Below are 1,153,433 nucleotides of genomic sequence, written 5' to 3'. Positions count from 1 at the left end.
AATTAATATTATTATTATTATGGGGTGGGGTCTGAGGAGTAGTGGCTTGTGGCCAGTAGGGGGTGATGTTTATGGGACGGTAATGGAATGGATATCAGAACATGATAGTGCAGTATTCTGGTGGAGTTTTTTCTACAAAAGTGCCTGGTTTTTCGTATGATTCTGGGTAATTCTAGTTAGATACAAGCATATGTGTCAGTTAAGGCCATGCCCAAATAGAAGCGTACGAAAAATGGGTGAATAAAAATCTGAATATAAATGTAGCCAAGGCCAGAAAAACACACTACAGATTAATATAAGGGAAGGTATAATAATATTCTTTTTATGTACTTTGCTATTAGGCTAGATCATGAAGGAAATTAAGAGATACATGGACTCCATTTTGATTGCTGTCTTTTCTATATCTTCTCTGTCTTTGGAATCCATTTTGTGGTCAGTTGTGTCCAAGTCTTTGTTCTCAGCATCGTGGTGTTAATTGATACCAGATGTGCCTTAGGCTGGCTAGGAAGACGTGTCCTAAACTAAGATATAACATGCATTAAAAATGAATTAAATATGAATGAGTTATGAATGAATGAATGGGGGCCCCTGGAATGATTGTATGGCTGTGTATTGAACAAAAGAATGGGTTTTGAAAAAACATATTATATATATTTGCAACCTAAAGAAATTCAAAGGGCACAACATCTGGAAATTAGCAGTCTCTAGCATAGAGAGGGGGAAACCAGCCCCTCCTCCTCCTTTTTTAGGAAGGCTTCTGTGTAAAGACAATGAAATTTGAAACTGTCAGCTCATGGAGAGGGCTGAGAACATTTCAGCATTTTTGCAGATTTCTCTTAATATACTTTTTTGGAAAGGATAAAAGAATATTGATTGGAAATGTTATAAAATGTAAATGCATATTCAGAAATGAATATAAGCAAACAAATGTAATTTTCTGAAACTTTTTTCTTTGTCTAACTTTTAAGACCACCCATGTTGATTTTTATTGGTTGAGAAACTGATGATGTCACACTGAGCCAAAAGTATATAATAGAGTGACTTGAGATCTTAAACTGAGCACGTTATCAGAAGGCCAGCATTTTGGCAACTATAATGTTCTCCCGCTAATGCAATGGCTAACGCAATTATGCTTTATTCTTTTGGTGTCATGATTGAACAAATAAAAACAATAATTATATTTTGGTAACAAAACCTTTGCATTTAGCATCAATTAGCATGTTTTTTTATTATTTTTCACACCTTGAGCTTAAGAGTGCGCCGGCGTCAAATGTCCCTTGCTCAGGTCAGGGGCAGAGCTTGGGTGGGGCCTGGGCTGAGCTTTTGCCCCCCCCCAACAAAAAAGTGTTCCGCTGCCTAAGCTTTGATTATATTGGTGTAAACAATTTGGTGAATTATCCCTTGACCTTACCAGGAAGTTGGACTTTAAGGGAATTATTTCAATAATATTGTCAGCATGATCCTATTGGAAAGCATTCTTGTGGGTTTTACTTATTTCTCTGTGTGTTTCTGAAGCCAAGTCATGGAATAAAATGGAAAACTATAGGATTGATTTTGTTTAAGACAGATATATCAATAGAGATAGAGATAGGGCTAGCAGTATAGAGCTACAGATTGTCCTTCCCTAAATGCACTTTGCTTGCTGCATGGGATTCTGGGATGCTTGTACTGTATTTTAAAGGAGCCATTAGCTTCACTAGCAGTCAGCTGAGACTCATACAGTGAAAATATGGGGGATGGGGAGAGTTTTTGCAGTTTTACAAATTAAATACAGGAAGGCCATGTTTGAAACCCAATAATGCAGTAAATTGGCATTACAGAGATAAATTAACCTATTTGAAAATTGCCCTTGTCTATCTGGGTGGAAGGGTGCAAGGTCTTCCATGTCAAACGGAAATAATCTGGGTTGGGTCCCCTTCAAAAGTCTGCTGCAAACACATGGCTTAAAAGTACCATGTACTTTACAGTGCAAGCCACATTTGAAATTGTTCCATACACAAAGTTAAGCAGAGATGCGCTCACCCTTGCTCATAAAGCAAATCTTTGCAGTCAATTTGAAATAAGATTTTGAAAAAAAGTCCAGCAATTCTCTTTCTAGTGGAGTATGCAGGATCCCAGTCAATGTCCCTGAAGGAATCAGTAAATAGGAGGAAAATGTACCATCTCTGGAGATGCAACAGATTAATGTTTTAATTTAATTTAATTCTGAAATTTGAATATTGCCTTTCTAATGAATGCTCAAGATAGGAAGCAGTTAACAGCGAGCATAAACAATGCAAAATTAGAAATATAATAAGTGCAATATACAATCTCATAATCCTACAACAGAAGTTACACAAAAAATTAAAAATCATAAGACATATAAAAAACAGTCAACAAATGTTTGAAATACACATATCTATGTTAAAAGTAGAAATTAGGGGTTGATTAATCAAAAGATTTGTCTAGGAAACTTCAGGAGTTATCTAGGGAAATCTTGTCTTGCAAATGTCCCCCCTGCATGCTACTTACATTTTATCTGGCTTGAGAAAATTATCTTTAACTGATTCAGATAACTTTAATCAGATATTTCACTGCTGGATATTGACCCCTCGCTGTCCTAAAGTTAATCAGATAACTTTATCTGATTGACTTTAGATGAATGTATTCAACAGCCCAATTTAACTATTGGTCGGCTCAGACGCTTTAAACTTGTAATACTCATAATATTTTTAAATTATGTTTTCCTTCTGTAAGTCAGGTTAAATCTGTGAAGCAGCATTCTTTTCTTTGTTTTATCAAATGACAATGGTTTGGAATTCTTTTCCTCTCTCCATTAGAACATGTGACAATTATTTGCATTTTAGGAATAGTACTAGCTGATGCCCCGGCGTTGCACGGGTATTTAATTATAGCAATAACACTGTAAATGGATTCAAATAAAGATACTTTATAGTGGTGAATGAAATTATTTTTTTACAGCTTTATAAAAAGTACAATATTCAAATTATAATGTGAAATATTTGACAAAATGAATACAATACAACTAACACAAAACTTGATTATAAACAACATTTTTAGTTTCAACTCCAGGAGCAAGAACATATAAATTCTTGGGTGAATCCACCCTTGAGCAAGCAACATAGAGTTGACCATGGGAAAAACAGGGGGATCTTAAATCCACTCCACAGTATGTAATAGTCTGTCCCTGTGATTTGTTGATTGTGATAGAGAATGCAAGTCTCACTGGAATTTGCAAGCTCTTAAACTGAAAAGGAAGATGTGTTGCAAGTTTCGTTCAAATCGGGCAAGCCGTTTTTGCGTTGGCAGCTTTTTACAATTTTTCCATTGACATGAATGGGTGAAATCAGATTTTCTGTTTGTAACTCCGCCCACGTGTGCAGGTGGGCCGCGAGACCCCCAGAACATATCACCCCAGGTAGTGAGGGATCTGCATACCAAGTTTAGTTCAAATCGGGCAAGCCGTTTTTGCGTTGGCAGATTTTTACATTTTTGCCATTGACATGAATGGATGAAATCTGATTTTCTGTTTGTAGCTCCGCCCACGTGTGCAGGAGGTCTGCGAGACCCCCAGAACATATCACCCCAGGTAGTGAGGGATCTGTATACCAAGTTTCGTTCAAATCGGGCAAGCCGTTTTTTCGTTGGCAGCTTTTTACATTTTTGCCATTGACATGAATGGGTGAAATCTGATTTTCAGGTTGTAGCTCCGCACACGTGTGCAGGTGGGCCGCGAGACCCCCAGAACATATCACCCCAGGTAGTGAGGGATCTGCATACCAAGTTTCGTTCAAATCGGGCAAGCCGTTTTTTCGTTGGCAGCTTTTTACATTTTTTCCATTGACATGAATGGGTGAAATCTGATTTTCTGTTTGTAGCTCCGCTCACGTGTGCAGGTGGGCCGCGAGACCCCCAGAACATATCACCCCAGGTAGTGAGGGATCAGCATACCAAGTTTCGCTCAAATCGGTCAAGCCGTTTTTGCGTGATCGCGGCACACACACACATACATACATACATACACACATACATACCTCCGATTTTATATATATAGATGAAATCACATTTTTTTTCCATACTTATAGAACATAGAAATATGATGGCAGATAAAGGCCAAATGGCCCATCCAGTCTGCTCATCCACAGCATCCAGTACTCCTCTCCCTAAGAGATCTTATGTGCCCATCCCTTGCTTTCTTGAATTCAGACACAGTCTTTGTCTCCACCACATCTACTGGGAGCCTATTCCACACATTTACCACACTTTCTGTAAAAAAAAGTATTTTCTTAGATTATGCCTGAGCCTATCACCTTTTAACTTCATTCTATGCCCCCTTGGCTAATAATTGACTGCTATTGGTTGATGCCTTATAATCAAGAGCATTGTTCCTAATAGACATTATTGCAAGTTTTATTAAAATTTTGATTCAATTGCAATATCTTAATTCAAAATGATGTATAAATAAAAAACGGGAATCCAACATATTTAAGTATTCCTAAAAACAATGACATAGATGAACTTGCACAAGAGGATAGTGGGAGGAACTTCAGTATATAAACTTCTCCCTCCATATCCACGGTTTCCATATCTGCGGATTTGTGATTTTTCGGCTGCTGACTCTGCCCCCTAATTTTCATCACTGAGCCCAGAGTTTCACATTGGAAATCGTTGCTCCCGGTGGTTCATGGAGGAAATCACTGCTCCTGGCGTTGAACGGATCAAATCGCAGGTCGAGTAATTCATGGTTTATTATCTTTTTCAGGTCTATTTTACCAAAACCCCATGAATAACATGCAAAAAGTTATTTGCAGTTTTTTGGTATTCACGGCTCTGTTCTGCCTGCATCCCCCACAAATATGGAGGGAGAAGTGTATAGAAAAGAAATACAAATAGGTCACTACAAGAGAAGAGATTGATTGTTTATTGCCTTGTTAGTAGGAGCCTCGTAAGATCAGCATTTTAGTATTCCTGTAAACCAGTGATGTCAAACTCAAACCCTTTGCAGGGCCACATTTTGGATTTGTAGGTACTGGGAGGGCCACAGAAAAAAATAGTTAATGTCTTATTAAAGAAATGACAATTTTGCATGAGGTAAAACTCTATAGTTTATAAATATTTCCCCCCCCCCTCCCGAAGGCCTGCATGTTCCCCCCTTGTTTGCAGCGTCCTCCAGCTTCCCCCCAGGCCTCCCGGCTTAGTTTTAGCTAATTACCGCAGCCTGCAGAGAGGATTGCCGGTGCTGTAGCATTCCTCACAGGCTGTCATCGGCCTCCGCAGCACATTCCCTCTGCCACGGTCCTGCACCTCTTCTGACGTCGGCAAAGATCGCGGCAGAGGGAACGTGCTGATGGCAGCCTGCAAGGATCGCTACAGCACCGGTAATCCTCTATGCAGGCTGCGGTAATTATCTGAAGGTAAGAGCAGGAGGCCTGGGGGGACACCGAAGGGCAAAGAGCGGGCAACACTAGTACAGAAAGCACTAGTACAGACCGTGGGCCGCAAAATAGTGTCTGGCGGGCCGCATGTGGCCCCCAGGCTGTGAGTTTGAGACCACTGCTTTAAACCTATTGAGAATTTTTCTTCCTTTATGTAAATCGGCAACACGTTCCAAATTTGTGGTGCTGTAACCAAGAAGATTGTGTCTCTTTTTATATTGGATTTATTAATTTGATATAACGCTATTGACACCAGGTATTATAGTTTATTATTTTTAGTTAGCCTTAAACAAGGCGGATTACAATCTTACTTACATAAAAGATTTTAAATGTTTTACAATATAAACAAGTCACAAGAAAAAATATTGCATTAGTAAAGTAGGAGGGCTATTTTCAATAGAATATCTAAGTATGACTGGACCTTTCTCACAAAACATCCCAAGGTTGGGCTGGGAAGTATCCATTTTTGAAGTCACTAGCTATCTAAAAAAAAATTTTTTTATGACCTATTTGGACGTCTTGGCTGTCAGAATGTCCAACCTTAGGACATGTAACTTTTTTGTAGCCATTTTGTCCACAAAAACATCCAAGTTCAAAACATTCAAATCCAGACCATTTGGACATGGGAGGGGCCAACATTGTAATGGTCTAGCCACACAGATATGTCAACAGGGCAGTAGGATACCTTAGAGAGCACTACTGTGAAATTCACATAAAGGGTGCACATAAGCATTGCCTCTGCTGAGTCAGACCATAAGTCCATCACGCCCAGCAGTCCGCTCCCGCGGTGGCCCCCAGGTCAATGACCTGTAGTGATCTATTACTCTACTACTCTATTACTTTACAGCCTTCTGTACTGTATAGTAACCCTTTAATTGTACCCCTGGATCCCCTTTTCCTTCATGAACTCGTCCAATCCCCTTTTGAACCCCAAAGTCGTACTCTGCTCTACCACCTCCTCTGGAAGCGTATTCCAGGCGTTCTCCACCCTCTGCATGAAGAAGAACTTCCTAGCATTTGTTCTGAACCTATCTCCCTTCAATTTTTTTGAGTGCCCTCTAGTTTTTGTTGCCCCTGCTAGTCTGAAGAATCTGTCCCTCTCTACCTTCACTATACCCTTCATGATCTTATGAGTTTCAATCATATCCCCTCTAAGTCTCTGCTTTTCCAGGGAAAAGAGCCCCAGCTTCTCCAGCCTCTCAGCATATGAGAGGTTTTCCATGCCCTTTATCATTTTTGTCGCTCTTCTCTGGACCCTCTCGAGAATCGCCATATCCTTCTTAAGGTACGGCGACCAGTACTGGACGCAGTACTCCAGATGCGGTCGCACCATCGCCCTATACAGCGGGTGCCAGATGTGCATCCCACCTTAACCCTCCAAAACTCTCCCAAACCTACTTTACCCACCTGTCTACCACCCCAATAGTTCTTATGGCTGCAGGTGGCACCTATATGGCAGTAAAGTTTGGGGGGGTTTGGTGGGCGCACATGTTCCACCATAAATGTAGTGGTTAGAGTGGCTTATAGGCCTGGTCCTCCTCTCTATGATTCACTAGCCCATCCCCAGGTCATTTAAGGCAACTGTGTGCAGCTCTACTTGGCTTTCCTATACTAGGTGCTGATGTTCTGGAGACAGGTATGTACTTTTTTATTTTGATCTTTGTGGGGGGTGTGAAGGGGGTCAGCGAACACTGGGGAAGTGTGTGTGTCGGTCTTTACTTTGTCTCTGCAGTGGTTATCTGGTCACTTTGGATACCTTGGCACTTATACCTGTTTTACATCATCTAACCTCTAACTGACAACATTTAAGTTTCATCCAGGATATCTAGTAAAACATTCGATTATCTCTGCAGGACGACTAAGTCTAGCTCGGCCCCCATCCTGCCCACATATTTCCCTAACTACTCCTCCAGATATACCCCTTTCAGCTCTGGGCACAAAGCAGCATTCAGAGGCATAAAAAGTCCTGCAGCATGTCCACAAAGTTGATTTGATTATTGGCACTTGGACAACCTGTCTTTTGGGTCATCCAAGTGCCAATTTGGGCAGGTTTTTAGACATGTTTAAGTTTTGATTATGAGCCCCATACTTTTTAAGATGTTTGATGGATCTACTGCTGAATATTTATTACATCTACCCTCTTTCCCTTCTAATCAAAGAGAATCCAGGAGTAGAGATTCCTTTTTGGTGGTTTTTTTTTTAAATTCTTTCTTTTTTCTTTCATTTTCAGGGATATGCTTCAAGAAAACCCTGGGTGATTGTTTAAGTTACCAGGCTCTTCCTTCTGATCTGCAATCAATATCTGCCTATGTTACTTTTTGCATGAGTTTAAAAACTATTTAGGAAATACTTTGGGCTCCTTTTACTAAGGTGCACTAGCATTTTTAACACACGCAGGAAATTACCGTGTGCTATACCACACTCTACGCTTCTAGAACTAATGCCAGCTCAATGCTGGCATTAAGGTCTAGCGCGCGGCAATGTAGCGTGCGCTATTCCGCATGTTAAAGCCCTAACACGGCTTAGTAAAAGGAGCCCTTTATGTAATATATTTCTGTTCTTTTTTTTTCTTTGTGTTAACCACTTTAAACCTTCATTTGGGGGGATTTAGTGGTATACAAGAACAGTACTATTATTTTTTATTATTGGGATTTATTAGCCACCTATAAAGTGATTCAACCAAGGCGTTGTACAGCAAGTACAACTCAACATTAAGGGCTCCTTTTACGAAGGTGCACTAATGTTTTTAGCGGGCCACGTGCACTGCCACGCGCATTAACCCCGCGCTACATGGAAAATACTAACGCCAACTCTATGGAGGCATTAGTGTCTAGCATCTTCGTAACATAGTAACATAGTAGATGACGGCAGATAAAGACCCGAATGGTCCATCCAGTCTGCCCAACCTGATTCAATTTAAAATTTTTTTTTTTTTTTTTTTTCTTCTTAGCTATTTCTGGGCGAGAATCCAAAGCTTTACCCGGTACTGTGCTTGGGTTCCAACTGCCGAAATCTCTGTTAAGACTTACTCCAGCCCATCTACACCCTCCCAGCCATTGAAGCCCTCCCCTGCCCATCCTCCTCCAAACGGCCATACACAGACACAGACCGTACAAGTCTGCCCAGTAACTGGCCTAGTTCAATCTTTAATATTATTTTCTGATTCTAAATCTTCTGTGTTCATCCCACGCTTCTTTGAACTCAGTCACAGTTTTACTCTCCACCACCTCTCTCGGGAGCGCATTCCAGGCATCCACCACCCTCTCCGTAAAGTAGAATTTCCTAACATTGCCCCTGAATCTACCACCCCTCAACCTCAAATTATGTCCTCTGGTTTTACCATTTTCCTTTCTCTGGAAAAGATTTTGTTCTACGTTAATACCCTTTAAGTATTTGAACGTCTGAATCATATCTCCCCTGTCTCTCCTTTCCTCTAGGGTATACATATTCAGGGCTTCCAGTCTCTCCTCATATGTCTTCTGGTGCAAGCCTCCTATCATTTTCGTAAAATGAGTCCTACGTTTTCAATTTTGTTAGCAGCATAACAGTAGTAAAAAGACCAAATGTAAACATAAATACAATGAATGAGGAAAACTCAAATCAGTAAATTGAAATAATTTTCTTCTACATCCCTGGAGGTGTGGCCTAGTGGTTAGAGCTGCTGCCTCAGCACCCTGGCCAAGTCACTTAACACTCCATTGCCCCAGGTACCACAGTTAGATTGTGAGTCTGCCAGGATAGATTAGTGCTGCCTGATTCAGGGAAACATTTTTCGATTCAATTTGACTTATTGAATTGACCTTTCAATTCGATTCAATTCACTTTTCCCATCCAATCGGGTTTATTTTTGTGTACTCGTCACCCACCCCACCCTGGCACTGTGGTATAAACAAAATAAACAAAAAAGACTTTTCCTCTCCCTCTGTTAGATCCTAGCTCACACTTGCTGTCTAACACAGTTCAAGAAGCGATTAAAAACTGCACCATTTACATGCACCTTTTCCTGTTAAGTATGTGCATGCTGCTTTTAGTCAGTCCTCAAAAGATATGAATATAAAGGTCAGTGCAAAGCGCTAAGCAGCTTAGTTTTGGCTTTTGTTTTAATGAGTTTTAGATTTTATTTTATAATAGGTTTGTTGTTTTGTATTTTGTGATTAGTTTATGTATGTGATCTTGTTTTTATTATGTATGTTTGGCTATAATCTGCATAGAATTGTTGGATATGCAGACTATACATTTTTTTAATAAATAAATAACACCAGGGTCTCCTGCCCATTTGATGTTTTCTTCTTTTATCTTGCTCACCACTTATCTTCCATCTCTGTACCTACCCTTCCACTACCATATCCAACATTTCTGTTTCTTTCCCACTGTCTACCATCTCTCTCTGCCTTGTGCCCTGGGTCAAACCTCTCTATTCCCCTTCATGCAGCATCTCTTCCCTTCTCCCCTCCATTATGTGCAACATTTCTTTCTCTCTCTTCATGCACCATCTATCCCTGCCCTCTACCCTATGTCCAACATTTCTCCCTCCCCTCCACCATATGCAGGATATTTTTCAAGTTTCAAGTTTAATGATTATTTGATCTATCGCCTATCGTAATGCTAAGCGATTATGCAAAATATTTAAAATCAGGGGTACACAACAAAAATACATATTATCAAATACAAAAACAGAACGGACTAATATGGCACGGAAGGACTAAGGGTGAACTACAATACGATATAGTAAAGGAGAGAAAATAAAAAAGGATAAAACAATGGGGAGGGGGTAGGATTTGATTATCTCACCCCTTTCTATCTCTTTGTTGCATCTCTCCCTTCATCTCCTCCCCCCTATGTCCAACAATTATTTTTTTCTCCTCTCTCCCCCCACGTGCAGCACCTTTCCATCCTTCACTCCTATCCCCCTGTTCAGCAGCTTTCCATCCCTCCCTCCCATCCCCTTGTGCATCAGCTTTCCATCCCTTCCTACCATCCCTCGGTGCAGCAGCTTTCCATCCCTCCTATCCCCCTGTGCAGCGCCCCCTCCTCATCGTGAGACCTCAACTTCCAGGCCTCTTCAGGCAGCAACAGTGGTGGCGGAGGCCGGCGGACAAAGGCAGCTTGGTTAATAGGCTTCTCATGGTCTGCTCACCAGGTCTTTCCTCTGCCGTATCATCAGTGATGTCATCAGTGACAAGGCAGAGGGAAGACCACAGTGGGGCAAGCCAGGAGCAGCCTGTTCACCTCCTGTCTTAGTCCACTGGCCACTGCCACTGATGCTGCTGCTTTAGGAGACCCAAACATGTCAGGAGACTCAGGACTCACTAAATCGATGAGTCCAAATTTTTTTTTTTTAAGTGAATTGATTCGAATCAATTCACCACAGTGAATCAGCGAATCAATTTGAATCTGTGAATTGGGCAGCACTAGGACAGATAGGAAAAATACTTAAGAGTACCTGATTACTATTCAATGTATTGTAAACTGCTTTGGATGAATCTCTTCATGAAAAGGCAGTAAATACATTCTCGTCTTCAAACCCAGCAAGCACCCAAAAAGAGGGAGAAAAGCCTCAGACTAATGTAGCAGTATAGAACCAAAAGGTACAAATCAAAACTGCTTTAAATACTTTCACTGGCAAAAAAAACTCCTTCACAGAACAGTCAGGTTTAGAAAAAGGCAAAGTCACCTGGAGGCACGTTCAAGGACTTAGATGACAAAAGACGACTTGAGCTCTAACACTGTCATGTCTTCTCCAATCTTCCCAACAAGCGACCTTGTTTCACTAATGTTTGGCTCATCAGGGGAACAAACAATACAGCCTTGAAAAGTGCAGCCATGCTGAGACCAGCTGGACAAGTAGAGAGAGTAGAAGATGTGGTCCTGAAGAAGCTAAAGAGGTGAATATATGGGACAGAGGAAGAAGTAGAGGATGATCGAAGGGGGAGCTGGAAAGGGTTAAGGAGTGTCCAGGGATGCTGAAAAGAAGGATTGAGAGGGAAATAGAAAGGAGGGAGTAGCTGGGACTGGATATAGGAAGACAAGGGGGGAGAAGTAGCACAGTTAGGAAGATGGAGAGAGGAGGATAATTGACAGAGAGATGGAAAAAGGAGTAGGAGGAAGAGAGAAGATTGAAAAACAAACAACCCAGTGGAAAGTATCTCTTTACTGTAGGCATGTTTATGTCATCTATGAAGACTGTATGATTAGAGATACCTAGAAGATAGGCCTGTGTGTGGGCTAGCATAAACATGAATCAGGGTGATCTGGTATTTGAAAAATTACTTTCACTATGACTAGAAGCCCCATAATTTATAAACTGATGATCTCTGAAAGTGGGCAGATCAGAACAATGTTTGAATCTCTAAAGCATCAATAGAAAGTGTTAGGCAAAATATTTACTGAATGCATCCAAAGCAATTAGAGCAAGTCCAGAATTCATTATTCTCTTCAAATGGTAAAGTTTGAGGAAAGGTTGTATTTTATATACAGAAACAGAGACTATGATAGCAAATAAGGTCCATAAGGCCCAACCAGTCTGTCCAGTTGATCTCTGGGTTGTCCCTATTTCTTACATTTGGTAGGACTGATTTCATATTGGGAGTAATTATTTTTGTAAGTTGTGTTTTTTTAAAAAATAAGAAATATAAATGAAATTTTAAAAATTGGGACATCTGGCTCATAATATTAAAAAAAGTATATTTCACAGCCATTTTCCATTTCTGTAGGGTAACTGCTAGGAGATTAAGAAAGGTCATATTTTAATCCCTGTAGTGGTTAGCAACTCAGTCAGGGCACTTTTTTATACCCTGGATGTGATTGAGACAACTCTAATTTAGGATGCCCTTCTGTTTTTTTACTTGGACTTTTCTTCCCATTTGATCTTCACTGTTGAATGTGTGAGGAGGAGGGTACCTCTGTTCACTGAATCTTTCAGAGGTTTCAAGGTGCAGGGAGTGACTTTGCCTCGGATTAGGATTACCAGATGTCCAGGAAAACCAGGACTTGTCCTCTTTTTAGAGGATTGTCTGGGCTCTTGGATGGACTTTCCAAAACCCAGCATTTGTGTGGGCTTTGGAGAGCCCTGGTGAGATCTGGCCGCATCTGGAGGGCCTCTGAGCATGCATGGATGATTTCACACACATCCGCGCATGTTCCACACCCTCCAGACATGACTGGAGCTCATCTGAAAGAAGAGAGGAGTCTTTGCGGGGGCAGGGCTTGGGGTGGAGCTGGAGGCAGAATGGGTAGGGCTGGAGGTGAATGGGATGGGGCCTGGGGCAGAACAGGGTGGGGCTAGAAGCGGAACAAGGCGGGGTTATGTGTCCAAGGTTTCCAGGAGAAAAATATCATAACCCTACCTAGCATGTCATGACAATCGGGAGGCTGTCATGCATATTGCGTGGACTTCTCCCACTCCCAAGAGTAGAGAGCTACTATTGACTCTTTTGAAAGATTGAGAGTTTTTTCAACCTGAGAGCAGTGTAGAGGGAGAGAGAAAGCAGTTGGTGTGAAAAAGGGGAAGTGAACAGTTTGGAGTAGGGAGAAACAGCTTGTCTCTCTCTGCTTAATAGTTTGGTGGAAGCTGGCAGAGAATGTCTCTTAATAGCTGGCTACCTCTATACATATAGCTCTGGGGATCAGTGTTCCAGAATCCTGCATATACTGGTAAAGGGAGGGTTTCTATTTGTCCTATTTACCCTCTTTTTACCTGATAGTGTTCTTCTGGCCTGCGTCCTCTGCACATAACCAGTCACAGGGAACCATAGTTCTCTCCCTAGTCCTGCCCTAAACACAGCCACAACATGCTCCCTTGCTATTTGGACGAATTGCAGTGTAGGATATCCAAATTCTGTCTTTTGATAAGCGTGATTTGAACGCTTTGGGCAGATGGACCTTTTTGGGAGTATTTTGAGACTTCCATTTGAAAATACTAAGGCTAAACTAACCAAAAATGTGGCAGATTGAAGCCATAGACATTTATATGTACTTAACGTAGGCATAAATGTTAGCGTGTAAAGGATGTGCCTATTTTAAAAAGCAAACTGTCTACTATAGGCTAATAATTATATTTCTCTCTCAGGGTACTTCTCACCAATATATACCTAAATCAGAAACAATGAGTTCCCCTATTAATTACTTGATATATTATTCTAGAAGACCTCAGTGGTGACACTCAGGAGCTCAATTTTTCATAGCTAATGAGTTTTGTACTCCACCCTCATCACTGGTCTGTTTTGGGCCTGATTCTATAAACGCCGCCTAGCAGTGCCTTTCTCCTAAGCACCGCTTGGTGTGGTTGTCAGTCCACCACTAGGCACCATTTACAGAATGGCGCCTAACAGTGCCTAACTTAACTGAGGCATCACTAGACATCCTAAACTACTGGTAGCATTGTTTGTAAAAGGATTCCAAGCTATCCTAGATAGAATGTTGCATGCTGGGTAGGCACAATACCATGTGTGACATCACAGCCAGCGTGAAGTCATGTGCAATTCTCTTGTAAAAATGACTGCTCCCAAATGTTAGCTGGATATCTTGCTAAAGAATTTGGGTGAGCAGTTGAAATTGATTTAGGGCGATTAATGCTGTTGTTTTTGTACAGATTAGTACAGACTTAAAAACAACAACAAACACAAGATCTTGTATTCAGAATTTGAATGATCAACCATCACTTTTCCCTTTAGGGTCTGCAAACATGGCGGTTACATAAAGGCATTTTATAAAGTCTTGTCAATATAATGGACACAAGTAAGCTTCTTCTCATACACCAAATATAGTTGTAGTATGTGCTTCATTTTTGCATTGGAGGTTCTCTATGCCTCTGTAAAACCACTTCCTTTTTTGCACTTAAGTTAATACAGTATGAGACTTTCAGGCTGGTGAAAGACAAATCTATTCGCGGTTATAAGCTAAAATTTTAATCTTGTGATATCTAGATGATAAAGCTCGACTTCGTGTTCATTTCCTCATAGACTGCTCACAAAACTTGGTGTTAACCGGGGGTTAAGTCAGCTCATTGTAATGAGAAGGAGGAATAATTTAATGTGCAAGATAGAAAGTCACCACTGGAAATTTTTCAGGTCAGATCAAATGGTTAATGTAATTAATTTATTGTGTTTCTTTAACACAATTTTGCAGCTTGCATCTCCATTTAAGTGGGAAGCTGAACACATCATTTAAAAAAATCAATATAAGACATGAATAAAGCATAAATCAAAAAAGTCTTATTTATTTAGATTTATTTTCTGCTTTTTCATGAAGAGATTCACCCAAAGCAGTTTACAATACATTGAATAGTAACATAAATTGTGAACTAAAATAGTTAATAATATCTATAAATGAACCCCCCCTTTTTTTTTTACAAATCTGCATTAGGATTTTTTTATCACCGGCCGCGGCGGTATTAGCTCTGACACTCATAGAATTCCTAATCCTGCCGCGGCCGTGATAAAAAAGTCTAATGCAGCTTCATAAAAGGGGGGTAAATAAGGCTAGTTGAAGAGTACAGGCAGTTTCCCGGTTATGGGCAAGTTAAGTTTTTAAAGCTGTTCATAAGTTGGATTTATATGTAAGTTGGAACATATTAGTGAGCCATTGCTGCAGTCTCTCTTTAACTACAACCCCCTCCTCTCCATTCCCTTCCCCCCATATCTGTCCCACTTCTCCCTTCTCTTCCCCTCATCACTTCCCGCTCTTTTCTCAGGAGCTGGCTGTTGTCATCGTCACTAGAGAATGACACGGGGAAACAATCTTTCCCCCCTCACTGCCCTGTCACCACACCACCATCCCCTTCATCGCCCCGTCCCCGCCGTTCCCTTCACCACCCCATCCCCGTCCCCTTCCCTCTCGACCCCTCCCTCCTTCCTACCTACCCACCCGAATCTATCTCCCTCCTCCTTACCTTATCGGCGCGTTTTAAGGTTTCAGTCTTGTTAAAAGCTGCCGGAGTGTTCATGCAGTCGCGTGCATGTGTGGGTGGAAGTTTCTTCTCTGACGCAACCGGAAGTTGCATCAGAGGAGAAGCTTCTGCTCACACACACACGCGACTGCACGTATGCTCCGGTGGCTTTCAACAAGTCTGAAACCTTAAAACACACCGCAAAGGTAAGGGGGAGGGAGGGAGATAGAGGCAGAAAACAGAGGGTTGGAGTGAAGGGCAAATACTCAGACTGGCAACGGGTCACGAGCGGAGTTCTGCAGGGGTTGATGTTGGGACCGCTCCTGTTCAATATATTTATAAACGATCTGGAGACAGGGACAAAATGTGAGGTTATCAAATTTGCAGATGACACCAAACTCTGCAGCAGGGTTAGAACCACGGAAGACTGTGAAGACCTGCAAAGGGACCTAACAAAACTGGAAGAGTGGGCATAAAAGTGGCAGATGCGTTTTAATATAGAGAAATGCAAGGTCATGCATGTTGGGAAAAAGAACCCGATGTTCAGCTATACAATGGGGGGAACATTGCTAGGGGTAAGTACCCTTGAAAGAGACCTGGGTGTGCTGGTGGATACAACAATGAAAGCATCGGCACAATGCGCGACAGCCTCAAAGAAAGCAAACAGAACGCTGGGTTTCATCAAGAAGGGTATCACGACCAGGACAAAGGAAGTCATCATGCCACTGTATTGTACAATGGTGCGCACGCATCTGGAGTACTGTGTCCAGTATTGGTCGCCGTACCTCAAGAAGGACATGGCAATGCTTGAGGGGGTCCAGAGAAGAGCGACAAAAATGATAAGAGGTATGGAAAACCTTTCATATGCTGACAGGCTAGAACAGCTGGGGCTGTTCTCCCTGGAAAAGAGGAGACTTAGAGGAGACATGATACAAACTTTCAAGATCCTGAAAGGCATAGATAAGGTAGACAGGGACAGATTCTTCAGACTGTGGGGAACAACAAGTACAAGGGGGAACTCGGAGAAAATGAAAGGGGATAGGTTTAGAACCAATGCCAGGAAGTTCTTCTTCACCCAGAGAGTGGTGGACACATGGAACGCACTCCCGGAGGTTGTGATAGGGCAGAAGACACTACAGGGATTCAAAGAAGGTTTGGATAAATTCCTGAAGGATAAGGGGATTGAGGGATACGGATAGAAGTAATGTTAGTTTTTTTTAGGATGAGGCAGGGAACACTTGACAGGTCATGGACCTGATGGGCCGTCGCGGGTGCGGACCGCTGGGCGCGATGGACCTCTGGTCTGATCCCGGTGGAGGCAACTTCTTATGTTCTTAATGATAAATAGTGGTAGCAGTATTTCCAGAACTGCAGAGGAGATAAGAAACAAAAGCAGACAGCGTGCTGTGTATGAATTCATGCTAAAAGTTCTATGTACTAAGTTCTTACATAAGCGCCACTAGCTGTGATTCTGTATATGGTGCCTAAGTTTGGGAAGATACAAATTTTTTTTTCCAATTATTGAGCCTATTGAGTCTTATTTTGATCAAACCATCAGAAGTGAGAGATCACTGGAAAAGGACATCATGTTTGGGAAGATACTAGCTGTGATTCTGTAAATGGCACCTAAGTCACACTTACGCCATTTACAGAATCACAGTTAGTGGTGCTTATGTAAGAACTTAAGTGCCTGAAATGTAGGCGAGGGTTTTAAAAGCCTACATTTCAGGCACCTAAATTTTTGGAGAATTGTGCTTAGCAGCACCTAAGTCATACTCCACCCATAGAAACGCCCACTTAGGCGTTAGGCGCCACTCTTTTATAGAATCAGATAAGTGCCTATTGCACAACAAAATTTTTGTTTCCAATTATGTCACACTTAGGTGCCATTTATAGACTTCTTTGTAATTTTTAGGCACCCTTTATAGAATCAACTTGTTTGTGAATAGTGCGTATTCTTTATGGTATTGCTTCTATGATCTCTAGATTTTTTATAGGATATACTTCAATAAACATTATTTTATTTTAAATTTCTATGCACAACCTTATGTTTTTAACCATATGAAGTGTTTAGTACCATTCCAACTGCATGTGAGCCGCTGCTAGTTTTTACTGCGGACCATCATAACACTTCCAAGTCCCTTTACCCCCCACTTAAACAGTGAGCATAACATTTGACCAGGGCAATGCACTTATCTGCTTAGTTGCAGGTCCTACAGCACCCCAGCAGAACTTCTTAGAGCTTGTATAATTTTTCAGCGGCTCTGCAGGTGGGCAAATCTGTGTGAAGCACCCTGTGTTACTTGTGTGATAAACTTGCTGCTTTAAACCCCTCATTGCCCTGGTTACATGTTATGCTCACTGTTTATGTTTATTTATTTCGATTTATATCCCGCCCTCCTAGAAAGCTGTCCAAGTTAGACTGTAAGCTCTTCCGAGCAGGGACCGTCTAGTATATGTCAAAATGTACAGCACTGCGTATGCCTTTAGCGCTATAGAAGTGATAAATAGTACTAGTAGTAGTAGACTTTGCGGGGACAGAATGGGGATAGAGAGATCCCGCAGGGACGGGGAAAATCTGTCTATGTGTCATTCTCTAATCAAGTACTCAATAAACATAACCATATTGGCACACCTTACTTTTATGTGCCTACAGTTAAATTAGCCATAGATCTGGTGTACATGTAGAGACATGTACACCTCGCAATATTCTGTTTGTAAATGGGATTCCCACTCATTGCCCAGTAGAGAATGACACGGTGACAAAATTCATCACCGTTCCCGTCCCTGCGGATAACTGCGGGAAACCATCTTCATGTCATTCTTTAAGGAGAGAGGGAAGAATCAGAGTATAATTGGGCACAACCACTGACCCGCAAGCTTTGCTTTGAAGAATGCTGGTGTAGAAGGACTGAGGTTGAAACAGACACTACAGAATGACAGTCTCTGGTATCCAGAGCAGATATTGTGATGTCATAATGCCTCATTCCACCAGAGCCTAAGAACCAATCACATCAGTGATGTCACAATGGCTTTATTATCCTTGGCTCACATAAGAATGAGAGTATGAATGGCCACAACCACTGACCCGCAAGCTTTGCTTTGAAGAATGCTGGTGTAGAAGGACCGAGGTTGAAATAGACACTAGAAAATGACATGGGATTATTTCCCGCGGTTATCCGCGGGGACGGGAACGGTGATGAATTTTGTCACCGTGTCATTCTCTATTGCCCAGCCATGCATATAGCTCCTTGCATTTACATGTTATGCCTCTTATGCATGCTTTATGGACTAGCACTTAGGCATCCTGCTAGCTTCTTTCATGGATATGTGTAAGTGCTATTATTCTTATATTTATACCCGCATGGGCCATGCAAATACAGGAGCCCAGTTATAGAACTGTCCTTCACGAGTGTAGATTCAGTTAGATCTTTCCATTAGGCACTAGTTTTGTTAACTTCTCCTTTTTTTTTTTTTTCAATAAAGCAAAACTTGAAAAGAAAACTTCTTTCCAAGAAGTCTTTCCTTTAGCAGTATAATTTCTCAGAATAATATTGGCATGTAGACATCCACGTTGCATGCGCAGACCAGCTTTGTCTCTGGACCCATGACCCAAGTGTCCCTTAGCACTCCCTTTATCTACATCCTGCAGATATCTTTTGAGAGGAGTCAGGGCTGTAGTTCATGCCAACCCCCCTCCCCCAAATCATCTCACTGATAAGACTTCCCAAGCAAAGGTTTATGCAATGTCCTTGCCAGTTAACAGTTTAACTTTTACATAACCAAAGGAAAGTTCTTCCTCTGTTAAAAAGAGAAGATACGATAAGCTGTGGGCCAGAAGGTGATCGGATAGCCCATGTCATACAAACATAAGCACATAAGATGAGCCATGCTGAGTCAGCCCAAAGGTCCATTGAGCCCAACCTCCTGTCTTTGACAGTAACTGATCCAGATCATAAGTACCCCATAGGATCCAAAGAATAGATCCATTTCTTGTTGCTCACTCCCAGGGCCAGCTCAAGAGATTATGGTGCCCTTACCCATGCCCCACCCTTTAGTCCATGCTCCGCCTCACCCCAATCCACGCCCCACCCCTCAGCCAGTTCCCTCCTCCCTCCTCTGAATCTACAGCTTCATAGGTCAGCGTCGGTGCCAAGCAGGAGTGTCAGAGGAGGGAAGAGGAAAGTGCTGTACTTCCCTCCTCTGATGATGTGGCAGCTGGCTTATGAAGCCATAGCCTGCCAGGACAGGAAAGCAGTATTAGAAGAGGGAGGAAAGGAGGAGGGAAGCCGCAGGGTAGCTTAAGTTATGGGCTGGTGATGTCACAACCCTAGGTATTTGGCACCTTTTTTGAGCTGGTGCCATGGGCCAGAGCCTCACCTGGTCCATAGGTTAAGCCGGCCTTGCTCACTCCCAAGAATAAGCAATGCCTTTTCCAAGTCTAAACTAGCTAATAATGGTATATGGACCTTTTTTTTTTTTTCAGGAACCTGTCTAATCTTATATTAACCCTAAGTGTTCTAGATTTTTGTCCTGTTTCTATATCTCAACTGCACATGCTCCCTTGGATATTGTCACTGAGCATGGTAGTGAAAGGACGCGTAGAGCTAGGCAAGGGAGAATACTTTCCCAAAGAGATAAAACACTATCCACACCAATACCTCAGCCCAGAACTACAGTCAGACAAGGAAGGTTCAGTGAGGAGCAAGGAAGTACCTATTTGTTTTCGCCTGAGTTAAAGAAGGGAGAACAATGGGTAAGTGGAACTAAAAGTACTCAGGATATTGTTCCTAGGGGGAGGATGCACCACCCATCTCCTAACATTCATGGGAGACACAATTCCAGGCAACACCAGGAACATTCTAGTCCTCAATTTAGCCAGGACAAGCCACGCCTGTTGCTCATTATCCTGAGGTTTATAGGGACCAGCAGCAGCGCTCAGAAAGGAGGCAGCCACTGAAACAACCCACACTGGAGCAGAGGAGACAGAATGGAGACAAGAGGCCAGTTCCAAGAGCACGACGCAGTATACCTCAGCCTGACACCCAGGTCAGAGCTAACTTTATGGAAGCTGAAATGTTAGATGAATGCATGAGGGAAGCTTCATATAGGGAAGACATTTCAGACCAGGAAGAAGCCATGGACTTCAAAGAGGGAAATGTTGATTCTGACCCATGGGCTATGGAAACTGATGGGGTTTAAAGGAAGTTAGGCTGGGACTGGTTGTGCTAGTTAAGGGGCTGGTTGTCTCTGTAACCTCAAGGCAAAAGAAAGGTTACTGAAAGCTTTAGTGGCTTGTAAGGGGTTCTTGCATTCCTTTGGGCAAGAACCACAAATTTTCTAGGCTGGAGCAATTAACACTGCATAGCCTTGGCAGTAGTTGGAGACCTTTTTCCTTTTGGGGTTTGTTTTTATAGAATGGATTGTGGGTCCTAGTTGGGAGGGACCACAGCTAACGGTCATTGTGGGAGGAGGTCCCTTCTGCCCTGAGCTCTGCATCCAAAGAGTTCAGAGGTGGATCCAGTCTAAAGCTGCCAGAAGTGATTGCCAGCCAGAGACTGTATCGAACTGCATGAAAGCAATTTGAAAGTAGTTTGGGAATCTATGGACTATTGCACAGTTTTTCAACCGCCGGTCCGCGGACCGGTGTTGGTCCGCAGAAAATTTCTGCCGGTCGGCGCAGGGCCAGCGAGATCAAGTCGGCAGTTAAATTTCCTCCCGACTGCGGTTCCTGCTGATTAATGTTCCTCCCAGCCTCAGGCGATCGAGATAGGCTGCCAACGTCAGGGCCTTCCCTCTGTGAGTCTCGCCTATTCAGAAACAGGAAGTGGAAACAAAATAGGCGGGACTCAGAGAGTGAAGGTCCCGACGTCGGCAGCGTGTCTTGATCGCCGCCCCTGCCGAGTTGCTGAAGAGGGCCGCGGGGAAGTTGCGATTATACCGGAGAGAACTGCAGATTCAGGTGCAGGTGGAGGGAGATGGTCAGCGTGTGCAAACAAGATCCTGGGGAGCCTTCACAGTGGCTGTCTCCCCTCCCACCAGCTCTCCAATTTGCCAGGGCAGTGATTTACCGGCAACTTCCTGCAGGCAAGTACCGAGAGCTGCTGGAAGGGGAGGAAGCCACTGTAGGAGGCTGGGAAGGTCTGGAAAAGGGAGAGCTGTTACTGGACTTGAAGGGAGTTAGAAGGAGAGATGCTGCTGGGAGGGGAGGAGGGAAAGGGATGGGAAGAGAGTTACTGTTGGATAGAGCGAGGAGGAAAGGGAGAAGAAGGAGAGATGCTGCTGGGAGGGGAGAAGGGAAAGGGATGGGAAGAGAGTTAATGTTGGATAGAGGGAGGAAGGAAGGGAGGAGAAGGAGAGATGCTGCTGGGAGGGAGGAGGGAAAGGGATGGGAAGAGAGTTACTGTTGGATAGAGGGAGGAGGGAAGGGAGAAGAAAGAGAGATGCTGCTGGGAGGGAGGAGGGAAAGGGATGGGAAGAGAGTTAATGTTGGATAGAGGGAGGAGGGAAGGGAGAAGGAAAAGAAGGAAGGAGGGTAGGGAGAAAGAAAAAAGGAAGGAAACAGCTGGCAGGGAGATTACAGGAGGGGAAGGGGGTCAGGGTGGAATGGAGAGATCAGATGAGAGAAAGGGGAGAGAGAGGAATGAGAAAGTAGAAAGACATTGATGCTGGAAAGGGGGTCAGCAGAGAAATAAGAGAGGGATAAAGATGCTAGATCTGGTGTAAGAGAGATAAAAATGAAGAAGGCAGTGAAGCTGGAATGAATGATGTAAAAAGGAGAGAGGAGGATGGACAAGGAAGAGGGGCATAGAAAGAAGTCAGATACATATGGAAGGGGGAGAGGGCAGACATTGGATGGAACGGACAGATGCTGGAAGGAAAAGAGTGAAAAGAAGATGAAAGCAGAAACCAGAGACAACAAAAGGTAGAAAAAAATAATTTTATTTCTATTTTGTCATTAGAATATATCCTGCTAGAGACATTACTGGGGACTGCAGTATGCTGTTAGCATGATATTTCTATGTAGCATTCTATAATAACTTGGCTTGTTCAGTTTTCTTGATAGTAGAGGGGATATATGTGAAGGGGAGGGGAGACAGGGGTTTTGTTGGTCTGTGCTCTGTATATTTGTATTTATAAAATCACAATTGTTCAGAATATTGTTTCTTTTTATACTTTAATAAAATACGTTCAATATAAAATCATAATTGCGGCTTGTGCAGATGGGATCAGATAGTTTGCGGGGACCGAGCTCACAGAGATGGGGTGTAAAAGGGGTTTTTTAATTTTAGTCCTAGTAGTTTGCCAGTCCACAAAATAATTCTTTTATTTCTGCCGGTCCACGGGTGTAAAAAGGTTGAAGAACACTGGACTATTGTACTGAGAAGAAGAGTCATTTTGGACTATAATTGGGAAATACAAGTTTATTTTTCTTTTTGAACTGTGAATGCAATTGTGGGTTTTGAAAGCTGAAGTTCCTATTGGAATAAAGAATTTTGTTTTGGAAGCTGAACTGGGTGTTTTTTACTTGATCCACAAACTCCAATTAGTACTGATAAACCGCTCGGTTAGCACCGTGTGCTCTGGGCTCTTTCAGCCATTCCCGCTTGGGCGCGGCCTGGCCTGGTGATGCACGGTGACAATATCTATTAAGATGCTTCATTATATTGTAGATACAGCACCTGGACTAGCTTGTTGCACACCTTGTGACATTAAACTAGTTCCTCATATCTTATTCAATTGTATATATGTATAATTTAACCACCCATTTAATTAATCCTATATGGTATCTTTACTACTCTCCTTCCGCTATCTTGGAATGCTTATAGATTCTCTTTTGCAAGAGGTGACCAACAATTTAAATTATTTCTTCCTTCCAAAAAAGGGATCAAATCTTTTAGTCAATCTGATTTTTATACTATCCCAACTTTGGAATGAGCTTCCACTTCTTTTAAGGAGTTCTGGCTCACTTCAATTTTTTCGCAAATCTTTAAAAACCACTTTATTTGCTAAATACTTCAAAAATTAACTTTTTAAAATTCAGTCTTAGTTTTCTTTTATATGTTAACTTAATTATTGTAAACCGAATCGAGCTTTCCTTGAATGATGACTGGTATATAAAGCCAAGCTTTAGATTAGATCAGATTCCAATGACTTTGTACTACCAATCTTGTCCTGTCTATATATCTCTATGGCACTTGCCCTCTAGGCCACCTATTAAAATGTTTCATTGCACTATATGAACAGCATCTTATCTGTGTTATTTGAGTGTTTTAATATTAAGATATTTCATTTACAGTATATTGTGCTCCATAAATAGAGATGGAGACAAAAAAAAAACTGGTAATGCACCAGAAGCAGTATCGAATGTTCCAAAAAACACACTAGTATAAACACCTCTGGTGAGAAAATTACACCCCTAACCCACTAAGTTAAGTCATTTCACAAAAGTTATTTTTTATAAATGGTAAAGAGAAAAAAGTAAGCAAGTAAAATTGTGTACAATGATTACATTTTCAGCCTGAAATGGTAGAGGATAAATTCAAACTTCTGTCTCTGAGCTTCTGAGCACACATATCACCTATTATTATTTGTAAAAGATTTCAAAAGATTGAGTTAGAAGTGTAATTTTTTCACCAAAGGTGTTTACATTACAGCAGTGGCACAGTAAGGGGGGTGCAGGGCAGAGGTGCAGTCCGCCCCCAGGCATGGTTTTCTTAAGGGCGCAGCACCCCTCCTCTTTTCCTCCCCTGCTCCTTTCCTTGCTGCATGCACCCTTTGCCTTCCCCCTTCCCTTTTTTACTTCACCCACATGAGGTTGCTGTCAGTTCCGGGACCCGCACTTAGGAAGTGACGTCAAAGGGTGAGTCAACACTGACATGGGCATGCTGAGCAGGGAGATTGGGAAGGAGACCAGAACAGGGAGGGAGGGAGGCCAGAGCAGGGAGGGAAGTATGGATGGATGGAGGGAGAGAGGGATAGATGAATACCAGAGCAGGGAGGGAGGGGGGAGGGAAGGCCAGCCTGCAATCACAGCATGGAGGGTAAGAGGAGAGAGATGCTAGAGGGGAGGAAAGGAGACAGAGTTGCTGGGGGAAAAGAAGGGAAGGAAAGAAAAGAAGAGAATGTTGCCAGAGCACGGAGACAGAGAAAGGAGAAAGAAACATGGTGAGGGGTGATCCTGAAATGAATTATGTATAAAGGAGAGAAGGGGCATAGAAAGAGGGACTATGCCATGGAAGGGAGAGAGAGGGTGGACAATGGATGGAAGGGGCAGAGAGAGAGAGAGAGAGAGAAAGTGGACAGTGGATGGACAGGAAAGAAAGGGCAGATGCTAGATGGAAAGAAGAGAGTGAAGAGAAGATGAGAAAAGCAGAAACCAGAGATGACAAAAGGTAGAAAAAAGATTTTATTTTATTTTTTGCTTTAGAATAAAGTAGTATTGTAGCTGCATTGATAAATGTTTATAAATAGAAAATGGAAATAAGAATCTTTTTATTGAACTAATTTTAATACATTTTTTACTAACTTTTGGAAACCAAAACCCCCTTTCTCAGGTCAGGTCAGGTCAGGTTACCATAACAGCAATATACCGTAATGACCTGAGGAAGGAGGTTTTGGCCCCTGAAAGCATATTGAAAAATGTATTGGTACAATAAAATGGCATTATCTTATACTGCCTCTTTGTAATTTTAGGAGGCTTTACATTATTATTATTATTATTATGTTATATTGATTGATTTTCTTGTATTGATTCTGTTTGTATATGTACTTTACTGTGACCCACCTTGGGAAAGGCAGGGTATAAATAAAGAAATACAAATACAAACAACATAAATTTGTATTTATATACCACAAAAGCCTTTTGGTTCTATGCGGTTTACAAAAGAGACTGGCTCATTGTCAGTGAGCTACAATAGATAGAACATTGGCATCAACAAGTTAATAATAGTTTCACATCAATATGCTGCTTTGGAGGGATTACAAGAATTTTGAGAACAGATTCGTTTTTAATAGCTTTCTAAAATGCATATATGAGGTTGAAATGCTAACCATTTGACCCAGTTCAGGATCCCTGGAAGTGGCTTTATATGATAAGAGTCGGTTAATGAAACTTTTCTGCGTACAGCCTTTGACTAAAGGGAAGGTAAAAAATGATTGTGAATGTGTGGAGCGGCTTGGTGACAAGAACAAGAACTGAGCAGTTAGATAGTTAGAGAGTAGACCATGTAGGGCTTTGTAGAAGAGGCATCCATTTTATTTCTATTTGTTAATTTGTAAAGTGGTGATTGTTTTTTGTTAGGTTTTTCAAATTTACATCTACTTTCTTTATATTATGCACAGTATTAGGGGACATGTGTCATTGTTCTGTGGTGTTGCATTGTATTCAGAGTCTGACTTCTTGGCGGTTCAGTTTAACTTTTGTCCAGAGTCACAAGGAACTGCAGTGGGAATCAAACTCACAATCTCAGGGTGCTAAAACAGCTGCTCTAACCTAGTCCACTCCTCCACTCTGAAAGTACAAACTGAAAATTGAGCCAGAGTTGAGCCATTCTAGTGGAGCTGATGGTGGTAAATTTATAAGGTCAACCACTCAATGGAGGAATAAATGACTATATTCTGTGATGAAAATCTTCAATTGTTTAAATAATCACAGCTCTAATTTATGAATAAATCATATCAAATTAATATCCTTATTTTAATGTGAAGTGCTCAGACCTTATAACCAGTGTTTTTAGTGATATCACCAAAACGAGGTTAACAAGGGGACCATCATCACTTTCACCATCCCCAAACCACCATTATTATATAAACAAAACACTCCACGTGAATTGCTACTATATATAATATACTTATCTTCGCCAGGTGGTTGTTGGTAATGTTAAACCTCGTTGAAAAAAAATTTTTAGAACCGTGTTATGTGAGCATAAAATAATTCACTCTGTGTTTTTCTCGACTTATAGTCCCTGTCCCCCCGACCCAGGTTTCGTGTCTTCGTCAGGGAGGGGGTCGGGGGGACAGGGACTATAAGTCGAGAAAAACACAGAGTGAATTATTTTAAGCTCACATAACACGGTTCTAAAAATTTTTTTTCAACGAGGTTTAACATTACCAACAACCACCTGGCGAAGATAAGTATATTATATATAGTAGCAATTCACGTGGAGTGTTTTGTTTATATAATAATAGTGGTTTGGGGACGGTGAAGGCGATGATGGTCCCCTTGTTAACCTCGTTTTGGTGATATCACTAAAACACTGGTTATAAGGTCTGAGCACTTCACATTAAAATAAGGATATTAATTTGATATGATTTATTCATAAATTAGAGCTGTGATTATTTAAACAAATGGTAAATTTATAAGGCACACATGCAAGTAGAACAGTTTTCTATATACATATGTAGGCTCTTTCTTTTTTTTTTTTAGTTCAATCAGTTTTATTGATTTTACAGGAAAATAAAGTCCAACAATAGAGTGCTCCCGAAAAGAGAGCACAAAGAACAAGAAAAATTCGATATACCACTGCTGATGCAGAACAGGCATAGCACAGTGATTAACAACAAAATGCCAAGAAAAGTTACAGGGCGTTAAACCACCTGCCGTGCTAGTCGCTAACGCCTTCATTGACGAGGCGTTATTTTTTTGTCTTGCGGTGGGGGTTAGTGCATGATATGTCCAACGTGCTAACCCCTGTAGTGCACCTTGATAAAAGGAGCCCATAGATTAAACATTAACCAAATGCCAGTTCAAAAGCTAGATCTTAATCACTTTTTAAAACTTTGGGCCTGAGATTAAGAACAAATTTGGTAAGGGAGAATGTCCCAGAGAAAGGGCCCCAAATATGAGTATAGAATAGAGGCCAACCAAACTGCTTTTTTCAGTTTCAGCCTAAACTGAAACTGTCTGAAAGCTTTCGGCCGAAACCAAAACTGCACTGGTTTTCTCCAAAATTGAAACTGAAAGCTCAAGTTTGGTTGTGTGCATATAAACCAGTAAGGGCTGCTGGGGATTGTCAGAGCTTGCAATTTGCATCCCTCTGCTAAACCCTCAGGCCCTGATTCTACAAAGTGCATCCTGATTTTAGGCAGCTGTAGGCATCTTACAGCTGTCTAATCAGCCAATCGGGATGCACGTTTTAAAAAAAAAAAAATGCTCCCTGGGCAGGCCGCCTATAATGAAGGTGCCTCCGGGAGCCTAGGGAGGTCTGCAAGACCGCCTAAGCTCGCCTAAGGGCCTTAGGCGAACCTAGGCGACCCTACGCATCTCCCTAATAGAGGAAGAGACGCTTACAATGTAGGTCAGCAAAATGCTGGCCTACATTGTATGTAGACGCCGCTATACTTATCACGGCAAGGGATCTCCCTGCCATGATAAGTATAGCAGCTGCCTGTCCCCCCCCACCCTGATCGCCGGCAGGAGAGTGTCAAATCTCTCCTGCCGGAACACTGCCCACCTGACACCCCCGATCACTGGCAGGAGGGTGCCCAATCCCTCCTGCCAGAACACTGCCCACCCAACACCCCCAATCACCAGCAGGAGGGTGCCCATCCCTTCCCCCGTGACCCCCCCATCCTAACACCTCCCCCGGCCGCGCTAACACTCCCTGATGACCTCCCTAACCTCCCCCCAAAAACTAACCTCTTAATTGTTGGTCGGCTGGACGGGTCTTGGTGCCGTCCAGCCAGCAGGCCCGCCTGGTCGAAATGAGGCAGGCCCGCCTCTTCTCGACCCATCCCCGCTAAGCCTAAGGCCTGATTGGCCCAGGCTCTAGAGTGAAGTGGTGTATTAATACTAAAAATAAATGTAAATGGCACTATTCTATAACACGGACAAGAAATCTACCGCACAAATGAAGCACAGTATAGGAGATGACAGCCAATAGAGTTGGATGGGAACACTTGATTTAATCTCGCAATATGACTTGATATGAGTCGTGTTTCGGCCAGAGGCCTACATCAGAAGTCAAAGGCTTGCAAATGTTCCAAGATGTTCCAAGTGGTCTTTAATTTCAAGAACCAACTGGCATTTTAGTCTTTAATGGAGTGCAATCTGGAAGGCAAATGAGCGAAATTACTAGTGGCAAATGCCAATTGTAAAAAAAGTGAACCATTTAGGGCTCCTTTTATCAAGCCACGCTAGCGGTTTAACGTGCGTATTAGCGCACGGTAAACCGCCGGCCGCCTAGCCGCTACTGTCTCCTCTTGAGCAGGCGGTAGTTTTTGGCCAGCGCATGGGTTAACGCGTGATGAAAAGTCGCGCGCGGCTTGATAAAAGGATCCCTTAGTTATAAGTGGTATCTTAATACTGAAAATAAATAAATGTAAATGGCAAACTTTTTGGAATGTACTTTTTGGGTTGTCTGCTATGGAATTTAGGCAACCAGAGTTATACAAGGGGGTGCTGAAAAGTTCTCAGCCCAACCAACCAACTTCCTAAATTTTGAGCGTTATTTTGCCACTGTAGCTGAAAAGTGTTATTTCATTAAGTGACACTTTGCATTAAGTGACACTTTGCAGAAACTAAATTCTATATTTTGACGTTGTTTCAGCTCATTGATCCACATTTTCTTTTTGGCTGGGCTGAGAACTTTTCAGCACCCCTCTCGTAGAATAGCATGCATGCACAGATCCAAATGAGTGAAAATTAATGTCAATAATTGTTAGCATCCAGTTATTGACTGTAATTGGCTTGTGGACTAATTCAATTGTGCACACATGGTGACCTTTATAGAATTTGGAGGTAACTTTGTCATGTGGAGGGTACTTGTAAAACAGATGTTGCTTACAATTATCCCAGAGAAAGAAAGCACAGACTGCTCAAGGTAGCTGTAATTATGTGCATGTATAGAAAAGATATATAAAGTGCTGAATCCTCCCTTGCTCCATCTATCTTCACATCTGGGAATGTCTATCATGAAAAAAATAGGCACTATGGTCAGTGCTCATTTTCAAAGCAGATGGACGTTTTAAAATGCCTTTAAAAATGTCCATCTGCTATAAAAATCCAAATCCTGGTTTTGGAAAGTCAGAATTTGAACATTTCACGCTGCAGTTCATCCAAATAACAAGGGGGGGGGGGAGGTGTTGTGGCGTGTTTTAGGCAGGGAACAAGAGTGAAACTCTTGGTCAGATCAATCAGGAGAAGAACATGTTTAAAATATGCTTTTGTGTTGGATCTGAGAAATACGATGCAGTGTCATGCTTGGCTGACCTTGGTGAATGTTCAATCTGAAGAATTACTTACATTAAATTATTCATCGGCATGATACTTACATTTAATTATATGATCTTTATGGTATTCGTAGTTTTCAAAATCTTCCTTGCGCTACATGTGCAATATTTGAAGAGATAATGATAAGAATGTCATAATGGTTTGTTAGATTTGATATTAATAGTCACTAGCTGTCCAAGCCTGGAAAACGTCAAGTTACTGTCATATTGCATCTGCATGAAAAGACTAGTTCTTGTCTTCAACCACTCCAGGTTTCCTGTTTTAGTCATTCGCTCACAGGAGGAACACTGACAAACCACTAGTGTTTCAGTCCTCCTCAGTGTGACAGATTGCTGATAAGCAAGGAGTAGGCTTGCAGCAGAACTGTAGAATTATCAAACATCAGCTCAGTGCCTCTGCCTACTACTACTATTTCTATAGCGCTGAAAGGTGTACTCGGCACTCTATATTCAACATGTGATTGAGGGTCCCTGTTGAGAAGAGCTTACAGTCTAATTAGGATAGACAGACAGAACAAATGGAACAGATAGGGCTTGGGGAATTTCTTGTGGAGAGAACGATAAGATGTACATAGTGGGAGTAAGGAGTTGAGAGCAGCCTTGAAAAAGTGGGCTTTTAGATGACTCATATGAACGTTCATAAGTTGATCATTTTGCTACCCCCAGCTCTGTTTACCCCACCAACACCACCAGTCACGGTGACAGAGTTGAAACAAGCGTGGGATGAACACAGAGGATCTCTAATCAGACAATAAAGGAAGGAAGGAACTAAGGCCGGTACTGGGCAGGCTTGCCAGTTGGGGAGGGTTTTGATGGCTGGGATGGTTAAGATGGGCTGGCGTGAGCTTTGATGGAGACTCCAGTAGATGGAACCTAAGCACACAACTGGGCAGGGCTCTGGGTTTCTGGCCCAGAAATATCTAAGAAAAAGGACCATTTAAACTAAATAATTTTATGGAGCATGTGTGGTTGGGCAGACTGGATGGACCACTCGGGTCTTTATCTGCCGTCATTTACTATGTTACTAAGTCACTGTCTCCTTATACCTCATCTGCTCCCAGCGTCCCAAAATAGCCCCAAATAGCTCCTGCAAGAACTGTTATCTGAGTATGACCTACAAGCTTAGAAGAGTTTGTCTCCGGCCTGTATGCCCCATTACAATAAGCAAGCCATGCACAAAAGCCTCTAGTAGGTAACTTTGGCATTCATCGAAATTCTGTATACCCAAATAGGAAGTATCATTAAAGGGCCCAACATTTAAAGGATTTATGACCTTAACGTACAGATTTATGCTCATACTCATAAATTGGCCTCTTTGAAACTTTACCAGGGCTGAGTGCATAATTTTATACTTCAAGGGATCTATATTCAGGAAGATTTAACTGAAAAGAAGAGGCCTCTGTAGTATTCAGCAGCACTTGTGAGTATTTCTTGTGACTGCCCAGTTACTGTCCAGTTAGTGCTAAGAAGGTTCAGTGACAAAACTTGAGGAGAGCACTTAACAAGGTGGTTCCCAAACCTTGGCCTGGAGGTACTCCAGTCAGTCAGGTTTTCAAGCTATCCACAATGAATATGCATGAGATTTGCATACTATGGAGTCAGTGTATGGAAATTTCTCTCATGAATATTCATTGTGGATTGCCTGAAAAGCTGACTGGCTGGGGTACCTCTAGGACCAGGTTGGAAACCACTGACTTAACTAATTAATGGCAATATTCAGTCTGCTAACTGGTTAAGTAAGTGGATAAAGTTAGGACAGTGAAAAGCTTATGGTGTCAAAACTGGCCCAAAATTATTTTTCTGCCCAGTTTGGTTTTGGTTTTGACCAAAATGTCATTTTAATTTTTGGCTATTTTTGGTTTCAGCTAAAAAATGACAATGGGTCCAATATTCAGCCACTAGGAGGCAGCCCAAATGGTCAGCACTGACCGTTGATAACCAATGCTGGGCCATTTCTGGTGGTTAGCATTTGAATAGCCAGAGTTTTTGGGGGACTGCTAAAAAAGTTAACCGGCTAAGTCAATATTCATCGTGGACCGGTTAAGTTTATAGTAGCCAAAGATAGGAGTGATATTAATGTGTTCTAATTTGGCTTCTAACCTTTGCTTCTCAGTACTGAAAATTGCCCGTTATCGCATGATATAACAGTTAACATTTAGCCACTAGCCACAAATATTCAACAGAGATAACTGGAGTTATGGCATCAGCTGTCTATAATCTAATCTGGAATTTCTGAGTCACACTATGTCCAAACAGATTCAAGGCAACTTACAATTTGAAATTATGGGTAGACAAATTGGTACATTACATAGAAAACAGGAGAAGATACAGTTCTATTGGGAAATAGGAATTGTTCAGTTATTTAGTGCAGAGGTAGTTACCGTAATAGACTTGAGCTGTCACTTTAAGTGTGGCACAAAGTCAGTCACTGAAAAAGCAGAATAGTATTTAGTTTCACTTTTCATTAGCGGTGGTCCATGTGTGTGGAGGCTATTTTACTTGGAGGTAAAATACAGTCTTTCATCATGTAAATTATATATTGGCAAGGATACTGTTCTCCCCCTCCCCTCCCATATTCAGCAGTATTTAACCAGTTAAAAATGGCTCCTGTCTGGTTAAATAGCATTTAGCTGGCTGAAAGCTAATATTCAGCGGGAGATAGCAGTTATCTCTGACTATTCGTGACTATAGCTAGCTACTAAGGGGAAAATTCTATAAACAGCACCTAAATTTAGGCACCGGTGAGCGCCCTACCGGCACCTAAGTTAAGTAACCAATGCCGTTTAAAATGGCTAAAATGGCACCCTTAAAGCACCTACCAGTGCCTAAATAATACATGCCAGAATCGCGCTTACATAGATGTTTTAGGTTTCCGAAAGCCACTATGGTCATGGCTACATAGGCACGATTCACGACAAAGATAGGTGCTGGAAATGTAGGATCAGAAAACCCTGGCCTTACGTTTTTGGTGCATATCTTCCATGGAGGTATGATTCTCTATAGGCTGTTGTTGTGTAATTGAAATGCGATAGACAGCGGCAGCCAATATCAACATCGTATAGAGAATCTGTGCTTAACTGGCTATTTTGCATGACTTAGCCAGCTAGCCGTGAATATTCAGCAATGGTAGGCAAATTTAGCAGACAAACCAGTCTGCAAAATCTTTGTCCACTAGTAGCCTAACTGGCTAGTGCTGAATATTCACTTAGCCACTTTAGTTAGAGCTGGCCACAAAAAAAAAACCCTAGGGATTTTCAATGCCAATAGCCAGAAATGACTCAGCATTGAATATCGGGGTTGAGCACTGGCATCAGGTGGACAGCACTCTGCCCATGCCAGCTGAAAATCTTCCTATGTTGGTTTAGCAGAGGGATGCAGACCATAAGCTCTGACAATTTCCAGCAGCTCTCAGTGATTCACATTCACCCAACCAAACTTGAGTTTTCATTTTTGGTGATGAGTTTCACTGCAGCTTCAGCTTCCGTTGAAAGTTTTCTGACAGTTTCGGTGGCAGTTTCAGTTTTGGCTGAAACTGAAAAAAGCAATTTCAGTTGGTCCTTTGACCCAGATATTCAGTGCTGGTGCCTGGACATGGCCTGGCATTGAATATCCAGGTTGAATTCAGCCTATGTCTGTCAGTGGTCTAATAAATGTTGACCATCACAAGCTGAACACTGAGCTCTAAGGCCAAATTCTGTAACGGATGCCTAAAGTTAGGCATCCAGAATGTGGACATCCAACATAAGAATTGCTGCTGCTGGATCAGACCAGTGGTCCATCGTGCCCAGCAGTCCACTCACGCGGCGGCCCTCTGGTCAAAGACCAGCGCCCTAACTGAGACTAACCCTACCTGCGTACATTCTGGTTCAGCAGGAGCTTGTCTAACTTTGTCTTGAATCCTTGGAGGGTGTTTTCCCCTATGACAAACTCCAGTTTTCTACCACTCTCTGGGCGAAGAACTTCCTTATGTTCGTACGGAATCTATCCCCTTTCAATTTTAGAGTGTCCAAATAGATTGAATAATAAGCACAATTAATGACTTTAACAAGCAATCATTGGAAGTTAGACATGCAAAGACTATGCGTGATTCACAGAATAGGCATTCAGAATTTCACTGACGCCTATCGTAAAAATCTATCACCTCTTAACTTCATCCTATGACACTTCCTTACAGAGTTTTCCTTCATTTGAAAGATTCACCTCCTGTACAATAAAGCCACAGAGATATTTAAATGTCTCTATCATATCCCATCTCTCCCATCTTTCTTCCAAAGTATGCATATTGTGACAGGCAGGACCTTGTCTCATTCAGAGACTCTGCTGCTAACCCTATTACTGGCAAACCAGTGCCTATTCCCAGAACAAGAAAGCAAACGGTAAGGTCAGACAAGCAGACAGCTCACACATCAGAAAGACAGAGAATAGGACAAAGTGCAGTAGCAGCTCAGAATGCCTTCATTTTACCCTATTATTCCTTATTCAAAACTGCAGGAGTAAAAACTCCTTTTAAACCTGGAGCTTTACAAGTGGGTTAAAGAAATGGGAGGATTTAGTAGGGCTGATATGCATCAAGCAGGGCTAGAGCCTGGGAAGAATAAAGCTTCCACAGCTGAGAGCTGGAAGGAGGAGTGGCAGAGCCAGAGTGGAAGAGCCAGAGAAGCAGGAAAAATGGCAAGCCAGAGTTGCAAGGCTGAGATCTCTGCCAGGCACATTTTGAAAACACTGAGAAAGTTTCCATTCTAGTACCACTGCCTCATTGGAAGCTGCAGTCAGGATATCCCAGGCCAGGCAAGAATCCATTTCCCAGAGCAAGGTTAGCTTAGGAGGGCGAGGATTCTGAAGGGAAGTTTGTGCAGGCTGGCTGTGAGAAACAAAGGCTTTCACAGAGTGGGGGAGGGGAGCCACAGTGCAGAGAAGTAGCTCCTATGGAGGTGAATGAACAAAGTTTTGATGATGATAATTTAGACTATGACATGGATTACAGTTGTAAACCAGAGGAAGGAATGTGTGATGAAAGCATGTGTGAATAAACCAGATTTAAATTAAAAAACCTTCCTGCCTAAATGTGAAACAAAGATCCTGTTGCTAAAGGATTTGAAATGGAGATTTGTCTGAGTGTGGGGATAGGTCTGTGAATGAGCTTTGGTGCAGTGAGGGAGGAAAGCCCAGTATTACTGCAGAGAAAGCCAGGTTTAAAACCAAGGCTGTTTCAAGTGCCCCAAAGGTTGTCCCTGTCCTGAGACACTGATTGGGAACACAGGAGGTGTACAGGGTCCATTTTTCTGTAATTGGGTGGAACTTGTTCCCACACCTACTGGCCCCAGCTAGAGAGAGTCAGGGCAGTATGGTGAGAGAGCTTTTTGGAGAGATTGTCTTGTATTTGACTGGGGATAGTAGAAGCAGTCTGAAAATTGAGTGCAGATGGGAACACTGCCTGGAGTTACCTGTGGGCAAGAAGAAGTAAACTTTGGTCCTATTTGCAAAGGCTGCTTGGACTGTGTTAAAGCAGCAGCCCAGGGGACAAAAGCTGTAGAAAAATTGGCTGCTTTTGAATGAAGAATATTGAAATCCTGAACTGTGGGCACTATTTGAAAAGTTTGCTGTATTTTTTGAAGCATGGTCTGTGTTGAAAGCAGTAAAGGGGATTTTTCTGCCGGTTTCACTGTATGAAGAAATTTCAAGGAAAATAAACTTTTGGTTTTGAAAGTACAAAAAGAAAAAAAAAAGACTTATTTTGTGAAACCTGCACACTTCATTGGCACTCTGTGGGGACTAGATCTAAGTGTTCATGGCAGGGCTTGACCCTGCCACAATATTAAGTGCTCTAAGTCTGTCCTCATATGATTTATGACCAAGGTCATAACCAGTTTTGTAGCAGCCCTCTGGACTGACTCCATCCTATTTATATCTTTTTGAAGATGTGGTCTCAAAATTGCATACAGTATTCCAAATGGGAGCCTCACCAGAGACTTATACAATGGTATTATCCCTGGACAAGCAATTTAAATGACCAGAAATTGTTTCTGAACATTTAAATCACTTTGAATATCTACCCCTTAGATTGTAAGCTCTCCAGAAGCAGGAACATGTCTATTGTACCTAAATGTAACTTGCTTTGAACTAGTGAGAAATGCGAGAGTTAAATCCAAATCACTTTACCTTTTCTATTTGCCCTAAACTTTCTTGACGTCTCTAGGAATGTGCATGAAAAAAAGTGTCAGTTTGCACAAGCATTAAGTCACACACACACACATGTAAAAAGGCCCTTGGATCACACCTTCTGATACCTAGATGCTTGAGCCCCTTACAGTCGTGTTCTTCATCAGCACTGGATCCCCAACTCCTCAGCTGATCTCAGTGTTTTTAGCCAACCCTGATTTCATGGAACTATCAAGGGTGGCTGCTGCTGACAAAGCTTACCGTGCTGTAATGTTCTTAGCATAAATATAAAAGTGTAAACAAAGTCTTGAGCTCTTAAAGTCTCTGTTGGTGTTTCTTTTCTATAAAGTGATAAGAGCTGTTTTGGTGTTTCTTTTCTATAAACTGATAAGAGCTATGCAATTTTCCCCTTTTTTAGATAAAGATGTTGCATGTATAACTTGCATGCCACAGAAAGATATCTTATCTCATTATCAGCTCTGGGGTTTTTGGTTTTTTTTTTTTGCACTATGCTTAGCCTGGGAGGATGCCCCATTCATGGCTCGCCAGAACTCAGTTTTATTTAAGTATTAAATAAGATGTGAGTATGTCACCACATAAAAAGAGTGCCAGTGACATTCTGTTACGGTAACCAATGACATCAGAAAGTCATGCACTCTGAAGGCAGCTGATATCACAAAGGCATTTGGACAGGGACACACAGAAGAGGCCAAAGTGGTAGTGCTGAGGCATTTGTTTATTGTGAAGAGGCTATGAATGGCATAGACAGAAAATTAGTTCAGTTGTCCTTTTCATGAAAGGATTATTCTTACTCTGTACACATAGAGGTAAGAAGATCCCATAAGTATCTTGTAGTTTTGACCCTTAATTACAGAACATCTGGTCTTACCCACAATCAGCAGAAATAAATTACATCTACACCTAATGGACAGTTATTTAATGGCCTATATCTTCTGCCTTTATGAAATTCTGCCATAGTACATTTTAATTTAAATGGCTTGATCTAGCTTGTGAAGAACAAACAGTTCTATACAGCATCTGAAATGGGCCAAAGTTGCTTAGAAGAGACTGAAGTTCCATTCTTAATTTCAATCCAAACAAGTTCACTTTCATACTTATTTACTGACCTAAATCTACCTCTTTGGTTAATGGTCGGTTTCTTCTTCATCAGATGCCTTCACCACCTTACTGCCAGCTTTGTTGTCTGCCATATGGCCAGAAGTTTTAGTCTTAATCCTGAGTTTGTGAGGCAAGGCTGAAGAAGCTTTGACCACTGAAGCATCTTCATAGAAGTCTGGCAGGCCACACTGGAGCAGAGGAAAGACCCTTTGATGTACTGATTCATCATCCCCACTTGAACTGCTTGCAGTGCTTGGGAATTTGTGTCTGCTCATTTCTATCATGTTGGATGATGTGCCCGGATTATTCTTATCATATGAAGGGAAACAATAAGGGTATTTGTCCAAAAAATGGTAATCAAAGTAGTAAGGATGGATAATAGGTTTAAAAGCAGACTCGAAATTCTTTGACTGGTGAGTAATAGGGTTATATTTGGTTACTGGGTGAGTTTGTTTTTCATCAAGTTCTTTATCAGTGTAGAAGAACTTTCTGGACATGGGAAGATCCTTGACAATGAACTCAGTTGAGTCTGTGATGGCTATCTTTGGAGACAAGCTCTGTGGTCTAATATGGCAGCTATCCTGACAGAAAGATTCCAGACTGAGGAATGGAGAATCCACTTTACTTAATTTGTGGCCTGTGAGGTAAAGTCCAAGAGAATTCTGGATGGACTGAGCCTGCTGGTTATAGACAGCTGAGGTGATGAGCCCAAATCTTAGTTTCAAGGACAACAATTCAGCCTTCAGATAGTTATTCTCCTCACTGAGTGCAACCATCCTGCTTTCCAGGGCAAAGTCATTTAACCGCCGCTTCTCTCGTGACCGCTTGGCTGCCTCATTGTTTTTGCGCCGTTTTTCCCAGTACATGGCATCTTTCTTCTCCTCTGGCATAAATTCCCTTTTGCGTCGTGAGCCAGTGGCCATCTTGCCTTGGCTTACTTTTGCCAGCAGACTCTCGTGTTCGCTTTCCTCACCCAACATCCTGATTCTTCTATAGCCGTCTTTCAAAAATGGGAACCAGAGAGAATCTTTATCATAATACACATGTTTCTTGTACAAAAGGATTACGAAGGCTATTGAATTCAGTTTCAAGGTTCATTTTGTAGCAACATACTTCTGAACAAAAACATTCTCTGGATTACATCTTAAAATCTGCAGTGAATCCAAAAGAAAAGAATTATATAATTAATTCAGTCAAAAGAAAGGTTTATTTTATGCTGATTGCTTTCCTAACCAATGACTATTTTCTTGTAGAACTAATAGAAAGATATCTGAGGAAATAGATTGCCTACATACTGTATATACTTGAATATAAACCCATCCAAATATAAACCGAGGTAACCTTTTTCCCTTCAAAAAAAGGGGGGGGGGGGGAGTTTGATCTGTATATAAACTGAACTCACGGCAGTCTTCTGAGGTTACTGTGGAGTGGAAGGGTAGCCTAGTGATTAGAGCTGCTGCCTCAGCATCTGAGGTTGTGAATTCAATCCCAGCATGCTCCTTGTGACTCTGGGTAAGTCACTTAATGCTCCATTGCCCTAGGTACCACAGTTATATTGTGAGCCTGCCAGGACAGATAGGGAAAATACTTATTAGTACCTGATTTCTATTTAATGTATTGTCAACCACTTTGGGTGAATCTCTTCATTACAAGACAGTTAAATAAATACACTTGCATCAGCCATTTTGAGTAGTAAGACTTCACAGGGCAGGAGCATAGGAGGATCACTCTTGCCCTGGCTCACCACCGGATAAGCAGGGCTTAAGGTAGGCCCAAGGAAAGGCCTGCAATGGGTCCAAGAGGGGGAAGACTTGAATATAAACCAAGACCCCCATTTTTTGGTCATTTTTTGGCCCCCAAATCAAGGTTTATATTTGGTGAAAACCATCCATCTAGGATACACTATATTTACTCAGACCGATGTTCGTGAGCATTTCTTTGCATCAGAACTCACTGTCTTACTTCAAAACAAACAGAAAACATTCCTTTCTGTATTAAAAGAACCACCGAAAATCACAGATTAAAATTCAGCTGGCATAGTCAGCACTTTTTTAGTTATATGCCATAGCAGTTAAAAGAAAATCCAGATATTCAGCATTAGTCTTTGGGCAGTGACCAGCACTGAATATCCAGAAAGAGCAGTGTCTGGCAACATATCTGGATAGCAAAGATATTTAGGCCCATATTCTATAAATGGTGCCTTCTTTTAGGTGCTGGTAGATACCCTAGCGGCGTCTAACTTAAGAGCAAAACACTGTTTGAAAACAAGATATAAAAGTGTTTTTAAAAAAAGGTACCAGTAGATGCCTACCAGTGCCTAAAAAAATGGCGCCTGCATCATGGGTATGGAGGTGCTTTATGGTGCCTAACGCCTCTGTAGGTATGGCTAATGCTGGAAATAGTGTTAGGCATCATAAAGCCATAATTCACATGAAAGGTAGGTGTTGGAAATGTAGACTTTGAAAAGCCTGGCCTACATTTCCACTGCCTACCTTTCACAAAGTCAATGGTTGACATGCGATTGGCGACCATTTTTTTAAGTGGCTACTGATACCAGCACAGTTTATAGAATCCAGCAGTTAGCCTTTTTCTGTCCTGAGTCCTTTAGGTAATCATCTAGATTACAGTACTGAATATCAGCACTATCCCCCAGTTTCTATATATAGAAACATAGAAACATAGAACATGACGGCAGAAAAGGGCCACGGCCCATCTAGTCTGCCCACACTAATGGCCCACCCCCTAACTACCTCCATGAAAAGATCCCACATGCCAATCCCATTTTTTCTTAAAATCTGGCACGCTGCTGGCCTCAATTACCTGTTGTGGAAGATTATTCCAGCGATCAACCACCCTTTCGGTGAAGAAATATTTTCTGGTGTCGCCATGAAATTTCCCACCCCTGATTTTCAACGGATGCCCTCTTGTTGCCGTGGGTCCTTTAAGGAAAAAGAGATCCTCTTCCACCTCGAAATGGCCCGTGACATATTTGAACGTCTCGATCATGTCTCCCCTCTCTCTGCCCAATTTGCACACACAATGTAATCAAGTAATGAACCAATTAGCACTAATTGGGTGCTAATTTTCACTGGCTTTTACTAAACCGCAGTAGCGCTTCTTACCTAGGGTTACCCTGGATTTCCCTGGACATGTCCTCCTTTTCGCCGTACATGAAAGGACACGGAACTACTCGAAAGGGTCCAGAGAAGAATGACTAAAATGGTTAAGGGGTTGGAGGAGTTGCCATACAGTGAGAGATGAGAGAAACTGGGCCTCTTCTGCCTTGAAAACAGGAGACGGAGAGGGGACATGATAGAAACATTCAAGATAATGAAGGGAATAGACTTAGTAGATAAAGACAGGTTGTTTACCCTTTCTGAGGTAGAGAGAATGAGAGGGCACTCTCTAAAGTTAAAGTTAAAAGGGGATAGATTCCGTATAAACGTAAGGAAGTTCATCTTCACCCAGAGAGTGTAGAAAACCGGAATGCTCTTCCGGAGGCTGTTATAGGAGAAAACACCCTCCAGGGATACAAGACAAAGTTAGACAAGTTCCTGCTGAACCAGAACAAATGCAAGTAGGGCTGGTCTCGGTTAGGGCACTGGTCTTTGACCTGGGGACCGCCACATAAGCGGACAGCTAGGCGCGATGGACCACTTGTCTGACCCAGCAACGGCAATTCTTATGTTCTTATGTCCAGGAGTCCGGACGGCTTTTCAAAATCCGGCAAGGTAAATGCTCCAACACTTGTAGGAATTGAATGAGCATCAGAGCATTTACCTTGTCAGCCTGCTGTTAAAAGCTTTACTGCGGTTTAGTAAAAGGAGCCCTATTAGAGCTACTTGGCAATAATTATAATTTATGCATATCTCTTGCTGGGTGCTAATCTATAAAGATGTGTGTATAATTTCTTATGCGTGGATCTGAAAAGAGGTGTGGCCATGGGTGGGTCATGTGCGTTCTAAGAATTTATGCTCAGTGTTACAAAATAAGGCAGTTCTGCGCCTAATTTAGATGCAGGGATTTATACCAGGTTGGTGTAAATTCTTGCACCTAAAAGTTAGGCACAAGTCTTTCTGCTAGGCACTGTTCTATAAGTGGTGCCCAGCTCAGAGCACTGTTTATAGTGTACCATTAATGCTAATTTTTCTTGGCACCAATTTTTCAGCCCCATATCTAGAATTTGGGCCTATCTGGAATACAACTCAACCGTCCTCACCATGGTAGAAAACTGGACCACACGCTTCAAACTGAAACTAAATCCAGAAAAAAACAAGTTCTTCCTTGCAAGTCCCAACCACAAACTAACGACCACCACCCTGCATCTCAATGGTTTAACGTATCCAATCAATTCCACTATAAAAATTCTCGGAGTCATCTTGGACCGATGCCTCACTTTGGAAGATCACACCAATGCCCAGGTCAAAAAATGCTTTTCCACCCTTTGGAAACTCCGTTTTATCAAACATTACTTTGATTTCCCCACCTTCAGTTTGCTGGTCCAATCCCTAATCCTAAATACCCTGGATTACTGTAACATCATATACCTGTTCTCCTACAAGAAAACCATTATACGACTAAGATTCATCCAGAACACCGCCGTCCGCCTCATCTATGGGCTTAAAAAGTCAACCACATCAGCCCTTTCTACAGAAAACTTCATTGGCTACCATTTGAAGCAAGGGTCATCTTCAAATTCGCCTGCCTTTGCTTCAAAACCCTATCTGGCTCAGCCCCGATATACCTGTCACACCACTTCGTCTTCCCAGGCTCTAACCGAATACGCAATGTCCACCTGTTTGCCTATCCCTCCCCAAAAGGATGCATCTACAAAAGATTCTTGGACAAAACCCTCTCTTTCCAAGCTGGCAAATGGAATGACTGCTTGACCACCCTCATCTCTCTTGCCCCAACTTATCTATCTTTCAGGAAATCTCTCAAATCATACCTCTTTGATAAATTCCTCTAACTCCCGCCCTCCCAAACAAACTACTAATCTCAACCTCGCCTCCCTCCCTACCCTTCCTCCCCCTCTTCCACGGTTATTGTTCGAACCTCCCCCGTGCAACAGTTTTCGGATCATTTTGTAATGACCACTGGTTTATACCATACACTTGATAACTAATTCTCTGTACCTTCATTGCATAAATACAGTTCTTATCTCCTGTAAACTACTCTGAACTGTTTTCTGATACTCTGTAACTTCGCTGTATATGTACAGTCTCTTCTCCTGTAAACCGCTCTGAATTGTTTTGTGGTATTGCGGTATACAAAAATAAAGTTATTATTATTATTATTATTATTATTACTCACTGCTCTATCCATGGACTGTCCTAGTGCCACAATAAACTAAAAAAGCAAGGTGAAAAAGATGACTCACCAAAGAACTTTATAAAGTATGAAGAACTTAACATGGATCCATATTTTGGCTAATAAAAAGCCTTCCTCAGGGGTATAGCGCTGAATCTAAACTGAAAATAAAAATATACTATATATATATATTTATCTGTAAAATATAACTTAATATATTAACCACAATTAACATAAAATGACAAAAATACATGAACCTAAAAAATACTAAAATTATAAAAATATAAATGAATCTAAAAAGAAAATTATAACAAAACATAAACACAGAAACCACCAAAAGTGAAAACACTTAAAATGCAAATGTAAATAAATATTTTTTTAAAAAGACATACCATGAAACAGAGCCCACTGATAAAAAGCATTACCAATCACGAGGTTCAAATACATCTTAGAAACCACCTAAAAAAAGTATATGTGTATATAAATATAATATATAATAAAGCCCTAAGCACGCATGCGCACTCCCACCTGCGTGCACCCGTTTTCTGTGCGCTGTAGGGCACTGCAGGTAGGAGTGCGCATGCATGAGAATCCCCCCAAGGTGTTGTAGGCCGCAGCGGCAGATGTCGTTGGCTGCAGGCTGCAGCGGCGGCTATCAGTGGCTGCGGAGTATTCCAAACTTTCACCCCATTTGCAGCTACCCTTCTAGGACCAGCCTAAAGGTATCTGATCCCACACCCGGGGATAACGCCAGCCTCTTCCTTTCCTTGCTGCTGCTGCACAGGGAAGTGTGTGTGTGTGTGTGGGGGGGGGGGGGTGGAATGCTGATGCTGCACAGGGAGCAGGGAGAGAGACAGAAAGACAGACAGCAGGAGGGAGAGACAAAGAAATATAGACAGCGGGAGGGAGACAGACAGAAAGAAAGGAAGAAAGACACAGGGGCATGAAGAGAGACAGAAAGACAGACAGACAGACAAAGAGGGACAGGGAGAGAGACAGACAGACATATATTCTAGCACCCGTTAATGCAACAGGCTTAAAGACTAATATGGGGCTCATAATCGAAACAGAAATTCTGGCCTAAATCGGCACTTAGACGATCAGTAACAAATCGTCCAACTGAAGATAATCAAACCGGGTTTTAGACGTGTCTAAAAATGACTTAGGCCTTCAGTGCTGCTGTACGCCCAGAGCTAAAAGGGGCATTTCAGGAGGAGTGTCGAGGGTGGGATTTGGGCGGGCCGTGGGCCGTCCTAATCTTAGTCGTACTGCATATATAACCAAACGTTTTACAACACTGCCTAGATGGAACTTGGACGTTGTGATTTAGGCCATCTAAAACCAGATCTAAGTCCACAGAAGGTATCCAAAGTGATCAGATAACCACTGCAGACACAAAGTACAGACCCCCATACACTGCCTCAGTGATTACTGACCCCCCTAAAAATCATAACAACTTTACATATCTGCCTCCAGAACATCAGCACCTGGAAGCCTGGCATAGGAAAGCCTAGTAGAGCTGCACAGAGGTGGCTTAAGTGGTCTTGGGGGTAGGTTAGTGAACCATGGAGAGGAGGATCCAGGCCTATAAGCCACTCTAATCACTGCATTCATGGTGAAACATGTGCACCCCCCAAAACCCTTTTGTACTGCCATATAATTAATTTGTTTTAACAATGTAATTAACTTTTCCTCCCTCTTCATCCTCAAACTCATGTTCGTAATCGTAATTTGTCTATTTAATGTTCTCATTTTCTCCTCCTACTCCCCTTCTAAAATTTATTTTAAACATTTTTTAGCTTTGTAAACCAGTCAGTTGCACGTCGATGGTCGGTATATTAAAATTTAAATAAACTTGAAATATAAATGGCACCTGCAGCCATAAGGGCTATTGGGGTGGTAGATAGGTGGGTCTAGTAGGTTCTGGGGGTGTTTGGGGGGGCTCACCATGACCTATAAGGGAGTTGTGGTGAGATGTTTATGTGGCACCCTTTTTGTGAAGTTCAAAGCAGTGCCCTGTAAGGTACCCCTCTACTCTGGTGCAATGTTTGGGTGGCCAATCCTTCACTTTGCTGACCCCACCCACATCCATCCAAAAGGTCTTGTTCTGGGCGTTTTTGACTTGTACAAGTTTTTGGATGAGAATGGGATATAACGATAGATGACTTAGCGGTCTAGACGATCAAATGGCTGGTCATCCCAACTAGACAATTTTCGGGAAAAAATATTTTGGACGTATTTTTGGGGAATGGACATTTTACTTAGCCGACTTTGGGCAACTAGCAACTTAGACCAAAAACAGACTTAGACATTTCTTTTGATTATGCCCCTCCACATGTATCTGTATACTACAGGATCATATCTGTATATAAATGAAACCAATAAGTAAAAGAACAGTACCTCATCCAAGGTAAATGCAATAAATAGCAGATTGCCTTGGGAGATAGATAAAAATCACATTACTGACAATAAACTACTGAAACAAAATGGCAGGAGATGAAAGACACAACAATATGCAATCTGAAATGTTATAAATTCATGCAAGGTCTCAATGGCACATTTCTTAAGTGTTTTCTTACACACTGTGGTGCTTCTATCAATTGCTTCTTTTTTGAATAGCATCATTTCAGAATGCACATTGTTGTCTTTCATCTCCTGCCATTTTATTTAAATGGTCTTTTTGTCAGCAATGCAATTTTTTTTATATGGCTCCTGTGGCAATCTGCTGTTTATTATATTTACCCTTGATGAGGTACCTTTAGAGTCTATTTCAGAGCCTCTGATGTACTGTTTTTAAAACTTATTGGCTTCACTTATATACAGATATGATCCTCTAGTATACAGATACACACACACATATAATTTTCCCCTTTTACTTTGGATGGTTTCTATAATGTATTTGAACCTAATGATTTCATGGTATGTCTCTTTTTTTTGTCTGTTTATATTATTTATATTTACATTTTATTTGCATTTTTAAGTGTTCACTTTTGCTTTCTGCTTTTTATATTTTGTTATAATTTTCATTTTAGATTTATTTATATTTTTATAATTTTAGTATTTAGGTTCATCTCTGTCATTTTATGTTAATTGTGGTTGATATATTAAGTTATATATAGAGAGAGTATATATTTTTATTTTCAGTATAAGATTTAGCGCTGTACCCCTGAGGAAGACTTTTTATTTGCAAAAATGTAGCTCCATGATGGAGGGTAAGATGTTAGTCTCATGTTAAGATTGGGGCAAAAATGCTGTTGCAGATTCCAAGCTTTGGAATGCGCTGCCTGGTATTCTGCGATTCTGTGATGGGAGACTGAACTATAAGAAAATGTTGAAAACACAATAATTCGTCAATGCTTTCATGTGCTATTCAAAAAACACATAAAACCAATCTAACACAGTCAGAACTGTCCCAAGCATTACCTGCTACACTCTCTAATCCTTAGCAACTTAAAAATGTAGAAACTACTCCTTATGTACATCTAATGTCCTGATGTACTTCTAATGAACCTGGGGGGGAAACCGCATGCTGACTTCCGACTTCCACCCCCGGGGAGCTAGCGGCGCGGGGATTGGGAGGAGGAGGTCTCATGTCGGGGCTCAACAAGATCTCATGCGGCTGAAACGACGCCTCCATTCCATCTCCTGGAAGCGATTCAGGCAGTGGCAACGCCGACATTCCAGTGGCGCCCTGCATCCGCCTCAGCAGGTCTTCAATATTGCTGGAGGAGACCACTCCAGGGCGCCGCGAGGTTCCAGGGACACCCTTCCCTCTCCTCTTCGGCATGACTGCTATTCACCAAACAAAAACCACAGGGAAGAAAAGTTTCAGAAGGTGAGACTTATGGGCAGTTGCTCAGCAAACCGTGTCTGTGGCCATCTTGGATCCTGAATGGAAAAATCTTAATCAATATAGCTTAGAGTTCTTATGCTTTCAGGTGGATTTTCTGGGACACCAGGCCACTCAGTGGTACAAATTAATATCTGGATTTATGAATAATAAACCAAAGACTGGTCTTAGACATTTGGAGCAATGACATTAAGCATCAAATTACTGCATCTCAATGGCCACGAATTTGGTCTTGGAGGATGAGATGCACAATGTCTGCATCTATGAGACAAACATGGTTTTTTCTGTTGCATAGAGCATTCTGGACCCCTGTTCGTTTAAAAAAATTAGATTGCTCTAATTCTGATAGATGTTGGCATTGTCATCTTGAAGCAGGGACTTTAGATAATTTATTGTTCTATTGTCCATTTATTAAGGATTTTTGAAAATCAATTTGGGGCCAAATTAATAGTTTATTAGAAAATCTTGTGGCATTATCGTATGATACAGTATTATTTGGTATATCTATGAGGGTTAAGAGCCAAATATCTTCCAAAAATAAACTCTTACTTATTTTAACAGGAGTTGCCATACAACAAATAACATGTAATTGGAAAAATTGGAATAGATTAAACTACAGTTTTTGGTGGAATTCACTGTGTCATATTTATAAAATGGAAAGAACACTAGCTATTCAGAAAGGAAATTTTAAGATGTGTGGGGGCCATTAACAAATTATTGCAATGAATAGGTATTTTCCCTGATTTGTACAAATGAAAGAATGGGGAGGGGGGACTTTAATATATGGTGTATGCATTATGAGGTATTGAAGGGAAGGGAGGGAAAGGGATAATTTTATGTAATTTAAAGAATTGTAGAATTTCAAATGATGTATTTAAGTCAAAATGGTGTTACTTTTTGATGCACTTGATATAAGTTATAAAAATGAATAAAGAATTAAAAAAAATAAAATAAAAGGACCCCTAAGTATCTTAATTAAAAATTTGACCCGCGACTTAGCCTTTTTTTCAGATTTTGGCCCCTTATGTGATTGAGTTTGACACCCCTGATGTAGAGTGAGGCAGTTAGGCGATGTAAATTTGGTTATTAATATAGACTTATATTTCGGATATAATATATTTGAACGCTTTTATATACGTATTGAAAGGGTTCAGAGTTAATGTCCTGGGTAAGTAGGTGGGAAGGAAGGGGATTGTTCAGAGATGTTTGGGGGTTGCATAGAAGAAAAACTGTGCACTGGTATGCTAATCTCTGTTTATTTTGAATTTTAAAAGAAATATAAGTGGAAATAAAAAAGAAAATAAGAAAACAGATAATTGGGGGCGGGGTGTGGACAGGGCATGGGCATGGCAGGTCTAGGGGGGCCCAATGTAATTCTGTGCCTAGGGACCATCGAAGAATTAATCCTGCCCTGACCGAGGAAGTAAAGGTACGGACAAAGGCACGAAGCATACGCGCGTGGCAAGGAGTGGGGGGGGGGGGCAGAGAGGAGGAGGAGTGCCATGCACTTAGGAAGACTGCACCCCCCCACTTACTATGCCACTAAACATGACCATTCCCTGCCCATACCATGCCCTATCCCAAAAAATATTTTAGAAAATTCTTAGGGTGCGGTATAGCACATGACAGCAGAGAAAATAACTCCCAATGTTGTAAAGCATTTGTGCACGTAGCCTGTTCTTGCATGCTAACCATATATTAAGGGCTTAGTACCCTTTAGTAAAAGGACCCCTAAATAAATAATATGACAAGCATAGCAAATACTTCTATGCTGTTTGTTTTGTATGTGTGTATGCTCAAATTTTTTTTTTTTTAAACCCACTTTAGAACAAAACAAAGAATACACCAACACTGGAAGTCAGATACATAATGAATACAATATGCTTATGCAACAGAAGAATCAGCACCCAGCTTTTTCCTTTCGGTTACATGAGGTAAGAGGCACCTTTTCTGCCAGTTCACATCTCTTGCAGAAACAAACAGCATTCTACCATATAGGAGTCTCTAATACTGTGTTTTTCCAATTTGCTAGTTTAATTCTATTAACAAAAAAATCAGAGGTTTCCATATTTTACGATATGTGTGCAAACTACCTCTTTTTTTCATCAAAAGCCCTTTCGAATATAGATATGAGACATACAGAATCTATAAGTATTATATAATAAAATTTACTGAACAAAAAAAAAAAAGCAAATATGAAAGCATCAAAGCCCCTGAAAAGGCTACTGACTTCCAGATATAAATGAAAAAGGCTCTCAAAACATCTACTGTAATATTTCATTAATCTCAGCCTAAACCCCCCTCAAAAAAATATGAAGGTTGGGACAAGAGTAAAGCATACAGTATGCAGTAGAAAGAATTTTCTCTAAACAAGGCCAACATATATTAGAGCAATCTAAAGGAGTGGCATACCTAGCATATATGACACCCGGGACCCATCATTTTTTAATACCCTCCTCCTCTATATGAAAGTTTGATTTTTAGTAATAATCCACATGTTGCACAACAAGAGTGTACCTAAGGTTACCAGATGTCTGGATTTTCCCAGACATTTCCTCCTTTTTGAGGACATGTCCGGGGGTCTGGATGGCTTTTCAAAACTGGGTACTTTGTCCGGGTTTTGAAAAGCTTCCAGCTAGCAGCGACATTGGGACTGCATCTGCGCATGTGCAGATGCAATGTGGTGATGTCATGTGCATGTGTGCCAGAATAAAAATAGAACCCTATAAGGAGTGGAGGTACAACTATAGAACAAATCTGAAAATCCTCCCTCACCCCAAGGCGAAAAAATGATTAAAGGAAAGAGATGAAGCCTACCTATGGCACGTACTGCCCAATTACTCAATAAATTTTAATGATTAACGGGAGAACCCTCAGTCACACAGCAACCCCTGGAAAAACCAGGGACAAGCTGCCGCGGGTTTACACCCAATGAGGTGTTAACTGCGAAACATCCCCGGGCTCTCTCCGTGTGAATAATTAATGTGCACAACAAAAAGTGCTATGTGTGAAAAACAAATTAAGAAAAAACACACATCAGTTAAGGTTAAAGTTCATCTCTTTCCCCTAATCTGGGGGCCAAAAGGAAAAATTAGTGTCCAAATCAAACCAAGCAAAAAAACCCCAACAGGAAGAACTTAGCTTCTCCTGCATGTGTGCGACATTATCGCGGCACACCAACGCATGCACAGATGCCCTCCCGACAAGTGACCATGTTGAGGGGCAGAGCTGAGGCAGGGCTGGGGGCGGAATAGGATGGAACAGAGCTAGGCTGGGCCATGGGTGGAGGTGCCATGGGTCCGGATTTTCATTCCAGAAAATCTGGTAACCCTAAGTGTACATAGAAAAAGGAAACATCCTCTATACTGCAGTGAGCAGTATACACCCACTGTAAAACTAAACAAGCCAGACTAGTACAGATCAATCTTGCAGAGTCAATGCTAACAGAAAATCATGTCTTTCATACACACAGAACACAGAAACACCCTTGCCCAGTATGGAATAAGTCATCAGAAACTAAAAATAGAAATATGTAGACAAAAATTAAGCTGAACCACCAAGAAGCTGGACTCTGCATACAATGCAACCCCACAGAAACAGTAATGCATGTCCCCTAATACTGTGCAAAACATAAAGAAAGTGATGTAAATTTGAAAAAACTGAGAAATAGCAATCATCACTTTACAAATTAACAAATAATAATAAAAAAGATAATACTATTTTATTGGACTAATACATTTTTCAATTAGCTCTCGGAGGCTGAAAACTCCTTAGGTCAGTAAAGTGTACTGGAAGGGGAAGGGGGTTTTGGTCTCTGAATTAATCTAAAATGTATTAAAATTAATCCAATAAAAAGATCACCTTATTTCTGTTTTCTATTTATAAACATTTATCAACACAGCTGCAATGCTACTTTATTCTAACACAAAAAAATAAATTAAATGAATATAAATTTTTCATCTACCTTTGTCTCTGGTTTCTGCTTTCCTCATCTTCTCATCACTTTCCTTCCATCCACTGTCTGCCCTATCTCTATCCTTTCCATATGGCATCTTCTTGCTTTCTATGCCCCTTCTAGAAACTGTCTGCCTCCCCTTCCATCTCGCCCTCCATCCCCATTGGTCTGGCATCCATCTTCTTACCTTTCCTCCCCTCCTCCAATGGTCTGACATCTCTCTCCTCTCCTTCTCTCCCCCCAACCCCTCCCCCCCCATGGTCTAGCATTTCCCTTTCTCCTCTCCCTTCCCTGTTGGAAAAGAGGCACCAATTTCACCTGATCTGTGTGATACTGGCAGAGAAGAAATCAATGTCTTTATGCCCGATGCTCTTAAAGGATGCTGAAAGGACATGGGGAAGACAGGGGAGAGAAGGACACTGAAAGCAAATGTGGAAGACAGAGGGGGGAGAAGGATGCTGACAGGACATGGGGAAGATGGGGGGAGAAGGACGCTGAAAGGAAATGGGGAAGAGACAGTGGGGAGAAGACACTGGCAGGGAAGAAGACAGAGATGCCAGACTATGGGGGGAGTGGAGGGAAGAAGATGGGTGCCAGACCAATTTGGGAGGGGGGAGAAAGGGAGAGGCACAGTAACAGAGCAAATGGAAGATGCAGAAAGAAGAGAGACAGTAGATGGAAGGAATTAAATGAAAACATGAGGAAAGCAGAAACAAGGCAACAAAGATAGGAAAAAAATTCTGTGTAATGTAACATGCTGTATGTGACATGCAGAGGAGGTTGGGAAGGAAGAGGTGCACACTCATAACATCATTATATATTCATCCATAGCTGCATGTTAATGATGTGCTCATATGCACTTATTTATCATCATAACATATACATCATCATTAACATGCAGCTGTGGATGTGTAAGGACAGGCTGAGGAGGATGGATGGGAAGGAAGGAAGGTGCACATATCAACATATCGTACATTTTTAACATGCATGATGCAGCTATAGGCAAGCTGAGGAGGATGGGATCATACAGATGTGTATGTTCAGATATGCGCTCAGATGTGTATGTTTAGATATGCGCTCAGATGTGTAGTTTTTTCTGATATATTTATTAAGCTTACAGTATTTATAAAAACACATTTAATACTTGTTACAAAAAATATTGTGCAATTGTGATCTACTTCTGGCCTACAAAGGTCAAAAGAAATCCTTAACTGAGATTTTACATTCAAAAGTGAATTATAGCTACTAGCATTATTTATTAGTTATTTATTATGCAGATGTTTGTTAATTTGTTATTAGTTCAGTATTAGACATATGTTAGTTTAGAATAGATAGGTATAGATTAGTTTAGTTTAGGTTAGGTTAGGGCCCTGCTGAAAGAGTCTACCTTGACGTGGTTGCAGGCTTACAAATCTTTTGGTCAAAGAGTGTGGTGACAGAGAAAAGTATGTGTGTATTCGGCCCATGGAAGAAGGGGGGGGTCGGTGGGGGAAGGGGTGCGTGGGGGGCCCAATAGGATTGCTCAGTAAGGGGCCCAGAAATTTCTGATGGCGGCCCTGAATTGAGACCAGCAGCGTGCTGGAATTTAAGAGAAAATGGGATAGGCATGTGGGATCGTTTCAAGGAAGAAATTAGGGAGTGGGTTAGTGGAGTGGGCAGACTTGTTGGGCCGTGGCCCATTTCTGCCGTCATCTTCTGTGTTTCTATGTTAGTTTGTGCTGTTCGATGTCCATGTGGCGCTTTTATAGAAACATGCGCTAAGCATGAGAGACGTGAATTGCCTGGAGAATGGTTCTTGTGACTTGTGGCGCCAATTATAGAATCATGCCTAATGGCAACTAAATCAACATTCACCATTATTATGCTAGGTGTCAGTATATTAAGCCAGGGTTTTTTTGGTCTAATATACTCTGCCCATAACCATGCCTACTCTGTGTATGCGCCTCAATGTAGATGCCTACTGTCTAATTGTTATTAATTAATTGTTCCTTTTCTCCATAGCTGTTTTGTCAGCTTTTTATTTGTTGGTGACTTTGTTTTCTTGTTTGTTCTTTTATTATGTGTGGATGTTTTAGAAACCAGCAAGATGTAGACCAAGGGTGCCCAAAAGGTCGATCGCGATCTACCATTAGATTGCAAAGGTAACACGAATTGATCACAGAGCCCATCCCGGGCTCCACGATAGATTCACATTGCCTTTGCGTTCTCCCAGCTCCCTGACACAGACGCAGCAACGCTGATCAAAATGTGTCCGTTTTGAGAATTTATATCTTCTATCTATATTTTGCACAATGGCCCCCTCTTACTAAACCACTAAAAACTGCTATCGCGGTTTAGTAAAAGGGGAGGGGTATATTTGTCTATTTTTTGCATAATTGTTATTGAGGTGACATTGCATATTTTAAAGTCATCTGCCTTGACCTCTTTGAAAAAACCCCCCGAATATAAATGATAATTAACATTTTCTCTGCGTACAGTATGCTTTGTGTTGTTTTTTTTTTTTAATTTTATTGTTGGTAGATCGTTTTGACTTGGTCATTTGAAAAGTAGCTCGCAAGCCAAAAAAGTGTGGGTACCCCTGGTGTAGACAGTGTATAAATTTTAAAATAAAGGTCAGAATATGATTCAGATACAGAAAGTGAAAGTTGTTTTGGAAGAGCATATTTATAAAACTTTACTATTCAGATAGGGTAGTATACCCAAAATGCAGAACATTCCATAATTTAAAAAAAACACACACCAAACAATACCACATTTAAAATGATTGCATTCATTCTTCCCCTCCCAGCAGTCAGATCAATATCAGTGAAGGCAAAGGAAACCCACATCATGAAGGAAGAACCATTGAGAAGAGTGACTATACACGTACCAATAGGTCTATCCTAATCACATCTGTATCTTTCACACCTCTGCCCACTCAGGTGTATTAACAGTGCAGATGTTACATTAGTGGCTGTACTTTCCATTCACCATCTCCATGATGTCAGCAACTTCTACATCATAGCAATATCCTTTGGGGCTTTTTTTAAACAATGCTTTCATTATACATAAGAACATAAGAGTTGCCATACTGGGACAGACCAAAGGCCTGTTTCCAACAGTGGCCAACCCAAACCACAAGTACCTGGCAAGATCCAAAGGAGAAAAACAAATTTTATGCTGCTTATCCTAGGAATAAGCAGAGGAGCTCCCCAAGCCATCTTAATAATGGCTTATGAAATTCTATTTTTAGGAAATTATCCAAACCTTTTTTTTAAACCATGCTAAGCTAACCACTTTCCCTACATTCTCTGGCAATGAATTACAGAGTTTAATTACTGTGAAGAATTATTTAAGTGAAGAAATTACTGTGAAGAATTAATTAAGTGAAGAAATATTTTCTCTGGTTTGTTTTACATCTACTACATAGTAATTTCATTACATGCCCCCTAGTCCTAATATTTTTGGAAAGAGTAAACAAGTGATTCAGTCTACTCATTCCACTCCACTCAGAATGCCTCTGAATTCTCTTTATAAAGCAGTTATATGTTTGGCACACCACTGAAGGCATAACTACTTTTTGAGTTTTGACCTGATATACATATAGGAGTATGATCAAGATATAACGAGCTATTGACTATGGGGCTCATAATCAAAACTTAAACATATCTAAAAACCTGCCCAAGTCGGCACTTGGATGACCTAAAAGACAGGTTGTCCAAATACCAATAATCAAACTAACCTTCTGAATGTGCCACAGGACTTTTTATGCCTCTGAATGCCACTGTGCACTCAGAGCTAAAAGGGCGTATCTGGAGGACTGGTTAGGGCAGTATGTGAGCAGGATGGGGGCTGACCTAGACTTAGTCGTTCTACAGGGATAATCAAATGTTTTACTAGACATCCTGGATGAAATGTAAACACTGAGTTAGACGATGTAAAAACAGATATGTGCCAAAAAGGTATCCAAAGTGACCAGATAATTACTGCAGAGACAAAGTAAAGATCCCCACACACTCCCCCAGTGTTCACTGACCCCCCCTCACCCCCCCACAAAGATCAGACATACCTGTCTCCAGAACATCAGCATCTGGTATAGGAAAGCCTAGTAGAGCTGCACACAGATGTCTTAAATAGCCTGGGGTGGGCTAGTGAACCATAGAGAGGAGGACCCAGGCCCATAAACCACTCTAACCACTACGTTTATGGTAGAACATGTGCGCCCACCAAAACTCTCCAAAACTCAATTCTACTGCCTTATAGGTGCCACCTGCAGCCATAAGGGCTATTGGGGTTGTAGACAGGTAGGTATAGTGGTTTTGGGGGTCTTACCATAACCTATAAGGGAGTTCTGGTGAGATGCTTATCTGCACCCTTTTTGTGAAGTTCACAGCAGTTCCCTGTTAGGTGCCCCACTGCTCTGGGCGGCCAGTCCATTACAAGATTGGCCTCTCCCATGTCCAAATGGTCTGGTTCTGGATGAAATTTTGGTCGAAAATGTGGTATATAGAAAGACGTCCTGGCGGTCTGGACGAACAATAGTCTGGACGTTCAGATAGACGTTTTTTGAAAAAGAAAAAAAAAATTCTACATGTATTTTTCGAAAACGGGCATTTTCCCACTGCTGACTTTGGGCATCTAGCACCTTAAGCCCAACTCGGACTTAGTCGTATGTTTTGATTATGCCCCTCCACGTATTCATTCAATAGCAGACAATAGTCTACATGATAATGACTGTCTGAATTCAAGAAAACATGGGACAGATAAGATCTCATAGGGAGAGGAGGAGATAATGGATACTGTGGATTGGCAGACTGGATAGGCTGTTTGGCCTTTTCCTGCTAACATGTTTCTATGATGATAAAACCAAATTTATTTTACATGAATACTTTAGACCTCTGCCAAACAGCCAATACAGACTAACATATCCTTTTCATTGTGTGGAAATATAGATCTCTTCCCTGAATTTAAACACTATAATCTCCTTTGTTAACATCCTTCAAAGTAGAACATAAGAATAGCCTTACTAGGTCATACCAATGGTCCATCAACCTGTTCTCACAGTGGCCAATCTAGGTCACTAGTACCCGACCAAAACCCAAACAATAGCAACATTCCATGCTACTGATCTAGGGCAAGCAGAGGCTTCCCCCATGTCTTAATAACAGACTATGGACTTTTCCTCCAGGAATTTGTCTAAACCTCTCTTAAAACCAGCTACGCTATCCACTTTTACCACAACCTCTGGCAACGCTTTCCAGAGCTTGTGGTAAAAGTGGATAGCGTAGCTGGTGTTAAGAGAGGTTTGGACTTGTCTTGTGTCTTGTGGTCTTGTTGTCTTGTGTGTCATCCAGTTCATGAGAGACACACTGACTGCACAGTATTACAAGTCTTTTCTGCAGTACTACCTTTTTCATGCAATATGGGAGAAACATCCAGAACTGTTGCACAATGCCATAATCTTACATGAGAATGCTATAGCTCATACAGCAGACAGTTACCAAAAATGTCAGTCAAGTCCAAAGCACCTAGAACAAGGCCACTTGGATGTGGGAGGGGCCAGTCATGTAATGTACTGGCCACCCAGACATGGCAACAGAGCAGTGGGACACCTGAGAGGACACTGCTGTGAACTTCACATAAAGATTGCCACATGTACATTTCATCACAAGCCCCTTGTGTCATGTTAAGTCTCCGAAACCCCACTATACTCACCTCTCTACCATCCCAATAGCCCTTATAGCAGCAGGTGACATCTACATTGCAGTAGAGTAGGATTTTGGGGGGTTCTGGTGGCCTCAGACATTCCACCATGCATGTAATGGTTAGAGTGGTTTATGGGACTTGCTACTCCTCTCTGTGGTTCACTAGCCCACTCACCTGGCTACTTAAGACACCGGTGTGTAGGTCTACTAGGCTTTCCCATACCAGATCCTGCTGTTCTGGAGACAGGTATGTATTTTTTTATTCTGATCTTTTGGGGGTGTCTAACTTCAGCGTATTTAAAGATAATCTCATTCCGCTCTGCACATAAATGTAGATAAATGTAACAGCAAATAAAACTAAAATTTCACATTGAAATTCCAGGCAGTAGCTGAGAAACCTGCAAAAAACCCCAGGGGGTTACTTTTTATGCCTCACCCTGTAGATCAGGGGTGTCCAACCTGCGGCCCCGTGATCTATTTTGTGTGGCCCCAGTCAAGGGCGATGCAGTGTTTTCCTCTGCTGCCCCTGGGTGTTTAAGAACATAAGAACATAAGAAACGCCTTCACCGGATCAGACCCTTGGTCCATCTAGTCCGGCGACCATCTTGCCTGCTCCCTCCTCTGTCTTGCTGCAGCATTTGCGCGGCCCCAGAAACATTTTTTTTCAGCCAATGCGGCCCAGGGAAGCCAAAAGATTGGACACCCCTGCTGTAGATAGAGTAATTTGTGTTAAATAAAAAGTAAGGCTGACTAACTTAAGGAAAACTGCATGAGGAGACAGAAAAGGTCAATGAAAATTATCTAAATTAGATTAGGAGTAGATAATCAGATCTGCTACAGTATATGCAGTCAGTGTGTATGTTTGTGATTAGCTACTTAGGCCTAGATTCACTAACCTGCCCGATCCTGTCTGATCCGTGGCCGATTCAAGGCATGCCGACTGATTCACAAATGGGGGCGATGCAAATGAGGGTGATCGAAGGCACGTCCCCCCACCGATCGCATGGATCGCTGGAGAGTGATCCTTGAGCATGCACAGATCAACTTCTTTGCCTGTAGATGGTCTGTGCCTGCTTACCGCAAAGGAAGAGCTGGAAACTTTTTTTTTTTAGTGCTGGAAACTTTCGCGAGCCCATGGTTTTAACCCACGGGTTGAAAGTGGAGCTGCACCGCGGGTTAAAATCATGGAGTTGGGGCAGAGAGCAGGAGAAGCAGAATCGGGGCAGAGAGCAGGGTTTTTGCACAAGTGACTGGTCCTCAGCAGTCGCTTGTTTTTTGATCGGGCAGCCCAGTCGGTGTTCCTGAAATCGTTTTGTGAATCGCGTCCTTCCTACTTTGCATGCCTTTCCCCCTCATTTGCAAGCGTGGATTGGGTCGGAGGATGATCGGCACAGAGGTTAGTGAATCGGGTCGGAGGAAAATTGTTGGTAAATGATCGCAAACACGATCGGTGGACTTAATGAATCTAGCCCTAAGCTGCTTCTTTCATTAAGGACCTGAGAGAAAACACAGTTCATACAAGTTTCAAGTTTCAAGTTTATTTTTAACTTAATGAATCGCTTATTAAATTTTACTAAGCGATGTACAAATTAAAACAAGTAAAATATAAATTTACATACAAGTGATTTGATTTAACTAGACATGTCTAATTCTCAATGAAACATTTTGGTTTTAAATGATAGAAATGGCATGGCAGCCCTGTTAGTCCACTCTTAAATATAATATGTAGAAATAAAAAGAAATAAAATAATGTCGAATGGACTTCTACGGTCTGTGTCCTATATAAGGCAAGACAGATCAGGAGCAAGTATGCGTATTTAAGACCACATTCATATCATCTAAGTGCAGGTCTTGTTTATTGTGCGGGTGGGGGTGGGAGGGGAAGACTTCTTATAGAAGAACTTAGCAAGTAAAATGAATAACCACTGGATGATGTGTGTGAGACTGTTTGGCAGACTGGATGGACCACGTAGGTCTTTATCTGCTGTCATTTACAATGGGCTAGATTCACTAAGGTGACGGATCTGATCGGATCCGTGGCCGGGGGGGGGGGGGGCTGATTTACAAAGTGCTCTCATGCAAATGAGGGTGATCGGAATCACGCTCCCAACCGACTGCACGGATCACTCTCCAGCGATCCCGATGCATGTGCAGACCATCTGGGGTGGGGGGAAGAGGGGTGTCAAAAGGCTTGGAGACACTTTTGAACTAACAGGTCTAAACTCAATTTTGTGATCAGTTTTCTACAGGGGATGCTGAGGATCTCCCGAGCAATCTGTCACAGACTGGGAAACCAAAGTGAAACACCAGTTATCACCTGATTCCTCTGGCTCGTCCTATCCTTTCTCTAGTGGCTAACCTCTTTAGATCCATATTTCTAAACTCACTGCTTTAAAACACATCATCTCCCCCCTGTCTTCCCCAAACCACCTCACAGTTCAAATATTGAGAGAAGGGATGCTGAGGCTTACCTTGCAGGCGTCACCTCAGGTCTTTATCCACATAAGCAGATGTCAGAAATTTGCCAGACCACGCAGGGGCATCCCCTTTAAAACTGCAGAATCGAGGATGGCATCTTCCCCTGCCATGTGCTAGACTGCAGGTTAGAATAGCAGAGGAGAGACTTCTTACATCCTTGACCAGATGTGTTAAAGAGTCAGAGAGAAGAACTTTTGTATAACTTGAGCTCACATAGAAAGAAGACAGAGCACTGATTATATAATTACAGGAGTGACACACAGTGGCAGGTCAGGCAAAGACCAGCTCAATACCACAGATCTTGTTAGATTATTTTGGGGGGAGGTGGTGGTATTATTTTTAATCTGTTTTTTTTCCCCCCCCCCATGCATTAGCATATCTGAAAGAAAATGATGGCACAGAAGATAAAGTGGTTTCCTTCTTTTTCTTTAATCATTTACTTTTTCTGACCTTTTATGACAGGTGTTCATGGCAGTTACCAGTTCAGGAACTGGAATAGCTCAAGCTCTTTGAGTTATTAATTTTAAAAAAGACTTAAAGAGGAGCTGCAGTTTTTTTAATGTAAAACTGAGTATGTTAATACACAAAGACAGGTGTATGGCTTCTGTAGCTAATATTTAGACTGCAGGAGGCAGGCCAGCTAACTCCCCTAATTGGCGCTGACTACAAGTATTAAAGTGACCAGCATTGAATAGCCACTAAAAAGTTAACCGGCTAAATTAATATTCAGCGCTGGTGGTTAAGTTTTTATAGTGGCCAAAGATGGGACTGCTATTTACACGGCCCAATTTGGCCACTAAACTTAGCTGCACAGAGCTGAAAATGCCAGGGGAAGGAGGTTTCTCTGTCACAATACTTGTCTCAAGTAGAATTAAAGAAGCTGCAAGAATCAGACACTCAAGGACTGGATGAGGATATAACAGAGGAGGGGATATGAGGAGTAATACATCATATTAAAATAGGTAAATCACCAGGAATGGATGGATTCACGAGATTGTTTTATAGAAAGTTTATATCCTTTGTAACTCCTCTTTTGGCAAGATTGTTTAATAATCTAAAAGATAGGGAACAATTACCATATTTCATGAGACTACCAGGAATTACAATCCTACCTAAACCTGGGAAAGACAATACACTCTGTGTCAGTTATAGATCTATTTCCTTATTAGGAATAGATACAAAAATCATGGCTAGAGTTCTTGCTGATAGATTGTCACCATACATGCCAACACTTATCCACCTGGATCAAGTAGGTTTTATAAGTGTGAGGCAGGCGGCTGATGGGATTAGGAAGGTATTAGATCTGGTTTGGAGGGCCAAAAGAGAAGGAACAGAATGGATGTCAGTCTTGGTCGATGCTGAAAAAGCATTGACCGAGTTGAATGGAAATTTATGGAATCAGTGTTGGGATGTATGAGATTTGGGAAAAGGTTTATAGATTGGATATTGACATTATATAATAGTCCATTAGCATGTGTTAAAATAAATGGGTCTTATTCCCCTACATTTGAACTTCAGAGAGGGACATGGCAGGGGTGCCCACTGTCTCCCTTGATTTTTGCATTAGTTATTGATCTCAACCGATAAAAGGCTTGAGGGTGGCGGTTGAAGAACAAAAGTTGTCCTTGTTTGCTGATGATTGGTTATTGTTGAGACTTCGGAGTTGTCCTTGACGGCTTTTAAAGATATTATGGGTGAATATGGTCAACTGTCGGGATTTAAAGCTAACCTAAGACAGAAGTAATGAATATATCAGCTTCTATGGAGAAGATACAGGAATTACAGAGATCAGTGCCTTTGAGATGGGTAAAGGGACCTATTCGCTATTTAGGAATAATTTTGGGAGCAGATTGGACACTTTTGTTTCAGCAAAATTATATACCATTAGCAACTGAAATTTAGAAAGGTGAATAAGATGTTTATTTCATGGCTAGGACGTATGGAAGTGGTAAAAATGATAATTCTTCCTAGGTTTTTATATTTATTTTAAGTATTACCAATAGAAATTCCAAAATTGTACTTCCCAAAATGGAATAGTATGATAATGAGATTCATTTGGGGAGGAAAGAGTCCAAGGATTGGAAAATATGCAATGTTTAAGTCTAAGGCGGAAGGAGGATTAGGTTTAGTTTCTTTGGAAAATTATTATAGAACTGCTCAATTAAGAGCAATAGTTGAATGGCATTCGTGTCCACCTAAATTACGGGTAAGGGTAGAACAAGAAATGCTAGAAGGGATAGAGGGTATTAGGGAATTGAAATATTTACCATGGGTGGGGAGGGAAAAAGAATTAATGAATATAAGTAATCCCTTTAGTAGATTCTCTATGGGAATATGGAAAAATACGGGGGGAAAAACTTTTGGGAAAAGAAAAAAGTATTTATTTTTTCTCCTATATTATATGTACAAGATTTTATTTCAGGTAGAGAGGGGGGAATCTTTAAGAAGTGAGAGGCAAAAGGGTTGAGGTGCTTTTGCCAACTTATTGAGGAAGGGAAGGTCAAAGCATTTGCAGACTTGCAGGATCAATATCAATTGGAAGTGAGAGAGCTTTTCCCCTATTTACAGGTGAAAAATTATATCATAACATGTAAAGGGACGAGAAAAGAAGTTTTAAAGAAATCTGAATTTGAAAAGGGGTTGGGGAACCCAGTTGCTAAAGGATGTATATCTTGGCTATATAAAATTTTACATGATGATAAGAGTATTAAAACAGTGTATATGAAAGCGTGGGAAAAAGATTTGGGAAATGAATGGTCAATTGATGAGTGGGGGTGATCGTATCACACCTTTTCCATATAGCCATATAGTACGATGGTATATTACTCCGGTTCTAATTAGTAAATGTACTAAGGAGAAAAATTGTTTTTGTTAGAAAGGCTGTGGGGAAAGAGGTACATTTTATCATATGTGGTGAGATTGTCAAAAGGTCCAGAAATATTGAGAACAAGTATTTCAATATATAAGTAAGTTAATCCAGATCCCTCTAGATATGAGTGCTGAAAGGGCACTATTGGGAATTGGAATAGAGGGTTTATAATCTGCCCAACTTAAACTTATGGACTTGGCATTTATAGCTGCTCGATTAATATGGTGTACCCCAAATATACCTACTATAAGAGATATGAGAGATCATTTAAGAGTGGTGTGTGAAAAATATAGATTATCGGCCTTATTAACAAATCAATGGACAAAGTTTGAAGATATATGGGAGAAATATATTGAATTGGAAAAAGAAGGGTCTTGAAGGATCTAAATTGTATAGTATCCTATCCTTATGAAAAGAGAGTCCAGGCCTCCTGAGGGGGTGGGGGAGGAGGAGGTGGGGAGTGTGGTTGTTTTTATTGATTGTATGATAAGATGTATATTTATTAATTATTAAGGCTAGGAATTATGTCAAATGCAAAATCTAATTTATGTCTTGCATTGAGATTATTGTTATCTATACTTTTTTGTCTGTAAAATTATTAAAATAAAGATTTTTAAAAAAAAATTTTTTTTGGGCTTTGAGCTGATTATCACGTTTCATTTTGGTCTCCTTCTAAATTATAACTTGCTATTTTATACCCCCTTTACTAAACCATGATAGCGGTTATTAGCGCAGGGAGCTGCGCTGAATGCTCCGCACTGCTCTCGACGCTCATAGAGTTCCTATGAACATCGGGAGCAGCGCGGAGCATTCAGCGCAGCTCCCTGCGCTAATAACTGCTATCGCGGTTTAGTAAGGGGGGGTTAGTGATTCATTTTTCATTTGTGTTTAATAGCCATTGATGTTATAAGAGTACCATCAATTGGGTATGTTTTTCAATGCATATTTAAATACATCTTGTTTCTTCTTTTTTTATTTGATCAATTCATATATCCACACCATATGATAATCACAAATATTTGGAGTGATATATTCTTGTATACGTACTATATTTCATTTATCTTATTTATATGGATGACATAAGAATTGATCATACAATACAAAAGAAAAAATCACAACCCCATGTGGGAACAGAGAAAGGAGTAGGGAAGGGACATAGGTCAAACCGCTGTAAGGACAAATCAGTTTACTGAAATATCAACAAATTTCAAATTAAAAGTACACATAATGTATGCATAAAATGTGACAGGCATAAAAAAGTCCTTTGTAATGAAATGTATACTGGACCCCAGCCAAATGAGTCTTCCTCAGGGATATAAAGAGTAGCCCAGTAGATGGCGCTAAATTGCAAGAAAAATCAAGCCAAAATCATTACTTGCAGTACATATTAAACAATTCCTACTGCCTGGCACAGTGTCCAAACAAATGCAATCTTGAAATAAACGCTGCGAGAACTCGAAAGTCGCTGCTAAGTATGGGCACATCCAATTACTTTTGTTTATTACTTTTGGCGTCTGAGTCAATCAGGGCCTTAGGCCCCTCCCCATGCATCAAATAGGAATCCATAGGGATTTAAAGGGCTTTGGGGCTTTTGCCGCATGGCAGCCGCTACTACAGCTTTGTAAAAATGGGGGGGGGGGGGGGCAGTTTTGCAAAATCTCAGCTTTTGCTAAAATCATATACTGTACATATGCAAATTCATATATATTACTTTTGCTAAAATGATATACATAAACATATTCAATATATTACTGCATCTTTTCAGACTCCACATAAAAGTTTTCCTTGTTAATCATCCTTACTTTTCTCTAACTCAAATTACTCACGCTTGGAGGCCTTCCAGATGTGGCTGTAAGTTCTGGTATAGGGTTACCAGATGTCTGGATTTCCCCAGACATGTCTTCCTTTTGAGGACATGTCTGGGGGTCCGGGTGGCTTTTCAAAACCCGCCAGGTTTTGAAAAGCTTGGAACAAATCACTGTTGGGGGTAGGAGCGCATGCACAGTTGACACAAGATGACATCACGTGCACACGCATGTGTGTGTGATGCGCATCTGCCCAACGAGAGCAGACATCAGGGGCGGGGCTAGGGGATGGGACTGGGGTTTAATGGGGCGGGGATAGGTGGAACTGGGTGGGCCTGGAGGCAGGGCCATGGATCTGGATTATATAAACTTAAAATCTGGTAACCCTATATTGGACTAATTTAATGTATTTTTCGATTAGCTTTCAAAGGTGACCCTTCTTCTTCAGACCAGAATCACCCTTAAGTGCAAAGTAACTGCTTGTCTGGAACTAGAGCTCTGAGGAATAAGTTAGGGGCAGCTGTGGTAGTTTCTCTGGCCTTAAAAAATGCCTTGAAAAGTCAAAAATATGAGGTTTAGAATCAGATCTTTAATTGGCTTCTTCCTTACTTGGAGTTTGTTGAAATTCAACACTTCTACAAATACCGTAAGTTGTCAAACCGGCAATTACAGATATAAATATCACTGCTTGCACATAACATCCTGAGTGAAATTGCTCTCTCTATCTCTCTCTTTTTTTAACATAATAAAGTGGCTGTTTCTGCTGTATGTGCTACCAAACACATGGTAGCACATCCTTATACATATTTTACAAAACGCTAATCATACTGGAAGCCTTTTGTACGAAACCCAGGAATTTTTAACTATACGGAACATCTTTGAAATCTATGAAGACAGTCCAATAAAATGTATTAACTTATTTTTTGTTATTTTCTATTTGTATTTATTAACCTAGGAGGTCAGTATTCAGTGCTGACTGGAGATAGTGTCACTAAATATTAACACAGACCACCATAGGGCTAATCTTTTAGTGCCGAGGCAGTCCAGTGGCAGAGTCTGGGCAGGCCTGGAAGTTATTTAGGTATCACTGATTTCACTATGTAACATGATTTTTGTTTCTGGGCAGTAAGTGTAATTTCCTAATTGTTTATGCCTAAAAATGTCTGTTATTTCCATAAAACATTGTTTTTATGACCAGGATAGTCAAATTTTGCAATTTACCCATTTAAAATGTGAAAACTCAGAATTTTCATCTTTTCATTCTAATAAAATCATAAAAAGTAACATATGAATCACAATTAACATGTATTTATTTTGAAATTATACATAGATGACCATAGAAGATTTAGAAGTGAGTAGTTTTTCAAAATTTGTGATTATATTGTAAGTCAATTTCACGAATCAGCCCCCAGATATAGTCTCCTATCATGTTCTCATTATATTGTCCTTTGTAGCGGTATTTGAAGTCCACTATATCCTGGTGGAAGTGCTTACCTTGCTCCCATGTTCTCCTTGAATGTCTCAAGATAAACATCAAGGACATGGACTTTGAGAGACATCCTACAGTCCATTTTACTGTAATTCTTCACTAGATTCTTAACCAACTCCATGTGGTTTTCGGCCTTGTGATTACCCAGGAGAGCTTTTCCAAGCTGTTTTCTCCTTCCTAATTAGCTTCTTGTGAAGTTCCTTGCACTCCAGGATCTTCTTTATCTGTGGTCTGATGACGACACCAGCTTTGATCTTTGCCTCATTCAGATTAGGGAAGTTGTCTTGAAGGTACTTGAAGGATGCCGACTCCTTAGCTGGAGCTCTGACAAATTATTTCATTAGGCCCAATTTGATGTACAGTGGTGGCATCAGCACCTTTCAGGGATCCACCACTGGTTCCCATTTGATGTTTCTCCCGACAGAGAACTCAGTCTGCTGTGGCTAGTTCCACATTTGGTAGTGTCCCTGCTATCCCAAAGGCAGAGACAGCAGGGAAACTTGGTAAAACCACCTTAGAGACCCATTAGGAATACTACCATTTTGAAGTCTCTGATGACCTCCCATACTCATCAAACTTCAAGGTGCCTAGTAAGGTCTTGATGCTGTTGTAATCCTCTATGAGGTGCACTGAGTGAGCCAGTGGAAGAGGTGGGTACTTGTTACCATTATGGAGCAGCACGGTTTTGATGCTCATGGATGAGCTGTCAATGATGAGATGCCACTCTTTCAGGTTACAGGTGAATCCAATTGCCTCAAACAGACTGGTCACATTGTGGCAGAAGCAGAGCCCATTTTGATGAGTGAAGAAGGTGGAAAAAACTTGGAAAACTTGGAAACTTGGTGGTGATTCCTCTGATCTGTGGCTTACACACTTTCATCCATCAAGTTCCACTGCTTGAGCCTACATTTCCAGCATCTGCCTTTGACAGAAATCGACTGATTTTGGCGCCATTTGCATAATCCAGGCCTTAGAGCATGGGATGGGCAGACTTCATAAGCCATATAGGGCTCCTTTTACATAGGTATGCTAGCGGTTTTAGCGTACACTAAAATGCCGCGCATGTTGCCTTTACCGCCTCCTTTTAAGGAGGCGGTAATTTTTCAGCTTGCGTGCGCTAATAATGCTAGCGCACCTATGTAAAAGTCCATAGTCTGTTATTAAGACATGGGGAAGCCTCTGCTTGCCCTGGATTAGTAGCATGGAATGTTGCTACTCTTTGGGTTTTGGCCAGGTACTAGTGACCTAGTTGGCCACCGTGAGAACGGGCTACTTAGCTTGATGGACTATTGGTCTGACCCAGTAAGGCTATTCTTATGTTCTTAAGTTTACAGTAAAATGTGGAGGGTTACAACCCCTCAAACCCCCCACAACGCCGGCGCGATCTCTATTAAGTAAACTGGGGGGGGGGGGGGGCTCACCAACAAAACCCCCCGTCGGAGCCCCTAAAAACTGTAATTTTCTTCGGCGCGTGCCTCCGTCTTGCGCTCAGTTGTCGGCGCACGCCTTTGTCTTTCGCGGGGTTGTCTATGAACCGATTACTCCTATGTGTATCTCCTTTCACCTTCATCCTATGCCCTCTCATTTCAGAGCTTCCTTTCAATTGAAAGAAGCCCACTTCCTGAGCATTCATGCCACAAAGATATTTATGTTTCTTTTGTATCTTCCCTCTCCCACTTTTCTATCAAAATCTGCATAATGAGATCTTTAAATCTATCTCCATTGTCCCCGTATGCTTTAGGACAGTGTTTCTCAACTTCTTCAAGCCATGTACCCCCTAAGTCTAACAAATATCAACCGAATACTCCCAACTAAGCTCCGCCCCTGACCCCACCCCCATAATAATAGTACTAATTGTGATGCAATTTTTTCTATCCATTTTTTCATATATACACACAATATAATCTTATTAATACAAAATGGTAACCAGAAAATTTAAAAAAGCACACTGTACGCAGAAAAATTTTAATTATCATTTATATTCATTTTTTTTTCAAAGAGGTCAAGGCAGATGACTTTAAAATATGCAATGTCACCTCAGTAACAACTATAGAAAAATAGACAAATGTAGTGCAAAATATAGACAGCAGATATAAATTCTCAAAACTGACACATTTTGATCACTAAATTGAAAATAAAACCATTTTTCCTACCTTTGTTGACTGGTGATTTCATGAGTCTCTGGTTGCACTTCCTTTTGACTGTGTATCCAACATTTCTTTCTCTCTGCTTCCTGCACGCTTCCTCTCCTCCAGTCTTCATTCCCTCCGCCTCCATGAGTCCAGCTTTTTACTCTCTGGCCTCTCCCCCTAAGTGTGACATTTCCCCTTCCCTTCTTTCTGCCCTCCCTGTCCATCTCTCCCTCTCTCCATGAATCCAACACTTTCTGCCTCATGAACACTTTCTCTCTTTCTCCTTGCCCCTTCCTTCAAGTGTGACATCCCTCCTTCCCACCCCCAGTCCATCTCTCCCCAATCCCACTTACATGTTCTTTTCCCATGCCCCATTTCTCCCTTTCCTCCACACCATGTCCATTTCTACCTCTCTCATCACTCTCACTCATCCTGCAACAATTTCCCTTCCTTCCCTCCCCCTTCACACTCACAACTAATATGCTCTCTCCCCATGCACCACCCAGCGTGCAGCAGCTTTCCTTTCCCTCCCCTTCTCCTTCAAGTTCAGCAGCACCTTTCCCTTCCCTTCCTCTTCTGCCAGGTGCAGTAACATCTATTCTCCCTTTCTTTTCCTTCCCCCTTGTCCATCAGCACCTCTCCTTCTCCCCATGTCCAGCAGTCCCCTTTCTCCCTTCCCCATGTCCAGCAGTACCTCTCCTCTCCCTAGCGACAGCTCACTGCGTGCTTTTAACTTCCCCACGCAGCTACCGCTAGCGTTAGTTTAGCTGCAGTTCCATCAGGCAACCTTGCTAGGCCAGCCCACCTCCGATGATGCAACTTTCTCTTTCATTGGAAACAATCCGGCCTAGCAAAGGCCCCGAGGCTGCCTGATGGAACCGCGGCTAAACTAACTCTACTGGCAGCTGTGTGAGGAAGTTAAGAGCACGCAGTGAGCTGCCACTAGAGAGGGGAGGGGTACTGTTGAGCCAGCGATTCCATCAGGCAGGCTCACAGCCTTTGCTAGGGAAGAGAAAATGAGGAAGGTGGGAGATACGCTATGGCAGGAAGAAGGGAGACATATAGCGCCGGCACTGCATATATGTGACGGCAGAAGGAAGGGAGACAAACAGTGCTGCACAGACGCGACAGAAGAAGAAAGTTGTGAGACATACAGTGCCAGCGCCATGTACCCCTAGGGGTGTTGAGAGACACTGCTTTAGGAGATAGGCTACAGATCATTTTTGTAGCTGCCCTCTGGACCAACTCCATCTTGTTTGTATCTATTTAACTTCTTCAAGAATGGGACATCCTGCAAGGCTTCGTAAACCTTCTTAGGAATGATATATCCACATAATTCCTGCTTATTACCTCCTCTTGCAATGATTTCTAGAACATCTCTACCCATCCTCCACCACACCTCCTCAACCCCTGAGATTCCAAGTGTGTCGCGGCACACTGAGGAGGAAGAGAGGCGCGTGCCAGCTGACTTCCCTACGTGGTACAGCGCCAGCTCTGCCCGATTCGCCGAAGGCCTGCATGTTTCCCTCTTCTCTCTAGCATCATCCGGCTTCCCCCATGCCTCCCGGTCTCACCTTTAGAGCTAATTATAGCAGCCTACAGAGGATCGCCGGTAGGTAAAATGATTTTATTTGCAATATAGTTATTGAAATGTGTTAGTTTTGAGAATTTATATCTGTATATGAAAAATGAATGGTAAAAATTGCATTACAATTAGTAAAGGGGATGGGATCTGGGGCAGAGCTTGGGTGGGCCTAGGGAGGTCTGTGGTTGGGGTACTCAGTTGATATGTGTTAGACTTAGGGGGTAATAAGCTTCAAGTAGTTGAGAAACACTGCTATAGGCAATCAGTTGCCACCAGTGCCTCTCTTTCTCTCCAGCCCTCTTCCCCGCTGGCATCCCCTACTGGCATCTCAGGGCCCATCTGGAGGGACTCTGCAAATTTGCAGACATTGACGTGATGATGTCATCACAGTGACGTCCGCGCACTTCTGGGTGCCTCAAGCCATGGCCAGTACTTTTAGTGTGCCCCGGCTTGAGAAAGTTTGAGAGACACTGGTCTAGAATGACACACCTATTGCACTAGAAAAATCCTTTTCAGAAACTCAGTCCTGTTTTTGTTCCCCTACCCCTACCCGCACACCCTGCTTACTGCAGTGGGGCAAAGCTTGGACCGCTGCAGTCTTTCAGAGGTCAGCTGGGTCCGGTGAGCACAAAATAAAAAAAAAAAAAAAAAAGGATTTTCAAACACAGCAGTTAAGGTCCTCAAAATCTGTAATAATTTATTTTACATTTTTCAGCCAATGAGTTTCATTAGTTTTTCATTTTTCATTAGTTTACATTTTAATATTAGTTTACATTTTTCAGCTAATGAGTTTCATAACAGCTGGTAGCTGTATTATGTAGTCAGAATATTAGTAAGTGAGCTAGCTGTGCAGGGACCGAGATGTGCCTTGTGTTTGCATTGTGGTTGCAGGTTTTTCCAAGTAACAAGAGCATCACCACAATCTGATGGAAGCAAATGAAGTGGTATGCAGACAGCAGACAGCAGACTGCAGGTACCTGACACAGCATGGTGTGGTGGTACTTGTGGTCAGGGAGATGACACTGTATCTCTAAACCTCACAAAATCTTCTGATGGTGGCAGTGCAATTCCAACTCTCTGGTGTTATTAGAATCAGTTTTCTTGTCACTGTTTCTTCATTACAGATGTCTAAGTCTTCATAGTACTTCATTACCGTAACAAGTCAGAAAATACATGTCAGAAAATTGACCTTTCCCACCTTTCTACAACATACCAGTTTTTCCCAGTGTTCAATCTTTTTCTCTGAAAACAGCATACATGAATAGTGTGTTACTTTGCTGACTGAGAACTAGAGGGAAATCTGAAAGATTAAATACCTCTGTTGGGAATAGTTGCTTTCTTCCCTTTCCCAGAGGATAGTACATTTATTCCATGTTGTATACAAGCTCCATCGGCCTTACCTAAGCCTAGATTCACTAAAGCCAACAATCATTGCTAAACCTTTTTTAACAGCTTAAGCGACAATCGCATTTGCTGACCCGATGCAGAAAATGGTTTTCTGCACAATTGCTCATTCCCCGATCTGACCATGCAAATAAACTGATTAATATTAAAATGCCATGTAAACTAGTAGAGCGATTGATGATCTACCAAGGCTTCCCAATGCACTAAAAAAAGTGATCGCTTTAAGCGATCCAAAAAAAATGCCTACCTGTCTAACCCTTTTTTTTTTTAATGGGCACAGCTGCTGGGCATGTTACACATGCACAATATCTACTCCATTAGAAAAAAAAGCACCCCCCCCCTCCCCAATGAACTGGCACTGGGAACCAACCCTGTGCCAGCAAAAATGGCAGGAGGAATGCCCACTTCCTCCTGCCATGCTGAGCTCACCTCCTCCGTGCAAGAAAAAATGGCAGGAGGGATGCCCATTCCCTCCTGCCACCGAAGGCCCACTCCCACTTCCCCCTTGCATCTCCCCCCAAAAAGGCAGGAGGGTTGCCCACTCTCTCCTGCCACCAGAGGTCCCCCGACCCCCCCCCCCCCACCTCCTCTGTAACATTTTAGAGAAGTTGGAGCGGGAGGGAAGCTCAGTCCATCCTGCTCGTAAGCCCGCCAAATCAAAATGGCAGACCTTTCCCGCCTCGATACATCATGTGATGCACAGGAAGGGGCCTAAGGCCCTGATTTATTATTTATTTAAAAATGTATATACCACATAAAACTATGCAGTTTTCATGTCGCATACATAAAATCTTGTTTCTCTACGATTTTCACATATAACGTAGACATGTCTGGACAACTTCTTAGACATCCCCCAATATATAATATAAAAAATTAAGGCAAAACCACAAACACATCAAATCAAATGATCAATTCTAAGATAGAATTCACACCAATTCACATTAGCATGCAAAGCAAGTCTAATATCATCAATTCAGAAATGCAACATGCTTTAAAACATACATTGCTGACAGGGAATTCTAAAGAGGATATTATTAGAGGAATAAACATTAGCATAGGAAGGCATTGGCAAATAATTGCATTTTCTTAAAGTTCATCCGCCCAATAAAGAATTGCAAAATACCAGGCAGGGCATTCCATAATTCCACAACAGCCACAGATATCATTGATGCTCCGATCTTAACATGTATAATTGACATTCCTCCCTTCAAACTTAATTTCATCCCATTTTCAGATCTAAGCTCTCTTTTTGGTTTATAGATTTCAAAAAATTCTTTTTTTTTTTTTATTATTTATTTATCAAATTTTTACATTTTACAAATCAAGTATCCACTTGTACAGAAAGTTGAAGAAAAGCAAGTAAATAATACTCAGGAATTAAAATACATAATAATCAAATAAACATAAATTTTTAGCTTAAATTCAGCTCAAGTCCTCCATTTAGATCCAAGAAAAATTAGGCGAACATATTAACAAATATTAACAAAATATTGAATCAAATATATAAGAAAACAAGATCCCTTTAGCTGAGATAGGATACCATTAAATTCAATTTGCACTTCACTTTTATTTCCCTTCATCCAGTTGAGTTCCTGCCAGAAAGGCTGTCACCTGGAAGGGCTCAAAGAACACATATTTTTTCATACAATATTGTATTACACATTTACAAGGGTGCCGTAGAAAAAAAGTCCCTCCAAGAGATGTAACCCCTGGCTTCATCAAAAGAAATTCTCGCCTTCTTCTTTGAGTATCCTGTGCCTAATCTGGAAACATTAAGATTTTATATCCAAGAAATTCTTTCATTTTATTTTTAAAGAAAAGTCTAAGCAACCAGTTTTTATCTGGTGCAAGAGCCACAGTGAGAAGCAATGTTGCTGGAGATGCGGCCTCTCTATCCGAGAGTTCCAGCATTGCTGAAACGTTAAGTGGTTGATTATCCTCCTGTGGTTTAGAAGGTGATTTAATAGCTTTCACTGGCAAATAATAGACTTGAGTAAATGGTGGTAATGTATCCTCTGGAATACCTAAAATATAATGTTTCAGCATATCCCTAGATGTCACAGATGCTATCCTGGGAAAATTAATCAGTCAAAGATTATTATTACGAGAAAAGTTCTCCAGAGTTTCCACTTTTCTGCGTAAATTTGTATTATCTTTTACTAATGCATCACTAAGCTATTTTGATACATTTAGTTCTTGTTGTATATTCACAATAGAATTCTTGGATTCGTCAATTTCAAAAGAACATAAGAACATAAGCAGTGCTTCTGCCGGGTCAGACCAGAGGTCCATCCCGCCCAGCAGTCCGCCCCCGCGGCGGCCCAACAGGTCATGACCTGCCTTAATCACCAGAAGGGGCCCCCTTGCCCCCTAGGTTTCTCATTGAAGTCCTATCTTCCCATCAATGTCCTAACCCTCCGGCCTTGCACCTGCACGACCTGGTGAGCTGTCTATACTTATGCAACACCCCAGCACCTCAGTACCCCACGATCCCCTTTTCCCTCAGGAATCTGTCCAATCCCTGTTTGAATCCCTGTACTGTACTCTGCCGGATCACTTCCTCCGGGAGCGCATTCCATTTGTCCACGACCCTTTGGGTGAAGAAAAACTTCCTTGCATTTGATTTGAACCTATCTCCCTTCAGTTTCTCTGAGTGCCCCTTCGTACCTGTCGTCCCTTTTAGTCTGAAGAACCTGTCCCTGTCCACCCTCTCTATGCCCCTAAGTATTTTGAAGGTCTCTATCATATCCCCCCTGAGCCTCCTCTTTTCCAGAGAGAAGAGCCCCAGTTTATCCAGCCTCTCGGCATATGGGCAGTTTTCCAGCCCTCTTACCAGTTTCATTGCCCTCCTTTGGACTCTCTCAAGAACTGCCATGTCTTTCTTGAGGTGCGGCGACCAATATTGAACGCAGTATTCCAGATGTGGGTGCACCATCACTCGATACAGTTAGGGAAGTTCCAAGTACCTATTTTTATTTTATTGTAAAAGACTTCTCTGGAAACTACAAAGCCATGGAATAGAGGGAGATATACTAAGATGGGTAGACAAATGGCTGGAGAACAAAAAGCAGAGAGTGGGCATAAATGGGAAGTTCTCAGACTGGGAGAAAGTGACTAGCAGTGTACCCCAGGGCTCGGTGCTTGTGCCCATCTTATTTAATATTTTCATCAATGACTTAGAAGAAGGAACATTCAGTGAGATCATCAAGTTTGCAGGCAACACAAAGCTATGCCAGGCAATCAGATTGCAGAAGGATAGTGAGGAACTCCAGAGTGACTTGTGTCAGTTAGAAAAATGGGCAGAGAAATGGCAGATGAAGTTTAATGTGGAAAAGTGCAAAGTAATGCATTTAGGCAGAAAGAACAAGGAACACGAGTATAAAATGTTAGGTGCAACTCTGGGTAAGAGCGAACAAGAAAAGGACCTGGGTGTACTGATAGATAGGACCCTGAAACCGTCGGCACAATGCGCGGCATCAGCAAAGAAAGCAAATAGAATGTTAGGCATGATAAAGAAGGGAATCACGAGTAGATCGTAGAGGGTTATAATGCCGCTTTATAGAGCAATGGTCAGACCACACTTGGAATACTGTGTCCAACTTTGGTCTCCCAATCTAAAGAAGGATATAAAACTGCTGGAGAGGGTGCAGAGACGAGCAATGAAGCTGGTAAAAGGTATGGAGAACTTGGAATATGAGGAACGACTTAAGAGACTGGGATTGTTCTCCCTTGAGAAAAGGAGACTGCGAGGGGATATGATCGAGACTTTCAAAATACTGAAAGGCATCGACAAAATAGAGCAGGAAAATAAGTAATTTACAATGTCCAATGGACACGGACAAGAGGACATGGACTGAAGCTAAGGTGGGGACAAGTCCAGGACAAATATCAGGAAGTTCTGCTTCACTCAGCGAGTGGTGAACACCTGGAATGCTCTCCCAGAGGAGGTTATTGCGGAATCCACCGTCCTAGGATTTAAAAGCAAACTAGATGCACATAGAGGGATATGGGTGACTAAAATTATGCCAGGTGTACACCTGGCTGGGCCTCCGCATGTGCGGATCACCGGACTTGATAGACCGAAGGTCTGATCCAGAGATGGCGGTTCTTATGTAACTTATGTAACCCGTTCTGGGCTCCTGGGGAGGACGGGCTATAAAAATGAACAAATAAATAAATAAATACCTACTTCGCTCAGTATCATACAGCATTTTATATTCCATGAGTCTTATAATAAATCCATCCTTATCTATGTCCCTCATTCTTCTCCATTTTCTTTCAGCTTTCCTCACTTCCCTTCTTAAGTGAACAACCACATCTGATCTCCATGGACAAGTCGTCAAATTAGATCGATCAATGATTAATTCTTGTGGGGCAACAGCATCAAGTGCAGATGTTAATGAAGTATGCCACCAATCAACATCCTCGGTTACATAGCGGTTATCATCAATGATCAAATTTTGTTTCAAAACTACTGCTAAGTCATTTGACTCAAACTTAGGCCTAATCATTTTAAACTTCCTCTCATTTTACATAGATGGTATATTATAAAAACCAAACGTTAATATATAATGATCCGACCAGGTGACATCCTTAACCACTACTGATCCTTCTAACCTTTCCACCAAATAATTAGATAAGAATAGGAGATCTCATGAGGCTCAGGATCCTTTGGCGTCTGAACCAATCAGGGCCTTAGGCTCCTCCCTCTGTAGGATAAAAGGGGGAAGAATCTAAGGCCCTGATTAGCTTGACTGCAGGGGGAAGGAAGGAAGAGAGAGACTGGGACACGGGAATGCAGTGAGAATGATTACTGTTTCCATGACACTAAGATGGAATGGACCACCGTTCCTGCAGCATTCCCGAGGGATTTTTTGAGGGTGCTACCGCTACCATGATAATTACAGTATCTTACTGCAATAGTTTCAGGTTTCAGGTTTATTTAAAATTTGATTGTATTACTTATAATACTTTTAAGCGATGTACATTTTAAAACAGGGTATATTATTATAAGATAAGAATACATAACAAACTGTACAGGGACCAACATGCTAAAACAGGGAAAGGGGTTGAATTACAATAGTTATAGAAAAGAAAACAGACTAGGGAAGCACATAAAGGGCTGACAGGGGGAGTTTCAAATGTCTCATATTCCCATGTCACTTTCTAGTTGCAACCCTATGAGCTACCTCTGTCGCTGCTATGAAAGACTCTCAGGTTATACGTACTAAATTGGAAATGATGCTCGTAGGTCTGGTAATCTTAGATTGCTAAATTGTCCTTCAATATATTTGCTAGCCCCTGAGATTCTATTTAGAAAGTATCTTAGGGAGGTTTTGTTGCTACACAACTCTGAGACTATTTCTTTAAAAATGTGTTATTGTATACCATCAAAACAGAACCTTCCTGACAACCATCAAGGGGTGGAGTAACTGGTAACTTCTGATGTGGACTTAACAGCTTTTGTAGAAGGCAAGATAATATTACCAGTCGGTAAACTCTGTTAGTTACATTTACAAATTAAAGTCCCTTGTAATGAAATCTTACTTTAGAAAAAAAAAAAATGTTATATTTGTGGAGGTAAGATGAACATATTTCTAGAAGTGTCCAGAGCCACCCAACTACGCCGTAAAGCTATTATAAGGCTGAAGCCTAAGGTGGTGGCTGTAGGTGCAACTTTTTTTTCTTCTTAAGTACCCATTTAAATGTCTTATTACCTTCCAAGGAAAATAGTTTTTGTTTGGGATTCTATTCAGTTAGAAGATTTTCTTAAAGGCTATGAGAAAACACAGATTTAAAATTTAGGCGTATGTAAATTTATATGCTAATAAATTTGGAGATTATCCTTTATCTTGTTGATGATGCTGGCCTTAAATTAATGGTTTGTTGCTCTCTCGTGTTGTGGGCTTGTGGAATTGCCTGAATTATATTATTATATGTTTTGTTTGGATTATTTCTTGTAAACTCATCTTATTTCTAAGTCATGGAAATGCTTTGTGAAAATCAAAATTTAAAACCCCCCAACTGCTTATATCCAAGGATTAAAAAGTAACTAAAAGTAACATATTACTGTCACAGTAACTTATCATGCTTTTATTAAACAAGTAACTAGTAACTCTAATATATTACTTTTTCCTTGCTGTAGTAACTTTAATATATTATTTTTTTACAAAGTAACTGCACAACTCTGCCCCTAAATTATCAGACCTACTAGCATCAAACCTCCATTCCCAAGGCTCCTTTAAGCGTCTCATGCATAAAACCTTGTTTAAAAAATCTGCATTCTCTGAATACATGATTTAACGCTGGCTTTTACAAAGCCATAGTAGAGGTTTCTACCACAGGCTAGTGAGGTAAATGCTCCGACATTCATAGAATTCTTATGAGTGTCAAAACATTTACTTCATTGGCCTTTGGTAGAAACCTTTCCCGTGGCTTTGTAAATAATTTACGGTACCAGTGAACTGAACAAGTTCTACATAACCTCACTTTGCACCAGTTTATATTGCAAAGCCCTCTTCAGCAGGGATTTTCCTATTGTTCCTGGGGGAAAATATACATATAATTTTCTAGTCCTCATACTACATATATCTCCAAAACTGCCCCCTATCAATCTGATTAAAATTAAGAGGTGCTATGCTACCTCACATATACTTTTAGCTAGATTAAATAGACATGCCAATCAAGCAGTGGAGCACCTTAGAGGTCAGTTGTGAACACATAAAGGGTGTCAGATATACATATCACCATATCCCCCTTATAATTTATGCTGAACCCTCTAATACTCCCCCAAAACCTACTCTACCCATCTTATGGCTGCAGATGGCACCTATATGGCAGTATAGTAGGATTTTGATGGGCTCATACTTAACATCATAAATGTAGTAGTTAGTGCCTTATGGACCTGGGTCCATCTCTCTATGGTTCACTTCCCCATTCTGTGTTGTAAAGATACCCCCTTGCCTTTCTTTGTTATTCTGTTTATATCCCAAGGCGAGGGGCTCTTCTGTTGGCCTGCTCACTTCCCCATCCACCAGGTTATTTAAGACAAAATTCCCAGCATGCAACAATATAAAGTCTGGAAAACACAAGAGAGTCAAATCCACAAGATCAATACTCAGACACGATGGAGTGGATAAGCCCAAAAAAAGACTGGTGAACTCTAAATATTCCACAAAATCCTTTATTCCTTAATTCAACATACATCGACTCGACATGCGCATGTTTCGGCCCAAATGGCCTGCTTCAGGAGTCTCACAAGTCTGTGTATGAATCAAAAGACCATTCAAAAATCAATTGGGCATCACATGATCCACGTTACAAAACCGCCATCTCTTGCGAACTGCATGTGTCTTTTTTTTTCGCCATATGCAGTTCGCAAGAGATGGCGGTTTTGTAATGTGGATTATGTGATGCCCAATTGATTTTTGGATGTTCCCGTTGTCCCCGCGCACAGCTTCAGGATGCTGTCCCTGAAAATGGGACATTTTAGCGTCCCGAAGTGGTGGGTCGGGACAACGGGATGGCCAGTCCAATAATGGGACGGTCCCATTGAAAATGGGATGTGTGGTCACCTTAACTAACACAGCCACCACACCATTTTGCTCAAGTCTGTGATATAAGAAACCACATAGCGATTTGGGGACTTCCTGCTGAATGCCAGCATAAGGTGAGTGGGTGACAATCTTAAACACTTTCACTCTGCTCTACACATTTAGCTACTGAATTTATTTCCTTCTGTAGTAAATTTTCCACATCAGAAGTTTACCACATGCTGGCTAGCACAACTAGCAAATATGGCACAGGTAAACCTCTCCTCTTATGTATGCACTGCCCCACCACAGAGCAGGTACAATGCAAGCAACAGTGGTACAAGCTTCCCTTGCACACTCCCACACCCCCACCCATGCTACATATAAAACAGGTAGAGCACTGGAAGCAAGAGAGCAAACTTTCCCAATCATCAGGGGAGTAGTAAGGGTAAGCGGCGCCCATCCCCCACCCTCTTTTCCTGCAAGCCCCTGCCATGCACGTGTCCCCTTCCCCCATACCTTTTTAACTTCTGCAGCATGAGCAGCATGCCTATGTCGGTGTTGGCTCGCCCTTTGATGTCACTGCCTAGATGTGGGTCCCGGAAGTGACATCGGAGAGCGTGCCGAGGCCGACACGGGCAGCAAACTTGAGCCGGGCAAGTAAAAAAAGGTGCAGGGGAAGGCAAGGGGGTTGCGCGCACGCAGCAAGGAGAGGAGTGGGAGTGGGAGCGGAGAGGAGGGGTGCCACACCCTTAGGAAGACTGTGCCTGAGGCTGGACCCCCCCCCCCCCCGCGTACCCCCCTTACTACGCCACTGCTACTCATGTGCACATACTGCTTCATCACAGAATACATACAGCACATGCAGTGGCTACTGTATGCAAAAGTATATCTACATACACACTGCCCCTCCATATGAGAGGTATGGCACAGCTATATAAGCATGCACGCACACACACACACACACACTTTTGTATGTGTGTGTGTGCATGCTTATATAGCTTATATATATAAGAACATAAGAACATAAGCAATGCCTCCGCTGGGTCAGACCTGAGGTCCATCGTGCCCAACAGTCTGATCACGCGGCGGCCCAATCTTCTACCTATACCCCTCTATCCCCTTTTCCAGCAGGAAATTGTCCAATCCTTTCTTACACCCCAGTATCGTACTCTGCCCTATTACATCCTCTGGAAATGCATTCCAGGTGTCCACCACACGTTGGGTAAAGAAAAACTTCCTAGCATTTTTTTTTAATCTGTCCCCTATCAACTTTTCTGAATGCCCTCTTGTTCTCTTATTTTTCGAAAGTTTGTAGAGTCTGTCCCTCTCTACTCTCTCTATGCCCTTCATGATCTTCTAAGTCTCTATCATATCCCCTCTAAGTCTCCTCTTCTCTAGGGAAAAGAGACCCAGTTTCTCCAGTCTCTCAGCGTATGAAAGGTTTTCCATCCCTTTTATCAGACGTGTCGCTCTCCTCTGAACCCTCTCGAGTAACGCCATATCCTTCTTAAGGTACGGTGACCAGTACTAGACACAGTACTCCAGATGTGGGCGCACCATCGCCCCGATACAACGGCAGGATAACTTCTTTCATTCTGGTTGTAATACCCTTCTTGATTATACCTAGCATTTTATTCGCTCTCTTAGCGGCCGCTGCGCACTGTGCCGTCGGCTTCATTGTCATGTCCACCATTACTCCCAAGTCCCTATATATATATATATATCATACAGATATCTCGTAGTCATGAATGCGCGGGAGTGCTGGTGTTGATGGCTGAAGTATTCCACGAACTCCCTCACTTCTCAAGAAGCATGAGAGGGGGCTTGTACAATGGACCTCTCTGGCTGGTGGGGCTTGGGCATTCCCACCAAGAAAGGTAGGACTGCATGCTACGAATACATGCTAGGCAAGTTTGTTAATGAATTGCAAAAGGGGTAGTCTGTGAAAAAAAAATCTTTAACAAATATGATGGCAAGCTTCAAAATGAACCATTATTAGCCTTGGAAGCCCCACTCATATCACTGGCGTACTTTTAATAGTCAGGAAAAACAGAACAGTGGAAAAAACTCCACAGTATTCTGAGAGAAAAAAAAGACTGTTCTAAAGAAACCCGACTTACAATACAATACACAGTGTCTTATATACCTCAGTTTTCTACAAGGAATCTTCCTAATTCCAAATCAGAACCCCCTTATGCAAAACACCAGCAGTTCAATGAAATATCATTGTAATCTTCTCAGGCACTTATCTTAACATTCTGAATGTACGTGGAGTTCAAAATGTTGCCTTGGGAGGTGGGATGAGAGAAATGCTGAGAAGAAATGCATGGGCCTCCCTGTTGCACAGAGTGGCAAGTGTTACTCTGGCCCATGTTGAGTAAAGTGGATGGAGTGGCTTTTATTTGCCATAATTTATTATCCAGTCACTATTCAGTCAGTGGTGGTCAGCATTTTTTAAACATTGACTCCTGCAAGCAGAATTAAGCACTGATATTCAATGTGATGGCATGTGCTAGCCACTGGATCTTATGCGGTCTCAGCTAAATATCGGCTGAGACTTATATAAGGAGAAGCAGGTGCCCACCTTTTCTGAGCTTCTCTGTCCTCCTCTGAGATATATATATATATATATATACACTAGTATTTTAGCCCGTTACATTAACGGGTGCTAGAATATATGTCTGTCTGTCTTTCTTTCTGTGTCTCTCTCCCTCCCGCTGTTTTTCTATTTGTCTGTCTCTCTCCCTGACCCCCTTTGTCTGTCTGTCTTTCTGTGTCTCTCTCTGCCCCTGTGCCTTTCTTCTTTTCTTTCTGTCTGCCTTCCTCTCACTGTCTGGCTTTCTTTCTATCCATCTGTCTCTCTCCCCCCCCCCCAACACTTCCCTGTGCAGCAGCCACAGCAGCATTCCATCCCCCTCCATGTCTCTGTGCAGTAGCATTCCCTCCTCGCCACTACTTCCTTGTACAGCAGCATTTAGATCCCCACCTTCACTGTGCAGCAGCCACAGCAGCACCAGCATTCCCTCCCACCCCACCCAACTTCCCTGTACAGTAGCAGCGTTTCCCTTACCCCCCCCCCCCTTTCCCATCCCTCGGTCTTGACTGCTCCCTTAGTCCCTTGCCGCCCCCACCCTTCCCTTCCCGCGGTCCGACCATCTGCCGATTCCAGCAGCGTGTACAACACTCTACACACGCTGCTTCGGGGCCTTTTACTGCCTTGATTTACTCTGGCACATCCCTGATGACGCGGCAGAGCAAATCAGGGCAGTAAAAGGCCCCAAAGCAGTGTGTGTAGAGTGCTGCACACACTGCTGGAATCAGTTGGTTTTGAGTCGGGACCGCGGCATCCCTTCGCGGCTGGAGTGTTTTGGGCTTCCCTTCCCGCGAGGTGTCACCACGGCTCCTCTCGATCCCGCCAGCGTCGGAAGCCTTCTCAGACGCTGGTGCAGCTGGTGAGAGGAGCATAAATGGAGAGCAGGAAGTCCAGCGCTGGCGGCGAGTGGTAGGTGCTGGAAAGTAAGGCTGGGGACTCACGCATGCGCACTCCTGCAAGGCCATGGACCTACATCTCACAGATCGGGGAAAACGGAAGCACGCAGTTGAGTGCGCATGCGCGGCTAGCGTTTTATTATATAGGATATAATAATAATAATTTTATTCTTATATACCGCCATACCCGGTGAGTTCTAGGCGGTTTACATCAATTAAGGTAGTATCTGCATAGACACGCAGATTTACAAACAATTTTATCAGATGTGAACAAGTTTTAACAATTTTACAGATATAAACGATTTTACAGATATAAACAAGTTACCACAATTTTATCAGATATAAACAAGTTTTAACCAAACTTGACAGAGGATGACGGGAGGTAGTGGAAGCTAGGGAAGAGAGAAGCTATTATGTGGGAGGAGAAGAGTGGGGGGTGAAGTGGTAGGATATGCGGGGGGGGGGGGGTCGTTAAAGGTCTTGTTTGCTGAATAGGTAGGTTTTGAGTGATTTTCTGAAGCCGAGGTAAGTGGAGGCCTCGAGAATCATTTGTGCAAGCCACGGGTTGAGCTTAGCTGCTTGGAAGGCGAAGGTTTTGTCTAAGAATCTTTTAAGATGGCAGAGTTTTAGCGATGGGAAGGCGAACAGCTGAATTCTACGAGATTTCTTGTTTGTGTTGTAGAGGTTGAAGTGAGGATTAATGTAACTTGGAGCAGAACCATTTACCGATTTGTAGCAGAAGCATGCAAATTTAAAGAGGACTCTAGATTCAAATGGCAGCCAGTGAAGTTGGTGGTAGAAGGAGGTGACGTGTTCCCATTTCTTTAGGCCGAAGATGAGACGCACAGCAGTGTTTTGGATCATTTTTAGTCTCCTGGTGGTTTTCTTCGTGGCGTTAAGGTAAATGATGTTGCAGTAATCAAGGATGCTGAGGATGGAAGATTGTACAAGTAGGTGAAAAGAAGTGTCATCGAAGTATTTTTTTATGGTGCAAAGTTTCCACAGTACGGAGAAGCTTTTCCTGACCATGAGGTCAGTGTGATTTTCTAAGGATAAATTTTTGTCCAGGGTGACTCCCAGAATTTTTGGGTGGGTTCGAGGGGGAAAGTTAGTCCTTTTAGTTGAATTGTAGTGTCCTTAATTTTGTCCTTGGGGGTGGCTAGGAAGAATTTTGTTTTGTCGGGATTGAGTTTCAGTCTGAAAGAAAGCATCCAGAGTTCGATCTGGTTGAGAATGTTTGTGATGTAGTTGAGTAGTTCTTGTGAGAAATTGGTTAGTGGGATGGCTATTGTGATGTCGTCTGCATAGATGAAAGATTTGAGCTTGAGGTTGTGTAGGAGGTTACCTAGGGAGGCCAGGTAGATATTGAAAAGAGTGGGGGACAGGGGGGAGCCCTGAGGGACCCCGCAGGTGTTGTCCTAGCTATATGAGAACGAGTTGTTCTTGAGCACCTTGTAGGATCTATTTCTTAGGAACCCCTGGAACCAGCTGAGGACCTGATCGGAGATGCCGATGTGGGCCAGGCATTCAAGGAGAATGGAGTGGTCGACCAGGTCGAAAGCACTGCTCAGGTCTAGTTGTATAATCAGGGCACTTAAGCCCTGGCTAAAGAGTTTGTGGAGGTGGTCAAGAAGGGAGGCTATGATGGTTTCAGTGCTGTGATCAGCGCGGAAACCTGATTGAATGTCGCTAAGGAGGTTGAATTTTTCTAGGTATGCAACGAGTTCCGCCTTTACCAGCCCTTCTGCTATTTTGGTAAATAGGGGGATGCTTGCGATTGGTCTGTAGTTGGCAGGGGAATTTGGCGGTTCTTTCACGTTTTTTACAATTGGGGTGATCATGATATGACCTTGCTCTGACGGGAAGTTTCCTGTGGATAAAAGGGAATTGACCCATGTCATCATGTTTGCTTTGAAGTGGGGGGGGGGGGGGGAGCGGCTTTCATGATGTTTGGTGGGCATGTGTCCAGTTTGCAGAAGGAGTGTGTATATTTGTTGTAGTAGGTGTTAAAGGTATGCCAGTCAATTGTTGCGAATTGTTTCCAGCTTAGGTCTGTTCTAGTTCCTGGGTCTGGGTTCGATATGTTCGGGTCTGGGAGGATGGGGAACAGCTCGAGTGGGTTGGGCCTATTGGGTAATGTTGATCTTAGATTTTGAATCTTGGTGTTGAAGAAGTCTGCGAGGGTGTTGGCCGTTAAAGTGGATTCTTCTTGTGTGTTTGTGAAGGACTCGATGTTGTATAGGTCATTGACCAGTTTGAAGAGGTCACTACTGTTGGTTTTTATATTACCGATTTTGTGGGAGTAGAAATTTTTTCTTTTTTCATTAGTGAGGTTTTTGTAATTTTTTAGTTTAAGTCTCCAGGCCAATCTATGTTCTAGGGTTCCAGATTTTTGCCAAAGTCTTTATGCTTTTCTGAGTTCCTTTTTTAGTAGCAGCAGTTCTGAATCGAACCAGCCCTCATTGTTTGTGGTTCTTGTTCTGCGGGTTTTAATGGGGGCGATCTCATTTAGTATGTTGGTACTATCCTTGATCCAGGAGCTCATGAGTTGTTCCGTTTCTTCGGTTGGGTTGGTGTTGATTTTGAAGCGGGACCAGAATTCCGTTGGGTCGATCTTTCCTCTAGTAGTGTGGGTTTTGGTAGTTCTCGTTTTGCTGTTTTTGGGGGGTTTATGTTGGCATCCAATGGTGAAGGTACATAGACGGTGGTCAGACCATAGCGAATCTGACCAGTTGACTTGTTTCCAATAAAAAGTGGGGTTGGTCTGTTCCTTAGAGGAGAGAGTTACCAGGTCTAACTGATGACCTCTTTGGTGAGTTTTGATGGGGGGGTGTTTGTCATGGCCTAGTTGGGTGAGGAGTGACCAAAATTCCGAGGTTTCTGGTTGGTCGGGTTGCTCAAGGTGGATATTAATGTCCCCGCATAGTAGGTTGTAGGGACTTGTTAAAGAATTGGTTAGTAGGTTTTCCGCGAAGTCCTCTTTGGATTTGGTCCATTTTTTTGGAGGGATGTAGAATAGGGTGATGGTTAGTGAGGAGGGCAGTGATTTTGATGTTAGGGAGATGGTGAGAATTTCTGAGTTGGGCGAAGATGTTGTGTTGAGCGTGGTACAGTTTAGTTGGTCTCGGAAGATTATTGCAAGACCTCCTCCTCTTCCCCATGTTCTGGCTAGTGAGAGAATTTTGAATCCTGGGGGTAGACAATCTTTAATGATGATGTCTTTGTCCGATAGCAACCAGGTTTCCGCAAGAAGGACAAAGTCGGGGTTAGTGTCAATCAGCCAATCTTTGATCAGTGTCGCTTTATTCCTCATTGATCTAATATTTAGGTAAACTCCAAGTAGTGTCTGGTGGTTGGTGTGGTTGAATGGGGAGTAGTGGGAGTGGGTCAGTTTTTTTAGAGTTCGTGGTTTTTTTGAGTGAGGCTTGGTCGGTTTGTGGGGATGAGGGGGGATAGTGGGAGGATTGGTATGTGGGTGGTCTTGTGTGGTGTGGAGCGTGTAAGTAGGGGTTTTGGGTTTTACTGATCGGTATGTTGTGAAGTGGATGGGGATGGGGGATGCATTAGAGTTGTCTGCGTTGCAGAGCCTAGTGGTGAGCAGGTAGAGTAGGAATAATGCAGCGCATTGGTGTGTGCTTGGCCAGGCCATTGTGAAGGGCTCGTCCTACCGTAATGGATGGAATTTGGGCGCTTGCTGGGGGGCGTAGCGGGGCGAAGAATGGGAGGGGGTGGCGCAGAGTGTGTTTGGAGCGTTATTTCTCTTGACTTGTCTCTTGGCTTGTTAGGAGTAATGCAGAGAGGTGGGGAATGGTTAGGGGGTACAGGTTACGTAGGTCCAGAACAGTGCGGAAAATGCCAGTACAATACAGTACATTAGAATCTCGTGTTGTATCATACAGTGTAGTGTAATGACATACAAAATAATCCAGTGCAATTCAGAACAGTAACATAAAACAATGCAATGTAGTTTACGAGTTACAATCTGACACAGTATCTAGGCAGTGAAAGGGGAATACGAGTTATATTATTCCTATCCTGCGTATATTGTATTTGAGGGTATGTTGGCAGCTGTTTTTGAGTATATGTTGGCAGCTGTTATGTGGTGTTGGTGTACTGGGTGCTGTATAGTGTTATAGTATGCAAAGGTCTAGCAGGATATGCATCAATGTATTAGGCAGCAGTAATACTTATCCGGTTGGGCTATCAGGTCTGGCTCCGTGGGGCTTGGCGTCTGGAGGTTTGGCCCTGTTGGGGTTGTCCCGTGATTGACCAGGTTGTGTCTCTGTCCGGCTGCCAAGCATATGCCTATAGTGGAGATCTGTAGTCGGTGCTGACTTTTCAGTGGACTAGTCTGTGTTTTCAGTGGTCTTGGGCTAGGGATGAATGGTTCTGGATGATGGAATCCGAGGCCACCTATGCAGTTGCCTCGCGCAGGTGCTTCGCAAAGGCGCGTGCTAAGGCGCACGCGCCTTTGCCGTGCGCCTTCGACGGCACGCCGAACGGCTGCACGCCGTTGGTGCTGATTGTTTTAAAGAAGACGGCTCCTGCTGGTTCGGGAGGGGGGCGGAGCAGTGCTCCCACGCTCCTCTCCGGTCTCTGCAGGCACGAGGCTTGGTTTTCTGCCGCCCACCGAGCGGCGCCTGAATCATTCATATATATATGTGTATATATATATATATATATGAATGAGGTCTGACAATTATGTTTGCAAACTTGCTTCTGTGCTCTTTGTTGGCAGAACTGTACAAACAACTCTGATCCCAATATTGATCCCCCATTTCTCCCCACTGAAGACAAGAAGAGCCATGGACATATCTCCCATCCCCCACCCCAGGCCTACCTTTGAAAGTCTTTGTGATAAAGGTAAGAGTAATCAGGATTGGGCAGGGGGAGGGAAGGGGCACCAGAAATCCCAGTTATCCATCCACTGGTAATATTCAGCCCAGATAGCTAACCAGGCAAAGATAAAACTGCTTTTAGCTAGGCAGAAATCAGCACTGAATATCACCAGCACCTGCATAACTGCTGACCTCTCCCCCAACTCTCCCCCATAACACCTCTCTCCTGTCCAGTTTGATTGGTTAGTGCCCAGTTAAGTGCTACTGAATATTGGCAGCCAGCCTGCCGAACGCAATTTACAGTGAGCAGGCAAGAACTTCCACTGCCCGCCTAAATTGCTTTGCATATCGACCCCTATGTTACTAAATTGCTATGGAAGAGATGCATTCTTGGGCAAAGCTAGCAAGTAACTTAGTTCAGGGAGGCAGATTAAAGATCGGTGCTGAATTCTGGACAAGACACATCTGAAGCAATGCGATACCTCCAGTGCAGGTTTCAAATGGCAGAAGCAGGGGCTGCATTGAGATATATATTAAACAATGAATCCTCCCTCCTCGAAATGGGCCACTTAGCAATTCTTGCAGGATGGGCAGATGGCTCCTGCTTATTTGATTTTTGTTTGCTCCATGTAGTTTTGATTTCTATGTGAAAGGCAATAACCACAAGGCCAGAGTCTGGTTCAGCTTGCAGAAGTCTATCGGTTCTTTGCTTTATCTGATAGTACACTATAGTTCATTTCTTTACTTTTGGCAAGTATTCTATGAAAATAAATTAATAAAGACTGTAATGCATAACACAAATCAATACCACAGAAAAACCAATAAGCCAAACAGCCGGACAACAAAACATTTTTATTTACAAGTTATTTAAGAATATGAATGGCAGCCAGTAGCCCAATGTACACCAGAAAACAAAGACCCCCATGGTAGGCAAACATCAGTGGAAAAAGTGGGGGAGGAACTCTACACATCAACCAGAGATAATATACTAAAATTTATTAAAACAAATAAAAACACTCTGTATTTCGTGTTGGATCAATGTATTCAGACCAGTCTATCTTGAAGACCCAAAACAGATAAAAACAATCTGTATTACGTGTTGGATCAAAGTTTTGAAACCAGTCTATGTTGCAGACCTGACACGGTCCATGTTTCATCTTTAAAGCCTGCCTCAGGGGTACAATCAACATCCAGTAGAAGGCAATCTAGTAACATCGGTGACTAATAGACACGTATATCGTAGGAGAGCAAAACAACGTCTCTCTGGCAAAAGAACATGTGCAACGTTTCCGTTTAAAGATAAGTAGCAGTACAAACTCTGTCTGAAAATTGTGAGAAAAGCCAGTAGCCCTGTACCATAAAAGAAAAGCCCACAAATGCTGCCAGAGTCATTTGAATAATAATTTCAATATTGTAGTAATAAAATAAGGCCCTAAAGTTTGCTGCAAATGGCAAGCAATTTTGGGGAAAGGCTGGTGCAAGGGAAGGAAGGAGTCAGACTGGAAGTTTCTGCAATGCAGGATCTTAAGTCCTAAACCTAGCTGGTTGACTGGATTTTGCTTTATTAGGTGGATCCATGTAGCTGCCAGGTTAATAAGTTCAGCTTGAAAGACTGTATGGGCGTCCAAAGGTTGAAGTGAAGACAACTCCGGCCCTCGAGGGATGAATCCAGTCAGGTTTTCAGGATTTCCCCGGTGAATTTGCATGAAATCTATTTGCCTGCACTGCTTCCATTGCATGCATATTGATCTCATGCATATTCACGTGGGAAATCCTGAAAACCTGGCCTGGCAAAGGCCGAAGTTGTGTATCCCTGCAGTAGATGAATCCTGATAGTTTGTTCACGTAATGATATAAAAAGGGAACAAACTTAATACTTGAAGCAAGCTTGCACTAACTAATAAGTTTGTTAATGGTGAATCACAAAAGGGGTAGCCTGGGAAATAATCTTTACCAACTAGCCTCATCAAACAACAGGCTTCAAAATGAACCATTATTAGCCTCAGAAGACCCACTCATATCACTGGCTTACTTTTAATGGTGACCTGTCAATCCTGTGGTGACATTTGCACGCAGGACATATGTGCACCGCCACTTCCGCCACTTTTAAGCCTTTCTGTTAGCGCTGAAAGCCCCCACTACATTTACAAGTCTTCACGCTCTCATTGGGGGGGGGGGGAGTGAGGGGAGGAAACCCCACACACACTACACTGAAAACTCCTGAACAGTGAAAATGGAAAGGAGAACAGGAGTTTTCAGTGTACTTGGGGGGGTTCCCCCCCAACAGGAGCACGAGGACTTGTAAATATACTGGGGGGGGGGTTCCCCCCCCTCACAGCACTAATGGAAAGGCTTAAAAGCGGCAGAAGTGTTGGCACACATATGTCCTGCACACAAATGTCACCGCAGGATTGTCGGCGCACCAAAGTCTGGTGCGCTTTTGATGGTGTACTACTTTTAATAGTCAGGAAAAACAGAACAGTGAAAAAACTCCACAGTATTGTGAGAGAAAATAATGAATGGAGACTGAATGGTGAGTGCTCTTTTGACAAGTTCCCTTGAAGTGCAACTAAGAGAAGACACAAGAACTGTTACTTTAAACAGAGCCGAAGAAAAGAGCATGCTGAATTTGTATAAGCGGTGAAACGTTTCTTTTAAGTAGAGCTGTGTTGGAGAAGAAAGCCGAGACAATGGGAACAATATGAAAGCATAAATTACCATTCTGTATGGTTTGAAAATGATGAACATTTGGTATGGGTTTCTTCATAAGTCTTTTTGCAATTGCAATATGGGGACGTTGGTGTGAAATATTTTAAACAGTGTTGTGTGAGAGAGCCTGCTGATTGGATCAATCTGATTGGCATCTATTTAAAGCCGTTCACCATCTTGAAGCCTTCTAGCATTCGAGGTATATCTATTTCTCCTGAAGCAGCGGGAAGCCGTGAAGCAAGGGGCCCTTGTCATAAGTACATAAGCAGTGCCTCTGCTATGTCAGACCAGAGGTCCATCATGCTCAGCAGTCCGCTCACATGGCACCCCATCAGGTCCAGGACCTGTATAGTAATCCTTTACCTATCCCCTTCTAACCCCTTTTTCTTCAGGAAATCGTCTAATCCCTTCTTAAATCCCAATACCATACTCTGTCCTATCACACCCTCCGGAAGTGCATTCCAGGTGTCCACCACCCTTTGGGTGAAGAAGAACTTCCTAGCATTGGTTCTGAATCTCTCTCCTCTTAATTTTTCCAAATGCCCTCTCGTTCTTGTAGTTTTCAAAAGTTTGAAGAATCTGTCCCTCTCCACTTTCTCTATGCCCTTCATGATCTTGTAAGTCTCTATCATGTCCCCTCTAAGTCTCTGCTTTTCTAGAGAAAAGAGCCCCAGTTTCTCTAATCTTTCAGCCTATGAAAGGTTTTCCATACCTTTTGTCAATTGTGTCACTCTTTTCTGAACCCTCTCGAGTATCACCATATCCTTCTTAAGGTACAGCGACCAATATTGGACGCAGTACTCCAGATGCGGGCACACCATCGCCTGATACAACAGCAGGATAACTTCTTTCGTTCTGGTTGTAATACCTTTCTTGATAGTACCTAGCATTCTATTCGCCTTCTCAGAGGCCGCTGCGCACTGTGCCGACGATTTCATAGTCTTGTCCACTATTACCCCCAAGTCCTTTTCTTGGGTACTTTCACCCATTACCAGCCCTCCCATCGTATAGCTGTATCTCGGGTTTCTGTTTCCTACATGCAAGACTTTACATTTCTCTACATTAAACTTCATCTGTCATCTCGTCGCCCACTCTCCTAGTTTGTTCAGGTCCCTTTGTAAATCTTCGCAGTCCTCTTTATTCCTAACTCCACTAAATAGTTTGGTGTCGTCTGCGAATTTTATTATTTTGCACTTCGTCCCTGTTTCTAAATCATTTATAAATACATTGAACAGCAGCGGTCCGAGTACCGACCCCTGTGGAACACCACTCATGACCCTCCTCCAGTCTGAGTAGTGGCCCTTCACTCCCACCCTTTGCTGGGACCATTTATCCTCTCTGGCAGGATTGGGATTTACAAGACGTTATATGGATCCAATGTGAAGTATTTTGAACTCCACAGACATTCAGGATGTTAAGATAAGTGTCTGAGAGGATTACAACGATATTTCATTGAACCGCTGGTGTTTTGCATATGGAGGTTCTGATTTGGAATTAGGACGATTCCTTGCAGAAAATTGTGGTATTTAAGACACTGTATTGTAATGTAAGTTGTGTTTCTGTAGAACAGTCTTTTTTTTTTTTTTCTCTCACAATACTGTGGAGTTTTTTCACTGTTGTGTTTTTCCCCGACTATTAAAAGTAAGCCAGTGATATGAGTGGGGTTTCTGAGGCTAATAATGGTTTATTCTGAAGCCTATTGCTTAATTTTAAGGCTTGCTATCGTATTTGTTAAAGATTTTTCCCAGACTACCCCTTTTGCAATTCATCATTAACAAACTTGTTATTAGTTAGTGCAAGCTTCCTGATATTTTGGACCATTTACTGGTACATAAATTGGGACATCAAAGCAGCTGGGGACACCAGTGTAGAGATAGGATTGCCCCAAGAAAACTCTGAATTCCTCTTCAGTTCATGGCCTGCAGTGGGGAGCAGGCTGCTGAAGGCACTGCATTCAGATGGCATGCTGGGAATAAACTGCTTTGCTGGATCTTCTACAAAGACATATTCCGGGAATCTTCTTTTATAGGACATTTCTGAGAATTGCTGCTTTCCACGGACCTCTCTACTGCTCCCTGATTTGAACATCGGTGTGCATGGTGTGTCTTCTGAGGTCATCATAGTGATGGTGGGGGTGCATCGAGGAGACCCTGTAGAATCAGGATCTGCATCCTCACAATTGTCTCTTTCTTCTGGTTTTTTACTCTGGAAAGGATGTTTGCTTGTGCTTAGAGAATTCTCCATCTCTGAATCAGTCATATTAGGCACATTTGGAAATGTTTCATTCAAAGGGTAAAAAAACAATTCTTTCTTGGAAGGAGTGGGATCTGTTCCAACTTTCAGCAACAATGATGGTGTATACACAGGATTCGCAACTGGTGGGAGCCCACTAGGTGCCATTTTGAGATGCCAAATGTTGGGCATAAATGAAGGAAATAGATACTGTGAAGGGTCCTTTATTATACCATACTGGATCTTGAGATCCATGACCTCATTTTTTAAGCGAGAATTTTCTTCCATCATGGCCATAAGCCTTCTTTCCATCGCAAAGTCATAGATGCGCCTCTTTTCCCGGGACTTTTTGGCAGCCTCATTATTCTTTTTTCTCTTGTCCCAGTAGTTAGCATCTTTCCTCTCTTCAGGAATGAACTCTCTTTTTCGTCTGCTTTTTCTAGACAATTTTTTCTGGGCCTTCATGCCAAGGTCACTACCAGGAATGACATAAGAATAAGGAATACAGAGGAGCGTTCTCTGAGGCCAACTCTTCTCTTCAGTACCTTCACACACTGAAGATGAAGGGACACACATCAAATTCTTATCAATGTTCATTGTGCTCTTGTTCACCAGAAACTACAAGATAAAGAAAAAATATTAAAACACTCTAGAATAAAATATAAACTGCAAAAAAAAATTACAGTATATAACCAACAATACCTCCAAAGTAGAAAGGACAATAAAATAGACATGACAACCACAAGAGAAGGCAATGGTACCAGATGTGAAACCCAGTTTTGTATAGGTTGTCTAGAATGGAAAAGGTAATGCTGAGAGAGGGCTGGATTTGATGCTCCTGGACCAGAAGACACTAATTATGATCCCTTGATGCAGCAATATAGTGAAACATAATACCATGTACGTCGGGTGCTGTAATGATGGAAGGATTAAATTTGGTTGGTTAGTATGTATGAGACGATATATGCTGTAAAGATACTCAAGATATCAAGATAACAAAGATAAATCTATTTGAAAAATGATTTTGGTCAATATACACATTTTTTAAATAATATAGCATTATGGAAAATATAATCATTGTACTGTATCTATGAGAAAATTAGATTTATGAGGAGCTGATTGAGTACCTTTGAAAAAGTATTTGATAGTTACTCATGTTCTGATGATCCACAAAAATATTTAAATATACATGAGAGGGTTTTTTGAGGTGGGTTTGAATTTCCTTTCATGGTATGAGAATTATCAAGTACAACAGTTACTACTGTAGATTGGAAAAAAGATGTCCATAATCAGGACTTTGAACAATTTTATAAAAGGCTCGTGAATGTGGACTCTTATGTAAAATACATATAAGACTGCAGAAAAATGAGCATTTCATGGTATACAGAGTAGGAGCATCCATTTTATAAAAGAAAACATAAAAAAGAGCAGCATCGTGCTTTGTATATTTAAGTGCTGGACCTTAAATGTAAAGGATAAAGGATCACGGATTTGATATACCACCTTTCTCTGGTACAACAAAGCAGCTGAAAAGAAAAAAATAGGTTCCTTAGGTGACCTCCATTGGATATGGAGTTTTGCAAAATCTAATACTTATACATGTAAGACTTCTTGTGATTCTGGGCAAGCCACTTAACCCTTTATTGCCCCAGGTACAAAACTTAAGCTGGCTTTTACCAAACTACGGTAGAGCTTTTTACCATAGGCTCATTCAATTCCTATGAGCGTTGGAGCATTCACCTCGCCGGCCCACGGTAAGAAGCTCTACTGTAGTTTAGTAAAAGCCAGCTTAAGTTTTGTACCTGGGGCAATAAAGTGTTAAGTGACTTGCCCAGAATCAGAAGAAGTCTTACATGTATAAGTATTAATGGAGATCAACTAGGGAACCTTTTTTTTTTTTTTTTTACTGTTTAGTTGCCAACATACTGGGTGCAATATTATAACTGTGCACATGTACAGTAATTGTCTGGTTACAGGGGCAAAGAAATTTGATCGTTACCCCTTTGACTGGCTTACCATAGACTAACATATAAGATCTTGCTATTTGTCATAATTCGACAAAACCGATCCCCATCTTTCCTTGATAAGCTACTGATTGCCCTTATGTCTGTCCTGTACTCTCTGCTCCCTAAAACAGAACTTATTAGTCATTCTGACCTTGAAACAGATCACCTATGACATCACTCAACGTAGCATTTTCTCAGTGACTGGCCCCACCCTCTAAAATGCTCTGCCTTCCTCTCTTCGGTTAGAACACTCTCTGGATAGATTTTAAACAGTCCTTAAGATATTCCTATTTACAGATGCCTTTGACTAAATACTCCCCCTATTACCAGTCATAGATACTCCCCCTATTATGAATCATAGGTACTCCCCCACACCCTCCCTTCCCCCTGCTCTCTCTTTCATGGCATTTTGTGATGACACCCCCGGCATCAGCCTGAGGAGATGAGTACTTTTCTATTCTATCTCCCTTTCTTCCCCGTCTTATTAATTACTGTATTTTCCCTCCGTTCTTCTTCTCTTATTTTCTCTGTCCTTTCCTCCACTTTCTACTTTATTTGCTTTGATTGTAAACCACCGCTCAGATGCCCTGTAATGAGTGGCATATCAAGAATTAATTAAACTTGAAACTTGAAGTGCTAAGATATTTGGCATTTACTCATATTTGTGTGCCATGTGGTATTCTATCAAGTGGCGAATAAATGCATTAGCACAAAACTGCATGGGGAGTGTACATGTGAGCTTAGCATGGGCAGGACAGGTGCGTGTCTCCTATTTATGTGCATAGCTTACAAAATACAAGATTTTATATAGCACTTTAAGTTGCACACACAAATCAGTGCCCATGACCGATCTGCGCATGTAACTTTATTATTTAACAAGCCAATCAGTACTGATAATTGGCCAGTAACACCTAATTAGAAGTTATGGGGCTGATTCTATAAAGGATGCTTAAATCACCCAGCAACAAATATAACGGTGCCGGCTGCATGTCAATCACACTTAGGCACCGTTTACAGAGTCATAACTAGTGAAGCTTGTGTAAAAACTTAGGTGCCTGAAATATAGGCGAGGATTTTACAGGCCTACATCTCAGTCACCTAAGTTTTTGGAGAACCGTGCTTGGCGGTGCTTAACTCATGCTCCGTCCATAGAGACGCCCACTTAGGCATTAGGCGGCGTTAAGCACCATGCAATAGGTGCCTATCTTTTATAGAATCAGCTAGGTGCCTATGGCCCAATTATTATTATTTTTTTTTGCAATTACTGAGCCTATTACCGTATTTTCTCGCATATAACGCGCGCGTTATACGTGGTTTTTACGTACCGCGCATACCCTTGCACGTTATACGCTTGAGCGCGTTGTACAAATTTTTTTTTACATAGTTCCCCCCCGACATCCGATTCACCCCCCCCCCCGCAGGACCGCTCGCACACACCCGCACCCCCACCCCGAAGGACCGCTCGCACCCCCACAGCCTCCCGACCCCCCCCCATCATGTAGAAGCTCCTACCAGTGTCCTGCTGCTTCTCTTGGCGGTCCCGACACCCGACACGATCGGGGCAAGAGGGAGATCAAGCCCTCTTGCCCCAGCCAACCGCGGCACCCCTGACACGATCGGGGCAAGAGGGAGCTCGAGCCCTCTTGCCTCGCCGACTCCCCAACTCCCCGACAATATCGGGCCAGGAGGGAGCCCAAGTCCTCCTGGCCCTGGCGACCCCCCCCTAGTTGTTTGGGCCAGGAGGGAGCCTAAACTCTCCTGGCCATGGCGACCCCCTACCCCCACCCCGCACTACATTACGGGCAGGAAGGATCCCAGGCCCTCCTGCCCTCGACGCAAAACCCCTCCCCCCAACGACTGCCCCCCCCCAAGAACCTCCGACCACCCCCCCAGCCGATCCGCGACCTCCCTGGCCGACCCCCACGACACCCCCACCCCCCTTCCCCGTACCTTTGTGTAGTTGGCCGGACAGACGGGAGTCAAACTCGCCTGTCCGGCAGGCAGCCAACAACGGAATGAGGCCGGAGTGGCCCATCCGTCCCAAAGCTCCGCCTACTGGTGGGGCCTAAGGCGCCTGGGCCAATCAGAATAGGCCCGGGAGCCTTAGGTCCCACCTGGGGGCGGGGCCTGAGGCACATGGGCCCAACCCGACCATGTGCCCAAGGCCCCGCCCCCAGGAGGGACCTAAGGCTCCCGGGCCTATTCTGATTGGCCCAGGCGCCTTAGGCCCCACCAGTAGGCGGAGCTTTGGGACAGATGGGCCAATCCCGCCTCATTCCATCGTTGGCTGCCTGCCGGATAGGTGGGTTTGGCTCCCGTCTGTCCGGCCAACTACACAAAGGTATGGGGAAGGGGGGTGGGGGTCGGCCAGGGGGGTCGCGGGTCAGCTGGGGGGGCGGTCGGAGGTTCTTGGGGGGGGGCGGTCGTTGGGGGGAGGGGTTTTGCATCGAGGGCAGGAGGGCCTGGGATCCCTCCTGCCCGTAATGTAGTGCGGGGTGGGGGTAGGGGGTCGCCGTGGCCAGGAGGATTTGGGCTCCCTCCTGGCCCGAACAACTAGCGGGGGGGGGTCGCCAGGGCCAGGAGGACTTGGGCTCCCTCCTGGCCCGATATTGTCGGGGAGTTGGGGAGTCGGCGGGGCAAGAGGGCTTGGGCTCCCTTTTGCAACGATCGTGTCGGGGGTGCTGCGGTTGGCTGGGGCAAGAGGTCTTGAGCTCCCTCTTGCACCGATCGTGTCGGGGGTGCCGCGGTTGGCTGGGGCAAGAGGGCTTGAGCTCCCTCTTGCCCCGATTGTGTCGGGAAGTCAGGACCGCCAAGAGGAAGCAGCAGGACACCGGTAGGAGCTTCTACATGATGGGGGGGTCGGGAGGCTGTGGGGGTGTGAGCGGTCTTTCAGGGTGGGGGTGCGGGTGCGGGTGGGAGTGCATACGAGCGGTCCTTCGGGGTGGGGGTGCGGGTGCGTGTGAGCGGTCCTTCGGGGTGGGGGTGCGAGCGGTCCTGCGGGGGGGGGTGAATCGGACGTCGGGGGGCATCAGGCTTTCAGGGTGGGGACAGGACTTCAAGGGGGAGAGTAGAGTTGGGGTGGGCGAAAGGAGAGTCGGGGTGGCCAGAGGAGAGTCGGGGCGGGCGAAAGGAGAGATGGGCAGCATGCGCGGTATACGGGTGTGCGCAGTATATAAAAATTTCTGTACATAAATTTGTGTTTTTCGCGTGCTATACCCGTGTGCGCGTTTTACACGGGTGCGCGTTATCTACATGAAAATACAGTAATGACATTTTGCCAATTAAGTTAGGCACTTCTAGTGCGCAAATCTCAAAAGGGGGCATAACTAGGGGAGGAGCATAGGCAGATCTTGGGCATTCCTCAAGTTAGGTGTACTGTTATAGAATACGTCCGATCTGTGCACAACATAGGCACATAGAATTGGTTTTCTTTGACCTAAATGGGTGTGCATAAATGTTAGTCATAAGCAAGTGCCTTTATATGATCACACTACACGCCACTCTATTTGGCACCAAATTTTGGCACTACATATACGTAGAATATGGCTCTATGTGCATGACATATAGTTAGGTGTAGCAAGTTATGCCTGCCATTGACATGGGGTTAATTTGAACTTTGTATGCACAAATGCACATTTATGCATGTATTCTATAATGACATCTATGTGCATAGCTGACATTTTCGAACTGGTGCTCAGCAATCAACACCACTCTCTTCAAAAGACGCAGGGATACTACTGGACCTCCCTAGCCAATCCTCAACTGAATAGCCATATATGGAACACAGACCATGCAAGTCCACCCAATACTGGCCTTAGTTCCTTCAATATATACCCATTATTTTCCGATTAGAGATTCTCTGTGTTCTTCCCACGCTTGTTTGAACTCTGTCACCATTTTCCTCTCCACCACCTTCCTCAGCAGCGCATTCCAGGCATCAACCACCCTTTCCGTATAGAAGAATTTTCTAGCATTACTCTTGAGTCTACCACCCCTCAACCTCAAATTATGCCCTCTGGTTTTACTATTTTCCTTTCTCTAGAAAAGATTTTGTTCTGTGTTAATACCTTTCAGGTATTTGAACGTCTGAATCATATTTCTCCTGTGAGGAGTAGGACCCTCAGGAGAGACGTTGTGTTAATGAAACGTGACTTAAAATGAGACCTATGAACTGTGCAGCACAAATCATACTTCACCTGTCCCTCTTTTCCTCTTTAGGGTATACATATTCAGGGCTTCCAGTCTCTCCTCATACATCTTTTGATGCAAACCTCCTACCATTTTCATCGCCTTTCTCTGGACCATTTCAAGTCTTCTTATGTCTTTTTCCAGATAAGGTCTTCAACACTGAACACAATACTCCAAGTGGGGCCTCACCAATGACCTGTAAAGGGGCATCAACACCTTCTTTCTTCTGCTGATTATGCCTCTCTCTATACAGCCTAGCATCCTTCTGGCAATAGCCACCGCTTGTCACACTGTTTCTTTGCCTTTAGATCTTTGGACACTATCACCCCAAGGTCCCTTTCACCATCCATGCATCTTACCTCCCAGCACATGCGGCTCCTTCCAATTTCTAATCCCCAAATGCATTATTATGCACTTCTTTGCATTGAATTTTATTTGCCAGACATTAGACCATTCCTCTAACTTTTGCAGAACCTTTTTTCATGTAAAGCTACAATTCAACCCCCCCTGCCCATCCACAGTAGCTATTATTTCTTTCTCTCTCTGAGAGATCCCATGTGCCTATCCCAGGCCCTCTTAAATTCGGACACAGTCTGTTTCCACCACCTCTTCCGGGAGACTGTTCCGTACATCTACCACCCTTTCCGTAAAAAAAGTATTTCCTCAGATTACTCCGGAGCCTATCACCTCTTAACTTCATCCTGTGCCCTCTTATTGCAGAGTTTCCTTTCAAATGAAAGAGACTTGACTCATGCACATTTATATTATGTAGGTATTTAAATGACTCTATCATATCTACCCTCTCCCACCTTTCCTCCAAAGTATACAGTATAGTTTGAGATCCTTAAGTATGTCCCCCATACGCCATATCATGTCGTCAAACACCATTTTAGTAGCCTTCCTCTGGACCAGCGGTCTCAAACTTGTGGCCTATGGGCCGCATGCAGCCCCCCAGGTCCTATTTTGCAGCCCACAGTCTGTACTTGATCTCGCACACTGGGCAGGAAGAGAAGCTCCAGTGCCGGCATCAGCTGACTTGAAACTTCCTGCTGCAGTCCGTTGATTTTGATGGGCCTCTGAAAGGGTTCAAGTACCCCTAACAGAAATAGCGTTTCTCTAGTTGCACTTCTGAAATGTTGAATTTAGCTTATTCTATTTCAGTCAGGAATAATGCGTATGCCGGGACTCCTGCCTTTGCATATCTGCTGGGACTCATTACCTCCTTTCTCTAGCCTGCTGCTGCTGGTCCAGGGGTGCGGAGACAAGATGAAGGCAGGAGTCCCGGCAGATATGCGAAGGCAGGAGTCCTGGCATATGCGATGGCAGCAGGAAGTTTCAAGTTAGCTGACACTGGCATCAGAGCCTCTCTTCCTGCCCAGTGTGCAAGATCATGTACAGACCATGGGACATAAAATAGACGTATTGCTGGGGAGAGAAGGAAGGAAGGGAGAAGGGGTACTGCTGGACAAGGGGAGCAGGGAGAAAGGGTACTGCTGGACAAGGGGATCAGGGAAAGGAAAAGGGGTACTACTGGACAGGGGGGAAGGGAGAAGGGGTACTGCTGGATGGGGAGAGGTAAAGGAAGGGAGAAGAGGTGCTGCTGGACCTGGCAGAAAGGAAGGGAAAGAAAAGATGCTACACACTGGAGGGGAGGGTGAGATGGTGCATAGGGAGAGAGCATGTTGGGTTGGGGTGTGGGAAGGAGGGATGCCACTGAGGGAAGAGGCAAGGACAGAGAGAAAAAGCATGCAAGAGGCAGAAAGTTTTGGACTCATGGAGAGGGCAACATGGATGGAGAGGACAGAGAAAGGAGGGAAGGAGAAATGTTACACTGGGTAAGGGGGAGAGGGCAGAGAGTGAAAAGTTGGACTCAAGTAAGGAGAGAGAGAGAGAGTGATGTTGTTTGGTTGAGGGAAGGAGGACCAGAGGAGAAGCATGCAGGAGGAAGAGAGAAAAAAATGTTGGACTGGTAGAAAGGAGGGAGAAATGTTGGACTGGGAGGGGGGGGGGAGAGGAAGGATGCAAGGCAGAAAGTCAAGATGGCGAGTAAAACAGTCAATGGACAAGAAGGCCCTGGAAACATAGTTAAAAGCCACCAGACAACAAAGGTAGGGAAAATGATTTTATTTTCAATATAGTGATTGAAATGTGTCAGTTCTGAGAAAGGAAAGATGTTAAACTTTAACTCCAAGTACCTATAAATCCAAAATGTGGCCCTGCAAAAGGTTTGAGTTTGAGACCACTGCTTTGGACCGACTCCATCCTTTTTATATCTTTTTAAAGGTGCGGCCTCCAGAATTGTACACAATATTCTAAATGAGGTATCACCAGAGTCTTATACAGAGACATCAATACCTCCTTTTTCCTACTGGCCATACCTTTCCTTATGCAACCTAGCATCCTTCTAGCTTTCACCGTTACCTTTTCAACCTGTTTGGCCATCTTAAGATCATCATATACAATCACACCCAAGTCCCGCTCTTCAGTCGTGGTCTGGTGAGGTAAATGCTCCGACACTCATAGGAATTCAATGAGCATCGGAGCATTTATTTCGCTGGCTTGCGGTAAATGCTCTAATGTCGCTTAGTAAAAGAAGCTCAAAGGTTGTTTTGTATTGTATAATATATAACAACAATGATGCTTTACAAGTTACTGTGAAGCATTGAATGCAACAAAAATAAAAGCAAAACTATAAATGTACAATGAGCCAAGTAGATTCACTTATAAACATGTGAACTAGATCATATCATTGTATGAACCTGAGTAACAAAAGAAGTAATTATGGGCTTCTTTTACAGAGCTGCGGTAGAGGTTTCTACAGCAGGCAGTGAGGTAAATGCTCCAGTGTTCATAGGAATTATATGAGATTCACAGCGTTTACCTCATCGGCTTGAGGTAGAAACTTCTACTGTGGCTTTGTAAAAGCCAGTGTATATCTATAAGCTGTATGATAAAATATTTTTGATGTATTTGATAATGTTTACTAGATGTTATCAACATTATCATGCACAGACCAGATTTTCTTAGAGGACGAAATATTATGCATGTGGGCAGCATTAGCACCTTCATATTTTCTAGTTATACAAAGCTGTGACCACTAATTTTTGTAGTTAAGTGTCAAATTGTCTTTCCATTGTAGAATAATAAGATGAGTTACTATTACCATCATAATGTTGAACAGCTTTGCAAATATCTCTGGAATGTTGAGTTCAGGACTTGATGATCTAAGTATTACAATGATGAAGGGATATATGATTTCCCATTGGAATAGAGTTTATTTTCTCCCACATTCTTTTCCAGTATGAGAGTTTCACCATGTTTTTAGTGTATGTAAGATATTTTAAGATAGCTGGAGAAAGTGAAAGAGTGGAATCCAAAATTATACCAAGAACTCTTGATGATTTTTTTTTATGTTTAAACACGACCCTGAAGTTAATGAAAGGGCAGAAAACAATTTACTACAATGAAGTATGAAACAAAAGTATTTTAGTTTTAGATGTATTTAACTTGAGTTTGTTAAGTGTAGCCCAAGAATAAATTTTATCCAGACAATCTGAAATTCTAAGAAAAGCTTCCTTCATTTCAGAAGTGGGCCTAATACAAAAATGTCATGATCATAAAATAACAAATATTCCTCCTTCATAATTGAAATATGAACCAGAAAGCTCATGAAAAAAAAAGGATAGGAGATAACAGGGGTCCCTGAGGAACTCCACACAAGGATCTCCATCCTTGAGAAATCACACCATTCTTACAAACACAATATTGTCGATTCACTAGAAAATCGCTAAACCAGCTAAAAACAGAGCCACCAATTCCCAATTCAAATAGCTTAGTCAACTAGTCAACAATCAACTATGGTCTACTGAGTCAACTGAAGCAAAACTGCTTGCTAACCCATACTTAACATGTATTTCATTTTAGTTGTCAATGTTAATAATAATAATTCTGTACTGTGTTGAGCACAGAATCCAAAGGAGTGATGCAAACAAGAGAATTTATCAATAAATGCAGATAATTGTTTGCATACCAAGGTTTATAGTACTTTAGCCAATAAAGGAATACCTGCAATTGGCCTACATTTGGAAGTGAGAAATAGATCAGCTCCTTCAGATTTAGGCACATGAGTGAGAGTAATTTGACCCATTTGAGTTGGCAATTGACCTAATTGCAATAAACAGTTAAAGAAAAGGGCCAGCCAACAGATGTTTCTTAACTTGTTTTTAAGTGTTATGGTTGGCTATTTTGCAGCTCTGAGATTTGGATTTTGAGAGGTTCTTCTCATAGAATGAGCATAGATGTATACAGTTAATAGTAGATAAAGTTAAATAGTAGATCAGGAGATGCGTTTCGGCGTCCCGTTATAAGTTTGATCGGATTGTTTTACACCCTGAGGCAGCAGACTCGTGAAACGCTGGCCACTGTCGGTGTACCGATCAACTGAAGATAAGTTGAAAGTTTCTTTCTTCTATCAATTTGCATAGACAGCCCTGCTTAAGGTTTTTACACTTTGGGAGTGCAATGGAGGTTTTTGGCCAGTGAGGTTATTACCCAACCACCTTGGACCACCATTGTGGTGGTGGGAGGGCTTCAGTCTGAGGCTTTTCCTCCATTTTTTGAAACACACCCAATTTAAACCAAAGCAGCACTATCTATGTTGTATATGACAGTTTTTGTATCTTTCTTGTGAAAGTGGATTTTGGAACATCATTGAGTTTTCACATATCCGAGTTCATTTTGCTATATACAGTTAAATAGTAGGCCACTTTTTAGCATGGTTCTATAGTTGCTGCAATTTCCATTTTCCTATTAATGGCCATGTGCTAATTCCAAAATTACCCCTCTTTCACAAAGCTATGCTAGTGGCTGCCGAGTGGCAAAAGCCCCGAAGCCCTTTAAATCCCTAGGGGCTTTGGGGCAGTTACCGCAGTGTCAGCCGCTAGCACGGATTTGTAAAGGGGGAGGTAGTGTGGCCATTAGCACTGAGCCCTTACAGCCACTTGTTTTGTAGGCGGTAGCTCCCGTGCCAATCCTGCACTAATCAGTGTGCGGCAATGCCTATGTGCTAACCAATTAGTGCAGGGCACGTCTACACTCTGCCTCCAAGCACGCCCCCTGCGCAAAAAAATAAAATCCATTTTTAGCATGTGGGTAGTGTGCACTGATCCTGATACTACCATGAGTCACCTGAGCATGTCCATCTGAAGTGCCTTTCTAACCTGTGGTATACATGTTAGTGTTTAACACAGCTTAGTAAAAAGACCTCTTAGTATATTATGTTCAGCATTTGAAATTGTAACAAAAGCCCTGATGCAAACAAAGCTGCAGTAAATGTTTCTACCATTGCCTGCAGAGCTAAATGCTTCAACGCTCATAGAACTCCTATAAGCATTAGAGCAGCATCGGAGCATATAGGGGAAAATTCTACAAATGGTGTCCTGCTTGTAGGAGGCGGTTGGCGTCCTACTGCTGTCTAACCAGCCAATCGGGATGCACATTTAAAAAAAAAAAAAAAAAAAAAAACATCCCGAGGCAGGCTGCCTACATTGTAGGTGTTTTTGCGAGCCTAGGGAAGCGTGTAGGGCTGCCTAAGCCCGCCCAAGGCTAGGCGTGGGTGTGGTTTCACCCAGAAGTGGCCTTAAGCGAGCTTAGGCTGCCCTAGTCTAGGGCCTGAAATACATTTCAAATAGACATGGCTGCTGAACTGATGGCGGCAAGGGAATCTCCCTGCTGTGATCAGCTTAGCAGCCGCAGCAGGAACCCATCCCCCACCCCCGCCAAGACTACCGGCAGGAGGTGTGCCCAGTCTCTCTTGCTGGAACCATGAAGCTGCACCCCCCCCCCCAAATGTCCACAGCAGGAGGAGTGTTCAATGCCTCCTGCCGCCTGCCCCCAAGATATCCCCCGACACGAGGGATGCCCAGTTCCTCCTGCCAGAACCCCCAGACCCTCCCCCCCTGCAAATACATCGGTAGGAGGGATGCCCAGTGCCTTCTGCTGGAAACACCCCCCACCCCTTGCAAAGAACATTGACAGGAGGAATGCCCAGTTCTTCCTGTCGGAACTCCCAGAACCCCCTCTCCCAAAGAACATCGACAGGAGGGATGCCCTGTCCCCCCTGCCGGAACCCCTACCCCCAAGCACACCCGGACCCCAAAGTACCTTGTTTAAGTTGGACAGACGGACAGATGCTTCCTCTGTCTGTCCGGCAGGCCTGCCCCTTCCCTTGCCGTGATCAGTTCAGCAGCAACCCAATTCTCTAACCGGCGCTTGTGACATTGACACCGGTTAGAAAATTGTGGTGTTATGCGGGCTTAAGTGTCTGTCGGTGATGACAGACACGATTCTATATAGGACCCCCATCTGTGATTCTCATAAGCCACTTAGGCAGCTTCTGAGACTAGGTGTCCTATACAGAATCCAGCCCTTAGTGCCCTGAGCCACTTTAGAAACCTCTACCATAGTAAAAGAGGGCCAAACTTAGTCAATGAGGACTAAAGCATATTACCTGAGACAAACTTGTTTCCCAAATTAATAAGATTAGGTAATGTGTTTTTAATCAGATTAAAAATTTCCTTGACAGTCTAAAAACATTTGAAATGTTCTAAAGTTAATTCACATAAATTTCTTCTTAAAAGGGCTGGTGTGGGAGGTGTTAAGGGGGTGGTGGAAATAGAGAGATGTGGAAATTAATCTACAGAACAACTCAGAAATTCATGCATTAAAAGCATGCTTTTGACAGCTCTGCTTTGCTAATACGGTCATAAGAAAACATCACACTAGATCATCTATGCACAACCAACAATTTCCATGGTTGTGTTCTGAGTTGTATTTGCAAGCGATGGTGATGCATTTTTTAAAAACATGCTGTCTGATATTCATGTCAATAGCCCTTATACAGTACCTGAAGGTGGCTCCTGGTTGGTTAAATAGCACTTGGCCAGCGTGAGATGGCTGCTGAATATTAGGGCTTAGCAGCTAGCCCAGTCACTGTCGCATGACATAGCCGACTAGCGCCAATATTCATTGGCTGACTGGCTAGTTTGAGCGGCTAGAGAGACCAAAATAAATATCAGGTCTATCTTTGGCTAACTTAGCTGATCAGCTGATGAATATTGGCTTAACCGGCTATGTTTCTAGCGACACCCCCCCCCCCCCCCGAAATTCAGTTTCAGTTGCCAGATACCACAGGGGTTAATCGGGCATTCTCCCATGGTCTGAATATTGGGCCTACATGGTCTTTACAATTACTTGCAAACACTGTGCCTTGTTCACTGTGGAACCTCCTCACAGTGACTCCAATAGAGTCAAGTATGTGAGTTCGTAGCCTAAACTTACTTCAGAGTAAGCTTTCACCTGTTTCTGTTCTGAACTTGATATCATGGGCTCAACTCGACCATGTGCCCAAGGCCCCGCCCCCAGGAGGGACCTAAGGCTCCCGGGCCTATTCTGATTGGCCCAGGCGCCTTAGGCCCCACCAGTAGGCGGAGCTTTGGGATGGATGGGCCAATCCGGCCTCATTCCGTCGTTGGCTGCCTGCCGGACAGGCGGGTTTGGCTCCCGTTTGTCCGGCCAACTATACAAAGGTACGGGGAAGGGGGGTGGGGGTGTCGTGGGGGTCGGCCAGGGGGGTCGCGGGTCGGCTGGGAGGGCGGTCGGAGGTTCTTGGGGGGGGCAGTCGTTGGGGGGAGGGGGGTTTGCGTCGAGGGCAGGAGGGCCTGGGATCCCTCCTGCCCGTAATGTAGTGCGGGGTGGGGGTAGGGGGTCGCCGTGGCCAGGAGGGTTTGGGCTCCCTCCTGGCCCGAACAACTAGCGGGGGGGGGGTCGCAAGAGCCAGGAGGACTTGGGCTCCCTCCTGGCCCGATATTGTCGGGGAGTTGGGGAGTCGGCGGGGCAAGAGGGCTTGGGCTCCCTTTTGCCCTGATCATGTCGGGGAGTCGGGGGGGCAAGAGGGCTTGAGCTCCCTCTTGCCCCGATCGTGTTGGGGGTGCCGCGATTGGCTGGGGCAAGAGGGCTTGAGCTCCCTCTTGCCCCGATCGTGTCAGGGGTGCCGCGGTTGGCTGGGGCAAGAGGGCTTGAGCTCCCTCTTGCTCCGATCGTGTCGGGGAGTCGGGACCGCAAAGAGGAAGCAGCAAGACACTGGTAGGAGCTTCTACATGATGGGGGGGTCGGGAGGCTGTGGGGGGTGCGAGCGGTCCTTCAGGGTGGGGGTGCGGGTGGGAGTGCATGCGAGCGGTCCTTCGGGGTGGGGGTGCGGGTGCGTGTGAGCGGTCCTTCGGGGTGGGGGTGCAAGCGGTCCTGGGGGGGGTGAATCGGACGTCGGGGGGGGGCATCAGGCTTTCAGGGTGGGGACAGGACTTCAAGGGGGAGAGGAGAGTCGGGCGGGTGAAAGGAGAGTCGGGGTGGCCAGAGGAGAGTCGGGGCGGGCGAAAGGAGAGTCAGGCGGTGACAGGAGAGTCGGGCAGCATGCGCGGTATACGGGTGTGCGCGGTATATAAAAATTTCTGTACATAAATTTGTGTTTTTTGCGCGCTATACCCGTGTGCGTGTTTTACACGGGTGCGCGTTATCTATGTGAAAATACGGTACTTTTCTGTGTCGTAGCTTTAACTTATTATTTTAATATATTATAAGCATGTACTTAGCTTAATCATGTGGCCTCTGGCTAGGGATTATTCTTGCCAACATGTTTAGCTGTTGAAGCTTTATCAAGGCTTAACCCCTAACTGTTATACCGCCAGAAGCTGTGACCACTATAAGATTGAATTGAGCTCTAAGTGATGCCGCTGAGGATCCCATAAAAGTTGATGAAGAGGGGGGGGAGAGACAAGATGGCGTCTGGAGCAGGACGCTGAGAGGAGCACTCCCATCTCTAAGGTTTAATTTTTCATTAAAAATCTTTTTTGGAAACTTATCTCTATGCCGAAGAGAAGGGGGAAACAGAGGGGTGTCCCTCCACCTACCTCTGGATCCTCGACGCCGAGACAGACTGTAATCGCTGACTTTACAGTCCAACCTTCCATGTTGGGCGATTCTGCTGTTGCTGCGAGCCGGGAAGCTCACAGCCTTGACAGCGAGATGTTTCTCTCGCTGAGCCCGCGAGGACCGCACACCCCTCCCAAACCCGGGGAAACGTCGGCGGAGCAGAGCATGCAGGAGGGCTCCCCCGGTGTAAGGAGAGAGGCATGTTCGTTTGCCGCGATTAACCCGGAAGTGGTTACAACTACACTGACCCCAGTGTCGGAGGTGCAGCATTCAGGGAGTGAGGAGCCTCTGGCAGCGAACGGTAGTGAGGTTGTAGGAGCCCAGAGTCTCTCTCTTGGGGCAGAAACTACAGAAAATCTGGTTGCTATCTCCTCCCTCAAGCCGTTGGTGAGACCACAGGCAGTAACACTGGATTCCATCTGGACTGCAATAGAGAATCTACACCTGGTATGCACTAACTTTGTTTCTATTACCTTGAATTCTACAACTAGGATAAGTTCTTTAGAGACTTCTATTCAACAACATCAAGTGGATCTTAAAAATTTAGAAAAAGTAACAACCGAGACTAAGAATTTGCTTACTAAACAAATGTCAGACAAAATGATGATCTTGAGGAAGATTGAAAACTTAGAAAACCAACAAAAAAATTTGAATTTGAGAATCCTTAACTTTCCGGTTGCTAAGTTTATGCCGCCTCAAGAACTGTTTAAGAATTTCATGTTGACTGTATTAAATATCCCAGAAGCAAGTCTTCCTCCGACACAAAGAATTTATTATTTAAAACAAATGCAAAAGGAAAAAGTAGTGGAAACCGAAAAAACACAATTGGATGTTTCAGCCATTTTGCAATCATCTGATATTGAAATTCAGGGGCGGGCAACATTATTAGTCTCTTTGGTATTCCTACAAGATAAAGAAATATTGTTGAAATTGTATCTTAATTTGAAACAGGTCACCTATTTAGGTGAAAGGATATATATATTTCCGGATGTCTCTAAATGGACACAATCTAGGAGGAAAGAATTTTTGACTTATTGATCAAAGGTGATTGCTTTGGGGGCAGTGTTCCAGTTAAGATTTCCCTGTAAATGTTTTGTCTCCTATCAAGGGAGTAAATATATTTTCTTTGAACCTGCCCAATTAGGTTTTTTCCTGGAGGGTAAAGGAATCTCTAAACAGTCCGAATGAAACAGGTTATTAATGCGGTATTAATTAATGGATAGGATAACATCTTACCTGCTCTATTTCCTAATTTGTGATTTTCTTGGGTATATGTTCCCCTTTCCCGAGGGGCTTTATTTAATTTTGTCTCTTCTCCTTTAATTGTGGACTGTATTTGATGACTGTTTTCATTGTTCATTTTTTGTTTCTTAGTTTTTTAACTAAGTAAGATATATAATTTTTGTATTTCCTTTAACATCTTTGTAAAATGGGATGTAATAAAATGATAAATAAATAATAAAAAATAAAAAAGTTGATGAAGAGGGTTGCAAAAATAGTAGAGAAGGGTATTACTACTATTTTCTCACTAAACTATTTGAAAATTGCACATATCTTTGCACATTTCCTACAATGTTTGCATCTTAATTACACAAATTTAGAGATCAGTCTTATCCTACGAATAGTTAGAATTTATGGTATGCAATCCCACAAATAACTCAGATTTACCTAGTTTGATTTGTGATATATTCTAGTTGGATTCTAATTTGTTTCAAGTTTATTTTTTATTTTAATTTGATGAATTACTTATTTAATTGTTGCAGTCCGTTGATTTTGATGGGCCTCTGAAAGGGTTCAAGTACCCCTAACAGAAATAGCGTTTCTCTAGTTGCACTTCTGAAATGTTGAATTTAGCTTATTCTATTTCAGTCAGGAATAATAAACAGAAAACTAATACAAAGTCAACTGAGCATCTCACTCTTTTTCAGTGCCTTTCATCAGTAGACAAACACCTTTATCAAACAATACCTAATGACCAGTATCCCACTGCATTAAAAAAAAACATATATATATATTGAAGTTGCTATTCAATGTGTTTTAAGTGGGCAGAAGAGCTTCTGCCACTTAAACCATGCTCAGTACCCCAGCCACTACTATTTAGCAGCACTTAACCAGACAGTGTCACTGAAAATCGGCTCTGAGCTGCCTGTTAGTGTTGAGGCCGTTCCTGGGCGGAGATCAGGAGAAGCCAGCAAATACAAGGGTATCGACCATATTCAGTGCTGAGGCACATGTGGAGGGGCATTTTCGATAGGACACCAAAGTCCGTTTGAATGTTTTGGGAAACACGTTCAAAAATCCAGTAGAGAAAACAACCATTTTTAAAACAGCAAAATATATCTTTTAGTTTCAGAAATGGCCATTTCTAGACATGTTTGTGCTCGGTGCGTCTATCTTTTAAGACCATTTTTGAAAATAAAACATCCAAAAGAAAAACATACAAGCAGCCAGCATTCTTAGCAAACTAGCCATAGACAGTATTACTATTACTGCTACTCTAGGGGGTGCTGCAGTGAACGTCACTTTAAAAAGCCCTAGGTACAACTCATCATAACCTGCTTATATTGCATGATGAGTCCTCCAAAATCCATCCAAAACTTACTGTACCCACCTGTACATCACAATAGCCCTTATGCCTGCAGGTGTCATCTTTTTGTAGGTACAGTAGGGGGTGAGTTTGGAGGGCTCTCCATACAATATAAGCAGGTTGTGGTGAGATGTGTACCTGGGACTTTTTAATGTGACGTTCACCGCAGTACCCCCTAGAGTGTCCCTCTGCTCAGTTGTCTATGTGGCCAGCTGAAGCTGTCAAATAGGCTGGAATGTACTGGGAGGGGGGTCACATCTTTTGGTGGTGGGAGGGGGGCAGTGACCACTGTGAGAGTAAGGGGGAGATGTTATGTCTTAATCCCTTCAGTGGTCATCTGGTTAGTTTGGGCACCTTATTTGTTTTTAAAACAGGCATAGGCCTTATCTCCTTCTTGGTTTTTTTAAATTAGAATCAGCTGCACTCCGTTCCTTCTGTGCAAGCCACAAAACACACATAATGCTAGCTAGGCAATGCTTCCCTGGACAGCTTACAGACACTTATTAAAGACTGGTATCCACACCTTCTGGGCCAGCATGCATTTCCCCAAAAGGATTAGAGATATCCATTCATTCTTCTATGGAAATAGGTACAGGGTCTGAGCTCAAGCCTAGCAAGTCCTCAGTCATTTCTACATCATGACACTTGCCTGTGTAAGGGGAATGACTCCTCCTTTCCACCTTCAGCTTGGCTTCTGACCTTTCCTCAGGTCTGTTCTCCTGCTGTCTGTCTTGCCAGTTCTCCCTCGCCTTTGCTCTCAGAGCATTGAGCTTAATTGAAGCTAATCCCCGCCTTTCTCTCCTGGGAAAGAGGCTTGGCTCCAGCTCTTCCAGGTACTGAGCCTGATAACCCCTACTGGGTAAACAGGACTGAGCTTTCCTTAAAGGAACATGTCTCCATTTCCTGTTCTCATGAATCTTACCAGGTTTTCTACTTCTTTTAAACCTAGTAGGCACATACTGTTGAGGAAGCTTACACTTCTGCCTTCCATTTTCTGCTTCAAGATTTGAGGGATAGTCAGCCCATTCTAATTCCTTACTATTTACTTGGTCAACTCTTCTGACCAGGGACCGTGCTTTCCTTTCCCTAATCCCTGGGACAAAGTCAGAGCCCGCAGTGGGTTTGTCACAAAGGGAAGGAAAGGGGGAGGGAGGGTGGAAAAAGCAGGGCAGAGGAAAGAAGCAAAGAGCAGGGGGATGTGGAGAGGGGGAGATTGGAGGGAGAGGGGAAGGGAACTTCTTCAGCGAACAGGGAGCAGGAATATAGGCATAAGGGGTATAGGGGAGGGAGTGCTGTTCAGGACCACCAAAAGATTTCAAGCTTACACATACCACTAATTTTGTAAACCATCTGGACTTGCTTGTTCAGACTCGGCATTAAACATTTAAAAAATTAATACTGGTATTGATTCCACAACACTTCAAGGATATATTTTAAAAACTCACTTTATTCTGAATTGTCAACAGAAGCAAATGCCATAAATGAGAAACCTGAGTAATACACTTAAGGCATTGTTTGCAGTTACTAAATCAAGTGGGTAAGATTGAAATTAATGTTTTTACAGGATTTGAAGAGCATGTCAACCAGCTGTTTGAGAGCTGCAATGAAGGACTTAGAGGGTTGTGTGTTGGAGACCACTGACTTATAGTATTCTATACCAGTGAGTCTCTGATGGGTTACACTGTGTGTTGCTTCTTTGTTGGATAAGCTCTTAAGTGAATCAGAGCCGCTGTCGGGTCTGGCTGAAAGATTGCATTTCTGTGGGAGCGTTTGCAAAGTGGACTTCAGTAGCAGAACATTTATGTACGCCAGTGGTTAACCGTCTTAACAACTATGAAGATAAGTACCCTGTTGCATAAGTGGATTTATAAAGATTTATATAGTAATTGGTGGAGTTATTTCAGAGATCAATGACTGTGCTAGCTCCATTACAGGACTTCTAATATACAGAAAATAAGGAGCAACAATTTCTGAGGTCGTTTTTTCTCCACATTTTGGGGGACGGTGTAGATTCGTATGTGCAAGGTTTTTTCTGTTATAGATGTCTGATGCTACTATATTGATGTATGTTCATTGAGTTTAAAATAGCAGTAGTTCTGTTTGTGAACTGTTTAACATTCTATAAGTTGAACAGATAAGTTGGAAACATGCTTCTGCCCCTCCCATGCTCTCTATATGTATGTGCCACATGCATTCACTTTAGCACTTATAGAATAGGGTGTGGTTTACTTACATGCACAAGGTGCCCTTAATTGCAAGTCTCCAAGTTTATTTCAGTCTTGATATCCCACCTATAATATAAATGTCTAAGCAGCTTACAATAAAAAAGAAAAATAGAGAAATGACAAAACCAAACAGTGAGGGAAGAAAAAGAATGAACTACAATTTTAATACAAAAGGTATTGTTTTCCTGCACAACTGGTCATGCCATGAGTGCAACTTACTTACTCAACTTAGCTGTAAACGACAGAAAAAAAAGGAATATCTTAAGATCTTTCTTAAATTGAGTCAAAGATTTCTGATGTCTAAGATGATATGGTAAAAGATTCCAGAGTTCAGGTCCTTGTACAGAGAAAATACAACAAAGATAGTTATCAGATATAATTTGTCAAAATGAAGGAGCCACAAGTTGATTTTCACCAATAGATCTAAGAGATCGAGATGGATAATAGGGAGTCAAAAATCTACATAGATATAAAGGTGTTTCTGCAACACGTATTTTTTTTTTAATCGTATGAGAACTAGGTAGCCAATGTGTGGCTTTTAATAATGGAATGACATGGTCAAATTTGCAATGGCCAGTAATAAGTTTGATTGGAGTACAGTGGAACCTCGGTTTGCGAGTGTTTTGCAAGATGAGCAAAACACTCAGCAAACTTTCCTCTCGCAAAACGAGTGTTGACTCCCTACACGAGCTCTCACTAGGGGGGCCCAGGGGTGGGTGGGTACCTGTCTGTGGGTGCTGCAGCCCTTGCAGCGTGGTGGTTTCCTTTCCCCGGGGTCCCCGTGCGGCTCTCCTCCCTCTTCGGCAATGTCTTTGCCGTTAACCAGCGCCTTCCGGCTTCCGATTCAAGCCGGCCATCCTCCAGACGCATGCGCAGGACCTCTCAACTCCCCCGTCAAGCCGGCGTCGCTCCAACAACACGCGTACCACGTACAAGCACGCAGGTGCTTTGATATATGAGTACTTTGGATTATGAGCATTCTTCTGGAACGAATTATGCTCGTAAACCAAGGTACCACTGTATTTTGGATATTCTGAAGTCATTTATGATCTTTAATCCTGATACCTTTATAAAGAGAATTGCAGTAATCTAAATGACTCAGTTATAGAAATCCCTTTCAGGTATGCTCAATCAAAATCTCACCGAAATCACCCTAAAATTCTAGGTAGCCCCCACTTGTTAGTGTTCTCTGCAGCAGTGGTGTAGTAAAGGGGATATGGGGAGGGGAGGCAGTCGGCCCCAGGCGCCATCTTGGTGGGGGCGCTGGTATCCATCCTCCTCTCCGCCCCCTGTTGTTTCCTGCCCCCCCTGCACCTGTGTGTGCCCCTTCCCTTCCCTCATACCTCTTTAATTTTCCCAGCACGCGCTGTATGATTAACTTGCAACCTGCATCGGTGTCGGCTCTCTTTAACATCACTTCCAGATTCCCATGCCTAGGAAATGACATCAGAGGGAGAGCCGACACCGACGCAGGCAGTGAGTTTGTGATGCCGCTCGTGCTGGGAAAATTAAAGAGGTACGGGAGAAGGGAAGGGGCGCACATGTGGCAGGGGGGTTGGGAAGAAGTTGGGGGGGAGGGAGGCCTACCGACCCAATCACTACTCACCCTCGCTAAGCCTGAGATAGCACAGGTTTATGCCAGAGATAGCACAAGTATAGAAAATAAATTACCCTTTGACCCCTAAAGGAGAGCCGTTCATAGGAATACTTTGGGCACAGTGGCAAGGAAATTATGTGTAGAGGAAGGGGGAGAGTTTGCTTTATGTGGTAGGCAGTGGTGCATGGCTGCTAGCTGTTCTATATATGTTCAGGAATGGGGCTGGGGCTGCATGGATTCATGAAATGGTCTTAAAAGATTGAGTAAAACTGAGTCTGTGTTAATATATACACAGTTGATTTCTGTGCATTAAAAATTTCTAATATAGGTTTTCTATTAGCATGACTATGTGAAAAAATGAATATTGGAGAAAAAATGCAGCACTTAGCCCATAGACGAATGGAAAGCCTGTGGCTTCTTGCCAATCTGTCACATTTTGCAAATGTTAAATTAAAGTATGCAAATTAATATTAAAGCAATAAAGGGAAAATATTCCAATATTACCAAGGGTGCAAAACTATAATAACGCTACCTCAGAGACCAGTAAGGGTTTGTTAATAGCTTGCAATCTGACAGCCTCACTATCCAACAGATACACTGTGAGCAAGTATCCATAAGGACTCCAAGAACATATATTAAAATGTTAGCAGACTATAAACCACTCCAAACAGAGTAAGACAAACATGTGAAAGAAAAATATTACATTTGTTGCGTCTGTAAAAGGAATATCCAGGATAGTCTGGCATAACAAAACTGAAAGAAGCAGGAGTAGATTATGAAGGGCATTTTCAATACGTCCAAGTTTGGACATTAAGCGGAACACGCACAAAAACCCAGTAGTGAACATGACCATTTTCAAAACAGAAAAATGTCTATCTTTTTGTTTTGAAAATGGCCATTTGTTAGATGTGCTTGTCCTTAGCGCATCTATCTTTATGGGGATGCAAGAGGGGCAACATTTTTAGCAGACTGGTCACACAGACATCCCAGAGTAGTGGGGCACCCTAGGGGACATAGAAAAAGGCCCAGGTACACATACAGTTATACAGTTATTTTATTTGATGTGCAGCCATTTTTAACAAAAAAGTCAAAATCAAAGCAGCGTGCAATAAATAAAAGCAGTGGGCCATATTTAAAATAAAAACAAAACAAGGGGAATATACACAGACAAATTAACCAAACTAAACACAAGAGGACGAAAAGGGTAGGAAAGGTTTACAGTATCTTAAGGGAAAAACAAGAAAGATAGAAACAAGAGGGCACACATCCTACCATAACCCCCTTAAAGTGTATGGTAAGCACTCCAAAACCTACCCAAAAACTACTGGACCTAACTGTACACTACACCAATAGCTCTTATGTCTGCAGGTGTCACCTAAATGTAGGTACTGTGAGATTTGGGTAGGTTTTGGAAGGCTCACATAATCCACCATGAGTGTGGTAGTTAGAGTAGGATATGGGCCTGAATCCTTATCTCTATAATCCACTGTACCAGGATCCTGCTTGCTGCTCTACTAAGACTGGCCATAATATTTGAAGCTATCATACAGGCAGGTATGTACATTTCATTCACATCTTTGGGGGGTGAGAGAACATAAGAATAGCAATAATGGTGTCAGACCAATGGTCCATCTAGCCCAGTCTCCTGTTTCCAATAGTGGTCAATCCAGGTCACAGTACCTGGCAGAAACCCAAATAGTAGCAATATTTCATGCTACCGATCCAAGGCAAGCAATAGCTTCTCCATGTCTGTCTCAATAGCAGACTATGAACTTTTCTTCCAGGAACTTGTCCAAACCTTTCTTAAACCTAGCTAAGCTAACCACCTCCTCTGGCAATGAGTTCCAGAGTCATAAGAACATAAGAATAGCCTTACTGGGTCAGACCAATGGTCCATCAAGCCCAGTAGCCTATTCTCATGGTGGCCAATCCAGGTCACTAGTACCTGGCCAAAACCCAAGGAGTAGCAATATTCCATGCTACCGATCCACGGCAAGCAGTGGCTTCCCCCATGTCTTTCTCAATAACAGACTATGGACTTTTCCTCCTGGAAATTGTCCAAACCTTTTTTAAAACCAGCTACACTATCTGCTCTTACCACAACCTCTGGCAACGCGATCCAGAGCTTAACTATTCTCTGAGTGAAAAAGAATTCCTCTTATTGGTTTTAAAAGTCACTGATCACTGGGAGAGTAAGGGGGTGTCATGCTTTCATCCCTCCAGTGGTCATCGGGTCAATTTGGGCATCTTTTTGGCACTTTTCATTATTAAAACAGGTCTAGCCCCAAAAGTCCAAATTGTGCCCTGGATGTTTATTATAATGTTCAATTATTGCAGAAAAACGTCCAAATCATAAATCCACACTAGTCCCGCCCAAACTATGTCTCCACCACACCCCCTTGAGATTTAGACACACTGCAGAACCACCATAGAAATCCATCTAGAAAATGGGTTTTGAAAATGGTGAATTGGAAGGGTTTGGCATGAAAAACATCCATCTGCCACTTTTTGGATGGTTTTTTTTTTTTTGTTTTGTTTTTAATGAACCCTTATATGTATGAGGAGGCAAGAGTAGATTATAGGGTAGATTAACCAATTTATTGGGACATGAGATTTCAAGGATCAGAGTCCACTTCATCAGATACATGCCTCAATAAACTAGTTTGTCTATAAAATGCCACCCATCGTTGTCAGGTTGTTGCACTGAGAACCTGAAGCCTTGCATGTCAACAGGAACGGCCCTCAGGGAAAATGATGCAGTCCATAGTCCAATAACATGTGCCAATCATTGAATTATCCCCCAGATTTACTGACAAGTATGATTTCTTCAAACAGCAAACATATCGATAGAGTAGAATTTAGCCTTATTTGCTTGAAAGTTTAAGAACCTGAACAAAGAGATTATGACTATATTAGTATTTTTTACCTGACTCACCGGGGCTATCCTCCGTCTACCCTTGAAGAGTTATGAAAGGGTATATGCTCTCATGAAAACTTTTTTTTTTTTTTTTTAACACAATGAAGCTGAAAAAAAAAAACCCCAAACCTGTTACTCAGTGTGGAAAGAGTGAGAGCAGCCAATGAGAGGTGGCATGGGAGGGAAATTGCTTGTGATTCTGTGGTTTTACATTATAAAAATGTTTATTACTTCTGTGCCAGGCAAAACCACTTTGTGACAAATGTACCTAAAGGGTTTTTCCCAAGCTCTTTTGCGAACCATATGGCTGAGTTTGGAAGATACTGACCCTCTAGTACCATAAACATATCTGGATAGCCATCCAAGACAAACAAACCCATCTTAAGTATATTCACTGTAGAAATCCTGAAAGCCAAAACTTTTTGTGAACCTTGGATACTGGCATTTCCCATCCTTGGTACTCCCTTGACTTTTGTGTGCAAGCAAAATGTGTCAACCCTACCATTGAGAGCTGTGTCAATGATATCTGTTCCCTTGTGTCTAACGCACAGATAATATCTTCTTCACCATGATTAAGATATATACATAGCTACTCAATATTTCTTTTACTAGAGTGCATTTCTTAATTTACAAAAACATCAACTTACTCTGCAGTGAGAGATCTTAATCCAGCTCTCGGGACACACCCAGCCAGTCAGGTTTTCAAGATATCCGTAATGAATATGCATGAGATATATTTGCATGTGTCACTTCCATTGTACACGTATCTATCTGAACCCAGTCATCAGAACACTCTCAACCAATCATATTATCAGGATACCCACAATGAATATGCACGAGAGATTTGCATACCATGGAAGCAGTGGAAGCTGTGCATGCAAATTTAACTCATGCATATTTATTTGTGGATATCCTGAAAACCTGACTGGCTGAGTGTGTCCCAAGGACTGGATTGAGAATCCCTAATTTTGAGCAACTTTTTGATACTCTGCATCTTGTCCATCTAAGTATCCTATGTGCTATGAATAGAGTGACAATATCACCTGTCTGCTTTTACATTTGGTAAATAAGTCTATGATGTTCCTGTAAATTTACTGGGTGTTATCAATCAAAGTAGTGTCCAAAGTGGGGCCTAGCCAAAATTTATTTTATTTATTTTTAATATTTATATATCACTTATAGCCTAAGTGGGTTACATTCAGGTACTCAAGGACTTCTCCCTATCTGTCCTGATGGGCTCACAATCTGACTAATGTCCCTGGGGCAATGAAATGTTAAGTGACTTACCCAGAGTCACAAGGAGCAGTGCTAGACTTGAACCTGCAACCTCAGGGTGCTGAGACTGCTGCAGTAACTAATCTATCTAGTTGGCTTGGAGAGGTCTCTTTGGTTTAACAACTCAGGTCTCTGAATTACCAGCTCTCTCTTTTCCCTACTGTTAAATTATATCATCACCTCCACAGGTGCCAACTCTGTGGGTTCTTGTATGTCTCCAGTATTAAGAGGTACTGGGGACAAGGAGACTCACAAAGGCCATACCTGACTATGGGGTGGCCTGGGTGGGAGGCTGGAAAGAGAGGCTGTGCTGGGGGGGTGTACAGTTTAGGGGAGAGACTAGTGGGAGGCAGAGGTGGGGCAGGGCACTATGGGTGGAGTATGGGCAGGGTCAGGTGTCCTCTTTTTTGATTTAGCAAATATGGGAACCCTAAGTAAATTAATACAAATTTTATGTGGAGGGAGAATGCTGGACACATGCACGTGGAATGGCTAATGTCAGATTCTTTCAAGTTCTTTTTAAATCCCTTACCAGACTTATAAGCTGCTACAATCTTCTTTCTGAAGGCCTCAGCCAGCTCTTGATCTCACCAATGTGTTCACTCTCACCGCAGCAGTCATGAGCACACCAAACTAAATGTCTGAGGTTTAAGTAGGGCAAACTTCCTTCAAAATGCTGAGTAACGATGTTATAATCATGTGCACCTGATGTGATACACCAGTGTGTGATTTGAGCCACTTAAGTGGGAAGATATGTGGGGTGTCCTAATTTATTCCTGAGTTAGAATACACATTTTTGTGGATATCTTTTGTTTCATGAGTAAATCAAAGAAAATTTTTGTTGTTTACCTGCAATTACATCACTTTTTTTTTCCAGAGATAAATAAATAAAAGATATGACATCGATATGTGAATATTTCTTAAGAAAGAACTGAATATTTTATGGGGCGTAAAAATTTTCTCACATGACTGTCATAATAATCTCCGCCATTTTGCCCAGTACAGTTCTCAGGTTCACCAATCTGGAATAAGCTATGAAAAATAGATCCTTTTTTTGGAGACTTGCCGAATACTTATGACATGGTATGGCTATTGTCAGACACAGGATGCTGGGCTTAATGTCTGACTCAGCATGGCTTTTCGTATGTTCTTCAGTTAAGTGCTCAACACCACTCTTTTTTATTTTTTAATGAATCTTTTATTAAATGTCTGATCCTGCTATGTGTTCTGTCAAATGTATGTTTTCCCTGCAACATTACATACAGTATACTTACAATTATTTATTCCATTTTCTATACCATTCTCCCAGGGGAGCTTAGAACGGTTTACATGAATTTATTCAGGTACTCAAGCATTTTTCCCTGTCTGTCCTGGTGAGCTCACAATCCATCTAATGTAATGTAATATAATCTGTGTCTGAATTCAAGAAGGTGTGGGATAGGCCCATAGGATCTCTCAGAGAGAGAAAGAGATAATTGTTACTGTGGATAGGCAGACTAGATGAGCCATTTGGTCTTTATCTGCCATCATGTTTCTATGTACCTGGGGCAATTGGGGATTAAGTGACTTGCCCAGGGTCACAAGGAGCAGCGTGGGTTTGAACCCACAACCTCAAGGGCTGAGGCTGTAGCTTTAACTATTGTGCATCACTCTATGTTTAGTAAGCTTTTTTATAAAATATGCTGCAAGTGTGAGCAACCTGATTTGGACATCCCGTTTTGAACATGCTCTACCAAGCCACATCCTCAGCCTTTCTTGTCATGCTGACCATATCAGCAATGTTTCCTTGGCATAAACAGTGCTCCAATGCCTCTCCAAGCCCCAGCAAGTCCCAGAACTGCCATTGGCCACACCACCATGGTGGCATCCCCCAAACCACTGCAATTTACCTATGCCCCATCTGGCCAGCCTCTCTAGGCCAGAAATCTACCCAGAGGCTCCAGTTCAACAATGGGACCACTGAAGCCCCAGCCTGGGTGAGCAATTTTCTTTTTTTAAAAACCCTTTACACATGTTCCCTCAGATGTAAATATTGTCTCAACATTTCACAACACAAAAACAACTAAACAGTTACATCTCCATCACACGTTTCACATAGAAAATCATTTCCCCTCCATATTCCATGTCTTGTATTGATATGTATCTTTTACACTATTACTATTTATCATCTCTATTACAATTTCTATATTCTTCTCTACTTTGCCTTATACTATGTCTGTTTTCTGCATAAGCTTTTACAACTTCAGTTCCCTACTTAGTACCAGATTTTATACATCCTTAAAACTTCATAAGTGGAGGGGCATAATCAAAAGAAACATCTAAGTCCTAATTGGACGTAGGGCATTAGTTGCCCAAAGTCGGCAGCACCAAAAATATCCATTCTCGAAAAGTGCGTCTAAATTTTTTTTTTCTCAAGAATCGTCTATCTATATCAGTGATTCCCAACCCTGTCCTGGAGGAACACCAGGCCAATCGGGTTTTCAGGCTAGCCCTAATGAATATGCATGAGAGAGATTTGCATATGATGGAAGTGATAGGCATGCAAATTTGCTTCATGCATATTCATTAGGGCTAGCCTGAAAACCCAATTGGCCTGGTGTTCCTCCAGGACAGGGTTGGGAACCACTGATCTATATGTCCAGGCGTTTGATCATCCAGACCACCAGAATATCTATCTTTATACCATATTCTCGTCCAAATATTTGCCCAAGTCCCAAACACCCAGAACAAGACCTTTTGGACGTGGGAGGGGCTAGCAATTTGATGGACTGGCCACTCAGACATAGCAAGAGAGCAGTGGGGGCACCTTACAGGGCACTGCTGTGAACTTCACAAAAAGGGTGCCACATAAACATCTCACCACAACAACCTTATAGGTCATGGTGAGCCCCCCAAAACCTACTATACCCACCTATCTACAATCCCAGTAGCCCTTATGGCGGCATGTGGCACTTATATGGCAGTACAGTAGAGTTTTTTTTTTTTTTGGTGGACTCACATTTTTTACCATGAATGCAGTGATTATAGTGGTTTATGGGCCTGGGTCCTTCTCTCTATGGTTTAGACCACCCCCCAGACTACTTAAGCCACCTCTGTGTAGCTCTACTAGGTTTTTCTATGCCAAGTGCTGATGTTCCGGAGGCGGGTAGGTACATTTTTATTCCAATTTTCATGGTGGTGTGAGAGGGGGGGGTCAGTGATCACTGGGGGGAGTGTGTGGGGGTCTCTACTTTGTCCCTGCAGTGGTTATCTGGTCACTTTGGATACCTTCTGGGCACTTAGACCTGTTTTTAGATCGCCTAAATCGCAACGTGTAAGTTCCATCTAGGCAGTCTCATCAAACTTTCAAGTATCCCTGCAGTATGACTAAGTCTAGGTGAGCCCACATCCCACCCTAACCACTTCTTCAAAAATGCCCCTTTCAGCTCTGGGCACACAGCAGGATTCAGAGGCCTAAAACATCTCTGGATACATCGATTATCGGCACTTGGTCATCCAAATGCCGACTTGGGCAGGTTTTTAGACATATTTTTCTATCGGTTATGAGCCCCATAATGTTTTAGGGCTCCTTTTACAAAGGTGCGTTAGGGCTTTAACGTGCGGAATAGCGTGCTACCGGAATAGCGTGCTACTGCTTCCTCTTGAGTTTATCGGCTAGCACGCGCTAATCCGGTGTGTGTGCTAAAAACACTAGCGCACCTTTGTAAAAGGAGCCCTTAATATATAACTCACCACAGTCTGTTGAAACAAAATATGTGAGTGTGGGAAGTGGGGGTGGAGGAGATATAGCCTTAATCAGACTTTTCACACTCTTGTCTAGCTTAGAGATCGCATATGAGCTGCTAAACAGAGGCTCGGTGTTTACTTAGCATGTCCACTGATGGCTGCCAGTAATTCTGTGGCTGTAGATTTACCAGCTCAAGCGGGTTAAAACCACGGGCTCCCAAAAGTTCCTCAGTCGCCTATTTTAAAAAAATCTATGCCAGCCCTGAGGTCCAGCACTTTTCAGGTTCCCTGGCTGCGCTCAGTGTAAAAAAAATAGAAGAAGAAAAACAAAAAACCCCAACTTCTTCTATTTTTTTTACAGAATCACATTTACAGGGAAAGTCTGTATAGGAAGCCAGTCTCAGCCGCTGCCTAAGCATCCTATATAGAAGGTGGGACTTGGCACTTTGCAGGGGGAGGGGGGTCCAGAGGGCCAAGGGGGAAGAGGCTTTTTGTAAAAGTTATGTGGATGCTGGCACCCGCATAGCAAAGCTTTTCAGCTCTCCTAAATCTGATTGCTTCACTATGCAGGTGCAAGCACTGAATATGCCAACACCGGCATAACCTGGGGCTCCTTTCCAGTGCTGCCCCTGACCTACCCACTTTTTACTTGGACAGTCTGAGGAGATATTCAGTGGCACACTCCAGTTAAGTGCCGCTAAATATCCCCACTTAGGTGACAGCAAGTAATTCAATGAGGCATGAGAGCATCCTGCCCACTTAAATTGCTCTGAATATCATCCCTAATATGTTTATGTATTGTAAAATATGGGTTATGATGGGGAAGAGGGAGCTGAGGAAAAGTATGGTAAGCCTGAGGGAACTTACTTTTTTATTTTGTCTGTGGGATTTTTTTTTTTTGGGTTCAGGGTAGGAGGTCTGAGAATGGAAGCCTGCTATTAAAAATGAAATGAAATGAAAATGATTTAAATATCATTCATTTTACATTTTATTGACATTTCCTGCATCATTACAAAAGAAAGGACTTCCAAGTGCACACCCAAGAAGAGAAGAAATATGTATATATGTCAAAGATATACATAACACAATCATTTTCCATTGAAAAGAAAATTATAGAACACGGGGTTACGATAAGATGCTAAAAAGGGGTAACAGGAGTAAGATAATGAAATATTTTTCACAGAACTAGTGGCAAGGATGCAAAGAACAGCCTACCAACATAGGTGGCACAAGCAAGAAATATAAGAATTCAAAGAAGCAAGATCTTCAGTTGCATGGCTGTGTAACTGCTGCCCAAATAGCATTTTCAGCATTGTAGCAGGAAGGAAAATGGGTTTTGAAATCATTAGTCTTTCTTGTTGTGGAATACGCACTTGGTATAATGTCCCATATTACCATACACACACAGAATCTGACTGATATATACTGCAAAGTCATTTGTGAGATCACAGCCAACACAGACCAATCAGACCTACTATGTGTGAGTGTGTGATCATTTTTAACACCATGTTGAATGATTCGGAATTATTAGGGGAGCAGCTTAAAAGACTTGGCTATTGCCAGAAGAGGAATATTGCCCAAACTGTGGTAGCTACAAGGAATCCCAGTGCAGCAGTGTTGGTAAGAGACAAAGAAGACATGGTATCAGTAGACGTTCTTGTAGAGAAATCAACAGACCACAGAACCAAATGTCAGGTTTTGACTGCCCCATCAGCTAGGGCTTCTGCTCTATTCTCCTTTTTGACCGCAATGCTGTAATAGTAGGTGCGCATCCGATGTTCTACATCTTTAAATCCCGGACGATCCTCCCATCTAGAAAAGACACAGAGACAAATAAATAAGCTATGCAACAGAGCAAGATGAGGAATTTATGAACCACTCTACTCTTCCAAACTTTCTAAGTAGAGGTTGAGCTATATTAGTAAGGTCCCAGAGCCTCAAAGTAATGTACGACATCACCATATACCAGTGTCTCTCAAACTGTGTGCAAAGGCACAGTGGTGTGCCCTAAAGAGATTCTGGGTGTGCCCCAAGAGATTCCAGAATTTTACTTTATTTTATAAAATTCCCTTCATAAGTAGACACTAGAGTAGATGACATGTATGTCGCGTAAGCAACAGTCTGTCAATGTTATGAGCATCTGCGTGCATACAACCACCCAGACAAGCATCATTCTTTGATTGGTCCTTGAAAACTAACAGCAAGTAATTTTAGTTTTTTATTTTTTATGCAGTAATTATCCTAACTTGAGTAACAAAGCAATTAAGGCTTTGTTACAGTTTGGGATCTTCTTATCTATGCAAACTTGGATTTTCAGCTCTGAAAGGAATTAAATTGAAAAGAAAAAAGAGAATGACTGCAGATGGTAGATGATGAAATGCGTGTTTGCTTGTCAACTATCGAGCCGCGTTTTGAGTTAATTTGCAATCAAAAATAAGCTCATCCATCACATTGGTTCAGAGTCATAAGTGCGCGGGACAAAGCCGCGCCGACATTAGAGAGCAGACAATTAAGCGCAAGACTCCAGCGTGCCACTGTAAAAGTTTATTTTAAAGAGCTCCGATGGAGGGTGTGGTTTTACTTAATAGTGTTTGCGCTGCCATTGGAGGTGTTTGGGGGGGTTGTAACCCCACATTATAGAGGAAATAACTTTTTCCCTATTTTTTAAGAGAAAAGTTAAGTTTTCTGTATAATGTAGGGGGTTACACCCCCCCACACACCCCCAACGGCACTATTAAGTAAAGTGTGTGGGGGGGTTCCCCCCACACTCCCCATTGGAGCTCTTTAAAATAAACTTTTACTGCGGCACGCTGGAGTGTGGTGTGCAATTGTCTGTTCTCTATTGTCGGCGTGGCTTTGTCCATCGCGCTATTGTCAGGTCACCATCGCATTGATCAGCAACTCTATTTGTGTCATTGTTGTTACAATCACCCATACATAGCTTAAAGAACTTTGGGGTCCTTTTAGTAAGGTGCGCTAGCTAATTTAGTGCACTCTAACGCGTCCATTATAGTTTATGGATGCATTAGTGTTTAGCGCATGCTAATATTTAGCGCGCCTTAGCAAAAGGGCCCCTTTAAATAAATAACTCTTAAATTTAATTTTTTGTTGGTTTTGCAATTTTATAAGTTCAATATTAATGTGCCGCAAAAAAACATTTGCTCTGTTTAGTGTGTCGGAGCTAAAAAGGTTTGAGAGACATATACATATGGGGAGGTGGCAATTCTATAACTGGGTGCCTCCTTTTAGCCTCCCTGGTGTTGCATGGTGATAACCTATTCTACTGTATAATTGCATCTGGGAACCCAGATACCATTATAAAAATACTAGTGTAACCCAAAACATAACATAACAATTTATTTATATACTACATAAGCCTCAGAGTTCAATGCATTTTACAATCATAAGAGCATAAGAATTGCCACTGCTGGGTCAAACCAATGGTCCATCCTGCCCAGCAGTCTGCTCACGTGGCGGCCCCAGGGTCAAGACCAGTGCTTCAAATGAGTCCAGTCTCACCAGTTTAGCATGAACTTGTCCAACTTTGTCTTGAAACCCTGGAGGGTGTTTTCCCCTATGACAGACTCCGGAAAAGCGTTCCAGTTTTCTACCACTCTCTGGGTGAAGAAGAATTTCCTTACGTTTGTATGGAATCTATCCCCTTTCAACTTTAGAGAGTATCCTCTCATTCTCCTACCTTGGAGAGGGTGAACAGTCTGCTTTTCTCTACTAAGTCTATTCCCTTCAGTATTTTGAATGTTTCAATCATGTCCCCTCGCAGTCTCCTCTTTTCAAGAATGAAATTACAAACTATATGTTAGTTACTGTTAAATGTACAAAAACAACAACGAAGGAGGCCAGATGGTGCTCAATCCTATTTATTTAACAGACTCGACACGATCGTGTTTCAGCCCAAGAGGGCCTGCCTCAGGAGTCTTTATACTGAGTAATAAAACCAATGACGTGTCAATCCAAATGTCCAAATGTTGCAATAAAAACACTGAAAAAGACCAGAATGATGGCTGACGGCGATTACAGCGAGCACCATCTGGTCTCCTTCGTTTTTGTTTTTGTGCTCCTTTCTGGTGTGAAGGCAGTTTCTCCTGTTTGTCTTTTGAGTTACTATTAGGTGCCATCAACTCGTGTTTGAGTCCTAATGACTTGATGCTATATAGGCCACATTAAAATAAAAAATACATCAAAATGCAAGAAATTTATCAAAAAAATAAGTCTTCAAATGCATATAGGAAGAAAAACCCCTAATCACTGGGGGGGGGGAAAAAGTCTGGCCCATAGTGGGTAGCATGAAAAGCAAGAGAATGTTCCACAACAGCTAATCGGTTCCTGCCCTTGATAACTGGATGTGTGGAAGGATTAGCTGGTCTAGTGGAATAACATGACACCATAAAATCAAAATGGGCTAGAAAATAACCAAGAACCCGACCATTCAAAAAAAAAAAAAAAAAGCCCTGTTGGAAAAGTGCATGAGCCTCCTCAGTGAGCCAATAAAGCATCTGATAATAAGGAATAACATGATCTCCCTTCCATAAAGAAAAAATTAGACTTAAGTCTCTATTTTGAATGACACAAAGGCATTTAAAGTGCTTCTGGGCACAACCCAGTTAAACAATGTTGCAATATACTCAACACCAATGACTAAGTTAAAATTCAGAAAGAGTGGGAGCGTGTGATGCAGTCAGTGTGGTGCAGTGGTTAAAGCTACAGTTGCAGCACCCTGAGGTTGTGGGTTCAAACCCACACTGCTCCTTGTGTCCCTGGGCAAGTCACTTACTCACCCCATTGCCCCAGGTACACATACAGTGCACATACAACATATATACCAAAATTCTGCCTAGAGTGGAAGAGTAGCCCAATAATTAGTGCCATGGGCTAAGAGCCTGTGGAACTGATTTCAATTTCTGTTACACCTCCTTGGGATCCTGGGCAAGTCACTCAGCTCTCCATTGCCCCAGGTTTCAAAACTTAGGTACCTTTTTACCAAGCTGTGGTAAGTACCAAGACATGTTTAAAATGCTATACTGTTGCGTGCGCTGAGGCATCCCATGATGAATTGCAAATGTGTGTGTGCTACCCATGCGCTAAAAAATATTTTTTTTATTTTTTAGCTGTGGAAGTAATGGCTGGGGGCAGAGAATGGGCAGATCAACGCTAATCAGTTCCTGCAGCTATATTACCACAGGCTAACTGATTAGTGCGTTAGTTCCTACTGCCTACAAAATAGGTGGTGATAAGAGATCACATGCTAATTTTTGTTAATGGATACACTCTAATAGCTAAGTTAGCTGAATATTAAATTTTGAAATAGTAATTTTGAAGACAAAACATTTAAGAATATTTATTGAAGATAAGATGTAGTTTTATGCACGTTTAAACACTTTCACTAATATTTAATAGAAATTCAAAAAAACGGGACTACTGATAAGACACTGTGGTATAGCATTTCAGCTATTTTGGTCCAACAAGTGTTACTTCTGATGTCCTACAAACAAATACTGCAGTACTTCTGAACTGTCTACATAAACTAGTTTTATGGATTTTTCTAATCTAATCTAATCTTCCATTTGTGAGTCGCAACATATCTATACAGACTCAAGGCGACAGATCAAAGAGGAAGGGGAAAAGAAGGAGGGGAAGAGGACGTGGAGAGATAAGAGGAGGGACTTAGACATAGGGGATGCTATACAGAAATGAGTTAGTTAGTTGTCAAAAAGATGAATCTTCAGGTTTTTTCTGAATCTAGTATAGTTTGTCTCTTTCCTGATAGCTTCTGGTAGGTCATTCCAGTTTTTTACATCCAGATAGGTTAGCATAGAGTGGAAAATTCATTTGTAGTGGAGGTATTTTGTGGATGGTAGGTTTAGTTGAACTCTGTTAAGGATTCTTTTTGATGTTGACCAAACATTAGAGAATAATTGGATGAGAGGGGCTGCTGCGCTTCTGTATAGGATCTGGTGTAGGATACATGATGATTTGAAGATTATTTGGGATGATATTGGGGAGCCAATGTAGTTGCCTGATGAAGGTTGTAATTGAGTCAAATTTCTTTAATTTGTAGATTAGTCTAACAGCTGTGTTCTGGATGAGTTGTAGTTTGTGGATAAGAGCGATGTTGATGTCAAGGAAGGGCGGAGTTGCAATAGTCCAGTTGGGGTAGGACCATCATCTGAACGATCATAGCAAAGTGGTGTGGGTGGAAGTATGGTCTTGCGAGTGTAGATGGTCTTTCTCCGAAGGTTAGATATTTGTGGTTCCATTGTGAAAGTGTTGTCTAAGATGCAGCCTAGTACCTTGGTGGATTTCTCCATTATGAGAGTGATGCCTGATGAAAGAGTGAGGTTAGGTATAATATTCTGTTGTGCGGTGTGGAAACCAATGGCTTTTTTCTTAGTGGAGTTCAGTTTCAACTTGTTGTTCGTTGCCCAGGTTTGAATTTTATCTATATTGTTTGAGATTTTTTCGGCAATATTGGCATGGTTATTGGTTATGGGGATGAGGAGGAGGATGTCATCGGCATACGATAGTATAGTTTCATCTTCCATTTTGATATGGCCCAGTGAGTTCATGAATAAATTGAATAGGATTGGGGATAATGGGGAGCCTTGTGGGACACCACAGAATGCCTTCCAAGGGTTGGAGTATGATTCTTGCCTTTTGACCATGTATTCGCGATTTTGTAGGAAGTCTGCAAACCATTTCAGTACAGTTCCTTTTATTCCGATTTCCGAGAGTTTGGTTAGTAGTAATTGGTGGTCCACTAAGTCAAAGGCTGCGGAGATATCAAATTGGAATAAAATGGCCTGATGACCCAAGCTTAGCAATTGTTTGATTTTAGTGATTAAAGTGAGGAGGAGGAGCTCGGTGCTGTGCTGTTTTCAGAAGCCATATTGGGATGTATGAAGGCAGGAGTGTTGCTCTATGTATGAGGCTAGCTGCTTGCTGACGTGGGATTTGAGGATTTTAGTGAGGATTGGAATGCCAGCAATCAGTCTGTAGTTGGATGCTATGGAGAGCTCTGCCTGAGCTGTTTTTGGCATAGGGGTTAAGGCCATTTCTTTGGGTAGGTGCCCTTGGTTCAAGGAACTATTTAGCAGGTTAGTGAGCCAGTTAATGATATGATGCGGAGTAGAGAATGACACGGGGAGCGATCCCCGCAGGGAGCTGCGGCGTGGCTGCGGTTTGGCTGCGGGTTATGGAGACTCCAAAGCCAAATCGCCGCAGACACGGGGACAAAAGTTTTCACCGCCCGCAAAAACGGTGAAAAGATTTGTCCCCACAGGCCAATGTACCCCCTTCTAGGAACCGCTATTTACCTGTGTTTCACCGTGTTCGTGACCGGGTGTTTGACTCCGCCCCCCAATATACTGGCTCCTCATTTGTCAGATCAACCCTTCCTGCCAATAGAACCCGCCCCCCCCGACGATCGCCGGCAGGAAGGTGCTCAGCCCTTCATGCCGACAGAACCAGCCCTCCCCACGATCGCGGCAGGAGGGTACCCAACCCCTCCTGCCAGCTCCCCAACAGCCCCCCTATGATCACTGGTAGGAGGGTGCCCAACCCCTCCTGCCGGCCCCCCCAACGGCCCCCTATATCGCCAATAGGAGGGTGCCCAACCCCTCCTGCCGGACCCTCCCCCAACAAACCCCGCCATCCCGAAACACCACCCTTAGTCTTACTTTCCAAGTTGGACCGGACAGCTCCTTGCTCGTCTGGCCAGCAGGCCTGCCTCCGTCCAAATGAGGCGGGCCCGCCCCTCCCCTCCCCTGCCTAACCCACAGGATTCTAGGGCCTGATTGGCCCAAGCACCTAAGGCCCCTCCTATAGCGGGAGTGGCTTTAGGTGCCTAGACCAATCAGGCCCTAGGATCCTGTGGGTTAGGCAGGGTAGGGGCGGGCCCGCCTCATTTGGACGGAGGTAAGCCTGCTGGCCATACGTGTGAGGAGCCGTCCGGTCCTACTTGGAAAGTAAGACTAAGGGGGTTCCGGGGTGGGAGGGTTCGTTGGGGGGGGTCCAGCAGGAGGGGTTGGGTACCCTCCTGCCGGCGATCTTAGGGGAGGCCATTGGGAGGACCGGCAGGAGGGGTTGGGTACACTTCTGCTGCGATTGTCGGGAGGGCCGTTGGGGGGGTCTACAGGAGGGGTTGGGTGCCCTCCTGCTGTGATCGCTGGGGGGGAGGGGAGACTTGCAGCCGTAGCCGCGGTCACTATGCTAATCACGGCAGGGAGATCTTTGCCGCGATTAGGTACAGCGGCCGCGTCTACTTACCATGTAGGCTAACATTGTAAGCATTAAAAGTACATGTCGTGTTTGTTTTTGTATATTTATTAACTAATATTTAACTAAGTTTTAAAGTTTTAAAGAATGTTTCCTTTATACGTAAATAAAGAAAAGTATATAAAATCGTACCCGTTTGAGGCTTTTATGTATGCAGCGGTGACGGTGATGGGGCGGTGAATGGAGTGGCAGTGGTGGTGACGGGGCGGTGAAGGGAATGACGGTGACGGGGCGGTGCAGAGGATGGTGAGACGGGGACGGGGCGGTGACGGGGACCAATTTTTTCACCGTGTCATTCTCTAATGCGGAGCTGCTGAAAGAAGGTAAGGAGGACAGTGGTCAAGGGGACTGCTTCGTAAGGCTAGTTTTGATAATAGTCTACTGGTATCGGGGAAGGAAAGGTTAGTGAATGAAGACCAGATCTGGTCTGCATTTATGGATTCAATGTATTCCATTTAGTTGCATTGGGACGAGTTTGATGAGGCTGTCTTGGCAACTTCTGATTGGACCAATTTGACTTTGTTGAGGAAGAAATCTGCAAGTTCTTGGGCTAAGATTTTGTTGGAGAAGGTTGCAGATTCTTGGTTTGGGGGGGCTGTCAGTTTTTATACTAGGTGGAACAGCTTTTTGCTGTCGGTTGTGTTACCTCCTATTTTACTGGCGTAGTAATTTTTCTTTGTTTCGGATATGTTGTCCTTATATTTGTTTATGGCTGCTCTCCATTGTATTCTGTGTTCTAGTGTCATGTTTTTCTTCCATTTCCTCTCTAGATGTCTGCATAGTTGTTTGTCTAGTCTTAAGGACTCCGTAAACCAGGGTGAAGTTTGGTTTGGTTTTATTTTGCGCGGGTGGAGGGGGGATACAGTATCTAGGGTTTTGGCTATGATTTTGTTCCAGTTGGTTATCATTCAGGTGGTGTTGTTCAAGGGGGAAGGAAGTGATTTTGACACTATATTCCAGAAGAGATCAGGTCTTGTTTTCCTGCGAAATAGTCTAGCGTCTATGGTGGCTTTGGAGTTCAGGTCTATCTTATGCTTATTTAGAAAACTTTTTTCAATTTCGAGGTCCTTTGATACTATTTAGATACAACATTAGCGTATGGCCACGTTTCCAAGTTTTATTTAAAATTTGATAATCCGCTTATCATAAAATAATTAGGGATACATAAAAACAAAACAGACTCAGACGTACAGAAAAAGAGGATGGAAGGGCAGAACTACATCGTTGATAGGAAAGAGAGACAAAAAAAAGGATAAAAACATTGGGGATGGGGTCCATCTGATTTAAGAATTAGAAAGGAATCTTTGGCCATTATAGTGGAAATTGGAAAATCAATCATCTTCCAGCTGCAGCAAAAAATGATCTTAGCGTATGGAAAGACCCTCATAAGGATGTGTTAAGGCCACTTTTTACTGCAGCTTTATAAAAGGGCCATTTAAATTTTGAACCCACTAAGGACAAAGTACCTGCATATGTAAACTGCTTTGGATGTACCACAAAAATGGGGTATATCAAATCCATGATCCTTGCCCCTTTAGTCTATTCTGCAAATATACATAAGTATGTTTTTTCAGGTAGGCATACAAATGGATGGAGCCTGGATGGGAATCACACTGGCATGTGTATTGTAACTTACAGAATACTATAATTTGTATACATATCACACAAACTCAAGCTCTATAGCTGGTATTAAGGGCCAGATTCTATAAAAGGTGCCTAGAAAAGTAGCATCTACCACATGTCAATCAAAGCTAAGCACCATTTTAGAATCGCACCTGTTGGCACTTAAATCAACTTAGGTGCTAGTAGACGTGTACACTTTAAGCACTGTTTTATTGGCCTAAAATACTGGTGCCTAACTCAACCCACACCCAAACTTCGCCTTACTTGCTGATAGATACCTCAATGTGGTCACCTACATTGACATGGTAGGTGCTCACCGAGTTAGGCACCTATCAACAAATTAATTTTTTTAATTTGTTTTTTAATAGTGCTTTCAATTATCAGTGCCAATTTAAAAAAAATTAAGTTTGGTGCTTAAATTGGCTAGGTGCCCTGATCTAGGTGCCTAACTGTAGGCACCTTTTATAGAATCGGGGCCTAAATGATTGCACCTAACTTATAGCTGTATTTTTTATAGTATTCTATAAAGGACAGTAAGCGCCTACATTCCTTTATGCAATAGACTCCTACAAACCACAGATTTACATGTCTTCTTACTAGCTAAATCAGTGACAAATGAGTGTTAGGGGGCTATTTCCTTGTGGTAATTAGCTGCCTAGCTGAGGAGTTAGATGCCTACACATAAATCCCATAAGTACATTAGGTACCATCGATTCATGTTCGAGTCCTAGCGACTTGATGAATTACAGATCTAAAAAGAAATTGGTCTTGTGCTTGTCAGTAAGTTCCTCCAGCATCATTCTATGGTTGTTTTCAACATATCCAGCCATATGATTGCAGGTCTCCCTCTTCACCTGGTTCCTTCAGTCTTCCCAAACATAATGTCCTTCTTCAATGATCTTTCTCTTTTGAAGGTGTAACCAAAATAAGACAGTCATAACTTATACATTTGGACTTCAGTGACATATCTGGTTTGATCTCTTCTAGAATTGATTTGTTAGTTCTTCTGGTGGTCCATGGCATGCAAGGACCCACAATGAAAGAAAATCTCATTCCCCCATGGCATGCATAAAACCCTTCTCCTCAATGGCATAGTTTATTATATGCCGTTGTGGATTGATGGTGTATATTAAGTAGACAATGTCATAAACAACATTGGGCTATTTAATACATCAGTAAAATCTTTCTCCGGCATCAAAGCTCAAATGAGTCAATCTTCTTTCTGTCTTGCTTCTGTAGTGTCCAGGTTTCGCATCCATAATTGACCACTGAGAAAATGAGTACATGGATAAGTCTGTTATTTCCTTGCCTTTGAATACTTTGTCGAGAGTCTTCATTGAAGAGCTACCAAGTGCTATTCTGCGGAGAATTTATTCCCTGCTTCTTTGTTTAAGAAAGAGCCCAGGAGATTGAAATCCTTTACAACTTCTATTCTATCACCCTCAAGCTCAAAATCTTCATCATGATCTTCGTCTTGTTTATGTTCAGTTCTAATCCCATGCTATGGCTTTCGGCTTTGACTTTTCTCAGTAGATACAGCATATCTTCTTTGCTGTTGGTGATGAGCGTTGTATCATCTGCATAGCTCAGGTTGTTTATATTTCAGACACCAATTTTAAAACCAACATTCTCTTCTTCCAAATTTGCTTTTCTGAAGACCCTGGCCTACATTAACGGTGCCTAAGTTTTGTGCTAGACATCATAAGGTGTGATTCTGTAAATGGTGCCTAAGCATGACTGACACAAGGCCAGTGTTTTTTCTCTTTTTTTTTTTTTAATGTTTTATATATATTAAAATTTTAATATATTACAGCAAGGATTTATCACTTGTTTAAGAATACAGAAAAAAAAATTCAATGTAAAGAAACAGGCAATTTCAAGGTGCCTTTCCAATTTAGGCACCATTTATAGACTCTGACCCAGTCTGTTTAGTGCCAATCTGGTCCAAAGTCGAAGTCAAGGCACAGCCAGTATAATACAGTAGTTACCCAGGCACCACTGACATCCAGCAACGACAAATGAATAACACTGTATACCACTGCAGCAAAACTCATACACAACAAATCAAGATTTGACCATATCACACTACTGCTTATTTCTATACTGGTTACCGAAAGAAAATGGAATAGACTTCAAATTATGCTGCATAGGCATTTAAAACACCACACGATGATGTTCCTAATAACATCCCCAGATTTTCTGAACTATTAGGTAAATCTGTGGACCAACACAACTCTAACAACCTATCTTTCCCAACTCTAAAAGATACAAGAAATCTCGCAGCAAATCATTCATAGCAAAAGTGTGGAACTTACTTCCCACCGAAATTCACAAACCATAGTATACACATTGTTTCATAAAAATCTAAAAACATGGCTTTATAAGAAATCCCTACCATTGGTCCAAAGAGATTCAGACTAATAGTACAAGCCACCCGAAACAAAGACAATGTTAATAGCACTGCACAACAATTTTTTGGTTAAGTCTTGATTCCTGAAAAGTTTTTGGTGATTATGACAGGTACCAACTTGGTATGCTCAAATATGGTTTTGGTTTTACTGCATCACGTAAGAACTATGAGAAATAGACATTTTTATGTTTACTGACAATAAAATATATAGTCAAGTTTACGTTTCGCACAAGCGACTAAATGAAACAGAATTAAAAGTGTTTTGCTCCCGAGTTTCTTTTATATTCAGTGTCTGGTGCATCACGTTGTAGCATCCAACAATAGTCGGCAAGCATTGACGGATTCCAATTGCCCTGGTATCGTTTCTCCATCGTAGCTATGTCTTGATGAAACCTTTCACCGTGCTCGTCACTCACAGCACCGAGATTTGCGGGGAAGAAGTCCAAGTGTGAATGGAGGAAATGAATCTTGAGTGACATATTGCACTTCATTCTCTTGTATGCTTTGAGAAGTTTGTCTACCAGCTGAATGTAGTTTGGGGCTCTGTAATTGCCCAGAAAATTGTCAACAACGTCTTTCAAGGCTTTCCAGCCAATTTTTTCCGGCCCAACTAACAGATCTTCAAATCGCTTGTCACTCATAACATGTCTGATCTGGGGGCCAACAAAAATACCCTCTTTGATCTTGGCATCAGTTATTCTTGGGAACATCTGTCTTAAATAACAAAAACCTTCCCCTTCCTTGTTCATTGCTTTCACAAAATTCTTCATGAGTCCCAGTTTAATGTGAAGAGGAGGCAAAAATATCTTTGTCGGGTCAACAAGCGATTCATGTGCTACATTTTTCTGTCCTGGAACTAACTTTTTACGGAGTGGCCAGTTCTTTCTAGAATAGTGCGACTCTCTGTCTCGGCTGTCCCATTCGCAGATGAAACAGCAGTACTTTGTATAGCCAAGCTGCAGTCCTAGTAACAGAGCAACGACTTTGAGGTCTCCACAGATATTCCAGTTATACCTGGTATACTGGACATACTTTAGTAACATTTCCATATTCTCATATGTTTCTTTCATATGTGCTGCATAGCCAACAGGTACTGAAGGATAAACGTTGCCATTGTGCAACAGAACAGCTTTCAGGCTTAACATTGACGAATCAATGAAAAGACGCCACTCTTCCGGGTTGTGATCACAACCAAAGACCGAGAACAATCCTTCAATGTCACAACAGAAACAGAGACTGTCGACTTGTGCAAAAAATTTGGTTATATCATGATGCCGGTCTCGAAACACAGAAATTTTCGTACCTGGTGATAGCAAACACCATTCCTGCAGTCTCGAACCTAGCAGCTCAGCTTTTGCTTTTGACAGACCCAAATCTCTGACCAAATCGTTCAATTCGGACTGTGTTATCAGATGTGGATCGCCTGATGAGGATGGTTCAAAATCCGGGTCAATGTCACTGTTAGAACCCTGCACTGCAGTTTCTTCATCTGGTTCGTCTAAGGTCCAATCCTCTGGTGGTTTCGGAACTGGAAGACTGTCATCATGTGGCATGGGTCTCATTGCTGAAGGCAGATTAGGATATTCAATTGACTTCTTGTTTTTGGCAGAGAAACCAGACACATTAGTCAAACAGAAATAACAGTCCGTCACATGGTCTTTCTGTTCTCGCCATATCATCGGAACAGCAAATGGCATCGTCTTTCGAGTACCTCTGAGCCAGGCTCTCAGACTAACAGCACATGTCGCACAGCAAATGTGAGGCGCCCATTGCTTGTCTTGATCACCTATTTTGCAGCCAAAATACAGATGATAGGCTTTCTTTACAAGGGCAGTCATCGAACGTCTCTGAGGCGTAAGTGTATATTCCCCACAGATATAGCAGAATGTGTCGCGGCTGTTACGACACCGACGAGACATATTGCCCGACACCAAAACGTCTATAGCATCAAGCTTACTTACTGTTATATTGCTACAGCTACTATACTACTATACTTTACTATACTGATACTATATACACACACGGACTATCTATATTAACCAAATGAGCAGGATCGGTGTATGGAAGCCACCATTATAGCATGGTGAGACAGCGCAAGCTCGTTCAGACCTGCCCAGACATGCCCAGGATGTCATCTTCCATAAAACAGCTTCCAACCTGGCTAGATTTTATGCATGGACATACCCAGGCGGCACAAACCGTTGTTGATAAGACACTTATGGGAGAAAAAATTGTTTGCATCCAAATATAAGAAAAAATCACGACAAAATTGAAGATTTCTCTGAAATGGTACGTGATGGGTAATTTTTGATGTAATATTCATGATCAGCACCCAAAATTCTATAAGAAACACCCAGCAGTGTTCAGGAAGCAAAAACTTTGTTGTGCAGTGTAGTCAGCTGCTATTTATGATATATTACCTCAGACTGAATATATAATTTGACAACAATTTGATAACTTTAGGTAGCTTGTATAATCCTTTGTAACATATTTAACTATACAAAATTCTATGTAACAATATGTTGCCTGTAACTGCCTAGAACTCTAATTAACGAGGATTCGGTGGGATATAAGATTACAGATAACAAAACTATCTGGTTAAGTTAGGATCCCTAATGTGAAAGCCTTAGTAAAGATAGCCAGATAGTTTTAGGTAAACTTTCAATCACAAACTAGCTATTTGGCTGCTGAGCATCTCATTGTAAACCTTTCGCTGTCTCTACTTATGACACTACTTCACCTAAAATTTTTTAAAAGGCTGTATGAGCTGTCCAATCCACGTAAGCCTCATATGACTCATTTTCTTACCTCCTAGAGCACTGAGACTATATAAATGCACAATTTATGTTAACAACCTTGCATGCTAACTATCCAGAATGTGAGCTCCCTGCCCATTTCAAGCAAGTATAACTCAGCAGCTCCTTGGACATCAAAGACGTCTCGGTCTTCAGCATCTCAAAGGGACCACAGCTCTTGCACCTACTGCACAATATTCCTTTGAAGTGTTCTGGGAAGCCCCCAGGGGCTCTACTGGGTGTGAGTCATAGAGGGATATTTGCGTAAATGCAGGGTCCTTGCAGTAAGTGCCAAGCACCTGAAACCCAATCTAGTCTGTGCTGATATATACTTCACTAAGGGTAGGATTCACTAAAGTCCCGAAATCTATCTGCTTCGTGTCCTATCCGTTTCCGAGTCATTTTAGCCGATCGATTCAGTAAAGCTTGTCCATGCAAATGATCCAATCGTAAACACGCCGCTATTAGCATTGAAAAATCGATTGACGCGCGTGCGCACTGTATCCTTGTTGGTTTTGAAGCTGATAACGCATGCGCTAGCTCTTTCGGACTTCACTGTGTAAAATGGGGCGTGGTTTAATCACGGTTTAATCACGGGGAGGGATAGCTGGCCCTTAAAAGTTTATTTGATTTAGGATTTTTTTTTTTTATTATTGGCATTGTTATTTGAAATGTACAATGCGCAAGGAGAGCACGGGGTTAATCCATGATTTTCTTGCAATGCGCATTAAAAAGCCGAGATTCACTCCCGCGCTCGCTATGCGCATTCCCAAAAAATAAAAAATATATTTCTAACGCTTATGTACATAAAAATTTACATATATTTAAAAGTTTAGATATATTTTGGATTTTTGTAGGGGAAGATATATATTTTTAATGGCGTTCTTAACATGCACGCGCCAGTTGCTAGGCAGAAATAGCCGGCGAGGATGTAAATGACTGGTCCTCAGCAATTGTAACTTTTTGGACAGGAAAGGCCAGTCGGTTTGGATGAAATGGTTTCATGAATCGACACATTAAGAAATTTACATGCCTTTTTACTCATTTGCATGCACAGATCGGATGGGGTGCGGAGGAAGGTTAGTGAATCGAGCCGGAGTCGGAAAGTGAGCGCATACCGAGCGGTTTGCTTAGTGAATCTAGCCCTAACTGACAAATTGCAATGATCACACTACAAATCCTGCTATATGAGCTAAAGCCTGAATAAATAATTCAACAAGTGTCCCTAGATCAGGGGTAGGAAACTCCGGTCCTCGAGAGCCGTATTCCATTCGGGTTTTCAGGATTTCCCCAATGAATATGCATTGAAAGCAGTGCATGCAAATAGATCTCATGCATATTCATTGGGGAAATCCTGAAAACCCAACTGGAATACGGCTCTCGAGGACCGGAGTTCTCTACCCCTGCCCTAGATCAGTGGTTCCCAACCCTGTCCTGGAGGAACACCAGGCCAATTAGGTTTTCAGGCTAGCCCTAATGAATATGCATGAAGCAAATTTGCATGCCTATCACTTCCATCATATGCAAATCTCTCTCATGCATATTCATTAGGGCTAGCCTGAAAACCCGATTGGCCTGGTGTTCCTCCAGGACAGGGTTGGGAATCACTGCCCTAGATGATCATGGACTAATGAATTAATGAACTCATTAAGATCCAGTTTTGGATAAAAGTAATCACAATGACTGTGGTATGTGTAAGAAAGTTGGGAAGTGAGTGTGCGTGATGGGGATTAGGTTCACTGACTAAATTATTCAGATATTTATTAATAAATTAAGTATTGGTAAGTTGTAAAAGTACTGTAATGAAATGAGCTGTGGGAGATAATATTAAATATGAATTGATTAAGATAATACTTGTTTGTATTAAATATTTAATAGCTGGTTTTAAGAAATTGAGTTATAAAATATGGCAGGCACAAATGGGCTCAGTTAAATAAAGCACTTACAAGTATTCTCTATGGTCTTTGTGTAAATGTCAGTCCCTATGCCCCTCCCCTATGAATGCTCCCCCCCCCAGATAATTATTTACTAGCCCCTTCTTTTATAAAGCCGCATGGTAACAGCCCCAAAACCCATATAGATTTAAAGGGCTTCGGGGCTGTTGCCACGCGGCAGCCACTAGCACGGCTTTGTAAAAGAGGGGGGTAAGCCATTTTAGTGTTTTAATTAAAGAATACTGGTTAGGTGCATTACAACCATTTACTCATGTGAGAGTACACTTATCCATGAAAATGGCAATATTTTATAAAATTTAAAGGACAAGTAATACTTAAATTTAGGTGACCTGTTATTGAATGAGGAAAATTCACAAATAGGTCTGGATAGGGCACATTCTGTATCTGGACAGTGACTGCCATTATTCAGATAATTGCTTTTGAATACTGACTTGAATAAATAGTGACTTCAGTATGATACAGTGAGTGGCATGTGGTCAGAGCCTTCAGGGGATTTGCCCTACCCCCTAAAGGCCCTGAGGGCACTGCTCTGAATTTGATTGGCTGAGTAGGCAACAGGCAGAAGCTACTCAGCCTATCAAATTCAGATCAATACTGTTCAGAAAATCCCCAGCCCAAGGAACTGCTTTTTTTTTGTTTATTTGCTTATTTTTTCTTTGATGCAGTTTGATTGGCTGAGCAAGCTGCTTACTCAACAAATCAAATTGCATCAAGCAAAAAGTAAACAAAAAAATAAAACAGCAGAGCTGTAGACCTGGGGAAAACGAATCCCCTGAAAGCCCTCACTGCATACCACTGGGAGCATGCAACCAAAATGATCTCAATACTGTAAGCAGAGATATCCAGTCATTTACGTGAATCTGCATATTTTCAGGCCAGAAGCCATATTCTTTGCCACTCATTAATGGATTCTTACAGAATTTCGTTGCCTTTGTATTCTGACAGGATATCTTACATCTGTGCATCTAATTAACGTGTGCCTGCAACCACATTTCATGCTGGGCATGCATCACACAAATATGTAGCTTTGAAAAATTTCTACCATAAAACATTTATTGGCTTGGTTGGATAAATATATTCCCATCCAATTTTGAAAACCTCAGCTCAGACTCTCCTCCCTCCAACCAATGTATCTCGGAAGAACAGAGTAAAGCCCTCTTAAATGGTTTATCAATTGACCTCTCTGCTAACCTCAGTGATTACAATATGTGTGAGCTTAATTATGTTTTGAAACACACATTGGATCACTGTCCTGACCTCCCAACAGTTGGAATTGGTGGTGGAAGCAGGGCCGATGCAAGGGCATTGGACACCTTATGTGAACCTTTAGTCTTATGTCCCCTTCAACTAGCTTTTAGACCACTAAACTGCATCCTCAAATCAAGACATCATGCTTTTAAATATTAAACTTTGTTTTGTTTATGTGCATAACACAAACACAAAAAATAATGACAATTTCCAAAGGCTATTTACCTAGTTAATCCTCCCTTTTACTAAACCTTGATAGCGATTATTAGCTGAATGCTCCGCGCTGTTCCTATGAGCGTTGGGAGCATCATGGAGCATTCAGCACGGCTCCCTGCGCTAATAACCATGGTTTAGTAAATGGGCTATTTGGAAATTGTTCTCTCTTCCTGCAGATACGGTCGGAGATGGAACCCAAGGTGGTAAACTGGATCAGAAATTGATAGGCTGATAGGTGGCAGAAGTTAGTGGTAAGTGAAATTCACTCAAAAGAAATAAAGGTATGTAGTGTAGTTTTCTGGGCCAAAGAGTTAAAAGGAAATGTTTACCTTTTTTTTTTTTTAATATAAAGATTTGCAACAGAGTAGACATCCCAGAAGGAGCGGACAACATGAGAAGTGATCTCCAAAATTTAGAAGAATGGTTTAATGATTGTCAGTTAAAATTAGATGCAAAGAAGTGTACTTGGAGCGCAGAAATCCAAAGGAACTGTATGTGATAGAGGCAAGAAGCACAGAATGGGAAAGGAGCCTTAGGGTGATTGTGTCTGAGGATCTCACGGTGGCAAAATAATGTGAGAAGGCAGCGGCCAAGTCCAAAAGAAAGTTAAGTTACATAGAGAGAGACATAACCAAAAGAGTAAAAGAGATGTTAATGCCCCTTTACAGGTCATTGGTGAGACCCCACTTGTGCTCAGCTTTGGAGGACATATGTCAGTATGGACATAAAGGGCTGGATTCAGTAAATGGCGCCAAAAATTAGACACTGGGAAAAATTCACAGTCAGCATTATTTCATAACAGGCACTCCAGGATGAGTACCTTAGATATATATATAGAGAGAGAGAAAGAGAGAGAGAATAGCATCTAACACAGGTTCCCAAGTTCAAGCTTTGGTTGCAAAGACTTATGCGTACTAAACCTGGTGAGCAATTTTGGCATGGATCCCCAGGGTTCTATAACACTGCACCTAAATCTGATGAACCTGTATGCTCTGACTCACCCATTCCCCTCTATATGGCTATTCCTTCCTTTTAGTAGCGCAGAAGCTAATTTAGATGTGCAGTGTCCTAGAATAGAACTCAGCCAGATCTGCATGCAGATCATAAATAGTACCAATTAGATGCTTGCTACCAGTGGCGTACCTAGGGGGGGGGCGGGGGAGGGCGGGCCGCCCCGGGTACCAGCTCATTAGGGGTGCTCGAGCCTTGGAGTCATGGCCCGGGAACTTCCCTGCTATGGCCCGACTCCAAGGCTTCCGCGAGTCCCCGAAGTGATCCTGCCTGAGCCCTCTCTCTTAACTTCCATTCCCCCACGGCCACACCCCCCGTCACCGTCGGAGCTTGGTCAGCAACTTCCGGTTTCCGGCTGGGTGGAAGCAAGAAAGGGAGCCCGAGCCGCGTGGGACACTGCAGTTAAGGCAGGAACTGAGGGTGAGTATCGCTGGGCTGCTTGGCGGTGGTTTTATTGTTATTTTTTTTTTCTGCCCGAATCAATTTTTTAAAAACCCCAAATCCCGAATCATCAACTGACCCTCCCCCCTAAAGCAGGATTAGCAACTTCCTCTTGCTAGCCGGCTCCTACTTTAGAGGGCGAGGGGGGAGGGTCAGTTGGGAATTGCTGCAATGTCCTGCTTCCCCTCTGGCCTCCTGACCCGTACCTAATTGCATTAGACAGTACTAGATGGGGGGTGTAGGCCTTAAGGGGTGGGGTGTAGGCCTTAAGAGGGAGGTGTAGGCCTTAAGGGGGGGGACAGAACTTTGGGTGGGAGGTAAAGACCTTCGGGGGGGGGGTGTAGGCTTTCAGGGGGGGACAGATCTTCGGGTGGGGGGTGCAGGCCTTCAGGGGGGGTGCAGGCCTTCAGGAGGTACAGACCTTCGGGGGGGGGTGCAGGCCTTCAGGGGGGGTGCAGGCCTTCAGGGGGGTGCAGGCCTTCAGGGGTGGGGTGTAGCCCTTCGGAGGGGGGACAGACCTTCGGGGGAGGGGGGTCCTGGTGTAAAAGTACACAGAGGGAGAGAGGGAAGGGGGGGGGGTTCAAAGATACGTGCATATGCCAGACTTTGGGGGTTAGAAATAATGGGTCTAAAAACAGAGGAGTGGGAGAGAGATGGTGCTTAATGGGATTTAGGGAGGGAAGGAACAGAAAGGGAGAGAACTTGGAAACAGGGGATGGTGTGGAGGGGGGATAGAGTTACTGGATAGGAGGATAGTTGGGAACAGAAAGGGAGAGATGGTGGATCCTGGGGTGGTGGGGAGTTGAGAAAAGATGAATCTGTGGATGGAGACAAAAAAAAGGAAAGATGCCAGATCTCCGGGAGAGGGAAGGGAAACGGAAGGGGAGGACAGAGATGGCAGACGGATGGTTAGCACGGAGAAAGGAGACCCTGGCAAGCAAGACAACAAGAGCCTGGGACCAACAAGATTTGAATATTGACCAGAGAACAAAAGGTAGAAAAAATAATTTTATTTTCTGTTTTGTGATTACAATATGTTAGATTTGAAAAGTGTACATGAGACAGCTTGAAATGGGAACTGTTCTATTTTTGTGAATGGCAAGGCTGAGTTCAGTTAAAATATATGCTTTATAAGAAAATATAATAATGTGTTTTATAAAGTTTATAAGCATTGCTGGCATACTCGGTGAGGTGTTCCTAGTGTTGGTGGTGGTGGTAGCATGTCAGTGTGTTGAGAGGAAGAGGTAGTCTGGGAAATTCTGCTGAGCATACTCTGGGCCCATTTCCACCCCCAGTTAGTCCACTCCACTCAACTGGTTCACACACTGAGTGGGTCTTTGGGTGTTATTTCTGGGTAGTTGTTTTAGAATCTCTTCCAGTGGTTTGTGAGTATCTCCTTCTGGTCCAAGGAAGGAAACTTTGTCAACCTTAGCATTGACCTTCAGAATATGTTTGTAACAGCGCTGCTTGTGTGGCATTAGGCTTTGTAGTGATCGAAAGAAAAAAACAGACCTTTGCACATTTTTGCACTATATGGTGGGTGTATGAGGAGATTCATTTCCTGCACAGTTAAGTCCGTGTGAAGTTACCTTGTGCTGTATTTGACATCTAGCAAGGTCTCTGTTTGGAATGAAAGATCTAAGCTTAAAAATGAAGTGGCCAGAAGTTATGTTAAAAGTAGATAGCGTAGCTGGTTTTAAGAAAGGTTTGGACAAATTCCTGGAGGAAAAGTCCATTGTCTGTTATTAAGACATGGGGGAAGCGTCTGCTTGCCCTGGATTGGTAGCATGGAATGTTGCTACTCTTTGGGTTTTCACCAAGTACTAGTGACCTGGATTGGCTACTAGTGCTGCCCGATTCACGATTCGAATCGGTTCACCGATTCGAATCAGGTGAATCGACGAGTTCGGACTATTTCACGCCGCCGGACTCTTCCCATCTAATGTAACTTCCGGTTTTGCGAAACAGTAAATTACATCGGAAGAAACGAAAGGAGTGGGAGAGTCAAGCGGCGAGCGAGCGGACCTCGTGCAGCAGACCTCGGCACTCAGCAGCAACAAATACTAGTTTTGGCTGGCTCTTTCCCCGCATTTCTCCTCTCTTCCCCACGATTTAATATCCAGTTCAGGCAGTAAGTAAATGCATCGGCAGGGGGGGTCTGGTAAGTCTTGGGGGCTGGGGATGGAAGGTGAGAATCAGTTCTGTAGGCTATCAGAAATTTGCTTAATTATCTACTCACACAGAAAAGCAGTAAAGTCAATAGGTTCTCTGAGTGGGAACAACCTGTTTGATCTTGCACTCTTGTGATTGACCAATTGTTTATCACTGTTTAATTTATCACATTGATTAATTTGAGCACACCTGAGGTGTCCTATGATGGTGTGCACTGCAGGCAGAGGGTGATTAACCTGTGCCTTATTGTGTAAAGCGCTGGAGAATTCTCTCCTCTCGCTTACTTCTCACGCTGAGGACACCCTGCTTCAGTATAATCATTTATATGATTTATCTTATAAACATTATTACGTGGTCTTTTCCTCAAGTGCTGAGACATCAGGTTGTTCCCACTTGGAGAACCTATTGACTTTTACTGCTTTTCTGTGTGGCTTTAACATTTTTGCTATTTAGTATACCTAAACTATTATTCAGTAGAAAAAATTTGGTTTGTTCAATCAAATCCTGTGTGGACATTGGACTTCTATGAGTGAATGTTCTGCTTGATTGAACAAACTAAATTTTTTCTACTGAATAATAGTCTAGGTACAATGAAAGTAAATAGCAAAAATGTTTGAGTAGATAATTAAGGAATCTTTTTCATATTGCTTGCTTATGGACTGGGAAAAAAGACTGTTCAAGCAAATGTCTCCAGAACTGCTTTAATGGAAAAATGTGATTTTTTTTTAAAGTACTTTGTGAAATTTATTGTTGTTGTGAAATTTATTGTTGTACTTTGTTTAAACTTAAAAAGCGGTGTCATTAACAGTGAATCGAATCGAAAAATAGATTCAACAGGGTGAATCGAATCGAATGAAATATTTTTCTCTGAATCGGGCAGCACTATTGGCTACCATGAGAATGGGCTACTGGGCATGATGGACCATTGGTGTGACCCAGTTAGGCTATTCTTATGTTATGTTCTCATCTGAAGGGACCTTTGTTTTCACTTCTTATTTTAATGTATTTTTTTCTTGGGAACTTATCAGTGTTTTTTTTATAATGGGAACAAAAATGGAAGAGAATTAATGTGTGTGGAATGGGGGGGTAACTAATTTCTTCAGCTAAATAATTCAATCCACTTCAAACAGACATAGGAGAACTCGCGCACCATTCAAACACCCTCCAACCAAAAACGTCAAAAGAAAAAAACTGTTCGACAACCTCCTAGCCATTCGAGCTGCAACACACGACCCCCAACTCTACAACCAATTGATATCAACCACAGACTGCAAAACCTTCAAAAAGAAATAAAAACCCTTCTATTCAAAAAACACATAAAACCGAACTAACACAATCAGAACTGAACCAAGCATCACCTGCAACTACTCCATATGTACTTCTAATGTCATGACAATTTAGACATAATTTATGTTATGTTATGTTTGGAATAATGGTTACATATATGAGGTTCAATAAAAGAAAATTTTCACTGCCTGTTTCTATTCTGACCATTTATTCCATTTCATGGTTATTGCAAAAAAAAAAAAAAAAAAATTTTTACATAGAGGGGGTGTCAAAAAATGATGGGCCCTGGGTGCCACATACCCTAGGTATGCCACTGCTTGCTACAGTTCATTAACTAATTGTTTTGCATGTAGATCTGGAATTTGTGCTCAATATTTGGTGCCTAACCTTTGGCGACCTTATAGAATCGGGGGGGGGGGGGGGGGGGGGAGGGGGAGGGGGAAACACTTAAAATTGTTCTGAGAAAGGCAATAAAAATTGTATGGGGTTTATGCCCATACAAGAGTGTGGCACAGTGGTTAAAGCTACAGTCTCAGCACCCTAGGGTTTTGGGTTCAAACCCACACTTCTCCAGGTACATTACATAACATAACATCGCACTTATAAACCGCATAACCGTAAGTTCAATGCGGTGAACAAAAGATTAAAAATAACATAAGCTATGGATGATTTGAATTAATTTGCTAAATATTTTGAAAAAAAGACAGGGAAAAATGCTTGAGTATCTGAATAAACTCATGTAAACCAGTCTGACCTCTCCTGGGAGAACGGTATAGAAAATTGAATAAATAAATAAATAAAAAGATTTATGAGAAGAGATTTGAGAAACTGATTTTGTAAATTCTGGAGGACAAGAGGGATAGGGGGGATATGATGCAAACGTTTAAATGCTTGAAAGGTATTAATATACAAACAAATATTTTTCAGAGATGGAGGAGTAGCCTAATGGTTAGGCCTGCAGCCACAGCACCCCGAGGTTACAGGTTCAATGCCAGTGCTGCTCCTTGTGACTCCATTGCCTCAGATACATTAGTTAGATTGTGAGCCCACTGGGACAGATAAGGAGAAATACTTGAGTACTTGAATGTAAACCAATTAAGCTATAAGAAGTATATAAATACTAAAATAAATAAATAAAGGAAATTGAGGTTATAGATCCTAGACTTAGGAGTAACAGTAGGAAATACTTTTTAATGGAGAGGGTGGTGGGTGCCTAGAATACCCTCTCAGTGGAGATGGTAGAGACAAAAAAAAATGAATTCAAAACTGTGTGGGATGAACACAGAGATCCCTATTCAGAAAGAGGATGGAATCCAAGTAAAACTTAAACGACCTTCGTACTTTAAACAGGGCATAGAAGGGTATAACCTACATACAATGGCAGGCACAATTCTGGCCAACTTACTGGGCAGACTAGATGCACCATCTGGATATGGTCCCTCTTCATAAAGGTAGGGGCTTCCCTGGGAAATCACAGGCCGATAAGCCTCACTTTGTTGGTTGGAAAACTAATGGCGATGGCGCTGAAGGAAAGGATAATGAACTTCCTACATCCAACGGGTTGCAACATCCCAGGAAACATGGTTTTACCAAAGGAAAACCAAAAAAAACCTCTGTGGAGTGACGATGTTCCTAAATGGACTTTATTTGAAAGTGCCAAAGTTCCAAAGGTACACTGAAATCATCCACATAAAATAATTCCATCCACATAAAAATAAATCATCCACATAAGAGCCTTAAAGGACCTAGGGATACAGGACCCAACACGGTCCACGTTTCGACATAAAGTCTTCTTCAGGGGTCCCTGGGGGTCCTATAAAGGTGAGAAAGTGAGAAACAATTGTGTGGTGAGCTGGAAGTGAGACACTGCTTGCATTTGCAATGGAAAGGGTCCTGTATTCCTAGCGGACTAGGTCCTTTAAGGCTCTTATGTGGATGATTTACTTTTATGTGGATGGAATTATTTTATGTGGATGATTTCAGTGTACCTTTGGAACTTTGACACTTTCAAATAAAGTCCATTTAGGAAAATCGTCACTCCACAGAGGTTTTTTTTTGTTTTCTCTGGATTTTCTTCTTTGTGGATATTTTGGGGTCAATTCCTTTTGTTTTTTACCAAAGGAAAATCATGCCAAATGAATCTGATTGATTTCTATGACTGGGTGAATAGAGAACTGGATAAAGGACATGCGCTAGACATAATCTACTTAGCTTTCAGCACAGTCTTTGATATGGCTCCTTACGGGAGGCTCCTGAATAATGTGAGCAGGCTGAAATTAAGACCCATGGTAGTGAACTGGACTGGAAACTGGTTGTCTGACTGATGACAGAGGGTAGTAAATGGAGTTTAATCAGAGGAAAGGAAGGTGAGTGCCTCAGAAAGTGGTACTGGAATCATTATTTAATATACAGTACACTTCTCCCTCCATATCCACAGGGGTTAGGGGCAGAGCTGGCCCGTGAATATTTAAAAAATGTGAATAATATTTGGACCAGTCTGCCCCTAACCCCTGCTCCCCCGGATATTTTAAGCCCTGTAAGTCCCCCCCCCCCCCTTTAAGCCTTACCTGGTGGTCTAGCGGGTTTTTGGGGCAGGAGCGATCTTCCCACACTCCTGCCCCGTGCAGACCACTCATAGGAAATGGCTGCCTTGAGCTCCCATCGTAGTCTCCTCCTGCCTGCTGTGCTCACTGCTACTCCGTCCTCAGCTCGGGTCTAAAAAAAATTTGCTCAATTCCTTGTCTCCTGCCTCCTCGGGTCACTCTCTTCGTGTTCGAGTCTCGTCAGTATCAGGGCCTCCAGGGTGCTGGGCAGATCACTAAATACATCCTGTGTTTTCCCGCTATAGCCTTGCCGACCAATCAGTAAGCAAGGCTCTCTGCTGTGTACAGTACATGCTGAGCACTGAGCTCAGCACGTAAACAGCTGAGAGTCTTGCTTGCTGTTACCACCGCGCCGCGCCACAGGACCAATCAACAAGGCTTTCAGCTGTGTGAGTGGTGAGCTCACTGTTCAGCATGGCTGTTTTCACCATGGCGCTGGACTGGTCTCTCAGCTGCATCAGAATTTAGGTAGGCCTCAGTAAGTCGAACCCTGTTTCCAAAGCCTTTCATCCCTGTGGGAGTCCCGTGGGCTAGAGGGGGGTCCCCATGGGAGTCCCGTGGGTCATGGGGAATCCCCCTGGGATTTCCGGGATTCCTGTTCCCGTGCAGACCTCTAGTCTGGCAATTAAAATTTAATATGAAGAAGAGCAGAGAGAGGCATTAGGGTGTAGAAATACAAAGGACATGTACAATATAGGGGGTGAGAGACTAATAAGCACAGTTCAGGAGAGAAACCTCAGGGTGATAGTGTCAAAACAATGTGTCAAAGTGGTGACCATAGTCATAAACCATAGATGCTGTACATAGAGGGAAGTATAACTAGCAGAAGAAAAGAGGTGTTAATGCCCCTATACAAGTCAGGGGTGAGACCTCAATTGGAGAACTGTGTTCAGCTTTGGAGGCTGTATCTAGCTGAGGACATAAAAAAGCTTAAGTAGTCCAGAGAAAGGTGACAAAATGGTATGAAGCAGTTGATCTATTTGGTTTAAATTGGGAAGTGGCATAGCAGGCTTTTTTGCATTGAGAGACTTATAAGGATAACACAATGCTGGGAGGTTCCTACTATCAGCTAAATACCCCGGTGTAGGATTTGTGCAAAGTATATTATATTGGTTTATATCATCTAGTTTTTAAACAAGATCAGAAGTAGAGGTGATCCAATCAGCTGTTCAGTATGCCGCAGCTAAGTGACGTATATAAAGGGAGGTTCCTAAAGATTGGCGTCTTTTTTTGAAAATTTTGAAGAACACAAAGCAGGGATAGTCTCCACCCTAGTGCCGTGAATTTGGATATCAAATTGTGTGAGAAGTTATGTTCTAAACATAGTTGTTTACTAAAGTCATCTTCAACCTTCATCGCAGAGACTGCGTGAGCAAATCTGTATATGAGATTAACAGGGTTCTCTGACGCAGCAATCGGCAAAACGCATCAGGACCCGTGAGCCAACGATTCATCTTCAAATCCACAAGTTAAGTCCACTTGTTAGAGCGTGTTTACGAATATCTGCACTCATTCAGAAATAAGGTTTAAGAAAAAGTGAAAAGAACCATGAAAAACTGTGTGAGGATTGGGAAAAGAGCCGTTTAAAGTGGGCGATTAGCTCACTCAACAGTCCCACCGTTCAACATATCTCTGAGCACAGGATAAGCGGTGTGGCACTTGGGGCTCCTTTTACTACGGTGCACTAGCGTTTTTAGCGCATGCAGGATATTACCGTGCGCTGCGCGGCCAGAACTAACGCCAGCTCAATGCCGCCATTAAAGTCTAGCGCACACGGCAACTCAGCGCACGCTATTCTGCTAACACACCTTAGTAAAAGGAGCTCATGGTCTTTTACTCTTCTTTTCTGGTGGTGTCTTATGTTTGATCTTAAAAGAAATTTTGCAACAGATTTCTATTGAATTGTATCCCAATTCCTTTTATGGGTTTCCTGCAATAATATATAGGCAAGATACTCACCGAAGTTCAAAATTGCAGCTGTGAAATTCCCCAAAGAACACAGCATTTCTGAATCATCTAGGAACTTGGATGTTGAGAGAAGATGAATTCGGGAATGGATGGATCAGTTCAAGCAAGGAAGACTCAGAGACAACATGAATATGGTTTGACACAGACTGAATGGTGGTGGTAGAAAGGTAGGTTTTATTAAAACTTGTTATACCGCTTGTTCTTACGATAGGTCCAAGCTATTTGAATGGTTTTCAAAAACAAGAAAGCAAGGCATACGTATTACTGGAAAAAAACATAGAGAGACTACAACAAAGTTTCTGGAGGTAAGATTTAGAGACGTCAAGGCTAGCAATGGCGGGTTGGATAAGTGGATGAGATGTTATAGCATGACTATGTGTGCAAGAATAACTGTAAGTTAAAAACAGCCACAAAACGTGAAAGTCTTTCAAAGGTATGTAATAAAAATGCATAAAGTAAGAAATTACCCATGATCTCATATTGGGACTATGGATGAAACAGCTGTATATTTTGATATGTCTGAAAACCAAACATTGTATCATGTAGGTGACAAGACAATAGCAATACTTATCATAGGCCATGAAAAGGAAAAGGTATTGGTCCTTTGGGCAGCTATGGCTGATGGCCAGAAATTGCCACCAGTCATCATTTTAAAAGGGAAGTGGAAACCAAACACGTTACCCCCTAGGACACTGGTACGCATGTCTGCAAATGGATGATCAATGAAGATATTGCATTCTGGTGGGTGAAAAAAGGTATGGAAAGGTGACAATTCACAACACAAACTATTAGTATGGGATGCCTTTCGTAGCCACAAAACTCTAGAAGTAAAGAAGTTACTAAAGAAGCGTGGTTTCTTTGGAGGCAATAGTGATATGGCCATGATACCTGGAGCCTGCACATGCCTTCTGGAGCCTTTCAAACCCTTCATTCCAGAACAGTGGAACAATTGGATGGTAGAAAGCTGGAACGCCCTTCCAGAGGCTGTTATAGGGGAAAACACCCTCCAAGGATTCAAGACAAAGTTAGACAAGTTTCTGTTGAACAAGAACATGCGCTGGTAGGACTAGTCTCAGTTAGGGTACTGGCCTTAGACCAGAGGGCCGCCGCGTGAGCGGACTGTTGGGCATGATGGACCACTGGTCTGACTCAGCAGTGGCAATTCTTATTTTCTTATGTTCTTACTAGTCTTTAAGCCCGTTACATTAACGGGTGCTAGAACATATGTGTGTGTGTCTGTCTTTATTTCTTTCTCTCTCTCTCCTTAGCCGCTTTTTTTCTTTCTGCCTTTCTTTTTCCTTGGCTGTCCATCACCACCCCTTGCCTGCTCCCCCTGTCCATTTTCCCTTCCTTTTACCTCCCCTGTGTCCACCACCACCCCTTCACTGCTCTCCTTATGCAGCAGCAGCCCTTCTCCCTTTGTTTTACCTCCCCCCTGTCCAGCAGCACCTCTTTCCTTCTCCCCCTGTCCAACATTAGTCCTCCGTTCCTTTTCTTCAACCCCCTGTCCATCAGCATCTCTTTCGTTCTCCCCCTGTGCAACAGGTGCTAGAGTAGACGACTGTTTTTTTCTTCCTTTCTCTCTCTGTGCTTGGATGCTGTCTGTCTGTCTGTCATTCTTTCTGTCTGTGTCTCTGTCTTGCGCCATGCCTGCCTATCTCTCTGTGGCCCCCTTCTCTTCCCCGGCATGATTGGTGTGTGCCCCCAGAACACCCTTCCCCCCAAAGCAGCCCCGTTTCCCAATGCCCCTGCCCCCTTGCCTGCCTGCTCCGTGGCCCCTTTCTGTTTCCCCCCTATGATTGCTGTCTGGCCCAGGAAACCCCTCACCCCAAAGTAGCCCCCTTTCCCTCTCCCCTTGTTGAGCCATGCCTGCCTGTTCTGTGATCCCCTGCCCATGACTGCTATGTGCCCCCAGCACACCCCTACCCCCAAAGCAGCCCCTTTCCCTCTTCCCCTGCTTGCCTGCCATGCCTGCCTGCTCCCTGTGCATCAGCATCAGCATTTCCCTCCCCCTCACCTGTTCCTTCGTAGCAGCATGGAGATAAAACGGCTCCCTTAGTTCTTTGCTGGATTTTTTTTTAAGTTTAAAGATGCCTACGCGGCTCCTCTCACGATCCGGCCTGCGTCGGAAGCCTTCTCTGACACAGGCCGGGATCGTGAGAGGAGCCACGGCGGCAGTTTTAAACTTTAAAAAAAAAATGCAGCGAACTAAGGGAGCCGTTTTCAAAGCTGCCGCCGCGGCTCCTCTCATGAGCTGCACTTATATTATGTCGGAAGATGAGAGAGGAGCCGCGGCGACGGCGGCAGATTTCAAATTAAAATAATTTATGCGGCCAGCCGGCTCCCTCGAAACCTTCCCCCCCTTTCCCTTCCCGCGGTCCGTCTGGCTGCGTTGTTCTCTCCCTCATTCTCAAACCGTCCGTGCCAGCTGAAGTGGGAGTGGGGGGGACTCAGCACCGGCTGGGCGACTCGAGCCGCCGGCCCCCAGGAGCTCGAGGCCGACGGCGGACATGGCTTGCGTTGCCGAGTTTGGTGACGTACAACCCGCGCATGCGCACTAAAAAAACCCAGACAGATCAGGGAACACGTTTTTTTTAGTGCGCATGCGCGGCCTAGCATTTTATTATATTAGATGACTTACACAAAGGGTGATTATAGGCAAAATCCAGAAAACCACCTTCTAAAATGGGTGAAGGAAGAGTGGCTTCGTCTAGACCCAGGAATCTAGACCCAGGAAATGTTTCTTGAAAACAGGCATAGCCAATGCCTTAGATGGCAGTGAAGATCTAATCTAATATAATCTGAAATTTATGAGTCACACTGTGCCTAAATAGGTTCAAGGTGACTTACAGTACAAATTAAAGAGAGACAATTTAGTACAGTACAAGGATATTATAGGAGACAAATAACAAAACAGTGGTGCTATGAGACAGAAGGTGGCTGTAACTTATAGTCCAGTGTCATGTGGCTGACTGTGTACATAGTGTCATAGAGGTTGTAAGGCGTTTTGTAAGCTCAAGGGTCAGTTTTCTAGGTGGATATGGTATTGAAGAGATAAGTCTTTTGTTTCTTCTGGAACGTGAGGTTGTTCGGTTCAGATCTGACGGTTGATGGGAGTTTGTTCCATGTCTTTGTGCCGATATATGTAAACATAGTGTTGAAAGTACGTTTGTATCAAAGGCCTTTTGTTGAGGGATAGTTCAACAGAAGCTTACTGAAATTTCTGGTCAAGGTGGCCCACGAGAAAGAGATGATCTCTTCTGGTGCAGTAATAACTATGATGATGACAATAACTAGGTTTTTTGAAAGATTTACTGACATGCAGTGGCGTAACTAGGATATGTGACACCCGGGGTCGATCATTTTTTAACACCCTGCCATATAATAAAGGGATCGGAGGAGCACCTCCTAGGAGCTGCACCTGGGGTGGATCCAGTCACCCCACCCCCCTTGGCGAGTCACTGCCTGAGTGTGATCATGTGACTGAGCCGAGCAGTATTACCCATCACATATCCACCCCCAGGCAACTTGGTTCTCTGTAAAACACAATACAACAGAGTTACACATACAGTTCTTTAAACATGTGACCAGGTCTTCCCTTAGGTATCTGGGCCAAACAGGGCCTTAGGTCCCTCCTTGGTGGATGCACTGGGAAGGGGAATGCCCGTTATTCTGGAAGAGGCAGGCCTGTCAGCAGGAGGGACTTGGCATCCCTCTTTCCAGTCTTCTTTTAAAGGTACAGGAGGGTTCGGAGGGGGGTGTTGAGGTGGGGTGTCAGAGGGTTCAGGGGGTGTCAGAGTCGGGTGTTTGGGGCTGTTGGAGTGGGATATTGGGGGATCAAGAGGGCCCGGTGGCATCAAGAAATGAGCATCCCTCCTGCCGATTGGATGTAGGGGGTGTCAGGGGATCAAGGGATGGTAGGGAGGAGGGAGTGGGCATCCCTCCTGCAGATCACAGATGTTGAGGGGTGGGTATAGGGGGGTCCTCTGCCGCAGGTGGCTAAGCTGATCACGGCAGGAGTATTTTCCCCCAACCAGCTGAGTTGGCAGGACTCCATGAAGCCACAGTTTTGTGGAGTCCTGCAGGCTCGATTGATGGCAGGGGATCCCTTGGCAAAGATAGGTGTGATTCTCAACTGGCGTCGGTTGACATGAGTGCCGGTTAGAGAATTGAGGTGGTAAGACATCTGTCCTTTCAGATAGACATGATTCTGTATAGGACACTGGTACACGATTCTCAGTAGCTTCTTAGGCAGCCATCGAGATTGACGTCCTGCATAGAATCAGTCCCGAGGAAAGGGAAGAACTACAATCGTTGATAGGAAAAACCAAAAATAGGGAAGTACGAGAGGGTGGGGAAACAGTAAATTAAAATTAAAAACCGATACAGGATACTGGGTACTGAAGAGTTTAAAACATCCTTAAAAGGACGGTTACATTGCAAATGCATCTTTGAATAGCATAGTTTTTAAGCTAGACTTAAAGTTATCTAAGGTAGTAATCTCACGTAAGTAATTTGGGGCCAAATTCCACAGTATATCTCAGAGGGAGAGGGGAGACACCTTAAGGTTGATAGAAAGTAAAACGTTATCAGTTGGTTGCTGATTTAATCAAGTACAGTATTGACAATGAATGTGACTATGCTGCAACCAAAATTGTAAAACCACTCTTTCATGATTGTGTAACTGCTCTATTTGTGATGCCAGCATTTGATCATGAAGAAGTGTAACCTGCACAGAGTGACAGATGTGATTCTGATTGCCTTCATATACAGTTCCTATGTCATTTACTATAGTGTGGTGGTGTTATTTCACTTGAAAAGTAATAAATAGAAATAGAACAAAAAAAGAAAGGAAAATCAGGTGATATCTTTTAATTGAACTAACAATATATTTTTTACCAGCTTTTGAAGGCAAAACCCTCTTCTTCAAGTCGAATACGAGCAAGAAATAACAATATCAAACTATGGGGCTCTTGGACATCCTAATCGCCAGGGTGTCTATGTGCCAATCTTCAAAACCATCTTTCTGAATGTCTTGTGAGACGTCCCAGCTGAAATGCATCCAAACCTCAAGGGGGCATGTTGAAGACATGTTCAGGGTGGGCTTAGACTTAGACATCTTGTGGTGATAATCAAACATAACATAAGAACATAAGAAATGCCTCCGCTGGGTCAGACCTGAGGTCCATCGCGCCCAGCAGTCCTCTCACGCGGCGGCCCATCAGGTCCAGGACCTGTGCAGTAATCTTTTATCTATACCCCTCTATCCCCTTTTCCAGCAGGAAATTGTCCAATCCTTTCTTAAACCCCAGTACCGTTCGCTGCCCTATAACGTCCTCTGGAAGCGCATTCCAGGTGTCCACCACACGTTGGGTAAAGAAGAACTTCCTAGCATTCGTTTTGAATCTGTCCCCTTTCAACTTTTCCGAATGCCCTCTTGTTTTTTTATGTTCTGAAAGTTTGAAGAATCTGTCCCTCTCTACTCTCTCTATGCCCTTCATGATCTTGTAAGTCTCTATCATATCCCCTCTAAGTCTTCTCTTCTCCAGGGAAAAGAGACCCAGTTTCTCCAATCTCTCAGCGTATGAGAGGCTTTCCATCCCCTTAATCAGTCGTGTCGCTCTCCTCTGAACTCTCTCGAGTAACACCATATCCTTCTTAAGGTATGGTGACCAATACTGCACGCAGTACTCAAGATGCGGACGCACCATTGCCCGGTACAGCGGCAGGATAACTTCTTTCGTTCTTGTTGTAATACCCTTCTTGATTATCCCCAGCATTCTATTCGCTCTCTTAGCGGCCGCTGCGCACTGTGCCGTCGGCTTCATTGTCATGTCCACCATTACCTCCAAGTCCCTTTCTTGGGTACTCTCATTCAATAACATCCCTCCCATCGTATAGCTGTGCCTCGGGTTTCTGATTCCCACATGCAATACTTTACACTTCTCAACATTGAACTTCATCTGCCATCTCTCTGCCCATTCCCCCAATTTGTCCAAGTCCCTTTGCAATTTTTCACAGTCCTCCTTTGTCCGAGCTTCACTAAATAGTTTGGTGTCGTCCGCAAATTTTATTATCTCACTCTTTGTTCCTGTTTCTAGATCATTTATGAATATATTAAATAGCAGCGGCCCGAGCACTGAGACCTGCGGAACACCACTCGTGACCTTCCTCCAGTCTGAGTAGTGTCCCTTCACCCCTACCCTCTGTTTCCTACCCGCTAACCAGTTTCTGATCCATCTATGCACGTCTCCGTCCACCCCATGGTTCTTCAGTTTCCGGAGTAGACGTTCATGAGGCACCTTGTCAAAGGCTTTCTGGAAATCTAGGTATATGATGTCTATGGGGTCTCCTTTGTCCATCTGTTTGTTAATTCCCTCGAAGAAGTGCAATAAGTTGGTCAGACACGATCTCCCCCTGCAGAAACCATGTTGGCTGGTTATCAGAAGTTCGTGTTTTTCAAAATGTTCATCAATTTTTTCTTTTATTAGTGCTTCCGCCATTTTCCCCGGAACAGAGGTCAGACTCACCGGTCTGTAGTTTCCCGGGTCTCCTCTTGATCCCTTTTTAAGATGGGCGTAACGTTGGCTATCTTCCAATCCTCCGGAATCACACCTGTTTTCAGAGATAGGTTGCAAATTTGCTGTAGTAGTTCCGCTATTTCCTCCTTTAGTTCCTTCAGCACCCTTGGATGGATTCCATCCGGACCCGGGGATTTGTCAGTTTTTAGTTTTTCTATCTGTCTGCGCACATCATCAAGGCTCACTTCTATGGATGCTAACTTTTGTGCTTGATTTCCATTGAAGAATTGCTCAGGTTCCGGTATGTTGGTTGTGTCTTCGTTTGTGAATACAGATGAAAAGAACATGTTAAGTCTTTCTGTGACCTCTTTCTCTTCCTTAACCGCTCCCTTCCTATCTCTGTCATCCAGTGGTCCCACCTCCTCCCTAGCCGGCTGTTTCCCTTTAACATATATAAAGAACGGTTTGAAATTTTGTGCTTCCCTGGCTAGTCTCTCTTCATACTCTCTTTTGGCTTTTCGAACCACACGGTGACATTCTTTTTGATACTTCCTGTTCTCTCTCCAGTTTACCTCAGGACGTCCAGGATGGAACTTAGAATTCCGGAGCTAGACCTGTTTTTGAAGCATCTAAGTGCCACAAAGGTACCCAAACTGACCAGATGACCACTGGAGAGATTAAGTAATGACTCCCCCCACATTCCACCAGTGGTCACTGACCCCCTCCCATCCCTCAAAAATCTGAATGAAACAATATACTGAATATCTGCCTTTAGAACCGCAGCACCTAGTATGGGAAATCCTAGTAGAGCATCACTCAGGTGTCTTAAGTAGCCTGATGAGTGGATTAGTGAGCCATAGAGAAAAGGACCCAGACCCAAAAGCCACTCTAACCACTACTTTTATGGTAGAAAGGGTGAGCCCATCAAAATCATACTATAATGCTATATAGTATGCCACCTGCATCCATAAGGACTATTGGATGGTAGACAGGTGGGTATAGTAGGTTTGGGGGGAGTTTTGCAGGGCTCACCATAGATTATAAGGGGATTATGGAGAGTTGTATTTTTAGCACCCTTTATATGAAGTTCAAAGCAGTGCCCTGTAATGTGCCCACAGCTCTGTTGGCATATCTGTGTGATCAGTTTATTACAATGCAGGCCCTTCCCATGTCCAAATGATTTGGATTTGGACATTTTCAACATGGACATTTTTGTGGTCAAAAATGACTAAAAAAAGTTAGGCATCCTAAGGTTGGATGTCCTGGCTGAGATGTCCAAGTAAGTGATTTTCAGAAAATAATTTTGGACGTTTAATGGTTTCAATTATGGACATTTTTGGACCTTGGATTTTGGATATATTCTCAGGACATCCAAAGCCAGACTTAGATGTACTCCACACAGTGGTATAGTGAGGGTGAGAGGTACCTGGGATGGTGGGGCCCCTCCCCTGCTGTCATATCAGCCCCCCACTCCTTCCCCGACCCCCCTACCTCGCGCATGCCCCCTTTTCCTGTACCTCTAGTTCACCGCCGTGACCAACATCAACGTGCTCCTCGCTACTGCGTTCTCTCCCTCTGACGTCACTTCCTATGCTCGGCACCCGGAAACTGACGCAGTCGCGAGGAGCACGTTGATGTTGTTGCTTGCAGTGGTGAGCAACTAGAAGTACAGGGGAAGGGAGGGGGAGGAGTGGGAAGAGGTGGAGGGGAGAAGAAGAGGGGTGCTTCAACTTCATGTTCCTCGCGACCATGTTGGCTCTTCCTCTGATGTCATTTCCTATGCGCAGCACCAGGAAGTGATATCAGCGGGAGCCGACATGGTCGTGAGGAGCATGTTGAAGTTGTTACTTGTGACAGTGAACAACTAGACTATGGGGGAAGGGGGGCATGCGTGCAACTGGGAAGGAGTGGGAAGAGGTGGGGGCGTAGAGGAGGAGGGGTGCCAACCCCTCCCCTTACTACGCCACTGAGTCCACGTGTAATAAAACATGAAATTCATTTCAATGACAGTCTGAAAGGAAAGATAGTGGTTGTGAAGAGGGAAGGATAATTGATTATCTGCCAATCTTCCCCCTCCCACCCATCCCATCCCCCCACCCCCCCACCCCCCACCCCCACACACACACTTGACATTTTCATTTCTTGCTCATATTTAACCTTAAGAAGAGTGTTTTGCCTTTGAAAGCTGGTCAAAAAATATATTGTTAGTCCAACAAAAAGGTATCATGTTACTTTTTTTTGTTTTTGCTACACTTATAGTTCTTGGAGTATGTATGGCTATCAGACTTTTGTTGTGTTTTGACTGCAGCTACTCTTTGCTACCTCCCAGAAATTGCTGTACTAGGTGACAACCTAGTCTTGCCTCATGGTACTTAGGCCAAACCTTGATGAAACTTTGTACCTGCCATTACTGTTCCCTTTAAGCTGAGCAGGAGACCTCCACCTACAGTCCTGTCAGTGGGAGGTGTTATCATATTTTCAATACAGAGAGACAGGGGGACTTTAACATCCATTTTGACATATATTACATTACATTACATTACATTACAGATTTCTATTCCGCCATTACCTTTTGGTTCAAAGCAGATTACAAAAAGAGTTATGGATGAGGGTTACAACGTTAGATCAGAGAAGGTTTCCAAGAGAGGGAAAAGTAGGATCTGGGGTTAGGGAGGGGATGGTAAGAGGGGGGTTAAGCTTTATCATGGTATTAAGCTTTATCCTGGTATTCATGGTATTAAACTTTATTAAGGGATTTCTTGAAGAGTATAGTTTTTATTTCCTTTCTGAACATCTTGTAGTCTAGGGTTGTTGTCAATAAGTTGGAGACTTGGTTGTCTATCTTCGCTGCTTGAGTGGCCAGTAGGCCGTCGTATAGTTTTTTCCGTTTTACTTCTTTGATTGGGGAGTAAGTGAATGGGGTGTGTGTTTTTCTATGCCTGGTAGAGGTGGTTTGGATGAGGCGGTCGTTTAGGTAGATTGGGCTGTCTCCATTTATAGTTTTAAATAGTATACAGTAGAATTTAAATTGTATTCTTTCCTGGATTGGAAGCCAATGAGAATTGATGAATGCCTCAGTAATGTGATCATGTTTTTTCAATGAGTAGACGAGTCTCAGAGCTGTATTCTGAATTGTCTGTAGTTGTTTAATCATTATTGCAGGGCAGGGGAGGTAGAGGATGTTGCAATAGTCTAGGATACTTAGGATTAGAGATTGTACTAGGAGCTGAAATTGTGTTTTTTCGAAGAATTTTCGGACTTGTCTAAGGTTTCTCATAACTGCGAAAGATTTCTGTATTGTTTTGTTAATTTGTGGTTGCATGGTGCAGCCTCTGTCAATAGTCATACCTAGAAGTTTTAGGGTGGTTTGCAAAGGTTAGTTGATGGAGTTGATTTCTAAGTTGGTTATGGTTGGGATTTTGTTATTTTCTAGGAGGATGAATTTAGTTTTATCTGGGTTGAGTTTCGGTTTGTGGTCTTCCATCCAAGTCATAACTGTAGCTAAAGTTCTGTGTAGTGTGTCTGTCATTAAGAGCATTGGTTGGTCGAAAGGAATGAGGATGGGGATGTCATCAGCATACCATCTAATTCTCAAACATCAGATATCTTATCTTTAATATCAGATATCTCTCTAGTCCCACTAATCTCTGCTCCTACTCACATAGCGGGACATACTATCGATATGATTCTCGCCCCTAAAACCCCCTTGACAAATTGTATCAATCTTCAATCAAGCCCATTACCCTGTACAGATCATTTCATAATCTCCTATCTTATAGTCCCAGGTAAACTTTCCCGCCAACTCCCCATACTTACAATTCCCGGGACTACAGTAAACTCACTTCTTCAGCAATTGAATCTTAATTTAGAAGATTTTTCCAAACTTGAATTACAAGATCAATCCATACTCTGGATCTCATCCACTCAAACACTAATTGATACTGTAGCTCCTATCAAACAACACATTTTTTCTCAAACATCAATAAAGAAGCTTTGGTACTCTCAAGAATTATGTAGCTCTTCTTCGTCGTCAACTCGGATCCTCAGAATGCCAATAGAGACGATATTGCTCACCCTCTATGCTAAGCCATTTCAAGGAAAAAGCTACTTTCTATAAAATATTCATTCATTCAGAAAGAAAGAATATTACTCCAAACAAAATGAAAAAGCACGTAACTCATCTGCTCTCTACAGCATAGTCTGAACCCTCTCCTCACTGTCCAACAAAAAGACAACTTCCCCAAACATACCATCAGCACAGGACCTAGCAATCGCATTTGATGACAAAATCAAAACAGTCAGAAATACCCTTCAACCATCCCCAAACTCTCTACACCCTGACTCGCCCAACATTGAACCTCATCTCTCTCTCAGTTCTTTGACCGATTTCAATACACTATCCGCAGAAGACATCCTTCAAACAATTAAGACTATGAACACTTTGGAATCAATATCCACCCTCATTCTTAAAAAACACTTCCCCATATTTGGTCCATTTGTTCAAGCAATGATAAATAAAAATCTGCAATCAGGAACTATTCCCAAGCCTTGGAAAATAGCCACAAAAAATCTAAAGTCTTACAGCTGAAAATCTTAAGAACCCCTACTATACTTACGCTGTTTCCCAAACTCCTAGTAATAGGCCATGTTGCTTCACATCTCTATAAAATACTTCTGAACTCCCGAACTGACGTTCATATCCCCGTACAAAACTCTTGGGAATTAGATTTAAATTGCCATCTACAAGATAAACAATGGGAAGTTTTTTGGTCTAAAACTATCCGAACTATTCCATCTGCCAACTCTATGCAATCCATGTTCTTTCTACATCACAAAGCCACTTGGACACCTCAAAAACTACACGTCTCAGGTCTGCTGCCTGCTAACAAATGCTGGAATTGCATCCAGGTACTTTACTGCATATGCTTGTGGAATGCCCCTGCTTACAAAACTTTTGGATGGATGTCTGGTCAATTATTCAAAAAATTTTTAATTTTACTTTCAATTTTTCTCCTATAGTGGTCATATTGAAATCTGAGACTCCTTTGCTCGACTTAACTACACCACATTATGCCTTATTTAACACGCTTCTCATTGTCGCTCTGCGACTCATATTATCTAACTGGAAATCGTTTGATTCCTTAAACGTACACTTTTGGTACCAATCTGTCCTACTACAACACAAGCGTGAAATGCTGATCTCTGCTGCTATTCCCCTGAATGCTAAAGTCCATATTAAATGGGCTAAGTTCACCGAATACCTGAATTCTCTCTAATGCCTTACCGCTCATAAGTTAATGCCTAACGTCTTTTATATCTTATATCTCTCTTTCCAACTTCTTCCTCTCTCTCTTTCTGGCCTCTGGGGGACTCTCTCTTCTCTTTCTCACCCCTTGTTGCTTTCTTACTTACCTTTCGCCCTCCGTCATCACCCTTCTTTTTCTTTCTTTTCCCTCTTCTCTCCTGACTTTTTTTTCTTTCCTTGAATATCTTCCCGCTACTTATCACAACACCATAGAATATTTTTACCTCTGATTATATGTATCTAACAATTTTCTGTTGTGCTTGAATAATTGTTTTTACTCATTTATTGTTCCACGATTATGGTATTGATATTGATTGTTTGTTTCTCTCCTTTTTTTGTATTTTGATAAAATTTTCAATAAATTTTCAAGAGAAAAAAAAAAAAAGGAAAATAGCCACAATATTTCCCAAGCTCAGATTTGCAAACTCTCAGGTAAACCAGTGTTCCAGCTATTGGCCTATAGCAAATCTTCCCTTTCTGTCCAAAATCACAGAAAAGTTAGTATTTAACCAACTTTCTTCAATGCCCTCCACCCTAACCAAACTGGATTCTGGCCCCACTTTTCAACCGAACTCTCACTAATCGGTCTAATGATGGCTATCCTTTACTTTAGAGATCATTGAAAATCTGACTTATTAATATCTTTGGTCCTCACAGCAGCCTTCAACAAGATTGATCACACTCTGCTCCTCAGAAGATTGCAATACACGGGAATCTCTGGTACGGAACTAAACTGGTTCTCCTCATACTTCCAGGATCATAATTATAGAGTAAACTTTGACAACTCATTATCTTCTACCATCACCCAAAATCATGGAGTCCCTCAAGACTCCATACTATCACCATTGCTTTTCAATATCTTCTTAGCCCCATTACTAACACTTGTTCAATCAATAGGATTCATGGTATTCGCCTATGCTGATGACATCCAAATACTTCACCCTCTCAATCCACAAGTCACAGATGAAATTCAAGAAATAAAAACCAAGCTGATAAAAAATCAGTGCCTGGCTTCATGAGACCATGCTAGTATTGAACATCACTAAAAACAAAGGCATACTTTTCCCAACCTCAGAAAAGGAAGACTTTATCCTACCAATCAGCATAGATACCATACTGATCCAAATGGATTCAAAAATTAAACTTTTGGGAATAATCCTGGGGAAAAAAACTTAACCTTTCACAAACAGATCAGCTAAGCTGTTCAGAAATGCTTCTTCAGACTAAAACTCATACGCTCAATCATATCACTTTTGGACCCTCCCCCCCCTCATCTGTTAACATACTTATCCACTCTTTAGTAATATGACATATAGACTACTGTAACTCACTCTACCAAGGCAAACACAAAAAGAAATTTGACGACTTCAAAATACAGCAGTCAAACTTATCTACAAAGCTAAGAAATTTGATCATGTTATCCCCCTCCTTCATGATGCCCATTGGCTACCTATAATGCATCGCATCACCTTTAAAATACTTCTCCTCACTTACAAAACTGAACAAACTCACATTCTAGGATTTATTGATAAACATTTGATTCCTTATTCTGCCTCCAGAACACTAAGATCCAATAAGCAGACTTTACTAGCAATCCCTTCTGTCCACGAACTGTTCTATGATATCACCCAAAAGGCTATTTTCTCGGCTAATGCACCTTCACTTTGGAACGCTCTACCACTGGATATTAAACTAGAACCCTCATTGGAAAAATTCTGCTCCAAAGTTAAAACATTTCTCTTCAGAGATGTATACAGAATCTGAGATCTCACTTCCTCCTCAACCACAGACAAACACTTTAGCTGAGACCTACAAAGGCTTCCTAGGAAGTGACCCTCCCTTTTGTGATTTTCCACTCCCCTCTTATCACTTTTATTTGTATCTCAATGTAATTATATTCCCCAATGTTCTTTTCAATGACCCTGTCTGTTCATGTATATTTTTAACCAGTTTTATTATATCATGCCTGATATTGTTTTCCATTTCTTTTTTTTCTTTTTATTTTACCATATTTTTCTTATATTACACCTATTGTAAACTGTTTAGCTATTGTTTGAATAGATGGTATATCAAATGATAAATAAGCTTGGAAACATAGAGGGGCATAATAAAAAAAATGTCTAAGTCCCCTTTTGGCCTAAGTCCCTAAATGCTGAAAGTAGGCAGCAGGGAAATATCCATTCTCAAAAAAAATGTCCAAAATGAGGGTTTATTTTTAGAATGGCCTACCTCTACGTTCAGCAGTTTAATCGCCCAGAACAGCACTACGTCTAACCTTAAAACATATTATCAACCAAAAAATCGCCCAAGTCCCAAACGCCCAAAACAAGACCTTTTAGGCAAAGGAGGGGCCAGTCCTTTGCCTAAAAGCAGGATTCTGTAACCGGCGTCTGTCAAAAACAGCACCAGTTACAGAATCCTGGGGAATAATAATAATAATAACTTTATTTTTGTATACCGCATTACCATGGAAATTCTATGCGGTTAACAGATGAAGAGACTGTACATTACAGCGAAGTTACACATTTTTTTTTTTTTGGCATAGCTACATTTACATTTTCGGCGACGCTACATTTGCAGTGAAGTTATTTTTCAGGTCGGTTACTATTGCAGAGAAGTTACATTTGTTGTAATTTGCATATATATAGCGGAGTTCATACAGTAGTGTTACATACAGCGGTGATATATACTGCGACCCCCCTCTGCACTAGATTGGGTGCGTCTTCAGCAGGAGGACTTAGGATCCCTCCTGACGGACATCGGGGGGGGGGGTTTCGGGGTAGATCACGATCGCGGCAGGAGAGTTTAGGCATCTCTCCTGCCGCGATTGTTGTGGTGGGGGGTGGACAGGTTGCCTGGGCTGCTGAGCTGATCGTGGGGTTGACAGGTTGCCAGACGGTACTTATACATTTTGACTTAGACCAAGTCAAAACAGGTATAAGTTCTGTCTGGCAACCTGTCAACCCTTTTTGGTTATGGCTGCCAGATGACTAAGGCTAGGTCGGCCCACCTCTCGCCCATCTCCTGTCCTTTCCCTTCCTCCAAAAATGCCTCTTTTCGCTCTAGGCGTTCAGAGGCAGGGTAAAGGCCTAAGCTGGTTTTAGATGTATCTAAACTGCGGCTCTTTAGCCACTTGAGTGCCACTGCCGCCATCGGGAACAGGCTGGCGCCAAGTTCTCCCTGCTTTTCCCTGTGGGGCCGGCCAACTCTCGCCACTCGCGTCAATTCTGACGTCGGAGAGGACGTTCTGGGCCAGCCAATCACTGCCTGGCTGGCCTAGAACGTCCTCTCCGACATTAGAATTGACGACGGGTGGCGAGAGTTGGTCGGCCCCTTGGGGAAGAGAAGCAGGGCGAACTCGGCCACGGCCTGTTCCCGATGGCGGCAGTGGCAGCCTATTCTCCAGTGGCGGTGGCAGCATTTTCCCAATGGTGGTGGCATAGGGGAGGGCAGGGAGAAAGAAAGAAAGGGGGGACAGGAAGCCAGAAAGAAAGAAAGGGGGCAGGGTGAAACAAAGAAAAATGGGGCACGGAAAGAGAGAGAGAGAAAGACAGACATACAGAATGAAAGAGGGTGTGGAGAGAGAAAGAAGGGAGCAGGGTGAGAGAGAGAAAACCAGACATACAGAGAGAAAGGGGGTATGGAGAGAGAGAAAAAGAAAGAAGGGGCAGGGTGAAACAAAGAAAAAGTTTGGGGAGGGAATGAGGTCTGGAGGAGAGGAAGCATACAGGAGGCTGAAAGAAGGGAAGAAATATAAGAAATATTGGATGCACAGTCAGAAGAATAAAGTGCAACCAGAGACTGATGAAATTACCAAAGGTAGGAAAAATGGTTTTATTTTCAATTTAGTGATCAAAATGTGTCTGCTTTGAGAATTTATATATGCTGTCTATATTTTGCACTATGGCCCTTTACTAAACCGCAATAGCGTTTGTTAGCGCAGGGAGCCCATGAGTGTTGAGAGCAGCGTGGGGCATTCAGCGCAGCTCCCTACGCTAAAAACTGCTATCGCGTTTTAGTAAAGAGGGAGGGGAATATTTGTCTATTTTTGTATAGTTGTTACTGAGGTGACATTGCATAAAGTCATCTGCCTTGACCTCTTTGAAAACCCGCGGAATATAAATGATAATTAACATTTTCTCTGCGTACAGCGTGCTTTGTGTTTTTAAAATTTTATTGTTGGTAGATTTTTTGACTTGACCACAAAGGTAAGGGGGAGGGAGGGAGGGGAACTGCTGAAAGACATCTAGTAATCCTTGAAGGCTTGACTGTGCAGGGAATTATTTTTGTAAAATCATGTTTTGTTATGTGACTGGCATTATTTAGACTTTAATTTCTATGAATGAATAGAATGAAAATGATATAAATTACTTGCTTGTTTTTATGTGCGTGTGCTGAAGGAAAGTGGAGAGAGAGTGGGCTGAGGACGCTGAAGGGAAATGGGAAAGAGAGAATGGGGAGAAGACGCTGATTTATAAATTGACAATTGTACAGAATATTGTTTCTTTTTTATATTCATCCATAGCTGCATGTTAATGATGTGCTCATATGCACTTATTTATCATCATAACATATACATCATCATTAACATGCAGCTGTGGATGTGTAAGGACAGGCTGAGGAGGATGGATGGGAAGGAAGGAAGGTGCACATATCAACATATCGTACATTTTTAACATGCATGATGCAGCTATAGGCAAGCAGAGGAGGATGGGATCATACAGATGTGCATGTTCAGATATGCGCTCAGATGTGTAGTTTTTTCTGATATATTTATTAAGCTTACAGTATTTATAAAAACACATTTAATACTTGTTACAAAAATATTGTGCAATTGTGATCTACTTCTGGCCTACAAAGGTCAAAAGAAATCCTTAGCCCTTTCAGGACCAAGGGACATATTTGTCCCATAACTTTAAAATCCTATAAATTTTGATTGGGATAGTCTACAGTTCTAAATTTGATATGTACGGATTCCATATGATACTGCCTTTATGTAAACAAACTGGTTCCGACATTCATTCATTAGCGTCGTTGCTAGATTGACGAGAAGATTCACTTGCCACACTGTTCATAAGCCAGAAGTGTGATTTTTTTAAATAAAAATAATGATATTTCACAAAAAAAATCAATTTTTTGGCATCTGCAAGCCCTTTTTACCATAAAAATGTTGTCAAAACCACAAAAATTGGCCTACGATCCTTATGGTTCTGAAAGGGTTAACTGAGATTTTACATTCAAAAGTGAATTATAGCTACTAGCACTATTATTTATTATGCAGATGTTTGTTAGTTTGTTATTAGTTCAGTATTAGACATATGTTAGTTTAGAATAGATAGATATAGATTAGTTTAGGTTAGGTTAGGTTAGGGCCCTGCTGAAAGAGTCTACCTTGACGTGGTTGCAGGCTTACAAATCTTTTGGTCAAAGAGTGCGGCGACAGAGAAAAGTATGTGTGTATTCGGCCCATGGTAGAAGGGGGGGTCGGGGGGGGAAGGGGTGCGTGGGGGCCCCAATAGGATTGCTCAGTAAGGGGCCCAGAAATTTCTGATGGCGGCCCTGGTGAGGAGTAATTTATGTTGAGTTTACACCCTGTCTCCCTCAATCATTTTGAAAAGAATCAATGCCATCTGTCAGCTGTCAGGATGTACTTATCCTCTCCACTTGAACTGCCCACATCTAATCTAATCTGACCTAATCCAATGCTTTTATTCCGCAAATACCTTGCAAATTCTATGCAGATTACATATGAAGAAGCCAGGAATACCTGGAAAAATACACATTTGACCTTTGCATTATATACAGGCCCATAAAAACTGAAACAAATATCTTTCAAATCATCAAGTTTTTAAAACTCTGAAACAAAAGATAACTATTAAAACAGTGGTTCTTAAACCTGTCTTGGGGACTCCCAGCCTGTCGGGTTTTCAAGATATGCCAAATGAATATGCATGAACAAGGTTTGCCTATAAAGTAGGTAGTAGGCATGCAAATTTCTCTCATGCATATTCATTAGGGATATCTTAAAACCCCGACTGGCTGAGGGTCCCCAGGACAGGTTAAGAACCACTATTTTAAAATATCTAAATTCCACCAGTAAGTCATTCCACATTTTTGTTGCCGCAAAGTGAAAAAAAGACTAAAAACTATTTTTAAACCTGTCTCCTTTATATGATAGAAAATGAAAAGCCAGAAAATCTAGCAACCTTATAACATTATCACAGGTTGGAAAAATAATCAATGAAAGCATATGGTGAGGAGACATTCCATGTAATTTCATTCACGGTCAGAAGGAACTACACCTACTTTCCCCTCCATTACATTTTCAGTCACTCTAAATTAGGAATCTGTTTCTTCACTTCGAGAAAAAAAAAATTACTTGAGCAATTGATTTATCTTGAGATCTTGGAATATAATCACAACATGGATTAGGGGAAAAAAAAAAAAAAAAAGGGATCGTATTTGAGTAAACATAGTCTTTGCAACTCCTCTCACCACCCTTCCCCCTCCCCCCCCCCCCCCCATACACACACTTCTACATATGCCTTAGATTCCTTACTTGTACGTCCAGCAGTCTCTCATGAGCTTGTACATCTCCTCAGGACAGTCTGCTGGGCAATCCATTCTCTTGCTCTGCTCAATGAAAAGAATCACTTCTGGGCCTTTCATTTTCTGCAAAATCAAAACTCAAACCCATTAGAAACTGGAGTGTACATTTTCCTTCAAAGAACCTCCGCACGAGGACAAAGTGAAAAGAAGACTAAAAAATTAGACTTTAAGGGGTCCTTTTATTAAGGTGCATTTAAGATTAGCACGGGCTAAATGCTAAGACACCCATACAAATGAATACCTTAGCATTTAGTGCACGCTAAATCGGTTAGTGAGCCTTAATAAAAGGACCCCTAAATTATGATATCGGACTGATGAAGAATTTATGGTGCTTTCATCGAAGTATTTCACCTCTGATGGTCCATTGAATATCATCAGTAAGGGCTCCTTTTACTAAGCTGCGATAGCGGTTTTAGCATGCGCTAAATTGCCGCACGTGCTAGATGCTAACACCAGCATTGAGTATTGAGCATTGAGTACTTAGCTGGCGTTAGTTCTAGCCGCGGTAATTCTGCGCGTGCTAAAAACGCTATCACAGCTTAGTAAAAGAAGCCCTAAGTGTAATTGTGGTGCACATTTTTTTGTATGATTTATTGGGTAACGCGCACATCTTTTAGATATTTCTAAATTTAGCGCATTATTACCATCTTTATTCAAAGGCCTTTTGTGGACATACTCGTATATACCATATCCCTCCCGGGTATCTGATTGGCTGATATTTGTTCTGTCCCCTTCTTGCTTTCCCTTTAAGATACTACCTTCTTGATCTACATTCAATTTTATTTTTCGGTGGTATGGATTTTTATATTTTTTGGTTGAAAAAAAAGGAGGGAGTAGGGGTGGTCCAAAACTCTTTCAACAAAATACAACACCAGAAGGATGAAAAATAAAACTCAAATATTTATTGACAAATCACCAAAATGGTCCCCCAAAAGGCTATATTGCAAACAGTCTGTCTCTGGGAGTTTTATGATACAGCACTATGGAATGAAAATGTTGATACGGCACTGTGTTTCGGCAAACAATATCTGCTTCAGGAGTCACAAGATCCCAGCAATATCCTAGCTCGTAGTCATAGGGAAACCTCCAGGAGAATCTACATCAGTGGTTCCCAAACCTGTCCTGGGGGACCCCCAGTCAGTCAGGTTTTCAAGATATTCCTAATGAATATGCATGAGAGAAATTTGCATACCTGTCACTTCCATTATATGCAAATCTCTCTCGTGCATATTCATTAGGGATATCTTGAAAACCTGACTGGCTGGGGGTCCCCCAGGACAGGTTTGAGAACCACTGATCTACATATTCTAAAACAACAACGGAGAAACCACCGATTGTCATGAAAGTTTCTCCGTTGTTTTAGTATGTATAAATTCTCTATGGAGGTTTCCTTAAATGTATGAGCTAGTATATTGTTGGGATATTGCCAAAACACAGTGCTGTATTGAGCCTATTGTCATTCTATAGTGCTGTATCATAAAAATCTCTGGAGACAAACTGTTTTTAATATAGCCCTTTTGGGCATCATTTTGGTGATTTGCTTATAAATATTTGCATTTTATTCTTCAACCTTTTGGAATTGGTTTGGTATTTTTTAAGGGTTTTGGGGCATCTCTGCTCCCTCCTTTTTGTTTCTCACATTACAGAGCTTTTTCTTCTTCTTTTGGTGTTTTCCTTTTACAGAGATGCCAAGTCTCACTCCTTGGAGGCTCTGTCACTCTCACACTCTTTCAAACCCTTCTCTCACTCATTGGAGCCTCAATTCCAGTGTACTTGATCCTAAGATTCCCTGTTTACGCTATGCTATAAGAGGTTTATTAACTAACCATGTGGAGGGGCATAATTGAAAGGAACATCTAAGTCCGTTTTCGTCTAAGCCGCAAGTCGTCCAAAGTAAAAAAACAACATAGGACAAATTTTCGAAAACTACGTCCAAAATTTTTTTTGTTTTGAAAATCATCTAACTATACGTTCTGCTGATCTGATTGTCCAAGCCGCTAAATTGTCTATCTTTATACCACATTTTCATCCAACTTTTCATCCAAGTAAAAAATGCCTAGAACAAGCCCTGTTGGACGTGGGAGGGGTCGGCAAAGTGATGGACTGAACACCCAGACATGGCACCTAAATAGTGGGGGTACCTTACAGGGCACTGCTGTGAACTTCACAAAAAGGGTGCCATGTCTTCTCCTCACTACAGCTCCCTTATAGGTCATGGTGAGCCCCCCCCAAACCACCTCCAGAATCCCCTAGACCCACTTATCTACCACCCTAATAGCCCTTATGGCTGCAGGAGCCACTTATATGCCAGTAAAAAAAGGATTTTGTGGGTGTTTAGAGGAGTGCACATGTTTAAGTATCAATGCAGTGATTACAGGGGCTTATGGGCATTGGTCCTCCTCTCCATGAGTCCCTAACCCACCCCCAAGACGGCTTAAGCCGCCTCTGTGCTGGACGACTAGGCTTTCCTATGCCAGGCTGCCAGGTGATGATGGTCTGGAGGCTGAATTTTAAAGGTGTGATTATGATTTTTATGGGGTTGGGGGGTCGATGATCACTGGGGTAGTGTGTAGGGGTCTGTATTATGTGTTTGCAGTACTTATCTGGTGACTTTAGGTGGGTTTTTGTGACTTAGACCATGTTTTAAATGGTCTAAGTCACAACGTCCAAGTTCTGTTTAGGCTCTGTTGTAAAACTTTCAGTTATACATGCTGTACGACTAAGTCTAAGCCTGCCCACATCCCGCCCAAATGCTGCCCTCGACACTCCTCCTGACATGCCCCATTTAGCTATGATCATTCAGCGGCACTATGAAGGCCTAGATCGTTTAAAAATACGTCCAAAATCCGGTTTGATTATCGGCACTTGGACATCTTTTGTTTATTATCGTCCAAGTGCCGACTTAGGCCGGTTTTTGGACGTTTTTCTCTTTCGATTATGAGCCCCATAGTCTATATTTTTATCTCTTTTTCCCTTTCTTTTATTTGAATGATGTTCCTTTCTGAATTCATTTTGCTTGTAAACTACTTTACTACTTACACAAGAATAATGGTATATATAAAATAAACCATAAACCATTATGCCTAGTGCTAACCCCTCAGCCAGTCAAGCTGTTACACCTTCATTTAGGGTGTAACTAATAGGTGTAACTAATTTATAGTAGTGGTGTTAGATTTTGGATGATATCAGCTACAAAAAAATACTGTATATCCTACACTTTCTAGGCCATATACTGTCTGCAGTAGCCAAATGTATATCTGCAAAGAAAAACTGAGCTGAAAGCCACAGAGTGACCACACACAAGTACACCAGGAGGTCTCACTTCTAGGCAGTAACTTTTATCACCAAAGGTACCCGAACTGAGGGTGCTGTGGTTTGATTATGAGGAGGCCCAACAAGGAGTAGGTCACAGCTTCACTGTATCTCCAAAGCCCAGTGCCTCTTCTCCTGCTTGCAAAGTAAGCCTGCCTACAATGCATATTTTGGGAGATGTCATTTGCAGGGGCTGCCTCAGAGGAAATGCATCTTGCCCAGAAGTGCTGGGCACGTGGTTTACAGCTAATAGAAACTAAGGCCATATCTACTGTAAGTTTATTTTTGGCCCAGCCTGCTACATTCTTCGCTTTGGGTGCAGAAGCAGACACCCCCCTCTGTTTAAAGACACAGATGTTGTAAGTGACCCACAATCACTGAGCTTTTTGTTTTAAAGAATGCAAGTTGAGTCACTTCAGCCTAGCGGTCTAATATGGCATATGGCATATGGCAGTTAGTACAGAACTGTTTATTTATCTGCCTCTGCCTTTTAGAAGAAATTCTCCCAAGGTGGTATATAGCAAGAATAAGCCAGACATATGCAATAGACAATTAGAGCTGTAAACATATTCAAATAATAGTGCACATTATAATAATAATTATTTATTTTATTATATACCGCCCCACCAACAGTTCTGGGTGGTTCACAAGAAGTAGAACTGAAACAATTCAGCGAAAAAATACAATTTCATAAAAACAATATATCCTACAGCGGTCAAATACAACAATGAGTAAAATACAGTTTAAAATATACTAAGAAAATGAAAAAGAGAATAATAATAATAATAAAACAGTACATCCTGCAGCGGTCAGATATAACATTAATTAAAACACAATTATGGCACACTATGCTACTTACAATGTCAATACAATACACATTAAAGCATCTTAATAAACAGCATAAGGTGGAAGTAGAATAGAACACAGCACCACTCTATCTTAACAAACTTATAATTCCTTACCAGCCTAATTGCCTTCTCCGTTCTGCTTGCAATAACTTGCTGTCCTTACCTCCACTCTCAGAAATACATCTAACATCTTCTCAACTCTCTGCCTTCTAGTTAGTACATTGGGCCAAAATTCTAGAATGACCTCTTCATATCAGAAACGCTCCTACTTTGCCAGAGTTTAAGAAGGCACTTAAGACACATCTCTTTATAAAATCTTTCACTACCTGATATGACTCCTTTGTGTGATATGTTTTGTGTAGCTTATGTTTATAACAAGGTTGTACATGTAGTTTTTATTGTGAACTGCATAGATGCTTTTTGGATACTTTGCGGTAAATCAAGTACCAATAAATAAATCAATACAAAGAGTGGAAATGTAGACAAACCAGTCTGCACAAGCAGAAACATGGCAGATTTCTACCAATATTTATTTAGAGGGGCATAATCGAAAGGGACATCCAAGTCTGCTTTTGTCCATCTCGCAAGTCGTCCAAAGTAAAAAACAGCTTAAGACACATTTTTGAAAGATATGTCCAACTTTTTTTTCGTTTCGAAAATCGTCTAATTATACATCCTGCCGATCTGATCGTCCAAGCCACTAAATCGTCTATCTTTATACCACATTTCCGTTCAACTTTCCGTCCAAGTCCAAAACGCCTAGAACAAGCCCTGTTGGACGTGGGAGGGGTCTGCAAAGTGATGGACTGAACACCCAGACATGGTACCTAAATAGTGGGGTACCTTACAGGGCACTGCTGTGAACTTCACAAAAAGGGTGCCATGTCTTCTCCTCCCTACAGCTCCCTTATAGGTCATGGTGAGCCCCCCAAACTACCTCCAGAATCACCTAGACCCACTTATCTACCACCCCAATAGCCTTTATAGCTGTAGGAGCCACTTATATGCCAGTACAAAAGAGTTTTGGGAGGGTGTATAGGGAAGTGCACATGTTTAAGGATCAATGCAGTGATTACAGGGGCTTATGGGCATGGGTCCTCCTCTCTATGAGTCCCTAACCCACCCCCAAGATGACTTAAGCTGCCTCTGGGCTGAACGACTAGGCTTTCCTATGCCAAGCAGCCAGGTGATGATGGTCTGGAGGCTGAATTTTAAAGTTATGATTAAAATTTTTATGGGGATGGGGGGGGTTGGTGATCACTGGGGTATTGTGGGGGGGGGGGCTCCGTTTTATGTGTGACTTTAGGTGGTTTTTTGTGACTTAGACCATGTTTTACATGGTCTAAGTCACAACGTCCAAGTTCCATCTAGACTCTGTTGTAAAACTTTTGATTATAAATGCTGTACGGCTAAGTCTAAGCTGGCCCACGTCCCGCCCAACTCCCGCCCTCGACACGCCTCCCGAAACGCCCCGTTTAGCTTTGGTCATTCAGCGGCACTATGAAGGCCTAGGTCATTTAGAAATACGTCCACAACCCGTTTTTATTATCGGCACTTGGACGTTTTTGAGAAATGTTCGTCCATGTGCCAACTTAGGCTGGTTTTTGGACGTTTTTCTCTTTCGATTATGAACCCCTTATTTACTGGGATTTATTAACTAGCTTTTAATGAAGAGATTCATCTCAAAATTAGATTAGATGCGTATAGACTAAGAGGCTCATAATCGAAACGGAAATACATCTAAAAACCGGCCTATATTGGCACTTGGACGATCAATAAGACAAGTAGTCCAAGTGCTGATAATCGAACCGAGTTTTAGAGGTATCTAAAAATGACTTAGGCCTTTTCAGTGCTGCAGTACGCCCTGAACTCAAAGGGGAATTTTAGGAGGACTGGTGAGGGTGGTATTTGGGCGGGGCATGGGTCGACCTAGACATAGTCGTACTACAACTATAATCAAAAGTTTAATGAGGCTGCCCAGACAGAACTTATACGTAGCAACTTAAGCAATTGAAAACCAGGTCTAAGTGCCCAGAAGGTATCCAAAGTGACCAGATAACCACTGCAAACACAAAGTACAGTCCCCCCTACACACTCCTAGTGATCACTGCCCCCCCCCCCACCATAAAAATCATAATAAAAACTTTATATATCTGCCTCCAGAACATCAGCACCTGGAATAGGAAAGCCTAGTAGAGCAACACAGAGGTGGCTTAAGTAGTCTGGGGCTATTAGGGTTGTAGACAAGTGGGTCTAGTATGTTTTGGGTCACCATGACTTATAAGGGAGTTATGGTGAGATGTGTATATGGCACCCTTTTTGTGAAGTTCACAGCTGTACCCTGTAACGTTCCCCACTACTGTGTTGCCATGTCTGGGTGTCCAGTCCATCACTTTTCTGGCCCCTCCCACGTCCAAAAGATCTTGTTCTAGGTATTTTTGACTTGGACAAATTTTTGGACGAGAATGGGATATAAAGACAGACAACTTAGCGGTCTGGCTGACCAAACGGCTGGACGTATACTTAGACGATTTTTGAAAAATAAAAATATTTTGGATGTATTTTTCGGGAATGGACTTTAAACACTGCAGACTTTGGGTGACTAGCGACTTTGGCCCAAAACGGTCTTAGACGTTTCTTTTGATTATGCCCCTCTAAGTATAATGCAAAAATGGACAATTATATACAGTATACCACACTCAAATAAAAATGTTTGGTTCATTTTCTTTTTCATTGAACTTGTTTCCACATGTGGGCATTTTTTCTGGTTTGTTTCACACATTTGTTTTTAATGTGTATATTGTATGTATGGTAGATATTTTCACTATCACCATATGAATTATTAAATAGAAATAAAAGAAGATAAGAAAAATAACAAAAAAGTAAAAAAGATAATAGCTCTAGATACAAAAAGAAAGGCAATTGGGACTAATGATAGTTCACAAAGGGCTGTTCTGACAGGACTAGTTCCAAAGACAGACGCCGTGAATACTTGAGGTATCTTAGCCTTTACAAATAAAAAATCCCAAGATAGGAGGGTTTTGAAGAAAGAATTCTTTCTTATACATCACAACGTAAGGGTCATTGGCCAGTGACTTAACATTATGAGGATAAGTTTGGTAGATATTTTCTTACACATCCAAGTTGATTGTACATACCATTGATTTGTGTACACTAAAATGAACAAAATTCATGATTTATTTGGTTTGATTCACTTAATATTCCATTACATACAAAAAATTTGTTTCAGCGGTTTAGAATAACAAAATGCACCATCCTGCAGCTCAAAGCTCCAAATATAAACATAGGTCCAATACTTCAATAATCCAACACAGGTCCAAGCACTCATTCAACTGCTGTCTAATTAATGCCTATGAGTGTTGTATGACTGGATGGACTTTTCAGGTCTTTATCTGCCATCATTTACTATGGCATTATATTATTAGGTGTTATATTATTAGGTAAGCAATGAGAGGTTATGAGTTATGATAGTTTCTGAAGCGATTTTATGAGCTTAGGATGTGTGCTCTGATTATTTGGCTGTGTTTCTTGACAGGGACCCAGCCTTGATAAAGCATTTCATCACGAAACATGTTGGCACAAGAAGTTCCTATAACGACCATACAATTAAAGCTACGTCGTTTTGACTAAATATTTCTTTAAACGTTAGCACTTTGGAACACTTGAATAGTTAACTTATATGCAGTTTATATATAAAATATTTAAAGCTATTATGAATTATAATAATAATAATAATAATTTTATTCTTATATACCGCCAAAGCCATAGAAGTTCGAGGTGGTTTACAGCAAGAAGCGCTGGACAATCAGCGAAGAGGTTACAGTCAAAATCAGCAATACAATCTTACATAATGAAGGAATATGAGAGTTATACAATCTTACATAAAGAAGGAATATGAAAGCTGTTTAGATCATTAGGGATACTGGTTGATTAAGCAGAGTTGAGAAGATTATTAGTTAACAAATCGATTGAACAAGCTTGTTTTTACCTGTTTTCTAAAATTGAAGTAGGATGATGAGAGCGCGAAAATGTTACTAAGCCAATCGTTCCATTTGCCTGCCTGGAAGGCAAGAGTTCTGTCCAAGAATCTTTTGTAGTGGCAGGCCTTTATTGTCGGATAGGAGAACAGATGTATTCTTCGTGTGGGTCTAAGATAACTGGCCAGATTGAAGTGGGAAACGAGGTAAGTGGGGGCTAGGCCAAATATTGATTTGTAACATAGACAGGAGAACTTAAACATGATCCTCTCCTCTAGGGGCAGCCAATGGAGTTTCTGATAGTAGGGGCTTATGTGTTCCCATTTCTTCAGCCTAAAGATCAGCCGAACTGCCATGTTTTGAATGACTCTGAGTCTTAGGATGGTTTTTTTGTAGGATGCCAAGTAAATAATGTTGCAATAATCGAGCAGGCTCAGGATGGAAGATTGAACCAGTAAGCGGAAGGATGGAGCATCAAAGTATTTTCTGATGGTTCTGAGTTTCCATAGTACAGAAAAGCATTTTTAAACTAATAAATCTGTGTGAGCATTAAGAGTGAGGTGGCGGTCCAGGATGACTCCTAGGATTTTAATGGAGTGGTCAATAGGGAAGACCTGACTGTTCAAGGAGATCGATGGGTCGCTGATTTTGTCATTGGGGGTAGCGAGGAAAAATTTAGTTTTGTCGGTGTTGAGCTTCAATTTGAAGTTAGTCATCCATAGTTCGATTTCCTTTAGAATGGATGAAAGATGAGTCTTAGTCTTGGAGGTCAGAGTGGTAATGGGAATAACAATGGTGATATTGTCTGCATAGATGTAGAATTTAACCTTTAGGTTTTGAAGCAAGTTCCCCAATGAGGCAAGGTAGATGTTGAACAGAGTGGGGGAAAGGGGAGAGCCCTGCGAGACTCCGCATGAGTTGACCCAACTAACAGATTTTTTATTGTCACTGTAGACTTGATATGACCGTTTGCTCCAAAACCCTTGAAACCATTTTAACACATTACCTGAAAGACCAATTGACTCCAGACAGTCAATCAGAATAGCGTGGTCAACTAGTTCGAAGGCACTACTTAGGTCTAGTTGCAGAATAAGAGCACTGGTACCCTGGCTGAATAAGGTGTGGAGGAAATCCAGTAGTGATGCTATGACAGTTTCGGTGCTGAATCCAGAGCGGAAACCAGACTGATTGTCATGCAGTATGCTAAATTTCTCCAGATACATTACTAGTTCCTGGTTGACCAGACCTTCCATTAACTTGACGAAAAACGGGGTGCTCGCAATTGGTCTGTGATTAGATGTCTGTTTGGTAGATTCTCTAGGTTTTTTTACGATTGGGGTGATCAGAATCTGGCCTAGATCCTCAGGGAAAGTACCAGTTAGTAGGAGAGAGGAGAGCCAGTTGAATAGCTTGGCTTTGAAAGAGAGTGGCGCGACTTTCATAATGTTTGGAGGGCAGCAGTCTAATCTGCAGTAGGAGACGGGGAAGATTTTGCACATCAAGCTTAACGTTATGATACAGTTTGAACATGGAGTGGTGCATCTGAGGATCAATTAAGCATTTCTTGAAGCCTGGTTGTGAATCGAGTTTGGCTTGGTTGTTATTTTATTGAATGAATGCTTATTTAAAATTGAGTGTGAATATCGGTCATTAACTAAGTTACATATAACAGTCCACTTTTGCATCTTAGCAGCATTTAGCCATATAGGACTAATTTGTTGGTATGCCGAATATTTCTCTTTTCAGTGATTGGGTCAATATTGGGCCTAATGTTTAAAAAATTTGAAACAACCAGGAGAGGCTCCTGGCCATTTAAATTGCCTGTCCGGGGCTAACTGGGTATATTCAGCACCAGTTAACTGAATGGTACCACTGAAAATGTCTGATTAGTGCCCAACGTGAAACTGGCAGTTTGGGGGGGCATTCTGAGGGCGGGGTCAGTCCTTGGCCAGTTAAGTGCTGACATTCAGCACTTAAATGGTAAAGGAAATGGCATAAATAGGACAGTAAAAAAAGTCAATCCTGTCTTTATGTGGTTCACCATAGCCGGTGCTGAATACCACACTTAACCAGCTACATTATTGCCGGCCCCATTTACCCAAAAATATAATGCTGCAGCCCAGATGTGACCCAGCGTTGAATTTCTGGGGATAACACCAGCTGCAGTCAGCAAAACACTGAGGGCCCGATTCTGGAAACCACGTCCAAACTGTAGGCGGCAGTAGGTGTCCTACCGTCGTCTATTGGACCAATCGGGATGCACGTTAAAAAATATATATATATATCGAGGCAGCAAACGACGCCTACAGACATGTCTGGGCATGCCTATGGATGACTAAGGCTGGTGCAGGAGTGGTTTATGCCAGAAGTGGCCTTAGCCATCCATAGGAATGCCTAGGTGCTTCCGTAGGCGCAAGTCAGATGCCTTAAATAGAGACCTGTAAAATACTGGCCTACATTTAAGGCATCTGTACAAAAAACAGATGCGCTGCTGACTGACCTGTGGTAGGTGTCCATTTTGCAGGTGCCTACCACAGCAAGTGCCATTTCCAGAATCCGCCCCCGACTGCCACATGCTGAATATCGGGCCCATTCAGCCCGATATTCAGATCTATTTAATCAGCCAGGAACAGCTCCTAGCCAGTTAAATAGCACTACGCAGCCTAAGCACTAATATTCAGTGCGAGATGGCCACTGAATATTAGCGCTTAGCAGATAGAGGATAGCTGGCTAGATCGCGCAACTTAGCCAGCTATCTGCACAATTTAAAGCGCTAGCCAGTTATGTGAAGCAGCCAAATTGGACCGCTTAAATAGCTGGTCTATTTTTTGCAATTATAAACTTAGCTGGCCAGCGCTGAATATTGACTTCGCTGGCTAAGTTTATGGCAGCCAAAAATAAACTGGATATTTAATGCCGGTCCCTAGAAATGGCCTAGCATTGAATATCCGGACATAGCGCCAAATATGAGAATCTGCCCGGTTACCTCCCATGGTCTGAATATCAGCCCTATTGTGTTTAAACAGGGTAAGTAAGCAGGACCAGCAAACACACTCACCTTATATGGCTTCTGGCCATAGCTAAATGCCTCCCACATAGTGATACCATAGCTCCACACATCACTCTTGCTGGAAAATTTGTGGTAGTTGATGCATTCAGGTGCATACCACTTTAAGGGCCACTTTCCAGCCGTCCGTGCCTGGAGAGAAAGCATATTATGAGCTCCATTCTGTGTATCTTATTGCATAGATAAAAACTTTATGACCTAAGGCAGTGGTTCCCAACCCTGTCCTGGAGGACCATCAGGCCAATCGGGTTTTCAGGATCACCCTAATGAATATGCATGGAGCAGATTTGCATGCCTGTCACTTCCATTATATGCAAATCTCTCTCATGCATATTCATTAGGGCTAGCCTGAAAACCCGATTGGCCTGGTGGTCCTCCAGGACAGGGTTGGGAACCACTGACCTAAGGCACCAGTTTTATACTTCACACAGCATGTAAAAAGTGGGGGAGGGAATCCCAAGCATTTCACAATGGCTACACCCATTATCGATAATAACGATTCACACAAATCAGGTTCTATAAGGAACTGACGTCAGTGAGCACTGTCCAAGAACAGTCACTGGGATGTCTGGATTAAACAGGATGGGGAAGGGTAGTAGACCGAAAACAACTAGAACCCCTTGAGAGCTGCTTGTCACCTTACCAGTGGTCCAGTAAACAAGCTAAGCCAGTCCTGGTTTGTAACTCCTACTAATCATTTCTATAGTGCTACTAGATATACACAGCACTGTGTCCCTAGTGGGCTTACAGTCTACAGTAAGTTGTATACCTGGGGCAATAGAGGGTTATGTGACTCAACCAAGGTCACAAGGATCTATAGTGGGAATGGAACCTAGTTTACCAGGATCAAAGCTCAACGCATGATTGGATCTGGCAGTTCAGGTACCAATTATATGATAAGCTCTTTGTGGCATGGATATATTGAACTTGGATACTTATCACCAATGTAAAGAACTGCATACAACCAGCAGCACTATTAAAGTAATAAAGAGTCTAGATGGAACTTGAACGTTGTGACTTAGACCATGTAACACATGGTCTAAGTCACAAAAACCCACCTAAACTCACCAGATAAGCACTTCAAACACATAACACAGACCCCCACACACTACCCCAGTGATCACCAACCCTCCCCCCCAAACCCCAAAAAATTTTATTCACAACTTTAAATTTCAGCCTCCAGACCATCATCACTTGGCCCCTTGGCATAGGAAAGCCTAGTCGTCCAGCCCAGAGGCAGCTTAAGTCATCTTGGGGATGGGTTAGGGACCCATAGAGAAAAGGACCCATGCCCATAATCCCCTGTAATCACTGAATTGATACTTAAACATGTGCACTCACCTATACACCCCCAAAACCCTTTTTTAGTGGCATATAAGTGGTTCCTGAAACCATAAGGGCTATTGGGGTGGTAGATAAGTGGGTCTAGGGCAGGGATCTCAAAGTCCCTCCTTGAGGGCCGCAATCCAGTCGGGTTTTCAGGATTTCCTCAATGAATATGCATTGAATGATCTCATGCATATTCATTGGGGAAATCCTGAAAACCCGACTGGATTGCAGCCCTCAAGGAGGGACTTTGAGATCCCTGCCCTAGACCCACTTATCTACCACCCCAATAGCCCTTATGGTTTCAGGAACCACTTATATGCCACTAAAAAAGGGTTTTGGGGGAAGTCTACATCAACTCACACTGGCTCCCAATCCAAGAAAGAATCCAATTCAAATTCTACTGCATATTATTTAAAACACTACACGGAGACAGTCCATCATACCTGAACAATCGCCTCATCCAAGCAACCAGCACCAGACACAGAAAAACGCACTCCCCATTCATACCCCCCCCATCCAAAGAAGTGAAAAGAACAAAACTACATGACGGCCTCCTAGCCACACAAGCTGCAAGACTAGATAACCAAATCTCCAACCTTCTGATGACCACCCCAGACTATAAGACGTTCAGAAAAGAAATAAAAACCACACTTTTCAAGAAATTCCTAAGACAGAAATAACAACACGACCACTAAAAGCCCTCAAGATCTTCATATTACCTCTCTAGCTATTCTCTACAATTCATTTAATTCTGTTATTCTGTAACTCTGTAATTCTTTATTCATTGTAATTCTGTCCTTAAACTAACCTTTTGTAATCCGCCTTGAACCGCAAGGTAATGGCGGAATAGAAATCCCTAATGTAATGTAATGTAATGTAATGTATAGGTGAGTGCACATGTTTAAGTATCAATTCAGTGATTACAGGGGATTATGGGCATGGGTCCTTTTCTCTATGGGTCCCTAACGCATTCCCCAAGATGACTTAAGCTGCCTCTGGGCTGGACGACTAGGCTTTCCTATGCCAAGAGGCCAGGTGATGATGGTCTGGAGGCTGAAATTTAAAGTTGTGAATAAAATTTTGTGGGGTTTGGGGAGGAGGGACTTTGAGATCCCTGGTCTAGGGGATTCTGGAGGTGTTTTGGGGGGCTCTCTGTCACCTATAAGGGAGTTGTAGTGAGGAGAAGCCATGGCACCCTTTTTGTGAAGTTCAGAGCAATGCCCTGTAAGGTACCCCACTATTTAGGTGGCATGTCTGGGTGTCCATCACTTTGCAGACCCCTCCCACGTCCAACAGGGCTTGTCCTAGGCGTTGTGGACTTGGACGGAAAGATGGACGGAAATGTGGTATAAAGATGGACGATTTAGCGGCTTGGACGATCAGATCGGCAGGACGTATAATTAGACGATTTTCGAAAGTAAAAAAAAGTTGGACGTCTCTTTCGAAAATGTGTCTTAGGTTCTTTTTAACTTTGGACGACTTGCGAGATGGACGTAAATGGACTTAATACGTAATACGTCCCTTTCGATTATGCCCCTCTATTAGTTCGTTGATTCAGAAGGTAAATCATTAAGATATTATGAAAACAATAATGTTTTTAAAACTTTACGAAATTGTGGTAAATGACCTATTAATCTAGCAGAGTCAGGGAGTTTATTCCAAGTTTCTACCAGTTTAAACACAAGAGATTGGCTAAGCTTCCCAACAGATTTAATTCCTTTAAAAGAAGCGAACAATAGTTTATATTTCTGTATAATTCTTGAGTGGCAAGATCTAGAATTATTCCAATGTAAGGAGACAAAAGGGTCATAAATTCCATAAAGAAACTTTAAGACAATACATGCACATTTAAACTGAATCCTAAAACGAACCGGAAGCCAGTGAAGCTTTCTCATCAAGGGAGAGACATGATCGTATTTTCTCTTCCCAAAAATAAGTTTTGTCGACGTATTCTGTATCAACTGCAGTCGTTTTAGACTGCTCTGCTTAATGCCCGCACAAACAGAATTACAATAATCCAACTGGGCAAGCACAATAGACTGAACCAGCATTAAGTGGTGTTCTTGATGGAATAGTGATCTTACTTTTCTCAACATATGTAAACTAAAAAAGCACTTTTTTGCCAGCGAATTTATCTGATCATGGAATGTGAGAGATAAGTCCAGAATGATACCCAGAATTCTGGAGGAGAAATCCAATGTGATAACAGCAGGAAGTGTCTCCAGTCTAGGTCCAATCCAAAGCAATTTAGTTTGGGCAGCATTTAATTTCATTTGAATAAACAATGCCTACATCTGAAGTTTGGAAATACAACAATCTATATCGGAGACTAAGTTACTGAGGTCAGGATTAACTTCCAATAGAATAAAAATATCATCTGCATAAGTAAATATAGTTTCTGCAGATATAAGACAAAAATTTTTCAATGAAGCCATATAAATGTTAAATAAGATTGGTGACAAAGGGGAATCCTGCGGCACCCTGCAACTAGGTTTCTGTGAAGATGAAATCTCGCCTTCTAAATAAACCTTGTAAGATCGCAGCAATAGAAATTTACTGAACCAATTCAAAACTACTTGGTTTAAGCCTATATCTGATAACATCCGAATCAAAATACCATGATGAACAACATCAAATGCAGCTGACAAATCAGATACAGAGAATATGCAGGATGGCAGGGGTAGAGAGAGAGTGAGAGAGAGAAGGGCTGGAAGACTGGCGGGACATGGGGAAAGAGTTAGTGGTGGTAGTGGCTCACTTGCTATAGACCAGGCGCTAAAGGGCAAATGAGTGCATAACCATCAATACTAAAAATAGAAAATTTGGCCATTTTACCATTGCTGTAGAAATGGTCTTAGCATGTGGGAATGACAAAGTTTCAAAGTTTCAAAGTTTATTATTTTTCTTGATTAATCGCTTTATCTAATTCAAAGCGATGTACATAGTAAAATATAATTAAAAGAAAACATACAATACAAACTTTAAATACTTACAATGAATAATAAAAACTACATTACATTGGGTAAGAGGGGTTTATGAAATACATTTGTCAAATAAAAGAGATACATAGGAAAAACACAAAAGGGGAAACATTAAAACGAATGGTACAAAAATATTGGAATTATTGGTCTGAATATTATTAAATTAAGTATTAAAAGCATCATTAAATAAAAATGTTTTTAATTGTATTTTAAATTTTACCAAGTCTTGTTCATTACGTAAAAAAATTGGAAGAGCATTCCAGGTTTGTGGGGCTGTTACAGAAAATATAAATTGTCGTCTGGTGTTTATAAATTTTAATGAGGGAACCGTCAGTAAATTTTGATCAATAGATCTTAATGTTCTAATTGGTTGGTACGGTATTAGTAATTTATAAATGAAAGCAGGTGTCTTATATAGTAATGTCTTGAATGTAAGTAGACAAAGTTTATACGATATTCGATGGATGACAGGAAGCCAATGAGCGTTTTTTAGCAGAGGGGTAACGTGATCGAATTTTTTAGATTTAGTTATGAGTTTTATGGAGACATTCTGGATAATTTGCAAACATTTAAGTTCAGTTAGTGTTATACCTTTAAAGAGAGCATTACAGTAATCAAGTTTGGCTATCACTAAGGAATGGATGAGAATATTTAATGATTTTGAGCAGAGAAATTTTGAGATAGATCTAATCCCTTGTAAGGATGCACTAAGGCCAATTTTTCCTGTAGTTTGGTAAAAGGACTGCCTAGTCTCTTTTACACATGCAGAAAACACAGACTGTCACTAAGGGCTCCTTTTACAAAGGTGCGCTAGGGCCTTAACGCACGCAATAGCGTGCGTTAAATTCCCCAGCGTGCTAGCCACTACCGCGTGGTAATTTTGTGCGTGCGCTAAAAGCCCTAGCGCACCTTCGTAAAAGGAGCCCTACGTATATAAAAGTAACCACATATTAAAAAATTGAAATATATAACAAAAATTAAAATTAAATGCCCCAAAAGCCAGATTCTATATATTACATTACATTACATTAGTGATTTCTATTCCGCCATTACCTTGCGGTTCAAGGCGGATTACATCCAAACTAAAACAAGAATTGCATTTGAAGGAATAGAATAAGCGATGACATAGAATTTTTAAGGTAATAAACGTTGGGTAAAGAGTTACCAAAGGGAAGTGGAGGTTTTTAGGAGATAAGAATAGGGTGAAATTATATAAAGAGAATCAGTGACACATCCCCCAACCCACTCCCATGCAAAATATAAAGATCACAGAGGTAAATTTCATCAACTGGCATTTTCCAATCACTACATTACAAATTAACAAATAAAACAAAAATGGGAATTTTGACTAGGTTTTAAAGGGTCAAACCTAGAAAACTAGTCAACAAATGTACTTATTTTCCATTTTTTCTTTTTATTTATTAACCTTTAAAGCAGACTAACATGGCCACCTCTTTACCTGTATCCTAAATTAAAAATAAAATTCTTGTTTACCTTTGTTGTCTGGGTACCTAATTTTTCTAAATGTATTGACCTCCTGTCTCTAGCTTTCTGTCTTCTTTTAATTCTCTTTACAAAGTCTCCAGTTCTCTCCTGCCATCCAGCATGTCTTCTCTTGTCTCTCTTCCCTGCCCCCACAATCCAGTACTGTATTGTCCCTATCTGTCTCTCTGTCCCTGGCATACAGCATTTTCCCTATATCTCTCCCTTTCTTACAAACACACACTTTCTCTTTCTCCTCTCCTCCTGTATTATTCAGCATTGCCCATGTCTCGCTCTCTTCCCCATCCAGTATTGTCCCATCTTTCTCTTTTTCCCATGCAGTGTTCTCTCTCTCTCCCCCAATCCAGCATTTGTCTCTCCATCTCCTATCTAGCTCCTATCTCTCTCCCCTGCATGCAATGGAGTATACATAGGACTGGATTAATTTATTGGGCAAATCTGGAGCCAGTTTGCAATCTGTTATAAGTGATGGGGAGATATAAAGTGGATGCTTAAAGCCTGAGATCAAGACCTTTCAACCTGATGAATGTAATGTTGGCTGACTGGCACCACCTTGTGGTCATAGCTCAAAATTTGGAACCTGGGAAAATCACTATTGATGACCTGAAATTTACTAAACAAACTGAACATAGCAGAAGTAAAGGAAAGGGAACGGGATTTGTTATGCCATCTTTCTGTGAATACAATCAAAGCAGTTTACATATTATATACAGGTATTTATTTTGTATCTGGGGCAATGGAGAGTTAAGTGACCTATGAGTTGCAGTGGGAATCAAACCCAGTTCCCTTGGTTCTCAGTCCACTGCACTAAACATTAGACTACTATTTGAATATGAATTGTATTATTTAAAAAAACAAAACTTCAAAGATAGAATAATCCAGAGTGTTTACAGGTCAGTATAGTGCAAGAATCTCATAGCAACAATGTAACATAGCAGTTATACATAGGCTGCCCGGTTCATAGACAACAAAGCGGAAGACAAAGGCGCGCGCCGACAACTTAGCGAAAAACGGAGGCGCGCACCAAAGAAAATTACTATTTTTAGGGGCTCCGACGGGGGTTTTTGTTGGGGAGCACCCCCAGTTTACTTAATACAAATCGCGCCGGCGTTGTGGGGGATTTGGGGGGTTGTAACTCCCCATATTTTACTGGAAACTTAACTTTTTCCCTAAAAACAGGGAAAAAGTGAAGTTTTCAGTAAAATGTGGGGGGTTACAACCCCCCAAACTCCCCACAATGCCCCCACAACGCGGCGCGATCTGTATTAAGTAAAGTGGGGGAGAAAGGGGGCTATAACTTGGGACATAGGAGGGAATAGAAAGGGAGAATTGTTGGGTATGAGTGAGAGGGAAAGATGGTACATGGGAAAAGCAATAAAGAGGAAAATTGGTCATTGAGAGAGAAGAGAGAGAGAGATGTCTGGGGAAGAAAAGGATGAGAGGGAGAAATGTTGGATATGGTGGTGGAGAGGGAACAGAGGGACAGATTGAAGGGAATTGCAAGTGGGAGGCATGTTGGACATAGTGATGGAGGGAGAGATGTGGCATTGTTCTGGAGAGGGGTGATAGAAAGTGAAATAGACATAGGGCTGGTGGGCAGTGGTGAAAAATGCTGCACATGATGAGAGGGGGAGAAATGTTGAATATGACAATAGAGGGGGGTGGGAGAGATGACTGAATCTCTCAAGACAGATGGACAGTGAGAGAGGGAGACTTGTTGCCAATAGGGGTGGAGGAGACAGGAAGAAAAGTTGGATTCATGGAGGGACATAGAGAGATGTTGGTTGGAGAAGGGAACAAGGTCCGGAGGAGAGGAAACATGCAGGAGGCAGAAAGTGTTGGACTCAAGGAGAGAGTGAGAGATGGATGGGGAAGGCAGAAATCTCACACTCAGGGGAAGGGAGAAAGGGCAGAGAGTAAAAAGTTGATCTCATGGAGGGAGAGAGAAAGAGAAGTTGGTTGGGGGAGGGAATGAGGACTGGAGGAGAGAAAGCGTGAAGGAGGCAGAGAGAAAGAGATGTTGGACTGGTGGAAAGGAGGGAGAAATGTTGGATGTGGCAGTAGAGGGAGTGGGAGAGATGCACCGTGGATCTCTCTCTCTCTCTCTGTTTCCCTACTCCCTTTGCAGTAAGGGAGGGAATGAGAGAGGGAGGGAGACATGTTGCCAATGGGGATGGAGGAGAGAGGAAGAAAAGTTGGACTCATGGAGGAACAGAGAGAGATGTTGATTGGGGAATGGAATGAGGTCTGGGGAGGAAGCATGAAGGAGACAGAAAGAAAGAAATATTGGCTACACAATCAGAAGGAAGTGCAACCAGAGACTCATGAAATCACCAGACAGCAAAAGTAGGAAAAATGATTTTATTTTCAATTTAGTGATTGAAATGTGTCAGTTTTGAGAATTTATATCTGTTGTCTATATTTTGCACTATATTTGTCTATTTTTCTATAGTTGTTACTGAGGCGACATTGCATATTTTAAAGTCATCTGCTTTTACCTCTTTGAAAAAAAAAATGAATATAAATAATAATTAAAATTTTCTCTGGAACAAACAGGGTATCATATTTAGGATGTAATTAATCACTGGTACTGCCATCATTTTAATAGTGTTGAGATGCCCCCACCAAGTGAGTTTAAGGGGTGATCACTGTGATATGAGTTGTTTGACCTTTTCCAAAACAAATCCCTGAAAGCAACTCTGGAAAGGGAAACTAGGCTTCCAGACAACATAAGCGATCAGGTCTGAAGGGTAGCCTAATGGTGAACTGATTGAATGTTTTTCAGTATGTGTAGAATAGTTAAAACATGGACAGCTGGCTGTCCACCAATATCAGCAGCATGTACGGTAATTGGGCAATGCCATTGAATATCAGCTATGCCCATGTCAGCATGATCCAAGCAATGTCAGGGAAGTCCAGGGGTGGAGTCAGGATGGATCCAGAATTTATGCAAACATCAGCAAAAGTCAGTGCCATGCCTGTATAGCTAACTGGGCAAGTAGAACCACTTAAACAGCAGTCCTAATTTTGCCAGTTTTTACAGCATATGGGCATGGCACTGTACCCACATAACCTCTGTGCATTAGCAGTGACACAGATATTTATTTATTCAATTTCCCATACAGTTCTCCAGGGGAGCTCAGAATGGTTTAAATGAATTTATTCAGGTACACAAACATTTTTCCCTGTCTTCTCCAGTAGGTCAATAAGGGGATTAAGTGACTTGCCCAGGGTTACAAGTAACAGCTGAGACTCAGGGTGCTGAGACTGTAGCTTTAACCACTTCGCCAATGCCCGCACATGACTCAGCATTGAATATCTGGGTCTAATCTGGCCTGCATCAGTCAGCATTTAAAAACACTCACAGTCTCTAGCTGAATATTACCCCAAGTAATTATAAAAACAATTTGTATATTTTCTTCTTTTTCAATCAAGAGCAGCAGAGCACTGGAGACCTTTACCTTATAGTAGCTGTCATCAGCAGCCAGAGCCTTGGAGAGCCCAAAATCACTGATCTTGGCGTAATGTTGATTGACGAGCAACACGTTGCGGGCTGCCAGGTCTCTGTGGACAAAGTTCTTCTCTTCCAGGTACTTCATCCCCACGGCTACCTGGTGCATGAGTTCAGCTATATTACTCACTGTTACCTGGTCTCTGAGCCCCGAGAGCAAAGAAGAGGGAAAGAAACCAAAAGAGGAGACAGAAGAAACATCAACCACTTATGCCATCAGATAGACATTGGTTTCCTATTATTACAAAGAAAAAAGCAGTTTTGCCTACAAGGTATACCAGATATCCCCTGTTAGGATGGGCATCTTCAAAAATGGAGGATAAAAGATCTCAGACTCTCTTTAGTTCCAGTGGTCAGACCATTAAATGGACTATGTAGACTTTAATCATTGCTCAGAAAAATTCCTCAGCAATGTCCTTCCATGTTATGTCAATATCACGAATACAGTGCCCAAAACCATTTAATTTATATTTTTAACAATATCCAAATGCTGAGGAGCTCTTATGGCCAATGATTAGTTTCTGTAGTCCATTTAGTCATCTTACCATTTGAGCTACAAAGTCTGAGCCCTTTCCCCTTCTATTTTTGAAGATGGTATGCAGTGGATATCTGGTGCACCTTGTAAGCAAAAACATTCTTTTTTTTTCTCTTTTGTTACTTTTTGCCTTACTATTAAAATATTTTTGCTCCCATTTCAATAGCTACAGCTCTGCAATCACTACAGATATGCTTTCTATTTGTATGAGGGTGTGCAGATTTGTAGCTGCATTCAAGGTGAGCAGATTTTGACAAGCTGACGAAAATAGGTGAAACACTTTGAAAACTGTTCTTTAATGGTTAATATGAAATATCAGATAAGAGTCAGCTAGTCTCTCTCCATTCCATCCTGTCCATTAAGCCTAGCAGGGAGCCTTTTGTTCCCTTGTCTGGTTTTCTTATGAGTCCACTAGGGGGCTGAGGGACATTTCGATGGTGTCAGGTCAAAAGCGCGCCGGGACAAAGGCACGCGCAGACAATTGAGCGCAGCGCGGAGGTGCGCACCGTAGAAAATTATAGTTTTTACGGCTCCGACGGGGGGGGGGGGGGTGTAGAGATCACGCCGCGTTGTGGGGGGTGTGGGGGGTTGTAACCCTCCACATTTTTCTGAAAACTTCACTTTTTCCCTGTTTTTAGGGAAAAAGTTAAGTTTACAGTAAAATGTGGAGGGTTACAACCCCCCAAACCCCCCACAATGCCGGCGCAATCTCTATTAAGTAAACTGGGGGGGCTCCCCAACAAACCCCCACGTCGGAGCCCCTAAAAACTGTAATTTTCTTCGGCGCGCACCTCCGTCTTGCGCTCAGTTGTCGGCGCGCGCCTTTGTCTTTCGCGGGGTTGTCTATGAACCCATTTCGATGCATGGTTCTTTCTCTCCCTAACACTTCCAGAGAGAAACTGAGCACAACTTTCTGCATGGTGTTTCTGCAGCTCAGATAGAAAACCTAGACTGTGATCTGTCTACTAGCGCTCTCAGAACTCTGCTACAAATCCAACACAAGCATCCTAGCAGAAAACTGGCTTGTCAAACAGAAAAAAATAATACAGAGGCTAGACCTATATATGGCACTGCTAGAATTAAAACAAATGGGAAACCTAACTGTAGTTATTGAAGAATTGTGACTACTGAAATAGGACCAAAAACATTTTAATAGTAAGGCAGAAATGGTAATAGAGAAAATAGAAGTTTTTCCTATAAAGTACACCAGATATCCACTGCATATCATCTTCAAAAATAGAGGAGAAAAGATTTCAGCATCTCTATAGGTCTATTAGTCAGATGAGAAATGGACTATGGACATATCTGTTCCTGAAATATTTAGGTAACTGACCTCGACAATCTTACTCCACAATAACTGATCTCTTGAGCTGTTAATCACTACCTTTAAACTTTGTTAATTCTACTCAATTTGTAGCATCTTTTAATCTTTGTAAACTGCATAGAACTTAACGGTCCTGCGGTATATAAACTGTTGTTGTTGTTATTATTTTTATTATTATGGAAACTGTAATCCTGTAATTTTCCATCAGTGTTTCATGGCTGCTTCCAGGTGTGCCTCCTGATACCTTACTATTGTTTTTTTGATAGTCTCTTGGACAATAGTCCACTTTTATAGTGGTATAGACTTTTATGGATCCAATTCTATATATGTCACCTAAAAAACAGCAGCACCGACTAGTGCAGTGCTCAGCACAATTCTATAAAAGTTAGGTGCCAATTATAGAATCACACTTAGTGCCGCCTAAGTGTGCTTAGAAAGCGGGTGTCCCAATTGTAGGCAGCGGTAGGCATGTACTGCTGTCTATCAGCCAATCGGGACACACTTTTTTTTTTTAACCAAGGCAGGCCGCTTACACTGTAGGCATTTGTCGCGGTTGAGGGAGATGCATTAGGACACTTAAGCTCACCCAAGGCCGAACGTGGGTGTGGTTTCGTCTGGAAGTGGCCTTGGGTAAGATTAAGCGATCCTAGGGCCGCAACAAATGCCTGAAATTTAGGCCAGCAAAATGCTGGCCTAGATTTAAATAGGTGCAGCCACTGAGCTGATCACAGCAAGGGAATCCACCTGCCACAATTAGCTGAGTGGCTGCTGCAGGGAAACCCCTCCCCCCTAAAATCAGCTGGCAGGATGGATGCACACTCCCTCCTGCCGGACCCCCCCCCCCCCCCCACACACCAATATACCCTGGCAGGAGGGATGCCCACTCTTTCCTGCCCCCAAACCCACCCAATGCAGCTGGGCAGGAGGGAAACCCACTCCCTCCTGTCCTCAATCCCCCCGGAACTTCCCCCCTCCACTAACCAGCAACACCCCCTCCAGACCCCCCAAATCTGTAAATCCCCTGGTACCTCTAAGCTCCCACCATACACACCCTCGTACCTTTCTAAAAGAAACTCCAGCCGGGGAATGTTTACACCCTCTGGCCAGCAGACCCGCCACTCCAAAATGGCGGCCTTCCATTTCCCGGTGCATTCTAGGATGAACTGGGGAGGGGCATAAGGCCCTGATTGGCTCAGATGCCTAAGGCTCCTCCCACAGGAGGAGCCTTAGGCACCTGGCAAATCGGAGACTTAGGCCCTCTTCCCAGTACATCCGGTGGGGCCTAAGACTCCTATTGGCCAAATAACTTGAGGCCCCACCCATGGGAGTTTAGGCCACTTCCACTATATCCCAGAATGTACCGGGAAGGAGGTCTAAGACTCCGAGTGGCCATGATGCCTAAGGCCTCTGCTATGAATATCCACGTACTGTCATTGAATTTCAGTGGAAGGATAACTTTCAAGAGCCATTGAATATCTGGAGAATCAGTGTCGATAGTTGGATATGGCTGGCACTGAGTATAGAAACATAGAAACATCATGGCTGATAAATGGCACACCTGTCTGCCAATCTGCAGCATCCACTATCTTCTCCTCTCCCTAAGAGATCCCATGTGCCTATCCCATGCTTTCTTGATTCAGACACAATCTTTGTCTCCATCACCTCTACCGGGAGATTATTCCACGCATCTACCATCTTTTCTGTAAAAATGTATTCCCTTAGATTACTCCTGAGCCTATCACCTCTTAACTTCATTCTAAGCCCCTTCATTCTGGAGCTTCCTTTTAAATGAAAGAAACTTTTTCATGTGCATTTTATGCCACATAGGTATTTAAATGTCTCTATCATATCTCCCCTGAAGGTGCCTTTCCTCCAAAGTACACATATTGAGATCTTTAAGTCTGTTCCCATATGCCTTATGATGAAGACCACCGACCATTTTTAGTAGCTTTCTTCTGGATTGACTCCATCCTGTTTATATCTTTTTGAAGGTGGGCTGAATATTGACCCCGCTAATTATAGTTCTTTATTGACACTATTACGTATTTTCTCTGTTACAACAAGATAGTAACTATCATATATTACTTCTTGTTTTACATTATGCCTGTTGGTGTCTTTCATGCTGCTGTTGTGTGCTAACTAGATTGCAGTGCCTTTAGGATATGACACAGTACCTCTATTTTGTTTCTTGTAACAATGTATTCGCCTGACAAATTGTATTCTTTATTGCTGTGTATATTGTTGGTGCCTTATAGAACTCACTTTTTGGTGGTCAGGAACTTGTGGAGTGGCCCTCCAGATGCAATCTCCATGACCAACATCAGATTCTCAGCATCACAAACCCCGATCATGCGCACAATGTATGGATTGTCCAGTTGATACATAATCTTTGCTTCCTTCATCATTTCGTCCTTCACGGCTTTCTCATTTTCACTCTTCAGTACTTTGATGGCAACATCAATCTGCTTCCTTGCGAGTGGGGAGGAAAGGGAGGTAAAAGAGATGTGGAAACAAGTGATGCAACCATCCCAGTTGAAAGTTGGAAAGAAAGGCTCATTGTACTCAAATTACAGAGTTATTAGATGTAAACAACTTGAACATAATGCCAAAAAGAAAGGTATCAATGTACAAATCAATATGATGGATATAATTAGGAATAGAACATGCAGTTACAAAGTAAGATGAATCTTTTCACATATGTCAAGTTTCATTAAAAGGGCTCTTCTTCATGTACTGAAAATATCAATGAGTAAGGGATGACAAGAACACAGACATGACCAAACAAACAGTGGAGATGTCCAATAAAAACAAGTGAGCTTGTATGTTTTGCGATTTCCTTTATTTCAATCAATGATTCAACATGTACATGTTTTGGCCACATCAGCCTGCATTAGGAGTCTTCTGCATTGTAGATGCAACGCTAGCATAAATGAAATCAGGACTTGGACCCCAATATTCAACTAATATTGATGAGATGGTCCAAAAACAAAAAAACGCTTCTGCAGTCAAAAATGCATAGGATCAAAAAAAATGGCCACCTGTGGCACAGTGTACGTAAATATACGTAAATCTGACATCAATTTCTCCTCTGAGGTGGGAAAAGCTTCAGAACTAGAATTTGCACTCAATCAGGAGTCAAGCATGGCAAACCACAAAATGCTCCTGCTCAAGTCATTGGCAAAAACCTCCCCATTTTCATATATCATTTAAATTCTATATTTTTCCTATTATAAATTCTAATGTCTTTAGTTCTGTTTATATTCCCTTCAAAAATTGTATTCAAAAATAGTGAAACATATCTCATCAAAATATAGCTAATTGGACATAATTGAAAGTTAGGCGCCTAACTCGAAAAACACAATTCCATATAAAGTAGGCACCTAGTCCAAAGCACCTACCTAAAAGTGGGCAACGTTTGGTGGTGGATCGTGGGCATACTTTCACATTAGATCTCTGTTTTTGATTTAGGCTCTGTTGTACACTTAACTTAGGCGCAAGCATTTAGGCCAAGAAAATCCTGAATATGGTACAACTAATAATCAGGACGCCTAGCGATTCCTAACTCTGCTTAGGTAGTGCTAAGCATGATTCTGTACGGTGTGCCTAACTTTTATAGAATCGCGCTTAGCACCACACTAATCGGTATCAATTATTTAGACAACCTATATACCATATTTCCCCGAAAATAAGTTCTACCATGATTTTTGGGGTAGGACTTAATATAAGCCCTACCCCCGAAAATAAGCCCTAGTCATAGTCAGCTGCTCTTCCCCAGCCCCCGCCACACAGTCGAACCTCCACTGATCCTCCTTCCTTCCCTCCCAACCGATCCCTGCTGACCACGACCAAAAATACCTTACTGCAGAGGAGCGTCGGGCCAGCAGCACTCACAGGCTGCTTTGTGGTCTTCTCGCTGGTTACAAAATCGGGTTAGAGTAGACGCGGCTGCTATACTTATCGTGGCAAGGGATCTCTCTGCTGCTATAAGTATAGCGGCCACGGCCGCCTGTCCGATTGCCAGCAGGAGGGTGCCCAAACCTTCCTGCCGGAAGATGCCCCTCCCGACACTACCGATCACCAGCAGGAGGGTGCCCAATCCCTCCTGCCGGAAGATGCCCCCCCCCGTGCTAACAGCCCCCAAACCTCCCCCCCCCCCAAATTAACCTTTAATTGCTGGCCAGACGGGTCTTGCCCATCCAGCCGACAGGCCCGCCTCATCAAAATAAGGCGGGCCCGCCCTTTCCCGGCCCATCCCGCGAAGCCTAAGGCCTGATTGGCCCAGGCTCTAGAAGCCTGGACCAATCACACCTTAGGCATAGCGGGTCCGCCCATCCCCACCTTTCTCGGGAGCACAGTTCAAGCATCCACCACCCTCATTGCTCTTGAGTCTCCCACCCCTCAACCTCAAATTATATCCTCTGGTCTTACCATTTTCCTTTCTCTGGAAAAGATTTTGTTCTACGTTAATACCTTTCAAGTATTTGAACATCTGAATCATATCCCCCCCTATCCCTCCTTTCCTCTAAGGCACAGGCGTCAAAGTCGGTTCTCAAGGGCTGCAATCCAGTCAGGTTTTCAGGATTTCCCCAATGAATATGTATGAGATCTATTAGCATACAATGAAAGCAGTGCATGTAAATAGATCTCTTGCATATTCATTGGGGAAATCCTGAAAATCCGACTGTATTGCAGCCCTTGAGAACCGACTTTGACACCCCTGCTCTAAGGCATACATATTCAGGTCTTCCAGTCTCTCCTCATACGTCTTTTGTTGCAAACTTCCTATCATTTTTGTTGCCCTCCTATGGACCGCTTCAAGCCCTTTTTGTGTCCTTCACCAAATACGGTCTCCAAAAATGAACATAATACTCCAAGTGGGGCTTCTCCAATGACTTGTACAGGGGCATCAATACCTTCATTCTTCTACTGGTTATACCTCTCTTTATGCAGCCCAGCATCCTTCTAGCAGCAGCCACTGCCTTGTTGCACTGTTTTTTCACCTTTAGATATTCGTACACTATCACCCCAAGGTCCTTCTCCCCATCCGTGCATATCAGCCCCCTCCCAGAACACAGACGGCCCCAGCAAGAAGGCCGCAAAGCAGCCTGTGAGTGCTGCTGGCCCGACGCTCCTCTGCAGCAAGGTATTTATGGCCATGGTCGGCGGGAATAGGTTGGGAGGGAAGGATGGCGGGTCATCGGTAGTTTGGCTGCATGGCGGGTGCGGCGGCGGGTGCTCAATGGTTCTGTTGAATGAGGTATGGGAGGGAGGGAGGGAATGATGGAAGCTGGACAAGGGTTCTTCTGCACATGGGGATGAGAGGAAAGGAAGAATGGAAGCTAGGCAAGGGTTCTGCTGCACACGGGGATGGGAGGGAAGGAAGGATGGAAACTGGGCAAAGGGGTCTGCTGCACAGGGGGATGGGAGGGAGGAAAGGATGAAAGCTGGGCAAAGAATTCTGCTGCACGAGGGATGGGAGGGAGGGAAGGATGGAACCTGGGCAAGGGTTCTGCTGCACAGGGGGATGGGAGGGATGGAGAGATAGAAAGATGCTGCAGAGGAAAGGCACAAGGGGATGGATGACAGGGGAGGACAGATGTTGCACATGTGGGGGGAAACAAAGAGGAAGAACTGGGGTGAAGGAGAGTAAGGGAGAGATGATCATGTACATGAAAAAAATAAGCGGGGGAGGAGCTAAACCAAGATGGAGGCTTGAGGTCTGCAGGGGAACGCCAGCGCAGCCTTTTTTGAACAATTTCCCTGCTGCCTAAATGATGAAGGTCAAATCAAAGCATCGGGTTTTCCCAGAGGAGTCAGTGGTTACACAGACCGGTCCGATGGATCTCTTTGTGGAGCGGGGAGCCCAAATGACACAGCCGGTGGATTTTGCCTCGGCTGGAGTGAGCTTGCAGGCTGAAGCATGCAAATTCTCCTTTGAGGGAGCCACACTGTCCCCGGATGAACGGAGCCCACCTACTCATCCTGTAGCTGTCGGCTGAACCGACTCAGGACGCTCTCCTGTTAATCCAACAAGGTGGATTGATTGTCCCTGAACGGAGCCAGGAGGGGCTTCAGTTACCAACAGAGCGGGGAGATCAGAACAAGCTCAAGGAAACCTGATGCCTATTTCAGCGATTGATACTGCAGCAAGAGGTACTGTTGTTTCCATGATAGGGCCCAGAACTGAGCTTGCTCCTTTACGGAGACCTAAGGTCTTTAATATGGAGACTTTCTGGGAGGCAATTTCTGGCCTACAAATGTCTTTGGGAAATCAGATAGAACCGTTATCTTTAAAGTGTACTACAGTGCTTTTTGAAAACCTGGAATTGAAGTCTAAAATAATCAGCTTGGAAAATAAATCGGATGATATGGAAACCAGGATAAAAACTTTGGAGACACAAGCTTTGACTTGGGTCAGAGATAGTGCAAGTTTGCATTTTATACAAGAAATGATGGAGAATTCTATCAGGAGGTGTAATCTTCGGATTATTAACCTTCCAAAAATATTTCCGACAACTGCACTAGCTATGTTTAAAAGATATTTGAATGAAGTTTTGAAAGTACCAGAGACCTCGCATCCCCCTCTCTCCAAAGTATATTATTTACTTAGACGAATTAAGTCTCAAAGTCCTTATCAGCAGAACTTATCTGCTGATAGTTTGGATGTATTTAATTTCCTGGAGAAGCCGGATGCAGAGGTTCAGGTTGCGTCTACACTTTTGGTACAATTTGCTCTAAACTCTGAAAGGGAATGGATGCTCAAACTGTTTTTAAAACAGAAAGATGTTCCCTTTTTATCCACTGTGATAAGAACGTATCCAGATGTATCTCATCCTATCCAAAGGAGAAGAAAGTAGTTTTTGATTGTGAGACCTCAGGTTCTTCAATTGGGAGCAAACTTTGTTCTGAAGTATCCTTGTAAATGTGTTTTGGTGTTTAAGGAAAACAGGTATGTTTTTTATGAGCCGCAGCAACTATCCAGATTTTTTTTTCCACTAAAGGACAACTCACTGTTAGTTCTTGAGTTATGTTACCGATTATTAGCTTAGTAAAGCCAAGTTCGGGACCTGGATAGTCTCATCTTTAGTTTACCTTATTTTCTTTTATTGATGTTGTTAAATTTCAGCTTCTCTTCCATATATGGTGGACTAGCTACAATCTGCAATTTAAAGCATTGTTTCTTTTTGGGAATAATGAGTAGACAATGTATTGATATGTTTTTCTATTGCAGACTGCTTTTCCTTTTTTTGACTTGTAAAATTGTCAATAGGTGAAAAATCATAAATAAAGAATTTTAAAACTAAAGAAAAAAATAAGCCCTACCCGAAAATAAGACCTAGTGCCTTTTTTGGGCGCCAAATTAATATAAGACACTGTCTTATTTTCAGGGAAACACGGTAGAATTGAGGCCTAAGTGGATACCTGAGGCAAAAGAAGATAAAGTAACTTCTCTAAGACCACAAGGCTTTTTAGTAGTAGAAAGAAGAATGAAATCTTGTTTTTCAGCTTATTATTCTAACTACTAGTGCCTCAAAATTCACAATGTGTGTCTCAGAATTTGAGTACTCCTTTCAAGACTCTTCCACATTTTCAGTGAATCTCCTGAATCTACAGAAGTAGATCACTGATTTCCCCTAACCCCCCCCCACACACACACACACACATACACAAAGTCCCTCTCCATGAGTACATATCTCAATTATCATAATTCTAGATTTAGATTATATCTAAAAAAGGGACCTATGATTCATGTAGAGATGATGGTGTTATGTTTAACAATAACCCGCCCACCTCCAACTTACTTCTTTAACTTGCAAACACCTTTTTTGACACAGCCAAAGTTCCCTGAACCGAGTTCCACTTCATCCATGATCATGAGATCATCTCGTTTCAAGAACAGCTTCCGGTCCTTCAGCTCCTCAGGGTCACTGTAAGGGCTCTCATACACACTGGTGTCCATGGGTAGAATGTGCGACTTCTCCCCTGCCACTGGTAAAATGAAAGAGAAAAGACCACATCCCCAGTTACTGATACCATTATGAAGAAGTCTATTGCAAATCCCTGAACTAGAAACCTACTGGGTCTGTAACCTACCACATTTAGCTCTTTTGCTTTTGTGTAACTGCCTATTGTATAGCTCATTCTTTCTCCCTTTCTCTTGTTCCATGGACTGCTTTATAATAATGCTGCCACCAACAAAAGAGGAGTGTAGGGGACTAGGAATGACTTGAAAAACTCTTATGCTTAGGCCCTGAGTCTATTATTGAGGGATAGCAAGTTCTGGGGGGTGGTTTTAAATCTACAAAGTGGGCCAGGAGGGGGTGAGGGGACTTGGTCGGGCCTTCATAAAATGGAGAAGTAGGAAAGGCTTCCTGTTTGAGCTAAGATAATTGTGAAGACTAGTTCAGGTTTGAGACTTACCCCCAGATTCTATTTGATGTGCGTCCAGTTTGCACACACAACTTGATTAATGAACCTATTAGTGCTGACAATTGGCCACTAACAAGCAATTATCAGCATTAGTTAGAATTTACACAACTTTTTAGATCTATTCTATAAAGAGGTGCATATAAATTCTAGTGTGCAAAACTGAAAAGGGGGCATGGTCATGGGAGGGGCATGGGTGGGTTGTGGATATTCTGAAACTTTATGTGCACTGTTATAGAATACAACAGAAGGAAAGTGGGAAAGGGAGAGTACACATCAACCTTGAGGTTTCTCGAGAGTATCAAATGCCTTGAGATTTAGATGTTTAAGTGCATATGCTCCATCTACTGGATAACCATCCATACCCCTGAGGCAGGCTTCCATTTTGGAGCTTGAACACGGACTATGTCAGGTCTGGAAGGAACCATAAGATAGATATTTTGGTTACTCTATATGTTTTATATTACGATATTTGGCTGTATCAAATAAATTTCGTTATATCACAAGGTTGATGTGTACTGTCCTTTTCCCAACTTTCCTTCTGTTGTATATTGACCATGGGTTGTTTTGTGTATTGCACCTGTTATAGAATACACCTGATCTGTGCCAAAATTAGGTGCAGGGATTTACATCAGGTTATAGTTGGTGTAAATGATTGTGCCTAAATTTGGTCCTGGGTCCTGACACTAACTCCCTCTTCTATTAAACTGCGCTAGCAGTTTCTAGCACAGGGAGCCATGCTGAATGGCCCACGCTGCTCCCGATGCTCATAGGAACTCTATGAATGTTGGGAGCAGCGCGGGCCATTCAGCATGGCTCCCCACGCTAGAAACTGCTAGTGCAGTTTAATAGAAGAGGCCCTAAGAGCCCAGATTCTCTAAACAGCGCTATTTTTAAAGGTGTTGGTAGATCAGTAAAAAATGCCATTTAAACAATGTTTAACTGAGTTTTAAGATGCCTACTGTGCCTGAAAAATTGGCACTGGAATTGCACCTCTGTAGGCGCCTAAGATGCCTAATGCCCCTGTGAGCATAGCTAACGCTACTATGGGTATGGCAAATGCTAGATGTGGCATTAGGCATTATTCACATAAAAGATAGACAGCAGAAATGTAGGCATGGAGAACCTTGACCTACATTTCTGGTGCCTACCTTTGCCGGAGGCGCAATTATATAACCAGTGATTGACATGCGAACGGTGTCTGCTTTTAAGGTGGTCATCAACAATGGCACTGGTTAGAGAATCCAAGCCTAAGCGCCTAACTTTATCTATGGTTTAAAGAATATCACTAAGCATGGTTTTTGTCCATGCCAGTTTTTTTGGCACCTTATATAGAATCTGGAAAGATAATAATATTCCTCCAACTCTATCACTGCAAAAACAGTCAGCAGCTAGTAAGGCAGGGCTCACAAACCTGTCCTTGTGACATCTTCACAACCAGTCTTGTTTGCAGAATGCCAATGTGTGAATATACATGAGATTTATTTTGCATACACTGAAGCCTCAGTCTATGTAAATTTGTCTTATGCATCCTCATTCTGGATAACCTGAAGACCTGTCAGAACGTGTGTCACCAGGACAAGTTTGGGAAGCCCTAAAGTAAGATGTCTTAAGTAAAAAAAAAAACAGTAGACCTCTCTGTGCTACCTGAAGACCAAATTTGCCAACTTCTGCTTTAAATGGGAAACTTACATCGAACTGGCTCAGGAGTGTAGCCATCTGTATCTGTTGCCTGCCTCTGCAAAAAAGGGAGACAAAATTACACAAACAACTTAAGACAAACCTGTTCCAAAGTAGTATACCAAGGGGGGGAGAGAGAGGGCGGTCCACCCCGGGTGCAAGTACTATGGGACTGCAGCTAGCACACTGGCACCTCTCGCCCTTCTCTGATGCTGCTGCTTTCCAAAGCTAGAAGTTAGTAAACTTAAATGCAGTCATTGAAGAACATTCCCTCCCCCCAACCGACATCACCTCCTTCTTCCAGAGCAGAGCCGGCAGCCATGAGAGGGTGCATGAACGTCCCACAATGGCTGCATTTATGTTTACTTCCACTGCTGCTGCTGCTGCTGCTAGTTCAGGAGAGAATGGAGCAGAATACTGTTTGGAAGGGTGGTAGAGGGAGAGAGAGAAGGGGACAGGATACTGGGTAAAACTGGGATGAAGGGAGAAAGAGGGGCAGATGCTGGAGAGAAGTGGGGTAAAGGGAGAGAGAGAGGGAACATGCTGATGGAAGTGGGGTGGAGGGGGAGAGGGGGGCAGGATACTGGATGGAATTGGAGTAGAAGGAGAGAGAGGGGGCAGATGCTGGATGGAAGTGGGATGAAGGGTGAGAGAAGAGGCAGATGCTGATGCAAGTGGAGTGGAGGGAGAGAGAGAAGGGGACAAGATACTGGGTGAAATTCAGATGGAGGGAGAGGGGGCAGATGCTGATGGAAGTTGGGCAAAAGAAGAGAAGGGGAAGTATACTAGATGGAATTGGGAGTGGAGGGAGAAAGAGGGAGGAGATGCTGATGGAAATGTGGTGAAGAGGGAGAAAGGGGGAAGATGCTGATGGAAGTGGGGGTCAATGGAGAGAGAGTAGGAGGACAGACATTGGATGTTAGTGGGGAGGGGGGAGAGAGGAGAGTAGTTGCTGAACAGAAGTGGGGATGGAAGAGAAAAGGGGGGTAGATGCTGGATGGAAATAGAGAGAGAAGGGGGTAGATGCTGGATGGAAGGACTAGAGAAACAGAATAGAAGGAGGGGATAAAGATAAAAGGCACATGCTGGATGGAGGGAAGAGGATATAGTTAGTGAGATACTGGAGGGGGATGAAGGAAAGAGGTGGCAAACTGTAGGTAGACACAGTGAAAAGAGGGAAATTGAGGACTGGATAGTAAGAATTTAATCTAGACAGAGGAAGGAAATAAATTGAGAAGGAAGACCGGGGAAGACAAGAAAAGGAGAGGAGAGAGAGAAAGAGAAAGATATCAGATTATGGGGAAGGGAGGAAGGAAGGTGAATATAGAGATGCCAGAGCATTAGGGGGAGGGGGAGAAGACCGAGACACCAGATCTGGGAGAGAAAAGGAGGAAGGAAATAGAGATACTAGATCTGAGGGAGGGAGGGAGGGGAGAGGGAGAGATGGAAGGGAAGGATACAGAGATGCCAAACCATGGGGGGAGAGGACAGAAGGGAAGAAGATGGACGCCAGACCAATGGGGAGGGAGAGATGAAAGGGGGGCATACTTTTTCTGGAAGAGCATAGAAAGAGGGCAGATGCCATATGGAAAGGGTGACGAGAAGATGAGGAAAGCAGAAACCAGAGATGACAAAGGTAGAAAAAAATGTCTATTTCTTATATTTATTTGCTGTAGGATAAAGTAGTATTGTAGCTGTGTTGATAAACCTTTATAGATAGAAAATGGAAATAAGGTGATCCTCTTACTGGACTAATTATTAAAATATATTTAGTACATTTTTGACTAACTTTCAGAGTAACAGATACTATAACAGCAGTATGCGTGTGACATTATCACATCACATCTGCGCATGCTCGGAGGCCCTCCAGAGGTGAGTTTGTCCAAAACCTGGACAAACTGACAGATTTTGAAAATTCATCCGGGCACCCAGAAAGTCATCTAAAAAAAGGACATATTTGAGTTTTCCCAGATATCTAGTAACCCTATGTTTGGTCCATCTCTACTCTCCTTTGTTAATATGTACATTCAGATTCACTGTTAATACACTTAGATTTATGATTATTGACATTCCCCCAAATTCTATATATGGTGCCTAAGGTTATGTGTATACATCGGTGCATATAGCACAACTTGATTAATTGGCCTAATCCACACCAAAAATTGACAATTAACACTTCATAATTGACATTAATTGGCACCAATTAAAAGTTATATGCACAACTTGGAAAGTGTAATTCTATAAAAAGTATGCACCAGTTGCAGTGTGCAAATTTGAAAAGGGGTTATGGCCTGGGGTGGCTCGTGGACATTTCTAAAAGTTATGTGCATTTTTATAGAATATGCCTGAAATGTGCACAACTTAGGCACAGGCATTTAAGCCTGATTTTAGCTGGCCTAGTCGGGTGTGCCTAACTTATGCAATGCACAAAAGTGCTACACGTGATTCTATAAAAAGTACGCATACCTTGTAGAACAGGGCTGCCTAATTCCGGTCCTCGAGATCTATTGGTGGGCCAGGTTTTCAGGATATCCACAATGAACATGCATGATAGAGATTTGCATACCAAGAAGGCAGTGCAGGCAAATCTCTCTCATGCATATTCATTGTGGATATCCTGAAAGCCTGGCCTGCCAGTAGATCTCAAGGACCGGACTTGGGCAGCCCTGTTCTAGAACCATGCTAAGCACCATTCTAGTCACTATATATAGAATAGGGGGGATTGCGTTCATTTGTATGACACACTGTAATGTGATATGATATGCTCTGTTCTTATATTATTCTATTTAAAATTGTTAATAAAAAGTTTTAACTTAAAATTAGTATTTTTTTAAATATAGGATTACTTTAATCACATTTGTGAATATCATATACACGTCCTTTCATCCTATGGAACTGACTTACAATTTGTGTTCTCATGTCAGGCCACAAGGGGGAGCTGACACAGTAAACTAGCACAACTACATGAAAGTCTGCACTGCTCAATTTTTCATTAAACTGTATGTTATCAACAGTAAGGGTAATTTTCAAGGGCATACAGTATTGCTTTATGAATAAAAAATGGTCTTTTGTAAAACAACCTGCCTAATGTATGGCCAATTCTATAACTCAATGCTATCATCTAAATACTATTTGAATATGCACATAAAAGAAGGTGTGCTGAAATCTTAGGGTCTATTATTGAAATTGATTTAACTGGACATCAAAGGCTCCTACCATAGTAACACAATAAATGATGGTAGATAAAGACCTGAATAGTCCATCAAGTCTGCCAACAGTCACATGCATTATTAATTCATGATTAACTACTACTATTACTACTAATCATTTCTATAGTGCTGCTAGATGTATGAGGTGCTGTACATTAAAACATTCAAAAGACAGTCCATGCTCAATAGAGCTTACAATATAATCAAACAGACAAACAGGACAAGTAGAGGGTTAGGGAGTTTCTCAGGCATGGGTGCTTTACAAGTGAGTGGGGGTTAGGAGTTAAAAGCAGTGGCATACCAAGGGCAGGATGGGGAGGGTGCGAACCACCCTGGGTGCATGCCCCAAAGGGGTATACAGCTGGCACACCGGGTCTGGAACTTCCTGCCCTACTCTGTTTTGGTTGTCTTATATGACCACGCTTACATTTTTGTTGTGGGCCTGGCTACTACACATCTTCTATAAGCCACACTATAGATAGATTGTGAGCCAACTGAGAAAAATTGCTTCCGTACCTGAATAAATTCATGTAAACCTTTCTGAGCTCCTCTAGAAAATTAAATAAATAAATCCCCTCCCCCCCCCTCCCATTTTTACAAAATTGTAGTGCGGTTTTTAGCGCTGGTCTTGGCAGTATTAGATCCGATGCTCATAGCATTCCTATGATTATTGGAGCTGTTACCGCTGCAGCTGGCACTAAAAACCACGCTACGGTTTTGTAAAATGGGGTGGGGTAAATAAATAATTTTAGGTGCAGGTTATAGAATAGCACTAAGAACATTTTTATTTTGCACCAATTTTTCTGGCCCATATATAGAATTTAGCTCTATTTACATTCAGCCGAATAGTGAGTTAAATTTGGATACAGATAATCTGGAGCTCTACTTTGCTAAACCCTACTGAAATAAACACTTGATCTCTGATTTCATGTTGCTTCTTTTATCATATGTTACTCATATTCGGTATTCCATCAGCCAAATAATATTTTTTTCATTATTTGTATACGGCCAAATAGTAAAATATGCTATCTGGTTCAGCTGTAAAATTTTTAGTGCCCAAACAAACCAAATACAAGCTCATGAATGCAGACATCTAATGTACAAAATTTGTCTCTACAATGTGTCTCCTCTATACTTTCTTTGTTGAAATCTCCAGTGTTTATATATCAGGTCTGAAAAGGCATATAAGAGAGAGAATTACTTACAGCCCTTGGTAAGGATGGTGGAATAGGTGCTACAGGTCCTACAAGGAATAGAAAAGATTTGGTAACCTTGTTCATGATTTTCCACTTTGCATCTCAATATGACTTACAAAGGTTGTTTATTGCTGCAAATCAGTAAAGCTGAACATGAGACACTGGAGGATTGTCTTGAGAGCTGATGGTACCACCAGAAGGTGGTTATTGTTTAATGAGGGACAACTTGAGGGCTCCATATTCCCTGTAAGCATGAGTCCCAAATTAAATTCCCTATATTATTTCCTGTTTCCAAGGGTCTTGTGATTCATTTACTTTCAGCTTTAATGTCAATGACCCTGTCAATGAACTGAAGGGATTATAGGAATTTCTACTATTGCCTTTACCTGGTTGGTTATTTCCTGATTTCACTCCATGTTGGTGCTAAGAAATTCAGAAGGGTCAACTCACCAGTGGATATATTGGGATTGGGGCAGACCTCCTTCAGGTAATGAATCACTCCATCTGGTTTAATTTTCAAATATTCAATGAGCTTTATACAAAAAAAAATTAAAGAGAAGAATATATTAGAAAAATTGGTCATAGTAACATAGTAGATGACGGCAGATAAAGACCCGAATGGTCCATCCAGTTTGCCCAACCTGATTCACTTAAAAAAATTTTTTTTTTTTTCTTAGCTATTTCTGGGCAAGAATCCAAAGCTTTACCCGGTACTGTGCTTGGGTTCCAACTGCCGAAATCTCTGTTAAGACTTACTCCAGCCCATCTACACCCTCCCAACCATTGAAGCCCTCCCCAGCCCATCCTCCACCAAACGGCCATACACAGACACAGACCGTGCAAGTCTGCCCAGTATTGGCCTAGTTCAATATTTAATATTATTTTCTGATTCTAAATCTTCTGTGTTCATCCCACGCTTCTTTGAACTCAGTCACAGTTTTACTCTCCACCACCTCTCTCGGGAGCGCATTCCAGGCATCCACTACCCTCTCCGTAAAGTAGAATTTCCTAACATTGCCCCTGAATCTACCACCCCTCAACCTCAAATTATGTCCTCTGGTTTTACCATTTTCCTTTCTCTGGAAAAGATTTTGTTCCCTTCAAGTATTAGAACGTCTGAATCATATCTCCCCTGTCTCTCCTTTTCTCTAGGGTATACATATTCAGGGCTTTCAGTCTCTCCTTGGTCATGGCTTGGTTGCCTCTCTTGGGATATCTTGACTTCTCATACATTTTGATTTTCTCTTTGAAATCAGCTACAGTCCTAAGAGTCCCTGATTTCCTGCTACCTCCCCCCTTCTTGACCTTAGCAGTATCTCTTCTCACCAAGCAGAGTCTTGATCAATTAATCTTTTTATTACACATGGCCAAAAGAAATCTCATCAAAGATGTTGAGTAGAGCCCCATTGCCAAAGAGGGGTCCTGTATCTTGCAAGGGGCTCACCAATCCAGGTTCCAATCTCTCTGTACTACTGAAAATCTAGATATGGGTTTCCTGAATGGGCAGGGCTGAATTAAAGGGTAAACCAAGTAGGTGCTGCTTGCTCCAATGACATCAATATACCTGCCTCTAGGCTTGTCTCCAGACACCCAAGTACTGCCTCCTCCTGCCTTCTTCATTATTCAGTGCAGCCAAACTCGCAGTCTTTAAAAGGACATGGGCAGCGGTTCCTACATGCTGCACATAGCTGATCCGGAAGCCTTTCCTCCAATGCTGGGATTTTATGTTATATGGAAGGTTTCCAGGTCAGCCACAGGCTGCATGTAGGAACTGCTGCCTGTGGCCTTTTCAAGACTACAAGATTGGCTGCTCTGAATAATGAAGGAAGGAGCCGGGCATCTGTAGCCGGGCCTTAAGGTCACTCTCATGGGAAGGGGACAAGGGGAGGGGGCAGGAAGGGGGCAGGGCCATGGGGGTAACAGGTCCATGGAGGGGAGGGGCTAGGGGACTCAGTGTTCTTGGGTGCCTAGCATCCACCAAAAAATTAATCCTGCCCTGTAAATGGGATGAAGAGATTCTGCTTTTCAAGACCATGAGCATAGGAGTATCTCCATAATAAAACTCTTTTCAGAGCTTTAGGTGGTATTCCAAAAGAATAATTAAACATATTGTAGAATTCCTATAACCACATGTAACATTTTTCTCCCGCCATTGAGGTGCCTTAGACAGGAGATTTTCATGCCTGTTCAATTTTGATTTTGTTTATTTATCCAATCTGGCTTTCTGATACTCTGTGTACCAACAGTCGGGACCCCTGAGGAAGAAGTGTTTTCTGAAACATGGGCCATGTCGGGTCCAGTCCACATGAATATTAGGACCAGTTTTTGGATATAATTATTGTAGCTTATGTATTCATTTTATATATGTCATATATGTTTTTATGATTTTTGTTGATTTTATTGAATAAATTCCTACACCCTGAACATTCCCCTGCAGCATTATTATTATAAATATCCAAAATCATTAAATCAGTCCAAAACTAACTTTCACATCCTCCTCTCTCTCCCTAGTAAGAAGTTGCAAACTGTTCAGAGATTTCCCCAAGTTCTAGGGTGAGGGGTGTTCAAATCCTCCCAAGGGATCTCAGCAGGGCCGCCATCAGGGCAGTACTACCAGTCCTGCATTCAGGGGAATACAGGAGGCTGAAAAAAGGGAAGAAATATTGGATGCACAGTCAGAAGAATAAAGTGCAACCAGAGACTGATGAAATTACCAAAGGTAGGAAAATGATTTTATTTTCAATTTAGTGATCAAAATGTGTCCGTTTTGAGAATTTATATATGCTGTCTATATTTTGCACTATGGCCTCCTTTTACTAAACCGCAATAGCGTTTTTTAGCGCAGGGAGCCTATGAGCTTCAAGAGCAGCGTGGGGCATTCAGCGCAGGTCCCTGCGCTAAAAACCGCTAACGCGGTTTAGTAAAAAGGGAGGGGTAATATTTGTCTATTTTTGTATAGTTGTTACTGAGGTGACATTGCATAAAGTCATCTGCCTTGACCTCTTTGAAAACCCGCGGAATATAAATGATAATTAACATTTTCTCTGTGTACAGCGTGCTTTGTGTTTTTAAAATTTTATTGTTGGTAGATCATTTTGACTTGGCCACAAAGGTAAGGGGGAGGGAGGGGAGCTGCTGAAAGAGTCTACCTTGACGTGGTTGCAGGCTTACAAATCTTTTGGTCAAAGAGTGCGGCGACAGAGAAAAGTATGTGTGTATTCAGCCCATGGAAGAAGGGGGGGTCAGGGGGGGGAAGGGGTGCTTGGGGGGCCCAATAGGATTGCTCAGTAAGGGGCCCAGAAATTTCTGATGGCGGCCCTGGATCTCAGTGTCATACTTCAACATCCCAGCCTGTCGTCTTTTTTAAAATATTTCTCTAAAATCCCCTCCTCAAATGTTTCATGCAGGTTCAGCAACCAGTTCCCCACAAAGCCCTTTTCACAGGGCTTAAGACAAACAGGCTTTTCTCCTTAACATAACTGGTTGAGAACAGCAGTGGCAATATCAATTGAATTTGTTTGCTCGGATTATAAGGATAACCTTTATGAATTCACCATACTTTAAGTTATATGGCTAAAAGTTAGCTGTAGGCTCAAACTGGTTAGGGTGAGCCAGGAGCAGTCCAAAAAGCCATACAGTCTGTTCTCATTAATCACGCGTTCCCAATGCGTGATTTCATGTATCCGGGTTGCACCAATTGCTACCAATGTTCCCCATTCACGCCGCTATATTTGTGTATTTGCGGACTGGCTCTTGAAAAAACAGCTTTCTTTGCTTTCATCTTCACCTCGCAGTCAGGCGTTTGCTTCCAGATAAGAGTGAATTACAGACACTCCCAAGTGCTGTCCCATGCAGGAACCTAACCCTATTTTCCCAATAGGATTCAGTGTTCACTTTCCACAGTTTTGAGACAAAATATGTACTGCTGGAACCTAGCCTCCATTTTCCCATAAACTCAGCATTTCATTATTCGTGATTTCACAGTTTGCAAACATTTTCAGGATCCATACTACCACGAATAATGAGAACGAACTGTATTTCAAACAACGTTCACTTAAAACAGGGCCAGCGAAATAACAGAACTAAGGGCCTCTTCTGTCAAACCTGCGCTAGCAGTTTGTAGTGCGGTGAGCCGCACTGAATGGCCCGCACTGCTCCCGACGCTCATAGAGTTCCTATGAGCGTCGGGAGCTGCGCGGGCCATTCAGCACGGCTCTCTGTGCTAAAAACTGCTAGCGCAGTTTGATAGAAGAGGCCCTAAGTCAAAGGGTAAATGATGGCATCATAGATATATATTCAGTAGCAGTACATGAGTATATGACTAAAGAAAAGTGCTAGTATCACTGAGTGTTAGGCCCTTATTAAATACAGCTAAAATAAATAAGAATAATGGGGGAGTTCAATAAATGGTGCAAAAATTCAGAGATGAAAACTTGAATGCTAAGCGCTACTACTGTATATAAAGGAAGCATTCAGCGTGAATCCGGCACCTTTCTTTTGGTGCTATACTTACACCTGCTAAAAGCAGCAAATTTATATCCATCATGTCACCCTCTCATTGGAGACGAAGTGGGGGGCAGGAATCCTTTATTCATTTGTAGTGGTCTTGTCCCATCATTAAGAGCTTTTGGGACCAGATTGGCTTATCTCTTTATTCAATTCTTGGCTGTGATATACATTTGACGCCAGAACTGTTCTTAATCTGAGTTGGATTAACAAATTTCATCCCTGCACAGCAAAACAATTCTTGCAAATTGCCTGGTGGCAACGAGGGGCACAATTGCTGCTGACTGAAAGTCAACTGGAAAGATGGCATTGGAAACTTCGTTGTGTGATCACCAGTGAAAGTTGAAAGCGATAAGACAAACTGTCAAATGTTTAAGGAAAAACTGAAGTTCTCTACAGAATGTCTAGATTCTTTGCTCTGATTCTTTTTGAGGCTGAGGAGAAGTTTATAAAGTTTATAAGGTTATTAATTAATTATCCTTTAGAGCTGTACCCTGGGGGGGGGGAGGGGGAAGAGGGAGGATGGTTATACATTATGAATGTCTTGCTATGTTGTTTAATTTTGGACATTTTGCATTTTGTAATGGCTTTATGTAAAGCTTAAATGTTTAATAGAAATTTAAGTAAAAAAAAAGAATAGGATGCAGCGAGATGCCCATGCAGATTTTTAATTCTGCCAATTAACATCAGTAATTAGAAGTTAGCAGTTATTGGTGTTTCTGACCTCATTATACCTCATTTATTTGTGTGTGCAACTCTGACGCACGCACATAGTTGAGCACAAAAATTTGGGCACGATATATAGAATCTGGAGTTAAATATTCAAAATAAATCAATAATAAATACCCAAATGTCTAATTATATCCTTGGAGTAATATACGGTAATCTACCAGTATACACAGCAGTGACGTGTGCTTTACCAATGAACTGCAATTCACTGGTAACATAGTAGCATAATAGATGACATAGCAGAAGACCTGAGCTACCATCCAGTCTGCCCAATAAGATAAACCCATAGCATATGATTCAATTTATGCAATGGGCCCTGGCTACTAATAAAATCCCAGAACACCAGAACTCCACTATATTACATAGGAAAAGAGAAGGTCGAAACGGTCAAAAGGAGATAAGGATAAATGACATCCTTATCTCATTTTGACTTAGTTACTAATGATATGCTAGTACACATTAGTAATTCTAGCTGTAAAATATCTAACTCATTAAACTTAGAAATATAGAAGCATGAAGGCAGATAAAGGCCAAATGGCCTATCCAGTCTGCCCATCCGCAATAACCATTATTTCTTCCTCTCTATAAGAGATACCATGTGACTATCCCAGGCTTTTTAAAAATTGGACACATTCTCTGTCTTCACCAGAGACTGTTCCATGCATCTACCACCCTTTTTGTAAGGAAGTATTTCCTTAAATTACTCCTGATCCTATCACCTCTTAACTTCATCCTATGCCCTCTCATTCCAGAGTTTCCTTTCAGTTGAAAGAGACTCGACACGTGCGCATTTACGCCACATAGGTATTTAAACATCTCTATCATATCTCCCCTCTCCTGCCTTTCCTTCAAAGTATACTGACTGAGATCTTTAAATCTGTTCCCATAGACCTTATGATGAAGACCACACACCATTTTGGTAGTCTTCCTGTGGACCAACTCTATCCTTTTTATATCTTTTTGAAGGTGCGGCCTCCAGAATTGTACACAATATTCTAAATGAGGTCTCACCAGAGTCTTATACAGGGGCATCAATACATCCTTTTTTCTACTGGCCATTCCTCTCCCTATGCACCCTAGCATCCTTCTAGCTTTCTCTATCTACCACTCATTGGAGATAAGATATAGGTTCTTCAGGTCAGTAGGGAGCCCCTCTGACAATTTTCTCAAAATTTATAACTGTTCCCTCTCTACTGAGAGATGCCAGGTACAATTATTCTTCTCAAATTTGAGTGACTTCAATGTAAGGGAGAAGATTGATTGTCTCCTCATCCATATGCTATACTGAAAACACAAGCTTTATGGTCTCCCATAGATTTTAGGAAAATAGTGCATACTTTCTTTTTCTCTGGGCTAGATGTCTGATATTTCAGATTTCCCCCTGGCTGCTTTAGCACCTCCCTTTTGAAAAACAAATCCTTAGTATCCAAATCCAATTTTTTTATTATAGTTAACACCAACTGCAAAGAGATATGTTATCATCATATATGCAAATCATGCACACTTATGTTATCTGATTTTCCATATCTGCATCTCATCACTACAGATTGAAATGTTAAGAAAAGCAAAAACTAAGAACAAGCTTACCTGCCACAACGTGTCAAATCTGGTGCCCTCTGGGATGGCGTATTTACCAGATTTATCCTGCTCAATCCAGTAATGATAAACTGTCTTGCCATAAATGATAGAGAGTGCATACGTCCCATTCTCCTTTTCTCTCAGTCTAGGGGAGAAAATGGAGAGCCAATAATTGCAATCATAAACCCCAATCTGAATCTAGGTGAGAGCTCAGTATTACAAGCCAATAATGTTCTTTATAACAGCAGTGGGCAAGTGATCTGAGCTGGATTTTCTGGATATCCACAATGACTATGCATGACATAATTTTATATATTCTGCTTGAAAATCTGATTGGCTGTGGGGTCACCAGGACAGGTTGTGGAAGCCCTAATAGTAATGTCTGTGGCACTGCACAGGAAGGATGAATGGGTATGACCCTTGAGGTTTTTATGTAATACCATATGAGTATTCTAGGCTTTTGAATGTACAAAATAAGAAAAATTGTTGACCCCCCCTTCCCCGATTTTAAACTCTGCAGTCAGCATTGCTTTAAAATGCTGACCACAGTATCTAAATAGTGCTTAGAGGCACCCACTATTTTTTTTAAAAAAGAGATCTCAGAATAAGCAAAAAAATTATTATTAAATACATTTTTTTAATTGCTTATTCAAAACAATTGTAACAATTGTATCAAAGTCATATTATTGCCAGACAAAATTCACTTATTTCATATTTATAAGGGCTTCAGAGGTGACACTCATTGGACCATGCCAGTTAGAGTGACTTTCCACCGTGTCTCTTATATATATATATATATATATTTTTTTTTTTTCTTTTCAAGAACTTGTGCTTAGAGTGCATTAAAGTGCTTAAGTGCTTGTAATACTTGGAACTGATTTGTTACTTTGTAGCCACGTAATTAATACCATGTAGCAGAATAACTTATAAAACTTAATAGCAAAATAGATTGTATAACTTAGCTATAGTCACATCGGGGGGGGGAGGGGGCAATGTTACTGCCAACACAATCATTTTCGTCAGAAAATCTGTTTCAAGGCGAACTCCTCCCATTTCAATATACTGCGTGTTCAGAGGCTTTATAGACCACAGTATCTAAACATATACCCCGATATTCAGTGCTAGACCATACCTAGATACTGGTGAAGACTATCTGAATATAAAGCAGACAAAAGGACTTATCCCTGTCCTAACTTATCCAGATACCTCTCGGGGTACTGATACTGACTATCAGCAATACTTGGATAATATCCAGCCTTGGCTTTGCATGAGGACTGACCACTATTCGAACAGTGCCGAGGTAGGTCAGTAAAGATTTTCAATGGTTGGATCCAGTGAATGGTCCTTAGCCAGGTATGAGCCACTCTTACCTGGATAAGCGCCACTGTATACCACCTGAAAGAGCAACTGTGCCTTGCTCCTGGCTACCTCCTAGACCATCAGGGATGTGAAGGAAAGCCCAGGAGGCCTACTTGGACATGGGGGGGTTTTTTTTTCCAGGAATGGGGTATTTTCTTGAGGTTGTTATGGAAGTTATGGGGTTGTTATGTACTTTCCTTGATTGTTCTGCTTCTTTTAAATATTTTGTAGTTCACTTACCTTCTTTCCTTATGTTTATCTGTTTGTTAAATTAGTTAATAGTCCTTTTGGACTCAATTTTTGTTAAATATTGTATTGTTTCCTAAATACTGTAATTTTATTATGTTCATCGCTTTGAAATATGATTAAGTGATCAATCAAAAAGCTTATTAAACTTGAAACTTGAAGGAAGCCAGGCTTCTCTTGAAGAGGCTTCCCAGAAAGAACCTACCTTCACATCACTGGTAGTCTAAGGGGTAGCAAGGCAGGAACAAACACCAATCGGCACTGCCTCTGTCAGTTCAATTGAAAAAATGGTGGTAATGACCTTTAGTAGTAGTCTTGTGGTACTACTACTAGGGGGTCAGTCTTCCATTGCCCACTTTGAAGGTTCATGTTTGAAGGGTGTGGTCAAGAAGGGGGGGTCAGACTTTTGGGGGAGTCAGGAAGGGGATTGGATTTGTTGGGGAGGAGAAGTTGGACTCAAAATGGGAGCAATATCCCCTTTATAGGACATGGCCTGAATATTCCTTGGGACCTACCTAAGTTCCAGTGGCCAGCATTAGATCAATATTCAGCAGGCGGTGGGGTTTTGACTGCTAGATGCTGGCATTAAACCCAGATATTCAATGCTGGGCTGTTTCTAGTCACTGGCGTTGAATATCTGGGGGTTTTTCCATGCTAGCTAGTACATGGCCAGTTTAGCCAATATTCAGATTTAACTGGCCATGGTTTTGCGGACAAAGATAGGGCTGCATTTTATGCAGCCTTATTTGCTTGCTAAGCCTGGCGGTTTAAGTTCTGAATATTGGGACTTAAGTGATCTTACCCCTGAAATTCCACCAACGCTGTCGGCTTATTTTTCAGTGCTAACTGGCATTTTCAGCTTTGTTTCAACTGCTGAAAATGCTCGGTTAGCCACTGAGACACGAGTTAACCAGTCAGTGGCTGTTCCCAGCCACTTAACTCATGCTGAATATCAGCCAGCATATATCTGATCAGACATGGATAGCCAGTGCCAGTGCCCAGACCTGGGTCTAATTTTGCTGATGGCAGTCAGCTCTTACAAAATCAATGACTACCATCAGCTAAATATCAATCAGCAAGACACCTATGTTTAGCTGAAAATAGGGTACAAATTTAGGAACCTAACTTAGGAACATAAATTTAAGACCTCAGATTCTTCTCTCTCTTTTTTTTTTTTTTTAAACCATGCCCAGTGATTTTTAGGGTGTTGTGTTACTCAGTTCTTATGGAAGAATACTGTTTTGTAAAAGATATTCCATGATATTCTCTAGTTTCTGGTCAAGATAGTCAATTAGCCCTTCCATCCTAAAAGAAAATGCTTTTTTATTCCTGAGACTTTTGAGAAGGATCTATGGAGTTGTTTCAATTATTTGGAATAGCTCTATTTTGGAGTTATGTTTTTATGGTTTTTTTTAGGGGGGAGGAGGGTAATTTGTAAGCCACTTTAAATGGGGGCAACCCCTGGGGTAGAGAATGACACTGTGACAGAATTCAAAACAAGGAGAAATCCAACAAGTCTGCAGTGAAGGGAGAACACCAAAAACAAGAAGATACTGCAGAAAAGAATGCATAAGGTACAGGATCTTTTATTAAAAGTCACTAAAAAGTTATTTTCCAAAGGATAGCTCTTATATACATGGAGACCGGGCTCAACATGGTCCATGTTTTGGAGAAACACTCCTTCTTCAGGGGTCCAAGTTGTGCTGTGCTTCACTAATAGAGAACCATATGGGGTACAACGACGTTGTATAAAATCCTTAAAATTCATGGATAGCAGGCGATACTTCTGTTAGACTGACGTGCAGTGTGAACGAAAGTGAATGCGAACGTGTCTAATAGAATGCGTCAGTCCAACAGAAGTATCGCCTGCTATCCACAAATTTTAAGGATTTTATACATCGTTGTACCCCCATATGGTTCTCTATTAGTGAAGCACAGCACAACTTGGACCCCTACAGAAGGAGTGTTTCTCCGAAACACAGACTGTGTTGGGTCCGGTCTCCATGTATATGAGAGCCATCCTTTGGAAAATAACTTTTTAGTGACTTTTAATAAAAGTTCCTGTACCTTGTATATTCCTTTCTGCAGTTTCTTTTTGTTTTTACTGTGACAGAATTCATCACTGTTCCTGTCCCCACGGATAACCGCGGGAAACCATTCTGTGTCATTCTTTAGTGTCTATCTCAACCTCAGTCCTACACCAGCATTCTTCAATGCAAGGCTTGAGGATCAGTGGCTGTGCCCATTCGTACTCTAATTCTTATGTGAGCCAAGTATAGGATAATAAACCCATTGTGACATCACTGATGAGGTTGTCTCTTAGGCATTGGTAGAATGAGGCATTATGACATCACAATATCTGCTCTGGATACCAGAGACTGTCATTCTTTAGTGTCTATCGCAACCTCAATCCTTCTACACCAACATTCTTTAATGCAAGGCTTGAGGGTCAGTGGTTGTGCCCATTCATACTCTGATTCCTCCCTCTTTCCTTAAAGAATGACATGGGGATGGTTTCCCACGGTTATCCGCGGGGACGGGAACGGTGATGAATTCTGTCACTGTATTATTCTCTACCCTGGAGAAGCAGATTAAAAGTGTTATATTAAATTTAGATGCTCTTCAACTTTTGGATTCTGTCAATGGCTTTTATCACCCTTTTACATCATAGACATAAAAAAATGCTCACCCAGGCAATAAGCCAGATACTTGTGTTGCTAGAAACCAAGCACTGGTGTCAATTGCAAGAACTTTGAAGTTTATATTTGGTGTCTAACCAGCACCAAGTGTCAGAAGTGCCTGGATGACTTCTGGCTCTGCTTTAGCCCACCCCTGCACTCCCATAGCACTACCTGCATAATGCCTAGGCAGTCAAACACTGACTGGTTAAGCTCAACTAACTATATCAGTTATAGCCTTGTATGAGCAATTTAACCAGACAAATCACTTTGAATATGGACTCCTTTGACTGTAAGCTCTTCAGGGACAAGAAAATACCTACACAACCTCAATGTAATGTGTCTGGAGCAGCAATGGTACAAGCTAAATCCAACATTAATAATAACAATCTCCTGCTTCTATAAGAGAAAGTTCTCTGGAATTCCCTTTTCTGCAGAATCCCAGGCATTTCAAGAATTAGGGAGACTTGGTTCTAGCAATAAGAAAATTTTCAGAAGGGAGAACACGTTTCCCTCGATATTCAGTGCTATTTAACTGATCAGCAACTGCCGCTGACAGATTAAATAGTGTTTAACTGGCTAACTATGAATATTCAGCAGAAGATAGCCAGTTAGCGCAGATATTGCACATTGGGTTTAGCTGTTAAAATAGGCCACATAAATAGCAGGTCTGTCTTTAATCAGTAGAAACTTAATTAGTTAGCACTGAGTATCAGCTTAACCAGTTAGGATCAGGGGGTCAAAAATGAAGGCAGATAAAAGCCAAATGGTCCATCCACAGCATCCACTATCTCCTCCTCTCCCTAAGATCCCCCCGCAAAACAATGTCCATTTGACTGTCCCATACTTTCTTGAACTCAGACACAGTTTTTGTCTCCACCACTTCTACTGGGAGATTATTCCATGCATTTACCACCCTTTTGGTAAAAAAAAAGTATTTCCTTAGATTACTTATGAGTCTATCACCTCTTAACTTCATCCCATGCCTTCTCATTCCAGAGCTTCGTTTCAAATAAGAGATTTGCCTCATACGCTTTTATGCCATGGAAGTATTTAACTATTGTACATGCTAATGGCAAGTATTAATTAAAGTCCCAAAAAATCTTGCCATACACGGTAAAAATTGTGAAGAACTACTGAATAATATTAGCACACTGGGGATATCTCAGAACGCTACTCTGATAAATTTATGTCAGTGTAGCAGCACTCCTCACCTACTTCACCCTGTGCGTATTACAACTTTACCACTCTTATTTTATGACTATCTTTAATTTATATTCAAACTCATTATAATTTAATTTAAACTTTTTTATATATATATCTATATCCATTCTTCACATTTATTCCATCTTCATGTATCTTCATAGACTATTTTTTTTAAACGTTTCAATCTCTAAAAAGTCATAAATGCACTTAGCTTTTATGCAGCTTTATTCAACTGTGTATTGTACTACCCAAATTTTGCACCTGAGGGAGGCAGTACCATGTTTGTACCATAATGGGAGGCAGTACAATACACAGTTGAATAAAGCTGCATAAAAGCTAAGTGCATTTATGATTTTTTAGAGATTGAAAAGTTTAAAAGAAATAGTCTATGAAGATACATGAAGATGGAATAAATGTGAAGAATGGATATAGATATATATTAAAAAAAGTTTTTTTTAAAAAGTTTAAATTAAATTATAATGAGTTTGAATATAAATTAAAGATAGTCATAAAATAAGAGTGGTAAAGTTGTAATACGCACAGGGTGAAGTCGGTGAGGAGTGCTGCTACACTGACATAAATTTATCAGAGTAGTGTTCTGAGATATCCCCAGTGTGCTAATATTATTAAGTAGTTCTTCACAATTTTTACCGTGTATGGCAAGATTTTTTTGGACTTTAATGGAAGTATTTAAGCATCTCTATTGTATCTCCCCTCTCCCGTCTTGCCTGCAAAGTATACATATTGAGATTTTTAAGTCTGTCCCTATACACCTTATGACAAAGACCATTGACCATTTTAGTAGCCTTCCTCTGGACCAACTCCATTCTGTTTATATCTTTTTTAAAGTGTGGTCTCCAGAATTATACACAATATTCTAAATGAGGTCTCACCAGAGTCTTATACAGGGGCATCAATACCTCCTTTTTCCTACTGGCCAAACCTCTCCCTATACACCCCAGCATCCTTCTAGCTTTTGCCATTGCCTTTTCAACCTGTTTGGCCACATTTAGATCATCACATACTATCACACCCAGTGCTGATTGCCAGATACAGTGTTGCATTGATTTTCCAGGTTCAGCTTCAGCAGCAGGATTTAACTGCATTGCCCGCCACTGGCTGACTATTGACCCTAAAATCTTTTTTTGGCCACTCAAGAGGAAGATCTCAGGGTTCAAAGAACTGACAAGTCTTCTCTATTTTGCTCACAGGAATTTTCCATCAGGTTGTGCTCCAAAGTAGAGTTTGCGCTCAGCCTCTTCCCGTGATATTTTGCCATGGAACCATGGCATCCTTTCATGGGCCGTAGTAGCAATCAGTTTCTCAACCTGTGGCGCCTGGCTTATAATTGCCTGCTCTAGTGCATCTCCCTGCAGGGAAAGAGAAAAAATAAACCAAAATAAAATAAGTTCAAAACCAACAAATAAATATAATGATTTAGCATTCCTAGCAGCTAAAGATCACTTACACTTCCATTTTTTAAAAATAACATTTTGATCTGAATAAAAAGTTAAAAAAAAAACCCAGAAAGCAACAAGAAAACAGTGTCTGTGAGCATCTAGAAAGCCATGAATGTAGCAGGGCAATATAGAAGCAGAAAACATCTACAAAACCAGAATAAGCCAATAATAAAAGCATAAGTTCAGATGCATTTACTGCTCACAGGTTTCAAATGGGTGCTCATTTACCCATAGCTTGGTAGATCAAGCTCACTTGTAAGGGATGATGGTGGCCATGTTGAACAGATTCTCTGTGGAAGTGGTGGAGGACTGGGATAAGCACAAAAGATCTTTTTTCAAAGGTAAGAGGGGAACCTACCTCTGGACTTGGAAAGCTGGATGAATCCATTAGAGAATCAAAGTATGGCAGGGTAATGAGAATTTTGGCTCACTCACATGGAAAGAGCCCCGATACCTGAAACCTGATATTCAGTGAAACAACTGAGCAGCAAGCTTAGACTTCAGAAAAACAAATTCTAATGTTGCCTTTTTTTAAATTTTGCTCTATATTTTTATCTACAAAAATCTAGGAGACAGAATCCCATATGAAATCCACATCTGAGGATAAGAACTACCAGAAGGGAGAAGAGAACCCAGAACTGCTCCATGGATTGGTAAAAACTACATCCACATACCTCCAGTTTCCAGGTCTGCCGGACATAGTCCCGTACCATGTTATCCCGCATGCTGTCAAAGATTCCCAGTGTGGGCTCCAGTCCACTGGGCCTGTTGCAGGGCTTGCGCAGGTTACAACATAGACCATCAGGATCCTTGGAATAATACTCGCACAGCTCCTCTGGCCCACAGTGTGGCTTACCTCCAGCTATGGCATAGGTGCTATTCAGCTGGCGCTCGATGGGGTAGTGGTGAATGTGCAAGTTGAAGACAACAGAGAGGACATAGCCACCTAGGCTACGGAGGCACTGGCGTAGGAGGAAGAGACCATCTAGCATACCACCCAGTTTCAAGTGCTCTTCCGCCTCTGCCCTGGAGATGCTGCCATAGAAAAAGGGTAGGTGACTGGCTGCATCGGGCATTTCCCAGAAACCACAATACTTTTCACAGAGTCAAATAACCTAGGAGAGATAACCATATACAAGAACATCATTTGTAACTCCTCTTTTTAAGTTTTCATTTTGCAGTAAATTGTAATAGAACTTTAATATTTTAGGATGGTTTTAGCCATTTTGCCTTTTTAGGATAACAGCCACATGATAGGCAAAATCCCTTTGCCCCCCCCCCCCCCCTCCCTCTACCTATGCTAACAAATGTAGACACTGCAGTGTCTCTCTTCATACTTATATGTCTCTTTCACTTCCTGATGAAATAGCCAAACAGCTCCAAGATCTGATGGGAATGATGAGCTGGGAAGAGCAGAAGATCTTTCCAAGGTTGCCTTCTTCACCTCATGCCAGGGTCCCCCTCCCAGTACTGATCTTTCAAACTCCAATGTACTGAAGAGCTTGCAAGGTCTGACAGCATACCAGTTCTAGTTCACTGCAGAGCCCTAGCAAAAGAAAGGCATGAGTTTGAAGGATGGAAGAGAAAGGGAATAAACAGGAACTTAGAAATGTATTAAACCCCAAAAGGCTAAGAAAATAAGAAGAGAATCCCTACTCACAACAGCTGTGGTTCAGAACAAGTAGATATGTCTGATGCACAATTTTGACATCATTACGCCTAGATGGCAGATTGTCACTAAAAAATAGGAATGTATGCTGGTGTTTCTGACCATACCAGGGATTTGAACCCACCATCTTGGGAAGATGGCAGAAGTGCCTTTAACCACTGAGCCACAGGAGGTTTCTTTTAGGGAGGGGTTCCTGCCATGTGAGATGATACCTTAGGAGATCATAGCCATCTGAGGGAAAAAATAGGTTTCCCTCTTGATCCTAGAATTGAAAGAGTGCAAATGGCAAAGTCCACAACCCATACTCTCTTATGAGACCAAAAAGAAGCTCTTAAGGTACCTGGGGGGAGGGGGGGATTTGAACCCATGGCCTGTAGAAGATGGAGGAAGTGTTTTAACCACTGAGCCACAGGAGCTTTTGTTTAGATAGCGGTTCCTATTATTTTTAGTGACATTCTGCCATCTAGGTGCATATTGATGATGTCAAGATTGTGCATCAGACATGTCCACTTGCTCTGAACCACAGCCATTGTAAGTAGGGATTCCCTTCTTATTTTCTTAGCTTTTGGGGAATGAGGTTTAGTATGCTTTTTATATACAGTATATATATATATATATATATATATATTTCATGTGCTTTACTTGAGTAATGCATTATTAAACATCTTTTTCTATTATTATCAAAGAGGAGTCCTCTTTACCCCCAAAATAGAAAGTTTAGTATGCAATATATATATATTTTTATGTGTTTTGCTTAAGTAATGCATTATTAAATATCTTTTGACCTTAATATCAAACTAGAGTCCTGTTTATCCCAAAAAATAAAGCCCCATTCACCTATATGCAGATGCCTCTGGCATGCCTATGTGACACCTAAGTCTTGTCTACCTAACTCGCACTTACCTTGCGCCCAAGACCTGCTTTTGCAATACCTTCATTTTAGGCATTAGGTAAATATGTTAGGACGCTGAGCGGTTTATATCAAAGTCATGCCCACACCCATGCCTATCATGTTAGGCACCGCTTTTTCCAATAGGCATCCATGAAATTATGGACACCTATTATGTAAATTGTGCTCAGCCTTTGGATGTCTAAGTTTCAATTATTGCTTGTTAAACTCGTTAATTGGACTTATTATCCATTTTATTTGGATGCCTAAGTCAATGGATGTCCACATTGTGGACACCTAAAGTTAGACATCCTTTACAGAATCTAGCCCTAATAATAGTTTCCAAGTTTATTCTACATTTGAAATACCAACCATCAGCGAGTATCTGATTGGTTTACAGAGTAATAATATGTAAACCCCTTTGATTGTAACCACAGAAAGGTAGAATATCAAATCTCATCTCCTTTTCTTCCCTATATGATAAAAGGCCTTGAGGGCCAGATTCTGAAATTGGTGCCTAAAAATGTTAGGCACCTGTTGCATGTCAATCATTACAAAATTGCGCTTAGCAGCTCCTAACTTAAAACTTAGGCACCTGTAATGTAGGCCAGGGTTTTAAAGGAGTACATTATAGATGCCTATGGGGCTCATAATCGAAACAAAAATACGTCTAAAATCCCGCCCAAATTGGCACTTGGATTATCAAAAAGACAAGTCGTCCAAGTGCCAATAATCGATACGGGTTATAGACATATTTAAAAACAGCTTAGGCCTTTTCAGTGCTGCTGTAAGCCCAGAGCTGAAAGGGGCTTTTTAGGAGGAGTGAGGGTGGGATTTGGGTGGGATGTAGGCTGAGCTATACTTAGTCATACTGCAAGTATAACTGAAAGTTCAACGAGACTGCCTAGACAGAACTTGTACGTTGTGACTTAGGCGATGTAAAAACAGGTCTAAGTGCCCAGAAAGTATCCAAAGTGACCAGATTACCACTACAGATACAAATGACAGACCCCCACACACTGCCCCAGTGATCACTGACACCCCTCCTCCTCCACATCATAAAAATTGGAATAAAAACGTACATACCTGCCTCCAGAACATCAGCACCTGACATAGGAAAGCCTAGTAGAGCAGCACAGAGGTGGCTTAAGTAGTCTGGGGCTATTAGGGTTGTAGACATGTGGGTCTAGTAGGTTTTAGGGATGCTTTGGGGGAGCTCATCATGACCTATAAGGGAGTTGTGGCGAGATGTGTATATGGCACCCTTTTTGTGACGTTCACAGCAGTGCCCTATAAGGTGCTCCACTACTCTGTTGCCATGTCTGGGTGTCCAGTCCATCACTCTGCTGACCCCTCCCATGTCCAAAAGGTCTTGTTCTAGGCGTTTTTGACTTGGACAAAGTTTTGGACGAGAATTGGGTATAGACGACTTAGCGATCTGGACGTATAATTAGATGATTCTCAAAAATATATATTTTGGACATATTTTTTCAGAATGGACTTTAGACACTGCCGACTTTGGGCGACTAGCAACTTAGACCCCAAATGGACTTAGACGTATTTTTTGATTATGCCTAGTGGTGCCTAAGGGCTCCTTTTACAAAGCCACACTAGCTTTTTTAGCGTGCGCTAGCTGAAAATCTACCGCCTGCTCAAAAAGAGGCGGTAGCGGCTAGCATGCGGGGCAATTTAGTGCACGCTATTCCGTGCGTTAAGGCCCTAGTGCAGCTTTGTAAAAGGAGCCCTAAATCTTTCTCCACCCCTAAACATGCCTACTTTGGTGTTAGGTGCTGCTAGGCACCATGCAATAGGTGCTTATCTTTTGTAGAATCATGCCTATCTCCCAATTAAATTTTATTTTTTTCAATTATGAACCTGTTAAAGCTCATTATTGATGCCAATTTACTAATTAAGTTAGGCACCTAAATTTGGGCACCCCTTATAGAATTTCCCCCTGAATGTCATACACAGCACTTTAAACAGCATTCAAATCCCAATTGGTAGCCAATGTATAATAAAGGTGTTGCATCATCCCACAATTTCTTAAAAGTAATCATATGTGCTACAACATTTCAATTTTTAAGCAATTTCTTTAATACATATTTAGGTAAGCCCAGATATATAACATTATAGTAATCCAGGTGAATTAAAACAGTGTTCTTCAACCGCCGGTCCGCAGAAATTTCCTGCCGGTACGTGTGGGGCCGGCAAGATCAATGTGCAAAAATTTCTGCCGGTCCATGCAAGGCCGATAAGATCAGGGCTTCCTCCCCTCCACTCTCAGTACTTGCCTGTAGCGTCAGCGCAGCGTAGCGATTCACTTCGGCAGCCTTGGGGCTTTTGATCAGTCGTGGGCTGCCTCTGATGATGCAACTTCCTCTTTCCTCAGAGGCAAGCGTGACCCATCAAAAGCCCCATGGCTGCCAAAGTGAATCGCTGCACTGACGCTACTGCAGGCAAGTACTGAGAGCTGCTCTTCCCCTGTTCCTCTTTATAGTTTTGGTTGATTAATCATGGGTTTTTTCAGAAGTAGAATATTAGTTATACCTATTTTGTTAGGTTGCTGTACTCTTTTTCAAGGACCTTTGTACTTTTTACTTCTGTAATTTGGCTATTTTATTTTGTTCATAAAATCAATAAAATTTTAAGTGGAGAATAAATCAGATTTGAAATATGTATCCTGCTAGAGCTGGTGTTAAACATAACTGGGGACTGCAAAGCCCAATCAGTGCTTCTTTAGCTTCCAGCTGGCTTAGGGCTCTCTCTGACCAGAGGGCAATTGCCCTAGTTGCATTCCCCTAACACTATTCCTGTCATGTGTGACTGAGGTATTCTGTTAGCATGATATTTCTGTGTAGCATTCTGTAATAATTTGACTTATTCAGTTTTCTTGATAGTAGAGGGAATATAAGTGAAGGGGAGGGGAGACAGGGGTTTTGTTGATCTGTATTATTTGTATTCATAAAATGACAATTGTACAGAATACACTTCTCCCTCCGTATTCGCGGGGGATGTGGGCAGAACATAGCCATGAATACCGAAAAACCGCAAATAACTTTTTGCATGTTATTCGCGTTTTTTTTGGTAAAATAGACCTGAAAAAGATAATAAACTGTGAATAACCCGACCTGCAATTTGCTCCGTACAATGCCGGGAGCAGCGATTTCCTCCATGAACCACCAGGTTCAGTGATCAAAATTAGAGGGCAGAGTCAGCAGCCGAAAAATCGCAAATAAGTGAATCCACAGATATGGAAACCGCGGATATGGAGGGAGAAGTGTATTATTTCTTTTTATACTTTAATAAAATATGTTCAATATAAAATCATAACTATTTGAGGCTTGTGCAGATGGGATCAAATGGTTTGCGGGGACCGAGCGCACAGGGAAGGGGAAGATGTTTTTATTAAAATTTCAGTCTTAATAGTTTGCCGGTCCATGAAATAATTATTTTATTTCCGCCGGTCCATAAGTGTAAAAAGGTTGAAGAACACTGAATTAAAACAATTGATTGAACAACCACACAAAATTCACGAGGCTGAAGATAAGATCTCAGTTGACATACCATTTTTAGTTTTATCCAAGCTTTTCATACTGCTTGGTTTATCTGAATAAGAAGCAGTGGCGTAGGAAGGATGGGAGACACTCGGGGCGAAAGTGCCCCCTCCTGCCCTCTTGTTCGCTCTCCCCTACCACTCCTTCCCTCTCATGCATGCTCCTCTTCCCTTCCCCCATACCTGTTTAGCTGCATCTCTAACTTGCTGTTTGCGCAAGCGTCAGCTCTCCCTCTGACGTCACTTCCTAGTGGCGGGACCCAGAAGTAATGTCAGAGGCTGGCGCAAGCAGCAGGTTGAAGCTGCTGCTTGCGCCAGCAAGAGTTAGAGGTACCGTGGCGGGGAAATGAAGGTGCGCATGCGGCAGGGGAGGAATGGGAAGGAGTGGGTGGGCGGAAAGGAGGAGAGGTGCCGGCACCCTCACCAAGACGGTGCCTGGGCCGGTCCACCATCCCCTTACTACGCCACTGGTAACAAGGGTAAGAGAGGATGTCAGATAGTAATGGGAGAAAACAGTAACTGGCTCAGCTTGCCCAGATGACATGGAAACAATTACTTAAATAGTATAGATATGAATTATGCATCCTGCCAATGTGGTTCCTCACATCTCTTGCCTCCAGTATGTAAGAGTTTTAAGGTTCTGAGCTCTTCTTTTATCAAAAACAAATGTTTAAATATATATTGAGTATTTGATAATGATAGTTTGAACAATAATTTTGAATGTTTTTGCAGTCCTGGTTTTGCTATTATATGAAAGCAATTAGCAATACTCCTGACCTTCAGAGCCCACACTCTAAAGCAGGGCTCCTCAATTCTAGTCCTCAAAGTCTATAAGCAGGCCAGGTTTTCAGGATAGCTACAATGAATATGCATGAGAGAGATTTGCATGCACTGTCTCCTTGATATGCAAATCTCTCTCATGCATATTCATTGTGGATATCCTGAAAACCTGGACTGTTTGTGGACCTTGAGGACTGCAATTGAGAAGCTCTGCCCTAGCAATTGCTGGCTTAAGATAAGATAGTTCAGGGGTTCCCAACCCTGTCCTGGAGGACTACTAGGCCAATCGGGTTTTCAGGATAGCCCTAATGAATATGCATGAAGCAGATTTGCATGCCTATCACTTCCATTATATGCATCTCTGTCTCATGCATATTCATTAGGGCTAGCCTGAAAACCCGATTAGCCTGGTGGTCTTCCAGGACAGGGTTGGGAACCACTGAGATAGATGACAAGTGCCTCCAGGTCCTTAGGAGGAGAGATTCAGACAGTCCTGGTTTTCTACTCACTGAATGCATGGATTCATAGTTCTTGTTTCTTTAGAGACTTTGAGGCTCTAGTCCAGTGGTCTCAAACGCATTTTGGATTTGTAGGTACTTGGAGGGCTGCAGAAAAAAATAGTTAATGTCTTATTAAAAAAATGACAATTTTGCATGAGGTAAAACTCTTTATAGTTTATAAATCTCCCCCCTACCTCCGAAAGCCTGCATGTTCCCCCCTTCTTTGCAGCATCCTCCAGCTTCCCCCCTGGCCTCCTGGTCTTAGTTTCAGCTAATTACCGCAGCCTGCAGAGAGGATCACCAGTGCTGTAGTGTTCCTTGCAGCCTGCCGCGGTCCCGCCCCTTCTCTGACATCAGGGGTGGGATCGCGGCATAGGTAACGTGCTTCTGAGGACAACGACAGCTTGCAAGGATCGCTACAGTACCGGCGATCCTCTCTGCAGGCTGCATTAATTATCTAAAGGTAAGAGCGGGAGGCCAGGGGGGAAGCCGGAGGACACTGCAAAGAGCGGGCAGCACTAGTACAGACCGTGGGCTGCAAATTAGTACCTGGTAGGCCGCACGTGGCCCCCCAGGCCGTGAGTTTGAGACCACTGCTCTAGTCTAAACCTGTGTATGAATTGAGTATAAAACCAGGACTGACTCAGCCTCTCACCTACTGACATAGAACTATAGGGCAAGTTGTTACCATTTCCCGTTCTTCCATTTTTCTTGATTCTTGCCCAAATTCTAATTCTGCTCCTCTGGTTTTAGAGGTGCCACCAAGCACTCATTGTTTGTGGGAAAACTAGTGGGGTGCAGAAGGCAAGGGGGATGTTGCTGCAGCTTTGGACGTTCATTATCTACAGGAAACCACAGCAGGAAGTAAATATACAGCGAGGAAAGTAGGTGGAACCTTGCCTAAAAGTGCTGCTTTTTCTTTTTTCAAAAATGCAGGTGTAGCAGATATATGCAAGCACACACAAACACATGAACTGGCTTTATTGAACAGGATATTTGCAACAAAGTTCTTCTAATTCTTGCCTTTCTTAGGACCTTGTTCTCCTTAGGCTTCTTATATAAAGTATGTATGATGTCAAGCTTCATTGCCACAGATTAATTGGCATGATAAAAATGAAGGTTGCCAACTGGATCCAGATTCGCAGGACAGCATTGATCCAATTCTGAGTTTATACCCATTGCATGCAGGGACTTGTAGTTCTGATTTCACCATTGTATTCCCTAAAACAAACAAGATGATAATTCCCAACATGCACTGGAGTAAACCCAGGTTTAAATCAACACTGTCCTGTTAATCTGGATCCAGTTGGCAGCCTTAATAAAAATGCACTTATTACTGTACTCCAATACTCACTTGCAATGCTCTCTCTCTTACTTTTTCCTCATCTTTCAATCCCATACCGTCCTTCTCCATTCCCCCACCCAGCCCTCTTATTATCATCTATTTCCCGCACACATTCCCTGCAAATCCTCTCTGTTTCCTCCCTTCCCTTCACCCCATACAGCTCTCTCATTCTCTTCCCCATCTCCTGCAGCCTTTTTTCTCTCCCTTTCCCTACTCTTGTGCAGTCTTCTCTCTCTCTTCCCTGCAACAAAGCCCCTTTCCATTGTAGCCACTTCCATCCCCTCCAGATCCCTTAGAGCCAGATGTTACCTTCTACCAACCCTGTGTAAATTAGGCTGCAGCCATGAATTCACTTGCCCCATTTTGTAATCCTTCCAACTCAACTATCCCATTCATCGCAGAAGCAAAACAGACTGAGAGGTGTCATGCATCAGGATTCCTTCCAGAACCCTGCATTCCAATTATGAGCTCTGAATCTGACCAGAAAAGTCCTACATTTTGCCAAATTTTAGGTTTCTCATTTCAACTGAAAAGAGGTACCTAAAGGTATCTAAGGTACATAAATATTGGCACTCAGTCTGTGGGCCAAACAATTGATATAAATAAAAATCCACTATTTTCTTCAATAGGCAAACCTTCAAACAGCACTGGAGGGACAATAATATTACAACGATATCCATTTTCAGATCATAAGACCTGGCTACACCACACTTATTTGTCTGTATGTTCCATCTCCGCTTATCCCCTTTGCTATCTAGTAAGATGTTTGAATTTGTATTGTAAGTAGCATGCTAAGAGGGGCCGCTGAAAAGTTCTCAGCCCAATCAACAAAGTTGGGCAGTCTCCGTCAAGGGCTACACATTTTAGTCCACTTTTTTCGTTCCATTTTTTTTTTTCCCAACAGAACGAAAAACGTGGAAAATCACTGGTCTAAGTGAATAGCCCTCAATAGAGACTGCCCCAGCTTTGTTGGTTACGCTGAGAACTTTTCAGCAGCCCCTTGTATGTTGCAGTGGGTACTGTTATTTGAATATTTTACGTTTGTAATTGTTTATTGCCTATGTCTGGGTTTATTTATACTTGCTATACATGGCCTTGGGTGAATTTCTTCAAAAAGGCAGTAAATAGATCCTAATTATTAAAAGCCAAGTAACTTTAGCAATTTCTCTTGACCTCTTAGGGCACCTTAGTAAAATAAGAACATAAGCAATGCCTCCGCTGGGTCAGACCTGAGGTCCATCGTGCCCAGCAGTCTGCTCACGCACAGGTCCTGGACCTGTTGGGCCGCCGCATGAACGGACTGCCGGGCATGATGGACCTCAGGTCTGACCCAGCGGAGGCATTGCTTATGTTCTTATTTTACTAAGGTGCGCTAGCGTTTTTAGTGCATGCTAAACTAACTAACACAACTCTATGGAGGCATTAACGTTTAGCGAGGGCGGTACTGTAGTGCACGGTAAGCGCGTGCTAAAACCGCTAGCACACCTTAGTAAAAGGAGCCCTTAGTTGCCTTTGATTTGGTGGACCACATTCTGATTCTTTCTCAGTTGCAATCTATGGTTTTAACACACACTGTCGTGAATTGGTTCCAGTCTTTTCTATCTGACCATACTTTCTAGACTGATGTCTCTTAAGGTCTTTCCTATAGTAAATACCTACTCTGCAGGGTACCAGAAGGTTCCATTTTTTTCTCCTCTGTTGTTTAACATCTTCCTCAGTTCTCTTGCTACATTCACCACTGTTGAAGTGTGGTTAATACATTATTGGTTTTTGAACAAGCACGTTACCATCACAAACATTTCCATCCTTGATTAAGATTGCTCAAACATGGCCTTGATAAAGATTGCTCAAATATGGCAATCTCTGAGTCTCTCCTGTTAAGTGAGATTACTTTGCAATGGATGGAATTCCCTCTCCCGTAATAGAGGGGAAACTGTAAATGCCATCTTCACAGCACCCCCATCCCCTGCAGGTCTGTTAACCAGAAGCTGTGTATAGGTATTTTGGTACTGTGCCACTAAGCCATCAAGAAAATCCAATGACCATTCTTCTTGAAAGAGGAGAATTTGGATGGCTCTGCCTTATACTTTGCATCAAGAAAAGTTTAGGCAGCAGATTTGGTCACTGTCGAATTGAATGTTTAATTTCCTCCTGCAAAGCACTATGCAAAGAAGCATGAAATGTACAGATTCTGCTGACAGGAAAGGTAAGAAAAGATCTTGTGATAAAGCAATGGAAAAAACAAACAAACAAGCTTTTATATAAGGTCAGGTCTTGAAGTCATCTTTCTCTTGCACATCCTGTTTCAGATTCTTCTGTGGTTATTTGGAGGAGGTTAATGAGTGGAAGTAATTCTTTCTGTGACTGTGTGAAAGTAGAACCCTTTGGGAGGCTGCTTGCTCGGTGTAGCCTAGGCACCATCTTACTCGGTGTCAGGTCAAAAGCGTGCCGGGACAAAGGCGCGAGCAGACAACTGAGCGCAGTGCTGAGGCGCGCGCCAAAGAAAAAGACTGTTTTTAGGGGCTATGACAGGGGGTGGGGGGGAACCCCCCCCACTTTACTTAATACAGATCGCGCCGCGTTGTGGGGGTGTTGTGGGGGGCTTGGGGGTTGTAACCCCCCACATTTTATTGAAAACTTAACTTTTTCCCTGTTTTTAGGGAAAAAGTTACGTTTTCAATAAAATGTGGGGGGTTAAAACCCCCCAAACCCCCCACAACGCCGCCGTGATATGTATTAAGTAAAGTGGGGGGGCTCACCAATAAAAACCCCCATCGCAGCCCCTAAAAACAGTCTTTTTCTTCAGTGCGAACCTCCGTCTTGCGCTCAGTTGTCGGCGCGCGCCTTTGTCTTCCACATTAATGTCTATGAACCATCTTACTCTCAGATTAGAGTTTGCCCACTCTGTCCAGAGCAACAACACTAATGATGGATTCAGAATTTTGATACCACCTTGGCACTGTTGGTGTACCACTTCTGTGCCTCTGACTCCCCTTCTGTGCCTCTGACTCCCCTTCCCCTACCTCATATTATACCCTCTGTCCTTTAATGAAGGAGCAATACAGTGGTTAAAGCAGCAGGCAGAGCATCAGGGAAGCAAGGGTTCAAATCCCCTTTATGTTCCTTGAGAGTTTGGGTGAGTCAGCACAACTTCCATTGCCTTTATACAAACCTAGATTGTAAGCCTTCTGGAGAAGGGAACCACCAACTGGATTTGTGTCTTGTGCTGAGGTCCCATTTAGAAAGAGGAGTAATCAATTCCACTCCCATGGACTGTCAGTTTTTCAGGGAAAAACAACACGACCCAAATTCTATATATGCCGCCTAAAAAAATTGGTGCGAACTAGTATGGCGCTAAGCACAATTCTATAAAAGTTAGGCGCTCTGAATAGAATCACACTTAGTGCCACCTAAGCGGTGTTAAGATATTGCTGGGGCATCCTTACTTTTAGGCGCACCCTATTTATGCCATGGTTTTCTTGGCCTAAATGCGTGCACCTAAGTTGTGCGCACGACACCTAAGTAAAAAAACAGGTGCCTAAGCTGGAAACAAGCCCACAATCCACCCCCTAAATATGCCCATTTTTAGGTCAGTGCTTTGGGCTAGGTGCCTTTCATCAAGCTGTATACTAGAGAATGACATGGGGACAAATTTGTCCCCGTCCCCACAGGAACTCAATTTCCCTGTCCTGTCCCCATGAGTTTGGTCACTGTCGCAGTCCTTGCCACATTCTTGTAAGTTCTGCATTAACCGCACAAGCCTTATGATTTTAAAGTGTTTGGGGCTTGTGCAGATGAGGACGGAGCTTAGGCATTGGTGGAATGAGGCATTATGACATCACAATCTGAGCTCTAGAATGTTGCTACTTATGATTTTAAAGTGTTTGAGGCTCGTGCAGATGAGGATGGAGCTTGCAGGAATGGGGCAGGGGCAGGAAAAGAACTCGCAGGGACGGGAAAAGAAAATAAGTTCCTACGGGAATGGAGAAAAATTTGACCCCGTGTCATTCTCTATTGTATACCTAACATTCAATTAACATCAATTATAAGGTGCTAATTGCCATTTATTAATGCTGATTTGGTCTATTAATCAATTAAGTTATGTGTCCACATTGGCTTGGCACACCGATATAGGTACCTAACTTTAGGCAGATTTTATTGAATTTGGGGGCACTTGTACGAGGGTCTGTTCAAAAAGTTCCAGGACTGATTTTATAAAAATGCATTAAATAATCTTATACAACTTATTGGGTCCCCTTCAAAGTACTCCCCTTCCACATATAAACACTTTTCCCAATGTTGTTTCCACTTCTAGAAACAGTCCTTAAACGCATCTTCAAGAATCGCCAAAAGTTGCTGCGTCAAATTTTGCTTTAGGTCTTCAATGGTGTTGAATCACTTTCCTTTCAGCATGAATTTAAGTTTAGGAACAAGAAGTCAGCAGGGGCCAAGTCAGGAGAGTAAGGTGACTGGAGAAGAACTGTCATCATGTTTTTTCCACAAAATTCATGAATTGTGACGCATTCAAAACACCTTCCATGACTCATGATGTTCCCCAAAAGCTTCGGGATCGGAACCTGCTCCGGCCGCAACGGGGCGCCGACTCGGCTTCTCCCTTTCTTTTTCTCGCCCTGGGAGGAGGATCGGGGAGGGAAAGACGTCAGTCTGGAAACAGCTGGGCAAAACCTAGCCCCGCGGGGAGAGAGGCAAAACGTGGATCAGTCAGGACAGGGCGGCCCAGACTGGCATTGGGGGGGGGGTTTCAGTGGAAGGGGGATGGGAGGCAGGCAGGCTGGCATCGGAGAGGGGTGGGGGGGTTCAATGGGAGGTGAAAGGGCCTCATAAGTGGAATAGCCTGGGGCCTCTTTTCATCTAAATCCGGCCCTGCCCATCACAGCTGCAGAAGGAGCTTTCTCCCTTCCCCCTCTTCAGAGCAGGGAGGGGTGATTTGGATCCTGTTAAAACAAGGCAGTTGAGACCCAGGGAGGGGGAGGAGCAGAGAAGTTGGGAACGTGATCCTGAGAGGCAGCATGACTTCTCTCCCCAGCTGAATGCTAATGAGCTGGGGAAAGAGTGTGAGATGGTGGACCTTTCTGAGGAGTCTGATCCCACCATTGAGAAGCAGTTGGAGGGATGGGAACATATGTATATTAGTATGCCCAGTGTGCCTAGTGAGAGGTTGGAAGTCATGGACACAAGCCAAAAGGTGGGAAGTGTTTTGATACTTTTTCTTACCTGTTTGGTTTTTTTTTGTGAAGTCTTGGGACTGACTTTATTTTTGTATACAGCAGAATTGTCTAACTTTCAATGCTAACCTCTGAAGCCTGCTGTTACATTGTTATTGCCTTAAACTGCTTGAACATTTAACTACGGAACCTTTTCCTTACGCTCCTCTCTGCACAGCTGGAAACTCATTAGCTACTGATAAGCTACTGCAGGGAGCGTCAGCCACGGAAGAGCTCCATCTGTATAAGTTCCTTAGCTGCAGTCAGCCAGTGCCAGAGTTCCCTAGCTTTAGCAGTTTACCTTCTGAGCTTATGAAAAGTTTATTCTCCAAGCTACAAGAACTGTGTGTGTATTTTGCTTTACTGCTCTTTCCCAGGAAAGAGAGCATTGATGAACTTACCTTTACCCATTAAGACTGGTGAAGAGGACTGAGTTATAAAGACTGAAGTCCAGCCAAAATTTTGATTTTGTGTTTCTTTTTCTTTTGACTTTGAAATTAAGAGCCATTCTGACGTTTGTGAAACCAGTGAGGTCAGGTTGGCACAACTTTGCATGTTTTGGTTTTTGCACTACTGTATTGGGAAATATTACAGCCTTCGAAGAACCTCAGAGCAACCTGACCCAGAGTCAGGAATAAAAAGTCTATCTGCATTTTTGACTTTTCTGTGTGTGTGAATTCCTTGCCTGCTTTCACTGTGGTTATTTTGCTTGCTGTTTTCACCCTAGGCTGATGCCTAGGGTGCCTGAAGGATTCCCTAGTTGGAGGGAACGCGCTAGGAATAGTATCGGTCGCTGTGACCCAGGCTCGCTGCATGTTTCAGGAGCCCGCAGGTTGCGACAAGATAGAACCAACATTTCAGCCATCATGCTGTGGCTTTCTTCAGGGTATGTAGTGAGGTCTGCAGTTTATCTTTATATAGTAGGTCTTCAAACCCAATTGGTTGGGGCTTGAGGTGAATGAGGCAGGAAAGTCCATTGATCATCAATTTGAACTTTGGTGGGAAAATCAGTTGATCTATTTTTCCCTTAGAATGAAAAAATCTTTAGTGAGTTTAAAGATGTTCTCCCCATGAAGCTGGGTTGCATGTTCTCTCAGGGTTTCTGAGTCGACATCATGCCTGTTGCAGATTTCCGGGTCTCGCTGTGTCTTATCAGGTAGAACCGACATTTCAACCATCATTTCTTCAGGGTATGCTGTGAGGTCTGCGGTTTGTATTTACATAGTAGATCCTCAAACCTGACTGGTTGGGGCTTGAAGTGAATGAGGCAGGAAAGTCCATTGATCACCAATTTGAATTTTGGTGGGAAAGTCAGTTGGTCACTAATTTGAATTGGTGCCCAACGGACTTTCCTGCTTCATGTTTTTAGATTGTAATTCTGGACATTGTCTCCAATTCTTGTTATGTTAACCACAGTGAACTTCACTGAGGTATCTGTGATATATAAATAAAGACTATATTGTATTGTATTGTGGGAGAGGCATGGGGGCTGTGCTATGGTCAAGATGCATACAGGTAGTGTGGGGATGGCTTCTTGGCATCTTAGGACCAATGGACTGAAATGAAGGTCAACTATCAAATAGTTAATTCTCATATCATTCCTACCACATGCAGATAATACATTGGGGGGAGGGGGAGCATGTGCTATGCAGTTTATTAGATTAATAGTTCTAATAATACCTGAATGTAAACTGCATAGACAACCTTCATTGATAGGCGGTATATAAATAACTTAAATAAATAATCATAGTATTGACTTACTGCCTCTTTTACAAAGCCACGCTAGCGGCTGCCGTGCAGCAACAGCCCCAAATCCCTTTAAATCTCTATGGGCTTCGAGGCTTCGGGGCTGTTAGCGCAGGGCAGCCATTAGCATGGCTTTGTAAAAGAGGCCCTCACTGTAAAAGAGGCCAATGACATAATGCTTAAATTATGGGTCTTATGTAATGTGGTCACTTTCAAAGAGTAGTATCAGACCATATGAGCACAACCACACCTGAAATACATCCATTGGTGGTTAAGAGAAACCACAGGGCCACAGCTGGTCATACACATTTTCTTAGTCCAAACTAGTGGTTTAGCCTAGCACTGATTGCTGTAATGAAGCTACTGAAAAACATAGATGCAAAGGGTCAAACATCTATCAATGGTATGCTCATAATAGCTTCATAAAGTAGCATTTAAAAAATTTGAAATCTGACTTTTAGATCTGATTACTCAGCTTTCAAATTCTAAGCTGAAGGCAAGCTATTTACAGGTACAGTAGATATTTTCATGCTCAAGAGGGAGGGAGGAGTAGCCTATTAGTTAATGCGGTTCTGAGATCCCTGAAGCAGCGCAACAGCGAAACTCTGGCCACTGTTGGCAGGACTGGTCATTGATACACTTTGATATACTCTGCAATAAGGAATTCTCTTCCGGAGTGTATTATAAGGGAAAACACCCTCCAGGGATTCAAGACAAGGCTGGACAAGTTCCTGCTGTAACAGAACGAACGCAAGTAGGTCTGGTCTCAGTTAAGGCACTGGTCTTTGACCTGGAGGCCGCCGCGTGAGCGGACTGCTGGGCGTGATGGACCACTGATCTGACCCAGCAGCGGCTTTTCTTATGTTCTTAAGTTCTACACATATCAAGATTTCTTTGAATAAGAAATATGAATTGTTAAAAAGAAATATTTATATAAAATATAGGCCTTCTTTTACTAAGCCTCAGCCCAGAGCACTAAATGCTCCAATGCTGCTCTGATGCTCATTGGAATACGATGAGTGTTGGAGCAGCGTCAGAGCATTTAGCACTCCAATCCATGGTAGGAACCTCTACCGCAGCTTAGTAAAAGGGGGAGGGATAATTTGTTAAGGAGATTTTTTTGAGCCTATGAAGTGATTATCATTTCTAGTCAGAGAATGAGGTTTGCACCTGATAGGGTTCTGAGGCCTTTTCTTCTTTCTTCAAATATGAATTTGCATCTTCCTGTCTTTCCATTGTGTGAAGCTCTTGGATTATATATTGTGGATCAATTTTGAGCTCCACAGATTTTTTTATATAGTAATTTTGGAACTGGGCTCAATTCCCTGGTCACCTAACTCTCCATTGCCCTAGGAACAAAATAAGTACCTATATAGAGTGAATCAAAAATTAAAGACAATTGTTAAATTATGCGATAACTGGAACAGAGCTGACGAAATGCAACATTTGTACTCGTACATTGTTAGTTGGATAGTTCGTCCACGCTCAGTGCAGCATTCGGCCTTTAGTCATGTGGCAGCCATGAGGTCAGAAATGTGGACACTCCATTGCAAGACTGCGCCACTGAAGGATAACGTGCAGTAGCGCACCTTCTTTGGGCAGAGGGAGATCACCGTCAGATATTGACTCAGTATGGACATAGCACCGAATCAACAAAAGGTTTATGAGTGGGTAAAAAGGTTTTAAAGTGAGAAGAACAGATGTAACCGAGGAAAGTTGTTCTGGTTGCCTATCAACATCATGCACACAACAGCACATTGACATGGCGGTTGCCTTGATTAGAAAATACTGACAGATAACGGTGTCCCGATTGGCTGCAAATTTGGATATCAGCGATGGATCTGCATTTGTCATAATGACTTGGGATGCAGGAAAGTCTGCATACAAAAGGTTCCCATACAGCTTACTGATCTGCACAAGCAACAGCATGTGAAGGTTGCGACCCAGTTCCTGAGATGGCATGAAGAAGATCCAAGTATTCTGAAGAGAACTGTCACCAGTGACAAGACATGGGTGCGTCATTGCAACCCAGAGAGCAAAAGACAAAACACGATGAAGTAAAGGAAGTGGTGCTCACCTGGCTTTGGGAGCAGCCGAAAAACTTCTCTGCAGGAATGCAGAAACTAGTTGAACGATACAACAAATGTGTCGTCTTGCATGGGGAAAAGTGATATGTTCAATTGCTCACAGTTACTTCTATTAGAACTGTTAAATATATTTTGCCTGTAATTTTTGATTTATTCTCATGTAATATGTAAATCACTATGATTGTAACCACGGAAAGGCAGTACTGTATATCAAATCCCATCTCCTTTTCTTTTTGAAAGGAAAAGTTTACTGATCCTTCCTCTTTCTTTGGCTTTCCAGTTCTTTGGCAGCAGTCTCTCAAGACAGAACTATTTGAGATGCAAAGGGTGAATAGCAAACTAGTTATGTAATGTGCAAGCAAACATGATATTTCTTTTCATTTTCCATTTATTAAGTATTATTGTCAATTTGGGAGTAATTTTATAATAGGGCACAAATGTGAATTGTGCAAAAAAAGTGCCTTCTTTTTTGCTGTTCCATGCTTATGGAATGATCTTCCACCACTTATATGTTTAGAATCTTGTATTAAAAATTTCAAAGTTTTATTTAAGACACATTAGGCCTGATATTTAGCTCTATTTCACCAGCTAGGAATGGCTTCTGGCCAGCTAAATAGCACATAACTGGCTATTTGCTGAATTCAGTGGGTGATCATCAGCTATTATTTGACAGATAGCCGGTCACTGCCAATATTCAGTGGCCAGACAGATCCACCTACAAAGCAGATCTATCTTTTGCTGTTAGGACTTAGCTGGCCAGCAACTGAATATCAACTTAACTGGCTGTGTCTTGACTGGCCAGCTTTAAACCAATGCCAGTTTGGATTATTTTACCCTGGTTTTTGGCATTCAGGCTGAGCCTTTTGGCACATGATGGGGGTCAGAATGAGCAACTTAGTTGTTTAGGCTCGTTCTTGTGGCATGAATGGTCCTTTCCTATTAATACTGTAGTTCCTTTTTCATTGTTTAAGTACACTGCTGCAGTGGCGTACCTAGGGTATGTGGCACCAGGGGCCCATCATTTTTTTACACCCCCCCCCCCCCATGTGAAAAAATATTTTTTTGTAATAACCATGAAACGGAATAAATGGTCAGAATAGAAACAGGCAGTGAAAATTTTATTTTATTGAACCTCATATATGTAACCATTATTCCAAACATAACATAACAAACATAACATAAATTATATCTGAATTGTCATGACATCAGAAGTACATATGGAGTAGTTGCAGGTGATGCTTGGGACAGTTCTGATAGTGTTAGTTCAGTTTTATATGTTTTTTGAATAGAAGGGTTTTTGTTTCTTTTTTGATGGTTTTGTAGTCTGTGGTCGAGGTCAATAGGTTTTAAAGTTGGGGGTTGAGTGTTAGGAGGTTGTTGAACAGTTTTTTTTCTTTTGACATTTTTGGTTGGAGGGTGTGTGAATGGTGCGTGAGTTCTCCTATGTCTGATTGAGGTGGATTGAATTATTTAGCTGAAGAAATTAGTTACACCCCCCCCCCCATTCCACACACATTAATTCTCTTCCATTTTTGTTCCCATTATAAAAAACACTGATAAGTTCCCAGAAAAAAAATACATAAAAATAAGAAGTGATAACAAAGGCCTCTACAGATGAGAACATAACATAAGAATAGCCTATCTGGGTCAGACCAATGGTCCATCATGCCCAGTAGCCCATTCTCATGGTAACCAATCCAGGTCACTAGTACCTGGTCAAAACCCAAAGAGTAGCAACATGCCATGTTACCGATCCAGGGCAAGCAGACACTTCCCCCATGTCTTAATAACAGACTATGGACTTTTCCTCCAGGAATTTGTCCAAATCTTTCTTATAACCAGCAACGCTATCTGCTTTTACCATAACTTCTGGCCACTTCATTTTTAAGCTAAGATCTTTCCTTCCAAACAGAGACCTTGCTAGATGTCAAATTCAGAAAGAACAAGGTAACTTCACAAGGACTTAGCTGTGCAGGAAATGTGAATCTCCTCATACACCCACCATATAGTGCAAAAAGGTACAAAGGTCTGTTTTTTTCTTTCGATCACTACATAGCCTAATGCCACACAAGCAGCGCTGTTACAAACATATTCTGAAGGTCAATGCTAAGGTTAACAAAGTTTCCTTCCTTGGACCACAAGGAGATATTGACAAACCACTGGAAGAGATCCCAGGCACAACACCCAAAGACCCACTCAGTGTGTGAACCAGTTGAGTGGAGTGGACTAACTGGGGGGTGGAAATGGGCCCGGAGTTTGCTCAGCAGAATTTCCCAGACCACCTCTTCCTCTCAACACATTGACACGCTGCCGCCACCACCACCACCATTAGGAACACCTCACCAGGTAGGCCAGCAATGCTTATAAACTTTATAACATATACTCAAATATATATATTCACACCTCATTCAAATCTTCATTTTAGACATATTTTCCACCCGATCCTCAGCAAGGCCACCAGCCCACTCAATGTTCACTCATAGTGGGCGGCTTTATGCCTCAAATCGTCACAGGATCATTCTAATCTTTTTTAGTTTTATGTTTTTTTCATTTTTCTCCGTTTACAATTCAGCTTATCTGTTATATTTCAACTTATAAATATTAACTCAAAGTAATTTACTTAGCTTTAGTTAATCAGGCTTCTGGTCTCAGTTCACAAAAAGAAGAGGGGAGATAACCAACATGTTTCACCCATGCGTAACCAACGGTTTCTTCAGGGTTATCACTCCCTTATCTCATGCCTATCACTCCATTCTGTTCTGTTTGGCGTATAACCTTAATGTGAGCTATCATCGGTCCTTTTTATTCTTTTATTAATCTCTTTAAATTTTATTTTTACTGTAACTATTTGCTATAACTGTTTACTACAAGAATCTTCTTATATCATTATTGTAATAGTACTTAGCTTGTGAGTAGATTTACTACACAGCCATCTAGAAACGACGGAAGATCTCCATTTCGCTCTCTCAATTTACAACAGAGCTTCTTCAGGAGCACTATAGTTTATTTTATCAGCACTAAACAACAAAGAATAAAGAATAAGATCACTAACCATATAAACTATTTCAAACCAATTTTTCATTTACTTAAAACTCTAACCATTACTGTTTTGCAAGATGAGCAAAACATTCGCAGAATCTCGGAGAGAGCGTGAACTCACAGGCCTTGAGCATGCGCAGATGCTCAAGGCCCAGCAAAGAAGAGGAGGCCGATCTTCGGGCACCGGCACCAACGCACAGGACATGCCGGTGCCAGTGCCCAGGTCCAGATGACAATAAGAAGCGGCGGGGGGGGGGGGGAATCACGGCGGGGGGTGCCGGATTGCGGAGAGGAGGATGCTGGATCATGGGGGGCGCCGCTCGCAAATCAAGGCATGCTCAGTTTCCGAGGCGCTGATTTTGCAAATGTTTTGCTCGTCTTGGAACTTTGATACTTTCAAATAAAGTCCATTTAGGAACATCGTCACTCCACAGAGTTTTTTTGGTTTTCTCTGGATTTTCTTCTTTGTGGATATTTTGGGGTCAATTCCTTTTGTTTTTTGTTCGTCTTGCAAAACACTCGCAAACCGGTGCACTCGTAAACCGAGGTACCACTGTATTTATAAAAGTATTTAGGAAAGGTTAGAATATGCAGACTGTAATAGGATGAGATAACCTTAGGTTGATCCTTGAAGCCTTCAGTAATGGTTAGAGTTTTAAGTAAATGAAAAATTGGTTTGAAATAGTTTATATGGTTAGTGATCTTATTCTTTATTCTTTGTTGTTTAGCGCTGATAAAATCAACTATAGTGCTCCTGAAGAAGCTCTGTTGCTAATTGAGAGAGCGAAACAGAGATCTTTCGTCGTTTCTAGATGGCTATGTAGTAAATCTACTCACAAGCTAAGTACTATTACAATAATGATATAAGAAGATTCTTGTAGTAAACAGTTGTAGCAATAGTTACAGTAAAAATAAAATTTAAAGAGATTAATAAAAGAATAAAAAGGACCGATGATAGCTCAAATTAAGGTTATACGCCGAGATGTGTTCTAATGGCAGTACAACTGTGAGCGCTTGAGTTCCATAATAACATTCTTTTATTATAAAAGTTATCAGAAACTTTTTGAATGAGATATAAAGAACTGTGGCTCGAGCAGCAGCCTATATATATTGTGGTGTTTGGGCGCGGTGCTCAAGGTTATCTTTTTGTGCCATAGCTTCTAATTCACCCATCTTATTCTTTAGGCTCCTTACGTTCGTGTACATACAGTTGAGTTTGTGGCCTGTTACTCTCTTGCATTTCCTTCCCTCTTGTGTCCCTTTCGAACTATCAGGATTTATGTCTTGCTTATGATCTGGTCAGTCTTCCCCGCTATCTTTCTGCATGGTATCCTCTGGGTATACCAGTTCCCGAACCATTAACTCTCTGTCGATTGTCGACTTTCCCCTTCTTCTTAGTTTAAAAACTTCTCAATTTCTCTTTTGATGTTGCTTGCAAGTAGCCTCGTTCCGTCTCCACTGAAGAACTGAAACTGAAAGGGGATACCAGGCACTATGACAGTATCAGGTATTATAGGCATACCCAACAGAGAAGCAAGCAGCTTCCAGGAGTAGCCTAGTGGTCATTGCACTCCCCGGCCTAGTACATCTGTGGTGGAATTACATACTACACCTAAATATCTCCTCCTTTACAAAGCTGTGCTAGCATTTTTAGCACCAGTCGTGGCAGTAAGAACTCCGATGCTTATAGAATTCCTATGAGCATCAGAGTTTTTATTACCATGGCCAGCACTAAAAATGCTAGTGTGGCTTTTTAAAGGAGGGGTATAGGAGATACCTGCAGGGTGGAAGGCAATAGTAAAGGTGTATAATTATGTACAGTAGGTTTTATTCTGTCTTGGAGGACTTAGAATTCAAAATAAAGCAGTTAATGGTAGGAATTGTACGGGGGTGCCATTGCTTAAAGTCTACTGCACGCTGACCACTAGGCTGCCCCCTGATCTACAGGGATATCTGTGTAGCCATTTCTCTCAAAATCATGCCTGACGGACATTCTAGTGCATGATTTTTGAGCATTTATAATTTGAATGAGTCACTTTGGAAAATGGCTTTTCTGTGCAAAAACGTCCATCTTAGAGCTATTTTCAAATGGAACCCCAAACCATTTTCCTGCTTGAAAATGTCTTGATGATGGGCGTGTGTTTTGGATATAATGAGCTAAAAACATCCCAATTCTGACCTGGATTTTTTTCAAAAATGCCCCTCCATATATCTGTATACTATAAAATGGGTATTCAGTTCCAGTAGCTATGAAGAATGTGTAAATGTGTGCATATACTGCACATGTATTTTCTAAAATATGTACGAGGGTCATTTCATAAATAATGCACACTATTTTTTTAATTTATACATGTCTTATTTTTATTTTTCAAGTATTTCATTACAATCCTTCAATATAGTCTCCCTGTTTGCAATGACCGAGTCCCAATGTCCGTAAAGCTTCATTATTCCATCCAAAACACCGTTTTAGTTCAGTTGCTGAATGGCTCGGGTACTGGCGGAAGAAAGCTCTTCCAGAGATGCAATATGATGTCCACACATAGGTTGTTTCAACTTTGGAAAAAGGTCGAAGTCTGGTGAACTCATGTCTGGACTGTAGGGAGCATGAGGTAACACCTCTCAGCCATATTCGAGTAGTTTTTCAAAGACAAGTGGAGAGCTCCATCTTCCCCACGACCAAAAAAATTTTGACGAGCTCAATCAAAAGGTAAACAAATGATGATTTTTGCTTTTGATCTTGAAGTCATCATCACAGATAATGTTCCATGTGGAAGAAAGGTCACCGGAGTGTATTATCGTGATTTTTTTGCATAAAATGCGCAGAAAAATGCACAAAACCCGATTTCAGTTGCTCTTGGCTGAGCCAATCATTCTTCACGACAACACTCGCCCGCACATAGGGAATGTCATTGAAAACTACACGAATACAGCTGGGAGGTGTTACCTCATGCTCCCTACAGCCCAGACATGAGACCACCAGACTTCAACCTTTTTCCAAAGTTGAAACAACCTATGCGTGGACATCGTTTTGCAGCTCTGGAAGAGCTTTCTTCCTCCGGTATCCGAGCCAATCGGCAACTGAACTAAAATCGTGTCTTGGATGGAATAATGAAGCTTTACGGACGTTGGAACTCGGTCATTGCAAAGCAGGGAGACTATATTGAAGGATTGTAAAGAAATACTTGAAAAATAAAAATAAGACATGTAAATTAAAAAATAATGTGCATTATTTATGAAATGACCCTCGTAATTCAGTACTATATAATAGTATAACAACAGATGATAGATAAAGGCTAGCATAGTCCATCCAGTCTGCCCATCAAAATGGCTACAGTTGTATTTGCTGCTCTGTGAGAACATGCAGGCTACTCTGTGCCTTTGCTTAGGATATTATCTGCCACTCCATGCAAATTACACCCCTTTGTGTTATTTGTTTTGATCCCATACTCTTGCTAGAAAGGGATTCTCTCTGTTAATTCTATGGCTTTTTGAATTCTGTCACTGATTTTGTATCAACTTCTGAGAGGGCATTCCAGGCATCCATCATCCTTTCTATGTTTTCCTCGCAATTCCATTCCTGCTCCACACAAATCCTCAGGATGCCATCTTGTTGGTATGTGTACTTTTATGTGCATATTCAGCCATGTAATATTATAAGAGCTATTTTACATAGGTAAGACATGATTCGCATACTAGAAATGCTTTATAAATTTACCCCCCCCCCCAATAATGTTATAAATGAAAGCAAAATTAAATTAAAAGAAACATACCAGAATCCTCCCTCCACAAAATAAGACAAAAAGAATGATCAAAAATTAGTGTGCACCACCTAGTGGAGAGTGGAACTAGAAGATTTGCACTTACATAAATCCCTCCACTACCAGGCAACCCTTTAAAAAATAAAGATACTTCAAACATAAATACAAAACCTGCCATACTATATAACAGAATTAATTCCCTGAACTCAAACTGCAACAAGTTTACTTAGGATAAGGTACTACTTAATATAGGTACCTATTAGGGAAAAGAATGAAAAAACTAGACTGTTATAGATGCTGACACAGAAACTAAACACTGGTAAATAACTTGCTTCTGTCACACATATAAATCACAAATACAAAATAAAGGCCCACAAATTAAAAATAGGAATGTACAAACAATAATGGAAACTGAAACGCCCAAGAAGCAACATAGTAAAAACAGAAATAGATTTTCTCCTATCCTGAGTACAGTACAATACAAGGGTATAGGATTTACATTCCCTAAGCAGATGTTTATTCTAATTGCCTAAAATAAAAAATAAATTCTACCTTTGTTGTCTGGGTATGCTTTCTAATCAAGTTGATCCCAATCTCTTTTCTGTTTTCCTCAGACCTTTTCCAGACTCTCCTTTCCATTTTTTCATTTCTTTTTTTTCATCCAGTGTTCTTCATTTATTTCACTATATCATTCTCTGTCATTGACCTTTTCCTTTCATATCTTTTTTCCATTGATTTTCCCTCTGCTCTCTACCCCACTCATAGCTAGTTTTATATTCCTCCTGCTCTCCCTCATTCTCTCTGAAGTGTTTACCCTTCATCCTGTCCTATCACTTGCCTACCAACTCTCCATGTTTCACTCTCATCCCCTCCCCAATTCTCCTATTTCCCAGCCTCCTACTACCCATATATTTCATCATTTCCCTAAACCTGATTAGTATCATGCACTTACTCCCAGCCCTCATCTACTTTCTTTGTTCCCCATTGTCATACTACTTCTAGCTCTTTCATTGTTGGTCAACCCCTTTCTTGCTTTTGATCCCTTCCCTCTATCTCTTACTCCAGGAGTGTCAAACTCAATCACATTAAAGGGCCGAAATCCAAAACACAGGCTAAGTCGCGGGCCAGACCCCAGCCAATCTCCAACCCAGACCACGCCCCCATAATAGTACTAATTATAACACCATTTTTTACATTAATTTTTAATATATATAAACACACAGTATAATCTTATTAGTACATAATGGTTAACCACAAAATTAAACTACACAAAGCACACTATATGCTTCTCAACATTCATTCCTATAAGAACACAGATAACCCCTATGCAAATACGGGACCAAAAATTAAAAGTACTAATATATAAAAAAGAAACCCTAAGATTCAAGCCTCTGCATGCAGTACAACCCCCAGAGAAAAAGAAACAAATATACCGTATTTGCCGGCGTATAAGACGACTGGGCGTATAAGACGACCCCCCAACTTTTACAGTTAAAATATAGAGTTTGTTATATACTCGCCATATAAGACTACCCCTTCTTCCGCACACCTTCTGCACAACAAATAAAACTTAAAAGAACATCAGAATTTATTTCAACAATTTTAATTAATTCACTAAAGCTGAATAGAACAATAAACCCATGGGAGCTGCCATGCTATTTGTTTTCTAAACTGTTAACCAAACTGAAACTGTCAATGATAGAAGGAAGATAACACATAGAGGGAGAGAGCAAGTGCCGGGCAAGTCCCTAGCAAGTTTGCTGGCATGACAGTTTCCCTTTAAAAGCCTTCAAAAGCCTCCTGTTCGCCCCCGCAACTTCCTTAAGGGCTAGACTCCACACACGGCCGCATGTGCGAGAGACGTAGTAAAGAGAAAAGGGGTGGGGCCAGAGCGCCGCTGCTTCCCGCTGCGCAGGATGAAGGAGCTGGCACCCTTGTCACACTGATGTCCCGCCATGGCCCCGCTGATGTCCCGGCAGGTTTACTAGTACCGTAAGCACCGTAAGGAGGTAAGGAAGGAGATGTTAGGGCATGTAAAGTAAGGGCATGTAAACAGTACCCGGCGTATAAGACGACCCCCGACTTTGGGGAGGATTTTAAGGTACTGAAAAATCGTCTTATACGCCGGCAAATACGGTATTTCTTCCTGAGCAGTGCAAAAGATAGACAGCAGATTAAAATTGTCAAAATTCACACAATTCAAACATTAAATTGAAAATAAACCTAATTCCCCCTACCTTTGTTGTTTCCATCCCTCCATGATGTGCCTCCCTCCAGCGGGTGTCTTACCTTCTGGCCAGCTCCAACCTGGTCATTTTATGCGGTCTGCGGTCTAATGCCCCCCCCCCCCAGGTGTTATCTTGTGGCTGGCTCTCTCCTCCTCACAGCCGCAGTGTGCACGAAGCCGCGTGCAGTGGCTCCTCATGCATCCTGCGCCTGAACTGGATGCCTTCTCTCTGACGTCGTAACACTGCAGCTGTGAAGAGGAGGGAGCCGACCACAAGATAACACTGGGGGCATCAGACCACGGTCCGCATAAAACGACCAGGCGGGCCGGATTTGGACCTTAGGCCTTGAGTTTGACACCTGTGTCTTACTCCCTATTCAGCCCTTTCAATTCTTCCCCAATTTCCATCTACTGTCACCCACATCACAGACATCACATCACAGACATATCGCTTTGCACTGCCTTGCCCCTTTCCCCATCTCTCTAGGTCCTTCCTATTATCTATCCCTGCTGCTATCACAGTGACAGATTGTTCTCCAATAAATGATAATTATTCATTTAAATAAAAAATAGATTTGGAACCAGGTAGAGAATATTATTTTAAAACCTATTGCTTCAAAACCTGGAGATATGTGTGTGTGTGTGTGGGGGGGGGGGGGGTGTTCCGATGGCATATTTGACCCCTAAAACGTTTTGCTGCAAAAGGATCTAAATCATTCTATAAATGATGCGTAGTAGTTGATTGACATCTGTGCTGAACAATGCCTAGCCATGAGGTACCACTAGGCACCATTTATAGAATCATCACTAGTCACAATTGAAATAGTGTGTAGTGTGAGTGCTGTACATCACAGCAAGCCAAATTTGTCACACAAAAAAAAACAGAACATGATGGCAGAAAAAAATCATAGGGCCAATATTGAGACTGCGGGAGGGAGCTGGCTAATTCCCGCGGTCGGCGTGGCCTGATGATATTTGGTGCTGGGATGTTTTCAGTGACCTGCATTGAATATCCAATCTATCTTTGACCAATATATCCAATCAAACTTAGTCAGCTTGTCAATTTTAAGCACTGACCAGCTAAATTATAGCAGCCAAAGATAGACTTGCTTTTTGCACAGCCTGATTTGGCCACTAAACTTAGCTGGTCAGCCCTTAAAATTAGCGGCTATCATGCAATATAGCTGGCCAGGTTTAAGCTGCTAATCACAAATATTCAGCGGAGATACCTGGCTATCTTCCACTGAATATTAGTGGCTAGCCAGCCAAATGCTATTTAACTGGGCAGGAGCTATTTCTGGCTGGTTAAATAGAGTTGAATTTTGAGCTACATATGACATATCCAGTCTGCCTATCCAAATCAACAGCAAAGTCTCTACATAAGAACATAAGAGTTGCCATACTGGGACAAACCGAAGGTTCATCCAGCCCAGCATTCTGTTTCCAACAATGGCCAACTCAGGTCACAAGTACCTGGCAAGATCCCAAAGAGTAAGACAGAATTTACGCTGCTTATCCTAGGAATGAGCAGTGGATTTTTCCAAATCCATCTTAATAATGTCTTATGACTTTTTTCTTATAAGGAAATTATCCAAACCATTTTTAAACCCTGCTTAGCTAAATTCTTTCACCACATTTTCTGCCAAAGAATTCTAGAGTTTAATTGCATATTGAAAGTCAAATTTTATATATGTTGCCTAAAAAATCGGCACCAATTAGTGTGGTGCTAAGTGCAATTCTATAAAAGTTAGGCACACTGTATAGAATCGTGCTTAGCGCCTCCCAAGCAGCCTTAGGCATTGCTAGGCATCCTAACATTTAGGTGCACCATATTAATGTCAGATTTTCTTGGCCTAAATGCCTATGCCTAAGTTAGGTGCACAACCGCACTTAAGTCAAAAACATTCCCAGAATCTGTCCCTAACCATGCCTACTTTTAGGAAGGCACTTTGGCCCAAATTCTCGATACTGCACCTTACATTAGGTGGCGGTAGGCGCTCTACCACTGCCTAACGTAATTGGTTTTAATTGGCTTAATCAGCACACTACTTGCTTGCACTGATTAAAAACCAATTAAATTGCAATTTTAAAAAAATGAAGGGGCCTAAAGGCGTCTCCTAAAAATCCACTCATATCTCATCCACAGAGGTGCATTACGACACCTAATGCCATTGTAGGTGAGATTAACAATAGAAGAGGCAGTAGGCATCGTAAAGTGCCTCCGTGGATGTGATTCTCATGGATGATAGGCGCCAGAAATGTACGCTTTTAAAACCCTGGCCTACATTTCTGGCGCCTATCTTCCACATAGCCACGATTCTGTAAGTGGCGCCGTTGCATGATTGACACATAATCAGCAGCCATTTTTAAGGCAGCCACTGATAGAGGTGCCATTTACAGAATCCGGGCCGTTGGACTAGATTTCTACTTTTTATAGAATCGCGTTTTTTAAGTTCTGTACCTAACTTTCAATTAAGTCCAATTAACGGTGATTATGAGGTGTTAAGTGCCAATTATCATTTCAGATTAATCCTATTAATTAAATTAGGTGCCAACATTGGTGCACCTAGCCAATGTAGATGCATAACTTTAGACATATATTATAGAATTTGGAGGTGAGTGCAGAAATATTTTCTTCCTTCTTTTGCAGCGATATGATGTGAGGTGCTTGCCTTTGTTTTCTTGAATTCTGATACAAATAGAAGTGCAAGCTTCCCTCTTCCCTGTGCAGACACAACACATACATGCATGCAGCCCCCCAAACCTCCTACCCACAAAAAAAACATATTACCCTACATAGAACAAATGCAGAATTAAAGTTTCAAGTTTATTAAAAGTTTGTTGTTCACGCAATGTCAAATCCTTCAATGTGTATGACAGCAACAGTACAACCTTCCCACAAACACACTGATGCATGTGCTTCACCACAGAATAGATACAGCACTAGTTCCCTGAGCCCTTCAGCCCTACACATGACACCCTTATGCTGAACTCACAAGTTATCCAGGCCTAGTACAGCAGGGGTGTCCAACCTGGCCCCATGAAGTATTTTCTGCTGCCCCCCGGGTGTGTACCGTCTTGCCGGCTCCCTCCTCTATCTTGCTGCAGCGTTTGCGCGTTTGTGCGGCTCCAGAAAACATTTTTTTTCGGCCAATGCGGCCCAGGGACACCAAAAGGTTGAACACCCCTGTAGTACAGCATAAGGACATAAGGGCTATACACAGATAGACCCCAATTCAGACTAGTGTGGTGCTAAATACGATTCTATAACAGGTGCGTTGTATAGAATTTCACTTAGTGCTACCTAAGCAGCCGTAGGCATTGCTAGGCATCCTAACCTTTAGGCTCACCGTATTTATGTAGGGTTTTCTTGGCCTAAAGTTAGACACCTATGTTAGGCGCACAACAGCACCTAAGTCAAAAACAGGCACTTAAGTCAACAACACGCCGATAATCTGCCCCCCACCTAACCACACCTATTTTTAAATACATACTTTTGACTAGGTGCCTACTTTTTACAGAATTACGTTTTTAAAGTTAGGTGCCTAACTTTCAATTATGTTCAATTAATCGCAATTATAAGGTGTAGGTACCTATCTTTAAGCGGATTTTATAGAATTGGGGGGGGATAATGCACAGTCCCTACATCTTAGAGTGTACAATCTAGTCAAGAGAAATGAACAGGACACTCATTGAAAAACAAGTAGGATGTGTGGGTAAAATAGCATGACCACAATTGAAAAGATTCTGGCTCTGTAATGTGAGTGGACTCTGATAATTCCCTTAATAAAATGCATCAAGAGCCAGCTATTTAAAATTATGTCATAATGTAATTAAAAATTACAATATCGTATGGCCCAGAAAACAAAACCAGAGGTTTTCTCTTGCTTTAACGATGCCAGCAATAACAAAGAAAAACAGGCAAAAATATAAATACATTTTCAAATATTTTATTCTCTTTAATCAGTTTCATCTGTACCTGTTTGAGACACGCCTTTTCCAGAACAAGATTATGAAAGTAAATGTGCAAATATTTTTGTGGCCAAATAGTTAAGTATTTGAGCACGCATTGTAGCATCAAGATGAGTTAATACCAAACAAGGTAATGTGTAAAAAATCATCACCTGGGGGAAGGAGGGTTGCCAGACTGAACGGAACAATGTAGGGTAGCTCCTATGTGGAATCTGTGGATTCCTGGGATCCTACACAGGATACATCAGAAGGGCATACAGTGGACCTCCTCTGCGATATGATCCTTGTTGAAGGTCATGCAGGCCAAGCACACATTATATCAACTTTTTATCCTTTTTTTGCACAAAACTGGATACTTTTAGTCCTTCTTTGCTTGGAGTGTCTCTTTTGTGATGTTGGCCATGTTTTCAAATATTTACATGATAAATAACCAAAGGTTCATTGAGTCCAGCCTCCTGGTTGCCTATCAGCTCTCTGGTAAGTCCGGGGAAGGCATTTACAGTAATTATAAAGCTTTGATCCTCCCCCCCTAGAACTCTGGCTTCCTTTCAACCAATCAAGTAGCAGCATTGCCTGTCAGCTCAGTACAGATGTTGTCTATCCTCTATGCTCTTTCATTTTGCCCAGCTTTTCTTAGTTACCTAGATATCATTATTAATATTACTATATTTTCTTTTTCAGTCAACTCTTCAATCCAGGACTTCCAATTATCATCTCTTTCTACAGATGACAGATAATGAAATGATTTTTCTGTCTGACAATTTGCTGCTTCCTATGGTGAAACAGAAGTCTGCCAACAGCCATCTTTGATCATTTTTCCATCAGACATAACAATAGTTATATAGGCAACAACACACTTTGTGTAATATTAATCAGTAACAATAACCATTCTCATTGTGCATTACAGAAAAACAAGACAATCAATATAATTTACATTCAGTACAATAGTTAACTTTAATTAGGATATTTCTCCACCTCCCCTCTACCTACACAGCATTTCACCCTCCCCAAACTCTACATAACATAATCGCACCAATCTTCTTGTATCTAACTCAACTATATTTTAATTCAAACTGCTGAACCGTAATGACAGCTCAATGTTCCCCTCTATTGAATGATTACTACATCTCCTCATAGTATACTGCTTACTTTATAATCATTGTTGTAACTCCTAAATGTAATGTAAACTTCTTGATTTGTAAGTCACCTTGAACCTAGATAGGCAAACAGCGACCCAGAAATTGAAGATTAGATTTGATTAGATATACAAGAATATTCAACAATAAATATAATTTTTTTACTCTGACTTGAAAGTTGCCATTATTTTCTTACCCTGGTAGTATCACTTGTCCAGGTCTTTGCCAAGTCGTCGGAACAGCTTAAACAAACTGATGATTTCCAGGGAAGGAAACCGTTGAAAAATTTTCAGTTTTAAACTTTCCCCACAAAAAAGGGTTGTTGTTATATTTGGGGAGGAGGGTAAGCGTTGTGTGTTTTTCAAGGAAAGAGGCAGCAAGAGTTGTGTCAGCTTCAGCATCAGTGCACCAAACTGAAACTGTCTTAAAAGCCCATGAAAGGTTCTTAGAAAACTCTGTGACCAACTTCCTCTTAGAGAAGGCAAAAAAGAATGATGTATAGCAGCTGGGGTTGGGGGCGGGAACATAGGGAGTGGATCAAACATAAGAGATGTTGCAGTTCTAATTCTGATGAAAGATAAAAAGAAAGGACTCATTTAGTTAAAATAGGTACATTAAATAATAGACAAAATGAGGGGAAAAGTTTTTTTTTTATAAAGTATATTCTATTCATACCAACTCCTGTTATAGGAAGAATCATGGGGACTTTCCAGGTCTACCTTAATAATGGTTTATTGACTTAAGGGCAAATTCTATAAGAAGCGCCCAAAAGTTAGGTGCCTATATAGGCACTGTTCAACGTGATTCAAGTAAAATTGGGTGCTGTTTAGTGAATCACGCTGAGCGGCAGCTATTTGAGCACCTATTTTGGAGGCACCCATAAAATAGGCCAGCTCTAGGCACACTTAAAAGGTAGGCGACTAGCTGAGCGCTTAAGAGCAGTGATTCTGTAAGAAGGCGCCTAACACTTAGCCACGCCCACTCCTAACATGCATAGCACCTATTTTTTTAAAGTCTGCCTAAATCTTTAGAGGCGCCTTGTTACAGAATCGCGTTTTTCTTGATATGCGCCTATGTTTCAATCAGTGCTGATTAAAAAGCTTAATTGGGCTTGTTATTCAATTTCGATAGGCGCCTATCTAGATGGGTGCCTCCGAAATAGGTGCCTAACTTTAGGCGCTGGTTACAGAATTTGGCCCTTTATCTCCTGGAATTTGTCCTAACCTTTTTTAAGCCCAGCTCTTTTACCACTTACTCTGGCAAAGAGTTTCAGAGTTCAACTATACACTGAGTGAAATTTTTTTTTCCTATTTGTTTTACACTCCCCCCTCCATATTCGCAGTGGTTAGGGGCAGAGCTGGCCCACGAACATTGAAAATTTGTGAATAACTTTTGGGACGGCTCTGACCCACTTCCGCCTCCCTCCTGCCTCCCGTACCTTACCTGGTGGTCTAGCGGTGAAACGGGGCAGGAGCGATTTTCCTATACTCCTGCCCCGTGCAGAGCCATCTTCGTGAGTTCTTGTTATAGTCTCGTGAGACGATGGGAATTCACAGCAGCCATTTTCGATGATGGCTCTGCAGGAGTGTAGGAAGATCGATTCACTAGGGAGGGGGGGGGGTTCAAGCACAAAAAAATGCAAATAGGCGAAACTGCGGGTCCTGAAACCGAGAATAAGGTGGGAGGAGTGTACATGTACCAGTATGTAACTTAATGGAGTGTCCTCTAATCTCTACTTTATGATTCACGCTTATCCATCTCATTCCATTCAGGATTTTATGAACCTCAATTGTATCTCCCCTGAGCCATCTCTTCTCCCAGTTGAACAGCCCTAACCTTTTTAGCCTTTCCTCATATGAGAGAACTTTGGAAAGACTACAAAGGTTAGGGCTCTTCAGCTTGGAAAAGAGATGGTTGAGGGGAGATATGATTGAAGTCTACAAAATCCTGAGTGGAGTAGAACGGGTACAAGTGGATCGATTTTTCACTCCATCAAAAATTACAAAGACACTCAATGAAGTTACAGGGAAATACTTTTAAAACCAATAGGAGGAAATATTTTTTCACTCCGAGAATAGTTAAGCTCTGAAATGCATTGCCAGAGGTTGTGGTAAGAGCGGATAGCGTAGCTAGTTTTCAGAAAGGTTTGGACAATTTCCTGGAGGAAAAGTCCATAGTCTGTTATTGAGAAAGATATGGGGGAGGCCACTGCTTGCCCTGGATCGGTAGCATATAATGTTGTTATTCCTTGAGTTTTGGCCAGGTTCTAGCTTCAGTCCCAGTACAGATCCCTGTGGCACTCCACTGTTTTCTCTCCTCCATTGAGAAAAATTACCATTTAACCCTACCCTCTGTTTTATATCCAATAAGCAATTCCTAATCCACAACCGAAGGTTGCCACCTATCCCATGACTCTTTAATTTTCTCCGGAGCCTATCATGAGGAACTTTATCAAAAGCTTTCTGAAAATCTAGATACACTACATCAACCGGCTCACCTCTATCCACATGTTTATTCACACCTTCAAAGAAGTTAAGCAAATTGGTGAGGCATGACAGCTGAACCCATGCTGACTCTGTCTCATTAAATCATGTTTATCAATGTGTTCCACAATTTTATTTTTTATAATTGTTTCCACCATTTTGTATGGCATTGAAGTCAGGCTTACTGGTCTATAATTTTCCGGATCTCCCTTGAACCCTTTTTAAAAAATCGGCGTAACATTGGCCACCCTCCAATCTTTAGGTACTACAGACGATCTTAGTGACAGGTTATAGATCACTAACAGCAGGTCAGCAATTTCATGTTTGAGTTCTTTTAGTACCCTGGGATACCATCAGATCCAGGCGATTTATCACTTTTAAACTTGTTGATTTGGCTTAGTACATCTTCCAGATTCACCGAGATTTCTTTCATTTCCTCCACATCATCATCCTTGAAAACCTTTTCTGGTTCAGGTAGATCTCTTACATCTTCTTCCGTAATGACCAAAGCAAAGAATTTGTTCAGTCTCTCCGCTATGGCCTTATCCTCCCTGAGTGCCCCTTTTGCTCCTTGATAATTCCCTCACTGGTTTTCTGCTTCTGATGTACCTAAAAAAATTGTTATAAGTTTTTGCCTCTTTTGCAAGATTCTCTTCATACTCATTCTTTGCTTTCTTTATCAATGCTTTGTATCTAGCTTGCCAGTGCTTGTGTCTCCTTATTTTCTTAATTCGGATCCTTTTTCCATTCTTTAAAGGATGTTTTTTGGCTCTAATAGCATCTTTCACTTCACCTTTTAACCATGCCAGCTCTCATTTCCTCTTCTTTCCACCTTTGCCGATATGTGGAATACATCTGGTCTGGGCTTCCAAGATGTATTTTTAAATAATAAGTAAATATCAAAAACAATGACAAAAGATACATCAAATAGTGGGGATAGAACTTCAAACCCCCGTAACACACTGGTGTTTTTGCTGGAGTAATGAATATCATCACTGGTTCAAAAATCACCCACTAAAACTGTGCTGTAACATTTGACAATATGAACTGTAATTAAATGAAGCCAATACTTAGCTTTCACCCAACGAGAGCTCTTATTGTTTCGCCTTTTAAAGCTTTGTTTGAAGTTAAAGTTTTTAAGCCTTCATGTTACTGTTCACAGCACATTAGCATATGCACCACTGCATATACAACTGTGGCATAGTAGCCTGCTTCAATTGATGTTGGTTTTCCTGATGCTAATGCACAGTTTTAGTGGGTGATTTTTGAAGCAGTGATGATATTCATTTCCCCAGCAAAAACATGTGCATTGCGGGTGTTTGAGGTTCTATCCCCACTATTTGATGTATCTTTTGTCATTGTTTTTTATATTTACTTGATTCAGTCTTTTTGGTGAATATTACGTGGAGTTGTGATCCACAATTTTTGAATTTTTAAATAACATCCAGGCCTGGTTTACAGTCCTAACCTTTGCAACTGATCCTTTTAACCATTTTCCTCATTTTATCATAGTTGCCCTTTCGAAAATTAAACGCCTCTACAGTAGATTTCTTTTGCTTTAGAGATCACAAATTCTGCTGTTTCTATTTCAACAGGTGAATGCTTGCAGAAACATACATATGTATGAAATTACTTTTTGAACAAAGAATTATGGATTTACTAATCTATATTATAGGATATGTATATGATCTGTGTAATGTTCTTACTTTATGGTATGCTTTTTTATGTATAATACTTTTAAATTGCTTTGATGCTCTTTTTGATGGGCTGCTGCCCTGGAGGACTAAAGGAGAGATGAAAACTGCAGGATTCCAACTTCCTCAGTACACATGAGCTTCATAGGTGCCAGCCCTATGAGTATAATGAATGTTCAATCACCCACTAATTATACAAACTCTTTTGCTGCTTCCAGGAAGGAGTAATTTGTGTTGAGTATCAACTTTTTAAGAGGAATTAGAGTGAAGAACTCTAGGGGACCTGTAGTTCTAACGTCTTAAAATAAATCACAAAGTAACAAGCTTAGAAAGGTAGGGAGAAAAGCAAAACCAAGATGAGCTGGCCTGGTACTCCCGTCTGACAGTTTTCAATGGCCCTTTACATACTGCTTTGGTAAATATAAACTTTCCAGTCCCTCAGCCTTCTACGAGTTAAATAGCGGCATTGACTACGAGTCCACTGAATGAATGAGCTATCCTTCTTCCTCAGCAGGCAGCTGCTAATTTCTGACCAGAATAAGCAAAAAGCAGAGGGCTTTTATTCACAGGAAAGAGAGAAAAGGACCAGCCTTCTGCACTGCTGATGTCATGAAAGCAGGGTTGGGGTCTTATGTTGGGTTTTTTGGGGGGGGGATTTTTTTGCTTTTCATATTCGGGGGGGGGGGGGGAGGGGGGAATCCTGAAAGTGTAGCCAACGGCTTTCTCTTTCAAGTTGCTCTCTTCCTGCTTCTGGTTTCCCTAAAGGAGCAAGAAAGGAAAAGAAAATCATCTTGAGCCGAAAACTCCAGTGCTTTAAAAGGCTAAACGCCTTTCCTCTTTCCGCCCTACTCCCTAGCGCGTGCCTCTGGGGTCAGTGCACAAAAACCCGCCAAAAGGTAAAAGATTTGGGGTGTGGTTTGGCTGCCTTTCAGTGCATTTTTATCTTTTGGGAGGGAAGGAAGAAGGAGGAGGAGGAGGGGGGGGTGAACAAATCACAACTCAAGATACGAAAAAAATTCTGCCCATAAATTTGCCCTGTTTTCTCAAACATATGTAAGACACAAATAATGTACTAATTAATTTTGTTGGTTGATCTTCAAATTTCCATTCATATGGACTAACGGCTGCCAGGCTACTTTGTCTCTTGAAAACTGAGGTGAAATAGTTGAGCCGTGTCTACGGGCGTTTCTTCAGGCCAAGTATTTACATTCCAGGATCTTAATGTTTTGGAAGCTGGGTAAAGGAAAGTTCTGTGGCTATCTTGAGTTCAGAAAAAAAAAAAACCTAACATACTGTATATCTGTAGGGTATAATAAACCGTTTTCATTTATTTTAAATCGTTTCTGCAGCTGGTGCAACCTTCCAAAAGCTGTTAATCATTGGTTGGACTTTTGAGAAGTTTTTTGACGTGGTATCAGCTCTATACAACCTCACAGAAGAGGAAAGAGAGCTTTTAACATTAAATAAATATTGCCAGAGTGAATGAGAGCTTGTTTCAGGTCATTGAAAATTCTTGGCTGCTTTCCTAACTGCCATTGGACCCTTGCTGTACGCCTGACCCCTAAGCCAAGTTTCCCTCATTACTGGAGAGTGACACATTTAAAAATCTATCTCATTCTCACACTCTTTTGAGCCCATTCTCTCATTCTTTAGGGCATCAGACAGTGCCAGTGTTTTCACAAGAGGCAAACCTAAGAGGAGAAAAGCCACATACCCTGGTTTTGCCTCCTGCACCATGGATTTGTAGTCCTGCCTTTCTTGGAAAATGGAGCTAGAACTTTGTTGATGAAAGAAGGAGCAGCCAAGCTTGGACTTGCCTGTTAGGGCTGACCTGAGGCAAATAGCTATGTAGAAGACAGTCAAAATAAAGCCTCAAAATCCAAGAAATGCCAGGTCCCCCAAACCACATCTTTAAGTTATATTTTAGGTGATAGGTAAGGTATATAAATGATAGAGGAAGAGAGTGATAACAAGAAACATTTTTGCAAGGCCTTTCCTTTAATTAGAACTGTCTGAAAATATAATTACTGTGGAATTATAGGGTGAATGATGCAGAGAATGTAAATAACATGCCACCAGAGCTGTTTAGAAGGGTTTTTCCCCTAGCTCTAGCATGAAACATCCCTTAAAATAGAATGCATTCCACCCTCTCCCCATCCGGAAAAAAAAAAGCCTCATGAATGATTGAAAGAGAGAGAGAGAGAGAGAGAAGAATGAAAGCCCTAACCATGTAAAAGATTGTAAGCCATACCACCATCTGGGTGCTATGAGTCTCACTATCTCCTACCCCTCATGCTTCTGTAGTTTTAAGATTGGGATTTATCTCAAACCATTTAATTGATAGCTCAAGTTGAGCTGCATTTAATTAAAACATTTATAACCCGCATATCCAGCATCTATGTGGGTAACAACGATACATACATAATTAAAACAAAACTCAACAAAACACATAAAATTCAGCATACAACTTTCAACCTGAAACACGCATTTCCCTGTCTCCAGGGGACTCACAGTCTGAGGGAACAATGCAGAAAGATAGTGCAGGTAGAAGTATGCAGTTAGATATCTGTATGAATTTTTATGGCCACATAATCCAGAGAAGTGCTTCATACAGAAGATAATACTGCACGAATCCACGTGTAGGACTGTGATCATGTGACTAGGCCAAGCAGTTATACCCGTCACATATCTACCCCCAGGCACCTTGGTTCTCTGTAAAACACAATACAACAGGGTTACACACACAGTTCTTTAAATATGTGCTCAGGTCTTCCCAACCTCCTGGTCATCCCGAGGACCTCCCTGGACTCCTTGTTCTCCCAGGTCCTCCGAGGACTCTGTCCCTCCAGATCTCTACTGAGTCCTTCCTCCAACCCTGTATTGGCCCTCTAGGACTTCGGCAGCTTCGGGTGCCTTTCACCAGTCACTCCACTGGTTGCCATCCTACCAGCTGGTCCCTCCACTGGATTTTCCTTAGATTGTGGCCAATGCTCTCAGGCTGCTTCACTCTGACAGTTCTTAGTACCATCACTGTTTTTTCCACCAGTCACTACTCGCCATGCTGTCGATCAGCTGCCTGACCCCCCTCAGCCTTGAATTCTGCCAGCTCTTCCAGCTGCTTCTTGTGGGGCCACTGCTAGTTCCTCACTCCCTGGCCTGTTGGGTCTCAACCACCTGGATCCTTTTTCTCTGGTCCTACTGCTGGTTGTCATGCCTGAGCCTTTACTCACTCCAGGCTCTACTGGGTCCTCTGGCTACTTTTAGCTCTTCCCTTCCCAACAGATCCTCCCATCAACAGGCTTTCTACTGCTACACCTGTCTCCCCTGCCAGGACTGGTCAGCTTAGCTACCCTACTTTGTTACACCAGGCACCCTGTCAGCAATGGCCTTCAGAGCTTACCAGGAGTTAAACCAGAGACCAACTCTTCTTTTCCCAAAGGAGCTTTTCGCTTTCTAAGTGCACTGTGCTGGGAACTGTTCTTTTCAGCACCACAATCCACTCAGGGTGAGTGGACAGCTTCCAGCAGCATTTGCAGATTTTATGCAAATCAGCTCTCCTCTCAGGCTGAATGAGCTCCACTGCTCGGGCTCTCTCCACTGGCCAGTGACATGTACTCCACCCTTTCACAAGGATACTAGTGCACAGCATATTAAAATAAATGGTAATAAGAACATAAGAATTTGCCTCCGCTGGGTCAGACCAGAGGTCCATCACGCCCAGCAGTCTGCACCCGCGGCGGCCCATCAGGTCCATGACCTGTCATGTTTACTTGATTTAGCCCTATAGCTCCCTTGTTTTTATCTTTACTCTTTCTTCATGCCCCTCATGATCTTGAAAGTTTCTATCATGTCTCCCCTAAGCCTCCTCTTTTCCAGGGAGAAGAGTCCCAACTTGTCCAGCCTGTCAGCGTATGAACAGTCCTCCATGCCATTTATCATTTTCGTAGCTCTTCTCTGGACCCTCTCAAGTATCGCCATGTCTTTCTTGAGGTACGGCGACCAATATTGGACGCAGTACTCTAGATGCGGGCACACCATTGCACGATACAGTGGCATGATGACTTCCTTCGTCCTGGTTGTAATTCCCTTCTTAATGATGCCCAGCATTCTGTTAGCTTTCTTCGAGGCCACTACACATTGCACTGATGATTTCATGGTTGTATCCACCAGCACACCCAAGTCTTTTTCAAGATTACTCTCCCCCAGCAATGTTCCCCCCATTTTGTAGCTGTACCTTGGGTTCCTTTTCCCTATATGCATGACCTTACATTTTTCAATGTTAAAGCACATTTGCCATTTGTTTGCCCACTCTTCCAGTTTGCTTAGGTCCCTTTGCAGGTCTTCGCACTCCTTTGTGTTCCTAACTCTGCTGCAGAGTTTGGTGTCATCAGCAAATTTTATAACTTCACACCTCGTCCCCGTTTCCAAGTCGTTGATAAATATATTGAACAGCAGTGGTCCCAACACCGACCCCTGTGGAACACCGCTTGTGACCCTCTGCCAGTCGGAGTATTGACCCTTCACTCCAACCCTTTGTTTTCTGCCGGCTAACCAGTGCCTGATCCATCTGTGTACATCCCCTCCCACCCCGTGGTTCAACAATTTCTTAAGTAGCCGCTCATGGGGGACCTTATCAAAGGCTTTTTGGAAGTCGAGATAAATGATATCTATGGATTCCCCTTTGTCCATCTGGCTGTTTATCCCTTCAAAGAAGTGCAGTAGGTTTGTTTGGCACGATCTTCCCTTGCAGAAGCCATGTTGGCTCGGTTTCAGCTGTCCATTTCTTTCTATGTGTTCACAGATGCTATCCTTTATTAATGCTTCCATCATCTTGCCCGGAATCGAAGTCAAGCTCACCGGTCTGTAGTTCCCCGGGTCACCCCTCGATCCCTTTTTGAAGATAGGTGTGACATTCACTAGCTTCCAGTCCTCCGGTACCTTCCCAGTGCTTAAGGATAGATTACAGATTTGTCGGAGTGTGTCCGCTATTTCCGTCCTCAGTTCTTTTAGTACCCTTGGGTGGATTCCGTCCAAGCCTGGTGATTTGTCACTTTTCAATCTGTCTATTTGTCGGAGGACATCCTCATAGCTTACCTCTAAGGTCTCCAGTTTTTCATCCTGATCCCCACTTATGGTCTCCTCGGGTTCCGGTACATTGGAGGTGTCCTCACTTGTGAAGACCGACGAGAAGAACCGGTTTAGCCTATTGGCTACCTCTTTTTCCTCTTTAACCACTCCCTTTCTGTCTCCATCATCTAAAGGGCCCACCTCCTCCCTCGTTGGTTGCTTCCCTTTCACGTATCTGAAGAACGCTTTGAAGTTCCTTGCTTCCCCAGCAAGCCTCTCTTCGTATTGTCTCTTAGCTTTTCTAACCACTCGGTGACATTCCTTTTGGTGTTTTTTGTGGTCCTTCCGGTTTTCCTCAGTTTGGTCCTTTTTCCATTTTCGGAAAGACACTTTCTTGTCACCTATCGCCTTCTTTACTTCTTTTGTTGTCCATACCAGGTCTTTTGTTCGATTTTTTTTGCACCCCTTCCTAAACCTGGGGATGTACAGGTTTTGTGCTTCTTGCACCATGTCCCTGAGAAGGGACCATGCTTCCTCTATGGTCCCCATCTTTCTAGAACTGTTGCTGAGTTTCTTTCTCACCATTTTCCTCATAGCATCGTAGTTCCCTTTCCTGAAGTTGAGTGCTGTCGAAGTGGTTCTCTTCACCCTTGAGGTCCCTATTTCTAATTTATACCAGATCATGTTGTGATCACTGTTGCCTAGTGGCCCTACTACTTCCACCTCCTTTGCAGGTCCTCCTAGTCCGTTGAGGATTAGGTCGAGAGTGGTGTCCCCTCGCGTTGGTTCCTTGACTAGCTGTTCCATGAAGCAGTCCCTCACAGCCTCTAGGAATTCCTCTTCCCTTGCGCAGTTGGAGTGATCAATACTCCAGTCGATCCCCGGGTAGTTGAAGTCCCCCATCATCATCACAATTCTGCTTTTGCATTCCCGTCTCAATTCCACTTCCAGGTCATGGAGGTTTGCTTCTGGTTTTCCAGGTGGGCGATAGTACAGCCTCACTTTTGTGTCAGCTCCATTTTTCCCTGTTAATTTGACCCATAGTGATTCCAATCCTTCTGCCTTTGCTGCCGTATCCATTCTGGCCGAGTGGATAGAGTCCCTTACATATAGTGCTATTCCTCCACCCTTCTTGCAAGTCCTGTCTCTCCTATAGAGTTTGTACCCTGGCAGTACCACGTCCCATTTGTTGTCCTCTGTCCACCATGTTTCTGTGATTCCAATTATGTCTAGGTCCTCTCTTTTGGCCATGATCTCCAGTTCTCCCATTTTGGTCCTTAGGCTCCTTGCATTGGTGTATAGGCAATTTAAGTCCCGGTTCTTTTTTACCCCTGCTGCTTTTTCTCGCGATTTGTTTCTCTTGCTGTCCCCCTCAAGGGCTCCCATCCCCTGAAATTTGCTTTGATCCTCCTCTCCTTGTGGTGCGTCTTTTTTGTCCTGTAGTTGGCTTTTAGGTTCTTCCCAACATTTTTCATGCTCCTGCTGTTTCCTCTTCTTTTTGAACTCTAATTTCACTTGGTCCCTTGACCCCTGTAGTTCACCTTTGACCTCTTCCCCGCATTTTTCCCGTTCAGTATCTTTATTGGATACTCTTGTCCGAAGCGTAAACATCAGGTCAGCTGTCGGCTTTCCTCTTCTCCTCAGTTTAAAGCCTTCTCTATTTCTCTCTCGACGTTATTTGCCAGCAGTCTCATCCCTGCTGCGCTCAGGTGTAGTCCATCCCTCCTGTAGAGCTTGCTCTTTCCCCAGAAGGTTGTCCAGTTTCTTATGAAGTTGAAGTCTTCCTCTTCGCACCATCTCCTCAGCCATGCATTTATTGCTTGTAGCTCGGCCTGCCTCTTCGCATCCGCCCTTGGTACTGGCAGAATCTCTGAGAAAGCTATCTTCCGTGTCCTCTGCTTCAGTTTCCTTCCCAGGATCCTGAACTGGTCAGTTAGTGCAGTCCTGCTGTAGTGTCTTCTGTTGACATCATTGGTCCCAATGTGGATTATCACCGCTGTCTCTTCCGTCTCAGCTCCATCCAGGATCCTCTCGATTCTGTCAGTGATGTCCTTCGTTCTTGCCCCTGGGAGACATGTCACCAGCCTGTCCTCTCTTCCTCCTGCCACATGACTGTCCACTTCTCTCAGTATTGAGTCTCCCACTACAATAGCAGAATTTCCCTTCTTCAACTTCCTCTTCGGTCTCAGGTCTGTGTCCTTAGTGTGGTACGTCACTTCTCCCTCAGGATTCTGGTGAGTCTTTGCCTCCTCCGTATTCTCAGTTTCTTCGTAAGGTCCTACTCCCCCAGTGTCTGGTGATTTCTGTCTTCCATCTGTTGGTTCCTGTCTGTGTTGCTGATGATCCTGTATCTTCACCATCCTGCAGGCCTCCTCGATGAATCTCTCGAGCTCCCTAACTTGCTCATCGAAGTGGCTCTCTCTCGCGGGTTCCTCAGTCGCCCAGCACGGTTTTTCTGAGATGCGGAGTCCCTCCAGCTCCTGGACCCTGTCCTGCAGTCTACTGACCTCTTTCTTCAGGCTTTCCAGTTCCTGACACCGACTCAATATGTACGCCTGCCTACCCGAAGGGAGGTAGTCGTACATATAACACTCAGTGCAGTAAACTGGGAAGCTCCTCTGGGTTTCTGCCGCCTCCATTCGTTTTCCTCCTTCTTAGTCTCCCTGTGTGTGGTGTGCTAAGGTGGCTCTTGCTGTGCTTTAAACTTTGACCTGATATTGGTTAGCTCCTTGTTTATTCTCTTTATCTCTGCTTCTTTGCTTTTACCTCCCTGCTGTTCTCTGGTGTTCTGAAGTCCTTGGATATCTTTGCTCGGCCCTTCTCAAGGCCCCTCACAAAGGCGCTCCCGCTAAGACGAGCGCCTTTGCTGCGCGCCTTCGCCGCGCGCCGAATGGCTGGGTGCCATTGGCTCCCCCTCTTTTAAGGGGGAGTCCAGGCTCTCTGGTGACGCTCGCTGGGGACGCTGGGGGGTGGGCGGAGCTTCCTCTCGCCACTACCCCGCGTTGCCTGCCTTCTCCCTCACTGCCTTCTCTCCCGGCTTCCTCCTCTCCTCTTCGCCGGTGCCTGCTGCCTCCCGCACCGGCTGAATCGGCTGCCCTGGTGCCGCAGTTCTCCCTCTTTTAAGGGGGAGTCCGGGCTCGCTGGTGACACTGGGGGGTGGGCGGAGCTTCCTCTCGCCGCTACCTTGCGGTGCCTGCCTTCTCCCTCACTGCCTTCTCTCCCGGCTTCCTCCTCTCTTCTTCGCCGGTGCCTGCTGCCTCCCGCACCGGATGAATCAGCTGAAATTATTAGTTATTCAGCCCCAATGCAGAAAAGTATGCAAAAGACTTTAAGACATGCACAGTGTTAGAATTTGATCATCAAGTCTGAGGAAGTTTGAAAGGGTTAGTTGAGATCATTGAATGTCAGGTTTGGGGATTTATTTCTTTGTGCTGTGAGCATAATAGTACTGTGGGTATTTTTTAAGACAAGGGTCCAAACAAAAAAAAAATTCTTTTTTCACACATGAATTAGAATGTTGATTTTGCACATATTGACATGGCAAAAATGTTATGTGCAAGAAATTTTTGCAATGCTAGTAGCTGGTTATGTTCAAGAAATTTTTTGTAGTGCTGGTAGCTGGTTTTAAAAAAGGTTTGGACAAATTCTAGGAAAAGTCCTTAGTCTGCTTTTGAGACAGACATGGGATGGTAGCATGGAATTCTGCTACTATTTGGGTTTTTGCCAGGTACTTGTGACTTGGATTGGCCTCCGTGAAGACAGGATTTTGGACGAGAAGGACCATTGGTCTGATCCAATAAGGCTATTCTTAAGTTCTTATATTTATCTATAGAATAAATTCTCACATAAGTGTGGGCGTGTGCTGGCATTTTCATTTTGCTTGGACATGCACACAGTACTAGTTGTGTTGTTGCTCTAACCCAGTGTATCTCAAACTGTGTGCCAAGGCACACTAGTGTGCTTCCTGAGATTCCAAGGGTGCCGCAGCACACTGAGGAGGAAGAGAGGCACCTGCCAGCTGACTTCCCTACGCGGTACAGCGCCAGTGCTACCCGATTCGCCGAAGGCCTGAATGTTTCCCTCTTCTCTCTAGCGTCCTCCGGCTTCCCCCTGGCCTCCCGGTCTCACCTTTAAAGCTAATTACAGCAGCCTGCAGAGGATCACCGGTAAGTAAAATGATTTTATTTTCAATATAGTGATTGAAATGTGTCAGTTTTGAGAATTTATATCTGCAGTGTATATTGTGTGTATATGAGAAATGAATGGAAAAAAATGCAGTACAATTAGTAAAGGGGATGAGATCTGGGGCAGAGCTTGGGTGGGCCTAGGGAGATCTGTGATTGGTGTACTCAGTTGATATTTGTTAGACTTAGGGGGTACTTAACTTGAAGTAGTTGAGGAACATTGCTGTAGGCAATCATCTGATGCCAGTGCCTCTCCTTCTCTCCAGCCCTTTTCCCTGCTAGCACCCCCTACTGGCCTCTCAGGACCTATCTAGAGGGCCTCTGCACATGTGCAGATGTTGAAGTGATGATGTCACGCATATGCGTGATGTCATCACGGCGACGTTCGCAAACTTTTGGGTGCCTCAAACCGTGGCCACTACCTTTAGTGTACCCCTGCTTGAGAAAGTTTGAAAGACACTGCTCTAACCTCTAGGCTACTAATCGACTCTGCTTTTTTCCCCCCTTTACAGTTTAACAGTTACACAACTGGAAGCAGCGCTGCCCAGATTCTGCCAGGGCGATCAGAGCTGAAATTCAGTGGCACTGCCTGGTTAAGTGCCACTGAATATCAGCCCCCCCCCCTCCCCGCAAGATCCTGTTTTTGAAAAATGTATATTTTCTATGGAGTGATCTTATAGAACAAAGGAATGGGGGGAGGAGGGGGAAGGAGAAGAAAATATTTCCTTTATGACCTCTAACTGAGGCAATCAGCATAAATCAATTTACATCCAAGATATTTAACTGTGTTCTAAATTTAATCAAGTCTGTTCTCTGGTCCCCACTAATGACATCTATATTAAAACCATGTTTGTGTTACATGGTTGGCAGATTAAACTTGAAAAAAATAACAACCCACAAGGCCTACAGCCACTGGAACACAGAGTGTTTATTTTAATGTTAGCAAACACATCTGCACCAAATAGTGACAGAGTAAGCAGATTATCTCATTAGTTCTTATGTGCTTTTTAAATAGTCCTACAGTCCAGTATAATTCTGCAGATCTTTTCCAAGAATAACAGAAAATGGTTGATTTTAGCAGCTGTGTGTTGGTTCACGTACATACTGTACTTATGCAGAGATGAGCTAACTGATACCTAGGAGTAAGTGATTTATTTAGTTATTTGGATTTATATCCCATCCTCCCAGAAGAGTTCAGAATGGGTTACAAGTATACATACATAATAAAACATAAGAGGGTATAGTAATGTAGAGCATGACAGTACATTTTAGATCATGACATGATAGGACAATATATAGGGGATCATGATAGTATTCAAGAGCATAGGATATGACAGGATAAGACCTCATATAGCATGGGACATTGATGTTATGAGTTTAGTATGATATTGTGATAACTAATAGAGCTTGACAGTACATTATAGTGCCTGACAGTACAAAGCACGGTAAGGCAATACATAACAGAGCATGGCAGTGCATTATGATGCATGACAGTGCAAAGTATGGCAGACAATACATAAATAACATGGCAGGAACATGATGGTACATGGCCTGGTAGGATAATACATAACTGTGAATGATAATATATGCTAGGTATGGTATAGCATGGAATGTCTGTCAAAGTGTGGAAGTGTCAGCAATGACAGTAGATGACAGTACTTGGCATGGCAAGATAAAATATAACAGCACTTGATAATATGTGTTAGGTATGATATTGTATGGAATATATTGCATATATGGTAGAGCATGGCAGTATCAGTGATGGTTAATCTTGTTGCTTAGATAGAGGTATTTAGAATGGGGCTATCTCATAGAAGGTTAGAGAAAGAAGTGAGTTTTTATTGCTTTCCTGAAGTTCAGTAGCCCTTCTAGTGATCTGATTTTAGGTGCTAGTTGGTTCCAGAGGCATAGTAGGTAGTGCGAGTAGGATCTTTTCCAGGCATTCTCAAGGTGGAGAGAGCGTCTTGAAGAAGTGCATAGTCTTTTTTCTTCTTGTGAGTGAAGTTGTCAGTTTGGAGTGTAAGGCGGTAGTTTGGAGGCCATATAGGTTGGTACCATGTTGTGGAAGATTTTGTAGGCCATTGCCAGGCCATTGAATACACATCATTTGTTGATAGGTATCAAATGAGCTGTGCGCAGTGCTGAGGTGATTATGTTGCGTATGTGAAGGTTTTATAGGCGGTGGATGGTGGCATTTTGTACTCGTTGTAGTCAATGAAGATTTTTTGAAATGAGACCATTTAGTAGTGTGTCCATACGGGAAAGGAGAAAGGCATAAAGTAGCAGTGAAAAGTGCGGTTCTGAAAAATATCTTCTGAGATTTCAGAGTTATCAGAGGTAGTAGAATGAGGTGGCTACCACTTAAGAGATATGGTCAAAGAGTGATAGAAAAACCAGCACCTTCCAGGGTTTCATCTAATGTTTTTAAGAGAAGCACAAGATCCTGAAGCCAAATAGGAGATTATCATTGATGACAATAATATTGTAGGGCTGTACATCGATTAAAATTTATAATCATGCAATTAATCACAATTAAAATTTTTAATCACACAATTAATTGCATAAAGTGCCCCCTCACATTTCCTCCTCTGTAGTGCAATAAATAGATAGCACTAAAATTCTTAAAATTGACACATTTCCATTCAATTGTCCCACAGAAAGGTAGCATATCAAATCTCATTACTTCCCTTACTAAACTAAAGATGAATGAAATGGTGTGGTAGCCATCTTAGTCCACTGTTTGAAATAATATATAGAATTAAATAGAAATAAAACAAAACAAAAGGAATAAAAATACCTTTTTTGTTGGACTAACTTAGTGCTAATCAAACAATACACTAACGCTGGCTTTTATAAAGCTGCGTAGAGGTTTCTACTGTGGGCTGGCGAGGTAAATGCTCCAACACTCATAGAATTCTTATAAGCATCAGAGCATTTACCTCACCAGCCCAAGGTAGAAATCTCTACTGCGGTTTTGTAAAAGGAGCCCTATGTTAGTCCAATAAAAAGGTATTATCTTTATTCATTTTGTTTTATTTCTGTTTAATCCTATATATTAAACTAAAAATAGATCCTTTGTTGTCTGGTGATTTTATCTTTCTAATCATCTCATTCTACATCTCTGGTTCTGCTTCCCTGTGCTCTGAACTCTATTTCTAAGGCCTCCTGTCTATTCACTCTTTCATTCTCTTTTTTCTACTCTGTACTTTCTGCCCTATATCCATTTTTCATAATCAACTTTTTTCCATTTTCCTTCCTCTTCAAATCTGTTTAGTTTCCATCTGTTCTCTTCCCTGCCATTCATAAGCACCATCATCACCCTCCACTCCCTTTCCCTTCCCTCCCCTCTCCTTCCATAGGTACCCTCTCGTCCCTCCCCTATCTCTCCCTACCACTCTATGTTCACCATTTCTCTCCTTCCCTCCTCTGTCACCATCTTCCTTGTTTTTTCCATCCCTATTTCCAGAATCTGATTGTCTCAAACATTACCCTACCCCTCCCTCATCTGCACTTCTTTCTCCCAGCAAACTTCCTGTGCTCCTGAACCTTAACCCTCTCCTTCTTCTCCCACCCCCTCAAGGTCCATGATCTTTCTCACTCTCCTTGGCAGATCTTCCTGTGCTCATGAATCCACCTCCCCCTCCCTCCACCCCCTCCATGGTCCAGAATCTCTCTCCTCCTTCCCCTCAGTGTAATCTAGTATCTCTTTTTCCTCCTCCTCCCTCCCTCCCTCCCTCCATGGTCAAATATCTTTATCCTCCTTTCTGTCCCCTCTCCCCCCATGGTCCATGGTACAGAACCCATACCTAAGCGAGGAATCTGCCCTCAAAACCCAATTTCTGCAACTCCTGAAATAAAAAGGGCCAAAACACCCTATCAAATGCCTTGTCCGCATCTAGGGACTAAAACATTGTAGGTGATCCCTCCTGGTGGGCATACCATATCAAATTCAAGGCTACTTTTAAGTTATCAAACGTTTATCTATTACAAATAAACCCAGCCTGGTTATGATGTATCAATTTAGCTATGACCAACTGTAATCGAGTGGCTAAAATCTTAGTGAAGATTTTATAATCAGTGTTTAACAATGAAATTGGGCAAAAGGCCCCATATGTAGTGGGGTCCTTTCTTGGTTTTGGAAGCAAAGTAATGAGAGCCAGTCTCAGGTACGTGGCAGAGGCACCCCCCAGTCCAAGGTGTAAAAAAGACATGCCAGTAGGGGCGCCAACAAGGATCCAAACATTTTGTAAAATCTATTGGTGTATCCATCCATCCCTGGTGCTGTATTTAATGGCAAGGCTTGTATAGCATCTAAAATTTCTTGGGTCATGATGGGTTGAGACAGGCTGACCTTCTCCCCTTCTGAAAGCTGTTCCATGGGAATGTTATCTAAATAGGTTTTAATCTGCGAGGCCTCCAGTTGGGATGGCTCCCAGTATAGTTCCTGGTAAAAAGTTTTAAAGGCCGCCCCGATTGTTTCAGGAGTAACGCATTCCTGCCCGTCCCGAGTTACAATACATAATATCCAGTTTAGAGCCCTCTGTTTCTTAAGTTTATTAGCTAGTAAATTTCCCGCCTTATTGTTAAATTTGAATGCTCCTGCCTAGCCTTTTGCAAATCTTCGCTTATACGGAATAACTCCAATTCCCGCAGTTCATTGCATAATAACACAAGATCAGCGTGGTCAGTAGCTGAACCCCTTTATTCTGCAATTTACTCTCTAATTCCTGAAAACGCTTGTGTAACAGTAATTCTTTATGTGTTTTAGTTTTATGAAGATGAGCTTGAAGAGCAATAATTTTACCTTGAAGCACAACCTTAAGGCCTTCCCATAATAAGCAAGGGTCAATAGCATTGAGATCAGTGAACTCTAGATATTCCTCTATTTCATATGTCAGTTTTGCTATATTATCAGGATCTGACAGTATACAATTAGGGAAACACCAGAGAGGGCTAGCCACGGCAGCAGCTCTCCCTAAGTTAACTGTACCGAGGCATGATCTGAGAGGGAGCTAGTCTGTATAAGGCAAGAGTGCAAATGTTGTGTTATCCCTACATCTCCAAACCACAGATCAATCTGGGAATGGGAAAATGCGGAGTAATAAGTATACAGTAGTCCCTATTATGGGTGTGTTTACATCTCTATAAGTTTGTCAACCCTCAGTAGCATGCCCTCGAAAGCAATGGTCTCTCTCACTTTGTGCATGATGTACATGGGTCGTATTATCTAAAGCAGGATCCAAAGCAGGGATCCCCAAAGTCCCTCCTTGAGGGCCGAATCCAGTCGGGTTTTCAGGATTTCCCCAATGAATATGCATTGAAAGCAGTGCATGCACATAGATCTTATGCATATTCATTGGGGAAATCCTGAAACCCCCACCCAGTATACCCTCCACATGTCGTCTAAAGAGTGTTGTTAGGGAGTCAAAAAAGGCTCCCTGGCCTGAGTTCAGGGCCTATATATTCACCAATGTATACCTTTGGAAACCCAGCTGGAGTGTCAAAAGGATGAATCTCCCCTCCGGATCCCGCACCCCCCGCTGTACAGAAAAACATCCAAGTTAGCCCGCCCTAGTCCCACCCACACCAAGCCATTAACACGCCCTCTTGAGATTTATATGAACTACTGATAAACTGCATAGAAACCCAGCTGGAAGATAGGTTTGAAATACCATATTGGAAGGATTTGAAGAGAAAAACATCCATCTGCCCTTATATGCCCTTTTTGGATGTTTTTTTCTTTTGAAAATGAGCCCAGTGGACTGTGTAGAAATGAGTCTGACCTCCAAGCTTGAGTTGGCATAAGAAGCTAAAAAAATGTTGATTGCAGGGACTGGCAACCACAGACAGGCATCAGCAAAATGCAGAAAACAGGGATTTAAAACATCAAAAACTCTAACTGCAAAACTTGGGAGGAAAAAATGTCTGGCCGGTCGATATTCAGTGCTATTTGACTGGCCAGGAACAGCTCCTGGTTGGCCAAATAGCACATGGTCTGCTATCTGCTGATAATCAGTAGAAGACAGCTGGCTATCTTGCACTGAATATCCAAATCAGCGATAACCCAGTGAACAGCTATGTCACCTCCAATCTTCAGCAACTCACTGACTTAAGGTATGCAGCTAGATAGACCCACCTATAGAGGAGGTCTATTTTTGACCACTAAGCCTTAGTTGGCTAACAGCTGAATATCGGCTTGATCGGCAAAGTCCACAATGGTGAACTTTAACCCGGAAATTCAATGCCGTTGGCTGGATATAGACTTTGCATTGAAGTTCTGGGATCACCACCGACCATAGGAGGTTGCCAGACTGCCTCCTGTGGTCCAAATATCTGGGCCTGAGACTCTAGCACAGTGGTCTCAAACTCGTGGCCCACAGGCCGCATGCAGCCCACCAGCTACTATTTTGAGGCTCTTGGTATGTTACCATTGTTCTGGAACATTGCCCGCCTCACTACTGTAACCTCACAAAAGCACTTTCCTGTGTCTGTATGCAATTGTGAGATGGAGTGGAGAAGACAATCATGTACAGACACAGGAAAGCGCTTGCGTGAGGTTACAGCAGTGAGGCAGGCAACGTTCCATTAGAGGCAGTGCAGCTTGTGCGTGTGTACGTAATCTCATGAACTCTCGCAAAATGTGGCACCTCTCCTGGTGGTGACTGATGTAAGATGGCGGTTGTGTCCGGTACTAGAGAAGGTGAGAGCTGAAGGCAGTTGCGGACGCAACCACCCGAAACTTGAGGCACAAGTTTTCCAGGCACAAGTCGGGTATCGATTCTTCCCTCTACAAAAAAGCCTAGAGCAGTGGTTCCAAACCCTGTCCTGGAGGACCACCAGCCAGTCAGGTTTTCAGGATAGCCCTAATGAATATGCATAAGAGAGATTTGCATATCATGGAGGCGGCAGGAATGCAATCCTGTACCATGCATATTCATTAGGGCTATCCTGAAAACCTGACTGACTGGTGGTCCTCCAGGACAGGTTTGGGAACCGCTGGCCTAGAGGACTACACCAAAATCTTGTCTCTTGCAGTTGATACTTTAGATTAGAATCTAAATCACAATTTTACATGAGGTAAAACTCTTTATAGTTTATAAATCTTTCCTTAATTGCTTCTGATAATTTCAGCTATACATAGCTAAAAGCAGTGCAACATGATGAGATGAATTCGGGACTGCAGACTGCATTTATATTTATATACTTGTTTATATTTTTAATTTGTATTAATTAATAATTTTTAATATCAGTTGTTAATTTGGATGTTATAAGTTATTATGTATTAGAAATTCTGTTCTTTTTTTCTTTCTTTCTTTCCTATTTAAATGGAGTTCTTTCCATATTTGAATGTTATTTTGTAAACCACTTTGATCTTTTCTGGCTGTATATGCGGTATATAAAGATTTTAATAAGCATAAACAAGTGAAAAACTATCTAAACTTCACTTTCTGCATGTTGCACTGAATTCAGCTGTGTATAGGTGAAATTATCAGACGTAATTAAGGGAAGATTTATAAACTATAATGAGTTTTATCTCATGCAAAGTTGTCATTTCTTTAAGACATTAACTATTTTTTTCTGCGGCCCTCCAAGTACTTACAAATCCAAAATGTGGCCCTGCAAAGGGTTTGAGTTTGAGACTGCTGTTCTAGCAGTACTAAGCTTTTGAACATTCTGGCCACTCTATGGGTATTTCAGTTTACAAAAATCCAGGACTAAGGCCTGATTTCTTACTGAGTATGGAATACTAGTGGACATGCTTGTAGTCATGGCTGTAGCTTTCTTCAGTTTTTCAGTCTATTTGAGGCTCTAGGACAGTGTTTCTCAACTTGGTCCTGGAGTACTCCCTTGCCAGTCAGGTTTTCAGGATAAACACAATGAATATGCATAACTTGATTTGCATACACTGTCTCCATTATATGCAAATTTATTTCATGCATATTCATTGTGGATATCCTGAAAACATGACTGGCAAGGGGGTACTCCAGGACCGAGTTGAGAAATACTGCTCTAGGAAATTTCTGCCGGTATGGCATTCTGCCCATCCATGGCTCATGCTGCTAAACAACAAGGGAGTTGAGGAGAAAAACAAAGGAATAGGATATTACTTGGCTTCAGATATAAGCTGATTATGGTAATTTCAAGAGCTTTCTTTGTCAAGAGGTAGATTTGGACATCAACCGGCAGCTACGTACAGTAGGGGCATACATATAAACATTTCCAGTCAGCTGTGAATTGTTTGTTTAGCTCCACAGCCCCTTGAACAACCTGCGCATCAAGAAGTGTGCTGGGTAAGGGCCAGCAAGTCTGGGTCACATGGCATGTTTCCAAAAATCTGCACATCTTGTGTATAGAAAGGTTCAACTGCTGAATTAGGCCTTATTCCCATTAGGTAGAGGGATAGAGGTTGGGAGGAAGAGCAGATCTGAAGTTTATTCTAGCTTCAGCATTCCAAGAATGATCACTGCCTGCTCCAGTTCTCTATTGAATGGCTCCATTTTTTATTTTTTTACTGTTGGGCTGATCTAGGTCTCATTTTGCCCAGTGCATTCCTGGACATGTAGTTCTGATTTCAGAAGCAGCAACTGTTAGTCGATGTGTGCAGTGGTGCTCCAAAAGTGATCTTACAAGACTGGCCATATGAATGCCTTTACTAGCACCCTTTTGAAAATGATTCATGCCATTGACTTCCAGTGGAGGCAAGAGTTAAATGCAAGATTTTAGTATTTACTTTTCAAGCTTTATGAGACAACCCTTATATTTGGCAAATAAAGTAAAGGAATATTTCCATGAAGAATTTTGAGATCCATAGATGATTGGTTTATTAAGGAAGTTAAGGGCATGTTCTAGTTAACACGTGTGTTTTCACTCATGGTACCAGCTTGGTGAAATAAAATGCCATGTAGTACTAGATTAGAATCTGATTAAAGAAAATTGTCGTAAATTGATTAAGACATGACTTTTTCCAAACAGCTAAGAGAGGGCTTTAAGCCAGCACGGCTTCAGCAAAGGAAGATCTTGCTTGACAAACTTACTGCACTTCTTCGAAAGAGTAAATGGGCAGATAGACAAGGGTGATCTGGTCAACATCGTCTATCTAGATTTTCAGAAGGTGTTCAACAAGGTTCCGTATGAACATCTACTTTGAAAATTTGCGAGCCATGGAATCGAGGGTGATAAAAATTGGTTGGTGGATAGAAAATAGAGAGTAGTGGTGAATGGACAATACTCGGACTGGAAAAACGTCATGAGTGGAGTTCTCAGGGTTTGGTGCTCGGGCCTGTGCTCTTCAACATATTTATAAATGACCTAGAAATTGGCACGATGAGTGAGGTGATTAAATTTGTGAACGATACAAAGTTATTCAGAGTAGTGAGGACACAGAAGGATTGGAAAGACCTACAAAGAGATATAAATATGCTCGAAGAATGTGCTGCGAAATGGCAAATGAAGTTCAACGTGAATAAGTGTAATGGTGATGCATGTTGGTAACCAAAATCATATGCACAAATACAGGATGTCCGGTGCTATACTCAGAGAGAGCCCCCAGGAAAGAGACTTGGGAGTACTTATGGACAAGTCAATGAAACTGTCTGTGCAATGCATGGCGGCGGTGGCGAAAAAGGCGAACAGAATGCTAGGAATGATTAAGAAGGGGATCATGAACAGATCTGAAAAGGTTATCATGCCATTATACCAGGCCGAGATACACCCGCACCTGGAATACTGCGTTCTACACTGGTCGCCGTACATGAAAAAGGACATAGTACTACTTGAAAGGGTCCAGAGAACAACGACAAAAATGGTTAAGGGCCTGGGGGAGTTGCTGTACAATGAGAGGCTCGAGAAACTGGGCCTATTTTCCCTTGAAAAGAGAAGATTGAGAGGGGACTTGATCGAAACATTCAAGATATTGAAGGGAATTGACATAGTAGAGACAGAGAGATTGTTCACCCTCTCCAAAGTGAAGAGAACGAAAGGGCACTCGCATAAGTTAGAAGGGAAAAGATTCCGTACAAATGTAAGGAAGTTCTTCTTTGCCCAGAGAGTGTTAGAGGTCTGGAATGCTCTCCCGGAGGCTGTTATAGGGGAAAGCACCCTTCATGGATTCAAGACAAGGTTGGATAAGTTCCTACTGGAACAGAACATGCACAAGTGAGGCTAGACTCAAATAGGGCACTGGTCTTTGACCTAAGGGCTGCCGTGTGAGCAGACTGCTGGGCACGATAAACCACTGGTCTGACCCAGCAGCGGCAAATCTTATGTTCTTATGGGGTTTCCTTCTGTTCTTATAAGTGGTTAAACAACAGATTGGTCTTTTTGGGGGGATTGTATTCTTTTTAATTTGGTTTTATTTGTCTGATGGTTTTATTGTATATATTGGAGGGGAACCACATTAATCAGACTGGATCTATGTTTGTAGTATATAGAGTAACTATTTTAAATGAATAAATAAACACACCCAATTCTAAAGAAATCCACTTGTTATATGGTACTGTATGATTAAAAAAAAAAAAAACTTCTAGCTACACCATGTTCTTTCCCATGTGCTCACCTCCTACAGTGCACTATATTCATTTAACAAGTGAACTCTTGTTCTCGAGTAGTCCTCAAAAGCTTATGTTTCAGTATACTGGTTAGCCTACTCTATAGGGTGCCAGAGTTTGAGACAGATGGTGATTCTCTTGAACCATAGGTACAGAAGCATGCCAAGTTACATTCAGCATTCTGAGAGCAGTATTCAAAACACTTTATCTAGGTAAATTCACTGGCTAAAAAAATAAATCATTTTTTTTCTTATAATATATGCTTTTAGCTGGACGGTAAAGTAGTGTTCCTGGAGGAACTATGAAGCAGTATTTCTTAGAGGAGGAAAATCCTGTTTAATGGTCTCCAATGAGTAGATTTTGGGGTCTGGATTATGAGGAATATAAATTGAGGTTTTACTCGCACAAAAGCAAAGCACTTGTGAACAGTTTTTGAATGGAAAGCAAACGTGTTCGTTCCTGTTTGAAAATTAGCTACAAGTCCTCACTACACACTTTGAATTTATTCTGAATTTTATTTTTTCTGTAGAAAAAAACATTTACTGTTTCTTCTAGGGTTGATGATTCAGTTTATTACAGAATCTACCAATGGCACATGTGCCTGATGACCCTTAATAGTGAAGACTGAAATGTACAGTATGTCCCCCAAAGAGCATAATTGCATTTATGTTATAGAGCTAGTGTGTGGGTGCCGTTTGTTTTCTTGTTTGTTATATTCTAACACAGCAGATATATATTTCTCTTTGCTTTAGTGCAAAATAGTAGCATAATAACTATGGCTCCCTTTTATCCAGCTGCGGTTGAGCATTTTAGCACAGGTCGGCAAGGTAAATGCTCCGACACTCATAGGAATTGAATGAGTGTCGAAGCAGTTACTCCGCTGGCCCACACCAAAACACTCTCGCAGCTTGATAAAAGGGTGCCCATGTTAATTATAATAGCTATGCAACTACATTACAATACACTGTAGCAAAGACAAGAATATCTGGCTTTGTGTTCATTCCATGCCTCCTGGGTTTTTAAGAGCCTGGTTCTATTATTAAATAAATGAATCAGTCTCACCATAAAGAGTCCCACAGTGTAACCTCCATGTATAGAGACAAGATGCCAACTGTTCTGCCAAGGAAAATTATGTTGACCCTTGCTGGCTGGACTTCAGTATAAAGAAACAGAGGAGGGTTTTGTACTAAGGTAATTGTTGATATAGTGCTCAGGTTTTATTTAAAAAAAAAAAAGTTTATGGTTGGAAAAGATGTGTTTTGGGAGGAAATATGGGTGGGCAAAGACTTCCCTGATCCCACACCCATTTCTGCTTTCAAACAGAATTTGACTAGAGTTACGCGGGGACAGAAATTCCACCCATCCCCGCCCGTCCCCACCAGGATCCTCTCCGTCCCCACCCGTCCCCGTCAGGATCCTCTCCGTCCCCATCCATCCCCGCAAGGAATTACCTCCACCCTGCCCGTCCCCATAAAAAGCAGCAATTACTTCTAACAGGATCATCAATTCCACAGTTTCTTTTGTGTTTGCGCTGCTGTTTTCCTTGTGGAATCTCCTTGGTGGAACCCATTTTTTTGTTTTCTGTTCAGGTAATTAACTTATAAACCCCCTCTTTTACTAAGGCTGACGTGTCCTTTATATTATATGGACGAACCCTGCTTCCAAAGCCTTCCATCCAGTCCTGTTGGCTAGAGGGGGGTCCCCGTGGGAGTCCCGTGGGTTAGGGGGGGGATTCCCGTGGGACTCCCGCAAAACCCGCGAGATTACCGTGATCCCCATTCCCATGCAGACTCTAAATTCGACTCCACATTTTTAGTAGTCAAATAAATATGCACATATGTAGGGTTACCTTACCATATGACTCCAGAAAAAGGAGGGCAGATTGAGACATCCGGGTTTTACTTCCATTGCTTTCAATGGAAGTAAAACACAGAAGTCCAGATTTGCTCGGACATGTCTTCCTTTTGAGAACATGTCTGAGGGTCTGGATATCTTTTCAAAACCCAGCACTTTGTCCAGGTTTTGAAAAGAAATTGCGTTGGGAGGGGGCATCAGCGCATGCACGGGTGCAACGCAGTGATGTCACATGCAGGTGCACATGCGCAAGATGTCATCGCGTCGCCTGCGCAGATGCCTTCCTGCCCGATGAGCTGGGAGCGGAGCTGGGGAGTAAGGAGGCAGGGATGGGTGGAACTGGGCGGGCCTGGGAGCAAGTCTATGGGTCTGGATTTTACTCACGTAAAATCTGGTAACCCTCCTCAATCTGTCCTCCTTACTTCCATTGCTTTCAATGGAAATAAAACCAAGATGTCTCAATCCGTCCTCCTTTTTCTGGAGCCATATGGTAACCCTACATAAATGGGTAAAGAAAAATCTCATGCAAACAACTAAAATATGATTATTTGTACCTGGTGGGGTAAGGTCCCTATGCCTTAATTTATTTCATCCCTAAACGGGGATCCTTGGACAGCTAAAAGTTTTTCAATCCAGTAGGAGGTATACTGGGATAATGGAAAGTTTCCATAGATTTATCATGGAGGAGAGAGCTACCAGACTGGAGGGTATTCAGAGATACTGAAACTCCCAGCCCTTTGTGATTTAAGACAAGATCAAAAAGGAACTATAAGTGGGAAGCTTCTGAGCACTGGCATACCCAAGGTTAGGATTACCATATGTCTCCAGAAAAAGGAGGATGGATTGAGACATCTGGGTTTTACTTCCATTGTTTTCAAAGGAAGTAAAACCCGGATGTCTCAGTCTGTCCTCCTTTTTCTGTAGACATATGGTAACACTAAGAACATAAGAACATAAGAAATTGCCTCCACTGGGTCAGACCAGAGGTCCATCCCGCCCAGTGGTCCGCTCCCGCGGTGGCCCATCAGGTCCGCGACCTGTGAAGTGGTTTCTGACCACTTCTATAACCTACCTCAAGTTCTATTGTACCCCTCTATCCCCTTATCCTCCAGGAACCTATCCAAACCTTCCTTGAACCCCTGTACAGAGTTCTGGTTTATCACCTCCTCCGGAAGCTTGTTCCATGTGTCCACCACCCTCTGGGTAAAAAAGAATTTCCTAGCATTTGTTCTAAACCTGTCCCCTTTCAATTTCTCCGAGTGACCCCTAGTGCTTGTGGCTCCCCATAGTTTGAAGAATCTGTCCTTATTCACTTTCTCTATGCCCTTTAGGATTTTGAAGGTTTCTATCATGTCCCCTCTAAGTCTCCTCTTCTCCACTACCCAAGGTGCTGGTGTACACACTCTTGTAGGTCAGAGTTTTGGCTTAGTAGCTGGTCACAGCTGAAGATGTTTTACAATTATTTGTTTTGTATATACTCATATTTTCCTTAAACACTAGGAATTCCCTTAAGATCTTGAAGGTTTAATTCCGGGCTATTGGTAAGTCCATTTGTTATGGAACAATGTGGAAAAAAAGCAATGAAGTAGGCTATTTCACTTTGGGTCATTTCAAACATAATTTAAAATATTTCTGAATATCCCTTCCTTTACGAACGCATGGCGCGGGTTTTAGCGCCAGCAGTGGCAGTAAAGCCCATGCTATACGTTTGTAAAGGAGGGGATAAATATTTTTATTTTGTTTTTGTTTGTGCTATTTGCAAATATGACACACTAAAATAAAACAAACAGTAATTATTCACAAGCAGAATATCACAAATATTATATAGCCACCAAAAGATATTCATATAATAAATCCCTTACCAGAGACTTTAGTCTAGCAGGTATCAAAGAAATACGGAGAAAAGACCTCAGTGTTCCTAGAGAAAAACTCAGAGAACTACTATGACAACTACAAAATTGTCATAGAAAACACATCCTTGGGCTAAGAAAAACTCCATTCAATGAACCTAGTATCACAAAGACATACTTCCAAAATTCTTTGTAAAAAAAACCTGCACTTATCTTTAATGGTGTCTTTCTGTCCTCTGCTATGGGCAAGATCACTGCAGCGCAGTGAAAAAAAAATCACCCAGTGCTGTTTCAGTCAATTTAACATTGCACAGGAGATAATCATAAAATTCCCGACAGGCCCTGTTTCGCAATCGAGCTGCATCAGGAGAATTTGTTTGAAAAATGAGCTGCTGCTTCAATGATCTTCTTAGAGAATGAAAAGAGGTGAAACAAAGGGAAAAAAGAAATAAACAGTATGCACACCTCTAGTTTCTGGCACCCAAATTCTGATGGGTTGTGAGAGAGATGTCTATTCAGCAAAATTAGACAACTGCACATCGACTGCATTTTTCTTTCTGTTTGTAAATACGTGGAGGGGCATACGGTAATCGAAAGGGACGTCTAAATCCGTTTACGACCATCCCGTAAGACGTCCAAAATAAAAAAACAGCCTAAGACACATTTTCGAAAGATACGTCTAAATTTTTTTTCGTTTCGAAAATCGTCTAGTTATACGTCCTGCTGATCCGATCATCCAAGCCGCTAAATCATCTATCTTTATACCACATTTCCGTCCAACTTTCCGTCCAAGTCCAAAATGCCTAGAACAAGCCATGTTGGACATGGGAGGGGTCTGCAAAGTGATGGACAGCACACCCAGACATGCCACCTAAATAGTAGGGTACCTTACAGGGCACTGCTGTGAACTTCACAAAAAGGGTGCCATGTCTTCTCCTCCTTACAGCTCCCTTTTGGTCATGATAAGCCCCCCAAACCACCACCAGAATCCCCTAGACCCACTTTTCTACCACCCCAATAGCCCTTATGGCTGCTGGAACCACTTATATGCCAGTACAAAAGGGTTTTGGGGATGTATAGGGGAGTGCACATGTTTTAGTATCAATGCAGTGATTACAGGGGCTTATGGGCATGGGTCCTCCTCTCTATGGGTCCCTAACCCACCCCCAAGATGACTTAAGCTGCCTCTGGGCTGGACGACTAGGCTTTCCTATGCCAGGCGGCCAAGTGATGATGGTCTGGAGGCTGAATTTTAAAGTTATGATTAAAATTTTTATGGGGGGGGGTTGGTGATCACTGGGGTAGTGTGTGGGGGGTCTGTTTTATGTGTTTGCAGTGCTTATCTGGTGACTTTAGGTGGGTTTTTGTGACTTAGACCATGTTTTACATGGTCTAAGTCACAACGTCCAAGTTCCGTCTAGGCTCTGTTGTAAATCTTTTGGTTATAAATGCTGTACGACTAAGTCTAAGCCAGCCCACGTCCCGCCCAACTTCCATCCTTGACACGACTCCCGAAACGCCCCGTTTAGCTTTGGTTGTTCAGCGGCACTATGAAGGCCTAGGTCGTTTAGAAATACATCCAAACCCCATTTTTAGTATCGGCACTTGGACGTTTTTGAGAAATGTTCATCCAAGTGCCGACTTAGGCCAGTTTTTGGACATTTTTCTCTTTCGATTATGAGCCCCCTGTTGTTTTACTGCAACAATAAATTAAAGAACTGTTAAGAATAGTATGTGCAGTGCTTTTGTAGAGCAACTCCGTGTTTCCTGCTACTGAAGGTTAATTTCAACATCTATTCTACAAGATCCTTAAAGAGGACTTGTGCCTCCTCTGCCCCTGTAAATCAGGATGGAAGTGGTATCGATTCATTTTTGGTCTGTCCAATTATATTGTCTGAATTCTTCTGTTTCCTTTTCCTGCTATACATCCCTCCTCTTCTTCTTCTTTTCCATCTTTTTTTTTTCTGTGTGTTTGGTTCCTAATAATATGTCAGAATTATTCCAAGAATGGATGAGGGGCAGAGTAGGTAATATATATAGAGAACATTTTCTCTTACATGATCCAAATATGTTTGCATGGCACCTTCCAAATATTCAGAATATCAAGCATACACCTCCCAAATGCAGCATGATTGGACCCTAATGACTACTGGAGGTGTGAAAATCATAATTCAGTGGAACCTACCTTTTGAATATTGGAAAAGATTCACCATAAAAGTTCAGCAGTGCTCTGTACATTTACTAGTGAAAGATGTAACATAACCCTCATGGACTACACTGGCCTCTCTGTAAGCAGGCTCTCCTAGGAATGTAAACTAATTTGCAAATACTTGAAATCCTTTCCTTTCCATCATAAAGAACCTCAGACTCTCCCTGCGGGTCAAAACTGAATGTCAGATGTTTTGTGTTAGTTGTTAGCATACAGCTGATTTTTGGGCCTGAAAGTTTTTCAGGGAACAGTATGCTGCAAACCTGATGTTGAAATTGAAAACAGTTGTCATCTCTTTGTTTTATTTTCTTCTTCTTTTTTCTGGCTCGGTCTTTCTTTATCTTCCTTTGAAAAATGATGCTGGCTTTGGAATCCGTTAAGCTATTTATGTCCACAGTAAAGCCAAATCGTGCCACAGCCAAACATTTGGTATGAGGTGTGTGTTTTCCAATGTTATCTTTTATTTTCAGGGAGAATAGTGAATATTTTCAAGTGTTTGCCCTTGTGCTTTGCCAGTTCTTGGTGCCTGGGTGATTACAGAGCCACTCCAGCTTGGCACAGAGCAGCAGGCCAAGGTTTCTTTGATGTTTTTAGACATGCTGGAATGCAAAAAGTATCCTGTCACTCAAAAGCATGCTGGTGCCTGAAACCCTAAGACCAGATGCCTTTTCAGGAAAGCCCCATATTGCAGAACTCAGGTCCTGAGTCTGCCTGCAGCATAACACCTGGGCTCTGAAAATGCATCCTTCAGCTGGAAAGCACGAATGCTGGAAGTCAGACAGCAGTGGAGTGATAACAGATGGTGGGGACATGTGTAGCTGGGAAAGGATAGAAGAAAATTAAACTGTATAGGTAAGTGGTAAAGGCCAAGGCAGAGAAGCTCACATCCTGGAGATGAATGCGTGGCTACACAGATGGTGTCAGCGAGAGTATTTTGGCTTCCTGGACCATGGGATACTTCTCCAAGAGTTGCTGAGCAGAGAATGACACGGTGACAAAATTCATCACCGTTCCCGTCCCCACGGATAACCGCGGGAAACCATCTTCATGTCATTCTTTAAGGAGAGAGGGAAGAATCAGAGTATATGAATGGCCACAACCACTGACCCGCAAGCTTTGCTTTGAAGAATGCTGGTGTAGAACGACCGAGGTTGAAATAGACACTAGAAAATGACATGGGATTATTTCCCGCGGTTATCCGCGGGGACGGGAACGGTGATGAATTTTGTCACCATGTCATTCTCTTTGCTGAGCAGAGATGGTGTGCATCTATTAAAGAAGGGAAGAAGGCCCATATTCTATAAACTGCGCCTTAAGTTAGATGCCGGTAGGCACCCTACAGGTGCCTAACTTAAGTGGCAAAACCATTTAAAAATAGTTTAAAAACAAAAATGTGAAGGGGAGGAATATGTAGAAGCTGATAAAGATAAGGCTAAATTGCTTAACAAATATTTCTGTTCTGTGTTTAAAGCAAAAGGCCAAGACAGAAGACAAAAATCCTCCGTAAATCAAAGTACCACATAGGAACAGCGGTGGAGATAAGAGCAAAAGGGCCAGGAAAGGGACCACAGATGACAAACACAAATAGGAATGGAGGTTTGATACAGCCTGAATGATTTTCAGAGGCCTGTGATCGTGAGCAGCTAGCTAAACTAAAATTAGACAAAGCAATGGAGCCAGATGACGTATAGCTGAGGGTACTGAAAGAACTTAGGGAAGTTCTGGGGGCTCCGCTGAATGATCTTTTCAATGCTTCGATAGAGTCAGGAGTGATTCTGGAGGACTGGAAAAAAGTGGATATGGTCCCTCTACACAAAAATGGAAGTAAGGAAGAGGTAGGGAACTACAGGCCAGTAAGTCTGACTTCTGTGGTAAGTAAATTAATGGAAATGATCATCAGGGAAGTCTCTCTCATCTGTACCCTTCTCTACTGCCAACTCCAGATTCCGTCCCTTCTACTTTGCTGCCCCATATGCCTGGAACAAACTGCCTGACTCAGTACGTCTGGCTCTGGCTCTGGCTCTGGCAGTATTCAAATCCAGACTCAAAGCCCACTTCTTTGAAGATGCTTTCAAATCCAAACTCCAACACACCTGCTAAGCACCAATATTTGTCTTATTCCCTCTGTAATTTCCCCACCTGAGCACTGTGTATAGATGCATCTTCTTGTCCAGTTTGTCTGTCTTAACTAGATTATAAGCTCTTTTGAGCAGGAACTGTCTCTTCTATATTTTGATATACAGCACTACGTATGTCTAGTAGCACTATGGAATGATAAGTACTAAAAGTAGTAAAATAGAGCAGTGTTCTTCAACCTTTTTACACACGTGGACCGGGAGAAATAAAAAAATTATTTTGTGGACCGGCAAACTACTAAGACCAAAATAAAAAAGCACCTTTTTGCCCCATCTCCGCAAGCTCGGTCTCCACAAACCATCTGATCCCATCTGCACAAGCCTCAGTTATGATTTTATATTGAACGTATTTTATTAAAGTATAAAAAGAAACAATATTCTGTACAATTGTCATTTTATAAATATAAATATTCAGGGAAAGGACCAACAAAACCCCTGCCTCCCCTCCCCTTCACATATATCCCCTCTACTATCAAGAAAACTGAACAAGCCAAATTATTACAGAATGCTACACAGAAATATCATGCTAACAGAATACTGCAGTCACACATGATAGGAATAGTGTTAGGCTTTGCAGTCCCCAGTTATGTCTCTAGCAGGATATATATTTCAAATCTGATATATTGTAATGACTAAATAGAAATAAAATGATTTTTTTTCTACCTTTTGTGGTCTCTGCTTTCATCTTCTTTCCACTCTTCCTTCCAGCGTCTGCCCATTCCATCCACTGTTTGGCCTCTCCCCCTTCCATATGTATCTGACTTCTTTCTATGCCCCTCTCCCCTTTCCATCCAGCCTGTGCCTCCTCTCTCCTTTTTACATCATTCATTCCAGCTTCACTGCTTTCTTCATTTTTATCTCTCCTACACCAGATCTAGCATCTTTATCCCTCTCTCATTTCTCTGCTGACCCCCTTTCCAGCATCAATCTCTCTCTACTTTCTCATTCCTGTCTCTCCCCTTTCCCTCCTCTAATCTCCCTGCCAGCTGTTTCCTTCCGTTTTTCCTTCTCCCTTCCCTCCTACCCCCTATCTAACAGTAGCTCTCTTCCTATCCGTTTCCCTCTTCCCCTCCCAACAGCATCTCTCTTTCTACCTCCCTCCAGGTGCAGTAGCAGCTCTCCCTTTATCCAGCAGCTTCCCAGCCTCCAACAGTGGCTTCCTCTCCTTCCAGCAGCTCTCAGTACTTGCCTGCAGCAGTAATTTCCTTAGGCAGCCTTGGGTCCGTTGCCGCCTCTGAGGAAAGGGGAAGTTGCCAAAGTGAATCACTGCCCTGGTAAGTACAGAGCTGCTAGGAGAGGAGACAGCCACTGTTGAAGGCTCCCCATGATCTTACTCCTGCTGTGTCCTGCACATTCGCGACCCCCCCTCCCCCAAGCCGGCAAAAACAGCTTTGCACTGGAGGCCCTGCCACCCAAGACGAGCCAGAGGCCTCTACCCGCTGCATCCTGCACGTGGGCAGACTCTCAGCACAGACGCTGCTGATGGCCCCAATCCACAAGCTGACTCCCACCTCCCCTCGCGCACGCTGACCATCTCCCTGCACCTTCCCCGGGGCCCTCTTCGGTGACTCGGCAGGGGCAGCGATCAAGACAGGCTGCCGACGTCGGGCTTTCCCTCTCTGAGTCACGCCTATTTTGTTCCAACTTCCTGTTTCCGCATAGGCGAGACTCACAGAGGGAATGCCCGACGTCGGCAGACTGTCTTGATCGCCCGAGGCTGGGAGGAACAGAAGATTTCCGCGAACACCACCAGGGTAGGAAATTTAATGGCGCCCATCTCGCCGGCCCTGCGCAAACTGGCAGGGATTTTCTGCGGACCGGCACCGGTCCGCGGACCGGCGGTTGAAGAACTGTGAAATAGAGTATAGTGAAGTTTTTGGAATCCAATGGATTACGAGGCAACATGAACCCACTAGAGGCAGGTCTTATCAAACATAAGAATAGCCCTACTGGGTCACACCAATGTCCATCTAGCCCAGTATCCTGTTTCCACAGTGGCCAATTCAGGTCACAGGTACCTGGCAAAAATAGATCTGATCAATTTCTTTGACTGGGGGACCAGAGAGTTGGATAGAGGGAGAGCACTAGATGTGGTATACTTAGATTTTAGCAAAGCTTTTGATACTGTTCCACACCGGTGTCTAATAAATAAATTGAGTGCCCTCTGTATGGGCCCCAAAATGACAAACTGGGTCAGAAACTGGTTGAGTGGAAAGCGACAGAGGGTAGTGGTAAGTGAAGATTGCTCTAAGGAAAAGGATGCTACCAGTGGTGTGCCTCCAGGTTCGATTCTTAGGCCTGTTCTTTTTAATATTTTTTGTAAGCAATATTTTTAAAGGGCTGTCAGGTAAGATTTGCCTCTTTGCAGATGATACCAAAATCTGCAATAAAGTAGACACCCTTGATGGTATGAATAACATGAGGAAAGACCTAGTAAAGCTTATAGAATGGTCTGAAATTTGACAGCTAAGATTTAATGCTAAGAAATGCAAGGTCATGCATTTAGGCCTGGACTCTCGTTGAGACGCCGAAAGCTAGGCGGCAGTAGGTGTCCTTCTGCTGCCTAACTTAATTATTTTAATTGGTGCTAAATGACACAGTAATTGACTGTCATTTAAAACCAATTAAAAAGTAATCTAAAAAATAAAGATGTTGCTATGAGGCATCCGGGACCAGAGCCCAGGTCCCTGGCAGCTAGCGGCACATAGTGACACCGAACCCCAGAAGTGGGCAAGGTTAGGGCCGGCTCCGGATCACTATGTGTTGCTGGCTGCGATTCTATGTGCCACTATCACCTAAGAAGGCATAACCTTAAGAAGTTGCCTTCTTAGGTGACCTAAGAAGATGCAAAGTCCATGTGAGATTCTGAAGGGACCCTAGGCACCGGAAATGTAGACCCATGAAATCCTGGCTTACATTTCTGGTGTCTAGAGTCCCATCAAGCTGTGAGTCTAGAAACAATGCCTGTTGGTTATTGAACGCAGCAGGCACCCATTTTGTGAAGAGTGTGTGGCACAGTGGTTAGAGCTACAGCTTCAGCACCCTGAGGTTGTGGGTTCAAATCCCATGCTGCTCCTTGTGACCCTGGGCAAATCACTTAATTCCCCATTGCCCCAGGTACATTAGATAGATAAAGAAAAATGCTTGAGTTCCAGAATGTAAACCATTTAGGCCATAAATGGTATATAAATACTTAAATAAATTTTGTAGGTACCTGCCACGGCAGGCACCACTTACAGAATCAGCCCCTTAGACTGCAAAAACCTGAGGGAATGGTATTGTTCAGGGGGTGAAGAAATTTTGAAGGAAGGAATATTTATTTATTTATTTTTAAAATTTCTATACCGTTTTATATGAAAACATTTTACAAAATGATTACATACATAAAAAGTTAAAACAAATCTGGACAAGTAGAAACAGCAGCAAATAATTGTGTTTTTAACAGTTTTCTAAATGAGCTCCTATACTGCATTTCCAAATTTGGCTAACAAGAGCATGCCATAGTTTTACCCCAGCACATGAATAGTAGATGCCATGGCATGGCTAAGTAGGCTAGATAGGCCATGTGCTCTTTATATGCCTTCATTTTTCTATGTCCTATGAGTGATTCTCCTGTCCTGAAGCTATAAGTGGTGATTATGATGATGGCAAGCACAGAGGTGAAGGAACAGCTAACATACATAAGAAAGAGAATAGCAATGATGGTGAAGAGAACACCTAGTACCTGAAAGAAAAATAGCAAGAGCTCCCACTTGGTTCTGGAAACATTTCCATATTTACCCGAGGAACTCCCTATTAAGGTATTGTATATGTTTACAGTTTATAAAAATGATAGAACACTCAACCTTGATGGATTAGAGTGGTTTACAAAAACATATAAAATCAGTTAAGAAAAGAACTTCATCAAAAAAGGATAGACCTACCTCATCCATTATGAAAAAGAGAGAGAAAAAAAAAGGAAAAAACAAATAAAAAAAATATTCATAAAATAAAGATAACAAAATATATATTACTGCAGTGTGTTTCCCAAAAGTGCTAATAGATTTTCAATTCCTCAACAGCCTGGATTCCAAATACCAGAGTAAAAAACATGAGTTTTTTAAAAAAACATTTTAAACTTTTATAAAGACATTTCATCCCGGATAGATTTAGGCAAGTAATTTCACAATGAATGGCTAACTATGCAAATCCATTGGTATATAGGTAGCTTGAATGACAGGACTTGCAGTGGAGTTACACAACCAGCTCTAGAGTGCAATACTGAAATGAAGATCATCTTTTTGACGGTTGTTTTCAAATCCGATGGAAACTCCAACAAATAGCACAAAAATATAAATTCTGAAGTAGCTGCTCAGATGGCAGCCATAGAGATTGTTCATGTCAGTAAAGTCTTATGTGCTAGAAAGATTATGAAATACCACCAAACAGAAATAAAGGTCACATGTTTATTTCCCAAGGAAGATTTCACTCAGTCCAAAACCCTCTCTGCCTTAACTCAGAAAATTTGCATATCTGCCATTTAGGGAGTAATTCAATAAAGTAAGCACCATCATTTGCATACCAAATATGCACATAAATGATTAGAATAAAGGACCAAATGCCATGTACCATTTTTCACTGCTTCAGTCTTCTGCCAGAGTCAGAAAGCTCATTTATCCTTCTTTTCTTAGTTTTCAGAAAAATTCATGTAGGCATTTGGTCCTTCACACTGAAAGATAATTTAGTTTTAAAAGAGTAAGAATAGTGGCTAAAATTTGCAAAAAAGTTGTTGGCATATAAAAAAAAAAAATGACCGAAGAAAAGGAAGGCAAGTCATGAGCTAAAGTTACCCATGTGAAAAGTATTGCTGCTGAAGTCATAAAATACTGATTAACCATCCTGTTGTTTGAAAGTGAATATAAGCATTTGTTTTGTTTTTGCCTTTTCAATAGTATCTCTGCAGTTAGTTAATTGGGCCTATTAAAGTGATTTTGTAAATACATGTATACCTCACATACTGCATATATGGCAGATGGGTGGGGCTCATATTTATGTGTGTAACTTTTAGAATATAATATTACATATGTATCTCCAGCATTTAGGTGCAGGTACTTACACTAGCTCTTTGGCTGACATACATGCTTGCACCTAAATTATTGGCTAATATATCACCTTTTACACCGGAACACTGTTATCCTAGGACAAGCAGGCAGCATATTCTCACATGTGGGGCGATGTCATCCACAGAGCCCAGTAAGGACAGTTGTAGAAGTGTATTGCCACTTTAAGTTTTTAGAAACTTCACGACTGCCCGCACCGCGCATGCATGAGTGCCTTCCCGCCCAACACCAGCTCTCAGTACCTCAGTTCTTCTTTTTCTGCAGAGCACTTTTCTCTGGACTATGTCCAGTGTGATTGTTGCCTTCCCATCAATGAGCTAGATACACTAAAGAAACCAACTCGATCACTATTGGCAAATTCTCTGGCCGATTCTCCAGCAGCAATCAATGCACTATCAAGTTTGTATGCAAATGCAACCAATCAATCGCTCAATGAGCGATTGACATATGCACAGAGAGCTAACGGCAGTGACAAGTGAAGCAGTCTCCTGTCACTGCTGTTAGGGCACCACAACCACCCCCCCCCCACGGAAACGAAAAAGGCAGGAAGGATGCCTACTCCATCCTGCCAATGTAACTCCTCCCCTACGACAGTGATGGAGCAGGAGGTATGCCCACTCCCTCCTGCCACCGAAGGCCCACTCCTGCACCAGGTGCTGTCCACAAACATTCTCTACCCTCCCACTTTCCTCCCCCCCAATAAAAAGTCAGGAGGGATGTTCACTCACTCCTGCCACCGGAGGTCCCCCACCACCCCCTGAACCTCCATGTACCTTCTCAGAGATGTTGGAGCAGGACGGAAACTCAGTCCATCCAGCTGTTAGGTTTGCTCCAGAATGGCGGGGCTTTCCCTCCCTGGTGTGTCATGTGATGCACAGGGAGGGGCCTAAGGCCCTGATTGTCTCAGATGCCTAAGGCCCTGCACCTTGGGAGGAACTTTAGACACCTGAGCCAATCAGGGCCATAGGCTCCTCCCTCTGTATCCTGTGATACAAGGGGGAGGAGTCTAAGCCAATCTTATCAAGCTAAATGGAAACGTTTATCCATATGGGCACATGCTTGAAGTCAAGACCCTCTTCAATGCCCACTCATCTATATTTTCTCATATCTTCTACACTTTGTCAGACTCCAGTCTAAAACAAACTCCGTAAGATTTCATTTAACAGCAATATTAGTGTACCATTCCCTGGTGCATGGTAAACCAATTTCACAGCACCCTTTGATTTCTTGCTTCATAAGAGCTCTCATTAATCTTAGGCCTCCTCTGCAAGACCCTCCTCCTTCATGGGACCTCAATATAGTCTTAGATCAGTTGATAATGGACCCTTTTGAACCACTGGAATCTGCCTCTCTCATGTTCTTTTCATGGAAAACAGCTTTTCTCACAGCACTCACATCAACTAGAAGAGTTGGTGAGCTTCAAACTTTAGTCACATATTAACCTTATTTACAGGTTTTTTTCCAGAGTGCAGTTTCAAACTCACCCAAAGTTTCTCCCCAACATGGTCTTGGACTTCCATCTCAATCAAACTATCACTTTGCCGTCATTTTTTCCACCTCCACACTCACATACATTAGACTATAGATGAGCATCACTTTTTTGCCTTAAGGCAACTTCTCATATACGCCAATCCAACCAACTGTTCATTTCCTACAATCCAGGCAACCATGGGCAACCAGCAACTAAGAGAGCTATATCATCATGAATTACATGTTGTATTCATTTTTGTAACACAAGAGCTCATATACAACCCCCTGATCCAATTGGGGCATATAAACTATTAGCTACAGCTTCTTCAATAGCAAACTTAAAATCAATCCCTATTCAAGATATCTGCAAAGCTACAACCTGGTCTTCAGTGCATACTTTTATAAAGCACTATTGTTTGGACCAAAGCTTAGCACAAGATGTTCGTTCTGGACAATCAGTCTTACGTAACTTATAAGGAAATTAAGGATAATTCAGAATACAGAATACTGCACGATTGATTTGTGGTTTAAAAAAGAATGACCATATTAGTCCATATTATCGTTTACTTTAATGGCTGCCTTTGGAGGCAAGAGTATTATTCAAATTTTCCTGTATCTGCTTTAAGCTGATATCGGGATTGTCGCCAGCTTACCTTTTTCCTCATTTTGTGTTGCATAGACCATCAAGAGAAACTAGAAACTTCTACTTATTTGCTTATCCAAAAATTAATGGGTGTAGATATAAGACCTTCTTAGATAGGACCCTAGCATTTCAAGCTGGTAGGCAACAATCTTGGTTAGGTAAATGTATTCAGCGAGCTATGTTATCCTATTACAGTTTTCGGAAATTAATTAAGACCACTTTATTCGATAAGTTTATTACTTAGTGAGTTTTATTGTTGAAATTCTATTTTACAAATATTTGTATTTTTCACTGTGTATTTTACTGTATTTTTTTACTGTATTATTGTATTGTCCAGCTCTTTTTAGTGTAAACCGCCTAGAACTTTTGGTTATGGTGGTATAAAGAATAAAGTTATTATTATTTGCACTGTGATTCATGTCCACCTCCCATCTGCTTGTTTAAGCTTGAGACTCAGCAACAAGTGTGCCTGCATATCCCCTGCTTGTTTCCAGAGAAAGCAAAGTTACTTACCTGTAACAGGGGTTCTCCATAGACAGCAAGGGAACGCAGCCACACTTGCCCACCTACCTTCCCCTCATCTCGACTACTTTTCATTGCTAGAGTCAAAACTGACAAGGCGAGGGGAGGGGCTCTAGGTTCACATACCCAGTAAGCTCAAAGCTTACTATACTTAGGGGAAAGCACCAACACACAGGCTCAGTCAAAGGACTTCACCAACAAGTGTTGCTACCTTCCACTGCTGTCTATGGAGAACACCTGTTACAGGTAAGTAACTTTGCTTTCTGTTACTATAGCTCCAAGAAAAATTGATTCCCTCTATAGAATAGTATCCTGTCCAGGGTTTGACAAGCCACAACTCCAACATCAGTCCTTGCTTGTAGAATCAACCTTTAAAAATTCAACAGCTCTACGGTTTGTGCCTCAGCCAGGACGGGAGGAGAGGACTATGGATAAATTTGGTCATTGCCTTTATCAAAATTCTATGTTGGCCAACAGAGTTCTAAATTATAACTTCTACATGTCCTTTTACCTTAAACATCTGATACAGCACTTGTCTGATTTTGAGCAACATCTTCCCTCAGATTGTCTTGAGGATTTTCAGAACACAGTTCACAATATCCTACAAACCAGAAGGTATATGGGAAGAACTGTATTTGATGCATTTGAGCTAAAATCCAGAGCTTCGGCCTTGTTGTGGCTAAGAAGCGTCTTGCTTGGCTGCGAGTTTCCAACATGGACATTAATCTCCAAGATCACTTAGCCAACATCACATGTCTAGGTGAAGAACTCTTTGGTGACAAGATAAAGGCGGCTACTCAAAAACATACTCAGCATGAGCAAAACTGGAACTCAACAGATCTAAAGCTAAGAGTCAACAGTCTAAGCCTGCTGCAAAATCTACTTCTTATTCCTACAAAAGGAAGTATCCAGCATCCTCTTCTTCTAAGCCTCTACCACAGAAGAAGCAAAAACAACAAAGGCCTCAAAAGTCTCAGTCTTCGGCCCCGCAAAAACCAGCTCAGTCTTTTTGACATGCTTTTAGAGAGCATGGCCAAGATCCCTCCTATTCAACCTCTTTCCCAACCTACTAAAGGTCATCTGCAATTATTTTATCAGGGTTGGACTCTCATCACAACAGACTTTTGGGTCTTCAAAGTCATCAGGGAAGGTTGCTTGCTCAATTTCATTACCACTCCCCCAAGCAACCCTCCCAGAGAGTCTTCTTTCACATCTCAGCAGACATCCCTTCAGGAAATCGAAGCTCTGCTTCAACTAAATGTCATAGAAATGGTTCCCTCTTTTCAGAAAAATCAGGGGTTCTATTCCAATTATTTTCTAATTCCAAAGAAGACAGGAGGTCTTTGTCCAATTCTCAACCTCCGAGACTTAAACAAATATCTAGTCAAAGAGAAGTTTTTCATGTTGTCTTTAGGGACTTTATACCTTCTCCTAGAATGAAATGACTGGCTGTGCTCTCTAGACCTCAAAGAGACTTACACACACATATCCATATATCCGCTTCACAGAAAATTTCTGTGCTTTTGGATAGCTCATCAAAATTCTGCCGTTCAACCTGGCTTCATCTCCAAGAGTATTCATCAAGTGTCTGGTGGTTGTGGCAGCAACTCTTCGTGCTCACAGCTTGCAAGTGTTTCTATATTTAGATAACTGGCTGATAAAGGTTGCATTTCCTCTGACAGTTCAATCGGCAACACAATTCATGATAAAATTTCTTCAACTCTTAAGGTTCGAAGTCAACTTCCTAAAGTCGCAACTTCAACCTGCTCAACTACTTCTTTTCATAAGAGCCCTGTTAGACACCGTTCACCTCAGGGCATTTTTACCTCAACAAAGACAAGACACTTTGCTTCATCTTTGCACTCAAGTCTCTACTCTGCAATCCATCTCATAGATGATAAGCCTCATGGGTCACATGACCTCCACAGTTCATGTTACCCCCTTCGTCAGACTTCATCTCAGAATAGCTCAGTGGACTCTAGCATCTCAGTGGTTCCAAGCTCTTGATCCCTTATCTCAAAAAGATCACAGTCACCTCACCTCTTCATCAATCCCTTCAGTGGTGGATGGATGCGTCAAATCTTTCCAGGGGGTCTGCTGTTTCACATTCCTCCACATCAGAGAGTGCCATGGATGTATCCATGTATGCTTGGGAGACTCACCTAGACAATCTCAGGACACAATGTCTATGGTCTGCTCAGGAGAAGATATTCCATATCAGCCTGTTAGAGCGGGCAATTTGGAATGCTCTAAGAATCTTTCCAACCAGATACTCCTTTTTCACACAATCAAATAACAATGTACTACATCAACAAACAAGGAGGAACAGGCTCTCTCCTTTGTCAAGAGGCAGAATGCATACAGAGTTGGACAATTGCTCGAAACATATTTCTCAAAGTCATCTATGTATAAGGAAAGTTGAATACTCTAGCCGACAAACTAAGTAAATTTCTTCAGCCACATGAGTGGACACTCAAGTCCAAAGTCTTACATTGCATCTTACTATGAGGGACTCCTCAAATAGATCTTTTTGTGTCTCCCCCACAATCACAAATGGCCTCAATTCTGCTCACGACAGTACTCTCCTCATTGTCTCAAGGCAGATGTTTTTCTTCTGGATTAGACAAACAAATTCATCTATGCTTTTCCACCAATCCCTCTAATTCTCAAGAATGAGCCTGCTACCCATGATCCTGATAACATTGGACTGTAAGTGTGCCTTGGCTTACTACATACAATGGACTAAGCCACACAGGACTTCACCTCAACTGTTGAACTCTTTTGATCCTAACAGACTGGGCCAGCCTGTAACCAAGAGAACTATTTCCACATGGTTAGCGACTTGCATTTCCTTTTGCTTTGCTCAGGCTGGACTGCAACTCAAGCGACGCATTACAGCACATAAGGTTTGAGCTATAGCAGCATCAGTGGCTTTCTTATGGTTCATTCCCATTGATGAAATTTGCAAAGAACATAAGAACATAAGAAATGCCTTCACCGGATCAGACCGAGGTCCATCAAGTCCTGCGCTCCGCTCACGCGGCGGCCCATTTAGGTTCTCTATTATGAAAACCTGAAATTACCGTATCCCTCAATATGATTTGCAAGAAGGTGTATATCCAACTTGTGCTTGAAACCCCTAAGAGTTGTCTCTGCCACAACATCTTCTGGTAGAGAATTCCAGGCGCCCACCACTCGTTGTGAGAAACAGAACTTCCTGGCATTCGTCCTGAACCTGCTGCCACCCAGTTTCAGGCTGTGACCTCTTGTCCGTGTCACATCTGAAAATGTTAGTAATGCTGGTTCTTGGTCTATTTCATCCAATCCTTTTAATATTTTAAAAGTCTCTATCAAATCGCCTCTCAGTCTTCTCCTCTCGAGTGTGAACAGTCCCAGTTTCCTGAGGCGTTCCTCATAGCTCAAATTTTCCATTCCTTTGACTAGTTTCGTGGCTCGCATATGCACCCTCTCCAACATAGTTATATCCTTCTTGAGGTAAGGAGACCAGTGTTGGACACAGTATTCCAAGTGTGGTCTGACCATTGCTCTGTAAAGTGGCATTATGACTTCTTCCGATCTACTCGTGATCCCGTTCTTAATCATGCCCAACATCCTGTTTGCTCTCTTCGCCGCCGCCGCACATTGCGCCGATGGCTTCAGGTTTCTGTTAATCAGTACCCCCAAATCCCTTTCCTGTTCGCATTTTGCTAATGTTACTCCAAACATTCTATACTCTTGTTCTTTATTTTTTTTTCCTAGATGCATCAGCTACTTGGTTCTTAATTCACACACTCACATCTCACTACTGTCTGAATTCCTATTCTATGCGAGATGGTCATTTTGGCCAAGCAGTATTACAGAATTTATTTTCTTCTTAATGGCCAACTCTCCCTCTATCCCATTATATTCAGCTAGGGAGTCCAACATGTGAGAATATTCTGTTTACTTGTGCTAGGATAAAGCAAAGTTACTTATCTTAACAGGTGTTATCCAGGGGCAGCAGGCAGATATTCTAACATCCCTCCCATCTCCCCTGGTTGGCTTCTTAGTTTGCTTACGAAACTGAGGTACCATGAACTAGCGTTGGGTGGGAAGGCACTCATGTATGTGCAGTTACAAAGTTTCTATAAACATAAAGTGGCAATATACTTTTACCATTGTCCATACCGGGCTCCATGGATGATATTACCCCACATGTGAGAATATCTGCCTACTGTCCCCAAATAACACCTATTATGGTAAGTAACTGTGCTTTACAGAATTACCATCGTAGGAGTAAATCCTATATATGGTGCCTAAAAAATCAGCGGAAAAGAACGCCCGGTGCTATTCTATAATTGTAACTTAGAGTTTGGAATGGTTTATAGAATAGCGCTTATGCATGTATATATGGTGCAAATCCTCATTTCTAAATTAGGCACAGATCCCCCTTATTGTACAATTATGCATGTACATTCTGGGAATGCTCCCAATGTCAATGACCTTCCCATTTCTGTGTCCCCTTTTTGGACTTGCACCTACATTTGGGCATATAACTTTTAATTAAATCCAATTAGCATTCACTAATTGGCTTGTTATTTAATTACCGGTATTTGTACTTGTAAGTTGGGTGCATGCCCAAATTTACGTGTGAAATTCAAAGTACTATACTGTATATAAAATTTATCTCAATACATAAAATAGATCCTGAAACCCATCTCCTGTCCCAAGTAGCCACCTCTTGTCCCAGGTAGAGGGATGGAGAGTGTGTGTGTTCTGTTAAAGAAAATTTGTAGAAGTTACAATAGATCTGCAATGGCTGAGAGCACAGAGTTGCTGTAGAAAGGCACTCAACACATCCACAAGGCTGGAATGTTTCCTGAAGTTTAAAAAAAAAAAAAAAAAAAAAAGGCCTTCACATGTTCTACACAGAAAACTGTAGTTCAATTCCAAAGATATTCATTCTTTTGCAAGTTCAAAGCTTTCTTCTGGATGCAGTAGACTTGACTTTGTCTCCACAGGGCAAGGACAGACTCTGCAAGAGCTTGGAGCACTGTCAGTAATGGGAAAAATGTTTTCCTCATAGCTTTATGACACTCCTTGTCCTCTTCAATAAAAACAGATTATAGTCTAGGATAAGGATATAATCTTTAAGCAAAGCCAGTCCAACCAATAGGCAAAATTAGGCAGCAGCTTCTAAGAGCAACAACAAGCAGCTGCAGTCAACGCAAAACAATATATCTAAAGAATCATCAATGTGAAAGTTTACCTGCTGGAAGGGTGGTCCACTTTCAAACAACCTATTTACCTTGCTAAATGACTTTTGGAAACTGCCCTCATTATTTTTGTGTGTCTGGATATGATCAAAATTCTTCTGGCAGCTGATATTAATGCAGGTGCCAGTTGATATTCAGCCAGGACCTGCATAAGAAGATTTGTATAGCTTCTGGAACCTTCCCACATTATGATCCTAACCCCTACCCCAAATCATTGGTGCTATTCTAGATTCCCCTCCCCCCCCCTCCTTTAGACAGTTGTGTTCTTACCCATCCCTAGTTATGATTCTGTACATCAGCGTTAGTAATAGGAGCTGTACCTTTTCTATTTAGAAAATTTATATATATAAAAGGTACTTTTCCTATTACTAATTCTGATGTTCAGGATCATAACTAGAGATGGGTAAGCACACAACTGTCTAGGGCACAATGGCTTTTAGGGATTAAAAAAAAAAAAAGCCTGAGATGCAAATTTGGGTTGGCAGCGGATGAAAGGTCAGAATGCATGCGACTATGTTCCTACCCAGAAATGTGAAGAGCCAAAATGAACTAAAGATCACAGTGGAAGGGAGAAAGGGAAATAGGAATACAGATCAGGGTAGAGTTCAGAGCCACAAATATTGTATGATTTCCTGCACTAGGCCACTCAAACTTCATGAAACTAATATTTTTTAGTACACATTCAAACACATATATTATTAATTTTTTAGTTTTTTATTTTAACAATATTTTATATCATCCATCATATTAAAAACTCATTAATTAAATAACTTAACATTATTTAATAAGAAGCATAAATTCCCCACAGTAATTCGCCAGCAGAACATAGTACACAAAACATAGAACAATAAGTACAAAGTGCAACTGTTAATCCTAAATTATACACTTCCCGGAGCTAAAATTCAAATAAGTACTATTTAAATCTTCAGAGCATAAAAGAACGGCTCGGGGCAGCCAACTCAATGGCCGCAATTCTCTTAGTCAGTCTGTAACCCTCAAGTTCAAGATTTTTATTTGCAAACTAATTGTCAAACAATTAACAGCTCAAAATCTGTTTTCAAAAGTCTTGCTCAACACTCGACAGTGTTTTGCCACTTGCGTCTTCAGGAGACAAGACCCAGTGAGGGTAAACAGCAGGGAAAATGGACCTGAATGAATCAATACTTCAATATCTCAGCGATAACCAACGAAATGGAAAATCCCGTGGTATTGTGGCTACCAACATCTTAACTTGCAGTCGAATATCTTCCCTCTGCCACATCACTGACTTGGATCCTGTTGGGACTATTGGTTTAAATAAAGTCTTGATCATTGGTTGAAAAGACGCCTCCCTTGCCTTTTGTTAGACTGTCTGTATCTCAAGGCGAGGTGTACTTCTGTCTGCCTGCTCTAGAGTCGATCATTAGGCATGTAGATAGTTGGACATGAAGATTGCTTGGTGTGAAGGTAGCAGACCTCATGCGTCACTTAGATAAGATTTTAGACTGTGCTGTCTTGGTGCATTTATTTATTTATTTTATTTTATAGCCCGTCCTCCCCAGGAGCCCAGTACGGGCTACGAGGATACGTACACAGTAGTCAGGATCCACAACACATAAGATACAGAGAATTTAAGACTGGTATCAATAACACACTTGCTAGGGGAAACTAAGAGCACATATACTATAGTAATAATAAAAATAATAATAACTTTATTTTTGTATACCGCAATACCACAAACAGTTCAGAGCGGTTTACAATGTAAGAGACTGTACATATACAGCGAAGATACAATGTAAGGGAATGTACTATGCAGTTGAGAGCAAATTACAATGCAGGAACTGTACATATTTAGCATAGGTGTTAATACTGCGGAAAGCAAAGCAGAATTACAGTGCAGGAGTCTGTACATCTACAGCAGCGATATTTATACAGTGAAAGAAACGGTACGAGAGAGATAGGGGGAGGAGAGGTGGAAGGGTTTGGTTATTTGGAGGGGAGGGGTTTCAGAAATTTATCACACAAGCAATAGAGAATCTAAGAATGATTTCAGCATGGAGGAGAACATGTGGGTACCAATGACATAGGGAGGTTCTGAAAGCCATATTTAAGCTCTTAGGTAGAAAGTTAAAATCCAGAACCTCCAGGGTGGCATTTTCAGAAGTGCTCCCTATTCCACGTGCAGGACCCAAGAGACAGGCAGAGCTCCGGAGTCTCAATGCATGAATGAGGCAATGGTGCAAACAGGTGGGTTTTAGATTTGTTAGGAACTTGGCGACATTCTGCAAAGATGAGCACCACCTTAACCAGTGAGGAGTCAGGCTGCTGGTGTCAACATTTAAAAAGCAGATAAAGCAGTTTCAAAACTAGAGGGCAGGCCAGCAGTCACTCTGACTGAAAAAGCGTCACGAGTGGAGTGCCGCAGGGTTCGGTGCTTGGGCCCGTGCTCTTCAACATATTTATAAATGACCTGGAAATTGGTACAACAAGCGAGGTGATTAAATTTGCGGATGATACGAAGCTATTCAGAGTAGTGAAGACGCGGGATTGCGAAGACATGCAACGTGACATAAACACGTTTGAGAAATGGGCCGTGACATGGCAAATTAGGTTTAACGTGGCTAAGTGTAAGGTGATGCATGTCGGTAACATAAATCTTATGCACAAATACAGAATGTCTGGTGCGGTACTCGGAGAGACCCCCCAGGAAAGAGACTTGGGAGTACTGGTTGATGAAGCCGTCCATGCAATGCATGGCGGCTGTGAAAAGGGCAAACAGAATGCTAGGAATGATTAAGAAGGGGATCACGAACAGATCAGAGAAGGTTATCATGCCACTGTACCGGGCCATGATACGCCCCCACCTGGAATACTGTGTCCAGCACTGGTCATTGTACATGAAGAAGGACACGGTACTACTCGAAAGGGTCCAGAGAAGAGCGACTAAAATGGATAAGGGGCTGGAGGAGTTGCCGTACAGTGAGAGGTTAGAGAAACTAGGCTTCTTCTCCCTTGAAAAGAGGAGATTGAGAGGGGACATGATCGAAACATTCAAGATAATGAAGGGAATAGATTTAGTAGATAGAAACAGGTTGTTCACCCTCTCCAAGGTAGAGAGAATGAGAGGGCACTCTCTAAAGTTAAAAGGGAATAGATTCCGTACAAACGTAAGGAAGTTCTTCACCCAGAGAGTGGTGGAAAACTGGAATGCTCTTCTGGAGGCTGTTATAGGAGAAAACACCCTCCAGGGATTCAAGACAAAGTTAGACAAGTTCCTGCTGAACTGGAACATAAGCAGGTAAGGCTAGTCTCAGGGCAATGGTCTTTGACCTAAGGTCCGCCGCGGGAGCAGACTGCTGGGCACGATGGACCACTGGTCTGACCCAGCAGCGGCAATTCTTATGTTCTTATGTTTGGAACAAGGTATCTTTAAATGATATCATCATAAAAAAGAAAACAGAGCATCCCAATAGCAAGATTGCAATACAGGCCACTAGATCAGGTTTCCTTAAATACATTGCAGGCTGATTTTAAAGATTGCAAATTATCCATGCCAACTGCTGAGCAAATTGTAAATAGATATGACAAATTGTAAATAGATATGTTGAAATGTCTGTATGCAAATACCAGAAGCCTTAAAACAAGATGGGAGAGTTAGAATATAATCAATAGCCAAAATGCCTTTCCAATTAAGCAAATAACATGAAGAACCAAGGCAATTAGCCAATCAAAAAAATCTTAGACAAGGTTTTTGCAAGGGAGGAGGGAATGGGGACTTGTATGCTGCTTTTTGTGACTTTGGCATTCAAAGCTGACATTCAAGGTGGTGGGCACTGAAGGATTTGGTTACAAAGAGCAGTGCTAGGATTTGATCTCACAACTTCTGAATGTAGAGGTAGGAGCTCTACCAGTGAGCCACACCTTCCCCCTGTTGATAAGCCCACAGATTTCCAAATTAAATGTTTAAAATGTTTTGATTTGCTAAATTGAAAAATAGCACTAAGCTTTCCTCATATTCTCTACAAATAGACTCAAAATAAAGAACAGTAGTGTAGCATACAGTATGAATGTTCCTATTTTATATTGTCCTGACAATGTGGCAACTTTATGGGGCGTCCAAACCACTCTATGGACGGTTTCAAACCTAACTATGCTGTTAACTTTGACCACATCATTCCTTAACAAATTCCACAACTTTCTTACACTAGCCTGCTATAGTGGTTCACTAGAGCTAGAGTGGTTCACTTTCCTGGATGAGAAACATCCTGGGAATCCCTCATTAGAGAATCAATAGGTCAGAAAAGCAAGTTTCCCGGACACCTACAACCATGGAACTGCAAACCAGGATTCAACGATTTCATTTTCATTCAAGGAGGTGCTCTGCTCTCTCTTACTGGAACATTGAGTGGGAAACTTAATAGAGGGTGAGAGCAATGAATCATTGGGTAAAGCACTGGAAAGCTAGGTGGGGGTAAGAAGATACCAGCATCTAAATGCAAAATCAGATTTGCTCGATTAGTCTGGGGGGGGGGGGGGTGATTGTCCATCCTAGTCTGTGTTAAGATAGTGCAACCTACAACAGAAAACAAGTGAGAAAATGTTGACAGTTCTTGTTTTGTTTCATTTGGGAAACGGAAATGAAACCCGTTTCTTTGCATTAACTTTCTCTTTATTGGCATCATTTTCAGTGGGCACTTAACAGGTACAAAATGACAGTAAATTCCATTTTTTGTGTGTGTGTATCGGTACTCAAGAGTTACTTTTTTCCCTGCCTACTGATTTAAGGAGCAGTGCTGGGAAAACTTGGCCCCCTTTCAACCACAATGAGGGGACAGTTTTAATCCTAAATCTAACTGGACAGAAGGGAAACTCTGGAAGCGAGTCTCTTGGCGGAGCAATTCTCCCGTTCCACTTTTCGTTCTTCTTCTCAGGAGCCGTGTCATGAAGTCCGACTGTAGCCACATAGTGAGACCATTACCTCAGCAGCCTTAAATTACCACTAGGGCAACTCGCTTCCCTAAAGAGAGAGCGCGAGAGGAGAGCAAGTTTAAAGAGGGACGATCAGCTGATAATGCCTGCCAGACACCGGAGGGATCAGCTCTCGTTGTGAGCCGCTAGTTCTGAAGAGAGAGATGTGGGGGCAGAACAGGTCAGCCTGGAAACAGACGCCGCGCGCTGAGCCCAGCATTGGTCGTTATGGAAACCGTCTGCAGCCTTCTGGCCTGGGTGCTCGCCTTGACCACAGCCTCAGCTCGAGGCTCTGCTAGTTGCCACAAGCTAAAGGCGCAAGGTAAGAGCGGGATCTTTTCTTAAACGGGTCCTCGAGGATGACGGAGGGGAACTCGGGGTCTAAAGTCACGGGTTTTTTTCAAGATTTTAGCCTGCCTTGGGGCTTTTAAGGAGGCCCGTTTTGAATACTCCACGTTATTTTGTTATGTGCGCGCTGCACCGCTTCTTTCGATTTTTGTACGTGGCAATTCAATTTTTTTTTTTTCCAGAGGGAAATAAAGTTTTCGAAAATTAACAGATAGGGATCTCAAAGTCCCTCCTTGAGGGCCGCAATCCAGTCGGGTTTTCAGGATTTCCCCAATGAATATGCATTGAAAGCAGTGCATGCACATAGATCTCATGCATATTCATTGGGGAAATCCTGAAAACCCGACTGGATTTGGCCCTCAAGGAGGGACTTTGAGACCCCTGCAAAAGCACCCATCTACTTTCCATCTTTTTTTTTTTTTTTTTGCACAGATAGTTGGGGAGGGGTAAAATAGCCCATGGAAAAGCATATGAGGTGTGCTATTGCACTCTCTCCAACCTAAACATGTTGACATGAAAGCCTCTTTTTAATCCAGCCTAAATTACCTGCACTACTGAAGCCTCCACATAATTTTAGGTGGGGGGGGGGAGGGAGGTGCAATTTTCTGTCAAAAACCATTTTATTTGGATATGGCACTGTATGCAAGTCAATGGCACTGAGTATTCTTAATGCTGACATAACATGAGCCATTTGGTGTGATGATATCTTAAAACAGCACTTGTGTCTCAGTTCATTCTTACCTTCTTGACATAGCAGAGGTTTACTTCCGATTGTTTCTTGGCTTGATTTCCTTGTAAATATATCATAGACATGCACAAAAAGTAAACTGCTGATATTTTAATAGACCTATTCTGAACTGAAACCTGATATATGACATTGGAGACATCTGTAATTTAGAACAAAATGACTTCCTTATAGCTAGTTGTCAAGACATTTTTCCACCTATTTGTTGAAAAGTGATAATAACATTTAGAGATGGGAGTTATGTGGCAGCTCCACCTCCTAGCTGTCAAAAGCATCACTTGATCCTGGGCCACCAATAAAGCAGAAGCGACTGCTGATTACTCCTGCTCCCGACTAGACACCAGAAACATTGAATAAGAAAAAAAAAAAAGGGGGGAGGTTGTGGGGATTGAGAGGATTGGAAAATGGATGTTGGAAAGGTCAAAAGAGGTGGGAATATTTCTAAATGATACAGCAGCCATGGTAAATGCTTTGCAGATAGTGCAGATGAATTTATCACTTTTTCAGCAAGCGATAAGTACGTCCATGCTAGGGGTGATAGCACACAGTAACTTACCATGTGCTAATTGTTAAGATGTACATATCCATAAGTCATCCATTTTCTATCCGACACAAATTAGCACACAGGTTCCAGCCAGGCAGTAAGTGTTACTGTGCACTAATTCATGTGCTAACTGTTTACTGCACTTTAATAAACAGACCCCTTAATCTCAGGAGCTTTTACTGATCCTGAACAGAACAGGAACACCTGAAGGCAGGGCTGGCTTGTTGTCAAGGGGTGGGGTATGGGAGCAGCTGCAGTGAAAGCAAAGCAGTAGATCCTGACAACCAGACAAACTCAAAGAACCATCAGTCCATACTTGTAACTGCGGGGAAGGTGGACAGTTTTTAAATGGTTTTGTAAGTTGGCCCATTTATGTGTGTACAGTATGTATGAGTACGTATAGAAAGAGAGAGAGAAAGAAAGATTATAGAAATTGAAGTTTTATATTTATGATATTCAATTATGGTTTTTTACAGGATTTTTTTCCAGGAGGGGGATCATAACTGAGTTTGTTTATTAAAATCTGAAGCAGGCACCTAAGGACCTGATAGTTACTTGAGGAAGTGGGACATAAAGTTGAACATTCATCTGGGGTGCTTAATACCTTTGCACCAGTCCTGTATGCAAAATGGCCTTGGTGGGGGCAGAGGGAGAACAATATGAGAAAGTTATGTGCCTATTTTTCAAAAGTGCATCTTCCTTCCTGCCTTCAAAGAAAAATGCACAGTTCATAAATAATACTGTATAAGGCAGGGGGAAGGAACTCCGATCCTCGAGAGCCGTATTCCAGTCAGGTTTTCAGGATTTCCCCAATGAATATGCATGAGATCTATGTGCATGCACCGCTTTCAATGCATATTCATTGGGGAAATCCTGAAAACCCGACTGGAATACGGCTCTCGAGGACTGGCGTTCCCTACCCCTGGTATAAGGTAATCAAACATATTAAAGAAAAGCAAAGAGAAAAATGGCCAAGAAAGGATGAAATGGGTTAGAGTGCATAATCTCCCTCTTTTACTAAGGCGTGCTAGCCGATTTAGCATGTGCTAAACGCTAACGCGTCCATAGAATATAACGGATGTGTTAGCATTTAGAGCGCGCTAAATCGGCTAGCACGCCTTAGTAAAAGGACCCTAATCTGCGGAAGCTGAATTTATATTGGCAGATTAAGACCCCCCCAAGACCAATCTAGTCTGCTCCTTTTCCTTGTCTCCTGGATAAACAAACCCCACTACAGCTTAGTGCAGGGGTGTCCAATGTCGGTCCTCGAGGGCCGCAATCCAGTCGGGTTTTCAGGATTTCCCCAATGAATATGCATGAGATCTATTAGCATACAATGAAAGCAGTGCATGCAAATAGACCTCATGTATATTCATTGGGGAAATCCTGAAAATCCGACTGGACTGCGGCCCTCGAGGACCGACATTGGACACCCCTGGCTTAGTGTGAATATATTTTCAGGAGAAACTTTCAAGCTTGGCTCTAAGTATAGTTAGAAATGTTTTTGTGTTTCCTTTTGTTATAATACATTCTGAACAATGAAATTCAAAGAGCAACAGAATGGCCGGAAAGCACAAGGGTGGATCCAGACACAAATAGAACAGCAAAGAGGCAGCTTTTTTGTTTTATTTTATATTATTAAAGGGAAAGTGTTGAAATCTAAAAAAAAAACACAGAAAAAGGAGCTCTCTTTAGTTGCAAGCTCAGTTAAAGGGAGGAAGAAGGTGCAGTGTACAGTGCCAGCACTCTACAGGTTTTCAGTGCTTCTGACACCTTTCATACGGTTATCAGCAGGGCAGGATTAATTCGTTGAGGGCCCCTAGGCACACAAGTATATCGGGCCCCCTGCCCTGCCCCACCCCACCGTGCACCCAGGCGGAAACAGGAAGCTGTGTCAGAGGGAAGCTTTGGGCAAGCAGCACTGCTTGCATAATTACAGTTCCCGTTGCCTTTCTTACCCGCACTGCTTGCTTGTCTTGCTTTCCATCGATTGGGGAGGGGCCCGCGTTGCCGATTGGGGAGGGGCCCATCGCCATTTGGAAAAAACAATGTTGATGCCCTTCATCGGGCCCCCCTGACCATTTCGGGCCCTACGCACGTGCCTACTTGGCCTATTGGATAATCCTGCCCTGGTTATCAGAATGAACCAGTCTTGCTTTAACCCCCATTGCATATCCTTGGAATAAAACCAGAATTGGCTCAGCCTGTACCTGATAATCTGGGGCAAGTTCTCGGTTGTCAAAAATATTAGATGTCAGCAGAGCTAAAGACCACATGAAACAGCACCTCCAAGATGTGGAACAGCATGAGGGTATGTGGCAAATACAAAGCCAAACAATTCAAATAAGGTCTGGGAATGGTGAAAGAAGCAGGTTCTGAATTGGAAGCCTAGGACAGGTCTCAACGACGGGAGGAAGGCAAACAACAAAGGAGTCGTGAGGATGAGATGTCAATCAGTCTTGATATTGCCCCATTCCATGCATGGGTATATAGTTTCAGCTTTTGAAGAAACTTAGAATTATACCATTATGCATGTAATAGGGTGAGGGGCAAAACAAGGACTGGTTATCCAATGATCGGCTTAACCATTAGGTAAACTAGGCAGTTGCCTTGAGCAGCAGCTTGTGGCAAAGCAATAGGCCATGACAGCCACAAAATTCAGAAATATCAGCATGTATTTTTATCTGCAGTAAGAATGGGAAGTTGTCAAATAGCTGATTTACTTGGTTAAATGACGTGAAATTATCCCTCATAATTGCAACTTCCCTTAGAAAGCTCTTCAGTAAAATTGCCAACAAAGCCTAATAGTACACAAATTCTCTCAAACTAATTTACACCTGCTCTAAAGAAAGTGTAAATATATATATATGCACTAGGCGAGCAATTCTGTAACAGGTTGCCTCCATCTTGGTGCTCTGAGGCATGTGGTAGGAGTAGGGTTACCAGACGTCCAGGAAAACCCAGATATGTCCTCCCGATGCAGCTCCGAGCTTGAGATAAAGTTGAGGGGACGGGGTTGGGGAGGGCTGGGGCATGACTTGGACAGAATGGGGCGGACCTGGAGACAGGGCCTTAGGTCCAGATTTTACAATAGTAAAATCTGGTAACCCTAACCCTACTCCCCTTTACTATGCCACTGATGTTAATGCAGGCACTTTCATGGGGCAAAGAGAATTCTATATGTTATGTATATAAGCAGCAGGCATACCTATATCCTGTCCATGCTCCTTCCCTGTATATGCTCCCCTTGCAAATATATGCTATGCAAGTGGGTATGTGCAGAATAGTGCTTACGTGCAAAGCTGGCATGTATGTGCATAAATGCACACATCTGTGCATGCTAATATCCTAATTTACATGTGTAATTTGGATGTAAATGTGAATTTTCCCCTATGTGTTTATATATAAACTAAATAATATTCAGATGACAACAGTCAGCGTTTTTTAATATGCTGGCCTTCGTCAGCTAAATTAGTCCTGGATATTCAATCATAGGCACTGGAACGGGGGGGGGGGGGGGGCACAGGGGCTGTGGCCTCCCCCAAAATATGGTGGTCCAGGGGAGCAACGGGCAAGAATTCACGGGAGCCAGTCAAAGAAGCTGCTGAGCAGGCAGCACCACAGCGCCCTCCTGCTGGTTGCCGCTCAATGGCAGAAGAAATTAGCTGCCACCAACCAGGAGGAGGTAGGAGGATGGGGTCGGGTGCACCGCAGAGTCTGGGAAGGAGGGGGCTGGGTACAGAGTCTGACAGGGGTTGAGAGGAAAGGGAGCTGGGTGCAGAGTCTGACAGGGGAGGGAAGGAAAGAAGGAAAGGGGCTGGGTGAAGAGCCTAACAGGGGTTGAGATGAAAGGGGGCTGGGTGCAGAGTCTGTCAGGAGGGAAGGGGGAAGGAAGGGGGCTGGATGAAGAGCCTGACAGGGGATGGTGCATAGGGATGGAGGGGGAGGGGAGATAGAGGGAAGAGATGGTGCACACAGGGCAGGATTAACCAATAGGCCAAGTACGCACGTGCCTAGGGCCCAAAATTGTCAGGGGGGCCCAATGAAGGAGAGCATCAACATTGTTTTTTTCAAACGGCGATGGGCCCCTCCAGCATCGACGGCAATGCGAGCCCCCCTGATCGGCAATGTGGGCTCCACCCCAGTCAGCAACGCAGCTTCCTCCCCCCCCCCATCGATGGATAGTTAATACAAGCAAGCAACGCGGGTAAGAAATGCAATGGGAACTGTAATTGTGCAAGCGGTGCTGCTTGCCCAAAGCTTCCCTCTGACGCAGCTTCCTGTTTCCAGCTGGGTGCATGGTGGGGTGGGGTGGGGCGGGGCAGGGCAGGGGGCCCAGTGTACTTGTGTGCCTAGGGCCCTCAACAAATTAATCCTGCCCTGGGTACACAGTGATGGGTGCGACAGGGAAGAGATAAGAAATGCTTCTTATGGATAGATGGGAGTGAGAGAGAAGATGGTACACATGGATAGATGGGAAGGGAAGGCATGGAAAAGTAGATTTTGAGAAGAAAGCAGAAAAATGGAAGAAAGTTTAATGTTAAAAGTTAATGCTAAAGACGGATGTATGTCAAGAGAGCTTACAGGGACATATATATATATACTAGTCAGTAAAGTAAATATGATAATAAGTGAGAAACTGACTATAGTTATAAATACCAATGGTAGGAGAGCAAATGCCGTCTAACAATAGCTCAGAAAAAGTGAAACTCTGAAGGGAGGTGGATACCTTCCCTTGGTAAAAGAGTTTACCATCCAATCATTGCATTTGCTTTAAAAGACATCACTCTCTAACCAGGTAGAGCTTCAATTGTGTAACAAAAATGCTTAATCGACAAAAAATATGTTCAAAATTCTTATATATGAGAAAATCTCTTGTTGGCACTTATCTGTGCAGACTTGAAAAACTGTAACTGTAAGGGCTCTGGGGTCTCAACGTGGCCCCGTTTCGATAAACTGCTTCAGGAGACCCAATACACTACTGCACACTGGTATAAATGTGTATTCCCAAGAGATGATCGTTTATCAAAATTTGAAGATTCCAAACGACCAAAAGACGGATTCCAAAAGACGGATGTATGGCAGAAAGTGAAGGAAAGAAAAACAGCAAATGGATAAGGTGGCCCTGGATACACAGTTAACAGCAGCCAGAGACTGGGAAAGATGGTTTGAAAACCAAAATCACCAGGCAACAAAGGTAGGGGAAATGATTTTATTTTCAATTTAGTGTTTGAATTGTGTCAGTTTTGAGAAATTACATCTGCTATCTTTATTTTGAACTGTTCAGGAAGAAATGCTTTTGTTTCTATTTCTCTGGGGGTTGTACTGCATACAGAGTCTTGCATGTTAGAGTTTTGTTTGTATATATTAATATTTTAGTTTGTGGTCCTGTATTTGCATAGGGGTTATCTATGTTCTGCATGTGTGACCAAGGACAGGTGTTCTGGTATGAATGAATGTTGAGAAGATACAGTATGCTTTGTGTAGTTTAATTTTGTGGTTAACCATAATGTATTGTTAATAAGATTATATTGTGTGTGTATATGAAAAATGAATGGAAAAAATGGTATTACATTTACATAGAATATGACGGCAGAAAAGGGCCGATGGCCCAACAAGTCTGCCCACTTGAGAACCCTCCCTCCAACTAGTCTGCCGACTCAAGGACCCTTCCTCCCTGGAGTATCTATCGATTGAGCATAACTCTGTAGTACTCCCATTTGTTTGTCCCATCGACTCTTGAAGTCGAGCACGCTACTGGCCTCGACGACCTGCCGGGGAAGATCATTCCATCGATCAATCACCCGTTCGGTGAAGAAGTATTTCCTGGTGTCACCATGAAATCTTCCCCCTTTAAGTTTTAGTGGATGCCCTTTTGTCGCTGTGGGACCCTTTCGAAAAAAGATTTCCTCCTCCACTTTGATGTGGCCCATGATGTATTTAAATGTTTCTATCATGTCCCCCCTTTCTCTGCGCTCTTCAAGAGAATATAAGCGCAGTTTGATTAGGCGTTCTTCATATGGGATGTCTTTAAGACCTGAGACCATCCTAGTGGCCATTCTCTGTATCGACTCCATTCTCTTCACATCCTTTTGATAATGTGGCCTCCAAAACTGGACACAGCACTCCAGGTGAGGTCTCACCATGGATCTGTATAACGGTAGTATGACTTCCGGCTTTCGGCTGATAAAGCTCCTTCTGATGCAACCCAGCATTTGTCTGGCCTTCGCTGAAGCTTTCTCCACCTGATTAGCAGCTTTCATATCTTCCCGGATGAGAACTCCCAAGTCCCTTTCTGCAGTAGTTCTTGTTAAGTTTTCACCGTTCAAAGTGTATGTTTTGCATGGATTTCCGCTCCCAAGGTGCATTACTTTACATTTCTTGGCATTAAAGTTTAGTTGCCAAGTACTGGACCATTTTTCCAATACAAGCAGGTCTTGCTCCATAGTGTTGGGCCTGGTTGCACTGTCGGGTTTTGAGGCCCTGCCCACAACGCTGCATAGTTTAGTGTCATCGGTAAATAGTGTAATTTTGCCTCGAAGTCCCTGAGTCAGATCCCCAACAAAGATATTAAATAGCATTGGGCCCAAGACCGAGCCCTGCGGCACTCCACTGATCACTCTCGACGTTTTTGAGGGGATACCATTTACCATCACTCTTTGAAGCCTTCCACTAAGCCAGTCTTGTATCCATGCTGTCAGTGTTTCTCCTAGTCCTAGCGAGTTCATCTTGTTTAATAACCTTCGGTGTGGAACACTATCAAAAGCCTTACTAAAGTCCAAATATACTATGTCCAGGGACTCACCCTCATCCAGTTTTTTTGTTACCCAATCGAAGAAGCTTATCAGATTGGATTGACAAGACCTTCCCGTTGTAAAGCCATGCTGGTGGGGATCCCTTAATCTTTCATCATCCAGGAACGTGTCTAATCTGTTCTTAATCAATTTTTCCATGAGTTTACTCACTATTGATGTGAGACTCACCGGTCTATAATTTTCAGCCTCCGACCTACCTCCCTTTTTGTGGAGCGGGATAACGTTGGCAGGTTCCAGTCAAGGGGCACTTTTCCCTTGCTCAGGGAAAGATTGAAGAGCACGGCCAATGGCTCTGCCAGGACATCGCACAATTCTCGAAGTACTCTAGGGTGTAGATTGTCCAGGCCCATAACTTTGTTCACTTTTATTTTTGATAGTTCACGGTAGACTTCGCTTGCAGTAAATTCCATGTTCCGGAATGGATCTTCCGAACCCCCCCTTGTCTGTAGCTGAGGACCGGATCCTGGCGCTTCGCAGGTGAAGACTGAGCAGAAATAGTTATTAAGTATTTCTGCTTTGTCTGCATCTGAGTCTGTAAAGTTACCGTCAGGTTTCTTTAGGTGCCCTATACCGCTTGTGTTCCTCTTCCTGTCGCTAACGTATTTGAAGAAGGATTTCTCCCCTTTTTTTATCTGCCTGGCTATGTTTTCTTCCATCCGGCGTTTAGCCTCTCTGACTGTCATTTTAACTTTTCTGGATTTTGCCATATAGGATTCTTTAGCTTCAAATTGCTGTGATTGTTTGTAGGTAACGAATGCTTTTTTTTGTTTGTTTTACTAGCTCAGAGATCTCCGCGGAGAACCATTGTGGTTTGTTGTTCCTGCTTCGTTTGCTCACGGTTTTTATGTATATGTTGGTTGCTTCCAGCAGTGTAGATTTCAGAGTCGACCATAGTTCCTCTACATTGTCTGTTGTGCTTTGATTTTGCAGCACGTTGTAGACGTAGTCCCCCATACCCTGAAAATTAGTTCCTTTGAAATTTAGTATCTTAGTCGACGTATTGAAAATTAGTACTATTATGGGGGCGGAGTCTGGATTGGAGATTGGGCGGGGTCTTGGGTAGAGCTTGCGGGCTCCCCCAAACAAAAAAGCGTTCCGCTGCCTATTTATTCAATAATAGGCCTGTCCAGGTACTAGAATTGAATATCCAAGTAATACTGGACATATCATGATCACCAGAACTTGTGCAGATTCTTACCAATATTCATCTGGAACTTGCATAAGACACTTATATAGGTCCCAGCTCAATATTGACCAGGACTTGCATAAGGGAATCGATAAAGTCATTGAATCCCCTGTTCCAGCTCTCTCTCTGACATCATTTCCTGGTCACAGGACCAGGAAGTGACATCAGAGGGAAAGCCGAGGCCAACATGGGCAGCAAGTTGGAGATGCTACTCATGCTGGGGAAGTTAAAGAGGTTCAGAGGAAGGGAAGAGGAACGCAGGGGAAGAGAAGAGGGTGGAGACCGGAGAAGAGGGCAGGGGGAGGGGGTGCCACTGTCTCGGGTGCTTCCCACCCTCACTACCCCTCAGTACTTGTGCTCTGGAGGCAGATCAGGCTAACCAAAAGCCCCGCTTTTGTTCCACACTTCCCTTTTCTTCACTGCTTCCCCCTACCTCTCAGGTCAGGGTCATAAGAACATAAGAACATAAGCAATGCCTCCACTGGGTCAGACCTGAGGTCCATCGTGCCCAGCAGTCCGCTCACGCGGCGGCCCAACAGGTCCAGGACCTGCGCAGTAATCCTCTATCTATACCCCTCTATCTCCTTTTCCCTCAGTATCCCACGATCCCTTTATCCCTCAGGAATCCATCCAATCCCTGTTTGAATCCTTGTACCGTACTCTGCCTGATCACTTCCTCCGGTAGCGCATTCCAAGTGTCCACGACCCTTTGGGTGAAAAAAAACTTCCTTGCATTTGTTTTGAACCTGTCTCCCTTCAGTTTCTCGGAATGCCCCCTCGTATTTGCTGTCCCCTTTAGTCTGAAGAATCTGTCCCTATCCACCCTCTCTATGCCCCTCATGATCTTGAATGTCTCTATCATATCTCCCCTGAGCCTCCTCTTCTCCAGAGAGAAGAGCCCCAGCCTATCCAGCCTCTCAGCGTATGAGCAGTGTTCCAGCCCTCTTACCATTTTCGTTGCTCTCCTTTGGACTCTCTCAAGTACCGCCATGTCCTTCTTGAGGTGCGGCGACCAATACTGAACGCAGTATTCCAGATGTGGACGCACCATCGCTCGATACAATGGCATGATGACTTCCCGTGTTCTGGTTGCTATGCCCTTCTTTATGATGCCCAGCATCCTGTTGGCTTTTTTCGAGGCTGCCGCGCACTGTGCAGATGGCTTCAGTGATGCATCCACCATCACACCCAAGTCTCTCTCGAGTCTGCTGTCTCCCAACAATACCCCCCCTAATTTGTAACTGAACAACGGGTTCTTTTTCCCTATATGCATGACCTTGCATTTGTCCACGTTGAAGCGCATTTGCCATTTGTTTGCCCAGTCTTCCAGCTTGTCTAGGTCCCTTTGTAGGTCCTCACACTCCTCCCTGGTCCTAACTCTGCCGCACAGTTTGGTATCATCTGCGAATTTTATAACCTCACACTTTGCCTCCTTTTCCAGGTCATTTATGAATATGTTGAAGAGTAAAGGCCCCAGCACCGATCCCTGTGGCACACCGCTCGTGACTCCCCGCCAGTCAGAATACTGACCCTTTACTCCAACCCTCTGCTGTCTGCCCGACAGCCAGTGCTTGATCCATCTGTGCACATCCCCTCCCACCCCGTGGTTCCACAGCTTCTTAAGTAGCCTTTTATGTGGCACCTTGTCAAAAGCCTTTTGAAAGTCGAGGTAAATGATGTCTATGGGCTCCCCATTGTCCACCCGACTGCTTATCCCCTCAAAGAAGTACAGAAGGTTCGTTAGGCACGACCTTCCCTTACAGAATCCGTGCTGGCTTGTTCTTAGTAGGCCATTCCTCTCGATGTGCTCGCAAATGCCGTCCTTGATCATAGCTTCCACCATCTTCCCTATAATTGAAGTCAGGCTCACCGGCCTGTAGTTCCCGGGGTCACCCCTCGATCCCTTCTTGAAGATGGGTGTGACATTTGCCAATTTCCAGTCCTCTGGCACCTCACCAGTTTTCAAGGATAGGTTGCAAACATGTTGGATTGTGTCCGCTATTTCCTGTCTTAGTTCCTTCAGAACCCTTGGGTGGATCCCGTCCGGGCCCGGTGATTTGCCGCATTTTAACCTGTCTATCTGTTGGAGGACATCCTCCCTACTTACCTCTATGTGCTCTAATTTTTCAGCCTGTTCCCCACTCATGAGCTCCTCTGAGTCTGGTATATTAGATGTGTCTTCGCTCGTGAAAACCGACGAGAAGAACGTGTTCAACCTCTCAGCTACCTCTTTATCCTCCTTAATCACTCCCTTCCTATCCCCATCGTCCAACGGCCCCACCTCCTCTCTCGTGGTCGCTTCCCCTTAATGTAACTGAAGAATGCCTTGAAGTCTTTCGCCTCCTTGGCCAGCCCCTCTTCGTATTTCCCTTTTGCTTTTCTAACCTCCCGGTGGCATTCCTTTTGGCATTTCCTGTGCGCCTGGTGATTTTCCTCTGTTGGGTCCTTTTTCCATCTCCGGAAAGATACTTTTTTGTCCTTTATTGCCCTCTTTACTTCTATTGATATCCAAACCGGGTCCTTTGATCGTTTGTTCTTGCAGCCTTTCCTGAAATTGGGTACGTACATTCTCTGTGCTTCTTGCAGGGTGTTCCTGAATAGGGTCCAGGCGCTTCCCACAGTCTCCATCCTAAAGATGTTTCTGAGCTTCCTCCCCACCATTTCCCTCATAGCAACGTAGTTCCCTTTCTTGAAGTTCAGCGCAGTTGTTGCGGTCCTCCTAACTATGGGTGTCCCTCTTTCTAATGTGAATCTGATCGTGTTGTGATCACTGTTGCCTAGTGGTCCTCCCACTTCTACCCCTCTTGCAGGCCCCCCTAATCCGTTTAGGATGAGGTCAAGAGTAGTACCCCCTCGGGTCGGTTCTTTGACTAGTTGCTCCATGAAGCAGTCCTTCACAGCTTCTACAAATCCTGTCTCCCTAGTGCAGTTGGAGTGACCCGTACTCCAGTCTATCCCTGGGTAGTTGAAGTCCCCCATCACTGTTACACTTCCAGTCCTGCATTCCTGTCTCAATTCTGATTCCAAGTCGTGTCCGACTCCCTCTGGTGTACCAGGTGGTCGATAGTACAGCCCCAGTTTTATGCCCGCACCCTTGTTTCCCGGTAATTTGACCCACAGCGATTCCAGCCCCTCTGCCTTTGTTGCCATATCCATCCCGACCGAGTGGATAGAGTCCTTTATATATAGTGCTATGCCTCCCCCCTTTTTGTGGGTCCTGTCCTTCCTATATAGCTTGAACCCCGGCAGCGCTACATCCCATTGATTTTCCTCTGTCCACCAGGTTTCTACAATTCCAATTATATCTAGGTCCTCTCCTTTGGCGACGACTTCTAGTTCACCCATCTTGGCCGTGAGGCTTCTTGCATTTGCGTATAAGCACCGCAGGTCCCGTCGTTTTTCTTCCACCTCTGCATTTACCTGGCCCACTTGCCCTTGGGTTTCTGGCAGTTTTCCCGCTCTCTGTGTTTCTGCTTTACCCTCAGCCTTTACCCTCTTAGCTTTCAGCTTCCCCACATTCCTGCCACCCCCCTTACCCGCTTTTCCTCTGGGATTTCCAGCCCTACCTGCCCCCTCCTGGGCTGTCATCCCTTGAGCCTCTGTATGATCCCCCTTGCCTTGTGGTACCTCTATATTACCCTCGGCTTTCGCCCTTATGCCACTCAGTCCCCCTGTGTCCCCATGCCCCTTAGTCTTCTCCCAGCAAGCTCCCTTTACCTGATGTTTCCCTCGCTGTCTGATTTGTAGATCTTCCGGTCCCTCTGTTTCTTCCCTGCAGTCAGCCCGTTCAGCATCTGTCCTGGATGCTGTTGTCCGAAGCGTCAACATCAGATCAGCTGTCGGCTTTCCCCCTCTCTTCAGTTTAAAGCCCTCTCGATCTCTTTCCTCAAATTGGTTGCCAGTAGTCTGGTTCCCGCTGTGCTCAGGTGCAGGCCGTCCCGCCGGTAGAGCTTGCTCTTTCCCCAGAAGGACGTCCAGTTCCTCACAAAGTGGAAGCCCTCCTCCTGGCACCATCTCCTCAACCATGCATTCACAGTTTGGAGGTCTGCCTGCCTCTTTGCATCTGCTCTCGGTACAGGCAGGATCTCCGAGAATGCTATCCTCCGTGTACTCCGCTTCAGCTTTCGTCCCAGGACCCTGAACTGGTCAGTCAGTGCGTCCATGCTGAAGTTCCTCCGGCTCACATCGTTTGTTCCGACGTGGATTATTACCGCAGTCTCCTCTGTCTCTGCTCCGTCCAGGATCCTCTCGATCCTATCAGTGATGTCTCGTGTCTTGGCCCCTGGGAGACAAGTCACTAGCCGGTCCTCCCTTCCTCCAGCTACGTGACTGTCTACCTCTCTCAAGATCGAGTCTCCCACCACAATAGCAGACTTCCCTTTCCTCAGCGACCTCCTCTGCCTCAGGTCCGTGTCCTCGGTGTAGTGTGATGTCTCTCCCTCGGGGTCTTGGTGAGTCGCGGTCTCCTCCTCTTGCGTTGTCCCTCCGCTAGGTCCTTCCCCGGTATCGCCTTGTGGATCCTGGGTCTCGTCTACCAACATCCGTCTGTGCTGCTGCTGATCCCGTTCCTCCACCGTCCTATAGGCCTCCTCAATGAATCTCTCGAGGTCCCTCACCTGGTCCACAATGGGGCCTCCTCCGTCTGTGTTCTGGGTAGACCAGCTCGTCTCCTCTGTGGTACGCAGTTCCTCCAGTCCCTCTAGCTCCTGGACCCTGACCCTCAATCTGCCGACCTCCATCCTCAGGCTTTCCAGTTCCTGACACCGACTGCATATGTACTCCCGCCTTCCCAAAGGGAGGTAGTCGTACATATTGCACTCTGTGCAGAATACCGGAAAGTACCTCTGGGATCCTGGGTCCTCCATCGCTCTTGTGGAGTGCTGGTGTGCTCCTGCTGAGGGTAAGAGAGAGAGAAAGAGAGAAAAGAAAAAGAGAAAAAAAGAGAAAAGTGAATTATTTGGCGTTTCTGACTCCCTCTCAAGGCTCCTTCGCAAAGGCGCTCTCGCTAAGGCGAGCGCCTTTGCCGCTCGCCTTCGCTGGACGCCGAACGGCTGGGCGCCGTTGGCTCCCCTCCTCTTAAGGGGGAGCCGGCCGCTGACTCCTCTGGTGACGCGGCGCGGGTCCTTCAACTCCATCTACTTAATTCTCTATACAAATAGACAGCACTCAGTGACTCCCAGAAGAATCTCCCACTTCCTACTCTGCATCAGAGCATTCTTGGGGGTTGGGGAAGAGGGTCACACAGGTTTACCCTACTACTACTAACCATTTCTATAGTGCTACTAGATATATGCAGTGCTGTACACATTATATGTAGGCACTTTACTACTACTACTACTACTATTTATTATTTAGCACTACCAGATGCATGCAACGCTGAACATTAAACACACAAGACACGATCCCTGCTCAAAAGAGCTTATAGTCTAATTAAGCATGATTTTTATTCATTATACTTCTATTTCTATTTAATTGGAACTGCCTTTGAGATTAATTAATTAATTTTGATTCTGACTTTGAATTCATTGTAATTTGTATTTTTCCTGGGAAACCATTTGATGATTATTGTAATTCGCTCTATGTCCAGCTTTTTCTTATTGTAAACCGCCTCGAACTGAAGGTTTGGCAGTATATTAAAAAAATAGATTATTATTATTACTGTTCATGTGGAGAATACAAAGGGAGAAGAGGTAGAGAGAGAAGGGGGCTACAGAGGGAATGACAAGCAAATGTGGTGCTTTACAAATTGTTAGTTAAGACTTAAACACAGTTTCGAAAAAGTGGGCCTTTAGCCTGGCTTGAATACTGCCAGAGATGGAGCCTGTCATATCGAGCATGCTTGTGATATCATTGCATCGCATCCACGCATTCTCGGAGGCCCTCCAAACATGGCCTGGACTTGGGGAATAAGACACAAGATTTGTTTAGGGGCGGGGCTGGGGGGTAGAGCAGGATGGGGCTGGAGGCGGAACAGGGTAGGGCCACATGTCCTTTTTTTTTTTTTTTGCACGAACAAATCTGGTAATCCTAAATATTGCCATAACTGGTTAAGTTGCCAAGATAAAAAATAGAATCAGATATTCAATGCTGGTCACCAGAAATGGCCAGGCATTGAATATCTGGACTTAAAGCCGGCAGTGGACAATAAAAGCGCTACCTGCAAACCAACTGAATATCGGGCCCATGAGTTAATCATTTGTTTTTACAGGAGTGTTCTGGGTCCTCATTTTTGGGTTTTATAATCAAAATCTAGAGGAAATCTAAGGGCCTGAAAATTATTTGGAGGAGGGGAAGCAGAAGGATTGCCTAGAACAGGGGTGTCCAATGTCGGTCCTCGAGGGCCGCAATCCAGTCGGGTTTTCAGGATTTCCCCAATGAATATGCATGAGATCTATGTGCATGCACTGCTTTCAATGCATATTCATTGGGGAAATCCTGAAAACCCGACTGGATTGCGGCCCTCGAGGACCGACATTGGACACCCCTGGCCTAGAACAAATAATAGCCTTGCGCTGACCCTGGATATCTTTGGTGGCAGTGAGTCATCCATGAACATAATGAAAAGAGGGCTAAACTCACACATCCCCAATTAGGTGATGACAGAAAAGCCTTAGGCCTTGATTACATATTCCTGTACTTTAATCTTTTTTTTTTTTTTTTAACTGGGCAATATAGAATAGATGCAGTAGCTTTGAAGCTAGGCCCACAGTTACTCTGTCACACTAGAACAAGCTGCCTTCACAACACTGAAGGGATTGTAAGGGTCTGGTGCCTAAAATGTTAGTGGTGAAGAGAAAATTTATATTTAAAACAGACATGTAGTCAGAGGAATGGAACTATTTTTACATTACATAAACAATATATCTGCATGCCGGTTTCATGGTGTCTGTGTAAGTGGTGTTGAGGGCAGTTACCAATTCTTCTTTCCAGGATTTCATTTGGGTATATCTCTTTGCCTTGGTAGTAACAATTGAGATTTAGGAATCTTGGCAGTTCATACTCTGAGCTTACAGCAAACCTCTTGAACTGAGCTGTTAGATACTCAGGGATTGCCAAGGAATGCAGATATGAAGGTTGAGGCTTGGAGGAGGGAGTAGAAAGGAGGCTATGTTGTACAAATTCATTGTTTATTGCACTCTAGGGGAAAAAAAGAGACATACGGCATGGTCAGTCTACTGTACAACTCCCTGAGCTTGCTGGTGTAATGTTTTAGATCCATCCACTTACAGAGCAGATTAGCTATCAAATAATTATGGGATCAATATTTAGTGTGGTTTAATTAAGTAGGAGTGGTTCCCTACTAGTTAAACTATGTCAAACTGGCTGGCCATGGATAGCAGCACTTAACTGAGCAGTGTCACTGAATACTAGCTCTGACCACAAAGGCATTGTCCAGGGGCAATCCCAGAGGACCAGATCAGACTTATGTGGGTACTGGTGCTGACTATGCTGTTTTCCATGCTGGTATACTCTTCCCAGTGGATGATGCCTGGATCAACAATAATTTCAGTGTCATGGTGCCAATGTGCTTGCTCCTTGATAGCTCTGAAGGCTATATCATGCAGCGGGTCTGGTGTTAAGAGATGGGATATACCACTTCAGAAGCAATCCTGCAAACAGCCCCATGTTTGGAGAAGTCTGTTGGAGTGAGTGCCTGTCCACCTCAGATGTGAAGAGTCTTTGCCATGACTACTGCTTAGCTGTACTCCAAAAGCTCCTGTGAGCAGTGAAGTAGACAGGAAGATCTCATAGGGTTAGAGTCTTACTGCCTCACATGTGATCCAGCATTCAGTGGGATCATGGGCCTTGCAGGAGGACAACCTTTGGAGCTCCTTCACTGCAGGCTTAGCAGTGGAGAGATCCTGGAGGCATGAGTAACGTGACCATTTATTTTTTTCATCAAAACGGAACATCTATTAATTGTCAGTCTTGCCCCCAATCCCGCCCCCAATCTTAGCCCCGCCCCCAATTTCTTCCATTCATTTTTCATGTACACATAATATCTTATTAATTCATAATAGTAACCATAAAATTAAAAAAAAACCCACAAAGCACACTATACGCATAGAAAATGTTAATTATCATTTATATTTAGGGGGTTTTCAAAGATGTCAAGGCAGATGACTTTAAAATATGCAACGTCACCTCAGTAACTATAGAAAAATAGATAAATATAGTGCAAAATATAGACAGCAGATATTAATTCTCAAAACTGACACATTTTGATCACTAAATTGAAAATAAAATCATTTTTCCTACCTTTGTTGTCTGGTGATTTCATGAGTCTCTGGTTGCGTTTCCTTCTTAGGCCCAACAATTGTCCCTTTCTATTCCCTCCCTCCTTCCTTCCTATGTCCTTAGTGCCCCCAGTGCCTCCTTCTTATGTCCTTAGTGCCCTCTCCTGTGTCCTTAGTGCCCCTTCCTATATCCTTAGTGCCCTCAGTGCCTCCTGCCTATGTTCTTAGTGCCCTTTCCATGTCCTTAGTGCCCCAGTGCCTCCTTCCCATGTCCTTAGTGCCCTCAGTGCCTCTTTCTTATGCCCTGAGTGCCCCTTCCCATGTCCTAAGTGCCCTCAGTGCCTCCTTCCTATGTCCCCCTCACTGCCTTCCAGCCTTTGTCCCACCCCCTCCCCCTAAGCCTGCCTCCCTTCCTGCAGCACCAATTCAAACCCCCCCCCCCCCCCGGGACTTCCTCTCTGATGTCAGAATTGACGTCGGGAAGAAGGCTTATGGGCAGCAAGAAGAAGCAGCGGCTGCAGCGGACCCCGGGGGGATTTTGAATCGACGCTGGAGGGAGGGAGGTAGGCTTTAGCGCGGTAGAGAGGGGAAGTGATCGCCGGTCCGTTGTCCTCGCGCCCAGCTTCGGGACGCTGTCCCTGAAAACAGGACATTTCAGCGTAGTAGAAACTAGCCTAGTCATATGATCTGGTGGGCTGGTTTTAGAAAAAAAAAAAAAGGGATTACCTTTAGCAATATGGATTTTTCATTCACCTGTATCGTTTCTTCCAACGTATTCTGGATCAAAATACCTAAATATTTAATACCTCTTTCCTTCCATATGAAAGAGAATTTATCAAATAATCCTTTGGAACAGTAAGGGGTTCATAATAATTTAAAAAAAAACCCCGTCTAAAAAGTGTCCTAAATGGCTACTTGGACGATCAAAAAGCCTGATCGTCCAAGTACCCATAACCAAAGCTGGTTTTTAGACATATCTAAAACCAGCTTAGGCCTTTCCCCTGCCTCTAGATGCACAGAGAGAAAAGAGGCGTGTTTAGAGGAGGGGAAAGGGCGGGCAGTGGGCGGGAGGTGGGCCGACCTAGACCTAGGGGTGTCCAACCTTTTGGCTTCCCTGGGCCGCATTGGCCGAAAAAAATGTTTCTGGGGCCGCACAAACGTGCAAATGCTGTAGCAAGACAGAGGAGGAGCTGGCAAGGCGATAAACACCTGGGGCAGCAGAGGAAAACACTGCATCGCCCTCGACTGGGGCGGCACAAAATACTTCACGGGGACGCATGCAGCCCTTGGGCCGCAGGCTGGACACCCCTGGTCTAGGGGATATGCAATGAAGCTGCTAAATAGTAAATTTAAAACAAATCACAGAAAATATTTATTCACTCGACGTGTAATTAAACTCTAGAATTTCTGGCTTAGCAAAGTTTTTAAAAAGTTTGCACAGTTTCCCATAATAAAAATCCATAAGTCATTATTAAGATGAACTCAGGAAAATCCACTGTTTATTCTTAGGATAAGCAATATAAAATCAGTTTTACTCTTTTGGGATCTTGCCAGGCACTTTGACTTGGATTAGCCACTGTTGAAAAAAAAAATATTGGATTTGCTGGACTTTTAGTCTGTCCCAATATGGCATTGTTTGTTCTTTTTGTTTATGACATACTGCCATTGTCCATTGGACAAGCAGGATGATTCAAGCACATGGTTAGAATTACTCTTCCATAACTCAGAAAGACTTTTTGAAAAGGTCCCTGCCTGAGATCCAACCCACTTCCTCCTATCTTCCATACCAGATGGATGACTCTCCTTTCTCTTCATTATTTTCTATTCTCTAAAGTGTGTTCCCTCTTTTTCTAAAATCATTACTACCAAGCCCAATGAACACAAAAAAGTCTGCTGCTCTGGGGAATTTTGTCCCCAGAAAGGACATCAGAGATCCAGCAACCCTGCCAGATGAATTTGAGAGACTTCCAGTGGAGATGGCAGAGACAAAGACTGTGTCTGAATTCGAGAAAGATTGGGACAGGCACATAGGATCTCTTAGTGAGAGAAGGAAATAGTGGATGTTGTAGATAGGCAAACTGGATGAGCCATTTGGCCTTTATCTACCATCATGTTTCTCTTCTCTATGGCTCTGGTGTTCTAAACCTGCCATAACGATCAATGCTAAACCAGTTCTAACCGGTTTAACATCAAATTATTTTACCTACCGTTGCACATGATAACTCACCGTGGTCTTTTCCATGCTTTGTAGCAGCCTCTAACTCTGCTATGTAAATGTAGTACAATGAGGTCATTAATGTTAAAATGAGCACTCTGGACCATGCTCTGGCATCGCCTGGTAGTGCACAAACTGAAGAGCTGCCCCCAAACTCTCAGCTGATCCAGGGGTGCCGGTACTGTTAAAAGTGCATTTCAGGTGTGTGGGGCTGGGGCTGACAATTTCATTTCATGGAAATTAAAAAAAAAAAAAAGAACCCACTCCAAAACCTGGCAGATGTCACTGCCATATTTCTCAGTAAATTTATCCTATATTTTTTAGATATAAATTGTATTACGAATGGGGAAAAAAATCTCAAAATAGCAAATGAAAAAGCACGATTGTGTTAAAACCGTGTTTCGAGAGTGTGTTTTAAAGACACGTCTTACGCATGTTCATTGAAAGCTGCTGATTGCATAGTTTGCTGGTATTTCTCTGCCCCCTTCCCTTCCTTCTCCTCCATCCAATAGCATCAGTACACCTATAATTGACATATGCGTACCTACGATGTAGCATTTCTTGGCACATGCGCCCATTTATGCCTCTTTCCGTGGACTAGTCTGTGCATGTGTCAGTCGCTTTCTCCAATGACTTATCAGATGAGATTTCTGTTGACCTCCACAAATCTCATTTGCATGCGAGGTTCTTTAGGCATCGCTCGTCATTTTGAAATTGTTAAATTTACTAGCACTACAATGACCAAAGGGATTTTAACGGCAATTTAAAAGCATCAGGGCCTCTATGTTTTCACCCTCTGTTATCTCAGTATTGAGATCCACACCCATTTTTTTTTAATGCACCTTAGCACTGGCTTGCAAGGGATAAATAGGGTAACTGCCCTAAGCATCAAACCTAGGAAGAGAAGGGCACTATGCGGCCTTTTAACTCAGTCTGTGAATCTGCAAACAATCAAGCCTGAAAAGGAAAGAAATGCCAAAAGCAACCCTTGCCTGAAACATCATTTGGTCTAATTATTTCTCTGTGTGTAGCACCTAATCCCTGCTGCTCCAGTTCTTAGACATGTGCACAGAACATTTATTTATTTATTTATTCAATTTTCTATACCGTTCTCCCAGGGGAGCTCAGAACATTTTACATGAATTTATATGAGAGTCTTAAAGACCAGGGCTCTTGAATTCTAGTACTTGATGACTGCAAAGTGATATATGGCTTTCCTAATCTCTACTATGACTGTTCGTGAGTCCCTTTGCATATTCTTAGTCCTGCTGCTGGTTTAAAATTGCCCCATTATCCAGTTCAACCCAAAGTTGCCAATACAGTCCTGGTTTTGCCCCCACTGTGCCTACAGAGATATGTAATTCCTGTTTTTCATATGTAAATTAGAATTACAACTCACTACATGCAGTGGGGTTACTACAATCAAAACCAGGACTGGATCAGCTTGTTGTGGCTGACCTGGGTGAAGTAGCAGTCCTACAGAATAAACCATACATCTCCAGAAGAAGAGCAGCCAAAGCACACAGCATCTAATCTTTTCCATTGCTATGAAGAACAGTTGGGAGATTTTCAAGCAGCTGGGGTATTTTTTTCCAGTCTCTAGTCTATTTGAATTTTATGACTGGCCCCTGCCGCACATTTTTTTTATTTTTAGCTGTTGCCGACAATGGGGAGACATGGAAGCAGTAGATGTGTAATTATTTCATCTCTTAAGGTACTGTTCAGGTTCCAGGGAAAGCCTCATCTTTCCTAAAAACATGCCCAGATTTATGGCCATTTGCTGGAAACAAGTTCATATTTATAAATGAATGCCTTTTCCACCCAGCAATGACTCTGAGCTCTGTGTGTCCTAGATTTTGAGAACAGATCAGCTGTGTCTCGTGCACTATTATACAGCCACTGGAATGACCTGAAAGAAAGCTGTGTTCTTTAGCACACTGTGAATGATTTCTGAAAGTCGCTCGACACCTTCTCAATGCAAAATCTTATGCTATAGTTCTTTTAAAATAAACATTAAGCTTTTTCTCTGGAATTTACCTCTTCTATCCCACCCAAATTCCTGTCTATAGTTATGGTCCTATGAACAAAAGCTTTAAAGGCAGTTCTTCACATAAGAATTGCCTGACTGGGTCAGATCAAAGGTCCCCCAGCATCCTGTTTCCAACTGTGGTCAATCCAGGTCACAAGTACCTGGCAGGATTCCAAAAGTAGCTAGATTCCATGCTGCTTATCCCAGAGATATGTTAGTTTAGTTTATTAAAATGTTATATATTACCCTTCAGTCAGTGGCTTTTCCCCAAGTCTACCTTAATAATAGTTTATGGACTTTCCTCCAGGATCATGTGAGAAAATGTTTCAAAGGAACAGTGCTCTGGTTGGAATCCAGGGGTCAAATTAAAATTCCGAGCCTAGGAAGAACTGGAGGCTGATTGAAACAGCATTTCTTAGGGCTCCTTTTACTAAGCTGCGATAGCAGTTTTAGCACGCGCTTAGCGTGCGCAGAATTGCCACACGCGCTAGACGCTAACGCCAGCATTGAGCTGGCATTAGTTCTATCCGCATAGTGCGGGGTTTAGCGCATGCTAAAAACGCTTTCGCAGCTTAGTAAAAGGAGCCCTTAGTTTTGGCTGAAACCGAAACTGCCACCAAAATGGTCTAACTGTACTTTCAGCCAAAACTGAAACTGCAGCGGAACCTTATCACCTGGTTTCAGCTAAAACTAAAGATTGATTATGTGAATGTGAACCAATGATGCCCACTAGGGACTGACAGAATTTACAGTCAAAAGTCCTCTGCTAAACCTAAAGGTGATTATTACCCTCCAATCCCAGGAACTGCAAGCACAGGCTGACAATTGGGAGAAGCATTTTAACAAGGACTTTTCAACAAATCTGTTATATTTAGGTTCCCAAGTCAATGCAGATATAGTTAAATATCTTCTTTGACAGGGATTTTGGGAGAATGTCTAAAAAAAAAATCATGACTGCCAGATTTTTATGCCTATCCAAACTGTGCACAAGTAGCAAGAGAAAGTAGTACTAAGATGTTTCCCATTTTGTATTTTGTTATAAAATCGATTAAGGACAGCCATGATACAGATTCTTACTAAAATAGGGTAAAGGAATCCAGATGCTGGTCTATACTGTGGACATTATACCAGCCTGATATACAATCCTGAATAAAAATGCACATTGATGCCACTGAATGTGAGGACTGTATGCTTTAAAAATGACAATCAAGAGCAATACATTTCTCAAATTATAATCTAACATAAATTTCATTTCATTGTGATATCATTGCCCTACTAATCCTATAATACTTGTACTTGAAAATAATTACTGCAGGTTTCTCTTAGTATCAAGCTTCTGTATACCACAAGTTTGATTAAATGTATCGTCATCATATCCAATAGAGCTGAAACTCTTTAGAATCACCCAGAATCCAAGCCAGAGTATATATAATAATTTAATGACAGACCAAAATAGTCTCTTCACACATAGATTTCAGCTAATGAAAACAAACTTAAAGCCACAGTGCTATTACAGTGGCTGACTTTGCACCACATTTGCAGTGACAGCTGAAGTCATATCTCCACAGAGAGATTAATTTCTAAGCAGGGCAAGGAAGAGGCATTGTGGATCAATTTGGAAAGAAGGAATGGTAAATATATTTACATTGGTGTGATATATAGGCCTCCTTCACAGACGGAAGAAGTGGACAGAGATTTAATAGTAGACATATAGAATATATCTATAAAAGGGGAAGTTGTACTAATAGGTGATTATAACATGCTGGATGTTGATTGGGCTGACCCCATTGTGGGGTCTTCTAGAAGTAGGGAGCTCCAGGATTCTCTGCAAGGAGAACTGTTCCAGCAGTTGGTAATAGAACCCATGCGGGATAGTGTCATACTGGACTTAGTACTTACAAACGGGGAAAGTGTTTCTGATCTTATAGTGGGTGATTATCTGGCATCCAGTGATCACTGCATGGTATGGTTTAATATTAAGCCGGGTATAGAGAGAGCTTATTCAAAAGTAAAGGTTCTAGACTTTTTAAGAAAACTAACTATGTTTGGATGGGGATTGTGTCAAGGAATTGTCTGGATGGGAATATCTGGAAGGAGTAGAAATGAGGTGGACAAAACTGAAAGGAGTTATTATAAGGGCAACAGACCTTTGTGTGAGGCAAGTAAGTAAAAGTAAGAGGAAAATAAGGTTGCTTTTGTTCTCAAAAGTAGTACCAGAGAAGGTAAGGAGCAAGAGGTTAACTTTCATAAGCTACAAAAGATCACAGAAAGAGGAAGATGGACAGAAATATCTTGAAAAGTTATGAGAGGCTGGCCGAGTAGTCAGGAAAGCAAAGATGCAAATGGAAGAAAATATAGCTGACATGGTAAACCAGGGAGACAAGACATATTTTAGCTATGTTAGTGATAGTAAGAAGTGCAAAAGTGGCATTGTGAGACTTAAAGGTGAAGAGGAGAAATATGTAGAAGCTGATAAAGAAAAGGCTGAATTTCTTAATAAATATTTCTGTTCTGTGTTCACAGCTGCAGTGCCGGGAGAAGGACTGCAGAAGACAAACATGAATAGGTATGGAAGAGTGGTAGACCCTGATCGATTACAGAAGGTTGTGTTCATGAGGAGCTAGCTAAATTAAAGGTAGGCAAAGCGATGGGACCAGATGGTGTACATCTGAGGGTGCTGAAGGAATACAGGGAAGTTCTGGTGGCTCCGCTAACTGACCTTTTCAATGCTTCTCTGGCATGAGGACTCGGAAGATAGCATTTTCAGAAATCCTACCAGTACCGAGGGCAGATGTGAAGAGACAGACGGAACTACAAACAATAAATGCATGGATGAGGAGATGGTGTGAGGAAGAGGGGTTCCACTTCGTGAGGAACTGGACATTTTGGGGCAAGAACAAGCTCTTCAGGAGAGATGGACTACACCCGAGCGCGGCGGGAACCAGACTTCTAGCAAACAACGTCAGGAGAGGAATAGAGCAGGTTTTAAACTAGGAAGAAGGGGAAAGCCGACAGTCGACCAAGTGTTGATGATTTGGAAGAAGGTATCCCAATAAGATACTGAGTGGGAAAAATGCTGAGAAGACACAACGGGCAAAAAAACAAGAGTCGACAGATCACGAGGATGATAAAAAGAACGTAGCACAAGCGGAAGACACAACGGGCAAAAAACAAGACTTGACAGTCCAAGAAGAGGATGATAAGAAGAACGTAGCACAATAAAAGAAAATGAAGGCAAGAAAATACCAGGACTTAAATTGCATGTACACTAATGCAAGGAACCTAAGGAACAAAATGGGAGAATTAGAAGTCATGGCCAAAAAAGAGAACCTAGACATCATTGGGATCTCTGAAACATGGTGGAATGAAGAAAACAAATGGGACATAGTACTGCCGGGGTACAAACTCTATCGCGAAGACAGGTCAGGTCAGAAAGGAGGAGGTAATAGCCCTATACATAAAGGATAACATACACTCGACCAGAGTGGATACAGCGGCGACGACCGACAAATTGGAATCACTATGGGTTAAAATATCGGGAAGGAATGGGCCCGAGATAAAGATGGGCCTATACTATCATCCACCTGGGCAAACTGAAGCAAACGATGAAGAAATGAAAGCCAAGATGAGGCGAGAATACAAAAGCGGTAACACGATTGTTAGGTTAGACTTCAACTATCCCGGGATAGACTGGAGTCTTGGAAACTCAAAATGCGCTAGGGAGACCAGTTTCCTGGAGGTTATACAGGACTGCTTCATGGAGCAGCTTGTCAGAGAACTGACAAGAGGGACTGCCACCCTAGACCTAACCCGCAATGGGTAGTGGTCAATGGAGATCACTCTGAAGAAAGGGATGTTACCACTGGTGTGCCTCTTGGTTCTGTACTTGGGTCTGTTCTTTTTAACATTTCTATAAGTGATATTGCTGAAGGACTGTAAAGTTAGATTTGCCTCTTTGCGGATGATACTAAAATCTACAATACAGTAGACATCCTGGATGGTGTGAATAACATGAAGAAAGACCTAGCAAAGCTTGACAAATGGTTTGAAATTTGGCAGCTAAAATTTAATGTTAAAAAATGCAAGGCCATGCATTTGGGTTGCAAAAACTCGAGGGAACGGTACAGTTTAGGGGGTGAAGAACTTATGTGCACGACAGAAGAGCGGGACTTGGGTGTGATTGTATGTGGTGATCTTAAGCTGGCCAAAGAGGTTGAAGTTGAAAAGGTGATGGCAAAAGCTAGAAAGATGCTAGGGGTATGGTCAGTAGGGAAAAGGAGGTATTGATATCCCTGCATAAGACTCTGCTGAGACCTCATTTAGAATATTGTGTACAATTCTGGAGACCACATCTTCTTCAAAAAGCTATAAAAAGAATGGAGTCGGTCCAGAGGTCTTCATCATAAGGTGCATGGAAACAGACTTAAAGTTCTCAATATGTATACTTTGGAGGAAAGGCGGGAGAGGTGGAGATATGATAGAGACGTTTAAATACCTAAGTGGCGTAAATCATTTGTATTCGGCCAAATAGTTAAATATGCTATTCAGTAATTGCTATATATTGTCACTCAGCTTCACAGTCTCTGAAGACATTGAGAGGAGTAATTTTATAAGAGACTTATTTATTTATTGGGATTTGTTAAGTTTAATATGTGCTCAAGTGAGCTCCTATAAAATTGCTCATAGATATCAATACATAGAGAGTAGATGCAAAGATACAAGAAGGTCAGTTCTGTAACCTAGGCACCACTGCTCCATCTAAGCTAAGCAGGAGATTTCCAACTGCATTGCTGCCAGTGGAGGGTGCTGCTTCACTATTGTATTTACAAATACTAGGGACAGGCAGGTTCCCTGGAGTCTTGCAGAACTTGCCTATCCTTCACTATTGAAAATGTGATAGTAAAACAGTGACCTCCACCTCCCGAATGGCAGGACTGTAGGTAGAAGAATCCTGTTCAGCTTAGAAGGAACAGTGCTGGCACTCATTTACATGCACATTATACATGCAAATATTTAGAATACTAGGGTGCCTAAGCATTATTATGCAAATACCTGTTTAACTTGTATAGCATGCATTTGGCTTAGTAAGAGGGGGCAGACCGCCTCAGGCACCATTTTGGTTGGGGTGCTGGCACCTCTCCACCCCCACTACCATGCCACACTCACACCCTCCCTTCTTCATCCCCCTTACCTCTTTAAATCTTCACCAGCATGAGCAATTTCTCCAGCCTGCTGCTCATGCTGGCTGGCTCCCCTCTGAAATCACTCTGTGGTTGTGGGGCCAGGAAGTGACATCAGTGGGAAAGCCAATGCCGGTGTGAGCAGCAGGCCAAAAAGCTGGTTGCTCTGACAAACATTTAAAGAGGTACGGAGGAAGGTAGGGCACAAGGTAGGGCAAGGGGTGAGGGGGGCACAGAAGGATTAAGAGTTGTAGAGGGGGGTGCCACTGCACTGGGCACCTTCTACCCTTGCAATGCCTCTGAGCATGGGCAAGACCTAGGTGGAGCTCTCACTTATGTGCATAACCTGCAGCATACTATAAGTTACACTCATCCCTGCTGCATTTATGTACACATACTTATACCAAAAAAAGAACCCTAAAGTAAGGGAGGTGAAAAAATCACGGAAATACCAAAAACCTCCCAAACCCCAAGACTGAAAATGGGTAAGGGGGAGAGACAAAGACAAAGCACGGATCAACGAACAAAATTGTTTGTAAAGACGGGAGAGCCCTCAGTCACACAGCCACCTACTGGGAGGTCCCAGAGGAAAGGCTGTCACTGGCTTACACCCAGATGGGTGTTAACTGTGAAACATCCCCGGGCTCTCTCCGTATAAATGTGTAAATCAAGTGCACCCCAAAAGTGCAAAGTGTGAAAAAAATATACAAATCAATCAAAAAAACACACTCTCATAACGTAGTTTGAATTTGTCTCAGCCCCTTAACCAGGGGTCCAAAAGAAGAAACGAGTGTCCAAAATCAACCAAGCAAGTCACAGACTGCTTGGTTGATTTTGGACACTCGTTTCTTCTTTTGGCCCCCTGGTTAAGGGGCAGAGACAAATTCAAACTACGTTATGAGAGTGTGTTTTTTTGATTGATTTGTATATTTTTTTCACACTTTGCACTTTTGGGGTGCACTTGATTTACACATTTATACGGAGAGAGCCCGGGGATGTTTCACAGTTAACACCCATCTGGGTGTAAGCCAGTGACAGCCTTTCCTCTGGGACCTCCCAGTAGGTGGCTGTGTGACTGAGGGCTCTCCCGTCTTCACAAACAATTTTGTTCGTTGATCCGTGCTTTGTCTTTGTCTCTCCCCCTTACCCATTTTCAGTCTTGGGGTTTGGGAGGTTTTTGGTATTTCCACATACTTACACCAGCATAATGGCTGGCATGAGTGCCCAAATCTTAGGAGCTTCGTTAGCCATTTTCACTAGTGCCGTCATCAGTACGATTGTCTTTACTTCTTTCTTTCCCTTTCCTGCAGATGAGTTTCTATCCAGCCTCCAGCATTATGAAATAGCATTTCCCATTCAGGTGGACCAGCATGGAAATTTCCTGAGTTACAAAGTGAGAGGATCCCGGGTAAATGTTCGCTCTCGACGCAGTCTGGGTGCTTTTCCCTATGAGCCAGCAGAGCGCCACATCTTCTACAAGCTTTCTGCTCACAAGGCCCAGTTTCTCCTCAATCTAACACTTCATTCCAATCTGCTGGCAGACCACTTTACTGTAGAGTACTGGAAAAAGAATGGGCTGGACTGGAAACATGATCTGTATGAAGATTGTCACTATAAAGGGCACCTGCAAGATCAGTTCCTGAATTCCAAGGTTGCCATAAGCAATTGCAATGGACTGGTGAGCATAAATTTCAATCCTAAATTTTGTGATATGAGACAATGTTTTGAATATTATTTTTGATTGTGGTAACACCCCAGTGTCTGTAGTGAAGAGCAAAACAACAGAATTATCATCCAATTCCTTCTGTCTCACCATAAGTACCCTGAGTATGTTGCCAAGAGAATCTCTCACAACACACAATGCCCTCATTCCTATTTTTTTTTTTTTTTTTTTTCCTATTAAGGACTGCATTAAATACTCTACTGCCTGAACTCTTCAGCAATAAGAGGCAGACACTAGAGCACTATTGTCCACATACAATCTGCAGCACTTACATGGATGTCCTCTACTATGGCAGACAGCATCTATAAAATCCTGTCAATATAAGAAGTTTTTTGACAGAATTTTCTCATTCCAGGCCGCTAAATTGAATACGTGGCTTGGAAAAACAATATTAGAGGCTACTTCTTATTCTGATTTTAGAAAACCATTAGACATGCCTGTTTTGACATGTTTACATCTTAGTTGTGTTACTGTTTAACTCATCCTTGCTTTTCAACTGATGTATTCCAATTTTAATTGATTGTTTTAATGTGTATTTTATCTACACTATGTATTTTTTTACTCTGTTGTGAACCGCTTTGAACCTTTATGGTATAGCGGTATACAAAAATAAATTATTATTATTAGTCTAGAGAAACCAAAAAGAGCACTTGGGAATGGGCAGGAAAAGTGTTGGGTGGTACAAAAGGAAATACTGGATGATAGGATGGACGATATGAGCTGAAATAAACGTATAGAGAGGTTATGAGAGACAAAAAGGATACATTTTGAGGAAGTAGATGATAAAGAGGATGGGATAGGAGAGTTGTGGAAGACTGCAATGAGATAAGTGTTTGTGAGGAACAATTTAAATTGCTAGAGGTCCCCAAAAGGGAAAATACATTAGAATAAGAAAACAAAAGACAAGTAGAAATAGGATACAGAAAGTGGACACCAGTATGTGTGAAGGCATTACGTAGGGGAGAAAAATATAAAATAGAGAATGGAAGAGTATGAAAAAGTGAGGAAATCAAGAGGAAAGAAGGGTGAAGAGTGCTGCAGTTTTGGGGAGTCATCTGAGAAGGTAAATTCCACCTAGATAACAGGTTTATAAAAAGGCAGAGAAAGGTGAACAAACAAACAAACAAAAATAGATTAAAATGACTGTATAGAATCATAAATGAGACGAAATGAGGAGGAGAAGAAGAGTAAGAAAGAAGGAAATAAAAACAAGAAAATGTATTCTATTGGAAAAAAAAAAAAAAGAAGCAGCTATGCATCTGGCATGTGCCTGCTGGTAATTTTGATAGAATAACCTAGAAAATCCCATGAAATGGACTTGATGACGTGGAGGGGCATAATCAAAAAAAGCGTTTAAGTCCCCTTTTGGCCCAAGTCCTTAAACGTTCAACGCAGAAGCAGGGAAAGTGTCCATAACCAAAACAAACGCCCTTGTTTTGATTATGGCCTTCCTCTGCCTAAACGCCCAATCTCCACTACGTCTACAAGTACACCTACACGACGTCTACACTTTTTGGCCATAATGAAACAAAAAAACGCCTAAGCCCCAAATGTTCAACAGAAGGTCTTTTAGGCGAAGGAGGAGCCAGTCCTTTGCCTAAAATCTGGATTCTGTAACCGGTGTCTGTCAAAAACAACACCGGTTACAGAATCCCCCCCTCGCAACCATCCAGGCATGAGGGTGCCCAAGCCCTCCTGCCATGTCAAACCGCGACCCCCCCCTCCCGACAACATCGGGGCAAGAAGGAGCTCAAGCCCTCTTACCCCGGCCAACCGTGGCACCTCCGACGATATCGGGGCAAGAGGGAGCCCAAGCCCTCTTGCCCCGTCGATTAACATTGGGCCAGGAGAGAGCCCAAGCTCTCCTGGCCCCAGGACCCCCCCCCCCATGACTGGCTTGGCCCAGGAGGGAGCCCAAGCCCTCCTGGCCCAGGCGACCCCCTACCTCCACCCCGCACTACATTACGGGCAGGAGAGATCCCAGGCCCTTCTGCCCTCGACACAACCCCCTCTCCCCCCAACGACCCCCCACCCCCTTCCCCGAACCTTTTTTCCAGTTGGCCGGACAGATGGGTGCCAAACCCGCCTGTCCGGCAGGCAGCCAACGGCAGAATGGGGCCGGATTGGCCCAGCCGTCCCAAATCCCCCACCCACAGGCGGGGCCTAAGGCGCCTGGGCCAATCAGATTTTCCACTGTATTTTGTTCCATATTTTTCTGACAATGAAAAAAGTGGAAGATCACTGGACTAAGTGTATAGCGCTTGATGGAGTCTGCCCCAACTTTGTTGGTTGGACTGAGAACTTTTCAGCAGCCCCTCATAAATAGGTCTTGATATTTTCTAATGTGCCACCTTTTAATACACTACAACAGGTGCACAGCAATTTTTTCTTTTTTCTTTTCAGTATGGAATCATCATTGCCGATGAAGAAGAGTATTTTATTGAACCCCTGGGTTCTGACACAAACTTTACCAGATTGAATGGGGAAGAGGGCACTCCACATGTTGTCTACAAACGCTCATCGCTGCGGTACCAGCACCTAGAAGCAGCCTGCGGTGTGTTAGGTAAGACTTCCCATTACTGAATCATGAAAGAATGAACTTCTATGATTTTGCAGCCAAGAAAAGGTTGAAGCTCATATGACTGATGAATTGGTCTTTCACTGCTGGAGAATGAAACCTGGCTTCAAATCACAGTCTACCTGATATGGTATGGGATCCTGAAGGTTTCAACCCTTCAATTGCTGAAGTGGTTACAAATTATAACAATATAAGAGTTGCCATACTGGGATAGACCTAAGGTCCATCAAGCCCAGTATCCTGTTTCCAACAGTGGCCAACCCAGGACATAAGTGCCTGGCAAGATTCCAAAGAGTAAAACAGATTTTATGATGCTCATCTTAGAAATAAGCAGTGGATTTCCCCAAGTCCATCTTAATAATGGCTTATGGACTTTTTTTAAGGAAGTTATCCAAACCTTTTTTTAAAATTCTGCTAAGCTAACTGCTTTCACCACATTCTCTGGCAACAAATTCCAGAATTTAATTATGCATTGAGTGAAGAAATATTTTCTCTGATTTGTTTTAAATCTACTTCTTAGTAGTTTCATCGCATGCCCCCTAGACCTAGTATTTTTGGAAAGAGTAAACAAGCAATTCACTTCTACCCATTCCACTCCACTTAGTATTTTATAGACCTCTATCAAATCTTCCCTGAGCCATCTCATCTCCAGGCTGAAGTGCCCTAGTGCTTTTCGTTTTTCCTCATAGGAAAGTCATCCTATACAGTACCTCTTATCATTTTCATCACCCTTCTCTGTACCTTTCCTAATTCCGCTACTGTATATCTTTTTTTGAGATGGGGAGGCCAGAATTGTACACAGTGTTTGAGGTGCAACTGCATCATGGAGTGATACAAAGGAATTATAACCACAGGCGTCGGAACAGGGGAGACTACAGGGGCCATGGCCTCCCCAAAAATTGGCTGTCAGAGTCAGTTATGGCTTTACTCCCCCACCCACCTCCCAGATACTGTAATTTTAAATATTCCAGCAGCCACCATGCAGCATCGCTACAGAATGAAGACTTCTGGGGCAGGCCTGCTTGTTGACTCTGCACAGTGGCTGCCAGAAGATTTAAAATTACAGCGATCAGAGAAGGTAGGTGGGGGAGTTGGGAGCTGGAAAGAGATGTTGTGCTACAGGATCCTGCTGGGGCTAGGGCGGAGCCTTTGGGCCCCCTCAAATGGAAAAAAATGTTCCACTCCTTATGATTAAAAATATTCTCATCATTGCTTTCCATTTCTTTCCTGATGATTCCTAGCATTCCATTTGCTTTCTTTTTTTTTTTTTAGTCACGGTTTGTTTATTAAGATTTTAAGTTTACAATGCATGGAAAAGAGTAAACATACATAATGAACAGCTGGAAACATGCTGATCCGAGTACAATTAACACTCAAAGGTACACAACAAATAAGATTGCATAACTATAAATTCCATGGGACAACAAATGCATATCCCAAATTAACTCTAGAAAAACCTCCTAACAGCAAATATAAGCATGAAAAAGGCAATGATACAAAAGAGAGGAGAAGAAAGGGAAGAGAAATAGAAGGAGAGAAAGAGAGATAGATAAGAGTGGTCAGTTCAGGAGGAAGAGATGGAGTGCAAGTAAGATTTCAACAGTGACCATTTCACCTGAAAGGAAGAAAATCTATCAGAAGATTTAGCTAAATAAGCCTCAGTTCTGTAAGTGAGGCATACAAGATTCCACCATTGAGAGTAGGAGGCCTTGGATAGGTCCTTCCAGCAGGTAAGTAAGATTTTTAAAGCCAAGGAGAGTAAGAGATCAAACAGACAAAAATTCGAGTCAGAAATCAAAGTGGATACCTCAAAGGATTTCAGAAGGAGCATCTGGTAGGTTAAGGGTATATTGATATGAAAGATGGAACAAATGGTGTCCCAGGTAGAGGTCCAGTATGAAATAATTGCAGGACAGGAAAAGAGAAGGTGTTTGAGGGAACCTGTGTCAGATTGACAAGTCCAGCAGAGATCTGAATAAGAGGCATTAATTTTATGTGATTTGATTGGGGTCCACATTGCTCTATGTAGTAGGAAGACCATGTGTTGGAGATTTGAAGCTGAGCGGGAAGTGTGGAAGGTGGAGTGATAAACATGGGACCAGGCTTCCTCTGAGATGGAGATCCCAAGATCCGTCTCCCAGGGAGTCTGTGAAGCGGATAGTGATATAGGAAGTAGAGACTTGATAAGTTTGTAAAAGTGTGAAGCTGTGTGGCCTAGGGCTAGAAATTGTCGAGAGAAGGTATATAAGGAGGGAGCCGAGCGAAAAGATACAGGGAAAAGGCCAGATTTTTTAAGTGATGATCTTAGCTGAAGCCACTGATAGAAGTGGGAAGCGTGGATAGAAAAAGATTCCATTAAATCGTTAAATGTGAAAAAGGTTCCGTTAGGGTGACTTATCGAACCCAAGTCCCAAATATCATGATTAAACCAATGAGGCCAGGAGACAGGTTTTTTGTCAATGGTGATGTGCTTATTATACCACAGGGGACAATAGGAGGAGAGATGCCAAGGGATATCAAGGCGGGAGTCGAGTTCAGTGAGGACTTTATGCGTTATCGAGAGAATAGGATTTTTGAGGTGATCAAGGAAGTTCGCAGTGCCCATCAGGCGGAGAAGGGGAAGAGGTTTCACAAGGGACGTTTCTAAACGTAACCAATTGGGTATGTCCGACAAGGAAGGAGAGGAGAGCCACTCCGCTCCCTGTCTTAATAGAAAGGCTTTATGATAACAGTAGAGATCTGGAAAGTTGACACCGCCCTGGTGTGTGGGGGCTTTCAGCTTACAAAGCGCAATTCTATGAGGTTTGTCATGCCAGAGGAATCTCGCCATCTTGGATTCCAGTTGTTTGTATAGAGAAGGTGGAAAAAGGAGGGGAAACATATTGAAGATGTATGTGAGTTTTGGTACCACCATCATTTTTAAGGTGTCTAATCGGCCCCACCATGAGAGCTGTAAGGGAGACCAGGAAGAGAGAATGGAGGAGAGCTGAGTGAAGAGTTTGGAAGAGATTAGTTGTATAGTCGAGCGGATGTCTCTACCAAATGTGAGTCCTAAGTATTTAATCCCGTCTGAAACCCAGGAAAAAGGCTGAGAGGAGATAGTAAAAGGGAGACAGGAATCATTTAAGGGCATAATTTCAGTTTTGTCCCAGTTAATTTTGTATCCGTAAATCAAGGAAAAAGAAGAGATTAACTGTATCAAGGAGGACAAAGAGGGTTCAGGATCTGAAAGATATAGCAAGATGTCGTCTGCATAGGCAGAGATCTTGAATTCAATACCTGCTATTGAGATACCCTTTATGGTGGATGAGGTTCTAATGGCTACAAGGAGGGGTTCCAAGGCTAAATTAAATAAAAGGGGGGATATAGGACAGCCTTGACGGGTCCCTCTATGTAGAGTAAAGGAGGAGGAAGCTTCGTCGTTCACAATCAGTTTAGCAGTGGGACTATTGTAAAGAAGAGATAGCATATGAATGAAAGGTGGAGGAATACCAAATTTAGATAAAACAGTAAACAGATAGTTCCACTCCACTCTATCGAACGCTTTTTCAGCATCAAGTGAGACAATGGCTTTAGGGCTAGTGTCCGATAGAGTGGAGTGGAGTACATGGCATAATAATCTAGTATTATCCGCTCCATAGCGACCCTTCATAAAGCCCACCTGATCCCTGTGGATCAGATGAGGCATAACTTTTTCTAATCGGAATACCAAGAGTTTAGCAAAAATTTTGTAGTCCAGGTTTAGGAGTGAAATTGGTCGGTAGTTCTTCACAAGTTGAGGATCTCTGTTTGGTTTCGGTATAACAATGATGTTTGCTTCTAGGAACCGACGGAGTCCATAAGGATTAGACAATAAGTTCTGGAAGTAAGAGAGCAGATGTGGAGATAGGAGATCTGAGAATGTCTTGAAAAATTCTGAGGTTAAGCCGTCTGGACCTGGAGCTTTGGCTGAGGGCAAAGAGGAGATGGCACGAAGGACTTCCTCAGAAGAAAGTGGTTGTTGGAGAGACTGCTGTTGGGATTCAGACAGAGTGGGCAGATTCAGTGAGCGAAGAAAGTCTGGAATAGAGTTAGCAGACGAGGAGGTTTCAGATGAGTAGAGATCTTCATAGAAGGTTTGGAATTCTTTTAAAATGTCCTTGGTAGAGGTGTGGAGGAGGCCAGAAGAGGACTTAATATGAGTGACCCTGTGTTTGGAGTGCTTGCCTTTAAGGAATGTAGCCAGTAGACGACCAGATTTGTTGGCAGAGGAGTAGTATGTAGCAGATCGGCGAAAGATGGAAGCTGAGGCAAGCGAGCTGAAGATTTCATTATATTGAAATTTAAGAAGTTGTAATTTTTTATAAGTGGAAGGGTCATGGTGGTGGTAGAGCTGAGACTCATAAGAGTGGATCTCTGATTCCAGTTGAAGAATGGTAGATTTGCGTTTTTTGAGTTGAAAGGCAGAATAACTGATCACTTCTCCCCTGAGCCAAGCTTTGTAGGATTCCCAGACAAGGGAGAAGTCTGTAACTGAAGAAAGATTTATGTCGAAAAATGATTGAGATTCCTTCTTAATGTGGGAGAGAAAGTCCTCATCATGAAGGAGAAAGTTATTCATTCTCCATTGTCGAAAGGAGGAGGGAACAGACCATTGGATTGTACAAGAAACAGCTGCGTGATCTGAAACAGTGATGTCGTGGATTCGTGAGGAAGAGACAAGATTCAGAATGTCTTTGGATCCTAGAATGTAGTCAATTCTGGAGTGAGATTGATGGGGAGCAGAGTAGAAAGTATAATCTTTGGTGGTTGGGTGAAAAATTCTCCATATGTCAGACCATCCATATAAGTCCATTAACTTGTGAACTGCAGTGCGGACTCCCAGCTTAGCAGGGCGGCAAGTAGAAGACCTATCTATGAATGGGTCGATGGGAAAGTTGAAGTCCCCAGCGAAAATGGTGTGAGATGTTAAAGAGACGGAGCTCGCAGTCTGGAAAGAATGAAAGAAAGAAGGGTCATCAGCATTGGGGGCATAGATGTTGAAGATGTTTAAAGGTTGACCCTCTATTGAACCTTCAACAAGGGACCATCGGCCGCTGGGGTCGTATTTATGAGAGGAAAGTTGAAAATTAAGGGATTTCTTCATCAGGGTGATAACACCATGTTTTTTACCCTGAGCCGGTGCGGCGAAGCAGTGTTGGACCCAGCCCCCTGACAGTTTCTGTGCTTCCTCTAGGGAAAGATGAGTCTCTTGTAGTAGACAGATATCCGCTTCCAAGTGTTTGAAGTAGTGTAGGATCTTTTTCCTTTTAATGGGGCTGTTAATCCCATTGACGTTAAGAGAGACTAGGTGAATTTTAACCATTTATTTTAGCAGTGAAGGATGAAATTCAGGAACAACTGAAGACATTTAGGTGAGACCATGATAAGATGGAAAGAAGATGACCACTCCGTGCAGGCAGAACAAGGAGGGGGAAGGAAAAGAAGGTAGCAGAATCATGCTTACAGCAAACCAGAACAGAATAATAAACGAAGCTCCATAGATGGGGTCGCATGTTATCAAGAGGAGCTCAGCAGACCGCTCCTCAGCCTGCCTCATGGTGAACGCTGACGCAGAAGAAACAGGAACACAGCCCTCTAGAGCGGTAAAGAGAACAAATAGGGTTGATCAGTCAGGTCATTGCTCCCACATATTCATCAAGGTATTTTTGAAGGTCCACTGGCGAATCAAAGTTCTTAGTGGAGTTGTGGTAAGTCACCCGCATCCGGGCCGGGTAGAAGAGCCCATATTGTGCTCCAATACTTTTTAGTTGAGGCCGCATGGACAAGAAAGCCTTTCGCTTTTGAGCAGTAGTTTTTGAAACATCAGGAACAAATGTGATCCGTTTTCCATCCACAGATAAATTAGAGGTAGATTTTGCGGATTGCAATATTTGGAGAGCATGTGGGAAGCGTAGAAGCTTCATAACAATGGGTCTCGGAGGCTTGGATGCTGAGGGGGGGCCCGAGGGGACCCTGTGTGCTCGCTCGATCTCCAAAGGAGGAGAGAATTGAATCTTTAACATTTTTGGGATGAAAGAATGTAAGAATTCCAGAATGTCTTTCCCCTCTGTGGACTCCGGTAAGCCAAGAAGGCGCACATTGCTCCTACGCATGCGGTTAGAAATGTCTTCAAGATCCGATTGTAGAGATGAAATTTTGAGCAAGTCTCTTTGCACAGCTAGGTATTGGGCGTCATGTGCTGTTAAACGTTCCTCTACTAATTCAATGCGGGCGTTTTGCTGCTTTAATTGAGTCACTATATTGGTCATTTCTGTTTTGATGTCGGCAGTAGCAGCGAGATTCTCCTGCATCAATTCACGGAGAATCTGCAGGTCTTGCGAGATGGAGGCGCTGTGATCCGCGACCGCGTGGGCGGCTGGGGCCTTAGCTGGAGACGGCGGCTCATGTTTGGAGCGTTTAGAAGCGGAGTGCGGCGGAGCGGGGCTCGCAGGCAGGGCAGAGTCTGACTTACTGGGCTTAGAAGACATTCCGGTAAGTGCAGGCTGCGACGTGGGACCTGAAAACGCGCTCGGAGGAGCTGTGGAGGCACTTAATAGGCAGGGCTGGAGCGGAGCAGAATCGCTAGGCAGCCTTCTTGAATGCGGGCACGCGACGCCCCCTCCATTTGCTTTCTTAGCTACCGCTGCACACTGAGCCGAGAATTTCAATGTGTGACCTCCACCTTTCCCTCCCCCACCCCCCTGAAAAATGCCTCTGCAGTGTTGGAGGATTTTTCAGGTAGTCACTGAATCTTGACTCTGGCTAGAGAATTTTTGTGGGAGGAAATGGCGATCCCTTTTCCCAGGAGGGAGGAGGAAGGTTATAAAAGAGAAGGAAGGAGTGTGATCTGGGCTTTTTGGTTGTTCCATTCTCCCGCCTGAGACTGAGGGAGACTCTCAGAGCAATTTGAGAGGAAACTGACAAGACTTTGTAAATAGTGAAGACTAAAGTGAATTGGAAGTGACAGGGGGAAATCTACTGATAGAACCAAATTGTCATCTTACTGAACAATACGTAAATAATGGACTCTAAAGTGAAAAGGAGATGATAGGGAAAAATCTTTCGAATATCTGCCTTTCACAAAGTGAGTATAAATAATTCAAAGACTTGATTAAAGAACACTTTAAATAAGTTCCAGTTTGGTTCACTCATACCATGGACTGAGCTGTTGTCATTTATCCAAATGGATAGTGAAGAATTCGAGTGGGTGAATGAAACCCCGGAGTTGCCCATCCTCCAGCCTACCGGATTTGACCGGTCCCAGCCTATGCCCAAGCTTGAGTGTGAATTGTGAGTCTGTGAGAGACTATAACCACCATCATTACATTGCAAGACCATTCATTTTGTGAGCCCTGTTGTCGGCCGGCCAACCTCTCCCCCCCCCCTAACCCGAATAGCTGGCCAGAGCCTGCAGAGCAAGCCACACAGCAAGAAGCCAGGGCTACAAATGTATCCTTAATGATAGCACTTGGATCCTTTTTATGGGCAGTGACTCCTAATGTGGAATCCTCATCATGTAGCTATAGTTGTTCTTTTTTCCCACATGCATTACTTTGCACTTGCTCACATTAAATGCCTTCTGCTATTTTGATGCCAAATCTCTCAATCTCACAAAATCTTGCAATTTTTTACAGTCCTCATGCGATTTAACAACTTTGAACAATTTTGTGTCATCAGCAAATGTAATTATCTTACTCATTATACTTATCAATGACCTAGAGATGTATTGTGAATGTTAAAAAGCAGTGCTCCCAGCACAGACCCCTGAAGAACCCCACTATTTACCCTTCTCCATATTGACCATTTAACCCTGCTCTCTGTTTTCTATTTTTTAACAAGACTTTATCTCATATCCCATGATACGTCAAGGACAAGCAAACAATATTCTCACATGTAGGTGATGTTATCTATTGTACCTGGTGCAGACACTGCTAAGAGCACTATCACTTTAAATCTTTAGGCAGTGCCCATACCACATGCATTCTGGTGCTTTCCTGCCTAACATCAGCTCGTGGAACTATCAATTCTTACTTTTCTGAGAAGCTGTGTCTATGGTTTCTCCTCTGCATGTAAAATTTAGATATCTTTTTATGCCTTTTGGTTGTATTTTATTGAAGTTTTCTTTATAATTCTTTCTTTCTTTTTTTAGTCATTTCCTTAAATTTTTTTTATTTTTTTTTTAACTTTTTGGCCTTCAGGCCACTTCAAGACTTTTTTCACCCCAGGGATGTTTTTTGGTATACTTTTCACATGACCTCCCAAGGCCATTGAGCCTTTTGACTTCACATGAGCTGCTTTTCCCTCTACGTCAAAGAGAGTGCCAAGTGGCTTCAAGAAATGTACTTGATGTAATCAGACCATTTCAGGCTCTGACCCCCTAACTGATATGTTTATTGTCAAGGTCCTGACCATGGGGACATTCACCATGACCTCTGTATGCAAATGGAAAAGAGAACACTTAAAGCCCAACAACTTCAGTGTGAAAGACTTTTTGGTTTGGCATCGACATCAAATACGATGGGAGATTCAGGACTCAACACTAGCATTGGTATTGACACCACATGCACCAGCATTTCAAAGAGATCAACATTGGGCTCTCTTCAAAGGAAAAAAATTGATATTGTCTTCTTCCATGCATCACCCATAGTGGGAGGTATCATGTAAGAAAGCTAAGAAGCATAAACATACTTCCCCTTCTAGGCATGGCACAGCCTCCCAGGTGTCCACCTGTTTTACGCATAGTAAGTATTGATGCATCATACATCACTCTCCATTATTGCAGATCATGTCTTCTCCCAGACGTACCTTGACATTGAGGTCTGCCACACCCAGACAACCTGCTGGGCAGATTGTTTCCATGCTGATGTCTCTTCCAATGCAGATGTTGACTTTACATGAGGAGATTGGGATAATGCTCAAACAAGAACTTTTGTGGCTACTGCAGATGCAGTCTACACAGACTTTATAGGTATCCATGCCTGTCTTAGCCCAGCCCAAGGATACATCAATTCATTGATCGAGGATGAAGTCACACACCCCTGAAATGACCCATTTATCGCATGAGTCATCATTGGCAGAGAGTTATCTACTGGATCAGAGCATTGACCCTGCCTTGATGCTCCTCTTGATGTACACTCCCAGATTCGCCTAGAAGAAAGAGTATTTTGAGAAGTCTGACTCGGATATTTCAAAGATACCAAATCCCTTCCTCAGTTAGCATTGTGAATCAGCCCTAAAGCACAAGGGCACAAGCATATATGGGATTTTCAGATGTCCACCCGAGTAACATATCTCGTGGTGATAGAGATCCTCATTAATCCCATCTTGGCATTTTTAATCTTTTTTTTTTTTTTTTTTTCAAATAAATACTTTGTAAACTTTTTTATAAATATAACTTTTAATTTATAAGATTTTATAACTTAGCTTGTATGTAGTTTTTTTCCCTTGCCGATGCGTTTCGCATTACTTTTTCAAGGAGGGGGGAAACTTAAATCATTATTGCAACTTAACTCATGTTGCTGCTGGCATTCTAAAAAGATGATTCAAATATCTCAAAGCACTCTGATGAAGATCTGCCAAATTTGTCAGCCAAAGAATCCTATGGCATATCTTCTGAACCTTCTCCTCTACCGCATATCCTATACTGGATTTATAAGACAATTGAGTCAAGCTCTTCCCATTAAAATAGTGACAGAGGAAGAACCTCGTTCATAGCTTTTGAAGCTTCTTGATTGTGAATCACCACCAAACTTACTATATCAAGGTACCTTCATATAAGGTCATGAAAAATATCTATTTATTTGATTAGTTAGCCCGTCTTCCCAAATACAGTAGCTCAGATTGGGCTACAAAAATACTTTCACAATAAATGTAAAAACAAGACATAACCTAAAATAAACATTAAAAAATAATATAAATCTAACAACTGAATAAAGGAGTGTACTTTGCAATGTTATACCCCATCAAAGTCCACTCCAAACACTGTGATAACTCCTGGGAGCCAGACCTCTGCCTTCCAGGGATTTTCAGCTCTGGAGTCCTAATGTTAGCCTCCTAGGCTAGTTAAGGTGAGGGCCCCTGTCAAGCCAATTGCCATTTACCTTTTTAGTCTGAGGGGACCTCCAATTTCTAAGATGAGGTTTCCCCTTTTCCTTACCAATTCCCCCATTCTTTAAGGGCTGTTTTCCTTTCAAAATAGTCACTTTCACTGTAGGCAAATCAATATGCAAATAAGTCTCAGTTAGTCCCACCCTGGAACCCACAGTCAGACCTAAATCCAGGCTGTCTTTTTATTCTGATTCTCTCAAAGAGACTTCTCTCTGGTTCCTTTATTCCAGGTGCTGGAATATATACCCTGTCAAAGATTCATGACAAGACTTTTTTTTCTTTATGAACCCTACTGAACTGAGAGCCTTTATGTATAAATTGCAGTAAAACAAAAAAGGGATTATATCTGTTTCTAATCTTACATCTTGAGGATTTCTGGAGCAGTTTGTTGGGTCTTGCTGACTGAGATTGAAAATCTTGAGTTATGGCTTCCTCAGCTAAACCATATTGCATTGTCTGGGGTGAAATGTTGTAGCACTCAGCCCCCTATGATATCACTATGCTTTTGGCTCATGGTTGAACTGTTGACTCTGGACTAAGGCCATTTGGCAATTTTGGATGCGGTTATACATGGAGACTGTGTATGATGTCTTGGGTACCTCAGGCAAGAGCATCTTACTGTTTGGCTCAGCTCTGCTTCTTCTGGATTGCCGATGCCAGCCTCAAAGTTGGACACATTTCATTTATGTATTATGGGGAGTTGTGTTGTTTTAAAGCAGGGGTGCCCACACTTTTTGGGCTTGCAAGCTACTTTTAAAATGACCAAGTCAAAATGATCTACCAACAATAAAATTAAAAAAAAACACAACGCACACTGTACGCATAGAAAATGTTAATTATCATTCCTATTCCAGGGTTTTCCAAAGAGGTCAAAGCAGATGACTCTATGCACTATCACCTCAGTAACAACCCTACAAAAATAGACAAATATACCCCCCTCCCTTTTTACTAAACCACGATAGCAGTTTTTAGAGCGCAGGGAGCTGCGCTGAATGCTCAGCGCTGTTCTCGACGCTCATAGGCTCCCTGCGCCAAAAACCTCTATTGCGGTTTAGTAAAAGGGGACCTTAGTGTAAAATATAGACAGCAGATATAAATTCAGACACATTTTGATTACTAAATTTAAAATAAAATCATTTTTCCTACCTTGTCTGGTGATTTCATGAGTCTCTGGTTGCACTTTCTTCTTCTGACTGTGTATCCAATCTTTCTTCCCTTCTTTTAGCCTGTATGCTTCCTCTCCTCTAGACCTCATTCCCTCCCCCAACTTTTCCTTCCTCTCTCCCTGCCCTTTCTTTCTCTCTGCTCCCTTTCTTTTTTTTATGTTTCTCTTCTTTCCTTCTGTATCCCTGCCTGCCCTTTTTCTTTCTTTCTCCCTGCCCTCCCCCAAGCCACTGCCATCGGGGACAAGGACCCAAACCGCCACCAATAACAGGCCCAGGCTCTCCCTGCTTCGGCCGACCAGCATTCCTCTCCCTGACGTCAATTCTGCCGTTGGGGAGAGGAAGGCTGATTGGCCCAAGATCGCAATCGACCTATTGGGGGAAATGCTGCCGGGTCCTGCCTTCGCGGAAACAGAAAGTAGGCAGGACCCGGCAGCAAGAAGAGCAAAATGCTTCACTAACCTGTCTCCCGCCTTAGCCCGTAGTGAACGCTTGCTTCAGGGCTCTCAACATGTGCGTGCCGGCTTCCCTTCTTCCCCCCACCCCCCCGGACATAACTTCCGGTTTCGGAGGGAAGAGAAGAGAAGCCGGCATGCACACGTTAGAGCCACGGAGCATAAGTTCGCTACGGGCTGAAATCTCCAAGCCGTTTTTTTTTTTATGTTCAGCAGCGGCAGCAGCAGCAGATGACAGCTGGGCGGACCGCCCAGCTAAAAGGCCCTAGAGAGAACACTGGAGAGGAAGGCTGATCGGCCCGGTAGATCAGGACGGCAACACGAGTCTATCACGAAGCCCGGGATGGGCTCCGCGATCGACTCGCGTTGCCTTCCTGAGCTACTGGTCGATCGCGATCGACGTGTTGGGCACCTCTGTTTTAAAGGATATGGGGGAGCAGTTAGTGATTGGTATGGAGTGTTTTCATAACCTTATAAAATAACAATAATCAATCTAAAAAATTATAAAAGATTAAAAGATCAAACCTATAAACAAAATAACGAATCCAGTAACTAAAAACTAAATTTGAAACAAATAAGTTTTTACTATCTTATGAAATACAAGTATTCCATGTAATGATCTAACATTAGAAGGGAGCTGGTTCCATAACTTAGTTATAAAAATAGAATAGGCTTGTTTGCGAGGTTTTTCTGAAGAAGTCAATCTAGCTGAAGGAATATAAAATCGCCTCTCACTTGTGATCGTAAAGAACATATAGGAGTATAGATTGGCAATTTCTCAAAAATGTAGTCTGGAATTATTTCATGAAATTCTTTGAATGCCAGTACTAAAGCCTTAAACAAATGACCTATTTAAGAATGGGGAAACCCTTCTATCAGTCCAGGTAGCTCCTAAATAATTTGATACAATGTATAGAATACAAAAGTGTACAGGGTTTGAGAGAGCACAACTTCAACATCACTCTCTAGTTGTGGAATCTGCTCTAAAATGCTCATGCAGTTCAAGGTCTTAAGCTTCTGCTTCTCTAGGTAGGGAAACCAGAACACTAGACCCTTTTGGTAAATACATTTTAAAATCATCCATGCTCATAAATAAAATTATGGCCTACCAGTTCTATTCTTCCATTTATTTAAAATCCTTGCTTAAAACAACTTTCAAAGTTTGGAGAATTCCTCCCTCAGGACAAACATAAAGAATTCCAACAATTATCCAATAACTTGTTCACTATGATAAATCTCCTAACTAGAGACATATTAAATGCATTTAATGTTTCTTCTAGAGCATCTGCAGTGGCAATTGCTATGCACCATTTATCTCTGATCTGGAAACTTCATTCCAAGAGCAATTTTCAGATGTTCCTTGCAAGGATGATGATCTGTTTGGAGAGAAGATTGAAGAAGTGGCTGGTCAAATTTTAAAAACACAGTCACCATGTCAATTTTGTCTAAGCCTCAAACCACTCAATTTTCTTATTCTAGAAGATACTTTGCACTATTTAGATGTTCATACTACTATAACACAAAATGTTGTTATAGCCAGCCATCTTTATCATCTTCTAGGTCTGCTGATCAGTTTTCCTGTGTAAAACAACAAAAGATGCAAAAGTCTCTACCTCAATTCCAGTCCATACAGCAATTGTCCTTTTGACTCTTTTCTAGAGACCATTGCCAATGTTCCCCTAATTCTACCTCCCACTCTCTCTGTTGGAGGCAGATTGTTCTTTTTTCACTAATGTTGGGATCTTATCACAACAGATCAGTGGGTGCATAGAGTTGTTACTCAAGGTTATGCCCTACATCTGTTCAAAAACCCTCCAAACCAGCTACTACTTTTCAACTCCTTCCAGAAATCTCTCCTTCATCAGGAACTCTCGGTCCTTCTCCAGCTAAACACAATAGAACCTGTTCTTTTGTAGGAGAGGGGTTGGGGTTTCTATTCCAAGTATTTCCTAATACTATAAAAGACTGGAGGCCTTTGACCCATTCTAGACCTCATTCCATCCCTCTGGACATGCCAGATTTGGTTTCTACTCCTTCTAGAGCTTTTGATCAGGAAACCATAGAAACTGCAACCATTTCCAACATTGCTAACTCAGAATAAAGGGCTCCTACTTCATCCCAACCCCTGCTCATTAACACTGGGTTCTGTCATCGAACAGGTAACTGCTTTCTGCCTCTTGACTGCAGTATCTTCTGTCATTGAAGCATCTAGGAAACCTTCCACTCAGCACTGTTATCGCTTCAAGTGATACACTTTTCTTCCTGATGTGCATTGCATTCTCTGGAGCCTGTCACATGTCCACTTTCATCCATCCTCGACTACCTTCTCTACCTCTATAATTCTAGTCTAAAAACCAATTTGGTTAGAGTTCATTTCAGTGCTATCAGTGCATTTCACTCCTACCTCTTTCTGTATATCCTTTAGCAGCCCGTTTCATGAAAGGCCTCTTCCACACAAAACCACCTATCAAGCTGCCTCGTTGCTTGGGATCTTAACGTGGTTCTCCCTGCTCTTATGAAATCTCCCTTTGAACCACTGACATCTTTCTCTCTCAAACTACTCACTTGGAAAGTCATTTTAGCCAACCCTGTAGGATTTCACCAGTGTTAAATCTCTTACAGATCCTGGCAGCTTGGGAGTCTCATGTGTGAATTTGCAAATGTACATACCTGTAGCAGGTGTTTTCTGAGGACAGCAGGTATATATTCTCACAACCCATCCACCTCCCCTAGTTGGTTTCTTAGCTTTGTTATTAAACTGATGGTCCCATGAGCTGATGTTGGGTGGGAAGGCACTAGCACGCACATGGTATGTGCACTGCCTAAAGATTTAAAGTGACAATACACATTGCAGTGTCTACACTGGGTTCCATGAATGACATCACCCACATATGAGAATATATACCTGCTGCCTCGGATAACACCTGCTTCAGGTAAATATCTTTGTTCTTTCTAATTTCCTCAGTAGTCTTTTATGAGGTACTTTGTCAAATCCCTTTTGAAAATCCAGATACACAATATTAACCAGCTCACCTTTATCCACATGTTTATTCAACCCTTTTAATGTAGCAAATTGGTGAGGCAAGATTTCCTTTGACTAAATCCATGTTGGCTTTGTCTCATTAATCCATGTTTATGCCTATGTTCTGTAATGTTGTCCTTTATAATCGTCTCTACCATTTTTCTTAGCACTGATGTCAGACTCACTGGTCTATAATTTCCTGACTCACTTCTTGAACCCTTTTTAAAAATTGGCATTACATTAGCCAACCTCCAGTCTTGTTGTAAAGATAAATTACTAATTACTAACATTAGCTCTGCATGTTCATTTTTATTCTGTCAGTAGAAACATAGAAAGTTGACGGCAGATAAGGGCTACAGCCCATCAAGTCTGCCCATACCATTGACCCCCTTTTAAGTCTACTGGCCCCCTTAACTTTACTGACCTGCTCTATTATAATCTTTATAATCTTTATAATCGTCTCTACCATTTTTCTTAGCACTGATGTCAGACTCACTGGTCTATAATTTCCTGACTCACTTCTTGAACCCTTTTTAAAAATTGGCATTACATTAGCCAACCTCCAGTCTTGTTGTAAAGATAAATTACTAATTACTAACATTAGCTCTGCATGTTCATTTTTATTCTGTCAGTAGAAACATAGAAAGTTGACGGCAGATAAGGGCTACAGCCCATCAAGTCTGCCCATACCATTGACCCCCTTTTAAGTCTACTGGCCCCCTTAACTCTAATGACCTGCTCTATTAAGTCTATATCCTAGCGACCCTATTTATTGGTATGACTCCCGCAGTGATCCCACATAGGTATCCCATTTATTCTTGAAATCTGGGATACTGCGGGCCTCGATCACCTGTACTGGAAGCTTGTTCCAATGCTCTATCACTCGTTCCGTGAAGAAGTACTTCCTGACTCCACAAAACTTCCCTCCCCTGAGTTTGAGCGGATGTCCTCTTGTGTTCGAGAGTCCTTTGAGAAGAAAGATATCATCTTCCACCTCGACCCGTCCCGTGATGTACTTAAATGTCTCAATCATGTCTCCCCTCTCCCTACGCTCCTCGAGAGTATAGAGCTGCAATTTGTTCAGTCTCTCTTCGTACGAGAGACCCTTTAGCCCCGAGACCATCCTGGTGGCTATCCGCTGAACCGACTCAATTCTGAGCACATCTTTACGGTAATGTGGCCTCCAAAATTGCACACAGTATTCTAGATGAGGTCTCACCATGGCTCTGTATAATGGCATCATGACCTCAGGCTTCCTGTTGATGAAACTTCTCTTGATACAACCCATCATCTGCCGTGCTACCCTTTAATTTGTTAAGTTGCCCCATTACATCATCCATTGTTACAGAGATTTATTTAAGTTTCTCTGACACATCAGCATTGAATACCATTTCTAGCAATTGTATCTCCCCCACAACTTCCTCAGCAAATAATTCATTTAATCTCTCCACTATGGCCTTTTCTTTCTTGAGTGCCCCTTTTACACCTGGGTTAACTAGCAGTCCAACTGATTCTTTTTCCAGATCTTTGCTTCTAATATACCTAAAAAGTTTTTATTATGTGTTGTTGCCTCCAAAGCAATCTTCTTTTCAAGATCTCTCTTTGCCTTCCTTATCAGCACCTTACATTTAACTTGCCATTCCTTATGCTGTTTTCTATTATTTTCAGTCGAATCCTTCTTCCATTTTCTGAAAGATTTTCTTTTAGCTCCAATAGCTTCCTTCACCTCACTTGTTACCATGCTGGCTGCTGTTTGGTCTTCCTTCCTTCTTTTTTAATAGATCGAATATATCAGGTCTGAACTTCCAAGATGAGGTGAAGGAAGCAATCAGAGACAAGAAAACTTTGTTTAAGGAATGGAAAAGGTCAAGAACGGACGAAAACTGGAATAAGCACAACCAACATCAACGCAGGTGCCATAAGGCGGTAAAAGGGGCCAAAAGAGACTATGAGGAAAAAAATAGCCAAGGAGGCGAAAAACTTCAAGCCGTTCTTTCAATATAATAAGGGGAAACGACCCACGAAGGAAGCAGTGGGACTGTTGGGTGACCATGAAATCAAGGGAGTGCTAAAAGAGGACAAAGCAATCGCCGACAAACTGAACACATTTTTTTTGCATCTTTATTTACCAAAGAGGATATACACAGCATACTGGAACCCATCAGGCTATATGCTGGAAACGAAGACGGGAAACTGACAGGGTTGACGGTCAGTCTAGAAGAGGTATGTAGGCAGATCGATAGGCTTACGAGTGATAAATCCCCATGACCGGATGGCATCCATCCAAGGGTCATCAAGGAACTGAAAGGGACTATAGCTGAACTGCTTCAACTAATAGCCAATCTGTTGATCAAATCAGGATAGATTCCGTACAAACATAAGGAAGTTCTTCTTCACCCAGAGAGTGGTAGAAAACTGGAACGCTCTTCTGGAATCTGTTATAGGGGAAAACACCCTCCAGGGATTCAAGACAAAGTTGGACAAGTTCCTGCTAAACTGGAATGTACGCAGGTGAGGCTGGACTCATTTAGATCACTGGTCTTTGACCTGGGGGCCGCCACGTGAGCGGACTGCTGGGCACGATGGACCACTGGTCTGACCCAGCAGCGGCAATTCTTATGTTCTTATGTTAAATAACATCCATGCCTGATGTACATTTTTTTACCTTTGCAGCTGCTCCTTTTACCATTCTCCTCATGTTGTCATAGTCCCCTATTTTTAAGTTAAATGTTATTGTATTGTATTTCCTGTGTATACTTACTCCAGAGATTATATCATTTCTGATCATGTTATAATTACTGTTATCAAGCAGCCCCAGCACCATTACCTCCTGCACTAAATCATGTGCTCTACTAAGGACTAGGTTTAGAATTGTTCTGTCTCTTGTTGGTTCAGGAACCAGCTGTTCCATACAGCAGTCCTTGATTTAATCAAGGAATTTTTTTCCCCTAGCATGCCCTGATGTTACATTTACCCAGTCAATATAGGGATAATTGAGATCTACGTGCAGTCATTAATTTAATGCAATTAGCATCCATGTAGAAATATGTTCATTAACAGATAATTAACAGTAATACTGGCCATTGAATCCTGGTAAGACAATAAAGTTTGCAGGTTGTGTTATTTTTGATCGACCCAACCAAAAAAAATTATCCACAGCATTTATCGCACATTAGATTTGGTGATTCAGGTATCCCTCTAGATGTCTGTTAAAAAGTATTACAATTCTCTCTAACCTTTTCTAAGACCCAAGATTGCATTGAGTTGAGTTCTAGTAGCCATGTTGGTCCTGGATAAAGCTAGAATATTTTGTTCCCTTTTTATTTTAAATTTAGACCAACAAGTATGTTTTTCAAACACTGGCCATCATGAGCAAAAAATATCCAGATATGCAGAGGCAGTAATAACAGGATAGTGGCCACTGCTGAATATCCAAATACTGTTTTAAGTGCATGGCACTACCCATGTAGCAGTGATATTCAGCCACTGTCAACACAGTCTATCCAGATACACTTGGAATGACTTTTTCCTCCCATCCTAAGTTATCTGGATAGTTATTCGGGTAGTAAACAGAATATCACTGCTATCCAGATAGCTTCTTGTGCTACTCGTTCCTCTTCCCCCTCCCCCCCCCCCCCAATTTGCCCCAGCATTCTCCGGATAAATGCTTTTGAATATCAAACCCTTTATTTTTAGAAATTTATGGAAATAAAGATCAATGAACACAAACATAATGTAATATCATTTTATTGACTAACTCACTACATGTTTTGCCTAGCTTACAAGAATTCGTTAAGCCATTCATTACGTCAAATCCTGAAAGTGAGCCATAGAATATATCATCTTAGATTTGTTTATTAATATTTATTTCCATGCATTCAAGTAGACTAACATAATAACCAAACTATTTTATTTTTAAAGATGAAAAGCCATGGAAAGGAAGTCATTGGTGGCTGAGGAATTTCAAAACTGCTCTTCTGAAACCATCTGCCAATCAGACACAGAGAGGCCAGATGGCCTTGAAGAGATCTACTAGCACTGAACGCTATGTGGAAACTCTGGTGGTAGCCGATAAGCTGATGGTTGGTTACCATGGCCGCCGAGACATTGAGCAGTACATCCTGGCTATTATGAATATTGTAAGTTTTATAATCATACGATGGCTTTTTCTAGCATTTAAACTATTCAACAGAGATTGCTAATGCCCTGATCCTCGATCAGTGGTATAGTAAGTGGGTAAGGGAGCAGTCCACCCTGGGCGCCATCTTGCTAACGGCGCAGCATGTCTCCTCCTTCCCCCTCCCCCCCCCCCGCTCCTCTCCTTGCAATGTGCACACCCCTTATCTTCCCCCATACATTTTTTACTTCCCCAGTGTGTGAGGTTGATGCCCACATTGGCGCTCTGATGTCATTTCCGGAACCCATGCCTAGGAAGTGACATCAGAGGGCAAGCCAACACCAAGGTGGGCATGCTGTTCATGCTGGAGAAGTTAAAAAGGTATAGGGAAAGGGAAGGGGGTGCGTGCGCAGCAGGGTGGGGGGGGGGAGAGGGTGAGGGAGGGACACCTAACAAATCAGGTGGTCAGGATTCCCAAACTGTGCAAGTTAATTTTGATTTTGAACTAAATTTAGGCAACCCAAAAGGATTTACACTTTTGAGATTTATGCTCATAAACTGGCCTCTGATAATGATGAATGCATAACTTATACTCAAAACTCCACAAAACTCCTAAATTTAAGAGCATAAAAAGTGAGTAGGCAACAGGGGTGGATATAGGACACTGAAAAATGTTAGGAGCTAATCACAATTTTCAGCACTAGGCTCATAAATTAGACTCATAAATCTAGGCATATGAACGACAGGCCTAAATGTATAAGCATAGGTATAAGTATTCAGCCAACGGCATGCAGCCAGCTATCCCTTATGCAGTTAAGTGTGATCTTCAGAACTTAGTTCTGCGTAAGTAAAATTGGATGAAGTTAGGACTGAGTTTTATGCGGTCCAATCTATCTGGTTAATGTAGGTAATTAAGTTCTGAATATTGGTTCAAACTGTGCTGACTCTGCTGCCTGACTATCCACAAAATATCTGATTTTCACTTTAGTGATTTGGGCTGATAAGTGCCACTGGATATCAGCAGATAGCGGACAAAGAAAGGTACTGCAGACAGATGTACAAGATGCAGGCAAAGTTTATTTTAACCAAATAAACAGATTGTTGCGCACAAATAGACCACTTTACACAAAATATGGGACCCAGCACGGTCCGTGTTTCGAACAACACGTCTTCTTCAGGGGTCCCATAAAATGGTGGTGACTAAGGAAACACAACAAATATACCTGACCTGTCTGATGTTTACTTTAGCAATGGTGGGTCCCATTTTTTTTATAAAGTGGTCTATTTGTACGCAACAATCTTTGCCTGCTTCTTGTACATCTGTCTGTAGTACCTTTCTTTGTCATTTATTCACTGCAGATTTACTGCAGATTTGTTGGATTTTCTTTTTGTCCTTTATCAGCAGATAGCTCCACACAAGCAATTTATTTATTCAATTTTCTAGACCATTCCCCCAGGGGAGCTCAGAATGGTTTACATGAATTTATTCAGGTGCTCAATCATTTTTTATTTAACCAGCCAGGAGCCTGGGTCATGCAAGCCTCAGCTGAGTGGTTGAATGAGGCATGGAGGGTAGAGAGGTGTCTGCATCAAAATAAAAAAGATCCAGCAAAGGTGTTTAGTGTGAATTATTTTCTGGTTTATACTTTGGTGAAAGAAAACAAAACAAAACACAATCTTGCTCTGGTGGCTAAACAGCTTGTTAGCCTAAGCAGGCTCCACAGCTGTACAGTTCACAATCTGGCAATTTTCCACAAACATGTGCTTTCCACAGGCTATGCTCTGCCAGTCCTTATTACAAAAACAAAAGACTAAACTTTAAGTATCAGAGTCCTGGAACCAGCTGGAACTGCTCAGCCCAGTTCTTATACAGTACTTCTGTGTTTGTGCAAATTCAGGACACAATTATTCCAACTCTTCTATTAACTTCAATTTAATCAGAAGCAGATGTTCTACACCCTTCTGTTATTAGGGTTTGTGAGGCAATTCCACCTTCCCAGAAACAGCATATGATTTCCCCAAGCTTTTAATTGGTAAGCATGGCTTTAGGCAAACAGGAATTTACAGGTTCCATTTCATAATCACTTGTATACATTTCTTCTGGCATTTCTACATCCAAAACAGTGTTACCTTCAGAAAAATGCTGACAAGATTCAGACCTGAGATTTTCTCCCTGTTTCCTGTGGGAATGCTGGCTTCTGGCTTCTGGCCCCTGGATTGCACTGGTCTGCCTCTTTCCAAGAGTTCAGGCAGGCTGAAGGTTGGTGGCTGCCTCTCTGGCCTAGAGACCACACCCTTTTCCCTGGTGTTGATTGTCTCTAGAAACACCTGTGGTTCTCTGGTGCTTTGCTAATGAGCCTGGATAGCTTCCCTGCTGACTAGCCCTGCCCCCAGGAGAGCTGATTGCAGGAGCTAATCCCTTTGTGGGTTTTGCTATCACTGGCCTGGTGCATGCTGGTACTTGTAGTTCTTTGCCTTTAGCATTCCCTACCCTAGAACTAGACAAGTATAATTGGGTCACTTTTGGGCTGCCTTTCACTGGGGATAAATTCTGCAGGGCAGTTTCCCTAACCTGCCTGCTTCTAGGAACAGGTTTAGGGATAGTTTTAGAGAACTGCAGGGTTTCTTCCAGCATGACAGGACTTTCGCTGTCACAATATAAGAAAACATATAGAAGCCAATTCTATAAACTGGCATCTATACATATCAAAGGTGCCCATGTGCACCAGATGCTATTCTATACAGTAGGGTCTAAGTGCCATAGCAAATGGGGGAGGGGGGAGGGAGAGGGGGCATATACTTGGGCAAAGTATTGGCAGGCTATGGGCATATCTCCTAGTTATACATATAGGGACTCATTTTCAAAAAAGATAGACATCCAAAGGACAGTATAAGCCAGCACTTGGACATCTTACTGGTCAAAACGTCCAAGTGGGCATTTTCGATTTTTAGATGTCTTTCTGGTTGTCAGCGGTGCATCCTTTGTGCAAATTTTGCCACACAAGTTAGCACACTATACCATCTTCATTGGTCTCGTATTATTTTCACTAATTTCACTTATTTCAATATCTATTCTCTTGAATTTATTAAGTATATGTTTTACATATGCGTTTTATATACTGCATACATAGCTTAAATGTCAATGGGGACTTCTTCCGACATGTTTCATAGCTGAGTTGTATCAAAGACCTTACACCTCTTAAGACAGCATAACTGTCTTGAGTCTGTCTTAAGAGTCGTAGGGTTTACTAAAGGAAATGGATCCTTGATACAGCTCGGATGTGAAACATGCACGTCCATTTGGGATATTCTTACTTGACATCCCTATTCTATATTATGGGCATCCTTTCAAAAACACCCCTCTATATTTTCTTTCCCTAATAACAGACTCATCACATGTATTTTTGATCCTGTATCCTGTTTGAAAATGCATCCATTTGGGACATTGTGACTTGGACATTCTTATTCTGACTTGAACGTCCTTTCGAAAATGCCTCTCTATATTTTCTTTTTTTTAATAATAGAGTTTTATAGTGGCTTGTGTCTTCTTTTGTCTCAATAACGGGGATGTTTTTTAAAGATTGGCCTTTTTTTGTTTCTTGGAGGTCAGGTTGCCAAACTTTTCCAGGATTCAAGTCTGGGGAATATTGTAAATATCTTAGTGACCCGTTTGATTGTGCTGACTGAGGATCAGGTAAGAACTGAATAAATTCAAGAAATAAGTAATTGCTTTACTCACTTGATAACCTCAGAATAACAACTGACTGTCTTACTAAGTTATGGCAGGAAATCTCCTCCCTAATATTGAGCCTGACAAAAAAAATCTGGATATTCAGCAACAGTATCCGCATAGTAGCAGCTGCTGAATGTTGAGAGAGACCAAAATAAAAATCATATAAATCCACAATATCAAAATATGAATCAGGGAAATTGGTGCCATGATAAAAAAAAAAAGTCTAATATAATAAAAGTCTCTGTTTTCCTTGTGCTGTAAGTCCCTGCAGGTAGGAGTGCGCATGCGCGGCTCTTCTGCCATTTTTGGGGGTTCAGGGAGGGGGGAAGGGAGGGAGCACTTTGTCGGGGGAGGTTTTTTTTTGGAAGGGAGGCCTACTGCTGGATGGGGGAGCAGGAAAGAGGTGCTGATGGACAGGGGAAGAGACGGGGGGAGAAAAAGGAAGGGAGGCTTACTGCTGGACAGGGGGACAGGAAAGAGGTGCTGCTGGACAGGGGGAGATTAAAAAAGGGAGAAGGGCTGCTGCTGAATAAGGGGAGCAGTGAAGGGGTGGTGGTGGACACAGGGAAGGTAAAAGGAAGGGAGAAAGAAAGACAGAAATACAGAAAGGAGAGAGAGAAAGAAATACAGACACACACACATATATTCTAGCACCCTCAGAAAAATAACTCAACCATATTAGCCTTATTTTTTATTTACCCCCTCCCCTCTCCTACACACACAATTTTTACAAAATCATAGCATGGGTTTTAGCACCGACCACAGTGGTAACAGCTCCAACGCTCATAGGAATTCTATGATCATTGGAGGTTTTACTGCCATGGCCGACTCTAAAAAACGCGCTAAGGTTATGTAAAGGGGGGGGGGTTAGTTATTAGGATTTATTTACTGTCTTTTTGAAGGAGTTCACTAAGGTGATTTAGCCGTTAATGGGTAGATTTAAATATTCTCTTACATTGGGTTCTTCCTGTAACAGTGCATTCAAGTGAAAATACTGTATAAATCAATTTAAATGTGCATAATGTTCAATGCTCACAAAATCCACAATGTCAACACAATGTACTTATCTTGTCAAGAAACAGCAGCCAAATCCAAAACTCATCTTTCAAAATTAACTCATAAGGGAGTAAATATCACCAGTTGCATGAATATCATGTCTCCCAGACATGTCATGATAGCCTCATCATTTCCAATAATATATCTCCACAGCCCACCCTGGAGATTAATCATCATGCTGGCAAATCTCTGGACAGCTTCTGCAAGTGGCAGAAATCCATCATGAACAGGAATGGTCATGGAAACGCCATCCCAGAGAGTGGCATTGCTAATCATGACACCGCTGTACTCATCACCAGGTAAGGTGCCAAAGGTGGCCTACTAATCTACCATCTATTGTACATATGGACTCAAAAGTTGCCATATGCAACTTAGAGCTCCCAAGTAATATCTTTGTCTGCTTATGAAGCCCTGAGCCTTTCTCTTGAGCTGGGATACAGTGATATAACAACCTTCCTCAGATCAGTCAGTTGAACATCTGTTGCAGAGGTCATTGGTGCCTAGGTTAAGTGAAAAACACTATTTAAATGATGCAAACTAATTTTCAAGATGCCTACCAAAATGGCACCAAAATCACGTCTCCATAGGCGCTATATGGCGCCTAATGCAACTGTGAGTGTGGATAATGCATGAAGTGTCATTAGGCACCATAAAGCACTTACATAGGCGTGATTCACATGAAAGGTAGCCGCCGCAAATGTAGGCCTTGAAAATCCTGGCTGACATTTCTAGAGCTTACCTTTGCCGAAGGCCCAGTTCTCTAAATGACACCGTCACATGATTGACACACGAACAACAGCTGCTTTTATGGCAGCCACTGACAACAGCACTGTTTAGAAAATCTGGGCCTCGATGTTTATGTTTATGCTAATTAGCACCAATAATTGGTATTTTAACAAGTGAATATTGACATTAATTAGAATTAATTACAAGCCACATGCCTAAATTTAGATGTGGGATCCGTGCCTAAAGTTTACATGAGTCAAGAAAGGGAACTTGGAAATGGAAGAGCCACAAGTGGATCAGGGGTGTTCTTTTAGTTACACATGTAGTTATAGAATAAGGGCATCTGCGCTTAAATTTACACATGAGAATTTGCACTATATTTTCAATGGTACAAATGACCCAAGAGTAAGTGTGGTTTATAGAGCAGCGCTTTTATCAGCACCAATTTTTTAGCCATCAGATATACAGATTTACCCCTAAAGGCCTCTTTTACAAAGCCACGCTAATGGCCCCGAAGCCCATAGAGATTTAAAGGGCTTCGGGGCTGTTGCCGCACGGCAGCCGCTAGCGCGGCTTTGTAAAAGAGGCCGTAAGTGTTTAAATGTTTTCTCAAATTAGTAAGTTTTCCAAAAGATTTATGAATTTAAAGAAAGATTGTTCCAGTCATATGTTAGGTGACAGATTATTCCAAAATTGGGGAGCAAAGAAATAAAATGCAGGACCTGCAAAATATCAGGATGTGTTTCATTATTAAATTGTGCATAGAAAGAGGTATGACCAGTAGGAAAAAGGAGGTATTGATGCCCCTGTATGACTCAGGTGAGACCTCATTTAGAATATTTTGTACAATTCTGGAGACCACACCTTCAAAAAGATATAGGATGAAGTCTAACCAGAGGAAGGCTACTAAAATGGCATGTAGTCTTCATCATAAGGCATATGGGGTCAGATTTAAAGACCTCAATATGTATACTTTGGGGAAAAGGGGAGATATGATTGAGACGTTTAAATACCTACATGGTGTAAATGCGCATGAGTCGAGTCTTTTTAATTTGAAACGAAGCTCTGTCTGGAATGAGAGGGCATAGGATGAAGTTAAGAGGTGATAGGCTCAGGAGTAATCTAAGGAAATACTTTTTTACAGAAAGGGTGATAGATGCGTGGAACAGTCTCCTGGAAGAGGTGGTGGAGACAGAGACTGTGTCTGAATTCAAGAAAGTGTGGGATAGGCACATGAGATCTCTTAGAGAGAGGAAGAGATAATGGTTACTGTTGATGGGCATACTGGATGGGCCATTTGGCCTTTATCTGCAATCATGTTTTTATGTAATACTTCAAAATTTTATTCAAGGAGGGTGATCATCAAGTCTAATATACCATAGCATAACGTATCATAATAGATTATTAGACACATTTTACTACTAGTTCATATGTTACAGAAATACCTTCCTTCACCACGCACCAGGTTCTCTTTATTGCTATACAGTACATTGTACATTGCCTTTTCATTCCTAATGAAGGGTTAACCAGATATACATGCCCTCTTAACAAATCAATCACCTGACTCCCAGTGGATCTCTGAATTCCACATCTGGCAATATCTCCTATACATCTTTCAGCTTCTGATTACCAACATCTGGTGAAAGAGAAATAAAATTTTTCAAGGGGGAACCTCTAAGTGTCTTGGAGACTGAGCTGAAAACTCATGCCAAAACCTTTAGCTCTTTCTGGCTTGCTGTGGGCTGCAGGGCTCAAAATTTCAACACAATGTATTGCAGACCAAGCTGCCCATTCCACATTGAATTTTGTGTGTTCTAGCTATTTAAAAATATCTTTCAGGTTGCATGTTTTCAACCATTTTAGCACAGAAAAAGAATAACTTTTCATCTGTATAATAATATCAAAACATACTCCTCGGATTCTCTAACCGAAGCCCATGCTGGTGGCCGCCTTAAAAGCGGCTACTGATTGCATGTCAGTCATGCAACAGTGCCGGTTGGAGAATCACACTTCAAACGCATTTGTAGGTGCAATTCAAGCAAAGACAGGTGCCAGAAATGTAGGTCCGGAAAACCCTGGCCTACCTTTCTGGTGTCTATCTTTGCTGGAAGATCCTCGTGGCAGAGGAGTCTCCGATCAGCTGAGCAGACAGGACTCTCTGAAATTGCAGCTTCAGAGAGTCCTGCTGGCTCAGCTCATCGGGGATTCCCCTGCTGTGATTTGCTAAACCCAGCAGGGAGATCCCTGGTTCCCCTCTCTTTCCCTCTCTCCCTTTCTACCTCCCACCCATCCACTGACCGATCCTCTCCTAGTACCCCTCCAAAGAGAGATCCCTCCCTCGAGCCTGACATCCCCACACACACCCTTTGTACTTCTGATGGAACATCAGCAGGAAAGATGCCCACTCCCTCCTGCTGGCAGACCCAACTCATCAAAATTGTTGTCCTTCCCCTTCCTGGTGCATCCTGGGATGCATTAGGAAGGGACCTAAGGCCCTCATTGGCCTAGATGCCTAAGGCACCTCCCACACTCCCACAGGAGGGACCTTGAGTGCCTGGGCCAATCAGAGTGTTAGGCCCCTCTCAGTGTATCCAAGGGTGAACTGCGAAGGGGCCTAAGGCCCTAATTGGCCCTGGTGCCTAATGCCCCTTATAGGAGAAACCTTAGGTGCCTTGGCCAATTAGAGTCTTAGGCCCTTCCCATGCATCTCAGGGTGTACCAGGAAGGGGCCTAAGGCCCTGATTGGCCCATGTGCCTAAGGCCTCTCCTACTTTGGCATTCATCAGCCTAAAGTGCCTATGTAGGCGTGATTCCGACACCTTTTATGTAGGTGCCGGTAGGCACCTTAACTTTGTCATTTTTTTCTTTTCTAACAGTATTACATAGTAACATAGTAAATGACGGCAGATAAAGACCCAAGTGGTCCATCTAGTCTGGCCAACCCTACAAGCTCCATAAATTAATTTAGTTTAAATGGTCCTTTTTCTTAGATATTACTGGGCCGGAAACCTAGAGCCCTGCCCAGTAGTGTGCTTAGGTTCCATCTACTGGAGTCTCCATCAAAGCTCACATCTTAACCATCCCAGCCATCAAAACCCTCCCCAGCCTGTCCTCAACTGAATGTCCATATACGGGACACAGGCTGTGTAAGCCTTTCCAGAACTGACCTTAGTTCCTTCAATGTATACCCATTATTTTCTGATTAGAGATCCTCTGTGTTCATCCCATACTTGTTTGAACTCTGTCACTGTTTTCTTCTCCATCACCTCCCTCCATCACACCAGAAAGATGCATTCCATGCATCAACCACCCTCTCCGTAAAGAAGAATTTTCTAACATTACTCTTGAATCTGCCGCCCCTCAGTCTCATATTATGCCCTCTGGTTTTACCATTTTCCTTTCTCTGGAATAGATTATGTTCTACATTAATACCTTTGAAGTATTTGAACATCTGAATCATATCTCCCCTGTCTCTTCTTTCCTCTAGGATATACATATTCAGAGCTTCCAGTCTCTCCTCATACGTCTTCTGGCACAAACCTCCTACCATTTTCATCACCTTTCTCTGGACCACTTCAAATCTTTTTATGTCCTTCACCAGATACGGTCTCCAAAATTGAACACACTACTCCAAGTGGGGCCTCACCATCGACCTGTAAAGGGGCATCGACACCTTCTTTCTTCTACTGGTCACTCCTCTCTCTATACAGCCTAGCATCCTTCTGGCAAAGCCACCGTCTTGTCACACTGTTTTTTCACCTTTAGATATTCAGCACTATCACCCCAAGGTCCTTCTCCCCATCCGTGCATATCAGCCTCTCACCTCCCAGCACATAAGGCTCCTTCCAATTTCTAATCCCAAAATGCATTACTGTGCAGTTCTTTGCATTGAATTTTAGTTACCAGATATTAGACCATTCTTCTAACTTTTGCAGATCCTTTCTCATGTTTTCCACTACCTCCTCAGTGTCTACTCTTTTTCAAATCTTGGTATCATCCGCAAAATGCAAACTTTTCCTTCTAACCCTTCGGCAATGTCGCTCACAAACATATTGAACAGGATCGGCCCCATCACTGATCCCTGAGGGACTCCACTACTCACCTTTCCCTCCTCCGAGTGAATTCCATAAACCACCACCCTCTGGCGTCTATCCATCAACTAGTTTCTAATCCAGTTCACCACTGTGGGTCCTAACTTCAGCCCATCAAGTTTGTTCAAGAGCCTTCTATGAGGAACCGTGTCAAAGGCTTTGCTGAAATCTAAGTAAATTATGTCTAGCATATGCCTTTGATCCAATTCTCCAGTCACCCAATCAAAGAATTTAATCAGATTCGTCAAGCACGATTTACCTTATGTAAAGCCATGTTGCCTTAGATCCTGTAACCCATTTGATTCTAGGAATTTCACTATCCTTTCTTTCAGCAACGCTTCCATTATTTTTCCAATAACCGAAGTGAGGTTTATAGGCCTGTAGTTTCCCGTTTCTTCTCTGCGAACACTTTTGTGAATAGGGACCACATTCAATCTTCTCCAATCCCCAGGAACCACTCCCGTCTCCAAGGATTTGTTGAACAAATCTTTAATAGGACCCGCCAGAACCTCTGAGCTCCCTCAATATCCTGGGATGGATCCCATCCGGTCCCATCGCTTTGTCCACCTTCAATTTTTCAAGTTGTTCATAAACACTTTCTTCTGTGAATGACACAGTATCTACTCCATTCTTGTGTGTAACTTTGTCAGACAATCTCGGTCCTTCTCCAGGATCTTCCTCCGTGAACACAGAATAGAAGTATTTATTTAACATGTTTGTTTTTTCCTCGTCACTCTCTTAGGTGTTGGTAGGGAGCCCAAGTTTAGGCACCAGTATTAGAATTTCCCCCATAGTGCATTCAATATTCAGTGGGAGTTAACCAGTAACAGCGGGTCTTGCTCCGCCATTCTGTGGGGACAGTGAGTGAAATGGTGTGGAAGTCATGTTAGTCCACTTATTAGGTAATATATAGAAAAAAAATAAAATAAAAGGAATAAAGCTGATACCTTTTTTATGGGGCAATCATAGAAACATAGATAGAAAGATAGAAAGATAGAAACATGATGACAGATACAAGCCAAATGGCCCATCTAGTCTGCCCATCCACAGTAACCATTATATCTTTCTTTCTCTGAGAGATCCCTTGTGCCTATCCCACACCTTCTTGAATTCAGACACAGTCTCTGTCTCCACCACTTCTTCTGGGAGACTGTTCCACAAATCTACTATCCTTTCTTTAAAAATTATTTCCTTAGATTCTCCTGAGCCTATCACCTCTTAACATCATCCTATGCTTTCTCATTCCAGAGCTTCCTTTCAATTGAAAGAGACTTGACTCAGGCGCATTTATGCCACATAGGTATTTAAATGTCTCTATCATATCTCCCCTTTCCCACCTTTCCTCTAAAGTAGGCATATTGAGATTTTAAGCCTGTCCCTATATGCTTTAAGATGACCACGCACCGTTTTAGTAGCTTTCCTTTGGACCGACTAGACTTTTCCTCTCACTGTTAGGTCCTAGCTCATGCTCACTGTCTAACAGTAGCTCTGGCAGGATATACATTTCAAATCTGACATATTGTAATCACAAAATAGAAAATAAAATTATTTCTATGTTCCACTGCCATATCCAACATTTGTTCCTTTCCCACTGTCTACCATCTCTCTCTCTCTCCCCCTGCCTTGTGCCTTAGGTCAAACTTTTCTATTCCCCTCCATGCAGCATCTCTCCTTTCCTTCCCTCCATTATCATGTGCAATATTTCTTTCTCTCTCCCATGCACCATCTTTTCCTGCTCTCCACCCTATGTCCAACATTTCTCCCTCTGTCTTCTCCATGCATGCCTCCCTCCCCTCCACTATATGAAGGATTTCTCCACTCACCTCTGTTTCATCTCTCCTTTCTCTCCTCCACCCCAATTCTTCCTCTCTCCTTTCTCCCTCCATGTGCAATATCTTTTCTCCCCTCCCACCTATCTCCTTGTACTGCAGCTTTCTATCCCTCCCATCTATCCCCCCTGTGCAACAGCACCCCACCGACCCTCCCACAGTGAGACTGACATACCTCTGAGGCCTCCTAAAGCAGCGGCAGCACTTTGTGTAGCCTGCTTTGTGACCTTCCCCGCCAGGGCCTTCCCTCTGCTGCGTCATTGATGACATCATCAGTGACACGACAGAGGAAAGGCCCTGGCAGAGAAGGCCATAAAGCAGCCCATTCAGAGCACTGCCACTGTTGCTGCTTTAGGAGGCTTTGGAGGTATGTCAGGTCTCACTGAGGTGGGGGTCGCTGAATCAGTGAGTCCAATTTTCTCAGACAACTAATTGATTCAAATCAATTCACCGAAGTGAATCGGTGAATCGATTCGAATCGGCACATCGGGCAGCACTACTAAGCACCACAGCACTATCTACCGTAGTTAGTTCTAGGGTGGTCTGGATGGAAAGCATATGCAAAGCCATTAATTATCCAAGCACCCCACGTATGCAGTGCCAGTGCTTAAATAACTATCTGAGCAAGTAGAATTGCATAAATAGCACTTGGATAACTTCTGGCAGCCACCTAGAATCCAGATATTCAGAGCCTGTAGCCAGATATGACCAGGCATGGAATGTCTAAGTCTAAATCAGCTGCCAGCAGCTAGCATGTGAAAAAAATAGCTGACTATTGTGGGCTAAGTATTGACCAGATGATTTATAAAGTGATAGCAAATGGGCAGTTTACCTATTTTGTTATAAAGTATATTATCTCACAGCCAGTGTTGGAAAAGTAATATATTACTAACTAATGTCTTATGGTTTATTGTTTAATATAATTTAATATATTATCTTTCCTGAGGAGATTACAAAGCAGTGAACAATAGACAATAAATCTAAATCTGAGAGGAAAGAATGCCAATTGTCAAATGAAAGGAAATAAATTGAAGGAAAGGATAAGAAAAATAACAGTGCCAGTAGTCTAGAGGTTAGAGCTACAGCCTCGGCAACCTGAGGTTGTGGGTTCAAACCCCATGCTGCTCCTTGTGACCCTGGTCAAGTTATTCAATCCTCCATTGCCCCAGGTACATTAGATACCGTACATTAGTTTCCTCAAAAGTAAGACCTACCCTGAAAATAAGCCCTAGTCCCGGGATATGCCGGCAACCCTGCAGCACACATCCCCCCCACGCCACCCGCCCTCTTCCCCCCCCCCCCCCACCGTGCAGCCGAACCCCTCCTGACCTTCCATCCTTCCCTCCCCGCCGACCATGAGAGAGCCCTACCTTCATCTAAAACAGCATCAGGCCGGCAGCACTCTAAACAGGCTGCTTGGCCTCGTCCGTCAGGGATTTCACTCTGCCACATTACTGTGTTGCAGAGTTGCTGGCATATCCCGGTCAGCAGGGGTTCGACTGCACCGTGAGAGTGGGGGGGGGGGGGGCTCAAGGGTTCTGCTGCACAAGGGATGCTGCACAACGGATGGGAGGGAGAGAGGGAAGGAAAGGATAAAAGCTGGACAAGGGTTATGCTGCCCGAGGGATGGGAGGGTGGGAAGGATAGAAGCTGGGCAAACTTCTGCTGCACAGGGGAATGGTAGAGAGGGAGGTAGGAGAGGAAAAATTCTGCACATGTGGGAGAGAGAAAGGAAGAGAAAGAATTGGGGTGAAGGAGAGGAAGGGAGAGATGATCATGTGCATACCCCAAAAGTAAGACCTAGTGCCTTTTTTGGACCCCAAATGAATATGACACTGTCTTATTTTTGGGGAAACACAATAGATTGTGAGCCTACTGGGACAGATAGGGAAAATGCTTGAGTACCTGATTGTAAACTGCTTAGATAATCTTGATAGGCAATATATAAAATCCAATAAAATATCACTGGTAATATATTACTTTTAAAAGTAACGAGTATCCACTGTTGAGTAAGTTACTTTCCAAAAGTAATATAAAACAGTTTTATTAGGAAACAAAAATATGTTTCCTACCTAAAGTAGGTTATTTTGAAAAATAATGTACATATTATTTGTAAAAGTAATATATGAGGGTGAATCAAAAATTTAAGCAGTTGTTAAATTAAGCAATAACTGGAACAGAGCTAGTGAAATGCAACATATTTATTCATACATTGCCTGTTGGATAGTTCGTCCATGTACAGTACAGCACTCAGCCTTTAGTTGTGTGGCAGCCAAGGGTTCAGAAACATGGGCACTCCATTTCAAGATTGCACCATCAAAGAACAACGTGCAACAGTGCGCTTTCTTGGGGCAGAGGAAATTCACCATCAGATTGCACCATTAATCAATGAAAGGTTTATGAGTGGGAAAAAAAATTTTAATGCGTGAAGAACAGGTACAACCAAGGACGGTCGTTCTGGTTGCCCATCAACATCATACACACAAGAGCACAATAACAGGGCGGATGCCTTGATTAGATAAGACTGATGGATAATGGTGTCTCAATTGGCTGCAAATTTGGATATCAGCTATGGATCTGCATTTGCCATAATGCATGATGACTTGGGATACAGGAAAGTCTGCGCACAATGGGTTCCCAAACAGTTTACTTATCTGTACAAGAAACAGTGTGTGGAAGTTGCAACCCGGTTCCTGAGATGGTATGAAGAAGATCTGAGTATTCTGGAGAGAATTGTCACCGGCGACAAGACATAGGTCCGTTAGAGCTAAAGACAAAGCTTGATGAAGTAAAGGAAGTGGTGCTTATCTGGCTTTAGAATTAGCCAAAAACCTTCTTCTCTGCATGGGGACTATGTGGAAAAGTGATATGTTCAATTGCTCACAGTTACTTCTATTAAAGCCATTAAATGTATTTTGCCTTTACTTTTTGATTTAACTCGTATTTCCAGTAATGTAATGTAATGTAATTTATTTCTTATATACCGCTACATCCGTTAGGTTCTAAGCGGTTTGAAGAAAATATACATTAAGATTATAAATGAGAAGTAAGAAGGTACTTAAAAAATTCCCTTACTGTCCCGAAGGCTCACAATCTAACTAATAAATTACTTACTAATAAATTACGCTCAACTCTGCTCACATCCATATACAGGGTGTTTCAAGTCTGCAGTGAAGTGCATTGCCAGAGCTGCATATGTAGCATCTCACTGCCAATATAACATGGGGTGCTACAGAGCATGAATAAGGTGTATTGAGCTGGTGAAGGAAGTTGGCACAAAGCCTAGCTATACACCCCGGTCATCGCTTTCTCCAACCTCTCCCCCTCCCCCCCACCAACCTCTCCCCCCTCCCCAGTTGATGAATGGTAAACTTTGTCTAATTTGAGAATAAATGAATTTATTTATTTATTCATTCATTTATTCATCTCAACTTATCCAACGGCCGCTGGATATCAGATCTAACCATCACGGCACTATCCAATTCATCCAAGATGGTCTGCATACCAATCATAGGTAAAACCATATGCAGTGTCAGTGCCTGTTGTGGGCAGGTGGTATATCAAGCAGAAATAAACTGAACTGCAAACTGATTTATTTATTAGGATTTATTAATTACCTTTCGGAAACGATTCACCCAAAGCTGTGTACAGCAGGTACAGTTGAACATAAAGCATACAATTTTGTTAACAGCATAACAATAGTAAAATGACCAAATATAAACATAAATACAATAAAGTAGAAATAGAATGGGCAGCACAGCTTTGTAAAAGGACCTGTAAATTTTATTTATTTATTTAATTTGTTTTCTATCCCATCTTCCCCAAAGAGCTCAGGATGGGTTACAGGTTAACAAACATAATACAGTACTACCCCAAAATTCATGGGGCTTCCTTTCCAGGAACACCCGCATATTTTGAAAAACCGCAAATGCAGTTTTGCGCCTGTCAAGAGGCAGGAGAGGGCAGCTGGGGTGCTGGCGGGTGTAGAAAATAATTTGCGGCATGCTTCGACCGCCTCTTCCTGTTACTAAAGTCAGGCTACACCAATCAGGAGCTGCTTTGACATGCAGCTCCTGATTGGTGTAGCCTGTAGTACAGGAAGAGGCGGTCGGAGCTTACCGCAAATTAGTGAGTCCGCGATTTGCAAACCGCGAATTCACGGGGGAACACTGTATACAGTTAACAGGTTACAATATGCCATAGTTACAGTATAAGTTTTTTTGTGGTACAAGTTTTTATCCTAACTTGACACATACTAGGAATCTAATATCCGTAATATACAGTTTACAGGTTAAATTTGTTTTGATCTGGTTTTGGTCTATAGTCATGTTGTCTCTCTGTACCTTGAACGCTCTAGTAACTATGGCTGCGTGTTGTGTCGACATTCCTCTTCTATATATATATAGGCTTAGATCAGCTTGTTATATCACGTGGATATTATTGTATGAATTTCATTTATATGTTCAACGTGTCTGTATCTTGCCTCGTTAACATTTCTCTTTCTGTATTTATTGTACATTGTATATTAAAATCAATAAAATATTTGAACAAAAAAAAAAAATTTTTCACAGTTACAGTACAAGATTTTGCAATACAAGTTTTTATCCTAACGCGACACATACCGAGAATCTTGTATTATTTGTGAGAGTTAGGTGAACAGGTATGTTTTTATTGCCTTCCTAAAGTGAGGTAAATATGGACACAGCAAAGTGAAACCTAATAATAGGGCTGGCATGAAATAGTATCAAAAATATACGCAATTAATTTTTATAAAAGAAAACCACTATTAAAAATTCAAAGAGTTAAATTAAAAAAAAAAAAAAATTGTGTTCCTGTATTCCTAGGGGGAAGGCATATTTACCAAGTGGTTTCTGTTTCCTGCCTCCCTTATAATTTAACCAAGCCCTCTCGACTTCCTGCAGTTTGAACCTGCCTTTGAAAACCATTGCTGCCTTCCTACTTCCGTTTCCATTGTGGTCTCTAGTGGCTGGCATAGATGATGCCAGGCTGTTAGATATTTCCTTGACAAAAATGTACAGCTATATAAGTTCTTAGGAACTACCGTACTTTGTGCTGATGGGGAGGAGGGGAGGACGTTCCCTGTTTTTATTTGTTCTATGTGTTGAATTCCCCTGCTCCTTTGCTGATTTAGGGAAGAATGGATGCCTCTTCTGAAAAGAAGGAGCCATCCCTGACCTCTTGTCCTTCCACAGAACTTGATTTGTAAGCCCCATGGGTATCATTAGACAGGAAAGTGGAACCCAAGTCTTATATGCTGCTGTAATTCAGCCAGACCAGCTGGTCATAAGTCCTTGACTTTAATAGAGATATAATAGCAGAACTGCTCAAAGTACATTGGGGAATACTTAAGTAAATTGTACTGAAGAGATAATCTGCTGTAAAAAGACTAGAGAAGCCAATAATTTTTATAATGGAAGAAAATTAAGAAATTGTGTCACTTCTATTTGTTATTTTGTATGTATGTACAAAAATCAAAATAACTTCTTGTTTGGTTGGCTTGTTTTAAAATCTATTTGCAAATATTTTCAAGCCTTTTCCTCCCAATCACATTTTATTATGATCTTCTTCAATTTAAATGATCACAAATGGGGCCAACTGTAGTCCAGCTTGAACCTTGGTTCTGGGCATAAACCTGTCACGCATCCTCACCTCCAAGGAAAGCCTCTTTTATTTTTCAGCAGCTGCCTCCCTTTAACAAACCATTTCTTTTATAACAAAATACACAGTTAGGTACCATTTTCTAAGGTATGGGAGCGGGGGTCGTCGGACACACAAGGGTGTCGGGGGGGGGGGGGGGGTTGCGTGGCAATGGGAAGGAGTGGGCCTCTCTCCTGATGCCGGGGGGGGTCGGAGGGTGCATTGTTTGGGGACAGGAGGGAGTGGGATCTCTCCCACTGCCGGGGGGTGTCGGGGGGTAGCAGTTTCAGGTGATTATGCGATGCGGCAGGAGAGAGTGGGCATCTCTCCTGTTGATCTTCAATTTGGGTTGTTTTTTAAAATTATTATTTTAATTTACATGGGGAGGTGGGGGGATCCTGAGCTGTCAAACCTTACTTTCCTGTCAGTGCCTGAACACTGATCAGAAAATAAGGCAATGACAGTTCAGACCCGTCATCAAATTTTGGCTACAAATGTGGCACAATGAGATGCAATTATAGAGAATCGCTCAGAGTGATCATTTTAATATTAATGACCTCGTTATAGTACATTTGCACTAGAAAACTTGGAAAAGACCTCGGTAAGCCATTTTGATAATCTGCTGCTAAAATACATGCATGCTAAAACAGCTGGAACCGGCTGAGCAAATTAGAGGCCCCTGAGAGACTGTAAGTACTCCTGCATTAATTTGTTGCAGGTCTATCACCCTAATGGCAATATTAGCACATGACCGACATAGTAAAAATAAATAAAAGTCCCAAAAAAGTGTTGTATTATCTGGGCTTATCATGTCAGAAAGTATTGCCCAGATTTCAGTGCACTTTAGTGAAAGTGCTGCTAAGTGACTAGGTAAATACACCATGGCATTCAAAAAATCTACCCCTCATAGACTCTGTAGTCTAATTCTGAATTTTCTTCTACTAAGAGTTAAGTCAGTATTGTAACTATGTATTTTATATATATGTAGAAGGGTTAAGGGAAAGTTGGAGAATGTAATACAAGCATTCAAAAGTCTGGCAAAATCATTAATAAAGAACAGAAATGTTGCATATACACTGAAAAAAAACAAGGGGTCATGGGAAGAAAGCCCAGAGGAAATGTCAGAAAATGTCTTTATAGAGAAGGTGCCTAAAACAGTCTACAGGCAGAGTCCAAGCGTGTTTGAGACAGATACAGCAAACAGTGGGAAACAGGAGGAGCTGAAAAGAGTAGACCTAATCAACTGGGTAGGCAGTGGTCAAGAGGTCCTTGTCTCTTGAGAAATACTAGGTTGCAATGTTAAAGCCTAAGCAAAGATCAGATACCAACACTTTCTCTTTGTGGGCCTATTTTTCTACATGATGGTCTTCACTTCAGACTCGCTGTTTGGCACAGTCAAGAGTTCCCGGAGCTGTTCTCTGATGAGCTCAGCAGAAAGTGTGAGAGATCTTGGGAGCCTGGTTGCCAGAAGAGCCTCCCCTGAAGTAACAGCAAAAATCTTTTCTCCATGTACAGTGCTGTTATTGGGGTTGGGGTTTTAGGAGGGTAACACTTAAGTACAGTTGGTAGTCCCTACTTAATAGGGCTTACAATCCAGTTTATAACTGAGGCATAGAAGTGTGAATGACTTGCCTAAAGAACATCACTGGGAGAAGCAGGATCTGAATCCTGGTTTCTATCATTTTCAGTCTGCTGTTCTAACCACTAGGATACTCCTCCGCTCCTTATGAAACTCCCATTATGGAACAGATGTCAGACTTGTATATTTACAGAAACAAAAACAAGAGTGTGCTCTCCTGGGGAAACCCAGAGCTGTATGTTTTGATTTATATTGCTGTCCCTCCACTATGTGGAGTGCAAAAAATACAGATCTTAGAATAAACTGTGGCTCTTTTTGACTAGATGTGTGCACAGAGGTCAGCTGTAACTGAGAATAACCTGTTCTGAAAGAATGTACATAGTTAAAATGTTTGCGGAAATATTATATTTCTTTTTTCGTTGCCTTATTTTTTTGTCTATATTTAGTAGAGAGATTGAAAGTACTACTGTCCATTCAATCTATGCAAATAAATCAATCAAGTCCAGTCTTGGGGGTTGGGGCAGGGGATGGAGTGAAATAGAGAATGGGCCTGCTTCCTACCATACTGAAAATGACATTGGGTCTGATATTCAGAATGATTTAAGTGCCCAGGAGAGGCTCTTAGCCATTTAAATCATCTGTCCAGGGCTATTCGGGCATTTTCAGAGGCACTTAAACAGTTAATGCCATTTAAGATGCCTGTTTAGGACTCAAGCCAAAACTGGCTATTTTGGAGGCATTCCAGGGGAGGAGTTGGCACTTAGCCAGTTATGTTCCAATATCAACACTAAACTGATTGTTAACCACATAAAACGCAGTCCTATCTTTGTGATTTTTCATAGCCAGTTAAGTGACGAATATCACACTTAACTAGGTTTTAGTTTGCTCCCTATGCCTGGAAATTCAATGCCAGAGCCCAAAAATGGCCCAGCATTTAATTTCTGGGTTTTACACCAGCAGCGGTCAGCAAAACATTGATCTCTGTCAGCTGAATATCAGGCCCCGTATTTTTAAGGGTGAGATCATTTTGAATAAAGTCAAAGTTGAGAAATATTAATATAAAACCAGGCATGGGCATGTTTTTCACTGCTCTCATCTGTATTTTTACAGATACGATATTTGCATCTATAAGAACAAACCTTGTGGAACCTTAGGTAATCCTCTAAGTTACTTTTCTTTTGTTTGGGGAAGGGAAAGCTGAAAGATGTTATGGATAAGGAATGCATAGACAGCATTTCAACGTCATCATTCCCATTGATATTCTTTATGGACTCTGGTCATATTGAGGTCAGTATTTGTCCAGCACAGTCACTGGCTCAAGGTAAGCACTGACAATTTCATCCATATATTTGGCATTGAGTGTACGTGCAATGCAGTCACATTTAGTCAGGGCCTATCCAGCAGCAATATTTAACTGTTGTCAGGAACTTCTGGATAGGCCCTGACTAAATGCTGTCTATACATATACAGTATATAGATAGATAGTTAGATAAAGATAATGGTTACTGCGGATGGGCAAACTAGATGGGCCATTTGGCCTTTTATCTACCATCGTTTCTATCACTGCTGTCTATATAATTTCATAGCCCACCCTCACTCCCTCTATCCTTTATTAAACAGATAGGACCAGGCAGTTCAGAGAGATTTTTAGCCTGGTACTATCTATATAGGGGCTGTAAATCCATCGATGACTTCATTTGAATTTTATCCCAATACAAAATAATGGTAGGCTAGGAACCCTGATGCATGCACTTGCCAAAACATGGCCATGTCAGGTCATCAGTAAACTATTAACCAGAATGTGTCTCCAGTGACATCCTTATTCCCTTGGCTATATCTACTAGGGGTCTGATTCTGGAAGTGGTGCCTGCCGAGGCAGGTGCCTACAAAACGGGCTTCTGCCATGTGTCAGTCATGAGTCAGTTAAATTTACCTTTCCATATAGAGGGGTGATGAATAGATTAATAATCTAGTGTCTTTTGGGACACGAGAGAGAATCAACTAAAGATTTTTCCCCCGATAGTGCAGGGATGGTTCTGTCGAATATGACGTCACCATCAGCTGCAGCGGGAGATATAAATAGTAGGAGTGAGTACACCGTGGCCATTTTTGTTTACAATACTTTGTGGTCTAATAAGGCGGCAAAAGCTGGTTTAGGTAAGTTACATGTGTGTCAGTCATGGACAGACGCCGCTTCCAGAATCGCGGTGAGCAAGAACCCTAGACACAGGAAATGTAGGCCAGAGTTTAACAGCCTACAGTTCTAGCACCTAGGGTCCTGTCAGAATCGCGGCCAATAGCATAGTGACGCTGAATTCTCGCACCATCCCTAAATATGCCCACTTCCGGGCTTCAGCATCACTATACACTACTAACCATCAGGGATCTAGGCGCCGGTTCCAGAGGCCATATAGCAGCGGCTATTTTTTATTATTTTTTTATGCGAGTTTAATTGGGTTTTAATGGCATGACCAATTATCATGCCACTTAAACCCAACTAAACCACTTATGTTAGGCGCCAGTAGACATGATCTAGGCGCCTACTGGCGCTGAACATAAAATGGCTTGTTTGTGAATCCAGGCCTATTTGTTCTTTCTACTTTCTGTGGAACATTTGTTCACCCCTTTTTTTAAATGTGAAAATGGCCCATCTTTCCTGTGAGTAAAAGTACCAATTTTAAAAAGATTTGGGGGCCATTGATTACATATTCTAATGATCAGTCACCTTAAACACCTTTTTATTATATAAGAATATAAGTAGGGTGGGATTGGGATATATGATATTTGTTTTAATTGGTTTATTCCTAATGGATGGGATGGGTGGGGGAAGGGTTCTTTTTATGCTTTGGTGATTATAAATAAGAATGTCAAGTGATTTGTAAAATTCTTGTTTGAATATTATACACTTGTTGTAAGATATGAAAACGAATAAAGATTTAAAATAAAAAAAAAGTACCAATTGATGGTTCTTTGAGCTTTGTGGCAGTCAGAATCTATTGTTTTGCTTTGACTATTGCCTAATGGTTGAGCCAGCCCTGCTTAGAAGCACAAAGGTATATTTCACTGCTGTTTTGAACTAAAGAACTTTAATACTTAGATTCAATTGTATTACGCTTAGGAGATCCTTTGTTTTTATCCCATGCCTTTTTTATTATTATCACTTCCTCCAGGAGGACATTCCAAGCTTTCAACCTTTCTATGAAAACTCATTTCCTGATGTTGCTCCTGAATCAAATAATATTTCCCTGCATTTCTATTTCAAGTTCCCCAGTACTATACCTTCCTTCCTTTTGGGAGAGGTTTGTTGCTTGTCCATTAACATCTTTCAAGTGTTGAAACAGTTGTATCCTATCTCCCCTGTTCCTGTATGTCTCTTGGTGTAGACTTCACACCAATGTGGCCTCTAGCCTCCTTATCCTTGCTGAGATATGGCTTCCAAATAGAAAATAGCTTATAAAGGGAAGTCATCATCTCCTTTTTTTCTGCTGGTTTGTCTATACAGCCTAAATCCCTCAGGCTTTGACTGCCTTAATCAGTTGTTCTTTCATTATCTCAAGATTATCAGACAATATCACTCCAAAGTTTCTCTTCTTTAGCAACTCTCCAGACCGGCATAGGTTAATCTTACAAGCGGGTTATATCTCATCATGATCATCAGGTGAAGATAGAGACAAAACTTTGGAATAGTACACATCAGGTGTCTCCCCCCCCTAATTACCTCAGTCTTCTTTCAGTCTCCAGCAGGTGTTGGTAAGCTGTACACATCTCCCTTAGTAGGGCTGTTAGAATTTGTTTAGAGTTCTTTGTCCCCTTTTTGGTACCGGATTGAGCTTGGATGGACCCTGTTTGGCGATTCATCTGACCTCGGGGATGTCAAACCCGGCGGGTCATGTGCTGGGTCCCTCCCCCCCTTTCCTCCACATTTTTTTTTTTTTAAGTACCTCAACAGTAAGCCTTACCCCCCCCCCTGGTTGGAAAAGCATACTGTTTGGAGAGCCAAGTTGAGTTCTGTGAAAAAAGAAAAAAAATCCTGAGGTAGTGTCGGTCTGAAGGGTTGCTTTCCCTTTAAATTTAATGTAAATTACTATTATTTTTAACTAACTGGCACTTTTCTTTTAGCTAGGTCGCGTATGGAGCAATGAGCACTTCTCAGGGGAAGAAGTGCTCAGTTTGCTCCAGATGCGAGGCACTTGCGGCTGATCCGTATAGACGCTGTGCAGGACAGAGCAGTGGAGACCCTCGTCGGCAGTGGGTGCTGGTGGCCAGGGCTTCCCGCCAAAAATGCCTTGCGAGCCGGCAGCTGACTGTGGGGAGGCCCAGTCTTCCCCAGCTGCCCACAGAGGGATTTCCTCAGCCACCAAAGGTGAGGGAAAAAAGGATTCCCTTACCGCTGTAGCGGCTAGAGATTCCCTCACAGATGTTTCTTTAACAGCTGATGCTGGCTTGCCTGCTTTAGCGTCTGGGACAGTTCAGGCCATGGAGGGCTTATTTTTGGTGGGAACTTTGCCATTTTTGCCTAGCAAACCCTCCATTTGCTCTGCCACCTCAGGTGACCTTCCCCCTGTCTTGGAAAAACAGGGGCAGGTTTCTGCTGAGTTCCCTGCTCGGGCAGGGAGTCCCATGGGGCCAGGGGATTTTTCCCCTGATTTATTTTTTGCTTTTTGCAGAGCTTATTTTCAGGCAGCCGGGGGTTTGCAGTTGGCCTGGGGGACTCATCGGGGGTTGTTCCCTCCGCACCCTCTGTGGCTTTGCCCCCCTCTACTACTTTTACATCCCCTTCTCCTCCTCCCTCAGCCAAGTGGCCTGGGACGAACACTTATGGTCTGAGGAGAGTGTGGATCTGAATGAGGACCTGGACCCTTGGGGAGACCTCCAGGATCCCCTCGAGGGGATGGCCACTGATAGCGGGGCCTCAGCTTTTCTGGCTACCGGCATGAAGGTGTCCATGGTGTGCCTTTTTCAGAGAGATGAACTCCTAGATTTGATTCAACAAGTCTCCTCGGTATTATGCTTTGAGGAGACACCACCTGAGACCCCACGTGTGGGGGCCCTTTTCTTCAGGATTTGCTTTGTATCCTGCTCTTTTCCTATGCTTCAGGATATTTGGGATATTATCCTGGCGCAGTGGAATTCGCCGGAGGCGCCTTTTCATTTTTTGTGCTCCATGGCATGTTTGTTCCCATCCCAGAGATCAAGTCCGATCAGTGGGTCCTGGAGGTGATTCGAGAAGGTTATTCTCTGGAGTTTGCACGCTCCCTGCCAGATCATTTTCTAGCTTCTCCTTGTCAGGCAGAGTGGTAGAAGCAGGCTTTTCGCCAGACCCTTCAAAGATTGCTAGATCTCAGAGCTGTGGTTCCAGTGCCCCCTCAGGAGTGGTGCACCGGCAGGTACTCGATTTACTTTGTGGTGCCCAAGAAAGAGGGGACTTTTTGGCCCATCTTAGATTTGAAAGGGGTCAACAGGGCTGTCAGAGTTCTGTCTTTTCGCATGTGATCTCTGATTTTGGCAGTTCAGCCGAGGAAGTATCTAATCTCTCTCGACCTAACAGAGGCCTACTTGCATGTTCCAATCCGGGTCTCCCATCAGCGCTTCCTTCGTTTTGCGAACTTGGGTCAGCACTATCAGTTCTGTGTGCTTCCTTTCGGTCTGGCCACGGCTCCATGGAGAGCACCCGGGTCATGGCTCGGGTGGTGGAGTTCCTGAAGTCCCTGGAATGGGTTGTCAACCTTGCCAAGAGCCCGTTGGCCCCCTCGCATTGCCTGGAGTATCTTGGGGTTGTGTTCGACACCTCCTTGGGGAAGGTCTTCCTCCCAGAGGCCCGGATAAGCAAATTTCAATCTCAGATTCGCCTGCTTATGGCGTCATGGTGTCCTCGGGCACAGGATTTCTTCCAAGTTTTGGGGTCGATGGTGGCTTTCCTCGACATGGTGAGGTGGGCTCAGGCCACATGCGTCCTCTTCAGTATGGTCTGCTTCAGAGGTGGTCACCCCAGAGGTACAGTCTGGATCACCCTGTTCCTCTGCGGGGCTTGGCTCGCTGCAATCTTCATTGGTGGCCCCAGACCTCCCATCTTGTTCAAGGGTCTGGCTCAGCCACAGTGGACGGTGCTTCTCATGGATTCCAGTCTCCTCAGTTGGGGAGCTCGGTGTCTAGGTCACTCAGCTCAGGGCACCTGGTCCACGGAAGAGGCTGGTTTAGGTAACAATCAATGTTCTGGAGACCAGAGCCATCCATCTGGCGCTGTTAGCCTTCCATTCCTTCTTGATGTGCAGGTTGGTCAAGATTCTGTCGGACAATGCCATGGTGGTGGCCTATGTCAATCATCAGGGGGGCACCAAGAGCACTCAGGTGGCACAGAAGGCGGCTCTGCTCATGGTCTGGGCAGAGTCGCATCTTCAGGACATCTCAGCCTCCCACATAGCTGGAGTGGAGAATGTTCAAGCAGACTTCCTCAGTCGTCATATGCTAGATGCCGGAGAGTGGTGTCTAAGCCACATGGCCTTTCAGTTGATCGTGCAGAGTTGGGGGTCAGCCCCTCATGGACCTGATGGCCAAGGGGTCAATGCCAAAACACCCCATTTCCTCAGTCATCTCAGACGGTCATTCCGAGGGTCTGGATGCTCTGGTTCAACCATGGCCAACAGAGGAGCTGTTGTATGTATTCCCTCCGTGGCCATTAGTGGGCAGAGTTCTTCTCCGCATCTGTCTATTATTGTGTTGTTCGTGTGTGCAGATTTTGCTTTTTCGGCGGGTTCTATTATTTTTCTAGGGCCGGGGAGATCTAAGAACAGCGGCTGTGGCTCATCTGGCGTAGCTGGCGAGCTGTGGGGACCTTTGCTATTTGCATTTGTTCCTTTGCATTTTCCAAAAGCATTCCTGTTTTTTATTAGTTGATACTCCTGTTCGGAGTCCTGTTTTTTTCCATTTATAGTTCTTAGTTCTGCTTGGCTATTCAGCAGACTGAGGTAATTAGGAGGGAGACACCTGATATGTACTATTCCAAAGTTTCATCTCAGTCTCCACTTGCTGGTCATGATGAGATATAACCCGCTTATAAGATTAACCTATGCCAGTCTGGCGAGGCTAAAAGAAAGTAAATTAGCAGGTAAGAACCTAATTTATTCTTCTGGTCCATGCACATCCAGTTTTACTAGATTTTTCCTCATGTTTTATATCCCTTCAAGGGTGTTTTCCCTGTTACAGATAGTTGCTGGAATTTAAAAAATGATTTTTGACAGAGTTTCATGATACCCCATATTAGGGCACCCAGTGCCATCTTGCCAGTAAATTTAATTGAGCATGGTTGAACGTCCTACTTTTTCAGTTTTACAAAATAGTAGACCTAAACAATAATGTGCCCAAATAGCCTGTGGTTGATGGTCCCCTCTAGAGCTGACCCATGAGAGCTTTCAAGCACAGAGTAACTACAGCTGTTCTGACAGGCTTGGCTCCAGTGGGAGGAATGTGTGAGCGTGAGAGAAGCTGCAGCATCAATGAAGACATTGGCCTTGCCACAGCTTTCACTATAGCTCATGAAATTGGCCACACGTAAGTGTCATTTTGGCTTCATGTTTTCAATGTGGACTAAACCCTGTTATGATTTAACCTCCCTTTGTCCCTCTACCCTATTGCTTCTATGAATATATCCTGAATACTTTTAGAAATTGAAACAAGCCCAGAGGTGCAATGAGGAAAAGCTGAGCATGCAATAGGAAAAAAAAAGGGCATGGGTCAAATGTACAGGTAATACAGTTCCAGTTTGGAGGATTGCCATTTCACCCAAGTTAAACCAAATAAGTTGATCCAGTATTCATTGACTCATTACATGCAGAGTCTATAGGAAAATCAGAACTACAAATCCCTCCATGCAATGTGGCACCATCATGGCTGGATCAGCCTGTTGGTGGATCTAGGGCGAGATGGATTCGGATTTTACATTTAGTTGTTTGCCATTGTAAACTATGCTCAGGCAAGTTATTGTTCTGGTCATTAGGAGAAGTAGGTATATGAGTCCTATCTTTCCGCTGCTCTAATCACTGGGACCCTCCTCCACTCTTCTTTCATTTTACTACAACTTTCCACAAGATGGTTCTTGCAAACAGTGTCTGCTGGCAGAAGTATAGAAGTGCAAGAAAGGTTATATGCATCATAGGTTTCCCATAAATGGAAGCTGCTATTTGATTGGATAATGAAGCAATTTCTTAGTTCTGTGCTGATATTATCGTTGTTACAAATCCTGAAGTGGAATTACAAAGTCCTGAATCATCCAACTTTTGATATCAGGCCTCATGTTGCATCTGAGGTGACCATAAGAAGCCCCTCACCCCCCAGCTTCATGACTGAATGTTCCTGTAATACTCATGTTATTTCTATGTGCAAATTCTCCACCAGAAACCATTTATTTTTATGTCTAGTCCACATTTTCCTCTCCTGTACCTAGACAGAAACCAACAGTCATAATCAATATAAAGCCCTCTATTCAAACTTTAGAGTCCTTTTAACTAAAGCTTAGCATGCATTACTAGACATTAGCACATGCTAAATGCTGTTTGTCCTATTTTACGAGAGGATGCTGAAAGATCTCAGTCCAACCAACCAAGGGCTAGATTCACTAAAGTCAGCGTTCATCGCTAAATCTGTTTTCACAAGCACTGCTAACTGACCCGATTGACTAAACGGCCCACCACGTGTTTTTCCCCTCAATCGCCCATTTTCCGATCCAGCCATGCAAATTAGTAAAACCCCATGCAAAATAGCCAAGCGATTGATTCACTTACATTGCTTGACTATTTAGCATTGGGTTTTACTGATCTTAAAACCCGATTACTGTAGACCTGTTGGTAACACAAGCCTGCCTGGGGTGGGGGTTTTGTTTTTTTTTTCCATGGCACAGATATTTTGCCTAAGGCCCAGTGTCATCGATGCACCGGGGAGGGGCCTAAGACCCAGTGTCATCGCTGGTTCAGGAGGGGCAGGGGGGCCTCTGGTGGCAGGAGGGAGTGAGCATCCCTCCTGCCTTTTTCTTTAAGAGGTAGGGAGGAGGTCTTTCCTGGCAGGAGGGAGTAGGCATCCTTCCTGCCATCTTTTTGGGGTTCAGGGGTTAGGACAGTGGCTCAGGAGTGCTAGCATGGGGGGGGGGGGGATTTTTTAATGGGACAGATGGTTCGTGTTTAAGTCACGGTCTGATGAGGACCAGCCAGCATGGTTTCAGCAAAGGCAGATCTTGTTTGACAAACTTGCTGCACTTCTTCAAGCATCGATGAGCATTTTGAAAGAAATAAATTTTAATCACAAGCCAACATGGCTTCTGCAAGGGGAGATCATGCTTAACGAACTTACTGCACTTCTTCGAAGGAATCAACAAACGGATGGATAAAGGGGACCCCATAGACATCGTATATTTAGATTTCCAAAAAGCCTTTGACAAGGCTACTTCGGAATGAATGCCTACTTCGGAAACTGAAGAACCATGGGGTAGAAGGAGATGTACATAGATGGATCAAAAATTGGTTGGCAGGTAGGAAGCAGAGGGAAGGAGTAAAGGGTCACTACTCGGACTGAAGGAGGGTCACGAGTGGTGTTCCGCAGGGGTCGGTGCTTGGTCTGCTGCTATTCAATATATTTATAAATGATATAGAAATAGGGACGAGGTGCGAAATAATAAAATTTGCAGACAACACCAAACTATTTCGTGGTGCTCGGACTAAAGAGGACTGCGAGGAATTACAAAGGGACCTGAGCAAACTGGAAGAGTGGGCAACGAGATGGCAGATGAAGTTCAATGTAAAGTATTGCATATAGGAAGCAGAAACCTGAGGTACAGCTATACGATGGGAGGGATGTTATTGAGCGAGAGTACCCAGGAAAGGGACTTGGGGGTAATAGTGTTATTGAGCGATTTGAGTCGGTGGGTTTGCATGCAAATGATTTGCACCTCCATGCAAATTATTTGCATGCAAACTTGATAGTGAATCAATCGCTGTTGGAAAATCGGCCAGCAGCAATTGAGTTTCTATCTTTAGTGAATCTAGCCCCACTTTCCTAAATTCTGAGCATTATTTTGCCACTGTAGCTGAAAAGAGTTATCTTATTTCGTTAAGTGCCAATTTGCAGAAATGAAATTCTATGTTTTAACATTGTTTCAGATCATTGCTTGAACCATATCCACGTCATTCTCTTGATTGGACTGAGAACTTTTCAGCACCCTCTCGTATACCTATGGGTCACATGGTAGTTAATGCACACTAATGTCCATTAGCTCACCTTAAGCTTTAGTAAAAGAGCCCCTCTGTTAAACAAATGAAGAAGGGAATTAGGCATAGCAACACAGTGTCACAGGCTAAACATTTTTCAGCACTTTGCTATTCTGACCTTTTTTCAGATTTGGTATGAACCATGACGGAGTTGGAAATGGCTGTGGCAACCATGGGCAAGAAACAGCCAAGCTCATGGCTGCCCATATCACTATGAAAACCAACCCATTTGTGTGGTCAGCCTGCAGCAGAGACTATATCACCAGCTTCTTGGAGTAAGATATGTGATGTTCCTTGTTAATTTTGATATGTCATATCAGCGACTGCAATCTTAGGCCAAATATATTGCAAACTGATCTCATGAAAATTCTCAGCAGTTATTTCAAAATATCTGGACACTTACCTATAGGTCAGCCATGGTCATCTCACCATGTAGGAAGAGGACACTGGATTTTTACTGTAGTTAAGAAAAAAAAATCTATTTACTTTCATAAACCACAAGAACCAAATATAAAACTGGGTGTGATAGAAAGGCATTCAGAAGTGCAATCTTTAAACAATTCGATTCAAAGCACATGTAGCTCTGGAAAGGATCTTCCTGTTGCAAGCCAACATCTTGATGTGAAAGCCAATTGTATGCTGGGAAATTCCAGCACTGCCAGCATCACACACATACATACATACATACATATATATACTGTATATATGTGTATGCAAAAAACCTACAAGCACATGACCCAGCCTTTCCAGCACTGATATCGGCCCACTGGCTTCTCATAACCAAACACTGCATTTTCAAAGGCCTAGTGTTAGCATATAAATTCCTCTACAACAGGGATCTCAAAGTCCCTCCTTGAGGGCTGCAATCCAGTCAGGTTTTCCCCAATGAATATGCATTGAAAGCAGTGCATGCACATAGATCTCATGCATATTCATTGGGGAAATTTGAAAACCCGACTGGATTGCGGCCCTCAAGGAGGGACTTTGAGACCCCTGCTCTACAACATGACACCTAAATACTTCTCAGACAAACTTCCTCTACCCCAAAGAGAACGCTATGCTCCCACAATGAAATATGCCTCCATACACCATCAGGACACTCCATCCAACTCCAGACAGTCTGGAAATGATCCTATTCCCATTTCTTACCAAACCTCTGGAACAACCTACCTCCTCATATCAGAGCCCTTAAAGGACTTCTTAACTTTAGAAAAGCTGTAAAAACCTACTTTTTTACCTAGTCACTCCCTCAACCCTTCACCAGCATTAGTAAAGATATAATGCAACACACTGTATGTAAACCCTATATTGTAACACTGTGAATGTAAAATATAACTCATTCTGAGCTCTTTGGGGAGAACAGGATATAGAATATAAAAATATAATCCTAGAAACCTAAGGAAAATCAGTAGTGGGCCAAAAGCAAACCTGCCATTTCCATGGAATGCATGTCTCACTAGTGAGTTGATCGATCTTTTCCCCCCTTCCTCTTCTCTTAACTGGTAATGTGTTTCCATTGAAGGCTGCTACATAATTCCTGTTAGGAACTGTCACAGCTGTCTACAACTACACCAAGATGGAAAACTCAGGGAAACAACTTGGAGACAAGTCAAGAGGGATGGTATAAAGAAGATTAAATAATATATATTTTATGCAAAGCCTATCTGTCTCCAGCAGAAGTTAGCACGTTATGGGAAGAAAGCCGGAGCACATAGCATTTTCTACATTCACTACCTCCAAGTGTCATCAATCATCAGGCATGACTGCTGCGGTCATGCCCTTACTGATACTGTTTCTAAGAAAACATGCATTCAGTGTGAGTCAAATCTCACTGGGCCTGTTCTTCCTCAGGCTGAAGTCAGGGTGTATTGTTAGAAGAGACCTGCCCTTTCCTTATGCTGGATTCAGTGTATAGTGCCAGGGTAGACCATTCCTCCTCACATTGTAATCAGTCTGTTTTTGTTATAGGAGGCCTTTTCCTCAGAATGAGCCCTGCATATCAAGGGATACAATCAAACCTAATAAGTGTAATAGTACTTTACTTTTAAGGTATTAGCATTTTATTTAATTTTGGGAAGCAGAGAAACTACAAAGTCTTGGTTCTTCAATTGTCTTTGGCACTTACCATATTTTTCGCTCTATAAGACGCATTTTCCCCCCTAAAAAGTGGGTGGAAATAAGGGTGCATCTTATGGAGTGAATACTAACTAACCCTCCTCCCCTACCTTAATTCCTTTGGCGGTCCGCTGTGGAGAAAGCCGGAGGGAAGGGCAGGAGGCTGAAAGTTAAGGTAAGGGGGGTCCTGCCTGCCTCTGGGTGGGGGGCCCTGCCTGCTTGCCTCGGAGTGGGGGGCCCTGTCGGGGGTGGGGGGTCTGCCTGCCCTGCTTTGCCTGCCTGTCACTAGGCTGCTAGGCCTACCTGCCTACCACTCGGCCTGCCTAACTGCCACTAGGCCTGCCTGACTGCCACTAGGCCTGCCTGCCCTGTCCCAGCTTGCCCTGTCCTGGCCTAGCAGAGGGGGGACAGAGTACAGAGCCTGGCAGGGAAGGGGACAGGGTACAGAGCCTGGCAAGGAGTGTGGGGTTTGGTGCAGAGCCTGGCAGGGATAATTTGGTTCAGAATGTTTTTTTTTCTTGATTTCCTCTTCTAAATCTTGGGTGCATGTTATGGTCAGGTGCTTATGGAGCTAAAAATACAGTAGGTCCTGGCTCCTTCCCTGCACTTCACCCTGCTTTCTCCAGGCCTCCCTCTACCCAATGGCGCACACTCCCAGTTTACTCATCTTCTTTTGCCTTTTATATTCTCTACCAGCTATACTGTTGGTGTTTTAGTGATGTGGTCATCTCTTCACTGGGAATGGGACTCAGACCATTTCATGGAGACCACCAATGATTTTTTGGGAGGGTTGCTAATGATCTGTGTTAGATTGGCACATCTTTATCTTTTGGAGGGGTCTTATCTGTTTCTTTTGTGCTCTGTGTTTCTGCTGTCACAGTTCCGGGATGGGACAATGCCTGAACAATGCTCCTCCAAAGCAAGACTTCATCTACCCGACGATGGCCCCAGGCCAGGCCTATGATGCAGATGAACAGTGCCGCTTCCAGTACGGAATAAAATCTCGCCAGTGTAAATACGGGGTAGAGAGCCTTCCTGCTTTGTTTGAGCAATAAGGCCTGAGGGTAGGGAGGCTGGGATGAAATGAGGAGAGAAATCATTAGTATGGTGATGCAGCACCCACATGGAGGGGAACAGTACCATGCACTGTAGATCTTCCTGGCTGCCATGACACCATATAACTTCAACCCCCAGTGCATTATTGCTTCTGTGAAATGTTACTGTATTACAACTGTGCTTTGTTGCTTTTTACATTAAGTTCTGCTGACGCATTAGCTTTTTCCTTTCTCCTATCTGGGAGCACTTCACACATGCACTCAAGTATGGCTGAGTCTTCTCCCACTTTCTAGTCCTTCATCAAGCAAAGATCTGCCACTAATGGCAAGAACCCAGAGAGCAGGATGAAGCTCTTTTATGGAGGTAATTCTAATGCTATATATTAGGGGAGGTCATTCACTAGACCTTGCCCAAGGAACAGTAGTGGTTTGCCTCCTCACCCATGGGGGAATGTGATCTTCACTGCCATGGTACCACTTCTCACTGTTTCTAAATCTAGTCCACATTGAAAGATGTGAGAGGGATTTCAATTTGCCTATTTTATAGCTTATCTGTAATAAGTATGCACAAGAGACATTTGTACATGGTGTCTGGAAAAAAACCAGGGCTCCCAACATTTTTCTAAATAGCCCCAAAACATTCTACTGCAGGAGAAACTTCTGCCTGAAATTTGAGACATTTCTGAGCACTTTATTTTTCAACAGGATGGAGCTCCAGTGCATCGAGCTTGCAAAACAGATGAGCTCTTAATTAACGATACCCCAGAATTAATTGAGCCAACAACTCAGTGGCACTGAAGACTTTGTGAATGTGTCATGGTTGAAGGAAGACATTTGGAACGCAAATTATGAATTAACTAAGAAAAATACAACATTATATTAATGTATTTTCAAAGTCATACCACATGTATAAACATTTGTGAAATATTTTCAAACTATGTTAAAAGGTCCCATTTTTTTCTGGATACCATGTATACATCAATTTGTTTGGAAGTATATCTTATGCATATATATAATGCTGATATTCTGAAAACCAGCCAAGCTGGGGAGGAGAAAGGTCCAATATTCTGTATGCCTTTGGTCCTGTTATCCCAACAAAGTGTAGTTTGAGCTAAGAATGGAGCTTAGGCAGGCTTTATTGTACAGAAATATTTTTAGTGTGTGTTATATCATATGATAGGCTTTAATTAGAGAATATAAAATAATAGGGAAGGGAGTATCAGATTAATTGGGCTATAGGACTTGGGAGTCTGGGCATCTAGCTTTTCACCTCAACTTCTAATTTTAAACAAGCAGCTTTCAGGTCAATATTCGGCAACATTTCTGTAGTTAGCAGCATCGACTACCTATTTAAGTGGCCCTTTTACTAAACTGGTAAGAACCAGCGTGTGCTTACTGCACTTTAAAAAGGCTTATCGCGGGATGTTCACTGACATCCCACAGTAAATAGGCAATTTGTGCGGGCACATCACAAGCTCAAAAATATTTTTATTTTTCTTGGAAAGGGATGTGTTAGGGGTGGAGAGTGGGTGTGAAAGCGCTAATCAGGCCATGTACCTGTTGATTAGCATGGAGTTAGCGTACGGTCCCTTACCACTTACAAAATAGATGATGGTAGGGGCTCACATGGTAAGTTTTTAAATGTTCGCATGCTAATGGCAAAATCAGCGCACAGCCATTAATTTGAAAAATGAGAAAATTAGCCATTTGCTGTGGCTTTAGTAAAAAGGCCCCTAATTGTCGTTAACCTGATAGGTGCCTGCTATCCAGGATAATACTGCTAAATAATCTAACATTTATTTATTTTTAAAATTTATAACTCACACTATCTTAAATTGTAGGCAGGGTATCAAAAAACATGCCAGCTGATATTCAATGCGATTAAAACAGGCAGGAGAGACCCCTTCCCACTTAATCGTTTGTCTGTGGCTAACTGCCAATATTCAGTGGCACTTAGCTGGTTAGCGCCACTGAATATTCACAGATTACGCCTGCACAGCAACATAGGGTTACCAGATTTCCTCTTTTAAAAAAGAGGTCACCTACCCTCAGCCCAGCCCTAGCCACCTCAGCCCCACTTCACTCAACTCCCAACCTCGCCCCCCACACGAACCTCATATCTCTTTCCCCGAGCTTAGGGACGTGTCTGGAGGACCTCTGCTCAAGCACAAAGGCCCTCCAGATGTGGCCCTGAGTTCGGGGCTTTCCAAAACCCATACAAAGTGCCATGTGTTGGAAATCCATCCAGGCATCTGGAAAGTCCTCTAAAAAGAGGACATGTCTGGGTTTTCCTGGACATCTGATAACCCTACTGAAACAGGCTATCCTATGGGTGTTCGGGAGTGAAGTTGACACTTATGTGGGTAAGTGACGATATTCAGCTCTTGACCAAATAAATAGCAGTCCTAACTTTAAGTAGTTCAATTTATGTGGTCAAGGACTGAATATTGCACTTAACTGCAGTCAACCTAAAACTGAATATTCAGTGCCCATGCCCAGACATGTCCTGGCATTCAATATCTGGAAACACAGCCTACAGCAGACATAAAAACACTGATCGCCGTCAGCTGAATATCAGCCAGCTTCACAATAAAATAAAATCAAACAAACAATAAAAACAAGACATCATTAAACATCACTTAAAATTGCTGCCCAGAAAGGAAAATTAAATACCATCAAAGTTTGCTGAAATTGAAATGCTTTAAGAGGTTTCTTTAAAACCTGTACGTTTTTAATAAATTTAATATTAGCAAGTAAACTGTTCCATAATTTTGGGCAGACCTGTACATTGCCTGGTTAATGGCAATATTCATTCTGTGAATCTGGATAAAGTTAGGTCAGCATGAAAGACTGCTGACCGCTGCAGCTCAATACTGACCTGTGTTTTTAGGAACAGTACTATAATCCTCAGTCTTCAAGGATCACATGCAGGTCATGTTTTTAGGGTATCCAAAAATGTGCAAATTGGCCTTATTTATAAGCCAGATCTCTGAGTATTATTTTTAGGTATCCTGAAAATTTAACCTGTCAGCATCCTTGAGTAGTACAGATGATACCTTACTCTTCATGTAACTAGATAGTATATTTATGTAGCTAATGGGCTATGACCCTTCCTGGTGCTTTCTGTTATTGTCATAGTGGAAAGGGGTGTAAGTGAGGTCCACCCTATCTGTTCTACTAATAACACCACTCTCCTTTTGCTCTGCGCATGCTCGCAGGAAGTCTGCAGTGAGCTGTGGTGCCTGAGTAAAAGCAACCGCTGCATCACCAACAGCATCCCAGCTGCCGAGGGGACCATATGCCAAACCAACACTATTGACAAAGGGGTAAGCATCTAATGAATCATAAAAATGTCTTGTTATGCACATATAGACTACTCCTTGAAATAGAGTATTTTTATAAGACCCATTTGCCCTTTAAATCCATTACTTCACACAAATAATTGAACAATCCAGTTCATCCCTCTGGTTTTGTAACAAATATTCTTGTCCAGTAGGGGTTTTTGTCAAATACAGAGCAGTGGGAAAGTTGGATAAAACTGCACATAAGGAATAACTAAGTTTGCTGGTAAAAAAGTGTTTTTTCAGCCTCCATGTTCTGAGAAGAGTGAGAGCACTCTTTCATCGGCAACATTTCTCAGTATTGGTTCAATCAATCATTTTGTCAAGGTTGGATTATTGTTACTTAATGTATTTGGGCCTTTCAAAGGCTAGTCTGCAGAGACTTCAACTAATACAGAATACTGCAGCTAAGCTTATTTTCGGTAAGAGTAAGTGTGATCACGTGACCCCTCTGCTCAAGGAATTACATTGGCTCCCAGTGTATCTCAGAATTCAATTCAAGTACATTTATATTGAATTTAAGATCTTATTTGGCATTTTCATCACTTTGATTCCTTTAGCCTGGAATGTGCACAGGTCTCATCTTGCTAGAAGTTCTCAAAAATTAAAACGTACATTTCCCTCTCTCAGTGGTAAAAACAGAACCTTCAAAAGATTTAGTCATTCTTTTGCTTTTAAATTACCCGAATTCTGGAATGTTTTACCGTTTACATTAAGAAGTTTAGGTTCTTTTGCTTTATTCCAGAAAGCTCTGAAAACCTTTTTGTTTCCTAAACTAAGGGGCTCATAATCGAAAGAGAAATACGTCCAAAAACCGGCCTAAGTCGGCACTTGGATGAACATTTCTCAAAAACGTCCAAGTGCCGACCTAGGCCTTCATAGTGCCACTGAATGACCACAGCTAAACGGGGCATTTCAGGAGGAGTATTGAGGGCGGGAGTTGGGTGGGACATAGGCTGGCTTAGACTTAGTAGTACAGCATGTATAACCGAAAGTTATACAGCCCATGATCGACGAAACTTGGACGTTGTGACTTAGACCATGTAAAACTACCCCAGTGATCACTGACCCCCCCCCCCAACCCCCATAAAAATATTAATCACATCTTTAAAATTCAGCCTCCAGACCAGGGGTGTCAAAGTCCCTCCTCGAGGGCCGGAATCCAGTCGGGTTTTCTGGATTTCCCCAATGAATAGGCATTGAAAGCAGTGCATGCAAATAGATCTCATGCAGATTCATTGGGGAAATCCTGAAAACCCGACTGGATTCTGGCCCTCGAGGACCGACTTTGACACCTGTGCTCCAGACCATCATCACCTGGCCGCCTGGCATAGGAAAACCTAGTCGTCCAGCACAGAGGCAGCTTAAGTCTTCTTGGGGGTGGGTTAGAGACCCATAGAGAGGAGGACCCATGCCCATAAGCCCCTATAATCACTGCATTGATACTTAAACATGTGCACTCCCCTATACACCCAAAACCCTTTTTTACTGGCATATAAGTGGCTCCTGCAGCCATAAGGGCTATTAGGGTGGTAGATAAGTGGTCTAGGGGATTCTGGAGGTGGTTTGGGGAGCTCACCATAACCTATGAGGGAGCTGTAGTGAGGAGAAGACATGGCACCCTTTTTGTGAAGTTCACAGCAGTGCCCTGTAAGGTACCCCACTATTTAGGTGGCATGTCTGGGTGTTCAGTCCATCACTTTGCAGACCCCTCCCACGTCCAACAGGACTTGTTCTAGGCAAGGGGTAGGGAACTCCGGTCCTCGAGAGCCATATTCCAGTCAGGTTTTCAGGATTTCCCCAATGAATATGCATTGAAAGCAGTGCATGTAAATATATCTCAAGCATATTCATTGGGGAAATCCTGAAACCCCAACTGGAATATGGCTCTCGAGGACCGGAGTTCCCTACCCCTGTTCTAGGCATTTTGGACTTGGACAAAAAGTTAGACGAAAATGTGGTATAAAGATGGATGATTTAACGACTTGGACGATCAGATCTGCAGGACGTATAATTAGACGATTTTCTAAAGTAAAAAAATTTTGGACGTATTTTTTGAAAATGTGTCCTAGGCTGTTTTTTACTTTGGACGACTTGCAAGTTGGACGTAAACGGACTTAGACGTCCCTTTCAATTATACCCCTCCACCTATTCTAGTCTCATTTTCCTTGTCAAGTTTATATATTATGTATTACACTGTTAACCGAGTCAAGCTCCTTTTGGTTGATGACCCGGTCAATAAAACTAAGTTTTAGTTAGTTTGTTAGCTAGTTAGAATCATTCAGCCACACTGTTGGATGAAGTCACAGGTGAGGGTGCTGGGCCTGAGTGGATTTCTCAAACTCCGAAACTTCTTTGAAAATTTCTGTGGCTGCACAGGTATTTCCCACATATCTTACATGTATTTCCCACATATCTTACATGTATTTTCCCAGATGTCTTACATGTATTTCCCACATGTCTTACATGTTGCTGCCTGAGGAGAAGTTGTCAGTCTTATTTTTCCACAGTTATGGTTGGACAGTTTTAGTGATTCTTCTTGTCAGTCAGTGTTTGTCATCAAGCAAAATTATTTTCCCTTTGCACCTACTGAAGTCATTATTGACTTCAGTATAGCAGATACATGTCCTTCTGAACTCACACAACTGTTGTGTGTGAGGTGCATGGTACCTCCTAATAAGTATAAGAACTGAGCTGTTGCACTCTGCTTCCAAATCTGCTGCGGCCCATTCTCAAAATGAAGGATGCAGGGGCAATCAACTAAAAAGTCCTTTTTAACTCTGCCCAAGAAGGTTAATGTTAAGAAGCACTCTTTTCTAGCAAAGCATTGCCATCATGGTTAACGTGCCCATTTATTTTTTTCATCAAAACGGAACATCTATTAATTGTCAGTCCCGCCCCCAATCCCGCCCTAGCCCCGCCCATATTAATTCCATTCATTTTTCATGTACACATAATATCTTATTAATTCATAATGGTAACCATAAAATTTAAAAAAACCCACAAAGCACACAATACGCAGAGAAAATGTTAATTATCATTTATATTTGGGGTTTTTTCAAAGATGTCAAGGCAGATGACTTTAAAATATGCAATGTCACCTCAGTAATTATAGAAAAATAGACAAATATAGTGCAAAATATAGACAGCAGATATAAATTCTCCAAACTGACACCTTTTGATCACTAAATTGAAAATAAAATCATTTTTCCTACCTTTGCTGCTGGTGATTTCATGAGTCTCTGGTTGCGTTTCCTTCTCACTGTGCATCCTTTCTTTCTGCACTCAGGCCCAACAATTGTCCCTATTTATTCCCTCCCTCCTTCCTTCCTATGTCCTTAGTGCCCCCAGTGTCTCCTTCCTATGTCCTTAGTGCCCCTTACTATGTCCTTAGAGCCCCCATTGTCTCCTCCCCATGTCCTTAGTGCCCCCAGTGCCCCTTCCCATGTCCTTATTGCCCCAGTGCCTCCTTTCCATGTCCTTAGTGCCCCCAGTGCCTCCTTTCCATGTCCTTAGTGCCCCCAGTGTCCCTTCCCATATCCTTAGTGCCTCCAGTGCTCTTTCCTATCTCCCCCTCACTGCCTTCCAGCCTTTGTTCCATTCCCTCCCCCGAAGCTAGCCAGCCTACCTCCCTCCCTCCCTGCCGTGCTAAAGTCTGCCTGCCTGCCTCCCTCCCTCCAGCGCCGAAGCCTGCCCTCTGGCCCCTGCTGCTGCTGCCTACCGCCACTTCAAACACCCCCCCTCCCGATCCACTTCCGCTGCCACATGCCACAACTGAAGCAAAGGAAGGTCCAGGCGCCAATCCACAAACCTTCTTCCCGACATCAATTCTGACATCGGAAAGGAAGTTCCGGGCCAGCCAGGCAGCGATTGATTGACCCAGAACTTCCTCTCCGACGTCAGAATTGACATCTGGAAGAAGGTTTATGGGCAGGCGCCGGGACCTTCCTTCTCTTTAGTTGCAGCTGGCGGTCTGCGGCAGTGGCGGCAGACTTGGGGGGGGAGGCTTCGGCTTCAACGCTGGAGGGAGGGGAAGTGATTGCCTGTCCCATTGTCTCCACGCCAGCTTCAGCATGCTGTCCCTGAAAATGGGACATTTTGACGTCCCAAAGCACCCTATAGACAGAATACTGCCACCTGGCTCAGATTTCATTTTGATATATTAAGTTAGTCCAATTAAAAAGGTATTATATTTTCTTTCTTTATGTTTTAGTTTTATTTCTACATATTACCTTGAAGAATGGACTAACACGGCCACCACACCATTTTATTTCGGTGCAGAGAAGCAGAATTGGTGCTAATAATACTTACATTGCACTAGCCCATTCTCAGTTCTTGTGTTAACACCAACATTGAAATTCTCTAAACTTACATGAAGTCACTCCCCTTCCAAGAAGCGTAGAAAGCATAATATCAATAGGTGTTCTTCTAGTGCTAATTCACCTAAATCTAGAAAAAGGTCATGTGGTACATCATCTCCATACAGGTTTGATCAAAAAGAACTTCCAAGCGCACCTGGATAAGTTGCTTATACATGTTACATCTTATGAATTCCAGAAAGGAGCTCTTTTTGTCACAATGCAAGTACGACAGCGAGCATTAGCAGTAAATTTGAGAGACTGAGATCATATGCCACATGCCTTGGCTTAGAAGTGAGGTTCATTCCTGTTATAGTATGCACAAAACTAACCTACGTGGAGAAATTGCTCCTTAGTCACTCACAATCAAAATCTCCCTCTCAGTCTCCCTCTGTGTTCACTGAGCTTTGGAGAGAGTTTTAAAAGAGAAGTATGGACCTCAATGATCCAAAAGCATCTTCAAAGTGCCACACTTCTCTAGAAGTACATATCTGATGGTTTTCTCAGAAGTTGAATCAGGCTCTTGTCCTCTCCTAGATCTCATTACAGATCCCATTCTCCAACTTTTACATGGATCCCCGGGTCTGTCTTCAGACCCTTTACCTCTTGAACCAAAGAAGGTGTCTTAACTGGAGGATACTAAATTCTTACAACAAATTATAAAACTTTATCTCTCTCCTCAACTGATAAACCAGACCCAAGGAAATACTTAAATATCTTGATGCTCCCAAAGCCTTTGTAGTGTTTCCAGTTCACAAACTTTTCTTAGAACAACAGAAGAAAATATGAAGTGTTCCTTTCACATCACATCCAACATCAACAATTTGCAACTTTCTCATCTGGCAGCAGTAGTGGTATCTGCTGTAAAGAAAGTCATAGGTCTAGAACTTATTCTAAAAACCCACCTGGGAAAGATCCAAATTTTATGGATTTAATAGGCAGGAAAGTGTTTCAGAACGGTATGCTCAATGGCAGAATTGCAGCATACCAATTGCAGATGATTTGGGTATTATATAACATCTTAAAGAAACTTCAAGCAGAAGTTCTTTCTGCTTCAAAAGAGACTTTTAGGGAAACAATCAAAGCACAAAAATATTTTTTTAAACTCGCCTAAGTTGGCACTTGGATGTTTTGCTGGCCAAAATGTCCAAGTGCTGATTTTCCAAACTAAAATTTAGACACCTTACGGGTCATTCGACCTCCAGAATATCTAAGTCTAAAAGGGGGCGAGCTTTGGAATGGTTTGGACTTGGATGTTTTGCAGTGATAATCAAACCTTTTGCAAGGCGTCCTAAATGGGACAGACATTCTTACCTAGACCTGTTTTAGAAGTGTCTAAACGCCAAAAAGGGACCCAAACTGACCAGACAACTACTGGAGGGATTAAGTAATGACCCCTCCATGCTCCTCAAGAAAGTCATTGACCCCTTCCCACCACCCACATTTCATTGGCTCCCGGTAATTTCCAAAGTTCACTTCAAATGCATCTGCCTCACTTTCAAGATCTTCCACGGCATCCTTCCTCCATTAATTCCACTCTCTTGGAATTCCTCTAATCTTAATACCACCAGACCTACCCAAAAATTGAAATTATCCTTCCCTTCACTAAAAGGCATTTCCCACCCAGGAAAACTGGGCACTTCCCTCCCCTTCAGATTCATCGAGCTCTGGAACAACCTTACCTCCCCTCTTCGGAACCTGAGTGCTCTCCAACCCTTCCGTAAACATCTGAAAACCTGGCTCTTCTCAAAAACCTAACACTCCCTCCTCTTCTGACATCCTTGCCCTCTAATATTCTTCTTTCCCCGATCTTCACCTAACCCTTCCTTGGAGTTCCTTTCTCATTACAATTCCTGTAAACCGCGCCGAGCTCCACAAATATGGAGATGGTGCGGTATATAAACCCAAGATTTAGTTTAGTTTAGTTTAGTTTAGTAAATAAAACAGTACATACCTGTTTGTAGAACAGCAGCACCTGGTATGGGAAATCTTTATTTTTATTTTTTTTTTTTAATCTTTATTTATAACTAGCTGATTACCCGGCGTTGCCCGGATATTTATTTATCCCAAAATGTCCAACCCCCTACATGTCCCACCCCCCTATGTCCCACATGTCCCACCCCCCCACGTTACCCTCCCACATGTCCCATATGCCCCACCCCCATGTCCCAACCCCCTACCCTCCACATGTCCCAAAGGAATGTCCCTCTCTATGGGGCTGAACTTAGACTTAAACGGCATCGGGAGTGTCGGTATTCATCTCTGCGAGCCCGAAAACTATGAGTTGGACATTAATATCTGTCGCTTTTGATAATTTTAACATATCACCCCCTTCCCACCCCCACAGTATTTTACCCCCTCTCACCTGCACAATATTTTTCCCCAGATAGTAAGTCATATGTGTACCAAGTTTGGTTGAAATCTCTCCATGCGTTTCAGAGTTATGCTGAGTATTCATCTGTGAGCCCGAAAACACTATGGGGTAGATACTAAAATCTGTCATTTTCAATCATTTTTACATATCCCCCCCCTTCCCACCCCCACAGTGTTTGTTCTCAGATAGTAAGTAATGTGTATGTCAAGTTTGGTTGAAATCTGTACATGCATTGAAGAGTTATGCTGGAACATACATACATACACACACACACATATATTCAAATTATAATGTGAAATATTTGACAAAATGAATACAATACAACTAACGCAAAACTTGATTATAAACAACATTTTTAGTTTCACCTCCAGGAGCAAGAACATATAAAATCTTGGGTGAACCCACCCTTGAGCAAGCAACATAGAGTTGTGGGCCGCGAGACCCCCAGAACATATCACCCCAGGTAGTGAGGGATCTGCATACCAAGTTTCGTTCAAATCGGTCAAGCCGTTTTTGAATTACTGTGAGAATGGCAGCTTTTTACATTTTTTCCATTGACATGAATGGGTGAAATCTGATTTTCTGTTTGTAGCTCCGCCCATGTGTGCAGGTGGGCCGCGAGACCCCCAGAACATATCACCCCAGGTAGTTGGAATTACTGAGAGAATGGCAGCTGTTTACATTTTTTCCATTGACATGAATGGGTGAAATCTGATTTTATGTTTGTAGCTCCGCCCACGTGTGCAGGTGGGCCGCGAGACCCCCAGAACATATCACCCCAGGTAGTGAGGGATCTGCATACCAAGTTTCGTTCAAATCAGTCAAGCCATTTTTGCGTGATCGCGGCACATACACACACACACACATACATACATACATACATACCTCCGATTTTATATATATATAGATTTTCAAACATTTGACAACATTATCGGTCAAAAAGAAAAAATACAGTGAACTGAAACAATTTCATCGTAAAGGGTCAAAAACACATGATCCCTGCTTTTAGGATAATATCAATTACAGAGAATGGAGCTAAGAGAATTGACTGAGAAACATCATAAAGGTAACTAAAGAGAAGAGGAAAATAAGATTTGGCTTGATAGTCCCAAAACCATTTATCATTGAGCAGAATTATTGGATTCAATCCTCACGGTGATGATGTTATCTGACCTAATAGAGCATTACACAGGTATCTTAAGTAGCCTAGTGGATGTGCTAGTAGACAAGAGGAGCCAGGTCCATAAGCCACTCTAACCACTACATTTATGGAAGAAGGTATTAACCCACCAAAACCCTACTCTACTGCCATATAGGTGCCACCTGCAGCCATAAGGGCTATTAGGGTGGTAGACAGGTAGGTATAGTAGGTATGGGGGGAGTTTTGGAAGGCTTAGCATAAATTATAAGGGGGTTATGATGAAATGTACATCTGGCACCCTTTATGTGAAATTCACAGCAGTACTGTCTAAGGTGCCCCACTGTTCTGTTGACATGTCTGTGTGGCCAGTCCTTTACAATGCTGACCCCAACCACGTCCAAATGGTGCTGATTTGGACATTTCTAACTTGAACATTTTTGTGGTCGAAAATGGCAAATGAATTTAGACATCCTGGAGATCTAGACATTTTGGTGGCCAAGACGTCCAAGTAGGCAATTTTCAAAATAATATTTATTTGGATGTCATTTTTGAAAATGGCCATTTCTCCACTTGCAAATTTGGACATTTAGCGAGAAACATCCAAATTCGGACTTAGATATTCTATTGAAAATGCCCCTCCACATCATCACTCTCACCAGTACTTCAAAATTTGGAAATGTGCTAAGCATCTTATCAGAACAGCTTTTGTGTGGAGAGGACTTAGATTTAGGGGGGGGGGATCTCTGATAGCCCTTGTAAAAAAAAAAAAAAAAACAGCCAGGGGACATTGGGCCACAGCTTTGCGGTCCAAAGCTCCTAGCCACTGAAATAACATTACTTGCAAGGTGACTCACAAGCAGCATTATTCATTTACCATGGAAGCCACCAACCTGTGGGACAAACCGCAGTTATCTGCAGAACACCCCCCTCCCCATCAATTGCCCTCAGTATGTGAAAGAACACACATTATTCACAGAGTACTTACTTTCACTAACCAAAAAGGAGACAGACAAGGAGTGAAGTCAGGGAAAGAAGTGAGCATTGAGGTTTTCATTCTTTGCTTCAGCAAATGTTTTTGCCTCAAAGCAAGTGCAGCATTACACAATGAAATGGAGACCTGTTCCTGTGGCCATCCACTTTTTCACAAAGAAACACCATATGGGGGTTTAAAATTGGTCCCTATTAGGCATATTTTCTGCTCATTTCTTACATACTTTACTTGTGTCAGGTACTTTTAAAGCACCTCAAGTATGCAGCAGCTATACTATGTGCTGTCACACAGGCTTCATCCAGATTTCTAGGGAAATGAATTCCTAGAACCAGTTAGTAGAAAATAAAAAATGTTCCATTTACAAATTCAGGGTTGTGCTGTCATTCAATAACTCAAGTCAGTGGCTGTAGCCTGTGTACAGAAACAGATTTTATGTTAGTCTTTCCCCAGATGGATCTCCCTCTTACCTCATCCCAAAAGCATTTACCCCCTCCCCCCCTCTCCCCCCCCCCAGATTCTATAAATGGGGTCCAAATTTGTGAACGATTCTGAGATCCATGCAGAAATAAATTAGTTAACAAGCCATTAACAATCAATAATTGTCAGCAATCAATAATTGATGTTCCTTGGCTCTATTAAGGACATTTGCATGGATCTGGCTGTGCACATTTCTTTAAAGATCATCATCCAAATCCTTTTGTGTGCAACCCAAAGGGGGCGTGGCTATGGAAAGGCAGCAACTGGTGAAGGGGGTTCCAAAGAATTACATACAGTGTTATAGAATTTGGGGGCTGTGCACCCAAGTTCCGCATCAGGATTTTCACCAGGTTTCAATTGGTGTCGGTCCTTGCACCCAAAGTTGGGCGCCAGAATACATGCTATGCACTACTTTATAAAGTAGTACTTTGTTTCTGGCACCCCAGCATAATAGCCCAGACAAAATAGCCCCTGTAACACAATAACTCTTTTAACACAATAGCCCTTGACATTTCTTCACTCTCCATGTCTGCCATCCATCTTCTCTCTGCAACCCTATCTGTCCTGTCCAACATCTCTACTCTGTGCCCCTGTTCAACATCTGCCATTTTAGTGTCCCTGTCCACCCGTTTTCCAGCATTTCCTTGTGTCCTTGTTTCTAATAACAAAATAATCATGTCCCTCTTCCCTTCCTCCCACACTCTGGGTCCAGCATGTCTCCCTCTCTATCCCCTATCCCCTCCCAAGGTCTAGCATAACTCCCTCTCTCTATCTTTGGGGCCAGCATCTCTCTTCCTCTGTTCCACCCCTCAACCTCAGTCTCTCACTTTCTCCAGTCTGCCTAAGATTGGTCCTGAGCAATTACCTCAGCTCACAACAGCATCAGCAACAGCAGTGAAATACAGCAGCAGCATGGGTAAAAGCCAGGGGTGGGCCCTTTTGTCAGGGGTTCATTTCTCGGGGGCTTTTTTGTTTGGGTTGTTTTTTTGGGGGGTTTTGGGCTATTTTGTGTTCAAGGCTTTCTTTGTCCAGGGCTATTTTGACCTGGTACCTCTGTTTCTTTCTCAATATATTGTATTTCTATTTCCTGTTTCAGAATTTTATTGTAATATACACTGTTTTGATGGCCTTCCTGTAGGCACTTAGTCAAGTAAATGTAATCTTGAACCTTAAATCATGAACCTTAAAGAGCACTCAGCTTTATGGAATAGTGTAAATGTTTCCAGTGCCTACCCTTTGGTACCATTTACTGAATCCAGATCTTAAAGCTCTCATTATCTGAAGTTCCATTATTTTCTTAGTGGTGCTACAAGAGGGAGTGTGTCCCATTCGGCACACGGCCAGAAGGCATGGATGGTGCCTGGGGACCCTGGTCTCCCTGGGGGGAATGCAGTCGGACCTGTGGAGGTGGAGTGTCCTCATCTATCCGCCATTGCGACAGCCCACGGTAAATATGGACTCATTGGCTGGAAACTTGCTTGTTGGGAAATCATTGGTGAAAATAGAAAAACGCAATGAGACGAAAACAGACCTGGATAAATCTGTTCAGTTAATACCTGGGAAAAGGGGGAAACAGTAATCACTACACTACTGGTAAGAGAAACTGAAAGGACTGATATTCAGCTCACAGTGGTCAGTGATTTTTAAACCACTGACAGCAACAGGCTGAATTAAGCCTGGATATTCAATATATAGAATGACATGGGGACAAATTTGTCCTCGTCCCACAGGAACTCAATTTCCCTGTCCTGTCCCTGTGAGTTTTGTCCCTGTCCCTGCCCCATTCCTGTAAGCTCTGCCTTAACGTACAAGCCTCAAACACTTATGATTTTAAAGTGTTTGAGGTTTGTGCAGATGAGGACAGAGCTTGCAGGAATGGGGCAGGGACAGGAAAATAACTCACAGGGACGGGGAAAAATTTGTCCCCATGTCATTCTCTATTTCATTGCCAGACCATGTGTAAGTTCCAACACTGAATACCCACATCAGTGCAGCTATCCGGAAGTTATCCAAGTAGTTCAGTAAACAAAGTTTGGAAAGCATTTGGCTCTCCTAATTTATCCATTACTTATCTGGTTAGTAGATTGAATATTGCCACTAATTAGGCTAAGCTTGGCTTCACTCTAATGACCCCCAGATGGGTCGGGCACTACCCAAACAGTACCAAAGTGGTCAAAGGAGATATTCAGTGGCACTGTCTAGATAAGTACCGTTGAAAATTCCCTCCCAGCTTGCTCAGCATGGTTTAATACTGAGCCCTTAGATTTTTATTAACCTTTAATGAGGAATGACCGCTCTGACTTTTCTTCGGCCTATCTTGCTGACCAAGATCCCTTAATTATAATAAGGTTGTGGCTATGGCCATCTCAGTACTGCCACTTTCTGTGCTATTTCTTCAATGGCAGCACAACAAATTCTGTTGCACTGACCACCAAACTAGAAAAGGTGAACTATGGCCACAGATTGCTGGGGAAGTGCCTACCAAAGAGAAAAGTGAGACTATGAGCAAAGGGAAAAGCCCTTTTCTCTGTGGAGCTTTAACATTTATGATGTAAGTTGGCTTTCCCTCTGAAGTCACTTCCTGGAAAGGAGGTATTGATGCCCCTGTATAAGACTCTGGTGAGACCTCATTTAGAATAGTGTGTACAATTCTGGAGGCTACACCTTCAAAAAGATATAAAATGGATGGAGTCGGTCCAGAGGAAGGCTACTAAAATGGTGTGTGGACTTCGTGATAAAGCATATGGGGACAGACTTAAAAATCTCAATCTGTATACTGTGGAGGAAAGGCGGGAGCCCAACCCCTCCTGCCCACAGCACACTCTCTCCCGCGAACACCCCCCTAACCCCCGATTGGCCCCCAACCCCTGATCGCCCCCCAACCCACACCCACCCCTGACACCCTCCCTTGACTTACGGTAAGTTGGACAGACAGATGGACGAGTCCCAAGCCTGTCCGCTCGGCAGGCCCGCCATCCTCCAAATGGCGGGCCTTAGGTGCCTGGGCCATCCAGAATTGAGCCCCTGAGTGCAGATGCTGGACACAGAGGAATAAGAACACAGAGGAGTGATAATGAACTCAGAGGGGCGATGCTAGATAGGGACTGTGAAAGAAACTAATATGGGGAAATATAGGACACATGAGATAAATCCAGATCTCTTTACCAAATTCCTTTGATTCACTAAAGGTTCTCTTATTCTGTGTCTGTGTAAGGGGGGGAGGCTTATTGGTTTGGACTCAATGTATAATATAGAAGGAGCTAAATATAAGCCTAAATAAATTAACAAGTGTTTCAATGAATTATAAACCAAGAGCATAGTCTCAAGCTCTCTTACAGGAAATTGTATGACTGCCTTGTGGTGAAAATGACTCCACCTGTTAACATGTTGCTGTCTGCTTTTTTGCATATTTTGTTCTCTGCCCTAAGTCCCACCATTGGAGGGAAATATTGCCTCGGGGAGAGAAAGCATTACAAATCATGCAATACAGATGTAAGTACAAAAGCCCAAACTCTCCTCATTCCTGCTTTATTTCTTCTTTTCTTTTTTCTCTGTTATTCAATTTATGAAACATAGGAAAGAAGCTGCACCACAGTATTTTGTATAGTTTGCAAGCACCTACAGTAATATCAAGTTCACACTGTAGTGTATATATCAAATTAAACTGCATTACAATGGTCTATTTTACTTATGACCACGATTGGGGGTTATAATGAATGAATCGTACAAAGAGAGAAAAAACATTTATTTTGCTTATATTGCATATATGTACATTAAAAGTAAGATTAAGTTTATGATCGATTATCACACCTAGAATAATTGATTCTGCTTTTGGTATTTTACATCCAACTAGCAGTAGTGCAGATATTGGTGAAAGATCATCTGATCTTGAAAAATTAAGCTTTTAGATTTTTCAGGATTCAGCTTAAGTCTGTTGCAGCCAATCTGTATTTATATTAAATGTATTGTTCAGTAGTAATGTGTTTCTGTATGTGTTCTCTCTATCTCTCTCAATATTGTATCTCTATGTCTCTGAATGGGAATCTGTACTGCTTGATCTCTCTCTTCCTTATGCTCTCTTGTTCTTTCTGGATCCTCGTATTTCTACAGTTAAAGAGAGAAAAGACAGATGGTTGATATTGTTTGCATAAGAAAAAAAGTGAAATATCACAACAGTTCTGGTCCAATAAATACCAGCAGCTTATGTATTTTCCTACTAAACAATAGCTTCTGGTACCTTATTTAAGAAATATTACTAATGCATATTAAAGTACTTAACATCCCGCCTTTCATAACCAATAACAAAGCAGTTAACAATAAATGAAATCAGAGGTAATAGCAAAACTATATTATCAGAGAAAATATCTCAATACAACTCACCTATAAATTAGAAGAGAATAATGAGCTGCCACATACTGCACAGCCAGATCCTGCAGCAGCCCCAAATCAATTCACCCCAATGAAGGCCTGTTTGTGAAAATGAGTTTTTATGCCCGAAGAGGTCAAGTGACTTCCATATTGTAGGAGCTGAACATCTTGTAGAATCACCTGCTGTAGATGCCCACCTGATCTGAAAATCTGTAAATGATTCAAAAAGATACCCTTCCCTCTACCCTTCAGTTTAGGAAAACGGTCTACTGAGAGGGAAGTGGCAGGATGCCAGCTCTGAGTCTACCTGACCTGCTATCTATTTTCTCTAGGAATGTCCACCAGGCTCTCAGGACTTCCGGGAACTCCAGTGTTCTGAATTTGACAGCGTCCCCTTCCGAGGAAAATACTACACATGGAAACCTTATAGAGGCGGTACGTAGTGTATATAAATAGTCAATTATCAAAAACTTGAGGTGCTTAACTTTTGGAATTCAGAAATGTAAATTGGCCTGTAATTTAAGTTCCTAAAATGTGGATAGCTATAGGAACATAGTTATGTAAGAGAAAAAAAGTTAGAAATGCAAAAAACAGAAAGAAGGGTGACAGGTCAAAAGCGCACGACGACAAAGGTGCGCCAACAACCCAGCGCAGACAACTGAGCACAAGGCGGAAGCGCGCCAAAGAAAAACAGTATTTTAAAGGGCTCCAACGGATGGTGTGGGGGGAAACCCCCCCCCCCCCACTTTACTTAACAGAGATCGCGCCGGCATTGTGGGGGGTTTGGGGGTTTATAACCCCCCATATTATACTGAAAACTTCACTTTTTCCCTAAAAAAGAGGGAAAAAGTTAAGTGTCCAGTAAATGAGGGGGGTTATAACTCCCCAAACCCCCCACAACGCCGGCGCGATCTCTATTAAGTAAAGTGTGGGGGGGTTCCCCACCAACACCCCCCCGTCGGAGCCCCTTAAAATACTGTTTTTCTTCGGCGTGCTTCCACCTTGCGCTCAGTTGTCTGCGCTGGGTTGTCGGCGCGCCTTTGTCGTCGTGCGATTTTGTCTATGAACCGAAAGAAGGCAGATGGCATTCCAAGTAAAATGCTACAAAGAAAATATAACACCAGACAGTGCAGACTGAAGGAGAAGAAACGTCATAGCATACTTTTGTAAAAAAACAAAAAAAAACCAAACTTCCCCCCCCCCTTTTTTTTTATTTTTTATTAAGCTGTGCCAGCTAAATGCCAAGCCTTCCATTCTATTCCTGTGGGCGGCTTGGCATTTATCTCGCGCTGCTTGGCAGTTCAGTTTGATAAAAGGGGCACAGCTGATTGGGCGGAACATGTCGGAGGAAGTCAGTTCCCAGCCAACAGTTTCAAACTAACATTCATATAAGTCGATTAATTCTTTATATAGATTTTAAAATGTTAACATGAACAAAATGAAGTGATAAAAGAGGAACTTGACCTTTATAGCTGATCAATGACGAGTGCAGTGCATTGTTCCAAATGGTGCAAGAATAGTTGTATGGGAAGCACATCCGAAAATTCAGCTTTACTGCTAAAATTGATATGATTGTGTATTGAATTCATTGAGAGGTGCACTCTTTTCAAGATTTCTTGTAAGTTTATATTAAGTGACATGAAAGAACAGAGCCGACTTTGAGACTTTCTCTCTATCTTTGGCATAAACCCCTCTTTATCAATTTAAATAGTACAAAAATATGCAATGTGCAACATCAGTATATATAAACATATCCAAAAGAATTTGAAACAAAACATTTCTTTCAAAACAGTAGCAAACCAACAAGGCCTCCTTTTATCAAGCTGTTAGGGATTTTTAGCGCCAGCTACTGCAGCAAAAGCTCCGACACTCATAGGAATTTTATGATCATCAGAGCTTTTACTGCAGCAGCTGGCAATAAACAAAACCCTAACATGGTTTGATAAAAGGGGGCCTTAGTCCTTGTTGGTTTGCTGCTGGTTTGGAAAATAAAAACATAAGCATTGCCATGCTGGAACAGATTGATGGTCTATTAAGCCCAGTATCCTGCTTCCAGCAGTGGCCAATCCAGGTCACAGTTATCTAGCAAGATCCCAAAAGAGTAAAATAGATTTTATACTGCTTATCTCAGGAGCAAGCAGTGGATTTTCCCAAATCCATCTTAATAATGACTTGTGAACTTTTCTTTTAGGAACTTGTCCAACCTTTCTTATACCCTGCTAAGCTAACTACTTTTACCACATTCTCTGGCAACGAATTCCAAAGTTTAATTACATGCTGAGTGAAGAAATATTTTCTCTGATTTATTTTAAATTTATGACTTAGTAGTTTTATTACGTACCCCCCTAGTTCTTGTGTTTTTGGAAAAAGTAAACAAATGATTCACATCTATCTGTTGCACTCCACTCAGTATTTTATAGACCTTTACCTAATCCCCTCTCAGTTGTCTCTTCAAGTTGAAAAGCCCTGACCTCTTTATCCTTTCCTCACAAGGAAGGTTTTGTCTCCAATTATTTTGGATATGATTACATATATTGATTTTACACATTGCTTTTTTGAACTACTTAAGCCCAATAAAGAGGTTTTTACAGTTTAATAAAACGTATTATACTAACTATAACCAACATATGGACCTAAGTAGCGTACAATTAAAACTAATACAACTTTAAAAAGTAGAAAGAAAAAGAAAGCCAGTTTAAAATAAGAACATAAGAATTGCCATACTGGGACAGACTGAAGGTCCATCAAGTCCAGTATCTTGTTTCCAACAGTGACCAACTCAGTTCACAAATACCTGGCAAGATCCCAAGGGGTAAAACAGATTTTGTGCTGCTTATCCTAGAAATAAGCAGTGGATTTCCCTAAACCTTCTTAATAATGGCTTGTGGCCATTTGTTTTAGGAAATTAAACTTTTTTTAAACCCTGTTAAGCTAACTGTCGATGTTGGGGGCTGCCTTAAAAGCAGCTGCCAATCACGTGTCAATCTCACAACAACACCGTTAGAGAGGAATAGGGGATCTCCCTGCAGGTTCATCTTATTGCAGCAGGGGAATCCCCAATCAACTGAGCCAGCAGGACTCCCCGAAGATAGGTTCCCTGAATGGAAAACATTGAATAATCAATATAGTTTAAAGTTCTTATGTTTTCAAGCAGACTTCCTAGGACATCAAGCCGCATTGTGGTATAAATTAATATCTGGATATTTGAAAAAAAAACCAAAAAATGGTCTAAGAGATATTTGGAGCATTGAGATTAAGCATCAAATTAATGCATCTCAATGGCCACTAATTTGGTCTTGGAGAATGAGATGTACAGTGTCAGCATCTATGAGACAAACTTGGTTCTTTTTATTACATAGAGCTTTTTGGACCCCTACACGTTTACAAAAATTAGACAGTTCTAAGTCCAATAAATGCTGGCACTGTAATCTGGAACCAGGGACATTAGATCACTTACTGTATCATTGTCCCTACATTAAAAGTTTTTGGAATTCAATTTGGCCACAAATTAATAAATTGATGGAAAATCATATAGCAATATCATACGATACAATATTATTTGGAATGATAATGAGAAAAAAAAGTCAAATTTCACCAGAAAATAACAAGCTTTTATTGATTATGACAGGGGTGGCCATTCAGCATATAACCAATAATTGGAAGAATTATAATAACCTAAATTATACATTTTGGTGGAATACAATATGTCATGTATTTAAAATGGAAAGAACAATAGCAATTCAAAGAGGGACATATACTAAATTTATAAAAATATGGGGGCCATTGACAAAATACTGCAATGAATAAATAGCAGGATTTTTCTTCTTCTTTTCTTCTTTTAAATATCTTTTTTGTGACACACATAGAGGGGGGGTAATGAAAATAATTTCTACATAATATGTTATAATATGTTATACAATATGTAATGTATGAATGAAAAGTAATAGAAGGGTGGGGGGAGGGAGAGGGGGAAAAACATAGTTAGAATATGATGTATTAGATATAAAAGTGATATTTTGTAATTATCAATTATATTTTAATATTTTGTACACTTTATGTAAAACTTGAAAATAAAAAATAATAAGGAAAAAAAAAAAAAAAGGACTCCCCGAAGATGCAGTTTTGGGGAGTCTTGCTGGCTCAGCTAATCAGGGATTTCCCTGCCACGATCAGCTGATGGCAAGGTGTGAACTATTTAGATTTTTAATTTTGAAATTTCTGACAGGGTTGGACAATTGACAGATGTAGGACAATTGGTTAAGATGACAATTGGTAGGATGTAAATTTGTAGGAAGATCCTACCAATTGTCAAGATCCCCCGATAAAGATAGGCACCAGAAATGTAGGCCAGGGTTTCCAAGGCCTACATTTCTAGTGCCTATCTTTGATGTAAATCGGATCTCCGGAGGCACCTATAAGTGCCTATCGCCACTTCCAGTGTTAGCCATGCCTATAGTGGCGTTCGGCGTGATTCTGATACTTTTTTGTTTAGCCGCTGGTAGGGCGCCTATTGGGCACCTAAGTTAAGGTGCCAGTTGTAGAATTTCCCCCTTAGGATGCAATTTTATAAAGTGGCACCTAAATGTGTTTAATGCCAATTCTATTTCGGCATTAAGGCACATCTATGTTGTTATAGAATAGTAGTGCACTTTGGCATGCTGAAACTTAGGACCTGTTTTACAAAGCCGCACAGCAACAGCCCCAAAGCCCTGGGCTCAGGGCCATTACTGTGCTGCAGCCACTAGCGCGGCTTTGTAAAATAGGCCCTTAGATGCAACTGTTGATGTAAGCTGGCACACTTAAGTGCACCTCGTAATGAATGCATCTGATAGTGTGTGTATTGCTAGGTGGAATGCCCATAACACACCTATGCTCCACCCACTGGTACAGCCCATTTGTATATGGGGCCCAAATTTCTGCTTAGCAAAATTTGTTCATATAGTTATAAAATATTAGGTCAGCTTTTATACCAGGTTTCAGCAGGTGGTAAGTCCGATGCCCAAAGAATGCTTAAGCACTATTCTATAAAGGGTGTGTGTCCTTTACAGAATAGCGCTTGGCGCTCTTGGTTTTTTTTTTATGGTGCCCAATTTTAACTTATTTTATTAAAGCAACATGAGTGTCTAAGTGTTTTTTCAAAATATGCACCCAGAGCTATTCATAATAGAGCACAAATCTCCACACACAAATTTACAGCTACTCTGAGGGAGTTGTAAATATGTTATTCATTTTTTTATTTCGTTTTCTATCCCGTTTTCCCCATAGAACTCAGAACAGGTTAAACATACATAATATACAGTTAACAGGTTACGATTTGTCATAATTACAGTACAAGTTTACGATACAAGTTTTTATTCTAATTTGTCACATACTAGGGATCTAATACTAATATACATAATACAATGGGGAGGGCTCGTTTAGCGGGACAGTGCTTGGTTTGCGAGTAACCCGGTTTGCAAGTGTTTTGCAAGATGAGCAAAACACTCCCTCAAACCTTAACTCGCAAAACGAGCACTGTCCCGCTAAACGAGCCCCCCCCCCACACTCGAACCGGCATCGCACACCCGCCTGTGAATGCCCCCCCCTCCCCGTGAAAACCGCATCACACCCCCATGCTGGAAGCATCATCCGCCCGCTCACCCAAACAAGCTCCTTACCCCATCTGCTGCGTGGCGGTGCCATTTAAGGAAAGATCCCGCCTCAAGGCTCAAAGCCTTCTGGTTCTCGTTCTATCCTAGGTCTCTGTTGGCTAGTGCCATATAGTGACGTCAATGCCTAGAAGTGGGCATGGTGAAGGAGCACCGGACTTCGACGCACTATGTGTAAAGGGCCACGATTCAGGAAGGACCCTGGGTACCAGAAATGTGGGCAAATAAAACCCTGGCCTACATTTCTGGTGCCTAGGGTCCTTGGGAGCTGCAATTCTGGAAGTGGCACCTGTCAGTGATTGATTCACAGCAGGAGCCTTGTGCCGCTTACAGAATCAGGGTCTTAGTGTATGGGCATTACCATGTACTAACCAGTTAGTGCAGGTTTAGCACATAAGCTCCTACCACCTAGCGTATGGCCATTAATACAAAAAGAATAGGAAAATCGGCCATTTTACTCCAGTAGTAAAAATGGCCTCGGCACAGGGGAATGACCCGCATAAAGGTGCACTAAGGCTGTGTTTTATCACTGTTTTGCAAAAGGAACCCCTAAATAAGTGCCTGAGGCAATCGAGGTTTAAGTGACTTACCCAAGATCATAAGAAGAAAGAGGAAGAGTAGACATGAGGCATAAACCACATACGATGACAGTTATATTGGATGAACAATTTTGGATCTTCATCTGGGGGAAGAATTCTATAAATACTGCTCAAAAATGATTGGCCATAAAAGATTGGCACCAAGTGTTATTCTATAAAGGGTGGGTGCCCTGTGAAGAATATTGCTTAATGCCAGTTTCCATGCCAACTCTGTATGTCGGACTTATACCTGCTGAAACCTGGTGTAAATCATGGTTCTCGAGTTAGACACGGAAACCCAATATTCTATAAGACTGCACACAACATTTTGGATGCCAGTGCCCCTTATGGGTTGTGCAATATGGGTTTTAGGCACCTAGCGTTATAGAATAGTGTGCAAATCCTAATTGGTGCTAATTAACATCAACAATTGGTTGTTAGTATCCAGTGATTGATGGTTAACATCTTGTTAGCAATTAAGTTGTTAAGTTGCTCATGCATCTCAGAAGTATGCATAAATTTGGGTACCATATATAGAATCCAGGGACTGATGTCTACGTGTTTTTTCTGTCCCTGGAAGGCTCACAATCCAAGTTTATACCTGAGGCAATGGAAGGTTAAGTGACTTGGCCAAGATCACAATGAACTGTGTTCCCCCTGGTTCGAGCCATTAGGTTACTCATCCTCTTCCTCCTTATCTGACTGGTCTTTAGACATTCCATTTAAGCATTCAGTATGACAGTCAGATGGCGAAGATTAAATGTCTCATATTGATTTGAAGTTTGCTGTTTGGGCACATATTTAATTGCCTGCAGTCCATCCTTATGCTGATCTATCCTCTGACAACAGGCACACAGTGGTGTAGTTAAGGGAGAGGAGGGGGAGGTCCACCTTGAGCGCCATGTTGTGGGACACCGGCATACCTCCTCCTCTCCATCCCCACCTCTTCCTATTCCTCCCCTCCACGCACATGCCCCCCTTTCCCTTCCCTTCCCCCATACCTCTAGTTGAAGTTGTTGTTTGTGGCAGTCTAAATAAAGTGCTCTTCGTGACCCCATTGGTTCTCCCGCTGACGTCATTTCTAGGTGCCGTGCATAGGAAGTGATGTCGGAGGGAGAGCTGACAGGGTCACGAGTAGCACTTTGTTCAGGAAGTGGCTTAGGGCCAGACAGGAGCACGGAAAGCTTGCTCCTGCCTGGTACACTGCTAGACCACTAGGGATTCAAAAGGGTACGCAGGGGGAAGTGGGAGGGAGGTAAAAAAATGGTCAGAGTCGGCTGGGACAGGAGAAGGAAGGGATCCTCCTGTCCTGGCACACCACTGAACCCTAGGTCATATGGAAGGTCCAGCGGAGGCCTGTAACAAGTCAGGAGGGGGGTGGGGGAGGCCGCTGACCCGAATATAAGACAAGACCTCCATTTTGGGGCTATTTTTTTGGCCCAAAAATCTCATCTTATATTCGAATATATACAGTATTTCAAAATTCTGAAAGGTTTATTTGTAGTGTTTTGCATAGAATTCTCCTATCCCGAGGCCTGAAATTTCTTCCTGCCTTTTTCTTTCTCAGGTTACAGCCTCCTCAGTTTCCTCTCTCACCCCAGCTACAGTTCTGTCTTCTTCTAAATCCTACCACTCTTTCACTTGCTCCCTGAATCCCCTCCTTGGTCCCCATAGTCTGGCATCTCTGGCTAAGAATCTCTTCTTCCCTTTCCATCCCCTTTCTGGTCTTGGGCACTCTCTCTTCCTCTCTCTACCATCCCCCCACCCCACTTGCAGGTCCAGCATCCATTTCCCCTCACCCTATCCACCACTTCTTTCACTTCACCCTGAACTCCTTTCCTACTCCCCATGTTCTGGCATCTCTCTCTCCCTCTTTCTATGGTCAAGCATCTCTTCCTTTTGAACTCCCTTTCTAGCCTGGGTTTCCTTCTCACCCCCTTTACCCTCTACGTACGGATCCAGCATCCATGTCCCCTCCCCTCTCCTCCTCCCCCTGCCGGTCTAGCATCCATGCCCCCTCCTCTCCCCCCCCCCACACAATTTGCAGTCCAGGATCAATGTCCCTTCCTCTCCTCCCTGCTTGTGATTGGTCCTGCCAGGGCCTTCCCTCTGCCACGTCATCTATCTACAGGCAGAGGAAAGACTCTGGTGGGACCGCCTGCAAACAGCCCATTCACAGCGCTGCCTCTGCCAGCCAGCTGCTGCTGCCGCTGATTGCTTGAGAGGCCTGTAGATATGTCTGTTCTCATGGTGGTGAGTTCAGTCAGAGGGAGGGAGAGAGGCCAGACCGGCACGGGGGAAAAGGAGAGAGAGCGGACAGGGACAGGGGCTCAACAGAAGGTTTGCACAGAATTCTGTATAGATGGGGAATTCTACACATATTCTGTGCTGCGCAGTTGTGCAGAGTTCCACGAGAAGTAATCTTTGGGTCTCCCTCCCACCATGCATTTTAGAAGAACCATCACCAACTCTTCACTACAGTTAAAGACATTGTTACAATGATCTAACCAATTACAAGTATTCCTGTTAAGTGCGTAGAGGAGACTATTATGGAGTTATGAAGTCTGTATATTGCAGAGGTGGTCTTTGTTCTAGATTTACTGCCAACACCGTCATCTCCTTTCCCACACTAGACCAATTTCAAATTCCACAACTGCTCCTGGCCTCAACTTTCTTCTCCCTCCTTCTCTACCAAAAAAAAGGGGGAGAATTTTTATTTGCTTAGGCAATGAAAAAAACTTACTTTGGCCCTGATACTTTTCATTTCTGGGTAATCATTGAGAGCTACACTCTCTTCTGCTGCTCAGTGCAGGGATTCAATTTTACAGCCTATGAAAATGAGAAGTGTTCATAGCATTCCTGTACTCAGAAAGTGGAAACGGAGAACAAACTGTGATTATCTATTTGTGCTCATTTTCCCCCAAGCCATTTGAATTTCCATTTTCATTGTTTGCAGACTCAAATAATTTTAGAGTGTGCTTTTAATTTATAATTAAAAGACTGTAAAGAGGGCAGCTTTTAAAGCCACTAACAAATGTCAAACATGACTGAGCTGTGAAAACTGGCTGATTGAAAGCTGCCTTTCCACAGTACAGTTAATAGTTCAACACTTTCTTTTAGCAACATTTGGAGGAGCCATCTTTTCCAAATGATTTGGGCACTGTAGCGTGGCCGGTGCCTGTAAATCAGTGTGACTCCGGTCGACGCTCACGACAGCGCTACTCCGGCGTGCTTCCCATAAAGGAAGGAAGTCCTGCTGGTCACTGTTCAATATCAATATGGATAAAGATTCCAAAAGAGTCAATTTAAAGTTCATTAAGTCTCACTTTATTGTGGTGATACACTGGAGGGGAGACTTCAGGTCAGTCTTTTCTCCAAGCAACAAAATAAATAAGTCCAAAACAAAAATAGAGCTGACAAAAAAACTCCTGTCTAAGCTTTCACCTTCTTGCAGGTAATCCAGGTAGGTAAAACAAACAGTTCTGAATATCGCTGCCCTCAGCACCAGGCAGTCACTTCATAATGCTAATATCCCTTTCATGCAATGCTGTGTCCAAGCCCCAGAATAAAGCAGGCTTGGCCCCAACCAACTTAACAGGAGTTGGTGGGGGAGGGGAGTAGCTGAAACCACCATATATTTTCTGACACACAGAATGCCACAAATGGCCCCACAATCCCAACCAGGATGTCAAGTGGCTTCTCCCCAATTACTACTCCCTCACAGTCCCACACTTTGTAAGAACTCAAAAATGTGAACTTAACTAGAGCAGAACCATTAAGTTCAAGAGAAAAGAAAAAAAAACGTGTTTTTTTTTCTTCCTGCATTAACCCAGCAGTGCAGCACAATTCTCACTTCTCTCCCAGTGAAACACATTCACTGAGCAGCAAACAACAAAGGAATCACACTTAGGCATATAACAAACTACTCAGACCTGCCACTTAACTCTCCTCCATAGGAATATCTTCAGGCAAGCTGGTAGGCTCAAGGCAGTCCATTCGTTCTGGTAGTGCTGGCTGGCTGGCAACAGGGTCAGTAGCTGTCTCCACCATTTCTATGTCCTGAGACTCAGGAGAACAGTCTTGTGAGACCCCTTCCTGGGCTAACCCAGGGTAAACTGCTTGTCTCCTCCTCAGAGCAGCCTCTAATACGTTGAGGCGAACACGCCCTGTTCTCTGAGGGGGAGGGCCCACCTGCACCTTCTGCCTAGCTCTCTTAGGATTTTTAATTATCTCCTGCAGCTGGGAGTTAGCAGTGGGAGTAGAGTTCCTCAGAGGGTGTTCCAGGCTGTTATCTCCAAAGTCTTCTACTCCCTGGAGATCAGCTATCTCAGAATTAAAGAGAAATGTAGGTTTTTCCCTATTCCTGGTCACAACCCTATCCCCATGGTTGGCTCTTTGTATGGCTGGGCCAGGACTAGCTAAGGGCACGTCTGGCACAAGCCGAGCTTTAGGGCTAGGATTGTGACAGCACTCAACTTGGCACACATTACCATGTCTGTAAAATGGAAAACAAAGTACGGTGGGCTATGGAGCCAACTCCTTAGGCTGTATTTAAATATAGGATATAGCAAGTAATGTACCGTACATACTCACATATAAGTCGATCCGAGTATAAGATGAGGTATCCTTTTTCCCCAAAAAAAGGAGGAATAAAGGTTGACTCGAATATAAGATGGGGTGTTAATATTCATGTGCCCTGCCAGGATCTGTGCTCTGCCCCCTCCCTCACTCCCTCCCCTGCCAGGCTTTGCACTCAGGCCCCCTCATTCCCTTCCAGACTCTGCACCGAGCCCCGAGCCCTCCCTGCCCTGCAAAGCTCTCCACCCTTCTCCCTCCCTATCAGGCTCGCCCCCTCCCTCCCTGTCAGGCTCTGCATCCTACCCTGTATCCTATCCTCCCTCTTTCCCAATGTCCTGCAGGCCTCCACTGGGCTTTCTGTATGACATGGTGGGCTGGAACAAAAGGGATCCATCCTGTCCCGGCAGACTGACAATTTTTTTTACCTCCCTCCCTCCTTCTCCCCATGCATCTTTTTGAATTCCTGGTGATCAAGTGGTATACCGAGCAGGAGCAAGCTCTCTGCCCTCCTGCCCCATGCTGAGCCCCTTCCTGAATAGCTGCCTCGATTTCTCACAGCCCAGCGGTGTACCAGGCATGAGCGACCTTTCCTCGCTCCTGTCCGGTGCTGAGCTGCTCATTGAATGGTTGCCGCAAGTTCTTAAGAGTCCTGCAAGAACTCATGGCAGCTATTTAGGGAGGGGTTCAGCACAGAAAACTCACTCCTGCTCAGTACACCGCTGGACCACCAGGTATTCAGAAAGGTATAGGGGGAAGGCGGGAGGGAGGCAAAAAAAGTTGGCAGAGTTGGCCAGGACAGGAGATGGGAGGGATCCCTCCTGTCTCAGCCAACCTCACCAGCGGAGGCCTGCAACAAGTCCAGGAGGAGGGCGGGGAGGCGATGACTCAAATATAAGGAGAGACCCCGGGTTTATATTTGAGTATATAGTACATATTCTTGGCTAAAAGAAGAGCTAGGGAAGCACTGAATGTCCCATCAGTCTCTCTTCCTCCTCAGTCCCAACTTATCTCCACCAACTTACCTCACCTCACTTTTCTTCCCTCCTCCCCACTGCCAAACTATACCATAGCCATATTCCTTCCAATCCAATCTGGCCTATCCATACCACCCATTCTCAGGCAGGATAATTGTTTTATTTTTGTAAAAAAACAAAACAAAGGAAAATGATGTTCCTTTCTATTCCTGCCAAAGCTCCCTCTTTCAGTAAAATAACTTATTTATCCTGGGCTGGAGAAGAATGTCAAAATACAGTGTCTATAACTTGTCTTGTATCCTCTGTCTCTGATAATTCTTGGCCTTCTTTTATGCTTCCTCTCTGCCTTCATGTTTCTTGTCTTTTATTAATTCTTTTCCGGTTTTCTTCTCATTTCTTTAATTTCTTCTTTACTCCATATATTTGTCTTTCCATAGCCTGTCTCTCTATCTTTTCTCGACTCACTGCCTTCTAGTCTTACTCCCTCATGCCGCCTCTTGCATTTTTCTCATGTTCATGTCTCTTCTATGAGCATCAGAGCAGCTTTGGGGCATTTAGAAGAGGAAGTTCGTTTTTCACCCTCCTTGAGGATGGTCTTCATTTTTGGTAGGAGGGTGGGAAGGGTTTTTGCTGGTCTTGTTTGTAATATTTCTGTATTTGGAATGGCAGTAATTGAGAGGGGTGTATAGATGAAGGTTTGCCTAGGGTGCCTGCTAACCTTGCACTGGCTCTGACTTCACTATATCGGGGTGGGAAAAGTAATAGAAAATTCTGTTTTATAGCAGGAATCTTTGCCTGTAGAATCAGTGACACAGAATGATATTTCAGCTCTCTTTATGCATATGTAAAAAGATCATTGCCTAGATTTTCATTCTAGGACCCATTTTGGAGCCATTGTGCAACTGTGGAACATGTAGACAAACATGGTTTAATGGGAAAGAGACAGCATGGGTTCAGCCAGGGGAGGTCTTGCCTCACCAATTTGCTTGTCTTCTTTAAAGGTGTAAATTAACATGTGGATAAAGGTGAGCCAGTTGCTGTAGTGTATCTAGATTTTCAGAAAGCTTTTGATAAAGTTCTTCATGAGAGGCTCCTGAGAAAATTAAAGAATCATGACAGTGTTCAGTTGAGGAGTAAGAATTGTTTATCCAGAACACAGATGTTTGACTAATCTTTGGCTTGAAAAAAAATCCGACCACATCCAGTGGCGTACCTAGCATATGTGACACCCGGGGCCCATCATTTTTTGGCACCCCCACCCCCATCTGTATGAAAAACATGATTTTTAGTAACAAGCCACACGTCATACATGAGTACCTAGGAAAAGGCAGCATCTTACATACTGCAGTGAGCAGTACAACATCAATACACCCATTGTAAAACTAAACAAGCCAGACTAGTACAGATCAATCCTACACCGTCAATCCTAACAGAAAACCATGTCTTTCGAACACACAGAACACAGAAAACACCTTCGACTAGTATGGAATATGTCATCACAAACTAACCCCTCCCCCTTTTACAAAACTGTAGTGTGGATTTTAGCCACGGTGGTAACAGCTCTGACGCTCATAGAATTCTGAGCATCAGAGCTGCTACCATCACGGCTGGCGCTAAAAAACGCTCCACAGTTTTGTAAAAGGGGGGATAAAATAGAAATATACAGACAAAGGTTAAATTGAATCAGCAAGAAGCTGGACTCTGCATACAATGCAACACCACAGAAACAGTGACACATGTCTCCTACAGCAATAAATAAATAGAAAATTTTTGTTCTACCTTTTTCTTCTCTGGTTTCTGCTTTCCTCATCTTCTCATTCAATTCTTTCCATCCACTGTCTCTCTTCTCTCTGCATCTTCCATTTGCTCTGTTACTGTGCTTCTCCCTTTCTCCCCCCTTCCAAATTGGTCTGGCACCCATCTTCTTCCCTCCGCTCCCCCCATAGTCTGGCATCTCTGTCTTCTTCCCTGCCAATGTCTTCTCCCCACTCTCTCTTCCCCATGTGCTTTCATCGTCCTTCTCCCCCCCCCCTCGTCTTCTCCATGTGCTTTCAGCATCCTTCTCCTTCTCTGTCTTCCCCATGTACTTTCAGCGTCCTTCTCCCCCCCTTTGTCTTCCCCATGTGCTTTCAGCGTCCTTCTCCCCCCCTCTGTCTTCCCCATGTGCTTTCAGCGTCCTTATCCCCCCCTCTGTCTTCCCCATGTGCTTTCAGCGTCCTTCTCCCCACTCTGTCTTCCCCATGTGCTTTCAGCGTCCTTCTCCCCCTCTGTCTTCCCCATGTGCTTTCAGCGTCCTTCTCCCCCCTCTCTTTTATCCATTTCCCTTCAGCGTCTTTTCCTCTCCACCCCACCTTTCCTCCCTTTCTCCCTCCCTGCCCCTTACCTTCATGGCACTTTCACCCCCCCCCCCCCCCCAACAGGCCCGGTCCGACAAACCTCCCTGCCCTGTGGCCGGCGACGTCTAAACTGCCAGTCTAAGCAGCCGGAGCGTTGTAGTTGCATATGGCTGCCGTAAAGGTCGTCTCTGATGTAACTTCCAGTTGCGTTAGAGATGACCTTTACGGCAGCCACACGCAACTCCAGCTGCTGAAAGAAGGTAATTTAGACTCGCGGCCACAAAGGTAAGGGGCAGAGAGGGAGAAAGGGAGCTGAATTTTCTGGTCCTGGCCGGCTGTGCACCCCCCTAAGCCTGCACCCGGGGTGGACCTCCCCCCCCCCCCTTGGTACGCCACTGACCACATCACCCCATATTACAAGAAACTTCATTGGCTACCTATCGAGGCCAGAATCTTCAATTTCGGTTGCCTCTGCTTCAAGGCCCTCTTTGGCACTGCCCCCACCTACCTCCTGAAACACTTCACCCCACAGGACAAACTTCGCTCTTCACACAGAACAATACTGTTCACATTTCCTTCTCCCAAAGGATGCAAATACAAAAGATTCCTCAACAGGATATGCTCCTTTCAAGCTGAGCTCTGGAACAACGCCTTAAGTGACCTAATTCTGAACTCACTAAAATAATCACTAAAAACCCACCTATTTGACAAATTTATCTGACCCTTCAACTCTGCTCAGTACCTATCTTACCCTAAACATCTATCTCGCCCTACGTCACCCCGCCAAATAGCTGTCTATCTCCCAAATCTAATAAATGTTACCTCGCTGTTCTTCTTACAGAACATAAGAATTGCCGCTGCTGGGTCAGACCAGTGTTCTATCGTGCCCATCAGTCCACTCACACAGAAGCCCTTAGATCAAAGTCCAGGGCCCTATTTGAGTCTAGCCTTACCTACGTATGTTCTGGTTTAGCAGGAACTTGTCTAACCTTCTCTTGAATCCCTGGAGGGTGTTTTCCCCTATAATAGCCTCTGAAAGAGAGTACCAGATTTCTTACTACTTTCTGGGAGAAGAAGAACTTTCTTATATTTGTACAGAATCTATCCCCTTTTAACTTTAGTGAGTGCCCTCTCATTCTCTCTACTAAGTCTATTCCCTTTATTATCTTGAACTAAAAAGGTTTGACGGGATATAAATAAAGCTATTATTATTATTATCAGAGGGTATTATTACAAACAGAGGGTAGGGTTAAATGGACATTTTTCTCAATGGAGAAGAGTAAATAGTGGATTGCTACAGGGATCTGTACTGGGACCTGTGCTACTCAGCTTATTTGTTCTGGTCTCCTTATCTCAAGAAAGATATAGCTGCACTAGAAAAGGTTCAAAAAAGAGCGACCAAGATGATAAAGGGGATTGAACTCCTCTCATATGAGGAAAGATTACAAAGGTTAGGGCTCTTCAGCTTGGAAAAGAGATGGTTGAGAGGAGATATGATTGAAGTCTACAAAATCCTGAGTGGAGTAGAATGGGTATAAGTGGATCGATTTTTCACTCCATCAAAAATTACAAAGACTAGGGGGACACTTGATGAAGTTACAGAGTAACACTTTTAAAACCAATAGTTAAGCTTTAGAATGCATTGCCAAAGAATGTGATAACAGCAGTTAATGTAACTGGTTTAAAAAAAAGGTTTGGCAAATTTCTGGAAGAAAAGTCCATAGTCTGCTATTGAGACAGATATGGGGGAAGCCACTGCATGCTCTAGATCAATAGCATGGAATTCATTGCTACTATTTGGGTTTTTTGCCAGGTACTTGTGACCTGGATTGGCCACTGTGAAGATGGGATACTGGGCTAGATGGACCATTGGTCTGACCCAGTAAGGCTATGCTTAGAGTTATCAGGTTTTTGTCTGGACCTGCCCCATTCTGCCTCCTGTCCTGCCCCATTCTGCCTCCTGTCCTACCCCATTCTGCCTTTAGCCCCATTTCATTCCGCCTCTAGCCTCACCCCCCGCAAAGCCTTGTCTTTGTTTTCCAACCTCCGGGCCGTGTCTGGAGGGTCTCCGAGCATGCACAGATGCATGTGATGTCATCTGCTCAGAGGCCCTCCAGACGCTACCGGGAGGTTGGGGTTTTCCAAAACCCGGACAAGCTACTGGATTTTGGAAAGTTTATCCAGGCACTCAGACAGTCCTCTAAAAAGAGGACATGTCTGGGTTTTCTCTAGCTATTCTTATGTTCTTATGTGCAAGGACAGTCTAGTTTTTATGCTTTGCATGTGTTGTGCTCCTTTGTGACTTATAAAGTTTTAGAGCACACAACCTCTCAAGAATGCAAGATATTGTTAAAGTGCTATGCTCAGCATTCCCAGGCCCCTAGAATTCATCAGAGCTCTGCAGGAATTTGCCTGCTGGGTTTTTTTTTTCTTGGGGGGGGGTCAAACTCCTTCCAAGCATTATTAACTTTTTTGATTCCTGGTAGACGCCAAGGGATGGGCAGGAGAGGGGATCACACGGGGGTCACAAACTAAAAGGGAGCTGAGAAATCATGCAATTTGGAAAAGCAACGTAAAATTGTTCCAGAACAATTCTAATTAGCTCATGAGATGGAAATGAACACAAAGAGCAAGCATGACCTGCTTAATACCACAATATATGTATCTTGTGGGATGGGGGAGAGGGAGTCTGTTAATTTTGGCATCAATGAAATACAAACAAGGAGCGGTGGAGCCCGTTTCAATTGTAGAAAATGTGCAGAATTAAAAGGGAGGCTACTAAGTGTATCTCATCTGTTTCCCCCACTTCACAAACTCCCCCTCTTCCCTCATTCTTCGGATTTGCTCAAGGTCAGTTACATTCAGATACACTAGTATTTCCCTTTCCCTGGAGAGCTTACAATCTCAGTTTGTACCTTCAGCAATGAAGGGTTGAGTGACTTGCCTAAGATCACAAAGAGAAGCAGCAAGATTTGACCTATATTTCCTTGGTTGTCCTCCAGAGCTCTGATCTTTAAGGCAATATTCCACTTATGACTATAAACTGGCACTTTTAGTGGTAGCTCAAGGAGTCCTGGAAAAGCCACTGCTTGTCTCTTGGAGCAGTGGTGTAGCCACAGGGGAAGGAGGGCCTGATTTAGGCCTCGCTAATACTGATATGCTGTCTTCTGTACTAGTTTGTCTGGCGGGGGTCTCCAAGCCCCACCAGAAGAAGCCCTCCAGCAGCCGATGCTTGTTTTCCTGAATCATCTCACTGCGTACCCTGCCCCCTACCATCCCTTGTGTACATGCTTGGTTTTAGTGAAATCGAGCATGCCTGACAAAGGCTCGTCTCTTGAATATGCATGAAAACTGAACTTGTGCAGAGGATGCACCTCCCTCTCGTATGCTCAGCTTCACTAATACCAAACATTATGGGGAGGGGCACACTACGTGTGATAGGCAGCTTGTCCTTAGGCCACAACTGGGTGGCTGTGATGCTTGAGAGGAAGGAGAAAATCATGGAAAACTCTGGCATAAAGGAAAATACACTTATAAAAGTCCTTGTATGATACAGGTGAAGCACATTAAGTCCTTTGGATACTCTAAAGGTGAAGAAACCGGACCTCAAAGAAGGAAAATCCCCTTTTTCTCCCTCCTGCACTAATAAATCAGTATATTAACCATTTAAAAGACATTTCTTACTACATTTGCCAGCTGGCATATACTGATTGGGAAATACCCTACTTAGCTAACTGCTGGGCTAAGCGAAACTTATAAGAAGGAACAAACAAGCAAGTAAGACGTAACTCAGTTGCATGGCAATAGGGCCTCACGCCTGCCAGGATATTATGAAAGGATGACCACATCCTGGTCAAGAATGGAATTCTAAAGAAAATTATTTAGCAAGTGTATCTTGTGATAAAGGCAGGGCTTGGAATTGCTGACGTGGTAGGATTAAAAGGACATATGCGGGAAAAGGATAGGTTTTCTGGTAAACAGGACATGCATATGGTATGACACAGATATTATGAACCAATTAATGAATTAACAAATGTAATGACGTGTAAGAAATAACCAATAAAGATTTATCATGTGATTTAGACCAACATGGTGCTGGCCACCAAGAAATGTATAAAAACAGGCATGTAAGAGGAAGTAGGTAGAACAGACATCAGAGGATCCTCAAGCCTGAAGATCACATTCTGTTACTCTATATGCTGAATGATTTATTCTTGTAAGCTGTTACTAATTTGTTAATAAATATACTTATTGATTGATACCAGTATATAGAGTGTGAGGTCTCTATCTCGGGGTAGGCCTAGACAGCTGGCCGATCTCATGCTCCTCCTCCTCACCCTTTTCTTCACCCTCCAGGGCAAGTATGTTGCTCCAGGGGTCCTCATCCTGCTGGATGTCTGCTTTTGGTTCCTGGAGTGGCACTTCGCAGGTTCCGGGGTCTACATTCACCATCTCATCTGAGTAGGGTTGCCATATTTGTTAAGCCAAAAAAGAGGATACCTGATCCCACCCATGCCCCACCTCACCCCACCCACAATACCCTACCCTGCCTCTGTTTCCCACTAGTCTCTCCCTTAAACTGCCCCAGCCCCCCAACGCAGCCTTTCTCTCTTTCTCTTCAGACCCCACCTGAGCTCTTCAGCCTCCCACCTGAGTCTCTCCTGCCGCCAGTACCTTCTCTGGAACTGCAGTTTCAAAACTTTGGGCAGTCCCTCTATAGGTTGACCTTGTATACTGTCAATATTTTGTTTTCTATGTGCAGTATATCAAATAAAATTGAACATTGAATAGGTAACGTTTATTTGAAAGGTATTTGGCAGTTCAAAAAGGTTACTATAATAAATTTAAGGATGTGTGGGGGCCACTTTTAAATTATTATAATGAATAATTTACACTTTTCCCAATTTTAATTCTTACATGTGGATCGGGGGGGTTGATTTCTATTAATAATATATATGAATGATAAGATATTATATTCATGTGGTATATTTTTTTTGTTGTATATGGAAGTGGGAGGGGGTGGGGGTTATATCTTTTTGTTGTATGATATGGTAGATTTTCAAGTGATATTGTATTCTAATTGTTTGATATTTACTGTACACTTGTGAATTATAAAATGAATAAAGAATTTAAAAAAAAAAAAGAAAGGTATTTGCTTAACTGCTTTTAGTCACATGACAACAAGGTGATTTTCAATAAACAAAAAAAAACTGAAGAAAGAAAGCAAATACTAGAGAGAAAAAGACAGAGAGTGAGTCCTACTGCCTATAAAGAGCCATGACTTGACTGCAATTGTAAACTTCCTCATTGAAGTCTCAGCACAAAGGTCAGGCAGGAGCTTGTTCCACTCTGTTGGAGCTAACATTATACTTGTGACTCAGTATTTACAATCTAGGCAAGCTATAGAAAGAGGGGGAACATGCCAAAAAGAAGGAAAAACACTTGGATCATTACCTTGATAGAACTGTGGAGAATGAAGATGTTATAATCACTTGGGAAGGTCCCATTCCCACTGATAAAATCCTTGATGTAAGACAAAAATAAAACCTGTATCTTGCAATGTAGTCCTCACCAAGAATGGCAGCGTTGATACAAAGTAACTATTCTGTATAAGATCATCAAATATCAACAAATCCAATCAGACCAGGAAATGTCATGGAAATGTAGAGAAATTATCCTAATTATATTGGGTGCCACTGGCCTATTAAGATGAATTTGCAAGCGCATCTATGTTGCCTATGGTGGTTATTTTAGAAGCTCTATTGTTATTTTGGATTGTCTGACAACTGGCTTTTAGACATCCATATAGCGTGGACGTCCACATCTAAATTTTGAAAAAGAATGATATGGATGTCTAAAGCAGCACTTGCAATACATTTGAGAAAGTAATATCTTCTCCAACATACTCTAAATATAGCAGTCATGGGATGCACACAGAATCTTTTCTTTTCAGGCGGCCACACTGAATACATGGCTTGCCAAAATTGCGTTAGAAGCTTTCTCTTATCTTGATTTTAGAAAACAGATAAAAACTCAGTTATTCAATAGACTGGCAACCTAATGTATCTTATTACTTACTTATAATTTTTATCTCCTTTTAAATTGTTTGTATCTTCCCACTGTAAGCTTTAACTTTGCCAAAATTTTGGATGATTTCAATTTTACATTAAATTACATTACATTAGTGACTTCTATTCAGTTCAAGGCAGATTACAAAAGAAGGTAACTGGACATTTCCAGGAAAATTACAGTTTAGGGCACTGTTTACATAATTGGGTTTATGAAGGGAAAATTACAAGAGTGGAGGAGGCTTTGAGAAGGAATTTACGAGGGGGGGGAAGAATAAGGGGAAGTGTTTTGGTATCTAGATAAATTTTTTGAATAGCAGGGTTTTGATTTCTTTTCAAAATGATTTGAAGTCAATCGTAGTCAGCAAATTGGAGATGTGGTGGTCAAGTTTCGCTGCTTGCGTCGCTAGTAGGTTGTCATATATCTTCTTGCGCTGAGTACTTTTGAATGGTGGGTAGGTAAATGGGGTCTGTGTTCTCCTTTGTCTAGTTATATTGTTCCAGTTTAGGTGATTAGATATGTGGAGGCAGTGCCATTTATTACTTTGAATAATAGACAGTACAGTTTGAAATGAATTTGCGCTTGTATAGGTAGCCAGTAAGAGTCAAGATATGCAGTGGTGATGTGGTCATATTTGCTTAGTGAATAGATCAGTCTGAGGGCTGTGTTTTGTACAGTCTGTAGTTGTTTTATCATGTTTGCGGGACATGGTAGGTAGAGGATGTTGCAATAGTCCACTAGACCTAGGACTAGGGATTGGACTATGAGCCTATATTGCTCTTTGTCGAAGAATTTTCTTATTTTTCACAGATTGCGCATGATTAAAAAGGCTTTCTGGGTGGTCTTGTTGATTTGGACATGAATGGTGCAGCATCTATTTATCATCACTCCTAGGAGTTTAAGAGTAGACTGTATAGGGTATTTGGTGGCGTTTACTTCTAATTCTGTAATGGATGGGGTTTTGTCCTTTTCAAGCAGTAAAAATTTTGTTTTGTCCGAGTTCAGCTTCAATTTGTGGTCAGTCATCCATTTTTCCACTGCTTCTAGTATTTTTTTACAGTTTTTCTGTTGAAGTGGGGGTTGGTGAGTCGAAGGGGATGAGAATGGTGATGTCTGCGTAACTGAATGATGTTACATCTAGGTTATTTAGAGTGGATCCAAGGGAGGCTATAAAGAGGTTGAAGAGCATTGGCGACAGTGATGACCCTTGTGGTACTCTACAGGGGTTTGACCAGGGGTCTGATTTAATATCGTTTGTCTTTACTCTGTATGATCTTGATTTAAGGAATCCTTGGAACCAGGTGTATACTCTGCCTGAGATCCCTATGGCTTCTAGTATCTGTAGTAGTATGGAGTGGTCTAACAAGTCAAATGCAGCAGAGAGATAAAGTTGAATTATCAATATCCTTCTGCCTTTGCTAAGGAGCTGTTGGGTTGTGTCTAGGAGAGTTACTAGTAGTGTCTCCGTGCTATGGTTGGTTCTGAACCCTGATTGTGAAGGGTGAAGTAGGTTGTGGTCATCCAGGTAGTTTGTGAGGTATTATGCAACTAATCCTTCTATTAGTTTAATGTATATTGGTATTGAGGCGTTAGATCTGTAGTTGGAGGGGATATCTATTGGGCCTTTATGGTCTTTCAAAATAGGGGTGATTATGATCTCGCCTAGATCCAATGGGAATTGACGTTCCGTAAGCGTGGTTTGTACCCATTGCATGAGGGGAGCTCTAAATTTGGGGGAGGCATTTGCTATCAGATAAGTGGGACAGTTGTTCAGGTCGCATGATGCTTGGCTGTATTTTTTATAAAGTCGATTCATATCAGGCCATTGTACTGATGGGAAGTCGGTCCAAGTCCTGTCTGCTGCAATGGCTTCTCCTGTTGCAGGATATATTTTTATCTTGTCGAGGTGGCTTGGAGTGTTGTTGAAGGTGGTCCTGATTGAAGTGATCTTGTTTTTAAATTTTAAATATCTATTTGTACAGTATGTATAATGATTAATTGATGTGAACTGCCTAGAACTCCCGGGTATGGCGGTATATAAAAATAAACTATTATTATTATTATTAAATCCACAGAACAAGATAAATAAAATGTACTAGAAAACTAAATACTTTTATCCCCTACTGCAAATGAAGAATAATGCTCTAATGATAAATTGTGGAGGAGAAAAAGACCTCACCTATATTGAAATGCTTATCATAACAGCACAAAGCTGAACAAAGAGTAAGCCCTCAGTTCATCATCAGTCAAAAAAAAAACAACCAAAACCTCCCCCCAAATTAAGTCTGTAAATTAAGCAGTAATAAGATGTGCTGATAATTATTTTTACCTCCTGATGATGCAAATGTGAAACGGGGTAACAGTGAGTAGAGCTGTATTGTGGAGAAATTGACTTTTTTTTTGGTAAATATTTTATTAATTTTTCAAAAAGACTTAACAATGGAATATATATTTAACAATCAGAAAATAAAACACAAAACACAGTTTCATCTTATAAATATATACATACAGTATTTTTATCCCACTCACCCTTCCACTAAATAACCAATAAATCAATCAATAGTGAACACATATTTAAAATTTTCAACAACTAACTTATATAATACTAAAGTATTCCCTCCCTCCCCCCCACCCTGGATGTGAATAAAAGTATACCAAATTAAAGAAACAAGCCAATTATACTGCATTCATAAAAGATGTCAATGGCTCCCAAACCAATTTAAACATATGATCATGTCCTAATAAATTCGCATACATTTTCTCATACTTATATGTGGAACATAAATTTACCCACCAAAAAGAGAAATTAAGACAATCATGATTTTTCCAGTTAAATGTTATCATCTGTACAGCAATCCCAGTCATGACTAAAAAAAGACAACTTTTATAAATTAGAAGAGCTTCTGTTCCAGCTGAGGAGGGAAACGTCCGAGTAGATAAGTACTTTGTATTTTAAGCGTCATTTGGATTTACCATTGTGTTCTGTGAACTTTACAGATTCTTTTTTGTGTTTAAATCTTTATTGATTTTCAAACTTTGATAGTGCAATACAATTGGTAAATCATAAACACTGCATAAAACGCAGTAATAACTATACAATTATTACATTAAACAATCATTTACTCCCATCCTCATGTTAATTATTAATACAACTAGTATTTTAGCTCGTTACATTAACGGGTGCTAGAATATATGTCTGTCTGTCTTTCTTTATTTCTGTCTCTCTGTCCCTCCCGCTGTCTTTGTTTCTGTCTGTCTCTCTCCCTGGCCCCCTTTGTCTGTCTGTCTTTCTGTGTCTCTCCCTGCCCCTGTGTCTTTCTTCTTTTCTTTCTGTCTCCCTTTCTCCCGCTGTCTGTCTTTCTTCCCCCCCCCCCCCCAACTTCCCTGTGCAGCAGCCACAGCAGCATACCCTCCCCCTCCATGTCCCTGTGCAGCAGCATTTCCCCCCACCCTACTTCCCTGTACAGCAGCATTTCGATCCCCCCCCCCCCCACTTCCCTTCCCACCCCACAGCAACACCTGCAGGGCACGCAGAGCTAACACAACCTGGAGGTGCCCGTGTACTGGACAGCCCTAGCTCAATCAGGACTCATCTTACCATGGAAGTATGCCAACAGTCTAAATTTTTACAGATGCTCAAAAAAAACTGTGGTCATTGCTGAATGCATCCTGCTATATGATCGTTGCTCATAAAAATTCCAAGATATTACTGAATTTGCAAAGTGATTTCACTTTTTATCTAGGCAAAAAGAAAACAAAACTATTTTGCTCTCTCATAGGTCTAGTTCCCTCCCCCCACACCACTTCCCTGTGCAGCAGCAGCGTTTCCCCTACCCCCCGCCCCCCCTTCCCTTCCCGCGGTCCCAACAAACCTGCCTCCAGCAGCGTGTGCAGCACTCTATACATGCTGCTTCGGGGCCTTCTACTGCCCTTATTTACTCTGGCACGTCCCTGATGACATCATCAGAGACGCGGCAGAGCAAATCAGGGCAGTAGAAGGCCCCGAAGCAGCGTGTGTAGAGTGCTGCACACGCTGCTGGAATCACAGGTTTGGAGTTGGGACCACGGCATCCCTTTGCGGCTGGAGTGTTTTGGCACTACCCTTCCTGCCCCGCGAGGTGTCGCCGCGGCTCCTCTTGATCCCCGCCAGCGACGGAAGCCTTCTCTGACCCTGGTGCGGCTTATGAGAGGAACCGACATGGAGAGCAGGGAGTCCAGTGCTGGCGGCCAGTCCTGCCGGCGAGTGTAGGTTGGTACTGGGAAGAAGGCTGGGGACACGCGCATGCGCACTCCTGCAGCCACAGACCTACAGATCATGGAAGCACGCAGATAGGAGTGCGCATGCGCAGCTAGAGTTTTATTATATAGGATAATACATATGATGTGATTTCAATATTATAATTAAATAATTTAACTCCTCAACGTACATTTCCCTCCCCCCACCCACCCACCCTCCCTGGATGTGTAAAGAAATCTAATGAAAAGGGGAGAAATATGACCCTTACTGTAATGCAACAAAAATAGTCAATGGACTCCATACATCATTAAAGGACTTACTAGTCCCCAAATGTTCCGCCATCATTCTTTCATACTTATATGTGGTACACACATTTACCCACCAAAAAGTATAGAGATTTTTTTTTGATGCTATGGATATCTTTTTTCCCTGGACTTTCTGGACATATACTCTACTTGAGATCAGTGACTGTTTTCTCCTCAACGCTGCTCCTTGTGACCCTGGGCAAGTCACTTAATTCCCCCCCCCCCCATTGCCCCCAGGTACATTAGATAGATTGTGAGCATGCCAAGGCAGGTAGGGAAAAATGCTTGAGTACCTGAATAAATTCTGCGCTCCCCTGGGATAATGGGATAAAAAGTTGTATGAATAAATAAATAAACTCGCCATTAACTTTTTCTTACTGCTTTGCATCTCATTTTTTGCAAATGGATACTTACTTGGAGGATTTTCCTTTTTGTGCTTTCCTGTTGTTGAATGGGAAATAACTACTCTCTATTTGTGAGGGAGTTTTTTTTATGACTGATGATGAACCGAGGGCTTACTCTTTGTTCAGCTTTGTGCTGTTCTGATAAGCACCTCGTTATAGATAAGGTCGTTTTCTCCTCCATAATTTATCATTTATCATTATTCTCCATTCTCAGCAGTAGGGGATAAAAGTATTTAGTTTTCGAATGCACACAACTAACCCTTGTAGGGGCTACCTCAAAAGAGTAATCGGTAGATAAGAAGTCATAGGTAAATGACTGAAAGCACCTTCAGCCAAATCATGTCATCTAAGATTAACATCCCTAACTGATCTAATTTTTTCTTTAGTAAAACTCTTCCTCTGCCCTCATGAGGTCCATATTAGAGATAGAGAGACATTTTGCAACTTGGATGCTATGAGTAAGATAAAGCAGTTGCAGCTGGAAAGTAATTTGAAAGGTGATAATCCTACTCATGGTGTATTGAAACCAATGAGAAATTTCAAGACTTTCATCTGGCTCGAAAAAGATGGGCTGTGGTAATGACTATAAGATGTAGTATGTTGGGGTACCCTCTTGTGCCCATTGTGCACTTTTCTATCTCTTGCACAAACAGACTCACTGTTCCCACTGGTTTTCTACATCATATCTGCTCTCACTGAATCTATGTGCTTTGAGGTTCCCCAGATAGCCTCTTTGATGTCATAATCACTTACAGACTTTCATATCATGCCAGCTAAAGGCAAGTTTAGCTGCCAAGAACTGATTAAATAAGGCCAAGAGAGGTGAATCCCATCTGGTATTTCAGGACCCAACTTCCCAGTCAGAATTAAGAACATAAGATATGCCAAGCTGGATAATACCAAAGATCCATCAAGTTCAACTTCTCTTCTCCGACAGTGACTGATCCTAAAGAGTAGATTCATCCCTTGTTGTTCGCTCCCAGTAATAAGCAGTAGCTTTCCCAAGTCTATTTAGTTAATTATGGTCTTATATTCTAAGAACATATCTAAATCAATAGGTGCCAACATTTCAAAATGATTGGGATTATCATACACAATACAAATTATCCCTCCTTAGACACAGTAAAGGAGTTTGATCAATATTGGAGGTGCTGAGAACCTACTGGCACCTTCAGAACTGACTCCTATGACCCTTTGTAAACTCAGCAACTAATCCTCTATCAATAAATTCAATAGCATTTTATGAAAAAAAAAGATAATTTTACCATCATATGAGTAGGCACATAGCCAGAGAAAAGGTACATAGTCAGGGAAAAGTCTTGACATAAAGTATACAAATAATTTTCCCCAGAGGACAGAAGGTGACAAATCCTTTAGCACAGCTGACTCTAATTTTTTAATTCAGAGTGCATGAATTTTCTGTATATACTGAAAGAGAATGGTAGATACATGGAATAGTCTCCCGGTAGAGGTGGTGGAGACAAAGACTGTCCCCCTCTTCTACAAAGCCGCGCAGCAATAGCCCCAAAGCCCTTTAAATCTCTATGGGCTTCAGGGCTTTGTAGAAGAGGGGGGGTGTCTGAGCTCAAGAAGGTGTGAGATAAACACATGAGATATCTTTGGGAGAGGAGATAGTGAATGCTGTGGATGGGCAGACTGAGTGGGCCATTTGGCCTTTTTCTGCCTTCATGTTTCTAGGAGATCCAGGGTGAGGGAAAGAGATGGAAAGCTGCCGGTAGACCATAAAAAAAGAGTAAACTTGAAGAGTAGGTACAGTAGTAAGAATCAGTTAAATCTGGAGATAGAGGTAGGAAAATAAATTGAAGAAAGCCAAAAGGAAAAGGAGAGAAAAATCCTGGCAGGAGATTTAAGACGGAGAAAAGCAGAAACCAGAGAAATAAATGGCCAGAAAACAAAGGTAAACACCAGAATTTTATTTTTAATTCAGGATAAAGTAGTGTGGTACCCATGTTTATAAAGGTTAATAAATATAAATAGAATTAAGATGATATATTTTAATTGAACTAATTTTAATACATTTTTGACCAACTGTCAGAGACCAAGACAGCTTACTGTCTTGACATGGGGAAGGAGGTGTTGACCTCTGAGAGCTAACTGAAGAATGTTTTAAGTCCTTTCAATAAAATATCATCTTTCCATTTTTTTTTTATATTTCTAATTCTTAATTTGTAATGTATAGTGTGTATAAAACCATTGGGGTAATATACTGGAAAATATTTGCTCACATCAACTCAGTCCTTTGCTTGCAAAAAACAATTTTTGCTGACATGAACTTGGACCTTACAGGGAACATCGGGCTGCACTCTTCCACTCTTTGGGTGCGGGCAGTGTAAGTGAAGTAAATATGCTGCCTTTGGCAGCCCTGGAAGCTTTCCCTTTGCCACAGCGTCCTGTCCCTGCATAGGCAGTAAGCTGCAGCAGAGGGAAAGCCTCATGGGCCACCAAATGCCATGGAAACAGAGTTAAGAGCATAGACAGAAGGAAGTGCAACCTGAGACTGGGAAAAGATGATTATAAAAGTAAAAATCATCAGACAACAAAGGTAGAAAAAATGATTTTATGTTTAATATAGTGATTGAAATATGTCAGTTTTGAGAATTTACATCTGCAGTCTATATTTTGCATTTTTCAGGAAGACATGCATTTGTTTCTATTTCTCTGGTGTTGCACTGCATGCAAAATCTGGCATCTTAGGGTTTTGTTTGTGTATATTAGGACTTTTAGTTTGTGGTCCTGTATTTACGTGGAGGGGCATAATAAAAAAAAAGTCTAAGTCCCCTTTTGGCCTAAGGCCTTAAACGTTGAAAGTAGAAGCAGGGAAAATGTCCATTATCAAAAAGCACATCCAAAAGGAGGTGTTTTTTTTTATAATGGCCTGCCTCTACGTTCAGCTGTTTAAACGCCCAGACCACCACTACATCTACAATTACTTTACTACATATAATAAACCCCAAAAAAGCCTAAGTCCCAAATGCTCAAAACAAGGGTTTTTAGGCAAAGGAGGAGCCAGTTCTGTAACTGATGTCTGTCAAAAAGAACACCGGTTACAGAATTCCCCCCCCCCCCTTACAACGATGGGGCACCAATGTGGCCTGGTAGGAGTTGGCTAGTATTGGTATAAAAGAAAGCAATACAGTCTTATATCTAGGCAAATATGGTTCATTTAGATGATGGTAATCTGGGATTGTTTGTGTTGAAATGACAAAAAGTTAGGAACAACATATTGTATGAATGTTTGTGATGTCTCATAAATTATAAAGTAAGGAATACTAACAGCCAAGTATGTGCAAAGTTTCTTAAGCTGGATTGTTATGAAGTTCTGGAAAGAAAGAGGGAAGTAATATAAATTGATTAAGATGAAAATTGTGTAAGAATTTAGGGTGCCTAAGGCAAACCACTCTATTATGGAAGAACTGGATATATGGTGGATAGGTTAAAAGTGCTTGAAACTCACTTAGTCACCTGGCTGATATGATAGCAATGAGAAATACAGTTTTATTGGTAAGATGTTTGAATTAAGCTAGGACAAGTGGCCTGAAGGGTTCTTTCATGAGTGGATCAAGGACTATATTTAGATCCCATAATAGAGGAGGATAAATGTTTGATAGTCCTCTCATAAATTATGTAACTAGGGGTGACTGACTTTCTATCCAATTGTGGTAGGCTCCAAACAATGAAAAGTATAATCATACTATCTGAAACAGGTTCAGAAGGTAGATGAGCGATTGAGGTACTAAGCAACTGATAGAGTCCTGTCTGTTAGATAGGGCTCAGTGAGTAAAATAAGACCAGTTTATTTGATAGGACTTCTAGTCAAAGATCTTTGGACTGCCAAGAAGATGTTTTTATACCATGAGATAATAGGAGACAGTCTACAAGGCTCTGCTCAGACTCCAGGCTGTGGAGACACTGGGAAGACTGGGATGAAGTAGTTGGCCTTGCTGCTACAACAACAGAGTAGGATAGTGGCCCGGTGATATATGCTGGTCTAGCTGCATGGCAAGGAGCCAGGGGGACTATGTCTGCCTCGACCAGAATGGTGCTATTAAAATAATTTGAATTGAGTCTCAACATATTTTCTAGAGAAATCTGGTTATGAGTGTAAAAGGAGGGAGAGCGTAGAGAAGAATCCCCTGCCATGAGATAGTGAGTCATCCTTGGCTATGCTTGCACCATTGGGACAAAGAGAGCAGTACTTAGTACATTTGGATTTTCTGGAGCAGCAAAAAAGTCATTCTCGCTTCTGCCATCTTCCTCTTTGTTTTCCTTCTGTTCCCTCCTCTTTTTTTCTTTTCTTGCTCTCTTCCTCTGCTTTTTTTTTTTGCCTAACTCTTCTGTCTGCCTGTCTTTTTACCTCTATATGCCTCTTCTTATCTCAATTTTAGAAAACAGATTAAAACTCAACTTTTCAACAGACCAAATCCTTAACGTTCTCCATCATTATCCCTTCCCATTCTTTAAGATTGTTGCTCCCCCCTATTGGCTTGTATGTTTGTTTTTTTCCTTCACTTAAATTGTAGACTTAAATTGTTTGACTATTGATTGCTTTGTTATGTTCTTCAATTTCAACTGCATTGTTTGTATTACATTTAACTGCTGTGAACCACCTAGAACTCCCTGGGTATGGCGGTATACAAAAAATAAAATTATTATTTATTATTATTATTATTATTATATAGGAGGAGTAAAGTCCTGCTCCCTTAATTGTCTCGCAGAAGGTTTTAATTTTTACACGGAGCGAGCGGCTGCAGTAGTGGACGGGACCCTCTGCAGGAAGGATTCCCATGATATCTGTGTCAATGGAGAATGTAAGGTAGGTTGGCCTTTTTCTCTTTGTCGTACCCCCACCTAAGGGGGTATTTGTATTTAATTAATTTTATTTATTAATTTGGATATTATAGAATATTATGTATTAGAAATGTGGGGGGTGGTTTTTTTTTTCTTTCCTTTTCTATTTAAATGGAGTTCTTTTCATAATTTGAATTGAGTTATATTGGTGTATAAGCGGTATATATAGATTTTAATAAATATAAACATAACTCATATGCCCTTTTCTGTATATATAATTAGCAAAACACCACACAATTCTTCCCATACACATTGAACTAACATTGTAAATTGATTCTGAATGTTTCAGGTGGCTGGACCTTCATTGTGGAACTCAATTCTAGACTCTATTCATTTAATTTCTGATATGTTTTGGCCTTCCGGAAAAGTTAAAAAGCTTTTTTTTCCGATTGGCCTTTTCAAACCTAGGCAATGTGTAATTTTAGCAATTATTTGGCCTTATTTGTTTTAAGGAGCAGGTCTCAGGCTGTAAGTTACATATTATATTGGATTGTGGTCTGTTGAATTTTGTTTTAATTATGTATGTATTGCTGTCACCCACATAGATGCTGGATATGTGGGCTACGAGTGTTTTAAATTAAATAAATAAATAAATCAGAGGAAGCTCATACCTCCAGTTTCAGCCAAGGATTGCTCACAGCCAATAGGAAGGGTCCATGTAACTGATAAACAAAGCTTGATGTTAAAGAGGAACTCCAAATGACCAGCAATAGCATGGTACAGAATGAACTGAAACATAGAAATTACGGCAGATAAAGACCATATGGCCTATGTCTGTCCATCCATGCCTACTACTATCCCTTGCTCTCCATTAGAGATCCTATGTATTTGTCCCATGGTTTTTTAATTCAAATACAGTCTTCATCTCCACTACCTCCATGGGGAGGCTGATCCATGCATTCATCTATCTTTCCATAAAGAAGTATTTCTGTGCATTACTCCTGAGTCTATTCCCTTTCATATTCATCCTATGCCTTCTCATTCCAGAGCTTCCTTTCAGTTAAAAGAGACTTGCCTCCTGTGCATTTATGCTACAAATATATTTAAATGTCTGTATCATATCTCTCCTCTGCAACCTTTCTTCCAAAGTATACATATTTAGATCTTTAAGCCTGATACCATACAGTTTAGAATGATGACTGACCATTTTACTGGCCACCCTATGGACTACTCTATCTTAATTATATCTTTTTGAAGGTGCGATCTCCAGAATTGTACACAGTTCTCTAAATGGGGTCTCACCAGAGACTTATACAGAAGCAATATTTCTTCCTTTTTCCTGCTGGCCATTCCTCTCCCTATGTACCCAAGCATCCTTCTGGCTTTTGCAATTGTCTTTTCTATTTAGTTGATCACCTTAAAATCAGCAGAAATGATCATCCCTAAGTCCAGCTTTTCATTTCATGCACAGAAGTACTCAACTGCCCCCCCCCCCCCCTCAGTCTGTACTTTCCTCTATACTTCCTTGGATTTTTGCAAATCAAATACATGACCTACATTTTTTAGCATTAAATCTTAACTGCCAAATTCTAGACTATTCTTCTAGCTTTGCTAGATCCCTCATCATGTTATCCATAGCATCAGGAGAGTCTATCTAATTGCAGTTTTTTGTATCATCCTCAAAGAGGCAAACCTTACGAGACAACTCATCTGCATTATTGCTTACAAATATGATAAAAAGAACTGAACCAAGAACTGATCCTTGTGGCACACCACTGGTAGCGTCCCTTTCCTCAGAGTGAATTCCATTTATCGTCACCCTTTGTCGCATTCCTCCTAACCAGTTTCTAATTCAATCAGTCACTTTTGGGCGCATATCAAGGAAACTCAGGGCTTCTTTTACGAAGGTGCACTACAGGTTTTACCGCACGCACCGGATTAGCGTACGCTATAGTGCGTGCTAGCCATAAATCTACCGCCTGCTCACAAGGAGGCGGTAGTGGCTAATGCACTCTATTCCGTGTGTTAAGGCCCTAGCGCGCCTTTGTAAAAGGAGCCCTCAGTGTACAGTCAAACCTCGGTTTGCGAGTAACGCGGTTTGCGAGTGTTTTGCAAGACGAGCAAAACACTCAGCAAACTTTTGTCTCGCAGACCGAGCGCCGCCCCAATAAACGAGCACTTTCAGCTGCAGGCAGTGCCGCTTCAAGGGGATGCCTCTTCCGTCCGCCGGCCAGCCTTCCACACCGGGTGCCTTTCACACCATGTTGGAGAGCTTCTGAGCCCACGCAGCTGAACGCCGTCCCACCTGCACGTTGCGTATGATCACGCACAACCTCAATCATCGACGTTGTGCGTGATCATATGCAAAGTGCAGGTGGGACGGTGCTTGGCTGCTTGGGCTCAGAGGTTCTCCAACATGGTGCGGAAGGCACCCGGCGTGGAAGGCTGGCCGGCGGACGGAAGAGGCATCCCCCTGAAGCAGCGCTGTGTGGGCTCAGGGGTTCTCCAGCGGCTGGCGGACAGAAGAGGCATCCCCCTGAAGCGGCGCTGCGTGGGCTCAGGGGTTCTCCAGCGGCTGGCAGACAGAAGAGGCATCCCCCTGAAGTGGCGCTGCATGAGCTCAGAGGATCTCCAGCGGCCGGCGGATGGAGGAGGCATTTCCTTGAGGCGGTGCTGCCTGCAGCTGTACAAGGACCCCGATGTTTGCGTGCAGCTGGCCACCTACAAACTGCAGCACCCGGCACCCAACACCCAACAGGTACACACCCTTGGGCCACCCCTCGCCACTTCCTCCCAGTTCCTTGGCACTTTTTGGGTTGTGGAATGAATTGTCAGCGTTGCCATTATGGCCTATGGGGAAAGTTGCTTTGATATTCGAGTACTTTGGATTACGAGCATGCTTCTAGAACGAATTAGGCTCGTAAACTGAGGTACCACTGTATTTATAAGTCTCTGTACAGAACTGTGTAAAAGGCTTTGCTACAATGTAAGTAAACCACATATAGCTCTCTCCCATGATCCAATTCTTTGGTTGCCCTGTTAGTCTAACAAGCCCTATCTCCAATGAAGCCATGTTGCCTTAAGTCCTGCAATGAATTCCAGTAACTTCATTATCTTCTGTTTTAGAAGTGTTTCTGTTAATTTACTCACCACAGAGGTCAGACTAGTTCCCAGCCTTCTCATCACTTTTATAGAGAAGGTCCACATTTGTCCTTTTCCAGCCCTCTGGGACCACTCCTGATATTAAAGAAGCATTGAAGAGGTCTGACAGTGGAGTTGACAGAACTTCATTAAGGGCCAGATTCTAAAACAGCTGCCAAAAGTTAAGCGATGGTAACCGCCCTACCACCGCCTAACTTAATTGGTTTAATTGCCTTTATTTGATGCAATAATTGATTGCATCATTTAAAAAGCAATTAAACCAGCATTTAAAAAAAGACGGCACCTCCACAAATGGCTCCAGAACCATGACTGCAGAGGTGCCTACCGGTGTCTAAGGGTAAAATAGGCATGGTTATTGCTGGACGTACCCTTAGGCATCGGTAAGTACCTCCAGAGTCACAAATCTTCCTTAAAAACCCTGACCTACATTTCCAGTGCCTATCTGTGACATGGCCGCAATGCTATAAATGGTACCATTGTATGATCGACACGCGATCAGTGCCTTTTATGTGGGTGGCTGCCAATCTCGGTAATGTTTATAGAATCCGGGCCTAAGTTCTTTCATTACCATCAGATGTATCCTATTGCTTTGTCCAGTCTTCTGAAAATTGTTCAAGGTCTACCACACTTCCATTCCTATGTGTGTTTGTTTTCTGCAGTCCAACTCCCAACTCTTCATTTGTGAACACAAAACAGAAATATTATATAAGCAAATTTGCTTTATCCTTATCAGTGTCCTGATATTCCTCTCCTTCACCCTTGAACCTTACAATGTCACTTTTGTACTTCCTCCCATCACTAACATATCTAAAATATGTCTTGTCCTCCCATTTTACTATATTGGCTACTTTCAATTCTATTTGCATTTTTTTTTTTTTTAATTCCGTTTTCTATACCATTCTCCCAGGGGAGTTCAGAACAGTTTACATGAATTTATTTAGGTACTCAAGCATTTTTCTCTGTCTGTCCCAGCGGGCTCACAATCTACCTAATGTACCTGGGGCAATGGGGGGATTAAGTGACTTGCCCAGGGTCACAAGGAGCAGCGTGGGTTTGAACCCACAACCCCAGGGTGCTGAGGCTGTAGCTTTAACCACTGCGCCACACACATCTTTGCTTTCGTAACTATTTTACCAGAATCACTTTGCTTTTCCAGATATAATTGTTTGTCTTCCTCTTTCTGCAATTTCTTGTAATATATGAAGGCAAGCTTCTTTTATCCTTCCAGCTTCTACTTTTGAGAACTAAAGGGGACTTCTTTTCCTCTTTTATTTACTTTCCTAACAAAAAGGTTCATTGCCAAGTGCTTTTCTACTTCTTTCTTAAGTTCCTGTCCTGCTAATTCCTCCTTGAGGTAGTAATCCTTCTTGATAAGTTTAGTTTTTTTAAAGTCTAGAACAGTGGTTCTTAAACCTGTCCTGAGTGGATCCCCAGCCAGTCAGATTTTCAAGATATCACTAATGAATATGCATGAGGCAGACTTGCAAGCATGCTACCTCTGTCTCATGCATATTCATTAGTGATATCTTGAAAACCTGACTGTCTGGGTTTCCCCCAGAACAGGTTTAAGAACCACTGGTCTAGAACCTCCACTTTTAATTAAACCTTCTTCATGTGTGTCTTAATATTAACTGTACACAATCCACTATCACAGCTTTAAATAATTTAAATTGTTCAATAAATAAATAAATATTTGTGATTGTGTAAAGTGCTCAGACCCTACAACCATCTTTGTTCAGTATGTACACTCAACTATGGTTGCCGGAGGGACCATTATTGCAAACTTTACAGTCCCTGACCTCCCACAGTTACCAATCATAAACTGCATGTGACAATGTAGACTAGTAACTTATCTGCGATTGTTGGTGGTAGGCCCATTGTTGGAAATCAGCAGCCATAGACAAAAACCATGAAAGTGCTTGTGCTATAAAAGTGCTCGTGTCTTAAACCCAATCTGGTGCCATGCTGAGAAACCAAGCCCCTCGACTCGAGTTTCATGTCCTTCTTCAGGAGGGGACTCTTCTCTAGGCTAATACAGACTTGAAGGAAAACCAGCCCGGGCCATGAGTCAAGTTTTGGAAGCCCTCAACTGGGGGCCACGTCTAAAGAGCCTCCATGCATGCGCGTGCCAAAAAATGCAAGGTCATGCACCTTGGCGGCAAAAATCCTTGCAGGACTTACACCCTAAATGGTAAGATCCTAGCAAGGACTGTAGCAGAACGTGACTTGGGGGTGATCATTAGCGAAGACATGAAGACTGCCAATCAAGTGGAGAAAGCTTCATCCAGGGCTAGACAAATCATGGGCTGTATCCGTAGAAGTTTCGTCAGCTGTAAGCCCGAGGTCATAATGCCGTTGTACAGATCCATGGTGAGACCCCATCTGGAATACTGTTTACAATTCTGGAGGCCGCATTATCAAAAAGATGTGCGGAGAGTTGAATCGGTTCAGCGAATGGCCATCAGGATGGTCTCAGGACTCAAGGATCTCCCGTATGAGGAACGAATGGGTAAATTGCAGCTGTACTCACTCGAGGAATGCAGAGAGAGGGGAGACATGATCGAGACGTTCAAATATGTCACAGGCCGTATCGAGGTGGAAGAGGATCTCTTTTTCCTTAAAGGACCCACGGCAACAAGAGGGCATCCGTTGAAAATCAGGGGTGGGAAATTTCATGGCGACACCAGAAAATATTTCTTCATCGAAAGGGTGGTTGATCGCTGGAATAATCTTCCACAACAGGTAATTGAGGCAAGAAGCTTGCCAGATTTTAAGAAAAGATGGGATTGGCATGTGGGATCTCTTCATGGAGGTAGTTAGGGGGTGGGCCATTAGTGTGGGCAGACTAGATGGGCCGTGGCCCTTTTCTGCCGTCATGTTCTATGTTTCTATGTGATGTCATTGCATCACATCTGCACATTTTTGGAGGACCTGCAGATGCGGCCCAAACTCGGAGAAGAAGAGATGAGGTTTGTGTGGGGGCAGGGCTGGAGGTGGAATAGGGCAGAGACAAGTGTCCTTTTTTTTTTTTTATGCACAAACAAATTTATAACCCTAATCCATACCAATCTCTAAGTCTTGTGGAAATTCTCTTTCTGCAGAGAGAATCTACAACCTTGGAGATGAGTGTGCATGTGCTGAGTGAAGAAAGGGAGAGAAATGAAAGAAAGTAAATATTCGGAGGGCCCTTTGGGGTGCGAGTCACCAAATTCACTGTTCCGACACTAGGCTTCCCCTATACGTGAAATAATTTGCACATCCTAGAAGTTTAATCTCCTTCACCGCCACACTGTTAGGACACATTAAGGAATTATTTGTGCGGTCAGAGCACAACCTCCAGCTCCCTCATGGGGGAGAAGAGGGTCTTAGGCAAAATGTGAAAGATCCACTTAGGGCATGTTCTGTGAGCCTGCCTTAATCAAGCAGTTGAGACAGCTGCTGCAAATGAAAAGCATATTCTTTTCCACTTCTGACCCCATCCAACCTCCTCCCCCTCCTGTTCTCTTTGTTTCATATGTAGTCAGCATTTTTCCTTCTTCTGTCTCCTTTTAGCTGGAGTTGAGCTCTGCATTCTAGCACCAGCTAATATCAAATGCTGTATCAGCCACTTTGGTAATCATTTTAAGACTTAGATAAAAAGTGTCCTTTCCATTCCTTCCCCCTCCTCCTTCCTCTTCACCTGATCTTCTTTCTTGGCCAAATTCCACCAGGTGGTGATGAGCCACTCTTCAGGAGACAAGTATGGGTACCATCCTCTGCCAGTGCACAGTGAATCTCTCTTTCGTGCTTTTTAGATACTTTTTGTTGCATGGTGTTAGCAGCACCTACGGTGGCATTAGGAGCCATAAAACGTCTCCAGAGGTGCGATTCCAGTGCCACTAGTTTAGGCGCCAACATGCGCCTTGAATTTTCTTTTAAGTCTGCTTTTAAATGGTGTTTTGGACTAAGTTAAAGCGCCATTTATAGAATATAGGCCTTTGTTTAAATCAGAATGCTTTTGTTTGTATGGAAACTCTATAGGATGTAGCGAGACTACTAGTTCTGATCATTTTTAGTTTGGGTGACGAGGGCCACCAGGACCAGACACTTTGTGACATAATACAAAACCTTGCAAAAAGACACTCAAAACTTATACAGAAAACATGTATTTATTTTAAAACTTGCACCCCCAAACAATCGAAAAATCCATGGCAGCGCAAAATACATTAAGCAAACATACATAAGCTTAAGCGAATGACAGCATTTTTCCTTCACTTAATACTTATATCATAGTCAGATATGCAAAGCTTCTCAAAGAGTTGTCTATCCTGCATTGCTGTAAAAAGTACATCCAGGCTATCCCAGGATTCTTCTTCAATTGCTACTAATCACAGCCATTAAACTATTAAAAAAAAAAATGTCACACTATAACAGCTCTAACCCACCAATGAAAAGAGAGTGCTATAAATATTATACTGGGTCCTAAAGTGCCAAACTTACTACACAATAACGGTCCTAACCCACCTATGAAATAGACAGTGCTATAAATATTACAGTGGGCCCTACAGCATCAATATATCTTCTACTGTGAAACTGGAACAAGCTGGACTGTTACATATTCTTACACAGACACTACATGCTAGCAGAATCCTTTACCTAAGATACACATGCAGAACATGTACAGACCCTCAATTAATACAGAATATGGAAGCCAGGCATTTCTCTCTGCTAAAACTTCCTGTTCCTGTTTAAGTGGGATGATGCAGAGAGAAATCTTCTGTGACTGGTCAAAGGCAGCGTGCCTTCAATGCTTAAACTGATGCTGCCAAAGGCCTAGAAGATAGAACTGTGGCTCGTGTAGGGGTGGGTAGAGGGCCAGGAAGGGAGAGAGCAGACCATACGGGAAGATGCTGGACAGGTAATTTGTAAGCTGTTTTTCTGGGTGACGCTTGCCACATTGTAATGACATTAATGGCGCATAAGTGCCATTTTCTTTGAAAGTCCATTTAGGGAAATAACTGCTCTCCCTGTGCGCCACTTACTCCTCCAGTCAGAATCCAAGAGTTTCTTTCATTAGCCTCTGATTCTGTAAATAGGCACCTATATTTATGTGCCACTTGAGTACATAAGTGTAGAGAATGCTATTACTTTTGTGAGTAAGTGTACATTTAAGTACATAAGTGGCACCAGAGTGACTAAGCCCTATTCCAGGGATACTTAAAGGGGTGTCCAGGCCAGTCAAGTTTTCAAGATATCCCTAGTGAATATGCTTGAGAAAGATCTCCATATAATTGATGTGACAGGCATGAAAATCTTTCTCATGCATATTCATTTGGGGTATCCTGAAAACGTGGCTGGCCTGTGGACTCCTAGGACAGGTTTGAGTGCCCCTGCCATACTCTGAAAAGGCTTGCATTAAAATGGTAAAGCCCGTAAATGCAAGGGAGATATTCTCATGGGTGGAGCATGAGAGAGATTTGGGTGGAGCTGTGCTGCCTCATGCATCCTTGCTACTTTTGGGTGCCCAGAGTTACTCCATGGTGGTCTATGGCTGCTGTTACTGTGGGGCCTAAATGTTATAGAATAGGCCAAAGGTTCTCAAACCTGGTCCTGGAGGCGCCCCAGCCAGTTGAGTTTTCAGGATATCTATAACGAATATTCATGTGAGACATTTACATGCAGTGGAGATAGTACATGGGACCAGGTCTGGGAACTACTGGAATAGGCTGTCACTGAGTGGCATCAGAGTGCCTAAAAGGAGACACCCACTTAAAACTTCCTTAGGAATATATAATCCTACTTCCAAAGGATTGTGGTGCCGTTAGCTCCACACTTATTAAGTGTTCCATGTTCCTAACAGACACAGCAAACAAGACCAGGAGAGTCACCTCCACAAATAAGTAATGGGCTAACAAACAGTGGAGATGTCCAAGAACACAAGTGTGCTGTGTTTATTTCAAAACTCTGCTTTATTTGTGCAATGATTCGACACACACATGTTTCAGCCCAAACGGCCTGCCTCAGGATTCTATAAATTATTGGCACACAAAATGTTATGAACATCTTAGAAATACAGTACTCCCCCGATATTTGCGGGGGTTCCGTTCCAGGAACCCCCGTGAATGTTGAAAAACTGCGAATACGTTTTTTTGTGGGGGAGATAGGAGAAGGCAGCCGGAGAGGCAGGAGAGGGCAGCCGGAGAGGCAGGAGAGGGTAGCGGAGCACCGGCGAGTGAAGGAAATCACTCATGGTATGTGTATCAAAGCAGCTCCTGATTGGTGAGGTCCAACTTTAGTACAGGAAGAGGTGGTCGGAGCATTTCCTTCACTCGCCGGCTCTCCGGCTGCCATCTCCTGCCCTATCATTTGCGGTCGGAAAATACCGCAAATGACTGGGACCGCGAATCGCAGACCGCAAATTTGCAAGGGAGCACTGTATTAAAAATGATATACATATATATCATAACGACACATCATTAAAAACTTCTACGTGTTGATAAGGAAATTGACCACCAAAAGAATGTAAATTCAATAATTTTGTAAACCATGTCTGTACACATTAGACAAAGAACTAAATCATCTTCTATAATAAACCCTAAGCGCGCATGCGCACTTAGGACGGCGTGATCCCTGCTACCGTGATCTCTGGGTCCATGCCGAATTCCATTTTCGAACACGGAAGCAGGGAATATGCCAGCGACTCCCCCCTCCTGCCCTCACTCACCAACTGCTGCCGCCGCCGCCACTTCTCCTCTTCAAAGCAGCCTGCTGAGGTTCGCAGATGGCTGTAGCGAACCTCGCAGGCCACTCTGCACCTCGGTAGCACATTCCCTCTGATGCACGGGATCGCGTCGGAGGGAACGTGCTACTGACGTGCAAAGTGGCCTGTGAGGTTCGCTACAGCCGGCCGCGAACCTCAGCAGGCTGCTTTGAAGAGGAGGGCAGACGCGAACGACCAGGAAGCCAGATGCTGGACAGGGCGAGCAGGTAAGGGGTGCTGCTGGACAGGGGGGAGGCAACAAGAAGGGAGGCCTACTGCTGGACAGGGGGAGCAAGGACGAGGTGCTGCTGGACAGGGGGGAAGGTAAAAGGAAGGGAGAAGGCCTACTGCTGGACAGGGGGAGCAGGGAAAAGGTGCTGCTGGACAGGAGAGACGTAAAGCGAAGGGAGAAGGGCTGCTGCTTGACAGGTGGAGCAGTGAACGGGTGTTGCTAGACACGGGGGAGGTAAAGGAAGGGAGAAGGGCTACTGCTGGACAGGGGGAGCAGGCAAGGGGTGGTGGTGGACAGCCGAGGAAAGGGGGAGACAGAAAGAAAGACAGAGACAGAAAGCGGCCAAAGAAAGAGAGAGAGAAAGAAAGACAGATACACACATCTATTCTAGCACCCGTTAATGTAACGGGCTTAAAAACTAGTATAAATATAATGAAATAAACCGATAGGCAAGTAACCAATGGGATATGGATAAAACGTAAACTACAAAATGAAACAGGGGAAACAAAACCACAAACTCAAACACAGAACCAGAGTGGAAAAGAATGGTGTACACCAGAAAAAAGTGTCCTTCAACTCATCTGATAAATCCAAATGCTTTAATTCATCCAAATTCTCATAATTCATCCAATGACTCAATGACCCGACATGCACATGTTCGGCCTAACCGGCCTGCCTCAGGAGTCTACAAGTACATACATGGATATAAACAAGTTAAGTATGTATAATTAATAACAGCAAAGAATAATAATAAATACATTAAAATGCAACTACTATTTTCAATTTTGTTAATATGTACGTGGTCCAATGGGATCTATGATGTGTTTTTATGTTTATATTGTAGTGTGTTTTTATGTTTATATTGTAGTTGCATTTTAATGTATTTATTATTATTCTTTGCTGTTATTAATTATACATACTTAACTTGTTTATATCCATGTATGTACTTGTAGACTCCTGAGGCAGGCCGGTTAGGCCGAACATGTGCATGTCGGGTCATTGAGTCATTGGATGAATTATGAGAATTTGGATGAATTAAAGCATTTGGATTTATCAGATGAGTTGAAGGACACTTTTTTCTGGTGTACACCATTCTGATTGGGACAATTCCACTCTGGTTCTGTGCTAAAACGTAAACTATACATACATATTAATACAAATATTATTCACATAAGTGACATAATGAACAATAAAGAGCACACTAAAATCAACTGGCAATCATGTATATAAATAAAATATAAACTTAGGGCCTCTTCTATTAAACTGCGCTAACATTTTTCCAGCTCAGGGAGCTACGCTGAATGGCCCGCGCTGCTCCCGATGCTCATAGAATTCCATTCAGCGTGGCTTTCTGCGCTAAAAACTGCTAGCGCAGTTTAATAGATGAGGGGGCTAGTAAAATCAACTGATAGCTATATATATGGAGCAAATATACAGACTAAACCAGCCTATATCTTTACCCATTGATCATAATCACCTTCATCTACTGATAGGCAAGTAATCAATGTAATATAGACAAAATGTTAAATATAAATGCACGTTAATAAAAACATATAAAAAAGAGAAAAACAATCTACATCCATGGCATGATTAACCATGTAAAACATACTTAAATAAACCGATAATCGGATGTGTATATCAAGTATAAATATGCTAAAAACAACAAATAAATATATGAAGACAAACTGAAATGTAAGAAAAATGGACTAACGATAAAATAAATAACATGGAAAACTGATAAACACAATATATATAACATTGTTTAACTAAAAAAAAATCAGAAGCAGACCTTTGTACGATTTCCATCTGGCTGCATGTTTTTACTTACAGACTGATCCAGGCTGGAATTTGATTTACATTCTCTATGTCAAAGGCCTCCTTTCATTTTCATAGACCACTGCCCCTGAATTATAAAGACCTCCCATGTTTCAGAGGCCAAAGGCACCTGTTAATGTGTGTCATGTCTGGGTTTTAAAAAAAAAGGTCACAAAGGCTGCACTGGAAACCTTAGATGGAGAGTCTTAAAGTGCTACAGATGCACTCTTTGGAGACAACAGGAAATAAAAAGAAGATATATATCAGTGATTTTCAACCTTTTTCATCTCACGGTACACTGACAAGGTGCAAAAATTGTCAAGGCACACCATCAGTTTTTTAAGGATATATGTTTTATCATTTAATAAATGAGTATTAAAGATTGTAATTAAAGTTCAATAATTAAATTGTTAATCATTGTGTTATGATTATAGTTTAATATTTTTATTGGAGACAAGTTGGCAAAAGGTCAACAATATGCTTCAAAGATAACGAAATTCTCAGTCATCTATACACCAATTAAATTCTTGAGGCAATTGAGGCTGTATCCACCACATCATGCCCTCTGTTGTAAGCGTGCCCATATCCCAAGGACTCAGAAGAGAATTGTGGTAGAGGGGAGTGGGTCCTGCCAACAGAGCCAAGTGAGGCCCTTCTGAGAATAGGAACATAAGAACATAAGAATATCCTTACTGGGTCCATCAAGTCCAGTAGCCCGTTCTCAAGATGGCCAATCCAGGTCACTAGTACCTGGCCAAAACCCATGGAGTAGCAATATTCCATGCTACCGACACAGAGCAAGCAGTGGCTTCCTCCATGTCTTTCTCAATAATAAACAATGGACTTTTCCTCCAGGAACTTGTCCAAACCTTTCTTAAAACCAGCTATGCTATCTGCTTTTACCACATCCTCTGGCAACACTTTAAAGAGCTTAACTATTCTGTGAGTGAAAAAAATTTCCTCCTATTGGTTTTAAAAGTATTTCCCTGTAACTTCATTGAGTGTCCCCTAGTCTTTGTAATTTTTGACAGAGTTAAAAATCAGTTCACTTGTACCCATTCTATTCCATTCAGAATTTTGTAGACTTCAATCATATCTCCTCTCAACCATCTCTTTTCCAAGCTGAAGAGTCCTAACCTTTGTAGTCTTTCCTCATATGAGAGGCGTTCAATCCCCTTTATCATCTTGGTCGCTCTTTTTTGAACCTTTTCTAGTGCAGCTATATCTTTCTTGAGATAAGGAGACCAGAACTGAACGCAGTACTCCAGATGAGGTTGCACCATAGAGCAATACAGGGGCATTATAATATTCTTAGTCTTGTTAACCATCCCTTTTTTAATAATTCCTAGCATCCTGTTTGCTTTTTTGGCCCGCCACCACACATTGGGCAGAAGGTTTCATCATATTGTCTATGATGGCACCCAGATCCTTTTCTTGGGCGCTATTCCCCAAGGTGGACCCTAGCATACGGTAACTGTGATTCAGGTTATTCTTACCAATGTGCATCACTTTGCATTTGTCCACATTAAATTTCATCTGCCATTTGGACACCCAGTCTTCCAATTTCCTAAGGTCCGCCTTGCAATTGTTCACAATCCGTTTGCATTGTAACAACTTTGAACAGTTTAGTGTCATCTGCAAATTTAATCACCTCACTCGTCGTTCCAATTTCCAGATCATTTATAAATAAGTTAAATAGCACCTGTCCCAGTACGGACCCCTGCGGCACTCCACTGTTTACTCTTCTCCATTGAAAAAAATGACCATTTAACCCTACCCTGTTTTCTATCCGATAACTAATTCCTAATCCACAACTGAACTTTGCCACCTATCCCATTACACTTTAATTTTCTCAGAAGCCTCTCATGAAGAACTTTATCAAAAGCTTTCTGAAAATCTAGATAAACTATATCAACCGGCTCACCTTTATCCACATGTTTATTCACACCTTCAAAGAAGTCAAGCAAATTGGTGAGGCATGATCTCCCTCGCCTGAACCCATGCTGACTCCGTCTCATTAAATCTTGTTTGTCTATGTGTTCCACAATTTTATTTTTTAAAATTGTTTCTACCATTTTGCCCAGCATTGAAGTGAGGCTTACCGGTCTGTAATTTCCCGGATCTCCCCTGGAGCCCTTTTAAAAAATCGGCATAACATTAGTCACCCTCCAATCTTCAGACAATTTTAGCGACAGGTAACAGATCACTAACAGCAGGTCAGCAATTTCATGTATACCATCCGGTCGTGGCGATATATCACTTTTTAACTTGTTGATTTTGCTTAGTACATCTTCCAGATTCACTGAGATTTCTTTCAGTTCCTCCACATCATCACCCTTGAAAACCATTTCCGGTTCTAAGGAAACAGAACCAAGAGGAAATTCTATAATGGTGTGCCTATATTTAGGCACCTATTCTATAATGGAAAACAGAATAGGCACCTAAAATGTCAAACTACATTACATTAGAATTTATGGATCACTAATATGCCGCAGAAGGAGTTCTATGTGATTTACAATTTAGAAGAGCCTAGCCATATCCAGGGATTACATTGTTTCATTAGGGTTCATGACCCATAAGAACATAAGAATTGCCACTGCTGGGTCAGACCAGTGGTCCATCGTGCCCAGCAGTCCGCTCACGCGGCAGCCCTCTGGTCAAAGACCAGCATTCTAACCGAGACTAGCCCTAACAGCGTACGTTCTGGTTCAGCAGGAACTTGTCTAACTTTGTCTTGAATCCCTGGAGGGTGTTTTCTCCTATGACAGACTCCAGAAGAGTGTTCCAGTTTTCTACCACTCTCTGGGTGAAGAAGAACTTCCTTATGTTCGTACGGAATCTATCCCCTTTCAATTTTAGAGAGTGCCCAGTCAGCAACTAGACAAGTGACTTCCTCTACTGATTTATTGATCTTGTTTACTTTCTTGTAGAAGGAAATGCATATTGTAATATCTGCATAGGAGAAGTGAGGTGTTTCATGTCTAAGAAGTGTCCTAATGTTGACATCATTATGTTGAAAAGTATTGGGGAGAGTAGTGAGACTTGGGTAGTCCTCTTGATGCTGACCATTCTTCTGACTTTTTTCCAATCATTTTTACGTTGTATGTTTTGTTTGTTAGAAATCCTTCTTGCACTTTACCGCTTATCCCTAGAAAGTTTAGAATCAATAGTAGGAGTTGATAGCTAGTGCATTTGATTTGGTAGACTAAATTGAATTGTAGTACAAGGATTTGGTGTCGAGTGCTCATGTATATTCTAATCTCGAATGTCAGGACATTGAGTAGTGTTTCAGTGCTATACTGTTTTCTGTGTGTGGTATCTAATAGTTTATGGTGTTCCAGGTACTTTGTGATTTCTAATAGCTTGACGTGAAGTGGGATTGAAGCTACTGGTCTGTAATTCTTGACATCATTCATTCCTCCATTTTGATCTTTTGGAATGGGTGTTAGAATGATTTTTTTCCTAAGTGTTTAGGGAATATTTCTTTTTCTAGTGAATCATTCAGCCAGTCTAATAGATAGTTGTAGTATATTTTTGATTGATTTTTTTGTAGGAAAATTGAGCAGACATCTAATGAGCATTGAGATTTGGTGTATTTGAGTAGTAATTTTATTTACTCTGTTTCTGTGATTGGGGAATGAAATGGTGTGATGGCCATGTTAGTCCACATTCGAAGATAGTATAAAGAAATAAAACAAAAAGCAAAGGAAATAAGGTGATACTAACTCAATGCATTTTATGATGAGCTTTCGAAGGTAATCTTTCTTCTTCAGATCAGAAATAAACAAATGTTGACACATATCAGTATATTTAAGGAAAACATGAAAACATTTCAGGGATAGGAAGAGGGAGCGGTGAGTGGGTAGGCAGGAGACAGAAAGATGGCAGAGCAGTTTTAAATGGCTTTATACTGGGAAAGAAAGCCCAGATCTCTATTAAGTCCTGTCTGGTGTGTGTCAAAATACCTTATCATTTTGATTTCAAAGGTTTTACATTCTTGGATTGTCTTAAAGTTCCCTTTTAGTATTCTCACCATAAAATCATTGGTGCTGTGGTCAATTTTTCCAAAACTTTGTCCAACTGGTTGATATTGCAATTCTTAATATGGTATCCCAGCTCCACCTGTGCTGGCCTTCTGTCGGCCACCTAATCTGAAACAAAAATTGGTAAAAAGCAAGCTCCCCACACAGACCCGTGAAGAAGAGACTGGCACACATCCTTGTGTTGTGACAAACTGCAAACTGTGCAAGCACATCTCAAAGGATCCAACGGTCGCTCATATGGGAAAAACATTCAGCGTAAAGGGATCCTTCACATGTTCATCTTCTAATGTGATATGCATCATTTAGGGCTCCTTTTACAAAGGTGCGCTAGCATTTTTAGCACGCGCTAACCCCGCGCTACACAGAAAATACTAATGCCAGCTCTATGGAGGCGTTAGAGTCTAGTGCGCGTGGTATTGTAGCATGCGCTAAGCGTGCGCTAAAACCTCTAGCGCACCTTTGTAAAAGGAGCCCTTAGTGCAAAAAGTGCAAAGAGGCATGTTACATTGGTGAAACAAGCCAAATCCTAAAGACCAGAATCATATTAAAAATTGCAATACCAACCAGGATGTCAGCCGGGCTTTCTTTCCCAATATAAAGACATTTAAAGCTGCTCTGCCACCTTTATGTCTCCTGCCCATTCACCCACCCCTCCCTCTTCTTGTCCCTGAAATGCTTTCATGTTTTCCTGATACCTGTCAACATTTGCTTATTTCTGCTTTTCATAAAATGCATTGAGTTAGTCCAATAAAAAGATATCACCTTATTTCCTTTGGTTTTTGTTTTATTTCTTTATACTCCCTGTGATTGGGGAGAATTCCTCCCAGTGCCTATCTGGTGGGCATTTTGTTTGTGGAGCGTCTTCTCTCTCTCTTTTGATTTTGTGCTGTTTCCTAGTACTTCTATGCAGTTCGCTGCATTTCTTTTGTTAGTGTCAGTTTTGATGTGGTCTACGTATGCTTCGGAAAAGGTTGCAAGTTCAGTTTTGCTGTTGGGATATTTGTTCATTTGGTTGTTAATTTAGTTGGATTAGGTAGGAAGTGTGTGATGTGAAATAATTTTTTCAAATCTGATTTTCCTTTTCCGATTTGTTCAGAATAATACTTACGTTTGGCTAGGTTTGTTTGGGTTTTGTAGTGGTTGATCATTTTTCTCCAAGAGATTTTGTCTTCATTTTGGTGCTTATTCCATTTTCTTTCTAGGAACCCTGCATTCCTGTTTCAGTGATAGTAGTTCTGTGAACCAGGGGGAGTTTCTTCTATCTACAATTTTTTTCACTCGTATAGGGTATATTTCGTCTAGTACTTCTTTGACATTCTTGTAACGTGATCTGTTTATACCTTCTCAGTGCTATGCTTTACAGTTTGTGTACCGTGTATATGAGAGGTGCTTTATTTAGTTTAAATCAATAGTAACACAGATCAACAATCTTAATTATGGTCAGATTAAAGAAATATGTAGAAACTTACAATCTCTGTAAGATGTTATGTTTATTGTTTCCACACAAGTCAATACATATTTACTCTAGCCTACCCCTTGTTTAGCAAATAGAGTTGAATTTTGCTAGTTGTGGTCAGGCTAGTATTGCTCCAAAGAGTCCAACTTAAAACAGAATTTTGCTGTAGCAGCATTTTTTTTATGTTAGCTCAGTTTGAATAAAAATTTCTCACCTCTGCCCAGGAAGAGCTTGCCCCCCTCCCCTCCCCATTCCTAGCAAGGCATCCTTCTCCATGCCACATCTTTCCAGACCCTCTGCTTGGTTGGAAGCCACCAAATCTGTCTCACATTCTATCATGGTCTCACTCATACTCAGCTTTCTCACATTCGCATTGTGGCTAGTGTCCAAGAAATCCATTGTTATATATGATTTGTCTCCATAGCCATTATTGGTGAGTCCAATCATTGGCTATTGATAGGCTAACATGGAAGTAATGGAGTTTGACAATTCATGATGGGTCCATCTTAATGAGGATTAAGTCCTGGGAATTTATCCTATGATACAAAGGCCTAGTTAGCATAAGCATACACAACCCATTCTCTGATAGGCCCATCAAAGGGGAGTCTCAGTAGACCTGCCCCCTGTCCACCCTCATGGGTATGCATAATTGTCCCAGATTATCATGATTTAAATGGCCTTCCATCATGGTTCTTCTGTCCCATGATCTCACCTAGAATAAAACAATTTATCTCCTTGATGCAATGTTTTGCAGTATACCAGCTTGAATCAATAGTGCTGACAGCTTAATTCTCTTAAAAACATACAGTTCAGACCTGTCCTGGACAGCTATATAGCAAAGCCTAAAGTTTAACCTAACTTCCCTATAGACTATAGGTCCCAATTCACCCCAAAACTAACCATAACATTCTCATTCCATTTTTGATGGCTAGGGTTTTTTCTTAGTTGTGAAATTTTTCATCCATTTTTTACCAGAATACAATATTATCTATTTTACCACTTGTTTCTTTGGTAATTCTGTTGTCTTTTATTTTCTTATTTTGGTGTTCTTGCCAGTAGATGGCGAAATGTGCCAGGAAGTGGTGACCACATTACGAGTGTCCAGTTTTTTGATATTATCTTTAGGTTGTTTTTCCTTTTTCTATTACTTATTATAAAGTCTAGTTAAGAATATAAGAATTGCCATACTGGGACAGACCGAAGGTCCATCAAGCGCAGTGTCCTGTTTCCAACAGTGGCTAACCCAGGTCCCAAGTACCTAGCTAGATCCCAAGTAGCAAAATAGATTTTATGCTGCTTATCCTAGGAATAAGCAATGGATTTCTCCAAGCCATCGCGGGATTTTTGGAAGGAAAGGATCTCTAAATCTGTCTTTCGGGAAAGAGAGAAACTCTAAGGCATCTTTGTTTTCTGTTTTGTCTAAGTGTATGTTCAGGTCTCCTGCAACTAGAATAGCATTGTCTTGCAGCATTGGATTGATTAGGAATGCATTGAAGTGGTCTTTGGCTTCTATTCATTTGCCTGGTGGCAGTAGCAGATGACGCAGATTAGTTTGTCTTTTAAGGAGGGGTCTTTTATCTTGCATGCTATGATTTCTAGTGAATCTGAGAGGTAATCATTGGTTATGGTGATTTCAAAAGACTTCTTATAGATGACTGCTACCCCTCCTCCTTTTTTTTTCTTTCTGCATAGATGTAAAGGGGCGTAATCAAAAAGTCAAAATGTCTAAAACATTGCCCAAGTCGGCACTTGGATGTTGTGCTGACTCAAAATGTTCAAGCCCATAATTCACTCTTAACTAGAAAATGTATGGTGGAAATTATGAGCCCACCAAAAATCCCCAAAGCCCTACTCTACTGCCATATATGTTGTCCTTTCTTTGCTGAGTGTTTGGTTCTCATTGGGTGGGTTTTTCATCAGTTTTTACAGTATCTTATGGTCTTGTTTGGAGAGCTTACTGTGGTTATGCAATTTGCTGTGCAAAGAAGTGAGCCTATGACTTGTGCCACCCAAATAGGTAGCCCTGGTGACATCAGCAGGGTAGCAGAATTTCAGCTACTACACCTCTCTCCTGCCTTGTGGCCCCATTGGGGCAGCTCCTGGGTGGGTCAAAGTTATTCTGGAGAACTCAATTGGGGATTCCAGTGGCCCTGGTTATGTCAGCAGGGGGCAGAGCTTCAGCTTCCACACCTCTCTCCTGCCTTAGGGTCCCATAGGGGCAGCTTCTGGGTGGACCAGAGCTGACTTGAAGCACTTAATTGGCACTGAGGTGCCTGTTGATAGCGTAAGAGTGGGTCCCTGGTGTATGCCTGGAGAATTTATGAGGGAATTTTCAGTGTTCACACAATGAATTTATTTGTTTGGGACCAAAGCCAAGACCAGCAAATGCCAGGAGGCTATAGGCAGTTTCATTACACATGCTGTATTCTCCACACAGTCCACAGGCCACTCTGGCTTTCATGTTCTGAACTGAGTTTACTCAAAATTCTTTTTAAGCAAGCAACTGGAACAATATCAGTAGCAGAGGCAGTACTCAAATATTTACAGTCTCTTTATCTTTCTCTCAACCTTATCTTTGCTAGAGTAGATTTATAGTATCTCCTTAATTTTCTTTATCCATAGTGTAGCAAGTAGTATACTTAGTTTCAAGGAGGATTAACATTTATAGCCTTTGTTATGGATGTTGGGAGGCCTAAGGATATTGAGGCTCCAAAAGCAGCACTATACTGTCTAGGTCCTGGTTCCATGTTTGAGGAGCCCCAGGAGACCTGTTGCTGTAAATGGTTCTTATTTTTTCAGCCTTTGGAGCTGTTCCAGAATCCAGTATAGATGATAGGTAGTGCTGATTACTCTGCTGGAAATATACCCAGGAAAGAGTACAGTAGGTTCCTCATTCCCACTATCCTAGTTACAGCAGAGAGCTTAGGGAAATGCTGCTATTAAATGCTCCTAGTTTATTCCTTATAGGTTGTTCTGGCTAGGGCAGACAGGTATCACTACCTTCTCTATTTTCTTAGATGACTAGGGCATTTGGGCTAGATAAGCCCTCCACTACACGAAGGTCAGCAGACCTTCTCTATTTTCTTAGATGACTAGGAGCCCTCCACTATATGAAGATCAGCAGGCAGAAGGAGTGAAAAAACAAAGATGAGAATCTAAACTGAGGATCGACTCGGAGACAAGATAGTGTTGTAGTGGTAGGATGCTGTGAGATCTTCTGCTGCCTGATGAAAATATTTCCTTTGTGGCAGCCCAAGAGAGCTGCAAATTCATGCCGAAAAGAAGAGGAAGGGTGGCTGTCTCAGCCCGGCAGCTGGAACCTTCCTTGATGCAGCAGGGAGTTCTCATAGGCTTCGTATCATCTTCGCCCCAGGGCGCTCCTGCTGAGCCAGACAAGAGGGAAGCATTGGCTCTAGGAAGCGAGATCTCACTTAGTTCCGCGGGACCAGCACCTCCCTTACAGCTGAGAGAGAGGGGAATGCCAGCAGCAACGTCGGCAGTGGGAACAACACTGCCCTCGGAGCAATTGGACATGCTGGCTCTCCAAGAAACCTCGGCTGGAGAATCTTTAGCGAGGGTGGCTGTTGAAGTCTCAGTGGTGAGAGGTGAAACACCAACTCCTCTAATTAGACCTGCTGAGATTACATTGGATTTCATTTGGACTACATTGGACTCCCTGTATAAGGTATGCCAAAGAATCTTTCCTCTTGTTCCATTTCCAATATCAAAATTAGGTAAATTTGAAGAGAAATTAAAGTCCCAGGGAGAAAAAATTAAAAGTTTGGAACATTCAATACAAAGTGTACAATCTTCATGTGGTTCCATAGTTCAGCATAAATTAGTTCTATTGAGGAAAGTAGAGAACTTTGAAAACTTTACAAATCAACTGAATTTAAGGATTTTGAACTTTCCCAAGACATTGACCATGACACCTAAAGAATTATTTTATAAATTCCTGAAAGAAATGTTTAAGTATTCGGATGAAGGACTTCTACCTCTACATAAAATATATTTTTTGTCTGTTCCTCCTAAGAAACCTTCCTCTTTTGATCCTGAGGCTTTGCCACAAGCAATATCCTTGAGTCCTCTGGACCTTCTAAATACAGTATATTAGAAGATTCTCAAGAAGAAGTTATAATGTGTGCTACACTTCTTGCAACATTTGTCTTTCAACAGGAAAAGGAGGCTCTCCTTCGCCTTTTTTTAGGCATAGAGAAGTCTCCTTTTTGGGGAAAAAATATCAATGTTCCCAGATGTTTCAAGAACTACACAAACAAAAGGTTCCTGGAAATGAAAGAAGATGTGAAATTATTGGGGGCAAAATTTCAATTACGGTACCCATGGAAATGTTTAATCTATTAAGATCAAAATTCTTATATTTTTTATAAACCCTCCCAATTACAATTTTTCCTAGAAGAAAAGGGGGTAGTAATGCAGGGTGCCAAGTGAATCCTATTGATCTGGTTCATATAAATAGTTGGAGATGATCCACTACTATTTTCCTATATTTTTTTATTTTTGGTTTGTTAAGTATCATTCCCCCTGATATGTGAAATTGTCTCTCCCGAGTGAGAACTGTTAAAGAGTCTGTAAAATCATATTTTGAACAGGTGCATGTTTGGAATTGTTTATAATTTCTTTGATTTGTAAAATGACAAGGCTCTTATTTTGTTCAATAATAAAAAAGAGAATCTAAACTGAGCACAGAACACATGAAAAAAAATATATATATTGCACACTACACTTCTATTTTTGGGCTAAAGATGACTTCTATTTGATAATAATAGAAAAAGATGTTTAATAATGCATTACTCAAGCAAAAGCTCCTGTGGCTCAGTGGTTAAAGGCATGTTTTCCACCTTCCACAAGTCATGGGTTCACAACCCCCCAGTGGCATACCTAGCATATGTGACACCCGGGGCCCATAATCTTTTGACCCCCCCCCCCCCATCTATATAAAAAAAAAATTTGATTTTTAGTAACAATCGCACAACAAGAGTGTACCTAGGAAAATGCAGCATCTTAAACACTGCAGTAAGCACTAGAACACCAACATATACATTGTAAAACTAAACAAGACAGATCCTGCAATTGATCCTGTACAGTCGATGCTATCAGAAAGCATGTCCCTTTCATACACACAGACAGATACACCCTCGCCCAATATGGAATAATCACAAACTAAAAATAGAAATATGTAGACAATAGTTAAACTGAACCGCCAAGAAACCAGACTCTGCATACAATGCAACACCACAACACCACAAAAACAGTGACACATGTCCCCTAATACTTTGCAAAATATAAACACAGTAGATGTAAATTTGAAAAAATTAATACATAACAATCACTTTACAAATTAACAAATAAAAATAAAACAAATAATGAGAAATAAGAAAATACCATTTTATTGGACTAATCCCCGTAAGCTCGGTCCCCATCCCCGCAAATCACCTGATTCCATCTACACAAGCCTTGAATTGTTTTATATTGAACTTATTATATTAAAGTATAAAAAGAAACAATATTCTGTACAATTGTCAATTTATAAATCAGTGTCTTCTCCCCACTCTCTCTTCCCCATTTCCCTTCAGTGTCCTCAGCCCACTCTCCTTCCACTTTCCTTCAGCGCACGCACATAAAAACAAGCAAGTAATTTTATATCATTTTCATTCTATTCATTCATAGAAATTAAAGTCTAAATAATGCCAGTCACATAACAAAACATGATTTTACAAAAATAATTCCCTGCACAGTCAAGCCTGCAAGGATTACTAGATGTCTTTCAGCAGCTCCCTTCCCTCCCTCCCTCCCCCTTACCTTCGTGACCAAGTCAAAATGATCTATCAACAATAAAATTTTAAAAACAAAAAGCACACTGTACGCAGAGAAAATGTTAATTATCCGTGGGTTTTCAAAGAGGTCAAGTCAGATGACTTTATGCAATGTCACCTCAGTAACAACTATACAAAAATAGACAAATATACCCCCTCCTTTTTTACTAAACTGCGATAGCGTTTTTTAGCACAGGGAGCTGCACTGAATGCCCCACACTGCTCTTGACACTCATAGGCTCCCTGCGCTAAAAACCGCTATTGCGGTTTAGTAAAAGGGGGCCATAGTGCAAAATATAGACAGCATATATAAATTCTCAAAACGGACACATTTTGATCACTAAATTGAAAATAAAATCATTTTTCCTACCTTTGTTTGACTTCTCAGTTTCTGGTTGCACTTTATTCTTCTGACTGTGCATCCAATATTTCTTCCCTCCTTTATGCTTCCTCTCCTCCAGACATCATTCCCTCCCCCAACTTTTTCTTTGTTTCATCCTGCCCCCTTCTTTCTTTCTCTCTCTATGCCCCCTTTCTTTCTGTATGTCTGTCTTTCTCTCTCTCTGTGCCCCATTTCTTTTTTTTAGCCTGCCCCCTTCTTTCTTTCTCTCTTCATGCCCCCTTTCTTTCTCTATGTCTGACTCTCTCTCTCTCTCTCTCTCTGTCCCATTTCTTTCTTTCACCCTGCCCTCTTTCATTCTTTCTCTCTTCATGCCCCCTTTCTTTCTGTATGTCTGTCTTTCTCTCTCTCTCTCTGTGCCCCATTTCTTTCTTTCTTTCATCCTGCCCCATACTTTCTTTCTCTGTCCATGCCCCCTTTTTTTCTCTATGTCTGTCTTTCTCTCTCTCCCTGCCCCATTTCTTTCTTTCACCCTGCCCCCTTCTTTCTTTCTCTCTCCATGCCCCCTTCTTTTTGTATGTCTGTCTTTCTCTCACTCTCTCTCCGTGCCACATTTTTCTTTTTTTCTTTCTCCCTACCCCCTTCTTTCTTTCTCTCTCCATGCCCCCTTTCTTTCTCTATGTCTTTCTCTCTCTCCGTGCCCCATTTCTTTCTTTCTTTCACTCTGCCCCTTCTTTTTTTCTCTCTCCATGCCCCCTTTCTTTCTGTATGTTTGTCTTTCTCTCTCTCTCCGTGCCCCATTTTTTACTTTCTTTCTTTGTTTCACCCTGCCCCCTTTCTTTCTTTCTCCCTCCCTGCCCTCCCCCATGCCACCGCCATTGGGAAACATGCTACTGACACCGCCGCCGGGGAAAGGCTACCACTGCCGCCATGAGGAACAGACCGGCGCCGAGTTCTCCCTCCCTGCTTTTCTTCCCAACTCTCGCCACCCGATGTCAATTCTAACGTCGGAGAGGACGTTCCGGGCCATCAAGTCAGCGATTGGCTGGCCCAGAACATCCTCTCCGACATCAAAATTGACGTCAGGTGGCGAGAGTTGGTCGGCCCTGTGGGGAAGAAAAGCAGGGAGGGAGAACTCGGCGCCGGCCTGTTCCCGATAGCGGCAGTGGCAGCCTTTTCCCGGCGGCAGCCTATTCCCCGGTGGGTGGCCAGCTGTGCACCCCCTTGGGGCTGTGCACCCCCTTGGGGAGTGCACCCGGGGCGGACTGCCCTCCCCTTAGTACGCCACTGCAACCCCCCCTAGAACCTTAACGTCTTCTTTTTGGTCTCATAAGAGAATATGGATCGTGGACGTTGTCATTTACATTTGCACTCTACCCTTTCCAGAGGGTAACTTATTTTTACCCTGAGACGGTTATGATGTCCTAAGATATCATCTCACATGGAGGAACTCCTGCTTAAAAGAAAGCACCTGTGGCTCAGTGGTTAAAGGCACTGCTTCCATTTTCCAAAGGTCATGGGTTCAAATCCCAAGTACGGTTAGATACCCTTGCACATCTTCCTATATTTTAGTGGCATTCTGCCATCTAGGTTCATATTTATGATATCACAGTGATGTCAAGAATGTGCATCAGACATGTCCACTTGCTCTGAAGCACAGCCATTGTGAGTCGTGAATCTCTTTTTCTTTTATTAGCCTTTTAGAAATGAGGTTTAGTAAATGTGGAGGGGCATAATCGAAAGGGACAGCTAAGTCCGTTTTCGTCTAAGTCGCAAGTCGTCCAAAGTAAAAAACAGCCTAGGACACATTTTCGAAAAATATGTCCAAAATTTTTTTTTTGTTTCGAAAATCGTCTAAGTATATGTCCTGCTGATCTGTTTGTTCAAGTCACTAAATCGTCCATCTTTATACCACATTTTCGTCCAACTTAACGTCCAAGTTAAAAATGCATAGAACAAGCCCTGTTGGACGTGGGAAGGGTCTGCAAAGTGATGGACTGAACACCCAGACATGGCACCTAAATAATGGGGTACCTTACAGGGCACTACTGTGAATTTCACAAAAAGGGTGCCATATCTTTTCCTCACTACAGCTCCCTTATAGGTCATGGTGAGCCCCCCCCAACCACCTCCAGAATCCCCTAGACCCACTTATCTACCACCCTAATAGCCCTTATGGCTGCAGGAGCTACATATATGCCAATAAAAAAGGGTTTTGGGGGTGTATAGGGGAGTGCACATGTTTAAGTATCAATGCAGTGATTACAGGGGCTTATGGGCATGGGTCTTCCTCTCCATGAGTCCCTAACCCACCCTCAAGATGGCTTAAGCCGCCTCTGTGCTGGACGACTAGGCTTTCCTATGCCAGGCTGCCAGGTGATTATGGTCTGGAGGCTGAATTTTAAAGGTGTGATTATGATTTTTATGGGGGTGGGGGCGATCGGTGATCACTGGGGTAGTGTGTAAGGGTCTGTCTTATGTGTTTGCAGTGCTTATCTGGTAACTTTAGGTGGGTTTTTGTGAATTAGACCATGTTTTACATGATCTAAGTCACAAAGTCCAAGTTCCGTCGATCCTGGGCTGTATAACTTTCGGCTATACATGCTGTATGAGTAAGTCTAAGTCGGCCCACATCCCGCCCAACTCCCGCCCTCGACACTCCTCCTGAAACGCTCCGTTTAGCTTTGATCGTTCAGCGGCACTATGAAAGCCTAGGTCATTTAGAAATACGTCCAAAACCCGTTTTTATTATCGGCACTTGGACGTATTTGGACAATGTTCGTCCAAGTGTCGACTTAGGCCGGTTTTTGGACGTTTTTCTCTTTCGATTATGAACCCCAATATATATAGTTTTTTCATGTACTTTGCTTAAGTAATGCATTATTAAACATCTCTTGACTTTAATATCAAATGGGAGTCCTCTATACCCCCAAAAATAGAAGCCGCATTCACCTCTATGCAGATGCCTCCAGCACGCCTAGGAGATGCCTAAGTTGTGTCCACCTAACTGAAGCCTATCTAGCACCCATCTCATGCTCAAAAGTAGGCCTGCTTTTACAAACAGTCCTCTTACTAATAGAGGATTTAGTATGCAATATATATATACTGTATATATTTTTTCATGTACTTTGAGGAGCAAAGAGGCCCAAAAAGGAATTGGACAAGTGTTGAAGGTACATGTTTGATATTTATGCTAGAGAAATGACTGCTTGTAAATAAAGAGGATATAAGCTTGGCTTTGGAATTGACATGCAGTTTATTATCTGAGTGTGTGTGGTGCAATGGTTAGAGCTACAACCTTTGCACCCTAGCATTGTTGGTTCAAATCCCCCATTTCTCCTTGTGACCCTGGATAACCAGAATAGAAAAGAAACATGATAAAGGAGCCAAATGTAAATACCACATAGCCTTTAAGTGGTATATAAATAAATAAAATATAATAGTGGTGCCAGCCTTTTACTATATACAATTTTAATGTAAAAAAAACAGCATAAAATTGCCTTTTTAATGATGTCATAACGCTAACACACGATAACGTTATAGACATTATTTGAACATCTATGCAATGCCTAAAAGGCAATTATGTAAAGGACATCTAACAATATAGATGTGCTTAGATTTGCTCAGTGCCGCTGAGAGCGATTCTCTATAGTGCATCTATGCATTTTAGAATCGTGCTCAGCATTCTGCTGCTGGACGTCTAAACAACGCTTAATTTTTAGACGTCCTTTACAGAATCTGGCCCTTAAAGCTTGTATAATGCTGGCTGGGATGTTTGTGTTTTTTATTTTTTAATTTAATTTCCATATTTATATCCCATTTAACTACAAAGTTTCAAGCGGGTTACAATAAAAGGTAATACCATATCAAAAAAATTAACAAACTGTTAAATACATCTTAAATATAATCATAATATCCATCCTACTTAATCAAAAATTTTTCTGAAATGACCATGTTTTTATCACTTTCCTAAAAAGCCCAATATTAGACAAGTTTCTTAGTTCACTATGCAGAGAATTCCAGATTTCTGCAGCTCTTCCCAAGAGTGTTCTCTTCCTAGAGCAGAGCAATCTATAATCTTTATTAGATGGTATTACCAGTAACAGTTCTCAAGAAGAGCATACCTGGTTGCACGATGTACTGTTATCAGATCCATCAAATAACCTGGACATAACTATATAAAATTTTTAAAATGAAAAGCAAACTTTTAAATTCAATTCTTGCCTCAATTGGCAACCAGTGCAGTTCTCATGATAACGGGGTAACATGATTATAGAATGACACGGTGACAAAATTCATCACCGTTCCTGTCCCCATGGATAACCGCGGGAAATAATCCCATGTCATTTTCTAGTGTCTATTTCAACCTCAGTTCTTCTACACCAGCATTCTTTGAAGCAAAGCTTGTGGGTCAGTGGTTGTGGCCATTCATACTCTGATTCTTCCCTCTCTCTTTAAAGAATGACATGAAGATGGTTTCCCGCGGTTATCCGCGGGGACGGTGATGAATTTTGTTACCGGGTCATTCTCTAAACATGATCAAAGCTATTCCCCCCCCACCCCCAATATAAATCTAGCAGCAATATTTTTCTAAAATATAATTGACCTTACTGGCAACATATTTTGAGTTATTTCCCCAGTATTTTATGGGTATTCTGCTATTATTTTGAGTCATTTATGTGCATACTTGGCATATAAATGTTAATACCTTCTTTAGAATTACCCCTAAATGGTAAGGGAGAGAAGACGACAGATAAAATAAGGCATAAATGGACAGACTGGGAAAGACCAAGTAATTCCTTTTCTGCTAACATTGTTTCTTGTCCTCAGTATAGTACATGCATCTCTTCTCAGCCCTTCTGTATAGCCCATTCAAGATATAATAAAGCAGCTACTCATTTCTTGTGTTTTAACTCTTCCTGCAGCACATTGGCTGTGACCGAATTCTGGGCTCTGATGCAAAGGAGGATAAGTGTCGTGTCTGCGGGGGGGATGGTAGCACTTGTGAAACCACAGAAGGCATATTTAATCGGTCACTGCCTGAAGGAGGTAAGAGAGAGAGCCTTAGTTATAAAGGGGTAAATTTTCCATAGTGAATCTAACTTCAAAATTACATGCATTCTTTGAAGTCTCTTGGGGTGGGAACTGCTCTTTTGATTGTTCTTTTATCTGCAGAGATTCTGTCTCTGTTAACAGCGGAACCTGGAGCAGCCTGCTCCCCCTCTAACCATGATGGGAAAGACCCCCTCCTCCTCTGCAGGCCCTATCGCCCTCCCTCAACTATCCTCAAACACCCCCTTCTTCCCACCCCCACCCTGACGGGCGACCTTGCGGGCCTCCCAGCTCCACGTTAAATGTCGCTCATTGAAACGGGTTCTCGGGCTTTCTATTCATCAATATAAAGTATACATATAAATTATGTTTACTATTACATGTAATTTTTGTAACCATCTATATATTGTGAAATAGTACCAGGTAACAAATTTAGAAAGATAGGAACCTGTAATTATGCATGTACTTTTTTTAAATGAATCTGTAGATGAAACTTTGCATGTATTTTTATATCCCGCCAAGATTGTAAGATAAAATGGGATTTAAATCTTAAATAAATAGATTCATAATGTACTGAAACACCCTCCTCCAGTTTCTCCTCCGGAATACCATTTACTGCTTCTACTACTACTAATAATAATAATTTGCATTTATGTGACCATATTTCTACATGTTATGAACTTCCATTTGTTTTTAAGTGATGTGTGCATAGGTCTCAGCTGATCTTTTGAAAAACCTCCCCTCCTCCCAAAATGAATTGTTTTGCTCAGTCCAAATTTCCTTGTCATCCTTATCAGACCAGTCCAGAACCTGTGAGCCCTGCTCTATAAAGGCATTGTAGCCTGTAGCCTCAGGTCTTCAGTATTTCTGTCTTTAGAAGATGATGGCAATTGACCCTGTAGCTCCTGAGCTACATGCTCCTGTGCCACTTAGAGAACTGGTGCCAGTAGAACAAAAGGTTACTGAATTTTTGAAATAAATAAATAAAACACCGTTTTCAGTTAAGGGGGTGTCCCTCCCTACCACCATGCAACTTTCCCGTTTCTTTTATTCTTTCAATTCTACTTTTATTACAAAGAGACAGAAGAGATTGTAACTGTGAGTAGCCTGAGAAGCACCTGTTCTCTTTAGCAGCAGTTTCTAATTTCAGCAGCACAAGGGTGAGTCCTGACTTCTTTTTACTCCAAAAGAGAGCTATCATGAGGCTGGCTTTGTGCTTTGAAGTCTAAGAAAGATGATTGTAGCTGCACTGGGTATAGACATTCAGCTGCATTAGGCCATATTGCAGACATAGATTTAGTCCCATGAACTCATGCTCATATAAGACTTTTGCAAAGTTCTCTTCTCATTCATTAGTTAGCGATCTCCCAGGCAGAGCTGGTTTTAAACATTCTGAGGCCCAGGGCAGAAATTAGGAAGGAGACTCCTCCAATTCCTTCATCTCCCTGCCTCTCTGATCTCCAACCACCATTACTACCACAGGTAATACAACTTTAAACTCTATATTCTATAAATAGATAAACTGAAACAGATTTCTTCAACAGTATAAAACATAAGAAATGTGAACAAAATCACGTAAAGGTAAAGCGGGTCTTTCTTGCTTTTGCAAAGTCAAGTATAGAGATTTCTTTAGATAAGTTAGATTTATAACGATATGTTGCTTCCCCTACCACCCTGTAGTGACACCTGTGATGGACATTTGTGGGGGCAGGAGGTGTAGCGTAAGGAAAGAGAGATGGGACACTGAAGATTAATGGGGGGAAATGAAATGTGAACAGTGAAGAGGGATAAAGGAGGTAAAAGGAAGTCTCAGCAGCTATTTTCATCACTGACTGAGCATGGGCAGGAGCGAGTAGGATCACTCCTGCCCCAGCACTGCCTCTAGACCACCAGAGAAACAAGGTAAGCCTGGGGCCTTTCCTCTGGGTCCGAGAGGGGGTTGGTAGTGCCTATTCAGGGAGGGAGAGGGAATGCTGCCTTTTCATGTCGTGGGGTGGGGGGTTGCACTGAAGGTATTTTTTATTAACAATTATTAAAACCAAAGAAAAAAATTAATAATAATAATTTTATTTTTTATATACCGCCAAAGCCAAAGTAGTTCGAGGCGGTTTACAATAAGAAGAGCTGGACAGTCAACGAAGACATAACAATGTGTCCAATTATCCAGATATTTGATTATCTGGACTACCCTTTGCTGAGGTTAGTCCGTATAATCGGCGTTCTCCCTTTTGCTGCCTTGACCAATCTTCTTGTTTCCTTCTTCCTCCCAACGTTGTGTGGGTCACCGGGGCCAGCACTATGCTATGACATGCTGCCAGGGCCAGCACAGGTAAATTAATTTGTGCTGCTTTGCTGGCAGCTCAGCATGCAAGCTGCCCTCAGGGGAAAGCTTTTCTGACCATCACGGGTGCTGTTCTTGCCACCATGGAAGGCCCAGAGCAGAAGATAAGGGGGTCCCATGAAGCTATGGGACCTGGGGCAGCTGCCCTATTTACCTCCCTCTATCCCCAATGTCGGCCCATTTACATAACTTTCTACAAGATGTAAGCCTTCAGGCTTCCAACAGGATAGTGATAACAACGGTCATCCGCTCATTCAGATGGGGAGCTTACTGTAAAGGCTAGATAGCACAGGGTACATGGCTTCTGATGGTGAGGTCCTGGTCCATGAGCCACTGAAATTTCAGAATAATTCACCTAGCACTTCAGGAGTTTGAACCAGTAGTGCAGGGCAAAGCAGTTGAAATGTTCTCCAACAACACAACAATGATAGCTTACATCAATAAACAGGAAGGCACCAAAAGTGTGGTAGTATTTCAGCAAGTGGCTTTATTGTTGTCATGGACAGAGAAACAATTGCTGACTCTTTCAGTGGCTCATATTGCCAGAGTATAGAACATCTAAGTGGGTTTTCTTTGTAGAGGCTCCATAGAACTGGGACAATGGGAGTTCTTTCTCACAGCTTTTGATCTGATAATGGAACATTAGGGTACATTAATTCTTGATCTTATGGCAGCAAAGGTCAATGTCAAAGTTCCTTGCTTTTTAAGCCATAGAAGAAAGCCTGATTCCAAAAGCCTGGATGCTTTGATTCAAATCCTGGTTTCCAAGGAAGATGCTGTGTGTTGCCACCACTTCCATTTCTGGCTCATGTTCATTAAAAGATTTCTACATATTATGGCCATGTGATTCTAGTAGCTCCAAATTGGTCAAGAAGACTAATTTTCTGACCTAATTCATCTCAAGATCAATTGTTCATTGCACCATCCACAGGAGAAGGGCCAGTTCCCTTCTGTCTTACAGCTTGCTTTTGAGTGGTCAAGGTTAAGACATAAAGTTATTCGGAGGATAACATTCCACTTCTACAACTTATGTAAGAGTTGGCAATTATTTGAATTTTGTTGTGACAAGAAAGTAACCTTTTAAAGCTACAGTAGTTCACATCTTGACCATTCTTCAAGGTGGGCTACATAGAGGACTATCATTAAGTTTCTTGAGAGTCCAAGTAGCATCATTGTCTTGTTTCTAAGTGAGTTTAGAAAAGTCATCCTTAGCAACTCATCCTGATGTATTCTACTTTCTCGGAGGTATCAAATGTATTCTTTCTCCTCTTCATTGTCCTTGTTCACACTGAAATTTAAAACTAGTGATCAAAGCTGTGAGACATTCTCCATTTGAGCCTTTAGGAAGAGCAATTTTGAAAGACCTCAGTCTCAACACTGTGTTCCTTCTAGCTATCACATTGTTTGCAGAATTTGGAAGTAATCATTTCAATTAGGACTTTAAATCGCTAGATGTTTCCCAGATCATTCTTAAATACCTTGAAGTGACTAATAAATTCCAGAAATTAGATAGATTCTTCAACCTTTTTGAGGTCCAAAGAAGGAAAATGCAGCCACTAAAGCTACAATTGCTCATTTGATTGATATGATTTTGTCAGTCTGTTTTCTTAAAGGAAAGGCATCTCCCATTGGCTTAAGAACTCTTTCTACCAGAGGAGTATCAGCTTCTTGGGCAAAGTTGCATTTAGTACTCCCGTTGATATTTGCAGGATGACTACCTGGTCATCTCTTCATACATTGCCAAAGCATTACAGATTAGATCTGGGTACACGAGCAGAGTCTATCTTTGGTGCAGGTAATTCTGTTTCTTGCTCACCGTAAGGACTGCTTTGCTATATCCCACAGGTTCTGGACTGGTCTGGTACAGATGGCAAGGAAGGAAAATTAGGTGGTAATGGGTAATTTTCATTCTTTTAGTCCTACCAGACCAGACCAGTCCAGAGTCCCACCTGAATGCTTAACCATTGGTTTCTGCTGTTTATAGAAGACTAGTCTCCACTCTTGCTCCAAGTTTAGTTTCACCTAGTGTTTCATATGTTTTATATTTTCAGTTCAATTCAGATAGCTCCTTGTTTCCATTACTTTATTATTTGAAATACTGAAGACCTGAGGCTGCACAGCACCTTTACAGAGCAGAGCTCACAAGTCTATTTTTTTCTCTCTCTTCATCTGCTTCAGTAGTTTATAGCTCCGACCCATCAGTTCTGGCCTGGTCTGGTAGGACTCAGGGAAGAAAATTACCAGGTAAGACCTAGTTTCTCCATTTTGTGATGTTGTAAAATCCAGGAGTGCTCTTGTCTTTGGTTATGACAGCCTGGTTTTCAACATTCTCAAAGCCCTTCATCTTCTGTCTTTTAGGTCATGAAGAAGTTATCCGTATACCCAAAGGATCAGTCTATATTGATGTACGAGAGCTAAATATCTCTCTCAACTACCTGGGTGAGAAAGAGAGCATATGGAACCCAGAAGGATTTATATAGTCTTTCTGAGTGAAAGGAGTGTAGCACCAGAAAGTTTTCTGAAGAATGGTAGTTGCTTGGCCAACTACCTATGAAAATCCAAGGGCTAAATCATAGGTCTGGCCACCCATCAACACTTCCCAGTGACTAGAGAATATTTAGACTCCTATTTACTAAGCTGTATTATCTGTTTAACATGGGAATTATTAACAGAACAGTGCAACAACAACAATGCAACGCTTTACACCCTTAACACAGAAAGCACCATTATGGGATATGGAATGGGTAGAGATGGTGCCTGCAGTTAATATGTTCTCTTAAAATGGTAGATAACATGGTGCAGTTAACTATATCTCAAGAGGTGTAGCTGTTAATGCCTTCCTTGAACATGGTGGGTATTATGGAAAAGGGAGTGGGCCAATAGTATGGATTGGAGGAATAGCCTAATGGTTCAAGCAGCAGGCTGAGAAGCAGTGAAGCCGGGTTCCAAACTCTACTGCCACTTTTTGTGATCCTAGGCAAGCCTCAGGTACAAACTATAAGCCCTTCAGAAACAAGGAAATACCTAGTGTACCTGAATGAACTGGCCTTGAATTACTGCAAAAAAAAAAAAAAAAAAGGTGTAATTTAGGTAAGGGATAGAATAGAGAGTGAGGGGCTGCTGTAGGTAGGGGTCTGGAGGAGAAAGGTAGCCTACTACTAACAAAGGTGAAGAAGAGAGAAGGGAGAGACTTTGGGTGAGCCTGTTGGGTAAGGGATGATTGAGAGAGCGAGGAGAGGCATAGGAGCCAGCTTTGTGGGTACTGGAGCACCCCCAATAATGAACAAACTCTTCCATTGTGTCCAGAAGGTTAATGTCCTTTGGGTTTAGCACCCCCATCATTTTGAAAAATTGGCTTTTATGAGGAAGGGTATAACTAGAGAGTGGCACAGTAATTAATACAGTTCCCATCCCCACCCCTATTTACTACATTCCCACAGTTTTTCCCCATCCACATGCATTTTGTCTCATTTTCCACTTTTTCTCTGTCTCCACCCCAATCTCACTAATTTAAACATAGAAATAAGTCAGATATAGCTTGAAGAAAAATTCTATTTATCCATGAAGAAAAATTCTGATTATATAGCTCACCATTTCCTAAAGTATATGTAAAAATAAGCACCCAATTGTTTCAGGTTTTAGCTATGTTCTTTGGTCTTCTATGGTAAGTCCAGCAAGTGAAAATGTCCTTTCAGTTGAAGTATTGATTTACTGGAATAGCTAAAAGACACTTTGCAAATTGACTTAGTTTAGGCCAAACCATTTCCTTACTCTGCCAAATATTCTCACAAGTTTCTGGGTTCATTAAGTAGCTGTTTTTCCAAATCAGTGCACTGACATTGTGGAATATTACTACTTTATCACTCCCCATCCCTGCCATAAAACCATGATCATTGTTAATAATGCTGCACTAATACTGTGTAGATTGTTCCCTTGCCTGCGGTAATACCATGTAGATCATCCCCGTGGGAATCACTGTGTTAACTGCAATATTACTGCTTTCCCTATTACTGTATCACACTCTAAATACAACTGGACAAGAAAGAGGATAAAGACAATAAAAGAAAAAACTGTGAAGAAAGAGAAATTAGGATGTAGGACAAAGACAGTTTGGGAGCAGAAAAAGGGGGATGCAGGGCAAGGATTGGACACTGAAATAAAAACAGAAATCCAGGACAAGAACTGGAAAGATAAAGAAACAGAGGGATGCAGGAAAAGGAGTGGAGGAGCAAAAGGGAGATGCTGGCAGGATGGGACAGAAAGGAAGGTGCTATACTGGTGTTATTGTCACCGGAGGGGCAGCCATGCATCTCCTGCCTAGGATGACCTCAAAGGTCAGGGCTTGCACAAGATTATATTTAGTAGAATGGATAATAACAAAAACTGAAACATAGACGAACTGCTCACCCCTCTTCCCAACCCTTTGAATCAACAGCAACAACAATTTATTATTTCTATAGCGCTACTAGGTGCATGCACCACTGTACATTGTACATGCAAGAGACAGGCCCTGCTCAGAAGAGCTTACAATCTAATTATGACAGGCATACAGAGGGGGCTAAAAGGTAGTAGGGGACTATTAAGATAATGACAGACAGATATATTGGTTGGGTCAGTGTTTAAATGCAGCTTCAAATAAATTGGCTTTTAGTCCGGCTTTGAATACTGTCAGAGATGGAGTCTAGCGTAGCCAGCCAGGTTCCCTCCACTTCTTTTGTTTTACCCTTGTCCTTTCCTCTTTTATGTATTACTTGCCTCTTTTCTCTATGGACTTGTAGTTCCTTTCCAGTATTTCTTATACCTAGATTGTAAACCACTCTTATTGCTCATTAGAAGGGAGAAATATCAAAAAACTAAATGAACAGAAACCTCATGTTCCTCATATCATGGACCTGGATGACTGCTTTTCCTGTGTATGCCAGCTGGAATGCAGCAATGTGCAGGACCAGAGCTGGGATGAGCTATCTACTAGAAAAAAAAAAAAAAAGAGAGACTGAGGGGACACGTTGCAATAATCCTAATATGTTCCTTGTTCAACCATTATTTTTAGCACTGAAAGGAGAAAATCCTGAAGAGTTTTTTATTAATGGCAAACTCTCCATTGACTCCCCTCGGAGGTTTGACATCGCTGGGACAACTTTCCATTATAGCAGGTCTCCGGATGAGCCTGAGTCGCTGGAAGCCCTGGGGCCCACCAATATTACCCTGGTGGTCATGGTAAACAAGATTTTCTCTCAGCAAACCAATGGCAGTGGGAATTGTGCAGGAGTGTGTGACTGAGAGTAAAGCAAAGGATGTGTGTATGTGTGTAAGAAGTCTTCCTGCAGTTTCCTACTCATTGCTCCTCTACTGTTCTCTCTGTAGGTATTAGTGAGGGGAGAGTTGCCTGGAATTCGCTACAGGTTCAATGCCCCCATCACAAAAGAGACGCCAACGGGATACTCCTGGCACTTTGGTCCATGGAGCAAATGCTCAGCCCTATGTGCAGGAGGTAAGAACATCTCAGAATTCAGGTATGCATGGTATAGATACAAAGGGGGTAATTTCTATAAAATAAGTGCTAACACTTATGTGCCAATAGCATGTATAAAAGATTAGAATAATGGTGTATATGCCTATGTGTATGTATATACCCATATAAATGTTAAAATCCCTAAGCACTATTTTATTAATATGCACATATCTTATATAGTACATATTTTATAAATAGGTGTACATATAGGCAGAGCATAGATAAGATTAAATCTTATATACATAACTTATAGAATACCAAGACTAGCATAAATTCTCATGCCTAAATTATAAGTGCACGTTTCACCTGTAATGCCAGTATTTTATAAAGAAAAGTTTGGGTTATTGTCTTGTATAGAACAGGTAGGTGCCTTGCAGGCACCTAAATGTAGTCACATTGCTGTAGAATTACCCCTATTGTGGACTCAGGACCATCCATGAGTAACACTTGCTATGGCTGGTGAGAATTCCCAATCCCTACCAGCTGAAGACCTCCAGCATCTCTCCCTCCTTATCCTTGCTAATGATCCAGCATTTCTCCCCCATCTCTCAAACACACCCACACCCTGGTGTACCCTTTAAACGATTCCTTCTGAAGGTTACCGGCAGTGAGCAGTGATTCACACACTCTGCTCGTGCTAGTCTAAGAGCCTCCCATCCCACTTATGCAGAAACAGGAAGTTGTGTTAGAACAGTGGTCTCAAACTCAAACCCTTTGCGGGGCCACATTTTGGATTTGTAGGTACTTGGAGGGCCGCAGAAAAAATAGTTAATGCCTTATTAAAGAAATGACAATTTTGCAAGAGGTAAAACTCTTTATAGTTTATAAAACTTTCCTTTAACAGTTAAAAGGAAAGATATATAAACTATAAAGAGTTTTACCTCATGCAAAATTGTCATTTCTTTAATAAGGCATTAACTATTTTTTCTGCGGCCCTCCAAGTACTCTATTTTTTTCTGCAGCACTCACATTTAAAGTTCAATATCTTTTCTTTCTCAAAACTGGCACATTTCAATCACTAAATTGAAAATAAAATCATTTTCCTACCTTTGTTTGGTAATTTCATCAGTCTCTGGTTGCACTTTATTCTTCTGAATGTGCATCCAATACTTCTTCCCTTCTTTCAGCCTCCTGTATGCTTCCTCTCCTCCAGACCTCATTCCCTCCCCCAACTTTTTCTTTCTTTCTCTGTCTGTCTTTCTCTGATTCCGTGCCCCATTTTTTGCTTTGTTTCTGGTTCCCTGTCCCCCCCTCCTTCTTTCTTTCTTTCTTCCTTCCTTCCTGCCCTCCCCCATGCCACCACCGCCGCCGCGGAATAGGCTGCTGCCGCTATCGGGAACAGGCCATCTCCCTGCTTCTCTTCTGCACGGGGCCGACCAACTCTCGCTGCCCGATGTCAATTCTAACGTCGGAAAGGACGTTCCGGGCAGCCAGGCAGCGATTGGCTAGCCAGAACGTCCTCTCGACGTCAGAATTGACGTCGGGCCGCCAGAGTTGGTCGGCCCTGCAGGGAAGAGAACAGTGGACCCCCCCCCCCTTGGTACGCCACTGGAGCAGCAGCGTGTCTGGCCGGCTCGCTTGTTCAAAGCCGCGGGTGGTGGCTCCTTGCGAGATCCGCGCCTGCGTCTGAAGCCTCTCTGATGTTGTGACATCAGAGAGGCTTCCGATGCAGGAGTAGATAGCGCAAGGAGCCGCCAACCCGCGGCTTTGAGCAAACGAGCCGGCTGCTGCTCCAAAAGGAAGAGAATGATGGCCTCCAGACCGCGGGCCGCAAATAAAACCTGGAGAGCCACATGCGGCCCGTGGGCCGCGTGTTTGAGACCGCTGTGTTAGAAGGAAGGCTCTGTGGCTGGCACAAGAAGCAGGCATGAAAAGCTGCTAGCTGCTAGCAACGTCCAGAAGGGAAGAGGATTTAAAAAGTACAGAGGGGAGAGAAGAGAGGAGGTTTTCAGAGACAGAGAGGTAATATAAAGAAATAAAACAAAAACAAAAAAACAAAGGAAATAAGGTAATACCTTTTTTATTGGACTAACTCAATGCATTTTATGATGAGACAGAGAGAAATGCCAGATCACCAGCAGGGGAGCAGAGGGGAGGGAAAGAGAGATGCTGGCTCTCAGGTAGGGTGAGGAGAGGAACTTTGTGGGTAGCAAGGAGGGGGGTGAAGAGAAAATTTATACCCACCCAATTTGGATTCAGGCTCACTACTGTGGTGGAGGGAGGGAAAGCACCATAGTTTAAGTAAGAACTGTGACAGCAAAGTAGGCAGGCACAAGTGAGTATGCCTAGCAGCCCTTTTCTGATGACATTCTTGTGTCCTCTAGAATCCTCTGTCTTCAGTTTTGCATAGCTCCCAACCTCAGAAAATCAACTAAGTTGGGATACCATACAATTCTTTATACCCTGCAAAATTTCAATAAGGATTCAATGTGGTTTACAATATTGGTACTCTCAAATTAGGTTCTACAAGTTTTGACAGAAATTCAAAAATAATAAAATTGGGAGAAAAGATATGTCTTCAATAGGTTCCTGAATTGATAATACGACTCAAGTTGATGCAAATTTACTCCCCTTTTACTAAGCTGCGGTAGAGGTATTTACCATGATCCGGAGAGCTAAATGCTCCGACGCTGCTCTAACAATCATAGAATTCTAATGAGCATCTGAGCAGCATTGGAACATTTAGTACTCTGGGCCACGGTACAAATCTAGCTTAGTTAAACTATTGTAAGGATTATTTTCTTTTTTCTCTTTCTAATTATCTCTGATTTATTTGCCATTGCTATTACTGTTACAGTTATTTCTACTCTTGATAATCACTTTTATTATCATTATGTACATTTATAGTAGATGTACGAGTACTTTGTATTTTTCTCATAGAATTCAATAAAATATTAAGGAAAAGACCAAACTAAAATTCTTATGGATCTTATTCTCCTCTAGGTCTTCAGACACAGTCTGTGGTATGTAAGAAACAGGCAGACAACTCCATTGTGCCAGACCATCACTGTGCTACCGCTGATGGCAAGTTGCCAGAAAAGCAGCATCCCTGCAACATGGAGCCTTGTGTTCCTGAGTAAGTTTAAAAGATATACCCATTCATTCTTCCATCCATAAAACTACAGCACTGAGCCTCACCCCTAATCTGGAGGATCTTTCCTAAGGAGGGTGGCCTTTAATGAAATAGGACCTGGAGACTGGGGAAGAGAGAAGTATCTTATTATGATAATTTGTCATTAGAGCCCAATAAAGCTTCTACCTCTGGATGCAGAAAAAATTACCTGGGGACCATTGATGGAAATTGTCATCACAGTTGTAGACTGCACATTTTAGCTTATTTGTACATTCCACTTGGTTCATTTTTTTTTCTGCATCAAATAAGTCTGCCAGAACATGGCAACTCTAACCCCGCACTTCAAGGAGAATATTCATTGTTTATTGTTAACTAGTCTTTAAGCCCGTTACATTAACGGGTGCTAGAATAGATGTGTGTGTCTTTCTTTCTTTCTTTCTCTCTCTCTCTCTCTCTCCCCTTGGCCGCTTTCTGTCTCTCTCTTTCCTCAGCTGTCAACCATCACCCCTTGCCTGTTCCACCTGTCCAGCAGTAGGCCTTTGCCCTTCCTTTTACCTCCCCCTGTCCAGCAGCACTCCTTACCTGCTCCCCCTGTGCAGCAGCACTTCTTCCCTGCTCCCCTGTTCCTCTTTCCTGCTCTCCCTGTCCAGCAGCACTCCTTATTTTCTCCCCCTGACCCTCTTCCCTGCTCCCCCTGCCCAGCAGCACTCCTTACTTTCTCTCCATGACCCTCTTCCCTGCTCCCCCTGTCCAGCAGCACTCCTTACCTGCTCCCCCTGTCCAGCATGGCTCCTCTTCTTTAAAACAGCCTACCGGCTGTAACATTTGTTTCCTTTGTGTCTCTCTCTCCTTAGTGTTTTGTTATTTTTTTCAATCTGTCTCTTTAGCTCCCTGTCCTTCTGTGAGTGTCTGTGTGTCTCTCTCTCCTTGTCCTCTGTGTTTTGTGATTTTTTCAATCTGTCTCTTTAGCCCCCTGTCCTTCTGTGAGTGTTTGTGTGTCTCTGTCCTTGTCCACTGTTGTTTGTTTGTTTTTTTAAATCTCTGTTTAGCTCCTGATCCTCTATTCGCGGATCTGAGTGTAGGGCCATTTTGTAGGGCCAGGTCTGGTGGCGCCGTGTAGGGCGGAAGCGGGAGGCGGGACCTCAGCACCGGCCGGGCGGCTCGCGCCGCCGGCCCCCAGGAGCTCCCGGCCGCCGCCGGCGTGCCATGGTGTAGGAAGAACAGAGATCGGATCAGGGAACACGGCACCGTGAGAGCCGGGTGAGAGCTGCTACCCTCAGCTGTTTTTTTATGTAGTTGAAAGCCGCCGCCGCCGCAATTAGGGTTCGCCAGCCACCAGCGCTCAGCCGCACCGTGAGAGCGGCGACCCCCAGCTGTGCATTTTTTATTTTTATTTGAAAGCCGCCACCGCAGCTCCTTTCTCGATCCTGGTGCAGTTCGAGAGAGGAGCCGGTACCATGCAGTGAGAGCCGGGAGTGAGGAAGGCCTCCGCAGCTGTGTAACTTTTTTTTTTAAATTTGAAAGCCGCCGCAGAACTATGCACAGTGAGAGGCGGGGCCGTGCATGCGCACTCGTGTTTCTGCGACGGATCAGGGAACACGACTTTTGAGTGCGCATGCGCGGCCTAGCATTTTATTATATTAGAAGAAGATTACAGCATCAATTTTTCCACATTATTACCTAGTTCCTACCAACAATAAAAAAAACTGAAACCACCATTGGGGGGAGGATGGGCTGGGGAGGGCTTCAATGGCTAGGAGGGTGTAGATGGACTGGAGTGAGCTTTGACGGAGACTTCAGTAGTTGGAACCTAAGAACAGTACCGGGCAGAGCTTTAGATTCTTGCCCAAAAATAGCTAAGGAGTAGAAAAAAAAACAACAAATTTTTAGATTGAATCAGGTTGAACAGACTAGATGGACCATTCAGGTCTTTATCTGCCGTCATCTACTATGTTACTATAAGTTTAAAAGATTATATTGTTCATTGGAGGAACCCAAGTCCCTTGAGAGCAAAGAGTGAGAAGGAACACTCCCAAACACAAGGCTAAGCCTTTCAGTCTCATCTTCTATCAGTAGATATCAACCCAAAACATATAGCTGTTCTCTGCTGGAGGGCCCTGAGATGACATATATGTCCAAACCCTGGCAGGAGAAACACATATTGGAGCTGGCCTAAGCACTAAACTAAGCAATCACCTAGGGTGGCAATTTCTAGGCAAGTAGCAAATAGCAGCTGGAAGACATACTGAGCCAAATCAACAAGTTAAAGAGTGATAAATCACCTGGACCACAAGGAATACATCCCAGAGTACTGAAAGATCTGTAATCTGTCATTAAAATCATCCATAGTACCTAAAGATTGAAAGGTGGCCAATGTTATGCTGATGTATAAAAAGAGTTCCAGGAATGAACCAGGATATTACAGACCGGTAAGCCTGACTTCAGTGCCAGGCAAAATAGTGAAAACTATTATAAAAAATAAAATTACGGAATACATAGACAAACAAGGTTTAATGGGACATCTTGCCTCACCAATTTGCTGCATTTCTTTCAGGTGTGAATAAACATATGGAAAAAGAAGAGCTGGTTGGCATAGTGTATCTATACTTTCAGAAAGTTTTCAACAAAGTACCTCATAAGAGACTCCTGGGAAGATAGGAGTCAATGTTTAGTTGTGGATTAGGAATTGGTGCCCCCATATGTGCAGTAGAAAGAGCCAGCGGTGGTTTCCCCATCGCCCTTCCTTCGGCGTTGCTGGCTCCTTCTACTGCGCATGTGGAGGCACCTTAAGCACGTTCACACAGAGGCGGCAACCGCGGCAGCGACTCCCCCCCTCCCGCCCTCACTCTGTCTAACAAGACCAAGTAGAGCACAAAAATAACGGAAGCAGGCATACCGATGCTCAGCATCTGGACTGTGGTTTGCGGTTGTTCAGGCTGGGGAGGAGGCAAAAGGAGTGATTTAAGGATAGGTGGGAGAAGGGGGCTGGAGCTGAAGCTGAAGCGTCTCAGCGCATGACAATGAAAGACAGACACACAGAAAGATAGCGACCAGGGAGAGAGACATAAAGAAAGAAAAACAGACAGACAGTGGGCAGGGAGAGAGACAGACAAACAGGGGGCCAGGGAGAGAGACAGAAAGAAAGAAAGACAGACAGACAGACAGGGGTCCAGGGAGAGAGACAGACAGAAATAAAGATAGACAGACAGTGGGCTAAGGAGACAGAAATAAAGGAGACAGACAGCTGGCCAGGGAGAGAAACAGACAGAAAGAAAGACAGACAGTGGGCAGGGAGAGAGACAGACAGAAAGAAAGACAGACAGTGGACAGGGAGAGAGACAGACAGAAAGACAGACAGACATATATTCTAGCCCCCGTTAATGTAACGGGCTTAAACACTAGTTTAATATATTTATATTTGATCTGGAAGTGGGACAGACAAGTGAGTGATTAAATTTGCAGATGACACTAAACTATTCAAAGTTGTTAAAATGCATGGAGACTGTGAAAATTTGCAGGCAGACCTTAGGAAATTGAAAGACTGGGTATCCAAATGGCAGACAAAATTTAATGTGGACAAATGCAAAGTGATACACATTGGGAGGAATAATTCAAATCATATTTACCCAATGCTGGGGTCCACCTTAGGGGTCAGTACCCGAGAAAAAGTTCTAGGAACTATAATAGACAATATGCTGAAACTTTCTGACCCATGCACCTTGGTGGCCAAAAGAGCAAACAGGATTCTTGGCATTATTAGAAAAAGGATGGCAAATAAGACTAAAATTATTATAATGCCTTCACCTTGAGTATTGCATTCAATTCTGGTTGCTGTATCTCAAAAAGACATAGCAGAATTAGAAAAGATTCAAAGAAGAGTGAACATGATGGTAAATAGGATGGAACTCCTCTCTTATGAGGAAAAACTAAATAGGTTAGGGCTCTTCAGCTTGGAAAAGAGACAGCTAAAGGGAGACATGATTGAAGTCTATAAACTCCTGAGTGGTGTAGAACAAGTACAATCAAATCGATTTTTTTGCTCCATCATAAATTAGTAAGACTAGGGCACACTTAATTAAGTTACAGGGAAATACTTTTAAAACCCATAGGAGGAAATATTTTATCACTCATAGAATAGTTAAGCTCTGGAACTCGTTGCCAGAAAACTTGGTAACAGAGGTTAACATAAATGGATTTTTAAAAAGTTTGGACAAGTTCCTGAAAGAGCAGGCCTTAATCTGCTATTGAGACAGACATGGGGGAAGCCACTGCTTGTCCTGGGTCTGGTAGCATGGAATGTTGCTACTATTTGGGTTTATGTCAAGCACTTGTGACCTGGATTGGCCACTGTGGAAACAGGATACTGGGCTAGATGGACCATTGGTCTGATCCCAGTATTACCGTGCTTATGTTCTTATGGAGTCAAAGCCATAAAAAACTCAAACAACCATCAGGGTATACTTAAACCAACAGGGAAAGTAGACAGTTTTCAAATAGTTCATATACTTGGGTAAATAATTTTTCAAAGCAGCCCATATCAGGTGTATATTCAAAACAAAGTTTAAATTTTAATATCAAAGTATAAAGAAAGAGTTTAGAGGCCTAAACATTAATTGAGGGCTGGGGAAAGAACATAACTAAAGGTTTTCCTAGAGTCTCTGATACTCATGAACTGGTTTTGACACATATCTGAGTTTCCCTTCAGTTGTTAATGGCAATACAGACAGAATAAGAGCAAGGAGTTCATTTTACCTGGATCTTCCATTTAGGTAGGACTCTATCCCAGGTCCTGAATTTCCTCCTAGAAACCTACACCCTCCCTTCTCATTACCCTCTCTTCCCAGGGTCACATTTCTGTTTCTTACCTATAGACGAGATATTGTACTATCCTCTTGTGAACGAGAGAAATAGCTGCAGCTCTCCACAGAAATACGTGTTCAGCTAAGTCAATGGTATTCATGCATGGCCCTTGAGAGCCATCAACAGAATACTCCTAATATGGATTAAAGAGATTTTCATACAATGGAGGAAGTAGGCATTGAAATCTCTTTCATGCATATTCATTAGTGATAGTCTGAAAATCTGACTTGTTGGCTGCCCATGAGGAGTGTGAGTGAATAGGAAGGTGATAAGTTTTACATTGAACTTTGAATCATTCTAAGAGTAGTGCTTGGCACACCTAGCCCTAGCCACGAATGGAACCCATCTGCTTGTTAGCAGCATAGAGCACTTGTCCATTGGGCCAGCTAATTCTTTTTTCTAATTTTATCTTAACATTTTTTTTTACCAGTTTTCAACTAGAACACAGGCTGACCTTATGATTTTTCCTTCTGCTTGACAACTTGTCTCTCCCCTACAGCTGGTCACTAGGAAACTGGTCTGAGTGCAGCCGAAGCTGCAATGATGGCATTCGGACCCGCAAGGTGGTCTGCAGGCGTAGAATCTCTGCATCTGAGGAGCGGACTGTGGATGACAGTTATTGTCCCCAACCACGTCCTCGGATGTTGGAGTCCTGCAACAACCAGACCTGCCCACCAGAGTGGGTGGCTCTGGACTGGTCAGAGGTAAGGTATTATTCTTCCATCTCCACTTCCTTCCCTTGAGACTTCAGAGCAATTGCATATGCTTCCAAATGAGTGTAAGAACCCCAGGCTAGATGTTGTCAACCTTCAGGATTTTCCTGGATCCTCTAAGACTCTGCTGCAATCTATAAGAAAAACTGAAGAGAACTCTTAAGGGATTTTCAGAAAATGTAGGCCAAATAGCAAACTGGAATTAGAAACACAGAAAATGACAGAAAGTTAAGGCCATCCTCCCGATATTCATCTGGCAGTGGTCAGCATTTTTTTTAAGCACTGATCGTCACCGGCTAAATTATGCCCCAATATTCAGTCCTGGGCATAAATATCTCTTTTTCTTTTTTAAAAAATACAATACACCTCTCCTGCCCCCAACAATATCTCCTCTCTCCCCCTCCCCCCACCTGCTTCAAAGATGTTCCCCAACTCCTTAACCTCCTCTGCTATAGGAAATACCATGAGGGGACCTACCTACACTTTGGGTTGGTTGGGAGGGTTGGACGGGCCTTCCAGGGGATTGTCGCAGGTTGCAGGTTGGAGGAATAGGGGAAGGCAAGGGGCAAGGTCAGGGGAGTGGGTAGGTGGGAGGTTTTTTTATTTAAAAAATAGTTCTGTGCTTGCCAGCCTGATATTCAGTGTCAGTACCCATCTTATTTAACACCTGTAGTTTGTGATCCTAGTTTTAATTCAACTGTTGCAACCCACTCCTGTTTTAGCAGCCCCACTGTCATCAGATATTGATCCCTTTCACTTTCCATCACATTCCTAGAATGTGGAATTCTTTCTCATAAGTTTAAAGCCACTTCTGGGGTACAAGATCAGGGTTTGACCATTTAGCTCAGTAAATTTCATCACCAGGTTGGATCTAATAGATACAAAATGTTATCTGCGTGTAGTAGTCTAGTAGTTGGAGTACTAGTGGGCTGAAAGCCACAGGTTCAAATCTCACAGCTCCTTGTGATCCTGAGTAAGGGCTAGATTCACTAAGCTCACCAATCGTGTTTACGATCGTGTACCAACCCGATTTTCCTCTGACCTGATTCACTAACCTCGTGGCCGATCAACCTCCGATCCGCACATGCAAATGAGGGGAATGGCATGCAAAAGTAGGAAGGCAGCGATTCACTAAACAATTTCAGAAAGACCGACTGGGCTGGCCGATCCAAAAAGAAGCGACTGCTGAGGACCAGTCGTTCAAGTCCCTGCCGACTCTCCTGCCCCTCTTAAGAAGCAGCCTGAAAATAGTGGAGCAAAGAGAGAAAAAAGTCTGTGGGTGTGTTGTGGCTGCGTGTTAACATATTTACCAGGTACTATCCCTGACCTCAAAAGGCTTGAGGGTAAGCTGCAAAGGACCCATAAAAACAACAAACCCGGCCAATCCCTCATATTTACTTCCACTAGTCCTTCTTTTTTTTTTTCTAAATGCAGACCAAGCCTCCGAGTTCTCAAAACACGTCTCAGTGCACAGCCTTTGATTACCAGCTGCCCCGAGGATGTCTCTGCACTGCAGCTCCCGCAGGAGAACCAGGGAATCCTTATTCTTCCCTATCACTCTGCTACCGCTGTTCATCCCTGTGCCAGCTCCGCACACTGCACCCATCAGCCTAACATCTACACAGCTTGTCTTCTCCCAACTAATTACAGCCATTGGGAGGCTTTTCCTTGATAGCTAAGCTTCTCTGGGACCATAAATATTAAGGGCATTTTTTTTTTTCCCAGCAATCGGAATCAGATGTTTCACCGCCATTTTGTTGATGCTTCTCCTTCTCTCTGCTGCCCTTCCCCGCAGTGCAAGTCCATGGTTTTAACCTGCGAGTTTAAAGCGGGGCTGCACTATGACGTGGTCTGTTCCAGAACACGCCGCAAGTGCAGCCCCGCTTTAAACCCACCGGTTAAAACCATAGGCTCACGAAAAAAGCTCTGTAGCAAAAAGTTTCCAGCTCTTCCATGCGCGGAGAGCATACGCAGACCATCTACAGGCAAAGAAGATGGTCTGCTTATGCATCAGGATCACTACCTAGGATCGCTCTGGGGTCGGTGTGGGGTGTGCCTCCGATCGCGTCCATTTGCATGAAAACTCGTTGTGAATCGGTCGCCCGGCCACGGATCAGATCGGAAACGGATCAGAAAGGTAAAAGGGGTTTAGTGAATCTAGGCCTTAGTCACTTCACCCTCTATTGCCTTAGATGCAACTTATAATTGTAAGCCCTCTTGGGTAGGGAACTATAGCATCTTAATTGTAACTTACCCTGATTTCAAGTTTGGAAAGGCAAGTAGTTAAATCCAATAAAATTTCAAATCTGGTATACACATTTATGATACTTGAGGAATAATTTAATCTAATCTAATTTAATCTAATCTACCGGTAATCTGAAATTTCTGAGTCGTACTATGTCTAGAACAGATTCAAGGCTACTTACAGTTTGAGAATTATAGGTATACAAATTAGTGCATTGCAAACGGAATGGGGGAAGATACAGTTCTATTGGGGGAAGGAATAGATCAGATTTTGGATGGTGCAGAGGTATGTAATAGGCTTGGGTGAATAAATTGAATGGTTTAGATACCAATGGGATAGGTCTGTAGTGTAGGTTCGAGAGTTAATTGTTGGAGAAGAATATGGAGTCTCTGAAGTAGGACTTCTGGTTTTCACTGGAATAACCCAGTGCTGGCAATACAACTCTTATAAGGCAGCCAGTGACTATGTTCCTTTATTCTGTGTGTTTCTTCTTTAAACAGTGTACTCCAAGCTGTGGTCCAGGCTTCCGCCACCGTGTTGTCCTCTGCAAAAGTGGAGACCATCTCAGCACCCTGCCTATCTCCCAATGTACTGAGGACTACAAACCCATAACCAGCATGAGATGCAACCTACAGCGCTGCCCCCCTCCTCGATGGATAACCACTGAATGGGGAGAGGTACACTGGTTGCTCTCACCTACTGGTAATGTCTCCTAGCTCCTGCATGACTAGGGACAGTCCAGAGATGAACCTAAAGGTGGTAGAGACATTCCATCCAATTGGAATACAGTACATAAACTGCATCAGCAGTGGTTTTAGTAGTTTTTGACCCTGTGATGTCAAAACACCTTTCTTTATCACACACATTCATAGTTTCATAGTTTATTTAAAATTTGATTACACACCTATCAAAATTCTGTCTGTCTTTCTAGCTCTTTCCCTCTTAACACGCATGTACGCATAGGGCCCTATATTCAGCCACTGGAAGGCAGCCCAGATAACTCCCACAATTTCTGGTGATCAGCATTGAATATCAGGGTTTTTTTGGCTACTAAAAAGTTAACCGGCTAAGTCAATATTCAGCACTGACTGGTTAAGTTTATAGCGGCCAAAGATAGGACTGCTATTTACGTAGTCTGATTTGGCCACTAAACTGGTCAATGCTGAAAATTTTCAGTTAGTACTCAAAGTAGCCAGATAATCTTTAGTCACTAACCACAGATATTCAGTGGAGATAACCAGTTATCTCTTGCTGAATATTCGCATTTAAAGAGATAAGCACTATTTAACCAGTCAGCGCATGTGTGGCCAGTTAAATGGCACTGAATATTAGCTGGACAGTCTCTTTTCTCTCATTCTGTCTTTCATGTAGACACATAAGCTTCTTGTGTGGTACTCATACAATCTTATTATATAATATAGCTTGTCTGTCTGTCTCTCTCTCACACACACACACACATTGACAACATTTATATCAAATGCTCATATTTATTGCTTGCTTCTGATTCTGACCCATCCCATCTCTCTCTCTTTCCACTATATGGAGCAATGACTTCTAGTGGACAAAGGGAATATTGCTGTTTCACATTATTACACAGCAAGATACATGCATGTATACAAAACATATGGAGCAGGTTCGGCCTAACCTATGGCTCAGGGTGCCAATGCTAAAGGGCAACTCCCAAGCTTGTAATGTCACCAGCCCATAGGTTGAGCTGAAGCAAGGCAACGAGTGAGCAAATTCAGCTTGCTTACTCTTCATTGTGGCATACAGGCAAGGAACAGGAGTTTGCTTTCAGTTTTCATCTTCCCTCCACTGATGCACCGGTGCCCCTATTGTTTCAGGCCCACTTCACTCATACAAGCTGGCCTATGATGCAGATGCCCCTCTCACTCGTGGGGGCTGTTTAGGCCCTCCTCCTTTGCAGGAGTTGGCCTCTGATAAGTGCACAGAGTACCTTGGAACCACCCCCTTGCCATCCTCTCTCTTGGAAGACATGCTTGTTGGGTGTCCAATCCTAGCGTGCCATATAGGGAGGAGTAGGTCACAGCAAGTAGGTGGGAAGTGGGCACATGGCAGGGGGCACAAAAGCAAAATTTGATCCAGGGCACTACAATCTCTTCAGCCAGCCCTGTATGGTAGTACCTAAAAATGTTAGAATTAATGCAAGTTTATGCTTTTGAGCAGTAACAACTTCCTAGTGAATTCACCTTTTACATATTTCGCAAACATTTATGCAGCCACTTACTTTTGTCTGCACAGCTTCATTCGATGCTTATAGCCTATCATAAGGGAAGGTGATAGCTAGAATGTAGACTTTACTGTGTATGGTGGAACCAGATGGATCTGCAGTACACAAAAGGTGACCCACATGGTACCAGAGAGAGAAAGATGGTGGGCAATGTTGTAGAGGGAGAGAAAAGGAGAGTAGTTGGGCATGGGGTGCTGTGAAGGAAAGGGGAATGAGAAACTTGAAGGGAAGTCAGTTGGAAAGAGGCAGAGATGGTGGACCTGGGGGTGGTGTAGAGGGAGGGAGATATATAGAATAGGAGAATAGGATAGTTGGAAAGGGAGAGATATGGCATGGGAGGCCAGTTGGGAAGAGAAAGGGACTTGGGGATGGAAGGAGGGTAAGGATGGAGGGAAGGAGGGAGAAATATTAGATCTGGGGGTGGAAGGGAAAGAGACGATGTACATGGGGAAAGGAAGCAAGGAGAATTAATGGACATGGTGATGGGAGAGGAGGAAGATAAGAGGGAGAAATGTTGGATGTGGTGATGGAGAGGAAACAGTGGGGCAGATGGAAATGGATGCAAGAGGGAGGAATGTTGGACATGATGGTATAGGGAATGGAGGAAGAGATGTGGCATGGAGCTGGAGAGGGGTGATAGAAGCAGAAATGTTGGACATGGGACTGGTGGACAGAGGCGAAAGATGCTGCATACAGTCCGGGGATAATAGAGGAAGAAATATTGGATGTGGCAGTGGAGGGAGTGGATAGAGAGGCACCCTAGATCCCTCTCTGCCTCTCTCTTTCCCCACTCCCTTTGCAGCAAGGGAAGGAATGAGAGAGGGTGGACAGTGAGAGGGAGGAAAATGTTGCACATGGGGGTGGAGGAGAGAGGAAGAAATGTTGCGCAGTGGTGGGGAGGGGAAAAAGAGTACACTTTGTGTAGTTTAATTTTGTGGTTACCATTGTGAATTATTAATAAGATTATAGAAGCATAGAAACATAGAAGATGACGGCAGAAAAGGGCTACAGCCCATCAAGTCTGCCCACTCTGCTTACCCACCCCCTGTCTATGCCCTAATGACCCAATTTCCTTATCTTGACCCTCATAGGGATCCCACATGGGTATCCCATTTATTCTTAAAGTCTGGCACGCTGTCTGCCTCGATCACCTGCCTGGAAGCTTGTTCCAATGATCAACCACTCTCTCTGTGAAGAAATACTTTCTGGTGTCGCCATGAAATGTTCCGCCCCTGAGTTTGAGCGGGTGCCCTCTTGTGGCCGAGGGTCCCTTGAGAAATAAAATATCATCTTCCACTTCGACACGTCCCATGAGGTACTTAAATGTGTATATGAAAAATTAATGGAAGAAAAGGCATTTACAATTAGTACTGGGGAGGAGCTAGGGCAGGTCTGGGGCAGAGCTTGAGCAGGTCTGGGGCGAGGTCTGGGGTGGAGCTTTTGGGCCCCACTAAACAAAAAAGCATTCCGCTGCCTATGGATCCAACTGTCAGTTATAAGAGCTGTATCCCTTTGCACCTCTCCAGTACACTCTTCAAGCCATTTCCAATTCAGTGTTACCAATCCACAAAATTCACCATACAGGAGCCCCTTATTTCAACAACAGCAGCTTCAGGGACTTTTTCAGGGATTTATATCACATCATATACTTTCTGCTCTGAGTTTATCTTGTTGGGCAGAATGGATGGACCATATAGGTCGTTATCTGCCATCATCTACATAGTACTATGTTACTATGTTTCTCATGCATTCAACTCAACAACAAATGGTACCCAGGCTGTAGAGAATGCTGACACTTTCTGTCGGCCAATTACAGAGCTATTATCTCTTAAAGTGAAAGTGTCTAGAAAACCATGTTCTATTCCACAGAAATGTTCAAACCAGAGACCAGGGAAAAATGAAAGTAGCATTGTTACAGGGATTGTGAAAGTGCTGTGATGGTCCTGATGACAACCTATGCTTGCTTTTATAAGTTTTAAGCACAGTGGTTGGTGGTCTGAGCACTTTTTAATAATATACATATTTTGTATGATTAATGATTAGGAAGCTTTGTGAAAGTAATGAGAGTTACATTTGTACACAGTGACATTTTGTGAGCTCCCATTTATTTGAGTGGTTATCAATAAATCTAGCCATCACTTTCCCCAGGGGTCATCCTGTGCAAAAAAAATTGAAAATTCTGTGAAATTCTGCACACTTTCTTCCCAATTTTTTTGTGTAGGATTCCCTCATTATAAGGGCTGGCATCTTCCCCTAGGCATGAAATACAACCCCCCTCTACCACCAACACCACCACTACCACAAATTAATGACTGGTGACTAGAAATTCTTTTATGACAAGTAGTTGTAGAAAGGATGGCTAATATAATTTCGTGTAAAGACTTTAGCTTTCCAGGAGCTAAGTAAGAAGAAATCATTCCATGACAATAGTCATGAGCCTGGCCATAACGTATATTAATGACAACATTAATACCTTAAAATTAATTCTCGCCCTCACTGGTAACCAATGAAGCTTTACCAGTAGAGGGCTAGTATGATCACTAAAGCTTCCTCCCAATAGTAGTTTTGCTGCCACGTTCTGAATGATCTGAATTCTCTGGATCTTTTTCTCTTGTAATGTAATAATCTTCTTCTTACTAATCCTAGCAACTTGATGAATTAAAGATCTAAAAAGAAATCAGTTTTGTGCTAGTCCGGTAAGGTCCTCCAGCATCATCCCCATTGTTGTTTTCAATGTGTCCATCCATTGCAGGTCACCCTCTTGGCCTGGTTCGTTCGATCTTTCCAAACATGATGTCCTTCTCCAAAGATCTTTCTCTTCTGACAGTATGACCAAAATAAGACAGTCATAACTTCATCATTCTGACTTAGTACCATTGATTGTAACATCATTCTAAATTCAGAAGGCTCTAAGAACGGCTTGAGGTGGCGGAACAATTTCAATTTAAAGAAAGTCTTCTCCATTGTCTTACCGTGTTTCCCCGATGGTAAGACACTGTCTTATTTTTTTTGGAAGGCCAAAATATGCTCTAGGGCTTATTTTCGGGGGGATGCCTTATTTACCCTTTCATGTCCCCTCTGTATCTCTATCCTTTCTCTCTCTCTTCTGCTCCCTCACCCACGAGTCCTGCATCTGGCCCTCTCCCTTCTACCTGCACCTGGCAACACCCCCCTGCTCCGCGGCTCTCTTCAGCAACTTGTCAGCAGCGGTGATCAAGACAAGCTACCGACATCGAGGCCTTCCCTCTACGAGTCCCGCCTTTGTGGAAAAAGGAAGTTGAAACAAGCGGGACTCGCAGAGGGTAGGCCCCGACGTCAGAAGCTTGTGTCGATCGCTGCTGCTGAGTTGCCGAAGAGAGCCGCGGAGCAGGGGATGTGGCCGGAAGCAGGTAGAAGGGAGAGGGAGATAGCCGGCCAGGATGATTTCTTTTTCAGGCGTGCATCTTACAAGTCCGGCGTCGCGGCGGGAAATAGCCATGCTGAGCAGTGAGCTCAGCACTACACAGATGAAAGCCTTGCTTGCTGATTGGTCCGGCGGCACGGCCGCCGGACCAATCAGCAAGCAAGGCTTTCATCTGTGTAGTGCTGAGCTCACTGCTCAGCATGGCTATTTCCCGCCGCGACACCGGACTTGTAAATTGCATGCCTGCGTGACACACTACCGGAGCCACGGCAAAGGTGGAAAAGAGCCGCATGCGGCTCTGGAGCCGCGGGTTGCCGACCCCCGCGGTAGACGGAGGGACCACACGGAGTCACCCACCGTACCACCCGATTCGGGTAAGCGCAGGTATCAGTGGGTGGCTTATTTGCGGGGGGGGGTGCCTTATTTTACAATTTTTTCTAAAAAGGGGGGGCTGTCTTATTTGATGGCCCTGCCTTATCATCGGGGAAACACGGTATTAACTTGAGTTTCCATCTCCAAAGTGGAAACTAAAAAGGCCCCAAGAATCTTTATACATGTTTGTAAAGATACTTTTGTTTATGCTAACTTAATTTTTATCTGAGGAATATCAACATACTTTGTCTACCCACAACCCATAAATACTGGTTTTACTAGGATTTATTTTACTCCATTCAATAGCATCCATCTAGAAATCTTATCAAAATCCTCTCAATTGTCTCCTGAAGGAAAACAGCCACCAGAAATAGGAGGGAGATATCATCAGCATAAAAAATATATATAACAGGTTCAAAGAGCTGAGTACATACTGCAAGTCACACATGTACACTCTAGGATTCTGACAAAGTATTATTCCAGAGTGCTTGCAAGTTCTGGTGTTTAAGAAATTCTGAAAACCATCGCAATAAAATATCATAAATCCCAAAAGTTTCAAGTTTTTCTAATAGTTTTTCATGGTTAATCAGATCAAAAGCAGCGGATAAATCCAGCTGCATAACCTTACTAGGAATTCCTTTGTCTAAATTAGATCTCAATAATATAATCAGTGCTAATATTGTTTCTGTATTCTGATTAAATCGAAAGCCTGATTGCTTAGCATCTAGAATATTATGTTGCTAAAGATATTCTTGTAAATGAGTTCCTGCCATGTTTTCCATCATCTTAATAAGGAAAGGGTTATTAGCCACTGGTCTATAGTTAGAACAAATATTGGGATCGACACCTGAACCCTCCAATAAGGATGTAAATACAATCTGTCCTAATTGCTCTGGCATAGTTCCCACCGCTAACATTAGATTAATCAATTTGGAAAATAAAGGTAGAAAATTAAGAGGCATAGATCCTATTAATCTTGATGGAATAGGATCTGACTCTGCCATATTTTCAAAGTATGGCAATGTTTATTGGCGAACAGTAATACCATTTCTGGATGCCGATTTTCCAGACGTTTATCTCACTGATTTTCGAAACACCCCATGCATGTTAGGGGATTGTTTTTTTTGTTTTTTTATAAAACCACCAAAAAGGAGGAGTCTTATATCACTTATATCACACTATAGATGTTTAGAACAAAAAAAGGGATGATCTGAAACCGAAACACTAATTATGTCACAAAGTGGAGAAAAAAGACTCAGATATAACTGCACCCTCCCATTACCTCAGTAATATAAGGGTAGGGGCATAAAATACCATCATTTGTCAGAAAAAAAACCCTCAACGATAACAGTGCAACCAGTCACAGAAACAAACCCCGTTCTCAAGCAGGAATTAACCAATAACAAGGAAAAATAGAAAACTTATCGTGACTATTATTTCAGGCGTTCCTCATTCTCTTTTGTACGTCACCCTTGTCAAAATACCTTGACAGGGAAACCCCTGTTTTGTCTCTGCTGCATCAAGAGCGTGTCCTGCTTCCTTGCAAAGGCTCTGCACAAAAATGGCCATTTCTTCCAGGGCAGAGCCATACGAAGAGGTGCAGCCCAACCAACCAACTTCTTAAATTCTGAGCATTATTTTGCCACTAGCTGAAAAGTGTTATCTTATTTTCTTAAGTACCAATTTGCAGAAACGAAATTCTGTGTTTTGACATTGTTTCAGAACATTGATCGAAACATATCCATGTCATTCTCTTCTTGGTTGGGCTGAGAACTTTTCAGCACTCCCTCATGTAGGGCTCCTTTCACTAAGGTGCACTAGTGGATTTAGGCCCTCTTTTACTAAGCCATGGTAGAGGTTTCTTCTGCAGCCTGGAACGCTACATGCTCCGACGTTCTTAGGAATTCAATGAGTGTCAGAGCATTTAGCACTTCAGGCCATGGTAGAAACCTCTACCATAGCTTAGTAAAAAGGGGGGGGGGGGGTGTTAGTGTGGCTAAATGCCAAGAAGCCCATAGGAATAAAATGGGCTTCTTAGAATTTAGTGTGTTATAATCATTAGCATGCGCTAAATCCATTAGCGCACCTTAGTGAAAGAAACCCATAATTTATGATGAAGGAAAATTTTTGACAGACATTTTTAGAAAACCAACAGGTGTTAACACATTTTTAGATTAAAGAAGCTGCCATAACAAATCACTGAAGGAGAATCTTCCATACCGCCAATTCCTCAGAATTAAGAGACTGTGGACACACTCACAGTAATTCTTTGTGGCTTTTTCTGTTCCTGGAGGGCTCACAATTAAAAAATAAACTAATTAAAACAGGATTTGAACCTGGGTCCACTGGTGTGAAGTCCACTGCAAAGACCGCTGTGTTGCCTTTCTTCTGCTGCCAGACAGATATCCTTGTCCCTGCTCTTTTTGCTGTTCATACATCATGTGCTCTATGGAGAGACACCATGGTACTTGATCCAAATTCTAAGAAAATATGTTCTGAATCAAAATTTGCGATCAGAGGCAACTATGTGATTAACTTTGGAGACTATTCAGGATGAACAGTACAGGAAAATATGTATTTCAGCAGAATCCTTGGTGGGCCCGAGGCTATGGAACTCAATGAAAAGACACTAACCCCCTTTTCTATTAAACTGCACTAGCAGTTTTTAGTGCAGAGAGCTGCGCTGAATGGCCCGCGCTGCTCCCGATGCTCATAGGAACTCTATGAGTATCGGGAGCAGCGTGGGCCATTCAGTGCGGCTCTCTGCGCTAAAAACTGCTAGCACAGTTTAAAAGAAGAGCCCTAAGAGCTAGTTTTACTAAGGTGCGCTATGCATTTTAGCTTGCGCTAAATGCTATCGTACCCATTCTAAGTCTATGGACGCATTAGCATTTAGCACATGCTAAAACGTCTAACGCACCTTTGTAAAACGGGGGGCAAGATTATGTGCAGGTTTTTTTTTTTTTTTAATCTTTATTCATTTTCAAATCAAACAATAAGTGCATAAAAATGTATCATAAAAATAATTTCAATATAGCACTGTAATTATCTAACATATGAACTATAATAATGTAAAATTCCCACCCTCCTCCCCTTCATCCCATGCTCAATTAAAGTAGAATATACAATATTATACAACAATATTATAACATTTCATATTTAATTACATCCCAAATCCACCCTCCCCCCTTGAGTGTGCTAGATAAAACTAAGAAAGAAAAGAAAAAGAACAGAAAGGAACGATGTCTATTCATCACAATATTTTCCCAATGGCCCCATGTGCAGGTTTTAAATCTTTTTAAAAATCTCTAAAGATGTGTTTATTTGTAAGGGCATTTCAGAACTGATCGTTTAAATCAGCAGATGTCAGAATATTTTGACTACTAGAGGATGGCATGTTTAAAGGAAGCAGATTTTTTATAAGTATTGATGGATGTATGGAGATTGTTTTATTTTATCTATGTAATAAATTGTTACCCGCTTAGTAGATAAGTGGGATAGAGATTTTTAAAATAAATAACACATTAGGCATTCCAGTTTGTAAAATGGCCGTACACAGTGGTGTAGTGAGGATAAGAAGTGCCCAGGGCTCCGTTCTCCGCCCCCCCCCCCCCCCTCCTGCCATGCACGCACATCCCTTCCCTTCCCCATACCTCTTTAATTTCACCAGCACAAGCAGTATCCCCAACCTGCTGCCTGCACTGGCCTTGGCCTCGGCTCTCCCTCTGAAATCATTTCCAGGTTGGCGATGCTGTTCGCACCGGCGAAGAGCTAGAGGCAAGGGGTGAAGGCAAGACGCATGCAGCAGAGGAGCGGCAGGGAAGGAGCAGGGGAGTGGAAAGGAGGATAGGTGTCGGCAACCCCACCAAGATGGCACCTGGAGTGGTCCGCGCCCTCCACGCCCTTATTATGCCACAAACTATACATACTGGACATCCTCAGCACATGAATGTCCATCTCTTTTTTTTTTTTTAATTGAACAGGAAATCCTGACATACTATTGTCAGCATAGCTATTGCTAGCAATCAGCATTTTTGGTTGCCCTAACCAATGTCAGCAAAGGCCTATGGGAAATTATATCAATCTGACTCTGGGATATGGATGCAGATAGACCCTAAGGGGTTCATAATAAATAAAAAAAAAAAGTCCAAAAAGTGTCCTAAATGGCTACTTGGACGATCAAAAAGCCTGATCGTCCAAGTACCCATAACCAAAGCTGGTTTTTAGACGTATCTAAAACCAGTTTAGGCCTTTCCCCTGCCTCTAAACGCACAGAGAGAAAAGAGGCGTGTTTAGAGGAGGGGAAAGGGCGGGAGGTGGGCCGACCTACACCTAGGCGTGCAGCAGGCATAACCAAAACCTTAGGCAGGTTGCCTAGTTGGCACTTATACCTTTTTGACACACAACATCGGGGCAGGTCCAAGTGCCGAAAAAGGGGCCACTGAGCTGATGGCCGCTAGCGCGATCAGTTCAGCGGCCCGGCAACCTACCTACCCACCCACCACAACCATTGCGGCAGGAGAGATGGCTCATCTCCCCTACCGCGATGCCATCACTCCTCTACCCGAACTGCCGCGACCTGCGGCGGGAGAGATGCCCTATCTATCTACTTAAGCCTAACTAAGAAAATCCTCCACAGACTCCAACGGATTCAGAATGCCGCGGCCAAGCTCATCTTCGCTAAAAGTAAATTTGACCATGTCTCTCCGCTCCTGGCCAAGCTCCACTGGCTTCCGATAATCGCCAGGGTCCACTATAAATGCACCTTTTTAACTTTCAAAATCCTATATGGTATCCTCCCTCCCTTTATCCCTCTTTCTTGGAATTCCTCAAACCACCAGATCCTCCCACAAATTGAAACTATCCTTCCCCTCGCTAAAAGGCATTTCCCACACAGGAAAGCTAGGGACCTCCCTCCACTTCAAAATCACTGAGCTCTGGAACAACCTTACCTCCCCTCTTCGGAACTTGAGCTCTCTCCAAGTTTTCCGCAAACATCTGAAAACCTGGCTTTTCTCAAAAAATGTAAGTCTCCCTCCAACTTAGGAATCAAGGAAACTCTTATATCTTGGCATCCCAAGTCCTCTAAATTTTCTTCACACTTCTACCTCTAACCCTCTGTTGTAGTTCCTTCCTATTTCTCCTACTGTAAACCACGTCAAGCTCTACGAACGTAGAGATGATGCGGTATACAAACCTAAGGATTAGATTAGATTAGCTTGGATTAGATAAACCTCGAACATTTATGATTTTAAAGTGTATGAGGCTTGTGCAGATGAGGACGGAGCTTGCAGGAATGGGCAGGGACAGGAAAAGAACTCATGGGGACGGGATGAGAAAATGTGTTCCCTCGAGGATGGGCAAAAATTTGTCCCCGTGTCATTCTCTATTCTCTAGCACAGTTACACTCCTCTACGCACTGTGATCTGACGATACTGGCAAGGAGAGAGGTTAGATTACAGACAGGCAGCACTGAGATTTTCCTGTGCTGTCCCTAAAGAATTACATTAAGAAGAAGGCAAAGTTGGGGGGGATTTTAAAAACTATTGAAATGACATTTCTTTTGTCTCATGAAGTATGGAGGCTGAGTCTGTATTTATCTTCTAATTTCAAGCTGTGGTTGGTTTTATTGGTGTTTAGCATGGAAAAGAATATGTAATAACTCAATTCTGGCAGAATGTGATGGTTTGGCTATGTATTGTGAAATTTTTTTAATTTTTTTAAGATGTTTTGTTCTCCGCCTTGATAAAGGCAGAATATAAATAAACAAACAAATTATGAATCAGGGACATGTTTATGTGTTTTCCATGTCCAGGAATCTACAGTATCTAGTGGTTTTCTTAAAACATACCCAGATTTGAATCAGACACAGTTATACTCGTTCACGTAGGCATATACGAGCTTTACTAGCTAAGGTTGTCAATTAGCTGGAACCATATCTAAGGCTGCATTTCTGATGTCTTCTCCTAGTGCTCTGCCCAGTGTGGCTTTGGCCAGCAGGTGCGCTCTGTCCAGTGCTTGGCACACACAGGTCAACCATCTAATGAGTGTGTGGAGTCTCTGCAGCCAGCAGCCATGCAGCAATGCGAGACTAAGTGTGAGGCAGGACCCACGGACAATCCAGATGGTAAGTATGGCCCTAGGTGGCTCCAGGGAGAAGCAGTATGTGGAAAGTCTTAAGTTGGAAATAGTGACTGGTCCGCTTAAGCCTTGAGATCTTAGAACTCTGAGATCAGTTTAAGGGCACTTACATTTTGTGCCCAGTGAGGAAAGTGACCTGGGCATATTAGGGTAGAGTGAGGAGGGCAGAAAGAGTGACTAGGAGGTAAATGACAAGTGAGAAGGTGGGAATGAGGTGAGGTAAAATGACAAGAAAAAAGTGAGGTTTGTGAGAAGAGAGTTATAGGAGAGGAATGGTTGGGAGAGGTGAGTTAATGAAAAGATGAGAGGTGTAAAGGGGGAAAACAGATACAACAGGCAGGAGTAAGAAAGGGGAAAGGAAATTTCTAAAACGCCTTGTTTCTTTCCAGAATTTTTAGAGAATTAACTAACACCTTGGCAAAAGATGCCTCGGTGCTAGTTCTGAACTATGCAAACCGAGTGAAGGCATAAAGACTAGCTAAATGTGAATGTGGCCCTTCTGTTCTTTACAAGTACATTAACATAATTTCATTTAAATATATATAATTGACTTCTCCGTATGTTTTCTTGGTTCATAGACAACGGCGCGAAAGACAAAGGAGCGCCCGGAAAATTGAGCGCAGCGTGGAGGTGCGCGCCGCTCAAAATTACTGTTTTTAGGGGCTCTGACGGGGGGCTTTGTTGGGGAACCCTCCACTTTACTTAATAGACATCGCGCCGGCGTTATGGGGGGTTTGGGGAGTTGTAACCCTCCACATTTTACTGTAAACTTAACTTTTTCCCTAAAAACAGGGAAAAAGTGAAGTTTTCAGTGAAATGTGGGGGGTTACAACCCCACAACGCGGCGCGATGTCTATTAAGTAAAGTGGGGGGGTTACCCCCCATGCCCCCCCCCGTCGGAGCCCTAAAAACAGTAATTTTGAGCGGCACGCGCCTCCGCGCTGCGCTCAATTGTCTGGGCGAGACTTTGTCCCGGCGCGCTTTTGACCTGACACCGTTTTCTTTGTAAACCGCTTAGGTCATAGGCGGTATAGAAATTTTTAAAATAAATAAGAGACATTGCTGACCGTGAGAAATGTATCCAACATCTTTAACTGACCCAGCATTCATGAATTTAACAGCAGCAGGTAAGGTCACCAACCAGCTCCATGCCATCTGGAAAAGGCAGAGCCAGACCTGGTTCCACCCAAACTCCCCCAACCTGTAATAAAGCAATAAGTCTATTGATGCAGCACTGCAGACCCTAAATGGCTCTGGCGACATGGAACTGGTTGGTAACACTAAGGGCTCCTTTTACGAAGCTGCGTTAGGGCATTAACGCACGGAATAGCGCGTGCTTCATTACTGCACGTGCTAGACGCTAACGCCAGCATTGAGCTGGCGTTAGTTCTAGCCACGTAGCACGCGGTAATATCCTGCGTGCGCTAAAAACGCTAGCACGCCTTAGTAAAAGGAGCCCTAAATGGACATGCTGGACAGGGTTTCCTCTAATTTTTGTTAAAGGCTGTATGTGCAAAAAATATCATCTCTGTAGGTTTATTTAATCCAAATTAAAATTTGTGTGCATGTTATATAAATAGAAATTTGTGCGCAGGACATTAGTTGCCTCACTTAGCTGATAAAAGTAAATAATTATAAACAGACAAATAAAACGATGCGAAATGGCATTGCAATTTTTATTGCCGTATGGATTCTTACCTTACATAACTGAATGTAAAAGTCATCAAAGTTTTATCCTCCTGTCTTTAACATTCATCCATTCTGAATAAGCTCTGCTCAGATTTAATAATCCCTGATCCTGAAAATAACTCTGAATACACATTAGCATTTCCAAATATTCCAGCTGAATCCTGATTTGGGGGGGAGGGGTTGCATTTGCTTCATTGACAGTATGGCAGAACTTAAAGTTTCTATGCACACAATTGTTTCCTTGGTGTATGGATTTGCTGAGTCATGTGCACACACACACACACACACACACCTCCTGACCTACTAAATTTAATTATAATCTCAGGACTTGGTAAGTGCAGGAATAGGTAGGCATGCCACATGCAACCATATTACTGATGCTAACAAAGTCTCTTTCTCTCTCTTCATCTTTTCAGAATGCAAGGATGTGAACAAGGTAGCGTACTGCCCCCTGGTTTTGAAATTTAAGTTCTGCAGTCGGCCTTACTTCCGGCAAATGTGCTGTAAAACATGCCAGGGGCATTGACAACAAAAGAATGCCCTCCCCTGCTACACCTTCCACTCTCCTCAACACTTTTGCAGAAGAACTGGAAATGGCTACCAATATACTTTGATAGCAGGCAAGGGGACAAACCTGGAGCTGCCCCACCCCCATATATCCTCACTCACCTCACAGTTCAGTAGCCATCATAGGCCCAGTTTGATTAACCCAGTTACCAAGTTATCTCTCGCCCTCCATTCATCTACCCTGCCACAACTTTTCAAAGCAGCATGTCAATAACCTTTGCTGAACTCTGTCATTATGCATAACAATATTAAGAATTTTAATTGTTAAAAGGCAAATAATATCCAAACATCTCTCCCTCTTCCTGGTTCCTTCAATTATTTGTGCATTTCTGATTGGGGTGGGGCTAAAGAGAGAGGATCTGGTGGAATTTCTTTATCTGGTAATTAAAAGGCAGACCTATCCTTGTTAATATGGTGTTTAAATTTAATAAAGAGGTGTTTTATTCTTTTATAATTTTGTTAGAATATAAATTTGAATGACATTTTACCTAGGTACAAACAGCTGAGCAACCTGGAATTCTAAAAATCTAGTGCAAGTTGCCATAAATGACTGTTCATGGGGCTTGTATGTTTTACTCTACTAATAATGTGTAGTATAATTTAAGCTGAAATAGATTAATATCTTGATTATATTAAACTCCCATTGTTAATTCACAAATAATTCCAGCATTAATGTATTAGTATTACCTTACTTGCTAAAAATGTCAGTTTTACAGTTTCTTAGCTCTTTACTCCAAGATCTCCTTTCTCTTCTGAACTAATATACTTTATTTATTAAATTTTATAAATGTTTTGAAATAAAAAGTGTGCTTTTTATTACGGCCTCCCTTCATATTTAAAATTTTTAAAATCCAATCTGTCTTGAATTCTTTGTTCAGTTATCTCACTTAGCTGATAAAAGTAAATAATTATATACAGACAAATACAACGATGCAAAATAGCATTGCAATTTTTATTGCCATATGAATTCTTACCTTACAAAACTAAAGTTTTATCCTCCTGTCTTTAACATTCATCCATTCTGAATAAGCTCTGCAAAGATTTACTGTATTCTTCCGGAGGCTGTTATAGGGGAAAAACACCCTCCAGGGATTCAAGACAAAGTTAGACAAGTTCCTGCTGAACCAGAACGTACACAGGTAAGGTTAGTCTCAGTTAGGGCACCAGTCTTTGACCTAAGGGCCACCACGTGAGCGGACTGCTGGGCACGATGGACCACGGGTGTGACCCAGCAGCAGCAATTCTTATGTTATTATGTTCCTACTGAATATCTGTTAATGTTGTACCTCTATGGTGGTCTGGTGATAATCAGTACTTCATTTGTCCATATTGTATTCAACCTGCACAGGAGATAATGCAGATCCTGTGGACTTTCTACATTATCCTCACACATACTTTCCTGCTCTTCATCCCCAGTCCCCCCTGATTTTTTTGCATTTTGGGCAAAATCCTATATATGTCACCTAAAAAACGGCACTAAGAAGAAAAGAATTCTTAGGTTATCGTGATAAAGTGATTTCATTGGGTGCTTCTTTTCAGTTAAGGTTTCCATGCAAGTGTTTTCTATTGTACCAGGATAATAAGTATATATTTTATGATCCTGATCAGCTGCGTTTCTTTTTAGAAGGGAAAGGGATTTTTTTTGCACCCCAGTGAATGATAAAGTAACTCAAATCTGTAATTAAAGCCGAAGTTAATGCTCTAATTTCCTATAATAATATTGATAAGGTGTTTTTCTTTCCTGGAAGAATTTCTTTCTTGCCTCCTTTCTCCAAAATTTGAGGACTATGTATTAAGGTATATTATTTCACAGCCATTTTGGCTTAATTTAATTTCTAAATCCATTAGTGAATTGGATGTATTAATTTCTGTTAATTTCCTGATAAGCACATTTATGTACTTAAATGAAAATCAATAAATTAAAAAAAAAAAAAAAACCGGCACTGAAAAGGACGGAGCTTAGCGCAATTCTATAAACCCATCTTTGTGACCAACATTTAGGGTGAAGAAAGTTGAGGAAGGAAATATGAGGACATACTTTTTACTGAAGGAGAAGCGAAGGTTAGGAATGGCCTAGCAGAAAATGTGGAAGTTACTAATACTGTGACAGAATTCAAAGTACAGAAAGATAGACGGAGTATTATGGAGATGGAAAGAGAGTAGTAACTCAAGGCAAGTTACATTCATGTACAGGAGGCATTTCCCTGTTCTCAGAAGGCTTAAAATTTGAGTTTGTACCTGAGGTAACGGAGGGTTAAGAGACTTGCCAAAAATCAGCAGTACAATTTAAACCCTGTGCTTCCCTAGTTCTCAGCTCATTCCTCCAGTCATTAGGCTGGGCAATTAAGTAGGGTTAGAGTTACCAGATCTCTGAATTTCCACGGACATGTCCTCCTTTTCGAGGACATGTCCGGAGATTCGGATGGCTTTTCAAAACCCGGCACTTTGTCTGGGTTTTGAAAAACTTCCTCAAAATTGCGTCAGGCAGGAGGGTATCCGTGCATGCGTGGATGCCCTCCTGCCCAATGGCAGCAGCAGGCAGTGAGGGGGGGGGGGAGGGAGGGGGCTTAGCAAGGTGGGGATGGTGGGAAGGGGGGGGGGTGGGTCTAGGGGGTCAGGATTATCTGGTAACCCTAACTGGGGTCTGCTGTAACATAGTAGGAATAGAGCAAATGGGAGGCCCCTTCACAAATAGATGATCTTCTCTGAGAATAACTAAAATGTTCTTTATTATTATTAAAGGTTTGTCCGTTGCAGCACATACAGAAAATTAACAAAAGCAGAGAGAGAGAGAGAGAAACTTCTTGTTGAGTTCCACATTATATAGGGACAAACCACAATCTTATGTGTCATCTCATTTTCTCAATAGCCATACATGGTAACAAGTTAGCTAGCATAAGAGGCTTAATTTGTCTCTGTCACACTCAGTTTCCTTATGAAAGGCAGACAAGTTGATCTTTCAGTTTGGCTGGCAAACGTGAAATCTTTGATCTCCCCAAATGATCCCTGCTATCTATGGATATTTGAAATTGATATCAGTTATGCAGAATCAGTTTCAACATTCTCCAGTAAATTTTATTCCACTCATTAAGGATGCTTGCTTGTTTCCTACCAAGCTGCCTCTTAAACGCTTCCCCCCCCCCCCCTTCTCAGGTTAGAGCCCCATAAACACATGCATATTTGAGGATGGTACTTATCAAGCAGCATTAGGATACCCAAATTATTTCCCCTTAATGCTTAATGGATGTTAAAGGGCTTTAACAGTGGTGTCTTAACACAGTGTTATTTAGGTTACCCTGCATTACATGGTACTGAGATTCAAAACATGCGAGTGCATGTAAAGCAGCTCATTATTATGTAGATACTATAATGCAGCTCGTGATGACCACAAGGTATATAGCGCAAGCCATGTCATAACCAGTAAAATAACCCCAGCTAAAAAAAGTCAGATCCCTAGTGGTCTAGACAGGAGTGATCCTCAGTCACTCCTGGCTTTGCTGGTGCTGACAACCAATAGCAGTAGGCTTGCAGTACTACCATTATGGATCATGTTTCCATCATGTTTCTGAGACTATCACTAGGGGTCACTGGTCTCATTTTGGATGACAGCTCCAGCAATGGTAGTAGGAACTGATGATTACTCCTGCTCAGACCATTATTGACCAAAGATTTGATTAAGATAAACCCTGTGTGTGTGGGGGGGGGAGGTCCTTGGGTGGAGGAGACCTGGAGGGGAGTGAAAAATTATTTAGAGGTCTTCCATTAGAGCACAGGAGCTTCTGGGTGGGGGTTACTTCTAGGGAGCCCTTCTGGTTAGGAGGGCACTATATAGGGCTTTAAGAACATAAGAATAGCCTTACTGGGTCAGACCAATGGTCCATCAAGCCCAGTAGCCCGTTCTCACGGTGGCCAATCCAGATCACTAATACCTGGCCAAAATCCAAGGTGTAGCAATATTCCATGCTACTGATACAGAGCAAGCAGTGGCTTCCCCCATGTCTTTCTCAGTAACAGACTATGCACTTTTCCTCCAGGAACTTATCCAAACCTTTCTTAAAACCAGCTATGCTATCCACTCTTACCACATCCAACAGCAGAGCATTCCAGAGTTTAACTATTCTCTGAGAGAAAAAAAATTTCCTCCAATTGGTTTTAAAAGTATTTCCCTGGAGGGGCGCTACAGTTGAGTTCTGCTTGGCAGGAGGCATTCTGGACAGTACTGTTTCTTAAGAGTGCCGCCCCTTTAACATGCAGCCTGAGAGTATTGGGCCACAGCTTGGTCGCCTGATGCTCCAGGTTGTAAAATAACCCCAGCTATAGTGTGACTTGCAGTGTGCATCCTATGTTCACTGCAAGCCACATTATAGTTTGTGCATAGTAATAAACCACTTTGCATCTCATTGCTATGTAGAGTGTAACTCATTCTGAGCTCTTTGGGGAGGACAGAATATACAGTAAATCCAAATAAATAAATAATACAGAGTAATCTAAACGTTGCATTGGGTCACTACTAACATTAGAGGCCTTTATTGTGCGTTAAAAGGAAAATAGCATGGGTTAGTGCCCTCATGCAGCTTGATAAGTACCTCCCTTAATGTCTTACAAAATTATATCTAGTTTACCTCAGCCCATAATTCCACAAGGAAATTCCACAATTTAGGTGCCACTGTAGGAAAGACCCAGCTTCATAGAGCCATAGGCAACGGAATGCTGCTTTGTTTGGCGGAGGGGGGCCCAGGAGCTCTGCCCTGACACACGCCCGAGTCCTACACCCACCTCCTCCCGGCACTTTAGCTTTAAATCTTCAGCAGCCGCCGTGCAGCGTCCACAAGCAGACCTGCCCCTGGAAGTAGAATGAAGGGTTCCAGGGCAGGCCTGGTGTTTGACGCTACATGGTGGCTGACCGAAGATTTTAAACAAACACCAATAGCAGGGCGGGAGGGATAAAACAGCAACTAAGAATTTGTGGGGAAGCCATGACCCCTGTGGCCTCCCTCATTCTGACCCCTATGCATGTAGCAGTTTCCTTAACATTTTAGCAATGGGTATAACCAATAGTCACTCCTCAGCTGACTATGGGCTAGATTCACTAACCTGACCAATCGTGACCAATCCATGTCTGATCCGGGCAGGTCCGATGGATTCTTCAAGCCACAATATTCTAATGAGGGCGATCGGAGGAATGCCCCCATGCGCCGACATGGATTGTTAGAGTGTGATCCAGACACATGTGCAGACCATCTGTTTTCCCTGTAGATGGTCTGCACATGCGTTCATGCTCTTTTGCTGCGTTTTTTTTAAATTTGTTTGTTTTTGGGGGGGGCCTGACTTCATCCCCGGCAGCAGCAGCAGCCTCTTTTTAAAAAACTTTTTGTCTCAACTTCTTTGCGAGCCCATGGTTTTAACCCACTTAAACCTGCGGGTTAAAATCACGGGCTCGCTGTGCAGAGAAGGGCAGGAGAGATTCAGGGCAGAGCAGGGCGGCGATTCAGGGTGGCAAGCAGGCGAGATTCGGGGCAGAGAGATATAATTGTCGGGTCAGCAGAGAGCAGGGCGTGCAGAGAGCAGGGCGGCAGTGGAGCTGGAGAGTCGGAAAGGATGTTTGTGACTGGTCCCCAGCAGTCGCTTCTTGGGTTGATCTGCTAGCCCAGTCAGTTCACAAAATTTGTTTTGTGAATCGTGTCCCTGCCTACTTTGCATGCCGTTCCCCTCATTTGCATGCATGGATCGGAATCAGATCGGCAGAGAGGTAAGTGAATCGGGCAGGAGTAAAATCAGGTCGCAAACTGATTGGTACATGATCGGTTTGCTTAGTGAATCTAGCCCTATGAATTTCTTCTGGGTATATGCCACTGCATTCTCTCAATCAAAATTTTAGGGCACTGATTATTCAGCACCTTAAACACCATTTTAATTTGAACTTAATATGGGTAACCAAAAAAGCTGGGCAGGCACTCTCTCTTTGGGAAATGCCCATCAAAAATCTGGCTGCCACTTTTTGAATGACTTGCATTTGCCACAGAGTACAGAATGACGCGGGGACAGAATTTGTCCCCGTCCCTGTGGATAACTGCAGGAAACCATCCTGTGTCATTCTTTAATGTCTATCTCAACCTCAGTCCTTTTACACCAGCTTTCTTCAATGCAAGACTTGAGTATCAGTAGTTATGCCCATTGATACTCTGATTCTTCCCTCTCTCCTTAATGAATCATATAGGGATGGTTTTCCGCAGTTAATTGCAGGGACGGGGACAAATTCTGCCCCTGTGTCATTCTCTACCACAGAGTCCTTGCTGGTTGTCCAACATAAAACACTGCTCACCTTGGCCCTTATGACCACACAGAGATGAGGAATCATCAAAATAACACTTCAGTTGTTTTAAAAGCCTCCGCTTGTAGAAAGAAATAAGCACAGCCCTTGCAATCTGAGCTTGAAATGTTCCTTTCCATTCCCTGATACTCCAAGGTACCTCAGGAAGTCCTTATGTGCAATAACCACCTCATCAATTTGAGGCCCTTATGACAACTATGCCTAATCGTCTCCCCAAGAATACAACTAAACCATCTCAGATTTACAGTAGCTGTGTTTAATTGCAACCCAATCCTAAGCAGCCATAATGTACCAAAACAGTGTCCAGGGCAGTCCACACCACCACCACCATACTGCACCACTGGATAGGAAAGTCTGCTTGTCTGGCCTTAAGACTGAGGGGATCCTCACACGATTGACATTCTTGCATCAGCTCTCAAAGATATTCACATAAAGTTTGCCATTAGGCAAAAATTTTTTAGAACCGACAATGATTCCAACTGTGTGAAAACGTTCTCTGTAATTAGGCAGCATGACGATGGCATCGAACATGAAGATTCAAGTGATGAATTAGACAGTGTTTTCGGACAGAAACTTCTTTGATCAATACCTGCAGATCCAGTCAGAAGACATCAGTAATATTGCAGCCTGGCCTGATCTGAAAGAACTTTTTAATCAGACTGAACACCCCATTTCCTGCTGGCATTAATGACTCATAAGCACACTCGTATGAGTACCAGTTGCAGACTTTAGTTGTACTAAGAGCAAAGTTGATTGAATCGTAGAGCAAAAAAGTTACGATAAAAATGTTAACAGTAGTTGCGGTCACAGTACTTTTACTTTTTACTCAAAAAGTATTATATCAGATAATAACTTTTTTACTTTTACTTAAGTAAAATGTTTAATGTATTCTTCAGTGTACTTTTTACTTAAGTAAATCCCAGCTGAAGACCAGTTCATTATGGCTCTGGGCAAGTCACTTAACCCTCCATTAACCCAGATTGTGAGCCTACTAGAAACAGAGAAAATGCCTGCATATAATAAATGAAAACCACTTTGATTGTCCCACAGAAAGGCAGTTTATCAAATCCCATCACCTTACCTTACTTTTACTTAGGTGCTTTATACAAAGTACTAAGGGCTAGATTCACTAAACTCTTTTTTGGGGGTGATCCGCATCCGAGTCTTGCTGGGCGACCGACTCACTAAAGAGTCCCAATGCAAATGATCTGATCGGACACAAAACCACAAGCGATCCCACAGATTGCTGCAGAGCGATCCAGATGCATGTGCAGACCATCCTCTCTGCCTGGAGATGCGATCCGCGCACGCGCTTGCTCTCCGCACAAGCTTGAGGTCAAAACAAAAGGGGGGCTGCACTCGCTGGCCCCACGAGAATCATTTCAAGGGAACAGAACATGCTTTGCAGCCAGACTGGAACAACTAAGCAGAACACGCCGTAGTTTTAACCCGGGTTAAAACCACGGGTTAAAGACACAGGCTTGCAGAGAGCAGGGCGCTTTTTGCACAAGGAAGATGTTTTTTTATTTCAATGGTTTCAGGGCTGCAGGGCTGGGATTTCAGGATGGCAGAGAGCAGGACAGTTGGCAAGGACGTGAGCAACTGGTCCTCAGTAGTCGCTTTTTTTGGGATCGGCAAGCCCTGTCATTGTTCCTTCTGTTTAGTGAATCGCTGCCTTCCTACTTATGCATGCATTTCCCCTCATTTGCATGTGCAGATCGGTTAGTGAATTGGGTCGGGGCAGAGAAGGCTCGCAAATTTGTCGGGACATGATCGGTGAGCTTAGTGAATCTAACCCTAAGTTTTGACCCATCCTCTTCACAGAATACTACAGCCAAAAATGCAACAAAGAGGAGATAATTGGCTAATTCCCACTAGGATAAACACAGTAGGGACAGGGGATAAGATAATCATAGCAGATAACTAGATTCATCAGAAAGTTAGTACTTCCAAAATGAACATATATCACGATATAGAAACTGAGTGCGAATTGAAATAAGAGTAGTATGAACAGTACACAATACTAAATATGGATGTCTATATTAAATATATGATATATTTTATATAGGTATTTATTAGCAGGTAGATTGATTATATACTATAGGCAGAAATAAGAAAGAGGATTGATTATGGTTTAAGAGGGCTATATTGAGAACCAACTCATAAAATGCTAAGGGGCTCATAATCAAAACTTAAAAACCTGCCCAAGTCGGCACTTGGTCCAGATCGTCCAAGTGCCGATATAATCAAAAAGACTTTCTGGGCATATTCGGGGATTTTTTAGGCCTCTGAATGCTGCTGTACACCCAGAGCTAAAAGGGGCACAGGAGTGGTTAGGGCAGTATTTGGGCGGGATGTGGCCGACCTAGACTTAGTCGTCCTGCAGGAATAATCAAATGTTTCACAGGACTTCTTGGACGAAACTTATACGTTGTGAGTTAGACAATGTAAAAGCAGATATAAGTGCCAAAAAGGTATCCAAAGTGACCAGGTATCCACTGCAGGGACAAGGTAAAGACCCACACACACACCCCCAGTGATCACTGAGCCCCTCACACTGCCACAAATATCAGAATAAAAGCGTACATACCTATCTCCAGAAATCAACATCTGCTATAGTAAAGCCTAGTAAAGCTGCATACAAGTGTCTTAAGTAGCCTGTGTGGTGGGCTAGTGAACCAAAGAGGACCCAGGCCCATAAGCCACTCTTAACTGCTACATTCATGGTAGAAAATGTGAGCCCACCAAAAATCTCCAAAACCCTACTGTACTACCACATAGGTGCACCTGCAACCATAAGGGCTATTGGGGTTGTAGACAGGTGGGTATAGTGTGTTTTGGGGGTGTTTTGGGGAGCTCACTGTAACCTATGAGAGTTCTGGTGAGATGTTTATGTGGCACTCTTTTTGTGAAGTTCACAGCAGTGCTCTGTAAAGTGCCTCAATGCTCTGTTGCCCTGTCTGGGTAGCCAGTCCATCACAATGCTGGCTCCTCCCACATCCAAATGGTCTTGTTCTGGACATTTGGCACTTAGACAAATTTTTGGTCAAAAATGTGGTATAAAGATAGACGTACTGGCGGTCTGGGCGATCAATGGCCTGGACATCAAGATAGATGATTTTTGAAAAAAAAATATTCTAGATATATGTTTCGAGAATGGACAATTTACTACTGCTGACTTTGGGCGTCTAGCACCCATACATTCAAATCGGATTTAAACATTTCTTATGATTATGCCCCTCCTCCTCTGTATTGTAACACCTATACAAAAGCACACGTATTAATTATGGTTTAATAATGTATTGACTATAGTTTAATAATGTCTGTATTGAAGCCATCCCAGGAAACACACACTGTATTGTAACTCCTTTACAGAAGCTCATGTATTGTAACACCACTACAAAACTCATATAAACTGCCCTGAATTGACTGCCTAAGTCATTAGAAGCGGTATAGAAGCTTTCAATATTCAATACTATGAACAATATTGCTTGCCTCTTCCCAAACTCACATTCCTGGCTCACTCCTTCCTTCTCCCCAGCTGGATCTCTCCTCCAGCTGCAAACACCTGCTTCCTCTCTCTTATCCAGCTCTCTTTTTTGTCTCTCTCTCTCTCTCTATCCATTCTGTTATTGATTTCAATACACATTTCATTCTAAAAGAAGGAGTAATTCACACTTTCTCTTTATGAAGAGACCAGAGATATTTTGAGATGAGAAGTTGTTTTTTTTATTAGCACACCTGTAGATTTCACAGGCTATAGTTTGATTCAACAAAGTAGATACCTAGAGAGAGAGAGAGAGATAGATAAAGAGAAAGAGAGTAAGCTCTTAGCCCTGCAAAATGAGGAAGTGTGAGCCCAGTAGCATTCTGCAAGAGGAACTTCACATCTTGCAGTACAGATACAGCTTACAGCGGCTACCAGAAAACAGCAAAAGAAATGTTGTCCTGGACACAAATTCTATGAATTTAACACAGAATTGGTGCATCGAATCATGTCTCTTTACGTTTAAAGAACAGAAAACCTGCCCTGGATTCTGGCACTCACAAGGGATCTGCCTAGCACTGAGCCTCTGACACTGCTGCCTTGATACTGCTGGGGGTAACATGGTGAGTCCCTATGTCTCTGGCAAGCGAATGAGCTGGATTGGATTAGGCTGGTAGCAGGTGACTTTTATGTTCCATCTCTATAATCACAGAGCAAACAAAAACAACAACTTTTCAATCTCCTGTGAGAGTAGCTGACTTTGCTATATCACATTGAATTATTTACGAAGGCTTGTTTTTCATTCTGCATCTTTAAGAATAAAGCTTAGTAAATCAAACACTTTGTACTGGGTACAGATCAGCAACATTGGAAAAGGCAGAGAGTGGATAGGAATCTGCATTTGGGAAGGGTGGGATATAATGACAGATACTCAGGTGCTCAGCTATAAATTGAACCTTCCTGTCTCCTCAGGACAGATGAATGAACGTTATCTCAGCTTTCCAAGGAAGGTATCAGAAGGGAGGGAAATGTTTGGTTTATGAGCTCCCCGCCTTCCCCCATGCACAGAACTGAGCCAAGAACTCCCATGTGTGGAGGGGGGAGGCTGGACATGGGACTCTGTTCTCAGAAACAGAAGGGTTTCCATTTGTGAAATTTGCCATCTGGAGAGGAGGAGGAGGGGTTCTTTTTCCTCGAATGCTATATGGTGTGGAGTACTATTGTGCATTTTTTCTGTTGTACTTTGTGCACTATATTTTAGCCTACTTTCCAAAGGAAAAAGATGTATATCGGATGAGGGGTGTGGGGAGGGGGGAAGTAAGGATTCTGATGGGTTCATGCAGACATGTCTGAGGAAGTAGACTCCATTAATTCTGGGTAGAGCTGCTAGTTCTGCAATGAGTGCTATCTGTGGTTTGCTCTATAAAGACACAGTTTCAACAGTCCAGTAAAAGAGTAAAATCGTCAAATAAGCATAGATTTAATTTCTAAAATGTGATTAAAACAACCCCCTTCCCAATAGTCCCAGTAAATTGATGTTTTAAGGCAATTGAGAGTTTTATTGTCTGAATTTCCCTTCATTTTTAAGGAGAGTTGGCACCCTTAACGCCTGTGTAAAGTTCCTCCTACTTAGCCAGCCCCTTATGTATGTCTCCATGTAAATTTGGTGTCCTACTGATAGAGTTGAAACACTCGAAGAAATTGCAATGGCAACAAGTCTTACTCTTCGAAAGAACAACCATGAAAATAAGACTTGTATGTAAAATATCTATGTAAATACTACTATCTATACTGAAGAGCTCTCAGAGACCTGCAACGTTAAATCATAGTAGATTGTTCCAACGGCTCATGCAGGTCAAGGATATCACTCATAGAACTCTGTGTTAAATTTAAAGTGCAAATGCTTTGTGCCATAAACTCAAACAAAGTGCGTAGTGCAAAAAGCTACTATTATAACTAAAATTGGCACTTATCTTGAGATGTCTTATATTGTGGAAGAAATTGTTCAAGTGTGCCCAACGGGACCCATTTCGCCTAAGTAACGGCTTCTTCAGGGGTTTACTGATAGAGTTACCAGATGTCCGGGCTTCCCCGGACATGTCCTGTTTTTAAGGGCTCTGTCGGGCGTCCAGGTAGCTTTTTAATTTTACTACTTTTGTCCAGGGAAACCCAGACATCTGGTAACCCTACTCTTGGACACTGGCCTGCCCCTCGCCAGGGTCCTGCAGGACCTCTGCCACCCCTGGCAGCCAGTTGGAGCCCCCACCTGCATCGGCATGCCTGTCAGGACCCTGCCCTAGCTGGGCCCTAGCCATGGCCCCAATAGTTTTCCAGACCCCAGCTTCTATCCAGCCAGGGTCCATTCACATTTCCACCGCTGTCTGCAGCTCTCTGAGAGCCCTCTCTGCTCTTCCCAGCCCCCTCCTAATCTTCAGTGTGCCTCAGCATGCACTAGGCTTCCTCTCTGGCCCCGCTACTCATTGCCACACATGCACCAGAATAAATGCACCTCTCCTCTCTTTCCCCGATGGCCAGCACGCAGAATTAACAAGTGCCATGGTCGCAGGCCTCCTGCTTCCACGGTTCCACTGGCCCAGACCAGCCATACCATGTCCACCCATGGGCCACAGTAGGATCGCAGGAAAACTTCCAGCCTCCACAGCCAGACCCCAGGTGGGTTTAAAATAATTTTGACTGGTTACAAAAGGATGGGAGGAGAGATAGGTGGCATGCTAAATGGAAGGATGGCAAAGAAAAAGGGGGCCTTGGATGGAGAAAGGGGAGAGGGGAGATGCTGGATGGAAGGATGGGGAAGAGAGAGGGGGTCATGTTAAATGGAAGAATGGGAGAGAAAAGGGGGACCCCGGATGGAAAAGGGACACTAAGATTGCAAAATCAAAACCTTTTAGTAATACCCACACCTCAACAAATAATCTATGATACCACATGCTCCTCGATATTCTTGGTCGCAGCACCTCAATTATGGAACTCCATCCCCTCTTAAATGTATCCATAGAAATTTCTTCACAGAGATAAATCAAATCTGAAGACCTTTTTATTCAAAGATGCATTCAATTTATGAATTTCTATCCTTTTCCATATCTCCTGCACAAACTTAATTCTTCCCTTCCCTAATATTCTTAACCTTAAATGGTTTTCTTTCCTATACAAAATTGTAGTTCTACCCTCAAACCCATTGTAATCAAAAGTAATTAAATAATGTTATGTCTGTCTGTCCGACCTGTAAGTGTTAATATTTGTTTTCTATTTTTATAATTTTATTATTGTACACTGCCTAGAAGTTACTATTGGCGGTATAACAAATTTTAATAAAAACTTGAAACTAGAGAAGAGGACATTCTAAATGAAAGGATGGGGAAAGAAGAAGGGGACCCTGAATGGAAAAAGGATAGAGTGGGGACACTGGATGGAAGGATGGGGAGAGAGGGGAGATGCTGGATGAAAGGATAAGGGAGAGGAAAAGAAGAGGTGATAAATACAGTAGAAAGGTGAGGAGAGAAAAAGGTGACATACTGGATAATAAAAGGAGCAGAGAGAAGATGCTGGATGGAAGGATGGGGAGAAAGGGGAGACACTTGAAGGAATTATGGGGAAGGATGGGAGAGGGGCACACTAAATGGATGAATAAGGAGAGAAAAAGGGGATTTGCTGGATAGAAAAGGCATAGAGAGATGCTAGATGGAAGGATGGTGAGAGACAAAGGGAAGGAACTAGATGAAAGTGGGAAGAGAGAGAAGGACATGAATGGGAGTAGAGGACAGAGTTAGTGAGAGACTGGGGAATAAGGAAAAGGGGAATGAGAGGTGTGGTGTGAAACTGCAGCTAGACAGTAAAAAGAGGGACATTGAAGACGATATAGTAAGAATGAATGAAGAGAGGGAGAAATCTAATTGAAGAACACTGAGACGTAAAAATCAATGTTAGAGGTGGATGTAGTAATGGAGGAGATGAAGAAGAATGGAGGCGAAAGAAAACTGACAAATGTACAGAAGAAAGCAGAAACAGAGATTGGGACCAACATGATTAAATTAGACAGCTAGGCAACAAAGATAGAAAAAAGAATTGTATTTTAAATTTTGAATAAAGTACAAAGCTCACAACTGAAAGTCTGACATATCATGGGGGAGAGGGTGGGGGCAGCTCAAGAAAGGATTGGGGGGGCACCATGGCGGCAAGTCGTATAGGATGCAATTATAGCTTGCTACAGCCCTGATTGCACTCAGCCAGCAGCCATCTGGGAGGGGGGTGAGGCTGGGGCTGGGGCCTGGAATAGGGCTGGGGGTGGGGACAGGGATGGGCCAAGGAGAGACCATGTGTCCTCTTTTTTGTCTTCACAAATATGGTAACCCTACTTACTATTCATCATCAGAAAATTCTCCTTCCCTAAGTGCAGTTTTCTCACTGGTATATGAGAAGCACTGACATAGCATAAAGCAATGAGGACTGGACTCAAGGGTGATATGTTAACATAATAAAAAGGTGCATACCTTTTATTCCCAAAGCATGAAAATAAAATGAATGAGGACCTCAGAATAAAACTAAAAGAGGAGTTTGCAATAAAGTCAAGAAAGAGTTGATATTGTGAAGGAATTATTTCTTTATTCTTTCATTCAATTTTCAATACTGTTTTCCCAGGAGAGCTCAAAACAGTGTACATGAATTTATTCAGGTACTCAAGCATTTTTCCCTGTCTGTCCCTGCGGGCTCACGGTCTATCTAATGTACCTTGAGCAATGGTGGGATTAAATGACTTGCCTAGGGTCATAAGGAGCAGTGTATGTTTGAACCCACAACCTCAGGATGCTGAGGCTGTAGTTTTAACCACTGTGACACACTACCCCCTACTTGGAAGGTCTTGTTTCTTATGGGACTCCTCCCCTCCCCCTCCAAAATTAAACAAAATGAAGAAGGGTCAGGAGATAACATGGGAATCTTTTCTGAAGCTCTTTGCTTTTGCCAGTGATACAGAGGACATAATCAGCTCCTCGGCATCTAAGGCCAAGTTTCTGCAGTAAATCAATATGCCAGAGTATGGCTGGCACTGTTTCTCAAATAATTCTAAGGCAGGAGTTCTGAATCTGAACCTGGACTACGAGGAACGACTTAGGAGACTGGGGTTGTTCTCCTGTGAGAAGAGGAGACTGCGAGGGGATCTGATCGAGACTTTCAAAATACTGAAAGGATTCGACAAAATGGAGTAGGGAAAGCAGTTATTCACAATGTCCAATGTGACACAGACAAGAGGACACAGACTGAAGCTGAGGGGGGGACAGGTCCAGGACGAATATCAGGAAGTTCTGTTTAACGCAGCGAGTGGTGGACACCTTGAATGCTCTCCCAGAGGAAGTAATTGCAGAATCCACCGTTCTAGGATTTAAGGGTAAACTAGATGCACATCTCCTTAAGAGTGGCATAGAGTGATACGAGTACGGGTAAATTAGATGCACATCTCTCTTGAGAAGCATACAGTGATATGGGGACTAAAACTATGCCAGGGTACACCTGGCGGGGCCTCCGCATGTGCGGATCACTGGACTTGATGGACCCAGGGTCTGATCCGGAGATGGCATTTCTTATGTTCTTATGTTCTAATCCAGTCCTGGAGACACACCCAGCCAGTCAGGATATCTACAATGAATATACGAGGGATAAAGTTGTATGTACTACCTCCACTGCATACAAAGCTATCTTTTCCGAATTCATTGTGGGTATCTTGAAAACCTGACCTACTAAGTATGCCCTGAGAAATGGGTTGTAAACTACTGCTCTAAGATGTTTGGTTTGCGGTAACAAAAAAAACTCATCAGAATTATCAGTAAACTCATCAGTATAAGCTTGGTTTAAGGAGTTTAGTTTATTTAAGCATTTGATAAACCACATTTCAAAAAAAAAAAGTGGAGATACTTAGGGATAATTTTGGTGGTAATTTCATATATGTGTAGAACAGCTTTATAAATGTATTTACACTGGCTTACTTACTGTAGGCTGGTGAGGAAAATGCCCTGACGCTTATAGAATTCCTATGAGCATGAAGCATTTAAATTGCCAGACTGCGGTAGAAAACTCTACTGCAATTTAGTAAAAGGAGCCCTTAGTTATTTGTTTATTCATAAATTATACATCAAGGGGCTCATTTTTATAGAAACTTGAAGGCAGATAAAAGCCAAATGGCCCATCCAGTCTGCCCATCTGCAATATCCACTAAGAGAGCCCATGTGCCTCTCCCACGCTTTCTTGGATTCAGTCTTTGTTTCTATGCCCTCTATTGGGAGACTATTCCATGCATCTACCATCCTTTCTGTAAAGAAGTATTTTCTTAGATTACTCCTGAACCTATCACCTCTTAACTTCATCCTATGTCCTCTCATTTTGGAGTTTTCTTTCAACTGAGGCTCGCCTCATGCATATTTAAGCCTTATAGGTATTTAAACGTTTCTATCATAGATTCCATCTCCCGCCTTTCCTCCAAAGTATACATATTGAGATCTTCAAGTGTGTCCTCGTACACCTTATGACATAGACCACGACCATTTTAGTACCCTTCCTTTGGACCGACTCCATCCTGTTTATATCTTTTTGAAGGTATGGTCTCCAGAACTGTACACAATATTCACCAGAGTCTTATACAGGGGCATCAATACCTCCTTTTTCCTACTGGCCATTCCCCTCCCTATGCACTCAAGCAAGCTTCTAGTTTTTGCCATCACCTTTTCAACCTGTTTGGCAACTTTAAGATTAAAAAAAAAAAAAAAAAAAAAGTCTAAATAACTACATAATATGAAGATGGATGCATATGTGGCCTCAAAATTTCCAAAGCATATACCATATATACTCGAATATAAACCAAGATTTTTCATCTAAAAAAAAGAATCAAATGGGGGTCTTGGCCTATATTCGAGTTTTTCAACTCTCCACACTACCTGATAACCAGCATTTCATCTTCAACCTCACCCTGTCCTCCTGCAGTAACCCTCATATCTCACCTTCGCCTCCCCCCCCCAATGGCCCTCATTTTTTTTCTTAATACTCCATCCCCATAGCATTTTACAGGCCTACACTTAAGGCATCTGTCTCACACCTATGGAGATGCATAGGGATGCTCATGGATGCCCAAGGGCACTTCCAGTGGATACCATGCCCACGCCAGCCTTGGGCATCAGAAGGCATGCCTAGATGCCTCTGTAGGCATGAGTCAGATGCCTATATTGTAGACGTCCTTTATGGTATGGATGTTTTTTAAAAACATGCATCCCAATTGGCTGATGGGGTCCACTGGGAAACAAAGATCATAACGTGATCAAATTTGAGCTGATATCTGGAGTGACGCCACTAAAGAAATCTGCTGTAGAGACATTTAATGTTTGAAAGGGCAATTATGTTAAAATAAGAAAAATGGTTAAAAAGAAGCTAAAAGGATCGATAGCAAAGGTTAGGACTCTAACCAGGTGTGGATGTTATTTGAAAATACTATCATGGAAACCCAGATCAGATGTATTCCACATATTAACAAAGGTAGAAAGAAGAGAAAACGAGAGCCAGCATGGTTAAAAGGTAAAGTGAAAGAGGCTAGTAGAGCCACAAAAACATCTTTTAAAGAATGGAATAAAGAACCAAATGAAGAAAATAAGAAAAGACATAAGCACTGTCAAGTTAGTTGCAAAGCATTGATAAAGAAAGCTAAAAAAAATATGAAGAGAAACTTGCCAAAGAGGCAAAAACTCATACTAACAATTTTTTAGGTACTTTAGAAATAAAAAACTTGTGAGGGAATCCATGGGCCTATTGGATGATCAAGGAATAAAAGGGGCACTCAGGGAGGATAGTGAGAGACTGAATGAATAGTGGAGAGACTGAATGAATTCTTTGCTTTGAGTGTTACAGAAGATGTAAGAGATCTACCTGAACCAGCAATAGTTTTCAAGGGTGGTGATCTGTAGGAACTGAAAGAAATCTCAATGAACCTGGAAGGCGTACTAAGCTAAATTGACAAGCTAAAGAGTGATATATCACCTGGAAAGGATGATATACATCTCAGAGAACTGAAAGAACTCAAACATGAAAGTGCTGATCTGCTGTTAGTGATCTGTAGATTGGAGAGTGGCCAATGTTATGCCAATTTTTTAAAAGGGTTGCAGGAATATCCGGGGAAATTTCAGACTGGTAAGCCTGATTTCAGTGCCAGGAAAAATGATGGAAACAATTCTAAAAAATAAAATTGTGGAATACGTAGACAAGCATGATTTAGGGCTCCTTTTACGAAGGTGCTCTAGTGTTTTTAGTGCACATGCAAGATTAGCGCGCGCTATAGCGCACGCTAGCCGAAAAACTACCGCCTGCTTAAAATGAGGTGGTAGTGGCTAGCGCGTGCTAAAACCACTAGCTCACCTTTGTAAAAGGAGCCCTTAATGGGTCAGAGTCAGCATGGTTTCAGCCAAGAGAGGTCTTGCCTCACCAACTTGCTTGACTTCTTTGAAGGTGTGATTATACATATGACACATAACTTCCCCCTCCCATCTTTATACACTGCATTGCCTTGCCAGTTGAATTTTGTATACAGTTCAAATTGCTGTTATTAGTACATTTGGGACTGTATCGAGTCCTCCTTTTATATGCCTAGATTTCTACAGCCCTAGGTGCCTTCAGAGTCATTATTCTCCCAGCAAGAATGTCAACTTATTGTACATGATTTTTACCAATTATACCTTAAATAGACCAGGGAGAACATTTTTTTCTGCTGCAGGGCCCCATGAATGGAACCTATTATCTTTAGCACTTAATGTATAGTAACACAGTAAATGACTTACTGGTAAATGGTCCATCCAGTCTGCCCAATAGTTACACACTTTATAAATTCATGATTAAATGAAATTGTCTTTTTTCTATGCTATTTCTGGGCCTTAGATCATAAAGTCCGCTTGATACTGTCCTTAAGTTCCAACTACTGAAGTTTTCATCGAAGCTCACTCCAGCCTATCCAGACCATTACATTACATTAGTGATTTCTATTCCGCCATTATCTTGCGGTTCAAGGCAGATTACATAAGAAGATAGAAGTACATTAGGAGTAGTCTGGACAGTTTCTAAGTTGCGAGGGTTGGAGAGTATTGCAGATGGTGCTTGGGATATATCTGGCTGTGTTAGTTTGCGGGATACAGACCGTAAAAGTCTACCCAGCACCATCCTCATGTTCCATATTACTGCAGTTATGGCAACGCTCTCCCCAGCCCTTCCTAAACTGAATTGCCATATACAAGACAGACTGCGCAAGTCTTCTCATTACCAGCCTAATACTTCAATTTATACCCTTCATTTACTGAGTAGAGATCCTCTGTGTTCATCCCACGCTCTTTTGAATTCCATCACCAGGCATCAACCCCCTCTCCCAAAAAATAATTTCTTAACATTACTCCTAAGTCTACTACCCTGCAATTCATATCCTCTAGTTTTACCATTTTCCCTTCTCTTGAAAAGATTTGGTTCTGTATTAATACATCAACTAGAAGTCAAGAAAGTTAGGATGAAAAAAAGTTTAAAAACTCCAGGGTCAACTTGTGCATGCAACCCACTGCCAATCCTCTGTGTCCCTCCCCTCCCTCCAACATTCAAAGGCAGCTAGCAATCCTCTCTCTCTCCCTCCCCTCCTTCCAACACCCCGCGGCAGTGATCCTCTCTCTCTCCCTCCATACCCTCACCTGGGCCAGCACTTCTCTCTCCCTTCCTTCCCTCCAACACCCCACAGCAACCAGCAGTCCTCTCTCTCCCTCCCTCCCCAACCAGCACCTCTCTCTCCCTGTCCTCCCTCCATGCCGGTCAATGCCCCCTGTCTACCTTACTAGCTGTGGTTGCAAGCAGCCAGTGATCCTTCAAGGCTGCTTGCATCCTGTCTTGGAGCCATCTCTCTGGTTTCTGGCAGCCTGTCAAGGAGCCATCTCAATGGTTTCTGGAGGCCTGTCAAGGAGCCATTTCTATGATTTAGAAACCATAGAGAGGGCTCCGAGACAGGCCACCAGAAACCACAGAAATGGCTCCAGGACAGGATACAAGCAGTCTCGGAGGATCGCTGGCTGCTTGCAACTGAAGCTAATAAGGTCAGGCAGGAGCATTGACTGGCATGGAGGGAAGGGAGGGAGCGACAGAAACTGGCTGGGGAGAAAAAGAGAGAGGATCGCTGTCACAGGGAGTTGGAGGGAGGAGAGGGAGAGAGAGGATTGCTGGCTGCTGTGGGATGTGGGAGGGAAGGGAGGGTCAACCTATGCACAGGTTGAGGGATTTTAGACCATTCTTAGGTCTAAAATTGCCCCCGACCTATGCATGAAGTCGACATATAGCCAAATTTAAACAGTACACGCAGCAGGGAGATATTGTCTCATGAAATAAATTGTTGCTTGGCATTCGCATCATTTCAGGATCACATTTGGATTGTATTATTTTGCAAGTAATAATGATGCATCTGAATGTGTTTTTATATTTGTTTATGTATGCTTCTGTAACCCACCTTGAATAAAGACGGGTTATAACTAATAAACTATAAACCTAGCCACCACAGGTAGCAGGTGAAATCCCAATGTTGATCATTAACATGCATTCCCTTTCTGAAATGGATAATACACAGTAATTTTTTTGCCCATCCTAAAACATGGGACCTGTGATAAAATAACCTTAAAAAAAATAATTATTTGTATTAAATAGAAAAATAATTCCAAACAATGACAAATAACATAAAATAACCCATTTTAATGGTAGTCCACAATAATACTACACCTCTATAATTTATATATATTAAATATAGAAACAGAAAAAATGAAGGCAGATAAAGACCGTATAGTCTATCTAGTCTGCCTATCGATGCCAGTATACTGGCTTTGTAAAATCAGGATTTAGATGCACATACAATATACACGTATAACTGGCACATTGAAATGTGAAAAGAGCTTCTACATTGACTACTGTAATATAACATACAAAGACATAAACGATACTGAATAGGAGTTATGAAGCAAGGACACACACAGTACACACACACATTTCCTGAAGGAAATCAAACAGCAGGGACAGACATTGCTCTGTGATGCATGTAATGTGTCCTTTAAATAACCTTTGAAAGACATAAGGTTTAAAAAAAAAAAAATTGCATTAAATAGTTTCCTATTTTCACACAGATATTGAAAAGGGAAGTGAAATAATCCATTAATAAACAAACTTTCGCTTCCCAAAACAAATCTGAAGACACATATCACCATTTAGGTTCTTTCTATAACCATTGTTGGTCACAGGGGTTGTGACAGTTGTACATAACCCAGAATTATCACAAGCTGAGAACCAAGGAAGCTAAATTTCACTTCTCCCACTGTGCTCCATTGCCTAATGTACAGACATAGGGGCAGGATCTGCTTAAACATTAGGCAAACTAGGCCGGAGCTTCCCAATGTGTGCACCAGGAAACCTGCTTTTGGGGTGGCAACCTGGCAGATTCTCCATAGGACATCATTGGTCTGCACCACACAGGAGTCACATGCTCTCCGTGACTGTGCAAATGGAATTGTGGCGAAAACAAAAAAGAAGAACCAACAGATCTGCAGTGAAAATACGATAGACCAAGGACAAAGAAAGGAACTGTAGACAGGAGTATAAGATACAGGCAATATTATTATGAACAAACAAATTGTTGCATACAAATAAACCACTTGTTGCAATATGGGACCCAACACAGTCCATGTTTCGATCAGTATGTCTTCTTCAGGGGTCCCTTTTTCAGCAGCACATTTTGTTTGGGCAACTACACAGTATACAGATCAGGCATATTTGTTGCATTTTATTTGACACCACCTTTTTATGGGACCCCTGAAGAAGACGTGTTGATCGAAACACGGACCGTGTTGGGTCCCATATTGCAACAAGTGGTTTATTTGTATGCAATGATTTGTTTGTTTGTTCATAATAAATTTTGCCTGTATCTTGTACACCTGTCTGCAGTTCCTTTCTTATTTCTTAGTCTATTGCAGTGGTCTCAAACTCAAACCCTTTGCAGGGCCACATTTTGGATTGGTAGGTACTTGGAGGGCCTCAGAAAAAATAGTTAATGTCTTATTAAAGAAATGACAATTTTGCATGAGGTAAAACTCTTTATAGTTTATAAATCTTTCCTTTTGGCTAAGTCTTAATAATAATATTGCAATTTATAGCTAAAGAGATATATGATCAAGAAACTGTTTTATTTTACTTTTGTGATTATGATAAACATACAGAGGGCCTCAAAATAGCACCTGGCGGGCCACATGTGAACCCCGGGCTGCGAGTTTGAGACCACTGGTCTAATGGAATTGTGGTTACAGAAAAATTGATAAGCACTGGATTAAGTATTCAGCTAGGGCAGGGGAGTCAAACTCAGTCACATTAAGGGGCCGAAATCCAAAACACAGGCTAAGTTGTGGGCCAGACCCCGCCCAATCTCCACTCCAGACCCCACCCCCATAATAGTACTAATTGTAACCATTTTTCCCATTAATTTTTCATATATACACACACAATATAATCTTATTAACAACACATAATGGTTAACCACAAAATTAAACTACACAAAGCACACTATGCTTCTCAACATTCATTCCTACCAGATCACAGATAACCCCTATGCAAATACGGGACCAAAACCTAAAAGTACTAATTTATACAAAGGAAACCCTAAAATTCAAGATTCTGCATGCAGTACAACCCCAGAGAAAAAGAAACAAATGCATTTCTTCCTCAACAGTACAAAATATAGACAGCAGATGTAAATTCTCAAAATTGGCACAATTCAACCACTTAATTGAAAATAAAATCATTTGGGTGTCTTACATTCTGGCTGGCTGATTTATGCGGCTCGTAGTCCGATGCCCCCGGTGTTATCTTGGGGCCGGCTCCCTCCTCCTCACAGCCGCAGTGTGCACGAAGCCGCGTCCTGCGCGTGAACCGGAAGCCGAGTGCAGTGGCTCCTCGGGCGTCGTGCACCTGAACCAGAAGCTGCGTGCAGCCCGCTTTCTCTCTGACGTCGCAATGTCAGAGGGAATGCTTCTGGATGAGGCGCGAGGAACCTCGTGCACACTGCGGCTTTGAGTAGGAGGGAGCCGGACACAAGATAACACCGGGGGCATTGGACCGCAGGCCGCAAAAAACAGCCAGGCGGGCCGGATTCGGCCCGCGGGCCTTGAGTTTGACACCTGTGAGCTAGGGCATCGGCTTCTAGGGAGCAGCAAAGAGCAGCTGCAATCAAAGGCAAACAATTGTTCCTGACAGCTGCACAAATTCAGAGCATATACTTTTACTTACAAGAGAGGTTAGAAACTTTTAAATAGCACATTTAAGGCCATAGTTACTTAGATTCATTACCAATTAGCACAAATTCAAGTAATTAACACTTTTTATTTTGGCAGACATCCTTTTTTAAGCAACAGGAACCTAGTTACTAATAATGTGGGTTAACCATATAACGAATGAAAAATCCATTTACTCAAATCAATGGATTTTGGAAATTGCCTTCATTGGGCTTGATTTTATAGCAGTGTGCCTATCCAAGAAATTCAAAAAGGCACTTATTTTAAGCTGATTTTATAATGGCAAGATGCCAATACAAAAATATATATCAACGAGGATATCTCTCATAGAATGAAAGGCTGCATTGCCAACAATTTAATAAAATTGTAGTGTTGTGAATCCTCAGTGTAAGGAAATACCGTGTTTCCCCGAAAATAAGACAGTGTCATATTCATTTTGGGTCCTAAAAATGCACTAGGACTATTTTCGGGGATGTCTTATTTTTTTCATGTACAACAATCATCTCTTCTTTCCTCTCCTCTTCCCTAATTCTTCCTCTTTCCTTTCTCCCCCCATATTCAGCATCTTTCCTTCCCTCTCACCCTCTCATCCCCCTGTGCAGCAGAACCCCACTGACCCTCCCACCATGACACTGACATACTTCAACTGTAAGGCCTCCTAAAGCAGCAGGGATGGGGGCTGCTGAATTGACGAGTCCGATTTTTCAGCACTAGTGTCAGGGATGGAGTGTCGAGGACATTCGGGGGGGGGGAGGATTCGGGGGTCAATCATAAATAGGGCTTATATTTGGGGTAGGGCTTATATTAGGAGCATTTTTAAAAAATCATGCTAGGGCTTATTTTCGGGATAGGTCTTATTTTCGGGGAAACAGGGTAAGATCTAAAAAGCAAGGACCTGAACCAGGAACGAGCTCCAACGCTTAACCCAGCCACGGTTTGACTGCGTGAGAACTTTTCTCACTGATTAAGCCACACATCATCATAGGATTTCACAACTGTGCAATCAAAATGATAATATAAGTGAAAACAAACAGTGAAAATTCTAAACGTAAGCAGTGTGCAATCACTTTCATAGAGAGAGACACCCCCTGATAGAGCCACACGTGACAGCAACAACCATTAATGAAAAAAGCTGAACTTATCTTGAAAACTGTAATGCATCAAAACTTCAATGAAGAGGGACGCCGTTCTTTGGACTTTTCCACTTCCTTTGCCAAATCACAACACTGTGTTAAAGGTTCTCAGCTCAATTTCAGGGACAAGCCCCTTCTTCAGGAAGCCGCAGCAGTTGTGCGTTCAGAATAATAGCATATTATCCATGTAGAAACACTGCCACTTCACTCATGTGATTGTTAGGGAAGAGCCGAAGGTAGATATCACCCTTGATACACATTTTTGTATTGGCCTCTTTTCAAGTATTTTGGGTCTTTTTGACCTTGGGTTTTTTCTAACGATTTTAAAATGGCAACAAAGGTTCTTCTGTAGCTTTAGAAAATAGGCCCTAGATTCATGCACCAATTTACACCTGCTCTGAAAAAGGTATAAATTTGATCAAATATACTGGTAGGGCTAGTCTCAGTTAGGGTGCTGGTCTTAGACCAGAGGGCCGCCGCGTGAGCGGACTGCTGGGCATGATGGACCACTGGTCTGACTCAGTAGTGGCAATTCTTATGTTCTTATGTTAAAAAAGGGGATTTGAGATTTCCTTCCCCCAACACAAATGGATTACAAATATTTTTGAATGCATCGTTTGGGTTGAGAAGTGCACAGCTCATGTTTCCAAGTTTTATTAAAATTTGTTATCTCGCTTATCAAATTTCTAAGCGGCTTACAGTAATAAAATTATAAAACACTATGGGGCTCATAATAATAAAAAAAAAAAAAGTCTAAAAAGTGCCTAAATGGCTACTTGGACAATCAAAAAGCCTGATCGTCCAAGTACCTATAATCAAAGCTGGTTTTAGACGTATCTAAAACCAGCTTAGGCCTTTCCCCTGCCTCTAAACGCACAGAGAGAAAAGAGGCATTTTTAGAGACGGGAAAAGAGTGGGCGGTGGGTGGGAGGTGGGCCGACTTACACCTAGGCGTACAACAGGTATAACCAAAACATTTGACAGGTATAAGTGCTGAAAAATGGGACGCTGAGCTGATGGCGGCTGGCGCGATCAGTTCAGCGGCCCAGCAACCTACCCACCCCCCACTGCAACCATCGCAGCAGGAGAGATGCCTCATCTCCCCTACCGCGATGCAATCACCCCTCTAACCAAACTGCCGTGACCCATGGCAGGAGAAGTGCCCAATCTCTCCTGCCGCGGGTTTGTGGCAGTTCGTGTAGAGGAGTGATCACATCCAGCAGGGGAGATAGGCAATCTCTCCTGTCGCGATACATCACACCCCCCCCCCCCCAACGACATTGGGGCAAGAGGGAGCCCAAGCCCTCTTGCCCCACGGCACCCCCGACCTCCCCGACACTATCGGGGCAGGAGGGAGCCCAAGCCCTCCTGCCCCGCGATCCTCAAACCCCCCCTGATGACATCGGGGCAAGAGGGAGCCCAAGCCCTCTTGCCCCGCGGTACCCCCGACCTCCCCAACACTATCGGGGCAGGAGGGAGCTCAAGCCCTCCTGGCCCGTCAATCTTCCCCCTCCCCCATCCACACGATCCAGCCGGGAGAGAGCCCAAGCCCTCCTGGCATGCGACCCCCTCTAACCCCCACCCCCCACTAAAATACAGGCAGGAAGGATCCCAGCCCCTCCTGCCCTCGACGCAACCCCCCCAACGACCGCCCCCGAACCTCTGATCGCCCCCCCGCTGACCCGTGACCCCCCGCCGACCCCAAGACCCCCTCACCCCCACCCCCCTTCCCCGTACCTCAAAAAATGTTGGACGGACAGACGGGTGCCAAGCCCGCCCGTCCGGCAGGCCAGCCAGCACAGGAATGGGGACAAATTGGCCCAGACAGCTCAAACCCAGCCCACAGGTGGGGCCTGAGGCGTCGGGGCCAACCAGAATAGGCCCAGGAGCCTTAGGCTCCTCCTATGGGTGGGGCCTTAAGCACATGGGCCAGGTTGGGCTCCCTCCTGGCCAGATCTTGTGGTGGAAGGGGAGGGAGGGAGATCGGCGGGCCAGGAGGGCTTGGGTTCCCTCCTGGCCCCAACAGATTCGGTCCAGGGGGGGGCTTTGGGGATCGCGGGGCAGGAGGGCTTAGGCTCCCTCCTGCCCCGATGTCGTCGGGGGGGGGATTCTGTAACCGGTGTTGTTTTTGACAGACACCGGTTACAGAATCCAGCTTTTAGGCGAACGACTGGCTCCTCCTTTGCCTAAAAGCTCTTGTTTTGGACATTTGGGGCTTAGGCTTTTTTTAGGTTGATTATAAGGTATAAGTTTAGACGTAGTGGTGGTCTGGGCATTTAAACAGCTGAATGTAGAGGCAGGCCATTATCAAAAAAACCTCCTTTTGGACGTTTTTTTTTTATAATGGACATTTTCCCTGCTTCTACTTTTAACCAAGACGAGAGCTAAGTGACTTTTTGTTAAATATTTTCCTTATACTTGGTGTTTTTTCCTTTTTCCCTTTTATAAAAATTATAATTTTGATGTTAATTTATAGTTAAAATAAGGAAAAGGAAAATAAAACCTGTTAGCTCTACGCCTTCTGCAGGAGGCCCTATGGATCGCCATGTTGTCCCTATTGCTGAAGGGTCGGCTCCTAACAAGGTAGCTGATTCAGTCTCGGGGGCATCTCTGAGTCCCTTAGATAGGACTCCTCCTCCCCCTCCAAATTTATCTTTTGATTTTGGTGCCGATTCGGCATCCAAAGGTTCTGAGGGTGACTTGGTTTCCCCAGATAATCAGTTAACATTTGAGTAATTACCCTAAGTAATTACTATACAAGAGATTCCTTCGGAGAAATCCACACCCTCAAAGAACTCTCAAGATATTACCTTAAAAGATTTATGGGTTTTGAATACTAGAGTAGAGGGACTGTTAAAATCAGTAATCACATGAGGTAGTACAAAAATTTGAGAATATTGATTCTAATTTAAAAATTTTGGATAAAAGAATAGTAAAGTCTGAATCATACATTTCTACATTACAAAAAATATCCTCCTCAGGAATGAAAGAATCATATGTTATTCATTCCAAATTTGAAACTATGGAAAATTTATATCGTGATAGGAATCTGCGCCTGGTGAATTTTCCAATCATTCACCTGTTGACTCCAGAGATATTAGTACAAAAGTATTTCAAAGAAATACTTGGTTTGTTAGGTATAGACACTATAGTGATTTCCAACTGTTATTACATTCCTCAAAAGAAAAAAAATAACATCTAAACAAGAGGTAGACCAATTGGCTCCAGTAGAAATAGATTTAACTGCTTTTTTGGAAAGATACTATTTCTACTCAAAGGATACTATTTCTACTCGGTCTACTTTGTTGCTTACATGTAATGAGTCTGATAAAGGACTCATCATGAAAACTTACTTTAAAAATAAGGTGGCAAAGTTTTGTGGAGATACAATATTTATATTCCCTGATGTGGCAAAAGCCACACAATTGAGAAGGAAAGCTTTTTTACAGTTGAAATATAGATATTATCTTTGGAAACTACTTTTTATTTAAAATTTCCATGTAGGTGTATAATTAAGCTCCAGGATCAATCATATATATTTTGGGGTGTTAACCAATTGGAACAATTTGTAATTTTGTGGGAACAACAGTGCTAATGATTAACTGCTTTTTGTGAGAAGTTAATGAAAATTCAACACCAGGTTATAGAGAGTATATAAATTTCTTTAATAGGTTTTGGTTTGTGAAATAAAAATTTGGTTAATAACTCTCTGGATTACCTGAGTAATGATGTGTTTCTTTCAAGACGAACGGTCCTTCATTAATGTGGGCTAGAGCAGTGTTTTTCAACCTTTTTTGGGAAAAGGCACACTTGTTTCATGAAAAAAATCACGAGGCACACCACCATTAGAAAATGTTAAAAAATTTAACTCTGTGCCTATATTGACTATATATAAAGTAATTCACTTGAGTGCCACCGCCGCCATCGGGAACAGGCCGGCGCCAAGTTCTCCCTGCTTCTCTTCCCTGCGGGGCCGACCAACTCTCGCCACCCGTCGTCAATTCTAACGTCGGAGAGGACGTTCTAGGCCAGCCAGGCAGCGATTGGCTGGCCCAGAACATACTCTCCGACGTCAGAATTGACGCGAGTGGCGAGAGTTGGCCGGCCCCACAGGGAAAAGCAGGGAGAACTTGGCGCCGGCCTGTTCCCGATGGTAGCGGTGGCACTCAAATGGCTAAAGAGCCGCAGTTTGCCGGCCTAGGGACAACACTGGAGGGTGGCCAGCTGTGCACCCCCTTGGGACATAAACCCGGGGTGGGGCAGACCGCCCCCCCCCCACCCTGGTATGCCACTATCTGTACCTCACTCCCTCCCTATGACCAAAAATTCTCCTTTCTTCTATTCCCCGTGTATACAACCATCTCTTTCCCTCCCTTCCTCTCTCCAAAGTCCATGCCTTCTGTGTCCAAAAACGCATTCCCTCCCCCACCTCAGCATCTCTTTCCCTCCCTTCCTCTCTCCCAAGTCCATGCCTTCTGTGTCCAAAAACCCATTCCCTCCCCCACCTCAGCATCTCTTTCCCTCCCTTCCTCTCTCCCAAGTTCATGCCTTGTGTCCAAAACGCACTCCCTCCCCCCTTTTGTGTTCCGTGTTTGCCTCCCAGCCCATCTTTGCAACTTTCTCAGCAAAATGAAGCTCAAGCCGCGAGGCTTGTCTTCTGCTTCCTGCCTGCCCTGCCGCGCACAAATAGCCGAACGGAAGTATTCTCCGACGTCAGCACTGATGTCGGAGGGCAGGCTTTGCTTAAGCCCTCCCTCCGACGTCAGCGCTGACATCGGGGAACGCTTGCGATCGGCTATATGTTAGCTGCAGGGCAGGCAGGAACAGAAGATGAGCCTCGCGGCTCGAGATGTATTGAACTCCGCGGGTCCCCCGTCCAGCTCTCTCCTGTCCACGTGGGGCGGACCACCCCTCTCCCTAGACTGTGGCCTAGGACCCTGGGGGAGCCCGGGCCCCCTGTCAGCTCCGGGCCCCTGAATGCAGGACTGGTGGTACTGCCCTGATGGCGGCCCTGACCGTATGGCACACCAGGCAACATTTCGCGGCACACTAGTGTGCCGCGGAACAGCGGTTGAAAAACACTGGGCTAGAGGGATAATGATTGATATTACTATTTGTTATGTTGGGGGGTTTCCCCTGTAAGTTTCCATTACCTGTTTGCTATTGTTGCAGAATTGTAATAAAGATTTCTAAATTTTATATATATTTCTAAAGTTATATATATATTGTGGCCAGGCCAGGCCCCAGGAGTGGGAAACCCGGCTCGGACCACAGGTAAGATTTTCAGTGCGCCTTTCATATGGTTGGTGTAAGGAAAACCGGACACTGGATTTCTTTCAAACAAAACTTCACTGGGTTTATTATAAGGAAAAAGAAAAAGTCCAAAATAAAGAATGGTTTCTCACAGGCCCCAATTATGCAGTTACTTTCACTTAGTTCCAGTGCACTCTATCTGTGCTCAAGTTCAGGGACTGGACAGTCCTTGTCAGCAAAAAAGATAAACAAAAATCAAACAAGCTTTTCAGTCTCTCAAATGCCCCAATACTCCCTCCTTAGGGCAGCTGGCTTCTATTAGCACCAATTCTTGCCAGCACTTGCTGAGCACTGCAGGTGCCCTTCTTCCCAACACTTTTCCCAACAAAGAGAGGAAAAAACGTTTTCTCTGCAACTACTTTTCCTCTCTAGCACTTTGTCCCCTCTAAGGACTTTCAGAGCCCTGCTTTGCAGGCTGCTTGGAGCAAGCCTCCATTTTCACCAAGGTCTTCAGACCCTCCCAATTGCTACTACAGTCCTAGAGCAGCTTATAATTTCTAAATCAGGTTTCCATACATTATTCTGGCACACTTTATTCTGCCTCAGCCTCACTGCACCACCCCCACCCTGTGTCACTGGGGCTATAGTCATTTTCTGTCACCATGAATTCCCCTTCTTCACTTTCCACTTCCCATCCCTCTCTCTGGGTGTTTGAGAAAGTTTCCTGGACAGGTTCCTCTCCCTCTGAGAGAACCTCTAGCCCTACCCCCTTAGGCTCCCCTGGGAAATCACAGTACCTAGCTGGCTGCAGGATTCCTCTCCCTGCTTGTTGGCCTGGGACAATCCTATGTTCCTGGTGGTTTGCACAGAGCGTTGGGCTGCTTCCAGTGGGCTCCGTTCTGTTTCTCCAATTAGAGTCAGCTGAGGCTCCTTGATCTCCCTGCAGTCTTCCTACTTGAGGCTTATTGACTGCAGAACTTGGTGGATAACTCCACCCCCTTCTGGGTTGATCTCATGTTTCTCCCTAGCTCTGGGAAAGGAATAATAGGGGATAAACTGTGGTTTCTGAGCCCTCTCTACCTGAATTCCAGGCTGTGACATCACCTGCCTTTTCTCCCTTCCTTCTTGCTGTATTTAACTGGTGCTTTTAGCAGGGTGTACAGGCTTTATCTTAGGGATTGCAAGTTTAAAGGCTTTAGTTTTGACTGGGCTAGCAGTCTTTTTAACTGTGACAGGAGCTTCCCTGACACAATATACACAGTAAAACCTTGGATTGCAAGTGACTTGGTTTGCAAGTGTTTTGCAAGACAAACAAAACATTTTATTAAATTTTAACTTGATATACAAGCAATGTCTTGCAATACAAGTACATACAGTATACATACATCACAACTGAGCCGATGGCTCTTCTCTCTGTGACACTGCAAGAGTGTAGTGACTTCTAAACAAGCAAAGTCTTGCAATACAAGTACATACAGTATACACGTGTCACATCATCACAACTGAGCCGATGGTTCTTCTCTCTCTGACACTGCAAAAGTGTAGTGACTGTTCTAAATGAGTGAGGTCTTGCAATACGAGTACATATACATCTGCTTTCTGGCAATCTTATTGTAGAGTCCCTCAGGGCTATCCGCTCTCACCAATTTTATTTAATCTTTACATGACTACTCTTAATCTTTTCAAGTTGTCCACATATGAAACTCTGTTCATTTATGCAGATGACATTTTTTTTCTGATAGAGATAGATCCAGATATTATTGATTTAGGGCCTAAAGTTAATCTTTGCAACTCCAAACGTGGGCCCAGTCTGTTCAGATGAAATTGAATGCATCCAAGACAAAATTATTGTGGCTTGGCCTGAAATTGGACTATCTCCCTAGTTCTGTAGCATTGGCCTCTGGAACTCCCTTACAAATCGAAGTTACTGCCAAGATTTTGGGAGTCCTTTTCGATTCTTTGCTCTCTTTTAAGGATCAGATCACCTTCCTATCGACTTTTACACTGGCTGCTGATGGAGGCACGTGTGAAATTCAAGTTTGGTTGTTTTTGCTTCAAGGTACTCTATGGCTTAGCCCCTAAATACATAACAGACCTCTTCTCTTTCACAGCCAACAGACACAAGTGAAGCTCACACCCGAACTTTGTTTCTCCACCGGTTAGAGGTTGCAAATTTAAAAGTCATCACCAACATCTTCTCGCACATCAAGCAGCATTATGGGGTAAAGACCTTGAACAATTACTCGTGCCCACTACCTATGGAGAACTCGGGAAACGCCTAAAAACACATCTGTTCCTGAAATACTTAGGAAACCAACCTATTCAATCTTAGTCCTCAACAAACGATTGCAAGAACTATCAATCACTAAGTCTGTACTTTGTTTATTCATTCTCTGTAACATTTCTAATCATTGTAAACTGCATAGAACTTCACGGTCCTGCGGTATATAAACTGTTATTATTATTATTATATAGTATACATGCGTCACATCATCACAGCTGAGCCGATGGTTCTTATCTCTCTGACGCTGCAGGAGTGTAGTGACTGTTCTAAAAGAGCGAGGTCTTGCAATACGAGTATGTATAGTATTTTGTATTAAAGTTTTTGAGTTGTGGAACGAATCATCTGAGTTTCCATTATTTCCTATGGGGAAATTTGCTTTGATATACGAGTGCTTTGGATTACATGCATGTTTCTGGAACAAATTATGCTCGCACACCATATATAACCCTCCATTGCCCCAAGTATAAAAGAAGTACTTGTATATAAATACATACTGTATATAAAAATGTTTATATATAAGAAAGATAAAACATATAAAAAACACAATGAAATATCATGCACAATCAAATCATGAGAACAACAAAATAATGCATATATAACATTTTAAATTCTGATTACATAAATATAATAATACATTATAAAACATATAAATAACTAATACTTTTATAATTCAAAATGGTTAATCAATTAAGAAAATGATATATGAAAAATATTTTGAAGAAACTAAAATGACTGAAAAGTATCCAAGAGAAAATTTACATTTACAAGGGATGACATTTAGAAAACAGTAACAAACTGTGTAGTTGAAAACTATAAACATGACTACCATCTTGATAGTTGAAAACCTATAAATCACATAATTACCATATTAATTAAAATAAAATATAACACGTAACAATCATCTTAAAAATTGGACTTCTATGCTATATTAAATCATACCTCTATTTATCTACAATAATAAATCCCTAGGTGCGCGATCCCTGCTGCTGTGATGTGTGCCTCCGTGGCCACATTCCAATTGCGGTGCAAGGGGCGCGTACAGTGAATTCAGCAGGAGGGCGTCGTGTGGGTAAGAAGTAGAGGGGGAGAGGGAAAGGGGGCTGCTTTGGGGGAGGGGTGTGTCTGGGGGCAGACAGCAATCATGCTTTTCTCTGGGAAGGGGGGAAATAGAAGGGGGCCACAGAGAAGGCAGGCATGGCACAACAGGGAGCCAGGAGGAGAGGGAAAGGGGGCTGTATTGGGGGAGGGGTGTGCTGGGGGCAGGCAGCAATCTTGGTTTGCTCAGGGGGAGAGACAGAAGGGGGCCACGGAGAGACATGCAGGCATGACGCAACAGAGAGAGATAGGCAGGCAAGGGGCCAGGGAGAGAGATAGACAGAAAGAAAGACAGACAGACAAGGGGCCAGGGAGAGACACAGACAGAAAAAATGACAAACAGACAGGGGGCCAGAGAGAAAGACAGACTGACAGACAGACAGCGGCCAAAGAGAGAGAGACAAAAAAAAGACAGACAGACAGCAGCCAAGGAGAGAGAGAGAAAGAAAGAAAGACAGACAGAGGGCCAGGGAGAGACACAGACAGAAAGAATGCCAGAGAGACAGACAGAAAAACAGAGAGCAGCCAAAGAGAGAGAGAGAGACAAAGAAAAAAAAGACAGACAGACAGACAGTGGCCAAGGAGAGAGAGAAACCGAAAGAAAGACAGACAGAAAGCAGCCAAGGAAAGAGAGAGACAGAAAGAAAGATAGACAGCGGCCAAGGAGAGAGAGAGAGAAAGAAAGAAAGAAAGAAAGAAAGAAAGACACACACATCTATTCTAGCACCCGTTAATGTAACAGGCTTAAAGACTAGTTGAATTATATTTATAAACATATCCATTAAACATGTTATTTCTTAGGCATAATCTTTTGTTTGCTGGACTGCTAAATCATTACTGTTCAAGAAATAGTGGTTTGATCTTTAGTTGTTACCATTCATGAATTAGAGGTATGATTTAATATAGCACAGTTCCATCTAAGATGATTGTTATGAGGTTCATAATTAAAATGGAAATACGTCTAAAAACCCACCTAAATCGGTACTTGGATGACCTAAAAGACAGGTCGTCCAAGTGCCGATAATCGAAATGGGTTTTAGACGTATCTAAAAGCACCTTAGGCTTTTTCACCGCCACTGTGCACCCAGAGTGAAAAGAGGCATTTTTCGAGGAGTGGTTAGGGCAGGAGGTGGGTGGAATGTGGGCCAACCTAGACTTAGGGCTCCTTTTACTAAGCAGCAATAGCAATTTTAATGCACGCTAAATTGCCGTGCGTGCTAGACGCTAACGCCAGCATTGAGCTGGCATTAGTTCTAGCCATATAGCACAGGTGTACCACATGTGGCAATTCTGTGCGCGCTAACAAAGCTATCATAGCTTAGTAAAAGGAGCCCTGAGTCATCCTGCAGCAATAATCGAAAGTTTAACAAGACTGCCTAGATGGAACTTATATGATCTAAAAACAGATCTAAGTGCCCAGAAGGTATCCAGAGTGACAAGATAACCACTGCAGGGACATAGTACAGTCCCTCCTCAGTTAGGTATCTCTGCCTGCCCACCCATTCTCCCTTCCCCACTTGGTTCTTTCCTTCTCTTTCCCTGGATGGGTCTCTCTTTTTCTCACCCTGTTTGGATGTCTCTGTCTTTCTCTTGGGAGTACTGGTCGACAAGTAGATGATGCCATCCACGCAATGCGTGGCGGTGGCGAAAAGGGTGAACAGAATGCTAGGAATGATTACAATCAGAGAAGGTTATCATGCCGCTGTACCGGGCTATGGTGCGACCCCACCTGGAATATTGCGTACAACACTGGTCGCCGTACTTGAAGAAGGACATGGTACTACTCGAAAGGGTCCAGAGAAAAGCGACTAAAATGGTTGCCTGCCCTCCTTCCCCCACCCCCCAGTTGGTCTCACTCTATTTCTTTCCTTGGATGGGTCTATCTCTTTATTTCTACCTGTTAAGGTCTCTCTCTCTCTCCTCCCCGCTCCCTGGTTGGCTGGCTCTCTCTCTTTCCCTCTCTCCCTCCCTGATTGGGTTTCTCTCTCTCTCTCTCTCCCCTTTTCTCTCCTCTCCATGGTTGGGTATCACTGCCCTTCCCCCTAACCATGCAGCCCAGTCTCTTTGCTGTTCTCCGCTCCCCTGCAGCCTGGTCTCTCTTTCCTCCTTCCCTCCCCATGCACCTCCCCATACACACATACACACACACTCCTACCTTCCACGCCAGCAATGCTCTTTCTTACATGCTAGCACTGCCAGCTATCTGGCTGGTCAGCTCTAGAGTGCTCCTTAATGTGATTTAAAAGGCATTAGTGCAGGTGGTCTTGTCCTAATGCAGTAAATAGTAATGACAACAAATATGCAAATCTAATCAGAATTTCTGAATCACACTTATCCAGTACAGGTTCAAGGCGATTTACAAGATAAAAAGCCCATGCAGGGACATGAGGAAAGTTACATTACATTGTAGAGGAAGGTTACATTGTTGCAAGAAGCTGTCCAGAGAGCTGCCTCTTACTGAGCATCTGTTTGGTTTGGTGGTTAGTGTGAGTAGTAGAAACTCCATTCTGTTCTGGGGCCTGAAACCACACTGAAAGGAGTGTAGGCAAGAGTATTTGTCTAAGTAGAGTGAGTCTAGTAAGACCAGTGTTTCAAGAAGTTTGGTGAGAATGGTATTCTGGCTATGGGTCTGAAATTGGAAGATGAGGATAGGTCAGCTCCTTGACTTTTTGGGATAGATAGAAACATAGAAAGATGATGGCAGATAAGGGCTATAGCCCATCAAGTCTGCCCACTCCCTTGACCCACCCCTTTGAGTCAACTGACCCCTTTAATTATACAGCCACTTTACTGACCCGCTCCTTCAAGTCTATACCCTAGTGACCCTATTCCTGGACTTGACCCCCGTAGGGATCCCACATAGGTATCCCATTTATTCTTAAAGTCCAGGATGCTGCTGGCCTTGATCACCTGCACTGGAAGCTTGTTCCACTGCTCAATCACTCTTTCTGTGAAGAAGTACTTCCTGGCATCTCCATGAAACTTCCCTCCCCTGAGTTTGAGCGGATGCCCTCTTGTGGTCGAGGGTCCTTTGAGAAGAAAGATGTCATCTTCCACCTCGACGCGTCCCGTGATGTACTTAAATGTCTCAATCATGTCTCCCCTCTCCCTACATTCTTCGAGAGTGTAGAGCCGCAATTTGTTCAGTCTTTCCTCGTACGAGAAACCCCCGAGCCCTGAGACCATCCTGGTGGCCATTCGCTGAACTGATTCCATTCTGAGCACATCTTTACGGTAATGTGGTCTCCAGAATTGCACACAGTATTCTAGATGAGGTCTGACCATGGCTCTGTACAATGGCATTATGACTTCAGGCTTCCTGTTGACGAAGCTTCTCTTGATACAACCTATCATCTGCCGTGCCTTAGATGAAGCCTTCTCCACTTGAGTGGCAGATTTCATGTCTGCACTGATGATCACTCCTAAGTCTCGTTCTGCTGTAGTCCTGGTTAAAGTTTCTCCATTCAAGAAGTACGTCCTGCATGGATTTCCGCTTCGAAGGTGCATGACCTTACATTTTTTGGCGTTGAAGCCCAGTTGCCAGGTTGAGGACCATCTTTCTAATGTACGCAGGTCATGCGCCATCGTATCCTGAAGATTGCTGTCGCTTACTATATTGCATAGTTTGGCGTCATCAGCGAATAAGGTTACCTTACCTTGAAGCCCTTGAGTCAGATCCCCAATGAATATGTTGAAAAGGAGCAGGCCCAGGACTGAGCCCTGCGGCACTCCGCTGGTCACCTCCGATGTTTTAGAGAGGGTACCGTTAACCACCACCCTCTGAAGTCTGCCACTTAGCCAATCATTAACCCATGCAGTTAGTGTCTCTCCTAACCCCATCGATTCCATCTTGTTCAGCAGCCTGCACTGTCAAAAGCCTTGCTAAAGTCCAGGTACACGACGTCCAAGGACTCTCCTAAGTCCAGCCTTCTTGTAACCCAATCAAAGAAGCTGATGAGATTGGATTGGCATGACCTACCCTTGGTGAATCCATGTTGACTGGGATCCCGGAGACTCCCTTCATTCAAGATCGTATCTAATTTATGCTTAATTAGTGTTTCCATGAGTTTACACACTATTGAAGTAAGACTCACCGGTCTATAGTTTGCAGCCTCTGCCTTGCAACCCTTTTTATGCAGAGGGACGACGTTAGCTGTTTTCCAGTCCAAGGGAACTTCCCCGGTACTTGGTGAGAGATTGAAGAGCATGGCCAACGGTTCTGCCAGAACATCTCTCAATTCTCTGAGCACTCTCGGGTGTAAATTTTCTGGTCCCATGGCTTTGTTCACCTTGAGCCTTGTTAGTTCGCTGTAGACGTCACCTGGTGTGAACTCAAAATTCTGAAATGGGTCTTCCGCGTTTTGTTCTGCCTTTAACTGAGGTCCGTGTCCCGGTGCCTCGCAGGTGAATACTGAGCAGAAGTATTCATTTAGTAGTTTGGCTTTTTCGGAATCTGCTACTGCGTAGCTTCCGTCTGGACGTCTAAGGCGTACTATCCCGTCCGTGTTTCTTTTCCTATCACTAATATACCTGAAGAAGGATTTGTCCCCTTTCTTAATGTTTTTTGCCAGATTTTCTTCCACTCGAAGTTTGGCCTCTCTAACTGCCGTTTTGATCGCTGCAGACTTGGTCTTATGTTCTACTTTAGCTTCTCCTTTCTGCGTACATTTGTAGGTAAGAAATGCTTTTTTTTTCTCCTTAACAAGGTGCGAGATCTCCTTAGTGAACCATTGGGGTTTATTGTTTCTTTGCCGTTTTTCTACTGATTTTATGTAGCGACTAGTTGCTTCGTGTATGGATGATTTCAGGGACGACCACATAGCTTCCACATTGCTGGACTCAGCTTTGTCCTGCAGCGTCTGATGGACAAAATCTCCCATGCGTGCGAAGTCAATGCCCCGGAAATTGAGTACCTTAGTTTTTGTGATTGATTTAGGGAAGCCTCTCCTAAGGTTGAACCATACCATGTTATGGTCACTGGAGGCTAGCGTGTCCCCTTCCGAGACCTCTGAAACGCTCTCTCCGTTGGTGAGTACCAGGTCGAGGATCGCCCGGCCCCTAGTGGGCTCTGTTACCATCTGTTTGAGACATGCTCCCTTTATGGAGGTTAACAGTCTCCTGCTGCTGTTGGTAGTCGCTGAAAATGTGTTCCAGTCTGCATCAGGCATGTTGAAGTCCCCTAGCAGTACAGTGTCTCCCCATAGAGTGATGCTCTCTATGTCTTCAATTAATTCAGCGTCCATGTCTTCCAGTTGTCTTGGGGGTCTGTATACCACACCAAGATACAGGCATTTTTTGCCTCCTCTTGCTAGGTTTACCCAGAGGGACTCCCCGGTGTACCTGACATCTGTGATCCTGGTGGTTTTGATGTTCTCTTTAATGTATAGTGCTACCCCTCCACCTACCCTGCCCTCTCTATCTGACGAAGTAAATTGTATCCCGGTATAGCCATATCCCACCCATGTGAGCCTGTGAACCAAGTTTCGGATATCGCCACCACGTCTAGGTTGGCATCCCTTATTTCAGTTTCCAGTTCTAGAATTTTATTGCCTAAACTGTGTGCATTAACATACATAGCCCTCCACACCTTGTGTTCGCTAAGTCCCTGTGAGGCGTTTCCTACCTGAGTCTGTGTGGTTCCTAGAGAACTGTTTGCAATGTGGGTCCCTACCTCGGAACCAGAGTGTCGATTCATCTCATCAGGATAGTTCCTTTCCGCACCAGTATATGAGTAGATACCCTCCCCCAACTTATCTAGTTTAAAGCCCTATGAAGAAGGCGGGCTAGTTGATGTCCGAAGATGTTCTTACCCCTATTGGTCAAGTGAAGTCCGTCTGGTCCCTGAAGTCCTTGTAGCGCCTCTCCATGTTTCAGGAATCCGAAGTTCATATCCCGACACCATCCTTGTAGTCACTCGTTTGTTCTCAGGATACGTCTGCTTCAGCCTCACACCCAGGGCTCCGAAGTCTCTGGTGATGATCTCCGGGGTGTTCCTGGCAATGTCGTTCGTTCCTATGTGGACAAGAAGCATGGGAAAATGGTCATGAGGCGTAAGTAGTTTGTCTAGGCTGGTGGTGACGTCCCGTATCCTGGCTCCAGGCAGACAGCAAACCTCCCTCGAATGTATATCCGGTCTGCAGATTGGTCCCTTGGTGCCCCTCAGCATGGAGTCCCCAATGACAATTACTCTGCGCTTCTTCCATTGTGGGGGGGGGGGGGGGTAGGTCAGCAGATGGAGATGTAAGAGCAATGTAACCAGTGGCATAGTAAGAGGGAGCAGGGGGCCATCTTGGTGGGGATGCTGGCACCCCTCCTCCTCTCTGCCCTCCCGCTCCTTCCCCATCGCGCATGCACCTTCAATTCCCTACCACTGTACCTCTAGTTCTTCACCAGCAAACAGCAACTCCAACCTGTTGCTCACACCAGCCTCAGCGCCCCCCTATGACATTGCTTCCAGGTCCCGCGACTAGGAAGTGACATCAGAGGGAGAGCTGATGGTGGCGCATGCAGCAAGTTAGAGATGCTGCTCATTCCTGGGAGATAAACTGGTAGGGGGGCAGGGGGGCAGAGAAGAAGGGAAGAGGGCATTTCCCACCCTCGCTGACCCATTTTGGCAGGCAGCTGGCCCTCTTGTAGTAGATTGTTCATCAATGAGGTTAGCAAATGAATGTATAACAGCATATTAATATTGAAAATTCAACAATGTGGTTTGTGGAAGTACTGCAGAACTACCACTATGTGCATAACAAGGGTAGGAGTGACCCTACAACAAAGGTAGGAGCAACTAAGGATTGCTCCTACCTGGAGACCATAAGGACTATGCCAGTAGGCCCATGGTGGTCGGAGGGTGGGGTACTTTGGGAGTGAGCCTTCTGATGGGGAGTAAGGATCTTGATTGGAGAGATGGGGATAGTAAAAGGAAGGGTGGGGTTCTTATTGGGAGGGTGAGAGTCTTCATAGAGGAGAAACAAAAAAGGATCATTTCATTGTAGCTGGTGAACAGTTTACATTAACAGAATCATAAAAAGTGTATATTACAAGGTATTTTAAGGTATTATTTCTTATTTTATTTTATTTAATGTGGTGTCTTATATACCACTAAATCTCCCAAAGAATTCAAAACGGTTTACAAAACAATTAAATTGATTAAGTAATGGTCAAAAATCTAATAAGGTACTTTGATTTTCCCTCTCTGTTCCAAAGGGCTCACAATCTAACTATAGTACCTATGAAAGAAATAATTACTTACATTTACCTATATAAAGAGAAGGAAGAGGGAAAAGATAATACAACAAATCCAATACTATAGGTTTGTAAAAGGCACAACAGAAGGGAAAACTTCAATATCAAAGAATTCCAAAGAAAAATCCTAAAAGTAAATACAGGAGAAAAAAAAATAGCAAAATTAAACAAGTCCAACAAAAATAAAGCAAAAATTAAATAAACTCCAGTCATTCTCACTACCCTCAGTCTCAGTTATATTCTAATTTCACGACCCCTGTCGAGCCAGGCCAGCCTGGGCATGTACCACAAAATTGACTCCTCTGCTTCAATTTATTTATTGCTAAAGTTCTATCCCTGGATATCTGTAGTGCATCCTGTAACTATTCTTGCTATTATGGTTATTGTTTTTGTCAGTGAAGTCTCTTTATAGGGTTCTCTCTCAACCAATCACCCTTGCAATTCTGAATTCCTTTGTCTGTTCCCCTTTCAGGCCCTCTATTTCTGTTTTGACTCAATAAGCTCCAAAGGATGGGGATTTAAAGTTAATGCTGGCTTCTGAACCTTCAATTAAGATGTGAGAGCAGAGGGAGATACTGAGAATGAAAGAGACTGAGGTAGATAGGGAAGGAAGTTGAGAATATGAAAAAAGAGGACGGGAGTGGAAATTTAATTAGAGAGATTGAGAACTAGAAAGAGGAAAGAGGAAAGACAGAAACAAAGAGAGAGACAGAAAGAAAGAAAGAGAAAGAAAGAGAGGAAAATTAAGAGGGAAGGAGGAAGGGAGAATTAGAGGGAGAGGAAAGAGGGAAGGCAGAGACAGAGAATAAGAGAGAGACTGATGGGTTAATGCTCAAAATCAAATGTGGATGCTAGAGGCAATTAGCACTGACTACAAGTCCTTGTAATATACATTTTTTATGATTCTGTTAGTATAAACTCTGTTCACCAGCTGGATCAGTAACATAGAATGTTGCTACTCTTTGGGTTTTGGCTAGGTACTAGTGACCTGGATTGGCCACTGTGAGAATGGGCTACTGGGCTTGATGGACCTTTGGTCTGACCCAGTAAGGCTATTCTTATGTTCTGATTGAAAGTTGGAAAGGATGGCGTTTGCCTTAGTGAAATCTTGTAGTTGTGTGAGTACTATCTTTTCCAATATTTTTGACACGAATGGGAGGTTCAAGATGGGTCTATAGCTACTTGGTTTGACTGGGTCCATGGTGTTTTTTTTAGAAGCGGTCTGACTACAGCAGCTTTCCAACTCTACAGAATCACAACGGATTTTAAGGACTCGTTTATTAAAGGCATTTCACAAGAATACTAGAAAATCACATGCCCCCTCGGTTAAAGATTGCAAAAGCAAGAAGTATCATGACCATCTGATTTCATTTCAAGCAGCTTCTTATGATAAGGCCTTTCGCTCACTGTTATTATCATTTTATTCCTATGAACATTTCAGAAAGCAACTTAAGGGCTTTCTTTTCTCTAAATATCTGGTTGACTAGTGCTCTTGTTAATTATGTAACTTTTATAAACTGCATTAAACTCATGGTTATGCGATATAGAAGCATGTTGTTATGTTATGTATGGTAAGATGAATTTCAGGAATTCTTCCTTTGTTGTAAGAGAGTGGCGGCGGGTCATGGGTCTAAGATAGAGGTTGTGAAGTGTAAGGAGTCTACTATAGTTTTGAGGTCTTCAAAGGAAATGGTTTAAAGCTATTTAAGGTTTAAGTCTTATGAGCATCATCATGTTGTGCAATCTGTGGGATGTAAGGCAGCGCTTTGGCCTCTGAGTCCAGGTTTTCACATGTTTGATATTTTTTCGTGGAAGAAGATAGAAAGGAATTTGCTATTTAAGTTCATTTGTTGGGATTGACCTGACCCTTGGAAGGCAGAGAATAGTTTTTTAGTCAATGTGAAAATTGCCTTTGACCTACTTGGGATCTTAGACAGAAGTTTGGGACATGGACATTTTTTGTTTCATGTGTGGATAGTTTGTAGTCTTCCAGAAGGATTTTCCAAGTGGATTTGTCCTCATCACTCTGAGTTTTGCACTAAACTCTACTTTCTTGACTTTCCTTTTCTTATCTTTCAGAGCTTCTTTGAACCAGGGCGATAAGAAGGTCCGTACGCTTGTGTAGGTCTCTTTCACTTTTGCTAGGTTCTTGTAAAGAGTTTTGATATCTGTGTGCCATGCCAGTGCCTTCTCCTCTAAGGAGCTGGTTGTGGATCCCACTCCTAGTTCTAGTTTGGAGATGTCTTGGGAGAAGGAGTTTAGGCTGACCGACTTTGGGTCCAAAGTAGTTGTTTTCTGTGGTTTAATCTTATTTGTGGTCACTTTAGCATTGATGTGTAGATCAAATGCTATTACATGATGGTCAGTCCAGGGGACCAGGATGGATGCAAATGAAGTCGATTTGCAGTTGATTTGTGGTCTGTCTGAGATAAAGATCAGGTCAAGTAAGTTTCCAGAGGACTGCGTGGGAGAATCTTCCAGTTGGAGGAATCCTAGGTCTGACAATGTCTTGATGAAGTCTTTAGGGTAGTTTATAAAGTTGAAGTCCCCTATGATGATAAGTAATTTGTGGATTACAGACAAGTTACTTATAACAGCTAGTAGTTCATTGAGGACCAACATAGGGAAGGTAGGGGCTCGGTAGATTAGGATGAATATGATCTTTTTGTCATAACCCATTGAGAAGATGAGGCATTCTAGGTCTTTTAGTGAGAAGGAGTTTATTTGACATGGATTTAGCTTGGATCTGGCTATCACAGCTACCCCCCCCCCCTCTTTTGTCGAGATAGGAACAGTCTAGTGTTCGGTAGCCATGTTGACAAAGTGCACCCAGGGTAGTTCCTTCAGTGTCTTTTAGCCATGGTTCTGTCACTTGTAGGTGGTTCCATTTCTTGTCAATGATGGCGTCTGTTAGGGTGAGGTCCTTCCCATTTACAAATCTTGCATTTACTAGGGCTGCTGTGATGGTGTGTGTTTTGGGTGCAATCGGGTTGGTCTTTATTTTTATGAAGTTGGAGGTTCTGGCTGCTGTGGGCCTAGAGTGAGAGAGGTTTGTAGGTCCCAATATTGGCCTTGATGCAAGATGACTGGAATGAAGGAGGACACTATTGGAAGTATAAGAGTAATGGCCAGGACGGGGGTTCAGTACATTTAGTTTTAAGGAGTTATTGTAGGAGGATACAGGCATTGTTACTCTGTTTGGACCTATTTGGACCACATGAAGAGTCATACAAAGTGCCCTTTGTCGGGATGGGCCCGCTTGGGTGTTGGCCCTTTAAAGGCCAAAGATCGCTGGGTGGGAACTGCTCAGCCAGAAGAGAAATCACCGAAGTCATCCGGTAGGGTAAGCAGGGACATGGTTCAAAGGTCTTCCTACTTACCCTTCTGATGTGTGATGGAGCTTGGCATGGTGGTTTCTGGCCCTGTAAAGGCCGAAGATCGCTGGGCGGGAACTGCTTGGCCAGAAGAGAAGGCGCTAAAGTTGTCCAGTGGGGTAAGGAGGGGCATGGTTCAAAGGTCTTCCTCCTTACCCTGCTGGTGTGTGGTGGAGCTTGACTCAGTGGTTCCTGGCCCTTAGAGTCAAAAAGGGTGAAGGAATGTTGATGGTTTTAAGCTAAGCAAGTAGGTTGAGTTACCGAGTGGTAAGTAATTTATCAAAAAGGTATGTTTTCAGTCTTTTCCTAAAGGAGAGGTAGTTTGTCTCTGTCCTTATAGATGCAGGGAGGCTGTTCCAGGTTCTTGTGGCTGCGTAGTTGGACAGGATGTTGAAAATTCATTTATATTTCACTCCTCTAGATGATTAGTTGATGAGTGATATTGATTCTGGATGATGTGAAGGAGGAGTCAGAGAACAAGTGGATTATTTGTTCAGGAGAGTTGGAGTCGAGGGTATGGTAGATGGTGGAAGATAGCTTAAACAAAGTCCGAGCATTTACGGGTAGCCAGTGAAGCTTGTGATAGTAGATAGAGATGGCGTCATATTTCTGTAAGCTGAGAATCAGTCTGATTGCAGTGTTTTGAATCATTTGGTATTTGTGAATATTGGAGAGGTTATGTCAGAAGAAGTTGCAATAGTTGAGTTGAGTTAGGATAAGCATTTGGACCAATATAGCACAGTGGTGCTGTAGAAGGACTGAGCCTTAATTAATTTAAGCTGTAGAAAGCTTTTTTTTATTCCAGAGGTTGGATAGTTGAGATTCATAGCATAGAGTGGAGTCTAGCATGATTCCAAGTACCTTGGAAGTTTTTTCTACATTAAGGGGTCCTTTTATCAAGCCATGCTAGCGGGGTAATGTGTCGGACATTTCATCATGCGCTAACCCCCATGGCCGGCTAAAAAACTAATGCCTGCTCAATGCAGGTGTTAGCGGATAGCGCGGCAGGTGGTTTAACGCGTGTTAAACCCCTACCGCAGCTTGATAAAAGGACCCCTAAGTGTTGCTCCTGAGGGTAGGGATAGGGTCTTGGGACAGTCTGAATGGCAATATGGAACCAGAGTAGTTTTGTTTTTGTGGTGTTGAATTTTAGCTTATTGTATTGTTCCCAAGAATAGATTTTTTCAATGCCTTTGGACACTTTTATCGAAGCTTCTTTGATGTCTATATTGAGTGGAATTAGGAGAAAGATGTCATCTGCATAGGACAGTAGACATTCATTGTATGTGAAGGGTTGCCTAGGGTGCTCATAAAAATGTTGGAGTACTGGGGAAGGTGGAGATCCCTGGGGCACACCACAGAAGGCTTTCTAGCTCTGGGAGAAGGACCCGTCTTTCCATAAGCAGTATTCTCTGTTTGTCAGGAATTCTTTGAACCAGTTGAGGACTGTTCTGGTCAAACCCAGCTCACTAAGTTTGGTTAGTAGGAGATTGTGGTCAACAGAGTCAAATGCTGCTGATATGTCGAACTGTAGGAAGACTGATTGTCGCCCTGTGCTCAGCATTTGTATGATTTTGGTTTTTAATGTTAGTAATAATAACTCTGTGTTGCATTGGGCTCTGAAGCAATACTGGGAAGGGGGTAGGCAGAAGAATTTGTCTATTTAGGCCATGAACTTTGTACAAACTAGCTTGGTGAGCAGGGGTATTCCAGCTATGTGTCTGAAATTGGATGGTGAGGTTAGGTCAGCACCTTGATTTTTTTTTTGAATTGGGTGAGTGTCCATTTGTCAACTCTTTTTTTCTGGGTATAGCCATACTCTGAACAGAATCTCCCTGCTTAATTAAAATCTAGGGAATGGTGGAATGTGCTGGATCACAGGGAAGGGAAGAGTGAGAAAGAGATTGAGCAACTGGTGGAGGGGCCCATCTGGCTTCACATGCAGTCCCACATCTTGCAGTAGGGTCCAACATACATCTACCATATGAACTTATATGAAGAGTGTGAGTGTTTATGCATGAGTACAGGACCATTCCATTGCATGAGGTGCCTGTTCTTAATCACATAAAGAAACACAAAAACATCCTCAAAGCAAAATATTACTGGTAATTTTGCCACAGATAAGAACATAAGAAGTTGCCACCACTGGGTCAGACCAGAGGTCCATCGCACCCGCGGCCCATCAGGTCTGTGACCTGTGAAGTGGTTCCTGACCATTTCTGTAACCTACCTCTACATCTATCTGTAACCCTCAATTCCCTCATCCTTTAGGAACCTATCTAAACCTTCCTTGAAACCCTGTAGTGTGCTCTGGCTAAGGTGGAGACAGGAAATGAAGACACATCCTCTACCTTTTAAAAAATATAAAAGGGTAAAACTAAAATCAGAGCTCTTGTTAATGAATTCACTGAAAATATCTCCTCCCCAATGGCTAAGCTTACCAGTTGACTTTCATGATAGCTATGACAGGCTGAGTCAGTCCCACACTGACATGAAAATTCAAAACCCTGGACTGAGCAAAATGTCCTTCTAGAACCTGGGGCTGTTGCAGTGGTATAGCTATGATTGAATGGACCCTTGGCAAAAAAATTGAGACGGGTCTCCTATAACACCATCACTCCCAAGATAGTAGGGACTGGAGGAGATACAATTAATAATAATAAAAAATTTTAAACTTTTTTTCTACCTTTGTTATCTGAGCTTTGCTTTGGTTCTGCTGTCTCTTCTATTTGTCTCGGGGGGGGGTTTAACTCTCTCCAGTTTATCCCATCCTTTTGGCATTTTTTGTTCTCTCTATTATGTCCAGTGTTCATCTTTTCTGTATGCCCTATCTGTCCTGTCCAGTGTTTCTCTTCTGTGTCCCTGTCCCTCCCTTTAGGTCCAGTTTTACCCTTCTGAGTCCCTGTCCCTTTTCCCTCCAGTCACCAACTGTTCTGTGGTTCTTTTTCTACCCGTGTTCCACCTCACTCTTTCCTTCCTCCTGCAAACCACTCCTGACTCCCCACCACTACCACAACCACCTCCCTCCATTGGTCCAGCGTCTCTCTCTTTTCTCTACTTCCTAGCCTGGTTCCATAATCTGATCCCTATCTTCCTCTTATTTATTTATTTATTCAATTTTCTATTACGTTCTCCCAGGTGAGCTCAGAATGGTTTTACATGAATTTATTCAGGTACTCAAGCATTTTTCCCTGTCTGTCCCAGCGGGCTCACAATCTATCTAATGTACCTGGGGCAATGGGGGGGGATTAAGTGACTTTCCCAGGGTCACAAGGAGCAGCATAGGTTTGAACCCACAACCTCAGGTTGCTGAGGCTGTAGCTTTTAATCACTGCAGCACTCTCTTCCCCTTCCCTTTTCTCAGGTCCCATTCTCTCTCTCCCATCTGCTCTTCCTCAAGTCTCTGTTTCTATCTTCCTCAAGTCTAGCATCTCTCCCCCTCTGCCTTTCCCATCCCCACTCATTACTGGCCTATTCAGCATCTCTCCATTCTCCATCACCCCCCCCCCCCCCCGCTCCTCCCCCATCCTATGAGAATGGCTCCAGATCCTCAGCTCCTTCCTTCTGGGTCTTTACATGCTACAACTGGTGACAGACAGAGTCTGAAAGCTGCCACTATGGCTGGCAGGGCTTTTCCTGTGCCACATCCTGTCCATAGGTCAAGAAATGCTTTTTTAGTTTACGAATGTTGAGGAAGGTTAGACATCTTTTTCATCATCAACATTTCTCCGTCTTGGTCGACTAGATTATTGCAATGCTATCTATCTTGGCATCACAAAGATCTGTCTCCAAAGATTACAATTAATCTAGAATACTGCTGTGAAGCTGATCTTTGGAAAAAGTAAATCTGACCATGTGACCCCTTTGCTCCTGAGTCTTCATTGGCTCCCGGTTTATCTTAGAAATAAATTCAAATGTGCTTGCATCTCTTTCAAAATTTTATATGGCATTTTTATTCCCCTCGTTCCCTTATTATGGAATGCTTAGAGATTTTCCTTTGCAAGAGGCATCCAACAATTCAAACTCTCCAATCCTTCTAGAAAAGGAATTAAAGGAGTTAAGATCTTCAGTCAATCTTTGGCTTTAAACCTTTTTCAACTATGGAATTCTGAGGAGCCCCAGTTCTTTCCAATCTTTCTGTAAATTTCTAAAAACTTTTTCTATTTTCCAAACATTTTGAAAACTAATTTCTTTTGAAACCTTTGTTTTTACTTTCTTTAGTTTGTATTTAATTGTTGTAAACTGAGTCGAGCTTCCTTAGGTTGATGGCCCGGTATATAAAGTTAAGCTTTAGTTTAGTTTAGTTTAGAAAGGATGCAGCACAGGAAAGGCAGCTTTCGGGCTCTGTCTACCATGGGTTACAGCATGTGGAGGCCCAGTGGGAGGTAGCTGAGAAACTGGAACTGGAATGATGCTAGTCCTAAAGGCAGAAGAGGTCAGGTGTGTGCAGCTTCAGGCAACCCCTACCATTGGGTGACCTTGGATATTTTGCTGGGCTCATTCAAGGGTAGATACATAAGAACATAAAAACATAAGAATAGCCTTACTGAGTCAGACCAATGGTACATTTAGCCCAGTATCCCATATTCACAGTGGCCAATCCAGGTCACTAGTACCTGGCCAAAAGTCAAATAGTAGCAACATTCCATGTTACCTATCCAGGGCAAGCAGTGGCTTCCCCATGGCTGTCTCAATAGCAGACTACTGACTTTTCCTCCAGGAACTTGTCCAAACCTTTTTTTTAAACCAGCTACGTTAACTGCTCTGGTAACACAAATTTAATCACATCATTTGTTGTTCCAATTTCCAGATCATTTATAAATAAGTTAAATAGCACCAGTCCCAGTGCAGACCCCTGCGGCACTCCACTGTTTACTCTCCTCCATTCATAAAAATGACCATTTAACCCTACCCTCTGTTTTCTGTACAATAACCAATTCCTAATCCACAACTGAACTTTGACACCTATCCCATGGCTCTTTAATTTTCTCAAGAGCCTCTCATGAGGAACTTTGTCAAAAGCTTTCTGAAAATCAAGATCAACTGGCTCACCTTTTTCAGTGCAAGATGATGTTGCCTTAACCCTTCCTTCCTGGGCAGAAGCCACTCGAGACATATCCTCAGTGCAAGACAATGTTGCATCCCCTTGTGGGCAGTTCCTGGCTGCAGGATTATTTCCTACATCACCAGGATGATGCTTTCCTTTTAGGAGACCTTCCTCCTCCAAGGCAGCACAGGGGCTTCCAGACTGGAGGTGGGACTTCTCTACCCCCCTGGTCTGATCCTATTTCTGGGCCACTGTCAAGCTATGTAAGAGATCCTCACACTTTTACCATCTCCAGGCTCAACATGCTTTGCCGTCACTTATTGTGCTCTGTTTCAAGACAAGATAATGCTGGTATGGCTTGAAACCTATCATGAGAAGAAAAAAAAGTGGTAGGAAACCAATAAAGGAAACGATACACTATTCAGGAGTCCATAAGATGTCAAATTTATTCTATATCCAGTCAATGAAAAGGTTGAGAAAAGCCCGACACAGATTCTGCTTCAGTATAAAAAACCTGTGTCAGGGGTCATGAACTATTACTTGAACAGTTTGAGCACCGAGTCTTGTGAAGTGTTTGTACTGAAGCAGGCATGAGAGTTGTGTGTACACAGACCTTCTCTGATTATGAATGCTTTTTTTGGAATCATTGATGGCCCTGTTTTGAGCCTTTGTCAACTTTTTTATTGACTGGACATAGAAAAAATTCAATATTTTATGGACTCTTGAGTAGTGTATCATCTCCTTTATTGGTCACCTACCACAATTTTTCATCCTCTTCTTGTTTTCGTTTTGTTACAACTTTTCATGGCATGTATTGCACTGCATTGAAACTGTGTGGCATGCATTGCTTGGATTTCTACAAGGGAAGAGATGGTGCAGAGCTAGCTTCAGGTGAAGCATTGCTTCATGGTTGTTTCCCCTCTTGCATCTTTCAGAACTCTTCCCCTATTGTTCTTCCTGTAATAACCACGGGCTTCCTTTCTTTGCCTTTTCTGGTGAGTCCTCATCTGACAGTGAGTGTCACAGTTACACACCATCTATGAAAGCTGTATTCACACCATAGCTTCTCTCTGGTGCTAAAGCAGGGTTGCTGTGTGTCCACTGTAAAGCTAATAGAAACTGTGCTGAAACTGACCTGATGGAGGAAATTTCTCCTTCAATGTACAGCAAACAAAGAGAAAAAGCATATGTGTGTAAATGATCAAAAGAAAGTGTGCTCTTTCAAGCAGGATTCCCGATTCCTTTCATCATTTTAATTCAGAAACATACAATGATGCATGTAGCCATCTCTAGGATACAGTACCTGGCATAACATTGCTACATAACTACTACGAAAAGGGATAAGAGGAAGAGAAAAATGTTATTTTTGTTCTTATCTAGATACCTACAAATAAACAGACATAAGGCAAAAAAAGTGACTTATATGAGATAACTCAGGGAGAAGGGTGATATGAAGTCACGTTCCAGGCATGTTCCTGTTGATCTGCATGAATACCACCTCCATTGTATGCAAATATACAGTATATCATGCATATTCTTTAGGGGTATCCTGAAAACCCAACTTGTTTACACCCCTGTGGCCCATCAGTGAATACCACTGATGTAGTTTCTTCTTTTCCTTCAAAAATCAGAATTATCTCTGCTGTTAAAAAAAAAAAAAAACCTAGGAATTGCTCAGCCTCTTCAGGTTGCACCTGGGAACTGTCAATTGGCAGTCCTACTTCAGGTCTTGAGTTCTGATTATATGAGAATCAGATTAACTGTCCTTTCCATTCTCCCTCCAACAGGGTAGTAAAGAGAGATACCACTGGCAAAGCCACAATGTCAAGCAGAGCGGCGTGGATGATATGGTGTTGTTGACTAAGATCACTGAGGAAGCCATTGTGGAGAACCTGAAAAAGCGCTACATGGATGACTACATCTTTGTATCCTGTCGTAGGTCATGGTGAGGGCTGAAGCAGAAAGGGTTCCAAAACAAGAACTTTAAAATGGCCTGCCTCTTTCCATAGTCCATGCCACCTCAAACCAGATGCAATACTCCTTTCCTTAGAAAAATTGAAACTTCAAGTCCACAGATGCAATGGGAGAATAGCAAGACTCTCATACTGTCTGATCAACTGGATCCAACTAATGGTCTCAAGGCCAAATTTATCAGTTAGCCATGCCTAGCTACAGTAACAGGAGTTGGGAGTTCCTTTCCCCGGGGATTCCAGAGCTGGTGGGGGGAGGAGGAAGAAATGTAGTTTTACAATGCACCTACTTGAAAATAATGTTTCCTCTGTGTTGTTGGCGCTTTTCTTTGTGGCCATGTTTATCACATCATTCCTCTAATGATGCAAGGGCAGGCCAGTTTTGATTCTGTTTTGTAATGCTAGTTCTGCCAGCCCTCACACTCTTCCTATGGCTTTGAGAGAGCAGGTCCAATGGGATACTGCTGCTCAGAAAATGCTGTTGGAAAAGAGGAAGGGGAGTCTCTTTCAACGCAGCAGCTTTAGATGGCTGCTTGCTCTTCCTAGTGGGAAAGTTGTTCTTCAGGATTGCCAAAACCATCTAGTCTCTTTCTTTGCTGCTGGCAAAGGGCAATTCTGTAACTAGACACCTGCGGTTATATGCCCCTTGCATGAAAAGTAATTTAGCACAAGCATATAAAGAGCTTTAGCGCTTAACTTCAAGATGTGAATGGATCAGGGGTGGAGCTGCATAGAGGGAGGTTAAGTAGGGCTTTATAAGGAGGTGTAATTGCAGGCACCTAAATGTTAGGCATGCCAGTACTGGGTTACTCCAGGGCTTAATTTCTGGGAGAACGACCTGCAATGCATTTCCTTTCAGACTCCTGAGCAGTAGAGTGTTGTTCCAATTCCTCCCTTCCAGGCAAACTACTGGGAAGAGCAAAAGAGGGGGGTGAGCCTTGAGCAGAAAAGGGAACAGTTATCTTAGATTCTGACCCTCCCCTTCCTTGTTTTCACAGTTTCACTTCCTTTTTGTCTAGGAATTAAGTGCTGGTTAATGCTAGTATTCTATAAAAGAATCCAGATGCCCAGATGGCTTTGTAGTATACGCTGCTATTATGCGTTTCAGGACACCTATAAGGAGGCACCCACAAATAATTGTTCCTATTTATGTCGGTGACTTGCACTGTATTTTAGAGTAAGACTGATTGAAATGGAGAATGTGGATGTGGTTTCTCTTACAATCAAGCATGCATCAATCCAAGTATTTTATGTGTGCAGTGAATTGCATAAGTAATTAACCCCAGAATGTGAGGTGAGTCACAGAAGTCATCTGTGCTTGGAGAGCCAAAACTGGAACTGTGTAAATGATCATCAAAGGGACTGACCTATCTAAAAGTATGACGGCTTAATGGGAGAATTTCCCAGAATTTATAATAGCTCTGAAATTTGAATATTAATAAAGGCATTTCTAAATGCTGAATTCAGGCCATGCCTACTAACCAACTCAGTCATTCATAGAAGAACATAACATAAGAACAGAGAAACACAAAAACACATAAAATGATGGCAGGAAGAGGCCCGATAATCAACACAATTTAACTGGGTAGGTGAGCCTCCTATCCTGTTAAATCACTTGTATCTCCCTATCCACTGATATCACTGCACAACAAAGTTTTTGCTTCCTGAACACTGCTGGGTGTTTCTTATAGAATTTTGGGTGCTGATCATGAATATTACATCAAAAATTACCCATCACGTACCATTTCAGAGAAATCTTCAATTTTGTCGTGATTTTTTCTTATATTTGGATGCAAACAATTTTTTCTCCCATAAGTGTCTTATCAACCAGGTATAACTGGAATATCTGTGGAGACCTCAAAGTCGTTGCTCTGTTACTAGGACTGCAGCTTGGCTATACAAAGTACTGCGTTTCATCTGCGAATGGGACAGCCGAGACAGAGAGTCGCACTATTCTAGAAAGAACTGGCCACTCCGTAAAAAGTTAGTTCCAGGACAGAAAAATGTAGCACATGAATCGCTTGTTGACCCGACAAAGATATTTTTGCCTCCTCTTCACATTAAACTGGGACTCATGAAGAATTTTGTGAAAGCAATGAACAAGGAAGGGGAAGGTTTTCGTTATTTAAGACAGATGTTCCCAAGAATAACTGATGCCAAGATCAAAGAGGGTATTTTTGTTGGCCCCCAGATCAGACATGTTATGAGTGACAAGCGATTTGAAGATCTGTTAGTTGGGCCGGAAAAAATTGGCTGGAAAGCCTTGAAAGACGTTGTTGACAATTTTCTGGGCAATTACAGAGCCCCAAACTACATTCAGCTGGTAGACAAACTTCTCAAAGCATACAAGAGAATGAAGTGCAATATGTCACTCAAGATTCATTTCCTCCATTCACACTTGGACTTCTTCCCCGCAAATCTCGGTGCTGTGAGTGACGAGCACGGTGAAAGGTTTCATCAAGACATAGCTACGATGGAGAAACGATACCAGGGCAATTGGAATCCGTCAATGCTTGCCGACTATTGTTGGATGCTACAACGTGATGCACCAGACACTGAATATAAAAGAAACTCGGGAGCAAAACACTTTTAATTCTGTTTCATTTAGTCGCTTGTGCGAAACGTAAACTTGACTATATATTTTATTGTCAGTAAACATAAAAATGTCTATTTCTCATAGTTCTTACGTGATGCAGTAAAACCAAAACCATATTTGAGCATACCAAGTTGGTACCTGTCATAATCACCAAAAACTTTTCAGGAATCAAGACTTAACTAAAAAATTGTTGTGCAGTGTATTTAGTGGGGGGTAAATATAATTGTACATTAATGTATGAAAAGTTTATTGTGCTTTTCTTGTACTATTATATGTATATGAATTACTTGTTGCACAATTGTAGTTTGAAAATTCAATAAAGATATATAAAAAAAAAAAAAAGAACAGGCCCAAGAACAGAACCTTGAGGCACACCACTGATAACATCCCTTTCCTCAGAACGACCTCCATTGATTACTACCCTCTGTCGCCTTCCACTCAACCAGTTCTTGACCCAGCCCATCACTTTGGGACTCATCCCGAGGGCACTCAGTTTATTTATTAGACGTCTGTATGGAACACTGTCAAAGGCTTTGCTAAAATCTAAATATATCACATCTAGCATACTCCCTCTATCCAATTCTCTGGTCACCCAATCAAAGAAATTGATCAGATTTGTCTGACAAGACCTACCTCTAATGAATCCATGTTGCCTCTGGTCCTGTAATCCACAGGATTCCAGAAACTTCACCATTCTCGGTTTTAAAAACACTTCTATTAATTTGCTTACCACAGAAGTTAGACTTGCAGGCCTGTAATTCCCTTCCTTCCTTAATTACTTATTTACTTAATTCCTTACTTCCACTTTTGTGGAGAGGGACCACATCTGCCCTTCTCCAGTCCTCCAGTAACATTGCCGACTCTAGAGACTCATTGAAAAGGTCAGTCAGCGGAGCCACCAGAACTTCCCTAAGCACCCTCGGATGTAAACCATCCAGACCCATCACTTTGTCTACCTTTATTTTAGCTAGATCTTCATGAACACAACCCTCTGAAAATTAATCAGGGTCTACCACTTCTCCATCCCTATTCATGTTTGTCTTCTGTGGTCCCGCTCCCGGTGCTTCAGCCAAGCACACAGAACAGAAATATTTCTTAAGCAATTCAGCCTTTTCTTTATCAGCTTCTACATATTTCTTCCCTTCACCTTTGAGTCTCTTGAGGTATCCTCACCCACGTAGAGTAGCGACTCAGTTTCTCTTTTTGTTATTAATCCATAAGTATTTATATCAGGATCTTTAGGGACCCCTGAGGAAGACAGCATTGTCCAAACACGGATCGTGTTGGGTCCATAGCTCCCACCATTTTGGATCCTAGATATATTTTATGTGGATTATTAAATTGTACTTTTAAATAATGCCTGCATCTTGAACATCACCATTTCCAGAGTTTTTTGCTTTCGCGTAGTCTTAGAGCAACAGCGTGCAATAGAGGTTCAGAGGGTCGGGAGTCTTTTCATGGAAAATATAAGGTGGGTCATCCTGTTTGGGGAAGCGGAGCGTTTTTAATAATAATAACATAATAACTTAATTTTTATATACCGCAATACCACAAACAGTTCAGAGCGGTTTATTGAAGAAAAGACTGTATACAGACAGCGATATTACAAAAAACTTTCAAAATTATATTAACATGGTAAGATTAATCAATTTTTCCTCGAAGTATTTTAGAAGTACATCATGATAGGAATGGAGTCAGAGAAATTTGTCAAAGAGATAAGTTTTGATTGACTTCTAAAAGTTTGGTAAGAAAGCGCATTTGAGATAAAGTTGGTTAAACATTTATTCCATTTGCCCGCTTGGAATGATAGTGTTCTATCGAGGAATCTCTTGTAGGATGGAAAAGCGAACAAATAGGCACTACATGTACAAGTTGTGCCTGGAAAGTTGAAATGATGAGATAGATAGATTGGGGATGAACCTGTTATGGTTTTGAAGCAAAGGCAAGCAAACTTAAAAATAACCCTTGCTTCCATGGGCAGCCAGTGTAGTTTTTTGTAATATGGGCTTACATGATCTGATTTCTTGAGACCGTAGATGAGACGGACTGCAGCGTTCTGAACGATTCTGAAGTGCATGTAAGAGGTTGATGTTCTGGGCAGTTGGCTCCATTCGGGATCTTTGGAGGCTGCTTGGTAGGATAGAAGTCTGTTGATGAATCTCTTATGGGTGCATCTCTTAATTGAGAGGAAGGCGAAGAATGGTTGAGATCGAGTAAATCGTCTGGGTCTGGCAAATGTGAACTGATTGGTGAGGTAGTTGGGCAGTAGACCATACAGAACTTTGTAGCAGAGACATCCGAATATGAAAAGTACTCAGCTCTCAATTTTTAGCCAATGAAGATTTTGGTAGAAAGGTGTGATCTGATTAATTTTTTCAAGTTGACCATGAGCCTCACTATGGCTGATGCTTAGTTTCCAGAAGTGTTTACGTAGTTCTGCTAGGTAGATGATGTTGCAGTAATCTAGGATGTTTAGGACTAGTGTTTGGACTAGAAGTTTGAAAGGCACCTGGTCAAAGTATTTTCTGATGGATATGAGTTTCCAGAGTAAGTTGAATCCTTTGCATGTCACACCCAAACAGGAGATCTTGTAACATCAGATGCAAGGTCCAAAAGAGGCAACTGTGCAGTTGTATCACAATGAGTCTGCGCATGTACCACTATTGATACCTGGAAGTGGGAGAACTCATAATAATATTTACCAAATACAGGCCTATGCTGATTGTCATACATACACCTGTCCTTTACTGTACTCCTAACAACCTAAAATTCTAAGAACAGGCAACATGGGGTCTTGCCTATACACTGAGGCCCCAATTCTGCAAACTGTGCCTAACTTTAGGCATGATTTAGACGTCCATGGAGCACAAGTCATGCTCAGTGTTACTTAGACTTAAGATAGGCGTCAGATATGCATCTCCAATACTAATTTTTTTCCACTTGTAGACGCTAGGTGAATTTAAAATGAATTTAGTTATATGTAAAATGTGTTTTTTACTGATTCTGTTCCATTATTTCAGGATTGTAAGCTTTAACATAATATAAACACAGTATACCATCTTTAAAAGGATAATAAAAACACAGTATACCATTTTTAAAAGGATATTTATAATATATTATTTTCATTGGGACTTGAACTGGGAACATCAAAGTGAATCTTGAAAAAATGTGACATGCTAACATGTTAACCTTCATTCTAAAGTGCTAGACAATGAGCCATACAGGAATAGTAATTCTGGTTTTATTATACTGTTCCATATAGGCAGTTAATTCTGCTAGGATAGATGCCAGGAGACAACACAAGCATGATCTTACTGCCCTGTCATATTCTTTTTCTTCATTATGTCAGGATTGTAAGCTTTTGCAACCTAAGGGGTGGGATACACTATAGCCCTCCCCACAATATCTTCTATATTACAACTGTTTATTAACAAAAGTCTTCAGGCCCTCAGAGGTGCCACCAGATGCTCAATTATGTCTCATAGCAACTGGCTTTATGCCCCCTATCGTCATCGGGTCTCTTTAGTTTTTTAAAGTTTTTTTTTGTGCAATGCTATATTTTTGTGTTAATTCAATAAATAGTTGATAAAAGTTAGAACTTATCTTGGGTGGTTCAGCCAAGAGGGATAGAGTACTGCCAACATGTTTCACCCTATTTGGGTTTCCTCAGGGCACAATCCCTACAATAAAACATAACTTAAGTGCTCAATGCTTACTAAAATTCATTGCATCAACCAAAAACAACTAAACTATTGGCTTACCTCAGAACTGTGTGTGCTCTATACGACGTGGCCACCCGAATGAATGATCTAAGATGGCCGCGGCATCTATTATGTCTCCTTAAATACTCTACATGCACAGCTGGGGCTGATGTCATCCAATCAGCTCGGGAATGCAGTGGTAACCACAAAACCGATGGTCCCAGGCTAGGCATACTTGAACACAAATAAACACTCCTGCTCTTACAATACTTAAGACACGCTGAAAACAAGACCTCTTCTCTCTCCCCTTTCTACCCACTTCCATCATCTGCCTCCTTCTCTCAATCTCTCCATCCACCACAGGCCCATCTTTCTCCCTTCCTCATCTTTCCGATTTTGGCAACAAGATTTGTAAGGCCCTCCCCCCCCCCCAAGACAACAGGCCCGGTCCAACAAACCTCCCTGCCCTGTGGGCGACGATGTCTAAACTGCCTTCTTACAGCAGCCGGAGCGTTGTAGTTGCATATGGCTGCCGTAAAGGTCGTCTCTGATGCAACTTCCGGTTGTGTCAGAGATGACCTTCACGGCAGCCACACGCAGCTTCAACGCTCTAGCTCAAAGGTGCCCAAACTTTTTGGGCTTACGAGCTACTTTAAAATGACCAAGTCAAAATGATCTACCAACAATAAAATTAAAAAACACAAAGCACACTATACGCTGAGAAAATGTTAATTATCATTCCTATTCTGGGGTTTTTTCAAACAGGTCAAGGAGATGACTCTATGCATTGTCACCTCATTAACAACCATACAAAAATAGACAAATATACCCCCCTTCCTTTTTATAAAACCACAATAGCAGTTTTTAGCGCAGGGAACTGCGCTAAATGCCCAGCGCTGCTCTCGACGCTCATATGCTCCCTGCGCTAAAAAACACTATTGCAGTTTAGTAAAGGGGGGCCATAGTGCAAAATATAGATAGCATATATAAATTCAGACACATTTTGATCACTAAATTTAAAATAAAATAATTTTTCCTACCTTATCTGGTGATTTCATGAGTCTCTGGTTGCACTTTCTTCCCTTCTTGCAACTTGTATGCTTCCTCTCCTCCAGACCTCATTCCCTCCCCTAACTTTTTCTTCCTCTCTCCCTGCCCTTTCTTTCTTTTTTCTCTCTTGATGTCCCCTTTCTTTTTTTCTGTTTCCCTTCTGTCTCCCAGCCTGCCCCCTTTCTTTCTTTCTTTCTTTCTCCCTACCCTCCACAAAGCCACTGCTGCCACCATCGGGGGAAACAGGCCCCAAAGCCACCACCGTGGCTGCCCCAAGCTCTCTCTGCTTCCCACCGTCGGGCCGACCAGCATTCCCGCGATGTCAATTCTGCCATCGGAGAGGAAGTTCCGTCCAGCCAGGCAGCGATTGGCTGGCCCGAACTTCCTCTCCGATGGCAGCCTTAGGGGGGGGTGCACAGCTGGCCAGATCCAGACCTGGCCGGCTGTGCACCCCCCTAAGGCTGCACCCGGGGCGGACCGCCCCCCTCCCCCTTGGTACACTACTGAAGACGTGGCAGCGGCTCCTCTCACAATCCCCCACCTGCATCGGAAGTGCGTCGGGGATCTTACTATGCAGTCCTCAGTTTCCCACTGCGTATTTTAGTGAGCGACACAAGAAAAATTATGAGCGACGCCAATGAAAATAGTGAGCGATCGCTCATGCGCTCAGCTTAGAGGGAACATTGGAGCCCCTATAGGCATTGGACTTAGAAGACATAGGGCTTGGTGATTAAGTGAGAGAATGCTGGAGAGCAGAGCATGGAATTGTAGAAGGTGGAGATTGGGAATTTGGAAAAGATATGGAAAATGTTAGTGAAAGGTGAAAATGATAGGAATTTTGATGGGATAGGTATGGGATGGCTGGTTAGTATGAGTATGAGAAAGGGGATGAAATATGACAAGACAAAAAAGCAAACAAGATGCTAAGAATTATTAGAAAAGGGATGTTAACAAGACTAAAAATATTAGATGTAATTTACTTAGATTTCAGCAAAGTCTTTGATACGGTTCCTCATAGGAGGCTATTGAACAAACTTGATGGGCTGAAGTTAGGACCCAAAGTGGTGAACTGGGTTAGAAACTGGCTGTCGGACAGACGCCAGAGGATGGTGGTTAATGGAAGTCGCTTGGAGGAAGGAAAGGTGAGTAGTGGAGTCCCTCAGGGTTCGGTGCTGAGGCCGATCCTGTTCAATATGTTTGTGAGTGACATTGCTGAAGGGTTAGAAGGAAAAGTGTGCCTTTTTGCAGATGATACCAAGATTTGTAACAGAGTAGACACCAAAGAGGGAGTGGAAAATATGAAAAAGGATGTGCAAAAGTTAGAGGAATGGTCTAATGCCTGGCAATTAAAATTCAATGCAAAGAAATACAGAGTAATGCATTTGGGGATTAATAATCGGAAGGAACCGTATATGCTGGGAGGTGAGAAGCTGATATGCATGGACGGGGAGAGGGATCTTGGGGTGATAGTGTCCGAAGATCTAAATGTGAAAAAAACAGTTGACAAGGCAGTGGCTGCTGCCAGAAGGATGCTGGGCTGTATAAAGAGAGGCGTAGCCAATAGAAGGAAGAAGGTGTTGATGCTCCTGTACAGGTCATTGGTAAGGCCCCACTTGGAGTATTGTGTTCAGTTTTGGAGACCGTATCTGGCGAAGAACGTAAGAAGACTTGAAGCAGTCCAGAGGAGGGCGACGAAAATGATAGGAGGCTTGCCTCAGAAGACGTTTGAGGAGAGACTGGAAGCCCTGAATATGTATACCCTAGAGGAAAGGAGGGACAGGGGAGATATGATTCAGACGTTTAAATACTTGAAGGGTATTAAAGTAGAACAAAATATTTTCTAGAGAAAGGAAAATGGTAAAACCAGAGGACATAATTTGAGGTTGACGGGTGGTATATTCAAGAGCAATGTTAGGAAATTCTACTTTACGGAGAGGGTGGTAGATGCCTGGAATGTGCTCCCGAGAGAGGTGGTGGAGAGGAAAACGGTGACTGAGTTCAAAGAAGCGTGGGATGAACACAGAGGATCTAGAATCAGAAAATAATATTAAATATTGAACTAAGACCAGTACTGGGCAGACTTGCACGGTCTGTGTCTGTATATGGCTGTTTGGGGGAGGATGGGCTACAGAGGGCTTCCATGGCTGGGAGGGTTTAGATGGGATGGAGTAGGTTTTAACGGAGATTTCGGCAGTTGGAACCCAAGCACAGTACCGGGTAGAGCTTTGGATTCTTGCCCAGAAATAGCTAAGAGAAAAAATTAAAAAAATTTAAATTGAATCAGGTTGGGCAGACTGGATGGACCATTCGGGTCTTTATCTGCCATCATCTACTATGTTACTATTTATATTATAATGCCTGTGTATCGCTCCATGGTGCGACCTCACCTGGAGTATTACATACAATTCTGATCTCCTTATATCAAGAAAGATATAGCAGCACTAGAAAAAGTTCAAAGAGCGACCAAGATGATAAAGGGGATGGAACTCCTCTCGTATGAGGAAAGACTAAAAAGGTTTGGGCTCTTCAGCTTGGAAAAGAAATGGCTGAGGGAAGATATGATTGAAGGCTACAGAATCCTGAGTGGAGCAGAACGGGTTCAAGTGAATGGGCTAGATGGACCATTGGTCTGACCCAGTAAGGCTATTCTTATGTAAGAGGTTGGATCATGGTGTTAATAGCATGGAGGACTGAAAAGCAGATGAGATGCCTTGACAAAGAATGGGCAAAGACGAAGAAAATGGGTCTCTGAAGGGGTTAGAAAAAGTGGAAATTGGGTTTAAAAGATGTTAAAAATAGGCAATAGGAGATGGTGTAGAGCAGTGTATCTCAAAGTGTGTGCCTCCTGAGATTTCAGGTGTGCCATGGTACACTGGGGAGGAGGAGAGGCGCTGGCGCCAGTTGACTGCCTACAGGACGTGCCTCTCGTGGTGAGAGGCACGTCCTGTAGGCAATCAGTGGGCGTCACTACCTATTCTTCTCTCTGGCCCTATTCCCTTCTGACACCCCCCACTGGCATCTCAGGGCCTGCCTGGAGGGCCTTCATACAAATGCGGACATCGACATGATGATGTCACACATGCATGTGATGTCATCATGGTGATTTCCACACACTTCCAGGTGCCTCGAGCAACGGTCACTATTTTTAGTGTGGCTCGAGAAAGTTTGCGGGACACTGGTGTAGAGAGTAAGAAATAGAATGATCTGAAGAAAAGGGAAGGAAGGTGAGAGTGATGGAGCAAGGGCTAGTGAGGAGATGAAGCAGTAGAGGGTAGATGATGACTGAGAGGATGAGTATAGAGGATTTAAATAGGGGACTAGGGATTAGGTCAGGGGTAGGGAACTCCGGTCCTCGAGAGCCGTATTCCAGTCGGGTTTTCAGGATTTCCTCAATGAATATGCATTGAAAGCAGTGCATGCAAATAGATCTCATGCATATTCATTGGGGAAATCCTGAAAACCCGACTGGAATACGGCTCTCGAGGACCGGAGTTCCCTACCCCTGGATTAGGTGAAAGACAGAGGGGGACAGGAGATTGTGGACAATGGGATTGCTGCAGAAAGGGTGAGAGAGAGATGTAAAAAGCTAGTAGATAGATGAGAGAAGGAAAAAAAAGGAGACTATCAAGGGTGAAAGGGAAAATAAGGGGTAAAAATCATATATGGGTAGATAGAGGCAGAGAAGAGAAAAGTGAAAAAAGAAAGATCAGTGCCAGAAAGATATAGAGAAAGAAAGGAAGAGGTTCAAGAGGAGAGAGAGAAGTGGAAGGGCCAACCTGGAAACAGATTTAGAAGACTGGCACAAGAAAAGTGGAACACACTGGGACCAACCCAATTAGAAAAATGTTCAGATTAACAAAAGTAGAAATGAAAAATATATATTTTTATTTAATACTTTTAAGGATTGGAATGTGCCCACTTTGGGAAAATGTACATCTTTTCTATTTTTGGATTTCGAAGAGTATAAGAGAAATGCATTTCTGTTTCTCTTATACCCATAAGCACTGTTTATAGAGCCTGGCTTTCTTGGGGGAGTGGGGGGGGGGGGGGAGATGGTCATTTCAGTTTGTGCCTGTGTGTTTTTTGTGGTTCCTTATTCTGTATCAGATCAAGGTCTGCCCATGTTCTGCATGTGTGATTGAGAAAAAGGATTCTGCTAGCAAGTCTATAGTGTCTGTAGAAGAATCTGTAACAGTCTAGCTTGTTCAATTTTCCAAGTAATAGGAATATTAATATGTTAATCTAGGTATACAGTATTGGTGCTTCAGGACCTAGTATAATATTTATAGCACTGTCCTTCAGAGGTGGGTTAAGACTGTTGTGGTGTTGTAAGTTTCCTGCATAGGTTTTGAGTGTCTTTCTGCAGGATTTTGTGTTACTTCCCCAAGTGTTTGACCAATTTGAAAGCAGGTTCTGGGACAAAGGCCACCAAAGGCGATTCTTGTCACCCAAAATAAAAATGCCCAGGACTATTGGGCTCCACATCTTGTAGAGCCACTATACAAACACAAATCAATCTGATTTAAACAAAATGTCTGGCAGTGGAAGGAGTGTGTGCTGTTCTGAGGTGATCATCACAATTTTAATTAATTTATTTTTTTTTGGTATGGCATGTTGGCAGCGGGACAGCTCCGCTATTGGGGAATATGGAGTTTGTGATTCAGAACTGGAGGTGCAGGCAGGGCAGGATTAACCAATAGGCCAAGTAGGCACATGCCTCGGGCCCGAAATGGTCAGGGGGGCCCGATGAAGGAGGTCATCAACATTGGTTTTTTCCAAACGGCGATGGGCCCCTCCAGCATCGATTGGCAACACGGGCCCCCACAATCGGCAACGCAGCCCCCCTCCCCCATCGACGGAAAGTAAGACAAGCAAGCAACCCGGGTAAGAAAGGCAACGGGAACTGTAATTGTGCAAACAGTACTGCTTGCCCAAAGCTTCCCTCTGACGCAGCTTCCTGTTTCCACCTGGGCGCATGGTGGGGCAGGGCAGGGGGTCCAGACCAGTGTACTTGTGTGCCCAGGGGCCCTCGATGAATTAATCCTGCCCTAGGTGCAGGGTTTATTTTGAGGTTTTTACCAAGCATGTAAAGAATCCAGACTTTACTCCCAAACAGACGAATGTATTGAGTGATGTACTCAGTTGTAACTATGTTTTGGGGTTTTTTTACCAGGTAGCTGAAACTGGCTGGAGAGGGGAGGATTTATTTAAGCATTAAAGGCCATGGTATTTAACATTGCTCATTTAAAAGTAGTTTACACTCCTATATTTAACCCAGACAATGATGACCTACTTGTACTTGTAACTATGTATTTGCAACTGTGACCTAACTGCATTAATAGTTGTACTGATCTACCCCTATACGAGCAACCATATTGAATGTCTAAGTCAAATTGTCCATTGTAACTTCCTAGGTAACTGGCTCAACCTCTTATAATGTAATCCGACCTTGAACTGAATAGGTAAAGGCGGAATAGATAACCTGATTAACATTACATAGCATAATATAACATGTTTCTGTCTAGAGATGCTACTGTCCACCCAAAATCTGCTGCTGTTACCAACCCCTTTTTTGACTCTAAAATATAGGGGTTTATTTTTAGAGCTTTTAAATTGGTGTCTTAGAAACTCTGGGCCCTTTTACCAAGCTGCGGTAAGCCCCAGTGGCATAATGAAGGAGTTTGGCACCCAGGGCGGTAGTGACCGGCATTGTCGCACCATGCGCCCCCCTTTCTTTGTCGCCATTTGTGTGCACCCTGCCCCCTGTGTACCTCTTGAAATGTTCGCCAGCATGAGAATCTCCTGCTGCTGTCCTGCGACTAGGATGTAACATCAGAAGGACTCTGAGGCCAGCACGAGCATTGAGTGGTCAATGGTGCTTGCACCAGTGAACATTTAAAGAGATACATGGGGGGATGGAGAGGGGCCGGCACTCTCCGCGAAGAAGGCATCCAGGGCAGTCCGCCCCTCCCCCCATACTATGCCACTGGTAAGCATCAATGCATGCTTGCCAAAGCAAAAAATGTGTACTGTTGGGCATGCTTGAGTGTCCTCCAGTAATTTTGCCATGTACATGTGCACCCATACACCTACAAAATAAAATTTTTTTGGCACAGGGAGCATGCCTGGGGGTGGAGAAGGTCCCATCTAATATTCAGTCAGGAGCTGCATAAATGCCTTATGTAGTCCCAACTGAATATTAGCCAGGTCCCCATAAGTCCCTGTGGTCAGGAGCAGTCCAGTTAGGTCCCAATATTCAAAGCAGGTGACCAGATATGGCCCAGCATTAAATATCCAGGTCAAATTTAGCCAGTGATGATTAGCACATAAAAAACACACTGACCATCATTGGCTCAATATTGACAGATTAGGTTCCTAAGTATGATTGAAAATAGGGGACAAATTTAGCAGCTCAGCTTTTTTTGACTATTAGGCCTATGTTTGAATGGGGACCTTTCACCAATGTGCTGAAGATTTTATACTTTAACAGTAAATAGAAATTATTACAGATTTCTATTCCGCCATTACCTTGCGGTTCAAGGCAGGTTACAGAAGAGTTATAGAAGGTGGAGTACAAAGAAGATATCTGGTCATTTCCAGAAAATAATAGAGAGGAGATCAGGTAGTTTCGGGGAGTCGGGAAGTTAGTGGGGAGAAAGGGGGAATTTGTGGAATTATGATTTTTGGGGGGGTTTCTTGAAGAGTATAGTTTTTATTTATTTTCTGAACATCTTGTAGTCTGAGGTTGTTATCAGCATATTGGAGATTTGGTTGTCTAGTTTAGCTGCTTGAGTGGCTAGGAGGCCATCATATAGTTTTTTCCATTTTAACTTCTTTGATTGGAGGGTGTATGAATGGAGTGTGAGTTTTCCTATGTCTGGTTGAGGTGGTTTGGATGAGGCGGTTGTTCAGATAGGTTGAGCTGTCTCCATTTATAGTTTTAAATAGTAAGCAGTAGAATTTAAACTGTATTCTTGCCGGAATTGGAAGCCAATGTGAGTCGAGGAAAGCTTCTGTGATGTGGTCGTGTTTCTTCAACGAGTAGATGAGTAGCAGAGCTGTGTTTTGAATTGTTTGTAGTTGTTATGTCATTGTTGCAATAGTCTAGTAGGCTTAGGATTAGGGATTGTACTACGAGTTAACGAACAGAAAAGTTCCTTGATGCAAATTAAGATTATTCTCAGCTATCACAGATGGAAGAAGAGTAGGGTGTGCACCAATGCTAATTGCACAAATGATAATGCAGTCTAATTATCATGTACAGGCAGTCTCCAGGTTAAGAACAAGTTACATTTTTAAAGCTGTTCTTAAATCGGATTTGTATGCCATGCAGAGCTTGTAGATTTTAAGATTCTTGCTGCTTACCTCTGCTCCCAGCTGACAAAAGGGCCAACTATCCCTACCAGTATTCCCTCTAAAGTATAGCAAGCACAACCACACACTGTTCTTAATGTGGCCATGCATCATTCCTGAATCTGCTGAAGAAGTGTAGAAATCTATGTCACTGGAAATACTCCTCAGTGAAATTAAATGAAGCCACAACTACGTTCTTAAGTATGAGTCATATTGAAGTCAGGCGCCTGTAACTCAGGGACTGCCTGTAAAAGGCTTTGAAGATTGGCCCTTCAGTGAAGTAAAACCAGGGCTGATCAACTCTTTTGTCGGTGGGCAGAGGTGACAAGAAGGCAGAAGAAATGGAATTAGCTGACAAATCTAATTATTTAGTCTGTGAAATGTAGCATTTCTATATGGTCTGGGTGATGGGCAAGAATGTCTCTTCCTCCTCCTCTGCTCACATCGGCTGCTGTGGTTTGTCTCATTTGATTTGTGTTGCCCACACAAGGTAGAGATAAGACCTGCTCTTCCTGCTAATCTCATTTAGTTGACTGGAGCCTAACGTTTAGCGTAGTAGGCTAACAACCCAGGTGAAACCCAATTTATTTACCATCACAGCTCCTTGTGCTCATGAACAAGTCACTTAACTCTCCATTGCCACAGGTAAAAACTTAGGAGTCCTTTTACTAGGAATATAATGAGTGCATTAGCATTTAGCATTTGCTAATCGTTAGCATGCACTAAATTGTTCTCTCAGGGTTTCCGCAGCTGGCATCGTGCATGCTGCAGGTTTCCGGGTCTCGTTGCATCTTGTCAGGTAGAAACTGACGTTTCAGCCATCATGCTGTGGCTTTCTGCAAGGTATGCTGTGAGGTCTGCAGTTTGTCTTTGCAAATAGTTGGTCCACTGACCTAATTGGGAACAGGGCAGTCCATTGGTCACCAATTTGAATTTTGGTAGGAAAATCAGTTGGTCTCTTTTTTTTTTTTTTTTTCATAGAATGGAAAAGTGTCTGGTGAATTTAAAGATGTTCTCCCTGTGAAGCTGGGTTATATGCTTCCTTCCACACCTGTTATTGAACATATAACCCAGTTTCACAGGGAGAACATCTTTAAACTCACCAGAGACTTTTCCATTCTATGGGAAAAAAAAAAAAAAGAAAGAGGCCAACTGATTTTCCCACCAAAATTCAAATTGGTGACTAATGGACTGCTCTGTTCCCAATTAGGTCAGTGGACCAACTATTTACAAAGACAAACTGCAGACCTCACAGCAGGTACAGCATGATGGCTGAAATGTTGGTACCTACCTGACAAGATACAGTGAGGCCCAGACACCTGCAACAAACGTACTAAACTAGTTAGCACAGCTTAGTAAAAGGACCTCTTCGTTTGTAAGCCCTCCAGGGACTGGAATTTAACTGAATGCAGCTCACCTTGAGCTACAGCTCAAAGCGGCATAAGGAAAATCTCTTCCCATTTGGTCTCTTCCTGCAGAGAAGATTTATAAGAAAAGGGACTTGTGTTTCAAAGAAGAAACCATGAACTAGATACATAGTGAGAAGTTTAAATATGAGTCAGCACAGAATATTTCTGCATTTCATAAAATGCTTTGGCCTTCCTCCTTTCCCTCTTCCTCATCTGCCTTTTAAAGTTAGGTGATCTAATGGCTCTTTGCATTTATAGTAGGAGGAGAACATGATGGCTTCGTATTCACCTAACATTGTTGACCCAGTCCTGGGTTTAATCCATTGCATGCAGGGACTTGTAGTTCTGATTAGAGAATGACATGAGACAAATTTATCCCCGCCTTCATGGGATCTATCTCAATCCTCGTCCCTGCCCCATCCCTGCAAGCTCTGTCTTTATCTGCACTGTGCAGATGAAGACGGAGCTTGCAGATACCTCTGTACTTTTCATTAGGGAATCACCAGCATTACCCTTCACTTCCTAGTGGTCACTGATCCAGCACCTTTGGGGGTTGGGAGCTTTGATTCCTCCTGTTGTTAGTCTGGTCTCATCTTCCTCACTTCCAGGGCCTCGTACCAGTTTTTCAGATTGAGGCAAGGTAAAGTCAGGGTATCAGTTTTGCAGAGTCTGGTGATCTGTGTCCACTTGTCCTCTTTCAACAGAGCTTCTCCTCTAACTTTGCTGGAGATCTTTGATACTTCAAGAAGCATTTCATCAATATTTTTTGGGTCACAGATGCTTCTTAGCATCGCCACCTCTTCTCTCAGCTCCTCTACTTCTTTCAGGAAGTTTCAGCCTAATAACATCTCACACATGGAGCTAGTCTCTCACCTTGGCTCACATTTTCAGTTCAGATGGAGACAGAAGCTGTAACAGGACTTCAGCCTTGGTGACATGTTGTTTTATTAGTCATACTTCAGTTGTAGGAATTTTTGCACCTGTTGAAAGAGAAAAAGACCTACCAGAATCCATACCTTTTTCTCAGCTATTCTGTATGTAAGCTAGCTAACAGGAGGTTAGAGTTAACATAATACCGTAGTTGTTAGCAGTGGTGCAGTAAGGGGGATGGGGGGGTGGACTGCCCCGGGTGCCGTCTTCACAGGGGTGCTGGTGCCGGCGCCTTTCTTCCCCTCCACGTATCTCTTTATATGTTCACCAGCATAAACAGCATCTTCTACCTGCTGCTCGCATTGGCCTTGGCTCCTTTCTGATGTCCAAACTTTTTATAAATCTAGCCGTGGCCTTAATCACATCTTTTGGCAACAAATGTCATCAGCTTCACAAATAAAAGAAGCCCTAATGACCTATGTTGTCATTATATTCATACCCTGCAAAGGAGTCTGATTAAAACACAAATCGAACCTTAGGCTTGCATCTTTCATGGGTTAAAATAAACTTTCCATAGTATGTTTTGAGAAAAGGACAGACTTCATTGTTCACTCATACACGTGCCAAAATAATAGTCTATGACTCAGGGGTGTCAAAGTCGGTCCTCGAGGGCCGGAATCCAGTCGGGTTTTCTGGATTTCCCCAATGAATATGCATTGAAAGCAGTGCATGCAAATAGATCTCATGCAGATTCATTGGGGAAATCCTGAAAACCCGACTGGATTCTGGCCCTCGAGGACCGACTTTGACACCTGTGGTGTTCTCATAGATACATGCAATTGTATGGTGGGCTATCCAATAGCCAGAATCCAATATATCTAATTCAGCATCAAAACTTCCAGCACTTTAATCAAATAATGATCAATTAAGACCATATATAATGACAATTTGGAATAATAATTATCCTCACAAAACCCGATCTTCACTGGATCATAAATAACGTAATTATATTTTAACCTTTTTTTTTTTGTTTTCAAAAGGTTTTCTACTTATTTTCTTTCCTTCATAGATACAGTATATATTCATGAAACATACACATGTATCCATACAGAAAAACAAATCCAAACATATACTGAACATACTCCAGGCAAGAGGAGTGAGGGGAAAAGAGAGATTTGAAGAAAGTTTGATGAGAGAGACCCACACACTACTGGACAAAAGACATAGCATGTACACAGTGGGAAGGAAGCTTTCATATACTGCTTAGATAAGGTGTTTTAAGTGGTTTATAAGCTACTCAAGCATCTTTTTCCCTATTTGTCCAGGCAGACTCACAGCCTTTTTAATGTACCTGGAGAAGTGGAGGATTAAGTGACTTGTCCACGGTCACAAGGAGCAGCACGGGATTTGAACCCACAACCTCAGAGTGTTGAAGCTGTAGCTCTAACCACTACACTACATTTTCACTGGTTAAAGCATAAGCTTCACAGGTTCAAATAAAAAGAACAAGCACATGTGCATCAGACCAACTCGGACTGGATATGCCATGGAACCAATCTCTGAATATCAGCTTCTTTCCTTAGATGGGGATGAAATCCATTTCCTTCCCTCACATAGGAGTAATTTCAAAATGTATGAGTGTACAGTTCAGATCAAAATGAGATGAATCCACCAATGGTACTTCTTTTGCTCTTTTCTAATTCTCCGAGCATCTTCCTTAACCAGTGGCTCAGACATATATAGGCTCAGTGCTGATCTCTGTGAATCCTTTCAAGCAGATGCCATATTTCACTGATCGGGAGATCGAACTCTACCAAGGAGCAGTGAGTATTGCCTACCTATTCCATATCAAGCCCTAAAATGAAGGGTGTGGGAGAGGTAACATTAGGAGAAGAAAGCAGTGTGGTCAGCAAAAGAGTATTTCCACCATGCATGTGTTTTAGCTAGGGATTTGTTTAAACTTTTTCAGAGGAATACCTCAAATTACTATCAGACATTTTAAATTAATTCAATGTGCCCTTTTCTGCCACTGCTAAATCTTCCAAGACTTTCTTATATGAAGCCAGGGCCTGTGTGATTTTGGAAGTTTATATGCAATACCATCTTTGGGTAATTCCATAGCTGGTTAGGCGTTGCAAGAGGAATGCTGTGCCCATAAGGCTGTGTTTCACCAAGACAAGGCTGCATCAGGGACAAGGACTGTCAACCAGACATAACAGTACGAGTAATCAAACATTAAAAAATAAATATACAATAATTTTAAAAAACATTCCAGCTGATATTCAGCCAGAAGAGGACAGCATTTTTTGTCCACTGCCGGCTCTAAAACCAGAAATTCAATACCAGGCCCTACGTGAGTTTCAGCATTGAATTTCCATTTTTTTTAAAAGCCAGCTAGTGCATGCTCGGTTAAGTCAATATTCAGACTTAAATGGCCATGGGTTAGCGCAAAAAGATAGAACAGCTTTTTATGCTGTCTCATTTATGAGCTAGTAATGTGTACAGCAGTCCTTTGTACTGTTATGCTATGGTTCGTGTTCTCCACAAACAGTACTTCATAAAATATTCATTTATAATTTTTACTTATTCATTGGTCTTCAGAAGTACTGGTATTAGCCAATTGGTTTGAGTGGCTAAATACTATGTGGCACTAGCCTCCTCATCAGACTGTTATGTGTTATATAAAATACTTTAGTACATTAGTGCTTCTATACTTCAGTGCTTGAGTAAATAAATAAATAATCTTTCAACTTATCTTTTTTTTCTGCATTTTCTGAGTTTTCCCTTTGTCAATACCGTATTTTCACGCATATAACGCGTGCGTTATACACGATTTTTACAAACCGTGCATAACCTTGCGCGTTATACGCATGAACGCATATTACAAATTTTTTTTTACATAGTTCCCCCCCCCGACGTCCGATTCACCCTCCCCCCCCGCAGGACCGCGCGCACTCCCACCCCGAAGGACCGCTCGCATCAGAGAAAGGGCGGGACCGCCGGAAGACGAAGCAACTCAGACGCAGGGCTCACAGAAGGGCCAGGATCGCCAAGAGGAAGCAGCAGGACACCGGTAGGAGCTTCTACATGATGAGGGGGGGTCGGGAGGCTGTGGGGGTGCGAGCGGTCCTTCGGGGTGGGGGTGCGGGTACGTGCGAGCAGTCCTTCGGGGTGGGGGTGCGATCGGTCCTGTGGGGGGGTGAATCGGACGTCGGGGGGGGCATCAGGCTTTCAGGGTGGGGACAGGACTTCAAGGGGGAGAGGAGAGTCAGGGCGGGCGAAAGGAGAGTCGGGGTGGCCAGAGGAGAGTCAGGGCGGGTGAAAGGAGAGTCAGGCGGCGACGGGAGAGTCGGGGCAGCATGCGCGGTATATGGGTGTGCGCGGTATATAAAATTTTTTTAACATATATTTCAGTTTCCCACGCGCTATACCCGGGTGCGCGTTATCTACGTGAAAATACGGTAGTTATTGGGAAGGGATCTGTCATTCCGACATGTTTTGCCCAAAGGCTATATCAAGAAAAAGTCCCCCCTTTTGCTTTAGCTCCACACCATCCCGATTTTGTCACAAAATTTCCAATGATCGTGATGGTGTGGAGCTAAAGCAAAAGGGGGGACTTTTTCTTGATATAGCCTTCGGGCGAAACATGTCGGAATGACAGGTCCCTTCCCAATAACTATTGACAAAGGGAAAACTCAGAAAATGCAGAAAATAAAAAGATAAGTTGAAAAATTAAATATTTATTTATTTATTCAAGCACTGAAGTATAAAAGCACTAAAGCACTTTATATAAAACATAACGGTCTGATGAGGAGGCTAGTGCCACATAGTATTTGGCCACTCAGACCAATTGGCTAATACTGGCACTTCTGAAGACCAATGAGTAAGAAAAAATTATAAATGAATATGTTATGAAGTACTGTTTGTGGAGAACACGGATCATTTATGAGCTAAACATAGTCGCTTAGTTCTGAATATTGGGAGCTAACCAGACTCTACCCCTGAAACAGCTGGCATCCACTTTGGTGCAAAATGGTCAATTTCAGCACTACTGAAAGGTTAAGTGCTACTGAAAGGTTAAGTGCCGCTGAAAATGACCAGGTAGTGCATACAACAAGTGAGTCAACTGGTTGGCAGCCAGATTATTCATAGAAAGGAAAGTTTTAAGGCCAAGCTGAGTAGAAGACGTGTTATTTTCTTTTCAATAGGTCAAAATCCTTCTGGTGGTATCTCACTGATACTTTCTGGTGAGCAGTCACTCCAGGAAGCCCTGCCTACATGTCTGGTAGGCATATCACTCAGAGGCAGAGAAAAAAAACAAAAACAGGAAATTCATGCCAGTTCCATTAGAGAAGGGCGGATTTTCAGCATATGCAAAGTGACTGCACACTTGTAATTCTAGTTTCAGTTCAGAGTCGTTGTAGCTTGGTAAACCCTTTTTCTTAAAAAAAATATATATATATTATAAACAGGGAGATTATTTGTACAATGGGGCTTCCTAAGGCTCCTCAGCAGGTGGGCATCTCAGTACACCTATTGTACAAAGGAAAGTGAGCATATACTTTACCTTCTAGATTTCCAATCATACATCTCACAAAACTAAGATGTACAAAATATATTAATGTATCCTTCATTGCAGGGGTAAATATATGTGCATGTACAGTGGTGTGCAAAAGTTTGGAACTACAGTACATATGAATTATGTGTTTTTTCAACTTTGACCTTTTGAAAATTTCTTTGTTAACCCAATAGGTTTGTTGTCTGTGTACCACATTATAAGGCTATTAGAATCAACTTTTTAAGATCACTTGTTTCTAATTTTTCAATTTTGTTAATAACTGGAACAAACCTACTATAACTTTTACAGATCATGTTTCAAAACTGGATTGAGACTGTCCAATCAGCATGTGTTATTTTTGACCAATCAGGAGGCTGCTTTCATCATCCAATCACAATTTAAATCTCTAAGTAAACAGGGCAGCTATAAAAAGTGCAGGCCTTTTGAGTTTCATATAATTTCTTTTTAAATCATGAACAAGACTCAGGATCTGATGCTGGAAGAGTGTGTTCATGTGTCAATGATGAGCGAGAAAGGATCTTCATGCCACCATATCACCAGCAAAGTCAGCTGCAGTCACAGCCCGGTAATAGAGGTTGTACAGAAGAAGAAAGCGATGGTTTCACTGGTAGACATGCCTGGTCCAGTCGTCCACCTGCATCAACATCATGCCGAGACTGTGCACTTCTGACACATTTCATTGACCAATTGCAAGTTGACCTCACCTCAGCTACTGCATGAGAGGTCAGACAAGTGTCATGTCATTGTCAGCTCATCAAAAGTATGTTACCGATGCCTGCAATTGATCTGCAGGGCTTCAAAGCATGCAAGAAGCCACTGATGACTGATGTCCAAAGGTGCAACCGGATCGAATGGGCATGGAAACACTCAAGCTGGCCACGTGAAATGTGGGAAAAGGTGCTTTTCAGCAATGGAAGCACCTTCTTCCTGTTTGATAATCGAGGAGTTCAATCCTGAGTGCCTCAACCTCACTGTGAAGCATCCTTTGAAGGTCATGGCCTGGGGCTGCTTGGCTGCCATTGGAGTTCTGCATATTGTCGATGGAATGGTCAATGGGACCGAGTACATCATAATACTGCAAAATTACATGATGTCATCAGCCCATTTCCTATTCCAAGATAACAATGCGCTTTGCCATCGCTCCAAACAAGTGATCAACTGGATAAATCAGAACATTGAGTTTAAATCTTCACCGGCACAAGCAAATTCTCTGGCCTGCTGTTTGCACTGGACTGGCTCTCCTCTGAAATCACTTATGGGTCGTGAGACCAGGAAGTGACATTGGAGAGAAAGCCAATGCCAGCGCGAGCAGCAGGCCGGAAAAGCTGCTTGCTCTGGCGAAGATTTAAAGAGGTATGGGGAGAAGGGAGGGTGTGAGCATAGCATGGGGGTGGGGAAGGAATGGGGGCAGGAGGGGAGGGCGCCTCCTACCCTCGCTACACCACTAAGTGATGATTTCAGTGCCCAAATTGGGGCATTAGGACTTATGTCTGCTGAAACCAGGTGTAAAATTCCCAGTGCCCAATTTGGACACTCATCCCTGGTATTCTATAATACTCTTTGCAAATTGTAGAAAAGATCCTGACCCATCCATGCACCTCCATTGGCCTTTTGGGGAGCAATATTCAACCCGCGGTGATCAGTATTTTTGTAAGTATTGATGTCTGTGGCCTTAACTGGGCCCAGATATTCAGTGCTTGTGCCCATCCAGGTACTGGAAGCCGCTCAGCACCAAGCAGCAGCATGAAATCACACTCCTGCTTGTGCTGCTCAGCTCCGAAGAAACGATCTCGTGACAGCCGGTTAGTAGCGGGGCAAGAACTCGGAAAGTTTGCTCCTGTCCACTACACCTCCACCGGGGATCGGCAGATGAGAAATGAGGATATGGTGGGGGGCGGGGGGGAGGGAGGGAGAAAGTGCAGAGCCTGGGAGGGAGGGAGGCAGGGAGCAAAGTATGATGGGGGAAAGGAAGGAAGGTGCTGGGTGCAGAGCCTGACCGGGGGTGGGGGGAGGGAGGGAAGGGAGCTGGGTGCAGAGCCTGACAGGCACTGCACCCAGCCCTCTTCCTTCCTTCCCTCCCTCTCCTGTCAGGCTCTGCACCCAGCACCCTTCCCTCCCTTCCCCCACCCCCGGTCAGGCTCTGCACCCTCCCTGCCAAGCTCTGCACCGAGCCCCCTTCCCTCCATCCCCTGTCAGACACTGCACCCAGCTCCCTTCCTGTCAGACACTACACCCAGCTCCCTTCCTGCCAGGCACTGCACCCAGCCCTCTTCCTTCCTTCCCTCCCTCTCCTGACAGGAGAGGGAGGGAAGGGTGTTGGGTGCAGTGCCTGGCAGGAAGGGAGCTGGGTGTAGTGTCTGACAGGAAGGGAGCTGGGTGCAGTGTCTGACAGGGGATGGAGGGAAGGGGGCTCGGTGCAGAGCTTGGCAGGGAGGGTGCAGAGCCTGACCGGGGGTGGGGGAAGGGAGGGAAGGGTGCTGGGTGCAGAGCCTGACAGGAGAGGGAGGGAAGGAAGGAAGAGGGCTGGGTGCAGTGCCTGTCAGGCTCTGCACCCAGCTCCCTTCCCTCCCTCCCCCCACCCCCGGTCAGGCTCTGCACCCAGCCCTCTTCCTTCCTTCCCTCCCTCTCCTGACAGGAGAGGGAGGGAAGGGTGTTGGGTGCAGTGCCTGGCAGGAAGGGAGCTGGGTGCAGTGTTTGACAGGGGAAGGAGGGAAGGGGGCTCGGTGCAGAGCTTGGCAGGGAGGGGGTTGGGCACTTGAATATCAGGGCAGGGCACTTGAATATCAAGCCGCCTGGCTTATATTCAAGTCAACCATTTTTCCTCCTTTTTGGGGGGGAAAAAGGGGGTCTCGAAATATATTCGGATCAACTTTTATTAGAGTATATAAGGTAATTTTGATGGTGTTTATTACTGAGTTTGTGTGCCTACCGGCACCTACAAAATCAGTGCAAGTTAGAGAATCAGGGCCTTTAATTACATTAAATAGGAATTGAACACATTCAGATTACTGGGGAGTGGGGGTGGGGAAATTTTATTACGGGGAGGGGGGAAGGGAAGGCACGAGCGTGGTGTGGGGTTCAGAGAGGTGCCGGTGGCCCCACCAAGACAGTGCCTGGGGCGGTCCATCCACCGCTCCCCCCTTACTACATCACTGTTGGCACTCAATGCTATGCTTTAATGGGTACTCATCTTTGAGTGCCCATTATAGCATGACATTGAGTGCTGAGTTTTTCAGCACCATTTTCTGAATCTAGCCCCATATGTGTTTATCCCAAGCTCTGCTGAACTGTAATTTGTTTTTGTCTCTGCCATCTGAATGTCATATCTATGGCACAATCCAGTGTGTAAAAACTCATTACTTGGCTATGACATAGTCCTCCAATCTTTAAGTCCTTACTCGTTTACAGCAGGATTCCTATGCCTACAGGCATGTTATTTTTAAAAGTTTGAAATAGTATTTTGAGACCACCTTAGTGGACATGGCAGCCACTTTGGAGACTGGCTGAGGCCCTGGCAGTTGCAATTGTCCTATCGGCAATCATGACAGCCTCGGCACCCTGTAGTTGTGGGTTCTGACATGCGCTGCTCCTTGTGGCCCCGGGCAGGTCACTTGGTCCCCCAATGCCCCAGGTATATTAGATAGATTGTGAGCCCACCAGGACAGACAGGGAAAAATGCTTGAATACCTGAATAAATTCATTTAAACCATCCTGAGCTCCCCTGGTTGAACCGTATAGAAAATTACATGAATGAATAAATAGTGCAAGTAACAACCCATGCACTAGCTGTCACAGCCAGCCAATTCTCTGTAAACCCATGACACACTCATCTCCCAACCACACCTACATTAGGCAGCTAATGTGGGTTTTTTATTTATTTACCTTTTTAATGGAGAAACTAGTGTTGCCCCTGTTACTCTCTACCATGTGTTAAAACCTATGTAAGCTGCTTGATGGAGCTTAGAACAAAGGTCCCATTGGTACGTAGGATGATTTTAGAAAAAAGTGCTGGAACGGCTTTTATGCTGTTGCAGCTGAGGTCAGAAAGGAATTATTTTTACTTTGCTGCACTAAAGGATTGCCCACAAATGTACAAGGTTTCTTCACCTTCCTCTAGATTGCCCCTTAGAAGAAGCTGTCACTCCGATTAGTCTCTGATCTTCTTTCAATCTATCCCAACAATGCAACTACAGAATTTTATAGAGCACAATATTGATTGGGCTAGCTTTGTGGTTCTATTTCACATGTGGGGTTTGCACCAATAATCACATGTTAGAGAGTTGGTGGTCTGAGAAGGGGGGGGGGGGCTTTTGACTGTTATATATTGCTAACCAGCCATTCCTAACCAACTAGGTTAGAGGCAGGCAAGGGATAAAGTTAGGATGGAGTGCCAGCTTAGATGGCTAGTGGCAATATTCAGTCTGTTAACCAGCTAAATAAGTGCATAAAGTTAGGACAGCAAAACAGCTTTTTTGCATACTGAATATCGTCTGGGGCCCAGTTAATTTCCAAGTCAGCGCATATACTCAGATATACTGGGAGCTGCACATATCCTGCCATGGAATATCCTGGCAGTAAATGGGCCCCGGGCAAAAATATTGAGAAGGGCCTATATAGGGTTACCATATGGCTCCAGAAATAGGAGGACGGATTGAGATATCTGGGTTTTATTTCCATTGCTTTCAATGGAAGTAAAAACCCAGATGTCTCTATTTGTCCTCCTTACTTCCATTGCTTTCAGTGGAAGTAAAACCTGGATGTCTCAATCTGTCCTCTTTTTTTCTGGAGCCATATGGTAACCCTACCCTTATACCACCATCGCTTCCAGGGTAGTGGAGACGGGGGGGGGGGGGGGCACAAAGATTACATTACATTACATTACATTACATTAGGGATTTCTATTCCGCCATTACCTTGCGGTTCAAGGCGGATTACAAAAGGTTAGTTTAAGGACAGAATTACAATGAATAAAGAATTACAGAGTTACAGAATAACAGAATTATATGAATTGTAGAGAATAGCTAGAGAGGTAATATGAAGATCTTGAGGGCTTTTAGTGGTTGTGTTGTTATTTCTGTCTTAGGAATTTCTTGAAAAGTGTGGTTTTTATTTCTTTTCTGAACGTCTTATAGTCTGGGGTGGTCATCAGAAGGTTGGAGATTTGGTTATCTAGTCTTGCAGCTTGTGTGGCTAGGAGGCCGTCATGTAGTTTTGTTCTTTTCACTTCTTTGGATGGGGGGGGTATGAATGGGGAGTGCGTTTTTCTGTGTCTGGTGCTGGTTGCTTGGATGAGGCGATTGTTCAGGTATGATGGACTGTCTCCGTGTAGTGTTTTAAATAATATGCAGTAGAATTTGAATTGGATTCTTTCTTGGATTGGGAGCCAGTGTGAGTTTATGTAGGCTTCGGTGATGTGGTCGTGTTTTTTCAATGAATAGACGAGTCTTAAGGCTGTATTTTGGATTGTTTGGAGTTGTCTTATCGTAGTTGCCGGACATGGGAGGAAGAGAATGTTACAGTAGTCCAGTATTCCTAGTATTAGGGATTGTACTATAAGTAGGAATTGTGTGCTATCAAAGAATTTTCGGACTTGTCTCAGGTTTCTCATGATTGCGAATGATTTTTGAGTTGTTTTGTTTATTTGTGGCTGCATTGTGCAACATCTGTCTATGGTCATGCCTAGTAGTTTTATGGTTGTTTGGATGGGATATTTGGTTGCGTTTATGTCTAGGATGGTTGTGGTTTGGATCCTGTCGTTTTCTAGGAGGATGAATTTGGTTTTGTCTTGGTTGAGTTTAAGTTTGTGATTTTCCATCCAGGTTGTGACTGCTTCCAGTGTTTGGTGAAGTTCCTCTGTCATGGTAGGTTTGGAATGATCGTATGGGATGAGGATGGTGATGTCATCCGCATAGCTGTAGGATGTTATGCCTAGATTATCCAGATGGGTTCCTAGAGAGGCAGTGTATAGATTGAAGAGGGTGGGGGATAGTGGAGATCCTTGTGGTACGCCGCATGGGTTTGACCAGGATTGCATATGCATATTTCCTCTGACTAACATATTGCAATTAATAAATTCAGGAAAAACTATGTTATCTAAGCATTGCTTTGGTCCTGCTTTCTCTCTTCTGCTTTTTTTCTGGGGGGGGGGGGGGTGTTGTGTTTTTTTTAACTCTCTCTAGTGTCTCCTGTCCTTTTGATGTTTCTTTTCTCCACATGTCCAGCATTCATCTTTTCATTATCTCTATCTGTCCAGCATCTCCCCTCTCTGACACTGTCCTTCCATTTGTATCCAGTATTACCTGTGTCCCTGTCCCTGTTCTCTCCACAGCCACCATCTCTTCTGTGTCCCTGGCACTAAATTTACAGGAACAGTACCAGTGACCATCAGCCAGTGGTATAGCCATCGGTGTACCTGTGTGGTCCCAGGTCCACCCACTTTGGACTCAAGCCTACCCAGTGGCAGTACATCTATGTGGAGGGAGAGGGAGAGATGGGAGCTTCTGCCCACCCAACTGGGTCCAGAACTGCCCAAAACTGGATGTCTGGCTATGCCCCTGCAATCAGCAAAATGCTGATCATCACCAGCTGAATATCAGGCTTGTCATTGCCTCCTCCAACCTAATCCCCTCCCCAAGTAGTAGGTGGACAATTTTCAAAGAGTGAATTTCTGCAATTAAAATGGCTTTGAATGCTTCCCTCCCTGCATTTGAAATCATCACAAAAACCCAGAACCTCTCTGTGTTCTCCTACCAGCTAACTAAGATCTCCAAAACAGAAATATCTAAATTCACATGTTCCTAACCAGTCTGCTTGTCAGAAGTCAAGGAATGCAATTAAAGAATTTTGTAACATACCTGTATATTGGACAATGGTGTATACTGATACTCTATCTTGTTCCCTTTATCCTCCAGGCTCAGTATGAGAATCCACCTCATATCTATGCTTTGACGGACAATATGTACAGGAACATGATGATTGATAGTGAGAATCAATGTGTCATCATCAGGTAAACCCTGTCCCTGCCTTCTGCCTTTTAATGTATCGTTTCTGCTATATATGTTTCTACTGCCTTCAATATAATTCTCTCCTATAAAGAGATTGGGTTCTTACCTTGCTAATATCTTTTCTAATAGATAGTTGTGTCATTCTGGACAGCAGGGTATTCTCATGCTCGCAAGCCGTGCTGAAGTAATCCACTCTAGGTTTTCAACTCGTTCCCCAGAGGGCTCTGCTGCCTCCTTTAGTTTGTACCAAAACAGGTGATAGTCCTATATAGAAACACATAAGAAAGAGGGGAGACTCCCTGAATACATTTCTGTTCTGCTCTGAAAGAAATATAACAAACATGTTAAACATTGTAATTGAACAATCCAAACATCGAAATAACCATACTAAACAGAAACAGTTATGGAGCTCAAACATTCCCCAATGAGTTATAACAATAGACTATTCTAAATACCCTTAAGGTCTGACTGACATCAAAATCTCAGTTTTGACTCAAACTTTCCGATTGAGACAGAAGGCAGGCGGAGAAATAACTGACAGGGCGGGGTTCCAGAGTGACACACCTATCTTCTAGAAATGATATTATCTCATCCTAAACCGATTAGCCATATACAGGACACAGACCATGTAAATCTGCCCATTTCCAGCCCTAGTTCTTCTGTTTGTACCCTTCACTTTCTGATTAGAGATCCCCTGAGTTCTTCCTAAGCTTTTTTTTAAATCCATCACCATTTTGCTCTCCACCACCTCTCTAGGCAGGGTATTCCAGGCATCCCTCAAATCTTGTTTCATCGAAAATACTAATACTCTTCACCCTAATCAAACGGGTTTTCAGCAACACCATTCCACTGAACATTCACTACTCGGCTTGACTAATTCAATTCAATACTTTCTTGACCAACATAAATCTGTAATTCTTATTTCATTAATAATAATACTTTATTTATATGCCACCATACCGGCTGCCTTCGATACAATAGATCACCAACTTCTTCTGTACAGATTATTTGTGGTAGGTATCAAAGAACATGCTCTTGAATGGTTCTACTCCTATCTCAAAGATCGAACCTACACGGTATTTCCTCCATAGTTTACACTAAGAACTACGGCATTCCTCAGGGTTCAATTTTATCACCGTTATTATTCAATATTTATTTAGCCCCATTTCTGACATTATGCCAATCTATAGGCCTATGCTGATGACATTCAGCTACTTCATCCTTTAGATCCCTCAAACCCCACTGAAATTCAAGCCATTAACTTAAAACTATGCAAGATCAAAAACTGGCTCAGAGAAAATATGCTGTCCTTAAGCACATCTAAAACTAACTGCCTACTCTTTCCCTGGAAGGAGGGCATACAACTGTCAACCCCAATCTGTATCGACAAGTTACCGATCACCGAGGTATCCGCAATAAAAATCAAGGGCGTGATCATAGACAGCAAGCTTAATTATCACCACTAAATTAGTGCCGTGGTCAGAAATTGTTTTTATAAAATCAGACTGATTAGATCTCTTTCCAAATTCCTTGAGCCCTCCTCTCTAAATATTCTAATTCACTCACTAGTTATCGCTACAATTGATTATTGCAACTCTCTCTATAAAGGAATTATGCAAAAGAAAATCAGATGGCCACAATTCATTCAAAACACCGCTATTAAAATTATTAGTAATGCAACAAAATATGATCATGTCACTCCGTTATTAAAAAATGCACACTGGCTTCTCATTCCACATCGAATAAGAACATAAGAATTGCTGCTGTTGGGTCAGACCAGTGGTCCATCGTGCCCAGCAGTCCGCTCACGCGGCGGCCCTTGGTCAAAGACCAGCGCCCTAACTGAGACTAGCCCTACTTGCGTATGTTCTAGTTCAGCAGGAACTTGTCTAACTTTGTCTTGATTCCGCACACTCCAGTCAGAATTCTTAGATCTTCTTCTCAAAATCTACTTTTTGTTCCCTCCCTCAAAACTTTTCATGTGCGACGTACAACACCCCAAATCTGGAACTCCCTGCCCTCCTATCTAAGGGAAGAACCAAATATTAATACATTTAAAGGAGCATTAAAAAGCTTCCTCTTCAGAGACGCTTTTAATCCATAATCCAGGACTCTTTTACAATCTATGAAAAGGCAGCCCTCAACTTTCCCCTACCCTTTTATCTTATCCTTAAATGTCTTCTTTTCTAAAATTATTGTATTTCACCCTCTATCCTCTTGTTTTCTGTTTGTCTGTAGGTCTTGTTTTGTGTTTTGGTTCTCGTTATTTATTTTAATTTTGTTCCCCCAATTTAATTGTATTGTATATCACCTTGAATCTTTCTGTGACAAAGAATTTCCTAACATTACTCTTGAGTCTACCACCCCACAATCTCAATTCATACCCTCTGGTTTTACCCTTTTCCCTTCCCCAGAAAAATTTGATTCTGTATTAATACTTTTTATGTATTTAAAGGTTGATTAGGGGTAATAATCATCAGCACAAACTGGTTAAATGCCACTGAATATTGTGTCAGGTTGCTCAGCGGGATTCATCCAGTCAGAAGCTTCTCCTGTCTGGTTAAACCCTTTAGAACAGGGGTAGGGAACTCCGGTCCTCGAGAGCCATATTCAAGTCGGGTTTTCAGGATTTCCCCAATGAATATGCATTGAAAGCAGTGCATGCAAATAGATCTCATGCATATTCATTAGGGAAATCCTGAAAGCCCGACTGGAATACGGCTCTCGAGGACTGGAGTTCCCTACCCCTGCTTTAGAATATTGGGTGGTGTGATTTATGTAACCTAGGTCTCCTTTAAAAACATAGAAACATGACGGCAGATAAAGCCCATCCAGGCTGCCCATCCACAACATCCTTTCTCTCCCACATGTTTGTCCCACTCTATCTTGAATTCAGATACAGTCTTCATCTCTACCACCTCCATCGGGAGACTATTCTGTAAAGAAGTATTTTCTTGTATTACTCCTGAGTCTCTTAACTTCATCCTAAGCCCTCTCCTTCTAGAGTTTTCCTTCATTGGAAAAAGACTCATCTCCTGTACATTAACACCACAGAGATATTTAAACATCTCTATGATATCCCCTCTCTTCCTTCTTTCCTCCAGAGTATAGATGTTAAGGTCTCTAAGTCTATTCCCATATGCTTTATGACAAAGATCACTAACCAGTTTTGTAGCAGCCCTCTGGATAGACTCCATTCTAGGCATGGTCTCCAAAATTGCACCCAGTATTCCAAATGGGGCCTCACCAGGGACTTATACAATGGCATTATCACCTCCCTTTTCCTAGTAGCCATTTCTCTCCTTATGCAACCAAGCATTTTCCTGGCTTTGACCATCACCTTTTCTATCTGTTTTGTCTCCCTGAGATCATTTGACACAATCACCTCCTTTTGTGTTCCATCTTTTCCTTGAACTCTGAACTGTTTACAGAGCAGAGTAGAATTACACCATGTAGAAGTAGGAAAAGAAAGACATTTTCAGCAGTTCTCTAGTGACAGAGGTATTTTTCTAGTAACTGAATACAGATAATTTTTTGTGGTGCGGTAAAGCACTGCCAGCATTTGTGCTAGACAAATTTGCACTACTGTTATAATAGGAACTGTGCAGCTCATTCACCACACATTTTTAAAATAACTTTGGGACAGATATTTGGCTGATGGCGCTCATCACCAGCTTTATTCCTGTATATTCAATGCTGGGCTATCTCTGGGCATCAACATTGAATATCCAGGCATAGGTACCAGATAAAACTTATCCAGTTAAGTGCAATACTTAACCGGTTAAAGAAACTGTTTAAAGATAGAACTGCGTTTTATGCAGTCAAGCACTGAATATTTGCACTTAACCACATAAGTACCTACTCTGCCTCCAATCTGTTCACCAAAATAGCTGGGCACTTTCTGGGCATATCAGTAGCTGATAAGTGCTACTAAATATGTCCAGTTAGATCCAGTCATGCTATTTGAACAGCCAGGAGCTGTTTCTAGCCATATAAAGTGCTTTATCAGTCCGTTTGTCAGTAGGAAAAAGGAGGTGATAATGCCATTGTATAAGTCTCTGGTAAGGCCCCATTTGGAATACTATGTGCAATTCTGGAGACTGCACCTTCAAAAATTTATAAATAAGATGGAGTCAGTCCAGAGGGATAATATAAAATTGGTTACTGGTCTTTGTCAGTGGTGTAGTAAGGGGGGGTGGACCGCCCCTGGCGCCCCTGTATACCTCTCTAAATGTTTGCTGGCATAAGCAGCATTTTCCACTTGCTGTTCGTGCTGACCTTTGCTCCCTTCTAACATCACTTCCTGGTCATGGGGCTAGGAAGTGATGTCAGAAGGGAGCAAAGGCTAGCTTGAGCAGGTGGAAGATGCTGCTTGCGCTGGTGAACATTTCAAGAGATACAGGGGTGCTCTAGCAGTGGGGAAGAGGGAGGGTGCGTGGCATAGCGATGCCAGGCGCCATTGCCCCAGGCACCAACCTGCCTTGCTACGTCACTGGTCATTGTCTTAAATCATATGGGCACAGACTTACAGACCTCAGTATGTATACTCTGGAAGAAAGGTGAGAGAGAGGAGATAGGAGGTGAGCCTTTTTCAAGCGAAGGAAAACTCCAGAATGAGAAGGGATAGGGTGAAGTTAAGATGTGATAGGTTCAGGAATTATCTAAGGAAATACTTTTTTCAGAAGGGGTAATAGATACCTGGAATAGTTTTTCCCAGTAGAGATGGTGGAGACAAATAATGTGTCTGAATTCAAGAAAGCATGGGACAGATATGAGAGATCTCTTCAGGAGAGGAAGGGATAGTGGATGCTGCGGACATGCAGACTGGATGGGCCATTTGGCCTTTATCTGCCATAATATTTCTATATTTCTATCTAACATTTCTCTTTACAACCACCCTATACATTTATCTGGAGGAAATATAGCCTCCATCTTCCATTTCTTCAGCACTGAAACATATTTCAATACCCCCTTTATACATCCCAAAACAAATGTTCATCATGCATTCTGTATATTTAAGACTCATTTTATTACAGTTGCTAGTTTGGTTTTATAAACTTATATCTCTCATATTCTTCTTTTTTTAAATTAATATCTTCACAGTGGAGAAAGTGGGGCAGGAAAAACTGTAGCAGCAAAATACATCATGGGTTATATATCCAAGGTCTCTGGAGGAGGTGACAAAGTCCAGGTATCTTTTGTGCATTCATTTCTTAGTGATGTCAATGTTCATGAAGAATGGCACTCTCTTTGCTTAAGAGTGAAGTCTTGCGCTGATGCCAATCTCAAAATGGCTGCTGGGACTTTATAAACTGCCTTTCTGTGGTTATAATCAAAGTGGTTTACATATTATATACAAATACTTATTTTGTACCTGGGGCAATGGAGAGTTAAGTGACTTGCCCAGAGTCACAAGTTGCTGCAGTAGGAATCAAACCCATTCCCCAGGCTCTCAAACATCGCACTACCCACTAGGCTAGGGTTGCCAGATTTCCAGAATATAAAAAGAGAACACCTGGTCCCACCTCGTTCTGACTCCAGCCCCATCCCCATACAAGCATCACCGAGCTCAGGACCGCATCTGTGCATGCGTGGACATCGACATGAGGACCTCATGCATATGCACGCATGTGCATGGTGTCATCGCATCAACGTTCACGCATGTGCAGACGCCCTCCAGACACGGCCTGAAGTCATGGACTTCCAAAACCCAGACAAACTGCCAGGTTATGCAAATCCCTCCGGGGACCCAGACAGTCCGCTAAAAAGAAGACATGTCCAGGTTTTCCCAGACATCTGGTCGCTCTACACTACATTTTAATTCAGCAGCGACACTGTCCCCAAAGAGACCACTAGCCTACCAGAGCTTGTTAAGATAGGCCAAGGCTTCCTAAGGGGGAATCAGATCTTTGCTGGGGGGAAGGATAAAAGGACAGCAGCTAGGTAGGGCTCCCACCTTTACATGTAACTTAGAGAATACTGTAAGTTATATATATTGCTGCCAAATTTAGCCACTCACACTTATACCAGCTCTATGACTGGCAAGTATGGGTGCTTAGATGTCAGGCATACCGAAACTGGATTACGCTAGCATTCTATAACTGGAAATCACTATAAACACACCGATTCTCACTGTAATCTAAGACTATATTGTCCAATGTTACTTAATGTTACTGTTATGAATTCTTATTAATCTTATGCAAGCCACAATGATTCCTAGCAGACAATTGCAAAGTATAAGAAACCATATGGTACAACTGAGCCCAGGTGCCTTGGTCCTGTTCTATAATAGGTTCCTAGAGCCAGTGGTGTAGTAAGGGGGGGAGTAGGGGGCTGTCCGTCCTGACCACCATTTTGGTGGGGGCACCAGCACCCCTTCTCCTCTCCGCCCCCGCTCCATCCCACTCCTCCCCCCACCACCACGTGAACGCCTTCACTTCCCCTCTTCATCATACTCTAGCTCTTCGCCAGTGTGAGCAGCAACTCCAATCTGCTGCTCATGCTAATGTCGGCTCTCCCTCCGACATCATTTCCGGGTCCCGTGCCTAGGAAGTGACATCAGAGGGAGAGCCGACGCTGGCGCAGGCAGCAAGTTGGCAATACCGCTCACACCAGGGAAATTAAAGATGTACAGGGGAAGGGAAGGGGGCGCACAAACAGCAGGGAGGGCAGGGAAGGAGCGGAGGCAGAGAAAAGAGCGAGGGAGGGGCGTCACCAGCCTGGGCGCCTCTCACCCTCGCTACGCCATTGCCTAGAGCACAGTCTAAAGGCACCTATATGGAGGTACCCAGTTATATTAAATGATTTTTATTGAGCCACAGGCAAAATACACAAACAAAGCAGTCGGCCAACAGAACATGGCTCGAGGTACCCGGTTATAAAATTAACCCCTAAACACTAGCTGATGATTATACAAACATCTGAATGGATCCACACCACAGGGTCCCCTACCCTTTTATCTAGGACTCTGCATCCCCACGGAGTAAACTGTCCATCAGTTAGTTCTTGGGAGGCATACTTTTATTTTGTAATCAAATGATAGGGACAATCTAGACTATCTCACTAATCAATTATCAAATACTGTAAGACAATATTTCTGTAATTTTCATATTTAAAGAAATTTTCTGCAATAAAAAGTGTTCAGAGCATTGTAAACACCGACTGTGAAATACTTTTTATTAAAAGACTAGCGTTGCCTCAATATTTAGTTATCCCAATCTTCCGGTATTGATAGACTTGTATTCAGTGATTACGCCTGGTAAAACGGGAAGTATTTGATTGTTTATTTCGTGGACACCTTCATTTTTAGTGGCAAGAATGGCCCTCTGTAAGGGGCTGAACTTGGACTTAAACAGCATCGGGAGTGTCAGTATTAATCTCAGCGAGACCGAAAACTATGGATTAGACACTAATATCTGTCATTTCTGATTATTTTTACATGTCACCTCCTTCCCACCCCCACAATATTTTTTCCCAGATAGTAAGTCATATGTATACCAAGTTTGGTTGAAATCTGTCCATGTGTTCATAGTTATGCTGGAACATACATACACTCAGTCCAAATCCTAAACCACACTCGTATAGCAATTACTTTCAATTCTTCATAAATAAATAATTCAAATAAATTATTCTTCTTCCAATAGCATTTCATTGCAGATTTCATTCAATCTTACATGTCTTCATACTCATATATTCATTAATAACTACACTCGAACTGTCTTTTTCATGTATAGTTTGAGCTGACTGTAGTGAGCCTCCTCATCGGTCATAGATATTTCATTTATATGAAAGAATCATATGTATGGAACATACATACATACACACACACAGATACATCCGATTTTATATATAGAGAGAGATTTTGTTGTAAAAAGAGGACATATAGCAAGATACAACAAGAACTATGCAATATTTAACAAGTTAGAAATAACAAACAAGAGAGGAGGATGCTATATTTTCATGCTATCAATAAGTGGAAAAAAAAAAGCTTTTAAGAAGCGACATCCCCGTCTCCCTCTCGTTACTCCCTATCCCTCTACCCCTCCTTTTTATTTTTATTTACACATTGTAATTAAAACCTCCCTATCCCCTAGTACCTTTCATCTCTAATAAGTCTTAATTTGTCATAGTTTTAGTTTTACCCTCCTCTTATTTTATTTCAACTAAATCTTAAATTTTATTAGATTGTTCTAATTTTTAATATTGTAAACCATCCAGATATATGTGATGATCGGTATATCAAGCCATAAACTTGAAACTTTTCCAATCAAAAAGATTACTCTCTCATCATAAATAAATCATAAAAGTAGAGAACAGAAGTATTGTCGACGGTCCTGTAGGTTGGATGGTATGATAAAGAATTTTAAGGCACAGAAATGTCATTTTTAAGATATTTTTCTTTTCCAGATACAAAGTATGGTTTTATGTTTGTTGGATTTTTCAGCAGATTTAGTTTTATACTTGTATATCATACTGTATTCCACCAAAAGGAACTATTCAGCATATTTAAGTTTTTTCCAAATACAGTCAAACCTTGGATAGTCAGTAACATGGTGTGTGAGTGTTTTGCAAGAAGAGCAAAACATTTTATTAAATTTTAACTCGATAAACGAGCGTTGTCTTGCGGTACGAGCACATATACGTGCGTCACGTCAAGTACGCACAATATATGTGCTTCGCTGAGCGCAGCTGAACATAAACTTGGGTAAACCCCTTAAATTGGGATACACTTGTAACATAGGCCAATACCTTTTGACCATCTCACGTACTTTGTGACTGTTGACCGAATATGGTAAAGTGCACGCAAGGGGGTTCCCCTCCTGAGATCGAGTTCAAGTGCGCACAACATACGCACATCTCACACTGAGCGCAGCTGAACATAATAAAAGCATCATGCCCAATTCACCCCCAATTCACTATACAAGTGTGCATATCTTTTGCACTGTATTTTATATAGTACAGTATTTTGGGTTGTAGAACAAATCGTCATGAGTTTCCATTATTTCATATGGGGAAATTCGCTTTGATATACGAGTGCTTTGGATTACAAGCATGCTTCCGGAACAAATTATGCTCACAAACCAAGGTTTCACTGTACCTAACAGCTTCTTTTATAAAGCCATGGCAGAGGTTTCTACCATGGGCAGGTGAGAGTATGCTCCTACTCTCATAGGAATTCTATGAGCATCAGAGTATTTACCTCACCAACCCGCCGAAGACACCTCTACCGTTGCTTTGTAAAAGCCAGTGTAAAATTGTTTAGGTTTTTTTGTAGCAATAGAAACTAATATATTGAAAAGCTTACCAGACTAAGTTGTGGGTGAGCTGATCTAAGGATAACTATGCTAACTGAAAGTTGCATTGGACCCCAAAGAATATCTGTGATGTATTTCCAGATTTGACACCAAAAAGGAGGACTCATTTGGCAGGAGAACAACATAATGTACCTTGAGGGGTACCGTAATGCCCATTTTTTCTTGGGAGTTCATACTGCTCTTTTCTGCATAACGTATAGACATTGTGACATGCTGGCAGATTGAGTCGGTCGATTAGTTTTTTTTCCAAAAGTACATCCAAAACATACATTTATTTGCTGCACAATACTGGTATACACACAGAGATTTTACTAGACCATTGTAAAGCTGCCAAGTTCTAGGAGGAAGGTTTTTTGACATGTCTGGGTTTTGAATTTACACCCCATAGCAATATGGTTTAGTATGGGGCTCATTTTCAAAGCACTTAGCCTCACAGAGTATCTTAGGTTTCTATGGTACTTTATCTGTCTTAAGTGTATTGAAAATGGGCCTCCATGTGTTGTCTACCCATCGAAAACAGTGTTGTTCAACCTAAAATGCATTAGGATGGCATGTCAGAAATCCAGGCCTAGCTTTAAATCTTTTTCCTGGAAATGGGTAATTTGATAACTCTGCCATCTTAAAAAATAGCTAAAGCTAATGAGGTCCTTGAGCTCTCAAAGCCAGCTAGGACACCTGAAGAAGAGATCTTGTAATCTACAGAGCTGCCAAGTGACTCAATCCCATGGGGAACTTTTTAAAACAGTCCTAGATTTACATCAACATCATCATGCTGATGAATTCTGATAAAGCTATATCACTGAGCTCAAATGCTATGAACAGGGGCTACAGATACCATAGTGCACTGGTATCAGGACTAGATAAAGGTCTACCTGCTTATCTTGGGTCATTTCATAGCTCCGAATCTATATCCTCCTCCCACCTCATCCCCCCAACCCCCTTTGCTCATCTTTTCAGAGAGAGACAGAGTCTGAACATCAGGTTCTATTTCATCAAGCCAGGTAGATCCAGTCCATGGGATGAAACTAGGACTAGATCACAATTGTCAGGAAAAAATAGAGCTAACTGAAAACTGTGATTCACCTCTTGGTGTGTTTTATCTTGCAGCATGTGAAAGATATTATTCTGCAGTCCAACCCCCTACTGGAAGCCTTCGGGAATGCCAAAACTGTGAGGAACAATAACTCCAGCCGCTTTGTAAGCACCCATTTGTACCCTGTGATCTGCAATTACTGCCTTGCATGGAGGGGTAGTCCCGTATGGTAGGGAGGGGTATTTTAAGAAAATCAAATTTATGTCTCCATGCATGTATTGGGGCAAAATCAGAACTGTCTCAGCCTGCCTTAGGTAACACAGAGTCATCTGGTTAATCATAATCACAAATTTACATTTTGCTTTCTGCTTTATTTCTTTAGGGATTTGTATGTGGTGGTGTGTATTCTTACAGGAAAACTAACAAAAAATTGACCCATTAGTCTGACAGAAAATGCAAATTCCAGCAAAAACGATAAGATCTGTGGAGATGGTGATGTTCAAGATATAGGCTTTATTTTAAAAAATGTACAATTGTATAATCCACATAAAATATATCTAGTACCAAAACCATAGAGAGTTATGGACCCAACATGGTCCGTGTTTCGACAATGCTGTCTTCCTCAGGGGTCCCTAAAAGTCCTGCTATTAAAGCACGTGGATTAAACACTAAAAACAATACCGAGTTTAACTCTGCGTGGATGATTTGGGGGGGTGCAGACAGAAAATTAAACTCTGGAATTCGTTGTCAGAGAATGTGGTGAAATCAGATACCATAGTGGGGTTCAAAAAAGGCTTGGATAATTTCCTAAACGAGAAGACCATAGGCCATTTTTGAGATGGCTTGGGGGAAAACACTGCTTATTCCTATGATAAGCAGCATAGAATCTGTTATGCCTCTTGGGATCTAGCTAGGTATTTGAGATCTGACACCTCTCCATATGTATGGTTTTTCTTGGGTAGACACTTGAAATATGAACATGTCTTTCTTTAAGTCCTAATGTAGACCAAGGTTTCTCTGAAGTGGAGGGGTGTCTACTCTGAGATCTAGATCCCTTAAATCTTTGGCATGATCCTCTGCAGGAAATACTGCCATTACTTCTGGACTGTTAAGAGGTGATTTTGTGAAGTCTGAGATTGGCTTCTGCCAAAATTGCTTGTGCTCTTTTTAACAAATCTAATGCTTCATTGGCTGTAGGCAAAGATTTCAAGCCACCATCTATGTAAAAGTCTTTTTCAATGAAGTGTCTAGCTTCTGTGCCATACTCTCTCTCCTTTTTGGGCCTTCCTTCTAAGCATATATGCTGCCACTGCAGGTGATAGACTATTGCCACAAAGACATGAACTTTCATTCTGTATTCCACAATCTCCTGATTGGTATCGTGGTTGCAATACCACAAGAATCTCAAGTACTTTTTGTAGTCTGGATGCCCTAGGAAGCAGCAGAACATCTGCTGGATGTCTGCTGTTATGATTATAGGTTCTTTCCTGAAGCGAATCAGGACTCCTAATAAGCTATTGATCATGTCAAGCCCAGAAAGTAGCACATTGTTGAGGGAGACTCCTTGGAACAGAGCACTAGAGTCAAACACAATCCTGATTTGGCCAGGCTTTTGTGGATGGGTACATGCCAAAAATAGGTAAATACTAGCATTCTTCATTATCTTTCGGTGGTAGAGCTGGTTTTGCATGGTCATTATCAAGCATGTTTTGCATAAACATTATGAAGTGCTGTTTTGTTGCAGGTTTCTTTCGCAGGATCTTCTACAGTAAAGTAAGTTGAGATAGATCATGTTCCCTATTGTTGGGAAGTCATGTTCTGGGTGACTTGCAACACTGTATCACCCAAATGATCTTCAGGATCTGGAGGTGAAGTATACTGATAGGTGACTGAATTGGTTCTGGTTCTTTCTAGCTGTAAAACCCTTTTACTTGTACATGGTTCTGACAAGGCTTGAACAAGGTGGTGTGACCACTGGCCAAAATGCATATCTTGTACACATCTACACTTGGTCTTCTCAGCCCATTGAGGCAATTTTCACCTACTTTCACCCATCCCAGGGCAAGTCGGTAGGCATATGGAGCATCTGCTGGACCTGCTCTTGTTCTAAGAACTCTGACCAGGGCTGGTATATCTCTTTCTAATAAAAGTAGGATCTGGCCTGTGGATCCACTGGCTGCAGGTATTCTGCTATTGGTTGCAAATGAAGGTGTTGTTGTACAACCTCAGGTGTAGGGATTCCTTCCCTGATGTCTGATATTTGATTGCACTCAGAGTTGGTAGATCTCTCTTGATGCTGCCATCTATTGCTTCTATCATGTAACCACTCATTTTTTCCCCATCTTCCTTGTGCTCCAGAACAGGTTCTAGGTAGTAGGGGGGTAACAGTTTCCCTAGATGTTAAATAAATCAAAGAACTCTGTCCTTGCCAGTGACTAGTTACTGTGTTTGTCGATGATGACATACATTTTCACTGTCTTTTCTGGTTGCTCTTTAGGATACACTTTTGTCACACAAATCTTGGTTCATGACCTTCCACTGAGACGTTCAGTGGTGACACATGCTCCGTCTCCTACTCCCCACTGTGATTTGACTCTGAATCAGAAGTCTCAGAGAGGTCAGCCTGATCCTGTCAGGATATTAGCCACTGATGTGTTGGTTACTGACACATAATGTGCATTTAATGGTCACTTTACAATCCTTGACCATGTGTTTGGATGAAGAGTAATCCTGAATTTATAGCAGATCCTGAATTTTCTTAGCAGTTCTTTAGCTCTCTTAGGAGTTTCTCTTTGTGCCCTCAACATTTCTGAAGAGGATGTGAGGTTTTTTTTAATGTATTGGACATTGTCGCTCTACATCCTCTACTTTCTTTATAGTAGGAGGATGGTCAGTTGGTTTATCTGTTGTGGGTAGCACATCTGTCTTGTACACAGCAACAGATTTCCTGATAGGGTTGCAGTACCTTGTAACTGGCTTCTTATTTAGTAACTTGTCTTCCCTACTTCCCTACTGGGATCATGTCTTCTTTTTGTCAGTTTTCTGATGAATTCCATAAAGACTATAAATGGAAGGAACTTCCCTTGAGTGTCCTCTTTGTACTGCATGCCTATAGACCCCCATTTTTCTTTGATACTATAAGGCAGCTTTGCTGTAAATTTTTTTAAGCCACAGGATGTATCTAGGTAGCTTAGGCCTGGAAGACTCGGATCAGCTTTGAGTGCCTCCAAATCTTCGAGAAGGTCTCCTAGATCCAGTAGCTTGTCATTATGCTTGTGATTTTTGGAAAATTACCTATCCTCCTTATTAATGCTTGCTGGATAGCTTCTGGGTTGCCATATTGCTGCTTGAGCCTCTCCCACATATCTTGCAGGCCTGGAGCATCATCATGCTGAAATGCATCTTTCAATCTCTTTATCTTCTCTTATGACTCAGGTCGCATCCATCTTATCATCAGGTTCATCTCTTGCCTTGGTGTGGGCTCTTTAAAGTTGGCTCTGCACCCTTGGTACCTTTCTGGGCGTTCATTAAACTGGGTGAGTCCTATGTTCACCAACTTTTTGTGTGCCATGCATGTTGCTAGATCTCTCTCTAAGATCTCTAGCATGCTGGTAGCAGATATCTGTGGCTGACTACTTGCTACTGTCTGCCTTGAGTCAGGCGCAGAGTATGGCATGTCAGGCACATCTTCTTATCACAGTGTGCTTAGTTGGGCATGGCTGATCAGTCTTTCCTTGAGCCCAGTTCCTGTACGGTGGCAGAGTATGTGCTTGAAATGAAGCATTTCTCTCTGCCTTCCTGTAGCGAGAGACAGTAGCAATACATCCATGTACGTACTTGCGTATGGACCACTGTAGTGGTGTTTTATCTCTGTGGTATGCTTCAACTTAGACTTGCTTCTCTCAGGTGAGCTGGACTCTGCTGCACTGGAATGTATTTTTCTTGAATTTAGTGACTCCTCTGAGTGAGACTATGATCATTTACTCTCATGTGCTGAGACCTGAGCCTTTACATATTCTGTTGTGTGCTGGGCAGAATCCTCCACTATGATATGGATAAGCTGACTCACCCTGCCTTCAGACCTTGTGGCTTCTTCAAGGGCTTTGGAGAGTTTAGGAAGTGACATCAGAGGAAGAGCCAACACTGGTGCAAGCAGCAGGTTGGAGTTGCTGCTTGTACCGGGAATGTTAAAGAGGTACAGGGAAAGGGAAGGGGTGAATAGTAGTGGGAGGCAGGGAAGGAGTGGGGGGGGAGCAGAGAGGAAGAAGGGTGCCGGCACCCCCACCAAGATGGTGCAGGGAGAGGACCGCCACCCCCCTTACTATGTTTACATATCTTAAGTGTTCTCACTGAAAGTGGGGCAGAACACTAGGCAATCACATTTTCACAAGATTACCACATTCTACTTGCATGAGATAAATTTGCATACACTGGGTCTCTAAAGTAAATCTTTCTCATCTGAATTCATTATGGATATCATGAAAACCAGATCCATTATATGCATCTCCTAGACAACGGTGGGAAACACTGCTCAAGAACCATATAAGCCTTCCAGAAGTAATAAAATGGACTGCCAATGATGATGTTAGCATTTATCTGAGTTTCCAAAATGTCCTAGAGCAGGGCTGCCCAAGTCCGGTCCTTGAGATCTACTGGCAGGCCTGGTTTTCACGATATCCACAATGCATATGCATGAGAGAGATTTGCCTGCACTGCCTTCTTGGTATGCAAATCTCTCTCTCATGCATATGCATTGTGGATATCCTGAAAACCTGGCCTGCCAGTAGATCTTGAGGACCGGACTTGGGCAGCCCTGTCCTAGAGTGTATGCTATCCAGCCCCATGTTTTTTTCTGCTATCAGTATTGCCTAGTCCTTCCAGACTCTTTCTTTACCTACTTCTAATTTATGGTCAAGACCATGCATTTCTGGTCCCCCCTCTATCTTCTTGTTCTCTGAACACCATAAAATAAACATAAAGTCAATTATCAAAAGATTTGCCCAACTTCAGAGGTTAGCTGATTAAATCTTCAGGATTTAAATTACCCTCTGTCCAAATGAATAAATTTTATCCAGGCAAACTGCTCTCCACATAAACTTTACCCACATGTAAAAGGTGGGGCTGTGGGCTGTTTCCCTGGTGTAGCTAAAGTTTATCCAATCCATGCTGTATTTTGTACTAGTCAGAAAAAATAAATGAACAGAAGTAAATGAAGTGAAACTGTTGACAGCAAAATCCTTTTTTCCTAAGAAATTTCTAAAATAGTAGCCTAGTAACTGGTAAATAAGAAGTTTCAGGCCCATGCTGCTGTGTCCATGTAGCCCCTATTCAATTACCAGACCTTATCACGATCTTTCAGTTGATCATCGCTATGTGGTGGGCATGGTCCTCGCATCAAATTGTCTCTGGTTTAAGAAGCAAATATATTTGAAAGTGAAGAGCCATTAAAACTTGGTTTTTTATTGTTATCCAGGCTCATATATCCTCTTTAAAACATGTGCATATCCCCACCTAGACATGCAAGAACCGCTCCACTTCTGCTTTTCAAATTACTCAGTGAGTTCAAGGACAGTCCTTTCCACAGAACAGGAAGTTCAGGCCTCAGTTTTTCATTTCTTTTTCTACTCTCAGTTGCAATTACAGTAGCAAGCAGTGGCAGAACCTGAACTGGCCAAAGCTTGGAAGTGAAGTAGCATCATATCTGGCTAGTATCTCTGAGAGATTACTGATGAAAACTGGGTTTTAAGGGCTGCAGAAGGCAATGGTAAAGGTCTGCAGTATTCTGCTAAGAATCTTACAGCCTCTTTTACAAAGCCACTCTAGCGGCTGCGCTGCGCTCATGGCCCCGAAGCCCATAGAGATTTAAAGGACTTCGGGGCTGTTGCCACGTGGCTTTGTACAAGAGGCCGTTATTGTCGGTAGAATGGGTTCTATGATTGTCTGTATCTATAAAGGAAAGAGGAGAGCTAGGTTCATTGTTTTTTATTCTACAGTTTCATTGATTGGCTGGCAAATATTTATTATTTCTCCTTTGACTAATATTTGCATAGCTCTGGTGTAATATGGTGACTGATTATTTCTCTCTGTTTAAAAAACTAACCTCCAAAAAAGGAAAGCTTGTTTTCTCCTTCTAATACAGATACTGATAACTTTTGGGTTTTCATTCTATCTTATAGTCTCACTTGAACTACTGTTTGGTTGCCCTTAGTTTTAGAAATTCAAATGACTACACTTATATTCCCTCCCTCTCTCCCTAGGTTTGCTCTTCTTATATAGGTAACCCACCATATAGAAGAGATTTTGCTGATTCCTATCAATCAAAAGGCACCTGTTAATACTCATCACCTGTTAACATTCACTTCACCCAATCTCCATTGTCATTTAGTCATTGAAGGCTTGCTCCATCTATCTCTAACTCTTCTATGAGGGAGAAGATCAACAGATTCAAACAGGAATTGGCTGCAAGTAAAGAATCTTCTCAAATTGTAGCCAATTTACTACCTCTGCCACAGAGGAGAAAGCAACTCAAGAATAAATGGATAACTGTAGGCTCTGGCAGATTATAACCAGTGACACAGAGGCAACCTCCCAGCCAATTACTGCCCCTATATAATTTAAGCTGTATTGCAACATTCGGATGCACCGAAAATGGACTCTGAGATGAGTTTACACAGTATGTCCATCAAAATAAGAGACACCCACAAAACAGCAAAATCAAAAAACTCTTGCTATTAGGAGACCCCATTATCAGATGCATTACTTTAGAGACTCAAACCATGGGTCCAAACAAAGTTAAATGCCTTCCTGGATCCTCTGTCAACAGAGATACTAACTGCTTACTGACTCTGATCAAAGGAGAAAGTAAAGACTCTAAAACTAAAAATGATCAGATCTCTCAAATCACTACTTAACTCGTATTCAATTAATATTCTTATCCATTCTTTAGTAATTTCAACTTTAGATTACTGTAATTCGCTTTATCAGGGCATCACTCAAAAGGAGATCAGGAGATTACAGATCATCCAGAACACTGCTATAAAAATCATTTTTAACGCTAATTTTGCATAAATTCGACCATGTAACACCACTCCTCAGAAAAGCTCACTGGCTATCCATTTCACATAAGATTACTTTCAAAATACTACTTCTTACTTTTAAAGTTCAATCTAATCATATTCCATCCTTTATAGATAGGATGTTAATCCCATATGATCCACATAGGACTCTACGTTCTTCCCAACAATATCTTATAGCGGTCCCTTCAGTCCACCAACTGTTTTATGATACAATGCGGAAACCAATCTTTTCTGTAACTGCTCCCACACTGTGGAATACTTTACCTCTGACCTTGAGACAAGAAAAGATTCTCTATAATTTTAAATCTAATCTTAAAACATTTCTTTTCAGAGATGCTTTTGAGATGTATACTTAATTTTTTAATTCAAAATCTGAGACATCAGGCCAAGGAGGGGCCTAAGGCTACTGGGCCGATTCCGGTTGGCCTACCTGTGGGTGGGGTTTGAGGCGCCTGGGCCAATCAGGCCCTAAGGCCAGCCATTCCTGGGATGGCTAGCCTGTTGGACGGACGGGCTTTGCACCCATCCATCCGGACATCGTTTAAAGGTACGGGGAGGGGGGTTGGGGGGGCTCGAAGAGCCAGTGGGGGGGGGGGGGGGGTCGACCATGTAGAGCTTTGCGAATGTAGAGATGATGCGGTATACAAACCTAAGGTTTAGTTTAGTTTTGTTTAGTCTCGCAGGTCAGCGTGGGGAGACGATCGGAGGTTCAGGGGGGGCGTTCGGGGGAGGGGATGCATTAAGGGCAGGAGAGCCTGGGATCCCTCCTGCCAGATTGTAATTGGGCTCCCTCCTGCCCGATCATAGTCGAGGGGGAGGGCTGATCGCTGCAGGAGAGATGGCTCATCTCTCCTGCTGCGATGGTGATCGCCCACCCCCCTCCGAACCGCGGCACTTTGGGATGAGGATCGCCGGCAGGGAAGATGAGCCATCTCTCCTGCAGCGATAGTTGCAATAGGCGGTAGGCAGGTTGCTAGGGCTGCTAAGCTGCAGCAATCAGCTCAGCAGCCCCTTTTTCGGCACTTATACCTGTTTTGACTTGGTCTAAGTCAAAACGTATAAGTGCCGACTAGACAACCTGCCTAAACTTTTGGCTATACCTGCTGTACGCCTAGGTGTAGGTCGGCCCACCTCCCACCCTTTCCCCTCCTCTAAAAATGCCTCTTTTCATTCTATGTGTTTAGAGCAGTGGTCTCAAACTCACGGCCCGGGGGCCACATGCGGCCTGCCAGGTACTATTTTGAGGCCCTCAGTATGTTTATCATAATCACAAAAGTAAAATAAAACAGTTTCTTGATCAAATGTCTCTTTAGCTATAAATTACAATATTATTATTATTATTATTATTATTAAGACTTGGCCAAAAGGAAAGATTTATAAACTATAAGGAATTTTACCTCATGCAAAATTGTCATTTCTTTAATAAGATATTAACTATTTTTTCTGAGGCCCTCCAAGTACTGACAAATCCAAAATGTGGCCCTGCAAAGTGTTTGAGTTTGAGACCACTGGTTTAGAGGCAGGGGAAAGGCCTAAGCTGGTTTTAGATACGTCTAAAACCAACTTTGATTATGGGTACTTGGACGATTAGGCTTTTTGATCGTCCAAGTACTCATTTAGGCCACTTTTTAGACTTTTTTTTTATTATGAGCCCCATAGTTTATATTTGCCCAATTATAAATTTAACACAATCAAATAAAAGATTAAAAAATAAGATTAGAACTGAAAAATGGGGCAGCAAATTGTGGAAGCGGCACTGCTGACACGTGGAAGCTGTGAATCATGACTTCCTTGTGTATTTGCTGATACCTCCATATGGAGGCTGCCTGGTCCATGCCATTCATTTTCACAATGTATACAGAATGTTTGTAGATACACATGCATTCTTGCATGTATTTTAGAAAAGGTTCTGCAGCAACAAATCCTTTTTCAAAAATACTATCAGAATTTATCATGTCCTGACCTGGATGTCACAATTCTGATCTCAAAAGAAGTGGTGGAATTGATGCAAATATGAGTAGAGGTCTTGTAAAATACACACTCGTCCACGTGGAGGAACAAAGTCACAAGCATTTATTGAATATTCATAGAATACAAGGTCATCTACATAAAACGACAATAGTGCAGACCCCAACACGGTCCATGTTTGAGCTGTAATAGCCTTTCTCAGGAGTCCTGGACGCTGGATATAACCATTTTCGCTCCTGTACTGCAGTAGCTGCATCACACACCTCTAGACTCATTTCAGAAAGAGTATTTTTGGAGACATCATTTTCATCCATACCAGTGCTGATAATCATTATCATTTATTTTATTATTTATATACCACTTATACCCTAAGTGGTTTTACATTCAGGTACTTTATAATATTTCCCTATCTGTCCTGGCAGGTTCAAACTTTATCTAGTGTGCCTGGGACAATGAGGGGATTAAGTGACTTGGTCACAAGGAGCAGCGAGGGAATTGAACCACAACCTCAGGGTGCTAAGGCTGTAGCTCTAACCACTGCACCACACACTTCCATACTCATCACATACCCAGCATCTGGGGCCCCTGAGGAAGGCTATTACAGCCGAAACACAGACCATGTTGGGTCTGCACTATTGTCCTTTTATGTGGATGAGCTTGCATTCTACTAATATTCAATAAACACTTGTGACTTTGTTCCTCCATGGTGGATGAGCGTGTATTTTACAAGACTTCCACTCATATTTGCATCAACAACATCAATTCCACAGCTTCTTTTGGGACTTCCTTTTTACTGTGGAATTACTGGGTTTCTTTTGTGTACTCAATTCTGATCCCTACATTCTGTGTAAAATGGGGCTTCATGTATCTGACTCAACGAGTCTCTATATAATGCATAATTAGATAACTATGCACCTTTGTAACAGGTGTCATAATTTCACTATATAACTGCTAATATGTAAATGTCATCGTGTAATTGCATCACGGAGATGGGAAGTTTGGAAAGTTTCACACTGCCCGTGTCCCAGCTAAGTACATGGCTAGCTTTTGCATTGGTCTTAAATACTAACATATCCAGATGCTTTAACTTTGAAAATTGCCCAAGAACAAAGTACCCAGAGACGTTGGCATCTCTTTTTTTTTTTCTGAGAATATTTTTTTTCTGTCCAAACCAGTGTGGGTACTTTTTTTGCACATGGAGAATTGGCTGTTTTCAAATAGCTGATTTCTATGGATAAAGTGATGTTTTGCCCTTGGAGATGGCTTTGAAATTTGTTCTCAGTAACTACCATATACTGTATACACTTTGTGACCAGATTGCTTTGACCACTTACCTGCTTTTTCTAACATTGTACTTGATATAAGGGCAGTATCTATTGGAGTGTTACAGCTCTTTCTTGATTATCCAGGGAAAGTATTTTGAAATCCAGTTTAGTCGGGGTGGAGAGCCAGATGGGGGAAAGATTTCCAACTTCCTGCTGGAGAAGTCACGGGTGGTCAGCCAGAATGAGAACGAGCGCAATTTTCACATTTATTATCAGGTGAGACCTCAGAATTACAGGAGAGCAGATGCTGCAAACAAGGCTATCTAATGCCCCGTTGTTCTATTGGGCATTTCAAGGCAACAGCATGCTAGACCCAGTAATGGCATCTCCTGCAATAGAAAGCAGCGGGATGCTGTAATGGAAGCTTTGTTGTCATCCTACCTTCTCCTTATCTTCTTGTCCTCAGCTTATTGAAGGAGCCAACCAGGAACAACGTCAGAACTTAGGCATCATGACCGCTGACTATTTCTACTATCTGAACCAATCAGAAACCTACAAGGTGGATGGAACAGACGACAGGAGTGACTTTCACGAAACCCTGGTGAGGGGCTCTCTGCTCTGTATTATGTAATCAGCTTGGCATTTCTCCAGCTTTCTAAACCAGAGTCTTATGCAATAGATTATAGACCTGAACAATAGATTAAAGTATAAATTGGTACCCAAGATAAGCAGTGACTTGACCCAGAATCACAATATGAGGAACACAACTTAAATTCCCTTACTTGTGTTAGCACAAATTAGTGTATGCAATTAAGCCTAAATTGGGTGTCCTTTGGAATTGCCTTTCACATTTCAGTTCCACTGCATCACCCCTATTCATTCTAATGATGTTTGGCGCCATCTCACTGTGTCCCCTGTGTCATTGCAGAATGCAATGAAAGTCATTGGCATTGCCAGCCAGGACCAACAGCTGGTGCTCCAGATCACTGTAGGCATCCTGCACCTGGGTAACATCTGCTTTCGAGAACAGGGTAACTACGCCCAAGTGGAGAATTACGACTGTGAGTAATTTATAGGAACACCCCACTCTTCTACTGGGTCACTGCTGCAAATGCTACATAAACAGTAATAATTGGATTTGTAATATACGTTTCTTTAAAAAGAATAATGAGGTGTGAAGTTATCTGTCATGGTGTAGCTTGATATTGCATGACAGTGTGGAGTAACCTGACACGGTGTGGTGTGATCTGGTATGTGCTGTAACTTGGAAGGTGTGGAAAAGATGGAGAAGTGACCAGCGTTCCTGCATTTTGGTTCTATGCAGTGCTGGCTTTTCCTGCCTACTTGCTGGGAATAGATAAGGACCGCTTAAATGACAAGCTCACCAGTCGGAAGATGGACAGCAAATGGGGGGGGCCGATCCGAGTCTATCAATGTCACCCTGAATGTGGAGCAGGCCTCTTATACCCGTGACGCACTCTCCAAAGGACTTTATACCCGGGTTTTTGACTTCCTGGTAGAGGTAAGTTAACACTAATAGAGAACGTATTTGGAGATATGGCAGGATGTTTCAGAAACTGCCAAGTTCAAAAGAAGAACTGCAGCAACTGGACTAGAAAGGTGGTTAGTTAGGACTGTTCCCTGCCAATGATAACAATGTGTAACTCTTTAATAAGAAAGGAACTTTTTAAAATAAAAAGTTAAGATCTGTATAATTTGGCATTTTTCTTTCAGGCTTCCCTGTAACCCCTTAAATACTCTCTCATGCTAAATCCCAAATTATGGAGAAAGTATGTAATGCTATTCAGTTATGAGGAGGAAGTCTTTCATCCAGACTGGTTTCACACATACATTAAAATCTTTTTTCTATCAAAAAATAATCAGTGGAGCATGTAAGCTTCCCTGTTTTCTTAGTGTGCATACACACCACACACACATACAAAAAGCTTACTTTGTTTTCTCCTTACCAGCTAAATCAAGAAACCGATTTACTAAGCTAGAGCGGCCTTTCAGAAGGAACCCTAGATGTGTTAAAATGTATTGGAACAGGGTGAAAGAAATTTCCCACTCGTGCATTGTTGGGGATCATTTTCTGCTTAAGATGACTCAGTTGTTGGAAATGGAAGTCAAACAATAAAAAATGAATGTTTGGGAGAAAAGATATTTATATTTCCTGAGGTTGCACAGGTCAAGCAAGCCAGGAAAAGGTGGCTCCTTACTTACAAACCAGATCTGCAAGAAATATTCTGGCCGATATTCAGCCCATGGCAATGAGCATTTTTTTTAAACAGTGACAGTTGCAAGCAAAATTAGTCTGATCAGTTTACTGTCCTCAGGGCATGGGGGACAATAAACTGATCAGACGAATGAACGTACAACATAAAAGATTCATCAAATGAATGGATTTAATCTACAAGATTTACGAAGCCGTGTTAGCGGCTTTATCATGCGTGACTTTTAATCACGCGCTAACCCCCGTGCTAGCCGAAAAACTACCACCTGCTCAAGAGGAGACGGTAGCAGCTAGCGCGGCCGGTAATTTAGCACACGCTATTACACGCGTTAAACCGCTAATGTGGCTTCGTAAAAGGAGCCCTTAGAATAAAAATCATAGTTTCCACATTCACGTTTGCACATATTGGCACGCGTTGGAAAGTGGCTGATGTAGAGGAACCAAATTCAAGGGCAAACTGAGTGTGGAACTCCACTTGCAGCACAGAAAAAGATAAATGCACTGATTTTCTTTTTTGTCATCTTGGCGAGGTGATTTGTATAAGATCAGTCAGGAGATACAAACAGCTTGGTTTGGTTTACCACTCTTGATAAGTAAACCAGGTATGGAACAATATTGTGCCATGATGGTTCCTTCATAATCATGGTTCTCATGTCTGCAGTGGCGTACCAAGGGGGGAGCGGGGGGGAGGTCTGCCCTGGGTGCAGTCGTACGGGGGTGCACAGCCAGCCCGGTCCCTATTGCGCTCCCACCCTCCCAACGAGAGCAGCAAACCTAACCTCCAGTAGCGTCGGCTGCTTTGAGGCTTTCTCCTCCCTCTGCCGCGTCACTGATGACGTCATCAGCGACGCTGCACCGGCAGGAGAAAGCCGTGAAGCAGCCGACGCTACTGGAGGGAGGTTTGCTGCTCTCTCTGGGAGGGTCGGAAAGGTTCACTTGGAGGGGAGAGATAGGAGGGTCAGCGGGGTTCGGCTGGGAGGGGAGAGAAGCGGTCTGCCTCGGGTGCTCCAAGGCCTGGTGCCATTATCTTCTTCGGGCAGCAGCAGCGTTTACAATTTGCTGCTGCTGCCGGCTTCAGGCCTTCCTCTCTGCCGGGTCCTGCCTACTTCCTGTTTTCATGAAGACAGGACCCGACAGAGAGGAAGGCCTGAAGCCGGCAACAGCAGTGAATTGTGAATGCTGCTGCTGCCCGAAGAAGTTCAGGACACCAGGCCTTGGGTGACAGAAGGAGGAAAGGGAGCAGAGGGGGAGAGAATTGGGGAGAGTGTTGCTCTACCCAACTGGAGGGAATGAAAGGAGATGCCAGGGCTTAAAGGGAAGAAGAGACGCCAGGGCATGGAGGGAAGGAGGAAGGTATGCCACATCAAGGGAAAAGGAAGGGGGAAAGGAAGGAGGAGATGTCAGAGCATGGAGGGGGAGGGAGAGATGGAAGAAAAGGAAAGGAGAGAGATGCCGGGAATCAGGGAAGGGATGATGCCAGACTGTGAGGTGGGAAGGAAAGAAAGGAGAAGAGAGAGATGCCAGAGCATAGGGGAGGGGGGTGGTGACAGAGAGAGAAAAACGGAGAGGTGACAGAGTTGAAATCAATCATGTACAAAGGAGAGAAGAGGCATGGGATAGATAGTTTATGGAAGGAGCATAGAAAGAGGGAAGATGCCATATGGAAGAGAGAGAGAGAGAGAGAGGATGCACACTGAATAGAAAGAGCACAGAGGGCAGTGAATGGAAGGGGCGAGATAGAGGGTGAACAATAGATGGAAGGGGTAGAGAGAGGGAAACAGACACTGAATGGAAGTGTGGGGGAGAGGAAGGATAGCTGCTGAATGGAAGTGTGAGGGAAAGGGGAAGCAGATCCTGGAAGGAAGTGGGGAGGAGAAAGAAAAAAAGGGCACATACAGGATTGAGGGAAGAGGATAGAGTTAGTTACTGGAAGGAGTGAGGGAAAGAGGTGGCAAGCTATAGGTAGACACAGTGAAAGAGGGAAATTGAGGACTGAATAGTAAAAAAGAATTTAGACAAAGGCAGAAAATAAATTGAGAAGGAAGACCAGGGAAGAACAGGAGGAAGGGAGCGGAGAGAGAGATGCCAGAGCAGGGGGCAAGGAGAGGAGATAGATACCAGACCAATGGGGTGAAAGGAGAGATGGAAGGGGGAGGCATACAGTTTCTGGAAGGGGCATAGAAGGAGAGAAGATGCCATATAGGGGCAGAGAGATGGCAGACAGTGGATGGAAGGAAGAGAGTAACAAGAAGATGAGGAAAGCAGAAACCAGAGAAAACAAAGGTAGAACAAAAATTTTCTATTTATTTATTGCTTTAGGAGACATTTGTCACTGTTTCTATGGTATTGCATTGTATGCAGAGTCCAGCTTCTTGCTGGTTCAATTTAACCTTTGTCTATGTATTTCTATTTTATCCCCCCTTTTACAAAACTGTGGAGCGTTTTTTAGCGCCAGCCGTGGTGGTAGCAGCTCTGATGCTCAGAATTCTATGAGCGTCAGAGCTGTTACCACCGTGGCTAAAATCCACACTACAGTTTTGTAAAAGGGGGAGGGGTAAGTTTGTGATTACTTATTCCATACTAGGCGAAGGTGTTTTCTGTGTTCTGTGTATTCGAAAGGCATGGTTTTCTGTTAGGATTGACTGCAGGATTGATCTGTATTAGTCTGGCTTGTTTAGTTTTACAATGGCTGTATTGCTGTTGTACTTCTCACTGCAGTATGTAAGATGCTGCCTTTTCCTAGGTACTCATGTGTGATGTGTGGCTTGTTACTAAAAATCATGTTTTTCGTATAGATGGGGGGGTGCCAAAAAATGATGGGCCCCGGGTGTCACACATGCTAGGTACACCACTGCACGTCTGTTTTGGCCTGGTGGAAGTGACTGAGCACAATATACACTATTTAAAATGTGTTTTTTTTTAAACCCATTTATTTAAAAAATATTTATTTAGATATTTTTATTTTAGAAAATTACATTAGAAGTGATTACCGTATTTTCACGTAGATAACGCGCACCCGTGTAAAACGCGCACACGGGTATAGCGCACGGAAAACACAAATTTATGTACAGAAATTTTTATATACCGCGCACACCCGTATACCGCGCATGCTGCCCGACTCTGCCCGACTCTCCTTTCGCCCGCCCCGACTCTCCTCTGGCCACCCCGACTCTCCTTTCGCTGGCCCCGACTCTCCTCTCCCCCTTGAAGTCCTGTCCCCACCCTGGAACCCTGATGCCCCCCCCCCGGTGTCCAATTCACCCCCCCCCCCCACAGGACCACTCACACCCCCACCCCGAAGGACCGCTTGCACGCACTCCCACCCGCACCCCCACCCTGAAGGACCGCCCGCATCCCCACAGCCTCCCGAACCCCCCCCCATCATGTAGAAGCTCCTACCGGTGTCCTGCTGCTTTCTCTTGGCGGTCCCGGCCCTTCCGTGAGCCCTACGCCTGCGCTGCTTCCTCTTCCAGTGGTTCGCCCTTTCTCCAACGTCAATCCCTCTTGCCCCGCCGACTCCCCGACTCCCCGACACGATCGGGGCAAGAGGGAGCTCAAGCCCTCTTGCCCCAGCCAACCGCGGCACCCCTGACACGATCGGGGCAAGAGGGAGCTCAAGCCCTCTTGCCTCAGCCAACCGCGGCACCCCTGACACGATCAGGGCAAAAGGGAGCCCAAGCCCTCTTGCCCCGCCAACTCCCCAACTCCCCGACAATATCGGGCCAGGAGGGAGCCCAAACCCTTCTGGCCACGGCGACCCCCTACCCCCACCCTGCACTACATTATGGCAGAAGGGATCCCAGGCCCTCCTGCCCTCGACGCAAACCCCCCTCCCCCCAACGCCCGCCCCCCCCAAGAACTTCCGACCGCCCCCCCAGCCGACCCGTGACCCCCCTGGCCGACCCCCACGACACCCCCACCCCCCTTCCCCGTACCTTTGTGTAGTTGGCCGGACAGACGGGAGCCAAACCCGCCTGTCCGGCAGGCAGCCAACGACGGAATGATGCCGGATTGGCCCATCCGTCCCAAAGCTCCGCCTACTGGTGGGGCCTAAGGCGCCTGGGCCAATCAGAATAGGCCAGGGAGCCTTAGGTCCCTCCTGGGGGCGGGGCCTGAGGCACATGGGCCCAACCCGACCATGTGCTTGAGCTCCCTCTTGCCCCGATCGTGTCGGGGGTGCCGCGGTTGGCTGGGGCAAGAGAGCTTGAGCTCCCTCTTGCCCCGATCGTGTCGGGGAGTCGGTGGGGCAAGAGGGCTTGATGTTAGAGAAAGGGCGAACCGCCGGAAGAGGAAGCAGCAGGCGCAGGGCTCACAGAAGGGCCGGGACCGCCAAGAGGAAGCAGCAGGACACCGGTAGGAGCTTCTACATGATGGGGGGGAGTCGGGAGGCTGTGGGGGTGCGAGCGGTCCTTCAGGGTTGGGGTGCGGGTGGGAGTGCGTGCGAGCGGTCCTTCGGGGTGGGGGTGCGGGTGCGTGCGAGCGGTCCTTCGGGGTGGGGGTGCGAGCGGTCCTGCGGAGGGGGAACTATGTAAAAAAAATTTTATATAGCGCGCTCATGCGTATATCGCGCACGGTTTGTAAAAACACGTATAACGCGCGCGTTATATGCGTGAAAATGCGGTATATTGGACGTTTGAATGCCAAATTTATACAATTTCCCAAGATTTGCAAGGGTAATTCTATAAAACATTTTTGCATGTAAAATGCTGATTTATGCATATAAATGGTCTTTTGTTAAATTAGGTCATGGCTAAAAGTATACAAGGTACAAGACAGCATGGCCGATATTGCAAACTATTTAACCATCCAGGAATGGCTCCATGGCTGGTTAGGCGTGGATATTCTGTGCCAAACCAGATACATTTTAGCAGTTAAAATAGTCTGCATAAATGGAAGGCCTATCTTTAAACGCGTACCATTTAAACAGTGAGGGCAGGATTCTGCAAATTGCACCGTTATCAGTGGCCACCTACAAAAGCAACGCCATTCGTGTATCAGTCACACTATGGCACCGTTTACAGAATCACAGTCATGTCAAAAGTAGGCATTGGAAATGTAGGCCAAGGTTTTACAAGCCTTCAATTACGGCACGTACCCATGACAAGAATCACATCTGCAGAGGCGCCTACTGGCATCTACGTCCACTTCCAGCACAAACCATGCCTACTTTTGACGTAGGCGCTTCTATAGACGAGACCTGGATGTGTTCTTTGTAAGCGCCTACTTTTTTAAAAAATTACTTTCTAATTGGTTTTAAATGGCATGGTCAATTACCACACCTACTGCTGCCTAACTTACCGCGGCAGTTTTGAGAATCAGACTCTGAGCACTGAATATCAGCTTAACTGGTTAAATTGCCACAGTCAAAAATAAAACCAGATATTCAATCCATTCACTGAATATGGCTCAGCATTGAATATTCAGTTTGACCTCCAGTGTCAGGCAGTCATCACGCAGCCTGCTGTTGGCTGAATATTGGGGGCACGGGGGAAGTGTGCACTTGTACAGTAGGGGGCTAATATTCAGACTGTGGGATGGAGGCTGGCTATATCCCGTGGTCAGTGCTGGGCCATATCCAGTGATTGGTTGTGATAAGGTACACCCATCATCCCTTGGAAAGCAGAGACCCAAAGTAGAACAATATGCTAGAACTTGCTGCGTATAGGTTCTCCCGGGAAGCCAAGGGAAAAGGCCTGATTTACATATCATTTGCATATAAACCAGTACACTTGGAAATACCCTTACAGAGGTAGAGGGACTATAATCCAACTTTGAACAGTTTAAAATTAAAGGAATAAGTCTGAGGCCTTGCCTTCCTCGCTGGCCCTGCGGGTTCGGTGGGGCGCCTCCTTTCCTTTACGCTGGGCCCTGGGCTCCTTTCGGTATTTGGGGGTCTATCTTTCGGTTTCCACGACTCAGCTTTATTTGCTTAATATTCCTAAGCTTTTGGCTGATACTAAGATCCAGCTGGAGGCCTGGGAAGGCCTCCCTCTGACCCTGCTGGGCCGCATCTCTTTGGTTCGCATGGTGATTTTTCCGCGTTGGCTGTATGTGTTCCAGACTTTGCCGCTTCGTATGTTGAAAAAGGATCTTAAAAGTTTAGATCATTTGCTGTCCCGTTTTTGTTGGAATTCGCGCAAACCGAAGGTTCGTTTTCCCTATTTGGTGGGTGGCTGGCAACAGGGAGGACTGGGACTTCCTGATTTTGGCCTTTATAATGAGGCCTGTTTACTGCGCCATTTGAAAGACTGGCTCATGGGTGAACATCAATATACCCCGTTGGATTTTGAACGGGCCTTCTATGCTCCTCATACCTTGAACAGTCTCTTACACTTGCCCACTAAGGATCTTCCCCCTGAGTTCCGTGCATGTGTTTCTTTGAAGTCTATGCATGCTGTGTGGGGGAGCTTGGTCGGCAGACTGGGAGGGGCCCCGCGTGTGTCGAATCAACTTCCCCTACGGGGGAACTTGGCCTTTCCTCCGGGCCGGGATAGCCCTGCTTTTCTCGGCTGGGCGGCCCGCAGCTTTCATCTTTTGGAACATCTGTTGACGGAGGAGGGCGGTTTTCAGCCTCTGGATGCTTTGAGGGATTGATTGGGTGGGGGCTGGGGTGATATTTTCGCCTATTGTCAGGTAAAGCATTATATTCTTTCTCTTCCGCAGGATCGCCTTGCTTTCCCAATGGGGGTGCGTCTTCGGCTTTTTTTTGACGGGGTGGCAGTTTCTTTTACTTCGGTGTCGGCATTATATAGGGCCTTGTCAGAGCTTATGGATACTAGAGAGCTGTCGCAGCTTCAGCGAAGCTGGGGTCGTGAACTTGGCCTGGATCTTGGTGCTTGGGATGTTTTGCGAGCGGTGCGTGGGGTCCCTCATCTGATCACAGGGGCGGAGTATCGTGAGTGTTATGTTAGAGTGATTTATAGGGCCTATCTTACTCAAGTCCAATTGCATAAAATGGGAGGTATTGACTCCCCTTTGTGCTTGAAATGTGGCAGGGACCCCAATACTTTCGCTCACTCTTTTTGGGATTGTTGGACTATACAGGTTTTTTGGAAGGCTATTGTTCGATATTTCCGTGGTTTATTTTTGAGCACCATTGTGGGTACTCAATGGAACAGTTGGTTCTTGATCTTCCTGGGGCTTTCGTGGTCTTCCTAAAGGGGGTACCCTTTGATGTCGTAAGGTGTGTCTCCTTGCTCGCAAATGCATTTTGAAATCCTGGACTGTTTCAGAGCCTCCCTCTTTTTGGACCTGGAGAGCGCTGGTGCATAATTTGGCCATGTGGGAGGCCCGTGAGGCCATTGGCCACCCTCGTCGCCGACATCATTTTTTGCTTGTGAGGGGAGTATATCTGGACTCCTTAACTCCTAGAGGGCGTAGTTTCCTGTTGAATCCTCTGGCTTAGCTGGGTTGGGGTTCTTGGCACTTTCTCCTGGGATCGGACACCGCACTTTATAATTTTTTTTTTTTTCTTTTCTTCAGGGTCGTTGAGGGGGGATGGGCTTTTCATTGGGTCTGCCGGGGGCCACCAGAACATGGGCCTTTGGTACTTTGGAGTTACGTCTTTTAGCTTCTGTTAGCTGTTGGGGGTGGGGGTGGGGGGTTTGTACGGGGGGAATGGGCTGTTTGGGGGGGGAGTTTGGGGCAGGGGGGTTGTTTGTTCTGTTTGTCTCTACACTGCAATGACTTGTGTATTTCTGGAAGCTTATTCCTTGCCATTGTTGTATTTGTTATTTGATGTTTCCTATTCCTTCTAATAAAAAGATTTGAACATAAAATTAAAGGAAATCACCAAAGGTCCAAGTGGAATGTATCACAACTAATGAAGCAAGTTAACTCACCCTAAGGAAAAAGAGATCCTTTCCATAGGACCTCTGAGCCCTTGGCAACAACCCTTGGAGGGATGCATACTGGCTGTCACCTAATCCCCAGTAAATTCTTTTTTACATGTACTGTGATGACTGGATTGTCCCATTGGACCAGTGTACCACAAAGACTGTAGTAACTGGAGAGTCCTGTTGGACAAGTACTATTCCCAAACCCTTGAGTGCCTGGAGAATCCTGCCAGACCAGGGGGCCCCAGGATCAAAAGTGACCAACTCGGTCAGTCACACTAACATTTGAATATCCAGAATATTTTCTTGCGGCTATGATTTAACCAGTGAAGTCAATATGAAGTGCTGGCTAGATAAGTTTACATCAGCAAAAGATAAGCCTACTATTTTATATGGTCCAAATTGGCTCTAAATTTGGCTGGTCAGTGCTCAATATAGCCAGCTGTATTATTAGCCACTAACTGCAATATATAGTGGAGATAGCCAGCTATCTCCTGCTGAATATTCACGGTTAACCAGCTAAGCACTATTTGGCTGCAAGCCAATCCTGGCCAATTAAATAATGCTATCAGGAGGCAGATATATTCAGGGTCTGTGTTTATATATAGCTTTGGGTAGAGTCACAATTTACATATGTTTTATACAATACAAAATTGTGTATATTGTGCATTTACATCTCCTTTGGTGCAGGCATAATGTCCACATCTTCAGTCTGGACATGAATTTCAATGGATTTGTGGTAGTATTTTATAAGAAGTGCAAGGAGTGGAACAGCCACAAATAACCAGGATGAGAGCAGGAGTCCAAAATAAAATCACTTTGTAGCAGGAGACTAATGCATGATTGTGTGTTTCAACCTGGTTTTAATCCAAATTTCCACAGCGAGATTTTATATGGCACAGCACAGGATAAATGGACTCCTATTGAGGGTATAGGCTGCCAAAACACAGTCCATGTTGGGTCCTTAGTACATCCATTCATCTGGGTTTTGTTGCTTCATTTTTTAGACAGTGTTTTTAATAACATGATTTTATTTTGGACTCTTCTCTCATCCTGGTTATTTGTAGCTGTTCCATTCCTTGCACTTCTGTGGTTTGCCACCCCTTTGATTTTCTGTACTATTTTATAAGACATATAAATGCCTATGGGCCCTATATTCAGACTGCAAGAGACAACCCAACTATTTCCCGCATTTGGCAGTGAATCCAGAAATTCTTGGGGGGGTTTTGGCCACTTAAAACATAGCCAGTTAAACCAATATTCATCGGCTGGCCAGTTAAGCTATAGCAACCAATGATAGACCTGCTATTTATGTGGGCCTATCAGGCCGTTCAACTTATTCGGTCACCCAATGAATATTGGTGTTGATTGGTTATGTCACGCGACATTGCTGGTAACTGGACTAGCCACCAAAGGCTAGATTCTCTAAAAGGTGGTGGCAGCTTAGAAAATCAGTGCCAATCACGCTACAGTGCTTTTTAAGTGCAATATCTTTATTAAGTACAGTGGTGCCTCACACAACGAACTTAATTGGTTCCAGGAGCAAGTTTGTTATGTGAAACGTTCGTTATGTGAAACGCGTTTTCCCATAGGAATACATGTAAAAAAAAATAATTCGTTCTGCAGCATAAAATATGCTAAGATGACATAAAAAAGATAAATTTTTGGTTATTATTTTTATTTAGATACATCTAAAAACATAATTGTTTTTTAAAACAACACACATTTTTTAAATTTAAAGACAGACTAAGTAGAGTCTAATTTTACAGTGAGAGGGCAGAGTCTCAGCGGCAAAAACTGGGACTTAACTGTTCATTTTTTTTTTTTTTCTACCGTGTTTCCCCGATGATAAGGCAGGGCCATCAAATAAGACAGCCCCCCCTTTTTAGAAAAAAATGTAAAATAAGGCACCCCCCCCGCAAATAAGCCACCCACCGATACCTGCGCTTACCCGAATCGGGTGGTACGGTGGGTGACTCCGTGTAGTCCCTGGCACCCCCCGACACGATCGGGGCAAGAGGGAGCTCAAGCCCTCTTGCCCCCCCGACTCCCCGACACGATCGGGGCAAGAGGGAGCTCAAGCCCTCTTGCCCCCCCGACTCCCCGACACGATCGGGGCAAGAGGGAGCTCAAGCCCTCTTGCCCCTCCCCGACTCCCCGACACGATCGGGGCAAGAGGGAGCTCAAGCCCTCTTGCCCCCCCGACTCCCCGACACGATCGGGGCAAAAGGGAGCCCAAGCCCTCTTGCCCCGCCGATTCCCCAACTCCCCGACAATATCGGGCCAGGAGGGAGCCCAAGTCCTCCTGGCCACGGCGACCCCCTAACCCCACCCTGCACTACATTACGGGCAGGAGGGATCCCAGGCCCTCCTGCCCTCGACGCAAACCCCCCCTCCCCCCAACGACCGCCCCCCCCAAGAACCTCCGACCGACCCCCAGCCGACCCGCGACCCCCCTGGCCGCCCCCCACGACACCCCCAACCCCCTTCCCCGTACCTTTCTGTAGTTGGCCGGACAGACGGGAGCCAAACCCGCCTGTCCGGCAGGCAGCCATCGACGGAATGAGGCCGGATTGGCCCATCCGTCCCAAAGCTCCGCCTACTGGTGGGGCCTAAGGCGCCTGGGCCAATCAGAATAGGCCCGGGAGCCTTAGGTCCCTCCTGGGGGCAGGGCCTGAGGCACATGGTCGGGTTGGGCCCATGTGCCTCAGGCCCCGCCCCCAGGAGGGACCTAAGGCTCCCGGGCCTATTCTGATTGGCCCAGGCGCCTTAGGCCCCACCAGTAGGCGGAGCTTTGGGACGGATGGGCCAATCCGGCCTCATTCCGTCGATGGCTGCCTGCCGGACAGGCGGGTTTGGCTCCCGTCTGTCCGGCCAACTACAGAAAGGTACGGGGAAGGGGGTTGGGGGTGTCGTGGGGGGCGGCCAGGGGGGTCGCGGGTCGGCTGGGGGTCGGTCGGAGGTTCTTGGGGGGGGGGCGGTCGTTGGGGGGGGGGGGGGTTTGCGTCGAGGGCAGGAGGGCCTGGGATCCCTCCTGCCCGTAATGTAGTGCAGGGTGGGGTTAGGGGGGTCGCCGTGGCCAGGAGGACTTGGGCTCCCTCCTGGCCCGATATTGTCGGGGAGTTGGGGAATCGGCGGGGCAAGAGGGCTTGGGCTCCCTTTTGCCCCGATCGTGTCGGGGAATCGGCGGGGCAAGAGGGCTTGGGCTCCCTCTTGCCCCGATCGTGTCGGGGAGTCGGGGGGGCAAAAGGGCTTGAGCTCCCTCTTGCCCCGATCGTGTCGGGGAGTCGGGGGGGCAAGAGGGAACCAGGCGGAGAGAGGGCAGTTAAGCGCAGTGCCTGCGCGGAAGGATGCAGCTCGGGCGACTTCGTTGTGTGAAACGAAGTTCGTTGTACGGATCAAGACATAAAGTTCGTTGTGCGCAGCGTTCGCTGTGCGAGGCGTCCGTTATGCGAGGCACCACTGTATATTAAATATACAAGGAAAGAACAAAGTGAATACAAGCTGGGTCCAGTATGAAGAAAAATCAGTAACAAGAACAGACTGCATCAAACAGGAGTAGTCCACATTAGTAGTACAGCAAGTAAAGAAAGAATATTCGTATACATAGTAAATCATCTAAGACAAACCGCAAAAGGAAGTTAAGGGTGCCCAACGTTTGTCATGAGTATGTAAGGACCCATGTTTTTCTGCAAAGCATCTCTCATAACGCATTATCAAACAAACATTATACCACCATAAATTGTAGGATAAGTTATCAGCATTTTTCCAGTTAGTTAAGATTAATTTTATAGCTATTAACAATAGGCAACGTAACAATTTAGCCTGTTCATCAGAAACGGGAGTCATTAAGCCTTTATTCCCATAAATCAGCACCGCCAAGGTAATGGGTTCTTCAATGTCAAGGATCTTGGCAATAGTTATCCATATTGAATCCCAAAATGTTCGGATTGGAAAACAATAAAAAATCATATGATCTAATGTGCCTATCGTGGTGTTACACGACCAACACATATTGTTACCATTATTGGGTAGTTTTGAAAGTTTATAAGGAGTCCAGAATGCTCGATGGAAGAGGAAAAATATAGTTTGTGAAATAGAAGCAGAATGAAGTACAGAAAGTGACTCTTTCCAAATGAGATTCCAGGTGTCACGATCATGGGAAATACCCGTATCTATGGACCATACAGCAGTGATACCTAAAGGTGGTTCAGAGAGAGGTTCCATCAGTAATTTGTACCACATAGATGATTGACCCTTTTTCTTAGATTGAATGAATTTATTCATAGTCAATATTGAGGGAACCTCTGCAGTAAGAGAGGGGACGTCATATCCAGCAGAAATAGCGTGTCGGAGTTGCATCCAACGAAACTGATGTGATTGGGGAATGCTGTATCGAGAACATAAACCCTCAAAAGCAATCCAAACCCCCGATTCATATAGATGACCAATATTATAAATCCCTGCGGTGATCCAGCTGTTCCAATGGACAGATTTATTTTGTATGAGGATTTTCGGATTGTCCCAAATATAGGTGTATAATGTGGTGTTCCAACCAATGGGAAGAATACTGTCCAGTTCCCGTATAGCTTTTTTGGTCGTTAAAATGTGATCCTGAGTGTCCAAATTAGAGATTTTACCAGAGAAAGTAAATAGTTGTAAGTCAGATGTCTTCACACGCTGTTCTTCCATCAAAGCCCACAGAGGGTTAGAAGTAGATGATTGGAAAGAAAGCCAAAAAGACCCTTGTCGAAGAATGAAAGCGGTATGATATTCAAAAAAACTGGGAAAGCGGACTCCCCCCTCAGATCTTTCTCTTTTCAATTTCTGAAGACTAATACATGGTGTAGACTTGTTCCATAAGAATTGCGTAAGCAAAGTTTCAAATTTTTTGTAAGAGGATCTCTTTAAGTATATCGGTATCATACTAAGCACATAATTAACAGTCGGGGTTATCATCATCTTTATGGTTTCCAATCTGCCCCACCAAGATAAACGTAATGGAGACCATTTGGAGACTAAAGCATTGATGGTATGCAAAAGATGATCCGTGTTGAATTCTATGATGTCATTCAGGGTGGAGCCAAAGTAAATACCCAAATATTTCATTTTTCCACTCATCCACTGTAAACCTAAATCCTTAACGGAATCATATACTTCCGGTGAATTCAAAGCTATGATTTCTGTTTTGGAACGATTAAGCTTATATCCTGATACTGCAGAGTAGCTGGAAATGGTGTTAAGTATGAATGGTATGGAGTCTGGAGATATGTAGAGCAGCACATCATCTGCATAAGCAGCCACTTTAATCTCTTGAGAGCCAAATTGTACCCCATGGATGTCAACATGTTGTTTAAAAGCTAACAATAGTGGTTCTAAAGCAATGTTAAATAGCAAGGGGGATAGCGGACACCCTTGTCTAGTGCCTCGGGTGGGATTGAAGCAATCAGAAGATAGCCCATTAATGTATACTTTAGTAGTTGGAGAGGAGTACAATACCCGAATCATGTTGATAAATGAGTCATGAAAACCAAACCACTGTAGCACTAGAAATAAGAAAGGCCATTCGATCCTATCGAAGGCTTTCTCTGCGTCGAGACTCATTGCAACGATGGGGGACTCTGATGAACCAGCCTGGGCTATGACATTAGTGAAGATGCGAGTATTATCGCTGGACAACCTACCCGACATGAAACCAGATTGTTCTGGCGAGATGATTGTATGTAAAATAGGTTGTAATCGGAGAGCCAACAGTTTTGCAAACAATTTGGCGTCTGTATTGATGAGGGATAGAGGGCGATAGTTCTGTATTAAAGAGGGATCTTTGTTAGGTTTGGGCAAAACAATAATATTAGCCTCGGTGAAAGAGCCGAAGACATCTCCAGAGGATATGAGGTAATCAAAAAAGGCGAGTAGATGTGGAGACAATTGAGATTTGAAGCACTGGTAAAACTCAATAGACAGGCCATCTGGCCCTGGTGCTTTAGATTTGGCCATATGGTCCATAGCGGACTCAATCTCAGTTGGAGTGAGAGAGGCACTTAATATAGAGTTGGTATGGTCGTCAACCGTAGTATGACGTAGAGGAGCAAGAAATTTTTCCATTTCAGGTTGAGAGGCTGCAGCAGAGGTGTAGAGTTGGTCATAATATGAACGAAAATGAGCCAGAATCTCTTTAGGATCTGTAAGCAGTGTTTGGTTATCAGCCGTGATGGAGGAGATGGTAGTGCGATCCACCTTTCTCTTCAGGTAATTGGCAAGTGCATGTCCACACTTATTGGCATCAGTATAATAGTGAGCATGTTGAGAGAATAGTTGCTTAGCAGCAGTATTGCTGAGGGCCAAATTATAAGAGTATCTTTGCGCCCGAAGCTGGGTTAAGATATTCATATTAGAAGGTGAAGCACAGTGTAAGGATTCCAGCGATTTAATATCAGCCTCCATCCGCTCCAGCTTCTCCAGAGATGATTTTTTCTTATAGGCTGTATACGAGATGATTGACCCCCGTATAAATGCCTTAAAGGCATCCCATACCACAGGCCATTTGGATGCAGCTGGTGAGTTAAAGGCAAAATATTCGTCTATATGTTTTGAAAGATATGTTTTGAACTCCTCATCTTGCGTCAGAGTGTTATTGAAACGCCATTGGGATTTCTTAGCGGTTTCAAGAAGAGAGGTAAAATCCAGAAGTACCAGAGCGTGGTCAGATACACTAATCTCCATTATATCAGAGGCATGAATGTATTGTACTAGGGATTGACTGATCAGAAAGTAGTCTATGCGGGAGTATGAATTGTGTGGATTGGAATAAAAAGTAAATTCTGAATTATCTGTGTGAGTAATTCTCCAGGGATCCACCAATTGAAATTGAGCAATAGTTTCAAGTTTTATTAGGATTTTATATACCGCCTATCAAGGTTATCTAAGCGGTTTTTACAATCAGGTACTCAAGCATTTTTCCCTCTCTGTCCCGGTGGGCTCACAATCTATCTAACGTACCTGGGGCTATTGAGGATTAAGTGACTTGCCCAGGGTCACAAGGAACAGTGCGGGGTTTGAACCCACAACCCCAGGGTGCTGAGGCTGTAGATCTAACCACTGCGCCACACACTCCTCCTCAATAACATCTTGTAGCATATGCCAATTTTTAGATTTTTTTATATGAAGTTGTAGATTTTCTGTCAAGAACATGGTGTTGAATTACATTAAAATCACCACCCAGTATATGGTGATAGTCTCTGTATTTATTCAAAAGGTCGGCCAGATCCATGAAAAACTGCGGGTCATCTAAGTTAGGCCCATACACATTTAGTAGCATAATTTTGTGACCATTAACATCTAACAAAACCTGGGACCATCTCCCTTGAGTGTCAGAGGTGTGTGAAATGAGCTTGAGATCAGGTCTTTTACGGAGAAATAATAAAACACCATTTTTCCTAAGTACAGCAGGGGAGAATATAGCAGGGTGAGCCCAAGATAAGGTTAATTGATTGTTTTCGTTGGTATCTAAATGTGTTTCTTGTAGAAAAAGTATGTCCGCATTGAATTTGGATATATAGTTGATAATTTTCTTTTTTTTAACTGGGTTATTTAAACCTTTGACATTCAATGTCAAACATCTAAGAGGCATAAAGGGTTAGTATATGGAACAGTGTCAAATATGCAATTTGAAAACAGTAAGCGGTAAAACATCAGTATGATTCTGTAAAAGAAAGCGGTTAATATGAGTATAGTATGCATTATAAGGAATAACAATAATACTTGCAAAGCAGAGATGGAGTTCAGCAGTACAAGGACTAAAAAAACAGTAGATGCAGAATAGTAAGAACAAGGAATCAAAACAAGAACATAGAAGTTGACCAAGGGTCAGAAAGCCCATGGAGAGCACAGAATCAGCAGCTCACAGCGCATGGCAGAATATACATCAACAAACTGAATAGAACAATTAAACAATTGACTGTTAAGTTGGGTGTGTATGACCACAAAAGTAGCACAGAAACACAGCTAAGGCATACTCAGGTTTTATCAATTTCACTGGGTAAAATAGTCTCGATGTAATCTGCAAGATCAAGAGGTGATGTGAAGTCCTTGGTGCTGTTATTATAGGTAACCCGGAGCTTCGAGGGGTACAGCATTCCAAACCGTGCTCCCAACTGCTTAAGTTTAGGTCGGTATTCAAGTAGTTGCTTGCGGGCTTTAGCAGTTTGCTTGCAGAGATCCGGCACGAATAGCAGAGTATGGCTGTCTAGTTTGATCGGAGCTTTGAGACGAGCCTGCTGCATAATGGACAGCACCTGCGGGTAGCGGAGTAGCTTCACGATGATCGGTCTTGGATATTTAGTAGGATTGGTAGGTTGGCGAGAGGGAATTCGATGCGCCTGCTCTATTTCAAAAGCGTGGCTAAATTCAAGATCCAACAGCTTCGGGATCGTGGTCTCAAGAAATTTTATGAGGTCGCGGCCCTCCCACGATTCTGGTAGGCCGAGTATACGGAAATTATTCCGTCGTGCACGGTTATTACCATCAGCCAGTTCGGCCTCCAGCAGCGTAATGCGCTTGGTCTGTCGCTGCAGCGATTTAATATTTTCAAGATGCATGGCCGATTGAGATTCCACCGTTTCCACGCGGCGGTTTAGGTCAGTGAGCTCCGCTTTAAATGCATGGAACTCAGATTTAATTTCGTCTAAGTCATTTTTCATATCCCCCAGCAGCGTGCGAAGAGCGCGAAACTCCATTAGGAACGAGGACGCTGTTTCCTCATCAAGTTTAGCTGCAGCTTTTGACGGGGAAGCCGGCTCGATACTTCTCTTTTTTCCGGCTTTTGAGGTAGCCATGCTACTTAGCAACGAGTTTCAGCGATTGAGAAGGTAGAACACCCAAACAAAAAAGGTTGATTTTGAGGCTTAGTTCGATTTTGCGCTGGAGCAGTGATTCAAGCGGCCATCTCCAGCGGAGCTCACTAGCACCCCCGCTACAGTGCTTTTTAGAGAATAGTGGCCATGCTGAAAGTAGGGGACAGAAATGTAGGCCACGGTTTTACAGGCCTAAATTTCTGGCACCTACTGTAGACGAGAATCATGTCCATAGAGGCACCTACCAGTGCCTATGTCTGTGTTGTAGACATTGTTCCAGGAAGACTTCGAATTTTCAAGCTAAGTGATTTATGAACTTTTGAACACAGCTATATTTATATATCATTGTATGATTTTTTTGTGTGGCCTTTTCCAGTATGGTTTGATAGTGCTTGTTATATGTTATATGTTGTTATACCTTGTCTGGTTTGTTTGTAGTGTTTGTATGGTGTTCTGTGTATACTATTCTATGAAAATTTTGTGACATTTTTGCAAATTTTAAATTAATAAATATGTACAATATTTCTAACTTTGTAATTTGAGTACATTGCTCTGATATTATAGTATTGTTCTGTGGTATATACCCTTCAGGGATTTCTTTTTCTTATCTTTGAGATTTACTTTGAATCCCGTTGTTTATTGGTTGTAGCTCTCCGTTTAATTTTTTGTGTCCAGCATAAACCATGCCTACTTTAGATGTAGGCACCAGCAGGTACCACTATGGATGGGAGATGGACGCCGTCATTTGTAGGCGCTTGTAAACGCCTACTTTTTCTTTTAAAGATTTTAATTACCTCACTGTTTATCACCAATTAAAACAATTAAGTTAGGCAGCAGTAGGGTGCCTACCACCACCTAACCTACGGTGCACTATAGAAAATGTGGGTCTAAGTGCTAATATTCAGTGGCTATCTACCACTGAATAGTAATGCTTAGCCAGCTTAGTACTATTTAACCGACAAGGAGCCATTCTTTAGCACTCTCCAGACCAGTAGAGGTTAACTTTACGAATGGGTATATATCTAATCATGACCAGCAGGTGGAGACTGAAAACAAAACTTTGGGACAGTATATCCTAGCCCTTCCTCTCTATTTCCCTCAGTCTTCTTTCAGTCTCCAGCAGGTGTTGAGTGATCTGTACCCATCTCTCTTGGTAGGGCTGTTGGAATTTGTTTAGGGGTTTATTGTCCCTGTTTTTGGCCGGACGGAGCTTGGTCGGGCCCTGTTTGGGGGTCCGTCCGACCTCGGGGGTGTCAAACCCGGCGGGTCACGAGCGGGGTCCCTCCCCCCACTTCCTCCACCTCCCCACATTTTTTTAGAGGAGCCTCAGCAGTAAGCCTTGCCCCCTAAGTCAAGCAAGGCATATTGCTTCGAGAGCCTGTGGAGTCTGTTCTGTAAAAAAAAAAAAAATCCTGAGGTAGTGCTGGTCTGAAGGGTTGTTTCCCTTTAAGAAAACTGTATTTTACTGTATTTTTTCATGTCACCAGCACTTTTTTATAGCTAGGTCGCGTATGGAGCAATTGTGCCCTTCTCCGGGGGAGTAGGACACAATTGAGTCCAGCCGCGAGGCACTCGCGGCCGGCCTGAACTCGGCGGTTTGGGTGGTGGAGCTCCGTCGGCAGCGGCTGCAGGCGCCCAGAGCTCCCCGCCGATGGTGCCTCGCGAGTCGGCTTGGAGCAGTGGGGAAGCCCGGTCTTCCACAACCGCCCACGGAGGGATTCCCCGAAGGATTCCCTCTCAGCTGATTTTTTTGACAGCTGATGCCGACTTGCCTGTCTTAGCGGCTGAGACTGTTCAGTCTTCTCAGCTGCTACAGGCCATGGAGGGAGCATTTTTGGCGGGAACTTCGCCATTTTCTTTGTCTGGCCCCTCCATTTTGTCTGCAACCTCAGGTGACCTTCCCCCTGTATGGCGAACACAGGGGCAGGTTTCAGCATGGACCCCTGCTGGGGCAGGGAGTCCCTGGGGACCCCCAGGGGTTTTTTGCCCCCAATTTATTTTCTTTCTTTGTGCGGACTTTTGGGGGTCCCACGTGCGCCTGGGGGGTTTCGGGGGGGGTTTCCCTCCGCGCCCCCTATGGCTTTGCCTCCCTCTTTTCGTTTGGCGTCCCCTCTTCCTCCTCCCTCATCCAAGCGCCCGCGGGGGGGGCTTGGATTGCGAATTGGTGGGCGGAGGAGCGTGTTGGCCTGGTTGAGGACCTGGCTGCTTTGGCGGGCTTCCAGGATCCTCTAGAGGGGACGCCTGTTGGCAGCGGGGCGGCGGGTTTCCCGTCTTCCAGAGCAGATGCGTCCGTGGTGCGCTTTTTTATTCAGAGGGATGAGCTTTTAGACCTGTGTAGCAGGTCTCCTTGGTGCTGCATTTTTGCAGTGGCGCCGCCGGAGACCCCGCGTATGGGGGCCCCTCTGCTTCAGGGGGTCTGTCCTGGTTCCCGCTCTTTTCCTGTGCGTCAGGATTTGCGGGATTTTGTGTTGGCGCAGTGGCCTCTGGGCGCAGTTTCGTTTGGTGTGCGCCTTGGCTCTTGGGTATCCCGTCCCGGAGGGAGGTAGGGCTACCTTAATTTCGCCAATGGGGAACGCGGTGGTCTCGGCACTTCCTAAGCGGCATACCGTGCCTGTTATGGACGGTTCTGCTCTTAGGGTCTCGGAGGCGCGTGCGTTAGAGACACTTCTTAAGTATGATTTTGATGTCTCTGCCTTTGGGGTCCAGGCGGCTGTTTGTGGGGAGCTAGTCGCTCGCGCCGTGTTTCGGTGGGCTGAGCGTGTCCTGGATCGGGAGTCTGATGACTGGTCTCTAGTGGATCAGGAGGTAGCGAAGATTGCGATGGCTGCCTCGTTCCTCTCAGATGCTCTTTATGACTTGGTGCGGATTTTGGCTAAGTCTATGGCATGGCCGCGCGGCGTATTTTGTGGCTGCGCGCTTGGGCGGCGGATTCTGTGTCCACAGCTAAGTTTCCTAAAGTTCCCTTTAGGGGGTCTTTTTGTTTGGAGAGGAATTAGATGAGTTGATTCAGACTCTGACGGACTCGAAGGTGCCCCGTCTGCCTGAGGACCGTGCCCGCCCTGCGTCTAGGTGTGGGACTGCCCGGGGGCGTTTGCGGGAATTTCGCAAGTATCGCCCGGGGCGTGGGGCTGCTTCTTTCCCGGCTCAGGGTTTTTCCCGGGGTCGGTTCTTCCAGCGCATGCAGCCCTTTCGGGGGGCCCGTCGGGGGGCAGGGAATCCCTCCGCCGGTTCCCCCGCTTCCCGTCCTGCGCAATGACTCCTTGCCGGCGCCCCCTTTGGTTCCGGTGGGGGCCCGGCTGCGCAAATTTTTCCCCAAATGGGCCGAGATCGCGTCCGATCAGTGGGTCCTTGAGGTGGTGCGGGACGGTTACGCTCTGGAGTTTTCCCGCTCTCTGCCGGACCTTTTCCTCGCTTCTCCATGTCAGACTCCATGGAAGACGCAGGCTTTTCGTCGGGCCCTTCAGCGTTTGCTAGATCTCGAGGCAGTGGTGCCGGTGTCCCCTACGGAGTGGGGCACCGGCAGGTACTCCATTTACTTTGTGGTGGCCATAAAGGAGGGGACCTTTCGGCCCATCCTGGATTTGAAAGGGGTCAACAGAGCTCTCAAGATTCCGTCTTTCCGCATGGAAACGCTGCGGTCGGTCATTCTGGCGGTTCAGCCGGGGGAGTTTCTTACGTCTCTCGATCTGACGGAGGCCTACTTGCAGGTTCCAATTCGGGCCTCTCATCAGCACTTCCTTCGCTTTGCGATCTTGGGGCGGCACTTTCAGTTCTGTGCGCTTCCCTTTGGTCTGGCCACGGCTCCTCGGACGTTCACCACGGTAATGGTGGTCGTCGCGGCAGCCTTGCGGTCGGTGGGCATCCTGGTTCACCCCTACCTGGACGACTGGTTGATTCGGGCAAAGTCGTTGCAGGAGAGCTCCCGGGTTACGGCTCGGGTGGTGGAGTTTCTCCGGTCGCTGGGCTGGGGGGTCAACCTTTCCAAGAGTCGGTTGGTCCCGGCTCAGCGTCTGGAGTGCCTTGGGGTTATGTTCGACACCTCCTTGGGGAGGGTCTAACTCCCAGAGGGCCGGGTGAGCAAATTGCAATCTCAGATTCGCCTGCTTTTGGAGTCCCGGGGTCCTCGGGCGCGAGATTTCCTCCAAGTCCTGGGGTCAATGGCGGTGTCCCTGGACGTGGTGAGGTGGGCGCGGGCCCACATGCGTCCTCTTCAGTATGCTCTGCTCCGGAGGTGGTCTCCCCAGAGGCAAGATTTGGATGTTCCGGTTCCCCTGCGAGGCTTGGCGCGCTGCAGTCTGCGCTGGTGGCTCCGGACCCCTCACCTGGTTCAGGGGGTGGGTCTGGATCTCCCGCAGTGGACGGTGCTCCTTACGGATGCGAGTCTCCTCGGTTGGGGGGCTCAGTTTATGGGCCACTCAGCTCGGGGCACCTAGTCCGCGGAGGAGGCCTCCTGGTCGATCAACGTGTTGGAGACCAGAGCGGTCAGGCTGGCGCTGTTAGCTTTCCACTCCCTTTTGCTGGGCAAGTCGGTCAGAGTCCTGTCGGACAATGCCACGGCGGTGGCTTATGTCAATCGTCAGGGGGGCACCAAGAGCACTCCTGTGGCGCAGGAGGCGGCTCGGCTCATGGTTTGGGCGGAGTCCCATCTTCTGGACCTCTCGGCTTCTCATATAGCCGGGGTAGAAAATGTTCAGGCAGACTTCCTCAGTCGTCACTTCCTGGATCCAGGAGAGTGGTTTCTCGGCGCCGGAGCGTTTCGGTTGATAGTGCAGGCTTGGGGCCAGCCCCTGATGGACCTGATGGACACGAGTGGCAACGCCAAAGTGCCCCGCTTCTTCAGTCGGCGCAGGGACAGTCTGGGCGAGGGTCTGGAGGCTCTGGTCCAGCCGTGGCCAATGGAGGGGCTCCTGTATGTGTTCCCTCCTTGGCCGCTGGTGGGCAGAGTACTTCTTCGCATTGTTCGCCATCCGGAGCTGGTGGTTCTGGTGGCTCCGGATTGGCCTCGGCGTCCGTGGTATGCGGATTTGGTGAGGCATCTGGTGGCGGATCCTCTTCCTCTGCCTCTCTTGGACGACCTTCTGACGCAGGGTCCCATTCCCATGTTCGACCCGTCTCCCTTCTGTCTTACGGCGTGGCTCTTGAAAGGGGTCGCCTGAGCAGGAAGGGTTATTCAGGCAAGGTAATTTCTACACTGTTGGGGTCCCGGAGGCTTTCTACCTCTCGGGCTTATGTGCGGGTTTGGCGTCTATTTGAGGAATGGTGTCGGGCGCGGGGAGTGACCTCTTTTCGCGCTTCTCTGCCTAACATTCTAGAGTTCTTGCAGGATGGCCTGGATAGAGGCCTGGCTTGGTCTTCTCTCCGGGTTCACCTTGCGGCCCTGTCGGCTTTTCGAGGGTTGGTGTCAGGTCAGCGTTTATCGGCTCTTCCTGATGTGATTCGGTTTTTGCGGGCGGCCAAGTTGCTTAGGCCTCCCCTACGACCCTCGGTTCCCTCTTGGGATCTTAATCTGGTTCTCTCTGTTTTGGTGCGTCCGCCTTTCGAGCCCTTGGACGACTGTTCTTTGAAGGACCTTACTTTGAAGGCGGTCTTTTTGGTGGCCATTACGTCTGCTAGGCGTGTTTCTGAGCTACAGGCTTTCTCTTGTAGGGCTCCCTTCTTGGAGTTTTCTAGGGAGCGGGTCGTCTTGCGGCCTGTTCCTTCCTTTCTGCCGAAGGTTGTTTCTCCTTTTCATGTCAATCAATCGGTGGTTCTCCCGGTCTTGGGTGGTCGGGAGGGCTCTTCTGAGCAACGGCAGCTGCGCAAGTTGGATGTCGGTCGGGTCCTTCGCTTTTATGTGCAGCGGACCCAGGAATTCCGGAAGTCCGATCATCTCTTTGTCCTCCTGGCGGGTCCTCGTCGGGGAGCTGGCGCTTCTAAGGCGACTATTGCGCGCTGGATCAAGGAGACGATTGCTTCCGCTTATCTTCTGAAACAGCAGCCGGTTCCGGAGTTTCTCAAGGCTCATTCCACTCGGGGTCAGGCGGCTTCTTGGGCTGAGTCGTCGCTCGTGCCTCCAGTGGATATTTGTAAGGCTGCGGTTTGGTCCTCCTTGCATTCCTTTGTTCGTCATTATCGGGTTGATGTGCAGGCGCGTCGGGACGCGGTGTTCGGTGAGCGTGTACTGGTATCGGCCCTTCGGGGGTCCCGCCCGTGAAAGGGACTGCTTTGGTACGTCCCATTCGTAAAGTTAACCTCTACTGGTCTAGAGAGTGCTAAAGAAGGAGAAATTAGGTTCTTACCTGCTAATTTACTTTCTTTTAGCTTCTCCAGACCAGTAGAGGTCCCCACCCTGTCTGTTGTTGTTGTTGTTGGGGCTGTTGCGCGGGCAGTTTTTGGTTTTTGCTGCGGGTTCTAGTATTTTTCTAGGGCCGGGGAGAATTGAAGAACAGCGGCTGTGGCTCGGCTGGCTTAGCTGGCGAGCTGTGGGGACATTCTTCCTTCGGGAATTTCTCCTCTGCATTTTCCAACAGCATTTTGGGTATGTTATTTGTTACTCCTTTCGGAGTGTTGTTTTTTCTCTCTGTTTTTTTCCAGTTCTTGGTTCTGCTTGGCTATTCGGCAGACTGAGGGAAATAGAGAGGAGGGGCTAGGATATACTGTCCCAAAGTTTTGTTTTCAGTCTCCACCTGCTGGTCATGATTAGATATATACCCATTCGTAAAGTTAACCTCTACTGGTCTGGAGAAGCTAAAAGAAAGTAAATTAGCAGGTAAGAACCTAATTTCTCCTTCCTGGACAGTTACTTAGCACTGAATATTGGGCAGTATGTGTTTATATTAAAAAAGCTACAAAAAGGTACCATCCTGCTCTATTATCCTCCATTAAGATAATACAAGAAAAGCATAAATACTATTGTTTTTCTTTTTATAGTATATATTGTATGTATCTATATATGAATTTTATGATCTGTTAAATATTTTGCAGAAGGTAGGATATTAATATATTGTACATGGTTTGGAAAGTTAATAAAACTATCTGTAAACGATGTCTGCCGACAAATATACATTTTAATTTCACATGTTCAACTCTCCCTCTCAGTCCATTAACAGGGCCATGCAGAAGCCCCACCAGGAGTACAGTATTGGGGTACTGGATATCTATGGATTTGAGATCTTTCAGGTACCTGTTGCATTTTAAGTTGTTACTGAAGGACCTTAAGAAGGGATATTGTAGGAACCTGATCTTGATCACTCTCCCTGAGCTTTAGAATCAGAAATCCTATTAAGGTCCACTGTCGCCCCAGGGGTGTAGTTTGGCTAGGAACGGGCCTACTAGTAGACACCTATTCTCCCTGGACCCTCTCCCCCAACACACACACATTTGCTCCTGGGCAGTTTCCTGTGCAAAATTAATAACTTCATCATACAATAATAATAATAATAATAATTTTATTCTTATATACTGCCATACTGAAAAAGTTCTAGGCAGTTCACAACAAGGTGAGCTAATACATGGGATACAAATAAAATACAAATTAGAATAATGGACTTAAAAACAGATAAAGACAGAAAGCATTTACAATATAATGCAGAAAATACCGGCATGGTAGGGAAAGAAGTAATACATAGAACATGCAAAATGTTAAGACACCCATAGGAATATAAATGGGCATCTTAGAGTTTAGCGCACGCTAACATGGTTAGAATTCTCTCCTTATTTTGGAAAAAAAAATGCAATGAAACAGATTTGCTTCATTCTGTTTCATAAAGAAAGGCATGGCCACATTCCTTTTTTTTTCCCATTTTGTATAGATTTAGGGCCAAATTCTCCAAACAGCGTCCCGAAGTTAGGCAGCGGTAGGCGACCTACCGCCGTCTAATGAACCAATTGGGATGCACTTCTTTTTTTTAATGCAGGCACCATTCTTTGGTGCCTGTTTTGCCCCTACGGAGGCGCATAAGGATGCCTACAAACGTCTAAGGCCAGCATGGGCGTGTTTTGCACTGGAAGTGGTCTTGGGCGTCCTTAGTCATCTCTATGTGCCTCCTTAGGTGCGAGACTGGAGCCTTTAATGTAGGCCTTTAAAATGCTGGTGCCTATGTAAAAAAAGGTGCCTATGTAAAAAAAAGATGTGATTCAGGACGCAGTGCCTTGACACGCAGCAGGCTACTGTTTTGCAAGCACCACTTCCAGAATCAAGCCCTCAGGGTATGCGATGAGCTAATTGTGCTTATTAACAATAAAAATATGCTATTTGCAAATAATGCATGCTAAAAATGAAATGTAAAAAACTGCAGGAAAACAAACAAACTTGGGAATTGACTGGCGGGGCTTCGGCATCCCTGATAGCCATTTAAAGGAGGTGCTACACAGTAGTTCTGGAGGGGGCCCAGTCCCTTCAAGGCCCCCCTGTGACTACACCACTAATGTCAGCCACAAGTTAAAGAGAACTGTGCATTGTATGAGTCCTGTAAGATATGCAGCACTGTAACAGATATCCTGAGTATGCAATACTGGTCTCCAGCTCCAAAGGACTTCAGCAATGCTACCACCTAAACTTTTGTGGCTGCTCAGACTTTAGGGGCTCAAATGGAAGCCTAATTTTTGGCTGCCTCACCATCATAACATCACATCTTTAGTCCTTTGGCAGAGTTCAAAGAGGTTTTTTGAAATGTATTAACTCTGTCATTTATTCTAAAGTGTGAAAAGCAGCACATCTATTCATAGGCATTTGTACCATAGCTCAATATAGCTCAATAGGACTGCCCATTTCACATATCTCATCAGGAACAGCTATCCCTTTGATGCCCATATATAATACTACTAAAAATGTACAAAGAACCATAATTATTTACTTCTAGCACACAACCTGACAAATACCATATATACTCGAATATAAACTGATCCGAATAGGAGGAAAAAAGATTGACTCGAATATAAACCAAGGTTAGAAATCTGGGTATATGAGCATTGTTTGTCAGGGATCATGCCAAAAGTAATCACTAATTTTTCATTTGGGGCGGTTTCATGTCCAAAAATGCTGAAGGAGAGCCAACAAATATTTTCCTACTTGGGGCCTTGACACCAACCAAAGTTTCTGGACTTCTATCCCCACCAGAATGCCTGACCTCAGTCACACATGCAGAGAACAGGAAAAAAAAACCCTTTTCAAATACAAATTCACAAACTAAAAGTACTATTGTACACATATGAAACCCTAATATGCCAGACTCTGCAAACAGTACACCATAAAGGAAATAGAAATGCATTTTTTCCTCAACAGTCCAAAATATAAAAACAACAAATGTAAATTTTCAAAACTGACATATTTCAATCACGTAATTGAAAATAAAAACATTTTTCCTACCTTTGTTATCTGGCGATTTTATTATTCTGGTCATCTTGTTCCTCTTAACGCTGTTTCTAATGCCTTCTTATGCATTTGCTGTTTCTTTTCTCTCTTTCACTTTTTGCACTACATCCTTCTTTGACACTGATTTTCATATTCAGTTTTCTTCCATTTTTCTGCCTCCATCTCAAATCTATCATTCCAACTCTTCCCTCCATCCATATGCTCCATCTCTTCCCCTTCCCTCTGTCCATGTGCCATCATCTCCTTCCTCTCCCCTCCCTCTTCCCCCCCCCCCCCCCCCGGTTCCACAACATGTTCTTCCACACGGTTCTGAAGCCACCCTCACCATGAAAGCTACAAAGAGGCTGCTGGCATGGGAGCGATTCTCTTGCACTGCCTGTGGCCTCCTCTGCACCTTTCCTTTACTGGGGTCTACCCAAGCGGAAACAGGAAGTTGCTTCAGAGAGGGATGGACCGTGGCAAAAGAAAAGTACAGAGAAGGCCACTGGCAGCGCTGGAGAATCAAAGAACAGTGACTTAGGCACTCCTATCCTCCACTACTCGTACACCTTTGCCCTAGACCGGCATCACACTTACAGGTTCAATGCTCTGGAAACCATCACTGACACTTTGTGCTGATGAAGGGCCTTGAGCGTCTGCAAATGCTCTAGATTAGCTGGATTCCCTTCAAGAATCCCAGAGAGGGTGGGAGCCAGCAGGCCTTGAGCATATGCAGACGCTGAAGGCCATTCAGCCCAGCCCTGAGTGCCAGCATTGGCTTCCAGAGGCATAGAGGGATACGTGTGTGGATCGCTGGACTTGATGGACCAAAGGTCTGATCCGGAGATGGCAGTTCTTATGTTAAGTGTGATGTCAGCCTGGGTCAGGGGGAGTGGGTAGTGGAGGATAGGAGTGCCAGTCTTCGGGGGGGGGGAGGAGAGATAGCAATATCAGTCATCGGGGGGAGATAGCAATGTTATTCATCAGGGGGATTGAAGTGCTGATCATCAGAGGGGGTGAAGGATACCAGTGCTGGTCATCGGGGGAGGGTGGCAGATTGAGTGCCAGACATTGAGGGAGGGGTAGAAGATAACAGCATTGGTCATCGGGTGGGGAGGGGAGGAAGACAGCACTATCATTGGAAGGTGGCTCGAATATAAACCAAGACCCCCATTTTTGGGCTATATTTTTGGCCCAAAAATCTCAGTTTATATTCGAGTATATATGGTAAACAGTCATATGTCTAATAGTACCTGACTATTCACTTGTTCTTCCCGAGATTTTACTGAGCCCCCTAAAATGGCACTTAAGAGATACTCGCATTACCACAGCCAATGAACACTTGCATTTACAAACTGTGGTGTGCTAAACCAATCACATGCCTGCTTTTGCAAAAAAGTTCTCCATTGTTATAATTCACCGGTTCCATGGAACAGGGAATTCAGTCAAGGATTGCTTAAGGGACACATCAAATGTGGCAGTTGTATAACTCGTAATTATACTTGTGAATTGGAAGAGTTTGTTAACCCATTGGATGGAAGGAAGTATACATTGAGGTATCGAACCAGCTTTGCATCTTGTTATGTTGTATACATTATTAAATGCCCATGCAGTATAATTTATGTAGGTAAACCTATTAGACCCTTTAGGATCTGAATGACTGAACATTGTTCAAACTTTTCCAGGAAAAATCTCAATACACCGTTTGCAGTTCATTGGGAGTCACTGACATATTCTATAGATGATCTGCAATGTTTTATTATTGATCAAGTGTTGGGTGATATTACAGGTGGGGAATGGGGGAAATTTTACTAAGTCTTGAGCAGTGTTGGATTTACAAGCTCAATAGCTTGGAACCAGTGATGTTGAATTCTCACATTAATTGGAGAGCTAGTTGAGTGTGCAGGTCCTTACCTGCTGTCATCTTCTATGAGATAATCCAGACTTGACATAATTTTATTAGCGTGGAGGGGCATAATCGAAAGAAATGTTTAAGTCTGATTTGGACGTAGGGTGCTAGTCACCCAAAGTCGACAGGGCATAAATGTCCATTCTCAAAAAATATGTCTAAAGTATATGAGATTTTTTTTTTTTAATCGTCCATCTGTTCGTCCTAGGCGTTTGATCGTCCAGACCGCCACTACATCTATCTTTATACCATATTCTCGACCAAAAATATGTCCAAGTCAGAAACATCCAAAACAAGACCTTTTGGACATGGGAGGGGGCCAGCAAAGTGATGGACTGGCTACCCAGACATGAAAGCAGTGGGGCACCTTACAGAGCACTGCTATGAATTTCATAAAAAGGTTGCCACATGTATATCTCACCATATCCCCCTTATAATTTATAGTGAGCCCCCCAAAACCTACTAGACCCACCTGTCTACAACCCTAATAGCCATTATGGCTGCAGGTGCCACCTATATGGCAGTACAGTAAGGTTGGGGGGGAGGTTGGTAGCCTCACATTTTGCACCATTAATGTAGTGGTTAGAGTGACTTATGGGCCTGGGTCCAGTAGCCCACTCCCCAGACTACTTAAGCCACCTCTGTGCAGCTCTACTAGGCTTTCCTATGTCAGGTGCTGATGTTCCAGAGGCAGGCATGTATGTTCTTATTCCAATTTTTGGGCAGTCTGAGGGGGTCAGTGAACACGGGCAGAGTGTGTGGGGGTCTATACTTTGTCCCTGCAGTGGTTATCTGGACACTTTGGATACCTTTTGGGTACTTAGACCTGTGTTTAGATCGCCTAAGTCACAATGTATAAGTTCTGTCTAAGCGGTCTCATCAAACTTTAGATTATCCCTGCAGTACAACTAAGTCTAGGTCGGCCCACATCCCACCCAAACCACTCCTCCAAAAATGCCTCTTTCTGCTCTGGGTGCACAGCAAGATGCTGAGGTCTAAAATGTCCCTAGATAAGTCTAAAAAGCCGTTTCAATTATCAGCACTTGGACAACCTGTCCTTTTAATCGTTCAAGTACCTACTTGGGCAGGTTTTTAGACGTATTGCTGTTTCGTTTATGAGCCCCATAGTATTTAGATGATGACTTTTTTAGAAAAAGCAGTATACAGAATAAGAAGAATATAGGATTCAAAGAATTTGATGGAAGTAATTTGGGAAAACGAGGAAGCATGGGTAAGAAAAATAGACTGTGATGGTGAAGAGATGGAGTGTGAGATATTTTAAAGCAGCAACTGGTGGCAGAGATTTGAAGGTGAGAAGGAGTTTACTTCAAAGAATATGAGCAATAAGTGAAGAAAGGTGTAGAAAAACACTGGAGATGTTAGACAAGAAGGAGGTTCTGTTGTAGTTACTTTCACGTGTCCTTGATCATTTATTTTGAGTTAGGAGGGTACTGCATCCTGGAGCAAACAAGAGAATTTTGTTCTTTAAGCCTCATCAGTGGAGTGCCTCAAAGTAACAATGGCATTTAGAAAGCTTGTAGATGACTTGCACAGATGCATTATGAACTGGCTGAGGGCACGAAGGGTAAAAAGACAAAGAGAAGGGACAACCAGTTGGAAAGTTATTCTAGTCAAGGTTGTCAATAATTGTTTGATGGATCTGTATACAAAAGATGAATATGTGATGCCATCAAAATTGAATGTAACAGCAGGCATGTGGTCAGAGGACAATGGATCCCCAAGGAACAGTAGTGGGGAAGGTGAGAAGGAAAGAACTGAAGCATCATCATGGGGATTCTGTTTTATCCATTGCCAGTCCAGACTTTAGCTGACTTTCTGCCTACCAATGTCAAAAAGACAATGGAGCTATATAGCAGAACTGAGATACTATTTATGGCTGTTTAATGTGCTGTGAACCATTTTGTAGCCATATTGGGAAAGGTGGTACACAAAATAAATATAGTGATAGTGGGAAGAGAAAGAAAAAGAATGCATGGCACTCCAAGGAAGTGATCCTGAAAGCCAAGGGGAATGATGAAATTATGCATAAAATGAGTGGCATAACATAACACAAACTAATCTGGTGCGGCATAATTGGTGGAATGTGTTATAGCAAGGCATAATGTGGAATAATCTGGGATAGGAAAGGGTGACAGGGATATATCCTTGGAGGACACCAACAAAAAGCAAATACGGTAATGACAAGAAAAGACCATATAGCTTGTCCAGTCTACCCCTCCAATCCAACAGCCGAGGGTCCACAACCTCTTCTTCTCCCCTTGAGATCCTGCATGTTTGTTCCATGCTTTTTTTTTAATCCGATACTATTTGTATCTCCAATACTTCTGCCAAGAAGCTGTTTCACATGTCCACTACCCTTTCTGTACAAAAGTATTTCCTATTTTTTCCCCTGCAACTGCCCCCTTTCATCCTCATCCTATGACCCCCCTTGTTCCAGAGTCTCCTTTTCACTGAAAAGGCCTAACTTCTATGTATTCATACCTTAGAGATATCTAAATATTTCTATGCTATTGCTCCTTTCATGCCTGTTCTCCAGGGTGTACATCTTTACACCTTTAAATCTGTTGCCATATGGGTAGGACCTGGTCATATATCTGGAACAGAGATGCTTAGCTAAAGGATAGCTTCTCAGTCCAAGTGATACAGATAGATCTTGGAAATCAGAATGATAACTACATGCATTCAGAGGAGGAAAGCAAGGGCTAGACCAGTTTGGATTGGCTGAAATAGTTCTGTGAACTTCACATTAAGGGGTCCTTTTATCAAGCCGCACTAGCAGGGTTAGTGCGTTGGACATTTCACAATACGCTAACCCCCGCGGCCGGCTAAAAAACTAATACCTGCTCAATGCAGGCATTAGCGGCTAGCACAGCAGGCGGTTTATCGCAGCTTGATAAAAGGACTCCTAAGTTCACCACTACTCCTTAACTTCATTTACAGATAGACTGTGCAATAGCTTGTGGTTACACATGCTCTGGGGATGCACATGTGGATTATGTATTTCATAATGTTTGCATGCTGAATACATGGGGTATTGCCTTGTGTATGAGAAGCACACAGAAAGGATATATACTGTACCTTTTGAGATGCATGCTGTATGTATAGAGCAGGGGTAGGCAATTCCGGAATTCAAGAGCCACAGGCAGGTCAGGTTTTCAGGATATCCACAATAAATATGCATGAGATAGATTTACATCTCAAGGAGACAGTACATGCAAATCCATCTCATACATATTCATTGTAGATATCCTGAAAACCTGACCTGCCTGTGGCTCTTGAGGACCAGAATCGCCTACCCCTGGTATAGAGTATATCCACTCTTGCTCTCCATCCATCCACCGATGACCTAGAACATGCAGAAAAAGTGCTAAGAGATTTTAAAATTACAATGTTTTACAGTTCTTTTTCTACCTTTAGAGAAATGGTTTTGAACAGTTTTGCATCAACTTTGTGAATGAGAAGCTGCAGCAGATTTTCATAGAGCTAACGCTGAAAGCCGAGCAGGTACCAAGCAAATATTCAATGTGAAACATACTGAACAGAGAAAAAGCATTGTGGGTAATGTGAGAAATTCATGTGAGATGAGGACAAATGAGGCAAGGATTCAAGCACGGCATCTCTCATGTCGGCCCAACAAGAGCTGCTGTATCCAGTTCCTTCTTCATCTGTGGGTGCCCCATCTCCAGTGTCCCACTGACTTCCTACTAGAGAATGACACGGTGACAGAATTCATCACCGTTCCCATCCCCGCGGATAACTGCAGGAAACCATTCCGTGTCATTCTTTAGTGTCCATCTCAACCTCAGTCCTTCTACATCAGCATTCTTTAATGCAAGGTTTGAGGATCAGTGGTTGTGCCCATTCATACTCTGATTCTTATTTGAGCCAAGTATAGGATAATGAACCCATTGTGACATCACTGATGAGGCTGACTCTTAGGCATTGGTAAAATGAGGCATTATGACATCACAATATCTGCTCTGGATACCAGAGACTGTCATTCTTTAGTGTCTATCGCAACCTTAATCCTTCTATACCAGCATTCTTCAATGCAAGACTTGAGGGTCAGTGGTTGTGCCCATTCATAAGCTGATTCTTCCCTCTATCCTTAAAGAATGACATGAGAAAAGTTTCCCAGTTATCCACTGGAACAGGATGGTGATGAATTCTGTCACCGTGTCATTCTCTACTTCCTACACACTGGTTGTCTGCAGACAGAGTTGCCATTTCTGCCAGGTCCTTGAGTCATGATCCACATTGCAGCTGTTAATCCAGACCTAATTTGTACCCCACTGCATGCATATGAGCATGCAAAAGAGAAATAGGAGTTAAAACTAGAACTGGATCAACCTGTTGGCAACTATATACCCAGTGCGGCCACCCTGTGACAAAGATGATATTGTGTGCTGAAGGTCTCCTTAGTGCATGTCCAGTCATCTCCCCAATAATTTGAAGCTCAGATCAAGATTGATTTAATAGTCACAAAATATATGGTTTGTGCCACACCCTAGATGGTGAAATGTGATTTTATTGTAAAGGCTTGAGGCTCCAAACAGTTTCAGAAATCAAAGGAGGGCAAGAATGTCATATTTGAAACAGAAGCTTTGCATGTAGGCTGCAGATACTACTAATAATAATGATTTCCAGAAGCATGAAGATTTTCATAAATGTGTGGTCACATAAAAGAACCTTAGACAAACAAACTAGGAGAGAGATCTCCACAATCCATAAGAACATAAGCAATGCCGCTGCTGGGTCAGACCAGTGGTCCATTGTGCCCAGCAGTCCGCTCATGCGGTGGCCCCCAGGTCAAAGACCAGTGCTCTAAATGAGTCCAGCCTCACCTGTGTACATTCCAGTTTAGCAGGAACTTGTCCAACTTTGTCTTGAATCCCAGGAGGGTGTTGTCTCCTATAACAGACTCTAGAAGTGCGTTCCAGTTTTCTACCACTCTCTGGGTGAAGAAGAACACACCGCAGTGGAGATACAAAATGATGTTGGTGTGCAATTTATTCTTCAATCATAAAAAAACTGTATGGTGGCTCAACATGCATGTGTTTCGGCCAATATGGCCTGCCTCAGATTTATCAGTTACATGAGTGAAACGTCTCATTTAAGTATAGTGAATTCAATTGAAGATACCGTGCCAGTCTCCATGCACACAAACAGCTAAAAAAAAAAAAAGTAACTGATAAATCTGAGTAAGGCTTCTGAGGCAGGCCATATTGGCCGAAATAAGTGCGTGTCTAGCCACCGCACAGTTTTTTATGATTGAAGAATAAATTGCACACCAACATCATTTTATATCTCCACTGTGGTTTGTTCATTTCACATAAAAGTATAATCTAAAATCATCAGTTCTAGATGTCTTAATAAAGAGTTCAATGTGCCATCATGTGCAGTTGTGTTCAGTGACTTACCGAATATTGGTTCCATAATAACATTTCAAACTTCTTGATATCTAATAATAAATTTTCATCTCAATCACAAAGTAGACTTATTTTATCAGCCAACATAATATGTTTTGAGGGAATTCTCTCTGCTTTAGGGCTAATTCATAATATCAAAATGTCCCAGCACACTTGCCTTCTGTGCCTAAAATACTTTTCAAAATGATGTCCATGTCTTTTAATTCTAAAAAAAGAAGGACGAGAACTAGCCAATCAAGAGTAAGGTATTCTTAATACAGCCAATCAGAACACAAGTTTCAATATCTCACACTCATGATGACCAGTCAGTTTCTAAATTCAACCCTTTCAGGGTGATTGTATGTATTTTGAAAATCCATGACTATTCTTTAGAAATTAATAGCTTCTCATGTTCTCCACCTAAGGGAAACTCCGGTACATGGTCAATTCATCACAGTCAGACAAATTCTGATTGTATTGTAAAAAGTTTTTGAACAAGATCTCACCTGATTCCATATGGAACTCTTTATTAAGATATCTAAGATTGGTAATTACATCTTTAGATCATACTAATACTGAGATCTTTTATCTTGTCTGACCATACATTTATTAAGGTCCTTATTTAAAATGTTATGCCTACTGGAAATTATTATTATTTTTTTTTTTTTTCAAATCTTTATTCATTTCAAAATTTGAATCAAGTATATAATGACATTTATCAATTGAACTTTTAAATACACTTGAAATCTTACAATTGATCATCATACTATAAAATAATACCCCCTCCCTTAATAAATTATGGAAATGATTCATTTTATTAATAATCAAAAATTCCCTCCTCCCACCCCCCTTAATGTCTTAAAATTTTTATTCAGGGAAGAATATTCTTAATCTTTACAATAATCTATCAATGGCCCCCACACCTCTTGAAATTTGCTATAAGTTCCTTTTTGGACAGCTAGTGCCCTTTCCATTTTATATATATGGCATACAGAGTTCCACCAAAAACATCCAATTTATTGACACCTCCAGTTGATTGTTTCATTTTCTCAGGGAGAGATTTTAATGCTGACACTGCCAGTTGGGAAGGTTCAGTTATTCATGAAAAGCATCATGGATAATACAACACAGTATTATGGTTAATTATAACGCTAAAAGATTAAGGGCTTTGGCACATTTGCTGCAGGAGAATTGCTACTGTGGCTTTATTAAAGTCTAAGTGAGTGCAGCATGTTATTTTATAGTAGGTATAATAAATAATATATTATGTACAAATCACATTCAATTGGAAAAAACATGACAGATTAAATTATACATTCTGGTGGAATTCTGTATGTCATATATACAAAATGGAGCTCACTATAGCAACACAAAAAGGACATATAGATAAATTTCAAAAAATATGGAGACCATTAACTGAATATTGTAAAGAATGATTAATTTTCCCATGTATAGAATTTGATTAGAAGAAAAAGGGATCATATCTCTAAATATTATATAATATATTAATACTTGATTTATAATATGAAATATGGAAAGAATAGCATTTAAAAATTTTATTCATGTATTACTGAATAGAAGGGAGGGGGGAGGGGATGGGATATTATTATATTAACTAAGAATTATATAAATTTAGTTTTCTGAAATATTAATATGAATTTATATTGTTGATGTAACATATGAAAATGAATAAAGATTTCTCATTCAGTATTGATAGGGAGGGAGGGAGGGAAGATTATTATATTCAATAATAATTATATTAATTTAAATTTCTTACATAATATTATAACTTTATAAAATATTGATTTTCTAAAGAAATTTTAAATTTGATATTAATCTGTAAGTTAATCAAGTGTGATTATTCAAGTTTATAATGAATTTATTTAAAACACTTGTTGTAACATAAGAAAATGAATAAAGATTTATAAAACAAAAAACAAAAATATATTATGTACACAGTTGACAGAATGAAAAAAAAATTGAAAGGCGTTGCCAGGATGCATTGCAGAAAGGTAGTTAATTTTTTTTTTTTTTTAATTAATTTACATTTAATTGGCGGAAATGTTACAGATAATAAAGCAAAGCGTTATGGAACTGAGTGTGAATGCACAATAGATGAAGGCACAGCTGTATATGCTGTCATGATGGGATTCATTGCAAAGGATTATGGCATAATACTGTATGTTGCTTAGGATATTCCTTGGTGCAGATATAATAGGCCCAATATTTTAAAAAAAAGTTGAGTTCCTAAATTTATGCTCTTAAATTTGTTCCCTTTTTTTCTGCCAAACATATGAGCAAAGGTTTTCAGCTGAAAATTATGCTTAAAAGTTTAGGCCTGGAAATCACATGCCTAGCTTTGAGGTCCTTTTACTAAGACTATAATGGATGCTTTTATGAGTCTAGTAATGAAAATCAGTGCTAAACTCATAACTTTTATTCCCTACCTTAAATCTGCCCCTGTTGCCACTCGGTTGTTATGCTTCTATATTTAGGAGTTTAGTGCAGTTTGGTGTTTGTTTTATAATTCTTTATTTAGTATAAAAATCACTGCACACAATCAACATTACATCAGGCAATAAAGAACATACTAACCCCTCCCCCCCTTGCTCCATTCAGCAGACAAGCAATCTTCAAGACGCCTCTAAAAGAACCTAGTGCAGTTTTAAGCATAAAATTATGCACTCGGCCCTAGAAATTTTTCAAGAAAGGCCATTTTGTGAGCATAACTCTCAAAAGTTAGAATAAATCCTTTGAATATTGGGCTCAGTAATAATAATTTAATAATGTATAAACCTGCTTTCCTAACCACATTCTACGGTATAAAACATGTATTTAAAGGGATCTCCTTCTATACATTACTACTGGGTTGGATGATTCGATCAAAGTATCTCTCAATTATGTTACAGTTACTCATTAGATTCTCTAGTTACCTATCACTTCAATTGTTTTCCCTCTAGGAAGAGTATGTGCAAGAGGGCATCCAGTGGACACCAATCCAGTATTTCAATAACAAAGTAGTCTGTGATCTGATAGAGAACAAACTGGTAAGATGAACTTTCTCCCTGTTCACGGACAGTAGAACTTGTTGATTGTTGATTATCAAGACAGAGGGAGCTTAAGATTAGATGTAAGGAAGAACTGTTCTAACTATAAGATGGTCAAGCACTGAAAGAGGCTTCCTAAAGCAGTGATGGGATCTCTGTTAACTGAGATTTTCAAGAGCAGGTTAGAGAAATATTTTTTTGTGGAAACATATAAGTTTAAGCATATCTACTCAGAGATAATGTCGCTCATAATAAAAAAAAATAGACATCCAAACACCATCATAAGTCGACACTTGGACTTCCTAATCACCGGAATGGCCATGTGCCAAATTTTTAAGCAGACTTTCTGGATGGCTATTGATGCATTTTGCCCACTGTAAGTCTGGAGGTCTAGGGGGCATTTGGGGAGGTGTTTTTATGGGTAGGCTTTGGGCAGGTTAGATTTGGACATCTTGTGACGATAAATGAACCTTTCCCAGGATGTCCTAGATGGAACTTAAGATGTTTTTGGCTAGACCTGTTGTAGAAGCATCTAAGTGCCACAAAGGTACCCAAACTTACCAGATGACCGCTGGAGAGATTAAATAATGACCTCCCCATATGCCCCCAGTGGTCACCAACCCCCTCCCACCCCACAAAGATCTAAATAAAACAGTACATACCTGTCTCTAGAACAGCAGCACTTGGTATGAGAAAGTCTAGTAGAGCAGCACACAGGTGTCCTAAGTAACAATGATGGGTGGGCTAGTTTATATTTATTAGTATTTATAGAAGGCTCTTCACATTAACATCAGTGCAGTTTACAAAAAAAATTAATTAGGAATAGAACACCATTGTTCATAAGGACAGTAAAGAAAAGAGAGAAAAAAAATTCATGTTCAATAATTGCTCCAGAAATCATTATCCTCCCTAGATTAGGATACCTAAGGGACTGCTAAACTAAAATGATAGGTTTTGCAAAAGAGTCCTAAACCTAGGATAAGAGAGTTCACACTGTAGTTCACTGGTAAGGGAGTTTCATAAAGACGGAATAGAAGCAAAAAAGGCTGAATTGCAGGTTGATCCTAACTTAACCAGGTGAACCAAAGATAAAATCAGTTGATGGGCAGTAGATGAGCATAAGATTTGAGTTGGTCTATATGGTACTAGAAGTTTCACAAAGTAATCAAGTTGACCCAAATGTAAAGCCTTGAATGCTAAAGTTAGGGCCTTATGCGTTAAACAAAATTTCACAGGAAACAAATGAAACTCTTTAAAAAGAGGAGACACATGGTCATATCTGCAAGTGTTAGAAAGAATTCTGATAGCAGTATTTTGTACAGCTTGTAATTTTTTGATGACTACCAATGGAAGCCCAATATAAGCAATGTTACATTAGTCAATCTTAGAGGTGACGAGAACATAAATGAGAGATTCACAAGATATATCAATATAAGGATGAATAGAATTAATCCTACGTAATGAGCAATAACAAGATTTGATCAAGGAAACTAGTTGTGAACTATAGAGAGGAGGAGCCAGGCCCATAAGCCACTCTAACCACCACATTTATGGTCAAAAGTGTGAGCATACCAAAACCCTACTCTATTGCCATATAGGTGCCACTTGTAGGCTTAAGGGCTATTGGGGCGATAGACAGGTTTTGGGGGAGCTTTGGGGGGGCTCACCATAAATTATAAGGGAGTTATGGTGAGATGTGAAGTTCACAGCAGTGCCCTCTGATGTCCCACTGCTGTGCTCGGATGTCTATTTGGCCAGTCCATTACAATGCTGGCACCTCCTACATCAAAATGGTCTGGTTTTGGACATTTTGGACTTGGATGTTTCTGTGGTCAAAAATAGAGTATAAAGTTAGGCATCCTGAGATTGGATGTCCTTTGGATATCCTGTTGGCCAAGACGTCCAAGTAGGTGATTTAAAAAAAAAAAAAAAGTGTGTTTGGATGTCTAGTGATTCGCCTTTCGAAAATGGACGTTTCTGAGCCTCTGAATTTGGATGTCTTGTGGGGAGTACCCAAATCAGACTTAGATGTCATTTCAAAAATGGCATGCTATGTGCATAAATGTCAAGGAACTGAATCGAGTATAAAAAATTAAAAACAACAACCAGAAAGAAAATACGTTCCTCAAGCTGAAAACACCAAGATGAGAAAAGTAGGGACAACAGAATGCCTCCAACTCAGGATGCCAAATCAAACAGTAATTTATTGAGTATACTCAACATGGTCAATGTTTCAGCACCATAGCAGTGTCTTCATCAGGAGTCTATAAGCTGTGATACTATAGCTTAAAAGCAGACAAAATTAAAAATAAAAATACACTCCATAAGATTACAAAAAAAATATACACACTATATACTCGAATATAAACCGGGATTTGGGGGTCTGGTTTATATTCGAGCCAATAAACCACCCCCCTCCCAGAATTATTGCAGGCCGCTGCCGCCAGGCTCTGCCCCCTGCCCCTCTCCCTATCCTAGCCTCAAACCTCATCTTGCTGATCCCCAGTGGAGGTGCAGCAGGCAGGAGCGAACTTTCCAAGTTCCTGCCCTGCTGCTAACTGGCTGCTGCGAGTTCCTTCGGCCGCTGAGCAGCATGAGCAGGAGCGCGATTTGGCGCTGCTGCTCATTACTGAGAGGCATCCTTACTGGCTCCCACGAATTCTCACAAAACAAAGAAAACACCTAACGCCAGGGGTACATACCCAAAAAGTCGTGGTAACGAGAGACATGCAACAAATGCTAAAAATGAATAAAAGTGATGGTAAAGTAAAAAATGCATTATAAGGAATGAAACGAATAAAATAATAAAGTGGAGTATGGAAGATGAAAATAAACAAGTGTAAAGGGAGACCAGAATAAACCACTTAAAGAGGGGCTGGGCTGGGCTGGGCAGAACTGGGCTGGCCTGGGGACGGGGCCATGGGTCCGGATTTTCGTTCCCAAAAATCTGGAAACCCTACTTCTTAGCAGTGTGAGATTCTGATCCTTCTGCCTCTCCCCCTCCAACCAGGGTGCCCACTTGTTTAAGGAATGTGTGACCCGCCCCAAACTTCCAGACTGTGGGACAAGATTCTGAGTTCTTGGGCTCCCTCTCTGGTCAAGTAGTGTACAGCTCCTTTTAACTTGGGCTTTACCTTTTCTGAGCTTTGAGATTTCCCCTCCCCCACCTATGTTCCTGAACTTTAACACTGGGGAGATTAGGGCACTTCGAAGGATGGAAGGCTGGTTTATGGTTCAGGCGTTTTACTTTCTCATCCTGGGCCACCTCAGTCTTTGAGGAGATGGGAGTGCATGGCACAGTTTGAGGGTCACTATACATAAACATAGTATATACACTATATATATATATATATTTATTTTTTTTTTTTGTAATTGTATATTTTATGGAGCGTATTTTTATTTTTTATTTTGTTTGCTTTTAAGCTGTAGTCTCACACATTTGTGTATTTTATTGTAGACTTCTGCTGAACACACCACTATGGTGAAACACTGTATTTTGATAAAAAAGTTAAATAAAATGTAATGGAAAATAAAATAAAAAAAAAAAAAGAATACAGTGTAGCTGCATATATTCAATAAATTACTGTTTGATTTTGGCATCCCAAGTGGAGACATCCTGTAGTCCCTACTTTTCTTGTCTTAAAAAAATAAGAAGTCGGGTCGCAAATTGATACAGTCTATCTATTGATACTTGCTGTATGGACTTTTGAAACACTGCACAGTACCTGGAGGGATGAGATACATTCAGGGACAAAGGTTGTCCAGTACTATGCCTTCGTGACTCTGATTCTTGAGAATTTTTTCTGCATTTATGCCCAGAATCCTCCTGGAATTATGAGCGTCCTTGATGATGTTTGTGCAACGATGCATGCCACAGGTGAGGGAGCTGACCAGACCCTGCTCCAAAAGCTCCAGGCTGCCGTTGGGACCCATGAACATTTCAACAGTTGGAACTCAGGCTTTATCATTCACCACTATGCAGGAAAGGTACACTGAATGCAATGCATGGTTTTTTACATTAGACTTATGTTGGTTTGTGGCTAGAAATGGCCCTCTACCTAAGTGACTGCTGAATGCTGCCATGAGAAGGAACTAGAATTCAATTACGGGATCAGATCTTCTGATACCCAGGTCATCTAGAGCTGGGGATGCTACATTGGCAGTATTCACAGCCTCTGGGGAAGAGGGAAGCCCAGTAATTGTGCCACAGCCATGTCTAGTGGCCATACTTAGACACACAATTGCAGGGTGCTGGAGGGAACTCCTGTACATGGCCCTTGGTTGAAGAGTATTGTCGTAATGATTGGACCAAAAGTGAGTTGAATCAGGCTGTAAAATAAAGGACAAAATCCTGGATAGTTGTGAATTAAGGTTCACGGTAATGGTGTTCAACAGAGGGCAGTTCCAATTAAACTAGAAGTCCAAAGAGCAGAAAGAAATTTTCAGGCCAATAAAAGAGGGCATGTCTCAGAGCCAGGGATAATAGAATGAGAATCCCAAACCGATTCACATTATTAGTGGCACTTTCAGATGGTGACTTTTCTATATTGCTTAAAGTAAGTTTTTAACCATGACAGAAGCAGAATATGTTTGAATGATTGAAGTGCTATCTGTTCAAATACACACAACAGTAAGTGGAAATGAAAATTCAAAAGCAAAACAAAACACTCATCCACTAAGCATGCAATCCCCAGGTAAGAGGGGTCATATTGAGATAAAGGACAGACAGATTCATAACATTTTTAAATGAGGGTGAAAAACCCTCAGAACCCACCCACTCCCTCCAGAGATCAGGTAGTGGGATGTTATGAGGGCAAATACCTCATCGGCATTAAAAAAAACAAACAAACAACAACAACCTCAACTAGTACTGAATACAATAATTTATAGTAAGAAGCAAAACCGCTTATCTGTGCAGGACATTAGCTATCTATGTCAGCTGTGAGGTTTTTGTGAACCTGCCCAAATGTCTTGAATGTGGTGCTTGGGCTATGATATGGTTCTTTTTGATCTCTCTTTCCATAAGTGTAGGTCCCTCTGTCTCTGTATGCAGTCCCTTTGCTCTCTGATTCATAATCTGAAGTACCTAATAGCTATTCTGTGTCCAGTGTCTCTCATCTTGCTTCTTTTGTTCCCTCCAGGTGTCCTATGACGTCAACGGGTTCTGTGAACGGAATCGAGATGTGCTCTTCACGGACCTGATCGAGCTCATGCAAAGCAGTGAATAGTGAGTCAATGCTGGCTAAAGGAAACTGAAGGCAGATAAAGACCATATGATCTATCTAGTCTGCCTAAATATGCCATCTACTAATCTCGTCTCCTTTAGAGATCCAACATATTTGTCCCAAGCTCTCTTGAATTTAGATACACGATTTGACTCCACCACCTGCACCTACACATTCACTACCCTTTCTGTGAAAAAATATTTACTGATGTTACTTCTGAGTCTATCAACTTTCACTTTCATCCTATGCCTCCTCATTCCTCAGTTTTATTTCAATTGAAAGAGACTCACCTCATGCATATTTATGCAACACAGTTATTTAAGCTTCTCTATTATATCTCCCCTCTCCCTCTAAAGTATATATATTAAGATCTTTAAGTCTGTCCCCATATGCTTTATGATGAAGGCCACCGACCATTTTAATAACTGTCCTCTGGACTGACTCCATCTTTTTTTTTTTTTTTTACTCTTTTTGAAGGTGCAGTCTATAGAATTGTACACAATATTCTAAATGAGGTCTTATGCAGGGGCATCAATACTTCCTTTTTTCTACTGTCCATTCCTCTCCCTATGCACCCAAGCATCTTTTTAGCTTTTGTTTTTGCCTTTTCAACCTGTTTGGCCACCTTAAGATCATCATACTATCACATCAAAGTCCCGCTCCTCTTTCATGCACATAAGTTCTTCAGCTCCTAAACTGTACCATTCCCGTGGGTTTTTGCAGAGTTTTTGCAGTCCAAATGCATGACCTTGCATTTCATGGCATTAAATCTTAGCTGCCAAATTCCAGACCATTCTTCAAGCTTCACTAGGTCCTTCCTCATGTTCTCCACACCATCAAGATGTCTATCCTATTGCAGATTTTGGTATCAACTGCAAAGAGACAAATCTTACCAGACAGCCCTTCAGCAATATTGCTTAGAAAAATGTTTAAAAGAACAGGCCCAGGAACCAAACCTTGAAGCAAACCACTGGTAACATCCCTTTCCTCAGAGCAATCTCCATTTACCACTACCTTCTGTCACTTTCTACTTAACCAATTCCTGACCCAGTCTGTCACCTTAACAGAGACTTTAAAGGCTACACTGTTGCCTAAATTAGCTTTGCTAAATAATTATCATAATAATTAATTTTTTTTTAAAAAGACAATGAAGTCACCTACTGAAACCCAAGTTTACCTTTTCCTCAAGTTTGAATGCCAGCAATTAAGATATTCTATTGAAGTTTTTCTTCCCCTTAGCAGGTTCTCACTCAGCACTTGTACATATCAGTACAAGATCACCAAGTGGGAACCAGTAGCAACCACTAATAAAAGGAGGTCAGAACTGCATAGAGGGCAGTACTATGTATTGAAACAGTTTGTTTTTGTTTATTTGCTTTTTAATAATTTGTGACTGTCTCTGGAGAAACATGACTATATTTTCAAATCATGGCTCCAAGCAGTCACATGTGTGGACTTCTTTAACTTTATTTTTCATAGAAAAGGATTGGGTTTGGATTGTTACATTACAAATTTATTATTATAACATTAATTAAAAATCTCTTTTTTTTTTGTTTGTTTGTTTCTGCTAACTTTAGTCATGTTTCCCAGAGATGGTCACATTTAGTTAGCAGCATAAATTGTAACATTTCAAAATGATTGAGGGTGCCTAGGACAATTCAAATAACCCCTCTGTATACAACCACAACCTCTGGAATTCATTGCCAGAGGTTGTGGTAAGAGCGGCTAGCATAGCTGGTTTTAAGAAGGGTTTGGACAATTTCCTGGAGGAACAGTCCATAGTCTGTTATTGAGAAAGACACGGGGGAAGACACTGCTTGCCCTGGTGGCATGGAATGTTGCTACTCTTTGGGTAGTGGCCTGGATTGGCCAGTGTGAGAATGGGCTACTGGCTTGATGGACCTTTCATCTGACCCAGTGAGACTATTCTTATGTTCTTATGATTGCTCCATATTTTGTGCTCTGCATAGCTATATAGATAGGATTGCCCTAAATTCTGAATATACATACAAATAGCAAGAGGAGCCTAGGGAACAAGCTGTTTTAAAAGGATGTGGGTATTTATTTGTGGAAAATGGCAATACATAAGACTATTTTTGCAAGAAACAAAAAGGCCTGGAAATAATTCCCCCCCCTCCCCCACTCCCTTTTAGAAGGCCACGCTAGCAGCTGCCACTGTGGTAACTGCCCTGAAGCCAATAGAGATTTAATGGGCTTTGGAGCTTTTGTCGCATGGCTTTGTAAAAGGGGGGAATGTTAGCAGAGAGAGAGAGGCAGAGTTATATTGATATTTTTAAGGACTAGTGGTAAGTGCTTCCTTGAGTTGCCACTTCATTCAGATTAATCCAGAGTGGCCAAGCCACTCCTGGTTCTACTCCCTAGTTCAAGGAAATGCATTTCTGATAGGACATCTGCTCACATCTGAATGAGTGGAACAGGGCAAAACTAGGAGCAGCTCATCAATTGCACAGGTCACTACTCACCATTCTTCACTGAGTGACATGGCAACCACTATGCGAAACTGAAATAGTGGGAAGAATATGCCGATGCCCCCTGTTGCACTGTAATATGAGCCAGCGCCATTAACAATTTGCTTTTTTTTTTTTTTTTCTTGCACCAATATTTTTATGATAACAAGCTTTCAAGAAGTTTTAATCAGCAATAGTTTGTTCAAGCAAGAGAGGAAATATTAGCTCTGTAAATGAATGGGAATTCTGATTATCAAAAGGGAAAAGTCACTGTAACATGCTGAAATCCCAGGTTGGAAAGCATAAGTGAGGGTATAATGCTTTGATCCAATTTTTTAGGTGTGATAGAATATGTATTTTTGTGTTTTTTTATATCTTCTGTAGTCTATAAGCCAATGAAGAAAAGTTATTCCAAAAAAATTCCTTTGCAGCATATCCAGTTAAAATTGATCTGATTGACTTTAAAGAAATGTTCAAGAACTTATTTATTTATTTATTTCATTTTTAAAATTTATAGATTGAAAAATTAAAAAAGAAAAAAAAAAGTCTAAGGGCTCCTTTTACGAAGGTGCGCTAGCATTTTTAGTGCATGCACGAGATTAGCGCGCTAGCTGAAAAACTACCACCTGCTTAAAAGGAGGCGGTAGCAGCTAGCGTCTGCTAAAACCGCTAGCGCACCTTTGTAAAAAGAGCCCTAAGTGCTTTCCATACAAAACATGCATAATATTTAAACAACACATTACATATGTTATAACTAACCATTACTACCAATTTTTGTTACATTTACAATCTACAGTAATAAAATATGATCAATATAAATTCAAACTTAAAATCCCTTCATATTCCTCACCTAATCATTACATTCTGGGTAAGGGCGAGAGTAAAAATCATCAAATTTCTGTTCAATATACACCTCTCCCTCCGGATTCGCAGGACAAAGGGGCAGAGCCGGACCGCAAATGGTGAAATACCACGAATATCTTCTGGTCCAGCTCTGACCCACCCCCGCCTCCCTCCTGCCTTCCCCTCGGCATCCCGGCCTTACCTGGTGGTCTAGCAGGCTTTCGGGGCAGGAGCGATCTTCCTATGCTCCTGCCCCGTGCAGATTGCCAATAGGAAATGGCTGCCGTGAGTTCCCGTAGTCTCTCCAGACTACGACTGGAACTCCACAAAGCCATTTCCTATTGGCGATCTACAAGGGGCAGGAGAGTAGGAAGATCGCTCCTGCCTCGAAAGCCTGCTAGACCACCAGGTAAGGCCGGGACGCCGGGGGGGAAGGCTAAATAAACTATAGGGGATTTTCTTTTTTTCCCCTCCCCAAAAAATCACGAATATGTGAAATCGCGATTGCCGAAACCGCGAATGGGGAGGGGGAAGTGTAAACTAATACTGGATCATTCTTCCATGCTATATCATAAAAAGGTGTCAACAAACAATTGTGTTTTTTATGCCTTTTTTTTTTTTTTTTTTAATTGCACACGATCCATACAAATCCTCAGGTTCCAGGGAGAGAATTCCAGAGCTTCACCCCAACTATAGAAAGCACAGATGCTCTAGATCTTACATAATGAACACTGTTTTCCTGTACACAGATCAGCCTCATCCCTCCTTTGGATCTTAATTTTCTACAGGGTTGATAGACCTTCCAAAGAGTGTTAAAGGAACAGACCCATATAAGGTCTGGTACACCGTAGATAATACCTTATCCCAGATTCGTTGTTGTATTGGGAGCCAATATAATTGCTTTAATACCGGCGTAATATGCACTATCCTTGGTATTCCAGCAATTAATCTCGCCATAGAATTCATCAGCTGTTGTACTGCTTTGCATTTGGCCTTGGTCAAACCCAGATACAGCATATTGCAATAATCCAATCATGTTAATATCAATGCCTGAACCACAGAACAAAAGTCATACGGCAGAAGCATTGATTTCAACCGATAGCATGTGTGCAATTGTGAATACCCTCCCTAGACAACCCTGAGGATTTGTTTCTCCATTGAAAGTGCATGGTCTAATCAAACACCCAAAATGACTTTCTCTCTCTTAACCGCCATCTGCAAACCAATTAAGTTCCTAGTTCTGAATATACTTATTTCCGTTCTTTATCATATCTCGCCAACAGCTTGAGTCATTTTACAATAAACTCATCATAATTTATTTATTTATTTTTAGTATTTATACACTGTTTATAACCTAAGTGGTTTGCTGCATTCAGGTACTTAAGTATTTCTCCTATCTGTCCTGGTGGACTCGCAATCTATTTAATGTACCTGAGGCAATGGATTGGTAAGTGATTTGCCCAGGATCACAAGGAGCAGTGCAGCGCTTGAATCTGCAACCTCAGGCTATGAGGCTGCAGCCCTAACTACTAGGCTACTCCTCTACCCAGTTCAGTACATGAACACCTAATCATCCAAATCCCACCCCACCCCATTTTTTCTGGTTAAATTTAGGCCAAGTATTTTTACAACTAGCCGTAACCAGATAACTTTAACAAAGACCCTGGCACACCTCTCTTCTGAAGCACCAAAAAGAAGCACTAGGGGCCTTCAAGTTCTGAGCAGCCAAACTTCCATTTATTGAAGGACCCGACATGGTTTATGTTTCGGAGTATCTGCCTGTGTCAGGGATCATTCAATGTAATCCATACAAAGAACAATAAAAAAAATAGCCAAACAGATAACGCCAAATATTGACTCTCTCAGCAATCAGTATCCAAGGAATAGCAAGAGTGAAGTTGCACCTGCATATTAACAGCTAATGCAAAACTGTTAGCTGTTAATACACAGGTGTAACTTCACTCTTGCTATACTTTGAATAACAGCAACAATGTTCTGAACAGATTGAAGGGGAGAGAGATGCTTAAAATTATTAGTACAAGAAGACAATTTATCTTCTCATGTACAGCTCCTCAGACTTGGAATGCGCTTCCCATGTTTTTACGGGAAGAGAAGGTGTTTGGGAAATTTAAAAGCGAGTTAAAAACCTTTTTGTTTAAAGATGCATTTGCAAATTAATTATAAATTTTATTTTATTGAGTTATTTTATTGAATTATTTTGCTTTTACTTGTCTTCCTACTTCCTTTTGTATTTTCCTTGTATGTTCTCTCTTTACTAGAAAAATGTATTTCACCCCCTCATGCCTTCTGTTTATATTATAATTAATTAAGTGTATGTTATGTTTTGGTTTCCTTAAAATGTATATTTTGCTGTACATCGCTTAGAAATCCGATTAAGCGATTCAACAAGCCAATTAATAAACTTGAAACTTGAAACTTTAGCGGAAGGCTACTGAGAAGCAGATTGCAGTAGTCTACACGAGAGGTAATGAGGTTAAGAATGAGGGTATTAGCAGTACGCTTAGATTCCACTACTTCATCGGGATATTCCACTATTTTGTCCGGATATTCCACTACTTATATAAGTATGTGCGATGCAAAAATGGAAGAAATAAATAAAATATTTTGAAACACCATCAAGGCAAGTCCCGCGGTAGATTCAAGCATGGCATAGTCAGCAAGGCTTTTCTGTGTAGGACTCTTGTCTTATCTGGATAAGTTCCACTGAATCTCAACCCGTTTATCTATAATGCTTAAATTGTGAGCCTGCCAGGACAGATAAGGAAAGAGTACCTGATTACTATTCAATGTATTGTAAACTGCTTTGGGTGAATCTCTTCATGAAAAAGATGGTTAATAAATCCAAATAAATAAATAAGAGCTGTAGATATAAGAACATAAGAATAGCCTTACTGGGTCAGACCAATGGTCCATCAAGCCCAGTAGCACGTTCTCACGGTGGCCAATTCAGGTCACAAGTACCTGGCAAAAAAACCCAAATAGTAGCAACATTCCATGCTGCTGATCCCATGCCTGTCTCAGTAGCAGATTATGGACTTTTCCTCCAGGAACTTGTTTTGACTAGCATTAAGGATCCGTGAAGTTGGCCAATGCAAATCAACCAATCATATTGTGCTGTTTCAAATTTCCATTTCCTATTGAAAGGCAATTGTCAGAAATCCCCAACTTTATATGTCTAACACTGAGTACCAAATTTACTTGTATCTTGTGTGTGCTGTAGTGTCTGGTTCTTTTTTTTATTATTTATTTCCTTAGTGGCTTCATTCAAGCACTCTTTCCTGAAAAATTGGACTCTGACAAGAAGAGCCGACCCACAACAGCAAGCTCAAAAATTAAGGTGTGTTGTGGTCTTGTTTCTTGATTGCTGTGCACATTTCTCTAATAAAATGAAAACAATAAAATCTCTCATTCCAGTAGTATTACCATAGCAAGCCCATCAACAGGAATGGGTGAAGAGGTTAGAGAAAGGGAGTCTATTATTGCATGAAGGTGTTATTAGGATCTCACAAAAAAAAAAAAAAAACATCAAGAAATTGAGACTTATCCAGAACACTTTTGAAGTGACCCCCCTACTCAAATGTACTTCCCTTTCTATTTTGCCTCCCTTTATTTTTATTTTCCACTTCGATGTATTTAATAATTTTCCTCAATGTATTTAATAATTTTCCTCTCCCCGTTGTTTCCCTTTCGTATCATGTACATCAATGCGTAAGTGCTTCCCTCCTTCTAGTTTAGCCATGTTTTTATTTTATTTTTTAATTTTTATATTCTATTTTATTGTTAACCGTTTAGATACCTGTATCGGAATCACGCCCCCCCCCCAACCGACTGCAGGGATCGCTGAATAGCGATCCCGACGCATATGCAAACCATCTGTAGATGGTCTACACATGCGCTGGCCCTTCATGCCTGGCAGTGCTTTTTTGCTTTTTTTTTTACTTTTTTTTCGCAACCCGTGATTTTAACCCACTTTAAACCCGCAGGTTAAAACCACAGGCTTAAACTGTGGGTAAGAGAGCAGATGGGGCAGAGAGCAGGAGATCGGGCCAAGAGCAGATAGGGCAGAGAGCAGGGTGGCAGAAGGCAGGGCAATTGGAAGGACCTGAACAACTGGTCCTCAGCAGTCGCTTATTTTTGGATCGGTCAGCCCAGTCGGTGTCCCTCATTTTTTTTTAGTGAATCACTTCCTGCCTACATTTGAACACATTTCCCCCTCATTTGCATGTGCGGATCGGAGGATTATCGGGATAGAGGTTAGTGAATTGGGTCGGAGGGAAATCGGGTCATAAAGTGGTCGCTAAGTGGGCTTAGTTAATCTAGCCCACAATCAGAAAAGTTTGTAGCTCCTGGACACAGAATTTACTCGTACAGTTAGCTGGATAAAGTCAACTAGATAGTGGCCAAATATCTAGGGTTACCATATGGCTCCATAAAAAGGAGGACGGATTGAGACATCCGGGTTTTACTTCCATTGCTTTTAGTAGAAGTAAAGCCAGATGTCTCAATCTGTCCTCCTCCCTTCCATTGCTTTCAACGGAAGTAAAACCCGGATGTCTCAATCCGTCCTCCTTTTTCTGGAGCCATATAGTAACCCTAGATATTTGGCCACTATCTAGTTTATCTGGATAAAGGTAACAAGATAAAATATCTATTTATCTCTGAGCTGCGATATCCATATATCTTTATGTGGATATCCTTCCCCCAATGAATATTGGGTTCATGAAGAAATTAGAGACTTAGCATAAGAAATTAAAGACTTAGCATTTCATTTGTCATTGAATAAAAGTTGGCTAGAAAGCAGTTGTCAATGAATTACAATCTATGCATATCATTCAAAGAGGTACAGAATGAAAAATTATATGCTTCAAGGTTAGACCCTAGGAATTCCCCATTTAACTTGTTCAGAAGTGGCTTACAAGAGAGGAAGGATATTAAACAAACATTCAATGGAAAGTGTCATGAAGGTGTACCTGTGTTCATTCCACTAATGTCATGTTCTACAGAAACAAGCCAATGACCTGGTAAACACATTGATGAAGTGCACTCCACACTATATCCGATGCATCAAACCCAATGAAACCAAAAAATCCAAAGACTGGGAAGAAAGCAGGTAAGATGCATCCCAGACCCAATCACTGTATCAGACAGACCAGGGAATAAAATGGTGCAAAGCTGTGCAGATGGCACTCATAGCTTCTAATGGGACTGGGAAGGAGCCTTAGCTATCGTACAACAGACACATTATTCAGATTTACTATACCACTTAATCTGTCACACAGAACAAGGAGGGATGACAAACAAAAAATGGGAAAAGAGTAAAGGAACTATATTTTGTGATAGGAAAGAAAGAACAATTCACTCAGCAGCTGGGAAGAGAAATTTGTAAAAGGGGAAGGAGGAGAGGAGGTGAAAGGGAGAAAAGGCAGCGAGGAGAAATAAGGAAAGGATCTGGGAGGGGCAGGAGGAAAGCAACCAATGGATGAGGCAGGTAGAGATAAAATAGCAGAGTATTAAGCACTCAATGCCTGCTGAAATAGCCAGATCTTAATAGCCATTTTGAACAGAGTCAGTAATATTTCATTCCGGATCCCAAGTGGAAGATTGTTCCGTAAGAATGGGGCTGTAAAGAAAAAGGCATTGTGAAGAGTTCTTTCATGCTGGGAAATCTAGGCCCCAGAAGGTCCCAGCAGAACCAGGCAGTGAATAAGGGGAATAAGAAATGGTAGCGCTACCTCCTGTTTCCAGTTCAGCGGCTGCAGCAGAGCAAGGAGCACCGAGGAGGATACAGGCAGCACGTTTGAATCGCTGAAGCTCCAGCAACCCCATTGGATTTCAAAGGTGATGAGGAGGAAAGACTTCCCACCCATGGAGACCCCCTGGAGCTCACCTGCCTTACTCACTCTAATGCCAGCATTAATAATTTTCTTTTTCACTGCTGCTGCTGCTGTCACCAACCCTCCCCCTGGCAAGGGGAGAATGACTTGCAACAGTGATGGTAATGGGAGGTTGGACCAGCTTCAGTTACAGTTCTGGTGGAAACCAAGCCGCAGATTTCAGCCTTGGTTTCGGTTTTGGCCAGACCCCAAACTGCCAACCTTTAAATGAAATGATTGATTTTTTATGTTTTATGTTGTATATAAGGAATAAAATACTGAAATGTAACTGTTCTCATGGAGGTTATCTGCCAAAGGCTACCATTGAGCAAGTCCAGCAAAAAGATGGTGGCAACCCACTGGTAGGCTGCTTACTGTTGGGTCCACAGAAATTCTTTCCAAACTACCTGAAGCAGCAATGATGGTGCTCTGAGGAGGTAAGCATGGCACACATGCCACTTTCCTCCAGCAGTACTACCACACTACCTCTCAATTCCAGTCTAACTCTCCCCAAAGCAGCCAGAAGGTAGATAAAGTCTCATACAGCATGCGATTTAAGTTTTATACGAGACTTTGCCTATGTGGCCAGCAGCCCAAGTGGAAATGCTTATAAACCTTTACCTGCTTCTGTTTGCTTTGGAGAGGACTAAAGACCAGAAATGAGAAGTAATGCAGCAGCACTGCTGGAGATAAGTGTTGTGTTTGTTATGCTGACCTCCTCCCAGTTCCCAGACTATTACAAAATTTTAGAGGACCCAAGGGGAGAACAAAGAGTCAAGGAGTGTTCCTTAAACCACTTCTTTGCATCCCCCACAATCTCCTTGCAAATCCACCTCAGATAGTGCCTCTTGTGCTACACCTCAGAAGCCCTTCTCAAACTGTACCTAGCTCATGCCCTCACTGTGCATCCAACAGCCCCCTCCTTGGGCTTTTACATATACAAGCCCTCCACTGCACCACTGCCCCAGACATCCAATATTGGCATACTTAACCTACACACACTCCTATGCATAGCCCTACTGTTCCCTGATATATAGAAGTCCTTATTCCACACCTCAGACATCTCACCAACAGGAAGACATTCCCTATACACCCCTACTGTCTTAGATATTCCCTATTAGTGCTGCCCGATTCAGAAAAAATGTTTTGATTTGATTTGGCCCATTGAATTGATTTTTCAATTCAATTTTCCTGCATCATGGCAGGTTTATTTTGTAGCCTTTTCATCCCCCCCTACCCCACCCCTCCCTTTACACTCTCCAACACCATGCCGGCTATGTGGTGTAAACAAAATAAATAAAAATGACTTTTCCTCTCTCTGATAGGTTCTAGCTCACGCTTGCTGTCCAACGCCAGCTCTGGCAGGATGCACATTTCAAATCTGACATATTGTAATCACAAAACATAAAATAATTATTTTTTTCTACCTTTTGTTGTCTGGCTATTTTTATTATTCAAATCATGTTGGTTCCAGGCTCTGGTTTCTGTTTGTCTTCTGTTAACTCACTCGCCAAAGTCTCCCATTTGACATTTTCTTCTTTCTCCATGCTCACCGTCCATCTTCCATCTCTGTACCTTTCTTTCCACTGCCATATCCAATTTTTCTGTTTCTTTCCCACTGTCTACCATCTCTCTCTCCCTGCCTTGTGCCCTGGGTCAAACCTCTCTATTCCCCTCCAAGCAGCGTCTCTCTATTCCTCCCCTCCATTATCATGTGCAACATTTCTTTCTCTCCCATGCACCATCTCTCCCTGCCTCCACCCTATGTTCAACATTTCTCCCTTTCTCTTCTCTATGCATGTCTCCTTCCCCTCCACCATATGCAGGATTTCTCCCTCTCACCCCTTTCTGCCTTTGTTGTAGCTATCCCTTCCTCTCCTCCAACCGAGGTTCAACAATTCTTTCTCTCTCTCTTTTCCCCTCCTTGCAGTAGGTTTCCATCCCTTCCTCCCATCCCCCTGTGCAGCAGTTCTCCTTCCCTCTTATCCCCCTGTGCAGCACCTACCAACCAACCCAGACCACCGTGAGATCTGACATATAGACCTCCCAAAGCAGCAACAGCGGTGGCAGTGGACTGGGGAACAGGCAGTACTCAGAAAAGGCTGCTTTTGGCCTGCCCTGCCAGGACTTCCCTCTGCTGTGTCATCAGTGATGTTTTCAGTGATGTGGTACAGGGAAGGCCCCGGCAGGGCAGGCCTGGAGAAGCCTGTTCTGAGCACTGCCTCTTCCCGCCAGCTACTGCCACCACTGCTGCTGCTGGAGGGTCAGGACTCACTGAATCGGCGAGTCTAATTTTTTTTAGAAAGTGAATCAGTGAATTGGGCAGCACTACTCCCTACACATCCCATACGTATCCTTCCTGCTGAACATACCAAAACCCTTGCCTTGTACATGTTCCTAACCCCAATATCCACCTCCACCCCACATGCTGTACCCCAGTTATCCATCAGTTTCCATAGAACTTCAATATTCCTCCCACCATCTGGAGCTCTGCCTATATATATGTAAACCACTTTGAATGTGTAACCACAAAAAAGGCAGTATACAAGTCCTATCTCCCCCCCTCCCCCCTTCTTCTGGTCCCCACTACTTTGGGAAAGAGAATGTTCTAGAGTAGGGTTACCAGACGTCTGGGGGTCTGGACGGCTTATCAAAACCCAACACTTTGTCCAGGTTTTGAAAAGAAATCGCATCGGATACCTTCCTGCCTGACGAATAGGTAGTGGGCCAGGGCTGGGGTGGGGATGGATGGAACTGGACAGGCCTGGGAGGCAGGTCTAGGGGGTCCAGATTTTACTAACATAAAAGCTGGTAGCTCTATTCTAGAGCCAGTTTTAATTTTGCAGCCCAGGGCCTACTACACCACTAGCATCCATACATTTGCAGAAGCAGATAGAGGTCACAGGATAAATTGCCAGAGAAGATGTTTTAAATGAAGAATGGGATTTATATCTGCTGTTTTAGAGTCAAGCATCAAGTAGAATATCTGGGGCTTAGAGAAAACATCAGAGTCCGCAGAGCGGGATTTGCATACCGAAGGGTCTTTCTCAAGTTTCTACAAAGGTATGGTAAAACAATTGTGAAATCTGTCCGTTTGCGTTCATCCAGCATGCAGTCTTCTGGAATAGAAACATAGAAACCTAGAAAAATGAAGGCAGATAAAGACCATGTAGCCTATCCAGTCTGCCCATGCATGCCATCTATTATCCATTCCTCTCCCTTAGAGATCCTATATACTTGTCCCAAGTTTGTTGAATTCAGATAAAGTTTTCTACACCATCACCTCCACCAAGAGCCATTCCACAAATTCACCACCTTTCTGTGAAAAACTATGTCCTCAGGTTTCTTCTGATCTATGCCTCCTCATTTCAGAGCTTCCTTTCAATTGAAAGAGATTCGCCTCTTGTGCATTTATGCCACATAGGTATTTAAATGTATCTATCATATCTCTCTGCTTGTTGCAGGTTTCTGGGCCTCACTGCGCCTTGTCAGGTAGAACCGACATTTCAGCCCTCATGCTATGACTTTCTTCAGGGTATGCTGTGAGGTCTGCAGTTTGTCTTTATATATTAGACCCTTGAGGTAAATGAGGCAGAAAAGTCTGTTGGTCACCAATTTGAATTTTGGTGGAATAGTCAGTTGGTCTCTTTTTCCCATTGTTTGGAAAAATCTCTGGTGAGTTTAAAGATGTTCTCCCCATGAAGCTAGGTTATATGTTCTCTCAGGGTTTCTGCAGCTGGCATCATACTTGTTTCAGGTTTCCAGGTCCCAGTGCATCTTCTCAGGTAGAACTGATGTTTCAGCCATCATGCTGTGGCTTACTTCAGGAATACTGTGAGGTTTGCAGTTTGTCTTTATATAGTAGGTCCTTAAACCAGATTGGTTGGGGCTTGAGGTCAATGAGGCAAGTCAAAATCATATTAATGCCACACAATTGCAGGATCTGCAAGGTAAGGAAGAGGCACTGTGGGTCAATCTGGAAAAAGGCAGGGGAGGCAGGAGAGGGCAGCTGCAGCGCCGGAAGGTGAAGAAAATCACTCCAGGTTTGCTCCGGCCGCCTCTTCCTGTAGTAAAGTCGGGCTACACCAATCAAGAGCTACTTTGACACGCAGCTCCTGATTAATGTAGCCCGACTTTACTATAGGAAAAAGCGGTCGGAGCAGATCGCAAATGAGCAAGTCTGCGATTTGTGAACCACAAATTTGCAGGGGAACACTGTATTAATGACAGAAAGAAGTGCAAAAGTGGCGTTGTGAGAATCAAAGATGAAGGGAGAATTTTTTTTGCCTTTGCTATAAATCAATTTTTGGCCTGGCCCCTATGTATCTGGTTTCTCAATTTAATCTGGACAGTTCCATTAGGTCCAAACGCAGAATTCATTTGTTCTCCTTTCCATCGTTAAAGGACTGCCGCTACAAAAGATTCCTGGACAGAACTCTTGCCTCCCAGGCAGGTAAATGGAACGACTAGCTGGCTAACATCAACCAGTCCTCATCATACCTCAATTTTAGAAAATCAATAAAAAAGAATTTGTTTAACCGATTGTAACTTATGAATCTAATGTATCTCTCCTCCCAACCTGTACCTTATTTCCAATGACTTTGCATTGTAACTTCTTTGACTTTGCATTGTAACTTCTTTGACTTTGCATTGTAACTTTTTCGATGACTTTGAATTGTAACTACTTCACTGATTGTTGTAAACCGCCTTGAACTATCATGGCTTTGGCGGTATATAAAAATAAAATTATTATTATTATTATTATTAAATACGTAGAAGCTGATAAAGATAGGGCCGAATTGCTTAACAAATATTTCTGTACTGTGTTCACAGCTGAAGTGCCGAGAACAGGACTGCAGAAGATAAATGCATGTAGGGATGGAGGTGAGGTAGACTCTGATCGATTTTCAGAAGATTGTGTTTGTGAGGAGCTAGATAAATAAAGGTGGACAAAACAATGGGGCCGGATGGTGTACATCTGAGGGTACTGAAGGAACTTAGGGAAGCCCTGGCTACTGGCTAACTTTTTCAATGCTTCTCTAGAATCAGGAGTGGTACCAGAGGACTGAAGAAGGCCTCTTCTTTTTAACATTTTTGTAAGTGATATTGCTAAAGGACTGTCAGGTAAGATTTGCCTCTTTGTGGATGATACCAAAATCTGCAATACAGTAGACACCCCTGATAGTGTGAATAACCTGAGGGAAGGACTTAGCGAAGCTTGAAGAATGGTCTGAAATTTGGCAGATAAGATTTAATGCTATGAAATGCAAGGTCATGCATTTGGCCTGGAATAAGAGGGCATAGGATGAAGTTGAGGTGATAGGCTCAGGAGTAATCTAAGGAAATACTTTTTTACAGAAAGGATGGTAGATGTGTGGAATAGTCTCCCTCTAGAGGAGGTGAAAATAAAAACTGTGTCTGAATTCAAGAAAGCGTGGTAAAGGCACATGGGATCTTATCTGAAGAGGAGGAGATAGTGGTTGCTGTTGGTGTTCCTTACTCTGTTGTGGTCTTGTATTTGCATAGGGTTTATCTGTGTTCTGCACATGTGACCAAGGCCAGGTGTTCTGGTGTGAATGAATGTCATGAAGTGTTATTGATGTCATAGCCCTGAGTAGGAAGATATTTGTCCTCTCTCTGTCAGCCCTTTGTACCCAAAACGGCCCTTATTTAAAGATTAGCAAAGACCACTGTCATAAGAAGACAGTGTTCCAAGACTGAAAGAGGGAGGCAAGAAAAGGGAGCCCCATGTCCATTGGCAGAAGAGGAGAGGGAACATCAAGCCAGGAATGCCCGATGCAGAGCCTGCAAGCAAGTTGGAGACATGTAGCACCATGGATTGCTATTGGAATTTTACATTCTTTGATGGTTAGGTTGAAAGAAGGTCAGACACTCATCAAGGCAAACCTTGTTCAGTTTGTCTTAGAGGTTTTATCTATACTAGAACACAAGAATCTCTGTGTCCAAGATTTCAGGAATACATTTTTCCCCCCAGTGTCAGAATAAAGGCTCTGTTCTTTTTGTGGGAGTATGATCATATTGTCATACCCACTAATATTCATAGCATAGCTCATTCTTCTTAAAAATGCTTTCATAAAATTAACATTTGCACCATAACTCCAAAACCTCTCATCATATGGTCACCCAAACTAATACCCTGTAGTCACAGTAAATGAATACTGTAGTTTCTTAGCTCTCACCCACCTCTCTCATAGCAACTTAGTAAAAGATAGATTAAATTGTCTTTTTTCTTTGAAATTTCTGGGCCATAGACCGTAAAGTCCACCCAGTACTGTCCTTAGGTTCCAAATACTGAAGTTGCAGTTGAAGCTTACTCCAGCCTATCCCACCAACTCATTGCTTGCAGAATGCATACCATAAAGTGTGCTCAGCAACGTCCTCATGTTCTAAGTTTCTGAAGTTTCCATTGATGCCCTCCCCCTCTCCCCAACCCATCCTAAAGTGAATCACCGTATATGCAAGTCTCTTTTTTCTTGGTTCACTTTCTAGAACTCCTTTCTGAATTCTTCAAAGCTATTGCCATTGCTTCTGTTTTTACATATTCATGATCACACCTTGAATCATGACCATGCCTTCTTGTTTTCCTACAGATTTTCACAAAAGCCTCTCTTCTGGTCTTTGTACTGTGGATTGATATTTGTTTGTTACTGTGGTTGGCTAATATAAATAACAAGGCCTCAGGCAGCTGGTGTGAAGGGTCTCCCCTACAATGACATAGGTTGTCCATTGCAAAGAGAAACTAGCAATATTCAAATCCAAACTAAAAGCCCATTTTTTTAATGCTGCTTTCAACTATTAACTCCCAGTCACTATAAAATTATCTATGCCCATCCTATCATTCTATATAAGAACTTCCCCAACACTCCCCCCAATATGTCCTGTCTGTCCAAATTATATTGTAGGTTCTTCTGAGAAGGGACCATCTGTTGCATATTGAATGTACAGCTCTGCATGCGTTTTTCAGTGCTATAGAAATGATAAATAGTAGTAGTAGTAACTATGTGGGCCCCAATCACAGTTGGCTGGCACCCCAGGCAGGTATCCATCTTAGCCTTGCGAAAACCTGTACAAATAGATCTGCTATACAAATTAACTTGGCTCTCAGATCAAATGTATGCAGATGGTCCCCACAAATATTCACTGTGTTTAGTCTGTCAGTTCTAAGGACATACCCAGCTGCTTGGGTTTCCAGAATATCCACACTGAATATGTGAGAAAATCAGAGTTCAAAACTTAATTCTCACACTGATCTCAGGACCAGATTTTTAATTAGGAAAAGTAGACACCTGCTTAAGGTGACTTCAAAATCAAGGGTCCTCTGCAATTTTAGGCACCACATAGCCTAAGTGTTCTATTTGACCTGCCCTCTTAAAAGCACAGGTCAGAGCATTCAGAGCCTTATAAAACAGAAGTGGCACCAGACCACCCCTGTACCTTTAAAAATGCAGATCTGAAAGGACACTGCTGCTTAGGCTGAGTGATGTTTGGAAGAGGGGCTTGGGGTGGCCCATCTTTGTAAGGGAATCTTTTCTTATCTTTGAAGAAGGAATCCCTCTTTGCACTCCTGTAGTAGAGACACTAAAACCTAAATCCAGCTCTGCTAAATCTTCTTGTGACTTTGCTTCAGGTACCCAAATGCTCCAGCTGACTTTGTACATTCTCTCCTGGCTTTCCATCACCTAATATGCACAAATGATTTTTTTAGGTCCATAAGTATTGCTTCATTCAATGGCACCTGCCTGTGTTTGAGTGCTTTTGTTACTCCCATCTGCCTATGGCACTGAGAGTAGTCTTCTGTAGAGTTAGGGTGCATGATGGAGTTTGGGGTCCTCTGAAGAAAAAATAATGTTGCTGGTTATTACATATCCTACATCACTGTTAAAAATATTTATGGAATGCTTAGTCATATTTCAGTGTTTTCATTACTGACTTCTCCAGGAGTTAAAACTAAAAGACATGGGGTTAAGTTTCAAGATCTTGCTGAACAGAGAAACTGAAATGCTTCTCTCTATCTTATAAAGACATAAAACTTTTAAAAAGCTGTAGAGCCTGTTTAATTTCCTGAGTTATTTTCGATGCCCTACCATTTGGTAAATGAAGAGATGGATATGTTAGTAAAAGAAGCATTCTGGGTACATAGAATAAGAAGTTTTACCCACTCTCCATTGGGTCTCAGAATTGCTGTAAGAGGGTAGTCAGATGAAACACCACTGTACTGAATGTAATTGGTTTTCAACTACTAAGAAAAGGTATGAGCTAAATCCAAAGAACTAAGTGAAGTGAACTACTGTATGGCTGTAACTAACAAACCTTTCCTCACCCAGGTATGCAATTTTGACCCCTGAAACCTGGCCAAGGTGGCATGGGGATGAACGAAAGGGCGTGCAGCTCCTACTGAGATCTGTTAACATGGATGAAGATCAGTATCAGATGGGAAAAACCAAAGTGTTTGTAAAAAACCCAGAATCGGTATGTTTGCATGATTTACAAAAACCTCACCGCTTGTATTTGAATGTGGGAGGACATGGGGTAAATGTTTTGCAGGGTAGAAACAAATGGCTGTTCACTCCAAAGTCAATATTCAAAATGATTTAACCAGGCAGGACAAGCTCCAGCCCAGTTAAATTGTACTGGGTAGCCAGGAGGTCCACCTTCCTATCCATCACCTCTTCACTTAAACACCACATGAACTCACGCAATATTGTAACCCAAAAATCCAATCAAAGTCTTATTGTAAACTGCATAGATTCCTTGTAGAGAATTGAGGGATACAAGACACCATATTGTATTGTATTAAGTGGGGTAGCCTAGTGGTTAGGGCTAGGGTTAGCAGACATTAGGGAAAAGGTTAGCAGACTTTGTGTAATGTAACATGCTGTATGTGACATGCTAAGGAGGATGGGAAGGAAGAGGTGCACACTCATAACATCATTATATATTCATGAATCAATCTGATAATCATCACCACCAGGCTGTGTGTGTTATGGGATGGAGGAAGAAAGGTGCATGTTTAAATTGCACGGGGACAGAAATCCCACCCGTCCCCACGAGGAATCCCTCTGACCCCACCCATCCCCGCGAGGAATCCCCTCCGTCCCCGCGAGGAATCCCCTCCGTCCCCGCCCGTCCCTATAAACTACAGAAATAGTTATTTCATTTAATTATGCTACTGAATTAAAGGCTCTGGTAGAAACCCATTTAAAAATAAGCAAAAAGACTATTAATTTGGAAATATTAATTGGGAAGAATACATACTTTGTAAACGGGTTTCTACCAGAGCCTCTAATGTTTATAAATTTTTATCAACACAACTAATATACTACTTTATCCTGAAGCAAAAAAAATAAAAAAAAATTTTTTCCTACCTTTGTTGCCTGGTTTCTGCTTTCCTCAAGTTCTCATTTAATTCCTTCCATCCACTGTCTCTCTTCTTTCTGCATCTTCCATTTGCTCTGTTACTGTGCCTCTCCCTTTCTCCCCCCTCCCAAATTGGTCTGGCACCCATCTTCTTCCCTCCACTCCCCCCATAGTCTGGCATCTCTGTCTTCTTCCCTGCCAGTGTCTTCTCCCCACTATCTCTTCTCCATTTCCTTTCAGCGTCCTTCTCCCCCCCATCTTCTCCATGTCCTGTCAACATCCTTCTCCTCCCTCTGTCTTCCACATTTGCTTTCAGTGTCCTTCTCCCCCCTGTCTTCCCCATGTCCTTTCAGCATCCTTCTCCCCCCTCTGTCTTCCCCATGTGCTTTCAGCATCTTTCTCCACCCCTTTGTCTTCCCCATATCCTTTCAGGGTCCTTATCCCCCCTCTGTCTTCCCCATGCCCTTTCAGCGTCCTTCTCCCCCCATCTTCCCATGTCCTTTCAGCATCCTTCTCCACCCCTTTGTGTTCCCCATGCCCTTTCAGGGTCCTTCTCCCCCTTCTGTCTTCCCCAGTGCTTTCAGCGGCCTTCTCCCCCCTCAGCTTTACCCATTTTCCTAAAGCGTCTTTTCTTCTCCACTCCACCTTTCCTCCCTTTCTCCCTCCCTGCCCCTTACCTTTGTGGCACTTCCCTACCCGACCGACAACAGAACAGGCCCGGTCGGACAAACCTCTCTGCCCTGTAGTCGCGAATCTAAATTACCTTCTTACAGCAGCTGGAGTATTGAAGCTGCTGTAAGAAGGTAATTTAGATTCGCTGCTACAGGGCAGGGAAGTTTGTCGGCCGGGCCTGTTGTCGGTCAGTCAGGGGAAGCGCCACAAGGCTAAGGGGACCTGACAGGCTGTGCACACTCCCCCCCATGGCTGCACCGGGGCGGACCGCCCCTCCCCCCACACACACACACACTTCGGTACACGACTGCCTTTTCCCTACCTGCTCTGCCGCAAAGCAGCCAACCGGAAGTCTTCCCGATCTCAGCGCTGTCATCGGAGGAAGGGAGGGCTTTGCTTAAGCCCTCCCTCCGACGTCAGCACTGACATCGGGAAGACTTCCGTTCGGCTGTGTTCTGCGGCAGGGCAGGTAAGGAGAAGGAGAGGAGACTATGCTTGCGACCCTGGGGGAGCCCGGGCCCCCTGTCAGCTCCGGGCCCCTGAATGCAGGACTGGTAGAACTGCCCTGATGGCGGCCCTACGTGATGTTATCACATGCGCAGAGGCCCTCCAGATCTTGGAGGAGACAGGAGGTTCAGCGGGGGGCAGGGCTTGGGGAGCAATAGGGCAGAGTTAGAGGTGGAATGGGCTGGGGCTGAGGCGCAACAAGACGGGGCCAAATATCCTCTTTTTTTTAAAGAGGGAATCTGGCAATCCTAGTTAGGACTGCAGTCTCAGCACCCTGAGGTTGCAGGTTCAAGCCCAGCACTGTTCCTTGTGACCCTGGGCAAGTCACTTAACACTTCATTGCCCCAGGTAGAATAGTCAGATTGTGAGCCCACTGGGATAGATCAGGAGAAATACATGAGTACCTGAATGTAAACCAATTAGGCTATAAGTCAGGGGTAGGGAACTCCGGTCCTCGAGAGCCATATTGCAGTCAGGTTTTCAGGATTTCCCCAATGAATATGCATTGAAAGCAGTGCATGCAAATCGATCTCATGCATATTATTGGGGAAATCCTGAAAACCCGACTGGAATACGGCTCTCGAGGACCGGAGCTCCCTACCCTTGCTATAAGTGGTTTATAAATACTAAAATAAATAAAATAACCAGATTTAAAAGTTAGCCAATTCAATTTTCGTAGTAAAGGTGTAACATGCTCAAATTTACTGCTGCCAAAGATTAAATGTGCTGTAACGTTCTGAATCACTTGTAAAGATCTATATTTGGATGATAACATACCCAAATACAGTCAAACCTCAGTTTGTGAGTAACGCGGTTGGCGAGTGTTTTGCAAGATGAGCAAAACACTCTTGCAAATCTTGCCTCGCAAATCGAGCGTTGACTTGATATGCCAGGCATCGCCCCCGAGAATTGGCATCACCCCCCCCCCCCCACGAACCAGCATCGCTCCTCCCCGGCCCGCCTGCCCACCCAAACCCTTACCTTGAACAGGCAACAGCACACAGCGCCAACCCACAGGACGTGCCGGTGCCCAAAGAGCCTGCTGCTGATTCTGCTGGGCCTTGAGATTTGCACATGCTCAAGGCCTCCTAGCTCCCTCTCTCTCCGAGAGTCTAATGAGATTCTCAAAGACAAGAAGGGCTCCTTTTACTAAGATGTGCTAGAGTTTTTAGCGCTGAAGATTAGCGCGTGCAAACCACGCGCTAAACGAAAAATACTATCACAAGCTGTATGGAGGCGTTAGCGTCTAGCGCATGCGGCATTGTAGCGCGCGCTAAGTCCACTAGTGCACCTTAGTAAAAAGGAGCCCCAAGAATCTCATTAGAATCTCAGAGAGAGCGGGAGCCGAAAGGCCTTGAGCATGCACAGATGTTCAAGGCCCAGAAGAATCAGCGGCAAGTGGCATGCGGCAGGCTCTTTTTGCACCGGCACGTCCTGCGAGTTGGTGCTGCATGCCGGTGCCCGATCGCGGTAAGGATTTGGCCGGGGGGAGTGATGCTGGTTCTTAGGGATGGGCGAAACCGGTTCCCGGGGCTGGGGTTGAAGTGCGCCTAAGGGATGGGGGGTCATTTTTGGGATGTGGAACGAATCGCCCGTGTTTCCATTGTTTTCTCTGGGGAAATGTGCTTTGATATGGGAGTACTTTGGTTTACGAGCATGCTTCTGGAATGAATTATGCTCGCAAACCAAGGTTCCACTGTACAGTGCATTATAATAATCAAACCTTTGCAATACAACTCCTAACTACAAGATGAAAATTATATGGGAACAGCATTGGTTTTAATCTACTTAAAAGCTGCATCTGAAAGAAAGCAGGTTTAATGACATAAAACCTGATCCTTCATGGTTAAAAGAGAATCTATCCAAATGCCTAAAAAACTTTCATTTTATTTTGCACTCATAATGTACAAATTGTTAAAACATAGTAAAAGCATCTTATTTTAAAAAATTATACATTATCAAAATATTATTAAATTATGAAAGTTTGCAAAATATTAAAACAATAATTTAAAAATCTCTCTACAATATATTTTTATATGTTAACTTTGATTTAACTATAGTAATTTTTTTTTCTCTCATTGGCCTCAGTAAAATAGGCATGATAGGTATTATTTTGGACCTTTCATATAAGTGCCTTTAATAAAATCCACTCCCCCCCCCCACACACACATCATGCCTCAGAAAGACATTTATCCATGCTATATATGAATTCAGAGCATAGCAGCTAACCATGGAAAAAAATGAGCCAATAATTTTTTTTTTTTGGGAGGGGGGTGAAAAGTATTTTTTGGCTCATGACTATCTTTTTTCCCTGAGACTCTAAACTTCTGAAAAAAACATGAAATGAGACTCAAAAGCCTAACACTGCTGCTTCAGTGCAAAAAAAAAAACTATTGTACTGAAAATGGACTTAATAGGAACATTGTAATAAGCACCACAGCATAAAGAATTACACATACCACAAGGTGGAGCCAAAGAACGATTTTAGGCACTTTTGTATTCAAAAAGATGAAAGTTCAAAGAGATTTATCATAATGCAAGAAAGAGCTGGCAACTGAGTTCAAGAAATAGAAACCTACCGATGCTCCCAAATTTGATAAAGTTAATTGACAGACAACTCTGAGCTTATTCATATTTTCTAATTGACTTATGGGCCTCCAGTTAGCTCTCCTGTGATTTGACATTAGTAAATGATGTATTACAGTATTCATTATATGTTTGAATGTTGCTCTGTATCTTTGGTTTTTGTGTAGTTTAGGTATTTCCTATTTTAAGATGGAGTTCTTTTATATTAAATAGATATTTGTAAACTGCTTGCACCAGTCGTATGAACAAGTGGTATAACAAGTTTGAATAAAACATAATGCTGCATATATATTTTTTAAATAGTCATAAGCATGACCATAGCCATGTATAACAGGGCCCAAAGCAGGTGGGGTGGGGTGTCCCCCACACTGCCAGCCCAATGACAAGTATGAACTCTCCAGACTTAAAAACAACAACAAAAAAAAACAACAAACACACACTTCTGAAATTACAGAACATAAAAACTGAAATAAAATTGTATTATAGGGCTGGCCATGCTTCTAGGCAGCCAAGCTTTATATCAAGGTGACAGGACACATGTCTCTTCAGTGCTCAATGAAGTTACAGGGAAATATTTTTTTAAACCAATAGGAGGAAATATTTTTTCACTCAGAGAAGCTCTGGAACGCATTGCCAGAGGTTGTGGTAAGAACAGATAGCGTAGCTGGTTTTAAGAAAGGTTTGGGCAATTTCCTGGAGGAAAAGTCCATAGTCTGTTATTGAGAAAAACATGGGGGAAGCCACTGCTTGCCCTGGATCAGTAGCATGGAATGTTGCTCCTCGTTGGGTTTTGGACAGGTACTAGGGGCCTAAATTGGCCACCATGAGAATGGGCTACTGGCCTTCATGGACCATTGTTCTCACCCAGTAAGGCTATTCTTATGTTCTTACTCCTTTTCCTTTTGAGATTTAGTTTTTACACTTGTGTTTTCTGTTTCAGCTTTTCCTCTTAGAAGAAATGAGAGAGAGGAAATTTGATGCCTTTGCAAGGACTATCCAGAAAGCCTGGAGGAAGCACAATGCCAGGAGGAAATATGAACAAATGAGGGAAGAGGGTAAGGAAGATATCAGGATTATGGAAGAAATTGCAAATGGGAAAGCCCTGTTATTAGCAATAAATATTGTCAAATTATTTGCCAGGGTTGCAGCCACATACATGTGTTATCATTTTCTCACTTGTATCAGTAAAATAGCTCACTAAGGTAGGAGATGTATTTAAGTTGTTGCTTACTATACATTGAGGTGTTTAGCAACTTGTCTGGCTAAGTTTTAGAGATAACTGGGAAAAAAAACTCTATTGTTTCAAATTTCCAATCTGCACCCATTCACTGGCTAAAAATTGTTGCCAACAAAAAAAAAATTTACCTAGATAAAAAGAGGAGATACTGAGGGCAATTACAGTTACCCAGATAACTGTGGTCATAAGAATCACTGTCCAAAAGCTGTTCAGATATATTCACAGCAGGACACATACGTATCCTGGTAGGTTCCACTGATTATCTGGATAAAGCAAACCAGATACCTTTCCTTCTTATTGTGTTTAAGAACTGGATTGATTTAGGCCAGTATATTTTATCAGAGATGTTCTGAAAACCAGGCTGAATGGTGGAGTGGTGGGAGGGGCCAAATGAGTAAGAAATAGGGTCTTATAAACAAGCTGAAGGTGAGACCTTTTAACAGGACTCCCTTCATACGTTTGTGACCAGTTCTCTAGAGCTCTGCTGCCTTCTTCAGGTCAATGTGAAAATAGCTTTTTGAAAGATCTCATCAATAACCTATTATGGACTTAAAGAGGATGAACCCAGCAACCATCCTACATTTTTCATGCCTTGTTAAGACACATACATATTCATTAGGGATATCATGAAAATCCGATTGGCTGGGGAGTCCCTCAGGACTAGATGGCTACCAAGGCCTAGATTAATTGAACTTTCCTGTGACCCCAAAGTGCTACATTTGATGGTGCCAGGTCCCTCCCTGGTCACCCATCCCTCCCCCTCCCCCCCCTGCAACTGTAGTCCTACTGGCTGTGCATCGCTCCTCCCTTCTCATTTCTTGGGAGGGGGACTTTAAGAGCCCCACAGAACAGATATAACAACTAAAAATAAAGTAAAAAGCACAAGCCTTTGTTGTGCCTTTTAAAACAGCCCAACAATAAGGCAAAAAATGGTCAAGGATTCCATGAGTGATTGCAGGACTGAAATAACACCAGCAAACAATTAATCATCAATACTGGCAAAAGATTAAAGAAATATTTGTGATAGGACCCTCAGTGCGCAGGTACAGCAACAGGAGCGAGCTCCAACGCTTCATGCGAAAAGGTAGAGGCTGACAAGCCCCCACCTACACACCATCATGGGGTACCAAGGGTGTGTTTTAAATCAAATAACACTATCACCATAAAAACAGTGCACAATGAACACAGGTGACTTAAGGTGAAATAAAGAACTGCAGTCACTCAGGGAACCCCCCAGACAGACTCCCAACAAAAATCAAAAAAGCAACTTAGCTTCAAAGAAACTTCATCCGACGTCTAAGGGAGCGGGAGCAAGACAGATGGAGCACCGCAGAACCAGGTTCAACCTAGCCTGGTTTCAGGAACAACGTCCCTTCCTCAGGAACCCATGATTAAAAATCAATAGCAGACCTCCAAAGCTGCTTGTAATTAGCGACTGGAAATGAGGAGGTTCCCTTTTTGTGCATCGCTAGGAGAACTCATTTAAATACTAATGAGCTATTAGTGATATATTTGCATAGGGTTCTCAGTGGTACAGGGGGTTTGGGAAGGGTGCCCCCACGCTCACCCCTGGCACCTCCTACCTTCACTACGCCATTCAGACCTCCATTTATGTGCGTCTACACTGAGTCAATTTTATAAGCACCTACTGGAGCATCTCATACACTGATATACATGTTTGTGTTCTATTTTAAATATTTCTAGCGTTATATATTTTATTACTCACCTTAAATTTATACATGATGAGGTAGTTTTATAAATATTAACAATAATATCAATAATTATTATTTCCCTCTCTTGACCTAAGCAAACCTACAAGATCACCTACTGTTTACTCACCACATATACTTTTAAGCAGGCAACTTGGCAATTTTCAGACAGTGAAGGTTAAATCAATATTTACTCCAGTAAATGATTAATGAAAATTGCCCTCCACATATTCACAGCTGGAGCACACCTGGAATGAAGTTACCTCCATATGAGGCAACCTACTGTAGTCATATCTGACTCATTGTGGGCCAAGTTTAAAAGTAAGATACATTAAAAAGCATTATTCCTTAGCATCCTCACCAGACCAGTTTGGAAACTTAAGGTTATACCCATCGACCAGTGGATGGAGAAAGAAAATACAAAGTTATTCTCTGTCCTATAAGGGTAGAGTGCAGCTGAAGCTCCTCAGCATTTCTCTGTCTCCAGCAGATGATGCCAGATAGACCACTCCTGAATGGTTTGGCGAGGCAGACTCCTGGACCATATGGATCAGGAGGTGTGTCTTCCGATTCTAACATTGTCATCTGGACATAGGGACACTGGATCATCTGTTGTTCTATTGTCCTTTGATACTTAACTTTTGGAAGTCAATATGGAGTACGATTAACAACATATTGGAATCATCAATTCCACTGATGTATGAGGCGGTCATATGTGGAACGTTATTACATGTTAAACCCCCTATGGATCGTTATAAATGCCACCTTTTTCTTGTCATGATCGGGACAGCCATGCAGATGGTAACCCGAAATTGGAAGAACTATGACCACCTAAATTTTCCTTTCTGATGGGCAAATTTGTGCTCTAGCTAAAGATATGAAAAAATGAATGCCTATAGTTTGGAGCACAGTAATTTATTTAAGCTGGTTTGGGGGCCGTTGACATCATATATTACCTCACTATAGTAGGTCTTTGATTATGAGTCAGTTTTGATTTATTTTCGTACACATCCAGGAAGGGGGAGGGGCTATTTCTGTCCTAATTTGACTGGGGTGGGAGGATATTTTTAATCTGAATAGGGTAAGTTTATTGGTATAGTCTATGTTTCTGTGTTTTATTGAATAATCATTGGGTGGGAGGGAAAAAAATGGTTGGTTATGCATATTTGTAAGATGAATGTGCTTTTAACAACTTATTATATGATATAGATATAGATTTGTGTATTGCACTTTTGAAGTTTAGAAAATCAATAAAGAATTTTTTAAAAAGGAGGTGTGTCTTCCAATATTTTAAAAAGAGAGGATGAGTTTTACTTTGTTTTTTAATTGACTTTTTATGGGGAATTCTCAGAGGAATCTGAGTTCAACATTTGTAAATTTGATGCTCCATGTTATTTCTGAGTAAAAAAAACTATCCATAGAAAAAAGTAGATACGATGTCATTTGAAACTATGGATGCTGTTCAAATGAGAAAGGATGGATATACTTTCCCTTTGAAATTTAGGCACAGGGCCTGTTTGTAACTTGCCCTCTTGTATGAGTCTTTATTTTCAAAACAAAGAGATTTAAAAAAAAAAAGAAGAAACAAGGCAAATTTCAAATTAACATGAACTTCCTTGATCATAACAAGTTCTCAAAGTTAACCAAGATCTAGTTAAACTTAAGAACATCCCATGCTAACAAGCCATTTGTCACTTTTCCCACCCAGCTTCCAGCTTTCTGTATAACTTCAAGGAGCGCAGGAGGAACAGCATCAACCGAAATTTTGTGGGTGACTATCTGGGCATGGAAGAGAAGCCTGAACTTCGCCAGTTTACAGGAAAGAGGGAACGGATAGATTTTGCTGCCTCTATCAACAAGTATGACAGAAGATTCAAGGTATGTGGTTTGGCAAGATCCGTGAGGATGACAAAAAAGCAATAAAATGCACAGAGGCGATACCTCTTTTACTTCACAGCTGAAAATATTTTCAGGTGGGCCTCTGAGGGACAGGCATCTTTGTTTAGGTCACTGACAAACAGTGAATATAAGCTATGATAGAGAACTATGAGAGAAGACATCAAAAGCTAGCTGAGATTGAGATGGGAAGAGGTCACAGAACAATGGGAGAAGAGGATGAAAGCTGACAGAGGAGAGGAAGTGACAGGTAAGAGGAATGGCCAAATTAGGTAAACAAATCACAGGGAGAAAAAAATGAAAGTGAGTCAGGAGTAGTAAATTAGAAAACTGGGAGTAATAGGTTGCCCTGATAGCTTAGTTGCAATGCTGCACACAGGAATATAAAGGACCTAGTCTGAATGAATCCAGGGTCAGGTCTTCTGCCATCTGTGTTGGCTAAGACTGCTGTGGAGGGAGCATTCACAGCTTCTGTGAGGGGGAGAAAGAGACTCTAGTCATTGTAAAATAATTACATCTAGTGGCCAGGCTTAGGTTCCAGAATTGCTGAATTCTAAAGGGAGCACTGATTTGTGGCTCTTGGTGATCAGCCTAGGTAAGTTGAAATAGGATATGAAATAGATGAAAATGCCAGGATAGCTTTGAATGGAGGTTCATTATCTCATATTCCGTGAGAACCGCAATACGCACATTACCCCTCTCCTAAAATCACTTCATTGGTTTCCCATCCATTTCCAATTACAATTCAAATTCCTCTTACTGACCTACAAATGCACTCAATCAGCTGTCCCTCACTATCTCTCTTCACTTATATCCCCCTATGCTTCCCTCACCCCCCCCCTCCCGCGAGCGCTGCTCAGCTGGTAAGTCCCTCCTATCTATGCCCTTCTCTTCCTCTGCCAACTCTGTCCCTTGTACCTTGCTGTGCTGTATGCTTGGAATAAGCTGCCCCAAATCCCTACGGTGGGCTCTACCTCTGGCAGTGTTCAAGACCCAGTTAAAAGCCCACCTCTTTGAGAGTGCTTTCAACTAACTCCTCTCGTCTCACCCATTCCCAACCCTATTTCATTTCTGTCTGTCCAAGTTAGATTGTAAGCTCCTCCGAGCAGGGACCACCTATTAATTGCCGAAATGTACAGCGCTGCATATGCCTTTCAGTGCTATATAAGTGATAAATAGTAGTATTAGTAGTTTCCCAATAGGGGCCAGTTCCTCTTGAGCTTAGGACCAAAGGAGCAGGAGGAATCTGTACATCCAAAATAAAGACATGTCACAGAGAAAAGAGTGACAGAAAGTTGGATCACTAAGAGATAGTTGGGTCATGGAAGCTAGGCAGCAGTGACACATAGGCATTATCCAGATCAGAAAATTGACTTTTCTTCCTGTCTTTTTATACCAATTCTTTCTGCTTCTACCCACATCTCAGTCAATAAAGCGGGACTTCATGGTGACCCCCAAGCACCTGTACCTGATTGGGCGTGAAAAAGTGAAGAAAGGACCAGAGAAGGGTCAGATAAAGGAGGTGCTGAAGAAGAAGGTGGAGATCCAAGCCATCAGGGGTGTCTCCTTGAGGTGAATTAATGGTTTTCATAATTCCTTTTTTTTTTTTTTTAAATCCTCCCTCCTCTCCAGGTATCAGATGAAAGGTTTGTCTATCCTGGATCGACACTTGTCCAGAACTAGTAAAAATAATAAGGAAACTATTTACCTCCACATCTTGTACACTGACAGATATCCAAGGATTAAGGATTTATTGATTTATATTCTGCCTAAAACCTAGGCAGCTCATAACAATTGTATACACTATAAAACGAATACATCAAATACCATAACAAAAATATTAAACAAAACAATATTAAAATAAAAACAATATTACTGGCAAAAATGAACCATTACATTCTTCAACACCCCACCCCACCCTTACTATAAAACAATACATCATATAATGCTAGCAAGTGTTTGGTTAAACACGACACTTTTTAACAACATCATGTAGGCACTAGTGTCAGAAAAAAATCCTGATATGAGCAGGAAGCTGGGTTTAAGAACCTACAGGCCAATGCTCAAAAACAAACATAATGCAGGTGCTACCGTGTTTCCCCCAAAATAAGACAGTGTCTTATATTAATTTTAGACCCATAAAAGGCACTAGATCAGGAGTGGGCAACTCCGGTCCTCGAGGGCTGGAATCCAATCGGGTTTTCAGGATTTCCCCAATGAATATGCATTGAAAGCAGTGCATGCAAATAGATCTCATGCATATTCATTGGAGAAATCCTGAAAACTCGATTGGATTCCGGCCCTCAGACCAGAGTTGCCCATGTCTGCACTAGGTCTTATTTTTGGGGTATGTACATGATCATCTCTCCCTTCCTCTCCTTCACCTCAATTCTTCCTCTTTCCTTTCTCTCCCCCACATGTGCAGCATCTTTCCTCCCCTCCCTCCCATCCCTCGTGCAGCAGGACCCTTGCCCAGCTTCTCTTCCTTCCCATCCCTTGTGCAGCAGGACCCTTACCCAGCTTCGATCCCTCGTGCAGCAGGACCCTTGCCCAGCTTCCCTTCCCTCTCTCCCATCCCTTCTGCAACAGAACCCGTGAGCGAGCAACCCCCCACCGAGCACCTGCACCCACCACGCAGCCGGACTCCCATCCTTCCCTCTCTCCCATCCAAACCCCGCTGACCGCAAGCCCTACATACCTCCTTAAGCAGCGTCGGGCCGGCAGCACTCTAAATAGGCTGCTTCGGCCTTGTCAGCTCATGAATTCACTCTACGCGTTACTGATGATGTCATCAGTAACACAGCAAAGTGAATTCACGGGTGGACAAAGACAATGCAGCCTGTTTAGAGTGCTGCTGGTCCAACACTGCTTCGGAAGGTACTGTATGTAGGGCTCGCTCACAGATGGTGGGATATGGATGGGAGGAAGGGAAGGATGGGGGTTCGGCTGTGCGGCGGTTGTTCGGGGGGAGGCGGTGCTCGATCAAGGGTTCGACTGCACAAGGGATGGGAGGGAGGGAGGGAAGAGAAACTGCCAGCGAATCCTGGGACTAGGGCTTATTTTAGGGGTAGGGCTTATATTAAGACCTACCCCAAAAATCCTGCTAGGGCTTATTTTTGGGATAGGTCTTATTTTCGGGGAAACACAGTAGAAGCAATTGGCACATTAGTGAGTGCAGAATACTTAGAGGACTCTGGTGTGGGAGATAATTAGTGTGCCAAAGTTTAGTGCACATAGCATACGAATGTAGTCAAACAGAATGTTGATGAGATCATCTCCTTTTCCCTCCCAATGCTCAAAGAACATCGCAGAAAACAAAGCTGTCCTTACTACTGAAACTTAATGCCAGTTCGGAGCAGGCATTAGCGTGTTTGAAGACCCAAGTTTCCAAGTTTATTCAGTACTTGATATATCGCTTTGGCAAATGCATCTATGCGGTGTACATTTAAAATAGGAACTAGGATTAAAGTAAAAATGAAATGTACAGTCCTAAAAGAGGAATATGAAATTACATTACTAATAGCATAAGACAGGTAAAGTATAGTAACATAGTAAATGACGGCAGATAAAGACCTGAGTGGTCCATCCAGTCTGCCCAATCATAGTGTGTTCCATAAATTAATTTAGTTTAAATGGTCCTTTTTCTTAGATATTTCTGGGCCAGAAACCCCGAGCCCTGCCCAGTAGTATGCTTAGGTTCTATCAACTGGAGTTTCTATCAAAGCTCACTTCAGCCCATCTTAACCATCCCAGCCATCAAAACCCTCCCCAGCCCGTCCTCAACTGAATGTTTATATACAGTACACATGCCACACATTTATATATGGTACGCATTCCATGCATCAACCACCCTCTCCGTAAAGAAGAATTTCCTAACATTACTCTTGAATCTACCACCTCTCAACCTCAAATTATGCCCAACTGGTTTTACCATTTTCCTTTCTCTGAATAGATTTTGTTCTACGTTAATACCTTTGAAGTATTTGAACGTCTGAATCATATCTCCCTGTCCCTCCTTTCCTCTAGGGTATACGTATTCAGGGCTTCCAGTCTCTCCTCATACGTCTTCTGGCACAAACTTTCTACCAATTTTGTCGCCTTCCTCTGGACCGCTTCAAGTCTTTTTTATATCTTTCGCCAGATACGGTCACCAAAATTGAACACAATACTCCATCGACCTGTACAGGGGCATCAACACCTTCTTCCTTCTACTGGCTACGCCTCTCTCTATACAGCCTAGCATCATTCTGGCAACAGCCACTGCCTTGTCACACTGTTTCTTCACCTTTAGATCCTCAGATACTATCACCCCAAGGTCCCTCTCCCCATCCATGCATATCAGCCTCTCACATCCCAGCACATACAGCTCCTTCTGATTTCTAATTCCCAAATGTATTACTCTGCACTTCTTTGCATTAAATTTTAGTTGCCAGATATTAGGCCATTCTTCTAACTTTTGCAGATCCTTTTTCATGTTTTCCACTCCCTCCTCGGTGTCCACTCTGTTATAAATCTTGGTATCGGCCCCAAAAAGGAAAACTTTTCCTTCTAACCCTTCAGCAATGTCGCTCACAAAGATATTGAAGAGGTCCCAGCTACTAAATATTGATTCTCATTGAGTCCTGCCGGAAATATAAGCAAATTAGATGAAAACTATTAACCAAATGCATCCCAAAATAAAAAAAGATTTGAAATATGATTTGAAACGTTCAAGATTAGATACAAGTCTGATATGGTTTGGAAGAGCATTTCAAAGTTCTGGGCCATTAACTCAAAAGATACGTTCTCTAGTAGATGCACATGTAACATATCTTACAGATGGAATAGTAAGAAGATTTTGTTAAAGAGAACGAAGCATATGAGAAGGTGTTTGGTATCAAGTAATTATTGAAATAAATTGGAGATTAGAGTAGATTGTGTCTTAAAAATCAAAATCTTATATGTCAAATGGTGATTAATATATAGCCAATGAGCTGACTTCAAAAGAGGAGTAACATGGTTAAATTTATTTTTTCCAGTTATTAATTTTATGGAAATATTTTGAACTAATTGTAAAGAATTAATATCCTTGCATCTAGTACCATAGTATAAGGAATTACAGTAATTGAGTATGCTAATTACTAAAGAATGGATAAGAATATTGATGGAAGATGGAAGTAGAAGATATATTGAACGAATAAGACGTAATTTGTAATAACTACGTTGTACAGTAGTAGAAATTTGCATTTGAAAAGATAATTTCCCATAATTCTGTCTGTAAAATCTGCCAGTTTTTCTTTAAATTTAGAAGCAGAAAAAAGCCCATGCAAGCCCCTTAACACTGACAGCAGCAGTGAGACCAATGTGTGAGAGTCAGAGCAAACCCGAAACTGAAAGCACACATTGGCGTCTGTTTCCAACTTAAATACAGTAAAACCTTGGTTTGCGAGTATAATTCGTTCTAGACGCATGCTTGTAATCCAAAGCACTCATATCAAAGCGAATTTCCCCATAGGAAATAATGGAAACTCAGACGATTCGTTCCATATCCCAAAAACTTTAATACAAAATATTATACGTACTTGTATTGCAAGACCTCGCTCATTTAGAACAGTCATTACACTCCCACAGCGTCAGAGAGAGAAGAACCATCGGCTCAATTGTGCTGATGTGACGTGTGTATACTGTATGTACTTATATTGCAAGACATTGTTATATATCAAGTTAAAATTTAATAAAATATTTTCCTTGCCTTGCAAAACACTTGCAAACCAAGTTACTTGCAATCCAAGGTTTTACTGTATAAGCCTTCTAAGTAAAAAAAAAAATTGGAAAGTTTATACTTAAAGGTGCTGAAAACAGGTGCCAATGTGTGCTTTACCTTCAGGTTTGCTTGGCACATGTGCACAACAGCTGAGCTTACCACACAACCTTTATGCGCATGCACCAGGCATGTTCCTTCCCCTTAACTTCCCAATGCTCAATTCTACCAGCGCACATATTCAAGTAATTTGCATGCCATAAGTGTAGGGTTACCAGATTTTTTAAGTTAAAAAAAGTACACATGGCCCCACCCTGTTCCACCCCCCAGTCACGCCCTGTTCTGCCTCCAGCCCTGCCCCCTGTGTGTGACATCATCCGCGCATGCTCGGAAACCCTCCAGATGTGGCTGGAGCTCAGGGCTTTCCAAAACCTGGACAAACTGCTGGGTTTTGGAAAGTCCATCTGGTCACCCGAACAGTCCTCTAAAAAGAGGACAAGTCCATGTTTTCCCGGACATCTGGTAACCCTAATTCAGAGTGTGTGAGGACATCTGCTTTCCTTATGCAGTTCCTGGTTGATATTTAGCTGAGGCCCGTATTAATGTCTTAGGCAGGTCCTGACTAAATATCAGCCGGGACCTGCGTAAGATCCAGTGGCCAGCATGGCCCTGGATATTCATTCAATGCTGGTGCCCAGGCATTGTCTGGCATTAAATATCTGGGCCTAATTCTGTCCACACTGGTCAGCTGCCAGCTGAATATTGACTAGTCAGGTTAAAACACATACTGATGGATCTTTGAGTTTGTGTCTTAGGACTGCAGTTGTTCTTTGCTTTCTCCAAGAAGCTACCTGCCAGGTGTTGCCTAATGGATGCACTGGCTCTGTCTAGCCCATTCATTATTAGAAAAATCGTTCTTCCAGGCTAGCTAGCTGAGATCTGGGGAAACCAGTGTTCATATCTCACTGCTTGTCATTATAATCTTGAGCAAGTTACAACCCTCCCTTGCTTCAGCTACAAACTTAGATCACCAACAAATGAGAAAAGCAATTTTAGAAAGCCACAAATCATACATGGTGATCCACTTAGAAACATGATGACAGATAAAGGCCAAATGGCACATCCATTCTACCCATCCTTTGGATCCACTATCTCCTCTTCTCTCCCAAAGAGAACCCATTTGCCTTTCTCACGCTTTTTTGAATTCAGACACAATCTTTGTCTCCACCACCTATTCCACACATCTACCAAAGTATTTCTTTAGATTACTCCTGAGCCTAACACCTCTTAACTTCATCCTATGCCCTCTCATTCCGGAGCTTCCTTTCAAATGGAAGAGACTCACCTCATTCACTTTTATGCCATGTAGGTATTTAAACGCCTCTATCCACATCACTTTTAGATAGCAAAGGAGGGTGGACAGGAAGAAGCTGATATTCAGCCACCAGGAGGCAGCTGACATACCTCCCATTGTCAGTGACGACTGCAGATATTCAGTGCAGGGCCATTTTCATTGACTAACATTGAATATCCAGGGTATCTTTGGCCGGTGCTAAGTTAATATTCAGCACTGGCTGGCTAAGTTAATTGCAGCCAGAGATAGGCTGCTAAATTTAGCCAGTGAGCACAGAATATTGCTGGTTATCACATGAGTTAGCCAGTTAACTTTTAACCGCTAACTATGAATATTCAGCAAAGATAGCCAGTTATCTTGCACCGAATATTCTCATTTTACCGTTTAAGTTAGGGTTACCAGATGTCCAGATTTACCCAGACATGTCCTCTTTTTAGAGGACTGTCTGGGTATCTGGACAGTTTCCTGGACTGGAGGGAATTTGTCCGGGTTTTTGGACTCACTCTCTCCAGTCCAGCCTCCACCCTGGAAATAAATATGGCTCTCTTGTTGGCCTGGCCGCAAGCAGTCTGTTTTGAGGCTGCCTCCTGTTGACCGGCTGCACTTGAGTAAGGAAGGGAGAGAAGGAGGGGGGAGAGGGAACGAGGGAGTTCGCAGCTCAGGACTGCTGCCTGCTTCTGCCACTTTGGGGCTTGAGGGAGGGAGGGGGGGGCTTTGCGGCTCAGGACCGCTGCTGCACTGGTGCTTTTGGGCGGGAGGGGGTGAGGAATTGAGTGTGCTTGACAAGGTTTCTAACACTCTCTCAATTAACCAGAAAAATAGTTATCCAGAATCCACCAATCCCCGTGGATGCCGGATAACTGAGATTCTACGTTGAAACTTGAGTTTGAAGCTCCTGATTCGGTTGCTGCCCAGACTGCAAAAGACCATCTTATTAACTTTGACCCTGACCTTTCATTTTGTCTTGTTTGTTTTTTTAATTTGGTAGCATGAGGCAAGATGATTTCTTCATTCTTCATGAGGTCGAGCATGACAGCTTGCTAGAGTCCATGTTTAAGACGGAACTGCTCAGCCTCTTGTGCAAACGCTATGAGGAGATCACCAAAACCAAGCTACAGCTCCGCTTCGCAGATGCGTAAGGAGTCAATAAGATATAAAGGGAATCCAGGAGGGGGGGAGAAGAAGGTGGGAAGCCAGACACTGCTATTTCACCTAAGCTCCAGCCAATCAATAGATAGAAGCTGTATTCTAACTCACTGAACTTTGCTCAGGAACAAGAGGCCTTGTGTTTCTATGCAACAACTATGGACGAAACGGTTTTTAATGGACTAACTCAATATGGCTGTGTCAATATTTTGAGAGCTTCATTCCCTTCACTGGATCAGTGAAGAAATGTCGAAAGTCCTATATCAGATAATTCAGATAATAAAATGGGCAAGCAATTTATTTAATAACCCCCCCCGCCTTTTACAAAACTATAGCATGGTTTTTAGTGCTGGCCATAGCGATAACAGCTCCAACGCACATAGAATTCCTGAGTATCAGAGCTGTTACCGCCACAGCTGGCGCTAAAAATTGTGCCACGGTTTTGTAAAAAGGGGGGTTATTTATTTACCGTATTTTTTGGACCATAAATGCACTTTTTCCACTCCCAAAAAGAGGGTTGAAAAAGGTGGTGTGTCTTATGGACCGAATGCACTGCGCGCCTTACTAACTGTAGCCAATCACAGAGCGGCGCGGGACCAAGCAGGAAGCGCAAAGGTCACGCTCCTGCATTGTGCGTCACTCTTCTAAGACAAAAGCAGCCATCCAGGAGACCAGGCTGGACCACCGCCACTAAAAAAGGTACCGGGGGGCTGTGGGCGGCTTCGGGCTGTGGGCTTTCGGCTTCCCAGCACCAGACCAACCTAAGTGTAGAGAAGGAAAAACCAAGAAGAAAAAAAAATTCTGAACCAAATTTTTTTTTCTTGGTTTTTCCTCCTCTACAGGTGGGTGCGTCTTATGGTCCGAAAAATAAGGTAATTCGTTTTCTATCCCATTTTCCCTAAATAGCTCAGAACAGGTTACAGGTTAAATATACATAATATAGTTAACAGGTTATGATTTGTACTGGATTTATCCTAATTTGACACATATTAGGGATCTAATACCAATATATATAGTATACAGGTTACAATTTGCCATAGTTCCAGTGCAAGGTTCTTCAATACAAGTTTTATCCTATGTGAGATATACTAGGGAATCTAATACCAATATACATAATATGCAAGTTACAGGATAAATTTGACATAGATACAATGCAAGATTTATCAATATAAGTTTTTTCCTAATGTGACAATCGATATACATTAATTTTTTTTGTAACCTATCAGTCTTAGGCAGGGGAGTTAGGCGAAGAGGTATGTTTTTATTGCTTTTCAAATGAGGGATGAATCAATACTCCAACTCTGCAGGGCAGTTCTGTAAATTGGTGCCAACCCTAACTTGCCACTGACACATATCAGAGGTGCCTCAATTGGCAGGTATGCACATAAGTGTATTAGACACCATTCTATAAGGTTGCGCCTAAGTGCTATAGTGCATAGCTACAAGGGGGCATTATATGTGGGTGGAACATGGGTGGGTTATAACATGTCTCCAACGTATTCATATAGTTATATGCTTTGCATGGTGCACTTAGGGAGAAATTCTAGGCGCTAAGTTAATTGACAAACACAGATTGAAACGACAAGAAAGAGCCTACTGGAGCCAAAATAATATGCACCAGAATCATACCTACGTAGGTGCTTTCTGGCGCTTAATGCTACTATGGATATGACTAATGCTAGAAGTGGCATTAGGCACCGAAAAAGCACCTACGTAGATGCGATTCATGACAAAAAGAGGTGCCGGAAATATAGGCCTGGAAAACTCTGGCCTACATTTCTGGCGCCTATCTTTCCTGGAGGCGCAATTCACTATATGATTGACATGGGATCGGCAGCCGCTTTTTAGGCAACTGCCGATATTGGCACCATACAGAGTACCCAGGCCTTAGTTGCTCCCTTTTACACCTGCCATAGAGCTGGCATAAATGATCACAGCTAAATTTTGTCACACCAATTCCAATTTACGCTAGAATTCTATAACAGCTTCTTTGTGAGCAATGTGCCAAGTTACTGAATTGCACCCCTGATTGTAGAATGTCTGTTTTTAGAGCTCTTGTTCTAGCCCAAGAGTTCTCAGCTCCAGCTCTGAAATCTCACACACTGGCCTGATTTTCAGGATGTCCATGATGAATATTCATGAAAGACATTTGCCTGCCCATGGTCTGTTGCATAGATATGTTAACTGGAGAAAGAGAAAACTATAAAGAAAGATTAATCTTACCGCGATAATCTTCTTTCTAGTAGAAAGGCATACGAGTCTTGAACCAACAGGTTATTCTCCTTTATTCGTAAGTTTGTAGAAGGCATCATGTACCTTTTTTCTCTCGGATCAGCCTCCTGCATCTCTGGGCTGTGCCCCATCTCCTCAGTTCGTATCAAAGCAGTTGACAATTCCTATAAAAGGAGAGATAAGGAAGCGGGAAATGAGGTACTCCCCAACCAGCCAATTCTGTTCTGAGCCATAACAAGTCAAAGGCAACAAATCAATGCCAATATAAATATAACTAAGAACAAGGTGGAAATGAACAAGCCACCTACCTGAATGCAAACAGTACTAACATGTAGCTGTCAAGTCTCTCGTTTTTCTCATTGGAACAGACAGATCAATTAGTACTCTTTGGAACTATCTGACAACAGATACCAACATCTGGAAATGCATACATGTCTGAGACAGCAAGCAGGGTAATTGAAATCTGACAGGGCAGCCTTCAAGACTCATATGCCTTTCTACTAGAAAAAAAGATTAAGGAAAGAACCTAATCATCCTTTCTAGTACAAAAGGCATACGAGTTTTGAACCAGTGGGATATCCCAAAGCAGTCCCCCGAGTCTAGGGCAGGACAGATGAGCCTGCTGTAAGCACCGAGGACCCAAAAGCAGTGTCCTTTCACGCTGCCACCTCCACTCTGTAAAATTTTGTGAAAGTATGAAGGGTGGACCATGTAGTTGCCCTACAAATTTCCTTGGGCGGAACTGCCTTGGATTCCATCTATGAAGAAGCCACATCCCTCATAGAGTATGCTCTCAAAGCAATCGGTGGTTGCATACCACACCCAATACATGCTAGCAATAGCTGTATGAATTCACCTGGAGCTAGGAGCCTTAGAGGCTGTTTTTTCCAGGTGGTTAAGGCTTGTTAGCACAAAAAGATGATCTTAGATGTGAAAATCATTTGTCACCTCTTGAAGACCCTAGGCCTTCACAGATAACAGAGAAAAACTCTTTAACATCCAGCAATGCCAAAACTTTATGGGCTTTTAACACAGATAGTTTACTACCTGATTGACGTGGAAGGCCAAGACCACTTTGGTAGAAGGAAGGAACCGTGTGGAGGGAGTTTCCATAAGCCTGAGGAAAGACTCTCTGCACGACAGAGTTTGTAGCTCCAAAACTCTTCTTGCTGAGGCAATAGCTACTAGAAAAACCATCTTAATGGTAAAATCCATCAGAGACGCCTCTCGCAAAGCTCAAAGGGAGCCTTACTGAGGGCTTACAAAACCAAATTAAAATCCCACATCAGGAATGGCTGTCATAGAAGAGGATGCAGCCACAATTCTTTAAAAAATCTGGTTAACAACTGGATGAGGGGCCAAGGAAACCTTTTCTACTCGAACCCTAAAATATAAGAGTTTTGCCACTTATACTTTGAGGGAGCTAATGGCCAAAACCCTTTTGAGACTATCCTGGAGAAACACTAGGACAACTGACATTGGCATTTTCACCAGCTCCACATTCTCCTTAGCACACTAGTGCTGAAAAGCATAAGCTGCAAAAGTCACTGGTTTCTTAGATCTGAGGAGGGTATCAATAACCACCTTTGAGTAGTACTTCCTCACTCATGAGCCACACCAGAAGCCTAAAGTGTTCCAGATCCTCCAGGACAATAGGACCCTGCGAAGCAGAGTCGATACAATGGCAGTTTGAGACACTTGTCCCTCTATAGATGAACCAGATCCGCATACCACAGCTGATGTAGCCAATCTGGAGCACCCAGGATTACCAATCCCAGATGGTTCATTATTCTTCAAATGACCCAGCCCACTATGGGCCATGAGGGAGAAAATGTACAACAACCCTTTCTCTGGGCACTGTCATACTAGAGGGTTCATGCTGGCGCTTTCAGGCTCAAATCTTTGACTGAAGAATCAAGAGACTTTTATGTTGACTGCTAATGCCATCAAATCAAATGTTGGATGCCCCCATCAATGCACAATGTTGTCAAAGGCCCTCTGAGCTAAGGACCATTCCCCAGGTCTAGGGTATGCCAGCCGAGATAGCCAGCCTGCACATTGTCCACTCTGGATATTTGCACTGCTGGTAAGAGTTTACAGGTAGGCTACCACCCAGCAAAACAATAACTGGGCCTCTAGTTTCAATGCAGCACCCTTGTGCCTCCCTGCCTGTTAACATAGGCCACCGCTGTGGCATTGTCTGAGAAAACCTGGACCATTTTGCCTTCCAGGGAGTTCTCCAATGTCTGTAGAGCTAGACAACTGGCTCATAGCTCCAAGTGGATGATCGAACACTTCCCCTGCGAGGGCAACCATTAATCCTGGACTAGAAGACCCTCGCAATGAAACCCCCCCCCCCCCCAGCTGTAAAGGCTAGCATCTGTCATCAGGATCACCCAAGAGGATATGCAAGCCTTTTTCCAGTGACTCCGGCTGAAGCCACCAATGCAAATTTTGACACGCTTCTGCCATCTAGGGCAGTGACCTCTGCAGAGAATCTGCCTATGAAGTCCAGCGGGACAATAGTGTGTCAAGGAGAGGAAGTAGATGAACTTTCACCCACAAATCAACCTTTATGGTTGTCAGCATCAACCCCAGCACCTGCAGATAGTGCCAAGCCAGGGGAGCTGGCAAAAACCAGGATCTCCAAAATCTAGCATCTTAGTTTCTCTTTACGTGTCTCTGGGAAAAAAAAAAAAAAAATCACGGCCTTCTGCCAGGTTGAAGCAAATTCCCAAGTATTCTAAGGATTGCATGGACTCCAAGGGACTTTTCTGAAAGTTAATAATCCAACCAAGGTCCTGAAGGACCTGGACAACTTGTGCCACTGTCTCTCTCTCGTGCTTGGATGAAGCTCTGATCAGCCAATTAGCCAAGTGCAGGTGCACTGCAACCATGACCATATCTTAGTAAAGGTGTGAGGTGCCGTTGCCAGACCGAATGTGAGCACTGAGAACTAGAAATGGCTTCCAGTTCATGGAATCTAAGGAACTTCCTCTGATAAATCTAGAGATGCCAGAAATTCCCCTGGTGCCACCAAAGCTATGACCGAATGCACAGTCTCCATTGACCGCATTGACTGACTTCAGTTCCAAGACTGTGCTCCAGTCGTCTGAGACTTTCTTGGGCATGATGAAATATATGGAGTATCTGCCCAAGCCTGACTCTTCAGCTGGTATGGGTTCTACGACCTGAATATCCAGAAGCTGTGTCACCGCTGTTCGGACTCTGACCGCTTTCTCTGACCAATTGTCCAGAGAGTCCACAAACAGGTCCAGTAGAGGACAAAAGAATTCAAGCTTGTATCCCTCTCGAATGATATCCAGTGGTCCAAACAAGTCCTTGCCCAAGCCTCCCAATAGGCTGGCAACCTTTCTCCAATCAGTGGGGGTTAGACTAACTGACCTAGCGACATTGGAACTTCTTGGAAGCTGCTGCAGGGTGCACACTAGAGGTCAGAGCACTCCTAGAGCCACCAAACCTCTGCCAAGATCCTTGAAATGATCTTTGGGCAATAGAACCTACTGAGGACTGATGAGATCGATAAGAACCCCCAAAGGAACTACAATCTGACACACACACACACACACCCCAGAGGCCTGCAGTCTGGTATCTGGCAAGGACTTCTGGCAACAATCTGCCAAACTGGCCATAAGATTGTCTTTTTTTTCCCCAAAGAGCATTTGGCCCTTGAACAGAAACCTGTTCAAAGTGGCCTTCAATGCTGAATCTCCTGCCCTATGCCTGATCCAGAGCGTTCTACGGGTGGAAATTGAATAAGCAGAAACCTTGCTCAAAACTCTGAAAACATTATATAGAGCATCTGCCACATAATCCACTCCAAAAGTAGAAAACTGGAAGTATAGAAACATAGAGAAACATAGAAAAATGACGGCAGAAAAGGGCTATAGCCCACCAAGTCTGCCCATACCCAAAAACCCGCCCCCCTGACTTTACTCCCCTAGAGATCCCACGTGAATATCCCATTTTCTCTTAAAATCTGATACGCTGCTGGCCTCAATCATCTGCAGTGGGAGTTTGTTCCAATGATCCACCACTCTTTCGGTGAAGAAGTATTTTCTGTAGTCACTATGAAACTTCCCTCCCCTGATTTTCAGCGGATGCCCTCTGGTGGTCGAGGGTCCTATGAGACAGAAGATACCATCTTCCGACTCGGTACGGCCCGTGATGTACTTAAATGTTTCAATCATGTCTCCCCTCTCTCTTCGTTCCTCAAGTGAGTATAGCTGCAATTTATTCAGCCTTTCTTCATACATGAGATCCTTGAGCCCCAAGACCATCCTGGTGGCCATTCGCTGAATGGACTCAATTCTCAGCACATCCTTCCGGTAGTGTGGTCTCCAGAATTGAACACAATACTCCAAATGAGGTCTCACCATGGATCTGTACAGCGGCATTATGACCTCAGGTCTCCTGCAGACAAAACCTCTACGGATACAACCCATCATTTGCCTTGCCCTGGAGGAAGCATTCTCCACTTGATTGGCAGCCTTCATGTCATCACTAATGAACACCCCTATGTGTCATAACAATCTGTTATGGAAGGTGTTTGTAACAAAATAAGCCAGTTGCTGCCTTTAGACCCAAGGCCAAGGTCTCAAATTGCCTTTTGAGGACTAAATCCACTCTGTGGTCTTGTGCATCCTTTTAAAGTTATTCTGCCTTCACTAGGCAGTGAAGTAGGTTTAGTCACTAGTATTACCAATAAATCCAAGTTAGGTGGCACCAACAGTTGCTGAAAATCCAGAGCCATCATATACATCTTTGTCATAGTCCTGACAACCCACAGGGGATCTTCAGGAGTCTCCCAAAGCCCTGCCAGCATCTCGGTAATATCTGGATGCAAAAGAAAAAATGTGGTCTGAGCCTTAGAGCTGCACATAACTGAAAGTTGAGCCGCACAGGTCTGACCCCCCAAACTGAGCCATCTGTGAATGAGATGCCCTAGAAGTATCAAAGGGGGCTAAGCCTAGCACTCCCACCCCTCCCTCCATGTGCCCTGCGGTATATGGAACACAGACGTTTCTGAGCTGGCCATCCAGCCTGAATCTGGCATGAATCCTCATTAAAACAGCCTACGGAGTCCATCTGGAACAATTTTAAGTAAAACTGAGGTGTTTTGAGGCAGATAAAGGCTTTTAAAATCAAATCAAGAAATCTAAGATGGCCATCGCAGCAGTGTTTTAGCTCCAAAAACAGCCCGGGAGAGCTAAATAAAAACACAGAAAATCCTACAAAGAGTTTTTTGGAGATGGGGGGGAGGACACAAATACCAGCCCCAGAAACCTCTAAAACTTCAATCTGTAGACTACCCCGATGTCTCCCATAGGCTACATTAGCCAGTACTCACTGTTGTGCTAGTGTTGTGCCTGCTTCAGCTCAAACTAAAGCTGGACAATGGAGAAAAAAGCTTCTTCAGAGAAGCATGAAATTCCAAGCCAAATGCTTGTTTGTTCAGGCTGCCAGTCAGACCCTGAATGAGCCTGAGACCCCAGACCCCCACAGTATCTCACATGTCGCAGGAGGGGGGAAACACACAGCCGCCACCCGCTATAGCCCTCAGGACTGACAGGGGGCCACAGAGCCTGTGCTCAAGTTTCAGTAAAAACTAAGAGCAATCTGTGCTCCCAGGGGAATGGTCCCCGAGCCACCAAAGTGTTAGGACTGTCTGGACAGGTAGGTTCTCTGTTAAATGGTTGCCCTCTCGGCTAAAGACTTCTGACCCCAGAGTCTGTGTTTTCTCCCAAGCAGAGCTGTCCCAGTCAAACTAGGAACCTCTGGAGCACCACAAGCCTCACAGTTCGGATTAGGACCTGAAAATAAAACATCTAAATTAGAGCAGATCAAAAAGACGCCTTTCAACTCACTTGTAGAAGTAAAAACTGAGGAGATCGGACACAGCCCAGAGATGCAGGAGGCGAAACTGAGAAAAAGGTAGATGATGCCTTCTACAAATTTATGAGTAAAGGAGAATAACCCATTGGTTCAAGACTCATATACCTTTTGCACTAAAAGGGAATAGATTTTATGATGCGTTTCTTTTTCAGACTACAGTTTAAGGTGAAGAAAGAAGGCTGGGGAGGAGGAGGCACTCGGGGTGTCATGTTTACAAGAGGGCAGGGGGACATCGCTGTCTTGAAACCAGGAGGCAAAACCCTTACCATCAGCATTGGAGATGGACTGCCAAAAACCTCTAGTGAGTAGCTGGCAAGCTGTTATGAGTTCTGCTCTCTGACTTGGGTAGGTGTTACCATGAAACATTGAGAGGGGGGAAAAGTTTGGGGAGGGTAGCTGAAACAGTAGAGTAATACTGAAGGAAGCCACTGCTCTGCTGGGATGTTTGTGTTGCCAGTCTACAAACATTGCTGGCCCCTCCTACATCCCAATGGCTTGTTTTGCACATTTTTCTTTTGTACATGTTTTTTCAAAAATGGTTCATAAACAAAGATGCACATCTGAAAAATTGAATTTTTGAAAAAATAAGATAGATGTTTTGAAAATTGGCATGTTTGGTACATCTTCCGCAAAATGTCCAAATTCAGATTTGGATGTCATATAAAAATTTGCTCTCCACATCTCTTGTACACAACAAATGTTAATTTCTGAAACCCAAATCTATGTTTGTTGTGCACATAGTTTCTCCTTCTTTTCTCTGTTGGGGCCCAAGTAACCACTGGAGGTCTTAACTGTGCAGGTGATGTCCAAAAGAACAGATATTTTAGATGTAGATAATTCCACTTGCTTTCTGTGTGTTTGTCTCTGTGTTTCTGGTAGTTTCTGAACACTACCTAGTGTCACCGGCAGCCTCAGGGCGATGAGTCCTAGGGCACCAGTAACAAAAGAAAACTCTTGTGAGCCGCTACGGGCTGCACAAGGAAATAAAAAAGGTTACCATAAGAGAACACCACAACACCAGGTAAGTGTATTGCATCCAGCAAGGTCTGGGTTTATTCACAAAGCCAAACACCAAAATAAACCATTCAAACCAGCCTGCTTGCCTAGAGTTCAACTGTTCCACATTGGAAGAAAGAAAATTAATCTTGTCAGGATGTTCAAAAACAAAGTATGGTTCAAAGCAAACAAACTGTAATTCCAAACAGTCTCTCGATTAGTGCTAGCCAATTAAGTTCCAAAAACTCATAATTCAGGCTTTTCAAAGCTGCTGCTGGTTCTCCAGCCAACTAATGGTTCAAAACTTTCAAATATTTCAAAAACAGTCTTTTTGGGCTATTATCACTACCTTAGCCTGAGCTAGTGCTACGGCACTAGGCTCCAGCATCTGACTTGCTGGCCAGGGAGTGTACTATGTGTGGTCACAATTTGCAAATGATATGCTCTCAAACCCACCACAGAAGACAGAGAGCAGTCCCCAATTCCTGGGACTGGTAACAACCGTTCCCCCCACCCAGAGGGAAAGAAAAAAAAATCCAAATCCAAAAACAGTTCTTTAAATTTCTTACAGGTGCCACCAAGCACCTCACCTTCTTCAGGGTTACTCAACAATAGGCATTTAGTAAGCTTAGCCAAACAGTATCCAGGTCAAACATTTAGGCAGTTTAATTCACTTGCCTTCAGTACAGCAAACTTCCATTGGCAGGGCTCCATTCAGTAGCTCAGGATATGGCTACAGCTCCATGGTTTGAAAATCCTAGGGCATTAGGTTTGGTGGCTCCAGACCAGCCTCTGTCAGCTCCTTGCGTTCAGGCTGTTCACTGCCATCCAGAGCTCTCGTCCCTGAGCCTTCCTGCCTGCTTTTCCTTCTGCATCTCTAGCAGTTCTACTTTCTGATGTAATAGTCTGCAGCCACGCCCCAAACTCTCAGGTGAAAAGACATTGTAATTTCCCCCCTATTTGTCCTCACCACTCTTGTATGTTTTCACCCATAACTAATATTTTCTTATATGTATGTATTTTTGTATGATAATTTTTATCGCATAACAAAAGTTAGTTTATATGTTGACACCAGTGTTTTATTCGTATTTTTTTATGGTATTGTACATCGCCTAGTAATTTAAAATAGGCGATTCATTAAGAACAAATAAACTTGAAACTTGAACTTGAACTTTCCGGCTGGTTCTGCTTCCCGCCTGCAAGTGACTGCTAGGAACTAAACTATCTCTGTCTTTATTTTTACATCTTAATATTCATTAACTGGTTGTTTTTTTTTCATAGGTACTTTAGTTAGATTGTGAGCTTTCGGGACAGTACGGGAATTTCTAAGTACCTTTTCTTTATTTATCCTATTTTTATTGTTTCCTCAATGTATATTTCTATGTAAACCGCTTCGAACCTAACGGATTTAGCGGTATATAAGAAATAAAATTATTATAATTATTATTATTATTAAACTAGAGCTGTGTGGGGATTGTAGAACAGGCAAATCTGCTCTCCTGCTCCCTCTAGAGGCCAAAGAAGAAAAGTCTCCAAAATGGTTAGTTTGGGGTTTAAAATGAGCTGTTTCTAGTGCCTTTGCTCCAGGTTTCTGCACTGCTCTGGGGACAGACCTAGCAGGCAGTGGCGTACCTAGGGTATGTGGCACCCGGGGCCCATCAACACCCCCCCCCATGTAAAAAAAATTTTTTTTTATTTTTTTTTTTGCAATAACCATGAAATGGTCAGAATAGAAACAGGCAGTGAAAATTTTCTTTTATTGAACCTCATATATGTAACCATTATTCCAAACATAACATAACATAAATTATGTCTAAATTGTCATGACATTAGAAGTACATATGGAGTAGTTGCAGGTGATGCTTGGGACAGTTCTGATTGTGTTAGTTCGGTTTTATGTGTTTTTTGAATAGAAGGGTTTTTATTTCTTTTTGAAGGTTTTGCAGTCTGTGGTTGATATCAATTGGTTGTAGAGTTGGGGGTCGAGTGTTGCAGCTCGAATGGCTAGGAGGTTGTCGAACAGTTTTTTTCTTTTGACGTTTTTTGGTTGGAGGGTGTGTGAATGGTGCACAAGTTCTCCTATGTCTGTTTGAAGTGGATTGAATTATTTAGCTGAAGAAATTAGTTACCCCCCATTCCACACACATTAATTCTCTTCCATTTTTGTTCCCATTATAAAAAACACTGATAAGTTCCCAGAAAAAAAATACATTAAAATAAGAAGTGAAAACAAAGGCCCCTACAGATGAGAACATAACATAAGAATAGCCTAACTGGGTCAGACCAATGGTCCATCATGCCCAGTAGCCCATTCTCATGGTAGCCAATCCAGGACACTAATACCTGGTCAAAACCCAAAGAGTAGCAACATTCCATGCTACCGATCCAGGGCAAGCAGACACTTCCCCCATGTCTTAATAACAGATTATGGACTTTTCCTCCAGGAATTTGTCCAAATCTTTCTTAAAACCAGCTACACTATCTGCTTTTACCATAACTTCTGGCCACTTCATTTTTAAGTTTAGATCTTTCCTTTCAAACAGAGACCTTGCTAGATGTCAAATACAGCACAAGGTAACTTCACATGGACTTAGCTGTGCAGGAAATGTGAATCTCCTCATACACCCACCATATAGTGCAAAAATGTGCAAAGGTCTGTTTTTTTCTTTCGATCACTACATAGCCTAATGCCACACAAGCAGCGCTGTTACAAACATATTCTGTAGGTCAATGCTAAGGATAACAAAGTTTCCTTCCTTGGACCAGAAGGAGATAAACCACTGGAAGAGATCCCAAAACAACACCCAAAGACCCACTCAGTGTGTGAATCAGTTGAGTGGAGTGGACTAACTGGGGGGTGGAAATGGGCCCGGAGTTTGCTCAGCAGAATTTCCCAGACCACCTCTTCCTCTCAACACATTGACACGCTGCCACCATCACCACTAGGAACACCTCACTGGGTAGGCCAGCTATGCTATAAACTTTATAAAACACATTATTATATTTTCTTATAAAGCACATATTTTAACTGACCTCTCTGACATCCTCAGCCTTTCCATTCACAAAAATAGAAGGAAGAAAAGTTCCCATTTCCTGCTGTCTCATGTCCCCGGCCTATACAATATTTTTTTTCTGCAGACCCTCCAAAAGTCTGACCAAATCCTCGTTTCACTTGCATTATAAAGTACTGAGGATGCCATCTCTCCCCAATCCCAGGTCCTAAAGTCTAAGACAGTAGCGCAAACTAATGCTGCCAGATACAGGAAAAAAAAATTTTGATTCGATTCAGCCCTATTGAATTGGTTTTTCAATTCGATTTTCCTGCCCAGTTGGGTGATTTTTTTCAAAACTCCTGGTGGGTTTTATAGCTTTTTCACCCCCTTTGGCTTCTCCTAACCACACTGGCACTGTGGTGTAAATAAAATAAAGAAACAAAAAGGACTTTTCCTCTTTCTGTTAAATCCTAGCTCACGTTTGCAGTCCAACACCAGCTCTGGCAGGATACACATTTCAAATCTGACATGTTATAATCACAAAACAGAAAATAAAATTAATTTTTCTACCTTTTGTTGTCTGGTTATATTTCAAATCTTGTTGGTCCAAGGCTCTGGTTTTCTTCTGATAACTTGCTTGCCAGGGTCTCCTTCTTTCTGCATGCTAACCATCCATCTGCCAACTCTGTCCTCCCTTTCCATTTCCCTTCCCTTCCCAGGAAGTCTGGTATCTTTCCTTTTTTTCATCTCCCTCCACAGATCCACCTTTTCTTAAATACCCTTTCATCCGGCATCTCTCCCTCCTTCCCCACCATCCCAGAGTCCACCATCTCTCCGTTTCTTTTCCTAATTACCCTCCTATCCAGTATCTCTATCCCTCCTCCACACCATCCCTTGTGTCCAATTTCTCTCCCTTTCTGTTCCTTCCCTCCCTAAATCCCATGGTCCATCATCTCTCTCCCTCTCCTCTATTTTCAGACCCATTATTTCTTCCCCCCCCCCAAAGTTTGGCATATGCATGTCTCTTTGAACACCCCCTTCCCTCCGTGTACTTCTAAATCATGGTCCCCCCCCCAAAGGCCTGTCCCCCCTTAAAGGTCTGCCTGTCCCACCTTGAAGGCCTGCACCCCCCTTGAAGGCCTGTCCCTTCCCCTTGTAGGCCTGTCCCCCCCTTGAAGGCCTGCATGCCTGTCCCCCCCTTGAAGGTCTGCACCCCCCGAAGGCCTGCACCCCCCCGAAGGCCTGTCCCCCACTTGAAGGCCTGTCCCACCCCCTTGTAGCTTCTCCCCCCCCTTGTAGGCCTGTCCCCCCTTGAAGGCCTGCCTGCCTGCCTTTCCCCCCCTTGAAGGCCTGCACCCCCTTGAAGGACTGCACCCCCCCCGAAGGCCTGCACTCCCTTGAAGGTCTGCACCCCCCCGAAGGCCTGTCCCCCCCTTGAAGGCCTGTCCCACCCCCTTGTAGGCCTGTCCCCCCCTTGTAGGCCTGTCCCCCCTTTAAGGCCTGCCTGCCTGCCTTTCCCCCCCCTTGAAGGCCTGTCTCCCCCTTGAAGGCCTGCACCCCCCTTGAAGGCCTGCACCCCCCCTTGTAGGCCTGTCCCCCCCCTTGTAGGCCTGTCCCCCCCTTGTAGGCCTGTCCCCCCCCTTGTAGGCCTGTCCCCCCCCTTGAAGGCCTGCCTGCCTTTCCCCCCTTGAAGGCCTGTTCCCCCCCTTGAAGGCCTGCACCCCCTTGAAGGTCTGCACCCCCCAAAGGCCTACACCCCCCCCGAAGGCCTGCACCCCCCTGAAGGCCTGCCTGCCCCCCTTGAAGGCCTGCACCCCTTGAAGGTCTGCACCCCCCCCGAAGGCCTGTCCCCCCTTGAAGGCCTGCCTGCCTGCCTGTCACCCCCTCCCCCTTGAAAGCCTGCTTGCCTGCCCGCCCGCCCCACCCTGAAGGCCTGATGCCCCGACCCACCCCGAAGGACCGCTCGCCCCCCTGGCCTCCCCGCACCACCTATGAACAGCCGCAGCAGGATCGCGAAGTCAGCGTCAGCGATCCCTGCGCTGCTTCCTGCGCCACGGTCCCGCCCCTCCTCTGACGTCAGAGGAGGGGCGGGATCGCGGCGCAGGAAGCAGCGCAGGGATGCTGACGCTGACTTCGCGATCCTGCTGCGGGCTGCTTCACAGGTGGTGCAGGAAGGTCAGTGGGGCGAGCGGTCCTTCGGGGGTGGCGGGGGACTGAACGGCAAGGCCGGGAACACCCCCTTAGGGCTGGTACCCGGGGCGGCCCGCCCCCCCCGGCCCCCCCCCTAGGTACGCCACTGCTAGCAGGCATAGGCTGAATACCACACTAGTTAAAGGTTAAAAGCTAAAACAAAGCATCTTATGTGCTTTAATAAAAGCCTGAGGTCCAGATGCACAAAGCTCTACACATTACAGTAAAAAATACTGTGCTGGGAGTGATTTTTTTTTCTTTATTAGTGATGTGCAGCATTAGGATTAGTACTTTCTCTTGGGGCTAAAAACCCCTATCCTTAGTCTTCCAGAGAATCACTAGCAGAAGAGCAATTGCTAGGAACAGCTCCTCCCTCCTGTCAGACTAGCTGCTCTCCCTACCCCTTTAGCCACAGGATACCATGAAACCATTTAAGTCCACTCTGGTTACTCTAGGGCTTTCCTGGAGTTAAGCTGAAGCCAGCATTTCATAACCACCCTCCAACTTGAGGGTCACCACAAGAAACTGTGGTCCCTAACAAACAACTTCAGAGACTGAGCCTCTACAACTGTAGAGTCCTAATTCTTGTTCCCCTATACACTCAGGGTGAAGCATCACTTCCACTAAACAGGCTGTCCTAAAGTAATTCAAGTATCTTATAAAGACCTATGTCCCCTTCCTCTCTGAGCCCCCTCTCAGGCTCCAAAAGGGCCTTGCTCCCTTTTGGACAGTCTTTTCTCCAGTTCTATATCCTATGCAAATTAGTCTTTCAGTTCAAATGTTGAGCAATATTCAGTTCACAACTCTTAGGGAAATCTGTGGTCTGGGACTTTGAGGGATCACCTACCCCCACCACCTCCCATGTAGTCTTCCCAATCAACTACTACCTCCCACTTGGCAGAGCCCCCATTGATCATCCTAACTGAATAAAGGAGTTTTGGGGACTACCCTCAGGCCCAGATTGTTTTCTTGGAAGGAACTTTTCCCTAGGCTTCTCTGTCTCCTGTAATGGGATGTATACTCCATCACATATTTCTCCCCTTCATTTTGGAACCTTTAGTCCCACCTCACTGATGCCACCCCTTCCTTAAAGAGGAAATCAGCATTTTTATGAGCTTACCTGACCTATGTGTCACCTCAAAATTACAGGCTTGCAGGGCCAGATGCCACCACATTAGTCACGGGTTATTGTTTTTCATCTGGCCCAGCCACTTGAGAGGTATATGGTCCATTACCAACATAAAATGCCTACCCAACAGATAGTACTGTAGTACTGTATTGCCCACTTTACTGCCAAACATTGCTTCTCCATGGCCAAGTACTGTTGGTCAGTCTCTGGCAACTTGCAAATGAAGTACAAAACAGGATGTTCCTCTTGCTCAACACCTTGGCTCAGGACTGCACCTAAAACAACTCCTAAAGCGTTCATTTGTAAAATGAACACCCTGAATGAAGTCCATATTCCTCAGAACGGATTCTTTTGCACAGGGCTTCCTTAAGCTGAACAAACGCCCTGTCTGCTACTCTATCCCATCTCAACTTATTAGTTTGGAAGTTTCACAACATTGCTGTTAGATCAGCACTTAAGTCTGCAAATTTGGGAATAAACTTCGTACAGTACTCGATCATGCCTAAGAAAGGCTGTAACTGTTTCTTTGTTTGAGGGGGTTGCAGGTTCTGTACTGCTTCTACTTTGGAGGGCATCAGTTTAATCCAAGCTTCCCCTACGTAGTACCCCAGGTATTGTACCTCTTTTTGACACAGGGCACACTTTTTCAGGTTGGCAGTAAGCCCAGCCTAAGGAACTTACAGACTGTCCCCAGCTGTCGTAAGCATCACTACCAGCTTCCATAAAAGATAACTACGTCATCTAGATAAGCTCAGGTATACTCCTGGTAAGGCCTAAGTACTTAGTTCATGACTTACTGAAATGTAGCTGGAGCTCCATGGAGTCCAAATGGAAGTACCTTAAATTGATACAGGTCTTGATGGGTGATAAAAGCAATCTTTTCTTTATACTTGTCTTCTAAGGGAATTTGCCAGTATTCTTTGGTCAAATCAATAGTGGACAAAACTAAGCTCCCCTAATTGTTCTATTAAGTCATCTACCTGGGGCATGGAATAGGCGTCGAACTGTGAAATGCTATTGACCATTTGAAAATCCACACAAAACCAGGTTGACCCATCTGGCTTTGTCACCAAAACAAAAGGGCTAGCCCACTCATTGATCAACTCCTCGATCACTCCCATCTTCAGCATTCCCATTACTTCCCATCCCTACTTCTAGAAGACCCAGCAATTGGAATACCCCAATTAATATTTGGCATGTTGAAATCACCTATTGTATTAGTAATACAATCACCTGTTGTATTAGTAATACAACCCTTTTACAGCTATCTTCTGAATGTCTATTATTAAATCTATGTCTACTCCTGTCTGTGAAGGAGACTTGTATATTACATCAATGTAAATACATTTTCCATTCCCTTTCCAGATTGACCAGCAGTGCCTATTCCTTACCTTGTAGATCCTGCAATTGTGTGGCTTTAATATGATTTTTAACAAATAATGCCACTCCCCCTCCTTTTCATCCTACCCTTTCTTTCCTGAACAGATTATAACTACATCCCAAGTAATGGTTCTCTGTGATCACCACTAAATCCAAATCATAACATAACATCGTATTTCTATACCGCATAACCTTAAGTTCAATGCAGTTTACAAAAGTTATACATAATAGAAAGGAAGAAAGCATTAGAGATTTAATCGACCAAATATTTTGAAAAAAGATAAGTCTTCAGTTGTTTTCTAAAATGTTCATAAGAATGAAACGTGACTCGGACTTAATGGGGGAATCCTTGATACAACCGAAACATAGCTCTATGTCGTAGAAAATCCCTGAGTCGCATTTCCTTGCACAAAGATGAGTACTAACTAATATTTAACTTATTACACTGCACTTTAAATATGCTAAGCACTTTACCAAAAATGATGGACCAATGACGATCTAGGTGTATAGAACACCGCGTGTGTTGAAAGCTACAGTTCACACCATAGCTTCACCACTGAGGTCTATGAATCATTAGAACTGATCATCCTAAGGTTTTTATGGATATGGTGTGTTGAATGACCTTAGTAGTAATTTCATTAGCCTGTTAATCTTTGTATATAACAAAAATGATATATCCCAGCCATACTGTAGTTGCAGAAGTACTTGCACCTTTTCCCAAGTTTGAATGCCAGCAGGTAAGATATTCCAATGGAGTTTCTCTTCCCTTTAACCTTTATTCCCCATTCCTATACAACAGTCAACAAAGGAGCAGATGAAGAAAAAAGCTGGCGGCTTTTGCTAGTCCAAGAATGAACAAATCTTTCAAGTAAAGACTCCTCCTGAAGAAGCCATCACAGCGAAACTCAGGACTGAGTTGAGGAGTAATGGGGAGTAGTGGAAATTCACTAGTTTGCGTATTTGCACCATTGCACAGATTGCATATATTTATTTATCAAGTCACATTGGAAAGCAAGACTGCAGAGCCATGATTTTGATCATCCATGCCAAACAAGATAAGTGCAATATTCAATAGTTGATCAATGTAAGAAAACATACGAGCACAAGCAGGATGATCTTTTGTTTTGAGATCAGACACGATGTATAATAAAGGACCCATAAGTGCAATGATGGTCCCAATATGATCTCACTGTGGCTCTTATGCAGGAGATAAGACACTGAGCACTTATATATATTTACATATTTATATATTCATTCATTTATTAGAAAGAAAAGAGTTTGGATAAATTAACTAAAGAAGCTGGTAATTAATTTACATTAGTTATAAAGAATACCGGCAATACAGACTTTATACTCCTATTATTTAAACTTTCACCCCACGTGAAGGACATAAAATTCTTGAAATAGTAAATCCATCTGATAATCTATATTTTCTATCAGCTAAAAAGATTTAAACCATGACAATACTATCAATGTTAAACCAATCTCTTGCTTAACACCCTATGATCTATGATCAACCTGATGTACTTTCAATACACTTCCAGATAAACCTGACTAAACTTAACAAGCCAATGTAAATTCGAAAGCTCGCTGTAATGTCACTGTCTGTATACAGTCTCTTCCCTTGTAAACCACTTAGAACTGTTTGTAGTATGGTGGTATATAAAAATAAAGTTATTATTATTATTAAATCAAAGGTTGATGCCAAATCTAAGGCAACAACCAGAATAACATCTGCACCATCTGTGGAGGGGCATTTTCGATAGTGTGTCTAAGTCCGACATTGCACATTTCCCACAAAATGTCCAAAAGTCATGGCAGGGAAACATCCATTTTCAAAACTGCTAGACATCCACATTTGTTCTTTTTTTTAAATGACCTATTTGGACATCTTGGCCCTTAAGGCATCTAACGTTTTTGGCCATTTTCAAATTCAAAAATGTCCATGTTCAAAATGTACAGTAAAGCAAGCCCATTTGGATGTGGGAGGGACCAACATCTTAATGGACTGGCAACAAAGACATCCCAACAGGACAGTGAGGTACCTTAGAGGGCATTGCTGTGAACTTCACATAAAGAGTACCAAGTACATATTTCACCAGAACCCCATTTTAGTGTATGGTGAGCCCTCCAAAATGCCCCAAAAACCTATTATACCTACCTGTCTACCACCCCAATAGCCCTTATGTCTGCAGGTGTCACCTATATGGCAGTACAGTGGGTTTTGGTGGGCTCACACTTTCCGCTATAAAAGTAGTGGTTAGAGTGGCTTATGGGCCTAGGTCCTCCTCTCTATGGTTCACTAGTCCACCCACCAGGCTACTTATGACACCTGTGTGCTGCTCTACTAGATTTTCTCATACCAGGTGCTGCTGTTTCAGAGACAAGTATATACTGTTTCATTTACATATTTGGAGGGTGGGAGGGGGGGCATCAGTGACAACTTAGGCAGTGTAGGCGGTGGGGCCATATGCTCATCTCTCCAGTGATCATCTGGCTAGTTTGGGTACATTTTTGCCCCTTATTCACTTTTAAAACAGTTCTAACTCTGAATGTGTAAATGATGCCCTGGACATCTTGAAAAAGGTTTGATTATTTCTGCAAGACATCTTAGTGCTAAGCTCGCTCGAGTCCTGCCCAAAACACACCTCTTACACACCTCCTTAGCATTTAGACATCGTAGAGAGTGAATGCCCTGCAAGATGTCTTAAAACTTAGTTTCGAAAATCGGCACATGGATGTTTTGATGATTAAAACATCCAAAGTGTTGGTTTATGCCATTATTTGGACAACTAACAGAATAAAACCTCCACCAACTGTTGAGGTGCATTTTCAACAGTGCATCTAAATCTGACTTTGGACATTTCTCGCAGGGGAAACAGCTTGTGGCGAAACGTGATATCACGATGGTAACATCCCCCTTAAGAATATTTAAACAATGTTCAAAAAAATAATTTATCAAGATATTCACTTTTATTGAAGTAAAGAATATAGTACAATCATCAAGATCAGAGTTTAAATTTAAAAGGACTGATGAAGATACTGGCTGATAAGTAATGTGCTAGCTTTAAGAGCACATAGACTAGCCACCGAAGTCTGTTAAAATAATATGTATAGTGAATTTAGGTTGGTTATTTGGACATTTGGATTTAAAAAAAAAAAAAAAGCCCCAATATCTCAAGAAAACACGTCATAATTGTTTCAGTGCTATGACCAGCACAAAATCTTGCCTGTTTGGGATCCAAAATATTGGTTTTTCTCAATAAATTCTTGTAATTGTCTCAAGACAATTTGTTCAAGGATCTTTGCAGAAAAATATAAATTAGAAATTGGTCTGTAGGCTCTTTATAGATTTATTGTGGGATTTCAGGTGTTGCATGGTTGATTGAGGGGGTTACAAAATCTTTACAAGAACGATAATTTACTATTATGGATATCTCGGTGGTGCGTCGCACTCAAGAATCTCTAGGAAAGGTACTTAGGAAGCCTCCACTTACTGACAAGCTACTTGGGAAACCGCCTTTTCGATACCTACACGATATAATTTCCGAGGTAATACGATCAACTGGTTTTATGAAAGGACTTTACACAGAAGCAGAAATGAAATCGGATAATGTTAAGGATAAGGATGCAAAGATCAGCTTTCTTCAAAAGGCAATAGATGTTGTAATGATGGTGACAGAAGAACCACTGTCAGTAAAGCCAGCTCGCATCATAGCAGGGCATGAACCTGAGAAAACCAATGAACTGCTTCAAGCAATTGGAAAATGCTGTCTCAGCAAGCTATCCAGTGATGATGCTGTAAAGAAGGTTCTTGCTGGGGAGAAAACAGAGATGAAAGGAAAACCACCCTTCAAACCTCAAGATAAAGAGAATAGAGAGTCCAAGATGCAAGAGAGGAATAGAGAGTCCAAGATGCAAGAGAGGAAAAACTTTGAAGAAAAAGTGGATAGGAAGGATTCTGAAATAAGAGACAGAAGCAGCAGCAGAGATGTGAAAGATTGGGAACAATCGAAAGAAGAAAGAAAAATATAAAAAGAAAAGCTCAGAGACAGTGAAAAAGAGACACAGAGAGATATTGACAAGGATATATTTCAAGATGGAGAAAAATTTGACAAGGAGAGAAATATCAACAGACCATCAAGACCAGACAAAGAGAAAAAAGAGAAAGAAAGAGAAAAGGATAGAGAGAAGGGGCAGGAAAGAGAGAGAAAGAATGATGGCATAAAAGTGAAGGAAAAAAAAAGGACAGAGAGAAAGGAAGAGAGAAAGACAAAGATCATGAGAGGGATCTAGAGAGAGATAAACAGAAAGAACATGGCAAAGAGGTGGAACGCACAAAAGAAAAGGGAAGAGAACAAGAAAAACCTAAAGAACTAGAGAAAGTAGACAGAAAGCTCAAAGGAGTTGAAGAGATATCTGTCAGAAAATCATCTGAATCTTTGAAAGACAGTAAGGCAGATTTGGATAAGGAGAGTCATAGTTCTCTAAAGATATCTCGACTTCCTGCACCTAAAAACACAGAGGCAGCAACCACTTGGAGTAGATGAGGCTGAGACTGAAAAGCCCATGGGTTCTGAGGTTGAGGATCTATCAGATGGGCTTCCATCTCATATCATCCAAAGGAGGATTCCAAGGCCCAGTAGTGCCAGACCAGCTCCTCCTCGACTGAAACGTCAGGGGAGTGCTGAGATGCCTTCAGAGAGGGTCAGCAGTGGTAATGTAATCATAAACAGAAGGAAGGGTGATGGCACAGATGATGATGATGACCAGTTTGTTGTGATGGAAACAGCATCTCAGCTACCTGAAATACCAGATGTGGAAACGGGCCCTTCAGTTGAATTGGATGGAAATGAAAAACATGGTGGGCTTGTGAAGAAGATTTTAGAAACGAAGAAAGAATATGAGACACAGCAGCAAACAAAGTCTGTTGAGAAGGGGAAACCACAGTTGTCTGATGCAGCAAAGATGAAGGAAAAGGACATAGTATCAAAAGAGATTGAGAAGTTGCGTACCTCAATTCAAATGCTGTGCCGCAGTGCCCTCCCTCTGGGTAAAATCATGAACTATATTCAGGAAGATATGGATGCCATGCAGAATGAGCTGCAAACTTGGTGCCATGAAAACCGCCAGCATGAAGAGGCTCTACTCAAGGAGCAAAGCATCACAGAGAATGCTGTAGAACCTTTAAAACAGGAACTGTCTGGACTGGAGCAGCAGATTAAGGAGCAGCAGGACAAGATATGCACTGTAAAAGCCAACATTTTAAGAAATGAAGAGAAGATCCAGAAAATGGTCTTTAGCATCAATATTTCTTTAAAAACATGAAGGGGAAAATTGGTGTGTGACAATGTTGTACTTCATAACTCATTCTTTTCTTAAAAGTAATTCAAGAATATAGTTAATATACAGGTAATTTATTAGTGACCTGTCAGCAAGGTTTATTTAAATCAGAGCTTTATAAAAGCCAACAGAATGAACATTGGAAATACAGTTTAATACATTGAAATTAAGGCATTAAAAGATTGCCTTCATTAAAAAAAAAAAAAATGAAAGAAATTGGTCTGTAATGTTTCACCTCTGTAGGATCTAAGGGACAAACCCCACAGAAATACTCTTATTGATCATTTGTAATAAAGGAAGTAAACCATGTCTATCCATCTTAATTCATTTTAGTAGCAATGGATCAAAGAGACTGTTAATGTTCTTTATTTTGCCAACTACTTGAAATAACAAAGTAACAGCACATGATTCAAAATTACTGAATCTTGGCCCAGATGCATTGATCGTCTAACAATCATCGCTAAACCAGTTTTGACTGGTTTAGCAACGATCAGATTTGCCAACCTGATGCACAAATCAGCTCACCTTGTGGTTTTCTGCCCAATCGCTAATTCACTGATCCGGCCATGCAAATAAGGTCATTAATATTGTAATGTCATGTAAGCTAGCCAAGCGATTGATGCTCTAACATTGCTTCGTGATGCACAAAAAAAAAGCGAATGCTTACGTAATCTTACCGATAGTTCAGTCTTGAAATTAATATAATATTTAAAAAATTGATATCATACATACAGTTTTTATAATAATAGGGATATATACGTGTGTTATATGCACATTGCGAGCATGTGTGTTGAAACCCCTCGCTGTACTATTTAAAAGCAAGTGAAATACCAGCGTTTGTTAACTGTGTGTGCTTTGTGCTCCACAGGATGTGTGGTGAACATTATGAACAGCAGTTATAGGCTCAGATTTATGCAGGCTGCCCTTTCTCTGGGAGGAAGAGGAAATGATGATGGTGATCGAAGGAGGGAGGACCAGCCGCCATAGAGGAATCTGACATAGCAAATCTGGCGTATGCGTATATTGTCGCTGTATCAACTGGACTATTCTGCGCATATGTGAGAGTTGCTCTCACAGCAACCAATTGGACAGGGTCGAACGTAGATTACAGTGAACCTCTGTGCAAATCACTTGCATGCAGACTTGTTTGAGCATCAATTGCTGTTTCGGAATCAGCCAAAAAATCGACCCTCAGCAATCCACATGGTCTTGTTTAGTGCATCTGGGCCCTTGGCTTTAAATTTCCCTTATGAATTACTTCAACTGAATTATTACCAACTAACCCTTTTTAAGAGGTGTTTTTAAATGAAGATCCTATATCATAGATTGAAAATAATCTCTAATGGTCTCCAGCCTTGCTTTCTGCCCAATGGAAGCCTAATGATTAGAGCAGTGGGGAAGCCAGTGTTCAAATCTCATTGCTGATCCTTGTGATCTAGGTAAATTACTTAACCTTCTATACCTCAGGTACTTAGACTATAAGCCCTCTGGGGACAAAAGTACTGAATGTGATTTGACTTGAACTACTACTGAAAAAGTATGAGCCAAAACCCTTTCCCTTGCACTGAGAAAGTAGAAGCTTAAGTCCTGGGTAGTTTATTTCCATACCTTAGGAAATAATGTAAGCATGTAAGCCGCTTTCTAGATAAGCCCAATTTTAGTGTATTACTGGCAAATTATAAGTAAGCTCTCAGTTCAGCTGTATAGTGACCTTGTCTGAGACATTTTTTTCATCTTTAACTCTACAGAGCCCACAAAGAAAGGAGTCCAGCAGGGCCAGAGAGGGGTCCGTAAAGCTCCTCCTTCAAGAGCTGCTCCTCCTCCCCCAAGGGGTAAGAGACCATCATGGGGACAGGTTGGGAGAGGTAAGGTAGAGAATGATAGCAGCTGTGCAGATTCTATCTAGAGGTTCTCAAGATCTACATGGATTTTATTCAGCACTGTAAAGCAACTGATGAATTCTCTCCAGAGATTAGAACAGCTTCACACAATGAAATGTGACTCTTGGGAAGGTACCTGTTTACCTTCAAATGGAACCATCTGGCTACTGTTCTCCTGTGTATGATGGCCACCTGTAAAGACAAAAATAATTAAAATTAGCAGCACTGATGGGAGGAAGTGATGTCACTGGGCCAAATGGCTGCTTAAGCCCATGGCTCTTTGCTGGCCCAAAATAATCCGCATACATTGCTATCTTAAACCTGCTATATTGGACTTTCTCAGGATTAGCCTGCTTTACCTTCAAGCTACATTGCAAATATGAGCAAAATAAAAGATCGCTTATCTGCAGGATTTTGCCTATCAGGGAAGCAGCAAGCCACGACGTGAGGCAGAAAATATGGCCACTGCCAGAACCCCCAACAGGGACAAGACTTGATTTTCAATTCTTTTATTTATTTATTTATTTATTATTTATATATTAATTTCAACTTAAATTGAATATACAATAAACAGAATCTAGTCACAATAAAATAAATTAATTCTTACACATACAGGCCTTATAAAGAAAATAATTAATATCTAGACTCATTAACAATCCTCATATGACTGGAGACAATTCACAATAATCAGAAGGAGCGATTATCTAAAATATATATAACAGGAAATTATAGTAGTGATTCATCTTCCTATATTTATAAGGACCATAAGAATCAATTGGTACTAGACATTTCTACTCCCTTACCTTCAAGGAAAAATTGTAACTGAGAGGGCTCATAAAAAAATATAGGAATTCTGATCAAGAAAGATCATACATTAACAGGGATATCTTAACTGAAATTTAGCCCCTAATGAAGTAACATATTGTTTCATGTCCAGGAATCTTTTTCTCCTGGTCTGTGTCCATTTTGAGACATCTGGGAACACAGAAATCCTACTTTCCAAAAAAGACACCTCTTTCAGCCTAAAAAAAGGTGCAGAAGTGCTTCCTTGTCTTGCTGGAAAACAAATGTCACTAGTAACGTCGTACATATTATAACTTCTTCTTCTGAAGTTTCCAAAATTTTAGTGAGGTTCAAAGGGCTTGAGGAATCAGTGCCAGGTGGAGCAAAAGAGGTAGAAGACTTTTTTGCTGATACCGGAAGGAAATAAATTTTATGAAGAGGTGGAAGGCCATTTTCAGGATATTTAAATGTCTCCTTCAGGAACTTATGGTCAAATATATTTTATTGAGCGAGCAAGAACACAACATAGTAACACAAAGTACAGAAACAGCTCAAAATTTTTGTTTTTTGAAACAGTCCCCAAAAGAACCCCCCCCCCCCCAAACCCCCCTCCCCACCATACCCACCCCTGGGTCCTCCTTCGAAACACAAAGTAACAAAGAATTGAATAACAAACTATACAAAAAAGGCACAAAAGGGAAGTACAGACAAAGCATCAATTAAGTATCCGGCTACGAGCCAGAGGGATCAAAGTATTCCAGAAAGGTTCCCAAGTGGTCTGGAAAAGACGACCATGTCGAGAAGCCAAGTCAGTCACATCCCGTCGCTCCCACATCAAAAGAGCGATCATGCGGCTCCTCCAAAGGGAATAGTCCGGTGCCTCAGCTTCAAGCCATTTCAGCAGGATGCATTTCAAGGCAATCAGGATAGACCACTTGAGGAAAGCTGCAACTCCCTTTAAACGTGGAAAGTAGTGAGGAACAGTCCCAAATAAAAGCAAAGGGGAACTGCGAACCGTAACATGCCAAATAGACTCCACAAAAGCAAATACAGCAGTCCAAAAAAGTTGTATCTGAGGACAAGTCCAGAACATGTGGCCCAAGCTGGCTTCCGGAGCCTGACAGCGAAGACAGGCTGCATGGGGACGGAAGTGAGCCAAATAAGCCCTGCTAGGAGAAACATATAAACGAAAAATCAATTTAAAATGTTGCTCCCAAAAGGTAGTGTATTTACGAAATGCAGGCAGTCGCCGGACAGCCTGAAGAAGGACATCAGAAGGCAAATCAACAGCAAGATCACCGGACCAAGCATCTCGCAGCTTAGAATGGTCAAACAAAGGGCATTCATCCTTCAAGTGGCGGTGATGAAACTTGAGAGGAACCGATTGTTGAGAACCAAGGGTAAAGGCCGTGGACAAAGTCTCATGACAAGCGGCCTTCAAGGAGCTAGAAGGTAAGGAAGAGATATAATGATGGATTTGCATGTAAGCAAAATAGTCAGTAGCAGGGAGATCAAATTCAGCTCGCAACTGAGCAAAAGATTTAATGGCGCCTTCATCGTTAACCAAGTGAAATAGATAATGAATGCCCTTTGTTTCCCACCGAGCAAAGCTCGGCCCATCAATCCCAGGTAAGAAAGAACCATTGAAACGAATAGGAAGGAAGGGAGAGACAGAAGGAGAAAGAGAGTGAAATTTACAGACCCAACGCCAAACCTTCCTTAAGGGTCGATGTAAAACTTTCAGAGAAAGAGATTCAGGTTCTGAAGAAGAAACAGAGTGAAGATATGCACTGAAATGAGTAGAAGAAAAGCAGGAAAGTTCCAGAGCTGAGTTAGTGAATGCCGAAGTACCCCGTAAAAGATCATTAATATGCCTCATTCCACAACCAACTGTCAAATAGCGGAGATTCAGTAATCCCAAGCCACCCCTATACCAGGGAGTTGCCGCCCGCTTATAAGGCAAGCGAGGCCTCTTCCCTGCCCAAAGAAATCTCTGGACCAGTCGTTCCAAGCGGCGCTCGTCCCGAAACGTCAAATAAAGGGGAAGGACCTGGAAAACATAAAGCCAACAGGGGACCAGTAGCATGTTGTACAGGTGTACTCGACCCAAAAGTGAGAAAGGAAGAGACTCCCAAAGGTGCAGCCTATTCTGTAACGTCTGAAACAACGGGGCTACATTCAACCGGTACAAACTAGACAAGTCGAGTGGAATAGTAACCCCCAAGTACCGCAAAGAAGAATCTGCCCACCGAAGAGGGAATACACCCCGCCATGAAGTACGTAAATCTAGTGGAAAAGGTAAGGCCAAGGATTTATCTAAGTTAAGAGACAGCCCTGAATAAAACCCAAATTCAGAGATGAGATCCAGAGCCGCCGGAAGAGAATCTTCAGGTCGGGTAAGAATTAGAAACATATCGTCTGCGTACGCCAGGGTCTTAAGTTCGAAGTCACCGACCGAGAGACCTCGTACCTCCGCAAACCCCCGAAGAGTGCATAACAACGGTTCCAAAGAAAGAAGAAACAAAAGAGGGGAAAGAGGGCAGCCCTGTCTGGTGCCACGAAGAATAGGGAAGGAGTCAGTACGAGTCCCATTAACAAGCAATGATGCCAAAGGATTGGAATATAGGGAACGCACAGCGTCTAGAAAGAATCCCCCGAGCCCCACATACTCCAAGGTACGAAATAAGAAGGACCAGTGAATACTATCAAACGCCTTAGAAGCATCCAAGCTAACAAATAAGGTCGGAATCCGGAAAGATTGACACTGAGCAAGAGCAAGAAGTACCTTGCGGACATTATGTACAGACTGTCGGCCCCGAACAAAGCCTACCTGATCCTCATGGATAAGCTGAGATAAATGAGAAGCAAGACGATCAGCCAACATGCGAGCAAAAAGTTTAAGGTCCACATTGATCAATGAAATGGGACGATAAGATTCCGGCAAATCAGCAGTCTTACCAGGCTTCAAGAGTAAGGTAATAAGGGCCTCATTTGCAAAACGTGGAAAAGAACCACGGGCCGTGGCAGCATCAAAATATGCCAATAAAGGTCCATAAAGTGTTGGAGAAAGAAGCCGATAGAAATCACCCGAGAACCCATCCGGACCCGGAGCCCGGTCAGAGCGGAGCGATTTGATAGCAGACTCCAATTCAACCGCCCTAAACGGACTATTAAGAGAGGCAATCGCATCCGCTGACAAACGAGGCAACCCAGAAGAGTGAAGATCGTCCGATATCATATCCAAAGAAGCGTCTTCCGGAGCTTCATATAACCGACTAAAGAAATCAAATAAGACCCCAGAGATCTCAGAAGTCCGAGACACCACACCTCCACCCTGGGTACGCAGAGATAAAATCGGCTTCCTGCCAGTCGTAGCGTTAACCAAACGAGCCATAAGACGGCCGGGTTTGTTACCGTAGCGAAGGAAACGATGATGATAAAAGGCTTTGCATTTTTGGGAACGAGAATGGAGAAGGGAGTTCAGGGCCACCTGAGTAGACAAGTAGCAGTCCCGAGTCCCCGGAGAAGGGTGAAGTGAAAAGGACCGCTTTGCCAAACGCAAAGCCCGTTCCAGGGTAACAATCCCCTGATTAATACGCCTATGACGAGCACAGAGAAAGGAAATGATATGCCCTCTAATCACCGCCTTCCCAGCCTCCCAAAACAAAACAGGATCAGCCATGTGGGAAGCATTATTTGTAGAATATTCGTCCCACTGGGTCTGCAAAAAAGCACGAAATTCCTCATCCTTAGCAAGATAAAAGGGAAACCTCCAAGACGGCGCGCGGAGGTAGGTAGGTTCCAGGACAACATCAACCCAAATCGGGGCATGATCCGAAATCGACAAAGGTCCAATCTCCGCCGAGTGGACAGAAGGAAACAAAGAGGTAGATAAGAAAATATAATCGAGACGGGACCAAGTACCATGGGCACGAGAGAGATGGGTATAGTCACGAACTTCAGGGTGGAGAAGACGCCACGGGTCTACAACCGAAAGTGAGTCACAGAAATCGGAAAGGAGATGACTCTTAGAACCCAAAGAAGAAGCAGAAGAGCTAGACTTATCCTGATCGGGATGCATCACCAAGTTAAAATCTCCCAAAAGAAGCAGCGGGTCATCAGGAAAGCGAGAACGAAGATGAAGCAATCGCTGTAGGAAGGCTGATTCTCCAGAATTAGGGCCATATACCACAAGGAAAAGATAAGAGCGACCACCCAAAGTAAGGCGAAGAAGCAAGAAGCGACCGTCAGACGACTTATCCAGAACCTGGACACCTATTGGAGAAGACTTACGGACCAGCACTGCAATGCCCCCATGACGACCCGAAGAAGAAGCAAAAAACACCTCCCCCACCCAAGAACGACGCAACTTAAGATGTTCTGCATCAGTCAATCTTGTTTCCTGTAGACAAGCAATATCAGATCGATAGCGTTGTAGAGCAACAAGTATTTTGGATCTCTTAACAGGTGACGTGATCCCCCCAACATTCCAAGAGGCAATTCTAAAAGGGGTACTCATAGTTGAAAAGCAGGAAGGAAGCAATGCCAAAAAAGGAAAGGTAGGTGAAAACTACCCCAAGGGCCCAGCCTCCCCCAGAGCAGTAGAAATCGCCAAAAATGCAGTGAACAGAAAGGACCAATAATAAAACATAGCAAACTTAAAAGGTAAATATCGAGAAGGAGGACCCCCCACCCCCCAACACCCACCCCTCCCAATCCCAACCCGCCCATCCCAACCCCCCGCTTCCCCCCCAACCCCCCTCCACCCCCCAATAACCAACCCTCCAAAAACCCCACCAGAATACAAACCCCGTCCCACATACGTGGAACAGAGATGAGGCACAGAAATGTAGTCAGGGCCCCAAATCCCTCAACCCCATACACACCACAGACACACCAAATACCTCATTCATGCAGCACACTCACCGGGAAAAGCATAGGGGAGCGAAGCTAGAAACATAAAGACCCGGACCACGGGGAATAATAGAGCCCAATAGCCAGGAGGCCTGAAATGGGCACCAAAAAACCCCCGAAAAGAACATATAAGTAAAGTAGAAATAGTAAAAGCAGCCCCACTAGAACAGAGGAGGTAGGCACACAATCACCAACTCTCAACCACACCAATACCCCCCCAATCATCCACTCCCAGCCATACACACCCAGTCCACATCCCAACAGAGAACTCAACCCCCACTAACATACCCCAACCCACCAAGAGGAGACAAACCCCAGCACCACACAGGACAAAAAACTCCACCCAAAGGTATCATCCATGCAACCCCCCAAGACACCCACAGCCAACCAAGGCCACCAAAACTGCAAGCAGCAATAACCAAAACAGAAACCACGAGAGCGAAACTGCCAAGCCAGATATTCAACCACAAGAACAACAACTTGTAGATGAAACAGAGAGGTATCACAGGTAGGCCACTGAGCAGCCCAAACTTGGGTGAGATATCATGGGCAGTAAAGTCCAAAAGGCTTAAGAGCCAAACAGGAAGCAAGCAATAGTGAAGTTCAAAAGGCCAGCAATGATGAAACAGAACAAAGCCTCTCATTAAAGGAGAATAGCTCCCCACACCAACTCTGCCCAGGACTCAGGTAGCCGAAGAGGGTCCCGCCTCTCCCGGTAGGGAATCCAGGTAGGCCTGGGCATCCTCCGCCGTGGAATACAGGCGCCAGCCAGCTGGAGTCCAAACCTTCAGTTGCGCCGGATAGAGTAGCTGGAACCGCTGTTTCTTGTCAAAAAGGGCAGAGCACACCCGGGAGAAGCGCCGTCGACGTTCTTGTAAGGCGGGGGAGTAGTCCTGGAACAGACGCACCGGGACACCCTCATAAGAGAGAGTATTCCGCTTTTGCCGGTACTGCCGCATAAGTTCAGCCTTCACCGCCGAATTGTGAACTTTGAAGATGGTGACTCGGGGGCGGTCATGATCATCCGAACGCCGGCCCAGGCGGTGAGCCCGATCAAGCTTCAAGGGCCCCATCCCCGCTGGAAGCGGCAGCTCCTGATGAAGCCAAGACTCCACGAGGGAAAGGAGACGAGAGTCAGGAACAGTTTCAGGTAGTCCAATCAGTCGGATGTTATCCCTCCTCGAGCGGTTTTCAAGATCTTCGATCTTTTCCGCTTGTTTCTGGAGCTGGGAACGCAGAGAAGCCAGATCCGCTACCGAGGAGGAGCACGTGTCCTCAACCCCCGAGACTCGATTCTCCAAGTCTCCCGTCCGCCGCGTCGTCTCCCCCAACAGGGATTCAAGAGAGGTAAGCTGGCTGGAGAGAAGATCAAAGCGAGAGTCCAGTGCCCGCACCACGGAAGCCGACAATGCCGCTATGTGTGCCTCCGACAGGGGAAGCGCGGAACCCAAGTCTCCCGCCGCCATCTTAGGCTCGGGTCGCGCTGATCTTGTCTCCCTGTCCTTGCCGGCGCGGCTCGATTTAGTGCTCATTACCGGGCTGGGCGTCTGTAAAAAACGGTCCATAAACCTCCTCGAGTAGTCAGTGCAGGGTAAGGGCTAGCCAAAAGAAGCAATACGGTGCTGAGGGATTCAGGGCCCCGGAGCACGAGTGAAACGCGTCTCACCCCGCTCAACACATCACGTGACCCTCCTTCAGGAACTTATAAAATAAGTCTTTGGGAGACATAGTAAAACTTTAGGAAAATCCAAGAGTCTTTAATTGCCGAGTATAATTCTCAAAATTCTCAACTTTCTTTAATAATGTAATTCTATCCTGAATTATAGAATTCTGAGAGGATTGTAAGTTTTGTACACGCTGATCCAAGTGATTAACTTTTTCCTCTTGAGTTTTAAGGTCTTCCTCTAATTTTGTTATTTTTAACATTTGTGTATGGTCCATGGGAAAAGTTCCTACACATACCTTGTGAAGTGAGTCCAATGCAGTCTAAATTAATTCTAACGTAATCTCTGCAGGTTTAACAAAAGGCTGAATAGGTGGGCTTTCTCCTCTCTTTAGATACGTCTAAAACCAGCTTTGATTATGAGTACTTGGACGATCAGGCTTTTTGACTGTCCAAGTACCCATTTAGGCCACTTTTTAGAAGTTTGGTGTTTTTTTTTTTTATTATGAGCCCCATAATATATTTTTAAAAAAGGCCTACAGCAATTTTCATCTAAAAACTGATCAACTAGTAATTGAACCCATCAGAATTAAAAAACATCAATCTAATTTATCAAATAAATATGTTTTTAAAACTTTCTTAAATGTAGTATAAGAATAAGTTTGAGCGATCAATGGATGTAACCAGGAATTAAACTTCCCGGCCTGGTACTCCAATGTCCTGTCAGAAAAAGTTTTATAACGGCAGGACCTCAGGGCAGGGAAGGCAAAAATACCTGAATAATAATAATTTATTTTCTTATTTGCCGCCCTACTAACAGTACCATGCAGATGTGTGTGCCTTCCCACCTGACATAGATTCATGGGACCATCAGTTCTTAGTCTTCTGTGGAGCTAAGAAGTTGTATTTTTGGAGCATCTCCAAACGTGCAATTTTTATACATACTTTTTCCTTTTTATTTTCTTAATTATTTTGTTTCCTTAGTGATTTGATTTATCTACTTCAAATTTTTTTCAATTTTCGATTTTGGGGCCTTCAGGTTCCTCTAAGCCTTAGCAAGCTGGCTGCATTGATCAAATTCCGGGCTCTAATTCACTTGACTGCTGCTACAATTGAGTTCTTCGACCTCGCTGCAGCTACTTTTTCATTGATGTCCAAGCCTTCCAGTGGGTTTAAAAAGCGTTCTCAGTGCAACAGGGCCATCTCTATCACTGATCTGCACAGTTGGTGCCTTCAGTATCTTGGCCCTGAACACCGGGTTAATGTTTGTCTCCGCTGTTCAAAAGCATTCTTTAAAAGCTTGGCTTATTCAGCAGGAGAAACTTTTCAGGTCTACTCTATCGATGATGTCTTCTCCTTCGCCATCGAGTCTACTCCATCGATGATGTTTTCTCCTTCACCATCAGCATCGAAGTCAGCACTGGCAACCTGCTTGGTGTTGGCTCCAGCGGTACCATTGACTTCTTCACCTACGAATGCTAAGAAACTAGCACATACTTCTTTCTCTATCCATACATCGGCGTCTTCTCAAGCATCAAGTAAATTGATGCACGCCAAAAATCAACGCAAAAAGTCGAGGTCTCCTTCACTGTAGTTAGTATTAGCAAATGACACGGGGCAAAAATTTGTCCCTGTCAACGTCCCATCCCCACGAACTCATCCCCGTCACCGTCCTGTCCCCGCCCCATCCCCACAAACCATCTGATCCCATCCACACAAGCCTCGAATAGTTTTGTACTGAACTTATTTTATTAAAGTATAAAAAGAAACAATATTCTGTACAATTGTCATTTTATAAATCAAAGTTCTGGCTGTCGAACTAGAGGAAGAGATCTTTTCATGAACATATTACAAATACAATTAGAATATCTTTTTTTAGATTGCGTATGATCAGATCAATTGCTAAATTTTTAGAGCCTAAATCATTAAACATACTTATTCACTCACTCATTATTTCAAAACTGGATTATTGTAATGCTTTATTATTTAATATCTCTCAGAAAGAGAAAAAACGTCTCCAGATAGTCCAAAACACAGCAATCAAATTAATACATAATTGTAAAAAGTTTGACCACGTCACACCACTTTTTATTGAATCTCATTGGCTCCCTATCTCTCATCGTTTTACCTTTAAAATACTACTTTTAGTTTTTAAAACATTGATCTCAAACGAACCTCAATTTATCAACAGACTACTTATCCCATATTGTACTCCTCGCACATTAAGATCAACCAACCAAAATCTCTTAACAGTTCCTTCACTAAAAATTATTGGAACTCGTCGTACTGATATTTTTTCTGTCATAGCCCCACAATTATGGAATAACTTGCCCCTGTATCTTAGAACAGAAAAAGATTTAAAGCAGTTTAAAAGTAGCTTAAAAAGTTTCCTTTTTAAGGACGCATATAACGTATGAACCCAAATTTCCTAATCCTTCCTCAACTTATCTTTTTCCTCTTTTCTTTCCCTTACCTCATGTTTTTTTACCTCATATCTTTTTGTTTTTTTAAACATATGTAATTTTACCCTTCTTTCCTTATGTGTCCGTTAGTCTGTATAATTTTAATTTTATTTTTAACATTGTATTAAAGTTTAACTAACCTTTTATTTGTATTATTTTTCTTTTTTTGTAAATCGCTTAGTAAATTTAAATAAGCGATTCAACAAATCTTAAATAAACTTGAAACTTGAAACTTGATCTTCAGCTAGCAGGGCTTTGTTTATAAATGTTTATCAACACAACTACAATACTACTTTATCCTAAAGCAAAAAAAAAAAAAAAAACAACAAGAAAAAGAAAAATAAATAGAATTTTTTTTTCTGTCTTTGTTGTCTGGTTTCTGCTTTCCTCATCGTCTCCTCATTCAGTTCATACCATCCATTTTCTGCCTTTGCTCTCCCTTCCATCTCTCCCTCTAACCCCCACCCAATTGGTCTGGCACCTATCTTCTTCCCTCTGCTCCCCCCATAGTCTGGCATCTCTCTTTCCCATTTCCCTTCAGCGTCTTCCCCTCTCTCTCTCTTGCCCATTTCCCTTCAGTGTCTTCTCCCCACTCTCCACTTCTCTACCCCATTTCCCTTCAGCATCAGTTCCTCTCACATAAGAACATAAGAATTGCCACTGCTGGGTCAGACCAGTAGTCCATCATGCCCAGCAGTCCGCTCTCGCGGCGGCCCTTAGATCAAAGACCAGTGCCCTAACTGAGTCTAGTCTTACCTGTGTACGTTCTGGTTCAGCAGGAACTTGTCTAACTTTGTCTTGAATCCCTGGAGGGTGTTTTCCCCTATAACAGCCTCCGGAAGAACTTTCCAGATTTCTACCAATCTCTGGGTGAAGAAGAACTTCCTTACGTTTGTACGGAATCTATCCCCTTTTAACTTTAGAGAGTGCCCTCTCGTTCTCTCTACCTTGGAGAGGGTGAACAACCTGTCTTTATCTACTAATTCTATTCCCTTAGAATATTTCTTCAAAGGGAGTTGACACTTATTGTTGCAGTCGCAACCAGCCCCTGTATATCCATCGGCTCCATCGGTACCATCCCAGCCTAAGCATTGCTCCACCAAGGACTCCAGTACTGAGCCTATCATCCATCATAATCATCAGTTTTTTATCGCGGTCCACATTGGATCGGTACTGACACATTGATTGGAGCTCTTCCAGGCACCATCAACATAGGTCTTTGCTTCAACACTGATCTAAATCAAGAGACCACTGCTCTAGACATGCCTTATCTCATGAAAGAACTGAAAATGATTCAGATCTCTCAAATCCTACAGACTCAGATCCAGAACTCTCTGCACTGAATCCTATGGTAATACTTCTGATTCTTCTCCTCTACCTCCACCTGCGTAGGTTACCAAACGTACCTCCCTTCCTAGTTAAGTTGCATGCTATTAAAGGATACTCAGGTTCATAGATTAGATTTTGTGCACAAAAGTCTCTTTGAGACTGCGTTCTCAGGATTGAAAGCAGCTGCAGCGGCATTTTTTTGTCACCCAAGCTTGTCACTCTATGATATGATAGTGGACAAAGAGCTCCAGTTTTTAATGAATGAAGTGGATTATGATACTGATGCTTTGTATAATTAGTGAGCAAGATGTCCACCTATTCTATTTCTGTCTGCAGGATGCTCTGGATCAGGCAATGGGCAGGGATTCCTCCTCCAATTTGACCCTGAGTAAACTGCCATTCTAGGGACAGTTTCTTTTTGGGAAAGGCTTGGATGATCTTATTGCCAGCGTCATAGGCATCAGAACGGGGGGGGGGGGGGCAGGGGGATTAGTGTGTGGTCATCTTTTTGCATAGGGGTTATCTGTATTCTGCATGTGTGACTAAGGCCAGGTGTTCTGGCAGGAATGAATGTTGAGTAGTTTAATTTTGTGGTTAACCATTATGTATTGATAATAAGACTATATTGTGTGTATATACGAAAAATGAATGGAAACAATGGTATTACAATTAGTACTATTATTATGGGGGTAAGGTATGGGGTGGAGCTTGGGTGGGGTCTGGGGCTAAGCTTTTGCCACCCACAAAAATTGTTCCGCTGCCTATGGCCAGCATGCAAGACCATAAACCAAAATCCTTGCCTGATAGCAGATCTTAGGCCCTAAGGGGGTCTGGGTTGGCTAATTATTAGACTTCCAGGCATTATCACCAGTACTTTGGGGGGGCCTTTGTGCCAAAGGGCATTTCAGTCCACTAGGCACAGATTTGGAGGGACCAGACGCCCTCAGTCCTGCTTTGCCCCAGCCCTGAAGAAACAGTAATGACGCCAATCCATGATCCAGGGTTATCAGCATATTTGGGGGCATGGGCAGAGATCACCACAGATTGCTGGGTGCTGGATATTATATGGGAAGGGTATAAACTTGAATTATTTGGTCCTCTACCGGATCTTTTCATAGACTTCCCTTCAGGGAGGTCAGAAAAAGTGGCCAAAGTCAGAGTGACAGTGCACAGACTGCTGGCTCTAAAAGCCACACAGCCCATACCAGAGGAAGACTCATGCTCAGAGAGATACTTGATATACTTCATTGTGTCCAAAAAGAGGCTCTGAAGACTGGAGACCTACCCTAGTTGGTGAATGTGGCCCTCAAGATACCACGTTTCTGCATGGAGATGGTGCGATCAGTGATTGTGTCAGTGGCACCAGGGGAGTTCCTTGCCTCCCTGGATTTGACAGAGGCCAATCTGCACATGCCCATCTTTCCAGATCACAGGAAGTATTTATATAGCAACACTTCCAGTTCACCAAGGTGATGGTAGTGGTCACATCTCACCTATGCAGGGTGGGCATACAGGTTCATCTGTACCTGGACAATTAGCTGATCAGAGCCTAGTCTGAATCCGAGGGCAGATTAGCGGTTTGCCGAGTGATCTAAATGCTACAGAATCTTCTAGATGAGCCACCTAGAACTGATGCAGAGCCTGGAATACCTGGGAGTCCAGTTCGAAACGGAAGCAAAGTGTTCCTCCTGGAAGCCTGCAAGGAAAAGCTTCTTCATCAGATATGGGAGTTTTAGAGCATTCTTGTTCCAATGGCCTGCAGTACTTGCAGGTTCTAGGGTCGATGGTTGTGACCATAGACATAGTCCCCTGGGCAAGGACACATTTACGCCTGCTCCATGTGGTGCTCCTTTCCCAATGATGCCTACAAAAGGATGATGAAGGACTATTGCAGCTTGGTCTGGTGGTTGGATCCTTTTTCTCTTCAGAGAAGTTCCACTCCATATTTCATCATGGGTGAGTCTAATGTCAGATGCCAGCCTATATGGCTGGGGGGCACATTGTGAGGGTAGTGGTCAATCAATCGCTTGGAACTTTGGGCCATCCACCTGGTGCTTCTGGTGTTAGAGAGCATCTTATGGAGCAAAGTGGTTCAAGTTTTCTCAGACAACTTAATGATGTTGGCATATGTTAATCACCAAGGGGGCACCAAGATTTCCTCTCTACACCTGGAAGCCCAAATGCTGCTTCAGTGGGTGGAGGCCCATCTTCTGGGTTTTCTGGGTGACACCTGTGCAACAGTAGACAATATGCAAGTGGATTTTCTCAGCCAGAAGACCCTGGATCCTGGGGAGTGGCTGTGTCCCGGGAAGCCTTCACCTATATAATGCATCGGTGGGGGCAACCGACATTTGACCTGTTGATATCAGCTACAAACAAGAAGGCAGATCAATTCTTTAGTCGAAGATGCGATCTGGGATGTGAAGGTCTGAATGCCCTGGTTCAACCCTAGCTATAGGCAGGTCTTCTTTATACCTTCCCTTCGTAGCCCATGATAGGCCATCCTCTGCACTGGATCATGAAGCACCAGGAAAGAGTGATTCTAGTAGAGACTTACTGAGACACCCATAGTATGCAGACCTGGTTCGTCCGTAGCAGGATCAAAATCTCAAACTTCCTTGTCATCCCCTGTTGCTCATGTTTTTGGTGGCAATTGCCTCTGCCCAGAGAGTGTCGGAACTTCAGGCTTTGTCCTGTAGAGATCCTTTTCTTAGTATTATGGATGCAGGAGTGACCTTGTACATGGTTCCATTCTTCCTGTCAAAAGTGATTTCCAGTTTCCACATCAACCAGGAAATACGCTCACTTGCCTTTGCACCCTCTGGTTCGAGAAAAAGGATAAGGTGTTAAGATCCTTGGATGTGCTCAGATTCGTACTGTGGTATCTGGAAGTTACAAACAAATTTAGATTGTCAGATCATCTGTTTATGCTGTCAGGAACAGCCCATAAAGGTCATGAAGTTTTACAGAGTAGATACACACACACACACACTTAATCTTTAGGGAGTCCTCTGCTACATCCCGAAGGTTCAGGAATGAAGTGTCTGCTCTGCTATACTAGAAGTATAGATTAGGTTCTTACCTTGATAATCTTCTTTCTAGTAGACATACACTCCATTCCTGAAGCTCACCCTGTCAGTGGAGAATTCACCTGCTTCCTGCTTCAATGCTTGGGCCTCCTCCCTCTTGCCCCGATGCTGTCGGGGAGTCGGGGAGTCAGCGGGACAAGAGGGCTTGGGCTCCCTCTTGCCCTGATACTGTCGGGGAGTCGGCGGGGCAAGAGGGCTTGGGCTCCCTTTTGCCCCGAACGTAGTCGGGGGTTAGGGGTGCCGCGGGCCTGGAGGACTTAGGCTCCCTCCTGCCCGGATCGTTGTAGGGGGGGGGGGAATTCTGTAACTGGTGTTCTTTTTGACAGACACCGGTTATAGAATCCAGCTTTTAGGTGAAGGACTGGCTCCTCCTTCATCTAAAAGCCCTTGTTTTGGGCGTTTGGGACTTAGGCTTTTTGTAGCTTGATTATATGGTGTAAGTTTAGACATAAATAGATTGTGAGCCCACCGGGACAGATAGGGAAAATGCTTGAGTACCTCATTGTAAAACCGCTTAGATAATCTTGATAGGCGGTATATAAAATCCTAATAAATTTGAAACTTGATGTAGTGGTGGTCTGGGCGTTTAACCAGCTGAACGTAGAGGCAGGCCATTATCAAAAAAAAACCCTCCTTTTGGACGGGTTTTTTTTTTATAATGGACATTTTCCCTGCTTCTACTTTCAACATTTAAGACCTTAGGCCAAAAGGGGACTTAGATGTTTTTGGAATGGGAGGTTATAACTTTGTATTAGTACATTGATGGTTTTATACTATATTCATTGTTGGTATGCTTTCTAAAAAATAAAAAAAAATTATAATAAATTTCAAATAAAAAAAATACAGCTGCACTGACTAAGGGTCCTTGGATATTTTATAAAGAATCATTTGCAGCAAAATGATATTATCAACTGATTTCAATTATGCTTTTCATACTCATGCAATTTTGGTTTCTTAGAGCCCATGTGCTACATTCTGGGACTTTTAGGGGTCCTTTTATCAAGCTATGATAGGGGTTTAATGTGCGTAATACCACGCGTTAAACCGCCTGCCGCACTAGCTGCTAACGCCTGCATTGAGCAGGCATTAGTTTTTTAGACGGCCGCGGGGGTTAGCGCGTGATGAAATGTCCGATGCGCTAACCCCGCTAGCGCGGCTTGATAAAAGGACCCCTTAGTGTTCAGCAGCAAAAGTCTCAGAATGCAATCAAATGGGATATATTTTTTTGAAAATCCAAATAGGATCAATTAGAGTTGGCCTGGACTAAGTGTCAGAACTAGATGTGCAGAAATTGCATCTTCTGTTTCTCATGTCATTTTTAAGTTGTTTTTCTTTTGTGTGTCTGTGTGTACACATTTTTAGGAACCTGCAGAAATGGAGCCGCCCAGTTTCGACACAACACTGCCCGACAGCCAGAGCAACCATATGCCTCGCCTGCAAAGCAAATTCGAATGCCACCAACTGCTGCACTGCCCCCACAGAGTTCCAGCCGTAGAGCCAGGGCCAGAGTCCCCTCTGATCACAACATGGAGTTCCTTAATGTGCCAGACCAGGGGGTTGCTGGGTGAGTACAGGTGCAGCAACAGAATGTGAATGCAACTATGCCCAAGAAAGGGGCCATATGAGCCATGGTCTGTGCTATGAGAAACAGTCTTGATCAGCCCTGATTTACCGTATTTTCGCGGATATAACGCGCACCTGTGTAAAACGCGCACAGGGGTATAGCGCGCAGAAATCACGATGATATGTACCAAAACTTTTCTATACCGCGCTCAGGCATATAACGCGCATGATGCCCGACGCTCCTTTCGCCCGCCCTGACTTTCTGTGCGCTGTCCCGACTCTCCGTTCACCCCCCCTGACTTCCGTGCACTGTCCCCCCTTGAAGTCCTGTCCCCCCTTGAAGGTCTGTCCCCATCCTGAAAGCCTGATGCCCCCCCCCGACGTCCGATACATCCCCCCCCGGCAGGACCACTCGCACCCTCACCCCGAAGGACCGCCGACTCCCCAACAATATCGGGCCAGGAGGGAGCCCAAACCCTCCTGGCCACGGCGACCCCCTAACCCCACCCCGCACTACATTACGGGCAGGAGGGATCCCAGGCCCTCCTGCCCTCGACGCAAACCCCCCTCCCCCCCCAACGACCGCCCCCCCCCAAGAACCTCCGCCCGTCCCCCAGCCGACCCGCGACCCCCCTGGCCGACCCCCACGACCCCCCCACCCCCCTTCCCCGTACCTTTGGAAGTTGGCCGGACAGACGGGAGCCAAACCCGCCTGTCCGGCAGGCAGCCAACGAAGGAATGAGGCCGGATTGGCCCATCCGTCCTAAAGCTCCGCCTACTGGTGGGGCCTAAGGCGCGTGGGCCAATCAGAATAGGCCCTGGAGCCTTAGGTCCCACCTGGGGGCGCGGCCTGAGGCACATGGGCCAAACCCGACCATGTGTCTCAGGCCGCGCCCCCAGGTGGGACCTAAGGCTCCAGGGCCTATTCTGATTGGCCCACGCGCCTTAGGCCCCACCAGTAGGCGGAGCTTTAGGACGGATGGGCCAATCCGGCCTCATTCCTTCGTTGGCTGCCTGCCGGACAGGCGGGTTTGGCTCCCGTCTGTCCGGCCAACTTCCAAAGGTACGGGGAAGGGGGGTCGGCCCGGGGGGTCGCGGGTCGGCTGGGGGGGCGGTCGGAGGTTCTTGGGGGGGGGCGGTCGTTGGAGGGAGGGGGGTTTGCGTTGAGGGCAGGAGGGCCTGGGATCCCTCCTGCCCGTAATGTAGTGCGGGGTGGGGGTAGGGGGTCGCCGTGGCCAGGAGGGTTTGGGCTCCCTCCTGGCCCGATATTGTCGGGAAGTCGGCGGTCCTTCGGGGGGGGGGGGATGTATCGGACGTCGGGGAGTCGGCCGGGCAAGAGGGCTTGGGCTCCCTCTTGCTCCGATCGTGGATGCGGGTGCGGGTGGGAGCGCGTGCGAGCGGTCGTTCGGGGTGGGGGTGCGAGCGGTCCTGCTGGGGGGGTGAATCGGGCGTCGGGCGGGGTGGGAACTATGTTTAAAAACTTTTCTATACCGCGCTCAGGCATATAATGCGCGAGGGGTATGCGCGGTAGGTAAAATCGCGTATAACGCGCGCGTTATATCCGCGAAAATACGGTATACCCTTTCCTCAGCCCCCAGGCTCCCAACTGCCTATGATCTTGCAGATCTTTAAAGGGAGTAAATATTCACCAGTGGAAATCCCTGTATTAATTTAAATACTGGCTTTGGTGTTAAATTAATATATGTATTCAGTGTAGAGTAGTAGCCCAATGGTTAATACAATAAGCTTTGATATTCTTGGCTTCTGCAAGGGAAGATCGTGCCTAACGAACTTATTGCACTTCTTCAAAGAAATTAACAAATGCATGGACAAAGGGGATCCCATAGACATCGTATACTTAGATTTCCAAAAAGCCTTTGACAAGGTACCCCATGAACGCATACTATAATAATAATAATAATAATAACTTTATTCTTATATACCGCCAACAATCTTGCGACTTCTAGGCGGTTTACAATGAAGAGAAACTGCACAGACATCGAATTACAGAGTGTAGCAGTGAATATCTGATAGTAGCAACAATAAAAATAATAACAACAGTTTATATACTGCAGGACCGTGAAGTTCCATGCGGTTTACAATGAATTAGAAAAATTCCATAAATTGAAAGGAACATTCATAGTTAGAGATTAGAGGTTAACAGTTTACAAGATCTAATTTGGGGAGGGATTGCGATGGGGGCTATTGTCCTGATTCGTCACCTAGGTATTTCGAGAACAGGTATGTTTTTAGGTGTTTCCTAAATTCACCATAATTGTTTGTGTGTGTAATTAGTTTTTCCAAGTCTTTGCCCCATAAGGCTGCTTGGTATGATAGAAGTTGTTGATGGTGTCTCTTATATTTGCATACTCTGGCTGGTGGGGAAACGAATTTCTGGTGTGCTCTTCTCTCATGTCTGTTGGTTGGGAATGAGAAGAGGTCTGTTATATATTTAGGGGCTAGACCGGATAATACCTTGAAGCAGAAACATCCCAGTTTGAACTTCGTACGTGCCTCCATTGGCAGCCAGTGCAGGAGTCGGTAGGAAGGGGTTATATGATCGGACTTCTTCAGTCTGAAGATCAACCTGACTGCTGCATTTTGTATCAGTTGTAGTCTCTGCATTTGCTTCCGGGTGATTGCCAGATGGGTAATGTTGCAATAATCAAGGTGGCTTAGTATTAGGGATTGTACCAGAATTCTGAATGCTGAAGCGTCGAAGTATGCTCTAATGGACCTAAGTTTCCAGAGAGTAAAAAACCCCTTTCTGACTAGGGAGTCCACATGGTCTTTCATAGTTAGACCTTGATCCAGTATTACCCCCAGAACCTTCATTGTAGGTTGAATAGGGTAGTTAAGATTGTTAATGCGTAGTGGTGTTGTGGTGATATGTGGGTGTGGCAAGGCTATGAAGAATTTAGTTTTATCTGAATTAAGCTTCAGTTTGAATTAGAGAGTTGCGCGGGGACAGAAATCCCACCCGTCCCCACCCGTCCCCGCCAAAGTCCCACCCGTCCCCACCCGTCCCCGTGAGGAATCCCTCCATCCCCACCCGTCCCCGTGAGGAATCCCTCCGTCCCCACCCGTCCCCGCGAGGAATCCCCTCCGTCCCCGCCCGTCCATATAAACTTCAGAAATAGTTATTTCATTTAATTATGCTACTGAATTAAAGGCTCTGGTAGAAACCCATTTACAAATAAGCAAAAGACTTTATTAATTTGAAAATATTAATTGGGAAGAATACATACTTTGCAAATGGGTTTCAGAGCCTCTAATGTTTATAAATTTTTTATCAACACAACTAATATACTACTTTATCCTGAAGCAAAATAAAAAAAAAGAAATATAATTCTTTTCCTACCTTTGTTGCCTGGTTTCTGCTTTCCTCATGTTCTCATTCAATTCCTTCCATCCACTGTCTCTCTTCCTTCTGCATCTTCCATTTGCTCTGTTACTGTGCCTCTCCCTTTCTTCCCCCTTCCAAATTGGTCTGGCACCCATCTTCTTCTCTCCGCTCCCCCATAGTCTGGCATCTGTCTTCTTCCCTGCCAGTGTCTTCTCCCTACTCTCTCTTCCCCATTTCCTTTCAGCGTCCTTCTCCCCCCCATCTTCCCCATGTCCTGTCAGCGTCCTTCTCCCCCCTCTGTCTTCCACATGTGCTTTCAGTGTCCTTCTCCCCCCTCTGCTTCCCCATGTCCTTTCAGCGTCCTTCTCCCTCTCTGTCTTCCCCATGGCCTTTCAGCGTCCTTCTCCACCCACCCCCCGTCTTCCCCATGTCCTTTCAGCGTCCTTCTCCACCCCTTTGTCTTCCCCATGTGCTTTCAACATCCTTCTCCCCCCTCTGTCTTCCACAAGTGCTTTCAGAGTCCTTCCCCCCCCGCCCCGCCCTTCCCATGGCCTTTCAGCGTCCTTCTCCACCCCTTTGTCTTCCCCATATCCTTTCAGCGTCCTTCTCCACCCCTTTGTCTTCCCCATGTGCTTTCAGCATCCTTCTCCCCCCTCTGTCTTCCACAAGTGCTTTCAGATTCCTTCACCCCCCCCCGCCCTTCCCATGGCCTTTCAGCGTCCTTCTCCACCCCTTTGTATTCCCCATGTGCTTTCAGCGTCCTTCTCCCTCCTCTGTCTTCAAGTGCTTTCAGAGTCCTTCCCCCCCTCCTCCCGTCTTCCCCATGGCCTTTCAGCGTCCTTCTCCCCACTCCTTCTCTACCGCCCCGGGTGCAGTACACAGGCCAGGTCCCCTTACTTTTGTGGCACTTCCCCGACCGACTGACAACAGCCCCGGTCCGACAAACCTCCCTGCCCTTAACTGCGAATCTAAATTACCTTATTACAGCTGCTGTAAGAAGATAATTTAGATTCGCGGCTACAGGGCAGGGAGGATTGTCAGACCGGGGCTGTTGTCGGTCGGTCGGTCGGGGAAGTGCCACAAAAGTAAGGGGACCTGGCCGGCTGTGCTGCAACCGGGGCGGGGTGTGGCGGGGCGGACCGCCCCCTCCCTTGGTAGCCACTCGAACCGCGAGGCTACTCTCCTCCTTACCTGCACTGCCTGCAGCACAGAGCCAAACGGAAGTCTTCCCGACGTCAGCGCTGACGTCGGAGGGAGGGAGGGCTTTGTTTAAGCCCTCCCTCCCCTCCGACGTCAGCGCTGACGTCGGGAAGACTTCCGTTCGGCTCTGTGCTGCAAGCAGAGAAGGTAGGGAGAAGAGCCGCGCGACTGAGTACATCCAGCCCCGCAGGAACCCCGCGACCCTCGGAGGCGTCCCCACGGGATCCCCGCGACCCTAGGGGCGTCCCCACGGGATCCCCGTGACCCAAAGGGGGAACCCGCAGGATGCCCGCGGGTCCCGCGGGATTCCCGTCGTCCCCGTTCCCGTGCAGCTCTCTAGTTTGAATTCTGTAGTCCATTGTTCCATCAGGTTTAGCGCTTCTGTTGCCGTGGGGGTGATTGCGGAGGGTGACGTATTAAACGGGATAATGATTGTAAAGTCATCCGCATAACTGAATACTTTTATACCCCGTTGGGCCAGCTGCATGCCTAGTGATGATATATAGACGTTAAAGAGTAGTGGGGATAATGGAGACCCCTGTGGAACGCCTGATGGGTTTCTCCATGTTTTAGAGAGGTTGCAGTTGAAGCGTACTTGATAGGTGCGGGTCGTAAGGAATCCTCGGAACCAGTCAAATACCTCACCTCCGATACCGATTGCGTCTAAACATTGTAGCAATTTTTTGTGATCCACCAGGTCGAAGGCCGAGCTCATGTCAAATTGCATGATTAAGGCATTATGGCCCTTGCTGAATAAGTTGCGTAAGTATTCTAGGGTCGCTGCAATCACCGTCTCAGTGCTAAACAGAGGTCTGAAGCCAGACTGGGTTTCATGTAGTAGTGAGAACTGATCAAGGTAGTTCATCAATTGGGTATGTACCAAACCTTCCATTATTTTTACGAAGAATGGAATGGATGCTACCGGTCTATAGTTGGTTACAGATGTTAGGGATTGTTTACGATTTTTTGGAATTGGGGTGATTATAATGCGACCGTTATTCGTTAGGAATTTTCCGTTTTTGAACTTATTGGTCAGATAACTCCACAGTGTTAGTTTAAAGTCTAATGGGGCTGTTTTCATAATGTTGGGGGGACAGGGATCTAGAATGCAGTGTGATTTAGTGTACTTGTTATAGAGTTTTATGAAGTTATTCCATTCTAGATCCTGAAAGGAGGTCCAAAACATATCCACAGGTATTTCGTTTTCATGTATGTTGGCTATTTGATGTGCAGGTATGCTGTTTGTTGGGCAATTGTTCCTTAGGTTCTTAATTTTTGAGTCAAAGTGTTGAGCTAGATCGTCTGCTGATGGAAGTTTTATGTCGTGCATGGATTGATTGTGGCGTGTGGTGTCGAATAAATTTGTAACCAGGTTGAACAGTTCTTTAGTGTTGAATCCTTTTGAACTCATATTGGATGTATGAATTTTGGATGAGTAGAATGTTTTTCGTTTTTCTTTTATCAATTGTTTGTAGTCCTTTATGTTGGATCTCCAATTGTTCCGGTCTGATATTTCTCCTGTTTTATTCCAGATCCTTTCTAGTCGTCTTACTGAGTGTTTCATGTTTAATAATTCGGAGTCGAACCATTTATTATATTTATTTGAGCGGTTTGTTCTGTTTCGTTTAGGGGCTATTTTATCTAGGATGGATGTGCTTGTTTTCGTCCACTGTTCCCAGAACTCATCCCCTTCATTTATTTCCTCACGCGATTCATAATGTGCCCAGTATTCCTCTGGGTTGATGTGGCCCCTTGTGAGATGTTCTTTTTTTATCTTTGGGTGAGTTTTTTCTTTTGGTTGATTCCAGATTAAGTTAAAGTAGTAGGTGAAATGATCGGACCAGATGTCGTGGTACCATATACCGTCGGATATAGAAATAGAAGGATTTAGGATCTCTTTTGAGGACATAGCTACCAAATCTAACTGATGGCCTTTTTCATGAGTTTGTGTGGATGAAGGAAGATTGTAGTTGAGTGAGGATAGGAAGTTTTTAAAATCTTTCGTGTCAGGATTGTCCTCATTCTCTAAGTGTATGTTTACATCTCCTGCTATAATATTGTAAGACGGAGTAATTGAATTATGTAGAATGAATTCGTAGAAGTCCTCTCTGGCCTTTGACCAGCTTTTTGGCGGGACATAAAATAGAATACAGGAGAGGTATTCTTCTAGATTCTTATTACTAATTTTGCATGCTAGTATTTCTAATTGGTTGGTTATCTTGGATTCTACTAATTCAAGTTCAAGTTCTTCCTTAAGGATGACTGCCAGTCCTCCCCCTCTTCTGTCTTCGCGGTTTAACATGTGAATTTTATAGTTATCTGGCATTAGGTCGTTTAGTATTGGATCTTCTTCGGACAGTAGCCATGTTTCTGTTAGAAAGAGGCAGGCTAACTGCTTGTTGATGATCCAATCTTTGATTAAGAAAGCTTTGTTCCTTACTGATCTAGTGTTGAGGTAGGCGCAGGGAACAGAGGTAGTTGTGATGGGTAAGGTGAGTGTAGTAGTTTTGATTGGTTTTATTTCCCTTGTTCTTTTTTTGGTGGTACGGTGTGGTCTACCGTTACTTGTGATTATTTTGATATGATTTACTCTTTCTTCCTGTTGGTCAATTGGAAGCCTAATGGGTGTGACAGGGTAATGAACGGAGTGAAGTTTTGGATAGAGCGAGATAACGTTCCTAACGTTATTGCTTAATAAATAGATCAATAGGATCAATAAGAGCTTCATGTTTGCTGGTTGTTGTAATTGGTGCTAATCTTTGAAAAAGGTCGGCTTTTCTGTGTCAGGAGGGGGGCGGAGCGGGGTCCCACGCTCCTCTCCTTGCTGCAGAAGGGCCGGCGAAAGAGGCAGGTTCCTCCGGTGCTAATCTTTGAAAAAGGTCGGCTTTTCTGTGTCGGGAGGGGGGCAGAGCGGGGCTCCCACGCTCCTCTCCTTGCTGCAGAAGGGCCGGCGAAAGAGGCAGGTTCCTCCGGTGCTAATCTTTGAAAAAGGTCGGCTTTTCTGTGTCAGGAGGGGGGCGGAGCAGGGCTCCCACACTCCTCTCCTTGCCGGTCTCTCTCTCGGTCTCTCTCCCCCACCTTGGACTCCCTCACTTGGCCAACTCCTTCCTTTGTGGCTCCTTTAGTCAGGTCTGACAGGCAGAGTTGCTCTGAAAAGTGGAAACGATGTGAAAAGTCCTTTAGTTGGAGAGGAGACTGCATGGTAGAGCTGGGCACTATGGAAACTGAAGAACCATGAGGCGGAAGGAGACGTACATAGATGGATCAAAAATTGGTTGGCGGGTAGAAGGCAAAGGGTAGGAGTGAAGGGCCACTACTCGGACTGGAGGAGGGTCACGAGTGGTGTTCCGCAGGGGTCGGTACTCGGACCACTGCTGTTCAATGTATTTATAAATGATCTAGAAACAGGGACGAAGTGCGAAGTAATAAAATTCACAGACAACACCAAACTATTTTTAGTGGAGTTAGGACTAAAGAGGACTGCGAAGATTTACAAAGGGACCTGAACAAACTGGGAGAGTGGGCGACGAGATGGCTGATGAAGTTTAATGAAGAGAAAGTACAGCTATACGATGGGAGGGCTGGTAATGGGTGAAAGTACTCAAGAAAAGGACTTGGGGGTAATAGTGGACAACACAATGAAGCCGTCGGCACAGTGAGCAGTGGCCTCTAAGAAGGCGAATAGAATGCTGGGTACTATCAAGAAAGGTATTACAACCAGAACAAAAGAAGTTATCCTGCCATTGTATCGGGCGATGGTGCACCCGCATATGGAGTACTGCGTCCAATATTGGTTGCCATACCTTAAGAAGGATACTCGAGAGGGTTCAGAAAAGAGCGATGCGACTAATAAAAGGTATGGAAAACCTTTCATATGCTGGAAGATTAGAGAAACTGGGGCTCTTTTCCCCTAGAAAAGCGGAGACTTAGGAGACATGATAGAGACTTGCAAGATCATGAAGGGCATGGAGAAAGTGGAGAGGGACAGATTCTTCAAACGTTCGAAAACTACAAGAATGAGAGGGCATTCGGAAAAATTAAGAGGGGACAGATTCAGAACCAATGCTAGGAAGTTCTTCTTCACCTAAAGGGTGGTGGACACCTGGAATGCGCTTCGGAAGGGTGTGATAGGACAGAGTACGGTATTGGGGTTCAAGAAGGGATTAGATAATTTTCTGAAGGAAAAGGGAATAGAAGGGTATAGATAGAGGATTACTATACAGGTCCTCCTGGACCTAATGGGCCGCCGCGTGAGCAGACTGCTGGGCATGATGGACCTTTGGTCTGATCCAGCAGCGGCACTGCTTATGTTCTTAATGTCCACTGCAGCTCCTTGTGACCTTGAGGAAGTCACTTAACCTTCCATTGCCCTAGGTACAAAACTTAGATTGTAAGCCCACTAGGGACAAGTACCTGCATATGTGTACAATGCTGTGTAGTCTAGTAATCCTATAGAAATAATTAATAATAATAGTAGTACTAGTGCTGCCATTCAGCAGAGCTGAATATATCTTTAATATAGTGACCGCCACTGTTGCTATACTATACAGTACTTTATGGTACAGAGCAATCAAAACTAGGGGTTTTTGTTCCAGCTGAAATTCTTGGGTCTTTGGTTTCAGCTGAAATTAAAGTCGAATCCAAAACCATAACCCTGCCCCCCCATCCCCATCCCCATCCCCATCCCCACCCCCGCCACTTCCACAAGTCCATCTGCCCTGGGCCAGTCGCACCAACAAAACACCCATCCTCCTGGGCCGTCCACCTTGCCCTATCCCTTGCACTTGCCCTATCCCTTAGGCCTTCTAAAAGCTGTGGCAATCTAGTTGCCTATTCAGAACAAAAGCGATTCTGAGTCACTCCTGCCTGCTGCATAGTGAAAATGGTGACCGTGTCTTCCCTCAGCAGCCTTGTGATACTGCTGCAGAAGGCCATGACTGCCATTTTGAGATTGGAACCAGCATGGGCAAGAGCAATCCCCAGTCACTCCTGCTCATGTCATTTCCAATCTCAAAACTGCCACCATTACTTCACGCAGCAGCCTATGGAGTAGGTGGGAACAGGAGAAGCTCAGGATCGCTCCTGCTCTGAAGAGGCCACTAGACCACCAGGATTTTTAGAAGATAGGCCCAGGAAGGGCCTACAGGTGAAGTGTTGGGAAAGGGTGGAGTTGGTGGGCAGCCTGGGAAGATGTTTTTTATTTTTTTGTCAGGGAGCTGGCTTAGCCTTGCGTTGGGTGGCATAGACTGAGGGAGAGGACATGGTTTCAGTTTGTCAAAAATACCCTCTACTTTATGGCATACCATACTATAGCTATAAGATTTATCCATATAACAGCTGTATATTGCAATGATAAGAGAAATTATATAACTGGGTGCCAACTATTATGTGCTACTTTTGTGCCTAAATATACATAAAACCAGCACTTTCTTGTTTAAGTATGTGCTTACCTAACTGGTGGCAAAGTGGTGTGGCCTACAAAGGAAATAATATTATCCAGATGGACTTCTGAAAATTGATAAGGAATCCTGGAGACAGCAGAAGAGCGATTGCCTTCTCTAGAAAACTAAAGCTTTGAGCCACCAGAAGCCAATTTTCCAGGTTTGGAAGAGGATGAAGTTATCAATGTGGTCTACTTTTAAGTGAGGTTGTTTTACCACAGGGTCACATTTATGCAAAATAACCCTATTAAACCAGAGCATGCATTGATAACTTTCCCTCTGTATGACCTTGCTTGTGAACGAGTGCAGCTGCCTCCATGAGGCACTTTAAAAACACCCTGGAACCAAGAAAAGGCAAAAAGGAAAGACTTTGAACTACAAATGGTTAGATTGAAGATAAACCTGAGTTATTTCTTCTAAGAAGAATGGAATGAGATAAATGTGTATGCTTCCTTCAGATCCAGCATACACATCCAATCTCCATTGTTGAGCAGAAGAAGAATGAAGGGGATAATAGTCATTCTGAATTTCTCCTTGAGAAGGTAATGGTTGAGGTTTCTGAGATTGAGTATAGGGAACAAAGCCCCCTATCTCTTTTGGAATGAGAAATATCTTGAGTAGAAACATTGATTCTTCTCCTGAGATGGGACAGGTTTTATGACCTTGGCTTGGAGAAATAGGCAGACTTCCTCCTCCAACCTATTGAGGTAGCTGGAAGGAGGTTTAGTCTTTGGTAAATCTAAGACAACATCCCTCCCAGAAAAAGTAAAGGACTCATATATCCTGGTGTTTTGCTATGCCAACAGAAAAAAAACCCCTGTATTGTGCCTATCACAGGTAGGGTAGGATGAATGTTTTGTAGAGACTGGAGATGAAGAGTATAGTCAAAAGGAAGGCTGCTGCTTAAGTTGGTCAGAGGGTCACCTGCTTAGGTTGAGCTCTTTTTCTTTGCCTTGGCTTAGGGCAGGGGTGTCCAATGTCGGTCCTCGAGGGCCGCAGTCCAGTCGGGTTTTCAAGATTTCCCTAATCAATATTCATGAGATCTATTTGCATGCACTGCTTTCATTGTATGCTAAAAGATCTCATGCATATTCATTGGGGAAATCCTGAAAACCCGACTGGATTGCGGCCCTCGAGGACTGACATTGGACACCCCTGGCTTAGGGGAAACAGTATTGCTCAGCCTGCTGAGGTTATTTCTAGTAACAAAATCTCTTGTGGTAGTATCACATCTGTATTAATTGAAAGAAGTATGCCTCGCACAGATAGCCGATATGGAGGGTTGAACTGCTTCTTTAATTATGTCCAACATTTCTTTCACTATCTCTTATACTGGAAGCTTGCAACCATGCTAAGCATTGGGTGGCAGCTATAGAAACAAGAGACTGGCTGAGGCTTTGATGGCATCATAAGTTGCTCTTGAGCTTGTATAGGAAAAAGAAGTGTGAAAATGTGCACTTTGAGAAATATCATGTGCATGTTCTGCAATCCTGATACAGAGCACTGCTCGAAACACGATTGCATTGGTGACTTAAGAACATAAGCAATGCCTCTGCTGGGTCAGACCTGAGGTCCATCATGCCCAGCAGTCCGCTCAAGCGGCGGCCCAACAGGTCCAGGACCTATGCAGTAATCCTCTATCTATACCCCTCTATCCCCTTTTCCAGCAGGAAATTGTCCAATCCTTTCTTGAACCCCAGTACCGTACTCTGCCCTATTACGCTCTCTGGAAGCGCATTCCAGGTGTCCACCCCACGCTGGGTATAGAAGAACTTCCTAGCATTCGTTTTGAATCTGTCCCCTTTCAACTTTTCTGAATGCCCTCTTGTTCTTTTATTATTCGAAAGTTTGAAGAATCTGTCCCTCTCTACTTTCTCTATGTCCTTCATGATCTTGTAAGTCTCTATCATATCCCCTCTAAGTCTCCTCTTCTCTAGGGAAAAGAGACCCAGTTTCTATAACCTCTCAGCGTATGAAAGGTTTTCCATCCCCTTAATCAGATGCATCGTTCTCCTCTGAACCCTCTCGAGTAACGCCAAGTCCTTCATAATGTACGGCGACCAATACTGGACGCAGTACTCCAGATGCGGACGCACCATCGCCCGATACAATGGCAGGATAACTTCTTTCCTTCTGGTTGTAATACCCTTCTTGATTATGCCTAGCATTCTGTTTGCCTTCTTAGCGGCCGCTGCGCACTGTGCCGTCGGCTTCATTTTCATATCCACCATTACCCCCAAGTCCCTTTCTTGGGTACTCTCATTTAATAACATCCCTCCCATTGTATAATTGTACCTCAGGTTTCTGTTTCCCACATGTAATACTTTACATTTCTCAACGTTGAACTTCATCTGCCATCTTGTCGCCCATTCCCCTAGTTTGTTCAAGTCCCTTTACAATTCTTTGCAGTCCTCTTTAGTCTGAGCTCCACTAAATAGTTTGGTATCGTCCGCAAATTTTATTATCTCACACTTCGTCCCTGTTTCTAGATCATTTATGAATATATTAAATAGCAGTGGCCCGAGCACCTACGGGACCCCACTCATGACCCTCCTCCAGTCCGAGTAGTGGCCCTTCACTCCTACCCTCTGTTTCCTACCCGCCAACCAGTTTTTGATCCATCTTTGTACGTCTCCTTCCACCCCATGGTTCTTCATTTTCCGGAGTAGGCATTCATGGGGCACCTTGTCAAAGGCTTTTTGGAAATCTAGATATATGATGTCTATGGGGTCTCCTTTGTCCATCCGTTTGTTAATTCCTTCGAAGAAGTGCAATAAGTTCGTTAGGCACGATCTCCCCTTGCAGAAACCATGTTGGCTGGTTATCAGAAGTTCGTTTCTTTCAAAATGTTCATCGATGTTTTCTTTTATCAATGCTTCCGCCATTTTCCCCGGAACCGAAGTCAGACTCACTGGTATGTAGTTTCCTGGGTCACCTCTTGATCCCTTTTTAAAGATGGGGTAACGTTGGCTATCTTCCAGTCCTCCGGGATCATGCCTGTTTTCAGGGATAGATTGCAAATTTGCTGCAATAGTTCCGCTATCTCCTCCTTTAATTCCTTCAGAACCCTTAGATGGATTCCGTCCGGACCCGGGGATTTGTCAGTTTTTAGTTTTTCTATCTGCCTGCGTACATCGTCAAGGCTCACTTCCATAGATGTTAATTTTTCTGCTTGATTTCCATTGAAGAATTGCTCAGGTTCCGGTATGTTGGATTTGTCTTTGTTTGTAAATACAGACGAAAAGAACATGTTAAGTCTTTCTGCCACTTCTTTCTCCTCCTTTACCACTCCCTTCCTGTCTCCGTCGTCCAGCGGTCCAGCGGACTTCTATTCCGGTGATGATTTAGACAGAATGAAAGCTAAGTCATGCTTTCTTCCTTCTTTTGGATGAATAGACATGATTTCTAATTAATAAAAAATACATTGGACCCATGATTAAAAACAGTGGCATTGATGGAGGATAGAATTCTTATCTCCAACAGCTGATGGTATGAAGGGCTAGCAATAGGAATAACATGCTTAAGGACTTAATATGAATATATGTACTAGTGTTTTAGCCCGTTACATTAACGAGTGCTAGAGTGGATGTCTATTTTTATTTTTTTTTTGGGGGGGGGGTTCTTTGTCTCTTTCTCCTTGGACGCTGTCTGTCTGTCATTCTTTCTGTCTGTGTCTCTTTCTGGCCCCATGTCTGTCTATCTTTCTTTCTGTCTCTGTCTCGCTGGCCCCCTGTATTTCTCTGTTGCACCATGCCTGCATGTCTGTCAGTGGCCCCCTTCCTATGTCCAAAGTGTCCCATCCTATGTCCTTAGTACCCTCAGTGCTTCCTTCCTATGTCCTTAGTGCCCTTTCCTATGTTCTTAGTACCCCAGTGCTTCCTTCCCATGTCCTTAGTACCCATTCCTACATCCTTAGTGCCCCCAGTGCCTCCTTCCCATGTCCTAAGTGCCCCCAGTGCCTCCGTCCTGTGTCCATAGTACCCCCAGTGCCTCCTTCCCATGTCCTTAGTGGCCTCAGTGCATCCATCCTGTGTCCTTAGTGCCCCCAGTGCCTCCTTCCCGTGTCCTTAGTGCCCCCAGTACCTCTGTCCTGTGTCCTTAGTGTCCTCAGTGCCCCTTCCTATGTCCTTAGTACCCCCCTGTGCCTCTTTCCTATGTCTCCCTCACTGCCTTCAAGACTTTGACCCAACCCCACCCCCGAAGCCAGCCTGCCTGCCTGCCTCCCTCCCATCCCCCTATACCCCCACCACCATTCCCCCTGTACAGTAGAATCCGGCATTTTTATTTCCCTCCCTCCCATCCCCCCTGTGTAGTAGAACTGGTGATCAGCCTGTTTCCATCTTCCCCCCCCCCGCCACAATTCAGCCAACCCCATTGACCCTTCCATCCGCCACTCCCACTGCGAGACGACCTACAAACCTTCCAGAACCAGCAGCGTCCCCAGCACTTTAAAGACGCTGCTTCATGACCTTCTAATGCTGATTTCCTCTGCCACGTCTCTGTCTCTGATGATGTCATCAGGGACGCGGCAGAGGAAATTGGCATTAGGTCGCGAAGCGGCTTCTTTAAAGTGCTGGGGACGCTGCTGGTTCCGGAAGGTCTTTTGTTGTTTCGGGGTGGATGGGAGGCTCAATGGGGGTTCAGGTGCGGCGGGGATGGGGGACCGAAGACGACGAACTGCTTCCTTCTAGTGAGTCGAGGGAGGGAGTAGAAGCGCACATGCGCACTCTTGCCGGCGGGGACCTACAGGTCCACGGAAAATGGAACACGCAGGTAAGAGTGCACATGCACGCTTAGGGTTTTATTATATTAGATAATATCACCATCTAGGTTCTTTGGAATGTATTACTGGGGCGGTTTTGGCCTTTAGAAAATAGGCATGAAATTGGAATTGTTGGACATTTAACATGGGTGCCCTGTTATAAAATTACTCCCCCTATTTGTATGGTCTACAAGTAATCAGTGGTGTAGTAAGGGGGGCGGGGAGGGTGGACCACCCTGGGTGCCATCTTGGCAGGGGTGCTGCTCCTTGTGACCCTGGGCAAGTCACTTAATCCTCCATTGTCCCAGGTACAAAATAAGTACCTGTATATATGTAAAACCATTTTGAATGTGTAACCGCAAACAAACAATATACAAGGCCCATTCCTCTATTCTTCCTCTCCATGGGTCCAGGATGTGATGTCAGAAGGGAGTTGAGGCCACCGCAAGCAGCAGGTGGAAGGTGCTGCTCACACCAGCAAACATTTCAAGAGGTATGTGGGGGGAGGGGTGCTCAAGTGGTGGGGAAAAGTAGGGGGCGAAAAGCACAATGATGCAAGGTGCCTCCCTCCCTCACTATGCCACTGGGTTAATTTGTTCATTTCGACTACACACATAAAAGTCAGTTCTATCTCCCTACTTTCTTCTTGTTTCTATCCTACCCTATGGGCTCCTTTTATCAAGGTGTGTTACGGGGGTTAGCGTGTCGGACATTTCATCACGCGCTAACCCCCGCAGCACACCAAAAAACTAACTTCCAAAAAGCCTTCGACAAGGTACCACATGAAAGACTGCTAAGGAAGCTATGGAACCACGGGGTGCAAGGGGAGGTCCACCGATGGATCAAAAATTGGCTGGCGGACAGGAAACAGAGGGTTGGAATAAAGGGCCATTACTCACACTGGCAATGGGTCATGAGCGGAGTTCCGCAGGGGTCGGTGCTGGGACCGCTCCTGTTCAATATATTTATCAACGACCTGGAGGCAGGAACAAAATGTGAGGTTATTAAATTTGCGGATGACACTAAACTATACAGCAGGGTCAAAACCATGGAGGACTGCGAAGACCTCCAAAAAGATCTGACAACGCTGGAAGAGTGGGCCAAAAAGTGGCAAATGAGCTTCAACATAGGGAAATGCAAGGTCATGTATGTAGGGAAAAAGAACCCGATGTTCACTTACAAAATGGGGGGATCACCGCTAGGGGTGAGTAACCTTGAAAGAGACCTGGGAGTGATGGTAGACACATCATTGAAGGCATCGGCGCAGTGTGCCACATCTTCAAGGAAGGCGAACAGAATGTTGGGCATCATTAAGAAGGGTATCACGACCAGGACGAAGGAAGTAATCCTGCCACTGTATCGTGAATGGTGCGCCCGCACCTGGAGTACTGTGTCTAGTACTGGTCGCCGTTCCTCAAGAAGGACATGGCGGTACTTGAGAGAGTCCAGAGAAGAGCAACTAAGCTAATAAAGGGTATGGAAGACCTCTCATATACTGACAGACTGAAGAAGTTGGGGCTTTTCTCCCTGGAAAAGCGGAGACTTAGAGGAGACATGATAGAAACCTTCAAGATCATGAAGGGCATAGAAAGAGTAGACAGGGACAGATTTTTCAAATTACGGGGAACCACAAGTACAAGGGGGCACTCAGAGAAATTGAAAGGGGAAAGGTTTAGAACAAACGCCAGGAAGTTCTTTTTCACTCAGAGGGTGGTGGATACATGGAACGCGCTACCGGAGGTTGTGATAAGCAGAAGCATGCTACAGGGCTTCAAAGAGGGTCTGGACAAGTACCTGGAGGACAAAGGGATTGAGGAGTACAGATAGGAGTAGAGGTAGGTAATAGGGATAGGATTAGAGGATTAGAGGCAGTTACAAAATTAGTCATGGACACTGTTCAGGCAATTAGGCCTGATGGGCCGCCGCGGGAGCGGACCGCTGGGCAGGATGGACCTCTGGTCTGACTCAGCGGAGGCAACTTCTTATGTTCTTATGTTCTTAACGCCTCGTCAATGAAAGCGTTAGCGACTAGTGCGGCAGGCAGTTGAATGCGCGGTATTCCGCGCGTTAACCACCTACCGCAGCTTGATAAAAGGAGCCCTATGTTAAGTTAGTCGGTCCATGGTAAGTCATGTTTGTTTTTTTATGTTAATTCCCCTTTTTTAATTGTCATGTATTATTTTAATGTACAACGCTTTGAATTTTATGTTTTGCATTTAATCAAATTTTAATAAACTATGAAACTATCTCATCTAACTGGCTATGTATCAGCTAGCTCCAGAAACTTAAAAATTCAATGCCGGTGCCTGAATAACGCCAAGAAATGAATTTCCAGGTTTAACATCGGTAGTGGTTAGCAAAACAATTGATCACTGCCAACTGAATATCAGGCCCAAAATGTTTTTCTGCTGATTCCTCTTTTGGGGTAATTTTTATACTGTGAGAGAACAGGTTATTGCCATGTTTTACTGCATATGGATTTACCTCAAGTCTATCTACCAGTACTCTACCAAAAATCTGGAAGAAAGCTATAATTCATTCTTTAATTAAAGACCATACTGCGACATTTGAAAGATTGGCTGCTTGGTGAGACTCAATATACTCCTCTGGATTTTGAAGCTGCTTTTTATGCCCTTCATTCTTTTCACAGTCTTTTACATCTCCCTAGTAAAGATATACCGCCTGCACTCTGTTCTAGCATTCTTTTTAAATCTATGAGGGCTTTGGGGGGGGGGGAGTTTAATCTGCAAACTGGGCGGAGATCCTAGAGTAACTTCCCAACTATCTCTGAGAGGTAATTTGGCTTTCCCACTGGGTCAGGATAACCCGGCGTTTTGAGGTTGGGCTCACCGGGGATCAGTCTGGTGGAACATCTGTTGACCCCAGAGGGTACCCTGAAACCTTTAGTGGCTTTTGGTGATCAGCTAGGTAGGTGTTGGGGTGATCCTTTTTCTTACTGTCAGGCTAAACATTATATTCTTTCTCTATCTCAAGAGAGGCTTAAGCAGCCCATTGGGCAGGGTCTTTAGGACTTTTATTCCAGCATGGCCGCCTTTCAAACTTTGGGTTTTCATTACATAGAGCTTTGTCTAGGTTGGATAGTCCTAAAGATACACAGGGATTACAGTGGAAATGGAGCCATGAACTCCATGTGGATTTGAGTCATTGGAATAAGGACTAGGGGACACTTGATGAAGTTACAGGGAAATACTTTTCAAACCAATAGGAGGAAAATGTTTTTCATTCACGAGAATAGTTAAACTCTGGAACACATTGCCAGAGATTGTGGTAAGAGCGGCTAGTGTAGCTGGTTTTAAGAAAGGTTTGGACAATTTCCTGGAGGAAAAATCCATAGTCTGTTATTGAGAAAGACATGGGGGAAGCCATTGTTTGCCCTGGATCGGTAGCATGGAATGTTGCTACTCTTTTTGGCCAGGTACTAGGGATCTGGATTGGCCACCATGAGAACAGCCTATTGGGCTTGATGGACCTTTGGTCTGACCCAGTAAGGCTATTCTTATGCTCTTATATTCTTATCAGAGGAGGACTGAGGCTGGCGTGAGCAGGGGGGAGGAGTTCTTGCTCAGTGCCAGCAAGGCTAGAAGACTTGAAGAGGTATGTGGGGGGTGAGTGCATTTAAGAGACATCCCCATTGCCAGGGGGAGAGAAAAGACATGTCAGCGCCCTCGCTAAGATGGCACTTGGGGTGCTCTGCCCCCTACTCCCTCTCCCTTTATTGCATCACTGAGTTTACAGTAATTCCTGATAGCCCTACAAAGGTATCTATAAACAAGCAGGCACCAGTTGGCTACAACTCCCCAAGAGCTAACCAGGTCAGTGTTTGTGGGAGGCAAGAGTCAAATGGATGTTTAGGCAACAGCCTCTTTATTGTTAGTAGACACCAGTCACGTAACCATGGAGGGGGGGGGCATTGGGGGCCTGTGTCCCATCAAGTTGGACTCAGGCCCCCTCCAATATCATGGCAGCTGGTACTTGGCTGGAGGGGTGCTCAAGCCCCACCAATCAGAGTTTCCCTGAGGTTAGCAAGGGGCTCAGGCAGCTGATGCAGCACTTCTGTACATGCTCAGTTCACATATGAACTAAGCATCTGCAGAAGTGCTGCGTGTTAGAGGCTGGACAAGCCCGACAACTTCTGCTCCTCCAGCAGGGAAACTCTTTAGCTGGCGGGGCTTGAGCATCCCTGCCAACAAAGGTATGGGAAGGAGTTTCAGCAATGCCAGTGGTAGCTCGAGGGGGAGGGGTTCGGCAATAGCAGCGGTGGTAGCAGCAGTGTAGGGAGTTGGGGGGACTGAGAGGAAATGTTTGGTCTCCCCCAGTCCACCCTTAGGACCTCCCAAAAATAATCTTCTGACTATGCCCCTGGTATACACATTACAAAAGCTTGATGGTAAAACAAGATGGGGAGCTGGGTGCTGGATAAAGTATAGCATTTGTGTGCTATTTTAAACAAGATGGTACACACCCATAGATAAGGAGCACTATCTTATAAGCAGTCAGGCTTATACAGTTGGCTGGTGCAAATTATTGAGTTTCCACATTTCGGTTATAAGCTTTTCACCCTTGCAGAATTTGCAGAGGTTTAAACATTTGTTTTGATTCTTACTTTGTATTCATGCTGTTTGCATTCTCATTTTATTGGCAGGATGCAACGGAAGAGGAGCATAAGCCAGAGGCCCCAGCCAGCAGTGGGAAGGCCCAAACCCCAGCCTAGGCCATCAGGCCCCAAGTGTCGGGCCATGTACCAGTATATTGGACAAGATGTGGACGAGCTCAGCTTTAATGTCAATGACATGATTGATATCTTAACGGAAGGTATATGGAGAAAAAGCTTTGACTTTTTATTTCTAATGTGTTCATAGACTTTTGAAATATATCAGGTTTAAACTCTTTCATTTTAAAGAGCATAATACAGACAGCGGCAGTAGTTGTTGAATATACAGCGCCGAGTACGCCTTTCAACACTATAGAAATGATAAATAATAGTAGTAGTGTAAGCTTCTCTCATGTACTGCTTTACCACAGGAAAGGTAAGGCTGGGTTTACAGCATGCACGCCCTTCAGTAGAGATGGGGAAACCCTCCCAAAGTCTATATTGCTCTACTCTGCCATTTGGAACATCTCCAAGAAGGGATGAGTAGTCATTGCTGAAGAAGTAGCCTTTTAAAGGCGCGTTTCACGTAATCAATAACGCTTATTGGGGAGGCTCCATCTGTCTGTCCATCCATCCATACACATAGCTACAAAGACACACACAAGGTTAAAAAAAGACATGCACACACTCACAAAGACAAAAAACATAGCCGCAAAGACACAAAGCTGCACTCACAAATACGCACACTTCATACATCTACCCATCTTGGTTTACGATGAAGCAGTTAAGTGCTGCTGAATATATATATGCTTTAGGGCTAACCCCCTCCTGCCAAATTAAATCATTTTAAACATCGGGCCCTTTAATTCAATCACTAGCACTACAATCTCACCACATACAAAACCAGGATGGGGGAGACAGGTGCCCCTTGGCAGTAGTCTCAGTGCTATGCAGAACATACAGTAGCAAGAAAAAGTATTTCATATTTGCTAGAGCCCTAGAAGCAGTTTAGGGTAAAATGGACCTTGTAAATTCTGTAAGTAGTTTGGAACACAAGACCGTGTTAGCCTTCAATTATATTGTGGTTAAGATGAAGCAGTGGTGGAAGAGCCATTTAAACAGTGGAAGGGTGGCATCAAATGGGTCAACAACCCAAAGAGGTAACCATTGTCCTTATGTTCTTTCTCCCCTATCCCTGAGCTTCTCTTCAGCCCGCAAACAACTGTAATTCCCAGTGGTCCCATCACCTTCTTAAAATGTTCTGAATTTTCTGAGTGTGATTTTCACTATCCACCTGGGCCCTTATATTAACTTCTACCCTTCTGTCCCTATCTGAGGGCAACCTGGTGTCACTGAAATTGTTTTAAATCACTTCTGTGAATTCCCAAGCTTCTCTCTCTCCTTTCCTTAATCATTCAGCAGTCAGGGAGGCTAAATTTCACATGGAGGAGTCTCTGGCAAAGAACATCCAGAAGAGAGATAAATCCTTCTTCAGGTATATCAGTGATAGAAGTAAAAACTCTGGCGGGATTGTACATCTTAGGAAACCAAACGGAGACTATGTGGAAAAGGATTCCGAAAAAGCCCAGCTATTAAATGAATACTTCAGCTCAGTCTTCACCCGTGAAGTGCCGGGGCTTGGCCCTCAACTACAGACAAGGGCAGACTCAGTTGACCCATTTAGTAACTTCGAATTCACGCCCAGCAGTGTCTACGATGAGCTGTCAAAACTCAAGGTTAACAAGGCAATGGGGCCTGACAACCTACACCCCAGGGTGCTTAGGGAGTTAAGTGATGTCTTGGCAGAGCCACTGTCAGCACTCTTCAACCTCTCCCTTAGTACAGGAAGCGTCCCGTTGGACTGGAGAATGGCTAACGTCATTCCACTCCACAAGAAAGGCTCAAAGATGGAGACAGCAAACTACAGACCAGTGAGTCTAACATCTATAGTGAGCAAACTTATGGAAACTCTGATCAAACGACAATTGGATAAGATTCTGGATGAGGAAAATCTACGGGACCCCCGTCAACATGGATTTACTAAGGGGAGATCATGTCAATCCAACCTGATCAGCTTCTTTGACTGGGTGACGGGGAAGCTGGATGTTGGGGAGTCCCTGGACATCGTGTACCTGGACTTTAGCAAAGCATTCGATAGCGTACCACACCGCAGGTTGCTGAACAAGATGAGTTCTATAGGATTAGGTGACACATTGACGAAATGGGTTAGGAACTGGCTTGGTGGTAGGCTTCAAAGGGTAGTGGTGAACGGCACCCCCTCAGAAATGACGGAGGTGATCAGTGGAGTGCCACAGGGTTCGGTCTTGGGACCGACCCTATTACATAGAAACATAGAAACATAGAAAAAGCGGCAGAAAAGGGCTATAGCCCACCAAGTCTGCCCATTCCAAGTATCCCCCCCCTGAATTTACTCCCTTAAAGATCCCACGTGAGTATCCCATTTTTTCTTAAAATCCGTTACGCTACTGGCCTTTATCACCTGGGGTGGGAGTCTGTTCCAATGATCCACCACTCTTTCGGTGAAGAAGTACTTCCTGGGATCGCCATGAAACTTCCCTCCCCTGATTTTCAGCGGATGCCCTCTGGTGGTTGAGGGTCCCATGAGCCAGAAGATATCATCTTCTGACTCGATGCGTCCCGTGATGTACTTATACGTTTCAATCATATCTCCCCGTTCTCTTCTTTCCTCAAGTGAGTACAGCCGCAACTTCTTTAGTCTTTCTTCATACGTGAGATCCTTGAGCCCCATGACCATCCTGGTGGCCGTTCGCTGAACCGACTCGATCCTCAGCACGTCCTTTCGGTAGTGTGGGCTCCAAAACTGAACACAGTACTCTAAGTGAGGCCTCACTATGGCTCTGTACAACGGCATCATAACCTCAGGTCTCCTGCTGACGAAACCTCTACGGATACACCCCATCATTTGTCTTGCCCTGGAGGAAGCCTTCTCCACTTGATTGGCAACCTTCATATCCTCGCTAATGATCACTCCTAGATCTCGTTCCGCCGTAGTTCTAACCAAGGTCTCACCATTTAGTACATAAGTTCTACGGGGGTTTCTCTTGCCCAAGTGCATTATCTTGCATTTTTTAGCATTGAAGCCTAGCTGCCAAGTTTTTGACCATTGTTCCAGCAGCAGTAGGTCGTGTGTCATATTATCAGGTAATAAGCATCTGCCTACTATGTTACAAAGTTTGGCATCGTCGGCGAACAGTGATACCCTTCCTCTAAGTCCTTTCGTCATATCTCTTATGAATAAATTGAATAGGATCGGACCCAGGTCCGATCCCTGCGGCACTCCACTGATCACGTCCGATGCTTTGGATGGGGTACCGTTTACCACCACCTTCTGAAGTCTACTGCTCAGCCAATCCCCAACCCATGTAGTTAGAATGTCTCCTAATCCCATCGATTTCAGCTTGTTCAGTAATCTTCGATGAGGGACGCTATCAAATGCTTTACTGAAGTCCAAGTATACCACGTCCAGTGATTCTCCGGCGTCCAGTTGTCTGGTAACCCAGTCAAAAAAGCTAATCAGATTAGATTGGCAGGATCTACCCCGGGTGAACCCGTGTTGGTGTGGATCACGCAGTTTTTCTTCATCTAGGATTGTGTCAATATTCTGTTTGATCAGTGTTTCCATGAGTTTACACACTATAGACGTGAGACTCACTGGTCTGTAGTTTGCTGTCTCTGTCCTGCAGCCCTTTTTGTGGAGTGGGATTACGTTGGCTGTTTTCCAGTCTAATGGGACCCTTCCTGTGCTTAGGGAAAGATTGAAAAGAACAGATAATGGTTCTGCCAGGACTTCCCTTAACTCCCTGAGCATTCTGGGGTGTAGGTTATCTGGTCCCATGGCTTTGTTTACTTTGAGTCTTGAAAGTTCGCCGTAGACACTACTGGGCGTAAATTCGAAATCTTGAAACGGGTCTTTCCGGTTATCTCCCGTCTGCAGCTGTGGACCAGCTCCCGGCGCTTCGCGGGTGAAAACTGAACAGAAGTATTGGTTTAGTAATTCTGCCTTCACAGAGTCTGATTCTGCAAAGTTACCGTCCGATTGCTTCAGGCGTACTATCCCATCTTTGTTTCTTTTTCTGTCGCTAATATAGCTGAAGAAAGATTTATCCCCTTTCTTAATTTTCCGTGCTAGCTCTTCCTCCATTCGGAGTTTGGCCTCTCTGACTGCTGTTTTGACAGCTTTAGATCTGTCTAGATAGTCCTCTTTTGCCCCCTCTTTGCCTAAATGTTTGTAGGCGATAAAAGCGTCTCTTTTCTGTTTAACTAGGTCTGAAATTTCTTTACTGAACCATTGGGGTCTTTTGTTTCTCCTGCGTTTACTTACAGTCTTTATGTATCGGTCTGTTGCTTCGTGTAGTATGGACTTCAGAGACGACCACATATCCTCCACATTATCAGTTTTTGCTTGTTTATGTAGCTCCTCATGGACGAAATCTCCCATGCAGTTGAAGTCTGTGCCTCTAAAGTTGAGAACCCTTGTTGCTGTGTTTGTTTTCGGGAATCCTTTCTTGAGGTTGAGCCAAACCATATTGTGATTGCTGGAGGCCAGTGTTTCTCCTACTGAGACTTCCGTGACGCTATCTCCGTTGGTGAGAACCAGGTCTAGTAACGCCTTGTCCCTGGTGGGTTCCAATACCAATTGCTTGAGACGTGCGCCCTTTATGGAGTTTAATATTCTTCTGGTGCTACCCGTAGTCGCGGAGAGTGTGTCCCAATCTGCATCTGGCATGTTGAAGTCTCCTAGCATTACAGAGTCCCCGCGTAGTGTGATATTCTCTATGTCCTCGATTAATTCCATGTCTTTGTCCTCCTGTTGCCTGGGAGGTCTATATATCACACCAAGGTATAGGCATCTTTCATTCCCTCTGGCCAGGTTCACCCAGAGGGATTCCCCAGTGTATCTAACATCTGTGATTCTGGTGGTTTTGATGCTTTCCTTAGTGTATAGCGCTACTCCTCCTCCCAATTTACCCACTCGGTCGCAGCGAAGTAGGTTGTACCCTGGTATAACCATATCCCACCCATGCGATTCCGTGAACCAGGTTTCAGATATCGCTATCACGTCAAGATCGGCATTTATTTCAGTCTCTAATTCTAGAATCTTATTGCCCAAGCTGTGCGCATTAACATACATGGCCCTCCATTTCTGTGAAGAGTTTACTTTATGAGTTAGTGTGGCTCCTAAATTATCAGTGATATTTCTCCCTGAATTAATGTGGATGTCATTGGTACTTACCTTAGACTTGGTAGTGTGAGTGCGACTTGCCTCCTCAGGGTGGTTTCTTACTGCTCTGGGATATAAGTATGTACCCTCCCCCAACTTACCTAGTTTAAAGCCCTATGGAGTAGGCGGGCCAATCGATGTCCAAATACGTTTCTACCTCTTCTGGTTAGGTGGAGTCCATCTGGTCCTTGTAGTCCCTGGAGCGTCTCGCCGTGGTTTAGGAATCCAAAGTTCATTTCTCTGCACCATTCTCGGAGCCATTCGTTAGTCCGTTGAATACGCTCTTCTCTAGCTCTGCCTTTGTTTCTTACTTCTTATTCAACATCTTTATAAGAGACTTGGCAGAAGGGCTTCGAGGTAAAATAGCCTTATTCGCCGATGACGCCAAACTAAGTAATGTAGTGGGAAAATGTACAACGGACGAAGATTCAATGCCCGACAACATGATGCACGACCTACTCCTACTGGAGCGCTGGTCTAGGACCTGGCAACTCAGCTTCAATGCCAAAAAATGCAAAGTCATGCACCTAGGCAACCATAATCCATATAAGACTTATACTCTTAATGGTGAGATCCTAACAAGAACGGTAGCAGAACGGGACTTGGGGGTGATCGTCAGTGAGGACATGAAGGCTGCCAGTCAGGTAGAGCAGGCCTCATCCAAGGCAAGACAGATCGTAGGTTGCATACGCAGGGGTTTCGTCAGCCGTAAGCTGGAAGTCATTATGCCATTGTATAGATCCATGGTGAGGCCCCACCTGGAATACTGTGTGCAATTCTGGAGACCACATTATCGCAAAGATGTGCTGAGATTGGAGTCGGTTCAGAGAATGGCCACCCGGATGGTCTCGGGACTCAAAGATCTCCCGTACGAAGAAAGGTTAGACAAACTGCAGCTATACTCGCTTGAGGAGCGCAGAGAGAGGGGGGACATGATCGAGACGTTCAAGTATCTCACGGGCCGCATCGTAGCGGAAGAAGATATCTTCTTTTTCAAGGGACCCACGGCAACAAGAGGGCATCCGTGGAAAATCAGAGGCGGGAAACTACGAGGTGACACCAGGAAATTCTTTTTCACTGAAAGGGTGGTTGATCGCTGGAATAATCTTCCACTGCAGGTGATTGAGGCCAGCAGCGTGCCTGATTTTAAGGCCAAATGGGATCGACACGTGGGCTCTATTCACTAGGCAAAGGTAGGGGAGGGTCATTAGGGTGGGCAGACTAGATGGGCCGTGGCCCTTATCTGCCGTCTATTTCTATGTTTCTATGTTTCATTCTTTCTCTATCTCTGATATTCTCTATAGCTGTACCTTCATATTTACCTTGGGCTCTCCCTATGGCATCTTTCAGGCCTCTTTTTTTATGTTTTCAGATATGATTTGTTTGAAAATGTATACAATTTGAAGAAAACATAAAATCCTAAATGCACATAGAGAGACATTTCTGCAAGCTCCACCTTTGACATCTTCCTGGACAGAAAGCAAGAGGGGAAGTAATGTGGGGAGGGGCAATAATAATCATGAAACGTAGTCTCCTTTCACTGACTTTTGATGTTTTTCTTCCTGTAGATCCCTCAGGTTGGTGGAAAGGCAGACTCCAAGGTAAAGAGGGACTCTTCCCAGCAAACTATGTACAAAAGCTCTAACCTTCATCCAAGAAACCTGCACTGTTTGCTCATGACAGGAGAGAGCCCTAGATGTGTCTCACTTCATTTCCTGTTACCAGAAACAGTGTCCTCTGCTGCACCAGTACAAACCCACCAATCCAGCACCGCCATACAAAGCAGGAAGCCTGGTTGGGCATCTACTCCTTGGGCTGGGCATGCTAATAACTGCAGCACATCTAGCCTTCACCAGAAGAAAAACCAAGGACTGCTTACAGATGATCGAAAATCAGTATCAGAATTAGCTCTATTGCCAGGATCATCCTATTTCCTTAGTCACAGGAGGGCACTGCAGTACTTGATTATAACTGTGAGAAGGAATATGGAAATACTTGGACATCTGATTGATATTACTTAATGAAAGTTGTAATAGAAGGGCTAAAGCATAATTTTCACTATTTTTCCAATAGAAGCCACTTTGGTAGGAAAAGCAAAAACTCAATGTAGGCCAAGAAAAACGCCAGACAAAATGGATAGTATATTGAGGAAGGGCAGGGAATCATCCAATGACACAACTGCCCTGATGGGTTTCTCCCTTTGAAGCGAACGGCCTAGCTTAGCTTCTCAGGCACATTCAGAGTGACTTGTGTAACTAAAATAGTCTATTCCCCAGCTGTTTTTTCCTTCTCTAAGCCATCTTTCCCTAAACATTTTCTATCTGTTCTGCAGTTCCTCCCCCCACCCTACATACACCCTCCTCCAACTCTATATTCCAGCCAGTTCCAGTCTTCATCCCCATCCCAGTCCATTCCCACCATCAGCCTTCACCATCTTGTCTCTACCTAAAACCCTTTTTATGTTCCAAACTGTTTATTGGTCAAAAAATGCAATCCCAAATCACAATGGCAACAAGTAACACAAACCAATTTTCATAAACCCCAAAAACCCACCCCCCTCCCCTAAAGAAAAAAAAGGGGAAAGAAAGGAGGCATGGAGCAGCATGAGAGCAAGTACTACAGATACTACAAGTAGACAACCACTCTACAGTCAAATATTCATGGCTACAAGCATACCCAGTCAAGGAGGCCCAAAAAGGCTCCCATATAAGTTGTAATTGGCGTCCTTTAACTGAGTCCATCTCAGGAATGTACAAGCGTTCCATCTTCAATTGAGAAATCATCAAGGATCTTCATTGCATATTTCCGCCAAGGATTGTCCCTGCAATGGCAGGATGAATTAGGAGAAGGATATAACATTAATTAAGATTTAGAGCACATCTCTTCATTAATAGTTCAGGGTGAGTTGCATGTGAGATAGTGCAAACTGTATTATCTGTGGGGACTTATTAATTATGCACTTAACTTGAAAGTGTTAAAGTGTGTTAGTAAATGATTTATTGGAGAGAGAAGTGACTTGGCTAGCATGGCAGTAGAGTGTAAGTGGGATTTGAAACCCACTTTCTCAGCCCGGATCTCTAGGGGTCTCAAAGTCCCTCCTTGAGGGCCGCAATCCAGTCGGGTTTTCAGGATTTCCCCAATGAATATGCATTGAAAGCAGTGCATGCACATAGATCTCATGCATATTCATTGGGGAAATCCTGAAAACCCGACTGGATTGCGGCCCTCAAGGAGGGACTTTGAGACCCCTAGAGCTTTAAGTGCTAAGCTAATTCTCTATTCCCTGGATAACTGTGGACAACAGTTATTGAAGATGGTTCTGACTGAGTGGAAAACCCACAGAAATAGGAGTGATCAGACAGACCAAACTTCTCCCTAACTACCTCCTCCCCTCAAGTTAGTCTCTTTTGGGGGGTATATAGTAAAGTATTATACAAACAGGGGATTAGGAGTGAATTTATTCTGATTCTCATTTAAATTTGGGGTGGCAGAGAATGGTTGGCGTTATGGGTGAGTATATAAGATAGATTTGTAGGGGAAGGTGTTATTCACAAAGGACTTTTCCCTACTCCAGGTCTAAGGGCTTTCGTATTTTAACTTGATATTGTCTGTGTTCAGTATTAACAAGGTGGGGGTTTTTTCCTCTTGTACCTATGTTTAAACTTGATAAGTTGAAAGAAGTACCTCTTTATGATGATTGTAACAAAATCAGAATAAGATTTGTACAGTAGCAATGCATTTTTTTTTTGGAATGGTTAAAAAGGAAACATGAATCTGTATTTTATTGTTTTGGAATTTTATAAAAATACTGTAATTTTAAATAAAGTGGCTGAGATTAGCTGGGAATGACCACAGTGCCCTCATGCCTATGCTTAAAACATGTTAACATACCAATATGTAGAAACCAACATTTCAAAATAAATAGGGGTGCCAAACACTATACAAATTACCCCTCCCTGGACACAATGAAAAAGGTTGCTCAATTTTGGGAGTGATCGTACCACTCACAGGCACCCATAAAGCAAGCTCTTATACACAAGTAAAAATAGTTAAATTGGGTTTGAAAAATGAGAGCTGCAGTACCAGTTATCAGGGCTGTGACTCAAGCCCACCCTTAATAAGCATTTGTGATCTGATTACCTTTAATAAATACATAATAAGAGGATGCATTTTAAATTTCCAATCTAGATACAAAGTTTCAAAGGGAAAGTATGTGTACACTTTTCATTTACCCACAACTCATAAAAACGCTACATGAGTACCAAACACCTAGGGTTAACCCTGTCACTAAGTGAACTAGGCATCCACCTAGAGCAGCAAAATTTGCTTATAGGACCTGCATTACACTCAGTCTCTTCATTGCTCAGGGCAGGTACAGGAGAAGATATTAGGGGCAGTAGTAGTCCAGAGGAGAAATGCTGGTAACCTGTGGGAGAGGAGGGAAGTAAAGAAGGGAAGGAGAAAAGATAGACACTTGGGGGGAGGTAGAGAAGGGAAGGGAAAATGCTGACCTGAGGAGAGGATATAGTAAGTCCCTGAGAACCCCCTTGGAGGTTTGCCTAAGATGTCCAATACTCTTGGGCCAGCCCTAAACCACTTGTGGACTTTGCACCTGGTTTTTGTGTGAGTGAAATTTCAGTAGAAAAAAATGTATGTAGTTTTGAAAATGTAATCTATGTGCACAATTTTCCTCCAATTCCCCCACTCCTCCCCCTCACCCATGTTCTCAAAGTCTGACTAACTGGAACACCACACCTATTTTAGCAAGAGAGGGTATAACCAATTAAGGAGCCCTTTTACTAAACCATGGTAACATTTGCAGTTATCGCAGTTTAACACGGAAATATACCACATGGATGCTGCAAATTTTAATAATAATAATAATAACTTTATTTTTCTATACCGCCATAGTCAGGTGACTTCTATGCGGTTCACACTGTAAGAAGGCTGGACATTCAGCGAATAACAAGGTCACAATACAATACAATAAGTCAACATACAATACAAGACAAAACAATACAATACAGTACAATACAATACAATGAGTGTATACAACACAGTACAATATAATACAACGAGTCTGAATATACTACAATACAATAAGTCTAAAGACAACACCATACATAAGTCTAATACAGTATCGTACAATGAGTCTAAATATAATACAATAGTGAAGAGGGGAAAGTTACAGATTGGGGTTCAATGGGTAATGAGTAACTGAGTATTTCTTTAGAACTTCCATTTGAATTGGAGTACTATGGATAGCGAATATCTGAGTACATGAGGGGCATCTTGAGAAAGAAAGAAAGGCGTTTAGAGGGAGGGGAGTCCTAGTGCGGGAGGGGACAATTTTAGTCCGTGAATTTTTCGAATAGGGCGGTTTTGATCGATTTGCGGAATGCACTGTAAGACAGGTTGGGTTCGTTTATGTAGTTTTTCAGCCAAACTTGCTGTCTGTTCGCTTGGAACTTAAAGGTTCTATCCAGGAATGATTTGTATCTGCAGCCCGTAATCTTTGGGTATGCAAATATGTTTTTGTTTCTGGTCGCTCGTGTGGGGTTGTGTAGAATGAAGTGAGTTTGTAGGTATGAAGGTGCTAGTCCCCAGACTTGCTTGAAACAGGTGCAAGCAAATTTGAATAGTATTCGCGCTTCTATTGGAAGCCAGTGCAGCTTTTTATAGTAGGGGCTGATGTGGTCGTTTTTTCTTAGTCCGAAGATTAGTCGAACGGCGGTGTTTTGTATTAATCTCAGTTTTTTTTATTGTTTTTTGTGGGATGCCCAAGTAGATGATGTTGCAGTAGTCAAGAATGGATAAGATCAGTGCCTGTACCAGCAACCTGAATGATGTTGGGTCAAAGTATTTTTTTATGGTCCTTAGTTTCCATAGCGTGTAAAAACATTTTTTCCCTAGTGAGTTTGTGTGGTCGGTCATAGTTAGGTGTGTGTCTAGGGTGATACCAAGTATTTTTATGTTATTAGAAATTGGGTATTCGTGATTGTTTATTTTTATCGATGTTCTCGTAATTTTGTCATTAGGACTATGTGGCAATCAGTGGAGATGGCACCTATATTTTCTAATGCAAATCACTGATTTATGTGGCAATCAGTGGAGATGGCACCTATATTTTCTAATGCTAATCCCACATTAAAGTGGCAATCATCATGAGGCACCTGGCCACAGTTAACATGGAAGCACTTACCACCTCCTAATTAGAAGGCACTAAGGGCCAGATTCTATAAATGGCATCCTAGTTTGGCACATTAACTGAGATCACCTAGCTACGCCTAACCTAAATTCCTTCAAATAGTTAAATGGCATGGTAATTGACCGCACTATTGAAGTTAATTGAATAATTAATTAAAAAAAATAAAATTAAAAAGTTAGGCACAGAATTACGCAAGGCACCTATGTCGAGGCACCTTCTGATGCCTAATGACACCTACTTGAAAAGTAGGCATAATTATTGGCAGATAATAGGCATGGTTGAATTAGGCACCACTAGGTGTCTGAGTAAGGCACCGGTACAGGCCTAATATACTGGCGCTTACCTCCAGGATGCCTAGTGACACCTAAGCACACCTAGGCACCACTAGGCGGGATTCTATAAACATCGCCTAATGGTTGACATCCTCACTGAGCAGTGCCTACAATGTAGACACCGCTTAGCGCCATTCATAGAATCCGGCCCTAAATACACCAACATTAAATGTGCATTATGCAATTAGCATACAGTATGTGCACATGCTAGTTGGCTGACACTTCCATGCCTGCTTTCCACCCATGCCATGCCCCTTGACAGAAATATTCAGTAATGCACATTTTAACACATGGAAACAAGCAAACTACTAGGGTTTTGTAGAAGTTTGCCTGTTTCTAAGCATTAAGGACCTGATTCTGTAAGCGGCACCTGTCACAGTAGGTGGCTACAAAACAGGCACCTGCCGCGTGTCAACCACTGACAGGCGCTGCTTCCAGAATCGCAGCTCCCAATGTCTCTAGGCACTAGAAATGTAGATGAGGGTTTTACAGGCCTAAATTTCCGGCACCAAAGGTCCTTCCTGAATTGTAACCAGTGGTACATAGTGATGCCAAAGTCCGGTGCCACCCCTAACTATGCCCACTTCCAGGTTTCAGCATCACTATGCTCCACAAGTTGCCAGGGTCCTAGGTTCTGGTCCCCGAGGCCAAGTAGTGGCAGCTTTTTTTTTTTTTTTACAAGGTTTTAATTGGGTTTTAATGGCACAACCAATTATCGCACCTCTTAAACCCAATTAAACCAATTAAGATAAGAGGCTGTAGGATGACTTTTGTGAAATCTGACCCTAATTGCTTAATGAACTTTAATAAAGAAGGTACAATATATTGTAAACGCTCATCCAAGGACCCTCACTATCTATCACTCTTACATTTTACTAGCTCAGGCATCTGTTGTAAGGATGGATGGGTGCTTTCTAAAATAGATGAAAGCTGTGCCAACATGCAGTAGTTAAGGCTGAAATTATGACTACTGACGCCACTGCTCACATCAAACCTGTGCTAACTCTCAACCTCTTTGCAAGATTCCTCAGGGCAAATCTAAGATGCATGTTAAAAAAATATAAATAACAATAATCCTTAATAAATAAAGTGGAAAATGCCAAACTGTGCGTCACCTTTTCTTTGATATGTGTACAGAGCTGGGTATTGCAAGGAAAGAGACTTTTAAGACCATCCTGGACTTTTGAACATCCATCCCAATGCACTGTGGTACTTGTAGTCCCCACTACTACTATGTGAGCTCAGTTTTGCAAGTACATCAGCAGAGAGGTTTTAGACAGCCAGGGTGTGCCTAAAATCTCCTTCCTGGAACTACTGTAGATTACTTCACAGTTGTAGGTCTACTGATTTTTATAGCACCTTCCCAGTGCCAAGGATTTTTACAGAGGGGGAAGTGTTTGTAATATTTATATAGCACTGTCAGTGTGCTCAAACAAGGACTTGATTGTTCCCAGCAGGGTCTTACACAGGCAGCCCCTTTACATGTGGCTTAGAAGTGCAGACTAAAACTAAAAGCATTTGCAACTAGAGGGCACTATATGAAAACTTATTTAACTGTAAATTGAACCTCAAGATAGTTGTCATCTTTGCAAATAATAACTATCCTATGTTCAAAGTACAGAAGGATACTCAGGCCTGGTAGGATATTGTAGTTAACATATGACATATTCTAACAAGAAGTCCCACCTAAAACTAAATGAGCTCCTGCAGGCAAATATCCCACATTTTCCCTCGATGATGTATAAAAGGGTTAGTTTGTTTCTTAAGTATTCTGGACCATTTTGTCTGAGGGCCTTGAAAATCAAACACAGAAATTTAAATTTAGCCTGGTAGCCAGTGTAGTTTGTGCAGGAAGTTACGTCTCTTGCAGCCTTCTATCAGTCGTGCTGCAGCATTCTAAATTGCAGCTAATGAAAATTCTTTTTTGTTACACCGGTTTATAGGGCATTGCAGTTATCATGTTATCATGGCATGGACCACTTTGGTCAAACTTGTCTTTTCAATATGTGGAGAAAAATTTCATAGCTGCCAAAGATGATAAAGACAATTTTTTTGCGGGATCAGAGTAAGTAATGAGTCTAGCAATATCCCAAGATTCCTAACCTGTGATTTGGGGGGAATTCATACTTCCCAAAAGATATTTTGAAATCAGGTCTTTGTCCACTTGTGTTAGGACCCCAAAGAATCTCTGTTTTGATTGGGTTCAGGCAGAGTTTGTTGTTGTTTGCCCATTCCTGAGTTGCGGTTAGACAGGCAGTCAGTTTACTAAAAGCTGTGGGTAGATCTGGATGGATGGGTATGAATAGTTGCACATCATAAGTGATAAGTGACAATATGATCAATAGCACATACTATCTCTATGTGATTTGTATTCTTGCAGTGTGCATACCAACTGGGATCTTCTGGGTCTCTCGAAAGTCCCTGGGTCTTTTCAAATGGAATAAGAACATAAGCCGTGCCTCTGCTGGGTCAGACCAGAGGTCCATCATGCCCAGCAGTCCGCTCATGCGGTGGCCCATCAGGTCCAGGACCTGTATAGTAACCCTCTATCTTAATCACCAAGTTTACTTGTAAAGGAGTATAATTGCATCTAGTCTTTATTTAATTTCAAACATTGTCCTGGGTAACTGCATGCCTGTTACTATAAATACTGACTTATTGCTAGTTTCTGAATACAGTAGTTGAATTGGATTGGATTTATTACATTTGATATACTGATTAGAGTATTAAGTGGTTTACAATACTACTATATTAGAAATGGAGGTTATAGCAAAAAAGAAATGCTAATTGTGGCCGGGCCAGGCCCCAGGTGAGTGGGCAAACCCGGCTCAGACCGCAGGTAAGATTTATTTGTGCGCCTTTTATATGATGGATGGAAGGAAAACCCGGACACTGGATTTCTTAACCAAAACTTAACCGGGTTTATTAAGGAAAAAGAAAAAAGTCCCAAAATAAACAATTGCTTCTCCTAGGCATTGATTATGCAGTTCCTTCTCACTTAAGTCCAGTGCACTTTCTCTGTGCCTCAGTCCAGGGACTGGACAGTCCTTGTCCACAAAAAGGATAAATCAAAATCAAATATGCTTTTCAGTCCCTTCAATGTCCAATATTCTCCCTTCTCAGGGTAGCTGGCTTCTATTAGCCACAGCTCTTGACAGCACGGCTGAGCACTGCAGGTGCCAGCCTTCCTTTCAAATATCTTTCCAGTCAGAGAGAAAAAGAAACATCTTCTCTCACACTATTTCCCCCTTTAGCACTTTGTCCCCTTTTAGGACGCTCACAGCCCTGCCTTGCAGGCTGTGTGGAGCAAGCCTCCCGTTACCAAGGTCTCCAGGCCCACCCGATATGACCCTGACGTCCTTCATCTTAAGTTCTTTGAGGACGGGGTGCAATGAGGTTTAAAGAAACACTGTTTTAATTAGGCACTGCTGCCTTACCACTACCTGCAGCTTTACTCTAGCTCAGGTTTCTTTGGCAAAGACTTGTCTCATTGCTAGGAGGAAGAAAACAGCCACCCACCACTCAATCTTATGTCCATGTCCTCCTTCAACACACTTTCTTCTGGGTCAGCTTCACTGTACATGTCCCATTCTGTATCCCTGGGACTGGAGGTTTCCATGAAGTCCTCCACTTCCTGCTTTACCTCCCATTCCCCTCTCTGAGTGCTTGGGAGCTTTTCTGAACAATTTTATTAATTATAATAAACTTCCAGCCCTTCACCCCAAGGCTTAATTGGAAAGTTACTGTACCTCCCTGGAGTCAGGCTTTCTTTCTTTGCTGGCTGGCCCCGTGAAAACCCTCCTTCCTGGTGGATAGGAAAAGTTTGGAAACTGCCCTTCTCGTGTGGTGCTCTGCCTTTCCAATTGGGATCAGCTATGTCCCCCTTGATCTCTCTCCAGTCTTGCTACTTGAGGCTTACGAGCCTGCAGACCACGGTGGCTGACTCCACCCCCTTCTGGATTGGTTTCACGTTTCTCCTTAGCTCTGGGAAAGGAGTAATAGGGGATAGGCTCTGTTTTCTGTGCCCTCCCTGCCTGAATTACTGGCTGTGACATCACTTGCCTTTTCTCCTGTCTCTCTGGCTGTACTGAACTAGTGCTTTTAGCAGGGTGTACAGGCTTTATTTTAGGGATTGCAGGTTTAAGGGCAGTACTTTTGACTAGGCTAGCAGTCTTTTTAACCGTGATAGGAGCTTCCCTGTCACATAATACAATAGGGATAGGATTTACATGTTTATAAACCATAGAAAGCTAGAAGACAACAGAGAGAATGAAAGAGGAAGAAATGAGAAAGGGAGCAGGGGTAATGAACAGATGGGAATCAGAGACACAAAATCAGTAAGAATTAGAGGCATCGCTGCTGATGCAAGCACTTGCTCATAGACTATGAAGAAAAATCACATAGGGTTCCATAATGTGTCTGTGGAATGTCTGTGGAATGCAGTTTATGATAAAATCTTTGTTGAATTTGCTTCTCCTTTATAAAGAGTCCCCTTTCTCTGCCCTGATTTTCAAAACATTGTTTCAGCTTACATTTTCTTCAGTTTGTTGCCTACCACATTTAACCCCAAACTCATATTACTTTTCTAAGCTGAATCTTGATTGCTTTTAATTACAGTTATGCAATTCTTGTTTAGTTTAGTCTAGTCATGATGTAACACCCTAGTTTTCATACCTTGGTATTCTTTTTCCAGAATTTAATCCTAGGGTGTAACACTTCTTTTTTTTTTCTTGCTACTCACATAATCGTAAGAACATAAGAATAGCCTTAATAGGTCAGACCAATAGTCCATCTAGCCTAGTAGCCTGTCTTCACAGTGGCCAATCTAGGTCCCTAGTACCTGGCAAAAACCCAAGAAATAGCAACATTCCATGCTATCGATCCAGGGCAAACAGTGGCTTCCCCCATGTCCGCCTCAATAACAGACTATGGACTTTTCCTCCAGGAAATTGTCCAAACCTTTCTTAAAACCAACTACGTTAACCACTTTTACTATAACCTCTATAAGAACATAAGAATAGCCTTACTGGGTCAGACCAATGGTCCATCTAACCCAGTAGCCCATATATAAGGTGACCATACGTCCCATTTTGAACGGGACTGTCCCATTTTGGGATCCCCTGTCCCGTTGTCCTCACACACAGCTTCGGGATGCCGAAATATCCCGTTTTCAGGGACAGCGTCCCGAAGCTGTGCGCGGGGACAACAGGACACCTGCCACGCAAAAAAAAGCCTCCCTCCAGTGCCCGATTTAAACCCCCCTCCTCTGCTCTCCTTCTTACCTCCTTGCTGCCGCTGCTGGTAATCACCGTCCAGAAGCCTTCTTCCTGATGTCAATTCTGACGTTAGAGAGGACATTTCGAGTCAGTCAGGCAGCGATTGGCTGGCCCAGAACGTCCTCTCCGACGTCAGAATTGACGTCGGGAAGAAGGCTTCTGAGCGGACCGTTTTTTTTTTTTTTTATGACAAGATCTTTTTATTTAGTAAATTGTATACAGAAACAGTGGCATACCAAGGGGTGGGTGGGGGAGCGGTCCACCCCGGGTGCACGCCACAAGGGGGTGTACAGCCAGCCACCCTCCCTATTCTGCTGCTGCTGCTTTCCTTAACCAGCAGCAGCGGCAGTAAACTGTAAAGAGGGTTGTCTGCGGCCCATCTTGTGCTCCCTCCGGTGGTTCTTCAGCTTCTGGCCGGCTCCCCTGCTCAAAGCCACGGCCGTCGGCTCCTCACGCGATCCGCGGCTGCGTTGGAAGCATTCCCTCTGACATCACGACGTCAGAGAGAAGGCTTCTGACGCGGACGCGGGTCTTGAGAGGTGTAGACGCCCACGGCTTTGAGCAGGGGAGCCAGCCAGAAGAAATGGGGAAGAGAAATGTTGCTGCTGCACAGGGAGTGGGGGGGGGGCAAGGGTAGAAATGCTGCACTGGCAAGGGGAGGGAATGCTGCTACAGCACAGGGATGGGGGGTTTAGAAATGCTGCACAGGCAAGGGGGAAGAGAAATGCTGCACAGGCAAGGGAGAGAGAAATGCTACACAGGCAAGGGGAGAGAAATGCTGCTGCACAGGGAAATGGGGAGAGAAATGCTGCTACTGCAGCACCCAATTGGGGAGAGAGAGGGAAGGAGTGAGAAGGAAGACAAGGGAGAGGAACCAGAGATGCCAAGTCCATGGGAGGGAGGGAAAGGAAAAAAAGGAAAGGAGATACCAGATCATGGAGGGGGAGGAAGAGATGCCATGGCATGGGGGGAGGGAAGGGAAGGTGATAGAGATACCAGACCATGGTGTGGAGTGGAGTGGGAAGGAAAGGAGAAGAGAAGAGAAAGAGAGAAATGCCAAAGCATAGGAGAGGGGGTGAAGAAAGAAAAATGGAGAGAGGGTGAAGCTGAAATGAATCAAGTGCAAAGGAGAGAAGGGACACAGGATATACAGTTTATTGAAGGGACATGAAAGAGGGAAGATGCCATATGGAAGAGAGAGAGGGTGGACAGTAGATGGAAGGGGCAGAGAGAGTGTGGGCAGTAGATGGAAGGAGTAGAGAGAAGGCAGAAGCTGGATGGAAGGGGCAAAGAGAGGGTAGATGTTGCATGGAAGGGAGAGAGGACAAACACTGTATAGAAAGAAGAGAGCAAAGAGAAGATGATTAAAGCAGAAATGACAAAAGATAGAAAGATTTTTTTGTTGCTTTACTTAGAATCAAGTAGTATTGTAACTGTATTGATAAAAGTTTATAAATAGGAAATGGAAATAAGGCAATTTTTTGGACTAAACCCCTTTACTCAGGTCAGGACAGGATACCATAACAGCAGTATACTGCACTGTTCTGAAGAAAGATTTAGCCTCTGAAAGCTAATTGAAAAATGGATTAGTCCAATAAAATGGTGTGCAATAAATAGTTTGCAATAAAGCCGGCAAGGACCTTTGCGGATCCGTAAGAATCAACAAAAGATCATCTGCATATGCAAGCACCTTGACCTGGTCCTGTGAAATAGGGACCCCACTAATTTCAGGCAACTATTTAATCATTAATAGTGGAAGATCCAACGTTAAAAGAAAAAGCAGGGGAGATAGGGGACATCCCTGTCGAGTGCCTCAGACAATAGGGAAGAGGGAAGACCTAATCCCATTGACTAGCACACATGCCTGTGGGGAGTTGTATAGTGCTTGAACAGCACGCAGAAACAAGCCCTGCACACTCAAATAGGAAAGAACTCCAAACAGAACGGGTCACAAAACCTAATCAAAGGCTTTTTCCGCATCTAGCTCACCACAATTGAAGGCAACTCATGGTGTTGACAATATGCCATAGCTAAAAGTAGCAGCAGGAATAGCCTCACAAGCATGTAGCTATATGTGGATTTGTTATAAAATTGCTTTTTTCAAAATCATCATGCCCTGACGAAACATTTACCCAGTCAATATCGGGGTAGTTGAAATCATCCATTATTACTATGTTACCCAGTTTGTTAGACTTCCTAATTTCTGGTAACATTTCAGCATTTGTCCGTTCATCCTGGTCAGGCAGACAGTATTACACTCCTATGAACCTTTTTCCCTTACTCATGGAATTTCTACCCATAGGGATTCCAAGATGTGTTTCTGCTCCTGTAGAATTTTGAGCCCATTCGATTTGAGGCCCTCCTTAACATTTAATGCTACACCTCACTGTTTTGATCCACCCTGTCACTATGATATAACTTATACCATGATATGACAGTGCTCCATTAGTTATCTTCCTTCCACTAGATTTCAGAGATGCCTAGGGTTACCAGATTTTATTATCTTAAATCTGGACCCATGATCCTGCCCCCCCTCCCCCCCGTTAAACCCAGCCATGCCCCGCCCAAGTTGTACACGCTCTGTTCCACCCCAGCCTCGCCCCCCCCCCCCAACCTTTTCTTGTGCTTGGAGCTACATCGGGAGGGCATCTGCGCATGCACAGGTGTGACATGATGATGTCACACCCATGTATGTGATGTTACTACGTTGCATCCACGCATGCACAGATACCCTCCTGATGTGGTCCTGAGCTGGAAGCTTTTCAAAACCCGTTTAAAGTGTTGGGTTTTGAAAGGTCGTCCAGATGCCTGGACAGTCCTCTAAAAAGACATGTCCATGTAAATCCAATCATCTGGTAATAATAATAATTTTATTCTTATATATCGCCATACCCAGCGTACCCTATTATATAGGGTTACCATTTTTGGGCTGCACAACCCCAGACACATGGCCTCACCCTCTTCTGCCTCCTGTCTTGCCCCAGCCACGCACCCCCAAAGTCTCCTCTCATCTTCCCCGGGCTCCAGCCACATCTGGAGGACCTGGAGCATGCATGGATGTATGTGATGTTATCCGCGCAGGCTCAGAGGCCCTCCAGATAAGGCCGGAGCGCGTTGGGTCTTTCCAAAACCTGGACAAACTGATGGGTTTTGGAAAGTTCATCCGAGCACTTGTACAGTCTTCTAAAAACAGGACATGTCCAGGTTTTCCAGGACATCCGGTGACCCTATCTATCTTTTCATTTAGTGCAATATATTCTAACTTTCCCATTTTGTTTCTTAGGCTTCTGGCATTTGCATACAGATTCTTAATATTTGAGAGACTTTTATTTGATATACAGTATTCCTATTGTTAGGAACATTGTTTATTTTTAATTATGATATTTATATCTTCAAAAGAGTAGAAATCATTAGCTCACGCAAGCCCTCCCATATTCATATCACTCGAAGTATTGTACCACTTCTTTTTCCTATAGACACACCCTGTTTTTAAAAAATAAATCCTTCATGTACTGTACAGGTTTCCTCTTAACAACTTCCTGTTCATGAAGTCCCGCTCCTTTTTTGACGCGCTTCCTGGGGTTTTCACGAAAATTACTTCCTGTTTCGCAAAATCACGCCCTTTGGGGGGAGGGGTGTATAGGTCCGCGCGCTGATGCTCTCGCGGCATTTACCTCCTGTTAGCCGAATTACGCCCTTTCTTTTTTTTTATTATTACCTTTTGTGCCGCGTGCTTACTCTCTCGCGAGAGTACCGTTGTAAAATGGCCGCTGCGTAGTTTTCTCCTCCTACTCTTTCACTTCCACGCCCCTTTCCCCTAGCTTCCATAGCTGTTGCGGAACAAAGGCCGGTGTTCGACTCACCCGTGTCATGGTAGGTGAGCAGCTCTTTCAGTTACCTATACACTTGCCCTTCGCAACCCCTGACTTCTTGGGTGAGGTAGGGGGATGGGCGGGACATAGGTATCGTTGCATGACCAGAACGGGACTAAAAGAGGAAGGGAACTTTGTGTGTACTGGGGGGGTGGAGGCGGTACGCTAGGGACATTGAGAGGAACCTAGGGAAAGGTGAGTGGCGGCCTAAACAAATTCGTGAGCAGTGGTCCATCCACTATGGGTGAATGCCTTGCAGGAATTGCAAGAAAAGGTGGATGGCGGGGCCTAAGGAAACCCTAGGGGAGATGGCGATGCGCTTAGGCAAACTCGGGGAGGAGTTGTGAGGGGCGCGGAAAGTGTGGGAGAAGGGAACATGATTCCAGGTGGGGGAGGGGATATGGATTTCTCAGAGATCGCGAGTTTTAATCAGCCGGTTGCCTTCGTAATTTTGTGTGTACAGTATCTTCCTTAAAAAATAAGGTAGTGTCTTAAAAGAAGACCATATCTTTGCATATTACTTCATTAGATTAGAGCAAGGGTTTTCAACCCAGTCCCGGGGACGCACTGCTATTCGTTTTATTTGTAATCTACAATGAATGATCACATTTGCATGTACTACCTCTATTGTTTGCACATCTACCTCGTGCATATTTTTTGTGGCTATCCTGAAAATCTGACTGGATAGGTACGTTCTGAAGGCTGGGTAAACCACCGAATTAGAGGGTCGGCCCATTTATATTAGTTTCCCAGATAACGTTCTGATAAATATGGCTTCATCTGGCACCTCTCTCGTAAGATATATGATTGGTATAGTTATAGTACTGATGGTTTTAGAGGTTCTTCATGATTTTTGCATTCTTCTACACCCCCATATTTGTGGTTTTGTTGGTTTCATCAGAAATGTATCACTTGATTGAATTTCATACATGTAAGAAATAGTAAATATTTATACTTATACATATCTGTATCATGAAATATATTCACATGAATTATAATTATGGAAGAAAATATATTCCTATAAAAGATCGTGCACAGTGCAAAACTTATATATGAACATTATCAAGAAATCCTATAAGCATAAACCAGTAAATACAAATATCTGACCTGCACTATTCTGGCACCAGTGAAAGGTCTTTAATTATATATAGACATTTAAGGCAGCCATGTTAACTAGAATTTTAAACACTTAGGCCCAGATTCTCAAAAAGTGCGTCCCGATTTTAGGCAGCTGTAGGCGTCTTACAGCTGTCTAATCAGCCAATCGGGATGCACGTTTAAAAAAAAAAATGCTCCCCAGGCAGGCCTGAAGGCACCTCCGGGAGCCTAGGGAGACCCGCAAGACGCCTAAGCTCGCCTAAGGGCCTTAGGCGAACCTAGGTGGCCCTACGCGTCTCCCTAGTAGAGGAATAAACCTTAAAAATGTAGGCCAGCAAAATGCTGGTCTACATTGTAAGTAGATGCAGCTGCTATACTTATCGCGGCAAGGGATCTCTCTGCCGCTATAAGTATAGCGGGCCGCGGCCTGTCCGATCGGATGCCGCCGCCCCCCCCCCCCCGACATTACCGATCTCCCTCCCACCCCGACACTACCGACCGACCGCCCCCCCCGACACTACCGACCGCCCCCCCCCGACACTACTGATGCTGGCAGGAGAGTGTCCAATCCCTCCTGCCCGAAGACGGCGCACCCCCCCCCCTCCTGCCCGAAGACGGAGCACCACCCCCCGGCGCTAACAACCCCCAAACTAACCTGTTCTTCAGGCCAGACGGTTCTTTCCCGTCTAGCCGGTAAGCCCGCCTCGTCGAAATGAGGCGGGCTCGCCCCTCCCCGCCGAAGCCTAAGGCCTGATTGGCCCAGGCTCTAGAAGCCTGGACCAATCAGGCCTTAGGCATAGCGGGTCCGCCCATCCCCACTAAATCTAAGGTCTGATTGGCCAAGTGGGGATGGGCGGACCCGCTATGCCTAAGGCCTGATTGGTCCAGGCTTCTAGAGCCTGGGCCAATCAGGCCTTAGGCTTCGGCGGGATGGGCCGGGAAGGGGCGAGCCCGCCTCATTTCGACGAGGCGGGCTTACCGGCTAGACGGGAAAGAACCGTCTGGCCCGAAGAACAGGTTAATTTGGGGGTTGTTAGCGCCGGGGGGTGGTGTGCCGTCTTCGGGCAGGAGGGGGGGATGTGCCGTCTTCGGGCAGGAGGGATTGGGCACTCTCCTGCCAGCATCGGTAGCGCCGGGGGGTGGTGTTCAGTCTTCGGGCAGGAGGGGGGGATGTGCCGTCTTCGGGCAGGAGGGGGGGGGGTGCCGTCTTCGGGCAGGAGGGATTGGACACTCTCCTGCCAGCATCAGTAGTGTCGGGGGGGGGCGGTCGGTAGTGTCGGGGGGGGGCGGTCGGTCGGTAGTGTCGGGGGGGGGGGGGCATCCGATCGGACAGGCCGCGGCCCGCTATACTTATAGCGGCAGAGAGATTCCTTGCCGCGATAAGTGTAGCGGGCCGTGTCTAATCTAACCCGATTCTCTAACCCGCGTCTGTAACATGGACGCCGGTTACAGAATCGGGGTTTAGTTTAGGCCGATTCTGAATAGGACGCCTCTCCCGGGCGTCCTATACAGAATCAGGGCCTCGCCTTCAATATAGGCGGCCTGCCTGGGGAGCATTTTGTTTTTTTAAAAAACGTGCATCCCGATTGGCTGATTAGACAGCTGTAGGACGCCTACAGCTGCCTAAAATCGGGACGCACTTTTAGAGAATCTGGGCCTTAGTGCTCCTTTTATCAAGGTGCGGTAGGGGTTTCACGCGCAGAATACCGCCTGCCGCACTAGTCGCTAACGCCTCCATTGACGAGGCGTTAGGATTTTAGGCTGCCGCAGGGGTTAGCGCGCCTTGATAAAAGGTGCCCTTAGGCATCTGCTTCTTTATGTTTTGAATTAATCTTATTCCAGATATTTGTCATTTTTTAAATTGTAAATACACACAGGGATAATTTTTGCTATTCCATATTATAGTTCTAGTGAAATAGTTGTAGTTAACGACCAAAATAGTCCTTTCATTATGCACTGTCTAAAATAGATTAATCCGTCTTTGATAGATGAGGGTAAATTGAAAAATAAAGGCAAATTCATTTAATGGCTTCAATAAAAGTACAGTGGTGCCTCGCATAACGAACGCCTCGCACAGCGAACGCTGCGCACAACGAACTTCATGTCTTGCTTCCCACAACGAACTTCGTTTCACACAACGAAGTCGCCCGAGCTGCATCCTTCCGCGCAGGCACCGCGCTTAACTGCCCTCTCTCCGCCTGGCTCTCTGTGAAACAAGCACTGGCGCTACAGCCGACACCCCGCCGAGAAGAGAAAGTGATGTCGGCAGGGAAAGAAGCACGGTATCAAGCAGCTGTGGGTCCTGCACCGCCGATGCGGCTGCATCCACTGAGAGAGCCAGCGAAACTGAATGCACATCATTCGGGCGGGAAAATGCCAACTCAACCGGCGCCATGACTACATCTTCCCCCGAAGCGTCCACATACCCTGCAGCGCATAACCCCGATGGTGTTTGCCGCTTCCCACACCGGAAACAACTTTTAACCACCTCTGCTGCCATGTTACTGCACCGAAAAAGAGAAAAAACTAACACCACAGAACATGAAAACCACCGGGCCAACCAAAAATAAGCCAAGAAAAAAAATGAACAGTTAAGTCCCTCTCTCACTGTAAAATTAGACTCTACTTAGTCTGTCTTTAAATTTAAAAAATGTGTGTTGTTTTAAAAAAACAATTATGTTTTTAGATGTATCTAAATAAAAATAATAACAAAAAATTTATCTTTTTTTATGTCATCTTAGCATATTTTATGCTACAGAACGAATTATTTTTTTTAACATGTATTGTTATGGGAAAACGCGTTTCACATAACGAACTTTTCGCATAACAAACTTGCTCCTGGAACCAATTAAGTTCGTTGTGTGAGGCACCACTGTAATTGTGACCAATTGAGCATATCACTTTTCCACATAGTCTCCATGCAAGACGCATTTATTGTATAAGAACATAAGAATTGCCACTGCTGGGTCAGACCAGTGGTCCGTGCCCAGCAGTCTGCTCCCGCAGCGGCCCTTAGATAAAGGACCAGAGCCTTAACTGAGTCTAGCCTTAACCTGCATACATTCTGGTCTAGCAGGAACTTGTCTAACTTTGTCTTAAATCTCTGGAGGGTGTTTTCCCCTAAGACAGCCTCCGGAAGAGCATTCCAGTTTTCCATCACTCTCTGGGTGAAAAAGAACTTATTTATGTTTGTACAGAATCTATCCCCTGTTAACTTTAGAGAGTGCCCTCTTGTTCTCCCTACCTTGGAGAGGGTGAACAACCTGTCTTTGTCTACTAAGTCTATTCCCTTCATTATTTTGAACGTTTCAATCATGTCCCCTCTGTCTCCTCTTTTCAAGGGAGAAGAGGCCCAGTTTCTCTAATCTCTTACTGTACGACAACTCCTCCAGCCCCTTAACTATTTTAGTCGCTCTTCTCTAGACCCTTTCGAGTAGTACCGTGTCCTTCTTCAAGTACAGCGACCAGTGCTGGACACAGTATTCCAGGTGGGGTCGCACCATGGCCCGGTACAGCAGCATGATAACCTTCTCCGATCTGTTCGTGATCCCCTTCTTAATCATTCTAAGCATTCTGTTCGCCCTTTTCGCCGCTGCCGTGCATTGCGCAGACAGCTTCATCAACTTGTCGACCAGTACTCCCAAGTCTCTTTCCTGGAGAGTATGTCCGAGTACTGCACCAGACATCCTGTATTCGTGTACAAGATTTTTGTTACCGACATACATCATCTTACACTTATCCACGTTAAACTTCATTTGCCATGTCGCAGCCCATTTCTCGAGCATGTTTGTCCTGTTGCAGGTCCTAGCAATCCTCCTGCGTCTTCACTATGAATAACTTTGTATCGTCTGCAAATTTAATCACCTTGCTCGTCGTTCCAATTTCCAGGTCGTTTATAAATATGTTGAAGAGCACGGGCCCAAGCACTGAACCCTGCGGCACTCCACTGGTGACGCTTTTCAAGTCCGAGTATTGTCCATTTACCCCCACTCTCTGTTTTCTATCCGCCAGCCAGTTTTTGATCCACTTGAGTATTTTACCCTCAGTCCCATGGCTCACAATTTTTCAAAGTAGTCGTTCATGCGAAACCTTGTCAAACGCCTTCTAAAAATCCAGATATACAATGTCAACCAGGTTACCTTTGTCTATCTGCCTGTTAACTCCCTCGAAGAAGTGCATCAAGTTTGTCAAGCAAGATCTTCCTTTGCTGAAGCTGTGCTGGCTGGTCCTCATCAGATTGTGTCCGTCAAGGTGGACAACGATGCGGTCCTCCGGTACTGAGGTCAGACTCATTGGCCTGTAGTTTCCTGGATCTCCCCTCGAACCTTTCTTGAAGATCGGCGAAACATTCGCCACTTTCCAGTCTTCCGGAATCCTTCCCGATTTGATCGACAGATTTGTTATTAGTTGAAGCAGTTCAGCTATAACCCCTTTCAGTTCCTTGATTACCCTCGGATGGATGCCATCTGGTCCAGGGGATTTATCGTTTTTAAGCCTGTCAATCTGCTTGCATACCTCTTCTAGACTGACCATCAATCCAGTCAGTTTCCTGTCTTCGTTTCCTAGGTATAGCCTGTCAGCTTCTGGTATGTTGCGTATATCCTCTTCTGTAAACTCAGACACAAAAAAAGTGTTCAGTTTGTCGGCGATGGCTTTGTCCTCTTTCAGCACTCCCTTTATTCCATGGTCGTCTAACGGCCCCAACGCTTCCTTCGTGGGTCGTTTCTCCTTAATATATTGAAGTTTTTCACCTCCTTGGCAATTTTTTCCTCGTCCCTTTTGGCCCCTCTTACCACCTTATGGCACCTGCTTTGATGTTGCTTGTGCTTTTTCCAGTTTTCGGCCGTTTTTTACCTTTTCCATTCTTTAAACAAAGCCTTTTGTCTCTGATTGCTTCTTTCACTGCTACAGTGAGCCACGCTGGTTCCTTGTTCTTTTTCCTTTTGGATCCCTTGTTGATATGCGGTATATTTAGATTTTGCACCTTGGTGACTGTGTCCTTAAAAAGGGACCACACTTGCTCTATTGTTTTTACAGCACTTATCCTCTTCTTAATCTTCTTCCCCACTATGAATCTCATCCCTTCATAATTCCCTTTTTGGAAGTTCAGCACCATGGCCGTCGTTCTGGATTGTTATTTCGCCCCCGTGACCAGGTTGAAGCAGATCATATTGTAATCACTGCTTCCCACCGTCCCTTCTACTTCTACATCTTGTGCCGGTTCTCGTAGTCCATTTAGAATTAAGTCCAGAATTGCATTTCCTCTCGTGTTTTCCTTGACAAGTTGTTCCAGGAAGCAATCGCCCACTGCATCCAGGAACTTGGTTTCCCTACCGCAGCCAGAGGTGCCTAGGTTCCAGTCTATCCCTGGGTAATTGAAGTCACCCATGATAACTTCATTGCCTCCCTTGCAGTTGTGTTTAATCTCAGCTGCCATTTCTTCATTAATTTCTTCGGACTGCCCTGGGGGATGGTAGTAGATGCCGATCTTCATTTCCGTTCCATTTGTTCCGGAATTTTCACCCATAGATATTCTAATAGAGAATGACACGGTGGCTGTTACCCGCGGCTAGCCACGGATAACCCGCCAAAACGGTGACCACAAAAAAAGGTCGCCGCGAGTTCGGGGACAAGGCCATTCACTGCCCCGTGGAGCGGTGAATGGTAGCACGGGGTGGGCATCTCTCCTGCCGGCTGACTTGTGATGGGGTTCGGGGGTTTCCTGTGTTGCCACTGAGCTGATTGCAGCAATCAGCTCAGCAGCAACGCAGTTCTCTAAATGGCACCTATGACATGAACGCCGGTAAGAGAATCGGGGTGGTTAGGCGAGTAACGGACAGACGCAGCAGTTTTCAAGAGCTGCTTAGGCGGCTGCTGAGATTGAGCGTCCTATACAGAATCAGGCCCTTAATGTTAATCTATAGGTGGTGATTTTTTTTTTTTTAAAGTTTAGTATTCAGATTTTAAAATAAACTTTTTATCCTTTAGAGTGAGCCAGCTATTGGAGAATGTTTGTCTGTTTATAACTACTCCCAGTGAAAGATCCTTGTAAGATATGCATATATGCTGTGTGTTATTTATACAGAGGACAAATCTGGCTTACATTGTTTGTTCTTTTCTCTGACAAGCATCACCAAGAGAAAACTCCTTCCCTGGAGACTGGAGTGCTACCTGACTCTGCTAGTGCCCTACAGGTGTACAAGAATGTCTGTGTTACTTCTAGAACCATAAAAACGCAGCTCAAGGCTGGAAGGGAAAAGCTACCTCCTCTTGCGCTTTCTGCATGCCGTAAGTATAAGTTTCAGCTGTGTATTTTATTTTATTTAGCCTGTCCTCCCAAAGTAGTTCAGAATGCATTATAAATCAGGTATTCAAGCATTTTCCCTATCTGTCCTGGTGGGATCACAATCTGTCTAATGTACCTGAAGCAGTAGAGGATTAAGTGACTTGCCCAGGATCACAAGGAGCAGTGCAGGGTTTGACCCCACACCCTCGGGACGCTGAGACTGTAGCTCTAACCACTATGCTATACTCGCTTCTAGGGGAGGGGCAACTTACTTAAGATAAGCCAGTGGCCTGGATGTCTAGTTTTGAACACTGAGTAACCCTATATAATGGGAAGAGGGTGACACAATTTGAGGGAAATTTAAAGTACAGTAGGAAATATCTTCAGAAATGTGGTTTTTTTTTGTTTGTTTTTTTTACTTTCAAGGGGAGTGGGGAGGTGTTCTGGGTAAAGCATGATCCCAGGGGTTCTTAACCCAGTCCTTAGGACACAATGAATGTGCATGAGATAAATTTGCATATACTGCCTCTTGTATGCAGATGTTTCTCATGCATATTCATTGTGGGTATCCTGTAAACCTAACTGGCTGGGTCTGTTCTGAGGACTGAGTTGAGAACACCTACTCCAGACAAGTCCAGGCATGCTGGGTATGCACTTCTACCAGCAGATGGAGACCGAAAACCACTAGCTTCAAAGTTATACTAGGGCAAGCAGGCAGCATATTCTCGCATATGTGTGACATCATCCATGGAGCCCTATAGGGACAGTGCAAAAGTGTACTGACACTTTAAAATTTTAAGTCTCAAGACTGCCTGTACTGCACATATGGCGTGCTTTCCCACCTGACATTGGCTCACGGGACTATCTCCAGTTTTCACGCAGAGCTAAGAAGCTGTGTTCTTTGGAATTAGTCCAAAGTGCTTCAAATTCAAAAGGTTTTTGTGCTTTCCTGTGTTTGTTACATTTCATTCTGTTTCTCATTTTATTCTTCCCTTTTCAAAGAATTCTATTTTTTCCCAATTTTCATTTTTGGGCCTTCAGCCTCTAGCAAGCCTGTTTTTAGGCCGGGAGTGTTGAATCGTTTTCGGTAACCTACTCGACCTCCTGGGACCATTGAGTCTTTCAATTTTTGCAGCAGCAGTGAAAGCCTCTTTGTGAAAGCCATCCAGTGTATTTAAGTGGTGCACTCTGTGCAGCAGGACCATATCAATCACTGATCTACATAATTGGTGTCTGTAGTGTCTTGGTCCTGCTCATCATCCACTTTCTTATAAGCACTGCTCTACACTTCAAAAAGGATCACTGAAGACTAGACAGTTCCAATTCGATAAATTTTTTCTATTGTCTTCGAGAGCATTAACATCGGGAAGATCGACAGCACCAAAAACATCTACAGCAGGGCTGCCCAAGTCCGGTCCTCGAGATCTACTGGCAGGATATCAGAATATCAACAATGAATATGCCTGAGAGAGAGATTTGCATACCAAGAAGGCATTGCAGGCAAATCTCTCTCATGCATATTCATTCTGGATATCCTGAAATCCTGGCCTGCCGGTAGATCTCGAGGACCGGACTTGGGCAGCCCTGGTCTACAGCTTCCAATGCCGATATGTGTAAGGCACCTCTAGCATCAAAGATGGTACCGACTTGACACCTCACTTGGCGTCAGTATTTTTGCTGTCAAGGGTCGTCCCTCAAAAAGGCTAAAAAGCACAAGCATGCTTCTCCATCCAGGCATGCATCTGTGTCCTTACGAGCGTTGACACCCATCAACACGCTCTTAAGTGTCGACGCACTAAGGCATGCTCTCCTCCTTTACAGGCTCTGTCTCCTCAAAGATGTGCCTCATCAAGGCCACCAACACCTAGTCATCCTGTGGCACCTACTGTACTGACTACTATGGTGCTGGTGACCTCTCCAAGATCAAGTAAAGGAGATTCTAAAAGAGGATTTGGCTGACATGCTGCAGACACAAGTAGCTCAAGCTTCTGCGATGACACAACCAATACCAGCCTGGCCCAAACATCAACCTGTGCAAGCCTCGAGGACGAGATCTTGCTCTCCCCATTCCCATTGTCATTTCTTTAATAAGACATTAACTATTTTTTCTGTGACCCCTTTTTGTGCTAGTGGGGGTGGATTATGTGGCAGATATTCTGACATAATTAGAGTCATAAGCAGAATTTCTGTTTGCTTGATTTCTGCCCACAGAATGCTCTGGACCAGACAATGGGCGGGGAATTCAGTTTCTAAGCCACATTGAGCAGGCTTCCATTTAAGGGCCAGATGCTCTTTGGTAAAGGACTGGACGCTCTTATAGACTGTGTGGCAGATCACCCTAAGGCCTTGTCAGACAGCAGACCTCTGGCCCTTAGAGGGTCTGGTCGGGTTCATTTTCAAGGATTCCGTAGATCTAGTCAGCACAATGGAGGTTCCTGTACTAGAGACTATATCAGGGGTCAAGATAAAGGTTTGGCAGTATCAGAAAGCCCCAGACCTCTGGGTCTTAACACTGCAGCAGCTTCCAAGAAAGCCCAGTGATGCCAGGCGGTCTGCGACAATTCGTAGGAAAGCAGTTGGTAAAGTGAATTTAATAAAGCGTTCGTAAGTGTTTACAGCCTGTTGTCAAATATTATGAACTACTTTTAAAACTTCTCAGCGAGTGCCATCAGGTGGTGTTAACAAAATTTGGCCATATTAATACCAGACAAGAGTGTTAACTAAAGGAATCCAAGCATAGATAGCAGAACCACCAAATTAAACTACACAGTGCAAGCATAACCGTCAAAAATTAGCTTCTGTTTTTTACGCTCAATGTCATGAAATTTGGCCATATTAAAGCCATAGAAGAATGAAACACAGTTTTAAAAAAAGTGTTAAAGGAAAGATAATTATAAAGATTTTTTTTTTAATCATCCAAGCAATCATAGGTAGCAGAACCACCAAATTAAACTTCAAAACACTTTTTTTTTTCCACCCATCTCTACCTTTAGACAGGCGGATGATTCCAAGGTCATGCCACCTCCCTAACTCCCTTCCTTCCTTCTGTAACCCATGTTATCCCAGGACAAGCAGGCCGATATTCTCACGAATGGGTGACGTCACCATGGAGCCCTCGGTACGGATCACTTTAAGAACTTAGAAAGTTCATGACTCCCGCACCGTGTGCGCGCCCGATGGAAGCGCACGGTCCGTCAGTTATTTCGTTTCCGTGGAGCTAGGCAGTTTCTCTTTTATGACTTGTGTCTTTTTCACTGCCTTCTTGCTCACGCGGTACTTCTTTTTTCTTAGGATTTAATCCTTCTTTCTTTTTCTTTTATTGAAAGTTTAAAAAAAAATTTTTTTTTACTTTTTCGCTTTTACGCACGCGGCCCGGCGGGGCCTCTTTTCAGCTTTGAGCCTCGACCTTCGACTTGGCTGAGGCTGTTTTCCCTTCGATGTCACAACCGTCTACAGGGTTTAAGAAGTGTGGGCGGTGTAATCGTCCGATTTCCTTTATGGACCCGCATCGCTGCTGCCTTCAGTACCTCGGGCCGGACCATAAGGCTGAATCCTGTTTTCGTTGTTCTTCTCTTCAGAAAAGGACACTTTGAAACCGACAGATCCAGCAGCGATTACTATTCGGGCCGGCTATGGAAGGAGACTTGGCATCGGTGTCGGAGTCTACGCCAAAGTCTACTTCGCACCATTCTCCCTCAGTGTCCATGAGTAAGCCGGCTAAGAAGCCGCCTTCCTTTTCAGATCCTCAGGTCATTACTGCAGTGAGTCAAGTCCTGCCGACCTCGAGGCGTGCTAAAAAACGCTCGACTCCGATAGAGGCGAGTGCCTCGTCATCGGCCTCCTCATCTCCGGAGCGCAGAGCGGCACCCAAGGTACTGATGAAAAAGCAAGCGGTACCGGTGCAGTCTCGAGGACACAATTGCTGCGGTGGTTAAAGAGCAATTGCGAGAGCAGTTACGAGAGCAATTACAACTATTGCTCCCGGTCATGGCGACACCGGCTCCTCCGGTGTCAGCTCGATCTGAGCACATGATCTCGGCATCGACTTTAGCGGCATCGACCAGGTCGGAGCCATCGATGCAGGCATCCATCTTGACATGGACACCGACTAAGAAAGTGTCATTGGTGCCGACAGTTTTGTCTTCCAGTGCGATGTCGAATTCAGCTCGACATTGTTCTTCATTGACATCGCCTGAGACGATGTCGGTCAAATCAGGCAAGTCTCTTCGGAAGACTAGGCATATTGAACCTCCGACACCCAATTCCCAGGCTCCACCGACGAAAGACTCGGATCTTTGGGAAGACTCCGAGGAACCTATTCTTACAACCAAAGAGGCTTCCTCAGATGAGGATGATTCTTCTAAGGAGCCTGTTTCCAAGCCTGAGCAGACCTCCTTTTCTAAGTTCTTGAGGGAAATGTCAGAGGCGCTTTCCATTCCTTTTGAATCTGATTCTAAAAAATCTAAAGCATTTTTGGATGCATTAGATTTTGATCAACCCCCTAAGGAGTTTCTTAAGCTCCCTCTTCATGATATTCTTAGGGAGACTTATTATAAAAATTTAGAAACTCCGTTAACTATTCCAGGAGCTCCCCGGAAGCTGGACTCTCTTTACAGGGTGGTGACTCTTCCTGGTTTTGATAAGCCACAACTGCCTCATGAGTCTCTCCTTGTTGAGTCTACTCTTAAGAAATCTACAGGTGCTAGTGTTTATGCTTCTGGTCCTCCTGGTAGAGAAGGTAAAACTATAGATTGTTTTGGCAAACGTTTATTTCAAAATTCTACGCTTGCCAATCGATCTGGAAATTATGCTTTCCATTTCTCGTTTTACCTTAAACATTTAATTCAAGAAGTGTCTGCTTTCCAGAAATATTTACCTGACCGAAAGCTTTCTCTTTTTCAGCAACATATTGCTTCCTTGTTGCAATTAAGAAAATTCTTGGTTCGCTCTGTTTATGATACCTTTGAGCTTACCTCCAGAGCTACCGCCATGTCTGTTGCCATGAGAAGGTTAGCTTTGCTTCGAGTTTCTGAATTGGATGTTAATCATCAGGATCGTCTGGCCAATGCTCCTTGTTTGGGCGATGAGCTTTTTGGCGAGTCTTTAGATACTACGACCCAGAAGCTCTCAGCTCATGAAACCAGGTGGGATACTTTAATCAAGAACAAGAAAAAGCCTCCACCTGCTCGTCCTTTCAGGCCACAATCTACTTACCAACGTAGGTTGCTGCTAGACCCCTTCAACAACCTCAGTCTCAATCTCGGAGACCACGTCAACCTCAACAACAGCAGCCTCGTCAGCAACAGCAGTAACAACCAGCTGCACAACCTAAATCTCAGCAGCCCTTTTCACCTGTTTTTTCGGAACATAGCCAATCTTCAAATTTCTCATCCATTGCCTCAGCCCATAGGGGTTCATCAACCATTGGGAACTCATTACTTCGGACCATTGGGTTCTCACCATCGTTCGTCAGGGTTACACTCTTCATTTCCAATCTCTTCCTCCAGACTGCCCTCCAAAAGAGTCTGCTTTGGACCCTGCACAGTCCTCCATTCTTCTTCAAGAAGGATAATCTTTTCTTCAGCTAAATGCCATCGAAGAAGTTCCTCTCGACCAGCAGGGGAAGGGGTTTTATTCCTGTTACTTCTTGGTTCCCAAGAAGACAGGAGGACTCGGACCCATTTTGGATCTCAGAGCTCTCAACAACTTCTTGGTCAGAGAAAAATTCAGGATGTTGTCACTAGCTCTCCTGTATCCTCATCTCAATCTCAACGATTGGCTATGCTCCCTAGACCTCAAAGAAGCCTACATGCATATGCCCATGCATCCGGCCTCTCGGAAGTATCTTCGGTTTCAAATTCATCATCAGCATTACCAGTACAAGGTTCTTCCCTTCGGGTTGGCATCTTCTCCTTGAATATTCACAAAATGCCTCATTGTGGTGGTGGCTTGTCTACGGTTACACGGTCTCCAGGTCTTTCCCTACCTGGACGACTGATTAATCAAGGAGATTTCCTCTCAGAGAGTGGCTCATGCAACATCTCAAACCATCTCTCTTCTTCAGCTTCTGGAATTCGAAGTCAACTTTCCCAAATCAAATCTCATTCCAACACAGCGTCTCTAGTTCATTGGAGCAATTCTGGACATTACTCTGATGAGGGTGTTCCTTCCACCAGATTGACTTCAGACTCTCATCCGTCTCTGTCAGTAATTGCTTCCTCTTCAGACCATCTCTGCCAGACATATGATGGTTCTTCTGGGTCATATAGCTTCCACGGTCCAGGTCACACCTCTGGCAAGACTTCATCTGCGTACTTCTCAATGGACTCTAGCGTCCCAGTGGCCTCAAGCCAAGGATCGTCTCTCAAAGCACATATCCATCACATCGTCTCTTCTGCAGTCTGCGTTGGTGGATGACCTCCTCTAATCTTTCCAGAGGTCTCCTTTTTCATTTGCCAATCATCACTACAGACGCATCCCCTTATGCCTGGGGGGCGCATATGGACAATCTACAAACTCAGGGTTTTTGGACTGTCAGCGAAAAAAAATTTCACATCAGTTTTCTGGAACTCAGGGCGATGTTTTATGCTCTCAAGGCATTTCAACATCTTCTCTCTCCTCAAGTCCTTCTTCTTTGCACAGACAATCAAGTAGCAATGTATTACATCAATAAACAGGGAGGCACGGGTTCTTTCCTGTTTTATCAGGAAGCTCAAAAGATTTGGTCCTGGGTGACAACTCGTCATCTGTTCCTGAAAGCCGTATACATACAAGGCGAGAAGAATTCTCTAGCAGACAACCTCAGCAAAATTCTTCAACCTCACGAATGGACTCTCAACGTTCTCACTCTCCAATCAGTATTTGCTCAATGGGGCACACTGCAGGTGGATTTGTTTGCAGCTCCTCACAATCATCAGCTGCCCCAATTTTGCTCCAGGCTTTATTCTCCTCTCCGTCTGGCAGCGGATGCATTTCTACTGGATTGGATGGGTCGGTTTCTATATGCCTTCCCTCTACTTCCTCTCATATTGAGAACTCTGTTCAAACTCAAAACTGAGTCAGCCACCATGATTCTCATTGCTCCACGGTGGCCCAGACAACATTGGTTTTCCCTCCTCCTGCAACTCAGTTCTAGGGAACCAATACTACTTCCAGTGTTTCCTACGCTGCTTACTCAGAATCAGAAATCCCTTCTACATCCCAACCTTTAGTCTCTACATCTGACAGCTTGGTTTCTCTCGGGCTGAGTTCTACTCAATTGCTCCTCTCTCAGCCTGTACGTCACATCATTGATGCTTCCAGGAAACCGGCCACACAACAGTGTTATCAACAGAAGTGGACTCTGTTTTCTTCCTGGTGTTTACTTCATCATCATGATCCAACTTCCTTGACAGTGGAGTTAGTACTGGATTATCTTCTTTCTCTGTCAGACTCTGGTCTTAAGTCTACATCTATTAGAGTCCATCTCAGTGCTATTACTGCCTTTCATGAACCAGTGCAGGGTAAACCTCTTACTGCTCATCCTCTGGTATCCAGATTCATGAAAGGTTTTTCAATTTGAAACCGCCTCTTAAGCCTCCGCCTGTAGTCTGGGATCTTAATGTGGTTCTTTCCAGTTTGATGAAGCCTCCGTTTGAACCAATGGCCACGGCTCATCTCAAGTTTCTTACCTGGAAAGTGGTTTTTTCTTATTACTATCACCTCTGCCAGGAGGGTCAGTGAGTTGCATGCACTAGTTGCGGATCCATCTTTTACAGTTTTTCATCACGATAAGGTGCTTCTCTGCACTCATCAAAAGTTTCTCCCTAAAGTTGTCTCTGACTTTCACCTAAATCAATCCATTGTTCTCCCAGTGTTTTTCCCAAAACCTCATTCTCTTCCTGGGGAACAAGCTTTGCATACTTTAGACTGTAAACGAGCTTTGGCTTATTACCTGGATTGTACAAAACCACACAGAACCTCTCCCCAACTTTTTCTATCTTTTGATCCAAATAGATTGGGACATCCTGTTTCCAAGAGAACAATTTCTAATTGGCTTGCTGCCTGCATTTCATTTTGCTATGCTCAGACAGAGTATTCTCGGATAATAGAAACGTGGCAGATAAAGGCCAAATGGCCCATCTAGTCTGCCCATCCGCAGTAACCATTATCTCTTCCTTTCTTTCTTGAATTCAGATAACAAGCTTATGTAAACCAGCAGGGAGGCACCAAGAGTGTTCTCTTATGTCTGGAGGCCCAGATGTTATTCCATTGGGCAGAAGCCCACCTACTGGCGCTCTCAGCAGCTCATGTAGCTGGAGCAGAGAATGTATACGCCAACTCTCAGCAGGCAGACCTTTATCTCAAGAGATTGAGCGTTGTCCGAGAAGGCATTTGACCGCATTGTTCGGAGTTGGGGGTGACCAATAATGGATCTCATGGCCTTGGCACAAACAAAGTTGATTGCTGCCACCACCAGCGTAGTTCATAACCAGGTTGTCTCTTCTTGGTATGTGCAGGATAGAGAATGCCACTATGTCTTACTCACTTGCTGCTCATTGCGATTGCAGTGGTTGATTGGGCATGGAGCTTGGGCAGATGCATACTGGAATCTTCAGGGAACACCACAGCTTAACCAGTGATGTCACTGGTGGAGCTCGTTTTCTCAATCGTCACTTGCTGGTAGGAATGGATAACCCTTTTATGCAGAACAGTTTTGCTGACTAAAGGAGGGTAGGGGAAATTGGCTTAGTGGTTAAAGCTGCTGCTTCAGCACCCTGAGGTTGTGGTTTCAATTCCAGTGCCATTTCCTATGACCCTGGGCAAGTTGCATAACCCTCTATTGCCCCTGGTACCTTTGCCAGATTGTGAGTCTTCTAGGACAGATAGAGGAAAACACTTAGAGTACCTGATAAATTACCACCTATGAGGTGGTGCTGAAAATTTCTCAGCCCAACCAACAAACCAACTTCTAAATACTGAGCGTTATTTTGCCACTGTAGCTGAAAGAGTGTTATCTTTATTTTAAGTGCCAATTTGCAGGAACAAAATTCTATGTTCTGACATTGTTTCAGATCATTGATTGAACCATATCCATGTCATTCTCTTCTTAGTTGAGTTAAGAACTTTTCAGCTCCCCCTCGTAGATGCCAAATAGTTGATATATTGCACTATCAGATAAGGCATAATGTTTTACATTGTTTCTTCTGCGTTGTGATTGTTAACTTGTCCCATAGAGTGTTGGAACAATGTCTGCCAACTACTGCTCTTTTCATAATTAAGAAGAAATGTACATTTAATGGCATTGAGTTTTTTATATATTCTTGGAAATCTCGGTGAGAGGGAGAATTAGAAGGGCTTGAGCATGCGCAAATGCATGCTCAAAGCTGGCAGAGGCAGGAAGAAGATCTTCAAGTGGCACCGGCACGTCCTGTGGGCTGCGTACCTGTGCCAGACGGGTGGGGGGGGTGAGTTAAAGTTGGTCGGGGGGGGGCCTTTGCGAGCGGGGGGAGCGATGCTGGTGCCAGACAGGGGGGATGAGTTCAAGTTGGTCGGGCGGGGGTGCCGGTTTGCGCAGGGGGGCCCTTTGTGAGCGGGGTTGGGGAGCAGCGCCGCTGGCCTCGGGGGGGAGGGGGGAGGAACATATCAAAACGAGTTTCCATTATTTCCTATGGGAAAACTCGCTTTGATATACAAGTATTTTGGTTTATATAGTAACATATATAGTAACATAGTAACAAGCATGCTTCTGGAACGAATTATGCTCGTAAACTAAGGCTCCACTGTATATATATATATGTGTGTGTGTGTGTGTATATGTATATATATATATATATATATATATATAAAGGGTAGCAGAGTTTGTGATTCTCAGCTGAGTATTGTATGAAGACTGAGTTGGGAGAAAGATACCGGCAGCCCCCCAAGTTATAGACACGTGACTTAAGTACGACTCATACTTAAGAACGTGGTTGCAGCAGTGGCAGACTCCTACTCTTCTCTTGCAGCAGATTCAGGAATGATGCATGACACATTTAAACAGTGTGTGGTTATGCATGCTGTACTTTAAAGGGAACACTGCTAGGGACAGTTGGCCCTTTTGTCAACCGAGAGCAGAGGTAAGCAGCAAGAATCTTAAAATCTCTACAAGCTCTGAGTTGCATACAAATCTGACTTAAGAACAGCTTTAAAAACGTAACTCGTTCTTAACCCAGGGACTGCCTTTATATATAAAATAAGATAGAAGAAAACGCTGAGTTTTGCAAGTGAATATTCATGGTAGCTTCAGTTGATCTGGGATATCAGAGGATCAGGTGGAACCAGCGAAGATCATTAACTTTTTTTTAGGATGGGTGCTTAGTTTGTACAAATATGCAGCAGTCTTAAAGCAGTATATAATATATTATGGCTAATGTCTTTGACAGGAAAGCGCTACCATTGTTCAAGCCATGGTTGCAAATTAGCGTTCCACAGCATGCAGGATCTGATTCATCATATAAAAGTCCACTACAAGCCTACTCAGTCAATGGAAGGTAAGATGGTGTTTCTAATGCTCAGTGAGAAAGGTGAATTGTGCTAAGTTTAAATGAGAAACTGATGTTGCATGGTATATCCAGTGATTTTGTGATGAATCCTCAGTTTATATTTCAAATTTTTAACTTTTTTAACAAATATCTTTGTTCTCATGGCCACTTGATAAACATTAAAAATTAAAAATAGAAATGTTAAAAGCAATAACATTTGAAATTGATGAGGAATTTGGTTATGTAATGAGCAGAAAAGAATTTTACGCTAGTTTAGCTGTCTGAGAATACACCATAAAATCACTAGATAAACTGGTGTTGAATGGTATCTTTACTATAATTAGAAGACTTTTTGCCAGTTTAATTATACTAATCATAATGTCATAGTGTTGGTGAAGTTTAACTGAGCCATAGTGTGGAAAAAGGGAAATTTTTCCTGCCACATTGAGCTAAATCGCAGCTACATTTTGAATTTAATAACTATCCTGAAATAGTAAGAGTGGGAAGATGAGAAGGAAACAGGAAGGAAGAAATGGATGAATGGGGGAACAGTCATGTAATATAATAAAACCCTAAGCCGCGCATGCGCACTCCCACCAGCATGCGCCTGTTTTCCATGCGCTGTAGGGCACCACGAGTAGGAGTGCGCATGCACGCGAATCCCTTTCTCTCTTCCCCTAGGCGGCTGTCGGCGGCTGCAGGCCGCAGCAGCTGTAGGCTGCGGTGGCTGTCGGCGGCTGCAGGCCATGGCAGATGTCGGCTGCCGGCGACTGCAGGCCGCGGTGGGCGAGCACGGAGCCACCAGCAGCGGGTGGCGGTCAGTCCAAGAAACCCCTGACCTACAGACCGAGCCGAAGTTTCTTTTTCACTTAAATGACACTGCAGCGGCTCCTCTCGCGAACTGCTCCTGCATCGGAGAAGGCGGCGATCATGAGCGGAGCCACCGGAAAGTTACACTGGTCGGGGCTCAGGCTGTTCGGTCCGTGCAGGCTCCTCTCTCGCGGTCTTGCCGGTGGACAGGAGGAGAGCAGCTGGTTAGAAGAGAGAAGGGGACGAGCTGGGAGATGCAGCTGTAAGGAAAAGAGCACCCATGCAGTAACCTCATTGAGGAGCTGGCAAGCCCAGGCAGGAAGGAAACTGCAGACTGAGGGAGCAGAGGCAATCCTGAAAGCCTGCCTCAGTGAGTTGACGCTCCCTCACTCAGGAGCCTGCCTCTGTGAGTATTCTCCCCTTTGATGCCTGTCTCGGAAATGTTCTTCTGGGACGTTTACCAGAGCCTTCCTTTGGGGAGTTTTAGTGGATAGCCAGGCAGTAAAAGGGGCAGGAAAAGCTAGACTGAAGGAAAAAAATGCTGATGCACAGGGAAATGGAGGGAGAAGGAATGCTGCGGCTGCTGCACAGGGAAGTAGGGAAGGAGATAAGAAGAAAGACACAGGGGCAGGGAGAGAGACAGAAAGACAAAGAGGGCCAGGGAGGGAGAGAGATAGAAAGAAAGACAGCGGGAGGAAGACAGAAAGAAAAAGACAGGGGTAGGGAGAGAAACAGAAAGAAAGACAGACATATATTCTATCACCAGCGGGAGGAAGGGAGACAGAAAGAAAAGAAGAAAGACATAGGGATAGGGAGAGACACAGAAAGAAAGACATACAAAGGGGGCCAGGGAGAGAGAGAGACAGAAATAAATACAGACATACATATATTCTAGCACCCGTTAATGTAATGGGCTAAAATACTAGTATAAATAATAATATAAAGGAGCCAATGCACTAAAATTCACACTATAAAAGTTTTCAGGTGCATATCATGCACACAGTACTAAAATGCTGACAGGCTGTGTTCTGAATTTTAGCAAGTAGTTGTGTTAAATACTATACATCTGTCATTAACACACAAAATTATTTTTAGTGCAATAGGTGTTTCATTCTGGACAAGAGGATAATTTTCCTGTAACCACGAACCTTGCAGAAGGAATCCACTCTGGATTTTTTTCTGAGTCCCTCCTACTTTACAGAGGGATCTGCTGCCCTTTATAGTTTTTTCCTTCTGCATATGAGCCTGAAGGAGTGTTTCTGTTCTCATTTTTTTCAGGTGTTTTCTTCAGTTTTCGTTGCTAAGAGTACCCCTGTTTGAGGGCTCAGCTCTGCCTGCCTGGAGAAGAAGCATATTGCAGTCTGTAGCTGACAGGCCAATCCCTTGTGGTATCTGTTAGCCAGCCTGCAGAAGCATTTTTGGAGCATGGGGCTGTCCCTTTGCTTACCTACTTCTTGCGTACAGGCTTCTAAGCTTCTGTAGAAGGCTCTGCGGTGTCTCGCAGGTACTGGTTTTTGTGGGGGTGGAGGCTGAGTCAGACTGGTAGCCCAAAGATTCAGCACTGGAAGGGCATTTTCTTTGAGGCAGTGGTTTTTTTTTTTTGGTTTTTTTTTTCTCCCTGATCCAGCTACCTTTGGAGCTGAGACAGGCTGTAGCACATTGCCAGCACAGGGGGGGGGGGAGAGGGCATCTTTAATTGAAATTTTGAGGTTTCTGCAAGTTCTCATGTGTTTCCCCACCTCTAAAATCGTTGGTTTTTCTTTTTTTGGCTTTAGCATTTTTAGGTGTTTTTTTTGGCACTAAAACACTGCCTTCGTAGCCATCTTGGATTTCCCAATCTTTTATCAAAATTCTCCAGAAGCTTCAAAACACCTCATTTTGCCTCAAAAGTGGCAATGATGGAGTCCTTGGGCTCCTTTAGAGAAGGGCCTAGTGGCAGGATCTCTCATGGTTCCAATAGTTGATCTTTTGTGTTAGAGCTTGAGTGGTCAGTCTTTGGCACCTCATCCAGTTCCCGGTTCTTGAATGCAGCTCTCAGGCTGTGCCCTATGGTATGGTAGCCAATACCCTATCTCAACATGTATTATGGGCCGTAACTAAAATGCCATATGAGCCATCGTCGTAGAAGTCTATCATGGATCTTCCCATGAAGACACTTGGTCATGATTAGAAAATGACATGAAGACTTATTTGTCCCTGTCCCTGCAGGTTCTGTCTCCATCCCTGTCCTGTCCCTGCTCCTGCCCCATCCCTGCAAGCGCTCTCATCTGCACAAGTTTAACACTTATGGGACAGAACTCACTGGGATGGTACAGGGATGGAGATAGATTGATCCCACCAGGACACACAATTACTTCGGCTAGAAGGGTGACAGAACAGCAGATGTTATCTTACAGAGAGCATTTCCTCAAATTCACACAGACAGGAGTGTCCTTGCACACCATACCTTCCTTTCTGACAAAGGTGGTTTCGGCATTCCATGTCAATCAGAAAATGCAACTTTCCATCTTTCAACCAACAGGCAAGAAGAAACAAGACAGAGGATTGAAGTTGCTGGATGTTAGGAGAGTAGTTCTTACCTTGAGGTGACAAATGGGTTCCGCCTGTCAGAACACTTATTTGTCTTGTCCATTTCTAGCTGTCGGGGAAGACCAGCCTCTAATCTTCTATTTCCCAATGGATCCGTATGGCTGTTTCCTCTGAATATACTGGCTGTGCCTTCAATAATTTTTTGGAGCTCAGGGTCTGTTCCCCTAGAAGCTAGTTCACATCCCCGATTTATCAGGAGCTTAAACAAAGGCTGTATGGTTCAAGAGCTTTAACGGGTGCCAGCTGCATTTTACCTCCTCCCCCCCCCCCCCCCCCCCCAATTGTGGTACATGGTGTTTTGGTTTTGAGGTCTCGGTCTGTCTTAGGCCCAACTGGCAGTTCAAAGTTAACAGCATTTTGGATGTGCAAAATCCAGTCCAGAGGCAGAAGCCTTCACTATGATTTCCAGCTACAGGTTAAGCTGAAGCAGGCAGGCACCAGCACATCTCTGTGAGTACTGGCTATGGCAGCTTTTGGAGAAAATCGGGGAGGTTTATAAACTTCAATTTTTAAGGGTTTTTGGGGCCAGAGACAGGGCCCCCCTCCATTTTCCAAAAAACACTTTCCATAATTTTTTTGACATTTAGTTGAGCTTCTTTGGGCTGTTTTTTGGCACAAAATCGCTCCTGTGGCAGCCATATTGGATTTCCCAATTTTATTTAAAAAGCCTCTATCTGCCTCAAACCCCTTGACTTTGATTAAAATCATTTAGGATGGCAGATTGTCACTTTAAGGCCTTGCCAGACAGCAGAGCTCAGGCCCCCTAGAGTGTCTGGTTGGGGTAATTTTCAAGAATCCTGGAGATCTAGTCAGTACAATGGAGGTTCCTCTACTGAAAAGACTGTATCAGGGGTTGAGATAGAGGTTTGGCGGTATCAGAAAGCCCCAGGCCTTTGGGTCTTGCGCTGCAGCAGCCTCCAAAACCCAATGATGCCAAGTCCCTGGCTGTGCCTCCACAGATAGGAGAAAGGTTGTTGGCTTACTGGGAGGCTTGGGCACATATCTGCCTGAACCGCTGGATGCTGTACATTATTCACAAAAGTTACAAGATCGAGTTCTGTTGACCTCTGCCAGATCCTTTTATAGACTGTCCAGCCATATTACCAGAAAAAGCAGTCCGGGTTTAGGCAACAGTAAAAAGGTTTTTTGATATTTTGAGCCATAGAGCCCATATCCAGTGAAGACTCAGGCGTAGACAGATACTCTATATACTTCATAGTGCCCAAGAAGAGCTCAGACGACTGGAGGACTAGTCTGGATCCAAAGTCAGTAAATGCAGCATTGAGAGTACCTTGCTTCCTCATGGAGACCGTGTGGTAAATCATTTCGACAGTGGCACCAGGGAAATTCTAGCTTTCCTGGATTTGACTGAGGTCTGTTTTCACATTTCCATATTTCCAGAACACATGAAGTACTTGAGATTCCATGTCCTGTCTGGCAACAGCACCACACACCTTCACCAGAGTGATGGTTGTGGTAGCAGTGCATCTTCACAAGGTGGGGATACAGGTGCATCCATACTTGGATGATTAGCTGTTCCGAGCCCAGTCCAAATTAGAAGGAGAACAAGCAGTGTCCTGAGTGGTCCACCTCTTCCAAGACCTGGGTTGGATAATCAACTTCCAGAAAAGTCGCTTGAAACTGACTCAGTGCCTGGGGTTCCGTTTCAGTATGGCAAGGGCTGCATCTTTCTTCCCAAGCTACGCAAGCAAAAATTCAGTAAACAAATTTCAGATCTCTTAACGATGCCAGCTCGTATGGCTTAGCACTACCTCCAGGTTTTGGGGTCAGTTGCAGCAACCATAAGGGTGGTTCCTTGGATGAAAGCATGTGCACTCCCTCCAGGATTCCCTGCTGTCCATTGGCTCCCATAGACAGACTCACTGCAGCAACCACTTTCCTAGACAGCAGAGTCACGGAAAAGCTTGTGTTGGTGGTTCCACCTAGACTTGTCAAAGTGTACACCTCTGCGCATTTCCTCCTGGGTAATATTGACAATAGATGGCAGCCTTTATAGATGGGGAGACCATTGCAACGGGCATACATTTCAGGGCCGGCGGTCTCTTGCTCAGAGAAATGGTCCATCAGTTTTCTGGTTCTGAGTCACTCGTCTGGCTTTGTAGACAATGGAAAAATCCCTGTAAGGAAAGGCAATCCGAGTGTTCTCAGACAATGCCACTGCAGTAGCTTATGTAAACCAGCAGGAAAGCACAGGAGTGCTCCCTTATGTCTGAAGGCCCAGATATTATTCCACTGGGCAGAAGCCCACTTACTGGCACACTCAGCAGCTCATGTAGCTGGAGCGGAGAATGTAATTACCAGCTATTTCAGCCTGCAGACCTTGGACCCAAGAAAGTTATTGTTGTCCGAGAAGGCGTTCAACCTTATTGTTCAGAGTTTGGGACAGCCAATAATAGATCTCAGGGCCTCAGACACAAACAAGAAGGTAGATCACGTCAGCTGATGCCTCGAGCCCGGAAGTGCCAGATTGAAAGCTCTCTTTCAGCCGTGGGTGGAAGGGTTGTTATGCATTTTCCCTCCATGGCCTATGATAGGGAGTCATCTGTAGAATAGCAAATCACCCAGGGCTGATGGTCCTAGTGGTTCCGGATTGGCCGTACCCACTATGGTGCATGGATCTAATTCATCTCTAGAGGGACAAGAGCTTCAAGCTACCAATTCATTTGGATCTACTCGAGGTCCAGTTCCATGGAGGATTTGGAACCCTTTGGACTTACAGAATGGCTCTTAAGCATGAAGCCTTAGCAAAGGAAGGATACTTGGAAGTAGTTATTACTACCTTCCATAGAGCTAAGAAGCCAGCAACGGTCGTGGACAATGGCAAGGCTTGAAAGATGTTTAAGTAGCAGTGCATAACAGGAGATAGAACCCTTGTGAGCCCTGATTTTCATGGGCCTAGCCTTTCTGCAAGCTGGACTTGAAAACGGGCGGTCAATTGGCTCTCTTAAAGTGCAAAATGATAGTATTCGCTCATGTTTTTGAGCTTGCGTGAAAGAGTTCTGGTAGCTCATCCAGATGTTGGGTTCCTGAAGGGGGTGCTTAGACTGCATGCTTTTTCCATTGAGGGGGCTCAGTAAAGCTCCGTACGAACCTCCTACAGGAGGCATTGCTGCCTGATATTCCTGTTAAAACAGTGTTTCTGTGAGAAGAGGCTTTGAGTTACAGGCACAATCATGTAGAGACAAATGACTCGGATGTCATGAAAACAAATTATATAAAATAGTAAACACTTTCAATAGTGATGCTGTAATTTCCTGTAGTATAATATAAGGACAGCATAGTATAATATAAGGACAGCTATGCTGTCCTTATATTAAATGACTGAAAATGAAGGAAAAAACCTCAGACAAGGGCCCTCCCACCTCCACCAAAGTGGTTTGCTAAAGGTGGTTGAGCGGTAACCTCATTGGCAAAAAACCTTCAATGAAATAAGAGCTTTATGCTGTGCTTTATTAATGAAAAAAAGATAGAAGAAAAACTTTTCCACTTATCTTCAGCGTCCCATTTGAAAGGTAGGTCCATTAGATTTTCATTTATGCGATTAAAAATTTTATTTAGAACACAAAGAAAAGGAAGGAATAGACTTTTTTGTTTGTTTTGTTTTTATTTATTTATTTATAAAATTTTTCATCATTTTTACAGATAATAATAAAGGAAAATTACAAACAAATAAAACATCACTTAATAATTCACTATCTCCTCAAGTCCACATAATGGGAGAATATATCCTGATATTAGCTAATCGATACATTCAACATAATCCTGATCAAGAAATCAAACATTTATGGTACATCATAAATCCAAACTCCAAACTAATATTAAATCAGATGACGACTTACTAGTTTCATGAAGTTGTAAAAATTGTTCAAATTGAATAGAGTACCAGTATACATATTCACATTCTTTAAATTTAACTAAACATTTACATGGAAACTTCAAATAAAATGTGGCTCCCAAAGCCAACACCCTTGGTTTCAAAGCTAAAAAAGCTTTTCTTCTCAATTGTGTAGCTTGGGCCACATCTGGAAAGATCAATACATTATCTCCACAAAATTTCATAAGCTTATTCTGAAAATAAGCTTTCATAATTAAGGATTTATCTATCTCTCTTGCACAAGATATCAATAGGGTAGATCTAGTTTGAATTATATCTTGTGAGTCTTCCAGAAAACCAGTTAAATCAAACTATTTGTTCCAACTGGATCACACCCAAGTCTGCGGGATTTTTTTTTTTCTGTGGAATATAATATAAATTTGTTATGGGCAATTTCTCTGCGTCGGCCAACCCCAATACTTCCTTGAAATATTTCCAAATTAAAATTTCCAGGGACAATAATTGAGTTTTTGGGAAATTGACCAATCGTAGGTTTTTTGCCCTTAAAATGTTTTCCATTTTCTCAAATTTCATATGGGTAATATAAGAGTCTTTAACAGCTGTTGAAGACACTGCTTGCAATGTAACCACATGAGACTCAGTTGTTATAATACGTTTTTCCATAATCTTCAAATTTGAATCAACATTTTCTAACTTATTAACTACTTCCTGTGAAAATTTAACATTCTGAGTCACCACTGACATTAATAGCCCCTCCACTCTGGTATTAATCTGCCATAAATCTTTAAGGGAAAGTTCCTGTGGCTCTACCCGGGTTTCTCTTGCAATTAAAGCCTCCTTCTGAAAAGATAAGGCTTTAGGTATCTCCCTATAAACTAGCGAGGATGATACCTGTTGCTCTGATACTCTCACAGGTTGAGAAGTGGAACCATTCTTTGGATCCAGACCAACAGTGATATTGGGTGGAGGAGGGGGAGTTCTTTCTGGGGGATTGAGGGACGCCTCTGATAGTGAATCGACGCCTCAGCTGTGGCCTAAGGCACTGGTTGACACTAGGTGTCTATCTATGGGGCCAGCTATAATAGGCGTAGAAACTTTTGCCTTCCCCTTTCTTTTCCCCATACTAAATCAAATTTCATACATACGATTTAAGTGCCTCTAGTGTCTCCAAGGGGCCTAGCATGCCCCTTTGGCCGTGGCCGCACGCCGCAGTCACGGCATCCTTTTCACTCACGGGTGCAGGACCCGAGTGACTTCAGGGCGTCTGTCTCTGCGGGTGCTCACCGAGATTCGGCACCCGATGTCTCTGGCTCAAGTTGTCAAAGAGCACTGCTATCCTGGCTCAGCAACAGGTCCCCACAAGTAGCACCTCAAATCAGATCTCTCAGGAAGGAATAGACTTTTAATCGCATGTTATTTCTTTATTGTGGTTCTAGAAGTCTAATCGGTCGGGATACACCCTGAGGCAGCAGATTTGTGAAACGCTGGCCACCGATGGTGTACCGATCAGCCGAAGATAAGTGGAAAAGTTTTTCTTTATATCTTTTTTTCATTAGTAAAGCACAGCATAAAGCTCTTATTTCATTGAAGGTTTTTTGCCAATGAGGTGACCGCTCAACCACCTTTAGCAAACCTCTTCGGTGGAGGTGGGAGGGCCCTTGTCTGAGGCATTTTCCTTCATTTTCAGTCATTTAATAGCCTATGCTATCCTTATATTATACTATAGGATATTACAGCATCACAATCATGTAGAGAGCCATTTCTTAAGATTACAGAAGCAGGAATTGCTTTACACATTGCTTACTGAAAGTTGTTTTGGCCTTCCATATCAATCAGGACATCTCTATTCCAGCATTCCAGCCCATGGACTCAAAGAAACGGAATAAAGTGTTGAAATTACTGGATGTGCAGAGATGAATTTTCTACTACCAGGAAGAAACCAATGAGTTTGTCTCTTGGATCATCGTTTTGTTTTGACCAGCTAGGCTAGACAGGGCAGACTAGCTGCAAAACCATCCATTTCTAGATTGATTCAAATGGTGATTTCTTCGTCGTACATTGGCTATATTAAACAGCCACCTCTCTCAAAGTGCATTCCACTAGAAGTGGGGCTTCCTTATGGGTGGAAGCCAGGCAATCTTGCCTTAGGAGTTTTGCAGGACAGCTACGTGGTCCACTGTCCATGAACTACTGTGAATGTTTTAATTGTTATCTGCTTAGTTATAGGTGGTTTAGAAATTTTTTAAAAAAAATATTCTCCAAAACTTTACAAAGTTTTACACTGCTTTTGGGTCCCTGATCTTAAGGGCAGGCTCATCTGTCCTACCCTAGATGCAAGAGATTGCTTTGGTATGTCACTTATCATCCGGAATCCTTGCCCTTTGCACTGCAAGGGAAAACTAGGTTCTTACCTCGATAATTTTCTTTGTAGTAGAAGGGCAAAGAATTCTGGATGCCCTACCCGGTCAGTTACTTTGCCTGCTTTCTGACTTGGGCAGATATGTATATCCAGAGCTGGGGAATTTTCTCTGGCAGATAGAAAAGAAAAGAACATTGGTGGTAAAAAAATAAAATAAAATACATTTTTTAAAAATCCCAAATTAGAATGGGATGAGTTTCAGATCTCCATTTGTGTCGGCACTAGTTACACGCAGACAGGTGGGTTGTTTGTTTTTTAATGTCAATTATTAATATTTATATTTGTTAAGTGATTTGTCAGAGACTCCCTTTCCCCTCCTTCATATTTTCTTAGTTATAGTGGTGATCGACTGCTTTGGTACAAACTGAAGGTGTCAGTACTGTTGACGGGGGAAGAAGGTGGAGCTGATGTGATTGACATCCTTCTGCAGACAGTTCGCAGGGAGATAACCTATCATCTGGAATCCTTTGTCCTTCTAGTACAAAAAAAATTATCAAAGTAAGAACCTAATTTTTCCTTTTATCCCTTTTTTTCTCCTACTTAGGAAAAGTGTTTCATTGTTCTACCCTGGGCTGTAAAGAGGTGTTTCCTAGTATGCAGGATCTCATGAGTCACCTGAAAGTCCACTACAAGCCCAACCGGTACTTTAAGTAAGTGTCATCACTCTGAAACATCCAGTCACGGTGATTGTAACAGTTTGTATTAATCATGAAGTCAGTTTGCATTAATTTGAAGTCAGATCATCTTCCTTGATAGTTACTCAGTGCAGCTTCTGAAAGAAGCAATCGGAGGTCAAGTACACTTTTTAACAGCTTTTCCTAGTGGAACTCTTTAAAAATAAATAAATGAATAATAATTAAAATTCTGCACATTTTATTTATAACGTTATATAGAATTTCCCCCATTCCTTAGCATTCCTACCAGATCAATCCAGACTAGTGGATTATACCCAACGCCCAGTGGGTGGAGACAGAGAAACAAAGCAGTTTGTGACTTACAAGAGGGTGCTAAAAAGTTCTCAGCTCAACAAACTTCCTAATTTCTGAGCACTATTTTGTCACTGTAGCTAAAAAGTATTTTTTCTTTAGCATCTCTCCAGACCGGTACAGTTCACTGATGGGTAATAGCTCATTATGACCAGCAGGTGGAGACAAAATTTTGGCCGTAATTCTAATAGCTGTGTTTCCCTCTAGTCTAACCAATCTGTTCAGTCTCCGAGCAGGTGTGGTAAGCTGTGCCAGACTTCCTGTTTTTTTAGTGTAGGCCTGTTGGAAGTTGTTTAGTGGCCTTCTTGTCCCTGTTTGGTGCCGGATTGAGTTTGGGGGGGGGGCTATTTGGGGGTTCATCTGACCTCAGGGGGTGTCACAATCGACGTGTCACGAGTTAAGTCCCCCCCCCATTTCCTCCACCTCCCCAAAATTTTTCTAGAGGTGCCTCAGCTGTAAGCCTTGCCACCGATACTGGCAATAGAGAGCTGCATGAGGACAACGGAATCTCGCAGGACCCGCAGGGACACCCCTTGTGGTCTCGGGGATCCTGAGGGATTGGAGGCAGCTCGAGCCGAGAGGCCCATCTTCTTTTCCTGCCTGCAGCATGCACACATAGCCGACCAGAAGTTTTCCCCCAATGTCAAAGCTGACGTCAGAGGGAGGACTTCACGTCAGTCACGTGCAGCGTGCAAACCAAAGTTAGCTTCTCCTCTGCCCAACCTGTTGCTCCATCGCTGACTGGAGCTGTGACGTGAGTCCTTCGCATGCACACACTTGTGCACCCAGTGTCCAGCAGGAATGCGGCGGTGGTGAGGGGTGCTATTCCGACTGCATGCAGCATGACCCTGTCACCGCCGCAGCCATCTTGGGTTTTGACAAGAGTTTCCGTGAGGTAATGGTGCCTGTGCCACCTCAGAATGGAGCGCAGTTGTGCTTTCTGCAAAGAGAAGGTGGATCGATTGTGTGAAGCTGAGCGGGAGTTCTAGAGAAGAGAGAGGTGCTCTTTGCGATGGGCTCTTGTTTCAAGTTACTGCTTTGTTTCCTTAAACTTTTTTGTTGGGAGAATGTTGCTTCAAGGAGCTTAGGGACCAGGGTGGAGAAAGTGGAATTTTTAGTGCCGATCTTATATTTTCATTAGCTCTCTGTTTATAAATCTTTTGTATTGCAATTGAAAACTAATAAATATTTGGAAAAAAAAAAGCAGGGGAGAGTGTGGCGCAGTGGTTAAAGCTGCAGCTTCAGCACCCTGAGGTTGTTGGTTCAAACCCATGCTGCTCCTTGTGACCCTGAGCAAGTCACTTAATCACCCCATTGCCCCAGGTACGTTAGATAGAGTGTGAGCCCACCGGGACAGAGAGAGAAAACTGCTTGAGTACCTGAATAAATGCATGTAAACCGTTCTGAGTTCCCCTGGGAGAACGGTATAGAAAATTGAATGAATAAATAAAATACTATTGTAAAAAAAAGAAACATGGGCACCGTTTTATTAACGGGGCAGTTTTTTAGATGCATTGGGGGGAGGTTATCAACAGCAGTAGCTAAAGTGGGACAGAGAGGGGAGGTGTTATATTTATCATTTAAAAACACAAGCATGCACAGTAAGAAGGTTCTGTTCAAATCTACAAGAGCTAGTAACGAAGCGCTGCACCTGACTTGACGCGAAGCCTTCCCTCCGACGTCAGGGGAAGACTTCCAGTGGCTACGTGTGAGTTCTGCAGACAGGAAACGAGCCTCTCGGTTCGAACTGCCTCCAACCTCTGCTGTTATCTGGACGCAAACGTGAGAGGCAAACGCGGGACAGAAGGAGTCGAACGAGAGGGAAACGTGGGATAGAAGGGGTTGAACGTGGGAGGCAAACACGGGACACAGAAGGGGGGAGGGAGTGCGTTTTTGGACACAAGGCATAAACTTGAAAGAAAGGATGGAGGAAGGAAGGGAAAGAGATGCTGAGGTGGGGGAGGAAATAGAAAGGGAGAATTAGGTGTGGGTGTGTCAGTAAAAGGGAAAGAGAGATGGTGCGTACACGGGGAATGGAAGAAAGAAATTTTGGTCATAGGGAGGGAGTGTGGTATAGATGAGAGGGAAGAGAAAGATGAGAGGAAGAAATGTGGTGGAAAGGGAACAGTGGGACAGATTGTAAGAGATGCAAGAGGGAGGAATGTTGGACATTATGATGAAGGGAATGGAGGGAGAGATGTGGCATGGTGCTGGAGAGGAGTGATAGAAGGAGAAATGTTGAGCATGGGGCTGGTGGGCAAGGACGAAAGATACTGCACATGATCCGGGGGATAAGAGAGGGATAAATGCTGGACAATGGTAGGAGGAACCAATGGACAGAAGATGGGACAGTGGAAAAAAGAAACTGGAACCAACTTGATGGAAAAATAAGTCTCCAGACAGCAAAGATAAAAAACGGAATTAATTGACTAAAATATGTTAGCTTTGGGAAATGTATATACACTTCACCCTCTGTATTCACGGTTTCAGCATTCGCGGTTTCGATTATTCACGGTTTTTAGCTTGCTGGCTCCTCCCCCCAAATTACATCAGCTTGCATAGATAAATCACTGATTACAAGCGTTTACAGAGAAAATCGCTGATTCCCAGCACTTTCTTCACCGTGTTTTTCCTCTCCTTCAGAAATAGGCCAGGTCTCCCACGATGTTATTCGCGGTTTCACCATATTCACGATGGTTTTTAATAGAAAACAGCAAATAACATATGAAAAAGTTATTCACGGTTTTTCAGTATTTGCGGTTCTGTTAATCCCCTATCACAGCGAATACGGAGGGAGAAGTGTAGTAGATGTCTTTGTAATTTGTTCAAAAGAAAAGGAGATGCATTTCTGATTTTATTTCTACAGTGTTGAAGTACTTGCTGACCCTTGCTGTGGTGGGATCCCCAAACACCACCAGCAGAGGACCTCCTCTAGAGACGTGTTTAAGGAACTGCAAGCCTTTTCGTGTAGGCCGCCCTTCCTGGAGTTCTCTAGGAAGCAGGTTGTGGCTGGTTCCCTCCTTTCTTCCGAAGGTGGTCGCGCAGTTTCATGTTATCCAGTCCATGGTCTTCCTGGTCTTGAATAGTTGAAAGAGCTCGTTGGAGCAGAGGCAGTTGCGCAAGTTGAATGTCCATAGGATCCTTCACTCTTATGTTCAGCGGACCCAGGAGTTCTTTAATTCAGCTAATCTTTTTGTCCTCTTAGCGGGTCCTTACGAGGGGGACGGTGTTGTCAAGCCTACTATTTAGCACTGGATCAAGGAGGCGATCACTTTGGCATACCTTCTCCAAAAGAAGACTGTTCTGAAATTTCTCAAAGCTCATTCCAATCGGGGTCAAGCAGCTTCATGAGCTGAATCTTCTCTTGTGCCTCTGGTGGATATCTGTAAAGCTGTGATTAGTCTTCTCTCTATTCCTTTGTTTGGCACTACTGTGTGGATGTCCAGGTGTGTCGGGACGTAGTATTCGGTGAGCATGTTCTTGTGGTGGCTGTTTGGGGTCCCACCCATGATGGGTACTGCTTTAGTACGTCCAATTCGTTTCTGTGCCAGTCTGGAGGGATGCTAAAGGAGGAGAAATTAGATCCTTATCTGCTAATTTTTTATTTTTTTTTTAATTTGCCTTTATTTAACATCAAAAGAGAATATCTTTGATAAAGAAAAATAACAATATCCAATTAGGAAATAGTAACACTCATTCCATATACAATACTATGGTAGCAGACCACAATTAAGGAGAGAGAATCAAGTACTGTCAAGGGTAGTTGACTTTGAGGAAAAAGGAAACATATCAATATTCTCATATATACAGAGCAAATCTGTTGTATCATTACTATACAGTCTGGAAGGTGATATCAGTTGGCATCTGTGGGGTTACGGAAGCTGCTTTACCCTCCAGGAAAAATTGTAATTGATCAGGTTCATTACATTACATTACATTACATTACATTAGGGATTTCTATTCCGCCATTACCTTGCGGTTCAAGGCGGATTACAAAAGGTTAATTAAAAAAGTAGAGTTACAATGATTAGCTAGAGAGGTAAGTTGTAGATCTTATAAACATTTAACGTGTTCATAAAAATCATATCTATTTGCTTAATAATTAATACAACATTTGCATGGAAAGCGCAGTTGAAAGGTAGCTCCTAAACCCAATACTGATTGGCATAACATTAAAAATTTTTTACGAAGTAATTGCGTCCATTTGGAAACATCTGGAAATATAGCTATTTTTGAACCATAAAATTCAACATTCTCAGTCCTAAAGAATAGACGAAGAACTGCTTCTTTGTCTTGTAAGAAAACAAAGGTCACAAGGAGTGTAGCCCTTACAGAAGTTTCAGATTGTGAGGACTCAAGGATATCTTATGTTTAATTCAGCCAATTGGTTTTCCAAATCTTGCTTTGTGTCCTTAGGAATATTTAAGTAATATATTTTCTGTAAAGGAGGAATTGATGTCTCTGGATACTTTAGAACTGAAGTTCCTTGGGTGATTGTAGTCTGGAAATTTAATCAGTATTAAGTTTAAGTTCTTATTTGCATTCTTCAAATTCTCAATCTTCCTAGTCAACATTGCTTTGTCCTTAACATGAAGAATTTTGTAAATCAGAGACCTGTTTTTCAATTTTGTCTAATCAATGGTCTTGATGTTGAATTTTCCCTTCTAAGTTTTTCAAATGTAGTGAGGAAGTTTGTGAAGCAGAAATAGAATAGGTGCATACCTTATGAAGGCTTTCGATAGCCTCCCACAGTGCCTCCAAGTCTATCACCGGTGATTTTTTCAGCGGGCTCAGGAGGGAAGTAGGAATCGTTAAGGAAACTCCCGTCACTAAGTTTGTATTTAAAAGTTTCACCTCCCGAGACTCCCTGAATTCCAGATCCCCCAGTCGCTGGTAATTGATGTTGGGAAACCAGCGAGACTAAACTAAACTAAACCTTAAGTTTATATACCGCATCATCTTCACGGATGTGGAGCTCGGCACGGTTTACAAGAACTTAAAATATAGGAAGAGAAGGGAAATAAAAGGTTTACATGAACGTATATATAGAAGAGAAGAGTAAAGGGGGATAGAACTACATTTTAGTGAAAAGCCAGGTTTTCAGTTGGTTGCGGAATAATTGGAGGGAGCCCAGGTTCCGCAGCGGGGTAGTAAGGTCATTCCAAAGACCTGTGATTCTAAAGAGAAGGGATTTTCCCAGTTTGCCTGCATAGCGAATACCGTGTAGAGAGGGGAAGGATAGTTTATACCTTTGGGCGGGTCTGGTAGAGTCAGGACTCGAGGAGTTTTAAGATAGTGGGATTAAGGGAGGAAGGAGCCGTGAATGATCTTAAAAGCCAGGCAGGAGCATTTGAAATGGATTCTGGAAATCACTGGGAGCCAGTGAAGTTTGGCTAGGAGTGGGGAGACATGGTCAGACTTGCGTTTTGCAAAGATCAACTTGGCTGCAGTATTCTGGATTAGCTGGAGTCTTTGAAGACTTTTTTTTGATAGGCTTAAATAGATGGCATTGCAGTAGTCTAGTTTGGAGAGGATGATGGATTGGACAAGGACAGCGAAATGTTGTTGGTGAAAATAGGATCTTACTTTCCTCAGCATGTGGAGGCTGAAAAAGCATGATTTAGCCAAGGAGTTGAGGTGGTCATTGAAAGAAAGAGAAGAATCGATAATGATGCCAAGGACCTTGCTTGAGAACTCAAGCTGCAGTGCAGCGCCTGAGGGTAGTGTGAAGAGGGTGGGCAGGTGTTCTAATTTTGGGCCGAGCCAGAGTAATTTTGTTTTTGATTCATTCAATTTTATCTGTACCGAGAAGGACCAGGAATGGAGTCTCATTATGCAAGCTGTAATGTTCTCTTGGAGGTTGGTGAGGTTCTGGTCTGTCTCAAGGAGGACAAGGATGTCATCAGTAGATTGTTTCAAGGGGGGATAATTGGAGGAGTTTCAGGGAGGACATAAAGACATATAGATGTTAAAGAGGATAGGGGTGAATTGCCTCCGGGGTCAAGGGTAGGCTGAACAACGCAGGCGGGGTTGTAATCGTCCCCGCCGCTTCCTGAAACGCTGTCGGTGTCCCCGACATCCTGGGCATAGGGGAGCTCCCGGACCAACAGGGCTGAGTGAAACTTCGCCCTCCGAGATCGAGGTCGACTCCTCTCGATCAGCCGGAACGCCCTGAACAGCCGACACAGCAAACGATGTAATTACTGTCTGGCACATTAGCAATGTGGCAGAGGAGGCAGGAAGGACACCCCTCTGTTTCCCTCTGCGCTTAGGCATTTATAAAGCGGCAAAAAAAGGTAAGAAGTTAAGTTTTGCCAGTGCAGAGAGGGAGAGCCTTCAGCTAAGCGACTGGCTTTGTCGCCATCTTGAATCTCCTCTCCATTTTCTTTCTTTTAGTCCCTCCAGACCAGCACAGACCCCACCCTGTCGTTTTTTGTTCGGTGTTTTTTTTTTACAAAGAGTGCAGTTCTTTCTGCGGGAGTTGGTTGTTTGGGGAGTTTAAAATAGCAGCATTTGATTCGGCTGGATTAGCTGGCGAACTGTGCAGCATTTCTGAAAGGCTCTTGTTCTAATAGTATCCAACAGTGATTTCCCTTTGTCTTCTTCTCCTTGTAAGAGGGGAGTTGGGATGTTATTGTTTTTCAGCCTTGTTTTCCACTTGGCTATTCGTTAAGACTGATTGTAATACGGACTGCACAGCCCACTTGTACTGTAGCCAGAAGTTAGTGTCTGTCTCTACCTGCGGGCAGAGGAGCATAAACCCATCCGTTCCTGTGCTGGTCTGGAGGGACTAAAGAAAAGAATATTAGCAGGTAGGGACTTAATTTCTCCTTTTGCAAAGTGCCAATTTACAGAATTGTAATACTCTTTTGACATTCAGATCATTAATTGAACTATGTCAATGAAAGGTGTGGAATTTTCAAGTGTGGAACTCTGAGCTGCCATGAAGTTCCTATTCCTGCAGAAGAAAACTTCAAAGGAAATCCATGAATGTGTGATGCAAACATTGAGAGACAAATGCCCATCACACTCCACAGTGAAGAAGTGGTTTACAAACTTTCAGCATGGAGATTTTGAGACCGAAGATGATACAAGGTCTGGGAGACCTCAAACGGTATCAGCTTCTGAAATTATTGACTATGTCCATGAACTGATTTTGGCAGATCGGCGAATATCGACTAAAAAATTGCTGAGACGCTACAGATAATATCCACGAGAAGCTGGGTATGCAGAACCTGTCAGCCAAGTGAGTGCCCAGATGTTTGAAAACTGACGAGAAACACTTCCAAGTTGATTTTGCAGTAATTTCAGTGAGCTGATGCCAACATTTTGGAATGACTAGTTACTGTTGATGAAATATGATTGTTATACCAGATTCTCCAAAGCCAAGGAAATTCAAGACCTAAAGGTCAGAAGAAAAGATCATGGCCACAGTGTTTTGGGATCAGGCAGGTGTTGTAATGACTATCTACCTAGGAGCCAAATGGTTAATGCAGAGTATTATTGTAACTTGCTGTGCCAATTAAAGGGAAGGAAGAAGTGGGAAATTAAAGGTCGATAACTCTGAAGTCTGTGGTAAACAAATTAATGGAAACGCTTTTAAAACAGAGAATTGTGAAGTTTCTGGAATCTTGTGGATTACAGGACTGGAGGCAACATGGATTCACTAGAGGTAGGTCTTGTCAGACAAATCTGATCAATTTTTTTGACTGGGTGACCAGAGAATTAGAGGGAGTGCGCTAGATGTGGTCTATTTAGATTTTAGTAAAGCCTTTGACAGTGTTCCACATAGATTTCTAAAAAATAAACTGAGTGCCCTCGGGATGGGTCCCAAAGTGACAGGCTGGGCAAGAACTGGTTGAGTAGAAGATGACAAAGGGTAGTGATCAATGGAGATCACTCTGAGGAAAGGGATGTTACCAGTGGTGTGCCTCAAGGTTCTGTTCTTGGGCCTGTTCTTTTTAACATTTTTATAAACAATATTGCTGCTGGGTTTTCAGGTAAGATTTGCCTCTTTGCAGATGATAACCAAAATCTGCAATAGAGTAGACACCCAGGATGGTGTGAATAACATGGCGAAGCATTAAGAATGGTCTGAAATTTGGCAGCTAAAATTTAATGCTAAGAAATGCAAGGTCATGCGTTTGAACTGCAAAAACCCAAGGGAACAGTACAGTTTAGGGGGTGAAGAACTTATGTGCATGACAGAAGAGTGAGATTTGGGTGTGATTGTATGTGATGATCTTAAAGTGGCCAAACAGGTTGAAAAGGTGACGGAGAAATCTAGAAGGATGCTAGGGTGCATAGGGAGAGGTATGGCCAGTAGGAAAAAGGAGGTATTGATGCCCCTGTGTAAGACTTTGTTGAGACCTCATTTAGAATATTGTGTATAATTCTGGAGGCCACTCCTTTAAAAAGATATAAAAAGGACTGAGTCTGTTCAGAGGAAAGCTTCTAAAATGGTGTGTGGTATTCATCATAAGGCATATGGGGACAGACTTGAAGATCTCAATCTGTATAATTTGGAGGAAAGGTGGGAGAGGGGAGATAGGATAGAGACGTATAAGTACCTATGTGGTGTAAATGTGCTTCAGTTGAGTCTCTTTCATTTGTAAGTAAGCTCTGGAATGAGAAGGCATAGGATGAGTTAAAAGGTGATAGGCTCCAGAGTAATCTGAGGAAATACTTTTTTACAGAAAGGGTGGTAGGTGGTGGAGATAGAGATTGTGTCTGAATTCAAGAAAGTGGGAGATAGGCACTTGGAATTTCTTAGAGAGAGGAAGAAAGAATAGTTGTTTTAGATGGACCATTTAGCCTTTATCTGCCATCATGTTTCTATGAAAGAAAAAAAAAAAAGGGGGGAGAGAAGCTGCAGAAAGGAGTTCTTTTTGCAAGACAATGCAACTGCCCATAAGGCTGGCAAAATGGTGAATGTTTTGATGCTATTGGGATTTCAGTGCATAGACCATCCTCCCCACTCACCAGATCTTGCTCCATCTGATCATATTTTCTGTTTCCAAACCTTTTAAAAGAGTTTGAAATGGCAGCAATTTTTGAGTGATTCAGAGGTGATTGCAGCAGTATTTCAGTGACCGGATATCATTGTATTTTTTGGAAGGGTTACAGAAACTTCAGACACGATGTACCAAGTGTGTTGAACTTAGGGGTGAATAACTTGTAAGTTTCATGACTTCACATCATTCTCTTCTTGCTTGGGCTGGGAACTTTTCAGCACCCCTTTGTTGCAGAGCTACAATTATAAGAAATGGAGGAAGGGGTAAAAATATGAGGTAGCTATGCCTGTTTTTCAGATATCTGTCCTTAATTGAATGCGTCAACAAATAGAAAAGTTTTTTGATATCGGTTTTAAATTTACTGAGATTTGTTTGAAATCTTAGCATTTTCAGTAAGTAATTCCATAATGTGGGGCCCTAGGTGGAAATCGCTAATTGTTTTTGGTTTATAGATCTAAGTGTTTGGAACAGTTAGTACGAAATTAAAAGGTTTGAGAGGTAGAGAGGCTCGTTTGTTAATAGTGTCTTAAACACCAGTAAAAGAATTTTGTAGGAGATTGTATGGAATTGAAAGCCAATGTGCTTGTTTAAGCAGGGGGGTGACATGATCATATTTCCTTGCATTTGTTATTAATCAATTAACAGTATTTTGAATATTTTGTATTATGCTATTGAAGGTCACATCATGGCATATAACATTGGGGCTAATAGCCCAATTGTGGTCAGGCTCCACATAGGAGACTTGCAGCACTGATGTGGTTATCAGTTCTTATATTGATATCTCGCTGCTTCTCAGAGTAAGATTCCCAGCATAAGTTAGTTTGGTCAGTAGGTCCTTCAGAGTGTGTTCAAAGTCTAGATTCCAGCCCCCAATTCTCCCCCTCCCCCAATAAAAAAAATATTTTCAAAAAAATCTAGGCCTCAGCCTGTGGTAGACCTTGTTTATTTCCATTTTTGTTTTAGTAGCTAGGGATTTCCATATGTGTGAAATACTGTCTCGTATGCCTTTAAGTGAAGTTCCCTGTAGCAAGTGCTCTCTGAGGACAACAGAACACACATTCTCTCATACCCTACTACCTGCTATAGGAGTTGTATTTTATTAGCTTTTGTAATAGACTGCCTGGTCCTGCACAAGGGCAGTGGGTGGGAAAATGCATGCACATGCACAGTAGGTTATTCAAACACTGCTGGAAAACAGTTGGCAAGTTGCTCCGCTCCATACTTCCTCAGTTACCCATATGTGAGAATGTGTTCTGTTGTCCTCAGAAAACACTTGTTCCAGAGTGAATAAGTTTGCATGATGTGTCTTACAGATCTCCTACATGTCTCATCAGATCCAAGGACATTTGGCACTATCCAAACCAGAGTTACTTAGGTCCTAGTGTAACAAGCTGATTCAAAAATAAAAATCCTAGTAAAGTCACAAATGTTTTGTTCAGTCTACACTTTACCAGGACAGTTGATTTTAGCTCAAAAAATCCAACCTACCTGAAAGTATCCTGACTTATATTATGAAGGGCTTCTGAGCCATAGATTTGTGACTTATCACCTTTCCTTTCACAGGTGTGAGAATTGCATGCAGCGTTTCCGGACACACCGCTCCCTTTTCAAGCATCTGCATGTTTGCTCTGATGTCTCTACGAACCCGTCTCAACAACGAGCTGAGAAACCAAACCCACCTTCTACCTCAGATTCCTCCAAGCCATCAATGCTAGAGGGGCTACCAAAGCTAGAAAGTGCAATAACGCACATCAAAAAAGAGGTCATTGTCCCAAGGATGGCCCCTGGTGCAACAACTTCCACTTCTGCTATCCCCTCACAGACAGTGGCATCACTTCCTGGCAGCCTTCCTAGCTTGTTGAATTCCATACCTCTGGTCTCTACACCTCACCCATTTTCTCTCTTGGAGCCTTCCCTGTTTGGGACAACTTCTCTGACACGGTTTTCAGACCAACCACCTACTTCCATCACTGGGCCTTTTCTATCATACATGCACACTCCCCCCTATGGCTTACCTCAGGCAACTGTGCAGCAGCGCCTGAGGTCCTTTCTTCCCAACCAAGGCCTTCCCATCTCCAATGCAGTATGGAAAAAAAATCAAGGTGAGATTATGTGCATTTGCAGTTGTTTGTTTTTTGTTTTTTCTTCTTACTGAGCACTTGATCATTTCAGAGGACAAAACTTAAATTTAGGGTAGACACATTGCTTATACTGTTTCAAAAGACCTTTGGGGATAGGTGATGAAAATGAGGTCTAGCTTTAAAGCAGCAGCATGCCACAACTGGTTGCATTTTGGTCCAATTTATTTAGGACATTTCTCTGTTGACGGATGGAATTCAGCCACACTGATTGGTGATGACATTTCGATGGCAGTTCTCACCTAAAGCTCAGGGCATTCCCACACTAACTTAAACCCATCCTGTTTCCTATAATCTGTTCCCCCCCGCCAATTCTTCAGTTGGCAATTAGCTTGCCTGTTCCTTAAATTACTGCTCATGTCTCTAAAAAAAAAACCCAACTTAAAAAAAAACCCCAACCTCAAACAACCTGCTTTATAACATCAGTAGCAACCAACAGCATGTCTTACTCCAACAGACAGGTCTAATGAGCTTCACACAACCATGACTTCTGGCTGGCCTCCCTCCTTAGTGGTCTAACAGTAGGTACTTGCAGGAGCACACTTGCCAGCAATGGCCACTCCTCCAGCAGCCAAACTAAAAAAAAAGGGTACCTAATCAGTCTACACTACAACATGTTCAAAAAACTATCTGGATGAATAAAGGCAGTTGTTGTTTTTTTTTATAAATTCTTTATTCATTTTTGCATATTACAACAAGTGTATTAGATAAAATCATATGAACTTATAAATACACACTTGATTAACTCATATAACAAATTAAATATAACATTTCATTACATATTTATATTCTATAATATCTTGAATATTATGTAATACACCTAATATCTAAACAATTATTATTAAATAGAAACCCTCCCATCCCCATCCTCATTAAGGCAGTTTTAACAGTCCAATAATAGCTATAAAGCTGTACTGAACTGTAGGTGATGAAAGGTGATATGCTAGAACTCATCAGGAGTCTGTGTAAAGAATCACATCAACTACATGTGATGCAATTATTCAGTGAAACACCTCAGAAAATGTTCAGATGAGTTCACAGAATATCATCTCATAGCAGTACAATTTTAGCTGCTACTGGACTGTTTAAAAAAAAAAAAAAAACTGCTTGTATACAGTTTGTGTTCTACCTTTTTTTGGACACACTCCCAGAAGACCAGATGCACAATATATTCTGGCTCCCAACAACACAAAAATCAAACAATCACCAAAGTTAGGGTCACCATGCCTCATGGAAGCCACAGCCACACTGCCTCATGCTCCTGGTTCCCCAGCACAAGCAATAGCCATACACAAAGGAGAGACGCACCATAAGAACCATAAGCTCTTCATCTGCTCAGGTTCCCAAGACTGCCAAACAAGCTGTAGACTGTTAAAACTAAGTAAGGTATGTTGTCAAAAATTAACTATTAGACAGGCCATCTTGTAAAGGGACAGTGCACCTAGCTCCAGCATTGCAACAGCCAGCTCTTCAAAGATCATCGCCTCAGACATGGGCGCAACCATATTGGAACCTGCCCACAAGCGGCCAAAGACACATTGTCCCTCCCCCCCATGATACTTCCATGCCAATCCTGCAGCCAGAAACCACCTCCCCGGCCCTTGCACTTCTTCAGAGACACATTCAAACAGCTATGTTCCAACTCCTTTAAAAATGTCTCCTTGAGAGCACTGCTTTACTGCACAACACTGTTGCAGAGGAAAGCTCCTCAGTTGCAGGCCCATCAGGACGTGGGCAGGCACAACCCTTTAGAGGGTCAACTGACCCTGACAGAACAAAACTAGTACTCTAGGGACTTGATATCCAGAAAGTAAATGTTCCCCCTCCACTTGCAGCAACATAGACTTCTTTAGCAACTCTCCAGACCAGCATAGAGTTAATCTTACAAGCAGGTATATATCTCATCATGACCAGCAGGTGGAGACAAAGACAAAATTTTGGAACTGTATATATCATGTGACCTTTCCCTAATTACCTCAGTCTCCAGCAGGTGTGGCGAGCTGTACCCATGTCCCTTGGTAGAGCTGTTGGAATTTGTTTAGGAATTTTTTGTCCCTTTTTGTTGCCGGATAGAGCTTGGGTGAACCTCGGGGGTGTCAAACCTGGCAGGTCTCGAGCAGGGTCCCTCCACCCACTTTTCTCCACCTCCCCACATTTTTGTAGACTTGTCTCAACAGTAAGCCTTAGCCCCTGGTGGTTAGGCATATTGTTTAGAGAGCCAGTGGAGTCTGTTCTGGAAAAAAAAAAAATCCTGAGGTAGTGCCGGTCTGAAGGGTTGCTTTCCCTTTAAATTTGCTGTATTTTTCAACTAACCGGCACTTTTTTCTAGCTCAGGGGAAGAAGTACTCATTTTGCTCCAGATGAGAGGCACTCGCGGCTGGCCTGTGCAAGCGGTGAACAGGCTGGTGCAATACGGGAGCTCCGTCGGCAGCGGCTGCAGGCATCCAGAGCGCCCTGCTGCTAGTGCCTTGCAAGTCAGCTGGGAGCAGTGGGGAAGCCCGGTCTTCCCCCACCACCCACTGAGGGTTTTCCTCAGCCGCTGACGGTGAGGGTAAAAAGGATTCCCTTACTGCCAGTTCGGCTGGGGACTTCCTCTCAGCTGTTGCAAAATCAGCTGATGCCAGCTTGCCTGCTGTAGCGGCTGGGACTGTTCAGGCTTCCCAGCCGCTACAGGCCTTGGATAGTTTATTTTTGGCGGGAACTTCACCATTTTTGCTGAATAAACGCATTAGCTCTTGGAAAAACAGGGGCAGGTTTCTGCTGGGACCCCTGCTCGGACAGGTGGTCCCAAGGGGCCACCGGGGTTTTTTTCCCCCTGATTTATTTTTCAATTTATGCAGAACTTATTTTCAGGCGGCAGGGGGTTTTCCAGTTTGCCCAAGGGTTTGGGGGAGGTTGTGCCCCCAGCACCCCCTGCAGCTTCTACTGCCTTCACGTCCCCTCCTCCTCCTCCCTCGTCCATGCGCCCGCGGGTGGCTTGGAACAAAGACTTGTGGTCTGAGGAGCGTGCAGATTTCGATGAAGACCTGGACCCTTGGGGTCTTGAGGGGACGGCCACTGGTAGCGGGACCTTGTTTTTTCCATCTACCGGCGAGGAGACGTCCGCAGTGCGCCTTTTTTACAAAGATGACCTCCCACTTTTGATTCAGCAGGTCTCCTAAGTTTTGAGGAGACACCACCTGAGACCCTACGGGTGGAGGACCTTCTTCAGGGGATCCGCCCGGCATCCCGCTCTTTTCCTATGCATCAGGATATTCGAGATATAGTTCTTGTGTAGTGTAATACGCTGGAGGAACTGTTTCAGTTTTCGCGCTCCATGGCTCGTTTGTATCCCATCCCGGAGGTGGATAGAGCTATTTTGAAGTCACCAGTGGTAGATGCGGTGGTCTCAGCTATTTCAAAGCGGCATACTGTGCCCGCAGAGGGCGGTTCTGCATTACGTGATTCTAAGGAGCATAAATTGGAGGCTCTCCTTAAACAGAATTTTAATGACTCTGCTTTGGGAGTCCAAGCGGCTATTTGTGAGGGGCTCATGGCTCATGCCGTGTTTAGGTGGGCTGAGCGTATTCTTGACCGTAAGTCTGACGATTGGTCCTTGGTGGATCAAGAGGTTGCGAAGATTGAATTGGCGACCTTGTTCCTCTCCAATGCCCTCTATGACTTGGTATGATCCTCTGCCAAGTCTATGGCTTTTGCGATGACCGTGCGTCGTACCTTGTGGCTGCGCGCTTGGTCAGCGGATGAGGCATCCAAGACTAAACTCACAAAATTTCCCTTTCTGGGATCTTTTTTGTTTGGAGAGGATTTAGATAAGTTGGTTCAGACTTTGACAGACTCTTAAGGTGCCCCACCTGCCTGAGGATCATGCCCATCAGGCAGTTAGAGGAGGCACTGCTAGGGGACGTCTGCAGGATTTCCACAGCTTTTGCACTGGCCGTGGGGCTTCTATCTTCCCATCTTCTGGGTTTTCCTGGGAGCATTTCTTTCAACGCATGCAGTCCTTTCGGGGAGCCTGTCAGGGGGCTGGAAATCCTCCCGCTGCTTCCCTTGCAGCCCATCCTGCTCAATGACTCCTTGCCGGCGCCCCCTCTGGTTCTGGTGGGTGCCCGGCTGCACAAATTTTCTCACAAATGGTCAGAGATCACGTCCGATCAGTGGATCTTGGAGTTGATTTGGGACGGCTATGCTCTAGAGTTTGCTCATTCCTTGCCAGATCATTTTCTAGCTTCTCATCGCCAGACCCTTCAAAGATTTCTAGATCTCAGAGCTGTGGTTCCAGTGCCCCCTCAGGAGTTGGGCACCGACAGGTATTCGATTTACTTTGTGTGGCCAAGAAAGAGGGGACTTTCTGGCCCATCTTAGATTTGAAGAGGGTCAACAGGGCTCTCAGAGTTCCGTCTTTTTGCATGGAGACATTGCGATCAGTGATTCTGGCAGTTCAGCTGGGGAAATATCTAACCTCTCTCGACCTGACAGGCCTACTTGCACATTCCAATCCAGACCTTTCAGCGCTTCCTTCACTTTGCGATCTTGGGCCAACGCTTTCAGTTCTGTGCGCTCGCTTTTGGTGTTCGGTGAGCATGTTCTACTGTCGGCCCTTGGGGGGTCCCACCCATGATGGGAACTACTTTGTTACATCCCACTTGTAAGATTAACCCTATGCTTGTCTGGAGTCTGGTAAAGAAGGAGAAATTAGAAACATAGAAAGGTGACGGCAGAAAAGGGCCATAGCCCACCAAGTCTGCCCACTCTACTGACCCGCCCTATCAAGTCTGAGTGTCTTACTAGGCCTCTGTAGGGATCCCACGTAGATGTCCCATTTATTCTTAAAGTCAAGCACGCTATTGGCCTTGGCCACCTGCTCCGGAAGTTTATTCCATTGCCCTACCACTCTTTCCGTGAAGAAATACTTCCTAATGTCACCCCTAAATTTCCCTCCTCTGAGTTTGAGCGGATGTCCTCTTGTGGCTGAGGGTCCCCTGAGTAGAAAGATGTCATCTTCTACCTCGACACGACCCGTGATGTATTTAAACGTTTCAATCATGTCTCCCCTCTCCCTGCGTTCCTCCAGAGTGTAGAGCTGCAGTTTGTTCAGTCTCTCCTCATACGAGAGACCCTTGAGCCCCAAAATATTCCTAGTGGCCATCCGCTGAACCGACTCGACTCTAAGCACATCTTTGCGGTAATGTGGCCTCCAGAATTGCACACAGTACTCCAGGTGAGGTCTTACCATGGTTTTGTACATTGGCAATATGACCTCAGGTTTCCTGCTTACGAAGCTTCTATTGATACATCCCATCATTTGTCTTGCCTTGGATGATGCTTTTTCCACCTGATTTGCAACCTTCATGTTCTTACCTGCTAATTTACTTTCTTTTAAACTCTCCAGTCCAGCATAGGGCCCCACCCTGTCTCTTGTCATGTTCTTGTGTGCAGAGTTTCATTTTTCAATTGGTTTCTAGTATTTTTCTAGGGCCGGGGAGATTAAGAACGACTGTGGCTTGGCTGGCGAGCTGTGGTGACCTTTGCTATTTGCATTTGTTCCTTTGCATTTTCCAACAGCATTTCTGTTTTTATTTGTTGATACTCCTATTTGGAGTCCTGTTTGTTTTCTGTATATAGTTCTTAGTTCTGCTTGGCTATTCGACAGACTGAGGTAATTAGGGAGAGGTCACATGATATGTACAGTTCTAAAGTTTTGTCTGTCTCCACCTGCTGGTCATGATGAGATATATACCTGCTTATAAAATTAACCCTATTCTGGTCTGGAGAGGCTAAAAGAAAGTAAATTAGGTAAGAACCTAATTTCTCCTTACTTGAGCCAGATGATACCTTTGTTGACCAAACTCTTTCGAAGATCTCTGATTTCTTCCAGTTATGGCGTCCGGTCTGCAAGGAGGCCATCGCTCTTACCCTAATTCTTAAGTAAAATTTCAAATACTCTGTTGCTTCATCTGTCACAACTATCACTGACAAAACAAGATTTAAATTCAATTCTGCAATCTTTCTGGGCACCCAAAGAAGTCCTGGCACTCCTGGTTTACCAAGTCCTAAAAGATCTCCAGTTGAAAGTGGGGTAAATGCCACTCTTGACCCAAGCAGTGTCAAGTAGAAGGTTCATGTGGCACCTGGGCATCTTCATTTTCAGCTTCCTCATTAATCTGTAGTCTTGGAAATGGCACTTACAAGATCCAAACACCAGGCTTCTGCCTTCAGAGAGAGAACAGAGAACAAAAAACCCTTGATGTCATAAAGTATACCAAGGTACCATACTCAGCCTTAAGATTGCAGTCCACCAGTTCTGTTTCATGCACTACCATCAGACCTTGATGTGAAGTATGTGACTCCATCTCCAATCCAAGAGGATTGGCAGGCATCATTGTCCCACATTGCCCTTGATTTGCAGGAGTTGCAGATTCCAAATGCTTTAATGTCATTTACAATTCTTATGATACGGCTTCCCACAACTCTGCTACTGCAGTCACAGTAGAAAAAACTGCATGGCTGTGAGCGCAGGCCTCCAAGATTACTTTTATGACCGCCTAATAGATTCTCCCTGATTGACCATTCCTCTGAAGTCAGGAAATTCTTAGTTTCATCAAATAAATAGCTGGCTCTTTTCTGGATGATACAGTCCTTTGGAATTAGGAAACAGTCAATGCAACAGATCTGTTAATCAAAAACGTAGTTTCAGCCTAAACATCCCTTGTAGTTGCACCAAGCAGCGGAGACATACCAGCTACACAACAGGAGCGGAAACAGCAGTATTTCACCATGACCTCGAGCATCAAAACCACTTCCAATTTGACACTTTGAAAAATTAGAGTATGTCCCTGACTGGCAAAGATGCTTGGCAATCAATCCCCAAAATAAATGGGTACTGAAAATCATTAAGCAAGGTTACAACATATACTTTTCCAAAAATCCTCCCTCCCATGAGGCCTCCAGAACAGGATCTTATTGCATCACAACATCCTAGCCTTGTTTCTAAAATTCCTCCTAAAGTACAATGAACTGGAACTAGTTTTGACCAACATGAGTAGAGATTCTACTCCCAGTTGTTTTCTAATATCCCAAAAAGTCAAGAAGCCTTTGACCAGTACTAGATCACAGAGAATTAATCGGGTTTTGTTCAAAAGGAGAAGTTAAAAAATGAATACCTACCATTTTATCACAGTTTGACCAAAATGAACGGCTTACCTCCTTGGGACGTCAAGGATGCCTTACACACATAACCAGTTCACCTGCAACACTGGCAATTCTTCTGATTCACTTTTCTTCAACCAACACTATGGTACAAGGTCCTCTCATTTGGCTTCTCTGTGTTGTGGATAGTCACTGTACACTGTCAAAAGCAAGGCCACTAGTCAGTTGGCTCTTGTCTGACAGGACTGCTCAACATATTGGCACTACATTTCAGCAATAAACCAAACTCTCTAAAGGGTCTTGGATAAGTCCAATCTGTAGCCATTCTTCACCTTAAAAACATTGGTGCCATCAGTACACCCAAAAGACCAAGATCTTCCTACCACAGGACAGGAAGCTGATAATATAAACAGTCTCTGCACTGATGTGTCTCCATTACAGCATGACATCAGCTGTAAGCCCTTGAACACGTGGGTAGTAATGTTCCACATCATTCCATTTGCATGACTACACATAATCTCTGTAGTAGCATCTCTGGCACAACTGGAACTAACATTGCTAGCTTCTTTCAACATTAGTTTTACCCTTCAGTGCAGTCAAGAGTCCCTACAATGATAGCAGGACAATTTCAACTTCGACTAAGGTTGTCCCTTCCATGTTACTATTCGATATAACCTTCACTACAGACTGTGCACTCTAGGACTGTGCACACAAGGAAAGTGGCCATCCCAAGAGATGCAGTTCAAGGATACTGATGGACAGGATCAAGCCATGTTCCTAGCCCTATGAACTTTCTAAAACTTAGGCTACACCACAAGAATATCTGGTCAGAACCAAGTAACCATGTTCTATATCAACAAGTAAGTGTGGCTTAAGCTTTCTTTATCTTTTGAGAAACAGCCAAACTCCTTTGGAACCTCTCACTTTTATTCAGAACCACCTTTCAAATTACACAGTAGGTGCATACAAGTGGTCCCTCCTGCAGTTAGTGGCATAACAGAGCTGTCAACACCTAGGCCAACTGGTTATAGATCTTTTTGCCACAGTAGACATTGTGAAAACCCGTGGTCTTTGTGGACAAGCAGGTATAATAATCTCACAGATGGGTGATGTCGGCTCTGCAAGGCAGAGAGGAGAGCATCGGAGCAGGAGGCAAGCGGAGGAGCGAAGGAAGAGAATAAAAGAGGAAACTGGAGGGGAAAGCAGGAGGCAGGATCAGCTGGGGCAGCGGTGAGAGTTAGCTCCGTCCACCCCCGACGTCATCCAGCGTAGCTCCCCCTTAAAAGGGGAGGGGCCAACAGTGCGCAGCTGTTCGGCTCTGCGAGGCAGAAAGGAGAGCATCGGAGCAGGAGGCGAGCGGAGGAGCAAAGGAAGAGAACAAAAGAAACCGGAGGGGAAAGCAGGAGGCAGGATCAGCTAGGGCAGTGGTGAGAGTTAGCTCCGCCTACCCCCAACGTCATCCAGCGTAGCTCCCCTTAAAAGGGGAGGGGCCAAAGGCGCGCAGCCGTATGGCGCGCCGTAGTGTGAGCACCTTTGCGAAGGGCCTCAAGGGCAGAGTCACCACACCAAAGGACTCCAATGAAGGGCAATCAAGGTAAGGAAGCCAACAATAATAACACAACTAAATAGCCGAACAAGTAAATAAAAACAAATACAAAGCAGACACAGGGCACATACATAAGTTACAACAGCAGGACACCAACACAGAACACCAGAACTCCCTTGCGAAGGAGCCGGGAAAATTGGTTGCCCAGCAAAGCGACTTAGAACAAAAGCTACAAGTCCTAGTTTTAGCTAGCTGTACAGCAGGGCACATATTCTCACATACCACACACCTAGAGGAGAAACAAGCACTCACAGGTACCAACACAGCAACACCAGCATACTCACAGCAACCAGGAAGACAGCAGGCAGGTAGTCAGAAAACACCCAGTCGACAGAGACAAGGTTCACAACAAATCACTCGGATAACTCAGAAGGGAAGCAAGAAATGAAAGCCCAAGGAAGTCAGAAGATGAGCTTTCCAGTCTTCTGTACCGGCTGCAATATGTATGACTACCTCCATGGATTCAGGCATACATTTGCAGTCAGTGCATGGAGCTGGATAACTTGAAAGGGCAAGTCCAGCTACTAGAGGAGACAGTGATGGAACTAAAAGAACTCCTCATCTTTGAAGATAGAATCCGTGAACAGGAGAAGCTTCTAGTGGAGTTCAGTGTAAAAGAAGAGGTCAAGGAGCTAGAAAGATTCATCGAGGAAGCTCACCAGCAACATGTGGAGATCCCAGGGCTGGAAAACTGTACCCGAGCAACTTAGGAAGACGGCCTGGACGAGAGGAGAGAAGACACCCCTACAAATTCAGAAGAGACGGAAGCTGAGATGGGGAACGACCGCACACCAGGAGAAGGAGAGAGAACGCATGAAGACGTCCCCCCACACAAAGAGCTGAAAACATCGTCAAGCATATCGCAGGAGGGAGAAGATTGACCCTACACCATGGATGTGGATTTACGACCCCCAAGGAACCCCCGAATAAAGAAGATGGGGATCTTCGTAGGAGACTCCATTATACGTCATGTAGACAGCCACACCACAGGAGGAAGAGAGGATAGAATCGTCACCTGCCTGACTGGAGCAAGAGTGAAGGATGTGGCCAACAGGATCTCTGGGATCATAGACAGCACAGGGGGAGAGGACACTGCTGTGCTTATCCATGTGGGAACCAATGATGTGAGAGGACAGAAGTATGACAGGGAAGAGATGAAGGGCCAGCTCTGCTCACTCGGAAGAAAACTGAAGGTCAGGGAGGTGAGGGTGGCTTTCTCAGAGATCCTCCCAGTACCAAGAGCGGAATTGTAAGCGATCAACGTCTAAGAACATAAGAAGTTGCCTCCACTGGGTCAGACCAGAGGTCCATCTCGCCCAGCGGTCCGCTCCTGCGGCGGCCCATCAGGTCCGTGACCTGTGAAGTGGTCTCTGACCATTCCTATAACCTACCTCAAGTTCTATCTGTACCCCTCTATCCCCTTATCCTCCAGGAACCTATCTAAACCCTTCTTGAACCCCTGTACAGAGTTCTGGCCTATCACATCCTCCGGAAGCGCGTTCCATGTGTCCACCACCCTCTGGGTAAAAAAGAACCTCCTAGCATTTGTTCTAAACTTGTCCCCTTTCAATTTCTCCGAGTGACCCCTAGTCAGTGCTCCCTCTAAGCGGGCGGGTGTTGTGGGCAAAATTTTTTTCGCTGTGCGCTACAAATATCGGGCGCCAGCGCCAACTCGCCCGATTCTCCTCTCGCCGCCCTGCCATCTCCGTACGCCGTGCGCTGTGACGTAAACTTGTGCGCTGCGATGCAATATTTTGTGCGCCAGCGCACGCCAGCGCAGCTTAGAGGGAACACTGCCCCTAGTGCTTGTGGCTCCCCACAGTTTGAAGAATCTGTCCTTATTTACTTTCTCTATGCCCTTAAGGATTTTGAAGGTCTCTATCATGTCCCCTCTAAGTCTCCTCTTCTCCAGGGAGAACATCCCCAGCATTTTTAACCTGTCAGCGTATGACAATTTTTCCATACCTTTTATCAGTTTAGTTGCCCTCCTCTGCACTCCCTCGAGTACCGCCATGTCCTTCTTGAGGTACGGCGACCAGTATTGAACACAGTACTCCAGGTGCGGGCGCACCATCGCGCGATACAGTGGCATGATGACTTCCTTCGTCCTGGTTGTGATACCCTTTTTGATGATGCCCAGCATTCTGTTTGCTTTCTTTGAGGCTGTCGCACATTGTGCCGATGGTTTCAGTGATGTGTCGACCATCACCCCCATGTCCCTTTCAAGGTTACTCACCCCTAGCAGTGTTCCCCCCATTTTGTAGCTGAACATCGGATTCTTTTTCCCTACATGCATGACCTTGCATTTCTCTACGTTAAAACTCATTTGCCACTTTTTTGCCCAGTCTTCCAGTCTCGTTAGGTCCCTTTGCAGGTCTTCACAGTCTGCCGTGTTTCTAACCCTGCTGCAGAGTTTGGTGTCATCAGCAAATTTGATAACCTCACATTTCGTCCCTGTCTCCAGATCGTTAATAAATATATTGAAGAGTAGAGGTCCCAGCACCGACCCCTGTGGAACTCCGCTCGTGACCCATTGCCAATCTGAGTATTGGCCCTTTACTCCGACCCTCTGTTTCCTGCCTGCCAACCAGTGTTTGATCCATCGGTGGATATCCCCTTGCACCCCGTGGTTCCACAGCTTTTTAAGTAGCCGTTCGTGAGGTACCTTGTCGAAGGCTTTTTGGAAGTCAAGGTAAATGATGTCTATGGATTCCCCCTTATCCATCTGGCTGTTTATTCCCTCAAAGAAGTACAGCAAGTTCGTGAGACATGACCTTCCCTTGCAGAAGCCGTGCTGGCTCGCCTTCAGTTGTCCATTGTTTTCTATGTGTTCACAGATTGTGTCTTTTACCATTGCTTCCATCATCTTCCCTGGAACCGAGGTCAAGCTCACAGGCCTGTAGTTTCCCGGGTCACCCCTTGATCCCTTCTTAAAGATGGGCGTGACATTCGCTATTTTCCAGTCCTCTGGGATCTCCCCAGTTTTTAGGGAGAGGTTACATATTTGGCGAAGTATCTCTGCTATTTCGTTTCTCAGTTCTTTTAGTACCCTTGGGTGGATGCCGTCCGGGCCTGGTGATTTGTCGCTCTTTAGCCTGTCTATCTGTCTAAGGACATCCTCTTTGCTTACCTCTAGTTGTACCAGCCTTTCGTCGTGTTCTCCGTTTATAATCACCTCGGGTTCGAGGATATTGGATGTGTCTTCTCTGGTGAAGACTGACGAGAAGAATTTGTTTAACCTTTCAGCTATCTCTTTTTCTTCCTTTATCGCTCCTTTCCTGTCTCCGTCGTCCAGTGGTCCCACTTCCTCTCTGGCTGGTTGTTTCCCTTTCACATACCTGAAGAAGGGTTTGAAGTTTCTTGCTTCTCCTGCCAGTCTTTCCTCATATTCCCTCTTTGCTTTCCTGACCTCTCGATGACATTCTTTCTGGTGTCTTTTGTGCTCTTTCTGGTTTTCCTTTGTTGGTTCCTTTTTCCATTTCTTGAAGGATGATTTCTTGTCGCTTATCGCCTTTTTAACTGCAGTTGTTATCCATGCTGGGTTTCTAGTTCGATTTTTTTTACACCATTTCCTAAACCTTGGGACACACAGGTCTTGTGCCTCGAGCACTGTGCCTTTAAGCAGTGTCCAGGCTTCCTTTACGGTCTTCACCTTCCCTGAGCTGTTATTGAGCTTTTTTCCTACCATTTTCCTCATGTCCTTGTAGTTTCTGAAGTTGAGTGCTGTAGTTGTGGTCCTTTTTACCTTTGATGTTCCCATGCTTAATTTGTACTGGATCATGTTGTGATCGCTGTTTCCTAATGGTGCTAGTACCACCACTTCCTTTGCGGGTCCCTCTAGCCCGTTGAGGATTAGGTCTAGAGTGGCATCCCCTCGCGTTGGTTCCGTGACCAGCTGCTCCATGAAACAGTCCCTTATCGCCTCTAGGAATTTAGTTTCTCTCGTGCAATTTGAGTGCCCAATACCCCAGTCTATTCCTGGATAGTTGAAATCCCCCATAACCACCACCCTTCCACTTTTGCACACCTGCCTCAGTTCAGCCTCCAGGTCCAGGTCGTTTCCTTCTGGCTGTCCTGGTGGGCGATAGTACAGTCCCAATTTGATGTCAGCTCCTTCCCCTCCTGTCAGCTTAACCCATAGCGACTCCAGACTGTCTGCCCTTATTGTTGTTTCTGTTCTGGATGAAGGAATGGAGTCCTTTATATACAGTGCTATTCCTCCCCCCTTCTTGTGTGCCCTGTCCCTCCTGTAGAGGTTGTACCCTGGTAGGGCCACATCCCATTTGTTGTCCTCTGTCCACCATGTCTCTGTGATTTCTATTATGTCTAGGTCCTTATTTCCGGCTATAACTTCTAGTTCCCCCATTTTAGTCCTTAGGCTCCTAGCATTTGTGTATAGGCATTTTAAGTCCCTGTTTGTTACCTTTTCTTTTGGATCTACTCTTGATTTGTTGTTCCTGCTGGTCTCCTCTCGTGCTGCCTCCTGTGGTGTGTCTATCCAATCCTCTGCCCGCTTCTTTGTTCTTTGATAGCCCTCTGGTTCTAGTTCTAATTGCCTCTCGGGTCCCTGTGCTGCATTTTTGGGTTTATGTCCATAAAGTGTCCATTTTGTCTCTAGTCCACTATTGCCATTTTCTGTTTCAGTATCCTTTCTCGATACTGTGGTCCGATGTGTCGAGGCCTGATCGACTATCGGCTTTCCCCTTGTTATCAGTTTAAAGTCGCGTCTATGCAGGTCTGGATGTTACGTGCCAGCATCCTCGTCCCAACCGTGCTCAAATGCAGTCCGTCTCTCCTGTAGAGCTTGTTTTTCCCCAGGAAGGTTTACCAGTTCCGTACAAAGAGGAAACCCTCCTCTTCACACCATCGCCTCAGCCATCCATTTGTTGCTTGCAGCTCGGTCTGCCTCCTCGCATCTGCCCTCGGTACTGGCAGGATCTCTGAAAAGGCTATCTTCTGGATGAGAGGATGATGCGAAGAGGAAGGCTTTGACTTCGTGCGCAACTGACCGGCGTTCTGGGGAAAAAGCAAGTTCTACAGAAAGGACGGTCTACACCTCAACAAGGAAGGAGCAAGAGTATTGGCAGGCAACATGAAGAGGGCCATCGAGAAGGCTTTAAACTGAAAGACAGGGGAAAGCTGATAGTCGACCACCAGTCGATGGTCCAGATGACAAGATGCCCCAAAGAAGGAACTACAGACAACTACTCAGACACAGGAGGGGACGACCACAAAGCAAATAAGGGAGACAACGCAGGAGCGGATAAGAAACAGTAGGGATTGCTAAGCTTAAAATGTCCAAGAAGGTAGCACAAAGGGAACTTAAATGTATGTATATGAATGCTAGAAGTCTGAGAAACAAAAAGGGAGAATTAGAGACAATAGCAAGACACGATGAACTGGAAATCATTGGCATAACAGAAGCATGGTGGAATGATGAAAACAAATGGGACACAGTAGTACAGGGATACAAACTATACAGAAGAGATAGAGTAGGACAGAAAGATGGAGGTATTGCCCTATATGTTCAGGAAGGAGTAGAATCTATTAAGAGAGGCTACAACAGAAAGGAAAGAGAAGCTGGAGTCCCTGTGGATCAAGATTCCTAGTCACAATGGAGCAGACACAAAAATTGGCCTTTACTATCGACCCCTAGGACAGACGGAGGAGATAGACTCAGAAATGGTAAGGAAATTAAACAAGAATGTAGGACAGGTAATGTAATAATCATGGGAGACTTCAATTTCCCGGGGATAGACGGGAACCTAGGAACCTTGAACTGCGACAAGGAGGCCAAGTTCTTGGAAGCGCTAGGGTACTGCTTCCTGGAACAAATGGTGGGAGAGCCGACGAGAAGAAACGCCACCTTGGACTTGTTCCTAAATGGCGTTACGGGACCGACAAAAGAAGTAGAGGTCACGGTCCCGCTGGGGACGAGTGATCACAACATGATCAACTTTAAAGTTGACATTGGGAAAAGGAAACGTACCAAAACCTTAACCATGACCTTAAACTTTAAAAAGGGAAGATACGATAGCATGAGAGTCATGGTGAAACGACGGCTCAGAAATAAGATGGACAAAATTAAAACGGTAGATCAGGCATGGTCCCTAATGAAAAATACTATCACGGAAGCACAAAATCTCTACATTCCACAGATTTCAAAAGAAAGGAAAACCAAAGGCAAAGGAGAACCGGCATGGCTTACTAGAGAGGTGAAAGAAGCAATAAAAGAAAAGGACTCTTTTAAAAAATGGAAATGCACGAAAACAATCGAAGCTTGGAACAAACACAAAGATGATCAGAAGAAATGTCACAAGGCGGTGAGGGAAGCCAAAAAGGACTATGAAGAGAAAATAGCGCAAGAGGCCAAAAATTTCAAGCCCCCCTTTAGGTACGTAAGAGGGGAAAAAACCCACAAAAGAGGTGGTAGGACCGCTGGATGACCAAGGAAGAAAAGGGTACATCAAGGAAGATAACCAAATTGTAGACAGACAAAATTCCTTCTTTGCGTCTGTCTTTACGAAGGAGGACACTGCAATAATACCAGAAGCAGTGAAAGTATTCAAAGGAGTAACAGAGGACTGCCTCACCACGGTACAAGTGGACTTGGACCAGATATACTACCAGATTGACAAATCCCCTGGACCGGATGGAATTCACCCAAGAGTCTTAAAAGAACTGAAGGTTGAAATCGGAGAACTATTGCAAAAACTTGCCTGTCAATTAGAGCTGGACAGATACCGACGACTGGAAGATGGCGAACGTCACACCAATTTTCAAAAAAGGATCAAGAGGAAAACCGGGCAAAGACAGACCGATGAGCCTTACGTCTGTCCCTGGAAAGATGGTTGAAGCACTGATTAAAGATAGCATAGTCCGGCACTTGGATACACACGACCTGATGAGAGCCAGTCAACATGGCTTCAGAAAAGGGAAATAATGTTTGACGAATTTGCTTCAATTTTTTGAGACCGTGAACAGACAAATAAATGGTGGAGAACCGGTGGACATAATATACTTGGACTTCCAGAAAGCGTTCGACAAGGTTCCACATGAGAGACTTCTCAGGAAACTATAAAGCTATGGAATAGAGGGGGACATACAAAGATGGATAGGCAATTGGCTAGAGAACAGAAGGCAGAAAGTGGGCATAAATGGGAAGTTTTTCAGACTGAGAGAAAGTGACTAGCGGTGTGCCCCAGGGCTCGGTACTTGGGCCCATCTTATTTAATATTTTCATCAAGGACCTAGAAGAAGGAACATCCAGTGAGATCATCAAGTTTTCAGACGACACAAAGCTATGCCGGGCAATCAGATCGCAGAAGGATAGCAAGGAACTCTAAAATGACTTGTGTCAGTTAGAGAAATGGGCGGAGAAATGGCAGATGAAGTTTAATGTGGAAAAGCGCAAAGTAATGCATTTAGGCAGAAAGAACAAGGAACACGAATATAGAATGTCAGGTGCGACTCTGGGTAAAAGCGAACAGGAAAAGGACCTGGGTGTACTGATAGACAGGACACTGAAACCATTGGCACAATGCGCGGTGGCGGCAATGAAAGTGAATAGAATATTAGGCATGATAAAGAAGGGAATCACTAGTAGAGCGGAGAAAGTTATAATGCCATTATATAGAGCAATGGTCAGACCACACTTGGAATACTGTGTCCAACATTGATCTCCCAACCTAAGGAAGGATATAAAACTGCTGGAGAGGGTGCAGAGATGAGCAACGAAGCTAGTAAAAGGTATGGAGAACTTGGAATACGAGGAACGACTTAAGAGACTGAGATTGTTCTCCCTTGAGAAGAGGAGACTGCGAGGGGATGTGATCGAGACCTTCAAAATAATAAAAGGAATCATCAAAATAGAGCAGGAAAAAAATTATTTACAATGTCCAATGTGACACAGACAAGAGGACATGGACTGAAGCTAAGGGGGGGACAAGTCCAGGACAAATATCAGGAAGTTCTGCTTCACGCAGGGAGTGGTGGACACCTGGAATGCCCTCTCAGAGGAGGTTATTGCAGAATCCACCGTTCTAGGATTTAAAAAGCAAACTAGATGCACATCTCCTTACGAGAGGCATAGAGGGATATGGATGACTTAATTTACACCAGGTGCACACCTAGCAGGGCCTCTGTGTATGCGGATCGCCAGACTTGATGGACCATAAGTCTGATCCAGTGACGGCAGTTATGTTCTTATGTCATCCATGGAACCTGGTACAGTGCACTGTCACTTTAAATTTTATGGCACTGCCTGTACCACATTGTATGCCTATCCTTTCCTTTACAACATTAGCTTACAGAACCTGCGATTCTTCATTTTCTGCAGATCTGTGAAGCTGTGCTTTCATTGTTCTCAGCAAGTCAAACTTTTGCCTTTTTGGTGCCTTATGTTTTGGGTTTTTTCCTCCACCTTTTGTTATAATTTGTTGTTTTTATCCTTTTTCTTCCCATCAGTTAAGTTTTTTCGGGGGGTGGAGGGGAGGATATTTTACTTTTGCATTTTTTTCAGGCCACTTGAAGTCTTTGCTCCTCCTGGAAGTATCGTGTCTTTTTAGGGAAACATCTACTCAAGTTCCCCAGGCTATTGAGCCCTTTGATTTTGTGCTGGCCATTTTTCCCTCCATGTCCAAATTGCCTAATGACTTCAAGCGGTGTTCTCAATATTGCGTGACCATCTCAGCCACTGATCCGTACAACTGATGTGTTCATTGCCTCTGTTCTGCCCATTGGGACATTTCTTGTGCCCTGTGCTCTTGTATGCAGAAGAGGACGCTGAAGGCCCATAAAATTCTGTTCAAGAAGTACTTCAGTACCATGTCAGCAACATTGAGCGTGGCTGGGGGATTCAGAATCTGATGCCCAGCTTACATAGATGCCGGCATCTACTCCTATTCCATCTACTTCTGTCTTGTACCAGGAACATTGAGCATCGAAGTTGACACAGCACAGAGATTCCACTTCTTTGTCAGTACCACTTGCATTGGGGAACCTGCGTGAAAATGCTAAGAACTATAAATGTCTCCCCTGCCAGCCAATTCTCAGGGTTTTTTCAGGCCTCTTCATCAATGCAGGCCAAGCATTGATGTGCAGATGATCACTCGCCTTTGCTCCAACCTGTCTCCACACAGGCATGCCTCAGCATATATGTCCCTAGTGCCCTGATAGCCAGTACTACAGATTGCTTTGTCACCTTTACCTCATCTGTACTGACTCGGACACTCCAAGAACAGATTAGAGCTCTGCTCCAACAGGAGCTTACAGGGCTACTTCAGTTACAGCTTACCCAAGCTCCTGTGGCCTCCCTACCAGCCTCAGCCCAGCTTGAGGATGTTTCAGCGCTTCATTCCAGACCACGCTCCAGGACTCCCACTAAGTGTTGACTATCAACAATCAGGAGATGCTTGATGCATGCATTATCCTCGAGGGAGCATGATTCACCTGTTTCACCTCGTCACACTCAATGCTCACTTTGGTGTTTCTCCTCAATGCTCTTTCTGAATCATATAGGAGGAAATACTTTGAATCAGAATCTGACCTATTCATACATTCTAGTGAACACCTTCCAGACTATTCTGCAGAAGAATCCTATGGTATACTCTCTGATCTTTCTACACCTCCTCCAGGTCACAGATCTCTACCTGAGAACCTATCTTTCACAGGCTTTGTACATCAGATAGGTCATGCTTTTACTTATCAAGATGGAGTTGGAAGAGCCTCGCTCAGTTATTTTAACTCCTAGATTGAGGTTTTGCCTAGTGAATGTATAAAAGTACCACTGCATAGAATCATGAAAGATGCTTTATTTGAAAATTGGGAGACCCCTTTGATCATCCCAGCTGCTCCTCGCTAGTACTGCCCGATTCAGAGAAAAAAATTTCGATTCAATTCACCCTGTTGAATCGATTTTTCGATTCAATTCACCCTGTTGAATCGATTTTTCGATTCAATTCACTGTTAATGGCACCGCTTTTTAAGTTTAAACAAAGTACAACAATAAATTTCACAAAGTACTTCAAAAAAATCACATTTTTCCATTAAAGCAGTTTTGGAGACATTTGCTTGAACAGTCTTTTTTTCCCAGTCCATAAGCAAGCAATATAAAAAAGATTTCCTTAATTATCTACTCAAAACATTTTTGCTATTTACTTTCATTGTACCTAGACTATTATTCAGTAGAAAAAATTTAATTTGTTCAGTCAAGCAGAACATTCACTCATAAAAGTCCAATGTCCTGACAGGATTTGATTGAACAAAGTAAATTTTTTCTACTGAATAATAGTTTAGGTATAATGAATAGCAAAAATATTAAAGCCATACAGAAAAGCAGTAAAAGTCAATAGGTTCTCCGAGTGGAAACAACCTGATGTCTCAGCACTTGAGGAAAAGACCACGTAATAATGTTTATAAAATAAACCATAAATGATTATACTAAAGCAGGGTATCCTCAGCATGAGAGGTAAGCGAGGGGAGAGAATTCTCCAGCGCTTTACACAATAAAGCACAGGTTAATCACTCTCTGCCTGCAGTGCATACCATCATAGGACACCTCACGTGTGCTCAAATTAATCAATGTGATAAATTAAACAGTGATATACAATTGGTCAATCACACGAGTGCAAGATCAAACAGGTTGTTCCCACTCAGAGAACCTATTGACTTTTACTTCTTTTCTGTGTGAGTAGATAATTAAGCAAATTTCTGATAGTCTACAGAAATGATTCCCAGCTTCCATCCCCAGACTCACCAGCCCCCCTGCCGATTCCCAGCTTCATCCCCAGCCCCCCAGACTCACCACCCCCCCTGCTGATTCCCAGCTTCCATCCCCAGCCCCCAAAACTCACCAGCCCGCCTGCCGATTCTCAGCCCTCCCTCCGGTTCAATTACTTACTCGACTGGATGTGGAATCGCGGGGAAGAGAGGAGAAATGCGGAGACAGAGCCAGCAAAAAATACCCTTTGCTTCCAAGGTCCGCTGCACGAGGTCTGCTCGCTCCCCCCTCGACGCTCCCACGTCCTTTGTTTCTTCTGATGTAACTTCTGGTTTCGCAAAACCAGAAGTTACATTAGATGGGAATGAGTCCGGCGGCTGGCGGTGAAAAAAGAATGAACTTGAATCGGTGAGTCTGTTTTTTTTACAAAAACGAACCGATTCACCTGATTGGAATCGGGCAGCATTATTCCTCGCTAAATAGATGCAGTATTATATAGCATACAGACTTGTCTTTGCTTTGAAAGGCCTCAACTCAAGGATCAGTCTCTAGTAGTTGTCTGCCCTTAAGCATGCATGTAGCACTCGCTCTTATGCTTCCACTTCACCTGACAGAGAAGCCAGAACCCTGGTTAACTTTGGCAAATGCATCTTCCAAGCTACCATGCTCATCGATAGAATAATGGACTACCAATTTTATGTCCATTTTATCTTAAATCCTTAAAGCAGATTTCTTTGGATGGTCGACTGACACCTTCCCTGATCCTCATTTCTCTGCACTGGCCCAGATAGATATGGTTGCCCAGACTTGGCCTTCACTTCCATGCTGCCAATTTGGGACATCAGCCCATCCTGATAATCCAGCATGGGATTGCTACTACATTGCAACTTGAATTAACTTGCTTTGACAGCCTGGAAATTGAACGGCATACCTTAACCAACCTCTCCCTTCTCAATGGTGTACAGCACATCCCTTTAATGCCCAGAAAACTGTTTCCACAGAGCTCTATTGATTCAAATGATAGAGATTCTTACTCTGATGTGCCCACATAGAGGCTCACTCCTCCCCCTGTCAAGGGTTTTGTTCTTATCTGTTCTTTTCTGACTCTAGACTTACAAACTTCCTCCATCTGCCTGCACTTTTCAGTGATTGCAGCTGATCATGCCCACATAGAAGATAAACTGCTCTCCCTGTATCTAACATTTACCTACTAAATAAGAGATCTAATTTGCATAGACCTATTTGCCACACCCTCAATGAGCAGTTTAAGGACTAGACTGAGGACCCAAATGTCCATTGGAGCCCATGGGTTAAACAAACCTCATACACCTCACTTGGAAAACCATGCTCTTAGTAGTAGTCATCACATCAGCACACAGAGTAAGCAAACTGCAAGCACTAATATACTACCACTCCTCACCCTTTGCACATAAAGCCATGTTCCTAGTAGTAGCCATCACAGCAGCACACAGAGCAAGCAAACTGAAAGCACTAATACACTACCTCTCCCCCACCCATTGCACACCTCTCACAACAGAGTATTCCCTAACTGCTTCCTGAATTTCTTCTCAAAAGTCGTCTCGGATTTCAACAGCAACCAACATTTTTCCAAAACCGTAGTCCTAACTAAAAAAATACTACACACCTTGGCTTGCAAGAGAGTCTTCCTTTATTACTTAAGAGCCACAAAATATATCCAGCAAGGCTTACAACTGTCTTCTTAAACAGGGGCACACCAGCAACCAGCTATATCCAATTGGATTTTTCAGTATATTGGCTTTGCTAAGATTGGGCAAACATGCACACCAACTTGAGGCCATGTGCACCTTAATAACAAACCTCTACAACATTTCAATATTGAATGTCTGCAGAGCAGCCGTGGTCTTTTATTTGAAATATTGCTGCATTGATAGTTCTTCATACAAGGACAGTGCTTTTGACCATGCAGTTCTTTGAATAGCTGACCACCTGTTCTCTTCCAGATTACATACCATAAACAAATCTAGTCAACCCTCCGTTACACAATCACCTGTCAGCATGGCTGCATTCCCCCGATCTGTTGATTGAGAAAGCATAATTTCTTTCCTATAACAAGAGTGTCTCTGTAAACAGCAGGGGAATGCAGATACTCTCCCATTCTCCTCCTTTACTTCAAGCAACAGTTAAGATTGAGAGGAATGGTTAAAATGGGCTGGGGTTAGTTTGAGAATGCCCATGCAGACTCAGAGTGGCCTACTCAAAGGCTTCCCTGAGTTTAGGGAGAGCACTGCCACTGGAAACTGTTGGAATGGTGTCACCCATCAATTTGTCTGCATTCCTCTACTATCTAAGGCGGTGTCCCGCAAACTTTTCTTCCAGTGGCACAGGAAACCCAGTGCGCTGGCCAGAAGGCACACGGATGTTGATTCGATGTGATCACATCCGCGCTTGCACGGAGGCCCATCTGGCTGTGACCCTGAATCTGTCACTTTGGTGGGGGATCCTGGAGGAGAGTTGTCGGCGCCGGCTTATTGCCTACAGCACATGCGTCTCGCCGTGAGAGGCACATCCTATAAGCAGTCAGCTGGTGCCTCTCCTTATCGGTGTCTCATCGGGGCACATCTGGAATCTGCTGCAGCACACTAGTGTGCTGTAGCACACAGTTTGCAATAGACTGGTCTAAGGAGAACTCCTTTTACAAGTAAGAAAATATACTTTGTTTTCTTAGTTGAGTAATTTAGACAGTTTCCATGCTTGATTATCCTAACTTAAAATTCATTTTGAGGATACAGATAAATACGGCTACTAAAAAGAACATAAGAAGTTGCCTCCGCTGGGTCAGACCAGAGGTTCATCCCACCCAGCAGTCCGCTCCCGCGGCGGCCCCTCAGGTCTATCACCTGTGCAGTGGTCCCTGACTATTCCTATAACCTACCTCAACTCCTATCTGTACCCCTCAATCCCCTTATCCTCTAGGAACCTATCCAAACCTTCTTTGAAGCCCTTGAACGTGCTCTGGCCTATCATGGCTTCCGGAAGCGCGTTCCATGTGTCCACCACCCTCTGGGTAAAAAAGAACTTCCTAGCGTTTGTTTTAAACCTGCCCCCTTTTAATTTCTCTGAGTGCCCCCTTGTACTTGTGATTCCCCACAGTGAAGAATCTGTCCCTGTCTACCTTTTCTATGCCCTTCAGAATTTTGAAGGTTTCTATCATGTCTCCTCTAAGTCTCTGCTTTTCCAGGGAGAATAGCCCCAGCTTTTTCAACCTGTCAGCATATGAGAAGTTTTCCATACCCTGTATCAGTTTAGTCGCTCTTCTCTGGACTCCAAGTACTGCCATGTCCTTCTTGAGGTACGGCGACCAGTACTGGACACAGTACTCCAGATGCGGACGCACCATTGCCCGATACAGTGGCATGATGACTTCCTTCGTCGTGATAACCCTTTTTAATGATACCCAGCATTTTGTTTGCTTTCCTTGAGGCCGTTGTGCATTGTGCCGACGCCTTCAGTGTTGTGTCTACCATCACCCCCAGGTCTCTTTCAAGGTTACTTACCCCTAGCAGTGATCCCCCCCATTTTGTATCTGAACATCGGGTTCTTTTTCCTACATGCATGACCTTGCATTTCTCTATGTTAAAGCTCATTTGCCACTTTTTTGCCCACTCTTCCAGTATCGTTAGATCCCTTTGCAGGTCCTTGCAGTCTTCCGCGGTTCTAACCCTGCTGCAGAGTTTGGTGTCATCCGCAAATTTTATAACCTCACATTTTGTTCCTGCCTCAAGGTCGTTAATAAATATATTGAACAGGAGCGGTCCCAGCACCGACCCCTGCGACACTCCGCTCATGACCCAAAGCCCTTTACTCCAATCCTCTTGTTTCCTGCCTGCCAGCCAGTTTTTGATCCATCGGTGGACATCCCCTTGCACCCCGTGTTTCCACAGCTTCTTAAGCAGCCGTTCGTGGGGTACCTTGTCAAAGGCTTTTTGGAAGTCAAGGTAAATGATGTCTATGGATTCCCCTTTATCCATCTGGCTGTTTATTCCCTCAAAGAAGTACAGTAAGTTTGTGAGGCACGACCTTCCCTTGCAGAAGCCGTGCTGGCTCGCCTTCAGCTGTCCATTGTTTTCTATGTGTTCACAGATGCTGTCCTTAACCAGTGCTTCCATCATCTTTCCCGGAACTGAGGTCAAGCTTCCTGGGTCACCCCTTGAACCCTTCTTAAAGATGGGCGTGACATTTGCTATTTTCCAGTCCTCCTGTATCTCCCCAGTTTTAAGGATAGGTTACATATTTGGCGAAGTGGTTCTGCTATTTCGTTCCTTAGCTCTTTGAGTACCCTTGGGTGGATGCCGTCCGGACCCGGTGATTTGTCGCTCTTTAGTCTGTCTTTCTATCTGTCGGAGGACATCCTCTTGTCTAACCTCTAGCTGGACCAGCTTTTCATCCTGATCCCCATTTATGATCTCCTCGGGTTCTGGAATATTGGATGTGTCCTCTCTCGTGAAGACCAACGAGAAGAACTTATTTAACCTGTCAGCTATCTCTTTTTCCTCCTTTACCACTCCCTTCTTGTCTCCATCATCTAATGGTCCCACTTCTTCCCTGGCCGGTTGCTTCCCCTTTACGTACCTGAAGAATGATTTGAAGTTTGTTGCTTCCCCCGCCAGTCTCTCCTCATATTCTCTTTGGTGTCTTTTGTGCTCCTTCTGATTGTCCTTTGTTTGGTCCTTTTTCCATTTTCTGAACGGAAAAAGGACCAAACAAAGGACAATCAGAAGGAGCACAAAAGACATCAAAGAGAATGTCACAGAGTGGTTAGGAAAGCAAAAAGAGAATATGAGGAGAGACTGGCGGGGGAAGCAACAAACTTCAAATCATTCTTCAGGTATGTAAAGGGGAAGCAACCGGCCAGGGAAGAAGTGGGACCATTGGATGATGGAGACAAGAAGGGAGTGGTATAGGAGGAAAAAGAGATAGCTGACAGGTTAAGTAAGTTCTTCTCGGTCTTTACAAGAGAGGACACTTGTACGCGTTGAAGAAAAAGGAAATAATATTGCATTTGCTAGATGTTGGAGTGGTAAGCGGCCACCAATCGCTTTGAAAGCACACTCCATCAAAAGGGTGGTTAACTCGTGGGCAGAGGCTCGGGCAGTCTCCCCATGGAGTTTTGTAGAGTAGCGACATGGTCTACTCTTCGTACCTTTACCAGGTTCTTTAGAGCAGTGTTCTTCAACCACCGGTCTGTGGACTGGTGCCGGTCCACAGAAATTTCCTGCCGGTCCACAGGGCCAGCACATGCATTAGGCCCAAAACAGTGTTCTTCAACCGTCGGTACTCGATGCGGTGTTATCTTCGAGCCAGCTCCCTCTTCCTCACTGATTCAGTGCATAAAGCCATGGGCAGTGGCTCCTAAGCGCATCCTGTGCCTGAACCGGAAGCCTTTTCTCTGACGTTGCAACATCAGAGGGAAGACTTCCAGATGAGGCACGGGACACGCAAGGAGCCGCTGCCCACAGCTTTGTGCACTGCATCAGTGAGGAAAAGGGAGCCGGCCTGAAGATAACACCCAGGGCGGCATAAAATGGCCAGGCAGGAGCAGGCCAGAAGGTAAGGTATAGCAGGGAGGGAGGGAGACAAATAAAGGTAGGGGGGAATGATTTTATTTTTGAATTTAGTGATTGAATTATGTCAATTTTGAGAACTTACATCTGCTGTCAGAGTGCTTTGTGTAGTTTAATTTTGTGATTAACCATTATGTGTTAATAAGATTATATTGTGTAACTGTGAAAAATGAATGGAAAAAAAAAGTGTATTATGTACTATTATGGGGGTGAGGTCTGGGGTGGAGATTGGGTAGAGATGGGCGGGGTCTGGCCCACAATTTAGCCCAGTGTTCTTCAATCGCCGGTCCACAAAATAATTCTTTTATTTCTGCCGGTCCATAAGTGTAAAAAGGTTGAAGAACACTTCTTTAGAGTATAGTAAGCATGGCAGCCAGGAAGGACACTGCTTTTGGGTCCTTGGCATTAATGGCAAGATCAGTAATCCCATTCTATACTCAGGAAACTGCTTTGATACGTCCCTATTGTTCAGGAATAAAGAAATGTCATGTAAGGTAAACCTCTATCTGTACCCTGTTATCCCCTTCGCTTCCAGGAAGTCATCCAGTCCCTTTTTGAACCCCAGAATTGTGCTCTGTCTTATCACCTCTTCGGGAAGTGGCAACAATAATAATAATTTTATTTTTTATACTAGTCATTAAGCCCGTTACATAAACGGGTGCTAGAATATATGTATGTCTGTCTTTCTGTCTCTCTCCCTCCCACTGTCTCTCTCTCTCCCTTGCCCCTTTCTCTGTCTTTCTGTCCCTCTCCCTGCCCCTGTGTCTTTCCTCCTTTCTTTCTTTCTGTCACTTTAAAGAAAAATTAAGTTCTTACCTCTATTTTTTCTTTTAGATAAGAACATAAGATTTGCCGCTGCTGGGTCAGACCAGTGGTCCATCGTGCCCAGCAGTCTGCTCACATGGTGGCCCTTAGGTCAAAGACCAGTGCCCTATTTGAGTCTAGCCTTACCTGTGTATGTTCTGTTCCAGTAGGAACTTATCCAACCTTTTCTTGAATCCCTGAAGAGTGTTTTCCCATATAACAGCCACCGGAAGAGCGTTCCAGATTTCTACCACTCTCTGGGTGAAGAAGAACTTACTTATGTTTGTGCGGAATCTTTCCCCTTCTAACTTTAGCAAGTGCAATCTCATTCTTTTCACCTTGGAGAGGGTGAACAATCTCTCTTTTTCTACTAAGTCAATTCCCTTCAATATTTTGAATGTTTCGATCATGTCCCCTCTGTCTCTTCTTTTCAGGGGAGAAGAGGCCTAGTTTCTCTAGCCTCTCATTGGACTCCCCCAGTCCCTTAACCATTTTTGTTGCTCTTCTCGGACGGAACCCTTTCGAGTAGTACTATGTCCTTTTTCATGTACAGCGACCAGTGTTGGATGTAGTATTCTAGGTGGGGGCGCATCATGGCCTGGTATAACGGCATAATAACCTTTTCAGATCTGTTCATGATCCCCCTTCTTAATCATTCCTAGCATTCTGTTTGCCCTTTTGCCCACTGCTGCGCATCGCGCAGACTGTTTCATTGTCTTGTCTACAAGTACTCTCAAGTCTCTTTCTGGGAGCTCTCTCCGAGTATAGCACCGGCATCCTATATTCGTGCATATGATTTTTGTTACCGACATGCATCACCTTGCACTTATCCACGTTGAACCTCATTTGCCATTTCGTAGCCCATTCCTCAAGTGTATTTGTCTCTTTGTAGGTCTTCGCAATCCTTCTGTGTCCTCACTACTCAGAATAATTTGTATTGTCCGCAAATTTAATCACATCACTCATGCCAATTACTAGATGTGTCTAGTAATCCTGAAGCCCCACCTTATGAGTGGGCTTCATCTGCCTTTTGTCTTAATTTCAGTCTGTGTCTGACTGAAGAATTTTTCTGTCTCTTAACTAAACTGGAAAAAAAAAGGTGGGGGGGGGAAGTGGATATCAAGTCTGAGTTTTTGCTTCTTAGCAGGACATATGAGTAGCTTCAAGCTCCATAAATGTTAGTGCAGGTTGCACACAGTTTTGTATGATTTTGATGTTATACTTGTTTCAGAACAGAAGTATAGTGTTGGGGAGTTCTCCCCGTTGCCCTCCTTCTAGTGATGTCTTCCGTTCCAGTGGTTCATGACTGCTTTTGTACAAACTGAGGGGGCAGGAGCAAGCCCACTGGGAAGGAGACAGAGTTGTGAGATATTATTCCGCAAGCGACTTGCAGGTTCAGATGCAAATCCCTAGTATTCAGGACTACTAAACACATCTACAAGAAAGATTATTGAGGTAAGAACCTAATCTTTCTTTCTACAAGTGGGTTATCATCTTGGGCAGAGCAAAATACTGCTTCGCCTTTAGATATTAGTAAGGCTAACATGTAGTCTTTTTACATATTCTCTAGATGCTATTCTTTGGATATGGCAGCTGGAGAGAGAGTAGTGTCTTTGCTTCAGTGGTAGGGCTGGAGTTCCCTAATAGTTTGTGCAGTGAGCTGAGATCCTGAGGAACTGGATTCGATTTCCACTGCACCTCCTTGGCACTTCCTCTTGCCTTTAGATTATGAGTCTATTAGGGACAGAGAAAATGTCTGCATATGTGTACAGCACTGCATAGTTCTAGAAGCTCTATAAATGATTAGTATGCATGTATTCAATTTTCTATACCGTTCTCCCAGGGAGCTCAGAGCGAGAGCCGGCATGATTAAAAGGTGACGTGAAAAAGGCTATTAGAACCAAAAAAAATATCCTTTAAAGAATGGAAAAAGGATCCAAATGAAGACAATAAGACGAGACACGAAGCACTGGCAAGTTAGATGCAAAGCATTGATAAAGAAAGCTAAGAGAGAATATGAAGAGAAACTTGCAAAAAAGGCAAAAACTCATAATAAATTTATTATAATAATAATAACTTTATTTTGTATACCGCAATACCACAGCAGGTACATCAGAAGCAGAAAACCTGTGAGGGAGTTTGTGGTACCATTGAATGATCAAGGAGCAAAAGGGGCGCTCAGGAAGGATAAGGCAATAGTGAAGAGACTGAATTCTTTGCTTCGGTCTTTACAGAAGAAGATGTAAGAGATCTACCTGATCTGGAAGTGGTTTTCAAGGATGATGATGTGGAGGGCCTGAAAGAAGTCTCGGTGAATCTGGAAGATATAGTAAGCCAAACCAACAAGTTAAAAAGTGATAAATCGCCATCCTTCCCAGGGTACTAAAAGAACTCAAACATGAAATTGCTGGCCTGCTATTAGTGATCTGTAACCTGTCGCTAAAATCATCTGTAGTACCTGAAGATTGGAGGGCGGCCAATGTTAATGCCGTTTTTTTAAAAGGGTTCCAGGGGAGATCCAGGAAATTACAGATCAGTAAGCCTGACTTCAGTGCCGGGCAAAATGGTGGGAACAATTATAAAAAATTAAATTGTGGAACATGTAGACAAACATGATTTAATGAGACTGGAGGAGTTGCCGTACAGTAAGAGATTGGAGAAACTGGGCCTCTTCTCCCTTGAAAAGAGGAGACTGAGAGGGGGCATGATCGAAACATTCAAGATACTGAAGGGAATAGACTTAGTAGATAAAACCAGATTGTTCACCCTCTCTAAGGTGGGAAGAACGAGAGGGTACTCTCTAAAGCTGAAAGGGAATAGATTCCGTATAAACGTAAGGAAGTTCTTCTTCACCTAGAGAGTGATAGACACCTGGAACGCTCTTCCGGAGTCTGTTTTAGGGGAAAACACCCTCCAGGGATTCAAGACAAAGTTGGACAAATACTTCCAATACCCACCGATATGATTTTGTGCTTACCACAAACAAAATCTTTCTCACTAGGTCTTCTAAGTTCTTTTGTTCAGGAAGTGTTTTAAGTTCTTTTGATTGACTGGATGAGAGGGATGTTATCCTTTTGTTCATGTTTTTATAGTTTTATTTTTGAATATTGAATTGTTAAAGATGCATAGGTTCCTATTCAGGCACCGCACAACTCTGTTCTCTCTCTCTCTCCCCATAATTCCTACAAATTTGCAGTTGTCTTTATCTTTTGAGTTGTTTCTAATGCCTCTCGGTTACATCAACTACATTTGGGGGAAGGGGCATTCGGTATATTTTCATTTGAACTACAATATCACTTAATTCCGCCCCCCCCCCTTCCCCCTTCATATATTTAAACCACACCACTTGGCTTCAAGTCTTGGTTCTTCTGTAGTCACTTAGATATTCCCTGATTGATTGTCAATTTCTATTATTACAGGCTTCCCCTGGGTTAAGGACAAGTTACATTTTTGAAGCCTTTCTAGTCGGATTTGTACGTAACTCTGAACATGTGAGATGTGTGTATTTATGTTCTCATGTATAAGTTCTATAAAATCATTAAAGAAACAGTCCTAAAAATAATTTAAAGAGAAAGAGAAAAGATAGATTTACACTTTCATTCATCACTGTATTTCATACTGGAAGGGTAGTGCATGATGTGATATTATGGTTACATTAGTTGGATAATGAACATGACGATTGAGAGATGGCTGTTTTTTGAAGATGGGTCTGGTGTTGGAGAGGATGATGAAGAGATGGTACTGTAGCCTTAACTTTATATCAAGGGGTAAAAATGAGATATCGCCTCTCACCAGCCCTAATGTTCTGCAAGAACTTTCCAAGTTTTGCTTACCAAGTTGCTGATTAGTTGTTCCACCAAATGTTCTAGCTCAACTTCGGCACTGCAGTCGGCTCCCGAGCCTCTTTCGAGGTTGACGTGGCCTTTCTTTCACAACAGGCTGCTACCCTGTAACAGGCCTTCCATTGACTCAAAATACTTGTATGGGCCCTGCGGGGACTGTGCCCACTTGCTACTGTCATCCAGTCACAGGCTCAGATCGACACCAGATGCTGGACCCAGCCTGACTTTCCTTCTCCAGTGCCATCACATGCCTTTGACATTGTCTTCATTTCTGGAGTGCACCAGAAGTGAAGTCAAATGGAGCTGTGACTGCATTTATGTACTGGTCTGATGCACGTTGGATGTTCAAAACCCAGGAACTGCTTAGGAGACCATTACAGAGCTGTCCATGAGATCTAAGCATGTTATCTTGACCTGTATTGACCTACCTGGAAAGGCTTCATGCCTACATGACAGGTCCAGTTCCATGCTAGCACAAAAGCACAATTTTTAAAACAAGGCAGACTGACAAGATCTGATGATTTATTTACCTTCCAAAGCTATTCTTTGTTGTTATTTATTATTCTTTATCACATTTCAAAATGGCTTCAAGTTTCAAGTTTATTAGGATTTTATATACCGCCTATCAAGGTTATCTAAGCGGTTTTTACAATCAGGTACTCAAGCATTTTCCCTCTCTGTCCCGGTGGGCTCACAATCTATCTAACGTACCTGGGGCTATGGAGGATTAAGTGACTTGCCCAGGGTGACTTGCTATTCTTTTGAAAAATTGTGGCCTTGATCTTTTCTGAAAATGAACCTGAACGGTCCAGGTTTAGATTTTTTTTTTTTTTTTTTAATCTAATTGTATGTTTCCAGTGGAATAGGGATGGAATGTTGAGCCAAGGACCTTCCATCCACTCTCACGAGTCCATTTCAGGAGATATTGATTAGAGAATGGCACAGTCAGGGACAAATCTGTCCCTATTCTGTCCCTGCAAGGTTTGTCACTGTCCCTACCCAGTTCCTGTAAGCTCTGACTTAACTGCACTAGCCTCAAACATTTATTATTTAAAGTGTTTTGAGGCTTGTGCGTATGAGGACAGAGCTTGCAGGAATGGGGCAGGGACAGGAAAAGAATTTGATGGGACAGGGGAAAATTTGTCTCCGTGTCAAGGTTGTTTATGGTACAGCTCCTTCTTACTTAGTCAATAGATTTTCTTTAGCATCATACAGACATAGTAGAAAAACTCATCCTTTGTTTAATTTTCCATCTGTCTAGGGTTGCAGGAGTAAGAAATTTCTTAATCATACTTTTACATCTCAGGCAGCTCTTCATGACAAGGAATTCCGAATATTGATGCTTACTACCCATTCCTATAGCCATTTTAGAAAATAATTGAAGACCTATCTTTTTTCTAAATATCTGACTGTTTAATGAATCATCTTATTTCATGTAACATGTTTACTTGTATAACTTTTTGTAAACAGCGTTGAACTTCTGGTTACGCGGTCAATAAGCACTATGTTATGTTATTCATAATACTGATCATTGTTTTCAGCATATCCTCCGTGCTCTCTGCTGCCCCCAATCAGTTATTTCTTCTGCAAGCGAGCCTGCGAGAGCAACTTTGATCTGCTCAATTTTCTTTTTTTTTTTTTTTAGGGGGGATGGATTTTGTGCTGGACTTCATGTTCCAGTAAAGCTCCAGTGACTGCCTAGCCTGCTTGAGAGGCGCAGACTGGTCTGCAGCTGACAGGTGGATTCTGCGGGGACCTGCTCAGCCAGCTTGCTTGAACTGTGGAGCTTGGGTTTTCCCCTTCTGTTTGCTCACTCCTTGACTTGATCAGGAGTGCTAGCGTAGGCTGTACGAACACCAGTTGCTTTTCTTCAGAGCTCAAATGGTGTTGGCTGCATTTTCTTCCTCCTCCCTCCCCCCCCCCCCCCCCCCCCGTGAAGTTTGTATCCTGGTCTCGGAGGTTCACGTTCAGTCTGGCTGTGGCCCGACTGGCAGCTGAAGATTCAGAAGAGGCAGTTTTCCTGGTGGCAGAGGTCCTCTCCATTTTCCAGCTATCCTTAGAGGAGCTGAGGCAGGCTGCAGCACTCTTTCCCAGCATTTATTCTGTGAGAAGGGCTTTCACAGCCCACAGGGCAGGTGGGGGGGGGGATCTGAAATTGTTGTTTTTGTGGGTATATTTTGATGTAGCTTTGTTCTCCAACCACCCAAATCCTAAAATCGCTGGTTTTGGCTGTCCTCCATTGTAGTTAACCATTTTTTCAGCGGGAAATCCTGGTGGTGGCCATCTTGAATTTTTCTCAATTTGAATTTTAAGTTCTCAAACTTCCTTAAAATGCCTAGTTTTTGATTCTAATGAGGAGGCAGGGATCTTGGGTTCACCCTTTACCAGCTCATTAAAGCTACCAAGAAATTGTTGGGACATTTGGGGGACATTTAGCCTTTTGGAGTCCTGGGGTTTGGCTCTAGTGCTTAGTAAGGGTGCTGATGGCTCCAAATTGAAAAGAAAGGGCTCTAACCCTCCTCTTGAAGGGGGTTCTTGGTCCTCTATGCTCTTTACACCTGTCTTTCTGAACTTGCTCTGACAAGCCTATGTCGATGTTGCTAGCGTGCCTTCTGGTCATCTGGAGAGCGACCGGCCATGCAGCCTTCCCATGGTCCCGCATTTCTTCCACTAAGGAGACTTGCATCTTCCCCAGACTCCAATAGTTGGTCAGATGGGGTCATTGAGGATGATGACCTGGATACTTTTCCTCTTTCCCAGAATGAAGCCTCCAGCAAAGATGATGGAGTGCTGTTTGAAGTAGTAGATCAGAGACTAAGTGCTGCTGCAGACCAGGGTGAGGGCCCCTCTGTACGCTGCCCTGATGGACCTTCTTATTGAGTCTGAAGGAGCTCAAAATTGATCCTCCTCAGCCTACTACCCAATGTTCTCTGCTCAGCAAGATCCATCCTCAGGTTCTGATTTCTGAGTACTGAAAGAACCCTGAGGGCTCCTTTAAGGTGGCAAAAGCAATGTCCAAGTTATATCCTATGGACCAGGAATTCCAGCAGATGTTTGCTGTGCCTAAAGTGGACTCTTTGATTGCTCAGGTGACAAAGCATTCGTCCCTACCAGTGAGAGAGAGGTGGTGCTCAAGGATCAACTGGATTGCAGGCTGGACATGTTGCTCAAAAGACAGTTTGAGACCTTGACTCTGGCAGTTAGGCTGCTGTGGCAGCCTTCTTTGTTGCTTCAGCATGCCATTCTAAATTGTGTGATCCAGGAGTGACTTCAGAACCATCGACCCAGCTGTTACTGGTGTGAGTGGACTATGTGGCTGATGTCTGTATGGACTTGCTTTTGGTAGTGGGCAAGGTCTCTGCTTATTCTGTATCTGCCTGCCAGATTATGTGGATCAAGATATTTTGATTGGGGACTCTACATTCAAAGCCACACTCAGCAGGCATTCTTTCAGGGGCAATATGCTATTGGGCCAGGAGTTGGATGATCTCATGACCGGTCCGTTCGTGCCTATTCTTCTCTGGATCCTCTTCCCAAAGATCCTTTTAGAGTCCACAGCAGAGGTTCACCGGGAATAGAAAGTCTCAGGGCTCTCTTCCTTTGTCCAGATGGGCAGCCCAAGAAATTATAACCCCTCCGTGCAAGTTCAGAGGCAGGCTGCAGGACTTGGATGCATAGGAAGCTATCCCGACCAACCAGTGGGTGCTAGAGGTTATCGAAGATGGCTACAAATTGGAGATTGCTCATCCTCTCTCTGCCTGGTTCGTGGACTCCCCTGTGTCCAGGTGACCCTAAACAGATTGCTCGACATTCAGGCAATCGAATACATGCCAGATACAGACTCTGGCTTCGGCAGCTACTGCATATATTTTGTCAAACCAATGTTCTGAGGATTGGAGGCTGATCCTGGACCTCAAGTATGTCAACTTTCAAAGTGTCTAGTTTTCATATGGAGATGCTTTGGTCTGTCATTGCCTTTTTTTACAGCCAGGGGAGTTCCTAGCAGCTTTGGACTTGATGGAGGCGTATCTACACATCCTCATCTTTGCAGATCACAGGCGCTTCCTTCATTTTCATGTCGAACAGCATTTTCAGTTCACAGCTCTGCCCTTCAGTCTTGCCACAACCCCAAGTACCTTCACCAAGGTGGTGGTGGTGGCGGCCCACCTCTGTAAAATGGATTGGCTTGTCCACCCTGACTTAGATAACTTGCTCATCAGAGCCTCCTTGAGGGAGGAAACGAAGAGAGCAGTCCAGGCCATCATGATGACCCTTCAGAGTCTGGGCTGGATTATCAACTTGAAAAAAAGCCAGTTGCAGTCAGGTCAGTCATTGGAGCACCTGGATGTCCAATTCGAGTGTTTCATCCAGAGGCATGCAAACAGAAGCTTTGGGGCCAAATTTCAGTTCTCATGGCACAACAGAGTCCATCTGCCTGGGACTAAATTCTGGGATTGATGGTTGACAGGATAGAAATGTGAGAGTGCAAATGCGTCACCTACAACATTCCCATCTCTCTGCTGGTCCCTGCAGAGAGACTCTATGCATGTTCTACTGCCCTGGATGACAACTGCTTGCTGCAGCATAGCCTGATGACTACGTCCACAGTCATTGACCTCAGGGATGCCTCTCCGGATTGACTCTTGGACCACACTAACAATGAATGCCAACCTCTTGGGCTGGGGAGCACATTGCGAAGACTGTCCAGTTCAGGGGCGGTCTCCATCTTGACATTATTGATCCAAAAACAGACTGGAGCTCTGAGCCATCCATCTAGCACTAAAGCAGTTTCAGCCCTGACTGACGAATACTGGCAGTAAGTGATTTTGGACAACACTACAGTGGTTGCTTATGTTGACAAACAAGGAGGCGCCAAGAGGGTGAAGGAGGTGAAAACTCTCTTCCATTGGGCAGAAGCTCATCTTCTGGCCATTTCAGCAACCCATCTCACCAGAGTGCAAAACAAATAGGTGGACTTCCTCAGCAAACAAACTGGGGCAGACCAATGTTCAACCTCATGTTGATGGCGACAAGAAAGCAGTTTGTTTCAACTGCAGATACGAGCTCAGAAGTGTAGGATTGACTCCTGGTACAGCCTTGGCCAGCAGACAAGTTTTGTACATGTTCCCTCCCTGGCCCATGATAGGCAGATCCCCGAGAAGAGTAGCCAGGCACCCGGGAATGTCTTGGTATCTCCAGACTGACCCCATTGCCTGTGGTACGCGGATCTGGTGTGTCTTCAGGATTTTACCCCTCTGAGGCTTTAGCTGTTCAAGGGACTTCTCTCTTGGGGTCTGATCATGCTGCAAGATCCGGAGCACTTTGGTATTACGGCATGGCTCTTGAGTGTTCGGCTTTGAGCCGGAAGGGCTATTCAGACTCTTCTGAGGGCCATGAAGCCTGCCACATTTGCGGCATATGCCAAGGCATGGGATTCCTTTCAATGCTGGTGTCACATGTCTTCAGTATCGTCAGTGCTGTCCTTTCTTCAAGAAGCCTTGGGCATGGGGCTGGCGGTTTCTTCTTTGAAAGTTCAAGTGACTGGAGTTTCCTGCTTCAGAGCCAAGGGTGCCTTTCCCTTTCTTCACACCTGGATATTATCAGATTCTTCAAGGATCTGGGAGATGCTCCAGATTTTGGAGAGGATCTCACGTGGCAAAGACTATTTAAACCTTCCACGTTGGTGGGGATTATTTTGGAATTCCTTCAGGAGTTAAAATTAGAGGCTAGCCAGTCTTATGTAGGTATTTAAACGTCTCTATCAAATCTCCCCTCTCCCGCCTTTCATCCAAAGTATACATATTGAGATCTTTGTTTGTCCCCATGATAAAGACCACACACCATTTTAGTAACCTTCCTCTAGACCGATTCCATCCTTTTTATATCTTTTTGAAGGTGCGGTCTCCAGGTCTCAGCAGAGTCTTATACAGGGGCGTCAATACCTCCTACCTCAACTCCTATCCCAAAAGAGGCAACAAGACCACCAGGATTTAAGGTATATCCAAGGTGGTCAGGCAGCCTGGGTCTCTGTTGGGAGGGGTGGGGATGTGGTGGTAATAGAGAGGGATCACAGGTTTGGGGAGGGGAGAGGTTCATTTTCTGCCTAAAACTCTACAGTCTATACATTAATTTAAAATATGTGTTTTGTAACTTTGCAGGTTCTACCAATATGGATTATGCCAAAAGAGCATAAAAAAAACCTTCAACCCACATATAAATCCTATCTCCATTTATTTATTATTACTTGAAAGGGGTATCCCTAAATTTTAGGCATAAGATATTTATAGAACTTTCCAATCATTCCCTGTTACAGGATTTCAAAAAATTATTTACATCAATTGCCTTGGTTGACAAAGCAAATAAGCTACATAATGGCAATCTTGAAAATATCTAAAAATATTGAAGGTCTCCATCCCACAATGTTCCTGCAGCATATCAGATGATAGTATCCCATTGGCTCCCTCATTAAGTATTCCTCTAGCATGCCTTGATCCTGTGCCCTCTAATCCCAGGAAAAAATACTAGTACTACTTATTAATCATTTTCAATAGCGCTAATAGACATAAGCAGTACTGTACACATTATATGCATGTACCTGTCCCTAGTGGGCTTACAGTCTAAGAGAAATGTTCCATTTCTCAAAATTGGGAGATATGGACTATGTTTCTTTTTCCCCCGAGGTGTCAGCATAGCTTCTTCCATGCCAACTGAAGGAACAAATAACATTTTATAGAATCTGGTAATAGTTGACGTTGACTGTGTTAAGACATAAGCCAAACTAGTGTTTGGTTAACTGTTTTTCTGCATTAGGATTTACAAACACACATCTTATATCTTGTCTCGAGCCTGACACAGACAACAAGCTGCCTAATAGTATTGGATGTCTGGCAACTCTAATCTTCTTATTCCCCTCAGAACATGTAACAATGCAAAATTCATATGGGTTTCTTGCCCTTCCACATAACCCTGTTCAGCATCATAATCCATCTCTGAATGTCCCCTTACTGCAATAGATGTGGTGGATTTTGTAAAAGACACAACCATTGAGGTAGTAGAATCATTTTCATCACCTTTACCTGGATGCCATGAAGACAGCAGGCAAACATATCATTTAATAATGGGGCTATATTTAACTGATTAGTTTATCACAAACAGATCGGAGAAGGTTCTCATGCCGCTGTACCGGGCCATGGTGCGCCCTCACCTGGATTACTGTGTCCAGCACTGGTCGCAATACATAAAGAAGGACACGGTACTACTCGAAAGGGTCCAGAGAAGAGCGACTAAAATGGTTAAGGGGCTGGAGGAGTTGCCATACAGTGAGAGATTGAAGAAACTGGGCCTCTTCTCCCTTGAAAAGAGGAGACTGAGAGGGAACATGATCAAAACATTCAAAATACTGAAGGGAATAGACTTAGCAGATAAAGACAGATTGTTCACCCTCTCCAAGGTAGGGAGAATGAGAGGGCACACTCTAAAGTTGAAAGGGGATAGATTCCATACAAATGTAAGAAAGTTCTTCTTCACCCAGAGAGTGGTAGAAAACTGGAACACTCTTCCGGAGTCTGTTATAGGTGAAAACACCCTCCAGGGATTCAAGACAAAGTTAGACAAGTTCCTGCTAAACTGGAACGTACGCAGGTGAGGCTGGACTCATTTAGAGCACTGGTCTTTGACCTGGGGGCCGCTGCATGAGTGGACTGCTGGGCACGATGGACCACTGGTCTGACCCAGCAGCGGCAATTCTTACGTTCTTTTATAGATTGCTTAGGATTTGTAAGTCCAAATATTTAATGTTATCTTTAGCCCATTTTAAAGGAAAGGGACCCTGCCAATGACATTTATTTATAGATGTGTAAGTATTAAGTATGTATTTTATCCCAAGACAAGCAGGCAGCATATTCCCACATATGGGTGACGTCATCCACAGAGCCCCAATGTGGACAGCTGCAAAAGCATTTTGCTTGAAGAATTGTAGAAAGTTAGCGACTGACCGCACCACATAGGGTGCGCGTCTCCTCAGTTCTCATTTTTCCGCGGAGCCATAAAGTCATACTTCAAATCTTCTGTGTTTTTTTTTGGGCCTTCTCGTGGAATTCTTACCCTTAGGGATCTTTTTGATCTTTCTTTACTTAGTATTAAAAAAAATATCATCTTTATTTTTGGCCGTTTTCGACAGTGGGGCCTTGTCCTCCGCCTCAGCCTTCGGACTTTGATTTGGCTGAGGCGGTTATCTTCAGCTGATTGGTACACCAACGGCCAGTGTTTCACAAATCTTCTGTCTCAGGGTGTAACGCGACCGATCAGACTTTAAAGTGGGACACAAAAATGTGTCTCCTGCGCACTATTTCACTAACAGACCTCCCACAAGTGGTGCATCCAGTGCTTGGGGCCAGACCACTGTGTGGAGTCTTGTTCATGCTGTGCCACACTACAAAAAAGATCCATCAAAAACTGTCTTTTACAACAAAAACAATGGATGCTGCTTCGGGGATGTGAAGCGTTTAAATTTGCAAGTTAAGAGTGTGGTCGCCATTCCTTTTCAGACGCAATGGTCGGTGTGAATGGTGTAAAGAGGTAGGAAAAAGGGGTGAATGAGGAGGTTTTAAATGGTATTAGTATTTAAAAATATAGAATATGTAGCGGTAGGGTATGGAGACTGAGGTGTCTTTTTTTATCTCTTTAGGGAGTGGGAACCTTGAAAAAGCCATTAGAATAACATGAGCGAAACATGTTGGTGATATGGTGATTCTACCCCCGTTTAATAGCGTCTTTTGCACAAGCTAAGTACTTTTTAGTACATATTTATCTAAGTGTATTTAAACTATTACTATTTAAAACAATCAAAATATTTACAGCACTGGATCCGATGACGAGTGGGAGCATAAAGCCCAGCACAATGAGAGTAGTTTGAGTGCCTGGTGGCCCGCTGAGGACCAGACAGAACAGTTAAAATCTAGAGAATGAAGTACGGCATGAATGTGAGATAAAGCCTTACATTTGATTATTGTGGGCTTGGGTACCTTCGACATCCAAGGCATCTACATCGCCATCTGAGGTACCGGTGTTGCTGTCCCAGTCAGGTAAGCCATCAGCTTCCCAGACAGGGTCTTAGGCCGTAAAGGTAGAGTCAAGTGATACCGGTCCCCGGACAAAGAAAGACTCCTGATGCGACTCGCTTTCCAGTCTAGAGGTGCATCTTCTTCGATGTCTTCCTCATCGGCACGAGTCGCAGCACCAGTGATACCAGCATCAGCCCCCCATGTATCGGTGCAAGCCTTTAAGGAGAAGCTCGATGCTCTCTTTCAGTTAGAGTTTGGGAAAATGTTTCAGATGCTCACTCCCATGTGGGCTCTTCCAGTACCAGTGCAGCCTGAGCATCGCTCCATGCCAACTGAAGGTACCAAGGTTGCCCCATCAGTATTGCCTTGACACCGATCATCGTCATCGAGCTTCAAGGCATCGATCTGCTACACCAAAATATCACTCCTCAAGGCGTTACTCCTCACCTTCACAGGGACCCCGGTCTTCACCTGCACCAAAGCATCGGTCTTTACTTTCTCCAAAACATCGGCCATCGGTGGTCTTCACCTTCTCCAAAGTGTCGACCATCGAAGTATCGGTGGTCTTCACCTTCTCCAAAGCGTCAACCATCGAAGCATCGGTGGTCTTCACCTTTTCCAAAGCGTCGGCCATCGAAGCATCGCAAAGTGTCGCTGTTCTAGGTACCATTCTGCTTCGGAGCGTCAGCAAAAGCACCGTTGTGCTTTGGGGCACAGGTCTAATCTTTCCAGGCATTCATCTCCATGACCTTCAACCTCAAAATCTGGGAAACATGCTTCCAAACACCTTTCTCCTGCACATTCGGTCAAGCGTAAACGATCTGTATCACCTGCTCCTTCAACTCGGGACCATTCCAGGAGGCGGAACTCATCATTTTAAATCTATGCATGGGGCTTCACCTTCCTCTACAGAGGCTTATGGTTCCCAAACAGAGTGTTCTCCTTGTTCCACTTCTCATCGGGAACCTTCACTATCGGAAACTGTCTCTCTTACCCATTTCATTTGACAGATGGGTAAGGACCTTAACATAAAGATGGAAGCAGACTCCAAATATTCCAAAGAGTACATGGAGGAGTTGGAAATCAAGCATCCTCCTAAAGAATTGCTTAAGTTTCCTATGAATGACATCCTGAAGCACACCTTACACAAAAATTTGGAAACCCCAAACTCAATACCAGCAGTCCCTGGGAAACTGGATTCTCGTTATAAGGTTATCCCTTGTTCAGGTTTCGAAAAACCTCAGTTGTCTCACCAGTCTCTGGTAGTAGAATCTAACTGAAGTCAGCTCCTTCTAAAGTGTACACTATGATACCACCAGGGCGTGAAGATAGATTGATGGACAAGTTTGGGAGGAGGTTATACCAGAACTCTATGTTGGCCAACAGTTTTAAATTATAACTTCTACTTCACCTCATTTGAAATTCTGGATTAAGACCATGCCAACTTATTTCAAATATTTGCCTTCTCATCGACTACCGGATTTCAAACATATGTGCCGTTCTCTCACACAGCTCTGGCAGCATCTTACCTCTTACCTCTCAATCTTCTCTTACCTCTTCTGTAAGATGAAATATGGAACTTGATTTATAGTTTTATGATGGTAGGCGCTGGTAGCCTCTTTGTAATTTTAGGAGGCTTTACATTATCATTATTATGTTTGATTTGTTGTACTGTATGTGATTCTGTTTGTGTATGTACTTTATTGTGACCCGCCTTGGGAAAGGCGGGGTATAAATAAATATAATTACAAATCCTCATATGATGCATTGAGCTTTTGTCTAGAGTTTCAGCACTCTCCATAGCAATGAGACGACTGGCGTGGTTGAGAATTGCAGACATGGACCCTAACCTCCAGGACCAGTTAGCCAATATCCTTTGCCTGGGGGATTAACTTTTTGGGGACTCAATTGAAAATGCTACGAAAAAGCTTTCTGAGCATGAAAAATCTTTTGCCTCGTTGCTCAGGCCTAAATCTAAATCTTCTGCCTCCAAAGTATACAAACCATCTTCTCGTGCCAAAGGCATTATCCCCCGAAGTCTGTGCCTTTCTCTAGATTGCAGAAAAAGCAACATCCTGAGAAGGCTCAGACAACTGCTGCGTCCAAGACAACTCAGCCTTTTGACCAGCTTCTGCAGAGCATAACTACAATCACTGTGTCTGTCTCCCCCTCTTCCCATCGGGGACCGTCTCACCCATTTCTACCATTGATGGAAATTAATCACTTCAATCTCTAGGTTCTCATTCAAGAGGGTTATTCCCTTCCTTTCCTTCACACTCCCCCAGATCATCCACCCAGAGAGTTTCCTTCCAACTCTCTGCAGGCCTCCCTTCTTCTTCAGGAAGTCAAAGTACTGCTTGTCCTCAATGCCATCAAGAGAGTTCCTTTGGAACAGCAGAACCAAGGGGTTTTACTCCCGGTATTTCCTTGTTCTGAGGAAGACGGGAGGCCTCCGATCGATATTGGATCTCAGAGCTCATCAAATTTCTCGTCAAAGAAAAATTTTGGATGCTGTCTCTGGCGTTCTTGTATCCCCTTATGGATCACAACAATTGGTTATGCTCTCTAGATCTCAAGGAGACTTACACTCATTCATCCAGCCTCTCTCAAATTCCTCAGATTTCAGGTGGGAAATCAACATTACCAATACAAGATGCTACCTTTCGGCCTGGCCTCATCTCCCAGAGTTTTCACCAAGTTCCTGGTAGTAGTAGCAGCAGCAGCTTTATGTAATCACAGACTCCAGGTTTTTCCATATCTGGACAATTGGCTTATCAAACACCATATGACTCAAGGGGTTACTGTAGCCATGTCTAGTTGCTGCAAAATTTGGGATTCAAAATCAACTTTCCCAAATCTCAGCTACAGCTCTCTCAGACTCTGCAATTTATTGGAATTCTTCTAAACACTGTGCAACTCAGAGCATTCCTTCCCCAGCAGCATCAAGATGCTCTTGTACAACTTTGCCGACAAGTGTCCACCCTTCCTTCACTATCAGCACGGCACATGATGGTTCTCCTAGGTTACATGGCCTCTACAGTTCATGTGACTCCTTTGGGCAGACTTCACCTAAGGATTCCTCAGTGGACCCTGGCTTCTCTCCCAGCACATTGCCGTAGAGATGATGTCACTGTAATCTCTTCAATGGTGGATCTCTCTTCCAATCTTTCCAGAAGTTTGCTGTTTCAAACGCCCCCTCACCAGAAGGTTCTCATTACAGATTCATCAACCTACGCTTGGAGGGGCTCATCTAGATGGTCTCTGTACTCAAGGGCATTGGTCTGCCACAGATCGTTGAAATCACATAAATCTGTTAGAACTCAGCAATCTTCAGTTCTCTCAAGGCTTTTCAGCATCTCCGTCGAGATCAAGTGGTTCTCATTCATACAGACAACCAAGTAGCCATGTACTATGTGAACAAGCAGGGAGGAACAGGATCCCTTTTCTTTTGTCAGGCAGCTCAGAAGATTTGGAATTGGACAATTCTTCGCAACATTTTTCTGAGAGCTGTCTATATTCAAGGAGAGAGAAATTCACTGGCAGACAAATTAAACCGCATTCTACAACCTCATGAATGGACGCTCAATTCACCAACTCTTCATCAGATTTTTTCTCAATGTGGGTCCCCTCAAGTAGACCTTTTTGCATCTCCGCACAACAATAAACAGCCCCAGTTCTGTTCCAGACATACTCTCCATCGCCTGGAGGCAGGTGCTTTTCTACTGGATTGGATGAACAAGTTCCTCTATGCATTCCTCTATTTTCACTTATTCTCAAAATATTTGTCAAACTCAAGCAAGAACATACCACCATGATTCTAATAGTTTCTTGGTGGCCCAGACAACCTTGGTTCTCTCTTCTACTTCAACTCAGCAGCAGAGAACCATTTCCGTCTCTGGTTACACAGAGTCACGGTTCTCTTCTTCATCCCAATCTGTAGTCTCTACATCTGACAGCCCTGGTTTCTCTCGGCATAACTTCACACCTTCAGTTTTCTCAATCTGTCAGAGATATTTTAGATGCTTCCAGAAAACCTGCCACGAGACAATGTTACAACCAGAAGTGGACTAGGTTTTCTGCTTGGCGTGATATTCATCACCAGAAGCCTCAGTCTACCTCCTTGTCTTCAGTTCTGGATTATCTATTTCATTTATCTCAATCTGGCCTCAAATCCACCTCTGTTAGAGTCCGTCTCAGTGGAATTGCTGCTTTTCATCAACCACTAGCGAGATAACCTCCTTATCTGCTCATCCTGTGGTTTCCAGATTTATGAAAGGACTTTTCAATGTCAAACCACCTCCGCTAGTTTGGGATCTCAATGTTCTTGCTCATCTAATGAAGCCTCCATTTAAACCAATGTCTATGTCTCATCTTAAATATCTCATTTGGAAAGTAGTCTTCCTCGTATGTCTCACATCTGCTCGCAGAGTCAGTGAGCTACAAGCTTTAGCAGTGGATCCTCCATTTACAGTCTTCCATCATGATAATGTGGTACCCCGTACTCATCCAAAATTCTTATCCAAAGTTGTTACAGAATTTCATCTCAATCAATCATGCTTCCAATGTGTTTTCTAAAACCTCATTCTCATCCTGGAGAAAAACAGTCCTTCATACTCTGGAGTGCAAATGTGCTTTGGCCTACTATTTGCAAAGAACTAAATCACATAGATTGTCTCCTCAACTTTTTATCTTCTTTGATCCAAACAAGTTGGGACATATCTCCAACTGGTTGGCTGCTTTCATCTCTTTTTGTTATGCTCAGGCTGGGCTGCATCTGGAGGGTCAAGTCACAGCCCACAAAGTTAGAACTATGGCAGCTTCAGTAGCTTTCCTTAGATACACTCCTGTTGAGGAAATATGCAAAGCTGCCACTTGGTCCTTGGTTCATACCTTCACTTCTCATTACTGTCTGGATTCCTTTTCCAGAAGGAATGGCCACTTTAGCCAAATAGTATTACAAAATTTATTCTCATAAACACCAATTCTCCCATCATCCCATTCTGGTTAGCTTGGAGGTCACCCGTTTGTGAGAATATGCTGTCTGTTTGTCCTGGGATAAAGCACAGTTACTTACCATAACAGGTATTATCCAGGGACAGCAGGCAGATATTCTCACAACCAATCCACCTCCCCTTTTTAGCTTCTTGGCTGGTTATCTGAACTGAGGAGATGCACGCCCTACGTCTGGCGGGAAGGCACTCACGCATGTGCGGTGCGGTCAGTCGTGAGCTTTCTACAGTTCTTCAAGCAAAATGCTTTTGCAGCTGTCCGCATCGGGGCTCCGTGGATGATGTCATCCATGCATGAGAATATCTGCATACTGTCCCTGGATAACACCTGTTATAGTAAGTAACTGCTTTATAATAGAATGGTAGTGTTGCCATTTTAAAAAAAAAGCTCTTTAGAACTTGCCATTTTTCTACATTTTACCAGATTTATTTTTTTGCTGGCTTACATGGTAAATAGTGGCAATTAATTGGGCAGATTGGGTAAACTAGTTTGATCTTTGAGATTATTCGACTTTGAACAGATGAGCAAATAAATTTTCCTACATATAATCTGACAACTCGCACCCTCTCCCAGTTCTTGATATGACTTCAAATTTCTACCTATCCCTGCCCCTCATATCTGAACAAAACAAGCTTGAATTTGAAAGTCTCCATTATCCCTGCTGGTACCACCAGATCAGGCCTCATTTTGATTCTTAATAAGGCCAATATTTCAACACTTAGTTCCCCAATTTATACTAAGTTTTGTAGTAAATCCCACAGCCATCAAAATTACAAAGATTGCATAAAAAAAAAACCTGCAGCCTCACCATGCTCTCAGATTACTGCAGCCATCTTGAAATCCCAATATAGAATACCATTACTGTCTTAGGGTTATAATTGCCATTTCATGTGGGTTGTCCCAGTGCTTCTTTACCATTGCCATCAGGGACCATCTAACCCATGTTCATACTCATTTGAATTTTGTCAACTCTTTTTGTTTTTGTTTCTTTCTTTCTATAGCCTCTTCTGTAAGTCTGAAGTATAATTTGATTGATTTATTGATTTTTCTATAAACCTTTTCTAGTTTGGCTTGAGGTAGCCAAGTGTGTGTGACTTTGTGTCCTGTTGTATTTTGCTTTTATTTCCAATAAATTTTATCATGACCAAATGTGCTTTTGAATTTATTTAAGAGTGACTCAATAGCTGTGTATCTCTTTGGAGAAAAGGTGGTAGTTCATCTTTTAATATTTGCCTCTGTGGGTGGGTTTTGTTTTGTTTTGGGGGGGGGGTTTGGGGGGTGGCGTGCAAGAACTGATTTTTCACATTGCATGTAATAGAATAGAAAACTGAACTTGGTTGACTCCAGTGGGAAAAGCTTCTTCCACTTAGGCATATGAAAGTAAGCTTGATCCAACAGTGTAACCCTGTTGCTGCGGCATCTTTGTAGAACGAAAGATTAGGTTCGTACCTTTACTAATTTTCTTGTAAATCCACACTCTATTCCTGGACAAGTGGGTTGTAAATCTATGATTGCCAGACAGCTTGTAGGAAGCCTCATTTATATAATGTTTTCAGCCCCTCTTACCTCAGGACTGCCCTCAGGAATCCAGTTTGTATAAAAGCATACAGTCGCCTGTAGAGAACACAGACAAAGGGAGGGGTACGGGGAAACTCCCCAACAAATCGATCTAGTCTGCTCACAACATGAAATATAACAATTATAAACAATCGAAACAGGTGAATAAACAGTATAGACCTGAAATAAACCATGCTATAAAGAGAGTCTGCACTACTGGAGAGGGGCACTACACTAGGAACCTCCAAGGAAAAGTGCTTGACATATTTGGATGGTCAAAAAAACATAAGTCCAGCTTACCAGTATATATTAAGGCAGACAACCAGCGAATCAGCAATTCCCAGGGTAAGAGCCAGGAATAGAGCATAGATTTACAAGAAATAAGATTAGCAAAGGTAAGAACCTAATCTTTCGTTCTTGTACAATCCTGCTCTATTCCTGGACAAGTGGGACATAACAGAGCAGTCTAGAGTCATGGTGGGACAGATGAGCCTGCTGCCAAAACAAAAGAACCAAAGGCAGCATCCCGCTTGGCTTCTCATCTGTCCTGTAAAACCTGGTAACACAGGTGGCACAGATAGCAGTCCTGCAAATCTCCAAAGAGATCGCCGAAGATTGCCCAAGAGGAATGAGCCCACACTAAAAGGGGGACTTCTTTCTGGCAGCTATATAGGCGGAAGAAATGGCCACACGGATCCATCTTGAAATTGTGGATTTCGAAGTTGTCAGGATCCACCAATACGAACAGATGGTCAGAGACCCGGAACTCGTTTGTGACCTCCAAATACTGCAACACAAGCTTGTACACATCCATTGACCGCAACACCTTGCCCCGCTCTCTCAAACCGGATGGAGTAAAGGTAGGAAGTCTAACCTCTCAGTTAATGTGAAACGTAGAGACCACTTTTGGAAGAAAGGATGGAACAGGGCTGAAGTAATGGCTACCAGGAAGACAGTTTTGACAGTAAGATCCATCAAGGATGCCTGCTCCAAGGGCTCAAGGTGGATGAGTCAGACTGGAGAACCAAGTTGAGATTCCAAGTCGGACAGTGCAGCAGGGGCTGAAGCCTCAGCATGCCCCTCAAAAAGTGAACTACGTTCAAAGGAGTGGCCAAGAAGCCTTTCAGAAGCTTGGGACCAAGGCAGGAGAGACCAGCAGTCTGGATCCTAATAAAAGCTACAGCCAGTCCCTTCACCCGTCCATCTTGAAGTAACTCCCGTACCAGAGGTACCAACAGTACAGATAGATCAGTGGTTTTTCTGGACACACTACTCTTGATAACATCTCCAAGCTTTTGCACAACCTGCCACAGATGACTGACTTTTTGCTGCGGAGAAGCGTGACAATCATGGGCAAAGAATAGCCCCTGCGGTCTAAGGCCATGCGCTCAATAACCAGGCTGTAAGACCAAAGTGGTCCGGATCCCGAAGTGGAGTCGGGCCTTGCATAAGAAGGCAGGATGACATGGAAGTCTGAGTCCCTGGTCCAGTTGCAAATGAACCAGAGTGGTGTACCCTGTCGCTTCGGCCAGTTGGGCACTATGAGAATCACCTGATTTCTATGAGCCACAATATGTCTCGGCAGATGGCCGATCATGGGTCACAGAGGAAAGACATAAAGAAAACTCTCCAGCGGCTAAGGCTGCACTAGCGCCTCCAAGCTTCGCTGCCGGCTTCACAACGGCAGCTGAATGATCGATCTGCCTCCTTGATGACCGCTGATGCCATGAAGTTGAACGTGGGGCAACCCTAGCGCTCCACTACACAGTTGATTGCCCTCTGGGATAGGGACCACTCCCTGGGTTTCATAGTCTACCGACTAAGAGAATCCACTTAGACATTGTACACACCACCCAAGTGTGCCGCTGTCCATCCGAAGAGAAACTGGGCCTCCACGCTCAGAGGTGCTCTTGGTGCCCCCTGGCCCCCTGTGAAGACACACACAGATCAATTCCAGGGACGATGCTCAAAGGACAGCCAGATAAATCGCCTGAAGCACCAGGTGATCGACCACTACTTCTCAGTGGGGGACTATTGGCCCTGAACTGGACTGTTCAGACAAACAGCACCCCAGCCAAAAAGACTGGTATCCATCATCAGGATCACCCACTCGGAGATCCGGAGGGGAAGCCCCCTGGACAAGTAGAGGAGACTCAGTCACCAGGTGAGAATATTCAGAGCCGCCGGCATCCAGAGGAGTTGGACATGCAGAGGGTCCCTTTGCAGACTCCAGCGGGAAATAAGCGCATCCTGCAATGGATGAAGATGGGTCCTGGCCCTAGGGACCACATCCGTCATCGCCACCATGGACCCCAAGACCTGAAAATAACTGCCAGGCCATTGGGACAGGAATGGCCAGAAAATCCCTGATTAAATTGGTGGAGCTTCACCTGTTGTGTTGCAGGCAGGAACACCTTGTTCATGCCTGTGGGGAAGCGAACCCCCAGGTATTCCAAGTCCTGCGTCGGTTTGAGGTGACTCTTTTGGAAGTTGATCACCCAGCCCAGGCTCTTAAGCAGCTGAACAACCTGGCAAACCGCCTGACGCCCCGTGGACTCCGCTGGGGCCCTGATCAATGAACCATCTAAATACAGGTGGACAAGAACTCCTAGGGTTTGCAGGTGAGCTGCCATTACCTTGGTGAAGGTTCTGGGCACCGTCGTCAGTACAAATGGTAGCGCTGCAAACTGGCAATGATTCTTGCAGGATGTAGAACTTCAAATATTTCCTGTGTTCCAGAAAGATGGGAATACGGAGATAGGCCTCCGTCAGATCCAGAGAATCTAATAATTCTCCTGGAGCTACAGAGGTGATAACCGAACGCACCGTTTCCATCCAGAAACAAAGAAATCTTAGGGCCATATTGACTTCTTTCAGGTCTAGGATCGGCCTTCAGTCTTCGTAGTCTCTCCTTGGCATGAAGTATATCAAGTATCTGCCAGAGCCCGAGTCATGCTCTGGAATGGGCTGTATGGCCTCAATGTCCAGCAATCTGTGGATGTGTCCTCCACTTGGGCTGTCTTCTCCAGGCTCCCTGCAGCAGAAAAAAAACTATCAGGAGATGAAAACTCAAGCTTGCAGCCGACTTGAAGAACCTCCAGGACCCAATGGTCCAAGGTGATGGCCTTTCACTGTACCAGAAAAGCTGAGCCTCTCTTCCCCCCCCCCCCCCCGCCCCTAATCTGCAGAGTTGCAAACAGAGGCCTGGCGTCAAAACTGTTTCTTAGAGGTTGCAGCCGGATGAGTCCTCATCGATGACTGACTAGTGCCAGAAATAATCAAACCTGTTTGTCTGAGAACGCTGCCCTGAGGAGCCCCCATAGTACTGACGGGAATGTCTGAAGGTCGGGGTCCCTAGAGGATCGGGGCCTATTATCTAGCAAGGACTTGGGTTTACGATCCTGTACACGAACCATAAGATCATCCAAACCTTAGCCAAACAGCAAATGCCTTCAGAAAGGCAATCTGCTCAGGGTCGCCTTAGAAGAGGAGTCACCGGACCACTGATGGATTCACAACATCTTATGTGTCGAAATAATATAGGCTGAGAGTTCGCTAAACACTTCAAAAATGTCATACAAGGCATCCGCCATGTAATCCACCCCTGAGACCAGAAAGGCGAGATCCTGGATCATGATATTGCCAGTATCTTAACAGAGCTTCAAAAGATAAGCTCTGGCCCCAAAAGAAGCTGCCACCACTGCCTAGCAGCTGCCGAGTCAAATAGGCGCTTAAGCACAAAGTCCACTCTGCGGTTCTGAGCGTTCTACAGCACTACTCTCCAGCACTGGGGAAAGGAGTGTGTTTAGTAAGAACATAAGAACATAAGAAGTTGCCTCCGCTGAGGCAGACCCTAGGTCCATCCTGCTCAGCGGTCCGCTCCCGCGGCGGCCCATCAGGCCCATTTCCTGAGCAGTGGTCTATACCTATCTATACCCCTCAATCCCTTGCAGTAAGCTGCACTACCGAAGAATCGACTTTTGAGGACGCAAAGTGCTGGTTAAAAGCGTATCAGGTAGAGCCTAGACATGGCTTTGGCACATTTCAAGGGACCCTCAGGTACCCCCCAAATGTCCATGAGCATCTTGACTATGTCCAGATCAGGGAAGGCAGCATACTGTGGAATTTCATTACTCGTAAGAGAACATTCTTCTGTAGCATACTGACTAACTTCAGCTCCTGGAGGGGAGATCCAGGGTCTCAACCGGAGCTGGATCCTGGAGGTCCACGAGCGCTGCAACATCTCCCATGGTGTTAGTTTTATTTTTAAAAATTTTATTCCAGATATTCTACAATTCTATGCAGATTACAAGATATCATACATAATAAAATCACAAAAAATAAAAACATGACAAATGCAATTAGTACAAATGCAAATCAATACAAGAAACAATGAAATAATTAATATAAGGTGCTTGGAGAACATCTCTAACTGTCCAATAGGTTCATAATCTAACTAAAGCACCTGAATAAACAATTGCGTACATATTAAGAAAAAAAAGAAGACTCAATAAATAAAAGATTAATATAGAAGACCAAATAAAAGAATATTAAGTAAAGCATACAAAATAATACTAAGTTAACCTATAGAACAAAAAAGAAAAATTCAAAAAATTAACAAGAATTAGTTCCAGCCTGCATAAGCAAAGGCATTGTCAGGGCATCAAGGAAGTCTGCATCATCAGCCAGCGAAACAATGTTGGACACCTCGGGGAGACTGGGTCTAATACCAGTGTTCTGGAGGGGGGAATCCCTGTAGCCGACGTAGATGCAGGAGGAAACGCAGAAGCGCCTTTTTCTTTGCCAAAGAAGCCTGATACATTATGTTAATAAATTCCAGGGAAAACCCATCAGACCAGATGGGAGGTGACTCCTGCGGACATTTCTTAGAACTTTTGGAGGACTTGGTACTTTAGACAACGAATTGCGTCTCCGTTTCACTGGGGCCACAAGGGCGCTTTCTACGTGACTCCCTTTTGACTTTTCAGGATGCCCCCAGCTGGAAAGAGCAGCTGGCCCCCTTTCAGAGGCCGAGGGAACTTTGGCCGATGAGATTTTGCCCCCTCCTACGCTGCAGCACATGTGGAAACACGGTTGCTCTCCAGACAGCTATCCACTGCAAATAGTGCATGAATCCACAGGATCCTGCCCTGGGAAGCCCATCTGAGCAGTTTTCTTGCAAAAATGAAACTTGTAGAGGCTAAAAATAACTTTAAATTTAATTTGTGAAAATACAAGATGGCCACCAAGGGTGTAATTTTCAATAAAAAAAAGAGCCAAGGTAAAGCACAGGAATCTCCAGAAAACAGCGATTTTTGGATTTTAGGGGGGAGGGGAATAGGACTTGCTCCCAAGCTGCCCAAAACTCACTTTTGGAGACCAACCCCAGAATCGCTGAAAAAAGGCTGTTAGCTCTGTACTCACTGTGCTATGCTGTGCTGGATACTGCAGAAAAGAAAGCTGAAACTGCTTGCAGGGAGATCCTCTGCTTTAACAAGCATGCAAACTGTACTGCTGGTCTTCTGACTGTCCCTCCGGCCCAACTCCACCAGCCGGAGATCTCCATCAACACACACACCCCCCATGGATGCAACCTGGAAAAGGAACACAGTTGGCCCCGATCCCGGATACACCTCCACAGAACTTTGCAGCCTGCGCTCAGACCCACTAGCAGACGAACCTGGGGTGAGCAAGCTCCAAGCAATGGTTCCTTAGCCCTGATCTGAAAGTGCAAGCTGTCCAAGGGGTGCACTGCTAAGCAACCAACCCCTTGGAAACAGATTTGTTCTCGTCTGTGATCTCCTTCAGCCAGAATTGTCCCCACTGGGAACCTCTGCAGCACAAGGGCGCGAACAAAGACTTGAGTTTAAAGAAAAACACAAGCAGAAGAGACAAACTCCTACTGTGTAGTTTGTAGGAATGCAACTGGATTCCTGAGGGCAGTCCTGAGTTAATAGGGGAGGGACTGAAACATTGTGTAAATAAGGCTTCCTACAAACTGGCATCCATAGACGCAAAACCCACTTATCCAGGAATAGAGCCGGATTGTACAAGAACTACAGTTGCAGTTAAGTAATTATCTGCCATCCTGTTCTGTGTGGTCAACGCTAAACCAATAGGAATAGAGAATTATGTTCTCCTGTCCTTGGTGGAAATTTTTTCTACTACACAACAGCCCCCTGATATTAGATGTTAATGCCCATTCTTCAGTCAGATGAATGACTGTTGGCTTTTCAAAATCCATGCAGGCCACTCCGCTAACAGCCGCATAGTGTGGGAGCACACAAGAGGCCGATACAACTGCATGCAGTGCTCATACTTCACTGCCTCACGGGATGAGATGACACTTCACATTGAGGATCATCACAAGAACCCTCCGAACAGACTACAGAATGAGATAGGTGTGTTGTGATGGATGAGAGGAGGGGGGATATGTCCTCTTCCCAGTTCCATTCATGGTTCTTTTGGCAATGCAAATGTTCCTTGTACTCACTGTAAAAGTTGTTTTGTCTTGTTTTTTTAATTCTGCAAGCAAACCTGTGAGTTGACGATATATGCTAATTCCTTTACCATTTTCTACTCTCTCAGGGGATTCAACCATATGCAGTCTCCAGTATTTCTCTGTTAAATCACCAAAAGCAAAACACTTGTATGGCGAATGAAACTTTTAGTTTGTTCCAATGCTGCTCTTAGTCTGACCACTTAATAATACCATAAGAATAGTATTTCCATTTCTATGGAGCATTTTGGTTAGTTCTCATATGTACATCAGAAAGGAATAGTTTTTCCTGTACTCTAAGCCTTTGCCATCTAATAAGCTTGGAGCTATGTTTAGTAATTGAACCTAATCATCCTATTATTGAATGTCAGATCAGCCTCTCATTTTATTTTTAAGTCTATAATATGTTTCTTTTTATCTTACAGACTATGATGTGGGCCTGACCCCTTTTCATTCCAAGTTACCTACTGAAATGGAAAATTCACTGTACTCCCAACTGGGATGAGCTTTCCTCTTTTAGATCTGGAAGGAAAAAGAATGACTCTTATCTGTCATGTTGTGGGGTAAAAAAAAAAAGAATTGCAGATCTAACTGCTTTCTTCATTGTCGAGCTTTCCTGAGCCTTGAGCTTGCTAGAGACTGTTCTGTGAGAGTTATAAGCCATGCTCTCAAGTCTTCTAAGCATTTATTGTATTGATATTTTTAAAGCCAATTGGAGGGAAAAAATCATGCAAAGCCTTTTCTGCTCAACTTTTTAAAAGATTTGAATTTGTAGGTAGAAACAAAATGTGCAGATATTAGATTAAATTTGTGTTTGAAGGAGAAAATGAATGGATGATTCTCAGTGCTAAAATTTCCTGTAAAATTAAATATAGAATGATAAGATTGTGTCTTTTCTGTGACATATTCTTTTACTTTTAAGTGCAAATGTGTTCATGCTGCATTATTTTTGAAGCTCCAGTGATGATTTGGTTCTCTACAACATTAGGTAGATGAGTATTTTTGCTCTTTTAATGTACAGCGCTGCATATATCCAGTAGCACTATAGAAATAATTAGTAGTACACTAGTAGTTAAATTAGTAGTTAAATCCCCATGCCTAAACCTTTTCAAATTATCTGTTATAGGTGGCCCTTAATAAGCATGGTTGTCTACTGCAATATTTGCTGCCTTATGCTAATAGGTATTTATAACAGGGGTGAGGGGGGCATCAAAAAGAACAAAAAGGAAGACAAGGCCTAGAGTAGCCTAAGCTTGCTTCTGTATATTTTCCCAATCTCCAGATATAACCTAAGAAAGGTGGATAGCACTACAACCAAATGCCCACAACCGAGGGAAATAACATATTTCAATAAATATGTATAATATATAATAGTGAGGTCTCAGTGCGACAGTTAAAGCTATGGTGCGCTGGAAACCAGTGCTCCTGGCTTAACGTAATGGAGCAGGACTCTTTCTCAAGTCACGCTGTGCACCATCATGGACCTCACTTGTGCACAACTAATAATAATCTTAATAATATATAAAGTGCTAGTGCAAAAATAATTTAATAGAAAGGCAAAAGGTTGCAGTGCTAGCAATGTTTCAAGTTTAAAGATCAAAACCAGCGAAATGAGTGGATTTATCTGTGGTAGCTGCCCGGTATATTCGTGTCCGTTATTCTCAAGAGTATTTTTCTATTTCCAAACAAGGCATAACAAGGACGCCAAGTTATAGCTTAACTCAACTGATCCCATTTCAGGTAGATACCCTTCTTCAGGAGCTGTAAAAGACACAGTCTTGGAAAAAGATATACGGCATGCCACCAATTTGTGAAATGTCACTGCTGAGATGGAATGAGAGAGAGATACAGGGCAATTTAAAACAGCTGAGCATTGCGTCATAGAATGGAAAACTTTATAGACAGCATATTCACAGACAAACACATGGGACTTACAGCAGGGCACACCATTCAATAGTATCATTAAGTCCCATAGGATTAACGGTGTCCAATTCAATAATCCAATATTGCTCCAGTAGATGAAGATAAGCACTTTTGTCTTCTACCCAGGTTGCCAGTATTTGTTCAAGGACCAGGTCATCAACCTAAGGAAGCTCAATTCTGTTTACAACAATTAAAAAAAAAAAAACTTTACAATGATCAAATAAAAACTAAAGAAAATAATAGCAAAAGTTTTGAAGAGATTAGTTTTCAAACTGTTTAGCAAAAAGAAAAGTTTTTTTAAATTTACGGAAAGATTGGAAAGAACTGAGGCTCCTCAGAATTAAGGGGAGTTCATTCCATAGTTGAGAAAGTTTGAAAGCCAGATATTGACTGAAGATCTTAACTCCTTTAATTCCTTTTCTAGAAGGAAGGGAGAGTTTGAATTGTTGAATGCTTGTTGCAAAGGAAAATCTGTAAGCATTCCATAATAAGGGAACAAGGGGAATAAAAATGCCATATAAAATTTTGAAAGAGATGCAAGTTTCCTTAATTACATTCAATTCTAATCCTTTTTTTTTTTTTTTTTTTTTTAGTTCCTTAACTTGTTCTATAACAGTTCCAAGCTGCTATCTGTTGGTTTAGTTTACCACACTGAAGTTCTACTTTAGCCTAGATGTCCCCAGATTTCTTTAAAAAAATGCCTTCATTGAATTTATATTTCACTCCAAGCTTGTAGTATCAATGGCATGTATTTAACAATTAGGTTTTTCCAGCCCTATCTATCATATAAATATATAACCAAGGAGCTGGATTGTGATACCAAGGGTATCAATATTACCACTTGCATTTAGCTTGAGAAGGACGCCTCAGCCCCACCACTCCACCGCTAGCATATCTCAAAGAAGCGGGAGATTTACATGGTGCCTCATCATTGGCTGCCCGTCTTACATGCTGTTAATAATAGTTCATTACTTAAGTCTATTTCCGTGATTTATAAACTTCAATAATATATATAAATATGAATATTAAAGAGCTTTAATACTTAGCTTAATCACAGCTGTGATTAAGCTAAGTATTAAAGCTCTTTAATTTTCATATTTATATATATTATTGAAGTTTATAAATCACGGAAATAGACTTAAGTAATGAACTATTATTAACAGCATGTAAGACGGGCAGCCAATGATGAGGCACCATGTAAATCTCCGGCTTATATGAGATGTGGAGTGGTGGGGCTGAGGCGTCCTTCTCAAGCTAAATGCAAGTGGTAATATTGATACCCTTGGTATCACAATCCAGCTCCTTGGTTATATATTCATTGAATTTATGGCATCCCAAATGGTATATCCATTGACTACCGCTGGTTTCTGCAAACCTCCAAGAGGTACTAAACTAATTCAGCCTGGCATTGTCTGAAACAGTTGCAACAGCAGAGCTCTGCTCCCTGATGATCATACCACCATTCATAGGTCAGAGGGAAGGGACCTTTCCACACACTGGCTCTCCATTTGATGTGGCCAGCTACTCTTCTCTCATCACTACCCATGCAAGACTCGTCAAGCTGCTCCAATGTCTCAAAGGAACTACCTTTTCCTTTGGCTCAAATATGTAGACCCTCCAAAGGCACTGCAGCAGGTCCTTCAATTATAATTCCAACTTTCATGAGAGTAGTTTGAATCAACCCTAAGATGGTAGTCTATATCCATGGTTAGGTGTTTGTCCCTTTCTCTTCTTATTTATTGTATCAATACAAATGAGCAGAAATATGAGCTAACCAGTACGGGAGCCGAGTCGCAGCTTGGCTGCACTAGATGCTATCTTAACTTCTTGCATGTTTCTGAAACCTAAACATCCTAAGTAGCTGTAAATTCTGATGTTGATCTGTTAGCCCATAGATGTTCACTCCCCTTCTGAAATTGAAAATAAATGTTCATTTTTTTTTTAGGCCTTCCCAAATCACCCTCAAATTGTCTCCTTTGCATGTTCATCAGTTTGATGTGTAAATTCCAGTCATGTTAAATAAGAACAAACATTTATATAAAATAATCTAAAATACACTAATGATGGTTCTAGAATAGGCACCATAATCCTTAGTGCAACTGTTGTCCAGTCGTCTACTCCTAACTTAGTGGTTTGAACAGCAGATAGCTAGGAAGCAGATTCCGATAAAGCCGAACTACTGAATGAATACTTCTGCTCAGTCTTCACCTGTGAGGCACCGGGACACGGTCCGCAGTTGAAGGCAACACAAAGCACAGAAGACCTGTTTCAGAATTTTGAGTTCACACCAGGTGAAGTTTACAGTGAACTGGCAAGACTCAAGGTGAACAAAGCCATGGGACCAGACAATTTGCACCCAAGAGTGCTCAGAGAATTGAGCGATGTCCTGGCGAAACCGTTGGTTGAACTATTCAATCTCTCCCTAAGTAAGGAGAAAGTTCCCCTGGACTGGAAATTAGCTAATGTCGTTCCTCTGCATAAAAAGGGTTGCAGGGCAGAGGCTGCAAATTATAGACCGGTGAGTCTCACATCAATAGTGTGCAAACTCATGGAAACACTAATTAAAAGCAAATTAGACACAATCTTGAATGAAGGGAATCTTTGGGATCCCAGTCAGCATGGATTCACCAAGGGTAGGTCCTGCCAATCCAATCTCATCAGCTTCTTTGACTGGGTAACAAGAAAGTTGGACTTGGGAGAGTCTTTGGACATCGTGTACCTGGACTTCAGTAAAGCTTTTGACAGTGTCCCACACCACAGGCTGCTAAGCAAGATGGAATCGATGGGATTAGGAGAGACACTAACTGCATGGGTCAATGATTGGCTGAGTGGCAGACTTCAGAGGGTGGTGGTTAATGGTACCCTCTCTAAAACATCGGAGGTGACCAGTGGAGTGCTGCAGGGCTCGGTCCTGGGTCCACTCTTTTTCAACATATTCATAGGGGATCTGACTCAAGGGCTTCAAGGTAAAATAACACTATTCGCCGATGACGCCAAACTATGTAATATAGTAATTGAATGCAGTTTACAGAATTATATGGCGCAGGACCTGCTTACATTTGAAAGTTGGTCCTCAACCTGGCAGCTAGGCTTCAATGCTAAGAAATGTAAGGTCATGCACCTCGGAAGCGGAAATCCATGCAGGACGTACTTCTTGAACGGAGAAACTTTAACTAGGACTTCAGCAGAACGAGATTTAGGAGTAATCATCAGTGCAGACATGAAAACTGCCAATCAAGTGGAGAAGGCTTCATCTAAGGCAAGGCAGATATTGGGTTGTATCAATAAAAGTTTCGTCAGCCGAAAGCCTGAAGTCATAATGCCGTTGTACAGGGCCATGGTGAGACCTCATCTGGAGTACTGTGTGCAATTCTGGAGGCCACATTACAGTAAAGATGTGCGCAGAATTGAATCGGTTCAACGGACGGCCACCAGGATGATCTCGGGGCTCAAGGGTCTCTCGTACGAAGAGAGCCTGAACAAATTGCAGCTCTACACTCTTGAGGAACGTAGGGAGAGGGGAGACATGATCGAAACATTTAAGTATCACGGGACGTGTCGAAGTGGAAGATGATATTTTCTTTCTCAAGGGACCCTCGGCCACAAGAGGGCACCCGCTCAAACTCAGGGGTGGAAAATTTCATGGCGACACCAGAAAGTATTTCTTTACAGAGAGAGTGGTTGATCATTGGAACAAGCTTCCAGTGCAGGTGATCGAGGCAGACAGCGTGCCAGACTTTAAGAATAAATGGGATACCCATGTGGGATCCCTACGAGGGTCAAGATAAGGAAATTGGGTCATTAGGGCGTAGACAGGGGGTGGGTAAGCAGAGTGGGCAGACTTGATGGGCTGTAGCCCTTTTCTGCCGTCATCTTCTATGTTTCTATGATCTTGGCTCTCCTGTTGGCATGCCTTGTGACCTTGGGCAAATCATTTTTACATTGCATTGCCTCAGATACAAATGTGAATTAGGGTAGGGAAATGCCTACTGTACTTGAATGTACCTGAATGCAGCTTACCTTGGTTCTAGATTTTGGAAGGCAGGTATGCTACTTTTTACAAGTATGTCAGAGTAAGGGTAGAACTGTAGTTCTAAGAATTAGAAAAGATGGATGAAGAGCAAGCATGAATACTTATAAATATATTTGCTAAGGGAGACTACATTTATGGGACCTGTATACAAATTATCTAATAGCTTTATGCTTTAAAAGCCTCTGATAGATACTGTGCTTGTTCCCAAATACATTTTTTTTTAAAGCAACTACTTATGTTTTTGCTTCCTACACACCAAAGAAAATTTGGTGCATGCTTCTCACATTTAAAAGCAAGGTGTTTTTCATTGTGTTCTCTGATTAAATAGTATACACTGCACCCTTTGTTCCTGGTAGCTCTTAAGGGTTTTATCTATGCCTTTTAAACAATCTGACACCATCCTCCCTTTGAATTGATCATCTTAAACAAACAAAAAAAAAAACCAAACCAAAAACCATTCTTTAAATAGACACAAGAATAGCCATACTGGTTCAGACTAATGGTCCATCTAGCAAAATAGCCTGTTTTCAACAGTAACCAATCCAGATCACAAGTACCTGGCAGAAATCCAAATAGAAGCAATATTCCATGCTACTGATTCCAGGGCAAGCAGTGATTATCAATCTGTGCAACAATGCTGCTTACAATGAGTGGTATGAAGGAACAGGTTCTAGGGAGGCTGGAGAATTGTAAACTAGGGAAATATGTGCATGATGCCATAGTTTCATGATAACTACCTCTACCCCTTTATCCCCAACTAGTAATCTATTAGGTATTGTCAGTTGCCATAAATTTGTTTTTCCTTCTTAAAAGGGATGGGTGCTGCAAACATATAAACATGAATGGGAGGGCTTTTCAGACTTCTAAAGCAGTGTTTCAGCACAAAAAGCTAGCATTAACCAAGTCTCCTTGGGTACTAGGATAAATAATTATAGCCAAACTGAATATTAAGGGAAAGCTTCTACCAGTTATCTCAAACTATAACTTCTGATGCAGTGTGTCTAGGAGTCCTGACTATAAGAAATATCCCCCAAATTGTGAGTGTGTTGGAGAAGGATGAAATTTATATTCTTCAACTCTGCCTCCTTCTCCAGTGGCTGTAGTGCCCCCTTCAGTTTTTCCTTCTGTAAGCAAGTTGAGAAGTTAGTGTTTTGATCTGCTCTTATATTTTTCTTATTTGGGTTTATTTTTATCCCAAGCCAGAGGTTTTGTGGTGCTCAAGAGGTTCCCAATGGCCCTGGGACAACTCTGCCTGAGAGAGAATGCAGATTCTGGGAAAGAAGTCTGCAGCTAGCAGGGAAACCCTCGAGTACCTGTCTGGCCAGCCTATAATAGGACTTGTGGAGCTTGGGGTCTGTTCCTAGCTTGCAACCTGATTTCTCAGGTGCTTGAGTGCAGACTGCTTGGCCCCATGGCACTTTAGTCAGGCTTTAGCAAGTGCCAGCTGCATTTCCTTGTCACATGGATCCTTGTCAGTGATTTGACTGACTTAAGGTAGTATGTGTTCTAGATTCCATCTTCTGTGATAGCTGAAGCAGACACTGTGAGTAAGTCTTGCAGCCTATAGAAAAATGGGGAGGGGTCTGAAATTGCATGTTTGAAACATTTCTGGGACCATTTTCAAAAATCCCTTCCTAGAAATTTTTTACCTTTGGTTTGGTTTTCTAGACAGTTTTTGACTTGACCGTTCTGCCACGACAGCCATATTGGATTTCTCAATTTTTGTTTAAAAGCTTCCATCTGCGTCAAAACCCTTTGATTTTGCTGAGTCACCTCAGATGGACCCCCTCAGGTTGTGATACTCCTATAGCATACCATATTTGTGCTGGATGGTCATCTGAGGAGTGTCTGTGTACCATTGGACATGTGAGGAAAGGGCTGGGAGCCTTGGGCTTAGCCTCTCCTGGTACCAGCAGGGCTGGGAGATTGTAGAGGGTTCCTTTGTGAGGGCAAAAATCCCCTCCAGAGCCTCTAGATAGCGGTTGGGTGAAGCATAGGTGTGTGGACCTTCTAGTCAGAGCTTTACCCCTGGTTTTGTAAGCCTAATGTGATTGGGGGTCTGAATCTATGCTTTTGCTGTCTGAGTGAATCTTTGCTTGGAGATGCAGAGACTGTGAGTCCAGAGGCAGTAGTAGCACAAGATCCGGGGAAGGACCCTATGGTATGCCATCTAAGTTGACAGCTTTTTTAGAGCATTATACTGAGACACTGCTAGAATTAAAACTGGATTTTCTACAGGCATCTGCTACACAGTGCTTGGACTTCGTTCAACCTCCCATCCCCGGCATCCTTAATTATGGTGCATTGGGAGACCAAGGAAGGTACCCAATGGGTTGCTAAGCCAATTACAAAGCTCTACCCTATGACTCCTGAATTTCAGTAGTTATTTGTCCAGCCAAAGGTGAATTCGCTGGTAGCGCAGGTTACCAAGCGTATTTCCCTTACTAGTGAAGGAGGAGTAATATTAAAGGATGCAAAGGATCATAGGGTGGATGTACTTCTTAAGTAGCAATTCTAAGCCTTAGCCTTGGGAGTTAAATCAGCATCAATGGCCTCTTTCATGGCACACACTTGTCATACAAGAGTCCATCAGATTCCTATCATGGCTAATGATGTCTATTTCCACCTGGTAATGGTGGGGATTGTTTATGTAGCAGATGCCCTATATAACATTATCAGAGTCTTGAGCAAGATGTCTGCTTACTCTATCTCTGCCCGCAGAATGCTTTGGACCAGCCAATGGGTGAGAGATTCAACTTCAAAAAGCCACTCTAGGCAAGCATCCCTTTAAATAAACAATTGGATGACTTTATGGCCAGTGTGTCAGACTGTCAACCTAAGACTTCCAGACAGCAGATCTCATACCACTAAAGAGTCTAGGGGCAATTTTCATTGCTCAAAGTGTTTTCACCAGTATTCCAGAAGAACTGCTACCCAGAGAACATATTGGGGCTCTTGGCAGAAGTACAGAAACTCAAGGTGTACTCTGTCCTCCGGACTGTGCGCCCCTGCAGCCTCCAACAAGCCTCAATGACACCAGGTTAGTAGCCATGCCTTTGCAGATAGGAGGGAGGTTAACAGTCTGTTGGGAGGTGTGAGTGAAGATCAGCTTGGACTGCTGAATGCTATAACGCTGAGGTTAACATGCAGTACGTATATCCCAGGGGGGGTATGGGCACCACTCGGATATGTGGCGCTTTCTTCTCTCATCATCTGTCTTCCCCACTCCCTACTAGCAATAGCTCACTGTGTGCTTTTAACTTCCTCATATAAATGCCGCTAGCATTAGTTTAGCCAGCAATTCCATCAGTAAGCCTCTGGGCCTTTGCTAGGCCGGCCCACCTCTGATGAAAGAGGAAGTTGCATCTTCGGAGGCAGGCCAGCCTAGCAAAGGCCCCGAGGCTGCCTAATGGAACCACAGCTAAACTAACACTAGCAGCTACTGCAATGGGGAGGAGGTACTGCTGGATATGGGAGAGGGAGAGATGCTGCTGGTCCTGGCAAGAAGAGAAGGGAAAGGTGCTGCTGGACTTGAAGAAGGGAGAGGTGCTTCGTGCTGCCTGTCGCTAACCTGGAAAGAAGAAAATGTTGCAGGAGGGATGAGTGGTGAGAGGGAGAAATGAATGTGGAGGGAGGGATAAATGGTGCATGGGGAGAGAGCATATTAGTTGTGAGTGGGGTTGGGGGGAGGGAAGAAACATTATGCAGGAGTGAGTGATGAGAGAAATGGTGCATGGGCAGAGAAAATGTAGGGTTGGGGAGGGAAGGAAGGGATGAGGGAGAAATGCATGGGGAGAGCATGTGAGAGGTTGAGAGATGGACTGGAGGATGGGAAGGAGGGATGTTGCACTCAAGGGAAGGAGAAAGCTTGCAGGAGGCAGAAAGTTGGACTCATGGAAAGGGTTAGATGTTGGATGGTGAGGGCAGAAAGGAAGGAGAAAGGTCACTTGGGAAGGGGAAATGTCACACGAAGGGGGAGAGTGAAAGGTTGGACTCAGAGGAAGAGAATGTTGGTTAGGGGAGGGAATGGCCTGAGGAGAGGAAGCGTGCCGGAGGCAAAGAGAGAAATGGACTGGTGAAGGGAAAGGAGGGAGAAATGGACTGGGAGGGGGACCAGAAAGGAGGAAGGGAGAGATGTTGGACTGCAGGGGGCAGAAAGGAGGAAGGGAGAGAGAAATGTTACATTAGGGGAGATGGCTCAAAAGAGATATCAGAACCATAGACGGGTGATGGAAGGTGGGAGAGATGTCAGACCAGGGGAATAGGAGGGAAGCTAGAGATTTCAGACTGAAGGAAGGAGAGGAGAGATGCCAGATGGGAGGAAAGAATAGAGATGGACAACAGGGGAGGGAACGAAAGATGTCTAAGCATGGGAAGGCGAGAGAGATGCCAGACCATGGGAGAGGAGAGAGGAAGGGAAGGTAGACATGGAAAAGTAGATTTTGAGAAGAAAGAAGAAAAATTGAAAAAGCTGAATGTTAAAAGCTAATGCCAAAGGCAGAAAGTGAAGGAGGAAAACATCCAATGGATAAGTTGGCTCTGGAAACAAATCAGACAACAAAGGATTTTATTTTCAATTTAGTGATGAAATGTATCAAGTTTTGAGAATTTATATCTGTTGTCTATATTTTGCACTATATTTGTCTATTTTTCTGTAGCAGTTACAGAGGTGACATAAAGTCATCTGCCATGACCTCTTTGAAAAAACAATATAAATGATTAAAATTTTCTTTGTGTACAGTGCTTTAGTTTAACTTTGGGTAGTTTAAACTTTGGGTAGTTTAATTTTGTTGTTACTATTATGTATTAAGATTATATTGTTTGTATATGAAAAATGAATGGAAAAAATTGCATTACAATTAGTTCTATTATTATGGGGGCGGGGTCTGGGGCAGAGCTTGGGTGGGGTACTCAGTTCATATTTGTTAGACTTAGGGAGTATCTGGCTTAAAGATGAGAAGGGCTTGGGCAGATAACATTGGACAACAAAATTTTCCAAAAGTTTTGCTTCCTTGAAATAAACTGGTGATTGATAGATCTCTTCAGAATAAACACAAATATAATTTCCCACTGACTGTATCACATAGTAATTTTGAGAAACACGATGGTATCTTTAATTGACTACAACATGTTTTAATGCACAAAGTTTCTGATATGCTGTGATAATTCACCGTATCTAAAAGTGTTTTCCTGCTTATTTTCATTTGTACTCCATGTCTGGTGCATCTCGTTTTGTCCAACAGTAGTCAGCCAGCATTGATGGATTCCAGTAGCCTTGTTATCTTTTTTCCATAATGGCAATGTTCCGGTGAAACTTTGCCATGTTTGTCGCAGACTGCACCAAGATATGTGAGGAAGAAGTCCAAGTGTGAATGTAGAAAGTGCATCTTCAATGACATGTTGCACTTCATTGTTTTGTATGCTCTAAGAAGTTCGTCAACCAATTGAATATTGTTTGGTGCTCTGTAACTGCCAAGAGAATTCTCAACGACATCCTTGAATGCTTGTTTTCCAGGTGATTTTCTGTAGCCTGACTAACAGATCTTCAAATCTCTCATCATTGATCACTTATCTGAGCTGTAGACCAACAAAAATGCCTTCCTTAATCTTAGTGTCAGTTATTCTTAGAAACATAATGTCTTAGATAAAGAAAACCTTTGCCTTGTTCATCGCTTTTATGAAATTTTTCATCAGTCCAAGTTTTATGTGAAGAGGAGGCAAAAACATCTTTGTTGGATGAACACCACATTTTTCTATCCTGGAACCAAATTCTTATTAATGTAATGCAACTCCTTAGCACAGCTGTCCCATCTATCATAATAAAATGCTAAGCGGTCACTCCTACCTGTGTGATCCGTAATCTGTAGGTCCCTGGCCGGCAGGAGGGCACATGCGCGCTTAGCTGAGTCAGTGGCCAGCAGAGAAATTGTAAAGCGCGGGCCTCCCTGCTCTCCAGCAATCGGTGGATCCGTGATCCGTAACTCCGTGCAGTATATTGAGCATGTGGCATTTTCTGCGCGGTGGTTTCCCCAGCGACGGCTGTGTTTTCCATGCGGCGGTTTCCCATGATGAAAAAGGAGACTGTGGCGGTGGAGGTTTTCACACCTCATTTTCCCCAGCTGACAAAAGGAGCCTACAGCGAGCCCTGCTCCGGCTGCCTCCGAAAACAAGGGACACTTCGCAGATAGGGAGGAAGCCGAAGAAGTCAGCTGTTTGCCTGGTGTCTTTCCCTTGCCACCGTGTAGCATCGTCAAAGGCACCGATATTGAAGAAAAAGTATTCGCAGCCCTAGCAACCGCCATGTGAGGAGCACAAGAGGCAAGCAAAAATAACTGCCGGCTTCCACACACGAACCCCTGACAATTACTGATTTAGAAGGTTGGTTTTTAAAACAGTTTGCTGGGCAAGAAAAAAATACTTGCAGTTTGTTTTGGGTGAATGGTGTGTGCTGGGGAAGCTGTAAACTATTGTGCATTGATTAAGGTAAAGGGCAGGGTGAGTGTGCTGGAGAGGGGCCCAGGGAGCAATCTTGCTTTCCTTTGGGGAGGAAAAGGGCTACTGCTGGACAGGGGGGATCAGGGAAGGGGTGTTTCTGGATAAAGGGAAGGTAAAAGGAAGGTAGAAGGGCTACTGCGGGACAGGGGGGGATCAGGGAAGGGGTGCTGCTAGACATGAGGGAGAGACAGAAAGAAAGACAGACCGACGGGGCCAGGGAGAAAGAAAGAAATGCCCAAGTCTACACATCTATTCTAGCACCCGTTAATGTAACAGGCTAAAAAACTAGTTCAGGAATAAAACAATACTTGGCGTATCCAAGCTGCATTCCAAGTAGCAGAGCTACTACTTTAAGATCACCACAGATGTTCCACTTATACGTTTTGTACTGGATATGCTTTAACAACAGTTCCATGTTTTCATATGTTTGCTTCATGTGTGCAGCATAGCCAATAGGTATTGACGGGTAGACATTGCCATTGTGTAACAAAACAGCCTGGAGGCTTAACACTGATGAATCAATAAAAAGATGCCACTCCTGTAGGTCATGTGTACAACCCAAAGCTGTGAACAACCCTTCAATGTCGGTGCAGATACAGAGGTTTAAACCTGTGCAAAGAAATTTGTAAAATCATCTTGGAGGATTTGAAAGACAGAAATTTTCTTACCTGGCTAGAGCAAACACCATCCCTACAGTCTTGAACCCAATAATTGTGCTTTTGCTTTTTACAAACATAAGTCCCTGACCAGGTCATATAATTCTGACTGTTATAAGATGAGGCACACTAGACGTACATGGTTCAAAATCAGGATCAATGTCACTGTCAGTGCTTGGATGGTACATTGCAGATTCTTAGTCAGTTTCGTTTAAGCTCCATTTCTTTGGTGGCTTCGGTACCAGAAGGCACTCATCTTGAGCCACTAGTCTCATGGCTGAAGGAAGACTGTGGTATTCAATTGATTTCTTATTTTTATCAGAGAAACTAGATACATTGTCAGATAGAAGTAACAGTCTGTCAAGTGATCCTTCTGTTCCCGCCATATCATTGGGATAGCAAATTGCATTGGCTTCTGAGTACTTCAGAGTACAAATGTGAGTAACCCATGGTTTGTCTTGATCACCAATCTTGCAACCAAAGTATAGCTCATATGCTTTCTTAACAAGTCGAGTTATGGTGTCTTTGAGGCTTAAGTGTGTACTTGCCACAAATGTCCACAATGTATCATAGCTGTTGTGACATTGATGAGACATTTCTGCTGTCACAAATTATCCTATAGCAATTAATAATTAACTGGCTTACTAATTAAGTTACTTACATAGACAATACTATGCTTTGAAGCATCAAAATACATCCGAACTGACAAGACACGTAATGAAGATTATCCCTGCAATCTGCCCTGAATGTACACTTGGACATGCCCACACTATATCCAGCAAGGTATAACATAAGCAATAGACCTATATTAAGAAATAGTCTAAGAATTAATTATATTAGCCTGAAAGTATAACAAGAAATTCTAAAAATGTACTTTTTTGTTATAATTATGAATCACATATCGCTTTAAATGTGATTTTTGTGATCATTAGCCAAAAATCTGTAAGATACATACACGTTGAAGAAGCAAAAACTTTGTTGTGCAGTGTAACTCGATATACTTCATAGTGTTCAAGAAAAACTAAATAAACTGGAGATTGATTCTGGATCTGAAGTCAGTCAGTGCAGCACTAAAGGTGATGTGGTTCAGAGACTGTTCAGTCATGCCAGGGGAATTCCTGGCCTACCTGGATTTGACAGAGGCCCACTGTATCTCCATATTTCTGGAGGAAGTTCTTGAGATTTCATGTGCTAGGGAGACATTTTCAGTTCTCTGCACTTTCCTTCAATCTGGCAATGACTCCGCTCACCTTCATTAAGGTGATGGTAGTGGTGGTGGCTCACCTCAGAAAGGAGGGAATTCAGATACATTCTTTCTTGGACGACTGGTTGATCAGAGCGGCTTGGTTGACCTCCAGTTACAAGTACTAGGATCCATGACAGCGTCCATAGAAGTAGTCCTTTGAGCAAAAGCTCATATGCATCCTCTCCAGGACTCTATTGTCCCAATGGTTCCCGAATATGAATTCACTCCAGAAGCCACTAGCCTGGATGGTGGAAGTGTGGTAGAGCTTGCGTTGGTGGCTTCGACTGGATTTGTTGGAGAAAGGCATGCTACTTTGCATTTCATCTTGGGTGAATCTGATGACAAATGCCAGCCTCTAAGGCTGGGGGTGGCATTGCCTCAGTTGTTCAGTTCAGGATCTATGGACACCATTGCAAAGAAAGAGGTCCGTAAGCCAACGAGCTGTGAGCTATTTGGCTCACCCTGGAAACGCTGGAAAAATCCCTGGAAGGCAAAGTGGTCAGGGTTTTCTCAGGCAGGACCATAGCAGTGGTTTCTGTTGGTGGACAGGGAGGCACCAGAAGTACTCAGCTTTGCCTGGAGGCCAAATTGTTGTTCCATTGGGCAGAATCCTATCTGCAGGGGAGTGGTCTCTGTCCCACAAAGCATTCAATTGCATAGTAGAGAGCTGCACGGGAACGGGGATGAAGAGAATCCCGCGGGATCCGCGGGTTCCCCCTTTGGGTCACGGGGATCCCAAGGGGACGCCCCCTAGGGTTGCAGGGATCCTGTGGGGACGCCCCCTAGGGTCACAGGGATCCCGTGGGGACGCCTTCGAGGGTCGCGGGGTTCCTGCGGGGTTGGATCGCAGTGCACGACTCGAGCCGTGAGGGTAGTCTCCTCCTTACCTGCCCTGCCGCAGCACACAGCCGACCGGAAGTCTTCCCGATGTCAGCGCTGACGTCGGAGGGAGGTCTTAAGCAAAGCCCTCCCTCCGACGTCAGCGCTGACATCGGGAAGACTTCCAGTCGGCTGTGTGCGGCAGGGCAGGTAGGGAGAAGGCAATGGCGTATGAAAGAGGGGGGGGCGGTCCGCCCGGGGAATGTGCAGAGCCGGTCAGGTCCCCCGATCAACCGACAATAGGCCCGGCCGACAAACCTCCCTGCCCTGTAGCCGCGAATCTAAATTACCTCTTACAGCAGCTTCAATACTCCAGCTGCTGTAAGAAGGTAATTTAAATTTGCGGCTACAGGACAGGGAGATTTGTCCGACCGGGCCTGTTCTGTTGTCGGTCGGGTGGGGAAGCGCCACAAGGGTAAGGGGCAGGGAGGGAGAAAGGAAGGAAAGGTGAAGTGGAGAAGAAAAGACGCTTAAGGGAAATAGGTAAAACTGAGGGGGGAGAAGACCGCTGAAAGCACTTGGGAAGACAAAGGGGTGGAGAAGGACGCTGAAAGGACATGGGGAAGACGGGAGGGGGGAAGGATGCTGAAAGCACATGGGGAAGACAGAGGGGGGAGAAGGACGCTGAAAGCACATGGGGAAGACAGAGGAGGGAGAAGGGCGCTGAAAAGCACATGGGGAAGACAGAGGAGGGAGAAGGACGCTGAAAGGACATGGGGAAGATGGGGGAGGACGCTGAAAGGACATGGGGAAGATGGGGGGAGGACACTGAAAGGACATGGGGAAGACAGGGGGAGAAGGACACTGAAAAGACATGGGGAAGACAGGGGGGGAGAAGGACGCTGAAAGGACATGGGGAAGGCAGAGGGGGGAGAAGGATGCTGCCTGACAGGACATGGGGAAGATGGGGGGGGAGAAGGACGCTGAAAGGAAATGGGGAAGAGAGAGTGGGGAGAAGACGCTGGCAGGGAAGAAGACAGAGATGACAGACTATGGGGGGAGCGGAGGGAAGAAGATGGGTGCCAGACCAATTTGGGAGGGGGGAGAAAGGGAGAGGCACAGTAACAGAGCAAATGGAAGACACAGAGAGAAGAGAGACAGTGGATGGAAGGAATTGAATGAGAACATGAAGAAAGCAGAAACCAGGCAACAAAGGTAGGAAAAAAATTATTATTTTTATTTTTTACTTCAGGATAAAGTAGTATATTAGTTGTTTTGATAAAAATTTATAAACATTAGAGACTCTGGTAGAAACCCGTTTACAAAGTATGTATTCTTCCCAATTAATATTTCCAAATTAATAAAGTCTTTTTGCTTATTTTTAAATGGGTTTCTACCAGAGCCTTTAATTCAGTAGCATAATTAAATGAAATAACTATTTCTGTAGTTTATAGGGACGGGCGGGGACGGAGGGGATTCCTCGCAGGGATGGGTGGGGATGGAGGGATTCCTCGCGGGGACAAGTGGGAGTCCTCACGGTGACGGGTGGGATTTCTGTCCCCGCGCAACTCTCTATTGCATAGTGCATCGATGGGGATGGCCGGTGCTCAACTTCATGGTGTCGCCCATGCAAATGAGGGGAAATGGCATGCAAAGTAAGAAGGCAGCGATTCACTAAACAGAAGAAGAAACACCGAGTGGGCTTGCTGATCCAAAAGAAACGATTGCTAAGGACCAGTCACCTCTTTTCCACCCTGACTCTCCTGCTCTCTGCCGCCCTTTCCCTGCAGCATGAGCCTGTGGTTTTAACCCGTGGGTTAAAAGCGTGCTCTGTCCTGGCTAAAGCGTGTTCTCGCTAAAGCTTGTTCTGTCTGCACATGCATCTGTATCGCTCTGCAGCGATCTGTGGGGTGTGCCTCCGATCAAATTAATTTGCATGAGGACGCGTAGTGAATCGGTCACCCGGGAAGACTCGGCCACGGATCACCCACAGATCAGTGAGTTTAATGAATCTAGGCCTATGATAACAAATTCTGTTGGAATCTCCCTGTTTTTTAATCCTTTTTTTTTTTTAATCTCCAACTACAGATTAAACTTTAAAGCTGCTTTCTGGTCTGACTATATAAAATAAAATCTAAAAAAGCCGTGCCTGCAGTATGAAAGACAAGCGTTAGAAGAGTTTATCCCCTCAAATGACAGCTAAGCAGATAAAAAAAAGGAGGAAGGCTTGATTTGTTTTTTTAGTTTGGGGTGGTTCAGCTAGGTTAGAAGACAGAAGGTATATCACCTATAGTCAGGGTTCCTAGAAACATTGCACCAGAACGTAAGATTAGGTTCTTATCTTGATATGATATGAAGAATAAAATAGCAAATGTATTTTTTTTTTTAAGTCTCAGATCTCCATAAGTGTTAGTGCTGGTTGCACTTTGACAGGTGCGTTGTTCGTTCCACTTGGGTTTATGTTATGGGTTGATTAATTTGGTTCAATTTTGTCTTGCAGAACAGAACAGAAATGTATTACTGGGAATGATCCCTCTTCCCCTCCTTCCTCTTTCTCATGTTATAGTGTTGATTGCTAGTGTTTTCTTTAACTTTTATCATGAGCCACAGCCAGAAACACACACCCCGGACTCACTTTTCACAGTACTAGCACTTCCAAACCAGCCTATAATTTTTGGCACGTTAAATCAGCTGGAACCAGTTTAGGGGCCATCGTTTAAGGCACAGCAAGTTTTGAGAAGCTGGCCTTCTGTTAGGGTTTTATGCAAAAAATGTTTTACTCTAGATTAGTTTAGGTTTGCATTCCAGAGCCTAAGATCAGATTAGGGCACAGATAGAAGTTGAGGACAGTCTCTGTTTAGTGTTTAATTCCTTCCCACCCACCCCAACATTGATTTTTGATTTATAAATTCTTCAGCCAATTAGGAACAGGGCATTGTGTGAATAGGATTTTTTTTCTTTTTCTTCTCTCCCCCCCAAAATAAAACAACAAAAACCATGTGCAAGTACTTCTGCAACCACAGTAGGACTGGGAAGCATCAGGTGATCAAACCTGTTGCTCAGGTTACAGCTTGTCTGTGCAGAGAGAAAATGTTAACTTGCACCTCTTCATCTGCTTGGGTGTCTTCAGCTTGAATCCCTCATGAAAGAAGTAAATGAACAGAGATAGCAAGTGGCAAGACCGAGAATATCTGTGAGAATGAGAGGTACATTGCCAATAAACTACAAATAGTGAACAACATGCTCTCTGCCCACATTAGCTTCGCCTTTTTTTTTTTTTAACTGAAACTTAGCTGAAAGAAGATAATCCAGAACTCTCCCACCTCTGTCCAGAAGGATACATTTCTCTTCATGTCCCAAGACAAGCCAAAGAGGAGGGGGGGTCTAGCCCTGATCTACAAAAGCTTTCACATCTCACTGCTGGACTCATCCATTTAGCAAGACTTGAATACATGATGTGCCCTTCAGGATGAAACTAAATTTCTCCAGCATTATAGGCCTTCTACTTACCTACAGATAACCAGGACCAGGGTCACTATCTTGTAAGAAACTGCATGAAATCATCTCCAACCTCACCTGCCAATTTGCAAGAGCAATACTTTTGGGAGACAAACCTACCACTGGAATTGCCAGACAACCCCATGACCACAGACTTCAAGAACTTCATACAGGATTGTCATCTCACCCTAAATTAACCAGGCACCACACATAAAGGATGCGTGCTAGACTTCTTAGCCACCAACCCCCAACATATGTTTGTTTATGTTTATTAACAACTTTATATACCACATAACGGCCTAAAAGGATCCAAGCGGTTTACAATGCATAAATCACATTCATCAAGAAAAGAACTCCTTTGAAAATAGAAAAGGAAAGATTAAGAACAAAAGTTGTTTTAAAAAATTTTCTTCATAAATATTATAACAAACTACATCTCCATAAAAACCATTCTAATGACAATAGTAAAACATTCAAATCTCAATGAACTATAATTTATACAGACAGCTAAAAATTCTCCATTACAAACACAGATCACAGTCCCTAGTTCTGTTCTAATTTGGGAAAGCCAATTGAAAAAAATGTACTTTTAAATGCCTCTTAAAATTTATATAGGATTCTTCTTTTCTCAAGTCTATGGACAGGTTATTCCATAAATGCGGAACTAAATAAAAGAATGCACAATCTCTAGTTGACACAAGATGTGCCTTCGAGATGTGAGGAACGACTACCCTATTATCGTTCAGAGATCGTAATAAATGCATAAAATAGCACCAAGTTAGAAAGATATGAAGGCTGTAGCTGAAATAATGCTCTATGTGCCAACATCAGGATCTTAAATTTAATCCTAAATTCCATTTGTAGCCAATGGAATTTTAAATACAAAGGTTTCACGTGATCATGAATAAATGCCCGGCCTAATAATCTAATTGCAGTATTCTGCACTGTTTGTAAGCGCTTCAACTGTCCTAACCCAAAGCCTGCATATACTAAATTACCATAATCTAACTTTGATAATACAAAGGTATAAATTAATGTATGCAGTGATTTCTCATCCAGGAAATCTCAAATGGCTCTAAGCTGTCTTAATGCTCCAAAACCTTTAGCAACCATAGTTGAACCAGATGACAGTCAATAATCCCCAAGTACCTGAGGCTATTTACTAGTTTTATGCTACAATTATTTAAAGAAAGATCTAGATGAGGTGTTACTTTATCTCCTGCGATACAACATACTATGGTCTTAGACATATTTAGAACCAATTTATGTTCATTTAGCCATTCTTCTGTTTAAGCTAGCCAAAAGAGGACCTAAATCTAACGTAGCAGGTGATAGTCTATAGACTAATAAGATGTCATCAGCATAAATATATGTACTGATCCCCAGTTCCTGGATTCGTCTTGCCAAAGGGCTCAAAAAAATATTAAATAGAACTGGCGAGAAGGCTAACCCTTGCGGTACCCCATAATCTAACGATCTATCCTGAGACATTGATCTCTCAGTGACTACTTTAAAAGTACGTCCTCGAAGAAATGCTGAAAACCAGTTCCACACTACTGTTAAGCCAATCTCTTGTAAAAAGTTTAACAAAAGACCATGATCCACTAGATCAAACGCTGAACTCGGAACTACCATTGCAAAGTTCCCATCCAAAATTGAATGAACCTCACATCCAATATCAAATGGAAGCCAGTTCCCTGGTCAGATCATCACTTACTCTCCTTCTCCATCAACCTCTATATGGGAAGCTTTTCCCGGTATGCCCCCTCTAGAGGTAAAATAGACCCTGCCCAATTCTGGACCACAGTCACTACTCATCTCACAAAAACTTCAGAATATCCCACCGAAATGTTCAACCACTGAAACAGCATCTTAACTCAAGTGCTCGAGTCCACAGCTCCACTGCACTGCCACACATTGCAAAACATAAAACCACAACTCTGGTACTCAGAAGCTCTAAGAGCAAAAAATATACATATATATAATGTAGGCAACCAGAAAGACAATGGAAAAAAAATCAAACTTCTCACCACAAATCACAATGGAAATCTGCAATTAACTTATACAAATTCCACATAGCCAAAACAAAAAAAACAATTTCAGCACCAAAATAGAACACAAAACATTGAATACTAAAAAACTCCTGTTCCACCTGACCTAGGTCTATCCGACACCACATCCCAACCAAGCACACAAGACCTAGCAGATTTCTACCAGGACAAAATTAAAAAGATTCAGGAAGACATAAATGACAGTCTTTAGCAAACCCAACAATCCCTATACAAAATAGAAGGGTGAACACTGTCCAGCTGATCACATCTGGAATGAATTTGATACTATTCCAACTGAAGATATCATCTCAGTACTCTGAAAACTCTCCACACAAAGCTGCATCCTAGACTCTCTTCCCCCATAATTAATGGCAAATACACCCAAAGCAATTACACGCTGGCTAACAGTGTTTCTCAATTCCATCCTTAGAATTGGTCACCTGCACTTCAAATGGATTGCATCAACTTGACCCCAAAAAGTCAAGGTACAGACCTCAATCTGCCATTCAACTACAGACCAATTGCAGGAATGTCTATCTTACCAAAACTGACAGAAACACTAGTTTGTAAACAACTCAACAAATACATTGAGCAACACTTGTCTCCACACGACACAGTACAGATTCAGAGCTCAACATAGCACGAAACTTCTACTCCTGACCCTCACTACTATCGCCAGGCAAACAACAAAGGCCTACAAGCCATTCTACTCCAGTTCAATATTTCTGCAGCTTTCGACTCCATTGATCATGACCTTCTATCTCAACTCAGTGAGATCAGTATTGGTGGCCCTGTACTCAGCTGGCTCAATAACTTCTTATGCAATACAGAATATGTAGTATGGAAAAACAACATATACTCCAAAACCTGGCTCAAGGCTCCCCCCAATCGCCAATCCTCTTCAACCTCTACATGAGCTCTTTGGAAAGCAACAGCTTTGAAAAAGATGAAACACCTAACATATGCAGATGATGACATCTTTCTGCTCGTTCAGTTAGATCCTGTCTCCACCAACATCCCAGAAAAATTGAAAGCAGCATAAGCAAAATCTCCAAATGGGCCACTAGCAACAAACAAAAGCTGAACACAACCAAAACAAAACTGCTTTGGTCCCACACACCACAACAAACCATCCCCAAATCACTATATCTGCCCTCAAGCACCAATTTCCCAATACAAGAAACTTCAAAAGTGCTTGGTATCATCCTAGACTCTGCGCTCACCTATTCACCTCAAATCTCCAACCTTAGAAAGCAAACACACTACTACATGAAAAGGCAACATCTGTTCTGGCCCTACTTCCATGAACACCACTTTGCTATCATGGTGCAAATGCTCATCTTCTCATAACTGGACTACTGCAACTCGCTAGCAGGCTTGAGTACCACACAACTGCAAAGATAGCAGCTAATACAAAACACCGCAATCAGGTATCTTTTACTTAAGGAAATATGTTTCAATTTTTAACAACTGTACCTTCATAAACTGCACTGGCTACCCTTAGCTGCCAGACGCTACTTCAAAAAATCCTGCATCCTATACCAGATATGCCACTCACTCAGCTGATGTGCTTATATCAAGAAAACTCCAGTTAAATATACATCTTCAAACCTTCATAAGGCAATACTTTGATACTCGATCCTCAGAGGGTTAATCTCCCATTGGTTCCAGTGGACAAAGCCCACCGAACCCGATCTTCATAGGATCTCATTGGATCAAAATATAACTTTTTTTTCTTTTTCTTTTGTATCAATTATTCCAAAAATAATGAATGTAAAACTTTTACTTAGCTTTTATAGCTTGTTTTAAAGGGGGAGCGCCTCCACCAACATGTCCATGTTTCACACGCTTTCCTCACGGTCGAGGCTCCCTTATTATATCTGTAAAACATTTAAATATCTTATCAAGTATTTACCCAGAACCATTTTTAATAATGAATAATAAATTTCCATATGGCTAATCAGGCACCCTATCTTATATTATTATTAGGTTTCAACTTACTATTTTGTTCTGCAAGAATCGCTCCGTCCGATATGGTGTCATTCTAGTTTAGAGCGTCTGTCGTCAGATCCGGTTTTTAAAACCCTTGAGTCTACCAACCCCCAAAGAGCTATAATGTATTGAGAAAACAATAATAACAGATTCAAACTAAGGACATCCAATCGATTTCCTCATTTAATCCACCAGGTGATAAAACATTTAACATGTAAATCCATTTTTGTTCCTTTATATTCAGTGCTTTTTTTATAATTCCCACCCTCCTTCCCTATTTTTACAGAGTCAATGATATGCCACTTTATATCAAGCCATGTATGTTGCTTTTCTACCCAATGATTTACTATAGGTGCCGTATCAGTTACGGTATGAACTCTAGATTTATGTTCATTCAACCGTATCTTAATTGAACGCTGTGTTCTGCCCACATAAATCTTATCACAGGGGCATTGGATAATGTAGACAACATTTGTAGTGTTACAATTAGATATTTCTTTAGATTGTATAACCACTCCTGTAGTGGGATGTGTCCATTTCTCTCCTGAGATGGTTAAAGAACACCACTGACAGTTTCCACATCCTCCATGATAACCCCATTGATGAGGAATTAAAGGGCTGCAAAGTATTTCTTCAATGTTACGGTGTCTCTGAAATGCAAACACAGGAACTTCCAGCATGTCCTTTAATAGCCGGACAACATGCCAATGTTTAAGTAATATGCGCTTTATTTTTAAAGACAATGTGGTATATTTCTGCACATAAATTAAATCATTGGTAATATTTTGTCTCCTAGAAGATAACAATAAATCACGATTGGCATGTTTTGCCCTTGTATAAGCCCTTTTTATGATGGATGTGGGGTAACCCCTTTGGAAAAATCGTTGCCATAGATGTTTTGCCTGTAGTTTATAATCTTCCAAGGAAGAACACAAACGGCGAATTCTCAAGAACTGGCTAGTGGGAAGATTTGATCTCAGAGCTTGAGGATGAAAACAATGGTAATTTAAAAAACTAGCCCTATCTGTTTTCTTACGAAATAGGGAAGTGTGGAACATGTCTTGTGTTTTTCTTATATGGATGTCCAGAAAATCAATTTCCTCTTGATGTATCATGGCCGTAAATTGAATACATGAATCGATGGTATTGATCCAGTCTATAAACTGCAATAAATCTTGTTTAGATCCTGACCACATAAATATAACATCATCTAAATATCGTTTCCACAATTTTACATATTGGAATGATGGATGACTATATATGTGACGTTCTTCAATATCTGCCACATATATAGTGGCTACAGATGGAGCCAAGGACGCCCCCATCGCTATACCATGAACCTGAAGGAAATACTCCTGTTCAAACATGAAAAAATTCCTTTTTAATACTAGAGTGGTAATAGTCAAAAGAAAACTAGAGGTGAGATGAGGGATCCAAGTATGTGTTTTGAATATATCTTCCAATATGTCCAACAGTTTGTCTACCGGGATCATAGTATATAAGGACGTAATGTCCATAGTCACCAGCCAGTCTTGTTCATCAATATGTTCCACATCATTTAAGATGTGTATCATATGGGTGGAATCTTTAATGAAGGACGTAGTTTTTTTTTTGCTATCTGTTGAAGAAATATGTCCACAAACTTAGATAATGGTTCTAGAATGGAGTTTTGCATAGTTACTATTGGTCGGCCTGGAGGACTGGTTTCATTTTTATGTATTTTTGGAAGAAATTTTATTCTGGGCAATCGAGGATATTGCTCTACCAAGTATAACGCTTCTTTAGCTGTTATTATATTCTCTCTAACTGCTTTATCAACAATATCAGTAATTTCTTATTTTAGATCTTCTGTGGGATCATTGGGGAGACGTAAATAGATATCAGATTGATTAAGTTGGGAATACGCTTCCTGGAGATAAGCTTCTCTTAGTTGTATAACGATGGCTCCCCCCCTTATCAGCTCGGGTTATGACCAAACGAGCATCATCTCGTAAAGATTGAAGAGCTCTCCATTGTTCACGGGTCATATTGAATTTCAACCTCAGATTATCTTTCTCTAGTGATTCAATATCCTTTAGGATTAATTCCTTAAAGGTCTCTATGTGATGATTAAGGGGTCCCGGAGGACACCAATTTGATTTCAAAGTTATGAGAGACCCATCACTACTAGGTTTATGTTCTTGAAAAAATAGTTTTAATTGGAGCTTCCGTAAAAATCTGTAGACCTCTCTACGAGTTTGAAAACCATCATAGTGAGGAGTTGGTACAAAACCCAGCCCCAAGTTTAATACTTCAAATTGCAAAGTGGTAAGTTTGATGGATGATATATTGAAAATAGAGGGTTCAATCACTGTTGAGAGCGAGTATTCGGACGACTGATGTATTGTGGTCGCCCTTGAAACCCCACTCGTGAAGCACCTCTATTTCTATCTCTTTGTTGTCGAGTATTCTGGGCCCCCCCCCCCCCCCCCCATATGGGGCATTATCTTGAGCACTATTGTCACTGCCCGAATCAGTCGTAGATGTATCACTCTGGAAAGACTGTTTTTGAACATTCTTGTTATTTTTATATTTAAAAGTCTATGTATAAATTCGATTTTGATTGTAGTCTCCTTCATCTCGTTTAAGTTTTTTGATTTTAGATGATTTTATCGTCTCCCGAAAAGTGTCCAGTCGTTGCTGTGTATCTTGTTTTAACTTGGGAAACTGTTCTGTATCAATATTTTGTTGGATAATCCCCTCTAGTTCTATTATTTTCTCCTTTAATTTGCTTTCCAGTTTAGTTATATTTTCTATTATTAACAACATGAGGTCCATACTACATTTATTCAATATAGCAAAACATTTATCTAGGAATGTCTGATCATTCCGAAATAGGGTAGGTCCCTTTTGGATACGCAATCCGCGAGGAATCATTTTCATTTTAACATATTGTGCTAGAGTGTTTCCATGCAACTCTGCTCTGATAAGTTGTTGTACTTTCATCTCCAATTCTCCCCATTGATTCCGGGAACCTTCATGAGTAATGTAATCTGTGAGAATCGGTCTTTGAATCAATGTTTCTTTTTGAGCTTCAGTAAAGCTGAAAATATCCTGATTAGCCATGTGTTATGCCATTATTTCCTAAGTATAGAAGAATCCACTGGTGGCTATTCTTGTAACTGGAATCAGTACATGTGCTTATATCAAGAAAACTCCAGTTAAATATACATCTTCAAACCTTCATAAGGCAATACTTTGATACTCGATCCTCAGAGGGTTAATCTCCCGTTGGTTCCAGTGGACAAAGCCCACCGAGCCCGATCTTCATAGGATCTCATTGGATCAAAATAGAACTTTTTTTTCTTTTGTATCAATTATTCCAAAAATAATGAATGTAAAACTTTTACTTAGCTTTTATAGTTGTTTTAAAGCTATAAGTAAAAGTTTTACATTCATTATTTTTGGAATAATTGATACAAAAGAAAAAAAAGTTATATTTTGATCCAATGAGATCCTATGAAGATCGGGTTTGGTGGGCTTTGTCCACTGGAACCAACGGGAGATTAACCCTCTGAGGATCGAGTATCAAAGTATTGCCTTATGAAGGTTTGAAGATGTATATTTAACTGGAGTTTTCTTGATATAAGCACATGTACTGATTCCAGTTACAAGTATAGCCACCAGTGGATTCTTCTATACTCACTCAGCTGATGCAGCAACTCATATCTTCTCCGATCTCCAGTTCACATCTACCAGACTCAACACAACCAAAATATCCCTCCCCTCACCAAAAGGTGTCAGATACAAATGCGTATGCAACTCACTATTCACCTACATCGTGATAAAAAACTGGAACAGACTTCCCTCAGACATAAGATCAAATTACCTGCGTTTTAGGAAAAAATTGAAAACATTTCTCTACAAAAACTACTTAACAGCAAGATGATCCTAAGGACTTATCAAAAAGATACCAAGCTCCAACTTCCACAACTTTATCATTTACACTGTACAGCACGATCCTAATGAATTCTCATTCTCCTTTTGATTCCAAGACTATAGTTTTCTGCAGTGTTTACTCTGTTCAGTACAATCCCACTGACGTCTCGCTCTTTTGGTTTTGAGTCTGTAGATTCCGCAACATTTTCTCTGTAACCTCCCCTTGCATAATCGGCTCATTTTGAATGCATTCCTCTCACTGCGATCTTCAGCCACATCTTCTCTCCATATTTGATTGTACTCATATGTAATTGTACTCACTCCATGTTGGAGTGATTAGTTACAATCTATGTAGAGACTACTCATAATTGTAAATCACCTTGTACCTTTACAGGCATAGGGTGATCCACAAATCCTAGATTAGATTCATGATGCATCAAGGATTATTAGATTCATGATGCATCAAGGATTTCCAGTAATGGGGAAGAAGAGGCCATGCTGAGGGTAGAAAGCTGGACTCAGATTACAGAATCCTGCAGAATTGATATTGTGACTTCACCTGTCATTGTACTGAAGAACTGATATGCAACCCTGGAAGTGAAGATGAAAGCATACCAGCGAGAGGAAGGACCAAAGCTCAAAATCTCTAAAGTCGCTGGATCCATGACCACTAGGAGGAATAAGGTAATGGTGGTTGGTGATTCCCTTGTGAGTGATACAGAGGAATCCATTTGCAGACCAGACATGATGTCCCAGGAGGTATGCTGTCTGCCTGTTACCAAAATCCAAGATGCTACAGAGCTTGCCGAGACTCAACAAGTTTAATGACTATTATCTGATGCTCAATTTTGGTACAAATGGTACTGCTAGATACTCCTCTGAACATATCAAAAGTGATTTTGTGGCTCTGGGACAGAAGGTGAAGCAGTCAGGTCCCTAGGTGGTTTCTAGTCGATTGTCCCTGTTGAGGGTAAAGGCCCAGATAGAGATGCTCCCATCCTGGATGGTGTCGTCAAGAGCATTTCAGCTTCTTAGACCATGGGATAATTTTCCGAGGGCTGCTGAGCAGGGATGGTATGCATCTATCAAAGAAGGGAAGAAGTGTTTTCAGCAGCAGATTGCCTAACCTGCTGCGGAGGGCTTTAAACTAGAATTGTTGGGACAGGGTGATCAAAGCCCCCAGGTGCATATAAGCCCTTAGGTAAGCAAGTCACTAAATTTATTTAACACACTTGTAGCCCAAATATCTATGCAGATGACATCAATACATACATAATTAAAACAAAATGCAACAAACCACAATACAATACAGTATATAACTTACAGCCCAAAACCTGCTCCTTAAAACTAAGGTCAGATAACTGCTATAATTACACATTACCCAAGTTTGAAAAGGTCAATCAGAAAAAGAAAAGCTTTCAAACTTTTTCCAGCATGCCAAAAAAAAAATCAGAAATTAGAGTCTGGAATTGAGTGCCACAATGAAGATCCAGCCACCTGAAACATTCAGGACTGATTTGCAACCTTAGTGACTGAACAAAGCGGGGGGGGGGGGGGGGGGGGGGGCTCTCTAGCTTGCAATCTCAGAGGGCAATAAGTACATATGCCTGCAATAAAGAGTCAATCACCTTAGGTAACAAGTCACAAACAGATTTAAATACCAAGGTCAATATGTTGAATTGTATTTGCCATACAACTGGCAAGCAATGAAATTCAGCCAGTACAGGTGTGACATGTGAACAGCAAGGTAATCTGGCTATTACCCTAGCAGCTGTGTTCTGTGCCACTTGTAGAGCCCTTAATGAATTATTCGGCAGGCCACATAGAAGCAAATTACAATAGTCTAAGTGCGGCAAAACATAGCTTTGCATAACCAATCTGAAATTTGCAGGTGACAACAGGTCTCGTAATTTTAAGACTATCCTGATCTTTAAAAAATACAGTCTTAACAACTGGAGAGATATGAATACAGAATTTTAGAGATATATCTAAAAAAACTCCCAGACTTTTAATCTCCTGCTGAATTTGAATTGTGACACCTGTATACATAAAATTTGACGGGGCTTGTTCAGCTCCAGAAGAAAGCCACAAGATTTCTGTCTTTGAGACATTTAGGCTGACAATTCGTCGTCATCCACAATTGGATCTCATCCATATAATGTGATTGCAATCAGAAACCTTGTATCATGTCTCCTGGAAATTCAAAAAAGAATTACAAATCATCTGCATAAATTCAATATTGTAGTCCGATATCAGAAAACAACTTCCCAATTAGTGCTAAAAAAAGATTGAATAACATTGCATAGTGAAGAACCTGGAGCCTGTGCACACAAGAAAAAAAGGAACAATGCCTGGAAAGTTGTATATACCAATGTTCGAAGTAAGGGGAACATAGTTCTGGATCTAGAGACTGTGATGAAAAAGGCTATTACAGAGACATGGCTCATAGAGAACCATAACTGGGATATAGTTATACCAGGCTATAATCTGTTCAGAAAAGACAGGGTAGGATGAAAATGAGGGGCATAGCATTATGTTAAACATATTAAAGCCACACAATTGCAAAATTTGCAGGGTAAGGAAAAGGTATTATGGATCATTCTGGAAAGAGGGAATGGAAAAAGTATTTACATTGGTGTGATATACAAAGTGGACAGATTTAATAGTAGACATTCAGAATATAGCTGTAAAAGAGGAAGTATTTCTAAGGAGAAATTAGGTTCTTACCTGTTAATTTTTTTTTTCTTTTACACTCTCCAGACCGGTACAACTTCAATGATGGATATTACCTCACCATGACCAGCAGGTGGAGACTGAGACAAAAACCTTTGGTTGCAATACAAGTAGCTGTGCTTCCCCCTAATCTGACCAGTCTGCCAAATAGCCAAGCAGAACTAAACATTGCTAATTATAACAGTAACACTGCGAACAGGAGTAACAATGAACATAGAGCAATACTGTTGGAAGTTGCAGAGAGAAGCCCCTTCAGCAAAGGTCCCCACAGCTTGCCAGATACAACAGGTGAGCAAAAGCTGCTGTTCTTGTGATTTCACCGTCCATAGAAAAATACTAGAACCCGCAGAAAAATCCCACTCTTCACGTGAAAACCGTAAGAACAACAGACAAGACAGGATGGGGTGCTGTAACTATCTGGAGAGTCTAAAAAAAAGAAAATTAGCAAGAACCTAATATCTCCTTTAGCACCTCTCCAGACGGGTACAGCTTCTCTGATGGGACATACCAAAGCAGTACCCATCATGGGTGGGACCTCTGGAGGGCCGCCACCAGAACACGCACACCCAACACTTCATCCCGACGAGCCTGAACAACCACACGGTAATGTACAATGAAATGCAGAGAAGACCAAACTGCAGCTTTATAAATATCAACTAGAGGCACAAGAGAAGACAGCCCAAGAAGCTGCCTGACCCTGAGTGGAATGAGCCTTGAGAAATTCTGGAACAGATTTCTTCTGAAGATGATACACAGAAGCATAGTCTCCTTGATCCAGCACACAATGGTAGCCTTGGAAGCACCATCCCTCTTACAAGGACCCGCTAAGAGGACAAAAAAAGATAATCTGATTTCCAGAAGTCCTGGGTCCTGTGACAAACCTAGCACCAGCACTAGTTTTGGCTCTAATATGATCTTGTGCAGGAGAGCTGACCAGGTTAATTCTGGTGAACAACTTGAGACTGACCTCTCTTGCCCATAAGACCAGAGCAGTAGTGGTCTGGAACAGAGGCAGGCAGACTGGCAACAGCAGCAGCTGGTCTATAAGGCTGCTAGGAAAGCCAGAGAGAAATTAACTGCACCTAGAAAACCCAGGCAGGGAAAGCCTGCATGGGAACCAAAGTCCATCCCCCCTCTACAGGCTGAAGGGGATTGGCTGTAGGCTAATTAAAAGCAGGCTGAAGCAAACAGCAGGGGGAGGAGCGAGTGATAAGGGTGAGTCACTCCAGCAGCCCAAGGCAGTGCCAGAGCCTTGGGATCAAGCAGCAGAGGCAGAGTTTTCAGATTGGCCAATGCAGGAGGTGGAAGAAAGCCTCCCCACTTCTGACTTCCAGATTCCTGAAGGTGTAGAAGGAATAGAAGTGCAAGACACTGGCCCTATACCAGAGAGCCAGGCAGATCTCATGGACACAGTCAGTGAGTAGCTGGAAAACTGGGGGTGTTTTGTTCCTTTCTAAGCCAGAAAAGCTTTAAGTATTTTTGCTGCCTTTGAGCTATCTATTATTTTGGGTACAAGAAGTGTGCTTACCTGCAGGTGGATAGCTTGTTTTCCTAAAGGGAAGTTTGTGGCTAAAGAGCTTGGGAACGGTATGAATAGGTTTTTCTTTTTTCTCTGTTTGAAAACCTTACTGTGACTGCTGTTTGCTGGTAGTATAATCATCTAATCTCCCACAGCTGCACTGCCTTCCAAGAAGTAGCTGCAAATATTGGGAGCCCTTTTTGCAAAGCTGTGCTGTTAGAAACATAGAAATCGACGGCAGATAAGGGCCAAGGCCCATCCAGTCTGCCCACCCTAATGACCCTCCCCTGCCTTTACTTTGCAAATAGAACCCATGTGTCGATCCCATTTGGCCTTAAAATCAGGCACGCTGTTGGCCTCAATCACCTGAAGTGGAAGACCATTCCAGCGATCCACCACCCTTTCGGTGAAAAAGAATTTCCTGGTGTCACCGTGCAGTTTCCCGCCTTTGATTTTCCACGGGTGTCCTCTTGTTGCCGTGGGACCCCTGAAAAATAAGATATCTTCTTCTACCTCGATGCGGCCCGTGAGATACTTGAATGTCTCGATTAGAGAATGACACGGGGAGCGATCCCCACAGGGAGCCGCGGCGTGGCTGCGGTTTGGCTGCGGGTTATGGAGACTCCAAAGCCAAATCGCCGCAGACACGGGGACAAAAGTTTTCACCGCCCGCAAAAACGGTGAAAAGATTTGTCCCCGCAGGCCAATGTACCCCCTTCTAGGAACCGCTATTTACCTGTGTTTCACCGTGTTCGTGACCGGGTGTTTGATGTCTCCGCCATGTTGTCTGTCTCCTCCAACTCTCGATCCAACTTGCACGTTGCCGCATTGACTCCGCCCCCCAATATACTGGCTCCTCATTTGTCAGATCAAAGTAGGGGACCAATCGCTACTGCCGCACATGATATTTAATGGCTTGTAGTGCAGCAGTAGTGATTGTGATTTCGGAGCCGAGCAGAGGATTTGGATTTCGCAGCTTCTTGAAAACCTGAAAACTTCGTCGGTTACAAGCTGAGGTAAGGAAAGGAATGTTTGTGTAAAAAAAAAAAAACAGCTCCGTGCTGAGGTCTGGCTGAGCTACTCTTTCCAATAGCATACACATTCTCATGCTGAAATTTTCATTTGCTCTGATGCAGGTTAGATTATTTGCTTTTAGGGTCTCTTTTACTAAGCCACATTAGAGGTTTCTAGTAGGACCAGCTCCGTGCTGAAGTCTGGCTGGGCTACTCTTGCAGCACTGAGCTGGTTCTTTTTTTTTAATCAGAGTGCAAAGTCAATAAGATTATTTTATTTCAAACCCCTTTGCATGTAAGACTGTGTAGTTTTATGTCTGTGCATTGCTAGCCCCAGGGGTGGTGGAAGATAGATTAGTGATTGAAAAATTGTATGAAAAATAAATATTTTAAATTTAGTGATAAAAATGTGTCAGTTTTGAGAATTTATATCGGTCTATTTTTCTATAGTTGTTTCAGAGGTGACATTGCATATTTTTGTCATCTGTCTAGACCTCTTCGAAAAATGAAACAAATATTAATTAATTTTTAAAGTTTTAAAGTTTTAAAGAATGTTTCCTTTATACGTAAATAAAGAAAAGTATATAAAATCGTACCCGTTTGAGGCTTTTATGTATGCAGCGGTGACGGTGACGGGGCGGTGAATGGGGTTGCAGTGGCGGTGACGGGGCGGTGAATGGGGTGGCAGTGGCGGTGACGGGGCGGTGAAGGGAATGGCGGTGACGGGGCGGTGCAGAGGATGGTGAGACGGGGACGGGGCGGTGACGGGGACCAATTTTTTCACCGTGTCATTCTCTAGTCTCGATCATGTCTCCCCTCTCCCTGCGCTCCTCGAGCGAGTATAGCTGTAATTTATCTAACCGTTCTTCGTACGGGAGATCCTTCAGTCCTGAGACCATCCGGGTGGCCATTCTCTGGACCGATTCCAGCCTCAGCACATCCTTACGGTAATGTGGCCTCCAGAATTGCACACAGTATTCCAGGTGCGGTCTCACCATGAATCTATACAAAGGCATAATGACTTCAGGCTTACGGCTGACGAAACCCCTGCGTATGCAACCTATGATTTGTCTTGCCTTGGAAGAAGCTTGCTCCACTTGATTGGCAGCCTTCATGTCCTCACTGACGATTACCCCCAAGTCTCGTTCTGCAACTGTTCTTGTTAGGATCTCGCCATTAAGGGTATAAGTCCTGCATGGATTCTGGGTACCCAGGTGCATAACTTTGCATTTTTTGGCATTGAAGCTGAGCTGCCATGTCTTAGACCAGCTCTCTAGTAAGAGTAGATCATGCATCATATTGTCGGGCATTGAATTTTTATCTATTGTGCTTTTGCCCACTACATTGCTTAGTTTGGCGTCATCGGCAAATAATGTTATCTTACCTCGGAGCCCTTCTGCCAAGTCCCTTATAAAGATATTGAACAGTATCGGGCCCATGACAGAGCCCTGGGGTACTCCACTGATCACCTCCGTCATTTCAGAGGGGGTTCCATTCACCATTACCCTTTGAACCCTACCTCCAAGCCAGTTCCCAACCCACTTCGTCAATGTGTCGCCCAATCCTATGGAACTCATCTTGCTTAGTAACCTGCGATGAGGCACGCTATCGAATGCTTTGCTAAAGTCCAGGTATACGATGTCCAGGGACTCTCCAACATCTAGCTTCCCTGTCACCCAGTCAAAGAAGCTGATCAGGTTGGATTGGCAGGATCTCCCCTTAGTAAATCCATGTTGACGGGGATCCCGTAGGTTCTCTTCATTCAGGATCGTATCTAATTGGTGTTTGATAAGAGTTTCCATTAGTTTGCTCACTATTGATGTGAGACTCACTGGTCTGTAGTTTGCCGCTTCTGTCTTGGAGCCTTTCTTGTGGAGTGGAATGACGTTAGCCTTCCTCCAGTCCAACGGGACGCTACCTGAACTAAGGGAGAGGTTGAAAAGCGCCGACAGCGGCTCTGCCAAGACATCACTCAATTCCCTGAGTACCCTGGTGTGCAGGTTGTCCGGTCCCATTGCCTTGTAAACCTTGAGCTTGGACAGCTCAACGTGGACACTGTTGGGCGTAAATTTGAAATCGCTAAATGGGTCAACTGAGTCAGCCCTTGTCTGACTGTTGCTTGCTGACTAGCAGGGTAGCTAACCATGGCTGTTATAAGAGTTTATTTTGAACTTTATATGAATACTGAGAACATAAAAACAAGAATTTGCCTCCACTGGGTCAGACCAGAGGTCCATCGCGCCCAGCAGTCCACACCCGCGGCGGCCATCAGGTCCATGACCTGTCATGTTATCTTGATTTAGCCCTATAGCCCCATTGTTTTCATCTATACTCTTTCCATACTCTTATCTACCCTTATCTGTATCCCTCAATCCCCCTATCCTTCAGGAATCCATCCAATCCCTCTTTGAATCCCTGTAGCGTACTCTGCCCGACCACTTCCTCCGGGAGCGCGTTCCATGTGTCCACAACCCTCTGTGTGAAGAAGAACCTCCTGGCATTTGTTCTAAACTTCTCCCCTTCCAGTTTCTCTGAGTGCCCTCTTGTGCCTGTGGTTCCCCGTAGTTTGAAGAATCTATCCTTGTCTACCTTCTCCATGCCCTTCATGATCTTGAAAGTTTCTATCATGTCCCCCCTAAGCCTCCTCTTTTCCAGGGAGAAGAGCCCCAGCTTGTCCAGCCTGTCAGCATATGAACAGTCCTCCATACCATTTTCATAGCTCTTCTCTGGACCTTCTCAAGTATCGCCATGTCTTTCTTGAGGTACGGCGACCAATATTGGACGCAGTACTCTAGATGCGGGCGCACCATTGCACGATATAGTGGCATGATGACTTCCTTCGTCCTGGTTGTAATTCCCTTCTTAATGATGCCCAGCATTCTGTTAGCTTTCTTCGAGGCCGCTGCACATTGCGCTGATGATTTCATGGTTGTATCCACTAGCACACCCAAGTCTTTCAAGATTACTCTCCCCCAGCAATGTTCCCCCCATTTTGTAGCTGTACCTCGGGTTCCTTTTCCCTATATGCATGACCTTACATTTTTCTATGTTAAAGCACATATGCCATTTGTTTGCCCACTCTTCCAGTTTACTTAGGTCCCTTTGCAGGTCTTCGAACTCCTTTGTGTTCCTAACTCTGCTGCAGAGTTTGGTGTCATCAGCAAATTTTATAGCTTCACACCTCGTCCCCATTTCCAATTCATTGATATATATATTGAACAGCAGTGGTCCCAGCACTGACCCCTGCGGAACACCGCTTGTGACCCTCTGCCAGTCGGAGTATTGGCCCTTCACTCCAACCCTTTGTTTTCTGTTGGCCAACCAGTGCCTGATCCATCTGTGTACATCCCCTCCCACCCCGTGGTTCAACAATTTCTTAAGTAGCCGTTCATGGGGGACCTTATCGAAGGCCTTTTGGAAGTCGAGATAAATGATATCTATGGATTCCCCTTTGTCCATCAGGCTGTTTATCCCTTCAAAGAAGTGCAGTAGGTTTGTTTGGCACGATCTTCCCTTGCAGAAGCCATGTTGGCTCGGTTTCAGCTGTCCATTTCTTTCTATGTGTTCACAGATGCTATCCTTTATTAATGCTTCCATCATCTTGCCCAGAATCGAAGTCAAGCTCACCAGTCTGTAGTTCCCCGGGTCACCCCTCGATCCCTTTTTAAAGATAGGTGTGACATTCGCTAGCTTCCAGTCCTCCGGTACCTTCTCAGTGCTTAAGGATAGATTACAGATTTGTTGGAGTGTGTCCGCTATTTCCGTCCTCAGTTCCTTTACTACCCTTGGGTGGATTCCGTCCGGACCCGGTGATTTGTCACTTTTCAATCTGTCTATCTGTCGGAGGACATCCTCATAGCTTACCTCTAAGGTCTCCAGTTTTTCATCCTGATCCCCACTTATGGTCTCCTCGGGTTCCGGTACATTGGAGGTGTCCTCACTTGTGAAGACCGACGAGAAGAACCGGTTTAGCTTATCGGCTACCTCTTTTTCCTCTTTAATCACTCCCTTTCTGTCTCCATCGTCTAACGGACCCACCTCCTCCCTCGCTGGTTGCTTCCCTTTCACGTATCTGAAGAACACTTTGAAGTTCCTTGCTTCCCCAGCAACCTCTCTTCGTAATGTCTCTTAGCTTTTCTAACCAATCGGTGACATTCCTTTTGGTGTTTTTTGTGTTCCTTCCGGTTTTCCTCAGTTTGTTCCTTTTTCCATTTTCAGAAGGACACTTTCTTGTCACCTATCGCCTTCTTTACTTCTTTTGTTGTCCATACTGGGTCTTTTGTTCGATTTTTTTTGCACCCTTTCCTAAACCTGGGGATGTACAGGTTTTGTGCTTCTTGTACCGTGTCCCTGAGAAGGGACCATGCTTCCTCTATGGTCCCCATCTTTCTAGAGCTGTCGCTGAGTTTCTTTTTCACTATTTTCCTCATAGCATCATAGTTCCCTTTCCTGAAGTTGAGTGCTGTCGATGTGGTTCTCTTCACCCCTGAGGTTCCTTTTTTTATTATTATTTATTTATTTATTTATTATCAATTAATTACAGACAAAGAATTAACTTTGAAAAGAGAATTAGAAAAAATACCATCAATACCATTGAAACACACACTTTTTTTCCAAACTTAATATATAGTCCACAACTGGGAGGAGGTTCCTACTTCTAATTTATACCGGATCATGTTGTGATCACTGTTGCCTAGTGGCCCTACTACTTCCACCTCCTTTGCAGGTCCCCCTATTCCGTTGAGGATTAGGTCGAGAGTGGCGTCCCCTCGTGTTGGTTCCTTGACTAGCTGTTCCATGAAGCAGTCCCTCACAGCCTCTAGGAATTCCTCTTCCCTTGCGCAGTTGGAGTGACCAATACTCCAGTTGATCCCCGGGTAGTTGAAGTCTCCCATCACCATCACAATTCCGCTTTTGCATTCCCGTCTCAATTCTGCTTCCAGGTCATGGAGGTTTGCTTCTGGTTTTCCAGGTGGGCGATAGTACAGTCCCACTTTTATGTCAGCTCCATTTTTCCCTGTTAATTTGACCCATAGTGATTCCAATCCTTCAGCCTTTGCTGCCGTATCCATCCTGGCCGAGTGGATAAAGTCCCTTACATATAGTGCTATTCCTCCACCCTTCTTGCAAGTCCTGTCTCTCCTGTAGAGTTTGTACCCTGGCAGTACCACATCCCATTTGTTGTCCTCTGTCCACCATGTTTCTGTGATTCCAATTATGTCTAGATCCTCTCTTTTGGCCATGATCTCCAGTTCTCCCATTTTGGTCCTTAGGCTCCTTGCATTGGCGTATAGGCAATTTAAGTCCCGGTTCTTTTTTACTCCTGTTACTTTTTCTTGTGATTTGTTATTCTTGCTGTCCCCCTCACAGGCTGCCATCCCCTGAAATTTGCTTTGATCCTCCTCTCCTTGTGGTGCGTCTTTTTTGTCCTGTAGTTGGCTTTCAGGTTCTTCCCAACATTTTTCAAGCTCCTGCTGTTTCCTCTTCTTTTTGATCTCTAGTTTCACTTGGTCCCTTGACCCCTGTAGTTTGACTTTGACCTCTTCCCCGCATTTTTCCTGTTCAGTATCTTTATTGGATACTCTTGTTCGAAGCGTAAACATCAGGTCAGATGTCGGCTTTCCCCTTCTCCTCAGTTTAAAGCCTTCTCTATTTCTCTCTTGACGTTGTTTGCCAGCAGTCTTGTCCCTGCTGCGCTCAGGTGTAGTCCGTCCCTCCTGTAGAGCTTGCTCTTTCCCCAGAAGGTTGTCCAGTTTGTTATGAAGTGGAAGCCTTCCTCTTCGCACCATCTCCTCAGCCATGCATTTATTGCTTGTAGCTCGGCCTGCCTCTTCTCATCCGCCCTCGGTACTGGCAGGATCTCTGAGAAAGCTATCTTCCGCGTCCTCAGCTTCAGTTTCCTTCCCAGGATCCTGAACTGGTCAGTTAGTGCAGTCCTGCTGTAGTGTCTTCTGTTGACATCATTGATCCCAATGTGGATTATCACCGCTGTCTCTTCTATCTCAGCTCCATCCAGGATCCATCCAGCTCAATCCTAAGGGTTCCTTTACAGAATCCATCCCTCCATTCATCCTCAAGAAATATTTCTCAATATTTGGCCCACACATACTAGCTTTAATTCATATGAGTCTAAAACAGGGAGTTATGCCTTTAGCCTGGAAAAAATCCACGATTTGACCTGTCTTAAAAGATCAAAAGATAGGCCCTGAGGAAAAAACTAATTATAGACCAATTGCTAACATTCCTTTTTTAGCAAAAGTTACCAAAAAAATTGTCTTTAATCAAATATCAGAATACATTGAAAAAACTAATATTTTACATCCAAATCAGACAGGATTTAGGCTTAATCACTCTACAGAACATTCTTTAATCGGAATGACTTCATCCATTCTGTATCATTTAGATCATCATACCTCTGTATTGTTAATTTCACTCGACCTATCATCAGCATTTGACACAATTGACCATACTCTTTTAATAAACAGGTTACAATCTATTGGCATAACAGACCAAGTACTGCTATGGTTTAAGTCTTACTTTGAAAACCGTTCATCAAATGTTTTTTTCAATAATTCATCTTCAGATTATTTTTCACTTCCCTATGGCATACCTCAAGGATCAATACTTTCATTTTTCTTGCTCCACTTATGACTCTATGTCAATCTATTGGATTTTCTATATTTACATACGCAGATGACATTCAGTTGATACATCCAATTGATCCTAACAACTTACAAGAAATAACAGCAATTAATGGAAAACTTGATCTAATTCATCATTGGCTAGATTCCAACAGACTAGCCCTGAATATTAATAAAACGAACACTATGCTTTTTCCATGGAAGGATTGCCCTAGACTACTTTCTCCCATCTCCATCAAGGGCATCCCTTTGCACATGGCTCACAATATTAGGATTCTCGGAGTGATATTTGATAATAAATTAACGTATCATGATCACATAAGTCATGTGGTCAAATCTACTTTCTATCGACTCCGACAAATTCGTTCAGTGGCAAAATTTTTATGTGCAAAATCTCTGAATATTTTAATTCATTCATTAGTAATTTCCAAAATTGATTATTGTAGTGCTTTATTTAAAGGTATATCGCAGAAAGAAATCAGACGTCTGCAAATTATTCAGAACGCCTCTGTTAAAATAATTTACAAAGCCAAAAAATTCGATCATGTCTCTCCACTTCTCAAAAAAGCACATTGGCTCCCAGTTACACACCGAATCTTATTTAAAATATGTCTGCTTACATTTAAATCATTATTATTTAAAACCCCCGCTTTTATTTTTAGAGTTTTAATTCCTTATCATACTTCGAGACAGTTAAGATCGCAGGATCAACACTTATTGGCAATACCCTCACTGAAAGTTATCAATACAAGGCGTCACACCATGTTCTCAATAACAGCTCCTCAATCTTGGAATGATCTCCCACTTTTTCTTCGAGAGGAAAGGAACCTAGATAAATTTAAATCCAAACTTAAGAGCTTCCTTTTTAATGATGCTTTTAATGTATAAATTTTATATCCTAAAATTTTTTTACTTTTCACTTTTTATTCTATATATTAAATATAAATTTTATTTGTTACCCCTCCTATTGTGTTTTCCTTAAATGTAATTAAATTAAATTAATATTGATTGTAACCCTTTAATAAACCTTCCTTTGCTTTGAAATGATATGTAGAAATTATGTATAGCAATGTCTGTAATTATTATTTTTAACTCACTTTGAATATTGTTTGTTATATTTGTCACCCCAACTGATTTTTAATGAGATTGTACATCGCCTAGGAAATGTGATAGGCGATTAATCAAATTTTTCTAATAAACTTGGAAACTTAGGATCCTCTCGATTCTGTCGGTGATGTCCTTCGTTCTTGCCCCTGGGAGACATGTCACCAGCCGGTCCTCTCTTCCTCCTGCCACATGACTGTCCACTTCTCTCAGGATTGAGTCTCCTACTACGATAGCAGAATTTCCCTTCTTCAACTTCCTTTTCGGTCTCAGGTCTGTGTCCTCAGTGTGGTACGTCACTTCTCCCTCAGGGTTCTGGTGAGTCTTTGCCTCCTCTGTATTCTCGGTTTCTTTGTAAGGTCCTATTCCCTCGGTGTCTGGTGATTTCTGTCTTCCATCTGTTGGTTCCTGTCTGTGTTGCTGATGATCCTGTATCTCCACCATCCTGCAGGCCTCCTCGATGAATTTCTCGAGCTCCCTAACTTGCTCATCGAAGTGGCTCTCTCTTGCGGTGTCCTCAGTCGCCCAGCACGGTTCTTCTGAGATGCGGAGTCCCTCCAGCTCCTGGACCCTGTCCTGCAGTCTACCGACCTCTTTCTTCAGGCTTTCCAGTTCCTGACACCGACCGCATATGTACGCCTGCCTACCCGAAGGAAGGTAGTCGTACATATGACACTCAGTGCAGTAAACCGGGAAGCTCCTCTGGGTTTCTGCTGCCTCCATTAGTTTTCCTTCTTCTTAGTCTCCCTGTGTGTGGTGTGCTAAGGTGGCTCTTGATGTGCTGGAAAAGTAGAGAGAACAAGAAAGAATGAGTGAGAGAAAAAGAAGTACCTTGTTTTGATGGTTTAAAACTTTGGTTGCTGTGCGGCCTGGGCTCCTGGCTCCCTCACAAGGCTCCTACGCAAAGGCGCTCTCGCTAAGGCGAGCGCCTTTGCCGCGCGCCGAACGGCCGTGCGCCGTTGACACGCCCCCTTTTAAGGGGGAGCCCGGGCGCTGACACTACCTTTGCCTCTGACGCGGTGGGGGGGCGGAGCTATCTCTCGCCGCTTACCCCTGCTGATAGCCTGCCTGCCCGCCTTCTGCCTCCTTCGGCGCTCCCCTCTCCTGCTCCTCCGGGCCTCTCCTGCTTGTTGCCGCTCTCCTTCTCTCCCTGTCTGCCCTCAGCATGCGGTCCGAGGTGCAGGTCATGCTCCGGCTCGACTCCTTTAAGAATCTGGGTTTCTCTCCTCCAAGACAAATACTGATGAGAGGAAGTTTGGAATATGTTTTGAACAACCCTAGAAATTCAATGCTGAAGCAGAATGTAATAATTCAGGCAAGACAATCTTATGTGATTTTTGCTTTTGTACTTTTATTTTTCCTTTGCAACTGAATTTGTTTTGAATGAAATACTACAGATACGTGCCCTGGTGTTATACCTTTTTGACCCCTAAGGTCAGAATAAATACACAATTTTTTCTTGAAGAACTTAGTCTGAGTTGTGGTAACTTGAAGCCAGTGCTTACCTTGCTTGCTCTCAGGCCTAGGCAGTTTCCTAGGGCCCTTCAAAAGTCCTGAAGATACCCCTGGTCATAGGAGACACGCCAGAACAGGTTTGTCACAGGATAGCTCCGCTCCGAGTAGTGTTTGTGACAGTCCACTGAACATAAGAGCGAAGGACCCGACAGACATCCAACTTGCACAACTGCCTCTGCTCTGAAGAGCCCTCCTGACAACCCAAGACCAGGAGGACCATGGACTGATTGACATGAAAAAGTGAAACCACTTTCAACAGAAAAGAAGGAACAGGCCAAAGCACAACATACTAGAAAACTCCAGGAATGGAGACCTACAAGAGAAAGCCTGCAGCTCAGAAACACGTCTCGCAGAAATAACCACCAAAAAGACCACTTCTAAGAGTAAGGTCCTTCAACGAGCAGGGACTCAAGGGCTCAAAGGGAGGGCGCACAAGCATGGACAGGACCAGACTGAAATCTCAAGCCAGAACAGAAGGCCGTACCGGAGGCCGAAGCAATTTGGCCGCCCTCAAAATGTTAAGCGCCTACCCTGCAGCAACCCATGAAAAGCAGATAAGGCTGCAAGCTGAACCCAAAGAGAAGACCAGGCTAGGCCCATCCAGGCAATCTTGCAAAAACTCCAAGGGAGGACAAGTCAATTGATTTATTTTGTTCTGTTTTTACTACAGGGCAGAGGCACTGAAACAGATTCTCAGTGCAGTAGTAGCAGTGGCAGGACTCTCTTCTGTCTTCATGGTGTTTCGCAGTACTGAGGCTTATATGGATGCTGCGGGGATGGTGACGGGGCAGTGAATGGGATGGCAGTGGCGGTGACGGGGCAGTGAAAGGGATGGCGGTGACGGGGCGGTGCAGAGGATGGTGGGCCGGGGACAGTGCAGTGAGGGGACAAATTTTTTTCCCGTGTCATTCTCTAATCTTAATACCAACGTAAACGTATTCTCCTGTATTCCTGAGAATTCTGTAGTTTCAGGCTTCACAGGATAAGCAACCTTTTAGTGTGGGGGGAATGTGACCAGTCAGGCACCAGGACTGACGTGGTCCCTGTGAGAATGGGTGGCAAGAGGCCCAAGGGGTTACCAAGGCCATGCTCCAACCCTAAGCAGGTCCCCCTGAAGGTGACACTGACCCAGAATGGGGGGATGAGGAAGATAGTTATCATCACCTTTCACACAGCAGGGCTAGGAACTTGGATTATAAAGCCAGACCTGAAGATAGGGAGAATGGCTATTATCCAGGTGACCACCAGGGAAGCCAAAGAGAACATCAGCTGAAAGAAGGCTCAGGTAGAACAGGGCGTATCTTCCCCCTTGAAAAGCCAGCAGTCCTTAATAAGCTGTTAGGAAGGCTCAGGGCTCTCCCTAAGGAGGAACTACCTGGCTCAAGTGAGGGTAATGCCTGTGTTCCTATGGAAGTGAATGAAGCTGAAGCTACTTTGGAGTTACTAGCAACTGATCAGGAGATGCCTATGGAATTACAAGGTGAACTGATTTCAAAGGATTTGTGCAAAGCTCCAGAGCTGATGGAAGTAGGAGTGGAAACTAGCTCTTGCTGAGCAAGACTGAGTTGTTTTTTTCTTCCTCTTTTTATACTATTGTTGGCTGGGTTGTCTGCTCCCAGTCACATTCATGGACTTCCTGAACTGTGCTCTTGTGTGCTTTCATTTTGTTTTTTCCTCTGCACTTTTCTGTAAAGCTAGGAGTGTTCTTTGGGGAGAAGTTTGCAACCAACCAGGTTTTTTTGGAAAGCTATTTTTGTGCTTTATGAAAGCAAACTTTAGGCACTCCCCTTTACCCAGCCTTGCTATATAAGCTGGAGGCTTTGCTATGTGGGACTGTTTGAATATTGAAGTATGATAGCAGTGAACTGATCTTACCTGAAAACTGCTAGGAGTCTTTGAAACAGTGGCGTACCTAGCATATGTGACACCTGGGGCCCATCATTTTTTGACCCCCCCCCCCCATATATACGAAAAACATGATTTTTAGTAACAAGCCACGTCACACATGAGTACCTAGGAAAAGGCAGCATCTTACATACTGCAGTGAACAGTACATCAATACACCCATTGTAAAACTAAACAAGCCAGACTAGTACAGATCAATCCTAACAAAAAACCATGTCTTTCGAACACACAGAACACAGAAAACACCTTTGCCTAGTATGGAATATGTAATCACAAACTAACCCCTCCCTCTTTTACAAAACTGTAGTGTGGATTTTAGCCATGGTGGTAACAGCTCTGACGCTCATAGAATTCTGAGCATCAGAGCTACTACCACCACGACTGGCGCTAAAAAAATGCTCCAGTTTTGCAAAAGGGGGGGATAAAATAGAAATACATAGACAAAGGTAAAATTGAACCAGTAAGAAGCTGGACTCTGCATACAGTGCACCACAGAAACAGTGACACATGTCTCCTAAAGCAATAGAAAATTTTTTTCTACCTTTGTCTTCTGTGGTTTCTTTCCTCATCTTCTTGTAACTCTCTTCCTTCCATCCACTGTCTGCTGTCTCTTTTCTCCTATGTGGCATCTTCTCTCCTTCTGTGCCCCTTCCAGAAACTGTATGCCTCCCCCTTCCATCTCTCCATTCACCCCCATTGGTCTGGCATCTCCTCTCTTTCCCTCTCCTCTGCAATCCCTTTCCTTTTTTTTCTGCATCTGTCTAGATTACGTTCTTACTACCCTCTCATCAATGTCCTTTTTTACTGTCTACCTAAAGCTTGCCACCTCTTTCCCTCACCCCTCCAGTGTTTTCCTAACTCAATCCTTTTCTCCCCATCATATGCCCTCCTTTTATCCCCTCCTTCCATCATGTACTCTCTTTCTCCAACCCTTCCATCTAATACCTTCTCTCTGTCCACTTCCATCCAGCGTCTGCTCCTTTCTCTCCTCCCATTTCCTTCCTGCATTTGCTCCCTTATGTCTCCCATCTGCACTTCCATCTAGCATAGGCTCCCCACCATCCAATGTCTGCCCTTTCTCTCGCCATCCACCCCTCTTCAATCAGCATCTGCCCCCTTTCTTTCCCTCCAATATCCTTCCACCTTGTCTCTCCCCTTTCTCTGTACATCAATTTTATCAGCACCACCCTTCCATATCACCCTGCCCCCACTCTTCCATATCACCCTCCACCACTCTTCCATTCCAGCAGTCTTGCTCCTTTCTCTCCCTTCATTCAGCAAGGTCCCAAGATGACTTTAGCTGTCGGCTGCCAGTCCACCCCACTCCGACGTACTTGCTCTGGAGTGGACTCAGCAGCCGCATGCTGGAAGGTCCCGCGATGACCCGTCTGCTGGCTCTGCTCCGGAAGAAGTTACGTCAGAGGGGGTGGACTCGGCAGACGCAGGGAGTTGTGGCAAAATCCCGCAATGACTGCGTCTGCCGGGTCAACCCCTTCCGACGTAACTTACTTCTTCTGGAGCAGAGCCGGCAGATGAGTCATCACGGGACCTTCCTACACCTCAGCACAGCTGCTAACTCTGCTGCAGAAAAAGTAAGTCAGAGGTAACATGACCATTTATTTTTTTTCATCAAAAGGAGACATCTATTAATTGACTGTGTATCCTTTCTTTCTGCACTCAGGCCCAATTGTCCCTTTCTATTCCCTCCCTCCTTCCTATGTCCTTAGTGCCCCCAGTGCCTTTTTCCTGTCCTTAATGCTCCCAGTGCCCCATCTTGTGTCCATGGTGCCCCCAGTGCCTCCTTCCCGTGTCCTTAGTGCCCCCAGTGCCTCCTTCCTGTGTCCATGGTGCCCCCAGTGCCTCCTTCCCGTGTCCTTAGTGCCCTCTTCCTGTCCATGGTGCCCCCCAGTGCCTCCTTCCCATGTCCATGGTGCCCCCAGTGCCTCCTTCCTGTGTCCATGGTGCCCCCAGTGCCCCCTTATGTCCCCCCCTCACACTGCCTTCCAGATTTTCTCTACCCCCAAAGCCAGCCTGCCTGTCTGCCTATCTCCCTCCCTTCCTGCTGCGCTAAAGCCAGCCAGCTTGCCTGCCTACATCCTGCACTACCTACCGCAGAAAGAAAAAAAAAACCGCCTCTCCCCTTCTTTTCTCCCGGTCCTCTCCTGCAATCTTACCTCCACCCGCCAACAAGAAGTCTTTCCGACGTCGGAGAGGACGTTCTGGGCCAGCCAATCACTGCCTGGCTGGCCCAGAAAGTCCTCTCCGATGTCTGAATTGACGTCGGAAAGACTTCTTGTCAGCGGGGGAGGTAGGATTGTAGCGGCGCGGCCGGGGGAAAGGAAGAGCTAGAGAACCTGGCCGGCTGTGCCCCCCCCCCCTCCTTTGGTATGCCACTTCTTTGAAAAGCTCTGTGGAGAGTAAAACCACAGGGAAGACTGTTTGCATTGTGAGAGGAACTCCTGAACTTACCCAGAGTTTTCCTTGGAAGCGTTGTGCAAACTGCATTGAATTTGGATTCGGCCATTTTGTTTTCTTTGAACATTCTGACATTAAACTTACCTGTGAAAACTAAACCCTGGAACTTTGTGGGTGGGTTTCTTTTCTTTGAATATAATTTGCAGTCCCTGCAGGGTGACTCCTTACTGGGTCAACACTGGTGCAATTTTAGCTGTAGCCACTAGGGGCACTGAAGATTCCTGCTTGGAGGCTCTGGTGCCGGCTACAATACACGACCTACCGTTTCCCTGAAAATAAGCCCTAGTTGAAGTGCTGGATTCACTGGCAGCAGCGCTTCCCCCACCCCACTGCTGAACGCCCACCAACTGTTCCATCACTCTCCCAACCAAATTCTGCAGACCGCAAAACTGATATACCTTTTTCCAAACAGCAGCGTCAGCAGCAATCTAAACAGGCTGCTTGCGGCCTTCTCCCACCGAGGTATTCCTCTGCCGCATCACTGATGATGTCTTCAGCAACGCAGCACACGAACATAGCCTTAGATTGCTGCAGACGCTGCCATTTGAAGAAGGCATATTGGTCTCGCAGTCGGTGGGATTCGGATAAGATGGATCAGCCAGTGTTTGGCTGCGCGGTGAGGGGAATAGGAGGAATGGAAAGATGCTACTAGGATGAGGGAGAGATAGCTGTGCAAAGGTTCTTCTGCACAGAGGGATGGGAGGGAAGGATAGAAAGATGATGCAGAGGGAAGGCACAAGGGGATGGGTGAGGGGAGGATAGGTGCTGCACATGTGGAGGAAAGGAAAGAGGTAGAGTTGGGGTGGAAAAAATAAGACCTATCCCCAAAATAAGACATTAATTTTGGGCCCAAAAAACACACTAGGTCTTATTTTCGGGGAAACACAGTAGCTAAGGGAAAAAGTGCTGGTTAGCAATAAAACAGCAATACAATACGCTGAAGGCTCCCTTCAGACTAGCACTGCTTCAGGATTTTTTTTTCTGTCAGAACAGACCCCTCTGGCTCTCTAAGCCATATGCCTTTCCAGTATCGGTGGCAAGGCTTACAGCTCAAGTACCTCTAGAAAAATATGGGGAGGTGAAGGTAGGACTCAACTCAACCCGAGTGTGACACCCCCAAGGTCAGACGGATCCCCAAAAAGGTCTCCCCCAAGTTCTGTCCGGCACCAGACAGGGACAAGGCCACTATGCAAATTCCAACAGACCTACAAACCAATGAAAGCCTGGCAACCTGCTGAGACTGAAAGACTGGTCAGATTAAGGGGAAGCACAGCTACTTGTATTGCAACCAAAGGTTTTTGTCTTGAGCTCCACCTTCTGGTTATGGTGAGTTATTACCTATCAGTGAAGCTGGTCTGGAGAGGTGCTAAAGAATAGGTGATTTTAACATACTAGATGTTGATTGGGGTATCCCTAGAGCAGGGTCTTCTAGAAGTAGGAAAATCCTGGATTCCCTACAAGAACATTTCCAACAATTAATGAAACCCAGGTGGGATGGAGCCCTACTGGACTTACAAATAGGGAAAGTGTTTCTGATCTTAGTGGATGATCATCTGATATCCAGTGATCACCACATTGTGTGGTTTATGGTTTAATATTGACAGATGTAGAGAAGCCTCATTCAAAAGTAAAGGTTCTAGATAAACAAAAAATGTCCAGCTGGGGGATTATATGAAGGAATTGTCTGGATGGGAACATCTGGAAGTAGTAAGGCAGTGGGCAAAACTAAAAAGAAGCTATTATAAGGGCAACAAACCATTTTGTAAGGAAAGTATGTAAAAGAGGAAAAGAAAGCCACTTTTGTTCTCAGTTGTAGTTGAAAAGTTAAAGACAAAAGATGTTAGGTTTCATAAACTACAAAAGATTGCAGAAAGAGGAAGACAGACTAAAATATCTGGAAACATTGAGAAACTGGTTGAGTCAGGAAAGATACAAATGGAAGAAAAAAAAATACCCAATACGGTAAAATGGGGGGATATTTTTTAGGTATATTAGGGATGGGAAAAAAAATGCAAAAGTGGCATTGTGAAACTCAAAGGTGAAGGGGAGAAATATGTAGAAGCTGATAAAGGTTGAATTATTTAACAAAAATATTTTTGTTCTTTGTTCACAGCTGAAGCTCCAGGAGCAGGACTGCAGAAAACAAATGCAAATTTTCAGAGGATTGTGTTCGTGAGGAGCTAGCTAAACTGAAGTGGTGGTGGTGTACAGCTGAGGGTACTGAAAGAACTCAGGGAAGTTCTAGCAACTCTGCTGGCTTACCTTTTCAATGTTTCTCTTGAATCGGGAGTGGTACCGAAGAAGGGTGGATGTGGTCCCTCTCCACAAAACTGGAAATAAGGAAGTAGGAAACTATAGGCTAGTTTTTGACTTTATGGAAATTAAATTAATGGAAATACTTTAAAAACAGAGAACAGTGAAATTTCTGGAATCCAGTGGATTACAGGACCTGAGATGGATTCACTAGAGGCAGCACTCAGACAAATCTAATCGATTTGACTATGTGACCAGAAAATTGGACATTTAGATTTTAGCAAAACCTTTGACAGTGTTCCACAGGTATCTTATCAATATAATGGGTACCCTCAGTTGAATCCCAAACTGACAGACTGGGTCAGGGGAAGTCATGTCTGACGAACTTGCTACAATTTTTTGAGAAGGTGAACAAACACATCGATAGTGGAGACCCGGTGGACATAATATACTTGGACTTTCAGAAAGCATTCGACAAGGTCCCACACGCAAGGCTTATGTGAAAACTGGAATGCCATGGAATAGAGGGGCTTTAATCCAATACCAGTATATTAGTTATTATTTCTAAAACCAACCCTTCTTCAATGTTAGCAAAATAAGTAAACAAAGGTTGATATATTCAAAAGTGGATGGTTTTTCTGAAATACCTCAGCCCCACCACTCCACCGCTGTGTTTGCTTCAAAACCGCGGGAGATTTACGTGGCAACTCATCATAGGTATTAAATTTATCTAAATGCTGTGGCAATTTTTCAATATTATTATCATTTTTGTAAACTTAAAACAATGTATTTTTAATATAGTGTATATACTTAGCTTTTAAGCACACAGCTGGACTTGGGAGTCTGACCCGACATGTTTCGCACAAACAGTGCTGTTTCAAGGGTCTCCCTATGTGAAAGCAAAAAGAACAATCCTTAGGGGACCGGCAGTAAAGACTTTCCCTACATACCTCCCCCCCATATAAGTTAATTCAAGATCACTTAGTCAAATGCTTACCGAGGCCGCCGTTGTCATCCGACTCACAAGTACAACTTCTGTGAAAGATGGCGTCGGCATTCTCAGGCTACTTTTAAATACAAACCGGTGATGGCCACTCCCCCCCGGAAAACCATTGAGTCATTCATCCACCAATCAACGTAACCCAGTCAATCTCTCCATTCAGTCCCCCTGGTTCTACTGTGTCTAAAGTGAAAATCAGCCTTTGTTCTGCCTCATTTAGCCTCCGTGAATCCTTCCCACCGTCCCTCCCCGTAATCCTTTTGATCACTCGCCACCTAATCTGATCAACCCCATGGTTATATCTCTGCCAGTGGGCAACCAGAGGTGCCTGAATAACATTATTAACGATACGTGATTTGTGTTCAGTGAGTCTAGTTCTAATCTTACGATTAGTTCTGCCTACATACACCATTTCACATGGGCATATGATCGCATACATTACATCCTGTGAAGCGCAGTCTGTAACCGCATTAGAATAAAGACTCACTGATCTTGCCGGAACCCTCCATGATTCACCACTAATGGTGGAAGGGCACCACTGACATTTACCACATGGGCTATGATAACCGCTCCCCCTCTCTTCCCTCTTACCATACTTCAAGGGATCACATCTCTGCCCTAAAGTCTTACCCCTGGAGTATGCTATCCGGGGGAAATCATCAAAAATTGAGTGGAGTTGTACTATATGCCAGTGTTCTCTCAAGTAACCCACCATTAGTTTAGTTGCCTTTGAATATGGAAGCACACATGTCAGTGGCTCGTTAACTTCCTTATCAGAATGCCCCGACTCACCTAAAAGTAAATCCCTCTGGGCAAACTTTGCTCGCAGATATGCTTGGCGAATGGATTTTTCCGGATATCCTCTCATCCGGAACCTATCTGCTAATAGGCCTGCCTGCTTTTTATACTCGCTCAACGAAGAGCAAAGTCTACGAGCCCGTAAAAATTGGGCTATAGGAAGGTTAAACTTAAGTTTAAATGGGCGAAAACTATCAAAGTGTAAGATAGTGTTACGCATAACTGGCTTACGGTATACAGAAGTCTGCAATTGTCCTTCCTGGACCTGAATATTTATGTCCAAAAACACCATTTGGGTACGGTGACAAGTCATGGTGAAACTAATATTAGCGTCAACCGTATACAAATGGTGTATAAAGCTGTCAAGCCGTTCGCTCGTATCCTGCCAAATGAAAAAAACATCAAGGAACCGGCACCAAAATGCCACCTGTGGAAACCATTGGGACGAGTATACATGTTCCTCTTCAAACTTAGCCATAAAGAGGGCTGCCACTGAGGGGGCCAACGTGGCCCCTATGGCCACCCCTTGGATCTGCTGATAAAAAACCCCTTGATACTGGAAATAATTGTTCCCAATAACCCATTTTGCAAGTTGGAGAAGAAAGTCGGTTGTTATACGTTGGGGGGAACTGCGGTTGCACAGAGACTCTGATATCACATTAAGTGCCTTTAACTGGGGGATCTGAGTGTAAAGAGAAGTGACATCCAAGGTCACCATCCACTTCCCCTCCATATTAATTTCTGTTGTCGTAAGTTTGCGGAGAAAATCAGAGGAGTCCCGAATGTAAGATCGTATCTTAGGGACCTCATTTCTTAAAAAATAGTCAATAAACTTAGAGAGAGGTTCCACGGGTGTTAACTATAGGTCGTCCAGGTGGGTCGCTCAGGGATTTATGTATCTTAGGAACAAAAGATATTCTGGGGACAGATGGAAATTTCTCATAAAGGAACCTATATTCTCTATGAGTAATCATGCCCTTCTCCAAATGTATATTAAGAAATTCCAATATAATCTTCCCCAGATCATCTGTGGGGTCTTTGTCTAATTTCATATACGCTTGAGTACTAGCAAGTTGGCGATGGGCTTCAGCCTCATAATCCTGTCTATTTAATACCACCGTGGCACCCCCCTTGTCGGCCTTAATTATGATAATTTTATCTTCTTTTAGCAGCTCCTGTAGTCCCTGTTGCTGGAGATGAGTGATATTATATGGACCCCTATCCACCTAATGTTGTTGAAGAAGATATAGCGCTTTACCGACCAGTTCACGGAAAGTCTGAATTAAAGGGTCCATAGGTCCAGGGGGGATTAAGTGAGAATTCTGGAGATCAAGGGGTGATGGACGATCAACCCATTGTAAATGATCCAGATGAAAGTGATGTCAACGATGATAAAACAATTGAGATTTGTAAAATAAAATCAAATTGGATCCCCCCTGGACCTATGGACCCTTTAATTCAGACTTTCCGTGAACTGGTCGGTAAAGCGCTATATCTTCTTCAACAACATTGGGTGGATAGGGGTCCATATAATATCACTCATCTCCAGCAACAGGGACTACAGGAGCTGCTAAAAGAAGATAAAATTATCATAATTAAGGCCGACAAGGGGGGTGCCACGGTGGTATTAAATAGACAGGATTATGAGGCTGAAGCCCATCGCCAACTTGCTAGTACTCAAGCGTATATGAAATTAGACAAAGACCCCACAGATGATCTGGGGAAGATTATATTGGAATTTCTTAATATACATTTGGAGAAGGGCATGATTACTCATAGAGAATATAGGTTCCTTTATGAGAAATTTCCATCTGTCCCCAGAATATCTTTTGTTCCTAAGATACATAAATCCCTGAGCGACCCACCTGGACGACCAATAGTTAACACCCGTGGTTCAATCCTGGAACCTCTCTCTAAGTTTATTGACTATTTTTTAAGAAATGAGGTCCCTAAGATACGATCTTACATTCGGGACTCCTCTGATTTTCTCCGCAAACTTACGACAACAGAAATTAATATGGAGGGGAAGTGGATGGTGACCTTGGATGTCACTTCTCTTTACACTCAGATCCCCCAGTTAGAGGCACTTAATGTGATATCAGAGTCTCTGTGCAACCGCAGTTCCCCCCAACGTATAACAACCGACTTTCTTCTCCAACTTGCAAAATGGGTTATTGGGAACAATTATTTCCAGTATCAAGGGGTTTTTTATCAGCAGATCCAAGGGGTGGCCATAGGGGCCACGTTGGCCCCCTCAGTGGCAGCCCTCTTTATGGCTAAGTTTGAAGAGGAACATGTATACTCGTCCCAATGGTTTCCACAGGTGGCATTTTGGTGCCGGTTCCTTGATGTTTTTTTCATTTGGCAGGATACGAGCGAACGGCTTGACAGCTTTATACACCATTTGTATACGGTTGACGCTGATATTAGTTTCACCATGACTTGTCACCGTACCCAAATGGTGTTTTTGGACATAAATATTCAGGTCCAGGAAGGACAATTGCAGACTTCTGTATACCGTAAGCCAGTTATGCGTAACACTATCTTACACTTTGATAGTTTTCACCCATTTAAACTTAAGTTTAACCTTCCTATAGCCCAATTTTTACGGGCTCGTAGACTTTGCTCTTCGTTGAGCGAGTATAAAAAGCAGGCAGGCCTATTAGCAGATAGGTTCCAGATGAGAGGATATCCGGAAAAATCCATTCGCCAAGCATATCTGCGAGCAAAGTTTGCCCAGAGGGATTTACTTTTAGGTGAGTCGGGGCATTCTGATAAGGAAGTTAACGAGCCACTGACATGTGTGCTTCCATATTCAAAGGCAACTAAACTAATGGTGGGTTACTTGAGAGAACACTGGCATATAGTACAACTCCACTCAATTTTTGATGATTTCCCCCGGATAGTATACTCCAGGGTAAGACTTTAGGGCAGAGATGTGATCCCTTGAAGTATGGTAAGAGGGAAGAGAGGGGGAGCGGTTATCATAGCCCATGTGGTAAATGTCAGTGGTGCCCTTCCACCATTAGTGGTGAATCATGGAGGGTTCCGGCAAGATCAGTGAGTCTTTATTCTAATGCGGTTACAGACTGCGCTTCACAGGATGTAATGTATGCGATCATATGCCCATGTGAAATGGTGTATGTAGGCAGAACTAATCGTAAGATTAGAACTAGACTCACTGAACACAAATCACGTATCGTTAATAATGTTATTCAGGCACCTCTGGTTGCCCACTGGCAGAGATATAACCATGGGGTTGATCAGATTAGGTGGCGAGTGATCAAAAGGATTACGGGGAGGGACGGTGGGAAGGATTCACGGAGGCTAAATGAGGCAGAACAAAGGCTGATTTTCACTTTAGACACAGTAGAACCAGGGGGACTGAATGGAGAGATTGACTGGGTTACGTTGATTGGTGGATGAATGACTCAATGGTTTTCCGGGGGGAGTGGCCATCACCGGTTTGTATTTAAAAGTAGCCTGAGAATGCCGACGCCATCTTTCACAGAAGTTGTACTTGTGAGTCGGATGACAACGGCGGCCTCGGTAAGCGTTTGACTAAGTGATCTTGAATTAACTTATATGGGGGGGAGGTATGTAGGGAAAGTCTTTACTGTCGGTCCCCTAAGGATTGTTCTTTTTGCTTTCACATAGGGAGACCCTTGAAACAGCACTGTTTGTGCGAAACATGTCGGGTCAGACTCCCAGGTCCAGCTGTGTGCTTAAAAGCTATATTAAAAATACATTGTTTTAAGTTTACAAAAATGATAATAATATTGAAAAATTGCCACAGCATTTAGATAAATTTAATACCTATGATGAGTTGCCACGTAAATCTCCTGCGGTTTTGAAGCAAACACAGCGGTGGAGTGGTGGGGCTGAGGTATTTCAGAAAAACCATCCACTTTTGAATATATCAACCTTTGTTTACTTATTTTGCTAACATGGAATAGAGGGGGACATCCTAAGATGGATAGGTAGATGGCTGGAGAAAAGATTGCAGAGGGTAAGCATAAATGGGAAGTTCTCAGACTGGGAAAAGGTGACAAGCGGTGTGCCCCAGGGCTCGGTTCTTGGGCCCATTTTGTTCAACATCTTCGTAAATGATCTGGAAGAGAAAACAACAAGTAATATAATCAAGTTTGCAATGACACGAAACTATGCCGGACAGTTGGGTCACAAATGGACATTGAAGAACTCCAAAGAGATTTGAACCAGCTAGAGAAATGGGCGGATAAGTGGCAGATGAAGTTTAATATAGAGAAATGCAAAGTGATGCACCTGGGAAGGAAAAACAAGGAACATGAATATAAAATGTTAGGTGTGACATTGGGCAAGAGCGAACAAGAAAGGGATCTGGGGGTACTGATCGACAGGACCCTGAAGCCGTTGGCGCAGTGCGCATCGGCGGCAAACAGGATGTTGGGCATGATAAAGAAGGGAATCACGAGTAGATCGGCGGACGTCATAATGCCGCTTTACAGAGCAATGGTCAGACCACACCTGGAGTACTGTGTCCAGCACTGGTCTCCCTACCTAAAAAAGGATGTGACCCTGCTTGAGAGGGTGCAGAGGCGAGCTACGAAGCTAGTAGAAGGTATGGAAAATTTGAGCTACAAAGAACGCCTCATAAAACTGGGCTTATTCACCCTTGAGAAGACTGCGAGGGGATATGATAGAGACTTAATAATAAAAGGATTCGACAAAATAGAGCGAGAAGCATCGTTATTCAAGTTGTCAAATGTGAATCAGACAAAAGGCCATGGACTGAAGTTGATAGGCAACAGGCTCAGGACAAATACCAGGAAGTCCTGTTTCACGCAGCGTGTGGTGGACATTTGGAATGCTCTCCCAGAGGAGGTTGTGACAGAAACAACCATTCTGGGTTTTAAGGGCAAGTTGGATGCACACCTTCTTGCAAATCACATTGATGGATATGGATAAACAGGTCTTCATCGGGGAACACCTGGCTTGGCCTCCACGTGTGCGGGTCACCGGACTGGATGGACCAATGGTCTGATTCGGTGAAGGTGTTTCTTATGTTGGAACTGGTTTGAGTGGAGGGCGATTGTGGGTAGTGGTGAATGGAGATCTCTGAGGAAAGAGATGTTACCAGTGGTATACCTCAAGATTTGGTTCTTGGGCCTGTTAACATTTTTGTAATATTACTGAAGGGCTGTCAAGATTTGTCTTTGTGGACGATACCAAAATCTGCAAGACATCCCCCCTGATGGTGTGAACATAAGGAAGGATCTAGGGAAGCTTAATAGAATGGGCCAAAATTTGTCAGCTAAGATTTAATGCTAAAAAATATAAGATCATGCATTTGGGCTGCAAAAACCTGAGGGAACACTAGTTTAGGGGGTGAACTTTTGTGCACAAAAATAGGAGCAGGTCTTGGGAATGATAGCCAAACAGGTACAAAAAAAGAATGTATTGATGCCCCTGTATCGGACTCTGGCGAGACCTCGTTTAGAATATTGTGTACAATTCTGGAGACTGCACCTTCAAAAGATATAAAAAGGATGGATTTGGTCCAGAGGAAGGCTACTAAAATGGTCAATGACTTTCATTATAAGGCATATGGGGACAAAATCTCTCAATATGTGTACAGTGGTGCCTCACACAACGAACTTAATCCGTTCCAGGAGCAAGTTTGTTATGTGAAACGTTCGTTGTGTGAAACGCGTTTTCCCATAACAATACATGTTAAAAAAAATAATTCGTTCTGTAGCATAAAATATGCTAAGATGACATAAAAAAAGATAAATTTTTGGTTATTATTTTTATTTAGATACATCTAAAAACATAATTGTTTTTTAAAACAACACACATTTTTTAAATTTAAAGACAGACTAAGTAGAGTCTAATTTTACAGTGAGAGGGCAGAGTCTCAGCGGCAAAAACTGGGACTTAACTGTTCATTTTTTTTTTTTTTTCTACCGTGTTTCCCCGATGATAAGGCAGGGCCATCAAATAAGACAGCCCCCCCTTTTTAGAAAAAAATGTAAAATAAGGCACCCCCCCCGCAAATAAGCCACCCACCGATACCTGCGCTTACCCGAATCGGGTGGTACGGTGGGTGACTCCGTGTGGTCCCTGGCACCCCCGACACGATCGGGGCAAGAGGGAGCTCAAGCCCTCTTGCCCCCCCGACTCCCCGACACGATCGGGGCAAGAGGGAGCTCAAGCCCTCTTGCCCCCCCCCGACACGATCGGGGCAAGAGGGAGCTCAAGCCCTCTTGCCCCCCCCGACTCCCCGACACGATCGGGGCAAGAGGGAGCTCAAGCCCTCTTGCCCCCCCCGACTCCCCGACACGATCGGGGCAAGAGGGAGCTCAAGCCCTCTTGCCCCCCCGACTCCCCGACACGATCGGGGCAAAAGGGAGCTCAAGCCCTCTTGCCCCCCCGACTCCCCGACACGATCGGGGCAAAAGGGAGCTCAAGCCCCCTTGCCCCCCCGACACGATCGGGGCAAAAGGGAGCCCAAGCCCTCTTGCCCCGCCGATTCCCCAACTCCCCGACAATATCGGGCCAGGAGGGAGCCCAAGTCCTCCTGGCCACGGCGACCCCCTAACCCCACCCTGCACTACATTACGGGCAGGAGGAATCCCAGGCCCTCCTGCCCTCGACGCAAACCCCCCCCCCCCCCAACGACCGCCCCCCCCAAGAAACTCCGACCGCCCCCCCAGCCGACCCGCGACCCCCCTGGCCGACCCCCACGACACCCCCAACCCCCTTCCCCGTACCTTTCTGTAGTTGGCCGGACAGACGGGAGCCAAACCCGCCTGTCCGGCAGGCAGCCATCGACGGAATGAGGCCGGATTGGCCCATCCGTCCCAAAGCTCCGCCTACTGGTGGGGCCTAAGGCGCCTGGGCCAATCAGAATAGGCCCGGGAGCCTTAGGTCCCTCCTGGGGGCAGGGCCTGAGGCACATGGTCGGGTTGGGCCCATGTGCCTCAGGCCCCGCCCCCAGGAGGTACCTAAGGCTCCCGGGCCTATTCTGATTGGCCCAGGCGCCTTAGGCCCCACCAGTAGGCGGAGCTTTGGGACGGATGGGCCAATCCGGCCTCATTCCGTCGTTGGCTGCCTGCCGGACAGGCGGGTTTGGCTCCCGTCTGTCCGGCCAACTACAGAAAGGTACGGGGAAGGGGGTTGGGGGTGTCGTGGGGGTCGGCCAGGGGGGTCGCGGGTCGGCTGGGGGGGCGGTCGGAGGTTCTTGGGGGGGGGGGCGGTCGTTGGGGGGAGGGGGGGGTTTGCATCGAGGGCAGGAGGGCCTGGGATCCCTCCTGCCCGTAATGTAGTGCAGGGTGGGGTTAGGGGGTCGCCGTGGCCAGGAGGACTTGGGCTCCCTCCTGGCCCGATATTGTGTGGGGAGTTGGGGAATCGGCGGGGCAAGAGGGCTTGGGCTCCTTTTTGCCCCGATCGTGTCGGGGAGTCGGGGGGGGGCAAGAGGGAACCAGGCGGAGAGAGGGCAGTTAAGCGCAGTGCCTGCGCGGAAGGATGCAGCTCGGGCGACTTCGTTGTGTGAAACGAAGTTCGTTGTACGGATCAAGACATAAAGTTTGTTGTGCGCAGCGTTCGCTGTGCGAGGCGTCCGTTATGCGAGGCACCACTGTACTTTGGAAGAAAGGCAAGAGGGAAGATATGATGAGACATTTAAATACCTACATGGCATAAATGCACGTGGTGAGTCTTGCATTTAAAAGGAAGCTCCGGAATGAGAGGGCATAGGATGAAGTTAAAAGGTGATAGGCTCAGGAGTGATCTAAGAAAATACTTTTTTTTTTTTTTAGTTCAAATTGTTTATTGAAATTTTTGAAAACAGAAAATGAACAAAATCATTATTGAATAATATTATCAAGGAGTAAGCTGATGATGGAAGAGAAAAAAGGTAGGAAAGTAATAGGGGAAACTGAAAAATGTGAAAAGTGCATAATCAAAGCTAAGGAATGGTCTGAGAAGGGGAAGTAAGGAAACTATCAAGAAATTTCTAAGGAGACAGAGGAAGAACAGAAGGCATCAGTGTAATAGAGCGTTTCTCAACAGCATATTGTTCATGTCTATTATACAAACACTATCTTTAAGCCCGTTACATTAACGGGTGCTAGAAAGCAGCCCCCTTTCCCTCTCCCCCTCCAGTTCCTCCGTCTCTCCGTAGCCCCCTTCTGTCTTCCCCCCTAAGCAAAATGATCTGCCTCCCAGCACACCCCTCCCCCCGAAGCAGCCCCCTTTCCCTCTACCCCTCCAATTCCTCCGTCTCTCCGTGGCCCCCCCTTTTGTCTCCCCCCCCAAGCAAAGCTATCTACCTCCAAGCACACCCCTCCCCCAAAGCAGGCCCCTTTCCCGCTCCAGTTCCTCCCTATCTCTCCGTGGCCCCCCATCTGTCTCCCCAAGCAAAGCTGTGTGCCTCCAAGCACACCCCTCCCCCAAAGCAGGCCCCTTTCCCTCTCCAGTTCCTCCCTATCTGTGGCCCCCCTTCTGTCTCCCCCCCCCCAAGCAAAGCTGTCTGCCTCCAAGCACAGCCCTTCCCCAAAGCAGGCCCCTTTCCCTCTCCAGCTCCAGTTCCTTCCTGTCTCTCCGTGGCCCCCCTTCTGTCTCCCCCCCAAGCAAAGCTGTGTGCCTCCAAGCACACCCCTCCCCCAAAGCAGGCCCCTTTCCCTCTTCCCAGTTCCTCCCTGTCTCTTCGTGGCCCACCCGATTTTCTCTTCTCGCGGTCTGGCCAGCTCCCCTAGTCCCTTGCCACCGCCACCCCCTTCCCTTCCCGTGGTCGACAAACCTCTTGGCTCGAGCAGCGGCCGCAGCACTGTAAACATGCTGCTTCGCGGTCTCTACTGCCCCGATTTGCTCTTCCGTGTCTCTGATGACGTCATCAGAGACACGGAAGAGCAAATCGGGGCAGTAGAGGCCGCGAAGCAGCGTGTTTACAGTGCTGTGTCCGCTGCTCGAGCCAAGAGGTTTGTCAACCGCGGGAAGGGATGGGGTGGCGGCGGCGGCAAGGGACTAAGGTAGCCGGCCAGACCGCGAGAAGAGAAAATCGGGTGGGAGGCTCAACGGGGATTGGGTGTGAGGGGCGAAGATGACGACGAAGACTGAGCCCTTGCTTTCTTCCTAGCTCCCAGTGCCCTACCGGTCTGTACACCGCGATCTGGAGCAGGGAGTGCAACGGTTGCGGCTGGCAAGCAATGCGGTTGGGAAGCAGTAAGGCTCGGGACTCGCGCATGCGCACGTCTGCAAAGCCACGGACATACATCTCACGGAACAGGGATTTCAGATCACGCAGATCTGAGTGCGCATGCGCGTCTAGCGTTTTATTATATTAGATACAGAGTTCCACCAAAATGTATAATCCAAATGAGATGCTGACTTTCAATTCTTCAGGATATGCATAATTGCAGTAACCAACATCGCATCTAACAGTTTAAAAGGTCAGTCCGTGGAAGCAAAACAGGGATGTTGCGAACGCAGCATGACAATGTCAAAGGTAATATCAACTTGGATGTCTGTAATGGATCGTATAGTTTTCCAAATACTATTCCAGAAAGGTCATATATTAACACAGGGAAACAGCATGTGGTCCAAAGGGCCAACTGCGAGTTGGCAATGCCAACATGAGGAGTCCTGTCTCAAGCCAGCTTTCCACATGCGATGAGGGGTCCAAATTGCTTGCCACATAACAAAGTATAAGGATTGAGCCACTCGAGCGGACAAGAGTGGGCAGTTGATCTTCGTCCAATAGAGGCTCCAATTGATATCATTGATGGGAGATGACAACATGGAGGACCATTGTGTCAGATCATAAGGCGAGAAAGTGTGTTTGAAATCTCGCATAATCTTATAGAAGACTGACACAGCCTTCCACCGTGCAGTTTCTCAGGGGCGGGAAACTGCACGGTGACATGAGGAAATTCTTTTTCACTGAAAGGATGATCGCTGGAATAGTCTTCCACTTCAGGTCATTGAGGCCAGCAGCGTGCCTGATTTTAAGGCCAAATGGGATAGACATGTGGGATCTATTCAAAGAGATAGGTAGGGGAGGGTCACTGGGGTGGGCAGACTAGATGGGCCGTGGCCCTTATCTGCCGTCTATTTCTGTTTCTAGGACCAAATCACTCGTGGTGAAAGGAAATCTGATGTGTTGAAGGAGCTAAGGAAGGTAATAAGGAGTTGATGGATGATGACAAATTCACCCATTGAGAATATGAAGTCGCTATGGAAGGAAATCGAGAACAAAGAGTAACAAATGGGATAAGCTTATTACCACATAAGAGTTGTTCCACATACCAAATCCCTGCAGCTTGCCATATTTTCCAGAAGAACATTTTGCCATTATGTTTTAGTTTCGAGTTATTCCAAATACACATTCGTACACTTTTATTCAATGAGTACTCAGTCATTGCATCCAGATGTCGTATTGCTAGCTGTGTCGCACTCAGCTCATATTTCCGCAAATGTGGGGGTATGGTCATGGTACAAAAGCCTGGAGGGGGTATGGTTGTGTTATCTGAGATTCCATTTCTAGCCAAGTAGGTTGATCTAACATAGGTTGGATTTGGGTCCAATGAGCTCCATATTTGAGTAATGAAGATAGGTAATATAAATGAAAGTTAGGGAGGTTCAAACCACCATTGACTTTTGAGGCTCTCAATTTGGTTAAAGCAATACGAAGCTTTTTGTTGTTCCAGAGGAAGTGTGATAGAGTCTTATCAATCCAAGAAAATATTGATGGTTTGCAGGGGGCAGGCAACAAGGACAAGATATAAGTAATTTTGGGTGTCAAATTCATTTTTATCGAGGCGAGACGACCTCACCAGGACAAAAACAAAGGAGACCACTTGGTAAGTTTGTTGAACAAGTGATTTGATCTTGGACAGGTTGAGATGCATAATGTGTGAAGGATCCTTATGTATCAATATTCCTAAGTATTTAACAGCTTCGGTGGACCAGTGGAACGGAAGATGGAAGAGGTCTGCTTGTGAGACTTTATCGTTCAAGAGGAAGATTTCTGATTTGTCCCAATTTATGGAGTACCCCGACATGGAGGAGTAATCATTGATGAGATGGATGAGAGATGGAAGGGAAGAGAGAGGATTACGGATAAAAAGGATATCATCGGCATATGCCGCGTTTGATTTGTCTGCGTGTAGATGGGATACCCTCAATGGAATCTGATTGACGAATGGCAGAGAGGAAGGGCTCTAGGGCTAAATCAAAGAGCAGGGGAGAGAGAGGACAGCCCTGTCTGGAGCCTCGGTGAAGGGGAAATTTATGTGAGGGTATTATTGATAAGAATTTGAGAAGGCTGCCAATAGAGTGTTTTAATCCAGTTAATAAAATAATCGCCAAAGTTATACCACTGTAGAACCTGTGACAGAAGGGCCACTCCACTCGATCGAAAGCTTTTTCAGCGTCAATAGCCAGTCCTATCACGGGTTCCGACATGGATTTAGCATACTCATTAACATTATGGAAAAGTCGCAGATTATCTCCTATATAGCGGTGTGGAACGAATCCAACTTGATCTACATGAACCAAATCAGTGATAAGTGTTCAGTCTAATAGAGAGAATTTTAGCCATAATTTTATACTCCAAATTCAGAAGGGATATGGGACGATAATTTTTAACCATCGTGGGGTCTCTGTCAGGTTTTGGAAAAACCACTATAGTGGCTTCTGCAAAATTATATTGTTTATCCGGCGATTGATGAATATAATTATAATAGGTCAGAAGATGGGGGGCTATAATAGTAGTAAATTTCTTGTAAAATTCGTTAGTGATTCCATCTGGGCCAAGGGCTTTATTCCGTGCTAGATTGGACACTGCTGAAATGATTTCAGAGATGGATATTGGAGCATCCAAGGCTGACCTGGCGGATGAAGTCAGTTGGGGATGTTTTATGTTATCCAGAAATGAATCAAAATCAGGAGCCTGAGACGGAAGATCAGATTTGTATAAGTTAGTATAGAAGAGTTCAAATTGAGATGTAATATGCTCAGTGGAGGTGAGAAGCTGGCCAGAGGGAGAACATATGGAGATGTTGAATCTTTTGAATTGTTTTGAGATAATTGGCCAAAGGTGTTATCGCCCATATAATGGCCTGAAGCCATCATAAAGAGATCCTGTCTAGCTTTATAAGATAAGGAATTGTATTCGTATTTGAGTTTAAGTAATTGACGGTATGTGGACGGGTCATGTATATGAGAAGCCATGTGTTTGAGTTCTAATTGTTTGATGGAGGATTCCAACTGCTTTTCCTTTTGCACAGCAAGCTTCTTTTTCCAGGAGGAAAGTTTGATCAGTTCCCCCCTTAGGGTGGCCTTGTAAGCCTCCCATATGACAGAGGGGCTAATATTAGTGTCTCTAGTGTTGATGTCAAAAAATTCAGAGGTGAAGATTCTTATTTTCTCAGCTATGTCTTCATCAAGTAAGAGATGATTGTTTAATCACCAAGTACAACTGGATTGTGGTGGAGCAGAGGAGTGAAGAAACATGGAAACCGAGGCATGATCAGTAAGGCTGATAGGATGGATGACAGTATCAGTAAGGAGAGAAGAAATGAGTCAATCCTCATATATGTATTGTGAGGTGGGGAGAAGTGTGTATATTCTTTACCCTTGGGGTTAAGCAGCCTCCAGGGATCAATTAGGTTAAAATTAACTATGAGGTTGTAAAGTTCTTGATAAGTTCTGGAGTGGGATGGTTTGCAGGAGGATGATCTGTCTAGTACAATATCCTGTATTTGGTTGAAGTCTCCACCTATTATTATTGAACAGGAGGAAAATTCAAGAACAGATTGGAGGCTCCTGAAAAATTCTGGATGATCCAGGACTGGGGCATGGAGATTCAAGAATACATATTCCACCGAATGCAAAACAGCATGAACTAGATACCACTTCCCCTCTGCATCCGTCAAGTGAGATTTTATGATAGGAATGGTATTCTTGAAAAGAATAGAGACTCCATTCCGTTTTTTATTCGGGGCAGGAGAGAACATATGAGAGGAGTATCCCGGTATGGACAACTTGAGAGCTGGTGCAGAGGGGAGGTGTGTCTCCTGCAGAAAAATGAGATCTGGATGCTTAACAGTTATATAATGAGTTATTTTTTTCCTTTTGATGGGATGGTTCAGCCCATTAACATTGTAAGACAATATATGAAGATCAGTCATTTCAAATTAGGAGGGAAAAGAAATGTGCAGATACACTAGAATGATTACGAGTAAATTGTTTCAGAGTCAGCTAATTCCCAGGAAAACAGACCATTCCTTGTAAGAGAGTCAAAGGGAGTAAAGAAAAGGAAAATAAAAGAGAACAGGAGAAAAGCTACATAACACACACAAGGCATGATGGCATAGAAAAACATGCACAAGTGTATACGTAACAGCAACAATATACGGGTGAACCTGTTTTAACTAGGGAGAAAACACATGGAGCACTGGAACACTCCACACCAACAACAGAGGGAATCTGCACTATTCCCTTACCACAGAGGACTGTACTGCCAGGAGGGTACAATGGAGATAAGTCAGGTCATAGCAGTAGGAATGGAGTCCAGAAAGGTTTTCAAGTCCGCTGGATCCACATATGATGTTATACGGTTGTTGTATGTAACCTTCATGCGGGCCGGGTACATGAGGCCGTATTTAGCCCCAATATCCTTCAGCTGCTGGCACAGAGATAAAAATGCCTTGCGTTTGAGAGCGGTGGTTTTGGCGAGGTCAGGCACTATGAAAAATTTCCTGTCCTGATAATAAGAGCTGAGGGTGTGCCTTAGCCGCATTGATAAGCTGAAGACCATGTTGGTAACGCAGGATCTTCGCCACAATGGGCCTTGCAGAGGTGGAGTGAGCAGAGAGGCACGAAGGAACACGATGCGCCCTCTCGATTTCCAATGGAGTTGCAAAGGTAAGGCCCAAAGATTTCGGCAGGAAATCAGTTAGAAAAGCAATTATATCGGAACCTTCCAAAGCCTCCGGGAGCCCAATGATACGAACGTTGCACCGTCTGCTACGGTTCGAAAGGTCCTCCAGATCTCGTTGCAGGGAGGTGAGAAGTTTATCATGCGTGTCTATCAGGGGGCATTTGTTCTGAAAGGCCGCTGTCTTCTCTTCAAGGGCGTCCAGATAGTGACTGGCGTCCACGAATTGGTCATTGAGAACTTCTATCTCTGCACGCAGAAGTTTGATTTCATCCACTTGCTCACGCATTATGCCTTCGAATGCCTGCATTTCTGCGATTAGGGTATTGATTTGCGATAGTTCTGGTTTCGCCGCCATTTTGTCAGGGGAAACTGCATCCGTTTTGGGTATCTTACCGCTGGGCTGCGTCGGGGTTGAATCGCCCTTTACCACTTTCGGCGGCGACATGTAGAAGCGTTAGGTTCTGGAGGCTATTAGACCAGAAAGATCTTGGTAGGTAAGGTATTGAAGCTTTAAATCGAGTAGTTGGTGTCGATGTGGAGGAGCAGTCACTCCATGCGTCCGCTCTCCGTTTCCAGCAGGCCCCGCCCCCCAGAAAATACTTTTTTATATAAACTGGTAGATGCATGGAATAGGCTCCGGTAATGGAGACAAGATCTTGTCTGAATTCAAGAAAATGAGAAGGCACATGGGCTTAGGGAGAGGAGAGGAGATGTTGTGGATGGGCAGACTGGATTAACCGTTTGGCCGTTATCTGCCATATTTCTATGATTACTGATCATGCATGGACCTTTGTGTGAGGTTTGGAAACTCAGCTCAAATGAGCAACAGATAGCATTACTGGGAGACTCTGCCTAAGCCTACAAGTAGGCACCATCACACTACTCTAAAATTCTATATAGGAGCCAAGGGTAACAATTATAAGCTTAGAAACTTTGCAGAATAATGATGCATGATGTACAGATCCTCCAAATTTCACAGAATTACTGTTTAAAATTACACAGTCAATTCATGGTCAAGTAATTTTTCAAGTTTGTACTTTCACATTTTTAATTTTTCATGGAGGTGCTCTAGGTCAGTGGTTCCCAACCCTGTCCAGGAGGGCCACCAGGCCAATTGGGTTTTCAGGCTAGCCCTAATGAATATGCATGAGAGATTTGCATATAATGGAAGTGACAGGCATGCAATTAGTTAAAAATACAAAAATTTTAGGGGTAATCTTTGATAATAAACTTAATTATCATGATCATATCAGTAACATTGTGAAAACTACCTTTTATAGGTTACGTAAAATTCGTTCCATCTCTAAATTTCTCTGTCCCAAAGCACTTACTATATTGATTCACTCTTTGGTGATGTCTAAAATTGATTACTGCAATTCTTTATTCAAAGGAATTGCATTATATGAAATAAAACGACTACAAATTATACAAAATACAGCTATAAAATTAATAACTAAGTCTAAAAAATTTGATCATGTAACACCTCTCCTCAAAAAGGCTCATTGGCTTCCTGTTATTCATAGAATCACTTATAAGTTATGCATAATTATTTTTAAAACTCTAAACAATAAGACCCCTGCATTTTTATTTAGGTTACTTATTCCATATTCTGCAAAGAGAATTCTACGATCTAGCAAACAAAATCTGCTATCTATTCCTTCATTAAAAATTATTAATACGAGGAGACAATTTATTTTTTCATGTACAGCACCGCAGACTTGGAACGCCCTCCCTATTTTTTTACGGGAGGAGAAAGAGTTTGGAAAATTTAAAACCGAGTTAAAACCTTCCTTTTTAAAGATGCCTTTACAACATAATTTTATTATTGGAGTATTATATTTTACTTTGTTATAACTGTGTTACCTATTTCCCTTTTGTATTTTCCCTGTTTCTTCTTTACTTTATGAATTGTATTTCATCCCTCCTTACCCTATGTTTAGTAATGTTAAAATTAAGAGCAATTTACCATTATTTAAGTATTTGTACGTATTGTATTGTTTTCTAATAATTGTAAATTTTATAGTGTACATCGCTTAGAATGTTTGATTAAGCGATTAATCAAGTCACCTAATAAACTTGAAACTTAAACTTGCAAATCTGCTCCATGCATATTCATTAGGGCTAGCCTGAAAACCTGATTGGCCTAGTGGTCCTCCAGGACAGGGTTGGGAATCACTGCTCTAGGTTACATGTTAATTAACTTACCTTTAAGGAACTACTACTACCGCCACCACTATATTTCTATACTGCTGAAAAGCATACTCGGCACTGTACATTTAACATGCAAGACTATCCCTGCTCAGATCAGCTTGCAATCTAATTGCTGACATTAAGCATTCATATTTACAAGGTTAAATCAAAAAGTATAGGCAAAATACTTAACAGCTTTAATAGAAGTAACTGTGAGCAACTGACCATATCACTTTTCCATAGTCCCCATGCAAGATGACATCTGTTGCATTGCTCAATTAGCTTCTGTAGCCCTATAGTTTGGCTGCTCCCAAAGCCAGGTGAGCATCATTACATCATCAGAGGTGAATCTGTGACCTCACAGTATCTCCCTTCAGTGGACTGAAGATGTGATCATTGCTAGTTGCCAAATCTGGGCTGTAAGGAAAATATGGATGGAGGATGATCAAACCCAAGCTGTTGCATTATCTCTTCTGTCGCTGCTGTATGAGGAAGTGCATTGTCATGGTACAGCAAGACTGTTTTGCTACATATTGTAGGTTTAAGTTAATTTCATAGCAAATGTCATTGTTCACTGCTTGTGTGTGTGCACTTGGAAATGCATTAGAATAGGCCCATTCATGTCCCAAGAGAAGGTTGACTTGATTTTCCATGGAGGGCTGTCAATGTGCTCTTCTGTGCGCGATGTTATGGGCAACCAGAATGACCTTCATTGGTTACACCTGTTCTTTGAGCTTTAAACCCTTCTACCCACTCATAAACCTTTTGCTAACTCATGGCGTTATGTCCATAGAGTCAATATCAGATGGTGAGTTTCTACTTTCTCTGCCCAAAGAAAGCACACAACTGCACATTGTTCTTTTGATAGTGCAATGATCTTGCAATGGAGTGTCCATGTTTCTGACCTCATGGCTGCCGCATGACTAAAGGCCGAGCATTGCACTGTATGTGGATAAACTATCCAACAGGCAATGTACAAGTACATATGTTGCATTTCACTAGCTCTGGTCTAGTTATCATGTAATTTAACAATTGCCTTTTTGACTTGGTTTATATAAATATGTAAACTGCTTTGATTATAACCAAATGCAGTATATCAAGTGCCATCAAGTTTATCACTTTTTTAATACATCAAGAAACATATTGGTGGAATTCTTTACAATCTATATTAAAAGACCCTGACCCCTTATTAGAAGTTTAGGAAATTACTGAAAACATCTTTAAGATGCTTGTAATGAAAGCTAAATGGCTTGTTTGGATTATGTTTTTTTGGTAATGTTTGTGGAATTCCTAGTTTCTTAATACTGTATACCACACAAAATTTTAATTGGCTTGTATAGGTATTTGCTTTCTTGTAGTAAATTCACCATAATAGATAATCATTCAACTATGGCCCTTTCTACAGATATGCTGCCACTTTGGAGAAAATTCTGGGCATTATGGTGTATCAATTTAAAAAAAGCACTAGTGAAAAATGATACCATTTCATATGGGAAAAAACAACTAGCTTTAAATTTTGGGCAATTTTTACTTACCTGGAATTTCTAAATTATGCAAAATTACATAAATTATTGAAATGTTAGTAGTTTTTGTGTATTTACGTTGAATATTAATTCATTTTGTGCCTCAAATCAATTTAGCTTATTTACCCATATTGACACGTTACTTTAATTTTCTCATTCACAGGTTTCAGCCGTGTCATGTCATAACGAAAGAGCCATGGGGAGCAGCAAACAGGGCAGCTGCCCTGGATCCCAGTTCCAAGAGGCCCCTTGGCCCAGCACAGCCCGACAGATTTCCTCTTCCACTCCTGGTGGTTGTGATGCTCGAGTCCTTACCTATCTCAATTGCTGCCAGCAGAGCCACCACAGCCATGAAAGGAACTGCTCTAGGGCCTCATAGTCTTCCCCATAATGCATCCTGCCTACCCAGACCAGGAACTGCATTTGAAGAAGCAAAATTCTTGTTCCATCTAGGCAGGATGCATTACAGGGAAGACTCAAGCCATGGGGCAGCTCCTTTTATTTATTCATTCAATTTTTAACCCGTCCTCCCAAAGAAGCCCAGAACGGGTTACAAAGTACATCCATAATAATCGAGACAGGACAGAGATGACATAATTTATATAAATTACAATATAGACACAAACATGCACTAAGGAGCATCTGGTGAGATTAGGTGGCACGTTGATTGAGTGGCATTTCTGGGTGAATGACTTTAAGGCGCTGGGTTTGTAAAGAGGAAGGTTTTCATGGCCTTCCTTTAGTTCTAGAGTCCATCTAGTGATCTAACAGATGGGGGGGGGGGGATGCTGGTTGGAGCAGATGGGGGGATGGTGTGCCAAAGTCTGGGCATGAAATGTGAGTAGGAGCATTTGTGGGCTGTTTCAGTTTTGAGGAAGCGACCAGGAGGTATGGTCGATTTTCTCTCTGGGACCTCAGTGGTCGCTTTGGGATGATTTGTAGTTTAGTTTTCATGTAGTATGGAATCGTTTCATGGAAGGTTTTGATAGCGAAGACCAGGGCCTTGAAGGTGCAGCGTTTTTGAATGGGCAGCCAGTGCATGGAAGCTAATGTAGGGGTAACATGGTCACAGATGCCTAGGTTTTTCAGAAGGTGGATTGCAGCGTTTTGCACCCTTTGGAAGTGGGAGAGTTTTGGTAGGCAGTGTTACAATAATCTATGTGGGATAGTACAAAAGCATAGAGTAGTTGGGCAAATTCGGGTTCTGAGAAGTATGCACATATGGTTTTTAGCTGGTGGAGGTAGTAGGATGATACTAGTTTGGATATGTGATCTGTCATTGATAAGTTAGAGTCAAGAGTTACTCCTAGGCTGCGGACGTTGTCTTTGGGTGTTTGTGCCCCAGGAAAAGGACAGACAGGGTATAGATCTTTGTGAATCCAGAGAAGTTCTGTCTTGCATTCATTTAACTTTAACTTGTTCCAGGTCATCCAGGTCTTTATTTCAGTTTAACAAGATTGGAGGTTATAGATTTGTATGTCTCGTTGACGGTCTAGGGCAGGGGTGTCCAATGTCGGTCCTCGAGGGCCGCAGTCCAGTCGGATTTTCAGGATTTCCCCAATGAATATACATGAGGTCTATTTGCATGCACTGCTTTCATTGTATGCTAATAGATCTCATGCATATTCATTGGGGAAATCCTAGAGTTGTAGGTTGTCAGCGAAAGAGTGGATTCTGATTCGGTGTTTTCCCACTATGTCCAGTACTGGTTTGATATAGAGGTTGAAGAGGAGAGGTGATAGTAAGGCTCCCTGAGGCACGCCATAGTGGAGTGGTTTGGGTTCAGATAAGGATTTTCCTAGTAGAAATCTCTGCACTCTGTCGGTCAGGAATGAAGAGAACCATTGAAGTGCATTGTCACAGAATCCAATGGACTTTAGCCTAGACAAGAGAGAGTGGTTGATGGTGTTGAAGGCAGCACTGAGGTCTAATAGTACCAGCAATGCGTCATTTCCATCGTCTAGAATTTTCCAACAGTCATCTAGGATGTTCAAAAGAACTGTTTCTGTGCTGTGTTTCCTGAAGCCCGACTGGAAGTTGGAGAGGGTGACGTTTTGTCTCCATGAAGTCTTGCAATTGCACGAGTACTGTCTTTTCCAATATTTTTGAGCTGAATGGGAGGTTTGAGACAGGTCTGAAGCTGCTTGGGTTGTCTGGGTCCATAGTTGTTTTTTTCAGGAGTGGTTTAACTATGGCAGATTTCCAACTCCATGGAACTTCACCTATCGTAAGGGACTCATTTATTAGGGATAGGATGGATTCCAGGAATACCTTGTTTGTGTCCAGTATAGTGGAGGAACATAGATCCAGGATCAAGGCTACGGGGTGTACGAAGTTAATTATGGTTTGGAGGTCATTGTGGAATATTGGTTTGAAACTGTTCAAGGTTTTCTGTCTTGAGTGGATAGTCATCTTGGGTGGTCTCTGGGATGTATGGAAGTGCTTTGGCCTCTGAGTCCAGATTTGCATGAAACGGCTCTACAGCACCTCTTAATGTTTTGATCAGTAGGTTCCTTCCTGAGGTCTCACTAAGGATATGAAATAGATGCGATCCCCACTTTCAGACCTCTTCCACATAATTTATGGAGAGGTGTTACTAAGCTTTGAAGACCTATGTGATTGAACTACAGCAAAATAAAAAAGTAGCAGATAAAGAGCAAAATGAGAGCTAGAGTACAACAGTTTAGGTAAAGATGCAGGTAGGTAATTAGCAATGTATTAAAAATATTTATTTTTATTTGCTTATGTCATTTGAAAGCTGTTTGATATTAATACAACTTTAATTTAATTCTTTATTGTGTGTGTGTGGTGGGGGGAACACCACCTACGTCAACAGTAAAGTTAGAATAGGGTCATTAAATCTAGTGGCGTACCTAGAATATATTGAAAAGCTAGGCACTACTTGTAATCAATTTGAATGAAGTCTAGAAAATGGTTATGAATGGGAGAGGGAGCCTTGATAAAGCCCTTGAGTTATATGGGCGAAACATGTTGGGTGATTGATGTTTCTACCCTCCCGATTAGCGTCGAATCCACAAGCTAAGTACTTTTAGCATATATGTATTTATACAAAAAAATTTTCTAAAAATTAATATTTGTGACATGTACACAAAAAATATAGATGGGTCCAATGACGAATGGGAGCATAAAGCCCCACACAATGAGATGGTTTGAGTGTGTGGTGGCCCGCTGAGGACCTTAAAATACTGTGAAGTTATACAGAATGAAGTTTGGTAAATCAGTGAGATAACATCTTACTGAAGCTGGCTGTACCTAGAATATATGACAGCCAGTGCTGATCATTTTTTAACAACCCCTTCCTCTATATAAAAAAGGGATTTTTAGTAATTCATGAGTCACACAACAAGAGTGCACCTAGGAAAAGGCGGCATCTTAAACACTGCAGTGAGCACTAAAACACCAACACACACATTGTAAAACTAAACAAGCCAGATCCTGCACAATTGATCCTGTACAGTCGATGCTAACAGAAAGCCGTGTCCTTTTCATACACACAGAACATAGATACACCCTCGCCCAATATGGAATTATCACAAACTAAAAATAGAAATATGTAGACAAAAGTTAAACTGAACCAAGAAACCAGACTCTGCATATAATGCAACACCACAGAAACAGTGGCACGTCCCCTAATACTGTGCAAAATATAAAGACAGCAGATGTAAATTTGAAAAAACTGCTACATAACAATCACAGGACCTGACATTGAAGACTGCTATTCATGCTGTTCTGGCCTTAGAATCATACCAAATCAAGCAAAACATACCTACATGTCAACTTAATTTACACCAGCCTTTGGACAAGTCATTTAGGTAAACAGGTGGTGTGGTCAATTTAAAAACAAAAGGAATACATTTGATCTTAAAAAAAAAGAAAAAGGGGAGTTGCAAGAGAAAATGCATTAAACAAAAAAACAACAAAATGCAGTAACAAAAAATTGTTACTTTGAGTACTGCTTGTTATAGGGTATACAATCACTCAGCTGTGATCCTAATACAGTAAGACAAGATACCAACTCTCCTCTGCCTCAACACTAGAATTTACTTATCATTGTGTTCATGTACAAGCCAAGAAAATAGGTCAACAGACAGAAACAATACTTATGTGAATGAAAGAGCAACTGTACTAGGCACCATTTGTAGTTGTCTTCATGAAAGTAAAAAGAGTCACTGAACAGTTCAACGGGTAGCACTATATTACAACACTCCCTCAAATCAGATATGATTTGGCAGAAACTCAGACACAATAAAATACCTCTATTCAACCTTAATAGCAATACTATTATTTTGTTTTAAAATATTTCACATTATCAGAGTCAGAAAAAAAGTTCACCTTTCTCAATCTTCTTTCCCTTTGCTTTATCCTCTTTTCTTTGCATACAAAGAAGGCAGTGCAGGCAAATCTCTCTCATGCATATTCATTGTGGATATCCAGAAAACCTGGCCTGCCAGTAAATCTCGAGGATCGGACTTGGATAGCCCTGTTCTAAAACTATTGTTTGTTACCATTTTTGTGCTATTCTAGCAAGTTTTGGGTTCTATTGTTTTGTCGGTATCGGTGGCATGGCTTACAACTGAGGCACCTCTAAAGAAAGTTTCAGGGAAGTGAGGGAAATGGGTGGAGGGACTTGACCTGTCGAGCATGACCTCCCCCTCACCCCCACCGAGGTCAGACAGACCCCTGAAAGGGTCCCTCCAAGCTCATCCGGCACCAGAGACAGGGATCAGAAAGCCACTAACCAAATTCCAAGAGCCCTACACTAAACCAGGGAAGACTGCACAAACTTAACACCTCCACCTGCTGGAGACAGAGTACTTGGGACTGCACAGCCCACTTGTACTAAAGTCAAAAGTTTATGTCTCAGTTTCCATTTGATGGTCATGGTGAGCTATTACCCATCAATGAGTTGTGCCGGTCTGGAGAGATGCTTAAGGTGTCTTATTCCCTTAAATGGGGAATAAGGCAAATCAGGCTAGCTTGGTGAGAGGATGGAGACCCACCCCTCAGCCAAAGCCTCAACGGACCAAGCCAAAACCTGTTCTAATAAGTGCAACTAGAAGCTAAGTAACAAGTTCTGCGTTCAAATCAGATATGGTCAGTGAGTGAGTATGAGAAAAGTCTTTAGACTCAACCACGCTCTGCAGCTATAGCCAGCAGAGCAGGAAGCTAGACCAGAAACAGGAGAGCACTGACAGCATAGCTTACCATCTGCTGAAGGTAGAGAAAAACACTGGATTGTTCCAGGAACCACCCCAGCTTATACTGGTGATGTCACTAGTAGAATTCAATTTTCTCTACCTGTATCTGCTGGTAGGAAGGAACATCACCCAACTGTGCAGAACAGTGGAGCTGATCTGAAGGAATGATTTTTTCTGTTATGGAAAGGGAGAGAGGGTTCAGAACTCCTCCCCCAATTGTTTGTTTTTTTTGATCCTGCAACTTTTACCCTCCCTTTTTCTGGTCTCCAGCTCCATCAGGGCCAAAGCTGGAATCTGATGCCACGAGCCTTCATTTTCATCATACCCTTTTTTTGAATGAACTGTAGTAACCACAGAAACAGAGCTTGTCTGGGAGCTACATTCCTAGGGCACTCTTGTCATGGGATCCTCCCGTCAGTGAACACAAATACTTCTGAAACATCTCCAGGTGGCCTGGAAGTTGAACTTGGGTCTTTCCACACAACCATTATCTAAGATAGGTTTACAAGCTGGTGACTGCAAAGCACATATTAACCTATATGAAAGAAGCTGGAGATCTCCAGTCAGTTCCCAGGCGACAATTTTATAGAAAAACCACTATTAAAATTGTTAAAGGATCATGTCAGCTTAACATGCAGGAAACAACTGCCCTTTCCACAACAGAGCAAAATACAGACACCCCCACCAGAATGCCATTGCAAGCATATTGTGTAATGTTCTGGAGATTAAAATCATCTTCAAGGCCAAGATTACCATGCCAAAGATTTTATACATACATACATACATGCATACATACACGAGGGCTGTTCAAAACTTATCAGACCTTAATTTTTCTTGTGTAAACAAATAAAGCTAGGGAGGGATGGTTTGGTGCACATATGTAGCTAATGCGCATGCTTTAATTTTTTCCCGCCTACAGAAGCCGTCAGTCACCAGCAGACTGCCGATGAGTGAGGAAGTGTAAGTGAGCGCCGACTGATTTTCATTTTTGACAAAATGACAGAAAAAGTTGAATGCTACTGCATTACACCGCTTGACAATTCCCAAGTGGAAATGATCCACAAGATTCAACAGGCCTTCAGGGATGAAGCAATGGGCACCACACAGATAAAGGTGTGGTACAACCACTTCAGAGATGGCCGCACATCAGTGGAGAGTGAAGCACGTTCTGGTAGACCCTCAACATCCAGAAATGAGATCGTCATTGACCAAGTGAGGACCCTGGTGATGCAGGATCATCGAATCACCAAGGAGTACTACCAAGAGGTTCTGCGTTGCCTTTGTAACACTGTGAGACACAGCCAGACCTGTGGCCAGCGGGCAATTGGCAGCTTCATCACAATAACACACCTGCCCGTTCTTCACATTTGATACGGAGTTTCCTGGCCAAACACAACACACCTGTGATTCCTCAGGCTCCCTACTCTCCCGACATGGCTTCGTGTGACTTCTGGCTTTTCTTCAAGCTGAAAATGCCCCTGAAAGGGATCAGATTTCAGTCAAGAGAAGACATCATGCAGAATGTGACAGACAAATTGCAAGCAATCTCAAAAGAGGCATTCCAGTGCTTCTTCCGACAGTGGCAGAACCGTTGGAAGAAGTGTGTGGCAGCCCAAGGGTACTACTTTGAAGGAGATTAATATAAGATTGTTGTATCTGAATACGAGTATTTTTTATGAATAAAGATCCGATACTTTTTGAACAGCCCTCGTATATATATAATTTTAGGAAGGAGAAGGGTCAAAGGGCAATCTCCCTTCTCTTTACAACTGAAGGGCAAACTGTGAAGTAAGCCATAACCCAATCAAGAACCTGTTGATGAGGGGGGCTAATTAAGCCAGAAACAAGCGGGGAAAAAGTTAAGCAATGAAATTTTAAAAAAATTGCACCATGTTTTGTTTTTATTGTTTATTTGGAAAAAAAACCAACGTTAGCATCAACAGGGCTGGGTGGCAGCGTGCATCCTTGTTACCTAAGTCCCAGCTATGTGTGAGAGCTTAACTGCTGCTGCAGCCCTGCCTGCTTTTAAGAAAAAACCCACAGCATTCCCTCCCCCCTCCCCCCAGCCCAGGTGGCATCCCCAACCCTAAAACAGGAATATGGCCTTAAAGGCAGGATGTGGCATGAGACACAGGGGGGAAGAGAAGGGGAAAGTTAAAAATAGGACACTTTGGTCTTTGCAAAATGAGATTTTGGATGGAAAAAATAGATCTCACCCCCCCCCCTTCAAATGCTGTATCATACTCTATACATCTATATTTAAAAATAAACAAAAAGATTACTGTTAGACACCGCAGCTGTACAAGAGAAACTGCCTTCTCACACACAGGTGTACACACACACGCACACACACACACTGCACATGTTGAGTGGTCACAGTCTCTAAAATCAGTTGGCCCCCCCCCAACAGATTTATTCATCATCCTCATCATCATCATCGTCCTCGTCTTCTGGGTCGTCATCTCCTTCATCCTCTGGGGCTCTTTTCCTCTTTTCACCATGTGGAAGGTCTGGAGGAGAGAAGGTGGGGGAAGCATAAGACAAAAACCAAGCAGTTCTACAGAGGATCTAAATCCTAGAGAATAATTTTGGGGGTATGTAGGGGGTAGGAGATCACCACTCACCTTCCTCATCCTCCTCATCTTCATCCTCTCCATCTTCCTCATCATCATCCTGCATAGGAAACACACCATCAGAAGAGGTCAGATCACTAGCCCCCCTCTAACAAAGCTGTGTGAGTGGATAAGCACTCTAGTAGAGCAGCAAGCAGAGAATCAGGGGAGCCCAAGGTTTATTTCTGACATTCCTTGTGACTTTGAGGAAATACCTGAGGACAGTAGAGGCTAAAGCTAAGTTCTCCAGTGACAGGGAATACCTATTGTATGTTAATGTAATTCACCTTAAAACTACAATTGGAAAGGAATGAGTTAAACCCAAATCCTTCCTCAGTTATCACAAGATACACATGCAGCACAGCAGTTAAGTACAGTATATACTTAAATATAAACTCTCCTGCACTCCCCCACCCCCGGTTGACCATGATGCTGCTCTCCAGCATGGCCTCCCTACCTTGAACTCTACCCCGCTACCACCGCATTCTCTTTACCAAGAAATTGGTGCTCCAAACAGCTGATACCACAATAACAAATAAAGCCATTATCGCCAGTACATGCAGATCCCGTGCAGAGCCTTAAGCATCTCTGCATACTCAAGGCCTGCCAGCTCCTGCCTTCACCAAGATTCAGCACCTGTTCCCTCCCCTCCAAGTCAGACCTCTTGCCCTCAAAAATATCCCCCTCCCACAAGATCACATATACACGCAGGAAATCCCAGAGTAGCAGCAGTGGCGGCAGGCCGAGGCAGTGCTGTGAACAGGCTGCTTGTGGCCAGCTCCCTCTGATGCATCACTTCCTGTAGATAGACTATATGGTAGAGGGAAGGCCCTGGCAGGACCTGCCACAAGCAGCCCATTCATAGCACTGCCTCTGCCGGCCCACAGCTATGTCGGGTTTCATGAGGAGAAGGAAGGATCATGGATGCTAGACCTGGAGGAGGGGACATGGATGCTAGACCTGGAGGAGGAAAATAAGGAAGAGGAGGAGTAGAGAGGATGGGAAGGGACATGGATACTAGAGTTTAAGAAGCTTCAGTAACTGAAGAGGCATCATCAAGGCCTGCTCCAGGGCCTTCTTCCTGTCGAGTCCCTCCTTCCATATGCTACTGCCATTGCATTGTCCAAGAATATTTGTACTGCTTTGCCCCGTAAGAAGCTCCCTAGTGTCTGCAGCGTCAGATGGATAGCTTTTAGATCAACCACGTCCTCTGTGCAGGGACCAACAGCCCTGCACCGATCATCCATTACAATGCACTCCGTAGCCGAAGAGGCTGGCATCTGGCATGAGTCTCACCCAAGAAGAAATTCAAAGTGGCATTCCTTGGGTCAAAGACTGTGGTCATAATCACCAGCTCAAGCTGCAATGCGCCGGGACTGTCCAAGGAAGTGACAACTGCAATGAATTCATTTGCGGGACCAGAGATAAAAATGCCTCCTGTAGGGGATGCAAATGCACTCTGGCCCAAGGGATCACATCTATTGCCACCACCACTGCACTCAGTACCTGTAAGTACTGCCTAGCTGTCGGCACTAGCATGTCCCACAGGCCTCCAGGAGGAAAACCCTATTCTCCTTTGTACTGAAACAGATGCCCAGGCATCCAGGGACTGACAGCTCCAGGTGGCTCTTCCAGAAATTCATGACCCAGCCTGGAGGAGCTGAATCACGTGCCTCACCGTTTTTCTGCCCTCAGTTACAGACAGGGCTCGAATCAGCCAATCGTCCAGATATGAATGTACTTATATACCTTCCTCTCGGAAGTAAGCCACTGTTTTGACCATCACCTTGGTGAACAATCATGGTGTCATAGCCATCCCAAACGGCAGGGCAGAGAATGAAGTGTTGTTCCAGAAGATGAAACTTCAAATATTTCCTGTGGACCTTGAGGGCACCATTTATCAGTTTCAGGTCCAGAATTGGCCTCCAATATTCAAAGTTTCTTTTGGGCAAAATGAAGTACAGAATATGGAGTATCTGCCCAATCCCAAGTCTTTGTCTGGTACAGCCTCAATAGCTGCCAGGGCTAATAGAATCTGCACTGTGGCTTGAACCTTGACCACTTTTTCCAGTCTTTCCACCATGGAGTCTACTAACAGCTCTGTGAGAGGATGGTAGAACTTGAGCTTGTACTCCCTTCCTGAATGTCCAGCACCCAGCGGTCTGTGACGACTTGCCCATTCCTCCCAATAAGCCGTTAACCTCCTCCTATCCTGGGAGTTACAGCTGCGGTCTTTGTGTCATAACTGCTTTTGGGTGGTCCCCCGAGAAACAGGCTCCAGAAGATTGGCGATATTTAGCTCACTAAAATCTCTGCCTCGGGCTCTGGACAAAAGATCCCGCTGAATAGTGATGAAAACACCTAGAGCCACGAAAATTACTTTGGTCTACTATCTGGTAGATACTTGGGTTTGTGATCCTATACACTAGCAATTAGATTGTCTAGCTCATTACCAAAGAGCAACTGACCCTTGAAAGGCAATTTGCTCAGAGTCGCTTTAGATGCAAAATCTCCCACCTACTATCTAATCCACACCATTCTAAGAGCGGAGATAACATATGCAGAGACCTTGTCGAGTACTCTGAACAGATCATACAGCGCATCTGTCACATAATCCACTCCCTCCAACAGGAATTGAGTGTCAGCACTGTTCTTCCTTGCCAGGGTCCACTGTAACTTCGAGTGGCATGCCCGCACAATGTAGGACACTGCAGCTGCCTTTAATTCTAATGTCGCAACCTCACATCACCACCTATTGGATAAAATCCAATCTGTAATGGAGTGTGTCTGTTAACATGACTCCCTCTTTACTGGGAAGGGAGGTACACTTGGTAAGTTGCTCCACCAGAGAATCTACTCTAGGTGAGATGTAAAGCTGTTGAATTCAGCGTCAATGGGATACAGCTTTGTCATGACCTTCACTACCTAGAGGGGGCCCTCCGAGTATAATATACTCACAAAAAGCACAGTTACTTACCGTAACAGGTGTTATCCAGGGATAGCAGGCAGCTATTCTCACATATGGGTGACGTCATCGATTGAGCCCGGAGGTGGACGCCTCACAAGCAGACTTGCTTGAAGAAACTCGAAGTTTCGAGTCACCCGCACTGCGCATTCGTCTCCTCAGTTCAGATAGCTAGCAGAGAAGCCAACCAGGGGAGGTGGGTGGGTTGTGAAAATAGCTGCCTGCTGTCCCTGGATAACACCTGTTACGGTAAGTAACTGTGCTTTATCCCAGGACAAGCAGCAAGGTATTCTCACATATGGGTGACCTCCAAGCTAACCAGAATGGGATGGTGGGAGAGTTGGCAATTTAGGAGAATAGATTTTGTAATACTGTTTGGCCAAACTGTCTATCCCGTCTGGAGAAAGTATCCAGACAATAGTGAGAAGTGAAGGTATGAACCGAGGACCAAGTAGCAGCCTTGCAAATTTCCTCAATAGGTGTAGATCTGAGGAAAGCTACAGAAGCTGCCATTGCTCTGACTTTATGGGGTGTGACTTTACTATGAAGGGGTAAAACAGCCTGGGCATAGCAGAAAGAGATACAAGCCGCCATCCAGTTGGAGATGGTACGCTTAGAAATAGGATGTCCCAACTTATTTGGGTCGAAGGAAACAAAAAGTTGAGGAGCAGTTCTATGTGGTTTGGTACGTTCCAAATAGAAGGCCAAAGCACGTTTATAGTCCAGAGTATGAAGAGCTGATTCTCCAGGGTAAGAATGAGGCTTTGGAAAAAACACTGAAAGTACGATGGATCGGTTGAGATGAAATTCTGAGACCACTTTATGTAGGAATTTTGGATGAGTACGAAGAACTACTTTGTCATGATGGAACACCGTGAATGGTGGGTCAGTAACTAAAGCCTGCAGCTCACTAACTCGTCGAGCAGAAGTGAGGGCAATGAGAAACACCACTTTCCAAGTGAGATACTTCAGATGAGCCTTATCAACTGGTTCAAATGGAGGCTTCATGAGTTGAGTAAGGATAACATTGAGGTTCCAAGCCACAGGAGGTGGTTTGAGAGGAGGCTTGACATTGAAAAGTCCTTTCATGAATCTGGAAACCACCGGATGAGCAGAGAGGAGTTTCTCTTCAATAGGCTGATGGAAAGCCACAATTGCACTGAGATGGACTCGAATAGATGTAGACTTGAGGCCAGAATTGGATAAGTGCAAAAGATAGTCCAAAACAAAATAAGGAAGAATGCTGAGGCTCCTTATGATGAGAAAAACACCATGTAGAAAATCTAGTCCATTTTTGGAGATAGCATTGTCTAGTTTTAAGCTTTCTAGAAGCTTCTAAAACGTCTCTTACAGATTGAGAAAACTGAAGAGGGGTTATGTTGAGAGGTACCAGGCTGTCAGGTATAGAGACTGCAGGTTGGGATGAAGCAGAAATCCTTGACTCTGTGTAAGCAGAGAAGGAAAAACTGGTAGAAGGTATGGTTCCCTGCTGCTGAGTTGAAGTAGAGGGGAGTAAGTACCAGGGTTGTCTCGGCCACTGAGGAGCGATTAGAATCATGGTGGCATGATCGTTCTTCAACTTGACCAAAGTCTTGAGAATGAGAGGGAATGGAGGAAATGTGTAGAGGAAAAGATTCATCCATTCCAGAAGAAAAGCATCTGCCTCGAGGCGGTGAGGGGAGTATATCCTGGAGCAGAACTGAGGCAGTTTGTAGTTGTGGGGAGTTGCAAAGAGGTCTATCTGTGGCGTTCCCCACTGTGAAAAAATGTGATGAAGAGGCGAGGAATTAAGAGTCCATTCGTGAGGTTGCAGGAGATGACTCAAGTTGTCCGCCAAGCAATTCATATCCCCTTGAATGTAGACAGCTTTGAGGAAGGTGTTGTGGTGGATTGCCCAGTCCCAAACCTCCAGAGCTTCTTGACAAAGGGAGGCAGACCCTGTCCCTCCCTGTTTGTTGACATAATACATGGCGACTTGGTTGTCCGTGCGAACGAGGACTACTGTGTCGTGAAGGAGATATTGAAAAGCATGGAGAGCTTTGAGGATTGCTTTGAGTTCCAACTGATTGATATGACACTGACGATCCGTACTGGTCCAGAGGCCTTGAGTATGGAGACCATCGAGATGAGCGCCCCAAGCGTAGGCCGAAGTGTCTATCGTGAGGACCTTCTGATGAGGGGGCGTTTGAAAAAGCAAGCCTCTGGAAAGATTGGAAGAAAGCATCCACCAACGGAGAGACTGCTTCAAAGAAGGAGTGACTTATGCTGAGAGGCACCGAGGGACCAGTATGCAGGCCAGACATACAGTCGAGGGAGATCTGCTGTCTGCCTGGAGCCAGAATACGTGATGTGACCACCTGCCTTGACAGATTTCTTAGGCCCCAGGACCACTTCCCCATGCTACTCATCCATCGGTCCATCGGTCTTGGGTCCGCTCCTCTTCAACATATTCATAGGAGATCTGACTCAAGGGCTTCAAGGTAAAGTAACATTATTCGCCGACGACGCCAAACTATGTAATATGGTAAGCGAGGGCAATTTACAAGATAGTATGGCGCAGGACCTGCGCACATTGGAATGCTGGTCCTCAACCTGGCAGCTGGGCTTCAATGCTGGAAAATGTAAGGTCATGCACCTAGGTAACAGAAACCCGTGCAGAACTTATACCTTGAACGGGGAGACCTTGACCAGGACTTCAGCGGAACGAGATTTGGGAGTAATCATTAGTGCAGACATGAAATCTGCCAATCAGGTGGAGAAGGCTTCCTCAAGGGCAAGGCAGATGCTGGGTTGCATCCGTAGAAGTTTTGTCAGCAGAAAGCCTGCTGTCATTATGCCATTGTACAGGGCCATGGTGAGACCTCATCTGGAATACTGCGTGCAATTCTGGAAGCCACACTACCGCAAAGACGTGCAGAGGGTCGAGTCGGTCCAAAGAATGGCCACCAGAATGGTCTCAGGGCTTAAAGGTCTCCCGTACGAAGCAAGACTAGACAAATTGCAGCTCTACACTCTAGAGGAGCGCAGGGAGAGGGGAGACATGATTGAGACGTTTAAATACGTCACCGGACGTATAGAAGTGGAAGATAACATCTTCCTTCTTAGAGGCCCCTCAACCACAAGAGGGCACCCGCTCAAACTCAGGGGCGGTAAATTTCACGGCGACACCAGGAAGTATTTCTTCACGGAGCGAGTGATTGATCGGTGGAACGGGCTTCCAGTGCAGGTGATCGAGGCCAGCAGTGTGCCAGATTTTAAGAATAAATGGGACGCCCATGTGGGATCCCTAAGAGGGTCAGGGCAAAACACTAGCTAATCTTAAGGGGAGGGTCTATAGTGGGCAGACTTGATGGGCCTTGGCCCTTTTCTGCCGTCATCTTTCTATGTTTCTATCCACGTTGGAACGAATGACACAGCCAAGAACAGCCTGGAGGACATAGCTAGAGACTTCGGAGATCTGGGGAAGAGGCTGAAGCGGACAGATGCACAGGTAGTATTCTCTTTAATTCTTCCTGTTAGGGGCAAGGGAAGAGAGAGGGACGAACGTATCGTGAAGACGAATGAGTGGCTACAACGGTGGTGCCGGGAAATGAACTTCGGATTCCTGAACCATGGAGAGGCGCTGCAGGGACTCCAGGGACCAGACGGACTACACCTGACTAGCAGAGGTAAGAACGTCTTCGGACATCGTCTAGTCCGCCTACTTCGAAGGGCTTTAAACTAGGTAAGTTGGGGGGAGGGTACCCACCTATATACAGGAGCAGTAAGTAACAACCCTGATGTGATGAACCAAAACCGCTTCTAGGTCCGAGGTAAGTACCCTCACTGCAAAAGATTCGCTAGGAGACTCTGACTCAGATGGGAAACTCTCTACATGGGTTTAGCAAACACAAACAGTGGAGAGCTATGTATGTTAACGCACACAGCTTAGGGAATAAATTTCTAGAACTGGAAACAGAAATAGTGGATGCAGACCTGGACGTGGTGGCAATATCCGAAACATGGTTCACAGACTCTCATGGGTGGGATATAACTATACCAGGGTACAACCTGCTCCGCCAAGACAGAGAGGGTAAGTTAGGAGGGGGGGTTGCACTTTACATCAAAGAAAACATCAAAACAACCAGGATCACCGATGTCAAGTACACAGGGGAATCCATCTGGGTAAACCTGGCCAGAGGCGGAGAAAAAATGCTTATACCTTGGTGTGGTATACAGACCTCCAAGACAATCGGAGGACAAGGACGCAGAATTAATTGAAGACATTGAGAATATCACTTTACGGGGGGACGCTGTTCTGTTAGGGGACTTCAATATGCCTGATGTAGACTGGAATACACTCTCAGCAACAACTTGTGGGAGCAGGAGGATATTAACTTCCATGAAGGGAGTACGGCTTAAACAAATGGTACATGAGCCCACTAGGGCCCAGGCCATCCTAGATCTGGTACTTACAAACGGGGAAAGCGTCTCGGAGGTCTCGGTGGGAGAAACGCTAGCCTCCAGTGACCATAACATGGTATGGTTCAACCTTAGGAAGGGCTTCCCTAGATCATAAACAAAAACGAGGGTACTTAAATTCCGAGGCACGGACTTCGCACGCATGGGAGATTTCATCCAGCAGACGCTACAGGATCAGGAGGAAACTGATAATGCGGAAGCTATGTGGTCAACCTGAAACTGACCCTACAGGAGGCAACTATCCGTTACATAAAATCAGTAAATAAACAACAAAGAAACAAGAAACCTCAATGGTTCACGGATGAAATCTCGTACCTCGTCAAGGAGAAAAAGAGAGCATTTCTTTCATACAAACGTACGGGGAAAGGAGAAGCTAACATTGAATACAGGACCAGGTCTGCAGCGGTCAAAACAGCAGTTAGGGAGGCCAAACTCCGAGTGGAAGAAAACCTAGCAAAGAACATTAAAAAAAGGGGACAAATCCTTCTTCAGGTATATTAATGATAGGAAAAAGAACACCAGCGGAATAGTACGCCTTAGAACCCCGGATGGGAATTACGTAGAAGCGGACTCCGACAAAGCCAAACTACTGAATGAATACTTCTGCTCAGTCTTTACCTGCGAGGCACCTGGGCACGGACCTCAGCTGGAAGCAAAACCAAGCGTGGAAGACCCATTTCAGAACTTTGAGTTCACACTAGCTGACGTTTACAGCGAACTGGCAAGACTCAAGGTGAGCAAAGCCACGGGACCAGACAAATTGCACCCAAGAGTGCTCAGAGAGCTGTGTGGAGTCCTAGCAGAGCCATGCTCTTCAATCTCTCCCTACGTACGGGGAGAGTCCCCCTGGACTGGAAAACAGCTAACGTCGTTCCTCTGCACAAAAAGGGTTGCAGAGCAGAGACTGCGAATTACAGACCAGTGAGTCTCACATCGATAGTGTGTAAACTCATGGAAACACTACTTAAACGTAAGTTAGACATGATCTTGGAGGAGGGGAATCTGAGGGATCCCAATCAACATGGATTCACTAGGGGTAGGTCATGCCAATCTAATCTCATCGGCTTCTTTGATTGGGTAACAAGGAAGTTGGACTCGGGAAAGTCTCTGGACATAGTGTGCTTGGATTTTAGTAAAGCTTTTGACAGTGTCCCACACCGCAGGCTTTTAAGCAAAATGAAATCAATGGGGATAGGTGAGACACTAACTACTTGGGTCAAAGATTGGCTGAGTGGTAGACTTCAAAGGGTGGTGGTCAACGGCACCTTCTCTGAAACATCGGAAGTGACCAGCGGAGTCCCGCAGGGCTCAGTCCTGGGTCCACTCCTTTTTAACATATTCATAAGGGACTTGACACGAGGGCTTCAGGGTAAAGTAACATTATTCGCCGATGACGCCAAAATATGCAATACAGTAAGGGAAAATAATTTGCAGGATTGTATGACACAGGACCTGCTTACGTTGGAGAGCTGGTCCTCAACATGGCAGCTGGGCTTCAACGCTAAGAAATGTAAGGTCATGCACCTCGGTAGCAGGAATCCGTGCAAAACTTACACCTTAAATGGAGAAACGTTGGCTAGGACGACAGGAGAACGAGACTTGGGAGTGATCATCAGTGCAGACATGAAGGTTGCAAAACAGGTGGAGAAAGCATCATCCAAGGCAAGACAAATGATGGGATGTATCAATAGAAGTTTCGTAAGCTGGAAACCTGAGGTCATAATGCCACTGTACAGAACCATGGTGAGACCTCATCTGGAGTACTGTGTGCAGTTCTGGAGGCCACATTACCGCAAAGATGTGCTTAGAGTCGAGTCGGTTCAGCGGATGGCCACTAGGAATATCTCAGGGCTCAAGGGTCTCTCGTATGAAGAGAGACTGAACAAATTGCAGCTCTACACTCTGGAGGAACGCAGGGAGAGGGGAGACATGATTGAGACGTTTAAATACATCACGGGTCGTGTCGAGGTAGAAGATGACATCTTCCTCTCAGGGGACCCTCAGCCACAAGAGGGCATCCGCTCAAACTCAGAGGAGGGAAATTTAGGGGTGACACCAGGAAGTATTTCTTCACGGAAAGAGTGGTGGGGCAATGGAATAAGCTTCCAGAGCAAGTGGCCAAGTGCTTGACTTTAAGAATAAATGGGACATCTACGTGGGATCCCTACAGAGGCCTAGTAGGGCACTCAGACTTGATGGGGTGGGTCAGTAGAGTGGGCAGACTTGGTGGGCTATAGCCCTTTTCTGCCGTCATCTTTCTATGTTTCTATGTGTCGAGAAAGAAGATCGCAAACCTGTGTCCATTGAGATGCCAGGGTCCACTGAGGAATTCTGAGGTGAAGTCTGGCAAAAGAAGTCACATGTACTGTGGAGGCCTTGTGACCCAGAAATACCATCATGTGTCTCGCTGAGATGGAAGAGCGGGATGACACTGTGTGACAGAATTGAAGAAGAGCTTCCAGACGTTGTTTTGGAAGAAATGCTCTGAGTTGGACAGTTTCCAGAACAGCTCCAATGAATTGTAGATTCTGTGAGGGCTGAAGTTGAGATTTGGGAAAGTTGATTTCAAATCCCAAACTTTGTAGGAACCAAGTAGTCCGTTGGGTCGCTACAATAACCCCTTGAGATGTGGAATCTTTGATGAGCCAGTCGTCGAGGTAAGGAAATACCTGAAAACTATGATTTCTTAGAGCTGCTGCTACCACTATCAGGCACTTGGTGAACACTCTGGGAGATGAGGCCAGGCCAAAGGGTATTGATAATGCAGATTCCCCACCCCAAATATGAGGTATTGATGGGAGGCTGGATGTGTGTAGGTCTCCTTGAGATCCAGAGAGCATAACCAGTCGTTCTGCTCAAGAAGGGGATAAAGGGATGCCAGGGACAACATTCGAAACTTTTCTTTGACTAGAAATTTGTTGAGAGCCCTGAGATCCAGAATGGGTCGCAGATCGCCCGTCTTCTTCGGAACAAGGAAGTAACTGGAGTAAAACCCCCTGTTCTGCTGTTCCAAGGGAACTGGTTCGATGGCATGGAGATGAAGCAGAGCTTGAGCTTCATGAAGAAGAAGGGCGGTCTGGGATGGATTGGAAGGATATTCTCTTGAAGGAAGCTCTGGTGGAACCTGAGTGAAATGGAGAGTATCCTTCCCTGATGATGGTAAGCACCCAGAGGTCGGATGTAATTAACGGCCATCTGTTGTAAAAATGATGGAGATGACCTCCTATAGGGGGAAAAAGAGAAAAGAGACAGAACGGTGGAGGTTATGCTCTGTTGTAAATAGTCAAAAAGGCTGAGAAGTCTTAGGTGCAGCAGAAGATTGGGATTTCTGTTGCTTCTGAAGTTGCTGTTTTTTCAGAGGAGGATGAGTATAAGGAGCCAGCTTTGAAGCAAAACGCCTTTGATAGATAACAGCAGGGCGTGCAGGCTTGGCAGGAGCTGGCTTTGGTTTAGGTATGACTATTGATGCAAATGATTTTTCATGGTCAGATAATTTCTTGGTGGCTGCCTCGATGGATTCATCAAAGAGGTCGTTGCCCTGACCAGGAAGGTTAGCTAAGCGGTCTTGAAGGTTAAAGTCCATGTCAATGGTACGAAGCCAGGCAAGACGACGCATAGCTACAGGGCAAGCAGCCGCTCGGGCAGATAACTCAAAGGCATCATAAGATGATTGGAGGAGATGGAGACGTAATTGAGAGAAAGAAGCAATGACTTCTTGAAACTCAAAATGCATTTGGTTATCCAAATAAGCCAAAATCTTTGGTAGAAGAGAAAGAAGAAATTCAAAATAAGTGATGAAATAAAAATTATAATTGAGGACTTTAGAGGACATCATAGCATTCTGGTAGATGACACGTCCAAATTTGTCCAGAGTTTTCCCCTCCCTTCCAGGAGGAACTGTGGCATAGACCTTGGAAGGATTGGATCTCTTCAAGGAGGATTCAACAAGCAGGGATTGACGAGATAATTATGAGTTGTCAAACCCTCTGCAATGCAATTTTATACCTAAAGTCCAATTTTCCTGGAACTGCTGGTATGGAAAAAGGAGTCTCCATGCATCGAGCAAAAGTCTGATTCAAAAGCTTATGAAGTGGAAGTTTAAGACACTCTGCCGGAGGTTGAAGAAGATGCAACCTCCGGCAGAGTGTCTTAAGCTTCCACTTCATAAGCTTTTGAATCAGACTTTTGCTCGATGCATGGAGACTCCTTTTTCCATACCAGCAGTTCCAGGAAAATTGGACTCTAGGTATTCCTTAGAATATTTGGAGCCAGTATCCAATTGAACATCCAAGTCTACAGCCATCTGTCACAGGATAGACGAGAAAGATAGCTTATCTGCCAATGCTTTGCCTCGAGAAGGACTCAAGGACGTAGAGGCAGCTTGTGTCGAAGAAGAAGCTTCGGCATGGAAAAAGGCATCAAAGGAACCTGGTGACTTGGACGAGGCAATCGAGACTGGAATATCCTCGAGGTCCGGCATCGGAGACCTCGAATGAGGAGTCGGTGGTCTGGTCGAAGTTGGAGTAGATCGAGGCTTCGAGGAAGATGGTCTATCCTGAGAAGAACGATGCCTGGAAGAATGCCTCAATGAAGGTCTCGAATGGTGGTGAGAACTGTGTCTGGAACCAGATCTCGAGGATCGAGGAAATTTTGCCTTGGAGACGTAAGCAGCCGATGCTGATGTATGAATAGGACTAGAGGCTGTAGATCGAAGCTCCAGAGGCTTGGTGGAGGAACCTCGATGCACTCTCAAAGACTCTGCTCCTTTCTTAGAGTGTGAGAATTCTCGTTGATGCACTCGCAAAAAATCTGCTCCTTGCTTTTCGTGCTTGGATGACAGACCAGACACTCGCAGAGACTCTGCTCCTTGCAAAGAGTGTGGAAGCTCAGACTGGGGCATAGGAAGCGGCTCGACCTCGCGGGAGTCTGCTAAATGCCCAGGCTGGATAAGAGGAAGCAGTTAGTAAGGAACTGAATAAACTGCTTCTCCAACATGGTCTGGAAAGAAGCCGGCAAGGATGGATCCGCGTGTGTTTCGACTTAGAAGTCTTGGACACTTTAATCACCACCGGTGGAACCGACTGGTGAGCTATCTGACCTGAGGAAACAGGGGAAGATACAGCAGATGATGTCGAAGCAAGAGCTGCTGCAAACGACGAAGGTCTGATGAGGCTTGAGGTGGAAGCAGTAGGCGCAGGAGCCTCGATGGAAATCGAGGCCAAAGACGCTTTTGAAGTCGAGGGATCAGTAGGAGGCTCCATCTCGAAAAGCTTGTCCACCAGAATGCAACGACGCTTGAAAGCACGAGGCTGAAGTGTTTGGCAAGGCAGGCACGACCTAGGATGATGTTTCGGCCCAGAGCACTTGAGGCAGCGTCTGTGAGGGTCCTTGAGAGAGATCGCGCGCTGACACTTGCTACACCTTTTAAAGCCTGTAGCAGGCCAGGACATAGGCGGAAAAATAGCCGCCGCAATGTCGAAGCCCGCGGGCTGCGTCCCGGAAAACGAACGGAAGACAAAAAAAAAATTTTTTTTTTGAACTAAAATAAAATAAAACAGCGATTCATGAAGAAAAAAAAACACCAACCGTGGTTGAGAGAAGGCAAAAAGTGAACGAAGTTAAACGCAGAGAGTCAAAGATGGACTTCTCGGCTCCGCGGAAAACTGAGAACTGAGGAGATGCGCCTTGTGCTGCGCGGTGCGGGTGACTCGAAACTTCGAGTTTCTTCAAGCAAGTCTGCTTGTGAGGCGTCGATGACATCACCCATATGTGAGAATACCTGCCTGCTTGTCCTGGGATAAAAATTGATATCAGATAATCTTCAGCTAGAACAAAATACGAACTCTGAAAAGTATTGAAAGTCACAAATTCCATGTTTAAAATGTATTGGAGTAAAAAAGACCTCAGAGACCCAAAGGCAGGATATTTTTAACAACCAGTCAGACAGTAAGGGTCAAATTCTTATTCATTGGTCTGAAAAACCTTTTTTACACATTTATATCTTCACAAAATTACAACTTCAAACTCTTATCTTTCAAATGGTACGCATTTAATCCCCAATGGTCCATTAGCATCTTAATAATGTCCAGGTGCGAGGAAAAGCACCTAGTCTTAGCGTCTGTGTTGCTCAGCAGTAAACACTGAGATATAGAAGACTGGGGATGCTCTCTCTTTAATTATGAGAGAAGCACAATGATTACCTCTAATAGCGCTGGGGGCTATCCAGGGCCACTATCTGGTCAGCCTCTAGTATCTCCAAGTGGGAGGCTGTATCACCTGTTACTGGGAAAGTAACATCATAGAAACCAAATTTTCTCACTCTGGTCAGACTGGACCCCCATCACTGGAACATGATTGCTGTGGGGCATAGGTGGTCTGAGTAGGAGAAAACTCCAGTGCTACAGTTGCCAAGAACCCCGAGGGGTTAATGCAACTGCTGTAATTCAAGTACGCTTCTTCGTACATCATATTCATACTGATAAATTCCAGGCAAAACCCTGACCAGGATGCCCCAAGGGCCCCTGTGTCTCTTCTTGGGGTTTCCCGATAGTGGTGTGATTGTGCTTCGTCAGGGCTGCATAGTCGGCATTTCTCAGATCTAGCCTAGATTTCTGGCCTGGGACCAGGGCTGTCAGGGAACTCAAACCACCAAATGGACATGGGGAGGCCAAGACCTTGGCTCCTGCTCTCCCTCATGTGCTGCTACACTGTACATGGAACATGGATGGTTGTTGCCAGCCAGCCACCACAATTTGGCATGAATCCAGAGTATTCTGGCCTTAGGAGTCCATCTAACCTGATTTTGAGACTTCAGCCCCTCACTATGCATGCTGGGGGAGGATAAGCAGGCAGCCCCAATGCTGGAGAACCACCATGGAGCTGTTCAGCCTGCGCTCAAGCCCAATGTGGATAAAACTTAGTGATTAGCCTACCAAGAGGACCAATCCTTGAGCTCCCGAACTATTAATGCAGGTTGGCTAAGCGGGTGCCCTGCAATACAGGCAGCCCCTTGACTATAGACTTCTGACCTGAAAGTCTGTGTTCTCCTGCAACTGGAGATGTCCAGAGACCAGGAGCCTCTGCAGCACTGAAAAGCTTCTCGACCAGATTACAAAAACAAAGCAAAACAGGCAGGCTCTTACCACCTTACACGTAGAGAGAATAACTGAAGAAAGGACAGCCCAAGGCAAAGGGAGGCAGAGCGGAAAAATGCAAATGAGGCACTCTACACACACACATGCATGGGTGAAGGTGCATAAGCCCAATGGTTCATGACTTGACGTTCCTATTGAGCTAGAAAATAGCCTTACTCGTTGTGCCATGTGGTGCCTGCCTGCCTCAGCTTAGAAGTGCAGCTAACTCTGCCTCACAGGTTTGCTCTATGAACTTGGTCTTCAGGCTGCCAGTTGGACTGATTTTGAACTGAGCCTCAACCACGAAAACTCTCTTGCCATGATTGGGGGAGGACTACACAGCTAGCTCACTATTAATCCTGCCCAAGCAGCTACTCATACAACAGCTCCTGAGCTCCAAAAAAATATTACAACAGGCTGGCTAGACAGGTGTCCCTGAGGGCTGATCCTGTTAGCAGCAAAATTCAGATGCATGAGTCCGCGTCTTCTCCCAGACAGAGGTCCTAACAAGAGGAAACCTCTGAGCACTGAGCCTCAAACTTAGAACAGGAAAAAGCTTGAAAATAATAAAACTGCAGAGATCAGAAACATCTGAGCAACTTGCTTGCTGAAGAAACACTGAGGGGGCAGGAGCAAGCCTACTGGGAAGAAGTTGAAGTATGAGTGATTATATTCTACAAGCAACTTGCGGGTTCAGATGCATAACCCTAATGTTCAGGACTAATAGACATATTTAACTAGAAATAAAAATAGCATTTCTCCCCTTATTTCTTATGCAGGGAAGTGGCAACAGGATTTCTATCCCATCCATTCACATGCTGGGATGAAAGAAGGAAAACATGTTCTTATAGCCCAGGGGTGGGCAATCACAGTCCTCGAGGGCCACAACCCTGTCGAGTTTTCAAGATTTCCACAATGAATATGCACAAGATTAATTTGTATGGACTGCTCCCATTGTATGCAAATAAATTTCATGTATATTCACTGTGGAAATTTTGAAAACACAACTGGGTTGTGGCCCTCAAGGACCGTGATTGCCCACCCCTTTTATAGCCAGTGGGAGTAATATTACAAAACATCTAAAGACATGGTGCTTTATAGCACTTTTTGTCAATGGTGATGAGCAGTTCTTGTGACCATGTACTGAGACCTATGATCAGTATGCTACTGATGGAAAAATTATGTTGTTACCTGTTAATTTTCTTTCCTTTAGACGCAGCAGATGAATCCAGAGACCAATGGGATAGCCCACATCTACCAGCAGGCAGATGTAGAGAAGCCTGGGGTAGGCGAAAAGGCATGTGGCAAAACCGAAAGCGCTGCTCCAAGAGAGGCAAGCAAACCAAGTGCCGATTCGGAGTCCATAGTGAAAAAGTAAATAGTCTCCCAGGTTTTCTGCAGAAATGTGTAACCCTGAGAAACCAATTCAGCAGAATGGAATCCAGCCCCAGTCTGCCCAATGCCCCGGTCTTCGGCACCATGCAGTAAGTGGAACAACGTCCCTTAGTTCCTGAAGAACTACAAGAACTGACCTGAGGACCAGCAACACTTAAAAGGGAAACACAAAACATAGAAACTCCAAGAACGAACCGGAAACCTGAGGAGTATGTAAAGTTGCAGGCATCCTGAAAAAAAGTTCACAGCCCCCTGACCTGACAATATAGCGACTTCCCCCTCAAGAGAAAGCCTGAAGAGCCATTGGAAGAAGCCAAGATCCCCTCAGAATGAAGTGCAGAAGGTCAGGGAACAGCAGGAGAAGCACTATAGGAAATGTAAGAAGAAAGAAACTCTTCTAAGAAAAATCAAGGTGCGCCATGGAAAGAAGAGCAAATTGGAACCATAAAAACAGTACTAACTCCATTTAATGTGAGCGAAATACGTATTGTTTCATTAACTGAGGCAGACAAGGAGTCGGGCATATAGAAATAAGTGACTTACTCAGACCAGAAGTAGCTGTAGAACGCTGTCTGCCAATGCGGTCTAGCACCTACCATGAAAAAAATGGTGGTGGTAAAATCTCGTGTGATAGGCTGTGCACCATAGAGGCTCCACTGCCTCAGAAATAAAGACAGCCCTGCTCATACGAAAAAGAGAAACGCCACTGTGCTCCCAAACTGCGCCCCAATAGATTATCACAACACCAGAACTGGAAATTATTTCTTTAACGCTACCATACACACAAAGTACTACACAGAGAGCCGAAAAGAAAACATTCAAGTATGTATATGCTCTCATTAGGGAGATCCTGAGAGAAAGAAAGAGAAACCCGCACCAAATACCGGGTAATCTCTAGCTGTTAACAGCAACCTGCAGCAATGTACCTTCTGGCCACCCTGTGCAGAGAAAAGCGGAACTGGTCAGTGGAGCAAAAACTGAAGTCTCCCTCCAATACGCTCTCAGGCCTAAGAAGCATGACCCCCAAGTTACGAGAAGTGCATGAAATAAACACTCACCAAGCTCCCAAGTGCTGCATCAAAGCAAAATGGGGCTGCACAACCTCCAACGCGTGGAACTCAAACAAAAGGGAGGCCTTGTGAAATAAAAGTCTACACGCTGCAGCGCTGCTGACAACGGAGGATCGCAAGCGTGCTCTGTTCTCACACGGGAAATGCAACAGGGAGGCCGCAGCACCCGCTCAGATCAGCCTGGGAAAAAACAGCCGACCCGCTGTGGCGCTGCCGACAACGGAGGATCCCAAGCGCGCTTCACCCGTGCACGGGAAAATCTGAACCCCTCAACTGTTTGAAAATTACAAACCCAGTGCTTAACCATTTCCATAACAAAACATAACCACGGTGGAGCTACATGGTTAGTAGAATAAAACATGCTCGCGAATGACTTCTGCAAGCGGAAAACTCCAGTTCCCTCAGCGCCAATTGAAAGTCGCAACAGGCGCGATGCAGTGTGTGCATCTTCTGTGACAGGAAAGGCCTAGTTCCTCTGACGCCATGCTTTTGCTAACTTAGAGGTGCCACCACCAGTGCCAAGGCAAAAGTGCACGCCTCTGGCGCACGGCAACAGCCTAGCCACTTCGACCTCTAGCATAAACTCACACACGGAGAGCCCCTAGCAACTGTTAAGTTCCATTCCAAAAAGAGCTCGGAGGATACCAGCACCCGAACACAGCTACACAACCGCGATAGCTCAAAAGCCACAGCGTGCCAAATAAAAATATCAACAGGACACCAAAATGTCCCTAACAAACACACACCCACGACTGAAGCACCCGCAAACCAAAAGTTGCATATTCACAAACTGTGGTCAGGGCTTGTAAGTGCTGGTAGATGCTGGCAAAAGCCGGTTGCTCAGCACTATGAGGACAGAAAGCACAGTTACTTACCGTAACAAGTGTTATCCAGGGACAGCAGGCAGATATTCTTTACGCATGGGTGACGTCACCGACGGAGCCCACGGTACGGACCCTTTTACTAGAAAGTTCTAGTTGGCCGCACCGCGCGTGCGCGAGTGCCTTCCCGCCCGACGGAGGAGAGCGTGGTCCCCAGTTAGTATAAGCCAGCTAAGAAGCCAACCCGGGGAGGAGGGTGGGACGTAAGAATATCTGCCTGCTGTCCCTGGATAACACCTGTTACGGTAAGTAACTGTGCTTTATCCCAGGACAAGCAGGCAGCATATTCTTTACGCATGGGTGACCTCCAAGCTAACAAAGAGGGAGGAGGGATGGTTGGCCATTAGGAAAATAAATTCTGAAGTACAGATTGGCCGAAGTGCCCATCCCGTCTGGAGAAAGCATCCAGACAGTAGTGAGTAGTGAATGTGTGAACTGAGGACCAGGTGGCTGCCTTGCAGATTTCCTCAATGGGTGTGGAACGGAGGAAAGCAACAGAAGCGGCCATAGCTCTTACCCTGTGGGCCGTGACAGCGCCGTCTAGTGACAGACCGGCCCGAGCGTAACAGAACGCGATGCAAGCTGCAAGCCAGTTGGATAGCGTCCGTTTAGAGACCGGTCGACCCAAACGATTTGGGTCGAAGGTCAGGAAGAGCTGAGGGGACAAGCGGTGAGCCCTTGTACGATCAAGATAGTAAGCCAGGGCACGCTTGCAGTCAAGACTGTGCAATGCCTGTTCTCCGGGATGTGAATGAGGTTTCGGAAAGAAAACAGGCAACACAATGGACTGGTTGAGGTGAAAAGCTGAGACCACCTTTGGAAGGAACTTTGGATGGGTGCGCAGAACCACCTTGTCATGGTGAAAAATAGTGAACGGTGGATCGGCAACCAGTGCATGAAGCTCACTAACCCTCCTGGCAGAGGTGATGGCGATGAGGAAAAGAACCTTCCATGTCAGAAATTTGAGCGAAGTTGTGGCAAGCGGCTCAAAGGGAGGTTTCATGAGGGCAGATAAAACCACATTCAGGTCCCAGACGACCGGAGGAGGCTTCAGAGGTGGTTTGATGTTGAAGAGGCCCCTCATGAATCGGGAAACCAGAGGGTGAGCCGTGAGAGGTTTTCCTAAGACAGGTTCATGAAAAGCCGTGATGGCACTGAGATGGACTCTGATAGAGGTAGACTTGAGGCCTGCGTTGGACAGGGAGAGCAAGTAGTCCAGAACAGTTTCCACCGCTAAAGAGGTGGGATTGTGATGATGACGGAGGCACCAAGAGGAGAACCTGGTCCACTTTTGATGGTAACATTGGAGGGTGGTCGGTTTCCTGGAGGCGTCCAAAATGAGACGGACAGGCTGAGACAGATTTCCTGAAGAGGTCAGCCCGAGAGAAACCAAGCTGTCAGGTGGAGCGAAGACAGATTGGGATGTAGTAGAGACTGATGTTGCTGTGTAAGTAGAGTAGGAAACACAGGTAGAGGAATGGGATCCCTGGAGCTGAGCTGAAGCAGGAGGGAGAACCAGTGTTGACGAGGCCACCGGGGAGCTATGAGGATCATGGTGGCTCCGTCCCTGCGGAGTTTGGATAAAGTCCGCAACATCAGAGGTAGAGGAGGAAAGGCATAGAGGAACCGATCCGTCCAGTCGAGAAGGAAAGCATCCGGGGCCAGACGATGAGGAGAGAAGAGTCTGGAGCAGAACTGGGGCAGCTGATGGTTGTGAGGAGCTGCAAATAGGTCCACCTGCGGAGTGCCCCAGCGAGTAAAGATGGAGTGGAGCGTGGGAGGGTCCAAAGTCCACTCGTGAGGTTGAAGGATGCGGCTGAGATTGTCGGCCAGGGAGTTCTGTTCGCCCTGGATGTAGACAGCCTTGAGGAAGAGACTGCGGGCCGTGGCCCAGGTCCAAATGCGAAGAGCCTCCTGACAAAGGAGGCGAGATCCGGTGCCGCCCTGTTTGTTGATGTAGTACATGGCAACTTGGTTGTCCGTGCACAGGAGCAGAACCTGAGGGCAAAGAAGGTGCTGGAAGGCCTTCAGAGCATAGAATATGGCTCGTAGTTCCAGGAAATTGATGTGATGAAGACGCTCCTGCGGGGTCCAAAGACCTTGGGTGCGTAGGTCTCCCAGGTGAGCTCCCCATGCATAAGGGGAGGCATCCGTGGTGATGGTCATGGAATGCGGGGGCAGGTGAAAAAGAAGGCCCCTGGAAAGATTTGAGGAGTTCAACCACCATTGTAGAGATTGCTGAAGAGACGATGTCACAGAGATGGGATGAGAAAGAAGGTTCGAGGTCTGCGACCATTGGTTGGCCAGAGTCCATTGAGGTGTCCTGAGGTGGAGTCGTGCCAGGGGAAGCACATGCACCGTCGAGGCCATGTGGCCCAGGAGGACCATCATCTGTCTGGCAGAAATGGAGTGATGAAGGAGCACCTGACGACACAGGCGGAGCAGGTTCCGCTGACGGTCGGAGGGGAGAAACGCCCTCATTAGTGTGGTGTCGAGAACTGCTCCAATGAACTGAAGGCGCTGCGTGGGGAGCAGATGCGACTTGGGGTAGTTGATCTCGAACCCCAGGAGGTGGAGGAGAGAGATGGTCTGATGAGTGGCTTGTAGCACAAGCGGAGACGTAGGTGCTTTCACCAACCAATCGTCCAAGTAGGGAAACACCTGGAGGTTGTGAGACCTGAGGAAGGCCGCCGCCACAATGAGGCATTTGGTGAACACCCTGGGTGATGAAGCGAGGCCAAAAGGTAGCACTTTGTACTGATAATGGCGATGGTGCACCTGGAATCTTAGGTAGCGACGTGAAGCTGGATTGATTGGTATGTGAGTGTAGGCCTCTTTGAGGTCCAGGGAACATAGCCAGTCGTTCTGAGAGAGATGAGGGTAAAGCGTGGCAAGGGAGAGCATTCTGAACTTCTCCTTGACAAGACATTTGTTGAGGTCCCTGAGATCGAGAATGGGACGTAGGTCTCCTGTCTTTTTTGGAACCAGAAAGTAACGGGAGTAGAATCCCCGGCCCCTTTGTTCCAGAGGTACTTCTTCGATGGCATTGAGGAGAAGGAGGGATTGGACCTCCCTCAGGAGGAGGGGGGTTTGAGTTGAAAGAGAAGCAGACTCTACGGGAGGATTGTCTGGTGGAAGAGTCTGGAAGTTGAGAGAGTAGCCGTGGCGGATGATGTTGAGGACCCACTGGTCCGATGTGATGACCTCCCAACGGCTGAGAAAAATGTGGAGCCTGCCCCCGATTGGTTGAGGGAGAGGCAATGAGGGTGGAAGACTGGCTAAGCCCTGGAGAGAGGAGTCAAAAGGGCTGAGAAGGTTTGGCAGGAGGAAGAGGCTTGGCAGGTTGATTAGACTGTGCACGAGCCTGGTTGTGGTGTTGTTGGCGAGCCCGCCTAGGTTGCTGTGAAGGCGGGTTAAGCGGCCTAGCGGAGAACCTGCGCTGGTAAGAAGACTGTGGTTTGTAAGGCCGAGCAGGAGGGGCCTTCTTCTTTGGTTTAATGAGAGTATCCCATCTGGTCTCATGGGCGGAGAGTTTTTGTGTGGTGGTATCCAGAGACTCTCCGAACAATTCGTCTCCCATACATGGGGCGTTGGCTAGTCGGTCCTGATGGTTGACATCCAGATCAGAGACCCTGAGCCAGGCCAGGCGGCGCATGGCCACAGCGATGGCAGATGCACGAGAGGTGAGCTCAAAGGAGTCATAGATGGAGCGTACCATAAATTTTCTAAGTTGAAGCAGGCTGGAGATGTGCTGCTGGAATAGTGGGACCTTGTGCTCCGGCATGTACTTTTGCATGGCGGAGAGTTGCATTACCAGATGTTTCAGGTAGAATGAAAAGTGGAAAGAGTAATTGTTTGCCCTGTTGGCAAGCATGGCATTCTGGTAGAGCCGCTTGCCAAACTTGTCCATAGTTTTTCCCTCCCTGCCAGGAGGGGTAGAGGCATAGACACTGGAGCCTTGAGTCTTTTTTAAAGTGGACTCAACCAGGAGAGATTCATGGGGCAGCTGGGGTTTATCAAATCCCGGGATTGGAATAACCCTGTAAAGGCTATCCAGTTTACGGGGTGCCCCAGGGACAGTTAATGGATTTTCCCAATTTTTATAAAAAGTTTCCCGTAGGATGTCATGCACGGGTAACTTCAGGAACTCCTTAGGGGGTTGATCGAAATCTAATGCCTCCAGGAAAGCTTGTGATTTCTTGGAATCAGATTCCAGAGGCAAAGATAAGGCCCCCGATAACTCCCTGAGGAATTTCGAAAAAGAAGATTGCTCAGGTTTAGTTGTGGTATCGGGGGCCGAGGGCTCTTCGTCCGACGACGATGCATCCTCCTCGGTACCGAGGGGAGATTCCTCCCAGAGGTCCGGGTCCCAAACACTGTAAACACCAATTGTGTGGGTCAGTGAGGGAGATCGGGCGTGCACACCGCTGGCACTTCTTAAAACCGGGCTGCGGGGGCATGAATGGAAACACGGCCTCCGCAAAATCAAACCCCGAGGCCTGGATCGTGACAACAGGCCCCGCCGGGGCAAAGACAAAAAACGAACAAAAAGAAAATATATTTTTTTTTTTTTTTTTTTTTGGAAATGAAATAAAAAAGCAACCCGAAGGTAAATAAACGAAAAAAGAACGCGAGCGGGAAGGCAAAAAGAGGTTTTCAATCGGAGTTGAAAAACGCACGTCTTCTTCGCTCCGCGGAAACGAAGAAACTGGGGACCACGCTCTCCTCCGTCGGGCGGGAAGGCACTCGCGCACGCGCGGTGCGGCCAACTAGAACTTTCTAGTAAAAGGGTCCGTACCGTGGGCTCCGTCGGTGACGTCACCCATGCGTAAAGAATATGCTGCCTGCTTGTCCTGGGATAAATGCCATTTAGAAACTGTGAAGTCCCTTTTAAAAAAAAAATTAAGGGAAAGAAAAACAGGGACTCAGTCAAACCCTCTATCATCAGAGGGAGGGTGAGGCAGGGACCTGGGGGGGCCCAGGTGTAACCCCTAAAGCCGGCACCATTCAGCCGGACACCCCTGACTCACTGAAGAGAAAACCTCAACAGGAGAAATAAGTTTCCAGTCACAGCCAGAATCCAGGGGTGTCAGGTCAAAAGCGAACCGGGACAAAGGCGCGCCCAGACAATTGAACGCAGTGCGCGCCGCTCTAAATTACTGTTTTTAGTGCGCCGCGTTGTGGTGGGTTGTAACCCCCCACATTTTACTGAAAACTTAACTTTTTCCCTGTTTTTAGGGAAAAAGTTCAGTTTACAGTAAAATGTGGAGGGTTACAACCCCCCCAAAACGCCGGTGCGATGTCTAATAAGTAAACTGGGGGGGTTCCCCAACAAAACCCCCCGTCGGAGCCCCTAAAAACTGTAATTTAGAGCGGCGCGCGCTGCGCTCAATTGTCGGTGCGCGCTTTTGTCTTTCGCACCGTTGTCTATGAATCGAATCCAGGAGCTAGTTGAATAGCAACCATCACCTGCTGGGAGATAGAGCATACTGGAGATACAGGAGGAGTGCCAGCCAATAAAACCACCAGTTAATCAGTTTCTCTATCACCGCCTGCTGGTAGATGTGGGCTATCCCATTGGTCTCTAGATTCTTCTGCTGCTGTTGCTAAGGAAATGCCAATCAAATGGTAGGCAAGGTTCTGCATTCATTTTCAATCCATGAGACTGAAGTGGCATCTGTGTCTGAATACAGGGGTACTGGCTCTTCTGATTAGAGGCTTCTCCTGGAGCCACCTCAACTCACCAGCTAAGCACAATGCATAATAGCTGAAGAGTATCCTTGGCAAGTGTCTAAAACCATGAGACAAAGACAATACACCAAACTTTTGTTTTTCCAATGAAAATAAAACTATTAAAACCTCTTCAGTCAATATGATCAGAAAAGAGCAGGCAACGAGCATAGGTAATGCTGCTGTACTGCTTTTCAGAGCACTGGGAGGGCCACTGCAGAATAGAAAGTTTTTTTTAGCTCTGTAGACAACAGGGCACTAAGGAGCAAAACGTTACTAATCTCCCGATATGCTACATCCGCATCTCCCTCCCCTACACAAACGACTACCAACTCACCTCATCTTCTACACCATCTTCCTCCTCCTCTCCATCCAGCTCATCTTCATCTTCGTCATCAATGGCATCCTCATCTAACTCCTCTTCCTCTTCATCTTCATCTTCCTCACCCTCTGGGAAATGAAACCGAACATGAAATATTCTGTATCCAGCATGGGAAAATTTTCAGTTGGATACCAAAATTTCACTTCTTGAAACACATAAATGTGTACAATAGTTTATCTAATGCCACGCCTCAGAGACCGAGTGTTCAAGCAAATCTTGCTAGATGAGTAAATCGGTTCAAATCTCAATCATTGGCAAGTGGCTATTGTGAGTATTATAATACTTTCATTCAATGTCTCAAAGATTTTTTCAAAAAGATTTTTTCAAACAATATTATTTTTTCAAAATTTTCAATAGATGTATACACATCTTAAATACCAAATACTATGAGAGATATGAGAAAGTGCATATTTTCAAAGTAAAGCACTTATCTTAAACGATGTTCACACTGTTTCAATCCCTACGGGGCCACCGTTTCACCTGAGTGGCTTCTTCAGGGGAACAATATAGACAGTGTCTAAAAGAAGTAACAAAAGTTACATTAAATATAGTATTTGACTTTAAATAGTACATAACCTTAAATCAATGTGTTAAAGTAATAAGTAATCTTACGGAACAGATGTAACCTTCAGCATATCTTTCTCAAAAATGGCGCTGGTATGAAACAACGCTAAACAATTTAAAGGGCTTTCAATCAGCTGCGGTACAGCGTCAGAACGTAATGACGTAAGATGGCAGGGAGAATGCCTGCCATTTTTTTGCATTCTCCCTGCCATCTTACGTCATTACGTTCTGACGCTGTACCGCAGCTGATTGAAAGCCCTTTAAATTGTTTAGCGTTGTTTCATACCAGCGCCATTTTTGAGAAAGATATGCTGAAGGTTACATCTGTTCCGTAAGATTACTTATTACTTTAACACATTGATTTAAGGTTATGTACTATTTAAAGTCAAATACTATATTTAATGTAACTTTTGTTACTTCTTTTAGACACTGTCTATATTGTTCCCCTGAAGAAGCCACTCAGGTGAAACGGTGGCCCCGTAGGGATTGAAACAGTGTGAACATCGTTTAAGATAAGTGCTTTACTTTGAAAATATGCACTTTCTCATATCTCTCATAGTATTTGGTATTTAAGATGTGTATACATCTATTGAAAATTTTGAAAAAATAATATTGTTTGAAAAAATCTTTGAGACATTGAATGAAAGTATTATAATACTCACAATAGCCACTTGCCAATGATTGAGATTTGAACCGATTTACTCATCTAGCAAGATTTGCTTGAACACTCGGTCTCTGAGGCGTGGCATTAGATAAACTATTGTACACATTTATGTGTTTCAAGAAGTGAAATTTTGGTATCCGTTTGGTTTGACACTTCTTTAGTAAAACTTGTTGGATTAAAATTTTCAGTTGCCCAGGGAACCTATTACAAAATGATAAATACAACCCCCCTCCAAAAAAAAAAAATCTGGTCCTTCTCAGAGGAACAAAAAGAGAACCCAACAAGTCCACAGTGACACAAAGAAGGCTGCAGAAATGATGTTTGTGATGCCAGCGTTTATTTAGTCAATCAAATGATATAGAATCACATAACATCAGAATCCACATAGGTTATTGAAAGTTGGGGACCCAACACTGTCCATGTTTCGACTTAAAGAGTCTTCCTAAGGGGTCCTAAATGTGAAAAAAAATAAATAAATAAATTCTGTGGGTTGGCAAATATCAAAATGTTAAGAATGATGAGAAATGTAAAAATGGTGATATTAAGATGTGTGAAGGTGGAGATACTAATGGCGATATATGATGTTGAAAGGTGAGGACATTAAAGGTAATCAATTTAAACTGTGTATTAAAGTTTAACAAGAAGACAAAAATAGGCGCTTCTGAGGTGATATATATAAGGTCTAGCAGTGAAGTGAAACATAAAAATATAATAAGAATATAGAAATATATTTGTGACATGTGAGGATGACAGCAGCAGAACAAGCCAAAAATTTAGGCCTAAAACTTCCTATAAAAGAGGTAGATATTACAGTTGACGACTGGAGCCACCAAGGTTCCCCTCCCCCACCCCCCAAAAAACCCCCGAAACAACTTACCTTCCCCATTTTCGTCATATTCATCATCAAGCCCATCAGCTTCTGGGTCTGAGTCGGGAGCTTCCTGGTCATCTGCATCAAATCCATCTAGGTATGTGAGCTGAGGAAGGAGTTCAAACACGCTTTCCCGGTAATTGTTCAGCATAGTCACTTCGCAGTTAAAAAGATCCAAGCTTCGCAGATTCGGCAATTTCTTCTGTAAATTTAAAAATTTTTTAAAAAGTATGACATAACCCCCTTATCCCTTTTCTTTTCTCTATTGTAAACTGAGCTCCAGATCACACTTCCCCACTGCTAGATTTTCTATCAAGGGATCAAGTTCTTCCAGTACCAAAGTCAAAGACCCCTACCCCTACACTCCCATCCTGTGAAGTATGTAACAAACAAAGACCTAGATTTCAAAACTTCCGATACATAAAGAGGATAACAGAAACGCAGCTTAACAGCATATTTCCCCAATACCTCCCCAAGAAAGTGCATCAATTACTGTGCCAGTGTGCAATCATATCACCATGGGAAGTAAAAAGTGTCTGAACGAGAGAAAGGCAGGGCAGTGGACAATAGTGACTCATCACGCCATCTAATTTTTCACCTACCAGCAGCTACTGAGGCTTCTCACCCAGGTTACAGGCCATACAACTGGCTGAATGTGGCCCAATGTGAATGTTTCCAGGTTTTCCAGTCTTTTCACTTACCAGGGGCTCCAGCGTGTTGATGTCTTTGATTTTGTTGCCGCTCAGGTTTAAGTGCGTCAGATTTGGGGTCCGCTCTGCTAGAACTTCTAGGCCGCCAGAGATTCGGTTGTCACTCAGCTCCAACTGGTATAGAGGTAGGGTGAGGTAGAACAGGAAATAAATAAAAGGCAATAGTCATCAGAGTAACAAACCTACCACACGACCAGCAAAGATGTGTTAAGTCCCATACTCTGTCAAAGTTTACTCTTTCCATTTGGGCAGAGTAGATAGAACAGTGTTTCTCAACTCGGTCTTGGAGTACCCCCTTGCCAGTCAGGTTTTCAGTATATCCACATTGAATTTGCATAAACTTGATTTGCATACACTGCCTCCATTATTTGCAAATGTCTTTCATGCATAATCATTGTGGATATCTTGAAAAACTGACTGGCAAGGAGGTACTCCAGGACAGAGTTTGAGAAACACTGAGATAGAGAAATAAAGATCATGTGGCCTATGCTTCTACTGTGTTTCCCCGAAAATAAGATGGTGTTTTATATTCATTTGAGGCCCAAAAAAGGCACTAGGTTTTATTTTTGGGTAGGGCTTATTTTTTTTTATGTACATGATCATCTCTCCCTTCCTCTCCTTCACCCCAATTCTTCCTCTTTGCTTTCCTCACATGTGCAACATCTTTCCTCCCCTCTCACCCATCCCCTTGTGCCTTCCTTCTGCAGCATCTTTCTATCCTTCCCTCCCTCCCATCCCCCTGTGCAGCAGAACCCTTTGCCCAGCTTCCATCCTTCCCTCCCTCCCATCCCCCTGTGTAAAAGAACCCTTGCTCAGCTTCCATCCTTCCCTCCTCCTATCCCTCGTGCAGAACCATTGAGCACATGCCGCCACCCCGCAGCCAAACTGCTGATGACCCTCCATCCTTCCATCCCAACCGATCCCCACTGACAGTGACCATAAATACCTTGCTATAGAGGAGCGTCAGACCAGCAGCATTCAGGCTGCTTCGCGGCCTTCTCGCTGGGGCCATCTGTGTACTGATGATGTCATCAGTACACAGACGGCCTCAGCAAGAAGGCCATGAAGCAACCTGTGAGTGCTGCTGGCCTGACGCTCTTCTGCTGGAAGGTATTTATGGTCGCGGTCAGCGGAGATCGGTTGGGAGAGAAGGATGGAGAGTCAGCTGGGGTTTGGCGGTTCGGCTGCATGGCGGGGGAAGCGTGGCTGCCTATGACTAGGGCTTATTTTCAGGGGTAGGGCTTATATTAAGACCTAGCTAATTGATAATGGTAAGATGCTTGAATTTTCACAATTGCAACATAAATATGGTCTGAATAAAAAACAAAGTTATAAGTGGTTGCAATTGAAGCAGGCTATTCAGGTGGGGTTCCCTGAATGGAAATCTTTAAATGATCATTACAGCTTAGAATTCTTATGTTTCCAGGCAGATTTTCTGGGTCACCAGGCCGCAAAGTGGTATAAAATTATATCTAATTATTTGAATAAGAAGCCTAAAAATGGATTAAGAGATATTTGGAGCATTGAGATTAAGCATCAGATTAATGCATCTCAATGGCCACGTATTTGGTCTTGGAGAATTAAAGGTACGATGTCAACATCTATTAGGCAAACATGGTTCTTTTTGTTGCATAGAGCATTCTGCACCCCTACTAGATTACAAAAATTAGATTGCTCTAAGTCTAATAGATGCTGGCATTGTAAAATTGAAGTTGGAACTCTAGACCATCTTTTATTTTATTGTCCATGTATTCAGGCATTTTGGATATCAATATGGGATCAAGTTAATATGTGGATGGAGAGTCATGTGGCTTTATCCTATGACACAGTGATTTTTGGAATGTGTATGAGGGCCAAATGCCAAATATCTGTAGCAAACAATAAATTATTGTTGATTCTTACGGGAGTGGGAATTCAACAGATAACAACTAATTGGAAAGACTGTTCTAGATTGAATTGTAATTTTTGGTGGAACTCAGTTTGTCATATGTATAAGATGGAAAGATTTCTTGCGATACAGAGGGGGTATTTTAAAAAATTTCAAGAGGTGTGGAGGCCATTAATTGAATATTATAATGAGTAAAGTTTATTCTTTTTCCTTAGGGGATAATATATAGAAATGGGATGGGATGGGAGGGATAGGGAGGGAAAAATATTGGAAATATGTTGTTATGAAAAATAAGGAGATATATGTAATAGGATGGGATATTTATTGTTGTGCATTACTGGGTATAATAAAATGTTTAAAGTGTTTGAGGAAGAAGGATGGGGGGAGGGACAGATTTCATGTCAGATTAATTGTATTATCAAAAAGGGATGTATAATTATATATAAATTTGGAAGGAATATTTTATTGATATGGAAAAGGGTGGGAGGTGGGGGGGAATAAAAACATGTATAATAATATTGTTTAAGAATGTCAAGTGTGTTATGTAAATTAATTGTAATAATACTGTACACTTGTTGAAAGAAATAAAAAGGAATAAAGATTTAAAAAAAAAAAAAAAAAAGAACTAAATGGTTCACATGAGTTGAAACAAATTAAAATGTTAAAATCAGAAAAAAAAAAAAAAAAGACCTAGCCCGAAAATCATGCTAGGGCTTATTTTTGGGGAAAACACAGTATGTTTCATCTGCCTTCATTTATCTAAACCTTTGTTGCCCCCTCCCCTAACTTACATTCCAGTATCCCTTCAAAAAATAAAGACAATTTTGTGGTGACTAGCACATAATGTTTTAGAGACTCATATAAACATGAGGTGGCCACAGGGCAGACACCGCTATTTGGCCCCTTAGCTCAATCACAACATATACTGAACTTCCCCCTATCCTTCTTGTCCTTCACACCTTGAACTCACCTGAAATCAAGGCTGGAAACTAATTCAGGCTAGTTCATTCACAACTAATGAGGTGGTTTTTAGCATCTCCTTTCCTCCCTTCAGATCTGGTATCTCTCTTTTTTCCTCTTCCTTCTCAATTAGTTTTCTACCTCGTCTACTTTCTTACTTTCCAGTCCTCACTGTCTACCTACAGCTTGCCACATCTTTCCCTCACCCCTTCCGGTATCTCTTCCCCAAAACCAGCATGTGCTCTTTTTCTTTATCCTCTCCTTCCATCCAGAATGTGCTCTCTCTCTTCTCTCCACTTCCTTTCCAGTCTGCTACCCTCTATATCCTCTCCCATCCAATGTTTGTACCCCTCGCTCTCTCTTCCCTCCCATCCAGTGTCTGCTCCCCTTTCTCTTCTCCCCACGTCCTTCTAGTGTCTGCTCCCTCTCTCTCCACTTTCAGTGTCTGCTCCCCTTTCACCCTCCCATTCCAACCAGCATCTGCTCCCCTCTCCCCCCCACTTCCATCCAGCGTCTGATCCTCCCTCTCTCCCCTTCAGCGTCTGCTTCCGTCTTCCCTCTTCACTTCCCTTCAGCGTGTGTTACCCTTCCCCCCTCTCCCTCCACTTCCTTTTAGCGCCACTCAACCTCTTCCCTCATCAGGCCACCTTCCTCTCACCTTCGCAGGCACTCTTCACTGTCTGAGGTGTCTGGACACGGCAACGTTTTTACAAGTCTCAAGCGACTGCCCCAGAACTTCTCCTCTGAAGCAAGCCGCCCAGACGGAAACAGGAAATGCGTCAGAGGAAAAGCTTTGGGGCAGTTGCGCAGGACTTGTAAGAACATTACCGCGTCCAGACACCTCAGAAAGAAAAAATTCTGAAGAATGCCTGTAAAGGTGAGGGGAAGGGAGGGAGATGGCTAGATGAGGGGAAGAGATGCCCGGATGTGGTTTGTTTTTTTTTTGCCCCCGCGGGAGGGAGCAAGTGTCACAATCGCGAGGATGGCTGCTGACTAGGAGGGGTGGGAAGGGAAGCAACACAGCAGATACTTTACTGCGGGTACAAGGCCATTCACCACTCAACGGGGCGTTGAATGACCTTGTCCCTGCACCCACGGCGACCAGTTTTTTTTCCTTTCCGTTCTGGCGGGTTACCCGCGGCTAGCCACGGGTAACAGTCACCGTATGATTCTCTAGCTAAGCACACACACTCTTTACCTTTCGCAGTTTGCCAAGCTTCGGTAAGTTGGAGACAGACACAAGGTTGACGTTAATCATACTAAGGAACTCCAAGTTCTCAAAGTCAGGTGAAAGACCAATAATCTTTCCATCATCTGAGCGGCAGTTGTCCAGAACCAATTCCTTTACCTGGAGAATACAGAGAAAAGGTAAATAGTTAAAATAAATAAAAAGTTTTGGGTGGAAGGAAGAGGAGCTCAATTTCAGGATTGATCATCCATCCTTCAACTCTCTTCTTCCAAAAGACAGCAGCCCTAAGCAATGGGGAGAAGAATCACTAGAAAACACAAACAGGACAGATAGATTTAAGTGGGCTTAAAATTATCCCAAAATAGCATCAATTGCCATTTTTACTGGATTAAGGACTTTTTACAAGCAGAGTTTCACACTATTAACTCCCATGTCCTACTACTAGGGTTAAACTAAAACCAGACTTCAGGTTAACAGTTCCATTTCTTCTTCCTTGGTAAAGAAAGGGTATGAAGCGACTGCCACCTCTCCCCCACCCCAAAAATAATCAAAAACAAAGAACAAGGGACAGGAACACAGCCCCACAATTAAGGTGTAAAGAGAGGACCTAAAAGAAAATTCACCCCTAGAGATAACAACTGGTTTAAAACCACTTCCACTGAACCCAGGTACATCAGGTGCTTCCTTCTTGAAGGAAGACATTTTCCTAGCAGACATCTCTCTTCCTCCCCAATAAGGGAACCCAGCACACAAGATACAGTATAAGGCCCTTGACAGGCAGCATCTGACTCTTATCACCTTTTCTGATCCTTTTGTTAACACTGATCCTTTTGTTAACACTGAGCCTAAACAAACTGTTTCCATTTCAAATGCATCTCGCCAAGATCATGAGGGAAATTCGGCAACCACCAGGGTGAGTGAAGGAGAAAGGCAAGGGGAAATGTAAAAATGCTACAATTAAAAAAAAAAAGGATGAGGTGGAAAGGTCTGTGTATCCTCTGATGCCCATATGTCTAGGAAGAACTACTATGCATCTGTCGCAGAAACCATGCACACATCTAAGCCCTGAAGCACCAAGCCTGTGCCTGCACAGCTTGGCATCCATTCAAACTTCTGATCAGCCCAACAGAGCCACTTACAAGCATTTGGGATTCTAAGGCATATGCTAGGAATGAAAAGGAGGGAGGCGGGCTCCTGCAGAGAGTGAGTCAGCCTGCTCTCTCCCCTGCCATCACACAGTCAGACCAGTCCTCAAGAGTGTGTGCACTTTCACCAGCTGGGCAAAGGGCCAGACTTGCAAAGAGTTTTTCCTGTTTTGTATCTAAGGAAAAAGTGTTTGGGACAAAGCCTCAAAACCCTCCACTACAAAACCAGGGAGAAATCTCTCATGAACAGCTCTAGACCAATACCACAAAAAATGAGCCCCAAAAAACATCCCCTTCCAAAGTCACAATTTTTATGTAGACATACTACATGTCTTTCTCCAATTATTAACAAAAAAAGTCATCCAGTGATTATTTTGGGAGACTTCAACTATCCTGGGATAGACTGGAGTCTTGGGAACTCAAAATGCGCTAGGGAGACTGGATTCCTGGAGGCTATACAGGACTGCTTCATGGAGCAGCTTGTTAGAGAACCGACGAGAGGGAATACTACTCTGGACCTAATCCTAAATGGGCTAAGAGGACCTGCGAAGGAAGTGGAAGTAGTGGGACCGTTGGGAAACAGCGATACAATATGATCAAGTTCAAAGTTGAAGTAGGAATACCGAAGGGAAAAAGAACCATAGCGACAACTTTTAACTTCAAGAAAGGAAACTACAAAGCAATGAAAGTAATGGTAAGGAAGAAACTTAGGAACACCACAAAGAAATGGCAGTCTGTAGAGCAAGCCTGGTCTTTATTCAAGGACACGGTGATTGAGGCGCAAAATCTGCATATCCCAAGATTCAGAAAAGGGTGCAAAAAGAATCGAACAAAAGACCCGGCGTGGATAACCAAAGAAGTGATAAGAATTCATTCAGGAAATGGAAAAAAGGCAAAACTGAGGAGAACTGGAAAGAGCACAGGAAGTATCAAAAAGAATGTCACCGTGTGGTTAGAAAAGCCAAAAGAGAATATGAAGAGAGGCTAGCCAAGGAAGCACGAAATTTCAAACCGTTCTTCAGATATGTTAAAGGGAAGCAGCCGGCTAGGGAGGAGGTGGGACCGCTGGATGACGGACAGGAATGGAGTGGTGAAAGAGGAGAAAGAAGTGGCGGAAAGACTAAACATGTTTATAAAAGAGGACACATCCAACATACCGGAACCTGAGCAAATCTTCAAAGGAGACCAAACAGATAAATTAACATCCATGGAAGTAAGCCTTGAAGACGTATGTAGGCAGTTAGAAAAATTAAAAAACGACAAATCGCCGGGCCCGGACGGAATCCACCCTAAGGTACTGAAAGAACTAAAGGAGGAAATAGTGGAACTACTACAGCAAGTTTGCAATCTATCCCTGAAAACAGGAGTGATCCCGGAGATTTGGAAGATAGCCAATGTTACACCCATCTTTAAAAAAAGGATCAAGAGGTGACCTGGGAAATTACAGACCGGTGAGTCTGACCTCAGTCTCGGGGAAAATGGCGGAAACGCTGATAAGACAGCATCAATGAGCATTTCGAAAGAAATAAACTTCTGATCACAAGCCAACATGGCTTCTGGAAGGGGAGATCGTGCCTAACGAACTTACTGCACTTCTTAGAAGGAATTAAAACAGATGGACAAAGGGACCCCATAGACATCGTATATTTAGATTTCCAAAAAGCCTTTGACAAGATACCCCTCGAACACCTACTTCAGAAACTAGAGAACCATGGGGTGGAAGGAGACGTACACAGATGGATCATAAATTGGTTGGTGGATAGGAAGCAGAGGGTAGGAGTGAAAGGCCACTACTTGGACTGGAGGGGTTCCGCAGGGGTCGGTGCTCGGACCGCTGCTATTCAATATATTTATAAATGATATAGAAACAGGGATGAAGTGCGAAATAATAAAATTAGTAGACGACACCAAACTATTTAGTGGTGCTCGGACTAAAGAGGACTGCGAAGAATTACAAAGGGACTTGAATGAGCTAGGGGAGTGGGTGACGAGATGGCAGATGAAGTTCAATATAGAGAAATGTAAAGTATTGCATGTAGGAAGCTAAAATCCAAGGTACAGCTATACAATGGGAGGAATGTTATTGAATGAGAGTACCCAAGAAACGGACTTGGGGGTAATAGTGGAAAAGACAATGAAGCCGTAGGCACAGTGCGCAGCGGCCGCAAAGAGAGCAAATAGAATGCTAGGTATAATCAAGAAGGGTATTACAACCAGAACGAAAGAAGTTATCCTGCCGTTGTATCGGGCGATGGTGCATCTGCATCTGGAGTACTGCATCCAATATTGGTCGCCGTACCTTAAGAAGGATATGGCGATACTCGAGAGGGTTCAGAGGAGAGCGACGCGTTTGATAAAAGGTATGGAAAACCTTTCATACACTGAGAGATTGGAGAAACTGGGGCTCTCTTCCCTGGAGAAGAGGAGAATTAGAGAGGATATGATAGAGACTTACAAGATCATGAAGGGCATAGAGAAAGTGGAGAGGGACAGATTCTTCAAACTTTCGAAAACTACAAGAACGAGAGGGCATTTGGCAAAGTTGAAAGGGGAGATTCAAAACCAATGCTAGGAAGTTTTTCTTCACCCAACGGGTGGTGGACACCTGGAATGTGCTACCAGAGGGTGTGATAGGACAGAGTACGGTATTAGGGTTCAAGAAGGGATTGGACAATTTTCTGGAGGAAAAGGGGATAGAGGGGTATAGATAGAGGACTACTATACAGATCCTGGACCTGTTGGGCCTCCACGCGAGCGGACTGCTGGGCATGATAGACCTCTGGTCTGACCCAGCAAAGGCACTTCTTATGTTTTTATAAAGTCCAGTGAAATCAAATGAAGCCGCAACGATGCTCTTAAGTACGGCTTGTACTGAAATCAGGTGTCTGTAACTCAGGGACTACCTGTACTATTTAGTTTCTTATATACTACCTGAAAGCCCAAAGGCTATCAAAGTGGTATACATTCATGTAATGTAGGTTATTTTCTGTCCTTGGAGAGCTCACAATCTAATTTTGTATTGGAAGCAGTCAAGGGTTAAATGTCTTGCTCAAGATCACAAAGAGCTGTGGTGAGATTTGAACTGTGCTTCCCTGGTTCTCAGACTACTGCACCAACTAGGCTACTCCTCCATTTCAGAATGCCAGAGAATGTCCAAAAGGGAACAAAACAGAAGAACCATTACAATCTGAATTATTATCTAAGAGGTACATCTGGGGTAGGAAATGAACCCCCTAGGACCATCAGACAGAAGTTAATAGAAAATTTTTTTTAATCTTTCCATGTCATGTCAATTAAAGGAACACCTACAGAAAGAAGTTACATGATGTTTTCAGTTGATACAAGTTGTATGAATAATTCCCGTCCTAGGGGAATAATATTTTAGATTTCACTTAACACCTGCACTCCCCCTAAACACAAAGTATAGCACAATCCTCACAGCCAAACAAGCTAAGGTTTTAGTACAGGCATAAATTTTAGTTTATAACCTCTATCTCCCCCCCACCCCAAAGAAATGATAACCAATTGCAGTAGATATCTCAATCCCCTAAATATAAGGGGACACTCCCCAGTATTATGTCATTCCCCCAATACATACACCTTTTCAGAGAAACCAGACAAGTGCCCCCCCCCCGGTGCAATTGCCACAAGGGGACCAAGTTCAGCAACATGTGACTGAAAATTACATAAAGCACAGTTACTTACCGTAACAGGTGTTATCCAGGGACAGCAGGCATATATTCTCACATGTGGGTGACGTCATCTACGGAGCCCCGATGCGGAAGCATTTTCAAGCAAACTTGATTGAAGATTTAAGTTTGCTCTGCTGCTCCACGCATGCGTGCCTTACTGCTCCACTAGGGGGGCGCATCCCCTCGTGGTCTCCAGTTCACTTAACTAGCACCTCGGGGAGGTGGGCGGGTTGGGAGAATATATGCCTGCTGTCCCTGGATAACACCTGTTACGGTAAGTAACTGTGCTTTATCCCAGGACAAGCAGGCATGATATTCTCACATGTGGGTGACCTCCAAGCTAACTGAAAAGGGATGGAGGGAAGTTGGCAATTTAAGCAAATAGATTTCGCAATACCGATTGGCCGAACCGGCCATTGCTTCTGGACAGTGAGTCCAGACAGTAGTGGGAGGTGAAAGTATGAACCGAAGACCACGTGGCAGCCTTGCAGATTTCCTCAATAGGTGTGGACCTGAGGAACGCTACGGAGGCTGCCATCGCTCGGACCTTGTGTCCCGTTACTCGACCATGCAGCGCGAGACCAGCCTGAGCGTAGCAAAAGGTGATGCAATCGGCCAACCAGTTGGACAAGGTGCGCTTGGAAACTGGGTGGCCTAACTGGTTTGGGTCGAAGGACAAAAATAATTGTGGGACTTTCCGGTGTGGTTGAGTGCGTTGGAGGTAAAAGGCCAACGCTCTCTTACAGTCAAGAGTGTGAAGCGCCACCTCTCCGGGGTGAGAGTGGGGCTTGGGGAAAAACACGGGCAAGACGATGGACTGATTGAGGTGAAAATCAGACACTACTTTAGGCAGGAACTTTGGATGTGTGCGGAGTACTACCTTGTCATGGTGGAAAACAGTGAAGGGTGGGTCCGCTACCAGAGCCTGTAACTCACTAACTCACCGGGCGGAAGTGAGTGCAAGCAGGAAAATCACCTTCCACGTGAGGAATTTAGGATGGCATTTGTCTAGGGGCTCAAATGGAGGTTTCATTAGTTGAGCCAGAACCACGTTAAGGTCCCAAACCACCGGAGGGGGTTTGAGAGGAGGGTGGACATTCAGAAGACCCTTCATGAAGCGAGAGACTAAGGGGTGGAGCGAGAGGGCTTTTCCTTCCAGGGGCTGATGAAAGGCCACAATCGCACTGAGGTGTACTCGAATGGAGTTGGTCTTTAGGCCGGAGTGAGATAATTGAAGTAAGTAGTCAAGGACCATAGGGACGGGGACCGACACCGGGTCCTGGCTGTGAGAGGAGCACCAGGTTGAGAATCTTGTCCACTTTTGAGCATAGCAGGTTCTCGTCGAGGTCTTTCTAGAGGCCTCCAATATCTCCTTGACTGTTTGAGACACGGGGAGAGAAGTCAGGGGGAAAGAAACCAAGCATTCAGATGAAGAGATTGAAGATTGGGATGTAACAGCGAACCCTGACTCTGTGATAGTAGAGAGTGAAACCGAGGCAGAGGCAGTGGATCTCTGACACTGAGTTGAAGTAGAAGGGAAAACCAAGGCTGGCGTGGCCAGCGAGGAGCAATCAGAATCAGGGTGGCTTTCACTGTTTTCAGGTGGACCAGCGTCCGCAGGATCAGAGGGAACGGCGGAAACGCGTACAGAAACCTTCCCTCCCAGTCGAGGAGGAAGGCGTCGGCCTCGAGTCGGTCCGGGGAGTGTATCCGGGAGCAGAAGAGGGGCAGTTTGTGATTGTGGGGAGATGCGAACAGATCTATTTGCGGCGTCCCCCACTTTTCGAATATCTGTCGTAGGGTCTGAGAGTGCAGTGACCACTCATGTGGCTGGAGGAGGCGGCTGAGTCTGTCAGCCAGACAGTTTTGTTCTCCTTGTATGTACACCGCTCGAAGGAAGGTGTTGTTGGAGATTGCCCATTTCCAGAGGCGCATGGCTTCCCGACAGAGGGGCCAAGACCCTGTCCCCCCTTGTTTGTTTACGTAGTACATTGCTACCTGGTTGTCGGTTCGGATGAGAACCACCCGGTCATGAAGCAGATTTTGAAAAGCTACAGCTGCGAGATAGATGGCCCGGAGTTCTAGCACGTTGATGTGACAGCGGCGGTCTTCTGCTGACCACATCCCCTGAGTGCGGAGGCCGTCCAGGTGGGCTCCCCAAGCGTACTCCGACGAGTCTGTGGTGAGTACCTTGCTGTGAGGAGGGGCGAGGAAGAGCAAACCTTTGGAAAGATTTGAAGAGTCGGCCCACCAGTGGAGCGATCGTTGCAAGGAAGGAGTCACTGTCACGGGACGATCGATCGGGTCCCGGTCTTGACGCCATTGAGAGGCCAGGGTCTATTGAGGGATTCTCAGATGGAGACGGGCGAAGGGTGTGACATGGACGGTGGAGGCCATGTGGCCCAGGAGAGTCATCATCTGTCGAGCTGATACCGAGGTCATCAGTGAGATCCTTCGGCTCAGACTTACTAACGCCTCTAGACGCGGAGGGGGGAGGAAGGAACGGAGGCAAACCGTGTCCAGCGTGGCCCCGATGAATTGTAGGGACTGCGAGGGCCGTAGTTGGGATTTTGGGAAGTTTATCTCGAACCCCAGACTTTGTAGGTAGATAATAGTCTGTTGGGTCGCTGAGATAACCCCTTCCCTGGACGGGGCTTTGATCAGCCAGTCGTCCAGGTAGGGAAAAACCTGAAGACCCTGGGAGCGTAAGGTAGCTGCGACCACCACGAGGCACTTGGCCTAGCATCGTCACCTCGGGTCTTCACCGAAGGGGAGGACTCGGTATTGCAGGTGCAGGTCTCCCACCTGGAAACGCAAGAACTTGCGGTGAGCGGGGTGCACTGGAACATGTGTGTACGCCTCCTTCAGATCGAGGGAGCAGAGCCAGTCGCCCTCGTCGATCAGGGGGTAGAGGGTTGGCAGGGAAAGCATCCGAAATTTTTCCCGTACCAGGAATTTGTTGAGGCGTCTCAAGTCTAGTATTGGGCGAAGGTCTCCCATTTTTTTCGGTACCAGGAAGTAACGGGAGTAGAAGCCCTTCCCCCGTTGGCCGGGGGGAACCTCCTCCACTGCTCTCAGGTGAAGCAGATTTCGAGCTTCGGAGAGGAGTAGGGGTAGCTGCGTCCGGTTGGGAGGGCAATTCCTTGGGGGGGTTGTCTGGAGGAATGGCCCGAAAGTTGAGAGAGTATCCTAATGAGATCACGCCAAGGACCTATGCGTCCGACGTGACTTGTTCCCAGCGAGGGTGAAAGATCTTGAGGCGACCCCCGATGGGAAGGAGGCCTGGGACTACGGCGGAGGGGGCCCGCCCCCTTCCGCATGTCCCGTCAAAAGGACGGGGACGGTTTGGTAGTCGCAGGCGGTTGGGACTTGGGCGAGGCCCGATGGTCGGAGTGCCTGGGCGCCTGGGCGGAGGCCGCGAGAAGGCAGGAGTGGATTTTTGTGGGTAGCGGCGCGGAGGGGCTCTGAATGGCCTGGACGTGGATGGTTTTGGCTTTTGCCGCAAGAGGGAGGCAAACGAGCGTTCGTGTTCGAAGAGGCGTTTTGTAGCCGCCTCGATAGTGTCATCGAACAGTTCTTTACCCAAGCAGGGGAGGTTAGCCAGCCGGTCCTGTAAGTTGGGGTCCATGTCGACCAGGCGCAACCAAGCTAGTCGGCGCATGGCGATAGCAAAGGCTGCCTCTCTGGAGGAGAGTTCGAAGCCATCGTAGGCCGCGTGGAATAGATGGAGGCATAGGTTGGAGAGGGACTCTGCAAGCAGGCTAAACGCTCCTTGGCGGGAGGCCGGTAAGTGTGAAGGTGAAAGTGTAGCTTTGCACCCTAGAGCCCATCATCGCATTTTGATATAGTCTCCTGCCGAACTTGTCTAGGGTTCGGCCTTCTCGGCCTGGGGGTACCGCCGCTGAGACCCTGGAGGGGTGAGCCTTCTTCAAGGAGGATTCTACCAACAGCGACTGGTGGGAGAGCTGCGGTTGTTCAAATCCCGGGAAGGGTACTGTACGGTACTTAGCCTCCATTTTGGAGGGTACTGCTGTGACCATATAGGGGGTCTCGAGGTTTCTGAAGAAAGCCTGTTGGAGTACCGGGTTAGGCGGTAAGCGAAGGGACTCTCTGGGCAGTGATGGCATATCCAGCTCCGCTAGGTACTCTTTAGAGTATCTGGAGTCGGACTGGAGGTCTAAGTCCAAAGCGTGGCCCATGTCCTGGACAAAGCGAGAGAAGGATGGGCGGGATGTTCCCGAGGCCCCTTGTGGGGTCGGTGAACGAGACCTCCGTCGGGTGGAGAAGGATAGGGAGGCTTCCCTCGAGTATCGAGGTTCCTGCTCCGATCCACGCTCCGAGACCGGGGAAGCACTGTGAAAGTGTTCCGGGGTCGTGGATCTCCGCCGTCTCGAGGAGCCCCTCGGAGACGATGCCGGGGTTCCGATCGATGACGAAATCGGTGATCTCGACCCGGACTTCCTCGGTGAAAGTCTGAAACCTCGGATCGGAGCCCCGGTCCGAGGGGGAGTTCGGAGGATGCGCGGGTTGGAGAGTGATAGCTCCGTCACCCTCAGCGGTCCCGTACGAGGCGTAGGTGAACGGCCTCGTAGAGTGGGAGAACCTCGGGCCTTCTTGGAGGTACGGCGGTTCAAGGTTTCTGTCATTTTAGCACGACGTTTTGCCCCGCGGCGGTCTGTGGAGGGAGAGCGCCTCGGGTGTCTCGGCAAGGAGTCCGAGGAGGATGGGATGCGGCGAAGCTTGCGCGGTTTTCCTCGAGGTGGCTCAACGCGAGGCTCAGGCTGGTCTGGCACATGCGGGGTCGAGGTCGATTGTAGATGGGCCATTGCAGCGGACAGCTCTGATGAAATCATCGCTCGGAGTAGGTCTTGGAAAACGGGCACGGACAGCATCGAGGGCATGTCCACTGCCTCGGTGCGCTCCACCGGAGGCGACCTCGTATCAGAGTATTCCCGTGTGGTGGAGGCATAGCCCGAAGGCTTGGAGGGCTTTGCCGGGGCTGTGAGCATGGGACTTCCGCCATGCGTCGCCGGTGTCCCCGAGGCTGGCTTCTTCGTTGTTGCGGAACCTGAAGAGGGAAGAGGGGACTTACCCGGAGCCGAGACTTTCTGTTGTCCCGAGGACTTCGGATTCGAGTCTCGAGGCGATGCCGAGGTATTCGGGGCCGAGGTCAAGGCCGGGGCCGACCTCGAGGCCGAGGTAGAGGGTTGGTCGGCGGCGAAGAGATCCGTCATGCGGCCTTTTCTTCGGCGGAGGGCCCGGTTCTGGAAAGTGGGGGCAGGAGTCGGTTGGATGAACGGCCCCCAGGCAGAGGATGCACTGGCGATGCGGGTCTGTGATGGAAAGAAGCCGCTCGCACTGGGTGCACTTTTTAAAGCCGGTCAAAGGCCGGGACATAGAATCGAAAGTGGCCGTGGCTCGAGTAGCCACGTGGCCACAGGGACCCGGAAGCTTCCGGGTCGGTTCAAAAACGAAGCAGGAACAAGTTGAACAAGAAAAAATTCGCGCACAGCGACTTAATCGAGAAAAAAATACGAAAATCGTGGTGCTAGAAGGCAGTTGGGGCAGAGCCTGAAAAAACACGACTTCTAGGCTCAGCGGAAAATTTTGAACTGGAGACCACGAGGGGATGCGCCCCCTAGTGGAGCAATAAGGCACGCATGCGTGGAGCAGCAGAGCAAACTTAAATCTTCAATCAAGTTTGCTTGAAAATGCTTCCGCATCGGGGCTCCGTAGATGACGTCACCCACATGTGAGAATATCATGCCTGCTTGTCCTGGGATAAAGTTATTTACTTTCTGCAGGGGAAAAAACACACCTACTTGACAATTAGGAACATAAGAATTGCCACTGCTGGGTCAGACCAGTGGTCCATCATGCCCAGCGGTCCGTTCACGAAGCGGCCCTCTGGTCAAAGAGCAACCCTAACTGAGACTAACCATACTGGCACATGTTCTTGTTCAGCAGGAACTTGTCTAACTTTGTCTTGAATCCCTGGAGGGTGTTTTCCCGGTTCATAGTCTGTCACGCGCAAGACACCAGCGCGCCGACAATCCAGCGCAAGAAAGAAGCGCGCCACAGAAAAACTTAATTTTAAAGAGCTCCGAAACGGGGTGTGAGTGGGGAACCCCCCCCCCACTTTACTGCACAATGTTCGCACTGCTGTTGGGGGGGAGGGGTTGGAACCCTGTCTTATAGAGAAAACGGAACTTTTTCCGATTTTGGGGGAAAAGTTCCGTTTTCTCTATAATGTGGGGGGTTGCATCCCACACACACCCCCAACGGCAGCGTGAACACGATGCAATAAAGTGGGGGGGGGGTTCCCCACTCACACCCCCCTGAGCTCTTTAAAACAAAGTTTTCCCGTGGTGCGCTTCTTTCTTGAATTGTCAGCACAGGCTTGTTGGCACGCTGATGTCTGGTGCGTGATTATCCCGTCACCGTTTTCCCCTATGACAGACTCCAGAAGAGCGTTCCAGTTTTCTACCACTCTGGGTGAAGAAAAATTTCCTTACGTTTGTGCGGAATCTATCCCCTTTCAACTTTAGAGAGTGCCCTCTCGTTCTCCCTACCTTGGAGAGGGTGAACAACCTGTCCTTATCTACTAAGTCTATCCCTTTCAGTACCTTGAATATTTCTATCTTGTCCCCTCTCAATCTCCTCTGTTCGAGGGAGAAGAGGCCCAGTTTCTCTAATCTTACGCTGTACGCCAGTTCCTCCAACCTCTTAACCATCTTAGTCGCTCTTCTCCGGACCCTTTCAAGTAGTACTGTGTCCTTCTTCATGTATGGTGACCAGTGCTGTATGCAGTACTCCAGGTGAGGGTGCACCATGGCCCAGTACAGCAGCATGATAACCTTCTCTGATCTTTTTTGATCCCCTTCTTTATCATTCCTAGTATTTTGTTCGCCCTTTTCACTGCCGCCGCACACTGCGCAGAAGGCTTCATCGACTTGTCGATCAGAACTCCCAAGTCCCTTTCCTGAGAGGTCTCTCCAAGTACCTCCCCAGACATCCTGTATTTGTGCATGAGATTTTTGTTACTGACATGCATTACTTTACACTTATCCACGTTGAACCTCATCTGCCATGTCGATGCCCATTCCTCGAGCCCGATTATGTCACATTGCAGATCTTCGCAATCTCCCTGCATCTTCACTACTCTGAATAACTTCGTATCATCCGCAAATTTAATCACCTCGCTCGTCGTACCTATGTCCAGATCGTTTATAAAGATGTTGAAAAGCACAGGTCTGAGCACCGAGCCCTGCAGTACCTCACTGGTGATGCTCTTCCAGTCCGAGTATTGTCCATTTACCCCCACTCTCTGTTTTCTAATGCTCCAGCCAGTTTTTAATCCACGTGAGTATTTCACCCTTGATTCCATGGCTCGCAATTTTCTGAAGTAATCGTTCATGCGGAACCTTGTTGAACGCCTTCTGAAAGTTCAGATATACAATGTCGACCTGGTCGCCTTTGTCTATCTGCCTGTTTACTCCCTCGAAGAAGTGAAGCAAGTTTGTCAGACAAGATCTGCCTTTGCTGAAACCGTGCTTGCTGGTCCTCATCAGACCGTGTCTGTCAAGATGATCAATGATGCGGTCCTTTATCAGCACATCTACCATCTTTCCCAGTCTGTAGTTTCCCAGGTCTCCCCTCAAACCTTTTTTGAAGATCAGCGTAACATTTTCCACCTTCAAGTCCTCCGGAATCTTTCCCGATTCGATCGACAGATTGGCTATTAGTTGAAGCTTGGCTATGGTCCCTTTCCGTTCCTTGATGACCCTCGGATGGATGCCATCTGATCCCGGGGATTTATCGCTCTTAAGCCTATCAATCTGCCTGCATACCTTTTCTAGAATGACCGTTAACCCTGTCAGTTTCCCGTTTTCACTTCAAGCATATAGCCTGATGGGTTCCGGTATGCTGTGTATATCCTCTTTGGTAAATACAGACGCAAAAACGTGTTCAGTCTGTCGGTGATTGCTTTGTCATTCTTTAGCGCTCCCTTTGTTCCTTGGTCATCCAACGGTCCCACCGCTTCCTTCGCGGGTTGTTTCCCTTTAATATATTGAAAGAACGGCTTAAAGTTTTTCACCTCCTTGGCTATTTTTTCCTCGTAGTCTCTTTTGGCCCCTGTTACCGCCTTATGCACCTGCGTTGATATGTTTGTGCTTATTCCAGTTTTCGTCTGTTTTTGATCTTTTCCACTCCTTAAACGAGGTTTTTTTTTGTCTTTGATCGCTTCCTTTACCTCTACAGTTAGCCATGCCGGTTCTTTTTTCTCTTTGATCCATGGTATATATAGTTTTTGCGCCTCAGTGACCATATCCTTAAAAAGAAACCAAGCTTGCTCTAGTGTCTTTACAGTCTTTATCCTCTTTTTAATCTTCTTCCCCACCATGCGTCTCATCCCTTCATAATTCCCTTTTCAGAAGTTTAGCGCTTTGGCCGTCGTTCTGGACCGATGTTTCACCCCTATTTCCAGGTTGAAGCGGATCGTATTGTGATCGCTGTTTCCCAGCGTCCCTTCTATTTCTACATCTTGTGCCGGTCCTCACAATCCATTTAGAATTAGGTCCAGAATTGCGTTTCCACTTGTATTTTCCTTGACAAGTTGTTCCAGGAAGCAATCACCTACAGTTTCCAGGAACTTAGTCTCTCTAGCACATCCGGAGGTGCCTAGGTTCCATTTTATCCCCGGATAGTTGAAGTCGCCCATGATAACTGCGTTGCCTCCCTTGCAGTTGCGTTTAATCTCATCCGTCATTACTCAATCAATTTCTTCGGACTGCCCTGGGGGTTGGTAGTAGATGCCTATCTTCGTTTCAGGTCCATTTGTTCCCGGAATTTTGACCCATAGAGACTCTAACTTATCCGTCTGTTGTGGCATGTTCTCTCCAGTAGATCCAATTCCCTCTTTGACATATATGGCAGTGCCTCCTTTTTGAGTCACTCTGTCTCTGCGGTATAGTTTGTATCCCGGTAGCACTGTGTCCCAAACATTTTCATCAGTCCACCATGTTTCCGTGATGCCGATGATGTCAACGTTATTCTTTTGTGCCACAGCTTCTAATTCACCCATCTTATTTCTAAGGCTCCTTGCGTTTGTGTACATACACTTGAGTTTGCATCCTGTTCCCTTCTTGCGTGTCCTTCCCTCTTTTGGTCCGTCTTGTCTGCGATCTCCTGAGTCTTCCCCTCCATCTTCCTGCACGGTATCCTCCGGGTATACCGGTTCCTGAACCATCGACTTTTTCTCTCGGTCGACTGTATGCTTTCCCCTTCTTCCTAGCTTAAAAACTTCTCAACTTCTCTCTTGATGTTGCTTGCAAGTAGCCTCGTTCCGTCTCTGCTGATGTGGAGTCCGTCCTCTCCTGTACAGCGTGCTACAGTCTAATCTACAGACTGTAGCGCGCTATACAGGAGAGTTTTATGCCTGTTGACTACCGATTTTGTTTACCCTATCCATTCTGGTTTTCTGATACTCTGTGTACTACCAGTAGAGAACCCTGAGGAAAAAGTGTTTCTTCGAAACACAGACCATGTCAGGTCCAGTCCACAGGAATATTGGGACCAGTTGTTTTGGATATATTTTTGATGTAGTATATGCATTTTGTTTTTAGATATTTGTTTTTGTGATTTTAATAAATTCCTTTACCCTGTACATTTTTTTGCAGTATTGTTTGTTTGCTTTTGCTGTTCTTTTACTGCAAGTCCTGTTGGTTTTTTGTTTGTTTTGCTGGAAGATAAAAAATACCACTTAAATAAGAGCTGCTTTTTTTTTTTTTTGGGGGGGGGGGCTTGGGGCTTAAACTACAAAATGTTTTTAACAATATTTCAATACTGCATAGCAGTTGTGACTCCTTCTAACAGAACTGGATGAGAAGAACTATGGATGCTGTCCCTAACATCTTTCACTCAAGATGATCCAAACAACAAAGACCTAACCCAGGAGAAATTAATCCCAAATCTCTAGCAAGTGCACTGCCAGAGTCAAAAAAGGCTTGCTACCCTCTCTCAGACCTGATTTACTAAGTGATACTAGTGGAGAGCCCTTTCACATACCGTACGTATATACTCGAATATAAATCGAGATTTTAGGGGGGGGGTTCTCGGTTTATATTTAAGTCCACCAGAAAGCTAATGCTTTTGTACTCCCTTTACAATGACTGGCGCTACTCTCCTACATGCCCCCCCCCCCCTCCCGGCGACCAGAATTGAGAATTGCTCTCCTGCAATCTCAGATGCTACATTTCTGAACATTCCCCAGTGGCCGGTGCTGCTACTAGAGAGTTGCGCAGGGACAGAAATCCCACCCGTCCCCGCCAAAGTCCCACCCGTTCCCACGAGGAATCCCACCCGTCCCCGTGAGGAATCCCTCCGTCCCCACCCGTCCCCGCGAGGAATCCCCTCCGTCCCCACCCGTCCCTATAAACTTCAGAAATAGTTATTTCATTTAATTATGCTACTGAATTAAAGGCTCTGGTAGAAATCCATTTACAAATAAGCAAAAAGACTTTATTAATTTGAAAATATTAATTGGGAAGAATACATACTTTGTAAACGGGTTTCTACCAGAGCCTCTAATGTTTATAAATTTTTATCAACACAACTAATATACTACTTTATCCTGAAGCAAAAAAAAAAAAAAAAAGAAATAGAATTCTTTTCCTACCTTTGTTGCCTGGTTTCTGCTTTCCTCATGTTCTCATTCAATTCCTTCCATCCACTGTCTCTCTTCCTTCTGCATCTTCCATTTGCTCTGTTACTGTGCCTCTCCCTTTCTTCCCCCTTCCAAATTGGTCTGGCACCCATCTTCTTCTCTCCGCTCCCCCCATATACTGGCATCTGTCTTCTTCCCTGCCAGCGTTTTCTCCCTACTCTCTCTTCCTCATTTCCTTTCAGTGTCCTTCTCCCCCCCATCTTCCCCATGTCCTTTCAGCATCCTTCTCCCTCTCTGTCTTCCCCATGGCCTTTCAGCGTCCTTCTCCACCCCTTTGTCTTCCCCATGTGCTTTCAGCATCCTTCTCCCCCCTCTGTCTTCCACAAGTGCTTTCAGAGTCCTTCACCCCCCCCCCGCCCTTCCCATGGCCTTTCAGCGTCCTTCTCCACCCTTTTGTATTCCCCCATGTGCTTTCAGCATCCTTCTCTCCCCTCTGTCTTCCACAAGTGCTTTCAGAGTCCTTCCCCCCGCCCTTCCCATGGCCTTTCAGCGTCCTTCTCCACCCCCTTTGTATTCCCCATGTGCTTTCAGCGTCCTTCTCCCTCCTCTGTCTTCAAGTGCTTTCAGAGTCCTCCCCCCCCCTCCTGTCTTCACCATGGCCTTTCAGCGTCCTTCTCCCCCCTCCTTCTCTACCGCCCCCGGTGCAGCACAGCCGGCCAGGTCCCCTTACTTTTGTGGCACTTCCCCGACCGACCGACAACAGCCCCGGTCCGACAAACCTCCCTGCCCTTAACCGCGAATCTAAATTACCTTCTTACAGCTGCTGTAAGAAGGTAATTTAGATTCGCGGCTACAGGGCAGGGAGGATTGTCGGACCGGGGCTGTTATCGGTCGGTCGGGGAAGTGCCACAAAAGTAAGGGGACCTGGCCGGCTGTGCTGCACCCGGGGCGGACCGCCCCCCTCCCTTGGTAGCCACTCGAATCGCGAGGCTACTCTCCTTCTCCTTACCTGCAGCACAGAGCCGAACGGAAGTCTTCCCGACGTCAGCGCTGACGTCGGGAAGACTTCCGTTCGGCTCTGTGCTGCAAACAGAGAAGATAGGGAGAAGAAGAGCCGCGCGACTGAGTACATGCAGCCCCGCGACCCACGGAGACGTCCCCATGGGATCCCGCGACCCTAGGGGGTGTCCCCACGGGATCCCCGCGACCCTAGGGGCGTCCCCACGGGATCCCCGTGACCCGAAGGGGGAACCCGCGGGTCCCGCGGGATTCCCGTCGTCCCCGTTCCCGTGCAGCTCTCTAGCTGCTACACCAGGGGTACCCAATACGTTGATCGCGATCAACCAGTAGATTGGGAAGGCAACCCGAGTCGATCGCAGAGCTCATCTCGGGCTCCATGATAGACTTGTGTTGCCGTCCCAATCTACCAGGCCGATTAGCCTTCCTCTCCCTGACGTCCCCCACCGCTGCCCCAAGCTCTCCCTGCAGAAGTGCATTCCACTCCCCAACATCGAAGAGGAAGTTCTGGGCCAACAAATCGCTGCCTGGTTGGCCCGGAACTTCCTCTCCAACATCAGAATTGACGTTGGGGAACCGAATGCTGGTCAGCGCGATGCTTCTGTAGGGAGAGCTTAGGGTGGCGGTAGCTTGGGGGGCCTGTTCCCAGATTGTTGCGGCGGTGGCAAACCTAGTGGCTTGCGGGCCTGTTCCCCAATGGTGGCGGCGGCAAACCTAGTGGCTTGGGAGAGCAGGGAGAAAGAAAGAAAGGGGGTAGGGAGACAAAGAAAGAAGGGAAACAGAAAGAAAGGGGGAACAGGGAGACAGAAAGAAAGGGGGCATGGAGAGAGAAAGAAAGAAAGAGGCAAGGAGAAAGAAAGAAAAAGTTGGGGGAGAGAATGAGGTCTGGAGGAGAGGAAGCATACAGGAGGCTGAAAGAAGGGAAGAAATATTGGATGCACAGACAGAAGAAGAAAGTGCAACCAGAGACTCATGAAATCACCAGACAACAAAGGTAGGAAAAATGATTTTATTTTCAATTTAGTGATAAAAATGTGTCCGTTTTGAGAATTTATATCTGCTGTCTATATTTTGCACTATGGCTCCCTTTTACTAAATGGCAATAGCGTTTTTTAGTGCAGGGAGCTTATGAGCGTCAAGAGCAGCGCAGCTCCCTGCGCTAAAAACTGGTTTAGTAAAAAGGGAGGGGGTATATTTGTCTATTTTTGTAAGGTTGTTACTGAGGTGACATTGCATAGAGTCATCTGCCTTGACCTCTTGGGAAAAATAACCCCGGAATATGAATAATTAACATTTTCTCTGCCTTTCATTATGCTTTGTAGTTTTTTTTTAAATTTTATTGTTGGTAGATCATTTTGACTTGGTCATTTTAAAAGTGGTTCACAAGCCCAAAAGTGTGGGCACTCCTGTGCTACACTATCCTCCACTTTCTACCTTGCCGCCCTCGCAGCTGTCTCCTTATGAGCTTCGGCATCAAATAAAAACCTCCAGTAGCTGTTCTCTCCAATGCTGTCCTGGGCCAATGAAGGGTCTTGAGCAAGGCCTGACGGCTCCTGCTCCCTCTGAGAATCTCAGAGAAGGTGGGAACTGGCTAGGTTGGAGGTACCTCGAAAGGCTCCAATACCTGTATGCCTCCTTTTCCTGCCCCTCCAGCCGCATTCACCCCCTCCACAGCTGACCCAGAAGCCTTCCCTCTGACGTCAGAGAGAAGGCTTCCTGGTTCAGACATATGCAGGGCCCATGGCCCTATGAAGAAGTGCGGCTGGAAGCCAGGAAGGAGGTGGTTGACCTGGACATCTCCGATACAATCTTGTGGGAAAGGGGCACTGAAGCAGTTGAGCCACAGAACACTAGTGTTGGACCAAGAAGGGAAAAAAAGAGAGGGGACACGAACTTGGGATAGAGGAGGGCGTGCATTGGTACATGGGAAGGGCACGAACTTGGGACAAAGCTGGAAGGAGGGAGGGGGTACAAACTTAGAACACAGAAGGAAAATAGAGGGCATGAACTATGGACAGAAAAGGGAGAGAGGACGGTGGCACTAACTTGGGACATAGGATGGAGGGGAGGGAAAGATGAATCTAGAGACTAGTGGGATAGCGCACATCTGCCAGCAGGTGAAGATAGAGTACTGATTTGCAGGTGCTCCTCTTGGATGGAACTCCTCCTGCCCAATTAGTATCGCTCTTTGCCAAAGCATCAGGAATAACAAAACTGTATAAGTAAAAACTTCTTTCCCATAAACAATGTCAAATACAAAACAACAGAAATGAAACCAACTACCAATCATAACATAAAACATGAAATGTCCCTCGAGAAAACCAACAGCAGATAGTAAGAAGGGATGGGGCTTTGGATTTAACTGCTGTGTCTAAAGGAAAGAAAATTAGCAGGTAAGTACATACTTTTTCCTTCCTTAGCAACAGATGAATCCAGAGACTAGTGGTATATAGCAAAGCATTCCCTATTCTGGGAGGGAAGCGAATGCCGCCTCCACAATAACTGAAGCACCAAAAGATGTTTCTGCATGTGCTGTCACATCCAACCGGTAATGTTTAGAAAATGTGTTCATGGAAGACCATGTTGTCGCTCTACAAAATCTCTTTCAAGAAAAATCTCCTGGAATCATTCCATGAGGTAGCTACCACTCTTTGTCGAGTGAGCATGGAAATCAGCCGGCAACTGCTTGCCTGTCAACAAATAAGCAAAAGCAATAGTCTCTCTTACCCATTGGGCTTCAAACGCACTGGATGCTGCTATACCCTTGTTGCATCCAGAAAACACAAAAAGGTGATCAGAACGTCTAAAGTCATTAGTAATCTAAAGATTGTTCGTAGAATACTCATGTACTTCGAGCAATCACAGGAAATGAAACCAAGACCCGTAGTTGTCCTCCTCCCAGAAGGGAGAGACTCTGATATGAAAGGTCGAGACTACCTTAGGAAGAAAGTAAGGTAATGTCCAAACAGAGACCCCCGATTCCATGAAGTGTAAGAACGGATCTCTGCATGATAAAGCTTGTAACTCCAACATCTATTGGCCTGACGCCATGGCTACTGAAAAACAGTTTTCAGGGTGACATCCTTGAGTGTTGTCTTATGCAAAGGCTCAAAGGGAGGTCCTTGTAAACTACGAAGTACCAACTTAAGATTCCAACCCGGACAGGGTTTCTTCGAAAGGTGACTGAAGGTGTTGAATCCCTTCCAGGAACCGGACCATACGTGGCTGAGAAGCCAAGGAAGAATGGGACACCCTGCCTCTGTTAACAAGTGATGGTTGCCACTTGCACCCTAAGGGAATTATACACCATTCTGCAAGGAGAGAAAGAGAGACAGGGAAGCTTGAAATGGTGATATACCCTGTTGACTACACCTACAGAGCCCTGGTATGGACACTTGAAAAGTGAATTGCAACTTTAAGTTTTAGAAAGTTTGCGATCAGCCCGTACCGCGGATGCGTGAGTGCCTTCCCACCCGACATAGACAAGCAATCCCTCAAAGATAAGCTAGCTAAGAAGCCAACCAGGTGAGGTGGGTGGGTTGTGAGAATATCTGCCTGCTGTTCCTAGATAACACATTATGGTAAGTAACTGTGCTTTATCCTAGGACAGGCAGGCAGCATATTCTCACACATGACCTCCAAGCTAATAGAATGGAATGGTGGGAGAGTTGGCCTTTAAGGAAATAAATTCTGCAATAAATGACTGGCTGAAGTGCCCATCCCATCTGGAGAAAGACTCCAGATAATAATGTGAGGTGAATGTATTAACTGAGGACCAGGTGGCAGCTTTACAGATTTCCTCAATAGGAGTAGATCTAAGGAAAGCTACAGAAGCTGCCATAGCTTGGGCTTTGCAAGCTGCAACACGACTTTCCAGTTGCAGTCTAGTCTGAGCATAGCAGAACGATATACAGGCTGCTACCCAGTTGGAAATCGTTCTCTTGGAAGCAGGATGCCCTAACTGATGAACTGTTCATGATCTTTTTTAACATGGTTTTAGTTTGTAAATATGATTAAGGATTATTTGTATGTCTATGTTATGATGATTTTGTTTTAAATTATGTATGCAATTCTGTAAACCATTTAGTTAAACGGTATAGAAAATTTTAAAAGAAATTATTAGGATCAAATGAGACAAAAAGTTGAGATGTTCTGCGGCTTTGTCCTGTCAATGTAATAAGCCAAAGCACGCTTATAATCCAGAGTGTATAATGTCCTTTCTCCTGCATTGAGAATGAGGCTTAGGGGAAAATAACTGGAAGAACAATCTACTGATTAAGATGAAACTCAGTCACAACTTTCGCGAACAAGCTGAGAGAGATTTACTTCATATGAATTCAGCCCAAGAGAAACCAAGCTATTAGGTGTAACAAATGCAGGTTGGGATGTAGAAGCGATCGTTGTTTCTGAGTAAGCAGAGTAGGAAAGATTGGTAGAGGAATTGGCTTCCTGGTGCTGAGCAGAAGTAGAAGGGAGAACCAATGCTGAAGGGGCCACCGAGGAGCAATGAGAATCATGGTGGCTGACTCTCATTTGAACAGTCTTTAACAGAAGAGGAGTTGGAGGGAAGTCATATAGAAACAGGCCCGTCCAATCCAGGAAAAACGCATTGGCTTCCAGACGGTGAGGAGAATAAAGTCTGGAACAAAACTAGGGCAACTTGTGATTGTGGGGAGTTGCAAATAAGTCCACCTGAGGAGTGCCCCATTGAGTAAAGATGAGATGGAGAGTCGCAGAGTTGAGAGTCCATTCGTGAGGCTGAAGAATTCTGCTGAGATTGTCTGCCAGGGAATTCTTCTCCCTTTGAATGTAGACAGCCTTTAAGAAAATGCTGTGAGTCATTGCCCAAAGTCAGATTTTCTGAGCCTCCTGACAGATGTTAGGACAAGAGCCGGTGCCTCCTTGCTTGTTTATGTAGCACATTGCTACTCGATTGTCTGTGTGAAGGAGGACTTGAGGACTCAAGAGGTGCTGGAAAGCTTTGAGAGCATAATATATTGCTCTGAACTTGAGAAAATTGATGTGAAATTTCCGCTTCCTGGCAGACCAATGACCTTGTGTTTGAAGGCCCTCCAGGTGCACTGCCCAGGCATAAGGAGATGCCTTTGGGGGGGGGGGGGAGTGAAAAAAGAAGACCTCTGGATAGATTGGAAGTCATCCACCATTGAAGCGACTGCTACGTTAAGATTGAGGTGAACGCCGCGGCCATGTTTCCTGTCTTTAAATCTTAACGTGGGGAGCATGAGCTGGTTGACTTGAGGTAACTTAGCAAGTAATAAGATGGTTTTTAATGATTTTTGTTACTTGTGCTAAAGCTACTGTGGAAAGCTGATACTATATATTTTTATACTACTTTGCAGGGGGATTTCCTTGATACAGCCCTGCGGGGTGAAACGTAGTCTACGTCGGAGTGCTTACCCCCACCCGCATAGCTAAAGATAAGTACAGATATATTTAAAAATATAAATTATAAATAAACTATTTATGAAATATGATAAAAATTACAAGGGACAAATGACGATTAGGGGTGCCATTGTTCTGCATGTTCTAAAAGTTTAGTGGCATGCAGACGGTACCACTGAGGTCCGTGAGAACATAAGATATAATTCATTTTGAAAACGTGTGGACCTCCCAGTTGATGTTTTGAATAGATTATATTTGGGGAAGGTCTGAAGAGTTCTTAAAGCCACTGTTGATTTCTTGAAGAGATGATAGAAACATATAGAAACATAGAAAGATGACGGCAGAAAAGGGCTACAGCTCATCAAGTCTGCCCACTCCAATGACCCACCTCATTAAGTCTGAGTGCTAATGACCTAGTTCCTTAACTCGACCCTCGTAGGGATCCCACGTGGATGTCCCATTTATTCTTAAAGTCGAGCACGCTGGTGGCCTTGATCACCTGCACCGGAAGTTTGTTCCAGTGATCCACCACCCTTTCTGTGAAGAAATACTTCCTGGTGTCACCACTAAATTTCCCTCCTCTGAGTTTGAGCGGGTGCCCCCTTGTGACCGAGGGTCCCTTGGGAAAGAATATGTCATTTTCCACCGCGACACGACCTGTGACGTACTTAAATGTCTCAATCATGTCACCCCTTTCCCTGCGCTCCTCTAGAGTATAGAGCTGCAATTTGCCCAGTCTTTCTTCGTATGAGAGACCCTTGAGTCCGGAGACCATCCTAGTGGCCATCCGCTGGACCGACTCAGCTCGAAGCACATCTTTACGGTAATGTGGCCTCCAGAATTGCACACAGTATTCCAGATGAGGTCTCACCATGGTTCTGTAAAGTGGCATTATGACTTCAGGTTTGCAGCTGACGAAGCTTCTATTGATACATCCCATCATTTGCCTTGCCTTGGATGAGGCCTTCTCAACTTGTTTGGCAGCCTTCATGTCTGCACTGATGATTACTCCCAAGTCCCGTTCTTCTGAAGTCCTAGCTAGTGTTTCTCCATTCAAGGTGTATGTTCTGCATGGATTTCTGCTGCCGAGATGCATGACCTTGCACTTCTTAGCGTTGAAGCCCAGCTGCCATGTCGAGGACCAGTTTTCCAACGTGATCAGATCCTGCGTCATACTATCCTTGAGATTGCTTTCGCTTACTGTATTACACAGTTTGGCGTCGTCGGCGAACAGTGCTACTTTACCCTGAAGCCCTCGGGTCAAGTCCCTTATGAATATGTTGAAAAGGGATGGTCCCAGGACTGAGCCCTGCGGCACTCCGCTAGTCACCTCCGATGTCTCAGAGAGGGTGCCATTGACCATCACCCTCTGAAGTCTTCCACTCAGCCAATCATTGACCCATGCAGTTAGTTTCTCACCTAACCCCATCGATTTCATCTTGTTTAATAGTCTACGGTGTGGGACACTGTCAAAAGCTTTACTGAAATCCAAATACACTATGTCCAGAGACTCTCCCGAGTCTAGCTTTCCTGTCACCCAATCAAAGAAGCTGATAAGATTGGATTGGCATGACCTGCCCCTAGTGAATTCATGTTGACAGGGATCCCTTAGATTCCCCTCATCCAATATCGTGTCTAATTTACCTTTAAGTAGAGTTTCCATGAGTTTACACACTATTGATGTGAGACTCACTGGTCTGTAATTCACAGCCTCTGCTCTGCAACCCTTTTTGTGCAGAGGAATGACATTAGCTGTTTTCCAGTCCAGGGGGACTCTCCCCGTACTTAGGGAGAGATTAAAGAGCATGGCTAACGGTTCCGCCAGAACATCGCACAGCTCTCTGAGCACTCTTGGGTGCTAATTGTCCGGTCCCATGGCTTTGTTCACCTTGAGTCTTGACAGTTCTCTGTAAACATCTGCTGTTGTGAACTCAAAATTCTGAAATGGGTCTTCCATGCTTTGCTTTGTTTCCAGCCGTGGCCCGTGTCCTGGTGCCTCGCAGGTAAAGACTGAACAGAAGTAATCATTCAGTAGTTTGGCTTTATCGGAATCTGTTTCCACATAATTCCCGTCTAGCGTTCTAAGGCGTACTATCCCGTTTGTGTTCTTTTTCCTGTCGCTAATGTACCTGAAGAAGGATTTGTCCCCTTTCTTAATGTTCTTCGCTAGAGTTTCTTCCATTCGAAGCTTGGCATCCCTGACTGCTGTTTTGACCGCTGCAGACTTTGTCCTGTATTCAATGTTTGCTTCTTTTTCCCCCGTGCGTTTGTATGAGAGAAATGCTCTTTTCTTCTCCTTGACGAGGTACAAGACCTCATCAGTGAACCATTGGGGTTTCTTTTTTCTTTGTTGTTTAGTTACCGATTTTATGTAGCGGATAGTTGCCTCATGAAGGGTCGATTTTAAGGTTGACCACATAGCTTCCACATTATCAGTTACTTCTTGAACCTGCAGCTTCTGATGGACGAAGTCTCCCATGCGTGCGAAGTCAGTGCCCCGGAAATATGTTGAGAGACACTATCTGTCACTTGAGACCACTGAGAAGCAAGGGCCCACCGAGGAATGCAAAGATGTAGCCTTGCTAGCAGAGTTACATGAACTGTGGAAGCCACGTGACCCAGGAAAACCATCATGTGCCTCACAGTAATGGTGTGCACCTTCAATATCTCTTGACAAAGGATGAGAAGAGTGTTCAGGCGCTCTGGAGGGAGAAACGCCCTCATTAGAGTAGTATCGAGGATAGCCTCAATGAACTGAAGACGTTAAGTTGGAATTAGGTGAGATTTGTGGAAATTGATAACAAAACTTGTAGGAAGGCAATGGTCAGATGTTGCCAGAGCCACCTCCTGAGATGACACAGCTTTGATCAACCAATCGTCCAGGTAAAGAAGACTGTGTGATTGGAGAAATGAGGCCACAACAATCAGGCACTTCGTGAAGACTCTGGGAGAAGACGCCAGGCCGAAAGGAAAAACCTTGTATTGGTAATGACGTCCATTCACCTGAAAGCGAAGGCACTTACGGGAAGCCTGATGAATTGGTATATGCGTGTAGGCTTCTTTGAGATCCAGAGAGCAAAGCCAGTTGTTCTGATCCAGAAGTGGATAAAGAAGGGCAAGGGAGAGCATCCTGAATTTCTCTTTAACTAGAAATTTGTTGAGATCTCTGAGATTCAAAATGGATTGTATACCTCCGATCTTTTTCGGGATTAAAAAATACCGAGAGTAGAATCCCTGACTCTGCTGAGACAAAGGAACCTCTTTGATGGCATTGAGAAGAAGAGGGATTGAATCTCTTGAATGAGAGAAGACTGTATCGGGTCTAAAATACTCTCTTGGAGGATGATCCAGAGGTAGGGTATGAAAATGGAGAGCATACTCCTGACGAATGATGTCTAGAACCCAGATATCTGTGGTGATGAGCTTCCAACAATTTACATAATGCTAAAGCTGCCCTCCAATCGGCTGAGGTAATGGTTGGAGAATGGGAACTGTGGCAATGCTCCTGAGGAACACGTCAAAAAGGCTATGTGGGCTTTTATTAAGCAGCCTGTTTAAGTTGCTGACATGGTCACTGCTTTTGCTTCTCAGGCTGAGGAGGAGCAGGCTTAGCCGAAAACTTGTGCTGGTACGAAGAAGCTGGCTTGAAAGTACGGGGCAATCGAGGCTTCTTTGTTTTAACCGAAGTGTCCTATCTGGTCTCATGAGCGGATAGCGTTTGAGTAGTCGTATCCATTGATGGATCAAAAAGCTCATCTCCTGGGCAGAGAACATTGGCCAAGTGGTCCTGGTGATTTACATCAAGTTCAGAAACACAAAGCCAGGCAAGGCGTCTCATGGCCACAGACATGACCGCTGCTCGTGATGTAAGTTCAAAAGTATAGTAAGTAGTGCAAACCATATATTTCCGCAATTGAAAAGTCAAAGCAATGAGTTGTTGGAATCTCGATTGTTTACGGGATGGAATATACTTTTGAAAAGATGGAAGTTGTTTAACCAAATATTTCAGGTAAAACGAAAAATGGAAATTATAAATTACCAGCTCTGTTGGCCAACATTGCATTCTGGTAAAGACACTTACCAAACTTGTCCATTGCTCTACCTTCTCTGCCAGGAGGTACAGATGCATAGACACTAGCCCCCGATTTCTTTAAAGTGGATTCAACCACTAAAGATTAATGAAGGAGCTGTGGTTTAGCAAAACCTGGAATAGGAACCACCCTTTACAAGGAGTCCAGTTTTTTTAGGAACCACCAGAATGGAGAGAGAAGTCTCGATGTTCTTAAAGAAAGTATCTCATAGAATATCATGGAGCGAGAGCTTCAGCAGGTCTTTAGGAGGCTGGTCATAATCCAGAGCCTCCAAGAACTCCTTGCTATGCTTGGAATCCACTTCTAGCGGGATGGAAAGATCTTCAGACATTTGATGGAAAAATTTAGAAAAAGATGACTTGCTCAGAAAAAGCGATCGTTGAGGTGAATCTGAACCAGAAGAGTCCTCATCTGCAGTAGAGAGTAGTTTCTGTTCAGAGTCTCCAAATAAATCTGAATCCTGTATGGAATGAGGACGGTGTGGAAGATTCAGTATCAAAGCCTCGAGATGATTGGTCTTATGAGAGTGCGTCCGGTACTGCACCAGAGTAACCGCTCTTGATATTTTAATCCAGGATGACTGGTGCTGTGTAGATCAGATTTTATTATCCGCAAAGAGGCAAATCTTACCACACAGCCCTTCAGCAATATAGTTTATAAAAATGTTGACCTGAGGGCACTCAGTTTATTTATTAGACGTCAGTGTGGAACACTGTCAAAGGCTTTGCTAAAATCTAAATACACCACATCTAGTCACATCCTCTATCCAATTCTCTGGTCACCCAGTCAAAGAAATTGATCAGATTTGTCTGACAAGACCTACCTCTAGTGAATCCATGTTGCCTCCAGTCCTGTAATCCACAGGACCAGAAACTTCACCATTCTCTGTTTTAAACACATGAATGGAAATGCTTTTATCACAGAAGTCAGACTTACCACCCTGTAATTTCCTACTTCTTCCTTATTTCCACTTTTGTGGAAAGGGACCATATTTGCCCTTCTCAAGTCCTCCGGTACCACTCCCAACTCTAGAGACTCGTTGAAAAGGTCAGTCAGCAGAGCCACCAGAACAGGATGAACGGAGAGGGGTTTCCTTTAAGGCTGATGAAAAGCAGCAATTGCACTTAGGTGGACTCGAATAGATGTGGATTTGAGGTCAGATTGAGATAAGTGCAGCAGGTAATCCAAAACTGAAGACAAGGAGGTAGATTGCGGCTCCTTGTGATGAATAGTACACCAAGCAGAGAATCTAGTCCATTTCTGGGTATAACACTGCCTAGTACAGTGGTTCCCAATCCTGTCCTGGAGGACTACCAGCAGTCAGGTTTTTGGGATAACCCTAATAAATATGCATGAGAGAGATTTGCATATAATGGAGGTGGCAGGCATGCAAATCTGCACCATGCATATTTATTAGGGCTATCCTGAAAACCTGACTGGCTGGTGGTCCTCCAGGACAGGGTTGGGAACCACTGGCCTTGTGGATGGCTTCCTGGAAGCCTCTAGAACAGGGGTGTCAAAGTCCCTCCTCGAGGGCCGCAATCCAGTCATATTTTCAGGATTTCCCCAATGAATATGCATGAGATTAGCATACAATGAAAGCAGTGCATGCAAATAGATCTCATGCATATTCATTGGGGAAATCCTAAAAACCCGACTGGATTGCGGCCCTCGAGGAGGGACTTTGACACCTGTGCTCTAGAATGTCCTGTACAGATTGAGAGAACTGTAGAGTGGCAGACAGGTTGAGAAGTACCAATCTGTTAGGTGTAAAGACTACAGGCTGGGATGAAGCAGAGACCCTTGACTCTGTGTAAGCAGAGGGAAAACTGGTAGAAATAGAGGCTCCCTGGTGCTGAGTTGAAGTAGAAGGGAGTACCATGGTTGTCTGGGCCACTGAAGAGCTATCAGAATCATGGTGGCATGCTCCTTCTTGATTCTGACAAGTCTTGAGAATCAGAGGGCATGGAGGGAACGCATAGAAAAAGTGATTCGCCCATTCCAGAAGAAAAGCATCTGCCTTGAGGTGGTGAGGAGAGTATATCCTGGAGCAGAACATAGGCAATTTGTTGTTGTAGGGTGGCACAAAGAGTTCTATCTGAGGAGTTCCCCATTGAGCAAAAATGTGATGTAGAGGTGAGGAAATGAGTGTCCATTCGTGAGGTTGTAGAAGACGACTCTAGTAGGTGCAGCAGTGCGCTTCATAGAGGGCGACCTTGAGGATGAGTATTCCCTATGTTTGGAGGCACGCTTCAGATGAGGTCTCGTAGAGGCTGGCATGAGTGCACTTGTTGCCTGGACTTTTCTGAGACTCAGATGGAGGCTTCTTAGGTAGCATATCTGCGGAGGGAAGAGGAGACTTGCCTGAGGATGAGAGACCTTAAGAGGCACAGCAGACGAGGCCTTCGAGGACAAGGGAGACTTGCTCGAGGACTTGGTCGACGAAGCCGCTACAGGGGGTCGAGATCAAGGCCTTTTCTGCAGGCACCTCCATGGAACCAAAGAGCTGCTGGATTTGGGCACAAAACCTCCGGAGAGCTTTTTTTTGAAGGGTAGCACAACGCGGGCAGGACTCAGGACAATGTTCGGGTCCCAAGCACTTAATACACCAATGATGGGGGTCGGTGAGAGAAATCACCCGATTACACTGGCTACACCTCTTAAAACCGGTAAGAAGCCGGGACATAGAAAAAAATACAGCCGCAGTCAAACGAGGGCCAGCAGCAGGGCCTGAGCCCAAGCACTGCCGGACAAGAACTGACGGAAAAAAGAAAAGGTTTTTTTGGTGTTTTGTTTTTTTTTTTTAAAGAGACACGCTGCACAGTGACTATGAAAAAGTAACAAATAAAGGAAAAAGAAAGCCGCGGTGCAAGAAGGCAAAACTCGAAGACAGCAGAGCTGAGAAACAGGTGCTTCTTGGCTCTGCGGAAAAGCCGTTACTTACCGTTAACAGGTGTTATCCAGGGACAGCAGGCAGCTATTCTCACATGTGGGTGACGTCATCTGACAGAGCCCCGATGTGGACGCCTCATGACTTGCTTGAAGAAACTAGAAGTTTCGAGTCGCCCGCAACGCGCATGCGCGAGTGCCTTCCCGCCCAGTGCACCGGGCGCATCTCCTCAGTTCAGATAGCTAGCAGAGAAGCCAACCAGGGGAGGTGGGTGAGATGTGAGAATAGCTGCCTGCTGTCCCTGGATAACACCTGTTACGGTAAGTAAATGTGCTTTATCCCAGGACAAGCAGGCAGGCTATTCTCACATGTGGGTGACCTCCAAGCTAACCAGAATGGGATTGCGGGAGTGTTGGCAACTTAGGAGAATAAATTTTGTAATATAGTTTGGCCAAACTGTCCATCTTATCTGGAGAAAGTATCCAGACAATAGTGAGAAGTGAAGGTATGAACCAAGGACCAAGTAGCAGCCTTGCAAATTTCCCAATAGGTGTAGATCTGAGGAAAGCTACAGAAGTTACCATTGCCCTGACTTTATGGGCTGTGACTTTACTGTGAAGGGGTAATCCAGCCTGGGCATAGCAGAATGAGAGACAAGCCGCCATCCAGTTGGAGATGGTACGCTTAGAGATAGGACGCCCCAACTTGTTTGGATTGAAGGAGACAAAAAGTTGAGGAGCAGATCTGTGCGGTTTGGTGCGTTCTAAATAGAAGGCCAAAGCACTTTTACAGTCCAGAGTATGAAGAGCTAATTCTCCAGGGTGAGAATGAGGCTTTGGAAAAAACACTGGAAGAACAATGGATTGGTTGAGATGAAATTCTGAGACCACTTTAGGCAGGAACTTCGGATGAGTACGAAGAACCACCTTATCATGAAAATGAAAGAATTAAAAGAAAGAAAAGAAAAAACAGCGATTCGTGAGAAAAAAACCCCAAACAAACCCGGTTCTAGAGAAGGCACAAGGCAAAAAATGAACGGAGTCAAAGACGGACTTCTCAGCTCTGTGGAAAACTAAGAACTGAGGAGACGCGCCCGGTGCACTGGGCAGGAAGGCACTCGCGCATGCGCGGTGCGGGCGACTTGAAACTTCTAGTTTCTTCAAGCAAGTCTGCTTGTGAGGCGTCTGCATCGGGGCTCCATCGGATGAAGTCACCCACATGTGAGAATAGCCTGCCTGCTTGTCCTGGGATAAACTGAGATACCTCACAGGAAACGCACAACCTAAGTTTGGTGGGAAGGCACTCGCGCATGCATGGTGCAGCACTCTTTGAAAGTTCTACAAGCAAGTCTGCTTGCGAGGCTATCCGCTACGGGGCTCCATGGATGATGTCACCCACATGTTGAGAATATGCTGCCTGCTTATTCTGGGATAAGGAATTTATTGACTGAAATGTTAGCTTTGGGAAATGTATTTAGCAGATTGTGTTAAAAAGAAATGGAAATGCATTTTTAGTTTTATTTCTCCATTGTTGAAGAAGACTCTCTCACCAGGATCACCCAAATTGTTAATCTCGGTTTATATTTGAGTTAACCTTTTTTTTTTTTTTTTTTTTTTTTTTTTTGGGGGGGGGGGTATGTCACCTCGGTTTATATTTGAGTATATACAGTAAATTTATGTCATTAACAAACATTAGATTTCACCATCATTTATTCTAATTAAATGTATTCAAAAGAAAGAAAACTAGCTATTTTTGTTGTTTTAAAATTATTTCATAGCACTAATCTTATTTCATTTGCCAGTGAAATCATGAGGACAAAACTTCTATAGAACTGTCAATTTGTACATAAAGTTCCTATCCTAAAGCTTATACCACAAGCTGTAGCTATAAAGGGCTAGATCTTTGTGTGTCGGGATATACCTATACATGTGTGAATGGAGAAAGATGGAGGATAGAAAAAACTCCTCCCAGATAACTATCCCAATTCCTCACCTCTAACACAGGCTCAAGGAAATCCGGTTGCCGCAAGACTGCATGTCAGGAAAAACCTGTCTGTACATTTTCTGACATCACTCAAAGAATAACTCCCGAAAGAAAATGTTTTATTTGCAGAAAAAAGAGAAGATAGTAAGGTCATATGGAAATAGGTGAAAAGAAAAAAAAAAAAAAAAGCAGTTACAAACTAGATAGAAACATGTCCAGTCCCACCCTCAAAGGTCAAAAAAACCAAAGCTATAGAGAAGGTATAGAAATTAATCTGGGCCCCCTGAGCAAAAGGAAAACACATGATGAAAATTTGTTTATCTTAGGGGACACAGGTACAGATTTTCCTGGCTGATATAGTGAATTTAGCCTGTTGAAGTCAAATTCTGGCTTCTCTCTTCAGCAACTGGTTTTAGGGATTAAGATGGGAAGCTAGTCAAAAACATACAGAAATGACCCAACAACCAGGCTAGCTGGCCCCTGTGGGATCAAACACTTCTCTTCCCTGGCAACCACTCTTTCACTCTTTGGGCCACTGGCAGTATGAGTGAAGTAAACACAGTGCCTTTGGCAGCCCAGCAGCTTTCCCTCTACTACTACTTCCTGCCTATGCGGGGACAGGAAGAAGTAGCAAAAGGAAAGCTTCCGGATCACCAAAAGCAGCGTGTTTACTTCACTCATGTTGCCAGTGACCCAATGAGTGAAACAGCAGCAGTGAGTGCAAAGTTTTCAGCAGCTCCTGTGCAGTACTGGCTTGGAGCAAGTCAAGTGGCTACTGAGAGAAGAGGAGGAAGAGGGTGGATAATACCAGGGCAAGCACCAAGGTTGTCATGGCTCTGGCTTCCCAGTCCCTGCTGCCCACTGCAGCTTGATAACTTCCGCAAGCCCCGACTGCTAACAAGACACATGCAGCCCCAAAGCCACTACAGATCCTCAGGAGGTGAGACACCAAGGCCCAAATTCACTAAGCAAACCGATCGTGTGACCAAATTTCCCTCCAACCCTATTCACTAAAGGCAGTAGTGATCCGATCCTTCCATGCAAATTAGCAAAACCCCATGCAAAATAGCCAAGAGATTAATTCACTAACAATTGCTTGGCTATTTTGAATCGGGTTTTATTATTGGCAAACCCGACTGCTGCAGACCTGTCGGTAACTCAGTTACCAACAGATCTGCAGGTTTTTTGACAGGCCTGCCTGTCTTTATTATTCATTTTTTTTCCCATGGCACAGATATTTTGCATGTGTTACACATGCAAAATATCTGCCCCATTAAAAAAAAAAATAAAATGAAAAGACAGGCAGGCCTGTCAAAAAATGACCAAGGGCCCCCCCCCCTCGACAAACCCTATCCCCCCCAGCGACCCACAAATAGAAGGAGGGATGCCCACTCCTTCTTGCCACCACCTGACGCTACCCTCCCCGTCCGCACGAATATGGCAGGAGGGATGCAAACTCCCTCCTGCCCTGTCACCGAGTCACCCCTTTCCCCCCTGACAGGCACACGAGTCATCCCCTAGCCCAGCCCATCCCCCATCCGGCACACCACACCACCCCGAGCAGACTGGCCCACCCCTCCCTTGTACCTAAAAGTTGGGAGCAGGAGGGGGGCTCAGTCCCTCATGCTCCAGGCATCATCCGAGGCCAGCTGGATGACCGGGCAAAGCCCACCCCCTCCCTGTATCTTAGTAGATTGTTGTGAGCAGGAAGAGTGCTCAGTCCCTCCTGCTCCACGCCTCCTCTGCCACAAGTGCAGCCTTAGGCCACGCCCCGATGCATCATCAGATGCACGAGGAGAAACCTAAAGGCCCTGATTTGCTCAGGCGCCTCAGGCTCCTCCCTTTGGAGGGGCCTGAGGCATCTCAACCAATCAGTGACTTCCTTAGGGAGAAGTCTAAGAAAGTCCCTGTTGGGCCATTGTTTTGACCTATCGGGGACTTCCTTAGACTCCTCCCTAAGGAAGTCAATCAGGGCCTTAGGCCCCTCCCTGTGCATCTGATGATATATCAGGGCGTGGCCTAAAGCCACACTTGTGGCGGAGGAGGCGTGGGGCAGGAGGGACTGAGCACTCCTCCTGCTCCCAAAGATATTACAAGGTACAAGGAGGGGGTGGGCCTTGCCTAGTCAGCTGGCCGGCCTCGGAGGAGGCCTGGAGCAGGAGGGACTGAGCACCCCTCCTGCTCCCGAAGATATTGATATGGGGAGATGGTGGGCCCGGCCGGTCGGGGTGTGTGCGGGTATGGGCGAGCATGGGGAGGGGGGCGAGTGGCACAGGGGAGGTTTTTTCCTTTTTTAAATTAGGTCTGATATTTGTGGCCTATTAAAAAAAAAAACAGCCGGCAGAGCCCTGACAGCAGTGAGGCAGCTGCTTCTCCTGTCACTATTGTCAGGGCTCAATCCGATCTGTGCAGTCGATTGGGGGCGTGCCTCCGATCGCCCCCATTTGCATGCAGATGGTTGGTGAATCGGTCAGCCTTTCTCCAATCGCCCACGGATCGGAGGATTAGTAAATCTAACCCCAAGTGCCTGTGGTAATAGCTCTTCTGACTTTCTGGTATTTAGGATTAGCTCTTAATTTAATTCTTGACTTTAAACATAAAAGTTTAGAAGTTTAAGCATATTTAATTTTTTTATGTTTACAAGTATTTGGGGACATAAAAAATTTTAAGTGAAAGCTAGTTGTGACCTTGCAAAAAAAATTTTAATGATCCTTCAGGATAACTGGTGTTATTTAATAGCATAGGGAGTCTAGTAACAGTAATGGCTTTGAAAAAAAACTGGATGCGCCAGGAATGTGATAATTTTTTAAATTCTTTATTCATTTTTAAAACTTCAATTGTGCAGAAGAGATAATGCATTTACATAAAATATTAACATTACAGCATAATAAACTTAATAATAGACAAGACTTATTTTTCCCTACCCATTTTCCAATTAACCAACACCTCGTAAAAATACCTGTAAACAACCTATCTATACCTCTTAACCAGTGCCAAAACATACCCCCTCCCCAATGTGTATGTTTTACTCATTTATATAAATCAATCAATCCTTACAATATTTAGTTCATGTTTCCAAACTTCCATAAATTTTTTATAATATCCCTTCTGAATGGCCATAAACTTTTCCATTTTAAAGACATAACATAGGGATTCCCACCAGAATGAATAATTTAATCTATCCCAATTTTTCCAATTCTTTAAAATAAGCTGCATGGCAACCCCTGTCATTATAAACAAAAGTTTGTTATTTTTTGCCGAAATTCGACTTTTTGCCCTCATAGATGTTCCAAATAAAATGGTTAATAATAGGAAGATACTCAGTGATATTCTGTGAACAACTCTCAATTATTTGACTACTAAATTTCACAGTTACTATTTCTTTATATCTTTTTCAATTAATAAATAAATAAATATATTACGGTGATGTGCTCAGACCTTTAACCCAATAAATAGTGAAGTCACTACCATGAGTTTAACAAGGGGACCATCATTGCAACCACCTGTCCCCGACCCTCCCTAAATGATCTTGAACCAATTCAGCTGTTGTATTTGTACTTATCTGAATAGAGAGGTTTTTGTTGTTGTTGTTGAACTTGGTCTTGTTAAATCTCAATGGCGACTGTGCTCTAACAAAAATAATGTTGTTTAAAATCCAAAGGTATTTATTTTTATCCTCATCGTTTTCCGTCCCCCCGACTCGAGTTTCGTCTCCTTCGTCGGGGAGGGACACTGATACTGGCTAGCTGAGACCAGAATCATTCAAAATCTTCGAGTTAAGAGTTAAGAGCAAAGAGTTAAGAGCAAAGACAGAAGGAAATGCAACCAGAGACTGGGAAAAGAGGATTAGAAAAATAAAATCACCAAAGCTAGGAAAAATTGTGTTATTTTCAAATTTAATGATTGAAATATGTTAGTTTTGAGAATTTACATCTGCTCTCTATATTTTGTACTGTTCAGGAAGAAATGTATTTGTTTCTGTTTTTCTGGTGTCGTACTGCATGCAGAGTCTGGCATCTTAGGACTAGATTCACTAACAATAGCGACTCGATTGCTGTTGGCTGATTATTTTCTAACAGCGATTGATTCACTATTAAGTTTGCATGCAAATTATTTGCACGGAGATGCAAATCATTTGCATGCAAACCCACAGACTCAATTGATCAGTGAGCAATTGAGACATGCATAGAGCTCTAACAGTAGTGACAGTGGAAGCAGCCTCCTTCAGGGCTTCTGCTGCTTTTTTTTCTTCATTTTTAATGGCACAGATTATTTTATGTGTATTAACACACACAAAGTATCTGTCCCATAAAATAAAAAGTTAAAAAATTCCCACTGCTCTCCTGACAATCGTGGCAACCCACAAATGACAGGAGGGATGCCCACTCCCTCCTGCCACCATACGCTCCCCCCGGGACGAACTTAAACATGGCAGAAGGAATACCCATTCCCTCCTGCCAACGGAGCCCCCCCCTCCCTGCTACCTTTAGTCGAGAGCAGGAGGGATGCTCAGTCAGTCCCTCCTGCTCTTCCACCGGCCGTCATCTGCAATACAGGCCTTAGGCCCCCTCCCTGGTGTATAATCTGATGCATGGGGAGGAGCCTGAGATCCTGATTGGCTCAGATGCCTCAAGCCCCTCCCCTGGAGTAGGGTCTTGGGCATCTGAGCCAATCATGGACTCCCTTAGGCTCCCTCTATCGCGGATACAAGGGGGGGGAGGAGCCTTAGTGCTAGAGAATGACACAGGAACAAATTTTTCCATCCCCGCGAGTTCTTTTCCTGTCCCTGCCCTGATCCTGCAAGCTCCATCCTCATCTGCACAAACCTCAAACACTTTAAAATCATAAGTGTTTGAGGCTTGTGTGGTTAAGGCAGAGCTTATAGGAATGGGGCAGGGACAGCAACAAAATTTGTCCCCGTGTCATTCTCTACTTAGAGCTATATTTAAGCCCGGCCTAGGGAGGCCATCAGGTGGGAGTGGGCATCCCTCCTGCCATTTTTTTGGGGTTCAGAGGAGGCGCTTTGTCGGGGTCACTGCGGAGAGCTGTTGGGAGACACTTCATTTTTTTGTTGTTGGGCAGATACTTTGCTAAAACCTTTGGAAACGGGCAAAGCGACGATCACTGACTTTAGTGAATCTAGCTCTAAGAGTTTAATTTGTATATATTAGGACTTTTAGTTTGTGGTTCTATATTTGCAAAGGGTTTATCTGTGTTCTGCATGCATGATCGAGACCAGGTGTTCTGACAATGAAATGTCGGGAAGCATTATTGGTGTCATGGCCCAAAGTAAGATATTTGCTGCTCTCCTTCACCCCTTTGGATCCAAAAAAATCAGCAAAGACTACTGGAATGTCTCACAAAAAGTATAACAATAATACTCGAGACCCAGGTTACTTGAGCACCCATATCTGGCACTTAAACTTCAAAAACAAAACAATAAAATTACTAGAGTAAAACAAACAAAATGGCAACAAAAAAGCGATGAGTGAAGATAAGCATTTTTTTATCCTAAAGAATGGCACCCAAGTTTTCTAGATGTATTTCTACACCTGCTTATAGAAGATATGTTTTCCACAGTCCATGTGCATCAGAGCTGTAAGTCAAGAAGAATCCACACCAGTAATGTTACACATAAGCCTGGTTTCTCAATAGAACCATGTTGTGAAGGGCCAACATTACAGCTTGAGTTTCACCACAGGAAGCCTTCCCAGTCTTAACCCATCAAGGCCAGGTCAGACCTAGATATAACCAAGTGGTACACCCAGGGCAGAATAGGGGTCATCACTGCACCCACAGAGAAGAAAGAGGAAGGAAAAGCACAGTTACTTACCGTAACAGGTTTTATCCAGGGACAGCAGGCAGCTATTCTCACATATGGGCGACGTCATTGACGGAGCCCGGATGCGGAAGCCTCGCAAGCAGACTTGTTTGTAGAAACTAGAAGTTTCAAGTCGACCGCACCGCGCATGCACGAGTGCCTTCCCACCCAGTGTAGGGCGCGTCTCTCAGTTCAGATAGCTAGCAGAGAAGCCAACCAGGGGAGGTGGGTGGGTTGTGAGAATAGCTGCCTGCTGTCCCTGGATAACACCTGTTACGGTAAGTAACTGTGCTTTATCCCAGGACAAGCAGGCAACCTATTTTCACATATGGGTGACCTCCAAGCTAACCAGAATGGGATAGTGGGAGTGCTGGCAATTTAGGAGAATAAATTTTGTAATACTGTCTGGCCGAACTGGCCATCCCGTCTGGAGAAAACATCCAGACAATAGTGAGAAGTGAAGGTATGAACCGAGGACCAAGTAGCAGCCTTCCAAACTTCCTCAATAGGTGTAGATCTGAGGAAAGCTACTGAAGCTGCCATTGCTCTGACTTTATGGGCTATGACTCTACTGTGTAGGGGTAATCCAGCCTGGGCATAGCAGAATGAGATACAAGCTGCCATCCAGTTGGAGATGGTACACTTAGAGATCGGATATCCCAACTTGTTTGGATCGAAGGAGACAAAAAGTTGAGGAGCAGTTCTATGTGGTTTGGTGCGTTCCAAATAGAAGGCCAATCATGTTTACAGTCCAGACTCCAGAGTATGAAGAGCTGATTCTCCAGGATGAGAATGAGGCTTTGGAAAGAACACTGGAAGAACAATGGATTGATTTGAGATGAAATTCTGAAACCACTTTAGGAAGGAATTTAGGATGAGTACGGAGGACCACCTTGTCATGATGGAACACAGTGAAAGGTGGGTCAGCAACTAAAGCTTGCAGCTCACTGACTCTTCGAGCAGAAATGAGGGCAATGAGAAACACAACTTTCCAAGTGAAATACTTCAGATGAGACGTAGACATTGGTTAAAATGGAGACTTCATCAATTGAGCATGAACAACATTGTATACACACACACACATACATTTACACACACACATACACACATATATTTACAGTACTCCCTCGAAATTCACGGGGGCTCCATTCCAGGAACCCCTGTGAATTTTGAAAAACCGCAAATATAGTTTTTAGGCAGGGGAGACAGGAGAGGGTAGCCGGAGCTCAACTTTGTACTAGAGAATGACACGGTGGCTGTTACCCGCGGGTAGCCCACCGAAACAGTGGGGGAGGAGGGGAAAAAAGGGCTCACTGCGGGCATGGGGACAAGGCCATCCACCACCCCGTGGGGCAATGAATTGCCTTATCCCTGCATTTAAGGGAGGGAACGCACGTGGTCACCAATCAAGCGCGGCACCCTCCCTCCTTCCTACCGGCCGAATCTATCTCCCTTCCTCCTCCTTACCTTTGCAGCGCGTTAGTTTCCGAAGCAACTTGCTTAAGCCGACCGAGTCTGCCTGCAGTCGCATGCGTCTGTGGGTGGAAACTTCTCCTCAGATGCAACTTCTGGTTGCGTCAGAGGAAAAGCTTCCGCCCACAGACAAGCTCGGCCAGCTTGAGCATGTTACTTTGGAAACTAACACGCCGCTAAGGTAAGGGGGAGGGAGGTAGATTCTAGGGCCACACGAGGGGTGCTGAAGGGTGGTGAGGTGGCGAGAGGGAAGGGTGGTGGTGGAAAAGAAAGGAACAGATGCTGAAGGGCGGTTGAGAGGAACAGACACTAATGGCAAAAAATGGGGAAGACAGAGTAGGCAGAAGATGCTGAAGGGAAATGGGGAACAGAGAGTGGGGAGAAGACGCTGGAAGGGAAGAAGATAGAGATGCCAGACTATGGGGGGAGCGGAGGGAAGAAGGGTGCCAGATAGAGAGAGTAACGGGGACAACGGGAATCCCGCGGGTTCCCCCGTCGGGTCACGGGGATCCCGTGGGGACGCCCCCTAGGGTTGATCCACGAGGCTCGTCTTCTTTTTCCTACCTGCCCTGCCGCAGCACACATAGCCGACAGGAAGTCTTCCCCGATGTCAGCGCAGATGTCAGAGGGAGGGCTTAAGCAAAGCCGTCCCTCATCAGCTTCTTTGACTGGGTAACAAAACAACTAGACTTGGGAGAATCCGTGGACTTCGTATACCTAGACTTCAGCAAAGCTTTCGATAGTGTCCCGCATCGCAGGCTATTGAGCAAGATGAAATCAATGGGGCTGGGAGAAACACTAACTACATGGGTCAATGACTGGCTGAGTGGCAGACTTCAGAGGGTGGTAGTTAACGGTACCCTCTCTAAAACATCGGAGGTGACCAGTGGAATACCGCAGGGCTCAGTCTTGGGCCTGCTCCTTTTCAACATATTCATAGGGGACCTAACTCAGGGGCTTCAAGGTAAGATAACGTTATTGGCTGACGACGCCAAACTATGCAATATAGTGAGAGACGGCAATTCACCCGATAGTATGACACAGGACCTACATTTGTTGGAGCTTTGGTCCTCAACCTGGCAGCTGGGCTTTAACGCTAAGAAATGCAAGATCATGCACCTCGGCAGCAGAAATCCGTGCAGAATTTACACCTTGAATGGTGAGACCTTAACTAGAACTTCAACAGAACGAGGCTTGGGAGTAATCATCAGCGCAGACATGAAAACTGCTGATCATGTGGAGAAGGCTTCATCTAAGGCAGTGGTTCCCAACCCTGTCCTGGAGGACCACCAGGCCAATCGGGTTTTCAGGCTAGCCCTAATGAATATGCATGGAGCAGATTTGCATGCCTATCGCTTCCATCATATGCAAATCTCTCTCATGCATATTCATTAGGGCTAGCCTGAAAACCCGATCGGCCTGGTGGTCCTCCAGGACAGGGTTGGGAACCACTGATCTAAGGCAAGACAGTTGTTAGGTTGCATCCGCAGGAGTTTCGTCAGCCGGAAGCCTGAAGTCATAATGCCATTATACAGAACCATGGTGAGACCTCATTTGGAATACTGTGTGCAATTCTGAAGGCCACACTACCGAAAAGATGTGCTGAGAGTAGAGTCGGTGCAACGGAAGGCCACCAGGATGGTCTCGGGGCTCAAGGATCTATCGTATGAGGAAAGGCTGAAAAATTTGCGGCTGTACTCACTCGAGGAACGTAGGGAGAGAGGAGACATGATCGAGACGTTTAAGTATATTACCGGCCGTATCGAGATGGAAAAAGAGATTCTCTTTCTCAAAGGACCCTCAGCCACAAGAGGGCATCCGCTCAAACTCAGGGACGGGAAATTTCATGGCAACTCCAGGAAATATTTCTTCACCGAGAGTGGTTGATCCTTGGAATTTGGGAAAGAGGAAGGGAGGGAAAGAGATGCTGAGGTGGGGGAGGGAATGTGTTTTTGGACACAGAAGGCATGGACTTGGGAAAAAGGAAGGGAGGGAAAGAGATGCTGAGGTGGGGGAGGGAATGCATTGGGAGAGAGGAAGGGAGGGAAAGATGGTTGTGTACGACGGGGAATGGAAGAAAGGAGAATTTTTGGTCATAGGGAGGGAGTGAGGTACAGATGAGAGGGAGAAATATTGTGGTGGAAAGGGAACAGTGTGACAGATCGAAATGGATGCAAGAGGGAGGAATGTTGGACATAGTGGTGAAGGGAATGGAGGGAGAGATGTGGCATGGTGCTGGAGAGGGGTGATAGGAGAAATGTTGAGCATGGGACTGGTGGGCAGGGGTGAAAGATGAGAAAGGGATAAATGCTGGACCATGGTAAGAGGAACCAATGGACAGCAACAGAAGAAGGGAAAGCGGAAAAAAGAAACTGGGACCAACTTTATGGAAAAATAAGTCTCCAGACAACAAAGGTAAAAAACAGAATTTATTGACCAAAATTTGTTAGCTTTGGGAAATTTATATAGCAGATGTCTTTGTATTGTGTTCAAAAGAAAAGGAAATGTATTTCTGTTTTTATTTCTACATTGTTGAAGTACTTGCTGACCTTTGCTGTGACTGGTGGGGATCCCCAAGCACCACCAGCAGAGGACCTCCTCTAGAGACAGCCAGAACTCCCCTCCACCAAGCACAGCAGTCGCTGGCAACATCCAAGAGCCACTGAGGTGCCAGCATCTGTGACTCAGGGACCCCTGAGGGAGACACGTTTGTTGAAACACAGACCGTGTTGGATCCAGTGCTCCCAGCGGACTAGGTCCTTAAGGTGTTATGTGGACTACTATACATTTATGCATTTTGAATAAAGTCCATTTCAGGAACATCATCTCTCCACAGTGTTTCTTTGGTTTCTCTTGGACTTTTTTCTACGGGTCATTTTTTTTTTTTTGAGGTAAGTGGACACAACCAACTCATCTGGATTCATCTGCTGCTAATGACAGGGGAAGCCATATTTTCAGTTTAGATGTTTCGTATTTTACTGAAGGCATGAAAGATCTGGAAAAACACTGAAGCAAATGTTGAAAAATAAATTTCATTCCCCCCCCCCCCAAAAAAAAAAAAAGTGTTTTCTCGATTAGACTAGAAACTTTTCAATTGACCTTCGCATACTTTGGAGAAAAGGTAGAAGATATAATAGAGCTGTTTAAATACCTACATGGCATAAATGCGAATGAGGCAAGTCTCTTTCAGCTGAAAGGAAAACTCTAGAATGAAAAGGAATGGAATAGACTCAGAAGTAACCCAAAGAGTGAACGCATGGTGGAGACAAGAAGTGTATATGAATTCAAGAAAGCTTGAGACAAGTACACTGGATCACTAAGGGAGAGGAAGGACAAGAGATAGCATGGTTAGGTAGACTAGATATTCTGCCTTTATGTTTCTATGGAGCAGTTACCATATTATATTTAATTTATATATATATATATATATATATATATATATATATATATATATATATATATATATATATATATATATATATATATATATATATATATATATATTTTACGTCCTCATGTTTTTACCTAAAACTTTCTGGAGCAATTAAGTAGAAGTTTTCAATCATGCACCTCAGTAAACAGAACACTAAGGGCTGACTAATCAGAGACCCGTATGCATATAACAGAGCCACCACACTATTTTATTCAAAACATGAATTAGGCAGGAGAAACTAACCTGGTGTCTCAGTGTCATGCAAAGAGACCCTGAGGTTTTAAATCAGTCATAGCACAGCAGTGACTCCCAACACTTGGGTCCATGACTGCAGTGTTTAAAAAAACAAAACAAAACCCAACAACAACCTTAGTGCACAGCCCCTAGCTAAGGATGAATGGGTATGAAATATTAACTCTTATTAACTGGTAAGTTCATGGCACCAAATCCCAGCCCTCATTCAGACTGGGTAAAGCCCAAATGAGCAGGAAGAAATATAATTCCTACCACAACAAAAAGAATGATATGAGAAGAGTAGTTAGGAGGGGGGGGAAGTTGCTTTATTCCAAAAAGGAGCAACACACATACAAGAAACCTCCTATCTAAGTAAACGTAGGCAGATCCAAAAAGACATCAAGCCTGTTTCAAAAATATCTAGCAGAACCTGTTTTAAACAGTATTTTCTCACTTCTAATATAAAAGCAGAAATATCTTTTTTTTAATCAACCTTTTAACCATGAGCATGCAAAATGCCTTTCAAGCTCTTCTGGTCATCTGATTGCCTACTGATGGACATTGGTGGCCAACAAGGTTCTTGCAGTAATCAGTGGTTTGGGGAAGGGGAATTCTGGGTCCAAGCTATTTTATACAGAGGGCTTCCAGTTATAGGATGAAAATTACTTGCTACCCATGACCAGGTGGTTAAAGAGATCATAAAACCATGAAATACAAATGATCTAGGCAAGGGGCAGTGAACCAGGAAGGACAATGCACAGGAAAATACTAACGATATAAGCTTATAAATTATCATAATGAGGTGGGACAGGCAGTGTAAGTCTCTTCCACAGCTGTGGCTTGCCCACTGATTTAGATCATGAAACCAGTTACAGCACCAACCAAAGAGGAATGCATTACCATCAGTGAATTGGGGTCAGCACAGGGACACAGACCTGGTGTCATCAGCTAAGTTCACAAAGCTTGTATTAAAGTCCTTAAACACTGGTGTGCTCAAATTTTAGATTATATAGGACCTCTGGAGAAGGGGCATTACCACATGTGTACTAAGAAAATGTTCAAAATATCCATGCAAGAAGTTGTCACGAGTCTATGGAAGCTTGTGAAGAAATGTTTTTTAAATATCATTAAATACCAGCAATGATCCTTAATGTACACAGGAAGTTCAGCTTTCAAACAGGGATTTTCAACAGCTCCTACCTGGGTTTCAGGAATTTAAATTGTTTTTGTTACATGAGGTCTCAAAATTAAAATAGAAAGAATATCCAAAGAATGAAATGCTGGTCAGTCAGATTTTTCCAGCAAAGTACTTATTGCCAGATTCTAACTTCTCTGGTCAGATCACTCATAGCAAACGGCTGAGGGGAGTGCCCATGTAGTCTCAAGAGACTTCGGGAACTCACAGCAGCCATTTGCTATGAGTGATCTGCATGAGGCAGGAGCGTAGAAGATCGCTCCTGCCCCAAAAGCCCGTTAGACCACCAGGTAAGGTGGAATGCCGGGAGGGAGGCGGGTCAGAGCCGTCCCAAAAGTTATTTGCTAATATTCAATAGCCGACTCTGCCCTTAACCCCTGAGAATAAGGAGGGGGAAGTGACGTAGCAACATTCCATACTACCAATCCCAGGGCAAGCAGTGGCTGTCTCAATAACAGACTATGAACTTTCCTCCAGGAACTTGTTCAAATCTTCTTTAAAACCAGATACTCTAATCACTTACACCACATCCTCTGGCAACTTGTTCCAGAGTAGAGAACAACATGGGGACAAATTTTTCCCCGTCCCTGCAGGAACTCAAGTTTTGTCGTTGTCCCTGTCCCATTCCTGTAAGCTCTGCCTTAACTGCACAAAACCTCAAACACTTCTATTCCAGAGCTTAACTATTCTGAGTGAAAAAATATTTCCTCCTATTTCTCTGTAACTTCAGTGTCCTCAGTCTAATTTGTATTGGAGTAAAAAATTACTTGTATCAGTTCTACACCACTCAGTATTTTGTAGACTTCAATTGTATCTCATCTCATACATCTCTTTCCCAAGCTGAAGAGCCCTAAACTCTTTAGTCTTTCCTCAAACAAGGAGTTCCATCCCCTTTATCATCTTGGTCACTTTTTTAATCCAATATTTGAGATACAGATGAAAATGTTATCCTACAATTCAATGGTAAGTTAACTAAATTACATTTATCACTACTCAAATATAAAATCTATGCTCTGTGGGTGTACAAATAATTCTGTAGAGTAGACCCAGAGAGACAGTGCAGAAGTTTATTACTGTACCTTCCTCCATCTCTGGGCTACAAAGTTTTGTTTATATCACAAAAATAATAAGTTAACCTACTTAAAATGTTGTATTTATATGGCTCTTTACATATCTGAACTGCATATACAGGTACAACTGTAGTAGAGTTCATCAACCTCCTTTCATGCCCACCCATAGGGGGCATTTTAAGCTTGCAAAGCTGGACTACTAGGATAACCTCAGTGCTATTAGGTCATACGAATCAGTAGTAAATAGTGCTAAGAGCCTAGACCCCGCTTTGTATATATTTTACACCCCCTGAAAATAAAGAATGAGGCGCGGTGCATGCATTAGTCACGGGTGGTGGTGGGGGGGGGGGGATCCACGTTGGCGCCTGCTCGCACAGAAAGGTCGCCCCACATGGTCGATAACCAAACGCAATAAAAATATGAGAAAACGGATCAAGCAGCGCCCGAGCTACTCGCCTACCCGGGGAAATTTTGGAAACTCAAGAGATACAACATAAATACTGCGCTGAAACATGAAAACGAATCGCTCCTTAAGTATTTACAAGCTTCTAAAAGATCGAGGTGCCCTCTCCTCATCCTCACACCTTGAATCAAAGTGCAACCCCCCCCCCCCCAATTTGTCAGCCTCGTTTTAAAAGCAAGTTAAATTCAGCATGAAATATTGAACTTTATTTTATACTACACGGCAGTCCCCAGGAGTACAGATCACGGGGTATGGGTGGGGTGGTCAGTATAGGCGGGGAGAAAAACTAGTAAACCGCCTTCCCCGGCAATCGAGACTTGCTCGTTACACCAGCTACCTCAAAAAAGAAACAAGATTTGCATATTTTTTTCATATATAAAAAGTGAAGGAAAGTGTTAGAATGGACTTGTACAACCAGGTGTCCAAAATCCAGCCCTATTAAAAAAAAAATACTGTAAGATACGGAAATCAAACATACCACCAAAAATTAAAATAGCTCTAAATCTAGATTCACCCCCCTCCCCGAAAAGATGTAAGTGGCACAAAAGCATCCGAGATCGCTAAAGGGGCTACGAAGAGGAGAGCACAAGGAGCCCCAAACCGAGATCAGATACGACACCAAAAGGCTGAATATTTTTATATTTTTGTTTTCCTAAAAATATCAAATTGCCCCGTCCCACACCAAACCCCAACCACCTCCACCTCGCCCGTGCAGGGAAATAAGGGCAGCCATGTACCAGTAAACACCAAAACAGACCCTATCGGATGGGGAAGGGGGGCAAGTATCGGGACACAGCCACGTGTTTTATCATCCCCAAACGTTCTACTCTACAGCCCCGGATCGGAGGACGAAGAGTGTAATTCTGTACAAATGCCCCGGAAAGAAGCATCGCGAGGGCCTCCGGGCCGTCACCACGTGCGCGGCCACTGCAAAAAAAAAAGAAGAAGAAAAAGTTGGCGGAACCGAGTCTGCCCCGAAGGAGGCGATGGCAAGAGAGAAAAAAAGAAAAGGAGGGGGAAAATATTAGGAAAGAGAACCGAGGCTGCTTCCAAGCCGCCCCCTCCTACCTCTGTCGGTTTCCTGTTCCTCAGCTCCAGGTTCAGCCGCTTCTTCATCTCCATCTTCCTCCTCTTCCCCCTTCACCCGGGAGGTGCAAAGATAAAGAGAAGTTGGCGAGCAAGGGCCTGTGCGCCAGAGAGAGGAAAAAAAAAAAGTAAGCGAGGAGGAGGGGGGAAGAGGCGGATAGAGGAAGGCGCCAAAGACACAAAGGGGAGGGGGAGGGGGCGAGGAGTAGGATAAGGGGAGCTCGGCTCTGCCCCCCTGTGGAGGAACGGCCGTGGTGCAGCTGGCGACCGGGCCATTTGCAGATCGCGCGCGCGGCCATCTTTGCTATTGCAATCCAATGCAACGCAGTAACAGCTGGAGGCTGGGTGCGGGGGCAGGACAGGGAGAAAAACAATCAATTCACTGTAAGAGAAGTATAATACGAGATCCCTGCTCCCCTTCAGGCACTGCTGCGTTTTATTTATGTATTCATTAACGACATTGCAGCATTTTGAAGAATGCTGTGGAGAAGAAGCGACGATCTGCCGAAAGCCCGCGCTTTTTTTTTTTTTTTTTACAAAGTCGCTCACAGTCATTCGAGTTGCCGCCTCAAGGCGCCCGAACAGGCCAAGCCAGACCTGGAGTTTACTCGCTTTGCGTGCGTGGAGTTGCAGTTCTTGAAATTTCCGCTCTGGAAGTCTCCTGAAGAGAGGGAACTACGACTCCATCATGTACTGGGAGGCTCGACTCGGCCTGTCCTGGTCTTGGGGGTGAGGTGGCAAACGCTTACCTCAGAGACTGCACAGCACACACTGAAATGCAAGAAAGGAGGAGTACAGGAGAGTTGGAGTTAAACTGGGTAGCAAACCTAGGAAACGTCTACTCGACACCATGTTACTGAGGAAAGGACTACCCAGTGACATTGCGATTGTTTCTTGTTTCCCGTCCCACAAAGATTCAATAGTATTAATTTCACCGAATGTATTAATATTTTCATGATATTTTAGTATATCAACAATTTTGGAGTATCCTATTTACATAATCATTGTAATTCACCGCCTCCCAAAATTATGTACAGTATCTGAATCTTATCCAATTCACTAAAAGTTTTGTGCAGATTAACTTTTGAGGGAAGAAATATTGAATTGTGGTGGGCTGTGGGAATATGGTTATTTTTTTCTTTTACCTGAAGAAGAAGGTTCTAACTTTGAAAGCTAGTCAAAATGCATTTAGTTAAATAAGATTTTTTTTTCTATTTATTTATTGCATAAAAAAACACTGGAAGCAAACTTTGAAGATTTTTTTGTAGCATGAGGTTAAAGATACTATTACAAATAGGGTACAGAAGTTTTGCTAATGTGGTAAATTTTGGCATTGTTAACATTCATCTGATAAATGAGTACAGGCAAACCTTGGATAGCAAATAATGTGGCTTGCAAGTGTTTTGCAAGATGAGCAAAACATTTTATTAAATTTTAATTTGATAAACGAGTGTTGTCTTACAGTACGAGCACATATCATGCATCACGTCATCAGAACCCACAGTTGAAGCGCGCACATCTTACGCTGAGCGTGGCTGAACATAATAAAAGTGTCACGGCCAATTTACCCATAGCTCAAGCGCTCACAGCTTAAAGTATTTTGTGTATTAAAGTTTTTGGGTTGTGGAATGAATCATCTGAGTTTCCATTATTTCCTATGAGGAAATTTGCTTTGATATACAAGTGCTTTGGATTACGAGCATGCTTCCGGAATGAATTATGCTCGCAAACCAAGGTTTTATTGTACTTAGCACAATCTTTTTTCTATTAAACATAGTCCTAATGAGGTTTTATGGGTCCAACAAGTCACCTCTAACCTAGATGGCCACTTTCATTTTTGGTGGGAAAGAGAGTTTGTTTGTTTTCAGAGCCTAATTTCTTTTTCTAAGTCATATCAATTCATTATCTTAATGACACTTGAATGGAGAAGTAGACTAGTAATTAATCAGGGCAGCCAGCTGGAAGCCAGAGTTTAAATCAGTGGTCTCAAACTCGCAGCCCGCTAGGTACTATTTTGAGGCCCTCGGTATGTTTATCATAATCACAAAAGTAAAATAAAACAGTTTCTTGATCATATGTCTCTTTAGCTTTAAATTACAATATTATTATTAAGACTTAGCCAAAAGAAAAGATTTATAAACTATAAAGAGTTTTACCTCATGCAAAATTCTCATTTCTTTAATAAGGCATTATTTTTTTCTGAGGCCCTCCAAGTACCTACAAATTCAAAATGTGGCCCTGCAAAGGGTTTGAGTTTGAGACCATTGGTTTAAATCTTAATGCTTATTTTTGAAATACTACTGCATGATAGTATTTAGGTATATGTCCCTTCCAAAACAAGCTTATAATCTGAATGGGTATCACAAGCAATGAGAGATAAAGGGACCCTTTTACTAAAGCTTAGCGCATGCTAAATAGCATGTATTAAGTATTGCATTTAGCACACGCTAATGTCTATTAGTGCAGTGGTTCCCAACCCTGTCCTGGAGGACCTCCAGGCTAGTCAGGCTTTCAGGATAGCCCTAATGAATATGCATGAGAGAGATCTGCATATAATGGAGGTGCCAGGCATGCAAATCTGCTCTATGCATATTCATTAGGGCTATCCTGAAAGCCCGACTGACCTGGTGGTCTTCCAGGTCAGGGTTGGGAGCCACTGTGTTAGTTAGTGTATGCTATGCTTTAGTAAAAGGACCCCAAAGTGACTTGCCCGAAGTCACAAAAAGTGTCTATTGCAGAAACAGGAATGGAACCCTGGCATCCTCGTTCTTAGCCCATAGGTCTCCAACAGACCACTTTGGCAATCCTTCATTATAGCTCTTACATACCTGCCACTGCTGTGGACTGCTCAGTATTCCCCCACTTCAGAAGCTACTTCAGAGCTTCTCCACCATGTTTCCTTGGCCTTTGACTCAGCTGCATCTCTGACTTCAACTCTCTTCACCCACATAGGATTAATTCCTTAAACTTAGTCCTATTGGACATTTTTCTCCTTATTACTTTCCTCCCATTACTGCCCTTATCATATATTGTAACTTTTCCTCTTCTGATCTCCTATTGTCTCTCTTGTGATATCTTATTTTTATTTTTTTATGCTTGTCTTCCCTAATTTTTATCCTATAAACTGCCTAGATTTTACATTGTTTATATTTGCAGTTTTTCTGGAGACAAGCAAGAGGGATATGCAGGCATACATGTTGGTGAAGTCTGCTGACAGCTAGTGTGCTGGTGCTCTCCCCTAGCTAGGTAAGCTTTGAGTTTACTGGGCATGTGTGGAAGTCCCTACCTCTACAGCCCCTCCCCTTGGGATGCCAGTTTTTTTCTTAAACCGCTCCTGACAGGTCAAAGCTCTCCCCTCTTCTTGGTTTAATAGGTGTTCTATTTTGAACAGCTTTAAGCCCCTTAGTTAAAAAAAAAAAAAAAAGAAACGGGGGGGGGGGGGGGTAATTGTCAAACGGCAAAACTTCTGTGAACAAAAAAAAGACGTTGACAGCAGAAGTCAGCATTTTAGTGATCAAGTCAGCAGTAACACCAAGACTAGTCTGCCGGGCACTGAAACCGCGAAGCAGTGTTTTCATTTTCTCACTGAGCCACGATGGACGGTGGCTCCGAATCAACTCTTCATGTCAGAATTTCTTCACAAACAAGTCAGCCGCTAGTTCCCTCTCCTCAGGGTCCTCTCTCAGTACCACAAGGGGAGGGTAACCAACTAATGCCGATGCCGTTGGGAAGTAAAAAAAGTCACTATCGGCAGGTTAAAAAAAGTAGAAGCTCCCGATGCTGTTTGACACCTTCTCAAACAGCATCTTCATTATCACGGAGCTCTAATTATCAAGTGGCAGCGGTTTTGACTAGGAAAGAGGCAACAGGGAGGCTCCCGCGAGCTGTCTCGGCCTCGCGGTTTACAACCCCAGCAGCTTCAGGTAACTCCTCCAAATCGGCTAAGGGCTCAAATTCTAAATGTGGGGCCTCTCCTACAACTATGGGGCAGGAGCCTATTCCTCCTAAAATCGCCTGCTTCTCAGTCAGAACACACTACCTGGAGCTCAGACCCCATTCAGGTGGTAACATATTTTTTCACACTTCGTCAAGGATTCATGCAAGACAGCGCTCATTTGCTTCAGTCTTCTCAAGCTCCTCCAGTTTTGGAGGCCCAACAATGTTCAGCATGTATTCAGCTGATTGTTACAGAAGAGCCTTTGCTGTCAAGTCCAATGGTGCCTCTAATAACTTGGGGTCCAGGTACGCCTATCTGCTTATCCCCAATTCAGGGACCCACTCTCCTCCTGCCTGATCAGGGCCAGACGTACACCTGGTTTCAAATCCTCAACTCTTTCAGGCTGTTCAACTGGCCCCGTCAGCACCAAGAGTTTTCACGAAGTGCCTGGCTGTGGTAGCAGCACATCTGTGGAAACAGCACCACATGGTGTTTCCTTATTTGGACAATTGGCTCCTAGTAACTCATTCCAAAGACCAGTTACTACTCACTATCCATTCCACAATTCAAACCCTGGAGTCTCTGGGATTTATTATCAATTACCAAAAGTCCAACCTGACTCTAACTCGCTCCCTTATGCTCATCAGAGCATTTCTGGACACAGAGATGGCAAGGGCCTATTTGCCTCCAGACAGACATCAGTCCATCATCAACCTGGCAGATCTCTTCAGGCGCACTTCAGTCATGCTAGCTTGTACCACACTATGCCTCTTAGGTCACATGGCAGTTGCTTTATCTCTAGTGCCAATTCACGACTGCACTTGAGACCTTTGCAATGGCACCTAAAATTGCACTGGAATCAATGTCGTCATTCTCTCGCCAGGAGGATTCCACTTCTGCAAGCATTCAAGATTTCCTCCTTTGGTGGATTCACTTTGTCCATGCAGGAGGGCTGTCTTTTCCAACCTCTGCCCTCTTGTCTCACGGTGACGACAGATGTTCCAATCAAGACTGGGGAGCGCACCTTAACCAATTGCATACTCAAGGTCAGTGAACGAATGGACTCTGCACATCAACCACTTGGAGCTCCATGCAGTATATTATGCTCTTCAAGCCTTTCGTCCTTGGTTTTGCAACAAACAAATTCTGATTCAAATAATCAAGTAATGATGTTCTATATCAACAATCAGGGAAGTTCGAGAGCTCTTCCTCTCTGTAAAGAAGCATATTGTCTGTGGACCTATGCTCTGACACTATGGGTCCATCTACAAGTGGTATATATTCCAGGAGATCACAATGTCCTCGCAGACTCTCAGCAGGAAACTCAACCCTCACGAGTGGACTCTCGACTCTGCTATACCACATCAGATATTCCTTCATTGGGGAACTCCCGCAGTGGATCTCTTTGCATCCCAGGAAAATGCCAAATGCAGCACGTTTTGCTCTCTACGTTTAACTCCTCAAGCAATAGCAAGGGATGCTTTCTCCATACATTGGGAATACAATCTCCTGTATGCCTTTCCACCATTCCCTCTAATATCCAAGGTAGTTCAGAAAGTTGCCACAGACAATACTCATATCATACTCATTGCTCCTCGGCCCAGACAAATCTGGTATTCACTCCTGGACGCTCCCCCAATTCCCCTGGGAGACCATCCTTCTCTTCTGTCTCAGTAAGACGGGCAGTTATTGCACCCCAATCTTTGCAGTCTCAGTCTGACAGCCTGGAAATCTAAAGTTCAGGTCTAGAACATTTACCATTTTCTCAGCAAGTGAAGGTGGTCCTTCTAGCAGCAAGGTGCCCTGCTACTAGGAAATCCTATCAATCAAAATGGAAACTTTTTCCATCTGGTCACACAATCTCCACCAGTATCCTCTGAGTTGCCCAATTGGCTGCATTTTATTATATCTTCTGCATTTGTCAGATTTGGGTCTCAAATCAAACTCAGTTCGCTTTCATCTTGCAGCTTTCTGGGCCTTCCATACTTTATTTATTTATTCATTTTTATAGCCCATCATCCCCAGGAGCCCAGAACAGGTTACAAGAATACATACACAGAGTTTTCAGGAACAGAGATAGTATGCTACCGAGTCAATAACATGCTACAGGATCAAAGATACAAAGCTATAGAATCAATAACTTACAACTTATAGAGAATCTGACTAAGAAACTCATGCTTTGCAGAATCTAAGAAAATGTAACCATAGAGCCACAAATGGGTATTAACATATCTGCAGTGACCGGTGGAAGAACTGGTTGGCAGGCTCAGGTGCTCTGAGGTAAGGTACGTCGAAGCAAGGTTTTTTAAAGTTTGAGACCAGAATTGATCTGCTTCCGGATAGGCAGTAGGTTGTCATTGCCCTAATGGCAGGAGGGAGTTGATTTCATAATTTAGGTGTACTATAGGAATATCGCTTTCGGGCTGTCTCCAAGTAGAGTCTGTTTGCTGGAGGTTTGGAAAGTCAGAGTTCCCATTGTGAATGGAGGGGCCGTTGAGAGTGGTGTATTTGGGAGTTTCCTCACTACATAGTCAGATGTCATGGAAGTGTTTAAATGTTATTACTAATTGTTTGAAGATATTGCATTGGTGTATTGGGAGCCAGGGGACCTGGTTCAGTGCTGGGGAGGTATGGTCAAAAGGGCCAAGGTTTTTTAGGAGTCGCACTACAGCATTTTGGACTCTGTAGACGGTTCTGCTCTTTGGCCGGTAGACCGGTGTAAAGTCTAGATGGGATAGAACAAAGGCATATAACAATTGGGTAGTCAGAATTAGTGAAGTAATGGGGATGGGTTTCAGTTGCCGTAAGTAGTTGAAGGAGGAGGATACTACCTTGGAGATTAGTGTTGAAAGAGTTAGACCAGCATCCAGTGTGATGCCCAAGCTGGACACTTGGTCTTGGGGTACCAGAGTGGTGGTGTCCAAGAGATTCAAGAACAAGAGGCAAAGCACGAATCACAGCAAATCCATAAAAGTTCAGTTTTGGATGGGTTCAGTTGAAGTTTGTTGGTTGTTATCCCTGCTTTAATCTCTACGAGGCAGGTTTGTAGGGTCTGTAGTTATGAAGACTGCGCCTTGCCCAGGGGGGTGTAGAGTTGTATATTGTCAGCGAAGGAGTGTATGTTGATTCCATGCTTCTTTGCAATATCAAGGGCGGTCTGATGTAGATGTTGAAATGGGGATAAAAGCGCACCTTTGGGGTACCCCATATTTTGCAGTTCTCAGTTTAGAGAGTACTGAGTTCACCAGGACGTGTAATTGTCTTTGGTCCAAGAAGGATGAGAACCAGGAAAGTGCTGAATTCTTGATCCCAGTCTCATATAGTAGGATCTCATGGTTAAGCGGACAGTAACACTCACAATAAAAAAATGGGAGAATAATTATTAAATACCACAATCATCACTAGACTCCTGTATTCTCAATATAGAGGACTGAATTATTAACAAACACTGAAATTAAATAAATGTGCTCAGTGAAAAGCAAACAAGTGAAGGTATAGGCGCAGCAGATTCCACCAGCTCTAGCTTTATAATATCATAGCACCATAACCCTCCCTACCTTCCTCAAGTCGTTCACAGCAAATTAAGTGGACGGATAATTTTACAAATACTTGCAAAAAACGATGACCAATCAGCAAGAAAAAAGATAGAAAAAGGATGTTACTTATCTATTAGCGGCTGGGTTTTACTGAGTCCACTGCTTACAATACTCCTGCTCTTCAACGTGCTGTGCTTCCCATGTCATGTGATCTTGCAAAAAATGTCCATAAACTCACAAACACAAAAAAAGTCTATCCATCCAAAACAATGTCCATCCGAAAAATCCCAAACAAGTTAAAAATCATCCAACAGTCCACTGATAATGCAATGTTCCACACCCATAATCTTCAATCTTTCCCTGCACGATCTGTTTCACTTGATCTTTGCTTCTTCAGGAGGAAGAAAAACCAGCGGTTTTAAACATCAGAAAACCTCCACATCAAATTGGAATCACATCCAGAAACCACTGACAACCATTCCTTCCAGGCGATCCCATCCAGACAATAATTCCTTGACGTAAACCCCCATCTGAACAAGGTTATTTTTTTTTTAAGTCTAGGATCTTTGCTTTTGAATGAGCCCTCTCTATTCCTATCTTAATATTAAACCGTACCATGCAGTGATCACTGGATGCCAGATGATCACCCACTGTAACATCAGAAACACCTTCCCCGTTTGTAAGCACTAAGTCCAGTATGTCCCCCATCCCGTGTGGGTTCCATTACCAACTGCTGGAACAATTCTTGTAGAGAATCCAGAATCTCCCTATTTCTAGAAGACCCTGCAATAGGGATACCCCAATCAACATCCGGCATGTTAAAATCACCTATTAGGAAGACTTCCCCTTTTTTAGATATATTCTGAATGTCTACTATTAAATCTCTACCTCTTCTGTCTGTGAAGGCCTGTATATCACACTAATGTAAATATATTCACCATTCCTGCTTTCCAAATTGATCCACAGTGCCTCTTCCAAATGTTTTCCTTCATCTATCTCTTTTTCAAGCTTGGGACTCACCACCAAGTGTGCCTGCATATCCCCTGCTTGTCTCCAGAGAAAGCAAAGTTGCTTACCTGTAACAGGTGTTCTCCGTAGACAGCAGAGGAATGGAGCCACACTTGCCCGCCCTCCATCCCCTTGTTTTCAGTCCTTTAATTGCTAGAGACAAAACTGGCATCCCGAGGGGAGGGGCTGTAGAGGTAGGGACTCCCACACATGCCCAGTAAGCTCAAAGCTTACCTAGCTAGGGGAGAGCCCAGTCAGCGGACTTCACCAACAAGTGTGGCTGCATTCCTCTGCTGTCTACGGAGAACATCGGTTACAGGTAAGCAATTTTGCTTTCTAGTGCAATAGGCACATCAATCTTGAACCTGTAGGTTGTGTACCTCTGATCTTGAAATCTGATGCAGAGAGCCTCATTTACATTTTTCTGCTCCGCCCCGCCTATAAGCTGTCATGTAATTCCTCAGTTTGCCTCTCTACATGCAAGATGGTAGAGCCTGTCTGTTCTACTCATGTTCATTTTTCTTTAGTTTTGGGTTTTATTATCTGATTGTGATGCTTTTTAGTGCTGCAGAGGCTCCCAGTTTCAGGGCATCTCTGCCTGCAGAAGGATGAAGACTGAGGGCCAAATTCTATAAACTTCATCCCGATTGTGATTATTTTGTGTTAAATGTTTTGATATGAGTAGAACAGACTTGTTTCTCGGTGAGATTCCCTATACCCCTCTCTGTTATATCTCTTCTCTAGGGCTGACCATCTGCTTTGATATGAACTGAGGAATTATAGGCAGCTCAGCGTAAGGGAAGGTGGAGCAGAAAATGAGGCTCTACACCAGATTTTGCGATCAGGTACACAATCCACAAGTTCAAGAATGCTGGGCCTATTTACTAGAAAGAAGATTATCAAGTTACCTAATCTTTCTATGTCAAACAACTGGACTGATTTGGCTGTCTTTATAAACTTGAGTCTCATGGTTTACTCCTGCGAGACTTGTAGGCTTTCTGCACCACCACGCAGCTCAAAATGACATAGAAAGCCAAACATAGAAAATGACACAGGGACAAATTTGTCCCTGTCCCCGCAGGGTCTATCTCCATCCCTGCAAGTTCTGTCCTCATCTGCACAAGTCTCAAACACATATGGGATGGAGAAAGACCCGTAGAGACAAGTCACCCAGAAGCCCTGTGCTAGCACACAGCTTTCAAAAGAGGTAGTGAGAAAGAGTGGGTGAAGGCTGAAGGAGGTTTTGAGAGAGAATGGGTGAAGGCTGAGTGGAGGAGGTTTGAAAGAGTGGATGAAAACTGAAAATTTATTGAGGCCTGCACTAGTGCTGCTGCAGGACTGCACCCCTTCTCTTGCTGGTTCCAGCTCGATTAATGTCAATCAGTTCTAGGCAGTATAAAGGGCTAAAGAAGTAGCAAGGAGAGGGTGGAAGGGCTGTAGGAGCAACATTTTTAAATTTGTGGAAGGTTTGAAGGGCTTAGGCAAGCGGAAGGATTGAGGTGAGGATGGGAGGATGCCAACCACGAGGGGGGTTGCGGTCCTTGGAGCTTTCTCATTACCACTTTCCAGCCCTCGAGGTGAAAAGGGTTAGAGAACCCTGTCTTAGCCTATTGTTCTAACCACTAGACAAGTCGTTCTCAGACTTTCTCAGTTCATGGCTCCTTTTATGTTTAAGTAATTTTTTTTCAGAGTGTCCCTAAGCCATATATTTCCTCTCATCTTCTTCCCCACACCATCCGGCAACAACAGCAGCAGCATGGAGTCTTACCTTTATTCCAGGTCAAGCAGGCAGCATATTCTCACATACGGGTGACTTCAACCACGGAGCCCCGATGCAGACAGCTTCACAAGCAGACTTGCTTGAAGAACTATTAGAAAGTTTGTGACTGCCGCACTGTGCATGTGTGAGTGCCTTCCCACCCGATGTAGGGTGCGCGTTTCCTCAGTTCTAAGTTTTCGGCGGAGCTGAGAAGCCCTCATTTCAAGGCTTTGTGTGAGTTAGTTCTTTTTGTGCCTTCTCATCGCCGCGGCTCATGTTTTCTTATTTTTGATAGGGTTGCTGCGTTGCACGTGTTCCTAAAAAAAGAGTTTATGTGATTTTTTCAATCGTGTCACAGCGAGTCCTGTTCTGCGGTCTCAGCCTGCGGGCTTCAATTTAGCCGCAGCCGTCTCATTCCATGTCCCGACTGGTTACGGGGTTCAAGAAGTGTAGCTGGTGTCAGCGCGCGATCTCTCTCACTGACCCACACAAGTGGTGTATTCAGTGTCTAGGGCCAGATCATCGCCCGGAGTCATGTGCTCGCTATGCTCCACTTCAAAATCGAGCCCTTAAACGACGTGTTCAACTGGAAAAAATATTCGGGGGCATGGATTTAACTCCAGACAAGTCCTCGACCTCAACTTCACTGAAGTCTTCTGCGGGGGTAAAAGCTTTGACCTTGACTTCTGCCTCGGCTTTGATCAAACCCTCCTCGATGGGGAAGTCCTCGACAAAATCTTCCAAGTTATCTCCGGAGGGGCCATTATCCTCAGTGTCTCCATCAGGTCAGTTGTCTAAGCCAGCCCTTCAGGAGTCTCAGATGAGCTTAGTTGGGACAGTTACTTCGAGGCTTACAAAGAAGCGTGCCTCCAAATCGAGAGAACACTCTTCCTCAAGGTCTTCTTCCTTGGAGTCTATAGCCACACCAATTGCACCAGCTCCATTGGTCTTGGTGCCGGCTTTGCAGAATATGTTGGAGACTTCTGCATCAGGAGTTTGGTAACATGCTTGCCAAATTGACTCCCGCCTCGACCCTGCTTTCTGCAGTCGAGTCCTTTGGAGTGCCTCGAGTTCAGCCTGAACGCTCTACAATGCTTGCGAAGTTAAAAAAAAAAAAAAAAGTTGCTGCTCTGTAAGCATGCACAGACCATCTATAGATGGTCTGCACTTGCATCAGGATCGCTATTCAGCGATCCATGCAGTCAGTTGAGGGCTTGATTCTGATTGTCCCCATTTGCATGAGGATGCGTCATGAGTCAGCCCCCTCCCCCCCCCGGCCACGGATTGGACCCAGATCGGATCGTTAGGGGAGTTTAGTGAATCTGGCTCTAAGGGTGAATTGAAATAGGAGTAGTTGAATACAGTGCATGATACTAAATATGGATGTATATATATGTGTATATAAGAAGGTATAAAATAAATAAATATATGATATAGTTTATATAGGTATGTACAAGTAGGTGTGTATAAGCAGGTTGATTATTATAGGCAGAAATAAGAAAGAAGATTATGGTTTAATAGGGCTGAATTAAGAACCTGCTCAGAAAACTCTATTGTAACATCTTTACAAAAGCACTAGTTTTGATTACAGTTTATAATGTCTATTGAAATCATCCCAGGAAACACAAACTCTGTATTGTAACACCTTTACAGAAGCTCATATTAACTGCTCTGAATTGATGCCTCCAGTCATTAGCAGCAGTACAGAAGCTTACAATAAACATGAACTTAGTATGCACAGGAGTGGTGACATCAGCGCCGAAGCATGTCACCGACTTCCTCAGGCAGCTTGGAGCTCGGAGTTTGAGCAGCAGACTGCTTCAGCTGGCAGGGCTTGGGTATCCTTGCCAGCCATTTCATAGATACCACAGTTTTGAAGGTCTTAAAATATTCTGCAGCTCCCCTGTGAATTCACTGCTACACCCCAGGGCACAATTTGGAAACCACTGCACTAGACCATTTCTATTTTCTTCTATTGGGTCAGCTACAAACTTACATAGTAAGCTCATTGGTATGATGAACTGCCTACTATACCTGATTGTAATTTACCTTGAATCCAGCTTTAAAAAGTGAGTAATTAAATCTAAAGCCACCCCTGTACTTGGGACTTTTACATATACACAACGGGTGCTCGTTTACATTTAAGACCCTCTTTTACGAACGCATAGCGCGGGTTTTAGCGCCAGCAGCAACTGCTCCGATGCTCATAGAATTCCTATGAGCGTCGAAGCAGTTATCGCCGCTGCTGACGCTACGCGTTCGTAAAAGGAGGGGCTAATTAGCAAAAGGTGTACAGATCAGAAACTTAAAGAAATATTTTATCAAGGCAGAGGCTCACATAAAATATCTGCATTCAATTTTTTTCTCTCAGTCTGGCTAGAGAGGGGATTCTGCAGAAGCAGTACTCCTAGCCCCTATGTAGTGGTTTGAGTGGTACTAACTGGAGGAGAGAGAGAACCTCAGACTTCATGCAACAGCAGTTCCTAGTGTTTGGATGTAGACACATTTCAGGAAGAGCAGAAGCTTATGTGGCCTTATTTCATGCTCTCCACCCTCCAGCCAAAAACTGTTGCTTCAGTCGCGGAACAGAGTTAGAAGGAAAGGGATATAAAATACAGGAGGTGGGGGTAGGGGAGAACAAAAATATAGTACAAAATGAAGGCTTATGAGTAGACTAAAAGACTGATTTGTATACCCAAAATTACAAAAGGAAAGTGCTGGGTACTAGTAAAAAAAATATTTCCAGGCAGTACAGCGGCCAAGTGGCAGTTGTTGTAGCTTAAAAAACAACCTAGATATTGAGCACCAGTGTTCCAGATAGTGGCCAGCACTGAATATCTGGCTAGGGCAGTCAGTGCTGGTGCTTTTCAGATAGCAGTAATATTAAACCCTCTATCCAGGTAGCTAACTAGTAAGTACTGCTGAATATCAGGCCATATTAGGGTCTGTGTAAGGATATTAGGCACCCTAGGTAAAACTTCAGCCTTGCATCCTCCCCCCCCCCATTAGCTTTGAAGTTCTTTTTTGCCCCTTCCCCAACAATCATGGTTACCCCAACATCACCCTTTCCCAAATATATCTGGTTAAATAGACTATATAAAAACTGCCAACCCTCATTGCTGGTAAAAGTACCTCTAGTTTTTTTGAGTTTGCGTGGTTGTCAGAATTTATTGTTTTGCTTTGACTGCAGCTGCTCATTGCTGCCCCCCACCCCAAGCTGCTGCCCTAGGCAACCACCTAGTCCTGCCTAATGGTTAGACCAGTTCTGCATGTAAGTACAATTTTGAAGTTTACTTCAGTGGCGGTTTAAGAGGGGATTGTTGTAGAACAGTACAGAATTTTGTAGGGTGAAAAAAGATTTCCTAATGACTGTGGTGACTAGAGTTTCAATAGAGTTTTGATCTAAGTTTACATCTAAATATTTAAAGTGGGGAAAAAGGGATATTGGTGTGTTGTCTAAGGTGAAGATTAGTGATGGACAGTCAGTCCACATCCCACGTATCTCCTGTCCTAACCACTCTTTCAAAAACACCCCTTTTCACTCTGGGTGCACAGCAGCAGTGAAAAGGCATAAGCTGCTTTTAGATACGTCTAAAACCTGTTTCGATTATTGGACGACCTTTCTTTTGATTGTCCAAGTACCAATTTAATCAGGTTTTATAGATGTATTTCCATTTTGATTATGAACTTCATACTTATATATCTGAATACAAGCAATTTGCTCCAATAAATGTGGGGGCAGAACTAAGGGGTATGTAGTAATACATACTCACTTGACCAATTTAGTAAAATTAGTCAGGATTGTCAAGTAAATGTGGATCATGTAGAGCAGTGGTCTCAAACTCGAACCCTTTGCAGGGCCATATTTTGGATTTGTAGGTACTTGGAGGGCCTAAATAGTTAATGTCTTATTAAAGAAATGACAATTTTGCAAGAGGTAAAACACTTTATAGTTTATAAATCTACCTTCCCCCCCCCAAAGGCCTGCAAGTTCCCCCCTTTGCAGCATCCTCTAGCTTCCCCCCTGACCTCCCGGTCTTAGTTTCAGCTAATAGTTGCAGCCTGCAGAGAGGATTGCTGGTGCTGTAGCATTCCTCACAAGCTGCCATTGGCCTCCACAGCACGTTCCCTCTGCCATGGTCCCGCCCCTTCTCTGACGTCAGGGGCAGGATCGTGGCAGAGGGAACGTGATGCTGAGGACGACAGCAGCCTGCAAGGATCGCTACAGCACTGGGAATCCTCTTTGCAGGCTGTAGTAATTACCTGAAGGTAAGAGCGGGAGGCCATGGGGAAAGCCGGAGGACGCTGCAATGAGCAGGCAGCATTAGTGCAGACAGTGGGCCGCAAAATAGTACCTGGCGGGTCACATGTGGCCCCCAGGCCTCAAGTTTGAGACCACTGATGTAGAGGAATGTTGGAGTTTACTTGGAGAATTAAGGACAGGGTCAGAGTGACAGTGATCTAGGTAAAATGATCAAATGTAATCATAAATACAATATCAAAAACAATGAATGATCTGGCTTTCTTTGTCTCTTTGGATGCAGAGAAGGCCTTTGATCGTGTAGAGTAGACTTTCATGTATCAAGCAATGGATTGGTTTGGTATAGGATTCAGATTTATACAAATGATTCAAACCTTGTATAGATCCCTTTCTGCCAGGCTTTACATTAATGATACATTTTCTGAACATTTTTGTCTGAAGAGGGGAGTTAGACAAGTATGTCCCTTATCTCCTTTGCTTTTTTATATCTTTTTGTAACCCTTGTTGTTGGGTATACAGCAGGCAAAGGAGATAAAGGGGATTTCTTATGCAGGTTGGGAATATAAGATCTCTGTTTATGCAGATGATATTTTGCTTCATTTGAAGAATCTTGAATCTACCATTCTGCATTTACTGGAATTGATTGATAGATTTAGTAAATTCTCTGGATATAAAATAAATTGGAGCAAATCGGAAGTTCTTCCGTTAAATGAGCATTGTGTTAAAGGACTATTTGATTCATTCCCATTCCTCTGGAAGAAAGAGGGAATAAAATATTTAGGTATTATGATTCAAAATCTCTGGAAGACACAATGACAGTAAATGAGAAATCTTTATTGCTGAAAGTCAAAGAAATGATTGAGCATTGGAACCCATTACATCTTTCTTGGTGGGGGGGAGAGTCCAAACTGTCAAGATGATGATTTCACCTGTAGTTTGCTACCAAATGAGTTTGTTGCCATTTTATTTTCAGGAGTCCTTTTATAAGAAATTGAATGGAATTATCACTAAATTTATTTGGCTGGGTAAAACTGCTAGAGTAGCTTTAGCATCTTTGCAAAAACCAATTGTGGCGGGTGGGGTAAATTTCCCAAATTTTTATAGATATCATCAAGCTTTTATTATGCGGCAGGGTATGTATTGGATCCTTCCTGAAGTCTTGGAGCATCTTCCAGATTGGCTTTATTTAGAATGGCAACTCATGTCCCCATTACGATTATGTCATGTGTTGAGTATCAAATTACCCAGAATTTATAAGGACAATAGCATTCTTTTTACCACATGGAAAACCTTAAAATTTATTGATAATTTAACATCCGTACCAGTACAACAATCCAAGTGTCAATCCTTATGGTTGAACTCCAAGATTCAAATTGGCAGTCTAAGATCCTCTGGAAGCATTGGCTGCAGGCAGGTATACATACATTAGATGATGTATTATCAAATGGGAAAATGCTTGACTTTTCACGACTGCAACAATCATTCGGTATTTCAAAATCTCAAGCATATAAGTGGTTGCAGTTGAAGCAGGCCATTCAGAAGGGGTTCCCTGAGTGGCAAAATTTAAAAATTCAGTATAGCTTGCCAGGCCTATGCTTCCAGACATATTTGCTAGGGCATCAGGCAACCAAGTGGTATAAATTAATATCTGATTTTTTGAACAAAAAACCAAGAACCAGGCTAAAACACATTTGGAGCATTGAGATTAAACAACAGATTTCTGCTATTCAATGGCCACGGATTTGGTCTTGGAGGATGAGGTGTACAGCGTCAGCATCTATGAGACAAACCTGGTTTTTTTTTTGTTACATAGAACTTTTGGACCCCAGTTCATTTGCAGAAGTTAGATAGTTCTAAATCTAATAGATGCTGGCACTGTCATCTTGAATAGGGACACTGGATCATCTGTTGTTCTATTGTCCTTTGATACTCAATTTTTGGAAGTCGATATGGGGACATATTAATAACATACTGGATTCATCCATTCCATTAACCTACGATGTAGTCATCTGAGGGACGTTATTGCATATTAAATCACCATTAGATCGGTATAAATGCCGACTTTTCCTTATAATGACCGGGATAGCCATGCAGATGGTTACTCACAATTGGAAAAAATTGGGATCACCTTACTTTTACTTTTTGGTGGGAGAATTTATGCTTATGTTATAAGTATGAGAAAATGAATGCTGACATGTTGGGGAATAATAAGTTATTCAGATTAGTTTGGGGTCCATTGACGTCTTTTGTTACTTCGATATAGTTGTCTTTCACCTTTACTTTTTCTTTAGATTCATGCACACATCTAGGGGGGGGGGAGGGGGGCTATTTATTTTGTTTAATTCCTTGACTGAATGTATTGGAAGGGAGGGAAAGTTATTCTTTCAGTATTGTTATTGAATGATTATAAGTGCTTACTCTGATTATTAATATATGTACAATGCTCCACACTTTTTATTAGCCTTGAAAACTCAATAAAGATTTAAAAAAATAAATGAGGTAAACTTGGGAGATAATCAAAATTAAAATCCTAGCAATAGGAATAACTATATGTTTTAGGAATACACATGATAAACCATAAAAGGCACAATTGAAGAACATTCAGGTAATACACATATGATACTTAATTGGGTTCTTTTACAAAGGTGCACTGTTGAGCAGCATACACTAAATGGCAAGCTACCCATTGTGTTCCTATGGCATTTAGTATGCACTGCTTTGTAAAAACCCACCACTGTCAGAAACAATACAAATGTGTGGCTCATGGGTTAGAGCTACAGTCTCAGCACCCTGAGGCTTTGGGTTCAAATCCCTCGCTGCTCCTTGTGACCCTGGGCAAGTCACTTAAATCCCTTATTGCCCCAGGTACACTAGATAGAGTTTGAGCCCACCGGGACAGATAGGGAAATATGATAAAGTACCTGAATGTAAACCACTTAGGTTATAAGTGGTATATAAACAAATAAATAATTCATAGATATGAACCAAATGGAACATCTTAATAGACAGCCAACCCAATTTTTTTATTTATTAGGATTTATATACTCCCTTTTTGAAGAAATTTTAGACCCACATATAGAGAAGTCATTAAGTGATCAAGTAGACAAATCTGCCCCATTAAGGACACACTCTATCAAGAGAGTATTTATGTCAGTGGTTCCAACCTTTTTCATATAAAGCTCCACAGTATAAATACGAGAAAGATCTGAGAGTACCAAAATATTTCATGCTAACATACAGTACATGCTAACATCTGGAATACTGCGTACAATTCTGGAGGCCTCATTACCGCAAGGATGTACTGAGGCTTGAGTCAGTCCAGCGAATGGCCACCCGGATGGTCTCGGGACTCAAGGATCTCCCGTACGAGGAACGGCTGGATAAATTACGGCTATACTTACTCGAGGAACGCAGAGAGAGGGGAGACATGATCGAGACGTTCAAATACCTCACGGGCCGTATCGAGGTAGAAGAAGATATCTTCTTTTTCAAAGGTCCGACGGCGACAAGAGGACATCCATGGAAAATCAGGGGCGGGAAATTGCACGGCGACACCAGGAAATACTTTTTCACCGAAAGAGTGGTTGATCGCTGGAATAGACTTCCACTTCAGGTGATCGAGGCAAGCAGCGTGCCTGATTTTAAGAAGAAATGGGATCGTCACATGGGATCTCTGCACAGAGATAAATAGGGGAGGGTCATTGGGGTGGGCAGACTAGATGGGCCGCAGCCCTTATCTGCCGTCTTTTTCTATGTTTCTATGTTTCTACTACTAATTTTGTAAACCACCTTGCCCTGCTTGTTCAGACTGGATATTAAACATTAGAAATTAATGCTAATATTCATTCTACAACACTTCACAGATATATTTTAAAAATTCACTTTATTTTGGATTGTCAACAGTTGCAAATTCCATAAATGAGACACTTGAGTAACACACTTAAGAGATTGCTTGCATTTACTATATCAAGTGGACAAGATTGAAATCAACGCATTTATAGGATTTGAAGAATGTTTCAACCAACTGTTTGAGAGCTGCAGTGGAGGACTTCGGGGGCCTCATGTGGCCATGCTTTGGAAACCACTTGTTTATTACATTACATTACATTAGTGATTTCTATTCCGCTTGTACCTTGCGGTTCAAAGCGGATTACATAAGAAGAAGCTGGACATTTCCAGGAGGGTACGTGACATTTAGGGTAAGACATAGTAACAGAATGAGTATAGACTTGGTAACATTGGATGAAAGCAGTTATATTACATTACATATCAAATCTTTTTCCAGGCGTTTATGTGGCTGAATAGCCTGAAAGGGGAGGGGGTAAAGGAGGCTACAATTTTATAAATTTGATTTATGATGATTTTTATTATCCTTTATAGATACAAAAATAGTTACTGAATTATCTCAAATTTGAAACTTATGAGCTGCAGCCATTAAAGCGTATATACTACCCTGTTTCCCCAAAAATAAGACCTATCCTGAAAATAAGCCCTAACATGATTTTAAAAGATGATCCTAATATTAGCCCTACCCCAAAAATAAACCCTAGTTAAGATCAACCTGCAAAGCCCCTCCCCAAATGTCCCTGACACTCCCCTACTCCATCCCTGACACTAGTGTTGCCCGATCCACCGAAAAAATTGGACTCGTTAATTCAGCAACCCCCACCCTAGTGAGACCTGACATACCTCTGCTTCGAGGCCTCCTAAAGCAGTGGCAGCGCTCTGAATGGGCTGCTTCGTGGTCTTCCCCGCTGGGGCTTTCCCTCTGCCGCGTTACAGTGGGAGGGTCAGTGGGGTTCTGCTACACAAGGGGATGGGAGGGAGGGATACAAAGATGTTGCAGAGGGAAGGTCCGGCCATGGTGGAAAAGACCGTGAAGCAGCCCATTCAGAGCACTGCCGCTGCTGCTGTTTTTGAAGGCCTCGGAGTGAAGGTATGTCAGTCTTACGGTGGGAGGGTCAGTGGGGTTCTGCTACACAGGGGGGATGGGAGGGAGGGATAGAATGATGCTGCACAAGGGGATGGGTGAGGGGAGGAAAGATGCTGCACATGGGGGGGGTGAGGGGAGAAAGGAAAGAGGAAGAATTGGGGTAGAGGAGAGGAAGGGAGAGGGGATTGTTGTACATGAAAAAAAAAAGACATCCCCCCAAATAAGCCCTAATGCAAGGGATGAGTTACCCCTCCTCCTCCCTGGGCATCCAAAATGGGGGTGGGGCAAGGGCTGCCACAACTATTAGGTAAAACTGCCTATGGCAGCAGCAGTTTAGAGGGTAGTAGCTTCAATAACACAGTAAATGACAGCAGAGCCTCAAGCACCACTCCTTTTAGAACATAATAGCCTTACTGGATCAGACCAATGGTCCATCTAGCCCACAATCCATCTTCAAGGAGGCCAATCCAAGTCATAGTTACCTGGCAAAAACCCAAATAGTAGCAGCATTCCATGTTTAAAGCAAAACAATAGATTCTAACAGGCAAACTCAAAGAGCCATTTTTCTCGCCACACGTACTTTAACCTGCATTTCAGCAAAAACACAAAGGAGATATATAATGCTTAAACAATAAAGAGCAAAATGAGAAAAAAAGCAAAAGAAAAGCTCAGTTTAACACACCACAATTAAATTAGTTATATGGGAGCTGATATTCTACCTCCCCACAATGTGCAGATCAGAACTAGAGCATTTCTTCATGGAAGTCACCATACAAAAAAGAAAATCCTGATTTTCATGTTATCTGAGCAATAGCAACACAAAGCTCTCCACTACTAGGCACATTGTGAAATACAAAACCTGAAAAGGGGCTCCATATTTTGTACTGAATATAGTACAAAAACATCTGCAATTAATATTTCCCAAAGTTAACATTTAAATTAATAAATTCCAAATAAAACACTTTATTCTACCTTTGTTTTCTGGACGGTTTCATGTTCTATTATGCTAGTTCCAGTTAGTTGTCTGCTTTCCTGTCTTTCTTCTGTTTCTAGTGGCTGTTGTCTTTTTCAATTCTCTCTCCTCCTGCCTTGTTCCCTCAATATACAGTATCTGTCTCTGACATACTGATTTTTCCTGTATAGCTCTTTCTTTATTTTTTTTTGTTTTTTGCCCATGACTACTCAAATTTCACCCTACTCCCTTCTACTTTTCACACACCTATCAACTTTATTTCCTCTCGCCCCCTAGCTCTCCCATTTCCCATCTTGCCCTTTCCCCAGCCTATTTTTATCTCTCACTCCCCCTTTTTCCCCTCCACCAAGTCCATCTCTCTACCCCCATTCTTCTCCCTTCACTGTCCATCTCTTTTCCCATTCTTCCCCCTCCACCAAGTCCATCTCTCACTTTCTCCCCATTCTTCCTCCTCCACCAAGTCCATTTCTCCCTTTTCCCCTTTCACACCCTCTACCATCTCTCCCTGACCCCCTTTCACCCCTTTTGCCATCTCTCCCGTTCCTGTCTCCTCTGTCCTTCTCCAAGGCTATCTCTCCCTCTCCTGCCCCCTACATCTTCCCCGAAGTCTACCCTATATCCCTTCTACCCCCCTCTGCCATCTCTCCCCGTCCACCTTCTAGCCCCTCTGTCCTCCCAATCCATCTCCCAAATCTGAGATCTCTCCCTCCCTTCCTCCATCCCTGAGTCTATCTTTCCCATCTTCCTCAACTGAGTCCAACATCTCTCCCTTCTCACACTTTCTCCCCTGAGTCCAATATCTATCTTCAGGCGCCACTGTTGAGGGAGCAGCATCTTGCTGCTGGCCCTCTCTGCCACTCTCCTTCCCGGCATCTAATTTTTTCACCCTTCTCTCCACAATCGGCATTTTTCCCATTCTAACCCCCCCCCCCCACACACACACACACACCCCACCACATCTACCTTTAGTTTTCTGTAGAAGTTGTCAGATGGCAGTAGTAATTCCTTGCCACTGGTCCCTGCATCTTCTCTCCATTGCAGCCCGCCCTCTCTGACAACTTCCTGTTTCCGCTGGGGTAGGCCACAGTGGGGAGAACGCAGGGATTGGCAGCAGGGAATTGCTACTGCTGATTGACAGGGCAGGATTAAACAATAGGCCAAGTAGGCACGTGCCTAGGGCCCAAAATGGTCAGGGGAGCCCGATGAAAGAGGGCATCAACATTGTTTTTTCCAAATGGCGATGGGCCCCTCCAGCATCGATCGGCAATGCGGGCCTCCCCTGATCGGCAACGCGGCCCCTCCCCCCCATCGACGGAAAGTAAGACAAGCAAGCAATGCGGGTAAGAAAGGCAACGGGAACTGTAATTGCGCAAGTGGTGCTGCTTGCCCAAAGCTTCCCTCTGACGCAGCTTCCTGTTTCCACCTGGGTGCATGGTGGGGTGGGGCAGGACAGGGGGCCCAGTGTACTTGTGTGCCTAGGGGCCCTCGACGGATTAATTCTGCCCTGCTGATTGATAATTTTTACAGAAAACTAAAGGTAGATGCAGTGGCAGGGATTAAATGGGAAAATGCCGATTGTAGGGAGAAGGGTGAAAGCATTAGATACTGGGAAGGGGAGCAGCAGAGAAGGCCAGCAGCAAGATGCTGCTCCTTGAAGAGTGCTGCCTAAGGCTGCAGCCTCAGTTGGCCTCATTATAGGGCCGCCCCTGCTAGCTACTATTTATTCACCTGTTTTTCATACAAATTTATAATCATCTTAAGCAAAAAATTTTAAACATACAGTTAAACTCTGGAATTCATTGAAATAGAATGTGGTGAAAGCAGTTAATGTAGCAGGGTTTTATAAAGGTTTGCATAACTTCCTAAAAGAAAAGTCCATAAGCCATTATTAAGATGGACTTGGGAAAATTCACTGCTTATTTCTAGGATAAGCAGCATAAAATCTGTTTTACACTTTGGGATCTTGCCAGATTGCAATACAAGTGGAGTGGTGTACGTCATACATTGTCCATGTAGGCTACTGTATATAGGTCACACTGTCAGAAGTGTTCGGGTTCGCATTGGAGAACACATCAGCTGATTAGCTACACAAGTTTTAGAAGCACCGCTTACTCAACACTGGCTTAAAGAACAGCATTCAGCGTTACTTTACTCAGTTTTGGAAGTTCCTGTGTTACCTCAAGGAGGCAATTTGAAAGCTAAACTTTACGCTAAAGAACAAAGTTGGATTTTCAGACTGGGTACTTTATATCCGAAAGGACTGAACAATGAAATTGAATGGCGGGATTTTCTACAATAAGAACCCTCACAACAAGGTGTTATCCTTATAATTTTGTGATGTAAGATCTTCAGCAGTAGTGGAGTTTGTTAAGTGAATGACACTTCCTACTTTAGCACGATGACGTCATTACGTCCAGCTTGAGCTTCAGGTAATGATCACATGGTCAAGCCCTTGACTTTTTAAATTCTCCAATGACGTTCTAGTTACAGTTACCATCAGAGGAAAAAGCCGAAGAATGCTAGTTTAATCAGCAAAGTGTAAAGTGTTTCTTTAGTGGTGAGTCCCCTTCTTAATTGTCTATAGATATTTAGAGCAGAACATAAAGAAAGTTTTTAGTTTTTGTTAAATAAAGTATTAATTCGTTTAACCTTTCAACCCATAAGTAAAAACTTCTCACTATCCTGTGGGTTCCCTGAAGCAGATGCAAAACATGTCTCGTCGGAACCTGACACCCACAAATTATAAGATAAGTTACCATTTATGGTTTAACGTATACAGATAAAGAAGTAGTTTTGCCTTTTTTGGCACCTTAAGTCATTCAATTTAAACATTTATGTCATCTACAAATGGTGCTTTAAGAAGCGATGATTGGGTGGTGAGACAGAAGTGTCGGGGCTTATGCCCCAGTTATTGTCTTCATGATTCTGAGCACAAAAAGCTACCAAGACACATAAGCAATATTGAAACTGCTTCGGTAGGAATTTACTTATGAGTGATTATTTCATTTTTGTTTAAGTATACCTTTTCATAATCACTCAAGTGGAAAATTCTTGAGTTTATTTAGCTCTTATTTGTGTGTATTTGACGGAGTAATGAAAGAAGGAAGCTTATTCCACTCATCTGGACCACTACATGAAAAAACCTTTTCTCTCACTGCCTGCAGACTTAACTCCTTTCTAGATGGTATATGTGCTTCTCAAATCACTACCAGTCTTCCGTCTTTGGCTCCATAACAAGTTATACCATTTAATCAATAGTAGACAACTAGGTTGCTTCCAGGCCTATGCAATCATGATACGAGCCACATTAAAATATTGTTTCACAAACAAATGGCCTTCTCACCAGGCCTTTGGGAGAGGTTTATCGAAAAGGAAGACTGCAGAGTTCCAGGGAACCGCACACCTAAACCATCACTGCATATAGGCTTGAACTGATTTCCTAAAGACAACCATCTTCCAACAAAACCACCATGTACTGTATGACCTCTAGTGCTTCCCACTCTGACACAAACAGACTGGTGAGACTATGGCATACATATAGTAAAGACGCACCATATACCAACAATAACCTTTGTACAGTTCTGTTGTAACCAATGTCACTTCCATAGCTGTCCAATCTGCATAACTGAAGCAAACTCTCAACTCGATCTCCCACTTGCAACAGTGGAGCTGTACTGAAGGCAAAGCATCTTGGAAGTGATAATGGAGACAAATTTTGTCCCAAGGAAATTTTCACACAAACCCTCATTGTTAAGTAGCTTTGCCTTCAGCTTCCTCATAGATTCAGCCAGAGACCAAGAAATAGAAAAGAATGGAAATAGTCACAGTTGCTTTGAGTGCCACAGGACTGATTTAAGAGAACCTACAAGTGCATCTCAGTATTTTGCCTGTGTATATTAGACTATACAAGTTTTGGAACAACATAAGGGTTAAGAAGGGAGTTGGCAGTAAATCCCAGAGACTGAGATCATATACATCAAAGCCTGGCTTAAAAGTAAGGTTCATTCCTGTTATGGTAATGCACACAAAAAAAGACCCTTTTGGAGACACACTGATCTTTAATTCTAGGAGCTGTACCAGTCCTGGAAAAAGCTGGAGTTTAGTAGGCTGCAGTATATTTTAAAGAATCATAAAAAGAATATTTTTAAAAACACAAAGGCCCCTTTATGAAATGAAAGCTCTCATATCTGAAGAGGGGACCTGGAAGATCTCCAGAGCTCACTCACTGCATCTTATTTTTCTTGGTTGATCCTTTAAAAGACACGACAGCCTATAAAAGAATGAGTCTGTGAATCACTGTCAGCCATTCTCAGTTTATATCTCTCTTCCCACTTCTGCCTGTGGGCTTCTCACTTGCAATAGGAGAACACTGTTATCTTTTCTCAAAGACAGCTGCAGCTGGGTGTTAAAGAAATTCACTGTTAATCATTTCTGATTCCTGACTCTCTGCACTTCTAGGTGTTACCAATTCAGCTATATCAGAGATTTTAGTAATGTAAGCAGATCCCTTGCTGTGTCCAGCAATATGTTGCCAATTTTTTCTCAAGAGACACTTGGTTGAAAATAATTTCATAATACAATAAAGCCAGAGATGTTCTTCCTGGCCCTCTAGAGTGGAGAAGTAGCCCAGTGGTTAGAGCAACATGCTGAGAAACAGCAAATCCTGCTTCCTGATAACCCCCTTCTCCCCACGCACACATACAAAACTACTGCTCTATGTGTTTTCGGGCAAATCACAACAAGGAAGTAACGTGTACCCTCTGGAAATTCACCTTGAGCCGGGTTAGGAAAAGGCTTATTTTATACAACATCTAGGGCATGGTATTAAAAAAAAAAAAAAAAAGCTGAGCACCTAAATTTAGGATCATAACCCCACCTTTTACTAAACTGTGATAGTGGTTAGTAGCGCAGGGAGCCGTGCTGAAAGCTCCGCATTGCTCCCAACGCTCATAGAGTTCCTATGAGCATTGGGAGCAGTGCGGAGCATTCAGCATGGCTCCCTGCACTAATAACCGCCGTCGCAGTTTAGTAAAAAAAAAAAGGGGGGGAGATAAGTTATGTTCCCAAAATTGTTCCCTATTTTCAACTAAAAATTTCAGCTGAAAATTAATCTTAATTTAGGAGCTTAAAAGTAATGCTTATATATTTTGGCCTGTTATTTGTTTCAAGTTTATTAAAATTTTGATAAAGTTTAAATCAAGTTTTCTAAGCGTTTTACAATTTGCATAAAAGAGGGAAAACAATGAACAAATAAGTACCGACTAAACAATACATCACACACGTGAAACAATAGGAAAGTGGGGAGAACTACAATTTAAAAGTAAAGAGAACAAGAAAGGCAAATCACAATAGGGAGTGCAGATTATTAAAGAGTCATTCCATGTATTTGCTTAAAGAGTCATTCCATGTCCAGTGGTCCCCAGTTGATCATCTCAGAATTCCATTAAATTTTATATATGAGTAGCCTAAGGTCTTAAACTAAGCTGTGCAAAATATTAGACTCAGATATGCATTTGTTCCTGAACTAGAGCATCTGATGTGAGAGGTACTCTTGCCAGTCTGCCTGTGACTGGAACCAAAGTGCTAGTTTCAGTATCTACAGTACATAAACCCAAACTGGTAGAAAGCTCAAATTTGGCTTATCTATAAAGCTTTTGATGCAGATGATGAAATTAGATTACTTTTTTCATTATTGCCCAGCAAAATGGGCCAAAATATTAATCGCACTGAGGCTCATACTTTGATCATCAATAACTTTGAAAATATTTTAGCAAATGCCTCATAACTTTGCAAGTATATCAACAATGTTGGTTTATGTGCATATATAAATTATGAGCTGTCCAGCAAGATTCCCTGCAAAAATGTGTCATGTAAAATTACCCTCATGAACTTGTGCTTTAATTTTGCTTTGTTTTCAGGGCAAAATATCTTCATGTGGGCCATCATAGATTTTTGTTTCTTTTTTATACCACAAGAAAGAGCATCTTTTCTTCTACGAAGGACAATGGTTGTTTCCAGATCTTTTATGGCCTTTAAAACTGCTTCAAACACAAGCATGTTCCATCATGCACTGCACATTAATATTACAGGTTCTCATCATCCTTGTGTTGGTCTATGATAGCTTTGCTAGTGCCAGTTCAATGAATTTGTATCCCCATTGCCTAGGGGTCACGCCCAATAGCCAGGCAAGGCCAGCCATGAGTCAGGCATCACTATTCACCAAATGAATGGAAAGTGAATTGAATATTCATCTCCCCATAAGGATTTTTAATGTGGGTTCCTAAGCCCAGTGGGTTCTTGCCATTGGTTCCCAAGCAAGTAACCCACATTAAACAACCTTATGGGAAGATAATTCAATTTGTCTTTCATTCATTTGGTGAATACTGATCCCTGATTCGTGGCTGGCCTTGTGGCTATTGGGTGTGACCCCCTAGGCAATGGGTTACCAGTTCATTGAACTGACAATTGCAAAGCAACCATGGACCAAGCAAGGATGATGAGCACCTGTAATAATAATCCAACATAAGAGGGGCCACCCAACAAAGTTGGGGCAGTCTCCATCAAGGGCTATACACTTACCCCCTCTTCTACGAAACTGCGCTAGCAGTTTCTAGCGCGGGGAGCTGTGTTGAATGGCTTGCGCTGCTCCCGATGCTCATAGGAACTCAATGAGCGTCGGGAGCAGCTCAGGCCATTCAGTGCGGCTCTCCGTGCTCTCTCTGCGCTAAAAACTGCTAGCGCGGTTTCATAGAAGAGGGGGTTAGTCCAATGATTTTCCACTTTTTTCATTCCAGTGGATAAATACAAAACGAAAAAAGTGGAAAATTGCTGAGTCTTGTTTTGTGTGATGAATTTTTTGGCCCATTTTGCTGGGCAATAATGAAAACAAATAATCTAATTTGGGTAATTCCATCAGTATATCTGAATTCAGCATCATAAACTGTATAGATAAGCCAAATTTGAACTTTCCATCAGTTTTGGTTTATGTACTGTAGATACTGAATTAGCCATTTTGGTTCCAGTCAAATGCATACTAACAAGAGTACCCCTCACATTTGATGCTCTAGTTTAGGAATAAATATATATCTGAATATTTTGCACACCTTAGTTTAAGACCTTAGAGGGGCATAATAAAAAAAAAAAACACATCTAAGTCCCCTTTTGGCATAAGGCCCTAAACACTGAAAGTAGCAGCAGGGAAAATGGCCATTCTCAAAAAAACATCCAAAATGAGGGTATGTTTTTGACAATGGCCTACCTCTATGTTCAGCAGTTTAATCGCCCAGACCACCACTATGTCTAAACTTTGAACACATTATCAACAAAAAAATAGCCTAAGTCCTATATTGGTTTAAAAACTACAGGCTTATCTCTTTAATTAATGTGGATAGAAAACTTTGGGCTAAGTTATTGGCTGTAAGATTAGCCAAGGCTCTCCCTTATATGATCGGTATGCACCAAACGGGTTTCGTTGCTCAAAGACATTCTTCGAATAATACCAGATTGGCATTTCATATGTTAAATTTAGCTAAAACGATGGATGATCCGGCCTTCTTTGTCTCTTTGGATGCAGAGAAGGCCTTTGATCGTGTGGAATGGACTTTCATGTATCAAGCCATGGATTGGTTTGGTATAGGATCGGGATTCATACAAATGATTCAAACCTTGTATAGCTCCCCCTCAGCCAGATTATATATTAATAATACTTTTTCGGAGCATTTTTGTCTGAAGAAGGGAGTTAGACAAGGATATCCCTTGTCTCCTTTGCTTTTTGATATTGTTCTGGAACTCTTGTTGTTGGCCAGGAAGAGTGGGTGGGGGGGGGGGGTGAAGGTAATATGTACTTATCTTATTATTTGATTGAAATGAGTGCTGTTTTCTATACTAATGGTTGGTAGATCAGTGGCACTTTGTGTTGGCTTTTAAAATGAATAAAGAATTTAAAAAAAAAAACAACAACAACACATTATCACCCCAAAAATTGCTCAAGTTCCAAATGCCCAAAACAAGACCTTTTAGGCGAAGGAGGGGTCAGTCCTTCACCTAAAACTGGATTCTGTAACCAGCGTCTGTGAAAAACAACACTGGTTACAGAATTCCCTCCCCCCCCCCCCCCCCCGGCAACGATCAAGGCAGGAGAGATGCCTAATCTCTCCTGTCACGATCCCCCCCCGAACTGCTGTGAACCGCGGCAGGAGAGGTTGGGCATCTCTCCTTCCGCGGTTCATAACAATTTGGGGGAGGATTGCGATCGCGGCAGGGGAGATGAGCCATCTCTCCTGTCGCAATTGTTGCGATCGTTGTGAGGGGTGGGCAGGTTGCCGGGGCTGCTGAGCTGATCGCAGCAGCCGCAATCAGCTCAGCAGTCCCTATTTGGAATTTATATCTGTTTTGACTTGGTCTAAGTCAAAACGTATAAGTTCCGACTGGGCAACCTGTTAAAGTTTTTGTTTATACTTGCTGTACGACCAAGGCTAGGTCGGCCCACCTCCCGCCCTTTCCCCTCTTCTAAAAACGCCTCTTTTCGCTCTAGGCATTTAGAGGCAGGGTAAAGGCCTAAGCTGGTTTTAGATACATCTAAAACCAGCTTTGATTATCGGTACTTGGACGATCTGGCTTTTTGATTGTCCAAGTACTGATTTAGGCCACTTTTTGAACGCTGGGGTTTTTTTGGGGTTTTTTTTTTAATGAGCCCCTTAGGCTATTCATATATAAAATATCATGGAATTCTGAGATGGTTGACCGAGGATATGTTTCAAAATTGGACCACATGACATGGAATGACCCTAAATATACAAGCCTAATTTATGAACCTAGTGCTGGAAATCAGCACTAAGTTCCTAATTTTTTTTCTTCCTTAAATCCATCCCATTACCAATAACTTTTTATGCTCCTAAATTTTGGAGTTTAATGAAATTCTGAATATAAATTTTAGGCACTTGCCTCTAGTAAATTTTCAAAGTGGCCAATTAAGGATCATAACTTTCAAAGTTAGAGGCATAAATTCTTGGTATATCAGGCCAAATTTTATAAATTATGCATAGAAACATGACAACAGATAAAGGCCAAATGGCCCATCTTATCTGCCCATCTGCAGCATCCACTATCCCCTCTTCTCCCTAAGAGATCCCATGTGCCTGTCCCACGCTTTCTTGAATTCAGACACAATCTGGAAACCTGAGCGTATCACCTCTTAACTTCATCTTATGCCCTCTCTCTCTCTGGAGTTTCCTTTCAATTGAGAATCACCTCATGCATAATTTTGCCATGTAGGTATTTCAAAGTCTCTATCATATCTCCCCTCTTTTGTCTTTCCTCCAAAGTATACATATTGAGATCTTTAAAATCTGTCTCCGTATACCTTATAATTGTAGACCACTGACCATTTTAGTAATCTTCTTCTGGATTGACTCCACCCTGTTTATATCTTTTTGAATGTGTGGTTTCCAGAATTGTACACAATATTCTAATTGAGGTCTCACCAGAGCCTTATACAGGGGCATCAATACCTTTTTTTTTCTGCTAGCTATTTCTCTCCCTATGCACTGAAGCATCCTTCCAGCTTTCTCTGTCGCCTTTTCAATCTGTTTGGCCACCTTAAGATTATCACTTACTAACACACCCAAGTCCCACTCCTCTTTCATGCACAGAGGTTCTTCATCCTTTAAACTGTACTGCCTGAATGCAAAATATAAATACTTGAGCTGGTGGGGATCCTCAAGCCCTGCCAATTGAAGACCTCTTCCTCCAGTCCAGCAACCAGAAATCTCCCTCTCTTGTCAGGGTATAATCTCCCTGTCCCTTTCTCTCCATCCCCTAGCATCTTCTTATCCCACCTCTCTTCATTCTTGCCCTCCCATAGATCCATCTTTCATCCACATGGTCCAACATCTCTCCTTTTCTTTTCTGTTGTTGTTCTTCTCTCCCTCCTTGATACTGAACAATGGGAGAGAAGGAGGGGGAAATAGATGCTGCATCTCTCTCTCCCTTCCACTCCCAGACCTAACATTTCTCCTTTCCTCCCTACTCTCCTTCCATCCCTAGGTCCAATTTCTCTCCCCTTCTCTTCCCAACTGCCCTCCCATCCCATATCTCTCCCTGCCTCCCCCAGGTCCACCATCTCTCCATTTCTCTTCCCAAATACCCTCCCCCCTGTGCAACATCTCTCCCTTTCTCTTTTGAACTACCCTACACTCCCATCCTATATCTCTCTCTCCTTCTACACCACCTCCAGGTCCACCATCTTTCCCTCCCTCTTCCCAACTGTCCTCCCTTCAAGTATCCCTTTCCCCTTTCCTTCACACCATCCCACCCCACATATAACTTCTCTCCCTTTCTGTTCTCTCTCTCCAGACCATTATCCACCATCTCTCTACCCTCTGTTTCTGTCCCTATATGTTCTTCCTCTTTACTTCCCCCCCCCCCCCATGGCCTGGCACTTCTATGAACTTCCCTCTCCCATTCTACTTAAAAAAAACAACAACCAACAATTGGTCCAGGGGGCTTCCTGGCCTGACTTGTCCTCCCCCTTCTAACTGTGCTGGTCCAACCTTGCTTTCAACTTTTGCTAACAAATCCAGTTTTGCTGTAGGAGACAGCTGGCCGTGGCAGCGATTCTGTAGTGCTGCCTATGGCCCCTCGCTGTGCTTTGCTTCTGCCATGGGTCTGTCACCAATGATGCAACTTCCTGTTTCTACCTAGGTGGACTGCAGCAGAAGGAAAGCATATGGGGGGGGGGAGGCGCAGGCAACACTTTAGAATCGCTGCCACGGCCAGTAATCCTCTGCAACATAATTGGATTTGTTAGCAAGAATGAAGGGGAGGATGACGTCAGACCAGCGTAGTTAGAAGAAGGAAAACATGCTGGCCCATGGAGGGTTCTCCAGAACCCTGGGGCCCAGGGTAGTTGCTCAGTTTGCCCCTCACCCCCTAACGCCGGCCCTGTCCATGACATTGTGGGTGAAATTATGAAGTTGTATATACAAAATAGTTCTCTATAGTACAAAATTAAAGCAGACATTTGCAATAATGGTCTCTTCAAACATTAAGATGTGGACATTTAAACTATTTCTCTTCCCAGAGAACACCTTTCTGCTGCTTATAAAAGACAAGAGCTGTTTTGGTTCAAAAAATACATATTTCACTGATTTCAGTTTAACAATACTTACACTTGCAAGAATATTTAAGGAAAAGCAGGGCACCCAATAAGAGAACACCTGGATTCATTAGAAGAAGACTTTTCCTCCTTCGCTGGGTTTCACTAGTGAGATCAGGATGAATCCTGATCTTACAGCTCAGGAAGGGAACCTCCCTTTTCTTAAAGAACATTTCTTAGTACCCAATTTCTATCTGAAAATAGTGAAAATGTAACTACCAAATGTAACCAGATCAGTATCTAATGTCTCAAGAATCTCAGAGATATTTAACAACTATATCAGTAGCTAGATCTCCTTGTTTCTCTAAAGTCTTTCTTAGCTGATGGTAAATAATAAACTTGACATATTGGAGGAAAGGATTAACATAGAAATGTGATGGCAAATAAAGGCCAAATGACCCATCTACTCTGCCCATCCGTGGTAACCATTATCTCTTTCTCTCTCCGAGAGATCCTACATGCCTATCCCAGGCCCTCTTGAATTCAGACACAGTCTCTGTCTCCTGGGAGACTGTTCCATACATCTACCACCCTTTCTGTAAAAAAGTATTTCCTCAGATTACTCCGGAGCCTATCACCTCTTAACTTCATCCTTTGCCCTTTCATTGCAGAGTTTCCTTTCAAATGAAAGAGACTCGACTCATGTGCATATACATTATGTAGGTATTTAAACATCTCTATCTTATCTCCCCTCTCCCGCCTTTCCTCCAAAGTATACAGATTGAGATCTTTAAGTCTGCCCCCATACACCTTATGATGAAGACCACATAGCATTTTAGTAGCCTTCCTCTAGACCGACTCCATCCTCTTAATATCTTTTTGAAGGTGCGGCCTCCAGAATTATACACAATATTCTAAATGAGGTCTCACCAAGTCTTATACAGGGGCATCAATACCTCTTTTATCCTACTGGCCATACCTCTCTCTATGCAACCTAGCATCCGCCATCACTTTTTCAACCTGTTTGGCCACCTTAAGATCATCACATGCAATCACACCCAAGTCCCGTTCTTCTGTCATATTTGTAGTATTTCTTTAAAATAACGCCTTATCACGTCACTTGGGATTATCAGATGTAGACGAGGAAAATTAATTAGTCTCAAATTAGAATGTCTAGCATTATTTTCCAAACCTACAATCCAACGCTTCAACTGTATATTTTCTTTCACCAATGGAAAACTTTTCATACGCTGACAGGTTGAAAATGCTGGGGCTGTTCTCCCTGGAAAAGCGGAGACTTAGAGGAGACATGATAGAAACCTTCAAAATCCTGAGAGGCATAGAGAAGGTAGACAGGGACAGATTCTTCAGACTGTGGGGAACCACAAGTACAAGGGGTCACTCGGAGAAACTTAGAGGGGACAGGTTTAGAACAAATGCTAGGAAGTTCTTTTTTACCCAGAGGGTGGTTGACACATGGAACACGCTTCCGGAGGTTGTGATAGGCCAGAGCACATTACAGGGGTTCAAGGAAGGTTTAGATAGGTTCATAAAGGATAAGGGGATTGAGGGGTACAGATAGAAGTAGAGGTAGGTTAGAGAAATGGTCAGGAACCACTTCACAGGTCATAGACCTGATGGGCCACCGCAGGAGCGGACCGCTGGGTGCGATGGACCTCTGGTCTGACCCAGTGGAGGCAACTTCTTATGTTCTTATGTTTTTTATCTCAGCATATTGATCATGTAAAGTTTCAATAGTTTGTTCCAACTGATTCTAACACTGAGATACATCTGCTGCATTACATTGGACAATAACATTCCTATTAGAAAGTTGAAGAGAGAAAGCTTTACCCAGATCCACTACAGCAATCCATATCAGTTCCATGGTAAATACTGAATAGTGGTTGTAGGAGAGGTTCTTTATTTCAAACAGAAGGCTCATCAAGCTCCAGGGTAGCTTTAACACCCGATGCTCCCTGGGGTAGATCTTGATGACCTGAAAGCAGGTCCAAGCTTGCTTCAATATCTGTGGACGTCCTCCCTCATGGCACAGAGACATCCAGCCTCATCTTCTGCACCCTGGCACCAGACCCGAACAGACTAGCTGAAAATGACTGGAGCGGGGAGGAGGGGTCCACAGGTCAGGAGTAAGAGATAGTTCAGAGCTGAGGTCAGACATCATCCTATCCGACATCGGCATTGAGACTTCCAGCATCTCACTGACCTGAGAGGAAAGACTAAGCTATATATAAAAGACCTTTTTCCATTTTTTTTGTGTTAATGGCCAATTAGAAAATTTTCCACATAAGCACTTACTGCCACCCATTTTGTAGGAGGTAAGAGCTCATGTAGTAATCCTGCATTAATTAGTTAGGCTCTGATTCTATAAACAGTGTCTAACATGTAGGCATCGAGGAGCACAAGTGTCAATCATAAGTAAGGCGCTGTTTATAGAATCGTGCCTAGCGGCACCTAAAATGGTCTTACACACCAGTAGGTATTGAAATCTTAACTGCACTCTATGCCAGGGTTTTCGTGGCCTAAATGAGTGCACCTAATTTAGGCACCTATCTGTACCTAAGTGAAAACGCATCCATAATCCACCCCTAAACGCAAAACATGCCCATTATCTGCCCTGCAACCACACCTACTTTCTGGTAGGCACCTTGGAGTAGATGCCTACCTCAAAGTGGTAGGCACCTACCTTCTAATTAATTGTGATTTAATTGCAATTTCTAATTAATGGCACTAATTAAGGCTTTTTATAAATAACTGAGGTGCCTAGATTGGCTAGCTGTGCCTATCTAGGTGCTTAAATTTAGACATTTTTTTATAGAATCTGGCCCTTAGTGCACAGTAATATAACTGTCCCCTGACATGCTTCACTCCCCAAAAATCAAATGTGGATTAGCATGCATTAAATTGGCATGTACTGCCTGAGTGTATCCTGCAGAATGCCAATTTAAACTGCATTAGGTGTGTGTTAGCATCTAACACAGCTTAGTAGAAGGGCCTCAATGGTATTTTTACTCCCCCTTGTGCTAATCACAGTTGTTCTTCCCACCCATCTGTAATAACCCTCCCCAGCTTGAAAGAATTCTGAGTTTGTTTCCTGTGATTTCAAGCTGTGTTTAGCAGTGGCATAGCAAGAGTGGGAGGCGGCCAGGGTGGTGGCAACCACCTGCGCCTCCTCTTAGCACCCCGCTCCTTCCCTGCCCACCCATGCCACACTCGTGCCCTCCCTCCCATGTACCTCTTTAAATCTTTGCCAGCGCAAGCAGCTTCTCCAGCCTGCTGCTTGTGCCAGTGTTGGCTTTCCCTTTGATGTCACTTCTTGGCCCCCCCAACCAGGAAGTGATTTCAGAGGGGAGTCAGGCCGATGCGAGCAACAGGCCAGATTAGTTGTGCTGGTGAAGATTTGAAGAGGTACGGAGGGGAAGGGAGGGCGCGAATGTGGCATGAGGAGGAGGGAGGGTGTGAGTGTGGCATAGGGGGCAGAGAGGTGCTGGCACTCTCACCAAGATGATACCCGGGGTGATTTGCTCCCCCTGCCCTCCCATAACTACGCCACAGGTGTTTAATCATTTGGCTACTTTTTCATCTTTTTCCAAAGAGGAAGGGGATCCACTTGAAGCTGCTCCCATATCTTCTGAGATGGACTCTATCTACCCTGGGGCCATTTTCAAAACTGCTACTTGGGACCAGTGCTCCCTCTAAGGATTGGCCAGGTATGTGCAAATTTTTTCTCATGTGGGCAACGAGTTCTAAAAAATATTTTTCATTTGAGCAACAAGTTCTAATACCCAACAATTTTCCAGATTTGCAAAGCTCCTAAAATGTATAAGCAATTGCTCATGTGCTCATAAGCTTGGAACCCATAATTTAAATTCTCTGCCACTGCTCAAAATCTGACCCTGCGTTCCAACCCCTGTGCCAAAATTGGCAGCCTCAATATCTGCTCATTGTATGACCCTTTTTTTTTGTTGTTATTCTTTTAAATCTAGGACAGAAGAAATAGAATATAATACTTAATATGTGGTGTCTTGAAAATAAGTCTTCCAGACAGCTAGCTGACAACACTGGACAATCATATCCAACATGGTAGAGCTTTGTGGCTTTCCGCATATAGGTCACCCAATTAGGTATGGCAGGATGTGTATATTGAAAAAGATGAATAGGATTAGAAAAAACTGCTAATTTTCCTCTTGCATGATGGTCAACCAGACATCAGGAAACTAGGCAACAATCAACAAAGAAAATATTATAACAGTTTCATCAAAAATTAGGAATTAGAAAAGAAAGAACTAGTTACACTGTCCACATCATGAAGGGAAAAAGAGAGAAACAGATATCAATGAGGACCTACAATATACATACAAGAAGACTCCCAAATCCATACCACTGTAAAACATACAACCACTCCAATTCAAGATTTATCTTCATGAAATTCTCAGTTGCACAATTTCAACAAAAAATATGACACATACCACAATATGAAATTTTAAACATTTACAAGAGAATTTTAGAAATAACAGGCCCCAGCAGCCAAGATGTATTTGACTTCAAGAAGACCTTCCTTCTTATCTGAGTAACTCTGGACATATCAGGAAATAGACTAATCTTTTGACTAGAAAACAATGAATCTTCCTTCAAAAATAGCCTTTCAGTTTTATAATGAAACCCTTAAAACTTGATCTAAATAATTAATAAATAAATAAGCTTTCAAAACAGAAATCTTATCAGCCTCTCTTAGGAATGTGACCAAAAGGGTAGCCCTTTTAGATACATTTTCTGCAGATATTCCAAAAGTGCTGAAGCATCCAGTGTCTCTTAACTAGTAGTTACATCGTGTCCTTCATTGGTTTTAAGCTGATTGTATAGATGCCTATATGCCTTTCCAGTCTCCCAGGGGCCAATGCACAAAACTCAAACCAGTGCAAAACACAGGGTTACAGAGGATTGCATGAGCTTCAGTAATGGTGTTACAATACATGAGCTTCAGTAAAGGTGTTACAATATATTAGCTTCGGTAAAGGTGTTACATTGCATCAGTTAAATATTTATTATTTATTTAAAAATTTATATATCGCATACAACTATGCGGTTTCCATATGACATGCATACAGGGCAGGATTAATTCATCGAGGGCCCCTAGGCACACAAGTACACTGGGCCCCCTGCCCCACCCCACCATGCGCCCAGGCGGAAACAGGAAGCTGCGTCAGAGGGAAGCTTTGGGCAAGCAGCACCGCTTGCACAATTACAGTTCCCTTTGCCTTTCTTACCCGTGTTGCTTGCTTGTCTTACTTTCCATCGATGGGGGGGCCCACGTTGCCGATCGATTCTGGAGGGCCCATTCCTGTTTGGAAAAAACAATGTTGATGCCCTCCTTCATTGGGCCCCCCTGACCATTTCGGGCCCTAGGCACATGCCTACTTGGCCTATTGGTTAATCCTGCCCTGCATGCATAGAATCTTGTTTCCCTCCGATTATCACGTATAACATAGACATATCAAGACATCGTTAATCATCCCTGTTATAATAGGGATAGAGCAGAAATTCGATCAATTCAGAAGTACAAACAAGCTTTAAATCAAACTTCGATGTCAGAAAAAAAAATTATTGAAGGCGATTATTAACTGAAATACATCTTAGCATAAGAAGCCATTAGCAAACAATTGAGTTTTCAGCATTTTCTTAAAATTCATCCTCCCCATACAAAACCGCAGGATACCAGGCAAGGTATTCCATAGTTGTACACCAGCCACAGATATCATTGATGCTCCAATCCTAGCATGCATAGTCAACATTCTACCCTCCAAATTTAATTTCATCCCATTTACATCTCTAAGCTCTCTTCTCGGTTTATAGATCTGAAAAAATTCTTGTAAGATCTTTGGGGAAGCATGATACAATGTCTGATGTATAATCGCAACAGTCTTAAACTGCACTCTTTGTTGCATAGGTAACCAGTGTAGTTTTTTCAACACAGGAGTTATACAGATACTCCTAGGCAGTGGCGTACCAAGGGGGGGTGCGGGGGAGACGGCCTGCCCTGGGTGCAAGTCCTGAGGGGGTGCTCCAGGCCTTGAAGTCATTAGTGTCCAGTTCCCTCCCCCCCCGGCGTCTGGTTCTCCCCCCTGGTGTCTGGCATCCGGATTCCCCCCTGGTCTCCCCGCCAGAGGAGGGGGTGGGACTGCGGCGGAGGAAACAGCACCGAAGCAGCGCAAAGATCGCTGGCATCGTGATCTTGCTGCAGGCTGCTTCTCTACGGTAAATGGTGCGGGGAGGCCAGGGGGATGAGCGGTCTTTCGGGGTGGGGGGTGAGTGGTCCTTCGGGGTGGGGCAGCAGACCTTCAGGGTGGGGCGGGCAGGCAGGCCTTCAGGAGGGAGACAGGCCTTCAGGGGGGGATGCAGGCCTTCAAGGGGGGGACAAGCCTTCATGGGGGAGACAGGCTTTCAGGGGGGACATGCCTTCAAGGGGGACAGGCAGGCAGGCCTTCAAGGGAGGGACAGCCCTTCAAGGGGGGGGCAGGCCTTCATGGGGGACGGGCAGGCAGGCCTTCAAGGGGTGAAAGGCCTTCAAGGGGGGGGACAGGCCTTCAGGGGTGGGATGCAGACCTTTAAGGGGGGACAGGCCTTCAGCGGAGGGGGGCACTGACGTAGAAATACACAGAGGGAAGGGGGGTTCAAAGAGATGTGCATATGCCGGACTTTGGGGGGTAAGAAATAATGGGTCTGAAAATAGAGGAGAGGGAGAGAGATGATGGACCATGGGATTTAGGGAGGGAAGGAACAGAAAGGGAGAGAAGTTGGACACAAGGGATGATGTGGAGGGGGGATAGAGATACTGGATAGGAGGGTAGTTGGGAAAAGAAAGGGAGAGATGGTGGACTCTGGGGTGGTGGGGAAGGAGGGAGAGATGCCAGATGAAAGGGTAGTTAAGAAAAGGTGAATCTGTGGAGGGAGACGAAAAAAAGGAAAGATGCCAGACCTCCTGGGGAGGGAAAGGAAACGGAAGGGGAGGACAGAGATGGCAGATGGATGGTTAGCATGCAGAAAGAAGAAAGAAGGAGACCCTGGCAAGCAAGTTATCAGAAGACAACCAGAGCCTTGGACCAACAAGATTTGAAAAATAACCAGACAACAAAAGGTAGAAAAACTAATTTTATTTTCTGTTTTGTGATTACAATATGTCAGATTTGAAATCTGTATCCTGCCAGAGCTGGTGTTAGACCGCAAACGTGAGCTAGGATTTAACAGAAAGAGGAAAAGTCCTTTTTGTTTCTTTATTTTATTTATACCACAGCACCAGTGTGGTTAGGAGAAGCCAAAGGGGGGTTTAATTCCCTCGGAAGGGAGTCCCACTTCATTGGGGCCATCACCGAGAATATACATAGAAAGTTGTGTGCATAAATTAGTGCCAATAATTGTTTGTTAGTGGCTAATTATTAACACGCAAACTGGCTCATTAAACAACCAAGTTTTTGTACGCAGTTTGGTTGCCAGACTAATCTGCACGCGCAACTTTACTTGTCATATGGCAATTCTTATGTTCTTATATATAGAATCCATGGGAGATTGTGTAAAAATAAGCTCACTCTTTCTGCAAGCATACCTTTGTACATGGGTATGCAGCCATGCAATTTTATAAAAGTCCTTTCCTGCAGGTAAGACAGACTTTCACTTGGAAAAAGCATTATAAAAAGTACCCTCTTGGTGACATAGGTAAAAATTATCAGATCAATATTCAAAGTAATTTAACCATCCAGAAATGGCTGCTGAGCAGTTAAATCGCTTGTTATCGCTGCTGAAAATTAGTAATCGCCCAAGTGAAAACTGGCTATTTTGAGGGGTGTTTCAGGAACAGAGTCAGCTCTTGTCTGGTCAAGCGCTGATATTCAGCACTTAACTAGCCAGGTTAACCACATAAAAGTGCTGAATATTGATTTAACCATTTATGTGTTAGCTGGCTCCACAAAAACCAGATTTTCAACGTAGAAGCACAGACATGGTGAGGCATTGAATATTCAGGAATAAAGATGGTGCAGATCAGCAATACATTCACCTCATCCGGCTGAATATTTATCCCGTCATGTCAATAGAAATTATCTAATTATGAATTTGAGAGTAGCATGGGCAGGAGAAACACTTTGACCCCAGTGCTCAAAGCTCTGGCACTGAAGTGAACAGTGCTGAACCCATTCCAGGGTAACATCAAAGAAACACAGCCCTCCGGTGCTCAAAACTAATACCTTTCAAATTATATCTGTGCTGCAAAATTGAAAGCAAGGGGGAGGAATGCGCAGATGAGTTGTGCAGTAAACACAGCTCTTGTGGGCACACACCAAGCAAACCTTAAAGCGAAACACACATCAACACTGCTCTTCTGTGCCTTTAAATATTAACTTTTCCATTTTTTTTTTTCACTGGATAGGCTTATACAGTATTTAAGTGCGGAAAACAGGCGTGTGACAGAGGCTATAAAACCTTGCCCCCTCCCTGGGTTAGTTCAGCTCCCCAACTAGACGGTTTCCTGGGGGAACCCCCAGGACTCCCCCTCCTGGCCAACTGGAAGACAGCTCAGAAAGAGAAACAGCTTCAGAAGAGGGGGAGGGGAGGAAAGTGCCAAACCAGGAAGTAGAGGAGAGTTTAAGAGGAAGAGACAGGATTAGAACCAGGGGTCCCAGAATAAAGGAAGGAAGGATATGGAGATTCAGCAAGACAAATGATGGGTCACATGGCATCAACTGTTCATGTCACCCACTTCGCTCAACTTCATATAAGAACAACAGTGGACCTTGGCATCACAATGGTCTCAGGCCAAGGATCCCTTGTCCCAAAAGATTAAAGTCACCTCGCTACTTCATCGATCTTTTTGCTGGTGGTTGAACTCAGCAAATCTCTCCAGAGGTTTATTACTTCACATTCCATCACATCAGAAGATTGTCATGATGGACACATCCATGTATGCTGGGGGAGCTCATCTGGACAGTCTTAAAACTCAAGGTTAGTGGTCACCTTGAGGACAAACATTCCACATCAATTTGTTAGAATTTAGAGTGATACGCAATGCTCTAAGAACATTTCAAGATTGCATTTCCAATCAAGTCCTCCTAGTTCGAATGGTCAATCAAGTAGCAATGTACTACATCAACAAATAGGGGGGCACGGGCTCTCTTCCTCTATGTCAGGAAGCCAAGTATATGTGGAATTGGGCAAATCCTCTCAACATATTTTTCAAAGCCATATATGTGCAAGGCACACAGAATGCCCTCACAGACAATCTCAGCAGATTTCTCTGACCTCATGAGAGTCTCTGGCCACTCATCCACTTGTATCCCGGTTTATGAAAGGACTTTTCAACTCCAAACCTCTGCTCAAGCCCCCTCCAATTGTTTGGGATCTTAATGTAGTCCTAGCCAATATGATGAAACCACCATTTGAACCACTGGCATCTACTCATCTTAAATTTCTCACTTGGAAAATGGTCTTCTTGATCTCTCACTTCTGCTCATTAAGTGAGTGAACTTCAAGCATTGGTCTGCAACCCACCTTTAACAGTATTTCATCATGACACAGTGGTTCTCAGAATTCATCCAAAATTCCTTCCCACAGTAGTCATGGAATTCCATCTGAATTAATCCAGTGTGCTTCCAGTATTCTTTCCAAAGCCTCATTCTCATCCTGGAGAAACTGCTCTTCACACATTGGGCCTGCCTGTAGTCAAACAAACTATTTCTTCATAGTTAGCAGCCTGCATCTTTTACTTGCTCAGGCTGGGCTGCGTCACACCCGTGCTCCTGAAATGCACAGCGAGTTCACAGGGACGTGACAAAACCTCTGGCCCAGCGTGTTCCTTACTACTAAGAGACCCTTCAGGACTTGATTCGAGCAAGGTATCTACCTAATGGGTATGCAAGGTAATGAGGTCCAATCAGATATGGCAAAAACAAACACTTTATTCTGGCCACTGGCCCAATAAATCAAAATACAGACTTCAGCCTGGCAGTTGCAGGAAAACATACAGTTCATGAAATCATAAAAAGATCCAAAACATCACAATCTGGGTGTTATAGTTTGGCAGCGCTAGACTAAGCGCAGTCCCCTACTTCTGGGCTTTATCAAGGTAATAAACTCAGTCCTCTTCACCAGAGCAGTTACATTTTAAACTTGTAGGTTTTACTCACAGTTCATACCAAACAAAAACCCTTACTTAAACTTGGTCTGTTACTGAATAAGAACAGACAAGAGAGTTGCCGTAGCAACCACACACAGCTGAGAAGGAGAAACGTAATTTTCTAGCTTGGCAAGTAGCTGGAAAAACATATACACTTTTAAAGGTAGCAAACCTCAAGGTTTTAAGGTAGAATGCAAAGTTCATTGCTAGAGAGAGAACCTAAACTCATGCACAAGAATACAGATTATCTGGGAGCTCAAAAATGCAGGTAGAAAATAAAACTCCTGAGTTTCACTGCACTTCGATGGCTGTGGGGTTAGACTCAACTCCTACCCTGCTTTCTTGAATGTCCATGGCTTCCTCCAGATCCTGCTTCCAAAGCTCAGAGGAAGAACACATCTCCTTTGCTTCAGCCGTTAACCAATCTGTATCACCAGCCTCCACTGGCTGGGAAGAGAGGAGCTCATTCACTCCTGGTTGCCTCTCTTCTGGTTGTCTCTCTCCTGTTTGCCTCCTTCCTCCTTTTCTGAAGAGACTAGTTTTATCCTGTGGAAAGCCACTCCCCCTCAGACTGGGTGGGGGAAGGGATTTCCCAATACTAACCTGCTCCCTATGATTACTAGCAGGGTTCTTTCTAGCCTTAGTTCTAACAGGCACAGGCTGCTCAAAAGGTAGCAAATCTCTAACAGTGGCAGGAACAGGTTTAAACTGAGTACAGCTTTCTGGCCTATTCCTTTCCTGCCATGCATCTTCTGACTCCATCTCACTATCTGAGCAGTAGTCAGCTAACTCTGTAAATTGGCCTGCCACCTGATCAGCTCTCTTATACCTGGGCTCAGTGTGTTTTCTTTCCCTTTCTGGGACAAAACCCGGGACAGATTCAGGTTTGTTGAAGACAAGACCTGAAATGGACTTGGGTTTGTCACAGCTGCAGCTTGAGGGTCATGTAACAGCACAAAGGTCCAAGCTATGGCAGCGTCAGTAGCTTTCATACGTTTCACTCCCACTGATGATATTTGCAAAGCAATTCATACATTCACATCTCACTACTGTCTGGAATCTTATTCCAGACAAGATGGGTTTTTCGGCCAAGCAGTGTTACAGAATTAATTTTCTTCCTAATGACCAACTTTCCCTCCATCCCATTTCAGTAAGCTAGGGAGTCCCAAGTGTGAGAATATACTGCCTGCTTGTCCTAGGATAAAGCAGTTAATTACCATAACAGATGTTATCCGGGGACAGCAGGCAAATATTCTCACATCCCTCTCACCTCCCCTGGTTGGTTTCTTAGCTTGCTTACGGAATTGAGAAACCGTGAGCCAACATCAGGTGGCAACATAAGAACATAAGAAACGCCATTGGTCCATCCAGTTCGGTGACCCGCACACGCGGAGGCCAAGCCAGGTGATCCCCGATGAAGACCTGTTTTCCCGTATCCATCAATGTGATTTGTAAGAAGGTGTGCATCCAACTTGCACTTGAAACCCAGAATGGTGGTCTCCGTCACAACCTCCTCCGAGAGAGCATTCCAAGCGTCCACCACTCGCTGTGTGAAACAGAACTTCCTGATATTTGTTCTGGCAAGGCACTCACGTATACGCAATGTGGGCAGTCTTGAAGTTTGCAAAGCTTAAAGTACCAGTACACTTTAGCACTGTCCGTACTGGGCTCTGTAGATGATGTCACCCACATGTGCGAATATCTGCCTGCTGTCCCCAAATAACACCTGTTACAGTAAGTAACTGTGCTATCCTTCTTTACATTTTTCACACTGAATGATTTATATACTTGTATACGAGGGTAAATCAAAAAGTAAAGGCAAAATATGTTTAACGGCTTTAATAGAAGTAACAGAGCAATTGAACATATTACTTTTCCACATAGTCCCCATGCAAGATGGCACATTTGTTGTATCGTTCAACTAGCATTTGCATTCCTGCAAAGAAGAAGTTTTTTAGCTGCTCCCAAAGGCAGGTGAATACCACTTCCTTTACTTCATCATGCTTTGTCTTTTGCTCTCTAGGTCGCAGTGATGTACCCATGTCTCGATGCCAGTGACAATTCTCTGCAGAATACTTGGATCTTCTTCATACTGTCTTCATACCTCCACACGCTGTTGCTTAGGCAGATCAGGAAGCTGTTTGGGAACCCATCGTGCACAGACTTTCCTGTATCCCAAGTCATCATGCATTATGGCAAATGCAGATCCATAGCTGATATCCAGATTTGCAGCCAACTGAGACACCATTAACCACTGGTCTTCTCTAATCACGGCGTCCGCCCTGTCAATGTGCTGTTGTGTGTGCAATGTTGATGGGTGACCAGAACAACCTTCATCAGTTACACCCATGAGGCCTGCTGGACAATATCAAATGTAACACAAATCATCCAATAGATAAGACTTAAAGTGCCAGATATCACAGTTTTGGAGATTTAGTCCTTTTCCCACACATGCACATCAGAATTTAAAATTCAAGCAAGCTGTTGAAATTCAAGCGAACTGCTCCCTACTAGAGAAGTTACCAACAGCTCCAGACCTGCCAGAAAAGTTTGCATGGTAAAAGGTGGGCATTCCTTTCTGTGCATTAAACAGAGTGCTCATTTTAATACTAATGAGCTCCTTGTAATACATTTGTATAGGATTCTTGTTGGGCTGCTACCACCACAATTGGTAAAAGCCCCAAAGAACCCTTATGTGCATCAGAGGCTGAGCTAACTTGCAAGTAAAACTGGCTACAGTCAATCTTACTTGCATGGTAAGCTTTTGAGCTCAAGTAAGTTGTGTGAGTGCCCAAAAATATATACAATATTTTTGTAAAAATCTGGGTTTCTCAAAGTTTTCCAGTAGGTGGCGCTCTAGCATAACTGGTACCAGAAGTGTTACCTAGTGTAAATGACAGCTCTGCATCTTGGTGATCTTTTAACTTCAACAACCTGCAGATTTAAGTTAGAGCTTGAGAGAATTGCTAAATAGAAATTCTCTGGGTTACTGATGATGAACTAGGATGACAAAATAAGGTTAAATGAAAAGGCTAATTTCAGTATGAACACTGACAGTAACATAGCAAAAATGCAGTTTTTGGAAGGGCCATGGATAATTTGGGTCCTTCCCCCTTCACCCCCCCCCCCCCCCCCGCTATCCTAGCTCCACTATGAAATTTAAAGATTAAATACCTTAGCTAGTGAAGTTCCTCAGCTCTCCCAGCTGAAGACATTTACAGCCCAAAGACCCAAGTTTAGAAAAGCATAGAAGTCGGTGAAAGCATTTTTGAACCACTGACAACAGCAGCCCAGGTATTTTCAAATCTCATGCATGAATTGACCCCAGTCCTGTTACACCAAGTATTATTGTAGCGGTGTTGATAATCATTTATTAATAGAAAATGGACTGTTTATTGGACTAATTTTAATACATATTTTACTAATTCAGAGACCAAAACTCCTTTTATCAGGACAGGACAGGGATACTGTAACAGCAGTATAGTTTACTGACCTGAAGAAAGAGGTTTTAACCTCTGAAAGCTAAGTGAGAAATGTATTAGTCCAATAAAATAACAGGCACTAAATTTTCTTGCCCCATACCTCCTACCCATATGCAAAATATAAATTGGTGGATAAGATTAATTATGTTTAAAAAAATAAAGATAAAAGCACAGATTAAGAGATGAATTTATCAAATAATATTGTCTTGATTTCTTTTCTAAAAGCGCCATAGGACAACAACTCAGGTCTTATTTAGATAGGATGCTTGCTTTTCAAGCAAGCAAACAACAGTCCTGGTTGGGTAACTATATCAGCGGAGCCATGTTGTCCTATGGCGCTTTTAGAAAAGAAATCAAGACAATATTATTTGATAAATTCATCTCTTAATCTGTGCTTTTATCTTTATTTTTTAAACATAATTAATCTTATCCTATTAATTTTAAATGTCTTTTTAATACAACAGGTTGTATTCATTTTTTACTATTTTGTATTTCACTGATTGTCCAGTTTTTCTCTTTTGTGGAAACCACCTAGAATTCTTTTGATTAAAGTGGTATAGAAAAATAAAGTTATGTTATGTTATGTTATGTTCCCAAAGCCCTGCCAGCTGAAGATCTCTTCCTCTAGGAAGGAAGGGGAGATTTGTTCAGAGATGTTTGGAGGTTGCATAGAAGAAAAACTGTACACTGGCACTGGTATGGTAATCTTTGTTATTTGTTTATAATTTTAAAATAAAAGAAAAAGAGAAATAAAGTGGAAATAAAGAACTAAATAAGAAAATGGGTAAATAAATGGGGGCGGGGTGGGGTAAGGCAGGGAGCCCAGTGTACTTGTGTGCCTAGGGACCCTCACCAAATTAATCCTGTGCTGGGTGGAAGCGTAGCATTACATGTCAAGGAAGGCCTTGAATCGAATGGACTGAAAATTCTACAGGAGCAGAAACACACCTTGGAATCCCTAAGGGTAGAAATTCCATGTTTAAAGGGGAAAAGGATAGTGATAGGAGTGTACTACTATCCATCTGACCAGGATGAATGGACAGATGCTGAAATGTTTTCAGAAATCAGGGAGGCTAACAAATTGGGTAACACAATAATAATGGGTGGTTTCAATTACTAATACAGTACTCCCCCGAAATTTGCAGGGGTTACATTCAAGGAGTGACCGCGAATGTTATAAAACTGTGAATATCAGAAGAGTACTGTATCAGCACTCCCCCTCCTCCTCCTCTCTTGCTCCGGCCCCGCCCTCTTTGTTTGGAACATTTGTAAATAAATATCTTTACGAATGGACTAATATGGCTGCCACACTAGACCCGTTAAGAGAAATCCATACCTATGCTGAAATAAATAGAGCCCAAGTGCAATCTAAAATAAATAAGGGTCCTTTCACATCAGTGTACAGCGTATCTCTTTCAAGCAGGGACTGTCTCTTGCTCCGGCCCGCTTTGTATGGGTGTTTTCTGGAGCTCAGCACCCCCTGCCTTCATTCCCGGCTCAAGCTGCGCTGTTTTACCTGGCCGCCTTAGTTGGCGGCCCCTTCCAAGCCCCAGGCAACTGCTGAAGCGAGAAGCTCACGTTGTAGGAGGGTGCATGGGAGGTGCGTGGCCAGGGAAGACCGCTGGTTGGGGAAGGGAAGGCATGCTACCGTAGCGAGCCAGGCCCGTAGTGACAGAGAGCTTTTCCATTGGTCAGTCATTTGTGATATTTCTAACTGGAAGAGGCGGTCAGAAAATACCATGAATGACTGAGTCCACGAATCGCGAACCGCGAATTCGCAGGGGTATACTGTACTATATCTAATAGGAAGAGATGTGTCAGCTGACCACCAATAAGTATGCACATCCAAAGTGGTTTATCAGTTTAAAATCCCTAGAGGACCACAAAAATATATATTGTGGAGAAAAAGACCTGCTAGTCTTTATAGATAAAAAAAAACTCCACCATATACAATCCATATAAAGTCCAGTCAGATGACTAGTGAAATCCTCTATACAAAAATAGCATAATCTTCATTCTGGGGCCCCAAGATTCAATTTAAACAATAATCAAGAGCAGATATACACATCAGCATGCTTATGTAACCAAATACAAGCACTTAGCTGAAGAAAACTTGTCCTTCCAGTTCCAGGGCGCAGGCCTCCTTTTTATTTTTAATTACTTCAATATTGACTAGGTAAATATAACAGGGTATGCTAGGGAAATAAAATTCCTTGGTTAAATCAAAGACTGTTTTACAGAGCAGCAGGTTCAGGAACTGACAAGAGGCAAAGCAATTCTAGACCTAGTTCTTAGTGGATGCGTGAATTGGTGCGGGAGGTAATGGTGCTGGGGCCGCTTGATAAAGCAATCATAACATGATCAGATTTCATATAATCCCTGGAATAAATGCACACAGGAAATTCAATACAGCAACATTTAACTTTAAAAAAGGAGACTATGATAACATGAGAATGGAGTAAAAGAAATTTAGAGGAGCAGCTGCAAAGGTCAAAAATTTACATCAGGTGTGGATGTTATTCAAAAATACCATCCTGGAAGCCCAGATTAGATATATTCTATGTATTAAAAAAAGGAGGAAAGAAGACCAAACGGCAGTCAGCATGGTTAATAAGTGAGGTGCACAGAAGTTTTTGGACCCCTGTTAGATTACAAAAGTTAGATAGTTCAAAATCTAATAGATGCTGGCACTGTAATCTAGACATAGGGACACTGGATCATTTGTTGTTCTATTGTCCTTTGATACTCAACTTTTGGAAATCTATATGGGGACATGTTAATTTGATTTTGGAGACTGCAGTTCTGTTGTCGTATGAAGTGGTAATCTGTGGGACATTGTTATCTCCTACACCTCCAATAGATAGACATAAAAGCAGATTACTTGGTATAATGACTGGGGTAGCCATGAAAATGGTTACTAAAAATTTGAAAAATTTTGACAGATTAAATTTCACTTTTTGGTGGAATTATGGGTAATAATAAGTTGTTTAAACTGACATGGAAGTCCATTGAACAATTTTATCAATCTCAATTAAATAGTTTATTTCCGTATTTCCAGTTTGATTTGCACATCCAGGGAAAGAGGGTGGGTGGGAGGGAGAGAGAGGGATGTTATATTTGGATTTGTTTATTAATTATATGCATGTACTGTTGTATGATTTATTGAATATATTGGAATTAGGGTGGGTGGGAGGGGGATGAAAATGGTTTCTCATATATTTATTGATTGATATAAGTGCTGTTTTTCCAAATTACTGGTATGTATTCCTTTATGCACTGTTTTTAGATTGAAAAATTAATAAAAATATACAAAATAAAAAAGAACTAAAAGAGAATCCTTCTGAAAGTGGAGGGATCCAACTGAAAATAATTGTAAACAGCACAAGGAATGCCAAGTAAAATGCAAGGCGCTAATAAGGAAGGCAAAGAGAGACTTTGAAAAGAAGATTGCGCTGGAAGCAAAAACAAAAGTAAAATTTTTTTAGGTATATTAAAAGCAAGAAACTGGGATAAGAATCAGTTGGACCGCTAGACGACCAAGGGATAAATGGGGCTCTCAGGAAAGACAAGGCCATACCAGTGAGATTAAATGAATTCTTTGCTTCAGTCTTCACCAAGGAAGATGTGGGGCAATGGCGTAGTAGTGGGGAGTAGATGGGGTGCCATCTTGGTGGGGGTGACGGTACCTCTCCTCCTTCCCACTCCTCCCCCACTGCATGCACACCTTCAATTCCCCACTACCATACCTCTAGCTCTTTGCCAGCCTGAGCACCAGCTTCAACCTGCTGCTTGTGCTGGCCTCAGAACTCCCCTCTGACATTACTTCTGGGTCTCGTGGAGAGAGAACCAATGCTGGTGTGGGCAGCAAGTTAGAGATGCTGCTCGTGCCAAGGAAGCTAAACAGGTATGGAGGAAGGGATGGGGAGCACATGCAGCAGGGGTGGGAGGAGAGGGCGAATGGGGTGCCACTGCCCCAGGCGCCTCTTGCCTTCTCTACGCCACTGATGTGGGAGAGTTACCAGTAGAAAGAGCACAAGTGGGGAGTGGGATAGAACACGTCAATCTTGAGACAAACAATCCTTTATTTCTATAAACTCAAAATCAATTACATGTAGAAACACATGAATAAAAAACATGAATAAAAAGTCCTATAAGTGTAATGTCCTTTTGTAAAAGGATCCAGTTGATGATCCAACATGGTTCGTGTTTCAGCCTCCAGCTGGAGGCCTGCTTCAGGGGTATGTCAATTGGTCCACTAGGTGTCACTCTAGTACTGGAACTAAGAACTTAAAAAAGCTTGTCGATATATGTATGACTTGTAAAGAAGCCCAAACCTCAAGAACCAGGGTACACAAAAGTTACCAGTGCCAGAAATGGTATTCAATTCTGATGAATCTGAGAAACTCAAACAAATCTCTGTAATATTGGAAGTTAAAACTCAACTCCCAAAAAGCTAAATTTTTATTTGTAACTCCAGCTAAACTTACTCAAGATTATCTCCACTTGAATGCTACAGTATATACTGTAGAATCTATATTGACACTATTGGAGGTATTTTTAGATTGAAATCTACAATGCAAAATCAAGTGAATGCTGTGGTTTGTAAATGCTTTTATATTCTATAGAACTTTTGAAAGATCAGCTTGTCAACTTTTGATGCAGTCTTTGGTACTGACCACACTTGACTACTGCAATATGGTCTATTTAGTGGGATGTAAGAAGCATTTTGAAAGGCTCACTTTGACTCAGAATACATCTATTTGCTAAATTTTTAATTTGGGTAGAATTGAACAGGTAATGCCTTACTTTTGCAAATTACAGTTGCCTCCCAGTGGAAGCGCGGGTTATTTATAAATTAGGTTGTATTCAAAGTGTTCTATGGTTGCTACAAAGTGTTCTATGGTTTGCTACCAAATTATGTAATGGATCATTTTATTTTATTTTTTGTACTCCTTTAAGTTCATAGTGTCATTTGGTCTTTTTAAAATTTCCTTCGCCGAAAAGCTGTGTTTATAAGACATATCATGAGCGATTACTTTATCACGCCACTAGCTGAGAATCTGGGTTTCACCTGTTACTATTTACCTCTCTCTCGTATTTTCATTTTAGAAAATTATTGAAGTTTCAAAAATTTCTTGGGAAGTAATGATGGCTGGTTGATATGTTTTGTTATATTGATTACGATCTTGTAGCTCACTGTGTTTGGGCAGTTTTTCTTGTTTTGTTATCCATACAGAACTGGAAGATTTTGTGGAATAAAAATAAAGTGTTGTGTTATATTATGTTATGTAATGGGTCAGTTTGACAAACTGAAAAGTAGCAGATCATCTGGACCAGATGGTATGCATCCTAGAGTGCTGATAGAATTGAATAATGAACTTGAAGAGCTATTGTTAGTAATTTGTAATTTTTTTTTTAAATCTAGTACTGGAAGACTGGAGGGTGGCCAACATGACACCGATTTTTAAAAAGAGTTCTAAAGGTGATTCGGGAAATTCTAGACCAATGAGTTTGATGCTGGTGCCAGGCAAAATGGTAGAGACTGTTATAAAGAACAAAATGGCAGAACATATACATAAGCATGGATTGAGGAAAGCCAACATAGTTTTAGTCAAGAGAAATCTTGCCTCACCAATCTACTGCATTTCTTTGAAGGGATGAATGAACATGTGGATAAAGGTGAGCTGGCTGATATTGTGTATTTGGATTTTCTAAAGGCATTTGACAAAGTACCTTATAAAAGACTTCTGAGGAAATTAGAAAGTCATGAGATAGGAGGTAATGTAGGGATACCAGATTTTCCATTTGGAAAATCCAGACCTCTAGACCCACCCCCAGGCTCACCCAATTCCACCCATCCCCACCCCGTTACACCACAGTCCCGCCCCAATCCCACCCTAATCCTACCTGTTTAATGTGAGCAAGTGCAAAGTGACGCATATGGGAAAGAAGAACCTGAACTATAGTTACATGATGCAGGGTTCCAAGTTAGGAGTCGCTGCCCAGGAAAAGGATCTAAGTGTCATCGTTGAGGATATGTTGAAACCCTCAGCTCAATTTACGGCGGCGGCAGCTAAGAAAGCAAATAGAATGTTAGGAATTATCAGGAAAGGAATGGAAAACAAAGATGAAAATGTTATAATGCCCCTGTATCACTGCTTCAAAGCTAGTCAAAAATGTATTCAATCAGCCAATTAAAATAGTATTGTTTTATCTTTTATTTTTGTTTTATTTAGGCCCCCTTTTATCAAGCCACATTAGGTTTTTTAAAAAAAATCACCAGCTACTGCGGTAAAAGCTCCGATATTCGTCAGAGCTTTTACCACAGCAGCCAGCAATAAAAAAACCCTAAAGTGACTTGTTAAAAGGGGACCTTATTTAGAAACATTTATAAACCACTTATCAAACCTTCTAAGAGGGGTATTTCTATCTATTACATTTAAATCGGACTAACTCAGCAATTACATTTTTCCAGTTCTTGTGTGTCATTACCAATTGCTGAGCTCCACCGGATTTTAGTTATCTATTTATTTATAGAAGCTTTGATTTACCATCAGTAACACATATAAGTGCTTTGGTAAAATTGTGATGCAGTGATATTTGTCTACAGTAAGGGTAATAATAGGAGTCATTCACCGCCTTATCTATATATAGCCGTTTTGCTCTCTCATTCCTCTAATAAAAGTTCCTATTATAGATTCTGCTGCAACCACCCATCTCTCAATGGGTGACTGGGAAGAAGAGAGAAGAAAATGCTACCCTAATATTCTGAATACACTTCAAAAGCCATGTGTTCTGCTCACTGTCCATCTGTCCTCCACTGCCACTGTTGAGTAGACTGTAGCCTCCATAGAGCAGGAACCGGCTCTTCTGTGTGTCTGTACTATGCTGCTTATACCTTGGAGCACTTTATTGATGTTTAATGGGTAGTGCTTGTTATCACCCAACCAGTTGGAGCAGATCCAGCCTGGGCTGAAACTTCCTGCATACCTGCTTGTGACATCACAGTGAGCAGCACCAGTAGAGCTGCAGCAGCCTCTTCACACCAGTTGTCTGACTGGATGCCAGCCCACAACCTGTACAGAGAACTGGATAGAGTGATGGTTGGCAAGAGCACAGGTAAGATAATCTCTCTGAGCACCACTTGGAGTTCACTGAAATAACCCCAGTGGACCCCTTAAAATGAGGATTGTTTTTCCCTATGCTGTTTTCTTGTCTTTTCTTATTTATTTCTTACTCTTTTCATGTTCATTTTCCTCCTCTGAGGGAGATAAAATTTGTTGTCCCTGAAAAGAAAAGTTAGTGATTAAAAAAGCTAACTTTCTCCCTTTCCCCCACCTCAAAAAAATTGTTTGGTAGACATCAAGATGAAGTAAAAGGTTTGTATGAGAGCATCCCAAGTGTTTAATAGATTATCTCAGGTGAGATTGTCAAAGGGGTAATAACTTTCCTTCTTCTGCAGGATTCTAAGTCAACAGGAGGTGCCTCTCCTTTAGTGTCTAAATCTCTAGATTATGAGCAGTCCTGGAATGTTTTGAACAGCAAAGTGGAGAGGATTCAGAACATAGCCTGACAAGAGGAGTTGCCTTCTTAACATCATGCACTTATCATTGATAGAAAACTGTAAGTAAACTTAAACCAGATAATCAATATATATTTTTAATCTGATTATTTTAGATACATTTACATTATTTCTTCCAATGGGCAGTTGGCTCTGAGTTTAAATTTTTACTTAAGAACATGCAGCAGCATAATCTCACATCAGCAGAATATGTGCACTTCTGTGTCTGTGGGTGAGAATCAGAAAAATAGAAATACAGCAAAAATTGACTTGGTAAAGGAGTGACATTCACTGCTCCCTCGCTGAGCAGGAGTCCTCCAACTGCTTTGCTGCCAGTATGGGATGTTGCTTCAGTGGGGTACCTAGTATATTTGACACCCGGGCCTGATAATTTTGTAACAAACCTACCTTTATATTTTAAAAAAATTATTTTTAGAAATAATCCACGAGTCACACAACAAGGATGCACCTAGGAAAAAGCAGCATCTTAAACACTGCAGTGAGCACTAGAGCATCAATACACCCATTATAAAACTAAACAAGCCAGGCAGCGATTGGCTGGCACGGAACTTCCTCTCCGACATCAGAATTGATGACAGGTGGGGAAGGTTGGTTGGCCTGTTACTTCAGCGTCCTCTTTACGGGAAAGAGAAGCAGGTTGGGCACCCCTGCTCAAGCTAGCAGAGCCGCGAGCTGCACTCAAGTGGCTAAAGAGCCACATGTGGCTCACGAGCCGCGGTATGCCAACCACTGGTATAGTATACTGCTGTTACAGTATCCTGTCCTGACCTGAGGAAGGGGATTTTGGTCTCTGAAAGTTAATAAAAAATGTATTAAAATTAGTCCAATAAAAAGATTACCTTATTTTCCTTTTCTATTTATAAACATTTCTCAGTACAGCCACGAGTACAAGCAAGAAAAAATATTTCCTACCTTTTGTCATTTCTGCATTAATCATCTTCTCTTCATGCTCTTCTTTCCATCCAATGTATGTCTTCTCTTTCCCTCCCTTCCATCCACTGTATTCCCTCTTTCTCTGCCACTATCCACTGTATTCCCTCTTTCTATCCACTATCCACCCTCTTTCTTTCTGCCCCTTCCATCCACTATCTGCTTTCTCTCTCTCTTCCATCCACTATCTGCTCTCTCCCTTGCATCCAGAGTCCATCCTCTCCCCCTTCCATATGGCATCATCCCTCTTTATATGACCCTTCCTTAAACTATCCTGTGCCCCTTCTCTCCTTTGTACATGATTCATTTCAGCTTTAGCCTCTCCATTTTTCTGTCTCTGTCTTCACCCTCTCCCCCATGGTCTGGCATATCTCTCTTCTTTCCTTCCCTTCCCTCCCCCCCATGCCCTGGCATCTCTCTCCTCTTCTTCCTTTCCATCTCTCCCTCCTTCTCCATACTCTGGCATCTCCTCTCCTTCCTTTCCCTCCCTCCCTTCTTTCCCCCTGGTCTGGCATCTGTCTCTTTTCCTTCCCTCCCCTCCCCTCCTATCCCATGCCCCAGGATCTCTCCATCCCCTCCATAGTCTGGCATATCCTTTCCTTCCTCCCTTCTCCTCCATCCTATCTTCCCCATGGTCTGGAATCTCCCTTTACTCTTCTCTCCTCTTCCTTCCCTGATTCTCCTTCTCCCTGATTCTCCTTCTCCCTCCCTCCCTCTCTCTCTCTCCCAAATCAGGCGCAGCATTTTTCTCCCCTCCCCTCTTCTGCTTTCTTTCTTTGTCATACCTCTTCCCCCCCACCTCCCATCATCAGTGCAGCATTCACAACTGGCTGCTATTGCTAGCTTTAGGCCTTCCTCTTTGCTGGGTTCCACCTACTTCCTGCTTCCGCGAAGGCAAGACCCGGCAGATACCTTATGCTTTCCTTATGCAGAGCACCAAGTTGTGAAAGCTGCTGCTGCCAACCATGGGAGAACCCCCTTATGGGATACACCTGGGGATTCACCTGCGCCTCCCCACCACCACATTTTGTATGCTACTGTGTTACTTCAATATTGTGTTTTCAAATGCTAGGGACAGGCAGGTTCCCTAAAGTTCTTCAGAATTTGCCTGTCCTTCAGTATTGAAAATGTGATATTGAAACAGCACCCCCCTCCCACCGTCAGGACTATTTCTACTCCCACTAACTATAGACTAATGGTCTCAAACTCACAGCCCATGGGCCACATGTGGCCCGCCAGGTACTATTTTGCAGCCCATGGTCTGTACTAGTGCTGCCCACTCTTTGCAGCATCCTCCGGCTTTCCCCTAGCCTCCCGCTCTTACCTTCAGATAATTACTGCAGCCTGCAGAGAGGATCGCCGGTGCTGTAGCGATCCTTGCAGGCTGCTGTCGTCCTCAGCAGAATGTTCCCTCTGCCACGATTCTGTCCCTGACATCAGAGGAGGGGCAGGACTGTGGCAGAGGGAATGTGCTGCAGAGGCTAATGGCAGCCTGCAAGGATCACTACAGCACCAGCGATCCTTTCTGCAGGCTGCAATAATTAGGCTGGGGGGAAGCTGGAGGATGCTGCAAAGAAGGGGGAACATACAGGCCTTCGGGGGAGGGGGGGCCCTGGTGTAGAAGTACACGAAGGGAGGGAAGGGAGAAGGGGTACTGCTGGACAAGGGGAACAGGGAAGGGAGATGGGGTACTGCTGGGCAGGGGGAGGAGGGAAGGGGTAAAAGGAAGGGAGAAGAGGTGCTGCTGGACCTGGCAGAAAGGGAGGGAAAGGAAAGGTGCTACACACTGGAGGGGAGGGCAAGATGATGCATGGGGAGAGAGCATGTTGGGTTGGGGCAGTGGGAAGGAGGGATGCCACTTGAGGGAAGAGGCAAGGACAGAGAGAGAAAGTGTGCAGGAGGCAGAAAGTGTTGGACTCATGGAGAGGGCAAGATGGATAGTGAGGACAGAAAGGAGGGAAGGAGAAATGTTACACTGGGGAAGGGGGACAGGACAAAGAGTGAAAAGTTGGACTCATGGAGGGAGAGAGAGAGAGAGATGTTGGTTGGGGGAGGGAAGGAGGACCAGAGGAGAAGCATGTAGGAGGAAGATAAATAAATGTTGGACTGGTAGAAAGGAGGGAGAAATGTTACACTGGGAGAGGGGGCCAGAAAGGAGGAAGGGAAGGGAGATGGACTGCAGGGGGAAGAAAGGAGGAAGGGAAAGAGAAATGTTATACTTGGGGGCAAGGAGGGAGATGTCAGAACATGGAAATAGGGAGGGAAGGAGAGAGAGATAGGAAGGGAAGACATGGAAAAGTAGATTTTGAGAAGAAAGCAGAAAAATTTAAAAATTGAATGTTAAGTTAATGCCAAATATGGATGCAAACTAAAGTTAAAAAAAAAAAACCAATCACAGGGAACAATATCTGAAGATATCACAATGAAGGAGTGAAACAGATTTAGTTAATCTGTAAAGAACACTACCCTAAATTTACTAAAAACAAGCCTGTAGTTGAAATAATAATAACTTTATTCTTGTACTAGTGTTTTAGCCGTTTACATTCGTTACAGTAACGGGTGCTAGAATAGCCCCACCTAAATTCTGACCCTGACTCTGACCCCACCCATGCCCCGCCTCTATCATGCCTAGACCCTGCTTCCCACTGACCCCAGGCTCACCACCTCACCTTTCACCATTTCCTTTGTACCCTTTTGGCCCTCATAGATCCTCCATTGCATTTATCACCTGACAGGGTCTTTACTTACCCGAGACGGCAGCAGCAGTCCTGACGTACCAACCTTTCCTCCCTTAGTGCCCCAAAGCAGCAGTGGTCCTACCATTTCCATCTCTCCCTTTCCCCCTTTCACACCCTCTACCATCTCTCTTTGACTCTGTTTCACCCCTTTTGCCATCTTTCCCTTTCCTGTCCCCCTCTGTCCTTCCCCAAGACCATCTCTCTCTCCTGCCCCCTCCACACTCCCTGAAGTCTATCTCTCCCTATATCCCCTACCATCTCTCCTGGTCCCCCTAGTAGCCCCTCTGTCCTTCTCATCCATCTGTCTCTGTCTCTCTCTCTCCTTTCCTCACTTGAGTCCAACATCTCTCCCTTCTCCCACTCCCTCCCCCAAATCCATTCCCTTCTGCCTCTGCAGAGCTCTCGCAGCTCCTCCTCATCCTCCTCCAGCCAGGCTTCAGCCATCTACACTGGCTCAGGGCTCGGCCGCCGCAGCATGCAGCCACCGACATCTGCCTCAGGGGAGAGAGAGAGATTCTCATGTGCGCCGGGAAATGGTGTATGGGGGGGAGGGGGCCACAATGGGGCGAACGACGGCGGCGAAGTTACAGTAAGGGAGGGAGGGAATAGAAGCGCGCATGCGCACTCTTGCCCGCAGGGCCCTACAGCTCACAGAAAACGGAATACGCAAGTGGGAGTGTGCATGCGCGCTTAGGGTTTTATTATCTTAGATACCGCCTACCCATAGAAGATCCGGGCGGTTCACAAAGAAGAAGAACTGGACAGTCAGTGAAATATACATATTAAACATAGTAAAATTGAAGTTAAGAACAATTATGTAATAAATTTATCAAAAAATAACTTGCTCCACTTATTTGGTGAGAGTATTATCTCAATGGAAGAAAAAACCTCAGGTTTGTTCTGGCAGAGCATAAATGCTCAAACCTCCCCCACCCACACCATCGGCCAAAAAAACTTCCATAGAGCATATACAATTGCCACTATGCTAATTTTCAATGTGGGACTGAGATGTTAATAGCAACATTGACAACTGTGTTAGAAAACTTTAAAGTGGCGTCTTGTAGTCGACGTTTCACGGTACACAACCATTTCTTCAGGGCTTCCTGACTCCCACTCGCTTCACGCAAGTTGAATTGTTTGCTCGCACAATCTCACCAGCGTCCTACTTTCATAGCGGTTCCTCACAATTTTATAGAGAGAGATTCACCAATCACTCACCTCCACGTCACTGCTAAAGGGAGTGTTCAGATTCTCTTCATTGGTTGCCTAACACAGACATGGTTGTGCTGGATTGGTTCAACGGAATTGTGGCACTCATAATGAACCAAGAAAAAGAAACAACTTTTAATTAATAAAAATAGTACCAGTCTATACTCATATTCAATCCTATAGGAGTTACCGATCCTAGCTCATAAATCCAGCGCTGTTCTCGTTGTTGGAGATATAGCTGCCTATTCCCTCCACGTCTGTCCTGCTCTATATGTTCTAACACATAACACTTTAATTGGAAAAAGTCATGATTATAGTCTAAACCAATGGTTCCCAACCCTGTGCTGGAGGACCACCAGGCCAATCAGGTTTTCAGGCTAGCCCTAATGAATATGCATGGAGCAGATTTGCATGCCTGTCATTATATGCAAATCTCTCTCATGCATAGGGGAGTGGGCGACGAGATGGCAGATGAAGTTCAATGTAGAGAAATGTAAAGTATTGCATGTAGGAAGCAAAAACCCGAGGTACAGCTATACGATGGGAGGGATGTTAATGAGTGAGAGTACCCAAGAAAGGGAGTTGGGGGAAATGGTGGACATGACAATGAAGCCGATGGCACAGTGCGCAGCGGCTGCTAAGAGAGCAAATACAATGCTAGGTATAATCAAGAAGGGTATTACAACCAGAACGAAAGAAGTTATCCTGCCGTTGTATCGGGCGATGGTGCGCCCGCATCTGGAGTACTGCGTCCAATATTGGTCGCCATACCTTAAGAAGGATATGGCATTACTCGAGAGGGTTCAGAGGAGAGCGACACGTCTGATAAAAGGTATGGAAAACCTTTTATATGCTGAGAGATTGGAGAAGCTGGGTTTCTTTTCCCTGGAGAAGAGGAGACTTAGAGGGGATATGATAGAGACTTACAAGATCATGAAGAGCATAGAGTGGAGAGGGACAGATTCTTCAAACTTTCGAAAAATAAAAGAACAAGAGGGCATTCAGAAAAGTTGAAAGGGGACAGATTCAAAACGAATGCTAGGAAGTTTTTCTTTACCCAACGTGTGGTGGACACCTGGAATGCGCTTCCAGAGGACGTAATAGGGCAGAGTATGGTACTGGGGTTTAAGAAAGGATTGGACAATTTCCTGCTGGAAAAGGGGATAGAGGGGTATAGATAGAGGATTACTGCACAGGTCCTGGACCTGTTGCGCCGCCACGTGAGCGGACTGCTGGGCACGATGGACCTCAGGTCTGACCCAGCGGAGGCATTGCTTATGTTCTTATGTTCCTCTTTATTTTCTCTTAATACTGCAGGTCTTAGGGCTTCTTTTACTAAGGTGCGCTAGCATTTTTAGCGCACGCACAAAATTACTGTGCGCTAAATTGTACACTTCTAGAATAACACCAGCTCAATGCTGGCGTTAAGGTCTAGCGCGCATGAGAAGGGGTACTGCTGGACAAGGGGAACAGGGAAGGGAGATGGGGTACTGCTGGACAGGTAGGAGGCAAAAGGAAGGGAGAAGAGGTGCTGCTGGACCTGGCAGAAAGGGAGGGAAAGGAAAGGTGCTACACACTGGAGGGGAGGGTGAGATGGTGCATGGGGAGAGAGCATGTTGGGTTGGGAGGTGGGAAGGAGGGATGCCACTTGAGGGAAAAGGCAAGGACAGAGAGAGTAAGCGTGCAGGAGGCAGAAAGTGTTGGACTCTTGGAGAGGGCAAGATGGATAGTGAGGACAGAAAGGAGGGAAGGAGAAATGTTACACTGGGGAAGGGGGAAAGGACAAAGAGTGAAAAGTTGGGACTCATGGAGGGAGAGAGAGAGAGAGAGAGATGTTGGTTGGGGGAGGGAAGGAGGACCAGAGGAGAAGCATATAGGAGGAAGAGAAATAAATGTTGGACTGGTGGAAATGAGGGAGAAATGTTAGACTGGGAGGGGGGGGCAGAAAGGAAGAAGGGAAGGGAAATGGACTGCAGGGGGCAGAAAGGAGAAAGGGAAAGAGAAATGTTATACTTGGGGGGAAGGAGGGAAGGAGACAGATGTCAGACCATGGAAATAGGGAGGAAAGGAGAGAGAGATAGGAAGGGAAGACATGGAAAAGTAGATTTTGAGAAGAAAGCAGAAAAATTTAAAAATTGAATGTTAAGTTAATGCCAAATATGGATGCAAACTAAAAAGGCCCTAATGCACCTTTGTAAAAGGAGCTGTTAGTTTTTCTTTCAAATTTACGCCCCTTTTATATGCTAATCGTAACTCATGTTCCTTAAAAGGTTGGCCCGTTTGCTTTGAGTGAATCTGTTCTCAGTGAGCCATCACCAGTGTCCCTCCCTGATGAAGAGGTGAAACTCGAGTCGGGGGGGCGGGATTGGAAGAATGAATGAACACTTTTAAGATTTTAACGGAGCACATGAACTTTATTAATAAACAGTCATCAATGAAAATTAACGAAACCAACTACCCCCTATTCAGATAAGTACATCAAGTTGATCTGATCAAGTTCTTTTGAGCATTTAGGGAGGGCAGGGGACAGGTGAAGGCGATGATGGTCTCCTTGTTAACCTCTTTGTAGTGTCTTCACTATATTTTGGGTTACTTGGTCTGAGCACTTCACAATAATATTTAAAATAACTTAAAGAAAGCAATATTATTAATAAGAGATTATAGCTGTGATTACAATAGTATATACCTTAAAAGGTAGCAACATTTTAATTAAGGGCCAGTGTTTGTGTAAAATTCTTCGTAATTGATGAGATTTGTGATCAAATTTCACAGTACGTCATTATCTTATCAATATGTTTTTAAAATTATTCTAAAAGCAATATATGAAAACATTTGAAAGATCAAAGGACTCAAACAAGAATTCAGTTTTCCTATGTGAAGATTAGACCAGAGACACGGAGGGGTAACATGGAGGATGCACCCCCCAACCACCCAATCATTGCTGAATCCTTCACACTTTTAAGCTTTTACGTAATTTCAAAAATTCATGCAGTCAAAATTCTAAATCTCATTAACGCGTATCAAAATCGTAACAAAAAAATAGATAAAGAAAAATTTAGCTAAAGCTTGGTTCCTTGGTTTCGACGTGAACACGTTTTGTGCTTCTGCATCAGGAAACCAAACAGCTAGATGTTCAGCCGCACTAGAAAGAACGTTTGGGCAGTCAAAAGGTGATTTTAATCTTTATAACAAAGTTTTCCTTTTTGAGAGACACTCCAACAAGCTGCTTAACAGCGAAAGATGTATAAACTATACACTTCCCCCTCCCCATTGGTGGTTTCCCTACTCGCGATTTCACATAATCGCGATTTTTTTTGGGGGGGGGGGAGGAGGGAAAAAAACCCCATATTTTTGTCTTCCCCCGGCATTCTGGCCTTACCTGGTGGTCTAGTTGGTTTTCGGGGCAGGAGCAATCTTCCTATGCTAATGCCCCGTGCAGATAGCCATTAGGAAATGGCTGTGGGGAGTTCCCGTAGTCTCTCAAGAGACCACGGGAACTCCCCACAGCCATTTCTTAATGGCTATCTGCACGGGGCAGGAGCGTAGGAAAATCGCTCCTGCCCCAAAAACCAGCTAGACCACCAGGTAAGGCCGGGATGCCAGGGGAAGGCGGAAAGGAGGCGGGGGTGGGTCAGAGCCAGATATTCACGGTTTTTTACCATTCGCGGTCCGGCTCTGCCCCTATCCCCCACGAATAATGAGGGAGAAGTGTAAAGAGTTGTACCTCATACAAAATTGTCATTTCTATAATAAGACATTATTTTTTCTGCGGCCCTTTAAGTTCCTACAAATCCAAAGGGTTTGAGTTTGAGACCACTGCTATAGACCCATTGCAGGCATTCTCATACTCAGAAAACTCCTAGAAACCCTTGTAAGCAAACAACTTACAATATATATTGAACGACACTCCTGTTTACATCCCTCCCAATCCTGATTCCGACCGCAACACAGCACATCAATTTATAAAGCATAGGCCAGCAAGCAAAGGCATGGCAAGCATAGGCAAAGCATAGGCCGTCAAGCATAGGCATAGCAAATCATTTTATAAAGCATAGGCCGGCAAACAGCCCTTCTCCAATTCGACATCTCCACTGCCTTCAACTAAGTAAATCACCACCTCCTGCTAACAATGCTCTCCGAAATAGGAGTAACAGGTACCGCACTAAATTGGTTTAAAGATTTTCTCATTAAAAGAGAATACCTAATCAAGAAAGAAGACACCTTGTCCAACAGCTGAAAGGCCTTCTGTGGAGTACCCCAGGGCTTTCCACTATCCCCAATAGTATTTAATCTGTTTATGAGTTCACTTGGCAATATTAAATTCAGCGATGAGAGCATACTATTAAAAGCAGATGACATCCTTCTCCTCCTCCCTTTGTTTATATAATATTTGTTCAGTATGTTCTATGAGTTTTTGTTTTACTTTTCTGTTTGGTTTGCTTTTCTCTTTTTTTTCATCAACAAGCTTTATGTACATTGTTTTATTCGTTCTTCATGTGGACCTACTAGTCCCGCCTTCCTGTCAATCAGTTCTTATACGTTATCTGTTCTTAACTAAGTTTAATTTATAACTTATATAATTGTTTTGTTCATTTTTAGTATATTTTCTTTTATTTCAAAAGTGTTTCTTCCTTTTTTTTTGGTGGTTTCAATTTTTCTGTTTTATGGGTGTGGTTTCCTTTGGGTATTTAAATGCTCTCAGCAATGGTGGCTTCCTTTTTGAAAATGCTTCCACAGCTTTTCAGTGATTTTGGTTACTCTGGCATGTTAATTGGACCGAGGTAAGTGGACACGCTTCATGGTTTATTTGATTCTACTCAGTTTCTGTGCTTTTTAAATATGGTTTGAGGTGCATTTCTTTCTTTATACACTTGTTCAGCATTTCTTGCCCCTGTTTCTGACACTGCTACTTGCTGTTTCTTCTGCCATGCAGCTAAATCAGTATTCTTATATGCTTTTAATTGTGCAGTATGTCAGGCTCTTTCATATAGTTCTACATATTTTCCTTTTTGGTGTTGGTGTTCTGTATTTTTTTCAATAGTTTTTGCTGTATTGTTAACCTTGTTGGTGTCATTTTTAGCATTTTGGGTTTTCCCTTACAGCTATTCTGACAGGATAGTTTCCTTCTACATTGTCCTCTGATTTAGTTTTGTGTTCTTTTGGCTTATTTTCTTTTTGTTTTTTTCTTCTTTATTTACCTTTATTTTACATCAAGAGAAATTTTTTGATAAAGAAACATAACAATATCCAAAAGGAAATAAAATATTATATATCACTTATACAATACCATGATAGCAGTCCACAACTAAGGAGAGAGAATCAAGCACATATCAGGGACAGCTGATTATAACAAGAAACCAACAATATTTCATAACATAAATACAGAGCACATCGATTGTATTTACTATACGGTCTGGTTTGTGACTTCAGTGGGCATCTGAGGGGATACGGAAGCCACTTTACCCTCCAAGAAAAATTGTAATTGATCGGGTTCATAAAAAACATATCTATTTGTTTGATAATTAATACAACATTTACATGGAAAGCGCAGCTGAAAGGTAGCTCCTAACCCCAATACAGATTGACGTATCATTAGAAATTTTTTATGACGCAATTGCGTCCATTTAGAGACATCAGGAAATATAGCTATTTTTAAACCATAAAATTCAACATTCTCAGTCCTAAAGAATAGACGAAGGACTGCTTCTTTGTCTTGTAAAAAAACAAAGGTCACAAGCAATGTAGTCCTTTCAGAAATTTCAGAATATGAGGACTCAAGAATATTTGTTATGTCTAGTTCAGTCTATTGATTTTCTAAGTCCTGGGTTGTTGGTTTAGGAGTATTTAGATAGTATAATTTCTGTAAAGGAGGCATTGAGATCTCTGGATATTTTAAGACTGAAGTTAACTGATGAAAAAGTTCCTTGGGTGATTGTAATCTGGTAACTGGAAAATTAATTAGCCTTAAATTTAAATTCCTGTTGGCATTTTCCAGATTTTCAATCTTCCTGGACAACATTGCTTTATCTTTAACTTGAAGATTAGAAATTTTCTGTAAATCAGAGACCTATTTCTCAAATTTGTCTAGTCTCTGGTCTTGGTGTTGAATTTTCCCCTCAATATCTTTCAATTGCAATGAAGAAGTTTGCATAGCTGTAATAGAATAGGAGCATACCTTGTGAAGGCTTTCAATAGCCTCCCAGAGTGCTTCCAAGTCAATCATCGGTGGTTTCTTCAGTGGGGTCAGGAGGGAAACAGGAATCGTCGATGAAACTGAAGAGTCCAAATCAGGTTTAAGTGTTCCATTTCCTAAACCGCCATGAACTCCTAATCCCCCCATCGCTGGCAATTGATGTAATGGATCCAGCGAGACTGGAACTGCCTCCGGGGTCAGGGGTAAGCTAGACAGCGCAGGCGGGGTTGCTAATATCCCTGCCACTTCCTGCAACACCGTCGGCGTCTCCGACATTCTTCCTGGGCGTGGGGAGCTCCCGAACCAACTGGACTAAGCGAAACTTTGCTTCCCGAAGTCGAGATCGATCCCTCTCAACGAGCCGGAACGCCCTGAACAACCGGGACAGCAAAAGATGTTATAGCTGTCTGGCGCATTAGCATGGTGGCGGAGAAGGCAGGAAGATCACCCCTCTGTTTCTCTCTCCGCTTGGGCATACTGAAGAGCCAAGCATGAAAAGGTAAAGGATAATTAAATTGCCAATGCAGGGAGAGCCTCCAGCTATGCGACTAGCTCCGTCGCCATCTTGAATCTCTCCTTATTTTCTTTTTGGTGTGATTTTTTTTCCCTCTTCCTCCCTTTCTTTTTTCTTTCCTTTCTCTTGGCCCCCTTTTTTTCTTTTCTACTTTTTCTCCTTATCTATAGTTTTTCATATCTCTCTTTATACTCACCTTCCTCTTCCTTCAGGTCAAGTTTTACAATGCATGAAATGTTACACCCGAGATTCTCTGTATTAACATTCTATAAAGTTGATATTTTGTTACAAAGCTTTCTGCATTAACATCTGTATGGTTGCTAGCTTGTTACAAAACTTGTTCTTTCATTCAAATAGCTTTTGAAGTTTGTTTACGCAGCTACATGTTTTGCGCTCTTTTACTGTCTTATATAAATATTATGTTATATTGTAGTTTTTTAGAGTTTTTCTCCTGATCAAATATGGTATTCTGCTGGTCCTATTTTCATATTTTTACTACACAGCTTTGTTTTATCCCAGACCTGCCATCTGTGAACTTATACGCTACAGGTTTGGTTTCATTTTTAGGTATTTGCATAAACATTATCATATGTTTTGTTTGTCACACATATATATATCTTTGCTATATGTATTTATTTATTTACATGATTGGCCTCTGGTATTCATTTACTTGTATAGCTTAAAAAATTTTTTTTTTTACATTTTTAATTTTTATATGATGTGTTTTAGCATGTTGCGTTATGTTTTTATGTTTAGTGACCCCTGATGCAGGCGTTCCTCAGACGCCAAAACACAGTGTCGGGTCCACAGCTTCTGCTTGTGTCCTTTTATGAAATAAACAAGTTGGTTTTACATCAGTGATCTTCAATGGAGTGCTTATTGTCCATTCCCACTTCCTTTTGTACTATCCTTCTCCTCATCCCATTAACTAGCAACCAGTCTGACACAGCCCAAAAAATCTCGGACAACATAAATAAAATACAAATATGGGCAACAATCAACAAACTACAACTAAATGCATCAAAACCAAAATTCTTTGGTTTCATACTGCACAATAGACAGCTCTGACAAACATCACCCTTCAAGTCCTCCAAAGTTCTAGGCTGTATTTTAGACTCCACACTATCCCTGGAGCTGCAAATCTCCAACCTCTGGAGGAAAACCCTTTTCACTATGAGACAACTAGCACTCATCAGACCATACTTCCATCAACACTTTGCCCTTCTCATGCAGATGCTGATCCTGTCGCAACTAGACTTCTTGAACTCCATCTATGCGGGTATCAACATTACCCTTATACACAAACTGCAGCTCTTACAAAACATGGCAGTAAGACTCATATTCAGACTGAAAAAATACATCTCAGTCTCTAACCACCTCAAACAACTACACTGGCTACCCGTCTCATCTCAAATAAAATTCAAAATATCCTGCATTATGCACCATATACTCAATGGAAGCTCTGCTGCACCACTAATTCACCTACTCACCACGGAATGGTTCACTTCGCCCAGAAATCTCATCTCTCCACAACAAAAAACCTAATGTATAAACGTGTATCCCACTCAATGTTCACATTCTCTGGTGTGATAACATGGAACGACAACCCAACAACCATCAGAGCTGAATCAAATTACTCCATGCTTCACAAAAAACTAAAGACCTTTCTTTTCAACTCCATAAACTCTACCACTAGTTAATGACTGTAGCAGACTGTAACTACCTCAAGGCATCTCTTGTCAAATTATATTAGCTCTCATATTGTATGTAATCCTCCCCTATGTGTTCATTTAATGTATTTTAGTTCATGCAGCACCTCTGAGCAGTACCAATTACCTCTCAAAATGCAAGAAATGACAATCTGTACCTCAAAAACTCCCAAAGTCTCTATAGCATATTTGTACTGTAATATAGAGTATCTCTAAGCATCCTTGCACTGTACTAAAGTGTTCTCTATAAACTGTACTGTAAGTCACCTTGAACCTTTGTAGGCATAGCGCAACTCATAAATTCCAGATTAGATTAAGATTAGAGGGAATAGTGATAACATCCTACATCAGTGTTTCTCAACACGCGGTATGCGTGGGTATGTGGGCTGCTTGTTGGGGGTACATGGCCTGGCCGCTGCAGAGGATATTCCCTGCTCTTCAGTAGAAGCCACTGCTACTGGGGATCCCTGCTTGCCCCGTCCCCCACTGAAGCTGCTGCCGGTGATCTCTCCTTCCCTGCCTGCCCATCCCTGGACCCTCCGCTCCCCAAAGCCAACCCAGTTACTTGATGGAGCTGCACTTGCTCCCTCCACTCCCCAGGGAACTCCGTGCAGGGATGTGACTCATACACTCCATGTAAGTGGTTGACCTGGAAACCTCCTCTCTGACATCAGAGTTGACATCAGAGGGACGGCTTGTGGGCCAGCCACGTGCAGCATGTGAATTGCTGCTCACGCTATTCTTGCACAGAGTTCACTGGGGGAGAAGGCAGCGAGTGCGGCTCCAACAAGTAACTGGGTTGGCATGGGGGGGTGCGGGTGGGTGGGTGGGTAGGCAGGATGGGAGGGATCCCTAGCAGTAGCTTCGGTGGGGATAGGCAGGCAGGGATACCTGGTGTACAATTTAATTTTTGGATAAAGGCTGGAAGGCAGGGAGGGGGCACAAACTTGACACAGAAGGAAGGGAGGAAGGGGGCACTAACTTGGCACATAGGAAGGAGGGAATAGAAAGGGAGAATTGTTGAGAATGAGTGTGTGAGTGAGAGATGGTGCACATGGGGAAAAGAAAAAAGGAAAATTGAGCTTAGAGAGAGGCGAAGGAGATGAATGGGGAGAGGATGATAGGGAAAAATGTTGGATATGGTGGTAGAAAGGGATAGATTAAAGGGGATTGCAAGGGGGAGGAATGTTAGACATAGGGATGGAGGGGTGATGGAGAGAGGTGATAGAAGGAGAAATCGGTATGGGGCTGGTGGGCAGTGGTGAAAAATGCTGCACATGATCCAGGGGATGAGAGAGGGTGAAATGTTGGATGTGGCAGTAGAGGAGGTGGGATAGATGCCTTGATCTCTCAAAAGAGATGGAGAGTGAGAAAGAAAGAGGGAGACTTGTTGCCAATAGGGGTGGAGGAGAGAGGAAGAAAAGTTGAACTCATGGAGGGACAGAGAAAGATGTTGGTTGGGGAAGGGAATGAGGTCCGGAGGAAAGGAAGCATGCAGGAGGTAGAAAGTGTTGGATTCATGGAGAGAGAGAGAGAGAGAGAGTGAGAGATGGATGGGGAGGGAAGAAAGGAGGGAAGGAGAAGTGTCACACTCAGGGGAAGGGAGCAGAGAGTAAAAAGTTTAACTCATAGAGGGAGAGAAAGATGTTGGTTGGGGGAAGGAATGAGGACCGGAGGAGACGAAACATGCAGGAGGCAGAGAGAAAGAGATGTTGGACTGATGGAAAGGAGGGGGAAATGGTGGATGTGGCAGAATAAGGAGTGGGAGAGATGCACCCTGGATCTCTCTCTCTCTTTCCCCACTCCCTTCGCAGCAGGAGAGGGAATGAGACAGAGAGAGACATGTTGCCAATGGGGGCAGAGGAGAGAAGAAGAAAAGCTGGACTCATGGAGGGACAGAGAGTGATGCTGGTTGGTGAATGGAATGAGGTCTGGAGGAGAGGAAGCATGCAGGAGGCAGAAAGAAAGAAATATTGGATGCACAGTCAGAAGGAAGTGCAACCACAGACTCATGAAATCACCAGACAGCAAAGGTAGGAAAATGATTTTATTTTCAATTTAGTGATCAAAATGTATCAGTTTTGAAAATTTATATCTGCTGTCTACATTTTGCACTATTTTGTCTATTTTTCTGCCTTGACCTCTTTGAAAAAAAACCCTCCAAATATAAATAATTAACATTTTCTCTGCGTACAGTGTGCTTTGTGGTTGTTGTTTTTTTGTGGTTACCATTATGTATTAATAAGATTATATTGTGTATATATGAAAAATGGATGAAAGAAATTACATTACAATTAGTACTATTATTATGGGGGGTGGAGTCAGGGGCAGAGCTTGGGCAGGGTACTCGGTTGGTATTTGTTAGGCTGAAGGGTTACTTGGCTTGAAGAAGCTGAGAAACATTATCTTACATGATCCTTAGCTTCTACAATTTATAATGAAGGACAGGAATAACTGGGCAGACTGGATAGGCCAATGGGTCTTTTTTGCCATCACCTATTATGTTATTAACTACTGGATTCTGTATAGGTTGGCCAAAATTTGGCATGCAATTTTGGGTGCGGATCTGTGCATTAAACTAAGTAGACAATTAGATGAAAACAATTATTGATGTTAACAAGCATATAATTGGCAATAATTAGGAGGTAAGGAGTGGCCTAGTGGTAGATTTGCTGCCTCAACATCCTGAGGTTGAGGGATTAAATCCTAGTGCTGCTCCTTGTGACCCTGGGCATGTCACTTAACCCTTCATTGCTCCAGGTACAAAATAAGTACCGTATTTGCCGGCGTATAAGACGACTGGGCGTATAAGACGACCCCCCAACTTTTACAGTTAAAATATAGAGTTTGTTATATACTCGCCGTATAAGACTACCCCTTCTTCCGCACACCTTCTGCACAACCTTCTGCCTGCCTGTCCCCCCCTTGAAGGTCTGCACCCCCCGAAGGCCTGCACCCCCCGAAGGCCTGTCCCCCCCCTTGTAGGCCTGTCCCCCCCTTATAGGCCTGTCTCCCCCTTGAAGGCCTGCCTGCCTTTCCCCCCTTGAAGGCCTGTCCCCCCTTGAAGGCCTGCCTGCCTGCCTGTCACCCCCCTCCCCCTTGAAAGCCTGCCTGCCTGCCCGCCCGCCCCACCCTGAAGGCCTGATGCCCCGACCCACCCCGAAGGATCGCTCGCCTCCCTGGCCTCCCCGCACCACCTATGAAGCAGCCGCAGCAGGATCGCGAAGTCAGCGTCAGCGATCCCTGCGCTGCTTCCTGCGCCACGGTCCCGCCCCTCCTCTGACGTCAGAGAAGGGGCGGGATCGCAGCGCAGGAAGCAGCGCAGGGATCGCTGACGCTGACTTCGCGATCCTGCTGCGGGCTGCTTCACAGGTGGTGCAGGAAGGTCAGTGGGGCGAGCGGTCCTTCTGGGGTGGCGGGGGACTGAACGGCAAGGCCGGGAACACCCACTTAGGGCTGGCACCCGGGGCGCACCGCCCCCTCCGCCCCCCCCTTGGTACGCCACTGCATGTAAACAGTACCCGGCGTATAAGACGACCCCCGACTTTGGGGAGGATTTTAAGGTACTGAAAAGTCGTCTTATACGCCGGCAAATATGGTATCTGTATATATGCAAACTGCTTTGAATATGCAACCACAAAAAGGCGGTTTATAAGGCCATTCCCCTACGCATGGATCTGCCCTAGACCAAACTTTTCTTGGCTAGTCCCAACGACAAAATAACAAACTCATTGCTTCATCTTAATGGTCATGACTACCCGATTATTAAATCTATCAAAATTCTGGGAGTCACACTAGACCGACATTTAACACTAGCAGAACACACAAACTTATTGGTACAAAAATGCTTATTTACATTGTGGAAATTAAGAACCATAAAAAAATATTTTGATCTTTTATCGTTCAGACTATTGGTGCAGGCATTAGTTTTATCTATTTTGGACTATTGTAACATCATCTATTTAGGAGCACCCAAAAAAATTCTAAGGATAATTCAGAATACAGCTGTTCGATTGATTTTTGGTTTAAAAAAGAATGACCATATTAGTCCATATTATCGTTTACTTTATTGGCTGCCTTTGGAGGCAAGAGTATTATTCAAATTTTCCTGTATCTGCTTTAAGCTGATATCGGGATTGTCTCCAGCTTCTTTTTTCCTCATTTTGTGTTGCATAGACCATCAAGAGAAACTAGAAACTTCTACTTATTTGCTTATCCAAAAATTAATGGGTATAGATATAAGACCTTCTTAGATAGGACCCTAGCATTTCAAGCTGGTAGGCAACAATCTTGGTTAGGTAAATGTATTCAGCAAGCTATGTTATCCTATTGCAGTTTTTGGAAATTAATTAAAACCACTTTATTCGATAAGTTTATTACTTAGTGAGTTTTATTATTGAAATTCTATTTTATAAATATTTGTATTTTTTTACTGTATTATTGTATTTCGCTGATTGTCCAGCTCTTTTTAGTGTAAACAGTCTAGAACTTTTGGTTATGGCGGTATAAAATAATAAAGTTATTATTATTATTATTACCCTACTCCAATGGTTCCCAACCCTGTCCTGGAGGACCACCGGCCAGTCAGGTTTTCAGAATAACCCTAATGAATATATAATGGAGGTGACAGGCTTGCAAATCTGCCCTATGCATATTCATTAAGGCTATTCTGAAAACCTGACTGGCTGGTGGTCCTCCAGGACAGGTTTGGGAGCCACTGCCCAACTCTATAACATTAGAGTTACCATAAGGCTGTAGAAAAAGGTGGACTGATTGAGACATCCAGGTGTTACTTCCACCGCTTTCAAAGGATGTAACATAACATAACTTTTATTTATATATCACAAAAGCTTTTCAGTTCTATGCGGTTTACAACAGAAGCAAAACTGAGCTACAACAACATGACTTGGTAAGGGAATTAGCAGTGGAAATACAAAGGTGGTTGGCAGTATATAGTATATTTACAAAGAGGTAGAAATGACTAATGACATGGAACTACCATATAACTTGGCAACAGCGGTAAACAGGATTATAGAAGTAGGCAGTTGAGATTTATAAAGGAGGTAGATCTGATCAGTATCAGTGAGCTATATCATATTTGGCAAGTGAAGTTAGCAGTTGAGGGTAGCTGAGGTAGCTTCCGAGAATATCTAATAAGGATTGTGAAATATCGAGAATAGGCATGTTTTTAGGAGCTTTCTGAAGTGCATATAGGAGGCAGATGCTTTGACCAGTTGGTTCATCTCAATCTGTCCTCTTTTTTTCTGGAGCCATATGGTAACCCTATATAACATGAATGCCTGCAACTTCAAAGGAGGTGTGGCCCTGGGTGGGGCATTCCCAGAAATTAGGTGTAATGTTATAGTATATACCTGCATTTGCGTGCCTAACTACCATCAACTGGGTGCAAGCATTTAAACCAGCTTTTGGCAAGCCCAAAGTTAATAGTGAAATGCACGCTAAGCTAGGGTTGCCAGATGTTCCAATCGGAATATCCAGACCCCCTAGACCTGCCCCCAGGCCCACCCAGTTCTACCCATCCCCGCCCTGTAATGCCCTAATCCCGCCACCAGGTTAAGTGGAAGATGAGACCTAAAGTCCCTTTCTGTATGGCCTTTCTGTATTAACAGGTGCTAACTTCAGTAGCCAACACCTGGCTTTTGTGCTCATGTCGTTTGTTGTCCCCATGCTGAGGTCAAAAAGACATAGTACTGACTGTCCAAGGGTTGCATGCTTGTATGTCACTATTAAGCCTGGGCAGATTTATTTGCATGTGTTTGTATATGCGCATAATCTTAGCCTGTACATATGTATGTGTGTGCATGCTTATCTGAACCTGTGCATGTGCGTGTGTGTGTGTGTTTGCAGGTACTTGGATGACTGTAGATAATACAGGTATAGCAGGTTTTTCACCTGTGTGTTTTGTGCAACCATGGTGACAAGAGATATGCTTCTCTCTCCTTTTGTACAGACAGTCGGAGGATGGAAAGTGTGTTTGCCTACCAAAGTTCAGAAGTTGACTGGTGTGAGGACAACTTCCAATACTCAGACCAGATTGCAGAGTATTACAACACGGTGAGTGTGCAATACGCCAGCCAGTGACCAGTTTTCATCTTTTGTGCACAAGACACTCAAAGCAATAATAATGCTCTGTACTCCAAGCTCAGGCTCCTGTCCCTTGGGCTGTAAGTGCTGCAGAAGTACTACTGAAGTAGTCCTCAGAGCTATCCCAAGAAAAAGGGCTGAGCTGAAAGAGGGAATGTTTAAGAACTGTGCTGTTTAAGAACGCGGTGGAGTAGCATTCTTAAACAGCACCGTTTTTAGCGTTTGGTCCACATTTTTTGCCTTAGAATTTTGTTTCTGGACCCCCTGAGAAAGACAGGGTCGTCGAAACACAGACCGTGTTGGGTCCACAGTCCCCATTAATTGGGTTTTAGACATTATACTATGTGGATTAAATGATTTTATTTCAAAATAAAAGCCTGCCTCTTGAACATCTCCACAACTCTTGTTGAGGACCTCACAGAAGACTTGAGGGGAAAAGCCAATATGACGATTTCTGGATGAATACCACCAAGGAAGAAAGGATATACAAGACAGACCTGGAAATAAAAGGAAAATAGTTTATAAGAGTTAATGAAATACCTCAGATTTTAGGGAAAGTTCTACAATCAATGCCCAGTTACCTGGAAAATGATTAAGAGTACATGATTACTATTCAATGTATTGTAAATCGTTTTGAGTAAATATCTTCATGAAAAGGTGGTAATAATAATAATAATAATAATGAAAGCTACCTTACTTCCCCCTTAACCACCCCTCTTGTGCCCATTCCCAGCTTCCTTTTCATTGGGAAGAAAAGTCAAGGCTTTACCAATGCAATACATGTGACAAAACTGCGATTCCATCAGTGGCATAGCGAGGGTGACTAGCACCCAAGGCGGTGGCACCTCTCCCCACCCTCTTCTCCACACCCTGCTCCTTCCCCCCTCCCTGCTGCATGCGCACCCCTTCCCTACCCTGTACCTATTTTAACTTCCCCGGCACGAGCAGCATCACCAACTCATTGCGTGTGGATTGTTATTAAAAATCATGGGGGGTGTCAAAAAATGATGGGCCCCGGGTGTCACATGTGCTAGGTACGCCACTGCTACACTGATCAAAATCATAGAAGCTATTATGAGCTAGATGCATTAAAAAGGGTCGGTAATACCGCGTGGGTCTGTTGCAATCCGATTTTTGGCTGATTCCAAAAGAGCGATTGATGCACAAACAAGTTTGCATTCAAATGATTTATGCGGAGGTTCGTGTAATCCCGTCTCTCCCATCCGATGGAGTGCTATGGGAGCGATTCTCACACTTGCGCAGAGCCGGCAGAAGAAGCCGAAACAGCTGAGAGGCAGGTGAAGCCCCGAAGCAGCTGGATACAGAAGGAGGAGCCTAAGGTCCTGATTGGCTCAGGCACCTAAGGTCCCTTGCATCATATGATACACCGGCGAGAGGAAGGCCCGCCATTTTGGCCTGGTGGGCCTCAGAGCAGGAGGACCTGCTTCCCTCCTACTCTCAACTTCGAACAAAGATACTGGAGAGGGGGGGGGAGGTTCGGTGGAGCATCCGGCAGCATGAGGGAGTGGGCATCCCTCCTGCCTTTTTTTTGGAGGGGAAGGGGGTATGGCAGGGGATGGTTCAGGTGGGGTGCTTTGCATGGGGAGGCCATCCATTAGCAGGAGAGAGTGGGTATCACTCCTGCCAATTTTGGCTGGCACAGGAGTTTTTCACGGTGACAGAAGGAAGTGGGCATCCCTCCTGTCTCTCTGTCGGAGGGTTGTGGACCCATGGTTGTCTTTGGATTGGACGGGGGGGCAGCTCGTCATCAGGGGTGGTTGTTAACTCCATATTATTTTTTTAATGGGACAGATATTGTGCGTGTTTAACATACACACAGATGCCAACGTTAAAAAAACGCTCTACAGTTTTGTAAATGGGGAGATAGAATAAAAATACGTAGACAAAGGTTAAACTGAAGCACCAAGAAGCTGGACTCTGCATACAATGCAACATCACAAGAAGCTGAACTCTGCATACAATGCAACATCAGTGATGCATCTCCCCTAAAGCAAAAAATAAATAAATAAATATAATTTTTTTCTACCTTGTCTTCTTTGGTTTCTGCTTTCCCCATCTTTTTGTCACTCTCTTCCTTTCATCCACTGTCTACCCTCTCTCTGCCCTTTCTATATGGCATCTTCTCTCTTTCTATTCCCCTTCCAGAAACTTTATGCATCCCCCTTCCATTTCTCCCTTCACCCCCATTAGTCTGGCATCCATCTTCTTCCATTCCCTCCTTCAATGGTCTGGCATCTCTCCTCTCCTCTTCTTTCCTTTCCTCTCCCACACCCCCATGGTCTGGCATTTCACTTTCTCCTTTCCCTTCCCCCCACTTCCATCAGCATCTGCTCCCTTTCTCTCCCTCCAACCCAATTCCATGCAGTATCCTTCCCCTTATGTCTCTTTCCCTTTTCCCTGCAATTCCATCAGCATCTGCCACCTTTCTCTTCCTCCACCACGCTTCCATTCCACTCTGATCCCCTTTCTCACCCTTCACCATGCTTCCATACCACCCTGACCCCCTTTCTCACCCTCCACACCCTTCCATACCACCCTAACCTCCTTAGCATTTTTTTTTGCTACTTCAGCTTGTCTGCGGTGTTCTTTGCTCACATGTTTAAAGACAATAGACTGTTTTCAGTCCAATTCTTTATATGTGAGTTTGGAAATCATAGGACCCCTGAGGAAGGTTTGTTCGCTGAAACACGGACTGTGTAGGGTCCGATTGAATTTTTATCACTGTATTTTATATCACTGTACTTTTTAAATTGAATTTTCATGTTTTATATGAATGTATAATAAATTATTTCCAGAACATCTGTATCCACAGTTTTTGTTTAAATTTCTCCAATTTCCATTCATATTCTCTCTCTTCATCTCTCTCACCTTACTGCCTATCAGTCTCTCCCTCTATCTCTTTTTCTTCTTTCCCACCTCTAAATCTTTTAGCCAATCTATTTTATATCTTCTCTTCACTCTCCAGTCTCTCCTCTTTCATATCTCCTGCAGTGTTTCCATCTCTCTCCTCTGTTCAGGAATTGGATCACTGAGAAGCCCTAATGCTTCTTTGCCTATCACCCCCCACTGATTAGTGGCACACTCTGCTTTACCTGTGGATAAACTTGTAATAGCTTCTACCTCCTGCGCTCTGTACGCCTGCCTGCACGTATCCTGCAATAAAATAACTACAGTAATATTCCCTACCAATAAGGAACTCACAGGATAGCCATGGCAACAAGCTCACACCCACCTCTTGACTCCCCGTCCGCGCTGAGTGGTCAGCTGCAGCCAACTGATAGCTGGAGCAGCCAATCTGTGATGAGAAGCTATTCCTGGAAGCCAGACTCACCCAGCTTCCCCTCCTCCTGAGTCACTTGAAGAGTATTGCATTACAGACTGGGAGTTGTAGTCGCTGGGGCGCGGTGCGAGGAAAACATGGCGGAAGCTGCCTGTGGTGAAGTGCCGGTAGCGGAGGACGCCCCGGCTCCGGTTTCCTTTAATTTCAGTCGAACAGCGCGGCTGCCAACTCTGCTATGGAGTAAGTACGGCAGCCGTGCTGAGGTGCCGTTTAAGGTAGCGCTGTAGGTTCCAGACCCGGCCGGCTGTGCACCCCCCTAGGGCTGGCACCCAGGGCGAACCAACCGCCCCCCCCCCCACTCCCCCTTGGTACGCCACTGCAGTGCAGGGAAGTTTGCAACCAGTCTGTAATTCCTGCAAGCCATGGAGGGGCATTTTCGATAGGACGTCTAAGTTTCAGTTTGGATGTCTTGGGAAACACATCCAGAATTCCAGTAGAGAAAACGGCCATTCTCAAAACATCAAGACATATATCTTTTTCATTTTAGAATGACCTATCTAGACGTTTTGGTCCCTAGTACTTCTATTTTTTTGCCCATTCTCTAATATAAAGACATCCACATGAAAAACGCACAAAAGCATAGCATGTGATACCCAACTAAAGGCTTGTCATCAGCTGGGGAATCCCAATTAGCTGAGCCGGTTTCATGGAGTCCTGCCGGCTCAACTGATTTGGGATTCCCCTGCCAGGATTAACTGAACTGGCAGGGAGAACCATGATTCATCTCTGCCTCACACCCACTGATCCCCCCAAGCCCTCCTCCACAGAGAGCCTCTGTCCTCAGAGCCCTACACCCCTCCCCTGACATCACTCGACACCTCCCCAACATCCCTCGAGATCCCCCAACATCACCCGACGATACCTCAACATCCCCCAACATCACCTGACACCCTCCATCATCATCCACCGTCTCCTGACACCCCTCCCAACATCACCTGACAATCCTCCAATATCACCTGACAATCCTCCAATATCACCTGACATGGGTTACCAGATTTTACTACTGTAAAATCCAGACCCATGGTACCACCCCTCAGGCCCGCCCCACTCTGCCCAAGTCATGCCCTATTCTGCCCCAGCCTCACCTCCTCAACCTGTTCTCGTGCTCGGAGCCACGTCAGGAGGGCATCTGTGCATGTGCAGCTGTGATGCGATGATGTCATCTGCGCATGCGCATAATGTCACTATGTTACTTCCACACATGCGCAGATGCCTTTCCGACACAGTTCTGAGCTGAAAGCTTTTCATTACCTGAAAAAGTGCCAGGTTTTGAAAAGCTGTCCGGACGCCCGTTCATGTCCTCTAAAAAGAGGATATGTCCGGGTAAATCCAGACGTCTGGTAACCCTACCCGACACCTTCGTACCTTCCAATAGGGCCGCCTCTTCAGAATGACTGGTCTTCCCCCTCCCAAGCATTTTGGGATACAGTAGGAGGGGCCTAAGGCCCTGAGTGGCTTGTTCTACTTTACACTATACAGTAGCTTGGCTGTGTCTCTCCTGGTGACATCGTTCGTCCCTAGTCCACGTTGGGACGAACGATGTCACCAGGAGAGACTACAACAAGAATGCACTTACTGAACAGTTCAAGACCCTAGGAAGGAAACTGAAGATGAGGACCCAGAGGATAGCCTTCTCAGAGATCCTGCCAGTACCGAGGGCAGAAGCGAAGAGGCAGACGGAACTACAATCAATAAATGCGTGGATGAGGAGATGGTGTGAGGAAGAAGGATTTCTCTTCGTGAACATTCTGGGGCAAGAACAAGCTCTTCAAGAGAGATGGGCTACACCTGAGCACGGCGGGAACTAGACAACTAGCAAATAACGTCAGAAGAGCAATAGGGCAAGCTTTAAACTAAGTAGAAGGGGAAAGCCGACAGTTGACCTGGTGTCGATGGTTCGGAAGACAGTATCCCAAGAAAATACTGAGTGGGAAACATGCTGGGAAGACACAAATAGCAAACAAAGGGACCTGAAAAAATAAGGGAGCCAGACGAAGCAAGAGGTGGCTAGGAGGAGTGTACTACAAGGGGAAGTCATGATGGAACAGGACGAAGGAAAGGAACAAGAGGAGGACAATAGGAACCTACCACAAGGGGAAGACAAAAGAGACAAAAACCAGGAGTCGGCAGGTCAGGAAGGGGACAGAAAGATAAATGAAACACAAGGGAAAATAACAAGGAAGAGAAAACACCAGGACTTGAACTGCATGTACACTAATGCAAGGAGCCTAAAAACCAAAATGGGGGAATTAGAAGTCATAGCCAAAAATGAGAGCCTAGACATCATATGGATCACGGAAACATGGTGGAACGAGGAAAACAAATGGGACATAGTACTGCCAGGGTACAAGCTCTACCGAAGAGACAGGACATATCAGAAAGGAGGAGGAATAGCACTATACATTAAGGACATCATTCACTCGACCAGTGTGGACGCAGCAGCAACCAATGATCAACTGGAATCATTATGGGTTAAAATACCATGAAGAAATGGATCTGAGATAAAGTTGGGACTGTACTACCGTCCACCTGGGCAAACTGAAGCAAATGATACAGAAATGGAAGCCGAGGGGGGAATGCAAGAACACTAACTCCATAGTTATGGGAGATTTCAACTCTCCAGGGATAGATTGGAGTCTTGGAATTTCCAAATGTACAAAGGAAACAGAGTTCCTGGAGGCTGTACAGGATTGCTTCATGGAACAACTTGTCAAGGAACCAACGAGAGGGTCAGCGATTCTGGATCTAATCCTCAACGGGCTGAAAGACCTGCTAAGGGAGTGGAAGTAGTGGGATCATTAGGAAACAGTGACCACAACATGATCCAGTTCAAAGTGGAAGTAGGATTACCCAAGGGTAAGAGAACCAATGCAACAATGTTTAACTTCAAGAAAGGGAACTATGATGCCATGAGACAAATGGTAAGAAAAAAACTCAAAAACAGCTCCCAGAAAGCGCAGATTGTGGAGCAAGCCTGGTCTTTATTCAAAAACACGGTAAATGAGGCGCAAAACCTGTATATACCCAGATTTAGAAAAGGATGCAAAAAGAATCAAACAAAAGACCCGGCATGAATAACCAATGAAGTAAAGAAAGTGATAGGAGACAAGAAAAGATCATTTCGGAAGTGGAAAAAGGACAAGACCGAATAAAATTGGAAGGAGCACAGGAAGCAACAAAAAGAATGTCACCGAGTGGTCAGAAAAGCCAAGAAAGAATACGAAGAGAATCTAGCCAAGGAAGCACGAAATTTTAAACCATTCTTCCGATATGTGTAAGGAAAGCAGCTGGTGAGGGAGGAGGTGGGACCTCTGGATGAGGGCAACAGGAAGGGAGTGGTGAAGGAGGAAAAAGAGGTGGCAGACACTAAACATGTTCTTCTCATCGGTCTTTACAAGAGAAGACACATCCAATGTGCCGGAACCGGTAAAAATTTTCAAGGGGGATCAAGAGGGAAAACTATCATACATGGAGGTAAGCCTCGAAGATGTACTCAAACAGAGATAGATTAAAAACTGACAAATCTCCAGGCCCAGATGGAATCCACCTGAGAATACTGAAAGAGCTCAGAGACGAAACAGCGGAGTTACTGTGGCAGATTTGTAACCTATCCTTGAGAACAGGGGTAATCCCGGAGGACTGGAGGATAGCAAATGTTACACCTATCTTCAAAAAGGGATCGAGAGGTGACCCGGGGAACTACATACTGGTGAGCTTAACCTCAGTTCCTGGGAAGATGGCCGAATCATTGATCAAGGAAAGTATCAATGAGCATTTAGAAAAAAATAATCTGATGAGAACAAGCCAGCATGGTTTCTGTAAAGGAAGATCATGCCAAACAAACCTACTGCATTTCTTTGAGGGGATAAGCGAACAATTGGACAAGGGTGACCCCATAGACATAGTATATCTGGATTTCAAAAAAGCCTTCGACAAGTATCTCATGAGCGCCTACTAAGAAAACTGTGGAGCCACTGGGTCGTAGGGGATGTGCACAGATAGGAATTGGCTGGCGGACAGGAAACAGAGGGTAGGAGTTAAGGGACACTACTCTGACTGGAAAGGGGTCACGAGTGGTGTCCCACAGGGGTCAGTGTTGGGACCGCTGCTGTTCAATATATTCATAAATGACCTGGAAACAGGGACGAAGTGCAAAGTTATAAAATTTGCGGATGACACAAAACTCTCCAGTAGGGTCAGAACTGTTGAGGAATGCAAAGAACTACAAAAAGACCTGAACAAACTGAGTGAGTGGGCAAAAAGATGGCAGATAAGCTTCAATGTAGAGAAATGTAAAGTCTTGCATATAGGGAAAGGGAAACCGATGTACAGCTATATGATGGGAGGGAGGGTACTGGGGGAAGGCAACCTAGAAAAAGATTTGGGGGTATTGGTGGATAAAACAATGAAGCCAGCGGCGCAATGTGCAGTGGCCTCAAAGAAAGCAAACAAAATGTTGGGCATTATCAAAAAGGGTATCACTACCAGAACGAAGGAAGTTATTCTACCACTGTATCGAGCGATGGTACGCCCGCATCTGGAGTACTGCGTCCAAAACTGGTCGCCGTACCTTAAGAAGGATATGGCGATACTCGAGAGGGTCCAGAGAAGAGCGACAAGAATGATAAAGGGCTTGGAAAACCTTTCATATGATGAAAGGCTGGAGAAGCTGGGGCTCTTCATCCTGGAAAAGCGGAGACTTAGAGGTGACATGATAGAGACTTATAAAATCATAAAAGGCATAGAGAAGGTGGAGAGGAACAGATTCTTCAGGCTAGCAGGGACAACAAAAACAAGAGGTCATTCAGAAAAATTGAAAGGAGACAGATTCAAAATGAATGCTAGGAAGTTCTTCTTTACTCAGAGGGTGGTGGACATCTGGAATCCGCTCCCACATGAGGTGATAGGACAGAGTACAATATTGGGTTTCAAAAAGGGATTGGATGACTTCCTGAAGGAGAAGGGGATTGATATAGCGCAAAAGTACAACATTAAAATCCACTCCTATGCCAATGACATCCAGCTGCTCCTCCCACTAGGCCAGGGGTCTGCAACCTTTAAGACATAAAGAGCCACTTGGACCCATTTTCGAAAAGAAAAAAAAACTTGGAGCCGCAAAACCATTATAAAACAAATCTAACACTGCATATATTGTTTCTTATCTTAATGCTATATACAGGATCACTAAATTGAAAATAAAATCATTTTTCCTACCTTTGCTATTTGGTGATTTCATGAGTCTCTGGTTGCACTTTCTTCTTCTGACTGTGCATCCAATCTTTCTTCCTTTCTTTCAGCCTCCTGTATGTTTCCTCTCCTCCAGACCTCATTCTCTCCCCCAACTTTTTCTTTCTGTCTCCCTGTTCCCCCTTCTTTCTGTCTCCGTGCCCTCCCCCAAGCCACTCGGTTTGCTGCCACCGCAATCGGGGAACAGCCCCCAAGCCACCGCCGTCCCAAGCTTTCCCTGCAGAAGTGTTGCGCTGACCAGCATTCCGCTCCCTGACGTCAATTCTGACGTAGGAGAGGAAGTTCCGGGCCAACAAGGCATTTCTCCTCATTCCATCCAGCCTGAGCCCCATCTCTCCTTGATCCAGCATTTCCCTTCTGTGTCTGTCAGAATTACCATTCCACCTATTTTCCAGCATCACCCTTCTTTGTGTCCATCTCACCTATATCCCTATCTCACCACTTTTTCAGAATCGTCATTTGTCTCTGTCCTTATCTTTACGCCATGTTCACCATTTGCCCTTTCAATGTCTTTATCTCCCCCCACACACTTTTTCAGCATTACTCTATGTCTCTATTTCACCTCCTCTTCATGTCCCCTCTCTATCTCTATCCTTATTCAGTAGGTCCTGCTTACTCTTTCTCTTCTTTGTGTCACTATCTCCATTTTCAGTTTTCCCCCCTTTTCCTTTGTTACTGCACCCGGTAGCCAGAATCTTTCCACCCTCCCTCCACTCTGGCCCAGCCCAGTATGAAAGATTTCCTTTTGTTTCCCTCCCCTCTCTCTTTCTCTCTCTCTTCTGCTCCCTCACCCACGAGTCCTGCATCTGGCCCTCTCCCTTCTACCTGCACCTGGCAACACCCCCCTGCTCCGCGGCTCTCTTAAGCAACTCGTCAGCAGCGGTGATCAAGACAAGCTGCCGACATCGAGGCCTTCCCTGTACGAGTCCCGCCTTTGTGGAAAAAGGAAGTTGAAACAAGCGGGACTCGCAGAGGGTAGGCCCCGACGTCAGAAGCTTGTGTCGATCGCTGCTGCTGAGTTGCCGAAGAGAGCCGCGGAGCAGGGGATGTGGCCGGAAGCAGGTAGAAGGGAGAGGGAGATAGGAAGGCTGTAGATCTCCGGAGCATGACACCGACCCCGGCCAGGATGATTTCTTTTTCAGGCACCTTACAAGTCCAGCGTCGCGGCGGGAAATAGCCATGCTGAGCAGTGAGCTCAGCACTACACAGATGAAAGCCTTGCTTGCTGATTGGTCCGGCGGCACGGCGGGGCGGGGCCGCTGGACCAATCAGCAAGCAAGGCTTTCATCTGTGTATGTGCTGAGCTCACTGCTCAGCATGGCTATTTCCCGCCGCGACGCTGGACTTGTAAGGTGCATGCCTGCGTGACACACTACCGGAGCCGCAGCAAAGGTGGAAAAGAGCCGCATGCGGCTCTGGAGCCGCAGGTTGCCGACCCCCGCACTAGGCGAAAACCGATCGTCCCAAATTGCTAACCTCCAACACTGCCTCTCTGACATGAAAACCTGGATGACGAACAACAAACTACAACTGAACGCCTCTAAAACCGAACTCTTATTGATCAGGAACAAAAACACCAAATACACACGCCCAACACTATCATGGGACTCCACTCTACTAACGGCAACAGATCAAGTACGCAGCCTAGGAGTAACCTTAGACGGACACCTATCCCTATCCACCCACATATCCCAAGTAGTCTCTACCTCCTTCTACTACCTCTGCCAACTGAGAAGGATCAAACCCTACATCTCCACACCTGACCTAGCCCAACTCCTCTACGCATATGTCCTCTCCAGAATGGATTACTGCAACTCCCTATTTAATGGAATAACCAAAAAAGATCTCAAGCGCCTCCAACGGGTCCAAAATGCAGCTATCCGCCTCCTACACAGCCTCAACTACCATGATCCCATCTCCTCAGCACTCCGCGCTGAACACTGGCTCCCAATTAGCCAACGCTGTGCATTCAAGGCCCTGGCAATAGCACACAAAAGAATTTATGCCACCACCCCCTCCTACATAAAATTCAAGCTACCCATCTACATCCCCACCCGCACCCTCCGCTCAGAAACGGAGATATGCCTATGCATTCCCCCTGGAAGGTCCCTCCTCTCAGAAACCGCCCGCAAACGCTCCTACAGCCACTTCATTCCCCAACTCTGTAACCAACTCCCCCCTCAACTCAGACTACAGAACTCACTAATGACATTCCGGAAAATGGTAAAGACTCTCCTCTTCAACTAAAGGTCACCCTCAGTCTACACCCAACCCCTTAAACCCCACCTCTACCCTTCGTTCTCCATTCTAATCTTCTGCCTAAATTTCTGTATAGTCCACTCTCAGCCTATACTCAAATAACTTGTATCTAAACTAAACTACTTATATTTAAACTACTGTTCTTAATTTGCTGTATAGTCCCTATATTTACACTGCTACACAGTTTCGTATGTCCAAGTATTTAAATCTACTGTATAATCTTGTATGTCCAATTCACTCCATTGTGAATGTTTACTTGTAAACCGTTCTGAGCTACTGGGAGGACGGGATAAAAATCTAAATAAATAAATAAGGGTACAGATAGAGGGTAACTACAGACTAGTAAATGAATAGGGAATAAATGATTTAGGTGAAGGATCACTTGCAGCTCATGGACCTGGGGGGGCCGCTGCGGGAGCGGACTGCTGGGCACGATGGACCCCTGGTCTGACCCGGCAGAGGCAATGCTTATGTTCTTAAGGGTCCATGCCTTATGCCCACTTATGTTATCACAAGCAGAATTAAACCTTTGATAGAACTTAGGCAAACAAGTGTATTGGAGTCGGATTCCTTCTCCCCTCTCCCCTAATCATAATATAAATACATTTAAAACTCCTGCAAATAGGGTCCTGTGAGATCTCAGTGATAATTTTATAAGAGGATGTCAATGTGCAAGTAACAAATAGAAGCCAGTTTAAAGCCTTTGTTATAAAGACAACATAGGTGCTTTGATAAACATAGGAGCTCAGAGCCAATCTCAGCAGTACACAATGCCATTCACACTTTTAGACCTGCTCCAAAGCTGGTGTAAATATGTGTTTGTAATCTACATATCTCCTTGTACAGTAATTTATAAAATACAAACATACATCACAACTCAGCCCCACATCACTCAGACTATACTCCTGGGAATTCCTCCAAGTTGTTCATGTCCTGAGTGTGGCAAAAAGTAGTAGATTTAAAACAAAACGTAGATTCAAAACTAACCGGAAAAAATATTTCTTCACACAACATGTAATTAAACTCTGGAATTCATTGCCAGAGAATGTGGTGAAACCAGCTTAGCAGGGTTTTAAAAAGGTTTGGATCATTTCTTAAAAGAAGTCCATAGGCCGTTATTGAGATAGCCTGGGAAAATCCACTGCTTATTTCTAGGATAAGCAGCATGAAATCTTGGGATCTAGCTAGGTGCTTGGGACCTGGGTTGGCCACTGTTGGAAACAGGATACTGGGCTTGATGGATCTTCGGCAATTCTTATGTTCTTATTTTTTTTGCTATTTTCTCAGAAATCACTTGGAATCACAACATTAAATTATACAGCATTAATTGTTGTTACTGTCTTTGTTTATATGCTACATGGAATGAGATTATCTTGAAATATGACAACGTCACAGACTTTTTAGCGTGACCACTCAGCAATTTCCATGCGTTTAAAAAATGTTTGCGCTACCAGCTTATTGTTAATGACGTCGCGGTGACAAAGGGCTCCTTTTTTGCACTTAGCAGGGTTAACGTGCGTGACTTTTCATCACGCGCTGACCCCGGCGCTGGCCCAAAACTACCGCCTGCTCAGGAGGAGGCGGTGGCGGTTGGTGCGTCCCGCAGTTTAGCGCGCACTATTACACGCTTTGAACCGCTAGCGCGGCTTAGTAAAAGGAGCCCATAGACTTTTGTCTGGGGAGCAACATTGGAGGCCTCTCATCCCCAAAGCCACAATCAGCAAAGTCAAGGAAGTTCTGCAGGGACTGATTAACCTCTCACCCATCTCTCTCCTCCTCCCCTGGCTCCTCTCTTTAATCATTTTCATCATACTGAGCCTCTCCCTCTTTCAATTAAAGCTGGGGGTGGACATTTTGAGCATTCAGTGACTGTAAAATTCTGACACATTGTTAATTGTATCGTTTGAGTGACAATATTTTACTGTGTTTCAGCTCAAACATTTTTAATGCGCATGAATCACTAGACAGCCACTCTAAAATGTCAGTAATATCTACATCAAGTTTCAAGTTTATTAAATTTTTGTTATGTACGCAATATCAAAAGCTTCAAAGCGTATAACATTTTAAAAATGGGGGGGTGGGGAGAAAAATAAAACTCTTTTACACAATGACATTCAAATTCTATCCATTCTAATACATAACTGGTACGGAAAGTGAAGGGGATGAACTACAATCTTTAAAGAGAGAAAGAAAACATTTAGCAGGGAGCACATTTGGTAAGTAACACAAAAAGGAAAAAAGAGAAAAAAGAAAGAAGAGAAAAAGAAAAAGAAAAAAAAAACATTCATAGCTTAAGATGCTCATAAATGTTGTTTAATAATAATAATAATAATAATAAGTAAATATGATGATTAAATATGTAAAAATTCTTATTGAAATTCAAAGTGATTGCTGAAAAAAATGGCAAAAGACTGAAGGAAGTTCTTTTTTTTTTTTTTTTTTAATTTTTTGCCTCACCCAGTGTATGCGCCTTCTTGTCAGTGTGTGTACATATAGGTATGTAAATAACTTTATGCAAGGAAAATGCCTTCATAAAATTTCTCCTTTTGGCTCCTGAGTTAAAAAGGAGTGGCACCAGGCAGTGGCATAGCGAGGGTGAGAGGCGCCCCTCCCCTGCCCTCCTTCCCCTGATCCCCCTGCTGCACACGTGCCCCCCCCTTTCCCTCTCCCGTACCTCTAGTTCACCGCCGCGAGTAACAACTTCAGTGTGCTCGCAACCCCGGTGGCTCTCCCTCTGATGTCACTTGCTATGTGCGGCACCCGGAAGTGACATCAGCAGGAGAGCTGACGTGGTCACGAGGAACACATTGAAGTTGTTGCTCATGGTGGTGAACAACTCGGGGGAAGGGAAGGGGGCGTGCACGTGGCAAGGGGATGAGGGGGAAGAGGCAGAGAGGGTGGAGAGGAGGAGGGGTGCAGGAATCCCCATCAATATGGCGCCCGGGGCGGATGGCCCCCCCTCGCTCCCCCTTTTACTATGCCACTGGCAGCAGGTAAAAAGTACTACAGTACTCCCCCAAAATTCACAGGGGTTCCATTCCAGGACACCCCCCCACCCCCCCACGAATTTTGAAAAACTGCAAATGCGGTTTTTCACCTATCATAAGGTAGGGGAGGCAGGAGAGGGCAGCTGGAGCGCTGGCGGGTGAAGAAAATCACTCGCGGTCTGCTCCGACCACCTCTTTCTATAGTAAAGTCAGGCTATACCAATGAGGATCTGCTTTGACACGCCCGACTTTGCTAGAGGAAGAGGTGGTCGGAGCAGACCGCGAATGAGTGAGTCTGCAAACTGCGAATTCACGGGGAACACTGTACTTTCCTCCTTTCCCTGAGCACTGGGGGCATGGAAAACAGACACACCTCTGTATGCAGGGATGATTCAGATCTCCTCTCCACTCTCCCTACTCTTCTGTTAACAGCTGATTTACCAGGGCACAAAGCTGCCTTGAGAGCCATTGCATTACGCATCTGACAGCACCCCTCCTATATATTTGGGTCCAATGCAAGCACCTAGCTGTGCCATAATCATGGCCCTGATGATAGTAGCACCATGGTAGCTGTAATCTAAACTATGTACTTTACTAACAAATCAGGCTCTGGGTTGCTGATTTTCCTCATGTCAACATCTTGAGTAAACAGATAGATTCTATTGAAAATATCAGGTTGTGACAGGGTGGCATAACAAGAGGGATGGACTTGAGCAACTTGGCAAAAGCAGCTAGGCATCGCCTAGTAATTCAGATCTCATGATCCTCAGCTTGAAAAATAAGCTGCAAGTGTGGACCCTTGGTACCAAGCTCCCCTCCCCCCCCCCATTAAAGTTTTTTGAAGAGGAGAATAAAATGGTTTATTACAAGAAGGCTGAAACCTACCCTCTTCTTTATCATCATCAGACATAGCAATCAAAATATAAATTGAAAGGTAGGTGTTGACTTCCCTTCTTTGCTCTGAATGATTAACCAGTGGATAAATGTGAAGCTCAGCTCTGTGCTGGTTTAGGACTCTGAATTTACCTGGGAGTGGGACAAAGGTTTCACAGTACTGATGTGCCTTAGTATTGTGATCATAAGAGTCACTGTTAGAAATTTCCTTCAGGTGCTTCTATTACACATGTTTAGGCTAAAGATAACCAGGAAAGGGAAGGAGGGAAGCCATCATGTAGCAGGCTCAGAAGAGTGTTTGCAATGCAACAGTCCTTGCAATGTCAAACACTCCTGCCATTCCACAAAAATGTTAAATGAAAGTTTGGGGCCTAGAAATGTTACAAAATGAGTTGCAATTGGGGGGGGGGGGGGGAAACACCCATAGGTCTTGATTGTAGGTTCTGTATAGTTTAGTTTCAATATGAGGAAGGCCACTATAAACACTATCCAACCTGATATTCAGCACTATTTAACCAACCAAGTCCTGGTCAGTTAAATAGTGTTTGGCCAGCTAGCTGCTAATATTCAACGAGAGATAGCTGGCTATCTCTGCTGAATATTCGTGGTTAGCGATTAGCCCAAGGATGGGTAACTCCGGTCCTCGAGGGCCGGAATCCAGTCGGGTTTTCAGGATTTCCCCAATGAATATGCATTGAAAGCAGTGCATGCAAATAGATCTCGTGCGGGGGAAATCCTGAAAATCCGTGCTCACCCCTGGACTAGCCACTAGTTGCCTCTGTTTAGGGTTGCCGGATTTTACAATTGTAAAATCTGGATACCCTAGACCCGCCCCCCAGGCCCGCCCATCTCTGCCCAATCCTGCCCTAGCTCTGCCCCCCCGCTGCCTGCTTTGGTTGGGCAGGAGGCAATGTGCGGATGCCATTCAATGAAGTCATGGGCATGCACACGACATCATCGTGTGGCACCCGCACATGCGCGGTTTGCATCCTGCCCTATGCGATGGAGAGGAGGCTTTTCAGAACCCGGGCAAAGTGCTGGCAACTTTAAAGGAGCAGTGGCACCCTCAGAGTCTGGAGAAGGAGTATGCCCTGGCCATGTAGAGTCTCAGAAGGGGAGATTTGGAAGAGACTTAAATTCCTCAGAAGGTATAAGTAATGCCTATGAAGGAAACAGTTTTCAGTGAAAAGAAAGTTCTAGATTATAACAAGGGAGGATCATGAGATGAGGTTGGTGAAAGGGGGAGGTGTAATAAGAGATAACAATGAAAGTTCCTGATGCTCAAAATCTAATGCCAGTACTGGAGACTATTAGCACCAGACTAGCATCGGCATTTATATCTGCAGGATATTCAGTGGGCTCTAGGGTGGGACATGTGCGCCAAAGATAGAAACATGAGGGCAGATAAAGGCCAAATGACTCATCTAGTCTGCCCAAGATGGCCGCAAATCATATTCAAATTAAGGGATGTCAACTGGATGTTAATGAGGTCATTTTGTATTCCCTCCAAATGCTCAGAGAACAGTGCAGAAACAACTGCTGCCCTTAATGCTAGAAATCTATTGCCATAATACCAGAAGAAACATAGAAACATGACAGCAGATAAAGGCCAAATGGCCCATCTAGTCTGTCCATCCTCAGTAACCATTATCTCTTTCTCTCTCTGCCTATCCCAGGCCCTCTTGAATTCAGACACAGTCTCTGTTTCCACCACCTCTTCCTGGAGACTGTTCCATGCATCTACCACCCTTTCTGTAAAAACGTATTTCCTTAGATTACTCCGGAGCCTCTCACCTCTTAACTTCATCCTATGCCCTCTCATTGCAGAGTTTCCTTTCAAATTAAAGAGACTCGACTCATGCGCATTTACATTACGTAGGTATTTAAACGTCTCTATCATATCTCCCCTCTCCCTGTTGGCTAAAGTTCTTAACATTTGCATCTCTTCTTCCTATAGGCTAAGGCTCTTTGCACCTGTATTGTGAGGTCATAGAGCTGCCCATCCTCAGTAACCATTATCTCTTTCTCTCTCTGCCTATCCCAGGCCTTCTTGAATTCAGACACAGTCTCTATTTCCACCACCTCTTCCTGGAGACTGTTCCATGCATCTACCACCCTTTGAGGTCTCAATACAGCATCCTGCCCAGAACACCAAAATGACATTATAGAAAAATTGGGCAAATAGATGATTAACATGCAAATGATACTTCTTACAAACTGTTCTTCTGCTTAACCGCAATTCATTGCCATATCATAATGCAACGCTTAGTTTATATCTATGTATAACTCCCTCAACCAATATTCAAAGTACTCCCACTGAGTTTAATCTAGAAGGTAGGTACCGGTATTTCATAAAGTCATTTGGGGGTCAGATCATAGGGCCTCCTTTAACCTATATGTTATTCTAGGTCTGCATCCTGAAGCAACGGCTTTAATCATTTATACACATACCTCCTTCCCTTCCTTTACTTTCACCAAAAAAAGATGTAAGCAGTTGTCAGCTGCCACAGTTATTTTTACTCAACAGCTGCTGATACTCCATTATATTTCTTTAACCTATAACATCGTATCTATTAGTTTCTTGTACTGTAGCCATGTTTAAAACAAAGTTTTGACAAAAGAATGGCAACACTTATCTTCAGTGGTGATTACCACTCCCAGCGCTGGCATTGATCTGTAAACTCCTGACACTCTCCCCCTCATGAGCGTTTCAATCATGCAAATCTTCCTCAAGGGAACATTGCCTGCAAAAAAAAAAAAACCAAACATACTGTTAACACACTGCTGAAGCTCATATTACTATCTTACCCACCAGTAATATATAACATATAATATATAATATATTACATATAATAAAATATTATATAACATATAATATATAACATTAATCTTTTGGGCCACAGGTTGATGAACTTTAGTGTTATCAGAATCATTGCGTTCACTACATGATAGGACCATCCTTACTTGGATTGTTCATATTAAATCATGTTGTTGCTTCTCGTTGTTGTTAGGGCAGTGTTGTTGGTGTTTATTGTGAGCTTCGCGCTTTATCTGATGTTTCCTTACACTTAAGCGCAACATAGCCATGTGCGCAGCCGTCGTGATATGTCTGATACCATCATTAGGTGGGTTTCTTAAGCATGCAGAACCACATTATTGGTTTGCTTATGACCCACTTTGATGTTAATGGTGTGTGATATCGGTGATAGCTTCTGAGTATTCAGATGTTCAGTAGTATTGCGCATCGCCATTATGGCATTTTGATTACTTACAGCACTGCCTGCTATTGTCCACCAGCTAGCGTGGAAGCAAGATTTTAGTGAATATTGTTGATTTTTTTGAGTGGTTTTTTTAGTTCAATGAGTAAAGGGATGGGTTGTTGGTCATTTTAGGGGAGTAATATCAGCCTCAACAGTGCTTTAACAGTATGGTTTTTTGCAGTGTGGCAACGCAGGCAATGTTCCCCTGAGGAAGATCTGCATGATTGAAACGCTCGTGAGGGGGAGAGTGTCGGGAGTTTACAGATCAGTGCCAGCGCTGGGAGTGGTAATCACCACTGAAGATAAGTGTTGCCACTTTGTTTTAAACATGGCTACAGTACAAGAAACTAATAGATACGATGTTATAGGTTAAAGAACTATAACGGAGAGTATCAGCAGCTGTTGAGTAAAAATAACTGTGGCAGCTGACAACTGCTTACATCTTTTTTTGGTGAAAGTAAAGGAAGGGAAGGAGGTATGTGTATAAATGATTAAAGCTGTCGCTTCAGGATGCGGACCTGGAATAACATATAGGTTATAGGAGGTCCCACAATCTGACTCCCAAACAACTTTATGATATACTTTATGATATTAATGTATTATTTAATTTAATTATTTAACAAATATGTGTTTTATTGGTTTTTTGTTTTTTTAATGTTTTTTACTAATATGACTGAATGTTCTTTTATAACTTGTTTTTAAGTGTACATCGCTTAGAATGTTTTAAATAGGCGATCCATCAAAAATAAAGTGAACTTGAACTTGAACTTGATACCTTCTAGATTTAAATTAACTCAGTGGGAGTACTTTGAAGATTGGTTGAGGGAGTTATACATAGATATAAACTAAGAGTTGAATTATGATATGGCAATGAATTGCAGTTAAGCAGAAGAACAGTTTGTAAGAAGTATGATTTATATATTAATCATCTGTTCGCCCAATTGTCTTATAATGGAAATCTATTGCCAGCTTGGGGGAAGCACTGAAAGTTACGAGTGTTCTTTAGGAAGCAAAAGGAAGCTTGATTGGGCCTATAAGCCCCAATACTGATATACATTACAAACTTGTGTGCAAGTCTGGGCAAACCCGATAGTGAATAGACATATTGGTGCCTGTTTTCTGCCCTTAAATGTAAACCTTTCAGTTGAAAAGCTTATATTTATAGGCACAGAAGAATGGTGCTGATGTGTGCATGCACTTCCAGGTTTGCCTTGGCTTCCACACAACAGCTGTGCTTACTGTGAAACTTCTGTGCGCATTCGTCAGGCACATTCCTCCCCCTTGCTTCCAGTTTCACAGCACACATATAACTGGCTTACAATTTCGTTTGAGCATTGGAGGGTTCCATTTTTACGCTTTTCTGGAGCTATGGGATGGATGCTGTTGGCTTTAGCCCCAGAGTTTTGCACATTGAGGCCCAAGAATTCTTTATTAAAAAAAAAAAAAAAAAAAGAGGGAGGCAGATTCCATGGAATGGCTTCCCAGTAGTGAGGACAAACACAGAAGCAGAATTCAAGGAAACCCAAGATATGCAGAGTGAGGAGGGTGCAAACATAAAGCCCAAGAATAATATTTCACTGGGAAGAGATAGTTACTTAAAAAATATTACAGTCCTCTGTTGTTAGAGTCTATGTTTTCTAAACTAAACTAAACCTTAAGTTTATATACCGCATCCTTTCCGCGCAAATGGAGCTCGGCACAGTTTACAAGAACTTAAAATATAAGAAGAGAAAGGAAAAGGTTTACATGAGCTTATATATAGAATGGAAGAGTAAGGGGGAAAATAGAATTACATGTTAGAGAAGAGCCAAGTTTTCAGTTGCTTGCGGAATAGTTGGAGAGAGCCCAGGTTCCGCAACGGGATAGTAAGGTCGTTCCAAAGACCTGTGATTTTGAAGAGAAGAGATTTTCCCAGTTTACCTGCATAGAGAATACCACATAGAGAGGGGAAGGATAGTTTATATCTTTGGGCGGGTCTGGTGGAGTCAGGACTCGAGGAGTTAAAGGATAGTGGGATTAGGGGAGGAAGGATGCCGTGAATGATCTTAAAAGCCAGGCAGGAGCATTTGAAATGGATTCTGGAAATCACTGGGAGCCAGTGAAGATTAGACAGGAGTTGGGAGACATGGTAAGGTTTTTAGAATGCTTTTCTTTTTTTCTTGCATGATTACTCCCTGCCTCTTTTCTAGGAGCTGGGTATCTGACTGGGGCCTTTTTTCTGTCATTTTGATTTTGCTGTGGCTGTACTTTTCAGCGATACGTCTAAACTAATTATTTTTATATGTATTTTTTTAGGTTAGTAATGCAGGCTTTTTCATCTGCGCTCCTTTGATGATGTATCTCCAGCACCCTTACGCCCAACAGAGAACCTTGGCTGTGCACTTCTTCTGGCTTATGCTGATCATAGTGGGTATGGCACGAATAAAACAAAAGTAAAAATCTCAAGAGAAAAAAATTTGATCAGGCCTAACTTTACATGCATAACCTACCTGTTTAGCAGCCAAACAGTGAGCTAAGAGCTCTGTTTTACATAGAACAAAGAGATCAGGGTTGAGACGTCCAGGTCGGGACATGTTCCATTCTAGTGGTATTTAAGGAAAGATTATGGTTTCAGATTTCAGGTTTATTAGGATTTTATATACCGCCTATCAAGGTTATCTAAGCGGTTTTTACAATCAGGTAATATCTTATATACCGCTATACCCTAAGTTCGAAGCGGTTTACAGTGAAGTCGTGTCTAGAAAGAGTACAGTGTTAACAGTAGGATACTGGATAATACAAAGTGAGCAGGTACTGGGGTGATTACAATAAGGTATGAGATATTAACACGAAAAACAATTATATGATGTTTATAATAAGATACAGGGTACTGGGGTGTTTACAATAAGGTACAAGATATTAACAAGAGAACAGTTACAGGATGTTTACAATCAGGTACTCAAACATTTTCCCTATCTGTCCCGGTGGGCTCACAATCTATCTAATGCAGATTTTCTTCTAAAAGACCTGCAGGAGTGTTCATGTATTTGCCGGATCATGCAGTGAGAGAAGCCAGTTTGGGGTGGGTGGGTGGGTAGGAGAGAGTTGGGTGAATTGATATACTGTTAGGGTTACCGGATGTCCGGATTTCCCCGGACATGTCCTCTCTTTCGAGGACATGGCCGGGGGTCTGGATGGCTTTACAAAACCTGGCACTTTGTTCAGGTTTTGAAAAGCTTCCTGTCAAAATCCTGTCGGGAGGAGGCATCCACACATGCGCAGATGCAACGCGGTGACATCACACACATGTGCGCGCGTGCATGTGACATCATCAAGTCACGTCCACACATGCGCGGATGCCTTCTGAGGGCGGGGTTGGGGGTAGAATGGAGCATGATCCAAGCTGAATGGGATGGAATTGGTAACCCTATATACTGTATACATGGTTCTCTTATTGTTGACTTCATGTATGTATTTGCATTGATAATGTTTAATTTTAAAAAATTTATTAGACCAAAAAAAAACAAAAACAAAGAAAATGAATGGCATAGGCCTGGCAATTTCCATGTGAAGAAATCGGTATTACATATGAAAATGCGTCCTCCAAGTACAAAGTGGTTCCACTTCCACATGAGCTTCTTCATTTTGCAAAACTATAGCCTCTATTATGAAGCCGCACTAGCGAGTGCCACGCAGCAAATACACCATAGACTGTTAAATCCCTATGGACTTTGGTGCATTTGCCTTGCCAGCCCGCACTAATTTGTATGCTAGAAGAGACCCCATATATGGAAGTGTTTCCAATCAAGTAACAATTTTAATTTGGTTTGGTGTTGGAGGTAGAAATAATAAATTACATAGGATTAAGGAGAATGATCCCCTTAATCCCTATTGTAAAGTCCTGGGCAAAACCGTGGGCTCCTTTTATCAAGCTGCGCTAGTGGTTTAATGCGCGTAATAGCGCACATTAAACTGCCAGCCACACTAGCCGCTACCGCCTCCTCTTGAGCAGGCGGTAGTTTTTGGCCAGCGCAGAATAGCGCAAATTAAACTGCCGGCCACGCTAGCCGCTACCGCCTCCTCTTGAGCAGGCGGTAGTTTTTGGCCAGCGCAGGGGTTAGTGAAAAGTCGCACGCGCTAACCCCGCTAGCGCGGCTTGATAAAAGGAGCCCTGTGTCTTTGAGCTGGTGCAAAAGAAATGCCACCTGGAAATATTTCCCCGTATACATGCATTCCCTTTTAAGATGGGGGATTCACGTGTAGATTTTAGTCCTGCCCAAACCACGCCTCCGTGAAATCTCCACACATTACATAGCAGCCTTTTAAAATTGGTATTTACACATGCAATATACATGTGTAAATGCCACAATTTATGCGTGTCTATATGTTTAAATGCTATTTGCTTTCAGGCCACTCCAATGCCAGTTCCTTTTATGCATGTATAAAATCTGGCTGTTTAGTGAGTTAAAAGGCTCAATTTTATACATATTAGAGCCTAAAACAGAGGAGTGAGCAAATTAAGTGTCCCCTTTCCGCCATCAAGTGCGTAAGTCATTTTGAATGTCAAAACCAATGTGTTTTTCATGATTTATAGAGACACCTTAATTTAGGGTGTGCATTCATTATCACACCTGAAAATCTTAGGGCCCAATTCTATAAAGTGCACCTAAAAAAAAAACCCGGTGTTGACTAGATAAGCCAGACATGGGCAACTCCAATCAGGTTTTCAGGATTTCCCCAATGAATATGCATTGAAAGCAGTGCATGCAAATAGATCTCATGCATTTTTATTGGGGAAATCCTGAAAACCCAATTGGAGCCCATGTCTGAGATAGGCACACTTTATAGAATCATGCTTAGCACCGCCTAAGCATGCTTAGGTGTTGCTAGGCATCCTAACTTTAGGTGTATCCTATTTATACCAGGATTTTCTTTGCCTAACTACCTGCACCTAAGTTAGGTGCCTAACGGTGCCTAATTCACAAAGAAGCGCCTAACTTGAAAACACGCCCATGATCTGTCCCCTAACAGCACACACTTTTAGGTACATACTTGTTATAGAATTGTGTTTTTCGAATTAGGCGCCTTACTTTCAATTAAAGCCAATTATTGGTGCCGATTTATCCTATTAGTCAATTAAGTTAGCTGCCGCCTACATTGACTATATTCATTGGCTGGCTGGCTAAGGCTAGCAACTTGATAGATCCATCTAAAATACAGGTCTATCTTTTTCCGCTTGGTCTTGGCTGGCAAGCTGATGAAAATCAACTTGGCCAGCTAAGTCCAAGGCGGCAAACTTTGACTCGAATATTCAGTGCCGGTGGTTGGATATGGCCCCAGCATTGAATATCCAGGATTGCCACAGACCACGAGAGGTAGCCAGACTGCCTCCCACAGTCTCAATATCGTCCTTTATTGTCCAACCCACTCGCTGTACTCATCAGATATTATTACTATCAGATGTGCCTTCCTTTCAGCATATTACTGTAGATTGGATGACAGTCAACCATATTTTATATTGCAGATGTAAGTTTGTGGACATCTATTCCACAGGAACTAAGATGTATAGGGAATTTTCTCCAGTTCCAGAAGTTGTTGATAGCTTTTTTTTATTTTTTGAATTTTTTATTATTAGACAAATAGTCAATTAGACTTAAGGGCTCCTTTTACTAAAAGGCACTAGAGGTTTTTAGTGCAGGCCGGCAAGATAAATGCTCTAGCACTCATAGGAATTCTATAAACATCAGAGCATTTATCTCACCAGCCTGCGCTAAAAACTTCTAGCGCTGTTTAGTAAAATCCAGCGTAAATGACTAAGCATTTGCTTGTAGAATGAATTCAAGATGATGTGATAAGTTGGATTATTTGACTATGGAGCTCATTTTTAAAAGAGAAAAATGTCCATCGCATATAGGAGCAGATGGACGTTTTTCTCCCCAAACCCTTCAAATATGGTATTTTCGTGACCTATTTTCCAGACAGATTTCTATGCTGTTTATCCACAATTTGTCTAAATCTCAAGGGGGCGCGTTGGAGGTGTGGTGTGGGCAGGACTAGGGTGAGCTTATGACCTGGATGTTTCTCTGCCAAACATCAAACATTTAAGAATAAATCCAAAGCACAATTTGGATGTTTGGAGCTAGAGCTGTTTTAATAACAAATGTGCCAAAAGGGTGCCCAAATTGACAAGTTGACCACTAGAGGGATGCAAACATGATCCCCCCACACTCCCTTAGTGGTCACTGACCCCCCCCCTCCCCACTCTCTTAAAGGTGAATGAAATAGTGCATACCTGCCTGTATGATAGCTTCAGATGGTATGGCCAGTCCTAGTAGAGCAGCAAGCAAGTATCTGGAGTTGCCTGGTGATCAGTGGAGTGAACGCCAGAGAAGGGGACCCAGTTCCACATCCCATTCTTAACTACTATACTTGTGGTAGAAAGTGTGAGCCTACCAAAACCCACCCAAAAATCTACTGTCCCTACATATAGGTGACATTTGCAGGCATAAGGGCTATTGGTGTTGTGTACAGTTGGATACTGTGGTTTGGGGTGGATTTTGGAGGTTTCACCATGCACCATAATGGGGTTATGGTGAGATGTGTACTTGGAATCCTTTATGTAAAGATCTCTACAGTGCTCCCTAAGGTGTCCCACTGCTCTGCTGGGATGTCTGTGTGGCGTGTCTACTACAAATGCTGGCCCCTCCTACATCCAATGGCTTGTTCTGTGCGTTATTCATTTGGATGTGTGCTTTTTTCAAAAAAGATAAATGCACTAAAAGCAAACATATCTAGAAATGGTCATTTTTGCATGTGTATTAAGCACCAAAATATTGTATTAGTTTTGACCAATTGATAATCCTAAATTGAGGTTAAAAAAAAAAAAATTCATCCAGAAAAACTTTTCATGGACCGCCTTTAAATATTCCTGCTTTTTAAAAAATGATTGCTCTGAAGAGATTTTGTCCTTCTAGAAGTGCTCAAGACTATGAGGTAAATTTGTATTATGTTGTCATTGTATGCAGGAATCTTCTCTGTTTATTTTCACATGACCTTGAGTTACCTAGGACAGATGCTAGATGAAATTGCCATCCTCTGGATAATATCCATGGCATACGCCATCTGGTTTCCAAGATCTTACTTCCCAAGCTTCATCAAGAACAGGTATGGCAGGCTTGGTATATGGGTGAGAGGGAAGAAGGGCTTAGTGGCAAAACCAGTATGCCCACGAACAATTTGGTCACTGGAATCTGGAGCTAATGGTAAGAGTTCTGACTCTGAATGATTAAATTCCTTTATATCCAACTGCCTACATGATGTGATAAGATTACTAGGGTATTCCACGTAGACTGAATGAAGTTAAAAAAGTCACTTTTTTGTCAAAGGTTGGTGTGAAGGCTGGAAAGAACATCTCACCCATTCTGAAGTTTTAGGTGAAAGGATATCTGGAGATAGATCTTAAAGATTCTGAAGATTTGAGTGAAAGGATAATTGGGCCTGACTCAGTTGACTTCAGTGGGATCATACTAGACTCTATGCCAGCCCATGGCATGTTTGCTGAATGGCTGTGAAATGCCAGCACTAAATAATGTTACCTGCATGTGTGATGTTCAGAATCGGGTATCCCCACTCTTTGCTCCAATAATTCAACTGCAACTACTGAAGTTCTATCTATTTAGGGGCCTGATTACACATCTTAAAATATCCAAAAGAACCAGTTAACACACCAACAAATACAAAATGAGTTTTCTTACATGGCACAGGATCACATTTCTAGTAGGGTATAAAGCCCAAATTGAAACGAGTTGACCATATATCATTTATGAAAATAAGGATTCAGGTGCAACATTTGGACTAACTCTATATGCATGGAGTGATAGGGCAGGCTAGACTTTCCAAAGAATGGTTTGGAGCCCTGAAACAGATTTTTAATCCCCGAGGTTAAGACGGTCTTTGAGACCCTGAGATGATTAATCCTATGGGTTAGGGTGATGTCTGAGATCCTGATATAGATTATTAAAGCTTGGGGTCAGGGAGGTGCTTAAGACCCTAAAATACACTATTAATCTGTGGTGGTAGGATCAGAGATGGCCATCTCTGTCATGAGTGAAAAAGAGACTGGGATTTCATGATATCCACACTGAATATGCATGAAATATATTTGCACTTACTGTCTTCCCCTTATGCAAATGTACCTCATACATATTCATGAATTTACTGAAAACCAATTCTCTTGGTGGCTATTTAAGCTGAAGGCACTATCTTTGCTGGAATTTTTATTAATTCACTTATTTCTCATTCCGATAAACCACATCCCCATTCAAAAACAACTGAAATGTTTACATGTGAAATAAAAACATGTTGCAATACCCTAACTGGTTTTAATCTTTTTTTATCCTGTATATCGCGTAGAAGCAAGATTAAGCGATTTAATCAAATGTTTAATAAATTTGAAACTTGATAATCAAATAAATAAAATAATATTAAAGTAACAAAAATATTTGGTGGAAAGGAGAAAGCCAGAAGCCCCAAAACTTTCCTTCTCTCCCTACTGGAGGAATAAAAGTGAACATCAAAATTAATTTTTTTTTGGGGGGGGAGATTAATTTTAGAAGGAACCACTTAGTTTTAGGTGGCAGAAAGTCACATGAATGTTGACTTCTAGTCATATATGCAGGTAAATTGCCTTTTATACAACACCAACTAGTGGAAAAGTGCGCACTATGATCTGATAGCATGTATGTTAGCATGGGAAAGGGTGGTGGTGCTCAGCATTGCTGTGACGTGCACCCCCAACGCTTCCATGCCACTTGAGTGCCCCCCCAACGTACCTCTTGAAATGTTCACCGGCGCGAGCAGTATCTTCCACCCGCTGCTTACACAGGCTTCGGCTCCCTTCTGATGTCACATCCTTTAAAAACGCTATCCCCGATGGGCCATCTGGCCTTTAGTTTGTAAGCAATAGCATCCTGGAATGCACTCCCTCTAGAAGTTAGGAATATTCAAGACTATCTGTTATTTGGGAAAGCTTTAAAGACATTTCTTTTAAAAACGTAACTGTTAGGTGTGAATTCATCGATAATACAGTATAATGATCTTATTCCCATGATTTTGTTTGGTCTTCTTTTTATTGTGATCCACATGGAACCCCCAAGGCATTTGCGGAATACAAGGACAATTTTATTGTATTCTATTGTAATATGTAACTCACCTTGAACTCACATTTGGAAAAGAATGAGTGATTTAATTTAAAATCCAAGGGCTTAATATTCAAATCTACTTATTTGGTTAGGAGCACTGACCGGATTTTGACAAGTGCTGAATATCCAGTTATAACTTTAAATGCCACAGCCAGCATTAAAAAAAAAAAAATACTGCTTGTGGAGTTTGAGTATTGCCCCACAAATGTTTATAAGGCACATGGGATTCCCTAAAATAAAATCACATACCTGAACTTGCAAACTGTTTAACCCCAACCCCTAATCACTAACCATGAACACTCTATTCAATTTACGGAATATGTCTACTTCTGTGTAAACAGCTTGGCACTTCCTGGCCTTGCAACACACAAACTGTCGTTAACATTATTAATGTCATCAGATGTATATTGCTATTCTCTATAATTCGTTGTACGAGATGTACACTGCTATACTCTTTAATTCATTGACGTATAGTTTCTCTTTATTGTATTTACAGTTTCTTATATTGTAAACCGCCTAGAAGTCGCAAGATAGCTGGCGGTATATAAAAATAAAGTTATTATTATTATTATTATTATTAAAATGCAACCACTCATCTATACAATGTGCCTGTGAATCTCCTGAGCTTTCTGTATTGAGCAGGAATTTTGTTCACCATATGAATCTTGGGAAAAATGTTTCCATTTTTCTTTTCACATCATATTACCCCCAACTGAACATTCCATGAAATTAACTTGCCATTTTTTAGTTAAACAGAAAATCTTGGCTTCACTCAAATGGCTCATTCTGCCTTCTTCTTTTTTACAGGCATAATTTCATCGCAATGGTTTTCGTCACTTCATCCATAAGCACCCTGCTGACCTTTGTGAAACCCACCATGAACGCTTATGCCCTCAACTGCACCACCATCCATGTGTTATATATGATCTTTCTAGAATTGAAAAAGTAAGCTTTGCCTTTCCTTTTATGAGTGATTTGGTCAGAACTTTGAGCAAGTGACTCTGTGTATCCTGTCCGCAGCAAAGAGTTGACATACCCATGCTGCTTCTGCTGCAGAGTACAGAGATTCCTGTGCTTCTTCCTGCAGTTGGGTGCTGAGCGGGTGTCCTCCAATTTCACTGCTACCACTAGGGGGTGGTGCTTCAATATTTTGTTTTCAATCTCTGGGGTTAGGCAGGTTCCCTGAAGTACTGCAGAACATGCCTGTCCCTCACTATTGAAAATGTGATAGTACTATTACTATTAATTATTTCTATAGTGCTACCAAATGTATGCATCACTGTACAGAGTCACAAAGAAGACAGTCCCTTCTCGAAAGAGCTTACAATCTAAACAGACAAACAGGATATCATGGATACAGTTAATCTGCTGGCTGGGTTGGAGGGCAGTGGGGAGTACAGGACAATCAAGCCATTGTGACATCACTAATGAGGTTAGCTCTTAGGCATTGGTGGAATGAGGCATGATATCACAATCTCAGCTCTGCTTCCCAAAGACTAAAACTCTTCATACTACTACTACAATTAATTATTTCTATAGCACTACCAGACGTACGCAGTGCTGTTCAGAGTCACAAAGAAGACAGTCCCTGCTCAAAAGAGCTTACAACCTAAACAGACAAGACAGACAAACAGGATATCATGGATACAGTTAAGGGGAACAGTTAATCTGCTGGCTGGGTTGGAGGGCAGTGGGGAGTAAGGATAGTGAAACAGCAACCCCACTGGCAAGACTGTAGATAGAGGACTCCCACTCAGCTTAGAAGGTGCTGGAGTCCTCATGTTTCTTTCTCCATCAGATGTTGACATACCTAGATTGCTGAACTCCCTACATTTAGGGTTACCATATGGCTCCAGAAAAAGGAGGACGGATTAAAATATCCAGGTTTTATTTCCATTGAAAGCAAAACCCAACCTACATTTCTCTCTGTGACTGATCACATAACTCTTCTGTATGCTCCTGAAATTCCTGCACTTTTCCCTATGGCAGGGCTCTAACATCCCTATGTTTTTTCCTGTGACACTGCACCGAGAACCTCATTCTTCTCTCTGTGGAAGGGCACTGAGGTCTCCATACTTCGTGTGGCAACGTGCTGAGGTTAGGGTTACAAGACGTCCGAGAAAACCCGGACATTTCCTCTTTTTAGAGGATTGTCTGGGTGCCTGGAGAGATTTCCAACCTGGCAGTTTGTCCGGCTTATGGAAGACCCCGAGCTCGGGGCCACGCCTGGAGGCCCTCTACACATGCGCATACGTCAACACGATGGCTTTATATGCACATGATATCATCACATCGATGTCCGCGCATGCACAGGGGGCCCTCCAGACACGGCCCCGAGCTCGGGGAAGGAGGCTGGAGGTTGATGTGGGAGTGGGGTTGCAGACAGAACGGGGCAGAGGCCAGATGTACTCTTTTTTTAAAAGAAATCTGACAACCCTAGCTGAGGTTCATGTGCAGGTCACTGAAGTTCTCATGCTTTTCCCAATGAAAGGGCTCCGAGATTCCTACCTGTCTTCCTGTGGCATGGCAGTGAGGTACCTGCATGTCTAGAAATGCCATCACACATATCACTGTAACAGGGTACTATTAACAGTACAGGACCCAAACCTGAAGCCTGGTGAGGTTTTCATGGCTTCGGAGCAGATAGAGGAAAAGCTGAAACATATAAAAGCTTCTTAAGGCTTGATGATGCACTATGATTGTTATTACTGCTCTGAATTCACTTTTGTATTAAAAAAAAAATCATTGCATTGAATTTTAAGCAGCAGTGGGAACAATAATCATTTAAATGCTGGCCATGGAGTTTAAATGATTATGAATATTTAATGGTGCTACATGTAGAGTTGGTAATGCTGAATATACATATAGGTACGCCCCCACCCCCCCAATATTAATTAAATTTGGCAGCAAGAATTTAATGCTAAAAAATGCAAAGTTGTGCATTTGGGCTGGAAAATCCAATGGTGTGGTACAGTATGGGGTTTAAGTTCTTCTGTGCAAGAAAAAAGAAGGGAACTTGAGGGTGATTGTTTCTGATGATCTTAGCCAAACAGGTACAAAAGCTGACAGCAAAGCCAGAAGGGTGCTTGGGACTAAGACAGGGACAGGCAATTCTGGTCCTCGAGAGCCACAGGCAGGTCAGGTTTTCAGGATATCCACAATAAATATGCATGAGATAGATTTGCATCTCAAGGAGGCAGTGCATACAAATCCATCTCATGCATATTTATTGTGGATATCCTGAAAACCTGACCTGCCTGTGGCTCTTGAGGACCGGAATTGCCTATCCCTGGACTAAGAGAATGACAATGGGAAAATTTTTCCCTATCCCCATGGGAATTCATTTTCCTGTCCTGTCCCAGCAAGTTCTTTTCCTGTCCCTTTCCTGACTCTGTCCTCATCTGCACAAGGCTCAAACACTTTAAAATCATAAGTGTTCAAGGCTTGTGCAGTTAAGGCAGAGCTTACAAGAATGGGGCAGGGACAGCGACAAAACTTAAAGGGACGGGATGGGGAAATTGAGTTCCTGCAGGGACAGAGAAAAATTTGTCCCTATGTCATTCTCTTTGGGTGCATAGGGCGAGGGAATGGCCAGCAGGAAAAAGGAGAGAATAGTGCCTCTGTATAAATTTCTGGTCAGACCCCATTTACCGCACTGTGTAGACCATACCTTCAAAAAGATATAAACAGAATGATCCAGAGGCCTGTGTCAAAAAGCATATGGGGTCAAAATTAAAGATAGGAGAGGGAAGATTTGTGACCATCTCTGAAGAAAGGTGTAAAGTAGCAGATCCTAAATGTTGAGAATGGCTGATTTTTCATGTCACAAGTCCATACAGAGTTTGAAAAAGTTACCTTTGAACTTCTGTAACTTTTTTTCTACATAAAAGGATGGAGCTCGGACTGTTATATTACAAATTGTTGCTCTAACAGAATCCATTAAAATCTCATGTTTTATTTCTGGAGACTTTAGTCACCTTTCCCCACAGATAGTCACATATGATAGATAAATTTAATTACTTTAATGGAATAAATGCACAGGAGGTAAGTCTCTTTCAACGGAAAGGAAGCTCTGGAATGAGGGGACATACGAGGAGATAGCCTCAGAAATCATCTAAAGAATGACTTCTTTACAGAAAGGGTGGTGGATATGTGGAACAGTCTTCCAGCAGAGGTGGTAAGACCAAGACTGTAACTGAATTACAAAAATTGGATAGCTCTAAGTCTAATAAATGTTGGCACTGTCATCTCGAAGCAGGGACTTTAGATCATTTATTATTCTATTGTCCATTTATTATGAATTTTTGGAAATCAATTTGGGACCAAATTAATTGTTTATTAGACAATCCAGTGGCATTATCATATGATACTGTGCTATTTGGTATGGCAATGAGAGCAAAAAGTCAGATTTCTACAAATAATAACAAATTATTACTTATAATGACTGGGGTTGCCATTCAACAAATTATGTATAATTGGAAAAATTGGAGTAGATTAAATTATAATTTTTGGTGGAATTCCTTATGTCATGTTTATAAAATGGAGAGATTTATTGCAATACAGCGGGGATGTTTCAGGAAATTTCAAGATGTGTGGGAGCTATTAACAAAGTATTGTACTGATTAGATGACATTTTTTCCCTTAAATTTACAAGTTCAATTACGAGAGGGGAAGGGGGATAATTTTATCGTTACTTATTGTATAAGGTATTGATTATATGATAGGAAAGGGTGGGAGATAAGAGCATATCATTTATACCATTGATGATATTAAGTGATATATTTATTGTTAATTTGTTTGGACATATTGTCACACTTATTGTAAGTTTGAAAATGAATAAAGAATAAAAAAAAAAAAAAAGAAAGCATGGGGCAAGCATACAGGATCTCTTAGGGAGAAGAGATAGTAGATGGCATGGATGGGAAGACAGGCCATATGGTCTTTATATGCTATCATTTTTTTTTATATATATATATTTCTGTTTATGTTGAATCTATGTTAATTTAGGCACCTTGATAAACAATTACTGTCTACCTCAGCAGAATAGCAGCGTACTGGCTTGGCACTGAGTGTCCAAGGTTGACACCTCTTGCTTGAGCTGAACAACACCCACTCTACACCCTTTTAAAACTAAATGAGCTCTCTAGTCCTTTCAATACCAATTTAACCAGTCTGGGAGTATTCTTAAGGGTGAGGCCTGGCCAGCCCTCCACTAAAACCAGAAAAATTATAATTATTATTATAATTAGTTGTGCTATTGTCACTGTTTGACTCTTGTCACAGCCTGTAAAACAGGATCTCAAGGCACTGGCCTCATATTAGAGAGGAAAAGTATTGTTTTCTTTACTTGTGTTATAGAGTTTAATAATGTGTTATATTTATATTGTGGCATCTTATAAGCAGGGCCATAATTAAGGGTGTGAAGGACAACCGCCCAGTGCACTTATTTCTCTGGGGGCAGACTAATGACTGAAATACCAGTATGGAGAGATTGACAGATGAAAAAACCAGAATGTCTTCTCTTCCTACAGTCTGAATAGAGAGGAAAAGAAAAACGAGGATTAAAGCAGGGGAAGTTCCAAGTTTATTGAGGGTGGCTTACAGTCTATTGTGTAGTAGGATACATACAATGGTTGCTATAGTCATAGTTAGGTGTAACAAGCTGGCATATGGGGAGGTCAAGGATGAATTACATAGTATAAAAGGAAGGAGGAGAGGAAGAGAGCATATGGAGGGTTCCATGTTACTTGATGCCCTTTGTGCTATGTATTGATGAAGGGCTTAATATGCATCAGCAAAGAGGAATGTTTTTAGGTTTGTTTTGAACTTATTGGTAAAGGTTAGTGATCTCATAGAAACATAGAATATGATGGCAGAAAAGGGCCGTGGCCCAACAAGTCTGCCCACTCTAATGACCCACCCCCCTAAGTTCTTCCATGAAGTGATCCCACATGCTTATCCCATTTTTTCTTAAAATCTAGTACGCTGCTGGCCTCAATTACCTGCAGTGGAAGATCATTCAGTGAAGAAATACTTCCTAGTGTCGCTATGAAATCTTCCACCCCTGATTTTCAACGGATGCCCTTTTGTTGCTGTAGGTCCTTTAAGAAAAAAGATATCTTCTTCTACCTCAATATGGCCCGTGACATATTTGAACGTCTCAATCATATCTCCCCTCTCTCTGCGTTCCTCGAATGAGTATAGCTGCAACTTACCCAGCTGTTCCTCATACGGGAGATCCTTGAGTCCCGAGACCATCCTGGTGGCCATTTGCTGAACCGACTCAGCTCTCAGCACATCTTTTTGATAATGTGGCCTCCAGAATTGCACACAATATTCCAGATGAGGTCTCACCATGGATCTGTACAGCAGCATTATAACTTCGGGCTTCCGGCTGACCAAACTTCTTCGGATACAACCCATCATTTGTCTAGCCTTGGATGAAGCTTTCTCCACTTGATTGGCAGTCTTCATATCTTCACTAATGATCACTCCTAAGTCCCGTTCTGCTGCAGTTCTTGCTAAGGTCTCACCATTTAGGTGAGTGTAAGTTCTGCATGGATTTCTGCTGCCAGTCTTTAACCCATGCAGTCAATGTTTCTCCTAATCCCAATGAACTCATCTTGCTCAATAACCTGTGGTGTGGGACACTATCAAAAGCCTTACTGAAGTCCAAGTACAAGACATCCAGGGACTTCCCCATATCCAGCTTTTTCATTACCCAGTCTAGGAAACTGATTAGATTGGATTGGCAGGACCTTCCCTTTGTAAATCCATGTTGATGGGGATCTCGTAGATTCTCATCGTTCAGGATCGTATCTAATTTGTGTTTGATTAGTGTTTCCATAAGTTTACTCAATATTGATGTGAAACTTACCGGTCTGTAATTTGCAGCCTCCGTCCTGCAACCCTTTTTGTGGAGTGGAATGATGTTAGCTGTTTTCCAGTCCAATGGGACTCTTCCTATACATAGCCCTCCATACTTTGTTTGCTAGGTCTCTGTGGAGATTTTCCTGCTGAGTTAGTGTGACTCCTACAGTACTGTTTGCAATGTGTGTACTTACCTCAGACTCAGAAATGGAGTGGCAACTTACCCCGTCAGGATGGTTACTTACCACACCAGTATGAGAGTGGGTACCATCCCCCAACTTACCTAGTTTAAAGCCCTACGAAGCAGGCAGGCTAGTCGGTGTCCAAAGATGTTCTTACCCCTTCTGGTCAGGTGGAGCCTGTCTGGTCCCTGTAGTCCTTGTAGTGCCTCTCCATGGTCCAGGAATCCGAAGTTCATCTCTTTGCAACATCCGTTTAGCCACTCGTTTGCCCTCTGGATACGATCTTCCCTGGCTCTTCTCTTACCTCTCACTGGAAGGATCAAGGAGAAGACCACCTGCGCTTCCATCCGCCTCAGCTTCTCACCTAGGGCTCCAAAGTCTTCAGGTATTTTCTCCAGGGTGTTCTTGGCAGTGTCGTTCATTCCGACATGGATGAGAAGCATATGGAAGTGGTCTTGGGGCTTGATAAGTCTTTCTAAGCAGGAGGTCACATCCCGGATCCTGGCTCCTGGTAGACAACAAACCTCTCTTGATTGTATATCTGGTCTGCAAATTGGTCCCTCGGTGCCCCTCAACAGAGAGTCCCCAATGACTACTACTCTGCGCTTCTTCGGAGGGAGCTGATCCATTGCCCCCGGAACCGGAGTCATCTGCTGGACATCTTCCTGTACTTCGTTGGCAGGTCCTTCCTGTAAAAGCTGGAATCTGTTCCTCAAGGTGATTTGTGGGGTTGATGTAAGGCTGCCCTGTTTGCAAGAAAAAGAAAAAGAAGAGGAAGATCTCCTGTGTTTGCCTGTAGAGGAGGTAACCAGCTGCCAGGAGTCAGCGTCTCTAGCCTCTTCCTGTACCCCAATCTCAATGATAGGGAGTTCCACAGCTTTGGGGCCTTGATTACAAAGACATGTTTGTGGACTATTTACCTGTGGGAAGGGATGGTAAGAAGTTGTTTTTCTGCTGATCTTAGGTTCATGGAGGGTGTGTATGGGGTCAATTGACATGTAAGGTATAGTGGTTCTTCTACAGTTAGGACCTTGAAGGTTATTAGGAGTAGTTTGTATGTGATCCGGTGTTTGACTGGGAGCCAGTAGGCTTCCCTCAAGAAAGGTGTGATGTGATCAAATTTGCAGAGGTTGTGGATAAGTCTGATGGCTGTGTTCTGTATGATCTGAAGTGTGTGTGTATCCTTGTGGCCTAGGCCGGCATATAAAGAGTTACAGTCGTCTATCTGACATGGGGGGGAGGGGGGGGTCAGGAAGGAGCAGGGTTGGTGGAGAAGAGGGCAGGGGAGGGGTGCCACTGCTTATACTCAAATGGTCTGTGAAAATTGGAGGTTTTAAATTTACAAAAAAGAAAAATATCCCTCTTCCATCTCTATTTAGAAGAATGTTGATTTTTTTTTTTTTATAGTATTCCTTGTATCTAGAGACAGGTGGAGTTTTAAGCAATTCTATTTTTGTAGTTACCAGCAACAGTGAATGTTATTTTAAATGATTCCTGACACCAGCTAAGTTAGACCCACATATTCAATGCTGGTCCATGCGGACATTGGCATTGAATATCCAGGCACAACTAGATAGGAAGCAGTCAGGATTTAGGTGAGTCCCAGCCAAGCAACCGCAGAATACACCTATGAATTTATGATGGTGCTCAGCTGAATATTGGCTGGAAGTTGCCTGAGATCTGCATAAAGGTATCTAGCCGGGTACATACTTCTCTCCCTCCTGCAGAACAGCATCTCACCCCTCCCCCCCTCAAGGATCCTGTCATCCCTTGTAGGCATTCCCAAGCCTACTTTTCCAATCCCTGGTATGTCCACCTGCTCCTGCCCATCACAGCTCCCACTTTAAAATGCTGCCGTAACCTCTAGTACCATCTTGCAATACATTGATAGTGTCTTATGCAGGCTCTGGCTAAATATTGGCCAGGACCTGCATAAGGTAATATACCATTACCCATTATGACCCCCCCCCCTTAACACACATATCTGAAACTCCTCTGATCCTTCTCTAAACCAGAAGCCTCTCCATAATTGTACAGTCCACCCCTTCCTGCTTACCCTGGACCTCTCCAGAACCTCCCTTCAACTCTGGGACTTTCTAGGAGGAGATCCCTAGGGTCTCATGGGATGGAGCTGAAACAGCTCTCTTTCCACTCCTCTCATGGTGGCTTCAGGTTAAAAAATGGCAACACCATTAGCAGTAGTATTATGGTAAACCATAAAGGCCCCTCTCCTTCTGAAGCCCCCCTCCTGTACTTTATATTTTTTTATGGTGTCTAATGGGCAGAAAGAAGCGATTCCCATTCATTCCTGGCCTTGCTTGTGCTGGGTCCTGGGGATCCACAATGGCACCAGCGACCCCTAGTAGTCTTTTGATACTATCATTAAGGGTCACGTTTCTATATTTATTTGTTATATAATCATAAAATTTTGTTAAAGTGAGAAAACAAAAAGGGAGAGGGTCCACTAGATCCAATATGGAAAAAGGCAAAGAAGCAGACCTTGTGAAGAAAAAGCAGTCTTTATCAGAACACAAAAGCTCCTAGGGATTAAAAACAGTTGCCCGACATGGCCACATTTTGCCAAAATCCAACTGAGGGATATAAATGCTAAAAATCAAATATAGAAACATACATTCAGATATGTAATAGGTAGATGCATGCAATCACAGATAAAACTTCAGAAATAAACCACGTATAAAAACAAATTAAGACCCCACTGAAACATTTATGCTTTTCATAACAAGATCAGTTTTTTGCTTTTTTCCCCACATAGGGCTCCTTTTACTACATAATGATAGAGGCTGGGTGGGCTGGTGAGTTATATGCTCCGACGCTCACAGGAATTCTATGAGCATCGGACCATTTACCTCACCAGCCCCCAGTAGAAACCTCTATTGTCATTCAGTAAAAGTCAGTGATAAATTTTTATACATTGAAAAAGGATGAAGAAACCTGATGGCAATTTTCTGAATTAACTGTAACCTTTGAAGAGCAGACTGCCAGACCCCATTATAAATATATATATATATATATATATATACATAAAAAAGTTGCAATAATCAAAATGACTGGTAATGAGTGTATCGTGGTAAAGGGAGGGAGGGAAAACAGCAAGATCTGATAACTGAAGCCATCTGGGATTCATAAGAGTTCTGTGTAAATTATCATGCCCAGAATAAAGAATTATAAACAAAAAGGCCAGTGAGACATGTTGGCCTAAAAATGAAGGAAAAATTTTGTCCAGTTAAAAACTTACCAATCCTTTTATGAAGCTGCGTTAGGCTTTTTTATTGCCAGCCATAGCATTATCAGCTCTGACATTCATAGAATTCTTATGAACATCGGAACTAATACCAACACAGTTGACGATAAAAAAGCCTAATGTGGCTTCGTAAAAAAAAAAAAAAAAAAGGGGGTGGTTAATGGAGATATTCAACTTGTATTTGCTCAGATAAAGATTTTCAGTTAACTTGTGTGAAGCTATGCATATAAATGCTAAAATATGGACTAAGCACGATTCTGTAAATATACCACATTTTATGAGGGGCCGCTGAAACGTTCTCAGCCCAGCTAACAAAGTTGGGGCAGTCTCCATTGAGGGCTATACACTTAGTAGAAAATCACTGGACTGGACTGGATTCTCTAAACAGCGCCCTTATTTTTTACAATCTCATTCTCTTCCAGTTGAAACATGAATACGTTTTAAGTTTTACTGTTTTCTTTATAAAATTCTATTTAAGTTAACTCCAGTCTACTTTCATGATCACTGTATTTCTAGGAAATTAAATGGAATTTTTTTTTCTTGTATCCCTCATCTAGAGGCATGACAAGATTAACAAATTTTGCACAATTATTATCTTATCAGGCAGCTAAATTAAGTACGGATACCATTGCTATACTTGAGTCTTCTTTGTCTTATCAGAGCTTCCGTAGGAATAGTAAAACCTATGGGCTCATAATCAAAACTTAAATATGTCTAAAAGCCTGCCCAAGTCGGCACTTGGATGACCTAAAAAACAGGTCATCCAAGTGCCAATAATCAAACCAGCTTTCTGGATGTGCTGTGGGACTTTTTATGCCTCTGAATGACACTGCACCCAGAGCTGAAAGGGGTGTATCTGGAGGAGTGGTTAGGACAATGTGAGCAGGATGGGGACTGCAGTCGCCCTGCAGGAATAATTGAATGTTTTACTTGACATCCTGGATGAAACTTAGACGTTGTGAGTTAGACGATGTAAAAACAGGTAATAAGTGCCAAAAAGGTATCCAAAGTGACCAGATAACTACTGCAGAAACAATGAAACCCCCCCCCCCCACACACACACACACTCCTCCAGTGATCACTGACCTCCTCACAACCTCACAAAGATCAGAATAAAAAAGTACATACCTGTCTTCAGAACATCAGCACCTGGTATAGGAAAGCCTAGTAGAGCTGCATACAGGTGTCTTAAGTAGGCTGGGGGGGGGGGGGGGCTAATGAACCATAGAGAGGAGGACACAGGTCCATAAGGCATTCTAACCACTACATTTATGGTGGAATATGTGTGCCCACCAAAATCCCCCCAAACCCTACTGTACTGCCATATAGGTGCCACCTGCAGCCTTAAGGGCTATTGGAGTTGTAGACAGGTGTGTATAGTGGGTTTTGGGAGGCTCTCCATAACCTATAAGGGAGTTCTGGTGAGATGTTTATCTGGTACCCTTTTTGTGAAATTCACAGCAGTGCCCTGTAAGGTGCCCCAATGCTCTGTTGCCATGTCTGGATGTATTATATCACAAAATTACTTGTGTCTGACCTAGTGGTCCACAAACCTCATATACAACCTAAATTAATAAACCCCACAAATCAATTTGTAATAACCCAAAGTGCTTTATTTTACTTCTAGGGGTAAAAATAAGCCTCAGAATTTGGAGCTTTATACCCAGTCAGGGTTCCATGCATGATCACTCACTTCTTGCTCCCAATACAGTCATAGGCAAAAAAAAAAACCCTCATGAATTTTTTTTCTCTTATTTTTTCATAGTTTTCCTTTTTTCATCATTTTTCTTATTTACTTAACTATCAATAACATATTATTACATAGAGGACCATAATCAAAAGAAACAACTAAGTCCGATTTGGATGTAGGGCACTAGTTGCTCAAAGTCGGCAGGGGCAAAATGTCCATTCTCGAAAAGTATGTCCACAATATTTTTTTCCGAAAATTGTCTATTTGTATGTCCAAGTTTTTGATCATTCAGACCACCACTATGTCTATCTTTATACCACATTTTCAACCAAAAATTTGTCCAAGTCCCAAACGCCCAGAACAAGACAATTTGGACATGGGAGGGGCCAGCATTGTGATGGACTGGCCACCCAGACATGGCAACAGAACAGTGGGGCACCTTACAGAACACTGCTGTGAACTTCACAAAAAGGGTGCCACATAAACATCTCACCAGAATTCCCTTACAGGTTATGGTGAGCCCTCCAAAATGCACTATACCCATCTGTTTACAACCCCAATAGCCCTTATGGCTGCAGGTGGCACCTATATGGTAGGGATTTGGTTTTTTTTTTGGTAGGCTCACATTTTCCACCATTAATGTAGTGGTTAGAGTGGCTTATGGACCTGGGTCCTCCTTTCTATAGTTCACTAGCCCACCCCCAGACTTCTTAAGCCACCTCTGTGCAACTGTACTAGGCTTTCCTATGCCAGGTTCTGAGGTTCTGGAGGCAGGTATGTACATTTTTATTCTGAACTTTTTTGGGGTACGACGGGAGTGTGTTGAGGTCTTTACTTTGTCCCTGCAGTGGTTATCTGGTCACGTTGGATACCTTTTTGGCACTTATACCTGCTTTTACATCATCTAACTCAGTGTTCTTCAACCTTTTGACACCTATGGACTGGCGGAAATAAAATAATTATTTTGTGGACCGGCATAGGCCCACGCACCGGCAGTTGAAGAACACTGGACTAAGTTGTGCCCATCTACACCCAATCTCCGCCCCAGACCCCACCCCCATAATAATACTAATTGTAACACCATTTTTTCCATTCATTTTCATATATATATATACACACATAATATAATCATATTAACAACACATAATGGTTAATCACACAATTAAAATACACAAAGCACACTGTATGATTTTCAACATTCATTCCTACCAGAAAACAGATAACCCCATGCAAATGCAGGACCAAAAACTAAAAGTACTAATATTTACAAACAAACCCTGAGATGCAAGACTCTGCAAGCAGTATAACCCCAGAGGAAAAGAAACAAATGCATTTCTTCCTGAACAGACAGCAGATGTAAATCAATCACTAAATAAAAAAATAAAAGCATTCCCCCTACTGTTGTTGTCTCTCTCCCTTCATGCTGTGCCTTGCCTTCTGGCCTACCCCCCGGTGTTATCTTTGGGCCGGTCCATGATGTGATCAACATGGCGTCTTCAGGCCGGCTCCCTGAGTGCTGCATTGCGCAAAGCTGTGGGCAGCGACTCCTCACGTGTGTCCTGCACCTCATCTGGAAGCCCTCCCTCTGACGTTGCGACGCCAGAGAGAAGGCTTCCGGTTCAGGCGAAGGACGCGCGTAGGAGCCTTTTCCCACAGCTTTGTGCACTGCAACTCTCAGGGAGCCGGCCCGAAGACGCCGTGTTAATCGCACCATGGACCAGTGGCTGAAGAGCACTGATCTAACTCACAACATATAAGTTTTGTCTAGGCAGTCTCGTCAAACTTTCGATTATCCCTGCAGGACGACTAAGTCTAGGTCGGCCCACATCCCGTCCTAACCACTCCTTCAGAAACACCCCTTTAAGCTCTGGGTGCACAGTGGGATTCAGAGGCCTAAAATGTTCCTGGATACATCTAAAAAGCCATTTCAATTGTCAGCACTTGGACGACTGTCTTTTTGATTGTCTAAGTACTGGCTCGGGTGGGTTTTTTGATATATTTAAGTTTTGATTATGAGCCCCATGCTGTCTAATACTGTTAAATAATGTTCAATAAATATCATTTATAAACTTCCACTATTTCAATGAGTAAGCTTTCAGAGATAGAGCAATTTGTATAATCAGTTTCAAAAATCATTAATGAAGCATGACAACTTATTTTGTTTCCAGTTTGGATTCTTTGTTGCTTCTACAAACTCCTTTCATTTCTTCGTCTGTCCTCCGCTCCTTTTCTGTCTGTCTGTCGTGAGGGTCATCTATCACTTGTTTGATGTTACATTCTTTTTTACCACTTCGTATAGATCCTCAGCCACTGCTTCCGTGCCGGACCTTCTGCCGCTGTTCATATGCCGACGCGGCTTGTGTTTCGCAGGAGTTTGCTCAATCCTGCTGCCTCAGGGCAAACATCATACAGCAGTTATTTTTCTGGATGAAATTTTGGTCAAAAATGTGGTATATTCTAGACATATTTTTCAAAAATAGGCATTTTCCCACTGCCGACTATGGGCATCTAGCACCAAATGCCCAAATCAGACTTAGACTTATGTTTTGATTCTGCCCTCCACTTGTTTAGGAAATTTGTTCTTTTATGATAATGTGATGTCAAAACTGTAGATCCTATCGCTGGCTTTTACAATGCTGCGGTAAAGATTTCTACTGTGAGCCGGTGAGGTAAATGTTCTAACGCTCATAGAACATCGGAGCATTTACCTTTACCATGGCTTTGTAAAAGGAGCCCTAGGTTTCTAATGTTGGTATTTTAGATTTATAATTCTTGGAAATGTCCCAGTTCTTTAGCTATATAGTTAACCGCTCTGAACTGTAAAGTATGGGCAGATTAAAAATACAATTATTTCCAGCATTTAAACACAAATGACTGACTTAAGAGCTGGAACCTAACTTATCAGCACGTATTTCACCTATTATGAAAGCAGCCTATATAGGAAAGTCCGCATCTATTTTCCTGTACAGAATAGGCACCCTCTAGGACGGTAATTCGATAAAGCGGGTAAATTCTATAAAGAACTTACTAACATGTATGTACAGAAAAGGCACGTAAATGACTAAACTATGGGCATATATGCACATGTTCATTCACACATAAATGCCCAAAATCTGCATAAGCACTGTTCTATAAAAAGGCGCCTATATGCAATGGCATGTAGTTTGAAGGTGAGTTTGTGGACTTGGTGGAATGTGTGGTTATGTGAGTAAATTATAGCATTCTACAGGTTACACGTGCATTTTAGAAATTTAGGAACAAGAATTTATACCAGCTCTATGCTGGCATAAGCATCACCATTTCAAATATAGGTACATATTTCACTGTTATGCTAATATTATATGAATGAAAACAGGCATCTACTTTCCTCTATAAAATATAGATGCCACATAGGCACCCTCTAGGTACCTAAACATAGGATTGCCCTGATATTGTTCAGAAAGAAAGCAATATCTCCTGATTCTTCCCTTCCTGTCTGTAAAAACCAGGATCATAAGTCTTCCATCACATTAGTTTCACTTTTCCTGACAGCTGTTTCACAATTTCTCATTCTCTGATGCTTCAGGTTTCCCTTTTTTGTACTTTAGTGTACTGCGCTTAGCTGCTTCTAATCATGCAGGGACATTTTCAAAAGGAATTAATCAAAGATTCGTTCCTTTCATCTAGCTGTCCCCTATGCCTGGAATAAATTGCCCGAGTTTGTCTGCCAAGCCCCTTCACTTCCCTTGTTTAAAAGCAGACTGAAAACCTACCTTTTTGATATAGCCTTCAATCCATAATCCTACTCCCCACTGCCCTCTAACTCAGCTAGCAGATTAACCGTTCCCCTTAACTGTATCTATGACATTCTGTTTATCTGTCTTGTCTGTTTAGATTGTAAGCTTTCTGAGCAGGGACTGTCTTCTTTGTGGCACTGCATACATCTGGTAGTGCTATAGAAATAATTAATAGTAGTAGAATTTTAAACCATAAAAATAGAAAATATATACAGTACACTTCTCCCTCTGTATTCGCTGTGATAGGGGATTAACAGAACCGCAAATACAGAAAAACCGTGAATAACTTTTTCATATGTTATTCGCTGTTTTCTATTAAAAACCATAGTGAATCAGAAATTTCTCTATGCAAGCTGATGTAATTTGGGGGGAGGAGCCAGCAAGCTAAAAACCATGAATAATCGAAATCATGAATGCTGAAACCACAAATATGGAGGGAGAAGTGTATATATATGATGGGAATACATCAGAGACAAGTATGTTCCCTCTAGTGGTGAGATGCAAAACTGCATCTAAGTGATAAATTGCAGTAGGTCAGGGCTTCCCAAATCCACAGAGTATACCAGACAAATATTTTCCAAATGAGTCTCCAATGAATCAAAATTTATCTCATGCATATTCACTTGTGAATGCATCAGTATTAAAATGGAGAAAAGACAAAAATGGTAACCATCAGGAACAGGAACATGCTGTTCTTATCGAATTCAGTACTATAGTTTTCAGCTGTGACAAATATCCCAAAAGAGATAAGCACAGGCGTCCTCTGTCTCCCATTCTACCTATGACCAAATTAGTGAGTATCTCCTGTGGCATAGTATTTGTTCACCTCTTGCTCTCCTTACCCAGTATTTTGTACAATTGCTGTTGTATCATGAATTGGCCCAACTGCTTTTGCATGTATTGTTTTTCATTGCTGTACTCATGGACTTGGAAGAATCTTCAATCTATTGATTTGTTTTTCACTTGATCCTGGTTTTTGTTTTTTTGTCATGTATTGATTTTTTTAAGGGGGGGAGGGGTTCACAGAATTCAGGGGGGAGGTTTCTGCATTGATTTTTCTTTTTCCCATGATCCTACATTATTTTTCTGTTTCCTACATTTTCTCTTCAGGTGCACAAACCAACGAATTCGCAGATTAACAGTCATAACAGTTTTCTGGTGGGTTTTGTCTATTACTTGTTGGATAAGTGACCGGGTGCTCTGCGAATTCTGGAGAGGGATCAGTTTTCCTTATCTTCACAGTTTCTGGTAAGACCAACCTTCTGGGATAGGGAATGACTGTTGGTGAAAGACTGCATCCCTACACCAGTCCACTGAGATATTCAGTCCTGGATATGACAGTATTGCACCCTTGCATCCTTCTTCTGAACCATTGAATCCCAAAGATGACATGTTCTGCATTCTTGCATTTATCCTCCAGGTCATCTTCCTGCTGGCTCTACCAGTGACCCACTGTGTTTTCCACACTTAGCCTCACTTTTCAGCTGCTACTGACTTATGGAAAAGAGGCCCCCACACTGAATCTGTACATGGCCTTGCATTACTCATAGGCCACCCCTGAGTTATATAGTCCTAAAGATGACAACCTCTGCATCTCTTTGCCCATCCCCTGAACCCTCCTGTCCTAGAATTGAAATGCTCTGTATCTGTTAGTCCATCCCTTGCATCATCCAGTCCTAAAGAGGAAAGCTCTGTGTTTTTAGTACCAAACTGATGAGCCACCTTCTTTGTCTAATATAGATAACTAGTAGTAGTTTGGGTTTGTCAACTGTCATGGTTATATCTCATCTGTCAGTCATCCTTTTCCATTATTACCTTACAGGCATGTACTTATCACCATCACAGTGATTCACAGCACTGCAGTCATCACATACTTTGATGCAATGTATGAAATTCCAGAATGCCTGCCCGAAGTCCAATATTGGCCCAGTAATTCCTGGTTGGTTGGTCTGCCCTATCTGACTGTTCAAAGCAGCAGAAAGCTGAAGGACTGCTGAACATACAAGGACTTATACAAAATTTGCACCAGAGCCTGGCATGTTTTTGTACCTTCCTGCTCCTGAGTCCTGGACTAATGTTCGAGTATGCTGTATCTTTATACGTATGGGATACTCAGACAAAGGATATGTAAAGGCCAGTACATTATAAGGAAATCATTGCAGTCTAATGATCCATTCTTATTGCACTCTCACTTTTTATTCAAATAAATTAATATAAATTATGATAATGTAAAAATGTTATTCAGTCTTCCCTGACTTACCTTGAGTGACAATAGATGGCTGAGTGAAGACTATAAGAGGAAATCTATTCTTACAGGGAGACAAAACAGGGGGACAGATTCTCAAAACTAAAATGTGCCTTTAACATACTCGCTAAACCACTTCCAGCCGGTTTAGCGGGCATGTATTTTAGCGGCGGATTATTAAAACGGCTTACCATGGTCTTTTCCGAGTTTTCTAGCAGTCTCCAATACTACGATGCAAATGTAATACAATGAGGTCATTAATATTAAAATGAGCAGTTTGAGCAATTCTCTATAATTACAGAGTGATTCCCTAACCTCGTTGTGCCATATTTGCAGCCAAAATTTGCCGACAGATCTGAGCTGTCATTGCCTAACTTTCTGATCAGTGCCTGAGCAGATTGGCTCAGGCACTGATAGAAAAGTAAGGCTTTACAGTAGAGAATGATACGGGGAAAAAATCTGTCCCCATCACCGCCCCGTCCCCGTCCCACCATCCTCTGCACCGCCCTGTCACCGCCGTTCCCTTCACCGCCCCGTCACCGCCATCCCTTTCACCGCCCCGTCACCGCCACTGCCATCCCATTCACCGCCCCGTCACCGTCACCGCAGCATGCATAAAAGCCTCAAACAGGTATGATTTTATATACTTATCTTTATTAACGTATTCCCATGGGTTACATACTGAACATGTGCTGGATTCCTCCATTCTTGCAGCACATGTTCAGGAATAGGATTCAGTAACCCATGGGAATGGACACAGCACACTACTACACTAGTACTCAGATTTAAAAAAAAAAGAACCAGCTCCCAGCTCAACCAGACTCCCGTCTCCAACCGGTCAAAGAATCCCCCCCCACCCCCACTCCTGCCGCCGCCAACCCTGGGCAGGCAAGTAGTAGGAAAGTGTGCACCTTACCTCTACTTGTAGCGCCAAAGTTTTCAATGAAATTTCAGCTCTTCCAAGTCTGCAGCAGTGACTCCTCTCTATCTAGGCAGCGACTCCAAAAAAAATCCTGGGCTTGCCTCTCAGCTCTGAAATCCCCCGATTTCCAATCGCTACTGCAACCCATTAAATATCATGTGTGGCAGTAGCGATTGGTCCCCTTCTTGAGCAGGAAAGAACTAATGAGGAGCCAGAATATTGAAGGGGGCGGAGTCAGGCAACGTGCAAGTTGGGTGGAGAGAGACGAGTTGTAGGAGACCACATGGCCGACAAGCATGGCCGCTGGAAAAAAATCAGACACCTGTCCCGAAGTGAACTGAACACATGGTGAAGACCCGGTAAATCACGGTATGTAGAAGGGGATACATTTGCCTGCGGGGACAAATCTTTGCACCGTTTTTGCGGGCGGTGAAAACTTTTGTCCCCGTGTCTGCAGTGATTTGGCTATGGAGTCTCCATAGCCCGCAGCCACACCGCGGTTCCCCGCGGGGATCGCTCCCCGTGTCATTCTCTACTTTACAGCTCGGACCTGTCAGAAAATTTTGCTGCTCACAAGCGACCCCCCCCCCCCTCGGCAGTGGGAGAGATACCCACTCCCTCCCACCACCAAGCAATGCCCCCCCTAACAAACCCTGGCAGTGGGAGAGAGGCCCACTTGTTCCCACCATCAAACAATGCCCCCTGACACCCCCAGAAGCAAGAGATGCCCACTCCCTCTTACCACAACGCAACCCCTAACCCTTCCCTGGGGTTCAAGAAAGGATTGCACAATTTCTTGTTGGAAAAGGGGATAGAGGGGTATAGAAGATTACTGCACAGGTCCTGGACCTGTTGGGCCACCGCGTGAACGGACTGCTGGGCACAATGGACCTCAGGTCTGACCCAGCGGAGGCATTGCTTATGTTCTTATGTTCATATGTTTATGATGGCTGGCCAGATGGATGCCTACTCCCTTTGGCCAGCAGGCCTGTCTCTTCACAATGGTGGGCCTTCCCCATAGGAGGGGCCTTAAGCAACCTGGGCCAATCAAAGCCTTAGGCCCTTCCCCAGCGCATCCCAGGATGCACCAGCAAGGGGTTGGCCTGCTGGTCAGAATGAGTAGGCATCCCTCCAGCCAGCCATTGTAAACAAGGTAAGGGGAGGGGGAGGTGGCAAGGAGTCATCGGAGGTATAGGTGGGTGTCAGGGGGGCGTTGCTTGGTGGTGGAAGGGAATGGGCATCTCTCCCTCTGCCGTGGATGGGGGTGTTTGCGGTGGCGTACCTAGGGGGGGTGGTCCGCTCCAGGTGCACAGCCCAAGGGGGTGCACAGCTGGCCTGCCACAGGGGAAAGGCTGCCATTGCCATCATCAGAAAGAAGCCGGCGCCAGTTCTCCTTCCCTCCGAATTCTCCCTGCTTCTTTTCCCACGAGCCGACCAACTATAGCCGTCCGACGTCAATTCTGACATCGGAAAGGACGTTCTGGGCCAGCCAATCGCTGCCTGTCTAGCCCGGAACGTCCTCTCCGATGTTAGAATTGACGTTGGGCAGCCAGAGTTGGTCGGCCCGCGGGAAAAGAAGCAGGGCGAATTCGGCACCGGCCTGTTTCCGATGGCCAGTGTCAGCCTTTCCCCGGCGGTGGTGGCAGCATGGTGGTGGTGGTGGCGGCGGTGGCATGGGGGAGGGCAGGGAGAAAGAAAGAAAGGGGGGGAGGGAGACAGGGAGCCAGAAAGAAATAAAGAGGGGAACAGGGATCCAGAAAGAAAGAAAGGGGGCAGGGTGAAAGAAAGAAAGAAATGGGGCACAGAGAGAGAGAGAAAGACAGACATACAGAGAGAAAGGGGGCATGGAGAGAGAAAGAAGGGGGCAGGGTAAAAGAAAGAAATGGGGCACGGAGAGAGAGAGCGAAAGAAAGAAGGGGACAGGATGAAACAAAGAAAAAGTTGGGGAAGGAAATGAGGTCTGGAGGAGAGGAAGCATACAGGAGGCTGAAAGAAGGGAAGAAATATTGGATGCACAGTCAGAAGAATAAAGTGCAACCAGAGACTGATGAAATTACCAAAGGTAGGAAAAATGATTTTATTTTCAATTTAGTGATCAAAATGTGTCTGTTTTGAGAATTTATATATGCTGTCTATATTTTGCTCTATGGGCCCCTTTTACTAAACTGCAATAGCAGTTTTTAGCGCAGGGAACCTATGAGCATCGAGAGCAGCATGGGGCATTCAGCGCAGCTCAGCTCCCTGTGCTAAAAAATGCTATTGCGGTTTAGTAAAAAGGTAGATGCATGGAACAGTCTTCCGGAAGAGGTGGTGGAGACAAAGACTGTGTCTGAATTAAAGAGGGCCTGGGATAGGCATGTGGGGTCTCTCAGAGAGAGAAAGAGATAATGGTTACTGTGGATGGGCAATCTGGATGGGCCATTTGGCCTTTATCTGCCATCATGTTTCTATGTTTCTATTAGTACTCCCAGGACTCAGATGGACAAGTTGTAGGTGATTTATGATTCTCCTAAAAGAACAGGAGTGATATGTAGGGGGCTGTATGGCTTATCAGGAGTCCCCATGATTTTTCAGGATTTTGTTTTAACTTATAAGTTCGCAGTCAGTCCACAATTTGGGTCAATTTGTTGTTGAAAAAGTATGTATCTCCAAGGGTTTTTTGCCGTCTAGGCCAGGGGTAGGGAACTCCGGTCCTCGACAGCCATTGTCCAGTCGGGTTTTCAGGATTTCCCCAATGAATATGCATGAGATCTATTTGCATGCACTGCTTACAATGCATATTCATTGGGGAAATCCTGAAAACCCAACTGGAATATGGCTCTTGAGGACCAGAGTTCCCTACCCCTAGTCTAGGCTAATGAGGATAGAAACAGAAAATGATGGCAGATAAAGGCCATATGACCTTACCAGTCTGCCCATTCATAACATCTATTATCTCTTCCTTTTCCTTAATGTCTTCAGGGTACACATAGGATGCCACTTCTAAATAGATGAAATAAAAGATGCTGAAAAGGATTTGGGCAAGTATAAAGCCTTAAAGGACTCCACTTGTTAATATATAAGGGTCTGATAATGCGTTTTGCCAATGAACAGTGTTTGTCCTATCACAGAAGTATGACTGAAACCAAGCTAAAGTTCTGCCAGCAATGCCTACATTGCCTAATCTGATGAGGAGGATATCATGATCCACAAGATAAAAGGCTGTGAAAAGATTTACCTCCCTCTTCTACGAAACCGCGCAAGCGGTTTATAGTGCAGAGAGCCACGCTGAATGGCCCACGCTGCTCCCAACACTCATTGAGTTCCTATGAGCGTCGGGAGCAGTGCGGGCCATTCAGCATGGCTCTGTGCGCTAAAAACCGCTAGCGTAGTTTCGTAGAAGAGGGGGTTAATGATAGAAGTATAATGGACTTGTTTTGATCTAGGTTTTTGATAGATGTGATATCTAAACATGTATATTCAATACTATGTATTTTCCTGAAGCCATTTGGGTTTGGATGAAGAGTATTGTTTTATTCCAGATAGTCATCTAATTGTTCCAGTACAATGTATTCAGTGATTTAGGTCTAGGAGATGAAAGGAAGCTGGACAATTGGGTGATAGATATGAGTAAATTGCCTAGGTCAAGATCTTTAGTTATATGTAGGTGAATTTCATAGGAGGGGTACGACTCTTCTCTCTAGATATATAGAGACCAATGCATGAAAAAATCAGGTCAAGATCTAATTAACCATTTAACAAGGTACAAAGGGAGGGGCTCATGAGGTGCAGTAGTAGCTTTCATAGTTTGTAAAGTCTAAGGGCGGGGTTAATGCGTGCGACGTTTCATCACGCGCTGGCCAAAAACTACCGCTTGCTCAAGAGGAGGTGGTAGCGGCTAGTGCGGCCGGCGGTTTAACGCACGCTAGCACGTCTTGATATAAGGAGCCCTAAGTGATAGCGAAAGGAGAAGGAAGAATGAAAGATGATAAGCAGCTACTTAGTGCAGGTCTTAAAATGGATTGCGAATTGCCAGAAATTTATGGGCTTCAAGTTTGTCTGTCTCGTAAGGATTATGTTTATTATTTGTAGTCAATCCCCTAATTAATATTTAAACAACTTTTATTGTACAACGCTTTGAATTTTATGTTAAGCGTTTAATCAAATTTTATGAAACTACGAACTCGGCTTGTGGATGCAGATGTAGATATTAAGCAGTGGTGTGTGGTGACATTTATAGCAAGGGTTTCAGTAGACATGCTAAACCAAAAGTATCCAACTTTGGCCTTCACTAGGTTGGGTTTTCAGGATTTCCATAATGAATATGCACTAGATCTTTCTGCATACAATGGAGGTACTGCATGCAATTAGATTTCATGCATATTCATTGAAGAAATCCTGAAAAATACCAACCTCAAATTGCTGACTTTATTAAAGCTATTATTTATAAGCGAGGAACAGGATCTCTGAAACCTGGTTCATTAACTAATTAGCTTTTGAGTAGTCTGAGATCCACACCCAAATTTGGTTAACCTATATAGTATTCAGGGGTTAATATTTTCCCTATCTTTGCCTTTCTATTTACTTTTCTTCTTTCTTTTTCTCCCTTTTCTCAGCCTCCAGTTCTCATTATCCCATACTCTCTTCATCTCCCCAATTCTTCCCTCTTTTACTCCCTTCTCGATATTACAGCTCCTTCTGTCAGCTACTCCTCTGCCAAGCAAAAGTTATTTACAGAGGACCGCTGAATGTTCTCAGCCCAACTAAGAAGAAAATGATGTTTCATTTCATATCATTGAAATGAAAGTGTCAAGAAAAGTGTGGAATAACTTGTAAGTTTCATGGCTCCACATCATTCTCTTCTTGGTTGGGCTGAGAACTTTATAGTGGCCCCTCATAGTTCAGATGTTATCTCAGCTAAGATGGCTGGACTATAACCCCTTTCTAACTATGCTTTAATCCTGCTGGTTATTAATGCTACTCAGAGAGAGAGAGAGAGGGTGTGTGCAGTGGCGTACCTAGGGTATGTGGCACCCGGGGCCCATCATTTTTTGACACCCCCCCCCCCCCCCCATGTAAAAAAAATTTTTTTTTTTTTTTTTGCAATAACCATGAAATGGAATAAATGGTCAGAATAGAAACAGGCAGTGAAAATTTTCTTTTATTGAACCTCATATATGTAACCATTATTCCAAACATAACAAAACATAAATTATGTCTAAATTGTCATGACATTAGAAGTACATATGGAGTAGTTGCAGGCAGTGGCTTACTTAGGGTATGTGGCACCCAGGGCCCATCATTTTTTGACACCCCCCCCATCTATATGAAAAATATGATTTTTAGTACCAATCTACATATCGCACCACAAGAGTGTACCTAGGAAAAGGCTGCATCTTAAACACTGCAGTGAGCACTAGAACACCAACACATACATTGTAAAACTAAACAAGCCAGATCCCGCACAGTCAATTGGTCCTGTAGTCAATGCCAACTGAAAACTATGTCTTTTTCAGAACACACAGAACAGAGATACACCCTCGCCCAAAATGGAATAATCACAAACTAAAAATAGAAATATGTAGACAAAAGTTAAACTGATCCGCCAAGAAACCAGACCCTGGATACAATGCAACACCACAAAAAACAGTAACACATGTCCTCTAATACAGTGCAAAATATAAAGACAGTAGATGTAAATTTGAAAAAAACTGATACATAACAATCACCACTTTATAAATTAACAAATAAAAATAAAACAAATAATGAGATATAAAAAAATACAATTTTATTGGACTAATCCCCGTAAGCTCGGTCCCCATCCCCGCAAACCACCTGATTCCATCCACACAAGCCTTGAATTGTTTATATTAAAGTATAAAAAGAAACAATATTCTGTACAATTGTCAATTTATAAATCAGCGTCTTCTCCCCACTCTCTTCCCCATTTCCCTTCAGCATCCTCAGCCCACTCTCTCTCCACTTTCCTTCAGCGCACGCACATAAAAACAAGCAAGTAATTTTATATCATTTTCATTCTATTCATTCATAGAAATTAAAGTCTAGATAATGCCAGTCACATAACAAAACATGATTTTACAAAAATAATTCCCTGCAGTCAAGCCTGCAAGCATTATTAGATGTCTTTCAGCAGTTCCCCTCCCTCCCTCCCCCTTACCTTTGTGGCCAAGTCAAAATGATCTACCAACAATAAAATTTTAAAAACACAAAGCACGCTGTACGCAGAGAAAATGTTAATTATCATTTATATTCTGCGGGTTTTCAAAGAGGTCAAGGCAGATGACTTTATGCAATGTCACCTCAGTAACAACTATACAAAAATAGACAAATATTCCCCCTCCCTTTTTACTAAACTGCGATAGCGGTTTTTAGCGTAGGGAGCTGCGCTGAATGCCCCACGCTGCTCTCGACGCTCATAGGCTCCCTGCGCTAAAAAACTCTTTTGCGGTTTAGTAAAAGGGGGCCATAGTGCAAAATATAGACAGCAGATATAAATTTTCAAAACGGACACATTTTGATCACTAAGTTGAAAATAAAATCATTTTTCCTACTTTTTTGTCTGGTGATTTCATGAGTCTCTGGTCCTTCTTCTGATCCTTCTTCTTTCTCTCTCCCCCTGGCTCCCCTCTTTATTTCTGCCTTTCTTTCTCTCTCCTCCTGGCCCCCCTCTTTCTTTCTCTCCCCCTTGACCCCCCTCTTTATTTCTGCCTTTCTTTCTCTCCCCTTGGTCCCCCTCTTTCTTTCTGCCTTTCTTTCTCTCTCCCCCTGGCCCTCCTCTTTCTTTCTGCCTTTCTTTCTCTCCCCCTTGACCCCCTCTTTATTTCTGCCTTTCTTTCTCTCCCCTTGGTCCCCCTCTTTATTTCTGCCTTTCTTTCTCTCCCCTTGGTCCCCCTCTTTCTTTCTGCCTTTCTTTCTCTCTCCCCCTGGCCCCCCCTCTTTATTTTTTCCTTTCTTTCTCTCTCCCCCTAGCCTGCACAAAGCCATCGTGCCGATTTCTCCACTTCCACGATTCTTTCCCTACCCTCACCCCCAAGCCAGCAGCCGATTTCTCCCTGCTCCTTCCCCGATGTCCTGATGTCCTGAACTTCATCGGGCAGCAGCAGCATTCACAATTCACTGATGTTGCCCGCTTCAGGCCTTCCTCTCTGTCGGATCCTGTCTTCATGAAAACTGGAAGTAGGCAGGACCCGGCAGAGAACAAGGCCTGAAGCCGGCAACAGCAGCGAATTGTAAACGCTGCTGCTGCCCGAAGAAGGTAATGGAGCACCGAGGCAGTCCGCTTCTCCCCCCTCCCAGCCGAACCCCCGCTGACCCTCCTATCTCCCCCCCCCCCGTGAACCTTTCCGACCTTCCCAGCGAGAGCAGCAAACCTCCTTCGCGGCTTTCTCCTCCCTCTGCCGCGTTACTGATGACGTCATCAGTGATGCGGCAGAGGGAGGATAAAGCCGACGCTACTGGAGGGAGGTTTGCTGCTTTCGCTGGGAGGGTCAGAAAGGTTCACTTGGGGGGGGAGAGAGATAGGATGGTCAGCGGGGTTTCGGCTGGGAGAGGGGAGAAGCGGTCTGCCTTGGTGCTCCAAGGCCTGGCGCCATTACCTTTTTCGATAATGGCGCCGATGCTGCTTTCGCTGGGAGGGTAGAAGCGCGATAGGGACCAGGCCAGCTGTGCACCCCCCCCTAAGGCGGCACCCGGGATGGACCTCCCCCTCGCCCCCCTTGGTACGCTACTGCCCTGGGGAAACAGCCTGCAACGAGATCGCGCGATCCAAGAGATCTTTGCCTGCTTCGGCTGTTTCCTCCGCCGCGGTCCCGCCCCTCCTCTGACATCAGAGGAGGGGCAGGACCGTGGCGGAGGAAACAGTCGAAGCAGGCAAAGATCTCTGGCATCGCGATCTTGCTGCAGGCTGTTTCCAGACGCGACACCCGGCGCAGGGGGGGGTAACTGGACCGGACCGGGAGCACCCCCTCAGGGCTTGGTACCCGGGGCGGACCGCCCCCCCCCGCCCCCCCCTTGGTACGCCACTGGGTGTGTGTGTTGTGTGTGTGTTATGTGTGTTAGCAATGTGACAGATCAGTGAAAGCTGTAGATTAGGGGTGTCCAACCTGTGGCCTCATGAAATATTTTGTGTGGCCCCAGTTGAGGGCGATGCAGTGTTTTCCTCTGCTGCCCCTGGGTGTTTACCATCTTGCCGGCTCCCTCCTCTGTCTTGCTGCAGTGTTTGCGCGTTTGTGCGGCCCCAGAAACATTTTTTTTAGCCAATGCGGCCCAGGGAAGCCAAAAGGTTGGACACCCCTGCTGTAGATGAAAGGTTTATATGAGTTCAGACATAAGAAAAGTCTTGCTAACATCCTTCAAGCCCAACATCCTCTGCCTCTGTCATTGGCCAGTCCGAGACATAAGTAGGAGGTCTAGACAAGTTCCTAAAAGAAAAGTCCATGAACCATTAATAAGATGGACTTGGAAACATCCACTGCTTATTCCTGGAATAAGCTGCATGAAATCTATTTTACTCTTTTGAGATCTTGCCAGGTACTTCTTGTTGTTTTTTTAAAAAAAAAACCTTTATTAATTTTTCAAACTAATACAAAGTGCCAGGAAATATATTGACATTAATAAACAACATAAGCACTTAAATTCAAACAATAACCATACAGAAGAAAAATATCCCTCTCCTCCTATCCAACAAATTAATCAAAGAATAGCCAAAAATATATCCCTCCCCCCCACCCTGTCCTGGATGTATATAAAAAGAAACAAAAATTTAAACAAAGACAACTATGTTGAAGTAACAAAGGATGTCAACGGGCCCCATACCAATTTAAATAATTTGCTATGCCCCATCATATCAGCATTCATCTTTTCGTATTTGTAATCTAAACATAAACTGGACCACCAAAACGGAAAGTTGAGGCAGTCACAATTTTTCCAATTGCGGGTTATCATTTGCATAGCTATCCCTGTCAAAATTAGAAAAAGCCTGCATTTGTAGCGATCCATGGGAGGCTTAAAATGCAGCAATGTGATTTGCTGATTTGCTGGCTGGGGCATGGAGCGCTGACCTGGGGTGCATTATCCTTTCTTCCCTGCTCTCTCATTGTTTTGTTTTTTTACGTTCTATTTCTTTTAATATGTTACATAGGGAGCAGGAATTTAAATTCTTCCATAGAGCGTTTATCTCCCCGCTGAGGGCTTATCGTGCCGGCTTTGCTGCGCATGCAGGTTGTCCCAAATGTACTGCGAGCTCTGCCACCCTGGGACATATGTTCTGGGCTTGTCCTTTAGTACAGGCTTTCTGGTTGCAGGTGTGGGCCTTTTTGTCCTCTTTGTGTTCTTCGTTACCTGCATGCACCCCTTCCATTGTACTTTTTTATGATGGAGTGGCATATTCTTCCTGATCTGCTGGACAGCTGTTGTTGGTTTCCAAGGCATTCCTTTTAGCTAAGAAGGCCATTTTGGTATTTTGGCGGGATCCGCATGCTCCCTCCTTATCTAGGTGGCAGCTCTCCCTCTATGATTTAGCGCTTTTGGAGCGTAGGGCGGTGGGGACGCATGATGAAATCCGGTGGAACAAATTTCAGGATGTGTGGGAGGGGTACTGGTTGTCTCTTCCGCATCGAGAGTGGAGCTTGCTGCTCAATTGCTGACCTCTGGGGGGGGTGCTGTTCTTGTTGGGGGAGGGATGCTGCTGCCTGGGTGTACTATTTGCTTTTGCTTCTATCTATTCTTGCTTTCTTTTCCTGCGACCTCTTCTCTTCCCAAATCTACCTTTTCATCTCATCACATAGGGTATGGGTCTGGGGGGGGAGTTGGGTGGGCTGGGGGGGTTTGGTTCTGTAGAGGGGGGTTGCTGGTGGCTCATGTAAAATCCATATTGGGCATATTTTGCTCTTTCATGGCCGCATTCTCTGGTATTCTTGTTACATGTTGCTTGATTGCCTTGTCCAGAGGCTGCTCTGGAATTTTTGAGTTCATGTTTCCTGTTGATTTCTGTTCTGTTGTGTTTGCTCAATAAAGAAATATTATACAAAAAAAAAAAAAATGCAACAATGTTACACATATAATTGCCTCATATGTCATAGGGATTGTTGATTCAAGTATGAGGTTAATCTGTCCCCATATTGACTTCCAGAAGTTGAGTATCAAAGGACAATAGAACAACAGATGCCAGCATCTATTAGATTTAGAACTATCTAACTTGTGTAACCTAACAGGAGTCCAAAAAGATCTATGCAACAGAAAAAAACATGTTTGTCTCATAGATGCTGATGCTGTACATTTCATCCTCCAAGTCCAAATTCGTAGCCATCGAGATGCAGAAATATCTCAATGTTCCAAATGTCTCTAAGACCATTTTTTGGTTTCTTATTCAAGAATTTAGGAATTAATCTATACCACCGGGTGGCGTGATGCTCCAGTAAATCTGTCTGGAAGCATAGGACCTGCAAGCTATAATGATTTTTGAGATTCTGTCAATCAGGGAACCTACTCTGAATGGCCTGCTTCAACTGCAACCATCTATAATTTTGAGATTTTAAAATGCCAAATGATTGTTGCAGTCATTAAAAATCAAGCAGTTTCCCATTAGATATAACATCATCTAATGTATGAATGCCTACCTGCATCCAATGCTTCCAGAAGATCCCAGACCCGCCTATTTGAATCCTAGAGTTTAGCCATAGGAATTGATAAGCAGATTTCTCTATTGGAATATCTGTTAACTTATTAATAAATTTCAAAGTTTTCCAAGTATCAGATAAAATACTATTGTCCTTGACATATCTAGGTAACTTGATACTCAACACATGAAATAATCCTAATGGGGTTGTCTTCCCACCCCTAAACTCAACTTACCCTGTTTCTCTAGGGTGTCTTCAAGGAGCAAAAACAATCCCACTTTACTTGCTCCTACCCCATCAATACCATTTTATAAAATCCTAGCTGATAGATTTCACAAAGAATATCTAAGTTAATCCATATGGATCAAGTAGGCTTTGTGTCAGGAAGACAGGTGAACAATTTGTAGGGTTACTATATGGCTTCAGTAAAAGGAATATAGAATAACGCTGAGTGAGAGGCATAACAGCAACTGAGATAAGTAAAATAACTGTCAATTTTCTCTAAGTAAAGGAGAAGTGCATTTTAAATGTTTTTTGCTTGCTTGGGATAGTAATTTGAACAAGTTTTGGTAAAGAAATAAAGAAGCTTGTATATTAAGAAGATATTTAACTGACATAAAAGATAAAAACTTAAAAATCAAAATTTTTTTGAAAAAATGTGAATAAAGCATTCAGGTTTTTGTGGCTCATGACTGGAGCTTGGAGCAGTATAAACTACGCGGATCATCTCGGTCTATGATAAGACTGTGCGTAGGCTCCTTTTCTGAGGCCTTTTCCTGAATTAGGAGAAGAAATTGTAGTAAGATGCACTGCAAATTTAATCACCTCGTTCGTCATTCCAATTTCCAGGTCATTTATAAATATATTGAAGAGCACATGCCCAAGCACCGAACCCTGTGGCACTCCACTAGTGATGCTTTCCAGTCCAAGTATTGTCCATTTACCCCCACTCTCTGTTTTCTATCCACCAACCAGTTTTTGATCCACGTGAGTATTTCTCCCTCAATCCCATGGCTCGCAATTTTTCAAAGTAGTCGTTCATGCGGCACTTTGTCGAATGCCTTCTGAAAATCCAGATATACAATGTCAACCGGGTCACTTTTGTCTATCTAACTGTTAACTCCCTTGAAGAAATGCAGCAAGTTTGTCAAGCAAGATCTTCCTTTGCTGAAGCCGTGCTGGCTGGTCCTCATCAGATTGTGTTCATAAGGTGGTCAGCGCCTCTACCATCTTTCCCTGTACCGAGGTCAGACTCACCGGCCTGTAGTTTCCCGGATCTCCCCATGAACCTTTCTTGAAGATCAGCATAACATTCACTACTTTCCAGTCTACCAGACTCCTTTTCGATTTGATCGACAGATTGGTTATTAGTTGAAGCAGTTCAGCTATAACCCCTTTCAGTTCCTTGAGTACCCTTCGCTTCTCTGCCAATTAGATATGTTGGGGGCTGATATTCAGACTGCAAGAGTTAACCGAGCTGACTTCCAGAGTTGGTGCTGACCTCGGATATTAACTGTCAGGCTACTTCTGGTGTGGATATCAAAAAGCACCAAGATCCATCCAGAATAAGGATATTCAAATAAAATATATTGATGGACCTAATATGGGCCAAGTTTCTGCGAGAAACACCTGCCTCAGGGGTCTTTTCCAATGATGTTAGAGAACACCTGAAATCAGAATACTGAAGACATCACTGCATGATAATCCCATAGCGTGAAAGCTCAGTGCCAGAATGACTCGTAAGCGTTTTGCATTGCATTGAATATCCAATCTATTTTTGGCTGATAAAAACTTAGCCGACCATGCCGATATTAGCGCTAGCTTGCTAAGTTTATAGTGGCCAAAGATAGACCAGCTATTTATGTGGCCTGATATGGCCACTAAATTGAGCTTGCTTGCACTTTAGAATTTGCATTGGCACATTGATTAAAGCTACAGCCTCAGTACCCTGAGGTTGTGGGTTCAAACCCACGCTTCTCCTTGTGACCTTGGGCAAATCACTTAATCCCCCCATTGCCCCAGGTATATTAGATAGATTGTGAGCCTTCCGGGACAGACAGGGAAAAATGCTTAAGTACCTGAACAAATTCATGTAAACCTTCTGAGCTCCCCCTGGAAGAACCGTATATAAAATTGAATGAATGAATAAGTCGTATGACATAGCCAGCTAGCTGCGTAGCCCTAATATTCAGCAGCCCTCTCATGCTGAATATTAGGCCTTAGCCAGCTTAGTGCTATATAACCAGCCAGGAGCCATTCCTGACTGATTAAATAGTGCTGAATATCGGGCGGGTTGAACCTAGATGTTGCAATTGATGGGCATGAAAGCACCTGAAGACATAGAAAACCACTAGAGGGCACCCTGTCATCATACAATAGAAGACTCGCGCCTGCTCTCCAAAACGTATTCAGTGCAGCAACAGGTCTTGTAATCTGCTGTCTGTAAGCCAGACTTTCAAAATTCTCAAGAGCTGGTGAGAAAGGGAGCTTAGCAGAGAGAAGGAAAAAAAAACCAACAACCTGGTCAATGTTTTACACTAATAGCAATTAAATATGTACAGGCTGTGTAGACTAAAGTTGCATATGGAGGAAGCCACTGGAAAAATGAACAGTGAAGTGAAACTGGTGATGGGAATACATGGTAGGGGATGGCATGTAAAGGAATGGAACACGTGCCTGACTAGGGAAACAAATCTTTGCTATCTTTGCTGTGGAGTAGCCTAATGGTTAGAGCAGTCGGCTGAGAACCAGGTGGAGTAGCCTAATGGTTAGAGCAGTCGGCTGAGAACCAGGGAAACTGTCTATCACATGTTAAATGTACAGTGCTGCATACGCCTTTCAGCCAGTGGCGTACCTAGTATATTTTAAACACTTTCAATAATGGTTGATGCTGTGATGTCCTATAATGTGATATAAGAACAGCATAGGCTATTAAATAACTCAAAATGAAGGAAAAAGCCTCAGAAAAGGGCCCTTCCACCTCCACCAAAGTGGTTTGTTAAAGGTGGTTGAGCGGTCACCTCATTGGCAAAAAAACCTTCAATGTAATAAAAGCCTTATGCTGTACTTTAATAATGAAAAACAAAGATAGAAGAAAATCTTTTCAACTTATCTTCAGCTGATCGGTACACCACAGTGGCCAGCGTTTCACAAATCAGCTGCCTCAGGGTATATCCCGACTGATCAGACCTCTCTCAAATGGGATGCCAAAAACCATCTCACGCATCAAATGCATATTGAGAAGAATAACCCAAATCACAGTTACTGGATGCTAGGGTCCACCTTGGGGCTTAGCGCCCAAGAAAAAGATCTGGGTGTCATTGTAAACAATACGATTAAATCTTCCATCCAATGTGTGGTAGCAGCCAAAAAATCAAACAAGATGCTAGGAATTATTTAAAAAGGGATGGTTAACAAGACTAAAGATATTATAATGCCTCTCACATGGAGTATTGCATTCATTTCTAGTCTCCTTATCTCAACAAAGATATAGCGGCACTAGAAAAGGTTAAAAGAAGAACAATGTAGATTATAAAGGGAATGGAACTCCTCTCGTATTCGTATGAGGAAAGACTAAAAAGGTTAGGGCTCTTCAGCTTGGAAAAGAGAAGACTGAGGGGAGATATGATTAAAGTCTACAAAATCCTGAGTGGAGTAGAACGGATATAAGTGGATCGATTTTTCACTCCAACAAAAATTACAAAGATTAGGGGACACTCAATGAAACTGCAGGGAAATATAGTACTTTTAAAACCAATAGAAGGAAATATTTTTTCACTCAGAGAATAGTTATGCTCTGGAACGCATTGCCAACGGTTGTGGTAAAAGCAGACAGAATAGCTGGTTTTAAGAAAGGTTTGGACAAATTCCTAGAGGAAAAGTCCATAGTCTGTTATTAATCATGTGGTAAGCCACTGCTTGTCCTGGATCGGTAGCATGGAATGTTGCTAATCTTTGGGTTTTGGCCAGGTACTAGTGACCTGGATTGGCCACCATGAGAATGGGCTACTGGGCTTGATGGACCATTGGTCTGACCCAGTAAGACTATTCTTATGTTCTTATGACTCACAAATCTACCTCTCTATGCCTGAAATTTCTGAAGGAATCCAGGCCCGAGTTTCAGCCTGCCTGTCTGACATTGCTATCTGGATGTCTTGCCACCATCTAAAATTAAACATGGCCAAAACTAAACTCCTCATCTTTTCTCTTAAACCCTCCTCCCCCTTCCTCCATTCTCTATTTTGGTGGATAATGCTCTCATCTCTGATTTGTCTCTTTCCTTCTCTCTGCATATTAAACAAACAGCCAAATCCTGTGGTTATTTCTCTACAACATTGCTAAAATCTGGCCTTTCCCCTCTGAACACACTACCAAGACCCTCTCTTTACCTCTTGCCTCTTGTCTTCCGCTAAGTCATCTCTCTCCCCTTCAATCTGTTCAGAATTCTGTTGCTCATCTCATATTCCACCAGTGTTGTTATGCTCACATTACCCCTCTCCTCAAGTTGCTCCACTGGCTTCCTGTCCATTTCTGCAAAAAATTCAAGCTCTTCTTATTGACTTACAGATGTATTCACTCTGTAGCTCCTCAATATCTCTCTTCTCTTATCTCTCCCTACACTCTGCCTCGAGAACTCCGTTCATCAGGCAAGTCTCTCTTGGCAGTATCCTTCTCCTCTACAGCCAACTCCTAACTTTGTCCCTTCAAGCATCCATGCTGCGCTGTATCCCTGGAACAACCTGTCTGACTCAGTACATCGGGCTCTGTCTCTGGTGGTATTCAAATCCAGGCCAAAAGCCTACTTTTTTGAGCTGCGTTTAGGTCCCAACTCAACCAACTTGTATAGCACCCATTTCTGCTTGTCATTCTCTCCATAGTCTCCCACCCTATCCATAGAGAGGAGGACCCAGGCCCATAAGCCACTGTAACCACTACATTTATGGTGGAACATGAGTCCATCAAAACCCTACTATACTGCCATACAGGTGCCACCTGCAGCCAAAAGAGCTATTGTAGTGGGAATCAGGTGGGTATAGTAGTTTTATGGGGAGTTTGGAGGGCTCACCATGAATTATAAGGGGGTTATGGTGCCATGTACATTTGGCACACTTTATGTGAAGTTCACAGCAGTGCTCTCTAAGGTACACCACTGCTTTGTTGGCATGTCTGTATGACCAGTCCATTCCAATGCTGGCCCCTCCCACATCCAAATGTTCTGGATTTGGATGTTTTGAATTTGGACATTTTTGTGATGAAAATGGCCAACAAATTAGGCATCTTAAGGTTGGATGTCCTGACAGCCAAGACATCTAAATAGGCAATTTTTGAGGAGAAAAAAAAACGGTTTCGAAAATAGACATTTTCAGCATTTTAATTTTGGATGTACTTCTCAGGATATCCAAATCAGACTTAGATGCACTATCGAAAATGACCCTCTAAGTTTCTATATGCTCAATTGGAGAGGGGAGGAAAAGTTGTTTAGGGAAATGCAATTTATTAAACATCAATAGCTTTGACCAAATTCAAGAGTTGATTAAGGGCAGGGAAAGTATTGGCTTTGCAAGGTGAAACAGAAGCATAAGGAATTACTTTTGGTGGAGCTGGAAACAGAAGCATAAGGAATTAGTTTTGGTGACTGGAGCCAGGAGGGTCCCGAAATCAAATTTGTAACTGTGGGAAGAGAAGTGAGACCTTTCAAGCCTTCTATGACAAATTGTATTCCTCTGAAACTATAAATTGTGGGGAAGATATTAATAACTTTCTCAATGAGGCTCATTTGTTTTTAAGTTTCTGTGGCATACTTTCATTTGCTGAACAGGCCAATTTCTCTTCTGGTAGTGAAAGCAGTTATTATAAAGCAGCAGAGGAAGATGAGATTGGGATGGAATGCTTTAAGAAAAGGTGAGATATCAGGTAGCACCAGTCCTACAAAAGGTGTTTAATGAGGTTACAACTTGGGAGATTGCCAGAGACCATGGTGATTATTCTTTATAAGGAAGGGAAATCTGAACATCACTGTGAGGGTTATAGTCCTATCTCTTTATTAAACAGAGATACCGTATTACTGTAAGATTTATGCTTAAGGTTCCAAGACTGGGTTTGTTAAAGGGCGACAGTTACTGGTAGTAGACAATATTCACAGAGTACCGTAGTTATTTTGATCCAAGCAGCTCAGCAAATGGAGAAGGCTAAAGTATACACTGCAATAGGTGCAGAAAAATCCTTCGACTGTGTTGAATGGTCTATTATTTGCCACACTTACCAATTTTGGGATAAGAGAAAACTTTCTGAAATGGATTCAGGCATTGTATTATAGGTTTTATGCATGAACTGCAGTGAATGGCAGTTTCTTGGAACTATTGAACTTGGGGCAAGGGACTTGTCAGGGGTGTCCGCTCGTGTCACTGCTTTTTCCACTGCACTGGCAATTGAAGCAACAACGTGTTGAATTACATGTAATGCCAATATTCATCCGATACAGGGGGGATGTGTAGCTACATAAAATCTTGAGGAGGATGAATGCATGCACCCTCACCAAGAAGGCACTCAGGTGGATCGCCTCCCCTGCCCCCCCCCCTTATTATGCCACTGGTTCATTCTTTTTTTTATGTATAAACATTTTTATTGATGATGATTCAAAACAGCAAATCTGAACAAATACAAACCAATAAACAATGAATAAACAAATACTTTACAAGAATTGATGAGACAGATGAGAAAACCATCATCAATCAGATTTCACTAATCATTAACCCCTAGTTCCTCTGTCTCGAAAACTACCATCTTCAAAAAGACATACCAGTATTACCAGGGTCCTGGACTCTTATGGGCCCTGGAGATCAGCATCGAGCATCAATTCCCCCGCCTCCCCATTATCAACTAGGCCCCTCTTCTTCCCCACACCTAGCCAGAGCTTGTCAAAGATAGAAAGCAAAGTCCACCAACATGTAACAAAGTGCCATGGCAAATCAGACTAGTACTAAACAGAGGAGGGTGCCCACCAACCCTCCACCATCAATACACTCCACCAATCCACCAATCCAACCCCCCCTCAAAAAAAACCAACAACTTCATAATGCTAGAAGGAAAGAAAAAAAAACCCCATAAGGAAAGAGAGTAGAGAGTTGCGCGGGGACAGAAATCCCACCCGTCCCCGCCAAAGTCCCACCTGTCCCCACCCGTCCCCATGAGGACTCCCACTCATCCCCACCCGTCCTCGTGAGGAATCCCTCCGTCCCCACCCGTCCCCGCGAGGAATCCCCTACGTCCCCGCAAGGAATCCCCTACGTCCCCGCCCGTCCCTATAAACTACAGAAATAGTTATTTCATTTAATTATGCTACTGAATTAAAGGCTCTGATAGAAACCCATTTAAAAATAAGCAAAAAGACTTTATTAATTTGGAAATATTAATTGGGAAGAATACATACTTTGTAAACGGGTTTCTACCAGAGCCTCTAATGTTTATAAATTTTTATCAACACAACTAATATACTACTTTATCCTTAAGCAAAAAAAAAAAATAATAATAATTTTTTTCCTACCTTTATTGCCTGGTTTCTGCTTTCTTCATGTTCTCATTCAATTCCTTCCATCCACTGCCTCTCTTCTCTCTGTGTCTTCCATTTGCTCTGTTACTGTGCCTCTCCCTTTCTCCCCCCTCCCAAATTGGTCTGGCACCCATCTTTTTCCCTCCGCTCCCCCCATAGTCTGGCACCTCTGTCTTCTTCCCTGCCAGCGTCTTCTTCCCATTCCCTCTTCCCCATTTCCTTTCAGTGTCCTTCTCCCCCACCATCTTCCCCATGTCCTGTCAGGCAGCATCCTTCTCCCCCCTCTGCCTTCCCCATGTCCTTTCAGCGTCCTTCTCCCCCCTCTGTCTTCCCCATGTCCTTTCAGCGGCCTTCTCCCCCCTCTGTCTTCCCCATGTCCTTTCAGCGGCCTTCTCCACCCCTGTTTTCCCCATGTCCTTTCAGTGGCATTCTCCACCCCTTTGTCTTCCCCAGTGCTTTCAGGGTCCTTCCCCCCCTCCTCCCGTTTACCCCATGTCCTTTCAGCGTTCTTTTCCACCTCTTTGTCTTCCCCAGTGCTTTCAGTGGCCTTCTCCCCCCTTAAGCGTCTTTTCTTCTCCACTCCACTTTTCCTCCCTCCCTGCCCCTTATCTTTGTGGCGCTTCCGCACTCGACCGACAACAGAACAGGCCCGGTCGGACAAATCTCCCTGTCCTGTAGCCGCGAATCTAAATTACCTTTTTACAGCAGCTGGAGTAGTGAAGCTGCTGTAAGAGGTAATTTAGATTCGCGGCTACAGGGCAGGGAGATTTGTCGGCCGGGCCTGTTGTCGGTCGATCGGGGGACCTGACCGGCTGTGCACATTCTCCGGGGCGGACCGCCCCCTCCCCCCTCTTTCGTACGCCATTGCCTTCTCCCTACCTGCCCTGCCGCACACAGCCGACCGGAAGTCTTCCTGATGTCAGCGCTGACGTCGGAGGAAGGGAGGGCTTTGCTTAAGCCCTCCCTCCGACGTCAGCGCTGACATCGGGAAGATTTCCGTTCGGCTGTGTGCTGCGACAGGGCAGGTAAGGAGAAGGAGACTACCCTCGCGGCTCGAGTGCACTGCGATCCAACCCCGCAGGATCCCCGCGACCCTAGGGGGCGTCCCCACGGGATCCCTGCGACCCTAGGGGGCGTCCCCACGGGATCCCCGTGACCCAAAGGGGGAACCTGCGGGATCCCCGCAGGTCCCGCGGGATTCCCGTCATCCCCGTTCCCGTGCAGCTCTCTAAAAGAGAGATGCGAGAAAGAAAGAAAGAAAAAGAAAAACGGGAGGCGGGGGGGGGGGAGTAACCAGGTAACATTTTAAGCAGTAGTTTCATCCCAGGGAACAGTAACCTGCCTGCCTTGTATAATCTTAGAGTTTCAAAGTATTAAGTATGAGACTTTGAGCCTTGTGCAAGAGAGAATTACCGTATTTTTCGCTCCATAACACGCACCCCAGATTTAGAGAAGGAAAACAAGAAAAAAACCATTTTGAACCAAATTGTATACTAATATATACTGGATACCTTTAAATTCTGTCCCAGCTCCCCCAATCAATCATCATTTTTACATATCCCCCAGCACCTTTAAATTCCATCCCAGCCCCCCCCCCCAATCAATCAATCATCACTTTTACATACCCCCAGCATCTTTAAAATTCCATTCAAGCCCCCAGCACCCCCCCCCTAATCAATCATCATTTCTACATACCCCAAGCACATTTAAATTCAATCCCAGACCCCAGCACCATTAAATTCCGTCCCAGTCCCCCCCCCTCAGTAGAACTGAGCAGCCATTCAGAAGTGGTGCCCACCCACAAAGCAGCGCGCTTATGCGCTGCTGGCCCTGACGCGCCGGTAATCAGCAGGCAGCAGCAAGCACCAGTGACCAGCCCAATTAGGGAAGTGTCGGGGCCCAGGCATTAGCGCGCTTGTGCGCCATAGGCCCTGACAAGCAGCAGGCAGCCGTCCACCGACCTCCAACATTTAAAGGTACTGCCAGGGTTTTTTTTTGTATATTCGCTTCATAAGACATACCCTTATTTCCGTCCACTTTTGGGGGGGAAAAGTGCTTCTTATGGAGCGAAAAATACGGTAATATAGGGACCCTAAATTTGGAGGAAAAACTTAGATTGTCAAAAGGAACCGCACACCCGACCTTTCTCAAGAAGCATGAGAGTATGGAAATGATTTCTCCCTGGCCAACTTCATGTTGTTAAAAAAAGCTTTTCAAGAAATACAGAAGTAAGGGTTAACAGAATAGGAGCTTCATACAATTGCCAATATAACTCAGAGTAAGTTCAACAGTGTTTGGCCATTCAGAGGAGTCCTGTTTTCCAGTACAAAACCTGTTCAGGGAAGCTGTAAACTATTCAGTAAGCTATAGCCAGCATAGTGAAAACCTGGGATTGAAAACCTAGAGTGGAAACCTGGTAACCTGTATAAAAAAACTGAAACAGGCAGTGTTTGGTCATATAAGCATCATTCGCAACTATGAGAAACCTAAGACAAATTTGAAAATTCTTTGACAGGAAACAATTCCAACTTTTGGTACAATCTCTTATCCTTGAACTAATAGACTACTGTAACATATTATACCTCCCCTGCCCAGCGGCCATGATAAAGCAATTATAAACAATACAAATAAAGCCCCAAGACTCATCTACTCATTGAAAAAATATGACCACATCAAAGAGGCATACCACGACTCACACTGGCTCCCAATACAAGCAAGAGTACACTTCAAATTCTATTGCCTACTATACAAAGCTACTAATGGAGACAGCCCAGCCTACTGGAACAACCAACTAATTCAAGCCACCTCAACCAGACACAGAAGAACCCACTCACTATTCACACACCCACCAACCAAAAATGTCAAACAAAGAAAACTATATGACAACCTAATGGCCACCAGAGCAGCAAAACTAGACAGACAAATCACCAATCTGCTGTCTTTGACCACAGACTACAAAACCTTCAAAAAAGAAACAAAAACTCTACTCTTCAAAAAATACATAAAACCTATCTAACACGACCCATTTCTTCCCAAGCTCCACCTACCACACTGTCTACTCCTAAAATGTTCTAATTACCCAACACGTATTACCTTAATTTCTCGACAATTGTTATGTAATCCACCTATATATCTTGTAACTTCATAACAATTCTTATGTAATCCGCCTTGAACCGCAAGGTAATGGCAGAATAGAAATCACTAATGTAATGTAATAACTGAGTTTTAGAGCAGAGGTCTATGGAAAAATCAGTGAATCCAGCCTCTTAATGAAATCAGAAGTAAACCAGACAGTCTTCAGAGTGAGGTCACTCATTAAATCAAGAAGCAAGTAGAAATTAATCTGTGTTCTTTGAAAGATAGGGGTGTTGTTGCTTGTATTTCAACTGTATTTAGAGCTACCATGAACTGTAAAGAAAACAAAATTCATAGATTAATATAAGTACCTTAGCCACCTGCAAGAATAATTCATAAGCCCTGCTATTGTAAAGTAACTAATTGTAACAAGTGGTTGCCATAGAGACAGCTTAGAAAAGGCGGAGCTGCATGAATAAGACAAGGAGAGAGTGGCCTCCCTATGCAAAATAGAAACTGTTGTAGTGAGTCCAGTCCAAGCCAGCTAGAGGCACCTTATAGAACTGTTTGTAAAGAAAAAAATAAAAAAGGTTTATTCAAGCATTATAGCACAACAAAACAACAGATGCCAGCCTTGCAGACAACTCACCTTGCCAGGGAAGAAAGCACAGAAATACATACTTTAATTGAGAAGGCTCAGGAGAACTATCAATTAGAAGTGCAAAAATATCTCATGACACTAGAAAGCTTATGGGCCAGGGTGGCACAGCAGATAAATGGAAAGGCTCTAGTTAGTCAAATAGAGTCTGCTTATCAGCAATATGAAAACACAGCAGCAGAGTTCTATGCTTACTTGGCCAGAAAGCATATTCAAGATAGTTTGGCCCAGTCTGAGAGCCAAAGGGCCATGGACCAGGTACAGCATGCCTTAGTAAAGGATGCTCTTAAAGAAACAGAGCAGCCAACAGAGGCCCCATATAAAGACACTAAATCCCAATACAACGGCAGTTCTAAACATTCCATGAGGAGTTCTAGAACCAGTAGAACATCTAGAACACACAAAACAGAACACTCAGGCCAGACAATAAGACACTCCAGCAGATCATCCACAGTCTCTATGTCTGTTAAATTGAGAATGGAGGCAGAAGCTGCAAAAACAAAAAAAATTTTTATAGCCAGAAAGAAGCAGCTATAGAGACATAGAAGTTAAAACTAGAAAAGACAGCAGCAGAAGCAGCAACAGATAAGGCAGAGCTAGATATCACCTTGAAGGTGCTTCAACAAGAAAAGGAAGTGGCTGCAATTGAGGTGCAGCTTATGGTGCTAGAGTAAGCCACATAGGCTGATGGTAGGGAGAGTCAGCTTAGCCATATCAAATGGGAAGATCCCACACAGCATACATTAGAATACATGAAGGCCCATACCTCAGAGCAAAAGAGCAATCACAGACTGACTTGAAGGAGTCACCTGATGAAGGGAAAGCGCATTCCTCAACAAAGGAGTTGAGATCACCTGAGAGAAGCAAGCTTAAGGTGGAGCATGCCACGGAAACACAACGCCATTACAGTGGTCCATACACAAGTATGCACATGGACGCACTGCCACCGGCTCTCGCTCCAGAAAGGCTCACCAAGAAGAAAGCTTCATCTCAAGCAAAGACTCTGGTGCCATACAGGAACCTGGCTCAAGTGGAGGTTGAGCAGCCATATCCTATACAGCACACTGTCAACAAGCTAATGGCAGCAAGTAGCCACAGTTACCCACCATCAGCACTATAGGGATCTCAGAAAGAGTAGATCTAGCAACATACATGGCAAGCAAGAAAATAGTGAACACAATTCAATAGTCACACAATTCAATGACTGCCCAGAAAGCTGACTTTCAAGATGCCATAACAGTCATAAAGCCAATTCCCAGGCAAGAAATTAACCTGATGGTAAGATGTTTGGGTCTCGAATTATCAGAAAAGGTTGAAAGACTGAAAGATGCATTCCAGCATGATGATGCTCAGGGCATGAAGGAGATGTGGGAGAGTTCCTCAAGATCATGGACCAGGAATTCTCTAAAGATGAGTCCCACAGTTGGGTGGCTCCTCTACCCTTTTGAACACCCAGAATACAACTTGCAAACAATAGAGAGCAAGCTCTATCATGACTCATTTCACTGCAGAGAACTTTGTGAAAGAAACCAAAAATAAAACAGCACTTCATAACATTCATGTAGAATATGCTGGACAATGACCATGCAGAACCAGCTCCACCATATCTCCCCTCTTCCGCATTTCCTCCAAAGTACACATATTGAGATCTTTAAGCCTGTCCTCAAAAGCCTTATGACAAAGACCATGCACCATTTTAGTAGCCTTCCTCTGGACCAATTCCATCCTTTTTATATCTTTTTGAAGGTGTGGCCTCCAGAATTGTACACAATATTCTAAATGAGGTCTCACCAAAGTCTTATACAGGGGCATCAATACCTCCTTTTTCCTACTAGCCATACCTCTTCCTATGCACCCTAGCATCCTTCTAGCTTTCGCCATCACCTTTTCAACCTGTTTTGCCACCTTAAGATCATCACATACAATCACACCCAAGTCCTGCTCACCTGTCTTGCACATAAGTTCTTCACCCCCTAAACTGTACCATTCCTTTGGATTTTTGCAGCCCAAATGCATGACCTTGCTTTTCTTAGCATTAAATTTTAGCTGCCAAACTTCAGACCATTCTTCAAGCTTCGCTAGGTCTTTCTTCATGTTATTCACACCATCCAATGTGTCTACTCTATTGCAGGTTTTGGTATCATCCACAAAAAGGCAAATCTTACCGACAGCCCTTCAGCTGTCTTCTGTTAATTTTTTGTTTGTTTGTTGTTGTTGATGTTTAATGCCCTATCTCTCTGGATACCAAGAGAAATTGGAGAAACAGATGAATAAGTTTGTATGAGGAAGAAAGAAAACTAGGACTAGCTTGAAGTGGATGATGAGGGCCTGGGAGAAAGGGGATTTGAGCTGCTCTAAAATGACACAGTATTATAAGGCAAAAATCCCCAGAGCCCTTAGACTTCATTATAAAAGGCCCCTGGAAGTACTATGGGTTGGCTTGGAATGTCACAATGTGTCTCCTAGATCTTTTTTTGTTATGGTCATGGGAAAAAAGGAGTGGGGAGGTAAGTACAGGGAAATAAGCTACTGTCTGTGAGATTATGACTGAATGCCTCTAAATCAGAATCCTACCTAAACAGAATACTGCAGTGCTGTGGAACCTCGGTTGGCCAGAAATAGTCAGCCACTCAACCGGCACACAGAGCCACCTGCCTCAGGACCAGAGCACAGACAAAAGGGGGGCTGCCTCTCTTCCATATCAAGACGACATGTTTCACCTTTACGGTTTCTTCAAGGCAACAATCCCTTACTGCTTACAACCATAACTTGATGGACCATCTTTTGATGGTAGTTGTGGTCTATTAAGTTATGGCTGTAAGCAGTAAGGGATTGTTGCCTTGAAGAAACCGTAATGGTGAAACATGTCGGCTTGCTATCCCCAAAACTGACCACTAAGCTAAGTACTTTCACTATTTATTACAAATTAAATTAAAAATTGAAGTTAAAAATTAAAAAAAAATCAATGAAGTTTATGAGTCCGATGACGAACTGACACATAAAGTCAGGGACTATGAAAATAAATGGAGTTCGTGGTGGTGCCGCTGAGGACTAAAGCAAACGTTACTGGGAAACTTAAGGGATAAAACTTAAAGCTTATTTGCTGAATCCTGTGTATATGATATTACACATGCATCTGCCCCACTCTGAGGCTGTTTTCCTCCCCCTTTTTCCTTCTTGCACCAACTGTGGAAGGTAGCCGGGCTGCTTCCTCCAGTCTGCATACAGACACATTCTTTCAAACTTACCCTTGTATTTTATAAAGTCAAGTGGGTATGTATTTTATAACATAGATAACAGGTGCCTGAAAGCATGCATTAACTAGAAGCAACTTTATAAAATTACCTTCCTCATATAAAACTGGCTCTTTAAAGTTGATGTGTTTTACACTGCCAGCACATACTATATGTTTAAAGTTATACATATGTATAAACGGTGTCAGTGCCACTGAATACTGACCTCTACATCTCTTTAAGTTGACTTTTAATGAAACTTATCAAAGGGCTGAACTGACAGCATTTTTAAATTTTTATTATTTTTAATCATCTTAAATTTTCCGAGGCAAGCCTAGGATGGTTTCTGGTCTGTTTATTTTGCAGTTTCCCTTCCTTTCACCTCCCCCATCGCCTCTCTTGTATTCTTTGCATCAATGCGTATCAATAACTTTTGGCCCATTTACCAAAATCAACACAGCCTCTTTGCTGCTTGATCAAAATCGACCCTGGTGCTACTGCTTATTAAACCAAGCACAAGTTCAAAAGTGCAAGGCGGCTTTCATGTGAACCCTCCACTATTTTCTCCGGTCTCCTCAGGGGGGCCATTGCTCCCAGAAATGACCTCATTGCTAGGCAACCTGGCCCATTAAAAAAAAATTATCACCAGTTTCCAATCCCTTTCTAAAGGATGCAGAAAAAAAATGTGCAGCACTCAAGCAGGGCAAATCGCTTCACCTTCAGCTAGTGAGACGACTGTTTCTCTTGCTTTCCGAGAGGCAAACCACAGATCAGATAAAACCATGTACCCTTGTCACAGAATGTATGTCCCCAGACTCATGTTCATGGCAAAAAAAACAAAGGAGAGTTATCTTGATTTGTAGCATAGTAACAGCCAGCTGATAAAGACTAGCACAGTCTGTCTCGTATACCCAGCAAGATGGCTGGAGTTGTACCTGCCTCTCTGTGCAGAACACAAAAAAAATAGGGGTTAATGGACAATCACAAAACCACTTTTGCACATCAATTGCAAACTAATACCAATAACTCACCAAACCTCATATGTTCAAAAACTGACAACTAAAATCCTTTTTTCCAACCCTCATGAAAAATCACACCTTGACCTCACCAAATCAATTATCAACTAGGAGGTTGATATATCATAAAAACATGAGGATTCATAGGACCTCTTATAACCTGGATGTTATTTCAAGTCCACATCCTGTATGGATAATGCTTTTCAATCATCTAGAGTATATCAAAACCTCCTTCCCATCCCTTACATCCGTCCTCACTAAGATAGAACAATGGACCACACAATTCAAATTAAAACTGAACCCAGAAAAAACCAAGATTTTCTTGGCAAGTCCTACCTACAAGTTAACAAATACCTCTTTGAAATTAAATGGGTTTAACTACCCAATTAACTCTACTATCAAAATCCTTGGAGTCATTCTGGACCGATGCCTGACTTTCGAAGACCATACTAATGCTCAGGTTAAGAAATGCACTGCAACATTATATACCTGGGATCCTTTAAGAAAACCATCAAACGCTTGAGAATCGTACAGAATGCTGCCGTTCGCCTCATCTACGGTCTCAAAAAATCAGATCATGTAAGCCCATATTACAGAAAACTGCACTGGCTGCCAATGGAGGCAAGGATCATCTTCAAGTTTGCTTGCCTCTGCATCAAAACCTTAACAGGCTCATCCCCAATCTACCTGTCGCACCATTTTGAATTTTCAGGCCCCACCCGCACATGTAATGCCTATGTTTGCCTTCCCATCCTTAAAGAGCTGTATCTACAAGAGATTCCTTGATAGATCTCTGTCATTCCAAGCAGGCAAATGGAATAAATGTCTAACCACCCTCATTTCAAATGCACCCTCCTACCAAACCTTCAGGAAATCAATTAAAACCTATCTCTTTGATAAATTTCTCTGACTCCCTCCCTACATTGTATGCCTTGTATCTATCTCTGATATGCCTCTGGATATGCCTGACTTCTCTCAACTTGCTAAGCTAATCTGAATATCTTGTATGTAACATCGCTGTCTGTGTACAGTCTCTTCCTCTATAAACCGCTCTGAACTGTTGTGGTACTGCGGTATACAAAAATAAAGTTATTATTATTATTATTACTATGAAACTGACATGAAACATATATTAAACTTCTAGCCATAAGACTAACATATATAAAAGCAGCAACCCATCTCAAATGGCAAATTGCCAAATCCAGTGCTGGCTTTTATCAAACACCTGACGCTCTATAAGATAGCTCTGTGCAGAACATGCAAATTACCTCCTTTGTGCCTTAGGATTGTACCTGCTGCTCCATGCAAGTTATACCCCTCGAATCATTGGTTTTGATTTGATCCCATCCTCTTGCTAGTTAAGGATAATCTGTGTTTATCCCATGCCTTTTTGGATTTAGAAGCCCTTTATTTATTTATGTAATTACTTTGTGTTATATCTCATGCCCCCAACGAGCTCAGAACGGGTTACAGATTGACATACATAAAAATAGTCAAGGTAGGGTTGACATACATATAGTACAATTAATTTATACCAAAATAACATATACAGAGTGATATAGATCCATGCAAATTTAATATACAGTTGTTTGGGAGGGACAGACTGAGGGTTGCTTGGACTGGAGGAGGTAGGGTGGGGAGTTTCATGTCCTTTATTGGTCCAAAGACAAATGGCCTACCAAGGGAACTCTCAAAAGCATTCATAGATACATAGTGGCAACTTCCTATTAAATTCCTCCCAAACCAGAGGCAATGCATTTTTCACAGTAGAAACATAGAAACATAGAAACATAGAAAGATGACGGCAGAAAAGGGCCAAGGCCCATCAAGTCTGCCCACTATAGACCCTCCCCTTAAGATTAGCTAGTGTTTTGCCCTGACCCTCTTAGGGATCCCACATGGGCGTCCCATTTATTCTTAAAATCTGGCACGCTGCTTGCCTCGATCACCTGCACTGGAAGCCCGTTCCACCGATCAATCACTCGCTCCGTGAAGAAATACTTCCTGGTGTCGCCGTGAAATTTTCCGCCCCTGAGTTTGAGCGGGTGCCCTCTTGTGGTTGAGGGGCCTCTAAGAAGGAAGATGTCATCTTCCACTTCTATACGTCCGGTGATGTATTTAAACGTCTCAATCATGTCTCCCCTCTCCCTGCGCTCCTCTAGAGTGTAGAGCTGCAAATTGTCTAGTCTTGCTTCGTACGGGAGACCTTTAAGCCCTGAGACCATTCTGGTGGCCATTCTTTGGACCGACTCGACCCTCTGCAGTAGGACAAGTACCGACAGTGGAATCATTTCAAATTAAATGCCCTCATAGATTCAGTTATAAAAGGATCTCCAGAGAGAGGTCTGGGGTAGGATCCATCTCAGAAGATCTAGAGATGGATACAAGTAGGCCTCCATCTTCCTTGCACTCTTATCCCCTGCATCCCATTCCTACTGCACTGTACAGATTGATTCCATACAAAGTAAGCCAGTAGGTACAAATAATTTGGCTAAATATTCATACACTGTTGTTTTTATGGTGGTGGTAAAGACCAAAAGAATATCAGAATTCACAAATGTGTGGGATAAGTGCAGATCTTTCAACAGAAAAATGTGAAAGCAATGTTAGTAGTACTGCAATTATTAATGACTTATCCAGAGCCTAGTCTCACTCAGAATTATCAGGCAGTTAAACTCCCAGCAGCCAATAATATTATCAAACTGGACTTTGTAATCTTTTACCATCTGTAATACAAACTTATAACAAAGACATAAATAAACTCACATTTCAGTTGTTCTCAGGACAGTTCCTCTTATACAGAAACCACACTACCTTCTAGCAACACAAGCAGCAAAAATCAACCATTCCATCTCCAATCTTATGACAATATCAGACAACTTCAAAACATTCAGAAAAGAAATCAAAACCCTGCTTTTCAAAAAATTCATCCAAATATCTTAACCCCTCCTCTTTTACCTCCAGAAGATTCACCTACCTTCAGATAACCTTCCCCCAAATTACCCACCTTAACACCTTCCAATTAAACAAATACCATAAATAGATTGTAACCTACCCTCTCTAACTGAATTCCATATGTATTTTTCATATAGTTCTTCACTGTCAGTTTAATTTCCATCCTATAAATTCACATAGAATTTTTCTTTTTTCAACCATCTTTATTTTCTCTTCTTTATTAATTTCCAGGTACTTTAGTTAGATTGTGAGCCTTCGGGACAGTAAGGGAATTTTTTAAGTACCTTCTTACTTCTCATTTATAATCTTAATGTATATTTTCTTCAAACCGCTTAGAACCTAACGGATGTAGCGGTATATAAGAAATAAATTACATTACATTACATTACTACAACCAACACATTCCTGAGGAAGAAATGGCCAGAAGTGTACTACTCATACTCCGTGGGGAGTATTATTGTTCTCCAACTTAGCAACCTAAGCTGTATTAGGCTGGCAGATTCAAAGGGTTAAAATCAGACTGGTTAACAATGCTTTTCTATGCTCTTTCTACAGTCATGTGCTTTCTAACATAGAGACTGCTTTTATACCTACAAGAGAAAATAAGGAAAGACCACTGAGCTGCAGCAATGCACCCCAGGAGCTGGGGTTTCCAGCTTATTGAGCCCATAGCAGTGCATACTGTTCACATATCTCAAGTAAACTGCTCTCGCTGAATGTGGGGCTAGAATACTCCCTGCCTGATATCTGCAGATAGCACTATTACTACTAAAACTTAATAATGCCACATAATTCATCCAAAGTCCATAAACAAGTTTGAACTTGATGACTTCCAGCTTGTCTAGACATCTCTGATGTTCAGACAAATTCACTCTTGCAGTCTCACAGGAGCTGAAACAAGAGACAGACAACACAGACTAACAAACAATATAAGAGAGAGAGAAAAAGAGTCTCTGAGTTCTCATCATCATGTTTCTTCATGATACATGTATATGGTTTTTCATGGTTAGACACTTGAAATGTGAAAATGTCTCTCTTTAGGTCTAATCTAATCTTCCATTTGCGAGTCGCACAAACCTATTCAAGCTCAAGGCGACAGATCAAAGAGGAAGTGGGAAATTAGAGGGGGGACATGGAGAAGCAAGGGGAAGGGCCTAAAAGTAGGGGGTGCAATACAGAAGCTGAACAGTTAAATGTCAAATAGGTGGGTCTTTAGGTTTTTCCTGAATGCGGTGTAGTTTGTCTCTTTCCTGATTGCTTCTGGGAGGTCATTCCAGGTTTTTATACCCAGATAAGTTACATAGAGTGGAAATTTTGCTTGTAGTGGAGGTATTTTGTGGATGGCAGGTTTAGTTGAATTCTGTTAAGGATTCTTCTTGATGTCGATCAAACAGTAGAGAATAGTTGGATGAGAGGGGCTGCTGAGTTTCTGTACAGAATATGGTGTAGGATACATGAAGTTTTGAAAATTATTCAGGATGATATTGGGAGCCAGTATAGTTACCTGATGAAGGTTGTGATTGAATCATATTTCTTTAATTTGTAGATTAGTCTAACAGCTGTGTTCTGGATGAGCTGTAGTTTGTGGATAAGAGTGGTATTGATGCCAAGGTAGGCGGAGTTGCAATAGTCCAGCTGAGGTAAGACCATCATCTGAACGATCAGAGCAAAGTGATGTGGGTGGAAGTATGGTCTTGTGAGACGTAGTTGACGCATAGTATAGATGGTCTTTTTCCGAAGGTTAGAGATTTGTGGTTCCATTGTGAGAATGTCATCTAAGATGGATTTTTTCATTATGAGAGAAAGAGTGAGGTTAGCTATGACGTTCTGTTGTGCGGTGCGGAAACCAATGGTTTTGGTCTTGGTGGCATTCAATTTTAACTTGTTGTTCGTTGCCCATGTTTGGATTTTATCTATATTGTTTGAGATTTTTTTCAGCAATATTAGGATGGTTATTGGTTATGGGGATAAGGAGAAGGATATAATCGGCATAGGATAGTATAGTTTCGTCTTCCATTTTGATGTGACCCAGTGAGCTCGTGAATAAATTGAATAGGTTTGGGGTTAATGGGGAGCCTTGTAGGATGCCACAGAATGTCTTCCAAGGGTTGGAGTATACTTCTTGCTTTTTGACTGTGTATTTGCGATTTTATAGGAAGTTGGCAAACCATTTCAGTACAGTCCTTGTTATTCCGATTTCTGAGAGTTTGGCTAGGAGTAGTTGGTGGTCCACTGAGTCGAAGGCTGCAGAGATATCAAATTGGAGCAATATTGCCTGATGACCCAAGCTTAGCAACTGCTTGATTTTAGTGACTAGAGTGATTATGAAGAGCTCGGTGCGTTTTTCGGAAGCTAAATTGGAATGTGTGAAGGCAGGAGTATTACTCTATGTATGAGACAAACTGCTTACTGACATGGGACTCAAGGATTTTAGTGAGGATTGGAATGCCAGCAATCATTCTGTAGTTAGATGCTATGGAGAGGTCTGCTTGGGCTGTTTTTGGTATAGGGTTAAGGCTATTTTACCCATTTCTTTGGGTAGGTGCCCTTGGTTCAGGGAACTATTTAGCAGGTTGGTGAGCCATTTAATGATATGATGCAGAGCTGCTGAAAGAAGATATGAAGGACAGTTGTCTAGGGGGCTGCTTCGTAAGGCTAGTTTTGATATTAGTTTATTGGTATCAGGGATGGTAAGGTTAGTAAATGAAGTCCAGATTTGGTCTGCTTTTATGGGTTCAGTGTATTCCATAGAGTTGTATTGGGAAGTGTTTGTGGTGGCTGTCTTTGAAACTTCCAATTGGACCAATTTGACTTTGTTGAGGAAGAAATCTGCTAGTTCTTGGGCTGAGATTTTATTAGAAGGGGTTGCAGATTCTTGGTTTGGGAGGATGTCAGTTGTTATACCAGGCGAAACAGTTTTTTGCTGTCGGTTGTGTTGCTTCCTAGTTTACTGGCATAGTAGTTTTTCTTGGTTTCGGATATATTGGCCTTATATTTATTTATGGCTGCTCTCCATTGTGTTCTGGTGTCTCGTTTTTCCTCCATTTCCTCTCTAGATGTCTACATAGTTGTTTGTCTAGTCTTAAGGACTCCGTAAACCAGGGTGAAGTTCAATTTGATTTTACTATGCGCAGGTGGAAGGGGGTTATGGTATCTAGGGTTTTGGTTATGATTATGTCCCAGATGGTTATCATTGAGGTGGTGTTATTCTTGGGGGGAGGGAGAGATTTTGATACCATGTTACAAAAGAAATCAGGTCTTGTTTATCTGCGGACTAGTCTTGTATCTTTGGTAACTTTGGAGTTCAGGTCTATTAGGTTTAAGCAGAATTCTAGAAGAAAGTGATCTGTCCATGGGATAGGTGACCATTTGGCCCTATTGACTAGGCTTGAGGAAGGAAGCAAACAGGTCTAGGGTAAAAAAATCCAGAGAAAATACAACCAGCAAGGAGAGTATATTTTTCTAATGGTAAGAATTTAGTGAACTATTGAGAAGCTTGGCAGATGAGGGGCTGCTGTACCTTTGCAGAAACTGCTACAGAATGTGGAGTTGTCCCAGTAGCAGCAGAGCAACCTCACTCCCACTCCCAATCCAAACCAAAGCTTCTCTGAAATGATAGCATATCTAATCTGAGATCTTTTAAACTTTTAGCTTGCTTCTCTACTTCTGGACTGTTAGAAGCAATTTTGTGAAGTCTGAGATTAGCAACATTGTTTTTGCTCTTTTTAGCAGATCAATTGCCTCTCTGGCTGTAGGCAAGGACTTTAAGCCATCTACATAAAAATATTTTTCGATGAAGAGTCTGGCATCTGTGCCATCCTCTTTTTCTCCTTCTTGGGCCATCCTCCTAAGCCCATATGTTGCTACTGCAGGTGATGAACTATTGCCAAAGTTGTGACTTTCATTCTGTATTCCACAATCTCCTAACTAAGCTTGTGGTTGTGATACCACAGGAATCTTAAGGGTCTGAATGCACTAGATAGCAGCAGAACATTTGCTGCATGTCTGCTGATATGGCAATAGGTTCTTTCCTGAAGTGAATCAGAACTCCTAGTAAGCCATTGATCATGTCAAACAGCACATTGTTGAGGGAGACTCCTTGGAATTGAGCACTGGAGTCAAACACAATCCTGATCTGGCCTGGCTTCTGTGGATGGTGCATGCCAAAGATAGGTAAGTACTAGCATTCTTCATTATCTTTTAAAGTTGAAGCTGGCTCCACATAGTCATTATCCAGCATGTTATGCATGAATGTTATGAAATGCTGTTTTATTTCTGGTTTCTTTTGAAGGGTCTTCTGAAGTAAAGTAAGTTGAGATAGAGCTTGCTTCCTGTTGTTGGGCAGTCATGTTCTGGGTGTCCAAAAGGACCACCCAGCTGTTGAACTAATCTCTGGAGAATTTCTAAGCCAAGATTTTCAGGACCTCTCTATCCTCAATTGAAAGAGTTGGTTTGTCGTCATCCTTAGTGACTTGAAACTCTATATCACCCAGATGATCTTCAGGATCTGTTGATGAAGTGTTCTGATAGGTGATTGAGATAGGGTCTGGTTCTTCCCAGCTGTAAATCTCTTTTACTTGCATATGGCTCTGACAAGGATTGAACAAGGTGGTGTGACCATTGGCCAAAATGCATGTCTTGTACATATCTACATTTGGTCTCCTCTGTTCTGAGGCAAACATCACCCACTATCACCCATCCCATGGTGAGTTGGTAGGAATATGGAGCATCAGCTGGACCTGCTCTTGTTCCAAGAACTCTGAATAGGGCTGGTATGTCTCTTCCTAGTAAAAGTAGAATCTTGGCCTTTGGATCCATTGGATGCAGGTGTTCTGCTATTGGTTGCAAATAAGGGTGTTGTTGTACAACCTCAGATGTAGGGATTTCTTCTCTTATGTCCAGTATTTGATTGTACTCAGTTAGAGGTGATACATCTCTCTTGATGCTGCCATCTATTGTTTCTATCACATAACCACTCTCTTTTTTCCCTGTCTTTCTTGACCTCCCTGAACAGGTTCTGAAGTGGTAGGGGTAGTAGTTACTTATTTTAAATAAGTTAAAAAAAACCTTTGTCCTTGCCAGGGACTAGTTACTTTGTTCGTTGATGACAACATATATTTTCACTACTTTTTCTGGTTGCTCTTTTAGATAAATCTTTGCCACACAAATCATGGTGTGTGGTCTTCCACTGAGATCTTCTCCACACACCTCTGTGCAGTTTGTAGTGACATACAGTGGTGACATTTGCTCTGTCTTGCGTCTGAGGCAGAGATCATGTTCCTGCCAGGATATAAGGCACTTGTGTGTTGGTCACTGCCACATACTATGCATTTAATAGCCGCTTTACAATCCTTGGCCATGTGCTTGGATGAAGAGCAACATTTATAGCAAATCCTGTATTTTCTTAGCAGTTCTTTTTGCTCTCTTAAGGTTTTCTCCCCGAACCCTTGACATTTCTGGAGAAAATGTATTTTATTATGTATTGGACATTGTCACTCTGGATCCTCTACTTTCTCTATAGTAGGAGGATGGTCAGGATGTGTGGCTACAGTGCTCTTATTAAGCAATTATTGACCTCACCATCTCCATTTGAAAATATGGTATCTTGAGGGCCACATTGACCGCCTTGAGATCTAGAATCGACCTCCAATCTTCTGAGCCTCTTCTGCGAACTATGACGTATGTTGAGCACCATATCTGCTGGAGCCCGAGTCTTCTTCTGGTACAGGCTCTATGGCTTCCAGATCTAGCAGCCTTTATACTATTATTCGGACTCTGACCGCTTTTTCTGGATTCCTAGCCAGAGAGTCTAGAAAGAGATCCCGGAGGGGATGAAAGAACTCAAGCTTGTACTCTTCCTGTATAATGTCCAGCACCGAGAAGTCTGTAGTGATCTTTGCCCATGGTTCCCAATAGGTCGATAACTTCCCCCTGATGTGAGGAGACCCGGCTGACAGCTGGGCATCATACTGCTTCTTGGGAGCGGCTGTGGAGCAGGATCCTGAAGATTGGGGGTGCCTGGCCCCTCTGAACCTTTGCCTTGAGTTTTGAAATGATCTCTGGCCCGAAGGCCCTCACAAGAATTGACAATATCGCCTTGAGGCCTGAAAATTACTGCACCCTGACTCCTAGGGGCTTGAGGTCTGCTGTCTGGTAAGTACTTCAGCTTGCAATCCTGCATACTGGCCATAAGATCGTTCAGACCTTCACAAAGAGTAATTGTCCTTTAGATGGTAATTTACTCAAGGTCACCTTGGAGGAGGAGTCACCCACCCACTGTCTGATCCATAGTATCCTGCAGGCAGAAATGGAATAAGCAGACATTTTGTTCACAATGAGCTTGAAACTCAGATTCAAATCCTGATTTTCCTGCTCACACTCATAAGAACATAAGAATAGGGTTACCAGGTTTCCTCTTTAAACAGAGAATATGTGGCCATGCACCATTCTGCCCCCAGCCCTGCCTCATTTTCCCCCCAGCCATGCACCCATAAGAACCTCGTGTCTCCTTCCCTGAGGTCCAGACTGTGTCTAGAGTGCCTCCACGCATGCGTGCATGTCAGTATGACGACATCACGTTCAAGTGTGCATACGTGTGATGTTATAATAATAATAATTTATTCCTTGTATACCGCTATATCAAAAGTTTGAAGCAGTTCACAACAAAGGGTAACAAACAGCCAGTATTTAAAATACAAGATAAACAATTAATATATAATACAAGATAAAAACAATCAGTAAAAAGGATACATCAGGTAAAAATCAATAAAAGTTAAGACAATAGCTCAATTAGCAAGTAAAAGCTGTTAAGAATCGTAATAGATTTGATAATAACATGACTAAGAGGAAAACATATCAAACAGGCGTGTTTTTAGTGATTTTCTAAAATCAAGATAGGAAGTAGCCTCAAGTATTAATCTTCCAAGCCATGTATTCAGTTTGGCAGCCTGGAATGATAAAATTCTATCAAAGAACTTCTTGTATTGGCATGATTTAAAAGAAGGATAATTAAATAGGTTTATTCTATGAGTACTCCTGTTGGAACTATTCATGGAAAACTGGGAGGCAAGATAATAAGGTAGCATCCCAAAAACTGCTTTGTAACTAATGCAGGAAAGCTTGAACAGAATTCTAGACTCCATTGGCAACCAGTGAAGTCAATGTCCTTGCATGCGCAAAGGCCCTCCAGATGTGGCCCTGAGCTTGGGGCCTTCCAAAACCTGGACATCTGGTAACCCTGGAGAGACAGCAACAGCAGGAGAGGAGATTGGAAGGAGAGAGAGGAGCATCTGTGCATGTATGTGTGTGTGGGGGGGGGGGGGTGGAAGGAGAAAGAGAGAAGCATCCACAGGAGAGGAGCATCGGTGGGGAAGGAGTGTTGGAGGAAGGGAGAGAGAGAAGCACTAAAAGGTTATAGAGGTTGGGAAAGGGGGACCAAAGAAATGGATGGAATGTGGGCGGAGCAGTAGGTGGAGTGTGGATGGGGTCATGTCTCCTCTTTTTGTCCTCTTATGGTAACCCTATCTCTGGTTAATAGTTTTCTTGGGAGCTGGTAGAAAAATTTTTCTCAGCAGTGGGTTACCTCTTTACATATAGGTCTAGGGATCAGTGTCCCAGAACCCTGAATGTATTGTAAAGGGGGAATTTCTATATGTCCTATTTAAACCTTTTTTTTTTTTACCTGATAGTGTTGTCTGGCCTGCCTCCTGTGTACATAACCAGCCATAAGATTACCATAGGAGGCCAGGAGCTACACATCTCTATATTCATGGTACAACCACATCTTAAATATTGCGTACAATTCTGGTCACTGAATCTAAAAAAACAAAAAAAAATAGATGGAAAGAATTAGAAAAGGTACAGAGAAGGGTGATCAAAATGATAAAGAGGATGGAACAATTCCCCTATGAGGAAAGGATAAAGAAGCTAGGGCTAGGGCTAGGGCTCTTTAAGTTAGAGAAGAGATCATTGTAAAACATAGTAACATAGTAACATAGTAGATGACGGCAGATAAAGACCCGAATGGTCCATCCAGTCTGCCCAACCTGATTCAATTTAAAAATTTTCTTTTTTTTTTTTTATTTTAATTTTTTCTTCTTAGCTATTTCTGGGCAAGAATCCAAAGCTTTACCCTGTACTGTGCTTGGGTTCCAACTGCCGAAATCTCTGTTAAGACTTACTCCAGCCCATCTACACCCTCCCAGCCATTGAAGCCCTCCCCTGCCCATCCTCCTCCAAACGGCCATGCACAGACACAGACCGTACAAGTCTGCCCAGTAACTGGCCTAGTTCAATCTTTAATATTATTTTCTGATTCTAAATCTTCTGTGTTCATCCCACGCTTCTTTGAACTCAGTCACAGTTTTACTCTCCACCACCTCTCTCGGGAGCGCATTCCAGGCATCCACCACCCTCTCCGTAAAGTAGAATTTCCTAACATTGCCCCTGAATCTACCACCCCTCAACCTCAAATTATGTCCTCTGGTTTTACCATTTTCCTTTCTCTGGAAAAGATTTTGTTCTACATTAATACCCTTTAAGTATTTGAATGTCTGAATCATATCTCCCCTGTCTCTCCTTTCCTCTAGGGTATACATATTCAGGGCTTCCAGTCTCTCCTCATACGTCTTCTGGCGCAAGCCTCCTATCATTTTTGTCGCCCTCCTCTGGACCGCCTCAAGTTTCTTACGTCTTTCGCCAGATATGGTCTCCAAAACTGAACACAATACTCCAAGTGGGGCCTCACCAATGACCTGTACAGGGGCATCAACACCTTCTTCCTTCTACTGACTACGCCTCTCTTTATACAGCCCAGAATCCTTCTGGCAGCAGCCACTGCCTTGTCACACTGTTTTTTCGCCTTTAGATCTTCGGACACTATCACCCCAAGGTCCCTCTTCCCGTCAGCTTCTCTCCTCCCAGCATATACGGTTCCTTCCTATTATTAATCCCCAAATGCATTACTCTGCATTTCTTTGCATTGAATTTTAGTTGCCAGGCATTAGACCATTCCTCTAACTTTTGCAGATCCTTTTTCATATTCTCCACTCCCTCTTCGGTGTCTACTCTGTTACAAATCTTGGTATCATCTGCAAACAGGCACACTTTTCCTTCTAACCCTTCAGCAATGTCACTTACATACATATTGAACAGGATTGGCCTCAGCACCGAACCCTGAGGGACTCCACTAGTCACCTTTCCTTCCTTCGAGCGACTTCCATTAACCACCACCCTCTGGCGTCTGTCCGACAGCCAGTTTCTGACCCAGTTCACCACTTTGGGTCCTAACTTCAGCCCTTCAAGTTTGTTCAACAGCCTCCTATGAGGAACTGTATCAAAGGCTTTGCTGAAATCCAAGTAAATTACATCTAGCATATGTCCTCGATCCAGCTCTCTGGTTACCCAATCAAAAAATTCAATCAGGTTCGTTTGGCACAATTTACCTTTTGTAAAGCCATGTTGCCTCGGATCCTGTAACCCCTTAGATTCAAGGAAATACACTATCCTTTCTTTCAGCAACACTTCCATTATTTTTCCAACAACTGAAGTGAGGCTCACCAGCCTGTAGTTTCCTGCTTCATCCCTGTGACCACTTTATGAATAGGGACCACATCCGCTCTCCTCCAATCCCCAGGAATCACTCCCGTCTCCAGAGATTTGTTGAACAAGTCTTTAATAGGACTCGCCAGAACCTCTCTGAGCTCCCTTAGTATCCTGGGATGGATCCCGTCTGGTCCCATCGTTTTGTCCACCTTCAGTTTTTCAAGTTGCTCATAAACACACTCCTCCGTGAACGGCGCAGAATCTACTCCATTTTCTCGTGTAACTTTGCCAGACAATCTCGGTCCTTCTCCAGGATTTTCTTCTGTGAACACAGAACAGAAGTATTTGTTTAGCACATTTGCTTTCTCCTCATCACTCTCCACATATTTGTTCCCAGCATTTAGCCTAGCAATTCCATTTTTTATCTTCCTCCTTTCACTAATATATCTGAAAAAATTTTTATCTCCCTCTTTTACATTTTTAGCCATTTGTTCTTCCGCCTGTGCCTTCGCCAAACGTATCTCTCTCTTGGCTTCTTTCAGTTTCACCCTGTAGTCCTTTCTGCTCTCCTTTTCTGCTCTGCTTTTTTTATATTTCATGAACGCCAACTCTTTCGCCTTTATTTTCTCAGCCACTAGGTTGGAGAACCATATCGGCTTCCTTTTTCTCTTGTTTTTATTGATTTTCTTCACATAAAGGTCCGTAGCCATTTTTATCGCTCCTTTCAGCTTAGACCACTGTCTTTCCATTTCTCTTATGTCCTCCCATCCTAACAGCTCTTTCTTCAGGTACTTTCCCATTGCATTAAAGTCCGTACGTTTGAAATCTAGGACTTTAAGTATCGTGCGGCCGCTCTCCACTTTAGCCGTTATATCAAACCAAACCGTTTGATGATCGCTACTACCCAGGTGAGCACCCACTCGAACATTAGAGATACTCTCTCCATTTGTGAGGACCAGATCCAATATCGCTTTTTCCCTTGTGGGTTCCATCACCATTTGTCTGAGCAGAGCCTCTTGAAAGGCATCCACAATCCCCCTACTTCTTTCCAATTCCGCAGACGGAACATTCCATTCCGCATCCGGCAGGTTGAAATCTCCCAACAGCAGAACCTCCTCTTTCCTTCCAAACTTTTGGATATCCACAATCAGATCCTTATCAATTTGCTGCGATTGAGTCGGAGGTCTGTAGACTATACCCACGTAGATAGAAGTTCATAGAAACATAGAAATAGATGGCAGATAAGGGCCCACGGCCCATCTAGTCTGCCCACCTTAATGTCCCTCCCCTACCTTTGCCCTATGAATAGATCCCATGTGCCAATCCCATTTGGCCTTAAAATCAGGCACGCTGCTGGCCTCAATCACCTGTAGTGGAAGACTATTCCAGCGATCAACCACTCTTTCAGTGAAAAAGAATTTCCTGGTGTCACCTCGTAGTTTCCCGCCCCTGATTTTCAACGGATGCCCTCTTGTTGTCGTGGGACCCTTGAAAAAGAAGATATCTTCCTCCGCCTCGATGCAGCCCGTAAGATACTTGAACGTCTCGATCATGTCCCCCCTCTCTCTGCGCTCCTCGAGCGAGTATAGCTGTAATTTGTCAAGCCGTTTTTCGTATGGTAGATCCTTGAGTCCCGAGACCATCCGGGTGGCCATTCTTTGCACCGACTCCAGTCTCAGCACATCCTTGCGATAATGCGGCCTCCAGAATTGCACACAGTATTCCAGGTGGGGCCTCACCATGGATCTATACAATGGCATAATGACTTCTGCCTTACGACTGACGAAACCCCTTCGTATGCAGCCCATGATTTGTCTTGCCTTGGACGAAGCCTGCTCCACTTGATTGGCAGACTTCATGTCCTCACTGACCCCCAAGTCTCATTCTGCTACCGTTTTTGCTAGGATCTCGCCATTAAGGGTATAAGACTTGCATGGATTCTGGCTGCCCAGGTGCATAACTTTGCATTTTTTGGCATTGAAGTTGAGTTGCCATGTCCTAGACCATCGCTCCAGTAGGAGTAGGTCGTGCATCATGTTGTCGGGCACTGAATCTTCGTCTGTTGTGCATTTACCCACTACATTACTCAGTTTGGCGTCATCGGCGAATAATGTTCCATCTTCCCTTTTCAGAGCAATCCATATCGCTTCTTCCTCTCCCCAGGTCCCTTGCATTTCGGTCGCTTGGATATTGATCTTTACATAGAGAGCTACTCCTCCACCTTTATGACCATCTCTGTCCTTCCTAAAAAGATTATATCCCGGTATGTTTGCATCCCATCCATGTGATTCACTGAACCATGTCTCTGTGATAGCAACAATATCTAGATCTGCCTCTAATATCAGGGCTTGCAGATCATGAACTTTGTTGCTTAGACTGCGAGCATTTGTGGTCATCGCTTTCCAGCTATTTTTCAGCGATAATCTCCTTTTTTGTATGGATTTTTGTGTCGTTTCACTTTCCGTTGCAATACTAAGAAATGAGTTGCTGATATTGCTTATGTTGCAGCCTTTACTACTATCACATCTTTTCTTTTGCCGGGGGTGGTCTCTATAATTGTCCTTCGTACATACATCACCCCCACCTTCTAGTTTAAATGCCTAGAAAAATATTGTCTAAATTTCTCTGCAAGGTTTCTTTTTCCTGCTGTAGTAATATGTAGCCCATCAGTGCAATATAGCTTCTTGTCCTTCCATGTATTTCCCCATCCTCCTATGTACCTGAAGCCTTCTTGATGACACCAGGCTCTGAGCCATCTATTAAAGTCCTCTGTGTTTTTCACTCTTTGCTCTCCTTTTCCATATGCAGGCAGTATCTCAGAAAAAGCTAAAGTCTTTACAAAAGGTTTCACGCCCTCACCAAGCTCCCGAAAAGCTTTCTGTGCTGCAAGTGTGGGGTTGTTGGCCAGGTCATTTGTTCCCAGATGGATAACAACATCAGTGTTAAAATCCTTAGTTTTTTCCTTAATTATAGTCAGTATTTGCTGGAACTCCTGGTAGCTGAGGATCCTGGAAGACATTTCACTATTTTGGTCTCCTCGCCCTGTGTTCCAAGGTTAATGCCTCTGATGATGGAATCCCCCAACAGTAATAGTTTTCTGTTTTTGGTTTTTTTATTTGTACTTGTGGTGCGCTTGTTCTCTTGAGTTACCTTCATTGGTTCCAGTCCCACCTCCCTTCTGTTTTCCTGAGTATCGCAGTGCACTAGTGGAGCGAAGGAATTCTGTAGAGGTAATATTAGTGAAGGTGGATGTTTCTGTGTTACATGTCGCAGTCTTCCTGAGCCTACTGTGACCCATTTATTCCTGGGCTGTTTTATTCTTTGAGGTAGAGGTGGTAAGTTGGTATGATTTTGTGGAGTGATGGAAGCTGCTTTAATTGTATTCAATTCCTGTTTAAGTTTGCAGAGCTCCTCCTTAATACTGGCAAGTTGAAGACAGATGGGGCAAGCCTTAAGCCTCCAAATAGTATGTCTTGGAATTAAAGCACCACAGTGATTGCATAGAATAAAGGTCATCTTGATTGGTTGTGAAGTGACTTGATTTGAGTAGTCCTGATTATATGGGTCTCTATATATGAATAGTGGTCCCTGGGGTTGGTGGGACTATAAGTAAGACTACTAGTAAGGCAGAAATATAGGCTCTATACTACCTAAAACACAGTATTTTAAACAAAACTGCAGGTTCTATCAGTGCTACCCTAAAACACAGGATTTATAACAGGATTTTCCCTACTTTAGTCACCCTGAGCCACAGGCACCAGAAATATAGGCTCTATACCACCTAAAACACAGTATTTTAAACAAAAATGCAGGAAGAGGAAATAAGATTTAACAGAGGAAAGAGAAGGATTTTTTGTGCTTTTTTATATTTTTTTTAGTAAGAAACAGGGAGGAGAAGAGAAATTAAGCAGATATAATGCTGAAAACCAGTCAAAAGAGCAGAATATGAAATGCTGAGTAACTTAGCTTTTAGATGTTTACAGGGCAGCCTTGTTCACACTTGTGGGCACTCAATGAA

At 43.4% G+C, this 1,153,433-nt stretch overlaps 8 protein-coding genes and 1 long non-coding RNA gene across 17 annotated transcripts; 6 read left to right on the top strand and 3 right to left on the bottom strand.

The window, feature by feature from the left end:
* Positions 1-36,467: 36,467 nt before the first annotated feature.
* LOC117366093 (nuclear factor interleukin-3-regulated protein-like) lies at positions 36,468-58,248 on the bottom strand. The gene is made up of 2 exons (XM_033957212.1): positions 58,102-58,248; positions 36,468-37,982 (listed from the first exon to the last, which is right to left on the bottom strand). The coding sequence occupies exon 2, from the start codon at positions 37,809-37,811 to the stop codon at positions 36,858-36,860; it is 954 nt and encodes a 317-aa protein (XP_033813103.1). The 5' UTR covers positions 37,812-37,982; positions 58,102-58,248; the 3' UTR covers positions 36,468-36,857.
* A 9,538-nt stretch (positions 58,249-67,786) lies between these two features.
* Positions 67,787-74,860, top strand: LOC117366094. Its single transcript, XR_004540493.1, has 3 exons — positions 67,787-68,015; positions 68,880-68,961; positions 73,675-74,860. It is a non-coding gene; the product is annotated as an uncharacterized LOC117366094 (long non-coding RNA).
* A 45,848-nt stretch (positions 74,861-120,708) lies between these two features.
* LOC117365392 (tyrosine-protein kinase ZAP-70) lies at positions 120,709-249,223 on the bottom strand. The gene is made up of 15 exons (XM_033955789.1): positions 248,962-249,223; positions 224,240-224,335; positions 218,177-218,385; positions 217,514-217,954; positions 216,589-216,749; positions 209,900-210,035; positions 203,528-203,609; positions 203,087-203,124; positions 198,685-198,730; positions 196,368-196,554; positions 190,828-191,034; positions 186,657-186,849; positions 177,374-177,514; positions 166,108-166,220; positions 120,709-121,513 (listed from the first exon to the last, which is right to left on the bottom strand). Exons 4-15 carry the CDS (start codon positions 217,913-217,915, stop codon positions 121,393-121,395), a joined length of 1,827 nt encoding a protein of 608 aa, XP_033811680.1. The 5' UTR covers positions 217,916-217,954; positions 218,177-218,385; positions 224,240-224,335; positions 248,962-249,223; the 3' UTR covers positions 120,709-121,392.
* A 49,138-nt stretch (positions 249,224-298,361) lies between these two features.
* On the top strand, positions 298,362-490,948 carry ADAMTS10 (ADAM metallopeptidase with thrombospondin type 1 motif 10). Of its 4 annotated transcripts, none has more exons than XR_004540309.1 (25): positions 298,430-299,046; positions 327,334-327,701; positions 330,150-330,309; positions 349,014-349,231; positions 352,820-352,903; positions 354,152-354,297; positions 368,992-369,035; positions 375,324-375,429; positions 378,263-378,409; positions 380,103-380,183; positions 381,130-381,271; positions 384,523-384,630; positions 395,288-395,433; positions 397,415-397,478; positions 398,687-398,789; positions 428,184-428,317; positions 456,839-456,962; positions 461,665-461,745; positions 464,357-464,523; positions 464,671-464,797; positions 467,762-467,894; positions 473,251-473,455; positions 476,210-476,411; positions 487,706-487,862; positions 489,982-490,948. XR_004540309.1 is itself a non-coding variant. In XM_033954332.1 (25 exons), exons 1-25 carry the CDS (start codon positions 298,953-298,955, stop codon positions 490,089-490,091), a joined length of 3,426 nt encoding a protein of 1,141 aa, XP_033810223.1. In that variant the 5' UTR covers positions 298,440-298,952; the 3' UTR covers positions 490,092-490,948. The 4 variants fall into 4 exon arrangements, 2 of the variants coding, with proteins under 2 accessions (XP_033810223.1, XP_033810224.1); XM_033954332.1 differs by having other exon boundaries at positions 298,440-299,046; positions 476,210-476,386; XM_033954333.1 differs by lacking the exon at positions 380,103-380,183 and having other exon boundaries at positions 298,444-299,046; positions 476,210-476,386.
* A 9,436-nt stretch (positions 490,949-500,384) lies between these two features.
* On the top strand, positions 500,385-736,225 carry MYO1F (myosin IF). Its single transcript, XM_033955757.1, is given in 29 exon segments — positions 500,385-500,573; positions 540,500-540,637; positions 559,395-559,484; positions 569,152-569,246; positions 574,348-574,435; positions 579,666-579,755; positions 590,045-590,176; positions 590,367-590,501; positions 590,829-590,961; positions 591,225-591,310; positions 591,312-591,422; positions 615,898-615,978; positions 623,499-623,585; positions 628,450-628,536; positions 632,356-632,523; positions 633,678-633,763; positions 640,349-640,430; positions 642,097-642,203; positions 645,931-646,029; positions 651,312-651,456; positions 657,050-657,164; positions 660,764-660,933; positions 662,378-662,523; positions 669,034-669,180; positions 677,492-677,640; positions 693,119-693,202; positions 708,853-709,054; positions 728,466-728,635; positions 735,246-736,225. Coding segments are annotated over 29 exon segments (3,303 nt in total). The 5' UTR covers positions 500,385-500,570; the 3' UTR covers positions 735,323-736,225.
* On the top strand, positions 689,350-691,577 carry LOC117365375 (TRAF3-interacting protein 1-like). Its single transcript, XM_033955759.1, is given in 3 exon segments — positions 689,350-690,267; positions 690,270-690,564; positions 690,566-691,577. Coding segments are annotated over 3 exon segments (1,896 nt in total). The 5' UTR covers positions 689,350-689,456; the 3' UTR covers positions 691,356-691,577.
* Positions 736,226-749,215: 12,990 nt separating the features above from the next.
* ZNF414 (zinc finger protein 414) lies at positions 749,216-842,628 on the top strand. Of its 4 annotated transcripts, none has more exons than XM_033955187.1 (7): positions 749,216-749,366; positions 756,592-756,751; positions 767,153-767,260; positions 777,470-777,575; positions 788,489-789,027; positions 840,662-840,814; positions 841,338-841,802. In XM_033955187.1, exons 1-7 carry the CDS (start codon positions 749,364-749,366, stop codon positions 841,415-841,417), a joined length of 1,149 nt encoding a protein of 382 aa, XP_033811078.1. In that variant the 5' UTR covers positions 749,216-749,363; the 3' UTR covers positions 841,418-841,802. The 4 variants fall into 4 exon arrangements, with proteins under 4 accessions (XP_033811078.1, XP_033811079.1, XP_033811080.1 ...); XM_033955189.1 differs by having other exon boundaries at positions 749,230-749,370; XM_033955190.1 differs by lacking the exon at positions 749,216-749,366 and adding an exon at positions 749,459-749,560.
* Positions 842,629-915,248: 72,620 nt separating this feature from the next.
* LOC117366170 (acidic leucine-rich nuclear phosphoprotein 32 family member B-like) lies at positions 915,249-992,684 on the bottom strand. The gene is made up of 7 exons (XM_033957345.1): positions 992,475-992,684; positions 946,840-946,989; positions 942,785-942,907; positions 942,090-942,285; positions 939,940-940,052; positions 915,980-916,028; positions 915,249-915,865 (listed from the first exon to the last, which is right to left on the bottom strand). The coding sequence occupies exons 1-7, from the start codon at positions 992,526-992,528 to the stop codon at positions 915,768-915,770; spliced, it is 783 nt and encodes a 260-aa protein (XP_033813236.1). The 5' UTR covers positions 992,529-992,684; the 3' UTR covers positions 915,249-915,767.
* Positions 992,685-1,044,676: 51,992 nt separating this feature from the next.
* Positions 1,044,677-1,109,824, top strand: ACER1 (alkaline ceramidase 1). 3 transcript variants are annotated; one of them, XM_033956384.1, is made up of 8 exons: positions 1,044,677-1,044,775; positions 1,045,119-1,045,279; positions 1,064,507-1,064,606; positions 1,084,940-1,085,054; positions 1,089,649-1,089,787; positions 1,092,631-1,092,768; positions 1,108,714-1,108,851; positions 1,109,426-1,109,824. In XM_033956384.1, the coding sequence occupies exons 3-8, from the start codon at positions 1,064,514-1,064,516 to the stop codon at positions 1,109,598-1,109,600; spliced, it is 798 nt and encodes a 265-aa protein (XP_033812275.1). In that variant the 5' UTR covers positions 1,044,677-1,044,775; positions 1,045,119-1,045,279; positions 1,064,507-1,064,513; the 3' UTR covers positions 1,109,601-1,109,824. The 3 variants fall into 3 exon arrangements, with proteins under 3 accessions (XP_033812275.1, XP_033812273.1, XP_033812274.1); XM_033956382.1 differs by having other exon boundaries at positions 1,064,503-1,064,606; XM_033956383.1 differs by lacking the exons at positions 1,044,677-1,044,775; positions 1,045,119-1,045,279 and adding an exon at positions 1,054,842-1,054,896 and having other exon boundaries at positions 1,064,503-1,064,606.
* Positions 1,109,825-1,153,433: the final 43,609 nt, after the last annotated feature.

Source organism: Geotrypetes seraphini, chromosome 8, assembly GCF_902459505.1.
Source record: "Geotrypetes seraphini chromosome 8, aGeoSer1.1, whole genome shotgun sequence".
Classification (NCBI taxonomy): domain Eukaryota; kingdom Metazoa; phylum Chordata; class Amphibia; order Gymnophiona; family Dermophiidae; genus Geotrypetes; species Geotrypetes seraphini.
The sequence above is the reverse complement of the archived record's forward strand: the minus strand, read 5'-3'. Positions and strand labels throughout refer to the sequence as shown.

What these genes read in the sequence shown, in the direction of transcription:
- LOC117366170 (XM_033957345.1), bottom strand. Translation starts at nt 992,528, where the DNA reads ATGGAGATGAAGAAGCGGCTGAACCTGGAGCTGAGGAACAGGAAACCG. An exon ending in TCAACACGCTGGAGCCCCTG is followed by an intron (nt 942,286 to 942,784) that starts GTAAGTGAAAAG and finishes TTAAATTTACAG; the next exon opens with AAGAAATTGCCGAATCTGCG. An exon ending in AAGATGGTGTAGAAGATGAG is followed by an intron (nt 916,029 to 939,939) that starts GTGAGTTGGTAG and finishes TTTCCTATGCAG; the next exon opens with GATGATGATGAGGAAGATGG.
- LOC117366093 (XM_033957212.1), bottom strand. Translation starts at nt 37,811, where the DNA reads ATGTTGGGTGAGGAAAGCGAACACGAGAGTCTGCTGGCAAAAGTAAGC.
- ZNF414 (XM_033955187.1), top strand. An exon ending in GCCTACTCAGTCAATGGAAG is followed by an intron (nt 767,261 to 777,469) that starts GTAAGATGGTGT and finishes TCTCCTACTTAG; the next exon opens with GAAAAGTGTTTCATTGTTCT. An exon ending in AAGCCCAACCGGTACTTTAA is followed by an intron (nt 777,576 to 788,488) that starts GTAAGTGTCATC and finishes TTCCTTTCACAG; the next exon opens with GTGTGAGAATTGCATGCAGC.
- ACER1 (XM_033956382.1), top strand. Translation starts at nt 1,045,255, where the DNA reads ATGCACTTATCATTGATAGAAAACT. An exon ending in GCTTATGCTGATCATAGTGG is followed by an intron (nt 1,085,055 to 1,089,648) that starts GTATGGCACGAA and finishes CATTGTATGCAG; the next exon opens with GAATCTTCTCTGTTTATTTT. An exon ending in CCTTATCTTCACAGTTTCTG is followed by an intron (nt 1,108,852 to 1,109,425) that starts GTAAGACCAACC and finishes ATTACCTTACAG; the next exon opens with GCATGTACTTATCACCATCA.
- LOC117365392 (XM_033955789.1), bottom strand. Translation starts at nt 217,915, where the DNA reads ATGCCCGATGCAGCCAGTCACCTACCCTTTTTCTATGGCAGCATCTCC. An exon ending in CAATCCCAATATATCCACTG is followed by an intron (nt 203,125 to 203,527) that starts GTGAGTTGACCC and finishes TATTCCTTGTAG; the next exon opens with GACCTGTAGCACCTATTCCA. An exon ending in ATGGCCAGAAGCCATATAAG is followed by an intron (nt 166,221 to 177,373) that starts GTGAGTGTGTTT and finishes TTGATTTTGCAG; the next exon opens with AAAATGAAAGGCCCAGAAGT.
- ADAMTS10 (XM_033954332.1), top strand. Translation starts at nt 298,953, where the DNA reads ATGGAAACCGTCTGCAGCCTTCTGGCCTGGGTGCTCGCCTTGACCACA. An exon ending in GTGTCAATGGAGAATGTAAG is followed by an intron (nt 428,318 to 456,838) that starts GTAGGTTGGCCT and finishes CTCTTCCTGCAG; the next exon opens with CACATTGGCTGTGACCGAAT. An exon ending in TCGGTCACTGCCTGAAGGAG is followed by an intron (nt 456,963 to 461,664) that starts GTAAGAGAGAGA and finishes TCTGTCTTTTAG; the next exon opens with GTCATGAAGAAGTTATCCGT.